General features: G+C 33.9%; 32 protein-coding genes, 6 long non-coding RNA genes and 2 pseudogenes across 42 annotated transcripts in view; 13 read left to right on the top strand and 27 right to left on the bottom strand.

Moving 5' to 3' along the window:
* Positions 1 to 56,779, bottom strand: part of LOC133204393 (polycystin-2-like) — a 271,638-nt gene extending 214,859 nt beyond the window's left edge. Inside the window, exon 1 of the mRNA XM_061340115.1 lies at positions 56,768 to 56,779. The gene's annotated coding sequence lies outside the window, so the exon portion shown is untranslated. The remainder of the gene's footprint in view (positions 1 to 56,767) is intronic.
* LOC133204507 (uncharacterized) lies at positions 5,176 to 28,431 on the top strand. The gene is made up of 20 exons (XM_061340256.1): positions 5,176 to 5,228; positions 7,388 to 7,481; positions 7,621 to 7,785; positions 8,026 to 8,130; positions 10,128 to 10,374; positions 10,701 to 10,868; positions 13,573 to 13,672; positions 13,756 to 13,867; positions 13,958 to 14,119; positions 14,857 to 14,939; positions 18,398 to 18,476; positions 20,418 to 20,522; positions 20,701 to 20,865; positions 21,291 to 21,417; positions 21,672 to 21,840; positions 22,167 to 22,302; positions 24,451 to 24,561; positions 26,567 to 26,679; positions 27,524 to 27,623; positions 28,193 to 28,431. The coding sequence occupies exons 2-20, from the start codon at positions 7,452 to 7,454 to the stop codon at positions 28,394 to 28,396; spliced, it is 2,481 nt and encodes an 826-aa protein (XP_061196240.1). The 5' UTR covers positions 5,176 to 5,228; positions 7,388 to 7,451; the 3' UTR covers positions 28,397 to 28,431.
* Positions 56,780 to 61,797: 5,018 nt separating the features above from the next.
* On the bottom strand, positions 61,798 to 63,063 carry LOC133204482 (uncharacterized; annotated as a pseudogene).
* An 899-nt stretch (positions 63,064 to 63,962) lies between these two features.
* LOC133204484 (uncharacterized) lies at positions 63,963 to 67,158 on the bottom strand (annotated as a pseudogene).
* A 158,866-nt stretch (positions 67,159 to 226,024) lies between these two features.
* LOC133204446 (uncharacterized) lies at positions 226,025 to 230,498 on the bottom strand. The gene is made up of 5 exons (XR_009723577.1): positions 229,953 to 230,498; positions 229,442 to 229,515; positions 228,908 to 228,956; positions 228,352 to 228,419; positions 226,025 to 227,475 (listed from the first exon to the last, which is right to left on the bottom strand). It is a non-coding gene; the product is annotated as an uncharacterized LOC133204446 (long non-coding RNA).
* Positions 230,499 to 251,968: 21,470 nt separating this feature from the next.
* Positions 251,969 to 267,555, top strand: LOC133204438 (cadherin-related tumor suppressor-like). Its single transcript, XM_061340165.1, has 7 exons — positions 251,969 to 252,098; positions 253,113 to 253,213; positions 258,591 to 258,767; positions 263,735 to 263,866; positions 264,131 to 264,292; positions 266,557 to 266,774; positions 267,402 to 267,555. Exons 1-7 carry the CDS (start codon positions 251,969 to 251,971, stop codon positions 267,553 to 267,555), a joined length of 1,074 nt encoding a protein of 357 aa, XP_061196149.1.
* A 26,268-nt stretch (positions 267,556 to 293,823) lies between these two features.
* LOC133204467 (uncharacterized) lies at positions 293,824 to 298,094 on the bottom strand. The gene is made up of 4 exons (XR_009723580.1): positions 297,857 to 298,094; positions 297,623 to 297,731; positions 296,161 to 296,255; positions 293,824 to 293,929 (listed from the first exon to the last, which is right to left on the bottom strand). It is a non-coding gene; the product is annotated as an uncharacterized LOC133204467 (long non-coding RNA).
* Positions 298,095 to 314,327: 16,233 nt separating this feature from the next.
* Positions 314,328 to 366,576, top strand: LOC133204437 (protocadherin Fat 4-like). Its single transcript, XM_061340164.1, has 16 exons — positions 314,328 to 314,456; positions 318,045 to 318,230; positions 321,638 to 321,756; positions 323,235 to 323,416; positions 324,160 to 324,389; positions 330,008 to 330,179; positions 330,572 to 330,708; positions 334,080 to 334,091; positions 335,410 to 336,717; positions 337,310 to 337,411; positions 338,233 to 338,376; positions 344,285 to 344,425; positions 347,186 to 347,302; positions 363,206 to 363,308; positions 365,889 to 366,016; positions 366,472 to 366,576. Exons 1-16 carry the CDS (start codon positions 314,328 to 314,330, stop codon positions 366,574 to 366,576), a joined length of 3,315 nt encoding a protein of 1,104 aa, XP_061196148.1.
* Positions 366,577 to 371,779: 5,203 nt separating this feature from the next.
* Positions 371,780 to 422,349, top strand: LOC133204436 (protocadherin Fat 4-like). The gene is made up of 27 exons (XM_061340163.1): positions 371,780 to 371,903; positions 374,977 to 375,113; positions 375,991 to 376,215; positions 377,924 to 378,028; positions 378,627 to 378,746; positions 379,231 to 379,413; positions 379,623 to 379,878; positions 381,445 to 381,726; positions 381,881 to 382,489; positions 384,171 to 384,283; positions 385,342 to 385,449; positions 385,860 to 386,031; positions 388,431 to 388,525; positions 389,015 to 389,152; positions 391,637 to 391,739; positions 392,074 to 392,328; positions 395,678 to 395,820; positions 396,161 to 396,326; positions 396,570 to 396,716; positions 399,590 to 399,726; positions 399,982 to 400,179; positions 406,573 to 406,661; positions 407,151 to 407,234; positions 407,353 to 407,421; positions 407,617 to 407,835; positions 409,198 to 409,350; positions 420,733 to 422,349. Exons 1-27 carry the CDS (start codon positions 371,780 to 371,782, stop codon positions 421,349 to 421,351), a joined length of 5,049 nt encoding a protein of 1,682 aa, XP_061196147.1. The 3' UTR covers positions 421,352 to 422,349.
* Positions 422,115 to 431,553, bottom strand: LOC133204466 (synaptotagmin-15-like). Its single transcript, XM_061340206.1, has 8 exons — positions 431,231 to 431,553; positions 428,604 to 428,772; positions 428,205 to 428,423; positions 427,251 to 427,384; positions 426,099 to 426,232; positions 423,110 to 423,271; positions 422,889 to 423,009; positions 422,115 to 422,810 (listed from the first exon to the last, which is right to left on the bottom strand). The coding sequence occupies exons 1-8, from the start codon at positions 431,331 to 431,333 to the stop codon at positions 422,479 to 422,481; spliced, it is 1,374 nt and encodes a 457-aa protein (XP_061196190.1). The 5' UTR covers positions 431,334 to 431,553; the 3' UTR covers positions 422,115 to 422,478.
* Positions 431,554 to 440,035: 8,482 nt separating this feature from the next.
* LOC133204435 (TNF receptor-associated factor 6-B-like) lies at positions 440,036 to 445,617 on the top strand. The gene is made up of 7 exons (XM_061340162.1): positions 440,036 to 440,041; positions 440,248 to 440,405; positions 442,221 to 442,278; positions 443,330 to 443,434; positions 443,543 to 443,701; positions 444,498 to 444,662; positions 445,034 to 445,617. Exons 1-7 carry the CDS (start codon positions 440,036 to 440,038, stop codon positions 445,199 to 445,201), a joined length of 819 nt encoding a protein of 272 aa, XP_061196146.1. The 3' UTR covers positions 445,202 to 445,617.
* A 1,096-nt stretch (positions 445,618 to 446,713) lies between these two features.
* On the bottom strand, positions 446,714 to 460,276 carry LOC133204409 (uncharacterized). Its single transcript, XM_061340136.1, has 7 exons — positions 460,138 to 460,276; positions 452,175 to 452,816; positions 451,686 to 451,760; positions 450,938 to 450,964; positions 450,721 to 450,786; positions 449,741 to 449,916; positions 446,714 to 448,001 (listed from the first exon to the last, which is right to left on the bottom strand). The coding sequence occupies exons 1-7, from the start codon at positions 460,220 to 460,222 to the stop codon at positions 447,894 to 447,896; spliced, it is 1,179 nt and encodes a 392-aa protein (XP_061196120.1). The 5' UTR covers positions 460,223 to 460,276; the 3' UTR covers positions 446,714 to 447,893.
* Positions 460,277 to 461,878: 1,602 nt separating this feature from the next.
* On the bottom strand, positions 461,879 to 463,126 carry LOC133204434 (histamine H2 receptor-like). The gene has a single exon (XM_061340161.1). The coding sequence runs from the start codon at positions 463,124 to 463,126 to the stop codon at positions 461,879 to 461,881; it is 1,248 nt and encodes a 415-aa protein (XP_061196145.1).
* Positions 462,322 to 472,496, top strand: LOC133204433 (protein ZGRF1-like). Its single transcript, XM_061340160.1, has 8 exons — positions 462,322 to 462,385; positions 463,519 to 463,583; positions 463,770 to 463,850; positions 467,362 to 467,595; positions 468,415 to 470,908; positions 471,762 to 471,838; positions 472,100 to 472,262; positions 472,408 to 472,496. The coding sequence occupies exons 2-8, from the start codon at positions 463,563 to 463,565 to the stop codon at positions 472,494 to 472,496; spliced, it is 3,159 nt and encodes a 1,052-aa protein (XP_061196144.1). The 5' UTR covers positions 462,322 to 462,385; positions 463,519 to 463,562.
* A 396-nt stretch (positions 472,497 to 472,892) lies between these two features.
* Positions 472,893 to 489,122, top strand: LOC133204503 (protein ZGRF1-like). Its single transcript, XM_061340252.1, has 23 exons — positions 472,893 to 474,221; positions 474,311 to 474,449; positions 475,492 to 475,578; positions 475,705 to 475,862; positions 476,007 to 476,186; positions 476,270 to 476,366; positions 476,534 to 476,680; positions 477,129 to 477,243; positions 477,351 to 477,450; positions 477,746 to 477,875; positions 478,529 to 478,688; positions 480,480 to 480,557; positions 481,619 to 481,705; positions 482,108 to 482,156; positions 482,501 to 482,578; positions 482,700 to 482,801; positions 482,953 to 483,036; positions 483,163 to 483,291; positions 484,326 to 484,537; positions 487,031 to 487,159; positions 487,654 to 487,763; positions 488,145 to 488,264; positions 488,580 to 489,122. Exons 1-23 carry the CDS (start codon positions 473,001 to 473,003, stop codon positions 488,750 to 488,752), a joined length of 3,885 nt encoding a protein of 1,294 aa, XP_061196236.1. The 5' UTR covers positions 472,893 to 473,000; the 3' UTR covers positions 488,753 to 489,122.
* A 1,513-nt stretch (positions 489,123 to 490,635) lies between these two features.
* Positions 490,636 to 495,123, bottom strand: LOC133204504 (F-box/LRR-repeat protein 15-like). Its single transcript, XM_061340254.1, has 5 exons — positions 495,019 to 495,123; positions 494,751 to 494,894; positions 494,113 to 494,664; positions 492,142 to 492,273; positions 490,636 to 492,056 (listed from the first exon to the last, which is right to left on the bottom strand). The coding sequence occupies exons 2-5, from the start codon at positions 494,798 to 494,800 to the stop codon at positions 491,873 to 491,875; spliced, it is 918 nt and encodes a 305-aa protein (XP_061196238.1). The 5' UTR covers positions 494,801 to 494,894; positions 495,019 to 495,123; the 3' UTR covers positions 490,636 to 491,872.
* Positions 495,124 to 502,785: 7,662 nt separating this feature from the next.
* Positions 502,786 to 506,780, bottom strand: LOC133204416 (uncharacterized). Its single transcript, XM_061340142.1, has 3 exons — positions 506,222 to 506,780; positions 504,860 to 505,009; positions 502,786 to 503,563 (listed from the first exon to the last, which is right to left on the bottom strand). The coding sequence occupies exons 1-3, from the start codon at positions 506,439 to 506,441 to the stop codon at positions 503,097 to 503,099; spliced, it is 837 nt and encodes a 278-aa protein (XP_061196126.1). The 5' UTR covers positions 506,442 to 506,780; the 3' UTR covers positions 502,786 to 503,096.
* An 8,172-nt stretch (positions 506,781 to 514,952) lies between these two features.
* Positions 514,953 to 524,635, bottom strand: LOC133204480 (S-adenosylmethionine synthase-like). Its single transcript, XM_061340220.1, has 8 exons — positions 524,452 to 524,635; positions 519,753 to 519,953; positions 519,528 to 519,640; positions 518,894 to 519,037; positions 518,586 to 518,804; positions 518,224 to 518,406; positions 517,969 to 518,102; positions 514,953 to 515,831 (listed from the first exon to the last, which is right to left on the bottom strand). The coding sequence occupies exons 1-8, from the start codon at positions 524,585 to 524,587 to the stop codon at positions 515,729 to 515,731; spliced, it is 1,233 nt and encodes a 410-aa protein (XP_061196204.1). The 5' UTR covers positions 524,588 to 524,635; the 3' UTR covers positions 514,953 to 515,728.
* A 110-nt stretch (positions 524,636 to 524,745) lies between these two features.
* LOC133204481 (UBX domain-containing protein 8-like) lies at positions 524,746 to 543,336 on the top strand. Its single transcript, XM_061340221.1, has 7 exons — positions 524,746 to 524,926; positions 529,011 to 529,130; positions 532,607 to 532,698; positions 538,531 to 538,650; positions 539,022 to 539,153; positions 539,411 to 539,524; positions 542,255 to 543,336. Exons 1-7 carry the CDS (start codon positions 524,863 to 524,865, stop codon positions 542,411 to 542,413), a joined length of 801 nt encoding a protein of 266 aa, XP_061196205.1. The 5' UTR covers positions 524,746 to 524,862; the 3' UTR covers positions 542,414 to 543,336.
* Positions 543,337 to 545,815: 2,479 nt separating this feature from the next.
* Positions 545,816 to 559,732, top strand: LOC133204415 (eukaryotic translation initiation factor 3 subunit L-like). The gene is made up of 19 exons (XM_061340141.1): positions 545,816 to 545,910; positions 546,151 to 546,199; positions 547,252 to 547,399; positions 549,405 to 549,484; positions 549,626 to 549,687; positions 549,838 to 549,907; positions 550,164 to 550,237; positions 550,451 to 550,531; positions 550,692 to 550,782; positions 553,089 to 553,243; positions 553,406 to 553,576; positions 553,783 to 553,916; positions 554,085 to 554,184; positions 554,361 to 554,434; positions 555,450 to 555,507; positions 555,659 to 555,697; positions 555,803 to 555,895; positions 556,153 to 556,233; positions 559,531 to 559,732. The coding sequence occupies exons 1-19, from the start codon at positions 545,878 to 545,880 to the stop codon at positions 559,582 to 559,584; spliced, it is 1,647 nt and encodes a 548-aa protein (XP_061196125.1). The 5' UTR covers positions 545,816 to 545,877; the 3' UTR covers positions 559,585 to 559,732.
* A 1,027-nt stretch (positions 559,733 to 560,759) lies between these two features.
* LOC133204414 (uncharacterized) lies at positions 560,760 to 572,680 on the bottom strand. The gene is made up of 15 exons (XM_061340140.1): positions 572,575 to 572,680; positions 570,861 to 570,986; positions 570,583 to 570,751; positions 569,987 to 570,080; positions 569,732 to 569,865; positions 569,549 to 569,620; positions 569,165 to 569,303; positions 567,958 to 568,121; positions 567,571 to 567,746; positions 565,493 to 565,606; positions 564,643 to 564,704; positions 564,500 to 564,559; positions 564,070 to 564,276; positions 562,855 to 563,072; positions 560,760 to 561,471 (listed from the first exon to the last, which is right to left on the bottom strand). Exons 1-14 carry the CDS (start codon positions 572,649 to 572,651, stop codon positions 562,888 to 562,890), a joined length of 1,779 nt encoding a protein of 592 aa, XP_061196124.1. The 5' UTR covers positions 572,652 to 572,680; the 3' UTR covers positions 560,760 to 561,471; positions 562,855 to 562,887.
* Positions 572,681 to 575,064: 2,384 nt separating this feature from the next.
* On the bottom strand, positions 575,065 to 589,566 carry LOC133204417 (probable DNA double-strand break repair Rad50 ATPase). Its single transcript, XM_061340144.1, has 4 exons — positions 589,529 to 589,566; positions 577,369 to 577,626; positions 576,140 to 576,247; positions 575,065 to 576,069 (listed from the first exon to the last, which is right to left on the bottom strand). The coding sequence occupies exons 2-4, from the start codon at positions 577,612 to 577,614 to the stop codon at positions 575,875 to 575,877; spliced, it is 549 nt and encodes a 182-aa protein (XP_061196128.1). The 5' UTR covers positions 577,615 to 577,626; positions 589,529 to 589,566; the 3' UTR covers positions 575,065 to 575,874.
* A 3,474-nt stretch (positions 589,567 to 593,040) lies between these two features.
* LOC133204412 (uncharacterized) lies at positions 593,041 to 615,951 on the bottom strand. Its single transcript, XM_061340139.1, has 19 exons — positions 615,829 to 615,951; positions 615,093 to 615,224; positions 610,981 to 611,070; positions 610,600 to 610,813; positions 610,228 to 610,336; positions 609,927 to 610,089; positions 609,632 to 609,737; positions 608,727 to 608,832; positions 606,445 to 606,583; positions 605,985 to 606,077; positions 604,205 to 604,316; positions 603,947 to 604,002; positions 603,291 to 603,459; positions 602,871 to 603,013; positions 602,243 to 602,320; positions 601,884 to 601,984; positions 601,428 to 601,575; positions 601,113 to 601,171; positions 593,041 to 593,641 (listed from the first exon to the last, which is right to left on the bottom strand). The coding sequence occupies exons 1-19, from the start codon at positions 615,895 to 615,897 to the stop codon at positions 593,503 to 593,505; spliced, it is 2,226 nt and encodes a 741-aa protein (XP_061196123.1). The 5' UTR covers positions 615,898 to 615,951; the 3' UTR covers positions 593,041 to 593,502.
* Positions 615,952 to 621,416: 5,465 nt separating this feature from the next.
* Positions 621,417 to 629,300, top strand: LOC133204474 (threonylcarbamoyladenosine tRNA methylthiotransferase-like). Its single transcript, XM_061340214.1, has 14 exons — positions 621,417 to 621,624; positions 621,846 to 621,947; positions 622,244 to 622,407; positions 622,968 to 623,034; positions 624,336 to 624,456; positions 624,739 to 624,842; positions 626,012 to 626,178; positions 626,423 to 626,568; positions 626,675 to 626,735; positions 626,998 to 627,117; positions 628,026 to 628,088; positions 628,345 to 628,428; positions 628,673 to 628,846; positions 628,979 to 629,300. Exons 1-14 carry the CDS (start codon positions 621,456 to 621,458, stop codon positions 629,081 to 629,083), a joined length of 1,647 nt encoding a protein of 548 aa, XP_061196198.1. The 5' UTR covers positions 621,417 to 621,455; the 3' UTR covers positions 629,084 to 629,300.
* Positions 629,301 to 639,586: 10,286 nt separating this feature from the next.
* Positions 639,587 to 648,071, bottom strand: LOC133204475 (uncharacterized). The gene is made up of 3 exons (XM_061340215.1): positions 648,007 to 648,071; positions 642,806 to 643,042; positions 639,587 to 641,321 (listed from the first exon to the last, which is right to left on the bottom strand). Exons 1-3 carry the CDS (start codon positions 648,055 to 648,057, stop codon positions 640,179 to 640,181), a joined length of 1,431 nt encoding a protein of 476 aa, XP_061196199.1. The 5' UTR covers positions 648,058 to 648,071; the 3' UTR covers positions 639,587 to 640,178.
* A 2,005-nt stretch (positions 648,072 to 650,076) lies between these two features.
* LOC133204407 (forkhead box protein E1-like) lies at positions 650,077 to 651,586 on the bottom strand. Its single transcript, XM_061340134.1, has one exon. It carries the CDS (start codon positions 651,422 to 651,424, stop codon positions 650,246 to 650,248), a length of 1,179 nt encoding a protein of 392 aa, XP_061196118.1. The 5' UTR covers positions 651,425 to 651,586; the 3' UTR covers positions 650,077 to 650,245.
* A 1,341-nt stretch (positions 651,587 to 652,927) lies between these two features.
* On the bottom strand, positions 652,928 to 702,865 carry LOC133204390 (diphosphoinositol polyphosphate phosphohydrolase 1-like). Of its 2 annotated transcripts, none has more exons than XM_061340111.1 (4): positions 702,620 to 702,865; positions 700,561 to 700,716; positions 696,623 to 696,707; positions 652,928 to 653,325 (listed from the first exon to the last, which is right to left on the bottom strand). In XM_061340111.1, the coding sequence occupies exons 1-4, from the start codon at positions 702,716 to 702,718 to the stop codon at positions 653,279 to 653,281; spliced, it is 387 nt and encodes a 128-aa protein (XP_061196095.1). In that variant the 5' UTR covers positions 702,719 to 702,865; the 3' UTR covers positions 652,928 to 653,278. The 2 variants fall into 2 exon arrangements, with proteins under 2 accessions (XP_061196095.1, XP_061196094.1); XM_061340110.1 differs by lacking the exon at positions 652,928 to 653,325 and adding an exon at positions 664,176 to 665,446 and having other exon boundaries at positions 702,620 to 702,864.
* Positions 653,298 to 658,439, top strand: LOC133204389 (ADP-ribosylation factor-related protein 1-like). Of its 2 annotated transcripts, none has more exons than XM_061340108.1 (8): positions 653,298 to 653,388; positions 654,071 to 654,163; positions 654,369 to 654,456; positions 655,715 to 655,797; positions 656,175 to 656,256; positions 656,341 to 656,411; positions 657,131 to 657,231; positions 657,482 to 658,439. In XM_061340108.1, the coding sequence occupies exons 2-8, from the start codon at positions 654,071 to 654,073 to the stop codon at positions 657,570 to 657,572; spliced, it is 609 nt and encodes a 202-aa protein (XP_061196092.1). In that variant the 5' UTR covers positions 653,298 to 653,388; the 3' UTR covers positions 657,573 to 658,439. The 2 variants fall into 2 exon arrangements, with proteins under 2 accessions (XP_061196092.1, XP_061196093.1); XM_061340109.1 differs by lacking the exon at positions 653,298 to 653,388 and adding an exon at positions 653,463 to 653,482.
* A 6,240-nt stretch (positions 702,866 to 709,105) lies between the features above and the next one.
* On the bottom strand, positions 709,106 to 719,062 carry LOC133204490 (minor histocompatibility antigen H13-like). The gene is made up of 11 exons (XM_061340229.1): positions 718,835 to 719,062; positions 715,376 to 715,474; positions 715,144 to 715,226; positions 714,726 to 714,811; positions 714,556 to 714,641; positions 714,155 to 714,280; positions 713,985 to 714,042; positions 712,887 to 713,007; positions 711,593 to 711,695; positions 711,251 to 711,336; positions 709,106 to 710,259 (listed from the first exon to the last, which is right to left on the bottom strand). Exons 1-11 carry the CDS (start codon positions 719,021 to 719,023, stop codon positions 710,190 to 710,192), a joined length of 1,107 nt encoding a protein of 368 aa, XP_061196213.1. The 5' UTR covers positions 719,024 to 719,062; the 3' UTR covers positions 709,106 to 710,189.
* A 2,473-nt stretch (positions 719,063 to 721,535) lies between these two features.
* Positions 721,536 to 723,310, bottom strand: LOC133204506 (uncharacterized). Its single transcript, XR_009723584.1, has 2 exons — positions 723,195 to 723,310; positions 721,536 to 721,800 (listed from the first exon to the last, which is right to left on the bottom strand). It is a non-coding gene; the product is annotated as an uncharacterized LOC133204506 (long non-coding RNA).
* Positions 723,311 to 726,627: 3,317 nt separating this feature from the next.
* On the bottom strand, positions 726,628 to 778,042 carry LOC133204477 (cAMP-dependent protein kinase regulatory subunit). Of its 3 annotated transcripts, XM_061340218.1 has the most exons (12): positions 777,832 to 778,042; positions 770,482 to 770,523; positions 739,912 to 740,073; positions 735,108 to 735,199; positions 734,738 to 734,799; positions 731,393 to 731,439; positions 729,527 to 729,625; positions 729,303 to 729,362; positions 729,131 to 729,191; positions 728,183 to 728,304; positions 727,510 to 727,591; positions 726,628 to 727,276 (listed from the first exon to the last, which is right to left on the bottom strand). In XM_061340218.1, exons 1-12 carry the CDS (start codon positions 777,994 to 777,996, stop codon positions 727,104 to 727,106), a joined length of 1,167 nt encoding a protein of 388 aa, XP_061196202.1. In that variant the 5' UTR covers positions 777,997 to 778,042; the 3' UTR covers positions 726,628 to 727,103. The 3 variants fall into 3 exon arrangements, with proteins under 3 accessions (XP_061196202.1, XP_061196203.1, XP_061196201.1); XM_061340219.1 differs by lacking the exon at positions 770,482 to 770,523 and having other exon boundaries at positions 777,832 to 778,041; XM_061340217.1 differs by lacking the exons at positions 770,482 to 770,523; positions 777,832 to 778,042 and adding an exon at positions 746,412 to 747,206.
* LOC133204479 (uncharacterized) lies at positions 756,143 to 761,283 on the bottom strand. Its single transcript, XR_009723582.1, has 3 exons — positions 761,266 to 761,283; positions 759,818 to 760,017; positions 756,143 to 756,754 (listed from the first exon to the last, which is right to left on the bottom strand). It is a non-coding gene; the product is annotated as an uncharacterized LOC133204479 (long non-coding RNA).
* Positions 778,043 to 805,307: 27,265 nt separating the features above from the next.
* Positions 805,308 to 818,979, top strand: LOC133204472 (leukocyte receptor cluster member 8 homolog). Its single transcript, XM_061340212.1, has 16 exons — positions 805,308 to 805,412; positions 806,797 to 807,006; positions 807,542 to 807,653; positions 809,052 to 809,208; positions 809,551 to 809,749; positions 809,855 to 809,926; positions 810,431 to 810,571; positions 811,746 to 812,006; positions 812,128 to 812,322; positions 812,431 to 812,572; positions 813,219 to 813,308; positions 814,758 to 814,892; positions 815,227 to 815,295; positions 816,327 to 816,456; positions 816,566 to 816,773; positions 817,477 to 818,979. Exons 1-16 carry the CDS (start codon positions 805,357 to 805,359, stop codon positions 817,634 to 817,636), a joined length of 2,337 nt encoding a protein of 778 aa, XP_061196196.1. The 5' UTR covers positions 805,308 to 805,356; the 3' UTR covers positions 817,637 to 818,979.
* A 5,664-nt stretch (positions 818,980 to 824,643) lies between these two features.
* On the bottom strand, positions 824,644 to 828,960 carry LOC133204420 (uncharacterized). Its single transcript, XM_061340147.1, has 2 exons — positions 828,012 to 828,960; positions 824,644 to 825,191 (listed from the first exon to the last, which is right to left on the bottom strand). The coding sequence occupies exons 1-2, from the start codon at positions 828,408 to 828,410 to the stop codon at positions 824,838 to 824,840; spliced, it is 753 nt and encodes a 250-aa protein (XP_061196131.1). The 5' UTR covers positions 828,411 to 828,960; the 3' UTR covers positions 824,644 to 824,837.
* Positions 828,961 to 833,124: 4,164 nt separating this feature from the next.
* Positions 833,125 to 894,171, bottom strand: LOC133204372 (uncharacterized). Its single transcript, XM_061340089.1, has 16 exons — positions 894,083 to 894,171; positions 845,786 to 846,154; positions 843,523 to 844,166; positions 843,185 to 843,344; positions 841,183 to 841,977; positions 840,901 to 841,079; positions 839,541 to 839,715; positions 839,302 to 839,396; positions 839,173 to 839,215; positions 836,893 to 837,008; positions 836,570 to 836,722; positions 836,286 to 836,468; positions 836,011 to 836,135; positions 835,630 to 835,804; positions 835,278 to 835,426; positions 833,125 to 835,188 (listed from the first exon to the last, which is right to left on the bottom strand). The coding sequence occupies exons 1-16, from the start codon at positions 894,138 to 894,140 to the stop codon at positions 833,751 to 833,753; spliced, it is 4,857 nt and encodes a 1,618-aa protein (XP_061196073.1). The 5' UTR covers positions 894,141 to 894,171; the 3' UTR covers positions 833,125 to 833,750.
* A 9,261-nt stretch (positions 894,172 to 903,432) lies between these two features.
* LOC133204398 (RNA-binding protein RO60-like) lies at positions 903,433 to 908,717 on the bottom strand. Its single transcript, XM_061340123.1, has 2 exons — positions 908,435 to 908,717; positions 903,433 to 904,908 (listed from the first exon to the last, which is right to left on the bottom strand). The coding sequence occupies exon 2, from the start codon at positions 904,590 to 904,592 to the stop codon at positions 903,474 to 903,476; it is 1,119 nt and encodes a 372-aa protein (XP_061196107.1). The 5' UTR covers positions 904,593 to 904,908; positions 908,435 to 908,717; the 3' UTR covers positions 903,433 to 903,473.
* A 21,835-nt stretch (positions 908,718 to 930,552) lies between these two features.
* On the bottom strand, positions 930,553 to 938,980 carry LOC133204473 (RNA-binding protein RO60-like). The gene is made up of 2 exons (XM_061340213.1): positions 938,667 to 938,980; positions 930,553 to 933,481 (listed from the first exon to the last, which is right to left on the bottom strand). Exons 1-2 carry the CDS (start codon positions 938,915 to 938,917, stop codon positions 932,014 to 932,016), a joined length of 1,719 nt encoding a protein of 572 aa, XP_061196197.1. The 5' UTR covers positions 938,918 to 938,980; the 3' UTR covers positions 930,553 to 932,013.
* Positions 938,981 to 939,746: 766 nt separating this feature from the next.
* Positions 939,747 to 941,935, top strand: LOC133204448 (uncharacterized). The gene is made up of 2 exons (XR_009723579.1): positions 939,747 to 939,918; positions 941,439 to 941,935. It is a non-coding gene; the product is annotated as an uncharacterized LOC133204448 (long non-coding RNA).
* LOC133204447 (uncharacterized) lies at positions 941,308 to 946,113 on the bottom strand. Its single transcript, XR_009723578.1, has 6 exons — positions 945,965 to 946,113; positions 944,194 to 944,304; positions 943,782 to 943,867; positions 942,609 to 942,715; positions 942,069 to 942,166; positions 941,308 to 941,908 (listed from the first exon to the last, which is right to left on the bottom strand). It is a non-coding gene; the product is annotated as an uncharacterized LOC133204447 (long non-coding RNA).
* A 9,128-nt stretch (positions 946,114 to 955,241) lies between these two features.
* LOC133204505 (protein mono-ADP-ribosyltransferase PARP12-like) lies at positions 955,242 to 963,603 on the bottom strand. Its single transcript, XM_061340255.1, has 8 exons — positions 962,542 to 963,603; positions 961,870 to 962,002; positions 960,511 to 960,786; positions 960,017 to 960,206; positions 959,353 to 959,579; positions 956,811 to 956,970; positions 956,073 to 956,212; positions 955,242 to 955,694 (listed from the first exon to the last, which is right to left on the bottom strand). The coding sequence occupies exons 1-8, from the start codon at positions 963,524 to 963,526 to the stop codon at positions 955,277 to 955,279; spliced, it is 2,529 nt and encodes an 842-aa protein (XP_061196239.1). The 5' UTR covers positions 963,527 to 963,603; the 3' UTR covers positions 955,242 to 955,276.
* Positions 963,604 to 970,000: the final 6,397 nt, after the last annotated feature.

The following is a 970,000-nucleotide window of genomic DNA, read 5'->3' as shown; positions in this document are numbered from 1 at the left end:
AATGTCACCAATAGTTAATTCAAGAACATTCAATGATATTTTTGACGTTTATTATATTTTGAAAAACAACAACAAAAAACCTACCTACCTACCCTAATTTGTTTGGAGGTGTAACCGGAACCACACATATTTTTTTATTTAGCCTGAAATTTTCAGCCGTAAAATCGTTCCGAATAGAATGCAATGTATGTTAAAAATGTCTTATCCTATATAAAAAGAAATCAAACCACTTCTCGCAAAGAAATGCGTAGATCTCCTTTCATGCGAATTTTTAAGCATGTCGCTTAAAATCGATTAATTTCCGTAACGATTTTGTTTTAAATTTCACGCATAGAATGCAGATTTCAAAAAGAATTAACTGAAACTTATCTGAAAGTGACCACGGAACCTTATATCATCGATTCTAGTTGCAAGTCAGCTATTTTACACGAACACATTTTCGACATAACAAAATGAGTTAGACAAAAACAGTTGTCTCTCTTAAAAATTTAACTTCCGTAACGGTAATTCAGGAAAGTTTTTGCATTTAAGGTATATTTTTTTTTTTTTATTATTTTGGGGGCGAAATGCTTCATACTTTTGTTTAGTATCCTACAAACAAACTTTGATTTTAACTATTGAAGAGAATTTTAACTTTTATTGCTGGGAATTAACTTCCGTAACGATTAACTTCCGCAACGATATTTTTCCCGAAAATTTAATTTACATTGGGATTCATGCGAGACTTCATGAATCATACTTTAGAGTTATTTACTTAACATCAGAAACGAAAAATTGGTCAAATTCAGCTTTATTTAAGAAATAATAAGGTTTGATCAAGCATAAACTTCCGTAACATTGCCATAAAATCAATGGTATCTTGAAATTGTTGTAAAAAGTTAACGATACCAGATTTGTGGACAATTCTTTTGTTTTCAAGTTCCCTATAGGTCCTTTAGAGAATTATGATGTTCATTTTGCTATTCGAAACAATTATTTTTTTTTCATTTTTTTTTTTTACTCTGAATTGGTCCATTTATCGTAGAATGACTGAAGTGCAGTTATCCTTTGAAAAATTCAGACATACACAGTAAAAAAAACAACAACAACAAAAAACAACAACAAAAAAAAAAAAAAACAACTTATGAACATTGATTTTTTTTTAATGTGACTTTTTCCGAGAAATTGTTCTCTCCCATAGGTCAATTCCTTTGAAATTGTGAATACATCAGATCCTTTCGTTTATCTTTTTATGAATTAAAAAAAAATACTCAGTATGGTGTATATGTAAATATTATCGCAAACACTTAGCAATGTCTCATGATAAAGAAAAAAAATAGGGTGTGCCCACGATTATGTGACCAGAAATGGAAATCCATATTTTTACCAAAACTAGCTTAGACTGGGCCGTGTGGCTAGCATATACAATCTATTTAAACCTGTAACTTCTGTAAAATAGTGTGTATTGTGCATTTATTAAATCATGGTCTATATCAAAATAAAATCGTACACATTTGGAGTGTGGTCGTTATTCAGAAAATTAAAGCAATAGTCTACAAACTTTATGGACAGTCCTCGTATTAGGAAACACAAAGGAGAATGACTTTTGCATTTGTATTTTTAAAAGACTTTCAAACAAATAAAAAAATTAAATGTCAGAATCTTTATTTTATGGACTTCCATATACGACAGTCAACTGCTTACTGCCAACTGCTCACTGCTTACTGCCAGCTTCTTACTGCCAATTGCTCACTGCTTAATGCCAACTGCCACTGTTCATAGATATTGCCTGTTTTGTTATCTTTAATATCTTTAAAGCCATAATTATATGGCATATTTTTTATAAGTTCAGACTAACAAAAATTAAAAAGATCTTTCTACTAGTATTTATTTTATTACTTTATATAGAGATAGAACTTTCCTGTAAATTACACAATTTAAAACAATCAGTTTCAAAGATATAAGAGATTTAAAACAATAACCGATTTATTTACCGACTCCGCATTTAATTAACAGACACAGTTTAAAATCAATTCAACTATGGAAACATGAGGTTATTCAAGTTCAAAACCGGTGAAAATTTTAATTTGAAAATAAATAACATATGTCAAGTTAATCAACACTCAATCTCGTATTTTTTTTTTTTTTTTTAGCTCAGATACGCATGCATGAATAAATTCCATGATAGCAAGAATATTACAATAATAACAAGAATTGGCAGATTCAGGAATTTTGAAACGGTGAAGGCGAGGAAGGAATTAATAGGAGGAAGGAGTATTTCTACATTTCCTTGTAGGCAAATAATTCAATAGCTTTTTTGAAGGGGGGGGGGATTGAAGGCTTATATAACGTCAGAAATGGGGGGATGTAGGATCCTGAGTAACATTTGTTGGTATACACATTTATACCAGAAATACTAATGAAGAATCATAATACAATGCATAATTTTATTCCATGTGAAAACAGTTGACCTCAGGCAAAAATCAATTTCCGGGAGAGGGGGGCTTGACAACCCAACAGAAATCCATTGACAATTTACAAATTTATTGGGGACAACCACAACCACCACCACCACCAATGTTTTTACAAATGTAAGATTATCCATTAAAACGATTTAAATAAGACATGTATAAAAAAAACCACAAATACAGGTACCTTTCATAGGGTAAAAAGAAGCACTAAAAAGGACAAGATAGGCTAAGAACCCTTTTTGGCCCCTGGTTTGGTGTGTCTTTTAGAATGATGCAATAGTTTATCAATAAAAACCTGTTGTCACCCCTGTCACAGAATGAGTCTTGGTTCTAAGTTATGGGATACACAGAGGTCACAGGAAGGTCAGAAAATATGTCAATTTCCGAATTTCCCCATTTTTCTGCAAATTTTCATCGATTTTACAGCACATTTTGTTTCAGAAAACATAGAGCACAAGCTTGCCTATCTATGAAATTTATATATTTCATACACTTGTATCAGATGTATCTTATGTATAAAAATCTCAGATATGCAAGCTTGTGCTCTATGTTTCCTGAAGTGAAAAGTATCTCAAATTTGACGAAATTCCACCAGAATTGAGGAAATTCGGGAAAATGTCCTACTTCTGCACCCTCTTGTGGCCTCCGTGTAAGCTTTGAATCAAAATTAGTGCTGGTTTTAAAACAAGCATCATTTTAAGTTCTTAACTACAAACTATCACAATTTTTTCTGTGTTCTGATTTTTACATCAAATAAGAGGCCAGATTCGGCCGTTACCATACCTTGTCCTTTACTAGATATTTTACCTTAGTCAAAAGTTATGTTTTTATAATTTTCAGTAATATTTCTAGTATAAATACATATACCAACAAATGTTACCTCCAAATTATGAAGACCCTACTTGAGGTTTGTTCTTTTGTCGTATGTGACCCCCCCCTCCCCCCCCCCCCCCCGTCAAAACAGCTATTGAATTATTTGCAAGCGAGGAAATGTGGGAATTAAATGTTTTATTTTTAAGAGGAAATACTAATTCTTTCAATTTACTTCTCCCTCCCCGCCAAAGTTCCTAAATCAGCATTTAAAAAAAAATATTGTAATGACTACACACGCTAACACTAATTCCCATTTACATTTTACATCCATTTGATTAAATATTAATGGGAATTTGGCCATTAAAACTTGTTTGAATGCAAAGAAAAGTTCATTAGTAATGGATTGAAAATTTTAAAACCAGTGTCAAAAAGTTAATTGCTCTTATTTACAACTCCTTTCGTAAGGGGGGAGGGGGTTAGATAATTTTATCAATTGAAATCAGGCTTCAAAACATCACCAGATTTTCAAATTCTCATGGAAATGGATAAATGACCATTAATGTTTAACTTATGTAAAATTCAACATATCAGACATCGTCGCAAACAACGACTAAAATTCATGATCCTTTCCCGCCCTGGAAAGAGCTATATGCGGACTCCGAATCGTGGCTTGAGACGAAGCATATCAGATTAATAAAGTACATTTTTTACTTGTTATCTCATTTGAAATTGGTAATAAAATACATGTAACCATTTTTATTGTTTTTGTCTGTAAACATACCCCCCTCCCCCGGGAAACAACAAAAAACCCTTTAGTATGAGTTTGTGAAAATAACAATTCATAATACCTGTAAAAACATATTGTTGTTTCACCGGGGGGGGGGGGGGATAAATATCCGTATTCCGTTGATTTGTATGGTGATAAACACACGTTTTACCAAAATTATAGACTTAACTCTTCGATTTTCCAAATAAGTTATTTTTAATGAAATTTCACATAAATTTCTACATAAATATAAAAAAAATTATTCAAATGTGTCATAGAATTTATTCAAGCATGCGTATTAAAGATATTAAGATATCAAAATATAGGCAATATCATCTATAAGCAGTAAGCAGTTGGCAGTAAGCAGTGAGCAGCTGGCAGTAAGCAGTTGGCTGTCGTATACGGAATTCCATATAATTTAACAACTTTTTAAGTGCATTTAAAGTAGAATCAAAATTTTATTAATTTATTTTACATTTAACAATCGGAAGACAAGCTCCTATGCTAAGGAAAGGCTATTTTGTCAAAAGTCAACATTGCAAAAAAATGGTTTCTTAATTCTGCTTTATTTACATACATAGATCTACTGAATTGCTTCACAAGTCAGCAAGGTACTAGATTCGAGATGATGAAATCTTTTTTTCAATGATAGGGAGGAGAATGGAAAAGAAAAGATGGTAGAAGACAAAAATGAAATCAATTTGGAATATGAGGCGGTGCCTTAAAAGTATCGCCGATTAATAGCAGAAGGTAGACTAGGTATCCTTATAAAATTACGTGTGCAGTTCCTGTCTTGAAATGAATTTTGCTCAACAAAACTTGCAAGAAACTACAGCAATTATTTTGCTCACTTAAAAATGAATTATACTTTAACCGATTTTCGAAGTTGGTTGTAAGCTGAGAAATCTTCAGTGAACTAGACGATAAATATTGGGTACGAAATTGTTAAGGGACAACTTAATACCAAATGTAGCAAGTACGCATGCGTATCCATTGTAAACATGGCGAACAGCAGCAGGGATGCAAGTTCTGCCGAGGAAAAATATTATGGAACGTGGAAGGCATGGCACAAGTTAACTCATATCCACATTCTCGTGATAAATTGAAAGTTTTTTTTTTTTAAATTGCATTCTTTTTCTCTTGCAGATTGTTGAATGCGTGTCTTTGGCAGGATCAGTTGACACCAGTGGAATAGAAGGGTGCGTTTATTTATAACAGCGTATTTTATTGATTTTTAACCTATTTTTGTTTATTTCTTTTGTTTATTGTGTACTTTTTATTAAATTTTTAAATTGTTAAAGATTACAAAATTTATGTCCCGAAAAAGGGATAATGAGTCGTATCTAAAAATAGAAAATTATCTATGAAGGTTTAGCGGGAAAATTGTAAACATTACCTTTATGACTAAGACTTCCGTAACAGTATACTTGTTTGTAAAATTTAGGGAGTGACAGCTTTAACGCTTACTTTTACTCACCTGAATTTAGTTATGGCAGTGAAATAAATGAAGGAAGTTGCAAGCCCATTATACAGTTCACAAGGACTTGGGATAGTTATCAGTTTTCTAAGAAGTTACCATTTTTGCCAGGGAAGAAAATAGGTTACACAGAAATTTTTATTTGATATCATCTACAGCAGTTTTGCTTGAACATAATTCAATAGAAACTAATGGTTAATAAAATCAGTTGTTTCACTTGAAAGAATGTTTCAATGTAGGAAAAGAATGACAGGATCTAGATTCTTTAGCCCAGTATGGGTTATCTAAAATGATGCTATTATTGTCAGAATTACTTACTTATAAACATACAAAAACTAAAATCGTGTTACATGTGTGTGACATTTTCATTGAAATAGAAATTAAGTGTATCCTTAAAAATGGCTTTAGATGCTCAAATACAAGACATTACATATTAAAATTCAATGATAAAAGAGTAAATACATTTATAAAATGAGTTTCTGAGAATTTGCCCATGGCATATTTGTGAGGAAAATGAATGATTACAAAACTTCACCCTGCCCCAGCCTTTTCTGAGAGAAGGTTGAGTGACCCAAGTATAAATTCATTTTATTAAAAAAAGATCTTTGGAACAATTTTACATGTACTTTACATGATGCTTTTTGATCCTTTTTTAGAGGATAAATGTATATGAATTCAGTCTCTCGGCAATTTGAAATTTTTGTGAAAGTGAAAGGGTGTTGAAGACCAGAAGTGTTTATGCATTGATAAGGCTCAAGAATCCCTATCCTGTCTTAAACAATTTTTATGCTCTAAGATAGAAGATTGGGAGTGAGGGTTAGGTGTGTTTAGGTTTTTGTCCTGTCTGACCACCTGTCATTCTTTTATTCTTTGAACAATGGAATGTAGAGATTTTATTTTTGACAAGCTGAGTGCATTAATATTTTTCATCAAAATTTTAACTCACCCATTTTTCTGGAGAAGAAAAATTATAAAATAAATTTTAATTTACATCTGGATTGGCATGCTATAAGAGGAGTTCACATTGTTGATACTCTACGTGGTTATACAAATGGTAGATAATTGCATTCTTCTTATCTAAATCATGATTTATCTCACTGCTTTGGATGGTCTTTGTTGTTGTTCACTTTATGTTGAAATGTTAATCAGTTGTAATTACTCCGTCATTTCCGAGAACGAAAAGTAAATTTGAAAGACAGAGTAGGGGTAGTACAAAGACTTAAATAACTCTAACATATACCGTATGTCTCTTGTTGAACATTATTATTTTTTGTGTATCATAAGATGGTTTTTTCATAATGAATTTATAACCATAGTAATTATTGATTTGTTTATTATGACATTAATCATCACTGTGGTAAATCAAAGGGCCTTGGTAGTTATGTATGGCACTGTTCAGTGCAGTTTCATACAGAGATTCAGGAATTTTTCAAATCTGGGGGAGGGGCCGGGATTCCCGCAACATTATTACAACAAGGAAGGTACATGCAACTAAGGTATATGTGGCATGTTTTTGCTAGGTATAATGGAAATTGCCCAACCACATAGGCATTTCCACTCTCACTTATTTTGTAATTTGTTGATATACTATATTACACCATGTTAGATATGCATATTTCTGTGTATCAACTTTTAGTGAATAGAATTAATATTATTGTAATAGAATAATGTGATATTAAATTCACTTCATACTGCAGCCTGATTTCAACTCTGATATTGCACCATTCTGGTCAGTATGGGGAGACATACCCTTTTGCTTGCAATAATAAAGTTTCTAGTTTGAAGTTGCTTTTGTAAATCCCTAAAAACAAAGCAACCCTTTGTTTGTCACATTGGTCTTTCACATTCAGTGACTTTACAAGTCTTCAATATTTTTTACAGGTGTCAGTTTCATTTGTATGAAAACAATGATGTTTCATGGAAGGTACCAGATGGATCAGAAATCATGCCATTCTTTAACTCCGATACTTACGAGGTTTGTAATCATTTTAATACATCTGAAATATTTATTAATAATATTATACTTGTATTTACAATGTATTCTTAAATTAGAAAAAAAAACACTATATGCCTATAAGTCAGATTTGTTTTTTTTAATGGCTTTGTCATTATAGTTTGTTAAGAGAATTAGGCCCATAAAAGGGAGGCATGAATGTGATGTCATATCACTGAAGTTTTTTGGAACCTGTGCTGAACATGTCATTGAATTCAAAGTGGAAACATCAGAGGATCTGATGCTGCTAACATGTGAACGATGTTGTATTCTTCAATGTCAGAAGGTATTAGAATTTTATAAGTTTATAAAACTTAGGAGAAGCAAAACACTTGATTGGACAATGTAAACTAATTCTTATGGATTTTTTTCTGTGTACCATTGTGAATGTGTTACATTTCTGTCAGATCTGTATTAAGTTATAACAGAGTATTAGTCTAGAATTAAATAGTTCAATTCATATAAATGTATTAGTGCTTTAATAAGAGAGAATAATATTCTAAAGATGTGGTAAATATATTTTCAGATAAAATCAGAAGATGTGGAATTGGACAGTTCCTATTGTTTTATGCCTGCCTTGGAGGAAGGATTCTTCTCTGATCTGGTGATTAAATCAAAGAGTGGCAGGGAGGTAAATAGAATTTCTTAAAGACTTCCTTTTCGGAAGGGACTAATTTGTTAATTTGGATAGAATTGATAATTTTTACATGATATATAGGATCTATCACTTTATTTCAGCTTAAGTACTTTGTATAATCCCGAATCTCTCTTTCAATTTAATTTACATTCTGTAATCCTAAATATGTCCAGGGGTGTGCAATTAAAAATATCAAGTACTAGCCCACGGGCTAGTGGCAGCAGTAAAGTTACTAGCCCCAAGTAAAAAGTTACTAGCCCAAATGTAGGTGGGAAAAGTAACAACTACGAAAAAATAAATTATTGTTGAAAAAGTCAGGGGTTTAAGGTAATTCTTTTTAAAATTAAAGTTTTATTCTCACTAGTAAAATTGAATCATGTATAAATTAATAATTATGATAGAAAATAAAATGAATTTAAATAAATTATTTTTTTTCCTTTTCTCTGTGTATATTGCACTAGCTCATGTAAAACGAAGTGAAATCGTTTTTTTATTTATCTTAAATTATTAAATACACTGGAAATATATTTTATGTACACGTAAATCACATAATACTTATCTTTCAGTTGATTGAGTGATCGTAAATAATAGATATCTGCCTTAATTTACCATAAACACATGAATGGAGGAAATTCGGATTAGGAAAAAAACGATCGTTTTTGGAAGTAAATAAGTCAGGAAGTGCTGCAAAATGGATAAGTTTATGGAGATTTACGAACAATAGGAGCAATCTGCCTGGAAATTTTTCATTGGTTGGGAATTTAATAGCAAAAATTAAGTGAAAATACCAGTAGTGATTTTCATTTATAACATTGGTATTTTTAATTTTTACTAGCCCAAGGGGCTACCTGCATGCAGAGAACAACTAGCCCGACCCCAAAAAATGGTAGCCCCGGGCGTCGGGCGATGCTAATTGCACACCCCTGATGTCAGTACAATAATGTAAAATATTCAGTATCTCTTTATTTCAGTTTTAAGTTACATTCTTTAATCCTAATTACAGACCTGTTTACTCTTACAATTTGGCCGTATTTTGTATGGATTTTGAGTCCAAAATACGTCTCACGTCTTGCAATTATGAAAATACGGAAATCGGAAATCCATTCGTTTGGATTTTAGCAGTTAGTTCTCGTTATGATATGTCTAAGTTTGACGCTTTTTAATAGCTAAAAAAGAGAAATATTTCAATACACTTCAGTGTTGTCGGGTTGCCAAAACGCGGTGATTTAAATAATGACAGAAATGGTAATCAGAAATGTAGTTGTTCTCTAGCAATCAATCTAATTAAAATTAGATGTTCCGAATCCGCTACCGCTTCTCAAACATCTAACAACATCCCATTCGGGGTCACGTCAGAGCGACCTTTCGATTATGAATAAGCATAAAAATTTTGGCCAATCAGATTCAACCTTCTGTATTCAATTCTAAAATTAGTTCCACGGCTACATCTCTATATTATTGATGCTCTGTAGACTGTCTTACGTTGAATTAAAATAATTTTGGTATAAATTGAATGTATAGTCCGCCAATCTGGCATTCTTACCTGAATAACGCAAACGAAAATGCACAAACTACTATATATCCCGCACGTCACATTCATATATAGCACGGTCTTTACCATGCATATTTTGTTTACTACGAAACCCCTCGGGCGTTTAGGTTTGGCAGTAAAAAAAGAAACGCATCCGAACTATAAGCCAAGATTTCGACGATGGCGATTTCATTGGGTAATCGAAAGGTCGTTCTGACGTGACCCCGAATGGGATGTTGTTAGATGTTTGAGAAGCGGTAGCGGATTCGGAACATCTAATTTTAATTAGATTGTCTAGCAATGTATGTAAAATCGGTGGAAAGTGAAATCTTACTCGCAAATGCCAAATCTCACAGACAAATCTAATAAAAAATACTGAGAGACAACAATATGGGTAAACAGGTCTGTAATTATGACAGTACAATATTGTAAATATCCAATATACATGTCTTTGTCTTAGTTTAAATTACATTCTGTGATCCTGAATCTATCCATCCCTCAACATGACTGGAATTCATCTCCTCTTAATGGTATGGCTGACAACATTTTGACCACCATTTTCCATTATCTGTACAATGAATGTTTGCCTTCGGGATTATCGGAGGACACAGCAAAGGATTGTATCAAAGTGCTGGAACACATGCCAGAGTTTAATGCTTTCACTGTTCTCTGTCAAACATTCTTACGGAATACAGCTCTAAAACATCGTAAGTTTATAAGTGTCATTGCCAGGTTTAAAACTAATTATACGTATGTTTATATACAGTACTGTAAATGTACTTATTATAGTGGTAGTCATATTTTAGCAGCTTTCTTGCTGCTTTATGTTCGCTAAGTCATGTACACACTAATACATGATTTAAACTCAAACTTGCTGTTTTCAAAACTCAAGTGAGCAAATTAATGAGTGCACTATTATGTTGAATAGGAGAGTTAATATGCTAAATTTCATATGCCCTTATTTATGTTCGTTGACTGAAATGTAACCAATTGTGTAAATTTTACAATCTTGCATATCCTTTTCTCTTTGCAGAAATAGTAAGTCTAATTGATGATATGCATGCATGTGCCAACAGAATCATAGACCTCTTCAAATGTAAGAAGCCTCATAGTAAAGGAGTGATGCCAGAGTATGCCTTGGTTGCCAATCCTCAGAAGTTGTGTTATGTTATCAAACAGACAACCCGAGAAGGGGCTGTAGGTGAGAGAACAATCACACTTATCATGTGTATTTTGATAATTCAAGTGTAGTATACATCCAAGCATTTGATGTTAATGTAACAAGAATATTGCCTGCATAATTTTAAATAATTTAACATGGTTACTAATCATTACAGATGATTTATCGCATGTTTCTCAATTACTTGAAATTAAAAGCGTATCATGTTCCTTATGATCACAGTTTATAAAAGTTGTGCTTTTACTGCTGATACAGTGCAGTAATTAAACACTTATTGAGTCAGATGAAAACCCCTGAATAGAAAATCCAAGTTAATTAGATAGCGATCATTTGATCGTGTGACGTCAAAGGTGACATTGGCTGATCAGCTGTTTACATTTATCTTACTTAAATATACATGATACAAACTAGCTTTTCTATGTTCTGGACAACCAAAAATCACTTATTTTGTTGATATGAAGTTGGATACTAAGCCTTGTATATTTGAAATGTCATCAATAGAAAATCTGCAAAATCTGTAAACATGACAAAATTAAGAATGATGACAGGAAGGAATACATGGCGAGGACAAATAAACTTACCTTTACAATACAAGTTGAATTGTCATCTTATCACATGTATAAAGCTTTTTCATTCACAAATTTTGCAGATAAAATTTATGTTAGTGTTTATTTATAATATAATTTCAATTTATACAAATATGTTTATTTTTTAAAGGATGGCAGCCTGGAAAAATAATTTCCCCTCACAAAACATTACTGTTATCAGAGCTGCAGGGATAGACATTTTAACTTTTAGATTCACTTGCCCGAAGGCCAAGTAATCTCAAACTTTGACTTGCCCAACTGCAAAACTTGGTTGCCCAAATTTAAGAAAGAAGAAAATAGCTTAAATCATTGCTGGAAATGTCTATATGATAAAAAAAAGTATGACCAGATACACTAACTGTCTATTTGGCAGGTTGAGCTACATGAAAAAACAATTCAGTGCTATGTTTGTACATGAAATTCAGTGTTTACCACTGTCCTTGTCAATCTAACCTGGAAACACACACTGCCATCCAGCAAGAACCCAACCCTTCTTGTTTTCTTTACTAATAAAATTTATACTTGTAAAAATTATTTTTGGGAAGATCCTTCTCTGAATTTTGATTTTCGAGATAACTAAAGGTAGACACTTGCTATGAAACATACATACCTTGTGTTACTTATATTCTTTGAGTGAATAAGTAATTTTAATATTTGCTAATAAGTAGGCAACAGAGTTGTTAGACATAGAGCATAATTACCATGAAAGAAAACAATAAGAACCCCACTTTTAAATGAAATTATAATATAGAATGCTACCGAGGGATTCCGAATGCAAAAACGATGTCAGGCACGTACCTGGTGGAAATCAATTTTTTAATTAATTGTTTTATTTATAAACTAATTTAATCTACATTTCTATCAGAAAAATTCACTTGCCTGATCGGACAAGTATGTTGACAGTTTCACTTGCCCGAACTGAGATTTTACTTGCCCTGGGCAATCGGACAACCGTTATGTTGATCCCTGAGCTGGTGATGCAAATACATATTGGGGGTTGCAAATAACCACTGGCCCAATAGCAAATGCTGGTAATCTTGTGGACAACAAGTTATCAAGGATGCAATCGCCCACATGGCTAGTAGAAATTTTATCAAAACTTTTTTCAGAACACGACCATACCTTGGTTGTACAATTACATGCACTCTCATTTTCCCTGTTTCCTTCCTACAAAAAGTTTTCTAGACTGTACCACCTCAATGCTATATATTTGAGAAATGAAGGAAAACAAAATTTCATGCATTTTCATTAAATTATCATGGAATGAAAGACTGTAGAGATTAGGATACAGAAAGATCGAGAGATTTTTTTTTGTACTAAGTGGTGAGAAAATTGTGGACCTCAAAATATCAATGTGGGCTAGTAAAATTTGTAAAGTTGGGGGCCAGTATGGCCCCTAAGGTTTTAATGTTATTTGCAACCCTGCATACTATAACAAAAAGAAAAAGCAGAATAATTTATAAAACTGCTAGATTCAATAAAATGAAATAAATTGAAAACTAATTTTTACAAAACATTAATTTTAATCCATTTATATTGTAAGTAGGGGACTGATTCATCTTCGATTTCAAAGGGTATTGTAGATTCTAAATTGTTCAAATCATGGCCCTTTGGGTTAAGGTGGGGTCACAATAGGGGATCAAAGTTTAACATTGGATTATTGTATATAAGAAAAAAAAATTTAAAAAATCTTTGTAAGAACCACAATAGAACCAATAATTTGCAAACATTCTCAACTTGTGTGGATTAAATTTGTCTTCTCCTCAGATGATGGACCTGGAGTTGGTTAAAATCAGAATCAAATTTTATGTAATGCTTGTATACAAGAAAAGAATTTTCTTCTGCAAAGCTGCACGGCCATGTAGTCATATTGATATTGAAGCATCCCATTGTTTTGTGGATTTAGAGATCTGTTGGGACTTTTAGGCAATAATATGGGGATCACAATTTTTAATGGGAATATAAAAATCTTTTTAAAAATCTTCTGAAGAACAGCAGTGCTAAAAGTTACTTAGATGAGCATTGTGGCCCATGGGCCTCTTGTTTTATATGTAGTTCTTTAGATAGCCAATTTTAAGTTACTGAATCATGTTTTCACTATTAGAATAGTGGAATGTAATGAATTATAATTTTGACAGCATGTTCTAAGCTGGTGATTCTGTGTGACTTGTTTGCCAGGAGAAGTGGGGAACTACCTCAGGAAGAAAGACATGATATCATTAAATATGCACATTCCAGGTAATAAAACAGGACTTTCAACTGTACAATTAAATTTTCATATGTAAAAGACAGAATACTTACATATACTTATCTCCTTCCAGATTACCAATGTTTATTAAACAAGTACAAGAATTTTTTGAAGTCTTTGAATACCAGTTAATGCTGATGGGACCAGATCAAAAACAAGATATAGCAACTTATATATTACCAGAGGTAAGTGATCTTATCTATCTTTGTCCCTAACTACTATTTGATAACATTGAAAACTATTAAATACTGATATTCAATATCTGTTGATTACAGATTGAGGAGTCCCTGACAACTCTAACCAATTTTGTGGAGGAATTCCAAACTGCCCTTGATGTTGCCATAACAACAAACATCTCAGAAAAGGAGAAATCCGAGAAAAAAGAGAAGCAGAAGAAAGAGCATGTGAAGGATGTACTTAGTAAAACACTGAAACATGTAAGGATTGGTAGGATCACCCAGTAAACATTGTAACATGTAAGGACTGGTATGATCCCACAGTAAAACACTGAAACATGTAAGGATTGGTAGAATCACAGGGTAAAGCACTGAACATGTAAAGATTGGTAGAATCACCCAGTAAAAAACTGAAACATGTAAGGACTGGTATGATCACTCAGTAAAACACTGAAACATGTAAGGATTGGTAGAATCACCCAGTAAAAAACTGAAACATGTAAGGATTGGTAGGATCACCCATTAAAACACTGAAGCATGTAAGGATTAGTAGGATCACCCAGTAAAACACTGAAACATGTAAGGATTGGTAGGATCACCCAGTAAAACAATGAAACATGTAAGGATTGGTAGGATCACACAGTAAAACACTGAAACATGTAAGGATTGGTAGGATCACACAGTAAAACACTGAAACATGTAAGGATTGGTAGGATCACACAGTAAAACACTGAAACATGTAAGGATTGGTAGCATCACCCAGGAGGGTTTCTAGTTCCCACAATCGTGTATGACATAAATAGTTCTCTCTCTCTCTCTCTCTCTCTCTCTCTCTCTCTGAGAGGGAGAGAGATGCTTACTACACTTACTCATAGTTCACATGTTGTATCTTACTTATGAAAATTTTAACCCCTCTGTATCTTGTTTTGAGGGTATAATTTATGTTGTAGACTTTAATATAATACTATTTGTGATGAAATTTTGTGTTATATTTGTAGGCTCTTCATGTGCGAGAATTGAAGAAGCTCAGAAATATGCATGAAGCTGCATCTGTCAAATTGGAGATGTTCCTTAAAAAGTTGTAAGTAGCATCTTTACAGTAACTGATGTAGACATCTGTTTACTTTTATCTTAAACATGTCTCGACATCTTTAATACAAGACAGCATATGCTTTTTAACTTATTTATTTTTTATTGAAGCAGATATAATGACATTACAATACATGTGTGAATGATTGTATTCCTGGAAAATTCTTGTATACAGTTTTCTGGCATGTTTAGGCCCTACTTCATATAACTTTTGTAATGTAACATCTTGAAATATAGCTAGATATTAGATATATAAATAAAGATAAACAAGCAGCTAACAACATACTGTATGTGTACTTTAACAAGAGGGCTTCATATTTTAGCGGCTTTGGCGCAAAGACCGATGCGCTAATTCATGATTACCGTTAATAAATAGATACGACATGATGCTTTCATTCGATCCGCCATTACTTCAGGTCTCGGACATTTAGCCCAATTTAGTTGTTGCGTATTTCACCAGACATTATATAGATACTTGTAAATATAATATATCCATGATAAATTTTTTTTTTCTAAAATCATTACAAATTCAATATAAAATGAGCTTGTTACTTGGACCATTCAGGTATAACTGTGTCGACCCGCATAAGTTAATAATTTTAATCATGTCCACCTGACAGTGTAAGGTATGGGTTATGCAACATTATTCTAACATATAATTACACACGATTTACCTCCCTGAATCAGAAAGTCTTAAATTAATTGTTTTTAATTACCAAGTATACGGTAATTATAAGTAACTGAAAGATTATTTTGTTAAAACAAAAAGTTTAAAATCTTTATTTTATAGCAGTGTCAATCTTTGTAAAATACAGGTACAATGAGCATGATGAGTCCTAAAATCCACCTCTGCTCTCTAAAATTGGTAAACACACTTAAAATACTGATTAGCCCTTTTTATGATCTACACACTTTTGTAACTGCATCCAAAATTCCAGTTTTTTCCCAACCACACTTAATTGCTTCTACAGAAACACTTTGGTGTGCAGTAACAAGCCATTTGGCATGAAGTGGCTTCATTGTTGTGAGACGAAGATCAGCCTCTATCTCCTCCAGGGATTTACCATTTTTTTAACGAATCTTCAACACATTCTGAATACCACTCTTGAAACTTATGTTTTACAGAGCGTTTAAAATCTTCGTTTCCAGACAAATCTAGGGGTTGAAGTTCACTTGTGCAACTTGCCGGTACATAACGGAAGTTTATGCCGGCTGATCTAAGTTTTTCTTGAGAAGCATCGACTGTGTGTGCACAGTAGACATCAAATAAACACAGGGCTTGTTGATCGGATCTCTACAGTGGTAGCTTTTTCATGAATATCTTCCACGTACGGGATTAAAACTTTTTCCAAGTATTCTAGCATTGTCTCTGAAATGCTCCAGTGATTCTTGCTGTGATGTGTCCCCCATATTCCGAAAGGAGACACTTATTTTTTTTTTTAATTACATGTATTCCTTTTGCAGCACCAATAATGATTGGAATGGTCACAACACCTCCCATTTCCCTTAAATATTTATCCGGTAATGTAGGTCTGTACTTGCTCATCGTACTCCCCTAATAATACCGGTTTTCCTCTTGGCACTTTTTCCAGCACTGAGGACTCCTCGCCAGTTACTTTTTTCATGAAAATAAATTTTTTCTTCAGATTACGAATATTTACTATTTCAGCATTTGCAGATGCATTGATTTCTGCATCATTGTCAGAGCCTGCTGAACGGGGATCCGGTAATAAGGGAGAGGGAGGGCCAGAGCTTTTTGCCGATACCAACCACTTTCATAGCATTTTGAGATTCAAATAAATAGTTTTATTAGACCTAAAGAACTTTGAAACAATGTTCACCGAAAATCTGCTCAAGAACCAAACTACGACCGTGCAATAAATACCTTAGGGCTATTTTCAGCCAGGTGGTCACGCTAATTGAACAGTAATAATCTAACACGATATTTAATTTTGTTAAATATATTAAAATTGTACTAAAACTCCTAGAACAACTTTTTATTATTTTTTTAGCGCAACATGTGAGCGCTAATTCATGACTACGCCAACCACTCCATACCTGGAGATTGCGCTAAATTTTGAATACGTTAATTCATGTACACATACAGTAGTCTTTGTTTGTAAGGCTTATTATTAAAAATTACATTTTAGATCAACTTGGATTTAATTCTGCAAGTGGTAATCCAAGTTATAGTTCCTTTTCTAAGGAAGAAGTTCTTCAAAATCACATGTCAGTTTTAAATATTTTAAAATATTCCTTACAACCAAATTGATTTTAAATTACCATACCTATATTGGATTCAAAACTTCATAAAAATCCTTACGAACAGAGATGGCAGGATAGTGGGATCGAGCAAATGTTCTACCAAGCCTCTTTCATTACTTCTCATAAAAATGTGAACAGCAGTAAAGGAGAAATTTCAGCAGTACTGTTAAACATCATATTCGTGAAATGAAGTTGATCGATGCTTTAAAATAAAGAACTTTAAGAAAATTTGAAATCAAAATTTTACCAGAATCAATAGCATTAAAATGTGTGACTTTTCAACACTTTATACAACTATTCCCCGCAATAAATTAAAGACCAGGCTTTTTGACATCATCAACAACTGCTTTTTAATAAGAATGGAACTTGCAAATCTTCCTACCAATATATCCAACTGAACTCAAGGGACACCACTGAGTCTGACACAATTGCTTCATATGTAGATATTTTACTAGAAAAAGACATTGATGGCAAACTAACTTATTTATGTAGAAATATACCATTACTAGTTGCATTTCATGGGTATATGTCTCGCAGTTGATTCAAAGTGCAAAAGGATGTTCTTCATATGAACAATTTCTAAAACAAGCCAGTCTGCTGACAAACAAGCTGATGATATGAGGGTATCCACAATCTCATTGTATGCCAACCTTTCACAAATTTTGTGGTTGATACAATGACCTTGTTTGCAAATACAATCTGTCTTTTCGTCAAATGTTGACTGATGCCTTTCATACACATTGTTAGGCCATTATTTTCATACTGTATTTAATATGGATTTCTCTTTTTACCCAATCATAACAAAGAGCACAAGGTGGATGTGAACCGGGCAATAGGGGATGCTTACTCCTCTAAGGCACCTGAACATACTTCTGATTTAGAGGTCTGTGTTCGCTCTGCTCACAGTTTGCATTTTTCAATAGACTTTTGAGCATTACTCTTTGTACATGTGTCATTTTTTTTCATTAGTGTAAATTTTTTGCTGTCTCTTCATAGAATATAAATCGAAAGTTTATCTCTTTCAATGTCTTTTTTTTTTTTTTTTTATAGATTTTAAGATATTATTCATAAGTCACTTGATGGTGTAGATTCCTGAAGAGTTCTTGAATGTTATCTATCATTTGTGTTGTAAGCACTTGATGGTGAATTCTAAAGAATTCTTGAATGTTACTGTCATTGTTTTAGGCATGTATTCAGCAAGAAAACTGAGGCTGAGAAGATTCCCCTAATAGTGTATCTACTGGATGCCCTGAAGAACAGTGAGGTGGGTGGATTTATTTGTTGCGATCTTTTGCATGTAGAAACAAGTCTAATGCATTTCTCGCATACCAGAACTATAGGACCAATTAGGTAGCTACAATTCTTACAGGTAACTCTTGATGGCTCAAATTCGATCTCGAGAAGTTCTTGATTTCTTGAAGTGAGTCTCTGGTCCTGATTTACTAAGCAAATTTACTCTTCATTTCTCAACTCTCAATCTCGAGAAACCCTTGAACTGTGGAAGTCAACATGCAGTCCATTATGCATATTCTATTGTAATTTGCCATTGAATACCTTTAAGTTGCTATATATATATATATCAAAACGAGACCTAATTAGCACCTTTACCTGGACAATGAAATGCTCCAGACGTAGACAGGCGACACATGTACTGGGATGTTTATACAAGTGCCACAGCACTAGGACTGCAGGGTGACAGTAATTATCAGCTAATTATCACCTGCACTTAAAATAATTAACGTAGGTCGTGGGTTTGCTGACGTCATTAAAACTGAGTACGCAATTTATATGGTTTGGGTGACTTTTTTTTGCACATTTGATTATGACGTCACGAAAAAGAAATTTCAGTACATCATTATCTAGCTATAACTTTTGTTGGAATTGGTATTTTATTATTATATTATTTAAGGCACAACTTATCACAAATAATGGAGGCTTTTTTGCAATTTGAATAGTCGCTACAATATTTAGATATAACTTTTGTGGAAATGGTAGTTTAGTATAATATACATTGTAGAACAAACTGAAGTTATCAAATATAATGAAGGCTTATTACGATTCGAATCCAACACTGGAAGTATTAGAAAGCCTTTCATTATGTGTTATCAATCGCATCCCGGAGAGCTCGGAATTTTCGGCTTGTTGGAAAGGTCAATATTTTTAAAAACGATATATTTAAAAACAGCTTAAAGAGACAAAATGGTTACATTATTGATTACATACAGTAAATATTAGAATTCAAACATAAGAAAAAGGTGACTCAATTACATAAAAACGATGCAGACGAATTTTATATAATTTTCATAGAATGTAAAACAAAGGTAGAGGAATCATATAACCAATTTTCATGGTATGTTTTCGGACCCTTTTAAAAGGCCTGCAAACCCGCGACCTACGTTAATATGAGAAGAATGAAGATAATTTCAAAAAGAAATTTAAAAATATTAAAAACATACATATTAAAAGAAAAGGCGCTAATTTTATTGTGTACTTTGAATGACCATGATCAAGGCAATCAACTTTTTACGAGTTACATGTAAATGCAAAGAACTCAAATAAATGTCATAATACATGACTCTATTTATGTGAATATTTATGCAATGTAAACTGACACTTTATCTTTTGAATATTTAATATTTAATGGTGTTTGATAGCAAACAAACAATGTAACACACTTTTGTCATTTTATTGGGAGTAAATACAAATATACTTTAATATGAGGAATTAATGGATAGAATAAGAGTAAAAATTTATCTTAATAAATTTATAGCCATATCTGTGTATTCACATTAAATACAAAGGAATGTTAAAGTAAACTAAAATTTTAGTACCGTTGTGTATGAGAATAAATTAGTTACAGTTCAAATAATATAAAACCAATGAAGAAACTGGGTATTTCCACACTCTTTAAATGTCAAACTCGAGATTTTGAGAAGTTTTGTCCATGGTCCCGAAATCTTCAAAGTATTGAGAGTCACCTGTAATTTATGCATCAAACCTAAATATACTTTGAATTAAAACTGGTGAAATCATGGATTTGTTGCAGGTGACAATAAGAGGTTTCTTTTATTTTCATATCCATAAGAGATTGCTGACTCAGGTTAGCATTATGACCCATGGGCCTATGGTTGTGTTTTACTCCTGTTGACAGCTTGTTAGTTTTCAGTGCATTTATTCATGTACATTGACATGTTTAATATTGTAGGCCCCTCTATTTGTTGATCGAATGCAGCACTTGGCTCTAGTTTTAGAGGAAAAATACAAATGGAAAGAATGGAAGTATATGTTCAAACTGAGTTCCTCCAAAATAGTAAGTTATCTACAGAAAGGTATGTTTTACATGTACTTATAATTCCATATCCAAACACAGATTAGGGGTACACAAAGCCAAACTACGAATCTTACTGAAATTAGTACTCACATTGCACATCGCACTGTAAGGAGCAAAAAAAAAAAAAAACTGGTAAAAAAAATCCTTCTTAATGTAGGCATGGGGTGTACACAAATTACGCAGCTATAAATCAACGCTTTCCAGTAGTATAGAACAGATGGTAAAACTAGTCAACAAAGAAGAATTCACCGCCACCCTGGCAGCTCTGGGGTTGTGGGACAAGGGAGAAACCACATCCACAGTAGACACCAAGTATGCCAGGGTAAGATCAACTGTTTTAAACAGTTAAACAGGCTTAATTGACAACTCTTTTAATAAATCTGTTTTATATATCAGGCCCTGGGATCATGAAGCATCTTAAGCTTAAGTAAAAATAATGTATATGATAGAAGTAAAGCAGTTCAAAATGAAAATGATTTACAATTTTGCATCATCAGACTGCTGTGAAATGCAAATTAAGAGTTTCATTTCACAAGTATGAAACATTTTATAAATGATTGAAATTTTGATTAAAGTCTAAATCTGTTTCAGGATCCTGGGCCTTGAAGAAAGTTTTTAAGTTATGTTTTATTAGATGGGAAATGTGGAGATCTAAGCATATGATTAGATATTCTGTTTATAATTATTCTGTAGATCAAGAACATTTTGCATTCAGACATTGTATAAAATTTTTAAAATCTACTTCAGTTAAGTTCTGTGGAATCTTTGTGCATACCTCCTCCATCAAAAAAGTGTATCCTAGCACAGAATGCATTGGAGTTATTCAGGAAGAAACGGAATACTGACATGGTCTTTGAAATCATTCTTGTTCGAGGTCAGTAGAATATTTACCTCACAGTGTGGTGTACAACCTTCAGACTTGTATCAGAGATTTATAGTCTGTAGCATATTTAAAATCAAACATTACAGCATCTAAAATTGAAGTTAATACCATGTCTGTATTGAAAAGGTAACACAGGAAAGCTCCCTCTTACCTTTGTAAGTTTGAGGGCTCAATTGAAAAATACCATTCCATGAATTAAATACAAGTGTAAGATAAGGAATCATGAATATATTGTATATCTGTAGATATGGGAGACATTGTGATTGACCATACTCATGGAGATCCCATTGAGAGACAAGAGGATGACCATGATGTGGAGATCCATCAGATTCCTGCCCACTGTGTCATCTTAGCAGCCCGCTGTAACTGGTTCTCAAGGGCTTTACTCAGTGGGATGAGGGAGTCCATAGACAAGTAAGAAAAACCCAGCAGCCCTCCATAAATGGTTATCAATGGCTTACTTGGTGGGATGAGGGAGTTCAATGGCTTGACTCAGTGGAATTAAGGAAAAATTCCACAGACATTCTGAATATAAGATATTGGCTCTTTCAGTTATGATAGAAAAATAAATTTAATCGTAAAGTGATTTTTGTTGGAGGAAAAATGAATTTTTAAAATCACAAATGGCTTTCTTTCTGCATCAAATATAGATTTAGAATTATAACTTTTCCTGATGTACTACCATGTTTGATGAAAGCAGTTCTCTTACTTTTTAATTTCTTGATGAACAATTGTTGCAGAAAAATAACCATCCACGATACAAATCCTGAGATCTTCACCATGTTTTTGGAGTTTTTGTACAGTGGTGGCATTCAGTCTGATTCCTTGTCGACAGATCAACTAACAGAGTTACTTACCTTGGCAGACAGATATGAGGTAATTCTACACTGAAAGCTTGAAATGAGTAATTGCATTTACAAGGAATTGATGTATCTGTATACATTATTTTTAAAAAAAAGTGGAATTTGTTGGGCTTATTCAGAAAATAGATTTACTGGGTTCAGAAATGCTTGAGTTCTGAAAATGGATATACATTGTAAAACATGTTTGGTATTTTTAGCTCACCTCGACGAAGTCGAGATGAGCTTATGCTATACCCCCGGTGTCGGCGTCGGCGTCCCGGTTAAAGTTTAAGGAGCAAGTCCCATTCCCAAGTAACTATAAGCCCTACCTGGACCAAACTTGCATGGATAATGCATCTAGGGACGGACACTACCACACTTGCTTCAAATGCTGGATCTGACCTAGATTTTCCAGATGAATGACCAGGTTAAAGTTTTTGGAGCAGGTCCATTCCCAAGTAATGATTAGCCCTACCTGGACCAAACTTGCATGCATGATGCATCTAGGGATGGACACTACCACACTTGATTCAGATGCTGGATCTGACCTAGATCTTCCAGATGAGTGACAAGGTTAAAGTTTTTGGAGCAGGTCCATTCCCAAGTAATGATTAGCCCTACCTGGACCAAACTTGCATGCATGATGCATCTAGGGATGGACACTACCACTCTTGCTTCGGATGCTGGATTTGACCTAGATTTTCTAGATGATTGGATAGGTTAAAGTTTTTGGAGCAGGTGCATTCCCAAGTAACTATAAGCCCTACCTTGACCAAACTTGCATGGATGATACATCCAGGGATGGACATTACCACACTTGCTTCGGATGCTGGACCTGAGCTAGATTTTCCACATGTAAGACCAGGTTTAGATTTCAGAGCAGTCCTATTCCCAAGTAACTATAAGCCCTACCTGGACCAAACTTTCATAGATGATGCATCTAGGGATGGACACTAACCAACCTGCTTCGGATGCTGGATCTGACCTAGATTTTCCACATGAGCGAATTTTTGCTATATTTTAACCAAATTAGCATGGATGATGTATCTAGGGATGGACACTTCCAGACTTGCTTTGGATTCTGAACAGGGTTCGACACTAACGTTAGTCCGTTAGTCTCAGACTGATACATTTTCATTCGGACTAATAAAATATGTGGCTAATTAGTCCGAACGGACTAATAAAAATTTCTGAAAAACAATATGAATAAAGTACCGATGTCCGATTCTCGACAACTTTTACTGGAAAACCCCGCGTGTATTTTTAGATTTCTAGCTTTTGGCGGGTAGTTACGCAATGCTGGGTCAATTCAGCGCTTAATTTTTCGACTAATCAATATGAAGTATAAGGTTTTAACAAACATGATTTAGTATGACACTTTTAAGAAAGATGTTGGACGTTTTGGATGTAAGGACAAAAGACGTTTTGGATGTAAGGACAAAAAAAACCGGAGATCTGGAATACGATCGTACTTGCTGATTGCGAGATTTCAATGAATCTGTAGAATAATATATTTCACGTAAATACTTTGTTTATTTCAAAAAATAATACTATATTGTCACGTTAAATTAATGTTAAAAAACATTGATGTTTCTTTTTTTTGACGGACTAATAAAATCGCGTGCGGACTAGTAAAAGTAATGAAGCACTAGTCCGGCTGGACTAAAGCCTTAAAAAGTTAGTGTCGAACCCTGCTGAATCTGACCTACATTTTCCAGATGAGTGACCAGGGTAATTTTTTAGAGAAGCTTTATAATATTATGGCCTTTTATGATTTAACTTGCATAGATGGTGCATCTAAGGATTAAAACTTCTAGACTTGCTTTGGATGTTGAAACTCACCACAATTTTCTTGATTACTAAACAGCTTAAAAGTTCTTTGAGCAGGTCTATTTCCAAGTAACTATAAGTCCTACTTAAACCAAACTTGCATGGATATTGATCTTGGGATGTACCCTAACTAGAAAAAAAAAATTTTTGTGAAATTTGCCTTACTTATAGCTAACATTGGTCGAGGTGAGCTTCGTAATCTTTAATTACCTATGTTTTTTCTTGAATCTGATTTCTTTAAATTTTCAAAGATTGTTACATTGAAATTGGACAGGTCTGTTACATGGTTATATCCCACCATGCAAACATACCAGGTAGTTTATAGTTATGTTATTTTGACCTGATATTACAGGTGAACAACCTTGGTCAGGTGTGTGAGCAGATCTTACTACACCATGTAGATGGTGACATGGCTCTGTACCTCCTCAGTATTGCTGACCAGTTCCAGAAAAAAGTTCTTAAGGTAAGTGCCTCGTCTGTGTAGCAGAACAGTGTAAGAAATAAGGTGTTACAATTCAGATGTCTTCAGAACACATGTACCTTAATGTGCCTCCTCAGTGTAACAGAACAGTGTAAGAAGTAAGGTTACAATTCAGATGTCCTCAGAACACATGTACCTTAATGTGCCTCGTCTGTGTAACAGAACAGTGTAAGAAGTAAGATGTCTTCAGAACACATGTACCTTAATGTGCCTCCTCAGTGTAACAGAACAGTGTAAGAAGTAAGATGTTACAATTCAGATGTCCTCAGAACACATGTACCTTAATGTGCCTTGTCTGTGTAATAGAACAGTGTAAGAAGTAAGATGTTACAATTCAGATGTCCTCAGAACAGATATACCTTAAGGTATTCAATGTATAATGAAGGGAGTTTGAACAATTTTGAATCATTTTAAACTAGTTAAAATTGCATTGCTAGATAATGATGAAAGTGAAATGAACCAAATTCACATGACTGATAACATAAAAGAAGCTGGTAATTTTGCACTTTTAAAGTTTTTGAAGAGTTATCTGCCCTTGATGCAAAGAAGAAAATTTAATTTCGTCAAAAAATATGTGGTAAATGATTAATTTTATTTCATATTTTAATAATTAGAGAGTGTATGCATATTTTCACCAAGAGCTTTTTTTGAATTTTAAAATACTTTTTACAATATCTTAATAATGCATGCATTGCCCATAGACTTCATTGTAAAATTCAAGGTGCAATTAATTTGACAATAATCAAATTTCTTAACATTTCTTTGGTGGAGTATTTTTATTTCACAACACCATCAAAATGATACCATAATTACAAATATATTTAATTTTTTTTTTTTTAAATATTTTTATAAGATACAAAATATGGTCGTTATACGTTGAATACCTTATTGTGCCTCGTCTGTGTAACAGAACAGTGTAAGAAGTAAGATGTTACAATTCAGATGTCCTCAGAACACATGTACACTGACATTTTGAGAAAAAAAGCTCTATTTGATATACATGTATTCTCAGAATTTCTAAACATTTTGTGAATTCATGTACAGTAAAATTCATTTAGTAGAAATATTGATATATTGAAATTACTGATAAAGTGAAGTTTTTTGGAATCCCCAGCAAAATTCTTAGCCATTCCTTGTAAAATTTTATGGTTATAACTAACTTTGTTGTAGTGAATTTGGGATATAGGGAATTGATTTTGTGTCCAGTAGAGGTAAAAAATAACAAAATTTACATCTTTTATAAAGAATATTTTTAAGACCTCAAAATTCATAATAGTAAACTGAACATATTCATTAGTCATAACTTGAAGGAAAACATGTATGTTGTGAATTCGCTATATATACTTTAATGAATTTGCTATACAGATGTAATGAATAACAGATATAGTGAATTAAATTCAAAGGTCCACAGGACTTTGCTATACTGAGATTTACTGTATAATTGTAAATCACTATTTATTCACATAAACTTTATTTTCACATTATTAAGAGAGACTGCCTTATCATAAAATTTTATTTTTGTGTCTATTTGTATTGTAAAGCACTGTTATAACAATAGGCAAAATTTTTGAAAATTTGTCTTGCTTATAAATAACTTCCTTGCAAAAATATGGTGCTGCAAACATTTTGTGATCTACAGTACCTTAATATTTGAGGGAGAAATTCTTAAGGTTGGTTTGTGCTCAGAAAACCTGAATATTTTGTTAAGAAAAGTGTGAAGATGGATGTTTCCCCAGAATACATGAATATTTTGAGGAGGGAAAAAAAATTGAGAAATGAGCATGTCCTTAGAAATTTTTTGAGAAGAAAACTCTGAAGAATGGCACGTCTTAAAAAATATCTTTCATTTCTTGAAGAAACTTAAAATTGGCATGTCCCTATTATACCTGAATGTTCTACATGGTAAACTTGGAGCAATATTGTATTAAATAATATGCTTCATGTAGGGAAGGAAGGATATTGTAGTAAGTGTTTTGTCCCTTTTTAGGACAAAGTTTTAAGTTACCTTGGAAACCATCCAGATGTGAAGAATTGTGAAGTCTTTTGCCAGCTACCCCCACATCTCCGTACAGAAATAGAGGATGTTATCAAGGAGGAAGGGTAATTATTGAAAGGATTTTGTGTATATATTTAAGGAATAACTGTCTAGTTTTTTTGGTTTTATGTAATTTGCATAAATGCCGAAGGCATTGTCTTGTGTACCTGAACTATGTGTGCAGTGAGTGAAGTGACCTGAAAATTTTGTCACACACAAACTGACTGGATTAACAGAGTTTCTTTGAATGCATGTAAGCAAACAGGATGACTAAGGAAAAACACAGGCCTATTTTTACGTCAGTTAATGGGAAAAAAATATTCTTGCCCCCTTTGAATATAGCGTACATGTATATATGAGCCATTAATGCAATGTTGTGAATCTGCCAAATTTAGAAATATAAAAATTAATGTTATATAAGTAGACTATTTCTGTAATTTTCATTGGCTGAAAGGATGTCACCTGACATTCGTTCTTTAGTGATATTGATGCGAAAGTGCGTCTGCAGAATATGATATCGCATGACCCAGCGTTCGGCTGCACCGGAGTTACGTCATAATATAAAAAGCATGTTTTTACCATTGTGATGTAATGACAGACAAGTCTTGTTCACTTAAGACTGTGTAGATTATTCACTTTGAGTGATTATATAATGTAACTATTATGGACTTCAGTGAATGGTCAATATATGGTTATAAGGACCCATGTCATGTGATATTGACCTCAGACACAGAAAATGATAGCAACTTCGCAAGCTTGGTCACTATAACTTTCTGTGTCTTTGGTCAGTATCACTTGACATGCATCCTTAAAACCACATATCGACCTACACTGAAGTCCATAATTGTATAGTATATACCATCTTAAAAAATTCCAGATTTCTGGAAGAGATAACCTGTTATTTTCCAGTGATGTTGAGGGGAGTGGTCGAGTTGAGACCTCTAGCAGCTTATCTAGTCAGGAAGATGTGGAGGATTTGATTGGACAAGTGCAGGTGACTAGGAGCAGGGTAAGTTTTTCTTATACCCCAGGGTCTGTACAACAGGTGACTCGGGTGAGGTGTCTGAATTGAACCAGACAGAGGCTTTGTGCCTGTTAATAGTTTGTACAGGCCCTTCCTTATTAACCTGGTGCAAAAGGATTGTTCTTGTTTATTTGTTATAGAGTTTTTATTTTACTGTTTTTGTTTTAAATGTTTGTTTACATTACTCATAGGAAAATAACCAACACTTTTAAGCATATGGAATGAACTTTGTGTGGAATTAAGTACAGTGTATATACTTAGGAAAATGCACTTAAAGAAGATCGACTATTTTAAGACTTTTTCTAAGTATCAGAACCAAAAATTATAAATTAGGTAACACAACTATATGTACCACTATACTTTATGATTTATTTCAACAAAAGTTCAAAAAATGTGTGTTGCATTTAGATTTGTGAGTTGAAATCATTGTTTAAGATCAGTTTGAAGATGGACATGACTTGATTTCTTCTGCTAAATTGTTTGACGATAAAGGTCAAGAGAAGGGCTGTGTATGGAGACCTTTGAGTCGTAATAAATCTGTCTTTACTTTATAGAGGTATTCGTCTTCTTCTTCCTCTTCTTCCTGTTTTGACGAGTACGGCGGAGTAGGCACAGATCATGCCCGGCTAGCTGAGTGTATCTCCGCCCTCCGTGCTGTGATTGGGGATGACGTACCAGAGGACGACCTGATTCAGTTTGCATTAGCTGCTGATTACGATGTCAGTCGAGCTATAAATTTCTACTTTCAGTCAGCTTAATGTAAACGAAAAATTCCACGGAACATTCTTTCAGGGTTCTGAGCAAAACCTTTAGGCTTAATGAGAGAATTGTTGTTTAATTCACTGCAAAGCTTATTTAAAGTGTATTCAGTTAATTTTAAAAGTTTTTAATTAGGTCAATGACATATGAAATAAGGTTTGATTAGGGCCCACATCAAGAGTAATCACTTTGTCTTTCTGCCATACTTCTGTGATATTATAGTTTGAGTTCTTTTCATTTTTACAACATCGTTGGGGAATGATAAGGGGTGACATTTGCAGTGTCTGAAGTTACAGTTGAACTTCAGTATCTCGATCTGATATCCCGAATACCATGGATATGTCAAAGTGAATTTGAAGTCCCAAGCCCTTATTTCATAAGTATTATACCCTGGATATCTCGAATCCTCGGATATCTAGAAGTATTTTCTTAGTCCCATCAAGTTCGAGAGAATGAGGTTTAGCTGTATTTGGTCAAAAGTTGAGATCTTTTTTTTTTCATTTTCAACTTTTTATAAAAGAATTTCTCACAGAAAAAGCACTTGTCTAATTATAGACAAGTGCCTAGCAATATTTATTTGTCTGTGAAAAATTTTACTGGTACCAGACAAGTGAACAAATGCAAATGTCTAGCTCTGGCCATTAAGAACATTTATGTGATGCAGTGAGATACACAGTCATTTGTACTGCATAGGTGGCAAATGGTCAGAGGAAAATACCTACATGTATTGATTTTGAGGTTGATGGTAAAATTTGAGGGTCAGAGGTCAAGATTGTGCAAATTATGTGACAATGATAACTGTTATTGTTTTAAAGCAACTTTAGTGCAATGACATACCTTTAGTATAATGTTATATGTGCACTAAATAATAATGTATGCTAGTTTTTTCTTACAACTAATTTATTACTTTCCTGGACACACTTTGTTTATCCATTACATTCTGCAATTGTTCATCCAGCAGAGACATGACAGTGATATTCAGTGTCATCATTTTGCCTACCTTTAAGAATATATGTGTAGAATTTATAGCAGAGACATGACAATGATATTCAGTGTCATCATTTGCCTACTTTTAAGAATATATGTGTAGAATTTATAGCAGAAACATGACAATGATATTCAGTGTCATCATTTGCCTACCTTTAAGAATATATGTGTAGAATTTATAGCATTTTAATGTTCATTTTGTTTTTACTATTCAGGTTTCCTTGACTGACATATTGATTATTATGAAACACTAACAACTTACAATGAATATACTGTAAATCACTTTTTAAGGGAGTAAGGAACTTAAATGTCTGCTATAAATTCTACACATATATTCTTAAAGGTAGGCAAATGATGACACTGAATATCAATGTCATGTCTCTGCTATAAATTCTACACATATATACTTAAAAGTAGGCAAATGATGACACTGAATATCACTGTCATGTCTCTGCTATAAATTCCACAGATATATTCTTAAAAGTAGGCAAATGATAACACTGAATATCATTGTCGTCTCTGAATTCATTGGATTGGTGTCTAATCATTCTCCCTGTAATCTTTCTGTCCGCATCACTATGTGATGTTTATCCTAACGTACTGGATCAAGCAATGTGACGTGCTTTGCCAGGAAGCTCTGAATTATGTATCTTGCTAATGATTTTCTTCACATCCTCACTTCTGTAGCTGGATTTTAGATTTTCTAATGATACATTAGTTATAAGGTTGAATCAAAGTGGTGTTGGAGGGAAGAAATTCCAGAGAGATGTTGGAGAGTTTTAGGGCTGATTCCTTAGGATGAGTAATACAGTTGTCAACAAACAAGATCAATTTTCTTTTCTGTTGATATTGTGAAGGTGACAAGCATTTCCATTAACCATGCTGAAAAGGGTGTCTCTGATGGACCAATTAACTATACTTTTCAAATCCTACAGAGCAGTTGCTGCTCAGGCGGAAAACTCTCTGTGGTAGTCATAAAATGTTTGCCTGCATGTACACATTGGAAATTTCTACGTATTTCCTTTGTATCTGTATAATTCTTTCATGGAAATTCACTTATTTTCATGGATTTATGAAGGCATGGGACTAACGTCTTCAGGATATTGAGGCCTTATGGTGAACTGTGGCACAGATTTGTCCACCTTGTATTTTGGTATTAGTTAACTTGCTAGACAGACATATCTTCTTTCCCTTTCTCATATTTTCGTTTTAAGGGAACCATTTACAATATCTTACTGTGGTAAACATTTGACAGAAACTTCTCATCTTGTATTCCGGCCTCCATTCTTTATTTATACAGTACACTCATTATCAATGTACAGTTAATAATAAATAAAGTGAACAAATTGATATGCAAGTTGTAAAAGTTAAAAACTGACTTCATGAAATAAATGAGCACTGTGTCCATAGTTGAAGTACTTGTAATTGCATTGGAGCATAATTAATATTCTTTCATCCTTCCATTGTCTGTAAAGTTATAGACAAGTGACGGATAGGTGTCTAGCAGAAATTGGAAATTTTTTTTGAGAGAGAGACACCCAGGGGTGAAAATGTGAAAAAAATAGACAACTATTTCTTATCTTAGTTATGGGAGTGTACATTTTTATTTAGTATGATAACATACAGAATTTACATAGGATATTAAAAAATTTTGCCTAAAAATCTATTATCAAATATAAACAACTTATTATTATATTAAACTGTTATAATAAAAGGCAAATTGTACTGCATATATTCAAAAAAATTGTATTCAAGAACTTTGAAAAATAATATATCACAGAAATGAGTCAAATCCAATTTCTTTATGCATGAATGACTAACGAACACAAAACACATAAAATCCAACCGATGGATTAAACTTTTCTAAATTTTGATAGAATTCTAAGTAGTGCTAAAATATATTTGTACCAGAAACTTTGCAGGTACCTTGGCACTGAAGTTAGTTCAGTGAATTTTCTAATTTTCAGTATATAGGTGAAGAATGCCATGGAAATGGAACATACAAAGAACAAGGTTCACTTAGGGCCTTTTTTGGCCCTGTGAGTTTCTGAAAAACTGAAACTGCTTAGTTTTGGTTGACAATGCATTAAATTTCATTTAGACATTTGGCAATTGCTAATCTACCAAATATGACGTAATTTTCTGGCTAGTTAATGCATTATGACGTCATGAAATGCGTCATTTTTCTCATGTCCTGAACAATTCTACAAAAACTGGCAATTTTTAAAGCTATTTTTCGATATTTAATAAAGAGCGCAATCTCTGATCTAAAATATGCAATTATTTACTGATAGAACCGTTTTTGAGGATTACAAAACATGTATTATTTTTTAGATCAGAGGGTGCGCTCATATTATTTTCCTTCTCTGAAAGTACTTAAATACACCTGTTTTCTTTAAAATTCAAGAACATTGCAATTCCATAAAGCTTGTTTTCCAAGACCTGGACTTTAAGGAGAAAAATTTTAATAGGAAATTAAAGCACTAAGTCTCTACTTTATCTTGATGTTTAAAATGGAACATAGGGTGATAGTCAATAAATTGGTATATCTACAGGGCCATTTTATGCATCAAGTGAACCTAGCTCTTTGGGAGTCATTTTGTCAAAGGTCAAGAGGCAAGGTTACTTATATGGTGATTGTGATGCAATGGCTTGAATTGCTTCAGATGTACAATTTATATTAAATACACAAATAAAAATGGTTAATTAAATTATTTTGGTTCATTTTTAAACAGGGGTCAGCACCTAGGGGACACAATATATTATATAGCTATTTTAGGAGATGCAATTGCTCAAAAAACTGTTTGCATTTTATGTACCCCCCAAAAAATATTATACAAAACTTATTTCAACATGCACTACACAATACTAAATATCAAGGCAAATTCTTAAAAGGTCAAGTTTATTGATAGAAGGCCACTGCAGGGCCCCTTTGTGACTTAGTCACTTTTCTAGTTTATTGATAGAAGGCCACTGCAGGGCCCCTTTATGACTTAGTCACTTTTCTAGTTTAAAATAATTGTGATTGACTAGAGTTAATTGAAAGTAGATGCTGTAAACAAATTAAAAAAAAAATTGTCAGTTTGAAACCAATCTGTGCATGTCTATTAGTTTATGCAAATGAGGAAATATTATACATAGATTACATGTACGCTTCTTAGAATATTTAATGATTTATGGCTTGAATTATTTGTTAAAGAAGGTTGCAAAACTTTCAGATGTTTACTTGCATGTGAATAAAAGTTGGTTTACAGTATATGGGAATAATTAATAATTATGTCATTAACAGATGTTTATGATTTTTACTGTTTCTCTGCTTTGTCATTAAAATTTTATTTATTTATTGAATCATCTGTGATAAAAGATATTGGGCTGTTCTAAACTGAAGAGGAATCTCAGATAAATATTAATGTCCTCACTTGAGCTTATCTGTTTAAAACAACATTTTTATCATGTCATACTGAATATACCAATTGTTTATTGCTTTTAATCCACTGCCTCTTATGAATTTTGTATTTCATGAGGAAAAGTATTTTTAAAAGAGTTATTTAAATTAGTGTTAATCCCAATTTTATCTGTTTTATGGTGTATTTTTTTTAAAAATAAATTGAACAGTTCTTTTGTGTTGTCAACAATTTCTAGTCATTGAGGAATATTTATTGTTTTGAGCACTTTTTTTCTCTAACTTTTTTTTTTTTTTTTTTTTTTTTTTACAAAAACTGTGCTTTTAAGTATGTTTTTGCATAAATGTTTAACTTCACAATAAAATTTCTAATGAAAATGACTTTTTTGTACATTGGTAAATTTTTGTCTACATGCAAATGTATGTACCAGATTAGATCATCTATCCATCAAGTCTGACTAACTCAAAACTGAATAATGTAATGAGGGATAAAACTAAATGAACCATGAATAATACACCTAAAATAAATCATAGATATAAATGTATTGCATACTTCTAGAATGGTAAGTCATAATCTTAAATCTGAATTTTTTAGGTTACCTGAGTCACTCAGGTGACCTTTTGCTATCTGTTTTTGATTGATTTTATGTTGTTTTACGTCCCATTGGAGAATTTTTCAGTCATATAGAGACGTCACCATATACCGGTAACGGTAAAGGGCTTCAAATTTTGACCTTTACTTGGCACTCAGGGCCATTGAGCAGTGAAGGATCTTTATTGTGCCAACGACTGTCTTGACACGGGGCCTCGGTTTTTAAGGTCTCATCCAAAAGACCCGCAACTTTCACTTCAAAGTGCCGAGCACATGGCGAAAGAATATGTTGCTACCCATTTTTTATCGACTTAGGTCAGTCGCAGCTATCTGTTTTTGAGTGTGTTGTCAGTTCTAAAATTTTGAACATTTTTAGCTTCTTTAGAATGGTTGAACCAGTTTCAACTCTGGGTTAAGGAGAACAAATATTGTGAATTCATGCTCTCTTGCCTCCTTGGGGCCCAAGGGGTGGAGCCAAAACCATCAAAATTAATGCAGTTTTCAAAAATCAGCAGTAAAACTCTTAGCATGTTTATAACAAGCAATGATTCTTTACCAAAATTGTGAAATTCATGACTCCAGGATCTTGGTTTTGGTGCTAGGGCAGGGTTCTATCATATATAGTGAAAATGCATAAATTCTTTTAAAATCTTCTCTCTTTTTGTATACTTAGCAGACAAACTAAGTGCATGGTTATAATGAGCAAGAGTGCCTCTTCCTAAATTTCGAAGTTCATGGCCATTGTGGTACTATAATTAAATGAAATTAATGGCTCCTGGGTCAGGGGTTCTGGTGTTCGGTTGGGGCTCTATTAATCATATAGCAAAAATGCATTGTTTAAAAATTTACTCTCTGCTCCTTGGTATTCAGCAGACACACAATAGGGTAAGTGCATATTAATGAAGAGCACGAGTACCTTTACCAAAATTAAACAAAAATATTCATTACCAATGGGTCAGGGAATCTGATGCTTCATTGATTCTGATTCAAGGGATTTGATAGGACTTTTGGAAATTTCAACTTTATTTAGGTATGGGGCATGTTTGCTACCATAACAACTTTCTCCATATATTCCCCCACCCTTGGACAACACCTTGCCATCTCTACCCCCTCCACCCCACCTGCCCCCCCACTTTTTCATTAATTGTCCAATTTTAATTTTGCCCTGTCCTGAAGTGCTACCCCATTCCTTGCTTCTGTCCTTCCATTCTTCTGTCAAAGCATTTTTCCAGATTTTGCTGTGCTTGTAGATATTGAGCTAAGAAGGTAGGTGAACAAGGTGAGCAAAATACCTATTGTTTGACAAATATGAATGTGAAAAATTAAATCTCAAGTACGATGTAAAATCTCCACAAATTTCAACAATCTCACAAATATTGAAATTATTTGTCTATGACATAGCATAAATACAGAAAAGATAGCAAAAATGATCATTTCTTCATACTAGTATAAAACACAATATTTATCCCCCCCGCAAACGAAGTTTAGGGGGGTATATTGGAATCGGCATGTCTGTCTGTCCGTCTGTCTGTAGACGAGATTTTGTCTGGACCATTTCTTGGAAACTGTTGCAAGGATTTGTCTGAAAATTTGTACACTTATTATTCACCATATGAAGGTTTGTACCTGGTATTTTCATTATGATTGGATAATTTTTAGCTCACCTGAGCTGAAAGCTCAAGTGAGCTTTTCTGATCACATTTTGTCTGGCGTCCGTCTGTCTGTCCGTCTGTCTGTCTGTCCGTCTGTCTGTCTGTCTGTAAACTTTTCACATTTTCGACTTCTTCTCAAGAACCACTGGGCCAATTTCAACCAAACTTGCCACAAAGTATCCTTGGGTAAAGGGGATTCAAGTTTGTTCAAATGAAGGGCCATGCCCTCTTTCAAGGGGAGATAATTAGGAATTACTGAAAAAATAATGGCATCATTTAAAAATCTTCTTCTCAAGAACCATAGGGCCAGGAAAGATGAAACTCATGTGGAAGCATCCTGAGGTAGTGTAGATTCAAGTTTGTTCAAATCATGACCCCTGGGGGTAGGGCGGGGCTGCAATGGAGGATCAAAGTTTTACATAGAAATATATAGGAAAAATCTTTAAAAATCTTCTTCTCAAGAACAGCAAAGCCATGATGAGTCATATTTATATGGAAGCATCCTGAGGTAGTGTAGATTCAAGTTTGTTCAAATCATGACCCCCGGGGGTAGGGCGGGGCCACAATGGAGGATCAAAGTTTTACATAGAAATATATAGGAAAAATCTTTAAAAATCTTCTTCTCAAGAACAGCAAAGCCATGATGAGTCATATTTATATGGAAGCATCCTGAGGTAGTGTAGATTCAAGTTTGTTCAAATCATGACCCCCGGGGGTAGGGCGGGGCCGCAATGGAGGATCAAAGTTTTACATAGAAATATATAGGAAAAATCTTTAAAAATCTTCTTCTCAAGAACAGCAAAGCCATGAAGAGTCATATTTATATGGAAGCATCTTCAGGTAGTGTAGATTCAAATTTGTTCAAATCATGACCCCTGGGAGTAGGGCGGGCCACAATGGAGGATCAAAGTTTTACATAGAAATATAAAGGAAAATATCTTCTTCTGAAGAACTGCAAACCATGATTAGTCATTTTGATATGGAAGCATCCTCAAGTAGTGTAGATTCAATTTTGTTCAAAGGATGACCCCCAGGGGTAGGGTGGGGCCCAATGGGGGAAGGAAAGTTTTACATAAGAACATATAGAAAAAATATTTCTTCTCAAGAACAGAAAAGCTATGTTTAGTCATATTGATATGGAAGCATCCTGAGGTAGTGTAGATTCAAGTTTGTTCAAACCATAACCCCGGGGGTAGGGCAGAGCCACAATGAGGGATCAAATTTTTACAAAGGAATATATGGGAATTTTTTTTAAAAAATCTTCTTAAGTACAACAAAGCCATTTGTTATATTGACATGGAAGCATCATCAGGTAGTTTAAAATTCAAGCCCCCCCCCCCCCCCCTGTGTCTTTTCAATACTGAACTGATTGTGCTTTTGCCTAGCCAATGTGCTCTGGTGAGCGATGTGGCCCATGGGCCTCTTGTTTTGCATTTTACAGGTGTTTTTTCATTTTTATTGAGTGGTTTTGTCAGGATCTGTTCCCAGAGATTTGTATGAAAATTTGTACACTTATTATTTACCGTATGAAGATGTGTACCTAGTATTTTCAACATTATGTTGCCGTTCAGGGGTTTTCTCCCTTATGCAACTTGTGGGTCTCCCAATTCTGTATATTGGACAAAAGAACTCTAAGTCAGGATTAAAATGTATAAAAATTTATTCTTGCTTGTTGTATTTAATTTCCACAATCTCTTTGAATGATTATCCCTATTTCTTGCTCCCGTAGAAATATTATTTCTCTCCCAATTAGAAATGGGAATAAAATATTCTCAAATGGGAGAATTTAGTTTTAGGGAATTATAAATAAATTTACAAGAGTATAAAAGTATTTCCCAAAAATACTGGGAGTCCCTTCACAATACAATTGATAGTTATGGGAGAGTTATTTCACCTCCAACTAATTTTCTCCCACAGAACAATTCAATATAATTATTAAAAGTAAAAATAAAATATTATCCCAAAATTCATCAGCTCCCACTAACTAATTAATGTTCAATAGTAATTACCCAGTGGCTCTTGCTCCAAGACATGCTGGCGATATGAGTTATAACAGCCGAACTGGCAAAAACTTACACACTGACTAGTTGATCGATCTGCGCTGGCTTATATAGGCATCGGGCTCGATTGTCGTGACGTCACAACAAAGTGAAAATACCCGCCATCTTTGTCATAGCAAAGAAGCTTTGATATGCTGCCATGCCGATCGGACCGATGAAAGGAATCACGCACCCTAGGGCACGGATAATTATTGTTTGGTACATTTGGGACTTGTGCTGATGAACTTCGTAAACATAAACAAAAGCAATCGTAAACAGTTAAAGCGTGACTTGGGAATGTAAGATGTCGAGGAATTTCGGGGTAACGCTAATTACCGACCTCGTCCCAAATGATGAACTTGGTAAATATACAATGGATAATAAAATGAAACATACAATTAATTAAACATATAATTTGTCATTTTATAGTCCAATATGTTACAGGGAGTATTGTTTAACTTATACTGTATTTCCACAAAAGTGTTTCCCATAGTAATGGGAATAAATAGGGAACCGTAACAATTATTTGATAATTTTATGCATTTTACAGATGTTTTTTTTTTATGCCCCCGGATCGAAAGATCCCGGGGGTATATTGTTTTTGTCCTGTCTGTCTGTTTATCTGTTTGTCTGTTTGTCCGTTTGTCTGTTTGTCTGTCTTTCTGTTGTCAACTTTAACCTTGCCCATAACTTTTGATTGGTTGGAGCTATGACTTTAATATTTCACATGTGTATTCCTTGTGACAAGACCTTTCTTTGGGTACCATCATATTTGACCTTTTGACCTTGACCTTGGGAGTTTGACCCACTTTTGCAAAATTTTATGAGACTTTAACCTTGGCCATAACTTTTGAACAGTTGGTGCTTGGGGTTTCAAACTTCACATGTGTATTCTTTGTGACAAGGCCTTCCTTTGGATACCAACAACTTTGACCTTTTGACCTTGACCTTGTAGTTTGACCTACTTTTGAAAAACTTTAACCTTGGCCATAACTTTTGAACAGTTGGTGCTTAGGGTTTCAAACTTCACATGTGTATTCCTTGTGACAAGACCTTCCTCTGGATATCAACCACTTTGACCCTTTGACCTTGACCTAGGAGTTTGACCTACTTTTGAAAAACTTTAACCTTGGCCATAACTTTTGAATGGTTGGAGCTTGGGCTTTCATACTTCACATATGTAATCCTTGCGACAAGACCTTCCTTTGGATACCAACCACCACTTTGACCTTTTGACCTTGACCTAGGAGTTTGACCTACTTTTGAAAAACTATAACCTTGGCCATAACTTTTGAATGGTTGATGCTAGGGCTTTCATACTATACATATGTAATCCTTGTGACAAGACCTTCCTTTGGATACCAACCACTTTGACCCTTTGACCTTGACCTAGGAGTTTGACCTACTTTTGAAAAACTTTAACCTTGGCCATAACTTTTGAATGGTTGGTGCTAGGGCTTTCATACTTCACATATGTAATCCTTGTGACAAGATCTTCCTTTGGATACCAACCGCTTTGACCTTGACCTTGATGTTTGACTTTTATTTAAAAAACTTTAACCTTCGCCATAACTTTTGAACAGTTGTATCTAGGTCTTTCAAATTTCACAGGTGTATTCCTCGAGACAAGACCTTTCTTTGGGTATCAACATTTTTTATCTTTTGGCCTGGATTTTGACTTGCATTTGAAGAAACTTTAACCTTCGCCATAAGCTGCCATATGGGGGCATCAGTGTTTCACAAACACATCTTGTTTTTTTTTCATTTTAATTGACTTAGTCATTTCCTGTCATGTTTAAGGTTTGAGACATAGAATCTAGAATCTGTACGAAAATGTGAACTGCAGCTTAAAACTACTCATTAGAACTAAAACAAGCTAATTCAGAGACTTTGTGTCCCCCTCTTAGGGAAAAAGAAGAGCATGCGCAGTTCGGGGGGGGGGGGGGTGTCACACTGCCCCCCTGTATTTGTAGAATTATTAAATGTATACATGTATATTGTAGCAAATTAAAAAAAAAGCCAATATGGATATAAAGATTTGATTGCTTATTTTTTAATATGTGTATAGTGTATAGAAGATTCTTTTTAACTTCTTATCTACCACAGCCGCTCTAGCTGTTCACTACTACACACATCTCTTATCTCTCACTGCAGCATCAGTGTGAGGGTTAATTACCAGACAGATTTTGCAGCTGACAAGACTTGCTGCTGGAATGAATGGTACACACATAAAAATGTTTATATCTCATTTATTTATTGGAATATTTTGAAAATTCAAAAAGTCTTTTAATCATTAATGTTTCAATTTTATGAATTCAATTTTATAAATCCAAAATAGTTAATTAATTACATCAAAAATGTCATATATTTACAATATTTACACAGCATTTCTTGAAATATACACTGTAGGTGTAATCAGATAATTCATTTCAGCAGTTCTTGGTAGTACTTAAAGAAGCAGTCATTTTTTATGCAAAGTCTAACATTGCATTGTCTACATCCAGTAGAGACTTCGTGTCTCTTGTTCTGTTTAGCACATCCCTTACATCTCCCAGGTTTTTCGAACTGAATCGGCCAGTGAGCATCTCCACAGTTTCCTGTAACTGCTGGTGCTTTTCGCTTTCGGCTTCCTCTGTATGTTCCGATCATCTGCTGGGCTAATGCCATCCTGAAATCTATCTGTGTTCTCCTTTTTTCCTTGTTTGTTTTTGTCACCAATTTATGGTTGGGGGACTCTTGCATACAAATCAAGGCATTGACAAGAGCAAGATCGAAACAAAACCAGAATAGGTACTTATACCATTTCTTGGCTTTTCTGCAAGTGGAATACTGCATCCTCTTTTGGTTAGCCAAGTTCAGCCAAACATGTATTTGTTGTAGAGTTCAGATACACTGTGAGCTGACACGTCTTTTAGGGTCCCATCCTTTTGGCGCCTTTGAACAACCCTGGTCTGTGTGGGATCACAGTTTGTGCTGAGGTAGGTCACGATCTTCTTGTCTTTCCATGCTGTGGCTACCAGGTTCCCTTTCTGCATAGTAAGGCTTTCTCCTCTGTTTTTTAATTTGGCACTTTTGATGGCTTCTGGCATGCCACGGCGATTTATTCGGACAGTGCCACAACAGTATATTCCTTCGCGTAACAAGCGTTCAAATAGTTCTGGGCTTGAAAAAAAATTGTCCATATAAATCACATGTGATTTTCCAATCAATTTCCAGGACAAGTCCTGCACTACACATGCCCCTAAACCGTCTTCTGGTTTTCTGTCTGCGACTCGTCCGGTGTACACTTGAAATTCATGTACATATCCATTGTGCGGTGAAGCACGCTCCCACACTTTTATCCCAAATTTTGTAGGTTTGGCTGGCAAATATTGTTTGAAGGACAACCTTCCTTTGAATGCAATCATTCCTTCATCAATGGACTGCTCTTTATGAGGATGGTAGTTTTCCAAACACATCTCTGAAACTTTTTCAATTACTGGTCTAATGTGACAAAGTTTGTCATGTCCTGGTCACCCCTTAGGTGGATTTTGTCTGGTATCGTTCATGTGAAAGTACTTGGAAAGTCTCTCAAAACGTGTCCTTGTCATGATTGATGGTATACTTGGAAGTTCAAAAGGCCATGAGGACTTCCATGCAAGGGTGTATGAGGGAACGCCTAAGACGGAAAATACTAGGTGTATTCCCAAAAAGGCCATCATTTCAAGAAACGTAGTAGGGGTCCAAATTTTATCTGGCCTTGCTTCAATGCATCTCGCTGCATATTGATTTTTTTCCTCTACAATTTTGTCGACCAAAGAAACAGGGAAAAATCTGTAAAAGAAATCTAATTCTTTCTTGTCTTCTTCTAATACAAAAGCTGCTCCAACTTCCTCTCTAAATTCGACAATGTTTGGTTTGGAGAGCGTCCATGTCCAAGTTTCCTCGTCTATTTCCTCTTCGGACTCTTCAGATGAGGAGGAATCATCACTATCCGAGAAAGAAATATCACTTCCAATACTTCTTGTTTCCGTTGCATCTATTTCTGATCAAGTAAATCCTTCAAATTCAAAATCTTCATCGTCCGATAGAAATATATCGAGTATGTTTTCCGCCATCTGGACTTGCTTCGAACAGTGTAAACAACGCTTTGGAAATCTCCTTTATACTTATTAATAGATAACCAAATATGGAAAACTGACGTATTACATTACAGATATATCTTTCCTAAAACTAATTTTCATTGGCCCAGAGGTGGAAATCCTTTCAAAACTAACCAATCACACTTAACGTAACATATGTAAAAAAGCGGATATATATCAGTCAGTACAATTGCGCATGTATTTGTTTACAGCGGATATATACGATAATGCGGTTTAGCTAGTAGTAAAATCAGACGGGTTTATCAGTCACTGCAAGCACAGAGAAGATAAAATAAGCATGTATATACGTCAGTGGTAGGGAAGGAGTTAATATACTATATACAAAATATTTATCACACTGTAATAATGCTTTTATCAATATGAGTTTGTACACCCCAGACTTCATAACTTTTTCATTTCACATGTTGAATAGTATCATTTAGTAAATCCAAAAAAAAAAACATTAAAAAAAAAGAGAATCGTCCAGGGATTGAACCTGGGCCTCTGGCTTGTGAAGCGAGCAACATACCACTAGACCACGGAGGCACTCGATTATAGACCAAATTAAATGCAAACATAAGTCACATATAATGTTTATATTCACATTTGATATTGTCAAAATTTTACACAATAAATGTTGTTTAATTTAGCCTTTACTAAACAGTTCTAATAGATGTAATTAGAATATAAAGTCCGCCGACAACCTGTATTATACGTAATAACTCTCCACATGCCCCTGTGCTAAAAATAATGCGAAGCGACTTTTAATACAATAAAAAAAAAAAAAAAACGGGCGGGACACTTTGAGAGGGGCAAGAGAGGCCATAGGGAGTTACAGTATAAAATTTCATTGCAAAAGCTCAAAATCTTCTTGAGATATCGCCCAGAAACAAAAGTGTTATATGGAATTTATGAATTTACGACCTTGAACTTTGACCTTTTGACCTCAAAATCAATAGGTGTCTTCCTTAGGCCACAGGGAGTTGTTACGTAAAATTTCATTGCGAAAGCTCAAAGAATTTGCGAGATATGACGCGGAAACAAAAGTGTTAAAACAGAATTTATTAATTTATGACCTTGACCTTTGACCTTTTGACCTCAAAATAAATAGGGTTCTTCTTTAGGCCATAGGGATTTTGCTTTGCAAAATTTCATTGCGAAAGCTCAAAGGGTTCTCGAGATATCGCGCGGAAAGTGTTACAGACAGACAGAAATACAGCTAGACGGACGGACGGACAGATGGACAGACAGACCCAAATTAATATCCCCCACTTTCATTGAAAGCGGGGGACAAAAAAATCACAAAGTATTAAAAACAGTTTTTACATTACACAGCAGATAGTGTAAATCCATTTGTCCCTTGGGAGTGATGAGTGGACATGCATCCAGTTAAAGATTAATTAATTAATGAGTTCAATGTGGGAAGCTGTTAGGGCATCTCTGATCAAGCAGGTCTTATCTATATGTCCTGGGAATTGGGCAGAAAGAAATAAAGATCTCTGTTGTCTAAGTCTCTTAATTGTAATTTATGTAGGTCAAAATAGATAGTTACTGGAACCAGCCTTTTATTTTTAAAAGGAGTTTGATACAAGTTTGGCTTTCCAGAAAGCCTGAAATGTCATCTCTTTGGCTTCATTAATAGACAGTGGAATGTAACATTTTTTTCCTCAGCGATTACAAGCAGAAGAACTTTTTTCCAAAAAAAGGAGGGTAGTCAGAAAAAAAAAATTACAACTTACCCGAATAATCTTACACTACATATAGGAAAAAAATTAATTGTGATTTTTTTTTTCAACAATCAATTTGCAGAGTGTCATGTCTCACAAAGATGACAGATAGTTGCAAACTATTTTTTCAGTGTAATAAAAAACACTGTAATTATTAGTTTTGATGTTTTATTAGGCCGCACCTTAGTTTCATTCATTAAAAAAAATATATTGAGTAATTAAATTTTCACTCTAAATGTTTAAGCAAATTGTGAACACCTCTCACATCTAGAAAACATTAGTGATTTGGTACCTTCTCTGAAAAACCCAGCGGGGGGCATTTGTCCCTTTTGGACAGTTCTAGTTCTATATGAGTAGGTTTTCTTTTTTTTTGTCCCCCGCTTTCACTGAAAGTGGGGGATATTAATTTGGGTCTCCGTCCGTCTGTATTTCTGTCTGTCTGTAACACTTTCGTTTTCCGTGCGATATCTCGAGAACCCTTTAAGCTTTTGCAATAAAACTCCCTATGGCCTGAAGAAGAACCCTATCGAATTTGAGGTCAAATGAAAGTTTACATAACAACTTCCCGTGGCCTAAGGAAGACCCCTATTGATTTTGAGGTCAAAAGGTCAAAGTTCAAGGTCATAAATTCATACTTTTCGTCTGTGTGTAACACTTTTGTTTCTGGGCAATATCTCAAGAAGCTTTTGAGCTTTTGCAATGAAATTTTATACTGTAACTCCCTAGGGCCTTACTAGACCCTCTCAAAGTGTCCCACCCCATTTTTTTTTAATTTATTGTACTAAAAGTCGCTTGGCACTATTTTTAGCACAGGGGCATGTGGAGAGTTATTACGTATAATACAGGTTGTCGGCGGACTTTATATTCTTATTACATCAGATTCTATTTGAACTGTTTAGTAAAGGCTTAATTAGACACCATGTATTGTGTAAAATTTTGACAATATCGAACGTGAATATAAATATTATATGTGACCTACTGTTTGCATTTAATTTGTTACATAATCAAGTGCCTCCGTGGTCTAGGGGTATGACTCTCGCTTAATATATGAGAGGTGCCGGGTTCAAATCCCGGATGATTCTTTTTAAAAAATTTTTTTTTTGGATTTACTTAATGATAGTATTCAGCATGTGAAATGCAAAAGTTATGACGTCCAGCTTGTACAAACTCATAAAATCATTATTACAGTGTGATAAATATTCTATATATAATCTATATATATCTTCTATACACATATTAAAGAATAAGCAATCAAATCTTTATATTTGCATTTTTTATTTGCTTCAATATACATGTATACATTTAATAATTCTACAAATCCAGTGGGGGGGGGGGGTCCTTCTGTGACAGTCATGATTTTATATTGATTTTAATAAACAGTATTTTTCTTTCAGATGCCATTATATAAATAGTGCACGTTTTCGAGGGTAACAGTTGAAATTGACACCCCATTAGGAAAACCATTGCAGTGATTTTTTTAGGGCTGATTTGGGGCCGAAATTCGGCCCCAGTCCCAATTGAAAATATGCCTGTATTTTCCCAAAATGTAGTGGAAGTTTTCCCAAAGAAAAACTTACAAAATATTTGATCAAATTCAGTTTGTTTATTGCATTTTTCAGTGAAGTTCAAGCAGGTTTTGTTGTTCAGCCATGTTGGATTTCTTCAAAATTAGATAATTCATACCGCTATTGTTCTTGATGCAAGTAATTAGATAATTCATACCAAGAATAGTCTTGATTTGTTATAACAATTGTTTGTTAAAGTAATACAAAGACAAAAACAAAGCTTTTTGACAATGCTTTTTAAGTGACTGGGTTTTCTGGGAGATTCCCAATTTAGCCTAATTGACGCTGAAATTCCCAATTCTGAGGGCCCCAGCCCCCAGTCCCAAAGTACTGAAAAAAAACACTGCATTGTCAACCGACGCGACATTGGTTTTCCTTGGGGTGTCAATTTCAACTGTTACCCTCGAAAACGTGCACTATTTATTTTATTATACTGAATGTCTTATTGATTTTGGATGTCATAAAAAAAAATTCAGAGATTGTCATTAAGTTCACTCTTAGAAAGCTTTCAAACTCCCCGCTTCTATTTTTCTCAATAAGAAAGCTTTGGAAAAGATTTACCAACCTCTTTATTGTTTGTTTGCTACTCAAAAAGTCATTATCATCAAAAGTTTGCACTCGCAAGGATGTTTTGTATGTCGTTTGTTGTTTTCAAATATGCTACATCGGGCGCAAGCTTTTATTGATGTTGTTTATTTGACTTCTTTTAAACGCGCAACTGACGTTTTGAGAATTCTCTGGTGAACTGTACGCACATGATTTGAACACATGTGACATTTTCATAATGTTACCCATTTTCACAAGTGTTGCTAATGCTGAGGGTATTATTATACATTTATTGCATGATAGTGAGGGAAATATGAAGATTTATTCAGCTAAGAAATATCATATTCCCCGAGGGCTTCTCCCGAGGGGAATATGATATTTCTTGGCTGAATAAATCTTCATGTTTCCCGAACATTCATGCAATGAATTGTTTATTATACCGAAACAAGCAAAAACTTTGAAATAAACATAAACTTTCAAATTCGGCACCGCTCTCAAATTCACTTTCGTTTTTAACGTAAAGTTACTGAAACCCTTTGACACATCACTAATCATCAATTTTGTGACGTAAACCAGGCTATTGTGATGTCTATTACTCTCGGGAGTTTTCTTTCAACGAACAATAACTATTGCGGGAAAATGCACTAGGTATCCGAAGAGGGGAAATATGATGAAAAAGCATGCCGACGACCGTGAAATATGAATTAAGTTTTATGGCCCGATCACGTGATAATCTAGAACCAATCAGATAACGCGTTGTGTAGAATAGTTATAATGAGGTATAATAATATGGATTGTTAACTGCGTCTAAACCAATCAGATTTTAGTATTTAACATGAATTAAAGTATAATAATGAAAGTTATGAAATAACTTTCAATAATATTATCTTGATTTAAAATAAAAATGTTTTATTTAAATATTAAACAGTTAAATAAATTTATGACAACTACCTCTAATTAAAGTCTAGAAATCTCTAGAGTTCTAAAATTACAATTTAACTCTTAACCTTGAATAAATAAATAAGTAAAAATAGCCATTGGTTAATATTTTCCTGCCAAAACCTTTAACCCCCTTTGTCCAGAGTGTCCAGGAGCAGTCAGTGTGTAAAGTTGTATTTTTGTTATTTGGAGAATTTTTATAGACCACTGACAGTAATTTGACTTTTTGACATTCTTATTTCATATTAATACTTTCATATTAATAATTGTATGAATGAAAAGAGGCATATGAGAGAATTTATTAAATTATTTAAGTTTGTCAAAAGCTGATGAACTAGTTGATTTTAAACTTTGTAATGAACTTAGGTATTTTATGACACAAAAAAATATATCGTGTATAAATGTTATTTATGAATTGTAGATATTAAATCCATAGCAAGACATGTATACTGTATTAAAACTATATTAGAGATGGATTCATACCCATAGTTTGGTATGTAGCTATATGTACATGTATATTGTAAATATTATCCACTATATGAAGTGAATATATTATAAATAGAAATATTTGTATTTAAAGTCAGTAGATATAACTCATTGACCTGTGTCAATATTTATTATTAATTTTATGACTTAATTAATATGTAGTAATTATCTGATTTTATGATGACAATAGATTCTGCTGTTATATGTGATATCAAATTTAGTTAATGTATTTTATATTGTTTTGCAGAATCTAGTACTAGTATAATCCTTGTAATAAACAACATCACACTGAAACCATCTTGAAATGTGTTAATTGCTGCTCCGCTACACCTCCCCCCGAACGGTACATGCTCTTCTTTTTTTTTCCCTAAGGGGGGGACACAAAATTCTCTGAATTAGCTTGTTTTTTTTGAAAGATTCCATTCAAAGTATGTGTATAAAAATATACATTCTTCGGTTAACAAAAATATGGAGCAAAGACCAACAATTATCTTAAAAATACACTTTATGACACAACATTCGTATCTTTCCAAGAAATATTTGAAGTCCATTAAGTGAAGGGTCATATCACTAACATGATTTATGAGGGGCATTTGAAAAGTTCCGAGAACTGCTTGCTAAAATATTGACCATTTCACGGAAGTTAATAAGTTTGATACCATTGAAAAGAGCTGGAAAATTTGCACTTATATTAACGTAATTTTCTTACATTCATGACTTGATAACTACAAAAATGACGTCAGAATCTCGAATGTTTGGCATACTGAAAAGTCGCGTTTTTTGTCCACAAGAGAGGATTAAAAAAGTGCTGTCAAATGCATATTTGAAATGATATTTTAAAGAAAATGTGCATGGAGGTAGAGTAAGACTAAGAATGGGACGGGCCCGTATTTTATTTTTTTTGCTTGATTATTAAGCACGGTAATGTTATCATAGGCGTTCATAAAAGGTCTGAAAAACTTTTCAGATTTTCAACTTCTTCTCAAGAACCACTGGGCCAATTTTAACCTAACTTGGTACAAAGTATCCTTGGGTGAAGGGGAGTTTAAATTGTTAAAATAAAGGACCAAGTCCCCTTATAAGGGGATATAATCAAGAAAAGACAAAAATAGGGTGGGGTCATTAAAAAACCTTCTTCTCAAGAACCACTGGGCCAGAAAAGCTGAAACTTATGTGGAAGCATCCTGGGGTAGTGTAGATTCTAAATTGTTCAAATCAGGACTCCAGAGGGTGGAGGGGGGGGGGGGCACAATAGTGAATCCAAGTTTTACATTGAATTATATAGGAAAAATCATTAAAAATCTTCTTCTCAAGAACCAGTGACTGGGCCAGAAAAGCTGAAACTTATGTAGAAGCATTCTCAAGTAGTGTAGATTCTAAATTTTTCAAATCTTGACCCTCGGGGGGTAGGGCGGAGCCACAATAGGGAATCCAAGTTTTACATTAAAATATATAGGAAAAATCTTTAAAAATCTTCTTCTCAAGAACCACTGGGCCAGAAAAGCTGAAACTTATGTGGAAGCGTCCTGTGGTAGTGTAGATTCTAAATTGTTCATATCAGGACTCCAGGGGCTGGGGGGGGCACAATAGGGAATCCAAGTTTCTCGTTGAAATATGTAGGAAAAACCTTTAAAGATCTTCTCAAGAACCAGTGACTGGGCCAGAAAAGCTGAAACTTATGTAGAAGCATTCTCAAGTAGTGTAGATTCTAAATTGTTCAAATCTTGACTTCAGGGGTAGGGCGGAGACACAATAGGGAATCCAAGTTTTACATTAAAATATATAGGAAAAATCTTTAAAAATCTTCTTCTCAAGAACCACTGGATCAGAAAAGCTGAAACTTATGTGGAAGTATCCTGGGGTAGTGTAGATTCTAAATTGTTCAAATCTGGACCACCGGGGGTAGGGCGGGGGCCACAATAGGGAATCCAAGTTTTACATTGAAATATATAGGAAAAATCTTTAAAAATCTTTTTCTCAAGAACCATTGGGCCAGAAAAGGTGAAACTTATGTGGAAGCATTCTCGGGTAGTGTTGATTCTAAATTGTTCAAATCAGGACCCCCGGTGGAAGGGCGGGGCCACAATAGTGAATCCAAGTTTTACATTGAAATGTATAGGAAAAAAATCATTAAAAATCTTCTTCTCAAGAACCATTGGACCAGAAAAGCTGAAAGTTGTGTGGAAGCATCCTGGGGTAGTGTAGATTCTGAAGTGTTCAAATCATGACCCCGGGGATGGGGGGGGGGGCACAATAGGTATTACAAGGGGGGAAATCTGGTAAAGAACAGCATGACCAAAGTTACTCAGGTGAGCGATGTGGCCCATGGGCCTCTTGTTATTTATATGACATAGCTGGATTCTCAGTCAATTATTTAGCTCTCCACTATATTAAATAAAAGATATTCTATATAAAACTGATGTGTAATAATGCTGTTTTCCACTAATGTATCTTGAGTATCAGGACCCTTACCGTTTACGAATAAGACGTACAAAAGTCTTCCTCGGACTTGTTTCTGTGCGTATTTTTTCATATTATTTCAACTTCGGCGATCCAAAATTCACTATTCTTTTTGACTTTCGACTCAAAAAAATACATCTGAGTTCCATTACCATGTACAATCTTATTTATTTTCCAAGATTTTAAAAAGTTCGAACATATCGATTTACAGTGGGGTCAGAACTACACCGGCGCTATTTTGGTTTTTACAAGAAAATATAGGACACCCTTAGCTTAACCTCTCTTGAGCTTTAATCGTTCCCGCAAAATTGGTTAAAACACCTGACAAATTAATGCCAGCAAACTCTGTAACACCATCCACTATTCTCCTGTGATTGTCAACTTTGTGATTTTCTCACAGCAACGTCTTTTATACCCAATATTTTGTGCGAGATTCGATAATAACAGGATATGTTTGACACATTCTTAAACCATCTCAGAACTATAGGAGCTCCTGAATATAAGTCCATATGATAGACTGTAGTCTAAGTAAATATTCTTCCAGCTGGCAGATGTGTCTGTTAGCGTGCATCCGAGTAATGAACAAAACTGGACTTTTAAATTTTACTTCACAGAAATTGTGTCTCTTGTTACGTCATTTTTATGATCAGTATGCTAGACATTCGAGATTCTGACGTCATTTTTGGAGTTATTACGTTATAAAAATTACAAAGTGACGTCACAATATGTGTATATTTTTGTGATCTGCCCAATGATATCAAATTCAGTAATTTCCGTTAAATGGTTAATATTTTATCAACCAGTTCTCAAAACTTTTCAAATGCCCCTCGTAAATGTCGATATTTTTATATAGCGTAAGTATAATGTAGTGGTTAGCATGTTAGTCTCAAAGAAAAAATTGATACTCAGGATTTTTATTGCTTGGGTTTCATACACCAAGAATATCACATTTCTTTTTGAAATTGTAGAATGATTTTTGCCAAAAAGAATTTTCCACAGAAAAGTGTTTTTTGTCATACTTTCATACCTTGGTTATAATGAGCATGGAAAATGCATTAAATGTTTCCCCCCGCTTTCTCCAAAATTATGGAATATTTAATAATTTGGGTCTGTCTTTGCACTCATCTGTCTGTCTGTAACATTTTTGTTTCCATGTGGTATCAGAAGGCTTTGACCTTTTGCAAGGAAATTTTATATTTAAACAATAAAATGCTTTCTTTGGTTGTTAGTACGGGAATTAATGTCGCAGCTGTTGCAGAAAAAATACATAACCCGGTTATGTGAATTTTTTCTGCAATAGCTGCGATGTTAATTCCCGTACTAACAAACAAAGAAAGATATTTTATTGTTTATATTTAAATCATTTAAAAAAAAAACATTCAAAGTAAATTAAATTTGTTAGATGTGTATATCATTGTATGCATAATTGATTGAACAGCCGTTGCTTAAGAAATCTATGCAGGTGGCTTGCTTAGTGTTGTTTATGGACTGATTAACGGCAATTGTTTTTATAAAAATAAAGGAAATAATATTCAGTGGATGTAAATATATCACAACTCCCCAAGGCCTAAAAAGACCCATTTTGATTTTGAGATCAAAGATTAAAGATCAAGGTAATTAAAGCTGAACACGACTCGTAAATAGGCATACGCCATTTTCGATATCATATCTACGATGCATGAACACCAGGGTATACTCTTCGCATTCGTTACACCTGACTGCTTTATTGTCACGGGTATCGCGTGGAATGGCGACCCGTGTTCGTGCTGGTTATCTTGCATTACCTTTGTTTACATTTTATTGTAGTTACGTGTATCTGTGTTTGTTTGTATACTGCACTGACCATAACTACTATAACTGTAAGTTTCTTTTGTATCTTACTTTCCTGCATTAGACGAGGTATTACAGTTATTTTTTCGCTACCGAGTGATGTATAGCATACGTCCGTCTACACCGGTGTCGACTGATCATACTAAACAGTGTCCAAGTCAGGCCCTTTATATAGGGGTCCTCAGATATAGCGAGAATCCGAACAAAAATGGCGGACACATTGCTTTTACGAATCATGTTCAGCTTTAAGAAATTGAAACATTTTGTATGTGTGTTCATGCTCATTTCCAGATGTCACTTTGAAAAGCCTTGGTACTTAATATTAAAACTCCAAAAATGTTTGAAAGAAGACATCTGTTGTTTTTGAGATCAAAAAGTCAAAGGTACAGGTCAGAAATGCATACAATGCAAATAACATTTTCCAGATGATAACTGGGTCCATTGTTCCTGCCCAGGGAAAGCCTAAGTTGGTCATAAATTGAAATATATTTCATCTTTGGAAATCATCATGCACTCACTCATAGAATTTAAAAGGCAAATTGTAAACTATTATGAACACTAAACCTTATTTCTTATGCAATGCTCTCAGAAAGTTTGTTTACTTCTGAACTTCTTGTTGACAAGTGGCATGCTTAAGACAATGTAAACCTGGTCCTTACAAAACTTTAAAATATGTTGCATGAGTAAGGAGTTAAAACCCTGGGTGGCGCTAAAGTGGCCATAACCTGAGAAATTCATGGTACTTAGCTGACTGACAAAGCCCATGGACCTCTTTATAATTAATCACAGCTTGAGTTGTGATACTGATGGGTGGTCATCAAGGCCTATTGTTTCAATTGAACGACAGTACATTACAGTAAAACTTGTATTTTGATAATACGTACTGCAGTGTTTTGCAATTTTTGCTGCATCAAAATAAACAGAAAAACTGTAAAAAAAAATATATATATATATATTTTTTTTTGATAGTTGGTGTTAGTTATAGACTTTATTCAATCTGTAGAACATAATGCTTGAAAAGTTTCAGGAGTAATATAAATTCTTGCTAACTGATTAAGCTTTAAAATAGAAAAAAAAAAAAAGTCAAGCTGCAGAAATCATGGAAATTGCACGATAGAGTATTAAAAGGAAAGTTTAAAAACTTGCACGAATGAATTATTAGATTTTAGCCTGTAAAGGTTATGTTTCACAAGATTATTTTAGAAAGTAAAGTACTATTTTGTTGCACCTTCAGTAATTATGCTTGATAAGAAATTGTTGTGATCGACTTGAATTTCTGGAAATCTTTAAGGTCAATACCAGGAAGCTGGGAGTGTGGTATGTTATCAGTTGGACTGAGATAACGCTATCTAGAGGAGGGCGATATCAACAGACCAGAGTACATATGAATGGACTAAAACACAAGTTTCCCTTCTATGGATTAATGTGACATATTCTTATTGAAGGTAAGTCTTTGGTGTCTGTAAGAAATATCGTTCTGTTTAATTACATGCAAACAATTGAAAATCTCTTGTTCAAATCATGACAAGCTTGGCAGTTAGAGTAACATTGATTGAATTGTACAACAATCGCAGTTTACTTTTACATCAGTTATCAGTTGTTACATTAATTTTTTTTATTTTACAAAACATGGATGTAATATACTACATAAAATGGGAGAAGAAAGGTGTAAGAGCTCATACATGATTGGGGAAAAAGACAAGTTCTTGTTATTGCTATAATACTGCAGTACATATCCTCGGAGGTCCATAAGTCGTTACCCTAATTTGATTGTGTCCGTTTTGTAAATAAATTTGAAATACTGTTTCATTTCGTAAGTCATACCTTAGACATAAATACTTTTTAGCTCACCTGAGCCAAAGGCTCAACTGAGCTTTTCTGATCAAAATTTGTCCGTTGTCTGTCGTCGGCGTCGTTGTAAACTTTTCACAATTTCATCTTCTTCTCCAGAACTACTGGGCCAATTTCAACCAAACTTGCCACAAAATATCCTTGGGTGAAGGGGATTCAAGTTTGTTCAAATGAAGGGCCACACCCTCTTTCAAGGGGAGATAATAAAGAATTAGTGAAAAATCAATAGCATCTTTTAAAGATCTTCTTCTCAAGAACCACAGGGCCAGGAAAGATGAAACTCATGTGGAAGCATCCTCAGGTAGTGTAGATTCAAGTTTGTTCAAATCTTGACCCCTGGGGGTAGGGCAGGGCCACAGTGGAGGATCAAAGTTTTACATAGAAATATATAGGAAAAACCTTTAAAAATCTTCTTCTCAAGAACAGCAAAGCCATGATGAGTCATATTTATATGGAAGCATCCTCAGGTAGTGTAGATTCAAGTTTGTTCAAATCATGACCCCCGGGGGTAGGGCGGGGCCACAATGGAGGATCAAAGTTTTACATAGAAATATATAGGAAATACCTTTAAAAATCTTCTCCTCAAGAACAGCAAAGCCATGATGAGTCATATTTATATGGAAGCATCCAGGGGGAGTGTAAATTCAAGTTTTTTCAAACCATGACCCTCGGGGGTAGGGCGGGGCCACAATGGAGGATCAAAGTTTTACATAGAAATATATTGGAGAAACCTTTAAAAATCTTCTCCTCCGGAACAGCAAAGCCATGATGAGTCATATTTATATGGAAGCATCTTCGGGTAGTGTAGATTCAAGTTTGTTCAAATCATTATCCCCGGGGGTAGGGCGGGGCCAAAATGGACTATCAAAGTTTTACATAGAAATATTTAGGAAAAATCTTTAAAAATCTTCCTCTCAGAAACAGCCAAGGCCTTTTTGGTCATATTTATATGGAAGCATCCTCAGGTAGTGTAGATTCTATTTTGTTCAAATCATGACCCCCGGGGGTAGGGTGGGGCCACAATGGAGGATCAAAGTCTTAAATATAAATATATAGGAAAATATCTTCTGATGAAGAACTGCAAAGCCATGATTAGTCATTTTGATATGGAAACATCCTCAGGTAGTGTAGATTCAAGTTTGTTACAATGATGACCCCCCGGGGATAGGGTCGGGCCACAATGCAGGATCAAAAATTTTACATAAGAACATATAGGAAAAATATTTCTTCTCAAGAACAGAAAAGCTATGTTTAGTCATATTGATATGGAAGCATCCTCAGTGTAGATTCAATTTTGTTCAAATGATGACCCCCGAGTAGGGTGGGGCCTAATGGGGGGATCAAAAGTTTTACATAAGAACACATAGAAAAAATTTGTTCTGAAGAACAGAAAAGCTATGTTTAGTCTTATTGATATGGAAGCATCCTCAGGTAATATAGATTTAAGTTTGTTCAAATGATGACCCCTGGGATAGGGAGGAGCCACAATGGGGGATCAAATTTTTACTTAGGAATATATGGGAAAATTCTTTTAAAATCTTCTCAAGTACAACGAAGCCATTTGTTAGCTCACCTGAGCTGAAAGCTCAAGTGAGCTTTTCTGATCACATTTTGTCTGTAGTCCGTCTGTCTGTCTGTCTGTAAACTTTTCACATTTTCGACTTCTTCTCCAGAACTACTGGGCCAATTTCAACCAAACTTGCCACAAAGCATCCTTGGGTGAAGGGGATTCAAGTTTGTTCAAATGAAGGGCCACACCCTCTTTCAAGGGGAGATAATTAAGAATTAGTGAAAAATGAATAGCATCTTTAAAAAATCTTCTTCTGAAGAACCACAGGGCCAGGAAAGATGAAACTCATATGGAAGCATCCCCAGGTAGTGTATATTCAAGTTTGTTCAAATCATGACCCCCGGGGGTAGGGCGGGGCCACAATGGAGGGTCAAAGTTTTACATAGAAATATATAGGAAAAATCTTTAAAAATCTTCTTCTCAAGAACAGTAAAGCCATGAAGAGTCATATTTATATGGAAGCATCCCCAGGTAGTGTAGATTCAAATTTGTTCAAATCATGACCCCCGGGGGTAGGGCGGGGCCACAATGGAGGATCAAAGTTTTACATAGAAATATATAGGAAAAATCTTTAAAAATCTTCTTCTCAAGAACAGTAAAGCCATGAAGAGTCATATTTATACAGAAGCATCCTCAGGTAGTGTAGATTCAAGTTTGTTCAAATCCTGACCCCCGGGGGTAGGGCGGGGCCACAATGGAGGATCCAAATTTTACATAGAAATATATAGGAAAAATCTTTAAAAATCTTCTTTTCAAGAACAGTAAAGTCATGAAGAGTCATATTTATATGGAAGCATCCTCAGGAAGTGTAGATTCAATTTTGTTCAAATCATGGCTCCCGGGGGTAGGGCGGGGCCACAATGGAGGATCCAAATTTTACTTAGAAATATATAGGAAAAATCTTTAAAAATCTTCTTTTCAAGAACAGTAAAGTCATGAAGAGTCATATTTATATGGAAGTATCCTCAGGAAGTGTAGATTCAATTTTGTTCAAATCATGGCTCCCGGGGGTAGGGCGGGGCCACAATAGAGGATCAAAGTTTTACATAGAAATATATAGGAAAAATCTTCTTCTCAAGAACAGTAAAGCCATGATGAGTCAAATTTATATGGAAGCATCCCCAGGTAGTGTAGATTCAAGTTTGTTCAAATCATGACCCCCGGGGTTAGGGTGGGGCCCAATGGGGGATCGAAAGTTTTACATAAGAACATATAGAAAAAAAATTTCTTCTCAAGAACAGAAAAGCTATGTTAGTCTTATTGATATGGAAGCATCCTCGGGTAATGAAGATTCAAGTTTGTTCAAATGATGACCTCTGAGATAGGGAGGAGCTACAATGGGGGATCAAATTTTTACAAAGGAATAAATGGGAAAATTCTTTTAAAATCTTCTCAAGTACAACAAATTCATTTGTTATATTGACATGAAAGCATCGTCAGGTAGTTTAAAATTCAAGCACCCCCCCCCCCCCCCCCCCCCCCCCCCCCCCCCGTTCATTACTGAACTGATTTGTGCCTTAGTCTAGCCAGTGTGCTCAGGTGAGCGATGTGGCCCATGGGCCTCTTGTTAAATTAACATGGAAGCATCATCAGGTAGTCAAAAATTGAAGCCCCCGCCCCCCCTTTATCTTTTCAATGCTGAACTGATTTGTGCCTTTGCCTAGCCAATGTGCTCAGGTGAGAGATGTGGCCCATGGGCCTCTTGTTTAGCTCACCTGAGCTGAAAGCTCAAGTGAGCTTTTCTGATCACCCGTCGTCTGTCGTCCATCCGTCCGTCCATCTGTCCGTCCGTCTGTAAACTTTTCAGATTTTCAACTTCTTCTCAAGAACCACTGGGCCAATTTTAACCTAACTTGGTACAAACATCCTTGGGTGAAGGGGAGTTTAAATTGTTAAAATGAAGGGCTAAGCCCCCTTTAAAGGGGAGATAATCAAGAAAAGGCAAAAATTGGGTGGGGTCATTAAAAAATCTTCTCCTCAAGAACCACTGGGCCAGAAAAGCTGAATCTTATGCGGAAGCATCCTGGGATAGTGTAGATTCTAAATTCATCAAATCATGAACCCTGGGGGTAGGGCGGGGCCACAATAGGAAATCCAAGTTTTACATTGAATTATGTAGAAAATATCTTTAAAAATCTTCTTCTCTAGAACCACTGAGCCAGAAAAGCTGAAACTTATGTGGAAGTATCCTGGGGTAGTGTAGATTCTAAATTGTTCAAATCATGACCCCTGGGGGTAGGGCAGGGCCACAATAGGGAATCCAAGTTTTACATTGAAATATGTAGAAAATATCTTTAAAAATCTTCTTCTCAAGAACCACTGGGTCAGAAAAGTTGAAACTTATGTGGAAGCATCCTGTGGTAGTGTAGATTCTAAATTGTTCATATCATGACCCCCGGGGGTAGGTCTGGGCCACAGTAGTGAATCCAAGTTTTACATTGAAATATGTAGTAAAAATTTTTAAAATCTTCTTCTCAAGAACCACTGGGCCAGAAAAGCTGAAACTTATGTAGAAGCATCCTGGGATAATGTAGATTCTAAATTCATCAAATCATGAACCCTGGGGGTAGGGCCGGGCCACAATAGGAAATCCAAGTTTTACATTGAAATATGCAGAAAATATCTTTAAAAATCTTCTTTTCTAGAACCACTGGGTTAGAAAAGCTGAAACTTATGTGGAATCATCCTGGGGTAATGTAGATTCTAAATTGTTCAGATCATGACCCCCGGGGGTAGGTCTGGGCCACAGTAGTGAATCCAAGTTTTACATTGAAATATGTAGTAAAAATCTTTAAAAATATTCTTCTCAAGAACCACTGGGTCAGAAAAGTTGAAACTTATGTGGAAGCATCCTGTGGTAGTGTAGATTCTAAATTGTTCAAATCATGACCCCTAGGGGTAGGGTGGGGCCACATTAGCGAATCCAAGTTTTACATTGAAATATATAGGAAAAATCTTTAAAAATCTTCTTCTCTAGAACCACTGGGCCAGAAAAGCTGAAACTTATGTAGAAGCATCCTGGGGTAGTTTAGATTCTAAATTAATCAAATCAGGACTCCAGGGGTTGGGGGGGGGGCACAGTAGGGAATTCAAGTTTTACATTGAAATATGTAGTAAAAATCTTCTTCTCAAGAACCACTGGGCCAGAAAAGCTGAAACTTATGTGGAAGCATCCTGGGGTAGTCTAGATTCTAAATTGTTCATATCATGACCACGGGGAGGGGGGGGGAGGGGGGAAGGACGGGGCCTCAAAAGGTATAACAGCGTAGGAAATCAGGTGAAGAACAGCAGGGCCAAAGTTACTCAGGTGAGTGTTGTGGCCCATGGGCCTCTTTTCTTTCAAATGATTTGAGAGTTTAGAAAAATCATGCCTTTATTGATTGTTTACATCTTGTTCAAAGTGCCGATGTTTATCCGGCACCATTTTGAATAACAGGTCCTAGGGTCGTGACCTCAACGGAAATGTCATTATAAAGGCCAAAAATTCCAAATTAGATATGTGACTTCTGTTGACATAATTTAAACAATGCGTATGGTAGCACCAATACACTTGAGATAGGTCATAAGAAAAAATATTTTAGGCTCTATTTTCAAACGTATGCTGTAATAGCGGATTTATGCCAAGTGGGGTATGATTTTGCTTCAGACTATATTTTTTACCTGTCTTGACCTTATCATCGTCAGCAGTTGTAAACTAGATGCTGTCATGAGACAGTATTAACTGCATTGAGGTGTTTGCCTCTAAATGCACACTCCTTCATATTGGGCTTACCAAGGAAAAAGTCGAAATAATTCTATAATTTACACAGTACATGTATTTCGTCAAATCGAGCATAAAATGCTCAGGGGACCATGTGACCTATGAGCCTCTTATAGGTATTTCCTTTACTTATTTCATTACCAGTCTGAAATAACAGAATTTAATTAATGATGTAAATTAGGTTTTGATAAAAGAGGGGATATATTTTTTTGGCCCATAATTGAACTTCTTAAATTTATTTTCTCAACAACAAATAATATTATTTTAGTACTAAGCGTTTTTAATGAATATATCAAAATGTGCAAACTTCTTTCATAGTATTTGATTAGGCAAAAATCCTTCTTGAAAAGCTATACCCAATCAATTTTGTCTCCAACCCCCCCAAACACACAATTTGCCTTTTTAGCTCACCTGAGCCGAAGGCTAGTAAGCTTTTCTGATCACATTTTGTCCGTTGTCCGTCTGTCCATCTGCCTGTCTGTCCGTCTGTCTAGCTGTCTGTCAGTCCGTCTGTAAACATTTCACATTTTCGACTTCTTCTCCAAAACCACTGGGCCAATTTCAACTTAACTTGCCACAAAGCATCCTTGAGTAAAGGGGATTCAAGTTTGTTCAAATGAAGGGCCACACCCTCTTTCAAGGGGAGATAATTAAGAATTAGTGAAAATTTGGTGGTATCTTTTAAAAATCTTCTTCTCAAGAACCACTGGGCTGTAAAAGTTGAAACTTATGTGAGACCTTCATTACATAGTGTAGATTCAAGTTTGTTCAAATCATGACCCCCTGGGGTAGGGTGGGGCCACAATGGGGGATCAAAGTTTTACATAGGAATATATAGGAATAAATCTTTAAAAATCTTCTCCTCAAGAACAAACTAAGCCACGATTAGTCATATTGATACTGAATCATCCTCAGGTAGTGTAGATTCAAGTTTGTTCAAATCATGACCCCCGGGGGAAGGTTGGGCCACAATGGGGGATCAAAGTTTTACATAGAAATATATAGAAAAAAAATCTTTAAAAATCTTCTTCTCAAAAACAACAAAGCCACAATTAGTCATATTGATATGGAATTATCCTCAGGTAGTGCAGATTCAAGTTTGTTTAAATAATGACCCCCGGGGGTAGGGTGGGGCCACAATGGGCGATCAAAGTTTTACGTAGAAATATGTAGGAAAAATCTTGAAATTGTTTTTCTCAAAAACAACAAAGCCACAATTAGTCATATTAATATGGAATCATCTCAGGTAATGTAGATTCAAGTTTGTACAAATCATGACCCCCGGGGGGTAGGGTGGGGCCACAATGGGGGATCAAAATTTTACGTAGGAATATATAGAAAAAATTCTTTAAAAATCTTCTTCTCAAGAACAAGAAAGCCACAATTAGTCATATTGATATGGAATCATCCTCAGGTAGTGTAGATTAAAGTTTGTACAAATCATGACCCCCAGGGATAGGGTGGGGCCACAATGGGGGATCAAAGTTTTACATAGAAATATATAGAAAAAAATCTTGAGAAATCTTCTTCTCAAGAACAACAAAGTCACAATTAGTCATATTGATGTGGATTCATCCTCAGGTAGTGCAGATTCAATTTGGTATCAAATCATGACCCCTTGGGGTAGGGTGGGGCCACAATGGGCAATTTCCCCTATCCCAAGTGTATACGCTCCTGCTTCAGTTCTTTCAAGTATTGGGAAATGTAGTCGTTATCATGAACCAAAGACAAGAAAGCATACATAGGGGTGGGGTGGGTGTGGTAAAATCATTGATACACTGAACCGCCAATGCCAGTCTACCATACTCATCTTCAGTATTCAATATCATTGGTACAGCTCTGAGGATAATGACGTCATCACTTTCGCAGTGACGTATTACACTTGGGATATTCCCCTATCCCAAGTGTATACGCTCCTGCTTCAGTTCTTTCAAGTATTGGGAAATGCAGTCGTTATCATTTCCTAGACCATCACCATTGCAGCTAAAAATACCATCTTCTCCCAATACTCATCATTATAAAATTCAGGTCAACAAACTTTGTTCAACCACACACTAATCTCTTGTAACTTGTTAGCTTAAAGACCAAGTTTATTTATTTAATATTTATTTTTAGCTCACCTGAGCCGAAGGCTCAAGTGAGCTTTTCTGATCACATTTTGTCTGTAGTCCGTCTGTACGTCTGTCTGTCTGTCCGTCCGTCCGTCCGTCTGTAAACTTTTCACATTTTCGACTTCTTCTCAAGAACCACTGGGCCAATTTCAACCAAACTTGCCACAAAGTATCCTTGGGTGAAGGGGATTTAAGTTTGTTCAAATGAAGGGCCACGCCCTCTTTCAAGGGGAGATAATAAAGAATTAGTGAAAAATTAATAGCATATTTTAAAAATCTTCTTCTCAAGAACCACAAAGCCAGGGAAGATGAAACTCATATGAAAGCATCCTCAGGTAGTGTAGATTCAAGTTTGTTCAAATCTTGACCCCTGGGGGTAGGGCAGAGCCACAGTGGAGGATCAAAGTTTTACATAGAAATATATAGGAAAAACCTTTAAAAATCTTCTTCTCAAGAACAACAAAGCCATGATGAGTCATATTTATATGGAAGCATCCTCAGGTAGTGTAGATTCAAGTTTGTTCAAATCATGACCCCCGGGGGTAGGGCGGGGCCACAATGGAGGATCAAAGTTTTACATAGAAATATATAGGAAAAATCCTTAAAAATCTTCTTCTCAGGAACAGGAAAGTCCTGATTGATCATATTTATGTGGAAGTATCCTCAGGTAGTGTAGATTCAAGTTTGTTCAAATCCTGACCCCCGGGGGTAGGGCGGGGCCACAATGGAGGATCAAAGTTTTACATAGAAATATATAGGAAAAATCTTCTTCTCAGGAACAGCAAAGCCCTGATTAATCATATTTGTGTGGAAGTATCCTCAGGTAGTGTAGATTCAAATTTGTTCAAATCATGACCCCCTGGGTTAGGGTGGGGCTACAATGGAGGATAAAAGTCTGAAATGGAAATGTATAGGAAGATATCTTCTGATGAAGAACTGCAAAGCCATGATTAGTCATTTTGATATGGAAGCATCCTCAGGTAGTGTAGATTCAAGTTTGTTAAAATGATGACCCCAGGGGATAGGGATGGGCTATAATGGGGGATCGAAAATTTTACATAGGAACATATAGGAAAATATGTTCTTCTCAAGAACTGAAAACCATGTTTAGTCATTTTGATATGGAAGCATCCTCAGGTAGTGTAAATTCAATTTTGTTCAAATGATGACCCCCGAGGGTAGGGTGGGGCCCAATAGGGGGATCGAAAGTTTTACATAAGAACATATAGAAAAAAATTTCTTCTCAAGAACAGAAAAGCTATGTTTAGTCATATTGATATGGAAGTATCCTCAGGTAGTGTAGATTCAAGTTTGTTCAAATGATGACCCCTAGGATAGGGAGGAGCCACAATGGGGGATAAAATTTTTACAAAGGAATATATGGGAAATTTTTTTAAAAATCTTCTCAAGTACAACAAAACCATTTGTTATATTGACATGGAAGCATCATCAAGTAGTTTAAAATTCAAGCACCCCCCCCCCCCCCAAATTTTTTTTCAATACTGAATTGATTTGTGCTTCTGCCTTGCCAATGTGCACAGGTGAGCGATGTGGCCCATGGGCCTCTTGTTATTATAATATTGTCAAACATTTTTATTATTGCAAACATCATTTAATTATGATACATTGACTATCTGAAAAAGAATTTATATTTAAAGTCATACAAATTGTTCCTTCAACAATACAATATATTTACATATATGTTCTCATTGTTCTGACCTTATAGAATTATGTAATATTAATTACAATCTACAACAGCTGACAAATTTAAACAACCTTAGAGGTAGGTTCTTACTGAAAAGCCTTCTGTAACATACTGAAATCCCCATATTGTTGAAAATGATCTTCCACAAAATCACATTGACCTGCACTATCTGCTAATCTACCTGCTATGTAGTCCGATTCAACCAATGCTGGCAATCTACTGTAATATTCCGCAGTTCCATCCAACATGGTTCATAATTTGTCCTACATTGTCAACTGACCCAAACAAAGCTAGGGTCACAGCACATCCCGCTCTGAAACTATGAGGAGTCTCACCATCATATTCCTAACAAAGAGAGATACTGAATTAATCTTTCATACATTACTGAATATGTCACTCTTTGACATATGACTCTACCATTCTCCAAAACAACTCGAAAAAGAAAACCATTTGCCAGATCCACACCCATACTTTTACAACCTTGATTACATACCTGTGCAAACCAATCACTGGACAAACTGCCTTATCTCTACATCTCTTTATAACAAAAACATGAGCTTTATGTTTCTTTCCTCGTAGAGTTTTCCCAAATGTTTGTTTTATTACTAAACCAGAATTGTCATCCAATTGCTTTATCTCCTGTCCTACAAGCATTGCCAAGTCATTTGCCCTATTTCCTCCAAAAAATTGTAATTTCACCCAAGCCTGATCCCTCAGAAGCACATATCTTTCCCTTGGTGAAATATCAACCTGATCTAATTCATTATCTATATATGAAGTGATTTTTCTTACTTTCCCTAGAAAAATTGGCTTTGCTTGCTTAGGAACCACATGTGCCGCAGCTTGTTCTTCTTGAATAAGTTTCACATATTCTTTGATGCAATGTGCAGCTGCAGGGTTACCTGTAACATTTCTCTCATCCCAGGATTTACCACGACCACTTTTGTTAAAAACCTCAAATAAAGTTTGCACCATCACTGCTACTGTCTCAGCTGCTAATCGTCTTGGACACTTACAACTTCCCAATTCTTTAGTACCCAAAAATATACAATTTATCTTATGTACTGGTGTCTTGCCAAAATCATCCTTCCAAACAAGAAAATGCTTCAGATCATCTGGAGTACAATTAGATATTGTGCAGTCTGTTCTCAATCGTGGAAGAAAGAAATTAAGGGAGTTTATCAAAGTATCTTTTCTCTTAGATAAAGATGATAAGGAAGATTTGTCCTTCAATTCTTTAATCCTCTTGTCAATTTTAGCCAGATCCAAGCCTTCCCCCTGCAAAATTGAATAACAAACATCTTAGACAAACAATAACCTGAAAGCAACTAGTGACCATCTCAGACCCTTATTATCTGTAATAAAACCTTTCTTAGAAGGAACCTTAATTACTGCCTTATCTCCCCTTGTTCCAAGTTCTACACTATTAACTACATGCTTTTGAACAAGAGGCCACCAAACAGGTACTGGTTTGATAATTGGTAGGATACATGTGCATAGACCAACCCTCTGTTCCCTTAAAAATAAGAGCACAGGATGTATGAGGGCAAAAGGGGGATAAACATAAGCATTTACCACTGCTGACAGATCTTGAGCAAACAAATTTACACCCAATGAACAAGGGGTAGGATATGGGGTAAAATGAGGCAGAGCTGTACCTTCTGAGGACTTCATGACATTAGAATCAATAGCCATTAAATCAACTGAATGGGGTCCAAAGTGTCTTTCAACACATTGCCATGAACTAACACTCAAACATGCATCACTGTAACTAAGGCTACGTGAAGGTAGATCTGCCTCATTTAAATCTGAAGGTACATATTGCATGTGCAGATCACAATTACAAGAGGTCACCAAGCCAAATATTTGTTTTGTTATATTATTCAATGATCTGTCCCGTCCTCCTTGATTGTTCCAAACACTCAAAACAGCAACATTATCTACTAGCAAGTCAACCCTCGAATTTCTAATTACATCTTCCAGTGACCTCAAGACCTGAAGGACTGCTTCGGCCTCCTTCAAATGAATGGGTCTATTGTCATTTGTGGCCCAAAAATCCCCAACTTCAACCTTTGTTCCCTGAAAACAAACTACTGCCCCATATTTGTAGCTAGATGCGTCCGTTGAAATGTTAACCTGCTTATGACTCTCTGACCTCCACTTAGCATACCCCTTCCATGAATCCAGGAAACGCCAATACTTCAACTCTTCTCGTAACTCCTCACTTATGACAATGTTTTTTGAATTTTTAGCCCCACATGAAATTGCATTGTTAACTTCCCTACAATACAACTTTGCCCCTGGAATTGCTAGACCCATAGAAACGCATTTACCTGCAAATCGCTGCAAAGTTCGAATAGAAACCTCCGTGCCTACTATAAGTGACTCTCTTAACTCTCTGAATGTACTCTTTTTATCCTCTGGTAATACATAAGCTAACTTTACAGAATCTGCCAAAAATCCAAGGAACCTTACACATTTACTTGGTTCCAAACATGATTTTTCAAGTGATACCGTGTAACCTAAACGAGTTAAAATTTGAAGTAGAGCATACACAATCCTCAAACAATTTTCCTTTACCTCCAAGTCAGAACTACCCACAGATGGAATTGCTATCATCAAACGATCATCAATATACTGAGTTGTTGTTACATTCAATTTTCTCAAATACGATGTAATAGTCATACCAATAGTTTGGTACACAAATGGTGAGGCCTTCCATCCAAATGGTAGAACTGTGTACACCATGAGAAATCCACCAAATTCAATTCCAAAGTAAGTTTGTGAATTTTCTGACAAAGCAACATGTTCATAGCCTGACTTTTCATCACAAGTTGCCATCTATGCCTCAGAATCTATTAATCTATGTATATCATTTAAGGTTTCAAGACGAAAAGGAGAATCCTTTATCCATAAATTTACATATCTACCATCCAAGCACAACCGTGGTTTAGATGGCTCTACTAACAAAGGCATCACAACTTTAGGGATTTCAGATTCCCCAATCCTCCCAATAACCCTTATAGCGCCTGACCTTATCTTCTCATACAGTGTTTGGCATACAAATTCTTTGTGAACTCTACAACTAACACTATTTCCCAAGAAAATACTGGGAGGCTCAGCACTCAGTAAGAACGACCTTTAAAATTTCCTTTAAAGTGGGAAAAGAATTCCTTAACATCTACACCCTGAGTTAGCCACCCACTAATTCTTTGTTTAATATCTTCATCTACTACTCCCTTGCTCAAAACTTCCTGCCAGTGCTCAATATTAAGATGTATCTGACCTGCCTTAAATAACTTTGGGTCACGCAATGGTAAATTTGGAATGTCAAAATCAGCCCCTTGAAGAACAGATTCAGCTGTGGGATGTTTGGTTACAAATGAGGGAGTCCCACCTCCCAATGTCACCCATGATGGATTCTGTCTAAGATCTATAAGAGTTGGATCAAAATCCAGTTCTCTCTCCCAAAATGAACAAATTAAAAATGATAAAATATTGTATTTACAAACCCGATATTTATACAAACTGATGAAATAACATTTTCTCAATGACTATTGCAACTTAAACACAAAATATAGGAAATTCAACATCAAAATACTTGTGATCATTGAAATGAACCATATGAACACATCAAATCTTGGAAACCCATGAAGTTTATCTTACTTTTAATCCATACTTTCCATCGAAAATTCCCTACTTTCTTTTTGCTTGTTTCATGAGTTCACAATCTTTTACATAGTGACCCGATGATTCACAAAATAAGCATGTCCCTCTACCCATGTTTTGTCTCTTATAAGGCCTCCCTTGACCTTGAGGTCTGACTGACCTATACATGTATCCCCCTCCATATTGAGGCATATAAGAATAAGGGTGAGGAAATCCCATCGAATACATGGGCAAAGGAGGGTAAAGGAGGGTACAAGTTTGCCATCACCGATTCCTGCTTTGGTGGCTCAGAATCTCCTCCTTACTTGTAGTCTTATCACTCTTAACTTCCGAAATCCCAGTCTCTTTCAAGCATTTATTTATGGCCTTAGTAACTGTACCTGCACCCTTCCCCCCAAGAACTGTTAAGCATAAATTTCCCATATTGATTTTACCCTGCATCCTACTACATTGTCTATACAGTTCTTCATATACATCCATGTCCTCATGGTTCATTTTTCTAGCTAACCTAGACAATTCATCTAAACTCAATAAAATCAATGCTTCACTGGACTGGGACTGGGTACAGAGAACTTTAATCTTCTCTTTAACCTGCTGAATCTGTGCATCATCCTTGTCCTGAACGTCAGGTGTTGAATCTTGCAGTTTCCTACGTTTTCCACCATTGGAATCCTAAAATACATTGAAATACTTAATCCAGAAATCCTACCAATACTATATATCTCATAGTCTGTTAGGCTTAACCATCCATTTCCTTACCCATGAATATATCTATCAGAATAATCCTCAGTACTATCTGTCAGTCACTGTATAATCTATTAGTAACTTTATCAGCAACTCTCCCATTACCCCTTTTGACATAGTCTATAAGCATGTAGTGCCCAGTTAAAATAAATTTTGTTTAACCACATGTTCAAAATTAAAAATAATCATCTTCATACAAGCGAATAATTTACAAAACATATTGCTTCGAAGACCAACACATTATCTGCTACTATAGGTACCTGGTCTTTATTGCTTGCTATTCTTTCTTGTCCCAAATCTGGATCCTGCAAGTCTTGACCATCCGGTTGCCCCTTCTCATTCGCCAGTAGTATACAAAAATGCAATAAAAGCCGTGCAAAATTTTCATCACTTGTGTCCTTCCCTATTATAAAAAATTAATTTTAATGCAAAATTATCATTACTCGTCTTTAAACTTCTAGTCATTTAATCAAACAATTGAGATTAATTACAGTATGCACAGCAAGCTTCATAGACTAACATGTAAGAACAGAGAAAATTTGGAATATCTATGTATTTTTCAGGCAAATTGCAAGTACAACTCACTCAGAATTCCTTCACTACCAAGAATCCATACAATAATGGCAAATACAACAATCCCCCTGTTTCATAAACTGATAAAGATTAAATTTCTGCAGGGAGTTTTGAAATTAAAAGAAATGAATCAAAGTTGCAGGTATAAATAGCTTGTGATAGTGCGCTTGCTCAAACGGTCCTACTGTGCAACATATTATTTTTATAATACCTGCCAGTTCCAGTAGTTCAATTCCGTTTTCACCCGTTAGGTTTTCTATAGCTTTTAATGCATCCTCCAGTGTCATATTTTCCGTTCGTCTCGAGGACGAAAACCTCGCCAACTGCTTAATGCTATGGACATCTTGAATATCTCTTAATTTTCTTATTACCGGTAACAATTGTTTTCCTTTTAGAGAATGTTTTCTCTTGAGCACAGTTGGAAGTACCATCTACAAGAACAAACCGGATGTTATTAGATCATATCTAAAATCTAAATAAATCCGTATAGCTCTAACAATTCCGGCATCGAAAAGAGCATAGAATCAATCCAGTCCATTGAGATGCAAAATCAAAATTATATAATTATAGCTTTTCCACTATTATTATAATTATAAAATAGGCCTACATCTTTATCATATTCCATGCGACTTGGCCCAGACATAAATCCACGTAAAATCAATGCCATCATCCATCTCCAGTTGCAATAATATTTAAAATTTTATTCAATCTACAAATATCTAATTGACAATGCCCTCATTACAATAATCCGAGCAAACAATCTATATTATCTCGCTATATATTAGGCCCCTATATTGTACCCCCTTGTACCAGCCATGCCGTCCTCATCGACGACATATAAACAATTATCTCACTCAAAAAATCAATCCTTAGCGATTGATAAATACCAGACCCCTTGGCCATGTATATGCCCTCATCGGCAATGCCCTCATCGGCAAAAGACAGCTCTACTGTACAAAATAAGAAAAAAATATTACCTTGCAGGGACCAACCTAGACCCAAACTTTAGGGAGACTTCACTTCTCCCTCAGAGAAATGTAGGGAGAAGTTTTGAATTCTAGGGAGACTTCTTGGCGTGCGTGGGAAACACTATGATCATTATTAAACTTTTTAAAAATAAAAAAATTTCATTGTTTATTACTTAAATACATTTCAATAATTTTTTTCGGTATTATTTAAAGATCCTAGTAAAAATAATTAAAAATATTCTTTAAAAAAAAAATTATATTTTTCCTATTAAAAGGTATCTAAATATCTAGCAAAATATATAAAACAATAACAATGTAAAAGTTTCTAATTGATAAACTTGTTTATCAAACTTTTTTTCCATTTCTTGCATAATAGAATGCACAATTAACTTTTAAATGATTCAAACCTTTTTCTCTCCTCTCAGGGTTAGATTTTCAGGCTCTTGGCATAGTCATAATTTTTTTATTTTCTCTTCAAAATTTGTTTTCAATATTAAATTCTTTCTCTAAAAAAACGTTTTGGTGCAACTACTGCATGCTGTTTGAACTAGTTATGTTTATCAGACATGTGTAATTTCTTAGACAGTTGATAACTCCACAATTTAACAGTAAAAATATGTCTGTATTCACAGCATGTATTAATTATTTGACAATAAAAAGATCTAAAATCATCTCCAACATCTTTGGCATGACGTCGATATCTGTCCAGCTGTTTTGCGTCTTGTTGTGTATAACTTGTAACAATGGACTTTTTCATACACGGAAGCGTAAAATCTAGAGGAGTTCCGACAGAGTATTCGATGCATTGGTCATTAGTAGCAAAACAGGTGTACGTGCCCTGCTGTTTCACTTATTTCAGCAGTAATAACACCAGATTTATAAAATAGTGATGATACTACCACGTTTCTTAATAGATTTTTTATGATTTTCAATAAAGGAGGTGCAAATATTAAGGCGACTTAAATTTCTCTTTCGTGATAATTTACGGCGAAGTTTGGGGCTCAAAAGCGACTATTTCGCCTCAGTCGCCCCCTAGGTTGGTCCTTGCCTTGCTGCTTCTCAATGTGGCTTCTCCTTGGTACAGCTCTGAGGATAATGACGTCATCACTTTCGCGGTGACGTATTACACTTGGGATACAAAGTTTTACATAGGAATATTCAGAAAAATAACTTGAGAAATCTTCCTTCTCAAGAACAGCAAAGCCTTGTTAAGTCATATTGATATGGAAGCATTCTCAGATAGTGTAGATTTAACTTTGTTCGAATCATGACCCCCAGGGTTAGGGTGGGGCCACAATGGGAGGTCAAAGTTTTACATAGGAATATATAGGAAAAAAAACTTTAAAAATCTTCTTCTCAAGAACAGCAAAGTCATGTTTTGTCATATTGATATGGAAGCATCCTCAGGTAGTGTAGATTCAAGTTTGTTCAAATCATGACCCCTGGGGGTAGTGTGGGGCCACAATGGGGGATCATAGTTTTACATAGGAATATATAGGGATAAAAACTTAAAAAATCTTCGTCTCAGGAACAGCAAAGCCATGTTTTGTCATATTGATATGGAAGCATCCTCAGGTAGTGTAGATTAAGTTTGTTCAAATCATGACCCCTGGGAGTAGGGTGGGGCCACAATGGGGGATCATAGTTTTACATAGGAATATATAGGGAAAAAACTTGAAAAATCTTCTCAGGAACAGCAAAGCCATGTTTTGTCATATTGATATGGAAGCATCTTCAGGTAGTGTAGATTCAAGTTTGTTTTAATCATAACCCCCAGGTGTAGGGTGGGGCCACAATGTTGGATCAAATTTTTACATGGGAATATATAGGAAAAAATCTTTTCAACAACAGAAAAGCCATGTTTTGTCATATTGATATGGAAGCATCCTCAAGTAGTGTAGATTCAAGTTTGTTCAAATGAGAGGGGGGGGGGGGGTAGGGAGGGTCCACAATGGGGGATCAAATTTTTAACAGGGGAAAAAATCTTTAAAAATCTGCTCAAGAACAGCAAAGCCATTTGTTATATTGATAAGGAAGCATCGTCAAGTAGTTCAAAATCCAAGCCCCCCCCCCCCCCCCTTTAAACTTTTCAATACTGAAGTGATTTGTGCTTTTTCCTAGCCAATGTGCTCAGGAGAGCGATGTGGCCCATGGGCCTCTTGTTTGGGAAATAAGCCTAGATCAGGGTTGGGGTCACTTTGAAATGTAATTAAATACTTTCAAATACATTGAAAATTTTGGCAATTACAATTACATTGATTTTTACAAATGTAATTAATTACGAGGGGCGTTCAAAAAAATACGTCTTGTTGCAGAGAAAATATATTTGACGACAAAAACACACAAAAAGTCACACATATTATAACAGAATCTTTACTTTAGTGGTCAACAAAATTTCATGTCAATATATTGTAAATAAATATCAATTTTGAGAGATTACTTCAGACCTATCATGAAATCACGGCGCAGTTAAAGTGAAATCTGCGATGTCACAACATCATATAAAATATGCGATCTCATTTCCTCAAATAGTATTCTCTTTTGTGTTTGATACACAATTTGTGTCACTCTATCCACTCATAAGAGACATCAATTTATCATTCCTAAACCAGCTTGGGAACTATAAAACTAGAGAATTGTTTTAAATCTTGTTTGTTCTTAAACCCCAAAATTGCATCTACTTCTGAAATATTCTGTGATGTCAGTCGCCGTTAAAACGGTAACAGTCCAGATCACGATTTTGTCGATGATCTTCTGACCCCCCCCCCCCCCCCCCCCCCCCCCCCCCCCCGATCGTTTTTAATGATGTCCTACCATCTGAAATTTTCTTGTGCTATTTGTAGACAGATGTCTGGCTTATCGCTGATTTATTACATGTTTCATCAAGTATATTTTGGGTCTCTGTTTGCGTTTTCCATATTCTACTGGATTTGACAAACGTGCGCTGCTTTGTCGAATCACTCGACGTCATTTTTGCAGTTGTTTTTCTAGGGAACACATCGGAGAAAAATAACAATATTTCTGTTAATACTTGAAATATTACGTCAGTAATTTTAGTTCAATATAATGTAACAATATAAAGAATCTTTAGAGAATAATTGTCGAATAATCTCACGAATTATAGAAAATCAATGAGAAAAATTATGGGTTTTGTGAGTTTGTTTTTCAAATATTATTCTATTTTCTGTACATCACCATCAGCAATATGAAAACAGCAATAATTTTAAGAGAATTATTATCAAAAAATTGTTCCAAAATTTTACTAAAATCATTAAGAAATATGTTTCTGTAGAATTTCATCGCTATTTGACATCACTAAAAGTAAACTAGAGCGAGCTCGTTGCAAAGCAACGAATAGGTCTTCCGTTGGAGCTGCGGAAGGAAGAAGTGACCTTGAGTCAAGGTCATGCCACATTCTAAAGTTATACATGTAAGCAATCTTGTAAGGGGAAGCAACTTACAATATTTCGCTAGGAAAAACTGTAAAGGAATGTACGTGACCTTGAACATTCCAAATGCCTTGCGTCAAACCATGACACACTCTCGTCATAAAACCCAATCTGTATGTTACCGACTTGAAAAGTTCACATTGACACGTCATGTTCTTTTAGTCCATACATACAGTCAAAACATCTTATCCTTAGTGACCTTGAACTTGAGTCAAGGCCATGTCACACTCTGCATGATACCAGCAATGTTTCAATAGTACAAATACGGTAGCGAAATTATAGTTTCTCTGTCAGTGACCTTGACTCGACCAAATGACCTTGCATCAAGGCCATAACACACACTGGTTAAAAGCAATCCCAGTCTGTGAGTTTCTGAATGGATAAGTTCAACCATGTTTTTTCAGATCATACAGCGAGTCGGAATGATTTGTTAGGTTCAACATAATGATTAAAAAATTCATTGAGAATGTTTTAAGCCCAGTTTGGATAAGTAGTAAAACGTGGAGATCGGTCCTTTGGATGAGACCGTATAAGGTCTCGTGTCGGGGTAAGTGCTAGCGTGAAAAGGATCTCTCATGCTATAAATTTTGAATTTACCGGGTGGCAGTAAATACTGACAACTGGTAAGTTCAAAATTTACAACATGACAGATCCATGGCACTTGATTCTACCTCTGATTTCAAAAGATTTGCACTGTTCCTGATTTGTATTGTTTGAATGGTCTTTTAAGCTTGAATGTTGCACAGGTGCTTGTGGACAGGAAACCCCCCCCCCCCCCCCCCCCCCCAATATACACCCCGGGGTCCAAGAATATTTTTATTCGTCTTTTTCCATAAATTAATATTCTAGTACACATTTACAATGTATTCCATATAAAAAATCCATAAAAATAACGTAGAATTAACGTTTTATTAAAAAATCATACCCGCGGTATTATGAAATAGAGAAGGTAAGTCACTTCCATTTGTTATCACTGGACCCCTCTTGGATATCGGGCCTAAAATATCATATACATGTACCTACCACATGTCACCAAAATATGTTATTATATCTTGTTTCATCGTCGCAAGCCACGGGTTTTGTGTCCATTCTTTTTCCACAAACCCGTGGCTGCCTCCTTCTAATTTCTCTTGTTCTCATGAATATTAATAACATACATTCAACCAATGGAATAACATCTGACGCTTCAAGTCAGAACCAATGAAAATGATCAGTCTATCTTGTATTTGGATGAAACCATAACCACGAGCTGTACATCAACTTCGGTTCGAATTTCCTTTCTTAACGAGTAACGCTATTCAGCGTTCTCACACAACGTCTACATTCGAAACCCTGTATTTTAATGTAAAACCTTGTAAGTATTTTAGAATATACGTTACTCACATCTGTTCTTCAGGATCTATCGTATTTTTTTTCAATAAATCTGCCACGCATAGCAAACATAATTTCATTATGGGCGCCGCCATTTAAGCGTACCAAAAATTGCTACAGAGTGATTTCATTGGTCAGGGTAAATCTGGCGTCACTTAATAAATATTCAATGATTCAGTCGCGAGAACGAGAGAATTTGGTAGGAGGCAGCCACGGGTTTGTGGAAATATAGAATGGACACAAAACCCGTGGCTTGCGACGATGATCTTGTTTCAGTAGATATTTTTGTCTTTAATCGTCCTATTTAAACGGAAGACCTTAAATAGTGTCTGTGGCTGTCACTATTAGAGATTGTTCTTTCTGACGTATCCGTATCCGTATACGTATCGAGGTGAGGGAGGCATCTCAATCCCGATGTCTAAACTATTTACTATAATTTCCATCGTTATTTGTTTGGTTTTAAAGCAGCCCCATTCATTTAAGAATAGCATATGATATTTTTTTTCTAATAAAAAATGTATTAAGCTGCTGTAAACGTCTATCATTTCGCTGGAAAATTTCTTAAAAAATAGATGTATTTGTTTTCATTATATTATTTAAAACTTTAATTGCAATTTTGTTTAAAAATATTTATCGGGATCCCCCTCTCTCTCCTTTAACATCAGGCATTTTATTGATTGATTCTGTAATTTACATTAGATGACATAAAATTAACCCCCCACCCCCGCCAACTCACACACACACACACACCCTCCCACACACACACACACACACACACACACAGTAAAATGCAAAAGACGTTGTATCCACACAATCAATAAAACCATGTAGCCATTTTCTAAAGAGAATTAGCTTCCAGACCCTTACCAGTATATGCTTAAAAATACCAGTTCATCCCCCCCCCCCTTCCCAGGGGGGAGGGGGGGGGGTTGAACTGGCATTTTTAAGCATATACTTTCATAGCGTCTGTTAACTTTCTTCATTCTTTTTTTTCTTCCAATGAACCAATTGACAAATACCTGTATGTCTCCCCTTCCTCTCCCGAGTTGAAATTGCTACTTTCGTGCCTATTCTCATACGGCTTGATTTTGCTTTATATTTTGTCCTTTCAGCAGTATAAACTTGAAAAGACTTCATGGCGACAAAAAAAAAGATAATGAAATGAAACTGCAATTGTTAAATTTGATTTTTCCTTTTAGTCCTCTTGTTGTCGTACATGCGTATTATAATTCATGGTTTGATATAGAACTGTTTCAGAATAGGGTATTCATTATCTTAACTCTCTTTTTATAAGAAAGAAAAGAAACATTAGGCTAAAAAATGCCAAAACAATAGATTTATCTATTTCTTCTATGCTACCTTGTCCATCCAGCTGATTTTTATTTATTTATTCATTTATTTTTATTTATTTATTTATGCATTTTGGCCCAAAAGTGTGAGTCAATTCAACGCGCAGTTTACAGAATTGAAGAGAAGAGGCTGCTTCAACGTAGCAGAAAAAAAACCCACAGAATAAAGGATAAAATTTATACAAAACATTTAATTGATAAAATGTCAGCATTTTTTCAGAGTTTTGATCCCTCTTGTACACAAAGAATTACAGACATCTTAATTTCAATAAATAAATCATTAAGTAAACTTTAGTCAACATGTATATAAAGTAATGTATAAGACATAAAAATTTTTCTCCTTTTATCGACAATTGTTAATTCATCCCCGACAAAAACTGCGTGTAATTACATCACTTTCGGAAATGGTAGTCTTCCTCAAGCTCTCTGGAATATCGGATACGGCTATAACCTAACAATTTAGGGAATTTAGGGTCTTCAAACCACCCCAGAATTGCCAGCTTTCCAAAGCTTTTCTGGAGAACTATGTCCATCAAATATAATCAAATGATATACAGAATTTTGATAATGATAATAAGAAAATAAGGATGGAAGTTTTCAGTGACACCCCCCCCCCCCCCCACACACACACACAAGAGTATGCAGTATGGTCAAGTTAATCTTTCACAGTTAATGTATCCGTAATTATTTTTGTGGAAAAGAGAAACTCAGGACTTAATATCCATACCCCCCCCCCCCCCCACACACACACATACACACATTCCCAGTAATAGGTTTTTTAAAGGTTTGATTAATTTCTACACCTTTTTTTGTCAAAATTTTGCAAAGGTGACTTGGTATTTTTTGGTTTCTCCCTGCCTCGGCCCAGCTTCCACCTTCTCCACTTTGTTAATCAATTTTAAGTGTCTGCTTGATGTATACAAACTTATACTCATCTAGAATGTTTGATCTCTGACACCTCGTACAGTTAAACTTTGTTAACTCAAACCCTTGGATATATCGAAGTTTGAATTGGTCCAATCAAGTTGAGATAACGAGCGTTGACTGTATGCATTATGGGGAATATGTCTTGTACTGGTAAAGGTTACTTCGAGAATGAAACAATAATATATCCTGATATTGAGTGAGAGAGAGAGAGAAAGAGAGAGAGAGAGAAGGGGGAAGTCCCTTTTTGAACCTTTTTTTTATTTTTAAACAAATCAATAAAAATATACTTACTTTTTTACTAATTTTATTATTTTTTTAAATCCTTCGATAAAATGATAGGTGTGAACAGCAACTTGATACGTTTTAGTAGAAATGTTACTATATATCTTATTTTCCAATGAATGAGGTTAAAATCAAACAAGAAACGATGGAAATGTCACCCAACGGTTAAATCATCGGGATCGAGATGCCTCTCTCACCTCGATACGGATACGGATACGTATACGGATACGTCAGATAGAACAATCTCTATTTCGGTGTTTTTCAGAAACTTGATCGTAGAATTAGTCAAAGTCCACAACTGGACAATAAACTGATAAATCGGCTACAGTATATTATCTGTTCACAGAAACGACATATTGAAACTGGAAAAAAAATAATCCAGAAGCAATTCATTTCATTGAAATTCTATCATGAATATTTTGTTTTAATCGATGGACCCGATAAATCAACAAACTGACCGAAGGAAAAACGTTGCACGTGCCGTAACATTCTGTACGTTTTTTTTAATTTTACATTCTACTTGCATAATACATACACATGTACATGTACATATATATTAAACAGAAACATAAATACCAAGCCCGTCGTCATTTAAAAAAAAAGTAATAAAACATAATTTGATTTGATCTATTTTATTTCATTCAAACTCTATTAATTTGTTTTAAAAGTATGATTGATCTTTAAATTTTCCTTTTAATATACACTCAGGGTAAAAAAAAAGTATATATTGACTCGCGTAACTTTCATAGTTGTAGTTACATTTGAAAATGAAGAAATAATGAAATAATGAAACGTTGAAGGGACTGGTGTGTTGTATGGCTAGACAACGCCTTGCACATGCAAAGAAATTTAGCACAGGTACTCTAGGACAGGTGTGAAACCCCTAGGGCATGCCGTTTCCTGCTCTTGCTCTGCTAATCCCTATACACAGGAAATGATCGCGACTAATACTTAATACACAAAGAAACAGAATATATTCAAGTAAACTTGGAATTGATTTTTTTTCTTGAGTATTATTGAGAATAATAAGTTTTAGTGATATACCCCCCCCCCCCCCCCCCCCCCCCCGTTTTAATTGTTTTGTGAAGTTCATCACCATGCACATTCCATCTTCTGTAATTGGAGAAATGTTTAAATTAAAAACAAACCACTGTTTACAAAAGAAGTAAATATGGAGGGAAAAAAATTGTTATATTTTATTGATATCTTTTATAACGTTCACGCGCCCACTCACTGCAAAGCTCACCATCGAATATTACAGCTTTCCGGTCATTCGACAATTTCAGGGAAATGCTTGCACATTAATACAGTAAAGTGAAATTATTTAAATGAATTATATTGTTCTAAATTTGGTTTTAAAAAAAAACATGAACGGTATATAGATATATTTTTATCCTCATAGGAATGCTGAAAACTGTTAATCGGAACTCGCACTGACTATTGTTTAGCACGTGTATGTAACATTGCAGTTCGCATATAATTTGATTGATTGATTGATTGTATATTGTTTTACGTCCCATTCGAGAATTTTTCACTCATATAGAGACGTCACCATATACCGGTGAAGGGCTTCAAATTTTGACCTTTACTCGGCACTCAGGGCCATTGAGCAGTGAGGGATCTTTATCGTGCCAACGCCTGCCGTGACACGGGGCCTCGGTTTTTAAGGTCTCATCCGAAGGACCCGCAACTTTCACTTCAAAGTGCCGAGCGCATGGCGAAGGAACAGTTGCTACCTATTTTTTATCGACTTAGGTCTGTCGCGGCCGAGATTCGAACTCACGACCTCCCGATCACGGAGCGAGCGCTCTACCGACTGAGCTACCGTGAACGGTCGCATATAATTTGAAAAGAGAAGTTAATAGAATTTATATTTCCGACATTAAAATTTGTCATGTTAAACTCTCAAATGACTCAGCTTATAAATAGTTTTCTTGATACTATTTTAAAAAAGATGTCGCTTTAGTATTGATATATAACTTAACAAAATTAATAATAATAAATAAAAAAAAATAAAACCAAAAAAAAAAAAAAAAAAAAAAAACGATTAAATATATTCTGCTTTACAATTTATTTTTTTTTTTGTTCATTCATTATTTTCACCTTTTGCGAAATACAAGAAAATACTTTCATAAATATACATACACTGCGGGATTTTAATTTGTTTTTTTAAAAGAGGGAATTTCGCAAAATTCCTGTTCGGGGGGATAACTCCCGTTTGTTTACGATACTACTTGATCGATGATTTAACCGCGGCGGGGACAGGTAGGTGATGAATTTCCCGAGGAGGGAACGCGGTTAACCTGTCTCACCTGGCCAAATCCCGCGTTGTGTTTATACCGCGACGACACGCGGGAAATACGGGATCCGCGTTGTCTGTACTGTACATGTATAGTCAATCAGATTAGAAATACAGCGACTATCAGAATTTCGGGCCGTAAAAAAGATCTGATTTTGATTAGATTTCAGGTGTAGGTGAATGTGTGTGTACTGAGGGGTTAGTTAATTCATTCAAGATTTATTATATTGTTCGTTTGGACGAAGGCTTCATAAAAATATACACACTGCTTGTACAGGTACACATCAATGAATGTTCAGATTAATTCAAAAATCGGCGGACATTAATTTATTTTAGTTATCTAAAGGCAATGTTATTTCCAGAGACATTTATATTTTCTGTTTTTTGTCTCGGATTTTTCTTTTTTGTGATTTACCGGTTTACAAAGGCCTGTGATTTAACAGCTGTTCATAAACGCTGTCAATTAATATATATTCAGAGAAAACGAGACATCTCCCGGTAATTCATTTCTTATGGAAAATATATGGATTGACATCTTAGTATTTACCTGTGTAATTACGATGTTACAAACCGTGACGATGACTGGCCAGAAGGACTACCCGTTATGAAAACAACTCATGATCAACTCAGCGGACCTATAATTGACTTTAATATATGCTGTAAATCAATAAAATCATTTCAGTTTAACCGATATTTTATTGCAAAGATAATGGGGAAAAAAAGACTTGGGATTTAGAATTTTTCTGAATTTCAAACGCTCGATATGCATAAATTTGGGGCGCTCTTGCATATGCACTTATAAAACGTGCATGTTCTGTACTTGCATGCGTGTACATTGTATGTATCCGTAAAACCTTAAGAGAGCTGATAAATGTGTTCTGATTTTCAGAAAAAATAATGGGAACCTATAAATAATTACATGTTTATCATTTTGTTCGCATACAATAACAAGTATAGTAGAAAAAAATAATTTGTTCAAGGTTAGGTGTCTAATAAATTTGTAATATTCAAATACAGTTACGCATGTATGTCTCATTCTACATATTTTGGAGGCGCGTGTGAATCTGGGATTTTGTATTTCCATACGCTCGATATGCATAGATTTTGGGCGCTTTGTATATATACAGTTGTACATTTTAAGGGCGTCGACAAAAGAACGTATATTGGATTACATACATGTACATTTAAGTTTCAAAAGTTCCATTACTAGTAGGAATTAATTAAGGTTACATATTTTGAATTTTATTATGAATAAAACAGACAATTAACTCGATATCGAGAAATAAATTGTTTATAAAAATAACTATGCAACTTTCCTGTAATTCAGCGAATAAAATATTAAATAAAATACACTAGCGATTTAATCAAAGATATTATGAAATAATCTGAAAAATTCAACATATTTATCCACTCATGACTTAGTTTACAAAATGAATTTGGAGTGGCTATTCTATGATTTGTTTTGTGTATGACTAGGTCGCTGGATCACACACGCCGATTGATCCCCGGTGACCTCCTTTGCCACGCGCTATCGAGGGAGGTGTTACATAATTGTAAACACACAAGGTGAATGTAAAAGGCGCACACTTAATGGCTGTGAATAGTCTATGCTTCAAAGTTATGTTTTATTTTCTCAGTATATTGTTTGTTTTTATATGATAAGAAGAAAAGGTTATCTTTTTTCCCCTTTTTTTAGTAGACTGGTTTATTCGACTTTGAAAAAAATGAAATAAAACGAAAAGTTGTCAAAAAATAACTTGGAAATAAAGCACAAAACACTTCAAGAACCTTATTCTAAAGAATATTAGCATCTAATGTAGCCAGATTTATTATTTATAGTAAGTTTATTTTAGTTACACGCATGAAGAGCTCTCGTTTACTTGCTGAATGAAAACAGTTACCTGTATATGGTCAAGCTTCTGGCGCATTTAAAACACAAGACTCGAACAAAATAACATTTTCATGAAATCAATAAGATGTTAAAGAACAACTTTTTTAACGACAGCCATTTCGAAATATTTACCGTTTTTGAGTTATAAAGCAAAAACTTTAAAGGGCTCCAGATCCCTAATTTGAGGGGCCAGCTCCTTTTTAGTGGTGTCAAATGAAAGGCCTTGAAATTGTGCACAACTTTTATTCTACATGTCTTATCAAAATATTTTTAGTTTTAAAGATACAAAGGAAAATATGTCTAAATTTTCGCTCTTTTAGGCGTTCTAAATTTTGACCCCTAATTAGCGCCATTTTGAATACAGAAATCGAAAAACAAAAACCGATGTGCACAACTTCAATCCTTCTATTATCTAAATTCGGTAGAATTTCTGCTCCAGCTTTTGTAGTCTCGGAGCCTTTGTCTGGAAATGAAGCCTAATAAATTTTCATTTCAAGGGCAATAACTCAAAAGCGGAAGTGACTTTTTGAACTGTTTGACAGCATTCTGATAGAGTTTTGTAACGTCTATAAACTCTGCAAATTTGAGCAAAATCCGTTGAGAAATGAGCGAGATATGAGGTCTCAAAGTTGGCGTCTAGGAAAAAGAAGAAAAAAAAAAAGAATAATAATCTTAACCATCAGAATCAGTAGAAGGTCTTCCGTTGGAAACGGAAGACCGTTGGAAACGGAAGACCTTAATAATAGCAGAATCAGCATAATTTTTGAACGGCCTTCGTACTCTCAATTACTTTGAAGAATGTAATAAAATACATTTCAATTTCTTTTGGTTCACTTTCAAAAATCTTGAAGAACAAATACAAGTCAATTTAAGGTAGGGAGAATATTTAAAAAAAAATATCGTCAGGTGCCTGTGATGTTTGTGTGTTTCATCAACACAAGACTTAGTCCTACACATACATTTATCAATTGACTGCCTTTATGAACTTTGATTAAAAGCGAGTTTTCAAGAGTTTATGAATCAACCATAAAATACTCTCAAATTATTTCAGCTACAGATAGGCAATTTAAACACCTTAAATTGCAAACGTTGACAATTTTCATACATAAAAATATCTTTTATGTAATAACTATTTCAGATACCAAATGCATACATGTATATAAAGATTTGTTTAAATGTTAAAATAGTGATACAATATATAACTAGACCTTTTTTGTCGTTCAACAAAAACGGAGGGCTTTTCGACGCTTAAAATCACAAGGACCTTAAAGAGCGATAACTCTAACAAAAATGAAAAAAATAGAAGTCATAATCAAACCGGATCAAGTCTTCAGGAGCTTTAAAAAAAATGGAAACCTAGAGAGTATGTAATTCTTACTAGAGCTCTGCAAAGGGGGGTAACTCTTACAACGTTTTTTTGAAAATTACTACTTTATTTCAGGTCTCTAAAACACCTATAAGGGGTCAAAAAGTGACCCCACGGACCATAATTTTTAAACTGTACCCTTTATGTTGAACTCGGAATCAAAAACTGTTCAAAAATTCATTTAGAAATAAAAAAGTAACATGGGAAAATCAGTTTTCAATATTAGCCCCTTGAAATCCCTTATTTTTCAGAATTTCATTTTCAGACCCTAATGGGGTTGAAATAATATCACAGTCATTAGGCCAACTTTTTTTTATATTCTGTTTTACGGGAGCGCCGACCCTAATTTGGGCTAAAATGAAATAAAAATAAAAGTCCCCAATTCAAGTTTTATTTTTATTTCTCCCGCCGATAGTTTATTTATAGTCTCTGAAAAAATAAAAGAAATATAAATAACCTTTTTACAAGCCTTTCAAAATGCGATTTGTCATTGGCTGAGGTAAATAGATTCATCCAATCACAGTATTTGTTGCGTGAAGAGTCACTGCACAGCATAGCGCCAAAATGTCAGAATCGGAGGGTTTCACGTGTTTTTAAATAGTCAGTTTAAAAAGTGACGTGTCAATGTTATATATTAGAAAAAGTATAAATTTTAATGAAAGATTGAATGAAATAGACGAATCAGTGATCTTGATCAAATGTCATGCGGAGGGCCACGTGGAAATCGAGGTTCTGTCAACCGCTTGTTTTGAAAGGTTCTGAGTACGTATTATCTTTGACAATTGCTTCAATACATTGAAATACGTCTTGAAGATTTTTTTAACTTAATTTTAAGACAGAAATGTTTTCTTTTACAAGTAACGACAGAACACTAGAACTATGTAGAACTGGTAGAAAGTGGCGTGACTGAGGAAATTCGAGTCACAACTTTCACTCGTTTTATGACAAATATTGGAATTCAGAATTACCTACGAAGATATATCAGTATATATGCTTGATGCTTGATTGATACAAGACATTATCTCCTTTTTTATCGCTTTATGGAAAGATGTGTATTTTCTACAATTATATTGAAAGTTAGCATGCTCAGAAAGAAAACATAAGGATAAAAAGATATATATACTACAGATTGAGGAAGTTTGAATATGTTTTCAATAGAGATATTGTGGTACGTTTTTTCCACCTACGTATATATTAATTGGAAGTGCGTTGAAAAAAAAAAAATTATACAACTTTTCTTTTTTTCATGTCTCATGTGCACTTCTGTGAATTAATTTATTTTAGCTGATCCATTGAATGTCTCACTGTATTTTCTACATAACTTTGCCAGAACTAGTCCAAAATCCTCAGATCTTGTAATTTGCTGAATACCGAAAAATAAAAGATTCTGAAAAGTTTATGAGGGGTGTGACAGAAGTCCTAGGGTAAGTCGGGGTAATTTCGACCACCGTTTAATTTCGACCACAGAAATACAACACCACACAATGATTTACGGAAGTGATGAAACAAGTTTCATTAATTTGGAATAAAAGGAAACTATTACACAAATTGGTTTTCTAGTATAATTATTCATCGCAAATATGGTTTGATCAGAGATTTAAATAACATTTTTACTATTATTTATGTCTCCAGTTTGATGTTCGAAGTCTGTCTGATCAGTGCGCTTGAGTTGATCGAGGAAATGCAAGAGAGACAACTCATATAATCTCTTTTTAAAGTGTAACCTTGTTCAACATTTAACAGTACGAATTTAATTGAAATTGTTTTATTTTTTCTTGGGATATCTTAAGTTGTAAAGTTTTACAAGATTATCTTGGATTTCCCTCAAAAAGGACAAGAAACTCCTGTTTGAGTTTGGTCGAAATTACCCCCACTGTTTTTAGGGACGCGGGGTAAATTCGACCACTCATTCTGTAATATGTGTCGGTTATCTTTAACAATTGCGTCAGATCTTCAAAATGAAATTTTATATACTGTATATGAACAATATAATTTACATAAAACTTTCATTTTTAAAAAAAATAAACTAGGATTAATTAATATATGCATGCCTAGCTACATATCGAGCGCTATATTGTCTGGGTCGTGAGGGTACATCACTGATCAAGATGCGAGAGAACTGCTATGAAAAAAAAACACATGACGAGAGCAATCCAAAATATTCCAAAACTGTCAAATTAATAAAAGGGAAGAGAGGATGCAGGCAATATTAAAGATTTTTAAAAAATCAAATTTTTGTATTTTTTTTTCTAATTATTACGAATGCGTTTGACGGACAAGACTTCGAGGCTTTCGAAAACCAGGAACTATCAGTATTCAGATCGTATATCACAAGGTACAAGTATGAACAAATCCAAATAGTATGCAAACTATCAGAACAACACACCAAAAGAGCTGTAATCTTGACTTTTAAAACAAAAACCTATGATGTTACGAAATAATGGATTTGTTTGTTTGTTTGTTTATTATTATATTTGGTGGGGGGGGGGGGGCATCGTCAGAACCCACGGGTTTTCTCTCCGTTATACTACAATCAGCTGGGTTGTATGTAGTGTAACGGAGAGAAAACCTGTGGGTTCCGACGAGGGGGGGGGGGGGGGTCGATCAGGACATTGCTTGCGTAAATCTCTCTTTAATGACAGTTGAATTCCTCGGGATTTATCTCTTTTAACAAAACACATTTTTGTTTATTTTTAAAACAATACTGTACGAAATACTACGCATTTCAAATTAATTTGTACAATACTGAAAATGTATTTAAAAAAAAGCGTAATTCCTATGCCGTGCACACTTTGAACCAACCTGTTGTTAAAAGACGATATTTAATAAAATACATTTCGGGTTGGACAGTTTAATAATATTAATTATTAAAGATTTTGGAGTCTGAGAAATATGATTTATTTGAATAACTATTGAAAATATAGAGTTGGTGAAAGATGCAGAATTGAGAATAAAGAATAACAATTACATATAGATGTCTTTGGCAGCATTGAAAAACTTACGTAACCCAAGCCAATTCTTTACTGAATCAACAAGCATTATCCAATGTAATCTTTTTATGAGATTTACACGTATTTTCTTAATGAGGAAAAATAGTTTCTTCGACGAGGGGGGGGGGGGGTCGATCACTGAGATCCCTCACTGCTCAATGGCCGTAAGTGCCGAGTATAGGACAAAATTTGCAGCTCTCCACCGGCAAGTGGTGGCGTCTCCATATGAGTGAAAAATTCTCGAGAGGGACGTTAAACAATATACAAACAAATTATTGCAAGAGTTATCTTTCTTGTTTATGTTTGTTGTGGTCGAAATTGCCCCGAGGCTGGTCGAAATTAACCCATGCAACAGGCTGACTAATTTTTTGACCAATTTATTATATTTTATGCATTTTTAACTCGTAAAGCAGGAAAAAAATGAAGAAAAATCATTCTTTTGTACTTTGAACTTATTTTAAACTAGTACATTTGAAAACAATCGTGTTTTGGGGATTGAAAGCCATATATCAGCAAAAGTGGTCGAAATTACCCCAGTCTACCCTATAGGTTTACTGTGGTGACAATATGATATTTGACATTTGAGAGAAGACTATAGATTTGTATGTTTGATTTGCATTAATGTTAGAAACTCTAAGCTTTATACTAGAAATGCACCCCTGCTCCAAATATCTAAGAGAAAGTTAAATTTAAAATAGTTCATTGATCCATTAACAGTACCAATTCTGTGTTTTGTGTACATAAGTTTTTCAAATAGCACTGTTTTTCTAACAAATTAAGGTCATACAAATAAAATTCCAACCTTAATTAAAAATAAAAAATTTTATTGCATTTTTTCATTTTATTTTTATTTTTCTGACCGACTGCTTAAATTCCGAGCTTTTATTTTTATTTTTATTTCGACCCCCCGACTCAAATTTTTGAAAAAAATTCCCGTAAAACAGAAAATAAAAAAATGTTGGCCTTATATCACTAAATTTTCACAAGAATATCTTATTTAATTTAGGAGATATCGTGACATGTGCGTATTTCCATTTAAAATGGGAACTCCCATAGATAATATCAGAGATTCATAAAACCGGAAGTACTTATCATATGCATACCAAACTTGAAATGTAAAGAGTATGTAAGCCTGCCAACAGATGTGCAAATAGGAGACAACTCTTACTCCATCATATTTGAAATAATTAAAAATTACATTACTTCAGTCCTCTGTAAATCCTATAAGGGGTCAAAAAGTGACCCCACGGACCATAATTTTTAGATTGTACTCTTTAAGCTAAACCCAGAAAAGAAAACTGTTCAAAAATTTATTAAGAATTAAAAAAGTTATGGGCAAAGGTCAGTTTTCGACTTTGGCCCCTAGAAATCCCTTATTTTCCAGAAATTCATTTTCAAACCCTAATGGGCTTGAAACAATATCACAGTCATTATATCACTCAATTCTCACAAGAATATCTTGATTACTTTAAGAGATATCGTGAAATGTGCAATTTTCCATTTAACATGACAACTCCCACAGACAAATTTAGAGATTCATAAAACCGGAAGTACTTGTCATATGCATACCAAACTTGAAACCTAAAGAGTATGTAAGCCTGTTCACTGATGTGCAAAGGGAGATAACTCTTACTCCATTATTTTTGAAATAAATAAAAATTACATTATTTCAGTCTTCTGTAACTCCAATAAGGGGTCAAAAAGTGACCACACGGACCATAATTTTTAGATTGTTCTCTTTGATCTGAACCCAGAATAGAAAACTGTTTAAAAATTCATTGAGAAATAAAAAAGTTACAGGAAAAAGTCTGTTTTCAATGTTGGCCCCTAAAAATCCCTTATTTTCCCAAATTTCCTTTTCATGGCCTAATGACTTCGGTACCATATCAAGGTCGTTCTACACTTAAAATCTCACAAGAATATCTTGATTATTTTAAGAGGAAACGTGCCACGACTGATTTCAATTTAACATAGAAACTCCCATAGACAATTTTCAAAGACCCCTAAAACCGGAAGTTCCGCTCAGATTGATATGAAACTTAGGATATATGTTTTACTTATTAGTCTTAACGTATTTCAATGCTCAAAATAATTTTGCTAACGTTAATTGTGACTTTTCAAAATGTCATCCCCCCTTCTTCAATGTTTGAAGTCTTATATCTCAAAAAGTATCTGTGGTCAAAAATCACCGTCGCTAACTTTTTTGTAGGTATTGTTCTCTAGAATTTATATCTTGAATTTGAGAGTCTAGTCGTAGAAAATTAGACAGATTTTAGCTTCTTTAAAAATTTCAGTTTTTCTTTAGTAGAAACCGGAAGTGGCTAAACCGGAAGTTCAAAACATTACATACGCGAGACATTTACGTTTGCTTTTCAGTAATTATAAAGAAAAACACTTATTTTCAAAGGTACTCCTTAAACGCTGAACGAAAAAAGTGTTAAGTATAATAATAATAAAAAAGACGAAAACAATAGGGCTTTTCGCCTGAAAGCGAAAAGCCCTAATTATATATTTCTTTTCTGAAGTATACAAATAGTAGCTAAAGCATTCTTGATAGCATTTAATAAATCATCTCTTATGGTCATATCTTTGAATTTAAACATTAACCCTAGTAGTGCTGAACCTGGAATATTCCGGTAAGCAAAGCCATGTGCTGTGAGCTGACCCCAGAATATTCCGGGTGACAGCAACGATATTTTTAAACCGCTATTTTAGGCGGCCAATGGACATTTTGTCTAATAAAAGCACTTTCCTTATTTGGTAATAGGTTTGAATGAATAAAAAAAATTCCATTACTTAGATGAAATGTGATTGGTTGTGTAAATTTAGACAGGTGAAAAGGTCATGTTTATTCCGCATGGCCTAGATGGCAAAGTTATGTTAAAACATCGTTTGTTATGATAATTTAAAATTTGTTCGTGTACTGCACATGTATGTACAGCTAAGTCAAAAACATTTCCAGCCCAGAATTTCCTGAGAAGCAAAAAAAAAAAAACAAAACAAAACAAAACAAAACAAACAAAAAAATAAAAACAATGATGGTGGGGTCCGTTTTTTATAGGGGGGAGGGCATCCAAAGTCATTTTTTATTTGCTTCTGTAAATCAGTATATACCGTAAATCTGGAAATTTTTACGTCGATTTAGTTTTGGGAATCTGGGTCAAAAAGGTGTTGATTAATTTTTACGTTTTAAAATTTTGCGAATTGTCATTGGCGCTAAAAATAAAAAGCTCTTAAAATTTTCATAACGTACACTTTATAAGTTACAGATGTGCATACAATGAATTATGCATGTACATACAATCACATTCCTTTCGTCGGGGTTTCATTATACACGAGAGTAAGTTCTTCGTTAACTATCTGTCGTGCTAAGAATTCGTTGTTAGATAAAATAACTGGCCTTTCTTTGTTAGAGAAATAATTTAAAAGAGACATACTGCCAGTCAAACAATCGGACGATATTGAATGTAATTAATGCATGGATTATCACGGATAATTAGCCTGTATTATGAACAGATATTCGCCGGGTTAAAAAAAAAAAGGCACCGGTTGTCAGAAAAATTTTTGTTTACATTTTTTATTGTTTATTTATTTTTAAGAAAAATATTTTTGCGAATGCAATGCACTCGCAAATTTGCTAAAAATTTATCTACAGTAAAAATTTCCAGATTTACGGTAGTCCTATTTAAATAACTCTGCAAATTCCAAGGGGGGGGGGATCTCCCTAGCCGCTTCCTGTCCCTGAAATGACAAATGATCATGTGACTCCAAATAGTAGAAAACTTTTCCATTTGACTATACATAATTTTGTTTCTTGTGTTATTTTGTTATGTACATCTAATGGTTTAAGGTTGTGAACCCCTGGAGGTCATCCCCAATCTCTTAATGAACTGGAAATGTTCACAATATGACTATTATCAAATTAAATGATAAGATTGCTTGTCATTTCATTCATGAATTTGGGTAAACCCATATACCCTCCTAGAATTAGGAATGAAAATCATTCAAAGAGATGGACCATTAAACTATTTGTATATATTCACATTTTTTAATGTCAAAACAAAGTATTAGTTTGCATACATGAACAAACCGGGGTCTGGGAAGGGGCAAGGGGAAGGAGTTATCTCTTTATGTCTTAATTGTTGAAAACTCCTAAAATGAATGTTAACCTCAAATCCGTCTTGTACGTCTTCATTATTTTTAAGTGGTGGTGTCTCCATATGAGTGAAAAATTCCCAAGAGGGACATTTAACAACAAACAAACAAATGACTTAAAAAACACAATATACAGTACATGTACATGTTTATTAGTCAACAGATATACTTCTTGTCATATCTCTAGTTCTCCCTTGAATCAGAAATGATGATATAAATATTTTAAGAATGATTAAGAATTGAAAAGGTTGTGCATCTTAAAATTAACTCTATAAGCTCTGTGGTTGAATTAGCTATACCTGTTTAGCTTATTTTGCTACTCAAAGCACCTTGATTAACTATTTTTAATCATACTGTTTTCTGAAATATGCAGTTTTTTTTAAAGTGGAAACACAAGTCATACATTTTCAGCTTTTGAAAACAATGCATGAAAAAAAAACTGCTTTTCAAATACTGTAACTCTTTCTGAGTACTTGTGATCATAAGTTTTTAGCTCACTTGAGTTTTTCTGGTTTTCTGATCACATTTTGTCTGTCATCCATCTGTCCATCTGTAAACTTTTCACATTTTTGTCTTCTTCACTAGAACCACTGGGCCAATTTCAACCAACCTTGCCACAAAGCATCTTCGATTAAAGGGGATTCAAGATTGTTCAAATGAAGGGTCACACCCTCTTTCAAGGGGGGATAATCAAGAATTAGTGAAAATTTGGTGGTATCATTTAAAAAATTCTTATCAAGAACCACTGACTGGGCCCAAAAAGTTGAAACATTCTTTACATAGACTTAGTGTAGATTCAAATTTGTTCAAATTATGACCCACTGGGGTAGGGTGGGGCCACATATATGGGGATCCAAAGATTTACATAGAAATATGCAGGGGATTTTTTCCATCATTAATCTTCTTCTCAAGAACAGCAAGGGCATTATTGTCCCCCGTTTTCATGAAAGGGACCTAGGGGACATTAAATCTCATTTGTCTGTCAGTCTGTTTGTTTGTCAGTCTGTCCATCTGTCACAATAAATTTAACCTTGGTCATAACTTTTGAATAATAAGAGATAGGGCTTTCATATTTCACATGTCCATTACCTACAAGAACTTTCTAAATATACTATGATTTTTGAACCCATGACCTTGACCTTGAAGTTTGACCTACTTTTCAAAAAATATAACATTATTTTAAATTGATCATTTTGAAAGAGAAAAGATAGGGCATTCATATTATACATGTATATTACCTGTGACAAGACCTCTCTAAATATATCATGACTTTTGACTCTGTGACATTGACCTTGAAGTTTAAACTACTTTTCAAAAATGTTATATTTCCTTATAACTTTTGATTGAGAAGAGATAGGACTTTCATATTTGACATGTACATTACCTGTAACAAGATGTTTCCGAGCATGCTATGATTTTTTACACCTTGTCCTTGATGTTTTACCTAATTTTCAAACATTTTAACTTTGGTGATTACTTTTGAATGACACATATTTGAAACAATATGCCATAAATAATGTCATCCCATCCACTAAGACACGGAAAGCAGGGGACCACAATTCTTTGAATTTGCTTGTTAGTCATTTTGATATGAAAACATCCTCATATAGTGTAGATTCAAGTTTTTTATGCCCCGCCATGAATATGGCCAAGGCATATAGTGTTTGTCATGTCCGTCTTCCATCCTTCCATCCCTCTGTCTGTCCTTCTGTCGCGCTTTGCTTTAAGCTCAGTTTAAAGCTCAGTTTCAAAGAAACTATCCAAGATATTTTTATCAAACTTCATATGCTAATAGATATTGATAAGAGATATGCAACTCCATCAACATTTTTTGACCTTGACCTTTCCTTTGACCTAGACTTCACTCTTTAGCTCACCTGAGCCGAAGGCTCAAGTGAGCTTTTCTGATCACATTTTGTCTGGCGTCCATCTGTCTGTATTCACTTTTCACATTTTCGACTTCTTCTCAAGAACCACTGGGCCAATTTCAACCAAACTTGCCACAAAGTATCCTTGAGTGAAGGGGATTCAAGTTTCTTCATATGAAGGGCCATGCCCTCTTCCAAGGGGAGATAATTGCAAATTAGTGAAAAATTAATATCATCTTTTAAAAATCTTCTTCTCAAGAACCACTGGGCCAGAAAAGCTGAAACTTATAGGGAATCCAAGTTTTACATTGAAATACATAAGAAAAATCTTTACAAATCTTCTTTTCAACAACACAAGGCCAGAAAAGCTGAAACTTATATTGAAGCATCATCCTGGGGTAGTGTAGAATCTAAATTGTTCAAATCATGACCCCCGGGGGTAGGGCAGGGCCACAATAGGGAATCCAAGTTTTACATTGAAATATATAAGAAAAATATTTAAAAATCTTCTTCTCAAGAACCACTGGGCCAGAAAAGCTGAAACTTATGTGGAAGCATCCTGGAGTAGTGTAGAATCTTAATTGTTCAAATCATAACCCCTTGGGGGTAGGGCGCGGCCACAATAGGGAATCCAAGTTTTACATTGAAATACATAAGAAAAATCTTTACAAATCTTCTTTTCAATAACACAAGGCCAGAAAAGCTGAAACTTATATGGAAGCATCATACTGAGGTAGTGTAGAATCTTAATTGTTCAAATCATGACCCCCGGGGGTAGGGCAGGGCCACAATAGGGAATCCAAGTTTTACATTGAAATATATAAGAAAAATCTTTAAAAATCTTCTCAAGAACCACTGGCCAGAAAAACTGAAACTTATATGGAAGCATCATCCTGGGGTAGTGTAGATTCTAAATTGTTAAAATCATGACCCCGGGGGGTAGGGCGAAGCCACAATAGGGCATCCAAGTTTTACATTGAAATATATAGGAAAAATCTTTTAAAATCTTCTTCTCAAGAACCACTGGGCCAGAAAAGCTGAAACTTAAGTGGAAGCATCCATTGTTCAAATCATGACCCACGGGGGTAGGGTGGGACACAATAGGGAATCCAAGTTTTACATTGAAATATATAAGAAAAATCTTAAAAAAATCTTCTTCTCGAGAACCACTGGACCAATAAAGCTGAAACTTATTTGGAAGCATCCTGAGGTAGTGTAGATTCTAAATTGTTCAAATCATGACCCCTGGGGGTAGGGTGGGGCCACAATAGGTATATTAAAAGGGGGGAAATCTGATAAAGAACAGCATGGCCAAAGTTACTCAGGTGAGCGATGTGGCCCATGGGCCTCTTGTTTATTTTCATCTCCGACATTTGATTTTTTACATTTTCAGAATTCTTGGGAAGGTACCTTTCTGGCATTGTTAGCCAAGTAGGTGGAAATAAAATTTTAACAGGATATAGATATTTAACATTTATTTCAGACCACATTTTCTAAATAAAAACATTACAAAACACTGTATATACATGCAGCACTAAGTCTAAAGTTTTGCATGAGTTAAATTTTATTTGCCAAATTTAATGTCCATTGCATATTATTTCAGTGACCGCACTGAATTTATGTTGGATATAAATGATTTATGCTTTAAAATTTTTGATATGGGTTAGTCTTCAATTTTGTTTTCATGACAGTACTTTATGATAAATGTCAGAAATGAAAAATTTAAAATGTCGGAAATGAAAAATGTGAAATGTTGGAAATGAAGAGTTGAGTATTTTAAAAAAAATTCTGGAAATGAAATGCAGCCGGCTAATAGCTTCCACTTAGATTTTGGAATCACAGTAGTAATAATCTAGCCATAATGCTGTTTTGTTCATAATTATAAGGAAAAGTAAATTTATTAGTTGTCATAACAAAACAATGAAATGAAAAAAAATTATTTAAAGATTCTGTTTAATATTGAATTTCTGTTGTCTAGGTTTTTGGCCAATAGTACCTGTCATGGACTGCAGATATGTAGTCTTTTTCAGCTTGTGTGTGCTGAGTGTCTCCGGTAGCACATTTAACTCAAAGCATCGGCAGCGTAGGATTGCCTGCAGTATGTAGAACATTTATTTATATAAGAATATTCTTTTTATGGTTCAAGATCGAAGATCGGGGGCATATTGTTTTTGTCCTGTCTGACGATCTGTCATTAATATTCTGTGTCACTTTCATAAACTTTAACCTTCCTAATAATTTTTGAACCACAGAAATTGAGACTGTTTTTGGCAAAGATTTAGATGTAAATGAGCACTTTTAATATTTTTCAGCAAAATTTTAACTTACATATTTTCTGATAAAAAAATTTAGAAAATAATTTGGGTGTTCTGTAAATAGTGTGTGCATAACTACACACATTGCTTGGAGACTCCACTTGTTGTTACGTTCAGTCAAGTGGTAAATAATGTGCATTCTTTTGATTTAAATCATATTTATCTCCCTGCTATGGATTTTCTTTGTTGTTGTTCAAAGCATTTATTAAACTGTTATCGTAGGAAGCAAATTCATTTTTTTGGGGGGGGGGGGGGCACAGACATACATTTTCAGATGACAGTTGAGGGGGGACTACCAAAAATTTCCTGTCAATCAAAAAAAAAGGTCATCAGACGTTTTTATTGAGGGGGCACAAGCATATCAGTAAATAACAATTAATAGTAAAAATGACTGAGTAGTTAAAAAGAGGTTGTACATGACTTTTTAGTTAGTTATAAAATTCATAGTATTGCAGGATAAGGATTTCATAATGAATGTCACTATAATAATTTATTTAGGATAAAGATGTGCAATTTTGACCAACATTTAATTTTGTCCAAAGCAGCAATACATGTACAACAGAACACAGTGATTTACGAAAGTATTGAAACAAGTTTCATTTACCTGGAATGAAAGAAGTGAGCTTTTCTAGTACAATTACTCACTGCAAATATGGTTTGATCAGAGAGATATAACATTTTTATCATTATTTATGTCTCCAGTTTGATGTTTGAGGTCTTCATCTGTAGTGCTTGATTATGGGAAGGAATGCAAGAGAGACAACTCATACAACCTTGTTTTAATTTTAACCTCATTCAAAATTTACAGTATACAAATTAGAGCTGAAACGAATACCAAAAACCAATATTCGAATATTCGGGATTGCTTTTCTGTTTGTATCAGTGATTCATTTTGAAAATAGTTATCATGGGTCCAAAGGACCCCTCTTAATGACAACAATGAGTCCCATGCCAAAATCATGCATCCATATCCAAGGGTAACACATATTAGGTACTACAGAGGAAATTCTGGTGAAATATAAAAGGGTATTGCACAAAAGTGCAAATGTTTTATTGTAGCTGTGAATGGTCTTTACTTTTACTATTGAATGGGAAGTAAGAATGCATGATTTTGAGGCATAAAAATAATATTATTGTCAACAGTGCACCTTGTTTCTATTTTTAGATCGTAAATAGATAGTTTTCAGTTAGGCCTAAATTAGCAAAAGTTATTTCCCATTGGTGCCATATTGGAGGTCAACATGCCCATATTCCTTTATTATTCAACAAACTTTAACTTTTTAGCTCACCTGAGCTGACAGCTCAAGTGAGCTTTTCTGATCACCTATTGTCCATCGTCCGTCCGTCTGTAAACTTTTCACATTTTCAACTTCTTCACAAGAACCACTGGGCCATTTTAAACCAAATTTAGTACAAAGCATCCTTGGGTAAAGGGGAGTTTAAATTGTTAAAATGAAGGGCCAAGACCCCTTCAAAGGGGAGATAATTAAAAAAAAGACAAAAATTGGGTGGGGTCATTAAAAAATCTTCTCAAGAACCACTAGGCCAGAAAAGATGAAACTTATGTGGAAGCATCCTGGGGTAGTGAAGATTCTAAATTGTTCAAATCATGACCCCCGGGGATAGGGCGGGGCCACAATAGGGAATCCAAGTTTTACATTGAAATATGTAGAAAAAAATCTTTAAAAATCTTCTTATCAAGAACCACTGGGCCAGAAAGGCTGAAACTTATGTGGAAGCATCCTTGGGTAGTGTAGAATTTAAATTGTTCAAATCATGACCCCTGGGGGAAGGGCGGGGCCACAATAGGGAATCCAAGTTTTACATTGAAATATGTAGAAAAAATCTTTAAAAATCTTCTTATCAAGAACCACTGGGCCAGAAAGGCTGAAACTTATGTGGAAACATCCTGGGGTAGTGTACTAGATTCTAAATTGTTCAAATCATGACCCCGGGGGGTAGGGCAGGGCCACAATAGGGAATCTAAGTTTTACATTGAAATATGTAGAAAAAATCTTTAAAAATCATCTTCTCAAAACCACTGGACCAGAAAGGCTTAAACTTCCTTGAGTAGTGTAGATTCTAAATTGTTCAAATCATGACCCCGGGGGGTAGGGCAAGGCCAAAATAAGTACTTCAAGGGGGGGGGATCAGGTGAAAAACAGTAAGGCCAAAGTTACTCAGGTGAGCATTGTTGCTGGCCATTGTTGGGTAGGAAGCATTGTTTTTCTGAAAAATATACATTTGTTAAAGCCTCCTTTATTTCGTAGTTTTTATTCTATAAAGATTTTAATTCCCCCAAATATTTCTGCTACATCCTCTTAAATAAGGTAAGGCAAATAGGAAAAGTTAGTTGAGTGAGGTTGACCACCAAGATGGTGGCCAAGGGAAATAACTTGGAGAGAAAATATGTCATATGAAAACTATCTATGTGATCTCGTCATAACAAGCGCAGAAGCAGATCAGTTGTTCTGTTAAATGAAGTAAAGAAAGTTTTTTAAAAAATGAAAAACAGAAAGAAAAATGATCAAATTTTGTACTTCTTAGCTTCTAAAGAAAAAATCAAAATACACAGGTTACAGCTTAAATACAAAAGTATAATCTCAGCGAGATTCGTAGGGACTAAAAATTTTGGTCTGGTGACTCTTAACGAATCTCGGTACAGTGTCACACAAACTGACTTGGGTTTTCTTGCCCCGACCTCGACCGCTTGTTTCAATCAATATGGGCTGAAATGAATTAGCTGCCCACTTCAACTTTTTCCTTTGGACATCCTTTTAAGTCTCTATCACTATAAAAATTTCCTTTCTTACCTTTAAAAGGTTCAAATCCAACAAAATATAAAGTTGTTTATTTTTCATAGCAATGTCTTATTTGTTTGTACCTTAAATGATTCACTGTTTTATTCGAATATTCATTGATATTATATTTAAAAAGTATCTTTCTAAAATGTTATAATACCTATACCCTTTGCAGACCATCAGTCATTTTGTTATGTATATAATTTATATCTTTCAAAAAATAATGATTCAATACTTATATTTACATTTTTAGCTCTTCTGAGCCAAAGGCTCAAAGAGCTAATGCTATGGCCATTTGTGCGGTGTGCGGTGTGCGTAAACTTTTTAGAATATGGGCCATAACTCAAGAACCCCTTGGCCAATTATTGTCAAATTTGTCACAGGGTATCCTTGGCCCAAGGGCTCCCTTTTATACTAAAACTGGGGTTGTGACCCTTTAACAAGGGGAGATAATTAGGAAAATAGAAACAAAAGTACTGGTTGCTAAAAAATCTTCTTCTCAAGAACCACTGGGCAGATTATCACCAAACTTACACAAAAGGATGAGGATATGTTGTAGATTAAAATTTGCACAGGGATTTACCCTGGGGCAAAGGGCGTGGTCTCAAGGTCACTTCAAAGTTGACCAAAAGTTACATTTTATTAAAATGTTGATATTTTGCTTACTATAAGGACTAGGATCATCAAATCTTGTCAGTTGGTGCATCTAAGGACCTCATATCATGTTGACTCAAAAGTAGGTCACGGTGACCTACTTTTTAAATTTTGCGGCCATTCTTTTTCAAAATGATTTAGAGGCATATTTTGAACAATTTAAGGCCTATGATCATCAAACTTTGTCAGTTGATGCATCTTGGGTCCTCAAAGTACATCAACTAAAAAGTAGGTCACCTTGACCTACTTTTTGAATTTTATGGCTAATCTTTTTTAAAACAATTAAGGTCATTAATTCGAATACGGGGAGGCTTAGAATCATTAAATCTTGTAAGATGATGCATCTTGGGGCCATAAAACATATTTATTAAAAAGTAGGTCACAGTGACCTACTTTTTGAACTTTGCAGGCATTCGATTTCAAAGCGTTTAGAGGCATAATTTGGACATTTTAAGTCCTATGATCATAAAACTTTGTAAGTTGATGCATCTTGGGTCCTCAAAAAATGTCAACTGAAAAGTAGGTCACCGTGACCTACTTTTCAATTTATATGACTATAATTAAATATTTCAGGTACTAATTGGCTTAGAATCATCAAACTTTGTCAGTTGATGCATCTTGGGTCTTCGGAGTAGGTCGACTAAAAAGTAGGTCACCGTGACCTACTTTTGAAAATTTATGGCATTAATTAAATATTTCGGGTACTAATTGGCTTAGAATCATCAAACTTTGTCAGTTGATGCATCTTGGGTCTTCAGAGTAGATCGACTAAAAAGTAGGTCACTGTGACCTACTTTTGAAAATTTATGGCTTTAATCAAATATTTCGGGTACTAATTGGCTTAGAATCATTAAACTTTGTCAGTTGATGCGTCTTGGGTCCTCGGAGTACAACAACTGAGAAGTAGGTCACGGTGACCTACTTTTGTAATTTTATGGCTGTATTTAATATTTTCAGGAATTATTTGGCATAGAATCGTCAAAATTTGTCAGTTGATGCATCTTTGGTCCTTGGAATAGGTTGACTGAAAAGTAGGTCACTGTGACCTACTTTTGAAAATTTATGGCTGTAATTAAATATTTTGGGTACTTATTGGCTAGAATCATCAAACTTTGTCAGTCAATGTATCTTTGGTCCTCGGAGTACAGCAAGTGAAAAGTAAGTCACAGTGACCTACTTTTGAAAATTTATTAAATATTACAGGTACTAATTGGCTTAGAATCATCAAACTTTGTCAGTTGATGCATCTTGGGTCCTTGGAGTAAAACAATTGAAAAGTTGGTCACTTTGACCTACTTATAAAATTTTATGATTATAATTTTAAAAAATATTTTAGGTATTAATTGGCTTAGAATCATCAAACTTAGTTGATGGGTCCTCAGAGAATGACAAGTGATAAGTAGGTCACCATGACCAACTCTCAGGTACTAATTGGCTTAGAATAATCTTGGGTTCTCAGAGTGTGAATTGGAATTTCAAGGGTTTATGTAAATATACAGGATACTTCGAGGCTTCAAATAGAAGTGATAGGTTGTACAGTTTATCAGAAGAGCGATTCAAGGCCCATGGGCCTCTTGTTTAACTCATTGCCGTGATTGCAAATGTGATTTATATTCCCAAATCCCTGTATTATCCTTCAGGTAAATTACAATTAATGGAAAAGCCGTTGCAACAGCTTTTTTTTTGCTGTGAGCGTGAATTTTGATTTTCGCTTATGACGTTGCATTAAATGGAGTCTCAACTAAATTTTATTAGGCTTAATTATTTTTTCTTAATTTAAGATCAATGTTTTGAGAGACTTAATTGTTGACCAAAGCTTTGCATTCATTCTCCAAAATCAATAATTCCCTGCATTGAGGAATGTTGAGAAGTAAAGTGTGTATTGCCTGCATCCACATACAGATTTACTTACTTATATGGCATTGCAACAATGCTGATCTTGATAGTGAAAAATGCAAAAATGTTTTCAATAGAAACACCCCAAAGTGGAAATTAATTTCTTTTCTCTTACCATTTTAGCCACATTTTCCACAAATTATAATTGTGGATTTTTATCATTTCAATTTTGTGCCATATGACACTTTTTTCAAACTTGAAGAATGAACCTTTTATATTTAACCACTGAAAAGATGATTTTTGAATAAAAAAATAGTTTAGACAAATAAAAAATTAGTTGAGACTCCATTTTTTACATGGCACTCAACGTTTGTGATGTAAAAATAAAACGCACACTTTAACCTTTTGACCCCCTGTCCGTGTTATGGTGTGTTGAATGCCGTAGCTTTCCTCACACTTTTTAAGCAAAATACATGTGGAATGTAAAATTAATATAGTTATTTGACGTTCATCTGTCCATTGTTTAAGGTATGCATGCACCTTTTCCTCAGAGGAAAATTCAACTTTCTTTTTTAAAGTATGAAATTGTTGTCAATGTCGTGTTTGATAAAATAAAACCTATATCAGTCTTGTTTTCACAAGCATTTTAAAAGGAAAAAATGCAATAAGGGATTTAAATCTTTCTGTAAATAAAACTTTTGAGAAACAAGCCAAAAGAAATTTTTTTCAGAAAGTATGACGATTTTATATTCAGTGGCCTATTTACAGTATAGATCTTTATGACGCAAGATTAGAAATTTACCAAAAAGATTTTGGGAAAATGTGTATATTTCAGTTATAAAATAGGAAACCATCATAACATTAACAATATGTAAAATTCTATCCATGGAAAATACAGAAAAATCGTCACAGTTTGAAAGTAAGAATGAACACATGCTGTACATAGAAAAGCAAAAGTACATATGCGTTCTGCTTAACACATCACTACCTGGTAAACAAGCTATAAAAATGACATTTGTTTCAGAGATAATTTTGTTAATAAACTTGTTTTAAAAAAAACTAAAAAAATTAAAGTAAATACAGTAATGATAATGGTTCTACTTTCTTCCCAGCCACTTTTTTCAAACACCATTCACGAACCAAGTAGAAAACCTGCTCATGTTTTTCATTTAAACTTCGTAAAAAAGGAAGGATTTGGGTGAATTAAAAAAAAAATGACCACCAAACTGAATTTTTTTTAGCAAAATTCAACTACATATAACATATTTTTCACTTATACCATCATATTGCACATGCATTCTAGTTTAAAATCCTGAAGTGGCAATAGCTAGAATAGACAATTGGATTAAAAAGTTTCAGAATTTTTATTAGTAAAATTTCTTTTGAAAAAGAAAATATCATTACACCTTAAAAGACTTTCTAAAATACATAATCACAAGAAATTATAGTTTTTTATGCTTCAAAATGGTAAAAGGGGTATAAATGATTAAATCTAGACCTTGAATGAGTATCTTCTCTTGTATATGTGACAAAAAATTGGCTTTTTGATTGTCATTTTACATTATTTTTTTTAATTCTGGTTTGAAAAGTTTTAATATGAAAAAAATATGAAGCAATAAAATTCCCCAAAATTCACTTTTTTGTCCGTTCAAGTCAATTCTTTAAATCTAAGCCAAAAAAGAATTGTTATATATGAGTTCTCTTACAAAACATACTAGATTTTGAAGTGACCCTATGTTACATTATTGTGTTGCACTCCTGACATCTGATATGTATTTTATTTAACATTGTTTTAAAAATTATAACACACAATAACCCATTCTTACTTTGTAAATCAATTTGTCGTGTTGATATTTTTCATCGTTTACAGCAGGTTTTTCATATTTTGAAGACCTTAAAACATGATTATTTGCAAAGTGTAATATATATAAATTGTATTTAAAATGTGTGTGAAATGATGAAAACTATTCCCTGGATTGACTGTAAAATTTCTGTAATTTGTTGATAGACATAGTGTTTTGAACATCAAATAGTATCAAGCATTTTTTTCAACTCATTTTTTAGTAAAGATAGTTAAAAAGCATCGGTAATTATGAAGCAGTTTTGTTGCACTCCTGACTGCAGTAAAGTTTAAAATTAAAACCATAGAACACAAAAATTCATAAAGTGTTGGCAACATCAAGTGGTAATGAAATTGTGCAATACTTATAGTCCAATACTTCATAATTAAAACATGAAAGTATTTAAAAATCCCAGTTTATCTGGAATAATACCCTATTTTATGCCAAAAATCTAGCTTAAATGTATATTTAGAAGATAAAATATATTTTTAAGCATATTTTCCTTTAGAAGACAAACACAGTAACCCACCAGAAAAATTCTACTCATCATTTTTTCTTTATTTTTATTCTTATTGGATGATTTATAATTCTAAAATATTTGTTGCACTCCTGACCAAAAGCATTGGGGCCTTTAAAGTAAAATTGTGAAGTGAAAATTACATAAGAACTTGTTCTGTTGTTTCAGTGAAGTTGAGGAGGAATTACTTGAATTTTATGACAATGTTTTAGTGTGTTTATTTTTAACGTTCTTTAAAAAAATCACTAAAAGAAAAAAACACATCTGAATTGATAAAATTGAAAAAGGAAGGATTTTAATGATAAAACTGTCAATAATTTAGCATTAAATTATACAAAAAGATCATTATTAATTAATGAATACCGTATAACGGGTATTTTCTGCGGTTGTCCAATTTTTGCGGAATTTTGCGGATGGGACAAATATTCTTCAGATATATATTTTATACATGCAAGTATGATAAGTGGTGCATATGTCACAGGATTCTCATTAACGCAAGAACCTGCGTACTGGACGCAGCAAAATTATTTGGGACGCAAGTTCTTAAAAACGATGCGTCCGCAGACTCATGAGTGGACACGTCCTCGTTAGCCAGAAAATTCGGGTGTCATCGAAATTCGAAGGTTTTAGATGTCAGGATTTGTCCAAAACATATTGAATCAAAACGTTCATGTAAATAATATCAATTTAATAAGTTTATACAAAAACATCTTTTCTTGTACCTATTTATTTTATATGGATATACATGTACATGTAAATGATTAAAAGAGATTTCGCAATTACTAGTCCAAACTCCAATAGCTGCAAACAACACATAGTAGCTTTTCTTTCTTTCTTTAACACTTTTTTCAATCTTGTGTTTTATCTTGAGACCATAATTACTGCTTGTATACACAATGTGGCTTGATTGTCTCGTGCATTTCACACAATGCAGACGACTGACAGGATTAGTTATGCCTCAATGCACATGGCACCTGTGATTGTGTACGGTCAACTTTAGGTTACTTGATTATGTAACTGTTTGTTTGAGCTTAAAATATAAACACCAGGTTAATTTTGATGGCAATTAACTAAAAGTGAAGTTTTAGAATATGGCTTGGATACATTAATTATCTATATATTTAAATATTTTAATAGATCACATAAAACGTTTGTTACAATGTATAATAAAGATTTTTTTATTTTTGTTTGGGTGGACTGATACGGCAATAATTCATTTCAATTGGGACTCGACATAATTTTACAAAGACTAACCAAAAGATAGTAGTTTAATTAAGCTTAATAGCTCAATATCGGTTGTCATGCACCTTTAATCAATATGTGTCAATGAATTTATAAAACGTAAACATGACAGCTATCTGATAATTCCTAGAGTTTGGTGATCATACCCAGTAAATAATTGTTTGCGGTATAATGCAACCGCAGAAATTGAAAACGCAGAAATTAATTTGCTATCTTTTAGGGGTTAAATCGCAAAAATTTTTCAACCGCAGAAAATACCCGTTATACGGTACTTCTAAGCATGAATAGAAGTCTTTTCGTCACACAACTTGAATCTTTAAAAAAATGTGTTGCACTCCTGACCATAGAAATATGGATCTGAAGCACAGACAGATCCTGTAATTGATAAATCTATTTGGTAAAAATGTTCTTTGTGTCTTTATTTTCCAAAATAAAAATCAGAAAATCATATAATGATAATATTTTTTTCATGCTTGGGCGCAAAACATCAAATGTTGCACTCCTGACATTTTTGGGTATGCACATATAATTGACTCTCATTAATGCTGCTTGTGACTTATATAACATTTTTAAGTTTTAAAATGTGTATCAGTTATTATTTTACTTAATTTTCTATCAGAATTTTACAATTGATGTTTTTTTGGCAACACTACATTTTATCTGTTGCACTCCTGACATGGTATAACATTTTTTTAAACATCTTAAACAAAAGGTATGGCTGTCCACATTTAAAGCTCAATACTTTGAATATTATCAAGAAAGTCTTTATTTTCAACACAAAGCATTATTTTTTATTTCACAGATCTCCAAAAAATATTGAATTTTCAAAATGTCACAAAAAGGTGTTGCACTCCTGACAATTTTAGCATCATTTTTGGGCATAACTTTTTTGTTAATTGAAATATCAACGAGATATTTGGCAGGTATTTAGACACTATCTAAAGACATATGCTGAGACATAGAAATCTATTTTCATTGCCTGTATTTTTAGTGTGGGTAGATAAATATGCGTTTGGTCATTTTTTTTTTAATTCACCCATTTCTTGTCTTGAGGTAGAATTCTCCCTTATATGATATATCATATCCGAAGAGCTGTCATGTTAAATTTCATGAGTGATTTCTGGTTCTTTATTTTCTGATTTTTCTGTTCTTCTCTTTTCGTTAAGACATTCTTCCCGATTCTTTTCAGTTTCTGGAGACAGGTTAGCCCAAGCATCTTCAGGTTCGCGATAAATTTCTAAAGTTTCTTGGGCATTTTCAAGGGCATCTTTGTTCTTTGAGAATATAACCCTATTATTTTCAACTACATTTCTGACTGATTGCAATTTGTTTTCACTTCCTATTCTCACAAACCCATTTTCAAAAAATGTCTGATAAAAGTCAAATCCAGGTGGTTTCAGTTGATCTTGAGTCCAATACGGAAGGAAAAGTTGCAGTACTGATTGAAAATACTTTTCTGGTGCATTTTCTGGGTTGAATCTCGTATATCTTACTACAGCTGGCTTAGCTCTTATTCTTCTCTGAATGTAACCATTACTTTTTTTCAGTTCATAAACGCCTTCTCTTTCTCCGTGGGGAATCTGAGATATTGTAAGGACACGATATTCGGAGAAAAATTCTGCAAGACATATTTCAGGGAAAGGAGGTAGATCTGGACGACTTTCATATCTTTCAACTATATTTGTCATCCAAATGCTGCATCTTCATCTTCCATATCATTTTCATTATTTGGTACTCTTTTCATTTGTGAAAGAGCTTTACTCAGTCGAGTTGGATTTTCTCCAACAGGAACAAAAACAACTTTTCTTGAACACTCTTTCATTTTTAGATTGCAGATTCTGTAAACTGCTTCTTGGGCACTTACCTCTCTATGATTGAAAAAAGCTGATCCAATTTTCTTCATCATTTGATGAGCACTTAAATTTCCTTCTGCAGATTCTACTTGAGTTTGTTTCAACAGCATTCCCATTTCCCGTTCTGACTTTGAAATATATGAAATTATATACACAATGCCGCTGAATGGATCAAGGATATACTGAATGTCCATATTTGCATCCCAGCATTTGAGAAGGCATGTGTTGTACTGGTTTGTCCACATTTTGTCCAGATTTCGTTTCAAGATAGTAGTTGAATTTGCAGATAATACCCTATGTGCTAATTCATGAACATCTTGGGATAAGTGCATTTTGGAGAATATTTCCTCTGTTATTGTTCATTCATTCATATCATCAAGAACTTCATTCCAAACACGCAACAAAATATCTTTTGCTTGAGATTTACACAATCCTTTGCCATTCTCAGAGCCCTCAACATCTTTTTCACATTGCCTTGTAATAAATGTTCTTTCTGAACCTTGAACAGATACCTTGATCATTGTTAATGCATGGTCTTCTATCACCAATACAAACATCAGCATCAGTTGGTCCACTACTACAAGGTCTTTGAATTCTACATTCTGATTTACTGTTCTCATATACATTGTACATATTCTCATTTTCATCATATAAATTCCTTTCAGTTTCTGTTTTAGATTCCGTTCTTTTATTCCAGTTTGCATAAATCAATATCCTACTGGACTCATTCCACGGAGAGAATGACATATCCAGCTGCGCCTGACCTGCTGAGCCAGACACGTGCACGGTGTCCAGCTCAGGTACCCTCGGTGAGGTACAAACCCACAGTCGGGAGTCAGGGGACAGTGCCATGCCTCCATTTCGGGCACTCAGACGACTTCCCTGAGGAGATGCGTTACTCAGGGCAGTTGGATGCATTTTCTCACGAAGAGAGGCCTGCAACCTGGCCAAGGGTTTTTCCTCAATAGGCGGCAACCCTATAAAGCCTTGCCCCGGAAGATTACCGGATGGAGCTGTAACAACTCCATCTACTGTCCTGCAAGGGACAGGAGATTTTGCTTGTGGATTCTTTTCATCAAGGTGTTGCAAACTCCTTGGCAGCATTAGCATATCATAAAATTAAAAACTCTAAGCAATGGCAAACTTCAGATATGAATAAAGTGTTAGAAACAGGTGATGAGCTTTACACATACTTGCAGCGTAGTTCAACCATTGTTAGTAGATATCTTTTAGTTGATGAGTTGCCACAATTTTTTGAGAGTTTTGATACAATGTTTGAGTTCAAAGCACATGAATCTTTATGCAGTCTGATAAATTTGTCTGATGTAGAGCCAAATTATGATGAAATATTTACATTTCCAATGTCTTTGTCCGAGATAAAATTACAAATTGTTAAAATACTTTATTTCTACATAAATCTACTGGTTCATCGATAGGCGCGGTTAAAAAAAATCACGTGTGGGGCGGGACAAATAGAGATAGAAGTGGGGCTATTAGCACGGGGATTTGCAGAATCAGGAGCATGTAAATATAAGGAATAACTGTCAGATTTTTTGGATTCATGACGAAGATCAATCGATTGGCTTGCGTGATAATTTTATGCATAAACGCCTTTGGCGTTTATGCAAATTATCACGCAAGCCACTCGATTGATCACATCATGAATCCAAAAAATAAGACAGTTATTCCTTAATTTAATGCGCATTCACTCTTAGATGCACTGCAGATTGCTCTTGGAGAATCAAGTGGGTGTTTTGTTTGTTTCAGGGGAAATACATTTTTGGTTGGAAAAAAAGATGGTTATTTTACCTTTGATTCACATTCAACATCATCATCAGGTTGTACGAGTTTAAATGGAAAGAGTACAAGGATACTGTATCAATCAGTTAACAACATTTACAATCACATTCTGTCATTAGCATTGTCAATGGGATTTTCTGGAATTACTGAATGTGAAATAACAAGTGTGGATTGTTCAGTCAGGCACTTTGCATCTACTGATAAAAATGAGCACGTAGAAATCACACAGCAAAATAAAGACTCAAACTGGGCATTCCATGAAAATGCAAACATTTTTATTGTACATACTGAGTCAGTTGCAGATGATGATGTTGAATTTGTTTTCAGTGAAAGTCAGAATATTAGATTTCTGCCAATATCTCAAAGTATGAAAGAACAACTTTGTCAGATTATGGGAATACCACATTCAAATAGAATTGATAATGATATACAGAATTGTCATGTTCAAGAAGTAGGTGCACCTATTGAGTGTGTTGAAATCCAAAGGGATGGAAATTGTTTCTTTAGGTCTATTTCATTTTGTTTGACTGGAGTGGAGGATTATCACTATGCAATTCGAACAGCAGTGTGTCAACATCTTCACCGCAATAGAATATTGTTTGAACCTTTTGTTAGACATGCAGAAAGTTCTGTAGAAAATCATTTATCTTTAACAAAGATGTCAAATGATGGTACATGGGCAACTGAACTAGAAATTCTTGCTGTTTTTCATCTATTGAATATTGATATACATACATATACACAAAATCATTGGATTACATATTCAAGACAATTGATGGAACCTACTATAAATACTCAGTCCATAGGGTCAATTTATCTAGATCATGAGAATCTGAATCATTATAATGTAGTGCTGACAGTTACTGAGAATGAAAGAATCAGTTCCATAAAAACACATACTGGTAAAGAAGGATACAGGGAAAGATGCAGAAATCGAAACCGCATGAGGAATGTACATGTCATTTCATCAACAAAAAAATTAAAGAAAGATCATGAAGTGAAATTAAAGAATGTGAATTGCAAGGAAAAGAAATTAAGATAAAAAAAATGTAAGTACAAGACTGACCTGAAATTTAGATTAAAGGCAATAGCAGATTAGAAATATAGATATAGATGTGATGAAATTTACCGAGCAAAGGCAAAAGAAAGGAGTGTGGAAAAATACTCTTTGGATGCAGAACACAAGTCAAAGCTGAAGCAGGCAAGCAAAAGGAAATATAAAACTGATGAAGCCCATAATCAATATATGAAGAAAAGAAGCATTGAGACATATAGTTCAGATGTAGTGCATAGAGAGGGTGTAAAAGAAAGAAGTACACAGAAGTACAAGTGTGATGAAGTACACCAAATGGATGTTAAACAAAGAAGTACAGAGAAGTACAAGAATGATGAAGTACACAGAATGGATGTTAAGCAAAGAAGTACAGAGAAGTACAAGAATGATGAAGAACATAAACAGAAGGTAAAGACTGCTCATAAAGTAAAGTATCATTTTAGTGCTGATGAGAAAAAGAAGAAGAAAGAGACAGTTTTTAATCAGAGACAAGAACTGAAAGTAAAGCTTGAAGATGAAGATGAAGTTTTCACGTTTTTTAGGGAAAGTGTAAGAAATGGTCCAGAATACACATGTTGCTGTTGTCATCGTTTATTGTTTGAACACCAAGTTCAAGGATGCACTCTTGAAATGTATGAAAAAAGGCGTCAAGCACATGAAATTGCAAAGATATGTATACAGAAGAAATATTATCATGTTTGTACATAAATATCTTGTCCAGTGCATTGCCCACAGTCATCACTGTGTATATGTTTTACTTGTCATAGGAAAATATTAAGTGGTAATATTCCAGCAGAAGCAGCTGTTAATAAAATGTCACTGGAGGATATTCCTTATGAACTAGCCAATTTAAATAGTTTGGAGCAGCATTTAATTGCTTTACATATCCCTTTCATGAAAGTGATGGCTTCCACAAGATGGTCAAAGAAATGTACATGGGCCTGTTGTTTTTGTGCCATCAAATATGAAAAAGGCAACAAGTTTACCAAGAAATCATGATGACAATTTTTTGTTAAGAGTTAGACTGAAACGCAAGCTAGCTTACAAGGGCTATTTGGAATACCAATTTGTTAATCCAAATCACATAAAGGTGGCTCTTGTTTATTTAAAGAAAGAGAACAAATGGTATAAGGATGTTGACATCAATACCAATTGGGAGGGAGATAGTGATAAAAATGATTTGCTACCAAAAGAGGCCACTGAATTTGAAGAAGAGGAAATGAAAGAAGAAGAAGAGACTGATCAGACTCCTGTGGTTGTTACTGATACATGCTTACAGCCGGTGGATGTTGCGCAAGAAGTTCTCGATCATTACTTTGATGATATTTACAATATAGCACCAGGTGAAGGGAAAAATCCAATTCGAATCAGCCCGGCTGTAGAACTTCCATTGAAATCCATGGATATACCATGAAAATCCATGGAAAAAAGTGTCCATGGAAAAAGCCTGGAGTATTTGGACTCCTTTTCCAGGAATAATATTTGATAAAATAAGGGTGGAAAATAACTAGAAAATGTCCATGGAATCCATGGACACTTGTCCATGGAATTTGACTAGATATCCATGGCATTTCCCTGGCAGTCTGTTCATGGACAGTCCATGGAACTAGCCTGGAAATCAATACATGACAAACCCTGCTTGACATTCTGGTGTCATGCAAATTGCCTTACTTGATAAAAGTTCCAATGTACATAAATAGCAGTATTGTCCAAGAATCATACAAATCTTCTTTAATGACAAGAAAAATAAACTCCAAAAGTTTAAATGATGTATTCATGTATTCTTAAGCTTAAAAAAAATGTCAATATACAGTTTTTTTTCCAAAACATAAATATGCCAAATCTGAGTTTTATTGAAAGAAAAAGTGAGCAAGCTCACATACCCCAGGCTCCCCTATTACTTGACAATGCTACACATAATGAATGGCAGGGTTAATGCATTAAATTAAAAAAAAAAACAAAATAATTTATTTTAAAATGAGCATAACTCCCAAAAAATCATCACATCAAAACTTTCTGCAAGTATGCACTTCTACACTTTTGTCTTAAACAACAGCAAAATTATAAATTCAAAAGTGCCAAACTTCGTAGAAACATAATGGAATGGGAATTTCCTGGTAATATGCACATTTATACAATGTGTCCTAAATACTTACAAAATTTCACGAAATTCTGTGCAGTGGTTTAAGGACATATGCAATGTAGTTTGAACTTTATTGTCTTTTCCCCTGGAGTTGAAGAGTTCCAATACTTTAAGGAACTGTGTGCTACATTTTAATGTCTATATATGCTGTTGTACATTTCTTCTAAAACACATTTGGATAAACAAAACATCTAGAATATATGTTTAGTAATTTTTGTATATTTTTCTTTGAATTATACAAGAATTTTCATCAATTGATATCTTTTTAAAACCCCTGGTAATGCAAGATGATTTTTTTGTCTAAGAACATCTGATGGCACTATAATCTTAAATTAGGAATATCTTAAAAAATTATCAGTAGGTAAGGTACGTTGCGTATGTCCTTAAGAGGAGCTTACTAACTTTTCTTTACATGTACTATATTCAATAACTTCTTGCTAGTTCAAAGTTACAGACTTGCACCACAGGCTGTGTACTGGCCTAAAAAGTCACTTGCTTCGGGAAGGCTTTAGTATGTCTCGTATTTTATCCCGCACTTGAATGTTGAAACAGCATATTTCTCAGCCATGATTTCTGCAGAAGGAAAAGAAATAGCATTCATGGTAAAGCAAGAAAGATAGCCTAGTGTTCATTTTTTAAACTCAAAAAAAAAGTGTGATCAAGGAGTTGAGTAGTTGATTTCTACTTCAAACATGAGACATAAGAAGGACACAAATATTTAAATATATAACTCTTACCATAAATGACAGTCAACTTTGAGGGGTCTTTTGAGCTGAAAGGCCGCCATTTGCTTTGGCTCCAGTGAGACACCTCCCCAGAGTCTCCTCAGTGGAGTAAAGGAGCAAAACAGGAGTTTTGCTGCCTTACCATTGTCTAAAATACCTATGGTCATGTTCACCAACTGTGCCTACAAAAAAAAAGGTAAATAAATTTTCTTAAAAATCAAGAAAATGAAAATCTGAGCTAGCATGTAACATAGGTACATTTTTCAAACTGAAGTGGAAAACTGACTTGTCTGCAATTAGGGGGCATGGCCTTTGACATTTTAACAAACTTGAATTCACTTCCCCCAAGGATCCTTTATGCCAAATTTGATTCAAATATGTCCTATTTTCACCATGGAAGAGTTATAGTTCTTAGGGTTACAGGAAACAAAATTTTTTTTTTAGACCTTAACTCTATTCCCCTTAGACCTTTCCATCCTTTACCCCTTAATGACGACTTTCGACTCATGTGTATTTCATTGCTGATTTGACTTAATTACCGCTTGTTTACAACTACCAGAACACGGGTGGCCACTTGTAGGTTAACAATAGATGATTGCATCATACTACAGTTAGAAATCACGTGATTTACCTGTGTAAACAAATAGATAAATCTTGGAAAGTCCCACCAAAATTCAAAATGGCGGACTGTTACATACTATGTTTTCATGAGCATAAAACTCGGTCAATACGCAATATTTTCTCATCCAGTAATGCATTATATGGAATTCAAGCTATAAACTATTTTGTTTTTTTTTTCTCTATTTCTACCATTTGTACTTGTCTTTTAATATGTTATTCTAATATCTATATTAGTACAAATAGATGATACATGAGATATTCATTTCTTCTGAAAGGTATCATTTGCTGTATTAAACACAATCAAAATTGAACAATGGAACAGAAGTACTAAATTATTGCAAGTTTAAAAAAAACTGACTAAAAGAATTTTTAATCCACTCAGTATGACAAATGCTGCTTTGACGTGCTAAGTTTGCATAAAGACTGTTCTCCAACTTGTATCTTGTAAGTAAAATCGGAAACAGATCAGGATAATTGTGTTTGAATTTTAGAGATTCAGTACGATTCTAATTCCATTTACAGAATCACCTAATTTTACAAAAATAACCCCAACATTATAAAAACATTAAAATTCTCATTTGAAAGGGTTGGCATTAAGCTTAGCTTCTTAAAGCAAAAAACTGCGCTTAGATACAATAAAAATGAAAAAAGTTACAGATTTTTAAAAAAAAATCCATTGAATACCACATTTAGACTTAGAAATTTTACAACTGACTACTGAAGGCATAAAAACGACTAAGTCTTCAAAGGCAATTTGTCCAGCCTTTTCCGGCCTGTAAAATTTCTAAGTTCAATAATTATGTTAAAGTTAGAGTGTTGAAAAATTCTAAGTCCAGCTTTCCAGTAATTTTCCACCCATTTTCCATGATGTTTATGTTGTCCATGTACACTGTACATGGTGTCCATGTACACTGTACATGGAAGTCCAACTTGTTTTGTCCATGTTTCCTGGACTTTGTCCAAGGTTTCCAGGCTTTTTCATGGAATTTCTATGGAAAAGCCTGGAATCCATGGAAAAATGAGACATGTCCGTGGAAGTTCTACAGCCGGGCGTTGCAAGAAGAAGGTAACGAAGCAAAGACTTTTCCACATTTATTTCCAAGTGGAAACTTTTCTTGGAATGAAAATCGAGATGTAAAGATAACCCTATCAAGATATTTTAACAACAGACTTGTGAATGCAGATAACAGATTTGCTAAAGACACAAATTACATTTTCTTCTCACAATACATGTCAGAATTGAACCAAGTAATTGAGAAAACACAAATTTCAATTTGAAATTTTTTTTCAAAGCTTGATACTGGAAAAGCAATTACATCTGAAATGTTACAGAATCCAGATATTCTCTCTAAACTCCTTAAGAATAATGAGGCTTTATGCTTTATGCAACCTATTCGAGGAACACCTGCCTATTGGTCAGCTACTCAGAAAGATCTTTTTGCCATGCTTCGACAACTAGGTATTCCAACTTGGTTTTGTTCATTTTCGGCGGCTGAGTTCAGGTGGAATGAAATTATTGGATCAATATTGCATCATGACAATGATCCTAGATCCCCGTCTGATTTAGACTGGTCAGAAAAAAGTGAAATTTTAAGAAGCAATCCAGTTACTGTGGCAAGAATGTTTGAACATAGATTCCATATGTTTCAAAGGCATGTAATTTTATCACCATCAAAACCAATAGGGAATGTTATTGACTATTTTGTGAGAGTAGAATTTCAACAAAGGGGTTCCCACACATGCACTGTTTGTACTGGATTGAGAACGGACCCAAATTTGACAAAGACAATGAGAAAACTGTTTGTGATTTCATTGATAAATATATCAGATATAATTTCACCTTTACAAACACAAATTGTTTCACAGTGCGGTGCTATGACGCGACGTTCTGAATCTGACTTCGCTACTTTCTTCCTCTGCAGATGTGTAAACAAAGAATGATGTCAGCGTATACAGGCTAAGGATAAATGAAGTTACGCACAGGAAAGCCGAATACCACAAGATCCGGAATTCGGTTTCTAAAGACCTCATTGTAAATATGTTCATGTAAAATAAATTATAACAGTTAAAACTATGATGCTACATTGAATCCAAATATTGTTTCTGAAAAATATATAATGTGACAGAATATTGAGAAAAGGAGAGAATCCATAAAAAAAAACAAAAAAACCCTAAGCAAATTCAAAGAATTGTGGTCCCCTGCTTTCAGTGTCTTGGTGGATGGGATGCCATTTTTTATGGCATATTGTAACTGTCTTGATTGTGTGTCCTGTCTTGGCTGTGCCTTATACAAAAAAGATATAAATTATTGAATTAATACAGTGGCTCCCGTTTTATCCAATAGTCAAGTTGTCAGTCTAATTTTATCAGAATAGCCGATTGCTCCATACTGAGTCCAAAGATATAGAGCTAAATGTATTGATAATACATTGTAGCAAATTTCAAACTTGCACTTTCGTTTTCATTTGATTAGTTTACTTAGTGAATTTCCTAAAATAAATTATTTCACTTACTTATGAATTTAATATGATAACATTTTTCAAATAAATTGATGTATAAAATATATTCTTTGATGGTTATTGCCATCTTAATTCAGCACATGTTTACATTCCTTCTTCGATGGTCGCCATTTTGGAAACGGAAGTAGACTAAATGCTTGACTAATAACCGTAAACTATTTTTCCCTGGATAGATTGTATATTTAAAAAATAAACATATATATATATATATATATATATATATATATATATATATATATATATATATATATATATATATATATATATATATATATAATATATACAGGTGACTCTCGATGGCTCGAACTCCGATCTCTCGAAGTTCTCGATCTCTCGAAGTGAACTTCCGGTCCCGTTTTTTTCCTCTATATAACTAAGCAAATTTACTCCCGATCTCTCGAACTCCCCATCTCTCGAAGTTCTCTATCTCTCGAACCAAGATCTGGGTCCCGTTACACACATTTCATTGTTTTTTACTCTCTATCTCTCGAAGTTTTGATTGCGCATGTATACATGTCAATCAAGCGTAAAATTAATGCAGCTTGGACTTACCTGGATAATAGTGAATGCCTGGGGCTGGGATGGAGGTGTTAATTGGGTGTTTACATATGTGACACTACACCTGTGAATCGTCTGAGTGTTGATATAATTAATTGGTTAACTGTTAAATTATAAACAAATCGCTTCAGAACTTATTTTGACTGGACGGGACGATAATTTTGAGGAAATAATTTAGGGACGTGTCAGTAATTTTTCCATAGATTATGAACTTTAATATTATTAGAGTCTACACAATCCCAGTTTGGCAAACATTGCACAAGAAATCCTATCTCGAGAACTGAATACCGATTACGAACAATCTTGTGAAGGACCGATCAAGCCCGGGGGAGAGCCAATTAGACAAATGCTATTCAGGTTTCATGTAATCATGAAATGAGAACAAATAAATATTGAAACTTAAAATAATCATTTTATTTATTCAAAATACGATCATTGTTTTTGAAATCAAGTGAATTACCTGTAAAATATGAAAGAAAACGTGTAATGACATTATCAACATATACCTCCGGTATGTATAATAGTAGAGCAATGATGATCGGAACTGAAAATTCCGGATTTTATTCACTTTCTATCTCTCGAACCCCCCGATCTCTCGAACTTTTCTTACGGTCCCTTGAACTTCGAGAGATCGAGAGTCACCTGTATATAATTATAAATGTAACTTCTTTGTTTTTATTTGTTTCTTTAATATGGTTACGTATTTTATCCTGTTTGTGACAATTCTCTGGTCAATGAGTTTACCAGTCTCATGCATACTTGCCTGCCATGTGGAGAAAGATGGTATGGATTTTGAGACGTATATTAATAGTATGGGCCGTTTGTGATTTTAACCATAAATTTTGCACTTTAAAGTGAACAAATATTAAGCCAAATGACCAAGTTAAACAATATTAGAGGGACCGTTGATCGTCCATCTCGAGAGATCAGTTCCATTTTCTCCTTCCATTAGCCTCTGGGTTCAATCGGGTCAACCATATTGAATGAAATCTGCACTGAATGACTAAAGTTTAAACGGTGAAAGATGATTGGATAATATTACTAGTTGTTTACGGAATCAAGTATGGCTGACCCAATTGAACTCAACAGTCCCTCTAATATTGTGAGAATGACCAAAAGCAGTAATATTTTTAACTTGTTCTAAGATAGAGTGCAACAGATGACAAGTACGGAAAAATTAAGGTAATGCACGAAAATCGCGTGGAAAAAATGGTGTAGGGTTAACGACGGCGACCTACTTCTCGGAAGTTCGAAATTTTTTTTCTAAGTTTTAATGAAGTAAGGTAAATGATTAATTTATGACAATAAAGGACAACATTCTGCCTTTTGACTGGCAAAACTTTTTCACGAGTTTTTTGAATAAAAATCGAAGTTTTATGAGTTTGAAGCGAGGCACCGAGGAATTAATGGCGGCTCGTTAGGTCCCTTCTGCCCTATTATACTATATACCCGATTTTGCTAAAATTGTCTCAAGTCCCTGTGAAGTTGGAGGTGTGAACAAGGTGCTGATTATCAACAAACACTATGATAGTCCAAATTTTTGTATCAGATAAAACGAAATTCCAATATTTTCTCATCAGAATATCAGGTGAAATTATTAATAAATATATAAGAAATGGTTTTGTGCTCTGATATTATATTGAAATAGCCGAAATATTCGTTAAACCGCTATCCGATAAAATGGAAGCCACTGTAATAGTTATGGCAAAGATTATAGCTTCTCAAAACTACATCAAACTTCAAGATCAAGGTCATGAGGTCAAATATCATAATAAAATCCGAAGTCTTGTCATAAGTAATGCACGTGAAAAAAAATATCAAAAGCCAGAGTATACAATAGGAAAGGTCTTGAAACAGGTAATGCACATGTTAATTGTAAATGCCATATCTTCTCCCAGTCAAAAGTTATTAGCAATATTGAAATGTTTGAAAAGGAGGTCAAACTTCAAGGTCATGGGATTAAGAATCAAAGTACATTTGGAAATGCTTGTCACAGATTATGCACGTGTCAAATAGAATTGCCCTATCTTTGCTCCTTCAAAAGTTAGCAACACTGATGAAATGTTTGAAAAATAGGTCAAACTTGAAGGTCAAGGTCACGGGGCCAGATATCATAGCATATTCGGAAACATTTTGACACAGGAAATCCACTTGTCAAATATGAAAGGCCTATCATATGTCATTGAAAAGTTACCACCGAAGTTAAATTTTTTGAAAATTAGGTCAAACATGAAGGTCAAGGGGTCAAAAATCATAGCATGCTTAGAAACACCTTCTCACTGGCAATGCACATGTCAAATATGAAAGCCCTATCTATTCCCAATCAAAAGTTATAAGCAAAGATAAAAATTTCGAAAAGTATGTCAAACTCCAAGGTCCTCCAAGGTCATGGGGTCAAGGGGGTCAAAAACCATAGTACTTTTGGAAAGGTCTTGACACAGGTAATACACTTGTCGAATATGAAAGCCATATCTCTTATCAATCTAAAGTTATATGCAAAGATAAAATTTTTGAAAAGTAGGTCAAACTTCAAGGTCACGGGGTCAAAAATCATTGTATACCGTATATACTCGCCTATAAGTCGGTCCGCCTATAAGTCGGTTGCATTTTTTGAGGCTATTTTGGAGGGATTTGCCATTGACCCGCTTATAAGTCAGTACAACTTTTTGCCGGAATCGGGTGCCAATTTGAAATCGATGTTGTAATGTTTTTGCCTGTGTTCCAAGTAATTTTTTGGGAAAAAATTACGCCGATATTTTATTAATTTTTTTTTTCAACAAATAAATTTCATATCAATATGTATTCCTTATGTATTCACCTGTGTACAAAAATTATTTGAGGATATGATTTTCACTATTCAACAAACTAAACAGCTGCACTATTTCATTTACCCGGGTAACTTCAAAGTGTTTTGATTTTAGAGTGATTTCCCTTGTCTTGTATATTTTGTACACCGATCTCGATATTTTTCTACTTTCGTTCTTCGAAATAAAAAAGCATATTTTTTTAAATAATTTTATTAAATAAATACTGAGCCACTATTGAGAATAAAAGCATTCATAGTTACTATTACAGAGCACATCAATAGATATATACAAGTCAATATAATTCAATACACATCGTTGTCACTATGAAGTCACTGGCGAGTGTCGGGACAGGAAAGAAATTCATTGTCACTGTCAGCACAAGTTTCATGGAGGAGATGCTTCTGTAGCTCAGAGAGCGGAATGTCATCATAAAAGTCATCATCGCTTTCTCTGTCACTGCTTTCACTGTCTTCAGTTGGGGTATTTTCGCCAGACACAGACTTGAGGAAGTCACTGTACAGAATGTCATCCTTACTGCCGTCCATACTGTTGCTGATCCCGCATTTCTTAAATGAATGGCACACAGTCTCTGTGGAGATTGAATCCCAGGCATCCTTGATCCATTGCGTCACTAGGCACAAACTGGGTCGCTTGACGTTTCCTCCGGCGGTGTATTCTTTCTCCCCGTTTATCATCCACTCTGTCCAGAATTCTCTCATTTTTGTCTTGAACGGCTTGTTTAGGCACACGTCCAGGGGTTGAAGGACACTAGTACAGCCGCCAGGAATCACAGCTTGGGTGACACTCATTTGTTTTAGAGTTCTTTTCACTTTGTCCGACAGGTGACCACGGAACATGTCCCACACAAGAAGACTTTTTTTGTTGATCATGGCACCAGGGCGGTTTCCCCATATTCTCTGCAGCCACATATCGCACAGATCCTCGGTCATCCAGCCTTTTTCGTTCACTTGAACCAGGACACCAGACGGCAACTTTTCCTTGGGCATGGTTTTACGCTTGAAGATGACCATTAATGGCTATAACTTTGTCCCGTCGGCCAAACAGCTAAGAACAACATTCATGTGTGATTTCTCTGCGCCGGTCGTTTTCACAGACACAGTTTTTTCACCCTTGATATGGACTGTCCTGTTTGACGGCAGGTCAAACGATATCGGGGTTTCGTCCATATTTCCTATGGTGTTGATAGGGAAGTCGTGGATTCTGCGTTGTTTTATGACGAAATGATGAAAGTTCTGGACTTTGGTCTCCATGTCAGCAGGCAGTTTCTGGGCAATATGGGTCCGCTGTCGTAGAGTCAGGCCGTGGCGTTTCATAAAGCGACTGCACCATCCTGCGGACGCTTTGAAGTCATCCGGGGCAAGTGTCTTATCTGCGTTGACTCTCTGAATGGCTTGGAGACGAATGGCGTTTCTTGTGATAATGTACCCTTGATTTCTGAGATCAGTCACCCATTCCATTAACTGTCTTTCAAGCATGGAAACAGGTGAGAGGGTAGTGCGCATTTTCTTCACTGGACTCTCTACTGCCTGCAGGGAACTCTTCCTTTTTCACCAGTCTCTGATCAGTTTTTCATTGATGCCATACTCTCTCTCAGCCGCAGCATTGGTATGGGTTTCAGCGTATGAAACAACTTTAAGCTTAAAGTTGGAATCATAGGCGGATCTCTGTCTCTTTGGCATGGTGATGAACAATGTAACGAATCTGTCATCATTCCGATGATATTTATGAGAAATTTTATAATTTTGAGGTGCTCAATGTCCAAGCCATCTATTATTAGCAATTATCCTTCATTTACCTACCTGTACGGGTAAACAATTACCTATATCCCTTCCATGACACCGTGTTTATTTAGTGGCACGCGTCCTGAGAAAACTGTGAATCGGTTACCGGTTAAATGAAAAACAATTAATTCCCTAAACAATTGAGTTTTAATAGTCAAGAATTTTATTCTGAAATTTTTTTAATAAAATAAAATCTGTTGTCAAAGTTATTTTAGATGTCACATGTATATAAATCATTAATGTTGACCGGCATTTAATCGGGTTCGCAATTCAATTTTACCGATAAACGATAGAGTTACATGTACAGCACAGTGCCGTAAGTCATAAGAAGTTACTGAAAGGAATAGTTATGTAAATAATTAACAAAATACGCAATACACACTAAAGAAAAACTATTTAATTGTGTAAATAGATGTACTTTATGCAAAATATTGTAATAAATAAATAATATATGATATGTCCAGACCATTGTCAACGATATTCTTCGGCGTTATTTTAAGAAATGCTGCATTTGGCCGTCCAGAAAATTACAAATTTTTTGATGACTCGCCTATAAGTCGGACATAGACTTTGGGACCAAAATTTAACTCCCAAAAAACCGACTTGTAGGCGAGTATATACGGTAGTTTTTAGCACACCTGAGCTGAAAGCTCAAGTGAGCTTTTCTGATCACATTTTGTCTGTAGTCCGTCTGTCTGTAAACTTTTTACATTTTCGATTTCTTCCCCAGAACCACTGGGCCAATTTCAACCAAACTTGCCACAAAGCATCCTTGAGTGAAGGGGATTCAAGTTTGTTCAAATGAAGGGCCACGCTCTCTTTCAAGGAGAGATGATTAAGAATTAGTGAAAAATTAATAGCATCTTTTAAAAATCTTCTTCTCAAGAACCACAGGGCCAGGAAAGATGAAACTCATGTGGAAACATTCCCAGGTAGTGTAGATTCAAGTTTGTTCAAATCATGACCCCCGGGGGTAGGGTGGGGCCACAATGGAGGATCAAAGTTTTACATAGGAATATATAGGAAAAATCTTTAAAAATCTTCTCAAGAACCACAGGGCCAGGAAAGATGAAACTCATATGGAAACATCCTCAGGTAGTGTAGATTCAATTTTGTTCAAATCATGACCCATGGGGGTAGGGCGGGGCTACAATGGAGGATGGGCCTCTTGTTCATTATTTTTATATCCATCTAACACAGTGTATGTTGGGCTTAATTTATCAAGACACTGTGGCATAATGGATTAAGTCACAGACTATCAAGCGGGAGGACATGGTTCGACCCTGGCTTACCGCGAGAATTATTTTTCTTATATTCACTTTTTAAAAAAATTTTATTTGAAAATAGATTAATTTAATACCATTATAATAAGAAAACATGAAATAAAATTTCTAAGTTAAAAAATAAGCCGATTATTCAAGAAAAAAATACAACTGAAAGATAACTTAGAGGCCACTGAAATGTATCTGCCATTCAGTCGACTGAATGGTAACTGAAAGATCACGGAAAAGTCACGGGAAAGGATCTTTTTAGTGACCTTTCAGTGGGCATTCAGTTACCATTCTGTCAACTGAATGGTGTAATTTCATCCTGTGTACATTTTCCAGATGAGTGACCAGGTTAAAGTTTTTGGAGCAGTGTAACTTCAAAACCTATGTAGACCAAACTTGGATGAAACATCAAGGGGTGAACACTGTCAAACTTTTCTGGATGAGTGACTAGTTTAAAGTTTTTAGAGAAGTCTATTTCCTAGTAACTCTATCAGGCCAAAATTGTATAAATGTTGCATCTAGGGATGCGCACTACTAGATTATTAGTTTAGTGTTGGACTTTGCCTTACTTAAAGACAACATTCATTGAAGTGTGCTCTATACTCTCTGATTACCTATGTTTTACTTCTGCTATGGAATCAGTTGACCATTTAACATTGGAATATAGAGAAAAAAATATTTTTAAAAAATCTTTAAATAGAGAATAGCAGTGCCTAAAAGCACTCAGATTCATGAGCATTGTGGCTCATTAACCTCTTCTTTTTTTTTTAAGGAGAAACAGCTATAACAAGAAATGGCACAGACTGTTCAGTTCTTCAAGTGAAACCTTCTCTTCAACTTCCTGAAAATTGTGATCCAGGTATGAAATTTTAGGAAACAATTGTAACTTATATAATTAATATTAATGCAATCTTTAAAAATCTTCTTCTTTACTCCTGGACATCAAGCAGTCAACTGTTGGCATTATTGTAATAAGCACTGAGCCTTTTACCAAAATTGTGAAATTCATGACCCCAGGGTCAGGGGTTCTGGTGCTAGCACGGGCTTTTTATAGATCATATAGTGAAAGTGCATTATTTCTTTGAAAATCTTCTTCTCTACTCCTGGGTATTATTGAAACAAATTAAATACATAGTTATGATAAGCAAGGGTGACTCTACCAAAATTGTGAAATTCATGGCCCCAGGGTCAGGGGTTCTAGTGCTAGGGCGGGGCTTTTTATAGATCATATGGTGAAAGTGCATTATTTCTTTGAAAATCTTCTCTACTCCTGGGTATTATTTAAACAAATTAAATGCATAGTTATGATGCACAAGGATGCCTTTTCCAAAATTGTGAAATTCATGGCCCCCTGGATCATGGGCTCTGGTGTTAGGGCAGGGCTCTATTGATTATAAAGTGAATTCAAAATGCTTTAATTCTTTAAAAATCTTCTTCTCTGCACGTGGGTATTATTTAAACAAACTGATTACATTGTTATAATAAGCAAGGATGCCTCTTCCAAAATTGTGAAATTGATGGCCCCGGGGACAGAGGTTCTGGTGCTAGGGTGGGGCTATATAGATCCTATAGTGAAGGTGAATTCTTTCTTTCTCAACTCCAGGATATTATCTAAACAAACTACGTACATTGTTATGATATGCAAGGATGCCTCTTCCAAAATTGTGAATTTCATAACCCTAGGTTCAAGGGTTCTGGTGAAAGGGGGGGGGGGGTGCAAAATTTCTTTGAAAATATTCTTTTCTGCTTCTGGTAAAAAAGCAAAGAAGCTAAGTGTATAGTTATGATGAGAAGAGTGCTTCTTCCAGAGTAGTGGATTTCATGACCCCTGGGTCAGATGTGCAGGTGTAAAGGTGGGGATCTTAATGATATAGTGAAAATGCATTAATTCTTTTAAATAAACCTGTCTACTCCTTAGTGCTAAGCAGATAAAAAAAAGTGATTAGTTATGATGAGCAAACTTATGGTCCCAGGGACAGAGGCTCTGGTGTTTCTCAAGGGGGAGGGGGGGGGCTCTATTGATAATATAGTGAATCTGTAGTAAAAATGTATTATTTCTTTAAAAATCTTCTCCGTACCTGGGCATATCTGAGGCAAACAGAGCAAAAGTTTTAATAAGGAAGGGTATTTTTACCAGAATTTTGAACATCTGGACCATTTGGTCTCGTGTTCTAGTCCTGGCCAGGGCTCTATTAATTTGTATTCTACTGAGATGAGTTATTCCTCTTTGCCATTTACTTTTGATAATTAATCACTATAAATAATGTACTTGAAAGGTAAATAGAATAAGAAAATTATGCAAGAATTTTTAGCTCACCTGAGCTGAAGGCTCAAGTGAGCTTTTCTGATCAAAATTTGTCCGTTGTCTGTCGTCGTCGTTGTCGTCATCATTGTCGTTAACTTTTCACAATTTCATCTTCTCCAGAACCATTTGGCCAATTTCAACCAAACTTGGCACAGAGTATCCTTGGGTAAAGGGGATTCAAGTTTGTTCAAATGAAGGGCCACGCCCTCTTCCAAGGGGAGAATTACAAAACAGTGAAAAATTAATGGCATGTTTTAAAAATCTTCTTCTCAAGAGCCAATGAGCCAGGAAAGATGAAACTCATGTGGAATCATCGTCAGGTAGTGTAGTGTTAAGTTTGTTCAAATCATGACCCCGGGGGTAGGGTAGGGCCACAATGGGCGATAAAAAGTTTTACATAGGAATATGTAGGAAAAATCTTTAAAAATCTTCTTCTCAAGAACAACAAAGACATGATTGGCCATATTTATGTGAAAGCATCCTCAAGTGGTGTAGATTCAAATTTATTTAAATCATGACCCTGGGGGGTAGGATGGGGCCACAATAGGCGATCAAAGTATAACATAGGAGTATACAGGAAAAATCTTTAAAAATCTTCTTCAGAAGAACAGCAAAGCTATGATTAGTCATATTTATATGGAAGCATCTTGAGGTAGTGTAGATTCAAGTTTGTTCAAATCATGACCCCCAGGGGTAGGGTGGGGGAACAATGGACAATCAAAGTTTTACGTAGGAGCATATAGGAAAAATCTTTAACAATCATCTTCTAAAGAACAACAAAGCCATGTTTGGTCATATTTATGTGAAAGCATTCTCAAGTGGTGTAGATTCAAATTTTTCAAATCATTACCCCCAGGGGGCTAAGGATGGGGCCACAATGGGTGATCAAAGTTTTACGTAGGAATATATAGGGAAAATCTTTAAAAATCTTTTTCTCAGGAACAGCAAAGCCATGATTGGTCATATTTGTATGGAAGCATCCTCAGATAGTGTAGATTCAAATTTGTTCAAATCAGGACCCCTGGGGGTAGACTTGTATGTAATAGATAAATAAAAATGAGACAAAAATAACTTGTCTTATTAAATGTTCATCAAAGACCAAGAGAGGCCAATGTAAGAGATTTCAACAAGGGATTAAAATAGTACAGAAGCATTGATAATTTGTTAAATATAGTGTATGATGATAGTGATAAATGGGGAACAGATTAGAACCTAATTAGAACCTAATTTATGAACTGTTAATGAATACTAAGACTAATTATTTTGTTGATCCTGATCACCCTTTTTTTCTTCCTCTTGGGCAATATAGCTTCACCTTTCAGTTCATTTTATACTATATGGATCCTCTAAATTATTGTATTATTCTCATGACAGGTGACCGTTAAGGCCCTTGGGCCTCTCGTTTTTAAAGATATCAATTCAGATATAATGTAATTTCACATTCTTTTCAAATGTGATAAGTGGAGCTAATGTCAGGGTTGATTTTAGCCTGATTTAACTGCTAATAAGTGTATAATTTAAAACAAAGATAAATAAAACAAAAATAGCCTATATGAAATAGCATACACACACTAGAGAGGGCAAAAAGGATCATTTTCTCATGCTAAAACACAATTTTTTGATATGAGTGGGTCTTCACTCCATATTTTTCAAAGTTTATCCTCAAAGTTTGCAAAAAAAATATACATTTTTTGGTCGACAAAAACATACAGCAAAGACCCACTATACCTAAAAAATGCACTATTATGACACAACATTCGCATCTTTCAGAGAAATACTTAAAGTCCGTTTAGTAAAGGGTTTTATCACAAACATGATTTAAATGCCACAATTCATCAAGAGCTGTGTAGTGTAGTGGTTAGCATGTTAGTCTTAAAGGAAAATGATACTCAGAATTTTTAGCTCGATCACCTCGACGAAGTCGAGATGAGCTTATGCTATAACCCTGGCGTCGGCCTCGGCGTTAGCGTCGGCGTCCCAATTAAAGTTTTAGGAGCAAGTCCATTCCCAAGTAACTATAAGCCCTACCTGGACCAAACTTGCATGGATGATACATCTAGAGATGGACACTACCACACTTACTTCTGATGCTGGATCTGACCTAGATTTTCCACATGAGTGACCAGGTTAAAGTTTTTGGAGCAGGTCTGTTCCCAAGGAACTATAAGCCTTATCTGGACCAAACTTGCATGGATGATGCATCTAGGGATGGACACTATCACACTTGCTTCGGATTCTGGATCTGACCTAGATTTTCCAGATGAGTGAGCGCGTTAAATTTTTGGAGCAGATCCATACCAAAGTAACTATAAGCTCTACCTGGACCAAATTTCAAGTATGATGCATTTAGGGATGGATACTACCACACTTGCTTCGGATTCTGGATCTGACCTAGATTTTCAACATGAGTGACCAGGTTAAAGTTTTTGGAGCAGGTCCATTCCCAAGGAACTATAAGCCCTACCTGGACCAAACTTGCATGGATGATGCATCCAGGGATGGACAGTACCACACTTGATTGGGATGCAGGATCTGACCTAGATATTCCACATGAGTGACCAGGTTAAAGATTTTGGAGCAGGTCCATTCCCAAGTAACTATAAGCCCTACCTGGACCAAACCTTCGTGGATGATGCATCTAGGGATATACAGTAACTCACCTGCTTTGGATGCTGGATCAGACCTAGATTTTCCACATGAGTGAATTTTAGCCATATTTTAACCAAATTAGCATGGATGATGTATCTAGGGATGGATACTTCCAGACTTGCTTTGTATTCTGAATCTGACCTACATTTTCCAGATGAGTGACCAAGATAATTTTTAGGAGTAGCTATATAATATTATGGCCTGTTATGATAAACTTTGTATAGATGGTGCATCTAAGGATGAAACTTCCAGGCTTGCTTTGGATTTTGGAACTGACCAAAATTTTCTTGATTAGTAAACAGGTTAAAAGTTTTTAAGCAGGTCCGAGTGAGTATTTCCAAGTAACTATAAGTCCTACTTAAATCAAACTTGCATGGATATTGATCTTTGGATGTACACTAACTGGAAAAAAAATATGTTGTGAAATTTGCATTACTTATAGATAACATTCGTCGAAGTAAGCTTCGTAATCTTTGATTACCTATGTTTATTGATAGGGTTCGAACCCCACGAATACCACATTATATTTTTAATAACAGAATAATTTTTGCCGATAAAATTTTCCTCAGAAAAGTTTTGTTTATCATAATTTCATTAATTTCAATCATGAGAACTTTACTCTAAATATTAAATTCACAAACTGATTCTGATTTTTATACATCTGATGCTATAGGCATTCTGCTCACCTTGTTCACCCATCTCCTTTATGATTATGCTTTTGTACAGTTTGGTCTGTTCAAAACAGACTCTTCAAGTACAGCTCGAATTGTAGAAAGAATGTGTGATACAAGTTTTTTTTTTTATCCCCAGAACTGAATATCTTATTGATTTCATTTCAATTTTAATTTCTTTTTAATAAATGTACATTGAATGCTTGCTTAAATTTTGTAAATAAAAAAAGTCATTGATACAATAGATGTATTACTAAGATACGACCACTACCTATGGAGATATTGGAAACATGTTCTTTAAACAATATTTTTTTAATGACCATAATAAAATAATTAAGAAAAAAGCTTTTATTTTTAGCTCACCTGAGCAGAGGGCTCAAGTGAGCTTTTCTGATCACATTTTATATGGGGTCAGTCTCTCTGTAAACTTTTCACATCTCACTTTCTTATCAAGAACCACTTGGCCAGTTTAAGCCAAAATCGACGCAAGGGTCCTTTGGTAAAGGGGAATCTAAATCATCCAAATAAAGGAACAAGTCCTATTCCAAGGAGAGATAATTAAAAAAAGGAAAAAACAATGTGTGGTTGTTAAAAAATCTTCTCAAGAACTATTGGACCAGAAGAGATGAAACTTATGTGGAATCTATTTGAGGAAGTGCAGATTCTAAATTGTTAAAATTACAGCCCCCAAAGGTAGGGCTACAATAGGGCTCAAAGTTGTACATTGAAATACATAGGAAAAATTCTTTAAAAATCATCTTGTCAAGAACCACTGGGTTAGAGGAGATGAAAATTTAATGTGGAAACTTTTTGAAGTGGTGTAGATTCTAAATTGTTAAAATTATGGCCCCCAGGTGTAGGGTGGGGCTACTATAGGGAACCAAAGTTTAACAAAGGAAAAGAAAAGAAACACTCTGTGTAGGAAAAAATCTTCTTCTCAAAAAGAAAAAAAAAGGAACAAAAAGAATAAATGAAACTATGTAAAAACTTTTTTTAGATAGTAAAGATTCTCAAATTTTACATAAAAATTGTAGGAAGAATTCTTTAAAAATCTTCTCAAGTACCACTGGGCCAGAAGAGATGAAAGCTTCCTGAAGGGTTTTAATTTCTAAATTGTTTAAAGCATGTCCCCCAGGTGTAGGGTGTGGCCACAGTATGGTTTAAAAGTTTACAAGGAACATTGTAGGAAATAAATTTTAAAATCTTCTCAAGAACCAAAATCATGCCTCACATATGCAAACTCTGACATTATAATTGCCACGGAGACCTGGTTACATGAGGGAATCATGGAAAAGGAAGTCCTCCCAGAAAACTACCAGTTCCTTGCTAGGAAAGATGGACTAGGCGACCCACATGGAGGCGTAGCAGTCATCACCAATACCAACATTGCTGGGTTCCAAGTTGATACAGACACTACCACAGAATTTACAGCAGCTGCGATCACCTGTAAGCACAGTAAAGACCCATTGATCATTGGTTCACTATATCGGCCACCAAGCAGCAAGGTAGAATACACAGAGGAGTTGTGTTTAGCTGTCAGAAACCTTGCCAGGAGATATCAAGGTTCAGTCATATGGATCGGAGGCGATGCCAACCTGCCCGATATCGACTGGAAGTCTTCCAGCACCTCAACCCAGTATAACCCAGCATGTGTCAACACCACTTTTATCAACACTATATTTGACATTGGAGGTGAGCAGGTGGTAGACTTTCCCACCCGAAGTACCAATACCTTAGATGCTTTCATCACGAACCGGTGGCCGCCTCCTTACTGAATAGGTGCATACCATTCCCGGGCCTACGTGACCATGACATGGTCATGTTTGACACAAACGTACTGTAAACCAACTTTTATTCACGAGCGAGAAATATTCGCGAGTTTTGCGACCTTGTTTTACTCACGAAGATTTATCGCCGCGAACCAATTATTCACATTTGTATTTATGAAGAATGTTGCCCCATTCGCGAAAATTAGTAGTTGCGGATGTACTCCTAACTAAAGAATCACGAATAAAAGATGTTGCGAATAATAGTTGGTTTACAGTAGTGCCCTACAGACAGAAACCAGTCGGACACCTCATCCATTTATGGAATGAAAGCCAATATAGCAAAGATGGCAGAGGATTTCGACCATGACTTGGCACACTTCCTTGACAACTCTACACATAACACACCCATAAATGATCTTTGGACCACCTTCAAGACCATCTGCCTCAACACCATCAGGAAGCATGTACCAACCAAGTGGACCTCAAGTAGATTTAACCAACCATGGTGCAACAGAAAAATCAAGCAGCTTTCCAGACAAAAACAAAGAGCCTTCAAAACATATAAAAAATCAGGCAGGGATAAAGACAGACAGAGATACAGGCACCTGCAGAAATCAACCCAGCAAGAATGTAAGAGTGCCTATAATTCGAATGTGTCGGACATGGTGCAGGAGGATTCCAAGAGCAAGAAACTCTACTCCTTCATCAAGAGTAAGAAGTGAGTAAGAAGTGTGACAGTGCTGGGATTGCTCCACTTCGCTCTGACGGGAATCTTCATGGAGACCCACAAACAAAAGCTTCTCTCCTGAACCAACAATTTTCGACAATGTTCACCACAGAGGATACATCTGACATCCCGTCCCTAGGCACTAGTACCACCCCATCAGCACCTGATATCAGAGTCAAGGAGAAGGGCGTACTGAAGCTCCTGCAAGGTCTCAACCCTAATAAGGTGACTGGCCCAGATGAGATCTCCACTAGATTTCTGAAAGAGATGGCTCATTCCAGTTACACCAGCACTTACCAAGATTTTCCAGGCATCCATTGACCAAGGTCAAACACCAGAGACTGGAAAACAGCAAATGTCTTGCCAATATTCAAGAAGGGTGACAAGAGTAAGCCTGCAAACTATCATCCTGTGTCCCTGACCTCTGTGTGTTGTATGGTAATAGAGCACATCATCCACAGCCACCTGATGAATTTCTTTGAGCATCACTATATCCTAACCGACTACCAGCATGGGTTCAGGAGGAAGTGATCCTGTGAGTCCCAACAAATAACAACAATCCAGGACCTCACCATGAGTATTGAAAACAACACGCAGGTTGATGCAGTTTTGCTGGACTGGTCCCATATGAGAGGCTGCTTGCCAAACTAGACCACTATGACGTCCGAGGCAGTCTACTTAATTGAATCAAGAGTTTCTTGTCTGGCCGAACTCAAAGAGTACTGGTTGAGGGACATTTCTCGCCAACCACACCTGTTACATCAGGAGTGCCCCAAGGAACAGTCCTCGGCCCACTGCTTTTCTTGGCATATATCAATGATTTACCCCCCAGAGTGAGATCCAAGGCCAGGTTATTTGCAGACCACTGCCTTCTATATAGGGCCATCACTACAGAGGCCGATGCCAGACAACTCGAAATGGACTTTGACAACCTCCAAAATTGGGAAGCAGACTGGCTTATGCATTTCAACCCAGACAAGTGTGAGGTTATCTGTATCACCACCAAACGGAAGCAATATTACATCCATGGGAAGGAGCTGGCCATTACCACCAAGCCCAGATACCTAGGGATCAACATCTCCTACAACCTATCGTGGAACCATCATATCGATAGTGTTTGTAAGAAGGCAAACAACACCACTGCCTTCTTATGGAGAAACCTCTCATCCTGTCCAAGCAACATCAAGGACAAATGTTTTAAGACCTTGGTCAGACCCCAGGTAGAATATGCATCCACCGTCTGAGACCCTCACACAAAGAAAAACATTGACAAATTAGAAGCGGTGCAAAGAAGGGCAGCTAGGTTCGTGACTAATAACTACAACACCACAAGTAGTGTCACAGGAATGATCGACAGGCTAGAATGGGAGAGTTTACATCAACGCAGATTCAAAGCAAAGGCTATCATGATGCACCGTGTTGTCCATTCCCTTATTGCCATAGATCTGCCTCCCCAATTCAGCCAAACTGGAGCAGCCACAAGGGGACACCAACACCGGTACAGGATCCCATTCTGCTGTACCAACATCTACAAGGAATCGTTCTTTCCTACTACCATCAGGATATGGAACCAGCTACCCAAAGACACCATCACAGCCATATCCCTGGAGTCCTTTAAGACCAGTATCCAGGGAGATAAAGCACCTTAAAGAAATGCAGGACATGTTTTAATCAGTTTTTAAATTGTACAGTAAAACTTGTCTAATCCGGCGACCAGTGGTTCCAAAATTTTTGGCTGGATTAGGCAACATCCGGATTGGAGAAAATTGAACTGTTATAGCAAGTTAAAAATTACATAGATATAAACAAAGAGTGGTAAATAAATACTTGATCAAATGTGTCATTTTTTACGTTTCACTTGAAAAAATCGTCTATTTCCGTTTGTTTTGAACTCTGTTTGTTCTTCAGAATTTTCATTTCTGTTCAAGTTTTTTATTCAATATCAAAATATAATATCTCTTGGTTTTATCAAATTTGAAAATCGTTAAATGTTTTAAATACACTCAAAAACCTTATCGTAGCTGTAAATATTATTTTGTTAGGGACAGATTCCTACCGGTAATTAATTTCTTTCTTTTAAAATTAATATGTTTGAATATTTAGACACTGTATTTGTTAATTTCATATGTTATACATGTAATGAATATTGAACCAAAATCTTCTGTCGCTTAGGTCATTGTAAACTAGCGACACAAAGGGAAGTAATTCGAATTGCACATCGTGCACGCAAAAAGAAAGTAGAAAGGAGGTCATGAATAAGTCTTTTCTACAGACATGCTACACGCAACCATAAATATCACTCATTCTTTTGCGAGTTTCCTCACCTTACTTGAGCCATTAATAATTTTTTTATCACGTTTGTTAAAATCTAAACTGTCGATGCAGGATAGATCATTAACGGGACAATAATTACCCCACGGGAGACTTCTCTAATGACCAGCGGGCACAGGTAAAAATAAGTGGCCAGATTAGAGGAGATAATTTGTACTAATTATGAGCAGTAAGTTCTTTAAATAGCGGCCGGTTTACAGAATAGGCAAGATCCGGACTGCACAACATTTATTAAACATAAATTATAAAGAAAATTCAAGGGACTAAAATATTACGCCGGACTGAACAACATGCCGGAATGCACAACATCCGGATTCAACAAGTTTTACTGTATATAGATGCGTGGACTCCCCCTCCCGCACACGTTTTTAATCAAAGTGAGAAAATGCTGCAGCAGCGGCCTTTCACTCTAATGGAAGAAGAACTCTCCTAGATTTAATTGATTTTTAGGTCACCTGAGTCACTCAGGTGACCTATTGCTATCTGTTTTCGTCCGTCATTGTGCGGGTTTGCATCGTGCATAAACTTTTCACATTTTTGACTTCTTCTAAAGAACCACTGGGCCATTTTCCACCAAACTTGCCACAAAGTATCCTTAGGTAAAGGTTATTCAAGTTTGTTCAAATGAAGGCCCACACCTTCTTACAAGGGGAGATAATTAAGAATTAGTGAAAAATTAATGGTATCTTTTAAAAATCATCTTCTCAAGAACCACTGGACCAGGTAACATGAAACTTATATGATGACCGTCAAGCAAAAATCACCCTTAAGTCAAAAATTTTATATTTTGAGGTGTTTAGTGATCCTGATAGACAAATTTCTCCTTTTTAAAATGATATTATATAACATGTCACTGTTCATAAACGAAAAACATGTTGAAAATTGAAAATAAATACAAATTCTAGGTCATGATGCTGTGTTTTATCGGAAAACATCATTTAATTTGATCTCACATTTCCATGGTTGCATTGTAAAAACTGTGCTAGAAAAATCAACTCAGACTACAGATAGCATTAATTTAAATATGTGTATTTTTTATATGTATTTAAATATATGTATTTTTTAGCTCACCTGAGCCGAAGGCTCAAGTGAGCTTTTCTGATAGAAATTTGTCCGTTGTCTGTCGTTGTCGTTGGCATCGTAAACTTTTCACAATTTCATCTTCTTCTCCAGAACCACTGGGCCAATTTCAACAAAACTTGCCACAAAACATCCATGGGTGAAGGGGATTCAAGTTTATTCAAATGAAGGGTCACACCCTCTTTCAAGGGGAGATAATAGAGAATTGGTGAAAAATTAATAGCATCTTTTAAAAATCTTCTTCTCAAGAACCACAGGGCCAGGAATGATGAAACTCATGTGGAAGCATCCTCAGGTAGTAGATTCAACTTTGTTCAAATCATGACCCCCGGGGTAGGGCTGGGCCACAATGGAGGATCAAAGTTTTACATAGAAATATATAGGAAAAACCTTTAAAAATCTTCTTCTCAAGAAGAGCAAAGCCATGATGAGTCATATTTTTATGGAAGCGTCCTCAGGTAATGTAGATTCAAGTTTGTACAAATCATGACCCCTGGGGTAGGGTGGGGCCAGAATGGAGGATCAAAGTTTTACATAGCAATATATAGGAAAAACCTTTAAAAATCTTCTACTCAAGAACAGCAAAGCCATGATGAGATATATTTATATGGAAGCATCCTCAGGTAGTGTAGATTCAAGTTTGTTCAAATCATGACCCCCAGGGGTAGGGCGGGGCCACAATGGAGGATCAAAGTTCTACTTAGAAATATAAAGGAAAAATCTTTAAAAATCTTCTTCTCAAGAACAGCAAAGCCATGATGAGTCATATTTATATGGAAGCATCATCAGGTAGTGTAGATTCAAATTTGTTCAAATCATGACCTCGGGGGGTAGGGCGAGGCCACAATGGACTACCAAGGTTTTACATTGAATTATACAGGTAAAAATCTTTAAAAAATCTTCTTCTCAGGAACAGCAAAGCCCTGATTGGTCATATTTATGTGGAAGCATCCTCAGGTAGTTTAGATTCTAATTTGTTCAAATCATGACTCCGGGGGGTAGAGTGGGGCCACAATGGAAGATCAAAGTCTTAAATAGAAATATATAGGAAAATATCTTCTGATGAAGAACTTTAAAGCCATGATAAGTCATTTTGATATGGAAGCATCCTCAGGTAGTGTAAATTCAATTTTGTTCAAATGATGACCCCGGGGCAGTGGCAGATCCAGGAATTTCGTAACAGGGGGGGGGGGCAGTTGATGCAGTGGGTCTGGGGGTTGCATTGAAGCCCCCATTGGGTCTAGAGCAAGGCCTTGGTGGGGGTCTGGGAAGCTGACAAATTCTTACAAAGAAGAGATGTTTTTTCCTTGATTTTAGGATAATGGACATATAAGTTCTACATGAAAAAATTCAAATGGGGGGCACATGCCCGGCGCACCGGCCCTGGATCCGCCTTTGTGGGGTAGGGTTGGGCCCAATGGGGGATCGAATGTTTTACATAAGAACATACAGAAAAAATATTTCTTCTCAAGAACAGAAAAACTATGTTTAGTCATATTGATATGGAAGCATCCTCAGATAGTGTAGATTCAAGTGTGTTCAAATGATGACCCCTGGGATAGGGAGGAGCCACAATGGGGGATCAAATTTTTATCAAATGTGGGAAATTTTTTTTAAAATCTTTTCAATTACAACGAAGCCATTTGTTAAATTGACATGGAAGGTAGTTTAAAATTCAAGCCCCCCTCCCCCCCAGTAATCTTTTCAATACTGAACTGATTTGTGCTTTTGCCTTGCCAATGTGCTCAGGTGAGCGATGTGGCCCATGGGCCTCTTGTTTTAATTACTTTGTTATTGTGCCTTTTTATGATTGATAATTTAAGCATTTTAGAAAAAAAAAATCAGGTTTCTATAACACCACCACCCCCGCCCCCCTAAAAAGAGAGTCCAGACAAGAGATATCACTGTTTCGTTTCTTTTTACTTTTATATTTATTTATTTTCTTTTTTAGCTTATTATTTAAATTTATTTTTCTTTTTTGGGGGGGAGGGGGTCAATTTTATTGTGCCTTTATATGGTCTATAAATGTAAAATCTCGGTGGAAAACTCATATTCATCTAATACTAGAGGCTTATATACCCCCCCCCCCCCCACAACAAAAAAAAGTTTACACAGTTCAGATCAGACTGTTTTTTTTGTTGTTGTTTCAGAAGTTTGCACCGTTTTATGATCAATAATTGAACAATTTTACAGGAAAGTCCTATTCTTATAACAAACTGCCCCACCATTTTCCAGAGAGAGAGAGAGAGAGATTGAGAGCGGCCAATCAATATATTATTTCACATATAAATTAAATCAAGACGTTCGTCTAAAATACTTTCCTTCCTGGTGTTTTTTTTTTCGAATGAAGATTATTTTGTTCTGGAATTTATTCTAAATCTTTTTTGGAGCAGTTTGGAGGAGCAGGTTCGATTGCATATTGCATCTTTTTATTGTCCTCGCACAAATGGCACAAAGAACTTTATAAAGAAATCATCCTTTCTAGCCACCACTACACTTATCACAGGAAACAGATGAACAAGATTTGCTGAAGAAACGCTGCATTAAAGACGCAAATAATACATATCGCTATAATATAATGTTTATCCAGTGGAACTTCGTTTTCCGTAACTTCGTCTTCCGTAAATGGAATGAAGCCCTCCCTCCTTCCTTATCTGCTGAAAATGTGTCTTTCGTAGACATTGGGCTCTTCCTTGTGGTGGAAAGCAAGCTAATAAAGCAATCAACTTCTTTCCGTCTTCATAGTTTCCTTATTAAAGCAATTCCGGCATCCACCAACTTTTATCAAGGTACAGGACTTGCATATGAAGTAAAGTTTTTGACTGATAGCAAGTCATTATATTCTAAATAATAAATAAATACCTGTTTTTATGAATAAAATTAATATTATTTGAAAATAATTGACAATGTGTTTATTCCAGCTTGATTATAGATGACAATTTTGCTAAAATTAAGACACAATTAAAACCTGACCTATTTTTTTCAGCTATGAAGATAAGAAGTGAATTCAGAATTTGCAGGTGATTGGGATCCATATTTTTTTTTTTGAATAAATAATTATCAGGACTAAGATTTTTTGCAGAGGATAAAGTTGTTCAAACGTAAAATTTAGAGACCAGTCATGGAGGGGGGTGGATGATTTTTGCTACTGGTACTTTCTCCATAAAGCACGCGTTTCGTGCATCCCTCCTTCTGGTGTGACATGCATTTTTTTTTATTTGAAAGAAATGACATCTGAAGCATTGTCACAACTACACTTTCAAATAATACTAAATTTCGTCTTATCTAAGGAGTTTTCCGTGAAATGCATCGTCAGAAACCATGACCAAAATGTACGATCCTCTCACATTCTGGAGAGAGCTAGACCATGGCACGAGACGATTTGTGCAAAAATGCAGTATTGAAACAATACCTTTTGCCCCTGCACCATTTTCCCCATGAGGCATTGAATTTTTGTCTATTCAGAAATTCTGCTTCGAATTTCTCTATGTATAAATATAAAAGCTGCATATTAATGTTAAGAATAAAATTGTGTTTGTTAAAACTAATTTTAATACTTTATTATAGGATACAATACAAGAAAGAGAGAGGGAAGTTACATACATACATGTACTAAGTATCAACTGAATTAACCTTTATACTGCAAAATACAGTAGGTCAACTTGACATACATGAACTTGGTGCGGAATTGAAAGCGCATAATGCACCTCTCGCAAATCTGTAGAGAGGGGTGCAGTGAGTTTTACATACAGCCTTGAATGTTAATCCTACTGCATGTCTACTTCCTGCTGGCTGAGCCATACCACACTTTTTGGCATAATCCATAATAAAATTCATTTTGCTGAGGTTGCAAGGTAGAAGGAGGAAAATAATACGAGAGCACGCCAACTAACCCCTAAAAGTTTCTAACAGATTGTACAATTGTGGTTTGATTGGTCGATTAAATGACACATTAAAATAGCTTTAATAGAGTAATTAGTCACATTCTAAATATTACATCAGTTTCAAGTGTTATTTGAATAAAATTAATTTTATTTCTACGACCTCATCAGAGTTATAGTTGCTTTTACCCACCCTAAGCCATAAATTACTAGATTATCTTGATAAATTTAGGATACAACACAATTTAGAGTCTAAATGATTTCAATTTCATCATTATGATAATTTATTATCTTTTCCCAAAGAGTCTGTGCTTGTCTTGAGCTTTGATTAACTGATCGAAGGACTCGTAATTCATAATGTTGCAGTATTATTCCTTTTAGAGTATGAACTCAGTAAAAGCTTGAAAAGTTTGTTTTGTTTAAAACTCTATTTTGTAACAACTTATAGAATTAAAATTCAGTCTATAATTTCTCCTCTAAATATCGATAAACATGAAAATGAAATACACACAAATATCAAAAAATCTTTGGAGGAAGTGGTGAATAATGAACGCTTCCTGTTGCCAAATGACAATAAACAATTATAATGCAGGCTACTTCCCTTCAATAGCGGTACATGTTACCATTCATAGATTAATTCAGGCATGTAGGAAACAATTTCAGTTGGGGAGGGGGGATTCTTGACAAGCAAAAAAAAAAACCAACAACAAAACCAAAACAGGGATTCTTGACAAGCAAAAACAAAGCAAAACAAATCGACCTTTTTTTCATTTGTTATAGTATATATACAGAGGGGACACAACTGGAAATTATAGCTATGTTTTTTAAATTAAATTATATACTGATAAATTATATTCTGGTGACAACCCCCCTCCCTCCGGTTCCTTCAAGCTTGTTTTTGATTTTTGGTACTTAATGCTGTTTAGTATGCAAATGAAAATTTTGATTATGTAGGTTGTGGCAGCAGCATATCTATGCTTTTAATATAAATAGAATATTAATTAATAGTAACACAAAATAATGTTGAATATGAGTATGATCTTTTTGTTACTGCCCCAGCCTCAAGATAATGAGCGATTTCTCCCCATATTTAAGTGTTTTTGGATTAAAAAAAAAATGCTCTTTGAAATTGAAAATGTAAACAAGGGTGAGGATCATGCATTTGCTACTTCATAAAATTTTCACCTTCAGTTTGCTGTTAACTAATCATTGAAAAATTTAATTAAAAAAAAAATAAATAAACAGTAGACTTTAATAATTACACTCAAGACTATTAGTATGTTGTCTAGTTTAGGCATCTACTTTATAAAGAGAGACTTTCTTTAATGTCTTCACACTGCACATTAGTTGCAAAATACGGCAAACATTTATGACGTCAACTTTAGCGTTCGTTTTCTCGATAATGTCACAATGCACATAAAGGTGGTTTTCACTTGACGGTCATCATATGGGAACATCCTCAGATAGTGTAGACTCAAGTTTGTTAAAATCTTAACCCCCAAGGGTAGGGTGGGGCCACAATGGACAATGAAAGTTTTACAAAAAGAGTGTGCTAAAATGTCAAGCATCTGCACTCAGTAGTTGCTGAGAAAACTGCAACCAAAATTTGTAATGGTACGGACAGACGCATGGATAAACAAAATACAAAAATGAATCCCACCATATGGCATGCCTAAACAAAGAGTGTGCTAAAATTTCAAGCATCTGCAATCAGTAGTTGCTGAGAAAACTGTGACCAAAATTTGTTATGTATGATGTGGACAGATGCACAGATAAACAGGAAGTTGACAGCAGATTTGTACAAAAATGAATCCCACCATATGGCATGCCTAAACAAAGCATGCGCTAAAATTTCGAGCATCTGTAGTCAGTAGTTGCTGAGAAAACTGCAACCAAATTTGTTATGTATGGTACGGACAGACGCTTAGATAAACAGGAAGTTGACATGGGATTCGTAAAAAAATGAATCCCACCACATGGCATGCCTCAACAAAGTGTGTGCTAAAATTTCAAGCATTTACGATGAGTAGTTGCTGAGTAAACTGATGAAAAATTTGTTACGGACAGACAGACAGACACACACACACACAGAAAGACGGACAGACAGATACACACACAGAAAGACGGACAGACAGACAGACAGACACACAAGAGTAAAACAGTATACAGTGGCTGCAACGTTATTGTTGACAACTTACACGAACGATCACGTTACACGAACGATTCCGCACGATTAATGCACGATTAAACCAGTTACACGAACGATCCTTCGTGCACATGATTCTACACGTTACACGATCTTTCATGATTGCTAACGCAAACGCATGATTCCTCAGGCAAAATGGTTAAAAATATTTAGGAGTGGATATTTTCAAAATGAAATAAGACTTCATATTTATTTTAGATTCCATATAATCATTAATACTATACTGAAAAAAATATTTTGAAATGGATGTTTTTGAAACTAAATAAGACTTATTAGTTATAATAAATTTTAGATTACAAATATATATCTACATAATTTTCTGACTTAGGAAAATTGATTTTGTTCTTTTCAATTGATATGTAAAGATCTAATTTATGATCGATTGCTGCATGTTCTATCCGGTGTGTTCCCCGAACGTCTACTGGACTAAACCAACATCTAATTATCACACTCAATTAAGGGGCCCTGTAAGGGGTACAGGTAGGATCTACAATCATTTATGAACTAGCTTTACCTGTATTTATTGAAGGAGGAATTCTACAGCAACAATAATGTTTGACATCTCTTCTGAAACATGGTTTCAGCATGGAAATATTGATAAAAGATATTTATTGTTTTAACATGATTTTTTTCAGGGGAAATGTAAAAATCTTGAAGATTTTATGCATTAGTTAAAAAATGCTAAAAATAATGTGTTTTATTTTCATAAATGATTTTTTAGCAAAAATAAAAAAAAAAAACCTTATCTGATTTTTTTGGGACATTTTCTATTCAATATTTATATTATCCATTATCCATTTAGGGAAAACTTTAAACTCTAAAGGATCTTATTTGCAATTAAAACAATCTTTTCATTTTCTCCTAAAAAAGCCCCCAAAATTCATAAAAATTAATTTAAACTAATATCGATCTTTCCATACTTAAGCCATATATCAGAGGAGATGTCTTAAAGATCGGTTAAATAAAATTTCCGTGAACATGTAAGTAGTATTCTTTCTTAAACAGGAAAAATCTATCGATCATATGTCATTTTAAATAAATTTTGCTTTAGATACTTTTAATTTAATTTAGTTTTAATCATCATTTCAAAGCATTAATTTTAAATATTATAATAATAAATAATTTCAAAATCTTTGTAAGTTTGTATCATAAAACTCAATCACAATATACATGTAATTTATTTTGGTAAAAAAATCTATCAAGAAGAGTAAGATACGATTATATTTGAAAAAAAAAATCATTTTGAATTTTACCCCCCCCCCCTAACTTTGAATATTGCTTCCAAACAAAGAGGTAGCAATGGTTTAAACAGTGGGAGAAGGGGCAACCCCCCCCCCCCCCCAGAGAAATCTAACAAATAAAATTTAAATAATTAAAAAAAAAAAACCTTGAAAATCCTATTTTGTGTGTTCGTGTGTGGGGAGGGGTGGACTTTCTCTGTTTGTAGATTTTTTTTTCAAGTGCTGGAATATGCTATTATATTTTAATCAATAAATCTATGCTTTAGTACACAGTTTTATCAGTAAATATTAAATTATTTGATTTTGACTACTTTGTTCAATCAAGGTAACACAGGTAAACTCTACCTGGACCCCTTAGAGGGCCTCTTAATTGAGTGTGATAATTAAATAGTTGTTTTAGCCAGTAGACGTTCGGGGAATAAACCTTCTATCCGATGATATAGGTGAGCCGTGAGTTTTTATTCTTTTGGCTTTTATGATATGCAGTAAGGGGGGATGAGTTTAAAAATGGCATTAAAATGAATCATAACTATATTTGTCTTTCCATTTGTGAATCTCTAAAATTAACAATTATTTTACAAATCATTCATATGCAGAAATTATAAAATAAGTTTCAGAGATAAACACTGATAAAAGTAACCCCGACAATCATGTCGTGTACATTCGCCGACTAAATATTGTTGTAACTAAAGCATTGGGAATTTTTTTTTTTGTAAAAATATACATTTTTGATATAAAAAATATCTTGACCACAATTAGCTGTAAACATAATTAATATCAGAGAAAAAAATTGTTAAAATCTTAAATACGGTTTACCATTAAAGGTCACGCTATTTAATTGAAGAGAATACAATATTGTACGACTTACTATATTGCTTATTTACCAGCGATATTACAGTACAGCTCACGAGTATCTTCCGGAAAACACCGGCCACGGCAGACCCTTGGTCCACGCTTTTGTGTGGACTTTGAAAAATGTCGGTGTCTTTGATGTTTCGTTTTCAGCGCAAAGCTGGCACACGGTGCGACACGGTGTGTACACGGTGGGACACGGTGCGTTTGCTCCGTGGAACTCCGTGCTGGTTAATCAAAGTTAATCAACGTTAAGTGGTTTGAAATTACTTTGAAATAATTCATTGAAGATTTTAGAATAAAAATCATTGAAATGCATAATATTATCATCCGCAGCGCGCATTTTCCTACTTTCGATATTGTAGTGACGTGTCAATGAATTTAACAAAGACGGAATTTTACCATGCAGTCAGCAATCTTGTGTTATTTGGAAGATATCTTCTTAAAGATTATTTTGTTTGTAAAACAAAAGCTAAATCTAAATTAAAAAAGAAAATAAAAAAGGAATATTCTGCATTTGTACTTTGCTCAGGAAATCCATGTGGAATTGTTAATTGATTATCTTATCTGTTTTTTTTTTTTTTTTTTAATTTATAAATTACTGTAGAAACTGGTGTATATTAAAATTATTACTACATCAAAATGCGACACAGAAAATAAATTGTTTAATTTAATTTGAATCGGATGAAAAAATAGCTATGAAAAGATTGACTTAAATTTCCGTCCCGTAATGGAACCCATATTGAGATGAGACCCAATGTAGTCTCTGTGTAATGAGTAAATCTCTGCCCAGCCCATCAGAAAATATGAAATGTTGATATTTAGGTATTGAAGATGTCCCACTTTTTCATCTGTGTCTGTTTGTAATTGTTCAGAATTATGTGTAAAATATAAATCTTAATATTTAATTTGCATTTTGTGTACAGGTGGAAGCATTGTCGGCACAACATTTTTCATAAAACTTGTCGCCAAGAATAATCACAATATGTAAACGATAAGATGTAAAACATTATAATTATGCTCAACAATTGTCAATGACGTCGATAATGGAAACAATTTCCAATGATACTATTTAATGAAAATGATATTTCTGCAATATGTTCTATGTTAAACAATGATGTAAAAAGCCAAACAGTTTTCTTCTGTAACGTGTATGAAAAAAAGTCTGCTATAATTGTTAATAGGTTCACTGCCAAACTAAGCATATGCATAGGAGATAATTATGAAAAACTAGATTGAAGATTTTATATTTTACTAGTACCTAGCGGAGATTTTTCAAACCATTAAATAAAAGCAAGCATACTGTATATGTGCTCTCCCTACATGTAATAACAGCCCCCCCCCCTTTCCATAATGAGTTTTATGGATAATTTCTACACGGACATGTTAAAAAAAGAACAATATTTACATATGCCTATTTATTGTATTACCTGTCCTTTTTAGCTCACCTGAGCCAAAGGCTCAAGTGAGCTTTTCTGATCAAAATTTGTCCGTTGTCTGTCGTCGTTGTTGGCGTTGGCGTTGTCGTTGGCGTTGTTGTTGTAAACTTTTCACATTTTCATCTTCTTCTCAAGAACCACTGGGCCAAATTCAACCAAACTTGCCACAAAGCATCCTTGGGTAAAGGGGATTCAAGTTTGTTCAAATGAAGGGCCACGCCCTCTTTCAAGGGGAGATAATTAGGAATTAGTGAAAAAATAATGGCATCATTTAAAAATCTTCTTCTCAAGAACCACAGGGCCAGGAAAGATGAAACTTACATGGAAACATCCTCAGGTAGTGTAGATTTAAGTTTGTTCAAATCATGACCCCCGGGGGTAGGGTGGGGCCACAATGGGGGATCCAAGTTTTACATAGAAATATATAGGAAAATATCTTTAAAAATCTTCTTCTTAAGAACAGTTAAGCCAAGATTGGTCATATTTATATGGAAACATCCTCAGGTAGTGTAGATTCAAGTTTGTTCAAATCATGACCCCCGGAGGTAGGGTGGGGCCACAATGGGGGATCCAAGTTTTACATAGAAATATATAGGAAAATATCTCTAAAATCTTCTTCTTAAGAACAGTAAAGCCAAGATTGGTCATATTTATATGGAAACATCCTCAGGTAGTGTAGATTCAAGTTTGTTCAAATCATGACCCCCAGGGGTAGGATGGGGCCACAATGGGGGATCCAAGTTTTACATAGAAATATATAGGAAAATATCTTTAAAAATCTTCTTCTTTAGAACAGCAATGCCATGATTGGTCATATTTATATGAAAGCATCCTCAGGTAGTGAAGATTCAAGTTTGTTCAAATCATGACCCCCGGGGGTAGGATGGGGCCACAATGGGGGATCCAAGTTTTACATAGAAATATATAGGAAAATATCTTTAAAAATCTTCTTCTTTAGAACAGCAATGCCATGATTGGTCATATTTATATGAAAGCATCCTCAGGTAGTGAAGATTCAAGTTTGTTCAAATCATGACCCCCGGGGGTAGGATGGGGCCACAATGGGGGATCCAAGTTTTACATAGAACTATATAGGAAAATATCTTTAAAAATCTTCTTCTTTAGAACAGCAAAGTCATGATTGGTCATATTTATATGAAAGCATCCTCAGGTAGTGAAGATTCAAGTTTGTTCAAATCATGACCCCCGGGGGTAGGATGGGGCCACAATGGGGGATCCAAGTTTTACATAGAAATATATAGGAAAATATCTCTAAAAATCTTCTTCTTAAAAACAGTAAAGCCATGATTGGTCATATTTATATGAAAGCATCCTCAGGTAGTGAAGATTCAAATTTGTTCAAATCATAACCCCCAGGGGTAGGGTGGGGCCACAATGGAGGATCAAAGTTTTACCTAGAAATATATAGGAAAATATCTCTAAAATCTTCTTCTTAAAAACAGTAAAGCCATGATTGGTCATATTTATCTGGAAGCATCCTCAGGTAGTGTAGATTCAATTTGTTCAAATCATGCCCCCGGGGGTAGGATGGGGCCACAATGGGGGATCAAAGTTTTACATAGAAATATATAGGAAAATATCTCTAAAAATCTTCTTCTTAAAAACAGTAAAGCCATGATTGGTCATATTTATATGAAAGCATCCTCAGGTAGTGAAGATTCAAGTTTGTTCAAATCATGACCCCCGGGGGTAGGATGGGGCCACAATGGGGGATCCAAGTTTTACATAGAAATATATAGGAAAATATCTTTAAAAATCTTCTTCTTAAAAACAGTAAAGCCATGATTGGTCATATTTATACCCCACGCAACAAGTTGCGTGAGGTATAATGTTTTTGACCCGTCCGTCAGTCAGTCAGTCAGTGTGTCAGTCAGTCAGTCAGTCCGTCAGTCCTGTTTTTTTGTCAGCGCAACTCCTCATAAACCGCTGCACAGAATTTCGTCAAACTTTGCAGATATTTAGGACACAATGTGTAGATGTGCATATTACCAGGAAATTCCGATTCCTTTATTTTTTCTCGGAATTTCGGCACTTTTCAACTTAGATTTTTGGCCATATCTTGAATATGGAGATGAACAGTTTGTCAGCGCAACTCCTCATAAACCAATGCACAGAATTTGGTCAGACTTTGCAGATATTTAGCACACAATGTATAGATGTGCATATTACCAGGAAATTCCGATTCCTTTATATTTTCTTGGAATTTCGGCACTTTTCAACTTAGATTTTTGGCCATATCTTCAATATAAAGATGAACAGTTTGTCAGCACAACTCCTCTTAAACCGCTGCACAGAATTTGGTCAAACTTTGCAGATATTTAGGACACAATGTTTAGATGTGCATATTACCAGGAAATTCCGATTCCATTATTTTTCTGGGAATTTCAGCACTTTTCAACTTAGATTTTTGGCCATATCTTGAATATAGAGATGAACAGTTTGTCAGCACAACTCCTCTTAAACCGCTGCACAGAATTTGGTCAAACTTTGCAGATATTTAGTACACAGTGTGTAGATGTGCATATTACCAGGAAATTCCGATTCCTTATTTTTCTGGGAATTTCGGCACTTTTCAACTTAGGTTTTTGGCCATATCTTGAATATAGAGGTGAACAGTTTGTCAGCACAACTCCTATTAAACCGCTGCATAGAATTTGGTCAAACTTTGCAGATATTTAGCACACAATGTATAGATGTGCATATTACCAGGAAATTCCGATTCCTTTATATTTTCTTGGAATTTCGGCACTTTTCAACTTAGATTTTTGGCCATATCTTCAATATAAAGATGAACAGTTTGTCAGCACAACTCCTCTTAAACCGCTGCACAGAATTTGGTCAATCTCTGCAGATATTTAGTACACAGTGTGTAGATGTGCATATTACCAGGAAATTCTGATTCCATTATTTTTTCTGGGAATTTCGGCACTTTTCAACTTAGGTTTTTGGCCATATCTTGAATATAGAGATGAACAGTTTGTCAGCACAACTCCTCTTAAACCGCTGCACAGAATTTGGACAAACTTTGCAGATATTTAGTACACAGTGTGTAGATGTGCATATTACCAGGAAATTCCGATTCCATTATTTTTGCCTTAAGAGTTTTGCCTTTTATTGAAGAAACTTTCCAGCTAGGTAATAAGAAACTCCACTGGAATCAGCTTTTTATAATGAAATTCTATGTGAAATATTTTATGACCTTAAAAGACCCCTATTGATTTTGAGATCAAAATATTAATGGTTTAACACAAACACACACTCACACACACACCATCTTCGATAGTTCTCTCCCCCCCCCCTCCCCCCCCCTTCAAATTGGTGTGCTTTGCCTTAAATAATTTCATAAGTACAGTATATAAACAGATTCATATGACTACATCATAATTTTGTTTCCATCAATTATTTAAATGTGTAAACTGTCATGTGTTGGACATGGACTTACACTCATTAACAAATCGAAATCACTGAGGAATTTAAATAACAGTTTGTCAGCATAATTCCGGCACTGAATTTCCTGAAACTTTGTAGGTATTTCAGAATAATGTATAGATTTGTATATTACCAAGAAATTTTGATTCCATTATTTATCTAGAAACTTCAGCCCAGTTAAATTTGTAACATACAAAGATTTGAATGTCCTTATATGCAAGAAGTTTTGATGTGATGATTTTTTGCAAGTAATGCCCCTTTTTGGAATTATACTGTGTATTTAAAATGCACTGTGCCATTCATTACGTGTTGCATTGTCGAGTTTTGGGGAAGCGTGGGGTATGTGAGCTTGCTCACTTTTTCTTTCATTACAGTGGTACCTCGGTATATTGCCCTCGTTATATTGCCACCCTCGCTTATTGCCAGGAATTCTCGAAGAACGGATTTCCCCCTGTGTTAATACACCCGTTATATTGCCACCCCCGCTTATTGCCATCCGCCACTGGTTTTGGGAAACAAAAGGTCAAATTATTTTAGGAAAACCCTCGGTAACAATGCCAATTATCTAGCGCGTGTCGGTAATTTGGACACCACACCTGTGCTTTGACAGTGGTTGCGGTGAAGCGTGACTGGCTGGACAAGGAATTTAGCTAAATTAAAGATAATCGCTGTATAAAACTCAAAAGTAGCAATGTCTTTGGCGTGTGATTATAAGATAGAAGATTATTTCATCACAATAATGCAAACGTCAGGCGAGAGAAAGCGTACAAGTTTGGATTAAGATTGATCAACATTCGATCTATTTGATTGTAAATTGCCGATTATTGCTTATCATGGATAATGCACAAAACCATAATAAATGCAAGAATTAATTTGTATCCCCTTAGATTAAGAAACCATTCTATCGATCAAAAAGGAAACCCCATATCTATTTTTAGACTACTATAGTTCTGCACGTGAAAATATTAGGGATTCCGTTAGCCCTGAAATTTTCTTAAATTGTCGGGCATATATTGGTTTGATTGATAAATATCAGAACAGAATCGGAAGAGAAGTACACAGGTACTAGCAAACATGAGAATACATGTTTAATATATATAACGGGTTGACGTATTCTGACATGCGACTTACCATTCGTCAGTCATGATCCTTTAACAAACGAACTTTTTAACTGATTCAGAAATTCTTGAGACGCTAAAATAATCGACTTTCAATTCAGATGAAATTAATGAAAAGTCTCAAAACTTTTTTAATACGAAGAGGCCATAACGGCCACTGATATCTTTGTCATCGGTTATTAAATTCTTGGAGCATGACGAAAGGAAATTGATGTGTTCAATATTCTGGTATTTTGTTTCTTTTCAGTCAAAATATTGTAAACAAAGAAAAAACAATATTAATGACTTTTTTCGCCAGAAAAAGAAATGAGAACTGTCCCTATACACATGTAACATAAATAGATTGTAACTGAAAAAAATTACGTAATATATTTATTTTGTTTTGATAACCAACTGAATTGTAATTTATGGCAGAATTCGTTATATTGCCACCCTCGCTTTAATGCCAAAATCTGTCTTGGACAAAAGTTGGCAATATACCGAGGTAGCACTGTATATGAAAGCATCCTCAGGTAGTGAAGATTCAAATTTGTTCAAATCATAACCCCCGGGGGTAGGGTGGGGCCACAATGGGGGATCCAAGTTTTACATAGGAATATATAGGAAAATATCTCTAAAATCTTCTTCTTAAAAACAGTAAAGCCATGATTGGTCATATTTATGTGGAAGCATCCTCAGGTAGTGAAGATTCAAATTTGTTCAAATAATAACCTCCGGGGGTAGGATGGGGCCACAATTGGGGATCAAAGTTTTACATAGAAATATATAGGAAAATATCATTAAAAATCTTCTTCTTAAGAACAGTAAAGCCATGATTAGTCATATTTATATGGAAGCATCCTCAGATAGTGAAGATTCAAGTTTGTTCAAATCATTACCCCGGGGATAGGTTGGGGCCACAATGGGTGATCAAAGTTTACAGAGGAATATATAGGAAAAAGTCTTTTTCTCAAGAACAGAAAAGCCATGATTAGTCAAATTGATATGGAGGCATCTTTGGGTAGTGTAGAATGAAATTTGTTCAAATGAGGGCCCCCGGGGGTAGGGTGGGGCCACAATGGGGGATCAAATTTTTACAAATGAATATATGGGAAAAAAATCTGCTGCTCAAGAACAACAAAGCCATTTGTTTTATTGATATGAAAGCATCATCAGGTAGTTTTAAATTCAACACCCCCCTCCCTGCAAACTTTTCAATACTGTACTGATTTTTGCTTTTTTTCCCTAGCCAATGTGCTCAGGTGAGCGATGTGGCCCATGGGCCTCTTGTTAAGGATTTATTCTAATCCTTTTCAAAAAAAGCATTTTAATGATAAATAGAATCAACTAAACAGAGACAATTTTACGACATGGAGAGTTTTGATTTCATTTTCCTTCATTTCACCAGTAAGTTATGTTACAGTATATAACGACTTTATATAATCTAGATACAGTTGAATAAAATATTCGTTTGTAACTGTAACTTGTTTTTTTAAAAATATGTTGCTGTACTAAAAATTCTATAAACAATTAAATATTAAATAGTTGTTTATTTTTCAAGTTCCAATTAACTTTCCGACACGTGTAAGTTTCGAAGCCAGTTGAGGTGTATAGTATACACTCGTCTAGAGTTTCAACATGTGAATAATGTCCCAAGGGCCACAGCAACTGAATGTCCCAATATATTTTTCTTCTGAACAGGTGTGAAATATATTAGCCAAGGAGCGACTCCATACATACACGAAAAGTTTCTGCAATTCATCGATATCTGGTATTTGATTGACAGGTAGAGCACATGATTCCGTGTGTGATGCGTTGAACTTGTACCTAAATTGCATCGATTTTATTTCGTTTCGATTAATAAAAACTGGAGGTGAAGTATGATTTCTTAAAAAAAATTAAGAGAGATACATAATATACATGTATATGAGAAGAAACAAAAAAAAGCCAGAAGGATGAACCTGAAAGTAAAATCTCTCTCTCTCTCTCTCTCTCTCTCTCTCTCTCTCTCTCTTGTATCTTAACATTCTAAAATATGGAATTCAAAATAATTTTTAATTATTATGAAAAAAGTGAAAAGTATATAATTTGTAAAAGAATTTTTAGAATGCTGCATTGGCAGTTCAAGCGATTTTTTTACTTTTCGTACTGGTCGTAGAAGATTAAGTAGGAATTAAAAAAATACATGTACCCAGGTAGAAATACTGAGATTTACATATTCGACAGAAATAAATTCAAACATTGAATTATATACATTTATGTCTCTTAATGTCAAGTTAAATCAATGGATGCATACAACTGCTTGATTTTCATGTGAATTTGCCGATTGTACGACTACCAAACTGCGTATAAGATTTTTTAGTGAATGCTACGTGTTTTGCTCTTTTTTTTTCTTGCATGTACATGTACTTTTTCTTCCTCACATGTAGCAACTTAGTATCTTCATTGATAAGGGTCTACACTTTTTATTTTATTTCTGCAAAATAAGACTTTATTCACATACCATACGAATATCATAATATACTGACTCGACATTTTTTTTCACTATTATTATTTACGATGTAGTGATCAGATGATGCTAAATTAGTTATCTGATATCATAGGTATTATTTGTAAATGCCTCTACTGTCAATACCTTTAATACCATATTATTTCACAGAGAAAATAACAACTAAAATGATCGATCCGTATCTATGTTTGGCATTGAATAATTATTAAGTTCAAAGACAATGTACTTGTACATGGATTTGTACCTGCGCACTTATAGTATACGTCAGAAAAATATTAATTTGCACAATCGACATGGAGTTGTTTTTGTTTTCAAATGAATTTGAAATATGAATTCAACAGAAATCAAAATAAATTTATTTAATTGATATATACATGTATACCGTCAACGGTGAACCAAAGTCTACACTGAACGCCGCTGTTATGTTACGACCTTACATGTATGATAGTGAGCTGTTTGAATTAAATAATTTTTCATTTACTATTTTTCTAGCAATTAAACCAAAATACCCATGATTTCAATTCTAAAATTATTTTTATAAACAAACCATTTTCTTCCGTAATTTTCTTGCACAGTGGAACACGGAGGGTCACCCGATGAAACGGTAATGTCCACGGTGTGACACGGTGCGTCTTTGGTGTAATCGCAATATACGCACACAGTGGAACTCCGTGCACACGGTGTAACACGGGGTATTTTCCACCGTGTGTTTTCCACGGGGGGGGGGGGGGGAACTCGTGAGCTGTACTGTAGTTCATTCAATTGTGTAAATCACGCTTTATTTATTTTATTTGGATTTTAAAAAAAAAACTGACCAGCGAAATTCTTGTTTAACAAATAACATTCTGATAAAAACTTACAAAACCAAATTTGCACGTTTCTTAACGCACGATTAAAACCGCAAATGATTGAGCCTGATACAAGCACGATCTCTCATGTTACATGAACGACTCTACATGATTGGTTTGTCAACAATAACATTGCAGCCACTGTACCCCCCCCCCCTCCTTTGGAGCGGGGGTATAATAACTTCTATAGACATAAATTATATACATAATTTTAATATTATACTCAGGTGACCATTAAGGCCCTTGGGCCTCTTGTATTGAATTTTAATTCATTTCTAACTTTTGACTGAAAGGCATTTTCATTTATGTTCTGACTTTTATTTGTCAACCAGTGCTATTATGAAGTTTTCACAACCCAGTTATTTTATTTAGACATATTATGCATGATGTATCATAACAGTAGTAACTTTATTAGTAAATCAGTGAGTAAATTAACATCTTAAATGTTCTTTTTTTTCTAGAGTTTGTTCTGTACAACATCACAGGAATATCAAATCTTAGTTTTGTGAGCAGTAATGCCGACTTCAAAATCAAAAGAGAAGGAAATCGTTGGTTAATACAAGCAAATCGTAGTTTTGATTATGAATCTGTAAGTATTTTCTTGCAGCAACTGTTTTCATTTACCCCCATTAATGATGTTTTTTTTAGGGTATACTGTCTGTCCGTCTTTCTGGCCTAGGTGTCTGTGTTGTCTGTCTTTGTTAGTTCTTTTGAGCCAAAGGCTCCAAGAGCTAATGCTATGGCCATTTGTGTGGTGTGCATAAACTTTTTAGAATATGGGCCACATGACATCTGAAGAACCCTTGGCCAATTTTTGTCAAATTTGTCACAGATCCTTGGCCCAAGGGCTCTTGTTTATACTAAAATTAGTTTAATGTGTCTAGACCATAGCTTTGTAATGGAGAAATATTGGAAGTTCATACTTTATCCAAAGATTACTTATAACTATAGGATTGTCATTGAGTAACCGCCGGGTTACTCATGCACTTGTCGAAAGGTCTGAGTATTAAAACCTAAAATCAGGATTCAAGTACTTGGGAAAAAATAAAACCATGAAATATTTCTTCAATTTCCTATGGTTATTATGTCACCTGAGTTTAGTCAGGTAAAATATGGTGGGGCTATGATAGATCATAAAGTGAAAGTGCATTATTTCTTTAAAAATCTTCTCTGCTCCTGGGTATTAAATAAACTAACTATGTACATAGTTATGTTGAACAAGGCTGCCTTTTCCAAAATTGTGAATTCCATGGCCCCAGGGTCAGGGGTCTGGTGTTAGGGTGGGGTTCTATTGATTATATAGTGAAAATGCATTAAATCACTGAAAATCTTCTTCTCTGCTCCTGGGTATTAAATTAACTAACTTAAGTACATAGTTATGATGAGCATGGCTGCCTCTTCCATAATTGTGAATTTCATGGCCCCATGGTCAGGGGTTCTGGTGTTAGGGCAGGGCATTATTGATTATATAGTGAAAATACATTAATTCTTTGAAAATCTTCTTCTCTGCTCATGGGTATTAAATAAACTAAGTACATATTTATTGACTAGTTATTGTTCATAATATAGCTGTCTGATATGCATTGATCTTGACTGCTGAGACTGATACAAAACAAGATATTGCTTAAGGAGGCTGGGGGGTCAACAAATTAATCATCAGATATAACTTATTTTATTTTAGATATGATATCTTAAGCTGTCAACTATCATTTGGCAAAGAAAAAATTCATACATTTTAGTTTTAAAATTTTGTCATTTTTGTAAATCTTTATATGGAGCTTTTCTTCTAAAGGAGATCAATATAGTCTAAAAATGGTCACGACCACCCAGCCCTCTTAAGTAAACTAATTTATTATATACAACTTAAGCAAATAAAATATCTACACACTACAATTAACAAACGTACAATTTGGAAAATGGGGGACATACAACTGTTCTGTAATTACAAATTTATTATGAGTTATCCCCCTTTTAAAGACAAGTTGAAACATGGGGGATGAGAAACAGAGTACATTTAATAAAAGTTATCCCCCTTTAGTAACAATTCACTAGGGGGATGAAATGGAGGAAACATGCGTCAGCATGTTTAGACGAATATGAAAACTTCACACGTAAGTGTGAAGCATATAGAATAAATGAGACAAGTATGAGATGAAAACATGCCTTAATTAGCATGCTTAGATGAATCGAGATAAATCATATGTCAGTATGAAATACGTAGCATAGTTGTTAAAAGGTGGCTGACTTAGAAACCTGTAGGCATGTTTAAACATGAGTGAAAAATTGCATACAAGATACAATATTTTATTAGTCCAATTTGGGCCCCCGGAGGAACAAAAAAGATTTACAAACATGAAACAAAGAAGGAGGAAGATCCAAAAGATAGAACAAACATGATCTTAAATATAATGAGCAGTGCTTAATTGTATAATCATGATAAATGCATCTACAAGAGATATATACGAGTATACATATTGTAATATAATAATAATATATAGTCAAGTAACTGGAAAGATACATACAGCTAAACTTCGAAATCTCGAACACGGATATCTCAAATACCCCGGATATGTCGAAGTAAGGCCGCGTTCCCGACGAAATTTGCTTTATGAATGATTAAAATAAACCCCTCTATGTCGAATACGGTAATGTCGAACACCCCGGTTATCTCGAAGTAAAATTGTGTACCCATTCATTAAAATCACATGCGTTATCTCGAAGTCGGATAATTTTCCGCTCTGATGATCAAGTCCGTTAGTAAAACTGAATGCTCTATTGATAACACCCACCTGTCTGTCACGCTCGGGTTACCTGTGTTCCTGTGATCAACAGATAATAGCGCGATAATTATACAAAGTGTATGTATGGCTTACCTTGATTGTAATTACGCAAGCCAAAGGTTGTGTGTATTAGTCTAATGCATACGCGTGGATGACACGTTGACCATATTGTTTTGAGGCTTGGGTACGTTTATCTTGATAATCGCTATTTAATGCTATGTGAAATATGCGCGCATACATAGTTTATGGATATGAAAGTGAAAATTATAAACATGGAAGTAAAACAAAATTCTGTAATGAAATGCAATTAGAATTTATTTTCCCTATATGAGCATGCAGAATTTACAATTGTCCGTACACACCATCATGTGAGCGTGTGTCGCAGTGAAAACTTGTGCTGCAGTGCCCTGTGATTCAGTGTTGTTCTGTTGTTAGACAAAAGTCCGTGATTCTTCTTTTGAATTTTATTTTATTATGGTAAAATAATTTTCTTTTAACTGATTTTACATGTGTGAACATGTTTTTCCAATAAAAGAAAATGTATATTTCGTTTTCGTTAGTCTGACAGCGACCGGTTTTAAATTTACAATGCATAGACGTTATCCGGTTATGTATACATGGGAAACGATGCTAGCGATTGACTTGCCGCTTGGTAGATTAAGAAGGATTATACTCCTGTGCATATTATACAAGCCTTTTATTTTGTGAAATATAAAGAGGATGTATTTTTTTTATTACTAAATACATGTATATTAAAGAAATCGTATACAGAATTTCGAACAAGAAGGAATTTGACAAGTTTTTACTATTAAGTGCATGTTCACTGCACTAAGTTTATTTGAAGTTCATTTGAATTATAACCCTCGATATGTCGAACCCCCGGATATCTCGAAGTTCATCAACGGTCCCTTCAACTTCGAGATAACGAAGTTTAACTGTATATGCATATCAAAGAACAGAAGAGATGATATATTGCCATACAAGTAAATGTATATACATCCCCAAATATATTTAAATTTTTCAGTTAAGGTAGATTATCAAGGAATCTAGCAAATGATCTTAGGATCTCAGGGTCTTCATTAGTCATGAGCCAATGAAATTGATTATCATATGATAGAGACTGAAAATTTTTACATTTATTATTACAAATATTTATGAGTTTAAGTCTTTGTACACTAAAATGAGGACATACAAGGAATTAATTTCCTCTTGTAAGTAGACAAGACACAGTTTGGGCAAAACCATGATTTATTATGCAATGTTACAATGGTAAACATAAGTCAATGAAGTAATCATGGGTAATTTCCCACACAACAGTGTAAGTTTCACAGGGATATTCAAGTTATAAACAGCAATACTGTGGTTTCATCATTATTCGTGGAACACCAATTTTCGTGGATTTCGTTGTTGAGTCGATCCACGAAATCAAATGTTCATCGAAGTTTGGTGTCTCCGTTTTGATTTATGATAAACCTTTAAAAAGCCTTTTATGACTTTCGTTAATATATGTGAATAACCCCCCCCCCCCCCCTTCCCTTTCCCCAACAGAATGGCTTTATAAATGTATTTCATCATTTTAAAGAATAAAAAATACTGTTAGATAATTATCTGGCAATTTTTAGCAAAATATGTTTAAATATTCTGCAGGGAGATAAACAAACAAATTGTACGTAGAACTGTCAACGCGGTTCATATACCAACCAGTGGTATAACACAAAGGATTATGATAATCAGGTTTAAATTTGTATATTTGTTATTCTCAAACAATGTAACGGTCCAACATCAATTATCACCTGCACAATGAAAACACAAATTACCGTAAATAAATTTCAGTAGAAATAATTAATTACTCTCTGTTCATAACTGGCTTATATCATACAAATTATAAACACAATTTAATGCTAATTTGACTTGGAAACAATTTTTTTGTTACACATGAGAAAGTGGGTATGTATGTTCGGAAGTCCTGCCATTTCGAAGCCCTTCTAGACTTGTTTGTCATCCATTTTACATGTTTAAGCGTTGTGTCGTATCCAACAAGCGTGATCGAATGTGTTTGTTCAGAGATCTACAAACAAGGGGGTCTGGATGTCACTGATGAGTCCAAAAACAACACGTTGTGCATGTGAAAAAAGTCTCTAACACCATTTTGTGAATTTAAGCACTTAATTATATTTGTTACTTTTTAATACGCTGGTGCCACACTTAATTATCGTGCGTATGTGCGCCTAAAAGATAAAATCCAAATTGCACCCCTTTTTACCGAAACGTTGATTAAATTAAAGTCTATTTTAATTAATTGTTTTTAATAATCTGTTTCAATATCCGATATTTAATTTGCCAATTGAGATCAATGGAGACGGTGTACCGTATTTGGCCGAATATAATACGCATTGGTGTAAAATACGCACCCCCTTTTTGAGCCTGAAACTGGGGGAAAAAACGCAGTTCGGTTGTATTATACGCAGCAGAAAATTTTACCAAGCGGTGTTCTGAACTTTTGAAAATCGCGGTAATTTGCTATGAAAATCGGCGCGGAGATAAAGTACCGAAAATTTACAGAACACGATATTTTATTCAAATGCGTTTTTGTTTCTTAATCTTGACTTTCCATATCGCAGCAATCTGGAGAAATTATTTATTTTAACAAAGCACGAGATAATGTTGCATTAAAGTATTAACAGAGTTTATTATTAATTTTTTAGCATACAGTGATATTGAAATTATATGTCGCCGTATTCTAACTATTCTTTGTAGAAATAATTTTATTTCAACAAAGCACGAGATATTGTTGCAAGTTTAACAGTTGTCATATTTATTTTTAGTTTAGGGTAATCATGTTGAAAATTACGTAAATTTAACGGGGCAAACATCATCAAAGTATTCATAGACTACGATTTTCCTCTTTTGAACTTGAAATTAATTAATTAAATAAATAGCTGATGTTAAAAAAATAAAATCAAAATTAAACAAGCGTGTAAAGTTATCAACACACCTCCAAAGCTGTGAAAAATGATGTACAAAGGTGGGATATATGTCTTCATACATCGAGGTAATCTTCGTGGATATCTTATTTTCTAGAGAGCACGAGTAAATGATAACACTTAAGTTTCAACATACTTCATATTTCCTTTTTTAAATCTCAATCATTTAAACACGAGGTTGATATAAGATAAAGTAAAATTACATTTAACAAGCGTTTAACTGTTAAATGTGTCGTAATCACATACGAAAGATCATAAACCAACCCCCGATTTTTAACAAAGAAAATAATCAAAGCCATTAATAAGGGCAGTAAATAGTCAGTGCTCTAACTGTAAAAACAATGCTTTGGAGTTGGTGTGTTGAGGGGTAATTATCAAGTGACAAGCACACGTGTTCACAAAATTGGCTTCCATTCATTGAGACGTATAGAGGGGTGTTTATGTTGAAATGAATTATCACTGAGTTATTTAAAACCTAAAATAAATTTTATTGTATTGTATTTCATTAAAAAATGACATTACTTTTTTGACCGGGGTACATGTGTACTATGATTACGGAAGCACGTGGCAAAGGAATGTGTGAATATCTATAAATAACATCGTTAATGGCGGCCTACACTGAGACGATGAACATGCAGCTCAAATTTAATTTTAACTTGCTTTTAAATTTAATTTAACTATCAAAAGGTTATAAATATAACATTTTTAACAAGCCTACATTCCAACAATAACTTTCCGAAGTTTTAAATACGGCGATAAACAGCAAGAAATTGCATAAGTCTCTAGGTAATACTACGGTATGTGCGTATGATAGCTGTGTTTCACATGAAAGAAAAACCTATCAAAATCCCATTGTGGTGTAAAATACGCACCCCTTTCTCACAAAAAATTATTTTGGGAAAAAAGTGCGTATTATATTCAGCCAAATACGGTATTTACTATTTGAGATCAATGGAGACGGTGTTTGGAATTCCTCACCCTTTATTGTTATACCATGTACACTGCGTTGTAAATGCTTGAAGGTTCCGACTTTAAAAATACAGATGAGTAAAATATAAAAAATAAATTAAAGATTTGTCACCTGTAAGCAATTGTTTTAAAATATTAACATACTCTTAACATTGTGAATGGTGTGAAGATTCCCGCTGAAGCATACAGAGAGTAAAAAAAAAATTAAAGTGATTTTTTTTTATTGTATGATCATTATCCACGAATTTACGTACCCTCGAAACAGCGATTTTTACTAAATCCATGAAAATTGATGCCAACGAATATTAATGAAACCACAGTATGCAATCACGGTATAATCTAAACTATTACTACTACACTAGACATAAATAATGAACCATAGACACACTCTTAAACCCACACACACACACACACACACACAAATTTTAACAAGTTTAAATCACAGAGTCAAACGACGTGGATTCTGCCTCGGAGGATTTTCTAGGAAAGTGATGCTTACTGGCCAAAACATGGGTTGAAATAGATGAATAAAGCGATTTGATTGGATGAAACAGTGGTTGGATTTAAAAATAGTGCAGCCCGCAAATTGATTGGATAAAAATGACGTAAATAGGTGGCGCTAGTTAGCCACCGATAGAGGGCGTTTAAACAGAAATAGAAAACCCCAGGATATGATTGGATAATTAATAGGATCGTCCTCTGGGCAGAACCCATTTTTAAATTTAGCAATTAGACCCTTCCAGTGGAAGATTCCATTATGGTTAAACGTAAATAAACAAAGAGCAAGTAGATACTGAAGAATACAATGTAAATTAATAATAATTAAACAACTTTAATAACACGAAAATGAATTTCATCCTGAATCTCCTTGTGATCACAAAGGGAACAAATTCGTTCATCTTTAGTTATTTTTTGATATCGCCCAATTTCAATTTTAAGCCTGTGAGCTGATATTTGTAACCTAGTTATGACTGATCTATGTTGATTGTTTGTTAAAATATCTAGATAGGGTTCAAAACAAAATTTAGTTTTTAGGCTGGTGAAGGTAGATAATTTATCATCTTTATGCAAATTCCTGTCTTTTTCCCATGTAATTTTATGCATATTTATAAGCATATGTATTATACAGTAGTTGTAGAGGTAATAAAACTGAAACATGAGTAAGCATGTTATTTATGCATAAAAATACTTTGATAATAAAGATAATATTAATGGGATGAAAACTAAAATATCATCTAACCATGAAGTATAGAAAACTAAAATATATCATCTAAACCATGAAGTATAACACAAATTAAATGGGTTGAATGGTACAATATGACATACAAGTAATATAAATGATAAAGTACAAAAGACTATATACATAAAATATATACAATGTAATATAGCTTCCTATAAATGTCCCCAAGGCACTGACAACAAAGGTGAGAGGTGGGGAAGGTGGCGGTTGAAATCAAAATGTAAACAATAATATTTGGAAGCACGCACCAGCAATGAATTCGATATAAGCAATGACGTCACAAAAGGATGCTAAAATGAGGCTGAGTTATGTAACATAACGAGTGTAAAGGGGCTTTAAGGGGGAAATTATCAGGCTGTGACAAAATAAATTTGATACAATATGAATGAAACATGAAGATAAAATAACTTCTATAAACATAAATTATATACATAATGTTAATGTTATGATGAGCATGGCTGATTCTTCAGAAAATGTGAATTTCATGGCCCCAGGGTCAGGGGTTCTGGTGTTAGGGCAGGGCATTATTGATTATGTAGTGAAAATACATTAATTCTTTGAAAATCTTCTTCTCTGCTCATGGGTATTAAATAAACTAAGTACATAGTTATGATGAGCATGGCTGATTCTTCAGAAATTGTGAATTCCATGGCCATAGGGTCTGGGGTTCTGGTGTTAGGGTAGGGCTCTGTTGATTTTATATTGAAAATACATTAATTCTTTGAAAATTTTCTTCTCTGTTCCTTGGTATTAAATAAACTTAGTAAGTACAAAATTGTGATGATCAAGAGTGCCTCTTCCAAAATTGTGAATTTCATGGCCCTTGGGTCAAGGAGTTCTGGTGTTAGGGCAGGACTTTATTGATTATATAGTGAAAATGCATAAATTTTTTGAAAATTGTTATGGGTCAGAATAACCCAAAATGCCAGCAAAAATCAATCACACAGTTTAAACTTAACAACAATTTATTTACAGTAATATATAAAAATCAAAAAGTACAAACTTACAGCAAGGATACAAAAAAAAAAAAAAAAATACATACAATAGAGTGTCTGTTACTACACACATTGTCCCAGTGAGGGTATCCTATCCCAGTCTCTTTGTACTCTGTATGCCATTCTTCTTGTATGCCAATCTATTGACAGTCTATTTGTTAATTAACATAAATCTAGAAAATTCTAGAAATTGTACATACAAGATGTTACTGGAACATTCTGGACATGCACAAAATTCAAGGTTGTTCTAGAAAAAAATGACCACACTTGACCACTCTGGAATGTTCCAGAAGTTTCCCATGTTACTCAATATATACATGATGAAACAATACAAAAATATTTCAATTACAACACACTTCACAACACCTCCCCCCTTAAAAAGTTTGAATGCCAATGAAAACTCAAATTGTCAAAAATAAAATACATGTATATCAACACAAAAACCCAGCGTCGCCCGGGTGGAACAGTGGTTAGAGCATCTGCTCTAGAGTCACGAAGTAAGGAGTTGATCCTTACGTCGCGGGTTCAAATCCCACTGTGGGACATTGAGACCGGTCCTTCGGATGAGACCGTATAAACCGAGGTCCCGTGTCGCAGTAGGTGTTGGCATGAAAAAGAATGGCCGTAAGTGCCGAGTATAGGAAAAAATTTGCAGCTCTCCACCGGCAAGTGTTGGCGTCTCCATATGAGTGAAAAGTTCTCGAGAGAGACGTTAAACAACATACAAACAAACAAAAACCCAGCATTCTCAGGACACTCTTGATAAGGCATCTGCGATAACATTTTCTCTGTCCTTGATATGTTCAACTGTCACACTGTATTCTTGTAACAACAAACTCCATCTAGTCAGTCCTTGACTCCTGTCTGACAACCTGTGCAAAAATGTCAGGGGGCTGCGATCCGTATATACAAGAATTGGATGCACAGCAACACCCATAAAAACATCAAAATGCTGTAAAGCTAACAACAAAGCAAGGCATTCTTTTTCAATGGTAGAATAATTTTGTTGACATTTTGTAAGTTTCGTTGAAAAATAAGAACCAACTCTATCTACCTTATCACTATGTTCTTGAAACAAAGCTGCCCCGCTTCCAACATCACTAGCATCAACAGTAAGCTTGAATTGCTTAGAAAAATTGGGAGTTGACAGAACTGGATTTCTCATAAGGACAGATTTGATTTTATGAAATGATTTTTCAGTCCTTTGTCCATTCAAAGTTAACCCTCTGTTGTAAAAAAATTGTAAGTGGAATAACTATTGAGGGAAAAATTGGACAAAATTTCCTGTAAAACCCAGCCATGCCCAAAAATCTCATTAACTCTTTCTTGTTTGTAGGAATCGGGAACTTTGCAATAGCTTCCACTTTAGCCATAATGGGTGTAACATAACCTTGGCCTACTTTGTGACCTAAATACTCTACATAAGCATGACAAAATTCGCTCTTTTCAAGGTTCACAGATAAGTTAGCTTTGGCTAGAATGTCAAATAATGCACACATGATTTGGAGATGCTCATCCCATGTGTTGCTGTATATGATAACATCATTGATGTAGGCCTCACATCCCTCGGGGTCTTGAAGAAGGGAGAGGATCATCCTTTGGAATGTAGCTGGTGTGTTTTTCATGCCAAAAGGCATTACTTTATGTTAAAGTTTATAAGTAGTATAAACTGAGTTTATACCAAGGAAACAAACAAACACATTCACTTCCTTAATGAGGCCCCTTAGTGGAAGATTTCCCCTTCAGGGGCCCCATAGATGGCCAATATTATGGAGGGAAAATACCCAGCCTCTTTCTGAAACCGACGCCATAGTTGGCAGCATCTCGATTCCATAATTTTACAACAGCTATTATAACATTTATTCACTTGTCATTCATTTTTATTTCTGTTGTTTTCATTCCACTGGACTAACTGCTTTTACTGGACTACTACATGTGTTTACCATGTGATATTGTTGTTGTTAGGAATTACTGATCCGTGTCTTTGGACTTTGACCCCGCCATGAATTGCACTAGATCAAGATGCAGGGTTCGAAGGGCAGCAACCGTAGACGTTGACGATCCTAACAATTGGACAATTGATAAATTGAAAAATGAACTAAAACTGTGCGGTATCAACATTAATCATTCTATTCCCCACAAAATACTAGTGAAATTATGGTTAGTCTAGATAACAAAGGCAAGAAAGAGATAGGTACCGATGGGGAAACAGTTAATATTGACTCTGCTCAGAAGAGACCAAGCGTGGTAAGGAATGAGGATGAAAACATAGCTCAATGTATCTCCAATATAACGGAACGATTTGATGTATTATCTGCTTCAGCCTTCGCTGAAACATCTGTACCCCATGGATGGGACCCCTCCTTACACCGAGAAACATAAACAGTGAAAATTCTGTGTTGATGGCGACAGCGTTCGCCTTATAGGAGACAGTGAAATTAATACAACAGACACATAAAGATAAAGAAGAAGAAGACTACTCGTTACGCAAAAGACTATATTCGGTAATGACCAATATTTGCCCCCAAAATCAAACTTTGACGGAGAAATATATAATTATGTTCTAAAACAGGGGAATATCTGCAGACTTCAAAGCACTGAATATTTTTATAAGCCATGACGCCATATGTTAGATATGACGTCAGAAAGATGACGTAAATTCAAAATTTCAATGATTTATACACAAAAAGTGTATATTACGTCGATAATTTGAGTAAAAGTCACCGAGCGCAGGTCTGCTCCGACTCAATATTTTGATATAATGTATAGAATGATAATATCAATGAAATATGTAAATATTGTTCTTGAGCAGGCTTGCGCTTTATAAATTTTATAGTAAAAATTGAACAAATTTTGTCCATTTTTTCCTTTTTCTGAAAAATAACACAAAATCCGAATAGTTTGTGACGTCATAGAAACAAAAGTTGCCAATAATCTACTTCGAAACTATAATATTTTTTGTTAATTTAGATTTCTCACACAATATATACAATTCAGCACATTTCAAGAAATTTTCAAAATATGACTTTTGTGGGGGCAAAAATGTGCACATATACCGCATATAGTTCTTTTATGAAAACCGAAGTAGTGCACAGTTCGCAGCTGGATCTCCAGATCAATTAGTGGCTATCCAACTACGCCCGAATTTGTTCAAAAGTACCATGAAAGAAACGAGTGTGAGTGGCGTCCCTTCTGCGGACTTACAGCATGTGATGGCAGTATCACCTACAATCCGGGAAGAAATCATTTCGGGTAAGGACGTTAACATGTGTAAACTCTTGTTGTCAAATTATGTAGCCCCAAAAACAAAGAAAGAAGAAGAGAAAGATGAACATCTCAACAGAACATTATCCATCGGCGAATTTGTTAAGGCTTTCACCATATATAAATCAATCATGGTTGAAACCTTTCCTCAAAGAAGTAGAAAATTGGATGGATATCTTTCTCACATCATTGATGTTTATTCAACTTGGGGGCAACAATTTTATGAGTATCATAAATTGTTCTCTGCCAAAGCTTCAATAGCTCTCTTCCAGTACCATATTAAAGTAGATTGGGCTTTGGGGGACCCTGACCTATTAATGAGAGTCTGTGCAGGATCTAGCATTATGAAGTGTGAAAGATGTGGTTCGACAGTGCATAGCACACTTATGTGTAATGTTAAAGAACAGAAAATTCAAAGGACAATGAACAGAGATGTCGACATGCATGGAAGGAGTAGAAGATACCACCAGGGCAAAGAACTCTGCAACAATTACAACAGCAATAGGGGCTGCTTGAGAACAGAATGCAAGTTCCAGCATGTTTGTTTTATCTGCTTCCAGGCACATAGTGCTATGAAATGTAAAAAGAAGAAAATAGAAAATTCACCTCATGGCAGTGGCAAGAACAATGCAGAATTACAGCCTTCAAAATGACTATATAGAATTCAAAGCTTCCACACCAATAAATATTCATTGTTTGGGCAGTGAATTACAAGAACATCCTGATAAAACTTTTGTACATTATTTGATTGACTGTCTAACCAATGGTTTTGACATTCTAATACAGCAAGAGGAAATTTGTAGCAGTAAAGAATGTAGGAATTTGAAATTAGCTTGTGAAGACCCCCAGACAGTTGATAGTCTCATAAGGGTGGAAGTGGAGAAAGGTTTTGTCATAGGCCCTTTTACATCCTCTCCATTCATGTTACATAGAATTAGTCCTTTGGGAATAGCAGTTGGAAAATATTCAGGCTCATTTTAGATTTATCTTCACCTCATAATGACCCAAATCATGAAAGCATCAACAGTTTAATTGACAAAGAGAAATGCTCACTTTCGTATGTTAAAATTGATGATGCTATTCGTCACATTCAAGAATATGGAAAAGGGTCAATTTTATGTAAAACAGACATTCAAGACGCTTTCAAGCAAATTCCTTTATTACCTGAACAGTGGCGTTTTCTGGGTTTTGGATCTCGATCTCACTAGCCCTAAGATATTTGATAACCTTTCTCAAGCAGTGTGTTGGATTGCACGGCACAACAATGGTATCCATACAATTTTGCATTTGTTGGATGATTTTCTTACAATTGACAGGCCCACAGGTGATGGAGAAAGAACTATGTTGATATTAAAAATGATTTTTAAGAAGCTGGAAATTCCTATATCAGAGAAAAAGACAGAAGGTCCGTCGACTCGTCTTACTTATCTCAGTGTTATTCTGGATACAGAGAAATTGCAAGTCATTTTACCAGAAGAGAAAGTACAGCGCATTGCCAACTTTATTCATGATCTTTTAAGGAAAAAGTCATGCACAAAATTTTACAATTGTTGGGGCATTTTAATTTTGCTACCAGAGTTATACTACCAGGCTGAGCATTTGTGAGCTTTCTAATAAGTCTATCCACTACAGTGAAGGAATTACACTATAATGTTCACTTAAATCAAGAGTGCATAAATGACTTGAAAATGTGGCTTACTTTTCTATCGGACTGGAATGGAGTTTCACTTTTCTATGAGCGTTATCTTACGTCCAATGCAGACCTCCATCTTTACACGGACGCTGCTTTGAATTCAGGTTTTGGAGGATACTACGATGGGAAATGGTTCAGTGTACCTTGGCCACTTGACCTGATGGAATCAACAGATGCAAATTATGGAACTGTATCCAATAGTCGTTCCAGCAATTCTTTGGGGACATAGTTGGAAAGGGAAACGAATTCAGTTCATGTGTGATAATGAAGCAGCTGTGGTTAAAATCATACAAAAGGGACGTTCCAAAGAAACTTATATTATGAAACTTATGCATAGTTTAGTTATGAGTTCTGTACAAAATAATTTTGTAATATATAGCAAACATGTTCCAGGCATTTTCAATGAAATAGGTGACGTTCTTTCTCGTTTTCAGTTTCAGCGATTTTGCAATCTAGCTCCAAATGCAGACGTGAATCCAACCAAATGTCCCCCGTTACACCAAGTTTTATGGGACTTCAAACCGTTGTGAGTGAACTTTGGGACAGAGCTATCGGTGACAAGACCAGACGTCAATACCAGATTGGCTTCCAGAGTTTCTTAAGATTTGTATCGTTGATGAACTTAAACTCAAGTAAAATCCACCTGTGACATCACTCTTTTGTTTGAGCGCTACATTATTTTTCAGGAATAGAGAGTTGCAAATTCCATTGAAAACAGAATTTACGTTCATATTCTCCTTCCCGTACCTCTACCGAGGAAAGAACTTAGAAAATTTTAACAAGCTTATTTTCACATAAAGAAAATAAATGTGGCACTGTCGAGAATCGAACCCAATACTTTGACTTTCGGAGTCAGACACTCATCTCACTACGCTATTGAAGCTGTTGATTGACGGCAGATTTAAATAACTGCAGTACACTTTTTTCGACTTTTTTTCTCTCTATATATAAATAAATGCTACTAATATGTTAAATGTATATGTACAGTGTATCTTATAAATATTCTTTATCATATATTAACAAACAATGATTACAAGCATTTAAAACGGTTTATTTTACGTGGGTTAATATACTCGTAGCGCTCCATTCCTTAAAAGCAATGGGCCTCGGCTCCATTACTTTTAAGGAATGGAGCGCCACTTGTACATTAACCCTTATGTAATGGCTTGCCGATTGTTAGTGAGAAAGTGTTTATACAATATGTTAGTTATTGTTATTCTAAGCTGCAACTAAGTTATTCTACTATCAAACTTTATTTAAGTGGTATACAATACATGTACCTTCGAATAGGTGGTTTTAACCCCCTAGAAAGCTATAGGAAACCATTACAAGGTCTACAAACTATTTTGTCAGGCATACAGAAATCACAATGTAATTGAGACAAAAGAATTCGCTTGCCTATTACCAAAGATATTTTAACAAAAATGTGTATACATGTTACTTGATCAAGGAATTTTTGATGTTTTTACAGATAGCATGCTTAAATCTGTTTGTACTTTAGCTTTTTTCATGTTTTTAAGATGTGGGGAATTTATCATTGATGAGAAATTTGTTGCAGCAAATAATCTATGTATTGACGATTTAACACTTTTTGAAGATCATTTAGTTTTGACTCTTAAAAGATCTAAGACAGACCCTTTTAGGAATGGTGTTTCCATTCCAATTTTCGCAAATCAAACTATTACTTGTCCAGTGAAAGCCATGACCAAATATTTAAAAATGAGAAGCATCAGGGCTTTACACGAAGAACCATTATTTTTACAAAGTGACAATAGTGCATTATCTCGTAATGTTTTTATCCAGAAGGTAAAAATTATGTTTGATAAACTTGGATTAGACAGTAAAAATTACAATGGCCACTCTTTTAGAATAGGGGCAGCAACCACAGGGTCAAAAGTTAGATTGGAAGATCATTTACTGAAGACCCTTGGTGACTGGTCATCCGACTGTTACACAACATATATACAAACCCCAATATTGAGATTATTTGAGATGCTCAGATAGCTATGTCTAAGGATTAAAGACTTAAATGTGATTTGTGTTGTATATGAAAAATATATATATGTAGATAATTTCAAGAAGGAAATGTAAAGATATTTTCTTTTATTTGTACATGTTTTTGTACATTGGCATTGCACATGTAAGCTTACTTTTAATGGTACTTAGCAGAGGGAGTAAAGTATGTTCTGTATAAATATCCAAGCCACTTACATGTTACAGAAGTATAAATATGTTTAAGCACAGCAACGGTCTAAGTACTACAATACCTACATGAAACAACACATACAAGCGAAGTACTGTGTACTTTCTGGACAATTTTTACATGCGACTATACACATTTACAGCAAGTACTTACATACTTTCATAAACATAGATGTGCTTACGCACATAAAAACAGGTACTTACGTACCACATGTACATTCCTGTGCTTACGCACAATTACTCCAAGTACTTACGTACTTTCATATATATACCTATGTGCTTTCGCACACTTACATCAAGTACTTACGTACTACTTACGCACAGAAACAGTTACTTACGTGCCACCATATACTTACCTGTGCTTATGCACAATATATAAGTACTTACGTACTACTTACACACAGAAACAGGTACTTACATACCACTATATAATTAGCTGCGCTTATGCACAACTACTTCAAGTACTTATGTACTTTCATTACATATACCGGCCCTTATGTGCTTACGCCCAAATTACATTAAGTACTTATGTACTACTTAAGCACAGAAACAGATACTTGAGTTCCATCATATACTTACCTGTGCTTACGCACAATTACATCAAAGTTATATACTTCCGTACTTTCTTATATACCCATATTGTATACATTGTTCTCTTGAGCTTGAGTCGCTATTGTTAGTAATGCATACTAATAATACATACTAATGGGGACTTGTGGAAGACTGAGACCTCGAAGTACTCTTTTTATATGTGTCTGAATTTGTAGAACTATTGCTAGTCTGAGATCTTGTAAAATAATTCTTTTTATGAGAGAAGGTATAAGTATAAGATAGATATGACTGCTGCCTCTTCAAGAGTTTTCACATTCTTATCTTCTAGATGTGTTTTCAGATCTTGAGGAACACATTCCTTAAACTCTTCTACCAGAATGACTTGATGCAAATGAGCAAAAGTTTTATCAAGTTTCTTAGATCTAAACCAATGATCAAATAAATCTTCTTTCTCTCATGAAAATTCAACAAATGTTTGACAATCAAACTTTCTGAACTTTTGTCTATTACGCTCCAGGTACTAATTCATATGCTTTTAATATCGCTGCCTTGACCTTGTCATAGTCTGAACTCTCAGCTACCCCTAGTGCAGAATATACCTCAGCTGCTTTGCTAACCAGTAGCATAGTTGACCAAACATTTTGTGGCCGTTTGAGATTCTCTGCGACTTTTTCAAATTGGGGGAAATATTTGTCCAAGATTTTTCTTGAAATTTTGGAACTAATCTGATATTTTTTGATGCGTCAAATTCAGTCTTGACAAATGACGGTTCTGTTTGGTGCTGTAATCTTAATTTCTCTAACTCAAAGTTCATTTCATGCTCTCTTTCTCATTCTTGTCTTTCTGCTGCTAATTTTTCTAACTCAAATTTCCGCTCATGCTCTCGCTCTTCTCTTTCTCAGAATAACCCAAAATGCCAGCAAAAATCAATCACACAGTTTAAACTTAACAACAATTTATTTACAGTAATATGTAAAAATCAGAAAGTACAAACTTACAACAAGGATCCAAAAAAATACATACAAATACATGTAGTGTCCTTTACTACACACAATGTCCCAGTGAGAGTATCCTCTCCCAATCTCTGTGTACCCTGTACACCAGTCTTCTTGTATGCCAGTCATACCCACATGCATGCACACAATTGATATTGTATTTATACATAAATCTAGAAAATTCTATAAATTGTACATGCAAGATGTTACTGGAACATTCTGGACATACACGAAATTCAAGGTTGTTCTAGAAAAAAATGACCATACCTAACCACTCTGGAATGTTCCAGAAGTTTCCCATGTTACTCAATATATACATGATGAAACAATACCAAAATATTTCAATTACAACACACCTCACAACAAAATCTTCTCTGTTCCTGGGTATTAAATAAACTAAACCATGATGAGCAAGAGTTCTGGGGCCCATTTACAAAAGAACTTATGACTAAGACCAAAAACTTGAATTGATTGTAAAATTTTGCACAATTAATGATTCTGTGTAAAATTGCTAGTGTAAAAATATCTTACTACATTCCTTTTAAAAAGATTAAAACCATTTTCATTATAATGTAAATTAAAAAGTTATAAGAAGAATTAAATTTTGGTCTTAGTTGTAAGTTCTTTCGTAAAACGGGCCCCAGGACATCAAGCAATCAAACTGTTGGCAAGATTTTAATAAGCATTGAGCCCTCTAGTGAAATTGTAAATTTTTTGGCCCCTTTGTCAGGGGTTCTGGTGTTAGGGTGGTGCTCTATTGATTATATAGTGAAAATACATTAATTCTTTGAAAACTGTTTCTGCTCCTGGGTACTGAATAAACTAACTGAACTAACTAAGTACATAGTTATGATGAGCTAGACTTCTTCCTCAGAAATTGTGAATTTCATGGCCCCTGGGTCAGGGGTTCTGGTGTTAGGGTGGGGGCTCTATTTATTAAATAGTGAAAATGCATTAATTCTTTGAAAATCTTCTTTGCTCTTGGGTATTATTTAAACAAAGGAAGTGCATGGTTATGATAAGGAGGAATGTCTTTCCAAAATTATGAAATTCATGGCCCTTTGGTCAGGGATTCTTGTAAAGGGGAGCTGTAAAAATGCATTATTTCTTTCAAAATATTTTTTTTCTGCTCCTGGTTATAAAGCCAAAAAACAAGAGTATACTTTGATAAGCAAGAGTGCTTCTTCCAGAATTGTGAATTTCATGGCCCCTTGGTCAGATGTTCTTGTGTAAGGGTGGGTTGCTTTATTAATAATATAGTGAAAATGCATTAATTCTATTAAACGAAATAATCATGTCTGCTCCTGGGTGTTGAGCAGATAAACAACATGCATAGTTATGTTGAGCAAGGGTGCTCCTTACAAAATTTTTTTAACTTGTGGTCCCATGGGTTCTGGTGTTTCTCGGTTAGGGGGGTTGGGGGGCTCTATTGATAATACAGTGAAAATGTGTCATTTCTTTGAAAATCTTCAACTAGGTGCATAGTTATGATGATGAGAGTACTTCTTCCAAATTTTTTAATTTCATGGCCTTGTGTCATGGCTTTTGGTGTTAGGGTAGGGCTGTAATGAATCTGTGGTAAAAATGCATTATTTCATAGAAAATCTTCTCTGCTCCTGGGCATATTGGAGGCAAACAGTGTAAAAGTTTTAATAAGCAAGGGTATTTTTACCAGATTTTTGAACATCTGGACCATTTGGTCAAGTGTTTTAGTCCTAGCCAGGGCTCTATTAATTTGTATTCTACTGAGAGAAGTTATTCCCCTTTGCCATTCACTTTTGATAATTAATCACTATAAATACAGTGAAACACGCTTATAGTGAACACTCATATGATGAATGAATTACAATGAATTGACACTTACAGTGAAGTGATTTTCATTTCCCGATTTTAAAATATATTGTGAACTTAACAAATATAACGAATTACGTTTATAATAAAGCAAAATTGTCCATCCCTGGCATTTAGTTATAAGTGTGTTTTATTATAATAATGTATTTGAAAGTTTAAAAGAATAAGTGAATTATGGAAGAATTTTTATTTTATAATACAAAAAGTATATAGTTTTAGTGATCAGGTAGACTTGTAAATAATAAATAAATAAAAATGAGACAAAAAGAATTGTTGAATGTTCTTTGAAGACCAAGAGAGGTTATGATATGGAGTTTAAAATAGTACAGAAGCACTAATAGTTTGTTAATAGTCTGCATGGTGATAGTGATAAATTGGGGACAGATTAGAACTTAATTTATGAGCTGTTACTGATTACCAGGGGCTGTCAAATAGATTTTTCAAGTACTTGCCCATGGGCTAGTACATGGTCAAAATTAACTTGCCCTACCTGAATTTTTACTTGCCCGACCATAAACTATGACAAGTATTAGCTTTCTTAAAAAGCTTGTCTGACATGAGCACATTTATTATTATACGAAAAATCAAGAAAAGTTGAATCTAGCGTAATCAAAATAACTCTGAGTCAAGAAATAAATTACTTTTCTAAGAAACAAGACGAATCAATCCAGTGGCATCAACATCAAATAAAACTCAAACATGGATTTATTCTATATACACTGAATTACTTGTATTTTTTTCATGGCCGTTGAAACCGGGCAGAAGATGGTGACGACTCGGTTGCCCCCCACCCCCCAAAAAAATTGCCGATAAATAATATGCTACAGAAAACATACCTACATTTTACTTGTCCCCTCAATCATGTAAATAATATAGTGTGATAACTTCTTTTTTTTTTTTTTTTGCTTGAAAAGGAATTTTTTTCTTGATAGTGCCCCCAACTGAAAATTTTTGGTTGTGCACCCCCTCCCCGTAAGAAATTTCTCCCACCTGGCCTGTTCCTGAATACATGGATATAACAATTGCTTTTGAATGAAAAACACATAAAAATCTAAACATCATTTGAACAGTTTGGATAATTATGGTTTTTTAATATAATAAACTTGTTATAAATGAGCTATCATCTTTGCATATTAGCAACAAAAAAAAAATGTTCATCCTCTCTTTCACTTGTTTTTTTTTAACTATGAATAAATCAAACGTCTGCAAAGATAGGAATATGTCAGTATAGACTTTAAAAATTCTAAAGTCAGAGAGACTTTGTATGCATTGAAAATAAACATCTATTAATTAATCTGATAAGGATATTTGACAAGTGTTGACCTGACCAGGCTTCGGGGCCACCAACATATAAAAATCTCAGCTCAAATCTCAACCTCAAATCTTAGATTTCTGCCTCAGCTGAGATTTTCCTAAAACACCATGCCACCAACATATCTGAGGTTCGTCTCACGTAAGCTGAGATTTGAGAAAAATCTTAGACTTATTCTCGTTGTTATATGCTACCTTTTTTCCTATATTGTACGGAGTTTTTGAATCAATAATTGAATTTACCTTTTAGTTAGTTGTTTATGCAATGTTTTGGTGTATAATGGCGAAAATACACATTCTCAACTTCCTTCGTCTTTTATTTGCTGTTTCGAGTCATTCAACGAAAAAGATTCCATAACGACCTTTGCGACAATAAATGTTTACCGAATCCCCATACAAAAGTCCCTACAGAAGAATAACACAAAACCATATCCAAAATTTGCAGTCTTGGCTCATCTGACGACATAAAAACACGAAAACGTACACCGAGGCATCATTTCTGCCATTGTGACGTTAGTGTTGAAAGATTACGAAAAGTAGGTTGGCGGATCAAAACTATATTTCGCAGACCGATTTTTCTTTCATTTGTTTTAAAATGTCAGATATATAAATTTACTTTTAATTCTTCGTAGGAAAAGAAAAATATTTCAGTAATAGGGACTTTTTGTATTTAGAATAAACCTGAGTGATTTTTTTCCCTAGCAGATTCAAAATTAAAAAAAAAAAGTCGATAAATAGCTACATTCTTATACATGTATGCTGAAAAAAATTTCTTGAGTGTTTCGTAATTGTGCGTAAGTATGATAAGATGGACAGCGAACATATCCAGGCTTCGGGGCCACCAACACATAAAAATCTCAGCTCAAATCTCAACCTCAAATCTTAGATTTCTGCCTCACCTGAGATTTTCCTAAAACACCGTGCCACCAACGTTTCTGAGATTCGTCTCACGTAAGCTGAGATTTGAGAAAAATCTTAGATTTATTTTCGTTGTTATATGCGACCTTTTTGCGAAAAATGCACTAATATGTTGATTCAATGATTGAATTTACCTTTTATTCAGTTGTTTATGCAATATTTTCGTGTATAGATCGCGATAAATACACATCCCCCACTTCCTTCGTCTTTTATTTGCTGTTTCGGGTCATTCAACAGAAAGGATTCCATTACGACATTTGCGACAATAAATGTTCATCGAACCCAAGTAAAATAATCCCTACAGAAGAATAAGACAAAAAAATATCCAAATTTTGTAGTCTTAGCTCATCTGTCGACATAAACACACAAAAACATACACCGAGGCGTCACTTCCGCCATTGTGACGTTACGTGTAGCAGGTAGGCGGATCACTATATTTCCCTGACCGATTAAATTAAATCATTTTGATGAAACACATTTTTCTTTCTTTTGTTATGTGTTAGATATCATGGTATATCTAGGGACTACTTGTATTTAGAATAAACCTGAGTGATTTTTTTCTAGCATGCAGATCCCAAAAAAAGTTCGATAGTCGATATAATTATATAGCCAAATTTCTCACATGCTGTAATAAATTTTGCGAGTTTTCCATAAGTGTGGATAAATGTGATAATATGAACAGCGAACATGAGCGGGTAACATACGTATACTTAGTTTTACAGGATCATTTGTCAAGAAAATTTCTCGAGGAACTGTTTAATTAATTGTCGGGGAATTTCAGTTCATCCCCCCTCCCCCAAAGGAAGAAAAACCCGCTAAAATTTGAACTAAGGGCATGAATAGGGAAGAGGCAAACTAACACATCGCATTTTTCTATTATCCCCTGTGACATAATGTCTCGGAAAGTCTTTATTTCTATTTTTAGATAAATAATAAACAACGAATATAACACCACTTGACAAATAATCATCGTTATATTGGAAACCCAAGTCAATCTCGCATGTGCTCATCGATAATGAGAAACTGATTAATTTCTAATATCATATTAAATAAAAGTTTCACTGCGTAATGATGTAAATTTTTTAAAAACAAAGGATCACACTTTTTGGGAGGTTTCAAAATGTAAGTTGTCAATTTAAAATATTCCCCTAATTACTGTTTGTTAAAAAAAATCATTCATGCAAGTACATTTGAATAGATGCAGTTCTTGTGAATTATGTATCTCAGAATGGACATAAAACGAATTTATTCTTATAAATACTATAAACTGTCAAGGATTTTATGTTTACGCACAATGCATTGAGAGTATTTAAATTCGATCCAAATTATCAATTAAGAATTTTATAGATTTAGTTAAGAACCAAATTAGACGGACTACTATCATCTGTAATTAATAAATTGTGATTTACAAAATGTACATATTATTTCCAAAGAACAGAAATATTTGTACATGAAATGTTAGACAGATTTCTTTTAATATTTGCGTATAATTTACACTTATAAACAGTATACACCTATTAACTGGCTATGAGGACAATAGCAAGTTTATCGTTCCCCAATACAGCATCTATTTCCCGAGGCGCAGCCGACTATACACTATACGGAGGTATAATAATAAAATATAACTACCGGGGGAAAAAAACAAAGACTGGACCGAGGAGGTTTTATATCTTATCTAGTCATATTTCCTTTACTGATATACAAGAACATTGTGAATTACATATAATAAAAATGTCATGCCACAAATAGCACATTAAAATATGAATTTAATTAATTATATTAATTCCTACATGAATGAAGATATAAATGTTATGTATAACATGCCACTGGAATAATTATATTCCTTTTACTCTTTATTTTTTATGCTTTTAGTAAAGTTTGAAGTGCTTGATTCCATACGTGGACAATATTATAGTAAGAATAGTTTACCTGTGTATAATTCAGACACCCCCTCTTCACAGGAGAATCAAGTTTTGGGAGAAATGAACATTATTTCTGTGATTGTGTGTTAATTTCGTGTATTCATGGATTAAAATGTTCACTGTCATAACATTTGTGATTATTTTACCATAAAATAATTCTGTGAGATTTTGTCTGAGACTGGTATACATCAATCTCAAAATTTTCTGAGAAATCTCAGATTTTTTTCTCAGCTGAGTCCAAAAAAATGTTGGTGGCACGCATGTTTGAGAAAAATCTCAGACTTGAGAAAAAATCTCAGATTTGAGAAAAAACTCAAAAGACTAGTCTGAGTTTGAGAAAATATTTGTTTGGTGGCACAGTTTGGTGAGAAAAACTCAAATTTTCTGAGAAATCTCAGATTTGAGAAAATCTCAGCGTTGGTGGCCCCGAAGCCAGGAGCAAGTAACATTTTACAGGATTGTTTATCAAGGAAATCTGAGAGGAATTTTTAATTGTCGGGAATTTCAGGTCACCCCCTGTGAGAAAATGTTACGGAAAATCTTTGTAATTCTTTTTAAATATATATAATATAAATAAACAATGAATATAGCACCATTTGACCAATATTCATTGTTACACTTGAAAACCAAGTCAATCTCACATACGCTCATCAATTGATCAGAAATTGAGTAATCCCTTATTTCATATCGTAAATTATTATAAAAGTTTCACTGCGTAATGATGTAATATTTTTAACGTAACAACTACGGTCCATACTTTTTTTTTAACATTTTACTTGTACAAAAAAACCTGTTTGTTTAAAAAAATTCCATTCGGCCAAGTGCAGTTGAATAAATTATGCAATTTTTGTTGTGATTTATACATGTACCTCAGAATGGTCATAAGTCAAGTTTATTCTTATAAATAATATAAACAGTCAAGAATATAAGTTTACGTACAATGCATTGTGAGTATATAAAGTCGATCTCCATTCTCAATTAAGAATTTTATAGATTTATTTAAGAACCAAATTAGACTGTTATCATCAGTGAAATAAATGGTGATTTATATATTATTTCGAAAGAACAAAAATATTTGTTCATGGAATTTTAGACAGATTTCTTTAAATATCTGCGTATAATTTACACAAATAAGTATATTGTACGTCAAGTAAAATATAACTACCGAAGAAAAAAACAAAGAAGGGGCTGGGTAGGTTTGACATTTTATCTAGTCATATTTCCTTTTCTGATATACATGGATATTGTAAATTACATGTAATAAATTTGCCATGGCACAAATAGCACTCTAAAATATGCATTTAATTGATTATTAATTAAATTAATTCCTCCTGAATGAATGAAGATGTACATGTTATGTTTAAAGTGTCACTAGAATATTCCTGTAAATGAATTCTTTCTTTTCTCTTTATTATCATTATCATTTTTTTTTCTTTTAGTAAAGTTTAAAGTGCTTGATTCTATGTGTGGAAAATATTATAATAAGAATAATTACATGTGCGTAATTAAGACCCCCCCCCCCCCCCTCCTCACAGGATGATCAAGTTTTGGTAGAAATCAACATTCTTTCTGTGCTTGTATGTTAATTTCGTGTATTCATGGATTAAAATGTGCACTGTCATAACATTTGCATCATTTTACCATAAAATAATTCTGTGAGATTTTGTTTGAGACTGGTATACATTAAACTCAAGATTTTCTGAGAAATCTCAGAATTTTTTCTCAACTGAGTCGGAAAAAACGTTGGTGGCACACATGTTTGAGAAAATTCTTAGACTTTAGGAAAAATCTCATATTTGAGAAAAAACTCAAAAGATAGGTCTGAGTTTGAGAAAATATTTGTTTGGTGGCACAGATCAGTGAGAAAAACTCAAATTTTCTGAGAAATCTCAGATTTGAGAAAATCTCAGCGTTGGTGGACCCGAAGCCAGTTTCATTCCTGCAGTTTTGCTGGAGATACACTGATGAATGATAAATAATGCACTCGAAAATGGCCAAATGTTATGACACGTTACCAGGGACCTATATACTATAGGACCCTGGTAACGTGTAATGTATAATGTGTTAATAAATGGGTCCAATGCTCTGGCTTGCTTGGGTGTTAAGCATGTTTCCATCAATCCCCATGCCCTCCAATTGATAGTTAAGTAAGTATAAAGTTTCCAAGATCGAGTTATCACAAGAATTCTATTGAACGACTTGACCAAAAAGCCATGGCGTCAGACAAAAAGAAGGAAGACAAAAAATGATTATTTCAAGTGCCTATTTCCACTTAAACTAAGACATTATTTTTTTCTTGAAAAGGTCACTTGCCCTCGGGCAAGTGGTTAATAAAAGTTCACTTGCCCGTCCCCAAAATTCACTAAACCCTGGCATCGGGCAATGGGATTTGTCAGCCCGTGATTACTAGTTTAATTATTTAGTTGATCCTGATCATCCTATTTCTCTTGCTTTTGGGCAGCAAAGCTTCATCTATCAGTTTATTTTATATACTCTATGGATCCTCTAAATGGTTGTATTATACTCAGGTGACCATAAGGCCCTTGGGCCTCTTGTAATCTAGAGAATATGTAAACATAATTTAATTGTTTTGATGTTAATAAAGCCGTAACATTGTTAATCATGCAGTCATAAAATATACAGTAAATAAAGCTGCAGATGGGCATTTGTTAAGCTCTAAAGGAACTAGTTGAGAAATATTTGATATATTATTTGTTGTAATTAATACCTACACCACTGGAGATGTATTTGCATCAAACATTATAAGGAATGGAAAAATAATTGAAATCTTTGTATCAAGGTTAACATGACTTTCTTGCACTCTAAACTGTTTATGTAATGGATATATGCCGAATACTGTTCTATATGTAAAATTATCAGACTTTTTGAGGCCCGTTAGGGCCGAAAACAGTCTGATAATTTTACATATAGAATTGTATGAGGCATATATCTTACTTAAAACATTGCTTTTAAATGTCCAAAAGTTACCTGGAGGAGTCAATAATTACACAATAGGAGTTCAGGCATCAATAGTTTTCTACCTGAAACCATCTAATAAATAGACAAAAGAAAAGAAAAAAGTTTTTTTTTCTTTAGATAGTAAAATCAGTGAGTGAACTCTTTTGTTTCATTCATTCAATGGCAGTCGTTTAGCTTAGCAGGAACTTTGGACAGTGGTCAGGTGATGAAGGATTTTTTTATGATTCGGAATATTTTTTTTTATTAAGTTGGTTTGACATTGATACAGATACAGTGTTGGACGATATCTTCAAAATACATTTAAAGTAAAAATGCGGATTTTTATCTAAAATTTTGATTTGGATGATATAATGAAAATCTTGGGTTTTAAAAGTCACAGTGGTCATTGGCGAACAAACCTCATTAAATGAAGAGATTCGCAGACTGGTTCTTTATCAGAAATGGATTTAAATTGGCTTAGAATTATTCACAGTGCTGTATCAAAAACGCTTCGCAAAAAACCGAACGGAAAGTATTACTTTTGAGGAAGGTTACAACTCCAGTTTCTTCTTGGGTTTGCTATTTTTAACAACTTAATTTACTCGCGTCCCCTTTCCCTGAATTTTTCTCTCCCTAACTTTTTTTTTTTTTTGGTTTCTGGACAAATTAAACCTTAATCTCACTCTAGTTGTTGTTTTTTAACTACTGTCCGATTTTGTTATCACTGCCGTCCGATAATATATTATTGGACTGCTAATTATTATTATCGGACGGCTACAGGTAAATTTTTAGACTGCAGGAACAAAGGCATGACGTTGCAGCAATGTTTTAAGATAATTGAACAATATTTGACGGGTGTTACTGACATGATGTGGTTGGGCGCTTTATTATTAGCTCTTTTGCATAGAAATGCCTATACCTAGCCTTAACTCACATGTGTGGTTGGGACCATAAAATATAATCTTAATTATACCCTTGCTCCGAAGGAAGGGGGGATTATATACTCTTTTACCCTTGACACGCGTCTGTCTGTCTGTAACAAATTTTTGTCGCAGTTTTCCCATCAACTATTCTTTGCAGATGCTTGAAATTTTAGCACAATCTTTGTTTTGGCATGCCATATGGTGGGATTTATTTTTGTAGGAATTAGATTTGAACTTCCTGTTTATCCGTGCATCTCTCCATACCAAATTTCCACACATTTTTCTCAGCAACTACTCATCGCAGATACATGAAATTTTAGCACACTCTTTGTTTAGACATGCCATATGGTGGGATTTTTGTATGAATCTGACGTCAATTTTCTGTTTACAGTGCATATTCACATGAAAGTGTATAATTCACATTAGAGTGGGGTTATTACTAGTGAGCGTTGGCCCACAGACTTCTTGTTTTACTTGGAAATATTTGGGGAAAAGTCAGCTGATTTAAGAACAGAAGGGCCATAGTAACTCAGAATGAGTATTGTGGCCCATTCGCCTGTTGTTTTGTAATTTATTGAATTCTTTTTTTTAATAACCCTTTTGATATATGTGTTAAATATGTTATAATGAATGGCTTTTTGTTTCAGAGTCACACCTATTATTTCCATGTTTACTGCACAGAAGTAAGTATACTGACATGTTTTGGGAAGGTTTTATTTCTTTTAATACACAAGTTCACATAGAAGAGATATTTGTCTCACTGGTTAACAAAAAGTTTGTAAGTTATATTGCAATACTGTTACAATTAAGCTAAATAGATGCAAAGCATCAAATCGGCCGCCAAAATATATTTCGTTTTGAAGAATTTCCACAGGAAAGAGTCCAAAGAAAAAATCCAAATAGAAAAAGTATATGATACATTTTTACACTTGCTTTACTTTTTTGTGCATTTTTTACACTAGTTTTCAGTGATCAATTGTTAAATATTTTATTAAAATAAAAATAAATTCATTAATATGAAAATTGGACTGCAATAAAGGATAGGAATGTATTATAATCAAATTATTTGATTCAAGGACAAATGCAACAAATATCTAAAATAATTGATTATGAATATCTGAATGCTGACAAAAAGGACACAAGCTTCATGTGCTGATACCCTGGATTTTTGTCACTTTATAATGCCGATCAGTGATGTGATACATACAGTACAGGCCACGAGTTTCCCCCGTTGCACGGTGGAAAACACACCGTGTGAAATGCTCTGTGTTACCACGGTGTGTGTGGATTTGAAATACACAGGTAGGCACACCATGCCGCACCGTGTCTAGAAAAATCCCTGCTAATGCACATGGTGCCGCACCATGTCCAGAAAATTTCCCTCCATGCCACACCGTGTCAATAATATTATGGAGAAAGATGGTTCTGATAAAATTTAATAACAATTTATCACTTTGATTTATACATGCATGTTTAATTATCGTTTTAAAATCTACAAAACATTGTGCAAAGACAATAGCACTAATAGTGAGATTAACTATCGGCAGGGTTTGTCAATGAGTGGTCCGGTAGTATACCGGTAAAATTTATCTGAGCTAGACTGATTGGTCGTGCTGACAAAATGACTGTTAAACCCCAATTTCAGTCTTTCAAATAAATAATTGAAAGGCTTTTAAAGAAATTTTCTAATCTGTCTGACTGTAATCAGCCTTCGCTGTGAAAAGAAAAATAAAATCCCCGCCATGACACAATCGCTGTTTTAGCCACGGCTATAATAGACAAGTAACAGTCAAAAATACTGTCGTTCAGTATCAATATGGTATAAATAGGTATGTATAGTATAGTTTGAAATGAATTGATTAATATTTACGATAATTATTTTATTTAAGTTTGTTGAATGTTCTTTGGGGCTTGAAATACGTATGTCCCAATGAACCCAACTCAACTGGCTAGGACCTATCAAACAGTCTGTCAAAATATTGTCACACGCGAAAGAGGATGTCTTTATTAAATATGATCTCAAATGTTACCTCATCAAAATTCTCAATTATAAGAAGTAAATTTGCAAGTTTGGTAAGGGCTAGTGATTTTATAGTCAGGGCTAGTAAAAATTATGGGAAGTAGCCCGACTTGTCTAGTACTTGTAAAGGTTAATTTCAAACCGATATTTAAATGGTTTACGTTTCAATTTACTGTGTCTAGAAGTTTATATTTTGTAAAAATATTTATTCACTTTTTAAAATTAAAATTTAGACTGAATTTTTAAATGTCCAAATAATTTAATCCAATGTGCTCATGTAACGAAGAAAGACTAATTAAAATAGCATCGAGCTCACTGCTTCATTTGTGTTAGTATATTAAATCCGAGCTGCATTTGTTTCAAGCCTATGTATTCCTAGTAAAACACATTTATTTTGTTAATCTTATATTAATCTGAATTTAGAAACAAGAATCGACACCAGAAACACGAAATCACTGTGTACAATTATAATTTCTGAGCGTATTTCTCTTACCACAATAAATTCTTTTCATCAACTAGTATTTATGTTTTAAAAATCTTCAGTGTAAGTATCTAATAAGTTTTTCTTTAATTGCAAAGTGTGTAAAGAAACATTGTGTCAGAGAGAGAGGGAGAGGGAGGGAGGGAGAGAGCAACATCTGTTAAAAAAAAAATAAATTTAATTCTTCGTTTTATTTACATAACCAAAGTAACAGTACTGTTACAATTAAAATTAACCATTCTATAATACTATTTAATTTCCACAACTTTGTTTCATATTCAACCCAGTTACAATTAGTGAGCAATCAATTCGTTCTCTATTACGCATGGATTTCTCGTGCTTTACTTGTCGATCAAAATCATGCGACGCTAGGTGGCCCTGAAAGTCTGCTTACGCGGAAAGAATTTCTCTTGTGATTTAAAACATTCTTATGGTCAGTTCCGAGTTCACATCTGTTTTAATAGTATATTGGGTCACAGCCGGAGGGCCGTGGGGCGCTGTGTGTTTATCACACCTTTCAAATTCTTTAGCCCCTGACCACATCAACAGTGATCAAGTGTATAACACACTCACCTGACTTCCAGCTAAATGAATCTACAGTCACTGTGTTTCACCACAACACAGATTACAAACTTACTTTGTAAATTATCCTTTTCAGACACGTTTAAGCATGTATCCCGTAGATTATGACTGTTTTTTTTTTTTTTTACAATAACATAACATATAAATCCATAGACTTTTGATTAATTTTTCAGCTGATTCATATCGCTTTCTAGAAGAAAGGGGGGGGGGGGGGGTAGCAAACATAATATAGCTTGGTTTGAACATATTTAATTGTAATTTATAATTATAAAGGGATTGGGCACAGGTTCTGAAAACCCTACGTGTAAATTACACATTTAAATAATAATATAGCTTGAAAGAGGGCAGGGATTTTCTTAGTCATACATTTTTTTTTCTCTAAAATGATGATAACAGTTTCACATAGACTTTGACTATGAGAAAGAAGCTTTGTCCTATACATCGATCACGTTCTAAATTATGTATTCTATTTTTTTTTTTCGCAAACCGTACGACACATTTTTAATGAGATTAGATTATCATATCTATTCATGCCTATGCAGTAGACATCTAGTACTACATGTTTACATTATATCATATTTACCTCCATGTTTTACATGATTACAGATTTTCAGTGTTAGCTTAAGTGCAATAATCCTTAATTGAAATAATAATTCGACGAGTAATTATCAGAGAGCAGGGTTAATGTGCTAGTCTGATACGTTTTTCAACATTTTATTTTTAGATACATATTTTCTTTAAAAAAAAAAATTACGTACAAAATTATTCATTAAATAAATCACACATCTGATAAGTACTACATGAAATATATGGAGACAACGAACAGTATTCAAGCTCAAAAGTCCATTAAACAATACAAAATAGGAGCAGAGCAAACACGGACCTCTAAACATCAGAGGTGGGATCAGGTGCCATGGAGGAGTGAGCATCCCCTGCCGACTGGTCACACCCGCCGTGTGCTCCTTGTCATGATCGGGAAATAACGGAAAAATCCGTCGACAATTCAGTGTGTAAATAATGGCCTAACAATTAGTATGAAAAACATCAGTCGGCATATGAATGCATAAGTATTGCAAAAACGATCTTGTAACGAAAATGAGTATTGACTAGGGTTGGATACCGGTACTCGGTACCAATACCGTATCGAATAGTTACTTCAAAAATACCGGTAAAATACCGTTTCCTTTAATACCGGTACTAATAACGATACTTCTTAATCTTTAAAACATTTTAGTTCATTCAATTTGATTTAAAAAATAAACATTCCAAACTTGCTAAAATCGAATTCTCCGCTCTTTGAAAGGGTATGCTAATTACATGTAATGAAATGGATTCTTAGAAAGATACTTACTTTCGACTGCCAATATTCGAGGTAAATCAATACGTATATTTTTTTTTATAAAAAATCAAAAATACATTCACATGAATCTTATTTTCATTTTACAGATAAAAACTGATAATAAATGTAAATTAAAAAGGCAAAATGTCACAAAAAATGTGATCTATCCATTATTTACTGTTTCGTCATTTAGTGCGACCAAACATCAGGGGTCCTGACAACCGGGTGAAGCAGTCAGCCGATTTGTGCAAATTAATTTGTTTGGGATTCAATTGATTTGTTTTGTTGATCATTTATTTATTGAAAAGTTGAAATGAAATGTTTATAATTTGAATATTAGGAATATCTATTTTTATATCTTAAAAGCATGGAACAAAGTTTATGAGCTCATTTTAGATTATATCATTGAAAGGTTAGTGAATGGTAAAAGCACATTTGTTATAAAATGAACCCTCATTCTTATTCATCAATGCATAGTACCGTATCGTTAAAAATACCGTATCATTTCAAAAATACCGGTATGGTATCGTACCGTTTCATCCTTAACGGTATCCAACCCTAGTATTGACTAATAGATATAATTTAAATGAACACAGTTAAAATCGAAAGTAGAGACAACCAGGTAATTAATTTATGAAAGTGTATTCCTTCTTAGCATTATAATAGTCTATTGAACATATTTTTTTGTCTAATATAAGTAGGATTTTGAAACGTGAATGTACATTCACATTTGAAGAGTTTGTTGTTTGCTGGACACGGGCACGTGGATATTAAATTTTAGGCATCTTATTAGTGCTGTTTGAACATCTCTGAGTAAGTTCTAATATTTATGGAAAAAGTTCAAAAAATTTTTTCAAAAGGAAGTTGATATAATTGCTTAAACAAAGACAATGAAAATATTTATTATAAGTTTCGCGTGATCTTTCGTAATGGGGCACTGTGATGCACCGTGCCCACACCGTGTTACACGGTGCACAGAAACCCCGACTTCAAAGACGCCGACATTGATCGAGGTCCACGCTAAAGCATGGACTTTCGGTCCACGGGGCCCTGTGTTTTTCAGGGAAAACTCGTGGCCTGTACCGTATGTATGTGAAGTGCAGAAAAAAAGTTTCATTGTGTCACTTCCAACTGCAATGCAAATTCAAAACAAAATTCAGTTCTTATACCAATTTATTAATTTAAATTAAGGCACTGTAATTCATATCCGGAAACTCAATACGTTTTCTTTTTATATCTTACGCACGCCCATGTTAGGGAGCAGTTTATGAAACAACTTTTTGTAAAATCATTAGATTAATAAATATCTGACAAGAAATGAAAAACATATTGAAACATAATAACATAATAGATTTAGACTTAGTTTTAAGCAATTTTTTAAGGCTTTTATTCTTAACATGTATGTTTAATATCAATAAGGAATTATTCTAAAGAAGCAATGAAAAATAACGTCTTATTTCCCCATGTGCACATTCCAACACAACCACAAATAGATCGGCCGCTGCTGTGGCCAATAGTAAACATTCATTTTAGCTTACCTGAGCCAAAGACGAAAGTGAGCTTTTCTAATTACATTTTGTCTTGCATCCATTTGTCTCTTAATCTTTCACATTTTTGACTTCTTTTCAGGAATTACTGGATCAATTTTAATCAAACTTACCACAAAGTATCGTTGGGTAAAGGGAATTCTAATAAGTTTATTCAAAAGAAGGGTCACAGCTTTCTCCAAGGGGAATTAGTTATGGATTAGTGAAAAATGAATGGCATCTTTCAAAAATCTATTCAAAAGAACCACATGGTCAGAAATGTGAATCTTATGTGAAAGCATCCTCAGGTTATGTTGATTCAAATTTGTTCAGATTGTGACCCATGGGGGAAGGATGGGGTAACAATGGCCAATCAAAGTTGTACCTAGGAAAACATAGGAAAAAATCTTAAAAAATCTCAAAAACAACAAAGCCATGATTGGCCATATTTATATAGAAGCATTCTAAGGTAGAGAAGATTCAAGTTTGTTCAAATCATGACACCTGGGCTAGGGTGGGACCACATCAGGAAATCAAAGTTATACAAATGAATATTTCAGAAAAAAATCATTAAAAATCTTATCAAGAACAACAAAGCAAGCCATAATTAATCATATTACTATAAACATACTTTTTCCACAGGGTCATAATTCCATGGAATCACAATTTCTGTTCAATCAGTAGGTTGAAAAGTATGTACATTTCTTGGATTGTCATTATATTGCCTTAAAAGAATTTGTGACAAATTTCAGTGCAAAAATTGTGATTTCATACATAGCATAAATTAATCCCATGTGGGAAAAAGTATAGTAATTCAGAAGCATCCTCAGATAGTGTTGATTCAAGTTCAAATCATAACCCCTGAGAGTAGGGCGGGGTCACAATGAGCTCTCAAAGTTAAACATAGGAATGTATGGGTAAAATCAATTAAATTTTTTTTCTCAAGAACATCAAAGCCATGATTAGTCATATCAATAAAGAAACATAGAATGTACAGACTGTGGACAAAAGTATCGAAATGATTTTGGGTTACGTTACGTTATTATATGAATGCAAATGTTCGCGTTATATATAGCTGGCATTTTCGGTGGAGACACGATTTAATGCTACACCTCAGGTATTTTTAGAATGATGACTGCTTCCTGTTTACACTTACTACATCATTATCTGTCGTCTGCAATCTAAAAGTAAGTAAATCCATCCCAAACATCATGGCTGCAAATCGCTAATATGCATCAGATGGTTCTTAAAAAATCAGTTGTTACATTAGTTTAGAATGGAAATTCTTTTCAGAAAGTTGCAGATATGTTGACAATGTCTAAAACAACTGTGCACCGAATTTATAAAAAATTTTGTGAATGAGGAACTGTAAAAACTGCCCCAAAAACAGGTCAAAAGAAAAGTCTGAGAGATCATGACGGACGAAAAATTTTGCGACAAGTGAAAACTAACAGGAAAACTCTGCTGGCTCAATTGACGGATAATTTCAACAACAATGAAAACAGAAATGTGTCCAAAAAGACTGTGTGGCATTTTCTGAAGAATCAGAAATATCATCGCTGTGTCTGTAAGATAAAAATAAGGATATCCCTTGTAAACAGACAGAGGAGAGTAGTATGGTGTCGAGCCAAATCAACATGGACAGACGATGACTGGAAAAGGGTAATTTTTTCAGACGAGAGTCAAGTTGTTATTGGCAGTGACAATAAAGTGTATGTCTGGAGAAAAAGTGATGAAGCATTTAGACCAGAATGCATTTCACCAAATAAAAACAAGAAACTTTCCGTGATGGTTTGGGTTGCATAACCTATCATGGCGTCGGCACATTAATACGTGTGGAGGGGAACATGAATTCAGATAAATATATTCGAATTATAGATGACAACCTATGGCCAGTTATAGCAAGACACTTTCCAGACAATAATTATATATTTCAAGATGATAATGCACCAGTTCATCATTCTAGAGCAACAAAAGCTTTTATGGAAAACAACCATATCAATACAATGGAGTGGCCGGCACAGAGCCCTGATATAACATTATAGAAAATTTATGGTTAAAGATTAAAAGAAGAATAGAACAATACGTGCATGAATTTACGTCTGTGGAACAATTATAGGATAAAATATTTTCAATTTGGATTCGTTTTGATTGTGTAACAATTCAGAATTTATATTGATCCCTTCTCTCAAGAATCACTGTGGTACGCAGAGCAAAAATATATATCACAAAGTATTAAGGTAAGTTTTATAGACTAGTTATTGTTCATAATATAGCTGTCTGATATACATTGATCTTGACTGCTGAGACTGATACAAAACAAGATATTGCTTAAGTAAACTAATTTATTAAATACAACACAAGCAAATAAAATATCTACACACTACAATTAACAAACTTACAATTTGGAAAACGGGGGACATACAACTGTTCTGCAGTTACGAATTTAATATGAGTTGTCCCCCTTTTAAAAACAAGTTGAAACATGGGGGTTGAGAAACAGAGTACATTTAATAAAAGTTATCCCCCTTTAGTAACAATTCACTAGGGGGATGAAATACAAAAGAACATTTAGTTATCCCCCTTTCCTAAATAATACATACAAAACCTTAAAAAAAACTTGGGGGATGAGTACAAAAATTTTACAAAAATTTGTAATGAATTGGCCAAATACTTGTGCAGAGCAGATGTAGCCCCCAAGTTCCCATGAAAACCTTTGTTGTCAGTACAAATCTAATCAAGCTGGATAAAGTGTTGTGTCTGTCTGAGCCAGTTGAAAATGAGCAATGTTGGGAGATGTATAATGTATCTAACATAACAATCTGATGACCATCGACCTAAGGTTTGGATCAGATGGTCTTCAAGTCGAGCTTCATGAGCAGATGTTGCTGCTCCAATTCTGAAGGAGTGACCATTATTACTATTACTATTAAACCTAATTTCTCTAAAAAAAATCTTGATGTGATTATAAAAAATTGTCTAGATAAAGGTTTTCTGTCTTCAGTTACAAAAAAAGCTTCAGTGTTTACCAAGATCAAGGACTGCCTTAAACTGTAATAATTATTCTACAAATAGAAAGCACTGGACATACTGAAAAAATGCCTGTTTTATGAAAAGGAATTGTTAAACCTTGCCTAAAGGGGTCAGTTTTAGATTTCTTAAGTGTAATAAAACAGATTCAGTGCTGATTTGAACATCACTAAAACATAGATGACAATCAGATCGAGTCAAACTGATTAAACACTGTAAATTCTCCACACCTAAGAAAACCAAAAAAAGCTGAAACACAAGCAGCTTCTAACATGATGCTATTGAAATAACCAAATACTGGCATTTTTAATAAATTGCACATCTGTGACAATATGGGCATGGTTATAGGTAAACGAACACGTTTACTAGTGGATCCTTGTTTCTTTTTAATACCCACTAAGATTGTTTTTAAGCACTCGAGTGGTTTTCCATCTACGGACATGGGGTTGAAATCACCATGCTTTAAATAATAGAATCTGATTCCACACAAATAAAGTTTGATTGTAGAATGTTTAATTTGTTTATGTTCATCACAAAAAGCTGCAAAGCGCATAAGTAGCCTTTCTGTAATGGGTGGAAGACTTCCATCATCCCATGTTGTGCCATGAAGTAGAAGAAACGTTGTGTAGGAGTCCATACCTGATTCATAGGCAGTTAAAGTTGCACGGGATAAAGCATGAGTTCAAAGATCGTCTATTGAGCAGTCCAAAGAATCTCGGATAATGGTGGACATGGCGTTGGTAATTCCTCTACGTCCAGTGCCAGTTGTAGGAATTTCTTTATCTGAAAACGAGATAAAGCATCCGCTATAGAGTTTTTAACACCAGGAACATGTTCACTAAAGACAGCAAAATTGTTTTTGGCAGCTCACATGGTTAAGCGTCTCATTAATTTCATGATACAAGGTTCTTTGGATCGACCTTTTTTAATAATGTACACTGTAGCCATGTTGTCACATTTAAAGAGGATCTTTTTACCGGACCACTGATTTCCCCATAGAACTGCTGCAACAACTATGGGATAAAATTCGAGGAAAGCCATAGACGCTGAGTAATCCTCCATAGCAGGTAATTCTTGAGGCCATTTGTCACAAAACCATTTATTGGAGAAAAAACCTACAAAATCAATAGATGATGAAGCGTCAGTGAACAAAGAAATTTGAGATGCTAAGGTCAGTTTGTTGTCATAAGAAAGGTTAATTCCATTCCAGTTAGTAAGGAATTCCAACCACATTGTCAGATCAGCTTTACATTCTTTGTTAAGGTGAACATGATGGTAACTTTCTTTTATAGTCGACATTAAATTGTACAAGTAACGAATGCTCTTCCTGGTAAGATAACATGACTTGCAAAGTTCAAATGTCCTAGAAGTTGTTCAAGCTCTTTTCTTGTACAAGAAGGTTTTTTGAGCATTGTTTTAATGAAGTCGATAATTCTTACTATTTTGTCTTTTGGCAAATGAGCTTGCATGTTGACTGTGTTTAATATCACTCCAACGTATTCCAATTCACATGTAGGGCCTACTGTTTTCTTAGATGATAGAGGTATTTTCAGCTTGTTAAATATTAAAGTTAAAAGAGCCATAGTTCTTTCCCCACAATAAGCTGGTTTGTCTATGGTCAGAAAGTCGTCAAGCAAATGGAAAATTACATTGATGTTGTAATTGTGTTTTGCAATCCAGCAAATACTTTGAGATAACATGTCAAAAAGTTTGGGACTGGAACGGCAGCCAAATGGTAGTCAAACATAATTGTAGTATTTGTTTTCCCATTTGAAACAAACGAGATGCCATTGCCATGGAGTAACAGGCAACTGCTTGAAAGCATTGGAGATGTCTACTTTACAGCATATGCTGTACTGACCATATTCTTGAATAACTTGGATTGCATCGTCTAATTTGATGTAGGACAGAGAGCATAAATCTTTATCAATAAGATCGTTAACACTGAGATGCTTGTCTTGATTATGTGGAGAGGAGAGGTCAAGAATAAGTTTTTAGCTGAATATTTATGAGTAGCTTTACCAATAGGACTGCATGACTCTGTAAACAGGAAATGGAGGTTCGTCGAATGGACCATTTACAAAGCCTTAATTTGACAATTTCATCTTTGATCAGCTTTCTAACAGTTTCTGGATCTCTCTTCACAGATAATGCATTTTTACATTCAAATGAAACAAGATCAGACTCGGAAACTAGCATATCAAAACCATGTTGAATACTGTTACAAAGCAGTGTTGAAAATTCTTTATCAGGATGATTTTTTAATTCTAGTCTCAGATGATTATAGTTTATTGGAGTAGAGGCTAGTCATGATTGATTTTCAGTACCAGTAACTGGTTTTGGATTCTGTTGCTTTGGTTTAATATTGGATGACTCCTTATTTTTAGTTGGACACTGATTTCTGCCATGATTTTTAGACTTGCATTCTTTACAGACATGGACATATTTGCAGTAAGGCTTGGAACAACCTTGCACCCAGTTGAAGTTATTGCAAACTTGTTGGCCATTATGGTATACGATTTCACGTCCAAGGGTATCAGCTTTACCCCGGCTTGTGTGAAATTGAGATTTTGATGGGCACATGTTGGTAGAATGCATAGTCGAGTAACACTTGGCACAAGAATTAACGCGGTAACCTGCACAAATTTTTTGTCTCAACTCAATATCGCCCTTAGACCAGTCAATTTTAACGTTGTGTTGGATAAGCATAATAGCACATTTAGCCGAAAACATTTTGTGATACTCATAAAATTTGTGTGGCCAAATATTAGCTGTTTCGACAACATGAGCAAGGTACAAATCTAGCTCTTACGCCCTTGATGGGAAAGCTGAACATAATTCTTTTATATCTGCCAAAGGCCACTATAAACTCATCTAAGGACAGGGCTCTTTGTAACCTCTCATCTTTCTCTTGTGTTTTCTTTTTAACAGGTGTTTCATAATTTTGAATAGGTAAAGTGTTTAAATTCGCATCTTTACCTGCTACAATCTGTTGGTGTACTTCTGGGGAACACCGAAAGATGGCCTAGACATCTGAGTTGTTTCAGTGCTAGTACGTACGGGGTATGGCATTGGGGGGAAACGTGCTAGCCTGCGTCTGACATACTGCCATGGCCGACTGTAGACTGAAATTGGAAGTAGGCTCACTCTTTTGAGTCACTTGCAGTAAAGTTTGCTGACAGAGTTGCAGCGTGTTGACAAGAGCGCTCTCTAACTGAGTATGGTTTCCGAGGACTTCGAACTGCCCTGGGTGGAAGTTGGCTGCGAACTGCCTTGGGCGGAAGTTGGCTGTGATAGAGATGTATCACTCCGCGAGTTACGAGGTAGTGATTGGGTCGTTGGCAGCATGGCGGGTATAGATTCCTGATTTCCATTATTAGAAGAGCTTGTTTGTGACACAATTCCTGCATTAATCACAGCGTTCAAATTTACGACACTGGTGGGGATCTCACTGGCCCTTTGATTACTGGCATTGGCACTATTTTCTGCTAACACAGGTTGTCACTCTTTATTGTCTTCGTACAATTTCTTCAATTGATTTTTTTTCAGGGGAATAGAAATGTTGATTCCTAAGTCTTTTAAAGCCGTTTTTAACTGAGCATTTGTCCAGTTTGCAGGATTAGTAGAATCAATCGAGTTCTTAGACCTGCGTCTTGACGCCATATTTCGAAGAAATGGAAATTTTCCAGTTACATAAAAACACATTTTTTTGTCATATAACTAACATAGATTCACACAATATATACGAAAATAGCATTCACATCCAGTAGTAAAAAGTATCTGCATGATGAGGCAAGAAAAATGGTATCGGAAGGCTTGAAATCAAAATGTAAACAATAGATATTTGGAAGCACGCACCAGCAATGAATTCGATATAAGCAATGACGTCACAAAAAGATGCTAAAATGAGGCTGAGTTATGTAACATAACGAGTGTAAAGGGGCTTTAAGGGGGAAATTATCAGGCTGTGACAAAATAAATTTGATACAATATGAATGAAACATGAAGACAAAATAACTTCTATAAACATAAATTATATTATTAATTTTAATTTTAAAAAATAAGCTTTGTTTTAGCCAGAGAGATGCAAAATTGTTTCTTCTTTCAGATAATGTAATTTATTTTTATTAGCTTTTACGTAATGTGGCTATTTTAAGCGTCGAATCAAATGCAAGTATTTTCCAAAAATAGGACGACGTCGTAAATCGTTCCGATACTTTTGTCCACAGTCTGCAGATACAAGTTTGTTCAATTCATGACCACCAGGAGTAGAAAAGGGCCACAACAAAGGATCAAAGTTATACAAATGAATATATAAAAAAAAATCATTTAAAATTTTCTTCTCAAGAACAACAACACCATGAATAGTCTTATTAAATCAGAAATATCATCAGTTAGTGTAGATGCAAGTTTGTTTAAATCAAGTCCCCAGGGGGTAGGGTTAGTGCCACATAGAAGATCAAACATATAGAGAAAAAAATCTTTAAAAATCTTTTAAAGCCATGGTTTGTCAAAAAAATATGAGAGTACCCTCAGTTAGTGTACATTCAAATTTGAACAAATCATGCCCCTTTCCCAGAAAAGGGGGGGGGGGGGGGAGGGAACCACTTATTCCAGTCGATCATCAAGATATTAAGAAGCTGGCTAAAATTGTTTTGGGAAACTCAACCTGAGCAGTAGCAAATATAAATGAACTACTTAAATTCATAGCCAAAAAATTAATTGGAGGTGTAATGAATTTATGCAGTAGACTAAAAGCAACATTTTAACATTCTGATTTAATCAGCAAAAGGCCTATATTCCAAGTTATTTCAAGCTAGTGGATGCTTTCGACTCAGGTTAACTGGGTTCCAAATGCCTTTTACCATATGACAGATTAAAAGTAGATTATTTCAAATTTTTATGCACATAATTGATTCAATTTTTCAGAAAGGAGGAAGGCCCATTGATTATGGAGTGACAATATATATCATGGATGTATATGAACATGTCAATATTACATTAAGTGCATCAAGAAAAGGCTTTGACATTTCTAGTTCTGATTCACCTGTTATCGTCAGTGTTCCAGAGGTAGGTAGAGTCTATATATTTATCCACTAGCTGTAAGGGATATAACTATTTTTTGAAACCTTAATTGCTCTTGAATTTGTTAGAACTTCTCCAATATTCCTGATCATAATCATATAAATAAAGTTTTACTTCATACCACTATACTTTTATTGTACAAAGCATCAAAGTGGTTTGTGTTTTTACAAATCTAATTTTGTCCCTTACACAGTTTTTGAAATTCAGAATTATTTTCTATGGGTCAAAAGGACCAACAGATAAAGGGTCTAAATGAGTCCTTCCAGGGCAGCGTAGGCCCAAAAATAATACCATCAAATATTTGGAAAAAATGAACTTTTATGTTTTGATGATCTCGGTAAGTTTATCGCTTCATATGAAATATGTAAATTTAATAAAGGGTTCTACAACTCACAAGTATTAGCAATATGAAACAGTAAAACGTAAATTGTCACACAGTCTTACTTGGTCATATACTAGTATAACACGTAATGAGTTTAACATGTGTTTATATTACTGTAAACGTACTTTTCCTCGGAATTACAAAATCCTTAGGTAGAAAATTATGCAGGTTTAATTCTTAGATTGCCACAATATGTTGATAAAATGTACTTAAGGTAGAGATTGATAGGTTGTCAACCAAAAAACTAACCTTTGAAATTTTCTGAATTTTATATATGTTTGTGTTGAGTCTTTGTTCTAAATCATATTAAAAATTCAAGGTAGGTCATCGGGCTAGTTTAAGAGAAATTTGATAATTTTAATATAGCCTTCATCACCCACCGAAGAGCTGAAAAAGCAGCGTAAAATAATATAAGAAGAAGTTATGAAAAGGGCTATAAAAATTTTATTGATATATCAATTATCATTTGTCTTATATGAATTCATGACATCAATCTTAAAATTATCAAGCGTTGTAAGCGAAAAACAGAATTACATTCACCAAGATGCATGGTCATTAAAATATTGCCTATTCATTGCTCAGAGACTCGCACTTCTGCTTCCACTGTGAAAAAATTACCCATCAAATTTCTATTTTTATTGCATATTATAGTTAGTCAATAAGTATCTTAAATTTCAGAAAAAAATCATAGTACATAATGGGGTTTAATTCAACCTGGCACAAGTTTATTATCTTACACCCTACCCTACCCCCTTCCTTTACAAAGGATGTACTTTTGAAGAATATGGTGACTAAGAGAGATTATCAAAGAATTCATCAAAATATATCACAGAAAATGAGTAAATTCTTTGTAACATTCTTCTAAATTACACAAAAGCAAATATTTATACATGTTCATCCTAGACAAATGTTGCCCTGGTTGACCTTTTTGCACTTACATTCAAACAGACATGAACTTTCCTTTATATCGTTAAAATTGACTTTGATAGATTTATTAAACATATGATTCTTGGATGAATTGTCAATGACAATATCTTTTGACCATTTCTGTGCATAAATAAACTGGTCTTTTAATCTTCCTTTGACAACATATAATTTCACTTTCCTTTAACAATTCCTTTTTCATTCCAAATACATGTATAACATGTATAAGAAAACCCTGTGATTATGAAGTTTTGTAAACAGAATCAATCCACAGTATGTTATCCTTGTTTTAAAGATATTCAAATAAAAGCTTGAGTTATGTGTTTCACTGTTTAATGAAGACTGCCTGGTCATCAGTAGTCAGATATTAATACTCTAAAGCATCACATGGTAAAAAGTGCGGGGAAATAGAGAGTGATTTGGTTATCATTACATATGTACAAAAATAGTGTAATAATTTATGTAAGAGCATAAAATCTATTAAAGGTAATAACTTGTAACTTTAAAGTATAGATTTTACACAAGGTCATAAAAGTTAGAGGAATCTCACCATAAACTGTATAAATTATGATGGTGTACAACTTTTAAACTCAGGATGTAGTTCAACAAAATAAAGTGAATACATTCAATAATATGTAAGTTTTTCTTGAAGTCCAAACTCCTCAAGAAATTTCAAGAAAATTGGAATGTCATTTGATACAACATTATGACCTACAACAAGAAAAGGATGGGTTGATTATTAAAATCTAAATAAGAAATATAACAATGCTTGATGAATGTTGATGCTACATGTACATGTTCATTTGGAAAAGTAAGATAAACTTGTTATTTTGCTAGCTGTAGGTGTTTGGCTTATTGGCTGACGAAGATCAATGTACACATGTATGATTTATTATCTTTAATTGCCATCATATGCATCCAGTTGTGTCATGTTCAAGGAACCGGACAATTCTGTTGATTCTATGTCAATACAACAAAGGTGTTCTCTTCAAAAGGAGCTGCAATGAGCGTAATTCATTCTGTATATTCAGATTTTGAAGCACATATCTAATGGGTGGGATATGTCTGTTCCTCTTTACTGTATCCTTCTGGTACTTCTTTTTCTGAAATGAACAAATTATTTTAATATTTAAAGAACTAAAATACATGTATTACTTCTTTCTTACACTGCAAACATGGTATGACTATGTCTATATTATGAATATAAGACATTTCTGTCAGATTATACTTTACCAATACATTTTTAGATGGTGGCTATTTACAGCCACAGTCTATTGCTTCTGCTTTTGGGCTATAAATAACAACAGTGTAAAATCACGGGGACCCTAGCGGCGATTTTTGCAGAGTCAAAATAATGAAAATAGGGTTGATTCGATGTTTGAAATAAAATGCATATGGTTAACAAATACTCTCAAGTTATTTCAAAGACATTTTGTTGATGGGCACAAAGCTTATAATTCCTGATATTATCAATATTTCTTGCTTCATGAATATTCATTAAATCACACCGACCTACAACTAATATTAATTCGTACACAAACCGACTCATATATTCGTATGCAAACTACAAAAGTCAATTCGTACACATTTTTTTTGTTTTTATGAACATGACACAAATGTGAAAAGTCAATTCATACACACGGCTTTTCTTAACGTTGCGTTAATGTAAAATTTCAATAATATTTTTTAATAGTCAGAATATTTGAGGGAAAAAAATATTTGAGGATAATGGTTTCACATTTTAACTCCGAAATTAAATAATTATAATTGCTAAACACACGCACGGCACTTTCTTAGTAACATGTATGCGACAAACACTAATTACGAGACGTTCCCAATTTGATACTCTCTAATTATGAGATACTCCATGCTAGGAAAGCGTCGATCTCCAAATTTCTCCAATTCCAAAATATGGTTCGAGGACTGCACATTCCTTGTTCCAGAATTGCATGTTTTATAAATGTTTTATTTGAGACGTTTTGTTGAATTTTATACAATAAAACTTAAAAATTAAATTGTAATTTTACGATGTTTTTTGATTGTTTGAATTTCTATTATCTGTTGACGATACTATATTAGAAAGCTATATATTTTAAGAAAGAAAAAAAAAAGATCACGATACTTAATCAGTTAATAAAAGAGTTGTTGGAGGCTGACACGATGCTATAAAATTTGCAAAATTTATTACGATTCTATCTATAAAAAAGTAAGCCATTGCCTAATTATCTCGAACACAAAAACTACTGAACGATTGCTAATTTATCAAAGCTAAAATTAAAAACACTGTGACAGACAAAAGTTACTCAGGTTTCATTCATATTTGAAAATTCTATCGTGCCTCGATTAAAATTTACCCTTTAAAAAGTGTAAGAAAAAAGGTACTCAAATACATGTGCATGAAATATTAGGATTTTCTTGTGAATTCAGTGGGCTTAATTTAGGTCAGTCTTCTCCTGCATGTGTAAGCTTTAAATACAAACCAATGGCTACTTTGAAGTTAATGTAAAAAGCACCCTTGATATTCCTCTTTCCAGCTGATACTTGATTCAAATGGCCACATTATTTCCGCAGAGAATGCTGAATACACTGCCTTAGCCTATAGTCCATATTTTGCTTCACTCTAGTATTTAATATTTCTTTTAGTATTTATGAAATCTGTTTATAATGAGGGCCCTTTTGAGCATACAACAAATACATGTAAACATAAATTTATACCCTACATGTGCATAATTATTACATAAACTTGCATAATTACTTAAAAATCTTTTGAATACAGCACCATTTAAACTGCAATACATCATCTATGTATATGGATCATAAGTTAACATGTAAAATACACATGTACTTGAATAATAAGTTATTATTAAACAGGTCCAGACACAATCAGTACATTTATCTGCATAGGTAGAATTACCTACAGACGGCTACTGTAACTTTATTTAGCTACTTTGGGTAGCTTTATTTAGCTATTTCAATGCAACTTTTTACAAATTTGCTTTTTATTTCAAAAAGACAAAAGATCTAGAATGGCAAGTAAATGTTCACTATTATTTATACAAGGGATTAACATTTAAAACGCGATCCGAAGCAGAGAAAGTTTACACATTTCTGCGTTTGAATGCTTTCAGCAAAATATGTATTTCTATTGTTTGAGTAACTATACACAACCTCATGTGCCTTTAGGCATAGAAAAGTATGATTACTTCACACTGTGCTAAATAATTACCAATCCGGCCTTTATCATGTTCACCAGAAAATTTCATTCAAGAAGTAAAAGTCTGGTCATAAAATAAGTTTGACTTTGTAGCTAAATAAAACTACTCTAGGTAGGTAAATAAACCTATGTAGGTAATTCAAGCTACGTAGCTAAATCTAGTGATTGTACGTACAGACCTGTACGTTAAACAAACATGCACCATAGTTGTAAATATTCACCTGATGTATCTGAAACGGACACTGCAAACAAAACATTTGTTCTACAAAATTTTTACTTCTTCCATCATACCAATTAACATCTGCAGGGACATGGCCTTTAATCAGTTAATGTCTATATTCAAAACCACATCAGACACAGATACCGGCACCCACGTGGTGCTGCAGTGGACAAGGAGTAGTTTCACCAAAATTATGTTTATGGTCAGTTTCAGTCTCATTTTCATTTCGATCCTTATTAAGGTGCTTCAATTTCGAGGATTAAATATGTATGGAAACTTTGTCTTTTAAACGAGGAAATTTTCTCGACTGCTTCATCGGCTAGAGACATATAATAGATATATACTGGTGTCTCATAATATTGCGGTACTTATTTCTTTTGCATAAAAAAATTATTCCAAATTCTTACATTAACTTTTCACCAAATACTATTCATAAACCTATTAATGGCCTAACTTTTTAGTGGCTAATTATTTTCTAAGCTTTCTTCGTTTACTTTGTAGTCTATTTTTATACCCCCTGCAAACAAAGTTTAGGGGGGGGTATATTGGAATCACCATGTCCGTCTGTCTGTCCGTCTGTCTGTAGACAAGATTTTGTCCAGAGCGTTTCTCAGAAACTATTGCATAGATTTGTCTGAAAATTTGTACACTTATTATTCACCATATGAAGGTGTGCACCTGGTATTTTCATCATGATTGAATAATTTTTCTGCATTTTACATGTGTTTTTTGCATTTTTATTATGTGGTTTTGTCCTGACCTTTTCTCAGAGACTATTTCATAGAACTGTATGAAAATTTGTACACTCATTATTTACCATATGAAGATTTGCACCTGGTATTTTCAACATTATTTGATAATTTTTCTGCATTTTACAGGCTTTTTTTTTCTTTTCATTTTTATTGACTTAGTTATTTTGGGTTTATTTCTAAGGTTTGAGACATAGAATCTAGAACATCTGTACAAAAATGTGAACTACAGCTTAAAACTATTCATATACAAAATATATCACCAAGTATTAAAAACAGTTTTTACATTACACAGCAGATAGTGTAAATCCATTTGTCCCTTGGGAGTAATGAGTGGACATCATCCAGTTAGAGATAAATTAATTTCCTCTTGTAAGTAGACAAGACACAGTTTGGGCAAAACCATGATTTATTATGCAATGTTACAATGGTAAACATAAGTCAATGAAGTAATCATGGGTAATTTCCCACACAACAGTGTAAGTTTCACAGGGATAATCAAGTTATAAACAGCAATATGCAATCACGGTATAATCTAAACTATTACTACTACAGTAGACATAAATAATAAACCATAGACACACTCTTACACCCACACACACACACACACACAAATTTTAACAAGTTTAAATCACAGAGTCAAACGACGTGGATTCTGCCTCGGAGGATTTTCTAGGAAAGTGATGCTTACTGGCCAAAACATGGGTTGAAATAGATGAATAAAGCGATTTGATTGGATGAAACAGTGGTTGGATTTAAAAATAGTACAGCCCGCAATTTGATTGGATAAAAATGACGTAAATAGGTGGCGCTAGTTAGCCACCGATAGAGGGCGTTTAAACAGAAATAGAAAACCCCAGGATATGATTGGATAATTAATAGGATCGTCCTCCGGGCAGAACCCATTTTTAGCTCACCTGAGCCGAAGGCTCAAGTGAGCTATTCTGATCACATTTTGTCCGGCGTCCGTCTGTCTGTCCGTCTGTCTGTCCGTCTGTAAACTTTTCACATTTTTGACTTCTTCTCAAGAACCACTGGGCCAAATTCAACGAAACTTGCCACAAAGTATCCTTGGGTGAAGGGGATTCAAATTTGTTCAAATGAAGGGCCACGCCCTCTTTCAAGGGGAGATAATTAGGAATAAGTGAAAAAATAATGGCATCATTTAAAAATCTTCTTCTCAAGAACCACTGGGCCAGGAATGATGAAACTTATGTGGAAATATCCTCAGGTAGTGTAGATTCAAGTTTGTTCAAATCATGACCCCCGGGGGTAGGGTGGGGCCACAATGGAGGATCAAAGTTTTACATAGAAATATATAGGAAAATATCTTTAAAAATCTTCTTCTTAAGAACAGCAAAGCCATGATTGGTCATATTTATATGGAAGCATCCTCAGGTAGTGTAGATTCAAATTTGTTCAAATCATGACCCCCGGGGGTAGGTTGGGGCCACAATGGAGGATCAAAGTTTTACATAGAAATATATAGGAAAATATCTTTAAAAATCTTCTTCTTAAGAACAGCAAAGCCATGATTGGTCATATTTATATGGAAGCAGCCTCAGGTAGTGTAGATTCAAATTTGTTCAAATCATGACCCCCGGGGGTAGGGTGGTGCCACAATGGAGGATCAAAGTTTTACATTGAAATATATAGGAAAATATCTTTAAAAATCTTCTTCTTAAGAACAGCAAAGCCATGATTGGTCATATTTATATGGAAGCATCCTCAGGTAGTGTAGATTCAAGTTTGTTCAAATCATGACCCCCGGGGGTAGGGTGGGGCCACAATGGGGGATCAAACTTTTACACAGAAATATATAGGAAAATATCTTTAAAAACCTTCTTCTCAAGATCAGCGGAGCCATGATTGGTCATATTTATATTGAAGCATCCGGAGGTAGTGTTGATTCAAGTTTGTTCAAATCATGACCCCCGAAGGTAGGGTGGGGCCACAATGGGTGATCAAAGTTTACAGAGGAATATATAGGAAAAAATCTTCTTCTCAAGAACAGAAAAGCCATGATTAGTCAAATTGATATGGAGGGTAATGTAGAATGAAATTTGTTCAAATGAGGGCCCCCTGGGGTAGGGTGGGGCCACAATGGGGGATCAAATTTTTACAAATGAAAATATGGGGAAAAATCATCTGCTCAAGAACAGCAAAGCCATTTGTTATATTGATATAAAAGCATCATCAGGTAGTTTAAAATTCAACACCCCCCCCCCCCCCCCAAACTTTTCAATACTGAACTGATTTTTGCTTTTTTTTTCCTAGCCAATATGCTCAGGTGAGCGATGTGGCCCATGGGCCTCTTGTTAAATTTAGCAATTAGACCCTTCCAGTGGAAGATTCCATTATGGTTAAATGTAAATAAACAAAGAGCAAGTAGATACTGAAGAATACAATGTAAATTAATAATAATTAAACAACTTTAATAACACATTAATTTCCTCTTGTAAGTGGACAAGACACATCCAGTTAGAGATAAATTAATGAGTTCAGTGTGGGAAGTTGTTAGGGCATCTCTGATCAAGCATGTGCTATCTATATATCTCCTGGGAATTTAAGATCAGCTCTGTTCTTTAATTCTCTTAATTGTAATTTATTGTCTGTCATAGTACATAGTTACCGGATGACCAGCCTTTCATTTTTATTATGAATTTGATAGAAAGCTATCAAGATTAATTTGATTTTGTAATTAATTGATTTTTTTTTCAGCAATCAATTTGCAGAATGTCATGTCTCAAAAAGATGACAGATAGTTGCAATTTATTTTTTCAATGTATTAAAAAACAATGTTACAGTACTAATTACAATGTATTGGTATTGATGTTTTATTATGTTGTTCCTTGGTTTCATTCATTAAAAAAATATAATGAGCAATTATTTTTCACTCTAAATGTTAATAAGAAAATTGTGAACACCTCTTAGATCCATAAAATATTAGTGATTTGGCACCTCTGAAAAACCCAGCGGGGGGTATTTGTTCCTTTTGGACAGTTCTAGTTAAAATAGGAAGTCTTATTTACCTCCAAAAGTGGAGAGTCTCATTGTATCGTGGTATTGAAAACATGGAGGTTTGGCACGGTCACAAAGTACAATTTTTATTTTTTTTTATTTATGATGTAAATCTACATGAAAACGTAAGTATAATACAAACTTAAGGCTTTCAAAACATGAACTTTATTATGGATTTTACTTGGTTATATATTCAATGGTCTAAATAAAATAAAAACCGGGAATGGAAATCTGTAAAATTTCGTTTTATTTGAATAAATATTTTTCCAACGGGTGTTCCATACTTTTTATTCATCACAAAAGTCAACATTCAGACAACAGACAGATAGTCCATCAACAAAAAGGATATGAGCTATGTATCCTAATTTTTGGGAAATACCGTGATACAATGGAACCCGCTATCTAATGAGAATTGAGGATATGTCTCTGGTCGGCCATCTTGGAGCATAGACAATAATGTGTAAATGAAGATTATTATTTGGCAGTGTTGCGGAATCCGGAAAAACAGCATGTGCTAATATGCGGATTCTATCTATCACGTGATTGCTATCTGTTTCTACCTTAAGAATACTTGGACAATTCCGTGGAAAGTTTGTAACCCCATACATATAGGGTAAATTTATTCCATGCAGAAAAAAATCAAATCTTCAGTATTTATTTAAAATGGACATGAAAAGAAGAATTGATATGATCTTGACAAAAATAACAAGTTTTACTCATCTTAAGTCCAATTTCTTTTAAAGACGTTCATTGGTTACTTTGTTTAATATATCCAATTAAAATGCAGGAAAGATATAAAAGTTAATGTAAGTGCATAAACCAATATACGTTAACTTCAATCGCAATTTCTTAAACCTTTCCAACAAGCGGTAAAGAAAAACAATGGTGTATTTTTCCAAGCTTGCCGGAAAGGTCCGAGAAAATGTGATTGACGTTAACTTGTTTCCCAGCAAATCGTCGTCGGCCGAAAATTATTTCAAGGACCCATTTAGTCATACTATTCATGAGTCCTTCCGTTTGTACGTTGGCGCAGGACCGATGGGCCGACGCTAATTTCAAACATTGCCCTTACTATAGCTAAAGGTGGACTATACCTACAGTGTATCACATGAAAAAATTGGATAATAAAGGACGTGAATTTTTTTTTCAAATCAGTTAAACTGTGACTTTATAAATTCTATGCACTATAAAACGTATGTATCCTAAATTCTATAAAACATATGTATCCTAAATTCCAGCATATCAAATTTATAACTCTACTCTTAATGACATATTTGATCAAAAGCTTGCATATACATGTAACAACAAATTCAGTCTTGTGGTGTTATTAAGGATGTACGACACACCTTCCCCCCCCCCCCCCCCCCCAATTTTCTATCGTTTAATTTCTATTTTTGTATATTTTATACATTACTATATACTGTGTTTGTACATTTTGGACAAAATTGTTCGAGTCGTATTTGGACAGGAACTTCCAAAAGGTCCCCCCTTTGGCTGTTCACGAGGAGAAGAAATTTTCAACTGAAAGCTATTAATTCTTTATTAAAAAAATGTCAGGTTCTCCTAGCTGTCAAAATTCTGTGGCTCATTTGTTTAACTATTAAACACATAAACAAAGTAATTTTGTAGAGGTACACATCGACAAAAAAATTTTTGAAGAATTTAAACTGAAAAACTATGGTTCATCTTAGCATTGAAAAATGTGTGTTTTTCAAATTACTGTAGATTCCTTATTTTTTGTGAGTACATATTATAGCAAAATGGCTCTTTAACGTCAAATCGCAAGAATAATAATTCGCAAATGGACGGTTAATCAAGAGATTTTACGTAGATTTCAGCACCTTAAAAATAAAAGCAAGTAATTTTATTTTGCGAGTTTTGCTTCTCGCAGTCTTACGCGATAATTAGGAATCTACAGTAAATATTTTTTTATGCCCCTGAATCGAAGATTCGGGGGTATATAGTTTTTGTCCTGTTTGTCCGTCTGTTTAGCTGTCTGTTTGTCCCTAAAACTTTAACATTGCCCATAACTTTTGATTGGTTGGAGCTATGGCTTTCATATTTCACGTGTATTCCTTGTGACAAGACCTTTCTTTGGGTACCATCATTTTTGACCTTGGAGTTTGACCCAGTTTTGCAAAAATTTTACTGAACTTTAAAATTAGCCATAACTTTTGAACGGTTGGTGCTAGGGCTTTCATACTCCTTGGCTATTCCTTCATGTAAGAAGTCACGAAAGATTACGTTTAGTATATAGAATACTACCAGTACTAAGAAATATCTTTGGTAAGATGTTTTAAAAAACTTTTCTGAGAGTCAAAACATGGTATTTGTCCAACACAGTGCTTCTAGTAAAGTCAGCAGCATTTGTCCAACACAGAGCTTCTGGTTAAGTCAGCGGCATTAAGCAGCATTTGTCCAACACAGAGCTTCTGGTTAAGTCAGTGGCATTTGTCCAACACAGAGGTAAAGTCAGAATCATTGAGCGGCATTTGTCCAACACAGAGCTTCCAATAAAGTCAGCGGCATTGAGCGGCATTTGTCTAAGAGAGAGCTTCTGGTAAAGTCAGCGGCATTTGTCCAACACAGTGCCTCTGGTAAAGTCAGCGGCATTGAGGGGCATTTGTCCAAGACAGAGCTTCTGGTAACTTCAGCGGCATTGAGCGGCATTTGTCTAACACAGTGTCTCTGATGAAGTCAGCGGCATTGAGTGGCATTTGTCCAAGAGGGAGCCTCTGGTGAAGTCAGTGGCATTGAGCGGCATTGTCCAACAGAGTGCCTCTGGTAAAGTCAGCGGCATTGAGCGGCATTTGTCCAACACAGAGCTTCTGGTGAAGTCAGCGTCATTGAGCGGCATTTTTCCAACACAATGCCTCTGGTAAAGTCAGCGGCATTTGTCCAAGACAGAGCTACTGGTAAAGTCAGCAGCATTGAGTGGCATTTGTCCAACACAGTGCCTCTGGTAAAGTCAGCGGCATTTGTCCAATACAGAGCTTCTGGTGAGGTCAGCGGCATTGAGCAGCATTTGTCCAACACAGACTTCTGGTAAAGTCAGGCATTGAGCAGCATTGTCCAACAGAGTGCCTCTGGTAAAGGCAGCAGCATTGAGCGGCATTTTTCCAACACAGAGCTTCTGGAAACTTCAGCGGCATTTGTCCAAGACAGAATTTCTGGTGAAGTCAGGGGCATTGAGCGGCATTTGTCCAAGACAGAGCTACTGGTAAAGTCGGCAGCATTGAGCGGCATTTGTCTAAGACAGAGCTTCTGGTAAAGTCAGCAGCATTGAGCAGCATTTGTCCAACACAGTGCCTCTGGTAAAGTCCAACACAGAACTAGCAGCATTCTTCATCTAATTAGCATATACAGAATAAGCAGCATTCTTCATGTAGTGACCATAAACAGAATGAGCAGGTTTTTCATGTAATTAGCATATACGGAATAAGCAGCATTCTTCATGTAGTGACCTTATACGGAATAAGTAGCATTCTCCATGTTGTGACCTTATACGGAATAAGCAGCATTCTTCATGTAGTGACCTTATATGGAATAAGCAGCATTCTTCATGCAGTGACCTTATACAGAATAAGCAGCATTCTTCATGTATTGACTTATACATAATGAGCGGCATTCCTCAGAATAAGCAGCATTCTTCATGTAGTGACCATAAGCAGCATTCATTATGTATTGACTTTTAAGTCAATACATAATGAATGCTGCTTATGGTCACTACATGAAGAATGCCTTTAATTCTGTATAAGGTCATTACATGAAGAATGCAGCTTATTCTGAAAAAGGTCACTATATGAAGAACGTAGAAAAAGATCAGTAGGAAAAGAATTAATTGTATTTCAGATTCTTCTATCCTTGGTCTAAACAAAACATTATTTATGCACACATTAATTTTTCAGGCCTTCTGTGAATCTTTTTTAAGGCAAAAGAATTTTCATTGTACAAAAGTGAATAAAAACATTTTTTTGAGAAAAGGTTCAACTTTTCATATAAGTTATTTAAACTTTGCAAATAACTTTAGCAGAAGCACCGTGTTGGACTTAACTAGAAGCTGTGTGTTGGACAAATGCCGCTCAATGTCACTGAAGTTACCAGAAGCTCTGTGTTGGACAAATGCCGCTGACTTTACCAGAAGCTCTGTCTTGGACAAATGGTGCTCAATGCCGCTGACTTTACCAGAGGCATTGTGTTGGACAAATGCCGCTCAATGCCACTGACTTTACCAGAAGCTCTGTCTTAGTCAAATGCCGCTCAATGCCCTGACTTTACCAGAGGCACTGTGTTGGACAAATGCCACTCAATGCCGCTGACTTTACCAGAAGCTCTGTGTTGGACAAATGCCGCTCAATGCCGCTGACTTTACCAGAGGCACTGTATTGGACAAATGCCACTGACTTCACCAGAAACCCTGTGTTGGACAAATGCCGCTCAATGCCGCTGACTTTGCCAGAGGCACTGTGCTGGACAAATGCCGCTCAATGCCGCTGACTTTACCAGAAGCTCTATCTTGGACAAAGACCAAACACCAACCCATTTCTTTTGATTTTTCGTGACTTCTTACATGAAGTATGAACCTACTCCTCATATGTAATCCTTGTGACAAGATCTTTCTTTGGATACCAACAACTTTGACCTTGACCTTGCAGTTTGACCTTCTTTTGGAAAACTTTAACCTTGGCTATAACTTTCGAATGATTGGTGCTACTGCTATCATATTTCACATGTGTATTTCTTGTGAGAAGGCCTTTCCTTGGGCACCATTAATTTTGACCATTTGACCTTGATGTTTGACTTACTTTTGAAAAATTTTAACCTTTTCCATATCTATTCAATAGTTGCTACTAGAGCTTTCATATTTAACAGGTCTATTCCTCAAGATAAGACCTTACTTTGGGTACCAACATATTTCATTTGCATTTGAGTAAGTTTAACCTTTGCTAAAAGTTGCCAGACTGGGGCAACAGTGTTTTACAAACACATGTTTTATGAAAAAACTCATCATTAATCATTTAATTTTGGAAAAATATATACTTTCTTCATAGAACTGGTTGTCAAATAATCTTGATAATTTCTTGTAATTTTTTTAAATGACACATTTTGAATTTGTAGCAGAAAATCCTCCACTCTGTAAGTTACTTTTCTCACGGCATTTTTCTGACTTGGGACAAAAAAAATGCCATGAATCTAAAAATACACATAAAAATTCCAAGCTGGAAAATATCTTTAATTTACTGTTTAAAATGTAATTTATATTATATTTTATCACAAACTGAAAACTTTACATTTGCATTTAAAGATAAATAAGCAATTTTTTTTAAATTTTAAGACCCCCTCTTTTTTTGCAATGCGGCCCATATTTCGAGCTTGATAAAATATTGGTTATGTCTGCAGATATAATTAGTAACTATAATGAATCTGTGTAGTACTAAGTTGTTCATTTATGCATGCAGATAAAATATTGCCTTCTAATTTTGTATTCTTTTTAGTAAAACTCATTTTCTAAGGATTTTATGTCCATGTGTCTGGTTTGTACATATTCCATATATATGTTCAGTTTAACATCTCTAAATGAATTCTACTTGCATTGAATTTTATTTTTATTATCTCACCTGAGCTGAAAGCTCAAGTGAGCTTTCCTGATCACCTGCATGTTGTTTGTTGTCCATCTGTCTGTAAACTTTTCACATATTCATCTTTTTCTCAAGAACCATGGGGCTAATTTTAGCCAAAGTTGGTACAAAGCATCCTTAGGTGAAGGGGAATTTAAATTGTTAAAATGAAGAGCCAAGCCCACTTCCAAGGGGAGATAATCAAGAAAAATCAAAAATAGGGTGGATTCATTAAGGTTATCCGCTCCTCAGGTCCAAAAAATCTTACGAGTAAATTTTCTTCAAATAGATATGTCAATGATTTGTTTATTACTCATTGAATCATAATTCATCAATATTTGCTATGGTATCCAGGATTGTATCCAAAATATTTCATCATCATCTTTGTAGTGTTATATAAGAAAAATAAAGACAATGTTGGTTTTCTGTATACTGTATTGCACAAAATATCTTTCATCCATGCTCTGGAGCACAGAAATGTTCAATAGAACCAGAAATATGAAATAATCACTAAAACATGTGTTGTATAGCAGTTATGATTTTTTTATGTTTTGTCACCCTTACTTTACCATGAAAACATTCTGTAAATATGCTAAAGATTCCATCAAATCCCTTTCTTTCATATGCTAAACGTAAATGGTGTAAAGAAAGGCCCGAGGAAGCAATCTTCTTCCCCATACTATCTGATACAACTTTACCTCTAATCAAAGGCATCAAGGAGTCTAAATTTGATTTTGTACTTTCCATCTGTTTTATAGTATCCATGATATAGGAAGCAGAAAATGTGTAATTCAGATAAAATGTATCAACACTACTATGCTCAGTAAGTTTTTGCAAATATTTACAATCTTCTACTGCATCATATGAACATCTTAGTACATTCTTCACTAATGTCTCTAAAGAGTAACTGGTAGTTGCAGTAGAACTGTGCTCTTTTAGCATAGGTAAAGTATCACAGAATCCATATACATTCAGACAGTACATGAAAATTACAATTTGAAATGGCACGACATAAAATTATGCTGTCAAATTGTCTACAGTTGTGTGCAAACAAAACCGGTTTAGGTATTCCTGTGAGCCAAAGGTGAAATGATGACAAACATTCATTCAGAGACACTGCTTCAAATGGTAGGCCATGTTTGTGCAGAGTGGTGCCATAAAATGTCATCCCTGTTACCCGAGTAGCTTGTTCTTGAACAGGTGATTTTGGCATAGCATAACAGCTGAAACATTCATTTCCACACGCTGCTGCCAACTGTATAATTTCACATGATAGTCCTGAAACATAAAGATCAATGTATGTTTGCTATCTCAAAAAGTTTGTAAAAATAATATGAAAAAGAAATCACCTCCTTTATAAAATTTCCAAATTTATATGCATACCAAGTCCAGTTGTCTCGAGGTCAAAGTACACTCTGTTGTAATCATCTGGTGGCAATGGAACTTGAATGTGTTGTGGTGGGGATGGTGGAATTGTCTCCAATTGATGAACAGGAATATTTGCTGTCTGGGAAAGGACACCACTTTCATAGGTTATTCCCTATCTTGTTTCCACTGTTGTGGTACGCAGCTATGTTAAGGCTTCCCGAAGCTGTAAAATGTGCTCAAAACATAATATGTCATTGCAAGGTCGGTTTTGGTTTTAATTTATAAGTATTGAACTTTAGTACTTCCAATTTATATAGAGGGTTTCCTCGGCTATATATTAACATATTTGTTATGATATCACATGACTTTGTTGATCACGTGACGGTCATTTATAATTTTTGGAAGTGTTTCATATAAATCGCTTCGGCGCAGCTGATTAACAAAATAATTATTAACATTTTGTTATATAAATAAACTCATCGTATCCTTGTGTATCCGAAATGTGCTTGGGAAAAGTTATAGTATTACTTGGGTACAAAATATTTCGTGAGAAATTCAGCTTACCTACAAATTTGAGGGTATTTTCCACACAATATCGTAATCTGTATTAAAACAAAGCCAACACACATTTTTCCCAAGCAAGATTCAGTTAGAGAACAACCTCTTCTTACAGATTTCCACAAAAATTCTCAGATTAATCCTCATTAACCACCTGCGCCAGACTTATACACCAAAATAAATTCTACCTCCAACCAAGGGTATAAAACAGAGTACATTTCAAAAGTGTATTTTTCATAAGCATTTTGAACATGCGGAATTTCAATCAAGGGTAGGTAAGCGGTGTATGTTTAAAATAATCGGACATATAAGAATTAAAAAACCTTTAACGACCCCTGAAATTTGCCATAGCTATCGAGCATTTTACATGTAGTTTGAAATAAAGTGTAAAGTTCATGACACTCTCCCTGTCATAACACCTCAAGTTTGCAGTGACTTGATGTCATTTTCCATTATGACGTCATATTTTGGTAGTTCGGAGATGTGAAGGCACAGAGTGCACTGTGATATTTCTTCGGGAAGCCTTAACCTACCTGCATAGAGACCGAAGACTTTTTCTTCAGCTGTACTCTTCTAGTCTTACATTCTTTGGTTGATGTTTTTTCTGCATTCATATTTCTTTTCTTCATTTTTCTTTCTGCATCCTCTAGTGTAAATGATCCCAGGGACAAACTCTATTCTTCATTTACCTGAAAAGACATATAGAATCATAATTTTATATTTTCACGCCTAAAATTACACGTTTCACAATTTTTACTAAAACTCAACTAATGTCTTTAGTAGAAGCTAACCTTTGTAACATATTGTGGCCCCAAATTTTTCTCATATACAGCAGCTGCAACTCTTCCAGAGGTGCTCTCAGATCCAGAATAGAAGTTATTCTTAGGATTTTTCCTTGACACCATATGGTTGAAGTTTTCTTTGCAGTGGGTGCCTTCTAGAGATGAAAGCTTATCGGCTTGCCCTGCAAACAATGAAAACAGATGGAGTAGATCTTCATGCAAATTGGTATCTGACAGATATCGTCCATAGGGAAGATTCCTTGGGATGTATGATTCTTTATTTTGAAGGTACCGACACCACTTTGAATCACAGGTGGAGTGATTTCCAAAGAGATGATGTGGTATGGCAATAAGATTAATTTTGCTTTCAGTGCTGATGGATTTCCCCTGTTTGATGACACAGCATAGGCAAAACACTTTTTGATGTGAGTAATTGTCTTTGTGCTGAGGATCCTCTTGTACTTTTCTTTTTGAAGAGTAAACAGGTGGTTGGTGAAGTTTTTGAATGTATGATTTCTATCACTGTATTTTTCAATGTCTGGATCAACTTCTTCACGAACTTTGCAAATTGTGCTAGTGTCATCATCCATAACTAGTGTCTTTAGAGTGTGTCCTTTACTTTTTATGTTTTTTATCATCTTGACTGCCATTGCTGGCTCCATGGCTTTGGCACTTCCACTCCAATTCTAATCCTACAGGTGTGTTCTTTTGGTTCACAGCCTTTGCGTTCACTGCGTTCTTATATTCTACAAGAAGTGGACATCACATCATAGCTGACAATACAGCCAGTCTGGCATCCAATCAATGAACTATGACCTGATAAAAATCAATAAAGACATTGAATAAAAAGTAGTGTGGAAAGATATTTTTTATAATAACTATTTTGGGAGTATACTATTATGGTCAAGCAGAATGAATCTCCCACAAGAACAGCTTTTTATCAATACTCATAACATAATTTTACTAATATGATACATGTACCTACATACCAAGCTTCACATGATATTTATAATATATATATATATATATATATATATATATATATATATATATATATATATATATATATATATATATATATATATATATATATATATATATATATATATAATGTTTACCTGATTTACTATTATAGTTTCTACCACTTCCTCGTTTTTGCCAACCAGCATCATATGATAACACCAAGCCATTCTCACTAAAAATAAATAAGTGTCCTTGTATTGATAATACTATCAAGGTTTTTCATTTACAAATTCAAAGCAAAAAATGAGGAAAAAAAGGGCAAAAATTGTGTCATTTTTTATCATTATTACAGAATTCTTACCCTGATTCATTCACTTCCTTTTCCAATGCAGCATCACATGCCTTCCTTGCCAGTGATTCTAATGAGGAGGAACTTTCTCTCTCTCTTTTCTTCAAATTTTTCTGGGTAATGCATGGATGTTCAGTGAAGAAAACACCTTGCTTATAACAGCCTCTCCAATTCCAGCATGTACTAATGCTAAAAAAATCAAAGGGCAACAATTATTTTTTCTGTAGACATCACACTGCATTTGATTGAATTTGAAAACAAGTGGCAATGTTCACTGGGACAACATTTTACTCTAGGCTGTGAGAATTATATAAGCATTTCAACAATAATTTTATCTATCTTTTTTCTGTCAAAGTGTTCATGCAAATGTAATAAAAATGTTATACTGAGAATAAAATACATACCAATTGCAAGTTTTGTGTTCACATCAAAGGGGCCTTGACCATTCACTCCAATATTATGCTGCTTCCCAGTTGGAACAATCGTTGTTTCAGAACAATTCTTACATTTTATGTACAACAAACTAGCAAGGCTGTACCGTCTTTCTCCAACACAGTCTGTCAAATGTAAAGGTGTGTGACAAACATGACACTCCCTTTGCAGATGTTCATCTAAAATTGCCAGCTCTACAATACGCCTACCCTCAAACGGATTGCTAAATATACGACTGTTTTGTTCTTGCATGATCACCGTGTGTTTCATGATCTGCCTCAGGTACGATCGGATTGCTATTGTACTCTCTCAGATTGTTAAAAAATCTTCTTCTCAAAAATCACTGGGCCAAAAAAGCTGAAACTTATATGGAAGCATCCTTGGGTAGTGTAGATTCTAAATTGTTCAAATCTTAACCTCTGTGGGGCCACAATAGGGAATCAAAGTTTTACATTGAAATATATAGGAAAATTCTTTAAAAATCTTCTCAAGAACCACTGGGCCTGAAAAGCTGAAACACTACTCCTCCTACAGTTTTTGTCTGATTTCAGTATAACTAGGCACACAAGTAGACTACACTACGGTACATAATTCTTTATATCGATTTTTGATTTCGATGAATGATGTTGCCATGGTTATTAAAAAAGAAATTTCTGCGAAATACAGTCAAACTTGTCATAGCGGTCACCTCTATCCAGCGGTCACCTGTCCTATGCCGTCATTTTATTTCCTCCCAATGAAATTTCCTATATAAGATAACTCTATGAAGCAGTCACCTGGGTAACGCGGTCATCAAATTTCATACGAAATTGCCATTTTCCCCTGTCTATAGCAGCCATTTTGTCCAATCATGTGATCTGATCTGAAGTCAGCTGATTCCCAATTTTTTGTTACTTATGTAAATAATTGATCAAGCATTGCTGGATCATGAAAAAAAAAGAGAGCCGGGCTCATATGCAGAAAAGTGAACAATTCCGTTTTACATGAAACATACATTGTATTAACAGATGAATAACAACAAGACACTGGAAGAATATGTAACACAAAAATATATTTATGGCATATAGTATAAATAAGAAGAATGTTTAAAAAATTAAATAAAATGCAGTTTGAATTTAAAACCGTAAACAATTTATCACATGTATCGTTTCGGTGTCTAATCACTTACAGAAGTAAATAAACATTGATGCAGCAAGGTCAAACGTTTATACACAGACGGGTCCTCAGCGGGGAGTTTTGCATAAAGGTGCGCATCGGGTCACGTGCTCCCCGCATTAGTGTTAGCCTGATAACACAAGGTTCTTTATTTATAGACTTTGACGTTGACAAAGACTTGATGAAAACCTTTCGCATATTTTGAACAAATACTTATTTGAAGAAGAGGGGAGAAAGTATATTACCATTAATGTTTTTGGGTTTAGAGAATTTTGTAGTTAACTTAAATTTGTTTATTTTAGTGTTTGTATTGCTTCAAAGGTGGTTGAGCATACGTACTATATTCTTACTCGTATTTGATTTGGCGGTGAGGAAGCAGCATTTCAGGTTGAACACCGTAACAAAAGCCGGCTATTGCTCTTCGAGCAATGAGCCCGGCTAATAATAACTGACCTATATTTAAAACCAATTATATTATTGTATAAGGATATAAAGTTTTTAACAAACTAACCTCTAGTATCTTAGAAAACGCAAACAACGGTGCTATGAATGACCGAAAAAGTTAGCAGGAAAATGAACATTGTCATGATTATTAGGACTTATGGATTTGGAATCAAGTTTAAAAAATCTGAGTGATATTCAGAACAACGCAACCATATTTATCTATTAATGAATATGATAATTTTATGTTTCCTGTTTATAAGTTTATGATATCGCATGCCCAACTCCAAAAGCTGTTCTGTGTTAAAACGCATGAGGGGCAGTTTTTCACACCTAGGAAACCTGTATCATTTGTAGAAACCATAATTACTATTTGTATACACAATGTGGCTTGATTATGTCGTGAATTTCACAAAAGGAAAACAACCATTAGGGATTAGTAACGCTTCATTGCTCAGGACACCTGTGCACCTCTTTGATCAACCGCGAGTACATTAGTGACTTGTCTGTGTATTATGCAACGATTTATGTATTATCTTTTTTAAAACATAAATGTACACTGGTTAATTTTACAAATTTGAACATTTTTTTTAAAGATTCAGTTTAGATAAAATACATTACATTTTATTCATTGCATAAAATAATCATTCCTTACATAAAGAATTTGTTGTTTTATTTTAATGGAGGATAATGCAACACCCTGTAATATTTTCTTGGATTCATTAGATTTAGTTTGAACTCATCCTCACATAAAAGTTGAAAAAAATGAGACCACTGATGTCCACTATCTATCTTATTTTTATATTCTACATGTATAATGTAATATTATAAACACAGAACTGACATATTTGTATAGAAATTCCTTGAAAAAGATTAACCTCTATCCAAAGTTCACCTTTGTATAAAGGTCACTTTTAATGGATCCCGTAAGTGACTGCTTAATACAGGTTTGACTGTACTTTCTTACCCTACTCCTCCTACAGTTTTGGTCTGGTTTCAGTATATTACTTGGCACAAAAGTAGACTACACTAAGATACATAATTCTGTCTATCAGTTTTTGATTTCAATGAATGGTGTTGCCATGGTTACTATAAATAGAAATTTCCTAGAAATTTCCTTGAACTACTATCAAAACTTTACTCCTCCTACTGTTTGGTCTGATTTCAATATATCTAGGCACACAAGTACTGACTACACTGAGATACATAATTGTCTTTATTGTTTTTTGATTTTTATACACCCGTCTTTAGATGGGACGTATTATGCTTTGGAGTTGATGTCTGTCCTCTCTTCATTTGTCAGTCTGTTAGCTTTTTGGTGTCCAGCTCATAACTTTAACACTATTGGGCCTAAAATTATCAAACAGCTGATACTTCTTAGGTAGAAGGTGTGTCGCACATTAAAAGTAGGTTGCTCTGACCTTTAATTAAGATGCTATGGCCAAATATGGAAAAATCCTGTAAGCTCATAACTAGAAAACTATTAGACCTAGAATCATCAAACTTGGCCAATTAATGCATCTTAGATAGAAGGCTTGTGGTAACACATGACGTAATGGGTAATTATAAACTAACCAATGAAAATATATTTTTCGAATCCGTCGTTATCAAATTGCCCAACTCCAAAGCATAACTTTTGCAATTGTAAGGAGGACAATCTTCAAAAAATTAATCCCAGATGTTTCATTCAAAGTAACTAGTCACAATTAAATCCTACAATATTGACACTTTCCATCTTAAAGATGAGTCATATTTGTTTACAAAACTTTCCTACAATAAAAGCTTTTTTCTGATTGGTTTCAGTCCTAGACCAGGAACAAATGAAATAGTAGCTTTCTAGCCGAACTTTTAAATAACAACTTATGTCAAGGGTTTGTGTGGAGTTATGAAATCATAAAACCTTGACATTGTGAGGATGTAGGAATTGCAGCTTAAAAGCAGTCATTAAATCTTTAAAAAATCACCAAGTATTAAACGAATGTTTTATGGTAGATAGTCCCTACAAATCTAAAAGTCATTCAGTAACCTTATTAAAATGCTGCATCAAGATTACACAATTTTTTTTCATGTTATAAATCTTTGTAACAAATTTTTAAAAAATTTCAACAGAATGACATAAATATGCATTTTTATTGAACTACAGACTACAAAGCAGATATTGCAGATCCATTCATCCCTTGGTAGTAATGAGTGGACATGCATCCAGTTAAAGATTAATTAACGAGTTCATTGTAGAAAGGCTAGCTGTTTCAATCATTTCTGTTAGAGCATCTCTGATCAAGCAGCTCTCATCTTTCTTGTTTGGGAATTAGGCAGAAGAACTGCTGGTCTCTTTCTTATAGCATATGTCACTTGATAGCCAGCCTTTTATTTTCAAAATTAATTTGGTATAGATTAAGTTATCATAAATATACAATAAAAAAAAACTACAGATGGGCATTTGTTAAGCTCTAACACAACCAGTTGAGAAATCTATGATGTAATATTTGTTATAATTAATGCCTACACCACAGGAGATGTATAGATATTAAACATTATAAGAAATGGAAAAATCATTGAAAATTTTGTATCAAGGTTGACATGATTTTCCTGCACTCTAAACTGTTTATGATAATTGAACAATATTTGACGACCGTATCATGCTGTGGCGGGGCACTTTATTGTTGAATGATGTTGCTATGGTTACTAAAATCGAAATTTCTGTAAATTTTTTTTTAAAAGGCTACTCTTCCTACAGTTTTAGTCTGATTACAATAAATCTTGCCACAAAAAGAGACTAAACCAAGGATCATGATTCTATTCATTGCTGTTGAAAAGTTTCAAGTCCAAGTGCTACTTTTCTCTTTCTTTGTGTAAAGTACAAACCAGTAGAGCTACAGTCTTGTCAGAGACTTCTGGTTCTTAAAAACTTTGAAAAAATGCACAGCTGGAGAACTATTCATCCAAATTATTAAAAGAAAAAGATCCTCATTCCATTTATACAATTATTTCAAGTTTTTTTCAAATCCAAACCTCCTTGGCACATTTTGGGCAACCTGCCGCAACCATAGGGGGACTAAATATTGCTAAGGAATAGTTTTGATATATTGTTCGTAATAAGGTCCTAACATTATAAATGGTTATAGTGCAAAACGAAAATAAAAGAAAATTCTAAGGTAATGCACAGATACATTATAGCATCCACATTTACTGTATAAGTCCTTGGCGCTGAGGTAGAGAGACCATTCAGATACACAGTATAGGGTTAAAAGTTTTACAAAGGAATGTATAATGGTAAAATCTCTGAAAATTTCCTTCTGTGCTGAAGAACATGTTGATAATTATCAGTAAAATTACAGTGAGTAGATTCAATTTTATTCACATTATGGTCAATAAGAAATAGTTTGGCAAGAAAGGGGTCCAAATTAAATTTTACATACATGTATGCATGTAGACAGATCAAGGGAAATATATATTCATATATACGTGAATGAACTATTGAGTGAAAGCAAGGCCTTTGACTTGGTGGACACTCCACATTTTATTTAAAATACTTCTTTGTTTCAGAATACAACCATCACAACCCCAATTCTAAATATTATAGCAGAGACCAGAGATTCATCACCAGATTTAATCTGGACACTAAGTGTAAGTATATTAAACATACATTATAGACATGAACAAACTGTAAACTTGGAAATGTTTGCCTGGGGGAAATTTTTGCAAATTCTGTGATTAGTAAAGTTTATCAAAACTTGTGACCATAAGAACAATTGTAAATATTAGGTATACTTAAAGGTGTTGTCGCATGACCTTTCAAAAGTTATAATTTTATGAAAAATATTATCTACAACCTTGTTTATTAAAATACTGATACTATAAACGTTGTTGAAAGCATATTTTAAGAGATATTGAGAGTTGAAATTCAAATACGGCAATATGCATATTTCAGTTGGATTTCTGCGAAATACTGCTCTGACGTCATAGGCGACAATTCAGTGATAGAGAGATGAGAATATGCACACTATTTATGGAGTTATCAATGACAAATGCAGCTTAATTACGAAAAATTCTAAAAAAAACTAATTCCTAGTGTGCTTTTTAATTACTATAGAAACATTAACTTGTTCTAAGGTACAGTTGTTTGACCAGTTCCGAACTTTGACCAGTTCCGAATAATTAATAATTTAAGAGCTGATAATTAATAAATTCAAAAGTGTAAACATAAATTCATACATATGGTATGAAGGCTTGTCTATGAGTGTTAGAATTATGTGAAGTTTTGATTTTTTGCCATCAGTTTGTGTCCGCTATCGTACTTGAAACTAGCGACATACTTTTACAATGCAAAAATCTGAATCACCGCGACGCGTTTCTCTGAAGAAAAACGTCTGTAATAAGACGTCACTTTTTCACATAAAACAACATTTCAACTATCAAAAGTAAGTTTCATATGTGTTTTAACAAATACCAAAAGCTTGCCGAAAATAAACAATTAGACCACCGGAAGATACTGGAATATTTTCGTGTTGTCATTTTAATAGTTCCGAATACCAATTATAAACACTATATAATACGTTAGTTTTCTGTTATTTCTACATTGTAAATGTGACTGTTATTTCTCTTTATCCTTTGGAAATACTTCTTACTTAATGGTAAGCATTTATTTTAACTTTTCCTGGGCATGTCAATTGATAATGTGTGGGACAGATATTTTTATTATAGGGTCGAATTGCATGGGAACTGCTAGGGTATTTGGAACTCATCAGCTTATTCTTTACTAGTAAAATGAATACCCATGTTAACTTGCTAAAATTAAAAGCTTTTTTGAAAGGCTGAACTTTTATGAAACAACATTTATTTCCGCAAGTCATTGAACTACTTTTCAAACAAATTAGATTTTGAAATAATTCCGTCATATATTAATAGCACCGCCTAATCTGTTCCCTATTCGCAACTGGTCAAAAGACTGTATAAGGCTTTTGTGATATTTTCGTTTTTTATTCGAAACAGTTACGGCAATGTTTCGTGATCGGAAAATTATTTTTCAATACCACCATCCTTTACGAAACATAAGTAAATTAATTTTGTGCTGAAAACGAAGAATAACAAAGTTATAAAATATTTAATTTGTGAATCAAATAAGTTAAAAATGTGATAAGATGACAAGTCAAATTGAATTGTGATGGCAAGTTTCTTCTCCTTCGATATCATCGTTGCTATTTTTACAATGTTAACAGATTTTTCAGATTTTTTCTTGCTGACAATTCTAAAATATAAGATTGGTTATTCAATTTCATATCAATAAAATCAGTGATTTGGTCATCCACAACGCAGAAAATTTTGGTTGTATCGTGTATATTTTAGTAAGATAAACGAAGAGCTGATCAGCCATTGTCGCCTTTGACATCACAGGGTCACGTGATCGCTATCTAATTAACTTAGATTTTTAATTCAGGGGTATTGATTTGAGTCAGTAATTGGTTAATTACCGCGGGTTATCCACAGTAAAAACACAAAATTTATAAACTTTATTATAAGGAACGTTTTACGCTTTTAATTTCAAATAATTTAGAAACATGTGATAAGTCCTTTAACAACCTTTAAACCAACATATTTTGTGAATTCTTTAACTTCTGGGATAATAACCACACTTTGTTCCATGAAAATCAGAAATTTATAGCCCATAAGAATATCCATATTTACAATATACAGAGATAAGTATAGTCCATAAAAATATCCATATTTACAATATACAGAGGTAAGTTAATCAAACTTGATGTTTATTAAACTTGGACCTTTCAAATTTGGAAATGTGTATTTCAAGTAAAGTGCAGATTTTTATGTATCCATTGTTTATTAGTAATGCAAGTACAGTAAGGCTACACCAATTTGTAAAATAGTTTTGGATTTTCACAAATAAAAAGTGAGGCGAGAGGGTGAAATAATTTTACAAAAATTATTTTTCATTTGGGGTTAAAAATTTTGAGGCAAGCATATACAAGTAGTATAAATTTTTTTTAATGAATAAAGCATGCATGATTCAAAAAGCGAGCACTAAAAAAATAAAGATTTAAAATTATTAGATATCTTTTGTATGCCACCTGAACTTATGATTTTGAACTATTTTGATATTGTTTTCAATAAATAAAAAGTTTCAGGTTTCAAAGACTTTATTTTCATAACAAGTAATGTTTTGCTTAGGTCTATTTGAAGAATTTCCTCTCCAATTTGTTGCCCATTCCATCAAATCATTAAATAAATTCTTTGGTCTTGTTTGCCTGTAATTTTTCCAGGGAGAGAAAAATTTTTGGAAGCATTCATAAAATGTAAAAACACGTCTACTTTCTGTTTGTCATGTTTTGAATGAGTTATGTGTTACACTGCAATTTAGTTTCAACTTTACAAATTACAAAAATTGAACTCGTGAGAGTCAAGCATATAAAAAGGAACTACGTGTTTGTGGTAAAAGGATTTCTTCTTCAGAAAGCTTGTCATGAATAATATATATTTTTTTTGTTTCATCCTGCTTTGAATTTGACTTACCAAAGTCCAACACTGAACCAAAATACACAGTTGACCTGTTATGAAAACCATATATCCTGTAGATCAATATGGATATTTTTCAGGTGAATATCAAAGCATAGCAACCACCTAAAGAGTCCATAATCTTATAATATTGCTAACAATTCATTCCCACATTTGAAGTTACTGTTATCCTTCAAGGCATCACAAAATCGATAAAATTACTACTCGCTAAAATTGAATGTTGATTTTTTAGGAAAAATCACTAAATTTGTGTCTCACTAAAAATTCTACTTGTACAGTATTAAGGTCAGACGACACGTTCCTCAATAATATATAATTTTTCCCAAGAATTTGTCAGTGAGGTAATGCTACTATAGGCCATAATAAAAAAATTCCTAGATTCTCATTCTCGCAATAGAATAGACAATTGGATTAAAAAGTTTCAGAATTTTTATAAGTAAAATTTCTTTTGAAAAAAGAAAATATCATTACACCTTAAAAGACTTTCTAAAATACATAATCACAAGAAATTATAGTTTTTTATGCTTCAAAATGGTAAAAGGGGTATAAATGATTAAATCTAGACCTTGAATGAGTATCTTCTCTTGTACGTGTGACAAAAAGTTGGCTTTTTGATTGTTATTTTACATTATTTTTTCAATTCTGGTTTGAAAAGTTTTAATATGAAAAAAATATGAAGCAATAAAATTCCCCAAAATTCACTTATTTGTCCATTCAAGTCAATTCTTTAAATCTAAGCCAAAAAAGAATTTTATATACAAGTTCTCTTACAAAAAATACTAGATTTTGAAGTGACCCAATGTGACATTATTGTGTTGCACTCCTGAATCTGATATGTATTTTATTTAACTTTGTTTTAAAAATTATAACACACAATAACCCATTCTTACTTTGTAAATCAATTTGTCGTGTTGATATTTTTCATCGTTTACAGCAGGTTTTTCATATTTTGAAGACCTTAAAACATGATTATTTGCAAAGTGTAATATATATGAATTGTATTTAAAATTTATGTGTAACGATGAAAACTATTCCCTGAATTGACTGTAAAATTTCTGTAATTTGTTGATAGACATAGTGTTTTGAACATCAAATAGTATCAAGCATTTTTTTTCAACTTATTTTTTAGTAAAGGTAGTTAAAAAGCATCGGTAATAAGCAGTTTTGTTGCACTCCTGACTGCAGTAAAGTTTAAAATTAAAACCATAGAACACAAAATTCATAAACTGTTGGCAACATCAAGTGGTAATGAAATTGTGCAATACTTATAGTCCAATACTTCATAATTAAAACAGATGAAAGTATTTAGAATTTAGCCAAAAAACTAGCTTAAATGTATATTTAGAAGATAAAATATATTTTAAAGCATATTTTCCTTTAGAAAACAAACACAGTAACCCACCAGAAAAATTCTACTGATCATTTTTTCTTTATTTTTATTCTTATTGGATGATTTATAATTCTAACATATTTGTTGCACTCCTGACCAAAAGCATTGGGGCCTTTAAAGTAGAATTGTGAAGTGAAAATTACATAAGAACTTGTTCTGTTGTTTCAGTGAAGTTGAGGAGGAATTACTTGAATTTTATGACAATGTTTTAGTGTGTTTATTTTTAATGTTCATTAAAAAAATCACAAAAAAGATAAAAACACATCTGAATTGATAAAATTGAAAAAGGAAGGATTTTAATGATAAAACTGTCAATAATTTAGCATTAAATTATCATTATTAATTAATCAATACTTCTAAGCATGAATAGAAGTCTTTTCCTCACACAACTTGAATCTTTAAAAAAAATGTGTTGCACTCCTGACCATAGAAAAATGGATCTGAAGCACAGACAGATCCTGTAATTGATAAATCTATTTGGTAAAAATGTTCTTTGTGTCTTTATTTTCCAAAATAAAAATCAGAATATCATATAATGATAACAGTTTTTTCATGCTTTGGAGCAAAACATCAAATGTTGCACTCCTGACATTTTTTGGTATGCACATATACTTGACTCTCATTAATGCTGCTTGTGATTTATATAACATTTTTAAGTTTTAAAATGTATATCAGTTATTATTTTACCTTCCAAAATTCTTTTTTCTCTTAATTTTCTATCAGAATTTTACAATTGATGTTTTTTTGGCAGCACTACATTTTTTCTGTTGCACTCCTGACATGGTATAACATTTTTTTTAACATCAGCCATGACCACAACTTGATTAAACAAAAGTTATGACAGTCTACATTTAAAGCTCAATACTTTGAATATTATCAGGAAAGTCTTTATTTTCAACATGAAGCGTTATTTTTTATTTCACAGATCTCCAAAAAATACTGAAATTTCAAAATGTCACAAAAAGGTGTTGCACTCCTGACAATTTTAGCATCATTTTTGGGAATAACTTTTGTTAATTGAGATATCAAGAGATATTTGGCAGGTATTTAGACACTATCTAAAGACATATGCTGAGGCATAGAAATCTATTTTCATTGCCTGTATTTTTAGTGTGGGTTGATAAATATGCATTTGGTCATTTTTTTTTAATTCACCCATATATTATGAAGATATTTGAGGAACGTGTGTTCAGACCTTAAAACAGTGGGAGCCACCTACCCTTGACCCTCATAGTAGAACTGGCCTGCAAGAAGTGATGAACAAGATGATTCAATGCTGCATTATTTTAATCCAAAATTTAAGTGTCCCAACATCTTGCGATCTCGACTATCATCACTAAGTCTTGTGTTTCATCCAATTTCATGACATAGTCAAACTCTTCAAAATTTCACTTACTTTACAGTCAAGTAATCTTGATTAATCATAGAGGCACCTTGATATACTTTTAATGATTTGTTTTCTATGTTTATAGATTCTAACAGAGCTCCAGATAAAGTGCGTATTTGCAGAAATATGCATTGAATTTTACAAAATACACATTGAAAATTAAAATTGGGCGTACAGTTACCCATTATCAATCGTGGATAAGCATTACAACACAAAAGTACTGCGTTAGATGTACTGTGTTCGATGGGTTGAATAATACAAGTAGTTGGCAGAGGACAGTTTTTTTGACAGTCAAAGCATTTGGCTGATGTTTTTCTTAATATTGAGCTGCTAAAATGTAAATTGTGTATTGGTAAATTTTTTATTCTCTCTACATGTAACAATAGTATGGTCTAGTCCCTTGAGGAATTGGAAGCTTTTAGGAATAAAACATCTACAACTTACACAATGAGCCCAAATGATGGCACAGGGACAATCTCAAAATTTCTTGAAAATTTAGCCTATTTTCACTATTTCGCCAGATCCGCAACTGCTTCCAGGCCCGTGCTAATGCCCTAAGCTACCACACAAAATGCAGACCAACACTTGTACATACCATTGAACAGCAAGAGATAATGGCTCAACCACCTCGTTCTCAAGCTACAATTCATCCTATGAACCCACCCTGTTTTTCTGAGGAAATCCCAGAAGAGTGATTTTTGATTTTAGTTATGTATTTCTAGTCCATATCTCATAAACAGTGGTAGTGACACTAAAGTGTCATATATCAATAAAATATACAAGGATACCAATTCACTCCAAATGCACACATAAAATATTCTAGCAATAAAATTATCTATAGTTTACATTCAAACCCTAGGTTTCTCAATTTTTTCTAATTTTTGATCGGTACTTAATCCGAAACTAATCCTCTGCCACTGTAGGACTTGAATTTAGAGGTTAACTCAGTGTTTGATTTTTCTCAAAACGAAATACTGATTTAAAAGTGTTTTAATAACCAGAGATATTCTTGTAATGGCGATGACGATTTCCATTTCGAGAGAGGAATCAAAGATATAGATTAAAAATAGATTTCTTTAAATAGAAAGATGTGCACTAGGCATAGTTACATGTACTTTCAAGCACCCAAAAGCTTATGTTGCCTATGTAAGATGATATAACAAGTGTAATACATAATTAATAGAAAACATTATTGCCTAGAAAACAATGAATAGTTGGAGGAAAAAAGTCTAAGCTTGAGAAAAAGTTTATACTACAGTGTTATCAAAGAGGACATGATGTGTAAAAAAAAAAAATAGCAGTGAAGACCGTATTAAAATCATATTGAAAAAAAATGAGCTCTGTTTAATTTCAAGACCAATTAAATGAATTAATTGCTGTAGAGGGATACTACACATAACATGTATTTGAATTTACCGATCAAGAGTTCTCTTAGATTCTCTAGAGTTCTCTGTTTGCAGTAGAACGGTTACACATGGTTTGTACATAACATTTTTTATGATGGGTTCATCTGATTTCTCTCAACTTGCCATATTAATAAAGATTTTTTTTCCTCTCAGTTTACTCTTGTTACGATATCATCTTAAATGGAGGAAAAGTTTTATGTGCCTATGGTAACTTTACCTACTGTATGATCTTCCTTGTCAAAAAAGAATGTTTCTCAGTTTTGGCAAAACGTTTTGTTGGTATTTTCAAAATTTATTTAAATAAATGCAGGAACTGCCCTATGTAGTTTTTTTTTTCTTTCCTCTTCTATAACACATATTCCGATAACAAACTCAAATCAAAATTTTATGACAAAATACTCTTAAATCATTTTGGTGAAAATCATAATCTGCATTGACTTAATTGAAAATCAGGGAGTAAATACACTTTGGGGTAAAAAGTTATCTGGAGCTCTGTTTAAGACATTTTTGTTCTCTAATTGTTTTGAGCAAATCTCATTGCTACCATCACTTTTGATGTAGTGACAACAAATCTGATATCATCTCTTAAAAGCGTCACTACTTTGATTTCAAAAAGAAAAAAAAAATTATGGAAAGTGTTTTTTGAAATGAATGATTTCAAAATCAAATTATAAACAAAAAGCCTCTGTCATATTGCCAGATATCACTTTTCACCTTCCTGACTATAAAAATATAGCTGGCAGTCACATATGTTTTAGCTTAAACCAATGAATGTGTGGCACATTTCAATCTGAGGCTGAAAATAAAAAGTAACATGTGGAAGGAAAGCTTATTTAAAACTTAATTAAGAATGTTGTTACTATATATCAAAGTAGGAAGACAGTAACTAACTGTGAAAATACAGTGTGAAACCATGGTATGGTTCAGTTTTCATTAAAAATGTGCAGAGAAACATACTAATAAACTAAAAAAAAACTTCTCAGGCCATCATTAAAAATATCTTTGTTTCCCCTAACCCAACCCTAAAATTTCAAGTTGAGTAGGTAGGTAGGTAAAAAATTTTTTTTCCTGACAGCAGTTTTGAAAATACATTCTGAAAATTGAATAATATCTGTATAAATAACAAATAACAGAAGAAACCGATTTTTAAACTGAATATCATACAAATGAAATTTAACATGTATGGTAAATTAATTCACAAATATTATTCATTTGAACTTTATTTTAAATTTAATGAAATTGAATTTTTACAGAAAGACAAGATTCGCAAATACTCAACCATCGATCACCCGAGTATATTTTTTTTAAACCTACTATCATCTTCGAGTGCTTACACAGATAAAATGTCAAGGGCCTCGCGTGGCGCAGTAATTTTAGTGTTTCGTTTTGGAGTCACGACGTTATTCAGGAGCTTATTCTAAGTCACAGGTCCCGACGTAGGGCGTGGAAACTGGTCAGTCAAATGAGACCGTAAAAAACGTAGGGCCATGCAGTGTCACAGTATACATGTAGATGTTGGCACGATAAAGATCCCTTACTGATGCTTTACATGTATGATCAATGGCCATAAGTGCCGAGAAAAAGTCTAAATTAGGAGCCCTCCACCAGGCAGGTGTTCAAATGTTGTCGACCCAGCAATTTTTTAAGGTATTTTAAAGCAAAGAAACAACCCATTTTCAAGGGCCCAACTAAAGAAAAGAAAAATACACTGAACGTCTCAGGAAGCCGTGCATAAGCCAGCTTGAAAGATTTCAACACTATTTGAAAAGAGAGTACCTGTATAAACAATATTTAATTCAACCAAACCATATCTAAAATGATTAAAGTTTCATATATCTAATGTTATAGTCACGAAGTTTACCCCATAAATAAAAGGAATGAAGAAATGACATCCGAATTATATTTATCAAGATGAAATAATTATTCAAAGATATATTTACAAATCCTATGATCCTATATACATTTAGTGAAAAATAGAATCATACATGAAGTGTTTTTTAGATCAAAACGAATGAAATGCAGTGAAATTTATTGATATGCATACACAAAGTGGGCCCCTCATCTGCTCATGAGGCAGGCCTTGTCATGCTTACTACATACGTTAATTTTAGAAGACACATTTGTAAATACCATCTTAACACTCCTTAGTCATGGTTTATCTAATTCACGAAATGTTTCAAGAGTTTAGGATTCTAATAAGTTAAAGATGTATATTAAGATTGATACATCGCCGTTGTTTTATAACACTAAATAACCCTCTGTGGCCACATGTTGTGGGCGCCAAATGGGAGTAAAACAAATGTCGCCATTCTGATAAAAAACGAATTTTGATGAAATTGTATTTTATAAAGATGATAAACAATAAAAATAAATATTTGAATAGTCTTATTAAAAAAACTTTTCAGTCGGCACAATTTAAGTGGGTCGGTCGCGCTAGGGGAAACAAACCTATTTTTATTTTGGCCTCAAGAAAAATAATATAACAGATTAATACTTACATATGTCAACATTTTGTCAACTATAATTGTCAGTAGAATATAGGGTTATGCCTTCATTAAGCCTTGCATCTTCAGTAACATCTGATAGTCATCCTATTCATGCTTTTATATATTAAATAATTATAGACAACATGGCTAAATGTTCTTCAGATTTATAAAAAAAAAAGAAATTGAGAATAAATTGGAATTGCCATTCTCATAAAGGTTATCTTTTGCCCAATCTTTTTTTTTTTTTTTTTTTTCTTTTTTTGTTTTGTGAAATTGTTGATATCATATTGTCTCTGAGCTTATAGTTTGGGCCTCAGTTTGGTTTTAATTCATATTATAGCAATGGTACTAATTTAAATTGAACATTTTTTCAAAAAATCTGTTAATTTAAAACAAAATTGCCTCCAAATGTGGGGAAAATTTATTGTGATGTGTTATTTATTGGACCAATTAAATCTTTTTCAGAATAATGATACAGTGGAAGTGAAATATGAAATTGGTACAAGCCAGATTTTCTTGAGCTTAAAGAAAAGGCTTGAATATGAAAAAGACAACCATTTATCCCCAATTGCTGTTAGAACAGAGGTAATTATTAATCATTTATATGAAAAAGGTGTTTGCTATTGGTAAATTTTGATTTTAAAACTTCACCTAAAATTGTTTATCATATACAAAATCATATTAAGATTACTTGATTTAGATGATCTATTACTGTCTGTTTTAAACTCACCAGAGGTAAAGCCTCCAATAATAGAAATTTTCATATAAACTTTTTTATGTTTTAAAGTTCTTTTCCTAAACCTATCAGCCATTTTTAATCAAACTTGCCTTAAATAAAAAAGAGGACTAATAAAAAATCCATAAAATATGCATTATAATGAACATAAAAAGGGTCAGACTTGTTTTAGAAAACTGTTAGATGTTTTACTTCCAAAGTTCTAAAATTTCAGGATTTGTCACAAGGGTTTCAATCTCAAAGGTTTTGATTTCTTGCTGTAGACTTGTGCTTTTTGACAGATACTTATGATGTAATCTAATCTAACCCTATGTATTGATCAATTAATGAGGTTGGATCCTGATATTTAAAGTCTTAAACTTTTTTTGTCAAGTATATTTTTAGTTTCTACACACATAGCTTAATTAAAAATCAAAACAAAAAATGGGGGTCAATATGCTTCTTTCGGTGCTACAATACATTTAATTTGACCTTTTTGCACTGATATTTGTGTCTTAATCAAAAATCACATCTTCGACGTTTTCCCTCCAAAGTTTTTATCCAAATAAATCATGGGACAAAATAAACTATTAGTCTATTTAAAAAAAGACGCATTCAAATTGTGACGAAGAAAAAGTTTCAAATTGCTTCGCATAATGAATTATTTGACCTTTCTGCACTCACAAAATGTGATTTTTCTGGCATTAAAAATTTAAAAAGCAAGAAAATTATTTTAAAGTCTTAAACTTTTGCTGAATTTAAGCAGATTGATCAAAGTTATCTTATATATTCAGGAAAGAAAAACAAAAGTGGGGGTCTATGATCTAAATTTTTAGATATTACTAAAAAAGTGTTAATTTTATGTTAAAATTGGCTCAATTTTTTCCTGGACTTTCAGAATATATTTACTATATTTGTCACAATATAATGAAAGAATTCATAAGAAATAATTTATTAGATATTTCAGAGCCAGCATAAAACATTTCACTGCAAAAAACAGCTCTATGTGCAACCAGCATGGAAAAATAGTAATCTAAACTTAACACTCACTGTACTGTATATATTTCAGAAGGGAAAAAATGATCATTTTCTTCTAAAAAACCTTCCGCCACAAAATATAGTTCCTGGCTTAATCCTATTTTAATGGAATTTCATCGCGGTTTTTTCATTGGATATAGTTTAATTTGCATTGTAGAATCCAGATTCAATGTTAGAACATAAAAATGATGCAGAATTTTAGAAATAAAAGTCCTGACCAAAATCTGCTCAAAAGCTCAGGATCGAACGTCCTTAAGTAGCCTTTTATTAGCTCTTCTGAGCCAAAAGCTCAAAGAGCTAATAGTATGGCCATTTGTGCGGTGTGCGTAAACTTTTTAGAATATGGGCTGGCCATAACTCAAGAACCCCTTGGCCAATTATTGTCAAATTTGTCACAGGGTATCCTTGGTCCAAGGGCTCCCGTTTATACTACAACTAGGGTTGTGACCCTTAAGGTAAGGTTTGCGACCTCCTCCAAATTTTATTTTTTTGAAATTGTACATATGTCATACATCAATTTGTTTGGGAAGAATAGCTTCATCATTTAAATGCGTGTCTACGAGAAAACCATGCAGAATGCTATGAAAGCAAGTTTTTCAAAATTTCTTGAAACTTTGCATACAAAGTGAGATCAAGGTCACTTACTTACTGCGTAAGTTTGGTGACGTCATTTGATTTGTTACCATGGATACAGGGAGAATTAGTTTATCGTCAGCCTATTTCTATACCCAGTATGGAAAAATAAGACCTTTTGTACATATTCTGTTTGTGTATAAAAAATTTCCATAATATCTTCATAACTAATGGATTTAAGGAATTAAAACCTTTGAAAAAAATATTTACAGAATTTTTTCCACATACCTTTTTGAATGTGAAGAGCTACGAGTGCAAAAAGGTCACGATAATTGTAAGAAATAAAGATATTTGAATAGTCTGCAGAAAAACAGCTATAAAATTCCAAGAAACGCTTCCATTGATTTCATATTTTTAAAAAGTGATTGTTTTTAAATATATTATTTAGTATTAATGGGATTTTGGTTGCAAATTTAAATTAATGGAGTTTTCACTCTTGTAAGTGCTGAACTGCAAGTGCAAAAAGGTCACAATAATTCTAAGGGATATTCTGTAGAAAAAACAGGCATAGAATTTTAAGAGACACTTCAGTGATTATATTTTTTATCAAGAAGTATTTGTTTTAAGATATTTAAGTAAAAATAACAGGCAATTTGGTGGCACATTTGAATTAGTTGATTTTTTCACCCTAGCAAAATTACACAATATCTGGGTAGAAAGGCATACTGGACTACTAGAGTGATTACATTTTGAACGTTAAATCATTTCAGGCACATGACCTTCAATCTTCATGACTGAAATTAGCTTATATTTATCCAGAATGTCACAAAGATGCATGATTTGAATATTTGTTTAACCAGAAGTCTTTTTCGAGACTGTAGCTCTACTGGTTTGTACTTCTAACAAAGGAAGAGATAAGTAGCAGTTGGACTTGACTTTGCAACAGAAATAAATAGAATAATGATCCTTGATTTGGTCTCTTTTCATGGAAATCTGACTAAAACTAAAGGGGGAGTAGATTTTAAAAGAATTTTACAGAAATTTCTATTTTAGTAACCATAGCAACACCGTTCATCAAAATCAAAATCCGATAAAAAAAATTATGTATCTCAGTGTACTTTACTTGTGCCAAGTAATATTGGAATCAGACCAAAACTGTAGGAGTAGCTTTTGTTGACGGACAGACAGACGACCAACCCCTTACTATCGCATAAGCTCTTCTGGTCTCTAACCAGTAGAGCTAAAAATCATGAGTTTTTGACAAGGCTTAATGTATTATAGCAATGAACTGGCTATACATGTAGCTATGGGGCTCATTTTACAGGATCCCTTAGCATGAAAATGCACATTGCAAAAACTGCAAATACATAAAATTGCAAGTTTAACAGAGAGATTGTTCAAAAGTGTGAACACATCAGTAAATAAAATCCACTTTTTCACAGTGTTGCCCAAATTTCATACAGTTCTTCATTGCAAAAGTTGTTTTTAAACATGCAAAACATTTTATAAAAATGCTGATTTTGTTTGCCCTAAAATTATACAAATGAATGAACAGAACAAAGTTTATGTCTTTTTTAATACCATAAAGTCATAAAAACACAACTAGTATTTAAATGAAATATTTGACAATGCTCAATTAAATTCCTTCAACTGCATTTGAAAAATACCAAATGTATCATGTACATGTACATGTTACTTTTACAGAGAAAATTTAAAGACAGCAACATTATAAAAAATTTTATTACTAAGATGATCTCTAATTTTAAATTGTCAAAAAAAAAAAAAAAAATTAAAAACTCATTTGAAGCTACTACACTGAAATAAAGCAAAATAATATTTGAATTAATATGACAAATAATGGCTATGCTGTTCTTAACAAGACAATTTTTATTGATATAACATTTGTATTCCTTTGTATAACTTTGATCCCCTGTTATGGCCCCCCTATTCTCTTGGGGGGGGGGGGGGGTCATGATTTGAACAAAATTTGAGTCTACATTACCTGAGGATGCTTCCATTTAAATATGACTAATTATGGCTTTGCTGTTCTTGAGAAGAAGATTTTAAAAGGCTTTTTCCTATGTATTCCTATGTAAAACTTTGATCACCCATTGTGGCCCCACCCTACCCCTGGGGGGAGGGGGGTCATGACTGGAACAAACTTGAATCTTCACTACCTGAGGATGCACCCATATAAAAATGACCAATCATGGCTTTGCTGTTCTTGAGAAGAAGATTTTTACAAATTTTTCCTATGTACATGTATTATATGCAAAACTTTGATCAACCATTCTGGCCCCACCCTACTCACGGGGGTCATGATTGGAACAAATTTGAACCTACACTACTTGAGGATGCTTCCTTTTAAATATGATCAATCATGGCTTTGCTGTTTCTGAGAAGAAGATTTTTAAAGGCTTTTTCCTATGTATTCCTAAGTAAAACTTTGATCACCCATTGTGGCCCCACCCTACCCCTGGAAGTCATGATTTGAACAAACTTGGATCTACACTACCTGAGGATGCTTCCATATAAGTTTCATATTTTCAAGCACAGTGGTTCTTGACAAGTTTTTAGGTGATGCCATCAATTTTTCACAAATTCATGATTATCTCCCCTTGGAAGAAGGTGTGACCCTTCATTTGAACAAACTTGAATTCCCTTTACCCAAGGATACTTTGTGGAAAGTTTGGTTGAAATTGGCACAGTGGTTCTTGAGAAGAAGATGAAAATGTGAAAAGTTTACAACCACGACAACGACGACGACAGACAATGGACATATTTCGATCAGAAAAGCTCACTTGAGCCTTCGGCTCAGGTAAGCTAAAAAAAAGTTTCATCCTTTTCCTTTGGAATGCCGTCGACAGCTTGAAGCATCAACTCTGTACCTTGGCATGGTGCAACAGGCCCTATTGCTAAATGTACTGACTGTAAAATATTCCTGAACAGCATTGCAAATAGTCCAATTTCTGAGATACTTGACACTTTAAGGGAGGGTAATCTCCATTTGACAGGATATGCTTTGCATGATTGAACAATTTATGCTGAGATCTTTCATCTTTTGACCAATTTATATGCACTGATGATATGAATTCAAAATCTGTAAAAGCAATGACAAATTGATGTTTGAATTAAAGTTCATAATTGATATTGCAATAATTATGATAATCAAAGAAGACATTTTAGTACAGTAAATTTTCATTTATACCCAAAAGCAAAAGAGCATGTATTTTGATGTTCTAAATGACATTGGGAATTAGGGAATAATTTCAATTTTACAACAAAGGGACCTTGGCAATGCTAGCCTGAATCACGTTTATTTCCTATTTTGTAAGAGATCCAAATCCCTTAAATGGCTAATTGAGTTTAATGCAAACCTGCACATGATCCAAATATAAAACAAGCTAATTCAGAGAATTGTGGCCCCCACTTATGGAAAAAAATGAGGATGGAAGAACTGGACCAAAAAAAAAATGCAGATGGAAAGAGAAAAAGGTCAACCTTAACCTTTCAGCTTTTGGCCTTAAAGTCAATTGGTGTCTTTTTTTATTAAAGAAATAAATTCAAGACCTCAAAGAGAACCAAAGTTATCACCAGGACATTATTTATTGCAAGATATGAATTTTTCAACTAAACCTTTTAACTTTGAAATCAAAGGGGATTTCTTTAAGTCATTGGGAATTATGATATAAAATTTAACAGAAAAAGCTCAAGGGAAACTAAAGTTATTATTTGAGTTTTTTTTGTATTGTAGGAATTTCCAACCTTGACCTTTTGACCTCAAACCAATAGGGATCTTCTCTAGGCTGTAAGGAGTTGTGATATGAAATGATATTGCAAAAGCTCAAAGGCTTTAAGAGATATTGTTCCCAAATTAAAGTGTTATAGTACATACATGTGCAGACAGAATGACCAATGGACAGACCAATAAACATTTATTGGGGGGGGGGGGGTTTGGGGGGGGGGAGGCTGTTACCTGCAGGTATTAGGTCATATGTTTTCTGTTAAGTCCATGACTTCTTCCATTTTCCTCCACTCTTTGCTCTGTAAAATAATTGAAAAAGCCATGAAGTATATATACCCTTATACATTACAGTTAATGCTAAAAAGGCTAATGCTGAAACATTTTGAATGAATCATAATTAAATAATTTTAAAGCTCAAAACTTGAACTATATGGACTGGACTTTTCAGTTTATCAGTCACATATTCAGGCATCTTCACCATTTAGACCTTACTTCACATAAACTGTTCTTTGTTATTTTACTTATCAGTAATGTGAATGAGCAGTTACATGTATATTATCATGATTATAGTAACTTGTATGTATACATTATAAAATGTTAACCACATGTACAAACTCTGGTTCATGTCATTGAACTGCATGAGAACAATGTCCACTTGGTTATATTTTTCAGTGTGGAAATGAAACATATTTGTTAATTTTATTTTTTGAGATATTAAACATTGACATTATCTTTATTATTATGTAGAACCTTAAAAATATTATATTATATTACAGTAAGTGATCACCTGTTTGGTTTGATTCAATTGTTGCCTTGTCAATAGGAACACATTTCTGCTAAAGAATAAACATTAATTTTAATATTAACTATACAATACTTAATAATCCTCATAGTTACATGAATACTTATAACCAGTTATGTACACATAAAATGAAACAGAAATCACACTTGAGATTTTATTTTTAGAACTAATTCAAAACAATATGCAATTGAAATTTTATTTCCAAACAGGATCGGATCATTTACATGTGAAATGATCAATATTATGAAACTATTGAGTGTAAAAGCCATTCATCAACATTTACTGTAGAATCCTTAATTTATGTGAGTACTAAATATACTCAAATGAGAACAAGAATTAGCAAGTGGACTGCTGCTCAAGAGTTTTCACTTTTTACATGTATTTCAGCTATAACATAATAAAAGCAGGTAATTTTGCTTCATAAGTGAAACTTGATGTATAAGTTACTGAGTAAATTTTAGAAATAATTTGATAAAACTTTTACATATAATTATAAACACACAGTGTATGTATATGTACCTTTAAGCTCTTCCTTCAGCTTTACTTCCATACTGATTTTTTAAAGTGTGTTTCTATACATCTTTTGCATATACCTGTAACAATTAGGAATCAAATTAGTTGATAGATATAAATCATTATAGATTGGACATGTAAGTTGTATAAACTTGATATCAATAGGTTTTCACAAACTATAAACACAAAGTCAGTAAATATTTCCAATTATGATATCACTTTGTGATATTATATTTACATGTATAGGGTTGTCCTTAAGACCTGTGGGACTGGGGAATTTCTTCACCTATAATGACATAATTCCCCAATTACTCTGGTATTGCCCTCTCAACCCTCACTGAGGGGAGGAACCCCCAACATGCTTTTTTTTTTTTTTTTTTATAAATCTGTTTCATTTCTTATTGACAACCCAAATATCATGTACAGTGTCTCTCTGAAAACTTTAAGGTCAGAAATTAAGTTAATTTCAATGGTTTAGCAAAATTTCTTAAGTTTTTAAACTGCATAATGTTCTTACCAGTTCCAACAGGCAAAACCTCATTCAGCTTGACCCTCTCGGTTAACGGGTTTGCATAATAGCGTCTCCCCTATCAGGTATGGGTGACAACATGTTCTTTTTTCCTTTTCCAGTGTAGACCAAGTATATTTCTGTGTTTGACACATACATGTACATGTAGGTATGTTTACAGAAATTAGACTGTCCAAGTCCCATAACAGCTGTATGGTTCAAGATGGTTAACGATAAGAAGCGTTTCACGGACAGAAATGTCTTATGTGCTGCATTTAAAATACCTTGTATATTCAACTGAATCTATTTTACAATCTTTCAACAAAGCTAGAGATCTTTTATCATAATATTGTCCTCAAATCAACACTTCATCTTTTCGTCTGCCATTAAGACATCACACTTTTAATTCCTTTAAATAAGGAGAGTTCCACTAAGGGAGATAATTTTTCTAATAGTTTCAGCCAACTTCAATCTATTTTTAAATTAGCATAATGCCATTTGCAACCAAATTCCTTTTAACTATATATTGATTTTGAAGGATTTTTGCAATTAAACTGATATTTATAATGTTTTAAGCGTTTCTTGGGTTTTTACAGCATTCTAAAGATAGTGGTATTTTAAACACATTGATTTAATCTAATTTTAGACCCCACTTTTACAGAATCAGTGTTGATAAATGAAATTAAATACAATATTTCTAGTTAGAGCACTTCCTTTAAATTTATTTAATATGTAACATTTGAATAAAAGTGCATTTTTTCCTGCAATTTTTTTCTCTTAATCTATGGGTGTTTTTCAAAATATTTTCATAAAATGTGCTAAAAATAGAATGTAGGGCTATAATAGGGATCCCCAAAGGTACCTGACAGTTTTGATACTGGGATTTATTAGAGGACACATGATGCTAATCAGAAACAATAAAATCAGTCAAAATGATCACAATGCCTTTCATAATAAAATTTGGATTTTGCATGGTTTTCTCGTAGACACGCATTTAACACCATCTTAAAAGATATTGCCCGTCCCGTTTTTTGAGTAAAAGACGCCAAATTTGAGGTATTTGACGCTTTACATGTTCAATTATTTTCAATGAAAAAAATTGATTAATTTTATATATTATCATATTAAAATAATTAAAATGGCATGAATTATATTATTTTATGCTTAATTTATCTTATTTTTTTATTTCTGTTACTGAAAATGTAAAAATTTGGGTTAAAAAAGAGGTTTTTTCAACTTTCCATAATAAAGTGAAACCGTTGCCATGGCAACGAACAAGTAAAAATCACCATTTTCTATATCTACCGATTCCACAAAAATCCAAGAAATTGTTCAATGGATAATTTTCATTACAATGGACTAAAAAAATATGTATGTCCCCAACACCGTTTCCATGGAAACAGAGGCTATATAATGGGTTTTGTACTTGAAAATCAGACCTTTTTTCATTTTAATTAAACATTGATACAATTTTCAGAAAGTGTACTCATCAAATTAAATTTTATATGAAATTGTTTTTTTGGGCAGAAAATTGACCACAATAACACTCCTTCTATGCTACTAAATAGTAAATAATCAGTTCATGTGGAAAGACTCTTGGTATACATGTCCTACATAACGCACCTTTACAAAATTATTGATGAAAAAGTCAATGGAATTATGTTTCAACACCTTTTAGAAATACCTGTATCTATAAACATGCTTGAGGTGTATACATGTACATGTAATTGTTCATCATGGTTTCTTAGCATGCTGCTGTTGGAAAACAAGTTTAAGTAAAACTTTTTGACCTTATGTTGATTTAATCATTTCAAAAGATTTCAACTACATGTATTAATTTCTAGGCATCCTTGGCTAATTTCTTTACTCATCTATGACTGGTGAGGCTTTACATGCTATCACTTGAGTGAAATGTTGCAGGCATTTTATCCAGGTAGCTGCTATCTTAACAACAGTAACAAATATCTACATATCAATCATTTTAATAGTCTGTTCATTTGTTTTCATTTGTTTGCTTACCCTCCCTTCAAGATTATTTCACTCATATTGAGACGCCGCCACTTGCCAGTGGAGGGCTGCAAATTTAGACCTGTACTCGACACTTATGGCCTTCTGAGCAGTAATTTTGCTGATATATAGAACACTATACACTATAGAAAACATAGCTAAATATATGCTTGTGCCACCTAAATAATAACGTCTGATGACCTTTCATTTTTGCTTGCCAAGGAATTTTAATATTATTGGTAGTGCCCCCACAAACTGAAAATGGGTTTCGTTGTGCCCCCCCCTCCCCCCCCCCCCCCCCCCCAAGCTGAAATTGCTTCTTATTGGCCTGATCCAGACTATACTAATGTACGTATCACTTGGTGAGGAAAAAATAAATACAAACTGTACTTTAGAAAAGCTCACCTGTATTATGTCATAATTCCAACCTGTGCCAGCTGTCTCTATAAGACCCCATCAAAGGTTACTTCAAACTTAAAAAAAATATATATAATGAAAATAATAAAATAAAAAAAAAATAAATGAAATACTTATATTTACATGTACCAACTGACCATGTATCTATTTTGAGAGAACCAAAATTTACCATGTCAGAGTAGGACAATCAACTGAGCTTAGCAATCAGTAAATCATAATCAATACTGGAACATATATAGCCAGTGCATATAAGTAAAAATAGGAAAAGTATTGAAAATGTCTTGATACTGAGTCCCAGACTTTATAGCTTTATATTTACATTCCACTTGTATTTTGCTTTAAAGTGTAAGGAAAGCTATATGGCATTCAACACACCATAACACGGACAGGGGGTCAAAAGGTTAAAATGTGCGTTTTATTTTTACGTCACAAACATTAAGCGCCATGGAAATGCAACGTCATAAGCGAAAATCAAAATTCACACTCACATTGAACAGAAGGCTGTTGCAACGGCTCTTCCATTCATTGTAACTTACCCGAAGGAATAATACAGGGTTTTTGAAATATAAATCACATTTGCAATCAAGGCAAGGAGTTAAAAAATGTAAATATAAGCATTGAATCATTATTTTTTGAAAGATATAGTCTCATAACTGCAACGGTGTGTGCCAACATATTTTCATAACGCGCTACTGCGCGTTACTCAATTACTTTGCACACACCGTTGCAGTTATGAGACTATATCTTTCAAAAAATAATGATTCAATGCTTAAAAATCCCCCTCTTCTGAACCTACTTTTAAATCCTCTTTGAGATAATTAAATTAAAGTTTATGATAAAATTCATATTAAAATCTATCTAGGGAGAAAATCCATGTGCAACATATAATCTAGTATGTTTTGACTAAGAGTTAGAACATTTATTTGTTTACTGCATTCAAGATTGATACTTTTTAAATGGATTTGGGCTTCAGATCTTTTTCAGTGAGAACTAATTTGTATTGAAAAATAATGTGTCAATCAATAATTCAAACAATTTCATAAAAAATAACTGATGAAAATGCTTTCCTGATTGTATTAAAAAAATAGAGATGGAGAGAAAGAAAGAGAGATTTTAAAAAGTTGGATGAAAACTTTTTCTGCATTGCGGGATTAAAGTCACATGCACCTTATCTGATATTCGCTGACCATGTCACAATATAAACAGATAAAAGCAGGGTTTACAGTCAGAGGAAACTCGGATTAACATGTACCCTGATCTGTTCATTCATTCCTGTTTATGTCCGTTTAGGTCATTGACAAAGTTCTGTAATCCGTAGTTGTAATACGCGATTATGAACTACAAATACTTAAAATTAGCAGTTAGATAATTACCTGTCTGATGCAACTATATCAAGCTGTCAAATACTCCATCATCCATGACTTCTCTTCCCTGTTCGGAGTGCATACTGCATACACCACTCAGAGTGTAACAGGATGCTGGATGTTTCTTTCTTTCGTTCGTGTTGTCATTTTAACACGATTAAGTGACGCGGTGAAGTGCATGATTTACAATACATCTGATTCTTTGCTCCTGCTGACTTGAATAACCGTGCAACTTGCGCAGTTCCGTATTGAAAATAAACTAGTGCTCTTTTATTGCGTCATCAATCGTGCATCACGCTAAGCATTTGTCCGCTAAATTCTTCGGAGATTCCTTTACTTCAAATTGTTAGGCCTATACGATTTTCTACTGGAAATGTCCTTTGTTTGTGTTCATCATTTCATGTCATGGTGTTTCACAGCCGAAATTCATTAGCGATTGAATGCTTCTTATCGCTGGTTTAAATTTTGCCGGTTTCAAACGCTTAAGTGATTCATAAGAGTTATCTCCCTGTAATCGCAAACCTTACCTTAAACAAGTGGAGATAATTAGGAAAATAAAAACAAAAGTACCGGTTGCTAAAAAATCTTCTTCTCAAGAACTACTGGGCAGATTATCACCAAAATTACACAAAAGGATAAGGATATGTTTTAGATTAAAATTTGCACGGTGATTCACCCTGGGGCAAAGGGTCTGGTCTCAAGTTCACTTCAAAGTTGACCAAAAATTACATTTTATTAAAATGTTGATATTTTGCTTACTATAGGGACCAGGATCATCAAATCTTGTCAGTTGATGCATCTAAGGACCTCATATCATGTTGACTCAAAAGTAGGTCACGGTGACCTTCTTTTAAAATTTTGCAGCTATTCTTTTTCAAAATGATATAGAGACAAATTTTGAACAATTTAAGGCCTATGATCATCAAACTTTGTCAGTTGATGTATCTTGGGTCCTTGGAGTATGTCAACTAAAAAGTAGGTCACCTTGACCTACTTTTTAGCTCACCTGAGCCGAAGGCTCAAGTGAGCTTTTCTGATCAAAATTTGTACGTTGTCTGTCGTCGGCGTCGTTGTTGTCGTAAACTTTTCACATTTTCATCTTCTTCTCCAGAACTACTGGGCCAATTTCAATCAAACTTGGCACAAAGTATCCTTGGGTGAAGGGGTTTCAAGTTTGTTCAAATGAAGGGCCACACCCTCCTCCAAGGGGAGATAATTACGAAATAGCAAAAAATTAATGGCATTATTGAAAAATCTTCTTCTCAAGAACCAGTGGGCCAGGAAAGATGAAACTCATGTGGAATTATTGTCAGGTAGTGTAGATTCAAGTTTGTTCAAATCATGACCCCCGGGGATAGGGTGGGGCCACAATGGACGATCAAAGTTTTACATAGGAATATATAGGAAAAATCTTCAAAAAACTTCCTCTCAAGAACAGCAAAGCTATGATTGGTCATATTTATATGAAAGCATCCTCAGGTGGTGTAGATTCAAATTTGTACAAATCATGACCCCCGGGGGTAGGGTGGGGCCACAATGGACGATCAATGTTTAACATAGGTGTACATAGGAAAAATCTTCAAAAATCATCTTCTCAAGAACAGCAAAGCTATGATTGGTCATATTTATATGGAAGCATCCTCAGGTGGTGTAGATTCAAGTTTGTACAAATCATGACCCCTGGGGGTAGGGTGGGACCACATTGGACGATCAAAGTTTTACATAGGAATATATAGGAAAAATCTTCAAAAATCTTCTTCTCAAGAACAGCAAAGCTATGATTGGTCATATTTATATGGAAGCATCCTCAGGTGGTGTAGATTCAATTTGTTCAAATCATGACCCCCAGGGGTAGGGTGGGGCCAAAATGGACGATCAATGTTTAACATAGGTGTACATAGGAAAAATCTTCAAAAATCATCTTCTCAAGAACAGCAAAGCTATGATTGGTCATATTTATATGGAAGCATCCTCAGGTGGTGTAGATTCAAGTTTGTACAAATCATGACCCCTGGGGGTAGGGTGGGACCACATTGGACGATCAAAGTTTTACATAGGAATATATAGGAAAAATCTTCAAAAATCTTCTTCTCAAGAACAGCAAAGCTATGATTGGTCATATTTATATGGAAGCATCCTCAGGTGGTGTAGATTCAAATTTGTACAAATCATGACCCCCGGGGGTAGGGTGGGGCCACAATGGACGATCAATGTTTAACATAGGTGTACATAGGAAAAATCTTCAAAAATCATCTTCTCAAGAACAGCAAAGCTATGATTGGTCATATTTATATGGAAGCATCCTCAGGTGGTGTAGATTCAAGTTTGTACAAATCATGACCCCTGGGGGTAGGGTGGGACCACATTGGACGATCAAAGTTTTACATAGGAATATATAGGAAAAATCTTCAAAAATCTTCTTCTCAAGAACAGCAAAGCTATGATTGGTCATATTTATATGGAAGCATCCTCAGGTGGTGTAGATTCAATTTGTTCAAATCATGACCCCCAGGGGTAGGGTGGGGCCAAAATGGACGATCAATGTTTAACATAGGTGTACATAGGAAAAATCTTCAAAAATCTTCTTCTCAAGAACAGCAAAGCTATGTTTGGTCATATTTATTTGGAAGCATCCTCAGGTGGTGTAGATTCAAGTTTGTACAAATCATGACCCCCGGGGGTAGGGTGGGGCCACAATGGACGATCAAAGTTTTACATAGGGATATATAGGAAAAATCTTCAAAAATCTTCTTCTCAAGAACAGCAAAGCTATGATTGGTCATATTTATATGGAAGCATCCTCAGGTGGTGTAGATTCAAGTTTGTTCAAATCATGACCCCCAGGGGTAGGGTGGGGCCAAAATGGACGATCAATGTTTAACATAGGTGTACATAGGAAAAATCTTCAAAAATCATCTTCTCAAGAACAGCAAAGCTATGATTGGTCATATTTATTTGGAAGCATCTATATTTATACGGAAGCATCCTCAGATAGTGCAGATTCAAGTTTGTTCAAATCATAACCCCCCCACCCCCAATTCCCTTTTTAGGGGTAGGTGGGACCACTTATGCATTTAAGCTTTTCAATACTAAACTGATTTTTCCTTTTTTCCTAGCCATAGTGCTCAGGTGAGCGATGTGGCCCTTGGGCCTCTTGTTAAATTTAATGGCTAATCTTTTCCAAAACAGTTAAGGTCATTTATTTGAATACTGAGAGGTTTAGAATCATTAAATCTTGTAAGATGATGCATCTTGGGGCCATAAAACATATTTATTAAAAAGTAGTCACAGTGACCTACTTTTTGAACTTTGCAGGCATTCGATTTCAGAGCGTTTTAGAGGCATAATTTGGACATTTTGAGGCCTATGATCATAAAGCTTTGTCAGTTGATGCATCTTGGGTCTTCAGAGTAGGTCGACTGAAAAGTAGGTCACTGTTACCTACTTTTGAAAATTTATGGCTTTAATTAAATATTTCAGGTACAAATCGGCTTAGAATCATCAAACTTTGTCAGTTGATGCATCTTGGATCCTCGGAGTACAACTGAAAAGTAGGTCACCGTGACCTACTTTTGAAAATTTATGGCTTTAATAAATTAAATATTTCAGGTACTAATTGGCTTATAATCATCAAACTTTGTCAGTTTATATATCTTGGGTCCTTGGAGTATGACAACTGAAAAATAGATCACCGTGACTGTATTTAATATTTTTTGGGGTACTATTTGGCTTGGAATCATTAAAATTTGTCAGTTGATGCATCTTGGGTCCTCGGAGTAGGTCAACTGAAAAGTAGGTCACCGTGACCTACTTTTGAAAATTTATGGCTTTAATAAATTAAATATTTCAGGTACTAATTGGCTTATAATCATCAAACTTTGTCAGTTTATATATCTTGGGTCCTTGGAAAAAAAGATCACCGTGACTGTATTTAATATTTTTTTGGGTACTAATTGGCTTAGAATCATCAAACTTTGTTAGTTGATGCTTCTTGGGTCTTCAGAGTAAGTCGACTGAAAAGTAGGTCACCATGACCTACTTCTGAAAATTTATGGCTTTAATTAAATATTTCAGGTACAAATCGGCTTAGAATCATCAAACTTTGTCAGTTGATGCATCTTGGATCCTCGGAGTACAACTGAAAAGTAGGTCACCGTGACCTACTTTTGAAAATTTATGGCTTTAATAAATTAAATATTTCAGGTACTAATTGGCTTATAATCATCAAACTTTGTCAGTTTATGTATCTTGGGTCCTTGGAGTATGACAACTGAAAAATAGATCACCGTGACTGTATTTAATATTTTTTGGGGTACTATTTGGCTTGGAATCATCAAAATTTGTCAGTTGATGCATCTTGGGTCCTCGGAGTAGGTCAACTGAAAAGTAGGTCACCGTGACCTACTTTTGAAAATTTATGGCTTTAATAAATTAAATATTTCAGGTACTAATTGGCTTATAATCATCAAACTTTGTCAGTTTATATATCTTGGGTCCTTGGAAAAAAAGATCACCGTGACTGTATTTAATATTTTTTTGGGTACTAATTGGCTTAGAATCATCAAACTTTGTTAGTTGATGCTTCTTGGGTCTTCAGAGTAAGTCGACTGAAAAGTAGGTCACCATGACCTACTTCTGAAAATTTATGGCTTTAATTAAATATTTCAGGTACTACTTGGCTTAGAATCATCAAACTTTGTCAGTTGATGCATCTTGGGTCCGCAGAGTTAGTCGAGTGAAAAGGAGGTCACTGTGACTTTTTTTTTTGAAATGTTATGGCTTTATTTAAATATACCAGGTATTTATTGGCTTAGAATCATCAAACTTTGTCAGTTGATGCATCTTGGGTCCTCAAAGTATGTCATCTGAAAAGTAGGTCACTGTGACCTACTTTTTAAATTTTATGGTTATAATTTTAAAAATATTTTAGGTATTAATTGGCTTAGAATCATCAAATTTAGTTGATGCATCCTCAGAGAATGACAAGTAATAAGTCAAGGTCACCATGACCAACTCTCAGGTACTAATTGTCTTAGAATCATCTTGGGTTCTCAGAGTGTTTGATCTAAAATGTAGGTCATGATGACCTACCTTTGGAATTTCAAGTGTTTATCTAAATATACAGGATACTTAGAGGCTTCAAACAGAAGTGATAGGTTGTACAGTTTATCAGAAGAGTGATTCAAGGCCCTTGGGCCTCTTGTTCACTATGAGTTTCATTTTGCAGAAAATTGTTAATTATGAACACAGTGAAAATAAAACCATCTTGTTAATTTCCCATTCAACAGAATAATAGGAAAAATCTCAGATTAGCAGGATTTACATTTATTCATGTCTATGTTCTGGTGTACATGTACCACATTTCTGCAAATTACGTCATTCAGAACGAAGTCTTTCTCGCAGATGGCTGAGGCTTTGTTGCTGGAACTTTCCATAAAAGATGATTACCAGCTGTATATATGTGGAAAAAATTTTCAGTTTCAACATGGCTACCGTTGCCTTGGAAACATACAAAAAGTGAAGAATTTTGTCCAGAAGTGTTCTCACTGATATCTAAGACAATGGTAATAAATCTTCATAGAAATGATAACAAGTAATTGTAGTTTTGCAAATCGCATTTAAAATTTTCAAACCACCCACAATTGCCATGGAAACAGAAGAAAAGTAAAAATTGCTAAAATTTGATTTTCTGACAAACTCCTCAGACAATTATTTTGAAACTTGTACGGATTGTTCCTTACATTTTGTCAAAGTAATTTCTATTTTAAAAATTCAAATCTTTTGCAAACAGTTACCATAGGAATGAAATAAACAGAAAAAAAGGTGAATATACACACAGATGTTTTCCGAGGTGGCTTGGACAATCGTGATGAAAATTTGCAGAAATTATGATTAGACACTCTATTTGTTCAGTCAACATTCAAAAATTTCTAAATGCGCATTGTTGCCATGGAAACAGCTAGGAAAAAGGTGATTTTTTTTTAAATTTTCATTTTTCTCAGTAACTAACAAAGCAAACTTTTCAAAACTTTATTGGTTTAATCCTTTCAATGTATCAAAGTGGTATCTGCATAAAATGGAATTGATGGTCATCGGAAGGAAGCAGGGATGATTAATTGTTTTTTAATCACCCTATTTTTGTTTTGGAGCGTTCTCGTAGAAGGCTCAGAAAATCTTTATAAAACTTCACAGAAATAAAAGTCAACACCTATAGTTGTGTGGATATATTTCTAATGTGTCAATGTCTATTTTAAAAACTGAAAAAAGCATAGTTGCATTTTCTTGATATGAGTGGCCAAAAAACGTATATACGTTTATGTTTGATCTTTTTAAAGCTATAAATTATTCAGTTTCTTTGTCTTCCTAATTTCTTTTTCGTGTAATATTCCTAGAGTACATAAAGGTACATCTATGAAGCTTTTATATATATTACTAGTTTTTTGATATGATTAAGAAGAAATAAAATATCTTATCATTTCCCAAAAAACGTAGGACCAATGTTCTTAAACACTAAAAATTATTCATTTTATTTTCATGTACATGGTTTTCAGGGACTGCACTGGAGTAATACACATAATACGAAGTGTACAGAAAAAGAATTGTATATAATATATGTTTGATGGGCCCATTTTTATTTCCTTTATTTCAATTATAAAAGACCAAATCACAGTTTTCACCCCTCCCCCTTCTTTTTCTATATTTACATATATATCTTTCTCTAATTGCAAGTTTTGCTTTATGTCTTGGATTCAAAATAAAATGACCATCACCTTCATATCATAAGCAACCCTTCTTCATAAAGTTCTCAAAATGCTAAGGCTTAATAATTCTACAAAATGATGGATAATTAACATGTCTATTTTCAAGATCACTCACCCCCTCCCTTCCTCGAAATAGCGAGGTAGAAACGCAGATATAAAAATTACAACTGACAGGGAAGATCAAGAATTTCATGAATAAAATTCAGTTCCGCTGATGTGATCCAATATTTTCCCAGCATTCATTTTTGTCTATAGAATTTATAATTATTTTATTTAGAATTTTTATCTTTGAAAAGTAGTGATAATTGTCAGCAGTATTCATTACCATTTTGCATTTTCTTGTGAATGTATTACTTGCATATGAATAATTTCATTCATTCATAGTTAGAGTTATTTCAATTTAATTTTCATCTTTTTATTAATTAAAAAATCTTGGGATCCGCTCCTGCAGGTGTGTGAAAGCCTCATCACTATTGTACATTCAGCATGCCGGAAATGTTCATGATTCTGCTAAACTAAAAAAAAGTTTACACATATTTTATCATCTCATAAAAAAAAAATTAGTTCATGTCCTATGCAAAAATGCCCGAATTGAAGAGAGAAATTCAGGAACTATTTTGCGTCAGCCATGTTTTGACATGAACCTGGCATTCTCTAAATTAAGGTCTTCTGTCTTCTACAGAAGAAATTCTTGTTATTCCTGATATCAGAGAAAAATTAATAATTTTATTTTACACCAATAATATCTCTCAAAACCAATTTTCTTCTAGACAATACTTTATATAACTTGAGTGAGAAGGGGGAGGACATTTTCCTATGAATACTTACTGTCTTAAGCATTGGAAAAATCTTACAGCTTATGGTTTAGTTCGGGGTGACATACGCTATTGCTTGCAATAGCAGAATTTCTAGTTTAAATTTCGTTTTTTTCTGTAATTTTTCATAAAATCTGTTCGTAACTTTAATGAGTTGTTAGTCGCATCCTATCAAAGTGATTCCTGCAAAATAGTGGAACAGAATGGACAAAATGAACGATTAATTTAAAAAAAAGCTGCAGTTGAGTCATCAATTTTGCGATGTTTCCACACTTGGTTTTGTCCTTGAATGTTCTCGTAAAAGGCTCCAACAATATTATTAAACTTTCCACAGAAATAATATTCACTATTCATAGTTTTGCAAATCTCATTTAAAATTTTCTCCAACGTTGCCATTAGAATAGAAAAAACAATTTAAGTGCAGTTTCCTGAAACAAGTGGCCAAAAAAAACGTTGTGTAAACGTTTATGTTTCATCTTTTTAAAATTGTGATTTATTCAGTTTCTTTGTCTTCCTAATTTCTTTTTCCGTAATTATAATCCTAAGGTACAAAAGGCCCATCTATGAAGCTTTTATATATTACCAATTTATTGATTTGATTAAGAAGAAATTAAATATCTTAGCATTTTCCAAAAAACGTAGGACCAACATTTCCTTAAACACTACAAACTATTCATTTTATTTTCATTTATGTAGTTTATGGGGACTCTACTGGAGTAATACACATAGTTTGAAGTGCAGAGGTATGACTTCTCTGGTGACAGAGAAGACACAGAAAACCTTCATATTGTCATAGCAATGAGGTTCTATTAAATAAAAAGGATTGTATGTGGTATATATCTTGTGGGCGCATTTGTATTTACCTCTTTTCAAATAAAGAAGACAATGACATATTTAATATTTTATCCCCCCTTTTCTTCTCTGTCATTTTTTTCTCTAATTGTTAACAAAGCAAGTTTTGTTTAATGTCTTGGATTCTAAATAAAATGACCTTGAACCTCATATTAAAAACAACCCTTTGTCATAAAGTTTTCAAAATGCTAAGGCTTCACAATTACTACAAAATGATGGTTAATTTACATGTGAATTTTCAATACACCCCCTCCCCCCTTCGAAACAGCGAGGTAGAAAATGCAGGTATAATTGATAGGGAAGATCTTAAGGGTTTCATGAATAAAATTCAGTGCCGCTGATGTGATCTGATATTTTACCAGCATTCATTCTTGTTCTGTTTTTCTATGGAATTTATAATTATTATATTTGATACATGTATTTCTTTTTTTAAAGTAGCCATTGTCAGCTGAATTCATTAGCATTTTGAGTTTTCCTGTGAATGTATTACTTGCATATGAATAATTTCATTCAGTGATATTTAGAATTATTGAAACTTAATTTCCGTCATTTTTATTAATTGAAAATCCTTGGATCCGCTCCCGCAGGTGGGTAAAGGCCTCATCACTACTATAGACAAAACAATCAGCATGCCCGAAATGTTCATGATTCTGCTAAACTAAGAAAATTTATGCATAGTTTGTCATCTCATTAAAAAAAAAAATCAGCCCCTGTCCAGTGCAGAAATGTCCGAATTTAAGAGGAAAATTCCGGAATTATTTTGCTTCAGCCATGTTTCGACGTGAACCTTGAACAACTTTGCAAGCTCCATACTTTCACTTCCCTTAACTTTGACCAAACCTAGCAACCGTAACTTTGTTTGGTTAGTGTGTGTGTGTGTGTGTGGGGGGGGCTATTTCTATGAATACTCATTTCTTTAAGCATTGAGCAATCTTAAAGCTTATGGTTCAGTTCGGGGTGACATAAGCTATTGCTTGCAATAGCAGACTTTCTAGTTTTATTTACAATTGAATTATCTTTAAAAAGTAGCAATTGTCAGCTGTATTCATAAGCACTTTACAATTTCTTGTTAATATATTACTTGCATATGAATAATTTCATTCAAAGATAGTTATTAGAATTGAATTTAAGTTTGTTTTTTTTAAGTATTAATTTGAACTGGGACCCGCTCCCGCACGTGTGTGATGCCCTCATCACTACTATTAATAAGCACGCCTGGAATGTACGTTCATGATTCTGCTAAACTAAGAAAGTTTACACATACATTATCATCTCATAAAAAAAATTAGCCCCTTTCCTATTTAGAAGTGCCCGATTTGAAGAGAAAAATTCAGGAATTATTTTGCTTTAGTTTTATTTTACTCCAATCAGATCTCTCAAAACCAATTTTCTTCTAGATAATAATTTATATAGCGTGTGTGTGTGTGTGTGAACGGGGGGGGGGGGGGGGGGGGGGGGGCTTTTTCTATGAATACTCACTTTTTTAAGCATTGCAACAATCTTACAGCTTATGGTTCAGTTCGGGATGACATACGCTATTGCTTGCAATTGCAGATTTTCTAGTTGTTATTACTTTATTACTTTTCAAAAAAAAAAAAGAAGTTATGACTCTGCAAATATTTTTTCACAATTTAGCAAAAAAAAAAAAAAAAAAAACCAAACGGTATTATGATTTCATAAATATGTTACCCAGATCACTGGCACACAAGTAAAAAAATAAAAATTCACATAAATCAAGTTATATATTTTATTTAAAAAAATATAACGCACTATATAACTTGTATGATAAAATATTGTATACTGATGAAATACTTTAACACTTGTAAAATATGGCATAGTGATAAAATAGTACTCTGTAGTAATGCATAAAAATGTAGACTTGGTTAATATGACAGCTAGAGCATAAAATATCAATTTTTAAAAATTTTTGATACTTTAAATTCACATTTTATACATGAAAAAGAGTATATAAAGATAACTAACAGTTATCAATCTCATAAAAACTTCAAACAATACAAATTTGTGAGTTGGGCATAAACAGGGATCCCTGGAAATTTCAGAGGTGGGATCAGGTGCCTAGGAGGAATAAGCATCCCCTGTTGACTGATCACACCCGCCATGAGCCCTATGAATTGATCAAGTTGACTGAACATTCTGTAGTCAAATTTAGTACAAAAACAAAGATCTAACAATTGGTATGAAACAAGAAATTTGGTTTGCTGCTCTTTTTCCTTGCCAGTAACACAGGAAATAGAAGAGAAAGGAAAACATACAATAAAAAGATGTTGAGTTACATATCAAGTATTCCACTGTTACTCTAATGAATAAAAGAGTCATATGCCATGCTGAAATCCCTTATAATAGCTTAGGAAAAATAAAATGTTTTCATAAGGAATAATAAAACGATTCTTGAGAAACAAAATAAAAATGAAATGTTACCGAAGTACATTGAATGATCATGAATTTTGTGATTCTGCAATGTGAAGGTTTACAAAGTCCAGATAGTTTATGAAGGATGGACAATTAAAATATACAGTCATCATCATATTTCAGTCATAAAAACAAGAGTTTTCATGCCATCAAGCATCACATGGCAATTTTTTTTTAAACATATGATTTTTAATCATATAAACATTACATTTCAGTTTCTTCAAACCATTAATTTGAAAAATGATTTTATTTTAAAGGTTAATGGTCATCCAGACTCCTATCAGACAATGCAGGTCACAATCAACGTGACAGATGTCGATGACAAGAACCCAAAGTTTGAGTGTCCACACTACACAGGCTCCATACCAGAAAATGTTAGTGATCATAATTGTCCCCCACATGGGGACATTAAAAATTCATTTGTCTATCAGTCTTTGTGTATGTCCTTCTGACTTTAACCTTGGTAGTAACGAACTTTTGACTGAAATTTATGTGAACGATAGGTTAAACAAGCTCACCATGGTTAAAATCGGTGGCTGCCATGATTAAATTCTATAGTGCATTTCAGTATTGACACTTTATTTTTAATGACCTGAGTAGTTAAATATGTTTATACTATGACTGGCAAGCACCTTGAGAGAAAGTGGAATGTGCTAAACAAACACCAACTGAATGGCGATAATTCGAGAATTGACTGTATAACTGTTATACAGTCAATTCTCAAATTATCTCCATGTACTTCATTGCCATTCTTGCAATAATGTCATGATTTCTCAGGAACATTTTTAATCTTATAAAAAATTGTCCTCTTAATGCTAAATTTTTTATGCCACCATCCTTCACCCCGTTTTCAAAACAAATGTCCATCTCAAAAAACATAATTTGGTGAGAATTTATCATCTATATCCATTTTTTTAGATTTCAATTTCAATGTTGAAGAAACTATTCAAGATATTCTCATCAAACTTCATACACTAATATAAATTTTCATGTTGCATTACTAATATACACTCAATGGGGCATTCATACCCTATGGACATATTTCTAATTACATTTATTGCTGTTGCCATAGTTTCAAGTCTAAGTTCTACCTTTGTTAATTAAATAAAAACCAGTAGAGCTACAGTCTCATTAGAGACTTCTGGTTTTTACGAAGGATTGTATGGTGTTTAACATCCCATTTTAGAATTTTCACTCATATAGAGATGTCACCATATGCTGGTGAAGGGCTTCAAATTTAGATCTTACTCAGCACTCAGGGCCATTGAGCAGTGAGGTTTTTTTAAGTGACCTGAGTGACTCAGGTGACCTATTGCTTAATTTCACACATTGGCGTGCATCATGCGATGTGCGTTAACATTCTGAAACCGCTTAACCAATTTCAACCAAATTTTGCGTATAGCATCTATGTGTGAAGGGGAACAAAAATTGTGAATTTCATGGTCCCTAACCCCCCCCCCCCCCTTGGGCCTGAGGGGTGGGGCTAAAACCACCAAAATTAATGCTATCTTTAAAAATCTTCTTTACTCCTGGACATCAAGCAGTCAAACTGTTGGCATGATAGTAATAAGCTTTGAGCCCTCTATTAAAATTGTGAAATTTATGGCCCCAGGGTAAGGGGTTCTGGTGCTAGGGTGGTGCTATATAGATCATATAGTGAAAGTGCATTATTTCTTTGAAAATCTTCTTCTCTGCTCTTGGGTATTAAATAAACTAACTAAGTACATAGTTATGATGAGCAAGAAAGCCTCTTCCAAAGTTGTGAATTTCATGTCCCCAGGGTCAAGGTTTCTGGTATTGGATGGGGCTCTATTGATTATATAGTGAAAATGCATTAATTCTTTGAAAATCTTCTCTGCTCCTGGGTATTAAATAAAGTAACTAAGTACATAGTTTTGATGAGCAAGAGTGCCTCTTCCAAAATTATGAATTTCATGTCCCCTGGGTCAGGGGTTCTGGTGTTAGGGTGGGGCTCTATTGATTATATTAATGTATAGTGAAAATATATTAATTCATTGAAAATCTTCTTTGCTCCTGGGTATTAAATAAACTAAGAACATAGTTATGGTGAGCATGGCTGCCTTTTCAGAAATTGTGAATTTCATGGCCCCAGGGTCAGGGTTCAGGTGTTAGGGTGGGACTCTATTGATTATATAGTAAAATTGCATTAATTCTTTGGAAATCTTCTCCTCTGTTCCTGGGTATTAAATAAACTTACTTATTGCATAGTTATGATGAGCATGGTTGCCTCTTCCAAAATTGTGAATTTCATGGCCTCTGGGTCAGGGGTTCTGGTGTTAGGGCGGGGCTCTATTGATATATATAGTGAAAATACATTAATTCTTTGAAAATCTTTTTCTCTCTCCTGGATATTAAATAAACTTAGTACATAGTTATGATGAGCATGGCTGCCTCCTCAGAAATTGTGAATTTCATGGTCCCAGGGTCAAGGGTTCTGGTGTTAGGGCAGGGCTCTATTGATTATATAGTGAAAATGCATAAATTCTTTCACAATCTTCTTCTTTGCTCCTGGGTATTATTCAAACAAAGGAAGTGCATGGTTATGATAAGGAAGAATGCCTCTTCCAAAATTGTGAAATTCTTGGCCCCTGGGTCAGGGTTCTGGTAGGGGGAGGGCCTATTGATTATATATGATTGTATGTTGTTTTACGTCCCATTCAAGAATTTTTCACTCATATAGAGACGTCACCATATACTGGTGAAGGGCTTCAAATTTTGACCTTTACTCGGCACTCAGGGCCATTGAGCAGTGAGGGATCTTTATCGTGCCAACGCCTGCCGTGACACGGGGCCTCGGTTTTTAAGGTCTCATCCGAAAGACCCGCAACTTTCACTTCAAAGTGCTGAGCGCATGGGGAAGGAACAGTTGCTACCCATTTTTTATCAACTTAGGTCTGTCGCAGCCGAGATTCGAACTCATGACCTCCCGATCACGGAGCGAGCGCTCTACCGACTGAGCTACCGTGAACGGTTTATGGATTATATAGTGAAAATGCAAAATTTCTTTTTTCTACTACTGGTTATAAAGCAAAGAAACAAGTGTATAGTTATGATGAGCAAGAATTGTGAGTTCATGGCCCCTGGGTCAGATGTTCTGGTGTAAGGGTGGGGCTTTATTTATTTAATAATATAGTGAAAATGCATTTCTTTGAAAATCTTCTATGCTTCTGGGTATATTAGAGGCAAACAGAGTAAAAGTTTTAATATGCAAAGGTATTTTTACCAGAATTTTGAACATCTGGACCATTTAGTCAAGTGTTCTGGTCCTGGCCAGGGCTCTATTAACTTGTATTCTGCTGAGCAAAGTTATTCCCCTTTGCCATTCAACTTTGATAATTAATCACTGTAAACAATGTATTTGAAAGGTTAATAGAATACAAGAATTATGCAAGAATATTTATCATATAATACAAAAAGTACTTTCATAGTTATAATGATCAGGTAGACTTGGAAATAATAGATGAATAAAAATGAGACAAATGTTACTTATCTTTTTAAATGTTCTTCAAAGGCCAAGAGAGGCCAATGTGAGAAGTAATAATATGGGGTTAAAAAATAGACATTTTGTTAATAGTCTGCATGGTAATACTGATAAATGGGGGACAGATGGATACTAGACAAATTATTTTGTTAATGCTAATCATACTACTGTTCTTGCTTTTGGGCAACAAAGCTTCATTTATCAGTTTATGGATCCTCTAAATTGTTGTATTGTACTCAGGTGACTGTTAAGGCCCTTGGGCCTCTTGTTTCATGAAGGAACACTGGGGATTTGAGTTGGGCTAAAATCAGAGATCCAAATTTTACATAATGCCTATGTATAGAATCAATAAAAAATTCCACAACAGCAGAGTCATTTTAGTCATACTGATGTATCCCAATTTTGTGTGTATCCAAGTTTGGATAAGTAATAGCCCCCTCAGGACTAGAATTTGGTCTAATCCAGTATGCTAGAGATTCATGCCAAAATACTTTTGACTTTGCATCACATAACCACTTGCATAGTGGAAATAAATTGTGTTTTGAAAAACCAAGCTTTGTCATTTACTAGTGGCATGCAGTAATTAGATATTCATCATTTTCAATAAAACCTTTGCTTAAAACAATGTTAAGCTCTTATAGTAGCGATTAATCCATTATTTTTAAAATCAAAGCAAAAATCAAAACAGATAATCTATTTAAAATTAGAGAATAGAAAGAAGCAAAACGGATAAACAAAATTGGTGTTTCTCTAAGTAATATAAAACATTCATTTTCTGAATAACAATCTGAAAAACATAGTGAAGTCAAATCAAAAGTTGTTTGGGTTAAAATTTGCAATGATGATGATTTTGATAAATTAGCACTGATGCATACTGACTAAAGTCAATTTTACTATTTCTGGTGACTGATATGCCTCATGCCAATAGCTACTTAAGAATGACTTGTTTACAGTTTATTTCACATATATGTTCAGACCAAATCTTAGTCAGAACTAGCAAATTTTTTTAAAAAAATGGCCTTCAGAGGTCTAGAGCCTGAGGTATATAAGGAGCATAGTGATGTAAACCTATATAAGAATCATAGTTATGTTAACCTATATAAGGAGCATAGTGATGTAAATCTATATAAGGAGCATAATTATGTAAACCTATATAAGGAGCATAGTGATGTAAACCTATATAAGGAGCATAGTGATGTAAATCTATATAAGGAGAATAGTGATGTTAAGTTATATAAGGAGCATAGTGATGTAAACCTATATAAGGAGCATAGTTATATAAACCTGTATAAGGAGCATCGTTATGTTAACCTATATAAGGAGCATAGTTATGTAAACCTATATAAGGAGCATAGTTATGTTAATCTATATAAGGAGAATAGTGATGTTAAGTTATATAAGGAGCATAGTGATGTAAACCTATATAAGGAGCATAGTTATATAAACCTGTATAAGGAGCATCGTTATGTTAACCTATATAAGGAGCATAGTTATGTAAACCTATATAAGGAGCATAGTTATGTTAATCTATATAAGGAGCATAGTGATGTAAACCTATATAAGGAGCATAGTGATGTAAACCTTTATAAGGAGCATAGTGATGTAAACCTATATAAGGAGCATAGTTATGTTAACCTGGGCTCTTACTTGTAGGAGTAGGTTTTGGTCCACAATTTGGAGTCAAAATTTTATTAAATTAAAGAGAATTTTTTTAAGGACCAAGGTGACCCAGCTAAGCATTGTGACCTAGGGGCCTCTTCTTAATATTTCCACAGGCATATTTGTTTTTCAAACATTCTTGTTTATTTTAAGTTGAACCATGAAGAAAGTCATTAACATATTGATAGGATGAATTCTTTTCTTTGAGTTATTTACAGTTGTTTTACTTTTTGAAAACAGAATTTAAGTAAAATTTTGATTTCCTTCTTATTTACTACAGGCAGCCAGTAATACTCCAGTTATGCTGAATAAGGCATTGGAGGCCAGAGATCAAGATTTTGGAATCAATGCTACGATTAATTATGAGATTCCAAATTTCACAGGTAAAATTTGGTTTTTGTTAGCTCACCTGAGCCAAATGCTTAAGTGAGCTTTTCTGATCACAGAGTGTCTGTCATCTCTCTGTCTTTTATGTCCAGTCATTTTACAAAAACTTGCCCTATTAAAAATGTACATTTATTGACTAGGTTCCAGGGCAACATACATTTTGTCGGACCCAAGAACCAAACTGTTTGCCTGAGGCCGTTAGTTCAGACATTTTGCCTGAGAACACCGTCAATAAATGTTTTGTTATACCTTTTATTTATTTATTTTATTATTATTTTTTTTGACATACATGTATGTCAAACACCAACGAATGCAAATGAGATTTAGCTGACCCCGCCATTATGTGACGTAAGCAGTCCAACATCTCATCGACAGGTCCAATATCTCACTCCGCGGTCAAAAATCGATTTTTTTTATGCCCTCTAAGTAAAACATTGGAAATGTTAGACTTTTATTAGTATTGATTTATATAGGAACAAATTTTTAAAGGTATAACAATATTTTATGTCGCTTACAAATTTACCATTGTAATAGCTATAAATTTAAAGATTGATTTCAAGACTTAATATACACACATGGTTTTGTAAATATTTACCAATATATACGATTTTGTTTTAAATTTCATGCACAGAATGCAGATTTCAATAAGAAATGAACTTACCTGAAAGTGACCATGGAACCTTATATCATTCATTGTCATTGCGAATCAGCTATTTTAGACCATTACATTTTTGACATAACAAGATCAGTAACACAAAAACTGTTGTCTCTCTTAAAAATTTCACTTCTGTAACGGTTATTCAGGAAAGTTTCTGCATTAAAGATAGAAGTTTTTTTTTTTATTTTGGAAGCGAAATGCTTCATACTTTTGTTTAACATCCTAAAACAAACATTAATTTTAACTATTGCCGAGATTTATAATTTTATTGCTGGAAATTAACTTCCATAACAATATTTACCTGAAATTTTAACTTAATATTGGATTCATGCGAGACTTCATAAAATACTTAAGCATTCTTTACTGAACATCAGAAAATGAAAAAGTGGCCAAATTCAGCTTTATTTAAAAAATAATAAGACTTGATCAAGCATTAACTTCTGTAACATTACCTTTAAATCAATAGTATATTGATATTGTTTTAAAAAGTTAATGTTACCAAATTTGTGAACAATTTTTTTTTCAAGTTCACTGATAAGTCCTTTAGAGAATTATGAAGTTCATTTTGTTATTTGAAACAATTATTTTTTTTCATGTTTTATACCCTGAATTGGTCCTTTTGTCATAGAATAACTATAGTGTGCATCATCTGTAAACTACTCATATTTTCGATCTTCTCGAGAACTGCCTGGCCAAATTCAACCAAATTCGCCACAAAGCATCCTTGAATGAAGGAAATTCAAGTTAATTCAAATTGAAGAGCCACACCCTTTTTTCAAGGGGAGATAAGTACGAAATATTGAGAAGAGACATTTCACATTTGGTAGGTATTTCGCCTACTCCAGGTAGTGATTTCTAAAATCTAATTTTTTACCAATATTTTCTTAAACAATCTTATTTTGGAAATTTGCAAGCTCAAACGACACAATAATGATATTTAAATGTCAATAGTTCCTTTATATGATAAATATGAAAATCACCAAGTTTGTATTGAGTATATAGAAAATACTGAGGTATCTACCTAAACTGTTGCCAAAGACCAGTGTTAACCAGAAATTGACTTAAATCAAAAGAGGAAGCCTTTTAATATGAATATAATGAAGTGCATTGAAGTATAATTTTCCATTTGACTGAAACTTATTGAGCATTCTTTTGGACAGTGGTTGTTACATAATGCCACACCAATTTCTTCACAAAGGAGAAAACAGTGTATTGTGGGGGCAAAGGGAGAGTAAACACCAGTTTGCACTGAAAGAAAGCCCTCGATTGTCTCGCATGTTTTATTCAAATATCTGTGAAACAGGTATTCTATAAATGTATATAAATATTCTATAAATACAATAGCCTATCAAAATGGCAGTGTACATAAACATCAGATAAACATGTTTGATCGATACAGGTGTTCTGATAACTTAATAGACATCATTTATACATACTGGGTACATGTAATTATATGTACATATTCATTGCAAAACATGAGTTTTACAGAGACTCCCAACTTCTCCCAACTTCATAATATCCCCATTTTAGCAAAACTCATGTTGCTAGTCTCAGAGCATGGGGCGTCTTAAAACATTGTGACGAATATTACTTTCTCTATTTAAAGAAATAGGCGTGTTATTATGTAAGGATTGATGTTCGATAAGAAAGACCCAAATGTTCCATTCAAGCGAAAAATCTCACCACTTCAGTGTGCAGCATTGTATAAAAAATAATAAAAGTCCCGGAGGTGATGGATTTAGTCAAATTTTTCTGGAAAGATTAAGAATTTTTCTGATCCGATCTCTTAATTTTGGAATTTTGTCTGGTGAATTATCTTTAACTCAGAAACAAGGTATTATTTCTCTTTCCCCCAAGGGTGATAAGCCAAGATCAATTACATGTGTGCCTCTTGTGTATTCGATATAACTGCTATGGAAACTAGGAGTTAACAGTATTAGGTCAAAATTTTTAAAAGATTTTGTTAATTTTATATTCTCAAATATCTAAAATTCTGTTGATGGTTAAATCATATGTCCAGGCACTGTCAGGGTACATATTTTATAGAGAAATAATAGTGAATACATGTTTTACATTCTCATCTATTGTGTTAACAATGAAAGGCAGATCGATGCACATGAATTGGTTTACAATCTGCCTTCATGAAATCAATACTGTCTTGTGTTTGTATTTTGACTAAAATTTTTTTGAATCGACAAACCAATGGCTGAATGGAATGTACCAAAATGTGTACCAATGAAGATATACAAAAAATGGTTTTGATAAACATGTAATTATGAGATAGAGAGTAAATAAAAGTTCATGTTTACTTTTACAGACAGTTTTTTCCAAATTAATGCAAGTAATGGAAACATTTCTCTGAGAGATGGTCACAGTCTGGACAGGGAAAATCTGAGTGTCATCACATTAGTTGTCAGGGTAAGATACCTATTTTTTGTGAATCCATATATGCTTAGTGGTCACAAATATTTATGTCTTTTAAGTTGAAAGTTACAGTCATTGGACATAAGTATTCCTCACTGATCTCAAAATACTCAAATGGTCGTAAAGGTTGTCACAGCTATTTTTGATCGTGCCATTGAAAGAGAACATATCAGGTTCGGAAATTTGGCCAGAATAAATGTCACAAATTTCTGGGGAACTTTATATAACCGAAATGAATATTTCAAAAATTAGTAGATTGTTTGGAATATCAAGGACAACTGTATACATTATTATGAAAAAAAAACTGAAGATCTCGACATGTAGAAAACAGGGATCAATCTGGAAGAAAACCATGAGTAAACAAATACCAACTTTCCAAACTGCATAGTGAAAATAGCAGCAGGGAATCTTTAGATAAATTTATCAATGCTAAATAATTAAGAAAAGAATTATTTTTTATTTTCTTAAACTGTAAAAAAAAATTGATATGACATATAATGGACGGTAACAAGAGATGGTTGTCCATAAGTGATGCCACAGAAGAACATGCATACCATGGAGTAAGGAATGAAAGAATTGGACTTGCATCATCAATAGAAATCAAAGTACTCAGAAGTACAGAAAGCTGGGCTCATTTACAGAGAAGTGAACAAAGACCATTTTACATGAAACATATATTTTAATAACAGATGAATAACACTGGAAGAATGTGTAACACAAAAAATATATATTAATGGCATATAGTATGAATAACTAAAAATATGTCCATAGGACGTGAGTGCCCCGCCGAGGGTATATTAGTAATGCAACATGAAAATTTGTATTAGTTTATGAAATTTGATGAGAATATCTTGAAAAGTTTCTTTAAAATTGAAATTGAAATCTAAAGAATTGGATGTAGATGATAAATTCTCACCAAATTATGATAAGTGCATTAGCCTACATAAAACATCTTAAATGGTTTCTTTAAAACTAAGCAAAAATGCAAATTGAAGAAAAGTGAAGTAAAGGTCACAGGAAAGTTCAAGGTCAAAAGTTTTTAATGCAGTTGAATAGCTCTCACTAATATATATCAGCATATGAAGTTTGATAAAAATATCTTGAATGGTTTCTTTAAAACTGAGCTAAACACTAATTTAGGAAAAGTGAGGTCAAAGGAAAGGTCAAGGTCAGAAATGTTGATGAAGTTAAAAAGTTAACATCAGTATGTGTCAGCATATGAAGTTTGATTACACTATCTTGAACAATTTTTTTAAAACTGAGCTAAACACTAATTTAAGAAAAATGAGGTCAAAGTCAAAGGAAAGGTCAAGGTCAGAAATGTTGATGATTTGTTTGTTTGTATGTTGTTTAACGTCCCTCTTGAGAATTTTTCACTCATATGGAGACGCCACCACTTGCCGGTGGAGAGTTGCAAATATTGTCCTATACTCAGCACTTACGGCCATTGAGCGGTGAGGGATCTTTGTCGTGCCAGCACCTACTGTGACATGGGACCTCGGTTTATACGGTATCATACGAAGGGCCAGTCTCCACATCCCACAGTGGGATTCAAACCCGCGACATAAGGATCAACTCCTTACTTCGCGACTCTAGAGCAGATGCTCTAACCACTGTGCCACGCGGGCGACGAAATGTTGATGAAGTTAAAAAGCCAACATAAGTATTTATCAGCATATGAAGTTTGATTACACTATCTTGAATGATTTCTTTAAAACTGAGCTAAACACTAATTTAAGAAAAGTGAGGTCAAAGGAAAGGTCATGGTCAAAAAATGTTGATGAAGTTAAAAAGTTAACTTCAGTATGTACCAGTATATGAAGTTTGATTACACTATCTTGTATGGTTTATTTAAAACTGAGCTAAACATTTACTTAAGAAAAGTTAGGTCAAGGTCAAAGGAAAGGTCAAAGTCAAAAAAATGTTGTGCAGTTGAATAGCTCTCATCAATATGTATCAGCATAGGAAGTTTGATAAAAACATCTTGAATAGTTTCTTTGAAATTGAGCTTTGAACTAAGCTGAATGCAATTCGCGACGGAAGGACAGACGGAAGGACGGAAGTCGGACATGACAAACACTATATGCCCCGGCCATGTTCATGGCAGGGCATAAAATTTTTTTTTGAAAATTGAATTGAATAAACATTAATGCAGCAAGGTTAAACATTTATGCACAGACTCCCCCCAGCGGGGAGTTTTGCATAAAGGTGTACATCGGGTCACATGCTCCCCACATTAGTTTTAGCTTGGTAACACAACCTTTATTTATAGAATCAGGGAGACCTGATAAAAAACTTTCGCATATTTTAAACAAATAATTAAGCAGAGAATTTCTTGGTAAGAACTTAAATTTGTTTAATTTAGTGTTTGTATTGTCTCAAAGCAATGAGCCCCACTAAAAAAAACTAGGTATTTATTGTATGCCAGCTGATTAATGGAAATAATGAACAATTGTACATTTTGCTAAAGGCCAACAAAGTTGCATCATCGGATACCCACAGGTGATCTCGTCTTTTACTCATCACTCATGGGCAAATTCGCCAAAATATCGTAAAATATGCTAATTTGTTGATTATAGATAACCAATCAGAAAATTGGAACTCTTCAATTTGGAAAATATGTTTATTAGTTTGCTATTTACAATTAATATCAAAAGGTGCAAATTTTGTTTTAAAACAATTGAAAACAAATCGTACAGGTCACTTACATCAAATACCAGCAAGAAATTATATGGGAGTACCTTCCTCAAACTGCGAAATTCACCAGAGAGTGGATTTATTTGCAATCCATGTGTTAACTACAGAAAAGTTTTTGTCATTGCCGAACATTCATACGTGACATAAACTTTAATTTGCTGATTTGCCATTGTGACTCTGTGGAGCAGCCAATCAAATGACCCACGAATATTAATTACTTACAATGATTTTCCTGTGAGTTTGCCCACTGGCACAGGTGATGAGTAAAAGACGAGATCACCCATGGGTATCAGACGATGACAAAGTTGAAACCTCCATCTCATGTATGTGCAATTGAGGACCTAACTATCTGTATGATCTGGGGTTGTACATGTATATGTTACAAAGTTTTAGGAACTTTTATCTATGTAAACTGAAATATTTACATTTGCTATGTTTTTCTACTAAGCCAACTGTGAAATTGGTTTGAATGTCATTTTTGTGTATACTCACGCGTAGAAATATGCACGGAGAAACTCGCGCTAAAGTGACGTCACAATGAACTACAGAGATGTTAATAAAAATATGACGATATAGGACAGCGAGAAATTCAAACATTGAGTATATTTTTGGTGCTTTTGAACATGTAAAATGTAAATATAAGGAATGTTTTTCATTTTAGTGTGAATTATTGGTGTGTAAATCACACAGACTTGCACGTAGGCATATTTTTCATGAAGCGCTAGCAATTCAGTTTCTAGACATAAATATTATAGAAATTATTTGGTTATAATTAAAAAGAAATCTTCAAAAATACCGTTTCAATTTGTCAACGGCTTTATTTAACAATTCCACCAAGGCTATGAGAAGAAATAAGAATGGTCATCTTTCAAAATATTAAGGTGTGACAGTAGGTATTTAATTCAGGAAGACAATTTTTGATGAGTAGCTAATGTAAAAAAAAAATTGGTTCCATTTTGACATCAGTGACAAATATTTATGTCCAATGACTGTAACTATAAACTATTATTCACATCAACTTTTGTATGTGATTTGTCAGTTTAATTTTCAGACTAATTTGTCAGACTAATTTTTATGACTGAGGAAATATTCTACAAAAATACACAATGAAATAAATAGTTTGTGGCAGGAAATATTTGTGAGTAAAACAAAGTCACAAAACTGATGGATATTTCTTACAGGCAGATAAAAGTTGGTGTACAGTATTGTGTTTGTTTAGACAAATCATGATTTATCTAAGTTTATATAAGAAATAATTAGCAAATTCTTATGGTTTTGAGAGTAAATTCTATACAATGGAGCATATGGTAATTTGCGTAAAAATATAAGCCATAAATGTTTCCTATGCATATATTGCCCCCCTCCCCCCCCCCCCCCCCCCAAAAAAAAAAAGATCTTGACAGTTATTTCTTAATACTTCTATACTAGGGAATGAGTAAGAATACATGTGACTTTAAATAGTGTGTAAATGATTGTAAAATTATACACTCAGAACTGAAGGGTTTATTACTGTTTTATCATCAGCATAAAGCATGTAAATATTTTGCAACACACTCAACACTAAGTTTTAAGTTGGCATCCAGTTCATCACTAGTGGAACATGTATATATATCAACAGCTAAATTTTATAGTGAATTATTTAAGAACATATAATTCCAATCTTACTTTTATTCATTGATTTCCTGTGTTTTGATTGGACGAGAACAAATTCAAGAAAAAGTTTACACATCCATAAATTCTCAATCAGAACTACTTTCTTGACCTATCTTTTATTGTAAAAAAAAAAAAATGAAACAAATCGTTACTTCTATTCTGTGTTTTAGCTAAACAATTACAGAAACTTGAAATTAAATAAAAAACAAAACTGACGACATACAGGACTGACAGACGGGAATATTATGTTTATGTCACTGTCAGATCACGAGGGTGAATTTTAAATCTCTGAAGTCATATGCTCGACGTTCCTAATAGGCCTAATGGAAGTAAAAACAAATCAGCTCAGTTATCAGTAGCGCTGTAATAGGAAAGAGAAACATACCCTAGACTCTTGCCTTATTAGCATCAAATTCATTTTTCTACATCCTATATTCTGTCCTGTCCTTGAACAAACCAGAGCAAATCAAGGTTGTCGTCGGTCTGCTACTTTCATTTTAGAGTGTCTATCTGTATATTGTCAACATGGTCAAGGACGAATTCTTTTGAAGTCTACTTGTATTTACAATATTTGTTGACTTCAATATTCGAAGAGTTTTTATAAGCTTATTTTATTAAATGTTTTGACAATTAAAGTTGAACTTTATCGACGTTCATTTCCATTGCAATTCATTTCCACATCGCAGCATAAAGTATTCCTACGCTGTATAGAAATAACAGATTGTATGGAGGCTTCAAAGAGAAATAATTTTAAAACTGCGTAATTGGAATCATAAGAAATAAACGTTTTTTTTTCAGAATTTATCAATGTGTAAACTCATGCCTTTGTACTCACAAACTTTACATAAAAGTGCTTTGCACTTTTATTCAGTTTGTGAGTACAAATGCATGAGTTTACACATCGATAAATTCTGAAAAAATAAACGTTTAATCCTATAATGAAGTAATGTGTATTTAAGATATGCAAACAATTAAATGTAATTTGAACGTTCATTCAATAGGCCTTTCATTTAATTTCTAGGCATACCAGGTGGATAAGCCTGAATTTCGTCGTGATGTTACTACTGTACAGATCAACGTTACTGATGTCAATGATAATCCCCCAGTCATGTCTCAGACGAGCTATACTGCCTCCATTCCAGAAAACATGAAGAATGGGCAGGTTGTCACATGGGTAAAAGCCACAGATGCTGACGAGGTAATTTAAGTGTCTCCTGTACTTCATAAAGTTCAGTAATCAGTGAGTTCTAATGCAGAAAGCATTGATTGCTTTCATTTTTTTTTAAGTGCGAATGCAATTTTCATTTTAATGGAGTCAAAGAAATGATGATCTTGATTATAACTCCTGGGCACCTGAGTCACTCAGTTAAACTGTTGCTATCTGTTTTTTGTCATATGTTAACATCTGAGCATTTTCAGCTTCTTCTCTGAAACCACTGAACCAATTTCAACCAAGTTTTGCATAGGGCATCTATGAGTAAAGGAGAACAAAAATTATGAATTTCATGGTCCATGCCTCCCTGGGACATAAGGTATGGGGCTAAAACGACAAAAAATCTTGTATCTTTAAATTATTATTTTTTTTTACTTTTTTTTTTTTTACTAATTGTGATTTTAACCCCTGGCCATGAGTCCAGGTTTCAGGAGTTAAGGGAGGAATGTATTGATCATATAGTAAAAATAATGCATAAATTCCTCAAAAAATCTTCTTTTCTACCCCTGTAATTAGCTAACATAAATTAACTCATTTCAAATTTGGGACTTCACTTGGTTCTTATGATCTGTATTATTTGTCATTATTATGCTTCCTGTCAGCTTGTCTCTATATAATCAATACCCAACTATTTTTGCATAGTGTTCTAAGGATTTATATAGCATAAGCATACTATGCCGAAATAGTGCACAGCTTCTTTTTCTGAAGAAAATCCGACAGCGCCCACGCCGGGGATTGAACTCACAACCCCGAGATTGTCAGTTTGATGCGCTACCGATTACACCACAGACGCTGTTATCTAAACCACTGTATTATAATATATATAAAATTAGTTTCAAATATTTTACACCTAAAGAAAATAAATAAACAAAATAATTTTTCTAAAATAGTTTCTTGCAATTTTTTTCCCTTCATGCAACTAAAATTCTCTGAAACTATCTGTACATTATACCTAATGCATAAAACATTCAAAATTAAAGAAAAAAGATTATGATGTACATGTAGCACAACGTGATGTCATAATAGGGGTGTACTAACATGAATTTAAGAGATGATGAAACATTGGAAATGCAGAAAATATTGTCGTTTTTATGCAACAGTCAGCATAATAATAACAATAGTGTTTTACTTTGCATGCACTATGCCTAAATAGTAGTCAGGGTTTGACACATAGTGGACTGGCCTCCAGCTCGTGCACCATGTGTCAAACCCTGACTACTATTTAGGCATAGTGCATGCAAAGTAAAACACTATTATATAAATATAGTAAAATAGTGCATAAAGTTCAAAAAATGTTTGAAAATTAATGGTACAAATACTGTTGATCACTTTAATTTTGTGACACCTTATTTTTGTGAGATAGTCATTTAATCTTTATTAACAAGACAAAATTTTCTCGAATTGTGATTATTGCTCTATATAATCATAAGGAATACTAATATACGTGAGAATGAAATTTTGGCAAGCTCACTGTCTTGTGTAATTACTCGAAAATAAAGTTCTCGCGAAGAAAGAGTGATTTACAGTACTTCTGGGGTTTTTTTTACTCATGATCAGTACAATTATTATGTTTATATACTTTTTTTAAATCCCCTCTCCCCCTTTATTATGAAGTAGAGGGGCTGAACCTGTTTTTATGAAGGTATAGATTAATGATTAATATATACATTTGTGGTATCTCTCTATTATATAAGCATACAGAGAGCAAATTTCTTCATACCTGTATGAAGTTTATCGAAGGTCATAGGTCATTATGTGACCTAATTACATAGCGCAGTAATATCTACATAAAAATGCTTACTCTACTTAGCAATATAGCATGCTTTTCATGTATAAAAATGTACAAAATACACAAGTAAAATAATAATCATTTTTATTTCCATTGTAAACGAGTACAGTTCTTGATCAATTTTACAAAGAGAATAGAAAACTACATGTTGTAAGTTTCATTCTGAGCTCCATATAGTCTCAATGTTTACCCTCATTTTTCTTGTAGACCTCTGAATGCTATAATTTTTTTTCATTAAACTTTACTCACAATAAATTTGAAAATATCAATGTAATGCAATCACACCACAAACAGCTGACAAACACTTCGGAAGTTCAGTAGGCACAGGTCCATTATCGAGATCGTTTTCTTAACAATGTAAGCTATTGCCAGTGTCTCCGTGTCAACATCATAATAAATATGCCTTACTAAATTCGTAGATTGCATGTTTCTGATCAAATTTTATACTTGATTTCAAGTGAACTGGTCTGTACAAGTGTCTCCATCCATCCCTTTCCAACCGATATTCCTCCAACTTTTTATTATCAAACATCGGATGTGTTTCTTGTGTTTTTAACATTGAATATGGGTTCTCATGCAGGAATACAAAAATTCCCAGACACCAATATGCTCACTGTAATTGATCACAAGTAGCCTGTCACAGAATATTCCCTTCAAAACAGAATCGTTTGCCAGATGAATTTGAAGCATAACTGCTTTTCAAGCCAATTTACACCTTGCGTAATTTGTCAAAATCTATGACGAACAGTTAGTGCTATATTTATATTCGATTGTCCATCTCAAATGTATATATAAGTAATAAATAACAAGTTTAAAAACTTCACTGGGAAATGAAGTGGGTCGGTACGTGATCAGATCTTCTGAGAAGGCCTTCGGCCTTCACAGAATTTGATCACGTGACTGACCCACTTCATTTCCCAGTGAAGTTTCTAAACTTGTTATTTATTTCTTAAATGGTTGAGCAATATTTTTATTGATAATCATCAAACTTCATACACAGATAGTGGGAGACAAATTTTGTATTAGAATAGACAGGGTGTCAGAATATGTAGTGCAAAGAAGATAGAAAACCAGTAAAACAAGGTTGGATTTCACAGTGAAATGGATTGCATAGGTGTCAGATTAGGGAGTTTTTACTGTATATCTACAGTACATCAAATGTTTGGGAACTCTTTGTTTAATAGTCATCATATGCAATGATTGGCTATGACATCTTTTTATTTAAAAAAGTTTAAGAAATGTTAAAAGTTTTTTTTTTAATTCCTATTTTTATCTTTACTGGTCAGAGACCAGAAGAGCTTGTGTGATAGTAAAAGTGTCCGTCATCAGTCTGTCTAGCTGTCCATCTGTCTGTCTGAAAACAATTTTTCAAAATGCTACTCCTCCTACAGTTTTGGTCTGATTTCAATATAACTTGGCACTCAAGTAGACTATACTAAGATACATACTTCTGTTTATCAGTTTTTGATTTCAATGAATCGTGTTGTCGTGGTAACTAAAAATAGACTGAAATTTCTTTGAAATACTTTCAAAATGCTACTCCTCCTACAGTTTTGGTTTGATATCAATATTACTTGGCACACAAGTTAACTACTTTAAGATACATAATTCTTTTTATTGGTTTTTGTTTTCCATGAACGGTGTTGCCGTGTTTACTTAAAATATAAATTTCTTTGAAATACTTTCAAAATGCTACTCCTTCAACAGTTTTGGTCTAATTTCATTGTAACTTGGCACACAAATAGATTACACTAAGATACATAATTCTCTTTATATTGGTTTTTGATTTTGATGAAAGGTGTTGCCATGGTTACAAAAAACAGAAATTTCTTTGAAATACTTTCAAAATGCTACTCCTCCAACAATGTTGGTCTAATTTCAATATAACTTGACATAGAAGTAGACTACACTAAGGAACATAATTCTTTTTATTGATTTTTGATTTTGATGAATGGTGTTGCCATGGTAACTAAAAATAGAAATTTCTGTAAAAGTCTTTTAAAAGTCTACTCCTTCTACAGTTTTGTCTGATTGCAATCTTTCCATGAAAAGTGACTAAATCAAGGATCATTGTTCTATTTATTGCTGTTGCAAAATCTCAAGTCCAGCTGCTACCTTTTCTCTTCCTTTGTTATAATACAAACCAGTAGAGCTACAGTCTCGACAGAGACCTCTGGTTTTCCTTTCAGTTTATGCCATTAAAAATAAAATCTCGAGTTTTTTTTATGCCCCCGGATCGAAAGATCCTGGGGATATATTGTTTTTGTCCTGTCTGTCTGTCTGTTTGTCTGTTTATCTGTTTGTCTGTTTGTCTGTCTGTCTGTTGTCAACTTTAACCTTGCCCATAACTTTTGATTGGTTGGAGCTATGACTTTCATATTTCACATGTGTATTCCTTGTGGCAAGACCTTTCTTTGGGTACCATCATATTTGACCTTTTGACCTTGACCTTGGAGTTTGACCCACTTTTGCAAAATTTTATGAGACTTTAACCTTGGCCATAACTTCTGAACAGTTGGAGCTTGGGGTTTCAAACTTCAAATGTGTATTATTTGTGACAAGGCCTTCCTTTGGATACCAACAACTTTGACCTTTTGACCTTGACCTTGGAGTTTGACCTACTTTTAAAAAACTTTAACCTTGACCATAATTTTTGAATGGTTGGTGCTAGGGCTTTCATACTTCACATACTTAGTCCTTGTGACAAGACCTCCCTTTGGATATCAACCACTTTGACCCTTTGACATTGACATAGGAGTTTGACCTACTTTCGAAAAACTTTAATCTTGGCCATAACTTTTGAATAGTTGGTGCTAGGGCTTTCATACTTTACATATGTAATCCTTTTGACAAGACCTTCCTTTGGATACCAACAACTTTGACCTTGACCTTGATGTTTTACTTACTTTTAAATAACTTTAACCTTCGCCATAACTCTTGAACAGTTGCACCAAGGGCTTTCATATTTAACATTTTTTATCTTTTGGCCTGGATTTTGAATTGCATTTGAGAAACTTTAACCTTCGCCATAAGCTGCCATACGGGGGCATCAGTGTTTCACAAACACATCTTGTTAATCTGTGTTTTCAAATTTTGAGCTTTAAAATAAAAAAAAAATCATGGTCACTATTGAACCTTATATATATTCCATTCTAACCCATAGGGACCAAATGCTGAGTTTGTTTATATATTGGAGAATTGCAACAAATCTTTTGAAATTAACCAAACTGGAAGTATTATTGTAAAAGACAGTACACAGCTGGATATGGAGGAAAATCAGCAATTTACCTGTACAGTAAGTAGGCCCTGTCCCTCTGGACAAAGAAAAGATTGAATAATGATCTTATAAACCCTTTTCTTTTCATCATTTTCAGTTTATGAAGTTGGCAGCTCTTATAGGGTTTATTATTGGGGTTAGGCTGTAGTGCAAGATGTTTTTGTTTTTATGACTGTCTTTGTTTTGGGGAAATTTCTGTAATAATTCTTAGTGGGTTGCTTTGATAACAAAGGAGCAGTTAGGCCTCCTCTTGTACACTTAAAATTGATTGTTTTAATCTAGGTTTATGCAAAAGAAAGCCAAACAGCAGAGAATAAAAGCAGTAACAGATCTTCTTTGACAATAAGCCTGACTGATGTCAATGACAACAACCCAGAGTTCCACAACAAAAGCTACAGTTTTAATGTTACAAGGAACCCATCTAAAAATACAATCATTGGACAGGTGGGGAATTTCAGATTCAAAGTTTGGAATAACATTTTTAATGAGAATAGTTCTGAAACATGGAGGCGATTTCTAATCCAATTATATCAGGATTAAATGAATATCTTATAAGGAACAAGTATTTATTTAAGGACGTACAACACACCCACCACCGAAAAATTCCTGTCGTTTAATTTTAGCTATTTTTGTATATTGTATACATGACTATATATACAATTTGTATGCACATTTTGGACAAAATCGTTCGAGTCGTATTTGGACAGGAAGTTCCAAAAGTTACCCTCCTTTGGTTGTTCACACGGAGAATAAATTTTCAATCGGCTAGCTATAAAATCCTTGATTTTCAAAAAAGTTCCGCAAGTCTGGCTGTCAAGATTTCATCGACTCATTCATTTCGCCATTAACCACACAAATAAAGTGTTTTTGTAGAGGTACACATCGCCAAAATATTTTTTTAAGGACTTAAACTGAAAAACGATGGTTCATTTAAGCCTTGAAAAATGCGTATTTTTCAAATTTAATATTTTTTTTACGAAAAAACTTATTGTTTAATTTTGGAAAAAATACTTTTTTCATGTAATTGATTACAAAAGTAATCTTTATAATTTTTTGTAATTTTTTTAAACGAGCCGTTTAGAATTTATAGCGAAAAATCACCCCCCCCCCTTTTCTCCTTAAGTCACGTTTCTCAAGCGCCTTTCAGACTTGGGACGAAAACATTATTAGATCTACAAATACACATGAAAAATTCCGAGCTAGAAAATATCTTTTACTTTAAAAAATTATTTACATTATATGTATCAAAGTTCTTAAAACTTTTCAGTTCATTGAAATGCAGATGTATAGGCAATTTTTGACGAAGCCCCCCCCCCCTTTATTTTAGACGCAGTCATTAGAGCTTCATGAAACATAGGTTACCCTCAAGATATATATTTAATCTACTTAATTCATTCATGCAGATTTATATTCTGACAACTAGAATAAGAGTTAAACCATCAACTACTAGAATACAAGTAAAACTTATTCTCTAAGGATTTTATGTCCACGTGTCCAATATGTAGTCCATACATATGGCTGACATTCATTTAATTTTATATTATACCTGCGTATGAATTCAACTTACATTGAATTTTAATCTTATTTTCATTAAAAATGAACGCACAATGTTGAAAATACAACTCTTCGATTATGTAAACAGGCTGGTAAATGGAATATATTGTTTCTTATTTATTTCAAACAAGAGAGGGGTCTAAAAGTACCCCCCCCCCCTTGTATGATCCTACTGTTGCTTCTACAGATAAAATGGAAATTTCGTATTCATATACATTAACTTCAATTTATCAAACTGTAAATTCTCCATGTTTTAATTATTCATGTGTCAAAATATTCATGTACAGTGATACATGCATAAAACGTTTTGTTTTGATTCGAGGAAATGCGCACTGAATTTGTTGACAGTGGTATATCTAGATGGGCGGATAGGGCCAGTTTGTCGCATATAAGATATTCGTGAACTCGGGCCATTTCAGTACACAATTCTGTTACATTTTCGGCACTTACTTAGTATATATTATAGTTTTCAGTTCCTGAGTTCATCAGAATTCATTGTGTCTTCATAACTGTTCGACAAACAGGAGGAAATAACCCAACTAGGAGAGGGGGAAAATCTCCCACATTTTTAGAGTTGTTCCTCTTTGATCAGTGAACTTTTGGAAACGGGTTGTAAAACTTTTTTTTCTTAAAAGGAGAACAAAAACAGTATTTATATGGCTAATTCTTAATTTGAAGATAGGCCCATGATCTGGTAATGCGAATGTTACATAGCCAACTGTAACAAAAGAAAGCAATGTATCATGAAAAGATAAAGAATATTGTTGTGCTAATATTGATCATGGATACGAGTTTCGTGTAAAATTAAAGAAATTTAAGATATGATCTTTCTTTTCTTCCTTTTTTTATGGAGGAGGGGCGGGTTTTAAATCAAACGCACAAATAATCAAGGATACGATTTGGTATTTCTAAAGAAACCACATCAAGCCCCTAATCCCAATTTTCTTATAATTATGTCGGGATCGATTCGGTCGTCATTTTGACGCTTTATTATAAACGTCAAATTTGACGTCAAATTAAACGTTTAATTGAAATCGCAAGAGTTATCTCCCCCAGTGTGTTGTACGTCTTTAAATTCAGCTGCTGTGGAATATTTCATTGAACTGAATAGGTGACCAACTTAGCAGAGATTAGTTACTTTTTTTTACTTTCAGGTGAAAGCAGAAGATGGTGATGTCTCAAAGCCTACAAATGGATATGTAACCTATGAATTAAGTGGCCAAAAAGAAAAATTTTTTCAGATTAATAATAAAACTGGAGAACTACATCCTATAAGTAATCCTCTGTATGGTTGTGATGTATCCAAACTCCCCAAATCTGTAGAGTCATATGTGACAGCATCAGACAATCCCAAAGACTCGACCACTAAAAGGTAGGTAACCAGTTCTGTTGGAGCTAGAGCTGTCACATTGTTATATAGATAATGCACATAGATCAGCTGAAGTAATGTATTACCTACAATATATGCAGATATTTTTTTTTTTGCCCCACCATGAATATGGGGCATTGGCATGTTGTGTTTATCCTGTGCATGTTTCTGTCTGTTACACTTTGCATTTAGCTCAATTTCAGGATATTTTTGATTGCATTACAGAAGTGGTGTTATCCTGCTTTGATAAGTTCATAATTATAATTTGTTACTCTTTAGATCATCTCTGTTGAAATATCTGATTTTTTGACTACATCTAAAGAGAATAAGGGCAAAATGTGAAAAGTAACTTGGGGTTTAAAAAAAACTCCAAGTATGCAACAGTCATATCTAGAAATTTTTTTTCCCCCATGTAAATTCCTAAAAGTCTAAATTGAAAATCTAGTTCTTTATAATTCCATTGTTCTTTGTTGAGCAAAATTGCCATGCAACAATTTTTAGGACCATCATCAAAATGAACATTGATTAACATAAATCAAACTTGATTTACTCAGTAAATTTCCTATGAATTAAAACTGTTTTATAAATTAAAACTAGTTTGGTTGATTACATGAAGTGTTTTACATCCAGGACTACAACAGTGAGAGTGTCAGTCAATATACAGACAAATCTCTGTTCTCCTGTCCTTTCCATCTTGGAGAATGTTTCCCGTCATTCAGTACCAGAGGACATACTACCAGGAACCCCACTGGTCACCATTCAGGTAGATACAAAGCTAATTTGACATATCCAAGGTGTATGAGGTTACATGAATTCAGAATAATAGAGGTAAAAATATAGTTTTGAAGTTGTGGACATCTCACAAATTGAGATAATGAGCTTTTATTTTATCATTTTGCCTTAAATAAATTATTCATCAGAATTGTATCTGATATAAAATGTTTTGTTTTTTTTTTTGTTTATTCAGTTTCTTTAAACAAATCCATTTTCTCACTATTTTCATGAAGGTTTTTGATGCAGACCCAAATGACTCACCCCCTTACTTATGCATTAATGGTGATCAGGAACCCTTTCAACTCAGAAAAACCAGGTATGCTCTAAAGATGCGTAGACAAAGTCTGTGGAAGGAGTTTTTAAATTTTTTAGTCATCATAGAATTATAATCACACACACACACACACAAAAGGAAGATAATCAAATGCTGCAGAAGTTAATGGGACTTGGCTAACAGAATACAGTGGTTCCCGTTTTATCGAATAGTCAAGTTGTCAGCCTTGTTTTATCCGAATAGCCGAAAATTAGAATAGCCGATTGCTTCATACTGAGTCCAAAGATAGATGCATAGAGCTACATGTATTGATAATACATCGTAGCAAATTTCCAGCTTGCACATTCGTTTTCTTTTGACATGTTTACTTAACGACTTTACTAAAAATAATTTATTTTACTTACTTATGAATTTAATATGAAATTTTTTTTCAAATAAATTGACGTATAGAATATATTCTTTGATAGTTATTGCCATCTTTCTTCAGCACATGTTTACATTCCTTCTTCGATGGTCGCCATTTTGGAAACGGAAGTAGACTAAATGCTTGACTAATAACCGTAAACTATTTTTCCCTGGATAGATTGTAAATTAAAAATAAACAAAAATATTAAATATATGTAATTGTTTCGTTTTTATTTGTTTCTTTAATACGGTTGCGTATTTTATACTGTGTGTGAGTTTACCAGTCTCGTTCTTGTCTGCTGAAGAGAGATTTTGAGAGCCATGTGGAGAAAGATGGTATGAATTTTGAGACGTATTTTTATAGAACGGGCCATTTATTATTTTTACCATAAATTTTGCACTGAAAAGTGAATAAATATTAAGCCAATTGACCAAGTTAAACGATTGAATAGGCTTATTTCATTATCCAAGTAAATTGTCATACACAAGCTAATCAGTTTAATAAATAAATTTCACGCCGAAAAAATTGCAGATAATTGTCATAATTAACAAGTGCATCATTGAACCCAAGCTGATCACCACAACTGTAATCAAAACATATCTATTTACTATGCCCACTATTGACACAGGTAAGGTGCCTGTGTGCGTCCAGCCGTAACTAATCCCCTCATTGTCGTACTCAAGCCAGTCAAGGTAATTGGTGTCAAACTGTGTAAACAAAGGCTTCACATACGAAGTTGGAGGTGTGAACAAGGTGCTGATTATCAAAAAACACTATGATAGTCTAAATTTTTGTATCGGATAAAACGAAATTCCAATATTTTCTCATCAGAATATCAGGTGAAATTATTAATAAATATATAAGAAATGGTTTTGTGCTCTGATATTATATTGAAATAGCCGAAATATTCGTTAAACCGCTATCCGATAAAATGGAAGCCACTGTACTATTTTGGAAGTCATATTTAAATGAATGTGATTTTGTGGGTCAAAACAGGACATAAATAGTGTGTGAGGGTGACGGAATATTTTTGCAAATGTAACCTGCTGGTTGTGGATCAGGTAGAAACACTAAATTTGCTTTTCACAGACATGAATTTTTTCTTAGTTATTTTTTGTCTTACAGTAAAAACAACATGGTTCAGTTGTCAGTGAACAGAAAACTTGACAGAGAGGAAAAAGATCTTTACATCATTAAAGTGGAAGCAAATGATACAAAACATGTAAGTATCCTTTACAGAACTATATAATACTGTAAACCAATTATTAAACACAACATATTTTATTCGCAAATCGCCAGTGAAAACTGGTCCATGATGATTAATATCTGCAACTTGGCTTTCCTTTTTAGCTCACCTGAGCAGAAGGCTCAAGTGAGCTTTTCTTATCAAAATTTGTCCCTTGTCTGTCGTCATCGTTGTCGCAAACTTTTCACATTTTCATCTTCTTCTCAAGAACCACTTGGCCAATTTCAACCAAACTTGCCACAAAGTATCCTTGGGTAAAGGGGATTCAAATTTGTTCAAATGAAGGGTCATGCCTTCTTCCAAGGGGAGATAATTAAGAATTAGTGAAAAATTAATGGAATCTTATAAAAGTCTTCTTAAGAAACACTGGACCAGGTAAGATGAAACTTTTAAGGAAACATCCTCAGGTAGTGTACACTCAAGTTTGTTAAAATCATAACCCCCAGGGGTAGGGTGGGGCCACAATGGACAACCAAAGTTTAACATAGAAATACATAGGAAAAATCTTTAAAAATCTTCTTCTCCGGAACCACTGGGCTAAGAAAGGTGAAACTTATGTGGAAACATCTTCAGGTAAATGAGGTAATGTAGATTCATATTTGTTAAAATCTTGATCCCTGGGGTTAGGATGAGGCCCCAATGGCCACTGAAAGTTTTACATTGGAATACGTAGGAAAAATCTTGAAAAAATTCTTTTCTCAAGAACAGCAAAGCCATGATTGGTTATATATACATGGAAGCATCCTCAGGTAGTATAGATTCAAGTTTGTTGAAATCATGACTGAGGATAGGGTGGGGCCACAATGGACTATCATAGATTTACAAAGGAATACATTGCATTCAGCATTCACCATGCGCTCACGTTCACCATTCACAAAGCATTCAGCATTCGATCACTTTTCGTTCACCTTGCGTTCAGGGTTCACTTATCGTTCTGTCTTCATTGTCATTGTCATTCGGAACTCGGATGTGAAAGGACCTATTTATTAAAGGAAGAAAGAGAATGCAAGAATCAACAGGTTTTGAAATTTTATGAAAGATCTATCGTGTTTAAAAAATTATCATTTTAAGAAAAAAAAACTATTTTACTAACTTAATTATTATGTTATTTAATGATTTAATATACAAAATAAATGTTGTAAGTATATATATATATATTTTTTTATTAAATTAAATTACGGCAATGTACGGAAATTTCAAGAGCAGCAACATTTTATTATAATGTCAAAGATGACAAATAATTGATAAAGATAATAATTCAAGTGGACTGAATTACCACCTGCAGCATGATTACGAAAATATTCATTTCTAACACATTTTCAGTTACTATAGAAATAGATATAAGAGCTAGTTATGAAAATTATAGAAAACATTATGGATTAAAAATGTCTACGGTGTAACATACTTTGATAATGTGGTTAAAAAATATTTATTTAAATTGTAATACACACACACAAAAAAAAAAAAAACTAGCAAAGTCAAGTTTTGGCTTGACTGAAAAGGAATAGGCTTTTCTACTTTACATATAGTCATAGTTTATGCTTAGAGAGAAAAATTGTTTTTTTATACTATAACTATCTATGTTTTCCATTCGATGTAATTAAGAGCCCCCCCCCCCTTTTTTTTACTCAGCCACTTATGCAATATTTGTAGTATAATTATATTAAATTAACATTAAACAAGAAATCAATGAGTTTTATGACTTAAAAATGTCGGTCTCAAAAGATACACCTATCTGAGAATTTTATTTGGAATCGTAGTCCAAAATACACTGGTATTTGAAATTGGCATATAGTGTGTATCAAATTTATGCATTTGAATCATTGCAAGTGTTTAATATGTCCAATGTAGTTTCTTTTTTAAAATTTTTTTTTAAATAAATGATGGATTCTGATCTAGAAATGATCAGGAAAAAGTATAAAACTTCTTGGAAGTACTTAGACTTCGGTGTGACGAGACTTACACAGCAACACAGTGTCATATGATTTTGATTGACAGGACAAGCAGTGGACTTCGTGTGAACTTGAAGCAGAAATTTTTTTAAAAAAGACTATTACTGCCAAACAAACAGATTTGTTAATAAAGAATGGTTTAATAACTGCCTGATATACAAAAAATCCAATTTAGGAATTTTTGTGTGATACAATGCATGCATTGTGGGAAGGGGGATGGGGGGGGGGGGGGTATAAGGATAGTCTAATTAATATATGATCAATAAAAAATATTTTCACATAAGTGTGTAATATTACATGAAAATATGAGAACACATGTATATTTATGCAACACATCTACAGACCTATGCAAAGTATTTTTCTATTATTTCACATGGAATTGCCTTTGTAGGAATTACATGTATGTTTGTAATTCATTCCATAAATCTGTTAATTCCTCTTCTAAAAGCTACAACATTTGTAATGGTTTTAGAGACCAAATAAGAATAACCATATCTATTTTACAGAATAATTTTCGCTATTTTAATTACAGAGTTCGATATCATTGCAATGATTTTAACAGCGATCACTTTTCTGTGCCTATAAACAGCTTAATTTAAACATTATAAATATGTGCAGAAAATACTGTAAGAAACATTAATAGCGATTCTCTGTAACCTCTTAAACTTCTTTGCCACGCATGGTCACCGATTTTGATGAAACTTTGCCCATTATTACAACTTGACACCAAATACATATTTCAAATAAAATTTCATTGCTATGTGTCTTCGTTGCCATGGTAACAGCCAGAAAAGTTGGAAAAATTGAGATTTTCAGCTACTTTGAATCTTTATTAAGCCTTAATAAAAACTAAGAAAAACAAACAAACCATTCTCACAAAAACCTGACACCTTGTTGCCACTTATGCTCTAAAGAAACTATTTAGAATTTATCTCTAAGTAAGTGGTAACCATGGGTACATTTGGAATACATTTTAGATGCTGAAAAAAGCAGAAAAATGCTCAATATTCACTAATGATAGGTGTTAAATGATCAAACTCGATCAACAACCTAAGAAAAAACAATTAAAATATTTGACCTTAAGGTAAAGATCCATACCATGCTATAAAAATAACAAAGCTACAGATTTCTGTGAAACTTCTCAGAATATTAACAAAGTATGTGTCCTTTCCAAATCTGTGTAAATTTTGAGGTCAACCGGACCTCCTTTTGCAAGGACTGTTACTAAAAATAGACATTGCCTCGTGAAATTACAGAAATGCAGTAATTAAGATATTTATGCTAGCTTTTTAAAATTAAATGTAAATGAAAAACTTAAACATATGAATTATAGAGAAGATACGCTTGTTTAACGGTTTTATTAATTTTTTATCTGCTGAGCAACTTTATTGTACTTTTTATGGCGAATTAAACATATTTGGCTCAAAATTATGAACTTCATTAACGGTTAAAAAAAATGCTGTTTGATATTTTGAGGACAGATTTCTTTAAAAAATTAGCATGTTATTTTCCAATGATCCTTCCGTTATGTGGCATAAAAATTAAGTGGGGAAGCGGACATCTAACAAGAAAATTTTACATTTTTAAACCAAATTCCCTGAAAAGTGATTATTTGAAAAATCTTTCTAATATCCATACTTTTAGGATTTTGATGTAAAAATCGTTTTGAATATTAAAATTGTCATTAATAAAACAATAATAAGTATGATGTAAATTAAAACTTTTCTGTTTAATGCACAGACGGCCAAGCATTAGTTTTCAAGGGTCACAAGCATAATAGTCATCGGGTTCAATGTTCGGAATATTCTTTAAACCATTATTGCGCATGCGCGAACTTATGTTTCGTGTGGTGACAGAAATTAATTTCTGGGGGATCATTTACGATTAATTGATTAAAAAAATGGAGAAGTGGCACATTTTACTACTTCTTGTCTCTATGTAATACATTTTTCGATATTCATAGATACAAATAAGTGGTTTGTCTGCCACATCTTTGTAACGTCTGGTTTCATCACAAGAACAGTTCGGGTTCGTCTTAGTAAGGTACACGTTGTTTATCATGTTTTTATCCATACAAATAGATAAAGTCTATATAAGCGGAGATGAGTATGTCCAGTGTTTCCACTTTGCATTGTATGATTGTTTAAAACACCGTGTTTATAGGCGATCTCGAGCTTGGAAGGCTGAAATCCTACTTTTAAGCTAGGGACACTGAATGATCGAGATTTTCCTTACATAACTCAATCTACTTGATACAATCTTAACACCAAGCTCCATGGTTGGTGACTAGAATGGCATTATGAGCATAATTACTAAAACTCTGTCACTTAATAAAATATGAACACATTCTAGGGTGACATGTTTGAGTAATCTTATATATACTCATCTAAAACTCTCTCAACATGCTCAAACCACAGGCACTTGTTTCGTATACGGGGCACCCCTACTTATTTTTACCACAAGGTAGCTAACTCAATTTCAGGCACCCCCGCTTAAAGCTCGTATTTTTTTTTTTATATATCATTCATTAACCTACTTTAAAATGACATCGTTCGCTTCGAAAGACTTTTTTCTTGTCAAATTAATCGTTTCGGACGTCACTGGTCAATCCTCTTTATTGTAAACCGCTCATTTCATCCTCGAAAATTATCTCGATACAAAATAAGACTACGAATGGGATACATAGACTTCCGGTTGGGTTATAAATGAAGGATAAAACCAGAGACCTCGGAAAGGAATACTCGTAACTCTCTATATGCCCCCTTAGGGCCCTTAATTGGTGAATAAACATATTATAGTGCGCATATAAAATGTTTCTTTAACACTTATGATTTTCCAAAAGAAATGTATTTGTTAAGTAAAATACAAACAATTATCGCATAGCTTGTGGCGCAAAATTGGACAAAAAAGACACTTCAACTTTACAAATTTATAAGGAATAATAGGTATTTATGTCATTAAGAGATATCTCTCTTATCAGAGTATCGATGAACCTTACTTTTAGATCTGATGGCAGATCACTCTTACTGTATGATAGTACCATGGAATTCAATATGAACTCTAGTGTGAAGTATATAGGGGTCATTAAAACACATGTACATATAGTGATAATAATGTATTTGTGTGCTGCATGATATCTTATAATAATAAGTGCAGATAAATACTTGTATATTCAAAAATAATAATTAAAAAAAATATCAAACTAATGATTTTTACTTAATAAAATGAAAATTGATGAAAGTTGCTTTTGAGAAACAAAACACTGTCATATTAAATTCTGCCTTAAATAGAGCATTTTTATTCCTTTGAAATAAATTTTATGAGACATTATTAATAATTTTTCATTCAAATAAAAAGTCACACTCTTTACACAAATCCATGAAATCTAAATTGAAATTGAAGTCTTTTTTTTTTAATGAATAATGATTAAGAACCATGCTTGAACAACCTAATTATATAATATTATAAGCCCTCAGAATGTCAAAAAGAGTTGAATTTTTCTGATTGAAATTTTATCCCTTCATCGCACTTTTACTTATTCTTTATTGAATCACCCACTATGATCTCATAGGCATACCTATTTATTATCTAATCCCTTCTTTGTTACTGTCATATATTGAGATTTGTGGGTTCAAGTCCCACCACACTTATACATAAAATGATGATCTAGAATAGTGAATAGTAAACTAGGGATCCCCATTGTCTTATTAGCTACTAGTATCTATATTATACCATTCTGTGAATTTGTGTGCATGCACCTCTTTCATTTACAGAGTTTAATTTACATAGATCTTTACTTTCTTTCATACAATGTTGCTAATGTTGACTGTTCTTAACAATAGTATACGAAACATTAAAAAATCAAACATAGGATGGAGGAAACAATTATATTTTTTTCCAAAGATATTAGAGTCTGGAATGTGCCTTATGAAACATCAAGAAGACTTCAGATGAGACTTTAAATCAGTGAACATTCCTATGCATTTCTCTTTTTTTAAATTTGCTTAGATCTACCCAGTGGAGGAAGAGATGAATTTATACTGAAATATGTATACAATTCATGAAATATTTAATACACTCAGACAGGTATGCCCAGTCAGTTAATATCACTTATGAACATTATTGTTTAATATATATATAACAATTTAACAATGGAGAAATTGCATGGCTGCAGGACCAGGAATCGAACCAAGGACACCTGTCTAAAGACTAGTTGGGTGCACTAATACACTACCCACAGCACAACAAATGTTAAGGTTAATGTGCACTAGCTTTAAAAAGTATTTTTCAAAATCTTCTTTATGTTGTGTGTATTAAGGAAACAATAAAAAAAAAATGCATCAATGTCCTTTCCTACTTTAGATGAATATAACATTCTGTTTTTATCAAGAAATATTCAATGGTTTGAAGTGCAAGGATACCAAATAACATTATTTGTGCAGTTTTATCTATTGCAAATTAAGTTTTCCATAACTCTAATTTTTCAAAACCTGAGTCTATCTCTGATGACGATTTTCGAGGAAGATATCATAATTCCATCATATAGGTCCCTGCTGGTAGAGCATAAGCAAACGATAATGACATTCGACAAGAAAACCATTTATTTGTTACTCTGTATTTCGTCAACTTACAGAGACAAAAAAGCGACCCGACTGTCGAAGTCTTTTTGTTATCTTAATTCTCCTCGAGTAAACCCTCCCATGTCATCTTTGACTTTGTTGTTAATCAACTTTTGGTTTGTCGTAATGGTAAACAAAGCATCCAAAATTCAACTCTCCTTCGGTCATGCATTCCGGGAATTACCGTACAGCGTAGTTTTCTGCCTTTTTTTTGAAAACGAATTCACCCTTCTTATCACGTACGTGATATTGATGTCTGTCATTTTGATATAATAAGCGTCGGGCACGGGATGACGTAATAACGTCACTGACGTGAATAAGTTCATACAGCGTTATTTTACGTGGTATGGATCATTACCTTAAGTAATTAGGTATTGGCAATATTATTCTAAAAATAACTTTCATGGTTGCCATGGTAACACAGTGTAACCATGCAAAATATGTTGCTAAGATTGGGTTAATGCTACTATCTTCAGGAAAATCGATAAAATTCATGACTGGCACATATACATCCTTAGGACCTAGCAACACCGACAACATAAGAAGAATTGGGATTAATTGTTACTTTGCAGTGTAACCATGGAAACAATGTACCAGTTGTTTAAAGTGATATTTTTTTGCTGCCCTAGGAATTTACTTACCTTTTATTCAAGAAACATATTATTTGACTCACCTTGAATAGTACTTATCTGGTAGAACTAAAGTTGAATATCATATATTGATAACGTTTGTTGAAAAATACAACACTGTTGCTATGGTAACCAAGAACGGAAAATGTTCGATTTTGTTAATTTTATATCAATATTAAACCCTATGTACCAGCTTTTTGCATCCAGTTCGAGATTGGGTGGCAGTCAAAATTGAAAGTCAGATTAGTTGTTCATAATTATCAATCATAAAAGTTTTGGGAATCTACATACAAGGGTACGTATCCAAGGAAACATAATATTTTTCAGATTTTTATGCATATTTTTTCGGCTTATTTCCATAGCAACGCTCTATTTAAAGAATTGAATTCGAATTTTTTGAACTTTGAAAATTAGGGTCACATGAACGTCTTTAAAAATTGATCATTAGTTATATAAAAATATGCTTTTTAAAAAGATAGGATTAGATTTAAACACTAAGAGAGTAAATTTACAATCCCTTCTTGGTATTAAAACCATGGCAACCATTGCCAACTTGTAAGAAATATCATATTTCGTCCTTCAAGTTGGTATATGTTACAAGGATCTCTTGTCTATTATTTGCTTGCATTTCAACCTATAATTTTTTTTTATTCTTAAGGTATGTCACGTACTCGTCAGCTTTTTAGAAAAGTTCAGTCAGAACCCTTAACTTCAAAACTATTTATTATAATTCAATTTTTATAACATATTTAAATTAAACAATGCAAATTATTCAACATTCAATGAAAAAACTGCCCAGAAATTCATAAAGAAGCAAGATTTATGAGGGACTATTTCTTGTGGTGGAAGGATATTTAGAAGAAAATTCTTCAATTCCCCACATTTGTTAAATTTAATGTCTTGGAACTATAGTACCAAATATTTTTACTTAGAGAAAATTTTCCGTTATGATATGCTAGGAATATTAAATATAGGTCTCAATTTATATTTTTAGAATAAATTTTACACATTCACTCAACAGACTTTGCCAAGAAATAAAGATATGTTGAAGAAGTCAAGATAAAATTTACACCGTTTTTTGCCTGAAAATTGCAAATTTTGACCAATATCTCAAAATTTACATCTCTGACCCCAACTTTTTCTTTCATAATTTTAAACAACACGATACTTCCAACCAATCAGCACTTAAGTCATAAAAAGTTTGATACAAGAAAATATTTTATTGCCTATTTAGATATTTTATACCCGAAATATAATACTTTTTTAGTGCAAAAAGGTCACACAATAATTTATGCGCATTAATTTGCATGATTTGTTCAATGATGAATATCATTCTAACTATTTTACGTAAAATAAGATTATATTTATTGCCAAAATTACATCTGATAAAATATGATAAAGATTAAAGTGATTGACCAAAGAGTTACAATTTAAGTGCAAAAAGGTCAACTTAATTGTACCCTAGCTCGGTAGGATGCACACTGACCCCCCATTTTCTTTGCAATTTTGAGTCATGCTATATGAGTACTTATTTAAAATATACTTCTCAAAAAATCCTTGATATAACTAATTTCACGAGTGACATACCTTAAGTGTATGATTTTATAAAATTAAATGAGCAAAATTATTACTTTTGAATAATTTGTTTCCATAGTAACGTATGTAATAGTTGATTACCAAACATGTTTATCATGCATTTAATACATCAGGCCTTCAACTTTCAGAAACAATCATTGCCACTTGTTTGCTTTGCTGCAAACGTTAACTGTGGGACTCTGAACATGTTGAAAAATGCCATTTTTTAAACTTTAGGACATGTTACCATGGTAACCATGGCACGTAGCAACCAATTTCTGCCTGATTTGAGTTTACCGTATCAAAGACTTTTATCATAGAGAGTTTGGAGAAATTCTAAGACTATGCGTGCCACAGCTCCTATATAAAAGTTCAAGTCGTTACAGAGAATGGCTCTTAATAATCTGCATGTATCATCATTCTTAGGACAATGCAGGAACCTCTATTTATTAATTTATTTAAATATTTATTTATTTTTATATATTTATTCTGGAAGTGTTCAGAACCAAAAAAAAAATTAAATATGGTCTGGTAATGTTGGCACTTCAACATTTATTTATTCAATGAGATTTATTTATTGAAAATAGAATGCATACAACTCAAAGAAAAGATCAGAGACATTCCAAAAAAATCATTCATGGTTCATTCACCATTTACTTTGCGCTCCGTTTGCGTTCTGTGTTTATTCACCATTTACTAACCGTTCACCAAATTGCATTCAGTGTTCACTCAGCGTTCGTTCACCGTTTGCTCACCGTTCAAGTGGGAAAGTAGAACGTTTCAGGGACTGTAATTATTTCAACTGATCCTGATCATCCTATTTCTGTTGCTTTTGGGCAACAAAGCTGCTTCTATCAGTTTATTTTATACTCTATGGATTCTCTGTGGATTGTTGTTTCATACTCAGGTGACCATTTAGGCCTTTTGGGCCTCTTGTTACATTGAAATATATAGGAAAAATCTTCTCAACAAGAACCACTTGGCCAGAAAAGCTGAAACTTATGCGGAAGCATCCTGGGGTAGTGTAGATTCTAAATTGTTCAAATCATGACCCCTGGAGGTACATGTAGGGCGAGGCCACAATAGGGAATCCAATTTTTTCATTGAAATACAGTGGAGCCTCATTTATCCGGACGCTTTGGTTCCCAGTCAATTTGTCCGGATATGTGAAGCATCCGGATACCTGAATTGCCTTGATTTTAGTTATATTGCCTTTCATACCATTTCAGTAGTGAAGAATGTTGCTTTTTATCAATATGTTTTATTGTTTAAATACTTTAATATAAGTTAGTACTACTCAATACTTGTTTTAAATAAATAAAAAGTACATGTGTCACTGGAAAAAAAAGTGTTTATATGGTCACATTAATTATTTCTACTTCCCAGTGTCTAATGAATCAACTTCTCCTAGTAGCCATGTCGGTACGGTAATGTCGGTAGAGTCTTATTTAATATGAACGCCCATCAATGCTAATTGTGACATAATCTGCATATGTATACGAACACTAATCGTAATCATCCAAAGCGAGATCGTATTAACGAATATAATTTTGAAAGTGATTTTTAAATGTCATAAAATCATCGTTTCGCGCACAAAATACTGTGCATAAAAAAACTCCGATGTCATGTTTATAAATACATAAAACCATGTTACGACTGTATTCTAACAGTAAAAGAAATATATTTGCCGACTACGAAAAAATTATTCTACACTTATAAAATTATTTTCCTTAATTAATACGTATCAAAACCATGTTAGAGAAGCGAGAGTCTCGTGCGTACCTATTGACCTACAATTAACCTTGCCGCAAGCCATTGATAACAGGTCGCAGGTGATCATCTTTAAAAACAAACAGCCAGACCAGTGTTTTTACAACAATTAACACCCAGATCAAGAAATTTGAGCAGACTTGACAGACCAGTTAAAAATTATCGTACGGATAAATGAACCAAAATATAACGTAAAAATTCATTTTGTGGTGAAAAAGGACCGTCCGGATACGGAACAGGGAATTCCGGTTAAACGAGACAAAATAACGTTAAAAAATTCGTTCCCATTAAAAACCGTCTGGAAACTGAAGCGTTTGGATATCTGAAGGTCCACTGTATATAGGAAAAATCATCTAATGAACCAGAAAAGCTGAAACTTATGTGGAAGCATTCTAGAGTAGTGTAGATTCTAAATTGTTCAAATCATGACCCCTTGGGGTAGGACAGGGCCACAGTAGGGAATCCAATTTTTACATTGAAATATGTATATAGAAAAAATCTTCATAAGAACCACTGGGCCAGAAATGCTGAAACTTTATATGGAAGCATCCTGGGGTATAATAGATTCTAAATTGTTCAAATCATGACCCCTGGGGGTAGAGCAGGGCCACAATAGGTATTATTATAAGGGGGAAATCTGGTGAAGAACAGCAGGGCTAAAGTAGCTCAGGTGAGCATTGTGGCCCATGGGCCTCTTGTTAATTCAGGGGCATCAAAATACAAATATATCAGATTGTACATCCTATGTTTCTTAACATATACAAAGTGTATTATGATAAGCTTTATTTAGATTTTCCTACATCCAGCCCTTCCCATGATGAAGGTCACTGGAAGATAACTGAAGTTAATTTTTGTTGTTGAGATAAGTCTCATTTGATAAATGTGAAATGCCTGTATGTGACCTAGTAATAGTTTTATTGTTATTCAGCTGACTTTCAAAAGATTATATCTATTGTACCAGTACGTGCCATTAAGCTTTTACCACACTAGATTATGTTTTGTTATTCTGTTTCAGGTGACATCTTTGAACTTTTCCATTATAGTAACTGATGTCAATGATAATGCTCCAGTCTTTAACCAATCCGTCTACAAATGGACAGTTGAGGAGGAGACGACTCGGGTTTCTCACACTCTAACAGTAGAGGTAGGAGGCAGCATTTTTTGGAAAAGTACTTTTTTAGACAATGAAATTCTGACAGTCTTCATAGCCTTTGTTTTTAAAGATATACATGCTATATAAACACGATTTTTTATGAGAAACAAAGTGATTAATGATTTGAGAAACATGATGTGCAATAAAAAATGATTACTTTCCACAAAGTTTTACTAAATAAGTCGTTGTAATTACAAAACAATTAAGCAAGATCTGCAATTAAGAATTCAGCCTATTCATGAATATTGATGAAGGAAGTGCGTAAACAGTATATAGCCACACATGTCCACGGGAAATCATAGACAACGAGGTACGTTGCAATTTGACTACGATTTTGAATAAAAGTTAATATCTGTCATTACAGAGTAGATGGTTAATACTGGTTGTTTTCAAAGATAAATATCTTTAAGCATAAAACGTATGCCATCCATGTCAAAAGTTGTTTTGTATACCAAACAGCCTACCTTGTTTTCTTGATGCCATTTTTGTTTATCAATCTGAAAGTAGCGACGGTGTCACATGATGCATGAATTTAAATAGAGGCATTACTTTCCTAGTAGGATAATAAATAATTATAATTTGAGATCTTTATAATGCATTCATTTCCAATTGTGTAATTTACAATATTTTCGTAACTTAATTTATTTTGTAAACAAAATAAATAATTTTCCAACTTTATTTTTAACTGATGCAAGTTATAGTGTGTATATCTTTAAACTTCATGAAAAATTCTGTGCCTTCATATTTTACATGTATATGTTTTTGCCTTTGATTTTTAGCTCACCTCAACAAAGTTGGGGGAGCTAATATAATACCCTCGGCATCGTTAAAGTTTTTGGAGCAGATTTCTTTTTAAGTACTTATATGCCCTAAATTGATCAGAGATGCATGGAGATGCTTCTAGTGTGTTTCATTGTACCAGTCAAGGTTTCAGATGCTGCAATTTCAGCTAAAGAATGACCAGGTTAATGTTTTTGGAGCAGGTTAAAGTTTTTGGAGCAGGTCTTATTTCCAAGTAACTATAATTCCTATGTTGACCAAATTTGCATGAATGATACTTCGAAGGATGCACACTATCTGGTTTGCTATCTGGCTTGCTTTGGATGCTAGATCTGACCTACATTTTCTGGATGAGTGACCAGCATCCAGGGCCGTAAAACTTAGATGAGCTCACTTTTCATCTCAGTCTCACTTTTCTACTATTAATTCCTTTGGTAAAAGTGAAACTGAGATCAAAAGTGAGCTCTTCTAAATTTTATGGCCCCTGAGCCAGGTTAAAGTTTTTGGAGCAGCTCTCATTTCCAAGTAACTATAAGTCCTATATTGAACAAACTTGCATGGATGATACATCTAAGGATGCACACTACTGGATTTGCTTCATGTGCTGAATCTGACCTTCATTTTCCAGATGAGTGACCAGGTTAAAGTTTTTGGAGCAGGTCCATTACCAAGAAACTATAAGGCCTATCTGAACTAAACTTGCATGGATGATGCATCTAGGGATGAACACCCTCAAACTTGCTTTTGATGCTGGATTTGGGTTGCATTTTCTGGATAAGTGACTAGTTTAAAGTTTTTAGATAAGTCCATTCCCAAGTATCTGCAAGGCCTTTCAGACCAAAATTGCATAAATGTTGCATCAAGAGATGCACACTACTAGATTATTTGTTTAGTGTGGCTTTGCCTGACTTAAAGACAACATTTGCTGAGGTGAGCTCTTTAATCTCTGATTACCTATTGTTATTGTTAATTACAATGTCGAAAAACACTTCAAAGGAATTTCAGGTTAAACAAGATGTGTTTGTGAAACACTGATGCCCCCGTATGGCAGCTGATAGTAAATATTAAAGTTTCTCAAATGCAAGTCAAACTCCAAAGGTCAAGAAATACAAATAAAAATTGTTGGTACCCAAGGAAAGGTCTTGTCACAAGAAAAACACATGTGAAATATGAAAGCCCTAGCACCAACTGTTCAAAAGTTATGACCAAGGTTAAAGTTTTTTCAAACTCCAAGGTAGAAGGTCAAAGGGCCAAAATTATTGGTACCCAAGGGAAGAATACACCTGTGAAATATTAAAGCAACTGTTCAAAAATTATGGCCAAGATTAAAGTTTTTCAAAAGAAGGTCAAACTCAAAGGTCAAGGTCAAATGGTCAAAATTGTTGGTACACAAGGAAAGGCTTTATCATAAGAAATACACATGTGAAATACATGTCAAAAGTTATGACCAAGGTTAAAGTTTTTTCAAACTCCAAGGTAGAAGGTCAAAGGGCCAAAATTATTGGTACCCAAGGGAAGGATACACCTGTGAAATATTAAAGCAACTGTTCAAAAATTATGGCCAAGATTAAAGTTTTTCAAAAGAAGGTCAAACTCAAAGGTCAAGGTCAAATGGTCAAAATTGTTGGTACACAAGGAAAGGCTTTATCATAAGAAATACACATGTGAAATATGAAAGCCCTAGTACAAACCATTCAAAAGTTATGACTTAGGTTTAAGTTTTTGTAAAGTGGGTCAAATTCCAAGGTCAAGGCCAAGAGGTACCCAAGGGAAGGTCTTATCGTAAGAAATACACCTGTGAAATATAAAAGCCCTAGCACCAACCATTGAAACGTTATGGCCAGGGTTAAAGTGTGGGAAAATTTTTCCTAAGTGGTCAAGACTCCAAGGTCAAGAGGTCAAAATATTTCAGTCCCCAAAGAAAGGTTTTGTCACAAGGAATACACATGAAATATGAAAACTATAGGTCCAACCAATTAAAAGTTATGGCCAATGTTAAAGTTTTTGCGGACAAACAGATGGACGGACAGGGCAAAAACTATATGCCCTGAATCTTTGATTACAGGGGCATAAAAAGATGAGGGATTTTTCTGTGACTTATGAAAGATTTTATTCAAATTATTTGTCACACCGAAGGAATATTAATTGACATTTGGTGATTGAAAAAAATTGATATGTTTAGGTAATTTTTCTCCGTTATATGCTATCAAGTTTGAAGTTCTTTAGGCAAGATATCATCACACCATGTGATTTGGTCACGCTATGACCTCTGACCCCCTAATAAGTTTAATGAATCTTAATGTAAATTTAAGCACAGTTTATTTGTTAAATGATTTATTCCAAATTAATTGTCTATCACTGTGACTCTAGTTTTACTTTGTATTTTATGTCCATGTAAATCAATTATGTAAAATGTACATTCCTACATGGCTAGGGCAGAGCTCTCCAGCCATTGGTCAAATGACTGTTCATCTTCTGATGGTTCCTGGACAGCGTCAGCACCAAGCTATTATTCATACATTTTAATCTCTTGGATTTCTTTATTTACAAGAGCCATCTATGTATCTCTTAGACCTAAATAACTTCTGTGATGAATTAACTGTACTGTGTTCTATTTTTTGTGACCTTCCAGTGAAATTATCTTTATAAACGATCATACTTAACTTTGTTTTGTCATTCGAGACAATGGTATCTAGACATCCCACCAAGTGACAGAGAAATTTAGGAAATGCCCTGGATATGTCAAATTATCTGAACTGGCCAGCGTCTTTATTACTTGAGAAACTTACAGGAGCTAACATCAATGCCTTGCTGAGTTTCCCTATCTCCATTCTCCGTAAACTTTATAGAGACCCACGCACTTTCCAATACCACAGGTAACATAAGTGGCAACAGTGTAAATGTTAGCTCAGAGATTGCTGTTTCGTCTCCTCAATTAAAGCTATATATGGCGTATCTGAGCTAAAAAAACGAGATTGAGTGTAGATAAACATGATACATGTATATGTTAATTACGTTCAAATTTAAAATTTTCACCAATTTCACCAATTTTGAACTTGAATAATCTCATGTTTCCATTGTTAAATAGACTTTAAACTGTGTCTGTTAATTAAATGCGGAGTTGGTAAATAAATCGGTTATTGTTTTAAACTCCTTGCAATCTTTTATGATTGGTTAGTCACTTTTCTTCTTTATTAGTATTTCAAGCTAAATAGAGTGATTGGACTTTGTCTTGCTTGATTGCATGTAATGGCCGAGTGATCTTTGCTTTTACAAGAAACACAAATGTGTTGGTAGGGGCAGTTGTTGCAGCTGCAGTTTCTGACGGAATTGAAATTGTTGCAGTCTCCTTCCATGGTGTATTTTTCTCTTCCTGCCATGAAGATCCATGGTATGTGATGTGTTGTCTGTCCTACTGTATGAAGGACAGAATTTAGTATCATGAGATACTTCCAGACAAATGGTGCATGATCAGGCCCTGGAAGAAATGAGTTGGATCAAATCTCTGTCCCTCGCTGACCAACTGACTTTAATTTTGTGGATGGCGAGGGCGCTTGCACTTTTCAAAGAAAACAATCTGTGATATTCATAGAATCTAGCTATCACCATAAACGTTGTAAATATCGATGATCGGTTCAGAAAGCCTCTTTTGCCCTACCCACAGATGGGCTATTTTAAAATGGAGTGAATTAAAAGATAACAGTATAATTTCTTAAACAAAATTGAGACTGGGTGAATTTAAAATGGGGCAAAATTGTTTGCAAGTGTGAAAGGGCAAAAATAACCCTGTATACAGTAGTTTTGTAGGCTGAAAGATGTATTTGAGTTAGTTTCCATAGAAGACACAATTGACGCTAGATTGCAAACCATAGTTTGTAGGCTTTGGAAGGCGTTTAGAAGAGACTTAAGTAAACAACAGTGATTTATGCTCATCAGTACTTCATTGTGTTTGAACATTTTTCCTGTGGGTAAATGCAAGGCACCCTATGCTAAAAATATGATAGATAAGCTCAATGCTTACACCTTTACACACTATAATTTTCTCAATGTCCAAAAAATATTTTCTTCTAATGTATAGAGGGTCCTTAAATGTGAATTATTTCTTGACATATAATAATTAACAGTCAAAGCATACAGGAAGGGAGAGTAAATTGTCCATGAGAAGTGTCCTATAGCTACTCCCACCCCTAAATAGTTTTTTTTTTTGTTTATTTTTCCCCTTGTCTAAAAGTTTCTTGTCCAGATCCCTCTGGTATCGTCTATGCTAACATAGGATAATGAGCATTCATTCTATTCTATGAGATCATTGATACTAGGATGGTTTCCATTGTTGTGTGGAGCTGACAGATCTACAATGAGTCTTTTCCTTTTGGAATATTTTCATTCAGTGATTCCTAGAGAAGAAACTCTATAATGTTTGAAAGGATGTGTCTTGTTAGGACCAGAAAGAAAACCTTTTTTTAATTTTGGTAGACAAGTTCATCAACTGCTGCTTGATTCTGTAAGGCTGACAACAGGTTTTTGAAAATTATAGTGTGTAAAGGTGTAAGCATTGAGCTTATCTATCATATTTTCAGCATAGGGTGCCTTGCATTTACCCACAGGAAAAATGTTCAAACACAATGAAGTACTGATGAGCATAAATCACTGTTGTTTACTTAAGTGGGCAAAATACCTGCACATGAAGTGTTCTATCTATTCACCTTGTATGAGGCGCCGTTTTGGTATTTACTGCCAAAAAGTGATATCACCTATTCGAATAGGTGATATCACCTATTCAATTGGTGATATCACCTATTCGAATAAGTGATATCACCTATTCAGCTTCTGAATAGGTGATATCACCTATTCGAATAGGTGATATCACCTATTCGAATAAGTGATATCACCTATTCGAATAGGTGATATCACCTATTCGATTTGAATTGGTGATATCACCTATTCGAATAGGTGATATCACTTATTCGAATAGGTGATATCACTTATTTGAATAGGTGATATCACTTATTCGAATAGGTGATATCACTTATTCCTTTTGAATAGGTGATATCACTTATTCGAATAGGTGATATCACCTATTCAAATCAAATAGGTGATATCACCTATTCGAATAGGTGATATCACCTATTCGAATAGGTGATATCACTTAATCATTTTGAATAGGTGATATCACTTATTCGAATAGGTGATATCACCTATTCAAATTATTTATGAAATAACAACTGCTCCCAAGACTATAGCTTTAATCCTCATTTACTTTCACTTTCGTTTTATAACTTACCATTCTTGCAGACAATGGATTACAGCTTCGCATTTAGTTTTAAGCACCCCAGTAGAATTTGTTGTTTGTTTTGCTCACAAATTATATTTATTACACTTATCTATCATGTATACGATAGGAAAATTCAAAGGGTCTGTAAGTCTCGTTGACTTTCACTTTCGTTTTATAACTCCCGGGTACCTGAGCGTTCTTTGAGACAATGGATTACTTAAGTTGTAAGCATCGCAGTGGAATTATTAAACTTGTAGTTTGTTTTGATCCCCGATTGTTGCAAAGAAGAGGAGAAAGTGGATTGATAGATGCAGGTAAATAGCGTTTAATTGCTTTATTTTTTCATTACATAACGTAAACACAAGCTATTCCGAGGGGGCCAAGATTGGCACCGTGTAATTCATGGACTGGAGGCATGGAATGGAGTTATGGAGTGGAGTTTGGAGTGGAGTTTGGAGTCAAATTTTGGAGTCTAAGATATTTTTTTAAAAACATGAATGGAAAAAGATGTTCAAGAAATTGCATTAGTATGGAAGTCTTTAATTCTTTTTTGTATGCTTGTTGGCTGTTTCATGTCTTGTAACTAAATAGATTGACAATTCATAGGTACTATGACTTTGGTTGTTTCTGAAACTTAAGTAAGTATTTGTAACTTGAGAAAATTACATCAGTATTGAATAGACAGACATGATACTGCAAGATAACCCCTGTTTTTTTAAAAACGTTTGGAAACTGTTGAACATAATTAATCAACAGATATAGTCGGTCTTACTGATAATTTTAATACAGTTTAATTTGATGTGTTAACAAACCTGTCAAGAGCTTTTAGGTTCAGTGTTTAAAGCAATTTTTATGAACGCTTTTTTTTTCAATATATACACTCGCCTATTCATTACCTTCCATGTTAAATTAAAAAAAATTACAATTAGTTTTAAAATAAGTTTTACACTTTATACCACTATTACATGTATATGGTGTACTAAAAGTTTCAATCACTCCCTTACTTCCTTGCATTAAAAGCGACATAGCTATTACCACACTTATCTCTCTCCCATTTCTTTGGGTTGTCGCTACCTCACCCTCAGAAACAACAAATCAACTATGGGTCATACCACACTTCAAGTGAACGCATTGTGTTAATTGTTTTTACTCCAGTTTATCTTTATTAAACATTGAATAAATTTTTAGTTTTCTAATTGATAGTTAAAGCTCTTTAAGATTACACTGGCTCATACAGAAAAGCCAGAATCCTCACACCCAGTTTCACTGATTAAACCGTGAACAATGACCATTTAATTTTGGAGTATGTGATCAAGTGTTGAATTAACTTAACAGCATGCATACATTAAAATTATTGCATTCTTTAGGAGTTTATATAAATATTTTCATCCCTTAACTAGCATCACAGTGCATTCCTTCCCATTAACTTCTTAATTGATAAAATTGTGAGTCACCAATGTATTTTATTCATATTACAGTATCATAATATTATTTAATTATTTAAGTAAATGTATGTGAATTATTGATAATCTTTTTTTAAAGTCACATTTTAAGATACAAAATTGATGGTTGCAAATCTAAAGTAAATTATATAGAAAGAAAAATCATCAATCTTATTCTACAAACAACCTTGTAACAATATATTAACCTACATTGTTCAGCTGTGTGGTCAAAAACATATAAAAGTGTTAGCAGACATAACAAAGATGTGACAGAAAGCTAAAATTTAGGTCAGAGGGTTTTATCACCTTCCAATTATGTGTTGAAAGCTATGGTGATCATTATTTATGTAACAGTTAAATTTGATTAAAACATAGAATAAACTGTCACTGTTTTAGATAACACACTTCTTGACAATTAGAGTGAAATTAATACCCATGACCTTATCTGAAAGAATTTGCGGGAATTTGGTGCAGCCACTGTATGTCCCACATAATCTGTCAAGAGGTATTTATACAAGAGGATGCAGGCAGTGTTAGGCAATTGTAACAGACCCATTTATTCACATCGGTATGCTATTCATTAAAGTACAATAATTATGGGTTATTCATTTTTGAGGAAAAAGATTAACTTCAAGAGTTGGACCAGAAGATTAATCTGTCTAAATAAAAATTAACATTAATATAATATCAATCCTGAGATTTAGATAATAGATAATGTGATCTTCAACTGAATTGTTCTAACAATCAATATCTTAAATGAATATTTGTTAATATATCAACTCCTAGAACATAAGCTTTCAAGTATGACTGATACAATGTCTTTCTTAAGTATAGATTTGGTTGTGAAAAAAGCTCTAATTGATGTTACAAAGAAATATGATTGATAATTATTATGAAAAGTGGTCAAAATTGATATTTATTAATAATTCAAATAAACATTAAAAACGCATACCACCAGTTTACTTCATAATGTTTTTTTATACCCTGCCATGAATATGGCCGGGCCATATAATGTTTGTCATGTCTGTCTTCCGTCCTTCTGTCGAGCTTTGCATTTAGGCTCAGTTCAAATCTCAGTTTCAAAGAAACTATTCAAGATATTTTTTGTAAAACTTCATATGTTGATAGGTATTGGTGAGAGCTTTCCAATTGCGCAAACATTTTTTGACCTTGACCTTTCCTTTGACCTTTACCTTACTTTTCTTAAATAAGTGTTTAGCTCAGTTTTAAAGAAACCATTCAAGATAGTGTAATCAAACTTCATATGCTGATACATACTGATGTTACCTTTTCAACTGCATCAACATTTTTTGACCTTGACCTTTCTTTTGATCTTGATCTAACTTTTCTTACAAATAGTGTTTAGCTCAGTTTTAAATAAAGAATTCAAGATATTTTCATCAAACTTCAAATACTAATACATACTGATGAGAGCTATCAACTGCATCAACATTTTTTGACCATGACCTTTTATTTGACCTTGACCTCATTTTTCTTAAATCAGTGTTTAGCTTATTTTAAATAAACCATTCAAGATATGTTTATCAAACTTAATATGCTGATACTTATTAGTGAGAGCTATTTAACTGCATCAAATCTTTTAACCTTGCACTTTCCTGTGACCTTGACCTCACTTTTCTTTAATTTGCATTTTGCTTAGTTTTAAAGAAACTGTTTAAGATATTTTTATGTAAGCTTATGCACTTAATACACTTATACACAATCTGGTGAGAATTTATCATTTTTATCCAATTTTTTAAATTTCAATTTTAAAGAAGTTTTCAAGATATTCTCTTTAAACTTCATACACTAATACAAATTTTCATGTTGCATTACTAATATACACTGGACGGGGTATTCATGTCCTATGGACATATTTCTAGTTCTAATTAAGTTACAGAAATATAAACTAAAATGTTCATCTACACTTTTCCAAGGAACACACGCATCACTTCCAATAGCAACACGGGAATATAATACAACTGCAGAGTTGTCACCTGAAGAATTTTGTATCTTTATTCTATACGTCAGTACGACAAATTGAATCTGATATCTATACCAAGATTGATCAATGTAAAGCTCACATTCAGTAACTCTTATTTTGGGGGTATTGCAATAAAGAATATATTTGCTTAAACAATGGGAAAATCTCAGGCCAAAGGAGCAGAAAAATACTTTGAAAAGAATTACCGGTACGTAAAATCAAACGGGCATGAATGACACCACTTAAACAAGTAGAAAGAAACATTGTCTTTTTTTGAGCAGGTTTTAAGGTGATTCAACAAGATAACCTAATTTTAGTAACAGGAGGTTATGTTAAATGTTGCAATAGCTGGTGCTTTATAGCAACATGGGAATATAATAAACTACACAGTTGTCACCTGAAGAATTTTGTTCTAAATAGCAAAAATCAAATTAAAAAATCTTAGACTCCAAAATTTGACTCCAAACTCCACTCCAAAGTCCACTCCATAACTCCATTCCATGCCTCCAGTCCATGAATTACACGGTGCCGCCAAGATTAGCCAACATACTTAAGCAAAAAGGGAAAATTAAATCGTTTTTTTTTCTAAAATCGTCTGTATTCAAAAGGTACGCTTATCTACAGATTGGTTTCATAAATTTAAAGCATTGACTTGGCTTACAGTGGTATAATTTGGAGTATTGGACAGGTATACATGAGTTTGGGATATTGAATGCGATGTCATTGAAAGCAAATAAAAAAAATAGATGTACCCAAATGCATCGACCATGGGAATACAAAGTTGAATACCACATCTATAACATATGATCTTTGTAGAAAACACATTCTTTTTTTTTTTAATTACAACAATAAATAAAAATGGTCAGCTCATTCTGTAGGCTATAAGCTACCCTGTCTATTCGGAAATAAAAATGGTCACAAACACTCAAAAAATAATCATTTTTTATTCTACAAAGAAGAAGGCATTTTTCATTTACACATACAAACTGGATTAACCGCTAAGTTTCATGACCCCCCCCCCCCCCCCCTTGCCAATACTCCTACAATTATGAGACAGACTTTTTTTCTTGAAATAGGCATTTTTCTCCATTTGTCATTATATATTACAGGGCTGCACAAGGTACTGAAAAAGGGACAGTGCTTTGAGTGAATGTGTTATCCATGTATCTGCAAATGAAGCAGATCCCCCAGTTATTATACTCATGATGAGTGTGACAACTTCCAACTTCCAAGTTGTTAATGACGGAACTCCATTTAAATCAGGTACAAGTTAAAGTTTAGGCTGCACAGTTCTTTTTTACAATATCAAAACTTAATAATTCAGGATCAAGTTCACACAAGCTCACATTCCATGGTTACTTACAGCACCATTATGCTAGATAAATTTGTTATGATACACTTTCATGTTAAATAGTCAAATTTGATTGGTTTAAAAAACATTTGTTAACAAGTACTATTACCATACTGTATGCCAAACATTACATCCCAATGGTTGAAAATGCATGACTACGGGTAACGGTATATACAGTAATAAAAAATGTTAACTGTGCAGAATGTTTGCACATTCGTTTCACCTTGATGTTTTCTTTAAAATGCATTTTATGACAAGAAAAATATTACCTGTTTATTTTGGGTGATGTAAAATTCTTACCCCTTAAAAACCATTGCTGACCGAGGCGAGGTCAGCGATGGTTTTTGTGGTATAACAATTTCATGTTATCCTACTAAACATGTAATATTTTTATGTTATGTGTACTTCTATTTGTAAATGTTAATGACTGTGAAAAACATAAATATTTATAAATTAGTAAAATCAATTTAATACACTATAAATACACAAAAGGACGAATTTGTACATAATTCTCTATGATTAGGTTAATTAGTTTATATAAAGGATGTAAATGGGCATGATATATCATTGTTAATATTCAAGAAAGTGTTAACTGTTTTTCTTGTAGCTGCTCCTTTCCATCTGATGTTTTCCAGGTTTTTGTGAAAAGTTTTCTTAAAAATGGCACCATTCAGCCACAAATACTATGCCAGTGGAACTGTGATATCAATCAACTGCTTATGACAATGTTAATTGGCAGAGAAATTATTTTTTTTTATTTCAAACATTTTATGCCTGCAAATTGGTACATGTACTTCATGAAATGCTTGAAGGATGCTAAAGGCTACTGAAATTCCAAGCCAGATGAAATTCAAAAGGATTGATACAAAAGTCATTTGAAGTTTTCTATTCTTAGTGATGAGTGTTTTTCAGGATGCCCTCTGATATCATAGCTACAACTGGTCACTGTCCTTTGTTAGTTACACATGCAGACATCTTATTAAGGCAGTGATATAAGTAGCTCGAAGTGGATGCTTTATTGTTTTCCTCAGATTTATAACCTGGATTGATCTCTGATACAGTAATTTAAAGCCATGTCTTTTCACTGTCACAAAGTACTGAAATAAAAATAATTTTGATTAAAATATTTTCTTTAATTCATATCATTAAATTTTTAAGGTACAGAAATTCAAATTAATTACCTATTAGTAAATAGAAATCTTTAATTGATTAGCAAGCCTTTGCATTGTCAGATCCTTTTCTGAAAGGACCATTTACCTTTAACAATGTCAGGACAGGTGAGGCAACTGGCTGGTCTTCATGCTGGAAGTGTGTGTTAACTCTGTAATCTTTTTAAACAAAACCATCCAGTGATGTCCTAAGATTGCCAGATGAGCAGACATATACCTGTATTTAAGAAAGATTCTGTAACATGACATAGAATTTCTGCACAGCTTGACACACAACTGATGGTAACTTAGGTGCCTGCAAAATAATAAATCTGGCACATATTTATTTGATACAAATCAGAACAAAATTTGTCCTTTTACAGAACAAATTATTTTCATTATAAAGAAAAGAGAAATGCATATGTACTGTGTTAATACATATAACCTGTATTATTGGATATTTTCACCCCATTCTAATTTTTAAAATATTCACTCTTTCACCCTTGAAAACAATTTTGCCCTTTTCAAATTTGATCAGACACATTTGTGTTTAAAAGATATATGCTGCCTTCTTCGAATTTGTCCCGTTTTAAATTCACCTACTTGTAAGGAGGGCAGAATGAGAAAAATAAAACTGGGGCGAAAAATTTCCAGAACAAAGTACCATTACTTGCCTGCCTGTTGTACTATAACTCCTCCAGCCTTACAATATTCTATAATCATTGCTTTCATGCGATACCCCCCAGTGGATTGATGGTCTCTTTTCCAAATTATATGCACTTTCTAAAAAGAATGAATTTGTCAATTTATAAAATTTAGTATTACAAGTTAATTAAGACAGTAAAACAATGTTATCAACATTTATATGCAAATGAACCTCTGTACAAATCACTAATAAATGATTGACAACTTGTATGGAATATATCGAATACCCTTAATTTTGCATTTGGAAACTCAGCATTAAGGCCAAACAAAAAAATATGTGTGGTTCCGGTTACACCTCAAAAAAAATAGGGTAGGTAGGGATTTTTTTTTTTTTTTTTTTTTTTTTTTTTTTTTTTGTACAAAATGATTTTCTAAATTTTTCTGAATAATACCTATTTCTTTTCGTTAGCATAAGTGAACTATTTTATGTGCAGAGTGTTAGATATGTTTTCTCTTAAGCATATGGATTAGATATGTGCTTTAATGTGTGAATAAAATGTCTTGGGTATTTAAACAGTTGTTTGCTGATTCTATTCATTCGAGTTCATACTCATCTAGAAAATACAATGTTTGAAGAAAATCAGCATGAGCAAATTGAATTATTTAACAGTTATTTGGATATTATATTTTCTTTTTTTAGAATGTTAAGTGTTTACGAAGATGATATGTGCTATCCTTGTTTTTAAAGGATGATATTAATTTCAGAATTGTATATTATAAGTAAAATTAATGGATATCTTAAGCATTATACATTAAATCTTAAATATAGATCATGATTTCTCTACCGGAATCTGCTGCGGAAGTCTTTATACAGGTATATAAAATCTAAAATTGTACATTATAGAATGCAAAAAAACAGAAATATTTTGTGAAGAGCTGAGTATATAACTCATAACTAATAAATGTTTTGTTTATTTTGAATTCAGTCTTTTCCAACTATGGTTCAGAAAAAAAATGTTTTATTTGTGGATGAACAGAGTGAAGGAGAAAATAAGTGGCATTTCGATGTGGCGTTAAATATACTAGTCAACATTGGCAGGGGGCACCCTAGTTATGAATATGAAACAAATATTTTTAAATCAAAAATAATGAAAACACAATCTTTTCTTTTTGTAAAAAATAAAGTCCAAAGTGAACATCCTTTTTTTAAAATCAGTGTTTATAAATGAAATTAATTAATTACTTTTATCCAGAACAGTTCTTATTTTACTTAATAATAAATTCTGAACTATAAACTAGAAAACAGACTTGAGAGTTCTACTAAGAGCTGTCGGAGGAAAAGAATGTGACACCTACACTTTGTACAGTAATGTTTAAAACAAAATAAATCACCTAAGCAAGATGACATAGAATCATTCAAATTTGTCAGAATTACAAATATTTAATATTATTAAAATTTTAAATCCTATCATGAAACCTTTTTGCCTCATTGAAGACTTCATACTTCCAAGCTCATTTCTCATATATATTGGTGTTTTGCAAGTTGACTTTATTCATGTAAAATCAGCAGTCTTCTTTTTCACTTTTCCTCATGAACTGTTTTTTTTTTCTACTTTCGGTTTAAAAGAAATGATCCTGATATAAATTATTTAATAGTTTACAAGTTAATCTATCTTACACATTGGGCTAATTCTTGCGTAATCAATGCAATCAAATAAATGTTTTCTCATGTTATCTTCCCCCTAACTCCAAAAAACATTACCTGGCCAGCTGCCTGTGTGCTTTCAAGCGAGAAGTGATTTCCTATCCTGACTTCACACCTTTGCGTGCATTAAATAATAAAGGGGCTAATCAGCATGCACTTGTTATAAACCAGCTGTAAACAGAGCAACTAACTGAATCTCGCCACTCTTGGGCATATTTATTTAATTTTGGCAACCAAAAAACAAACAAACAAAAAAACATGGCGCTGGAAAAAGGTATACTGCCACGCCATGCTAGCTTGCTTTAGATTTAACACCATCAAACACTTGCACTACATGTTGAAACCATTTTTGCATGGAGGCCGCCATTGCTGGAACTAAAACTAATACCGAAGTGGATGACGGAAATCGCGGAAAATTCCGGAAAATAAATATGAATATTGCCGAAAAAAAGTTTAGGGTTGGGGATCTAAAATAGGGACGGTCAGGTAATGGGAACCACACATATTTTTTTATTTGGCCTAATAATATTCCATACATGATTGAGCTGTCACCTGATGAACCTTTAATTCTTTTCCATTTTTATTTTTTATATGCTTTATATGTATATGAATTATAAGAGTAAATGTAAGTCCAAAAACTTATTTTGTGACATCAATTTCATACCTGTATTTGAGTTGCCTTTTTGAGGATATACCGGGTAGATTATTCAAAGTCGATGTACATGTAGTCTTAGATGCTGCAGTTCTCTTGTACTTTAGCTATAAAATAAATCTTAATGTATACAATTGTGTAAGATGAAAGAATATTACAAACACTGCATGAAACAGACCAAAACTTTAACCAAAATATCCTCTATAATATGCTCTCTAAACTGAAGAATATGGTCATATAATTGCAGTCATATGAATTTTGTTCAATGATAAATGCAGAGAGAATTTGCAGAATATATAAAGAAAGTCTTATCGTTGGGATTGGGAAATAAGCAGGTCTAGTACAATCTCTTAATTTAGCTATATAGCTTGAAATAGCTATTTAGCTTTATTAAGCTATTCAAAATAGCTTGATTTAGCTATTTATATGCAGTTTTTCACAAAAATTATTTTGGTAAGAAATAGACAAAAAGTTGCATGTATTTGACTATTCATATATGTGCTATGGGCTATCGAAACAACAAGCAAAATCAAAGATAGCTCCAACTTTGCAACTTTTGATTACTTTTAAGCAAAAGATAAATTTCTATTATTTGAGTAACTGTCCACTACCTTGTGTGCATTGAGGCATGGATAAGTATGATTGCTTCTCATTGAATGTACTGAATTAATCAATTATCTTGTTGACCATAATTGCATGGCCTCCTTTATAAATTCATTGAAGAAGTAACTTATCAATTGCATATGTAGCCCAAAAACTTTTAGAACTTTGAGTACAAAGTCTCTTTTGTTTCTATTTTCCTAATTATCTCCCCTTGTTTAAGGGTCACAACCCTAGTTTTAGTGTAAACGGAAGCCCTTGGCCCAAGGATACCCTGTGACAAATTTGACAATAATTGGCCAAAGGGTTCTTGAGTTATGGCCCATATTCTAAAAAGTTTACGCACACCACACAAATGGCCATAGCATTAGCTCTTTGGGCCTTTGGCTCAGAAGAGCTTAAAAAATGAACCTCTTACATTGATTTTTGGTCAATATTTTTTACAGTTTTTTGTATAGTTTTTTGATGAACAATATGTACAGTATTTTCACCCAAATTCCTGTATTTTGAGGACTGCTGTACAGTATTTGGGCCTAAAAATTATCACATGTATGATGTATGCAAGGAGATTTTAATGAGTGAGTTTTAAATGCATCAATTTCAGATGAGTTCAAGGTTGAGTATCATCACTGCACCAAGGTGCAACTTTTTGTGCATGCTGAGAAAAGTATAAATTTAAGAAAAAGTGTGATAAAATAGCTAAATTAAGCTATTCTGAACAGCTTAATAAAGCTATATATATAGTAAAATCAAAAGATTGTACTGGACCTGATAAGTGCTTTCAAACATTGAATACTTAAAAAACTAGACCTACTGACATGCAACAGCTAAATTTTTGTTGATAAATGAAGCGTATTCTGAACAAATTATTTACCCACACAAAGGTGATGCTGTCACAAGATGACGTTCGTACCCATCTGACACTTACACTACCTCCTTAATCAGCTGGTAATAACATCATTATCCTCGAATTCAAGAAAAATCTGTTAATAAATTAGTTGGAATGATGATAACAAAACTATTCTAATCAGATACAAATGTATAATATAAGACTTCTATTTCACCCAAGAATACCCAAGAAGCAGGTGACATTCTCTGACTTGTTTACCTGTACTTCGATCGAAATTCTCCTCCTACTTGCTCGCACCCAAGCTTTTACGACCCTCAATTTATCCATCGTAAGTCGGAGAATCCTTCGGCTTTGTACAACTGCTTAAACTTTCCTTATACGCTTTGTGTAAACCATAAACATGCATAACCCAATACACATCTCCATGTGTGAGGTACCTGGAACTTAATATTATCGAAAAATCTCGCGAGTCACGTGACGAGACTTACAGACCCTAACGCAGCCCGAATTTGCTTGGTTCCAATGAAAATCTAGATAATCTTGAGGACGGGAGCATTCATTATTTGTTGTTGTAAGAAATGCGAATAGGTGATATCACCTATTCGAATAGGTGATATCACTCATTCAAATTGAATAGGTGATATCACTTATTCGAATAGGTGATATCACTTATTCGAATAGGTGATATCACCTATTCAGCACGAATAGGTGATATCACCTATTCGAATAGGTGATATCACCTATTCATTTCGAATAGGTGATATCACCTATTCGAATAAGTGATATCACCCATTCGAATAAGTGATATCACCTATTCGAATAGGTGATATCACCTATTCGAATAGGTGATATCACCTATTCAATTTGAATGAGTGATATCACCTATTCGAATAGGTGATATCACCTATTCGAATAGGTGATATCACTTATTCGAATAGGTGATATCACTTTTTGGTAGTAAATACCAAAACGGCGCCTCATAACCTTGGCCTATTAAAGTCTTATGAATGCTTGATTTGATCGCAGATTAAGTAATAAACTGTACATTTCAATTTATTTTATTTTTGATCAAAAGGCAGATCACTCTTTCTGCATAAAAATACCACAAAATCAGAACTCTCTAGTGTGCAGTGTATAGAGGGCTCTTAATTATATTTTAATCATTCATGTACGTACCACAGAATAAAATCATTTATTGTGCATGTGTACAACTACGAAAGCCGGATAGGCTCATTTTTGACAAGATAAAAAAATAATTAACTCGTTATAACGAGATAGTTATCTCGTTATAACGAGTTAGTATCTCGTTATAACGAGTTAGTTATCTCGTTATAACGAGTTAGTTATCTCGTTATAACGAGTTAGTATCTCGTTATAACGAGATAATTATCTCGTTATAACGAGTTAGTATCTCGTTATAACGAGTTAGTTATGTCGTTATAACGAGTTAGTTATCTCGTTATAACGAGATAATTATCTCGTTATAACGAGATAATTATCTCGTTATAACGAATTAGTTATGTCGTTATAACGAGACAGTTTTCTTGTTATTTTGAGACTTAATAGCAATATAGGAATAAAAATGGCTGCAGTTTTAATGCCATTGAATTTTTAGCAAGTAATTATCAGTCAAATTTAACTTGAACAATTGATAAATGGTTGAAAATTTAATTTGCTCTGGGATTTACTTATGATTAAATCTTGAACTATCTCGCTGTCAATAATCATAGCAACTCTAAGGCGAACACATTTACACATTTTCGTGAACTCCTCCTCAAATTGTTACATTAGGACGCGATATTTTTCTTGAAATAATATTGCCAAACTTACTTGCTTCAAACTTTGGCAATTTATTTATGACAACTATTTCTGATGAATGACACTATTTCGATATGTTTTGGACGACTTATACACTTTCATATATCAAATTCTATACCGCTAAAATTAAATATCAGAGACAATATAAGTGCAACATATCGTTTATGCAACATATAATATATAGATTACAGTGTTATACATATGTTACTTTTGAGATTCAGAAATGTTTTGAAGACGGGGGATGGTGAGACATCAGCAGTTAGATCATAGGCGTAGTAATAGAGGGGCTAATGCCCACACCACTACTTTTGAAAAGAGGGCGGTCAAGAGTATATTTGTGCCCCTTCCTCCATATTTTTTTTTACCTGAATAAATATCTCCCGAAAATAATGGCGAATACTCGTAGTTGGAATATCCAATCTATTTTTTTTTCTTTTTACTTGTCAAATATCTTACTTGGTTTACCCCCCCCCCCCCCCCCCCCCCCCCCCATTGAACTTTGTGACTTAGCTTATGCATATTGTCCACGATAATGAGGAATGGTGAAGCAAAAATGATATTACATCCTTTTAAGTAATAAGACGTTAAATCTGATCTGCTGATATTGACATTTTATTTAATATTCTGTCATGATTCACTGTTTATATTTTTTGCGGGGGGGGGGGGGGGGGGGGGGTCCAAGTTCTGGAGATTCACGGAGACCTATTTGAGATTCACGTCTATTTGGCGGATCCTATATGTTTACCACATAGTGTCAGAACGTCAAACCAGAGTTTACAAAACAAAAAAAAAGTTTACAGAGTTTACAAAGCCAGCTCACTTTTATAATCTTTTTACTTAGGATTGATCGACGAATAGGCCTAATACTATATAGGTACATTTATATTATTAATATAACATTGAAGCAATGTCGTTAATTATTTTCCTCATCACAATATTTATTATGTATACTTTACAAGCATATAATTTTTATTTCAAAAAGAGATTGATGATTTTTTTTTTTGGGGGGGGGGGGGGGGGGGGGAGGGGTAATAAATAGAGGATATTCAATGTTTTATAGTTGATATGGAATTTATTTCACGAGTGGGACAGGAATTTTTTTTTATATTTTCATGAGTGCAAAGCACGAGTGAAAATATCAAAAATCCTGTCTCAACATACAATACACATTTCTTGGCAAAATTTATGCTTGAAATAGACCTTAAGTAATGCTTATCATATTGTAAACTTTAGATATTAAACTTTCATTCTATACCCAAAAAGGATCACATGTCAACTGTTTTTACTAATGCTGACCTTCACCTTTTATCGTGGCTTCCGTAGAATAAAGAGCTCCAAAAGTTTTTTTTAATTCTACCACATTGATAATAACGCAAAAATTACATATTGTAATTTAAGATTCCATGCCAAATTGGTAAATTAAAATGTTTCTTTCTTTTAATAAACAGAAGAAATATATAAATTATTAAGTGATAAGTACAACATATTTATTACTGAGGGGAAGGAGGGATTGATGATAAAAACAACGTGAATTTAGTTTTTTGTCAGACATTGAATTTTGATCTTGCCCCTTTAAGACGATAAAATTGAACTGGTATTCCTTGTTAACAGGCAAGGAATTATCAAAATATGATCGTTAAAGCCTAACAAATGGTTTCATATCCACATGATTTATTCGGAATATTTAAAATAATGGGATTATTTCTATGCATTTTTTATTGCGACAAATATTACGCAAACATTATTATAATTTTAACAAATTCAAGAAAGCTTGAACAGGGCAGTTAAATCAGCCAGTGTATATCATTTTTTTCTGATCTCCTTGTACAAGTTGACAAAATTTTGATGTTATATACATTCCATTTGAAGATGACACTAATTCTATTTTGCACTTTTAAGGTATAACACAACAACATGAGGCGGTCACAAGTTTCCGTATATTTGTCTTCGGTCTTTCCAATAAACAATACTAATCAAAGGCATAACACAAAAAAACTAGTATGCTGTTCCATAAAATCTTTATCATGCACACTTCAAACAAATTTGATCGACTTGCTTCTGTATATTTCCTATAAATAATGGTCTATTCTTTACTTAGATATATCAATTCTAGATCAATTTTTATCTCGTTATAACGAGATAATTTTATAACTAACTCGTTATAACGAGATAACTAACTAGTTATAACGAGATAATTATCTCGTTATAACGAGATAACTAACTCGTTATAACGAGATACTAACTTGTTATAACGAGATAACTAACTCGTTATAACGAGATAACTAACTCGTTATAACGAGATAATTATCTCGTTATAACGAGATAACTAACTCGTTATAACGAGATACTAACTCGTTATAACGAGATAACTAACTCGTTATAACGAGATACTAACTCGTTATAACGAGATAATTAACTCGTTATAACGAGATAACTAACTCGTTATAACGAGATAATTATCTCGTTATAACGAGATAACTAACTCGTTATAACGAGATATTAACTTGTTATAACGAGATACTAACTCGTTATAACGAGATACTAACTCGTTATTACGAGATAATTATCTCGTTATAACGAGTTAAATATTTTTTTTGTCTTGTCAAAAATGAGCCTATCCGGCTTTCGTATACAACTTACTTGTATTCAAGTTATATTAGTTTTATATGTAAAACAGCTGAAGACAGTATATTGCACTTTTTTGATATATTGGATAGTGAAAAAGAGCTATCTTTTTCCAACATTTGTTTAAAATATTTTTAGGAGAGAATTATGCATGTTTCATTTGAACCCCCCCCCCCCCCTTCTCATGACATTCTCTTTAAAAGATGTAAGATTTCTAATAAAGCATATTTATATGGTAAATTTGATGTAATAGCCACATTTATAAATACAGTTGAACCTCATTATCTCAAACACGGATATCTCGAATACCATGGATATGTTGAAGTGACGGGAAAGTCCTTATTTCTTAAGTATTTTACCCTGGATATCTTGAACCCTTGGATATCTTGAAGTTTTTTCTCAGTCTCATCAAGTTCAAGATAACAAGGTTTGACTGAATGATTTATTACATGTGCAGACAACAGTAATTTCGATTTGTAAAATGTTTTATTTGCATATTTTGTCCAATCACGCAATATACTAGTGAGATTTCCATGCAAGTACTATACACTATAATACAGTGACAATGTGTTTACCATTGAGTTATAAATGGAATTTATTACTTCTGTGATGCATATTTCAATAAAAGTAAACTATAGGATGTAATTCTCAAGACATGTGCACATTTCTGTAACAATAGCAGTATTTCAGGTGAATGTGTTTACCACAGCGTTTGATGCCTTTTCTCGGCATGCATGCATGCATGTATACATCTAAACAGCTGAATTTGTTGTACATGAATGCATAATAAGTGCAAATACCATGTATCATGCATATAGCTCTAACAGTACATACAGTGTAAATTGGAAAAGATGAATTAGGTATCCCTTTCCTGTTTTATTATTGATCTGAAATTTATGTGCATGAAAAAATGCACATGCCGTTTTTGATTTTTCTACATTAATATTACAGCTAAAGTATTTAAAATTTATTTACTTCTAAGTAGTTCTATTTTTGGTTGGATTTTTACTTTAAAACATGTATTTGGTCAGTTCATGGTGTGCCCCAAAACTATGCTATCGGAGATATGTTCTTATGTTCTAAATTCACCAGTTCAACCGAACATAAATTATTTATAAAATAAAACTCAAAACACTTTTATATACTAGGATGAGCTCGCATGCACAAATGCAACAGAGTTTAATGAAGTGTGTACAGTATACAAAGCAGTCCTTAGTTCGATCTTTTATCCATATCATTCTACAAAAGAAAAAGACTCAAATAAAGCAACAACATCAAAACGAACAGAAACATGTACGAAATATTGATACTGGAAGGGGTGGGTGGGGTGGGGGATTAGTCTGTTGCAATGTAGCAGCGAACTTCGAATGACTTAAAACACCCAAAAATCTACCTTATACGTGATTGAATCATGCGTAGCACGGATTCAACCTATTCACCCGTAAACAAAATGAACAACCAATCGATCTCCTTTACCAATGGACCTATTCTGCATACATAACAAACATACGTGTTTTACCGTAATTTTTATAAATATATATGTTGACAGCCAGGCCAGAAAATCACTCAAGTGTAACAAATGCATCAGGGTTTTCATACAGGTACAGGTACCTAAAGAAATATGGCCGAATCAAAGAAATATGGTGGAGAAGGGCAAACAGGAATAAAGTATAATGCATATTTAAGAGTTCATGTCAGCTTTAATTAAAGGAGATTCAAATTTCTTCAAATGCAGTGCCAGTCCTTTTTGAAAGAGGATATTTTGAAGAAATTTGGAAAAGAGGGTATAGTCATTTGAAAATTTTCAGGAACCACTGGACCAGAAAAGGCAAATCTTCTATGAAAGTGTCCTTAATGAGAGTTTAAAATTTTTGCAAATCATGTCCCTTTGGTTAGGGTGGGGCTGCCATTTTATACAATATAAGAAAAAATAAAGTTGTTGAAACATGGACTTTAATAAAATGTATCATTCATTTTAAAGAGGTTTCATTAATTAATCATCTCCAGAAATGGAATAATGGCTCCAGTGAGCATTGTGGTCAACAGACTTCTTTAATTGTTTTATAGTTAATCATTTTGGCATATCACTTAAAGGGTTTTTATCACGTATCTAAATTTCTTAAAAATGAAACGCTATTATATTCTTGAAACATATAATTATCGTTTAATTATGAAATAATGTTGAAAAAAGCCGTAATTAGATGATAAAACTCCCGTAATATAGGATCCTCGTAGTAAAAATCTCCACTAATTAGATAGGGGTCACGTGGCACTGAAACGTCATAGGTGTCAATGGTCAATAGAATTGGTAAAGCTTATCGTAAGAAAAAATATATTGAATAGATTTTTACGCTAAATAAATAGAAAACCCAATATGCCCGGTTGAAATTTTGACATCGACTATATTCCTTTGATTATGGACGGTCAATCTTTTATGTATGAACGTCTAGCAGAGAGAAATAATCAGAAAATATGCCGACAATTGGAGAGGTCACCGAAGACGAAGCCATTGACAACTTGGGACTTCGACTAAATAGAACAAATTATACTAGAGTTTAACTTCGTAAACATTTATTAATATGGGAATTTATTCTCCTTCATTATTATTTTAATTAATTATGTATAAATAAATCCTGTATATCTTCTATCTGTTCTAGCAGTGAATATCATGTACTAGAAATGACACTTCTTCAATGGCGCCGTACGCCATTATTGCGAAGTTCAAAACAATTCTTACTAGATTCTGTGCAACTTTTAAAAAATGCATGTTTGTCATTTATTATTTTTTTTAAAGGTATCTTTCCTTAAGATATTTTATAGGACAGAAAAAATAATTCCTGATCGATCGGCATAAGCGACTTGCAGTAAAAGGCCCCCCTTTCATCTCTCGAACAGTCCAGGAAATGTGGGGAAAAATTCTTCCTAAAACCTTTCTTGTGCAAATTTGTGCATCCTAACGCCATAAATTATACCTTACTAGCTGTCAATTATCCAATTATCACTAAATTATTTTCTAACAGGTTTAATAGACACAACAAATGAGCCCTTTTGTATACACAATAAGTACTTCGCTTGACCAGGATTGACACCTATGACGTCAGAGCAATGGCGCGTAACATCGGCGATCAAAATATGCATAATGAGAAATTCAAACTTTGAATCGCTGAAACATCAAAAATATTAATTTTCTAGCAAAGATTTTTAAATATATGATTTTAATAGCTTGTAAACTTTGTCATATCAAAAAATTTTGAGACGTGATAAAAACCCTTTAAAGTCACTATGATGTCACACTAGAAATTAAACATGCACAGCAAGTTGTTTAATAGGGATAAAAAAAATTAGAGATATGAATAGCTATCATTACATAAATTTAACAATTTTTTTTCTTTTAGGCAACAGACAGTGATTTGGAAAATACAGATTATTCAAAAATAACCTACACCTTGTTGTCATCAAAGTGGTAAGCTTGCAACTTAGACTGATAGATGTCTTCATTAAGCATTTAATTAGTTGTAAGAAGTCAATGTCTTGGTTATTATAGGTAATAATCAGCTCAATATCTGCAATTGTGCAGAAAAAAAAATGTGGAAACCCCTTTTGGAAACCCCTTAAAAATTAAAAATTAAAAAAAACATAATTCCATAAAAAAATCATTGAGAAATGGGACAAAATTCAAACTTGATCTGTAGCTCATCAAGATACACTCACATAACAAAAATCAGCTCAATATCTGCAAGAATTTAGAATAAAGTGCAGAAAACCAAGTGGGACAGACTGACAGACAGATGGAGGGACAAGATGGACAGATGGACAGGCAAGGGGGAAACCTATAGTCCCCTCCAATTTTACTGGTAGGGGACTATAATAAGGTGTATGCCTATAATTAAATGAAATTTTATGAAGGTTGTAGGGAATGGGGTTTGAATTAAGCTTTACTTGTCAATACTTTAAAACAATTTTTATGGTAACAATTTTTTTTTCAAAATCGTATCCTTCCCTTTAGCTAATTGTCTGATTAAATAAAAAAAAGAATACAAGACTACATCATGATATATTTACATTTGTATATTTTTCCTTAACATTCTTTGCAAGTTGAACTACCATAGATGAGCAAGAATATCTCCATTGTGACATCAGGCTCCGGGGCAATAAAACTTAGATGAGCTCACTTTTGATCTCAGTCTTACTTTTCTGCTATTAATTTCTTTGGTAAAAGTGAGACTGAGATCGAAAGTGAGCTCATCTAAGTTTTATGGTCCAACCCAGAACTATATTGCAAACTTTTTATTTCAAACATAATTGTACAATATGGCATAATTTTTTGGCAAATCATCAGACAAACAATGTAAATTTAGGACATGAATTTAATATTTGACACCTGCATATTGTAAATCTGGAAATTTTTACTGTAGATAAATTTTTAGCAAATTTGCACGTGCATTGCATTTGCAAAAATATATTTCTTAAAAATAAATTGTAAGCAGTGGTAATTTTAAGAAACCTGTTTATACTACAAGCTAATCACCTGTGACAATCTGTGCATGAGAATGCCTTCACTACATTCAATATTGTCCGATGGTTTGACAGGCAGTATGTCTCTTTTAGATTATTTCTCTAAGAAAGGGGGGCCAGTTGTTTTATTTAAGAACAAACGTTTATACATGTGTATATGAAGGTCATTTAAGCTGACATCATTTTATATATTTTATGTACATGCGTGATTTATTAAAATGTTATGAAAAATTTAAACAGTTTAGATGTTCTATCTCTTCTGATATTTCTATCTGGTTATTGAACATTGGCGTTGTTTAGTATTGTATGTACATGCGTAATTTATTGTATATACATGTGTAATTTATAATCCGACTATTGAATGTTGGCATCGTTTAATATTGTATGTACATGCGTACCACATGCGTGACTTATAAACTGCTATGAAAATTTTAAGCGCTTTTTAATTTTAGCACTAATGTCTATTCACAAAATTTTGAAACGTAAAAATTAATCAACAGCTTTTTGACCCAGATTCGCAAAAATTAATCGAAGTAAAAATTTCCAGATTTACGGTATTAATCATGAAGCACTTTAAATTCATTTCTTAAATATCAGTGTTGTTATGGTTTCTTAAAAGGAATATTCTACAATAATTGTCTGAATACAATTCTTCCTATAGTTTGGTATGATTTCCTTATTAATCAGTCTGTATGAGGCTGAAAATATTTATTATGTGCAATATTATGAAATTGATATTTGAAAATTTAATAGTAATAGTGTAAATTATCGTAATAATTCTCTTTTACTAGGAGCAATAAATTTACAATTAATTCTGAAAGTGGAGCTCTTAACCTCAATGAAACAGTTGATGCTGATATAATGGGTTCCAACAATACTTTAGAGCTGATGGTTCTTGCGGAGGACCGGGGAACTCCCCCATTAAGTAGCACCGCAGTGATTTATGTCACAGTAAACGATATCAATGATCATGCACCAGAATTCAGTGAGGCTGCTCAGAATCTTACATTTACATTTAATGAAAAGGACCATCCCACAAATTTCTTTACAGCAAAGGTAAGCTTTCTAGTTATAAACACTACAACTTTGCTTCTAGCTATTTTGTCTTGGTCACCTGAGTCATTACTACCTGTTTGTTGTCATGCATTTGAACAATTTTAGGTTCCTCTCTGAAAGTAACACCCCCTACACCTTCCTAACATCTAGCAGACAAATTGATTATGAATTATAATGAACATTATATCGTCCCACCCAAGTTAATGAAATTTTAATTGTTATAATAGTTATCTCCAAAGAATAAGCAATTCAGAATGGCAGTATCTGTCATGGCTTTATTCTTGTTTAACATTATAAGGTAATTACATAATAAAACAATGGTATCAAAACAATGGACAATAATCAAGTATTATAGCAAGTGTCAATGAGTAAGCGCCGATCCCCAATCTGGCATTTGGCGCATACAGTTTGCAGAAACACGAGGAGCCATATAGTGCTGACAACCCTGGAGGGTAAACAGAAGTTGCCAGCGATGGCTTGTTGCAAAATAATAGTTACTTTGGTACCATGACTATTGAGTCAGTTGACTATGTTTTACATTATTTTATTCCTTTATATTGAAGGCCACTGACAAAGATACAGACGATAAAGTGTTATATAAACTGTTAAATACAACAGGACCATTTGATATTAACAAAGGAACGGGAAAAGTGTCAGCAAAAAGAGCCCTAAATCGGAGTGATGAGGGTGTGATTGTGATAGAGGCTCCCAATAACAGAAGTTACAGTAATAAAACAATACAGAATCCCAAACTTTACATCACGATCAAAATTAAGGTGAGTTCTGCATTTAGCTCATTTACTGAAGCTTTGTTACATGGACTAAATGGCAGGAATATACTGATGAACACATTTTTAACAATTTCAAAAATAATGCAAACAGTAAGAAATTTCATCCTTGTTACATGATAAAAACAAAGAATATTTATTTGCAATACTTTTTTTAATTAAAATTACTTTTAATGAATTTATATTTATTTATTATGCATGGTCTCTTTCTGTTACATTAACATGTTAACACAGGCTTTACATTGAAAAAGAATGTTTAACATTGATGTAACAGTAAAATATTTTCGTAGTAAATTATTGACAGTTGCTTATTAAAAAAAAAAGAGAGAGAGAGAGAATTTGAAACAACATGAATTACCCTCTATGGAAATGTGGTAATCATCATTCATTCCACAATGGAAAGTGTTCTAACTAATGGCTTACCTAACTACATGCTCATAGCCAACAAGTTATAAAACTGATGTCCTTTTTGCTCACAAGAGGATATTAATATGAATATTTGTTCAAATTGGTAAGTTATGATAAACTCATTGGAAACTGATGACTCTTTTTTCTTATAGGATATTAATGATAATAGTCCAGTTTTTACCCCAGAAAGCTATAAGGAGAATATTAGTGAAAGTTGTCCTGCTGGATCAGAGATTGGGAGGTAAGATGTGCTAACTTGAGGATGGATTCTTCTAATATTTTTTGTACTTTAAGAATCTATAAAACCTCCACAGATGCAAGAAGACAGTACAGATGTATCACAAAGTGATGGTATCAATTAAATTTGACCTCTTAAATTATTTTTGTAGGAAGGTTAGTTCAAAGTCATGGTCCTTTTCTTCGACACTAATGAGTAATGAGTTTTAAAAATTCTGTTTCTAATCATATAATACCTACTATATATCATTTGTTTCCATTTTGTGTAAATAGATTATACATGTATTAGAATATTTTGGAAAAAAAATCTTCTAGAAAGTAGTCTATAAAGACAAATTGTAAATGAATATTGCAAGCATACCACAGATATACAGCTTAATTCAGATTTGTTCAGTTCATTTACTAATTGGAACCAGGATGGGGTTGGGGGAAGTTGTAACATATTTTTGTAGTAGTCTATAAAGACAAATTGTAAATGAATATTGCAAGCATACCACAGATATACAGCTTAATTCAGATTTGTTCAGTTCATTTACTAATTGGAACCAGGATGGGGTTGGGGGAAGTTGTAACATATTTTTGTATATCAATGAATTACAAAAATCTTTTGAGAACAGCAAACCATCAAATTATTGTTCAAACATAATCCTGAATTAAAGAATTATGGGACTAGCCACAAAGGTACACTGGCAGTGGAAATATGATTTTACAAAGATGAAGAAATCCTCCGAAGAGTAGCAGGATCTTTATTAGTTGAAGTTACCTGTGTATGCATTATCATGTAGTATTAAAAGTTGCTTATACCATGGCTGTGTGGATTGGAAAAAGTCTATGAAAGTTATATGTTTCCATGAACAGCAGAATTACAGCAAAATAGCAGTCCCTTGTTGCAGAGGTGCAGATCATTGCCCCACAGGTCAGGGAGGGTACACAGATTGATATTAAAGTATATCAACTTCCTGAGAAGTATAACTGCAAGGCTAAAATTTGTTAACATGATGGCAATTAGTATACTCTAGGCTGAATTTATTGAAAACATGGATCATTTGGTTTTGAGGCCTCAGTCAGAGGGTCGTGTCATGCTTAACCTCCAATGAATGGAAGAAAAATGTGACCATTTTATAAGTAAGAATAATAAATGGCTCATGAGGCTCTTGTTTTTAATTTCAACATGAGTTTTATTTTTGGGGCTGTTACAGTGTCGAAGCCAATGATTCTGATTGGTCAAAAGAATTTGGGTCAGTTTACTACTGGATCACAGATGGAAACTCAGAGGGCCATTTCTTTATCAATGAACTCGATGGTACCCTATACCTGGCTAATCCTACTGATTACGAGGAAAAGCAAAATTACACCCTCACCGTATGTATAATGAAATTCAGAGAAAAGATGAATTTTAGGTGTAGTGGGTCTATGACAACTCATCTAAAGACAATCAATTCATTGAAAAAATTCATAGATTTTACAAATCATCGATATGACAACTCCTAGATAAGACGAGATATATAATGGACATCTTATAGGTATACCAATTCATCAATGCTCATTGAAACTGATAAAAAGAAATGAAGCGAATCATAATTGATGTGTTTTTGTTAGCTCATTTAACACAATATTCAATGTTACAGAAAGAAATACAGTTGAACTTCAATATCTCGAACACTGATATCTTGAATACTATGGATATGTCGAAGTGATTTGGAAGTCCCAAGTACTTTTTCTTTAAGTATTTTACCCTCAATATCTCGAACCCTCGGATATCTTGAAGTTTTTTCTCAGTCCCATTAAGTTCGAGGTAATGAGGTTTGACTGTATGTACCAAGCCCTCATCATATTTTAGATAGCTTCCGTTTCCTACCCTTGAACAAAGTGAAGATACTATATTAAAATTTGTTCATTGTAGTTTTGTTTTGCAAATATCAATTTCAAGTATTTTTTTTTTAAATACACCCAATATTCTCAAGGTCTGGGTATGGTTATATTCATTTGTTTTTTCAATGAAAAGTTCTTTCAATGCATCAGCCCTTGCAATCTGCCAATAAGACTCAGCCTTTTTATTCTGTCCCAAACTTATATATACCTGTCCTAATGTGTGCTAATATATCTTTATTCATTCGAGTAGGAATAAATATGCAGACCCTCAGTCAGGTCTCTGGTGAAAGAGATAGAATATGACAGAAGAATGAAAAGTGTTCAAAACTTTTTTTTTATTTTATTTATTTTATTATTATTCAATACAAGTGATATCAAATAGATGTCGTCATCAACATTGTCTTTCTATGACTTGTTGCATCGGTGAGAGGTTGACTTGAGCAAATTGTACCTTTTGGTGAGTTGTCCAGAACCCAGTCTTTGTCTGATGTTACAACTTCTTTATATCCAAGTAATATTAATGCTGAACAATATACAGAACGGTTTTGTTCATTCATATACGATAATTTAAAAAGATGAAAAAAAAACTTTGTTCATTCAAAAAATATTAAGCACTAGTAAACTTTGATATAGTAGTTATTTGACGTTGTATATGCATATACAGCGATCAGTTGTTGCAGATCAGAAAAAAAATGACAAAATGTATTATTCATATCATTATTAATGTTAAATGAAAACCAAAAAATATTTGCAGATAACTGCTTCAGATTCAAGAGAGCTAAGTAAGACCAATCACACAACCACAGCCTCCTTTGTTATCAACATTCTGGATGTAAATGACAACAGTCCTAAGTTTGAACAGGGTAATTAAATCATCTGTAGATCCACATAATAGTAGAATACAGTTGAACTTCATTATCTCGAACACTGATATCTCGAATACCATGGATATGTCGAAGTGATTTGGAAGTCCCAACCCCTTATTCTTTAAGTATTTTACCCTGGATATCTCGAATCCTCGGATATCTTGAAGTTTTTTCTTGGTCCCATTTAGTTCCAGATAACAAGGTTTGACTGTATTCTGTTAACTCGTAGACATTCTCTGCAGTTCTTGAAGAAGATGTTACTTCAATAGATTTGATTAAAATAGAATATCAGTCGTAGAATATTACAGTTACATATTAGTTACAATTCCAAAGGAATCTGAAGAATACGAATGAGGTTAAATTATTCTAAATTAGTATTGTAATTATTTTGAAGATATCATTTTGTTTTGTAGATTTATACTGGTGTAGTGTTAATGAATCTTATATTGGAGGTTTTAACTGCCATATAAGAGCTACGGACAATGACACCACAGCAAATTTCAAACAAATCAATTATGAACTGGTTAATGGGTCTCACAGCAAGGTAAAGTGATCTTCAAGCAAAATTGTAGAATCAATTTTGATTTGGCCATTGATTGTGGATCTCCTGAAGACTTTTTTTTGTGATCATAGTCTGTAAATGAAAAATAAGGTCTAAAGATAAAAATTGGCATTTTAAGCTATAGGTCACCCGAGTCACTCAGGTGACCTATTGCTATCCATTTTTGTCTGTCGTTGTGCATTAACATTTGAACATTTTCAGTTTCTTCTATGGAACCATTAAACCAATTTCAACCAATTTTGGCATATAGCATTTATCGGTGAAGGGGAACAAAAATTGTGTATTTCATGGTCCCTGCTTCCCTGGGGCCTGAGGGGTGGGGCTAAAACCACAAATATTAATGCAATCTTTAAAAATCTTCTTCTTTACTCCTGGACATCAAGCAGTCAAATTGATAGCATGATTGTAATAAGCATTGAGCCCTCTACTAACTTTGTGAAATTCATGGCCCAGAGTCGGGGGTTCTGGTGTTAGGACAGCTAGGGCTCTATTGATCATATAGTGAAAATGTGTTAATAATATAATTCTTTGAAAATTTTCTTCTCTGCTCCTGGGTATTATTTAAATAAACTTAGTGCATGGTTTTAATAAGCAAGGATGCCTCTTCCAAAATTGTGAAATTCATGGCCTAAGGATCAGGGTTCTGGTGCAAGGGGGGTCTATTGATTATCCTTCGTCCTCCTTCGTACATTCATAGCTAAATATGCAGAATCCAGTGCATGCGCAAATAATGACCACTAATTCACAGAAACAATAAAAGTTTTCCCACCACTACCCATCATTGTTAATTCAGAGCTTGCATAGTATAGACCACCAAGTTACGTAATATAGTGTGTTTGCGTTTTGTTTCACAGTTTCATTTTTTCTTGTGGAAATCAGGGTTAGAAACTCCCTAAAATTACAACTCGCAAATAATTGAGAGTACCAAGAAAGTGAACTCGCAATTTTACAAGACTACTCACAATTTTCATATAAAGTTAAATTTATATAAATTAAATACATGTAACTTATGCATGTTAGGAAAAAGTAACTACTGTATAATACACAAAATACAACTACAGTGTGACTTTTATTTAAATTACTGATTTAAATCAAAAGCATTGTGTTCTGTCATATTATATAATTTTGCTACAGTTTCAATGCAAAAAAAAAATCAACTCGCAAGTTTTTGCAAGTTACCTCATTTTTAACTCTCAATTTGGGAATTCTTACTCGCGTTTTGCGAGTTGTATATAGTGAATTTCGAACCCTGGGAAATTACGGATAACTCTGTTAAGGAAAAATTTATCATCATTGAACAAATGAAGGAAGATGAACAGGACACCTAATCAAGTTCAGACATCAAGTCTTATCAGAGAAGACGGCGGGGCATGCTGACCAAGCTAACACTGACCATGCTAACTCTAATCTCTGTTGAACACATAACAAGTGTTTCTCAGGCTTCTGTACCTTTTTTTAAGTGGAATATCCACCTTTTCTGTGGCATTGTTACCTAAAGCAACTGTTAGCACCTTGTCTTTGACTTTGGAGGCAGGGTATAATATGATCCGCCTGCCATTATCGTTGCATTTGGCCCAAGGATCATCAGTCAGATGGTTAAGGCATTCAGTTCCACTTAGCAATATCTATGCAACTTCTGTATCCAGTCTTGGATTAGCATCAGATAATTCCACACGTTCAGTGCAGGTTTCAGTATCTTTCCCTGTTTGGGGCAAAGCGTATCTGGAATCCAGACATGCTTGATCGACTTTTACGATACTTGATCGGCTTCCTCTACATTAGACATGGCTGCTCTCATGGTTTATGATAACGAAACTGTTTTGTCACTTCACCAGGTGCTAGGATTGAATGACATTGTCCATTCAATAAGCCAGTTGTCGTCATTAGTGAAATCAGCATGAAACGTAAGTTAGGAGAAAAAGAATCATCCAAAAAACGTTTCAAGTGAAACGAGAATGAAGATGTGATTTTGGAACATCAACATGAAACTAATGACATGCAGTGAGGAAAATTATAGTTCCTCAGATGCTAACGATGATGAGACAAGGTTTGGCCACACTTTTACCAAAGGTAAAACCTCCGCATATGTGAATAACTTTTTAGCCCCAATGGTAAATAAGGCTTGTACATCCCCCGCAGAATGTTTCCTTTATTAAAGATATTAGAGATAAATATGATAGACCCAACAACATCCCACATCTGTTAGTGCCCACAATAAATGCAACCATCTACTGGAAAATGTTCAGTTTCCAAAAAGACACTGATCATGGACTACAAAAGACACAGGGAAATTTGTGTGGGGGCATTGATGCCACAGCACTGTTATCTGAAAAGTTAACACCAATTTAAAAAGGACAATCCTGATGATGAGTTACTTACCAATCTACTTACTATATCTGAAGATGCACGTTTTCTCCTCTCACATTCCTCATTCCAACTTTCTGTAGCTAGGAGAGATTACCTAAAACATTTATTTGCTGGAGATTATAAAGACTTAATGCAAGAAGACACAAAAGGTTCTTGGTGAGTTGTTTGGTTTGGAACTCACCAAGGTCTGCAAAGACATATCAGAGGCATCAAGAGCCACAACCAAAATGCTAAAATCATCTGCATCTGGCAGAAAGTATCGTTCAAATTCCTTTCGAGAAAGCGATTCCTTTTGATCCAACAGAAAACAGTCGGTCAACAACAAACCATATTCAAAAAACTACCAAGAATACAAATGGAATTTAAATTACCGGAAATTGACAATCAACACCACCACCTGGAAGAACCACAAATCTCAGTAATTTCTGGCCAGATTCTAAACCACGTAACCTTTTGGACTTCACTGACTACCAGGGTTGGGGTCAATTACTTTGAAATGTAATTAAATACTTTCAAATACATTGAAAATTTTGTCAATTACTTGCAATTACAATTACATTGAGTTTTACGAATGTAATTAATTACTCTCAATTACTTTGAAGAATGTAATTAAATACATTTCAATTACTTCTGTTTCACGTACGTACTTTAAAAAATCTTGAAGAATTTAACAAATAAATGTAAATTTAAGGTAGGGGGAATATTTAAAATAATGACAGGTGCCTGTGATGTTTGTGTGTTTATCAACACAAGACCTAGTCCTACATGTACATTTATCAATTGACTGCCTTTATCATGTTTATGAAATTTAATTAAAAGCGAGTTTTCAAGAGTTTATGAATCAACCATAAAATATTCTCAAATTATTTCAGCTAGAGGTAGCTACAATTTAAACACCTTAAATTGCAAATGTTGACAATTTTCATACAGTAAATAATACTTGTTTTATGTAATAACTATTTCAGGTACCAAATGCATACATGCATAGAAATATTTGTTTATTAAATGTAAAAATAGTGATTCAATATATATTTCTTTTCTGAAGTATATAGTACCATAGCTAGAGCATTCTTAATAGTATTTAATAAATTGCCTGTAATGGTCATATCTTTGAATTTAAACAAAGCATAATATAAAATTGTATACATAACTTGAGAGGGTTGTTTTGATTGCAATTTACAGCTGGGAGCTGAAGGGCAACAAGGCAGGTCTTAATGACACATTAAATTATTTTCTATTCTTTTTTGATAATCAAGCCAAAAAAAAAAAAAAATTGAAATGTTTTCATGCCTTTACAAATGAGAAGTAGATAAAAAAAAATATTGATAAACATTAAACTAGTTTTAATTCTTTATGTGCGTAATGATTATAAAACAAATATTTTTATAAACAAGCCAATATATCAAATTCATTTATCGCGATATAAAAAAAAGTTTAAGATTTTGAAAAGCAGAAGGGCTTCTTTGAATAAATTAAAATAACTGTAAAATGTGACTGTGTTGGAAATATTTCAATTAAACACACATTATATGTATTATGTAAAGTACAGGTAAACTTCGGTATCTCGACATCGGATATGTCGACAACCTGGGATATGTCGACATCCTTCCGCGGTCCCGGCAGTATTTACTATATAAATGATTTGCAAAAACTCTGATATGTCTACCTCGGTAATGTCGACAACCCGGGTTATCTCGACGTATATTCACAGTCCCAAGAGCAAAATTTACCTGGCATATGTCGACATCGGCAATTTTCTGCTCTACTGAACCTAACTGTTTTTCAGACAGGGTCGCTCGTCACGCACGGACGACTCCGGGTATCTCGACGTCGTCAAAGTTTCACACCTTTCACACCCATGTTTTGACTGCACGCTGCTTAATTAATTTTATAGACTGTGTTTGTAGGTGAATCCCAAGCCCCTTCGGCGTCTTTGAGAAGTTAATTGAGCTTGGGTAATATCATTGCTAAATCTACACGATTCTGCGTAAATGTACAGAATGTTATTTATATTGAAACGTAACATAACTTTTAAATTTGAAAAAGATAACTAAATTACAATGAATAACAAAAACACACTGAAAAATTCATACTAAGGAATTAAAAAAATAGTTTTAATGATATTTTGTAGTTAAAATGTATTCAACAGGAAACAATCCAATTAACGACATTGACAGAATCAGTCGTAATTCGTGCATCCGTACCATCACTACGTTAGTTTAGATACACAAATCTCTTTAAAAAAAATAATTTTATTGTACATTCTTTCTGAATGAAATAAGAAAAAAATAATCCGCATTTATTTTTTTTTTACCGTATATCGGATGTCGACTTTATACAGTTCGAAGTTTATAGAGCGCATTTCGTATCCTGTTCTGACGAAAAGGCAAGTTACACTCGAATGCAGCTCAATGCTGTAACTTTGTGCTGAAACTTTGTGAATTTAGAAAGATTTCGATAAGGAACACGTTTTATAAACAAGATTTTTAAAATAACTTCTTAGATTTTTAATAAGAATAGAGGGAATTCTGAAATATGTTGAGCTACAGTCTATATTAAAGTCATGTACATATAATAAGCTTGTCTGTTTTGCTATGCAATGAAATCTTGGACGTCAAGTCTCAACTCTGATATCTCGACACCTCGGATATCTCGACATTTTCCGATGGTCCCGTCGATGTCGAGATAACGAAGTTTACCTGTAATTGAAATGTAATTGAAATTACAGGGTATTTTTTGCAATGTAATTAATTATATTCAATTAAAAGTAATTGAAAAAATGGTCAATTACAAATTACTTTCAATTATTTTGTAAAACATAATTAATTACACTCAATTACAATTACATATGTACTTATTTCAAATAGCCCATCCCTGCTGACTACAGACATGAACGTTCTCAGTATAATTCAAGGATACCAAATAGAATTTATGATGAAACCCTATCAGCACAAAATTAATCCAGGATTACTCCAACTCCAAAAAACATGGAAAAAGCAAAAGTTATTCAAGACGAAATCAATTTTTTACTGCCAAAACAAGCCATTCTACCAGTTCAGCATCATCCAAAAGAATTTATCTCAACAGTATTTTTAGTTCCCAAGAAATCTGGCAGAATGCATCCAATAATCAATTTAAAACCACTGAACAGATTTATAGAGACAATAGCATTTCAAGATGGAAACTTTGCAGACAGCCCTGAATCTAATACAGGAAGGAGATTTCTTGATCAGTTTGAATCTGAAGGATGCTTTAACTTCAGTATACCAATTTACCATCTACATCGGAAATATCTGAGATTCATTTGAGAAAATCAAACATACGAATTCCAGTGTCTTCCATTTGGTCTGAAATCAGCTCCTCAGGTTTTCACAAAGTGTACCAAACCTCTTAATGTCTTTCCTCAGAACTCAAGGTCATCGGGGAGTAATTTACATAGACGACTCTCTGTGGATAGCACATTTCAAGCACAGGAGATGTGTACCAAAGTCCTCAAAGTCTTCCAGCAGGCTGGATTTGTAATCAATCAAAAGAAATCTATTCTGATTCCAGTTCAAAAAATTATGTTCCTAAGTTATTTTATAGGGGGGAATTCATTAGGAAAGCATGAATTCTATTGCAAGGGAAATTGGGAGTGGGCAATTCAAAGAAATATTAATTTGACAGCAGTAAATATTCCAGGAAAAGAAAATGTTAAAGTGGATTTTTTTTAGCAGACACTTCTTATACCAGATGGAATGGCAGCTGAATCAGCAAATGTTCCACATGGGTGTTTCTTCCAAACTTATGAATTTCATGGCCCCTGGGTCAGGGGTTCTGGTGTTTGGGCAGGGCTCTATTGATTTTGTAATGAAAATGCTTTAATTCTTTGAAAATCTTCTTCTCTGCTCCTGGGTATTATTAAACAAACTAAGTGCATGGTTACGATGAGCAAGGATGCCTTTTCCAAAATTGTGAAATACATGGCCCCGGGGGGGGGGGGGGGGGGGGGGGGTCTGATGAAGGGATGGGGCTCATTTGATTATGTAGTGAAAATGCATAAATTCTTTGAAAATTTTCTCTGGATATTAACAACCTAACAATGTACATAGTTATGATGAGCTAGGGTGCTTCTTCCAGAATTGTGAGTTTCATGGCCCCTGGGTCAGATGTTCTTGTGTAAGGGTGGGGCTCTATTGATAAAATAGTGAAAATGCTTTAATTCTATTAAGGACATTGGCAAGGTTCCTGGTTATCATATAGAATTTTTCAAGAACTCTTGAGTAAGTTTAAATGTAATAAACAGGCTATATTCTGGATCGTTTGACATACCAAGCCAACCTTCTTTTTTAGATTTTGTCAAATCAGTTTTTTTACAGTTCTCAATGCATTTCCTATGTAAAATGTTTACAAAGGGGACCTACATAATTTTTCACCATAATATTTCGCCAAAACCCACTTATTAGTACCCTACCGGTGAAACCGGAGGGGACTATAGATTTCCTCTGAGTCTGTCCGTCCGTCTGTCTGTCTGTCCCTCTGTTTGTCTGTCAGTCTGTCCCACTTGGTTTTCCGCACTTTTCCTCTAAATGCTTGCAGATATTGAGCTGATTTTTGGTATGTGAGTGTATCTTGATGAGTTACAGATCAAGTTTACATTTCTTTCAGCTTCAATGATTTTTGACAGAATTACAACATTTTCAATTTTTCAGGGTTTTCCGCAATTTTTTTCTAAACGCTTTCAGATATTGAGCTGAAATTTGGTATGTGTCTTTACCTTGATGAGTTATAGATCAAGTTTGCATTTCGTTCTGCTTCATTCAGTTTTGATGGAATTATGACATTTTCAATTCTTAACGGGAACCAGATTATGGCATTTTGAATTCTTAAAGGGAACCAGATTACGCTTGCTGGTAGGGGACTAGTATTGCTAATGCAATACTCTCAGAATGCTTGTTTCATATAGTTTTTGTATTATGATATATATTATTGTATCTTCATTTCCTTTGAATTCTAGATATTTTGGCTGAAAATGTATATATAGGAACAAGACATGGACATACCGGCACCGCGATCATGTATTTTTGAGATGCTTCCCGTAACATCTAAAATTGGTCAAGAGACTGGTTCATTGCTTCTATCATGTAATTGACTGAATTGATGAAACACATTGTCATAAAAATATTGGCATGGAATTATTTTCAACTTTTATTCGTAGTTACTAAATGCTGCTACCTTCACACCTAAGAACTGTTCTCAGTCGGCCTACCTTTCAGATGTCACATCTTTGCCCTTCCCAGTATAATGAGCATAACTATAGTAAATGACGACCTGTTGGCTCTTTGTCCCTGAATACAATGTACGACAAAGCCATTACTATTTTCTTTCTTGCTGTATAGATGATTCTACCCGTTAAAGGAAGTACACGTGCTTTTGTTTACCTGTGTAACATACGCTTTATCGGTTTTCACTGCTTAGAGAATTCTACACGGGAGATCACTCTCAATCACTATTTTATAAGTGAAAAAATCTATGTATTAAACCTTTTTTCTCCAGAAACCCCTGACATGCCAATGTCCTTAAATAATCCTGTCTGCTTTTTAGTGTTGAGTAGATAAACAAAGTACATAGTTATGATGAACAAGGGTGCTTCTTACAAAATTTTTAAAACTTGTGCTCCCAGGGTCAGGGGTTCTTGTGTTTCTTCGGTGGGGGGGGGGGGGGGGAGGAGGGGGGTATTGATAATATAGTGAAAAAGAAAATGTGTTAATTCTTTAAAAATCTTCCACAAATGCATAGTTATGATGATTAGGGTACCTCTTCCAAATTTGTGAACTTCCTGACCCAGGGTCATGGGTTCTAGTGTTAGGGTAGGGCTGTGTTGATTCTGTAGTGAAAATGCATTATTTCTTTGAAAATCTTCTCTGCTCCTGGACATATTGGAGGCAGAGTAAAAGTTTTAATAAGTAATGGTATTTTTACCAGATTTTTGAACATCTGGACTAATTGGTCAAGTGTTCTGGTCCTGACTAGGGTTCTATTAATTTGTATTCCACTGAGAGAAGTTATTCTCCTTTGCCATTCACTTTTGATAATTAATCACTGTAAATAATGTACCTATTTGAAAGGTTAATAGAATAGGAGAATTATGCAAGAATTTTTATAGTATAATACGAAAATACTTTCATAGTTTTAATGATCAGATAGACTTGTAAATAATAGATACATAAAAATGAGACAAAAATAACTTATTAAATGTTCTTCAAAGACCAAAAAAGGCCAACGTAAGAGGCTACAATATGGAGTTTAAGGACCCTCTATTCATCAAAGGAAAAGATTTTTTGGATAATGAGAAAATTATAGTGTGCAAAGGTGTAAATACTGAGTTAATCTAATACATTTTCAGCATAGGGTACCTTGCATTTACCCCCAGGAAAAATGTTCAGAGACACTGATGTACTGTTTAACAGAAATCACTGTTGTTGACTTAAATGGGAAAAATACCTGCAAATGAAGTGTTCATCTATTCATATTGGCCTATTTAAATGTCATGAATGCTTGATTTGATCACAGATGAAGTAATAAAGTGTACATTTCAATTTATTTTATTCCAGATCAAAGGGCAGATTACTCAATCTGCATAAAATACCACAAAATCAGAACTCTTTGGTGTGCAGTGTATAGAGGGCTCTTAAATAGTACAGAAGCACTTGGCAGATTAAACTTAATATTTATGAGTTGTTATTGAATGCTAGGCTTTTGGGCAACAAAGCTTCATCTATCAGTTTATTTTATGCTCTACGGATCCTATAAATTGTTGTATTATACTCAGGTGACTATCAAGGCCCTTGGGCCTCTTGTATGCTGATGGGAAGTTAGTTGCACACAGATGAATGCTGGTCTGCAGCATTACATATTTGTACGGATATTTTTTTCTCATTTGTAGTTCAAGATAAACAGTGATGGAGAAGTAACACTGAATCAGACAATTGATTATGAGGATGGAGAACACAGTTTTATTCTTACTGTGAAGGCCACTGACAGAAATGATAGCAGTCTCACAAGGTTTTATCATACAATATTTAATCACATTAATAATGTCAGGAAAGTCTAAATAATCATTTATTATCACTAGGACATGAATAAGACATGTTGGTAGTCATACTTAATATTTGTAAAGAATTGGGCAGATTCAGGGTGTCAAGAGCAGATAATAGATCTGACTAAATATAATTTAAACTAGCAGAGCTTTTGCATTGATTGTCTCTCATCCATCAGTCTTACTATTGAAAATGTTTATTTATATTGGTTGTTAAGTACGCCTTTGTGACCGTCAAACATTATGCATGGGTGAAATATACACGCTTGCAGGAGCTACCGAGTAAAATTTATGCTGTCATCATTATTAACATCGAGTTGTTTGTTCCCCTTTGAAAAGGTCAAGTTGTTTACATGCATGAATATGAAAAAATGAATAAGAAATAATAACAAACAAACAAAACAAATAGAATTTGTACTGGTCATCAATATGTGTATGTTCCTTGGATTGCTTTATATAACGGCGATCTGCACAGTCAATAAAGCGGTGAAATATGAACAACTAGTGAACGCTGTATTATAATTATTTATACAAGTTCAAACTTCAAAGTGGGGCCTACTATAGATTCCTTACTTTACGTGAGTACTTAATATCGCAAAATGGCCCAAGGACGTCAAATCGTGAGAACAATAATTTGCGAATGGGTGATTTATCTAGAGATTTTACATAATTAAAGCACCATAAAAATAAAAACAAAAGCAAGTAATTTTATTTGGGGAGTGGTGCTTCTCACGTTATTATGCGATAATTTATTCCTCGCGTATATTTAAGAATCTACAGTAATTACCTATATCTGCATGGTGAGTGTTGACAATTAATTCAATATGTATGTTTGTAGTGACTGAGTTTGTGTTACATTTTGGACTAATTATTTGAAATTAAAGGGGACATACACATACATACAAAGGAAATGAAAATGAGTATCAATATTTTGAAGCTTCAATTGTGTGACGTTGATTTAAAATATTTTATATGAAGATGCATTTTTCATTGCACAATTTAAAAAATAAACATTTTCATTTTCATTACTGTTTGTGAAGTAGCTATCTACTCATGTGCGTTCAATACCACGTTTAATCTACGACTGGTCTGACCAGTCTAACAGTATAAGTATTAGTATTAGAACTTTGAAATTTTGTGACCAATTACGCATGGGGTTATTTTACGTGGTTCTAAGCTTACCGCATAAGTAAATTTCCAACCACTTTTACAGTAAAGCAATACTTCAAAATCATCAAATGCAGAATTATTGAGGTTGTTTTGTTCTGGGTTTTTTTTTATGTCAGTAAACAAATTTAACAGTGGTTATTAAGAATATAAATTTCTTTTGAAATTGTTTCAAAGTAATACTTTTGAAAGAGACTTAGCTTGTTCTTTTTTTTTCTTTTAAATCAATTCTTTCTTTATTTTTTTTCTGAAATAAATAGCTGAGATCTTGTTTCAGCACATGTAAAGTGATGATCAGTTTGAAGGACGTTAACGATGAGAAGCCAAAATTTCAGCAGAGAGTATATAAGTTTAGTGTAGGAGAAAATCAGGCTGTAGGGACTGAAGTAGGGGAAGTGAGAGCCGTGGACAAAGATTCAGACTCGGTACTGCAGTACTCAATGGACCCGGGGAATGAGAGTAAGTCAAAATTAGTTCTACAGCAAAACAAAAACCAGTGTTTGTATAGATGCATGATGGACAGGCCATCTAAGTCATCAATAGACAACTTTTACATTTACAAAAGTTATTTCCCATTGCGGGGTCAATCTGGGGTCAACCAAAGTAAGACACTGTTTTCCCTCTATACCATTACAAACTTCATAGGGCAATGTCTTACAAATGAAATCTGTATGAATGTGTTTGTTATGTATTTTATGTTGCCAAATACTATGGGAATACAGGAACAGATCAATATTGTCTGATAGCATTTAAAGAATGAAAATATTTACAGGTAAGTTACAAAGGTTATAATGAGAAAAATGAGGGTTACACCAACCATGGGAGATAACTCTTATGAATGTGAAATTCGTCTATTTTTTATGAACTTGTTGCATTTATCTGTTGTTGATAACCTATTCATTGTATAACTTTTTTAACTTATTTTCTTCTCAAGAACAAAAAGTCCAGAAGATTGTATGTAATATCATTTATTCTAATGTTTGTTAGGTCTTCTGAGTCACTTGCCTGATCTTTAGCTGTCTGTTCTGTCCAATGTAGAACATTGTCCATTGTTTGTAAACTTGCATATATTCAGCTTCTTGGCTAAACCATTCTTAACCAATTTTAGTCCAAAGCGATTTTACAATCTGATAGAAATAATGGTCCTGTATGCAAGTGGAATATTTAAAACTTAGTGATATTTATATCTTTGATATTTTCAGACTTCTGTTTGAATTCTACATCAGGGATAATTACAACAAATACAATATTTGATTTTGAAAATACTACATCATATAACTTCACTGTCAGTGTCAGTGATGGAAATCAAAGTGATGTGGCTACTGTTTCTGTGGAGATCAGAGATATGAATGACAATGCACCAGTCTTCAATGCTTCAGTATACAAGGCATACATTCCAGAAAATTCTACAAACAAGACTATATTGAGAAATGTAAGTCAGCAACTCTAATGGGAATTTTTAAATAGTTTATGTTGTTTTGGTTAAAGTTTTGGTTGGGATTTATATACAACTGCATATTGAAATTTATTTATTTTTGACAGTACTTACTTAGATTATAAATTCACTAGAAATATAACCTTTGAAAATAAAAAAGAACAAAATGAAACAAGATAAGGCAAACATTAATTACTCTCTCATCATAGTGAGATGGAAGTATCTACTAATTACAACAGATAGGTAATCATGTTGATGAAAGTATTTGATAAAATGAATTTTAAGGGGGCTGACTGGGGTTTTCATTGCGCTACTCTTCGTGCAGCATAGTGAAATAAAGCGTATTTACTCTTTTAAGGCAACTATTTTTACATAATTTGTAAAAATTAACAAAATTAGGAAATCTTAGGTTGAAAAATCTTATTACCTTTTTAAATAACTGATTTTTTAAACGATTTTTCAAATGATGGTAGATAGACATCGTAATAGTGTGTTTTTGACGTTATAGATAACCGAAGTTCTTAAAGAGGGGTCATTAATTATGTCATAAAATAAAAAGTATAAAATGGATGCTCTTGAAATTTTAAACATAGAAAATTAAGTATCTCTCAATCATTTTTATTATTTTTTATATAAATCTGTGGTATCTGTCATGTTTTGTAGTACTCCATAAAAACAGGAAAATATCATGAATTTTGACATTTTGAGATGCCCCCTCTGGAAACCAGATGGTAGAATTTAGTGTTTCTTGCATAAAATGTACAATATAGTATTACTTATCAAATACTATATATTGAGCAAAAAATCTATAGTAGCATTTGTATAATTTGCTTTGAAGTGTGAAAAAATAGTATTTTCCTATTATTATAATCCTATGGTAAATATACCTGTATTTTGAGATGGTCCCTTAAAAATAACCAGACGGTAGATTTTCACTTAACTTGGCATGTATACTGAAGTCAATGTAAGGTACATATGGTATAAAATTAAAGAGTTTCTGTACAGTAGTTTTCACACAATAAAACCCCAGTCGGCTCCCTTAAACTGAATTGCAAAGACATTTTTTGCTGTATCTTCTTCATGTTAAATTCATTATACAGTTATACCTGTATCAAGTAACCTATCAAAGGAACTCCTAAAATGGTTACACATGATAAAACATATTCAAGGAATCATACTCTAGCAAATTTTCAAACTAAATTTATGAATATTGAATAGTGATATATGTACCGGTCCTAATTGTAAATTTATTTTTTGAAGAAAAATCCCCAAACCGATTTGTTTTATCAATTTCACAGAGTGTAAAGGATTAGAATTAATCATAACAAGATTATGCATGAAAGAGAAATATAAAACACTAGGATAATCACAAAGAAAATGCAAAGCCTTTTATGCACAAATGTAGACAAATTTTATAAAATTCTTGTTGAAACCCTTTTAAAGGTTATATAGTTACTTTTAAAATGGTTCTTATTTAAATAATTTGCTATCTGATTCCAAGTGACAAACTGTGAAATTCAGTGAAACTTGTCTAATTAGGATGTTGCATGTTCCAAAATCTTGCCTAATGTGGTCTAAACTTTAAGGTTCAGTGATACTCTGATAAGAGAGATAACTCTTAATGACATAAATGTGTATTATTCCTTTGTAGATTTGGCAAGTTGAAATGTCTTTTTTTAGCTCACCTTAGCCAAAGGCTCAAGTGAGCTTTTCTGATCGAAATTTGACCGTTGTCTGTCATCGTCGTAAACTTTTCACGTTTTCATCTTCTTCTCAAGAACCACTGGGCCAATTTCAACCAAACTTGCCACAAAATATCCTTAGGTAAAGGGGATTCAAGTTTATTCAAATGAAGGGTCACACCTTCTTCCAAGCCGAGATGATTATGATTTCATGAAAAATTAATGGCATCTTCTAAGAACCACTGTGCTTGAAAACATGAAACTTATGTGGAATCATTGTGAGGTAGTGTAGATTCAAGTTTGTTCAAATCATGACCCCCGGGGGTAGGGTGGGGCCACAATGGTGGATCAAAGTTTTACATAGGAATACATAAGAAAAATCTTTAAAAATCTTCTTCTCAAGAACTGCGAAGCCATGATTAGTCATACAGATGGCTCTAGATGGCTCCAACTCCGATCTCTCGAAGTTTCTTGATCTCTCAAAGTCAACCTCTGGTCCCGTTTTTTTCCTCTATATAACTAAGCAAATTTACTTCTGATCTTAGAATTCCCGATCTCTCGAAGTTCTCTATCTCTCGAACCAAAACCTGGGTCCTGTTACGCACATTTCATTGTTTTTTGCTCTCTATCTCTCGAAGTTTTGATTGCGCAGGTATACACGGACCAATCAAGCGTAAATTAATGCACCTTAGACTTACCTGGATAACGGTGAATGCATGGGGCTGGGATGGATGTGTTAATTGGGTGTTTACATAAATGATACTACACCTGAGAGTCGTCGGAGTGTTGATATAATTATATAACTGGTTAATTGTAAAGTAGAAACAAATCGCTTCACAACTTATTTTGACTGGACGAGACGATTATTTTGAGAAAATAATTAAAGGAAGTGTCAGTAATTTTCCAGAGATTATGAACTTTAATATAAGTCTACACAGTTCAAGTTTGGCAAACATTGCACAAGAAATCCTATCTCAAGAAATAATAGTTTACCTAAAACATTTAATATACTCATGCAGTTCCTTTAAACTGTTAAAATTGAGATATTTCTATCTCTTGACATAATTCTTTTAATTGCTACAGAAATTTTAAGATGCAGAATTTTTATAATCAAATAATCAATATTTTTTCACTAAAAATATGTTGAAGAATGATAATTAACTCTTGTAGATGGAAAATTAACTCTTGTAGATGCATTTTATTTTACAAGCACAGAAAAGAATGTGATATTCTGATTTAAAAAGCAATGCTTCAGTATGTTTTCTTATGTGAATTAGATAGGTATGATAATAATTATTATTTTCATACATACCTCATATTTTTAATTTTATGGTGAGATGAAAAATTATTGATCGCTCTATTCTTCATATTGAATTTTTTCATATCATGATTAGACATAATATTCATTTCTGAAAAAGTAAGCAAAGCTCCATATACCAAACTATTTTCCATTTGAATCTATAATGCTGTTGTTGTTAATGAAAATCAAGGTTGGGAATTTAAAAAAAAAGGTGAAATTTTGAGCAGAGGGATATTTCACATTAAGGTCAGTAGATCAATTAAAAGGTCAAAAGACACTGTGATAAATTGCATTCAGCTTTGATCATCGCTGTGACATTTCTACACAGGACTATTAGGGGTCAATAGTAAAAAAATGTTAAAATATTTGTAAACGCACTGATCTTTACACATGTTTTTAGTCCCCATGATATTTTTTCATTTATTCAGTTGAAGCATCTGTTGAGTATGGTTTTGATAGCTTCACAATTGGTATTTAGTAAGGGGTAGATCACTCAAATTGCTGTATATATTTACCACTCTTGTGTATTAACAATGAATGAACAAGATACAAGAAGCAGATTTTTACTGCATGCAAAATCATTATTACTAATCGACTATCAGTCGAATGGACCAAAGATCAAATAATGAAACGAAATTTGAATGATATTATAATAAAATAAATGCAATAAAAGAGTGATAACGAAATTGAATTCTCATTACAAAATTGAGAAACCGTCCTTCCTCGAAGACAGTCGATAAGATAATTTTCCTCAACAAAAAACGGTTGATTTTCCATGTGTCGTATAGAAAGTACAGTAATTGTATGCGCTTCACTACTGCGAGAATTATTTCTGTGTCTATGTTGTTTTTGTAATAAATTACCCACCAATATACTAGCTGGCTTTGTTTGTAAATTTATTAATTGGACTGATCTTTTACCATGTACCAATTATTTTTTTGTTATCTTACGATTGCTCAAATGCAAGGAACAAACCATTGTTGTGAGAATGTTTTGACAATTGGAAAATAAATCCATTACATTTGAAACTGTTTAAGGACATTTTGATAGCCAGAGCAATTAATAAATGAATAAGCATATCTAACTGTTTAACAATTTCACAGGCAACTGACTTGTTGATTGTTTTAGATTACACCCCCAATTTATTTCATAATAAGCTTTAAAAAATATCTGCTGGCAATTTTTTAATGCTTACAAAAATATAAAAACTGCATGAATTTATGAATTCAATTGATGGGGGAAATCATACATTTTGGAGAATAAGGTCTCCATATTTATTTCATCCACGTGTTACGTTTCATTAATTTTGATGATACTTTTTAAATAGATTTAAGTAAAAGGGTTTTTGAGTTATAAATGCGTCATGTTCCAGTGAAGTTTGAAATAAGATATTTCCGAATATTTGACTATCGTTCGAATATTGCAATCGAATAATCGACTAAGGAAAATAAATATTTTGACATCCCTAATTATTATTAATTATATTTGAATGTCAATAAAGAATGAAAGGTAATTTCATTATTTTGAAAACATCCACTACACAACTTGCTGCCCATCACTGTCCTAAATATGATCATGATATTTACCACTTATGTGAAATAAACATGGCATAGTGAGTGACTAGTATCTGCAAGCTTTAATTGCTTGTGAATCTTACAGGTATTTGTTGGTTTACAGTATTTCTGAAACATTCTGAACATCCTGCTGTAGGAAAAATGGCAGATTATTGTTGATCAACATCAACTCTTGATAAAATTTTGATTATTCTTTTTTCACAAGGGATTGCAGAATTAATAAGTTGGATTTTATCATTGATGAAGGTATTACCTGTAAGCTTCTATAAAACCCTCAATAAAAAAAATCATAATGTATTAAGGTTCATTGATACTCTGATAAGAAAGATAACTCTTAATTAAATAAATACTATTATTCTTTAATTGTTAAATTTGTCATGTTGAAATGAATTTTTTGTCCAATATTGCACCACAAGTTATGCTATAATTGTTTGTATTTTACTCATAAAGTACTTTTCTTTCACGAAATATATAGCATTAAAGAAACATTTTATATGAGTAAGTAGAGGGTTTATGAATTTTAAGGGTATTGGCCCCAGGGTCAGGGGCCTTAGTGACTGATGTGATACAAGACAGATGCTGATATTTTACTGAAGATACCAGTACGAAATAATTCTCAGTAATTTTACTTTATAAGATCAATATAAAACAATGAAGAAAGGTTTAAACTATAAAAAAAAGAAGATAGAGAACTTGTATTGGTGAATACTAGCACTCATTGGCTGTACAAATGCACTTGCAAGCTTGTGCACTCTGAACAGCCAACTCATTATATTCCTCAATATAATATCAATAACCCTATAATATAGTATTGGATATATAGTAAAACTTGAGTAATCCAAATGTTGTGTTTTCCCAATCTTGCCTATTATGATCAAAACTGTCAAGTAAATTCAACTGATTAAAATATTTTCTAATCAAAAATGTTATCCAATTTAAAAATCTATGGAACTACCGGTAGTGGTGTCACGTGTATTTGTGAATGCTTGATGATAAGCTGATATGGTTTTAATTAATTTAGAACTAGTTAATGCAATTTAATTGTTTTAATTGCTGCAGATCAGTGCTAGTGATAGAGATGAAGGCCAGACAGTAACATACGCCCTGAAAAACAAGAGAGAATTGTTTTCAATAGATAAAACAACAGGAGTCCTGTTCTTAAAGAATGATCACAATACATTGGATTATGAGAGGCAGCAAACATATGTGTTGCAACTGATAGCCAAAGATGGTAAAAGAAAGAATTTAAAATCAGTATTGATAATGTACATTTGACTTTGTATTGTATTTAGTGCCTTTGGTAGAAAGCAGCTTCTGTAAATCAATTGCTAAATGTTTTGTGTATATATGTGTGTATATATATTTATATCTAGCACATTCAGCAAGTGCTAAATCAATTAAGTCTTCACAAACTTGCTGAAGAATCATTTATCAAATATCTTAAACAATAAATATAATACATTTACAGGATATAATATGTTAAACCTTTGTTGTACTGTTCAAAAAATAGTTTCTGCAACAATACCATAGTCTTGGCTTTGGGAGTTATATGAAAGTTAAATTACATTGATGTTTTTTTGTGTTGATGAATGTAAAATGAAGTGTTCTACCACCGCTTTGTAGATGGTCAGCCTCCACTGTCAGGGGAGGCTACTGTGGAGGTTCACCTGACAAATGTAGATGATACTTGTCCAGTCTTTAGTTCATCTCTGTATACCGTGGCTATCAAAGAAAACAAAACATACAACGACATCCTGCAGGTAACATTACAATGTACTTAATAAACAGGTAACTATATTTTGTACTTATTGACAGGTAATGTACTTTACACTCATTAGCTCACCTGATTCAAGGGCTTAAATGCGCTTTTCTGATCAAAATTTGTCTGTTGTACGTCGTCATTGTCACAGTTTTTGTCATCATTGTTGTAAACTTTTCACATTTTCGTCATTTTCTCCAGAACTACTGGGCCAGTTTCAACCAAACTGGCAGAGAGTATCCGTGAGTAAAGGGATTTCAAAATTGTTTAAATAAAGGGCTATTAGTGATTGGACATCGGTAAATTTTCATAATCGGTCATTGGTTATGATGAGATTTTACCGATTATAATTGGATGTCATAGTTTTGTATATAAAAAGCAGACTATTACAAGTATTTCATATTTTTTCTTTAACATGAATATATGAAATATATAATAGATAGTTTTCTTTCTTGTTTTGCTTCTTTTATACTTTCTATATTAAAACACATTTGGTTCTTAATCACCTGTATCAGGTGCAGACACCAATTTCTTTCATTACGAAGAAATAAATTTTAAACCGGGAATGGATAATTCGGAATTCATTTTATAAGAAGTACGTTTCCGATGCTTGTTTTTGAAAATAATAATTGATCATCGGATTTGGTAGCATTTTTTTGTTAACATCAAATCTTATTATCGGTACATTACTAAGGGCCATACTCTGCTCCAAGGGCAGAGAAAAAAAGAACTTATGTGAAACTTAAGTGAACTTATGTGAAAGATTTCTGACATAGAGCATATTCAAGTTTGTTCAAATCATGACCCTTCGGGGTAGGGTGGGGCCACTATGGGTGATCAAAGTTTTACATAGGAATACAGAGGGAAAAATGTTTAAAAATATTCTTCTCAAGAACGGCAAAGCCACATATATATATATATATATATATATATATATATATATATGATCAGTCATATTTATATGGAAGCATCCTCAGGTGTTGTCAATTCAGATTTGTTCAAACCATGACCCACTGGGGTAGGGTTGGGCCACAATGGTCAGTCAAAGTTTTACATAGGAAAAATCTTTTAAAATCTTCTCAAGAACAGCAAAGTCAAGATTATTTAAGGAATGAAATTAATAGCTACCCAATTTATACAGTATAAAGTGGGTTGGGGCATTTTAAGCTTTATAAACTGCGAAGCGGTTTATAAAAAAGCGTAAACTGTTCAACCCTCTTTATACCGTATAAATTTGGTAGCTATTAATTTCATTCCTTATAATTTAATTTTGTTCATTCATTTAGTGTAAGAAAAAAGATGATTGCCCTTAAAAAATGACTTCAAATTGTACAAAATTTAAATGTAACATCAGGCGGATCGATACATTTTTGACGAAAGTCATTGTGAACCCAATTTATACGATATAAAGTAATTTTTTTTTTTCCAATCAAATGGCGCGTTACAATCAGAATTAAATTATTCATGTTTATATGGAAGCTTTCTCAAGGTAGTTTACATTCAAGTATGTTCAAATCATGACCCCTTGGGTTGGGACTGGGCCACTATGTGATGAAAGTTTTACATGGGAAGTCATAGGAAAAAGAATCTGCTGATGAAGGCCATAGTTACTCGGTGAGCATTGTGGCCCATGAGTCTCTTGTTGACAGGTACACTGGTACTTAATAACAGGAACACATAGTTTTGACACTTTACATTGTACTAAATGACAGGTAATTTTACATTGTACTTATAGACAGGTAACTTTACAGTATACTTAATGACAAGTAACTTAACATTGTATTTATTGACAGGTAACTTTATATTGTATTTATTGTCAGGTAACTTTACATTGTACTTACTGACAAGTAACTTTACATTGTATTTATTGACAGGTAACATTACATTGTATTTATTGACTGGTAACTTTACATTTTACTTACTTACAGGTAACGTTACATTGTATTTATTGACAGGTAACTTTACAGTGTATTTATTGACAGGTAACTTTTCATTGTACTTATTGACAGGTAACTTTACATTGTACTTATTGTTAGGTAATTTAAAAGTATACTTACTGACAAGTAACTTCACATTGTATTTATTGACAGGTAATTTTACATTTTACTTACTGACAGGTAACTTTACAGTGTACTTATTGACAGGTAACTTTACATTGTACTTATTGTTAGGTAACTTTACAGTATACTTACTGACAAGTAACTTTACATTGTATTTATTGACAGGTAATTTTACTTACTGACAGGTAACTTTACAGTGTACTTATAGACAGGTAACTTTACAGTATACCTACTGACAAATAACTTTACATTGTATTTATTGACAGGTAATTTTACATTTTACTTACTGACAGGTAACTTTACAGTGTACTTATAGACAGGTAACTTTACAGTATACTTACTGACAAATAACTTTACATTGTATTTATTGACAGGTAACTTTATATTGTATTTATTGTCAGGTAACATTACATTGTACTAACTGACAAGTAACTTTACATTGTATTTATTGACAGGTAACATTACATTGTATTTATTGACCAGTAACTTTACATTTTACTTACTTACAGGTAACTTTACATTGTATTTATTGACATATAACTTTACATTGTACTTATTGACAGGTGACTTTACAATTGTATTTATTGACAGGTAACATTACATTGTATTTATTGACAGGTAACTTTACAATGTATTTATTGACAGGTAACTTTCATTGCACTTATTGACAGGTAACTTTACATTGCACTTATTGACAGGTAACTTTACAGTATACTTACTGACATACTGACAAGTAACTTTACATTGTATTTATTGACAGGTAATTTTACATTTTACTTACTGACAGGTAACTTTACAGTTTACTTATTGACAGGTAACTTTACATTGTATTTATTGACAGGTAACTTTACATTGTACTTATTGTCAGGTAACTTTACATTGTACTTATTGTCAGGTAACTTTACATTGTACTTATTGACAACTAACTTTACATTGTACTTTTTGACAGCTAACTTTACATTGTACTTATTGACAGGTAACTTTACAGTATACTTACTGACAGGTAACTTTACAGTGTACTTTTTGACAGCTAACTTTACATTGTTATTGTTTACAGATTCAAGGGAATACTTTGTATGTAGTGACAGAAACTGTACTTTGTACTTATTCAAAAGTTATTGTGCTTTGTACTTATTGACTGGTGACTTGACTTTATACTTGATGACAGGTAAGTGGACTTTATACTAAACAACAGATAACTGTACATTGTACTTATTGGAAGGTTACTGACATGTACTTTTAATTATACTAAGTGACAGGTAACTGTGCTTTATACATATTGACAGGTTCTGTACTTTGTACTTATTGACAGGTAAGTGGACAGGTAAGTGGAAAGATAATATGTAGTTTTTTAGCTCACCTGAGCCAAAGGCTCAAGTGAGCTTTTCTGATCAAAATTTGTCCGTTGTCTGTCGTCATTGTTGTTGTTGTAGTCGTTGTTGTCGTTGTGGTTGTAAACTTTTCACATTTTCATCTTCTTCTCAAGAACCACTGGGCCAATTTCAACCAAACTTGCCACAAAGTATCCTTGGGTAAAGGGGATTCAAGTTTGTTCAAATGAAGGGCCACGCCTTCTTCCAAGGAGAGATAATTAAGAATACGTGAAAAATTAATGGCATCATTAAAAAATCTTCTTCTCAAGAACCACTGTGCTTAAAAATATGAAACTTATGTGGAAGCATCCTCAGGTAGTGTAGATTCAAGTTTGTTCAAATCATGACCCCTGGGGGTTGGGTGGGGCCACAATGGGTGATCAAAGTTTCACATAGGAATATATAGGAATAATCTTTAAAAATCTTCTTCTCAAGAACAGCAAAGCCATGATTGGTCATATTTATATGGTAGCATCCTCAGAAGTGTAGATTCAAATTTGTTCAAATCATGACCCACGGGGGTCGGGTGGGGCCACAATGGGCGATCAAAGTTTTACATAGGAATGTATAGGAAAAATCTTTAAAAATCTTCTTCTCAAGAACAGCAAAGCCATGATGGGTCATATTTACATGGAAGCATCCTCAGGTAGTGTAGATTCAAGTTTGTTCAAATCATGACCCCCGGGGTCGGATGGGGCCACAATGGGCGATCAAAGTTTTACGTAGGAATATATAGGAAAAATCTTTAAAAATCTTCTTCTCAAGAACAGCAAAGCCATGATTGGTCATATTTACATGGAAGCATCCTCAGGTAGTGTAGATTCAAGTTTGTTCAAATCATGACCCCCGGGGTCGGATGGGGCCACAATGGGCGATCAAAGTTTTACATAGGAATATATAGGAATAATCTTTAAAAATCTTCTACTCAAGAACAGCAAAGCCATAATTGGTCATATTTACATGGAAGCATCCGCAGGTAGTGTAGATTCAAATTTGTTCAATTCATGACCCCCCCCCCCCCCCCCCCCCCCCCCCGAAACCACTTTTTTATTTATATTTTTTCAACCTTTCAAGATTGAACTGATTTCTGCTTTTTCCTTGACATAGTGCTCAGGTGAGCGATGTGGCCCCTGGGCCTCTTGTTACAGGTAACTTTATTAAATTTGTGTACTTATGGACGGGTAGTTGTATGATGTACTTATTCACAGGTAATCGTATGATGTACTTATTGACCAGTAATACTACCATAAGTTTATTTTATCCTTTTAGGTGTCTGCACAAGATAAGGACACACCCCCATACAAATTAGTTTACCAAGTCAAAAATAATGAAAAGTTTACTTTTAATGGGAATAAACTAGTACTAGAAAATCAGACTACCCTAGATGTTGATAATGATCAGTCTACAGATATAAACTTAACAGTAACTGTCACTGACAACTCCATACGTAGCTGTAACAGCACATCCGTAATCCGAATAACAGTAGAGAACATCAACGACAATCCACCAGTGATCAACACCAGCTCCTGTCTGTATCCGATAGCTCAGAACTCCTCCGGACCTCTATGTAGTGTTAGTGCCACCGATGCTGATCTGAACAGTGGTAGTTTTACATTCTTTCTCACACAGTCCTATGGAATATTTAGCATTGACACTGACACTGGTGAACTATCAGTACTGCCAGACAAGGCACTGAAGGCAAATTTTACATACAATGTCAGTCTTGTAGTCAGTGATCATGGCAGTCCCCCCCTCAGGAGTAAGGCAGTCATCAAAATTTTTGTCATTGCTGCAAACAATTTCAGTCCTGTGTTTTCCAACAAGACTGTAACAGTTGATGTTAAGGAACATTTGTTTCCCCATTCTGTATATAATATGACAGCTACAGATCATGACAATGGAAAAGAAGGGGAAATAATGTACAAATTGGTTGAAGGGGATACAGCTTTTAAAATCAACCCTTTAACAGGGGAGATTACTCTAAATAGAACACTGAAATGTGATAGACACGACAAGCATTACACATTGAAAGTAGAAGCTAAAGATCAAGGCTTTAACCCAATGTCTTCTACAGGGACTGTTACAGTGAATGTTATCAATGTTAATGAAGAGCCTGAGTTTAAAGATATCGTCTTTGATGTCTGTGTCAATCCTCCCATAAAGAACAACACCAGCATTGCGAAAGTTACTGCTAAAGATTTTGATTCTAAGTGCACGGGAAACAAAGAAGATGATCAAGTTACATACAGCTTAATAGATCCTTCACAAAACTTCAAAATTAATGACCATGGAGAAATATTTACTGCACAGAATATAGCTTCTCAAAATTTCAACTTTAGCCTGCAGGTCATAGCCACTGATGTCCATGAACTCAACAGTAGCAAAACTTATTTCATTTCATCTGGCAGAAAGGGGGAGCCTGTGATTAAACCTAAAGTCAATGAAGTCAACATCTCAGAAAATCACACCAGAAACACAATTATAACAAAGATCAATGCAACTGGTGATGGTAAAATCTCGTATAACATCATCAAAATATCAAAACTGAGGGATGCCTTCAAAATAGATTCTAACACTGTAAGTTCATGAATTTGTCATCACAAAATTAAACTTTTTATGAGCAAGACCACATAAACTTTTCTGCCTTGTAAATATTCTGTACAGATCTGGAGATCTTCTTAAAAGTAATTGATTATAAGATATTCCGTGAAGAAAAATGAAATAAAAATTGTTCTGTATGTATACTTGAAAAAGTTGGCTTCATATTTTAGTGGATTTGGTGTAGACAACAATGCACAAATTCATGAATACACTTGATGAATCATTAATACAGTAAAACTCGGTTATAGCGAAGTCCTGGGGACCTGTGAAATTACTTCGCTATATCCGTAATTCGTTATATCCGTATAAGGAATCCATAAAATTTATATAGCTGGGGATCCAAGAAAACTTCGTTATGTCCGTGAATTCGCAATATTCGTGTTCGTACTAAACGAGTTTTACTGTAAATAAAATACACGGCACGGATATATGAAGGGCTAACTCATAAATACACCAACCACTTGATACCAGTAAATGCGCTAAATTTTGAATATGTCAATATATGTACATGTACAATAAATCTCATTTTGTAAATATAAAATGACTTATGTACTTGTCAATCTTGTAGGGAGAAATCAGTTTGTTACGTGAACTGGATAGAGAAAAAGATGGAGACCGTATAGATATGGTTATTCAAGCTTCAAATGAGAATGGAAATTGCAACTCTCAGGTAATGAAAAAATGTCAGTGCACCTCTCAGGTAATAGACAAGTGTTAGTGCACCTATCAGGTAATCAACAAGTGTTGGTGCACCTTTCAGGTAATCAGCAAGTGTTCAGTGCACCTCTCAGGTAATCAACAAGTGTTAGTGCACCTCTCAGGTAATGGACTAGTGTTCAGTGCAACTCTCAGGTAATTGACAAGTGTTCATTGCACCTTTCAAGTAATCAACAAGTGTTCAGTGCACCTCTCAGGTAATCAACAAGTGTTCAGTGCACCTCTCAGGTAATAGACAAGTGTAAGTGCACCTCTCAGGTAATTGACAAGTGTTCAGTGCACCTTTCAGGTAATGGACAAGTGTTAGTGCACCTCTCAGGTAATCAACAAGTGTTAGTGCAACTCTCAGGTAATGGACTAGTGTTCAGTGCACCTCTCAGGTAATTGACAAGTGTTCATTGCACCTCTCAAGTAATCAACAAGTATTAGTGCAACTCTCAGGTAATCAACAAGTGTTCAGTGCACCTCTTAGGTAGTCAACTAGTGTTCAGTGCACCTCTCAGGTAATGGACAAGTGTTAGTGCACCTCTCAGGTAATCAACAAGTGTTCAGTGCACCTCTCAGGTAATGGACAAGTGTTAGTGCACCTCTCAGGTAATTGACAAGTGTTCATTGCACCTCTCAGGTAATCAACAAGTGTTCATTGCACCTCTCAGGTAATTGACAAGTGTTCAGTGCACCTTTCAGGCAATCGACAAGTGTTCAGTGTTGTGTTTACCTGCCCTATGATGAAGAGATCAAAGAGAAATTGCATTTTTTTTTTTGTCTTTTTAGGTTATTATTCATATTGAGGATGTCAACAATAAGTCTCCATATTTTACGGGTATTCCATACAATCTTCAGATTGAAGAAAATTCTTTCAAAACACACAGGTGTCTTTTGACATTATTTGCCAAGGATCTGGATTTGAATGAGAAGGTATTTATAAATTCATTTATCAGTACTCATATCAAAATGGTAATTCATAATGATATATTTACATTTCCAATAAATTTCCCCTATGATTCTTTACAAAATAGAAAACAGTTCATTTTCTCATGAACTACCATGGATGAGCATGATTATCTCCATTGTTACGTCATTGTACCCTACTTGATGTCAAAACTATAGTGCGAACTGTAAATGACAGTTGAATGGCATAATTTGTGGCAACTTGTCAGAGAAATTATGTTAATATAAGAAATGAATTTAATTTTTGAAAATTCATGAGGTACATGAACTACAACGCTTCACGCCGGCATATTTATCATGAAGCACTAACGCCCTTCATGAAATAAGCTGGCGTGAAGCATCGTAGTTCATGTACTCATGAATCTTCAAAAATTAAATTCATTTCTTAAATGAATGTCATTTTCATTTAAGTATGAACTTTTCACAAGGACTTTTTTAGCTCACCTGAGCCGAAGGCTCAAGTGAGCTTTTGTGATTGAAATTTGTCCGTTGTCTGTCATCGTTGTCATCGTTGTGGTAAACTTTTCAAATTTTCATCTTCTTCTCAAGAACCACTGGGCCAATTTCAACCAAACTTGCCACAAAGTATCCTTGGGTAAAGGGGATTCAATTTTATTCAAATGAAGGACCACGCCTTCTTCCAAGGGGAGATAATTATGAATTCATGAAAAATTAATGGCATAATTTAAAAATCTTCTTCTCAAAAACCACTGTGCTAGAAAATATGAAACTTATATGGAAGCATCCTCAGGTAGTGTAGATTCAAGTTTGTTCCAGTCATGACCCCCAGGGATAGGGTGGGGCCACCATGGGCAATCAAAGTTTTACATAAGAAAACACAGGAAAAATCTTTAAAAATCTTCTTCTCAAAAACAGCAAAGCCATGATTGGTCATATTTATATGGAAGCATCCTCAGGTAGTGTAGATTCAAATTTGTTCAAATCATGACCCCCGGGTGAAGGGTGGGGTCACAATGAGCGATCAAAGTTTTACACTGGAATATATAGGGAACATCTTTAAAAATCTTCTTCTCAAGAACAGCAAACCCATGATGGGTCATATTTAAATAGGTAATGTAGATTCAAATTTGTACAAATGATGATCCCCTGGAGAATAGAGGGGCCATAACAGGGGATCATACAAAGGATATATTAAAATTTTCTTCTTAAGAACAGCAAAGCCATTATTTGTCATATTAATTCAAAAGCATCCCTATGAAGTTTAGATTCAAGTTAGTTCAAATATCCCCTCCCCCCAAACCAGTTTTATTAGGTCACCTGAGTCACTCAGGTGACCTATTGCTATCCGTTCTTGTCCGTCGGCGTGCGTCAAGTGTTAACATTTGAACATTTTTAGCTTCTTCTCTGAAACCGCTTAACCAATTTCAATGAAATTTGGCATATAGCATCTATGGGTAAAGGGAAACAAAAATTGTGAATTTCATGGTCCCTGCCCCCATGGGGCCTGAGGGGTGGGGCTAAAACCACCAAAAATAATGCAATCTTTAAAAATCTTCTTCTTTACTCCTGGACATCAAGCAGTCAAACTGTTGGCATCATTGTAATAAGCACTGAGCCCTCTACCAAAATTGTGAAATTCATGGCCCCAGGGTCAGGGGTTCTGGCCCCAGGGTGGGGCTATATAGATCATATAGTGAAAGTGCATTATTTCTTTGAAAATCTTCTTCTCTGCTCCTGGTTATTAAATAAAGTAACTAAGTACATAGTTATGAAGAGCAAGAGTGCCTCTTCCAAAATTGTGAAATTCATGGCCCCAGGGTCAGGGGTTCTGGTGTTAGGTGGGGCTCTTTTGATTATATAGTGAAAATGCATTAATTCTTTGAAAATCTTCTTCTCTGCTCCTGGGTATTAAATAAACTAAGTAAGTACATAGTTATGATGAGCAAGAGTGCCTCTTTCAAAATTGTAAAATTCATGGCCCCAGGGCCAGGGATTCTGGTGTAAGGGCGGGGCTCTATTGATTATATAGTGAAAATGCATTAATTCTTTGAAAATCTTCTCCTCTGCTCCTGGGTATCAAAAAAAATAACTAAGTACATAGTTATGATGCATAAGGATGCCTTTTCAAAAATTGTGAATTTCATGGCCCCAGGGTCAGGGTTCTGGTGTTAGGGCGGGGCTCTATTGATTATATAGTGAAAATGCATTGATTCTTTGAAAATCTTCTTCTCTGCTACTGGAGATTATTTAAACAAACTAAGTGCATGATTATGATAGGCAGGGATGCCTCTTCCAAATTTTTTAAATATATGGCCTCAGTTTTTGGGGTTCTTGGGGAGGGGGGGGGGCTCTATTGATTATATAGTGAAAAAGCATTAATTCTATTAATTAATCATTAATTAATCCTGTCTGTTCCTTAGTCTTGAGCTGATAAATAAATTGCATAGCTATGATGAAAATGGAGCTTCGTACAGAATTTTTAAATCTTGTGGTCCTAGGGTCAGGGGTTCTGGCATAACGAGGGGGGGGGGGGCTTTTGATAATATAGTGGAAAAGTGTTAATTCTTTGAAGTCCATAGTTATGATGATGAGGGTAACTCTTCCAAATTTGTAAATTTCTTGACCATTGGTCTTGGGTTCTGGTGTTAGGGTAAGCCTTTGTTGAATCTGTATTGAAAATGCATTGTACCAGTGACATTCTTCTCTGCTTCTGGGCATATTGGAAACAAACTGAGTAAAAGTTTAAATGATATAAGTAAGCGTATTTCTACCAGATTTTTGAACATCTGGACCATTTGTCTAAGCATTCTGGTCCTGGACAGGGCTCTATTAATTTGTATCCTCTTGAGAGAAGTTATTCCCCTTTTCCATTCACCTTTGATAATTAATCACTGTAAATAATGTATTTGAAAGGTTAATAGAATAAGATAAGTATGCAAGAATGTTTATTGTATAATTCAAAAAGTACTTTCTTAGGCCAAAGTTTTTATTTTTTTTGGTTTACAATTTTCTGTCTCAAAAAAATGCATTGGGTGGTCGAAAAATAAAAATAAAAATAATTTAGGATTCAACAATTTCATTTTAAAATAACAGCAATGTTTATTTTAATAAAAATAATACATGTCAATAGTACTTTTAAGATTTATTGTCTAGATCACATAACTCTTTTTATTAATTTTAATTCATTTCTAACTTTAGACTGAATGTCATTTTCATTTACATATAGTTCTGATTTTTGTTTGTCAATCAGTGCTTGGTTCATGTTATTACACCTCTGTGAATTTTTTTCTACATAAAAGTATGACAAATAAATCTTCTATTTTTTCTAAACAGCCCCTACCGTGGAATAGTTTTTGTGCTATTTGCCCATGGTGAAATAGTCATCAAACTATTCACCGGAAGCATTCCATTTCCCTCGTTTTTCATCTCAAAACTATTATGGGTTGTTGTATTGTGACGTATCTGGTTTGTGACGTAACAAAAGTAAAGTCGGCTTCGGTATAATAAAACACCTATTTACTGACTATTCGGACAATAGCAAGTTTACCGTCCCCCTCGACAGCAACTATTTCCCTCGGCTGCGCCTCGGGAAATAGTCGCTGTCTTGGGGGACGATAAACTTGCTATTGTCCTCATAGCCAGTAAATAGGTGTATAATGTTCAACATTTTGTGCTCTTCAGTGATATGTGATGTGTTATAAACCTTGGTATCCCCACAAACTAAAAATAAGGATCCAAATTCAAGTTAAATTTAGATTGAAGAAAAATACAATTTAAGTGTTTAACAATATTAAAAGTAATTGACGTTGAAATAAAGGTTATAATAATTTGATCATGCAGCTATCAAATTTAATGTTCAACCTGCGGCAAAAAGGCCTAATAATTTCTCAATCAAGTCCTTCTTTAAATGTTTGTTGTGTACCTGCACAGTAGGCAATGCTCATTATTTATTAGTAATTCAAAGTTCTTTAATCTCAATTGAGTATGAAATTTGCAAAGATTTGTATATTGAATTTACTTCTATAAACTAACAGATGTTTTATACACATTTGAATTTATCCAGTGAAATACCAGTCAACGCTGCTTCAACTAAGATGTATCTCTCAGCACTAAATTGGCCTAACTATTATCCATGGATTTATCAGCTTATTTTGGGAAACACCATTTTTGGGGAATTGGGAAAAAATTATCGGCTATTTGATGAAATTGCAATTTTTTTTTAAAATGTTGCTTAAATCATGTACTCAGGGGTAATTCATTTAACATTTCAGCACGAACTCTAATTTGGGCAACCAAATGACAATTAAATATGATCCATCTTATTCGTACAAAATCAATTATGAATAATAGACTAATAAAAGTAAAATGGACTTCAATGAGTATAAAGCATTAATGCAACTTAGGGTAGTACATGTACATGTGTGTATGAGATTTCAATTTAGATCATTATAGTATCTGTTTCTGGAGATTATAAACCTCCTGCAAAAAATTATACTAAGTACACATTTTCTAAAAGTCCTCTTTTAATATGTATTTATGCATTGAAAATATATTTTTCTATCTGAAATAATGCCCGAAGTTCTTACCATTAACTCGCAGATCAAATGAGTAGGTGGAAATAACTTAATAAATCTATATAATTACACAATATCATCATTTTTAGAAAAACAGAGGAAATTCGGATTAAAAGTTGGCGATGTTTTTACAGTATTTTTAAACATGTGTTATGACTGTAGCTTTGCTAAATGAGTTAAAATTACAGACAATCTGACAATTTTACTCAGTGTTTTTCCAAGATAATTAAAAATAAAAGCATTGTTCACTATTTGAGAAAAAATACTGCCAAATTCGGAAAAACTGAACTCATTTTCAATTGGGAATGGGCCGAACTTGGGCCCCTGAGAAGGCACTGATAAATCCTTATTATCTATAGGTGTATCCATGTCTGCTAAGTCAATCAGGGTTGGGCATACACTCTCCAATATTACGGTATGAATTCAGCCAATTGAGACATTGCAATTGGAGAAAGGGATCATTTATCCAAGATTTTATTCACTTTTCCATGCAGAAAAAGTTCTTAAAGTGTGTGTCATTGCTTTCAGTGAGGAATTACCTTGTTACATGACAGAGCCGCCATTTTTGGTTAGCACATGTGTTTATTTACGGTCACCTAAATGTTTGTAAAGGTCTCATATATTTATAAGCGCTTATTTGACTAAGATGCATTCTAAAATTTAAAACCCACCAGTTCAGCTGAGAAAAATCCGGAAAAATATGTCGGAAAAAGACATTATTTTTATTTTCATGATTTGTGAAAATTAGGGTCGGCAGAATCGTAAACCAAACGAAAAAAAAACTTTGGCCTTAGTTTTAATAATCAGGTAGACCTGTAAGTAATAGATAAATAAAAATGAGACAAAAATAACTTATCTTATTAAAAGTTCTTCAAAGACCATAAGAGAGGTCAATGCTAAAGGTCTTAATATGGGTTCAAAAATAGTACAGAAGCACTAATAGTTTGTTAATAGTCTGCATGGTGATAGTGTTAAGTGGGGGACAGATTAGAACTTAATTTATGAGTTGATACTGAATACTAGAGTAATTATTTTGTTGATCCTGATCTTCCTACTTCTCTTGCTTTAGGGCAACAAAGCTTCATCTATCAGCATTTAACTTCTAAATTGTTGTATTATACTCAGGTGACCATTAAGGCCCTTGGGCCTCTTGTATTTAAACTTTTCAAGACTGAACTGATTTCTGCTTTTTCCTAGCCAGAGTGCTCAGGTGAGCGATGTGGCCCCTGGGCCTCTTGTTTTATCATTAAGCACATTTAATTCAGATGATAACAATAACACCCGTAGACAGAGTGCATAGCTCCCATACACAACTCACCAAACTTTTCTTTCTTTTGTAGCTAAATTTTAGTATTGTAAATGCCAATCTGAACGTGTTTAAACTATCAACTGTTGATGGTCAGCCAAATCAAGCTCAAGCCTGTCTTCAGATAAACAGAACACTGGATGCAGAGACTGATCCTAAGGATATTAGTTTACAGGTAAAATAATATTTAGGTACATTTATGTTTGGTTTATTAGTTTACAGGTAAAGGTAACATTTTTAAAATTACTTAACCTTTATGTTTGAATTATTAAATACAGGTAAGATGATATTAATTAGGGCCCCACTCTGCGGGCGCCCTATAGTGATCAGTCTGTCCGTCCGTCTGACCGTCCAAGATCTCTTGTCCGGAGCATATCTTCTCTCTCCTTGGCCCAATCTGGCTCATACTTCACCCACAGAGTGTCTTTGGGTTAAGGGTGTGCAGTGACCTTGAACCATGTTTCTAGGTCTAAGGTCAAGGTCATAGCAGAATTATATGAAAAATCCTTGTCTGGAGCATATCTTCTCTCCTTTTGGTCCAATGTGGCTCATACTTCACTCTCAGAGTGCTACTGGTCAATGGATGTGCAGTAACCTTGAATGAAGTTTCTAGGTCAAGGGTCAAGGTCAAAAATATCCTCTCTGTTTAAAATCTTTGTTCGGTGCATGGTTTCTTTCTCTTAAGTCCAGTCAGCCTCAAACTTTACCAATTGACTTAGGGTACAGAACATTTGTGATTTTCCTTCCATATTTTGATAGAGGATATGCAACAGTTTTCATAAAGGATATGCAACATTCGTGATTTTTGTGCGGCTTTTTGATAGAGGGTATGGAGCACTTGTGATTTTCGTGCCATTTTTTATTATAACAAGGATGACATAGAAGCCCTTTAGACTCAAACAACACACCCCTTAATAGTACACAAGTGTTCCTCTTCAAAATAAACCCTTTTCAGCTACCTTACATTTTCATGTTCGATGCTGAAAGCGGGGCCCTTTGAGATGGCCACCATCTCAATGATATCTAGTTTACTGTTAGGTTTGGGTTATTAGTTTACAGGTAAGATAATATCAATTTATAAATTTATCTGAAGTTTGTGTTTGGTTTATTAGTTTACAGGTAAGATAATATTACTAACCTTTGTTATATTCAGTAAAGAAAAGTCTCTATATTCTCTATATAGAGAAACATAATTGATATTACATGTAGTTCCTCCAAAAAATATTGACAGTCATTTAATTATACCCCCGCTCCGTAGTAGCGGGGGGGTATACTGTTTTACCCTTGTCTGTCTGTCTGTCTGTCCATAACAAATTTTTCATCGCAGTTTTCTCAGCAACTACTCATTGCAGGTGCTTAAAATTTTAACACACTCTTTGTTTAGGCATGCCATATAGTGGGATTTATTTTTGTACGAATTCGTGGTCAACTTCCTGTTTATCCATGCGTCTGTCCGTACCATACATAACAAATTTTCGTCACAGTTTTCTCAGCAACTACTCATTGCAGATGCTTGAAATTTTAACATGCTCTTTGTTTAGGCATGCCATATGGTGGGATTCATTTTTGTAAGAATCCGATGTCAACTTCCTGTTTATCCTTGCGTCTGTCCGTACCATACATAACAAATTTTCGTCGAAGTTTTCTCAACTACTACTCATCACAGATGCTTGAAATTTTAACACACTCTTTGTTTAGGCATGCCATATGGTGGGATCTATTTTTGTATGAATCCGATGTCAACTTCTTGTTTATCCGTGCATCTGTCCGTACCATACATAACAAATTTTCGTCACAGTTTTCTCAGCTACTACTCATCACAGATGCTTGAAATTTTAACACACTCTTTGTTTAGGTATGCCATATGGTGGGATTTATTTTTGTGTGAATCCGATGTCAACTTCCTATTTATCCATGCTTATAGTGTATATTCACAATACACATCAGAGCGGGGGTATTACTAGTGAGCATTGGCTCACAGACTTCTTGTTTTTACTGTTGACCGGCACAGAGAATTTTCCTACAATATTATTGATTTTGATTCTCATTAGTAGACTGAGTTATTGTGACGTAGTGATACCGTGGCGACTTCCAAAAAACCTAACGTCACAATAAAAAACCAAGTAACATGATCAAATTGAAGATTTGGTTGTTAAGTACAATCAACATGCAGGATAAATGAGTTGCTGAATTTCAATGAATGATATCAAAATATTATTTTATTGATTTGTTTTGTTTTTCATATAACAAAACAATTACTGACTGTGTTTTCAGGTAACATTGATTATGTTAGCCTCCTCTGGAAGAAAATAGTGACATCCACTCTGCGTCGGGCAATATTTCATCCCTTGGAGGCTAACACAATCAATGTTGCCCTCAACCCCATCAATATTTGTATACATGTATTATGTTTGGGTTATCAGTTACATATATGATAAGATTAACTTATCTTTTTGTTTGGGTTATTAGTTTACAGGTAAGATAATATTAACTTACCTTTTTGTTTGGGTTATTTGTTTACAGGTAAGATAATATTAACTTACCTTTCTGTTTGGGTTATTAACATGAACTTATGTAAGCAATCATATGCTTTGTTTTACAAACTAACTGTAAAATTTAAATTAGCATGGAAATATTTTAATGTCAGTTTTGGTCCATGTTTTCTTGGAGGAACATAATTTTTCATGTTCCTTGATATGTGATATCAACATGCCAAATCTGATGGTGTGTAGTTGTGTTTTTCAAAATTGTTCTTTTAGTTACAGCGTGATATACTTTTACACCAATATTTCACATCTTTGTGTAGCTAGGTATAGAATTTAATAAACTTTGAGCCTAAAGTTTCAAAAACACCCAGTTTTTTTTATGCTGACAAAAAGCTCAAGTTTTATTGGACTCCTGTAGGTGAATTTAAAGGGTATTTATATATTTATAGGTGGGGGTCAGTGATGGCATTCATTCCAACGATACAGAAGTGAAGATCACAGTGATGGATATAAATGACAACTTGCCCAAGTTCAACCAAACAAGCTACTCTTTCAATGTTTCAGAGGTATTTTTTGGGTATAATTTCTTGTATACTGTAAATTGGAGCACTAAGTTAAGCTCTACAGATCAAAGGATCCTTTTTAGAGATAAAATATCCATATAAATTTTTAAAATGATCTCAAACAACTTCTGTCAGATTTCAATAGAGGTAGAATAAAGTATTGTCCATTGAGATTGAGATAAGTGTTTCCTAATATTACTCTCAATAAAAGTTCTGCAGTAGTTAGTAAGAATATGTTCATAATATATAAAATTATTCTAACTGCTTCTCTTCTGAAAAGATTTATCTGATTTGTATGGTGGCAATATTTATGCCATCCAAATAAATTTTGTCAACATAAGATATCGCGTCAAGTCAAGATAACTATCACATCAAGTCAAGATAAGTTGCTGGTTTTGTCGAGATACACCAACTTCTATCTCGTCAAGTCAAGGTAATCTATCACATTTTTTTGCAATAACTATCTTGACATGAAGAGATTATTTATCTTGTATTATGACTAAAATTTTTGACAAGTACTGCCTCTTCGTAATTGCTGTCACGATAACTGTATACTCATATATGTATGTATTTAAATAAGGGATGTCAACGAATATTCGAACATTCGAATATTCATTCGATGAGTTGATATTCGAATATGAATTTAAGATTCAAATATTCAGTGTTTTTCAGATTTCGTAAAAAGAAGTACTGTGTTTAATAAATTTTGATTAGAACAGTGCTGGAATTATCTCTGTTAAATTTCGATCAATTTCGATCGCCTGATTTCTTTCACCACTTTTTTATATCATATAAATCTACTAAATTATTTTGTTTTGAGTAAGGTATTAAAGAATTATACAACAATGCTTTATGTATAATACAAAACGTATTTTCCTAGTTTTTATTAAATAAATACGATCGGATCTAGAATCGAGGACAACAAAATGAAAATCTTCTTAGAATGTCTAAAAGACCTGAAGAGTAAACTTATCAAAATAAATTTAATTGATCATTGAATGATTATCTGATAGAATTAGTCTGTAATTAATATTGTAAAGGGCTCCATTTCAGAATAAATGTGTAAATTACTTGATTATCTCGGGTTGTACATAATCTTGAATTTTATATTCATTATCGGGAAATTAGTTAATTACCTAGGAAAATTGTCTATGGTAATATTTGTTTATATTTTAAAAACATTGTATCAAAGATTATAATCATATCTCTTATCAGGTTGATAATTGTAATTAATTACATGTATTGAAATCTGAACAGTATACGACTATCCTTGGTAAGGCGAGTGGTTCCTCGGAGCTACTATAAATACACATGCATCATTTGTTAAAATTATACTTTTCTACATTTAAATCATGCAATTATTTATTTCAAACATTGACAAATATCAAATGGAATTCCTTATTGTACATATACAAAAGTCTTCATACAATTTTACTTCCAATATAAGAATACCTACGCTAAATCTTTCATGAGAGGAGGATGATGCATACCGGTATTTAAAATAAACCAGATTTTATTTATTTTATCGAATATTCGAATATATTCAAATACTTTCATTGAATATTGGAATATTAATTATTGACAAAATTGACATCCCTAATTTAAATAGATGACGTGTTATGGGTGTCTCAGTCGTTTTCCAGTGAAACTATGCGGATTTCTTTTATTGATCAGAAATTATTTGTCAAATTCACCACTGCTATTGAACCAATTTAATCTTTGTATTTGTGTATTGGAGGAATGTAATTTTTAAGAGATAAAGATTTTTGAATATAAAAATGTTGTATAAACTTTCTCTATTAAATATGAAATAAAACAACCCATTTACTTGATTCATAATTTCCACTTTTGGTCTTTTCTTAGTTACTGGCATGGCATAAGTAAAACAATTAATGCAAAGAGTTAATCATTTTTTAAAAAACTACCGATAATAATATGATAGCCAAGTATTGATCTCTGATAAACCAAATAAATCGTTTATTTAATTGAATAGCAAATTTATTGAATTTATAATTTCAAATATTACATGTAAATAAGTAAAAAGCTCATTGGTTTGGTTCACACGTACTTGTATTTGATTTTACTGAAAACAAAGACACGGTTTGAACACACATTCATTCGTTCAAACTGAATTTCTTTGAAATTATGCGTGCAATACTTATTACAGTAACAATTTGATAGAAGATATCCACTTATTTCATTAGAAATTGACCGAGGCACCCGTAACACGTTATCTGTTTATATACTGGTATATGCAGTTATCGTGGCTGCAATTACGAAGAGGCAGTACTTGTCAACGCAACAATTTTTAGTCAAGATACATGATAAATTATCTCGTTATGTCGAGATAGCTATCACAACAAAATGTGATAGATTATCTTGATTAGACGAGATAGAAGTTGGTGTATCTCGACAAAACCAGAAACTTTTCTTGATTTGACGAGATAGCTATCTTGACTTGATGCGATATCTTATATTGACAAAAAATTATGTGGATGGCATAAATATGCCACCATAGGATTTGTGATTATTAGAAATAGAAATAGACTGGTCTGGATGAGGTTGTTAAGGTCATTTCCCATTTAAGCATTTTTTCCTGTTACACTAGATGTATAATATATATAAGTGTACAGGGGTTGGTCATTTCCCATTTAAGCAGTTTTTCATGTGTTACACTAGGTATACATATGTAGTACATATACCGTATTTGGCCGAATATAATATGCATTGGTGTAAAATACGCACCCCCCTTTTTGAGCCTGAAACTGGGGGAAAAAACGCAGTTCGGTTGTATTATACGCAGCAGAAAATTTTACCAAGCGGTGTTCTTAACTTTTGAAAATCGCGGTAATTTGCTATGAAAATCGGCGCGGAGATAAAGTGCCGAAAATTTACAGAACACGATGTTTTATTCAAATGCGTTTTTATTTCTTAATCTTGACTTTCCATATCGCGGCAATCTGGAGAAATTATTTATTTTAACAAAGCACGAGATAATGTTGCATTAAAGTATTAACAGAGTTTATTATTAATATTTTTTTAGCATACGGTGATATTGAAACTATACGTCGCCGTATTCTAACTATTCTTTGTAGAAATAATTTAATTTCAACAAAGCACGAGATATTGTTACAAGTTTAACAGTTGTCATATTTATTTTTAGTTTAAGGTAATCATGTTGTAAATTACGTTAATTTAACAGGGCAAGCGATATTGCAACATCAAAGTATTCATAGACTACGATTTTCCTCTTTTGAACTTGAAATTAATTAATTAAATAAATAGCTGATGTTATAAAAATAAAATCAAATTTAACAAGCGTGTAAAGTTATCAACACACCTCCAAAGCTGTGAAAAATGATGTACAAAGGTGGGATATATGTCTTCATACATCGAGGTAATCTTCGGGGATATCTTATTTTCTACAGAGAACGAGTAAATGATAACACTTAAGTTCAACATACTTCATATTTCCTTTCTTAACTCTCAATTATTTAAACACGAGGCCGATATAAGATAAAGTAAAATTACATTTAACAAGCGTTTAACTGTTTAATGTGTCGTAATCACATACGAAAAATCATAAACCAACCCCCGATTTTTAACAAAGAAAATAATCAAAGCCATTAATAAGGGCAGTAAATAATCAGTGCTCTAACTGTAAAAACAATGCTTTGGAGTTGGTAAACAATTTAATTGCCTGGAGGGCTGTTGAGGGGTAATTATCAAGTGACAAGCGCACGTGTTCACAACATTGGCTTCCATTCATTGGGACGTATAGACTAGGTACATGTGTACTATGATTACGGAAGCACGTGGCATAGGAATGTGTGAACATCTATAAATAACATCGTTAATGGCGGCCTACACGGAAACGATGAACATGCAGCTCAAATTAATTTTAACTTGCTTTTAAATTTAATTTAACTATCAAAAGGTTATAAATATAACATTTTGAACAAGCCTACATTTCAACAATAACTTTCCGAAGTATTAAATACGGCGATAAACAGCAAGAAATTGCATAAGTCTCTAGGTAATACTACGGTATGTGCGTATGATAGCCGTGTTTCACATGAAAGAAAAACCTATCAAAATCCCATTATGATGTAAAATACGCACCCCTTTCTCACAGAAAATTATTTTGGGAAAAAAGTGTGTATTATATTCAGCCAAATACAGAAATACATAGGGAAAAAAACTTTAAAAATCTTCTTCTCAAGAACAGCAAAGCCATGATTAGTCTATTTATGTGGAAGCATCCTCAGTAGTGTAGAATCAAGTTTGTTCAAAACATGACCCCCAGGGGTAGAGTGGGGTCACAATAGGTGATCAAAGTTTTACATAGGAATACAGAGGAAAAATCTTTAAAATTCTTCTCAAGAACAGCAAAGCCATAATTGGTCATAATAATATAAGAGCATCCTCACGTAATGTAGATTCAAATTTGTTCAAATCATGACCCCCCCCCCCCCCAAGGGTATAGAGGGGCCATAGCAGGGGATCATAGTTATACAGAGGAATGAGAAGAATATATATATAAAAATCTTTTTACAAACAGCAAAGCCATTATGTGTTGTAATAATTCAACCCCACCCCACCCCTCACCCCCTCACCACTTTATTTAAACTTTTCAGTACTGAACTGATTTCTGCTTTTTCCTAGCCAAAAGTGCTCAGGTGAGCAATGTGGCCCCTGGGCCTCTTGTTTCCTGTGTTACACTAGGTATACATATGTAGTACATATAAGTTTACAAATGTTATAAAAACTTTTTAAGTAGTCTCTCCCAATTTTGTGCTTTAGTCATTATACACACAAGGATACAGTTCCATCAAAGAGCCTTAATTTTGGATGTACAAATAATACAAAAAGTTCTGTCAAAATTTTTAAGTACAGGTCACGTAAGAATCAGGCAAAATCAAATTTTCGTGATAAGTCAGTGTTTGAGAATTGACTTGAAACTTCACATGGTTACACATCAGGACATATATATTACATATATTCAATGATTTGGAAATATTCAGGCTTGTTCTAATTTAATAGGCAATATATTGAGAAAATATTATGAACATGAGTAGTACAAATCTATACAGTGGTATGGATATTGAAACCTTAAAAAATTAAAACAGCAAATGTTAGGAGAAAAAATGATAATGAACAACAAAACAGCTATTTAAAAATTATAATTTTAAATTTTAAAAAGTTTGGAAAATTGTGAGTCTAGCGTTTACTACCCTGATTATTACTTCCAATATTAGTGAATTTCAGTTATCGTTCTTGATTTATAACTTAATTTGTCGCTTGAGGGCGCTCCGTTGTTAAGTACGCTGATGTCGAAAAAACAGAATCAAATTGATTAAACATCGAATTTGACATTGTATTTTGCTTTAATTAATCTACTGAAAATTAAGGAATGTCTAACTTCAAACTAAACATCTTTTTCCTTGAAATCTAGCGATACAGTGGGTGTCAAATTTGATCGGGTTCAGGTTGCTTGTGTGTTGTCATATGCGGAATTGGGCAGGATTATTATAGTTTTACAGTTTGACTGCGTTATCAAAGATGCACAAGAGTTTGTAACAGACTTCAAAGAGAATTGGTGTTCGCGTTACACAACGCACTTTAAACAATCGTTGCCAAACAGCAGTTTTATTGAAACTCTCAATCATAAAGTCATGTTGGCGAGGAAATGCGGACTTATTCGAGTCATGCGACACTCGATTTGAGAACAACAACATAGCCTATGTAACACTTGATTGTGGTTATTTCAAGACACAATTATATATCTAACATTTATGGATTTATTTCCCAAAATCCTGCTGAAATATGGAAATTATCTTCTCACAAAAAAGGAGTTCATGTGATGCAACATGTGCAAGTAAGTAGTTTTTTAAGCTAACAGTGAGGAAAACCCTTTTGATGTCAACCAAAAATAATAAGCAAGCTTTTTTCCATTAAGCTTTAAAGGGTTTTTATCACGTCTCAAAATTTTTTGATATGACAAAGTTTACATGTTATTAAAATCATAAATTTAAAAATTTTTGCTAAAAAATTAATATTTTTGATGTTTCAGCAATTCAAAGTTTGAATTTCTCAATATGCATATTTTGATCGCTGATGTTACGCGCCATTGCTCTGACGTCATAGGTGTCAATCCTGGTCAAGCGAAGTACTAATTGTGTATACAAAAGGGCTCATTTGTTGTGTCTATTAAACCTGTTAGAAAATAATTAAGTGATAATTGGATAATTGACAGCTAGTAAGCTATAATCTATGGCTTTAGGATGCACAAATGTGCACAAGAAAGGTTTTAGGAAATTGTTTTTTCCACATTTCCTGGACTTGGTCGAGAGATGAAAGGGGGGACTTTCTCCGCATATGCGATGGTGTTTATCTCCATTCAGAACAATTGTTAATGCCCGATCGATCACGATTTTTTTCTGTCCTATAAAATATTTTAAGGAAACAAACCTTTAAAGAAAATAATAAATGACAAACATGCATTTTTAAAAAGTCGCACAGAATCTAGTAGGAATGTTGTGAACTTCGTAATGGCGTACGGCACCATTGATGAAGTGTCATTTCTAATACATGATATTCACTGCTAGAACAGATAGAAGATATACAGGATTTATTAATTAATTAAAATAATAATAAAGGAGAATTTAAAATTCCCATATTTATAAATGTTTATGAAGTTAAACATTAGTAATTCGTTCTATTTAGTTGAAGTCCCGAGTTGTCAACGGCTTCGTCTTCAGAGACCCCTCTCCAATTGTTGGCATATTTTCTAGTTATTTCTCTTTGCTAGACGTTCATACATAAAAGATTGACCGTCCATATAACCAAAGGAATATAGTCGATGTCAAAATTTTAACCGGCCATATTGTGTATTCTATTTATTTAGCGTAAAAATCTATTCCATATATTTTTTCTTACGATAAGCTTTACGAGTTCTATTGACCATTGACACCTATGACGTTTCAGTACCACGTGACCCCTATCTAATTAGTGGAGATTTTTACTTCGAGGACCCTACATTACGGGCGTTCTATCGTCTAATTATGACCGTTTTTGACATTATTTCATAATTAAACGATTATTATATGTTTCAAGAATATAATAGTGTTTCATTTTTAAGAAATTTAGATACGTGATAAAAACCCTTTAAGTGCCTTAATTTTTGGTCTTTTTCCAAATTATTTCAAAGTTGGGTGAAATTTTTTTTCTTCTTGGAAATCCTTCCTATGAATTAGGAGAACCCCATTTTATAAAATGGGTAAAGATATTTATTTTATTTTAAACTACCAATTAAAAAAAGATATCTTGCCTAAGACTTTAAAAATGTTTTTTTTATAGATAAGTAATTAAATTGTTTCATAATATTAAATTTTATGCTTATTCACAGTTTAAAATGCTGGGTAATATGCCACTGCATTTAATTTTTCAGACAAGTTCAAGTTGCAGAAGAGTTCTTTGGTCTTCTCAAACAGTTGTTTTTTTTTTTTATTCTCCTGTCCAAACTTCAAAATTTAGTGAAAAATGAGGAAACAAACTTTACAAATGAAAGAATTTTCTAAAATCACATCGAGCAGTGAATCTGGTGCCTTTTGTTGTGTTTAACCATCATAAAAGCTAGTGACAGTAGTGTAGGTAGAACTTTAGTACAGTGGCGCCTCGTTTATCCGGACGCCTCTGTCCCCAACGAAATCGTCCGGATAAATGAATCGTCCGGATAATTGAATCACATCTCAAAAAGCACTCTCTAAGCATGTACATTGAATATATCCACATTCTTGTTTCAAATGTGACAGCAAAGAAAAAAACTTTTAAATTATATTTTGGTTTATTGTTTTAAAAGCAGTAATTGATTAAAGAAAAAAAATATATTAAAATGTAATTTACACAATAAAAAAAATGGATGGGCAATTTTATGCTGAGACCTCCTTTTTTAATTCGCCTTCTCTTTGGCCTGTGACTTCATGGGCTGAGCAAATTTTGATCTACAGTTGTTTAATTTAGCCATATATTATAATTATTGAAGCTCATATGATATGACAGAACTGTTCAGCATCATCATTAAAAATGTTCAAATATAAACTAACCCCGTACATTCCCCGTATATTCATTACACAGGGTTACTATAAAATTAACTGCAAGCTTACTCAAACAAAGTATTAAAAACACTCGTAAACACAAGCCATCTTCCTGATTATCAATATTTTTTTCTACAGACGCTAAGTTTGAATTTCGATCATTAAAAATACCTTGATAAACGTAATCAACTTCTGTACGTAACGCCAGTTTTATATATCTTTTCTAAAGCAATGTACGTTTGTAAACGGAAGTACATTAAATAGAGATATTTCTTCACTTATGTACCTTTCTAAACTGTCTTGTGGGGAAAAAGCGTTTCAAATACATTTACGTTTTTAGAAATGGAAAACAGTATTTTAAACTAACGCAATCAACATGAAAAAGAGCATTACGAAATCGCTCGTTATTTAATTATTGTTCATTTTATTTACAACTCTCCAAAATTCTCATGAATTTACCGATGTACATACGGTTAGCAGTATGATTTTGAACAGATTATTATTTAATTAATGCACAGTGTAAGCTAAATATTAAAGATAAACGTGTGATTGAATTAGGGTAAACACATGCTAATAATAGATGCTATTGTTTGTAGGTCACAGGTAACCGTCTTCAAACTGATGCATGGCCAATGTTTTTACAACAATTAACACGAATGCAAGCGAAGTGTGAAAAAGTCGTTTCTTGAAAAATTACCGTCCGGATAAACGAGTCAATTCTCAATGAACTATTACGTTTTTGTAGTAGAAATTGACCGTCCGGATACGGAACGCGAATTTCCAGATTAATGAGACAAAATAACGTGGAAAAAATCGGTTCCCAAAAAATATCGTCCGGATGGTGAAGCGTCCGGATAAATGGCGTCCGGATAAACGCGGCGCCACTGTACTACATTGCTCATTATACCCGCACTTTCTTAAGAAAGTTTGGGTATATTGTTGTTACTCATGTCTGTCCGTCCGTCCGTCTGTCACACTCTTATTTCTCAAACTCCTCTTACATTTTACACAGTAGCCTAACCATCTTTTGGGAGATGTTTGGTGGTGTCATGTAGATGTGCAGTAAAGTTTCGGAATTTTTATTTTCACCCTGGGGGTCAAATGGGGGTCGAAAAATGACATTTTTTATGCAAAAAGCCCCTGGTTCCCTGAACTCCTCTTACATTTTACACAGTAGCCTAATCATCTTTTGGGGGATGGTTAGTGGTATCCTGCAGATGTGCAGTAAGATTTCAGAATTTTCATTTTCACCCTGGGGGTCAAATGGGGGTCGAAAAATGACGTTTTTAATGCAAAAAGCCCCTGGTTCCCTAAACTCCTCTTACATTTTACACAGTAGCCTAATCGTCTTTTGGGAGATGGTTGGTGTGTCATGTAGATGTGCAGTAAGGTTTCGGAATTTTCATTTTCACGATGGGGTCAAATAGGGGTCGAAAAATAACGTTTTTATGCAAAAAACCCCTGGTTCCCAGAACTCCTCTTACATTTTACACAGTAGCCTAATCATCTTTTGGGAGATGGTTGATGGTATCCTATAGATGTGCAGTAAGGTTTCGGAATTCTTATTTTCCCCCTGGGGGTCAAATGGGGGTCAATTTTTTTTTAAAAAATATTTAACATGTTTAAACATCCTGGTTCCCAGAACTTCCCTTATATTTTATGCACTAGCCTTAAATCATGATCATTTGGAAGATGATTGATTTTGTCCTGTGGATGTGTAAAATGGTTTTAAAATTTGCATTTCCATGTGGATAGCAAATAGGGGCAGGAAAAAAATGGCCCCTCCCTAACCCATGGGGTCATAATTTGTACAAACTTGAATCTACATTTCTTGGGAATGTTTCCATATTAATCATGCTTTTGTTGATCTTAAAAAGAAGAATTTTGAAGATTTTTTTTCCTTTTAAATCTCTATAAAACTTTGATCCCTTATTGTGGCCTGACCCTATCCTCGGAGGTCATGATTTGAAAACTAGAAACATGTCCATAGGACATAAATGCCCCGCCGAATGTATATTACTAATGCAACATGAAAATTTGTATGAGTGTATGAAGTTTGATGAGAATATCTTGAACAGTTTCTTTAAAATTGAAACTAAAATCTAAAAAAAATGGATATAGATGATAAATTCTCACAAAATTATGTATAAGTGCATGCTTACATAAAAATATCTTAGATTGTTTCTTTAAAACTAAGCAAAATACAAATTAAAGAGAGGGGAGGTCAAGGTCACAGGAAAGTGCAAGGTGAAAAGTTGTTGATGCAGTTTAATAGCTCTCACTAATACATATCAGCATATTAGGTTTGATAAAAATATCTTGAATGATTTATTTAAAACTGAGCTTAACACCAACAAAGGAAAGGTTGAGGCCAAAATGCTGATGCAGTTGAAAAGCTTATATCAGTATGTATTTACTATTAGCACAGAAGTTCAATAAAAATATCAGAAATGGTTTATTTAAAACGTAGATAAACACTAATTTAAAAAAGTGAGGTCAAGGTCAAAGGAAAAGTCAAGGTCAAAAAAGTTGATGCAATTGATATCTCTCAGCAGTATATATCAGCATATGAAGTTTGATAAATATATCTTGAATTGTTTATTCAAAACTGATCTAGACACTAATTTAAGAAAAGTAAGGTCAAGGTCAAAGGAAAAGTCAAGGTCAAAAATTTTGATGCAGTTGAAAAGCTTACATCAGTATGTATCAGCATATGACGTTTTATTGAAGTCGGACATGACAAACACTATATGCCTCGGCCATATTCATGGCAGGGCATAAAAAACTTGAATCTACACTATATGAGGATGTTTCCATATCAAAATGACTAACAAGCAAATTCAAAGAATTGTGGTCCCCTGCTTTCCGTGTCCTAGTGGATGGGATGCCCTTATTTATGTTGCAGCTGCATCATTTTCTGCAGTTGAACAAATTAAATCCTTTACATTCCTTTCATGTACATGTAGTATGATTTAGAAGCCTGAGTCAAAGAACTTAATGAATTTATAATTTTATCTATAAAAGTTGACAGTTTTAGGACATTGCTAGCAGAGACCAACATACTCTGACTTGTTTATACATAATAATTATGTCTTCATGTAGCATAATGTATTCTCTGTTGTTATATATAAGTTAGTATTTGACAAACAGTAAAAGCTGAAAAACTAAATAAAAAAATAATAAATGCTTATATAAGAAGAATCACCCAAATAGATAGTGATTGGTCATCACGTTTACTATATGAAAAAAGTAATACAAGAAAACAGGATGCGCCTGCTTAGTTTTAAGTACAGGTCCACGTAAGAATCAGGCAATCGGTGATAAGTCGAATATTTCATATTCGGCCAATATTTTTTTATATTATTACTTGATACAGTAGTAATTAAAATAAATCATAATTTTTCCAAAAAGGCACATCCAGGCTGTGATATGTTACTATAAATAGATTCGGGCATTTATGGGCCGAAATGTCAACCAAAAAGAGGAAGTTCAGTACAGAAGTAACAAGTGTTGTTGTTTTTCATAAATTATCTAACCCTATTTTATTTTGAGAGGAGTCTGTATCCTTCTTGTATTAGTTGTCATGGAGTTGATATCTAGGTTGTATCCATAGTAACCATTGTAATTATATGTCGAGACATTTTGGATGTCACAAACATTGTGAATTTAAAACAATATTATTAAAAACAGCAAACACATTATGTAGCTTATTACACATGGAAAAATAAAACAACTACTCATTATTAGTTTTCCAGTTTAAAAAGTGTGGAAAAATTAATCAGCAGTTTTTAATGAAAAGGAAAACTATTGAGAAATTTTGATAAATTGCTTGAAGTTTGACAAGATTTTTTCCTAAATCTAAGTGCATTGTGTGTAAAATTTAACTTTTATTGAATTGTTTCTTAATTACATTTATCACATTATTATGAATTTTTTCTATTCAATGTACCAAGTTTACTCTGGAATTAATTTTATTTCTCTAAAATAGTTTTGGAGAGAATTATGATCGGGATCGAAATTCTGTATATTAAGTACCCAACTTTGATGATTCCAGATTTTTTTCTGTTTTTATTTTAAACAGCTGTTGAAACTAAGCAGGCACATCCAGTTTTCTTGTATTACTTTTTTCATATAGTAAACATGATGACCAATCACTATCTATTTGGGTGATTCTTCTTATATAAGCATTTATTTTTTTTTTCATTTAGTTTTTCGGCTTTTATTGTTTGTCAAATACTAACTTATATATAACAACAGAGAATAAAGAGAATACATTATGCTACATGAAGATATAATTATTATGTATAAACAAGTCAGAGTATGTTGGTCTCTGCTAGCAATGTCCTAAAACTGTCAACTTTTATAGATAAAATTATAAATTCATTAAGTTCTTTGACTCAGGCTTCTAAATCATACTACATGTACATGAAAGGAATGTAAAGGATTTTGTTCAACTGCAGAAAATGATGCAGCTGCAACATCTGATTTACTGTACCGTTATATGAGCAGCAATATGATATTTTTAATTGCATATTTAACAAATATGTCATGTTGTTCAACATACTAAACTAAATGTTTTAATATGAAAATTTCCAAGTTTATTCTTAAGAAATCAACAATGACCAATTTGCAAAAAGGTTTAAATTAACATGTTTATTAAATGTTAACAATTTACATGATTTATAAATTACATTGTGCATTATACAAAGATCAAAATTTGTAGAAGAAAAGTTGTTACAATATCAGTTCTTTATAATCATCATTCCATCCCATGATTTAAAAAAAAAAAAAAAAAAAAAAAAAAAAAACAACTTTTTAAACTACTGTACTTTTCAAGCAGACAGGCACATTCAAAATTCTGAACTTGATCAATTTAATATATGGATTGTGGTGCTTCTACTTTTGGATGGTTTCCGTTGTTTTCTCATATAGTACTCGCCACTCTAAATCTCAACCGGTATGCTATTCCCCATGTTCCCTTTGTTTACAAAAGTTAATGAGCAATGTAGGACTAAAGTTCTACCTACATTACTGTCACTAGCTTTTATGATGGTTAAACACAACAAAAGGCACCAGATTCACTGCTCGATGTGATTTTAGAAAATTCTTTCATTCGTAAAGTTTGTTTCCTCATTTTTTCACTAAATTTTGAAGTTTGGACAGGAGAAGAAAACCTCGACTGTTTAAGAAGACCAAAGAACTCTTCTGCAACTTGAAGTTGTCTGAAAAATTAAATGCAGTGGCATATTACCCAGTATTTTAAACTCTGAATAAGCATAAAATTTAATATTATGAAACAATTTAATTACTTATCTTTAAAAAACATTTTTAAAGTCTTAAGCAAGATATTTTTTTTAATTGGTAGTTTAAAATGAAATAAATATCTATACCCATTTTATAAAATGGGGTTCTCCTAATTCATAGGAAGGATTTTCAAGAAGAAAAAAAATTACACCCAACTTTGAAATAATTTTGAAAAAGACCAAAAATTAAGGCACTTAAAGCTTAATGGAAAAAAGCTTGCTTATTATTTTTGGTTGACATCAAAAGGGTTTTCCTCACTGTTAGCTTAAAAAAACTACTTACTTGCACATGTTGCATTACATGAACTCCTTTTTTGGTGAGAAGATAATTTCCATATTTCAGCAGAATTTCGGGAAATAAATCCATAAATGTTAGATATATAATTGTGTCTTGAAATAACCACAATCAAGTGTTATATACGCTATGTTGTTGTTCTCAAATCGAGTGTCGCATAACTCGAATAAGTCCACATTTCCTCGCCAACATGACTTTATGATTGAGAGTTTCAATAAAACTGCTGTTTTGCAACGATTGTTTAAAGTGCGTTGTGTAACGCGAAGACCAATTTTCTCTGAAGTCTGTTATAAACTCTTGTGCATCTTTGATAACGCAGTCAAACTGTAAAACTATAATAATCCTTCCCAAATCCGCATATGACAACAGACAAGTTTCAAGCAACCTGAACCCGATCAAATTTGACACCCACTGTATCGCTAGATTTCAAGGAAAAAGATGTTTGGTTTGAAGTTAGACATTCCTTAATTTTCAGTAGATTAATTAAACTAAAATAAAATGCCAAATTCGATGTTTAATCAATTTAATTCTGTTTTTTCGGCATCAGCGTACTTAACAACAGAGCGCCCTCTAGCGACAAATTAAGTCATAAATCAAGAACGATAACTGAAATTCACTAATATTGGAAGTAATTATCTGGGTAGTAAACACTAGACTCGCAATTTTCCAAACTTTTTTAAATTTAAAATTATAATTTTTAAATAGCTGTTTCGTTGTTCATTATCACTTTCTCTTATAACGTTTGCTGTTTTAATTTTTTAAGGTTTCAATATCATACCATTGTATAGATTTGTACTACTCATGTTTATAATATTTTCTCAATATATTGCCTATTAAATTAGAACAAGCCTGAATATTTCCAAATCATTGAACACATGTAATATATATGTCCTGATGCATAACCATGTGAAGTTTCAAGTCAATTCTCAAACAATGACTTATCACGAAAATTTGATTTTGCCTGATTCTTACGTGGACCTGTACTTAACAGCTGTTTAAAATAAAAACAGAAAAAAATCTGGAATCATCAAAGTTGGGTACTTAATATACAGAATTTCGATCCCAATCATAATTCTCTCCAAAACTATTTTAGAGAAATAAAATTAATTCCAGAGTAAACTTGGTACATTGAATAGAAAAATTCATAATAATGTGATAAATGTAATTAAGAAACAATTCAATAAAAGTTAAAATTTACACACAATGCACTTAGATTTAGGAAAAAATCTTGTCAAACTTCAAGCAATTTATCAAAATTTCTCAATAGTTTTCCTTTTCATTAAAAACTGCTAATTGATTTTTCCACACTTTTTAAACTGGAAAACTAATAATAAGCAGTTGTTTTATTTTTCCATGTGTAATAGGCTACATAATGTGTTTGCTGTTTTTAATAATATTATTTTAAATTCACAATGTTTGTGACATCCAAAATGTCTTGACATATAATTACAGTGGTTACTATGGATACGACATAGATATCAACTCCATGACACTTAATACAAGAAGGATACAGACAGTCCTCTCAAAATAAAATGGGTTAGATAATTTATGAAAAACAACAACACTTGTTACTTCTGTGCTGAACTTCCTCTTTTTTGGTTGACATTTTGGCCCATATATGCCAAAATCTATTTATAGTAACATATCACAGCCTGGATGTGCCTTTTTGGAAAAATCATGATTTATTTTAATTACTACTGTATCAAGTAATAATATAAAAAAATATTGGCCGAATATGTAATATTCGACTTATCACCGATTGCCTGATTCTTACGTGGACCTGTACTTAATGGTCAGATAGGCTTGTAAGTAGATAAATAAAAATGAGACAAAAATATGTTATCTTTGTACATTAAATATTCTTCAAAGACTAAGAGAGGCCATTGTTAGGGAATGTGATGGGGTTATTAAGTGCTTAAGGACTATTGTAATATCTAGTCTGCATGGTGATATTGACAACTGGGAGTGTACATGTATTAGCACTGACAAGTACAGGCAGGTAAATTTATCTACTTTATGATTTGTTTCTGGGTACTAGACTATTTGTTCATCCCTGATCATCTTATTTCTCTTTCTTATGGGCAACGTAGCTTCATTTACCATTTATTTTGTTTTATTTTATACTTCTATAGATTCTTTACAGTGTTGTATTATACTTGGGTGACCATTAAGGCCCTTGGGCCTCTTGTTTATGATATATTGCTTTTTGTAGGGTGTTTCATTGGGAGGACTGGACCCTCCTCACAACATTTCTGCATATGATAGGGATGGACTTGACAAAAACAAATTGAGATATGAAATTATACCTCATGATAGTAAGTAACTTCGTAAGATTGAACTTTCATGCCTCCTTCTTTCTAATGATTTTCCTTTTTATGTGTTCACCAAAGGATTATTTATGTAGTGTAAATCCAAAGTATTTGAAGAAAATACTTATGTACAGACTTGTAATCTCCAAGTCCATAATGTCATGAAATGCAACATTCAAAGATAAAAGAGTTTTACCTCGGTTATATCCTTTATGGAATTCCAAGAAGAATTTTTACTCGAGTCCTAGAGGGGGTTGAGTTATCTAAAACAATGCTAGGTCATTGATTTACTAAGTTTAAAAACATGAAAATGTATTATTTGTGTAAATAACATTTCTAGAAACAAAAATGAAGGTTATCTTGAAAACATCTATATATTCAAAGATATTAATTGTTAGATATCGGATTATATTCTATGACGAAGGAATAATTAGTGATGCTCCCCAGCTTCACGCTTTCTATACAGAGATTTCATGCTTTCGTTTGCATAGGAAACTCGGTAAGTTTTCCAAAGACTGTCAATGCATGGACGAGTTCATTGGTAACTCCAAAAGGTGACATAGGTTTACCCTTCGTTAAAATCAGACTACTTTGTGTGATAGTATTTTAATATGCATAAATGTTAAATTCTATCCCTGACAAGCCTATTGTTTTATTTAAAAAAATTTGGGGCTAATTTAGATAACCCATGAGGGCTGGGACTTGACATTGTACGGAAGACTCTATCATTGGAAAGATAGATGGTACACATGTAGCACAGGCCCATAGTAAACAGGATATTTTCGGAGGCTCCCCCCCCCCCCCCCCCTTCCTTTCGTCTTTAGAAAAAAAGGTTTGCCTGTCAAAAGCTATTTGATTTGCTGTATATCAAATTTTGTGATGTGCATTAGAAAAAAATACTTAATTCAAATAAATGCATGTGATGTAGTACCAGGGACATATATACATCCCTGGTAGTACACAGTATTACATACATGTACATTATACAATTATTGCTGGTTTTTGAGGTCAATACGATGATTTAGACACTTGAGGAGTACAATATTCACCAAGCCCGAAGGGCGAGGTGAATATTGTACTTTGAAGGTGGCTAAATCATCGTATTGACCGAAAAAACAGCAATAATTGTTTTATTATTTGATTCAATGATTAAATGACACACACTTATAAAGCAATATGTGCCGTCTTACTTGTTCACATGTACTGAAGTACTAGCCGAACATAATGAGAGAAACGGGGTTAAAAAAAAACTAGTTGTATTATTTTGGAATTTTTAATTCAAGTTTAGGTGCAATGTAGAAAAAATAAATGTCAGGCACATATATAGGATTGATTTTGATAAAGGGGGCATTAAAAGGAAAAAAATTGACAACTTACCTGAAAACAAATCTTTGACTAGCCCCCCCCCCCCCCCCAAAAAGGAAAAGAATTCTCCCAAATCAAAATTTCATTTGGTGGGATGTAAAAGTCCATAAACTTTTCGAGGGGAGGGGGCTTTCATTGAAATTTTTTATCCTTAAAATTTAAATTAAAACCTAACATTCTCAAAAGGCGGGGAGAGGGACAGGTCTCCTGCAACCCCCTCCTCCCTCCCCCCCCCCCTCACCCAAGAATCTATGTGCCTTAGTGTTATGTTTGTATGAGTGGATGTCAGTTGCAAGTGAAATAACTTTCCAAAACTATTTGCATCAATTTGGAATTTCCCTATCTACTTTTAGTCAAATGTAGAATAAATAATTCCTTGTATTTGAAGATCACGTGCAGGTCAATATAACGTAGTATATTTTTCTAACATTGTTGGATCTCAGCTGAAAGATGGGAATTATTCAATCATATAATTAATACATTTATATGGACAAATATTTCAATCAAATAGAAATACGGCCACTATTCTCCACAAAATATTCCTGAAAATGAGCGATGTAATGAATACAATTCACTTTTAAAAGTAGTATGATTAATTATATTAAAATTCTAAGTTCTATATGAATTGTAGGTAAAATAATTAAAACTATTTGTTAGTTTATCACACAAGTGTAACTTTGGGATAAAGCCATTGTATGCATGTATATGTATTTGTTTTTAGTACAATGTATTTTATTCAACAGAAGTTGTTGAATCTCAATTGCCAACATCTTACAGTGTATGTTATTTTAGGACATTTATGACACTTCTTAGTTGATTTTTTACAGCTTGTGTATCTCCGACATGGCAGTGTACACTTAATATGAAATATTGAAAGATTTCATGTAAAATATTAGCACAGCTAGGCAATTATTTCACAAATACACATTTTTGATATGAGGGTTTTTTTTTGAGGAACTTAAGAAAAACATTTCTTGAAATGAAAATGAAATGATTAAGTTACCACTAAATCCTCTATCCTTGTGTAGGCTATGGAGTAGAGATGATAATAACAGATAACTGAATGGTCCCAACTGCCTTTGAAAGATTTAGTTGCAGAAATTTATACCCATTTAAAAATAAATTGCTTAATATAGCTTGTACGCACACATGTACAATTTTTTTTAATATAAAAAATGTTATTGATGTATTAATTGTTTTAATTTGTTACTGTTATTACAGATCAGAGTTTGCCTTTTGAGTTGGATCCCAAGACAGGTGCTCTCAGTGTTGGACACAAGCTGGATAGGGAAAACAAATCATTCTATTCTTTTGAAGTATCTGTTCAGGACAGTTGGAAAAACCACACGGTTAGATTTCAGGGCCTTTTTTAACAATCAATGCCGGCATTTTCAAATAAACACACTTCAAAGTATTCTTATGTGATGTGGATTTAAATTAAGATTGAATGTAAGGAGAATCATTAAGAAATTCTGAACTTTATATGGAAAAAATCTCAGAAAAGCCAGATGTGACAGATACCTTAAAAAGAAAATGGAATTTGTTTAAACCAGGGCTAATAAAGAGGTCCAATTTTTTTTTTATAATGAACTTGAAAAAGTTATGAAACACTCTTACACACTCATCATGAATATAGATTGAAGTTTATTCTTATTTTGGCTCTTTTAGGGGTAGATGTTTGCTGTCAAGATTGACAAAAGAAAAGAATGTAAAAAGGATGAGATTCCTGTCTGTATGAACATGTTGATAATCTAATAATCATTAAAACTCTATGAACTTTTTTTGTCTTTTTTGTGATTTGCAGGCATCTACCTGGGTAAATATAACAGTATTTGATGTCAATGATAATACACCGACATTTGTGAACAAAAACATGATCTACTCTGTTAGTGAAGGTGAGTACATGTAGTTCTTTAAAGAAAAAGAGCATTCATTTTAAATTTTCACTCATAAAGTAAGCATAAATTAAACTCATATAGTATAGTATTGTATGATATACATGTATTTATGGCTTGATAATTTTTATTATTTTTTCAATTTTTTTTTTAGGAAGCGCTAGCAAAAATTTTACAATATTACTTACTGTTAGTGACCCAGACGAGGGAGAGAATGGACATGTGACCTTTACTTTGGTAGATGATTATGAAGGACACTTTCAAATGGAGAATGAATCCATTCACACGGTGAGTATATATTTATACAAAAGCCAGAGATTGACCTTTGAGAGATGTCTCTCATAATTACTTAGCTCACCTAGCCAAATTAAGGACATTGGCAAGGTTCCTGGTTATTGTATAGAATTTTTCAAGAACTTTTGAGTAGGTTTAAATGTACTAAATATGCTATATTCTGGATCGTTTTACCTACCAATCCAGCATTCTTTTTTAGATTTTGTCAAATTAGTGTTTTTACAATTCTTAATGCATTTTCCTATGTAAAATGTTGATAAAAGGGACCTACATAATTTTTCACCATAATATTTCTTCAAATCCCATTTATTTCATACAGTTTTTGTATTATATACATTATTGTAACTTCATTTCCTATGACTTCTAGATATTTTGGTTGAAAATATATATATAGAAAAAAGACATGGATATACCGGCACCGATCATCATTTTTCAGTTGCGTCCCTTAACAGCTAAAATTGGTCAAGTGACCGGTTGATTGTTTTTATCATGACTGAATTGATTGAAATACATTGTCATAAAAATATTGGCATGGATTTATTTTTAACTTTTATTCGTAATTACGAAATGCTGATTCGTTCACACGACCTAAGAACTGTTCTCAGTCGGCATGGTCGACCTACCTTTCAGCATATGTCACATCTTTGCCCTTCCCAGCATACTGAGCAAAACTATGGTAAATGACGACCTGTTTGCTCTTTGTCCCTGAATACAATGTACAACAAAGCCATTACTACTTTTCTTTCTTGCTGTATAGATGATTCTACCCGTTGAAGGAAGTACACGTGCTTTTGTTTACCTCTATAACATACGCTTTACTGGTTTTCACCGCTTAGAGAATTCTACACGGGAGATCACTCTCAATCACTATTTTACAAGTGAAAAAACCCATGTATTAAACCTTTTTTCTCCGGAAAGCCCTGACTTGCCAATGTCCTTAAGATCTGCAAATGGGAAGGTGTTGAATTAGGATCATAATGTCCATCTCCGCAGCTCCACTTTTCTGCAACTTTACACTGCCTTTTTGGGAGAAAAAAATCCTGCTTTTCCATGATAAGTAATACTGCTTTTCCACATTTATATTATTTGCTTTTCCACAACTTTTTTTAACGTACCTCTTCCATTAACCAGATTAAACCTGTTGCTCACTGCTTACCACCTGGAGATGGAAGTAGGATTTTAAGCAGGTTAATCTTGTAAAACACTGGATAAGAACATTGATTTAAAACAATTAGCACTGGATAAAACAAGAACTAAAAGAAGTACTGGTGTAGATATTAAAAGATCCACATAACAAACATTTCTGTGTGAGCTCCATATGTAATACATTTATTACCACAGTTTGTTTCTGGATGAACAATTCTCATAATGTGTAAAACATCACTGACCAGTGTAAAATGCAAAATTTATTCCAATTTTATCACACTGTAAGTTAGTACTTGCTATCGAGTCCAACTGTAGGGGAAATACAGGTAAATATCACCAACCATTTGATACTAAGCGCTAACCTTGACCATTTAAAACTCGCAGAAAGGAGGAATCAAAAAAAGGAAATGATAAATAACATATAGTAAAAACCAATTGCAGAAAAGCATTGTGAAGAGTCTCGGAAAAGCAGACAGGTTGCGAAAATAAAAAGACAGGACAGCCATCCATCTCTGTATCTGTCTATCTCTTCCAGTTAAATCCATGTGTGTCCTTTAACTAAATTGAATATCTATCCACATCAGCCTGTCCATTGCATAGCTCTTTGATTAAAAGAAGTTTTGATTGACCACAAAATAATTATTTAACATATTGAAATCCAATATTATCATATTAAATAAATTCTATATTATGTGATTCCCATATATGAGCTAAGCCGAAAATGAAACAGCTTAAAACACATGTGATAGAATAGGAATCCCTGAGTATCATGTATTTGAAGTCATGTTCATATATGAAGGAGTAAATACGAAAGAAGAACATCTGATTTGTGTTAGTTAAAAATTGAAAAATAATCTGGCCTTTTGGTACAGTTGATTATATGTGAAGACCCAGGTGCTTCTTGTTACAGGGCAAAATTACTGTTGTAAAAGAACTGGATCATGAAGCTAAAGGGATACCTATCACATCTGAGGGACTGGCCTTGTATACATTGCATGTAGTGGCAGCTGACCATGGGAAACCTCCTCTTTCATCTACAGGGACAGTAAGTGATAACTACCCAGTAACTAAACTAAAGCTGAAACAAATACCAAAAATCAATATTCTAATATTCAGAACTTATACTATTCTATTCGTATTCGAATGTTCGTCAATTTTTTTATGTAAAGTATTTCTTTCTAAAATGTTATATATATATATAATTATTATTATAACAGTTACTTGATCTGAAGAGTTGACAGGCACAGATCATCAAATTTATTATATACCCCTCTACAAATAACAAAATATAATAAAAGAAAACTTTTGGAATCAGATATATAACTTTTATCCATTAAACAAAGCATTTTTTTTTTCAAGGAACTTTTTGATAGGCAAGAAAAAAAAACATCACGTATAGTGTGTAATGCATCATCAGTTTTAGAGAGGGGTGGTATAGATTCAGTGTAATGATCCAGAAAATTGAATCACACTGTCATGTGATTGCACAAAATTAACAGTAAATTTGAATTATACACAGTTGGGTATATAAGAAATAAAATTATCAGTTTAGTTACTTGACAATAAGCTGTCAATTGTTTTAGATAGGCATGCAACTTTTCCCCATAAGTGAATAATTGAAAAGGTGAACATTTATAGAGAAATCTAAGTCTCTTTTTTAAGTGTTAGATTGCTGTGTTATATAATAAAAAAAAAAACCATATGTCAGTCTCGTTTTTGCAAGTATTTCTTTAAAAGAAGACAAAAAAATGATACACATTAATAACAGATATAAAATCTTTCTGCAACTTAGTTAATTTTTTGGAGAAACAAGCTGAAAGAAGCTTTTTCACAGATGATATGCCGATACATTCTTTTTTATGTTGCTGATCTTGCTGGATAGATCTTTAATTCTATAAGATGCAAGTTTAGAAACTTGCCCAAAATGCAGTGGGAAAAAGAGAAAATTTCCGTACTTAATAGGAAACCATCTTAGCATGCTACATTTTATAAAATTCTGTCAATGGATAACACAATTAAGGACTCTTCACAGTTTGATATTAAAAATGACAAATGCTGTAGAAAAGAGAAGGTCTTTATGCATTATTGGGGTATCCACTTTACACATCATTGAACATGCTGCTAAGATCAGTCTGTAACTAAAGGTGTTTCAAATACTGTAAATAAATAAGTTTTAGGATTAATTATTTTTAATAAAAAAGAATATGCATATATACAGTTGTTACTTGCATGATTTAAGGAGGGATTCTTCTTGTGTTTATCATATTTAAAAATTAATGAAATTTTCACAGATTTAAGAAGACGTACAATATCATTAAATGATGACAACAATTACATTATATTTGACCGTTTAATTAAAAGGTCAAGGTCATCATCTTTTCCTTGTTGTTAAGAATCAAATATTGTTGCCAATCATGTCTTTTTACATAAAACATGATATAACAAAAGGTCTACCAGGTGATAATATCAAATTGAGATAAACAGTTAAACTAAATAGATATTGAGTAACCTGAATTTTCTCTATTTTTCTTAAAATTTTAGGGAATATTAGTTATTTTAATATGCTTTGTATATTTAAAATTTTATTGTTTTTACGTATTGTAAAGTAGTCAGGTAAAGGTACAGAACGATACAAATACCAAAAGTTTTGACCATTTATTTAGAGAGAAAAATGTCGTTTTTTACGGAATTTTTATTCGAATCTGTTCTTAGAGTCCTTAGCTTTCAAAGGCTATAAGATTGCCATTTGTCTAGAAAATCATATTTATTTGATATATTTTAAAACTTTAGTCCATTATTATTAATTTTAGTTACTATAAAAAATTCTTTAAGCCTTTGATTGTTTGAAATTGCCTTTTAAATTCATTGTTCTGTAGTAATTTTGAGAAGCAGAAAAGGAGATATTTTCATACATTGCCATTCCGCCATAAATATAGTCCCTGCTAGATTTCAAAGTCAGTATACCATTATCATTTTAAATTGTACAGTTACGAAAAAGAAAGAAAATTATGATCATTAAAATCCTTAACATCTAAATATAAAAGACATGTAAGCAATATACTTTGAGTATTTCATTTAGTCAGAAACCAGAGAAGAATCCCTCCTTAATAAAATCCGTAATTAAAAATAAAAAACAAATTGAAATGACGGGCATGTAATTGGTAAGGTAATTGGTAGTGGTAAATAAAATCTTATGTTGTGAAAATGAAATATCCTGAGCAGATAATCAAAATGATCTACATTGAGACGTACATTTTTTTTTTTATTCTTTGTTTAAATTTTTACTTATATTTCTGGTAGTGGCTTTTTATGTTAGATTCTAATGTAATGGAGTCAACAGGAAGTGGCAGCATTGACGGGATAAAGTTGCCATAAATTCTTATACAGTGTAATAATTTTAAGTTCTAATCAGCAAAGAAAGTGCTGATACAGTTTTATCAACCAAGAAAATACGCAAGTGCTAGACACCTGACCTAATATTCAAATACTAAATTTCCATTTGAATATTCGCCGTTTACTATTCATTTGCAAGTGTTCGAACATTGGTTTCAGCTCTAAACTAAACAGGCTAAAATTATTCAGAATGCATATGTAAAAACTTGTTAGTTGTAAGATAGTGTTTTATACTGATTTATGACTGAGAGTCAGGCTGTCTAGTGTTTCACTTTTTGGGGAAAGGGGGGAGTATTGTGTGTTTTAAGTAATCATTTTTGTGTTTAGATTGAGATACATGTATCAGACATCAATGATTGCACCCCCAAGTTTGAAATGACTAACATGAATGCAGTGGTAATGGAAGGGAGCAAAAAGGGATTCTTGGTGTACCGAGTCACAGCTACAGATTGTGATTACAACCCAAAGTATAAAAACCTGACCTACCAGTTATCAGGTGCTGATAAAGGTAAACATGACTGACCAGCTAACAGGTGCTGATATAAGTAAACCTAACTCACCAGCTAACAGGTGCTTATAAAAGTAAACCTGGCTCACCAGCTAACAGGTGCTTATAAAAGTAAACATGACTCACCAGCTAACAGGTGCTGATATAAGTAAACCTAACTCACCAGCTAACAGGTGCTGATAAAGGTAAACATGACTGACCAGCTAACAGGTGCTGATATAAGTAAACCTAACTCACCAGCTAACAGGTGCTTATAGAAGTAAATTTGGCTCACCAGCTAACAGGTGCTTATAAAAGTAAACATGACTGACCAGCTAACAGGTGCTGATAAAGGTAAACCTAACTCACCAGCTAACAGGTGCTTATAAAGGTAAACATGACTGACCAGCTAACAGGTGCTGATAAAGGTAAACATGACTCACCAGCTAACAGGTGCTAATAAAAGGTTAACCTGACTCACCAGCTAACAGGTGCTGATAAAGGTAAACATGACTGACCAGCTAACAGGTCCTGATATGTACCTCCCTTTTTGGGCCAAAAAATTTGGAAAAAAAGCAGTTTGGTTGTATTATATGCAGTCTAAAAATTGACCAAGCATTAAACTTGTTTGGTTTATATCATGGTACATTTTACTTAAAATCTTTGTGGAAATAATGTATCGAAAAATTCAAGCACGATAATTTTTCATTCTCGGATTTTGGTTTTTGAGTTTACGGTAGTTCCGATTTTATGCATGGCTGTGTAATACTGTATTCTTCATAGAAAAAATTAAATTTCAAAAAGCACGAAAGATTTTTGCATAATTCTTGATTGTTTAAGCTAACAAAGCAACAAGATATTGTAAGAGTTCTATTAAATTTATAAAGGCTAAATATATATTTTTTAAGCCCATGACAATCTTGAACTTATTAAACATCACGGTAATCTTTTTGTGGAAATGATTTTATTCAACAAAGAATGAGATGTTATTGCATTTTTTTTTTCTTTTTAGCTAACGGAAATCTTGACATTATATGTCATCTTTATCCTTGCAGAAATAATTTTATTTCAACAAAGCACGAGATACTGTAGATTTTCAGTTTGAACAGATGAAATTAAAACTTTATTTAGCAACATTAGTCATAATTTTATACATCACGGTAATCTTATTTGAAACCCAAATACTTTGTTTCATTGTATTTCATTAAAAAGTTGCTTATCATTTTTAGCTCACCTGAGCTGAAAGCTCAAGTGAGCTTTTCTGATCATCCACTGTCTGTCATCAGTCCGTCTGTCCGTTCGTCTGTAAACTTTTCACATTTTTAACTTCTCAAGAACCACTGGACCAATTTTAACCAAACTTGGTACAAAGCATCCTTGGGTAAAGGGGGAGTTTAAATTGTCAAAATGAATAGGTATTACAAGGAGGAAATCAGGTGAAGAACAGCAGCGCCAAAGTTACTCAGGTGTGCATTGTGGCCCATGGGCTTCTTGTTTTAAAATCGAGTGTCTGGTTGATTAGGTACATGTGTACTATGATTACGCAAGCATGTGGCAAAGGAATGTGTAAACGTTTATAAATAACATCAGTAATGGCGGCGTACACAGAGACGAATGAGTATGCAGCTCAAATTAATTTAATTAGCTTTTCAATATAATTTAACAATAAACAGATTATAAATGTAACATTTTCAACAAGTTTGTGTTCCAACAATAATTTACTAAGGTTTTAAACATAGTGGTAAACAAGACATTTGCTATGTTTCTAGGTAATACTACAGTATGTCCGCATGATAGTCGTGCTTCAAATGAAAGAAAAACCTGCCAAAATCCCATTGTGGTGTAAAATAGGCATCCCTTTCTCCCAAAAAAATAATCTGGAAAAAAAGTGTGTATTTGGCCAAATACGGTAAATGTAAACCAAACTCACCAGCTAACAGGTGCTGATAAAAGTAAACATGACTGACCAGCTAAAAGGTGCTGATAAAAGTAAACCTAACTCACTAGCTAACAGGTGCTGATAAAGGTGAACCTGGCTCACCAGCTAACAGGTGCTGGTAAAGGTAAACATGACTGACCAGCTAACAGGTGCTGATATAAGTAAACCTAACTCACCAGCTAACAGGTGCTTATAAAAGTAAACATGACTGACCAGCTAACAGGTGCTGATAAAGGTAAACCTAACTCACCAGCTAACAGGTGCTGATAAAAGTAAACATGACTGACCAGCTAACAGGTGCTGATAAAAGTAAACTTAACTCACTAGCTAACAGGTGCTGATAAAAGGTAAACCTGGCTCACCAGCTAACAGGTGCTTATAAAGGTAAACATGACTGACCAGCTAACAGGTGCTGATATAAGTAAACCTAACTCACTAGCTAACAGGTGCTGATAAAGGTAAACCTGGCTCACCAGCTAACAGGTGCTTATAAAGGTAAACATGACTGACCAGCTAACAGGTGCTGATAAAGGTAAACATGACTGACCAGCTAACAGGTGCTGATAAAAGTAAACCTAACTCACTAGCTAACAGGTGCTGATAAAGGTAAACCTAACTCACCAGCTAACAGGTGCTTATAAAGGTAAACATGACTGACCAGCTATCAGGGGCTGATCAAGGTAAACCTGGCTCACCAGCTGTCAAATATTGATAAAAGGTTAATCTGACTCACCAGCTAGCTACTCAACGCAGATGCTTGAAATTTCAGCACAATCTTTGTTTAAGCATGCCATATGGTGGTATTCATTTTTGTTGGAATCCCATGTCAACTTCCTGTTTACCTGTGCATCGTCTGTCCGTAACAAATTTTTGTCGCAGTTTTCTCAGCAACTACTCATCACAGATGCTTGAATTTTAGCACAATCTTTGTTTAGGCATGCCAAATGGTGGGATTCATTTTTGTATGAATTTGATGTCAACATGAGAGTGTATATTCACATCACAGTAGGGGTATTACTAGTGAGCATTCACTCACAGACTTCTTGTTTGTTCTGCATTCACTCACAGACTTCTTGTTTGTTCTGCTAAAGGTAAATGGAATATAAGAAAGCAATCATTTTTCAGTTATTGTAATCATTTTGGATTTTATTCCAGAATACTTCTCAATTGAGAGAGAAGTGTATGGAGACTTCCAGGTTGGAGTGATAAAGCTGGAGAAGCAGATAAGTATTGACATTAAGGAGATGTATGAGGTCAACATCAATGTGACAGATGGACAAAACAGCAATCAGGTAGGCATCAGCTATAGACTGCAGGAATAACTTGTAGTCTAGCCTCATTTTCAGGAAATTTGGCCTGAAGTAAAATTTGTCTCAGTTTGAATTCAGTTTGTGATCAAGACCTGGCAGCTATTTCAATGGGTCTCGGTTTTGTAACAGCTATTACGAGTGTTCTAGTGTTTCATGATCTCATTACTGTAAAGCAACCTTTATTTGCATGCGAGATATATTCACAAGTTTCAAAACCTACATTTAATCGCGAATATAAATAGCCATGAACCATTTATTTTGCTACGTTTTTGTAGAGAATGTTTCCTGAGTCGCGGAAATTAATCGTCGTGGATTGATTTTAAACTGATGAATCGCAAATAAAAGATGATAGTTGGTTTACAGTATTTTTATTTATTCATCAGTAAAACAGCATGTGACATGGATCACCCATGTTTCACTGGAACTCATTGTTATAAATGTTTACAGTCAATAAAAAGATTATTTCAGGGTTACAATGTACATTTTAATAATCATGCAGTTTTACAAATTCGAATACTAATCCATGGTTCTCCATCATTTGAAATTTTACGGTGTTGCAGACTTTATGTGAAGCGCTAATATTTGCAGTATTTTTGTGATCAAATGCACAACTGAACCAGTATTCATTATAATTTAATACAAAAGCATACACACACACACAACTATTCTCAATCACTAATTCACTAACACAAATGATATGGTTGATTATCACAGATCTTACTGTGTTGCGAAAATTTGACTGTGTCAGGGCTGACACAGTAAACCATCTCATGGACAACTCTGCTAATTCCATTGTCATCTTAACTGGAAAAATAAAGAGTTGGCTAATTTTTAAAACGTAGTATCATTTGGTTTCCAGGCGTCATTGACCATCACAGTGGAGGATGTAAATGACCATGACCCGGAGTTCACAGAACCACTGTATGACTTTTCCACCCCAGAAACTGACAATCACACCAGTGGGACCCCCATCAGAATTAAAGTAGGTCAAGTCAATGCAACAGACAAGGACCCATATAAAAACGGAGAAATATCCTACAGAATTGTTACCTCTGATGTGGAGAGCTTCTTCAATATTACACAAGTAAGAGTAATTTTGGTGCAAGATTTTGGTTGGTCACAATGCAGTGCTTAAAGGACTTATCGCATGATTTTTCAAAAATCTTAATTTTATGAAAAATATTATCTACAACCTTGTTTATTAAAATTCTGAATACAATAAACGTTGTTGAAAGCATATTTTAAGAGATATTGAGAGTTGAAATTCAAATACGGCAATATGCATATTTCAGTTGGATTTCGGCGAAATACTGCGCTGACATCATAGGCAACAATTCAGTGATAGAGAGATGAGAAGTTGCACACTATTTACGAAGTTATCAACGACAAATGCAGCTTAATTATGAAAAATGCTGAAAAAATTAATTCCTACCGTGATTTTCAATTACTATAGAAACATTAACTAGTCCTAAGGTATAAGAATTTTGAGATATTTTCGTTTTTTATTCCCAACATTTAGAATCTGTAGGTCTGATTACGGCAATGTTTCGTGATCGGAAAATTATTTTTCAAGACCACCATCCTTTACAAAACATATGAAAGCATACTTGCATAAATTAATATTATGTTAAAAGCGAAGAATAACAAAGTTATGTAATATTAAAGAAGAAGGTATGGTTTTAGCTTTATTGTGCCCTAAAAATTTAATGTTTTCAAAAAGTTTTGAAACTGGCTTAAATATTAGTTGAATATATGACTGTAATAAATCAGGAAAAAATATAGTATGATGGAGTACCATTCTGGATATATGACGTCATTAATTTGATGCATTTCCCTATTTTAAACAGAAAAAGCCTCAAAATGACCCATTTCAAGGGTTATTTTCCTTAAGAAAATAGTGTCCACAGCCGTCGCCCACGTTAATTTTTCGATATGTTGTGTAAAATTCTTTGAAAAATCACATATCTCAAAATCTTTGTGGGCGATGCCTGTGGACAATATTATCTGAAAGAAAATTCCATTGAAAATTGATGTCTTCTGCAACTTTTTAAGAAAATACGAGAAAATGCACAAGTTTATGACGTCACAATTAGCATTTGGAAGGTCATGTGAGAAAAAAGATTTGTATGATCTTTCTGCATGGAATTTCAATAATTCAAAAAGCATGAGTTTTAATTTTTTACATCACTTTTATTTTTAAGAAAAACACAGGGCAACATTTGTATTGAAACCGTACCTTGTTCTTTGTGAATCAGATAAGTTAATACATGTGATAAAATGACAAATCAAATTGTATTGTGATGGCGAGTTTCTTCGTCTTCGCCGCATTCCCTCGCTATCGTCGCTGCTATTTTTACAATGTTAATGGATTTTTCAAATTATTTCTTGCTGACAATTCTAAAATATAAGGTTGAATATGAAATTTCATATCGATAAAATTAGTGATTTGGTCGTCCATAACGCAGAAAATTCAGATTGTATCGCAAATATTTTAGTAAGATTTACGTAAAGAGCTGATCAGCCATTGTTGCCTTTGACGTCACAGGGTCATGTGATCGCTATCTAATTAACTTAGATTTTTAATTCAGGGGTTTTCATTTGAGTTGATAATTGGTTAATTACCGCGGTTTATCCGCAGTAAAAACACAAAATTTATAAACTGTGGTCATAAGGAACGTTTTACACTTTTAATTTAAAATAATTTAGAAACATGCGATAAGTCCTTTAAAAGACACTTTTATCTATCTGTCTGTCTGATGAAATGATTGTTCTGTGTGTGATTTTTTGGCTAGGATGGGGATGTCTTTCTGATTGGTGAGGTGAATAGAGACCAGTGTTCCAATCACAGATACTCGTTTACTGTGATTGCTGAGGATGCTGGTTCTCCCAAACGAACGGTAAGGACAATCAAATACAGTAACTTACATAGAACAATTCTGTTATATCTTAGAAAATTTATTATTCAAGTTAACAAATACAGTAACTTACATAGAACAATTCTGTTATATCTTAGACAATTTATTATTCAAGTTATCAAATACAGTAACTTACATAGAACAATTCTGTTATATCTTAGACAATTTATTATTCAAGTTATCAAATACAGTAACTTACATAGAACAATTCTGTTATATCTTAGACAATTTATTATTCAAGTTATCAAATACAGTAACTTACATAGAACAATTCTGTTATATCTTAGACAATTTATTATTCAAGTTATCAAATACAGTAACTTACATAGAACAATTTTGTTATATCTTAGAAAATTTATTATTCAAGTTATCAAATACAGTAACTTACATAGAACAATTCTGTTATATCTTAGACAATTTATTATTCAAGTTATCAAATACAGTAACTTACATTAGAACAATTCTGTTATATCTTAGAAAATTTATTATTCAAGTTAACATAAATCAAAATCCATCAGTACCAAAATTGACCTTAAAAATCAAATTGTCTACATTGTGATATATGTGTGTAAAATTGCAGGGTTTTACGGAAGTTGTGGTAAACATTACTGACGTAAATGATAATTCTCCTGGGTTTAAGAATGCAATTTACAATGGATCTATAAAGGAGAACTCGGTTAATGGAAGCAGTGTCTCGTTTGTAAGTGTTTGAAATGTTACCAGTTTCAATTGCTCTGTCTAGATGTAGTGTTCCTAACTTTTAATTGGAAAAATTATGTGCAAGGTACAGAAAAAAAATTTACAGAGGAAATTGTTTTCTTTTTATAGTGGTATGTATATGAATCTGATTTATAAGAAAATCAAAAGAAAAAATACTGCCATTGTTACTGGAAGAAATTATTTTATGATTTGAATTTAAATGTCAGTTGACTTGACTTTGTTAGAATAATATCTTCTTTTGAAATTAAAAGTAAAGATTGAAAATTAAATAAATGAAGTAAAAGGTGATTGTTGAAGTGATGTTTAGTGTTTGGGAATAGACTGTTTATTACCAATATAATTTATAGATTTAAGAAAAATATTTTCCCCCTTACAAACATACTTGTTGACAATTCAATTTGTACTTAATTTCGCTAGTAAGATATAACGGCATTAATTTATGTATGATAATCAATATGTTACAGAATCCACCTATTTCTGCTGTGGATGATGATGAGTCAATAAATGGGACTGCTGGAATTCGCTTCTTCATCATGAGTTCTGATCCTGCGGAGTTACCATTTACCATTGATAATACAACAGGAAGAATTTGGGTTAATAATTCTGGGATTCTTGACAGGGAAACAAACCCAAACTACACAATCCAGGTGACTTATCTCCCATCTAATCATTTGGTAACAGTCTAGAGAAAAAAGAGATATGAAATTTAACATCGTTATTTGATGCTTTCTACTGGTTGTCTACTCAGGGATAGTGTGTTTTGTTCAAGTTTTCTGACTTAATAACCAGTCATTTTTCTATTTAAATAAAACATAAAGAGTTGAAACCATCTATATAGTATATATCTTCTACTCAGGTGGTGGCCCGAGATAGACTAGGAGGAGCTGACTGTCTTTCCAACACCACGAGCGTTACTATTAGTGTACAGGATGCCAATGATAACCCGCCACGCTTCACTAATTCTAGTTACAGTTTCAGTATACTAGAGAATGTGGAGTATGGAGAATTAGTTGGCAGTGTTACAGCATGGGATCCTGACCTAGATTACTCACTTACCTATTACATATCCTCAGGAGGGGACGGACATTTCTCTATCACTGACAAAACAGCTGGTGGGTATTCCTTTTTATGCCTCAAAGTCAGTGGCATAAATTCTTTTTAGTGTGTGTTTTTGATTCTTTTTCATTCTATGCCTCTAATGTTGCTTTTAACTACATGGGAAAATTCATGCTTAGCATATATAGTTGTTTATGACCCAAGGGTGTGTCATGTCCTTGTTACTTGGTTATTGTTGAGATGGTGAATGGAGAACAAAATTGCATAGATTGTAATAAAAGCCTTAAATCTTAAAACTATAAATCAACTAGTCAACAGAGGAAGGCTATTAATTTTGGGATCAAAAGTCAAGGTCAAATTGAGAGGTCAGAAAGACAAAACCAGAATGATTGATAAGTTTGTATGATATTTTGTGCACAGAATTACAGTTCAATTTGAAATTTCCGTCTTATACTTGGTGGTGAAATACTAAGTAATCAAAGATGTGTGGGACATAGAGGGCCAAAGTATTTATTATAAATTTGTTAAGTGAGATTTACCCTGCTTAGGGGTGCCTTGGTTTATTAGGGCCCCGCTCTGCGGGTGCCCTATAGTGATCAGTCTGTCCGTCCGTCTAGCTGTCTGACTGTCCGTCCGAGATCTCTTGTCCAGAGCATATCCTCTCTCCTTGGCCCAATCTGGCTCATACTTCACCCACAGAGTGTCTTTGGGTAAAGGGTGTGCGGTGACCTTGAACCATGTTTCTAGGTCTAAGGTCAAGGTCAAAGCAGAATTATATGAAAAATCCTAGTCTGGAGCATATCTTCTCTCCTCTTGGTCCAATGTGACTCATACTTCACTCACAGAGTGCCACTGGTCAATCAATGTGAAGTGATCTTGAACAAAGTTTTTAAGTCAAGGATCAAGGTCAAAAATAGCTTCTCTGTTTAAATTCTTGTCTGGAGCATATTTTCTCTCTCTTTGGCCCAATCTGGCTCATACTTTACCCATAGAGTGCCTTTGGGTAAAGAGTGTGCAGTGACCTTGAACCATGTTTCTAGGTCTAAGGTTAAGGTCATAGCGGAATTATATGAAAAATCCTTGTTCCGAGCGTAACTTCTCTCCCCTTAGTCCATTGTGGCTCATACTTCACTCACGTAGTGCCACTGGTCAGTGGATGTGCAGTGACCTTGAACAAAGTTTCTAGGTCAAGGGTCAAGGTCAAAAATAGCCTCTCTGTTTAAAATCTTTGTTCGGTGCATAATTTCTTTCCCTTAATCCAGTCAGCCTCAAACCTTACCAATTGACTTAGGGTACAGAACATTTGTGATTTTCCTTCCATATTTCTGATAGAGGATATGCATCAATTTTCATAGAAGATATGCGGCATTCATGATTTTTGTGCCGTTTTCTGATGGAGGGTATGGAGCACTCATGATTTTCGTGCCATTTTTTATTATAACAAGAATAACATAGAAGCACTTTAGACTCAAACAACACATCCCTTAATAGTACATAAATGTTCCTCTTCAAAATGAACCCGTTTCAGCTTCCTTACATTTTCATGTTCTTTGCTGAAAGCAGGGCCCTTTCAGATGGCCACCATCTCAATGATATCTAACTTGTTTTATGTTTCATTTCAGGAAACATAACTGTCAGCAAAACTTTGGACCGTGAGAAAAAGGCCAATTACAGCTTAACTGTAAGAGTAAGTGATGGAAAGCATGACGCGAGTGTAACTGTTTTGATTATCCTTGAGGATGTAAATGACAACCTTCCTTTGTTTGAGTCCTCTCTGCTCATGGACAGTGAAATTGAAGAAAGAAATGTCTCTTACCCAATTCAAATTTATACCCTCAAAGCAACAGATGATGATGAAGGAATAAATGCAGAAATAAAGTACTTTTTGAATTATTCAGCTTCAGGTATTTACTAATTAAAATACTAAACAATCTGTTTTTGCATCAAATGAAGTTTGCTACCACTTTCTCAGTTATTGTTATATGTACAATGTTTTGCAAACATAAGTGTTTTCTTTAGTAAGCAATATATGCACATCTGTAAACATTGCTTATTTAGAAATTCCAGCTTCAAACATGACCAAACTCTTCACTCTAAATGAAAATGGTACATTGCTTCTAAAAAGAAAGTTGGACAGGGAGGAAAGGGATAAATACTCATTGCCTGTGTTTGCAATGGATGGAGGAAACCAGACTACACCTGCCACAATCGAGGTATTGGTACAGGACATTAATGATAATGTCCCGGTCTTCTACAACCATGACAACACGACCATCACAAACTATTCCGTGAGCGTGCTGGAGATGTCCCCCGTCAACTCCATCATTTACCTCCCAGTATGTCGAGATAAAGACGCAGGGGAGAATGGAACTGTATCATTTAGTTTAAAAAGTCTGCTTCCTAGTGTTAATGATCTGTTGGCCATAGATACAAACTCGGGGACTGTGTCTATAAAAAGCCCAATATCAGTGAACAACCTTATACACATTACAAATGGAACCAACCAGACCGTCAACCTTACTTATGTTATAACAGCCAAAGATGGAGGAACCCCCCCTCGTTCTACAGATTTCACCCTATATCTTGTCGTAGAAAACATCAATGACAATGCTCCTGTGTTTGAGAAGGCTCACTACAACTTCTCAATTTCAGAAAATGCAACAGCTAGTAAGTTACAAAAGCTTAATCAGGGTTCTCCATGGGCCGTTTAACGTGGCGTCCCCGCCACAGTTAAAAAATCAGCGCCACAGTTCCGCCACAGTTAAAATATTAGTGCCACAGTAAGACAGTCAGTAAGATAAATAAATAAATTTATTAATCAAATAAACTTAATTAAAACTCTTAATTATGTACCGTAAAGGCGTGTTTCAGTTTCTATTGCTAAACTGTTAATGTACTCTAATTATAGGATTCACTGCTTGGCTTTTACAATTGATTATCTTCCAGACCTCGCTAGACACATTGAATGAAAAGCGACAAGCCATTATTTTCACACTTCACGATAATTACAACTGAATTTTAAAATGCCACCAATTAATTCATTACTTTAATAGTTTTACAGATAACTACATGTAAGTTTCTAAAATTGTATTGACACTACAAGTCAAAACATCGTACATGTATCAATCGTATAAATATTCATTTATTTTTGTAACGTTGAAAAATTAACAAATAATGAATACATCCACCAAAATATACAAGTTTAAGATACTTCAGACTAATAATTGCAAATATTTAGACTAGATGTAAATATGACTGGTGACCCACCAGAATTTCGTCTGTCCTTCAATGAACACGGCAGGTAAACAATATTATTTTTTAAATTAGGGTTAAATGCTAGAAAGTTCTAATTACTGGTACTATTACATGTATTTTCAGATTCTATAAGCTAATATTTTTTCTATAAGTTAATATTTTTGCGTTTGGAGGGGGTCTTTTGTCACAGTATACATATATTTTGGAAACATCCTAATTTTTGTTTTACTCTATGTTTTATTGATAAATTGTTTTGAATTTATCAATCATTTTTCCAATTAGTTAATGCCATTAATTAATTTTTATATGAAACTATTGACTCAAAGGGGCAGTGTGTTTTTCAATTTATTTTGTGGTTCCTTAGCAAATTCGGTAGCCAAATGACCGTGAATATTAGCACATCGCGCAAGTCTTGCACCACAGTTAAATCTGAAATGATAGAGAACCTTGAGCTTAATAATGTTTTATAACCACTACAGATCATTTTAAGGTCAGACACTATGTACCATAAATATCTGTTATGTATATAATCTTTGTAATGTATGAAAAATATTCAAAATTTTAATTACATTCTGATTTCTCGTTGTCCTTAAAAAATACATACACTAAAAAATTTGATATTTGAAAATAAATTTTTTTCCAAATAGATTATAAAAGAAAAACTACCCTCTGGTATCTTGCACAAATGCCTTGTAAGGTACCTCAATTTTTTGTGAATATACATGTTAAAGTAGCAATACTTCAATGACAAAATCTTGAAAAAAAATAATATATTATTGAGGAATGTATCGTCTGTCCTTAATGGTTCATTCATAGACCACAGTCCAGACAGTTATCAAAGTAGCTTCCTTCCATTTCATTAGGTTATATACTTTAGTCAATTGGAAGTGTTTAGTACAGTATTTCTTATCAAAGATTAATGGACATCCATTGCAGTAGATGTCTAGTTCACAGTAACTATTACACTTACTGATGAATAACCATCTTTTTCTTTATGCTACATTTTACTTAATTATTATAGGTATACAATTTACACTGAATAATTAAGTTTTATCTAGTCACACATACTCAGGAAATGTTGTTATTTTGACAGATACTTTTGTGGGTGATATAAAAGCTTTTGTTGTCAATGAGACTTTCTATCATCTGACCTACTCCATGATAGAACAAGCCGATGCCTCCTCCAACTTCACTATCACCTCAGATGTAAGTAATAAAGTATCTGTGTTTCCTAGAAATGAAATTCTTCACTGTCACCTCAGATGTAAGTGATGAAGTATTTGTGTCTCTTAGAAATGATACTGTAAGACAGTTTGACTTGCAGCATTTAAAAAAAAAAACCAAAGGATTCTTAAAGATATCTTATTAAACATGTAGCCTGTTGACCAGTACATGAATTTAGAAAGTTTTCAATAATAAATTCAATACAGTATTTGGTACTTGTACCAGACTACATGTATGGGTTTAATCATACCATTAAAATGTTCTCCTCAAGTCAGTTTTTAGCTCTTTTGAGCCAAAGGCTCAAAGAGCTAATGCTATGGCCATTTGTGCAGTGTGTGTAAACTTTTTAGAATATGGGCCATAACTCAAGAACCCCTTGGCCAATTATTGTCTAATTAATCACAGGGTATCCTTGGCTCAAGGGCTCCCGTTTATACTAAATCTAGGGTTGTGACCCTTAAACAAGGGGAGATAATTAGGAAAATAGAAACAAAAGTACTGTTGCTAAAAAATTTTCTTCTCAAGAACCACTGGGCAGATTATCACCAAGCTTACACAAAAGGATAAGGATATTTTGTAGATTAAAATTTGTTCGGGGATTTACCCTTGGGCAAAGGGTGTGGTCTCAAGGTCACTTAAATATATCAGGTACTTATTGAATTAGAATCATCAAACTTTGTAAGTTGATGCATCTTGGATCCTCAAAGTATGTCATCTGAAAAGTAGGTCACTGTGACTTACTTTTGGAATCATCAAACTTAGTTGATGCATCTTGGGTCCTGAGAGAATGACAAGTGATAAGTCTCAGGTACTAATTGGCTTAGAATCATCTTGGGTTCTCAGAGTGTTTCATCTAAAATTTAGGTCATGACGACCTACCTTTGGAATTTCAAGGGTTTATCTAAATATACAGGATACTTAGAGGCTTCAAATAGAAGTGATAGGTTGTACAGTTTATCAGAAGAGCGATTCAAGGCCCTTGGGCCTCTTGTTTTTACATTAATATATTTAGACATTTTGAAGTAAATTTATTTTTTTAGGGAAAGGTTTTTACAAAGGGAGTCTTGGACCGTGAGACTAAGAGCCAGGTGACATTTGCCGCTAGGGTGGTGGATGGAAGGGTGCCAGAGAGGACAGCCTTTACTGTGGTGGGTGGTCTATAACAACAGTTACAACAGATCACTGACCATATCAACTGTTGTCTGTGATCCTCATTCTGTATTTATAAGTAATCTTCATGCATTACCAAAAAAAGCTAAAGATTTCCCTGTGTATGTTTTTTTAGCCCAATCTTCCACTATTTCCTCATCCAATGCAATAAATATCATTTCAAGAAATTTGACTTTCAATGAATATCTCAGGTACAGACATACAATGTTGGAAAAGTAACCTCTTTCAACTTTATAGATGAAGGATGCTATCAGAATAGTCTAACTGCAATATTGTTCATTGTAACAAGAATTTTGTTTGCAAAGAGTTTTGCCCAGTAAAATTTATGGGGTGTTTTAGTCATTGTGCCAATACTTACTTAGCAGTTAAAACTACTTTAATCAAATAGGTAGCCATAACTTTGTTGGATGTAAATGATAACAATCCAATGTTTGGGAAACCAGACTACCAGTATACAGTGACAGAGAATGATGTTAACCCACCCCCTCTTATTGTATCAGCCACTGACAGGGACCAGGGGGAAAATGCTCAGCTTACATACTCACTCATAGGAGATACAGGTAATTATAGATACTCACTCATAGGAGATAAACAGTTAATAGAACACTCAGCTTACATACTCACTCATAGGAGATACAGGTAATTATAGATACTCACTCATAGGAGATAAACAGGTAATAGAACACTCAGCTTACATACTCACTCATAGGAGATACAGGTAATTATAGATACTCACTCATAGGAGATAAACAGGTAATAGAACACTCAGCTTACATACTCACTCATAGAAGATACAAATAATAGAACACTCAGCTTACATACTCACTCATAGGAGATACAGGTGCTAGAACACTCAGCTTACATACTCACACATAGGAGATAAACAGGCGATGGAATTCTCAGCTTACATACACAATCATAGGAGATACAAGTAATAGAACACTCAGCTTACATACTCACTAATAGGAGATACAGGTAATAGAACACTCAGCTTAATACTCACTAATAGGAGATACAGGTAATAGAACACTCAGCTTAATACTCACTAATAGGAGATACAGGTAATAGAACACTTAGCTTACATACTCACTAATAGGAGATAAACAGGTGATAGAACACTCAGCTTACATAAACACTCATAGGAGATAGACAGGTAATAGAACACTCAGCTTACATACAGGCTCATAGGAGATACAGGTAATAGAACACTCAACTTACATACTCACTTATAGGAGATACAAGTAATAGAACACTCAGCTTACATACTCACTCATAGAAGATACAAGTAATAGAACACTTAGCTTACATACTCACTCATAGGAGATACAGGTAATAGAACACTCAGCTTACATACACACTAATAGGAGATAAACAGGTGATAGAACACTCAGCTTACATACACACTAATAGGAGATAGACAGGTAATAGAACACTCAGCTTACATACAGGCTCATAGGAGATACGGGTAATAGAACACTCAGCTTACATACTCACTTATAGGAGATACAAGTAATAGAACACTCAGCTTACATACTCACTCATAGGAGATACAGGGAATAGAACACTCAGCTTACATACTCACTCATAGGAGATACAGGGAATAGAACACTCAGCTTAATACTCACTCATAAGAGATAAACAGGTGATAGAACACTCAGCTTACATACACACTCATAGGAGATAAACAGGTGATAGAACACTCAGCTTACATACTCACTCATAGGAGATACAGGTAATAATAGATACTCACTCATAAGAGATAAACAGGTGATAGAACACTCAGCTTACATACGTACTCATAAGAGATACAGGTAATAATAGAAACTCACTCATAGGAGATAAACAGGGTATAAAAGAACTATAAGCTCGCATACTGGCTCAATAGATAAAGGTCATAAAAGTCTTGGCTTACAAACTTTCTCATAAGAGATGCTAGAGGTAGAGCACTCATACTGGCTCATAGGAGAATCAAGAAACGGAACACTTAGCTTATGTACTGGCTCATGGGAGATATAGGTAATAGAATTATCAGCTCAGTTGAGATACAGGTAGTGGAATATTCATACAACATACTCACTCATAAAGAAGATGCAAGAAATAGGACTCTAAACATGCACTCTCGCTCATTGGAGATAGACAGTCAAGTAATAGAACTGTCAACTTTCATATTTGTTCTGACATACTCACTGATGAGTGATAAACAGCTTATAGAACACTCAGCTTACATACTCACTGATAGGTAATAAACAGCTTATAGAACATTCAGCTCACATGCTCACTGAAAGGTAATAAACAGCGTACAGAACATTCAGCTCACATGCTCAGTGATAGGTGTTAAACAGTGTATAGAACACTCAACTTACATATTCACTGATAGGTAATAAACAGCTTATAGAACATTCAGCTCACATACTCACTGATAGATAATAAACAGTGTATAGAACACTCAGCTCACATACTCACTAATTGGTGATAACAGCTTATAGAATATTCAGCTCACATACTCACTGATAGGTGATAAACAGCTTATAGAACACTCAGCTCACATACTCACTGATAGATAATCAACAGCTTAAAGAATACCCAGTTCACATTCTGATAGGTAATAAACAGCTTAGAACACTCAGCTCACATACTCACTGATAGATGATAAACACATATGTTATAGAACTTTTAGCTCACATACTCACTGATAGGTGATAAACATGTTATAGAACTTTTAGCTCACATTCTCACTGATAGGTGATAAACATGTTATAGAACTTTTAGCTCACATACTCACTGATAGATGATAAACACATTATAGAACTTTTAGCTCACATACTCACTGATAGGTGATAAACACATTATAGAACTTTTAGCTTACATACTCACTCATAGGTGAAATAGACTATAGAAGATTCTGGTCACATTCTCTCTACTATGCTTGTATCTACAAACTGTTGTTTTGTTGATATAGATGGGAGGTTTGTGCTGAATGAAACAACAGGGACACTTGGAGTGAATGGTTCATTGGACAGAGAGATGGACACTTACCGTTATTTACAAATTATGGTTAGTGTTTTAGCTGTAACGTGTAAGCTTATAAATTTTCAATTTGACTTATGTGCATGGAATTGATAATTCAAGAAATCATTGCTATTAATTAAGTAAAATTCAAGGGGAGTCAATATTTGTTTATAGCATAAGAAGAACATTTTTACCATTTTGAAATTCTTGTTAAATACAGTAAAACACACTATAATGAAGTGTCAGGGAGGGAGGATTTTGCTTTGTTATAAACGTAACATGTTATATCTGTTAAGTTCACAATATGTTTTAAAGCCACAAGGAATAAAAGTCACTTCACTGTAAGCATCAATTCATTATATTAAGCATGTGTACTATAAGCATGTTTTACTGTATTCATTTGTTGAAGAATGTGCAAATTCTATAGTTTTTTGTGAGATATTTGCTGAAAATTTTTTCATATTTAAATTTACTCAAGTCCCTTACTTAGAGATTATGTAGTCACATTAAAGATTCATATAAACCTCTTTGTAGGCTGTAGATAATGGATACTATCGGCTTTCTTCTACTGTCAATGTCACAGTAAGAGTCTGTGATGTCAATGATCATGCTCCAAAATTTGAGTCATCACAACTTACAAGAAACATATCAGAAAATCTTTCAGGCGTACAGGTAATGTGTTTTCATGGAAGTGGTTTAGATAAATTATAATTAGGGCCCCGCTCTGCTAGTGATCAGTATGTCAATCTGTCAATCCATCTTATTTTACCCCTTAAAAAACAAAGCTTCTGGGAGGATATTTAGGAATCACCTTATCCATCTGTATTTGCAAACTTGTCTGGGCTATGTATTTGTAATGGAGAATCTTTGGAAGCTCTTACTTAGTACAGTGATCGTTTGTGACCCAAGGACGTGAATTGACCTTGACCCATGGTCATTCAGGCAAGTTCAAGGTCACCTGAGAAATAGTATAAAGATTTTGTCCAGGCTATAACTTTGTAATGGAGGGTCATTAAAAGCTCATCATATTTGGTACAAAGATTGTTTATGACCTGAGTATAAGTTGTGATTCAAAGTCATTTGGACAAGTTCAAGGTCACTGGCATACAAAGTATGAAATTCTTGTCCTGGTAGTAAATTTGTAATGGAGAATCTTTGGAAGCTCTTAGTACAAAAATTGTTAATGAACTGAGAGTGTGTTGTGTCCTTGACCCAAAGTTATTTAGGCCAAAGTTATTTAGGCAAGTACAAGGTCACGGGCAGAAAAAGTAAAAAAAAATTTTTGTCCAGGGTATAACTTTGTAAAATAAAATGATAGGAAGCTCAAATTTGGTACTAAGATTGTTTATAAACTGAGAATGTGTCATGTTCTTGACCCAAAGTCATTCAAGTTCAAGGTCACTGGCAGAAAAAGTATAAAATTCTTGTATGGGATATAACTTTGTAATGGGGAATCATTGGAAAGTCAAACTTGATACAATGATTGTTTTTGACCTGAGGGTTTGTCATGACTTTGACCCAAGGTCATTTTGGCAAATTCAAGGTTACTGGTAGGAAAACATGAAATTCTTGTCCAGGCCATAACTTTATAATGGTGATTTATTGGTAACTCATACTTGGTACAAAGATTGTTCGTGGCCTGATGGTGTGTCATAACCTTGACCTAATATTATTTTGACAAGTTCAAGGGTACTGGCAGAAGAGGTGTTAAATTCATCACAGGTCTTTAATTTTCTAATGGAGAAACATTGGATTTTCGTATTTCACTCAAGATTACTTATGTTCAGAGGACATGTTTGTTAAGGTCATTTTGGCAAGTTCAAAGTCACATTTACAAAATTGCAAATGGGAACTTTAAAATAAGTTTGGCAGGGAGTATTACTAGTACGTCTAGTTAATTATATTCCCGCTCCAAAGGAGAGGGGGGTATACTGTTTTACCATTGTGTGTATGTCCAACTGTCCATCTGTGTGTCTTTGTGTTTGTCCATAAAAAAAAATTTGGTTGCAGTTTTCTCAGCAATTATTCATTGCAGATGCTTGAAAGTTTAACACACTCTTTGTTAGGCATGCCATATGGTGGGATTCATTTTTGTACGAATCTGATGTCAACTTCCTGTTTATCCAAGTGTCTGTCCGTACCATATGTAACAAATTTTGGTCGCAGTTTTCTCAGCAATTACTCATTGCAGATGCTTGAAAGTTCAGCACACTCTTAATTTAGGCATGCCATATGGTGGGATTCATTTTTGTATGAATGTCAACTTACTGTTTATCCATGCGTCCGTTCATACCATGTATAAAATTTTTTGTTGCAGTTTTCTCAGCAACTAGGTACTGTAAAAAACAATTTGGTCACAGTTTTCTCAGCAATTACTCATTGCATATACCTGAAAGTTAAGCACACTCTTTAATTAGGCATGCCATATGGTGGGATTCATTTCTGTACAAATCCGATGTCAACTTGTCAAGATGTTTGGCTCAAACTTTTTGTTTATTCAAAGCTTATTTTCTTTCCTCTTGTCCCAGTCGGGCTCATACTTAACAATAGAGTGTCCATGGAAAGAGAGTGTGCAGTGGCCTTGAACCAATTTTTTTTTATCAAAGTCAAGGTCGAAAAATCTCTCTGTAAAATCATTGTCACTAGCATATTTTCTCCCCCTTTGACCCAATTGGGCTCAAACTTCACTCATAGAGTGCCTGTATATAGAGGGTGTGTGATGACCAAGAATCATTCACAAGATGAAAGATCGAGGTCAGAAAACCTCTCTGCTTAAAATCCTTGTCCAGAGCACATTTTGTCTCCACTTGGCCCTATCTGGCTCAGGTTGCTAATGGGTAGAGGGTGTGTGCCAGTGGATAGAGGGTGTGCAGTGTCCCTAAGCCAAGATTCTATTTTAATGGTCAGGGTTATATCAAATCTCTGTAAATTCTTTTCCTGAGCTTTTTTTCTTCTGTTGGCCCCATCTGGCTCAAACTTCATGCAAAAAGTGCCCTTGGATAATGGGTCTTTCATCCTAATGTCCTTTGCTAAAAAAAAAGGGGGGGGATTCCTTTGAGATGGTCACAGTCTCACTGATGTCTAGTTACTTTTAATACTTTGTAATTTGTTCTTATCCTTATAAAAAAGCCTTCATTTCTCTCCTGTTCTTGATAGACTATAGCCATGGTGAGAGCTGAAGATCCAGATGCTGGATTAAATGGAACCATTGTTTACGAGTTGGAGAATGATCTTGGGCTGTTCCAGATAGACTCTCTCAGTAAGTCAGAGTCATGAAGGCAGATAACAGTACAGATTTTGGTATTCATAGCTCCACTGAGCTAAACAAGATACTGACAATATTGTTTAAAGACGAAATAAAAGGTTTATGATACAAATTTAATTTGAGAGCATTATAACACAAATTCAAATTAAATACAAAGTATGAATTGAAAATGTAGATAAATAAACTTGTTTTAGACGTAGAGAAATTATACATCTATTTTTTAAATACATGAGACATTATATGGTGTTATTTGAAAGGAAAATAATCATATTTGCAATCATTATCAACTTTTTTAGAATTGAATTCATTAATTTGAATTTTATCCTAGATGGTACGGTGTTTTGTACAAGGCCTTTGGATTACGAGGAACAGGAAGTGTACAACCTGACAATCTCGGCTACAGACATGGGCTCTCCCCCTCGTAGCTCTTGCACAAACCTGGTGGTGCAGGTCACTGATATTCCAGACAATGTGCCGACATTCAGCAAGGCCTTGTATGAAGTCAATGCCAGCATCTCGGACAAAGTGGGAGAGTCACTACTGAAGCTTAAAGCTGGAGACAAGACCAGTTACATTATCACAGGTCAGACACAAAAGATATTCTTCTCAGAAGGATTCTTTATGTTGTGCAATTAGTATGGCCGGGGAATACTGTAGATTCCTTATTTTTCTCGAGTACTTAATATTGCAAAAAGGCTTCAGTGTCAAATCGTGAAAAAAATAATCAATTCCTCGCATATATTTAGGAATCTACAGTGTAGTGTTTGTCACGTCCATCTTCCCTCTAGCTATCTGTCTGTCCTTCTGTCCGTCCATCTGTCACACTTTACATTTAACTCAGCTTTAAACAAAGTATTCAAAATATTTTTTTTTAGGGATGTCAAATCGGTCAATTTTTGATAATCGGTTACTCGGACGTTTTTCCGATCGAGTACCCGGGTACTCGGTAAAAAATGCAAATACAAGTGTGTTAATTTTCTTGAGCCCCGTTAAGCTCTGTTAAACCCAAAAGCTGTTTTTATCACGTTTATAAATGTATATAAACATCGATTCCAACGGAAATGATTTTTTGGTACAAAATTTATTTATCAAACACAAAAGACACAATTAATACATCAAAAATTACAAATGGTTTACAGTTCTTGTTTAGGATCTATTTCATCAAAAGGAGGAAAATCTGTTACGCATGTTTATAATGATAAGACTAGCGAAAGAGCACAGGTGCTTGGGGAACCCCCCCCCCCCCCCCCCCGAGAACTGTTCTCTCTTAGTATCAGAGAGTTTGAATTTTTATAAAAGGCTAGTTTTAGGTTAAGTTTTGGATTTTTCAGTTGTAATACTTTGTGAATGTGTCAAAGAAAAATATTTTATTTTAAAAAAGTCAAAGAACCCTTGGGGTATGGAACACGGTGGGGGCGTCCCCCAAGCACCTGTGCGAAAGAAAAGGTATGGCCGTTTTTGGAATCACTAGTCTAATATTATTTCATACGTTGATGGTTTCCCCTGTATACACTAAACTTACTACGCAAACTGACCTTCAACATTTTTTTTAAATTTTTAGTTATTTATTAATATTTCTTCACTTTTGAAGTGGGTAGCGGCATTTCTATGCATGTCCTATTTCACTGCCGTATATTAACTAAATAATTTTAAAATGATTTGAAGATAATAGACCTTCGATGTTCACTGAAAACAATCATTGAAGCCATCCAAAAATTAAGTACCACAATATAGGTGAGAACAGCTGGGTAATTGGTCACTAATTACTGTATATACACAGCCACAGGCGATAACGGGTGTTTTACAGGTGTAGATGACGACACGCAAATTACCGTATGCATATTTATGTTATTTTTTGATTAGTTTTTTGATAAAAATATGTACTTTGAAATAAGAAAAAATACACATCCGAGTAACTGAGTACCATTTTTAGTATTCGATACTCGGACGTTCGATCGAGTACCCGGTTAACCGGGTACTCGTTGACATCCCTATTTTTTTTTAAAACTTCATTAGAGAGTGCTATTCAACTGCATCAAAATTTTTTAACTTGGCCTTCCCTTTGACCTTGACCTCACTTTTCTTAAATTTGTAATTATTAGTTTCAAAGAAACTATTCAAGATATTTTTATGAGAATGTATGTACATGTACTAATACATATTGGTGAGAACTATTCAACCCAATTTTTTGACCTTGTGCTTACCAAATGACTTTTCACTTTACTACTGTTGTATTTAAAACTCAGTTTTTTAAGATTCAAGACTATTCAAGATAGGAGTAGGTATCGCCAGAAACATATTATATTGTGATATATGTATTGAAGTATTTGATGGCATATTGCAATAAATATTGCAATATATTGCATTGCTGTCCATTTCTCTGAAAGTTTGAAGTAAGCTGGATGGACATGTATTTTATTCATTCCAATTAAGCCAAAATACCCTATCTGGGTCATTTAGTCCACTAATACATTTCCCATAGGTGCATAGCTCCTCCCCTAATTTTCATTGAAGGATGGGACACCCCTCAAATGAAAGCTTGTCAAATTTTTTCTTACTGGTTAACTAAAATCTTGAGGAGGCATGTCAGATTTGTTTTCCAGCAAAATGCACATGTTTGCAAAAACATCTGAAAATGAAAGTAAAATTAGCTTTTCTTTGATTTTTTTTAATTATGTATACTCTGACATCACAATCCAAAAGATTGTTAACAATGTTTTTTTCATCTGCCATTTTAATAAACAAAAGTATAAAATCGTAAATTGTTAAAGAGTAAGTATTTCGGAAAAAATATAATAAACAATTGTTGTTGAGTTCAATTTACAATGCTATCCTCGTAATATATATTAATCATTCTTATTCTATTCTTAATCTTAATAAACACTAAAAAAAAAAACTAAAGCAGTCAAGTAATTGAGTTTTGAATTCAGATACACCATATTTAGCGTTTATGTAATACTTCCAGTTAGCATATATCATCAATACCAGTATTGAAAAAAAATATTGCTATATATTATTGTAGGGTTTAATATTATGTACAGTAAATTCAATAACTCCTTTATTATATAGCTGAAAGATCTCCCATTGATTTATATTAATTATTTCAATTAAGTAACTCAAATTAATAAGAATTTTTCAGTATCCTTATATAAATTAACGTCTGTCCTGTAAGTGCTCAATATCCCATCATTCCAATGACCCTACCAATTGTTATGATTTGCTTATTGAGGTTAATGCATACAAATTATTACAATAGGGAAGTTTTACTTTGAAATATATATGTAAAATCTTTAAAAATATTCTTCTAAAGAACCATTGGACCAGGAAAGCTGAAACTTATCTAGAAGCTTCCTAAGGTAGTGTAGATTCTAAATTGTTCAAATCATGCCCACTGGGGTAGGGTGGGGCCACAATAGGGAATCAAAGTTGTACATTGAAATATATAGGAAAAAAATCTTTAAAAATCTTCTCAAGAACCATTGGATCAAAAAAGCTGAATCATATGCGGAAGCTTCTTGAGGTAGTGTAGATTTTAAATTGTTCAAATCATGACCCCTGGGAGTCGGGTGGGACCACAATAGGGATTATACAAGGAAAAATCTTTAGAACTCCTCAACAGCAAATCCATGATGAATCATATTAATGTGGAAGCATTATGTGGTAGTGTAGATCTATATTTGTTCAAATCACAGCCACAAAAGGCAATCAAAAATACAGTAGAATACATGTATTTTGGCAAAAAATCTGATGCAGAACAGCAAGGCTAAAGTGACTCGGTGAGCGTTGTGGCCCATGGACCTCTTGTTTGATGTTGTTATTGGTTATAAGTAATTTTGCTATTGATCACTTGTTTCATGTTGAAGTTATATTATTATGTCTTTATATAATTCTGTGTATTAGATTATATTGCTAAGGAAAGTATTATGTTGTAGAGGGTAACCAAGAGAGGAGATTTAGTTTGAACAAAGATACAGGAGAGGTCAAAGTTCAGCGAAGTTTGGCTCATGGTCAGGCTGAGTACTTGTTATCAGTGGAGGCCAAGAACACAGACTCCAATTTAACAGCTACAACAAAGGTAATAGCATAACTTTTCCATTCAGTATATGCATATAAATCGCCTAAATCTCTATTTACATATCATTTTGCCATGTTATCTCCATCTTAAGTTCTTGTCAATGACAAGGGGAAGTAACTCTAATTATGTGTGCAGTTAATAAACAAAAATTAAGTCTAAGCTAATAAATATAAATATATGTCGCACTTATATATAGTAAAAATAAAATGTTAGTTGCTCTTCAGATATTTCTTCTGTAAAGTAGAATTCCATGTAGATGAAATTGCTGTTCATAGCTTAACTGATCAAATGAATTGTGCATGAATTCCAGAGGTCAACAGAACCTGTGCTGTTTTTGTAGGTCTTGATAAATATTGTGGACTTCAACACAGTGAGTTCATCAGTTCCACATTACACAGCCTCACTGATGGAGAACAATAAGGAGACTATTGTAGTGTTTAACCTTACAAGTCAGGACAGATACGGAGCAGGGCTGGAGTACAGGATCATCAGGACTGATCCACCGGGTATACATAAGATGTTAGAGTGTACTCTAACACTAAATAAAACTATAGATGTAGATTTGTAGAAATTGTAGATTGAGAAATTTCTACAGCTTGTCCAACCTATATTTTTTTAGTGTCAGTCACAGATCTGCAGTTAATAAACTAAGGAGTAATTAATAAAGATTTAAAGACATAAATGTATGCAGCATTTTATAAATAAGCTGAGTTTGGGATAATGTTAATTCTATGAAAACTTCTTTGTAGTGGCCATCGGATATTTCTACATTACTTCTGGCCAGGTGTTTTGTAATCAGTCTGTAGACAGAGAAACTATAAGTCACATCACACTCTATATAGAATCAACAGAGATACAGTTACCTCAGGGACGAAAGAAGAGAAGTGCTAGAACAGGTAAATTGTCTACATTAATGAAACAGGTAACTGCAGACATCACTGGCACTGGAACAATGGTCAACACCAACAATGCAGGTAACTATCCACATCACAGATACTGGTAAAATTGTCAACACCAACAATACAGGTAACTATCAACATCACAGATACTGGTAAAATTGTCAACACCAACAATACAGGTAACTATCAACATCACAGATACTGGTAAAATTGTCAACACCAACAATACAGGTAACTATCAACATCACGGATACTGGTAAAGTTGTTAACACCAACAATACAGGTAACTATCAACATCACAGATACTGGTAAAATTGTCAACACCAACAATACAGGTAACTATCAACATCACAGATACTATTAAAATCGTTAACACCAACAATACAGGTAACTATCAACATCACAGATACTGGTAAAATTGTCAACACCAACAATACAGGTAACTATCAACATCACAGATACTGGTAAAATTGTCAACACCAACAATACAGGTAACTATCAACATCACAGATACTGGTAAAATTGTCAACACCAACAATACAGGTAACTATCAACATCACAGATACTGGTAAAATTGTCAACACCAACAATACAGGTAACTATCCACATCACAGACACTGGTAAAATTGTCAACACCAACAATACAGGTAACTATCAACATCACAGATACTGGTAAAATTGTCAACACCAACAATACAGGTAACTATCAACATCACAGATACTGGTAAAATTGTCAACACCAACAATACAGGTAACTATCCACATCACAGATACTGGTAAAATTGTCAACACCAACAATACAGGTAACTATCCACATCACAGATACTGGTAAAATTGTTAACACCAACAATACAGGTAACTATCAACATCACAGATACTGGTAAAATTGTCAACACCAACAATACAGGTAACTATCCACATCACAGATACTGGTAAAATTGTCAACACCAACAATACAGGTAACTATCCACATCACAGACACTGGTAAAATTGTCAACACCAACAATACAGGTAACTATCAACATCACAGATACTGGTAAAATTGTCAACACCAACAATACAGGTAACTATCAACATCACAGATACTGGTAAAATTGTCAACACCAACAATACAGGTAACTATCAACATCACAGATACTAGTAAAATTGTTAACACCAAGAATGCATATAATTGTCAATATAAACAAAAGATAAACTGATGATGTCAACAAAACAGGTTAAAGTCAAATCAGGTAAGCTGTCAACATTAACAAATCAGTTAAATGTTGAATCACTGACACAGGGTCAAGTTTACATAACAGCCATATGGTAGAACTGTCAACACCACACAAGTAACCTATCATGTCACCAAACAATTACAATTATAATATCTTTAAGACCTGTATACTATCCATTTCATTAACAGAGGTAAACTAAATAAATTACCTATGTAGGTAAATGCCCACCTCACCAACACATGTAAAACTAAACAAATCAGTAAGATAAATGAACTATCCACCTAACCAACATATGTAAAAGTAAACAAATCACTTAGGTGAACTATCCACATCACCATACATGTAAAACTAAACAAATCACTAATGTGAACTATCCACTTCACTAGCACGTAAAACTTTATAAAACACTAAGATAGTTGAACTGTCTACATGACCAACACATGTAAAACTAAACAAATAACTAAGGTGAACTATTCACATCACCAACACATGTAAAACTAAACAAATCTCATTAGTGAACTATCCACATCACCAATGCATGTAAAACAAAACAAATCACTAAGGTGAACTACATCACCAACACATGTAAAACCATGACAGCACCAAGACAGGTGAATCATTCTCATCACCTACACATAAAACTATGCCCTATAGGCATCTTCACTAGCCAAGTGTTTCTGATCCACTGCATCTTGGCCTAACGCATCACAAACACATGTAAAATTAAAACATCAATAACACATGTAAAACTAACAACATCAGCACATGTAAAACTAGCACATCACCAACACATGTAAAATTTTTTACATTTCACCAACACATATAAAACTAACACCTCACCAACACATATAAAATTAACTCATCACCAACACATATAAAACTAACTTATCCCCAACACATATAAAACTAACTCATCACCAACACATATAAAACTAACTTATCACCAACACATATAAAACTAACTCATCACCACCAACACATATAAAACTAACTTATCAGCAACACATATAAAACTAGCACCTCACCAACACATATAAAACTAACACCTCACCAACACATATAAAACTAACTCATCACCAACACATGTAAAACTAACACCTCACCAACACATATAAAACTAACATCACCAACACATATAAAACTAACACCTCACCAACACATATAAAACTAACACCTCACCAACACATATAAAACTAACTCATCCCCAACACATATAAAACTAACTCATCACCAACACATATAAAACTAACTCATCACCAACACATATAAAACTAACTCATCACCAACACATACAAAACTAACTTATCACCAACACATATAAAATTTACTCATCACCAACACATATAAAACTAACTCATCACCAACACATGTCAATTGTACATTCAAAATTAGTACACTTTGGTTTTACTCTAATGTACTATGACAGAGGATGCTCAACAGTTGGCAAGTTTCAGTAAAATAATTGTGTTATAGTATTCTACATTTAGCAACAAGTGAATTAGTTTTCTATAGTATCATTTAGGGAGTTACATGATTAGAATTTTTAACATTTGAATTTCGACAGATTATCACTTACTACATTTATTCACTTTTGTATTAGTATTTGAATTAAGTACAAATGAAAAGAAAATTCAAGTTTTTTCTTGATTGTAGGGGATATAATTTTGGAGGTCAGTATAGGGGATGAGAATGACAACCCTCCTTCCTTTTCTGTGGCTAATGTAACAGATTCTCTGGTGTTTGGAGTGCCTTTAGGTGCTAAAGCTGGAGATCTTGTGGGAGTTATAAAGGTGAGGCACTGACTAGTAATGGACAATATTTAGAACTGTAACAGTACTTAGTGGTAACAGTTCTTAGCAAACTTGCTACAGTCAAACCTGTCTTAGCAACCCAGTGTTGTATGTGTAAATTTCCTTTCAAGGATCACAGGTTTGATTGTTAGAATTTTAAACTTGAAGTGTGTGATGATTATTAGTGTATGCCTGCATTAAAACTTAAATTACAAGAGGTTAGCGTTAGTACTGATCACTTTATATTTTCCGCAGGCTTTTGATCCAGACTCTGTCAGTGCTGGGAAGGTGAGGTATAACATTTCCGGGGGAGATATGACTAAGTTCTATGTATACCCTACCACGGGGCAGATAGTGGTACGACAGGCACTGTACCAGGACCACCGTAATGACTATACACTGATAGTGACCGCTACAGACGAAGACAGAAAGAATGACACGGCCAATGTCACGGTCAGTATGACACGGCAACAGTTCAATTTGTGAAGATATTGGTCTTCTTTCAGTGTTTCTCTGATCCATGATTTCATTATTACAAGTAATAGTATGATGAAAACAATGTTTCACTTCAGTACTTTATAAAAGTTATGGATTGTTCCTTGTATCTTTTAAATTGGCTGAGAGTATATTGCAAAATAAAATAGAATATGTTAGCATTTGTAAGCACTCTGTACCTTTTTACAAACAAAGTAGTATTATCTTTAGTAAATGTTACTGTCAGTAATACAATAATAATTACGATAGCAGTCAGACACTAGGATTATTAGTTACATAGTTTTGTAGTGACAGGGTACGGGATGATACCTGGCTAGTAAATTTCATGCCTGGCGAGGTGAAGCCGAATTTACCGCACCGATGAAATGTTTATGGTCTGTGGTTTGTAAAATTGTTTTTCTCCGCTATATGTTTCATCACTCATACAATGCCTATTATGACGTCACATTGTGTTACGTAATGTTGTTTTGCGAGTGTTTCATAACGAACTGACAATTTCGAAGACTTTTAGTAAAGTGAGATAAAGGTTCCATTTCATTACTTACGTTGATTAACTTTTTACTAAGCAACAGACACCCACAAACCTCGTGAACTCGAGTTGTTCGAAGTGTTACAAAAGAACGATAACTCCGCATCAACCATGTATTGATTTTCAAGCGACTAGGTATAAGTAATACACCCCCTTCATGTGATAGACTTCAACCAATCGGAAGCCAGGATTTCATCAAAAAATCATCAGAGGTGGGGTAAAGGGTTATTACAAATTCTTTTAAAACTTCATGGTCAAAACTTGTATGTGACACGCCAAAGTGTAATTGTCTTCACTAGTGCAACAAAATGTGATGCTATGCTACCTACACAACGATCCGATGGTTTTGAATAAATACTGTAAGGCCCTAAAAAATTTATTAATAGTTTCTCAGGCAACGCCGCATCAGGTCAAACACTGCCGCATTAATCAACTTTTTTGACATATAGAAAAGGGAAATAACTCAATTTTCTATTTTTCCAAGTTGAAAAAGAAAATTGAGTTAATCCCCTTTTCATAAATGCTAATAGATAGACATTTTTATTAGATAAACAACACATTTTTCTTAATATGGTATTTTATGAATTAACTTTGTTTGGAATAACATTGTTTAAAGTTGAATACATATTATAAGTATTGAGAGAACAAAAAAAGTAAGAATCAGTTGATATCATCATTTTGTTGAACAACTGACATGAAAAAAAGGTATATATCATGTACTTGCTTCAGAAAGAAAAGAAAAGAAAAAGAAAAGAACTGCTTGCCACATTGAATTTTGAAGAAACTGTTAATTATTTTTTATGGCCTAAATTCCTTAATTTACTTGAATTAATATATTGCAAAATGGCTTGTATTCACCAAATTGTGAGAAGATAAATTCGCAAGTAGACTGCAATTTATAATGGAGAATTTTTACATGTATTTCAGCAACAATGAAAAAGTAAAAGCTGATAGCTATACGAGGGTTGTTCGGAAAGTTTGTGGACTTCTGTCATATCTTTTTTATTTAACGTCATAAGTTATCCAAATTTGGTAGAAATATTTTAACAATAAATTTAAATGATTTGTAGTAAATTTTTCAAAAATATCATGATTTATTTAAAACTTATCCAGAATTAAAAACTGCGAAAATCGGATCGCGGCGCAGGTCAAACTTTAGTAATTTACAAACAATACACTAAATAATGTCTGTAGTCATCTTCTCTGTAAAATGGAGCAAAAACGAAAAAATCCTAGATGGTTAAATTAAGAACTGTTACATGGATTCGTATTCCAAATTATGGCTTAATATTTTGCTTCGGTAAAAAGAAATCATTCTGAGAAGATAGGTAGTCCTCATTGAAAACGACAAAAATGATGACGTTGTAGAAAGTCATGGAGCAGCAGATAACGATGCAGTTTTGTGTTATAATCGGGGAAAATCCTGAATAAACGCTAAAAATGTCGGAGGAATCGGAAAATATGCCACAAGCGAGTAGTGCATGTGTGTGTAAATGGTAGAGGCGGTATTTAAGTGACAGAGACTCTGTACCGGACGAGGACAATCTGTGAAGAAACGGTTTAACTGTAAAAATCTGAACGAAAACTTTTAAAAGTTGGGACCTCATGGAAAGACGTATGCGCTTCAGAGTTGCTGATCTTGTGAAAGCACAGTTAAGCGGTAAAAGAAATTAAAAATTAACAAAGGAAATTATAAAATGAGAACAATTGTTAGAAAGATAAATGTCAAGTGATTGAAAAAGGTTTTTAATACGTGGGTATTGAACTATACTGTGTGAATGTATAGGGATAGAATTTTTAAGAAACTCTTGACGCTATGTTTTTGATGTTACCTTGCTTTTAAGTGTGCGCCGTGGTTACAGAACATGTTGATTTTAAAATGAAGTAAATTAATTTCTATCAAATCGAATGGAATGAAATTTCACAGATCAACAAAACAAATATTTTTACACATGATATTGTGCTTATTTAAAATTTCTTGGAAGTAGTATAACAAAGATTGACATCGTCCACGAACTTTTCGAACAACCCTCGTATTAAGCAAGAAATACTTTTCATGAAATTAAACATTAATAATTTCTTTGCATAGATTTAGGAATCTACAATACTTATGATAAGATATTTGGGCGGATCACTTAGTCCAATTGTGAAATTAAACAGAATCAATGATGAAGAACAAACTTATGATTACTAATTTTAATCACCAGACCCAATAGTAAATTATGGAGATTTGACCGATTACTGCAGCATGTTTGTCCTAGTAGATCTTTTGGCAATAAATGCACTTTATGCCACTGTATACAACTTTCTCTTACAATCACCTTTAACTTGAACCACCCCTTCCTCCAGTATCCCAACAAGAATAATTAAGTTGGTGCCAGCAGAATGGCAGAGTTTGGGGTTGGATTTTAAAAACCAAATACAGTAGTGATGTTAATGTTCACATAGAAATATTGTGATGACATTAATACTGCACTATCAGTATTTGGTGTGTCATATGCCATCATTCTATAGCATGGCACATATATAGGAGATAGGTCATTAGACTTTGGCAAAACCACTGAACTTTAGAAGTCCTACGTGTATAAACATGCAGACTTCATTTTCACAACACAAAGAGACACTATAGATTTTGTCGTCACTTTCACGAAGCTTATGGAGTAACGGTGGAGTTTACTTATGTAAGCACACTTCAGGGCACTGTATTATTGTTCTGATTAGTTACTATGGTCATAAGAAATCAAAATTCACAGATAGATGATTAAAAATATGGATTAAAGATACAGTAGTATTAATTACTTATCTGTAGAACAGCTGAATTAAGCACCTTTCCTCCCTTAATTAGCACACAAAGATAGCTTATATGTTGCTAAGTAAAATATCATTTTACAAAGCTTATTTTACTCATTTCATTGAAAAAATGTGAAAAGGAATTGTTTATCTATTGATATCCATTTAAAAGTTTTACAGAAATAACATATTTCTTGACAAATGTTCAAGTTAGAATGTAATGCTGTATTTCTAAAATTAAGCACAATTTTTAACAACACTAAAATAATGAGTTGTTAAGCCATTTTATATACTGTTGCATTGCATCTAAAATGTCTGAGCATGTTATAAGACACTAATGTTTATAGATAAATCTCTTCAATGCATTTGATAGGAATAAAAGCATTGTTGTTGATAATTCTGTATATTAATTTTTTTTTCAAATATACTGGGTAACTAACAAGTGAGTAGATTCAGAGAGAAATATGTGGATCATATATTTTACTTATACAACAAATGAATGAATATACATGGTAGCCTAAAAAAGATATGAAATGAGATTTCAATACAAGGTAATAATTTAAGCTACTGAAGAGGAAAATGAAGTCACAACCATGATTCAGCAATTGTATGTACATGTATTATGGTGTAGCTATTGCTTGTTCATAATGACTGCAGTGTATCAGTGAAAATATGGGGTTGGTTTGTGATATCTTATAAATGCGAATTTTTCAAGGTCACTTGAGTCACTCAGGTGACCTATTGCTCTCTGTTTTTGTCCTTCGTTGTGCGACGTGCATTGATCGTAAATTTTTAACATTTTTAGCTTCTTCTCTTGAACCGCTGAACCAGTTTCAACTAAATATGGCATATAGCATCAATGGGTGAGGATGTGAATGGGTGAATTGTAAATTTTATGGTCCCTGCCTTGTTGGGGCCAGAGGGATGGGACTAAACCATCATAATTAGTGTTAATCTTTAAAATTCTTCTTTACTTCTGGACATTGTGCAGTCAAACTGTTGGCATGATTGTAAAAAGCATTGAGTCCTCTACCAAAATTGTGAAATTCCTGGCCCCAGGATCAGGGGCTCTGCACTTAGTTTTGGGGCTCTAATGATCTTATAGTGTAAATGCATACATTCTTGAAAAATCTTCTTCTCTCTCCCTGTATATTTAGCAGATAAACTAGGTGCATGCTTATAAAAAGTGGTCATCTAAAACAGTGAATTTTGTGACCCAGGGTCAGGGTTTCTGGTGGGAGGGGGGCTCTATTGATGATAGGGTGAAAATGCTTTATTTCTTTGAAAATCTTTTTCTCTGCTCCTGCATTTTAAGCAAACAAAGTAAGTGCATAGTTATGATGATCAAGGGTGTGTCTTCCAAAATTGTGAATATAATGGCCCCAGGGCCAGGGGTTCTCATGTAAGGGTGGGGTTCTATTAATTATAATTATAGTGAAAAAAAAAAAACGAATGACATTTTTAAAAAAAATCTTCTTTTCTGTTCCTGCACATTTAGAAAACTAAGTGCACAGTTATGGTGCACAAGGGTGCCTCTTCCAAAATTGAGAACTTTATGGCCCCAGGGTCAGCAGGTCTGGTGTTGAAGATGGAGGGGGGTCTATTGATTTTATAGTGAAAATGTGTTATTTCTTTGAAAATCTTCTTCTCTGCTCCTGAGTTTTAAGCAAAAAAAGAAAGTGCATAGTTATAATGCACAAAGGTGCCCCTTTCAAAATTATGAATTTCATGAATGGCCCCTGGGTCAGGGGTTCTGGTGTTAGCGCAGGGTTCTATAAATCAGATATTGAAGATGCATAAATTCATTAAATATTTTCTTTTCTGTCCCTGGCTATTTAGCACACAAACTAGTTGTATGGTTATGATATTTCAAAATTATGAAGTTCATAGCCCCTTGGTCAGGGATTTTAGTGTTAGGATGAGGCCCTGTTGAATATATCATGAAAATGCATTATCTCTTTAAAATCTTCTTGTCTGTCCTGGGTATTTTAGCAAACATACCTAGTGGTTTGTTGAGCAAGGGTGCCTTCTTCCAAAATTGTGAATTTCTCAGCCTCTTGGTCTAGGGCCTTTGGTGCATGGCAGGGCTCTGTTAATTCTTATAGTGAAAATACATTAATTCTTTGAAAATCTTTTTATATGCTCCTGGGTTGAATATATAGTGAAAATGTCTTAATCTTTGAAAATCTACAAATTTTACCTACTTTTAATATTCAAGGCTAAATCTAAATATTTCAAATAATAATTGGCTTAGAATCATCAAACTCATTTCCAGCTCAATGAGTGTTACTCGTTCTGTTGTTATCAGTACATGACTTGTTCTATTATTTTTATACAGGTGTTGGTGGTGCCCAGTTCCAGCTCAATGAGTGTTACTCATTCTGTTGTTATCAGTACATGACGTGTTTTACTATTTTTAACACAGGTGTTGATGGTGCCCAGTTTCAGCTCAATGAGTGTTACTCGTTCTGTTGTTATCAGTACATGACATGTTTTACTATTTTTAACACAGGTGTTGATGGTGCCCAATTTCAGCTCAATGAGTGTTACTCGTTCTGTTGTTATCAGTACATGACGTGTTTTACTATTTTTAACACAGGTGTTGGTGGTGCCCAGTTTCAGCTCAATGAGTGTTACTCGTTCTGTTGTTATCAGTACATGACTTGTTCTATTGTTTTTATACAGGTGTTGGTGGTGCCCAGTTCCAGCTCAATGAGTGTTACTCGTTCTGTTGTTATCAGTACATGACGTGTTTTACTATTTTTAACACAGGTGTTGATGGTGCCCAGTTTCAGCTCAATGAGTGTTACTCGTTCTGTTGTTATCAGTACATGACGTGTTTTACTATTTTTAACACAGGTGTTGATGGTGCCCAGTTTCAGCTCAATGAGTGTTACTCGTTCTGTTGTTATCAGTACATGACGTGTTTTACTATTTTTAACACAGGTGTTGGTGGTGCCCAGTTTCAGCTCAATGAGTGTTGCTCATTCTGTTGTTATCAGTACATGACTTGTTCTATTGTTTTTATACAGGTGTTGGTGGTGCCCAGTTCCAGCTCAATGATCCTGACTGTACCCTTGGCAAATGATCAAATGATGTCGCACAAACACAACCTAGCACAGTTAGTTCTTTTAATTTGGTTTTTAATTTATTTGGTAAGATCAGGTGAGAATTAATATTTCAAGAACTAGAACAACTAGGAGTATCATTAAGTGGTCAAGAAGCAGCATGAAAAACACTGAAATACGATTACAGCTAAAATAAGAACGTTTACAGTAGGGTTAAATGCTTTACAGCTAAAATAAGAACGTTTACAGTAGGGTTAAATGCTTTACAGTTAAAATAAGAACATTTACAGTAGGGTTAATGCTATGATTCTTGGAAATTTTATAACAGTTTCTCCAGTCATTTACACTTAGCATTGATAAGTTAAATAATAATGTAGATTAATAAAAATGTTTGTCACTTCAAGTGGAAGGGCAAACAAAATTCAGGGTAAAAGAAAACAACTTCCACCCATGAAATTGAAAGTCATAATGCCCCTCTTCATTCTTCAATTGTGATGGATGCTAGAATTAATACTTTGTGTAATATGTTTGTTTATTTCTAGGAACTTGAATGAATTACTTGGATATAAATGTGAATTTGAAAAAATCACCACACACATTGAAAACAACCGCATTGAACCATGCAGGTACATGAATTTCTGCACCAAGAATTAATATTTAGTAAGAATTCAAATGTTTTTGTAATGCTTTTATGCATGGCAAATAATTTAGACAGATGTACACGTATAACTTTTCCTTTCACAGAACCGATATCACACTTCATTGCATTGATCCAACCAAGAATTTTGTGGTTCCAAAATATCTTGTACAGGGGTAATTTTTTTTTATTAATAAATTCTGTTGATTTAGAATATTCATTCTTAATCTTTCAATAGATATGTACATGTGCAGCAATTAAATTTTACGAGGAAGCTGTCCTACTGTTGATGAATTATAAGCAGCAAAGTAGTAAGCCTGAACTCAGCTTGTTGGTAACGTATATTGGGTCATCTTTTATATATTTTTCAGAATCATTCAGAACAAAAGTCGAGAAATAACGGCTGTATTTTGCAAAGCCCTTGTTGACCCCTCACCATGCGGAGAATGTGATGATGTCACTGTTCAGAGAATACCACTCAAGCACTCCTCAAAGACTTCTACGACTGAAATTGCATTGATTGTGATTGGAGCCCTTATCCTCATAGGGGGATCAGCCTCAATTGCTCTAATCCTAGCTTCTCCAAAAAAGTATGTACCAGTACACTTGAATTATCTATATTTAAAAATTATTGTCATACGTGACAGGTTTCAGAACCTCAGAATGAGATCCTAAAAACAGGCTCTTACCATACCATGTGAAGATATGATAAAAACCAACACTGAACTGTTGTAAGTCCATAGATCTAGATTTATATCAGAGGATGTCAAACTATATACATGTAATTAACAAATGAATTGACAGAAAAAAGTTACCTTGGTCATGGCAGATGTCATCAATATATATATTTTCTGACACTATGCATATAGTACCACACACACCTGTCACAAGAGATATTGCAAAGGGTTTGTCGTATGTTTAAGTGAGATACCATGTAATGGGTTATTTTCACGATAATTCAATTGAGAATATTTGGATCACAGAAAATAAGTTCAAATAAAATACAACCAGTTGTAAACCATATAGATTACATAGATAACCAGTGTTTCCGCTAACTTTGAAAACCAAGGGTCCCCAATTATGACCCTTTGAAGTAAACTTTTGGGAGTCAAGAAAATTTTTGAGAGTCAAAATATATTCTGGTTTTGCTTTCAGTTCTTATATAGCTATGCTTTCTAAAATCATAATTGACCTTTAAAAAATGAAAGAAAAAATTATTGTTCTTCTTTTATTTACACATTTTACCGATTTTGCCATTTGGGTTTTCGCGGAATACATGTCAATCAAAAGAGAACATCTGAAAGTAGTTTAAACGTTTTGCAGAACTGTTGTATAATGATTTGAGCTTTTCTCACCTTTTTATTGCCATCATTAGCCTTTTTGATAAAGTCAAGCTGAAATAAATATGCCAATGTCAGATGTATATATTTTTAATTTGGACTTTTGCTTTTGTTAATAATTAGATAGATTGTTAAAAAAATATTTAATAGATTGTTGACGTTGGACTCCTGATTCCATTCACTGCCACTTTGAAATTAAACCAACAATTTATTACTATAGAAAGTTGGAATGTAAATTTATAAACTGGTTCCATCAAGGCAACAATGTTGAAGTTTTAAAATTTGTTTTCATATTTTTTCTGCATCATGATGACCCTTTGGGTGATATTTTAGGGGGTAAAATGTATTTTTTATATGTAAATTAGGCAGAGATATGCGTTAACGGAAATACTGATAACGTTATTAAACTACTATGAGAATTGCAAAAATAAAACAACACAAATTACTGTAGAAGCACAAATTTTCATGGGGATAAAATTTTGTTGATTTAATTGTCATCTAAAAAGGTTCCGTGGGCATTGAAATTCCTTGTTTCGAAAGTAACCTTATACAATATATAGTCATGAAGATTTCATGTGGGATTTAATTTCATTGCTGTTGTTTGAAACACAGAGATGATGAGGATAAGAATGACAAGCAGCAACAGAATAATGTTGACATGTGGGAATTAGAGAGTATGGCCGCCTCCAGTCTGAGTAAAGCTACAGGAACAGCAGCTGGAGTCGTCAACCCAATGTATACCACACAGGAAGGGGAAAACACCCAGTAAGTTATATATATGTAGTCATCAACCCATTGTATACCACACAGGAAGGGGAAAACACTCAGTAAGTTACATATATCTAGTCATCAACCCAATATATACCACACAGGAAGGGGAAAACACCCAGTAAGTTATATATATGTAGTCATCAACCCAATGTATACCACACAGGAAGGGGAAAACACCCAGTAAGTTATATATATGTAGTCATCAACCCAATGTATACCACACAGGAAGGGGAAAACACCCAGTAAGTTATGTATATCTAGTCATATACCCAATGTATACCACACAGGAAGGGGAAAACACCCAGTAAATTACATATATCTAGTCATCAACCCATTGTATACCACACAGGAAGGGGAAAACACCCAGTAAGTTACATACATCTAGTCATCAACCCAATGTATACCACACAGGAAGGGGAAAACACCCAGTAAGTTACTTATATCTTGTCATCAACCCAATGTATACCACACAGGAAGGGGAACTCGCCCATTAAGTAGTATATATCTAGTCATCAACCCAATCTTTATCACAAAGGAAGTGGAACTCACCCATTAAGTTATATGTAGCACAGAGTTTCTCACAGAATGAGTCATGAAAATTAAAAAGATTACAGAATAAACACACCTACCTTTACTTTTAGGCAGTATGAACATCTTTCACAAGATTATTATAGGAATAAAGCAAGCAGAGATAGTAATTGTAATCCAACCAACCCCCACCCCACCCCATAAATAAAGTTTGAAGATGTATAAAGGCTTGACACAAAGATTGCTTATAAGCTAAGGTGTGCATGACCTTGACTCAAGATTTTTCCATCAAGTTCAAGATCGTGGGCAAATAAATGTAAAATTTGTGTCTGAACTTTGTAATGGAGGAACAATGACTTACTTACTTACTTACTGCCCGTGACGCCTTTGGCGTATAGGGCAGTAACGAGGGTTCTCCATCCTTGTCTATCACTGGCTAGCTTTTGGAGTGTGTCCCAGCTTCTCTTTTGTTCTTTAAGTTCGGCTTCCACTGTCCGCCGCCAAGTGACTTTGGGCCTTCCTCTCTTCCGTTTTCCCTCTGGTGTCCAGAAGAGAGCTGTCTTTATGATGCTGTCCGAGTCCCTTCTAAGTACATGGCCAAGCCAGTTCCAGCGTCTTCTGATGATGATTGTGGCCATGTCCTCTTGCTGGCACCTGTTGAGAAGGTCTTGATTTGAGATGGTATTGGGCCAAAATATTCTTAAGATCCTTCTCAGGGACTTTGTATGAAATGTTGACAGCTTGTTCAGGTCGCTCTCTGTCATTCTCCAACACTCTGATCCATACAAAAGGATAGGTAGAATGCAACTTTTGTATAGTTTCAGCTTTGTTCTTGTTGTGTACTGACTTGATCTCCAAACAGTATGTAGGTTGTTAAAAGCTGCTCTTGCCTTGGATAGTCTCTCTTTGATGTCGGTCTCTGCTCCACCATCTGTTGTTACTTTGCTACCCAAGTATGTAAAGGTGTTGGTGCATGGAAGGATGTGATTTTCCACTTTGACCGCTTGTGGGTTGTTTACATTTAGGGTCATGACCTCTGTTTTTTTGGTGTTTATCTTCAGTCCAATGCTTCCTGCATATTTGTGTAGCCTGCTGGTTTTGTCTTGAATGTGCTGGTGGGAGTGGGAGAATAAGGCTATATCATCAGCAAAGTCCAGGTCTTCTAGTGTTGTAAATGTACCCCATCTGATGCCTCTCTGAATGTCAGATGTTGTATTCTTCATGACCCAGTCAATGGCTATGATGAATAGTGTTGATGACATTACACAGCCTTGACGGACTCCTGTTTTAACGTCAAACTCGATGCTGGTGTTTCCAACTCTGCATCTGAAGTTGACATAAAAACTCTTGATGACATCTATTAGATGTTGTGGGATGCCATATGACCGCACAATTTTCCAGAGACTGTCTCTATGAATGCTGTCGAAGGCTTTTTCGAAATCAATAAAATTAATATATAACTGTCGTTGCCATTCAGTACACTGTTCAATGATGTTTCTTAGTGTAAATATTTGATCGATACATCCTCGCCCTGGCCTAAATCCTGCTTGTTCTTTACGCAGTTTGACATCTACAGCTATGGATATCCTTCTGATGATGATTTTAGCCATGATCTTACTTGGGATGGAAAGCAGTGTTATTCCTCGCCAATTGTTGCAGTCGTTTAGGTTGCCTTTCTTTGGTATTTTAATGATGACTCCATGGTTCCACTCATCTGGTATGGTGTTTCTTTCCCAGATGTCATGGAAAATTGGCTGTAAAATTGTGGCTGTAAGAAGTGGATCTGTTTTGAACAATTCTGCATATAAGTTGTCATATCCAGGGGCTTTTCCATTTTTTAGACTTTGTGTTGCAGAGACAATTTCTGGAATTTGTGGTGGTTCAATGCGTATGTTTAGGTCATTTGCTGGATAACTGATGTCAGGTTCATGAGTTGGAGGTGGTCTGTTTAAGATTTCCTTAAAATGCTCTGTCCATCGTTCCTCCATCTCTTGTTCTGATGACAGCAACTTTCCTGTTTTGTCCTTGACAGGTAGATTGGGAGATGGTCTATTCCTGCCACTCAGTGCCTTGGTTATTTTGTAAAGGTTTCCTTGTTCTCCTCTGTTGGCTGCCTCTTCTGCTTTTGTTGCTAGGTCATCTATGTGTGCTCTCTTGTCTGCACGTAGAGCCTTTTTCACTTCCTTCTCTATTTCACTGTATTCCCTTTGATGTCTCTCTTTAAGTCTCAGAGATTTGGCCTCATTTACTTTCTTTTTGGCATCTCTTCTTGAGTCAATCATTATCCACGTTCTAGGTATTATCCAGTCTCTACTCCTATGCTTCTGCCTATAACCAATACATTTCTCACCAGTTTCAGTGTAGATGTTGCTAATTTTTTCCCACTTTTTGTCGATTGATGTTACATGTATGTTGTCCTCTGGTTCCAAATTTTGTAATATATCGAACTTATTCTTGAGCATGATGTTGAATTCATATCGTACCTTGATGTCTTTAAGTTTATCCACATCAAATTTCTTCCTTGCCATGTTCTTTCTCTCTGTCCTACGCAGTTTTAGTTTGATAGTTGCTGTTACCAGGTGGTGATCGCTATCAACATCGGCACCTCTCTTCACCCTCACATCCAATAATGATCGTCTCCATTTTCCATTTATCATGATGTGGTCAATTTGATTTTTGTCTCTCATGTTTGGAGAGTGCCAGGTTAACTTATGAATGTTTTGGTGGGGGAATAGTGTTCCTCCAATTACATAGTTGTTGGTGGTACAAAACTCTACAAGTCTCTCTCCATTTTCATTCATGCTTCCACAACCATGTCGTCCCATTGCCCTATTGTATAGTTCATTTTATCCCATGTTTACCCCTTTATCCCATGGATATGACTCATTGGATAAATTTTTCATAATCCACAGTTGTGACGTCACAATGGTTTTTGCGTTAGCGCGATGAAGTAAAATAAAGTTGAGTCCTATATAAAAAAGTGTAAAACATTGGTTGTGAAGTATTAAACATGGGATAAAAAGAATCTCCCATGATTTGTAGTTGGATATGACTTTTATCCAACTCGTTGTGTGTTTTTATCCCCTCGCCAAGGCTCGGGGATAAAAAACACACAACTCGTTGGATAAAAATCATATCCAACTACAAATCATGGGAGATCCTATATATCTGCTCCGACTTTAGCATTCATATCACCCATGATGATCTTAATATCGTGGTCTGGTGTGTTGTCTAGTTCTTGCTGTAGTTGTTCATAAAAAGCATTTTTATGTTCTTCATCTGCATCGTTAGTGGGTGCATAACACTGGAATAATGTCATGTTGACTTGCTTTCCTCTAAGCCGTACTGTTAGCAATCTACTGTTGATTGGCTTCCATTCCATTAAAGACTTCTCAATTCCCTTTTTGAGAATAACTGCAACCCCTTCATGATGTTGTCCATCTTCTCGACCAGAATACAGTAATGTTTCACCTGTACGTATTTTCCCTGAATCAGTCCATCTGCTTTCACTGACTCCCAGCACGTGCAGGTTGTATTTTCTCATCTCGGCTGCTACTTGTGCTAATTTACCGATTGCATACATTGTACGTACATTCCAGAATCCTATTTTGATCTTAGTCTTGGCCGTGTTAAGGGCCTCCCTATTCGTGTTGGTAGTTTCCCAATGGCTTTCACTACCTACAGTCATACTGGTTCCAGTGCAGGTCCCAGAGAGGCTCTCATTCACAGGTATAGAGATATTCCTCGTTACTGTTTCCGTAACAATACTTTTTTATGAGTTAGGGTTGTTAGCCCTAAGCTCAACCCCCTGGACTTGGAAGGCCAGTGGTTTTCTGTCAGGGTACTCTTCCCTTTGCCACGGGTTCCAGTTATTTCAAGGCGCCGGACACTCACCTTTTGCCACTGCCACTTAGCTACTAAAGCATTTCCAGGGTCACCACGAGGAGGTGTGGCATGTGACTTGCTGGCAGAACCTATTTAGAGACGGTGGGCATTAACTCAAGGTTTTAAGTGGTGAGACCTAGTGGCATAAGTATCACCCCTTGAGACCCGAACCAGCATTTGACCCCAGGAACAATGACAGTTCAAACTAAAGATTGTCTATGGCCTGAAGGTGTATCATGTAAAGAAAAGTGTAAAATTCATGTGCACTCCTTAATTTTCTAAAAAGTGAAAATTGGAAGTTTATGCTTCATACAAATATTATTAATTGCGTGAATATATGTGTCATGTCCTTGACTAAGGTCATTCCAGTAAGTTCAAGGTACTCAGCTTGGGCACCATTTAAGCATCAGTTCCTTGTATGGAATAACTAGTCTGATATTTGCCTGAAATTTGGCATTACTCCTGCCATAGAATTTTTTGCAAATAAAATATATATTATGAAACATCCTTGGAAAAAATATAGACACAAAAGCATAAAGGGAACAAGTAAAACAATGGTATTCACAGAGGATATGTTGTGTATGTTTTTTTTTGTTGGGGGGGGGGGGGGGGGGTTGATATTTTTGTGAGTGCAAAGCTATATTATTTATTTTTATGTGACCTGAGTCACTCAGGTGACCTATTGCTATCTGTTTTCGTCCGTTGTCATGCGACGTGCATCGGTCGTAAACTTTTGAACATTTTTAGCTTCTTCTCTTGAACCACTGAACCAATTTCAACCAATTTTGGCATATAGCATCAACCGGTGAAGGGGTACAGAAATTGTGAATTTCATGGTCCCTGCCCCCCTGGGGCTTGAGGGGTGGGGCTAAAACCATCAAAATTAGTGCTATCTTTAAAAATCTTCTTCTTTTCTCCTGGACATCAAGCAGTCAAACTGTTGGCATGATTGTAATAAGCATTGAGCCCTCTACCAAAATTTTGAAATTCATGGCCCCAGGGTCAGGGGTTCTGGTGCTAGGGCGGGGCTATATAGATCATATAGTGAAAGTGCATTATTTCTTTGAAAAATCTTCTTCTCTACTCCTGGGTATTATTGAAACAAATTGAATACATAGTTATAATAAGCAAGGGTGACTCTACCAAAATTGTGAAATTCATGGCCCCAGGGTCAGGGATTCTGGTGGTAGGGCGGGGCTATATAGATCATATAGTGAAAGTGCATTATTTCTTTGAAAATCTTCTTCTCTACCCCTTGGTATTATTGAAACAAATTGAATACATAGCTATAATAAGCAAGGGTGACTCTACCAAAATTGTGAAGTTCATGACCCCAGGGTCAGGGGTTGTTGTGCTGGGGGTGGGGGGGGGGGGGCTCTATTGATAATATAGAGAATCTGTAGTAAAAACACATTATTTCTTTGAAAATTTTCTCTGCACCTGGACATATCAGAGGCAAAAAGAGTAAAAGTTTTAATATAAAAAAAGATTTTTGAACATCTGGACCATTTGGTCAAGTGTTCTGGTCCTGGCCAGAGCTCTATTAATTTGTATTCAACTGAGAGGAGTTATTCCCCTTTGCTATTACTTTTGATAATTAATCACTGTAAAGAATGTACTTGAAAGGTTAATAGAAGAGGAGAATTATGCAAGATTTTTTATTGCATAATACAAAAAGTACTTTTATAGTTTAAATGATCAGGTAGACTTGTAAGTAATAGATAAATAAAAATGAAACAAAAATAACTTGTCTTATTCAATATTCATCAAAGACCAAGAGAGTCCAATCACAGGTACTTGTGGACAGGACACCCCCCCCCCTTCACCCCCACCCCACACCCCACATCCCTCCCCCGATATTCAACCCCAGGGCTTGTTGGGCATTTTTTTTTCACAAATTATATTTATTGCACTTATTCATCATATGTACCATAGGAAAAAATCGTAAAAACACCAAAATAATTGTTCCACACAAAAATACCCTACTATATACATTATAAGAGAGAAAGGTATGCCACTCCGGTTTGTTTCCGTTGTACCACCACTGGTCTTTCTGGGTTTAAAAACATGTATTTATTTTATTTTAACCTAAAATGTCGGTTCACACTGTCTCTACATCTATTTCTGTCTTAGTTCATGCTATCAGATTGACTCTGCATCTCGTAAGAATCCCACAATTAATCCTTAAACAGCATTGCAGTCACTGTGTTGAAAAATCCTTAGGTAAACGCAACGGAAGTACACCAAGAATGTATCACTTAATACGATAACGTCCGAGAGAGTTTTGGCCTGATGTAATAATCTCTCTCGGGTGTTATCATAATAGGTAATATATTCTCTATGCACTTCCATTGCGTTTACCTAAGGATTTTTCAATGCAGTGACTGCAATGCTGTTTAAGGATTAATTGTGTTGGGGGGGGGGTCCTGTCCACAAGTACCTGTGAGTCCAATGTAAGGGATTTCATCAAGGAATTGAAATAGTACAGAATCGCTGATAATTTGTTCATATACTGTATGGTGATAGTGATAAATGGGGAACAGATTAGAACCTAATTTATGAACTGTTAATGAACAGTAGACTAATTATTTTGTTGATCCTGATCACCCTATTTTTCTTGCTTTTGGGCAACAAAGCTTCACCTTTCAGTTCATTTTATACTCTATGGATCCTCTAAATTTTTGTATTATACTCAGGCGACCGTTAAGGCCCTTGGGCCTCTTGTTTAAAAAGTCATGTCAATTCCATAGCCAACTACAATTAAAACATTGAATTTCTGTTTATTACATTTTTAGCTCTTCTGAGCAAAAGGCTCACAGAGCTAATGCTATGGCCATTTGTGAGGTGTGCATCAACTTTTTGGAAAATGGGCCATAACTCAAGAACCCCTTGACCAAATTTTGTCAGTTTTGTCACAGAGTATCCTTAGCCCAAGGGCTCTCATTTTTACTAAAAACAGGGATGGGACCCTTAAACAAGGGGAGATAATTAGGAAAATAAAAACAAAAGTACTGGTTGCTAAAAAATCTTCTTCTCAAGTACCACTGGGCAGATTGTCACCAAACTTACATACAAGGATGAGGATTTGTTGTAGATTAAAAATTGTTTATGGCATTACCCTGGAGCAAAGGGCATGGTCTCAAGATCACTTCAAAGTTAACCAAAATTTACGTTTTGTTTAATCTTTGATATTTTGCCCACTATAAGACCTAGGATCATCAAATCTTGTCAGTTGATGCATCTTGGGACCTCGTATCATGTTGACTCAAAAGTAGGTCACAGTTACCTACTTTCTGAATTTTGCAGGTATTCATTTTCATTTTCATTTTGATGCATAACTTGGATTCTTTGAAGCCTATGATCATCAAAACTTGACATCATGGGACCTTGAAGTGTGTCAACCAAAAAGTAGGTCACCTTGACCTACTTTCTGAATTTTATGGCTAATCATTTTCTAAACATTGAAGGTCATTATTTCAGATACTAAGAGGCTTAGAATCATCAAACTTTGTCAGTTGATGCACCTAGGGGCAGACAGATTTATTAAAAATAGGTTACAGTGGCTTACTTTTGGAAATTTACAGGTATTCATTTTCAAATTGTTTAAGAGGCATATTTATACCCCACACAAGTTGCGGGGGGTATAATGTTTTGACCTGTCCGCCAATCAGTCAGTCAGTCAGTGTGTCAGTCAGTCTGTCAGTCCTGTATTTTTGTCAGCGCAACTCCTCATAAACCGCTGCACAGAATTTCATTAAACTTTGCAGATATTTAGCACACAATGTGTAGATGTGCATATTACCAGAAAATTCCGATTCCTTTATTTTTTCTGGGAATTTCAGCACTTTTCAACTTAGATTTTTGGCCATATCTTGAATATAGAGATGAACAGTTTGTCAGCGCAACTCCTCTTAAACCGCTGCACAGAATTTGATTAAACTTTGCAGATATTTAGTACACAGTGTGTAGATGTGCATATTACCAGGAAATTCTGATTCCATTATTTTTGCCTTAAGAGTTTTGCCTATTATTAAAGAAACTTTCCAGCTAGGTAATAAGGAAATCCACTGGAATCAGCTTTTGTAATGAAATTTTATGTGAAATATTTTATGACCTTAAAAGACCCCTATTGATTTTGAGATCAAAATATTAATGATTTCACACACATACACAAAATCTTTGATAGTTCTCACCCCCCAAAACCCTCAAATTGGTACTTTGCCTTAAATAATTTCATAAGTACAGTATCTAAACAAATTCATATGACTACATCATAATTTTGTTTCCATCAATTATTTAAATGTGTAAATTGTCATGTGTTGGACATGGACTTACACTCATTAACAAATCAAAATCACTTTAAATAACTTTAAATAACAGTTTGTCAGCATAACTCTGCACTGAATTTCCTGAAACTTTGTAGGTATTTCAGACATAATGTATAGATTTGTATATTACCAAGAAATTTTGATTCCATTATTTATCTAGAAACTTCAGCTGAATCAAATTTGTAACATACCAAGATTTGAATGTCCTTATATGCAAGAAGTTTTGATGTGATGATTTTTTATAAGTTATGCCCCTTTTTGAATTATACTGTGTATTTAAAATGCACTGTGCCATTCATTACGTGTTGCATTGTTGAGTTTTGGGGGAGCGTGGGGTATGTGAGCTTGCTCACTTTTTCTTTCATTTGGACACTTTGAAGAATAGGATCATCAAACTTTGTCAGTTGATGCATCTTGAGTCTTGAGTGTGTCAACCAAAAAGTAGGTCACCTTGACCTACTTTTGCAATTTCATGGCTAAATTTTAATATTTCAGGTTCTAATTGGCTTGGAATTATCAAACTTTGTCAGTTGTTGCCATGCTGACCTACTTTTGGAATTTTAAGGCTTTAACCTTATATAAGTTTTACCAGGTGGCTTAAAACAGATGAGATTATAGGTTGTACAATTTTTAGAAGAGTGTTTCTAGGCCCTTGGGCCTCCTGTCTTTGATTTTCCCTTTGCCTCTGTCTTTTTGTATTGCTTTGTTGTGGGCTGTGATGTCATAGTAAGTGGTTGAAATGTCATAGCTAAACAATTGTGAGATTGAAAATTGTGAACATGGATTTGTAAAACAATTTGGAGAAACTTTGGCAGTTTTAGTTTAGTTTTAGGATGGTTTATTTACTCTTGCTAATTGTTATATTGTAACATGCAAGGAAGTATTTTTTTACAACACTCTTTGAGAAGGGAAGAGATGTGCAACACTTCTGATATTTTTTTCACACTGTGAAAAAATATCACTTTTATTCAAAAAATAAATTAGGTATTTCACTGTTGAAAATAAATATTTGATGAAATTTAGGCTTGTTTGACTAAATAAAATGATGTTGAAAAAAAACAGCATTAAAGTATTTATCAGAATGAATTGTAATTATGTATGCTTTAATAATGTATGCTTTTAAACTTTACTCATTTATGGCCTAATGCAAAGTTGCATGAGAGTCATTGACTTCATTTATTAAATTAAAGCATACATATGTTGATAGCTTTCAGCAATACACAAATCTAAAGGTGATTTAATGAGGTTTTTCATCTGAAATGTTTGTATTGATTGAGTATGTGATTATAGGGCTGAGAAAGCTGTCATGAATATGATGTACACACTGATAATAAACTAAAATTTATAAAATGTAATCGATGAGAAATCAGCTAATCTGGCAGTTCATGAATACTGTACTGGTGTAAAGGTCACAACTTAAGTCTATCTTCATTGCATCTTCATACACGCAAGTCACACAAAGCTGTAACAGCTTGTCCTGTCATAAATACCTACTTTCACGGCATCCTGTTTTATTTCTATTATCAGTCCATTTAAAACTACCACTCTACTGGAAGCTGTCAGCTGCAGGGACATGTTTACATAGTGTTTATAAATATAAAATATTACACATAGGAACAGATTCCATGACACATTGAAAAATTTGTAAATACTTTATTTTGAGAATAATATGATTAACCGAAAAGATTATTTTATCCATCTGAATTTAAAACAATACACACAAACATAAAAAATTTGCACGTTTGTCTCTGGTTTTTATGCTCACGTAATCAAAGACTAAGGGGCATATAGTATTTGGTTAGTCCATCTGTTGGGCTGCAAAAACTTTAATAATATATTTAACCTTAAGTCATAACTTTTGAACAGTTGATGCTAGAGCTTTCATATTTCCCAAGTGTATTCATTGTAACAAGACTTTTCTTTGGGCAGCAACATTTTTGACCTCATGGCTTTGACTATGTACTTTTAAAAACTTTAATCAGACTTTAACCTTGGCCATAACTTTTGAACAGATTGAGGTAGAGCTTTCATATTTCACATGTATATATATTTTTGGCCTCCTGACCTTGACCTTGGAGATTGGCCTTCTTCTGAAAAACTTTAACCTTATCCTCTGGATGGTTGGTGTAAGGGCTTTAATATTTCACATGTGTATTCTTTGTGACTTTCTTTGAGTTTCAACATTTTTGAGCTCATGATCTTTGACCTTGAAGTTTAACCTAATTTTAAAAACTTGAATCAAACTTTAACCTTGGCCATAAGTTTTGAACTGTTGGTGCTAAAGCTTTCATATTTCACAAGTATATTTCTTGTGTCATGACCTTTCTTTGGGTACAAACATTTTTGAATTTCTTGACCTTGGAATTTGACCTACTTTTGAAAAATTCAAACCTTGGCCATAAGTATGGAATGGTTGGTTGGTGCGGAGTTTGACCAACTTTTAAAAAACTTTAACCTTCATAATGAGCTGCCATACAACCTTCATAATGAGCTGCCATACAACGGCATCATTGTTTCAAACACATTGTTTATTGTATTTTTATTTTACCAGTTATGTGTTTTGAGACTATTCAAATATTTGAAATATGATTTGAAGTTAACTTGTGGTCAGCAACAATTTTATGATATTTTGCAGGACTTCTCCCACAGCTGAGGCTCAGGTTGAGGAACAGAGCAACACAGAAAAAAATACCACCCGGAAGAGAGCAACCTCGTATGAATCACAAGAAGTAGTTCTGAATTTTCAGGAAGACAATATTGATGATGACGGCAACCATCAAATTAACCACAGTAATGCAGACAGCGGAGTTGAGAATGAGTCTGACTCCAGCCACTCTGGTTCCATACAGACAGAGAACGAGATGGAAGCCTCAGGGGGGCCATCGGGAGAAGGTGCTGAGGGAGGGATTGAGATAAAGGATGATTCCTTCCAGACAAAATCACCAGTAAATGAGAGAAAGAGCATTTTCATTGCCATGGAGACAGGGGACACAACTGATGATGAGATTAGCTATGATGGATCCACTGCTTCTGGAGGTGAACAAAGGATGAATGACATTGAGGATGATTTAGTGGATGGAGGAATCAGGGCAGAGGAGACAGACATGGCTGAAGAGTTCATCAGCAATAAGGCATGTGATGAAACAGGAGAACTAAATAAACCCTTGTCTGGGGCCAAATCTGTCACATTCAAACCAGGTCCCCCAGTGGTGGAAGAGTATGAGGCACAGGAGGATGAGGTGACTTGTTTTTAGACAATGCACCACCATTAACAGGAAACAGCTGAGTGCAGGATGTGCCTCTTATTTATTATGATTGTACAGTGAAATTTTAGTTTGTGAATTAATGTACATGTATATACTCTAAGATTTAAGGTATTTATGCCCCCTTAATCATCTGTCTGTCTTTTGTCCACAAAAACTTTCAAACAGTTGGTGCTAAGACTTTCATATTCCATTCATATTCCATAGGGGTATTTTTTGTGACAAGGTCTTTCTTTGGATACCAACACTTTTGACCTCATGACCTTGACCTCATAATCTTGAGGTACTTTTGAAAAATTTTAACCTTGGTGATGAGTTGCCATACAGTGGCATCAGTGTTTCACAAACACATCTTGTTTTATTTAAAGGTATACCTTTATTTGCCTTACTGTGAACAAACTTGAATGATTATAAATTGTTTGATTTCCTTTTGCTCAACACTTATGTTGTACAATGTGCTATCATATGTTTGTTGTAATCAATATGTTTCTGTATGATTTTTTTTCTTATTTTGCTTACATATAGTGTATATAGCATTTGGATATTTTAGGAATTTAAGTGTAATTTGATTTTCTATACATGAACTGAAATACTCAAACATCTTCATATATAGCTGCATTACTGTCGGTTTTTTTAGGTGTCATGTAACAGCTCCATTTTGTAGGATGCTCAGATGTGGTTAATTCATAAAAATTCATGTGTGTGAAGAAATTGTTGGAATAAAGATAACTGTAAAGTAAACAAATGAATCACATTAACGTACTGAATTTAATGGACAAATTCCATAAGATATTTATTACTGACAAAACTACTATATACCAGAATTTCTTTGTCAGATTAAATTTGTATGATAACATTTTAATGCCACAAATCAAAACAGTGAAATTTTAATTTTGTTATAGAAAATATTATGTTGTTTCGGTCCAAAAAAAATAATAATCCAGTTAAGACTTAGCTGAATTGTTCAGACTTGCCATTTCTGTGAACCGTATTTATGTTAAGATTTGACACAGTGGTACACAACACACGAACTGTTACTACACAGACAGTGAATATCTTCATATATATTTCTCCTTTGATTGTATTATTTGTGACCGTGTCTTGAATTGATCAATAGTTTATGTATGGTGGGTGACTCCCGACAGCTGATGCCACTTAACGACAGACGACCGAGGGTGGTTTATCATCTCCTGCCAGTGCAGAAGTTCGTTTCCGCGCGCGAACATAAACGAACCAATCACAGTCTTTCCATAAATTTCGTCATGGCTAAACGGTGTCTTTGTAGACGTCATCAACGAAATTTCAAAGCTACATGTATCCACTGTCTTCCCCGACACGGAGAAGGAGAAGGATTCATTAAATGTCGGTTCTGTCGAAGCTCGATGATGCATGGTGTTCTTTGTCTTGCACACTTTACGACCATGTACCATCTGTATCCTTACAAAGACATCTGAAATAAGATATAATTGCTTTAGGCGAGAGTCTTTCATGAATGTGTTATTCATTCATCACTTGACTGCATACTCACGTTTGTTTTGATCGATGTCGATCTGTCTAAGATTTTTGGCCTTTATGATTACCACTTTAATTTTCTCAACACTAGGCAAATAAGTTAGACCTATATTTATTTCTCCCATTGTTGTATGAACCTGGAAAGAGTGAAAGAAAACACTTAAAAAAAACTTTACAGAATCATTAGGCAGATCGGTTCATCACCTATAGAAGGTGGAAAAACCTAACCTCCTTTACCTGTGAATTAAGTTCTAGATCTCGGTACATGAGATCGCCTTTAGTGAGGTCAATGTCTTGAAGAGGAACCAAAATATGACCCAAGGAATGGCGTACTCGCCTCTTGTCGACGTCATAAACAGAAAAACGTAACACTCGGGTTTTCATTTGATCAGGTGATATCTACAACGATATATAATTATTTTTCAGTGTCTACATAAAACTAAAAAATAGAAACATAGCAGAATCTGGGTCACAAATATATATTTTATCTGTTAGAAAGAGTCAACCTGATGCAGAACCCGACACTTCTGGTTTTTTGATATCAGTAGGTAACATCAAAGGAAAAAAGTTCTCAATAGTCTGTGTATATGATGAATGCAAGAAATATATATATATATATATATATATATATATATATATATATATATATATATATTTATATATATATGTCATACAGAAAACGTATATTTATTCGCGAAAAAAGGGGGAGGACGTTGCCCATTTCTTCCTTAATTATATCCGTGGTAATTAAAGAGTCCTTGAATTGATCGGTATTTTAAAAAAACACCTCTTTCAATACTTTAAACATGTAAAGAACTGAATATACATGCACTTTCACTGAAGAGTTGAATTCCTGAGATTTCTAATATAATTTCAGTATCTCGATGCCAGTTACCTTGATCGTAGATTTGACTTTAGATCAGTCATACATGTACATATTAACCAATGGTTTCAAGATGATGACCAGCTGATGGTCTCTAGTAAACGTAATTTAGAATTCGATCCTAACGAGGATTCCAAGGTGAAGCACATTCACATGACCAAGTGACTATGCCTCTTTTGAAATATTTACTAGTAGAGTATTGGCAACAACAAACTTTAAAAGCTTCAATCCATTCTAGTTAAAAGTTGATACGTTATGGTCCAAACATTTTGTTTACAGACATGCAGACTATCTTCCCAAAACAATGTCTCCATTTGTGTAAAACATAATTAAAGCTTTCGTTATGGGACAATTACACCCTCAGTATAGTAAAATACAGTTGAACTCAAGTATCTCGAACACTGATATGTCGAATACCAGTAGGTCGTAGTACCTACTCGTATGAATACGAGTAGGTCATACAAATGGATATTATTGTACATTAATTTCTCCTCTCCGTCCGTCATGCTGTAAGGGGGTTGGTACCTTCTTCTGTAATTTATAATCTTCAACACACGATTGTAAATATATTGGAGATGTGCATCTTTTTAACACTGAAATTAATGCAATTTTTTCTATTGCTGAAACCTTTATATTTTGTTTCTTGGTATGGGTAGTAGCGGTATCGTTTGTGCAACCTACATCAGTCTTAATAACTTTCTATTGATAACATTGAAACTTTGCACTGATCTGTAAGATGCTCACTTGTCGTATTTTAGATTTAATTGGAGAAAAAAAATAATGCGGATTTTTCAATTGTTGAACTTTTTTCCAGTCTGCTTGGTATAAATTCTTCAAAGTTTGTGTAATATGGAACTGTGTGCATTCACTCGTTAGCGTCCACTAAAGGTGGGCAAAAAGAATGCCGATTTTATAATCGCTGAACTGTGCCATTTGTTTTATTCTGCTTTATATGTACACACTAACAGTACCAATCAAGTTAAGAAAGCCATCTGGATATTTCATAATACATTTACAAGAACATTTGAATTCATATTGGGCTAATCAACCCCTTTGCCACGACATATACAATAAAAATACAAAAGGGCTAATATCGTGTTCACGCCATAATTTTTACACCCTAGAAAATACGTGCAAACAACGCACATATATTTGGTCTTGTTATGTAACTCGGACATCTAAAGCATAATTATGTTTTTACATATTGCTGAAATCAATAAATATTTGAGAGGAATATTGAATCTTCACTTTTTTCTTCATTATCACTGATCGGTTTTTCTGCTTTTTTTCATCCGATTATGAAACAACCACTAATGCGAGAAACGATCTACTAATAATATTGAGCCTGTGTATATATTATTCTAAAAATTAATTTGCAACTTTTTGTAACTGAGCGAGTGATGAATATTTTAATACACTCTTGTTTACAATTGCATATTGAAAAATAAAGAAAAATCTGCGTCAGAGTGAATCCTCGCGAATGTATTGATGTGTCATTATACATGTATTTATGAATACACGGTGTCAGAAAAACCGAATGCTACATGTACTTCTATCATGGATTATAGTCTAACCTTCCATATCTCGAATCCCTGTATATTTCAAAGTTAGGTCCGAGTTCGTGGAACCGAAGTTTAACTATTATGTATGAAAAGTTTTGCTACTTCGACTTGTGACCTTCCCCATGTCTAAATGACCTTGGTTTCTCTTTACATGTATTAGAAATGTGTCATTTCGCAATTCCTTCGTTACGAAATTTATTCAGGATAATCACACACACACACTGATATAAGCAGAGTTTGTACCTCCGCTACATAGAGCAGACATGAAGCACAACGAAAGAAGAGCATCATGATTCATAAGTAACACCCCCTAATTTAACTTATTTGACCGTTGGATTATGAGCAGAGTAAGTCGTCATACAATTATGAATAGGCCTATCATAGAAATATTTTATTTTCATTTAAAAGAAGGACGAGCCTGAACAGTTATCAGCATAGATTACAAAAGGTGATAGTTTCCAGCTGCTTAAGTTCACGAGGCCGTAGGCGAGGGGGGAAACTGACAGCTTACAAACGAGCTCGTGTCATTGGACGAAGAGAATGTGACGACTTGAACAGATACGACACGTGCACTATGGCGATTTATTAAACTGCGTCAGAACTACACGTGTCTATTGAAATACGATGAATCAGTTTTTGGCGTTTTCTCCTTTGGTCTGTCAACGTATACCAGCTCAAATAATAGACACCTCCAGAAAAGTAAAATTTTCGTTGTACATTCATGTATATGTATAATTTACCTGAAAAGCTAAACTTTCATCATACACGGGGCATAACTTACCTGAAAAGTAAAACTTTCATTGTACACTGGGGCCAACGTTTTCCTGCGGACTTTGGATACTTTACAATTACGTTCGTCTGGTAGAAGAAATATTTTAACAAAGGGGTCCCTGGGACTGTTGTCTCTTCCTCGCCCTGCAAGAAAAGCAAGCTAATTCGGAGAATTTATGTCCCCCGGCTTAAGGAAAAAAGAAAAGGGTGGAAAAACTGAAAAAAAATGCAGATGAAGATAGAGAAAAGGGTCAACCTTGACCTTTCAGCTTTCGGACTTTGAGTCAATAGGGGTCTCTTTTGGGGTTAAAGTAATTGATGACCTTAAGTTTCATTGCAAAACCTTACAGAACTAAAGATATCTAAAAACTAAGTATGCAGTATCTTGGTATCTAACCTCAAAGTCAATATGAGTCTTTTTTTTTTTTTGTCATATTGACTAAAAGTGTAAAAGTTTATTGCAAAACCCCAAAGAGAACTAGAGTTATCAAGGAAACCATTTTATGCAAGGTTTGAATTTTTCACATTGACCGTTTGAATAAATTTTACACCTTGACCCTTTGATTTAAAATTCAAAAGGAGTAAGGAATTGTAATAAATTTCAGAGAAAACGTTCAAGAAAAACTAGTTTTCATCAGGTAACTATTTTTTGCATTGTATGAATTTCTTACCTTGATCTTTGACCCAAAAATAAATAGGAGTCTTTTTTAAGACATTAGGAATTGTAATGTATTTAACTCTATTAAAAAAGCTCAAAGAAAACTAATCATCTGGAAACCATTTTTCATGAAATTTCATATCACAAAAAAGCTCAAAGGCCTTTAAGATATTGTCTGGAAATGAAAGTGTTGCACACAGAAAGAATGTATGAATTTCTGACCTTGACCTTTTACCTGTTGACCTCAACATTAATAGGGGTCTTCTTCAGGTCATAGAGAGTAGTACTATAAAATTTCATTGCAAAAGTTCAAACGATTTTTAAGATATCGTTCGGAAACGAAAGTACATGTACATGTATTACACACAGACAGAATGACAGATGGACGGACAGACCGAAATTAATATCCCCCACTTTCTGTGAAAGCGGGGGACAAAAAATTTAAATATAATACAAGTCAGTATGTTAGTCAGAAAGTGCCCAAGGTTTGAACAGTCCTGTTACCTGGCAATTCTCGAACTTTGACCAGGGTGACATGTAGTTGTTCTACGGCCACATCACATAGTACAGAAAACCAAAGTCGGCCATGTTCACTGGGCTGTAGGTACAGAGACTCCTCGTCCGAGTAGTTTGGGCATCTGTGGAGATGACAGACAGTAATATATATAACAATATCAACTTCATACCGTATTTTTCCTTAAATATTGGTGTTTCCGATTTAAATAAATCCGTTTTTTTTTAATTTTGCTTAGATTTTTTTGAGAGTTTTTAATCTTGTCAGTAGTTTCAAAAAACCATAAAGCTATATAGAGAGATTCTGACTAACCTAAAATGTTTTGCTTTGGCATAAGAACAAAGTTGTAGTTTCTGCCTCTTTATTAGTGCTAGGCAGGCCCGTAAGACGCAGAGCCCCCTTTTTTCTGGTATACTATTTTGACCTAATAAAATTCCATTTAGATGCTGGTTACCTCCCCACCCCACTTTTTGTTACTGTAAGGTAGAGCACTGGCAAATTCCAGGATATTTTGGACAGTTTAGGTTTTTTTTGCTTGTCAGATTATTTTGAGAAGTCCCCCCCCCCCCACTTTTTGGACAGCTCAGGTTTTTTGGCGTGTCAGATTTCTTTTAAAACTGTTGCTATGGACCCGCTGGGACAAAAAGTTGCAAGTCGTCATCTTAAAATAAAACTACAAAATCGAACCAGTGGCTATGTAACGCTACTAAACAAAATCCGTATTTTCGCTTTAATATTGGAAATTAGCAAATCTCTTTTTTTAATGTAAAATTATTTTCACTGTATTCAAACGCAGTTTAAATAGATATATATAGACTATTACGCACTTGGAAAAGTAGTGTTCCATTTACATGTAATTTCAGGTGACGCATTAAATTCAAGGGTAATCTTGAGTTGGTAATGTCAGTGCTTTATTATGTAATTTTTTGAAAGTGTCAACATACTTATAAAGATCTGGTTGCACGTGACCCACAAAACTGTGCGTGGTGTGTTGCTTGGTCGGACTCTGGATACTGTCATAACTGTTTCTGGGCTGGACTCTCTCTGGCGGAAGAGAAAAATCCGGAACGTTGTCGATAGTCATGGACCGGACAACGATCCCACGCACATCCGGCGAAACATCTGGACATGATTTCCGTTTTGTTGGTTTCGGAGATGGATTTCTGGAATTTGAATATATTTTATTATTTAAACAATATTTTATTCACAAAAGTTAATGGGATTTTGCAGCAGCCTATTGTAGCCCCCTCCCTAACGATACATAAATACCTATGAATATATCTCATATTAGACATGTTAACTTCCTTTTAAATTATACACAAAACATAAACAATCTTCAGTACCTTGAGATGGGGGCTGACTTTGATTCTAAGATGAGATTGGACTCGTCCCACTCATTCTTCCACTTTCGTCGCTTTTTGCAGGAACGGCAGACGAGAACCGAGATGATAAGGAAAATGACGAAAACAATGACTCCACTTACGCAACCAATAGTTACCAGAACTTGGTTGTCTAAAGGAAGAAATATTACAGTAACATAAAAAAGAAATTTGTAATTTTGTTTTAATTAAACCGGTTATGGAAAGATATTTTAATTGGTGAGGGGGGCATAATCTAACAGAAAATCTTGACAAGCAACTAAAAAAATGGGTCATCAGACGTTTTTAAGGGGTATTAACCAAGATAAGACTCTTTAATTCCAACATAAAAAGTATATTTCTCTATATGGGGTCAGACACCTGGAGAACAACCAAAGGGCTCTGTAGCAACCGCTAATGATAAAACGCCGCTTAATTAATGATAGAAATATCATTAAGCGTTGCAATGTAATAAATTATTGCATTAATAGTTGAAATTCTCAACCGCTTAATGATGTAATATTTTCATTAAGCGGCAATTTAGCATTAGCGGTTGAGAATGTCAACTATTAGTGCAATAGTTTATGACAATAAGCGTTGCAATTGCAACGCTTAATTATATTTCTATCATTAAGTGGCGTTTTATCATTTGCGGTTGCATGCTACAGGGCTCATGAAAAAGCTATAAGTCTTCATTAAGGTCACACGATACGTTCCTCAAATATCTGTTTTGTATATCTTCGTATTGTATGAAAAATATTCAAAATTTTAATTAACTTCTGATTTCTTAACTGGTTTCTAATTCTCTTTTAAAAATTGAAACACTAAAAAATGTGAAATCGGCAAATTAATTTTTTTCCAAAAGGATTTTATAGGAAACACCATCCACTGGTATCTTGCACAAATGCCTGGTAAGGTACCTCAATTTTTTGCGAGTAAACATGTTAAAGTAGCAATACTTCAATGACAAAAATCTCAGAAAAAATTATATATTATTGAGGAACGTATCATCTGTTCCTAACAGCTGTCTACTTAGGCTAATTTTGAACATCAGACGATCAGATGACAAGAGAAAATCCGAAATGAAGGCTTCTGGGATGGGAAAGAACAACCCAAATCCCAACAGAATCTGAGGTACGAAAAAGGAAATGGCACTTCAGTGGAACTCGCAGGGAAAACGACCGGGGGAGGGGGCAAAGGACATCTGGCGAAGGAGTGTAGTGGCAGAACGGAGAGGAGAGGATATCAGTGGCACCAACTCCTCCCTGGAGTAAAAGGCTTAAACAAGTAAGTAAACTGTAAATTAGCTCTATTTTTATATGTATAATATATTCTGGCAAATTTATTGACGGGGTACAACTATAAAGAATTAGCTTTGTTTTCTATAGTAAGTAAAGTGTACACTGGCAAAACTATTAGGGGCAGACCCCCGCCCGGTTCCTACGGGATTGTTTTAATAGTTTAATTCTATTCAGTCGACTGTGTATGAAAAATGTCTATGTTTTGACTTTGGAGAACAAAATGAGATATTAAGCGTTCAAAATAGCTGGAGGGGACTTTTTATTTTACTTTATTCTAATGATGTAAGGAAATTATCCCAGGCATATGTTCTTCGTATTAACATTGTCCGGAAATTAATGTTTCTATCCAGCTTTAATATGATGACGTCATTTGCAGGCTGACAGACGGGAAACTCTATCCTCTCAAGAAGTACTTCGGGAAAGATTTTGAGAGATAAGAAATTGAATTCAGTTTAATTTAAAGCAGTGAATGTGTTTTGTCAAAACAAAACAACACTATTACGCGTATCAGTAACCCGACAGCCTATCTTTTCATTAAACTAAATTGGTCATTTAAAATGCCCGTGTCCTGGAGCGGTTTCTCTACCGATTCAAAGCAACAGTGAAGAGGTCAAACATGTTACGTTGACCAATTACTTTGGGTAAACTTGTCCCTTCTATTGCCTACTATTTTTGATCACGATTTTCCGTGCTGTTGGTCATTAAAAACTGATTAGAAATATTTGTATGAGGGGGATTTTTCCCGTCCAGTGATGATTTTTAATTATAAAGGAAAATAGCAGGGGAATGAAAAGTACACAAGATATGAACTGATAAATAATTAATATTTTCTGTGTAATTTGTGTACATTTACCTAAATATTTAAGTAATATTGAAAAGACTTTTTTTTGCTTTGTCTAGCTGGTAAATTTTTATAATTTCAAAAACTTTAGAGAAAATTGGCTTATTTTCGAAACAATTTACACGTATGTTGATATGGTTCGTAGGAGGTCAATATCTCCAAAAAATCACTCCTATATCGAAATCTATAACGAAGTGTTTAAACATTTTAATGAATTAAAGCGACGTCTCTGCGTTCAACTAGTTTGTTATGATCTTTTTCATCCAGTGGTAATGTGTTTGAAATTTAAATTGATTTCAAAATATCAATTTAAAAAAAAATGCGTCGCTTGAAAAGGGATGATGTTTAGGGTTATTAAGTTCACAAAAATAAAATAATAAAGAGTTATTATAAATCATAATTTCAGTAAATATGTTTAAAAAATTCATTCTAATCACTTTGGTCTATAATTACTTAGACGTATTACATACCTTTGTACCAGGGTGGCACGGTACTCAGACCTGGCCCTGGGGCAGTGGTATGGGGGGTAGTGCCCCCTCCCTCGTCAGTGGGCCGGATGTCGACCACCCCCATCCTTTGTCCTACATTATCTGCTCTGACAGTATCCACGTTGAACTTCAACTATAGTATGACGTCAAAATGCGATCAATAATTTTACCTGAAGAAACACGAGTCACGATATCTTTCTTTTATTTGAGTGACTCCGCTCTTATCTCCTTTACGTGGTCGCCGATGTCGGAAGTAAGGTTATGCATCTCTACATCAAGACGTAGAAAATATCACAATAAAGTCAAATCCGCTCTACCAGAAAAAAAAAATCAAATCAGTTCAATTACAATAACAAAAATAAACCACTGAGAGCGGAACTTACATATTTATTTAAAACGTAAATGGAATTTGAATTAAACAGGATATGTAAATGTTTTAGTAAGTACCAACCGTGCAACAGATAATGAGCTTCACACCAGACTATGTAGGTAGAAATAATGACAGTAGCTTAATAGTCACTGTATATTATCGACAAACAGCGTTTCATCATTGCAGTCTTACTACTATTTTAGTTCCCGTGCTATCAGCGGTTTTGATTGTAATTTGCAAGTGATGTAATGAGCGACAGATGTTACTGAATAAAGTCAGGATATTAATGGTATTGCTTAAAACCGTATTCCAAAAGCAGATCTGTTTTATTAAAGCTTGAACAAGTCTGCCATCCTCTGCAATGTGACTCCATGATGGACTGCAACAATCCATATAAAAACAAAGCAAATCACGTTTTTAATGTTTTATCATTTCTTAGGTCGAGCACTTGCTGCACATGAAATACTTTGACATTCTGCATCTATAGTTCATTCATATTTATTGACCAATATAGTGGTACTAAATCTTTTGTAAAGATATACAGATAAAACATTTTATGGAGGTTAGCAGATTCTTTTAGTAATCCTACATAGTGCTCATTGCTTTCTTCTGATGAAAAACTATTTATCTTACACAGTGTAGCTACTTCTAATTCTATATTGTTGCCCTGTTTCTGTCGTCCATTTATAGCTGAGCAATATGTTGCCATATATTTATTTGAACTTTATTGTCCCTCGCTTTCGCAAAAGCGGGGGGATTGAATCTCATTTTTCTGTCAGTCTGTCACAAAAACTTCAACCCTTCATAACTTTTGAATGAGAAAGTACAGGGCTTTCATGTTTCACATGTACATTACCTGTGACAAGATCTTTTCAACGGTACTATGATTTTTGACCCTGTGACCTTGACCTTGATCTTTGACCTACATTTTAAAACATTTTAACATTAGTTATAGCTTTTGAATGAGAGAAAATAGAGTGTCAATACATGTATTTGACGTCCATTACTGTGACAAGTCCTTTCCAAATATACTGTGATTTTTAACCTGTGACCTTGTTCTTGAAGTTTGACTTAGTTTTCAAAAGTATTAAAGGAGCCTGGACCAGTTGCATATTGCCTATTTGTTTACAATTTTAATTTTCTATTTTTATTCAAAAATAATTTCATTTTAATGAATTGAACTTGCATGAAAATTAATTCTTAAGATTCAATGACAAAGATATTCTCCATAACAATCAAACATCTGTGTATGTAAACAGGGCACGATCTGTTTACGTTTTACCGGGTGCGTTCAATTTGTTACTCTGCACACATCAGTGAGCATGGACTGACAATGCTAGTGAGTTAGATTTGCTTTCTAACTTTTTTACTCTGAATTTTCTGGATTATAGTTTTGAAACTGTTCATAAATATACAATAAATGTTCCACTATTCTTAAATATTAAGGGCAACGTTTACTTAGTGGAAATGCAAGGATGCGTGTCAATCAAACCCGTCCCGAAATTCGTAGTTTTGATGATTTCCTGTTAAACGTAGTTTCTCAACACGCTTTTATAATATTTCGGTATGAAATGCTCTAGCAACATGTAATTTATGATATTATACCGGAAATATTAGAAAATAATTGCTTCAAATCTGTGTCCAATCCCCTTTAATATTGGTGATAATTTTGATTGAGAGAATATAGGGAAATCATATTTGATATGTGCATTACCTGTTACAAGGCCTTTCCGAATGTACAGGGTGTCCCAAAATATATGATACCATTTGAAATATCTGCCACAATCACATCCCTTGGCCAATTTCTTTGATATATGTCTCTAAAAGTATTTGAATAAGTACAATTTTATAGGAACAAAATATTCCCAAAAAATCCTCACACGTATGAAATTGCAATAACAAATTTACATCAAACCTTTGCAAAAAAAAAAAAAAAATGTAATCTTAATCAAAATGGATTATCAAAAGAGCTAGCTACCCTCATTTTGAAACTGTTATTATCAATCATAGTCTTAAGTTACTGCTGCTAAACCCAAACCAGAATCTTTAACATATATAAAAGGTTTACCTTTGATGAAAATCCAGAAGTTACTACCGAGACAGGCACTGTTGTCTCAAGTTAAGGAATCTTGTGCAATGTCTAGACATTATCATTACACAGATAGAACGTCATTTAGAGGGCATCATTTAAAAACCATGGCATTTTTCAGAGTGAACTCATTTTGTTGTTTTCTTTTTAATGACTGTCAAATCATGTGGATAAAATTGGACAGTATATGAAATGTTTATAATAATGCATTTGTTATAATTCAATATTCATTTCATTAGGTTCTACAGAATCTTGAAATGGTATCATATATTCTGGGACACCCTGTACCATGGTTTTGGACTAAGTGACGTTGATCTTGAAGTGAAACCTACAGTACTTTTGAAAATGTTTACATTGGTCATAAGTTTTGAATGAGAGAAGATATTCAAGAAAAGACTTGCATATCTTTTAAATTTACTTGTACATTAAGTGTGACAAGACCTTTCAGAAAATTTTTTTTACTCCATAACCTTTACCTAGAAGTTTGACCTACATGATCTTAAAAAAGTTTTAATTTGGCCTAACTTTTGTTCGGTCCTTTATGTTGCTGTTGTATCGATGCCATGTAGCTACAGGTACATGTAGTTATGGTGTTGTCATGTCTTTGTCTTGATATAGCTGCCTTTTTGTTGTTGCTATACCGATGTCATGTATTTACATGTAGTTATGGTGTTGTCTTAGCTTTGTCTTGTTGCTAATTTTATGTTGTTACTATATCGATGTCATGTACCTACATGTAAATATGGTGTTGTCATGTCGTTGTCTTGTTGTAGCTACTTTTATGTTGTTACTATATCCATGTCATCCTGTTAGGTATAGTGCTGTCTTGTATTACCAGCCTTATGATACTGTTATATTGTTGACATGCAGTTGGTCATGGTGTTGTCATGTCGTTGTCTTGTTCTGATACCTCTATTTTGATGCTATATTAGTGCCATTTAACGGGATATAGTGTTGTCATGTCGTTGTCTTCTTGTAGCTACCTTTATGTTGTTGCTTTATTGATGTCATGTAGTTACATATAGTTATGGTGTTGTCTTAGCGTTTCTTGTTATAGCTACCTTTATGTTATTAATATATCGATGTTATGTGGATACATGTAGTTAAGGTGATGTTATGTCGTCGTCTTGTTAAAGCTACCTTTATGTTGTTGCTTTATCGATGTCATGTAGCTACATATATAGTATTGGTGTTGTCATATCATTGTCTTGTTTTAGCTACCTTTATTTGGTGCAATATCGATGTCATGTTATGATGTAGCTATATGTAGTTATGGTGTTGTCATATCGTTGTCTTGGTATAGCTAAGTTCATGGTGTTGCTATATCGATCTTATGTAGTTACATTTAGTTCTGGTGGTGTTGCGTCGTTGCATTGTTATAGCTACCTTTAGTAAGTTTTTAACGGTGAAATATTGTTATCTATTATACATTGAATAAAAGTAACATTTTCATAGACGTGTTTTCGTGAGACATGATTTTTAGCTCATCTAAGCTGAAGACTCAATTGAGCTTTTCTGGTCGAAATTTGTCAGTTTTCTATCGTTGTTGTTCTCGTCGTTGTTGTAAACTTCCCTTTGGGTAGGATGGGACCACAATGGGCGATCAAAGTTTTACATAGGAATATATAGGAAATCTTTAAAAATAATCTCACGAACACCAAAGCCATGATTAGTTACATTTATATGGAAATATCCTCATGCAGGTAGTGTAGATACAAGTAAGTTCAAATAATTACCACTGGGAATAGGGAGGGGCCCCAATGGGGGCGATCACAATATTTCAAAGGAATATATACGAAAATCTTTAAAAAATTTCTTCGCAGAAGGCGGGTGGCCAAAGAGGCCCGCCCCTTTTTTTCTGAGTATAGCATTTTGCTAGTTTTTCCTTTAGATGCTGGTTGCCCCCTTCCCCAACTTTTTGTTGTCGCAAGGTTGAGCACTGGCAGATTCCATGATTTGGTCAGCAAATTAGGTTTTTAGACAGTAAATTAGGTTTGTTCTTTTTATTCTATTTCATTTTATTTTATCTTATTTTATTTATTTATTTATTTATTGCTTGATAGATAATTTTGATAAGTTGCCCTCACCCCCTCACCTTTTTTTTTTTTTTTTTTTTTTTTTTTTTTTTTTTTTTTTTTTTTTTGGTCAGTTAAGGTTTTTTGTGCTTTTTTTGTGTTTTCTTTTTCTGGTCTTGGTTTTATGGTTGTTTTATTTTTTTTTATTTTTTTATTTTTTTTTTTTTTTTGTTTTGTTTGTTTTGTTTTGTTTTGTTTTGTTTTTTTGGTTTGGTTTTTTTTTTTTTGGGGGGGGGGGTTTCTTGGGTTTTTTTTTGGGGGGGGGGGTGTTTGTTTGTTTGTTTTGCTTATTAGATAATTTTGGGAAGTTGCCCCCCCCCCCCACTTTTGGTTAGTTTAGGTTTTTTTTGTTTATTTGTTTGTTTGTTTTTGTTTTTTTTGCTTATCAGATTTTTTTGGGGGGAAGTTGCCACCCCACCCACTTTTGAAACCGTTGCTACGGGCCTGTCACGAACAGCAAAGCCATGATTAGTCATACATGTACATGTATTTCTATGGAAGCATCCTCGGGTAGCATAAATTCTAATTTGTTCAAACCATGACCCTTTGGGGTAGCGGGGGACACAGTATGTGACGTAAGTTTTACATAGGAATATCTAGGGGGGAAATTTGAGGATGAGGAACAGTAGGGTCATAGTGACTCGGGTGATCACTTGGCCCACAGGTCTCTCGTTTTTATATTTCACTCGTGTTGGTACGCGTTTAAAAAACAAACAAATTAATTAAATAAAATAAATTTCTATCCAACCACAAAACATTGACTATCTTCTATTTATTTTGCTACTATATCGATGTCATTTTGCTGCTATTTACTAGACATATCATATGTTTAGATTTTACCCCCCCCCCCCAAAAAAAAAAAAAACATACATGTATATCTCAAAAAAGCTTGCAATTTTTTCACATTTGAATGCATGAGATTTCTGTCAGTAACATTCTAAAGCTTGGAGGTGGTGCAGAACGTAATTGCAACATTTCACCATTATGTTCATCATGTTTTACTTTCTTATATTCTAAGCATAGTGATGTGACCAGGACTTAGGATTGTATGTTAGAGCCTCTTGACGTCGACAAGGTTTCTGAGATTTCTCAGCGAAACGCCGACTTATTTTCCAATATATCACAAACTGCAGCTGAGGAAAGGGGTGTGCCTCAAAACAACTTGGACAACTTATCATACCATAGGTACTGTATATCTGCAAATGAAATAAAGAGTCTTGACCTCGTGTCCCTCATTTCTTTTGTAGATTAGCACTTGTATGAGAAGTATCCAACAAATGTATGACATGATAGAAGCTATACATGTGTTGTCGTAATTACCGCTTGAAGGTTTCTTAGCACTGAAGACAGACTGAACAGGGCTGTAGTTGGGCTAACTTTTTCCTTCGAAGAGTCTTTTGCTGTTAATTTTAAATGGAAACTTTCATTAAGAGACCGCTCCCACACTTTTTCTGAAGCAGTATGATTGAGTCCTGTCGCATATTTTTCCTGTCAAAAATTAAATTACAATGCTGGCAATATTTGCGCGTACGAAAGCCTATGAGGATCAAACTACGGTAAAAAAAAAATTAAAAGGCGTTATAACGCCTTTTCAAAAGGCGTTATAACGCGAAAAAAGGCGTAAGAACGCCTTTTGAAAAGGCGTTATAACGCGGAGAAAGGCATAATAACGCAAATAAAGGCGTAATTACGCCTTTCCAAAAAGCGTTATTACGCCTTTTTTCGCGTTATAACGCCTTTTGGAAAGGCGTAATTACGCCTTTATTTGCGTTATTACGCCTTTTTCCGCGTTATAACGCCTTTTCAAAAGGCGTTATTACGCCTTTTTTCGCGTTATAACGCCTTTTCACGCCTTTTAAATTTTTTTTTTACCGTAGTTTGATCCTAATAGGCTTTCGTATGCGCGTTGTGAAACTTCACATTAAATTTTTTTTCTTGTTTTTGCTTGCTTGCTTTCTAAAAAAAATTATTCAGAATTTTCTTTTTTTCTTTTCTTTCGTGTGGGAGGGGTTGCATGGGGGTCGTCAATTATTTTCTGTCACCAACCCCTCACCCCTCGAACAAAAAAAAAATTTAAAAGACGTCACATGTGTGAATTAGGATTTAATTAAACTTTATCGAACCACGGAAATGGAAATTTTAAAAGTTCCTCTTGAATGATGAAGTTAAAGTGCGAGTCTTAAAATACTAAGAAAAGTTGGGACTTCAATCGTCGTTTTTCATAATTTGTCGCTTTCTTGCTTTTTAAAAATCTCTCTCTCTCTCTCTCTTTCTCTCTCTCTCTCTCTCTCGATTAAGTGAATTATTTCATATTCTGTCAAGCCAACCATAACATTTTATATAAGCAACTTTATGAAAGTTTCTATGGATTTTTAATTGGTCGATACTGCCATTTTATTTATTTGTGGGCGGAATGAGTGTGATAGATGGTGATTCGTGCGTAATGCTAATCATTACTAACGAGTTATTATTTTTATTATTATGGATCTCCCGTAGCAAAATATGGATTTTGCCATTATGATCCTTTGAGAGGCAGGAAGGGGGTTTCATTTTGTGAGCTCAGTGCTCACAGTACCTCTAGTTTAATTTATTATTATTTTCATCATTATTATTATTATTTAATTTTTTAGCTTTATTTTAGTTTTTATAAATAAATAAGTTTCCATACTTATCTAAAATTGAATAATTTCTTCCTTTGATTTGGATTCTCCTAATGAAAAACCTTCAATGACAATTTATTGTTTGATTTTTGTAACATTTTGATTTTCCTAAAAATGGACAATTTTGCTATTCAGCAATAAAATTACTTTTCGTAGATTTGATAGAGATATAAAAAAGTGATTGAGTTTTGATAGAAAAAAAATTTAAGAACCAGTGAGAAATGAGAGGTCTTGTTCTGTTGCACTAATTTTCAATTTTTAATTCAAACACTAAACTTTAGCCTATATAAATTACTTCATCTCGTAATACTCGAAATACCAAATTGAAAGTTGATGAACCCCTGGTAAGTTTCTACATAAAATAATGTTAAAAAATATCAGATATTTTTATGTAAAGCATGTACAAATATTTTCAGTTTTTGAGCTGGATATTTGTAGCCCTGAAAATAAAATAAATAGTCTCTTATGCTGGATAAAAAGTTATTCAGGAGAACCGTCAAGAATAAGCCACATATTATCTGCACATTGGGATATTCAATGTTCTGTGATTTTTATCGTTAATGTTTTGATGTTTAATAATGTTTTGATATTCAAAATTACAGAGAAAGAGTATCATTATGGTTAATGATGAGTACTAATTAAAGGGGTCACTCTAAGGAGTCACTTCAAGTAATTGTCACCTTTTATTGTGAGCTGTCGTAACAACTATTCACTCATAAATACCGTACCGTGGTTTTACTGGTTTCCAAAATAATGGCCACCCGAAGGAGAGTACAGGTAATATGTTAATGATATAATGAAGAAATTTATTTACTTTGTAAATGTAATATTATACATTTCCCAAACAAGTCTCGTTTACCATGAGTTATTATCATTTAATCAATGGCAACTAGAATAAGTCAAAAAAATATCAGGTCGCGTGTTCGAAAAGTGCTTGAACTTGAAGCAGTAACTCACACTGTGAGGGAAGCTTTGTTGAAAGCAATCAATATGAGTCAATACCACATAACTGATTGAATATCTTGATAATTATGAAACAAACATGTTCAATATTGATATAAAGTTTGTTTCATTTTCAAATTTGTCATGTTATGCTAATTATAATCTGTTCCCAATTCACAGATTGGTTTTGAGACTCGGGTCATACCAAGGAGTATAGTTGCATTTCATAAAAATGCGTAGAATTTTGGCTCAAGATATACTCGACTGTTTATATTTCTTGGGAATAACCGTGTTCGTTAGTCTGTCTGTCTTTCTCTCGGTACGATTGCATGTCTGTATACGTTTCAATTTAAACCATGCAGAGTTTGGATAAATTTCTGACTACATCTCAAGAAATATCCATATCAATCATGTAAATGTGATGCATATTATATAGATGAGTAGTAAATATGCTTTTGTATTTATCCTTGTAGAAAAAATCTATTTTATTTATACATGTAAAGTGTTTCTGAAAAATTCTTTTCTTTTGACGAGTACATGAAAGAACCCATTGATAAAGTACAAAATGTTTCAGTTCTGGCCTTCCTTTGTGTGATTTTTGATACCCACATATATTATAATTGTATATTATTGACAACATGTGATCTCATTATGAGGGTATATCCCCTGTTTGACTGGCATGTTTAAAAATTGACAAATTATTCATCATTGTAAATGTTATCATGTATATATACAAGCTTTTATTGGAATTTTGAAAAGTTTTTATTGATATGTACAGATAATTTTGACAAAGCGGGATTATATCAAATGTTATTGTAAGCAGCTGGTAGAAGATTAATTTTGACCATTTCCATTTATCCAAGGAGAGAAGATCAGAGCACCAGAGGAGTTACGATGCAGCCTTCTGTTCCGAGCTGGACCGGAAGTATATATGTCCCGTCTGTCTGTCCGCTCTCCACGAACCAATGCAGACGTCTTGCGGTCATCGATTCTGTAAATCTTGCATTCTGGGTGTTATCAAGTACGTATATACCAGTATACCATATAATCTCTTTCGCAATGGAATCTTAAGTCATATCATTGTATGTAATCAGGTCCAGCACAATCTCTTGATTAAGCTATATAGCTTGAAATAGCTATATAGCTTTATTAAGCTATTCAAAATAGCTTGATAAAGCTATTTATATGCAGGTTTTCACAAAAATGTTATATGTACAAAATAGACAAAAAGTCGCAAGTATTTGACTATTCATATATGTAATATGGGTTATCAAATCAACAACCCAAATCAAAGATAGTTCTAACATTACAGCATTTGAATACTTTCAAGCAAAAGATGAATTTCCATTGTTTGGGTAACTGTACACTACCTTGTGTGCGGTGAGGCATGGATAAGTAAGATTGCTTCTCATTGTACTGAATTATTACCAATCAATTATCTTGTTGACCATAATTGGCCTCCTTTATAATTTCATTGAAGAAGTAACTGTATCAATTGCTTTATATAGCCCCAAATCTTTTAGAACTTTGAGTACAAAGTCTCTGAAGGAGATGCAATTTTGATGAGTGATTTTTACATGCATTATTTTCATAAGAGTTCAAGGTTGAATATCATCACTGCACCAAGGTGCGACTTTTTGTGCATACTTGGAAAATAACACATTTGAGAAAAAAGTGTGATAAAATAGCTAAATCAAGCTATTCTGAATAGCTTAATAAAGCTATATAGCTAAATCAAGCTATATAGCTTAATCAAGAGATTGTGCCGGACCTGGTAATGATCATCTTCTGCAATCTTAGTGTTAATTGCAAGTAGTCTAAGTTCCATATTTTAAATTTATATCCGAGAAATATGACAAAAGCAAGGAAATACCCGAACAATATAATTGTATTTTGCCATTGGTTGACTGTAACGTTTAACTGGAATTTAGTGTATTCACAGAAAAAGTCACACATTATCCAATGCCTCAAGTATTTTAATGCTCCCGTAAAGATACGGGGGCATGTAGTTTTTGGTCTGTCAAGCTGTCATATTTTACTTGAGTTTTCCTTGTGACAAGACCTTTAAGTACAAACATTTTTGACCTTGTGACCTTGACCTACAGGTTCTTTTTTTTTTGTAAAACTTAAGCCAACGTTAACCTTGAAAATAACTTTTGTACTGTTGGTACTAGGGCTTTCATTTTTTACATATTTAATAAGTGTTCCTTGTAGCAACACCTTTCTTGGATACCAATATGTTTGACCTCCTAACCTTGACCTTGGAGTTTGACCTATTTGAAAAACCTTGACTACAACTTCTGACCCGGGCTTTCATATTTAAAATTTGTGTTTTTATGAAAAAAAAAATGTTTTGGTACTTTTTTTTTAACTCACGGCCTTTAACTTGGAGTTTGACTTACTTTTGAAAAATGATCACCTTGGTCATAAGCTGCCATACAGGGGCATCATTCAGTGCTTCACAAGTACTTTCTATATATTCTTATATAGAATAAAGAGGGCTTGAAATGGAAAATTCCTGATAAATATGTGTTTGGAAAATAATAGTCACTACAAACTGATTTACAAATTTATATATAACACATTCTTATTAGTATCACATGTCCTTGGAAATGATAATTTTTAAGCTTTGTATATTGGAATCTTAGAAGAACCAAGGTCAATCAATTTCTATGGCGATTTATCAAACATGTCTATATTTACACAAAAAAGATAATTACTGACGTGGGATATGCAATTCCTGTTTTGTGGTCGCGTTACAATCATTGTATCCAGAATGTTACTAAGTGAAACACTGCAATATTGCTTAAAATGTTGTATTTTGAATTATTTTTAGCGAAAGAACCCACGCCAAATGCCCAGTAGATAATGTGGTATTTAAATGCAACGATGAGGTAAATATCCCCTTTTTTCACTTTCATACTTCACAATAGCAACGGTTCCAGATATATACTTAAAATTGTTATTAATAGGGGAGAGGGTGACCACAATAATAGTAAAAAAAACCCTATCTTTATTAAAAAAAAAAAACTTAGTCTTTTTAATACCATAGTATTTAGAAAACTATAAGTAGCAAATAAAAAAAAGGAGGTGTGGGTGGATGGGTTCTAGGATCCCTCTTAATCCGTCTATGAACAAGATCATGTAGATCCGTCAAAGATCATATAATGATTAGGGATAACCTCCAATATTTATCTTATTATCATACAATAAATGAATATGCCAGAATTGTTGCCATAATCATTGCACTTGGAATAATTTCAGAGGCGGATATAGGAATTTCGTAACGGGGGGGGGGGGGCAGTAGAAGGCAGGGAGTCTGGGGGCTGCATTGAAGCCGCCAGTGGGTCTAGGACAAGGCCCTGGTGCCCCCGGAAGCTGACAAATTCTTACAAATAAGAGTTGTTTTTTCCTTGATTATTAGGATAATCGACATATAAGTTCTAGAAACAAAAAATTCAAATGGAGGGTCGCCCGCGTGGCGCAGTGGTTAGAGCGTCTGCTCTAGAGTCGCGAAGTAAGGAGTTGATCCTTACGTCGCGGGTTCGAATCCCACTGTGGGACGTGGAGACCGGTCCTTCGGATGAGACCGTATAAACCGAGGTCCCGTGTCGCAGCGGGTGCTGGCACGAAAAAGATCCCTCACTGCTCAATGGCCGTAAATGCCGAGTATAGGACAAAATTTGCAGCTTTCCACCGGCAAGTGGTGGCGTCTCCATATGAGTGAAAAATTCTCGAGAGGGACGTTAAACAAAATACAATCAATCAAATGGGGGGGGGGGGGGCGCCCGCCCGGCGCGCCCGCCCTGGATCCGCCTTTGAATCTGTGTATCGGGACAGTTTTAGTTGTCGAACTTTTTTCACTGACTTTTTTTTACAGACAAGACTGCCAGTTCCTGTGTTCTTTTTGAGCACTATATTTATAAATCATGGTTTCTTTTTCAGTTATTTGAAGACAAAGCGTTTCAGCGAGAGGTTTTATCTCAGACAGTGAAATGCGGAAACCACGATAAAGGTTGTGCATGGACGGGGGAACTCAGGTCTTATGAGGTAATTTTTTTTTAATTTTAATTCCAAGTCAAATTTCTGCAAGTGATACTGCAAGATTGCCCATTGTTCATCTGTGCTTATCATTACAATCTTATGTTTGGTCGACAGGAACACGAGAACACATGTCTTTACATCTCCGTGCCATGTGATAACAGCTGCGGGATCTCTGTCCCCCGACACAACCTGACAGAACACGCGACAACCTGTGAACGACGCCCTGTCAACTGTCAACACTGTCACTCACTGATTCCCTTCACTGACCTCACGGTAATCGTTTTCTTCTTCTTTTTTTTTTTTTTTAAATATTTTGTAAGTTAGGTGTATCAATTTTAAGATATCATAAACTGAATGACTGATGACCTTTTTTCTTTTCTTTTTTCTTCCTTGCCAAGAATTTTTGCTAGATTATGCCCCCAACTGAAATTGCTTCCTTAGGACCTGTTTTTGAATTTCTTCATATAAACCAGTTAGGCGCTTTCTAACGTGAGAGGCATTGTCGCAGTATACATATAACAAAACCTTGGTAATGAATATGTTGCGGTAATTTAATGCACCCAAAGACAATTCTCTCTCGGTATCAGGGGCGCATAGGATGCATGCGCAATATCAAGGTTTGGGGGGGGGGGGCTTAATCTAATAGAAATATAGAAATTCTTGACAAGCAAAAAAAAAAAAAAAAAAAAAAATCATAGTACACTCTTTGCGCTATTTTGGAGTGGCACGACTTTAAATTAACTTCCTTTTGCTATTTTATATAAATATTGTATAATACATAGTGGCAAAATTAATTATTGAGGGGGTACAACTGTAATTCAGCTTCCTTTATATATTGGGACACCACTCCTCCCGTTTTCTACGGGCCTTTTTCAAATAGACAACAGTCAACTGAGGCTAGTTACTAATTCTTCAGCATCAAGTTCATCATACAGATTCAACCTCTGTCACATTTGGTTAAATTGTGAACAAATGAAAGTTACATATTTTTACACTTAACCTTATTAGTAAAGTTTGAAATATAAATTACATTGTATATTTTAGCTGATTATATTGGTTTCCATTCCAGAAACATCAGGTTTTGGTCTGTCAGAATTTGCCAGTGCAGTGTACATTATGTGGTCAGACTGGAATTTGTAGAAAAGATATATCAGCTCACATCGACATCACCACGGGAGACTGTCCCCTTACCGTTATCCCCTGTCAGTATGCATCCTTTGGCTGCCAGTTTCAGGTATAGACACAGCATCATTTTCCCCACAAATTCCTTTCATATGGGAATGCTTTTTTTTTTTTAAATTTTCCCTCACACTAATCTCTTTTAATATTAATGCATAGTACCTGTACTTTAAAATCACTTTATATTTGTGAGAACTTTATTTTCACATTGTTATACATCACCAACTGCTCTAGTAATTGCATTATTAAAGATTATACACAATTACCAAAATTTATGAAAATTTTTTCTTCCTTATCTCTCTTCCTAAAATAAGGTATACTGATTGGCAATCTACATTAAATAATATAATTGCTAGGCAGCTAGAATAGTATAATTGTATACATTTTCTAAAATAAAAAAAATTCCATGTTGAAATTCTGCTGTAGGACAAGAGGTGTGACATGACTGATCACTACAGAGAGGCCGCAAATAACCACATCCTTCTACTGGTCAGAAAAGTGTCCGATCAGGAGCAAAGGATCACAGCACTAGAAAGGAGTCTCCTCGAAATACAGCAGGAACAGGAAGCTCTCCATCACACCACATCTAATTAATGGCATCCATGAATGCCATCATGCCACATCCAATTAAGGCCAACCATCATGCCTCTGAATTTACATCATCCATCACGCCACATCCACTTAGTGTCAAACATCATGTTACATCCTCCTTCAGATGTTCTCCTTCAGGTGAACTTTTCGTCAGAAAACTGAAGGTTCACCATCACAAGAACTTATAACAATACTTAAAATCCTCTTTCTGATGAACTTTTTATGTGAACTTGTAATATATTTAAAAGGGCTTGGACACAGATTTAAAGATAATATTTTCTAAAATTTTCAGGATAATATCATGACTTACATGCTGCTATAGCATTTCACTCCTAAATATAATATATGCATGTTCAGAAACTTTTCATCTGATGATTTTAAAACTATGAATTTCGGGACACGTTTGATTGACACATATCCTGGCACTTTCACAAAGTAAACTTTATCCTTAATACTTAAGAAAAGTAAAAATTTTGTTGTGTATTAATAAGAAATATTAAAACTATAATCCAGAAAAATTAAGAGTAGAAATTTGTTAAAGGAAAACCAACTCAGCAGTATTGTCAATCTGTGTTGAGAGATGTGTACCAATGAAACAAATTGAACATACCCGGTAAAATGTAAACATTAACAATAATGGAACTTGTGCCCTGTTTACAAACACAAATGTTTGACGTGATGTAAAGATGTTGGTGTCATTCAATTTTAAGAATATTCATGTAAGTTCAAAGGACAAGGTATGGTAACGGCCAAATAGGCCCCTTATTTGATGTAAAAATCAGAACGCTGTTAAAATTGTGATAGTTTGTAGTTAAGAACTCAAAACGATGCTTGTTTTAAAACAAGCACTAATTTTGATTCAAAACTTACACAGAGGCCACAAGAGGGTGCAGAAGTAGGACATTTTCCCGAATTTCCTCAATTCTGTTAGAAATTTGTCAAATTTGAGATACCTTTCACTTCGGGACACAGTGCACAAGCTTGCCTATCTGAGATTTTTATACACAAGATGCATCTGATGCTAGTGTATGAAATATATCAATTTGGTAGATAGGCAAGCTTGTACTCTATGTTTTCTGAAACAAAATGTGGTGTAAAATCGATGGAAATTCACGTAAAAATGAGAAAATTCGGAATTTGACATATTTTCTGACCTTCCTGTGACCTCTGTGTATCCTATAATTTAGAACCAGTACTCATTTAAAGACAGGGGTGACAACAGGTTTTTATTGATAAACTGTGGCATCATTCTAAAAGACACCCCAAACCAGGGGCCAAAAGGGGTCTTAGCCTATCTTGTCCTTTATTAAACTGAAGTTATTTTTGAATACAGATTTCTTAAAATGTAAACAATGCAATTGTGTCCAGGCCCCTTTAAGGTCATCAATAAGATCAGAGGACTTTGTTCAACATGAGACAATATCTTAATTATAGGCCACTAATTTAGTATACACTGTTTGACAAAGTGAAAAAAATCTATCTTTGATTTTTGCATTGATGAATAAAACAACTAACAAATTTTATATTGTTTATTTTTAACAAATTTCAAAGTAAGATAGAGCAATACACACTTGGTTGTTTGAAAATGTGCAAATGCAAAAAATCTGAGTACCGGTAAAATTTAACATGCATAAAAATTCATAACAGAAAATGTTTTATTCATAAAACAAGTTACACAGTAAAAATGACAATGCCTCTAAATTTTGATTGAATTCAAATCCCCCCCCCCCCCCTTTCAAATTGGCATAATCACTCACATTGACTAAGCAGGTCCTAACCAAATCAACCATATTCCTTTTTTGCTTCCCAAAAAATAAACAAGAGATAATGATGTCGCCTTTCAACCATACTTATAGCACCTAAAAATTGTTTCTTGTGCCCTGACTGATTTAATTTTGAAAAAGATGAATGGGTATGTTTGAGGAAATGGATTGTAAAAAAAAAAAAAGAAAAGAAAACTACTTGGAAATGCAGTCTGTTTTTTTTTTAATCAAAATGTTTTAATTGCAAGTTCCAGCACTGGACTTAGAACTATATTGAGGGCATACAGAAACATTCATGGGACTTGCATGTATATAGAGGGCTTACTGGAAGTCATAAATATAAAGAGTCTATGGGACTTACATGTATTTAAACTGCTTATAGGAAAGTAACAAAGATAAAAAAAAAATAATCATGGGACTTGTATAAATCTTGCAGTGAGGGGACTTGTATAAATCTTACAGTGAGATCTTCTGGGTTCTGCACTGGCATCATTTTATAAATGGTTCAGCTACTTCTAATAAAAAAAAACTGAGGCAAGAAAGACACATTATTTCATTTCATTGCCAAGTTATATATGGCACTCAAATCAATAATGCTGTGCATTTGCAGTCTTGCAGATGCAATTCTCAAAAAAAATCTTATTGAGTTATTGCTATATGTTCAATGGAAGGTAATATGCATCTAGCATAAACGTGGCTCATGATGCAGTGGTACATGTTTATGTATCAATCACTGTCCACCTACAGTGGGAATATTAAAGCATGGCACAAAATACTGGGTACTGCATTCAAAGCATAAACATGGCTCTCCATATGCTAGGTAATGTATTATGAAAATCTGTTTCCCTATACAGATGGTACCTAGAGTAAACCTACAGAACATGACAGGTACTTAGTGTAAACACAGTTCACCTAATGGAGGGTAATGCATATCAAGCAAAGGCATGGTTCACTATGCCTTTCCTTTCCTCTGCAGCATCTTCCGATGACAGTCTCCTTTCAGCAGGGCGCCGATACAAATACATCCAATATGGCTTAAACTAAAACAGAAAATTCCTCAATAAACTAACCTATTGCTCAACAATTTAAATATTATAATATACTTTAATAAGAAAGCATGGGTAGAAAAACCCTCTATTGAAGATTTTTGCTTTCACTGATATTTATTTAATCTATGTTATCATTGGAAAATAGTACCTTAAATATATATGAGGTAACCAATCATGTTATTATAGATTATTCCAAGGCTAGAATTAAATACTAAGATTTTGGATTAGACTTCACACCTCCATCTCTTTTTTTTTTTTAATAAAACCTGACTAAAAAGTCTGATGATGATAGGCCATATAAATTTAAACTTTATATTCTCATCCTAATTTGTTTAAAAATTGGGGCAGGTGGGCAGATTCTATATTTTATTTTTTATTAATGAAAATATATACATTCAAAATTTTCACACTTAGTGCCAATATGGATAGATTTTCTTATTATTCTTTTAAATATCTACAGAAGATTCTTCTTGTAGAAAATATTCACAGTGTTAATGATTTTATGAGTACAAACTGACTGCACACCCCACACACAATTGCTGTTATGAAATGGGGTGTGGATCCCAATAAATTGCATATGCTGTTGCTGTACATAGTAGTCACCACTTCTCATGTGCTTTTCTCAAAGTACCTTTTTGTATGAAAATTTTTTGTTTTGTTTGAAAATATTACAGAATACCACTGTCTGAATACATAAACATTCAATTTTTGTTCTCATGGTTCTTGACAATTTCAATATTGTCATTTTGCAAAACAGGGTGCCTAAATATTCTATGGAATATTAAAATTTGGTGCAATGACATAATATTGGGATGACAATGATGCGATGATGATGATGCGATGGTGTGACAATGTGATGATAATTGTGTGATGGCACGGTGAAGAGAGCGTGACAACACCATGCTGCGACCGTGATGATGTGATTTGTGCTATATAAATAGCACAACCCGACTTTTAATACAAACACGGGGTAACTCATAAACTTTGGCTGTGATTGATGCCAAATGTTTATGTACATATTTTATTATTTTATACATATTTTATTATTTTATAACATATTTTATTATTTTATACATATTTTATTATTTTATTGATCCTATATGTTGTCATACTTAAATTAAATTTAACGTGTAAGCAAGGCAGTGCTAAAATTATAGTGCCAAAAATTGTTATAGTGCTTTAATGATGAAACATTGTATTTTTATCTTATTTAGGGTAGGACCCCATTGGAAATAAGCTCTCCAGCTTTAATGGGTTATCCTGGTATCAACTAGTCACTATCTAAAATATGGTTTCCTAGGCCTGAATATCTATTTATAAATCTATTTAAAATTTATGGATTCTCAAATATTGTCTTTCAAATGACTATGTACATTTATGTGTATTTGTTTTATGTATGATGACATATGATACCAAATAAATGATGATGATGAACTGTTTTTACTGATTAAATTGTAATTGCATGCAATACATTTGATAAATTAAAAAAAAAAAACAGGGGTGAGGAACTTTGAGGGGGACAGGCAGGGATGAGAATCTAAAGTTTAATTTTATCTGGCCTTAGTGTTTAATTCAAAAAAAAAAAAAAAAAATAAGTATATATTTTTTAAAATAACTCTTCAAGTAAATTGTTATTTACTGTTTCATAAAGTTGTTTTTCCCCCCAGAAGTAATTTATAATATCTCTTAGAACTCTGCCCATTGCTGTTAATTTTTTTTAAGCAACTTACCACATTTTTCTGTTTGTAGAAGACATACAAGATCAGCATTGTCATGGAAATAAAGAGCACCCAGCAATACAGCGTCATCATGTTGATTTCTCTTCGTATATTGCCTCGGTCATTACGATTCCAGCGGGATGTTACGGTGTTTTCCTTTAAATATGGAGCTTGAGCATAACTCTCCTCTGTAAACAAAAGAAAATCTTGTTTTAGGTAACTGATTCTTGAATTACCTCTACCCCCATAGTTGGTGGGAATTCTGTTTAGGGATTAGATTTTGATTTCTTAGGAATATGTACATTTTTAATGGGGAGCGTTTCAAAAGTTGGCAATGGAAATCGATAATTACTATAGGAAGTAATGGGAAATTGCCAGTGTAGGGTATAAGTGTGATCTTTGAAAAAATTCTACAAAAGAATTTTTATTCATATCAAAAGACAATGTTAACAAGACAATTTACCAGCAAATTATGCCAAAAAAATGAATGGGTAATCGACTTAGATTTTTCAGGGGGGCATGTCAAACTCAGGTGTACGGCACATTTTGGGGGACATTTTCAATGAAAATACCTTGACCAAATAAATCATTTACTTATAGAATCAACAAATAAATATAAATCAAAATATTTACAATATTTTTGAATTGAGAGGAAACATTTGAATATCTTTGAAAGAATTAAGAATGTATATTTTTTATCTTTTGCAATACATAATTAAGTCAATTTGATTCAAGGCATATGCGCAGTTTTCTGCGCAGTGGCGCAAAATTTCAAATTAGGTCCGTCGTCCTTAAGTAAACAACAGTGATTTCTGTTCACTGTCTGTTCATTGTCTTTGAACATTTTTTTCCTGGGGGTAAATGTAAGGTACCCTGTGTTGAAAATGTAATAGATAAACTCAATATTTACACCTTTACACACTATAATTTTCTCAGTGTCCAAAAAAAATATTTTCCTTTAGTGTATAGAGGGTCCTTAATTGAAAACTAACCATCCCAGAAGTCCCCAAATTTGTCTGCCACGTTGACATATTTATCTGTTACAACCTCATGGTGATCTGAAAATAGCAAAAATGTGTATCACAATGTCTAAATTAAATTCATCTATATATCAATGCATCTAGCATAACAACTTTATAAAATGCCTTCATTTATGGGTAAATTTTTTTAAAGAGAAAATCCCAGAGAAAAATATTTTCTTGAACTTACCATTCCAAAAGTTCCAGTCATCTGTATCTATAATTAAAAACTGTGCTATAATATTGTGCTACATATATCATAATGTATTATATGTACATGTGCCATATATGATACAATACAGATATATATACAATACATGTACATATCACAAAACAATAGTTCTATAACTATGGATTTTGTCATTTCTTGGTCTATTCAAGCTTTATGCCAACAGAAATTACACATTAATGTAGTAATTTCAACAAATGAAATAGGAAACATAATAATTTTTGTTTTTAATTTTGTTAACAATAATATGTACTGGTAGGTAAGTTAAACTGAGTCGGGTGAATTTATAATGTTTCAGATGACTAACATTTTTATAATATTACAATTATTAACATAAATTATAAATATTTGATACTAGACTATCTAATTATCTATATATCAGTCTGCATATCAATGATCTAACTTGTATTATGATATGTTAATGTATCAATGTATTGTCCCAGCTGTAAGACGCACACAGCTAGAAACACATTCAAGTTCTTTATTAGACATTTAAAATCTTGTCAAAGTCCAAATTTAAATGAATTCATGAAAAGCATGATATGCTTAAGTATTTTAATACCAATTCATATTACTAATGCTATCCCTGAAGAAGTTTAAGTGCATTTATTTTTTATTACATGTATTTAGAAAGTTATGCACAATGTTTTTATCTCCTGATAAAAAATAACCCCCGCCCACCAAAAACACAAATGTTTTCTCCACACACCTTCATCAGAGTTGTCTTCCTTGTCTTCGCTCTCCAGAGTGTTTGTATCTTCATACCAGTCATCATCTTCTCGTTCTGCAAAAACAAACATCAACATACACAGTTCTGTTATCTCTGTTTACCCTAACTTCTACCCCTTCCTTCCTCATCAGAGGAATCTTTATTTAAATATAAACTCAGCATACATAATAAATTGAGTCATAACAATATTTCAAACATTGTGTTCATATTTGTTATTGCCATATTAATAAAATCTATTAAATTCAGTTTTTTTTATGTATGTTGTCAAGAAAAACCTCTTGAACATAAATTAAATCTTTAAATGACTTTCTTAGACATACAGGTCAAATGACTGCATGCTCCTTGATCCAGAATTAACTTTATTATGATGAATAAATTACTTAAAATCAATGACAATTGGCACATTAATTCAGCTCTTAGATTGGCTGTTGACCTAAAAATAATAGTGATGAAAAAGATTCTTATTACCATAATCATCATGGAGTTGATTGTTTGTGTCTTTGGATGCTGATTTCAGGTTTTCGTCCCAGAACAGATCGTCTTCTGCTGTTTTATCATACGGATCAATAATCACTGGCCCTGGCATCAGACCCACATTTTCCACAATATCGGCAATTTTCTCTGCTGCCAAGGTTGTTTGCTCGATTACTTTTGATGATGTTGTAGATGTAGTTTTTGATTGGTTAAATGTTACCCTTTGAATCACATTACCATGTTCATCACTTATCTCTGGATCAAAGTGATCTTTCCCTAAGAATTTGGTGTTCACTTTTTTGGGGGATACTATGTCTTTTATAATTGGTTTGACTGTACTTATTTTAAGCCCAGGTAATGTAGCCTCCACATTTCTTACTGATTTTTCAGGAGACATAGTACTTAATTGTCCAAGTTTGGCACTTTTTTCTTTACTATGGGTAGATGTGTCATTTTTAAGAACATTCGTAAATTGCTTTTTGACATGTCTGACTTCTTCTAAAGCTGTGTTTGAATCAAAAGTACTTAGATTTTTCTGCAGCTTTTGTAAAAGTTCTTTTGCTTTGGAGTCAGTGTTAAGTAGTTTGTGTCCTCCTTTGTTTACCTCTGTTATCATCAGATTTCCTTCTTCGTTTGCTACAGTAAAGAAAGTCACATTACTAATTCTCTTTCTATACAACTGAATGTGCAATGAGATCCCTTTTTGTGGTCCCAATGAAGTGCAGAATGAAAGTATGAGAATATAATAATGGGCCAATGTTTTACATTGCATTACATTACAAGCAGATTAAAAATCTCTCCATAATCTAAAGAAAAAAAGTTAAACATTTTGTTAGCTTTACTCAAAAACAGCACTAAAATTAGGCCTAGATAAATAAATTCTACGTTTCTGGTTCCCAGACCTACCCTGAAAATTTTCCTGACATTGTATACTTTCTGGAAGTAGACAATTCTGGTTTCAATATTAGAAATCCTTATCTTGGTCTTTTAGAGAACACATATTCTACTTGACAGCAATTCCCCAGGGAATATGGCACCAAAAGCTACCCCTTTTGGGAAAAGTATACACTGTTCCTCTTATAAAATATTGTTTATTGTCACCTTTATTAAATTAGTATATAGGTCCCTAATTAATAAATGAAAACAGAGATTGAGAATAAATGTTTTACTTTATTAGGAAAACTAAATCTACTACTGCATGCTGATTGAATGACTTTGTGCAGTCAGCTTTCTTTTTCATATGTGTGATTGCTTAAGACACTTTACTTAACAGCTCTACAAATTAACAGTAAAATATGTCTGTATTCACAACATGAATTAATCTTTTGACAATAAAAAGGTCTAAATCTTTGACATGACATCGATAGCTGACCATCTGTTTTGTGTTTTGTTGTGTATACATAACTTGTAACAATGTACTTTTTCATATGCAGAAGCATAACTTCTGGAGGAGTTCCGATAGTGTTCAATGCAGTGAGCAAAACAAGTGAAAGTATGTGCCATGCTGTTATTCACTTTATTTCAGTAGTGATAACACAAAAGAGATTTATACAATAGTGGTGAAATTACCACATGTTCTTAATAGATTTTTTTATGATTTTAAAGAGGGTGAAAATACTATGGCATAAACTTCCCTTTTGTAATAATTTATGGTGACGTTTGGAGCTCGAAAGCGACTTTTTTCACATCAGTCCCCCCCCTTGGTTTGTCCCTGTTATAAGGAGATGAAACTGTATCATACCACAATCAAAAAAATTCAAAAGTTCTATCATGCCCCACCCCTTTTCCTAATGTAACAATGTGACGATTAATTATCAAGAACTTGTAAATTATTTAAGAAATAATTCCCATGTTGGAGGAATTGTTGGAGAATATACCCCAATAGTTGAGAGATTTTGTTGGCAAATAAAAACAAGAGGCCCATGGGCCACATCGCTCACCTGAGTAACTTTGGCCATGCTGTTCATTACAAGACTTCTCCCCTTGTAATACCTATTGTGGCCCCGCCCTACCCCCAGGGGCCATGATTTGAAAAATTCAGAATCTACACTACCCCAGGATGCTTCCACATAAGTTTCAGTTTTTCTGGTCCAGTGGTTCTTGAGAACATTTTTAAAGATTTTTCCTATATATTTCAATGTAAAACTTTGGATTCCCTATTGTGCCCCTCCCCCCTGCCCCCATCCACGGGGTCATGATTTGAACAATTTAGAGTGTACACTACTTGAGGATGCTTCCACATAAGTTTCAGCTTTTCTGGCCCAGTGGTTCTTGAGAAGAAGATTTTTCAAGATTTTTCCTATATATTTCAATGTAAAACTTGTATTCCCTACTCTGGCCCCGCCCTACCCCCGGGGGTCATGATTTTAACAATTTAGAATCTACATTACCCCAGGATGCTTCCACATAAGTTTCAGCTTTTCTGGCTCAGTGGTTCTTGAGAAGAAGATTTTTCAAGATTTTTCCTATATATTTCAATGTAAAACTTGTATTTCCTATTGTGGCCCCGCCCTACCCCCGGGGGTCATGATTTGAACAATTTAGAATCTACACTACCCCAGGATGCTTCCACATAAGTTTCAGCTTTTTTGGCTCAGTGGTTCTTGAGAAGAACATTTTTAAAGATTATTCCTATATATTTCAATGTAAAACTTGTATTTCCTATTGTGGCCCCGCCCTACCCCCGGGGGTCATGATTTGAACAATTTAGAATCTACATTACCCCAGGATGCTTCCACATAAGTTTCAGCTTTTCTGGCCCAGTGGTTCTTGAGAAGAAGATTTTTAAAGATTTTTCCTATATATTTCAATGTAAAACTTGTATTTCCTATTGTGGCCCCGCCCTACCCCCGGGGGTCGTGATTTGAACAATTTAGAATCTACACTACCTCAGGATGCTTCCACATAAGTTTCAGCTTTTTTGGCTCAGTGGTTCTTGAGAAGAAGATTTGTAAAGATTTTTCCTATATATTTCAATGTAAAACTTGTATTTCCTACTGTGGCCCCGCCCTACCCCCAGGGGTCATGATTTGAACAATTTAGAATCTACATTACCCCAGGATGCTTCCACATAAGTTTCAGCTTTTCTGGCTCAGTGGTTCTTGAGAAGAAGATTTTTAAAGATTTTTCCTATATATTTCAATGTAAAACTTGTATTTCCTATTGTGGCCCCGCCCTACCCCCGGGGGTCATGATTTGAACAATTTAGAATCTACACTACCTCAGGATGCTTCCACATAAGTTTCAGTTTTTCTGGCCCAGTGGTTCTTGAGAAGAAGATTTTTAAAGATTTTTCCTATATATTTCAATGTAAAACTTGTATTTCCTACTGCGGCCCTGCCCTACCCCCAGGGGTCATGATTTGAACAATTTAGAATCTACATTACCTCAGAATGCTTCCACATAAGTTTCAGCTTTTCTGGCTCAGTGGTTCTTGAGAAGAAGATTTTTCAAGATTTTTCCTATATATTTCAATGTAAAACTTATATTTCCTATTGTGGCCCCGCCCTACCCCCGGGGGTCATGATTTGAACAATTTAGAATCTACACTACCCCAGGATGCTTCCACATAAGTTTCAGCTTTTCTGGCCCAGTGGTTCTTGAGAAGAAGATTTTTAAAGATTTTTCCTATATATTTCAATGTAAAACTTGTATTTCCTATTGTGGCCCCGCCCTACCCCCGGGGGTCATGATTTGAACAATTTAGAATCTACACTACCTCAGGATGCTTCCACATAAGTTTCAGCTTTTTTGGCTCAGTGGTTCTTGAGAAGAAGATTTTTCAAGATTTTTCCTATATATTTCAATGTAAAACTTGTATCTCCTACTGCGGCCCTACCCTACCCCCAGGGGTCATGATTTGAACAATTTAGAATCTACATTACCCCAGGATGCTTCCACATAAGTTTCAGCTTTTCTGGCCCAGTGGTTCTTGAGAAGAAGATTTTTCAAGATTTTTCCTATATATTTCAATGTAAAACTTATATTTCCTATTGTGGCCCCGCCCTACCCCTGGGGGTCATGATTTGAACAATTTAGAATCTACACTACCCCAGGATGCTTCCACATAAGTTTCAGCTTTTCTGGCCCAGTGGTTCTTGAGAAGAAGATTTTTCAAGATTTTTCCTATATATTTCAATGTAAAACTTGGATTCCCTATTCTGGCCCCGCCCTACTTCCGGGGGTCATGATTTTAACAATTTAGAATCTACATTACCCCAGGATGCTTCCACATAAGTTTCAGCTTTTCTGGCCCAATGGTTCTTGAGAAGAAGATTTTTTTATGACCCCACCCTATTTTTGTCTTTTCTTGATTATCTCCCCTTGTAAGGGGACTTGGCCCTTTATTTTGACAATTTAAACTCCCCTTCCCCCAAGGATACTTTGTACCAAGTTTGGTTAAAATTGGCCCAGTGGTTCTTGAGAAGAAGTTGAAAATGTGAAAAGTTTACAGACGGACGGACGGACAGACGGACGGACGACGGACAACGGGTGATCAGAAAAGCTCACTTGAGCTTTCAGCTCAGGTGAGCTAAAAAGAGCCCGAATGGCGAGGTTTTTATTTGCCAACAAAATCTCAAGACTGAGGGGTATATTGTCCAACAATTCTGACAACAAGGAAATTATTTCTATTCTGCTATGGCAAATACAGTTAAACTTCGTTGTCTCGAAGTTGGCGGGACCGTTGATGAACTTCGAGATATCCGGGGGTTCGACATATCGAGGGTTATAATTCAAATGAACTTCAAATAAACTTAGTGCAGTGAACATGTACGTAATAGTAAAAACATGTCAAATTCCTTCTTGTTTGAAATTCTGTATGCGATTTCTTTAATATACATGTACATGTATTTAGCAATAAAAAGATTTTTACATCCTCTTTATAATTCACAAAATAAAAACATTGTATAATATGCACAGAAGTATAATCTTTCTACCAACGCGGCAAGTCAACCTCTAGCATCGTTTCCCATGTATACATAACCGGATATCGTCTATGCATTGTAAATTTAAAACCGGTCGCTGTCAGAATAAAGAAAACGAAATATACATTTTCTATTATTAGAAAACCATGTTCATATATGTATAGTCAGTTAAAAGAAATTATTTTACCATAATAAAATCAAAAGCAAAAGAAAAATCACGCACTTTTGTCTAACAATAGAACAACACTGAACCACAGGGCACTATAGCACAAGTTTTCACTGCGACACACGCTCACATGATGGTGTGTATAGACGATTGTAAATTCTGCACGCTCATATAGGAAAAATAAATTCTAATTGCATTAAATTACAGAATTTTGTTTTACTTCGATCTTTATATGCATAAACTATGTATGCGCGCATATTTCACATAGCATTAAATAGCGATTATCAAGATAAACGTACCCAAGCCACAAAACAACGTGTCATCCATGTGTATGCATAAGACTAATACACACAACCTTTGGCTTGCATAATTAAAATCAAGGTAAGCCATACATACACTTTGTATAATTATCGCGCTATTATTTGTTGATCACAGGAACACAGGTAACCCGAGCGTGACAGACAGGTGGGTGTTATCAATAGAGCATTCAGTTTACCTAACGGACTTGATCATCAGAGCGGAAAATTATCCTGACTTCGAGATAACGCATGTGATTTTAATGAATGGTTACACAATTTTACTTTGAGATAACCGGGGTGTTCGACATTACCTTGTTCGACATAGAGGGGTTTATTTTAATCATTTATAAAGCAAATTTCGTCAGGACCGCGGCCTTACTTAGACATATCCGGGGTATTCGAGATATCCGTGTTCGAGATTTCGAAGTTTAGCTGTATTTAAAATTCTAAATAAAGAAATGCAGAAGCTAGACTTGGACATCATCATAAGTGTCTTATGACGTCACAATTGAATGCTATCCTAGTTCATTTGTATCTCAAGCAGTAGAAAAAGTGCGAAGTAGGGTGAGTTCATCATGCATCGGACACATACCATGCTTCAGACAACTTTAAGCAATAATCTTGTATCCAACCAGAATGTCTCTGTGTTTCAACTTGTTTCTGTCTTAAAGCCATAGATTTAAACTTTTTAATGATGCTGATCTTTATTATCATGTTGTAATATAAATACCACAATAATGGCCTTGAAGTGACATCATATTTGACATCATGAAAGAGGAATTACAAGAATATTATGATTTTGCAAATTTTTAGAGTTGTCTTTCTTTCATTAGACTTTCAGGGAACGAGTCGGTCTTGGGTGAATTTTGTCAATAATTGATATAAACTTTATAGAAAATTTCAAGAAATGTCTTTCAAAAGTTTGTATTAATTTTCTTAGAGCTGTTTTTTACTAGTATGTTCATTTTTTCCATGCATCGGACACAAATTAATCATGCATCAGACATTGTTCGCTGCATGGATAATTACTTTATTGTACATGTTGTATGGAGATACTGCATAATACAAAACCTGATGGCTGTTTTTGCAGAAATAAAGAAATGTAAACTCAGATATATATTAAGTGAAAATACAAGTTATTGATATATGACAACTAGAAGTGGGCTCTCTTTATTCAAACTATGAGATCTACATTCCTCCGAAACCAAGGTGCTAGTTGCCATATTACGAGGCATTGCAAGGCCTATCTAAGGTGATGTGATGCAACTAACATCTCTCCAGATTTGTGGATTGATATAGTCAATCAAATCAATCAAATTTAAATAGAGACTTAATTTTTAAATTAAGGAAATATTGGTGAATTCTGAATTATTTCGAAAAAAAAAAATCGGTTTTTAATTATATTTTCTCAATAAATAGGGCACGGTTGTGTCAAAAATTTATATTTTAACCACATACTACATGTTAAGTTCCATTTTGATAATATTTGGTCGGTAGCCATATCGCTAGAACTTGCTGAAGTGCGAGGGTGTCCGATGCATGGTGAATTCACCCTAATTACCATCTTGCCAGCTGTCAAAATCACATTGATATTCGTGGGATTTAAAATGAAAGTTGAATGGTGATTAGATCCTGATCAGAATCGAAGAAAAACAAGAAATTAAAAAAAATTGAGGCAGGGGTAAAAAATTTGGGCGGGCCAGGATGAGAATCTAGGAATTTTTTATTTGGCCTAACATTAAAATAAGGCTAACAAATTCAGGACGAACAAAAATTGGAGCAATTAGACTCGTCCGGGCTGAACAAGAACTTGGGAAAATAATGTCAAGAGCAAACGCATATTAGGATGAATGAACATACATTCATCATAATAAAACAAGACAGTTACTCTAGTTAGGGGTCACAGTAAAAAAAATTTTTAAAAAATCATTTTTAATCTTCTAGATAGAACGTTCTATCGTTAAAATGATATTGTCCTACGGACCCAGTTTAACGACAGAATTCGTTCCGTGTATTGGCAATGTTGCAAAATAAACACGGGCGATAACTCGAACTCTGTGCATTTTCTATGAACAATCCAGAGAGTTCCGAATGTCAATATGGCGTTAAATTTGAAGCGAGGAAAAAACATTGAAAAAATGAGTTGAATTTTCGTATTTATATGGATTATTTTTTAGGTTAAAAGGCATATACAATCTCAAAAAGCTTTGTTATTGTTAATTTGGTAGTTATTTTCAGTGCAACTCCTTTTGTATTCTTCAAAATCATTTCGGAGTGGATCCACTCCGACTTGCTACATTGCAAGTATATGGGACGTATTCTAACTGTGGTGAAGGCTTGTCCCGAGACACAGTTAGATTATTCTAACTATTAATCTTCATTTTCAGCATGACTCAGGTACAATCTATTAGGGCTTTCTTATGTCATATTCCTAATACTTGAGCAATTCCCAATAATCTCTACATTAAACACTTGGTCGATCTGGGAAACGATACGACACTGCACCGCTGCTGGACAGGAGGAAAATGATGCTGAATCAGCTGAGTTCAGATTTACAGTAGATCTACCTTTTTTGTCATAATCAGAAGGCGCTGGTAGGCAAATCTCCAGTAGTAAGCACCAACAAAATACAAAAGTTATAAACTGTGCCATACTCTCGATCTATCGGTGTCCTACTTGTCAAAAGAGACCACTTTCACGACTTTATCTTTGTTTGCCATTTTCAATCTTTTTTGTGAGGTGAGATGTCAACTCGTTCTACAGATGGATAGAGAAAAATAGGGAAAAAAACAATAAAAATCTTAGTTAAGTTGAATATGTATTTTCATATATTTTACTAAAAACACTAAATACAAGAAACTGCTGAATAAATACCCAAGAAAATAAAGGAAATGGAATACATTTTTATACGAATATTAAACGAACAATTTAATAAAATACATTGCGCGGAAATTTTGAGTGAAAAAAAGGCGAAAAATGGAATAAACAATCTATGAAAGGTAAATTCGTACATGTATTACATTGAATAATGGAGGTAAGCACATTGTGTAATTTTTTAGCACCATTGCTATGTTGAGAACTTTATTACAGCGTGTTTTGAAGCATGAATTACAATGTCACGTCTGGTTTGGACAGTTGGCATCGTTAGTAACAGATGCTAGATGTGTCACTTGGCCATATAGGGATTTGCACTGTCATTAATTAATATGATTAAAAAATCCCAATTTGTTCTATTTTGACGCTAATTTTCCATGTGAATGGGCACCTGTACTATTCACAGTTAGTGAGAAAAAAAAACTATGGTTGACACCTGTTGCCCAGATCCTAATTATAGCTTAATAAAGCTATATATAGCTACTTCAAGTTTTATATCTAAATCAAGAGATTGTCATTTGTGTCGGTCCTGTTGCCTTTTCATTTTGAAATTCCTATGTTACTGTCAAAAATAAAGGTCCAGATAATTTACTGATAGGATTCAAAAAGTCTTATCTTTCTTTCTTGAGATATAATTAGCCCTTTCACAATAACTGCAGCACTACTCTTTTGCAGGGCAAATTGATAACGTTTGGTGAAGTTTTTGATAAGTGATAATTAGGGATGGGTATCGCCAAAAATTTCGAATCGTAATATATCACGATTTTTTCTCCAAAATATCACGATAATATCGTGATATTTTTACACGGAATTTTTACTACAATTTCTAATGAATTTCTATAATTTTTCTTACAAATAGGCTGTAAAAACATAATTTCAATATTCTTCATTTTAATTTATATAATATAAATCATGTTTGGATGCCGTAGTTTAACTTTTTTCAACATTTTTTAAACTTCCTGTAATTTTTATTTAATAGTTCGAAGATATAAATGAATAATTTCTGGAATTTTTAAATATGTACCAAATACCGGTATTTTAGTCTCCGTATCATGATACATATCACGCAATAAAAAATCATGATATACCGGTATACCGATAAAATCGCGCATCCCTAGTGATAATTGAACAAATTGCTTTTGCTTTTACATCATTTTTCATCAAAATATATCATTTCGCCCTGCAAAAGAGCAATTGCGTAGTTATTGTGAAATAGTCTATTGGTTTAAAAATATGCTAGAATTGAAAAATAATAAATAGGTGATTTTACGTCATATTTTACCAAAATATATCATTTCGCCCTGCTAAAGAGCAGTACCGCAGTTAATATCGTGAAATGGTCTATTGGTTTAAAAAATGCTAGAATTGAAAAATATTAAACAGCAGGGCCTATGAGATATTGTTGGATTTTGAACAGTTTTTAATCTCTGTTATTTATAAATGTCTCTGTCTACAGTTACTGCCTGGAGTGTTAGTTTTGTTGATGGTAGCATGCTTGCTTTTGCACAGAACATTGTGACATTTAATTAGTAATCTTTTTACTGCAGCTCTGTATTGCCTGTCTGTCATTATGTATATAAATGGATTAACAAGTGAGTTGAGATTATAGACAACTGCTAGAATATCTTCATATATCCAGGGAGCCACACAGTGACAGAAAATATCTGAGCCTGTAGCGATCCAGTAGGGGGCACACATTATAAGGAAAAAAACAATAATAATCACCACTGTTCCAAATGGTTTACATAACGTTGCCTTCTTTATTAGTTTTTCAGATCTGATAGAAACATCTGATGGTCTGTTGTAATGCTGAGCAGTTGAATGAAGAGTTCCACTTCCACTGTTGTTTGTCTTTACTTGGTAATTCTCCAGTTCAGTGAAAGTAGCTGTACTGATGTTAAGGGGATCAAGATGACAGCGAGAGATTTTCCTGAGATGGAGGTGAGCTATGCAGTAGATTCTGATACCAGTGTATGTCAGGATTAGGAATGGTATCACAAAAGCCACAATGCCTGTTATTCCTGTGTAGATGTCATTCATTATGAATATACAATTGTTAGAAAACAGGTTTGTAGATTTTTCGTCCAGTGCAATATCTCCATATATGGACACAAAGGCAAAGGTCAACCAGATGACCCAGAGGGCTACAATAAGTAGACGAGCTCTGGTCACTGTTAGCTTTGTATGGTACAGTAAAGGTTGTGTTATGTAAATATACTTATCCAGAGCTATAAGAACCAGGATGTAGATGGATATGTCACTAAATGCAATGTCTAGAGCTGTCACAATTTCACAGGAGAATTTTTCAAATGGCCACTGACCATTGTATTCCCAGATAATATAGATGGGCATAATAATGGCACCTGTTAGGAGGTCTGCTATAGCCAGGCTCAAAACAAATATGTAGTATGATGACTGTTGCAGAATATGATTGGTTGCTATGGTACATATTGACAAGATATTGGCTATCACCATGACAACAGTCAGGATACTCATAATGATAATTCCTGCCATTCTGTGTGGAGGTAGATCCTTTTGGTGCTCTGAAGGGTCATGGGATAACATGTAGTTGCTTACACATAATTCAATAAAGCTGCCACTAATATTTCTCCCCTTTGATCCATTATGATTGAGATGTGACTGATCATAGGTAACTGAGGCTGTACGCCATTTCCCAAGCATCTATTTAAGAAAAAAATATGTTAAAAAATGAATTCAGATTTGAGAGAATCTGCCTTTACTTTTATCATGCTTCAATGATTTTGTTTAAACACTATTAGACTGATAATATGTTCAAACATTTATTATTACATATCTGAAGTTTACCAGTCTAAATAAGCCTGAAGCTAAGTATCACATTATTTGGTTGATAATGCAATACTTTTTTTTCAAGACAGTGGCAAGACAAAGAGACTCAATGAAAGAGGGATCAGTGGTTATAGGTCTATTTCGTGCAGAAATTAACATTTCAAATACTGTTTAGTTCGTGCCAACTGAAAAAGAATTCATTATGAATTACACTAAAATGAATGATATTCCCAGCACTTGTGTCTGAATTTTCTTTTTTCTCTCAGGAATACAGATGTAAAGTTCAACTATATCTACGGCAGTAATAAATATGTCAGAGAGGAGTTTTGTGGTATGATCACCTGAAAATTATTAATGATTACAATGAATTAAATCTTGTTAATATTTTGGATTTGATGAGAATAGGTTATATTTTTCTGATTGTATTTGTACAATGTTAATTTTATTATGGGTAATCTATCAATTTCTATGTATGAAAAAAAGGACAAATAGCTAAAGATCATTTCAACTATTTTAGATTTTGTATACAAATCAAAAAACAAAGAAAGCCAAGACATGGCATGATGGCACTCTCAGATTTTCTGGCAATGGAACAAGGGTATGTTTTACTGAACTTTTAATTAAAGATTTTCAAATGGAGAAAGCTTTTCAAAGTAAGAGTAAGTATTGCTTCTATAGTCAAGAAAGTTGTAGATGGTTGGATACAAAGTTGAATTTCAAATTTATGCTGTGTATTATCTTGAAATGAAGAAAAATACATTGAAAAGACAGGATTTACCCCAAAAGTGAAGAATTTTTTAACTCACCTGAGCTGAAGGCTCAAGTGAGCTTTTCTGATAGAGAGGTGTATGGCATCCGTCATCTGTTAACATTTCACATTTTCAACTTCTTCTCAAGAACCACTGGGCCTATTACAACTAAACTTGCCACAAAGCATCCTTTGGTGAAGGGGATTCAAGTTTGTTCAAATATTAAAAGGGCCACACCTTTTTCAAGAGGATATAATTAAGAATTAGAGAAAATTTAATGGCATCCTTTAAAAATCTTCTCAAAAACCTCTGGACCAGAATAAATGAAACTTACTCTAAAGCTTCATTACATAGTGTAGATTCAAATTTGTTCAAATCATGACCCCATGGCTAGAGTTGGGCCACAATAGGTGATCAAAGTTTCACATTGGAATATATGGGAAAAATCTTTTTCTCAAGAACAGCAAAGCCATGATAAGTCATATTTATATGAAAGCATCAAGTGTAGACTGAAGATTATTCAAATTATTACCCCCAGGCTAGGGTGGGGATGCAATGGCCAATTACAGTTTTACATAGGAACACTTACCAAAAATCTTCTGATGAAGAATAGCAAAGCCATGTTAGTCTAATTTATATGGAAGCATCCTCAGGTAGTGTAGAATCAAGTTTGTTCAAATCATGACCCCTGTGTGTTGTGGCTAGGATGCCATGGGGCCACAATAGGCAGACAAAGTTTTACATGGGAATATATAGGAATAAATCTTGAGAACAGTGTTGGCATTTTTAGTCATATTAATGTGGAAGCATCCTTAGGTAGAATAGATTCAAGTTTCTTCAAATCAATACCACCAAAGGTAGTGTCGGGCTACAATAGGAGATCAAAATTTTACATAGGAAACATCTTTAAAATATTATTTTCTAATGAACAGCAAAGCCATGAAAAGGCATATTGATATGCAAGCATCCTCAAAGAGTTTAGATTTAAGTTTGTTCAGATAGGGCACTTGAGAATAGGTTGAGACTACAATAGGGGATCAGAGTTTTACAAGGGAGTACACAGGACACAATCTTTATAAAAGAGTTGCAAGATCATAATCTAATTAATAAGCAAAACATACCTATAAAAATTAGAGTAGATTGGGTTTTTTTTAAAGTATGAGCTCTGGATTAGAGTTTAGCCGAAATCAGATATCCAAATTTTACATAACACTTGAATAGGAAAAAATCTCCAACAAAACAGCAGGAACTAGTTGATCATATTGGTATTGAAGCATCCCAATGTTGTGTTGACTTAACTTTGAATAAATCATAATCCTTTAGGGAGTCAAAATATTTATGAAATCAAAGAGGGAAAAAAGCTAGGTTCACTATATGCATAAAATGGCCCTGTCCATATCCTAATTAATTAACTAACACCCTATGTCCCATTTCAAACATCAATATAAAGTAGATACTTAGTGCTTTCATTTCCTATAACAAAGATTCCTTTGAGATTCCAGGATTTGGAAAATGGGCTCTGTGAAATTGCAATGTTCTTGCATTTTCCAGAAAACAGGTGTATTTGAGTACCTTCAGCAAAGAATTAAAATATGAGCACAGCCAACGATCCAAAAAATAAGATGTGTTTTATAATATTCAGAAACTGTTCTATCATTATACATGGTATACCTGCACATTTTGGATCAGAGGCTGTGTATATATAAAATATTGAAAAATAGCTTAAATTTTTTACCATTTTTGAAGGAATTTTCAGAATATTAGTATGGGTATATTGATGCAATTCATGATGTCATATTTTGGCTAGCTGAGAAAATCATATCATTTTTAATAGATATGCAGTCACCAAGGGTCACTGAAATTGGGGAGTTCTGATTTTTCAGACATTCATGGGGACAAAAAAGGTCCTAAGTGAACCTTGCTCTTAAAAAACATTCTCTGAGCCAAAGTAACTCTGGTGAGCATTGTGGCCCATGGGCCTCTTTATACAGTAAAACTTGTCTAATCTGGACACCATTGGTTCCAAAGAAATTGACTGGACTAGACAACATTCAGAAGTAGACAACATTTAAATTAAATTCAATGAAAGGAACTAAAAATTTACTTTGTAATAGGCAAAATTTCGGAATACACTATATCCAGATTAGACAAGCTTCACTGTACTGGTATTTTATTTTTTTTCAATCTATATTTTTCCCACCTGTGTACATGTATTTATTTTTTGAATTAACAACATTTTAAGGAATTTTAAATGGGAAAAGCGGGACCACTATGTAGTCATAATTAACATTTCTTATAAACATTAATTATTACTGTAAATTTTATGATGCCTTCTGATTGCAAGGATATGATGACTAATTATGCAATTTTATAAACTAGGAAAAAAACTGTTAAAATAGATAAATTCTTTTAGACCTACCTTGTTTCCACAAACAAACACCTGGGGACTTAGAGGCCTGCACTCATTACACTATTGGGACTTGGAAGAAAGGTGAATAAAGAGGAATACAGGGTGTAATCTCAGTACATGTTCTTATAAACAGGGACAAGTAGTTGTATACCTGTCAGTATAAATGCCCAAAATAGAACCATAAACCTAACACCTTCTGGAAATTGTCAACAAAATAACCATCTCTTTAAACTTAAAAGTTCACCTCAAAAGACATATCAAAATTCATATTTTGTCATAAAATTGCCCAGTCAGTTTGAAGAATTTTTAAAAAATATCCATTGTTTGCAATTTAATATGGAGGTAATATTTTTCAACTGCCATTAACGTCTTACTTATGCTGTTGTATTTGAAAATGATTTAAACAACACTTTTGAATATTTTCAAAATAAAACTGCGTACAAAAATATGATTTTTGGTGAAAAAAAAGAAGTCATGAACAATGTGATGCATACTCAACTTTCAGAGAATACTTGATAATATTTAAACTTTACACCTAGGAAAGTTCTGTTTTCTTTAAAATTATTATACACTTGAAATATTGTATAGTATTTTGATAATTTTGTAAAGCATTTAGCATTGTAATCTAGATGGTAAGACTATAGTAGACTTGCAATCAGAAGGTTGCTAGATCATATTCTATCCTTGCATGATCATTCCATATTGCATGTTTTTACACAATACTCAATTTTCAATGCAATATTCTACCATGCTGTAAATGGGTATCAGGTGAACACTTGCCTTCAGTATGTATGACCTAAGAGGGATTGCTCCTATTTAGAAGGAGACTATAAGCTTAGGTATTAGACTATAAGCCCTCATAGCTAGAGAAAAAATATATATATATTGATAAAATTATTCTTTTTAGTTACTTGATGCCATAAAAAAATTCTGAATATACCATGATACAGGGTGTACTTTATGATGACAAGAATTGCCGAATAGACACAATTCATGTGCGATCAGAGGACATCTTGCTTGGTGAGCAACTAGAGAGTGATCGACACTACATCTTGATAGAGGAGGAGTCTAAATCTGGTGCAACCAGTCAGAATGATACTCCTAGAGATCAACCAGCTGTTGGACCAATCAGATCAGGGGGAAATAAATCAAAGATCAGGACAGGTCTCAAGAAGGGTCGTGGAGTAAGTTGAGCATAAATTTCCCACTTACATTCAAATCTCTAGATAAAAAACAATTTCAACACAGGCAGCATGTGATGTAAAAAAAAAAAAAAAAAAAAAAAAAAAAAAAAAGTTGGGCAAAATGTCCCAAATTACTTGGTAAATGATCAGAGTCATTCAGTAATAAAATATCTGCTTACACTCTAGACTACACTGTATTCTGGACAAAGAGATGTGAATTTCAAGAGTCAAGTTAGTCACCAGTAGGAGAAATTATTATTTTATTAATTGAAATGATTTTATGTAAAACAGACGGACAGAATACAAATACATGTATTGACTTCTAGAGAAGTAAAGATGACATATGTGTAAGATTTTTAGTTTTCTATCTTCTTGTTTATAATATATTACATGTACTTAGAGTTTGTTGTGTCTTATAAATTGTCATAAAAATTGATTCGATAGGTAATAAAATACAAATCTGCACTATAGTCGATACATTTAAAAGCCTTTGGTCAACATGATAAGTACTAATGCTTTTATATTCCACAATATCATAATAGGTAGGTGTTTTTATTGTTAAAATTATGCGACATTATTTTCAGACGATTAAGACATACTGACTTCATGCCACTTCATGAAAGTTATAAATCTTACTTTATGATCTGCCGAACTTTTAAACCATTATTTCGTTCTCTTTCAACTTTCTTTATATATCTTTGAGAGTTGTTAAATTGATGTACTTTTAAATGTTATTTATAAACCCCTCATAAGTGTGTTCAAAGTTGTAAATCTCATATTTGCTAAGTTGATAATTGGTAACCTCTTTCCTCTATGTAGGGTTTTGTTCCTCCAAGACTTATTGCAGCGAAAGATCCAGAACCTCCAAAACAACAGATAGCTAATGTAAACTGTGGAGAAATGGAGGGTCAGAGTCCGGTCAGAAAATCTCATCATTTTGCATCATTTCAAAGAAGATATAACATTTTAAATCAAGTTAGCCCCAGAAGAACTTTGTCAGAGTTAAATAACTCAGAGATGTCAGGAACAGATCCACTGTTCCTTAACAGTAGAGCCCAAAACTCTCCAGATAGAGGGAGTTACAGAGAGAATTCCTCACCTTTGATTGGTCTGATGAACAGAAGGTCCCTGACAACATCTCCTTGGAGCACAATTGGATCTAGCCAATCCCCAGGCAGCTCCAAATTAGATTCTCAGCAAGATACAGACATTCAAGAACTAGGCCCAAAACCCTTCACTCATTTTATCAGAGAGCAGATTGTTGAAAACACTTGTGGCTTACAGCACACAATGCAAGAAAACTCCTTTACTTCACATCAGAAGAGAAGTACTACACAAATATTAGCTCTTTTATCCAAGACTTCTAGCAAAACTCTGATCACAGAAGGCAACTCATGTAATACAAATTTACCAATAACAAAACCCTCCCCCCAAAATAGACTTTCCAGTACTAATGAACTGAAATGTTCATTTGATAAAATGAGTCCTTTGGTTCAGCCAGTGGATGGTGAGAAAGAGGGACAAATGTTACAGTGGAACCAACAACAAGGTGAAGTTCCTGCCACTCCAGGCATCCCTAACCTTAGCAATGACTGTGATCAATCCCATTTATTATCTTTTTCTTCACAAAGGTCTTTTCACAACAGTGGGTCATTCATTGCTGATTCTAAAAACCAACCAGATGACAGTCATTATGACCTGATATCAACACCAAGCATGGTGACTTGTATGGAGTCTGAGAGAACCAAGTCACTGTGTGAGAGTCCCGACTATCAATCAGATGGTAGAGTGGAGGTAGAACCTCAACACATTATAAGGAGTGAACCTGAACAAATTATAGGTGATCCTCAGCAAGTAGTACAGAGTGAACAGCAAGTAGTGCAGAGTGAACCTAAGCAAGTAGTGCAGAGTGAAGCTCAGCAAGCAGTGCAGAGTGAAGCTCAGCATACTGTGGTAATGAAACCTGAACACAATGTAAAGGATGAATCACATCTTAGAGTGCACAATGAACCTCAACATAATGTAATAAGTGAACCTCAATTCAGTGCAGTAAGAGAACACCCAGACAATGTTACAAGCAACATTGTTGATGAAAAAGATTCTGCTATCTCAGTGCATGAAGTTAATAATCAGTCAGAATTGACAGATGTTGAATTAATTCAGAAAGATGTGAATCTTTCCAAGGAAGAAAGTTCTAAGCAGTGTCTTAACATAAGGATGGAGAGTGGGGATTATTTAGAGGAGGAGGGGGAAGAAGATGAGATGGATTGTCAAGGAGGGGCCTCGTTTGCCATATCTTTCTCCCCCTTGTCGGTGATACCATCAGACTACGACAGTGATTGTGAGGAACCACCAGGTAGTGGAGAAAACATCCAGCAGCAGGAAGAACAAGAACAGAGTGTCAAGTCTGCAGAGGTATCAGACTCACTGTCTTCAGAAACAGAAGTGAAAATAATGGTTAATGGAAAAGCTTTGGATGAAACAGAAGTGAATAAGGGTGATAATTTAGTACTGCAGGAAGATAATCAAGATGTGGAAATAGCAGAGGAAAGAAACACATGTACCAGTCATAGAGATGTCAAAGACCCTAACAGTCTTAAAGAGAAGGAGAGCACCATTTGTAAAACTGGGGATGGAGTCAATCATTGTCTGGATTCAAGTCAAACACCCTGCATAACTGTAAATGAATACAGAGAAAAACATGTAAAGAAGGAGGAGGCAAAGCAGAGTGGGATGTCCCAGAAGAGAGTAGCTGGCCAAACAGATTCAGAGGGGTTTTCTCAAAAGTCTCTAGGATATCTAGAATTGAGCCCAGATTCACCAGGATATTTTTTCAAAAGTTCTCAAACAAATTCTTCTTGGATATCACAAAATGCCCATTTGATAATGAATTCATCAGATGTGCAAGTAGGAAATGTTAAATTGCCTGTGTTTGAAACCAGCTGGTCTGAAGATGAATCAATGTTTGATACATCTCCTTTGAGACTGAATAGACATCAACAACAAGAATACAAAGCTGATTCTGAGTCATGTTTGAATTCTCTGAAATGTTCTGAAAAATGTGATTCAGGGGACAATACTCTGACAGAGGACAAATCGCATATAGTAGAATGTATTAGTAATGAACATGTTGAAGAGAAAAATGTATTTATAAATCCACATTTCCGTCGCTATGATCAATTCAGATCAAATCAAGAGTCTGACCAGCGATGGATCAATGAGAAGATGGACTCCTGCAGTGTCACATCAATGTTGTCATCTTTAGTGGATAGTACAGAAATGAACTGTGTGCCAAAGACAGAACCATGTCACTGTAAGTCTTCCTTCCTATTGTTACTTTGTTCCTGAAATCAGCTCAGTGACTTGTATGACTTATTGCTGTACATGTTTGTCAGTCATTGTGCATAAATGCTTTCAACTTCTTCTCCAGAACTTAAAAAGCAGTTTTAATCAAAATTAGCATATAAAGGTGAGGATTCTAATTCAGAGATAGAAATAGTCAAGAATAGGATAGAATCAAATTAAAAATGTTTTCCATAATACTTTGGGCCAGAAAGACTCAACATGTTAACAAACCTCCTTATATACAGTAAAACTCGGTTATAATGAAGTCACTGGGACCTGTGAAATCACTTCGCTATATCCGTAATTTTTTATATCCGTATAAGGAATTCATTAAATTGATCTAGCTAGGGATCCAAGAAAACTTCGCTATATCTGTGAATTCGCAATATCCGTGTTCGTACTAAACGAGTTTTGCTGTATAGAAAAAAATCAAGGTTGTTCAAATTGTGTTCCCTGGGGCTAGGATGCGGTCAGGAAGGCTCCAAAGTCTTATAAACATAGGAAGAAATTTTATAGTGTAACTTTCTTTGACACAAATGGGTTCTGAAGTTTTACAAAGCTGTTGAGAGAAGAAAAAACAACAAACACCCAATGAACTAACGAACAAGATTGCATTGTGACACCATTGAGACTTCTGGGACTCTTTTTATATAAAATGCTTTTTAAAGTTATTTTGAGCCAAATGCAGCATTTCAAAAAAATGCTCAAAATATTTTTTTTTACATATTTATCAGTTTCAAAAATTTTTTGCAGTATGGATATAGTGTATATATGTATATTCTTGTGAACATTGTCAAATTTTTATACTATTTAACATTTAGCTCTCAAGGGTCTCCCTCACCCATCAGAACTCATCAGAAGTCCTCAGAAAATGGAAGAGAAGGATCTCTCCAAGAAGGTCAAGATTATTTAATTTTTTTTTCTGAACAGTCAAGTTTTTTTGATAAAAAATGATAATTTAATTACATTGGATTAGAGGGCCTCTTTTACTTTCTGTAGAGCAGTGCCAAAATGATGATCAAGAGAGCTGTTTCACTTGCTTTAACTTGGGTATTAAACCACAATAGTCAAGACAACTACGCATTTTATGCTTCTTTTAAAGCCTGATGAACATTTTCATTTAGCTTTATAATGTATATGGTGTACAAACATTTGATAGATTTCTGAGAGGATGGATTCATACAGAATGAGAGGCAGTGTCATTGGCATGACTGCTAAGCGACACAGAATTCCAACATTACAACAGACTGGGTTTAATTCTAAGACTGGACCAAATATCATCCTCAGTCAAGTAAGACGTGGCCCCAAAGGTGGGAAAACAGGTAATCTTTTACATATTTAAGATTTAATCTTGCACATTCTTATCATATTTGAAAACTGACAAAGAAAATTACATGTTTAAAGACTATTACATGTTTGCAACATATGCAATAGGAATTGAGTACTTTTTATTCGTTCATTATTAAGACTTCAAAATTCAGTCAGAAGAAACTGTCCATGGAGATTGGATAGACAAGTTACAAGCTGAACAGAGAAATACTGAGGCAAGAATTTAGACCATTCTGTTGAATATTCGTATGTGTTTTTATGCCCCCCTTCAAAGAAGGGAGAGCATATTGCTTTGCTGCTGTCTGTTGGTCGGTCTGTCTGTCTATCGGTCCACCAACAGTTTCCATTCATTTTCTTCACAGAGGTTGCACATACTGAAATGAAATTTGGTATACAGATTTATCATAAAAATATCTAGGTCAAGTTCTGTTTTGGGTACGATCGAGCAATTTTTGACAGAATTATGTCCCTTGGACTTAGAAAAATTCCAATTATTGGGGGGGGGGGGCATAAGTGTTTCACAAACATCTCTTGTATATAATTATTCAGTTCTTGTTAGTAAAATATGTGAATATCAAATAAAAAAAATTCTGTTACAGAATTTATCACAAGTGGGTAGTTCAGTGAATAGTGCCAAACCCTCTTATGTGAAAAGAAAATATTCAAATCACAACAACTTTGGAAATAATTCCATCAGGAACGTAGAATCCACAACAAGATTAGGTCATCAGATGTCATACAACAGTCCTGATACACTGCTGGAAACAGAAGAAGAGGTGCTGAACAATATAAGTAAAAACAACAGCTTTGTTACAGCAGAATCTGTCACAGTTTTTAATTCACAGGATGAAGAGATCTGTAAAGACAATGTGTATGGAAGACCCAGGAAGATGTTTTCTCCTGATGTGGGATCAGCAAGGGACCAACCTAAGATAGGCCTGAGGAGTCAGCCATTTAAAGATCAATGTCAAGATTCGCAGTCATATTCTGTCAGAGATACAGAGTATGGTTCAGTGAATTCTTCAGGACAAGAGTTAGATACCAATCCTGAGAACTTTAACACAGGGGGTGTGGAAGGAAATCCTGTAGATAATGCAGAATCTGTTGCGTCAAAGTGGGGGAAATTTATATCTGTAGATGATGAGGAAGACTTGGATTATTTGAACTGTTCTTATGACTTCAATACATCTTCGGGAAAGATAAATTCAGAGTCACAAAGACGTAATAATAATGTGGACACAAATCATATGACAGCTGCATCTAATCAAACTTCTAAAATGAGCTCTCGCAGGAGCACTGCATTGAATACACCGGCACAGAGAGAAAATGCCGATACTCTCACATTTTGTAATGGTACAGTGGGTATTAGAAAAAGTCGGAAGTTCTGCTTTAAAGGCAGGCAACATTCATCTAATGGTGAGCAACATTCATCTAATGGTGATAATAATGACAGTATATTTTTGGAAAGTAATCAATCCACTGCCAAGAAGGTCATAACACAAAGAAATGTGGAAAATTGTGATACATCAAACCACAGCACAGATTCTTCTAGTTTAGATGTCATGCAGAAAGGTTATTCCTCACATCATCAGAACTTCACAAACTCCACCAATCAGTGTGTAGGAATTTCCCCTAACCTTGACCTTATATGTCTAGGTTCCTCCCCAAGTCTGTATGAATCCCCAGAGCAGAAGTCTTACAAATACATGTATAATTCTCCAGCCAGCCAGTCCCCCAAGTCTGGAGACATAGTACTCACTAAACCCACCAATCAGAAAGTACTTGCTGGTGCAAACTCCAAAGCCAGTTCTGAAGTTAACTCCCCTATTGGCCAGAGAGTGCCACAGACAGACAGTTCAGCAGATTCTATGATACAGATCAACCGTGAGAAGAGGTTTAATCCTCCAATAATCAATTCTACCTCCTCACCAAACATCTTAATTGGAACAAAGGTTTGTGAAGTTTTCTTTAGCCTAGGGAAAAAAAAAATGTTTATATGCTTTAAGAACTGTTCAGTCATTAAAATCCTCTTATCTTACAGAGAAGTTTATGGGATGACCTTCAGTTTGCCAGTCTGTCAGAGGTAGAAAACAACCCCACGCCAGTCAGGAAGATTGTCATACCAACCATGTTCTCCTCTCCTCTACAATACAAACAGGTCCTCATGTCTGCTCTCAGAGGTCAGTACATTATCAAACAGCTCTTTGTTTCAGCCTTTCAGTGGATAGTACCCACAATTCCTCATATTTGCCTTCAAAATTCAGTACAAAAGGTATTGGTATCATCTTTCTAGAAAGTATAACCTGTAAACATGTCTGCATATTTCTTCTCAAAGGTCGGAACAAACAGGTCATCATGTGTTAATACAGTGTACACACAATTGTATAGTGTCATCACAAACAGGCCTGCTCTCTAAGTGAAGGTCAACATACATGTCCTCATATCTGTGTTGAGAAGTAAAAACAGTCTATGTCTATCCTCAGAAGTCAATACAAATAGATTGAAAGTGTACAAATAAGTTGTCTTCTCAGGTCACAGAGGTCACAAATCAGATCTCAGTACAATAGGTCCTCATATCAATACAGCTACAACTGGGCAGTAAGTCCTCATATCAACTTTTACAGATCAATACAGCTACAACTGGACAATAGGTCCTCATATCAACTCTTACAGATCAATACAGATACAACTGGACAATAGGTCCTCATATCAACTCTTACAGATCAATACAGATACAACTGGGCAATAGGTCCTCCTAGCAACTCTTACAGATCAATACAGATACAACTGGGATATAGGTCCTCTTATCAACTCTTACAGATCAATACAAATACAACTGGACAATAGGTCTTTTTAACAACTCTTACAGATCAATACGGATACAACTGGGCAATTAGTCCTCATATCAACTCTTACAGATCTATACAGATACAACTGGGCAATAGGTCCTCTTAACAACTCTTACAGTTCAGTACAGATACAATTTGGCAATAGGTCCTCTTAACAACTCTTACAGATCAATATGGATACAACTGGGGGTCCTCATCAGTAGCTCCCAGAGGTCAGTGCAAGTAGGCACTTAAATCATTTATATCAATATGAATAGGCCCCAATGTCAACTAGATCATATCTGTACCTCTACTTTACCACAATTTATTTATTTGTTCTTTTCTTGATTATTAAAGTTAATGAAAATGTAAAATATTCTTCCTTTGGTTTCAGAGCACTTGAACATCATTTTGTTTGATCTGTCAAAGCAGTATCATCAGGTTTTGTCAAAAACAGATACCACAAGTTTAACATTTCCAGGTATTTGTTGTTTACATCTCTCATTTCACATTTATATCTCAAAAAAAATTAAAGTTGATGAAATAATGTTTCACTAGCTTCTTAGCAATAACCAATATTAAGATTTTTTATGAATCTTGATTTCAGTGAAGAACACTCAGAGCAGTCAGTCTAGGGATACAGGACCCCCATTACCCCCCTGTCACTGTGGGGTCTCCTCCAAACTGATCCAAGTCAGGAAGGAGGGACCCAATAAAGGAAGATATTTCTACTCCTGTACCAACCCAGTCAGTCAGAGGTGTAAGGTACACTGAATACTGTATATAATCTATTCTGAGAAACAATAGACCCAGAAAAAGTATTTATCATTGTACCACCATTGTACCATCATGTATTAAAGTATCTAATGTAGTTATACATGTACATGTTTATCATATTTTGTAATACAGTTTTTCCAGTGGGCTGACTCCAGTGGAAATGTAGGGCTACATCATATGGGTGGAGCTAAGGTAAGATTGACAGATGCTGCCAGTGTGACATCATATTTCCGTCAGCACCATATCATGTTCTATTGTCAGTGCCAATACCTGCAGAAGTCAATGGAAAGCATTCTGGCCCACTTCAAAAATGTAAGTCTCTTGGTAATCAGTAGACAATCCATTATTTTTTACTGAATTCGAAAAAAATGCATCTATATTCAATTTCACTTCAGCCATGGGCAAAACAGAAGTACCAGAGGGAAAATAAAATGCAAAGAAAATACTTCATTCGATTATCCAGAAAAGATTCCTCAACACTGTTCTCCAAAGGTTAGAAAAATGAGAATCGTCGAAACTTGAAAAGCATTTCAGTTACATTATTTTAAATGCCCTAACTGAGAATTAAAATTTGACCTCATCTGAAACATTATCACAGTTAAATCTTAATTTGTTTTAATCAAATGAATTTCTTTAGTTGATTGCATATTATATTTCAGATGATTTATGGATAGTATCTAGAGATCTGAATTTTGATTCTACTTGTACCTTTCTGGCCAAAAGCACATACTATGGACCAACATCAGGGAATGAAGTGGAGATTGAGCCAGTGTCCAAGTTCTCACCCTCTAATTGGAAGAATGAAGGTTTTTGTAATTTTATGAATACTTTTGTTTAATTGATCATTATAAAAAATTCAAACAAAGAATAACATCCATGCAAATTAAATAGTTTATAAAGTAGTCTAGATTTTTAAAAAATCTTCTAGATTCCAGGAAATTTTGATTTGTCTGTTTACAATTTTAGCCACTGCCATGATATTTGAACTGCAGTTGAGCTTCAGTATCTTGAACATGATATGCCATAGTAGTCTTTGTTCCTAATCTTATTATGAACATGAAACTCTTATACATGCATATTTTGAACATTTTTGAGAGCTGTGTTTGATATATTAAGGTTTGACTGTACATGTATGTAAATTAAATGCTACTTGACAAACCTTGAATCTGAACAACAAACCTCCTACACAATGCTTAAAAAAATGCCAAATTATTTCTTGCCTGTCTTTCTACTATTTCCCGTGATTTGTTGCAGCTCCTTGTCATGCTGTGTTAGCTGGAAATGTCAGTTCTGAGCTTAGTTACCTTGACAACATACAGGACAATGTACAACAGAGTTGTCTGCCCATACTCAGCCAACTTCTCAGTGTGTAAGTGGCATAGTAAATAAAGGAATTACTTTGAATGTGAAACAACTTGTATCATATTGTTAATGATAAATTCTTCCTTTAATATTTATGTATTGTGTTTTATTTAGGGACAGTGCTGATGCTTCTAAGGCACACAAGAGATTCCAGCCTCCCAGACTAAATCAGGGCAAATCAACCTCTAACATTCATGTCCCTGTATATGCAATGGTAATGTTTTTAAGAAGTGCTCAATGTTATACTGTTGATAGGAGTTTTGTAAAGTATTTCCATTAAATTGGTTAATGATTTGATGCAGAAGTATTTATTTACAAAAAATTTTGAAATAAATTTTGAGGCTGGAGACTCGCAAATTGATGGTAGAAAAATGTGCTCTCCTCTGAATGGATTCTAGTACTTCAAAAGATCTTGTTTTTCATCACATGTCATAACTTGGTTATTTAATGTTCCAGAATCTCTTTGTTAGGCACACTCAGAGAGATTTAATGCTTATTTTGTTTTCCAGAATGAGTTGGTTACTGAGTTTATGATGACCTACTCTCTGAACATGGACCAGGGTTCAGCATTAAGGAGACTGGCAGCCATGTTTTGTGAGGACAGTCACAGTGAAGTGTCCTCCCTTCTTCTTATACATGGTATGGAGAGGATGAGTTCACATAAATTTACCCATAGATATTTCATTTCACCTTGATATTCACTTATAGATATTTTATTTCACCTTGATTTTACAGATGGACACAGTAACTACAATGTACTTTTTTATGATTGTTTTCATCATAAATATACCATAAACAATTTTAACATTGGATCATTTTTAATATAGCACTGATTTATATCTCTGGTAACAGTTCACTTGGTCAAGAGTTACACACTATTATTTTGGACCAAATATCTGGTATCAATTAAGGGATTACTTTTATTTTATGTCACCTAGTAGATATGCATATATTTTACATAATGTGCTTTATAAAGCAATGAAAATTTATGTACTCATTTTGTGTACGCAGCAAAACAAGATTGTTTAACGTAATATTTAAATTGTTCTAGCACATGAAAGTAAAAGTTACCTATTTCAAAAACAGTTTATCACTGTGACATCACATCTGAGTTGTACTGAACACAAAATACAAGCTACATGTTTTTGTGTGACAAGAATTATAAAATGTAAAGATAATGCTGTTTTAACAAATTGGATAGTAACTCAGTGTATAGTTGTGGGCCTTTTCCTATACAAAAGAAGTTATACTAGTGACTTTTCACTGTGACAACTATTAAGGGTTTGTTGTAGGAGTGTTCGGTGCCGGGAAGAGCTTTCTGTTGTCTGTTATGGTAAGATTCCTAGTGAGGGTGTTTGAAGTGAATGGAAGCTACACCCCAGGACTACCTTACCCTTGGAAGATCCTCATCTCCTCCACCACAAATGTGGCTGTGGACAGGGTTCTCATGGGGTAGGTGTCATTTCCTCCATCACAAATGTGGCTGTGGACAGGGTTCTCATGGGGTAGGTGTCATTTCCACCATCACTAATGTGGCTGTGGACAGGGTTCTCATGGGGTAGGTGTCATTTCCTCCACCACAAATGTGGCTGTGGACAGGGTTCTCATGGGGTAGGTGTCATTTCCTCCACCACAAATGTGGCTGTGGACAGGATTCTCATGGGGTAGGTGTCATTTCCTCCACCACAAATGGGGTTGTGGACAGGGTTCTCATTGGGTAGGCCTCATTTCCTCCACCACAAATGTGGCAGTGGACAGGGTTCTCATGGGGTAGGTGTCATTTCCTCCACCACAAATGTGGCTGTGGACGGTTCTAATGGGGTAGGTGTCATTTCCTCCATCACAGATGTGGCTGTGGACAGGGTTCTCATGGGGTAGGTGTCATTTCCTCCACCACAAATGTGGCTGTGGACAGGGTTCTCATGGGGTAGGTGTCATTTCCTCCATCACAAATGTGGCTGTGGACAGGGTTCTCATGGGGTAGGTGTCATTTCCTCCATCAAAATGTGGCTTTGGACAGGGTTCTCATGGGGTAGGTGTCATTTCCTCCACCACAAATGTGGTTGTGGACTGGGTTCTCATTGGGTAGGTGTCATTTCCTCCATCACAAATGTGGTTGTGGACAGGGTTCTCATGGGGTAGGTGTCATTTCCTCTATCATAAATGTTGCTGTGGACAGGGTTCTCATGGGGTAGGTGTCATTTCCTCCATCACAAATGTGGCTGTGGACAGGGTTCTCATGGGGTAGGTGTCATTTCCTCTATCACAAATGTGGCTGTGGACAGGGTTCTCATGGGATAGGTGTCATTTCCTCTATCACAAATGTGGCTGTGGACAGGGTTCTCATGGGGTAGGTGTCATTTCCTCTATCACAAATGTGGCTGTGGACAGGGTTCTCATGGGGTAGGTGTTATTGAAAATGTGGTGCATATGGTATTGGTTATCTTGGAGAGGTTTAGACTGCATGATATTTCTCTCGAAGAGAAATCTATTACAATTACAATTTCAGTTAATGCAAAGTAACTGCAGGAAAATACTGTTCATATATACCAATATTTATAGATATATTAAGAAATGTCTTAGAAAAGTTAAGAAGTTTTAGGAACATTGTACATTTATTGACTGGCTTTGAGGACAACATACATTTTGTTTGACTCAAGAACCAAAAATGTTTCCTTGAAACTTGTAGGCAGAAGGCAACAGTTTGGTTCAAGGGTTTGACAAAACACATTCTGCTTGAGAACCAAATCCATACATGTTTTGTTATACCTTTTACTTTAAATAAGGACATATTTTGTGCTGGCTTCCTTGTTTGCAATTTTAAGATGAAAATCTTGATGTCAATTTCCTATACCCCACTGCAGATTTTAATCAATCTGTTCTGTAATTGTTGAACATCAACAAATGCAAATTATATATAGCTGACCCCACCTATGCTCAGGAATAGTGTGATGTTAAAAAAAAAAGAGTGGTTCAACATCTCACCAAGTCCAACATGGAATTCGTTTGGACAGCTCAGTTAAACACTAGAAATGTTCGACTTTTAAAGTATAGATCTATGTAACAATTCAAACACGAGTATATATAATGAAGAGTAATTTGTTACTGAGTGAATTCAAACACATGCAATAATGTGCCATGGGAAAAGTAAGCAAAATTATACATCTGCAAATTCAATCGCATTTACTTAGTACAGTTATTGTACATATGGTTTTACATAGACACAAATTTTATTCATTATAGATTACTGGATATTGGCTTTGAAGACTTTATTAGAGTGGGGAGCATGAAGAAAATTGCTAAACCAGTGTTACCTTACAGGTTAGTCTGTAAATGAGTTTATTAAATGATCAGGAATTTTGATTCTCTCTGATTGGTCTAGATTCCCTTTCCTGAGGTGTACTTCAGAGTGAGTTCACCTCAAAATGAAGTTCTGAGAGGTTTATTTGGGTTTTCCCTTCTGACCAACCATAAATTGGCTTACCTTTTTTTTTGACCAATCAAACTGTATGTTTTAAAGCATGTGTCGTTGGTATGGTAAATATGACAGATGCCAGTACCACAAAGACTAAACTCCTTTATTAGTTAATGGTTGAATGTTTATTGTTTTATAATATAGTTTTCCACTTTTAAACAGATTTTAAACTGTATTCTACCATGCAGTGACAAGGTTTCACGTGTGTTATAGGGTATTGAATGTTGTAGGTTTACAATGGATTTCATAAAGAAAATGACACTGAATGTAAATATTATAAGTGTTTGTATTTGTTAGAGACAAGAACTAGTGTCAAAAACGTGGTAAAATTCCTGATTATTTAATGAAATGGTTATTGACTTTTGAATTTGGTCTACTTGTGACTATACAGACTTGGCCAGGTATTGGTTAACCTTGGCCTTCGGCCTCGGTCAACCAATACCTGACCAGGTCCATATAGTCTTGTGTAGACCTCATCAAAGGTCAATAATTGTATAGTGTTGTTCTGTTGTGGTATTTTCAAGAAAAGAAAGTGACTTATATGTTGCCTCCTTCTATTAGATACTGTATAAACAGAATTTTTAGCAAGGATTTAATTTTGGCATTATTAGCGAGGGTGTAGAGATTGCTAAAATTGAATATCGCTAAAAATAAATTGCGTTTTATTTGTAATAGCTTCTTTAATAGGCACTTTAAAATCATTAAAATTGATTCTCACTAAAAATTAGTTACCATTATTTAATGATACATGTAAATAGCTAAATTTATGTCTCGCTAAAATTTCCACTGATACGGTATATAAAAATCACTTGTGCAGAGATGTATTGTAGCCATTATTACTGGCTGTTCATAAGATTATGTTGTAATGTACATTATTACTGGCTGTTGATTATGTATTGTGTTGTAGTGTACATGCCACTGGTACAGAAAGCCAGGAGCTTAAAGATCTACAGGAAATGATGAGAAGTGGTGATCTCAGTCCCTCAGAGAAACAGTACGTGTCACTCTAGTCAGAGTCTGAAAAAAGCTTACATATATAAATGATTCTTGTTTAAACATATTGTAATAATTAAGCAATGATTAAAGTGATTTTAAAGATCCATACTTAACAAGATTTATATCTGATATTACTATTGTACTCACTTGTGAAACCAAGATAAACTTGATTTTTTGTGTTGATTTAAAGTAATTCATGTATATATGCATGCACATGAAAATTTTTGTGTATTTGACATTCTATCTTCATTCACAAAGATTTCCAATCAGATCAGAACCTGTGGCTAATGATGATGGAATCAATTTAACTAGTGTTTATTATATTATTATTAAGTGATTTTAAAAGTTTTACTTATACTGGTATCTGTAAATCTGTTTAATACTGTACTTGTATTTTTAGCAATGTGCGTCAAAGTATAGAGAAACATAAACTTGGTGAAAATAAGAAGGTAAGTTTAAAAGCCACAAACAGCAATTATTAACATTGATTTCTTTTATTATGCATTTGAAATCTGTTCTTTTGTCTTCAGAAGTTTTAACAAATACATATAACTCAGTTGTGTAATGTTAGAAATATGAAAGAAGCAAGTTACTCTAAAAATTAATAGTCACTGCTACTTTTATAAGTTACACAGTCACTGATTTCTTTCAAGTTTGATATGTCTGTGTGCATGTGTTTTTTTCTTTTTTGTCAGTAGTAACAAGTCAAGTGTTTCTTTAATACAGTAAATTTTTCAACTATCATCTTAAAAAAACAAATTAACAAACTAGTCGTCTTTTTTCAATATTTCAGAAGCTTGGCAGTGTTGCTGTTGTTGGGGTCACTTGTGCTTCATGTGTTGCTCCCAGTCTCAAAGACTTAAAGTTTCCAGTAAGCAAATGTCATTGTTGCATTTCTTTTTATTATGTTAGCCAAATTAAAGACTACAGTGTAGAGAGTAAAATCTCAGAAAATAAATAACGGATTCATGGATGTCTGGAATTTTTGACAGGTGGTTATATTAGATGAGTGCAGTCAGATGACAGAGCCAGCATCTCTATTTCCTATGTCTAAGTGTGCTTGTGAGAAGTTGGTGCTTGTAGGAGATCCTAAGGTATGTCCTCATGTCTTCGTTTTCCTCACTTATCATACACTAAATTATTGAATAAGAAAGTCTATTGACAAAGATCCCTGTTCCTCATTGGAGGATTCACAAGCAGAATTAGTAGAGGTTTGACATACATGTATAATATTTTAATTTGTAGCAATTAGATCCGACAATTCAAGGTTCAGAGGCCAGCCACTCAGAGGGACTGGAGCAGACAATGTTTGACAGACTCATCAAAATGGTAGGATTGTCTCTGTAGAACTTGAACCAATTTCTGATTACTGTTAGTCTTAGTCTAATTCAGGTCTTGCTGCTGAGAAACAGTAGTTATAAGTGGATTTTTAAACATGGATATTTTCTACTGCAGGGCCACATTCCTACTCTGCTGAGAACACAATATAGATGTCACCCAGTCATTAGCAACCTTGCCAACACTTTGTTTTATCAAGGTCAGCTGCTGGATGGTATTGAGGCCACAGACAGGGCACCTGTTTTGGTAAAGGCAAATTAGACTGTAATATACAGGTAACTCTCGATACCTCGAAGTCCGTGGGACCGAGGAAAAATTTCGAGAGATCAAGAGTTCGAGTTTTCAAGAGTCCAGAATTTTCAGGGTTTGTTGACAGGTTTTAAAATTAGTCTTACCGGATGTAATGATTTTCATGCAGTGCTAACCTCTTACATGTGGTCTTTATAAAACAACGATATTTTTTCATAATTTAGATGAATATTTCATTAAAATGAGTAAAGCAAAAAATGTATATTGTCATTTCATATATATTTATTTATTCTTTATAATATGGACATCATACAACACATTCATTACATAAAAACGACATTTTACAGCGTCGTACATAGCATTGACTATTCCAAACATGATCATTGAATGCAATTCTGTATTTGTCTAATAATACTCGTCGCATTGACATTGAGGCTGTTTCTGCTTTTTCATATTTCGTTTAACTTTGACACTGACTCGAAATAAAAATTAAATTAGTATTTCGTCTTTTAACCGACTACTACTTTTCACTACACTGCGTCTCTAAATTATCGTAAGACAGTTGTTGATGAATATTTAAACAGCATATAGGCTAAATATGATTAATCATAAACCAATTATCACCTCGCAGCATAAGTGTTACCTGAATAAACATCTCGTTCCTCGAGACCCGCGACTTCTGCTTGGGGCCATTTAGATGTCCAGGTAAAGGTGCTAATTATATAACCTTGTATACACAAAGCCACTTCGAGGTATCGAGGGTAAATTCCAATAGAATATGCATAACGGGACCGCATTTTGACTTCGAGGGATCAAGGGTTTCGAGAGATCAAGAGTTCGAGAAATCAAGAGTAAATTTGGTTAGTTATATAGGGGAAAAATTCGGGACCGGAGACTCACTTCGAGCGATCAAGAACTTCGAGAGATCGAAGTTCGAGCTATCAAGAGTTACCTGTAGTTAGATACTAACATTTTGTGATATTTCAATATGCTTGTGATTCTGATGAATAAACTTTGATAATTCCTCCTAGGATATCTTGCCCACACTTTGTTTTTATGATGTTTCTAATGGACAAGAAAGTAGTGACTCCAGTGGAAGTTTCTCAAATGAAAAGGAGGCAGATTTTGTGGCATTTATGATAGAGGCTTTAATTAGTGCCGGGGTAGATTCAACATCTATTGGGGTGATCACACTCTACAAATCCCAAATGTATGGCATCATAGCCAAGCTAGGCACCAGCAGGTAGACTTTATTTACAATTATACTTCAAACTCTTTTATAAGCCATTCTTAAAGTTGAATTTTGACTGGTTGAATACCGTAGATCTGGAAATTTTTACTGTAGATAGATTTTCAGCAAATTTGTGTGTGCATTGCATTCGCAAAAATATTTTTCTTAAAAATAAATCAACAACAAAAAATGTAAACAAAAAATTTTCTGACAGCTGGTGTCTTTTTTAACCCGGTGAACATCTGTTCATACTACAAGCTAATTACCCGTGATAATCCTTGCATTAACTACATTCAATATCGTCCGATTGTTTGACTGGCAGTATGTCTCTTTTAAATTATTTCTCTAAGAAAGAAAGGCCAGTTATTTTATCTAACAACAAATTCTTAGCACAACAGATATTAACGAAGAACTTACTCTCGTGTATAATGAAACCCCGACGAAAGAAATGTGATTGTATGTACATGCATAATTCATTGTATGCACATCTGTAACTTATAAAGTGTACGTTATGAAAATTTTAAGAGCTTTTTATTTTTAGCGCCAATGACAATTCGCAAAATTTTAAAACGTAAAAATTAATCAACACCTTTTAGACCCAGATTCGCAAAAATAAATTGACGTAAAAATTTCCAGATTTACAGTATATATCTATTTTAAGACATTGATATAATTAGCCTTAACGCACTTTGAATTCTGTCATAATGGTCAATTTTTTTAATACATATTTTATTTATTTATGCAAGTGAAAACTTTCAGTTTCTGGATATTTCAAGTTATCTAATAGAAATTGAAATGTTCATTTTCATATCTTAAGGTATTTGATGTATAATAGAGAGATATTTGCTACTTTTGGTATATATATGCAACTTACATGTAAATAATGCTTATAAAATGAGCTTAAGGACATTGGCAAGTCAGGGTTTTCCGGAGAAAAAAGGTTTAATACATGGGTTTTTCATTTATGAAAAGGGGATTGTGAGTGATCTCCCGTGTAGAATTCTCTAAGCGGTGAAAACGAATAAAGCGTTATGTTACAGAGGTAAACAAAAGCATGTGTAAGAAAGAAAAGTAGTAATGGCTTTGTTGTACATTGTATTCAGGGGGACAAAGAGTCAACAGGTCGTCATTTACTATAGTTATACTCAGTATGCTGGAAAGGGCAAAGATGTGACATAAATTATGCTGAAAGGTAGACCGACTGAGATCAGTTCCTAGGTTGTATGAAGGAGGCAGCATTTATTAACTACGAATAAAAATTAAAATAAATCCATGCCAATATTTTTATGACAATGTGTTTCAATCAATTCAGTCAATTACATGATAGAATAATCAACCAGTCTGACTCTCTTGACCATTATGGATAATATGTAATTATAGCTGTTAAGGGAAGTAACTCAAAAATAAAGATCGGTGCCGGTATGTCCTTGTATTGTTTCTATATACACGTTTTCAGCCAAAATATCTAGAAGTCATAGGAAATGAAGATACAATAATGTATATACATGTAATACAAAAACTATATGAAATAAGTGGTTTTTGGAGAAATATTATGGTAAAAAATTATGTGGGTCCCTTTTATCAACATTTTACATAGGAAATGCACTGAGAATTGCAAAAACACTGATTAGACAAATTCTAAAAAAGAAGGCTGGCTTGGTAGGTTAATCAATCCAGAATATAGCCTGTTTAGTACAATTAAACCTACTAAAGAGTTCTTGAAAAATTTTATACGATAACCAGGAACCTTGCCAATGTCCTTAAAACAACATGAATGAAAAAGTATGCGGAGAATCTCATTCTATGTTACCGGTAGTTATAAGAGTTAATTCCCCTTCAGTGCTGTTAATTTCTCTCAAATTTGGCTTGTGACCTACATATTTGAAGACATCACATTATAATGAATATTTTTATGGATCTTTTGACCAAATTATTTACTACATCCATGTTTTAAAGTATTAAGGGGCCTTTTTAAAGTACTAAGGACCCTCTCTAACTAAAACAAAATGTTTTTGGATCTCAAAAAAATGTCCTATCCTATAAAAGTTTAAATATTGAGTTAATCAATGTGTACTGGGTATTTCATTTTCAACAAAAGGTACCTGACATTTACCACTACTGTTTACAAAGTGGGGGGGGGGGGGGATGCAGATAAAGTGTTTAATTAATTCATTTTTGACTTATTTAGATAATAAGAAGGTTTGAAATGATTGCAAAATGAGTAACACACTATTTCATTTTGGATATAAGGGCTGACTTTTCTAACAGTATAAATACCACAGATTCAGAACTCTAATAAAGTCTGCAGTGTATACATGTTTTTACTTTAAAATTTTATGGACATTTAGATAGTTTTCTACTTAAAGTATAGGATAAATTTTTCCAAGATTTTTTTTTGGGGGGGGGGGGGGGGATTATGAGATTATATGGCAAATCTCTTCAGCTATCAAGGTCAGAAATGTTGTGTTTTAACTTATTTCAATTAAATTTTTCTCTTTCAAAAAGAAACTGCAGTCAGAATGAAACAAAGTCCATCCTTGTTTCAACTGTAGATGCATTCCAGGGTGGTGAAAGGAATATCATTATCCTTTCTTGTGTACGCACCAACAACACAGGCTTTATAGACAATCAAAAGTAAGTGTATAACAACACAGGCTTTATAGACAATCAGAAATAGGTGTACAACAATACAGGCTTTACAGACAATCGGAAGCAAGTGTACACCACACAGACTTTATGAGCTACAAGTAGGTGTACAACCACACAGGCTTTATAGACAACCACAAGTAAGTGTACAACCACACAAGCTTTATAGACAACCACAAGTATATGTACAACCACACAGGCTTTATAGACAACCACAAGTATATGTACAACCACACAGGCTTTAAAGACAACCACAAGTATATGTACAACCACACAGGCTTTATAGACAACCACAAGTATATGTACAACCACACAGGCTTCATAGACAACCACAAGTATATGTACAACCACACAGGCTTTATAGACAACCACAAGTATATGTACAACCACACAGGCTTTATATAATACAACTTTGTTCATTATATACCAAATCTTAGATAGTTTTGTTCATTTTCATTAATATTATTCATTATAATTTACAGGAGGACTAATGTTGCTTTGACTAGAGCCAGGCATCATCTTTTTATTGTGGGACATTTAAACAATCTGGAGAAAAACTCACTCTGGGGAAGAGTCATTTCCATGTGTAGAGGTTAGGAGCAATTACACATTGAAAGACTCAGACTTTATTATTTAGACATGGATATTGTTAACTGGTTAATAATTATTCTGTCTGAATGATGGAAATTGGTTTCAAAATTTGCAATCAATTCAGATTCTCAAGCCCTCCCCCCCATTTATACACATTTTTAAATATGGTTTCCTTATATAAAGTGATAAAATAATGTCTTAAAATTTTAAATATTGATTCATTTTACCTTGTCCAATTATAAAACACTAGAGCTAATTAGTGCTTTTAAGGATGAGTTATATATTTTTTCTTGGTAATCTGTATTGTTACATATTATTGTAGCTCGCAAAGATGGGATGCAGAATTCTGAAGAGGCTAGTCACAGTTTGAGTTCTCTGTTAGACAGATTCTCTCAAGGGTCTTCCTCCAGCACTTATAGGCAACCAAAGGGAGGAAAAAGAAAAAGGAAACAGGATGAGGAAGAGGAGGAAAGTCCTCCAATGTCACTGACAGGACAAACAGGTATAAAGAAATCAGTAAACATTGGACACAACAGGCATCTCTTAAATTTTTAAGATTTTAGGAGGTATATACCACATCTTGTAATGCAATGATTTGAAAGCATTAAATCAGTATGCAATGTTTGATATTTAAATCTTAAATAAAGATTAAAGAGAAAAATCCTCCTGATTCAGTTTATCATGCAAATCTTCAAACTACTGGGCTACTTAGATACACGAATACTGAATTCTTTCTGTGAATACATGTACATTTGTTTGAAATATTTGTTTTTTCCTTATTAAGATTTTTTCAAAGGACTTATGAAATATATTTCAGATGAATCTTTGGTCAGTGAGAGTCCTATCATATTAAGTTCCTTTGAAACGACAGATGAGGCCTCGAGAAATAAGTCTAAGCGGCGGAGAGAACTTCCCCACATTGATCCGACACTTCTGGACAGTGACAAGGAAAATGAGGAGGAGGAGGAACTTCCTGTGTTTGACCTCTGACCTTTTACGTCGGTGATGCTGACCTTGAACTTAAAAATATCACTTAAACTATAATATCCATTTATGAAAAAAAGCAATGGTAAATTTGTAGTGTTCTCAGAAATGAATGGTATATGTATATTTAAATGAACTATTTCAACTGAAAGGAATGTATTGTCCTCCTCTTAAAATGCAATACTTGTTTATATTGTTAAATCATAATAGAAGAATTGAACAGTGACTAAAATAGAACTATCACCTCTAACATCAAGAAATAGAGGATGTTTTATAATAATGAGATGTTATGTGATATATTTTGTGATAAAATTTTTAATTATTAGGAAATGTTCAAGTTTCTATTTACAGTATAATAAAGTTTTCTTTGAACCAATTCATTTTACTGCAATTTTAAATAGCTGTATTTCTATTACTTAGTACCAAAATGAAGCACCAGAAACTCCAGGAGTCAGCTACAGATCTAGAAAATGGCTAATGAATGAGCCTGGTGATTTCTAATACAGTGTATCCCATTCAATGTATTTTACATATTTAAATAAAATACTGTAGATTACCAAATTTTTGCAACCCTGTTTTCACAAGATAGGTATTTGTAAACAAGACAAAATTACTAGTTACAGTTTGTTCATCTGAGCTCAAATGAGCTTTTCATATCAAAATTTGTCTATCATCACAGTTGTTGTAAACTTTTCTCATTTACATCTTCTTCAGAACCGCTGGGCATTTCAACCAAATTTGCCACAAATCATCCTTGGGTCAAGGGGATTCAAATTTGTTCAAATGAAAGGCCGCACCCTCTTTCAAAGGGAGATAATCAAGAATTAGTGAAAATTTAATGGCATCTATTAAAAATCTTCTTCTCAAGAACCACTGTGCCAGAAAAGATGAAACTTATATGAAAGCTTCATTACATAGTGTAGGTTCAAGTTTTTTCAAATTATGAACCCTAGCTACGGTGAGGTCACAATGGGCAATCGAAGTCGTACATAGGAATATAAGGAAGAATCTTTAAAAATCTTCTCAAGAGCAGCAAAGCCACAATTAGTCATATTAATACAGAGTGTAGATTCAAGTTTGTTCAAATAATGCAGCCAAGGCTAGGGTTGGACCACAATGGGTCACCAAATTTTTACATAAGGATAAATGGGAAAATCTCAAGAACAGCGAAAGCCATGATAGGTCATATTAATATGAATGCATCCTCAGGTTGTGTAGATTAATAGTAATCTGACCCCTTGGATCAAGGTAGGGCTACAATAGAAGATCAAACTTTACATAGGAATATATATAGAAGAAACTCTGTAAAAATCTTTTAAAGCCATGATTAGTCATAAAAATATGGAAGCATCCACAGTTAGTGTAGATTCAAGTTTGTTCAAATCACAGCCCCTTCCATGGTAGGGTAGGACCACTTATATATTTTTAACTTTTCAATACTGAATGATTTCTGCTTTTCTGTAACCAAAGTGCTCAGGTGAGCTTCAAGGCCCATTGGGCTCTTGTATTTAATCTTTAATAATAAAAATATATGCAAGAATGAAATTTTTGCACAAAAAAAAGAGGTCTGGCATAATTAAGCAAATGAAGTTCCTGCAAATAAAAGGCGACTTACAGTACAGTTTAACATTACTTCTAAGTCATGTGTGACAATGTGCAATTACATGTACATGTATAATAATAAACTTAATACAAGTATTTACCAACCAGCAAAATGAATTGTAACCAAATTTTAACATTGGATTTTCAAATGATGCATAATTTGGGCAGCTGATACGGCACCAAATCCAAAGTCTGCAGGTCCTGTTGTCAGAAATTGTGGATGCTGGAATATCACACAGCACATTGAAACTAAATTCAATTTTACTACTCATACAACAAAGTCTATAATGTAAACATATTTTTATTCAAAATAAAAATATTAAATGATAAATTTTCACAAAATACAATTTTCAATTGCTTGTAAAGATCATCAGTTCTTAATTGGTAACAATTGCAATAGACAGATAAAATACAACAATTTAACAATAATTTAGTATACTATGGAGACCAAGGGCTGTGATGCCCACTTGTGTATGATACAATGATGTCAACATCATGTTTGGTTTTTTTTTTCAAACTGTACATTTCTCTACCAAAAGGGGGAACTGAAATTTATATTAAATTATGACTAGCTTCTTGGCACAGATTTAGTAAAGTGAAAAAAAAATCTACCTTGTCACCCATCTGGAAAATGTAGGTCAGATCCAGCATCCAAAGCAAGTCCAGTGTGCATCCTTAGATGTATCATCCATGCAAGTTTGGTCAAGATATAGCTAATAGTTACTTGGAAATGAGATCTGCTCCAAAAACTTTAACCTGGTCACTCATCCAGAAAATGTAGGTCAGATCCTGATCTGAAGCAAGTCCAGTAGTGAGCATCCTTAGATGTATCATCTATGCAAGTTTGGTCAACATAGGACTTATAGTTACTTGGAAATGAGATCTGCTCAAAAAACTGTAACCTGGTCACTCATCCGGAAAATGTAGGTTAGATCCAGATCTGAAGCAAGTCCAGTATTGAGCATCCTTAGATGTATCATCTATGCAAGTTTGGTCAACATAGGACTTATAGTTACTTGGAAATGAGATCTGCTCCAAAAACTGTAACCTGGTCACTCATCCGGAAAATGTAGGTCAGATCTAGCATCCGAAGCAAGTCCTGTAGTGTGCATCCTTAGGTGTATCATCCCTGCAAGTTTGGTCAATATAAGGCTTATAGTTTCTTGGAAATAAGATCCGGAAAATGTAGGTCGGATCGAGCATCCGTAGCAAGCCTGTGCATCCTTAGTTTATCAACCATGCAAGTTTGGTCAACATAGGGCTTATAGTTACTTGGAAATGAGATCTGCTCCAAAAACTTTAACCTGGTCATTCTTTAGCTGAATTTGCAGCATCTGAAACCTTGACTGGTATAATGAAACACACTAGAAGCATCCTCCATGCATCTCTGATTAATACAGGGCATAGAAGTACTTGAAAAGAAATCTGCTCCAAAAACTTTAACTTGGGACGCCGACACCAAGGGCATTACACAAGCTCCCCCAACTTTGTTGAGATGAGCTAAAATTGTAAAATTGAACAATTTTAAATCTGTATGTTCAGACACGGTTTTCTGTGCCGGAGCCCTGCCAGTCCTCTGGGAGGTTGTGGTGGTCGAACGTCAATTTTGACTCCTCTATTTCGGAGCTTATACAGACTGTTTTCAGTAATATCTCTACATTCACGTGCCTCTAAAGCTTTCAGATTTTTGGCATATTCTGCTAGAATCCTACAAAGCAAAAATACAAAAAAAAATTATTTTTCTAATAGTTTTCAACGTAGACATCTTATATTGAAATTACAATGATACTTGCCCAATAGAATCATCTGAGAGTCTCCAGCATCCCCTAATATTAAGGTGACATAATGAAGTGGCCTCTCTGGCCAGAATTGCCATTGCATAATCTGTGAGTCCATAGATTTTGGCCATTGACAAATACCTCAACCTTTTGGTAATAAATGTAAAATGCAATGAATAAAAATATTCATATCATGAATTTCTATTTTACAAATATCTTATTATTTTACTCCCCTGAAGTTGGGGGGGGGGGGGGGGGGTAAAGGAGTCACCTTGTCTGTCTGTTTGTCCATTCAATCATGCAGGATCAGAACTTCCTTATAGATGAACATCAGAAAATCATACTTTAAAAATTGCTTATGACCTGAGGGTCTGTCAAGAATTAAGGCAAGTTCAAGGTCACAGGCAACAAAGAAAAAGTGGATAATTTGAGCCCAGTCCATAACTTTCTTAAAAAGAAACATTGGAAGTTTATAATTCACACAAATATTAATCACTTGGGAGTGTGTAAGGACCTTGACTAAGTTTAAGTTCAGGGTCAAGAGCTGAAAAAGTGTATATTTTGTGTCTGGTCCATTTCTTTCCAATGGAGAAACATTGAAAGATCATAACTTATAACTTGACCAGATATGTCATGACCTTGATCACTTACACAAGTTACTGGTCACCGGCAGAAAAATTTATAATTTCTGGACATGGCTTTTAATAGAAACATTGGCAGCACATAGAACAAAAAGACCACCTGGAGGTGTCACCTAGACTCAAGGTCATTTGGGCAAGCTCAAGATCATTTTCATAAAAAGAAGTGGTGTATAACTTTGCAAGAGAGAAACTGCCAAACACTGGATGCAACCATACAAACAAGAGGCACATTCCCATGAGCACTTTGGCTAGAGAAAAGCAGAAATCAGTTCAGTATTGAAAAGTTTAAATAAATAAGTGGTCCCCCTATCCACCCTCAAAGGGCAGGGTAGGGAGCCCCCCCCCCTCCACCCCCAAAGGGCAGGGTAGGGAGTCATGACTTACACAAAATTAAATCTACACTACCTGAGGATGCTTCCATATAAGCATGACTAATCAGGGATTTGCTGTTCTTGAGAAAATCTTTAAAGATTTTTCTTACATATTCCTATGTATAACTTTGTATTCCTATGTAAAACCATCGAGGTCCCACTCTAACCCCAGGGGCCAAGATTTGAACAAACTTGAATCTACACTACTTAAGGATTCTTCCATATAAATATAACTAGTAAAGTCTTTGCTATTCTTGAGGAGAACATTTTAATTTTTAAAGAATTTTCCAATGTAATCCTAGGTAAAACTTTGATCCGCCATTGTGGCCCTACCCTACCTGGAAAGGGGGGGGGGGGGGGTCATGATTTGAACGAACTTGAATCTACACTACCTGGGTATGCTTCCATATATATACATGTCTAATCATGGCTTTGCTGTTCGTAAGAAGATTTTTAAAGATTCTGCCTATGTATTCCTATGTAAAACTTTTATTGCCCATTGTGGCCCTATCCTACCCTACCCCAGGAGGTCATCATTTGAACAAACTTGAATCTACACTATATAATAAAGCTTACACATAAGATTCATTTTTTTCTGGTCCAGTGGTTATTGAGACGAAAATTTTAAAAAGATGCCATTAAATTTTACCCAATTCTTAATTATCTCCCCTGAAAAGGGGCATGGCCCTTCATTTGATCAAATTTGAATCCCCTTTCAAGGATGCTTTGTGGCAAATTTGGTTGAAATAAGCCCGGTGGTTCTAGAGAAGAAGTCGAAAATGTGAGAAGTTAATAGACGACAGACAGATGCCAGACATCCTTCGATCAGAAAAGCTCACTTGAGCCTTTGACTCATGTGAGCTAAAAAGTGAAGCAGGGGTATCATTTTGAAAAGCTCACTAACAGTAGTGAGTACCTCTAGTTAATCTAAATTCTAAAAATTTTATAGAGACATTGAATGTTCTTGGTCTTACTTTTTACAACGTATGGCAAGAAGTGTGATTGCTTCATCATTGACACCCCAACATCCAGTGAGATCGAGGCTTTCTAAATTGACACATTGCATGGCTAACACTGTCAATCCATCAACACTGACCCAGTGACAGTCACTAAGGGAGACAACTTTCACATTCTGACAGTTTACTCCCAATACTTGGAGAGAACTATTAGTCACAAAAGAACAATTGGAAATATCCATTTGTTGAAGCTTGGGATTTTGTTTTAAAACAGGCATTAATACAGCATCAGTCAGCCAATCTTTAGAGTTGCGCAATACAAGATCTTGAAGACTTGAGTTGTTTCTTGTCATGATGGACAGAGCACCTACTGTCATTTTGTTAGCAATACGACAAGTATTTACTGTCTTGTTAATGCTAAAATACAGGGTGACCATCTCTAACCACTGCTTGGAAACTCTCCTCATCTGAAACTTTGTCTGGAGAGGAAGGCAAGGCATAATGTACTTGAACACCACATCTTCCCATGGTATATCAAGGAATTTCAACTCGCTCTCATTGTGTTCCATACTGGAAGAGGGGTAAAAATAATTATTAAATGCTGTTCAAATTAACAAAGTGTAACATTTGGCAATTTATTCATTTATGTTACTTACTAAACTTCAGTGTCAAAACTCTTTGGCTCAGCAATTGTCGTTTCTGCCATTCTGTGCTTAATGGTAGCATACAGGTATTCTCAAGCACATAAGTGATTGCTATGATATATAACCATTGTATTTCATGATGTTATTGCCCAGTAACTGAAATATATTCACATAATCATATATCTTCACCTGTCATTTAACCACGAGTTATACAATGTGGCAGTTCACGTTGTTGTTTTCTTTTTTCTCTGTATCTTTTTTTTTAAATATCATTTTTTACCTTGAAAAACCTGTTCCCAGTGGGCAGAAAAAAGGAGAACGGGCCTTCTGCTGGCATCTACATCACAACTTAATGTATTTTCTACATCAGATAAACACTTTCGGCCTTGAGACCAAATGCTGAGAGTTCCGATTGATCGGTTGAGTTTTGAACTTCGATCCCGATGTGAATTACTGTCAAGATACATGAAATTTAACTTGTTGACCCTAAGTCAAGGTCATCCAGTCAAGTTCAAGGATATTTAAAAAATGAGATATTTGTCCACATCTCAAATAGAGAAGAAAAAAAAAACTTATCACATCCCCCCCCCCCCCGTTTCCTACGGATCTGGCCCGAGGCCATAATAATTAGATAACATCAAGTTTGATTTCTTTTGTTAAGGTGAGACTGAGATCAAAAAGTGAGCGGCTATTGTCTTAATTTTATGGCACTGCATGCAGTGGTGTGCTTTTTAGGCCACCTGAGTCACTCAGGTGACCTATTGCTATCTGTTTTCGTCCGTCGTCGTTTTTTTCAGACCAGCGAGCTACAGATCTGCAGCTAATAGCGAAAATGCATTATTTCTTTGAAAACTCCTGTGTATTAAACAAACTCACTAGTTAGTTTATTTAATACACAGGAACAGAGAAGAATGGGTAAGGGTGCCTCTTCTCTGCTTCTGGGTATTATGTAAACAAACTAAGTATATGGCTATTATCAGCAAGGGTGTCTCTTCCTAAATTGGGATTTTCATGGCTCTTGGGTCAGGGGTTCTTATGTTTGGGCGGGACTCTATTGATAATATAGTGAAATTGCATTTTTTCTTTGAAAATCTTTCTTTCTGCTCCTGTCTATTAAAAAAAGAGTATATAGTTATGATCAGTAAGGGTGCCTCTTCCAAAATTGTGAAATTCATAACCTCTGGGTCAGGGGTTATGGTGTTAGGACGGGGCTCTATTGATTATATTGTGAAAATGCATTAATTCTATGAAATGCTCTGTGCTTCTGTGTATTAAACAAACTAACTAGTACATAGTTATGATGAGTAAAGGTGCCTCTTCCAAAATTGTAATAATTGTGGCCCCAGGGTCAGGGGTTCTGCAGGAGGGGGGTCTGATGTTAGGGCGGAACTCTATTGATAATATAGTGAAACTGCATTAATTTTTTTGAACATCTTCTTCTCTGCCCCTGGGTATTATTTCAACAAACTAAGTGCATGGTTATGATAAGCAAGGATGCCTCTTCCAAAATTATTAAATCCGTGACCCCAGGGTAGAGGGTTCTGGTGAAAGGGGGCTCTATTGATTATATTGTGAAAATGCATAACGTCTTTGAAAATATTCTTTTCTGCTCCAGGTTTTAAATAGCAAAGAAACTAAGTTTATAGTTATAATGAGCAAGGGGGCTTTTTCCAGAATTGTGAGTTTCATTTCCCCTGGGTCAGATGTTCTGGTGTAAGGATGGGGCTCTATTGATAATATAGTAAAAATGCATTAATTCTATTAAATAATCATATCTGCTCCTGGGTATTAAGCAGATAAACAAAATGCATAGTTATGATGAGCAAGGGTGCTTCTTACAATGTTTCCCAGAGTCAGGGGTTCTGGTGTTTCTTGGGGGGGGGGGGGGTTGTCTTTTGATAGTGTCGAGAAAATGTGTTGATTCTTTGAAAAACTTCAACTAAGTTCATAGTTATAATGATGAGGGTACCTCTTCCAAATTGTTGAAATTCATGACCCTGGTTCTAGTGTTAGTGTTGGACTGTGTTAAATCTGTAGTGAAAATGCACTATTTCCTTGAAAATCTTCTGTGCTCCTGGACATATCGGAGACAAACAGAGTAAAAGTTTTAATAAGCAAGGGTATTTTTACCAGATTTTTTAACATCTGGGCCATTTGGTCAATTGTTCTGGTTCTGGCCAGGACTCTTTTGATTTGTATTCTACGGAGAGAAGTTATTCCCCTTTGCCATTCGCTTTTGATAATAAATCACTGTAAATAATGTACTTGAAAGGTTAATAGAATAAGAGAATTATGCAAGAATTTTAATATATAATACAGAAATTATTTTCGTAGTTTTAATGGTCAGATGGACTTGTAAATAACAGATAAATAAAAATGAAACAAAAATAACTTATCTTTTTTAATTTTCTTCAAAGACCAAGAGAGGCCAATTTGAGAGATTATAAAATGGGGTTAAAAATAGTACCGAAGAATTTTTGTTTTGTTAATAGTCTGCATGGTGATAGTGATAAATGGGGGCAAGAAGAACTTACTTTATGAGTTGTTAATGAGTAACAGACTAATTATTTCGTTGATCCTGGTCATCCCATTTCTCTTGATTTAGGCAATAAAGCTTCATCTACCAGTTTATTTTATACTTTTATGGATCCTTTAAATTTTTGTATTCAGGTGACCGTTAAGGCCCTTGGGCCTATTGTTAAGATTCCATATCGACGTACGTTTTATCATGACCACAGATATTTTGATGATTGAAGATATTTTACTTTAATATCACATGAAATGGCCATGCAAATTTCGTGTTATACGTGTTATTTTTACCTTCCCTGTAACGGATGGGGGAGGGTAGCTCCATTCAAGCATTTGTAGTTTATTGACAGTTCAAGTGAATACCTGTGGTCTTTTTCAAACATTTTTTCAACATAATCATATATTTTAGATTTAATTAAAAAAAAACTTTTGAAAAGCAATCTTTTTAACATTGATTAAACTGAGGAAGTCGTCAAAATCAAGATCATTAAGGGATGACTAGTGGATGGGTAAGGGGAAGAGGGTCCTCCGTCTCAGCTTTCACGTTTTTCATTAAATTTTGTAGACTTATAAACACAGAGTAGATCCACGTTGTTTTTATTTATAATTTAACTGTACATTTTTGGGTTTAAAACCTGCCAAGCATGAACTTGAGTTTTCCTATTCCTACAGTGTACAGTTTAGTAACACTTGATACACAAGTAGCCTTTAATTATTCAGTGGTATCTGCATTTAAAGAAGATAGAGAACTTGTATCTAGAATATCTTGGCAAGGAAAACTGCCTTTATTACTACAAAAATTGAATATCACTTCTTTGGATATTTCGCACACAACCTTGAAAAACAAATTACAAGAGCATTACCAAAACAATATACATGAATAACTGAAAATCAGAAGTATATCAGACTCTGGAAAATTAGCTTTTATAGCAAAAATTGTGAATCAAAACAGCGCCCTTCCATTGTATATTGAAATTTGAAACGGGTAGCTATTCCAATTTCTAAACCCCCTATTCCTAGAGAAAAACGTTAAAGAATGCTATTCATAAAAATGTATATTGTTTATTGATGATGAAAAACATTTTGTATTATACTGTTCAAAGAATGACCAGTATAGATGCAAGTAAAATTATATATTTAATGTGATCACATACACCAATGATAATCCCATTAGAAAATTGTCAATCTTACAAATACTACAGCTGCTAGAAGGCTATGTTGTTTCTTGAAAAACTCCTCTATATCAGAAAAGAAAGCAAACAGTGACTTATTTTAAATTTTGTTTACCTCATGTTTGTCACTTTGTTATGTATATATTAACCGTGTTAATTAGTTTTATGTTATTAATGTTCATGAACCTTTAATAATAATGTAAATTGAATTGATTTTTTTTAGATAAAAAATCTATTTATAGAAAGGATTTCTGTGAAATTCTTTCAAAACATTCCTCCTCCTACAGTTTTAGTCATACTTCAATAAGTCTTGGTACACAAGTAGACTATGATAAGACACCTCTTTATTTTTCAGATAAGTCCGCATCAGTAGAGCTAAAAACTCGTCAGAGACTTAGGGTTTTTTTTTTTTGTTTTTTTTTTTTTTGTTTTTTGTTTTGATTAAAAAAAGGAGCGAAGGACTTTTTAGCGGAATTGTAAAAGGTGTGAATGGACATTTTACTGGAAAATTTATAGGAAAGAAGAAAAACCAGATACCGTCCAAAATCCGATGGACATTTTAGCGGACCTTTTTCGTGGAAGTAGTATAGGTAGAATACAGATACAGAGCTAGTCATGAGTTATAAATAGTGTAAATATGTTGTCTTTCGGTGTTTGTTTGATATTTTGACACTGTTTTAAACATTGACTGTAATTTAATGAATATTGTCTTGCTAGAAAGTAAATTATTCTGTTCAAAAAATTACTTGCATAAAAATATTTGTCTATAATTTCTTTTCAAAACGGAAAACGTATCAATACATTTTATTTAAGTTTCCGCTAAAATGTCCACATTCTATATCAATCTCCATTAACTCTCCACTAAATCATCCACTTTTTCCCGATAAAACGCCCTGTCAATCCGCTAAAATGTCTATTAACGCCGAAAACAACAAATACATGTTCCGTTGTGGATCCTTGGATGAATTTCTGTACTATTTGTACCTACCCTTCTCTCCACTGCCGTGTCCAAGTCATAACCCTGGACCATATTTGTTAGAAATGTGTATCCTCATAAGATTATGGTCGTGGACCATATAGGATTTTGATCTTTGGTCCGATAATAAAATTATTAAAATTTTTAGCAGGAAAGCAGGCATGTTGTGTCGTTCTTAAAAGTGGAGGTGGAACAAAAAGAAATTTACAAGGTACCTGGACAAAACTTTGACAAGTATAAAAGAAAGAAAGAAAGAGGAAACAAGCAAATTCAAAGAATTGTGGTTCCCCGCTTTCGGTGTCTTAGTAGTGGGGATGCAATTATTTATGGCGTATTGTAACTGTCTTGTTTGTGTGTCCTTCAAGCCTCTAGATAAAGGTCATGAAATAAAAAATGATATACCTTTCTGAAAGTTGTTGTCATGGGTAATGTACATGTAAAATAAGAAACTTTCTTAGAAAGCCAAATCTTCTCTCATTCAAAAGTTCTTACCAATGTAAAAAAAACTATGAAAAAGACTGAAGGTTAAACTTAAAGGTCAAGGCCACGAGGTAAAAAATCATAGCAGTTTCTGAAATGTCTTGTCACAGGTAATGCACATGACAAATATGAATTCTCTGTCTTCTCTCAATCAAAAGTTATAACCAATATTAACATTTTTGAAAAGTAGTTCAAGGTCAAGGGGTAAAAAATCATGGAACACTTGGAAAGATCTTGTCACAGGTTATGTACATATGAGATATATGAATGCCCAATTTCTTCTCAATCAAAAGTTATGACCAAAGTAAAAGTAATGTTAAATTTTTTGAACAGTAAGTCAGACTTCAAAGTAAAGGTCACGGGGTAAAAAATCATAGTATGTTTTGAAAGGTCTTGTCACAGATAATGTACATGTGAAATATGCATCTTTTTCTCATTCAAAAGTTGTGACCTAGGTTAAAGTTTTTTGTGACAGATAGACTGACAGACGAATAAGATTTAATGTCCCCTCGCTTTCGCGAAAGCGGGGGACAAAAAAGAAGAGAAAATTGCCCAAACTCAAGAAAAACTATTTTGTGGGGAAGGGTGGTTAAATTCCAACTTGTTGAAGAGAAAAGTTTATAAATGTGTGTGAAATATATTTGTGTGTAGGGATGGGGGTGGGTCTAATTTAAAACATTATCTTCGGGGGGAAAAGGGACAGTTCCTAATACTACATGCCTGGAAAGCCTACCTAGACTGTTATGACCCATAAATGGTGTTGGGGGTCCAAATGATTGTGCTGTAGCAACTAAGTCCATCATGACTGGAACTTTACTCTTAACCTAGAATTATTTTTTTGGCACATAACTTTGTCAAAAAGTGTATTTTAACATATACATGACAATGACCCCCCAGGTCATCGGCTTTTCATTAATTTTGGGGGAAAGGAAAACTTTCAGGTCGAAGCTGTTCAATGTAGGCTTCCGAAGTATGATCAACACTGGTTAATGGTTTTCATCATTGCAATAAAAAAAAAAGGTTATAGATCATCAGGTCATCTTTAGGACCCTAAACTTTAAAATTATACTCTTTAAAAAAGAAACGCATAACAGGAACAATACATTAAAAAATATCCGATAGTTTTGTCATACATTTTTTTTAGATGGATATGATTCCTTCGAGTAAATTGCGTTATTTTTTATCGCAATTGTTAATTATACAGATATTTTCTACAAATCTGACAGACAAAAAGACCTGATTTTGCAAAATGCTAAAAAAAAAAAAAAAGAAAAAAGAAAAAAAAATTCTCAATTTTCATTTTTTGTTGGTTTCTGGTGCAATTCCTTCAGGCACAAAAGGGCTATCAAAAGCTGGAATTCTCGATATTTTGATTGCATCTGAATGTTGCATATCACAAAAAGGAAAATGGGCGACTGGAAGCAGGTGTACCACAGTCTACAATTGCAAGAGGTTTTAATGTTACGCACAGCACCATATCTAACCTAAAAAAAAACAACAAACAAACAAACAAATACCATTGACATGGAACACCCAATGTTCGCCAAAAATATGGCGGACCACGCGTGACATCAGCAGCAGAGGATCGCTTCAGTGGTTTACGTTATTTTCATGAATGTTTCACAATGACGTTATCAACAGCATTAGCTATCCCTGAATTGCACAGAACATCTAACAAGACCAATTGCAGTTGATTACGGAAATCTGGAATTATTGTTAGAGGATTATTTATGCCATTGTTCTGACCCCACAACACCTCAAATATCGACCTCAAAGTTCTCAGATCAACAGAGTATGGCCACAGCAACACCGCTGAACAATCTGGTTTAACTACTAGTCCAGAATGTTTATCGCAAAACGCACTGTAAGTTTAAGAGTGCATAAGCTTCGTAATGAACATTTAACAGAAAACTGCCTCCATGACGTTGATAGATTTGATGGTGGTAGTGTAATGAGATGGAAAACGGTATTACATAAAAGTAAGACTGATTTGGTTCATATTCAAAGGACCTTAATGGAAAAAGGTACTCTAACGATGTTCTACTTGCACATGCCTTTCCAGTATTGCAGCATCCTGCAGCCGTATTTTAATCTGACAATACACACCCACATACGGCTCTCTTGACAATCATATTCTTGCAAAGCAACAACAACCTGTTTCTTCTATGGTCATCGAAATCGCCAGATTTAAACCTAATCGAGCATGCATTGGACAAGATGGATTGGCATGATTTGCCAAAGACAATCGCATCCTCAGACTCTGCAACAGCTGACCAAAGCTCTACATTTAGAGTGGGAGAGTATTCCTATACAGTTTTTATTACACTCATTTGCTTCAATTAGATGCCGTTTTAGGCTATCATTTGTGTCTGTGGGAGGGAGGGGGCATACCAGATATTGATCGTTATTGACCTTTAACTGTCTCTGATTTTCAAATTCTTGAGTAATTATGACATTTAGATTGTAGACCTATTGTTAAATACATTTCTTTATTATGAATGCATCATTTTATTAAATAATCTTTATGTTCAATGTTTCACTAAAATTCTACTATATGCGTTTCTTTTTTTGAAGATTATATTTTGAAAGGGGTCGTCTTAGTGTTAGGGACAATTCCAGTTGGAAATCTGCAAACGTTAGTAGTCTCCGGCGAAACACGACAGTGACGCCGTACCCGATGAAAGTAATCATCATACGTTTTACATGACTGTGAAAGAGGTGTGTATATTATCTAAATTTGTGTACTTTTCACTTGTTTTTAATGCATTAGTATTTGCATACATATAATAATATACATATGTACAATATCATATAATAAAAATGTACAACAAAAGCACTAAAAAACTGAACAGTTTGAAAACATGTAACATTGATGAATAACTCATTGAGCTGTGGAGCAAAGAGATGTATTGTTATGAGAAAGGACGGTTGTAGAGATACGAAAATATGATTATGAAGTCATGAATAGCACCATTTGTGAATATTACAATATATGTACATATAAAGTTCTATACGCACTGTACATGGAATACAGATTGTCAAATATCAAAACTGGATTTTTATATCTAGATTGACTGTAATGCTATTGTGATCTTTCATGTCTTAAATGTTAATAATTCACCATTCTGGGGACAAAACTGCTTTGTATACTCAATATCCAAATACTCAATGAAAGACATGTCAAAAAACACCGATATGTCCTCAATATGACGGACTGACAGGAAACTTGTAAGGAATAGAATCCGCTGGGAAAATGGGCGACTTGCTCTCGGTGAATATTGGAGATTTGGAAATGTCTTCTTTGAATTCCATGCTTAAACTATTTAAAGAATTCACTTCCTGATGATTAGAAAATGAAATGTCAAGAGAGTGGACGCTGGAATGTAATGAACTTGACTGCAAGGTCCCCGTGTTGCCTAGCATCGTCATGCTACTATGGCAACTACGCTGTTCGTAAAATTGGCGGGTTTTCCTTTTCTGCTCCCGCTCTTTTCTTATGTTTTTGACATTATTGTGTATTCTAAATGAAATAACAACAACCATAAATATTGGCATAGTTCCTGCTACTGCAGATACAACAAGGGACCACGGGCCGTCTAGATCGTGGGTCTGTCGAAGCCGAACGTTATCAACACAGGCCTTTCCTACCGCTATCCACGTCAAGAGTGCTGAAAAAGAAAGTGACAGTAGTTATATAATGCTAACTGTTACAAGTACGCCAATGTCATTATATACAACGTATAAATGTTCACTCTGCGAGCTCTAAATGAAAGCAGGTTTTATTAATGAATGTGTATCGTAAGAACAACTGCCGGTTCTATTACATACGCTATCCAAAGTGATATAAGTGTCGAACGTACTTTTTGTTCATAGATAATTAATTTGGTCATCATTTTGAACTGCACTATTGCATTGATTTAGCAGATTACTCATACAACCGACATTCCTGAAAGTTAGTAGACGACAAATAACTCAATCATTTTATTTTTTTTAAACGACAAACGCAAACTGGTTTGTTCTGATAATTAGACGTGCACAAAAAGTATATAAATATTTGCCATTGTTCACTTCACACTAAACATGTGCAAATATATGCTGACTTTGGAAAATAAAACGATTCCTGTAACGCATAGACTTCAAGACCTCCTCAAAAAGATTCAATCTTTAAAGGACCTGGTATTTTAACAATGGAAGATAAACAAATTGATTATATTTACCCTCGATTACATCGAATTCCTGACATTCTCCAGAATTAAATTTCATAATCAGTCTATGTATAAAGTTGAGAATTAAAATTAAGATTTTAATCAATTAAGGAATGTAAATGAACTTTAAAATTTCATAAGATTTAATTCGCCCTTTAATCTGCCTTTAAAATGTGGTCGAGTTACCATAACCTGATAGGAACCGCAATACTCATTTGGTGGGCAATATTACGCCCTGTTGCTGAGAAATATATGGAACCACTCCACATGCAACATGTATAATGTGGACAGAAGTGGGCGATTAAAAGTATCTTTTAGCAGCAAAATACATTTGTTTTGATAATGATTTTATCTTTTGATGGGGCGTAATGATATAGATACAAATTACAAGTTAAAAGTTGTGCCAACATGTGGATTTCAATTTAATGTATACTCAATACTGTGTCCATTCTGGACTCCCTATACGAATAATGATGTAACGTTAATATTGAGCTGTTTGGAGCTTGTTTTTTTTATGTAGTGGTCCCAATACATGTAAAAATGAGGTGCAAATTAAACGTGGTGTGCGCCGGGTGTCCCCTTTTATGTCCATCACTGCTAGATAAAGTTGCTGACAGATATTCAGAATCAGGAAAAAAACAAAAAAAAACAAATGCATCCTGCATATTAAAAATAATTACACTATTTCAAAGGAATATCAAATTCATCATCAGGAGCCCACAAACCCCTTCGTAACATAATTTATTGATTTCTACGTACCTGATACAAGATAGAGGGCTACGGTTAGACAGCCGGCGAGGGTAGACCTCACAGAGTCCTCCCGGGGGTTATAGATGACTAGAAACACGGTGGCCAACATACAAAGGGCTACCCCAAACAATGTTAGAAGACCGTACTCCAGCCGCACGCCTGTTCAAAGAAACAAATTTAGAAATTTATTTCTTACTGCTATGATTAAATTGCAAACCAAAATGATGCTACATGTATTGTCTTGCTGTAAATTATGAATTTACGAGTGGCAATAAAATCTACAACAAGAAAACTAGTAAATTTGTATTTACTACCACCTGGTAAATTCAAAATATAGATGATACTATAAATACAACAAATTCATGCCATCCTAAACGTCTTCAGCCAATATAACACACAAAGACAGAGAAGAAAACCCTACAAAAGTACTCGCTCAAAAATTTACGCAATGAATAGAAAAACTCACTCAAAAGCTAAATCCAACGGGTTATATCCCCAGTAACCGTAACGCAAATTTATTTTAGAAGTCAAATTTATTGCTTTCCGTGGGAAAGTTCATATATGACTTGTGCGTCATGAACAGTTTTACACATCTTTTAAAGGAATAAAAAGAGCTTTTAAATTTTCATTAAAACGTATTTACAAGAAAATTTATCAAATGTATTTATTTAAAAGCGATAAATGGTCAACTATAAATTTACATTCTCACTTTAAAGAATTAGCCTAGATTACCAGAAATGGTATTTGAAGCTTAATTCAAAAGAATATTTAATCTGTACCAACAAAATGATATGTATAGAACAGGATATAAAGTAAATAGGAAGACATGCCAAAAAAAGGAAATGTATGTGATCATTTGTAGTGTTAGACAATAAAGTCATCATCACACATAGACAAAGTAATCGTGGCTCCGGGGGACTCGAGTGCCCTCTCACTCTGTCACATTAGACCATAGTAAAAATCCACTTCATCTTGCACGACAGTCAAAACAATGAATCACCGGCGTCTTATGTAATAATCAAAAAAGATGTATGACATACGATACACACTACCTAGCTCAAAATCTTAAGATTAAGTACATGTTCTTAAAAGTGCCATTGAGACAATAAAAGTGGGGGAAAACAACACTTAAAACTAGAGAAAATACGAGGGTAGACACTCATAGTTGATAGTGGCTAAAACATCTATGAAATTATTTATATAACTGTTTATAAAAAAATATTCTGTGTGAAATAATGTTTAAATTGTACATTTATATATGTTGAAATGCCTTTCGGGGCCCTTGATTGGTAAATAGAGTATCTTGTATTTTACTGTGTATCCTTGAAACTTCGATTATTTATTTAGAGAGAGAGAGAGAGAGAGACTTACTTCCTATGGTGGAATCTGAAGTGGTCAGTAGACTTTTACACAGGGATAGTCCTGAGGACACATCACAAGACAACGAGTACCACAATCCGTTCACAAGACGCCTGTCCTTGCTCACTATCACCACCCACCAGGGAGTGACGGTCCCTGTTATCAACCCCAGGGACGTGAATACCCCCAGGACCACCAGAATCTTCCTCCGAATGTAACACAACACTGTCATTATTACCGAGCCTCCTGCATTCTTCTGTCTTGTTTATGTGCCAGTACTAAATATATATCATAAACTGTCAACACACACTGAACGATGGCATTCCCTCGCCGTACAATACAGGTGTGACACAATGACGGGTTATTATGAACCTTCAGGTAACTTATCGTAAGTCCAGTGTTAATTATAAACGCCAAGCTAGCTGTCCTCGAATGAATGGAATACACAACATGTGCTTTGAGAGCTTCCCGGTGAGGTAATATCCGGTCCCCGATCTCAACGTTTAAATCTAGCTGATATGATAAGCACGCCTTTCTTAAATCTCGTTGTAACTTTCTACCCTACTTGATAGCAGGCTATGTCAACAATGTTTGAAAGGTCAACAGGAAGTTTAATTCTTATAAAGGGCCATTTTTAAAGGATGACTGCGTTCCCGGTCCATCATGAGTAATTCTTTGATTTCTATACAAAGGAAAATAATTGACACATAGCCAAATAATGAACAAAAGTTTTTTAAAGCAATGATAGAACAAGGATCTTATCTGTTTGTCAATTTATGGCAGTTTTTATTTCGAGGCTCGCTTTGTCATATGAGAGGATGCGAGTATATTGTTGATCGCTCAAGTGTATAAACAGACGACCACCGAAGTTGTCTAGAATACGTCGTATCTGTAAGTCACGCAACAGGTGCAAACATTTCTGCTAAAAATCACAAGACCTTACCCCCACCGCATCCCCGATATAGACCCCGACGCCTTAAATTTCGACTTTTTTCATAATTTATCTTTTAAATTCATATCATTAATTCGAAAAGTTATCTTAATCAAACATTTTATACATTAAAGTCATATAAGGCGTATTTTTTTTTTTAAAGTTCAGACTAACTAAAATTAAAAAAGATCTTTCCATTTGTCTTATTAGTTTATATAAAGATAAAACTTTCCTGTAAATTGCATGTAATTTAAATTAGTCACGTTTCAAAGATTAAACAATAACCGATTTATTTACCGACTTTGCATTTAATTAACAGACACAGTTTAAAAATCAATTTAACTATGGCAACATGAGGTTCATGAGGTCATTCAGGTTCAAAATCGGTGAAAATTTTAATTTGTACGTAAATAACACATATCATGTTTATCTACACTTAATATTTTTTACGCCATATATATAGCTTTAAAAATCTTTTTCAACTCTTTCAAGTTAACTTTTTGTTTTTACTTATGTACGAGGGTTGTTCGGAAAGTTCGTGGGCTTCTGTCATAACTTTTTTACTTAACGTCTTGAATATTAAATATTATTGGAAATGTTTTAACGATAAATTCAAAGGATGTGTATTAATTTTTTTTAAATATCGTGATTTATTTCAAACTTATCCAGAATCAAAAACTGCAAAAATCGTATCGCGGAGCAAGTCAAAACTTAATAATTTACAAACAATACACTAAATAATATCTGTAGTCATATTCTCTGTAAAATGGAGCAAAAACGAAAAAATTCTAGACGTTTAAATTAGGAACTCTTACATCGCTTCACATTCCAAATTATAGCTCAATACTTTGCTTTGTTGAAAAGAAATCAATTTCAGTAGATAGGTAATCCTCATTGAAAACAACAAAAAAGATGACGTTGTAGCACGTCACGGAGCAGCAGTTGACGATGCATTTTTGTTTTAGACTAGGGAAATCTCCCGAATAAACTCTGAGGAAGCTGCAGGAAGCAGGAAATATGTCAAAAGCGAGTCGTGCATGTGTGTGTAAATGGCACATGGTATTTGAGTGACAGAGACCGTATCGGACGAGGACGATCTGTGAAGAAACGGGTTAATTGTGAAAATCTGAACAAAAACTTTAAAAATTTGAACGTCACGGAAAGACATAGGCGCTTCACAGTTGCTGATCTTAAGCGGTAAAGGAAATTAAAACATTGACAAACGAAAACATGGAATGAAACTTCACACATCTACAAAATAAATATGTTTACATATGATTATGTGTCCATTTTAAATTTCTTAAAAACATTATAACGAAGATTGACATCGTCCACGAACTTTCCGAAAAACCCTCGTATATATAGAGTGGGATAGGGACTTTTATATGTCATAAAAAGATAATTTTATTATGAAAAAAGGCGAAAGCCCCGGGGGTCTTTATCAGGGGGAGTGGATCCTAACCGACGATTTTTTACACTTTAGTTAGCATTCATCTTTTCTATCTACACACTAAATTATAAATCATATGTTTTATTTTATATAAATTGTTAATGCTTTTGTAAGCAATAGTATGACCAAACGACGCAACCTCAAAATAACATATATTTTACCCGAGTCTAACGGAGAAAAACTTTTGATATGTGCATTTGTTATCCAATAATCATAATTCACTCATATGGTATGACACATTTTTCCGTAAAATTGCAATTTTTACCTCATTCGGTAAGTTCTATGTAATTTCATCGTAAATTTTATATGGAATGCTCAAACAATATGACATCAGAAAGGGGGATGGGTCCCCACATTCTATAAAGTTTCATCTCCTGGGAAAAATCTGTCATAGACCTAGGAAATGTTTAAACAGGCTACAAAGATATAAAAATACATCCAGAGTACCTGTTTTTAAGTGCCGAAAAAGATTCAGAGATGAGGCGAACACGTAAAGTCGATTTATAGGCCGGGTAGCCAAAATCAGTCACTTCGAAAAAGCGACGTTTCTCAAGTGCGGTAGATATTGAACTCTGATAAGCAAAAGGGGATCTTTCTCTATACATGTATTAAATCCATTTACAATATTATGCATTGAACTTAGCAATCTGATTAAAATCAGCTGTTCTGATACGCTACCGCTTACGAACGTTCGTAAGCGGTAGCGTATCAGAACAGCTGATTTTAATCAGATTGGACAAGCCCAAAAAAAGTTATCAGATGTAATTATTGAGGAGGCACATCCATAAATTAGTAGTATTGTGCTGTTTTCTATAGTATACTATATATCTGAATTTTAGGGGGGGGGCATGACTCCCTGCCCCCCTTTCCCCCGGTATATGTACATGTAATTGCTATCAATAAAAACTGTTCTTAACTTGCATTCACAGGCTGCTAAAACTGGTGTAGTATCATAGACTATCAATTAACTGGTATTGCCCATCTGTCGCAGGATCAAAGAGAGGTAACTCTAAATATTGTTAGCGCAAACGTAGGTCAACTCTTAAGGGGGGGGGTTATATTTAATTTGAGATCTTTGTTGTGATATGAATTTCTAATAATAATAATAATTTTAAAAGTGGAGAACAATTCATTCCTTATGATAAGATGTTTATTTCAAGTAAATACAATGCGGTGGTGCATTGTGTATGACTTCTTGCACATGGAAACTGGGCAAAAGACGGGCCTTTCGAAACACCATAACTAATACACCGTGCGTTAATTTCTCTTAGACTCGGTAGAATATGTTCGTATATGTTTGAACGTGAAAATTGTCTATAAAATTCATTGATGTTCCTCATCCCCAGGATCCCCATTTTCCTTTTGTGTTGTACATAGAGGAGCTGGTAGATCTGTTGTCTAAGCTACATGTGCTACTATCTGTGTTGTACATAGAGGAGCTGGTAGATCTGTTGTCTAAGATACATGTGCTACTGTCTGTGTTGTACATAGAGGAGCTGGTAGATCTGTTGTCTAAGCTACATGTGCTACTGTCTGTGTTGTACATAGAGGAGCTGGTAGATCTGTTGTCTAAGCTACATGTGCTACTGTCTGTGTTGTACATAGAGGAGCTGGTAGATCTGTTGTCTAAGCTACATGTGCTACTGTCTGTGTTGTACATAGAGGAGCTGGTAGATCTGTTGTCTAAGCTACATGTGCTACTGTCTGTGTTGTACATAGAGGAGCTGGTAGATCTGTTGTCTAAGCTACATGTGCTACTTTTTCATAGTAAAGCCAGTGGATCTATTGTCTAATCTACATGTCCTATCCTCTGTGTTGTTCATAGTAAAGCCGGTAGATCTGTTGTCTAGGCTACATGTCCTACCGTCTGTGTTGTCCATAGTAAAGCCGGTAGATTTGTTGTCTAAGCTACATGTCCTAACGTCTGTGTTGTTCATGATAAAGCCAGTAGATCTGTTGTGTAGGCTACATGTCCTACCGTCTGTGTTGTTCATAGTATAGCCGGTAGATCTGTTGTCTAAGCTACATGTCCTACGGTCTGTGTTGTTCGTGGTAATGCCGGTGGATCTGTTGTCTTAGCTACATGTCCTGTCGTCTGTATTGTTCATAGTAAAGCCGGTAGATATGGTGTTTAACCCTGTACTACATGTCCTACCGTCTGTGTTGTTCATAATAAAGCCAGTAGATCTGTTGTTTAAGTTATATGTCCTACCGTCTGTGTTGTTCATAGTAAAGCCGGTAGATCTGTTGTATAAGCCTGTACTAACTGTCCTACCGTCTGTGTTATTCATAATAAAGCCGGTAGATCTGTTGTCTAAGCTACATGTCCTACCGTCTGTGTTGTTCATAATAAAACCAGTAGATCTGTTGTCTAAGCTTCTTGTCCTATCCTCTGTGTTGTTCATAGTAAAGCCGGTAGATCTGTTGTCTAAGCTACATGTCCTAACGTCTGTGTTGTTTATAGTAATACCGTAGATCCGTTGTATAACCCTATATGTCCTACCCTCTGTGTTGTCCATAGTAAAGCCGGTAGATCTGTTGTCTAAGCTACATGTCCTAACGTCTGTGTTGTTCATAATAAAGCCAGTAGATCTGTTATGTAGGCTTCATGTCCTACCGTCTGTGTTGTTCATAGTATAACCGGTAGATCTGTTGTCTAAGCTACATGTCCTACCGTCTGTGTTGTTCATAGTAAAGCCGGTAGATATGGTGTATAACCCTGTACTAGATGTCCTACCGTCTGTGTTGTTCATAGTAAAGCCGGTAGATCTGTTGTATAAGCCTATACTAACTGTCCTACCGTCTGTGTTATTCATAATAAAGCCAGTAGATCTGTTGTCTAAGCCTCTGCTACATAGTACAACTGGTAGTTCTGTTGTCTAAGCTATATGTCCTACTGTCTGTGTTGTTTTTAAATAAAACCAGTAGATCTGTTGTCTAGGCTACAGGTCATACCGTCTGTGTTGTTCATAGTAGAGTTGGTAGGTCTGTTGTCTAAGCTATGTCCTACCGTCTGTGCTGTTCATAATAAAACCAGTAGATCTGTTGTCTAAGCTACATGTCCTACCGTCTGTGTTGTTTATAGTAATGCCGTAGATCCGTTGTATAACCCTATATGTCCTACCCTCTGTGTTGTTCATAGTAAAGCCGGTAGATCTGTTGTCTAAGCTACATGTCTTAACGTCTGTGTTGTTCATAATAAAGCCAGTAGATCTGTTATGTAGGCTTCATGTCCTACCATCTGTGTTGTTCATAGTATAGCCGGTAGGTCTGTTGTCTAAGCTACATGTCCTACGGTCTGTGTTGTTCACAATAAAGCCGGTAGATCTGTTGTCTAAGCTACATGTCCCACCGTCTGTGTTGTTCACAATAAAGCCGGTAGATCTGTTGTCTAAGCTACATGTCCCACCGTCTGTGTTGTTCATAGTAAAGCCGGTAGATCTGTTGTCTAAGCTACATGTCCTACCGACTGTGTTGTTTATAGTTATGCCGTAGATCCGTTGTCTAACCCTATATGTCCTACCCTTTGTGTTGTCCATAGTAAAGCCGGTAGATCTGTTGTCTAGGCTACATGTCCCACCGTCTGTGTTGTTCACAATAAAGCCGGTAGATCTGTTGTCTAAGCTACATGTCCCACCGTCTGTGATGTTTATAGTAAAGCCGGTAGATCTGTTGTCTAAGCTACATGTCCTACTGTCTGTGTTGTTCATAGTAAAGCCAGTAGGTCTGTTGTCTAAGCTACATGTCCTATCGTCTGTTTTGTCCGGTTTTTCTCTCGTCTCTTCTGACTTTACCTGACAATCCTGTTTATCTTCTTCCACCTTTCAGAGTAGTTGTCCACTGTCCAAGATGGGTAAATTATTCAATTTTTAAGTTTGTTCTCAACAATCAGGATGAACCTTAGATTTGTTTTCTCTCCAACGTACCCATTCTATATGTGTACTGTTATACAGTGTTGTCTATGTTTAGAACTTCAACATAAAGAAATCCAACTTGTACTCACAATTCACTTTTTAAGGATGAAATTCTTCAGAATCACATTTCAGTCTTTCATGCTTTCAACATTCCAGTGTAAATGTGCTTGGGAAACCACCCCCTCCCCGCTCCGTCCCCCAAAGGTTCTTCAACTTATTTAACAAAATATTTTTATGACACATTTACAAATGGTTACAATTAAAAAATCCAATCGCTGATATTAAAAGAGAAGGTATTGGTGAGTGATTTTTTTTTTCAAAAGATAATTTTTAGGTTATAAAACTTCATGAAATATGCAAAAGTAAATCCTGTATAAACTGTTTTACAATTCTGTTACATTTTTTTTTGTATTCTCTCCTCAAACGTCCTCAGAAATTTTGAAATTAATTGTAGCTGTTTATATTCTCAAGTTGGCCCCTCGTAGACCTCCATTCTCAATTACATTCGACTGTTATTTAAATCCTCAACAAAATATGAAAATAATGATTTACTCAAGCACTTTAAAGACACACATTAAATTGCTATGTATGCATAGCAAATATAATACTTTTACTCATGCGAGAAAATATTTAGTGCTAATAGGTTAGTGCTTGTAAATATTGTCGTCATAAAAACTGGGCATTGTAACAAGGAACGCTTAGATATAAAACAAATGTAAACATATTTGTTATATTACTTATATATATATATATATATATATATATATATATATATATATATATATATATATATATATATATATAATTATATATACCAATCATATAACTGACAGTTTTCTTTCAAATATCACTTGAAACATTTTTTTGAAGAAGAATATTAAAAGATTCTGTTTGATAGGAAGATAAACTTCAGTTTATTACAGAAACATTAGAGATTTGTTCGTTTGATACTATCGGTTGCTGAGCGTGCACTCTAAAATCATTATACCACCAGAACACTGAAAGTTTGCTTTTGCCTTGTTTCCTTTTAATTTCCCGGGCCACAATGCCACCGCTAAGAAATTTCGGATTTCTATAGGGTGGGGGTGTCTTTGAATATTTATCTTTTTAAATACAAAACTTTCTTCAATTAAATTAATGTCATGTGTCTTACCAATGATTGTCATCATCCATCGCGTTTTGAACCATATGCCTCGGAAATTCTCTTTACCGAGCTGCTTGCAACCCCTCCAAAAACTCTAAAAGCTTTCAAACAACCTTCAGTGAAATCATTTTAAGTAATTGGGTGTCGTTTGCCGTTTGGCAATGTAACCGTTTCTTGTAGAAATAAAACTGCAAAATGGTATGGGATTGGATTCGGTCTTTTATTCCATGGAGATATGTTCAAACGATGTAACGATGATCTAATTTTAGGTGATATTTATAGATGATGTTTTTATATCTAATAACCCTAAAATAACAATAACTACATGTATAAGTACATAGACAACATATAGACAAGCACATTCACTTCACAACTCAAACGATCCACAATTGAGACAAATAACGTTCATTTAGGCCATTCACAATTTACAGAAACGCACTCAAAGGGCAATAATCCTTTCTCTATGTTGAAATATTTATAATACGATAAAAACACGGTAAGTTAGACATACCAGATTGTGGAACTGAGTGATTTATCTTCATATGACTTTTAGATCTATTTACTAGTCTCGAAAGAAAATGATACTCAGTTTTTTTTATTAGGGTTCGACCCCACGAGTACCACATTTTTTAATAAAAGAATAAAGTTTGCCAAGAAAATTTTCCACAGAAAAGTTTTGTTTATCATAATTTCATAAACTTCAATAATGAGAACGTTACTCTAAATACAAAATTGTAAATATACAAATTGAACATTTTATATATCTGAAGCTATAGGCTTTCACCCATCTCCTTTCAAAGAAATAATGCATTTTTTTTCTAAATAATTAATAGAGCCCCCCCCCCCAACACACACCAGAATCCCTGACCCTGAGACCAAAAACTTAACAATTTTGGAAGAGGCATCCTTGCTTGTCATAATCATTCTATCATTTTGTCTGCTAAATACCCAGGATCAAAGAAGAAGAAATTTAAATTATCTATGCATTTTTAATATCTGATCTATAGACCCCTGCCCTAACCCAAGAGAACCCCCAACCTTGAGGCCATGAAATTCAATAATTTGGAAGAAACATCCTTGCTCTACTTTATCTGCTAAATTCTCAGGAGCTGAGAAGAAGAGTTTTGAAGAATTTTAAATGCATTTTCACTACAATAATCAATAAAGCCCTGCCCTAAAACCAGAACCCTGGGGCCTTGAAATTCAAAAATTTTGGAAGATAACATTTTGACGACTGGAAGGACACCTTCCCATTGCTCAAGCTCTTCTGATCTTCTAAAAAAACAAGCACACACAGATTAATAGCCATTTTTCACATCTTTTATTGATCCCACATACATCTGTAGGTACAACTTTAGTTTTGTATCAGGTCCAAGAAACCTGATGATACACTGTAACAGTACTAATGTTGGAATGCAGTTGAACTGTCTTGAACAAAAAGCAGCAATGTAAGTATTTCATGATTAATTTGACTCACATTTCTCATTTCACAAAGGTAAATTGTTACAATACAGTTATCAATGTAGTATGTTGAATATGATTCATTATTGAACTGTATATTAAAAGAGTTTACATAGGAAAATAAAACAATCTTAATAAAAAGTCACGACATAAAAACATCTCATTGCAAATACTGGTAACAATTCATTACATTTCTACAATAATAAAAATTGCAGTATTTAGCTAAATATATAACAATATAAATTCATATAAATAATGATTATGGGATGCCCGAGTGTTTATAAATAGTGCTCTTTTCCCAATGAATTTTCATAAACACAAGACAAATGTGTGCATATAAAAAGACAACTAGAAAATCACACATTTGCAATAATTAAAAGACGGAATCTGAGCAGAGCTTGAGGACTATATAACCCGCTCATACTGACACAAATAATGACAAGCTCTAGGATTATATGGCATTGATCATAATTTGTGTCGAGTGTAACTATAATGTCAGTTCTTTCAAGTCTGGTCTGACTAGTCTTTTAACTACTGTGGCTACTCCCCTTCGGAATCACAAATGTTTAATGTTTGTATATACAAATATGACATTGAGAATGGGACTCCCAGAAGTGGCTTATAGAATAAGCTTCTTTGGTACTTCCCATGGGAAATCTGGACGGCCAAAATGTCCGTAACAAGCTGTCTTTTGGTAAATAGGTGCCCTCAAATTCAATTCCCTAAAATAAACAAGAGGCCCAAGGGCCTTAACGGTCACCTGAGTATAATACAACAATTTAGAAGTTAAATACACTGATAGATGAAGCATTGTTGCCCTAGCCCCCCCCCCCCCCCTCCTCAAGAACCCCAAAAACTGAGGCCATATATTTAAAAATTTTGGAAGAGGCATCCTTGTCTATCATAATCATGCACTTAGTTTGTTTAAATAATCTCCAGTAGCAGAGAAGTTTTTCAAAGAATCAATGCATTTTCACTATATAATCAATAGAGCCCCGCCCTAACACCAGAACCCCTGACCCTGGGGCCATGAAATTCACAATTTTTGAAAAGGCATCCTTATGCATTTAAATAGTCTCCAGTAGCAGAGAAGAAGATTTTCAAAGAATCAATGCATTTTCACTATACAATCAATACAGCCCCACCCTAACACCAGAACCCCTGACCCTGGGGCCATGAAATTCACAATTTTTGAAAAGGCATCCTTATGCATCATAACCATGCACTTAGTTTGTTTAAATAATACCCAGGAGCAGAGAAGAAGATTTTCAAAAAATTAAAGCATTTTTACTATATAATCAATAGAGCCCCGCCCTAACACCAGAACCCCTGACCCAGGGGCCATGGCTTTCACAATTCTGGAAGAGGCCCACCTCCTCATCATAACTACGTACTTAGTTACTTTATTAAATACCCAGGAGCAAAGAAGAAGATTTTCGAAGAATTAATGCATTTTCACTATATAATTTATAGAGCCCTGCCCTAACACCAGAACCCCTGACCCTGGGGCCATGAATTTCACAATTTTGGAAGAGGCACTCTTGCTCATCATAACTATGTACTTAGTTCCTTTATTTAATACCCAGGAGCAGAGAAGAAGATTTTCAAAGAATTAATGCATTTTCACTATATAATCAATACAGCCCCACCCTAACACCAAAACCCCTGACCCTGGGGCCATGAATTTCAAAATTTTGGAAGAGGCACTCTTGCTCATCATAACTATGTACTTGGTAACTTTATTTAATACCCAGGAGCAGAGAAGAAGATTTTCAAAGAATTAATGCACTTTCACTATATGATCTATATAGCCCCACCCTGGGGCCAGAACCCCTGACCCTGGGGCCATGAATTTCACAATTTTGGAAGAGGCACTCTTGCTCATCATAACTATGTACTTAGTTCCTTTATTTAATACCCAGGAGCAGAGAAGAAGATTTTCGAAGAATTAATGCATTTTCACTATATAATCAATACAGCCCCACCCTAACACCAAAACCCCTGACCCTGGGGCCATGAATTTCACAATTTTGGAAGAGGCACTCTTGCTCATCATAACTATGTACTTAGTTCCTTTATTTAATACCCAGGAGCAGAGAAGAAGATTTTCAAAGAATTAACGCATTTTCACTATATAATCAATACAGCCCCGCCCTAACACCAGAACCCCTGACCCTGGGGCCATGAATTTCACAATTTTGGAAGAGACAGTCTTGCTCATCATAACTATGTACTTAGTTCCTTTATTTAATACCCAGGAGCAGAGAAGAAGATTTTCAAAGAATTTATGCACTTTCACTATATGATCTATATAGCCCCACCCTGGGGCCAGAACCCCTAACCCTGGGGCCATGAATTTCACAATTTTGGTAGAGGGCTCAATGCTTATTACAATGATGCCAACAGTTTGACTGCTTCATGTCCGGGAGTAAAGAAGAAGATTTTTAAAGATTGCATTATTTTTGGTGGTTTTAGCCCCACCCCTCAGGCCCCGGGGGGGCAGGGACCATGAAATTCACAATTTTTGTTCCCCTTCACCCATAGATGCTATATACCAAATTTGGTTGAAATTGGTTGAGCGGTTCTAGAGAAGAAGTTAAAAATGTTCAAAAGTTAACGCACGACGGACGACGCACGACGACGGACAAAAACAGATAGCAATAGGTCACCTGAGTGACTCAGGTGACCTAATAATGCATACCTTTATTATATCATGTATACTTATTGCAATATTTCAAGTTCTTAAAACTGAATGAATATGAACACACCACCAAAATAAATTTATACATTCTATATGATGCATACTGAAAAAAGTATTGCATTTAATGACCAAATTCAGAATGGAATGAAAACACTTACTTTACAATTCTTCCTGGCCTCAAGTCAAAGTTCTTATTGATCACTTCTAGGAGTTGTTTCTCAGAATATTTTGATGTTCCATAACTAAACACAGTTATGGAAACTGGTTCAGGGATACCAATGGCATAGGAGACCTATAAAATAATAACAAAAGGTCAAACTTTAATGTTATCAAATTAGGACAAAGGGTTTCTTCTCTTTGTAAGCCTTCCTCTTCCCTGAACACCTATAACATTCAATAAAGGTCTTACTAACCTGTACGAGAACACGTTTGCACAGACCGGCTTTGACTAGAGACTTGGCTACCCATCTGGCTGCATAGGCAGCAGATCTGTCCACCTTAGAGAAGTCTTTTCCCGAGAAAGCACCACCACCATGAGCACCCCAACCTCCATATGTATCCACAATGATTTTCCTACCTGTTAAACCAGCATCACCCTGTTACATAAAATTTAAAGAATTACTTCTCAACAACACAATATTCTTTCGTCTTATATTCAATTAAATCATTTTTTCACCACATGTGAACATATTGCTACATTTTCAAACACCAAAATGAATTTAATCAGCTTGTTGAGATATAATGAAGACTTGAGTACTAAAAACAGATCTAGTACCTGTGGTCCACCAATAATAAATTTCCCTGATGGCTGTATGTGATATCTTGTGTCTTTGTCTAAGTATTTCTGTGGAATCACATAGTAAACAACTTTCTCCATCAACTCTTTCCTCAACCTTTCTAGAGTCACAGTTTCATCATGTTGAGCAGAAATTACAACTGAATGAACACGGAGTGGTACACAAGCTCCCTTATCATATTTGTACTCTATTGTAACCTATGAAAAAATATTGCAAGATTATAAAAATGACCTACAAAAATTCTGAAAAGTGGAGAGAATTATTTTTTCTATAACCAATTCCTTACTTGTGTCTTTGTATCAGGCCTGGCCCAGCTTAATTCTCCGGTTCGTCTAAGCTGGGCAATTCTGGCATTGAGCTGATGTGACAAAACAACTGTCAAAGGCATGCATTCCTCAGTCTCATCTGTGGCATATCCAAACATAAGACCCTGGGAAAAGATTTTTTGTGAAAAAAGGTTTCCTGGGTAAAAACAAAAGGTGGCTTGAGACTAGTTAATTTTGAAGTATTCAAGTCAATTAAATCTTCACAGGTCAGCTGCACCATTGAAACAAAGTAACCAATCAAGCTGAATTTGGATAGTTCAAATGACCAGTGAAAATCTCTACTGGTGAAAAATATTTTTCTCATCATGCATATGTTCCTCTGTATAAATCTGATGGCATGCATTGTTCCTGCTATTTAACATCAAGTTAAAAACTTTTTTTAAATATAAATTTAAATGAACTTAACACTTGAATGACAGATTAAAGAAAAAAAAAGTAATACAACCCATCCTAAATCAAGATCTCAGTAGGTCACCCTGCTCTACATTTACCATCACTGTTTGGTAGTAACGGCATTTAAAATATCCAAACTTCCTTTTAAAAGTTTAAAATCATGTATGTCCTAGATAGAGATAAGAAAGACTGGTCATTTACCTGGTCTCCTGCTCCAATATTATCATCGTCTCTGTCAACATGCACACCCTGGGCAATGTCAGGGCTCTGCTGTTCCAGAGCAATCAAAACATTGCAGGTCTTGTAGTCGAAACCTTTAATGATGAGAAAAATGGAATTCACTTTGGCTCATGATTCTTTTTAGTCATTAAATTCATTCAGCAAGTGCTTGACATAGGACTCTTTGTTGTCATTAGGTATAATTACCTTTGCTAGAGTCATCATATCCTATTTGTTTGATGGTGCCACGAATCACCTCCTGGTAATCTACTACAGCTTTAGAGGTGATTTCTCCACACACCAAGATCATTCCTGTCTTGGACACCGACTCACATGCCACTTTAGCATTAGGATCCTGTTTCAGATGAGCATCCAATATTGCATCACTAACCTGATCACAGATTTTGTCTGGAAATAAAAAAGTAAGTTACTTAATTTTCAAAAAGGAAACAAGATGCCATATGCTGGGATAAAGCATTCTTTTAAAAGTCAATAGCAATAGTCCAAGTTTAAATGATATCAGGATAACTTCCTACATGCTTCAGTGACACCAGAGTTTGAGGTCAGGTGATCTCCATTAGATTTAAATATAATTAATTTGAACATTTAAACATAACAGTGAATAAAAGCATGCATTCTCTCCCCATCCACTCTGTAGATGATGAATGACCTACTGATGATAATTCACTTACAGAAACTATTACTGTGACAGTGTAAAATTTATTCACATATTCTACAAAGAGGAATTGGTCTAAAAACTTTCAAACATTCATATATTCATAAAATTTTTTAGTGGTTTTATTTATATATAATGATTTCGGAGATTACTCTGCTATGGAAAGTGCAAATATTCTAGACAACTCCCAGAACTGAAATTATTGAAACTAATTTGCAAGAGAGACCAAGGGACCACAACACTCACCAGAGTTGCCTTCTTCCTACCATTCTTTTTCAGATAAGTGATAAAGAAGTTTTTCCTTGGAACTCACACTACATGAAGATGCTTTCATATCAATACGACTCACTGGGGATCTGTTGACCTTGAGAGGACCAATTTTAATGTTTTAATAGCCCATATTTGAACAATTTAATCTGACACTACATGAAGATGCTAATAGTGACAATACAGGAATGTTCCTAAGAATTGAAATAGCAAGGGGACATTAAATAAGTAGAAAAGGGAATACCAGAGTAACCGGGGGATTACATCATAATAGGCGGGGAAATTTCCTGGCCCTGGGTCTAAGGGACAACCCTGTAATATGGTGGCCCTAATGTGTTTCAAAGATAATAAAGATAATTCCTAAATAATCTTGTATAAAAGTTATTTTTTGTCTTTTCTGGCCCAGTGATTTTGAAGAAAGATTTTACCATGTATTATCTCCTCTTGACAGCAGGGATTGCTTTTCATATGTATAAACTCAAGTCCCCTTCATCCAGTCTATATGAAAGTCACTGTACCATTGGGTTATACCACTAAGATTCAGGATTCAGGACTGATTGATAAAAAACAAGGCCAAAATCTGAATTTACATTTACACAGGATCCCTTTGTTCATAAACTCCGTCTATTGAACAATTTATCAGTATTGCATGATTTTTTTTTCCTCTCCTAATTGAAATTTCCTCCGTTGAATATATGCAGATAGATAACTCATAGATTCAGTTGGGAAAATTAATTATTGAACTTAAGAGAAACCATTAGGAGTTGTTTTAGGAAACATTTATATCAGTGTTCCAGCTAGGGTGAAATAGAGGGGCGCCGCGCCCCGCCCTCAAATCAGTACGCCCCTCTGCCCCCCACAAGCGCCCCCGTGTCCCCTGTTAGTGTCCTGTATTATTCTGACTGTCCTTTTCCCTCATTAGAATAATTAGTGTGTTCCAATGCAGATTACCTAAGGACAATCAGCAATTCACATCTCCTGTCATAGACGATTACGCAATGAAACTCGCATTACGGTACCTATGTAATGTACAGGTGCCCACTTTCAATTACAGGTGATTAGGTAATTACTTTGATCACTTGACAGTCTGAATAGGGGTTAAAAGTTCAAATACTTTGAGAATGTCCAAGTTATCTGTTTTAATTAATATAAAACAAGAGTCTTGTATTATAGCGTTCTAAAAATAAATCGGGAAGTGAAAGTAGAATTAACATTGACCTTCATTTCTTATTTATAAATTCTTGACGTTTTTCTGAAAAAAAAAGAAGGAATTCAATATTTAATAGCGCAGAAACAAGTATAAATGTATTCATTCATTTTCTCCTTAATTATGATTTTTGACACTCTGGAAGGTATTTTATGAGATTACAGATATGTACATATTAAATGTGTTCTATTTCATTGCAGACTGAAGTTTAAAATCTTAATTTAATTAATTAAGTATCTGCTTATAACATGACCAATATGATAAAACAAGCAAAAGAGATATTGGCTTTAATTTGTAAGTTTAATACTAGTACTAATATGTTACTTATAACCCACAAATACTGTATCCATATTTTATACATTTGCCAAAAACAGACTCAATCACATGTAGCACATGTACTGCACTGAATAATGTGAGACACCAGCTAGTTTACAAGAATTATGGTTCTGTTTCTGAAAATAGGAAATAAGAATAGAAAATGATTAAAAAAGAAGAAGAAAAGTAATATTTATTCTAAGAGGATTTTTAAAATTCCTTTTATATGTTAATTTATATACTAGCTATAGATTAAGCCTAATGTGTGTTTATATATCTTTCAAATCAATAATGTTAAAAAAATTAATATTTGAAGGAGTTCATTATTATAAGGGTGAAGTAATGAGATAAGCCTATGTAACAAAAACTCGTGACAAACGGTATACGTGGCGAAAAAGTGCCCTCCTCTTTCAGATCCTAGCTGGAACACTGTATATTAACAGTGCAATTTAAGTTGAAAAAATTCTTTGAAACTGTGCATTTCCTTTGATTAACCAGAAAGAGAGAACATTGTACACACATGTATACTACCTACCTTTACAAAAGGAAAATTATTAATAGTAAACTTGTTCACTTATTAAAATTATTTTCTCTGGGTTTATTTAACGAGGTTCGCTCCTGAGCTTTTGAGCAGATTTTTATCTTAACCTATATTTAAAAAAATCTGCATAGTGTATTAATTCTTGCAGTAAATTTGGATTCTACAATGCCAGTTAAACTATATTCAGTTAAAACTCCATGATTAAATCCCATACCAAAAGCATTAAGTAAGGAACTATATTTTGTGGCGGAAGTTTTTTTTTTTTTGAAGAAAATGATCATTTTTTTCTCTTTTGAAGTATTTAAAGTACATTAAGTTTGGATTCCTATTATTACATGCAGTCTGCACACAGAGTTATTTTGTGCAGTGAACTGTTTTATACTGGTCCTAAATTATACATTAAATAATCTGTCATGAATTCTATCATCATATTTGATAAATAGAGCAAATATATTCTGAAAATCAAGGGGAAAAAAAAGCCCTAATTTAAGCTTAAATTAGCACTATTTTAGTAATATCTAAAAATTAACATCACAGACCCCCACTTTTTTCTTTTCTGAATATATAAAATACTTTTAATGATTCTTCTTAAATTCAGTAAAATGTCATTACTTTCAAATGATTTTTTTGCTTGTTAAATTTTTAATGCCAGCAAAAAGATTTTTTTTTTGAGTGCAAAAAGGTCAAATAATTGAACATGCAGAGTAATTTGAAAATTTGTTTGTTGTCAAAAATTTTAATGTGTCTACTCAAGATGAAATAAGACTGTGGTATGTTCCTGTAATTTATTTGAATAAAAATTTTTGGAGGAAAACTTTTAAAATTGATTTAAAATTAAAGATTTAAAATTAAAATTGATTTGTGTAAGACGTATTTACAGTGCAAAAAGGTCAAACTAAATGCTCTGTAGCGCCAAAAGAAGCGCATTGACCCCCATTTTTTGTTTTGAATTTTAATTAAGCTATGTGTATAAATTCTAAAAATATACTTGATAAAAAATTCTCATAACTTTTGATGGCAGGATCCAACCTCCTAAAGGTTCATTTTCACATCGTTAATTCCCAATCCCCCTTAAATCACGATATGTTAATAGTTTAATAAGAAAAAGCTCAATCTCGTATGTAAATGCTTGGTCTGGTAAAATACATGTTTTACCATATCTTATGTCCTGTTAAAATTTTATATATATTTTTTTTTTTGTAGACTGCCCAAAAGATGCTCTGTGTCAAGTTGATTGAAATTAGCCTCATGTTATGGAAAAAATCTTTAAATGTGAAAGTCTACAAAGACATGCAGAGAGATGCCTAGGACGTACAGCTCATTGGCCCAAGTGAATAAAAATGTACACAATTCCTAATTGATAAAATAAAAACTTATTCGTAATGTGTGTATACAATATATTACACCAAGTTCAACAAATGCATATTCATGTTTTCCATATTCAGCTCTGCAGGAATTCTCATGACCTGCAAGTTTATGCCAGTTACTAGTCCTTTAAATATTCTTCATTGTGTTTTGCAACATCAATGTGCACTGCAATGTTACCAGTGGAATCTTCAACTGATGTTAATACTCTATTCCATAAGACTGATAAACATATTCTTTTCACTCCATAACAAGTCCATAAACTAGCACAGACATAACACTAGGTCATTATTGAGCAATACTTGCAACACAAAAGGACAACAGGATCAATGCTTGAACAATACATAAACCCGATTAGTGTCACTTGTCTCAACAGGTCAGTCAGTTTACCCATTCAAGCAATCGAAACATTTTTAATTTCCTACATTTTATAAACAAAAACACGTGTTTGTTAGAAGCCATGATGCAACAATTATGCATCATCTCTCGTATCCAAATATTTGTTGATAAAAATGTTAAAACTTGAGTTTTTTACCTGGATGTCCCTCTCCCACTGATTCTGATGTGAACAAAAAGCTGCCAATATCGTCCTGGCTGCATTCTTCGGCATAATGGTGGTTTATTTCTTGGTAATGACTTCCATTGAGACCGTTCACTGATGGCGTAGACATCTTGTATTGTTACGATGTTTCTACTGAGTGGAAAAGAGGCCACAGAGAAGGTCTCTGTGCAATTTATAGAAAGCATTGAGACCACGTGATTATTTCATCTCCAATAATTGGTCAATGGATTTATGTCCCAATTTCTTATCTCCTGAACATTGAAGAGTTACACAAACAATCGAACGATGACGATGTATTTTGTGCATGTTAAATTGAATCAATTGATGCATTCAACAACAACTACGTAGTATTTTCAAGCTTGAGGCGAAAGTTTTATTTTTCATATGGACTACTACGGTGTTGCTTTATTAGTAACCACCACAGCCTTTGCTGTCATTTACTTTCTAGGTTAGTTTATAGCCAGGCCTATTCAGCACTGTAACATAAATATTAATACAATTTCATGAAACTGGCATAAATGCAGTTTAACACAAAGTAAATCGTCGGTAAGATTATAACACCAACACTTTAGACACAAAGATTTAATTTTTCTTGGTCAAATAGCAGGTTTATTAACATGTTAAATTGTTTTCCATTATGCCACACCAGTTGTCCCATTAATTACAGTTCAACACTTCAAACTTTTGAATATTGTTGAAACATCCAAAATATTAATTTTCTAGCAAAAAATTTAATGGATGCATGATTTCAAAAGAATGTAAACTTTAATTGTTATATATATATATTAAGAATTGAGACAATAAAAATTCTTTAAGACAAAATTATATCATATTATTACCTATAATAGGTTTCAGACCACAAAGGAATCAGTAACTACTCAATCCATATGATAAGTGTAGATTGAATTTTAATATAGTTGAACTTCGGTATCTTGAACACCTGAATATGTTGAAGTGAATTGGAAGTCCCAACGACATATTCTTGAGTATTTTCCCCTTCATATCTTGAATCCTTAGATATCTCGAAGTTTTTTTTGGTCTCATGGAGTTTGAGATAACGAGGTTTGACTATATATGTACTGTTAATATTGTACATCTTATAACCATACATTGGAAATTAGGTTTGTAGTCATATAAAATTCTCCAGAATTAAGTATTTATGGCAAGAAATTTCTAAGAGGAAGTGATCGTTACAGTGTATAAATATATAGAGATGATTTTATGAAGAATGCATCATGATGATGTTAAGTCAATTATTTATGTTTTGTCCTGATTACTATCCATGCTTCCTATCCCCATACCTGCTTTCAATCCTTTTTTTTTACATGCCTCAAAGTCTATGTAATATCATATAGCCTAACATTGTGATAACTTTATGCAAAACTAGGAAGCACCTGTGGAAATATATGTGATTTTAATATTATCCTAAACTACAAATTGAATTTTTGAAGTTCTTAGGGAGAAAAAGGAAGAAGAAACAACTTATGGCTGATTTTTTCCTTGGAAGGGGGGGGGGGGGAAGGTCAAAAACAAAATTAGAAAAACATGGAACTCCTGTGTATTCACATAATTTGTTTTAGATGTTGAAGTTTATTGTAATTAAGTAGGTATAGTCTCAGTTACCTCCCTTTAAATGATTATTTGAAACATATTTACAAATGTTTCTTGGAGTTAACTCCCTTAAAAAGCAGTTACAATAAGCAGCACATAATGAAAAAATACACTGAAACAGTAAAATTTCAGTAGTACACGTAACAAAATAGAAATATAAATTCCACAATGTAGACCATGAACCTTGACTGGCCTTATCCAGGTGAATGTGTTAGTAATGGTATATTCATGATTTGGCTGGACATATCTCTTAAAGATGACATAACCTGTAGTGATTTGACCCTGCAGTAAAAACTAGATACTTTACACAGGTACATGGTTCCTATTGACTTTGAATGATCAGCTCAGTTTTAACAAAATTAATGAGATTTTTGAATTTTCGCTATTGTTCTTCCCATGAGTATTTCCATTGGGACCATTTCATACCTATATACATGATGAAGAATCAATCATTATAAGATTATACATTGTGCAGAGGTTGCTTATTGTCCACAAGGTATGATTTGTCAAAGGTCCCAAAATTCCACAGAAAAAGCTTTGTCCAGGACAGACTTTGGTATGGAAGTGAACATTTGTACTTTGAATGAATTGTTGTGACCCTGAGTCAGGCATTTTGACAAGGTTATAGGATTTAGAAGAGTAAAGATTTGTCCAGACCAGGTTGTGCAGAGATTGCCCAAACTGCTATGATCAGAAAATATACATTTGTACACTGTATATACTATATACATCTGGAGAAGGTCAAAACTGCATAGAGTGGCAGTGGAAATTGTTTGATAATATAACAAGAGTTCTTATATGTAGTTTTTCAAATATTTTGAGTTTGTCCTATGATATGCAAATAGGATGGTCCTAGTTGGTCTTTGTAAGTAAGTTAATGATTTATTATAGTGACTTGTAAATCATTAATAAAAAAAATACAGTTGAACTTCAGTATCTCGAACACAAATATCTCGAATACCATGGATATGTCGAAGTGATTGGGAAGTCCTAATCACAAATTTTTTAAAGTATTTGACCCTCGATATCTTGAACCCTTGGATATCTTGAAGTTTTTTCTCAGTCTCATGAAGTTCGAGATAACTAAGTTCGACTGTATATACAATTATAAAAATACTACATAATAATAAAAACACATGTATGATAATCACAGAGTTTTACACCCTGCCTGATCTACATGGGCACTTAAAAATGTTACACACACACCAAATAGATAAATAAATAAATTAAAAAATTGAACATTTGAAAAAAAATGTAATTAGTTAAGAATTATTTTGTATTTTATTGAATTTTGAGTGCAGAATAAATAGAATTAGCTGTTTGTCTTGTAAAATTACACATATTAATAAGTTTACTATTATAAAACAAAGAATTATCCGAAAGTGAATGTATATAGTTTTTAATTTGTATGTCAGTGAAGACTTAAACAAGAAGAAGCTGAAATGAAGTTTTGTTGTTTTACCTCTTCTATTGATTCAGACTCCTGGTTATCTCATTCTGATTTCCTTCATGCTTGGCGGGATTGTAAGAATTATGAGGTTAATATACTATGTGTATTTTATAATGATGTGTTTAATACAGGAAACCTTAAAGATGTACATGTAATTGTCTTTTATTGGCAGAATTATTGTGTTGCTGTGTGGTTTATTTTTTTATGCCCCTGCTTTTGATATGTCCAGGTGGAAAGGACTGAAAAGGCATTCTTGCTTGCTGTCCATTTAAAAAAAATGTTGCTTGAAATAATTATTTGGCATGGCTAGAGCATTTATTTTCAATGTATTTTCTTTTTCGTAATGTCTTCCATCCCTCTTTCTTTTCATCATGTGTTCATATGTCCCAACTAGTATTAAAGGACTAATTTCATAAACTGTGTAACATGAAAATGCAGATTATTCAAACACATATTACATGCATTGTCATGATATATTTGTAAAATTATTAATCAGAGAAAAATACAAATGTATATAACTGTTCAATATTATATAGAGTAGTTACATGTAATGTGAAACCATTTTTGAACAATGTTGAAAGAAACTAGAATTTAAGATAAATATGATTGTTTTTCTAGCATAAAGTTTTCTTTGTAATAAAATCTAAATGCTCCTAAAAAATGTTCTTCAATTAAAAAAAAAATGGTGCACCACATTTTCTAGAACAAACGTAGAATCAAGTTCTAGATTATGACTCCAAAGACTTATTGATTTTTGTTTTTTCTCTTAATATTTCAAATACTTTGCCTTCTCCATGTTAGGATCAGGACAGTATTATACATATCCTGTAGTACTGACCAGGACATTGTGCATGTCCCTTATGACCCTGCTTTAGTGTACATATATTGTGGGAGATTTTTATTCATCAAGGCCAATTGTCAACTTGTGACAGGGCTCTGTTACAATGGTTTAAAGTCAAATTATTTTATTGATGTTTTAAATAATTCTTAATAAATATGTATAATTATATACATACTACTAATCATTGAATGATCTGTAATATTTAGATAGTGTTGTTTCTTGAAGTTTTTAGTTTGAAATGTTGTTTATTTGTAGATTTCTTTGGGTCCACTATATTGCTGTATTAAGTCTACTGTCTTGCTATTATGCCCAGTATGCTGTTATATAATGCCAACTTTATTGTTGTAATATTAGAACACTATATTGCCATAGTTGCAGGCGCCTTTGAACCCACTATATTGCAGTATATGAAGATCCTTTTGAGCCCACTATATTGATATATGAAGTCGAATCTATTTTGATATTTTGTATTTATAATTCCTTTGAGTAAACCTATATTGCTGTATTATGCCAACTTATATTGTGGTATCATACCCACCTTATTGTTGTAGTTATTCCACTATATAATATTGTTGCATTATGTCCACTATATTGAGCTGTATTATGCCCACTATATTATTGTATTTGTAGATTCCTTTGAGCCCACTCTACTGTTACAGTTGGCTGTTAAATCTTTATTGGCGCTTGGTGTTGCTACATTCATTATTCAAAATGGAACATGGTTATTGAGAAAATGGAAGAGAAAAAGAGGTGAGATTTTCTAAAATGTAAGTGTCAGAGTAGATCTGAATATGCTAAAGTGGACATTTGAATGGGTTAATACTATTTTTTATGAAAAACATAGGTAAGCAAAGATTACGAAGCTCACCTCGACGAATGTTATCTTTAAGTAAGGCAAATTTCCCATATTTTTTTTTTATTTAGTGTACATCCCAAGATCAATGTCCATGCAAGTTTGGTTTAAGTACAACTTATAGTTACTTGGAAATAGACCTGTTCAAAAAACGTTTATCCTGTTTACTATTTAAGAAAATTTTGGTCAGTTCCAACATCCAAAGTAAGTCTGGAAGTTTTCATCCTTATATGCACCATCTATGCAAGTTTAATCATAACAGGCCATAATGTTATATAGCTACTCCAAAAAAATTATCCTGGTCACTCATCTGGAAAATGTAGGTAAGATTCAGAATCCAAAGCAAGTCTGGAAGTGACCATCCCTAGCTACATCATCCATGCTAATTTGGTTAAAATATGGCTAAAATTCACTCGTGGAAAATCTAGGTCGAATCCAGCATCCGAAGCAAGTGTGGTAGTGTCCATCCCTAGATGCATCATCCATGCAAGTTTGTTCAAGGTAGAGCTTATAGTTACTTGCGAATGGACCTGCTCCAAAAACTTTAACCTGGTCACTCATCTGGAAAATCTAGGTCAGATCCAGCATCCGAAGCAAGTGTGGTAGTGCCCATCCCTAGATGCGTCATCCATGCAAGTTTGGTCCAGGTAGGGCTTATAGTTACTTGGGAATGGACCTGCTCCAAAAACTTTAACCTGGTCACTCATCTGGAAAATCTAGGTCAGATCGAGCATCTGAAGCAAGTGTGGTAGTGTCCATCCCTAGATGCATCATCCATGCAAGTTTGGTCCAAGTAGGGTTAATAGTTACTTGGGTATGGACCTGCTCCAAAAACTTTAACCTGGTCACTCATCTGGAAAATCTAGGTCAGATCCAGCATCCGAAGCAAGTGTGGTAGTGCCCATCCCTAGATGCATCATCCGTGCAAGTTTGGTCCAGGTAAGGTTTATAGTTACTTGGGAATGGACCTGCTCCAAAAACTTTAATCTGGTCACTCAACTGGAAAATCTAGGTCAGATCCAGCATTCGAAGCAAGTGTGGTAGTGTCCATCCCTAGATGCATTATCCATGCAAGTTTGGTCCAGGTAGGGCTTATAGTTACTTTGGAATGGACTTGCTCCTAAAACTTTAACCGGGACGCTAACGCCGACGCCGAAGCCGGGGGTATAGCATAAGCTCATCTCAGAGGTGAGCTAAAAAGTAATTTGCAGTTCTTTGTACCTTATTATTTTTCCTGTAGCATAGGCTTGTTTTTCCATTAGACAGAGACCATCTTTTTTTTTAAAAGGACATCTTTAAAAATGCTTTAAAAGGAGATTTGTGTGTGAATTCATATTTTGGTAGTAATCATGAATTAAGGCAAAATATGTAGTGCACAGGGCACTCAAATATGAACCATGCTTAAATATAACAATACATACAGTTAATCACACACTGTCTCTAGCACCCTATTCATCGATGGCAAGGATTTTTGAACAGATTTTTTATCTTCTTAAACTGATTAAAATCACCTAAAACAAAGTTTATCACATAAAACACAAGTTTACATATGCTGTGCTGCAGTATTGATTGATATCTGTTACTGGAGTCTAGTCTAGTGGCTGCATTATTTAAGGAATCACTGTCTAGTTAGTAGAGTATGCCAGGGCATCAACGATAGTTGGAAAAGTGGGATAATTTGCATAACAGGTGAAGCCCGTTATGCATAAATTATCCCACGTTTCCAACTATTGTTGATGTCCCTGGCATACTCTACTAACTAGACAGTGATTCCTTATATTTCCATTTCATTTTGAAATAAAATTGTAAATTTAGATTTTAAAAATGTAGACTAATAGATTTAAGTTACACGAGGCCTCACATGTCAATTTCAATAGTCCCCGCTCACTGATGTCAAACACAAAGACAGCTGCATGAGAATTACATGCATATTATGCCTTCTTAGCTCCTGACCTTTTGCTTGGCAAAATTTGCATAGATATGATCAAGAAATCAACTCTCCAAACTTTCAAAGAGTTATCACAGAGAAAACAAATAGAAATGGAAATATAAGGAAATTTGTTGAATCTCTTATATGATGTAACCTATTTTTCCTATTGTTTACGTGTAAAATTGATGTCCTACAAAGATCAATGCATGTTTAATGCCCTTGCAATGAAATTGTCAGGACATAGAGTGTTATTTGACCTGTTGACCTTGATGTTGGAGTTTGACTCACATTTGCAAAATTTACCAAACTTTAACCTTGGCCATAACTTTTGACCCTTTCACCTTGACTTTGTAGTTTGACCCACTTTTGAAAACCTTTAACCTTGGCCATAACTTTTCAATGGTTAGTGCTAGGGCTTTCATGTTTCACAGGTACATTCCTTGTGACAAGACCTTCCCTTGGATTTCAACAATGTTGATCCTTTGACCTTGACCTTTAAATTTGACCCAGTATTGATAAACTTTAACCTTGGCCATAACTTTAGAACAGTTGGTTGTAGGGCTTTCATATTTCACATGTGTATTTCTTGTGACAAGACCTATCCTTGGGTACCAAGTTTTGACCTTGACCTTGGAGTTTGACCTTCTTTTAAAAAACTTTAACCTTCGCCATAGTTTTTGAATGGTTGGTGTTAGGAATTTCATATTTCACAGGTACATTCCTTGCGACAAGTCCTTCCCTTGGGCACCATTTATTTTTACCTTTGACCTTGGATTTTGATTTACTTTTGAAAAACTTTAACCTCGGCCATAACTTTTGGACGGGTGTTAGGGTTTCAAATTTCACAGGTGTATTCCTTGTGAAAAGGCCTTTTGGGGGCACCATTTTTTTTTTATCTTTTGACCTCACCTTGGAGTTTGACTTGCATTTGAGAAACTTGATGACTTTGCCATGAGCTGCCCAATACAAGAGCATCAGTGTTTCACAAACACATCTTGTTCAGACCTTGTTTTGCTATTCTTGTAGATAATATGCTGATTTTTTGGTATGTCCCTTGATATTGATAACTTACAAGTTTACATTCATATCACCCTGACACATCTACTTTTTTGTGTGTGTGTGTGGGGGGGGGGGGGGGAGATGGGGGGGGGGGGTAAATTTTTATGTGCTAAGTGTGCCACAAAGTCTATACACAATGTAGATTTACACATTTTCGACAACAGCTCAGATGCTATAGTATTAAACACTTGGCCAGATTTATCTTTTCTGTAATTGGGGCTTTTATACAATAAAAATATACAAAATTGGAAGATTATGTACATTGAAATAATCTGCATTCAAGTCTAATGTACATGTACATTAGGATTTTTTATCATCTGCTGTTTGATTGTTCTGAACATGTTTGGTGTTTTAATTAAATCTTGTAATTTTAACAAATTGCAGAAAATTTGCAGGACACCGTTGTTGATCCAAACAAACACCAAAGTGAAGAACAACATTTCAAAGAGAAAATTCAACATGACCACCTTAAAAAGGTCTTTGGCTTTTATTCTTTTTTTAATATAACAAGTCATCCAGTATACTACTTTACATTATGGTGATTTTAATTTCACTAGTGTTGTCAAATCGAACGATTTTTAGTAACCGGGTACTCGCTTACTTTTCCGATCAAGTAACCGGTTACTCAGATGGTTGTTCTTTAGACCTCAAAACAAGCTTTTTTGCAGTATAAATGCTCAATAGTAATTTAAATACATTTTGTATTTGTAACGTCGTCACCATTTCTATATTTATCTCCCGTATATATAAAACACAAATGCATTGCTTATGCACCTTTATTCTTAATTACAAACAAAAGTATTTTATTTCTCGAACATCCCGTAATAGTTTGCTGTTTTTCGGGATGTCCTTTATAAAATATCGCTTGATTCAGAGTGAAATTTCAATCTAAGGTGGTTTAGTATATTTTTGGTCCCACCCGTGTATGTTTATTCCATTTCAATGCATCCAAATATTTTACAACTTACAGATTCAATTTCATTCACTCTTTTAAAAGATTTGGGTGCATTTGGCGGCATCTTCTTTAATCTTGTATACTGCAGACTAGCACGGATTTATAAGAGATAGTTATAATTAACTCAAGCCTTCAAAACTTTTATTTCCCTTGGCAATCAAAGCCTACAATTATATAATTTGTGAAAAACTTATCAAAAAGAAATCGGTCATATTTGTCAAAAATTAGGTCGAGTCTATCATTAAATAACGGTAAATTAATTACAGAAATTTATGAACAAAATTTCATTTTTCCTGCCGATTTCAACATGTTAAAATATAAATTTTATATAAACGAGTAACCGAGTAGCAGTTTTTCTAACCGATACTTGCATCATTCGATGGTTAACCGGATAACCAGGTACTCGTTGACAACACTAAATTTCACCATTTTCACAACCAAAGAATTTTCTGTGCACGTTAAATCATCATTAATATTGAAGACATATGAATGTAAGCATACATATATATTAAAACAAGTGTTCTGCACTTCAAATTTTTCAACCAAAATGTAAAATAATTAAGAGCTAATATAAACCTTTCAATTCTGATATAGTATTTTTAAAGATCCAGTAAATAAGACTGGTGTGGTATACATGTATTCCTCATTTCTTATCTTGGTCACATTTATTTAAGTGACAATATCATGTTCAGAGCTGTTTTGTACATACATGTGTCTTAGGTTAAAATCAATGACAGAGTCATTGATTTTGAAGATTTTTTATCAGGTAAACAGTGAAAAAAATATAAATAAGACAATTTTACAGATGGAAATATTAAAAATAAGGATGAAAGTATCATAACCATCTGTGTGCAATAACAGGTGATCATTTACACTTTTTTTTTATTTTCTTCATGTGCATGGTTGACCAAACTGGAACTTTAAATTATGAATGATTAACAGTTGTAATAAACCACAGCTTGTATAGTCTCTCTGTTTGCCTTGTCTACCTATTGTAATTAACCAGTTATATAGTCTCTCTGTTTGCCTTGTCTACCTATTGTAATTAACCATTTTTATAGTCTCTCTGTTTGCCTTGTCTACCTATTGTAATTAACCAGTTGTATAGTCTCTCTGTTTGTCTTGTCTGCCTATTGTAATTAACCAGTTGTGTAGTCTCACTGTTTACCTTGTCTACCTATTGTAATTAACTAGTTGTGTAGTCTCTCTGTTTGCCTTGTCTACCTATTGTAATTAACCAGTTGTATAGTCTCTCTGTTTGCCTTGTCTACCTATTGTATTTAACCAGTTTTATAGTCTCTCTGTTTGCCTTGTCTACCTATTGTAATTAATCAGTTGTATAGTCTCTCTGTTTGCCTTGTCTACCTATTGTAATTAACCAGTTTTATAGTCTCTCTGTTTCCGTTGTCTACCTATTGTAATTACGCATGTGAGTTAAGGCTAGATATAGGCGTTTCTATGCAAATGAGCTTATAAAAACGCATAAGAGGTATACTTATTATTCAGAGAAAGTTTTGATTTATTTTCTTATGCATACTTAGTACCCCTGATATGTCATAGCAAGTACACATTATGACGTAATATTATGATGTCACTGATCTTACCTACTGGAGGTAATAAAGCACATCAACAAAACAGCTTCGGCGCTAGGGATTACCCTATTTATTTTTACATAAAAATTGTAAAATGCTAAGAAGAATATTCTATAGATTAATAAAACTGCTGCACAAATCCTAGGTATTTTCTCATTTTATCGGAATTTAAGGATACTTGTACCGGACTGCACATTTTTATCCTTATTCAACTTAAAACTTTACAAATAGAAATTGTTCAACTGAGCTGTTGATATTTGTGCAGCAATACCAACAAACTTTGGAATATTTTGCTTCTAAATATACCTTGTTTCAGTTAAATAAAAGAGAGCATGCCCTTGCGCCGAACCATTTTTTTTATGTCTATAATAATCTTGTGTAGTATAGAACAATGACGTCATAATATGACGCTATAATGTGTAGTGGCTATCTCATGTCATGGGTATCAAGTATGTATTAGACAATAAGTTTTAACTTTCTCTGTATAATTGATATAGTCCTAAGGCATTTTAATTAGATTATTTGCATAGAAATGCCTATACCTAGCCTTAACTCACCTGCGTAACCAGTTATAGTCTCTCTGTTTGCCTTGTCTACCTATTGTAATTAAGCAGTTGTATAGTCTCTCCGTTTGCTTTGTCTACCTATTGTAATTAACCAGTTTTATAGTCTCTCTGTTTCCGTTGTCTACCTATTGTAATTAACCAGTTATATAGTCTCTCTGTTTTCCTTGTCTACCTATTGTAATTAATCAGTTGTATAGTCTCTCTGTTTGCCTTGTCTACCTATTGTAATTAACCAGTTTTATAGTCTCTCTGTTTGCCCTGTCTACCTATTGTAATTAACCAGTTGTATAGTCTCTCTGTTTGCCTTGTCTACCTTGTAATTAACCAGTTGTATAGTCTCTCTGTTTGCCTTGTCTACCTATCGTTATTAAGCAGTTGTATAGTCTCTCTGTTTGCCTTGTCTACCTATTGTAATTAACCAGTTGTATAGTCTCTCTTTTGCCTTGTCTACCTATTGTAATAAACCAGTTGTATAGTCTCTCTTTTGCCTTTTCTACCTATTGTAATAAACCAGTTGTATAGTCTCTCTTTTGCCTTGTCTACCTATATGGCTAACTGTTTATCCTTAGGTATAAAGCATTGTAAACTTCTACATATGTGACTTCAGTCTCGTAGAGGATAAAAACTACAAACACATGTATTTTGCCTGCAGCACAATCTAGATTACAACATTTTACAGATTGTATATAATGTTAATATGGATTAAACTATTATCTTTAGAGAAGTGGACAGGCATAGCCTACATCCATGTACCGTATGTAATCTGCCATGCCCTTCCACTTCTCTAAAGAGAATAAGAGTAAATCTCGGAGCAGATACTGTGGTGTTTTACAATCACTGCATTTGTTAAGTATTTGCTCTAATAAGAACGTATCTAGGTTGACTAGGTAAAATTCAATCTAGGTTATGTTACGATTCCTATAAATAAATCAAAATATGTAACAGGAAAAATTGTTCAACATCAACACTTTTTATTTGTGCCACAGATAAAAATGTTGAGAGCTTTACCTATGTAAGGCTGAAGAAAAAAAGCTGGGAATTTTGACTAGATGTTCACACTTTGTGTCCAATTTTTTAAGACGTATTAACAAGTCTATCTTTAATGTGACTAATGCATCGCTGAAACGTAATTTTTAGCTCAAATGACCCAAGTTCACACTCCAGTGATTTTTAGAAGAGTAAATAAATTTTTAAAGTTGAAAATTAACTGGGGCACAGTGGGCTGATTTTCCCTATTATCCCTTGTCAAGGACAGTTGGAAGACAGAAGGAGAAAACACATTTTATTTAGATCAGAGATAAGACAATTGAATTTGAAGTTGTGACAGATTAAACAGTGTACAGTACATGTATATACAAATATATACAGTTCAAACAATCTTCTGTAATTTTTTGTAGTGATGTTTCGATTTTCATTATTTTCATAATCTTTGTGAAAATAAAAGATGGGGCAGAAAAAATATACAAATTCGTGGACTAATAAAGTCTCATGAGGATAACTCTTCAAATTAAATATTGAAAATGTAAAAATTGGGTTCTGTAAATTAAAGATGCATGTAATATCTTCTGACTTCAATTTGAAATAAATTGTGCCTTGCAAAGTAAAAGTAATTAGTGGTACAGTAAAACTTGTTAATATAATGAAGTTAATGGGACTGCGATATCTGTAATTCATTATGCTCCCATATGAAAAATTAATAAAATGTATATAGCCAGGGATCAAAGAAAACTTTGTTATATCTGTGAATTCACAATATCTGTGTTTGTACTTTTCAAGTTTTACTGTATTACTTTTCATTTAAAGTAATTATACACAATATAATAAACAATATTAAGACAATATTTGGTGATAAATTTTTATACCCCCCACAAACGAAGTTTAGGGACGGTATATTAGAATCAGTTTATCTAACTGTCTGTAGAAATGATTTTGTCTGGACATTTCTTGAAGATTACTGCATTCCTCTAAAAATTGTACATTCATTATTCACCATATAAAGATGTGCACCTGGTATTTTCATCATGATTGAACAATTTGTGATCACTTTACAGGTTTTTTTTTTCCATTTTGATAGACTTTGCCATTTTGGGTTCATGTAGATTTGAGACATAGAATCAAAAAACTGCCTGTTGGGGTATCTTTAGAGAAATGTGAATTGCAGATTAAAACCATTTCATTAAAAACTTTAAAAATGACAAATTAGTTATAAGGGAGATAGTCCCTACAAATGTAAGCGAGAATTATGCAGTAAAATTTTTAAAAAAAAATGTTGCATTAAGATATACAACTTTTTAACAATTTTTTGAAAATATTCTTTAAATTTATGAGTACATATAATAACATAAATATGCATTTAAATTGTACTCCCTTGGGAATAATGGCTTGGAAATGCAAGGAGCATTTTGTTAAGTCTGTCCAGTTAAAGGTTAATTAATGAGTTTAATGTAGGAAGCAGTCTTAATTATTTCTGTCAGAGTATCTCTGATCAAGCAGGTGTTATACATATCTCTTGGGAATTGGGTGGAAGAATTAAAGATCTGGTCTTTAAATTGCAGTTGATAGCACCTGTCAATTAAAATACACAGTTCTTGATGGCAAGCCTTTTATTTTCAAAATTAATTTGGTATGAAGTTATCGAATTTATTTTGATATTGTATTATGTGATATTTTTTATTTAAATTTATTTTTCTTATATCTCAACAAAAAAATTGCAGTGTCATGCCTCACAAAGATGACAGAAGGTTGCAGTTAAGTTTTATTATCTAATAAAATACAATATAATGATTAGTATTTTGAAGGGGGGGGGGGTATTTTTCCTTTCTGGACAGTTTTATTTTCAGTTCATTACATAATACTAAGTATTAGCTCTTGGTACAAATAGACAATTTTGCCCAGCAACCAAATGGATCATGTGCAGGGTGATATCGAAACTAATCACAAATCTTTTGGTTAATTTTTTTCTATTGTATAGCCTTTAAGATTGTTTCTTCAGTTTTATTCATTAAATATTTAATGAAAGGCTTTAGTTTCATGACTATTTTTACCAGCAGGTGTTGGTTAGATTTTACTGTTTCTCTAATGATGACGCATGTAGGTTCTACTTTTAAAATGTACAGGACAATGGGGAACTTTCAACCCATATCCTCTTGACAGTGGCTCCTCCTTTAAATTCTAATATTGGAATTTATTTTGCAGGCTGAAGGTTACAAGTCTAGAATTCTGATTCCAAGAGAAGGAAGAAAGAGAAAACAAAAGGAGAATGAATTTCAGCGGTTCATGGGTCCAGCTTGGAAAGGGGAGGGACATGAGTTAGGGGTACTTCTTCTTTTCAAGATTTTTTCAAAAAAATTATTTTCTGGGTGTCTGTGTGCTAGACCTGTGTTGTAAACAAAGATTTGTGATCCTTACTTAGAGAAGGAAATGATAATGGTGATACACAAACTGATTTCTGTATTTCATAGTTGTGTTACTATGGATCTTTCAGGCTAAAAACATTTCATTTTATAGTTTCAAGTATGCAGAGGAATGCTTCTAAAGATCTATTGATAGAAAATTGATTACTGTTGGAAAAATATACTTTGTTTAACAGAATATATTAAATATACTAATAACCCCTCCCCCTTGTTATATCTTTTTACACTTTTTTCCCATTTAAATGTGATGATCTCATATACAACTGTACCCAGGGCTTAAAGCAGGAGGGTGAGAAAGAAAGTCCAAATGAGGCTGCCAGACATCGAGTCTTACCCGAAAATATCAATTCAGCAGCAGCTGAGAGAGCCAGAATCCAGACCGAAAAACAAAACAGACGGAAAAAGGTACATTATACAGCATAGGGTTACCATAAAACTTCACAGTGATATAGTGATTATGAAATCTCTGTATTAATGTATCTTCCTGTGTATAATACACTTTCCATTTTAATTCTGTAGGTTACATGAGCTGTGCATATAAACTGACATGTAGTGCATGCTATTCAATATGAAAGCACACATATATTACAAAAATAACAATCACTGCTTAAATGAAGCACTTCCTTCTAAAGCTGAACATAATATAACAGTTCTTAATTTAGATTATAGAGCTACCAGAAGAGCCTGATGAAAACAGCCCTGACTGTGTGTCTGTCTGTCTACGGACTCCCTTAGGCACAAAGCAACGACGGTTTAACAAAGGAAATACAATTCAGGTGAGAAAACTCAAATATTCTGTTTCTTTATTCCTTATGAAGTAGCTGCAGAACTGTAGCTCTTTGGTTGAAAAAATTTGGACAAGAAACCAAAGAGCTACTTAACCAAGCATTGTAAAAACCTTTGATTTATGAGTTTATGATGCTGTTTTTTGTCACTCGATTCTGGTATTATTTCTTGTATTATATTCATTCCCCCACCAAAAGCATGGTATCCTTTAATTAACCATATATATAAGTCCTATTCCTGATACTTTATTTTCCTTTCAGTGGTTCCAATCAGTCCATGCAGGAGTCATGTTTTGATATGTCTGTCCAAGAACATCCGTATGCCAAGAAAATCTAAACAACATTTTTTTTGGGGGGGGGGGGTTGAGGGAGGGAGGGGGTTTCAAATATCTATAAAAGAAGATGAGACAGTATGTATATAAAAACTTTGGCATGTTATTATAATACAAGAAATATAATACAAGCAATAATACGCAAAGAAAGCTACAAAAAAAAAAGAGATGCTGTAATTTGAAAGTTTTTACAATGCTTGGATCAGTAGCTTTCTGGTTTATCTGTCTGAATTTTCTCAACCAGAGAGCTACAGTTTTGCAGCTATTATGAAAGGTATGCAGATGATCCTTGCAAGACTTATAATTTTATAGTACCTATAGATGCATTTTTTTTAAAAATAAATATATATTTGAGTTAATTTACCAAAGGCAGGCCTGAATATTGACCTTGGTGTACATTTCATAATGTGTAAACTTTGAGCTGATAATGCTGTTATTTTTGTGATGGTATGTGAGGATATAGGGTAATGTTGGAGACTTTGGGCACACCAGATTTTGACATCTTGTCTAGAATTTTTCAACTTACTGGTATTTACGTATTTGATAAAATGGTATTTTAGCTCACTTGCATCACACCCTATCAAACATAAAATTCAAATGCATTCAATTTCTTTGAGATTATTATTAGCACATATTTATTCTCCTGGTATATCAGAACATTATCATTTTTGGGTTGCTGAAATGTTTTTCATTAAAGATCTGGGTTATCAGCATGCTTTAGTTTCCATCAATCCTTACTTTTAAATTTAATGGGATTTGAGGGGGGGGGGGGGTGAAATTGGCCAACATTGAGAGCACAGTTATAATTCACAATGACCACACTGACATGACCTTGCTCTGGTCATTAGGTCACACTGTCATTCCAATGTAATAACAGCACAAAGTATCACAGTGCATGAATGCAGAAATCTGAAATTTTCCCCAAGGAAAATACAGGAGGAAATTTTTCCACATGATCGCTGCTTATTTTTAGTCTTGGACACAGGTGAGTAAAGTAGGCCATTCTTTTATCTCCAGCTCCGTATCAGTGGTGTCGGTCATGTGATGACCCCTGTCCATTATCCGTCATCATGTACAGTTACAATCAGATGCTAAAGGTTGCTGCTCTACATGTAGATAAATCATCGTCCTGAATTCTTCACTATCTTGAAAAAGATTAAAGAATTTAGTACAAGTAAACATTGTAACTTTGATTTAGTGCTTTAGTCTTAAGATTAATGCACTGAAATCAATTAATTTTAGAAGAATGCTTTAACTTTTTTTAAGGTTATTAATTTGGGAAAGTGACAGGTTGAAGGAATTGTGTTGCATTAATGTTACATTAAATATCTTATTGTAATTGCTATAATAATAATAGCATTTTTAATAAAAAAAAAATGGGGAGGAGGAGTTTTGATGGATATTACATCATGTAGCATTAGATACAACTTATGCTTAAAGGTAGTTTTGCTGAGAGAAAACTGCATATATACAGATAACTTGAATTTCTTTGAATAAAACAAAAAATACCAGAGACAAATGAAAATAGTCAAGTACCAATAAATAAGAATCAGAGATTGGGATTTTAATTCCCAGTTTTAGCAAAAGTTCTTTGAAATCTGAAGTGACACAGGTATCTATTTTGGTGTCACATGAAATGTGTCATAACGGAAATTTTTATTATAACAATTTAACCTTGCTGACCATTTATTCTCTGAATGAACTGAAATCTTCGGAAGAATCCCAAGGACAAATATTGTATGATATTCATGAAAAGTTTGGGGGTAGGAAAACTCATGATGAGGATGGGTGATGGTAACTTACGTCTGTATCAGCTGAGAAAGGAGGATTTTGTTTGTGGACTTGGTTTATATACACTGTTTTATCTCTGTCAGGTCATTCCCTGCAGTGTGATGATCCTGATATCATAATGTTGTCACAATTCAACAGATTACTATTTATTTAGAGGAAAATTTAATAAAATAGATTGTATTTTCATGGTAGATTTATTAAAAAAAAATTTGAGACTTTTAAAAATTTTCTTTCATTTATTTTGACAGTATGCCAACATGGTGATGTCAATAAACTGAATTGAATTGAATTGAATTTATTTTTAAGTGTTTATTTTTTTTATAATGTATATGAAAATTCATGGGTTTGGATTAATGATGGTCTTTCTCCAATTTACAAAGGATAATCTATTAATTCCTTCATCTTTAGAAAACAAACTTCATCTGTAAATTGATTAATGTGTTATATAGATGTTCATCAGTGTACTAGGAAAGGATATCCAGCAGCAGGGGAAAAATAATGTCACAATAACTTTTATTGAAGAAATTAAAAGATACACTGCTTTTGATATTTTCTTCAAGATAGCTGTCATTTATCATATGTTAATTTTTTTTTACAGCATGTTTTAGACTATATGACCTCCCTTGGATTCAGTCAGAAACATTATACCATATCTACCTCCTTCCCAAGAGAATGTCTACATACACAAAGGGAGAAGACCCTGGAAGACATGAGATTTATTAAGAAAGTGTTATTAAATGTTGAAGAAATAGAATAGCACTTTTAGAAATCTGAGTAAAAATCTATATATTTTTCTAATTTTTATCAACTGTAATTTATGAATTTAGTGGCATTACTTGTATTATTATTGATTATACATGTTATGTTTTAGATGTTCTAATTTTGTTTTAGATATTTTCTAATTCTGTGCTGTTTTTTTCTGAGTTGGTTAAAAGAAATTTCTTGTACATGTATACTGGGTTTGCTTGCTCATTTACCAGTGTACCATCACCTAACCACTTCCTAGTGATGAAAAATTATGATTTTGCACTTACATAGCATTCAACATTTGTGACATCAAAATATAATCATTACCCTCTGTGTTATGAATAAATGTCATACCTTTCAACACACCTTTAAAAGGAAATTTCAAATAGAATGTAAATATTTTCTGATATCTTTATTGGGGGCCCAGTAAAAAGCGAAGGGTTAAGGGTTTGAATTCTGGTGATACGATTGTCTGAATATTTTCTTCTCTCTTTTAACATTTTATTTATGTTTTAAAAGATGCTATGTAAGTGTTAATTATAATAATAAAGTAATCAGTTGTTTGGTAAAGATATTTTTATTGATGATTTTTATTTTAACATATATGTTTTATCTGCTTGAAGTTTGCCATTTATTTCAAATGGTGGTAGAATTATTTATGTATCTTTAGTATTCTTAATAAGGGTGATTTTATTGTTGCAAAACATGCCTCTTTGGGGCAGAGAGAAAAGTTTATTAAATCTTGCAGAACCAGACTTTCAGATGAGACTCTGAGTTCTTCTTGGAGTTGTTTCTTTTACATTTACAGAACTATGTATCTAGGTGACCTCTGAGCTTGTTTCATGTTTTCTTCAAACAAGAAAACTTCAGCAGCACCATTCTGAAGAATGTAACAGAATAATGAACTGAAATAAAAAGAACTGATGGAAAGAATTCTATGTCTTGTTTTATTCTATCTGTGAACAACATTTATTGAATGTGGGACAAATAGAATGAAGAATCACACTTTGAAAGAAATGAACAGCTAGATTATTCTACTTCACTACAAGGCAACACCCTTCACTGAAATTTAAAAAAAAATATCCATCAAATTATGTTCTACTGTAAAATCTATTTAAAGACTAATTTCTTCTGAAATTAGGTGAAAATTGTATAAGCTAGGAATAGCATTTTGAAAGAAGCTAAAATATTATAATTTTAGTAAACATTTTAACACCATTTATTTATCATTCAATTAAAAATCATAAATAAATTTGTTTTTTAATGTGGTCATATACCAATTCTAACTGACATCAGACCAAAAACCTGTAATTTTAGTAATGATGATAATCCCCCCCCCCCCCCCCTGAAATCAAAAGATATTGATTGATACACAGGTTTATATACAATGTAACTTGATTAATACATCTAATATTTAATAGAAATCAGATCACTGGTAGGAGGAGTTGCATTCTAAAAGAAAATTAGTAGCAAACAATGTTCAATGAGTAAAGAAACCAAATCAATGAACGAAAGTTTGTATCTTAGTCAAAACTGTAAGAGTAGTAGAATATTTTGAAATAAATTCAACAATTTTATTTTTACTGAACATGGCTTCATCAATTTGTAAATAAAAAAAAACAGTCATGTATCTTGATGTAGTATACTTGATATCAAGTTTTATTGAGAATGGACCAAAACTATGCACCTAGCTAGAACATGAGCTCTTTTGGAGAATTATGTTTAAAAGCTGGTAAGCCTTTAAAAATGAATGAAAATTTTGAAAAATCTTTACTCACACTTTTAGTAAAAGAAAAAAAAAAGCAGTTGATTTTTTTTCAAAAACTAATTCAAAGAGCCATCTATTGAAATACCCTCCTCGCCCACAAAGGGGGAAGGGATGGAGGGTAGAGGATTAACAGTTACTAGCTGTAGATCTGACTAGTTCTTTAGTCTGAACAATATTGGGATGGACTTTTTTTCATATACATGTGTATATAAATCATGGAAATATGTCAACACTTTTCTGTGCACAGTAAATATAAACTTCTTTTTTTCAACTCTCTGGTTGTCCATCCCAATTTTATTTAGACCAGCCAGCTAAAGATTTGCAGCTCAGGAGTGTTGCAAATGCAATATTAAAGCTATATCTGAGCTAAAAAAAAAATAAAAATACGAAACTGAGCGTAGATAAACATGATATATGTTATTTACGTTCAAGTTAAAATTTTCACCGATTTTAAACTTGAATAACTTCATGTTTCCATAGTTAGATTGACTTTAAATTGTGTCTATTATTTAAATGTGGAGTCGGTAAATAAATTGGTTATTGTTTTAAATTCTAATATCTGAGAAACGTAATTGATTAAAATTGTGTAATTTACAGGAAAGTCCTATCTTTATATAAAGTAATAAATTGAATAGAAAGATCTTTTTAATTTTAGTTAGTCTGAACTTCAAAAAAATACACCATATATAATTTTAAAAGTTTCGTTTTTGTTTTTTTAATAGAAATGACCATGATGTCAAAGAAGTAAATCAAATAATGATGAAAACAATAAAATTAAACAGCAAAAATAAATTTTATTTATTCATTTTTGAGCTGATGTCTAGTCATATGCACTTGGTAAGCTAATGCATAGAACATCATTGGATGTTGGAGTAAAAGAATCTCCCCCTCCAAGCTTAAAAACCTCAGTTTATATTTGGAAACCAAATGTCACAATCAAATTTAATCATTTTTGCAATTTGCTCAAACTGATAGAAATCAGTAATTAAAAAGCTTATCAGTCCTCTGTTTTGTATAAAAGTAGTAGTGAAAAATTAAATAAGTCTTAGTCTAGTACTTACGTATTTTCCCCATCTTATATGCATGAATTATTCCTACATGTAAATGCATCAAAATTTTCTATGGACAGAAACAAGTTATTGTTTTATGTTTCCATAACATATTGTTTATGTTTACTATCAGTTTACTAATTTGGAAACATCAGCCAAACATTTTGATTGATGAAAAAAACTTATCTTGTGTCATTTGTGCTGAACAAATTAATTTTTATGAATGGATTATATTACAGCTAGGCTATTTATGGAATGATATATTGTTTTAAAGTCCATATACAGGAACACAGTAACAAATCCAGCAAGGAGTGGGGGAGGGGTTCAAGACCCTTTTAGGGATTTTCAAAGTTATTGAATTTATAATGATGATAATGAAAATTGCAAATGAATACATATATGTATTCATTTGCAATTTTCATTATCATTATTCTTTTCTGAATTTTTATATATTTATTAATTTTTTTAATTTTTTATAGAATTCTTCATAAGATTTTCATTATTTATTTATTTATTTGACTGGATATGCCCCCTCCCTTGTTGGAGCCGCACTTGACGATTGTTTGGTAAGAGAGAGAGAGAGAGAGATTTTAGATCGGACTCGTTATTCCACTTGGAAAGGGAAATAACTCTTTCTGTACTGCCACAACATCCACCATGTGGGGCGATCAAGCAGATTTTCCACCTGATGTGAGTATAAGATTAGTTTAGAACTTATTTATGTCATTTTTATTGATTAAGCTATATTTATCTATAAATCTCTAACTCGTATTTTTGTTTTCTGAATCTTCCGAACGATCAGGTTCGAGAAATATGTAACTCGAATTTACTTTGTAATATGAAAGAAATGCCGGTTATCAATTACAAAATTATTAAGTAATGTATCTTGCTGGACGTGGAAAAAAATTTCACGTATTCTTTTATTTTTAGTACTATCCGGCGTATCCTCCACCGGTTGATTTACATGACATGCACACAGGTAATATTTTAATGTCATCCTTCATTCATCATCAACTTTTCTTTGCATAAGATATTGTTTAGGACTAGATGAATAAAAGTGTGTTTCCTATTCCAACCTGGAAGAGAATAGAGTAGGTAGGTAGGGAAATCATTTTATTATAATACTTTTACTTTATCGTTTGTTCAACTCTGACAATAAACAAAATCTCAAAGGAAACAAAGTTTCCTGTTCCCAAGAAGGTGGCTTACAATTGACAAGCCCCCCCCCCCCCCCCCCCCAAAAAAAAAAATGCTGCCAAATCAATTCTAATCAACCAGTAATAGAATAGTGTTATCTCAAACACAGAAAAAAAATATGAGATAAGTGAAAATGGGTATACAACATCAGAAAAATGTTCAGGATCGGTTCATCTAAAGGTTCTGTCAGGGAACCAGAAACAGAAAGTTTATTTATCTAGGCCTTATTTATTTATTTTTGAATATGTGAACACAAAATTTAACAATGGTAAAAAGTAGATTGGAGCTTTGAGACATTATTTTGGTGCAGCAGATAACAATATATTTTAAATCAAAATTATTTATGAAGTCAGGGCTTTCAATAATTTTGAAGTGAAGAGGTAAATTTATCTGTTTGAAGAGGCTGTTTTAGAATTATTACAAATAGTTAAATAGTTTACTTTAACAATTATGAAATCTGAAGCGAGGAAATCTGATCATTGAAACAGTGAAATCACCACCTGCCATAAAGCCCTGAATTGAAGAGTATTAATTTTATATCCATGTATATTCCCCTCCCCCCACCCCTTTCTTTAAAGTTGAGTGGAATTGGAGTATGTTTATTCAGTTTCATTTTTTGTTAGTTTCTTTACACAGTTTTGTGTTGACTGTGAATCTTTTGTTGCTTACCAACATATTTAAATTAAAAAAAGAATCAAAGAAACAAAAGAAAAAAACAACAATGAAAAAAAAAACCAAACTATGAACAGCCATTTGTCACACTTTTTGTTTTAATTTGGTAACCTGTTATTTTTCAACAAATTTTCAATACATGTAATATATTATGTTTGACAGGTGACCCTCGTCAGGACATTGAGTACGAGCGTCAGTACCAGCAGTCCACGTACATAGTACCAGACATTATCAAGAGCTTTCTTACTTACTTCCAGAAAAGCATCACTGAACAGAATGTGTATGAAATTCAAAACGCCTATGAAAATGGGTAAGATTTTTTATGTTACCATATTTCAGATGATTGTTTTCAGTCCATTGACAAATATTTCCTTAAAGAATTTATGTCAGATACTGCAGGGTGTGAAAAAAAGCCCCCGTCCACTTGTCTTGGACCAGTGAAAATCTACCAAGAACAAGTAGATGTCATAATCTGCTTGTCCCTGGACACAAGTAAAAATTTTGGAGTGATAATTTTCTTCTCTTTATATCTGGTAAAAATGTCACAAAAGAGACACAAAATGCTTCCAGATTTGACAAAAGACTTGGACTCACACTAAATAAATACATGTATCATATGTACATCAGACACAGTTTGAAAAGGTTAAGAAATCTAATACAAACATTAAGCTTTCAGCTCAGGTGAGCTTTTCTGATCACATTTTGTCTGTAGTCCGTCTGTCTGTCTGTCCGTCTGTAAACTTTTCACATTTTCGACTTCTTCTCCAGAACCACTGGGCCAATTTCAACCAAACTTGCCACAAAGCATCCTTGGGTGAAGGGGTTCAAGTTTGTTCAAATGAAGGGCCACGCCCTCTTCCAAGGGGAGATAATTAAGATTGGTGAAAATTTGGTGTCATCTTTTAAAAATCTTCTTCTCAAGAACCATTGAGCCAGAAAAGTTTATACTTACGTGAAACCTTCATTACATAGTGTAGATTCAGATTTGTTCAAATCATGACCCCCTGGGGTAGGGTGGGGCCACAATGGGGGATCAAAGTTTTACATAGGAATATATAGGGAAAATCTTTAAAAATCTTCTTCTCAAGAACAACAAAGCCACAATTAGTCATATTGATGTGGAATCATCCTCAGGTAGTGTAGATTCAAATTTGTTCAAATCATGACCCCCGGGGGTAGGGTGGGGCTACAATGAGGGATCAAATTTTTACATAGGAATATAGGAAAATTCTCTAAAAATCTTCTTCTCAAGAACAACAAAGCCACAATTAGTCATATTGATATGGAATCATCCTCAGGTAGTGTAGATTCAAGTTTGTTGAAATCGTGACCCCTGGGGGTACGGTGGGGCCACAATGAGGGATCAAAGTTTTATATAGGAATATATAGAAAAAAAATCTTCTTCTCAAGAACAAAAGAGTCACAATTAGTCATATTGATATGGAATCATCTTCAAGTAGTGTAGATTCAAATTTGTTCAAATCATGACCCGCGGGGATAGGGTGGGGCTACAATGGGGGATCAAATTTTTACATAGGAATATATAGGAAAATTCTTTAAACATCTTCTTCTCAAGAACAACAAAGCCACAATTAGTCATATTGATATGGAATCATCCCCAAATATTGTAGATTCAAGCTTGTTCATGGCATCCTCCAGTAGTAGGGTGGGGCCATAATGGGGGATCAAAGTTTTACAAAAGAACATATACAGGAAATATCTTTAAAAATCTTCTTCAATCTCAAGAACAACAAAGCCATGATCAGTCATAGTGATATGGAAGCATCCTCAGGTAGTGTACATTCAAGTTTGTTCAAATCATGAACCCCCCCCCCCCCCCCCAGGGTAGGTTGTTAGACATATTTAATATTCTGTTTTAAAGAACAGCAAAATCATGATTAGTTATATGAAGATAGAAGCATCCTCAGAAGGTTTATATTCATTTTCATTCAAAACAGGGCACCTTGGGGTAGGGTATGCCTAGAACAGGCGATTAAAGCTTTATATGTGAATATATAGGAGAAATATAGGAGAAGAAATCTGCTGATGAAGAACAACAGGGCCATATTGACTCAGGTGAGCGTTGTGGCCCATGGGCCTCTTGTTTTTATTACTTGGCAAAAAGCGAGGTTTATAAGGGACAAGTAAAATCATCATGGGGACAAGTGAGTTTGATTTCATGCTTGTCCCCTTGGACTAGTGGTTACTGAATTTTTTTCTCATCCTGCAGATACTGGGTAGTCATAAAAAATAAAATGGGGATTTAATTTAATATGTACATGCTTGTACAAGTATTCCTATATTCATGTATTTAGGTTCAACAAGTTGACAGAAAGATTTTTCAAGACTTCTCCCTGGCCAGAGGCAGAAGTAGTTGCCCCAATTGTTCAAAATGGTAGGTGACATTGTTTAGAGATGAAACAGAAGTTTTTAATGTTTGTTTATCATGGTATAAAGTGTAGAAATGTAATTCTGACTTCAATATGTACATTTTTGGTATATTTTCTTGTGATTTTTCACACTCTTGTGATTGCAGATCATTTGTTCCTGATTCTGTACAAGGAGCTTTTCTACAGGCACATTTATGCTAGGGTTCAGGTATGATTTTATGAATCATTTATTGCATTTGTTCCTAGTGATTTTTTTTTTAATGAAATGCACTTATAATTAAACTATCCACACATGTTCAGGACAGTTTAATGAGTTTTTGTGGATATTGATTCTTTTTTTTATACTTGTTTGCTACAGAATGGACCAACACTGGAGCAGAGATTTGAATCTTATTACAATTACTGTAATCTCTTCAACTACATACTAAGTAAGTTTAATTGCATTGCCAGCACAGATAGGCTGACCATGGGGGGCTGGGATAGGGGTCATTTCATCCACTCCCTGCCTGTCTTTCTGTCTGTGGCAGGAGTGGCACATAAACAAAACTCACCTTGAAGTGCCATGTGTTCTATAAACATTCTTGTTTCTTAAGTTTACTTAAGTTAATTTTTTCCAATTTGAATGTGGTGCATATGCATATATAATTAATTCCATTCATGCAGAGTAAATATTCTGATTGGTAGATGCTGATGGCCCAGTTCATCTAGAACTCCCCAATCAGTGGTTGTGGGATATCATTGATGAGTTTATCTATCAGGTAATTATAATTTTAATGGAAGGTTATAAAAAAAAATGTTTACAGACTTTAAAATATTAAGGCTTGGATGGACGTCAAAGCATGTCTTGGTCTTAGTGTTAGTCTTTGTTAGATTTCTATCCTTCTGTTTAATTTACAATTCCAGTGATGTTTTACTAGTCTGAACTGTAATCAGATGAGTAGATTACATTGTTTGCTTTTATTTGTTGACAGTTCCAGTGCTTTAGCATCTATAGATGTAAGGTGAACAAGAAGTCAGATGAAGAGATCAGTTTCCTTAGAGCCAACCCCAAGGTAGGTATCAAAGTAAATGATAATACACCTGTGTCAGGTGAATATGATTAACTGACATGGTGTTTGTGTGTTTTCAGAACTGTATAATGTACACAGTAACAAGTTGTATTTTGTGAGTATTTGTATATTGTCAGATGTAACTGACTGGTGTATGTTTTAGATATGGAATGTCCACAGTGTCCTCAATGTGCTGCACTCTCTAGTGGACAAGTCTAACATCAACAAACAGTTGGAAGTGTACTCCATGGGAGGTAATTCACACACAAAAATTCCAATAGGATTCCTACCCAAATTAATTAAAACATAATGCATTAATTAAAACAATGCACATAAGTAAAAATTACTGGTTACTCTATGTATACCCCTTGCTGAATGTATGCAGATTTGTGGTTTACATAAGCGATATTTTAAGGATGTACAACACACTCACTACCAAAAAATTCCTGTCATAAGTGTCGTTTAATTTTCACTATTTTTGTGTATTTTATACATGACTATGTATACAATACGTATGCACATTTTGGACAAAATCGTTCGAGTTGTATTTGGACAGAATGTTCCAAAAGTTACCCCCCTTTGGTTATTCACGCGGAGGATAAATTTTCAATCGGCTAGCTATAAAATCCTTGAATTTCAAAAAAGTCCAGCTAGTCTGGCTGTCAAATTTCTTCGACTCATTCATTTAACCATTAACCACACAAAGTATTTTTGTAGAGGTACGCACCGCCACAATATTTTTTGAAGAACTTAAACTGAAAAACTGTGGTTCATTTAAGCCTTGAAAAATGCGTATTTTTCAAATTTAATATTTTTTACGAAAAAACCTATCATTTAATTTTGGAAAAATTACTTTTTTCAAGTAACTGGTTACAAAAGTAATCTTGATAATTTTTTGTAATTTTTTTAAACGAGCCGTTTTGAATTTACAGCTAAAAATCACCCCCCTTTCTCCTTAAGTCACGTTTCTCAAGCGTTTTTCAGACGTGGGACGAAAACATTGTTAGATCTACAAATACACATGAAAAAATTCCAAGTTAGAAAATATCTTTGCTGTAAAAAAAATTATTTACATTATATATCAGAGTTCTTAAAACTTTTCAGTTCATTGAAATGCAGATGTATAGGAAATTTTTGACAAAGCCCCCCCCCCCCCCCCTTTTGGATGCAGTCATTAGAGCTTGATGAAACATAGGTTACCCTCAAGATATATATTAAATCTTTTAAATCTGTGAAGTACCAATTAATTAATTCATTTATGCAGATTTAAATTCTGACAACTAGAATAAGAGTTAAACTATCAACTACTAGAATAAAAGTAAAACTTATTCTCTAAGGATTTTATGTCCACGTGTCCAATATGTAGTCCCTTAATACACATGGCTGAAATGCATCTGATTTTATACCTGCGTATGATTTCAACTTACATTGAATTTTAATCTCATTTTTCATTAAAAGTGAACTCACAATCTTTAAAATTCAGCTCTTCTATGATGTAAACAGACTGGTAAATGGAATTTTTTTCGAACAAGAGAGGGGTCTAACAGTACCTCCCCCCCCCCCCCCCCACAGACACACACACACCCACACTTGTATGCATCCTTCTATTCCTTCTATTGATAAAATGGAAATATCGTATTCGTCTACATTAACTTCAATTTATCAAACTGTAAATTCTCCATCTATGTTTTAATTATTCATGTGTCAAAATATTCATGTACAGTGATACATGTATAAAACGTTTTGTTTTGATTCGAGGAAATGCGAACTGAAATTGTTGACAGTGGTAGATGGTCGGATATGACTAGTTTGCCGCATATAAGATATTCGTGAATTCAGGCCATTTCAGTAAACAATTTTATTACATTTTCGGTACTTACTTAGTATATACTATAGTTTTCAGTTCATAAGTTCATCAGAATATTATTGTAAATATGTCTTCTTAACTCTTCGGCAAACAGGAGGAAATAACTCAACAAGGGGAGGGGAAAAATTTCCCACGTTTTTAGAGTTGTTCCTCTTTGATCAATGACCTTTTGGAAACGGGTTGTAAAACATTTTTTTTAAAAGGAGAACAAAACAGTGTTCATATGGCTAATTTTTTATTTTAAGATAGGCCCGTGATCTGGTAATGCGAATGTTACATAGCTAACTGTAACAAAAGAAAGCAATGTATCATAAAAAAGATAAAGAATATTTTTCTGCTAATATTGATCACGGATATGAATTTCATGTAAAATTAAAGAAATTTTAGGACATAATCTTTCTTTTCTTTCCTTTTTATGGAGGGAGGGGCGGGTTTTAAATCAAAAGCGCAAATAATTAAGGATATGATATGGTATTTCTAAAGAAACCACATCAAGCCCCTAATCCCATTTTCTTATAATTACGTTGGGATCGATTTGGTTGTCATTTTGACGCTTTATTATAAACGTCAAATTTGACATCAAGTTAAACATTTCATTGAAATCGCAAGAGTTATCTCCCCCAGTGTGTTGTACGTCTTTAAGTACATCTCTGTATGCTGTTTATTGTACCCTTGAGCTGATTTATTTACCAGGTGATCCTGACAGTGTTGCTGGAGAGTTTGGACAACACAGTCTGTATAAGATGCTGGGTTACTTCAGTCTGGTGGGGCTCCTCAGACTTCACTCCCTACTGGGCGACTACTACCAGGCACTCAAGATTCTAGAGTGTATTGACTTCAACAAAAAAGTAAGATTTAGCCATATTTTCATATAAAAAAGAAAATCCTTGCATTTTTCATGTAATGATTAGTAAATAAAGAAATGGATTGATAAAGGATATGTCAGGTCTGAAAAGTCATGTTTATTTTTGTGATTAGGATTTGAAAGCAGTAAATTTTAAATATTACAGAGCATGTATTCACGAGTGCCTGCCTGCCAGATCACCACATTTTACTATGTGGGTTTTGCTTATCTAATGATGAGAAGATACCAGGATGCTATTCGAACATTCTCCAATGTTTTGTTGTATATCCAAAGAACAAAACAGATGTTTCAAGCTAGGGTACAGATGTATGACCAGGTGAAAATTCAAAAGTTGATATGTATAGTTAACACTTAAAGTTTGTCAAAGTATTCAATATTCTCAGTCCACTCCGTGATTATAAGTAATGCTTTTTCTCACAAACATGTACACTTTAAAATCCAGTCAGTATTCAGTTACTGATAATAATTAAATGACAGTGCAGACAATGATGTAGTAGAGATATGGACTCTCTGATTCTGTAGATCACTAAGATGAATGATAAGATGTACACTCTACTGGCCATCTGCCTTGTTCTACATCCAATGAGAATTGATGAGAGCGTACACTCTCAGCTCAGGGAGAAATTCCAGGACAAGATGCTCAGAATGCAGAAAGGGTAGGAATGAAATCTCTGATAAAATATCCAGTCCATACATACAATGTTTCTATTGTTGTGAATAGAGTAAACGATCAGCTTGTGATTTTATCCTATATTGTGTCCCCTGATACATATCTTGCAGATGTATTGTGAGTAATGAGGTGTATAATGATTCATTAATTTCAGAGACATTGAGGAGTTTCAGAATAACTTCTCTTTTGCCTGTCCTAAGTTTCTGTCCCCGGTACCACCTAACTATGATGCTGTGGCCTCCATAAATCACAAGGTAAAACAAGTCGCTTTTTTCCTCTTAAGTATATTCTTGGTTTAAAACATTCATATCCAGTTACATTTCGTGTTTGTGCTCTGCCTTTAATATATTACACAATATAAACAAGCAGTAATTTTTCAATTATTTAAAATTAAGTGTTTTAGGTGTTATATGTCCCATTAATTTTTCAGGAACCATTCCTGCTTCAGTTGAAAGTTTTTATAGAGGAGGTGTCTCAGCAGATTGTTCTCCCCACCATCAGAAGGTACTATAAATCACTGACCTATGACTGTATTGTCATCAGGAGGTCCCGTAAATCACTGACCTGTGACTGTATTGTCATCAAGAGGTCCCGTAAATCACTGACCTGTGATTTTATTGTCATCAGGAGGTTCCGTAAATCACTGACCTGTGACTCTATTGTCATCAGGAGGTCCCTTAAATCACTGACCTGTGCCTGTATTGTCATCAGGAGGTCCCGTAAATCACTGACCTGTGACTGTATTGTCATCAGGAGGTCCCGTAAATCACTGACCTGTGACTGTATTGTCATCAGGAGGTCCCGTAAATCACTGACCTGTGACTGTATTGTCATCTGGAGGTCCCGTAAATCACTGACCTGTGACTGTATTGTCATCTGGAGGTACTGTAAATCACTGACCTGTGACTGTATTGTCATCAGGAGGTCCCGTAAATCACTGACCTGTGTCTGTATTGTCATCAGGAGGTTCCCATACCTGTGTCTGTATTGTCATCAGGAGGTCCCGTAAATCACTGACCTGTGTCTGTATTATTGAGGAGGTCCCGTAAATCACTGACCTGTTACTGTATTGTCATCAGGAGGTCCTGTAAATCACTGACCTGTGACTGTATTGTCATCAGGAGGTCCCGTAAATCACTGACCTGTGACTGTATTGTCATCAGGAGGTCCCGTAAATCACTGACCTGTTACTGTATTTTCATCTGGAGGTACTGTAAATCACTGACCTGTCATTGTGTATTCATCAAAATTCCTAGTTGTTCTCAAGTTGTATATCGTAGTTTTATTTTAAACCTTTAGAATAAGCTTTCCATTATAATTGGGGAAAACTTTATTTACAAATGAGTACAATCTTTTGAATTTAATTATCATGAATGATTTGTAATTTCCTATTCTATCATACCTTGCCTCATTTGAACTTCTGAAACACTCTGTCTTTCAGCAGGGAGATGACATAGTGATCATCTTCTAAATATTAGTTGTATCAATTTCCTGATTTACCTGAGTCATTCTATTGTAGTTACCTGAAGCTGTATACCACCTTACCCTTGTCAAAACTGGCCATCTTTATGGACATGGTAAGTGTAGCTATACCCCAGTGCTTATAATGTAAGAGATGTGCTTGTCATGCTCCAACAGATATATATGTCAAATTCAAAAATAGAAAATAAATATATAATACAAAAAGTAACATTTAACAGGCTAATTAGAATTCAATTTTTTTTTAAGAGTGAGGATGAACTGAAAACTCACCTGATGTGCTTTAAGGTATGTTTCAATAATAAGTATTAGATAACTGAGACACTTGCATTTCTTTGTAATAATAAGTCCCAGCTTTGTAATGTATGGGCTTCTGGTATATTTTTAATACAGCATAAAATGAAGAATGTTGTGTGGACAAAGGGAACCAGTGGCTTGGAGGGTGAGTTCCAGTCTGCATCAGAAGTGGACTTCTACATTGACAAGGTCAGTATACACAAGGTGAAAGTCTAAAAGGAACTCTGTACTTAGGAAATATACTGTGTAATTATCAATCAGGTGAATTGAAAATTGTTGATTTTGTCCATTTAACTCAACACTTTTGGCTTCTATTGTCTATGGTTTCAAACTTGCTTGTACTTTATATTCAGAATATTGGCTGAAGTGATCAAAACTTCATAATTTTGCATGATATACTGTTTTTACACAAGTTAATGAGTTATATTTCTTCCTATGCTGTTTAGGACATGATCCATATTGCTGATACAAAAGTTGCCAGAAGATATGGAGATTTCTTCATACGACAGATTCATAAGTTTGAAGAGGTAGGCATCATTTTTACCTCACTTGAGTCAAAGGCTTAAGGTGACTTTTGCTGATAAAAATTTGTATGTTGTCTATTTGTTATGTTTGGTGAAATTTCTTAGTTTTAGCTCACCTGATTGATAGCTCAACTGAGCTTTTCTGATCACCCATTGTCTGGCATCTATCCGTCCGTAAATTCACTCACTTGCAGCAAGGCCAAGGGGCAAAAATTTTCCCTACATACAGTATATTAGGAAAATCTTTTTGAAATCTTCTTTTCAAGACCAGTGGGTATGTACAATTACTCTATTGTGCCAACACCCATCACATAGTATACATGTATATATGAGGGGTTATCAAAAAGTTCATGGACTGATGCGATAAAATTAATACTATGTAGTCTTTGCTTACAAAATTTATAAGAAATATAAAACAACAGAAGTTCAAGAAGTGTTGAAAATTTTAGCTTAATACGTTGATAATTTGCCAAATTACCATAAAATAAAAAAGACATTATACGAGATGTCGCTGTTTAGTTTCACGATGTCTGACGTCATTGTTTCTCAACGTCCGCTCCCTATACCCTATACACTTATCTTGATGACGTTCCCTGGAGTTAAGTAAAGACTTAAGCCTGTCTTGTTTATATGACTTTACAACGTCATGAACAGCTGATTCAATGCATATGATATTGTGAGCGGATTCTATACATAGTGAAAGATCCTCACTTGATTATAACAGCATAATTTGCTTGTCGGAGTTCAATATCTATCACACATGATCAACGTCGCTTTTCGACAAACTTTGAACACCCTGACTACAAATCGACATTAACTGTACATCTTTCATCTCTCTAATCTTTTTCAGCATTAAAAAAAAAATACTCTGGATGCATTTTATTTATCTGTAGCCCGTTAAAAAATTTCCTAGGTCTATGCCAGTTTTTCCTGGGGTGAAACTTTATAGAATGATGGAAAAAGAAACCCCTTCCCCCTTTTTGATGTCATTACAGCCGTTACTTCTTTGGACATTTCATATAAAATTTACAATAAAATTTCATAGAACTTACAGAATGGGGTAAAAATTGAAAATTTTACATAGAAATCGTGTCATACCACATTAGTGAATTAATGGTATATTTGGATGACAAATGCTCGTATCAAAAGAGTTTTTTAGCTCACCTGAGCTGAAAGCTCAAGTGAGCTTTTCTGATCACATTTTGTCTGTAGTCCGTCTGTCTGTCTGTCCTTCTGTCTGTAAACTTGTCACATTTTCAACTTCTTCTCCAGAACCACTGGGCAAATTTCAACCAAACTTGCCACAAAGTATCCTTGGGTGAAGGGGATTCAAGTTTGTTCAATTGAAGGGCTACACCCTCTTTCAAGGGGAGATAATTAAGAATTAGTGAAAAATGAATAGTATCTTTTAAAAATCTTCTTCTCAAGAACCACAGGGCCAGGAAAGATGAAACTCATATGGAAGCATCCCCAGGTAGTGTAGATTCAAGTTTGTTCAAATCATGACCCCCGGGGTAGGGCGGGGCCACAATGGAGGATCAAAGTTTTACATAGAAATATATAGGAAAAATCTTTAAAAATTTTCTTCTCAAGAACAGTAAAGCCATGAAGAGTCATATTTATATGGAAGCATCCTCAGGTAGTGTAGATTCAAGTTTGTTCAAATCATGACCCCCGGGGGTAGGGTGGGGCCCAATGGAGGATCAAAGTTTTACATAGAAATATATAGGAAAAATCTTTAAAAATCTTCTTCTCAAGAACAGTAAAGCCATGAAGAGTCATATTTAAGTGGAAGCATCCTCAGGAAGTGTAAATTCAATTTTGTTCAAATCATGATCCCCGGGGGTAGGGCGGGGCCACAATGGAGGATCAAAGCTTTACATAGAAATATATAGGAAAAATCTTTAAAAATCTTCTTCTCAAGAACAGTAAAGCCATGAAGAGTCATATTTATATGGAAGCATCCTCAGGTAGTGTAGATTCAAGTTTGTTCAAATCATGACCCTCGGGGGTAGGGCGGGGCCACAATGGAGGATCAAAGTTTTACATAGAAATATATACGAAAAATCTTTAAAAATCTTCTTTTCAAGAACAGTAAAGCCATGAAGAGTCATATTTAAATGGAAGCATCCTCAGGTAGTGTAGATTCAAGTTTGTTCAAATCATGACCCCTGGGGGTAGGGCGGGGCCACAATGGAGGATCAAAGCTTTACATAGAAATATATAGGAAAAATCTTTAAAAATCTGCTTCTCAAGAACAGTAAAGCCATGAAGAGTCATATTTATATGGAAGCATCCTCAGGTAGTGTAGATTCAAGTTTGTTCAAATCATGACCCCCGGGGGTAGGGCGGGGCCACAATGGAGGATCAAAGCTTTACATAGAAATATATAAGAAAAAATCTTTAAAAATCTTCTTTTCAAGAACAGTAAATCCATGATGAGTCATATTTATATGGAAGCATCCTCAGGAAGTGTAGATTCAATTTTGTTCAAATGGTGACCTCCGGGGGTAGGGTGGGGCCCAATGGGGGATCGAAAGTTTTACATAAGAACATATAGAAAAAAAATTTCTTCTCAAGAACAGAAAACCTATGTTAGTCTTATTGATATGGAAGCATCCTCAGGAAATGCAGATTCAAGTTTGTTCAAATGATGACCCCTGAGATAGGGTGGAGCTACAATGGTGGATCAAATTTTTACAAAGAAATAAATGGGAAAATTCTTTTAAAATCTTCTCAAGTACAACAAATTCATTTGTTATATTGACATGGAAGCATCATCAGGTAGTTTAAAATTAAACACCCCCCCCCCCCATTCATTACTGAACTGATTTGTGCCTTAGTCTACCCAATGTGCTCAGGTGAGCGATGTGGCCCATGGGCCTCTTGTCTCAGTTAATACACTCGGAAGAAATAAAACCTTTGAGGTTGCGCCATTGCTTATAAAACATCAACAATTTATTAAAAAATAAAACTTATGATTTATACAAATGTATTTTATTATATAGAAAAAAAATATGATGGTAATTAAATATTTTAAAATCCATTGAATTACCTTTAGCGGTTTTAATTTTATGGCCCTAGTCCAGGAACTTTTTGATAACCCCTCGTATGTACCTTAAAGTTTGTTTATCACTTATGTGAGTGAAATTGTGATTGCTGGGTGCCGTGTATTAGATGTATTTGTTCTGTATCAATGCATTGTTACTTTCATTTAGCAATAATTGAAAACTGCAATTTTCCATGTTGTTTAATAATTTTTTTTTTATTAATAATTTTTTTTTTTTTTATAATTTATAGATAACCAGAAATTTGAAATTAGTTAGTTCAGGAGCTGGAAAAACTTCCTCTTAAGACTGCGGACAGTAGAGGGACAGCATACAGTGCATTAATATGAACTGACAGCATACTGTGTAATAACAGGGACATACTTTAGTAAATTCAGTACCTTATGTCATTAATGTTCAGTGTCGACAGATGAAAATAAAATGTTGTAATGTCACTTATGTGTTTATTTTTTTATATTAGTTTGTAGCTTTCTGATCATAACAATCATGGCTTTTTATCAAATTGTAAAAAAAATTATAAGTTTTCTTGTCAAGGTAAGGCTTAAACAATTTTATAAAAGAAGATTTTACTACATCTCTAACAAGCAATTCTTCATGACAACACAAAAATTAAGCAATAGAAAACCAACAACACAGTATATTCTGTGTTGCATGTGCTTGATAGATACGTCACCATGAATTGGAATGTGTATAAAGCACTGAAAATGGCCAATGACAAGGAAATTTTAAAAAGAACATATTCTGTCACTCTCAGGACCAAAAAAAAAGGTTAGAATTACTGTAAACCAATCTTTATTTGTGAGCAAGAAATATTCGTGAGTTTTGCAATCTTCTTTTACTTGCGAATATTTCTCGTCACAAACCAATTATTTACCCAGATGAATTTATGTAAAATGTTGCCTTGGTTGTGAAAATTGGAAGTCGCGGATGGATTCCAAACTGAAGAATTGCGAATAAAAGATGTCACGAATAATACTGGGTTTACAGTACATAAACAAATGAAGAACAGGTCTAACACTACAACTAATAAACCTATATATCTACAATACATTGGATATTTCTATAGTAAACTTGATTGATTAATGGAGAAAGTCGGCAAAAGAAATGCTTTGAGACTGTCACAGCTCTCCTCCCACTTCACCTCTGTATTTACTGAAACATCCATCTGAGGGGCCTAAACAATGATTCAAACCACCCATAAAAATACCTGCACAAGTTGAAGCCATTTTAGTTCCCATAGCAGTGGCACTGACTTCCAGATAATGTTCACCATTAAACATGAAATTGTTACAATTAAGAACAAGTCGATGGAGGTTGGCATAGTACATGTACTTGGTAGAGGGAATTTGGACAGATCTACTGTTTACAGTGCCACATTATAAAATATGTGGGGAAGCAGGGATTAAAATATTCTACCAATAACAGAACAAGTCTTTAGGCAGTAATCACAAGTCAGTGGAATTGCATTTGCTACATTTAATTTCATCTTGACTAAGATGTACACATACATGTAAAAGTGGTGTATTTGTTGAGGCAAAATGGGACATGCTGTGAAATGTAGATGCCCATGTTGTAATTACCTAGTTCATCAGACATTCACTACACAAAATATGAGGGTTTCACATACAATTTAATTCATACAATGATTTCAGATACATGTTATATTGTAAAAACTTAAACTGATCAAAGACTACAAATATATCTTGCATCAATAGCAAAAAAAAAATGGTTGCGAGATACCTAAAATCTAGTAGCAAATATTTTTTAGGTAATTTATTTTTTACAGTCAATCAAGAGATAAATGTAGCTCTTCTGAGCAATTCATGGCTTATTTTTCAGATGCATGGAATTAAAAAATATATCACAGAAATAGCATTCTGACATACAATGTACTAAATAATATATCAGATCATTAGGATTTTCAACTTGACCAGCTGATGCCTGGTATTTTTAGCGATGAATCATTTCATCTAGAGTGGTAGTGGCAAACATTCATAACATCTGGCATTCATTGTGATGTGTCTAGATTTCAATACACAAAACAGCAAGATCCAGGTTTGATTCTCATTTCTTCTTGATGTCGGTGAGCCTTGTAAACTAATCATGGAAATCCATGCATTAAATTTTGAGCCCACATGCTTTTATAGTCTTGTAAAGAATTGAGCCTCAAGACCTGAAAAAGGACATATTTTTTACTATGAAAATAAGGTAAATAGTAAGGTCAAGGTTATAGAGAAGGTCAAGGTCAGAAAACTTGAACTCAATTTGAAAAGTTCTTTGAATATGTATCTGTAAACAGGTTTTGAAAAAAAAATATCTTGAATGGTTTCTTTGTAACTAAGCTAAATATAAATTGAGGAATAGTACAGTCAAGGTTATAGGGAGTGTCAAGATCAGATATTTGGACACAATTAAAACAATATTCATCAATGCGTATCATTGTATGAGTGTTGATAAAAATATCTTGAATAGTTTCTTTGAAACTGAGCTAAACACAAATTTGAGAAAAGTGAGGTCATAAGGAAGGCCAAGGGCAAACAGTTTGTTACAGTTGAATGACTCTCACCAATAATTTATCAGTGTCTTTGAAACTGAGCTAAATGCAAAGTGTGATAGATGGACAAACAGATAAATGGAAATGGACATATCAAACACAATATGCCACACAGGGCATAAAATGATTGCAGTGATGTAACCATCCTAGCTTTTATTGGTGAAAAATGAACAGAAATAAAAATAAAATCATATCTTAACTTATATATTTTTTAAAACTTTCTTTAGAATTATAATTCTTTCAAATATGTATTTCAACCAAAATGAAGTATGCAATTTATGAAGTGTCATCCTTTAGTGAATGCAAACAATTCAGACCAATGGAAGTGTTATTTAAGCTACATGTGAGAGAAATTTACTAAGGCCCCTTATCTTCTGCAGCAGCCAATACAATTAATCTAAGGAGACTCTATCCTTTTCTACACAGCTTGTTATAAGAATTTTTCAGAGTTATCTCTCTTTGACTGTTCATGTTCATCAGGGTTCATCCTCCTGTTCATTCATATACAATTTTGCTTTGATGCTATTGAGTTTAAAAAAAAAACTACTCTATAATTAAAATGTACAGAATTTCAGAATACCTTATGAGGCAAAGTTTGACAAAAATGGCCTTTTAACTTGACAATTTTATAAAACTGCATTAGTCATTTATATCCCTGTTAAAGTTATCTCTCTTATCAGTGGACTAATGAACCTTATGTTATGAATCTGCACTATTAAACTTGAATATTATAGTAAAACAATAAAAATACATACTATGAAAAAAAAATGAAATTTTGTAGACAGACAACTAGTGATAATATATCCTTGTGGCAACCTTAGTAAATGTTAGAATGATAATGAGATGCATACTTGTACACTCAAAAATTAATTAAACGACTTTAGAAAATTGCATTACAAATGCACTGGGATAAAATTTAAGGTTTAAACTGGAACGAATTAAGGTATCAAAACGTTTAACCTCAGCCCACCTCAGGTAATCTGAAAAGGTTTAAACATTTACCTCATTAATTTGTTATCCTAATTACATCTGATATCATTCATCATAATTTGTCCATCTGTTGTCCCTCTGATATCTAGTTCTGTCATTTCTACTGAATCCACTACCTCGCTGTCTCCCGCTTCCATATCTACTGTCATTGTGTCGACTTCCTCCAAATCTACTACTGCCATATCGTCTACTAGATTCATAGTTTCTTGAATATTTGCTTGCTTGAGCAGCTGAAATAAGAAAGCTAATTTCTACTTCAGGTCTTCCATTGAGAACAAATCTATCTTTAAAATCATATAACACTGGTTTAAATTTTTAAACTCAAAATGTGGAAATCAAATTATAAAAAAAATAAAATGATTATATATTTATGAATTCCTAGTAACTTGACATTTATTCAAAATAAGATGAACAATCCATTATTTTTTTTTTTTCAAATCAAACCATATTTTGTTCAGTATATAAACATACATTGAATTAAACTGGGTAGTGGGTTAAGTGTATTTGAGTTCTCTCCTGTTCTGAGATACATATAGAACCCAAACAGTCCTGAAATTTTAAGTATCTATATTTGCTATTGCAAAAAAAAAAAAAAAAAAAATGTATATCCCTACTCCTTATAAAAGGACCAAGTAGAGGTACCTAATGGGAATTTGACAGCCCATTGTTAATCTATCATGCAGACACATTCTGACGGTGACAGTGTTGATGGACCTAGTGATATTTTTATAAAACAACACAATGTTGATCTAAACTTCAAACTTAAAGATACACAACACAAACAAAAATTTGATGCATGGATTGATGCATACTTTTTGACTGATTTTGAAAAGCAATGACATAAATAATAATTCCCTGAACTATAAAGAATCATAAGCTTTCTTTGGTCCTTAGATATATGACTGTGTGGTGTTTTATGTAAATTCTATACGACATTTTGCACACATTTTTAGCATTTTGACAAAATCTTACAAAATCCTCTACTTTATCTGGCAAAAATTGTTCAGATTAAATATTTGAATATAAATCTATGAGAAATATTGCTGATTTCTGGAAAGAAGTTGTTTGTGTTATTTATCCTTGAGTAGTGATTGTGAAGATAAAACCTCTAATTTTATTCAAAACCTGTTTTGAATGATGAAAAGCATTTTAAAAAATGTCACTTAATTTTCACTGCAAGTAAAACCATGCACTATAAACATACTTTACTGAAAGCAAACAATGTACCTTCCATTAACTCTTCAGGAATATCTTGTCCACTCTCTTTAAGTATATTTACAAGTTTGTTCACTATATTAGGTTGTTCATGCAGACAGAAAAATGAGATAGCTTCGCCTTTCCGGCCTGCTCGTCCAGTACGTCCCACTCTGTGGACATAATCCGTCAAATCTCGTGGAAAATCAAAGTTCACTACATGTGTAATATCTGTAACATCTGTAAAAGTCATAAAACCAATTCAAGAGCAGGTCCAGACAGAATCTATGAAGGAATTCCTATTGATGACCAATAATTAACAGGTCGGTACAATTTCCCAAGAATGATTAACAGACAATTGATATAAATAAACATGGTGCTCATATGTTTGCTTAAAAGTAATTATCATTTTAATTGTTACCTATTTTTTAAAAAACACAGCATACACTAAACATACACATACCTATCCCTCTTGCTGCTACATCGGTAGCCACTAGGATCGGTACCATTCCAAGCCTGAAATCTGAATACCAAAAAAATCATTATGTAAAACAAGTGCTTCATTTCATTATCACAAGGTTGATTTCCTGTACATCTAGCACTAACCTTTCAGTGCCCTGTCTCTACCAAACTGACCAATATCCCCATGTATGGCTACTATCTTCTTCCTGAAACAGATTATTTTCACAATCAATCATGTATACAGAATTCCAGTCTCTATAATCAAATACAGTGGTTTCTTAAGGACCCTCTATATACTATTGAATTTTTTTTGGGGGGGGGGGGGGGGGCAGAAAAAAATGTCATATAAAGATAAAAATATTGAATTGATCTTATCATTTTCAGCATAGGGTACCTGTTATTGTCCCCAAGGAAAAATGTTCAAAGATAACAAAGTATTGATGAAAAGAAATCATTGTCCATAGATTTTAGTTTATTCAATTTTAAATCAATGAGCATATCACTCTTACTGCTTGGAAGCACCATTAAATTGGAACTCTTCAGTAAGCAGTGTATAGAGGGTCCTTAATTATAATCTTATAATTTTTTACCTGTTATCCTCCATACCTGAACTTTCTATACTTCAATGTCAGCTTACCTACTTTCAGCTTCCTGTGTTTTTTGTAACTTGAATACTAGGCTCCAGGGCCATAAAACTTAGACGAGCTCACTTTTGATCTCAGTCTCACTTTTTCACTATTAATTCCTTTGGTTAAGGTGAGACTGAGATCAAAAGTGAGCTCGTCTAAGTTTTATGACCCGGGGCCAGGGCCATAAAACTTAGATGAGCTCACTTTCGTTCTCAGTCTCACTTTCGCAATATAAATTCCTTGGGTAAAAGTGAAATTGAGTTCAGAAGCAAGTTCATCTGAGTTTTTAGGCTCCTGAGCCAGTTTATCACCCTTGCAAACCTGTAGACATTTCAGGTTATCTCCTCAACTTCAATTTTACCTACCTGAGAGCTTTTTGTAACTTAAATGCTAGATTATCTGCCTTTGCTTTGGTGTTGGTGAACATAAGAACTTTAGCATTTGGCTCACTTAAGACTGGCTTCATTTCATCCACAAATCTACAGAAAAATAAAATCCACACTTTATGTGTACATGTACAACTAATCCTTTATTTTCATTACAATTTTGCCTTCATGTGCATCTCAATAACAAGAGGCCCAAGGGCCTTAACGGTCACCTGAGTATAAAACAACAATCCATAGAAGATCCATAGAGTATAAAATAAACTGATAGAAGGAGCTTTTGTAAATATTTGATCGTCCATTGTGGCCCCACCCAATCCCTAGAGTCCAGAGTCATGATTTGAACAAACTTGAATCTATACTACCTGATGTTTCCATGTAAATATGACCAATCATGGCTTTGCTGTTCCTGAGAAAAAGATTTTAAAAGATTTTTCCTATATATTTCTATGTAAAACTTTGATCGTCCATTGTGGCCCCACCCTACTCCCGGGGGTCATGATTTGAACAAACTTGAATCTACACTACCTGAGGATGCTTCCAAATAAATATGACTCATCACGACTTTGCTGTTCTTGAGAAGATTTTTAAAGATTTTTCCTATATATTCTATGTAAACTTTGATTATCCATTGTGGCCCTGTCCTACGCCGGGGGGTCATGATTTGAACAAACTTGAATCTACACTACCTGAGGATGCTTCCATATAAATATGACTCATCACCACTTTGCGGTTCTTGAGAAGAAGATTTTTAAAGATTTTTCCTATATATTTCTATGTAAACTTTGATCATCCATTGTGGCCCCGCCCTACCCCCGGGGGTCATGATTTGAACAAACTTGAATCTACACTACCTGAGGATGCTTCCATATAAATATGACTCATCACAACTTTGCTGTCCTTGAGAAGAAGATTTTTAAAGATTTTTCCTATATATTTCTATGTAAACTTTGATCATCCATTGTGGCCCCGCCCTACTCCCAGGGGTCATGATTTGAACAAACTTGAGTCTACACTACCTGAGGATGCTTCCATATAAATATGACTCATCACGACTTTGCTGTTCTTGAGAAGATTTTTTAAAGATTTTTCCTATATATGTCTACGTAAATTTTGATCATCCAATGTGGCCCTGCTCTACCCCCGGGGGTCATGATTTGAACAAACTTGAATCTACACTACCTGAGGATGCTTCCATATAAATATGACCAATCAGGGCTTAGCTGTTTCTGAGAAGAAGATTTTTAAAGATTTTCCTATATATCTCTATGTAAAACTTTAATCGTCCATTGTGGCCCCGCCCTACCCCCGGGGATCATGATTTGAACAAACTTGAATCTACACTACCTGAGGATGTTTCCATATAAATATGACTCATCACGACTTTGCTGTTCTTGAGAAGAAGATTTTTAAAGATTTTTCCTATATATTTCTATGTAAACTTTGATCATCCATTGTGGCCCTGCCCTAGCCCCGGGGGTCATAATTTGAAAAAAACTTGAATCTACACTACCTGAGGATGCTTCCATATAAATATGACCAATCAGGGCTTAGCTGTTCCTGAGAAGAAGATTTTTAAAGATTTTTCCTATATATCTCTATGTAAAAATTTGATCGTCCATTGTGGTCCATCCCTACCCCTGGGGGTCATGATTTTAACAAATTTGAGTCTACACTACCTGAGGATGTTTCCATATAAGTTTCATCTTACCTGGTCCAGTGGTTCTTGAGAAGAAGATTTTTAAAAGATACCATTAATTTTTCACTAATTCTTAATTATCTCCCCTTGGAAGAAGGCGTGGCCCTTCATTTGAACAAACTTGAATCATCTTTACCCAAGAATAGTTTGTGGCAAGTTTAGTGGAAATTGGCCCAGTTGTTCTTGAGAAGAAGTCGAAAATGTGAAAAGTTTACGCACGAAGCACACCTGCACGACGACGGACGAAAACAGATAGCAATAGGTCACCTGAGTGACTCAGGTGACCTAAAAAAAGGGGGTTATTTTGAAAAGAAAGACATTCTTAGCTTTAAAAAGTTACAAAATCGAAAGAAAATCTTACTTGTATAGTTTATCGTTTTCATCATCAACCAAGATCACCTTTTGATTGATATTTTTATTAATGGTTAAGTCATAATGGCCCAAACGAACTTGTACATTATTAGACATGAAGTCCTGGGCAAGATTTTTCACTTCTATAGGCCAAGTAGCACTCCACATTGTCGTCTGTCTGAATGGCTGTAAAAATACATAGGGTCTGTGTCTATAAATGCTCACAGCAATGTTAATTCACAGATAATTAGAGAGGTTAAATGTATTGAAATCATAATTTTCTTCCATTCCCTCCCAAATGTCATCAAAAATGTTATTTCAAAGTCTAAATATTTAAGTACATGTACTACATGGAAGAATACTGAAACATTTGTAAACGATTAACTCTCAGTCTTACACTTAAATATTTCATAATGTTCCTAATCTGAGGTTCAAACCCCATGTCCAACATTCTGTCCGCCTCATCCAGCACTAAGTATGACACATCTTCTAACAACATGGTCTGTTCCCTCAGAATATCTAACAGCCTTCCCGGTGTAGCAACAATGATATCTAGACCACCTGTAATTAAAGATAATATACCAACTATAATGTAAATCATTCATATCAGGATCATCTACATGTAAATAATAACCATTTGCATCACCTGCAATGTGAAACAATAATATTAGAGTCACCTGTCAAGGAAAACATATTCAGGTCATACATAATGTAAAAATACTTAGGTTACCTTAAATATAAAATAAGGTTATACATGTAACATTTGTAATATAAAATTATGTTATTTCATCACAGTATCATGTATGCTGGGAAAAAGCAACTGACTTATTCATTTATTGTTCATGTACTGTAACCGACTTATTCATGTATTGTATATAGTTCAGTAATACACTGGGAGAGAGTATTGTTCAGAGTTCAGTAATATGCTGGGACAGCATAATTAAAGTGTTAATATATTGTATATATAGTTCAATAATATGCTGGGACAGGGTTATTGTACAGTGTTTATATATTGTACAGTTCAATAATACACTGGGACAGAGTAATTGTACAGTTCACATAATTTTGGTATAGAATTCAGTAATATTCTAGGATGCATGTGTTTATTTACATATATTGTATAGTTTTCAGAAGTATGCTAGGACAGCAAATAATTGTAGTGTTTATAAATTGTAAAAAGTTCATTAATATGCTGGTACAGATGTGTTTATTTACATAAATATATATTGTATTGTACAGTGTTCATACGTACGCTGAAACGGATGTGTTTATCGACATACTGTGGAATCATTTTAATTTGTGGGGGTCAATGTTTGTGGGCAAGCAAAATTTTACTTGTTTGTGGGAAGGTAATTTTGTTACTTGTTTATACGATAGATTCAAAGAGTCAATATGTTTACAAAATAAAAGTTTGTGGGGGATGTAAATTCGTGGGTAAGGGTGACCCACGAAATCCACAAACATTGGTCCCCCATAAACAATGATGATTCCACAGTATACATATATTGTATTGCACAGTGTGCATCTGTACGCTGGTACAAATGTGTTTATTTACATATACATACATTGTTTTGTACAGTGTTCATTAGTATGCTGGGACAGACCTAAAATTTCCTGCATTTGTTTTGACTTGGAGGATCCACCATACAAGCAACCAGTCCTTAGATTAAATGGCTTACAGTATGGGAAGGAGACTGAGGCAATTTGTTGAGTCAGCTCTCTTGTTGGTGCCAAAATCAGTACCTTTCATAAATAGTAAAAAATGTTATATAAAATCTGCAGTAATATTTAGCCTTTAAAGACTGAAAAAGCTCATGTTCATGTTATTTCTTTGAATGCATGTTTTTCCTTGGAAGAATATCTGAATCACAAATGTATATATACCAGTACTCAATCCAAAAAAAAAGGTTTTGTAGATGTTATATATAACTGATTTGTTTATTTGAATTCATTGAGAACACTGTCACATTATGGTAGCCATTACTTACCCTAGGTCGTCTTGGAAACCTTTGTTTGGTTGTTTTCTGATTCAGTGTATGCACTACTGCTGGTAACATGAACTGAAACATGTTGTAAAATATCATCATGTTTCATTTATACAAAGTAATAAAATAGGTAAAGCAAAAAAAGGGATTCAATTATAAAATATAAAGAAATTCAGACTTAGTTACCCCCAGTGTTTTCCCTGACCCAGTTTGTGCAATCCCTACACTGTCGAGTCCCGATAAAGCAATAGGCCATGTCAGAGATTGTATCGCTGTAGGAGTAGTAATTCCATGCTTTGCAAGCGTTGTCTTTATTTCCTCTGAAAGAAGTATTGGTAACATTGTTTTATATTCTTATCACTTGTGACTAGAGGTGTAATGATACAGCTAAAACACTTTTAGTGAACGTGTGGGAAAAATTGAGAATGTATAGCTACAAACCTGGAAAGTTAACATGATCCAAATCTAACACAGGGTTAGGAACATCCCCGTACACCTTTACATTATGTCTTTCATGGAATATCTTGACCTCCTCCTGTTGAAAATAAGCACAAATCAGTGAATGTGTCATTACTGCAGAATTATCACTAGGAACCAAAAATCTTACTTTTCAAAGAATTCTAACATTTAAAAGATGGAATTTCAACTTTCAAAACATTTAAGATTTTTGGACCACCATTAAGAAAATTTGAAATCAGAACTGAATATCAATGTATGTTTTTATGCCAGATTGTCAGAACTTTGGAAAACGACAAGCCTTCATGGGGCTTCATCCATCAATTTCCTTCTCCTCCTCCCTGCATTAAATGCAAATTAGAAGTCCTTTTTCAATTTTTTCAAAATTCTAAAAAAATTGCTTAGAGTTTTATCGACCCCCCGCCCCTTTCCAATACCCTGGATCCAATTTATCCAGGATTTTGAAGGTCATTTGTACTTCTCTCATGTCTCTTCACAAATTAACTTATTCTCTATCTATGAAATGTAAAGCAGAAAGTGTCACAGCAACAAACTTCATGAAGTACAATAGTAAATATTACCTCTGTCATGTCTCTGACAGCTTCATGCTCCAAATAGAAGTTTTTCTCCAATTCAGTAAACTCTTGTTTTTCTTTTGGTGTATCACCAAGAAAATCATTCCAGGAATCCCCATATCCTACATTTCTCCTGACACCATTACCAATGAAGTAGTCTTCACTTCTGTTTGTTCTAACACAAAGGAAATCATTTTAATTTTCTTGTGATCTTTTTATTTTTGATTAAAAGCATATAATAAAGCATCAGGATAACTGCAATACATGTACTGCTCTATAAGCACCTGTACTTATCTGTTCTGTTTCTGGTACTCCTGGCTTGGAGCAATTTATCTAAACTTCCTTTATCATCCTGTAGAATTGAACACACTGAAAATCTTCTCAGGGAGTTTCCTGCTTTTTCAAAACATCTGTAATTTAAAATGAACAACTTACAGTAAGCAGCTAATATAGAAATAGAACTAACACATCTGATATTGTCATAAACAAAGTTGAGATCACTCAGAAAAAAAAATCCCAAATATTTATTGTTCATCTCTGTAGCTGTCTGTATCTGAAAACAATCTAAGCCAACATCCTATACAGCTATATAACTAACTGTCATTATACCAGATGTAAACTTATCATGTAGGATCCTGAGTCAGTGGGGTTCCTAAATCAGCGGCATCTCCTTTTGAGCTGGTGCATTTTTTTTGTATTGCAAGATTGGACTTCATCAGTATATGAATAATGCTTGGTAACACAGTTGCTTACCATATGTGATATAAAAGTAGAAAAATCTCTAAGAAAAAGCATTTAGATATGACATTGTTTGAATATTAAACTTTCAAAACATTTTTAATTTTTGTACTGTAAAAAAAAAATCAAGATTGAAATTACCTTTTAAATTTGAATTTTTTTGAGAGTATGCGATCAAAAATAAAATCTAGACAAAAGTTTAACATCTGTACATAAAACTGAAGTGACTGTCATTTGATGATCAAAGAAATTGAGAAAAATGGAGAAAAAAAATTCTCTCTGATGCCGACCTGTTTAACAAAAGAATAAGTCCGGTATCTATACATTTGCTTTATATACCAGTAGACTACCAGGTCCAGTACAATCAGTACATTTAGCTACGTAGGTAGAATTACTTACCATAGCTTTATTTAGCTACCTCAGGTAGCTTTATTTAGCTATTTCAATGCAACTTTTCACAATTTTGCTTTTTATTTTAAAAAGACAAAAAATTGCAAGTGTATGACTACTAATATTTATACTAGGGATATTTAAAAAAGCAATCCAAAGCAGAGATAGTTAAAACATTGCTGCATTTGAACACTTTTAAGCAAAAGATGTATTTTTATTGTTTGAATAACCATATACCACTTTGTGTGTGGTGAGGCCGGAACTGATCTTCTTTGTTATTCAATTCAAGAAGTAACTGTTTGATCACAAATTAACTGTTGTATATAGCCCTAATTTTTTTTTTAGAACTTTGACTGCAATTGTGCAGAAAAAGACACATTTTCAAGAGTGAATTTTTCATGAATTGTTTTCAGATTAGCTAAAAGTTGAAAATTATCACTGCATCAAAGTGCGATTTTCTGCACATCCTGAGAAAAAAGCTAATTTTAGAAAAAAGCTTGATTTAGTAGCTAAATAAAGCTAATTCAGGTAGGTAAATAAAGCTATGTAGGTAATTCAAGCTACGTAGCTACTAGCTAAATGTACTGATTGTACCAGTCTACATGGCATGGCAAGGTCAACCCAACTGGCAAATGAATTTCCATGAATAACTAAACAAAAGATTTTAATAAAGAGATTCAAAATATTCATATGTTTTTCATAAGTTGTGAAATCTTTATAGATCACCCATGCAATGCATACTGATAGTCTAATCCCAATTATTGGAGAGTAGTTTCGTAAGTGTAGAGGAAATTCTGACTATATAATATGATGAAGACACTTCAATGCGCAGACTTTTCATAGAAATAATGAATTAAAAAAATAACATACTTGTTTTCCAACAATCCTTGACCAAGTCTTGCTATCTGAAGAGTTTTGGAGAAAGGAAACGAGAACACCTTCAACATGCTCAAAATTCACGTGTATTACGTCAGTTAAAGTTCTCTAAACTCGTACCCTGGCAAGACTGGAATCAAGGGAAGGGTACTAGAAATTGTTCGATAAGCCGTTCTACGATTAACTCGTGCCAATGAGTAAACCACACAAACAAATATCAAATATTCCTATCTAATTACGACTTCCAGAAAGATTATGGGCGTATCTGGCGTGTAATCCACAGGTATTCAGTAAAATTTCATCGGGTCGGAAGAATTATTTTTTTGGCGAAAGCCGGATACACTTCTTTCTGATAAGGTGAAAAAATATTTAATTCGTTATAACGAGTTAACTAACTCCTTAAAACGAGATAAGTATCTCTCTATAATATAAAAAGTTATACTTATCTCGTTCTAACTCAGCTAACTCGACAGTTTTCTCGTTATTGCGAGAAAATTTAACAGCAATATATGAATAAGAATGACAAAAGTTTTCTCACTTATATATACTTTTTTAATCTTCTCAAAAATGAGCTTTCGATGCAACGGATTCAAAATTTAACTTTATTTAAAAAAATAAATAAATAAAACTGATAAATGAATACACTATTTAGATTCCTCAGGTATTAAAACGCACAGAAAAATTAAGTTTTATTTCATATCGTGGAGCGATGAACCAGAGATACCAAATTTATAGTCTGTAAAAAAGTAACATTTTGTACCAAATGACTCATTTAGCCATATTTCAAGACACATTTAGCAAATCAAAACACAATATCGCGAAATTATTTCCTTTTCCTTTATCATTAGAACCCGATTCATCGATAGATTTTCTACCTCAAAGTGAGCTTTGGGTAAAGGTGATTCTAGTTTGTTCAAAAAAAGGAAGGGCCATACCCTCTTTCAAGGGGAGGGGGAGATAATCAAGAAATAGTGTAAAAATTGTGGCATCTTTCAAAAATCTTCTCCTCATGAAACACTGGGCCTAAAAACTTTTGTGGAACCTTTAATACATAGTTTAGATTCAAATTATAACCCCCGGGAATAGGGAGGGGCCATAATGGAGGCTCAAAGTTTTACATTAGTATATATAGGGAAAAAATCTTATAAAATCTTCTGAAGAAGAAAAGCAATGTCTTGATTAGTAATATTGATAAGGAAGCATCCTTAGGTAATGTAGATTCAAGTTTGTTCAAATCGTGACCCTCGGGGATCGGGTAGGCCACAATGGGTGATCAAAGTTTTACATAGGAACAGTCTGATTAAAACCAGCCCCCCTTCTCCTTTCACTCGCCTGACGAGTGAAAGGAGAAGGGGGGCTGGTTTTAATCAGACTGACATAGGAATAAATCTTTAAAAATTTTCTCAAGAACAACAGAGCCACGATTAGTCATAATGATATGGAAGCATCCTCTGGTAGTGTAGGTTCATTTTGTTTAAATCATGACCCTTTGGGGTAGGGTGGGATCAAAATGAAGGATCAAAGTTTTACATAGGAATATATAAGAAATATTCTTCTCAAGAACAGCAAAGGCATGATTAGTCATATTGAAATGGAAGTATCTTCAGGTAGTATAGATTAATTTTGTCAAATCATGACCCCCAGGGGTAGGACGGGGCCAAAATGAGGGAAATCGTTTTACATATATAAATGTTAGGAATATATAGAAAAAATTCTTTAAAAATCTTCTCAAGAACAGCAAAGCCATTAGTCTTGTTTTTATGGAAGTAAAGTTTCACATAGGAATATATTGGGGGAAAAATCTTTAAAAATCTTCTTCTCACGAACAGCAAAGCCATGTTTAGTCATATTGATTTAGAAGCATCCTTAGGTAGTGTAGATTCATTTTGTTTAAATCATGATCCCTGGGGGTAGGGTGGGGCCAAAATGAAGGATCAAAGTTTTACACAGGAATATACAGAACGACATCTTTAAAAACATTCTTCTCAAGAACAGAAAGCATGATTAGTTATATTGAAATGAAAGCATCCTCAGGTAATTTAGATTCAAGTTTGTTCAAATTATGACCCCGGGGGTAGAGTGGGGCCACAATGGGAGATAAAAAATTTTTACATAAGAATACACAGGAAAAAATCTAATCATGAAGAACAGGGCAATATTGACTGAGCGTTGTGGCCCAAGGACCTTTTGTTAATTTATCTGTTCATCTGCAAAAAGAACACTAGATCGAAGTACGAAAACCAACGTGCCTCTCTGAGTCAAGCGACTAGCAAATTAATGGCCTACTAGCTCGAAACCTACCTTTCTTATGTCATTCCCAAATTTGGCCTAATGGATCATGGATAACAACCTGGATCTGTGTGATTGTTGTTCAGCAAAAGATTTGGTTCTGGCGAAGATTTCGAACAAGTGAACAAATGACAAAAATGTTGAGATATAAGGAAGCTATTATTTCAACATTTAAAAATAAGTACAAAAGTCTATAGCAATGTATGTATCCACAAACAAATCTTTACGTAAGCGTTCTTCAAAATACAATATTACGCATGAGTAACTACATATCTCAAAATTTTAAATATAAACAGGAGAAAATATTTCTCAAAATTTTAAAGACATTACGTACGGATTGACAGCTAACGTATCTTCATATAAATACTTCGTGAAAATATTAGAGGACTGCAAGATAACCGAGGATAATGTTCGAACACGTCCTTTCATGCAGCTAGCTCAGGTTAATTGTAAAATGTTCAGCATATTCAAGTAAATTCAAACATAGGAACTAATTTTGCTATAAATATTTCAAAATATAAAAATCCTGCACAGAAACAAGCGCTGCGCTGTGTACTCTTGAGGAAAAAAAGGTCTGGGGATTAGTTTATGAATTGCAACGCTATACATAGCATACATGATTTTGTATCAATACACCCAAACACAATTACGTCAATCAAATTTCAATATTGAAGCCCCAGTATATATCTCCAGTTTCCACTTTACGTGCATGTACCTTGTTCCCAATAAAGGGTGCGAAATTTTTAGTTCGAAGGGCATTCTCCAAAGAACCAGTTAATCATCAAAATTCAAAAGTATTGTGAAAGAGCAACGTTAAAGCTTTAACTGAGCAGAAGACTGTACGTAGACAGCTTAAATGATGCAGTGTCAACATTGTTACAGTAACTGTTTTTATTGAGACTGAAGGATCCTGGTTCACATTAAACGTTGATGTCTTTCCAGCTTTCCACAGCCGTTGCTCATTCATAATAACTTTTCGGCGATGTTGTAGAGACAAGACGAGTGTCATTCTGAAGAAGGCCGAGTTTCGGTTGCCGATACCTCTTTACTTGTGTCTAACCGGACTCCGCAAGAACAAACCCTTGCCGAAGGAAAACAACCAACCTTTCTAAATTCTAGAAGCAGCTTTTCCTTTGCTTTTCTCAGTTGATCCCTTTCCTTTGACAATTCAATGTTCTCCTTTGAGAGATTGTTGATCCTCTGAAAGAGTATTAAAAAGGAAATAACACTACCTAGAATACACTACCTGAATAACGTAAAAGTACTGTACCTGTTTAAGGGTCTGTTCGTAATCCTCGGACCTTTTCCGCGAACGCTGTGCTGACTGTCTGTTCTGTCGTCTTCGCTCCTCGATTTTTTGCTTCTCGTACTCAGTGAGCTTAAAATGAGTATTTTTCATTTATATACATTGAATCTGCATGCATGTTTTCACATTAATTTAATATCTGTTGTTTAATAATTATAATAGAGACAAGAAAATGTTCAGAGTGATACCAGTAAAGTAGTAGACTTATGTACTAAAATGCATTTATTCTTTCAGAACAGAAAACGTTCAACTTGGTCTGGGATTAAAATTTTGTATTCTACCCCTAAAAGACAAAAATGAGAATAAATTGATGCTCCATACAGCATTGCGTGGTTTGTTGTCACGTTGACATTCGAGGTACACCAGAAAGGGCAAGATCGTTGTATCAGTTGCCTAAAAAACATGATACTATCTCTAAAAGAGCAAAAGAGAATGACTTGACATTCTTTACATGTGGTAATATAAAGTGTTCATATAGTGATTTAAGATCTGATAAGTGATCAAATTCAGTAGTTTTTTTTTAACATCATAGACAACGGCTCCTGCGAAATTTATCACATCTTGTAATTGGTCACATTACAAAATAAATTATTCAAAATCATTCTGATTCTAAATACAAGTAATAAAAAAGATGCCGGAGTTCCCATGGGCACAAATTGTGCTCCTTTCTTAGTCGACTTTAAAAAAATATGTTTTCTTACAAAGCTACATTCATAAACAATTTCCCTTTTAGCCCTCTGGCAGTCGCTTGTAGCGAATCTTTTTGACCAAAGGCAATAAGGACTGTTGCGACTTCAAAGAGAAATTGTGACTTTTTGCATTTTAATATAAGCAAAATTTCAAATATAATATTCTCCCTTAATTTCAAAATATGCTTAATGTGCTGAATTGCTTTGTACTCTTTAATCATTGACAAAAAATGTGGGGATTCATAATAAAATGTCTCAAACAGGGAGATCTGAATGTTGTTTCAATCCCAAATTTGAAAAGAAATATCCATAGACTTTGCTACAAGTCCTACACTGTTTAACCAGGTAAAAAAAGAGACATAGATTATGTTATTTATGTCTCTTGTAAAACTATACACATAGAATTTATATTTGTCTTACTTCTACTTTATTTGATTGCCTATACATTGCTCATTCCACGACGAGTACTGCGTACTCTAAATTTTAACTGTTCGTGATTCCTACCTCGTAGTGATGTTGTTTGGGTTCTTCGTGAACAAACTCTTCTTTGCCTTCTGAGAGTCGCTTGAAGCGGATCTTATAATTAAGCTCCTGTTTGACCAAAGGTAATATGGACTGTTGTTTTTCACTCTCTTGTACGGCTCTAGTTAGATCTTCTTCCTCTGGATGTTTTTCTTCTTGTAAGGTAGCGTTTGCGGTTTCTTCTTCCTCAATTTTCTCTTTGTTGGGATCCTTATACTCTTTTTGCATCAATCACATTGCCTTAATACGTGGGGAAAAATAGAAAAATATGTATTAATATCGATAATTCTTTATTTAATTCTGTGAAATCACCAATTTTAGTACAATATGAACACCCAAAGCGAATCAGTGGAAATTTTCAAATTGGAGCGCTGTACGGATGGAAAGAGTCGAGCGTGAGAAATAAGGAAAGGCGCACTTTGCCTGAAAGACACAAACTGAGACAGAAGTGGTCCTCATAATAAACCTAAATCACTGCAGAAAATTTAATTAAATATTGACTACTTCAGTCATGAACCACAGTTAGTACAGAACTGAAAAGAAAGAGATGGTCTTTTCCAGGGATCCATACACCTCTTTCTATATAGACACACCATCCTTATAACGTCAGGGGTCCTGTGTCAACTCGTCCTACGGCAACGAGTTGATACAGGACCCCTGACGTTGTGAGGATGTAGACAAACATGTACATATTTGTCTTTGTATCGAGTACAGTTTAAAGAATATTATGTGAACGTTTTGTGATGTCTTGGACCAGTTCCGATTGTTCATTTTTTTAATATACTGTATACAATCATATGGTTATTATACCACGTGGAACAGTGGTTAATTAGAGCGTGACTCTTGAAGAGTCACGGATCGTGTGAGGAGATGATCCTTACGTTACGTGTTCAAATCCAACTGCAGAATCGTTTTTTTTTTCAGCGGAAACCAGGTCCCGTGCTGGCACGGAAGAGACCCCTCACTGCTCAACGGTCATAAGTGCCGAGAACAGGTCTAAATTTGCAGCTTTTCACTAGTCATTGAGTGAAAAATTCTCGAAGGGATGCAAATTAAGCAAACAAATAAACAATGGAAGCAAAGGTACTTCGTGAACAAGACCAATCATCCCATCCTTTTTCCGTTGTTCATCCTGAAACTGTTGGATTTTACGCCAATAGTTATTGTTGAACAGTTCTGAGAGATATTTTTATTAACAATGTATTTTGGATTTTCATCTAGTCACCCTGGAAGGCATTCCTTTGTGAAATGTGATTGACTTTATACCTGAACTTTCTATAGGAAGTTCGATCGAGTATATATAGATATTAATTTGGTCCGTCCGTGTAGCCGTGAGTCTGTCAAACTATATTCTTCCTCAAATTCCTCTTACATTTTAAGCAGTAGCCAATTCATATTTTGGATTATAAATGGTGTGCGATAAGATTTGGAATTTTCGTTTTTCAACATTGGACCAAATAGGGATTGAAAAACAACGGTTTTTCAAGAATTTCACCTATATTTTAAGTAGTAGCCAATCATCTTTTTGAATATGAATAGTGGTGTCCTGTAGATGTGTAATGAGGTTTCAGAATTTTCATTTTCATAGGGAAGGCCACTTGGGGACCAAACCCCCCGACATTTTTCTATTTAAAAAAAGAGGTTTAGGAACTTTTCTTACATTTTACGCAGTAGCCAAAATCATTTCTAAGAATATTGTTGGAATTTTTTTTCATCCAGGAGGTAGCTGTAAAACTGTAGCTCTCCAAAAAATAAATGACAGACCGGAGAGCTATAGTGCTAGCCATAGAAAAAAAAACGTGTATTTATTGCGCACAAAAAGTTGCGCTCGGTTCGGTTCTGCATTCATTTCTTCAAATTCTTACCTCAGTTATACACAAAAGCTCGATTTCAAAAAATTCCCTAGACCTCTCTCTTTTCTCTTGTTTGACATCTGCAAGAAGCGCGTCGGACTAAATTGTCATGATACCAAATATGGCAGCTTAAATTTAAATTTTCGATGGTCTCAATTTCAGGCCCAGGAGGGCTAGCTATTAACAAAGATTATGGGGAATGTTAAGATTATATTTTAGGAAACACGGTTAGTAATATTTTGAGATGGAAGCTTGAATATACGCTCGGAGAAATAAAACAGCGCAATAAATATGCATACACTTTTTTATGGGTGGCACTATAACTGTAACATTTCTGACAGCGAGGTAAAATTCTCTGCACTGGGCACTGAGCTGCCTAAAAGAAAATCCACTGTAGCCAGGGCATCAGATAGCAATACAGGCCCGTAGGAAGCAATTTCAGTTGGGGGAGGGGGGCACAGCCATACATTTTCAGATGAGGGGGCACTACCACCTACCAAAAATCTTGAAAAGCCAAAAAAATATATATATAGTAGCTATGTTTTCTATAGTAATCTATATATCGGCAAAATTATTGGGGGGCACGCCCCCCCCCCCCCCATTCCTATAAGGTTTTCATAATCTGTTGCGATGATATCCTTAATTATTTGATAAGATAATCCCATTTCCGTTGTAGTATCCTCATATGATTCAATATGGCGGGATGGTGATATCCCTTTATGATGTCCTTGTATGATTTGGTAAGGCCCTTAGGAGTCAATTGATATCCCGTTGCTTTGATATCCTTGTATGATTTGATATCCCGTTGTGGTGATATCCTTGTATGATTTGATAAGGCCTATAGTAGTGATTTGATATCCCGTTGTGGTGATATCCTTGTATGATTTGATATCCCGTTGTGGTGATATCCTTGGATGATTTGATATCCTGTTGTGGTGTATATCCTTGTATGATTTGATATCCAGTTGTGGTGATATCATTGTATGATTTGATATCCCGTTGTGGTGATATCATTGTATGTTTTGATAAGACCCTTAGTAGTGATTTGATATCCCGTTGTGGTGATATCCTTGTATGATTTGATATCCCGTTGTGGTGATATCCTTGGATGATTTGATATCCAGTTGTGGTGATATCATTGTATGATTTGATATGCCGTTTTGGTGATATCATCAAATTTTTTTTATAAGGCCCTTAGTAGTGATTTGATATCCCGTTGTGGTGATATCCTTGTATGATTTGATATCCCGTTGTGGTGATATCCTTGGATGATTTGATATCCAGTTGTGGTGATATCATTGTATGTTTTGATAAGGCCCTTGGTAGTGATTTGATATCCCGTTGTGGTGATATCCTTGTATGATTTGATATCCCGTTGTGGTGATATCATTGTATGTTTTGATAAGACCCTTAGTAGTGATTTGATATCCCGTTGTGGTGATATCCTTGTATGATTTGATATCCCGTTGTGGTGATATCCTTGGATGATTTGATATCCAGTTGTGGTGATATCATTGTATGTTTTGATAAGGCCCTTAGTAGTGATTTGATATCCCGTTGTGGTGATATCCTTGTATGATTTGATATCCCGTTGTGGTGATATCATTGTATGTTTTGATAAGACCCTTAGTAGTGATTTGATATCCCGTTGTGGTGATATCCTTGGATGATTTGATATCCCGTTGTGGTGATATCCTTGTATGATTTGATAAGGCCCGTAGTAGTGATTTGATATCCCGTTGTGGTGATATCCTTGGATGATTTGATATCCAGTTGTGGTGATATCCTTGTATGATTTGATAAGGCCCGTAGTAGTGATTTGATATCCCGTCGTGGTGATATCCTTGGATGATTTGATATCCCGTTGTGGCGATATCCTTGTATGATTTGATATCCAATTGTGGTGATATCATTGTATGTTTTGATAAGGCCCTTAGTAGTGATATCCCGTTGTGGTGATATCCTTGGATGATTTGATATCCCGTTGTGGTGATATCCTTGAATGATTTGATATCCCATTGTGGTGAATATCCTTATATGTCATATTGATAGGGAATTGAGTGTTCCCGACTGATTTATAGAATTTTACTTTGATTTTAGTTGTTTCATGCATTGTTGCTTGATTTGAGTGTGATTTCATCGAAACCATTTTATTTCATGATATATTGATGTGAAGCTATGTGTTCTCGAACAAATTATGGATTCTTTCAATATTTCTCAGTCCTGCAACGTCGAAATGACATTGGCTGTTTTACGTTGGATTGTAACCTTTTTACGTGTATGTTGTGTTGATCTGAAGTTGTCTCTTTTATTATTAATTTTGAGGAAGATTTTTTTCCTTAATTACTACATTGTAATACCCGGAGGAATTTGTCACATCCAGAAACCAATCGTCTGTTGAAGCTTCGTTCTGGAGGTACATGTTTATGACAAAACTAAACGAAATGACGATAATCACAAATTAAAGAGAAACCAAAAAACAGTGAATACTACGTTTCATCCCAAGAAAACCATTGTAAATCAGGGCGCAATCTAGCCAACTTATTTAAAGCTACCCATCAAAGCAGACCGAAATGCAAACTTGATCCGAAACTCATCAAGGTAGAGTCACATTCAAGGGAAACATTTGGGTTGTTTTGAGCTTCCTCTGTAACCAAAAACAAATTTGGAGTTACTAGCCATGACCAGAAGATTACGAAATACTTATAATTTCAGCACAACTATCATAAGCTGTAGGAATAGTGCCAGTAGGCAATGCATATGGAGTTAAGACCAACAAATTTAGTACCTAGGTAATTGGTGGACCCCAAACAATGTTGTGAAACGATATTTGAAGAACTACTGGACAATTTAGTCTCAAACTCTCTGTAGAGGTAGAAAATGAGCAGGGTATGAATGTCTATAAAATGTTTTGGACATGACGTGTAATCATTTTACCAACTGACTAGAGAAACGCTGGTTGTTTGAAGCACAAAAGGTCCGAGTTAAACTTACCTTGAGCTAACAGTGTTAGGATGTGTAGATGAATGACGTTTCAGTCTCAAACTTGCTGAGAGATAGAAAATGACCAGAGTAAAACGCTAGAGATATGAGAATCAAAAAGTCAAGTTCAAAGGTGTCCTATCAGCAATGATGTGAACTGGGTATGCTGAGTATCATTTCACTGTTTAGTCTCTAAATTCGCTATAGAGATGGTACACGATCAGATGAACAAATCTGTAAATTTTAGTGTTATAAGGACAAAGTCAAATCAATTTCTTTCCTATATTGTTGACACAATATGTAGTTTACTATTTGACCTTAACCTCATTTCAAACTTGCCACAGAAGAAAGAGTTGGGGTATTTGAGGATCAAAAGTCAAGGTCAAAGTTACTGTATGTAACGCAGTGTTACGATCATGTTACGATCGATCATGTTGTGTAGATGTACATTTTAGTAAATTTGCTACAGAGGTGGTATATGTCAAGAGAAAGATCTAAGTCTACACAAGAAGCCCATGGGCCACAACGCTCACCTGAGTTACTTTAGCCCTGCTATTATTCTTCAGATTTTAAACTTTAAGATTGACTCTATATTATGACCCCACCCTAACTCTAATGGTCTCCAAATCCACACACCACTATATTGGGATGCTTCAATACCAATATGACTAACATGGCCTTGGAGTTATGGAGAAGATTTTTTCCAGTATACATGCATTATGTAAAATTTGATGCCGATTTTAGCCAACGTTAACCTGGCTTCCATAAGAAAAATAAATAAATAAATCCAAACGTCTTGGGAATATTTGCAAATTAATGGTTTTAGTGTGGTTCTTTAGAAATTAGAAAAAAAATATATACATGTATTTCCAAGCGAAACTTTGATCTCACAATAATATACACACCCTACCCCTCGGGTCTGTGAGTTGAGCAGTTTGGTATCTTCACTACCTCAGAAAGCTTTCACGTGTTTCATCTTTTCTGGTCCAGTGGTTCTTGACAAGATTTTTTTTTATTATATACCGGTATTTGTAAAATTTTGATGCCTTACTGTGGCCCCACCATACCCTCGGGGTCCAGAATTTGAATGATTTTAGAATCAAAATTATGTCAAGAAGCTTTCACAAAAGTTTCATTTTTTTCTTGTCCACTGGTTCTTGAGAAGATTTTTAAAGATTTTCTACAAGTGTAAAACTTTCATCCCTAATTGTGGCCCCCCTTACTCCCAGGGGCCATGATTAAAAAAAATAGTGTTTACATTACCTCACGTATCAAATTTTCTGGTCCAGTGGTTCTTGAGGAAGATTTTTTAACGACCTCACCCTAATGTTGCCTTTTCTTAATTATTTCCCCCGGAAGGTGACTTTCATTTGAACAATTTAGAATCCCCGTTACCCAAAGATGCTTTGTGTCAACTTTAGTTAAAATTGGCCCATTGGTTTTTCAGAAGTCGAAAATGTGAAAAGTTTACAAATGTGAAAAGTTTGCAAAAGTTTACCAATGGACGGATGGACAGCTAGACGGACGGACGGCGGACAACAGGTGATCAGAAAAGTTCACTTGAGCTTTTAGCTCAGGTGAGCTAAAAAGTCGAATGTTAAGATCAAAGACTTTCGTTTTACTAATAAAAGTATCACATAACTTATTTTTTCCCAAAGGGATGTCAAATCGGTCAATTTTTGATAATCGGTTAATCGATTTTTCCGATCGAGTACCCGGGTACTCGGTAAAAATGTAAATACAAGTGTGTTAATTTTCTTGAGCCCCGTTAAACTCTGTTAAACCCCAAAGCTGTTTTATCCCGTTTTTAAATGTATATAAACAGCGAGTCCAACGGGAATGATTTTTTGGTACTAAATTTATTTATCAAATAAACACGATTAATACATCAAAAATTAAAAATATGTTTATAGTTCTTGTTTAGGATCTATTTCATCAACGCAAAAGGAGGACAATCTGTTACGCAGGTTTCTGAGGATTAGACCATGGAAAGAGAAGGAACGGACGTTGTTGGGATCGTTAGTCTAATATTATTTCATATGTTGGTTGTTTCCCCGTATACACTCAACTTACTACGCAAACTGACTTTCAATATTCTTTTGAATATTAATTATTTTTAAATATTTCTTCACTTTTGAAGTAGGTAGCGGCATTTCTATGCATGTCCGATTTCGCTGCCGTATATTAACTAAATAATTTAAAAGCCATCCAAAAATGAAGGACCACAATAGGTGAGAACGGTGTGTTCCCCGAACGTCTACTGGACTTAACCAACATCTAATCATTTATAAACTAACTATACCTGTTTTTATTGAAGGAGGAATTCTACAGCAACATTAATTTGGGGATCTTTAAGGCATCTCTTCTGAAACATGGTTTCAGCATGGAAAGATTGATAAAATACATTAATTATTTTACATGATTTTTTTTCAGAGGAAATGTAAAAATCTTGGAAGATTTTATCCATTGGTTTAAAAAAAAAATGCTAAAAATAATGTGTTTTGTTTCCATAAATAATTTTTTAGCAAAAATAAAAAAAAAAAAGCTTATCTGACTTTTCTTGACATGTTTTATTAGATATTTATATTGTGCATTTATTTACGGCAATCTTTAAACACTAAAAGGATCTTATTTACAATTAAAACAATCTTATCATTTTCTCCTAAAAAAGCCCCCAAAATTCATAAAAATTGATTTTAGTTAATAGTATGTTCCCGTTTTGGACACATTTGATAATTAGGTATAGAACAATAGGTGTGAAATATGTTTTGATAGCAATTATAGTCTGGTGTGTTCCCCGAACGTCTACTGGACTAAACCAACATCTAATTATCACACTCAATTAAGGGGCCCTGTAAGGGGTACAGGTAGTATCTACAATCATTTATGAACTAGCTTTACCTGTATTTATTGAAGGAGGAATTCTACAGCAACAATAATGTTTGACATCTCTTCTGAAACATGGTTTCAGCATGGAAATATTGATAAAAGATATTTATTGTTTTAACATGATTTTTTTTTTCAGGGGAAATTTAAAAATCTTGAAGATTTTATGCATTTAGTTAAAAAATGCTAAAAATAATGTGTTTTATTTTCATAAATAATTTTTTAGCAAAAATTAAAAAAAATATAAATATTTATATTATCCATTTATTTAGGGCAAACTTTAAACTCTAAAGGATCTTATTTGCAATTAAAACAATCTTTTCATTTTCTCCTAAAAAAGCCCCCAAAATTCATAAAAATTAATTTAAACTAATATCGATCTTTCCATACTTAAGCCATATTTCAGAGGAGATGTCTTACAGATCGGTTAAATAAAATTTCAGTGAACATGTAAGTAGCATTCTTTCTTAAACAGGAAAAATCTATCGATCATATGTCATTTTAAATAAATTTTGCTTTAGATACTTTTGATTTAATTTCGTTTTAATCATCATTTCAAAGCATTAATTTTCAATATTATAACAATAAATAATTTCAAAATCTTTGTAAGTTTGTATCATAAAACTCAATCACAATATACATGTAATTTATTTTGGTAAAAAAAACTCTATCAAGAAGAGTAAGATACGATTATATTTGGGAAAAAAAAAATCATTTTGAATCCCCCCCCCCCCAACTTTAGATATTGCTTCCAAACAAAGAGGTAGCAATGGTTTAAACAGTGGGAGAAGGGGCAACCCCCAGAGAAATCTAACAAGTAAAATTTAAATAATTTAAAAAAAAACCTTGAAAATCCTATTTTGTGTGTTCGTGTGTGGGGAGGGGTGGACTTTCTCTGTTTGTAGATTTTTTTTCAAGTGCTGGAATATTCGCAGCGCTCGACCTTACAGCAAAAGAGTGTAAGAGGGGGCAACATCTAAATGAAAATTAACATATTAGATCTAGAGGAATAGACTATACTACAGGAAAAGTCTTTGCTCAGAAAAATGCCCCCCCCCCTTTTCGTTCTATGGACCTGTAAATGCAATGTGAAAAAAGTTCTCCATGTTTAATATAGATTAAACAAAGCTTAAAATGTTAAAATGTGGTGTAAGTGATGCTTCAATTAAGTGCCAAGTGTTGGGTTAAAAAAAGTTATGCTTAATTGAAAATAATTTATAATAAATTATTTATTACATGTACATGAAAAAATATTTAATTGTTTAGTGCCTTCAACTATAGCAAGTATTTAATCAATAAATCTATGCTTTAGTACACAGTTTTATCAGTAAATATTAAATTATTTGATTTTGACTACTTTGTTCAATCAAGGTAACACAGGTAAACTCTACCTGGACCCCTTAGAGGGCCTCTTAATTGAGTGTGATAATTAAATAGTTGTTTTAGCCAGTAGACGTTCGGGGAATAAACCTTATAGTCTGATCTCCGTCTGTATGTTGTTATAATTGAACATGTTGCTTTGATCTCTATGTTGTTAAATAACAACCAAAGAGATACTAATAAACTGGTAAACTGGTCTGGGATTTACTTGGAATTACCTGTATTTTATATTTTACCAATGCATTATAATATGAATTTAATAGAATAAATTTTGAAAATTTAAATTACCCAACCCAACTGATGAAGTTAATAATTTAGACAAATATCCTTAGTGCAGCCCCCCCCCTTTTTTTTTTACTTTATAAAGATAAAAATGAATGGGTGAATTAATTAATTAATTAATTAAAAAGAAAGAGAGTGAGAGACAGAGATAACCAAATGAATATAATTATAGTATTAGTATTTATGATATTTTTTATGTTTTAAAATAGTTTTTTTTATCATGAAATCACAGAAATAAATCAATTAAAATATCAAATTCAAAATTAATCATTTTTTATTCCTGTTATTTCCATAGGCTCTCTTTCTCCACGGCGATAACGGGTGTTTTACAAGTGTAGGTGACGACATGCTAATTACCGTATGCATATTTAAGTTATTTTTTGATAAAAAAAATGTACTTTGAAAAAAAAAATTACACATCCGAGTAACTGAGTACCATTTTTAGTATTCGATATTCGGACGTTCGATAGAGTACCCGGTTAACCGGGTACACGTTGACATCCAGAATCCCTAGTCTTAAACGAGCTGCGGGGTTCGATTACCGATGGTCAGATAGCTCAGTTGGTAGAACACCTAACAAGTCACTTAGGGGGTCTGGGTCGAATCCTTGTCTGATTCGTCGCATTTTTTTCCTGTTACTTTTGGTGCCTTGACATGCCCTGGAAATGACATCGAAAGACCTGCCGAGGAAGAGCCTGCAAAGTCGTTTAAGGAGGGAGAAAGTCAAGCCGGGATCGATCGCCGGTGGTCAGATAGTTCAGTTGGTAGAGCACCTGATTAGTCAACGGGTGCATTCAGAGTTCTATCAGGTTTACCGCTGGCACCATTAATGACAATGGTACCATTGGTTAGTACCGGTAAACCCAGAGCAGTTTCGGCATACCGATGGTATTTAATTTTACTAGAGTTACCAGTGGCAGCAAAAGTATCATTGGTAACACAATTTTGTAAATATTTTAATAACAAACAGATTATTGAGGCACTAATTATAATACAACAAATATTTTTTTTGATGTTGCTATGGTAAAACTATTTTTAAAAAATTGTGAGCTCCCTTTTCATAAATTAAATCATTTTTTTTAAGTAAATTAATGTGCACATTGCCATTACTTATTTTGTCTAGGGCCTTTGAGGTGTTTACTCTTGTCTGTCAGACAACAAGATTTACAAGACTTTTTTGACTGTAGAATCTTTTAGCCCCCCCCCCCCCAATTTCCCCAAATAAACATAATGAAGGGGAAAATCAATTGTCTAAAACGTGTTCAGTGCGCGCATTTTCGCCATGAAAGATGACTCATGACGTTATTTCCCACACTCTAATCTGCCTGCAAGAATGGTTACAATCAGGCCATCTTTAAAAAAAAAATTGTTTGCCCTCTCCCACCGACTGGCTAAAAATGGCCCGACTAAACTTTTTTAACCTCTGTATAACGATAATTTTTTTCCTTTATATTCCTGAATTTTCTCATCCCGTCAATATGTATTTTGAATTTTTTTTTTTAGAAAAAAAATTCCCACATTTTTTTTTTACCTTGAGTCGGGAGAGGGCAAACAAACTTTATTTTAAGGATGGCCTCAGTAAACAAATATTTTACTGGTACACAATAGTACCACTGCCTGGTACACAAATGGTAATTATTTTTACAACGGTGATTTTTGCATATCATACTCGGAAAGCACCCAATAATTGTAGCGTTTTCATTTGTTTCCTGATTTCATGTCAATTTTTTCATCAATAAACGTATTCTCTAATAAACACACACACGCACACACAAATTCGAAATTTCTATTTGAATTCCTTTACTAGTAATGATTAAGGATCGGCCTCTATACACTGCGCATTAAATTAAAACCTAGTCTAATTTTTAAAATACTCAAATTGTTATCAATTCAAGTAGGCCTACTCCAAATATTAAAAATATTGGGCCAAGATAAACTAATTGAACACTTTCTTTGCATGTATTTTCCATATTCAAGTAAGCAAGAATGATTTCTATCAATGAAAACTTCGTTCTCTTTGACAATTTTCCTGGGATATATGACCGGATACCTACTAGCTAGTATGATGAAATTGATAAAATCAATATTTATTCCTTTATGCAATATAATTTTCCAAACTTCTATTTAAAAAAAAATAGTTAAGTATAGAGGTCGGACTTCCCTAAAAGAAGACTTTGAAATCTATTTCTAATTCAAAATTCAGAATTCATAATGTAAATGTAAGAATTTAATATCCACGTGTTCTAAACAAAGCCCCCCCCCCCAAAAAAAAAACAACATATCATTGAATTATTCCTTGTGTTAGAATCTTTATCAAATCACACTTATTATAACATCATGTACAATATATGTAATTCCCCCCAAAGAAAAACATTCTGGGGAGAGTGCAGACGCATCCTTGACCAGGTCTATTTTTAAACATTCGGGAATTCCCTTAATTATTTATAAACCTGTAAACATATTTGTTAATACATATAATATATATCCATCATTTAATAAGATACACATTCAATGAAAAAATGAAAATGTCTTACAAATTGTGAATATGACTATGTACTACGTATTTTTGCATTAAATCAACATGTCTCAATAGCAGTTATATTTGTGTCTGATTCATCGAGCGAATCATTTAAAAAATTCAACCCAAGGTATCTCTAGTTTTTACGAACATAACTCCAGTTATAATAATATTCTCTACATTATTTAGCTTAACTGTCAAAATTCCTTGCATAATAAAATATTTTTAGGCCTAATTTTACCTAAAAGTGGTAATTCCAGGGAATAAACGACCGATCCGTTTGGAAAACACCGAAGTTAAAAAGAGAAACACGTAAGCGTATCTCTATAAATTTATAAATAGTTCAAGTCAGTGACCCTAAATTCGTAGGAACAAAATTTCGTTGTCAGATTAGAAATGGGAAAAAAGAGTCGCAAGGGCCTTAACGGTCACCTGAGTATAATGTAACGATCCATAGATTAAAACAAAATAAGCTGATAAATAAAGCTATGTTGCCCAAAAGCAAGAGAAATAGGATGATCAGGGATCAGCAAAATATTACTTTGGTACTCGATAACAAATCTTAAAGTCGATCTACTTATTTGCCTGTACTTTTCCCCATTTGTCACTATCCTCATGCAACTAAACAAAATAATTGTTCTAGAGCACTATTAGTTAACACATTTCATTCCTTCTCGCATAGGTCTTTCGTAATCTTTGAAGATTATTTATTGTAGAAAGATACGGTATTTTTATCCCATTTTCATTTATCTATTATTTAAAAAATTACCTGACCATTAAAAACTATGTAAGTACTTCTGAATTAAATATTATAAAATTTCTTTTATAATTATGTTATTCAATTGACCTTTTAAGTTACATTATTTACAGTGATTAACTATTATAGGTGAATAGCAAAGGGGAATAACTTCTTTCAGTAGAAATAAATAAATTGACCAAGAGTACAGAATTTCAAAATGTGGTAAAAACATCCTTGCTTATTACATTTTTATATACTCTATTTGCCTCCTAGATGCCCAGGAGAGGAGAAGAGGATCTTCAAGGAAATAATTCATTTTCTTGATAGATTCGATATAGCCCCACCCTAATACCAAAGCACCTGACCAAGGGGCCAAGATATTCACAATTTTGGAAGAGGCTCTATTGCTTATCATAACCACGCACTTAGTATATTTCCTTAATAATAATGGGCAGAGAAGAGGATTTTCAAAGAAATAATGCTTTTCTACTACAGATATTTTCAAAAGAGCCTCACTCTAAAACCAAAATCCCTGACTCCGGAGTTATGAATTTCAAACTCTTTGAAAAGATTTCCTTGCTCGTCATAACCATGCAATTAGTTTTTCTGTTCAATACCTTGGGGCAGAGAAGATTTTCAAAAAAAAAAAAAAATGCATTTCCACCATATATTAAATAGACTCCCCTGGACATGAACCCCTGAGCCTGGGGCCATGTATTTCACAATTTTGGAAGAGGCATCCTTGATCATCATAACCATGCACTAAGTTTATCTGATAAATACTCAGGAGCAGAGATTTTCAAAGAATTAATGCAACTTCACCTAATCCAGAGGTCAAGATATTCACAATTTTGGAAGAGTTGCCCTTGCTCATCATAACTATATACTTGGTTTATCTGCTATATACCCAGGGGCAGAGAAGAAGATTTTCAAAGAATTAATGCAGTTTCAATATATAATCAATAGATCCCCGCCCTAGCACCATGACCCCTGACCCAAGGGTCAAGATATTCATAATTTTGGAAGTGGAGCTCTTGCTCATTATAACTATATACATGTATTCGGTTAATCTGCTAAATATCTAGAGCATAGAAGAACATTTTCAAAGAAATAATGCTCATTCACTATATAATCAATAAAACGCCCTTTTTCAGAGAACCCCTCAAGCTGGGGACACAAATTTTAATTTTGAAGAGGCACCCTTGATCATCATAACCATGCACCTAATTTATCTGCTTTTTATACAGGGGGAAGAGATGATTTTTAAAGAATTTATTCATTTTCACTATATCACCAATACAGCCCCACCCTAACTCCAGAACCCTGACCCTGGGGCCATGAATTTTCACAATTTTGGTAGAGGACCCAGTGCTCATTACAATCAAGTCAACAGTTTGACTGCTTGATGTCCAGGAGTAGAGAAGAAGATTTTTAAAGATTGCATTAATTTTGATGGTTTAAGCCCCACCTCTCAGGCTCCGCGGGGGAAGGGGGGGGGGGAAGGGGGCCATAAAATTCATAATTTTTCTTCCCCTTCATCCATATATGCTGTATGTCAAAATTGGTTGCAATTGGTTCAGCGGTTCCAGAAAAGAAGCTGAAAATGTTCAAATGTTAAAGCACATGACAAGGATGAAAATGGATGCAAAAGGTCTCCTGAGTGACTCAGGTGATCTAAAAATACATAACATTTTGTGCATAATTTCAATTTCCCAGGCCTTTATATTATGTCAAAGATAAAAGGGTAATGGATTTTGACAATCACTTGAGTATCACTACATATTACCTCTCATACTCATATATGTCTATTACAACATATCCAAGTTTCTCAAGTTAGTTTCAGGAAAAGCCTTATTGCTCTATCTTATAATGCAAACACATTGTGCTTAAAGTCCTGAGGGGTAAACAAATATATATCATCATAACAGTTACTTGATCCAAAGAGCCATATCACAAAGTGTTGAGTTTGATCTGATGATCTGCGTCTGTCAACGAGATGTGATGCGGCTCCTTGGATCAAGTTACTGTTATAATACAGTAATAAATTTATTACAGTATTTTACCCCACCTCTGATGATTTTTATAAAATTCTGGCTTACGATTGGATGAAGTCTGTCAAGTGAAGGAAGTCTTGAAAATCAATATACAACCAGTAAGGAGTTGTCGTTCTTTTGTAACACTTAGAGCAACTCAAGTTCCTTAATCTCTTTACTTGTCAGTAGACAAGAGGGAGTTGACAATTAAAAAGTTAACCTACGTTAGTAACGAGCACACATTATGGAACCTTTTCTCCCTTTACTAAAACTCTTCAAAACTTTCTACTCATTATTACTGCATGAAACACTCATAAAAGAATATTATGTTACACAACATGACATAATAATAGGCACTGTTCGAGAGTCATGAATTGTAGCATGAAGAAACAATTTTACAAACCATAGACACCTTGAATATATGTAATTTTATTAAATGATTAGGAAATTTGATGCTCTATGGTTGGTCCAGATTCTCTTTCCTGAGGAGTTCAACTCAAAATATTTACATTTCCAATGTCTTTGTCTGAGATAAAATTTCAAATAGTAAAAATACTTTATTTCTACATAAATCTACTGGTTCATCAATAGGTGTGGTGAAAAAAAAAATCACGTGCGGGGCAGGACAGACAGAGACAGAAGCGGGGCTTGTAGCATGTGAATTTGCAGAATCAAGAGCATGTAAATATAAGGAATAACTGTCAGATTTTTTGGTTTCATGACGATGATCAATCGATTGGTTTCTGTGATAATTTTATGCATAAACGCCGAAGGCGTTTATGCAAATTATCACGCAAGCCAATCGATTGATCACATCATGAAACCAAAAAATTAGACAGTTATTCCTTAAATGAAGTCCAAGACGTTTATTGCGGTTTTCTCTCTTGACCAACCATAGATTTGCTTAAGTTTTCACTGACCAATCAAATTAAGCATTTTATGGCATGTGTCTTTGTAGATGTAAAAAGGCAAACACCAGTATCGAAGAAACTAAACACCTTTATTAGTAAATGGTTGAGAATTTATTGTTTGATTATGTAGTTTTCCACTTTCTTAAACACTTGTTAAACTGTTGAAATATAATATTATTATGATATGTTCTTACACAACATATTGTAGTATACATGTAAGTGTTTTTAACTGAAGACAAAAACTGTGGTGTGGAGATGTTGTAAAATTCTGGATCATTTAATGAAATGGTTATTGACCTTTCAATTCAGTCTACTCATGACTATATGAACCTGGTCAGGTATTGGTAAGGTCTCAACAATTTTGCTTGAAATGCACTTAATTCGTCTCTCAGTATTGCACCTTTTGACATACACATATTTACATCTTAACTAAAAGTCTCTTGAAAGACAATGATAGTATGAAATCTAAAAATAAATATTTGGCATATTTAACAACCTTAGATATACTTTAGTCTATAAATTCCCTGATTGGTCAGTCTGCTGGGCTTTTATCCACCAGTTTACTGAGTAGTATTGACTTAACTTGTCCAAATGGAACAGAACTAGGGGAGAAAACTTCAGCCGCAGTCCAAGTGTCACAAGGGGAGATAAGTTGTGTCACTGAGGTAAAGCTAAAAATAGTAATCATATAAAATTCATTCCAGAATTTTCAAATATGGCTAGGTTAAATAAAATCATCACTTTTGGGTCTATATTTTATATGACAATATATACCTTAATGATATTTAAAAAGTATAAAAAAAAAAAAAAAAGGCAAATGACAAAAATAAATGTAAAATTAAAAAAAAATCTTAATCTACTTATTTTTAATACAAATAAGCAAACCTATTTCACTATATACATATACTGGAATGTTGTATGCAAATTATGACTACTTTGTATGTAAAAATCACCATTTCAATATAAGCACTGTAAAAAAAAATTATTTGTGAATACTTTTTTTGTAGAAGATTGAAAGATTTGATACAAAATTAAATTTCATGAGCTGTAAGAGGAAGTAATGTTTTACTTATTGTAATGTTATAATAATAGAGTAAAACTCAATTATAATAAAATCCTGCCAATCTGTGAATTTACTTGCTATATCTGTAATTTGTTATATACTTATATTTGCATAATGAATTCTTTTGGGTTAATATAGTGAATTTGCAAAATACTTGCTTTCCTTTGATAATGAGTTCCAAATATGTCCTCGGAAGTATTAAATACAAAATTTACCTGGATTGCTACAGTTTTCTGATAAACTGAATGTAAATACATGTATAACTGTCTTACCAAAATTAATGTCAATTCAATATCAATTCACTAATTCAATTTTTGAGATCTTTGTATATTTTTTTTTAAAATGATTTGAATTTCAATTTTTTTTAAATCTCTGCAGGACACAAAATCAGTTCACTTTATCAGAGTTCCTTATAACCTTAAGTTTTTACAAAGAATTGTTAAGAATTTTAACAGGGATCCAAAAAAAAAAAAAACTTCACTATATCCATTAATTAGCTATATCCGTGTTTGTATACTAAACAAATTGTACTGTATACAGGTATCCTACTACTCTCCAGAATAAATCATTTAAAATATAGTGATTTTCCATCAAAATATACATAATTAAACATGTAAGACTTATTGGACTATTGATTCTGAAGAAATATATTCATGATTTCTAATACTAGAAACAAGTTAAGGTTGATGCAAAATTGGCCGCAAAAAAGAGAGCATCTTAATATGTTTTCACAAGAAAAAGTCCAAGGAAAGTAAATTTTCAAAGTAGAAAAAGTATAAATATTTTTATTTCAAAACTATAGCTTATATGGAGCTAAAAACAAAAAAACACAAATTGTAAGATATACAGAAGTGGCTTTATGTTTTGATTGGACAGATATTTGGGCTTTCCCATGGCAAAAAAAAATGAACTTTGCCATTATAATCATCTGGGAGCTGAAGGTATCATTTTGTGAGCTCGTTGCTCAAAGTACCTACTCACAGTACCTCTAGTTTTTAATCACTTTTTTTTAATCACTTATGGCATTGTAATAAATATTCAAACAATAGGACCACATCGCTCACCTGAGCATATTGGCTAGGAAAACAAGAGGCCCATGGGCCACATCGCTCACCTGAGCACATTGGCTAGGCAAAAGCACAAATCAGCTCAGCATTGAAAAGATAACTGGGGGGGGGGGGGGGGGGTGTTGAATTTTAAACTACCTGATGATGCCATGTCTTCCATGTCAATATAACATATGGCTTTGTTGTACTTGAGAAGATTTTAAAAAAAATGTTCCCATATATTCCTTTGTAAAAATTTGATCCCCCATTGTAGCTCCTCCCTATCCAAGGGGTCATCATTTGAACAAACTTGAATCTACACTACCTGAGGATGCTTCCATATCATTATGACTAAAATAGCTTTTCTGTTCTTGAGAAGAAATATTTTTTTCTATGTGTTCTTATGTAAAACTTTTGGTCCCCCATTGGGCCCCACCCTAGGCCCCGGGGGTCATCATTTGAACAAAATTGAATTTACACTACCTGAGGATACTTCCATATCAAAATGACTAAACATGTTTTTTAGTTCTTGAGAAGAAGATATTTTCCTATATATTCCTATGTAAAATTTTCGATCTCCCATTATGGCCCCACCCTATCCCCAGGAGACATCATTTTAACAAACTTGAATACCTGAGGGTGCTTCAATATCAAAATGACTGATCATTGCTTTGCAGATTTTCAGAAAAAGAAAATTTTCCTACATATTTCTATCTAAGACTTTCATCCTCCATTGTGGCCCCGGCCTATCCCCAGGGGGTCATGATTTGAACAAAATAGAATCTATTCTACCTGAGGATGCTTCCACATAAATATGTTCAATCAGGGCTTTGCTGTTCCTGAGAAAAATATTTTTAAAATTTTTCCTATATATTTCTATGTAAAACTTTGATCCTCCATTTTGGCCCCACCCTACCCCCAGAGGTCATGATTTGAACAAACTTGAATCTACACTACCTGATAATGCTTCCATATAAATATGACTCATCATGGCTTTGCTGTTCTTGAAAAGAAGATTTTTAAAGGTTTTTCCTATATATTCCTATGTAAAACTTTGATCCTCCATTTTGGCCCCACCCTACCCCCGGGGGTCATGATTTGAACAAACTTGAATCTACACTACCTGATAATGCTTCCATATAAATATGACTCTTCATGGCTTTGATGTTCTTGAAAAGAAGATTTTTAAAGGTTTTTCCTATATATTTCTATGTTAAACTTTGATCCTCCATTGTGGCCCCGCTCCAGAAAATAGCAGATTAAAAAAATCGGAGAGGGCTACATTATTGCAGCTACCTTCACCCAAGGATGCTTTGTGGCAAGTTTGGTTGAAATTGGCCCAGTGGTTCTTGAGAGGAAGTTGAAAATGTGAAAAGTTTACAGACAGACGGACGGACAGACGAACTACAGACAAATGGTGATCAGAAAGGCTCAACTGAGCTTTCAGCTCAAGCTCAGGTGAGCTAAAAAGCAAAAATCAGTTCAGTATTGAAAAGTTTACGGGGGGGGGGGGGATTTTAAACTATCTGATGATGCTTTTATATCAACATAACAAATGGCTTTGATGTTCTTGAGCAGCAAATTTTTTCCCATATTTTCATTTGTAAAAATCTGATCCCCCATTGTGGTGCCACCCTACCCCCAAGGGCCCTCATTTGAACACATTTCATTCTACACTACCCAAGGATGCCTCCATATCAATTTGTCTAATCATGGCTTTTCTTTTCTTGAGAAAAAGATTTTTTCCTATATATTCCTCTATAAACTTAGATCACCCATTGTGGCCCCACCCTACCCCCGGGGGTCATGATTTGAACAAACTTGAATCTACACTACCTGAGGATGCTTCCATATAAATATGACCAATCATGGCTTTGCTGTTCTTAAGAAGAAGATTTTTAAAGATATTTTCCTATATATTTCTATGCAAAACTTTGATCCCCCATTGTGGCCCCACCTACCCCTCAGGGGTTATGATTTGAGCAAACTTGAATCTACACTACCTGAGGATGCTTCCATAAAAATATGACCAATCATGGCTTTGCTGATCTTGAGAAGAAAATTTTTAAAGATATTTTCCTATATATTTCTATGTAAAACTTTGATACCCCATTGTGGCCCCACCCTACCCCCGGGGGTCATGATTTGAACAAACTTGAATCTACACTACCTGAGGATGCTTCCATATAAATATGACCAATCATGGCTTTGCTGTTCTTAAGAAGAAGATTTTTAAAGATATTTTCCTATATATTTCTATGTAAAACTTTGATACCCCATTGTGGCCCCACCCTACCCCCGGGGGTCATGATTTGAACAAACTTGAATCTACACTACCTGAGGATGCTTCCATATAAATATGACCAATCATGGCTTTGCTGTTCTTAAGAAGAAGATTTTTAAAGATATTTTCCTATATATTTCTATGTAAAACTTTGATCCCCCATTGTGGCCCCACCCTACCCCTGGGGGTCATGATTTGAACAAACTTGAATCTACACTACCTGAGGATGCTTCCATATAAATATGACCAATCATGGCTTTGCTGTTCTTAAAGGTACTTGGACACAGATTTGAAGTTAATATTTTCTCAAATTTTCTGTATAATTTCATGATATATAAGTTGCTATACCATTTCATACTTAAATATAACAAGAGGCCCAAGGGCCTTAACGGTCACCTGAGTATTGCACAACAATTTAGAGGATCCATAGAGTAGAAAATGAACTGAAAGGTAAAGCTTTGTTGCCCAAAAGCAAGAAAAATAGGGTGATTAGGATCAACAAAATAATTAGTCTAGAATTCATTAACAGTTCATAAATTAGGTTCTAATCTGTTCCCCATTTATCACTCTCACCATACAGTACATTTACAAACTATCAGTGCTTCTCTACTTTTTTAATTCCTTGTTGAAATCTCTTACATTGGCCTCTCTTGGTCTTTGATGAACATTTAATAAGACAAGTTATTTTTGTCTAATTTTTATCAACCCTTATTTTTACCCACCCTTATTTTTATTTATCTATTACTTACAAGTCTACCTGATCATTAAAACTACGAAAGTACTTTCTGTATTATACAATAAAAATTCTTGCATAATTCTCTTATTCTATTAACCTTTCAAGTATATTATTTACAGTGATTAATTATCAAAAGTAAATGGCAAAGGGGAATAACTCCTCTCAGTAGAATACAAATTAATAGAGCCCTGGCCAGGACCAGAACACTTGACCAAATGGTCCAGATGTTCAAAAATCTGGTAAAAATACCCTTCCTTATTAAAACTTATACTCTTTTTGCTTCTGATATGCCCAGGTGCAGAGAAGATTTTTAAAGAAATAATGCATTTTTACTACAGATTCACTATATTATCAATAGAGCCCCCCCTCCCCATCGAGAAACACCAGAGCCACTCACCCTGGGACCAGAGGTTTGCTCATCATAAGTAATCACTTTGCTTATCTCCTTAGCACTAAGGAGCCGACAGGATTATTTGATAGAATTAATGCATTTTCACTATATTATCAAGAGCCCTACCCTTACACCAGTACATCTGACCCAGGGGTCATGCAATTCACTACTCTGGAAGAAGCACTCTTGCTTATCATAACTATATACTTACCTTCTTTGCTTTTTAACCAGAAGCAGAAAAGAATATTTTCAAAGAAATTTTGCTTTATCACTTTATAATCAATAGAGCCCCCCCCCCTTCCCCCTTTTTCACCAGTACCCTTGACCCTGGGGCCATGAAATTCACAATTTTGGAAGAGGCATCCTTGCGTATCATAACAATGTACCATAACAATGTACTTACCGGTCGTTTGTTTAAATAGAACCCAGGAGTAGAGAAGAAGATTTTCAAAGAAATAATGCACTTTCACTATATGATCTATATAGCCCCGCCATAGCACCAGAACCCCGACCCTGGGGCCATGAATTTTACAATTTTGGTAGTCACCCTTGCTTATCATAACTATGTATTCAATTTGTTTCAATAATACCCAGGAGTAGAGAAGAAGATTTTCAAAGAAATAATGCACTTTCACTATATGATCTATATAGCCCCGCCCTAGCACCAGAACCCCTGACCCTGGGGCCATGAATTTCACAATTTTGGTAGAGTCACTCTTGCTTATCATAACTATGTATTTAATTTGTTTCAATAATACCAAGGAGCAGAGAAGAAGATTTTCAAAGAAATAATGCACTTTCACTATATGATCTATATAGCCCCGCCCTAGCACCAGAACCCCTGACCCTGGGGCCATGAATTTCACAATTTTGGTAGAGTCACTCTTGCTTATCATAACTATGTATTTAATTTGATTCAATAATACCCAGGAGTAGAGAAAAAGATTTTCAAAGAAATAATGCACTTTCACTATATGATCTATATAGCCCAGCCCTAGCACCAGAACCCTGACCCTGGGGCCATGAATTTCAAAAGTTTTGTAGAGTCACTCTTGCTTATCATAACTGTGTATTCAATTTGTTTCAATAATACTCAGGAGTAGAGAAGAAGATTTTCAAAGAAATAATGCACTTTCACTATATGATCTATATAGCCCTGCCCTAGCACCAGAACCCCCGACTCTGGGGCCATGAATTTCATAATTTTGGTAGAGGGCTTAATGCTCATTACAATCATGCCAACAGTTTGACTGCTTGATGTCCAGGAGTAAAGAAGAAGATTTTTAAAGATTGAATTAATTTTGGTGGTTTTAGCCCCACCCCTCAGGCCCTAGGGGGGCAGGGACCATGAAATTCACAAATTTTGTTCCCCTTCACACATAGATGCAATATGCTAAAATTGGCTGAAATTGGTTCAGCGGTTTCAGAGAAGAAGCTGAAAATGTTCAAATGTTAACACACGATGCACGACAACGGACGAAAACAGATAGCAATAGGTCACCTGAGTGACTTAGGTGACCTAATAAAAATCTTATTTTATCTTGAAGTTATTGAAACTTCGAATTTCTAGACGCGTTTGATAGACATATCCTTGCACTTTCACAAAATTGCTACTTTTCTTAAATATTAAGGATAAAATTAAAATTTTGTGAAAGTGCAAGGATGTGTTAACCAAACGCGTCCCAAAATTCGTAGTTCCAATATTTTCCAGATGAAATAAGTTTTTTATTATCTTTTCGAGTGAAATGCTATTGCAATATATAAGTCGTGATATTATACAGAAAATTTGAGAAAATATTAAGTTCAAGTCTGTGTCTAAGCACCTTTAAGAAGAAAATTTTTAAAGATATTTTCCTATATATTTCTATGTAAAACATTGATCCCCCATTGTGGTCCCTCCCTACCCCCGGGGGTCATGATTTGAACAAACTTGAATCTACACTACCTGAGGATGTTTTCCACATAAGTTTCATCTTTCCTGGCCCAGTGGTTCTTGAGAAGAAGATTTTTAAATGATGCCATTATTTTTTCACTAATTCCTAATTATCTCCCCTTGAAAGAGGGCGTGGCCCTTCATTTGAACAAACTTGAATCCCCTTTACCCAAGGATACTTTGTGGCAAGTTTGGTTGAATTTGGCCCAGTGGTTCTTGAGAAGAAGTCAAAAATGTGAAAAGTTTACAGACAGATAGACGGACAGACAGACAGACGGATGCCGGACAAAATGTGATCAGAAAAGCTCTCTTGAGCCTTCAGCTCAGGTGAGCTAAAAACATAATGATTTGCATTCATGTTACACACTCCAATGTCGGGGAGTGCCTCTTTGTACACCCTTTTTTGATAAAATCATCCACTTAAAAATGAAATAAAACTCAAATATATTACATGTTATCATTAAGGAATTAAGCTATCGATAAAAAAATAATGTCTTATTTTCACTGTGCACTTTCTAACACAATCACAAAAAGATCACCTGCTCCTGCGGGTGATAATAAATCTATGAAAGCATTTGCGAGACTCACCATACACCTGTTCTTTACTTTTTCTAATTCTCTATAAATCAAATAAGGCAATGTTCATACATGTATATACTGTACCATGATTATTGTAACTACATCCTCACCTTTTGATATTTGGCATTAGTGAAAACGTTCTCACAATGTAGTCTGTCAAAACATTCTCCTGTAAATACATGAATATAAAAATATTAGAGAATAATTGCTTTTGACTTTCAGGAGTTCCCCCTCCCTCAAATTTAAATTGATTTTTTACAAATAATGTCCTTGATTAAACTACTGAGATCAGGTTTACTCCTTTTTTGTAAATAAGCTAAAAAATTGTAATAAATCAAGAAAACAATGTATATTCCTAAATTCCTCTTTTTATTTACATGTATTCTTGACAGATTATCTCCCTTTCCAGTTAAGTAATCAAATACCTTGTTGATTCTGTCCAGGAGACAGTGGAAGAGTTTGAAGTGAAGTGGTGAGTCGTCACTATGATCCCCGAGTAAATCCAGAGCTAGCTCCCAGTGTCTGTGGTCCAGGTAGAACTTCAGTGCCTTCATCTCACAGTTCTCTTGTTTGCTGAATAACAGAATGGTAAGGCATTAGTATTTTCATGAAATTCTAAATGGTGAGGTTAAATTATGGAACATTTGAGACTTCTTCAGGCTCCTTGATTGAAACTGTTAATCAGCCCTGGTGAGAGACAAATGGATGCTAGAGTGATATTGAAGAACTACACAGACCATTTATTTCATTAATAGATTGTACACAGATTCTGAGGAAGAGGGAGGCTACTCTATAAGAGCTTATTACTTTGAGGAATGACATCAAAACTATTCTCCAATAAAAATGAAATTATTTTTAATGTAAAATTCTATGGGACTCACCTGGCCAGAAGCAGTGAGACAAATGCTTTGGCTGATTCAGGGGAGGTAACTACTTCCTCTAAGTCCTGTACACAGCTCACAGCTCGCTCATAATACTGAATCTGGTAAATTAACAACCCAGTTGGAGATGGCGAATTGATTTCATACTTTACAAGCAATCTTATTTTTTGAAATTGATTGAGTCCGAGAATGGTGACACATTACTTTACTATATATTAATCTTTTTAAAAATTCATGAATAATTTTTATCAAGACAATAAATATGATGAATTTGGATGATTTTTGTACAGTTATAAAAGATGATTAATTAAACAATGTAAAAGAAATTTGAAATTACAAGAAAAACAACTTGTACATACAGCTTGACGTTTTCTAATAAATGCAGATACTCCCACTTTTTGGTCATTGATCATTTGGCAAATTTTCACAAACTGCATCTACAAAATAAATAAATACACGTAGTAAATTTAATTAAAAAAAAAAAATTGCACATTCTTTATAAGAATAATTTACTAGAGAACACTTATTTTTTAATTGAGTTTTTTTAAATCAACTTTTTTGGATCAAGTTATTGGTATTTTGTAACTCTGTTTTATTTGAGCATTACCAGGGTATTTTGTCTGAATGTGATTGCTGGTACATGTATATACATGAAGTATGTTCCTAAGGTGGGACCTTGTTTAATTTAAACTCAATTGTTTATAGTCATAACATACTTGTACATTTTTGAAATATTTTGATACATGTTTCAAATACATCAATAATAGGTTGGTTGCCAAATATTACTTTATGAATATGATGATAAAAAAACAAAAAAAACCCAGGCATTTCATGTTTTATGAAAATACAATGTACACCAAAAACAAAAAATATTTGGACAACATACTAATAAATAATAAAATCAGATTTTGTTCATTTCTTTCCTACAGAACTCATAGACTTGTTTGATTTATTATCCATACAAAAGTAAAAATTTTAAATCCATACCAGTTTGTTTGGTTGAAGTTGGTATAGCAGACGACAGATGTGCTCAAACATTGGCACAGCTACATCACTACTGACAGGACTCGGTGACGTATCTGGAGCCAGAATACACTGCCAGCGCTGGATCTGGGCCGTACTGATGTCACCTACAGAAAAAATGTCATACATATACCATTCATACAACAAAACTTTTTTTAAAATAATCCCTAGACACTTAATATCAATGACATAACTTTCTACTACAATGCATTTAATATCATCTGTGATAAAGATGGTATTACTATCATCATCTCCATAGCAACAATTATTACAAGATAAAATCCTTTAACAAAGCACATCAATTTCCATTGTATTTTGTAGAAAGATTAATGCTACATTTGACTGGTTTCCTATATCATTTACCATTTAAATCCCACTACAAACCTGTGTGAAACTCCATCTGTGATTCTAGGACAGCGAGGACTTGTTTTGGGTGTGAGTGGGCCAGGGAGAGGAGGCGTGCATGGCGACCAGACATGGGGATACTAGACTTAGGGTCCAACACATGGAGAACTTCTTCATCCACGGAGGCGGGGCAGGCTGACCTTGAGGGCTGTCAATCATAAAATAAAGAGATTATTCACACTTAGTACATTAGTTTATTAAACTTCTCCATAGTTTTAGTAGATCTAATCCTACTTTGACTGTACTGAACTTTTTTTTCCAAAGATTTAAAGAACTGCAATGGATGTGAATAACTCAAGGCCCCCCCCCCCCCATTTTTGGTTTGATAGTTGAAATTTGACTATATTTCACTTGCAAATTGTGCCATTCCCACCCAATTTTCAACTGTTTTCTAAATTTGATTATTATACAAGGTAGATAAAAAAAGTATACATTGTTACACTCATCTACATGTACCTATGAAACTTGACAGTGGCATACATAATCTCAATTCTATAAAATATCTATAAAAAAATATTGTCATAATTGAAAAATACTGTACTTTCGGTCATTATGAAGACAAAATTTGTTCTCAAGGATTGTTCATAATATGCTGGAAGTGAAAATCTAATCTAAGTAAAATATAAAGTTATTACTTGAAATGCTTTGGTTGGAATTTTCTCAATCTTCCAATATTCATCTAGGTATGGCTCTGTTGAGAACAAAAGTGTGCCAATAATCTGATAAAATCATACTTTATAATACAATAATACAAACTTACTTCTTTAAAACATTTGAATTACTACTGAAAAACTAGTAAAAACAAAAACATTTTAAATGAAATGATGAGATGGAACATAACCAAATGACAACTACTTATTTTAGTAACATAGACAGAATATACGGGTTCTTACCTACAATCTCTGCAAGTTTTGTGGCAGGTTTTTGATCTTTTGATTTGGACCATGTCTGCTGTAATTCTGATAGCTTTTTCTGAATACTTGTAGAGGGATTCTCTGTTTTCTCCTTAACAAGAAAAATATGAACTAATCCTAAGGATATTTAATTACTATAAACTAGGGCTGGGTATTTTGTATTGCGATATATTGCAATATTTTTAACTGTATTGCGATATGTATTGCAATATTTTCAATAACAGTTAAAATGCTCTTTTCCAATTTTTTTAACCATTCATAAGCAGAGTGTATATAACTATTATAAATACATTGTAACAAAAAGACTCTTGTTTGATTTCACTACAGTTTTGCAATGAAATGCAACCTACAACAGCAACCTTAGTGTTTGGCACGATTGAAAACGTTTCTGACATATTAAATTTCATATTTTACTTTAGAAATCTAAAACTCAGGCATTTTGTCAGTATATTGGTACTGGAAAAACATATTGCAATACGATATTTTTTGTTAATGAATCACAATATACCAGAATATTGATATTATTGCACAGCCCTACTATAAACAATTAACAGGTTTGCAATGCAAAGAAATAAAGGTTAGTAATAAATATAGGTTCCATAACTATGGCATCAGATACCAATTTTTTCTCCAACTCCAGATTCTCAATCTATCTCATTAATTGTCAAAAACATGAAGTTTGACAAGTGTCTTTTGACTATTAAAAAAATCAAGGAAAGCTAGAACTCTTTTCTCCCTTTGCAAAACTTATATTTCTTCGAAGGATGTATACTTCATTACTTAGGCATCAAGACAACCGATCAAATGCACACTAGGGTTTCTCCAACATGATAAGGAATCAAAACAAGAGGCCTATGGGATCAACTGAGTCACTTTGGTCCTCCTGTTCTTCTTCAGAAAATGATTTCCAATATATTCCTGTGTAAAACTTTGACCTCCTATTGTGGCCCAAATCCTACCACTGACTAATTGACTAATCAGGACTTTGCTTTCTTAACAGGAAGATTTTTAAAGATTTTTTCCTTTACATGTATATTCCTGTGTAAAACTTTGATCACTTATTGTGGCCCCACCCTACCCCCGGGGTCATGATTTGAACAAATGAATCCACTCTACTTGAGGATGCTTCCATATTAATATGATTAATCATGGCTTTGCTGTTCTTCATAAGAAGATTTTTAAAGATTTTTTCATATATATTCCTATGAATTTACACTATGTAATGAAGCTTTCAAATAAGTTTCATCTTTGGCCCAGTGGTTCTTGAAAAAGATGACTGAAAAATGCAATTAATTTTTCACTAATTCTTATTCTCTCTTTGAAAGAGGGCATTACCCTTAATTTGAACAAACTTGAATTCCCTTCTCCCAAGGATGCTTTATGATAAGTTTCGGTGAAATTAGTCCATTGGTACTGGAGAAGAAGTAAAAAATGTGAGAAGATTACAGACAACACCCAACAGACAGATAGACACTTTTTGATCAGAAAAGCTCACTTAAGCCTTTTGCTCAGGTTAGCTAAAGATTAACTGTGGAAGTGATGAAATAGATAGCGACAATGGAAGAAGCATTGAAATTCAGAAAATGGCCACTTAGTTCAAGTTACATGAAAAGAGCTTGTATGGACAGATATTACATGCGTATTTACCCTATTAGGATTTATGAGTTCAAGTTACATGAATAAAAAGAGCTTGTGTGGACAGATACTACATGCATATTTACCCTATTAGGATTTATGAGTATAAACCCACAATAAATACCTGTTCAAGGTGGGCTATCTGAAGCGCTGTTGTTTGAAAATCCTCAGATGACAATGTTGTAGTCAAATCCCACTCCTCCTTCCTTCTCTGCTTCTGATGTATATTAAATACATAATTACAGGTACATTATTTTGTACTGAACTTTGTCAACTCAGTTTTTTTAACAACATTTCTTAATCACTGAGATATGGTCAGCTCTAGACATGATATGAAAATATGCTTTCCATAGTTTGTGTCAGAGGGATAATGAGACAGAGAGGTTTAATCGTATATACATGTACCCCTCAAATTTCATTTAAAGTAACAAATTACACTGTAGTTCTACACTTGTTTTGAAAATTATTGTTAATATGTACATGTTTCTGTTTCAATACAATTCATACATCCGTGCCAATTTTCCAAATTTAAGTTTTCAAAAATTACATGCAAATAAAAGAAACAAATAAACCAGTGTTTTTACCATGAGTAAATATAAATTGTTTTCTGTATATACAGCAGGAGTTACTGTCGCTGGACTACCGCAGCAAATGCCCTCAAAATCAGCTCCCTCTGGTGGCATGATATTGTCTACCAATCTCCCAGAGGTCAGGTCAAATAATCTATTGAAAATATTTCAAAACATACATTACCTCACTATATGATGATATTTACCTCTGTAAACAAAAGTTTGGGAGGAAGTTAAGCTCTCAGTAGAGTTTGTCTAGCTGATCACCTGTCTGTCTGCTTTTCTAAAAGATATCTAGAGAATTTGAGGATGGATTTACAATAATTTTAGGAAAAATAAATACTGGTGTGCAAGTAAGAATCAAACTTTGGAATACTGGTGTAGTAGGAAAGGAGGAATGAATAAAGAATATATATAACTTGACCGGGTTTCAAACCCAGGACCCCAGGTGCTCTAACCACAGAACTACCCAGGCCAATATCAACGGCCCATATAGCCCAAGCTAGTACACTGGAAATTAGTGTGCATTTAAATCATTTGTATTTACAAAAGACTAAAAATTAACACCAGAATCAAAATGAAGACAAATTTCACTCTCTACCGTTGGCTTATACATTCACCTCTGCAAATCACAGTGATAAGCACAAGAAATAGTGCATTTTTTTTAAATTCAGTATTAAATGTTTGTGCTATTGTTTGTTTTTTTAAGATAGATATTTAGTAAATAGATCTAGAACTATTAGTTTAATTTGAAATAATCATTGGAATATCATTATTATTATATTACATTTTGTTTTATGCTTTGTGTTAAAAAGCTTGACGTGAGCCAATTGCAGAGGTGTCTAAGAGAGGAACGAAGAGCAACTTTGCAAGGGAGATAGACAAAATGTAACTTTAAATTATGAATGTTTTAGTTACAAAGCATACAACAACTTTCAGGTAAAATAATGTTTTTGCATAATAATCAATACCTCAACAATGAGATTTTACCCCTACTTTTACAGATTAAAAAAAACTAGAACAGTCCAAAAGGGACAAATACCCCCCGCTGGGTTTTTCAGAGAAAGTACCAAATCACTAATGTTTTCTAGATGTGAGAGGTGTTCACAATTTGCTTAAACATTTAGAGTGAAAATTTCATTATATTTTTTTTTTAATGAATGAAACTAAGGTGCAGCCTAATAAAACATCAATACTAGTAATTACAGTGTTTTTTATTACATTGAAAAAATAGTTTGCAACTATCTGTCATCTTTGTGAGACATGACACTCTGCAAATTGTTTGTTGAAAAAAAAATATCATAATTAATTATACAAAATCAAATTGATCTTAATACCTTTATATCAAACTCATTTTAAAAATAAAAGGCTGGTTCCAGTAACTACCGGGTATGTATTTTGACAGACATAAATTACAATTAAGAGACTAAGACAACAGAGATCTTTATTTCTTTCTGCCCAATTCCCAGGAGATATAGATAAGACCTGCTTGATCAGAGATGCCCTAACAGCTTCCCACACAGAACTCATTAATTAATCTTTAACTGGATGCATGTCCACTCATTACTCCCAAGGGACAAATGGATTTACACTATCTGCTGTGTAATGTAAAAACTGTTTTTAATACTTTGTGATTTTTTTTTAAGTTCTAATGAGTAGTTTTAAGCTGAAGTTCACATTTTTGTACAGATGTTCTAGATTCTATGTCTCAAACCTTAGACATGAACCCGAAATGACTAAGTCAATAAAAATGAAAAAAAAAAAAACACCTGTAAAATGCAGAAAATTATCAAATAATGTTGAAAATACCAGGTGCACATATTCATATGGTAAATAATAAGTGTACAAATTTTCATACAAATCTATGCAATAGTCTCTGGGAACAGATCCGGACAAAACTACATAATAAAAATGAAAAAAACACCTGTAAAATGCAAAAAAATTATCCAATCATGATGAAAATATCAGGTGCACACCTTCATATGGCAAAGAATAAGTGTACAAATTTTCAGACAAATCCTTGCAACAGTTTCCAAGAAATGGTCCAGACAAAATCTCAACTACAGACAGATGGACAGACAGACGGACAAGCTGATTCCAATATACCCCCCCCCCCAAACTTCATTTGCGGGGGGTATTAAAAAAATAATTCAAATTTAAATTTCTAAATATTTTTGGTTTGTTAAAAGTGGATACGTTAAGGCCTGTACTCTTTCAGTACTCTCTGGTTTAAAACATAGTCCTAGACCAATGTAATAGCTTTACATTTTGACATGAAATGTCAAGGTTTAACTTACAGAAGATTAGATTTGCTCAGAAATCCCAGGCTTCCTTGATGACTAAACCATGTGCCTTCTTCCAGATTTCCTGTGCTAATGTCAAGTTTTATCTCAACCAATTCCTCTGAAATCAGATTTTAAACTAGAAAATTGAACAGTCACCAAACACTTCACTCATTAAGACTACATTACAGAGGACAACGTCACAGAATCAAAAGACAATGCACAGTCAGGACCTTGAAAAGTAACCTACTGTACATAAACTGGGACATCTAACATTCATTATCCACTTTAATCTGACAACAGACCCACAGGCCCTGAGTGCCCTGACTGCACCTGAGTATCATGTAGCAAATTTTTCTACATATACTACCTATGTTAAGCTATTTTTATGTCACAAACTTGTGTTTCTCTATTACAGACTTGTGGCCTAGACAGAAATTTTATTTTGTCTCTCCCAGTGACTTTCAATGCTTCTTTTTGTTTTGACTTGAGAAGAATTTCATGCTGTCATTTCTAATGACCTTGACTTTGTCAATGGCATGCTGCATATTATATTATATAATCTTAATTTCTGTTTTGATCATTAAAAAAACTGCAAAGCATCAAACTTGACTTGTGAATATGTCCTTACTTGCTAATTTTAGAAATCAGATTTGATTCTCTCCATGGTAATCCAAGACCTGGGTCCTGTTTTACAAAAGAACTTATGATTAAGACCAAAAACTTTATTTGATTGTAAAATCTTCCAAAATTAATTATTCAATTAAAAATTACTTGCATAAAAATATCTTTCAAATTTCTTTTTAAAATTATTAAAACCATGTAAGATAGAAAGTTATTCACAAAATTACATTTTGATCGTAGTCATAAGTTCTTTTGTAAAATGGGGCCCTGGATCCTGATGCTATTGTTCTACCTACCTTTTCCATCTGAGAGTTTTCTGACAATGCTGCCCTCTTCAATAACAGCTAACTCCATTTTCTGAGAATTGTATGCATATCCTATCATTCTGAATTTATCCCTGACCTACATTACAAATAAATAATTTTGAAATCACACAATGATTGTAGAATTTTTTACAGTGATGTGCTCTTTGAAGTTTTCTTTTTTTTCAATTATCTGTAATTTTCAAATGTTCTGTAAGAAATGAAGATTTACAGAAATATTTACAATTCAAACTTAATGAAATTAAAAAACACCACTATAAGTATCAACCTGAATACTGATGTTAATGAACTTGAATCCCAGTGAAGTGAAATCAAAGGCTTGTGTTGAGCTGGGGTTTTCCACTGACAACATGTAAGGACCCGAATACATAGTGACTATGTTACTAGATTGATTCCACAAAATTACCATTGAAACCAAAGGAGGCCTACTTCTGCAATGACATGAAACAATAATAATACATTTTGATACTTTTCCACATTAAAATTCAGAAAATCCCAAATATATATTATTCTTTTTGAGATTTCTAAATACTGAATGAGTAGGCTGTTCATTATATTTGCTAGCTTACTTAATAATGATTGCCACACCCTGTTGTAGGGGACAGAGCTGACACAGACAGATATTGTGCATAATGGCTTCTACAGGACCAAGCTCCTGCTCTGACAAGTTCTCCTCATCTGTGGGGATTGATATTCAAAATTTCACAGGTACTTGACGTTTAAAACATTTTCTTTATAATTCAAAAAAAATTCCATACTGTTTTAATTATAGAATGGATTTTTATCTAATCATAAGGAAAACGTCAAGTAATTGTGAAAATTTTAATTGTTTTTAATACAACACTTATCAATGAACTTCTCAATTACAATTTCCTAATTGATTCTGCAAGACCAAAAGAATTGTATCCCTATCTGTATATAACAGTAAGAGAAATAATCACCATTGGGGACTTTCCTCCTACATATACAATATATAGAGCGGTCTGATGAGGAAGTCACTCTTTTTTCACACCAGTAAAGTGCACTGTGTATAGGATGAAAACACACACTTGTGACCTCTGACCTATTGCTGTTACATATATTAAACTCCTGTTCTAAAACCCAGGTCCTGTCTGCTCGAAATTTCCAGCACTGTACATAACCATTGTTCTGAACCTACAAATGAGATCAATTCTTGTAAATCTACAAACACTTAATGACACATAAAATAAACTTATCTACATGTATATTAAAATCAACAGCATATTTTACATCTTTCTCTACATTACTGGTACTCAAAAGAAGATTCTTTTGTAAGATAAAGAAGATCATTTAATACTTACAATATAAACACACTGTCTCAAATCAGATGGTAAGATATCAAGGATGGGTTGATCTAAGTTTTGTAAATCAAGGCATCCTTTGTTTTCATCCTTGCAAAATTAAAGGAGTAAAATTCATGAAAAGTGAATTTCAGAGATATTTTCATTGTATAATGACAGTCTTTGCAAATAACTAGAAATATGTCCATAGGACATGAATGCCCCGATGAGGGTATATTAGTAATGCAACATTTTAATACAAATTGAGAAAAGTGAGGTCAAGGTCAAAGGAAAGGTCAAGGTCAAAAAATAGTGATGCAGTGTAATAGCTCTCATCAGTATGTACCAGCATATGAAGTTTGACACTAATTTAAGAAAAGTGAGGTCAATGTCAAAGGAAAGGTCAAGGTCAAAAATTGTTGATTCAGTTGAAAAGGTTAAATCAGTATGTATCAACATATGAAGTTTGATAAAAATATTATGAATGGTTTCTTTAAAACTGAGCTAAACACTAATTTGAGGAAAGTGAGGTCAAGGTCAAAGGAAAGATCAAGGTAAAAAAATGTTGATGCAGTTGAATAGCTCTCATCAGTATGTATCAGCATGTGAAGTTTGATAACACTATCTTAAATGATATCTTTAAAACTGAGCTAAACACTAATTTAAGAAAAGTGAGGTCAAGGTCAAAAGAAAGGTCAAGGTCAAAAAATAGTGATGCAGTTGAATAGCTTACATCAGTATGTATCAACATATGAAGTTTGATTACACTATCTTGAATGGTATCTTTAAAACTGAGCTAAACACTAATTTAAGAAAAGTGAGGTCAAGGTCAAAAGAAAGGTCAAGGTCAAAAAATGTTGATGATGTTGAATAGCTTACATCAGTATGTATCAACATATGAAGTTTGATTACACTATCTTGAATGGTATCTTTAAAACTGAGCTAAACACTAATTTAAGAAAAGTGAGGTCAAGGTCAAAGGAAAGGTCAAGGTCAAAAAATGTTGATGCAGTTGCATAGCTCTCATCAATATCTATCAGCATATGAAGTTTGATAAAAATATCTTGGATAGTTTTTTTCGAAACTGAGCTTTGAACAGAGCTAAACGCAAAGTGTGACGGAAGGACAGACGGAAGGACAGAAGGACGGAAGACGGACATGACAAACACTATATGCCCCGGCTATATTCATGGCGGGGCATAAAAACTTCTTTTAGCTTTTTGGCTGATGGTTTCCTAGAATTTACAAGCCCACTAAATTTTTCATCAGTCCAAATTTGTTCTCATTTGAGTGTAAACAAGTGGATCATCATGTGTATTAATAATCAACTTGTAGAAAGTGATATTTTTAGGTACTCTAGTTTAATTTCAACAAAATCTTTTGTAATTTTAAGGATGTACAACACACCTACCCCAAAAATTTCCTGTCGTTTAATTTTCGCTATTTTTATATTTCTTATACATGACAATATCTACTATGTGTATGAACATTTTGGTCAAAATCGTTAGAGCCAAATTTGGACAGGAAGTTCCTAAAGTTACCGCCCTTTGGCTGATCACGAGTACAAAAAAAAATTCAACCAACTAACTATAAAATCCCTAATTTTAAAATATTTAAGGTTAGTCTAGCTGTCAAAATTTATCGAATCGTTCGTTTCACTATTAAAACATACAAACAAAGTGATTTTGTAGAGGTACACTTCAAGAAAAACGATTTTGAAGAATTTAAACTGAAAAACTATGGTTCATTTTTGCATTGAAAAATGCGTGATTTTCAAATGAAATATTTTTTTATGAAAAAAATCTGTCGTTTAATTTTGAAAAAAAAATTATTTCTTGTAACTGATGATCAAAATGTTCTTGATAATTTTTTGAAAATTTTTTAAACGACGCGTTTTGAATTTATAGCGGAAAATCTCCCCTCCCCCTCTCTCTGTAAGTTACGTTTCTCATAGCGTCTTTCAGACTTGGGACGAAAGCAATGCTATGATTCTACAAATACAAATAAAAATTCCTAGCTGGAAAAAATATTTTACTTAAAAAATGTAATGTAAATTATATTTATCACAAATATAAAACTTTACATCTGCATTTATATGAAGATGAAAAAGCAATTTCTGAAATTTTAAGACCACCCCCCCTCCTCCATTCTTCTATGCAATGCAGGACATTCGAGCTTGAAAAAAAAACAAAACATTGGTTGCGTCTGCATAATATATTGATCTCCTAAAGTAATGTCCTTCATTCGTGTATACAGATTAAATATTGACTACTAATGTTTTTTGTTATTTTAAAAATTATTTTTTTTATATTTATATTTAGTAAAACTATTTTTCTAAGGATTTTATGACCAAGTGTCTGATTTGGATTTCATGCACACAGGTGCAGTTTCAAACATTTATATGACTTCTACTTGCATTGAATATCATTTTTTAAGTTCATGAACCAACAGTGATGTATGTACAACTCTCTTGAGATGAAAATGGAATATATGTACATACAGATTTTAAATTATTTCTGTTTTCAAACGAGAGGGGTGCCCCCCACCCCCGGATATTGTATCCTTCTGTTGTGTCAATGAATGGAAATGATGTATTCGTCCAAATTAACTTCGATTGTACCAAATTGTAAATTATTTATCAATATTAAAATTATGTGCTTGAATCATCTACAATGGTATAATCATCTACATTGGTACTGTATCAATCGTTTGTTTTTATTCAAGGAAATGCGAACTGAAACTGTCTACTGTAAAAGATTTTCTCAGTGGGGTGCAACCGATGTATTAATTTTAGTAAATAATTTTTCACTGTTGATACTTACTTTAATTTGTATAAACTTTGGCTTTCAGTTCTTGTCAACACACTATGAATGAATCTGTGTATTTGTGAGGGAAAAACATAATTCTTCGGAAAACAGGAGGAATAACTCAGTTAAGGGGAGGAAAGACATACACTTTTAGATCTAGAGTTGTTTCTCTTTGATCAGTGACCTTCTGAAAACGGTTACTCTTTTTAATTTTTTTTCAAAGAAATGAAAAGCAAGAAAATGTTTATATATTTTCATAATGTGATAATATTTAGACATACCAGTAACATTTATTCTCAATGTTATGCGGCCGATTGTAACGGGAAAAAGCAATGTAGAGTAGCATTAACATTTTTAGATTAAAAAAATGCCTTTGTGTGTATCATAAATACAACTTAAAGAATTAATTAACGAAATTTAAATTAAAGAAGTTTGAGGAACTTGTCTATTTTACTTTTTTATGGAGGGGGGAGATTTATTGCAATTGCGCAAATGATAAAGGATATGATTTGGTATTCCTAAGGAAACTACAATAAAAACCTCTATTCTTTTTTTTTTTTTTTACATTAATTACATCGGGATCATTTCGCTCGTCATTTTGACGCTTCTTAATTAACGTCAAATTTGACGTTATGTTAAACGTTTTATTGAAATCGCAAGAGTTATCTCCCCCAGTGTGTTGTACGTCTTTAAATTTGGCCCAATTATTATGGTTAACATTTCACAAGATCAACATTTTTTTTAACCAGCCTGGATTGTAATGATAATTTAAACTGCATTCAGAACTTTGTCGTGTCTGCATTTTATCAGTTCTAATGTGACAAAACAATTCTTCATGCTATTGCACTCTTACTTATAACAATAATCATAATGATAATGAATTCTATTTATACAACATTTAGATAACCAAATACATTCTTTTGCAAACAACTCAAATCTTTGAGATCAGAACTTTATAATAGAAAAAACTTTTCTATTCAGAGAGATGACATACAATCAAACCCTGTTATCTCAAATTCGATGGAACCAAGAAAAGACTTTAAAATATCAGAGGATTTGAGATATCCAGAATAACATACTTAAAGAATAAGTGTTTGGACCTCCAAATCACTTTGACATATCCTGGTATTTGAGATATCGGTCTTTGAGATACCAGACTTCAATTGTAAATAAATAAATCTTCAATTTTTCATATCGCCTTTACAAATTTAACTATGACTATATCTTTATATAATTATAATTACAGATTGGCTGCAATATTTTACTAGACTGATGAATTCTCATGAAAAGTGAAATATATCATCAATGCTTAAAATTGCATTATACCTGTGATGTACTTTTTGAGTCAAATGTGAAGAGTTGTCTCCCATTCCTTACAGATATAAATACATGTCCAGGGCTGAGCCACACTTTGTACACTGGTCCATATTTCTTCTTATAAACCACTTCTCTGTATAACTAATAAAAGAATTTTAAGTTTAATTGCACCTAAGAAAATTCTCTCACCATTTAAGGAATGTTTTTAATAAGTTTTGTGTGAGTTATTGGTGTGTAAATCACACAGACTTGTCACGTAGGCATATTTCATGAAGCGCGCTATGTTTAATGTCATCTGCGTGTGTAGGGAGAAATTGGAACTTTGAAAAAACAAACATATTATTATTTTTTAAAAATTTCTTATCCAGTTTTCTTTTTTACTTTATGATTCGTGTAAATGAGTAAATACTCATTTGTGTGAAATTTTGTACGTTTAATTTTAAGTTTGTTTAAAGCTTCAAAATATCAACATGATATGAACAATTTAAATAATTTTTATTACATAATTCATTCCATATGATTACTGCATCTAAATTACCTTTCTCGGGCTTTATTAATGATTATGATTATTTTTACAGTCTTCCCAACTTACTGCTTTATTTCTTTTTCAGAAAATAATGTCAATTATCATAATATAACGCTTGTACGATGCATTCTACAAGGATTTTGTGAAAAATACATAGCACAACAGACGACATGAATAAAATCATGGCTACCTTATTTCATTAAAAAAGAATAAGCTTACCTGAATTCGACAGATAGGAAGACTTTTCTCCAGTGGAAAAAGAAGAGATGCTGTTGACATAGTTCTCATTGTCTACACCACTGCTGTTGACATGGCCCACTTTCTTCAAATTTCTTGGCCTACTTTCTCTTTTCAAAGAACTCTCTAAATTAAGAGGCACGAAAGATATCTCGCACGTTCGACTTCCGGTTTAGAAAAAGGTTGATCATGATCTGGTGCAACTGCAACGTTTTGTTTTTCCTTTAAAAAGGTACAGGATACATGACACATAAAATGAGGGACCTATAAATAAACTAGTATATAGGTCCCTGAAAAAACTTTGTACAAAAATGTACTTCAAATATTCAACCATCAATCAAAACTTTTATCGTATTCGGAAGAGGAATCGTACGGTATTTATAATCATTAATCATAGGGCAATTTCATCCCAATGTCATTGGAAACTACATTTGTATTCTACCTATGCCAATATTCTCTACCTTTGGGATGAGGGCGTCCATCATTATCTAATCAGCCCTTCGGCATCTTTGTTTGCAATGGTTTAATACTACGTATACAACTAACTCTGTAGGCTTGGTCAGGTCCAGCTCAAAGACTATTTCTACCTACATGGTTGTATGTTCTTCGCCTTAAAACTTGTTCGCCCTTGACACTGTTCACCCTAATTCCCGTTCGCCCAGAGTCCGATCGCCCTAAAACTTGTTCACACAGGGTCCGTTCGCCTTCCTTATATTGCAGAAAGTTGAATAATGAACCAGTGGATTTTTTAAGTAAATTATATGTACATTGGTACATAAATTGCACACAGGAGACAACAGACGTATGCAGGTGGTCACACTATAAATACCTGTCCTATCAAAGACCCGGCAGACCAACAGAAATTAACGTCTCAGTCCTTTAATTGTTTTCAAAACATAACGCAGATTGTATGATCCCCAAAATTACAGTGACATTATTAAGTATATTGAAACCAATTAAGCATGTAAAGAGCATAAATATCAAATTGAATTATTTAATTAAGATTACGGTAAATAAAAAAAATATACTGTAGCAACATTTGAAAAAAAACACCAAATCGTAAAATATCGAATAAAATTAATAATAATTGTTGATATTTATATAATAGGGCGAACAAGATATATGTAATTTGCATTACCATTTATTTATTTGTATTTATTTATAACAAAGCCTGAAAAGTGCAAATTTTAACAAAGAATGTTTAATCTACTACATTGTATATTTATCTGCCATTAAAACAAGGTGAGTTTATTTCTTGTTGAACTTCTTTTGTAATACCATGAGAGCATAGTTAGCAGTGAGATGCATTTATGTTGCATTGTGGGTCTCGAGGTAATTGCGGAGAAAAAAATCATTTGGATCAATGTGCTAAGTCCGAATTTTCTCTTTGCCCATGCCTTGCTTTGAGAGCTTGCAGTGATGAGCGGTGCTTTGTGCCACTTGCTGTGGTCTCTGTTAATGCTACCTAGGTATTTATACCTACTTGAGGTAGCTACATCTACCTACTTTTACCTGTTTTTGAAAATAAAAATTAGCATAATTAAGGAGCATCTTTAAAACAGGTCAGACTTGATTACCTATGTTTAGTTTTTCTTTTGATGTTATTGCTGTTCCATATTTCTTAAGTCTGATAAAAGTGTTCCTTGTTTTTGAGAGCCTGTTTTTGATAGCTCCCATTCCCCCTACTTCTGGTGTTATTATTGCTCCTAAGTATATAGATGAGTTTACTTCTTGTACTTCTTCTCCTTTAATGTATATTTTCTTCTTGTTTCTGGTATTTATTCTCATCCCATTCTCCCTGCTTCTTCTACCATATTTGCTTTTTTCCTTTGTATGTGTTGTTTCATTGATGACAATAAGACAACATTATCTGCAAAATCTATATCATCCAATATGTTAAAATTCCATGGTGTCCCAGTCTCTCCATTCTTTTCTGACTTCTTCCAGTCCATGGCTATCAGAATTTAAATCAAAGTACTGTGAGTACTGATAGACGGTGGCATGAATGATTTTGTTTGTTTGTTTGTTTTAATTAAAATGTCCCTCTCGGGAATTTTTCACTCATAATGAGACGTCACCATTGCCATTGGTGGGCTGCAAATTTTATATCTATATTCAGCACTCAGGGCCATTGTGCAGTGAGGGATCTTTTTTTCTGGCCAGCACTTACTGCGACACGGGACCTCAGTTTAACGGTCTCATCCGAAGGAACGGTCTCCACATCCCGCAGTGGGATTCGAACCCGCGACCTACATGTAAGGATCGACTCCTTAATCCTTGACTCTAGAGCAAACGCTCTAATTACTGGCCACTGGCATGAATGAATTAAATGAAATAAAATGATATGAGAATCTGTAAAATGATATGGAAATTATGAAAGTTTGTTGCAATGTTTCACAATACATGTATTTGATGAGTTATTTTATATTTGCATCAGTATGATGAGGACATATATTAATTGAAGTTGTTAAACAATTTATTGCATGAAATTTTTTACATTTATTTAGTTTTATTTTGAAATAATGTTTGAAGAAAAAAAATGCGCTGAGATGCAAGAAACGAAAGCTTGATCATTTCAATCTTTTTTTTTTTCATTAATTAATCCTTGAAACAATTCATTTTACCCTAAATGTTAAATTAAGGGAATCAAAGGTTCTATTATATTCATGTGGTGACCGAACATGTTTATTTTAAGATAGCTTTCTACACATGCATGTGTGGTTCCATTTAGGCGCTATTCCAAGTTAGATGTGCGGTTTTTTTTTTGGTTTTTTTTTCAGAAATGTGTTTGAGATATTTGAGGAACAATTAATAAACCTATTGTGAGTTGCAGATATGAGCGAGTATCAGTAAATTCCGAAATCATTGTACCTTCTTCGCATAATTTGAAAATAATCTTATCAGCATGCATTTCAGTGATATCAAGTATCAAATGAAAAAGTTAAATTTTACAACAAAAAGTGTCATGAAATCGTGGTGTTTTGAAGTTAGAAATTGTGATTTTATAATTTAAAATCTTATACTCAGTGGTTAATTATCAAATTTTGCTAATCTGGAGTAAAATTGAACTCACAATATTTTTTTTTAAACAAAAACTAACTTTTCTTAAAATATATGGTAAAAAGGGAAATGATGAATCACTTTTGGCGTTGTACTGTGCGACATAAATTATATGCTGAAAGATAATGAAATAGACTTTATCTTTGGATCCCCATTTTTGCCAAATTTCCACATGTAGGAGAAGACTGACCTAAATTAAGTCAACTGAATTCGCAAGAAAATCCTAATATTTTATGTACATGCTTTTGTGTAGCTTTTTTCTTACAGTTTTTAAAGGGTAAATTTTATTCGAGGCACGATAGAATTTTCAAATACAAATGAAATATATGGGTAACTTTTATTCGTCACAGTCTTATAATTATAGCTTTGATAAATTAGCATCCTTTCAGTAATTTTTGTGTCCGTAATTAGGCAATGACTTTTGTTTTTAGATAGAACCGAAATTAACTTTGCAAAATGGCATCGTATCTGCCTTCAACAACTCTCTTTTATGTAAACTTTAAGAGGACGTGATTTTTTTTTTACATTCCGAAATGAAATATATGGAGATAACGAACAATATTCAAGATCAAAAGTCCATTAAACAATACAAAACAGGAGCAGAGTAAACACGGACCTCCAAACAAAATATATCTTTTTCTAATATAGTATCGTCAAGAGATACTAGAAATTCCATTAATCAAAAGACACCGTAAAATTTCAATAAACTGTATAAGTATTATTGTATAAAAAATCCACAAAACGTCTCAAATAAAATATGCAGTTCTGCAACAAGGAATACGCAGTCCTTGAATCATGTTAACTGAATTTTCGGAAATGGAGAAATTTGTGGATCGACGCTTTCCAAGCATGGAGTATCTCGTAATTAGGGAATACCAAATTGGGAGCATCTCGTAATAAGTGTTTGTCACACATCCAACAGCGAATTAAGAAACCGCCGAGAGTGTGTTGGTTTAACAATAGTTATTTTATTTCTTAAGATGGTAAGGTGTAATGTGAAACCATTATCCGTAAATATTTTCCCCCAGATTTTTTTTTACTCTTAATAAATTTTATTGAAATTTTACATTTACACAACGTAAAAAAGGATGTGTATACGAACTAACTTTTTGCATTTGTTTCATGTTCAGCAAACTTTATGTACGAATTGACTTTTGTGGTTAGCATACAAATTGACTCCTTATATACGAATCAGTTTTTGTACGAATTAACATTAAGTCGGCGTAGTTTAATGAATATTCATAAGGCAAGAAATATTAAAACGGCAAATATCAGGAATTAAACTTTGTGCCCATCAACAAAATGTCATTGAAATAACTTGAGAACCATGTACATTTTATTTTCGAACATCAAAACGACCCCACTTTCATTATTTTGTCTCTGCAAAAATCGCCGCTAGGGTCCCCGTGATTTTACACTGTTGTTTATTCATAGCCCAGACCAGCAGCAATAGCCTGTGGCTATAAATAGCCACCGTCTAAAAATCAGACATGCTGCAGTTTTGATTCACTCCTGTTTTAACATAAACTATTCCAATGTCTTATGCCTAACTATCATAATGACAACTTATGCCTAACTATCATAGTGGCAACTTATGCCTTACTATCATAGTGACATCTTATGCCTAACTGTCATAATGACAACTAATGCCTTATTGCGTTAATGACAACTTATGTCTTACTGTCATAGTGAAGACTTATGCCTTACTGTCATAGTGACAACTTGTGCCTTACTGTCATAGTAATAACTAATGCCTTACTGTCATAGTGACAACTTATGCCTTACTGTCATAGTAACAACATATGCCTTACTGTCATAATGACAACTTATGCCTTACTGTCATAATGACAACTAATGCCTCTCTGTCATAGTGACAACTTATGCCATACTGTCATAGTGACAACTTATGCCTTACTGTTAGTGACAACTTATGCCTTACTGTCATAGTAACAACTAATGCCTTACTGTCATAGTGACAACTTATGCCTTACTTTCATAGTAACAACTTATGCCTTACTGTCATAGTAACAACTTATGCCTTACTGTCATAGTGACAACTAATGCCTCTCTGTCATAGTGACAACTTATGCCATACTGTCATAGTGACAACTTATGCCATACTGTCATAGTGACAACTTATGCCTTACTGTCAGTGACAACTTATGCCTTACTGTCAAAGTGACAACTAATGCCTTACTGTCAAAGTGACAACTTATGCCTTACTATCATAGTGACTAAGTAAAACTCGGTCATAACGAAGTCACTGGGACCTGTTAAATTACTTCGCTATATCCATAATTCGTTATATCCATATAAGGAATTTGTAAAATTTTCATAATGGGGGATCCAAGAAAATTTTGCTGTATCCTTGAATTCGCAATATCTGTGTTTGTACTAAACGAGTTTTACTGTACTGTCATGGTGACAACTCATGTCTAATAGTCGTAATGACAACTTATCCCTTACTGTCATAGTGACAAGTTAAGCATGAATTATAAATACCAATGAGTGTGGTTTTAATGGTTTGTGATTATGTTTTATAGGTAACAATGCCAGTTGCAGATTCCTCTTTGATTGAAGACATAGAAGACATTGTCAACAAGAACTCTTCTCCTGGTGATGTTCGTCAAGAGAGTAAGAGACATGTTGTCCCTAAAGCCAAACGAATTCACAGACAAACCAAAGAGGAAGCAGTCCATGCAGATAGCATCATACCAGGTACAAGAGTCTTTGTATGACTCACATAAGGACTTGCTTTCTGTATGAGTTGTTTGTGTTTTCATTGCTCTCTTTGTAATATCAGTACTACTAGTACTGATACAATGATTGACATTCTTTAACAGAACAGAGAGATAAGTTAAAAAATGCTAGAAGCATTTTGAATTTTATTAGAATTAAAAAGAATGAGATTAATACTATTTATCATGCTACACTTTTAGGAACACAGAAAATATGGCTGAAAACTTGGGGATGTTCTCACAATAATTCAGACAGCGAATACATGGCTGGACAGCTGGCATCATATGGTTACAAAATCACAGGTCAGAAGTAGCTCATGTTTGGTTTTTAATTCTGTTAGGAGTATGTGACATTTTGTATGTTGAGAAATGAACACTAGCAATTTACATGTATATTTTTTACTTGACCAAGTTTCCTGAATTCACTATTCCCACAACATGATGACCTTTTTAAAACATTTTCAACTCAGATGTAGAGAAAATGTTGATTTTATTATAAAGTTTATTACATGAAACAATTTTGAATGTATCCTTATCATGACTTTTGTGTTTAAGATATCTTAGGAAACTCTGAAAGTGAAAGCATTTGTTTTCTACAGATAGCCGTGACTCAGCAGATCTGTGGCTCCTGAACAGTTGTACTGTCAAAAATCCAGCAGAGGACCACTTCAGAAACGAGATCAAAAAGGCCAGAGAGAAACAGAAGAAAATAGTGGTGGCTGGCTGTGTCCCCCAGGGTCAGCCCAGAGCAGACTATCTTCAGGTAAGAGATTCATACCTGCTACTTAATCCTAATTCACCTAATGGCAAGAATTTCCTTGCCCATTGCTGGCTACTTAACCCCAATCCACGTACCAAATGCTAAGAATTTCCTTGCCCAAGGTTTGCTACTTAACTGAAATCCACCTACCTAATAGGCAGAATATTCTTACCCAGGGTTGGCTACTTAACCCAAATCCACCCACGTAATAGTAAGAATTTTCTTGCCCAGAGTTGGCTCCTTACCTACGTTTTAGTGACTACAATTAATTAGACTTTCTTTCCTATGGGAGTCTGCCTACAGTTTAAAAAATCCCTTGATTGTAGCAGTCTGAAGTAGGATCAGGTATTGTTTCTTTCTCAGTAGAGGAGATTTTGATATGTAACAACTTCAAGCATGAAATATTAGGTTGTTATTGTTACTGTGTAATTCGTAATATCTACAAACATCTGAAAGACCTTGTTTTTACTTTGATTGTACACTGTACATGTATATGTAATGATTACATCTGTAAATGCAATTTTCTTTGATTGTAATAACATCAGTTGTAAACTTTTTTCCAGGGTCTCAGTGTTATAGGAGTCCAGCAGATTGACAGGGTGACAGAGGTCGTGGAGGAGACATTGAAAGGTCAGAGGTCAAGTTCATTAGATTATTGATAGATATAAATATGAAAATTAATCATACCTTTGCCTAGAAGATTTTACCATTCTCTATGAGGAAAAACAGAAATGATGTGTATCAAAGTGTGTTCAGATGGATATTATATCAGTGTAACAAATGATTCATCGGGTATCTTATGATTTAAAGGATTATATTCCTCAGGACAGTTGACTGCTTTCATTTCTGCTACCTTATAAGCAGAAATTTTAGCCAGGATTCCATTTTGACATTTTAAGTAGGGTGTTGAGATTTCTAATATTGAATATCACTACAATATATTCTGCTTTAGAGGTAGCTGTTATATTTCTAGGCATCATAAAATTGCTTCTCATTAAAATTAAATACTGAATTTGAAGAAAGAATCACTTTTGCGTCTTTCTAAAAAATTCCACTTATGTGGTAATTTATGGATTATTTTCAATGACTGCTTATGTGGGGGAGGACTTAAACATATTGCTTTTTGAAATATTTATGAAAAATCCATATCTGTTTGAAACATCTGGTATGAGCTGTTTGAAATATCTGGTATGAGCCATCTAGTGTTGAATAATTGATGAATCAACTGTGAAAAATTGTTTTTTATCATCTAGACATGTAAATTGCAAGGAGCATTTCCTATTTTGTGAAGCACAATTATTTATTTATTTATTTTTTTTTTTTTTGAGCATCAACACAAAATTTTAGCTGAAGCAATGCAGAAAGAGAAGAATTTGAATTAATCTCCTGCAGACTGGTGATAGTAAGGAGATATACAGACAATTTAAAACATATTTTTTAAGAGTATTTCTTTTCAGATCTTGTAAAGCAATTCTTAATACATATTTTAGTACCAAAAAATGCAGAACCACTCAACAAGGCATTCAGTTTTGTTGTGGTCTTAGTCGAGCAAGTGCTTGAAAATCAAGTGCAGGGCCTAATCACCCCCCCCCCCTCTCCCCCCCCCCCCCCCCCCCCCCCAATGCAGCTTCAGTATGTCCAGAAATTTAATGTACATATGTTGTAAAATCAGGAAGTTTACATGTAGTTTTTCATGTTATAAAAAAAATCAGTCCCAGTCTAGTGCAGAAATGCCCAAATTGGGAGGGGAGATTCAGGAATTATTTTGTGTCAGCCAGTTTTGATGTGAACCTCAAATGAAATACTGTTATGACACCTAGAGATTTTTTTCCTAAGTATTCCTTTTAAAACTTTGTGGCCCCATCCTACCCTTGGATTTGAACAGACTCATGCTTTTCAATGAGTATTTCACTAAAATGGTTTTATTTCAGGTCATTCTGTGAGGCTGTATGGTCAGAAAAAGCAGGAGGGTAAGAAAGTGGGAGGTGCATCACTCAGTCTGCCAAAAATTAGGAAGAACCCCCTCATAGAAATCATAGCTATAAATACTGGGTAAGGAAGCACCTCAGAGAAAACTCAGTCTGAGTGTACACATGTCAGTTCTGTCTTTTTACTACCCAGGTACAATACCTTTTCTGCCTATGGAGACTACAACATACTGATTTTGAAAGAATTAATAAATTATGGTATTTTCTTAAACATTATGATATGGAATTTAAATTATACATACATTGTACTTAAATAGAAACAGAAAATTTATTTTTCAATGAAAAAAAAATAGATGGTATGAATAAGGAAATTCAGTGTTTTGTTTAATACATTTTATTTTCAAAGGTGTCTGAATCAGTGTACATACTGTAAAACCAAACATGCCCGAGGGGAGTTGGGTAGTTATCCCCCGGAGGAAATTGTTGCCAGAGCCAAACAGTCATTTGAGGGTAGGTGCAGTTGTACCAACAGTAAACTAGTATATGCATTTCTTTCACCAAGATGGTATTTATGTAAAGTAGGGATGTCAACGAATATTCGAACATTCAAATATTCATTCGATGAGTTGATATTCGAATATGAATTTAAGATTCGAATATTCGGTATTTTTCAGATTTCATTAAAAGAAGTACAGCTGCGATTAATAAATTTTGATTAGATATCCCCTTTAATTTACAAGCGATCAATATTGATCGCCTGGTTTCTTTCACGTATATATCTACTAAATTATTTTGTTTTGAGTAAGATGTTAATGAATTATACATTAATGTTTTATATATAATACATAAGGTACTTTAATACTTTTTTTTATTTGTTAAATACAATCGGATATAGAATCGAGGACAACAAAAGACAAACCTTCTTAGAATGTCTAAAAAACGTGAAGAGAATACTTATCTTAATAAATTTAATTGATCACTGAATGTATGTCTGTAATTAAACTTTGTAGAGGGCTCAATTTCAGAATAAATGTGTAAATTACTTGATTATCACTGGTTGTACATAATCCTGAATTTTATTTTCATTATCGGGAAAGAAGTTAATTACCTAGGAAAATTATCTATGGAAATGTTTGTTTATATTTTAAAAACGTTGTATGAAAGGTTATGATCATATTTCTTATTAGGCCGATAATTGTAATTTATTGCACGTATTGAAATCTGAACAGTATACGACTATCCTGCCTTTGGTAAGACGACGGGTTCCTCAGTTGGAGCTACTATAAAAACACATGATTGTATAATTTGTTAAAATTTTACTTTTCTACATTTAAATCAAATATTTATTTAAAACATTGATAAATATCAAAAGGAATTCCTTTATTCTACACCTACAAAAGTCTTCATACAATTTTACTTCCAATATAAGAATACCTACTCTAAACCTTTCAAGTAGAGGATGATACATATTTAAACTAAACCAGATTTTATTTATTTTATCGAATATTCGAATATATTCGAATACTTTCATTGAATATTCGAATATGAATTAGCGACAAAATTGACATCCCTAATGTAAAGCAATTTTTTCTTCAAAACCATATTGATTCAAATGTTGCAAATACTACAGTATCAAAATTGCAAGTCGAGTTCAAAAGATATTCTTTTATTTATTCCAGAGGGTGTAGTTGAGATATGGTTGACTTCAGAAGATCTGGGTGCATATGGACATGATATAGGGGTGACCTTGCCAGAGTTGCTTTGGAAACTTGTAGAGGTCATTCCAGAGGGGGCCAGAATGAGGTTGGGGATGACAAACCCACCTTATATTCTAGAACATCTTGAGGTACACACTTACTGAAACTGGGATAGATGTCTCTCTCTATAATTTCTGTAGCAAAAGACAAAGTTTAAATGATTTTTAAAACAGGACCACCTTACATGGTGTAGACTGAGATAATATACAAATTTTTTATCGACATTTATCTATGAAAACTGAACTTTGGTATGATTAGAACAGTGCCATTCATTTTTGACACATAATTCTGTAGGGTGTATAGATTTTTCATTGGTTATTTAAATTTTTGTAGGAGATGGCCAAAATCCTAAGGCATCCACGAGTTTACTCGTTCCTCCATGTCCCCGTGCAGTCAGCTTCTGATAGCGTTCTCATGGACATGAAGAGGGAGTACTGCCAGGCAGACTTCAGACATGTAGCAGACTTCCTGAAAGAAAGGTGCAGGCAGCTTAATCATTGAGCAGTTGTATTTGCAGTTCACAACTGATATATTTGACAAATTGTTGAAAGGAAATGAGAAAAATAATTCATGTTTGTTTTCTAGGGTACCTGGAGTCACTATAGCGACAGATGTGATATGTGGATTCCCCACAGAGACAGAGGAGGTAGTCATTTATCAAGTTTCTGCAAACTAGTGTTAGTCTGTTACATTTTCAAAACTGTATAAATCTCAACAGAAATAAGCTTAGGGTGCAAATATACATGTATTACAAATGGTAATCAGACATTAGGGATTCTTACTGGAGCAAAATTTGCAAGCTTTTGACGTGAATTAAAGAGACATGTAGTGCTCAAGAATATTACACTGCAATCATGATCCTGTAGATTCTAAAATTCCATTAATATGCTTATATTTTGTTGCCATAGGATTTTGAGGAGACACTAAAACTTGTAGAAGAGTACAAATTCCCTAGTCTGTTTATAAACCAGTTCTTTCCAAGACCTGGAACTCCTGCAGCAAAGATGCCAAGAATACCAGCTCAACAGGTAGGTCAAAAATTCCACCAGCTCAACAAGTAAGTCAAAGATGCCGAGAATACCAACTCAACAGGTAGGTCAAAGATACCACTAACTCAACAAGAAGGTCAAAGATGCCGAGAATACCAGCTCAACAGGTAGCTTAAAAACGGCACCCGTTCAACAAGTTAGTGAAAGATGCCAAGTATACCAGCTCAACAGGTAGATCAAAGAGACCAAGTATACCAGCTCAACAGATAAGTCAAAAATACAGAGAATACCAGCTCAACAGATAAGTCAAAAATACAGAGAATACCAGCTCAACAGATAAGTCAAAAATACAGAGAATACCAGCTCAACAAGTAGGTGAAAGAAACAGAGAATACCAGCTCAACAAGTAAATCAAAGATGCCAAGAATACAAGCTCCACAGGTAGGTCAAAGATGCCAAGTATACCAGCTCAGCAGGTAGTAATAGATTAAAAAAAAACTTTTATTTTTTAACAGTATTGTATTCTATTAAAGTAAATGCATATTACTAATATAAGCTTTCTCCTAAGGAAAACTTTTAAAATGAACATGAAGTGGTAAAGGAGTGTAAACATAACATTGTGTAATATTTAGTGTAACATAATTCATATGAGTAGTATATATAAATATCTCCTAATTGTTGTCAAATATGCTTTTACAATTTTATGCATATCGAATGTGATATATGATACAATATGATGCCAAAAAAAAAAAAAAACGGCCTTAAAATACTTGAAGATTACTTAAACCTGTCCAAAGAAATATTTAGTACACATGTTCCTGATGCACTGGCACAACAGATTTGTTCAACCCTTCAATTGATAAAGGAATAAGATTACAGTACAATTATATGAGACATTGAAAATACAACGGACTGAATTTATCATTTATTTTAAATAATATTTGTAGGTTAAACAGCGAACTAAGAAGATCTCTGAGTTGTTCCATTCTTACAGACCATATGATCACAAGGTATTGTCAGAATTGTAATTCATTTTTTTAAAGTTAACATTTCTAAAGATGAGTTTATTTGATTTCAAATATTCCACATGATTTCATTAAGTTTATGCATTTTAAGATTATCCTCAGTTTATATGTGATAGAACAGAGTTTGAGAATAATGAGAAAATTGACATAATCCTTGATACCAAAACAGACATGTGATATTGTTATACCAGCTTTCTGTTTGTGTTGTTTTTAGTCTTCATATTTTATTTTACACATGTAGATCAATGAAATACAGGAGGTTTTAGTGACAGAAATATCACACGATCAGCAGTTCTTTGTCGGTCACAACAAGTTCTATGACCAGGTTAGATTGTTGGTTTGATTGTACAGGGGATAAATCAATTATGTTAGTATCTTACTTTATAACAGTGCATTAAAGAACTAAACGATTTTATTAAATTTAGGAAAGTACTATCATTTGATTTGCCTATTTACCGCATAGATACTGTACATGTATCATGCAATATTTTATGATACATCTACTGCATGTATTTCCGACAGATTGCGGTACCTTTTCCTATTTTTCATCTTTATTTGATTTCTTACAGGTGCTGGTTCCTAAGGATGAAGATCTGATGGGTAAGATGGTAACTGTGCAGATAAAAGAGACAGGGAAACATTTCCTTAAGGGACGACTTCTGTCAGACAAGGATGCCATACGCCCAGATGTTCCGCCTCCCTTAAAGAAAGGCCAGGTGTCAGGGGCACCTTCCCTAATCCAGGTGGGTTGTTGGAGAGGAGGGGGGGGGGACTATTTCTGATCTGAAGTACTCAGAAGTGTCTGCCTGCAGTTTTTGTTCATAATTTTTATATTTTGATACAATTTGCACAACTTATTTGTTTTTCCTTTACAGTCTGAGAAGATCTCCAACCACAGTATCGTCATGGGCATTTCTTTGTTAGCAGTGCTGATAGCAGTGATATGGAGGTTCTATAGCTTAGTTTTAGGAGCTACGTGATGATACATACTAAATGGACAGACTAGAACTAGATTATGTTTGTGTGTAAAGAAGTCCATATTTTATTGTAAAAGACTGTGATATATAGCACAACAACTTGCTGATCCAGGGAAAGAAAATCTGAGAAAATCTGTTAGTGTCTGAAAGAGAATTGTTCACAGGATGTTGGAATGTTTTATAAAAGAATAAAATAGCTAATTTTTGGTATCTTATGAAATACTTGATTTAGATTAGAGCAAACAAAAAGAAGAAAGAAAACACACACACACAGCACAAACACCCACGCAGCACAACAAGACTGAAAATGTTTGATATACTGTATGTGTAATTTAAAAATCTGGGTTTCATATTTTAGCAGCTTTGGTGAGGACTATGATACGCTAAACTAAAAATACTGTAAAGAAATTAATGAATACAATACAAAGAGCAGACGTGTGTAGCACTAATTCATGATTATGCCAACCACTCCATACTCAGTGATTGTGCTACATTTTGAATTTACGTACATGTACAGTATTACATGTTACACATATTTTCAAGGATCTGGTTCTACTTTTAACTGTCTTTTAAAACAAAATCTGCATTTTACATCTTTTATGCATTCATTTTGTTCATATTGTGTTTATTTTGGAGCTCTCACACTGGGTCAGATAACCATAGTTGTCTGTGCTGTTGTAATATAGGTTGTTCATATCCCAGAGATGTCCCAGACATTTTATTTATTTATTTTTTTAAATATCTACATCGGCATCTCTGGACTCCAGTATCCTTATATGTAATCCCTTACCCTAAATCTTTATCTAATCCCCTCCTGTTACATATAAGTGAAGAATGAAGTAAGCTACCTTGGTCAAGTAAAGCCTGTTGAATATTTAAATCACCTGATTCACTCTGTCTGTCATGTGTCATTTGTAAACTTTGGAGCTTTTTTCAGCTTCTGTGAAATGGCTAAACTAATTTTATCTATTTTTGTTAAGTAGAATAGTCAGACAAAGGAAAACAAAATAAAACCTTTGACAAGAGGCCCAAGGGCCTTGAATCGCTTTTCTGATAAACTGTACAACCTATCACTTCTATTTGAAGCCTCTAAGTATCCTGTATATTTAGACCCTTGAAATTCCAAAGGTAGGTCATCATGACCTACATTTTAGATGAAACACTCTGAGAACCCAAGATGATTCTAAGCCAATTAGTACCAGAGAGTAGGTCATGGTGACCTACTTATCACTTGTCATTCTCTGAGGACCCATGATGCATCAACTAAGTTTGCTGATTCTAAGCCATTTAATAGCCAAAATATTTTTTAAATTATAACCATAAAATTTCAAAAGTAGGTCATGGTGACCTACCTTTCAGTTGTTATACTCCAAGGACCCAAGATGCATCAACTGACAAAGTTTGCTGATTCTAAGCCAATTAGTATCTGAAATATTTAATTATAGTCATATAAATTTAAAAAAAAAAGGTCACGGCTACCTACTTTTCAGTCGAACTATTCTGAGGACCTAAGATGCATCAACTGACAAATTTTGATGATTCTAAGCCAAATAGTACCAGAAATATTTAATTAAAGGCATAAGTTGTGAAAAGTAGATCACGGTGACCTACTTTACAGTTGACCTACTCCGAAGACCCAAGATGCATCAACTGACAAAGTTTGATGATTCTAAGCCAATTAGTACCTGAAATATTTAATTAAAGGCATAAATTTTGAAAAGTAGGTCACAGTGACTTACTTTTCAGTCAACCTACTCCGAAGACCCAAGATGGATCAACTGACAAAGTTTGATTATTCTAAGCCAATTAGTACTTGAAATATTTAATTAAAGTCATATACGGTGACCTACTTTTCAGTTGACGTTTTTTCGAGGACCCAAGATGCATCAACTTACAAAGTTTTATGATCATAGGCCTTAAAATGTCCAAATTATGCCTCTAAAATGCTTTGAAATCGAATGCCTGCAAAGTTCAAAAAGTAGGTCACTGTGACCTACTTTTTAATAAATACGTTTTACAACCCCAAGATGCATCATCTTACAAGATTTAATGATTCTAAACCTCTCAGTATTCGAATTAATGACCTTAATTGTTTTGAAAAAGATTAGCCATAAAATTCGAAAAGTAGGTCAAGGTGACCTACTTTTTAGTTGACGTACTCCGAGGACCCAAGATACATCAACTGACAAAGTTTGATGATCATAGGCCTTAAATTGTTCAAAATATGCCTCTAAATCATTTTGAAAAAGAATGGCCGCAAAATTTAAAAAGTAGGTCACCGTGACCTACTTCAACATGATATGAGGTCCTTAGATGCATCAACTGACAAGATTTGATGATCCTAGTCCTTTTAGTAAACAAAATATCAACATTTTAATAAAATGTAATTTTTGGTCAACTTTGAAGTGACCTTGAGACCACGCCCTTTGCCCCAGGGTGATGCCTTGAACAATTTTTAATCTACAACATATCCTCATCCTTTTGTGTAAGTTTGGTGATAATCTGCCCAGTGGTTCTTTAGAGGAAGTTTTTTTAGCAACCAGTACTTTTGTTTCTATTTTCCTAATTATCTCCCCTTGTTTAAGGGTCAAAACCCTAGTTTTAGTTTAAACGTGAACCCTTGGGCCAAGGATACCCTGTGACAAATTTGACAAAAATTGGCCAAGGGGTTCTTGAGTTATAGCCCATATTCTTAAAAGTTTACGCACACCGCACACCACACAAATGGCCATAGCATTAGCTCTTTGAGTCTTTGGCTCAGAAGAGCTAAAAATCTTCGTAACTCATGAACATCTAGCAAGCAAACTGTTTGCTAGATTAGAATAAGTACCCAACTTTTTACAAACTGTTAAACTGTTAAATTTATGAGACATTGGTCATATATTGCAAATATATTACATCTTTGAAATTCTTCTGTTTTCACTCAATGGAATCTTGCAAGAAAGCTGTTATATGCTTATAATAAGCAATTAGCTGTCTACTGAAATTGTTGAATTCATGGCCCCTAGGTCCATAATTCAGGTCCCGGTTATGGTCATATATTGAATACACTACATCCTTTAATTTTTAGCTCACCTGAGCCGAAGGCTCAAATGAGCTTTTCTGATCACATTTTGTCTGTAGTCCGTATGTCCGTCCGTCCGTCTGTCTGTCTGTAAACTTTTCACATTTTGGACTTCTTCTCCAGAACCACTCCGCCAATTTCAACCAAACTTGCCACAAAGTATCCTTGGGTAAAAGGGATTCAAATTTGTTCAATTGAAGGGCCACGCCTTTTTCCAAGGGGAGATAATTATGAATTCGTGAAAAATTAATGGCATCATTAAAAAAATCTTCTTCTCAAGAACCACTGTGCTTGAAAATATGAAATTTAAGTGGAAGCATCCTCAGGTAGTGTAGACTCAAGTTTGTTCAAATCATGACCCCCGGGGGTTGGATGGGGCCACAGAGGGCGATCAAAGTTTTACATAGGAATATATAGGAAAAATCTTTAAAAATCTTCTTCTCAAGAACAGCAAAGCAATAATTGGTCATATTTACATGGAAGCATCTTCAGGTAGTGTAGATTCAAATTTGTTCAAATCATGACCTTTGGGGGTCGGTTGGGGCCACAATGGGCGATCAAAGTTTTATATAGGAATACATAGGAAAAATCTTTAAAAATCTTCTACTCAAGAACAGCAAAGCCATGATGGTCATATTTAAATGGAAGCATCCTCAGGTAATGTTGATTCAAATTTGTTCAATTCATAACCCCCCACCCCCCCCCCCCCACCCCCGAACCACTTTTATATTTAAACTTTTCAACCTTTCAAGACTAAAGTGATTTCTGCTTTTTCCTAGCCATAGTGCTCAGGTGAGCGATGTGGCCCCTGGGCCTTTTGTTTCTACTATTTTACCATTTTTAATCTAGTAGGAAAATTGTATGATTATAATAAACACCAAACCCTCTACCAGTAAAACATGGCCCTTCTGGGACTAGAGGTCAGTCCCTAGAATGGCACCAAGTTGATATTGAAAATAAATAACCTTGAAAATCTTTTTTACTCATAGACATCTAGCAAGCAAAAATACTCAGGTGATCATAAAGGCCCTTGGGCCTTTTGTACAATTGACATGCTCATTAGTCATGTTGTCTTTGCCTTGATGTTAGCCCCCCTCCCCGAACAAAAAGCAAAAGTACCTGTAGATTGTGGGGTCGTGTATTTTTTAACCGATGCGATATTTTTGGACATTTTTTTCTTTGAATCGATATTTAACAGGAACTATTCAAGGTTTTGTGTACATTTATAGCCAACATTGTTGTAGTAACCAATAAACAATGTACTTGCCAGGACATTATGTCGTAGAACGGTCCAAATCGGTCTTTTCCTGAATAGGAACTACCCGGTTACTGTGAATGTTGGTTAATGGCGCTGCAAGGTGCGTGATAATTGTCTTAATTACACAATCATTAACATCCACACAGTGATGGAGAATTTTACGACTTGGATGTCGCCAGATATGTTTTATGAGAATAAACTCACGTTTTATTGAGTGAAGTTGTACATTCAACATAACAAATTCATTTGATGGTTGTAGACTTTAGTAATTAAACTTTCTGTGGAAGGCATCATATTTTTCACCTCTTTCTAGCTCACCTGGACCACAGGCTCTCTTTTGTATTTTCCCCGATATGTGCTTTCTTCTTTCTTACTAAAATCTATCTGTAAACAAGTGAAAAAAACAGTATCTGTTCATACAAAAGTTTTTAAAAAAAACTTTTTCTCTGGGCTTAACGTGCAAGAAAAAATCCAGTTCAATACAGAGGTAGGTCAGTAACAAGATCAAAAAGCCCCCCCCCCTTTTTTCAGTTTTTTTTTCTTGAATTGATTTTTAAAAATATGCATATTTTTCCTATGTTTCGGATTGAGTGAAATTCGTGAAAAACGGAGAGCTCCTTATTTAAAAGCTTGCCATTTCACTTGTAAGCATTATCCATGCGAACGCAGTTTTGAAATCCAGATACTAGTATTTGACTATATAAGACACAATCCAAAGCCAAGTAAATTCTTCTTAACCGTAACAAGATCAAAAAGCCCCCCCCCTTTTTTTCAGTTTTTTTTTTTTTTTCTTGAAATGATTTTTAAAAATATGCATATTTTTTCCTATGTTTCGGATTGAGTGAAATTCGTGAAAAACGGAGAGCTCCTTATTTAAAAGCTTGCCATTTCACTTGTAAGCATTATCCATGCGAACGCAGTTTTGAAATCCAGATACTAGTATTTGACTATATAAGACACAATCCAAAGCCAAGTAAATTCTTCTCAACCATCCCAAGAAATCCCGTCCGGTTTAGCTATGAGCTGAACTCAATACAAGTGCTATTAACGCTAATCACCGATTTTCCCCTAAGAGTGATTCGAGACAATTTATGGCAGAATCTTGTAGAGGTGGATCTAAAAAAAAAATACTTTTACAAATATTTTCCTCGGATGTCATTGATAATTATAGCATTTATTTCCTTTAATATGCTCAATATGATTTTGCTACCACGCGTTCTTCTACCTTTTTGCATGTGGAATTTATTTAAATTTTATTTAGAATTAATTAAATTTATCTTGAAATTTAGCGATTTCTTTTTTATTATAGCTTTAAAATATTTTTAAATCTAAGGAGAATCTATAGTGTACAAGTCCCTCTAAGACACCGTGAGTTACCCCATACCCTGCATATTTAACTTACCCCTTGAGAAGAAGGTAAACATGGCCTATTTACACCCTTCCTACTACGCATTCAAAGGCAATATTTCTCCATGTTTGAAATTTTAATTCTTTTCCCCCAGACACTCTCCTTCCCATCTATGCCCTAAAATCAGCCCATTCCACCCCGTATACATCCGAAGACATATTTATGAAAAAACCTGTTTTTATATGGCACTACTTGCCATATATAGGGGTAAAATTAGTAACCTGTGATACGCTTATACTTTCTAGAAAAAAAAAAAAATAAGGGTTACAAACTCAAACATGGAATTTAATTTCCTTTTTATTTTAATTTGTTTATCGTTTACTCGTTTATTTTCTATAATTATATGTTTCATTTTAAACTCGTTATTATCATTGAGCACGTAGGAAATTGAAATCACGCCCCCCCCCCCCCCTCTCCAATGAAAGGCCTTATATTATATTGTTCTTTTAAAGCTTTAATTTTAAATCTGAAAAAAATGTTGGATCCTTCCCTCGACAGTGCTGCCATCATTTGTCTCGCATCACTCTCATGGGTAATATAAAGATTAGCGTTAATTGCGCTTTGATTGAATTCAGTCTAAAGCAACACCGGAGAAAATCCACAGAATTTCTTCCCATGTTAAACAGAGATGGTGTTCGATGTCTGGAAATCTTTGAGACTGATTGCTAAATGGCATCATTTGCAGTTTTTGTTCAAGAATTGCACCAGTAGTACACATGATTTACGATTTAACTTTCTGTGATATAGAAAGTAATAATCATTCTTTATATAAGCTAAATTTTAGTTTCATACCAGACAAAAACTCTTCAAAAAAGTAACTTGGTGGTTGCATAATTAATTGAGTTCTATGTCAATGTAGACTCTTTATAATATTACTTAATCAATTTACATCCGTCACAATATCGAGTAGTTCTTAATGGGAATTTAGAGCCCCAAAAATTAAAAAATTGAAAAAAAAATGAAAAACAAATATATGTATAGAATATTTTCTAAAAAAAAAAAAAATAGAACGGCTAAGGTGACTCAAGTGAGCTTTGTGTCCCATAGGCCTCTTGTTTTTAAATGTTCGTTGTCTTTAATAAAATTAGGTTTTATTAGAAATAAATTAATCTTGAATTAACGATAAGGGGGACGCTTTGCCAGAAGAATAAGCAGAGACCCATGTTGACTGTATTACTGAACTGTTTGATTCCCCCCCCTTTTTTTTTATATACATGTACAGGCATCGTTACGCGGTAGATACATTGCAGATTTATTAGTTGAAAACAACTTTTATTGAAATACTTTTTCATTCACGGTATAACAGCAATAAAATAAATACTATCACTATAAAATAAACAGTCTCTATGTGGAAATCCTTTTGATTCGATTTTACATTATCAGAGTTTTGTAAATATATATTCTTCCGTTTTCATCTGGCTTATGTCTTGTTTAACAATGCCATGTGCAATATTGAGGACAGCTTCATCTTCGATATTGCTACAGTTATATAATCAATAAAACGAAGGACTTTGGTTCAACTATTGAACGATAGATATATTTTTTTTTTCCAAACCCAGCTTTTTTATTGTTAAAATTGCCTTGAAAAGAACATAATTTATCTCATTCATGTATAAGTATTTTAAAACAAATTGATTCATTTTCTGAAATATTTGAAAAGATGCATGTCCACACTTACATTTTTGGTTACGTTAAATATTCTTGTTATGAACGGAATAGTTAATGGACTCGTAAACATGAAGAATCAAAACTTCATACAGACATTGTATATATAAGAAACAATATTCGTCTATCGATATCTCTTAAGAAATTTGTTGAATTGATTCAGCTTAAAAACGCGGTGTTCGAAAACCATGAAGAGCTTCATGGAATGTATTTATATCCCGATAATACCTTATTGCTTATATTTACATTTGTGACTGATTTCATATTACAATTTTTTGCGTATTATAATTCTAAACCCTTTGTCAACACTGCAACTTAGGTCAGGCTGCATAATGCCCCCTTTTTTTTATATAGATACCAAACATATTCGTTAACCAGGTGAAGATAACAAACAGTGATCGATCTAAAAAAAAATCTACAAACAACACAAAACTGTGAATAGGGCATAAAACACACACAGACCCCCGGAAATTCTAAAGGTGGGATCAGGTGCCTAGGAGGAGTAAACATCCTCTGTTGACTGGTGTAACCCGCCGTGAGCCTAGCCAACTTTGTGACGACATTTTGTACAGAGGTTTATAATGACGTCACAAAGTTGGCTTGCCTCGGTTGATTTGAATCGATGCCAAAAATGACGTCAAATGCAGCCTTTTGACACAGCACTGTTCAGGTGATATCAAAAAATATTTCTTCCGTTTATTTTATACAAGTATTTCTTAACACTTTTTTATCCCTTAGAATTCTCATGCTGCTGTTAATTTTTCGTGCTGGCGATAAGCTCTCAAAAGGTGATAGGCTCGAGTCCCTATTCCAATGTTGCCAAGTTTAGATTTGTTACTAAATTAACAACTGTTCGATTATTTGGAGGAGTCACTCTTTGTTCAACACCTCACATAATTCTTTTATATGCTGAATCAGTACTATGTTTAATACACTTAGGGATCAAGTGTATCCTTATAGGCCCCACTAATTACGTTTCTACCGAGATCCTGTTTTCTTATATACAGGTGTCTTTTCGTCTGTCAAAGACCCGTTATTTAATTAAAATGTGTTTATGTAAAAGAGCAGGGGATTTTTATATATTACAAATACGAGAAAATTAGAACTAGTAATTAAACGTGGTAAGTAAAGTGTGAGGAAGAACTTGTTACCAAATGATTAATCTGATGCAATACTGCTTAACCAGGGTAAATATCTATAATACTCCCAATATTTAAATGTGCCCAAAAAGGTTTTTCATAATATCAGTTAATTTTCTTTAAAAAAAAAATAGGTAGAGGTAATTATAGTATTTCATACCAAAATTTCAAGGTCACTTGGGTATAGAATTTTGGAAAAAATTCCCTGGAGGGCCCTTGAAAAAAATTCTAGACAGTCTGATGTCATTTCAACAAAGAGATTTAATTTGCTTCGATTTTTGTTCTTATACTTGACTTGGATTTAATTACAATATCAATGATAGAAAGTTCTACCCCATAACATTCTGACCTACAAGAAAGAATAATTCACCTATTAAGGAATGTTGTGGGGAAAAAAAATCATGTTTGACCGTCAATCGCTTCGTGAATGTCGTAAGAAAGTTATATAGACTACAGTGTAGTAATACTGATGTTGACAGTAGTATGAGGGAATTATAGGCTACAGTGTAGTAATACTGATATTGACAGTAGTATGAGGGAATTATAGGCTACAGTGTAGTAATACTGATATTGACAGTAGTATGAGGGAATTATAGGCTACAGTGTAGTAATACTGATATTGACAGTAGTATGAGGGAATTATAGGTCACAGTGTAGTAATACTGATATTGACAGTAGTATGAGGGAATTTGCAAGCGTATATTCAGGATGATTCTTTACCGACTTAGTACAAGTACAGGGTGTTTCAGAAAACATGCAACCATTTACTTTCCTCACTTTATTTATATGCAAACAGAAACATATGAAAGTTTTATATAAAATTATGCTAAAAGGGCCAAAATTTTTATTAATAACAAAAATTTAGGAAAAAATTACCATTTGAATTAATTATGACGTCATATTTGACATCGCTGAAAAAAAAACAGATAATTTCATTCTAAATGTGGAATTTGATAAAAGGCAATCATTAGGAGTTCCGATACTGCTTTATCAGAGCATGTCATAAGTTCCTGTGATTAGGTTTACAGAATGCAAAAAACTTAAAAATAGTAATATAAAGTGGAAGTTGTATAATTTAATCTGTAAAATTTTGCAGCTAATGGAAGAGTTAATGCATTATCAAAGAAATTTAAAGAAAAAAATTGAAGAAAAAGACAATTAGAACACATGAAAACATTTAGAATGTTACAAAAGAGGCATTGTTCCAGAGACTCACATGAAATCCTTTTGTAAAATAACTGAGTTTGGGAACAAATTGAGCAAGTGTAGAAAGTCAAGTGTAGATCAGATGCTGAAATATGTTTTGAATCTTAAACCTTGGACTTGTTAGAACAAATGTTTGGAGGACCATTCAACTCTTTTAAATTCGTTAAATTGGGTCTCCACACTCACCTGACTTAACACCCCTTGACTTTTATCTGTGGGGATATTTAAAGTTCAAAGTTTTTAAAATACACCCCCCCCCAAAAAAAAAAACAAAAAAACAAATGAACTCAAAATGCTTCGAAAAATGAGACCTGATTCATTACCAAGAGACTCTCTGGAATAGTAATGAGAACTTTCTTGCATCGGATAGATTTATTCATTCAGCAAAAATGACGCCATTTAGAACATATTTTGTAACTAAGAGAAAATTTACAAGTTTCTTTTTTCTTTTGTAATTCATTATCTATTTGTCATATTAACTTTATTTTCATAAGAATAAATCTTGAAATTGTGACTTTTAATTTGATATGTTGGCGCATGGTTTTTGGTTGAAACACCAGTAAAATTTATTAAACCAATCAAAATGGTTGCATGTTTTCTGAAACACCCTGTACATACACAGGGACTACAGCTCTAGATACTAAATTTCTCTGTTTATTCGAGTACGAAAGGAAAATTTGAAAATAGTGTTTACAATTTTATTAATAACCACAAGCAGGTCATTATAACAAGTAAAGAATAAACAACTAAAACATTTACATGTATCTGTAGATCAAACAGGACATGCCTGGAATTAATAAGAAAATAATGTTTGCTTTTATTACACAGTAGATGTTGCGTAACAAAGAAACAATCAATTGGATAACAGAAAATTCGTGTATTGAATTGTGAAATAGTAACGCTGCTCCTATACTAAATAAAAGATTTATTGAAAAACCCAGATCAACTGGTAATTTACACCTACTGAAGAAAGACGTCTGCTAAGCCCGTATTATAGCACCTTCCCGAAATTATTATTTGCCGTCTTCTTAATTGCATTGAATATTGAACCCCATTTAACTACCCTAACTAGTAATTAATCTCTCTTGTTTTATTTTCTCTTCAAATGAAGCGTATTGATTAGAATCCTGGTACTGGCCGGGTGGATAAAATACATAGCAATTCAAAAAGTGTAATGAAATTGATTTTCTAATATATTTTTCCGAAAATTATTTTTTGCTATCTTCAAGATTGCCTTCTAATCAATATGTAGCTATGCTATTTCTATAAAAATATTGATCCTGATTACTGATGTAGAATTAAAACCTAATTACTAATCCTAAATTGGAAATTTCTATTTACAATGTTGTCTTTCCTTTTTAGCGATCTTGAGTTTCCCGTGATGCTGGTGGACCTTCCCGTAACTGCCAAATGTCTTTATCTGCGCTCTTGGCTTTTCCCGGTTTTACCCGACTTTTACTGTTTTCTCCTCCCGGGGTACCATTAAGAGGAGGTAAATACAGTGTGTTTTTGGAATTTTGTGAGTTATTTATTCCGGGGAGTGGGTCACCGAATGTGGACCATGGGTCCCTAAATGCTGACTCCAATACAGCCGGACTTGTGGCTGATCTATTGGTACCGTTTGTGTCACGATTATGTAAATGGACTGATTCCCCCTTCGAAAACATAGTATCCACTGAAAATTCTCGAAATTTGGCACTATGTCTTGTCAAGGATTGGTTTCTTTTACTCTTTGAAACTATGGCACTTTCTTGTAATACTGACGTTTCGCAAGGTGTTTCTTCTCTACTTGGAAGTTCTAAATTTGGAACTTTCGGAGAGAGTGTTTGGTTAAAACCTCTAGTTTTCCCGTTTCCCTTTTTCGCTGATTGAGAACTTTGAGAAGAGTTTGCAGCCTCTGATTTAACAGAATGTTTCTGCTCGTTTGTTAACCCGCCAGAATCGGGATGAATCTCTATGCGTGGTGTATTGAAAGTTTTGTTCTCCACTTTTGGTCTGTTTGTTTTGTTATTCTTGCGAAATTTTGGGGTTTTCGGATTTCCTTTATCATACGAAATATTCTGGTCGTAGCATAATTGTTTAACTTCCGCTGCGCATTCACGCATAGTGCGGACAAGTTTGCCGAAGTCCTCTAGCTCATCCTCAGTGTCGGAGCCCGCCAAAACCGAAGACATACTCGACTTTTTCGACTTTCCTCCTGTATCTTGTTTCTTGATCCTCGATAATGGTTCCTTTTTGGGTTTCAAAAATGTCGGTTTAAATCTGCTGTCGGTTGAAATTGAATATTTTGAAAATACATTCAATATCTTTTCACGGTGCATGGATTGTGCACGGTCCAAGGCTGTCTGACCTCTGGAGTTCATAAGGTCAAAAAGTATATTGATTTTCTTCCGATGGTGAGCTTCCAGCAAGACTTCCACAACTTGTTCGTTTCCGATCGAGCATGCATACATCAAGCCTGTGTTCCCATCTCGTTCTTGGATATTCACGTTTAAATCTGCCTACAATACAATCATCATTTTTGTTAAATTCCATTTTAGCTAAGATGATTACTTACAATTTAAAATTATGAAAGAAAATCGTTATTTAAAAAATGAGCGCACACCCATTTTGTTTCTTTTTTTTATGGCTTGCAAAACCAATTCACTCAATTTGCACATTATTGTTCAAGATAACGCCAAACGCATCTCTATTTTTTAGTTTAGAAGCAATAGGATTGAGTCTTTCTGTGCTTTTGAGTTTACAAATTGATGCATGAACAATGTTGAAAAAAATGGAAAACCTTTTTTGAAACTATTGATCGATCATAGCCTTAATTACAATGAATTGTTTAAAGTACTTTGAGGTTGATAGCTCCCTCTGGTTGTAATTATTAGATCCCAAGCATTTTTAAATACGGATTTTAAATGTTTAAATACATAACTTTTTTTAACCTTAAACTCAAATACATTATGTATCACATCGATTGATTTACAGATCTTAAATGATTTCTAATATGTAAGCCAATGTGATGGTGAATTCTCTTTGTAGCGAATAATTCAAACGCAGTATGGCTTGTTTAGCCTCGTGCCAGAGTACGGTATTAGCTAGGACAAAATATGCACTTCTTTTCAAGTTTCCTGAAACTCGCATCAATTCAAGTAGATCTTACAGTTCATTTTGTTTACGCAGAGTTTATTCAATCAATTTTACATATCATCAATACCTTTTGGTTTCTCGATTAACATCGCCTCGCTTTGTATTACAGTAGCATATAGACACAATGTACATTATTAGGCAGATATATCACATACTGTGTGGTATTTATATGGACTCATCAATATTACAAGGCTTTGGATTTAAAAATAGCAAAGAACAAAAAAAAGGGGATACAAAGGACAACAGATATATCGACCGAATCCAACTAAGTCGATTCGAAATTGAAACGTGTTAAAAATATAGCAGTTTCTGATAAAAGGTAAATTTAGACCACCAAAGAGTTAGTTCATGACCATTCAATGATTTTAAAAAAACTGTTAAAAAATTGCAATAATATAAACACTTTAATATTATTACATAAATGAATAATTTCAACTTCAAAACTTATTTTCTAAGAAATATTCACCTTGCCAATTTAGTGTACATTTTGTAAAGTTTCCCGAACAACTTTGTTTGACAACAATCCGTGAACCCCTAACAATCCATGAACCCATATCATGTGACTTATTTTGATTTGTCCTGCATTTGACAACCAGACAACTTGGAACAAATGTGAAGTAGTTCTTGGGAAGATGCAACTATCATGTTGTATAAATTTTGAATTTACTGGGTGGAGGCAAATGTAAATTTTACATGATAACTAGTTATCATGGTGCGAATTTTGCAATAAGTTCAAAATTTTTGATACATCCTCCTATAACCAAAGATCTTTTCGGCTTCATCGGGAGGAGCTAATGGGTAACCCTTGGGAATTGTAAAAAATCAGTTATCATTGTAAAGCTGGTACCTGTTCCAGGAGAACTTTGAGCGGTTTAACTTGGTTCATGATGCAAGCGTACATAAAAGTCGTCTGTCCTTTGGCGTTTCTGGCGTTGACGTCAGCACCCCGCTGTAGAAGTGCCCGGATTAGCTCTGCTTTCCTCTCTCCTGGGGCTCGGGAGTTCGCCATAGTAAACATGAGCAGGGATTCTTTTTCCTCATTAGAAATGTTGACGTCAGATCCCTTTTCTGTAACCAGCGTTAACTGGGAAAAGGCAATATAATAAATGAAATAAAAAGTAGAATGTTCTATAGAATGTTTATATTTTTACTCTAAATCTGATTCTCATTGCGGGACAATCGCTTCAATTAAGTGGACAAGGGACAAATTCTCAAGAAAAAAGAATTCCTAATGCAATATGGGGGGGGGGGGTGACAAGTGTCCAGCCTCCACTTGAAGAAATCAAAGTTCATATTGAACATTTAACAATGGGGAGAGTGGAATATTTCCCTTTGACGGTATTGGTGAGTTCCTGAGTTCCCAGTCTTCTGTCACAATCATTTATACGGGATGGCCGTTTTGTACTATGGATGAATCTCTTCGTTACGTTTTTCAACAATTTAAATGAAAAATAGCTGTTCAACGTGTTTGCAAAGATATAGTTTGTCCTATTTTTAAAATAGTTCTTTGTTGGTAAATATATAACTGTGGAATTACAAATAGAGCGAGTTTTACATTTATAAGGTGTTTTCCTTTCAAAGATTCTGGGTAAACATGGTGTACTTTGTTGCTTTTGAGGAAAGCGTTTCTAGTCATAAAACCAAACTTTCTGTATGACAAAAAATTGTGGGAAGGCAGTACCTAATTCTCCCCCAATGAAGGTCTTCCTTGAGTAGGACGTGTCTCTCAACAATTTCTATATACGTATTTCGAACTCGTATACGTTCGAATATACGTGTTCGAAATTCAATTTACCGGGTGGGAGTAAATACAAAATTTAGAATATGAAACCTTCGTGTAAATGAGAGAAAAAACAAAAACAAACACCCCAAGCAAACACTGATGTCCCCGTATGGCAACTTATAGCAAACGTTAAACTTTCTCAAATGCAAATCAAATATGTTGGTACTCAAAGTAAGGTTTTGTCTCGAGGAATATATCTGTGAAATTTGACAACCCTGGCAGCAACTATTGAATAGATATGGAAAAGGTTAAAGTTTTTTTTCAAAAGTATGTCAAACATCAAGGTCAAATGGTCAAAATTAATGGTGCCCAAGGAAAGGCCTTCTCCCAAGAAATACACAGGTGAAATATGAAAGCCAAAGCACCAATCGTTCAAAAGTTACGACCAAGGTTAAAATTTTCCAAAAATAAGTCAAACTCCAAGGTCAAAGGGTCAAAGTTGTTTGTATCCAAAGGAAGGTCTTGTCACAAGGATTAAATATTTGAAGTATGAAAGCCCTAGCACCAACCGTTCAAAAGTTATGGCCAAAGGTAAAGTTTTCCAAAAGTAGGTCAAACTCCAAGGTCAAAGGGTAAAAGTTGTTTGTATCCAAAGGAAGGTCTTGTCACAAGGATTACACATGTGAAGTATAAAAGCCCTAGCACTAACCGTTCAAAAGTTATGGCCAAGATTAAAGTTTTTCAAAAGTAGGTCAAATTCCTAGGTCAAGGTCAAAAGGTCAAAGTTATTGGTATCCAAAGGAAGGTCTTGTCACAAGGATTACACATATGAAGTATGAAAGCCCTAACACCAATTATTAAAAGTTATGGCCAAGGTTAATGTTAAAATTTTACAAAACTGGGTCAAACTCCAAGGTCAAGGTCAAATACGATGGTGCCCAAAGAAAGGTCTTGTCACAGGGAATACACATGTGAAATATAAAAGCCATAGCTCCAACCAATCAAAAGTTATGGGCAAGGTTAAAGTTTTTGCGGACAAACAGACAGACAGACGGACGGACAGGGCAAAAACTATATACCCCCGAATCTTCGATACGGGGGCATAAAAATATTATTTTCTCAAAATATTGGTACCAAAAAATGTATTCAAGTACAAGTAGAAACAAACCGTGAAGGATTTTAATTACATTGGAATTATTTTGGCACAGTTAGGGAAGGTCTTTATGCAAAGGAAAACACAAAACAAAACAGAAATTACAAATATTGTAAAAAGGAAAATTAAAATATTAAATTTATCCTTTAAATATCAGCTAGATTCGTTTGACGAGATAGTCATTGCTGCCTGTATTAATAAACTTATGTAAATTAAAAGTTGAGAATTTGTTGAACAATAAAAATTAGAACCGTACCCTAAATTTATGTATATGGGGAAAGGAATAATCTCCTTTTGGGTAAACATAGATCAGGAAGCTAAAGTATGTTACATATAGTAATGTTTATATGTATAGCTCTATATAATGCTATACTAGGGGCGAAACTAATAACTCGTAATTTGGTTTCATGTTTACTGTAATACTTAATTTTTTGATATATATGTGGGATAATGTCTGGAACGAACTTTTTTTAAATGCATGGCCGTAGGAACCGGGGAGGGGGGCACGGGGCCGTGTCCCCCTCAAATATACTATACTATGTCGCAGGTTTTTTTTTCAGTGAATAAATGAACGGAAGACTCGGGGGAAATCACTGTTTCTGTTTCTGAACATGAATTACAAACGTTCATTCCAATCATTTTTTGTCATAACTTTATGTGCTAGATCAAATATTGAATTTAGTCATTGTTATTGATAATAAGATAATGAAACAACTGTACAAATAAAAGATCAGAGAATATACGGAATGTTGGTATTCCAGAGTTTAACTGGCACATAGTAACGAACATCCCTTAATGGGTACGATTGATTGTCCGTAGATCTGGTGTAATGTTTGTAATGACCACTTTTATTCCGTTTCCGCTGTAACAGAAAAAAATCTGTAACTCAGGCTTTGTCCAATATCAGAAAAATTCATCATGATTTTAATTTTATATATGCCCGGTGTCAATACCGTCCCCATTTCCGCCCTGTAAGATAATACTGCAATCTAAGTATACTCCTTTTCCCAAACCCAACATCATGCATTTGGAAAACATCATAAACCTACGAAAGTCTATTAACTACAGTGTAGTATCAAGTAAAAAAAAATAGACCACACTATCTCGTAATTAAGAGAACAGATCTCGTAATTACGAGAAATTTATCTCGTAATTAAGAGGAAAAATCTCGTAATTACGAGAAATTTATCTCGTAATTAAGAGAAAAGATCTCATTCATTCATTCAACTTATTTCCTCTATAAAGAGATTTTAGGTAGAACAAAATAGCGCATTAGATTATGTTCATATTTCATGTATATAGCATTAATACAAACAAAAGAAAAATAAAGTGTCAGATATAATGTCAACTCCATGTACAATGTCGCTCACAATTGTCCGTGCAACAAATTTACATGTGCGAGTACGTCGCACATAACCCTTGGTACTGCGCGCAAGCACAAACTAATAATTTTACATTCAGTTTTTTAAAGTCTCTCTCTTGAGGTTCCGTTCGGAGTGTTTCAGGTTTTCGCCTTAGGACAATGAAAAAAAGATCTTTTTCACAGAGACAACAAAGTTCTGCTCCAAGTCTGATGTCAAAGGAGTTAACGATTGAGTTCCACCATTCGTTGTGACAACCAGACAGGGCACCACAGAAAAGCTTTGCATGACAGAAAATGTCGTCATATAGAGAAAGGCCCAAGTTGCACGTCGAAGCACTTGAAAACCTTTCTTTATTGATACTAATAGTAATAGACTTTCGTATAAACCAATACACCAGCTACTATTTATTTTTCTTAAACCAAAGGAACTTGACGTTACATATTTTTTTTTCACAAAAAATATAACCCCCTTCCCAATAAATTAATTTTTGTGATAAGAAAAATATATAACGTCATTGTAGGAGGTTTTATCCTAGTGATACCTTCTCCAGATCGATTACATACAAAGAATAATTGAATGATTTAAAAAGGTAATGATATTCTGGCAGATGTTTAATTTTATCCACGAGTGTTCCTCAAAATCATGAAATTCCTTCTTTTTGCGCATCCAAACCTCACATACAATAACAAAGAAAATGTCACAACCAAAAATTAGTTCTACTATACTTTAATCATCAAACTTTAAAAATCATTTTCATATCAAAGATATGCTTTGTTCAAATCATCGCAGTTTTTACCTAATATCCATTTGGTAGTGGTCATCTGTTGTGAATAGATTGACTTGTATTAGTTATGAGTTTGAATGAAGAAACAATCCGTTATGCTCAAAATAAAAGTAATATTCAAAGTCAATCTTCAATCGCATACCTACAAGTTTTTTGAGTATTTCTAATGTACATGTGTCTCATCGAAGAGTTGAGGAGTTCTCGATTAGTAAAAGTAGAGAAAAAAAAATACCTTAAATATCGAAAAAAGATCTTAAAGCTCCAACAAGTAAACTTATATAAACCTCAGGGTGTTAATTTCGGTGCACCACGGCTCCGAAAATTTCTGCAAAAAAATAAGTTACGATTCCGCAAATATTGTTTACGATTCCACACACACAAAAAAAATATAGTACAAAATGACACCCTAACTGTAGAACTAGTCTTATATTTTCCAAATATTTGCATGAAAGTTACTAAAAATATCTTGCATATCTGTTCGGCTACCAAATTTGTACCCAACCGGACAGTCGTTAAATTCAGTCCTGGCAACTTTGTGTTTTTATATTTTGCATATTCTCTACATAGAATGTCAAGTTTTTCACTCTACACACATGTAAATTGAGGAAACATGGTGCATAGATACAGTAACAATTATATATTATTTTGCGGAAATGTAATAATGATTTTTTTTCTCGAAATTTGTAGAATTGAAATACACTCGTTAATTTTCTTCTGGAATCATACTGAAGACTGACACGAAAATGTTTTCTGTCTTATATAATTGTGATTTGTCTAAAGAATTCTTGCAGAAAAATATAGCAAGAACTATTTTGCCAGCACCTTCTGGGGCAAGAGCAGGTAATTTGTATGAATGGTGAATTCATTTCTTATACTGTAAATAAAACTAAATAAAATTTCTCTTCTGTTTACCAATTTTTATTACTAGTGATTCAGGTATATAGCAATGTATCTATCTGTTAATTTTAAAAAAAGTGACTGATGTATTCCGGATGACAAATTATAATGAAGTTCTCAGACCTACCTGCCTTGCAGTACATCCATTCTGAACCAGTCTAAATAAATCCACTGCCATTTTAACACCACGGCATCACAATAGTCTACTGGTCATCTATTGCCACAACCCGATCGCTCTTCTAGGCTCCCGCGCAATTGACGTCATTATCCAAACACAGCAACCAATCCATTCCTGGCAGGCGATATGCTCTGCTTCAGAGTGTATAGATTTTTAGAAATGAATTAATCGCAGACACATGAAATTTTGGTTCCTTTTTTTTTCTTTAGGCGTTGATTGATCTATTGATTTTGATTAGGTTTGAGCAGAGGTTTAAGCATCCATGCTACAGTCCTTGCTCTTGGGCCGATTTTAATGATTCTGAATTACTTTGAACTCCACATGACAGATGAACTTTTTTATTGATATTTCGATGCTTAGAAAAATGCATAATTTATAGTGTTACCTTCCTTAAATGACACAAGAACATGATACTCCCAAAAACTTTATATACTATCTACCTAAGGTGCGTGTGTAAAATTTACAGTTTAGACATTCCATGGTTAATGCTGGAATTATAAATTATTTCATTAAATCTAAAAATCACGTTTATAAGTTCTCGAACTTTCATAGATATTCCCTCTAGTCTATGACAGTGTCTACCGGATGGTGAAAACATTGAATGACGTGAAGATCCCGTAACCAGACTCCTCACCAACGCTGATATTTAAAGCCATTTTATTGTCTCCCAAAGGGAGCGCGAAATATTTGATCTCATTTAAGCTTCAATGAGAGAGAATGATACCATAGTGATAAATCACATCTGTTAATTGTAATTATTTCATAGATTTTTCCTCAAATGTTGTTAATCCCAATAAATATAATATATCTCAACTGAGTTATTGAAAACTGCAATAGAACGACAAACGCAAAAACTGACGCGACCATTTGCGCGGAGGTTTCAGCCAAAGTTTATTTTTAAAAGCGTTCAATGAGTTGTGAAGAGCGTATAAGATATTTTGGAAAATGTAAAATTGTTTTTTATTTGTAATCTATATTTTACTGATAACAAAATCGAAAAAAAATATGAAAAGAGGAAAGACCAAATAGAATGTGTTTAAATACACGGACTTCGTAACGCGCGCATGTAACGTCATTTTTTTTGTCTCGTTCGTGCATTCGCAGCCAATCAGACATATTCACAAGTAAGATGGACAACACAATAATGTCAAGTATAGAAGAAAAAATATCATCGCTGTTTCATTCGCGGCTGTCGCATATACTAGTTCTACCAAATTTTCAATTTTATACAGGTTGGGACCAATCGCCCAAATGGGATATAAATTTACAGTGCAAAAAATGAAGATTTTTCATTTAGATATAAATATTATAAATCCGCATCAAATACTCAGTTGAAAAGCATTTACCTTTTGGTTAACAAGTTTTTCTGTATCCCCACTGTTTAGTAGATTGATCCCTCGGAAGATCCTTCCCTTCTTGGGGATCAATCTCACAAACTTTAGGGTTATAGAAAAACTTGCTCGCAAAAAGTTATTGCATTCAGTTTATATTTATGTGGATTTACAGTATTTATGGCCAAAATATTTTTTATTTTTATTTTTTTTTTTTTTTTTGCCTTGTAAAATATTCCATTTGGGATTTTATATCCTAAACGGGCTATTATATCCCATTTGGGCGATTGGTTCCCAATCTGTTATATATTCATCATTTTTGCCACTGAGAGTTATCCGGAAAATCATAATGACCACGTTATACAAAAGAACTTACAACTACAAGACCAAAGTCTAATTCAGTTATGTAATTTTATGTTTTATCTCAAAAAATTACCAAGTTAGCGAGATTTCAGAACTACGTATGTAATTTTTTTAAGACTCAGTTGTAAGTATGGAAAGTCCTTTTGTAATACAGGGCCTTGAGTCTCTAAGATACTTCATACGAATTACCATTCAAAGCTTTTCATTAGTCCAAGTTAATGGCTCAAATCGATATTATCAATACGTATTATATACACATCCAGTCTAAACACCACTCATATTTACATATTTTCTATCAAATAAACGAACTTTACTACACATCAAAGAAATATAAGAATTTATTTTTCTCGTCAATAAAAGAACATATTTACAATATAAAAGTGTCTCATTTGCAAAGTTTAAAATATTTGGTTAAAATGAATAGCACCTTTTTCTGTGAAAAAAAAGAAGTTTTAATTAACCAATCGACAGCCTGGAATTCCACTTATTCACGTTCATATCGAAGACCACTGAGCAGTGTCTGGTACATTTTGACATGAGTTGAAGAATTTGGGATACATTGTTGGGGGGCAGACTGGATTGACATTCATTGGATAAGGGGTATTTTCATTTAAAGCTTGTGGAAATGTAAAGGCAGGAAACGCACACCCTGCAGAGAAGTTCTGGCCATGGGTCCATAATCCGGAAAATCCGTTGTTTTGGTTGTAGGCTGGAGGAGGGAATCGCGGAGTATCTGGAGAGGCGCTGTTTCCGGAAGAGTTAAGGTGTCCGTCCGCATTTGACACCGGGGAGTTGGACTCCATGCTTGTGTTAGCGTAGGAAGGTGGGCTTTTGAGGTCCGGATAAGGTGGGGGTGGCGATCTCTCCACAAATGGGTTCCAGAGCGGGGTGACTGGAGGCATTTGTTTCGCCTCCATGAGTTGATGGAATGGTTTGGATTGGTGAAACTGTTTGATAATTCCTGAACGGTTAGGGACATTTTCATTGTTCATGTAATCCATGTGAGGAAGAGAAGTATTCAATGTCCCGGGAGTGGAGCCGAGTCGAGATTTCTTCCGAGTCCCATCTTTGAATCTGTAGCGTCGTCGGAGAAAACTGCCGTGGTCAAACATATCCTCGTAGTCCGGATTGATAGCCCAGTCATGTCCCTTCATTCCACTGCGACGTGACAGTTTAATGAAACACTCGTTGAGAGCAAGATTGTGACGAATAGACCCTTTCCATCCTTTGGCGTTGGGATGGTCCCTGTAGTACGGAAACTTGTCCATAATGAATTTATATATGTCGTGTAGAGTCATTTTTCTATCCTCTGCATTGCATATCGCCATGCTGATTAGTGCAATATAACTGTATGGGGGTTTTCCTTTGGGAATTGGGCGTTTCCTTCTCCTAGATCCAGACTTTTTACTGTTATCACTGACAATGTTCTGTTCTTGTAACGCCGAAGACTGCATACCCTCTGAACTGTTGCACTCAAGGTCTTCTTCTAGCGACGTCCCTGGCTCATTGATATCAGGCAATTCTTCCTTCATATTCTTGGGAAAAATATACATTTGTCCTCCTTGCATTTCTGTTTGAATGTTTACTGTGTCGCCATCTTGTAGATGACTATAGTTTTCACTATACTCGGAAAATGTGTTCGAATAAAGTTCTCGTGAATAGTTTCCTTCCATGACCCAATACGTCTATACACTACAACTTCTCAAAGAAGAATGGTTTAGATAGCACTATGTATTTTGAAGCACTTTTCCCTATAAATCCGACATGAGTAACTCAGCTACCGTCAGACCAAAAATGGCTTTTGTCTGATACAGAACTTTCAAAAAACAAAACGAGGGGTTCCGAAGGGTGGACTTTATGGGCATTTCTCGCTCCATTAACTTTTGATGTTTGAGCTAAGGTGTGAAAATGACCACCGTTAAGAAAACCTCTGTCAATTAAGGGATAACAATACCGTTATCAAAACAACTAGATGAAAACAAGTTTTTTTTCTTAAATCTTTTAAAGGAAAATTTTGACATTATCCCATAAACAGATATACATCAATCAGGAAAAAGGATCTACAACCTCTACAAATGCATTAATTTTATTTACTTTTTATCATTGTAAAACATGCATTTTTTAAAATTTAAATTCTGATTACGGAGACCAGGAAGCAATTTCAATTTGGGGCACCACCTAAAAGAAAGAAAGAAATAGAATATATACTGGTCAATCAAGTGAGGCAAATACCCCACTATTTTTTTTTTTTTTAAATAAATGAAAGTATTGATCTGAACTAATTATCTGTGTCATTTCGATTATGCTGCACGTATTTTCCGAAAATCGCCATATTGCCAGATGATTTCGTCATTTGTAATATGAAGTCATATTGAACATGTTGTAAACAGGCCATTGCAGGAAGAAAATTTTGATTGGTTATTTTTTATTAATAGAAAGTCAGCAGCACCTTATTGAGATAATTATTTTATTCATTTCTTCACATTCAGTAAAAAGTCTTAAAATTGATTTCTTTGGTTTAATTGTTGACACTGCATGGCCATGATGGTGCTGATTTTTTTTTTCCGATTCGCCTTATATAAACCTAGAAATTGTCTAAAACTTTCTAAAACCCAAAAGTTTCCGGCCGGTGGGAGCCCCCCCCCCCCCCCCTCATCCCTGGGCCCATAAACAGGGTGCTGTCCTGGGTATGCTGCATGAGGAATACGTTGTCCCAAGATACCTCCTTTCACTTAAAAATTGGGCCTAGTTACGGCCTTGCTGGTATATTGGCAAAATTATAAAGAAGGCACAATCGTAAATTGCTTTGTTTCATCGACAGGAACCCCCCCCCACCCCCAATATTTATTTAGTGTTTCCCAAGTTTTTTTTTCATGATTTATTTTTTTTAAAGCATATGTTGATGTTTATTGCTCTATTAAAATTTACAATTAACGCGATATAGGCTAACTATGTGTAAAAAATTTACAATACAATATTTATTGGCGCAAACACAATTACAATATAATTGGCAAAGGCACATCATACAAGAATCATCAATTGTTCTTACAATTAAACAATATTCCAGAATGTAAAGATATGCATAAATCATACAATCATTTGTACAATAATTATGTAATACAATCATTTCTAGACATGTGACATTTTTTAATATATACAGCTGGTATACATAGAGCTCTATGTATACCAGTGGTATATATATTTTTTATACATATTTATATCGCTTTAATTGTGAATTTTTATAGAGCAATATACATCAACATATGCTTAAAAACTAAATAAAAAATAACTTGGGAGGCTCTAAATATATAGGGGGCTGTCCCCAAGCACCTGTGGTTTCATCGTAAAAAGTATACACTGGCAAAATGATTGGGGAAGGGGGACCTCGTTTCGTCAGAGACTAAGCTTAAAAATAAAACTGCTTAAGATTTTAACGGAAAATGAATTTCAGTCAGATACGTAACAACGAAGTGTGCATAAAATTCTGGAATTTGGTCGATTAGGACAGGAGTGACTGGCCCTTGTAGCTACATCCGGGTGTTTTCAATATGTCTGCGCCCTTTGCTTTTGTAGTCTGAAATATGAAAAATATTTAGTTATTATTTTCCTTCTCTCGAGTAGTATCTTGAAAGGAAAGGTATGCCAATATTTAATTGTTAGCTCGCGGTTTTTCTAGGAAACAAAAGTAATCGTTGGTATTCGCTTGATTTTCTATACCGCCCTGTATTCAGGTATTGTACATAATACTGCAACAGCTGTTTAGGCTCTATTACAGATTTTTCTAATTGATATTGCCAGTGTGAGTCACTAAAAACAACAACAACATAGTCCTAAAAACTCTCATTCTCTTTAGATTTCCTTGTTACTCCGTGTTACATTTCAGACAATTCTTACCTTATTAACTTTGTAATGATAAATGTAGCCTTATAGCCTTAATCGTGAATATTGTGTATTGACCACTAATTGGTTTAGTAGAAATATTAACATAGTATAGTAGTATCACTCTGGATGGAAGTCGGAAAGAATTTATTTATAAATCTTAAAAAAAAAACAATAGAATGTGATAGTGTAGAATATTTCAAGAAAGAAAATACATGTAGGCCTAATGAGATATTGGAAAGATGTTGATAAACAGTAATAGAGATGAATAATTATCTAAATCTTTTGTGGTTTAAGTTGAACATTCCAAATTGTTTTCTGATTAAAAGAAATATAAAAGAAAGAGAAGATATGGACTATTGCTCCTTTTCAGCATATTAGAATAAGCATTTTTTAAAAGCCGTTTTTAAGTTACCCAGTGTTTGTGTCTGTGCTTTCAGATGTACACCCTACTATCTGGGCTTTGGAAGTACATGTTTCAGAAGGATGAATGTAATGTTTTGATTTTGGGTCTTGACAATGCTGGGAAAACTGTAAGTTTAATTATTAAATTCTACTCTGTAATTATCAATAAATACCAAAACATTAGAAGCATAAATAATTTAATTTCTGTTGCTGCGTTAAAAAGCCATAGTGAATGATTTTTTGTTTCAAATTTTCTATTCTAGTATTCTTATTTTCTTTAAAAAATATTTATTCTCCCAGAAAATGTGCAGTATGTGTGTTATTTTTTTCCAGACTTACCTTGAGCAAACAAAAATAAAATTCACAAAAAACTACCAGGGCATGAACTTGAACAAAATTACAACCACTGTAGGTCTAAACAGTAAGTATATATATAAAAAAAACTTTAATTAAAAACTGCACTGATTAATTCTTGCAAGAGAGAGAGAGAGAGAGAGGGAAGATTTTTTAAAATAACGTTGGAATTCTATGAAATAATTTTGGTGTTCATTTCATAAATCTCAGCTTGGAAATATTTGTGATTCATTGGTCTGTGTAAGTTGTGTTTGTGATGACTAAATATTTTAAAGGATTAAGATATGAAAGGGATTAAAGTTGTGTTTTGATAACTAATATGGGTGCAGGTGTCATAATAGCCTAGAGTCCAAGCAATTGGAGAGGGCTTTCACTCTCCCTGTCTTTGATGATGCCAGACTTAATTGACATAATTACTGAGGAATAGATTTTCTTTTCAGTGTACATCTCTAACAAAAGAGTGTTACTTTCTTTTAATTCATTTTGCGAATAAAGCTTAATGAATAGATAAAAGAGAGTCCAAATAAAATTTTTCACAAAAAAAAGAAATAATTCTTTTATCAGTATTTCTGCCTTCTTGAATTTAAAAAATACTTTGTACAATTTAAAATAAAGAGGTCTATGCATGCAGTAGACACTCATTACATTTTTTTTAACATCAGGTATCTTTAAAGTTAAAATTCAAGAAAATTGCATGCTGTTGATTTTTTTTTTTCATTTGGTTAAGTGGATTATTAATCAAGTTTTCTTTGTTCCCAGACCTTAATGGATTTTTCCTTTTTAAAGGGTGCATCTTTTTGTAAAACTTCTTAAATATCTTTTAATACAAGTTGAAAAATATCTTATTGGTACACAAAAGGATGAATTGATAATCAAAATGTAAAGAGAAAAATACATTCCTAGTGACAGATGACCTTTATGTATTTTTTTTTTTTTTTTTTTTTTTTAGAAGTTATCTCTCTTTGTCTTTGAATTTCCTAGAAGTGACCATTATTTCAGTTCACACTTAATAGTTTATTTAAATCTACTCGTAAATTTTTCTATGCATAAAATGCTTTACAGTTTGTATTGCATGAAGGATCCATCATTATTAATGCTTAATCTAAACTTTGTATTGGAAGCCCCCCCCCCCCTTCCCCCCAAAAAATAAAATAAATAAATAAAAGAAAAAGAAAACATTTTCAAAGATTATTGGTAAACATAAACTTAAGTTAGTAAAAAGCTATAAAATTGCATTTTCACTCATATGTATGATACATGTATCAATTTAAATGAGCACTGTGTTTTATTTATTTTCATTTTTTTGTGTGTGTGTGTTTTACTAGTTGGGAAGATAGACATTGGGCATGTGAGATTAAATTTCTGGGATCTTGGAGGCCAAGAAGAGCTACAATCACTGTGGGACAAAGTAAGTAGAAGTGTGAATGGTGGGTTTACAAGAACAAGTAAAACAGCAGAAGGTTGGGGGGTTGGGATAAGGGATGTATGTAGTTGGGGGAAAGAGGAAACAAACATTTATATGTGATTAAATATTTAGGGATAGGGGAGGGGGGAAGTTATACAGGTTTGGAAAAAAATATAAAAAAAAATTGTCTATTAGTATTTTTCTGATCTATTTTCTTCAAAAAATGTTGTTATGTCTTGTTTGCACTTCTTAGACATAAACATGTAAATGCAAGAAATTTATAAAAAGTTCCTAAGGTTAACAACAATGAAATATTAATGTTGATAGTTTTCCGGATCAAAGACTGGATACTGGATGGATTATATATTGTATTATTTCAGTATTTTGCTGAATCTCATGGTGTGATCTACATTGTTGATTCTTCAGACACAGACAGAATAGAGGAGTCTAAAGAGGCCTTTGGTTTGTCACTTCTGTAAAATCTGTAGTTTTTATTTGAAGTATGTTCTTAAATGGTTCAGAACTTGCATTTTTTTTTTCTTACAGAAAAAATGGTGTCCAATGCTCAATTACAGGGGGTACCCTTACTGGTTCTGGCTAATAAGCAAGATCTGCAGGTAAAATAAATTCTGTGTAAAGGAAAACATTCCCTAACATCAAGTGTATAAAGTGATAAAGTCTGTCTGGGGTTTTGCTAGATATTCTTGACTACATTAGTTAAGTTTGAAAACTTAACTAACAATTTTGTTGCCATGGTTACTAAAAATAGAAATTTCTGTGAAATTCTTTTCAAAACGCTACTCCTCCTACAGTTTAAGTTGATTGCAATTAAACTTGCCACAGAAAGAGCCTAAACTAAGGATCTTTATTGTTTTTATTGCTTTTGCCATAGATTCAGGTCCAAGTGCTACTTTTCCTTTGTTATAAGTACAAACCAGTAGAGCTACAGTCTTGTCAGAAACTTCTGGTTCAGCTTCTATATACATAAATAGCTTGACTTTTTGTATCACAAACCATGTTTTAGTTTTCATTTCTCTTCTTCCAAGATATCTGAGGTTTTAACTTATATAACTGTAAGAATCACCATAACTTTGGCTGAGAAGAAAAACAACATTTGTATGCAAAGTATTTTTTTTCTTCAAATTTACACTAAACATAGTGTGCACTTTAATGTGGAAGGAATTACAACAGAAATTTATAGATTTAAACATGTTTAATTAGAGTTGAAATGATACAGGTACACCATTGTAGTTCATGTTATATTGGTTGTACTATATTGTAATATAGTCCAAAAACTATAGAAGTCATTATTGAATTGCTTTTCTTTAACTTTCAGGACTGTATGACTGTGCCAAGTGTAAAGCAGGTCTTCTTTGAGAGTAGTGAGAAGTACGGGGGAAGAGACTGTAATATAATGGGCATCTCAGCTTTAAAAGGGTAAGTGGCTTCAAAATTTATCACTGTAGTTTATATTAGCCTGCATTTTCAAACAGTAAATCAATAAAAATTTGGACGAGACATTGTAATTTTTCGGTATAAATTTGTAAAGAGGCCTTTCATTTAAGATATTGCAGTAAACAATGTAGGATTTGCACATGCCTATTCACTTGAATATTTATTTGGACATCTGTATGTTATTAAACTTGATGTCATTTATTAACTAGAGCATATTTTTTATTTAAAATAGGGAAGGAATCAAGGATGGTATATTCTGGCTTGTAGAGAGTATTAAAAACAATAGTGAAGTTAGACCACCAGTTCAGAGGGAAATCACATGACCAAACATCACGATGGAGACCAGAAGAGATAGGTGCTATCTTACAAAAACTTTGATGCCTTGTGTATTTCATGATTTACTTCACAAAAAAAAGGCATTTTAAAATGTACATGTAGTTGGGTATTGGGATAGGATGGTTAAGACTTGAAAATGAGAATTATTTATATCGAACTGCTATGTTTGTTGTATAGAGTTATCTTTATTTATTGTTTTGAACTGTTCACTGTCTGTTTTCAGGTAGTGGTTATATATTGTGTTGTTATTTTATTTGATTGATATACACTATGTCAAATGTAAAATTTTTGATAGTGATAAAAAAAATTTAATGTATGTATGAAATTGTTGAATCAAGATTTTTTTTTCTAAAAATGGTAGGATTTCATTTGCATGTACAAGTGTATTAATCAGTTACAAAACAAATGATATTTATTTTAAAAAGACATTGACAAATCCTAGTTGTAAGATTTTGTAAATGCTGATGTATCTCTGTTTATTTTAATTTCTCAAACAAATCTCTGTTTAAATATGTCATTAATTACTGGTACCTATACTTAGGCCAAAAAAATTGCTGGACAATTTCAAAATTGCTTTCAATAGAACACAAAAATCACTTGATTAATGCATCTTTGTATATTTGGTGTGAATGAAGAATGGAGGGAAAAATGAGTATTATGTAAGTGTATAGGTGTTCTTCTCTGGTACACTGTTGAAAAAACATATATTTGTCAGGACGAATTGTGATATTTTCACCCTCAGAGAGACTTTAAAATTTTGCTGAAACTTTAAGATATACAGGTATTAGTTTGTTTTAATTGGTACTGCTCTTCTATAATAATGATCTCTTATTGAAATACAATGTATATCTGAATTTCATATTTTATATACCCCCTACAAATGAAGTTTAAGGGGGTATATTGGAATCAGCATATCTGTCTGTCTTTCTGTAGACATGATTTTGTTCATACATTTTCTTGGAGACTACTGCATGGATTTTTTTCTGAAAATTTGTACACTCATTATTTGCTAAAGATGTGACCTGGTATTTTCGTCATGATTTTTCCCATTTTTGACTTCTTCTCAAGAAACACTGGGAAACACTGTCAACCAAACTTGCCACAAAGTATCCTTAGGTAAAGGGAATTCAAAGGATCATGCAAAAATGAAAAAATAATGACTTTTAAAGAACATCTCAAGAACCACTTGTCCAGAAAAGATGAAACTTATGTGGAAACATCCTCAGATAGAGAAGATACAAGTTTGTTCAAATCATGACCCCTGGGGTAGGGTGGGGCCACAATAGGTGTTTCAAGTTTGCATAGGAATAGATTGGAAAAATCTTTTTCTCAAGATCAACAAAGCCATGATTAGTCATATTTATATGGAAGCATTCTCAGTTAGATTAAGTTTGTTCAAATTATGACCCGAGGGGGTAGGGAGGGGCCACAACAGAAATCAAATTAATACATAGGAATATATAGGAAATATCTTTAAAAATCTTCTCATCAAGAACAGCAAAGCCATTTAATTTTAAAATAATATAAAGTAAGAATATCCCCAGGTAATATAGATTAAAGTAACTTTAAAAAGAAGAACTAAAATACAGCATAAATATAAGAAAAATGCATTTTTTCCCCTAATGCATCCTACAATATATTTATCAATTTTCAATTAGAAAATAAATAATTGGGGATTTTATTTACGTTTTCTGAAAATATATTTGAAAATCTTTCCTATATAATAGGATTAACTATAATGATAAACGAACATGGGTAAATACAGTGCATTACTTTGTGAATTCAGTTACTTTCTTATGAGCCTTTTCAAGTTTTTTAATTGCTGATTTTCGGAACATGAGGAATGGAGTACCTTGAATAAAACTAGAGGTACTGTGAGCGAGCTAACAAAATTAAAACTCCTGGTGCAGTTTTTTAAAGTGCCTGTATACAATTTTCAAGATGTGACCTTAAACTTGCCAAAGTGACCTTGATTAAGAGACATCTCTGGTCATAAAATCTTTGAGTGAAAGGTGATTGATTAAAAGACATCCTCTGGTCATAAAATCTTTGAGTGAAATGTGGACATTCATTGTGTCTCCATTAGTTATGGACCTTACATGAACTGGATACAAATTATGCATTTTTTCTGCTAGAGACCTTAAACTTGCAGGAATGACCTTGGGTCAAGGTCATGACACACCTTTACAACATAAGTAATATTTGTGTTAAGTGTACGAAATTCAAATTTTTTCCCATGAGAAAGTTGAAGACCAAACATGAATTAAAACATTTTTTCTGTCAGAAAACTTGACCTTGCAAAAGTTCCCTTGGGTCAAGATCATGACACATCCTTAAGTCATAAACAATCTTTGCATCTAGTATCAACTTCCAATTAGCCTCTATTAAAGAGTTATGGACTGGAGACAAGTAAACAATTTTTTTCTGCCCGTGAACTTGCTGGAATGACCTTTGGTCAGGTCAATACTTACCCATAAGTCAGAAGCAATGAGCTTCTAATGTTCTCCATTACAAGATACGGTTTGGACAGAAATTGAACATTTTTGTAAAAATGACCTTGAACTTGACCAAATGACCCTAGATCAAGGTCATGACCACCTTCCGGTCATATGCAATCTTCATATGAGGTATGCACTTCAAATATTTCTCTGTTCAGGAGTTGAAGCCCAGACAAAAATTTTATACTTTTTCTGTCAGTAACCTTAAACTTAATGGATTGACCTTAGGTCAAGGTCAGGGCACAACTTCCAAACTTTGTTTGCACTTGGTCCAAGGTCAGGACACTTCCAAATTTTATTTGCTTGGAGAGGGGTATAATGAGTGTGTATTTGGAAATTAAACACAATTTTTTTTCTTCAATATCAACTGGGAGGAGTATATTCTTAAAACTAGAAAAATCAAAAAAAAGTTTATCATCTTTATGTCTATTCATATTGGTTGTATAAACAGGACTCCATCTGGAAGATTTTTACTTTTTACTCAGACCTTGCTTTTACAAATAGACTATTACAAAAAATAAAAGAGTCTTAGATTTTTAAAACTATTTATTCTTTTGTTTAAAAAATATACAATTTTCAACAACTTCATGATAAACATACAAGGAAGAAAAACATAACAAGCACCAACACATGCTTCAGATTGGGATTATCTCCCCTGTCACACAAACTAACTTCAATATTAATATCAAAGAGATCAATTTTGTTGCAGGTTTACACATATATTAAAGTTTCAGATTATCTCCTGTTTTAATGTTTTTCTATGCCCTATACAAATACAGATAGAGAAAATGTTCAAGGTGTTCAATAAACATAATCACAAACAAAAAAAAGATGTAAGAGTTTAACAGGTACTTGTAGCTAGATTTTCAATGAAAAAACATCAGCCAAAAAGAATGAAAAGGAAGTACACATATCATCACCTCATGAAGTAATACTGAACTGACCAAATAAAACACCATTATTTCAAAAACTCTTGCTTTCCTGCTCTCACTATTCAGAAATATATCACTACAGCCATATGTTTATTACAACTATAGTAATGATTTAAAATTATAATTATAGTTTTATGATTTTTCTGTTTGGAAATGTAAAATAAGACTAGATGTGTCAGACATGAATGCTCCTGCAAGTTTAACTAAGGGTTGGCATGAATTGTTGCTTTTTTTTTTTCCTTAAACAAGTTGTCCATACCACAACTTATTACCTACAAGCACATAAGCAGAGGAGGTCAGGAAAACTGAATATTTTCTATTGGAACTCTGGTGAAAATGGGTCCATCACAATGCAACCTGTAAGTCATCAAATGTGTACAAACTTTAAATCAGTTTATCACCTACAAGGACAGCAGAAAAAAATCCAAAAAACAATAATTAAATCTACAAGCACAGAATGAATCATTCTAATATTTTTTGAAAAAGTCTATAAGGGCAAACTATTGAGAAAAAGGGTCCATCTACATTGAAACTAAAGAACATAGCAATCAGAAGTCTCGGACAAGACTGAGGCTCTGCTGGTGTGTATAATGAAGATGTGTCTTAGTATAGTTTACTTGTGTTCCAAACCTTACTGAAATGAAACTTAAACTGTAGAGTAATGTTTTGAAAAAAATTCACAGAAATTTCTATTTTTAGTAAACTTCACATCCTTTTTTTTTTTAAATCAAAAACCAATATAAAGAATTCGAGTATAGTCTATTTGTGTATCAAATCTTATTGAAAGATTTGAAACTGTACTAAAATTGTAGAAGGAGTAGCCTTTTGAAAGAATTGTACATACAAAGATATTTCTATATTTAGTAACATCATATGGCATAATCAAAAACAAAAAAACAAATACACAGAATTATGTATCTTAGTCAAGTCTACTTTCATACCAAGTCGTATTGACTATAGGAGGAACAACATTTAGGTAGAATTTCAGAAATTTCTGTTTTTAGTAACCATGGCAATACCATAAGTCTAAATCAAAAAACCCAAGTATAAAAATATGTATCTTGCACAGGCACTTGTTTCTGTAAAAATTTTTTTAACCCATAGTAAAATAAAAATAACAATATGTGTGTTATCATTATACTATGGGTTAAAAAAGATTATTACAGAAACTAGTGCCTGTGGTATCTTGGTACAGTCTATTGTTGACCAAAATCAGACCAAAACTAAAGGAGGAGTAACATTTTGAAAAAAAAAAGATTACAAACAGATGGACAATGGACACCTTATCCATGCATAAGGTCTCCTGGTCTTGACCAATGACTATGCTCATTATTTTCAATCACAGAAAAATGTCGGGAAAACTACAACGGAATGATGGAAAAGGGTAACAATATATGCCCTGACCCTCAGTTTGCAGACATACATAAATGACAATCTAAATGGTCATGTTAAAGACCATCTATGTTCTTTAGATTTCATGTTCATGTAACAGATTACTTAAGGTATTATTGTCATATATTTATCTATGCTTGTATAACAAGAAATTATCTATGCTCTGAAATATATCACTGCTTACATAACAATAGATTATCTCTGCTTATATTAAGATTTATACATGCATGTTTCTATAATAAGAAATCTAAATCTGCTTGAAGTAATTTTTCCCTTTGCTTGTACAAGAGATTATCTTTGCTCAAAAAATAGTAACTGAGATTTATTTATGCCCATGTGTCTGAGATTTATATATGTCCTTAATTAAGTATCAGGCATCAATGCTCAGAAAACAAAGATTATCTAATTTAACAAAGATTATTCATGCTTATGTAGCACAATTTACCTATGCTTGTACAATAACAGAGATTATCTATGCCTATATAACATACATTCACCTATAAGGAACAATAAGTGTCAAATAATAATATACTTGACAGCTACAGTGTATAGTGATAACGCTAAAAAATATAAACAACAGCAGGGTAATCAAATGGGCTCACTTTTCGTGCCCTCAAGTTCTTTTCATAAATGCTGATTATTGTCATTTCAATGTGAAAGCAGATCTATTCCGATTCATTATAACCTGATAGATGTATAGTTTATACGTATTTTATTCTCCAAGAATTTACCCATTAGATGAACATGTATTTTCCAAAAAAAAATTAGTAACTTCCATAAAAAATGTAAAAATATGTGCCCATGAGTATATTACGTTTAAATGCTTATTCAAACCATCCCAGTGAGGTGTACAACACAAAGTTTAATCAATTTAATTTCATTATTAAAACAATTGTATATTTTTAATTTAATAAACATACATTTAAAAAAAATGCATCCTTTGGAAATTCTTGTGTGCTAAATATGATATTAAAAAGTATGTTAAACTTGGATTTTTAGCACTAATTTATTTTGACAAACTGGACCATTTCAAGAAACTAAGAAGAAGCACAACCATAAACATGATCAAGTTAAATTACTTACCAGGTATTCTAATTGCTCAGTAATATATTATCAGATTACTTCTTCAAAAATAAAAAAAAATCAAAGCAGAATAAATACAAATAAATAGTTAATACATACATCAAAAAGATGAATAGCAAGGGAGGAAATGAAGTTTAAAATGTTTTTTTGAAATATCTGTCGCTTTTGATTTTCATGTTTAAGGAAGGAGGGGGATATGTGCTTTTCAAAAAACAAAACATGAAGACTCGTAATACAAAAACAAATCAATCATTGCAAAAATACATCACTGAATCAAAAGCTAAAATCAGACGTAACCTAATAAACCGATACAGAATATACAACCTTACAATATGAAGGATATAAGGAGTGGAATTCTCTAGGCGAAAAAAAAAGAAATTACCCGGCATATGCAAAATGGTATCATTTTTAATACTGTGTGTTACTAATGAGGGACAATCCGTGGAATGTATATATAATATTGTATAACAGAGGGTACAGTGCACTAAAATACAGAACACAAGTACTATAAACAAACATACTCAAAAACTAATTGAGGATACAATAAAAACATCTGTATCATAATAGCAACATAAAGTAAAGCAGTATAGTGGAGAAAAAAATTGATTTTATACTCTGAATCAAAGTACACAAATACACAACTACACAAATACACAACTACACAAATACACAAAAATTACAGATTAGTGAAGAACAAGTAAGAGTGGAAATATGATAATGGAAGCAATTAACATTTCCTTTTACTTTTTTTTCTAGAAAATTAAAATATAACATTTTTATGAAAATCAAATTTCAAAAATCATTATTTTTTTTAAAAAATAAAAATATTAAACAATGGTTTTTTTGGTGATTTTTTTCCCCAATGCAAATCACAAGACAAGTGGGAATTACATGTTAATATTACAAAACTGGGAAGCCTATCCTTGAGCATATATGGAATAACTGCTTTTACTGACTAGGATGTTTTACAAAATGGTTACAATAAAATGTTTGTGTACAATAGTCCAAATAATTACTAGTTATATCAATGTCATGTAAACCACAATGAGTCCATACATTACTTATACAAGTCTTAGTCTTAAAAAAAGGAGCTGTTTATATTCTCCATCACAAAATTTGGAATCTGATGGGGGTTTTTTCCCTCCAGCACTTGTATTTTCTAAGCACTACTCCATTTTCCATTCCCTGTGGGCTACTGAAGTTTGATCACAGACCAGCTAATAACTCTCACACCCTTCCTACTGTCTGTATAAAGCAAAACCTCTAGAAAACCTCCAGAGAGCAACTATTTTCCCCAAGAAGTAATTTATTTAAATTATTTATTTACCACTCTACTTCAACCTCATCAACCACACATCAAGGAAGAGCTTTATTACATTTCCTGGAGGTGTCAACTATCAATAATTCAATAATTTTAGTGCTTGACGATGCACAAGATTAACTCTCAAACAATAAATACCAACTGTTAAATGAATTTACAATTAAATTTTCAATGAAAAGAATGTTTTAAAAAAAAATCACCTGACATTTTAAAAAATATATATATATTTCTGACATGGTTATTTGTAAACACTTTTCAACCAGACTTCAAGATGATATGTGCTAAATTACCAAAAGTATACTTTTGTAGTTTATGTTAAGGAAATAAACAATTTCATCTCAGGAACCAGAAACAATTTGATTAATTATACACTAATTCTAATAAACAGGACATGTATTGATCAATAATGGCCTCCAATGAAAACTCTGCATCAATATCTCAAATAGTACCACAGACATCAGTAGAGTGATGGTATAAAAAGAGAACAGATAATTTCTACTCTCTTGAGACGGCCACATGACGTCATGAGACCATTTCTCCTTCCTTCTTTAGGAGTTCTAAGTAGCTAACTTGGACTGGTTTGTGAGATAACCACTGGGGTGCTTCCTCAACAGTGAACCACTTTCTGATACGACCTGTAAGATAATAAAATGAATTTAGGAAATTTTTTGTCTATATAAGTGATGTAGAATTAAACACAATTTCAAAAATGTTTTAAAACATGAGTGAATCAAAACTTAGCAGGAGCTACAGCAAATTCAAAATAAAGGACACCTTAATCATTAATCTATATCTCTTTCCTATCTGAATCTTGGCTGTGACCTTTGAACTTAAATTGTTGAGACCAAGGATTTCATTTTATGCGAAGTTAAAAAAAGTTTTCACCATGATCAGTTTCTAAACTGAGATGGGCTATTGACAAATAAGTTGATGTTACAGGGGATTTGCAACTGCCTAGAGCATATTTTCCAACTTCTTGTTAAGGTCTTCCGCTCCAGGCGGAAGACCTTCTACTGATTCTGATGGTTAAGATTATTAAGGTCTTCCGCTCCAGGCGGAAGACCTTCTACTGATTCTGATGGTTAAGATTATTCTTATTATTCTTTTTTTTTTTTTTCCTAGACGCCAACTTTGAGATCTCATATCTCGCTCATTTCTCAACGGATTTTGCTCAAATTTGCAGGGTTTATAGACGTTACAAAACTCTATCAGAATGTTGTCAAACATTTCAAAAATCCACTTCCGCTTTTGGGTTATTTCCCTTTAAATGAAAATTTAGGGGGCTTCATTTCCAGACAAAGGCTCAGAGACTACAAGAGCTGAAGTAGAAATTTTACCGAATTTAAATAATAGAAGCATTGAAGTTGTGCACATCGGTTTTTGTTTTTCAATTTCTGTATTCAAAATGGCGCTAGAGAGGGGTCAAAAATTAGAACGCCTAAAAGACCGAAAATTTACACATATTTTCTTTTTTATCTTATAAACTAAAAATATTTTGATAAAACATGTAGAATAAAAGTTGTGCACAATTTTAAGGCCTTTCATTTGACACCACTAAAAAGGGTCTGGCCCCTAGAATTAGGGATCTGGGGCCCTTTAAAGTTTTTGCTTTATAACTCAAAAACGGTAAATATTTCGAAATAGCTGCCGCAAATAAAGTTGTTCTTTAACATCTTATTAATCTCATGAAAAGGTTATTTTGTTTGAGTCTTGTGTTCTAAATGAGCTAGAAGCATAACACATATACAGGTAAGTGTTTTCATTCAGCAAGTAAACAAGAGCTCTTTATGCGTGTAATTAAGATAAACTTACTATAAATAATAAACCTTGCTACATTAGATGCTAATATTCTTTAGAATCAAGTTCTTGAAGTATTTTGTGCTTTATTTCCAGATTATTTACTGACAACTTTCCCTTTTATTTCGTTTGTTTTCAAATTTGGATAAACCAGTCTACTAAACAGGGAAAAAAAGAGATAACCTTTTCTTCTTATCATATAAAAACAAACAATAAAGTTAGAAAATAAAACAAAACTTTAAACATAGACTATTCACAGCCAGTAAGTACACGCCTTTTACATTCACCTTGTGTGCTTACAATTATGTAACCCCTCCCTCGATAGCGCGTGGCAAAGGAGGTCACCGAGGATCAATCGGCGTGTGAACCAGCGACCTAAGGTCATACACAAAACAAACTATAGAATGGCCATTCCAAATACATTTTAACTAAGTGATGAGTGGATAAATATGTTGAATCTTTCAGATTATTTCATATCTTTGATTAAGTCGCTAGTACATTTCAATTTATATTTTATTCGCTGAATTACAAGAAAGTTGCATATTTATTCTTATAAACATTGCATTGTTGAGATAATTGCGCTTTGTGGAAAATTACAATGTACTTTAAAATAATTTCGAATCTTTCATATGATTTCGTCTTACTGTTTAATTACCACTCGCTCGTTTTAATCAGCTAGTCTTAACTGCCTTTCACTTATTCACTTCAAATTCAATGCATTTTGAATGCCGAAAAGACCACTTTCTTTGCGTAGTAAAGAAACAGTTTATTTATCTCTCTTTGATATTATTTAACGAGTTGCTATTTCTTTCATGAACATTAAACAGGATATATATAATTATCACGATAATTGTATGTTGAGGTCACATTTTTAATTGTCAGGAAAATCGAAAATAAAATTAAGTACTTTTGAGTTTGTATTATTTTCTTCCTAACTTACAATATTATTGCATACAAAATACTAGGTCGGACGCAAGTAACCTAAATCTTTCACTTGTATTTGAAAATTCTATCGAGCGTCGAATGAATTTTACCCGTTCAAAAGTGTACCAAAAAAACCCTTCCTATGCAGTTTTCTTTGGGAATCAATTGGCTTAGATAGTCTACTCCGACATGTGTTGACAAAACTCACGCAATGAGAAGCCATACATTTCAAAATTGGGACCTCTTGGTCAGTGCATGTGAAGATTACGCATGACAATTAGTGTCTGGAAAACGAAGTATGTTTTATAAGTGATTTGACAGGTTAAGATTTGTTCTCATTCCAAATTAAATACAAACACAAACCCGTTATTTTCTTTGTTATTTTATACCGTCAGTTATATCAGATATTGTGTTTTAAAAACGTGTTGTTTAGGAAGATTAATCTTATGCATTTGTTTTATTTCATCTAATAAACTGAATTTACCCATGACACGAATTACTTGTACATGCATGTAAGTACGCGTAAATGCGGTTTAATTTGTTTATGTGGAAGAGCGCCCAGAATAAATACACTTCGAACTCTGGAATTTCCCTATTTTACTGTTTAAATCATAGGTCCGCTCAGCTGACGAGTTGTTTTAATAACGGTAATAAATTATATTAAAGTCCTGGCCAGCGATCGTTACGGTTGGTGACATTGCAATTAAATAGGTCGGTACTAAGGTTCTAAGATACTAACGGGTATATATATTTTCACCTAATATGTTTTCATTAAGTGTTTTCATAAGAAGTAAATTGCTGGAGGATATCATGTTCTCCCTGATCACATCGATAGCGTGTAGAAACAGCGGTATATGAACACACGCTTTTGTACAAAGCAAACGTGTAAACAAAAAGGATGAGAAAAAAACGACGAAATAAAAACATTTCTCTATTTACTGAAATTATTGTCTTTAGACAGATAAAAATAAATGATTATCCGCCTGAGAACATGTGAAAATTATACCCAAATACAATGTAACGAAGGATTTTGGGTTTAATCCCGAGTACGCAATTATAGCAATGATGTGTACATGGACATGCAGAATACCGCTTTTTTTATCCTTCGTTCATGTGTTCCTCCTTAACGGAAAAAATTATCAGTAAATTATATTATACCGAACGAGGTTGAAAAATGCCGAACTTTATTTCTTAAAATTAACAGCAATTATCCGACTTTTCTCATATCACTGTAAAAATGCCCTAAAAACTAAAACCGTCTGGTTTGACTTTGTAAACGCGTTTTAGATCGGGTTTGAGATTTTTATTAAATGTCTGGAGTATTTCGCTTATTCTACAAGTCCTTATAATGAAAGAAAACACTGGCAGATTTAGAGGAGGTTCAGGGGGCCTGCCCCTACTGGCGGATTTAAGGGGGGCGTGGGGGCGCACGCCCCCCCCCCCTTAAAATTTTCAAAATATGACATGACTAATATTAATAATGCCATACTTTGGTTTTATAATTAATGGTCAATTAAAAAATGGTAATTTTATTTTATGACTAAGTATCGGTTTTCTTAAAAATCAAGTCTGAAAACCTTGCATTCCCTAGGCTATGAATATTATCTCATAATTATTCAAGCCGGAAAACGTCTCCCGCCTTCGTTTGAAGGGTAAACAGCACTTGTCAATTTCCTATCATGATGCAAGGAAAAATACTGCAATATTTAAGGTATCCGACCCATAATAGCCTCAGATTCAGTGAATTTGAATGTATAACAGATATAAATATATTGGCTGAATACTCAGTATAAGTAGACATTATCTTCATGTTTTAGTATCAATATGTAAGAGCGGAATGTGTCCTAATTTTTGACCTTGTCCTGTCCTTGAAGAGTTATCCCCCTTTGCTTTTTATTAATAAAAATCAATTCTAAAGAAATCTATCTCGTAAAACTTTAGTTTTCAATCGCTTTTCTATTCCTTGTAATTGAATACATCTTTCCACCACAGCATTTTTGGATATGCTTAGTATTTAAATTTTTATTTTCAAAAATTTGCGTGTCCCCATAAACATCAATGCAATCTTCATTAATTAATTACTGCTTAGGTAATTATATTTTTGAAAATTTCTCTGGGTAAATCCTTTACTACTCTAAAATGCTTTGAATTAATAAAGTATTTAATACAGGATGGATAATTAAGGTTAGAAAATTAGGTCCTAATAAGGGTCGGATACCTTAAAGGCTGGTCGAAGGTAGATAACATTCGGCAAACCTCGGCTGATTCCGTCACCTTCATCCAGATGAGGTACGAATCGGCCGAGGTGTGCCGAGTGAGGTAAATAAATGAATTTAAAATCAGACGGTCTACGTTACAAACCTATCCACTGATTGATGTATTTATTTATCAAATGGTGTAACTATGCAGTAATTTACTTACATAGATACAAGACTTTTTTTAACGTCAGGATATAGGTTAGGATGATCACAGTGTAACTTCGCCCACCTGGTTAATTTCGACCGTTCATAAATACCTTAAAATAATTTGTTTATAACCCATTATAGTGTACACACATCTATTTTATGCAGAAAGAAAATGCATTTTTCATATACAAATCAATGTCGATAATAATAGGCGAAATTTATTTCTTCACTGGAAAATTACATCCAAGAAGAAACTTTATCGCCCGAAAAATTACGGACGAGTATTTTTAAACCATTGCTGGGAATTATCAGTTTATCACCTCTGAAAATATCTTGTATATACAGAAAGACACAGTGGATATTACTGGCGTGAAATTTATCAACTATGTTTAAATTTGCACTTAAATTCATACCTTTTAAATTTATAGTATTTAGTTTTTACAAATAAAATGCAAATCAGCTGAACAGAAATCGGCCGAAGTTACCCTTTGCATGAATACGGCGTCAGCAGGTAACTCAGTTTGACCAATGAAAATGACGCAATGCTATTTGTTACCAGAAAAAAATCATGACCACCGTCCGTATAAAAAAGTATTAGGATAAGTATTATGTACAAGAATACTCCGTAGAAACTAGTTCTATAACCGTGAAAAAATCATCTGTTTTGTTTACATGCGGTTTAGATGCCTGCGCATATATATACATGTACATTTGTAGCATACCTTGACAAATCGGTAAATCAGTCTCTAGGCAGCTGGTGCACTTAATGTCTTCAAATTAGGTACATTTTGAAAATTGCTTTTTTTTCTTTTTGTCAGCATTTTTTCACAAACTTTTATGTTTTACAACAGAATAATTTAAATTAATACATATATTTTTTTAAATTAGAGACGACGCGAATAATTTCATTTATATTTGCACATCGATCGAAAATACCCCGTGTGCGGTCGAAATTACCCAACACACATATCTTGTAAATCGAACACATTTATTTTATATCATGACGAATAATACATATAATACAATTTAATCTGAACAGTAAAAGGTATTCCGAAGGAAAAAGGATCCAGTAAAAGTTGAGCGTAATACATGTAATAGGCAGTGACATACTTGAACAAATCTAAATATAAAAAAATAATCGGTCGAAATCACACCACCCTACCCTACAGTGTATCTGTCATATATGTATAATACTTACAAAAACAAACGTTTCAATATCCAATTTTTCAACATTCAGATATTTTTTGTGTATCATTGTGCTTCGTTTATTTCATACTGCTATAAAAGGGAACTGCACGTTACAGCGAGTTTGTTTATTTTGTTTCGTTGCCTGCGGTGGAGATACATGTGTAGGTCAGTGAATGGAATTTAAAAAAAAAAAAAACCCACTTTTTGGAATAACATTAGAGTTACATACAAATATCAGGTTGACTAGCATCCTTGCTGAAATAACAATGATTCAGAACGACTTCTAAGATACACGAAGTTCGGAGATTCACGAAGTTCGGAGATACACAAAGTTTCTGCTTTCTCAAGAGTAAATTTGAAATAAAAATTATCGAATGATTAATAAATTTGTACATTATTCTTAAGCAGACGTGAAATTCCTACAAAGACTTTAGAGTATTGTAAGTTACAAACTAAATTCATATCTTATAGGCTTTTGTGTAAAGGAAGTAATCAATACCACTATTTTTGTGTCTGGTTTTACTGACTCTTAAAATTCACGTAAACCCAGGAGCTTCCGGGGGCTTCGCGCCCTGGGCCACCACCAGGGCTTCGCCCTGGACCCACTGGGGGCCTTAAGGCGGTCCCCAGACTCCCTGCCTGAACGAAGTTATCCACGCCCCCCCCCCCCCCCAATCATAAATCCTGTATCCGCCCATGGCGCCCTTTTGTATCCAAAATATACACAAGATTTAATAAATCAATTTATTATGTGGCTTTGGGCCCCTACCCCGGCACAAAACTGGTCGGGCCCCCTTTTCAAGATTCCTGTATCCGCCACTGAAAAAGAATGTGTTGTTCTCTTGGATGTCGATATCTGAATTATGTTTTATTTAAACACCTAGTCTAATATATCATGGGCGCCCATTAGGACGATTATTTGTTTTTAGCTCACCTGAGCCAAAGACTCAAGTGAGCTTTTCTGATCAAAATTTGTCCGTTGTCTGTCGTCGTTGGCGTCGTTGTCGTCGTCGTTGGCGTGAACTTTTCACAATTTCAACTTCTTCTCCAGAACTACTGGGCCAATTTCAACCAAACTTGGCGCAGAGTATCCTTGGGTGAAGGGGATTCAAGTTTGTTCAAATGAAGGGCCACGCCCTCTTTCAAGGGGAGATAATAAAGAATTAGTGAAAAATTAATAGCATCTTTTAAAAATCTTCTCCTCAAGAACCACAAAGCCAGGGAAATTGAAACTCATGTGGAAGCATCCTCAGGTAGTGTAGATTCAGGTTTGTTCAAATTATGACCCCCGGGGGTAGGGCGGGGCCACAATGGAGGATCAAAGTTTTACATAGAAATATATAGGAAAAACCTTTAAATATCTTCTTCTCAAGAACAGGAAAGCCCTAATTGGTCATATTTATATGAAAGCATCCTCAGGTAGTGGAGATTCAAATTTGTCCAAATCATGACCCTAGGGGGTAGGGCTGGGCCACAATGGAGGATCAAACTTTTGCATAGAAATATATAGGAAAAACCTTCAAAAATCTTCTTTTCAACAACAGCAAAGCCATGATAAGTCATATTTATATGGAAGCATCCTCAGGTAGTGTAGATTCAAGTTTGTTCAAATCATGACCCCCGGGGGTAGGGCGGGGCCACAATGGAGGATCAAACTTTTGCCTAGAAATATATAGGAAAAAACTTTTAAAAATCTTCTTCTCAGGAACAGCAAAGCCCCAATTGGTCATATTTATATGGAAGCATCCTCAGGTAGTGTAGATCCAAGTTTGTTCAAATCATGTTCCTCGGGGGTAGGGCGGGGCCACAATGGAGGATCTAAGTTTAACATAGAAATATATAGGAAAAACCTTTAAAAATCTTCTTCTCAAGAACAGCAAAGCCATGATGAGTCATATTTATGTGGAAACATCCTCAGGTAGTGTAGATTCAAATTTCTTCAAATCATGACCCCGGGGGGTAGGGCGGGTCCACAATGGAGGATCAAAGTTTTGCATAGAAATATATAGGAAAAACTTTTAAAAATCTTCTCAGGAATAGCAAAGCCCCAATTGATCATATTTATATGGAAGCATCCTCAGGTAGTGTAGATCCAAGTTTGTTCAAATCATGACCCTCGGGGGTAGGGCGGGGCCACAATGGAGGATCTAAGTTTAACATAGAAATATATAGGAAAAACCTTTAAAAATCTTCTTCTCAAGAACAGCAAAGCCATGATGAGTCATATTTATGTGGAAGCATCCTCAGGTAGTGGAGATTCAAATTTGTTCAAATCACGACCCCGGGGGATAGGGCGGGTCCACAATGGAGGATCAAAGTTTTGCATAGAAATATATAGGAAAAACTTTTAAAAATCTTCTTCTCAGGAACGGCAAAGCCCCAATTGGTCATATTTATGTGGAAGTATCCTCAGGTAGTATAGATTTAAGTTTGTTCAAATCATGACCCCCCTGGGGTAGGGCGGGGCCACAATGGAGGTTCCATGTCTGAAATAGATATATTATAGGAAGGTATCTTCTGATGAAGAACTGCAAAGCCATGATTAGTGATTTTGATATGGAAGCCTCTTCAGGTAGTGTAGATTCAAGTTTGACCCCCAGGGATATGGATGGGCCACAATGGGGGATCAAAAATTTCTTACATAGAAACATATTGGAAAATATCTTCTTCTCAAGAAATGAAAATCATGTTTAGTCATTTTGATATGGAAGCATCCTCAGGTAGTGTAAATTCAATTTCTTTTTTTCAAATGATAACCCCCAGGGGTAGTTTGGGGCCCAATGGGGATTGAAAGTTTTACATAAGTACACATAGAAAAAATATTTCTTCTCAAGAACAGAAAAGCTATGTTTAGTCATATTGATATGGAAGTATCCTCGGGTAGTGTAGATTCAAGTTTGTTCAAATGATGACCTCTGGGATAGGGAGGAGCCACAATGGGGGATCAAAATTTTACAAAGGAATATATGGGAAATTTTTTTTTAAAATCTTCTCAAGTACAACAAAGCCATTTATTATATCGACATGGAAGCATCATCAGGTAGTTTAAAATTCACCCCCCAACCCCCAGTAATCTTTTTAATACTGAACTGATTTGTGTCTAGCTAATGTGCTCAGGTGAGCGATGTGGCCCATGGGCCTCTTGTTTAAAATAAAGTGGTTCTTACGGATGTTATAAAAAACCTTATAAACGGCTAAATAATTACATGTATTTAATTCATCTACTGTAAATGTTAGTTTAGTTCTTTGCTTTCATAATCTAACTTTTATAAATTAACACGAAAGTCGTTCGATCGTATACAAATACTCAGAAGCAATCTTTCATATTTAATGAACGTATAGGTGAATAAATTTCCTCTCATCACTATACGTAAACCCCCATCCTCGAAATAAATAGAATGTTTTCCTTCGCAGTCGGTTGGTTTTACCAGGTACATGTAAGTACAGGTGAGGATGGAGCTTTACAGAAGCAGGTGATGAATTCCGAGAGAAAGGCACTGCCTATTTTATATACATGTACATTCCTAGGGACCTGGTTTTCTGAACCGATCTCACAGTTATTCAAAAACCTAGTTAGAAATTCTCTCTCTCTCTCTCTCTCTCTGAAATGCAGGCCCGTCAATTGTAAAAAAAAAAAATAACAAAATAATTTCAATTTTTAATAAGTATCTCATCTCCCAAGCCAAAGACACAAATAAGCTTTTGCTGTTCATAATTTTTCATCTTTGTTTGCTAATCTTGTTGTATATAAGCATTATCGTCGTTGTTGTTCTAAAGCTACTTGTAAATTTTTCTCATTTTTATCTTATCAAGAACCACTGGACCATAACAACGAAAATTAACACAGAATATTTTTTGTAAAGTTTTGTTCAAATGAAGGGTCACATCCTCTTTTAACGGATACATATAGTAAAAATTAGATGGGGTCCAGGCGCAGATCAAGGAATTTTTTTCCACGGAGAGGGGGGGGGGAGGGGATGCCAATAAAAAAAATATTTCAACCCAGAAATTTCTTGACGAGCCAAAAAAAAAAAAAAGAAACTCTTTTCCAAAACGTGAAAAACCTATTTCGTGTGTGTGTTTGTGTGTGTATGGGGGGGGGGGGGGGTCGTTGACTTTTAAAACTTCATACCTAAGACTTTTCATACCATTTTAACACAGATCCGCGTTTTCGAGGAAGGGTCCGCGTTTTCTAGGGGGGGGGGGGGATGGTCACTTTTATTTGTTTAGTATATACATTTAACTGCCCCCAACCCCCTCTAGATCCGCACATGGGGTCATTTGAAAATAATATTCTCAAGAATCCCTGGACTAGAATGAGAAAATTTCCAACATAGCATACTTTCAATTTTTTTTCAAATATTGATTCCAGGGAGAAAGTTTGGGCCGGAAAGAGTGTTCATAATTTTACATAGGAATTTATATATCCCCCCAAACGAAGTGTGTGGGTTTGGGGTGGGGTGTTTTGAGTCTTTTGGAATCACACTCTCCGTCTGCCTAGCTGTCCGTTTGTACGTGTTTGTTTGCCAAGGATATTATAACTTTGTTATGAAGAAACTGGAAGGTCATACTTGGTACAAAAATTACTAATGATCCGAAGGTGTGTCATAGTTTTGATCCAACATCATTCCGGCAAGTTCAGGGTCACTGGAAAAAAATAGCAAGTATCATACTTGATACAGGAATTACTTATGACAAAATTAAAGGGTTTGACACGACCTTCATCCAAGGTCATTCCTGTAAGTTCAAGGTCACTGACAGAAAAGTGTAAGATTACTGTATGTGCTATAATTTTGGATGTTCATACTTGGAACAAAGATTGCTTATGATCCACCGGTTTGAGATAACATAGTACTAGACTGGCAGAAGAAGTGGCAAAATTCGTGCCTGGATTATAAATTTATAAGGGGTGGGAGGAACAAAGGAAACTTTTTCTCAGATTGCTTGAGATGGGTTTGTCCTGATCTTGAACAAAGGTTTTTCCGGCAAGTTCAAGGTCACTGGCAGATAAATATTAATTTTTTTCCATGCTATAACTTTGTAATATAAAATCACTGGAAGCTTTTACTTGATACAGAGATTGCTTATGATCCAAGAATGTGTTTTGACTTTGATCCAAGGTCTTTCTGGCAAGTTCAAGGTCACTGACAGAAAAGTGCAATATTCTTTTTCAGGTATTTCTTTGTCATTGAGTATCACTGGAAGCTTATAATTTGTTCAAAGGTTGTTTTTGACCTTAACATAGGTCATTTAGGCAAGTTCAAGGTCACTGATATAATAAGTGTAAAATTCAAAAAGGTCTAGTCGCCCAAGTGGCGCAGTGGTACATGTAAGAGTGTCTGCTCTAGAGTCGTGGATTAAGGAGTTGATCCTTACGTCGCAGGTTCGAATCCCACTGTGGGACGCAGAGACTGATCCTTCGGATGAGACCGTACAAACTGAGGTCCCGTCTGGCAGTAGGTGCTGGCACGAAAAAGATCCCTCACTGCTCAATGGCCATGTGTGCCAAGTATAGGTCAAAATTTGCAGATCTCCATCGGCAAATGGTGGCGTCTCCATATGATTGAAAAATTCTCGAGAGGGACGTTAAACAACATACAAACAAATAAACAAAAAGGTCTATAATTTTGTAATAGAAAAAATTGCATGCATTTGCATTTCACTGAAAAGATGATAAATATATCATCCAGAGTGTGTAATGGCCTTGGCTTAAATTCGAGGTCACTTAGAATATGATGTTTTGGATGAATAGTCTGAAAGAATACGTGACTGAATTTTTTTTATGTCGGTGACATAAAGATGGTGTTTGCTCTTAACAAGCTGCAGAATGTGTTATGGCTTGACGCAAGGTTATTTGGAGAAGTTCAAGTTCACTGACAGGGGAATTTTACATTCCTTTACTGTCTTTCTACTGTTGAAACATTGAAAGTTGATGCCCCTTACAGGATTGTTTATTACCTTAAAATGTTGCATGACCTTGACTCAAGGTCGCTCTGTCCTGTCTGGAGCTCCGACGGAAGACCTATTCGTTGCATTGCAACGAGCTCGGCTCTAGTTCTTATTATTCTTTTTTTTTTTCCTAGACGCCAACTTTGAGACCTCATATCTCGCTCATTTCTCAACAGATTTTGCTCAAATTTGCAGGGTTTATAGACGTTACAAAACTCTATCAGAATGCTGTCAAACATTTCAAAAATCCACTTCCGCTTTTGGGTTATTTCCCTTTAAATGAAAATTTAGGGGGCTTCATTTCCAGACAAAGGCTCAGAGACTACAAGAGCTGGAGTAGAAATTTTACCGAATTTAAATAATAGAAGCATTGAAGTTGTGCACATCGGTTTTTGTTTTTCAATTTCTGTATTCAAAATGGCGCTAGAGAGGGGTCAAAAATTAGAACGCCTAAAAGACCGAAAATTTACACATATTTTCTTTTTTATCTTCTAAACTAAAAATATTTTGATAAGACATGTAAAATAAAAGTTGTGCACAATTTTAAGGCCTTTCATTTGACACCACTAAAAAGGGGCTGGCCCCTAAAATTAGGGATCTGTGGCCCTTTAAAGTTTTTGCTTTATAACTCAAAAACGGTAAATATTTCGAAAAAGCTGTCGTAATTAAAGTTGTTATTTAACATCTTATTGATCTCAAGAAAACGTTTTTTGTTTGAATCTTGTGTTCTAAATGAGCTAGAAGCATAACACATATACAGGTAAGTGTTTCATTCAGCAAGTAAACAAGAGCTCTTCATTCGTGTAATTAAAATAAACTTACTATAAATAATAAACCTAGCTACATTAGATGCTAATATTCTTTAGAATCAGGTTCTTGGAGTATTCTGAGCTTTATTTCCAAATTATTTACTGACAACTTTCCCTTTTTATTTCGTTTGTTTTCAAATTTGGATAAACCAGTCTACTAAACAGGGGAAAAAAGATAACCTTTTCTTCTTATCATATAAAAACAAACAAGAAAGTTAGAAAATAAAACAAAACTTTAAACATAGACTATTCACAGCCATTAAGTACACGCCTTTTACATTCACCTTCTGTGTTTACAATTATGTAACCTCTCCCTCGATAGCGCCTGGCAAAGGAGGTCACCGGGGATCAATCGGCGTGTGAACCAGCGACCTAAGGTCGTACACAAAACAAACCATAGAATGGCCATTCCAAATACATTTTGTAAACTAAGTGATGAGTGGATAAAAATGTTGAATCTTTCAGATTATTTCATATCTTTGATTAAGTCGCTAGTACAAGTTCAATTTATATTTTATTCACTGAATTACAAGAAAGTTGCATATTTATTTTTATAAACATTGTATTTCTCGATATCGAGATAATTGCGCTTTGTGGAAAATTACTTTAAAATCATTTCGAATCTTTCATATGAATCATATGATTTCGTCTTACTGTTTATCACTCGCTCATTTTAATCAGCTAGTCTTAACTGACTTCAAATTCAATGCATTTTGAATGCCGAAAAGACCACTTTGTTTGTGTATTAAAGAAACAGTTTATTTATCTCTCTAATATTATTATTTAACGAGTTGCTATTTCTTTCATGAACATTAAACAGCATGTATATAATTATCACGATAATTGTACGTAGAGGTCACATTTTTAATTGTCGGGAAAATCGAAAATAAAATTAAGTACTTTTGAGTTTGTATTATTTTCTTCCTAACTTACAATATTATTGCATACAAAATACTAGATCGGACGCAAATAACCTAAATATTTCACTTGTATTTGAAAATTCTATCGAGAGTCAAATGAATTTTACCCGTTAAAAAGTGTACAAAAAAAACCATCCTATGCAGTTTTCTTTGGGAATCAATTGGCTTAGATAAGTCTACTCCGACATGTGTTGACAAAACTCACGCAATGAGAAGCCATACATTTCAAACTTGTGACATCTTGGTCAGTGCATGTGAAGATTACGCATGGCAATTAGTGTCTGGAAAACGAAGTATGTTTTATAAATGATTTGACAGGTTAAGATTTGTTCTCATTCCAAATTAAATACAAACACAAACCCGTTATTTTCTTTGTTATTTTATACCGTCAGTTATATTAGATAGATTGTTTTAAAAACATGTTGTTTAGGAAGATTAATCTTATGCATTTGTTTTATTTCATCTAATAAACTGAATTAACCCATGATATGAATTACTGGTACATGCATGTAAGTACGTGTAAATGCGGTTTTATTTGTTTATGTGGAAGAGCGCCCAAAATAAATACACTTCGAACTCTGGAATTTCCCTATTTTCCTGTTTAAATCACAGGTCCGCTCAGCTGACGAGTTGTTTTAATAACGGTAATAAATTATATTCAAGTCCTGGCCAGCGATCGTTACGGTTGGTGATATTGCAATTAAACAGGTACTAAGATACTAACGAGTATATATATTTTCAGCTAACATGTTTTCATTAGAAGTAAATTGCTGGAGAATATCATGTTCTCCGTGATCATATCGATAGCGCGTAGAAACAGCGGTATATGAACACACGCTTTTGTGTACAAAGCAAACGTATAAATCAAAAGGATGGGAGAAAACGATGAAATAAAAACATTTCTCTATTAACTGAAATTATTGTCTTTAGACAGATAAAAATAAATGAATATCCACCTGAGAACACATGAAAGTTATACCCAATACAATGTTACGAAGGATTTTGGGTTTAATCCGAGTACACAATAGCAATGATGTGTACATGTACATGCAGAATACCGCTTTTTTTTTTATACTTCGTGCAAGTGTTCCTCCTTAACGGAAAAAATCATCAGTAAATTATATTATACCGAACGAGGTTGAAAAATGACGAACTTTTTTATTTCTTAAAATTAACAGCAATTATCAGACTTTTCACATATCACTGTAAAAATGCCATAAAAACTAAGACCGTCTGGTTTGACTTTGTCAACGAGTTTTAGTTCGGGTTCGAGATTTTTATTAAATGACTGGAGTATTTCGCTTATTCTGCAAGTCTTTACAAGGTTAGCTTTTTAAAAAAAGCTGAGAGTCAGCCGCTGGAATACAGAAAGTTTCTTTCATGCTTTGTGATGGTATATGACTTGTTTTATTCATCATGTTGTGTTTCTTAAAAGTCATTGTAATCTACATTAAATTCGCCTAATCGTTTTCTTACTTGGAACACAATGTTGTATAAATAATAAAGCATAGAATAAATTTTAGTTAGACTACATCGTGATCATTATAATGACCTCCAATTAATTTCTCTTGGGCGCGGACATCAGAGAAAGTTCGTCTCAGAAATGAGCAAAGCCATTAGAGCCGAGTCATTGAACGTTGACGGATGTATACGAGGGTTGTCCCCCAAAAAAAAAAACACGAACATTTTCAATATTTTTTGTTTCACTAATATTATAAAGTTAAAAATTGGCATGCATTAAAATCAACATTTTTGAAATAATTCACAGAAATTTCAGTAAATAATATCTATAAATAGATTTTTTTATTTTGGTAAAGGAATCATTCAAAACAGCTGCCGGCGCAACACCGACGACGTCAAAATGTAATTCGTGGAGTTTTTGAATTTGTTCAGGAATCGTGCGTCTTTAAAAAATCGTTTATGCATAAATTCGATAGTGCATTTTATTTTCTTTTAGTTACCGAGTTATTTATTTCACACGTGTACTGCAGTTAAGAATAAATCAAGGATTAAATTCTTTTAATAAAAAATTTCCCAAACCCGATCATAAACCTAACTGCTCGAATACTTAACGATGGTCTCCATGCATGACTCTAGCCTTTTCAGTTTATCGTCTTTTTTGTTGGTCAACCAAACGCTTCTTCCATCGGATAACCAGTCCATTCATATTTGAACCTCTTTTACTATGTATGCACCTGTGATTGATACATGTATTTGTGTCGTTCCCTCGTTCCCAGCTCTTTTTCCGTATGAACAGGAGTCAAACCCCGCTCCACACAACACATAGTGATAATTTGGTGCGCCGCATTATCGCTCGACATTGCCATTTTTAGCAATATCTAATTATAAGTGTTTGTGAATATAACGTAATATTTTTGTTATTTATGAAGTCAGAGTATTGATTTTTTTTTTTACACACGAGTACTCTAGATCATAAAGTTTCTATAATTTTTGTCACATTATATATCCATATAGCCTGGTAATAAAGAAAACATTGCTGTCAATGCTATTTTTGAATGTCAAGAAATTGCCGTGCGCCGGCCACCGATATTTAACACATTGAATGATGTTTAAAAATGCAAATGGCATTGAAACCTTATTATATTTAGCCAAAATTACAAAAAAATAATTTCCCAACTTTATGCAAAAATGAATGATTTTGGTCAGGTAGTTTATGTTTAAAAAGTTCGCGTTTTTAACAACCCTCGTACATTTTCATTGTTAAGTTCTATAAATGATATAGATTGTGATACAAAAAAAGAAGGTAGACTTTGGGTTAGCTTGTTTTAATTATTATCAAATAAAAGTTTTTAATCGTGCAGGTTCCAGGCAATGCATGATGGGGGGGGGGGGGGGGGCATAGTACATGTATATTTAAATCAATTTCTTAGTTTAAGCATCCATTTTAGTGTTATTAAGAAAGAAAAGAATTGCTTCCAGAATAAGGTAGTGAAAGCCATGGAAAACAATTCAAACTGGAAATTCAAAATATGTTTATACATGCAGTGCGTATATACCCTAAAATGTAACTGATGATGTCTACCATCAAACCAAAACTAGATTAATTAACATACTGGATTTCATCTCTCTCACTCTTTCTCGTTGGGGGGAGGGGGGGATCCTGTCTATAAATCCGCGCAGTTTCTCTCAACTATCGCAGTTCTACTGTGGTCATTTTTTCATCATCATGTAAATTATAAAAATCTATCTCTGATGTTTTCATAACTTTTATCATTAAAGTGAAAAGAGATTTTTTCACTGTTTTGGGACCTTTGTAGCCCCGTACATGTCTTATGCAAGGTATTGATCGAGGGGGTCTTGCATCAGGTACACCCAAATCCTTGACTTGCAACGGCAATTGAGGTTTTATATATATCCAATTGTTATATGTGCTCAACATACAAACTTCGCATCTTTTATAAGAAGCACTGAAATATTTTCATAGAATTATATAAAACAGCGCAAATTTCCTACTTAGAACAATCTATGTCTTTAATTTTTCGTCGAGAACGAAGCACACTCACGGCCTCGATCTATTTATAGACTGTATTGTGTGTGAAGAAGCACGCCCTCTGGTTGGAGCAAAGTGTAAATCTTTTTCCCAGAATTCCAAATTACGCAAGCGCACTTGCAGTTTCATCCCACCGTAAATAGTCAGCCCGTGGGCTGACTAATAATGTAAAAAACACTGGCAGATTTAGAGGAGGTTCAGGGGGCCTGCCTCCTTTTTGTATCCAAAATATAGACAAGATTTAATAAATCAATTTTTCATGTGGCTTTGGGCCCCTACTCCGACCCAAAACTGGTCGGGCCCCTAGATAGAATGTTCTATCGTTAAAATGATAAATGTCCTACGGACCCAGTTTAACGATAGAATGCGTTTCGTGTATTGTCTATGTAGCAAAGAAAATACGGGAGATAACTCTAACTCAGTGCATTTACTATGAAAAATCCCGAGAGTTCCGAATGTCAACATTGTGTATAAATTTGAAACGAGTAAAAAACGTTGGTGAAAAAGTGTTGAATTCTTCCATTATATGGATTAAATTTTTAAATGAAAGGTATTTACTGTCTCAAAAAGGTTTGTTATGATTAATTTGACTGTTATTTTCAATTCAACTTCATTAATTTTCTCAAAAATTGTTCCGGAGCGATTCTGCAATTTTCTGCTACATTACGGGTATATTGGAGGCATTCTAACTGTGGTGAGGGCCAGTCCCGAGACACAGTTAGATTATTCTAACTAGTCGGGCCCCCTTTTCAAGATTCCTGTATCCGCCACTGAAAAAGAATGTGTTGTTCTCCTGGATGTCGATATCTGAATTATATTTTAATTAAACATCCTGTCTAATATATCATGGGCGTCCATAATAGGACGATTATTTGTTTTTTAGAATAAAGTGGTTCTTACAAATGTTAAAAAAAACTTATAAACGACTGAATAGAACAAATGTTAGTTTAGTTCTTTGCTTACATAATCTAACTTTAATAAATTAACACGAAAGTCGTTCGATCGTATACAACATGTACAAATACTCAAAAGCAATCTTTCATGTTTAATGAACATATAGGTGAATAAATTTCCTCTCATCACTATACGTATACCCCATCCCCGAAATAAATAGAATGTTTTCCTTCGCAGTCGGTTATGTAAGTACAAGTGAGGATGAAGCTTTACAGAAGCAGGTGATGAATTCCGAGAGAAAGGCACTGCCTATCTTATATACATGTACATTCCTAGGGACCTGGTTTTCTGACATGTCACTGTTATTCAAAGACCTAGCTAGAAATTCTCTCTCTCTCTCTTTGAAATACAGGCCCGTCGATCGTAAAAAAAATGACAAAATAATTTCAATTTTTAATAAGGATCTCATCTCCCAAGCCAAAGGCCCAAGTAAGCTTTTCTGTTCATAATTCTTCATCTTTGTTTGCTTTCTTGGTGTATATAAGCGTTATCGTCGTTGTCGTTCTAAAGCTACTTGTAAATTTTTCTCATTTTTATTTTATCAAGAACCATTGGGCCATAACAACGAAAATTAACATAGAATATTTTTGGTAAAGTTTTGTTCAAATGAAGGGTCACATCCTCTTTTAACGGATACATGTAGTAAAAATTATATGGGGTCCAGGCGCAGATCAAGGATTTTTTTTCCAGGGGGGGGGGGATCCCAATAAAAAAAAATATTTCAATCCAGAAATTTCTTGACGAGCCAAAAAAAGAAACTCTTTTCCCAAACGTGAAAAACATATTTCGTGTGTGTGTTTGTGTGTGTGTGTGGGAAGGGGGGGGGGTGGGGGGTCATTGACTTTTAAAGCTTCATACCTAAGACTTTTCATACCATTTTAACACAGATCCGCGTTTTCGAGGAAGGGTCCGCATTTTCTAGGGGCGGTGGGGGGGGGGGGGGGTCCATGGCCACTTTTACTTGGTTTAGTATATACAGTTAACTGCCCCCCAACCCCCTCTAGATCCGCGCATGGGGTCATTTGAAAATAGTATTCCCAAGAACCCCTGGACTAGAATGAGAAAATTTCCAACATAGCATATATTCATTTTTTATGCCCCCGTATAGAAGATTCAGGGGTATATAGTTTTTGCCCTGTCCGTCCGTCTGCCTGTCTGTTTGTCCGCAAAAACTTTAACATTGCCCATAACTTTTGATTGGTTTGAGCTATGGCTTTCATATTTCACATGTGTATTCCATGTGACAAGACCTTTCTTTGGGTATCACCATATTTGACCTTTTTACCTTGACCTTGGAGTTTGACCCAGTTTTGCAAAATTTTACCCAACTTAAACCTTGGCCATAACTTTTGAACCGTTGGTGCTAGGGCTTTCATACTTGACATATGTAATCCTTGTGGCAAGACCTTCCTTTGGATACCAACAACTTTGACCCTTTGACATTGACCTTGGAGTCTGACCTACTTTTTAAAAACTTTTAACCTTGGCCATGACTTTTGAACCGTTAGTACTAGGGCTTTCAAAATTCACATATGTAATCCTTGTTACAAAACCTTCCTTTGGATACCAACAATTGTAATCCATTGACCTTGACCTTGGAGTTTGACCTACTTTTGAAAAACTTAAACCTAGGTCATAACTTTTGAACGATTGGTGCCTCAGCTTTCATATTTCACCAGTATATTTCATGTGAGAAGGCCTTTCCTTAGGCACCATTAATTTTGACCATTTGACCTTGACTTTAGCCTTTTCCATATCTATTCAATGTTTGCTGCTAGGGCTCTTATATTTCACAGGTATATTCCTCGAAACAAGACCTTACTTTTGGTATCAACATATTTGGTTTGCATTTGAGAAAGTTTAACATTTGCTATAAGTTGCCATACGGGGGCATCAGTGTTTCACAAACACATCTTGTTATTTTCAAATCTTGATTCCAGGGAGAAGGTTTGGGCCGGAAAGAATGTTCATAATTTAACATAGGAATTTATATATCCCCCAAATGAAGTGTGTGGGTTTGGGGCGGGGGTGTTTTGAGTCTTTTGGAATCACACTGTCCGTCTGCCTAGCTGTCCGTCTGTACGTGATAGTTTGCCCAGGATATAACTTTGTTATGAAGAAACTGGAAGGTCATACTTGGTACAAAGATTACTACTGATCTGAGGGTGTGTCATGGTTTTGATCCAACATCATTCCGGCAAGCTAAAGGTTACTGGAAAAAAAATAGCAAAGTTTTGTCCGACCCATTTATTTGTAATAGAGAGTCACTGGAAGCTCATTCTTGATACAGGAATTGCTTATGACAAAAGGGTTTGCCACGACCTTCATCCAACGTCATTCCTGTAAGTTCAAGGTCACTGACATGAAAGTGTAAGATTACTGTATGTGCTATAATTTTGGAAGCTCATACTTGGAACAAAGATTGCTTATGATCCACTGGTTTGAGATAACATAGCACTAGACTGGCAGAAGAAGTGGCAAAATTCGTGCCTGGATTATAAATTTATAAGGGGTGGGAGGAACACAAGAAACTTTTTCTCAGATTGCTAGAGATGGGTTTGTCCTGACCTTGAACAAAGGTTTTTCCCGGCAAGTTCAAGGTCACTGGCAGATAAATATTATTTTTTTTCCATGCTATAGCTTTGTAATATAAAATCACTGGAAGCTTTTACTTGATACAGAGATTGCTTATGATCTAAGGATGTGTTTTGACCTTGATCTAAGGTCTTTCTGGCAAGTTCAAGGTCACTGACAGAAAAGTGCAATATTCTTTTTCAGGAATATCTTTGTCATTGAGTATCACTGGAAGCTCATAATTTGTTCAAAGGTTGTTTTTGACCTTAACATAGGTCATTTAGGCAAGTTCATGGTCACTGATATAATAAGTGTAAAATTCAAAAAGGTCTAGTCGCCCACGTAGCGCAGTGGTAAGAATGTCTGCTCTAGAGTCGTGGATTAAGGAGTTGATCCTTACGTCGCAGGTTCGAATCCCACTGTGGGATACAGAGACCGATCCTTCGGATGAGACTGTATAAACTGTGGTCCCGTCCGACAGTAGGTGCTAGCACGAAAAAGATCCCTCACTCTTCAATGGCCATGAGTGCCGGGTATAGGTCAAAATTTGCAGATCTCCATCGGCAAGTGGTGGCGTCTCCATATGATTGAAAAATTCTCGAGAGGGACGTTAAACAACATACAAACAAAGAAAAAGGTCTATAATTTTGTAATAGAAAAAATTGCATGCATTTGCATTTCACTAAAAGGATGATAAATATATCATCCAGAGTGTGTAATGGCCTTGACTTAAATTCGAGGTCACTTAGAATATGATGTTTTGGATGAATAGTCTGAAAGAATGCGTGACTGAGAATTTTTTATGTCGGTGACATACAGATGGTGTTTGCTCTTAACCAGCTGCAGAATGTGTCATGGCTTGATGCAAGGTTATTTGGACAAGTTCAAGTTCACTGACAGGGGAATTTTACATTCTTTTACTGTCTTTCTACTGTTGAAACATTGCAAGTTGATGCCCCTTACAGGATTGTTTATAACCTTAAAATGTTGCATGACCTTGACTCAAGGTCGCTATGTTCTGTCTGCTCCGACGGAAGACCTATTCGTTGCATTGCAACGAGCTCGGCTCTGGTTTAACTTACAAATTGTTACATGGTCTCAGGGTACAATAGGTCTCCAACCAATCCTAAAACTAATTATTTTAAACTTTTTAAAAGAAGTCTTGTCAATAACATAATATAAACAACAACTCAATTCACAATTACTTACTGTATCAATCAATATACTGTAGCCAAGGAACCATTGTTCATTGCCACAAATGGCTTCATTTCCAAAATATGTAAATTAAACACTATTTAGTATGCATGCATGTTACCTAGGAAGACAAAATTTATCTCCGTATCTTTTCTTGACATTTATGTATACATGTATAAAGACATCTTTGCTAACCAAGGGTTTCTGACCCACTACTTTCCTCACAAACCCTTGGCCTATTGTGCTATCAAAAGTCAGGATTTGTTTATGTCACATGATCTCAAATCTTACCTCATGCATAAAACTTGCATCACTGACAGAAATAAAGATCATTTAAAAAAAAAAATTAAAAAGTATTTAAAGAAAAATTCATGCATGTATCAAGTAATATTCATTTCTTATTTAGGGTGCAAAATATAGATTCCACATATATTGCACATCAACTGAAAGTTGGATAACACCATAGCTATTTATAAAATGACACATATCTTAGAAGATCGTTGTTTGTTGTGTTTTTCATTTCAGAAATTATAGAATCAAGAAATATCCCAAACTGAGATATCGTTATTTACTATAGTACTCGCTGACTGGTTGAATGATATCAATAACTCCAATCACAACTCAGGGAAAAAAATCCAGACTTTTAATAGCACAATAAGCCAAGGGTTTTGATGAGTAGCGAATCAGAAACCCTTGGTTTAAGAGTTAAGATATTCACTTATATACTTGCTTTTTGCATGCACTCTTCTACAAATAATAGTTTTTTGCACTTTTGATAATATTATGAACTACTGTCTTATTTTGACACCACTGTCAGACAATTAATATACATTTGTTCAATCTTTCTGCAATAATCTTTAAATTTTGGAGGTAAATCAATGATCCACAGTATGATTTGTTACTGTGAGATAATGATTTGTTGGTATGTTATCTACTTTATCAAATCATTATTGTAAATATCTCAGGATTCCTTTCCTCATTGGACATACAATGTAAATCGATCAACTTCTCTCTCAATCTAACTTCATCATCAGATAGTTTCTGAGAAATAATTGTTAAACATGTTGAAAAAAATTACCCAACTCCATCACTAATTCAATTTCTCTGATATACTCAGAAATCTAAGAAATCAATAAGTATGAGATTTCTTATGTCTGATGCTAGGATAAATGGAAAATACATGTATATGTATATATGTACGTTAACTAGTATCTATAGGTCCTATGCCACTTATAACCAGGTAACAAAATGAAGAAAACACAGTTAATGTATCGCAGAAAGAAGCAGGAATTCTTAATACTTGACATTCAAATGATAAAATTTCATGGAAAATCAATACGTGAAACGTATCTTCTGCCATTAATATTTCATGAGGCACACACATCTAAAAATAGTTTAAATTACTTTGATTTTTTTTTATCCTGCAATAGAGGAACATATGAAATTATCTGATGCACCAGATAGAAACAGATGGGAAGAGCGAAAAGGGATTAATAGAATGCAGTCTGCTAATACTGGGGCAGAAATCCACACAAATAATTCACTTTGATGCTGAGGGCAGAACTGAGAAAAAAGCAATCTATATTGAATTACTTGGAAGCAAATAACTCTTGTATATGATGTTTTATCACTTAATCGACTGGAATATTCACTCCATCAATATGAATCCTGGCTAAATGTACAACAGCCATCTCTTTTTCTGAAGTTTATACAACTTGATCCCCCTATTGTGGCCCCACCATACCCCTGAGGACCACAGATTGGCAATCATGAATCATGGCCCTACTGTTCATGAGAGGATAATTTTAAAGATTTTTCCCTATATATATATATTTTCCAAAAACTTTGTTTCTCAGAATTGTGGTCCAAACTTACCCCCATGATTTGAACAAACTAGAATCTGCACCACTGGAGGATACTTGCATGCATATTAATGCCTTCCTTTTCTTGAGGAGATTGTAAAAGGTTTATTTTTATGCCCCCGTATCAAAGATTTGGGGGTATATAGTTCTTGCCATGTCTGTTCTGTCTGTCTGTCTGTTTGTCTGCAAAAACTTTAACATTGCCAATAACTTTTAATTAGTTCATGGAGCTATGGCTTTCATATTTCACATGTATTCCTTGTGACGAGACCTTTTTTGGGGTACCATAATATTTGACCTTTTGACCTTGGAGTTTGATCCATTTTGCAAAACTTTAACCTTGGTCATAACTTTTGAACAATTGGTGCTATGGCTTTCATACTTCACATGTGTAATCCTTGTGACAAGACCTTCCTTTGGATACCAACAACTTTGAACTTTTGACCTTGACCTTGGAGTTTGACCTACTTTTGGAAAACTTTAACCTTGGATATAACTTTTGAACTATTGGTGCTACGGCTTTCATACTTCACATGTGTAATCCTTGTAATAAGACCTTCCTTTGGATACCAACAACTTTGACCCTTTGACCTTGACCTTGGAGTTTGACTTACTTTTGGAAAACTTTAACCTTGGCCATAACTTTTGAATGGATGGTTCTAGGGCTTTCATTCTTCAAATATGTAATCCTTGTGACAAGACCTTCCTTTGGATACCAACAATTTTGACTCTTTGACCTTGACCTTGGAGTTTGACCTACTTTTGGAAAACTTAACCTTGGACACAACTTTTGAAAAGTTGGTGCTAGGGCTTTCATATTTAACATGTTTATTCCTTGTGACAAGACCTTCCTTTGGATACCAACAATTGTAATCCATTGACCTTGACCTTGGAGTTTGACCTACTTTTGAAAAACTTTAACCTTGGTCATAACTTTTGAATGATTGGTGCTTTGGTTTTCATATTTCACCTGTATATTTCTTGTGAGAAGGCCTTTCCTTGGGCACCATTAATTTTGACCATTTGACCTTGATGTTTGACTTACTTTTGAAAAACTTTAACTTTTTCCATATCTATTCAATGGTTGCTACAAAGGCTTTCATATTTCACAGGTTTATTCCTCGAGACAAGACTTTACTTTGGGTACCAACATATTTGATATGCATTTGAGAAAGTTTAACCTTTGCTATAAGTTGCCATATGGGGACATCAGTGTTTCACAAACACATCTTGTTTACCAAATCACAACCTAAGGGTGCTTGCTTTTTTTAATATCACTAATTACAGCCTTGCTGTTCTTTCTTCTCCCCATCCCAAGTCATTCGTTTTTAAATAAAAGTTTTTATAAATATTTTCCCCAAATATTTCCATTCAAAACTCTAATCCCCGAGTCTGTTCTTGAGGAGAAGATGTTTTATAATTTTTTTCCCTATATCTTTGAAGGTACTAAAACCTTGATCTCCTATTTTGGCCTTACCCTACTGGGGCCATGATTTGAGCAAATTGGATTGGAATCTACAAATCTGAGGATGCTTGCATATTAAAGGTGCTTGGACACAGATTTGAAGTTAATATTTTCTCAAATTTTCTGTATAATTTCATGACTTACATGTTGCTATAGCATTTCATAGTTACTTGGATATAATAAAAATCTTATTTCATCTTGAAGTTATTAAAGCTTCGAATTTCTGGATACGTTGGATTGACACATCCTTGCGCTTTCACATATTTTAATTTTATTCTTAATACTTAAGAAAAGTGGCAATTTTGTTGTGTATTAATGAAAAATATTAAAACTATACCCCAGAAAATTCAGAGTAGAAATGTTCGAAAGCAAAACCCACTCACAGTATTGTAAGTCCGTGCTCAGTGGTGTGTGCAGAGTTTAATAACTGAACACACCCGGTGAATTGTAAACATTAACAATAACAGAGCTTGTATCATGGCTGTGGTGTTTTTCCTTTGAAGTCAAGTGTACAATAACTGGAGATACACCGATGGGCGGAGCCAGCAAAAACTGTGCCGTGTAAATAAATTATTGAACACTTAGGCAATTTCAACGTTTTAATTTTTTTAATTTGAATTTACAGAATAAAATGTTTTTTAACATAAAGATAATACTTTTGTCACTGAAATAAAGGGTTTTTTTTAATTGAACACACAGTCATGTATCCCAAAATACTTTCAACAGTTTAAACGGTTTAATACGAAATGAAAGTGCAGTTGTTAAATGTACTGCTACCACCGGTCTGACCCAAAACTTCCACTTTGTCATGAACGTTCATTTTATTAGATGTAGATATATCCAACAGAGGTCCAGGGGCATCCTTGGGTTCTTTCTTCGGCAATTTAGGTTCTGGGGGATTTAAAACTTTTGCACGCAATCTCTGCATTTCCACGTTTGTAGGCCCGCACTCCCATTTCTGACCGATGCCCCGTTCTACCCATAATCTCCTGTTCCTCGACTCCGTTTTGATAGAGTGCCGTTGCGCATGTTCTTTTTCCTGAATGGTTTGTATAGTTTCCCTTCAGACCTGCTTTTTCACAGATTACCTTCATCAGGGATTTTAATTTATTAACACCGACTAATTGCGAGCCATAACGAGGGGGCGAGCCTGCCAGTGGGCGGCGGTAAAACGATCCTTCGTTTCCCAGAACATCTAGGTATACTTTAAAAAAATCAGCCATGCATCGCTCCCCTGAAAAAATACGTTCAAATATATTAAAGCTTTGCATAAACAACGACACATTTTTTTAAAATTAATTTTAGGAGTTGAGATAAAAAAAAGAAAACACAGTATTTTGATATAAAATGCAAACAGTAACCTCAACATGCGCGGATCCAGAAGGAGATCTGGAACCCCCCCCCCCCCCCCCCGGAATTTGCATCGTTATCAAATGTATATACTGAAGCAGATAAAAAAAAAAGACTTTCGACACCCCTTAGAAAATCAGTGTTGACCCCCTCAATACCCCTACGAAATAGATTTTTTTCACGCTTGACAATAGACTTGTTTTTTTTTTTTTTTCCTTGCTTGTCAAGAAATTTATGGGTTGAAAATTTATTTTTTTGACTGGGTTGGACCCTCCCCTCCCTGGAAAAAATTTCTGGATCAACACCTGCTCAAACTACAATATATACAATAAATAAAAAGCGGGGAAGGGACTTACCGGGCTGACAGTAGTGCCGTATTTGCTTGTTGTGTAGTTCCTTGTGACTTAGTCCTCCCTTGAAGGTCTTTGTTGATCTGCCTGTGAATTCGATGAATTTCCCCCTATTATCCTCACCAAGAAAAAACTGGTCACATTGGAGAGAATGATGTTCGTCATGACCCCTTAATCCAAAGAACTTGCAACTGTAATAAAACACAGTGTTCTGAAGGATTTCTGCATTGTTCATCCCGAAAATCCCTTTCTCCCAGATTGTAGCCTCATCTTCAGGAAGTATGGGATCTGCTTGTTTTCGTTTTCCCCCAACTCCTCTGCTAAATGCGTCCTTCATTTTACTGTCCAATATTTTACGGAACCCTGCAAATCTTGGATCCGCCGCATCGAGAAAGTTCTTGTCATAAATTTCACGATCCCGTAAATATCTTAAAATGCCACAGCTAATGTAGTACAATGTTTTTGCAGGATATTCATTGCCATCTTTTCTACGTACTCTCATAATAAACCTTCCTAAATAAAAGTTCAGCTGCACCGCGTCCATAGTTTCGATTTCTGGTATAAAGAGTTCTTGCCCTTGACACTGCGCATTTCATTCACGCCGCCAACTTTCAAAAATATTAAATGACCGACGTGTATTTTTTTTCGTGTTGAGATTTTCTTGACTCTCTATCAACGCTTGAATTTCCTCCTCTTCAACTTCAAAACCAAATCGTGGTACTTCGAAATTTTGAACACATTCATTTTTTGTTTCCATATCTACGTCACGAACCCCGCCATTCTCTGTCTCAAGGCTCAAGTCAAAATTCATTAGATTTCCTGGGTCTGCGTCAAAATCCATGTCGAAATCCTCAAGTTTAATTTCTCCAAAACAATAGTTCATTTCTATTTCTTCGCAGGCCTGAGATAAAATTAAGTCATCATCATTCGATAAGGAGGATCAAAGTTTTACATAGAAATATATAGGAAAAATTTTTAAAAATCTTCTTCTCAGGAACAGCAAATAAAAAATCGAGGCCTAAATCTCGTAAATCGTCTGTGTTCACAGTTGGAAAGCTGCAGTCCGACATCCTCTACCGTTGAAACACGGGCAAAAAGTGCGTATTAGAAAAAATAGTGGTGGGAAGGAGAGAATTTGCACGTAGTCACCTGACAAAAACTAGATTTTTTATTGGTCTTATTAAAAATCACGCATCGAACACCGGTCACAAGACAATTATTGATATTTTGATTGGCCATGATACAAGAAAGTTATTGAATATTTATTATGGTGTATCCTGATTTAGTTGGACGAAGGGGCGGAGACTCATGCTTCGCACTCGTCACCGCCCTTCGTCCAAATAAATCAGGATACACCATAATACATATACAATAACTATTACTTGTGCCTTGTTTACAAAAACAGTTTACGTTTCACGAGTGTGTTCAATTTGTTAAACTCTGTACACATCACAGAGCACGGACTGAAAATACTGGTGAGATGGTTTTGCTTTCGAACATTTCTTCTCTGAATTTTCTGGATTAAAGATGTAATATTTTTCATTAATACATAACAAAATCGCTTCTCTTCTCAAATATTAAGGATAAAGTTAAAATATGTGTAAGTGCAAAGATGTGTTAATCAAACGCGTCCCAGAATTCGTAGTTCCAATAATTTCCAGATAAAATAAGTTTTTAATTATATTTTCATGTGAATGCTATTGCAATATATAAGTCGTGATATTATACAGAAAATTTGAGAAAATATTAAGTTCAAATCTGTGTCTAAGCACAAAAATTTTCCCCTATATATTCCTATGTAAAACTTCGATCTCCCATTGTGGCCCCAACCTACCCCAAGGGGTCATGATTTGGACAAACTTGAATCTAAACTACCTGAGGATGCTTCCATATCAATATGACTAATCATGGCTTTGTTGTCCTTGAGAAGAAGATTCTTAAAGATTTTATTCCTATATATTCCTATGTAAAAATTTGATCCCCCATTGTGGCCCTACCCTACCCCCAGGGTCATGATTTGAACAAATTTGAATCTACACTATGTAATGAAAGTTTCACAGTTTCAGCTTTTGGGCCCAGTGATTCTTGAGATTTTTAAATGATGCCACCAAATTTTCACTAATTCTTAATTATCTCCCCTTGAAAGGGGGTGTGGCCATTCATTTGATCAAACTTGAATCCCCTTCACAGAGATTCTTTGTGGCAAGTTTGGTTGAAATTGGCCAAGTGGCTCTTGAGAAGAAGTTGAAGATATGAAAAATTTACAGACAGACAGATGGATGCCAAAAAAATGTGATCAGAAAACCTCACTTTAGATTTCAGCTCAGGTGAGCTAAAAACCAATGAGATTTTATAAGAGAGTGGTTTCCAAAATCGCTTCCCAAGTGAACCAAAAATGGATTTTGTAGAAAAAAGTATAAGATATGATTATAAGTAGTAGGAAAGAGATGGAATAAAAAAAAACAGTAGACTTCTATGTAAAGGGGTATGCAAGTGTGGCTCTGCTTAAACATGCTTTTTCTAAATATTTCATGAAATGATTTTATACCCAATTGTTGCCTGATTCTTGACCCTAGTGCCATAATTTGACCAAAGCTAAATCTACACTACGTAAGGATGCTTAACTATTAATTTAGTCTAAGAGTGTTCTTGATGTTCTTGAGAACAAAAATAATCAGAATATTTTCCAGTATCTCAATATGTCAAACTTTTGTGCCCTATTCTGGCCCCACCCTAGCCCCAACAGTTATGATTTGGACAAATCTTAATCTATACTAAAAAGCTACATAAAGATTTGACCCCTGGCTGTGGTGCTGCTTTGTCTTAGAGCAATAAAAAAAAATCCCATTGTAAATCTTTGATCTTTTATTAACCCCACACTGGAAATGGGGACTATGATTTTAACAAATATACATACAACTGCAAACTTTTCATTCAAATTTTGTCTTTTCTGGCCTTGGTGTTCTTGAAAAAAAAAGATTTTTATTTTACACCACTGACACCCTACTTCTACTAATTTTTCATTCATTATCTCCCCTTGAAACCCCTCTCCCCTATTTGAAAAAAACTAAACAAATTGAATCTTTGCAGATCATGGATCCTGTGTCCCACTTTTGGTTGAAATTAATCTGGGGTTCTGTAGAATAAGTTGAAGATTTGAAAAGTTTACAGATAACACATAAACAAGTTTAAAAGATGACAAACAAGTTAGCATGATTTTCTCCTCATCATTGAAAATTAATTTTAAAAAGTTTATTGACTCCTGAAATACAAGAAAACATCCTCTTTAAGTGTTTTGCAAATTTGCTCTCCTTTCTTTTATGTATACAGTAGAACTTCCTTCTCTTACAGTGTATGTACAGTAGGACCCACTATTTGAATACTGAAAGATAGGTCATGTGTAGACAATCATCAGATGGCTCGCATATGTTAACGTAAAAATAATCAACCGAAAATTGAAATCGAGATCACCAGTTCATCAACATTTATGTTTTGTATTAAAACAGTTTATCTTGAATCTTCGTCATACAAATCATGGCTGATAGATTTTTTAATAAATAATCTTGGATGGGTGGACACTAAGCACAAAGAATAACGACACTTGTAATGTCTTTCTATAAAGACAGCTAAGAATATTATAAAGGGGAACACATGTCTAGAATTTACTACATGTATTAGGACTGCTTATGTCAATTTTATTCATGTTAATAACAACATTAATTACCTTTCTCTTAATTCATGGGGAATTTTTTTTTTACATTTATACATGTATAAACAAATCTAAAAAAAAATCATTAAAAAAAAAATAGTTTACTTCAATTATCATAGAGATGGAGTTATTTTGCCCTGAAATTCTGACAATTTTAACATTTGCGGAAAATGTCTTTTAACTATGCTTTCTTTCCAAAAGATGCTCATTTAACAAAACCAGGTCTCTCATAAAACCGCAGCTCTAGTGGTGTGTACTTGGTGTACCTTTGTATAGTCTAATTGTGTACAAGTGTACCAAAACACCAAAATTCAATAAAAAGAATTATGTTTCTAAGCATAGAGTATTTGTGTAACAAGTCTTTTTGAAATTAGGCCAAAACTATAGGAACAATAGCATTTTAAAAGAATTTCACAGCAATTTTTAATTTTAGTAACCATGGCAACACCATTTGTTGACATCATAAACCAATAAAAAGAATTATGCATCTTAGTGTAATATACATGTACTTGTCTTATACAAGTCTTATTAAAATTGGACAAAAACAAAAGGAGAAGTACTGTTTTGAAAGAATTTTCTGTTTTATTTAATAATTACCGGTAATGGAAACACCGTTTGTTGAAATAAAAATGTAATACATAGAATTATTTAGCTTAGTATGGTTTACTTGTGTACCAAGTTTTATTAAAATTTAGCCAAAATGGAGGAGGAGTAGCATTTTGAAAAAATGTTTATGGACAAACCGACAAATGGACAGAAAGAAGGATAACATCATCTCTCCTGGTCTCTGACCAGTAGAGCTAAATATGAACACTTCAGTTATCTCAGAACTTGCTTCAAGGTCACTCACCCATTGACTTTTTATCTTCCCAATCATCAAGCAACTCATTGACATAAAACACATACAACCAGGTCCTGTGTTTTTTCTCTTTGTTCTGAAACAAATAAAAACAATCTATACTGACATTCATCTTTTTTTTTTTACAACAAAGATTATTCAACATCTACTCAATCATTTTCTATGAATCATTTCCAGTGATAGTTTTATACAACCTTCATGTTATCTTAGCATTGTGATTTGAATGTTTTCAGGGATAAGATGGTTGAAGGGTGAGTGTCTCTTGTAACCTTGGGTAAGATTTAGATTAGCAATAAGCAACAAGACTCAAGCATTTTTCAAATTAAAGTTCATCTTTTATGGGATACTGAAAGATTTTCTGACTTTCAATGATTGACAAGTATGCAATAAAAACTTCTGATCAATAATCACCTGTATGATGAACAGCTTTTTAAAACATACCAATAAGTATCAAAAAGAGGTCAAAATCAAAATAACAGACAATTAGGAAAAAAAACAAACAAACATTATGACTACATACAGACTAGGAAGTTGAATCGTAATTTATATTAATTAAGTTTAAAATATATTTCAAAGCCACAGGGAATAAATATTACTTTGCTGTTAGCATTGATTCATTATAAGTGTGTTTGCTATGAAAAAGCATGTTTTACTTTACACATTTTCTTATTATTTATATTTTTATTATTTTAATTTCAATAGACAACAAAAAAGTAAGAAATCCATATGAAATATGCTTAGATATTAGAGACATTATTTGACAATTGTTCAGACCAGATGTGACATGAGTTCATTCTGCTTTGTCACCAAAATCAGAACCAAGTCTTAACTATCACTAAATTTATAATGTTTGTTTAATAACATAATTTGATAGGTTACTGCCAAGGAAAGACAGGGTTAAGATACACATTCAAATCTGTTCACAATAATTACATTAATATCATGAAAGAAATACAGGACAGGCTGGGTAACGACAAGTTGTTTCAACTGTACTTACACTTCAAAAAGTGACCAATAACCAAATACCAAGGAGCAGAGAAGAATTAATGCATTTTCACTATATAATTAATAGAGTCCCACCCCAACACCAGAACCTCTGTCCAGGGGTCATGAAATTCACTATTTCAGAGGAGGCACCCTTGCTCATCATAACCATACACACAGTTTGTTTGCAAAATACCAAGGAGCAGATAAGAAGATTTTTAAAGAATAAAATATACATTTTCACTTTATGACCAATAAAGCCCCACCCTAAAACCAGAACCCCTTACTCAGGGGCTTTGAATTTCATAATTTTAGAAGAGGTGTCCCTGCTTATCATATCCATGCACTTAGTTTGTCTGCTAAAATACCCAAGGGCAAAATAAAGATTATGCAGATAAGATCACAGGTATATCTTCCTTTCTATTTGTTTTCCTCTCCATTTGTTAACTCGTAACTCGTGCATACCAAAGATTATGCATTTTCACCATTTGATCAATAGAGCCTCATCTGAACACCTGAACCCCCTGACCCAGAGGCTGTGAGTTTTACAATTTTGGTAGAGGGCTCAATGGAGGGGGGGGGCATGAAATTTTAAATTTGGGTTTCCCTTCATCCAGAGATGATATATGCCAAAACTGGTTGTTATTGATTCAGCAGTTCCAGAGAATAAGTTGAAAACGTTCCAATGTAAATGCAGGACGTGACAAATGACGAGGGACAAAAAGGTGACCTAAAAAAATGAAAGAAGAGAATATTTTTCATAACAGCTCTGCTCGAGTAAAAATGCCAAAGAATGCGTGATTTTCAAAATAATAAAGCGCTCGCTTCGTGATCGGGAGGTTGTGAGTTCGAATCTCGGCCGCGACTGACCTAAGTCGATAAAAAATGGGTAGCAACTGTTCCTTCGCAATGCGCTCGGCACTTGAAGTGAAAGTTGCGGGTCCTTCGGATGAGACCTTAAAAACCGAGGCCCCGTGTCACGGCAGGGGTTGGCACGATAAAGATCCCTCACTGCTCAATGTCCCTGAGTGCCAAGTAAAGGTCAAAATTTGAAGCCCTTCACCGGTATTTGGTGACGTCTCTATATGAGTGAAAAATTCTCGAATGGGACGTAAAACAACATACAATCAATCAATCAATCAAAATAATATTCCTCTTATATATGCCAGACCCGGGTTTATAAGTGATCACCTGGGATGATGATTCGATTAAACTGTTGCCCGTAAAATGCTTTCCATAGAGAATCTTCCACAAATTTTCAACACTTCTGAAACAATTTGCTCTTTAAAAAGAAATCAATTCTTTAACAAAATCATGCAAAAAATCTTTCTTTTTTTTTTAATTAACAAAAATATATTTATCTGATGCAGTTTTAGTAATCAACACAATGGATCCAGCATTACTAGTCATGACCAGATGTGTAATGAAAACAATGTGTAGATTCCGATACCTTACTGACAGATTCCTAGGGGGAAACCAACAGATTGAATGTTGGCAAGCACTCACTCTTCAATTGAAATTCATTCATTTCTGCTGACATAGATGTATTTGACAAACATGGTAGACACATAAGCTTTTTATATCATTATGGGTATAGACAGCGGTAGCTTTCACCAGTTGGCAACCCACATTTTGCTGTACGTCTCTATCTGCCTGGAATGCTAAAACTAACTTTATAATACTGTTTCAGTCTAATAAAAATTGGGATACCATTCCAGTTCTGCAGGATACATGTAATCTTCTGATGATAAAATGGTCCCAGAACTCAGTGATAGAATACTGTGTTTTAATATTCTTTGAGAAAGGAAATCAATAAAGTAATTATCAGTTCAATAACTTCTTCAGTTCGTTTACACAAATAGGGAGTCTTTATTAGTGACACTATCAGCTTCAGAGATAATCTAATAAATTCTGGTTCAATGAATTCTGTTATTGCCAAAATTTCAGATATTAATGATATCCAATGTTTTTGCTAAGATCAGAGATTAAGTGCATAAGACAATAAAAAATGTGTTGAGGAGGAGTGGGAACTCTCCATTTTGTGACATACTATTGTCTGGAGTTTATATTGTATTTTTGAATAAATATTAATTCAAAATCAATCAGATTTTATTTTTCTCTTTAATACAAATATTTCTTCAAAGTCTTCAACTTTATATAAAAACATGTACATATTGTAAAATATGCACTCAACACCTAAGTTTTGTGTTGATTTTAGAATGTGTTAGAACTGGCTTACACATCCTGAGTGATTAACATGCAGAGTGATTAAGTATCTTGATTATGAGGTAATTTATGTCACTTTATCTAGGGCACATTTTTTAATATCAGTGGCATGCAGCTCTGTTGTAATATCTCAGAGAAAAGTGATTATAACTCTAAAGAAAAATTCTAAGATATTAATGTTTCCATTTCCAGAAAATGTTGATGATATTAAAGCCCTACTGAGAGATTGTTAAACAGAGCATCTGCTTTTGTGAACTCATTTTTTAGTACTGTATACAGGGGAGATAACGACAGTAACTAAGGGATATAACTGCTGTCAATCAGTGCAACATGTGGCCCCATCAGGTAATCCAGTAGATAGAGCCATATTGTTTTTTATCTTGCACTTTCTGCGTAACTTTTGTATGTAATACACCAACAGTAAATCACTTTAATTTTGTATTCAGCAACTTATGATCTTCTTTGAAAATAAGTACAAACTGTCTTCGATATGTTCTTTGGTAGACATTTTAATTGCTAAAGGCAAAGAACAAGAAAAGTGTCTAAATTTTATCAAAGCAGACTTGTTTCAATTCATTTAGACACCTTTGAATACAACTCAAACATGACCAAGTATACCCACATTTTCTTTCTCTACAAGACCTAGATCTGTCACACACATACCCTGATATATGTCCATTGCTCCTACACCCCCCTGCCTAGCATTTCTACCACATTACCTCAAACATGCCCAGGTATCTCCCCAGTGTACCCCTGACCCCTGCTTCCTCTAGAGCTTCTCTTTCAGCTGTAGTTTGTGATTCTTCAGTGGGCTCCATTCCACCACCTGGCACCACCCATTTTTCCCTATCTTTGCTGCTTGTCACAAGAAGAAGCTGTAAAATTGATTTAGATTTAAGAAAAAGAACAATTTCATAGAACAAGAACTGAGAGTTATAAAAAGATAATCATAAAACCTTGATTAATATAGGTGTTTGTGGCAAACAATTCAAAAGGTTTCGAAAACTAAAGTAAAAGGTGGGGACGACAAGAAATAAAAATTTCAGTAATGCTTAATAGTGACTCAAAGTGATTGGAATAAAGTCTAATCTGAAAAAAAAATAAATAGTATAGCACCAGGAAATTTTGTATAGTAAACAAAAAAGATTTGCCACATAAAGGTGAACCCCTTTTTTCAGCACTTGATGAATTGCAAGAGATACCAAAAAGTTCAGTGCAAATAAATACAGCTAGCAAACCAAAAAAAAAAAAAAATAAATAAATAAAAAATAATTCATTCAAATTTATTTGAATGGATGATGAATTGAGGATAAATAGATAATTCTACATTTTGTGTAAAAGCACAAGTACTTTTCCTTTATTAGATTGAAAACTGCACATTTATATGTACATGTTGTATTTGTTACCATGGCAACATAAAATATAAGCTTTTAAAAAAAATAATACATCTAAAAAAGGAGTATTTGCTTCATATATGCCATCATTCAAGCATTGGTTGTCAAAATTTAAAATATTGGCATTCAAATATGTCAATATAATCAATATATCAATATTCTAAAACAACTGTTCTTTTTTTTTTTTTTTTTTTTTTTTTGGACTACCGGTACTCACCTTTAAATTACATCAGCACACAAAGGGTTTAATTATGATTCATTTTTATAAAGTTATGATGAAGGGATGGGTTATTTAACTGGGTTTTAAGGTTTATCATTTGCTTTGCATGGACAGTGTTAACTTTATTTATTTATAAATAAATAATTTGATAATGAGTACACATTAACTTTACACATTAACAGGATAGTTATTGTAACCCCCTTTTCATGTTGTCATAATGCTAGTTCTCATTAATCATGTCAATGTTCTGCACTTTCTCTCTGTCGTTAATTAATATATTCTTCACTGCAAATTGTACACATGCACTCATAATTTATCACCAACTCTGTCATATATGTGGTCAGACATACAGGAAAATGAAATAAAAGCTCCTATATTACATTTCATTTAATGTATGATTTTTCACTAAGTGGCTACTTGACATTATATTGTGAACTTTCTTTTTAGCATAAATTTATAGAAGTATACTGTGAAGAAAAACTGTCAGTTCTGTTTATTATTCTATCAAATTTGTTATCATTGGGTAAACGCTATGATAATGGCAATATTTACACTAGAATACAGGTGCTATAAACACATGTGCTTTTCTATAATTAGCATTTAAGAGCTAAAACTAAGTGCTGATTGGTCAGAAACAAATCAGCACATAATATAAACTAAGTGATCATGAGTGAAGAAATTGCTGGTACTCCAATTGTTGACATTTTAGCTGTAGAGAAATAGATAAGCAAACTAAAACGAAGGTGTTGTCATAAAGTTATTCCACAAAATGGGAACGACTTCATCAAATGTTCTGGAGAATATTCCCAATCGGTCGTGCAACTCATGTCCTCAATGTCAAAACAAAACATTACAATCAATCATACGAAACCGAGCTCTAATGTTTCCATTGACGTCGTATTAAAAATAGATATTTATTTCGAATAAATATAGCACGAATGTTTTTTTTTTTAATTTAAATTATCATTATCATCTTTTAAATGCTACTTTTCACTGATGAAACATGTTGATTTTTTCTTTTAAAATAATTCTATCATGAGTAACTCATACTGTCATGAAAAATGCTCTCATTTTTTTTTATCTTACAAATGTTTCAAGTATTATCAAATAGTACTATATTTAACATATCTACTAAATGAAATTTTTTTTAAAAAAAAATCTCACCTCCTCCTCTTTATGATCTTTAAAGCACAAGCATGCTGCTCGCCGTCTGAATCCATCCTTGTCATAAGTTCTTATCGAATTTGGCTTTTCTTTCACCATCTCAATAGCTTTTAATAAAACAACCCCTAAAAATTATCTCTTACTTATATATTATCCAATTTCATGTTAACATCGTGTATGTTGTATGTTGCAACCAACGACAAGCATATGAAAACGTTTCCCAGAGATCGTAGTGTACACATCCGGTTCCAAATTGACGTCTGCGTGGAGGGAACATTTGAAAATACGAAAAACAATGATTTTAAACGTAAAAAGGGGTGGACAAAAATCCTTCAATTGAAAGAGAGACACTTGATATGTTAGCTGCATATAATGTAGACCTCTCCATTTTTTTTAAATCTGATGTTCCGGGAGAGGCTCTAAAATATTTGCATGTCAGATATATCAGCGTAACAAAAAATAAGAAGGAAAACAATGGAAAGGTGGGGTATTTCTGCTGACAAAAATTATCTGGATTGCATAAATATGCCACCATAGAGATGGCTACATTATTGCAGCTAATTGAAATGTATTCCCTAAAATAAACTAGACGTCTCTAAAAGGACAGAAGCTCTACTGGTACTTGTTGTAGGCGGCCTATATTTATAAAGTTGCTCTCTTAGTGTAGCATTTCACATTTCTGTTTGAGTAATCTGTACACCTGTATGCTTAATCCCCATATCTGGTTTTCGGTAAAAGAAATTTGAGAGAAACCTTTGGGTGGAATGAATAGAGGAAAAAAAAAATTATTATGCATATTAATTCCGGGCATTGCAAACCCGTTTTAAATAATGCTAGATGTGGTGGGGGGTTTGTCCCGAGACACAGTTAGATTATTCTTACTAGGGGGCTACACGGAATGTTCGGTTTGGTTGTCTTCTGTGTTCTGATGTGGATACTTACAAACTCAGAGGAAACTTTTCGAAAATTTGAAATCACAAAATTTTAACAAAATCAATAACATCAAAACGTACGACTTTTCAACACTTTATACAATCATTCCCCACTATAAATTAAAGTCCAGGCTTTTTTAAAATCATATACAGCTGCTTTTTCAATAAAAATGGAACTCGTACATATACTTACCTTGTCATTGGTCATTTGCAAAATTATTTTGTTAAAAAACATTCTGATTTTACACGCAAGTACTCTGAAGTTGATATTAAAAAGATGCTTCAGTTTCTGATTGACAATATCCAGGTAATTTTTGGAGATCAAGTCTGTTGGAATTCTCATGGGTACCAATTGTGCGCCCTTATCAGCAAATCTATCTTTATATTCATATGAAGCAGAATTTATTCAAAAACTTCTACATGAGAAGAAGACAACACTTGCTGCGGCCTTCAACTCGACATTTAGATATATCGACGACGTATTATCAATTAAAAATTGTTACTTCCATTCATATTTCCCCTACCTATGTAGCAATATACCCTTATCACCTGCATATGGGGTTTTTGTCTCCCAGTTGATTCGATACGCAAGAGCATGCTCTGCGTAAATTTCTAAAACGAAGCAAACTATTGTCAAACAAGTTGACGAAACAAGGATATCAACAGTCTCGTTTGAAATCATTATTTCGCAAGTTTTATGGTCGATACAATGACCTTGTCAGCAAATACAACCTATCATTTAGTCAAATGCTGACTGATGTTTTTCATACTATTTGTTAGGCCATTATTTACACACTGAATTGTCTACGGATTTTTCCTGATCATGACAAGGAGCACACGGCGGGTGTGACGGGTCGACAGGGGATGCTCACTCCTCCATGGCACCTGATCCCACCTCTGATGTTTTTGGAGGTCCGTGTTTGCTCTGCTCCCGATGTGTATTGTTTAAATGGACTTTGAGCTTGAATACTGTTCGCTAACTCTATATTTCAATCTGTAATTTAATTTTTTGAAAGGGGTTGGTGAAAATGACAGATATACGTCACAGTAGACAGACCCAGGGAACAGGAAAAGGGGAGGGGGTAATTTTGTCAAATCATTTTATACAATATTTTAACATTTACCAATGGTAAATTTCGGTTGTAACCCCCCCCCCCCCCTCACCCCAACGTCTAATAACTTTTTTTTCTTGTCAACAATTTTCTGATTAGATCGTGCCCACCCATCCACCGTAAATGAAATTGATTTCTACAGGTCTGAATTTGTTGATGTCCAGCAATTTTTTTAGCATTTATTTTTGATGGGGACAATGACTTGCAACGCGAGATATCTGCAGCTTTAGATCGATCTCTAAAACCACATGATAATGTCCATAATAAATACTTATTTAATTTGTCATTGAGAATCAGTGAGGTAGAAGAGACCATCCGGTATAGAACCATCGATTTCACGAGTGTTCACGAATGCATGGATTGGTCATGATGGGGAAATATAGCTAAACAATCATGAATGACATTCTGTCTCATGAGGCTCCGGATTAAACTTAAAACTGTCAAAGCACGGGTCTCAGTTTTCGGTTTTATTTATTCTTTAAAAACAGGTCATCGGATTTTATACAATCAGCAGATTTTATAAATCGACAGAATAGAAATATATAATACAAAACGAGGTACTTTACATTTTCATATATAATATAAAAAAGATATTTAAGGAATGAATTTAATAGCTACCCAAGTCATACTGGTATAACCTGAGTTGGAGCAGTTTACGCTTTATAAACCGATACCAGTATGACTTGGGTAGCTATTAAATTCATTCCTTATAATTTAATTTTCCATCATTAAGAGTTAAAAAATAAGACAATTTCTCCTTCAAAAATGCCTTCAAATTGTACGTATTTTAAACGTAACGTCAAGCGGATTGATACGTTTTTGACGTAAGTCATTGTGACGTAGGCAACCCAGGTTATACGATATATTCTTATTTTTTTATCCAATCAAATGACACGTTACAATCAAAATAAAATTATTTATAAATATACCAATGAAAAGTTGCGCATGCATGCTTAATAACATTCAACAAAATGAATCTTTTGTATGAAAAAAAAGAAACCAAAAAAAAAAAAAAAAAAACAAACAAACAAACAAACAAAAAAAAAACCACAAATTGGATTTTCGTAGAGCTGTGGCTTTGAATAAAAAATCCCCAAGTTTTTTCATCATGATTAAAAACTGCTGCTTTTAAAACTCAAAGCATATGGCTTATCCAAACCAGCATTAGATCTGTTGAATAGCTATCTATCAAATAGGAAATAATATGTAAAAATTGGTTCTCACTTAAGGGAAATGCTGGATATTCTGAAATGTGTACCACAGGGATCCATTCTTGGACCTGTATTTTTCAATATTTTTATTAATGATTTGTTTTTATCTTTGTTAAAAATGTACCCTCTATAATTATGCAGATGACAATACTCTCGAAAAATCTCGTAAACTTTACAATATATTATAAATCCTTACAAGAGGACAGTTTATCTCCCATTAAATGGTTCTCCATGAGAAAACTGAAGGCAAACCCTGAAAAATTTCAAGCTATTGCAATCAGGTCTAAAACACAAGAACAACAAATATCTTTAACTTGAAAAAAAGGCAGCGAGACAACTAAATTCTTTGAAGTGGATTGGAAAATATTTGAATAGATTGGGAAAGCTCACCATATACCATAGTTTTATCATGTAAAATTTTAGCTATTGTGCCCTGACTTGGCATTTTTGTGTTGACCCCCCCCCCAAAAAAAAATAATAGAAAATTCAATTAAGAGCACTACAGTTTATTCATAATGGCTATAAAACTCCTGGAAAGATCCAAATTGCCTTCTCTAAAAAACTAGGAGAATTAGACTACTTGTACTTATAAATAAAAAAAGTCCCGTCTTTCTTCAAGGTCTGGTTAAAATTAGAGAGAATTCATACAATTTTACAATTTTAGGCATATCAATGCCGCAGAAAACCCAAGACCCAAAACTTTATTTTCATTTTGGACGCTAGTGGATATCTACGGAATTCACAATAAATGAAACTATTAACTGTTCCTGACCTACCCCTAACACTCTTTTTTCAATAATTAAGATGGATATTTTCATTGTTGTTAGCTTTATGCCATCCCCATACCACGTACACTACTAACGTAAGTATGAAAGACAGATAACTGTGTTTCGACATTGAATGCATGTGCTTTTAATGAACTACAAATAGTGTAAAAAAAACAAACAAAAAAAACACACACACACAAACAAAAAAAAAACAAGACGCCCATTGGCCACATCGCTTACCTGAGCACATTGGCTAGGAATAAAGCAGAAATCAGTTTAGTATAGAAAAGATTAAATAGATAAGTGATCGCAAATACCCCCCCCCCCCGAGGGGGGGGGAGGGAATCATTTGTTCACACTTGAATCTACACTAACTGAGGAGGATGCTTCCATATTTCTTTGACTAACCATGGCTCTAGAAGATTTTTTATTCTATATGTTTGATCTTCTAATGTGGCCCCGTCCTACCCATGTGGGAACATGATTTGAACAAACTTGAATCTACACTACCCGAGGATGCTTCATTGTGGCACCTCCCTACCCCCAGAGGTCATGATTTGAAAAAAAAACAAACAAACTTGAATTTACCCTACCGAAGAATGCTTCCATATAAATATAACCAATCATGGCATTGCTGTTCTTGAGAAGAATATTTTCAAAGATTTCTCCTATGTTTTCCGATGTAAAACTTTGATTGCCCATTGTGGCCCCATCCTATCCTGAGGGGTCATGATTTGAACAAATTTGAATGTACACAATGTTAGGAAGCTTTCACATAAGTTTCATCTTTTCTGCCCAAGTGGTTCTTGAGAAAAAGATTTTCAAATGATGCCACGCAATTTTTACTTTTTCTTAATCCAATATCTCCCCTTGGAAGAGGGTGTGGACCTTTTGAACAAACTTGAATCCCTTTTACCCAAGGATACTCTGTGCCAAGTTTGGGTTAAAACTGGCCCAGTGGTTCTGGAGGAGATGAAACTGTAAAAAGTTTGCAACAACAACTGACAAATTTTGATCAGAAAAGCTCACTTGAGCCTTTGGCTCAGGTGAGCTGGAAAGCCTTTCTACCTTGAGCTGCTTCATGTATCTGCATTTGTCAATGAAGATCAAGGATGTTCAGAGGAAAAAAAATGAAAATCTTATTTTTAAACAAGCATTCTGAGAGTATTGCATTAGCAATACTTGTCCCCTACCGGCAAATGTAATCTGGTTCCCGTTAAGAATTGAAAATGCCATAAATCCGTCAAAAATCAATGAAGCAGAATGAAATGCAAACTTGACCTATAACTAATCAAAGTAAAGTGACTTACCAAAAATCAGCTCTACATCTGAAAGCGTTTAGAAGAAAATTGCGGAAAACCCCTAAAAATTGAAAAGGCCGTAATTCCGTCAAAAATCAATGAAGCGGAACGAAATGCAAACTTGATCTGTAACTCATCAAGATACACTCACATACCAAAAATCAGCTCAATATCTGCAAGCGTTTAGGAAAAAAATGCGGAAAACCAAGTGGGACAGACTGACAAACAGACAGAGGGACAGACAGACAGCTGGACAGACGGACGGACAGACTCAGAGGAAACCTATAGTCCCCTCCAGTTTCACCGGTAGGGGACTAAAAAAGCGGGTTTACAGTGATAGGAACATTGCAAATGCCATCAAAATATGCTCTATTAACAAACTGGAACTTACTGCTCCCAGCACCTGATCTCACTTTAAGTATTTCCAGGGGTTCATATTTTAGCCTGTTCTCAATTCATATTGTTCCAATGATTTTCAAGATTGATCACTGTTAGTTATCTTTTTCATTGCATTTTCACTGTATTTTCCATGCTGGTGTCCTGTCCTCATTCAATTTTTGTTCTAAATCAGATTACGGTATTTCATTCAAATTCAACACTTTACTACTGGTAACTTATTTGGACTTTCCCTTATGCGTAGTATTTATTGTCAGATTGCTGTGTGCTGTGTATCAGATATATAAACAATATCAGTTTTCACAACTGTAATAAAATCGAAACTTATTTGTTGCAATTAGAGCTATGTTTTCCAGTATACATGTGACAAAGAAACGAGATGTTGCATGTCCTGCAAAAATCATTTACCACACAAAATAGGATAATTCAACATATTCTGAATACCAAATGAGCTATCCAGAGTGGTTCCATTTTCAGAAATACCTGCCTATGCCTGAGTATGAAATGTGATGCTGGCACTATACAATGCTTTTGACAGTGCACATTCCACAACTTATATTGCACAAAATGTAGATATGCAAGTCATAAATATCATAAAATTGGTCCAAGAACTACATTTGATGTTCATATATGAACATTAATGCATGTTTATATCCCATGACTCATTTTCATCATGCAACATCTAAAAGTTCAAAACAGAGGACAAAATATTTTAGTATATAAGTAGATTGTGAATCAATGGCCAAGGAGAACACTGAACATCCGAATAATAAAGGAAATAAATTGTATTTAAATTTTAACTTTATAAATATCATCAACACATAAATGAACCTTTTCTTCATAATCGAACCATGCATTACTTTCAAGAGATATTTTAAGATCTACACTCAATGCAAGTTTAAATACCATTAAAATGGTTTTATGCACATAAATCAACTTTTTTTTTATCAATTTGATGTATTTAACTAATTCACTCCTACACATAATAACCTTGACAATACAGTATACCAGTCCATTAATAGCTGGTTCATTTCTGTATTCATTTCTCTATTCATTTAAACACATTAAATCTCTTCAGATGAATAAAATTCAAGTTGGCTTTCAACAATACAGTTATTTATTATTAAATATGTTCTAACACCTTCTCACACCCATGTTTACCTGAATATTGACATAGATGAATATACCAAGCAATCAAAACACATGTAGATGTAAATAATTAATGATGATAATGTGTCATGATATTGCAAAATATGACTTGATAATCAGCCCTACTAAATCTAATGACAAAGCAACTCAAACACATCCGATTTTTTGAATTTCACTCTCCATTTCACTATAACATACACCTTTCACAAATTTTACATTTCTTGTGAGATGAAAAAAAGTTTTATATGACTTTGCTAAAAAAGTAAAGCACAAAGCAATATTTGAAAATTAAGATAAATTGAAAGTTCATTCTATCTTCAGAAATTCAATCTCCATTCTCTGAGTAAAAAAAAAATATCCAAAAAGATTCAGGAAAAGATGCTGTTTATAAATACACATGGCTTCGGAGACATCAGATCATTAATAAAATGAAATACAACTTTAACTAAAAGATTGCACATAAAATGACAGTTTCCAGTAAATCTATGATGGTAACAAAATCACTGTCTGGTTTTATCAGTAGCACATATCATTTTTTAACATAAACTTTCATGCTAAATAAAATTAATAAATCATCAACAAGTAAATTGAAAATATTTATAAAGAGTCCACAACTCATATTTGATATTTCTGTAGAGAAAAAGCTTGATCCATTAAAGTTCTGTCTGGAGTGCGGATGAAATACTGACAGTCTGTCAAGAGTTACTTCTCTTTCTTGGTTTTTTTCTCCTCTGAGTCCTCCCCCTCTGGTTTTTCTGGGTGGTCCTCAAAGCTGTAAGGTAAGTAGAACCCGTTAACAACCCAGCATAGATGTTTAGATTTATGATTGTTTGTAACCAAATGTAAATGGAAGTCAACAAAATGGGTGTTGTGGAACACTGATACCCCAGTATAACAGCATGTTCAAAAGTAGGTCAAGTCCAAGGTTAGGGTCACAGGGTCAAAAATGTTGGTACCCAAAGAAATGTCTTGTCACAAGAAATACACCTGTGAAATATGTAAGCCCTTGCACCAACCATTCAGAAGTTATGGCCAAGGTAAAAGTTTTTTTTTTTTCAAAGATAGGTAAAACTCCAAGGTCAAGAGGTCAGAAATGTTGGTACCCAAAGAAAGGTCTTCTCACAAGGAATACACGTGAAATACGAAAGCCTTAGACCAACTGTTCAAAAGTCATGGCCAAAGTTAAAGTTTTTGCAGACAGACAGAGAGCTAGACAGACAGACAGAATGATTGACAGACCAAAAACTTTATGCCCCAGAATCTTTGATAACAGAATCATAAAGATATATCCATAATGTTCACAAATAAAACTTTTTATGCTATCTTTATTTCCATATCAAATTAAATACCTCTTAAGTAGATTAAATGCATGACAAATATTATCTTCAATAATGAAGTTATGAGCTATCTTTACTAATAAATTAGATTAAATACTACTAAATTAGATTAAATGTATGATAATCAGGGTTGTCCCTAAGACCCGGGGGCCAGGGAATTTCCCCACCTATAATAACATTATCCCCTGGTTAATCTTGCATTCCCTCTCAACCCCTTGTTAAGGGAGGAACCCCAGACCTCCTTTCTACCTTTCTAATGTCCCCTCCTATTTCAATTCTTAGGGACAACCCTAGATAATATTATGTTCACATATGATTTTTTTACTGTCTTTCCCAGTGAATTGGATTTAATACTACCTATCTAGATTAATGTATGATGAATACTAAGACCTTTAAATAGAAAATAAGTAGTGACACTAAACTGACCTAAACATTTCTTTGATGTCTCCCTTGACCAGGGCTGTTATGAGTGGAAAGCCTGTACAGGCCGGCACCAGGTACAACAATGCTGGCTGTAAATGAAGTCATTATGAAATTACCAAACAAAACAGGAAAATGCTGTAAATTTCTATTAATTTCCTCTTGCATGATGCAGTAGAGAATCTAAGCCACTTTGCTATGTGCTGTAGTGTATGAAAAAGGCTTAGGACTATCACAGCCACAGCTTAAACTTCTGTAAATCCCTCGGTTGCATTTCATGTTTGTGTCAATTCAACAACTTAAGTGTACTTTGTAAGGCAGAAAATACATTTATAGCATGTCACCTACCTGAGCGTGTTTGAACACATGCATGACTAGAATGGTGGCCCCAAGACCTAGACAGTAGGCAATAAAACTGGCATAAAAGTAAGTTTTGGAGTTCTTCTTTTGGCTGAAAGTAAAAGGTCAGACCACATTTAAATTATGCATTTCCAAACAAATTTATGACATTCCAAAATCTTAAATGCATAGTGGAAGGCTTACTAAACACCAAATTCTGCTGCATCATTCAAAAATTTTCCCATTTAAAATTTACATAATGCATCAACATTTTCAAAGAGAGATGCAAGTTCCTTTACAGTCACCTGAATAACGTTAGCTCAGATTATGAAGAATTAAGTTTAGGGATGCAAAATTTTATTGGTATATGGGTATATCATGATTTTCATTGACATCCAAGCACCCAAACATGCTTTATTATAAAAATAAAAGAAAGAAAAAGATGAGGTTATGTGTTTTCCAAACTCGAAAATCCTATTTTGTGGGGTGGGGGTAGGTTTCAACCTCTTTCAGTACCAAATTTTATTCATACACTGTTATAAACAAGTTGCTGTAGAAACTAGCATCGTTCAGTATCAATTTGGTATAAATAGTTACCGAAAAAATATATTCTGTAATTAATTTATTATCTTTTAGCTTACAATATTCACATGTCTTGATGAACCTGACTCAATTGGCTAGTCTGTCAAAATCTTGATATGTGTGAGAGACGATTTCAAAATATCCTCATTAAAATTAGCAATTATAAGAATTAAATTTGCATGTTTGGTCAGGGCTAGTAATTTTAAGGTCAGGGATAGTAAAAATAATGGGAAGTAGTCCGACTGGTCTAGTACTTGTAAAAGTTAATGTCAAATCCTGTATCATGGTCGTGTTGGTTTTGCTGGCTCAAACATTTCAGGGAAAAGACTGACAATGTTCCTAAGACTATGAATGATGATACATGGTTTAAGGTACTTAGGTAACCTACAATTTGTTTAATTATACATGTTATGAGAAATAACAAACCATATAAATAAAGGTACATTTGAACTGAGAAGATGTGAAATAGTGAGGAGGTACATTTTTCTGTGGATATTAATATATGCTATGAATTTGGTCACAAAAATTTCCCACCGAAATTTTTCACAGAGTACAGAGTAGTAAAGTGTTTCCATTTACTTAATTATAATGCCAATCCATGAAATTTGCATAGTTTCCTACAAGTGAATGGAACAGAAATTGTGTTTCCATGGAATTATGACCCTGTGGCAAAAAGTAGTCAGATTTACACAGAAGAGTGTGGCATGAATGCAGAACTTACCTGATATCAAACCTAAGCAAGAGAGCAATGAAGATTCCTGGGATGACTATATCCCCTAACCCTAGCATTGCGAAGTTGTTGGCAGCTAACCCCTTCTCTAGCAGGTCTTGTGGGAACACCACTGAAAACATAATTGCCAGATATTAAAATCAAATATGTACATGTAAACACTTACGACATTCCTAGTAATTGTTAGTTATTTAAGAAATAATGCCCGAAGGGCTCGGTTTTTATTTGCCAACAAAATCTTGAGACTGAAGGGAATATTCTCCAACAGTTCCAAGGATGAGGTAATTATTACTATTCTGCTACGGCAAATATTTAAACTTCTCCACAGAGAAATGCAGAAGTTTTATTTTGATGTCATCATAAGTGTCTTATGACGTCACAATTGAATGCTATACCTCATTCATATGTATCTCAAGGTTTAGAAGAAGTATGATGTAGTCCAAACCCAAATAAATTTTTTCCCTCCAATTTGTATCACAATCAAATGATACCTCTATCTAGTGAAGGCAGTCAAAATTAGAGGAAACCCATTTAAAATTATCGATAATTTGCTGATGACTTTTGTGATTTATTGGAGAATAATGGCCGTGGCATCTCTTTGATCTTTGTAATAACCGTAGTAGAATACTGTTAAGAACACTTTAATTCACCCTACCCTCAAAATATCACATTAACAGTTAACATTATCTGAATATCTTAATTTTAATCACTTGTTGCTCATACAAAGGTCTGTATTTGGTAAAATTTCCTAAAATTCTTTTGTAGTCTTGACAATCAAGCATACACAGAAATAAATGTGTAATTCTGCAGCAGAAATAATACATCATGTGAACAGCAACAAAATGATAATATTTATTTTGCTGAAATTTCTGTATTAAAATTTGTTTGGAGAAAAATGATCTAATGGGGGGGGGGGGGAGGGGGGGGGGGGCTTGAAAAATACATATTCTGGGTTTGATAACAGTTCTTTTAAAATTAATCTTTTCTAGTAAATATTTCTTTTCTTAAATGAAATGTACAGGTAACAACTATTTAGGACTACAAAAAAGTCAGTTGTCTTCTAAATACTTGCTACAGTGTAATGCTTACATTTGATAGGTGCATCAAATGATTTGGCAACTGTGACCATCACATTGGTACCAAACACCTGAAAGAGGAAAATGGAATTGCTTAAAATGCTTATCATACACAGATCATATCAAGTTGAAAAAAAAATTCCGTGAGAATTTTAACACAGATGAATATCAATGCTAACTTACCCAGAATATATCATAGATAAAGAGACCACCCAGGAGAATGAGACCAGTGGTGATTCTGTTTAAGGACAGCATTTCTACTCCACTGATGGCAAATGCCAGGCCAAACAAATTGTTTGCAATCCAGTGCTGAAAACAGTACCGGTATATCAAATAAATAATGCTTTAAACAAGTAAAAAAAAAGTGATTATGAATGTCCAAGGGATAGTACAATAAAAATAATCTGTAATAAAATTATGATCTTTGAAGTCTAAATATTAAAGAGATTGAGATGCAGAGACAATGTATGATAAATATAATTAATTGGTGAGTACAGAATTTAACTTGTTAATTCATTATGAAAATACCACTACATGTGAGAGATCTCTTTTAAACACTTCTGATAGTGTGTGTGAATTCCTACCTTCTCTTTTAGATACCATACACCAATGAGAGCACACACAGCATGACACAGCAAGTCTTTTCTGTCAAACTCATAATTCATTAACTCTGTAAACAAGATAACTAACACTCAGATCATGCTAAATTAGTTTACCAAGCTTTAAATCACTAAATTGTGAAAACATAACTTACCTTCTTTCTTCTCTTTCCCTTGGGTAAATATCAAATGGTACTCCATGTTTGGGAATGATGCTGGGATATACTTTGTAAACAGTGGTCTATAAAGGAAACATCTAATTTAAACTAACAGCATCAATGTATACATGAATTATCAGATGTATTTTACTATTTCTTCTTAAACTCATACTGTGGAATCATCATTATTCGTGGGATACCAATGTTTGTCAATTTCGTGGGTCACCCTTACCCTCGAAATTACATCCCCACGAACATTTATTTTGTAAACATATTGATTCATTGAATCTACCGTATAGATGATAACCCACAAAATAATGTCCCCACAGACAAGTAAAATTTTGCTTGCCTATGAACTTTGACCCCCTCAAATTAAGATGAATCCACAGTGTATAATGACTTCAAAGTTACTTACCCTACCAAGTTGGCTAGAGCAAACACCCCAAGGAAGAAGAAATAGACAGCCAGGAGGAGGTTTATATACTCCTTAGAGAATATCTGTAACAGAACAGTTACATGTTAGTAAGATATCAAAATTAGCTAAACATGACTTCAACACCTTCCTTTATTATGATATGACTTATCTTTCTTTATTATATCCATCATCAGTAATGCTTTTTACTTATTATTATTATTTTTTTACCTACCTGAAAAATAAGGTAAATTCCAAAGAGTGTCCCACTGGCAATTATGGGAAACATGGCTGCATCTTTATGAGACATTTTGTCTGGTTTTTCACCAGACTCCTGGATAAAGAAAATTACAAATAAATTACACGTATACAGTGTCAATAAGATTTTAACAGCAATAACATTCTTCAAGCAGAAATATAAAATTATTTCTATGTGTACTTGGCTCTGAAGTTGAGTAGAAAGAATTAAGAATAAAGAAATGTAAATAATTCACTACAGAACTGTTATCATGTACAATATTAAGCTTTACTGGATATGGCATTAACAGCATACTTTCTAATTAAAGAAATAAATTCTTGAGAACATTAATTATAATGTCATTTTGATTTCATGTGGACCTATATGTACATTTCATCAAGAAAGGTTGTTTAATTGTTATCAGTGTATACACTTGAAGCATGTGACAGTAGTGCAACTGGTCAGTGTACACCACTGATACCAAACAACCTCTCTTTTTACACAATGACTGAAGGATGAGACAATACGGTAGAAGAAATGTATGAGGATATTATGATGATTACCAAAGAGTGCTTAATACTTATCACAAGAGTAATGATTTTAGGAGCTATATATTTATTGGTGAGCAGTGTTTTCTCTTTATTTCAAAAAAGGGTTAAGAAATCAATTGTAACCAGCTAGGGGTTGATGTTTATGAACAAAATTTTCATGGACCTTACAACAATTATTTTTCAATTTTTTTTTTTATTATTTCCAAGCAACATTTTTATCAATTGAAGTGGTCAATTTGGCCAGTTGTCGGCTCTTAGGGAAAACACTGGGTGAGCATCATTAAATAAACACTTAAACAGAATAAAGAAATGAACATATACATCATTTCCAATCTAATTGAAATTAGATCTTTGATCTGTTCCAACTAGATTGCTACACATAGTACATCTAATTTTAATTAGATTGAATCATTTCAGAAGTTAGGGAGAACCCCCCACCCCTAATTGATGGTTTCCTGGCATGCCAACCTGTGTCCTTATTCCTTAATCAACTTTAGTATAGGGTCCAGGTATATCTTCTAATTAGAGATAATCCTTAAAGGCAGAGATTTTAAGCACCGCCTTCAAAAACTCCTGGTCTGTGTACCCCTGTCAATCAAGTGCATTAAGGTACATCATTGGGTACTAGAACTTGATTGACATTTTCTTACTTGTCTCTGTGTATACCCTGAACACCTTGTCTGACACTCATGGTGACCGTCAAATTAACTTTTGATCCTTTGATATTTACCACACATGGTATAAACAATAGAGAAACTGTATTACTATGGGAATTTTAGCTTGAAAATATATATACATACACACCTTTAGTATTTGAAATAATTATGATATTCTTTATGATAATATATATCTAAAATAAGTATAACTTTCTTTCAAAGCTCAACAAATACTTTAAATAATATTATTTAAATGGGTGGAGATGCTTTGTTGACACACATTCAATTACAAATTAATGAAAATTATTGAGATTAAACTTTATTTCCAACTTTTTATTTCTAATATAAAATCATCTCAAAAAAGTAAAAAAAAAAAAAAAAAGGTAAAGTTTGACTTCTTGGGTATTCTACTGTGTATTAAATCACTTCCTGTGTATAGAGATTTTGAGACAAACGACCACAGGTAGACTGTTAGCCCTCAAGGCATTCACACCTGTACAAAATAAGCCCCTCCCTCACCTGGAATTTACCACCCAGTAAAAAATTTCTGCCTTTAAAGGCAGAGATTTTAAGCACCACCTTCGAAAATCTCTGGTCTGTGTACCCCTGTCAATCAAGTGCATTATGGTACATCATTGGTTGCTAGAACTTGATTGACATTTACTTACTAGTCCCTGTGTATACCCTGTACACCTTGCTTGGCACTCGTGGCGAACTTCAAATTAACTTTTGATCCTTTGATATTTACCACACATGGTATAAACAATAGGGAAGCTGTATTTTTAGCTTGATAACATACATATACAAACCTTTAGTCTTTGAAATGACTCTCAGACTGATATTCTTTATGATAATAATAATATATATCAAAATTTAGTACAACTTTTTTTTCAAAGCTCAACAAATACTTTGAATAATAATTTTCTTAATGGGTGGGGATGCTTTGACACTCATACAATTAAAAATTAGACTGCTAGCCCTCAAGGCATTCACACCCATAAAAAATAAGCCCCTCCCTCACCTGGAATTTACCACCCGGTAAAAAATCTCTGCCTTTAAGTGGCAAATGTTTTTCAAAAACTTCAGTTGCCTTTAAATGCCTAAAAAGGATGTTCCAACTAAATTACATCTGAATAATAATGTAAATCATCAATGTATTATATTTAGCGTATACAATTTTTGGCGGAAATCAATTTTTGAACAAGTTTTTGGCGGAAATCAATTCTGAACAAGTTAGCATAGATTTGATTTAGCACATATCTTAATGTTCTTATTAATATGTGTTTATGAGCCAGTCATTTAGTGTTATACTTGAATTAACAGGAGTTGCTTTCCGCCAAAGGCTTTAAAAAGAATACATAGCCAAAGATAACATGTTTACAGTAACTGATCAAGCCAATATCATCTAATAAGTTTTAATAGGATTGCTATTGGTCCACAGAAAATATGATGGGTTGATCAAGCCTCACAATAGAGAGGTGGGGTGGAGTCCGGGCCCTCTTTTGGCTTTGTGGATGATTAGTAAACAACTCAATAATTTGCCAGGTTCCAAAAGTTGTTTCATGTTTTAGATATATTTTCATCCTTGATTCTCACAATCACATAACTGAAAAGGGGGAGGTTGCTCTACATTTCAAAAGTGCATTGCCCCATTGGCTAAGACTTCAATATTTCAAATTAATTAGCATAAGAAATTAATGTTGACATACATTTCCGAATACATTGACCTTTAATGCTGTCAGTAATCTCAGCAGGCACATGACATCAGTTTTTCAATGGAAAAATAAGGAAACAAGGAAAAATAAATCAAAAGGAACCAAAAAATAAAAATAAAAAAAAAATCAAGAACCAAAAATTTTCAGTTCTTTCTTCCATACGGAATTCTCTAGTTTAAGTCATTATTTCAAATTTTTTACCCTTATCTTATAATTTTTATCCTATAACAAGGCTGGATCAATTAAATACAATAAGCAAGAATTACATTAAAATTGATTTGCTGAGCATTTATTTTGATTCTAAAAAAGCAAAGAATATTCAAAAAACAACTCAAGGATTTTTGCCACATATGGCGATTCTGCCTCAGCAGCTGCTGTATATTTCTATCACATCTCAATCATTAAATGAAAAAAAATTAAGATTTTATGCTTTTCTTAGGTTTTAGAACGCCAGAATTAACACGAAGAAGTAAAAACATTTGAAAACACTAATGAGAATACATCGATACAACACATGTCGAGATACTCGCTTACCCTCTGATCCGTATGGTACTTCACCGAGCGCATAGCACCGAAGAAAATTGGAAGAACAGCCATGAGACATAAGCTTCCATATGCAATGGCCATTCCCTCTGGGGTGGCAGGGATTTTAGTCGTGGCATTAGCTGCGGTTTCGTTCATTGTCGCGTTGACAGCCGGTGCTTCTGTTACAGTGTCTGCCATGTTGACAAGTTTCGGTAATCGTCACAATCTCGCGAGATTTTATAAGCGCCCTCTGCACTTCCGCTTACGGCGAAACAGGTGCGTCATAAAGTAATATATTTATCTGTTTCTTATATGAAGCTTTCCTGTAAATAAGTGACCATGATTTTTTCTTAAATAATTTCAAAATGTATCGCCGTTAATGATTGAATATCTGAATAATGGTTTACACATGAATTTTTTGCTTTTCTTTTTTTTTTTTTGTTGTGAAATTGAAATCAAAGAAATGGAATAATTAGAAACATGTTTATATGTCTCTGATTTAATATAATTATATCTCTCTGTAATGCTCTTTCTGTTCAGGTTATTTAACTGGTACGTAACATAATCTTTTATCCTTAGCCAGTACCCCCCCCCCCCCCAAAAAAAGAAGAAGATCGATTTCATTCAGTTCTAGGGCAAGGCATTTTGTATATTTACACAATCTTATATTGTTTTGTTGATTTTTTTAAATTCACATTATTAACCACACAGCCAATTTATGCAGTTAAACTAAGTTCAAAAACAAATTAAACCTGGATATTGCGTATACTTTTATTCAGTTCCAAAGTATGGATGGAGGACCAGAAACCAAGTTTGGTGTTTGACTTCCTGCATGTAGGTATAAGTACAAAATTTCTAGGAACAAATAAAATTACACGTCAATTTAAATCGAAATTGTAAATAGATATATCAGGGACCTATATACTAGTATATAGGTCCCTTGATATATTTATTTAAAAAATCTATTATTATGTATCTTTGAATATATTGATTGTAATTCAGTACTTCGATCATTATTCCAGAATAGCTGAATATTTTGTCTTTCTCTCCATAATCAAAATGAAATTCAGCAGAGGGGCCTACTATCGGAAAATGCTACCAGAATATAGGTACACCCCCGCCTCTCGCAGGGTAGGTGCCACAACGTTAAATTCCGCGGAAGAGGGGGCAGTTACGAAGTATAGTATATCGAACCTATTCAGTGGGGTTTAAGCTCTGCGAGTATAGCTGCATGACCAACCTTTGATCTGCTGCACATCGTATAAGACCAATGACAGAGCAAACGAAGAGCTATTTCTACCTAGTTTACTTTTATGGTCCGTATTATAATTAGAAAGCTTGCAGAAGTTGAAATATATACAGGTTCTACAGATTTGTGTTTATTGAGTATATATACAATATACCAAAATCAGAGACATATAATTATATGTCTCTGACCAAAATCAACTATATATAGGATCTCCCATGATTTGTAGTTGGATATGATTTTTATCCAACGAGTTGTGTGTTTTTTTTATCCCCGAGCCTTGGCGAGTTGGATAAAAGTCATATCCAACTACAAATCATGGGAGATTCTTTTTATCCCTTGTTTAATACTTCACAACCAATGTTTTACACTGTTTTATATATAGGACTCCACTTTATTTTACTTCAATACGCTAACGCAAAAACCATTATGACGTCACAACTGCACTTAACTGTGGATTATGAAAAATTTATCCAATTAAGAAATAAGGTATCATTTTTAAACATCTATCGGGCTATAAATACGGGTTGGTCACGAGATCAAATTCCTTAAAGCCCGAAGGGCTTTATGGTAAATTTGATCTCGTACCAACCCGTATTTATAGCCCGATAGATGTTTTAAAATGATACCTTATTACTTATATTTACATTTGTGACTTATTCATATTTTATATTTGCCTGATTATAATCTTTAACGCGTGAAACATTTTATTTTTCAAACCCAACGGCACGTGTTTGATCCACTGAATTGTTCGTCGACCCTTTATGACGTCACTGAGAAATTACGTCGAACGTTTATGACGCGAGGAACCCCTGTTTATACGGATATAGATACGCATTGCTTTTGATAGTGTTATATAAAAGAAAACATTTGCAAATGTAAATATTGAGTCATATCCACGGGATAAAGAGGTAAACATGGGATAAACCTATTTATATAGACAATACTTTATATTTATCACATTGAAAACAACTCATTACCCATCAATCGCTAACCATTAGCATATTGTAGGGAAAACCACACCAGTAACCACTGTGGCTTACAAAAGCAAATCATTGTTTATTTAAATCTGATAGATACGTATTTAAAGGCATTTGAAGTAAACTGTAGAACTGTCTACTATTTATATATATTTGTTAAGCAATTTGTACCTACTACAGGTTCTCCTTAAGAATTGAAATAGAAGGGGGCATTTATAAAAGTAGAAGGGGGACTGGGGTCCCTCCCCTAATGGGGAGTTTAGGAAGAATAACAAAATAACCTAGGGATTACATCATTATAGGCGAGGAAATTCCCCGGCCCCCTGGTCTAAGGGACAACCCTGTACTATATTTGTAATTAATTAAATATAACCTTTATTATTGTTTTATAATCTTTACCAACCATGCAGACAAGATTTTTTTGGTCTATTTACACTTTTGTTATCTATAAATATAATCAATATAAACAACATTCCAACAAGTATTATTTACAATGAGTTTTTATTAAGTACAGTATTGTATTTTCGCACATATTAACTCATGATTCCTCTGCTTATCAACTGCAGAATGATGATCACAATACAATTAAATTCAAGATCCCGGCGAAGAATTTGTCCTGCGAGTGCCTTTACACAGGGCCTTTCTACAGTAGTTCATCATCTCTGCGGAGGCTCTATGCAACAAAGTACAAGTCTGACAAAAAATTCTCTGGACTTTTGGTACTATTCCCTCTCTTCTGCTCCTGATACCTAGAACAGAATATAATAAATATATATAATGTTGATTTATCTTTAAATTATCACTGATTGCGCTTTACGTTTCTATCTCGCTTCCGGTGGGCTATATCTGTCGCCTTTATTAGCCGACCTGTTATTCTATTCTCATGAAGCAGAATTTATTTTCGGAAAAAACTTCAGAAGTAGAAAAAAAAAAACTCTCGAGGTGGCCTTCAGTTCGAATTAGTTCCATCGACAACATTTTATCAATTAACAATTATTTTCATGCATGTCTCGACTCGATATATCCCAGTGTACTTGAAATAAAACACCACAGAGTCTGCTACATCTGTTTCACATTTGGATGTTTTACCAACTATAGACATTAAAGCCCAACTAACAATATCACATGGGACAATTTCAGCTTTTGTAGTAACATTCAACAATTACCTGTATATGGTGTTCATGTCTCCCATTCTGAGCACGATCAATTTTTAAACCAAAGCAGACTACTGCAAAACAAGTTAATACTACAGGAATTTAACAATCTTGATAAAAATCGTCATTTTGCAAAGTTTTTGGTCGTTATTTTGACTTTATTTGCAAATATTTACATTTTCCAATGTCTTTGTCCGAGTTAAAACTACAAATAAGGTAAAAGCTTTGTAACCCCATAAATCGATTTGCTCAGCATGTCACAAACTGCATGCCTTTTTCGCTGTGTGTTGCTTAGTTATACACCTGGCAGGGATGCTGAGATTTCTTATCATTGAATAATTTTTTTTTTTTCAATTGAATCAAGGATCAGGTAAAAATGTAAATATAAGGAAAAACTGTCTGGTTTGTTGGTTTTATGACGATGATCAATCAATTTGCTCGCGCCTTCGGCGTTTATACAAATTATCACGCGAGCAAATTGATTGATCACATCATAAAACCAAAAAACTAGACAGTTATTCCTTAAATACAAATTATCTTTGGTTCGTATTATGACTGTTTCCTTTCAATTGTCAGGCCATTTTTGTGTACCAATTTTGATTACGGAATACTCCTTTTACCTGCTCACAACACAGAGGGCTCAGCGCGGATGTGACAGGTTGTCAGAGAATGCTTCAATCTCCTAGGCAGTTGATCCCACCTCTGATGTTTCCAGGGGTCTTTTTTTTTTACTCTGTTCACGATTCGTATTGTTTACAGAATGTATGAGATTGATCACTGTTATTTTCATCCTTTTCACTATGACTTCCAACAAGTCCTAGTATTTTGCTTTGAATATTCGTGCCGCAATAAGTAGTTGACATAACACCAACCTCCAAGTATCTCTATTGCATGCAATATGCGGTACGTTTTCAATATACTCAGGCACAAAAACACGACTCCAAAATATGCGCTGGAATGTAATAACAAGGCTTGTATCGAAATCTTACCTGATGCACTGTGATGCTTGGTGGCAGAGATCATTCCCATTATAAAAAACAAACAGATCAGGAACCGAGAGCTCAACAGGAGATTCATGTTTTCTTTAATGTGTGGTCAAAGTCCTCGCTAGCTCCACATATTTATGACAATTTTCAATCATTTTTTTCCTCACCGGCAGGTATTGATGTGTTTCCTGACACATGTTGCGTGGTTAATGCCGATAATTTTTTTCCTTCTTTATCGATCTCTGATTAAATTTCTAAAAGTTTGTTAAAAATAATATACTTACTTTCATACAGAAATACTATTAAGATTTTCAACAGTTAATATCACAGATGTTGCAGATTTCTTATTGATGCAAAACACCCAATATATCATCATCAAACTTTTAGGATACATATGTACTGACTGACGACAATATTGCGTCAAACACCACCCCTGCATGAAGAAATGTGTTATTCAGTGATTTATTATAACAATTTAGAGATTTCGAAGTTACAAGACAGTGAGTTCCAATTCCAAGTTATATTTAGGTCAAGATATTCAACATATATATAATCTCGATCACATTTGAGTATTTTCACGGTTTCTCAAGGTAGTCAAGTGATAAGACGGAAATGTTTGAATTTCATTTTTCGTTCAGTAGTTTATCTTTTTTGGGAGGATCAGATCCAAGATGTTGATGCATTTCGTTTTAAGGTATTTGATGTAAAATAGAGGGATATATGATATTTCCAGTATACATTCAGCTTAAAAATCCTTATAAAATGTTAAAGAAATAAAAACAAACAACATGAAATGTATGGAGAAAATCCTTTGATTAACATTAAGTTTTACTCACAATAGACGATAAGGGACAGCTAACAACTAAATTGTATGTCAAAAGATATGACGTCAGGTTTTCCATGTTTATGTAGTAACATTCCACTATCACCTGAAAATGGTGTTTGTCCTCCAACTTATTCAATATTCAAGAGCATGCTATGAGTACGATCAATTTTTAAGAGACAGGCTACTGAAAAATAAGTTGGAGTTAGTACTTTGTTAATTCTATGGTCGTTATAATAATCGTGTTAGCAAATACAAAATATCCTTGGGTCTTATTTTCACCGACATATTTCTTACCAATTGTAAGGTCTTTTGATTTTATACTAAATTTGACTACGGATTATTCCGTCTACCTAATCAATAAATTGAGCTTACGGCGGGTGTTTCAGGTGGACAGGAGATGCTCACTCATCCTAGGCACCTGACCCCACCTCTGGAATTTCCAAGAGGCCGTGTTTTATGTCCTGCTCACAGAAAAGTATTGTTTTGTAAGTTTTTTTTTTAAATCGACCACTGTTCGTTTTCTTCCCCTATTTCATAAAAAGAGTTATCTGCTCTTCTAAAAATCTGTAAAATATTTAATTTCTCTAAAATTTGAATGGTGACCCAGCATTTTAATACATAATACAATTTAGAATTATTTTTTTGTGGATCTCTTGACCAAATACCCTTTTTTTTCCCAAATATTAACTCCTTTATTTTTTTTTAACTCATGTCAAACTAAGCGTTGCCAATATACTTCTTTGTTAAATTAATTAGGTTATATCTTTCTATTTTGACACAATTTAAAAAAAAAGTCTCTCGGTGATGCATCTTCTTCTACAAAGATGATGGGCGAACAAGGCGAGCGGTCGTACGACACATGAAGACGAAAAATTTAATCTCAATTATAACAAAATTTTCTTTGATATTTCATCTTACATTAAAGTACATGTATGCGTATTCATCTCAAAGAAAATAATACTCAGGATTAATAATCTTTGCCGATAAAATGAGTTATCTCTCTTCTTCCATCTCTCTTGCAAATGAGAGATAACTCATACTCATTTTAAGAAAGCCCTGAACAAGACTCACTGATGAGTTCTAAATTCATTGTCGTTTTTATGCAGTCAGAATAATCTGCCCTTTGGGGTAAAAATGGATTAAACAGAAATTTAGAGTAAATGACACAATTTAGAAAAGATTAAAGTAAGTAACATTATATTTGATAAAGCTAAAGTAATTGAAAACATTTTTTTACAGCTACATCTCTTCCCAATGCAAGTAAAAACATTGAATTTCTGTTCACTAATACTTCATTGTCTTTGAACATGTTTACAGGAGATATAATGTAGTGCCCTATAGTGAAACTCAGTATGTAAACCTTCATATGGTACAACTTTCTCAAACTTCCAAATTAAAGTTATTGTTTAGAGCCCCTTCAAAATCCATCCAAACATACCCCATGTTGTGGGGCTTTAGTGATTTAAAAAGTTTTTAAGTCTCAAGTCTATGATTTCTAGGGGTCTCTGATCACAAAGTACAATAAAAGGGTTTTCTATAATTCACCTAAATATGACTTTCCTTATTAGGGAATCAATTACTGGTCAAAATGCCATGTCATGAAATGGGCAGCATTTTATTTATTTCAAACCTTCATAGAAAGGCTTTTGTTGACAAAAATTTGATTGTATCTCTAAATTCCATGTTTCTACCAGCATTCACATGTACTTTTGAGAGTGTCCTTTTTTCTGGTCTTTAACACTACATCTCTTTTCAGCAACAAACTGAGAATCAAGGTAAAGGCAACTCTAGTTGTGTTTACCAAATTCAATCTTTTTAAGGTCTCATGTTTTTTTGGGAAGAAAAGGTAAAGTTTATGCATCTCTATATTACACATAATATCCAATGCACATTTTGTTTGCTTTCTAAAACATTGCAAAAAATAATCATACAATATTCTTCCATGAAAAAAGAAGAGAGAATCATTCTCGTTTTGTGCGACTGTAAGGTGAGAGGATGCGAGACTCCTGAACACAATCTTCTAGTCGTGTTTGGCAGCTTTTCTTGTAATAGAAAGCCTGTCATTTTCTTTATCTGAACGTTCTCATATTGAAATCTTTGTCATAAATATCTACGGGAAACTATTTCTCATAAAATAGGCAAAACTTCCAGCCTTTCATAATTACTATCCTCTTGTGGCAAATAATAATGGCGATTTTTTTTAAAATGTTTTTATACATATTAGTGAACAAGAAAAGTCTATTCCTTCTTATATATATTAGACAGCTTGTAAAAAAGATCTCTCAAAAATACATGTACATGTAATTGCAAAACGTTCCACTACCTTATGATCAAAAGGGTGAATCCCCATTAAGGTACAAATATGATTAATGTGGTAATATAAAAGAAATACAATAATTTGGATTTTCAATTTTCTTTACATTACGTAATAAAAATGAACCGGTTTAAAGTGATATTTGTTACATGTATTTAAAAAAAACTGCAGTGACAACTGAAACATTCATAATTATTAATAACTTATGTTCTCAGCTGCAGTCTCCTGGAAAGTCTCCTGGGACGAACCATTTCATGATAAAACATAAAAGGACACAAATTAATAATACCCCAGAATGATGATTTTTAAATCTATTTATTCAAAAATTCATGAGATACTTCCTAACAAAGGAATAAAATATCAAACAATAGTTTTTATCTCTGGCAAGTTCTTTTAACATAGCCACTAGGCTCAATATCATACCCATTATTAAGGTATATTTCACACTTAATTTACTGATACATTCCTTTCAGTTTTGTGATTCAATACTGTTTAAAGTAATGCTAATAATACTTTCTAGCATGTCAAAGTTTATGGTTGTTGTGACTGAGTATTTTTAAATATCCTGAACTGATACAAATTTTTTACAGAAGAAACTCAATGTATAAAGCAAGTAAATAAGGAAGAGCTCCGTTTGATAGACAGAAAATTATTGCAGCTTGCCAGACCTTTTTTAAACACAACATGATTTTTTAACAAAACTATGGCAATGAGCAAAAACTTACCCACCATACATAAAAATAATTGATAGAATTGTTCAATCTTTGGTTAATCACACTGACAGGGACACAAAACTGTTGTATTGTGCAATGTTTCTCTTAAGAATATCAGAACATGGTCCTAAGACCCTTTCAAATCGAGCTCTATCCAGCTTGACACATTTTAATGGACCTCGGGCCACGACTGTTGCTGCACGAGGTCTGTCCAAGAGCAGGGCAATCTCACCTGAAACAAATAATTTTGAAATGTTACCGTCTGGGAAATGTTGATCATGGCCTTCATGGAAAATTTCATTTCAAATTCCTTTTAATGCTTCCATGTGGATCTCCAACCACTTTTTCAAAACACTAAATTAGGGGATGAAACCAAGTAATCAATTTTTTCAGGAGGAGGGGTATTTCATTTACTGCAAGAAATGACCCACTTCTAAAAATTTGAAAACTGGATGTAAAACTTACCAAAGTAATCAGAAACCCCAAGGCGCCCCACCTCCACGGGTTCATCGTTTTCTGACCGCCTCTGTAATACTGCAGCAGTGCCCTGAAAACAATGAGCTATATATACAGTACATGATTGTGTTGAAGACATATCATCATAATTTCAGCAGTTTACATACATCTTGATAAAACAAATTTATTGCTAAACTGTAAACTGAAAAAAAAAAAATTGGTTAGTGTGGGTTGAAGAAGTGATGAGTTGTTTTACATATGTACATGAAGAAGTGCTGAGTTTTCTATATATGTACATAAAATTTTTACATACATGGAGAACATAAATTTACCAGTCTACTCATACCACAAAAATCAAACTCCCAAGAAAATTAGCAGTTTCACAGCAAATACACTGTATATGACTCCGACTGTAGTGAAGGCACCTTAGCCATCACCAAATGATTACTACAGCATAGCGCTGTTATTTCTGCCCCCTTATTTGACCCTTTCATGCTTGCAATGATTTCACCCCGTTTAAATTCCCTCTTACAGAGTAATGTTGAAAGAAAACTAACATTTTTATTATACATGTAATTCAAACCATTTTAAATTCACCTACAGATAACAAGGGCATATGGTTATAAATAAAATGGCAAATTTTCCCTGTTGATTTTCTGTACACATTGTCTATTATCCTGACCTCTGTGATAATAAAGAAATCGTCTCCTGGTTCCCCCTGCCTGACAATCTCCTCCCCGTCCTCAAACTGTACCGGCTCTAAAGAGTCTGCTACCGTCAATCTCTCCCACTTGTCTAAATTGTCTGTAAAACACAAGACAGATTTAGGATTATCAGACCACTACTGAACAGCACCTCTCTGGAGCTTGGTCTATGTAGACTCAAATTTATATGTAACATTTGAGACAGGGTCATTGTACAGAGCAGGATCACTGAAACTATACTGAGATAGAGTACTAAACCACTAAATCAAAGTTGTATGAACATGATATGAATAAAATTGATTTAATATTACATGGTGCTTGTATGATAATACATGTACGACTAATTGTGGCTTTCTTTTTTGTGTAAAGATTTTTTTATTTTTTTTTCCCCCATTGAATTAATATGTATAAAACTTATACTCTCAATTGTGGCCAAAATCAATCATAGGGGTTATGATCTAACATTGTGAATTTGTGATCCTATTATTTTTGACAAAGAGGTTTCTTAAGATTTTTCCTATAATTTCCCAAGGGAATGTAGGGCTGAATTTCAGGGTAAGATGGGGTCTATTTTCCTTGCATTTTTCATATTCATCATTCACTTTGTCCAGTGGTTTGCATGATGTAAATAAAGACTAGAGGATAAGCCACACTTCCTCAACATTTAAGTACAGACAAGCTGACAAGTTTAAGATATATTATAATGGACATCAATTGATGCCTCACCTTAAAGTACATGTAATACATCTTTCTGATTAATGAGGTTTGTTTTTTTCTACACTTTCATAACTGCAGATTGTTGAAGTCTTTGTAATATGTATAGATATTATATTTCAGCAGAATACAAAATGTATGTAAAACCATTTGACTTTACCAGACAAGATACATAAAACCTTTTTCTTACTGGAACTATAAAAAATATTTACCTAAAATCGAAACTTTTCCTAAAAATTCTTCATACATTTTCCTCTTCCTAATTGTGCTACCCTGAAAAATAAGAAATATTGCTGATAAAGAAAGAAACAAAAGTTTATAACTTATGAAAAACACTGATGTAACTAAGAAATGAAACTTTTCTGATCAAACTAAGATACTCACCATTAAAATTCTTCTATAGCTGTCCCTATCAATGCCCCATAGCTTCACGTCTCCCTTAGCCTAAGATTTATAAAAAAAAACATGACATTATTTCAATGGCAATTTCTTTTTAAGTTGATAGACCTAACTTAAATTTGCAGGGGGGGGGGGGGGGGGGGGCTAAGAGAAAACAAACATTTTTATTAAGGCCTTTTGTCAATAGAATTTCCATGAGTAGTACTCACCTTGACTGTAGCTGCTCTAGGTGTTCCATAAATAAGAGCCAGCTCTCCGAAACTGCCTCCCTCCCCAATGGTTGTCACATGTTCATCATTCACAAAAACCTGGAAGCAAAATATTCTTACAGGTAGTGTTAAAAACTTCATTATTGCCCTTGTGTCATTTAGCACCATAAACCTCTGTTCTTATAAGACATAATTAACTAAAATACAAATTTATTTGTGAGCACAGAATATATGAGAGATCAACAACATTTTAACAATCATTTTTGTTAGTAATCCTGTTCCTTTGTACATGTATGATGAAAAATTAATCTCTGTGAACTGGTTGACTCTGAAACCCTATACTAGATAAATTGAGGTATATATAACTTCTCAAATATTTATGACTACCAGTACTACAGTCTGAAATTGTAAGATTAATCTCACTGGCTTTCCAATTTGAAATATTTTGGACTCCCTCCACAAATTCTTTTAAGACATTTCAATTTCTGAAATTATCTGTTAGCCTGCCTGCATTGATGCCTGTGGAGTAATTTATTTATTGACACAATTGTAGGATGGGGGATTTTTTAAAAACAGGAATGAGAATTGTCATAGTCTGTCAGCAGTTGACATAGCCTGATATAAATCAGGCTCCCAGAGGAAGCTGAACCATTCCTTTTGACAAATGCTAACCTATTCCTAGCAGAAGACAAAGCTCTCAATCATTGAAACACAGTGTGAGCTACCAATTTTCTTAAGACTTGGCCAATTTTTCATGTAAATATGAAAATGTTAACGATCATGCAGGCGTAGGAAATAATACCAGAAAGCAGTAAGGATTGTCAATGTCTACACAGAATAGAGTGCAATGACAAAAGGACTTCCTTATTTCACGTGATTTATAACTAGAAATATGTCCATAGTACATGAATGCCCCATCTAAGGTATATTAGTAATGCAACACAAAAATTTGTATTAGTGTATGAAGTTTAATGAGAATATCTTGAATAGTTTCTTTGAAATTGTAATCTAAAAAATTGGATATAAATGATAAATTCTCACCAAATTATGTATAAGTGCATAAGCTTACATAAAAATATCTTAAATGGTTACTTTCAAACTAAGCAAAATGCAAATTTAAGAAAAGTGAGGTCAAAGTCACAGGAAAGTTCAAGGTCAAAAATTTTTAATGCAGTTGAAGAGCTCTCACTAATATATATCAGCATATAAGTTTGATAAAAATATCTTGAATGGTTTATTCAAAACTGAGCTAAGCACTAACTTAGAAAAAATGAGTTCAAGGTCAAAAGAAAGGTTAAGGCCAAAAATTGTTGATGCAGTTGAAAAGCTTACATCAGTATGTATTAGCATATGAAGTTTGATAAAAATATTATGAATGTTTTTTTTTTTAACTGAGCTTAATACAAATTTATGAAAAGTAAGGTCAAGGTCAAAGGAAATGTCAAAGTCAAAAATGTTGATGCAGTTGAATAGCTTACTTCAGTATGTATCAGCATATGAAGTTTGATTACACTACCTTGAATGGTTTCTTTAAAACTGAGCTAAACACTTATTTAAGAAATGTGAGGTCAAGGTCAAAGGAAAGGCCAAGGTAAAAAAATGTTGATGAAGTTGAATAGCTCTTATCAATATGTACCAGCATGTCAAGTTTGATAAAAATATTTTGAATAGTTTCTTTGAAACTGAGCTTTGAACTGAGCTAAACACAAGGTGTGATGGAAGGACAGAAGGATGGAAGGTCGGAAGACGAACATGACAAACTCTATATGCCCCGGCCATATTCATGGCGGGGCATAATAAATCACAGGATCTAAATAAATTCCAGTCATTTTGTTGAGTTGTATGGTTTATTGTTCTACTACTTACATCAACTTCTCCCTGGTCTATCACATAGAAATTATCTCCTTCATCACCTACAAAGTAACACAATCGATCAGATACACAGCATTCAATTATTCAATAAGTACATGCAACATTGTGTAATAAAACAAACAGGTGCCCCACTTCTTTTTCCTACAATGTTTAGTGTTATTAATCCTGTTGTTGACACTGAATTACAGAGAAAGATCATCAATTTGATTATGTAATGGAATTTTACACTTATGTTGCAATCTTGGAGCAAAAATAGCACATCTTGAAGTGAAGTGACAACCTTCAGAGATGACAAAGAGACTATAATTACCATACATGGTCTCCTTAGAAACTTAACTGGGGAAAAATTTAAGTTTCAGAAAAACAGTTTATATATAAGATTTGCATCCTTTCCTACCAAAGCTTTTGGGTGCTTTTTAAAAATAGAAAGCCCTGCCCCAAAGTTGTTTCTAATCAGGTTGTAACTTGTCAAGCTTTTTGGCCCTTAAGTGATAGTAAACCACATTCTCTTCATGCAGTAACACCAATAATATTCCCAAAAGAAAAGCAAAGAGAAAACACTGAAGCAAGCCAATGCACAGCTAAGGATACCAAAATATACTAGAACAGCTGTATAAGGAGATTGTTCTGCTAACACACAAACAATTTGTCACTTGCTGAGAACAGCAGCAATAAACAGACTGTACTCTCCAAAACAGTCCAAAAAACAGATGCAAGATAACACACAGGTCACTTGTTCAAGACAGCATTATAGACAAGGTATTCTTCCAAAACACCAAAGTTAATCAATGGGCCACTTAATGTTCATCCTAACATCTTTTAATGTTAAGTACCATTGCAAAGTTCTTCATTCAAAACAAAAAGAATATTATTTAATGTGTATATCAGTGACCATATCTAAAAAGCACTTGTTTTGATATATATACAAACAATAACTAGAATTGTAATAAAAAGACATAGCATATACACAACTAATAAGTAATTATCAATATTTCTGTGTGACAAAATCTTAAGCACACTTCAATCCTTCTTGTGGTATTATTTCTACCATACAGTATTACTCTGTGGATTTAATGTGGGTATTAAACTGTGAGTTAATAACAATTCTGGTTCACGGTGAAAAGAAATAGTCAAAGTGAAAAAAGGACAAATTTAGGATAATAGCAGCAGTTTCAGTCCCTACAAATACTAATGCATGAATTAACAAACAGAAAAAAATAATGTCTGTAATTAAATGTTCTATCTGAAATGACTTTACTGCTAGCAAGCATTCATTTCTTTGCTGTTTATAGGAACATTTATTCAGAAACTTGAACTAGAAATCTGTAATTGTAGCAAAACTAATTGTATTTACAGACTAAAACTCAATAATTCATGACTAATTGCAAACACTGACTGTACCACATATAGAAATTGACCAAAGGCCTGTGGGCTACAATGCTAATCAGCTGATTCATCTTGCATTACACAAGAAAAGTCTTTAATTCGAACCTCTGACAAAGATTTAATTCATTGCAACTTGAATCACACAAAGAAAGAATGCTTTCATCTCAAATTAATGAACTGATAAAATATTCTTAATTGAAAAATTCTGAACACATATTGTGGCTCCATTTTGTATCAGGGGATAAAATTGCATGACTTAAAACTATATGGGAATATTTCTGAAGATATCTTTTGTAAAAAGAAAATTCCAATTCATAAACAAATGTCAAACTTTCTGTCATATGTTCTTTTACAGATTGACTCAGTCCTCTTTACTCCCATGTAGCCCCCCCCCCTTTTCTAGTGAGCAAAGTGGGATCTAGACTACCAGGGTAAATGAATGAGAATCTGAATTAACATAGTGTGGGAAAACTTTCACATAATTTTGCCTATCTGTGGACCAGTTATTAAAGAAGATAAAAGTCCAATCCATATTTTGCAAAAAGTAAACCAAGTCTGTGTCCCTTTGCAGGGTTCAATAAAAGGACAAAAAGGGAAAGATACAATGTCTCTCTTCTTTATGCGACTAAACATCTGGGTGTGCTGCAATAAATCTGCTGTCTAATTATTTTTCTTTCAATATATGGGCAATCAAAATACAAGATGTAAGTAATTTTCCCCCACAAAATGCAAAGTTACAAACCACAAAACAACAAAGGTTACTTTGAGAGTTCTATGGGTTTTCCCCAACATTGACAGCCAAGGGACAAAACTTTTGGGAAAAAAGTGTGGATTTAACTTTTTTAAAGCAACTTACACATAATTTTACTTTTTCTTAATTATATCCCTTTGAAAGAGAGTGTTGTGCTCCAAATAAAGAGCTTGGGTGTCTTAATTGAGGACTTTTTGTACAACGTTTGCTTTAATTTTGTACAAAGGTAGATGACAGGCATACAAATAAACGCAGATACACCAGAAAAATTCTGAAAAGAAAGTTTGACTTCGCCATCAAATTAAGTGTACTAAAATATGTATTAGGTCACCACAGACATTAGGGACAAACAGTGCTGGATCAAACAGGATACCCTATACACATGCCTTTAATGCATATACTGCAATCATTTATCCAGCAATAGGTAGGCCTGACTCGCAAACATTTCTCCTCTCCTGTCAAAAAATAAACCAATCAATCTTCCTGGTTTTCTTTACTGCTGACCAGTAGGTTACTAACCAATGAAATATCAGAGTTACTTCTGATTGGTTTCAACAGGAAGTGTGCAGTGGAATTAGTTCACTTGATTGTTATGTCAGTAAGTGCCTGTGTTACTGGCAACCATTCAGGTCCTGATTGTAAAAGCTCTTCTGCTGAGACACATATTGGCAACAACATTATTTACTGATTCCCATTGTGATGGAATTATCCTTAGTGCACAGAGACAATTGTTATACACACACACAAGAAGTATTGGGGATATAAAATATCTACCATCATCATATAGAGTTCCTGGAATATGGTACGGAGGTCATGTGATATATTGTGATGAAACAATAAAACAAAAATGTCATGTGACAAACAAAGTTAAGACACACATAAGCAATACGACTCTTGCTCCAAAAAACAAAAACAAACGAACAAAACAAAACACAAAAATAAAAAATCTAGCAGATGTTCATAATAGAAATATTGATATTTTTGGAGTGGTCAAAGTGCATATGAAATGAAATTGGTACTCTGAAAAAAACTTTTACCATCTTAGAACTATGCAAATACACTTAAATTTTAATTTATGCACATTTTAAATTAGCATATCATTAATCTATACCAAACATACAGATTTTAAGAATTTTATGAAATTTTGTTGCTGATAATGAATGAAAAGAAGAAAAAGAAAAAAAAAAACAGGAGTAGCCTACCTTGTTGGATGATGATCTCCCCTGCATGACGATGGACAGGAAACATGGCATCAAAAATATCACTGTAAGAAGTCAAACATTCAAGTCAATTAAAATCCAAAATTAAAAAGATTCAATGATCTACGGCTTAATGAGCTTATTATATACTGAAAGCTTAATTCAAAAATTGCTGTCAATTTTTTCCCTCTTTTAAAGTTTAGATTAAAATTGTTATCAAAAACTAAAATAGTTCTAATACTTCAGGTCTGTTCTGCCAAATAACAACACAGCATAATTAGATATAACAATATCGCATAATTTGATGATAATTATTTTTGAAAAAAGCAGGATTGAAAATTCCCCGCCATTTTATCAAATTATTGACTCTCACCTTCTTTCATTATCATCTAAATGTGAGAACAGAACGTTTTTGGAGATTGCTTTTGAGAGAGCTGCCATTGTCTTGTAATCTTTTGGCACAACCTGTAATAATAATTTAAATATCCAATTACAAGGGCCGTTCAAAAAGTATGGGGACTTGTTGGAAGAAAAAATATTTGACAACATAATCAAGAAAAAAGTCACACATAATATAAAAGAATCTTTACATATATGGCCATCAAAATATTTCATATGAAAATGTTGTAAATTGATATCAATTTTGGTTGATTTAAGGTATTCAATGTATAACGACCATATTTTGTACCTAACAAGTGAATGGTCCGAAATGATTAATCATGGTAACATTTTGAAGGTGTTATGAAATAAACATACCCCACCAAATGAATTTACAAAATTTTAATTACTGTCCAATTAATTGCACATTAAATTTTACATTGACGTCTATGGGCAGTGCATGTTTTATTAAGATATTGTAAAAAGTAATGTGAATTTCATACAAATCTCTTGGTGAAAATATGCGTAAACTCTCTTTTTATTAAAATATGAAATAAAATGAATCATTTACCACAGATATTTTGACAAAATTAAAAAATTCTTCTTTTTATCAAGGGCAGATAACTCTTCAAAAACTTTTCAGGTGCAAAATGATCAGCTTCTTATTTGTTATCAGTCATTTGAATTTGGCTCATTTCACTTTCATCGTTATCTAGCAATGTATTTTTAACTAGTTTTAGACGATTTGAAATTGTTCAGAATTCCTTCTTTATACATTGAATACCTTAACAGAACACATAATGAAGTCATGGCGCAGTAAATCTTTGACATTATGGTCATTATATAAAAAAAATCTGAACATTTTAGTGTTTCATACTGTACAGTTTGGATTACATCATCCACTCATCATTAACATCCATATACCATTCCTGGTTCAGTTTGAAAACTATTAAACTAGTATAGTATGTTCTATTTTTTAAAACCCCCGGAACTGCAGATATTTCTGAAATGATTCTCTCTCAATCACATTCTTAACAGTTCAGATCAAGTGTCATCGAAGAAGGTCTAACAACCTAAAATTCTCATTTGCTATTTGTAGACAGATGTCAGGAATACCACTGGTTTACTACATGTTTCATCTGCAAGCATATTTTGGGTCTATGTTGGATTTTTCCCCAGCATTACACATAATTTGAAAAAAGTGCTCCGTCAAATCACAAGACATCATTTTTGTAGCTGTTTTCATAAGGATCACGTCAAAGAAAAATCAAAATATTTCTGTTAGTACTTCAAATATTACGACAGAAATCTAAATATATATAGATTAGTAAAATTTTGGATTCTGCATGTTTGTTTTTCAAAATGTTTGCCGTGCTCTGTACATCACCATCAGCAATATCAAAGCAGCAATAATTTTTGGAGAAATTAAAATACAAAAATTTTACCCAAAAATTACTAGAATCTTTCAGAAATATGAATCTGTGAAATTTCATTGTTATTTGACATCTGTAAGAGTAAATAATTAGCTGAGTCCACATAATTTTTGAACAGCCCTTATACATTTCAAACAAACCTATTCTGCAACTTGACCCAATTTTCATATAAAAAGTATCCTTTTTATATCCTTACCTCAGGCAAAGTAAGATTTTCAAGTTCTTCCTCAGAAAATTTTAACAAATTAGTTTGCAATACAAAGCTCATGTTGGCCATTCTTGTCGGCAGTGTTCTTGTCTCTAAACTTTCAACTGTGTCCAATAATGAATCTTAGATCCTTGCTACTTTATAGTAATAAACAAATAAAAAAAAAAGCTCCTCCCATCTGTCCTACTTAAAAAGTCTAACACCCTCCTTGGATCTTGCATAATTACAAGAAAACGAAATCATAGCATTGGGCAAAAATCAATGTATTCCATAATGGAATATAATTTGATCCTTTCTTTGCCTTTTGAACTACATTATTCCTCATTTCCTTTGGCCTTTCATTAAAATAATTATAACTCAGAATCCTGAGCACCAGAGAGAAAACTGATAACACATAGTACAGCTAGAATTTCAGAGCTTCGTCAAAGAAGTTCTAAAATGGGCAATAAAGATGCTTTTGGCCTACTATTATAGTGTAAAACATTTTCTCACTGCTTCCATGCCATCTTAAAATACATGTATACTCGTTTTAATCCCAGGATTCAAATTAATAAAATCATTTCTCAATTTATAATATGCTTTTAACGCCTTTTTATAAAACTCTGATCTTGCTACACGAAAACTTCCAGATGCAATTAGGTGAACTCCAAGATATTTGTACCTAGATACACAGTCTATCCTATTATTTTGAAACATTAGTTTTTGCGTAAAATTACGACCAGCTTTATTAAAGATCATGACTTTAGTTTTTTAAATGTTTACCTTTAAACACCAATCAGAGCAATACTTTTCAAGTTTAGAAAGTCTTGCTTGTATACCTTTAGCTGATAAAAAATAACAATGTCATCTGCATACATTAAACAGTTCACAGTTTTTGTCTGAAGTGATACTTCATCAATACATGAATCTAAATATGATGGAAAATCATTTATAAATATTTTAAATAAAGAAGGGCTCAAGTTGAATTTGAATAACTGTGAACTTTCTAACTGTAAATTCTAATTGCATGTATGTTTCTTCTTCTGCAATTTGGGTATCACAAAAATAAGTATATATATCCCCTTACAATGATTTAATTTTAGCCACAAATTTCAAACATATATTTGAAATGGTGTTCACAAGCAAAGCTAGTCCAGGATCAAATCTATTTTTTGTAATTTCCATCGCTGAGAAATATTATCAATGCCTATTATTCTCTTGACCTAGACAAAAGTCTTATTTCTCTGACCAGCTAGAACCCTGTATCAGACTTGATACAGCAATTACAAAATAGTACCCAAATTAGCCTCATACTTTTGCGTCATTTGCTTCTTCCCTGACCTTTTGACCCTTAAATTAATATGCAACCTCTTCTGGCCAACCAAGCATCTCTGCTGCAAGTACTGTAAAATCTTTGTGGGGTCAAATTTTCATATTTTGAGGAAAAAATATTGATTTGTGGTGATTTGATTTGGATGAAACTGTGTTGAGTTGTTTTCCTCCTCATATACAATTTGCCATACAATTCTAGACATCTTAATTTGTAGCTTTATTTCGTAAGATTTGCCTTAATCTGAAAGCTACCTTACTTGAAAGTGGTCCTGCAGTTTGACTTCCTTAAATTTAGAAATTAACTTTTATGACTTTAAATTTGTATATAATAGATGCTTTTCAGACTGCTATGAAATAATATGAATAGATATGACTTTTGATATGCTCTAAACTACTTCATCATGCTTCATATTCCCTGATTTTCTAATTTCTTTGAGATGCCATTTAACACACCCCTTGCAAGAGCTACCTTTTTGACAACCAGTTGCTAGTACTACCTATTTAACAACATTGTGCTATAGGCCTAAAGCTACTTTTTAATAGACAACCCCTTACTATAGCCACCTTTTTGACAACTCCATGCTAAAGCTACTTTTTGACAACCACTTGATATAGCTACATTTTGACTACCCTTTGCTAGTGCTACCTTTTTGACACCCCCTTGCTAGTGCTACTTTTTTGACAACCACTTCTATAGTTACCTTTTTGATAAACATTTGCTATAGCTATATTTTTGACAATCCCTTGCTATAACTAACTTTTTGACAACCTCTTTCTATAGCTACGTTTTTGATAACCACTTGCTTAGCATCCTTTTTGATAACCCTTTGCTAAAACTTACTTTTTGACAACCGGTTACTATATATCTACCTTTTTGACAACCTCTTGCTATAGCTACTTTTTGACAACCCTTTGCTATAACTTACTTTTTGACAACTGCTTACTATATAACTACCTATTTGACAAGCCCTTGCTACAGCTACCTTTTTGACAAGCCCTTGCTATAGCTATCTTTTTGACAAGCCCTTGCTATAACAACCTTTTTGACAAGACTTGCTTTAACTACCTTTTTGACAAGCCCTTGCTATAACTACCTTTTTGACAAGCCCTTGCTGTAACTACCTTTTTGACAAGCCCTTGTTATAACTACCTTTTTGACAAGCCATTGCTATAACTACCTTTTAAACAAGCCTTTTCTATAGCTACCTTTTAAACAAGCCCTTGCTATAGTTACCTTTTAAACAAGCCTTTGTTATAACTGCCTTTTTGACAAGCCTTTGCTATAACTACCTTTTTGGCAAGCCCTTGTTATAGCTACCTTTTTGACAAGACTTGCTTTAACTACCTTTTTGACAAGCCCTGCTTTAACTACCTTTTTGACAAGACATTGCTATAACTACCTTTTTGACAAGCCTTTTCTATAGCTACCTTTTAAACAAGCCCTTGCTATAACTACCTTTTAAACAAGCCTTTTCTATAGCTACCTTTTAAACAAGCCCTTGCTATAGCTACCTTTTAAACAAGCCTTTGTTATAACTGCCTTTTTGATAAGCCTTGCTATAACTACCTTTTCGACAAGCCCTTGCTATAACTACCTTTTTGACAAGCCCTTGCTATAGCTACCTTTTTGACAAGCCCTTGTTATAACTTCCTTTTTGACAAGCCCTTGTTATAGCTACCTTTTTGACAAGCCCTTGTTATAACTTCCTTTTTGACAAGCCCTTGCTATAACTACCTTTTTGACAAGCCCTTGCTATAGTTACCTTTTAAACAAGCCTTTGTTATAACTTCCTTTTTGACAAGCCTTTGCTTTAACTATCTTTTTGACAAGCCCTTGCTATAGCTACCTTTTTGACATACTGTGCTGCATCTTCTTCCTTGTAGACTTCTGCACTGACAGCCCCTCTTCTGTTCCTGACAATGTTCTTAAGAGGGAACGGAGTACTGGCAATCTCATCAGCGACATCATCACTGGGAGGGGTGGCTGATTTACTCTTTGTCTTCTGTTCCTGAAAGTGATACAAAAGTAGTTAATGGACTCTGAGAATGTTATAATTTGTTGAATGTTAATGCACTCTGGTTGTTAAATCTTTTATCACCAATGAAGCTAACAACAAACCATTTAATCACTATCTACTCATGTCTTCAAATTTCTGATACACATCACAGTATATACAAACAATTGTATATCTGAAATACTTGACATGTACCTTCGTCAATGCTAGAATCAAAACAGTTTTAAATGCCCAACAGTCCAAAACTTTTTTAAATACCCAACAAAAACTTGTGACATAATTCTGAGTTAAACTCCAATAGTGTGAATATGGGTTTTAGGTAATAAATCATCTTATGCCATAATTCCTGCTTTTTTTCTTCAAGGTTTCTGAAATTCAACTTCAGTATTGAAAGCTGGGAAATATCAAAACTTGTTTATCTTTCTGTTAAAAAAATTTTTCTTTTTATGATCAGCATCATAACAAATGCTTGAAATAAATTTATCTATTCCTAATTTCTGCTTACCTTTGAACTGTTCATTATCAATAGCCCTAATGTCACAAAATCTGAAGATGTTCAAAACACTTTCTTACAACATCACACAAAACCTGTTGTATAATTCACTGATGTTCCCTATAAATGTCAGTCGTGATTATCGATGGTCCAAGATGGTTCTTGCAGGCCAAGGAATCTTACACATTCAAACATAAAACTTTAAAACCTCCAGTTAGACCTTCACCCTATATCTGTATTGATCATACTTATCCTAAAGAAAAATACATCCAAGCACCAGAGATTTTATTTCCTAAGCTTCAAATAATGTCCTATTTTCTTATTCATAGCTCCCAACCAATTCTTCCCCCGAAACAGTTCAAGAAGTATCTCATCTTTTTCTTTACTTTCTTTTCCTAGCCAATCAATTCACAAATAGGTTATTTCTTATTCATATTTTCAGATTCTCAGCAAACAACACAATAATGCAATGGTCTTTCACCATTTTCTCCTGTAATGTTGATATTGGCAAGCTGACCAACTAGCTTCGGCCAATCTAATTTGTTCCCAGTGTTCAACGACTCCAGTTCATTAACTCTGCCTTGATTACTTTCTCTCTAAATTCTTTTTTGTATCCGATCCCTGATTCCTGAATATTTTCTCAGATTCTGAGTAGAAGCAACTCTAAATCAAAGAATTTTCTGATCTAATAAATCAAGTTGTGGGGTTATACAGAAAAGTAATAATGCCTAGATGGAAAAGGGGGGGGGGGGTTCTTCCCAGAAAAAAATTGTGATAACTCAGCTGGATGATTATTTAGTCTTACAAAGAAGCTTTTTTTCCCCCCCAAAATTAACAATGCATTCAATCTGAAAATACTTAAATTCTGTAAATCTGAAATCAATTTATGCTTGATGAAATTAAAATTTCAGAACACGAATCTACATATAAAAGTAATTAAAACTACAAAAATGTAACATTTTGAATTCACCTTCATGTTTCTATACTTCAAAAATTGAGAAATGGGGGACTGACTTTTATCCTAGATCTCGATAAACATTCTAATGAACCGATATCACCTCAAGATAAAAATAGTATCAGGATAATTTGTTTGCCACTAAACTTTATCACGTAGTATGATCTGTGAATAAACCTGGAGTGTTCTCAATTCATTGTACTGACTGGGCAGTCCATGCTGGGTAAACATACTTCCTAGTATGTCTTTACAAAACAATGTTCATTTACATATATTTCTAATGGAAAAATCTAATGCCTAGATTGCAAATCCAAATGATTTTGAAGACAATAGGGTAATATTCCAGCTGTAAAACATCAATACATTTAATGCTCATCATGAATTAACCTATAAGACATATATATTGTTTAATCTAATACTGGTGACACTATCAGAAAAATCTGGTATTCAACAGGCTTCAGTTGGAACAGAATACATAAACATATCCTTCAAAAGGAAGCCTTAGATCTGTCCTGGCTGAGATTCACTTGAGAGACAAGAGGGATTGATCCACTGTTACTGGCTTGAGAGGCACACTGTATTGGTGATTAAATAGAGTTTATAGATTTCTCAAATAATTCACACCTCATATAATAAAACCAATCAGATCTAATGTTCTGTCCCATACTATAGTATTTGAATTACTATCACTTGTGAAGGGGAATTTAGCTTTTCCCACTTCCAAAAATTAAAATATCATCAAACAGTTCTGATCTTTCACAAAAATGTACACTTATTTCTCCATTAAAATGCACACCAATGTACTAAATCTAGTCTATATTAAAGGACTGGAATACACTTTATACTAAAGTAATATGATTTCTACTGGTAAGACTTCACAATCAAAAAAAAACCTAGGTGGCTGTGTATAATTTAAATTTTGGCACTTAAATGCTGAGATATCCCACAAATTTGATAAATTTATACTACTCAAAGACAAAACAGAAAGACACTGAATCTTACATAACAAAACAATAAAGGGGAAAAAACATCTCTCATTGGTAATTCATTTAGTCAGGGGTAATCCAAGAGAACTCTGGGAGAGAAAATGGGACTAAGAGGAATTAAATGGAATATCGACAGTTGTAGCCAAGTTTATGTCATTCTCCCTCCTCGCCTCGTTACTGAAGGAAAAACATCATCTTCCCGTCTTAATCAATAGTCAAACTGCAGTTCCCCTCCAGATATACTAATCAAATACCATAAGTAGATCTGGACAATTCAGTTCCCCACATTCTGTTACAGAAGTCCTTATGTATATATTAGCTGATCCTGTTTGGTCCTCTGTAATTCAGATTTACAAAAGCAACAGTTATTGTCTGTAGGCCTAGTCCTTCAACAAACAATTACTAACACTGTCTGAGCTGTAATTGCCACAATGCTTCAGCTTCTTGTAATTGTATCGTGAATGCTTTTGAGATCTTGATTGTATCAAGTGACCTATGGTCCACAATGCTTACCTCTGAATACATTATTTTTTTTTGCCTAAAGAATGTAAAAATTAAACAACTATTTATAGCCCATATCATTACACACATTTTAATGACTCAAGCTTCATACTGATCAAGATCAAATACACAAGTTTATCATTACTTGTTCTTCTGGGGATGTTACACCATTCCTGGTGGATTTGCTGCAAATTTAGACCTTTACTTGGAACTCATGGCGGCCCACTGAGCTGAGATGGATCTTTTTCATGGTACCTACTGCAACTCAGGAGCTTGCTTTACTCTGTCACATCTGAAAGACCAGCACCATGCCCCACAGTGGGATTATAACTCACAACCTAAGGATCAACCCCTTACTCCATGACTCCAGAGTGAGACACTCTAACCTTCATGCTATGCAGGTGACAAGCCCCTTTAGATCCCTCAATTACAAATTTTACTTTACTAAAATTAATATTTCAGTGAAATCAGTCCTTGGTGTAACACCCCCCCCCCTCCCCTGATAAATGGGTGTTGGATTTTAATACAATAAATAGTAAGCATTTCCTACTTTTGATCTATTTTTTGTGTACTTTACATGTAACTTCATGGTACTTCTTAATTATGCACTTTTCTTGATAGTGCATAAAGTCGTATATTGGAGCAATCTTGAAACCCCTTTACCTAAGGATGCTTTGTGGCATGTTTGATTGAACTGGCACAGTTCTTCTTTAGGAGAATAAGATTTGTTGAGTCAAGAGAATTTAGAGAAAGAAGGAGAACCCCCTCACTTTCTAAGCGGTAAAAATAATTTCTAATTTTAGTTAGATTGCTCACTTTCACTTGGGCCTTAGTGTCAGATGAGCTAAAAGTCTCTACTTAAACAGTGCATCCCTGGTATATAGGTATGAAAAATCAAAACAAATCAAAATCACTAGTAGACCTATTTACTTTTTCTTAGAAATGATAGAAGAAATCTAAGGAGAATTTGACCAAAATGTATGAATCAACCAAATTTTGATATATTAAGAGAAATTTTCAGAGGAAAAACATTGATCTCCATTATGCCACAATGGTGAGAAAGTTGAAACAAGTCCAATTTCTAACTTTGCTGATTTATCTAGAACTGAGTTATGTTCAATATTTGTTAGCCTGCTTACTCCCACATGGCATGCAAATCATTGAATTATGCAGTTTTGTGGGTAAGCATTAGAACTGCTGAGAGTGAATGAGAACTTACTTGATGGGATCTATGTTACTGTGAAACTGCTCTACAGTGATATAACAGCTTAATTGTAGGGTATCAGTTGTCCTTTAAAAATGAAAACCTAAGACTCTTAAGTAAAACTTTCTCCATTAGAACTGGAAGAATAAAATACTTACATAGTGATACATGTACAACAAAATACTGTAAATGTATTTATTTAACATATACAATATTTGGCACAAATAATTACTGATATTTTAACAAGTTAGCATACATTTGATTGAATGCATAGCTGAATGTGCTACTTATATAAAGATATATAGACATTTAGCTTAGTACTTGATTTAGCAGGTGCTGCTTTCCACAAAAATCTTTAAGAGTACACTAGCCAAATATTATATTTTTACTGTGAGTAAGCTTGAAAACTTGCCTGTTTTCAGGATGACAATCTCACATTAACATATCTTAATAAAAAATCTTCCTCAGCTGCTTTTGATTACTTTAAGTCATTTTAATTCCACGGTGTTAAAATTTCATGATTTCTCGAAAAGTACCAATCACGATGGTTTTAATTTCACACTGCAAGAAATTAATTAAAATTTCGTATACGCATTTAAACGTTTTTAAAAACTAATGTAGCATTCACGCTAGGTTTAATTTCGTGGAAAAATGATGAATCACAAACATAGTGAAATTAAAACCATTGTGATTATTTGCCAATCTACAGTACTTTAACACAACAGAAAAAAATAGGTTTGTGAAACACTGATACCTCCATATGTTAGCTCATGGCCAAGGTCAAAGTTTTTCAAAAGTAGGTCAATCTCAAAGGTCTAATCATGAAGTCAAAATTGTAGATACCAAAAAAATAAGGTATTGTCACAAGGAATACACATATGAAAAACGAAAGCCCTAGCACCAACCGTTCAGAAGTAATGGCCAAGATTAAAGTTTTTTTTCAAAAGTAGGTCAAACTTCAAGGTCAAATTCAATAGGTTAAATAATTATGTTGATACCTAAAAGGAATACACATGTGAAATATGAAAGGTCAAGGTCAGGAAGTAAAAAATTTTGGTACCCAAAAGAAAGTTCTTGTCATAAGGAATAAATATGTCAAATATGAAAGCCCAAGCTCCAACCATTCAAGTTTTTTGCAGACAAACAGGCAGACAGACAAGTGGACAAACCAACAACAGGCCTATGGGCCAAAATAATCTCCTGAGTAACCTTAGCTTTGTGTTTTTTAAGATTTTATAAAGATTTTTCTCCTTATATTTCTTTGAAAAATTGGGACCCCATTTTATGGCTCCATTTTTAACTTTATGGGGTTTCTGAATCTACAAAACATGGAATGCTTAAATATCAATGTAACTAACATGGTCTTCCATAGTTTTCAGGTCAGGTGAGCTAAAAAATCTCTGATTATGGAAGAATAAAAATATACCTGTCTTTACTTAAACAAAACATGTATGCACCAAAAAGTGCACCAAAAAACCTACTTATCTATAGTGCGAGTACAGGAAGTAATTGCAAACAATAGATTTCTCAAGAATATTCATGAATTGGAAGTATGATCTCTTTATAAAGTGCAAGAAAAGAGTCTCAAACTGATAAGTGTATATATCCTTCTACATCTAATCTTGCAGTTTATTCATCTCATTGAAAGTCAACTGCTTCAAATATTGTCTGTTATACAGTATACTGAGCATACTGTCGATTATGCTTTACTGTACAACTAAAAATAATCTCCAATGTTATGAGGTTATATATATACCCCTCTTTAATTTGTTTCCTTCCCAAAACTTCCACAGAAAGAACTTTGTCGAATGCATGAATGCATTTCCCTTTAGAATGCAAAATTAAGAATAAGTATTACTACTAGTCTTTTCTACCTGTAGGCTGATGCTTCATATTCAATAGTTAACATGTACCACATGATTATGCCTCCTCACCTGTTGCTTTCCTGACAGTGTCAGACACCTGATGACTGTGATTCTGTGTCTATGTGTTAGACACAAGTCTCACTTGTTCCCCTTGTTAGACCTGGTGACTACAATTCTGACTCTGTGAGCTATGGTTACCACCATCTAGTCTCACCTGTTCTTGAGTGTCAGACCTGGTGACTACCATTCTGTCTCTGTGAGCTATGATTACCACCATCTAGACCTGGTAACTCTGATTTTGTGTCTATGTGTCAGAAAATGGTCTCACCTGTCCCTTGCCCAAAGGTTTTGCTTCAGTTTTTCCTTGTGGATGTGATTCTGTGAGTTCAGCCACTGAGCTTTCCTTATTAGTCTTAGACTCAGAATAATCAGACATTTTCTCAGACCCCTTTTCTATCTGTTGATCTGATTCAGTTTTACTAGGTCCTGTATTTTGTATCTCATCTTCCCGTTTTTCTGTGTACGTTCCTTCCTTCCCCGTTACTTCATCCTCCTCTGTACTTCGACCAAGAAGTAATTTCCTAATTTTATTCCCCATGATGTCACTACTTAAAATTTCACAGGAAAGACAAATAGATCAAAATTTCCCAAATTCCAATAAAGTATTTAATAAATTTTTTTTTCTCCGAATCAGTTGGTAATGCACAGAAGAACAAGCTTAGTGATGTGGTACTCCTGTCCCACAATACACAATTACAGCCTCATTGCTGCAGTGTCATGTACACATCAAACTTGCTCCTTGTCAGAATAGAGCAAAAAAAAGAGAAGTAAACAGAAATTCTGGGGAAAGCACAATGTGCAGTATGAAAACTTGTCTGCCAGAAACATCCAATATCACAAGACTGTATCTCTAAGCTGGATTCAACTCTCATCCATGTTAGATAATAATTAATTGTTTCTGTAACATTGTGTTGTTAGTAGCAATTGCTTGGTTCTGTCACTTTGATAATGTGAGTCAATAAGGACACTGAATAAATTCCTGGATCCAATACTATTTCCAAAAATCAATTCCTGTGGCCAAGAACATGAAAAATGCTAATAGTAATGGGAAATGAACCTTCCATCAATTAGCAGGATTTAGTCAATTAATTCCGTTAAAAATGATCCACTATGAAGCTACAACAATGATATCTACCCGACTACTCATTAAAAGTTAATCTATAACTATTTTATCCAATATTCACACTATCAGAATGTAATGTGACCTTGCTGATCACAATAGAGTACAAGAATAATGTTGACCAGTTATAAGATGTCTGTGTTCACTGTTGTTTATATCATCCACAATGCCCAAGGTAACATGTCCTATAATTTTTTTTTAACCCATTCGGCTTTATCTAATTAACATCTAGGTCATTAGTTACAGTATTCAGGTACAGAAAATCTGTGCTCTGATTTTCACCTCCTAGACTAGAAAGCAAATGTCACTGTACATCTAACAAATATCACAGTCTCCATTATCCTTCCAAGGTCATTGCGAGGACCCCAGCTAATAATATGTAGTTTACACAAGTTATAATAACACGATACAAGTAAAAAATTCTCCAGCGCCTGAATTGTTAATAAGACAGTCACGACCTCAAAAGTGGAATATTACCACAGGGTTTCACGGAGTCCAGTTCTCTACTGTGTAAATTGTGATTGAATAGGCCAAGATGAAGAATGTTGTCATATCTGGGGACTCTTTATAGCATGGTGAAGGATCATCAGCAGTCATGCCAGACAGACATAAACTGTTCATCATTTATCATTGCTCTGGCATCAAACAAATGATTTAAAGGACTCAATAACAGGGAACAACATATCATTAGTGCACACAATATAATGCAGCGTAATCCTCTTGTAAAGAAACAAACTACATCAGGCTTTCGGTATTTTTAAGGGCTTGGGGTAAAAAGCTGAGTGGAGTGGAGTGGAGTGGAGTCTTGTGGAGTCATGGAGTGGAGCCTGTATTATAACAGTACAGAAAGTTTGAGAACAAAACAATTTCTTTTGCATACAATCTCTCCCCTGCAATGTCATTTTGGATTTGTGTATCAAGAATGAAACAAGGAACAAAGGAAATCTGTGTGGCCCAAAAAAATATTGACCTTTAAATGTCAAACAGAAATGTTTTTTAAAACAAAGACTAGATAATACATTAACAACATCTAAACTAAGCTCAGATATATGACCCTGCTCGCCTATCCAAAACAGACAAACCTAGTAAGAGGTGTTAACAGCTTTATAATATCAACAGATAAAGAGTAAACAACTGCACTGCGTAACTCATGACAACAATTGAATTATAAAGGCACATAATTTAAATACCATTTTTTTAGGTTTTACTTTTAAAGTACATTCAACCCTCTTTGTTGATATTTGAAGGTCACTATTTTTTTTTCTGTTTCTCATTCCTCTTGATTTGTTTATATTAACGTACACATATACCTTTTTCTGGTTAAACTGGGGGAAATGCTACAGAATCTAGGTGTATAGCTACATGTATTTGTCAGTTGGGTCTATCAAAGTTAAATGTCAAGGATTAATTACTAGTATAAGACATAAGAAGGAAAATGTTTATCGAAATAAACTCAACAGCTCAAGTAGTTATTTTCTATTTTTTGAAGTACAGATTGTGCATTTTAAATGATGATGAATTATTCACTCTTAAATTTTTTACCTTTGTTTCTTGGGGAGGGGGCAGTGTTAATTCCTACCTATAATTAGTTTCATCGATATTTGAACAAGAAAATCTTTTTATTTCGTAAATGTGACTCAGAACAGAAATTATATATATGATAAGTAATGCTAAAATATATTTAAAACATTTTATTACATCCTTACTGTTGAGTTATTGCTTTCTTTGTAATTTGCTGATAAATGTTTTACATGCAGTCTATCAACTATTATAAGCATCACTGATGCAGCTGTTTGTTAGAAACAAAAATGACTTTCTGATAGATTTAATTTAATTGAAGTATGAGAACTTTAAAAGAATGTCGACCCCCATAACGATGTGCTGAAATGTACTTGGTTACTCATTGATATTGTTTTATAAAGACGACTCAAGCAAGATGCTGTCAACTTGATTCAGTTATTAAAATAAGTTACATGGTTTGCTACAACGGACAAAACATGCAAAACTTTCAATGTTTTTTTTTTTAATATCATTACATTAAATTTATTTTATTTTGTTTTTGATGTTGCTGAGGCTGCCAATATTTACCTTAGTGGGTACAATATATATGGTACCTATAAGTTTTATTTTCAAAAAATCCTTGCAACATTTACCAGGGGTATGTTTTACAAAAGAGCTTATTACCCAGACCAAACACTTTAGATGATAATATAATCTTGCAAATCAATGATTCTGTTAAAAATTGCTTGCATAAAAATATCTATCTAAATTAATTTTTAAAAGAATTAAAATCATTTTCAAATCAATGTTAAAAAGAAAGTCAATCTCAAAACTTGGTCATAAGTTCTTTTGTGAAACAGACCCAAGATGTCTTATAAGCATTATTTGCCCTATTTCGAAGAATGTCTAAGAAGTTTTCCTACAAAAATGCCCATGTTTTGAAATATCCAGAGATTTCATTGTCCATTGAAGAATCAGGTCTCAATTACCAGATCGTAAAGATGTGCTGCAAAATAAGTAACTTATATGTCTTATCAGTTATTATCCCCTTGCAGCGGAGTTGGAGGGGATATAGTAACTTGCTTGTGTGTGTTAGTGTGTATGTAAGTTTGTCCTTGTGTAATTTGCTTCGGTATAGATGTCGAATGCTGTCTTGATTTATAGATATGCTCTTTGCGTGGGGATGCTCCGCTTTGCGGTGCCTTTATTAAATGCTTTTTTCCTACATCCCTTGTTTGTTGTTAAAAGTATAACCCAGTGGACATTCCTGAATAATGATGAAATTTTTATTAGGTTACAAGTACGTACATGTATGTGACCCGGTAATGTCGAACTTGAAAAATTATTGTGTATTAAATGTGTGATTATATTTTTTACTGTACAGTAATTCTTATATAGATTCCAAATTGTAAACTATGCCCAGCTGTAAATTTAGATTCTTTTTTTTCTGACAAATGCAAAACCAGTTATATTTAGTTCAGTTAATTTTTAAGCAAATTTGTTTTTACAAGCAACAACTGAGTAAGCATTTCTAATGCAGTAATTAAACCTGTCAAGACTTCTGTTGGGATTGGAGTGGATGTGGGTCACTTAGTCTCTGTTACCCAAAATAAAAAGCTTTTCCCATTGATGAGTTGACATTTGAAGGTCATGATTTTTTTCATTTACTCAGTCATTCATTCACTTCATTGTCAATATGGTTCATACAACATGAACAAGTTTCTGACTAATTGTATCATTTAATCTGAAATCAGGAAGTTTCCAAGCATCTGATCAGTGATCACAGACATCAGCTATAGCTGGGGCATACAGAAATAAGAGAGGAAAGGAGGGGGATTGTGTTCAATGACAAGAATATTTTTTTTTCAATCTCAACTGCCATGACTCTACATCTAAGCTTTTGTAGTGTTTCCTGCAATTTACCGATACCACCTCTGCCCCCATCCCAAAAAGGGAGGTATGTAAATAGTTATACGAAATGAGAAATAACATCATCTAAAGTGTTTGGTCTTAGTCGTAAGTCATAAGTTTTGTAAAACATGCCCCTGGTAAATGTTGTAAGAATTTTTTGAAAATAAAACTTAAGTTAAACAAGGGCACCGCAAAGCGGAGCATCCCCTCGCAAAGAGTATATCTTTAAATCAAGAGAACATTCCACATCGATCCCGATACAAATTACGTCACTTCTGTTTAACACACCACTCAATAACTAACACACTCACAAACGCACACATAAAAGCGTGCTACTATTTCCCCCCCAACTCCTTTGTGAGGGGATAATACTAGTAATAAGGTATATAATGTACCCACTAAGGAAAATATTGGCAGCCTTAGCAACATCAAAAACAAAATTTTAAAAAAATTTAATGTAATGATATAAAAGAAAAACAAGAGGCCCATGGGCCACAGCGCTCACCTGAGTAACTTTGGCCTTGCTGTTTTTCACCTGATTTCTCTCTCCCCCCCCCCCCCTGTAGTACTTATTGTGGCCCCGCCCTATCCCTAGGGGTCATGATTTGAACAATTGGAATCTACACTACCCCAGCATGCTTCCAAGTAAGTTTCAGCTTTTCTGGCCCAGTGGTTCTTGAGAAGAAGATTTTTAAAGATTTTTCCTATATATTTCAATGTAAAACTTGGATTCCCTATTGTGGTCCCACCCTACCCCCGGGGGTCATGATTTGAACAATTTAGAATCTACACTACCCCAGCATGCTTCCACATAAGTTTCAGCTTTTCTGGCCCAGTGGTTCTTGAGAAGAAGATTTTTAAAGATTTTTCCTATATATTTCAATGTAAAACTTGGATTCCCTATTGTGGCCCCGCCCTACCCCCGGGGGTCATGATTTGAACAATTTAGAATCTACACTACCCCAGCATGCTTCCACATAAGTTTCAGCTTTTCTGGCCCAGTGGTTCTTGAGAAGAAGATTTTTTAATGACCCCACCCAATTTTTGTATTTTCTTGATTACCTCCCCTTTGAAGGGGACTTGGCCCTTCATTTTAACAATTTAAACTCCTCTTCACCCAAGGTTGCTTTGTACCAAGTTTGGTTAAAATTGGCCCAGTGGTTCTTGAGAAGAAGTCAAAAATGTGAAAAGTTTACAGACGGACGGACAGACGGACGGACGACGGACAACGGGTGATCAGAAAAGCTCACTTGAGCTTTCAGCTCAGGTGAGCTAAAAATGAGGAACCAAATATATTTCAGCACATCGTTATGGGGATCGACATTCTTTTAAAGTTCCCATACTCCAATTAAATTAATTCTGTCAGAAAGTCTTCACCATTGTTTATAGCAAACTATCAAACAGCTGCATCAGTGATACATAAACTAGTTGACAGACTGCATGAAACATTGATCAGCAAATTACAAAGAAAGCAATAACTCAACAGAAAGGATGTGATACCGGTTATATGTATAAAAATGTTTTAGTATTACTTATCATATATATAATTTCTGTTTTGAATCACATCTATAAAAAAAGCTTTTCTTTGTTCAAATATTGGTGAAATTTATAACACAGCCCCCTCCCCAAGAAACAAACTTTACGTAAAAACTTTAAGAGTAAATAATGCATCAATGTTTAAAATGCACAATCTCTACTTACAAAAAATTTAAAAAAAAAAAAAAAAAAAAAAAAAACGAGCTGCTGAGTATATTTTGATAAATATTTTCCTTTTTATGTCTTATAATTAATCCTGGACATTTAACTATGATAGACTTCTAATTGACAAATACATGTAGGCTATACACCTAGATTCTGTAACATTTTTCCTTATTTAACCAGAAAAAGGGAGATACATGTGTATGTTAAATTAATATAAAACAACTGAATTAGGAGAAAAAATAGTAACCTTCAAATATCAACAAAGAGGGTGGGTTGCACTTTAATAGTAAAACCTAAAAATGTGTACCGTTGTAATTCAATTGTCATCAGTTCCGCAGTGCAGTTGTTACTCTTTGTCTGTTTGATATTATAAAGCTGTCAACACCTCTTAATAGATTTGTCTGTTTTGGATAGGCGAGCAAGGTCATATATCTGAGCTTAGTTTAGATGTTGTTAATGTATTACCTAGTCTTTGCTTTAAAAAAACATTTCTAGGTGATTCTTTGTTTGACATTTAAAGGTCAATATTTTTTTGGCCGCACAGATTTCCTTTGTTCCTTGTTTCATTCTTGTTACACAAATCCAAAATGACACTGCAGGGGAGAGATTGTATGCAAAAGAAATTGTTTTGTTCTCAAACTTTCTGTACTGTTATAATACAGGCTCCACTCCATGACTCCACAAGACTCCACTCCACTCCACTCAGCTTTTTACCCTGAGCCATTTTGGGTATCATTAGAAAATAGTTGCAGCACTTTAATGCCTTTAGTATCATGTAGAATATAAAACATACAGATCAATAAATGCTCTATTGTCAGCTAAAGACTGCAGATTGGGTTTATAGCACTTTTTTGTGATCATCTTCATCAAGGTTTATCCCTTTACCAGATTTCAATGAAAACACCATAGATAGAATACTGTTAGGTAAGATAGCAGTTCTCATGCAGCCCTTTCTTTAATTAATGAGAAAGTCAAAACCAGATAAATTTTACAAATGCAATGTTTGTTTGCAATATTTATCAACCCATACTCGTCCTGTCTGCCTGATTTCACTTGATTTATCATTTATTGTATTTCAATCTATTATTTTTCTAATACAAACAAATTTGAACATTAATTATTGGATCTAATTCCATATTTGTAATCGTTAGTTGTACTACAGCATTTGTAATTATCTGAGCCATTTCTGCAAGCATCTGGATAAATTCTGTTTAAGGGAGTATGGTACTGACAAGTCCTAATTTCAGAGTAATTAAAACTCTAAAACATCCACATAAAATGAAAGAAGTACCTTTATATATTTCATAAAATATTATAAGAAAAGGTTCTAGTGAATAAATCTAAAATTATGACGCACTAAAATAAGGGGGGTAACTCTGTATGATAAAGTGATATTTTTATAACCAATTTTTAAAAAATTGAGAACAACAATAAAAACAACATAAAAATTTTTTTTTTGAAAAAGATGTCATCCACAATATTGAAATTTTAATTTCAAAACAAAATAGTGCAAGAAAAAAGCCAAAAAGACAAATTAATTTTGATTCATTTATATCATGACAATTTATTGGGAAAATGGGTTCATTTATATGTACAACGTATTTTTTAATAATGAAAGAATAATTAAAAGTTTGATATCTTATGCTATATTTATAGTGATTTGCTTGCTTTACAAATTGCTAATAAAAAATTATAATGTTAGTGTGTGGTTTTGGAGTAATGTGCTCCCGAATTTCCTGACCCGAATTTCCTCTGCTCAAAAAGCTGTTATAAAATGTTAAAATAATGAGATTGCAATTTATTTACTTGCTTATAGTTTCTAACTCTCCTGATTTTGTCGTTTTAAACTCATTTTTTTTATTATAGTTATTATTTTTCTCTTGTGACACGGCGGGCAATGCTTTTCACCAGACTTTTGCCGAACAACCCGAAGATCTTTCGATTTCCCGGTTTGGTTTTGTACAATATCGTGTACACGTCACTTCCAGTTTGCAACTCGTACACAAAATGCCGAATCGGAATCAAAGTTGAAAGTATACTTGGAGGAGGTGTTTACAATTATCTATGAATTGTTTTGAACAAAAAAAAATAGAATTTGAAACTCCGGCTTATAATTTCTAACGTTTTAGTGGAACGGATGAAATAAAGTGAATTGACGAAGACAGAATGCTCGAGGCTTATTGTACATTCGTTCTAGTATGTCATCTGATATGTCTCCATGTTTAATTTTAATTAATAATAAATCTTTCTCTTGAATGAATATTTTCTATCTTCAGCAATATTGAATGATTAGATTTGATTCAGTGACGATTAACTAACCAGCTATTAGAATGAGAGGGGGGGGGGGGTCTGAGTAAAGTATATTGTCCTTTATCAGATTTTTTTTGGGAAGTTGCCCCCCCCCCCTTTTTTGAAATTGTTGCTACAAGTCTGACTAAACCAAGATACATGCTGTTGAAGCTAGGGAAAATAGTGACACCACCACAATATACTACACTATACTTTGCTATGCATGTGTACAATATGGTGTAGAGTAACAACAATATTTAACAAAATCAGATAAAATTTTAAGAGCTAAAACCACAAAGTACAAAAATAGTCCTTCACTAAAATAGATGAACTTATGTTTTATAATTTGAAGGGTTTTAAACTATTTATCTTAAATATCTTTTTCTAGTTTTCTTTTTATGGTTAAAATAACCTTTGTTTCTCTAATAATAAGTATCATAAGTTTACAAGTCAAGCAGCAGGCTTGTAGCAACGGTTTCAAAAGTTTGGGGGGGGGGGCACCTTCCCCCCAAAAAATCTGTGAAGCAAAAAAAAAAAAACAAAAAAAAAAAACTCACCAAAAATAGGGGGAGGGGCAACTTCCCAAAATAATCTGATCGGCAAAAAAAAAAATACCAAACTAATTAAATGTCCATTTCGTGGAAATTGACAGTGTAGCAACGGGGGGGGGGGGGGGGGGGGGGGATCACTATAGCAAACTACTATACTCGGAAAAAGTAGGTCCCCCCAGCATTCTACGGGCTTCAGCAGCTATGTAATACTGCACCTGACATAACTCTCACACACTGACAGGAGCTTATAAATGAAGATAAAAACTTACAGTACATGACGTGAGGCAGCTTATTACCTCCTCAATGTAACCATACGCATGAGGGACGGGAGATTATTAATACAAGAAAGTTGTAGGAGATTATACATTCATGACATTGGGTCAGATTATGACACAGATTTGAGTCGTAAGCAATTTTTGTGTCAAGTATCAACTACCAATTAGCCTCCATTTGAGAGTAATAGACCAGGTACAAATAATACACCTTTTCTGCCAGAAGCCTTGAACTTGCTGGAATAACCTTGAGTCAAGGTCAGTTACTCAATACATACATGTAACCTTAGGTTATATGCAATATTTATGATCAGTATGAGCATCTCATGTTCTCCATACAAAATACAGGAATTCAATGTTATTCTTAAAATGACATTTAACTTGATCAAAGGATCTTGAGTCAAGGTCATGGCATGCATTTGGGTCATTAGCAGTCCTTGAGTGCCATTTTCATCATTTATCCAATGGAAAACCTTGTTAAAAATAAGGAAGATGAATTTCCCAGGTTCTACTCTTTTTTTTAACATGCAGTGTATTTAGCATCTGTTCATACAATGATAAGGTAATGAAATAATTTTTATAATGAAATATATTTAATATTGCAAAATTCATGAGAATCAAAATACATTAACATATTGAAAACTTATTTGCTCTATCTACAATTTAAAAAAAAAAAGAAAAAGAATTTGTAATTTGACCAAATTTAAATTAATGAAAACTTATTACATTTAGTACCAAACACTGACACTGTATCTAAAAATGATGCTACAGACATGGCAAATTCTGATAACACCAATAATGTGTCCACAACTGATGTCATGGACATTTCAAACAGACTGAAGATATATGACTCTTTTCATATAAAACTCTGGGGTCTTTCAACTGAAAAAGTCTGCATTCTGAGATAGAATCCACTTTACTTTTTATAACGAGTCACACACAGTTTTCAATTCACATCTTCCATCAATAACTCCATATCGAATTTGTTGACAATGCCAGTTTTAAACTGCATTCGGTAATACTGGGACATCATAGGAAATGATAGTGTATCCAGTGACTATAAACACTTTTCTTGTCGTTACTCAAAACTTTAGTCTAATTCTGATTGTTACAAGAGAAACGTCTATATTCACTTGTTATTGTACACCTTCATTCCATTTATTTTTAGACCTGTAATTTTGTCTGCCTGTTTACTGATTGTTCTTTGTGGAAAAAGTTGAAAACTTTTCTCGTCTCATTGCTGATATGATCATGATGTTCCCGCTCTCTGTAAGAAACAATAATCTTGTTTTAGTTATTAGTTCAGGTGATAAAATAATTTTCATTTTCATAACAATCAAATGATCTTGTCCACCTGATCTAGTCAATACAGGCCTACAGAATGGTTGTGTGTGTGTGTGTGTGGGGGGGGGGGGGGGGTTCTGTTCTCCTTTTTTCTTTTTCTGAGAATAGTATTTGGCTATAGAGTAAATTTTCATTAAGATGTCGGTTGCACCCCCTTTTTAGCTCTACTGGTCAGAGACCAGAAGAGCTTATGCGATAGTAATGTGTCCGTCATCCGTCCGTCTGTCTGTCTGTCTGTCTGTCCGTCCGTCTGTAAACAATTTTTCAAAATGCTTCTCCTCCTACAGTTTTGGTCTGATTTCAATATAACTTGGCACACAAGTAGACTACACTAAGATACATAATTCTGTATATCGGTTTTTGATTTCGATGAACGGTGTTGCCATGGTTACTAAAAATAGAAATTTCCTTGAAATACCTTCAAAATGCTACCCCTACAGTTTTGGTCTGATTTTAGTATAACTTGGCACACAAGTAGACTATACTAAGATGCATAATTCTGTGTATCGGTTTTTGATTTCGATGAACGGTTTTGCCATGGTTACTAAAAATAGAAATTTCTGTGAAAAACATTCAAAATGCTACTCCTCCTACAGTTTTGATCTGATTTCAATATAACTTGGCACACAAGTAGACTATACAAAGATGCATAATTCTGTGTATCGGTTTTTGATTTCGATGAACGGTGTTGCCATGGTTACTAAAAATAGAAATTTCTGTGAAAAACATTCAAAATGCTACTCCTCCTACAGTTTTGGTCTGATTTCAATATAACTTGGCACACAAGTAGACTACACTAAGATACATAATTCTGTGTATCGGTTTTTGATTTCGATGAACGGTGTTGCCATGGTTACTAAAAATAGAAATTTCCTTGAAATACCTTCAAAATGCTACCCCTACAGTTTTGGTCTGATTTTAGTATTACTTAGCATACAAGTAAACTACACTAAGATACATAATTCTCTGTACCAGTTTCGGATTTTGATGAATGGTGTTGCCATGGTTACTAAAAATAGAAATTTTCTTGAAATACTTTCAAAACGCTACTCCTCCTACACTTTTTGTCTGATTTCAGAATAATGTGACATACAAGTAGACTACAGAGATACATAATTGGTGTTATTGTTTTTTGATTTTGTTGAATGATGTTGCCATGGTTACTTAAATCAAAATTTCAGTAAAATTGTTTTTAAAGGCTACTCCTCCTACAGTTTTAGTCTGATATAATAATAAATCTTGCCAAAAAGAGACTAAACCAAGGATCATTATTCTATTTATTGCTGTTGCAAAGTTTCAAGTCCAAGTGCTACCTTTATCTTCCTTTATAAATACAACCAGTAGAGCTACAGTCTCATCAGAGACTTCTGGTTTTACTAGAGGTCTGCATCAATAAACTTGTTAGATGTATATGGGCAGTTAGTGATTTCACATACCTAAACCTGTTGGCTTTATTTCAAACATGAAATGTTTAATAAGTAAATAACTATGAAACATACAAGTTGTATGTCCCTATGATACTATAAATAAACAATAATTAAGTATGTTTGTATTTATGTATAATTCATAATATTTAATGTCAAACCTAATATACCAGTTAGTATTCATCAAACAGTTACAATTCTTGCATATGGTTAGTGATGGGAAATTGGGATTTTTTTCATAATTGATTATTGGAATAATGGGATGCACTTTAATTGAAAAAAAATTGATTAATTTCAAATATTTTATTTCTTCAATTTCAAATGTAGAATAAATTGTTTAGAAATTCTGGAGTGATTTCCAAAATACATTTTTGAAATAGTTTGTATCATTGGGTTCATTTATTAGATTATTATTTAGGATTTAGTTAAATTCAAAGAAGAATGAATCAAAAATCAAAGGAATAATTTGCTTTTAACTAATATTTTGAGTAATCGATTATCTATAATCAGGGACCATTTCGATTAGATAATTGATTTAATCGATTAATCATTACATCACTACATATGGTACTTTAAACTTTATCTAAAACTTGTCATAGGTATCAACTATGATATACATGGATTTGTCTTAAAGTGACACATAGGTCTAATTGACTGATTACATGTATTTTTATGTTTTTCTTCATACTGTAATATATCACTACATGTATAAAATACAATTTACTTGCTTACTAATTGTGAAATCTAGCCAATTATCAAAGAAAATAATCTAAGTAAAGCCAAGAAAAATGATTGGTTAAACCTGCTTTGTTTCCACTTTCATCATGTTCATGCTGGAAAAATTTAGAGTACAAGTAGGTACTGGTAGGCATATTTTTAATTTTTTTTTTTTTTTTTTTTTGCGTGGACTTTTTTAAATAAAACAACCAAGTAACACTGATGTCCAGTCTATGTGAAAGTTTTTTAGACCCATAGGACATTTGGTCCTGTGTAATCAATGAACACACAGGACCGAATCAAATTTTGTCGGACCAAAAAACCTAATGTAAAAAGTGAAACACGTGAAAATGCAGAGTAGTAAGCCTAACACCTTTTCTTTTACAAGGGATTGCTCCCGCATAGTACTGTAGATGGTCCATACGGTTTTAATCACCTTCATTTACGTATTTGGATTTGTGCGAAATTTTTTACTTATAACAAACATTTACATGACTCCCCATCAAAATAATAATGCTCAAAACTGGACACAGACACATCGGACATTCTGGTCCGGTGTAAAAAATGATGCATTGCACCAGAGGCACTGCACATTGGTCAGGTCTGACGGTCCGATGTCTTTTGCATAGACTGGATGTCAAAGAAATAGTGTTTTATTTATGGTGGAAATTTTTTATACATGCTATTATTGGGTAATTTAAAATGAATATTCATATTTTTCTTGAAAAAGCATTTTAAAAAATTAGGGTCAGCTACAAAGTAGGGTGGGTTCACTGGGTTGTGAAAGTGGAAACAATTTTGCCTAACAACACCACAGCCTAACATTTTGACAAATGTAAATGTACCTTAATGATAGCTGATGATCCATAAGTTAGGATATCCACAGCATGAAAGAGCTGCTGAAATGGCATGGACATTTTAGAGCATCTGTCATATCACCCCCAGTTCCATAACCCTCCTTCCAAGTTTCCAGTTAGCAGATATTAAGGGTTCCATATCCTGTTCCATCTCAACTTCATGTTCAATGTCCACAATATTGGGATACCTATTCAAATAATATACACGTACATTTGTACTACTAAATCTATATAGCTGAGATTTCTTCCCTATCACTGCATATATGTAAACTAAAGATCGTTTCTCTGGTTTTCGAAAAAGAGTAGGCTCATTGGGGGCCGCCAGAGAAACCCAAAACTTTCAAAACCGTTCCTATAATATTTAAATTCCTACCGCCGAAATATGGCTGAAATATTGCCGACTCGGCGTAAAACAATAATAATCAATCAATCATATATGTAAATGTAGATGCAGTATATACAAAACAAGTGTTTTATTTTATTTTCATATTGTGTGGTCTACTTGATTATGATTCAGTTTCACATACTCTATAATATGTATTGATGCTTTTAGCTTTCATGAACTCAGAAGAAAATTCAATTAAAAAAAATGATTATAGTCAAAATTGCAATTCAGACACTCCACCATCAACATAACTTGGAAATTAATAAGGAAAGAAATAATCTTAATAAAAAGAAAAGTCCTGTTTTAGGCCAAAGAATTTAGTAGTAAGTATTATTTTGTGTTGTAGTGTAGTGAATTTTTTATCTAGTATGTTTTGGAAGAAAATATTGTCTAGACAGTGTCCAACACCTTGCATCTGGTTACCTTCAAATTTCCTTGAGTTATAACTGTGTCTCATATGACTTGACATTTATAATAAATTATTGTTTCTTTTAATATATTTTCTATGTTTGCTAAGTATAAAAGCATTAATACATACATGTAAACAGGATAGAGTACATGAAACTCGAAACGTTTTTCCAAAATCAAGCGCACCTGAATAACATCAATAAATTTTTGAATTTTTACTGATTCACCAACATTCCGGAATGCAATCATGTCACACAATATAAAAATAAATTACAAAACAGAATTGTATATAAATCATGTAAATTACCCCCTCATGTGTGCACTGGTAACCAGTGGTATTGTTTTTATTATAATATAGTGTAGTGCTCTTTATCCTTTTTTCGAATCTATATTGCAAACAACAACTAAGGAAGAATATAACAAATTTTATCTCAAAATCTCGAAAAAAAAAACTTTAACATGAATCGTCACTAATTTATAATGTTGTGTGTTCACTCATGCCCCCAATTCAGAAAAAATTACCCAGTTCACTCATTTATATATATCTATTTTATCTAATACCGGTATTTTGCTGCGCCACAATCACTTTTACTGAATTGCTGAGGTAATGTTAGTTAAATGGTGTCAAATACTAGAGACAAACCTGGGCAGATCGTTTTTGCTAGGCTAGAGTTGTCGTGCGTTTGTGATTCGAATGATGGGTTTAATCTTTGCACAGTAATTTTCAGTCAGACGCAGCTCACCATCGCCTTTTTTGAGTCAACGAAGCCTTGCTGTACCGCTGAATAGATTTGGTTGACGAAAATCCTCGTTTTCTCCGCATTTCATTCTTTTCGAAACATCCGCTTTGTTTACATTACCGAAAAGTAAAATAAGTCGTAAAATTACCTCGACTTGTTGTTAGTTTGAATCCAATGAAATTTTAGTCACATTTTATATGATTTTATATCAAGTATATCTTTAAAATAAGTTGCATTGTAAATTTTATTTCCAACTCTGCTACAGAGATGAACGACATAAGATTCATTTACGTCATTCGGAGTTGCGCGGTGGATTCAAAATCGTCACTACCATACGTCCTTAATTAATTAATGTCACAAAGACCTGCATAGCTATTTTTAGATACTTTGATATAAAAATTTTGTCAACCCCAATTTTTTTTTTTTATATTTCACTTCCATATTCCCTTTCTAGTCATGTGCACATGTCATTCACAGCAGGATGGTGACAACACCAAAGGTCCAACTGTCAGATACAGTGCAACACAAAAGATAAGACTGTATATCTAAACACAGGAGAGGTCCTTGATATTTATTTTCATATGGCTTAAAATCATACATCCCTCAATGTTGTATTCTCTAGACTCATCATATCTAGATCACTCACCAACTTATCAAATGTTTTAATACATCTGCATAATAAATCTCTTTTATTACATAACTTCTAGCATATTCAAGGTATCTGTATTAATGAGATCAATTTTGGTTCCCAGGAGAGGGCAAAAGCATGGAATTCTGATGAACATGTTTGTTCAATGAATTTAAGTTATGGCAATGTTTGAGTGACTCAGTAATATAACCTCCAGTGTAAAGCTGATGCTTTGATGAGAAATTCAGTGTTTATTACAAAATTTCATCAATCCTAGAGGGAGATACATGTAATAAAGCTGTGGATTTTATCACCTTTATAAATTGTACAACTGGTGGGTAAGGGCAAACAAAAAATTATTTTTGTTTCCTGTAACACAGAAAACCAGTAGGCCTTTTTCTAATTTAAAAAAAAAAAATTCTTATCTAAACATGAGGGCCAATGGACCTTAAGGACATACCCAACATACCTTACCTACTGATATTTTTTCAAGATATTCTTAATTTAAGATTAAAGTGCCATCAGATGTTCATAGATAAAATATCGGCGCGCATTACCAGGGGTTTTGAAAAGGTATCAATTGATGAAAATTCTTTTATAATTTAGAGAAAAATATACAAAAATTACTAAGCATATATATTCTAGATGTTTTGTTTATCCAAACTTGTTTTAGAAGAAGTTTACAACAGCTTATAGACATTAAAATGTAGCAAATGTAGCATACAGTTCCTTTAAGTATTGGAACTCTTCAACTCTAGGGAAAAAGATAATACAATGAAGTTCAAACTACATTGCATATGTTCTTAATGGTTATCTGGGTATCATGTATTCTTAGACTATCCTCAATTTCAGCCCTACCTGGAAATGCATATGAAATGATTTTTTTAGTAAATACACTACTGCTGAATCATTAGAATTCATGGGGCCAATTTTCAAGAATTGCTACATTTTACAGGTGTGTGGGGACTTAATTTCTAGAATTAATTTGCATGACGAAAGGAAAAATAGCTTTGGATCCATCAATCTGGAGGTCATTGCCATATTTGATGTCTTTGCTGTTCATCATACAAATTCTTAAATTGAAACAAGTTAATTCAGAGAAATTGTGTCCCCTGCTGAAGGGAAAAAAAGAAGAGGGTGAAAGAACTGAAAAAATCAAGCAGATGGAGACTTGAACAATTCAATTTCCTCCATCCAAATATGTTTTGTGAAAACTTTGCTAAAAATTGGCTTAGTGAATCTCCAGTAGAAGTTGAAAATGTGTAAAAATTTACAGCTTAGAGCTCAGGTGAGCTAAAAAAGATTCTCAAAGGTGTAGTGTATTCTCAATATATTACCAAATAAGCTCCACCCTAGAAAGACAGGGTACATGAATTTCACAATTCTAAAGCTATTCTCTCATTATAATCATGCAAACAGCTTGCTGCTAGATTACCATTAATAAATCAAAGTATTTTCAAAGGTATAAATGAATTTTCAATGTATGAACTTTTGGCCGTAAACTACTTTGCACAATTTTGATAGAGTAGTTGCTTATCATAATTAAATGTCCATGAGTAAAGATGGTGATTTTTAAAAAAGTAATGTTTTTTTCAATATACATGTATGATGTCCAACTTAACCCCACCCTGGTGAGATTTTTACAGGTTAACTTTAATGAATTTCAATATATGACAAACTTAGCCCCATCTTGCGGATATGACCTCTGGTAGAGGGCTAGCTGCTAATTGCCTGCAGGATGTCCAGTAGAGAAGATTTTTTGAAGAATGAATGGTTTTTATATGGTTTTGGACCCACCCCTCAGGCCCCAAGGAGGCTGGAACTATGAAATTCACAAATTTTGTTTCTCTTCTTCCATAGATGTACATATCAAAATCGTTTAGAAGTGGTTCACAGCTAATTCAATGAAAAAGCTGAAAATGTTAAAAAAATTTACGAATGACAATGAAAAGTAACTACATGTAATGTGAACCAAAAATTGACAAAGTATTTTTATTACCTTCTTTCTTTCTCTCCAGTTAGTATTTGCATAAAAAACAATTTGTCAGAATTCAAGTATTTGATTTACAGTGATTTATGTTTTGCTGTTATCACTGATATGTGCAATCTTAGCTGCAAATGGCAGCTACACCCAAGCATGTCCCAAGATTATAGTTTAAAGAAGTCTGATTACATCATTGAAACCAATTTCATCATTTATCCAGATCTGAAAAAAATAGAACAAAATAATTTTTCTCCACCCTGATTCAGCAAATTTACTGAAAAACAAATCATTACAAGGATTCACTAGAAAAGGGTTGGTCAAGTATTCAGGAAACAAACTTTCATTTTTAAAAGTAATATGAAAGAAAGTATTCAGCTTTTTGCACAAAAAGTTTTATTCATGAAACCTTTTTTTTTTTTTGGGGGGGGGGGGGGGGGGGGTTAGGGTAATTTTACAGGGAAAGTTTTGCTTAAATTTGACACCAGTGACTAACATTTTTGGGTACAAGTTATCAGTAATTTTTTACTCAACTTTGCTTAAAAATCAACTCTGTAATATAATCAAGTAAAACAAAGCACACATTCATGAAATCTGATTTTTCCACAAAATTTTCAATACTTTATTTTGGACCTATGTTTAAGGGGTTGAACCTCTCTTAAATTATTCCTTGGATATTTTCAGAAAAATATAAGCAAGTGAAAAGTTTGTAGGTTTTTATCCAAGTTTGAGCTGAATACATTCTAAAATATTTCATACATTGTGACTTTCTTCATTTTCATCCAATTCAAAAAATATATTTGCCTGAACACCCACCCCCAACCTTCACAGTTCATTTAGCCCTCTCCCCCTAACTCAGTTATACTAATTTATGTATCCCCTTATCTTAAATGAGAAATTCATCCATTCCATTATATCAGAAAATCTAGGCTATACTAAAACATAACCTACAATAATGAGATATCAAGAACCCAATATTTACAGTTACATGTCAATGAACTAATGAAATCAGCCCATTAAGAAACTTCAAAAAATAAAAGATTGCTTAAATTACATACACCATGACATTACCTATTGTTACACTCCATGATCATACAAGTCCCAAGTGTAGTGTTGATAAAAAGGGCCACTCAATCTCCCCCTTCCCAATGTAAAGGCATAACAAAAATTAGCACTTTATACTCAGTTTTCATCTTATTAAAAACACTAATATTCTTATTAATATGAATGATCTTAATGATTGTGGATAATAAAAATTGCACTTAAGCTGCACTGGCACTAAGTGCTGGATAATGAGAAGAATATCCATCATTATACACCTCTCAAGCAAAATGTATTGATTGGTTCACATCATCAGGGGCTGATAACTCTGGAACAATCATTAGAGTCATCATTACATGTGTAGGTGCTTCTTTAATAATAAGAAAAGTTTGCTGAGTGCATTTTCAAAACCCAACATCCTTAAATCAGATTTACAGTCTGCTTCAATTTGTTCCCTATATCATATGGTAAGCACTGTCAAAATGTGATAAACACAGCACCTGAGTTAAAGCTGAACATTTGTACAGATCGAGATCCAATTTTTGGATGATTTTCTCATCTAGGGTTTACATACTATTACCTGAAGACATTTGGGCAGGGTCAATGTATATGATCTTTGAGACTTTTTCTTGGTAAACCTAAAAACCTCAATCAATTGCAATTTTGTTCTTTAAAACAAGAAACACATAAGGTAATCGGAAACTTGCCAAAACTGAAGTGGTGAATTGAAGATTATAGTGCAAATGTGAAGGCCTTTGAAAAAGTCATAATTTTACATATATTATTTTTGGTATTCAAATAATTTGACAATATTCAACAGAATGGGACCAATACATGAAGCTAACAATACTTAAAGGGGACAAATAAGGAAAACAATTTTGTTATACATAGGAAAGTCATCATTCTAGTGACCTACATATGTACAGAACTGAATTTAAGATTTCCGACCCCCAAGACATTTGATAGGTCACTGGTGTGAAAATCTAATATGTGTCATAAGAAAACAGTTTGAGATCTACCTAGATCTACCTATATATATCACATGATATAAGAGAACAGTTGGATATATCACATAATATAAGAGAACAGTTGGTGATCTATCTAAATTAGAAGAGTTGGTGATTTGACTGAACATAATATCATGTGAAATAATAAACCAGCCTGTAATATACCATAAAGAGTTCATCTTTAAAGCCAATAGATATATACATTTTTTTTTTTTTTTACAAAATTCCTTTGTGCAAAATGAACATTGATACCCTATTATGACCCCAGCCAATACTCTTATATCTATATTGAAATTCAGTGCAAAAACATGGAAAAATGAAAACATGCATTAAAATCACATTTACTCTAATTTTACTATGAAAAAAATTAATTTGAACACAAAAGTGGGCGAAAAACAAGAAGGTATGAACAAATTCCCACTTTCTCAAGATTCTAGGTACGGGTATCCTACGACCTTAAACATGTTTCCATATATATTACCATGGTCCCTTTCCCTTCCTACCCATGGGTGTCATGATTTGAACAAACTTGAATCTGCACTACCTAGAGATACTTGCATATTAATATTGCTATTCATGGTCCTGATGTTCTTGAGAAGAAGAAATTTCCTATATAATTCCCATATAAAACTTTGATCCTCTGTTGTGGCCCCAACCTACCCTTGGAAGCCATATGATGTGAACAAACTTGAATTTACACTCCGTCACAAAGCTTTAATATAAGTTTCATCTTTTTTTGCCCAGTGGTTCTTCATCAGATTTTTTATGACACCTAGTACCCTATTTTGCCTTTTCTTGATAATCTCCCTTTTCCTGAGTCCCTAGCTCTATTTGAACAAATTTGAATCCCCTTCAAACAAGAATACTCTTTGCCAGGTTCACAGGTACTTGTGGACAGGAACCCCCCCCTCCCCGATATTCAACCCCGGGGCTTGTTGGGCATTTTTTTTCACAAATTATATTTATTGCACTTATTCATCATGTGTACCACAGGAAACAAGAGGCCCATGGGCCACATCGCTCACCTGAGCACAGTGGATAGGCAAAAGCACAAATCAGTTCAGTATTGAAAAGATTCCGAGGAGGGGGGGGGGGTGCTTGAATTTTAAACTACCTGATGATGCTTCCATGTCAAAATAACAAATGGCTTTGTTGTACTTGAGAAGATTTTAAAAAAATTTTCTGATATATTCCTTTGTAAAAATTTGATCCCCCCTTGTGGCTCCTCCCTATCCCAGGGGTCATCATTTGAACAAACTGGAATCTACACTACCTGAGGATGCTTCCATATCAATATGACTAAACATAGCTTTTCTGTTCTTGAGAAGAAATATTTTTTCTATATGTTCTTATGTAACATTCGATCCTCCATTGTGGCCCCGTCCTACTCTCGGGGGTCATCATTTGAACAAACTTGAATCTACACTACCTGAAGATGCTTCCATATCAATATGACTAAACATAGCTTTTCTGTTCTTGAGAAGAAATATTTTTTCTATGTGTTCTTATGTAAAATTTTCTATCCCCCTATTGGGCCCCACCCTACCCTCGGGGGTCATCATTTGAACAAAATTGAATTTACACTACCTGATGATGCTTCCATATCAAAATGACTAATCATGGCTTTGCAGTTCTTCATCAGAAGAAATCTTCCTATATATTTCTATTTCAGACTTTGATCCTCCATTGTGGCCCCACCCAACCCCAGGGGGGCAACATTTGAACAAACTTGACAGGGTTCGACACTAACGTTAGTCCGTTAGTCTCAGACTAATACATTTTCATTCGGACTAATAGAATCTGTGGCTAATTAGTCCGAGCGGACCAATAAAAATTTCTGGAAAACAATATGAATAAATTACCGATGTCCGATTCTCGACAACTTTACTGGAAAACCCCGCGTGTATTTTTAGATCTCTGAGTGATCGATATGAAGTAAAAAGTTTTTAGCGAACATGATTTAGTATGACACTTTATAGAAAGATGTTGGACGTTTTGGATATGTAATGTAAAGACAAAAAAAAAGAAAAAAAAAAAAGAACGAGATCGGGAATATGGTCGAACTTGCTGATTGCGATTTCAAATATATGCTTAGTTTGTTTATTTCAAAAAAAGTATAAAACGTATATTAATTGTCAAGTTTAATTAATGTTAAAAAACATAGATGTATCTTTTTCTTTTTTTTTGACGGACTTGTAAAATCGCGTGCGGACTAGTAAAAGTACGGAAGCACTAGTCCGGCCGGACTATAGCCTTAAAAAGTTAGTGTCGAACCCTGCTTGAATCTACACTACCTGAGTATACTTCCACATAAATATGATCAATCAGGGCTTTGCTGTTCTTGAGAAGAAGATTTTTAAAGATTTTTCCTATATATCTCTATGTAAAACTTTTATCCTCCTTTGGGGCCCCACCCTACCCCCAGGGGTCATGATTTGGACATACTTAAATCTATACTACCTTAGGATGCTTCCATATCAATATGATCAATTAGGGCTTTGCTGTTATTAAGAAGATTTTTAAAAGATTTTTCCTATAAATTTCTATGTAAAACTTTGATCCTCCATTGTGGCCACGTCCTACCCCCGGGGGTCATGATTTGAACAAACTTGAATCTACACTACCTGAGGATGCTTCCATATAAATATGACCAATCATGGCTTTACTGTTCTTGAGAAGAATATTTTTAAAGGTTTTTCCCATATATTTCTATGTAAAACTTTGATCCTCCTTTGGGGCCCCGCCCTACCCCCAGGGGTCATGATTTGAACAAACTTGAATCTACACTACCTGAGGATGCTTCCATATAAATATGACTCATCATGGCTTTGCTGTTCTTGAGAAGAAGATTTTTAAAGATTTTTCCCATATATTTCTATGTAAAACTTTGATCCTCCATTGAAGCCCCGCCCTACCCCCGGGGGTCATGATTTGAACAAACTTGAATTTACACTACCTGAGGATGCTTCCATTTAAATATGACTCATCATGGCTTTGCTGTTCTTGAGGAGAAGATTTTTAAAGGTTTTTCCCATATATTTCTATGTAAAACTTTGATCCTCCATTGTGGCCCCGCCCTACCCCCGGGGGTCATGATTTGAACAAACTTGAATCTACACTACCTGAGGATGCTTCCATATAAATATGACTCATCATGGCTTTGCTGTTCTTGAGAAGAAGATTTGTAAAGGTTTTTCCCCATATATTTCTATGTAAAACTTTGATCCTCCATTGTGGCCCCGCCCTACCCCCGGGGGTCATGATTTGAACAAACTTGAATCTACACTACCTGAGGATGCTTCCACATGAGTTTCATCTTCCCTGGCTTTGTGGTTCTTGAGAAGAAGATTTTTAAAAGATGCTATTAATTTTTCACTAATTCTTTATTATCTCCCCTTGAAAGAGGGCGTGGCCCTTCATTTGAACAAACTTGAATCCCCTTCACCCAAGGATACTTTGTGGCAAGTTTGGTTGAAATTGGCCCAGTGGTTCTTGAGAAGAAGTCGAAAATGTGAAAAGTTTACAGACAGACGGACGGACAGACGGACTACAGACAAAATGTGATCAGAAAAGCTCACTTGAGCCTTCGGCTCAGGTGAGCTAAAAATCGTAAAAACACCAAAATAATCGTTCCTAGATAAGTACCTGTGGCCAGGTTTGGTTGAAATTGGGCAAATGGTTCTGCATGGAGAAGATGAAATTGTGAAAAATTGTGACAATGACAACAGTAACGTAGATGACAACGAGAGACAATGGATAAATTCTGATCAGAAAAGCTCCTTGAGCCTTCTGCTCAGGTGAGCTAAAAAATGAAAAAGATTACACAACACTGTCTCAATAAAACTACTCATGTATTATTTAAAGTAAACTCCAAAGCTATGAACTGAATTTATATAGATTTAGGTCTCTGGGTTATACCCAACACACTACAAAGTCCAAAGCTTAATCATTTCCTTTGTAGTACCGGTAACCTTATTACTTAAATCTTTAAATTTCTATATGCCAAATTTTGCTATTGATAAATGTTATAAGTTCATACATGTTAGGGTTTAAGATTTCAATTTGATAATGACAAAAATTTATATTGCTTTACTTCTTAAAAATATCTATAGAAATTCAATTACAAGTTTATTCAAAGTTTCTATAATATGCATGAAAGAAATAATGATAATTAATCATTTTAAGAATCAATGAATAGAAATCATCCCCCCCCCCCCAAAAAAAAATCTAGTTTAAATTTCATTTAATAAAATAACTGTAGGTATTAACAAAGATTAGTGATTGTTACAGGCAATTTCATACAAAACATGTATACTGTTAAATATATGTATATATATATTCAAAGAAATCTGGAATGTAGCAGATTTTAGTATATTAAGTTTATAAAGTAGGAAAAAAAGACTCCCTGTTCACTCTGAGAGGCGGCTCTAAGTTCTACAAGCAGATCAAATGAAATACTTACTGCCACCATCATTGTGTGAGGGTCTTCCGAGATAGAACTCTCCTAAAACATGGCAGGAAAATTTTCCAAGTTAACATATAGTGATTAACATCTGCTGAGGTTTAGTGAAGACACTGTTTCCATCTCATTAAAGCTCCATTATAAATATAAAATTTTCATAAGAAAATTGGCAGAGGTTAAGACTACCCCTCTGATTTTTTTCCTCAGTAAATAAGCTCTCTGATAAATAACATTCAGCAACCTTAGTCAGTTTCAAACATATGGTCTTTAATAAAAAAAAAAATGTTACAACTTCTCCACCTACTGAACTTTGACAGAAGAAATATAATCAAGAGTAAACTTTTTTTAACAAAAAAAATTCATGATATTAAAGACTCAAGAAGTTTTGTAACTAAATGTTTGGCTGTAAAATCTTATCTCTGCCACCCATCTTGAAACACATATGAAAAGGATTATTAATGTAGTTTGTGATTTTTCTTCTTTTTGAAAGTTTTTACGTCATGATGTATCAAGTCTAATTAGTTAAATATTTCTTCCACCTTTAACAAATTAAGAACAGGCATACATGTTTTCACACATCTTACTGTAATTACTGAGTAGAGGAGGTGGAAACCTTTGATCAAAGATGAGTCTAATGTAAGTAAAATAAGTAAAAAAATAAAAGAAATCTTAATTAAAACCTATGAACAGCAGGTAATATAGCTCTTTTAAAGAATGATTTTCCCATGAGAAATATAATCATCTAACTTCAAAAATATTCTGTGTTTCTGTCATCTAAATATTGAATTTAAATGCCATATGGATGTTGTGGCTAAGTTGTGGTTTACCTACAGCTTGAACCAAATGGACATTACATTTGTTGAACAACAAACTCCTACTTACAAGAATATTAAAGGGTAATATGAATAACAGAGAAAAGCTATTATGACTTCAGAAAGATGAAATCAATTTAGCAGTGGTAGGTGCTCATGGTTTATAAATCATGGGTACTGTAAATAAATGGTCTAATGAATGCCCACACAATTTCTGATAAAAGCTACAGAAACTGGGAACTACATTTAGTGTAGCTTTACAGTATTATATATAGTATTACATACATAATAAACATGTCTTCATCTAATCATGAGGAAACAGAGGGTATTTCGGCCACTTAACCCATTTACAACTTGTTTCAAATTCACCTTCTTTTTAATATATTCGATCAGTGCATATTATCTATTCAAGATATATTACTAAAGTCAGGTACTCTTCACACAATTGCTCCGAAGAAAATAGTTCCATTCATGATCAGTAGATACAACATTACAACAAATGTTAAGAATAATGCTGTATATTTAATACGCTAAAGAAAACAAAATTAACGTAAAAAGATTGAAAGAAAATCACTTTTTCCCCAGAGAAGCAAATAAAAAGTTTTCATATTCCTACGCTCGCTGCCTCCTCAGTCTTTTTCACGAAAATATATAGGTCATACTTCGACTGATAATGATAAATCTTTTCACCAATTATATTACTGTCATGATTATTGTTCGTTAATTGCCTTCTTTTTTCTTTTGAGTTAGAATGTTAATCATTAACTGTGTGTGTTTTTTCTCTTTTTTTAAATAACGGAATGGTTATTATGGCTAAACACCTGCAATCGTAACTTCTCGGCTAAGCAACGTGATTTTCCGAGCTCGTCGGAAAGGATCTTCGCACGTGTGTAGACCTAGGCTATTTGGTCTTGCAAGCACAGGTGTGTGCACCATTCCCTAGTGACGCTTAGCTCATGTAGACTGGGTATCAATATTTGCTACAGACATGAAGAAGTTTAGAACTATTCACCAGTTTCATAACAAGTGCAGATTTTTTACTCAAGCCCTAGACTGGGCTAGAGGGGCTGAGTTATCTAAAACGAGTCTAGGTAATCGATCTACTCAGTTTAAAAACACGAAAATATTCTATTTTTGTAAATAAAAACATTTCTAGAAACAAAAACGAAGTTTATCTTCAAAACGTCTGTATATTCAAAATCTATCTTAATTGTTAAATGTCGGATTCTATTCTATGACGAAGGAATATTCAGTGATGCTCCACAGCCTCAACCGATCTCGCATGTGCAACTTTGTGATAAAGTCACTACATGCATGTAACGTTATATATGTACATGCAGTTTGCTTCCTAGTATACATGCATAACAAGCTTATCTTTTAAAAAGATAGGTGAGCTAGCGCTGTAGCTATCATAAACCACAGAATGAGGTATCTAAATTATTGGATTAATTTGCTGAATCGATTAAGGGGACGACCATTTGATTCTGAGGAGGGGGGGGGGGGGGTTTCGGGTGGGGGGGGTCTGGCAAAATTTTTCGAGTAAGATTATTTATCTTCATGCCAGTCAAGGACAGATTATTTATTTTCAAGATGATCAAGGTCAGATTATTTATTTTCTTCTTCATTGAAAAAAAAAAACAAAACAAAAACAACAAAAAAAGTTCAAACGGGGACGGGGGGGGGGGGGGGATAAGAAGTAATAGTCAAGGACAGATTATTTATTTTCTTGCCGGTCGTGGAAAGACAGTTATTTATTTTCAACTTTTTTGAGGACAGATTATTTATTTCCAAAATCTGCCCCCCCCCCCCCCTCAGAATCAAATGGTCGTCCCTAATTATTAATAGGAAGACACAGTGGTACATGTACACTGGAGGTGGCGTTGGGGGAATGTGTCTTAATTCAGAATGGTGAATCTAGAGTGGGTTTTCACATTGGCAATGGCATGAATCATTAACTGTGCTTTAAGCATTCTGTAGTTTACTGTAATTTCAATACTGAAGTGAAAAATAAGAGATAAGTAGAAGCAATGAACACCTAGTTTAAAAATATTCCAGTGTGGTACTGTTTTGTAGCAATCGCATCCTTTCGGGCCTTTCCGGCAAGCTCGGAAAACATATCCGAGGTTGTTTTTCCGAGCTTGCCAGAAAGATCCAGGAAGATAGTTAAAAATAGCTAGTTTTTTTTATTATAGTTTTAAAAATTATAACTGATCTGTACAGTTTTGGCAGTCACTGTTACCTTTTGTACATTTATTTAAGATTAGACAACAAAACACGAAACTTCAGATCATATGTATTTTCAGATTAAAAAACGAAATTAATTGACATGGTACATTTATCTACAGTAGTCTTCCCAGAATGCCCTACCGTGAAGTCGAGCATACGTATTCCAGTAAAAAAGACTAACGTAGTTGCTAGCGCTCGAGAGCGCTATAGCAATAACAACCGGATCATTACTCGGGCTTTTCCGTCAAAAAATTAAAGAATTATAATATATCAGTGCTAATGCATTGTATCAATCGCTTCTCGTGTCTGTCCGACATACTCTGAAAGATTTATTGGGTTTTTTTTCTGAGCTTGCCGGAACTATCTAGGAAGGTACATGTAGTATACATGTACATGGTTAGCTGTAAGGAAAGCTAGCTTTTACCAGTTGATCTCTACAATCTTGGAATTATATGACCCAAATTTTTCTTGTATATTTAATCAGGCTAGACAATAAATTTAGAAATTCAGAATTCGGATCATATCTATTTTTTATGATAAAACGAAATTATCATCGTACAGTCTATCTTCAGTAGTTTTCCCAGAATGCCCGACCGTGAAGTCGAGCATGCGTATTCCAGAAATATAGACTAACGTAGTTGCTAGCGCTCGAGAGCGCTAGCAATTATTTTATTCAACAAAAGATGTTGAGACTCAGTAGCCTAAATAATATGTTGACGGTGCGACCGTTGGGGCGAGCGCAGTGTTCACTTCATTATTACATGTATGATCCGCCTCTTCAAACCGCACGAGGCATTTGGAACGGCTAGACTGTGACGTCACATGACGTCGTATGTTAGCTGCATTTCCATAAACAAAGTTTAAAAAGTGCAAATATTTTAACAAAGAACGTTTAATCTACTATCTGCATGCAATATCCATTAAATTAAGGTGAGTTTATTTTGTGTGAATTTTTAGTTGTTGTCACCGCGTGAACGAAGTTAGCAGCGAGAACAAGAAGCGATGCATTGTGGGTCAGAATTACTGCGGAAAACAATTCTATTGAATGAATGTGCAGTAGTCTGAATTTTCTCTTCGCCCAGGCGTTGTCGTTAGAGCTCGCAGTGACGAGCGGCGCTTCGCGCCGCTCGCTGCGCTCGCTATTATGTCATTTTAGGATATTTATGGCACTTTTATAGTTGACTTTCAACAGCTTGAGTATCTCTGACGTTTTGTCAGTAAATACTTGTTTTTTTATGAGAAATCATCTGAGCACAATGAAAATTCGAATAAATTAAAAGTCGAATATCTTGGATATGGGGTAACCCATATCTATTCTTGTTTAACACAATATTTTTGTGACTTGCATTAGAGATGCAGTACATCAGAATAACATATCAATGACTTACACACTATGGTTGAATTACAATGCAAATGAAATACGTCCTTGTTGCATATAGGCCGCATTATTCTTGAGTAGTTTTTGGCTTTGAATTTTAGAATCATACATAGGATTCTTGGTACAAATAAGTATTTGTTTTTGTCAAAAATAAGAGAAAATAATCTATGTTCTTTATGTCAGCAAAATGTTGAATCAATTGTACATATTTTCTTTTATTGTCCTAAAGTTAACCCATTGTGGTCTCTTTTAGAAGATTGGATATTTGAAAAAACTGGAAAAATAATAAAATTTGATGTATGCACAGTTATACTTGGTTCTTCTAAAGAAGACACAATTATTAATCTTATATTGCTACTTATTAAACAGTACATTTTTCAACAATCAAGAAAAAACTAAAATATAAGTATCCAAAATATCATTAAATACTTATATGTGTATTATAAATTTGAAGAAAAATTGTATAAATTTAACAATGAACTTCATGTGTATAAAAGAAGATGGATTAACTGGAACCAGATACATGTATTTGAAAACATAAACATATAGATAAATTTATGTCATCTATATTATTATTTTAGTATATCTTGTGTATTCATATTTTTTTTTAATATTTCATGTATATTCCTAAAAATTTGTATGTAAGCCTTCCAGTCGTGGTGTGTCTGTGTTTGTGTATGTGTTTGTATGTTTGTTTATGTCTAAAGTCAATAAAAAAAATTTAAAAAAAAGTTTTTGGCTTTGTACCTCCAAGACCTCTGAAAATTTCAAATGGGCAACATTTCAAGCTGTTTTTCAATATTTTATATACATCACAATCTCTGATCCAAAATGTGCAATAATATAATGACAGAACTGTTTATGAAGATAATAAAACATGTTTAATTTTTTGGATCAAGGGATGTGCTCCTATTTTAATTCTTTTCTGAGGGAATCAAATATATTGCAATTTTACAGCACCTGTTTTCCAATACCGAGACTCTAAACATAAAGTCTGTTTAAGAAAATAAAAGCACTAAAGTTTCTTCTTTACATTGGTGTTTGAAATGCGACATAGGGTGTAAGTCATGGAATATTGACAAGGCATAAAGTGAACCTAGCTCTTTGTTAAGTCATATGAAAATTAGATCTCCCTTGTGTAGAACAGCATTTCAAGAAATGAAATAAGTGAAATTTTTCACAAAAAAAGAGAGGAAGTGAATACTCTGAAGACAGTAAAATACTACAACTCTGTATGCAGTCTTCCAGGGAAGACAGTAAAATACTTCAACTCTGTATACAATCTTCCAGGGAAAACAGTAAAATACTTCAACTCTGTATACAATCTTCCAGGGAAAACAGTAAAATACTTCAACTCTGTATACAGTCTTCCAGGGAGGACAGTAAAATACTTCCAACTCTGTATACAGTCTTCCAGGGAAGAGAGTAAAAAAACCCTATTAAAAAAATCTGTAGATTTTGAAGTTTAGTGACTTGTCAGCATGGAATTTGTTCTTTAACTAAATATTTACAAAGAATCATCAGTCAACATTAATTTACAATCCTCCCTTTTTAAACATCTTTTTTTTAGTTATACTATAAAATATCCTTTAAATCAATAAATTTCTACTGACATCATGAACAAATGTAAACTTCTGTCAAGCACAGAAAACTAGAACAGTGCAAGGCAAAATAAGACAATGAAAATTTCAGAAGCACCAAAATATGCAGAACCAAAAATAATGAAGAACTGCAATGACACGATAGCTACCTTATAATTGTAAAGCCATTGGAAGAATATTTTGACATGATAGCTAGATAACAGACACTGCAAAAATGAAGTTCTGCTTACTAGACACAAGTGATTTGGTTCTGGAAGTATGTGGAGATTTTCTGGATACCTTACGATGTATGAAGATGGATTTGCTTGTTTGTATCTGTCAATTACTACTACAGCAGAACTCCTGTTGAACTTATTTCTCATGCCAAAGAGCTTCTCAGAAGTCTTTTTTCACTTTAACATCTTGCCATCTTACTTACTATAGAAAACATAGCTACTATATGCTTGTGACCCCTCAATAAAAACGTCAGATGACCTTTTTTTTTTTGCTTGTCAAGGAATTTTTGGTAGTTGATAGTGCCCCCCCCCCCCTGAAAATGTATGGCTGTTCCCCCCTCCCCCCAAATTGAAATTGTTTTCTACAGGCCTGTTACAATAATGCAGTTATTTTTCCTTATATTACTTATGGTGTCATAACTTTTCTATACTTCATAACCTTTATTTAAAGGACAAAAGTATTGCAACCTTGAACACAGAAAACTCATTTATAGCTATACTTAATTAAGACTAGCTGCTGCTCACTAGGTATAGAGTTGTGACCTTTTTAACATGTGTATCATAAATGATGGTAATTTCAAAGGGATTCATTATTAATTTGGTCCTGATCAAATCATTTGAGTCCACTTGAATAACTTTCTTCTTGTTTGACGGTATCCTCTGACCAAAATAATCCAAACAATCAGAACAAAAGTAATCTTGCCGAAAACAAGAAAGGGTAGATCTATAATCTTCTTTTCTTGCCACAGGTATCTGGATTTTCATCCATTAGTGGATAAACCCTTGTAAAATACCCCCCCCCCCCTTAATTATTTAAATTCATTTTTTAAATATACACACAGAGGGAGATTTTTACTAAATTATAAATATCGATTAAGTGATGCCAATTAATATACCTGTGGTTTTACACATAATCTATAGACCTGAGTTGAGTAGGTACTCCGTAACAATGTCCAAGATGATACTGAAACGGCGAGTAAACTACCATTTACAGCTAATTTATTTTCAATCAAAATAAGCAAAGTTAGCCTATTGTGATAAATCGCAAACGTTCTAAGTTCACGCACTTGTCCGTCAAATAATGTCAAACTGGAACAAACAAAAACTGAAATTCCTACCTTTTCCAACTTTTCAAAATGTTCGCGTAGAAATGTCAGCGGATTGTCTGGCCTGTTCATACATAGCTGAACTATGCAGTCTTTTAACAACTGCTGTATATTGTGCTTCTGTACGTAGTTTTCACATTCCCTCAAACTTTGTTCTTCTTCTTGATTTGCAGCCATGTTTCTAGTTTGCGAACAACATTGGGTCTAGTGCAACAGCGTGTGTCATTGGTGAACTCTATTTACTTTATCCAATCAGAAATTCTTTAACACACAGTGTATGTAGTAGAGTAAAAATAAAGTCTATTTCATGATTTAATAAAATTAATTTTGTATTATAATATGTGCTTTGCAAAATAACTCGAAAAAAAACACCACACATGTAAACGGGAGTATTTTTTATTGGTTTGTGATTATTTATAAATGTTCTATGAAGGTCTATCACGTTTTCAATAAAATATTATGAATTTAAACATGAACAAGAATAGATATGGGTTACCCAATATCCAAGATATTCGACTTTTAATTTATTAAAAAATAAAAAAAAATAAACAAGCATTTACTGACAAAACGTCAGAGATACTCAAGCTGTAGAAAGTCAACTATAAAAGTGCCATATACATAAATATCCTTAAATGACATTATATTTAGGCTACTGCATGAGTTTCAACTTTTGTTGAATAAAATATGCATATAGTAGGAAACAAACTGCATGTACATATATAACGTTACATGCATGTAGTGACTTTATCACAAAATTGCATATGCATAAAAATAGTTTTAATTTCACATAGAACATAAACTAAATATAATTAATCGTATAATTTTAAAAAATGTATTTAACGCCTCACTCATTTTCAGGAATATCTAATCCAAATAGCATGTTACAGGCCTATAACAACGTTTTCAAAGTGAAAGGGGGGGGGGGACTCCCAAAAAATCCCGCATACTATGGGTCTGTGCTTCATGTGTACCATCTAACTTTCCAATGATAGAATCTTCTGTAAAAAAAAAAATCAAAACAAGTCCAAGTCGTTATGGATTATCAAAGATAGCCCATTTTTATAAATAGCAAAACTACAGATCTATCAAGGATAGATTTTAATTTATTTTTTAATTTTGTGCTATTAAAAAGTACTATCACTCAAAGTATAGGCAGATGTTAAAGATGGTCCAACCTGTCACCTTTTAGAGTAATCAATGAACTCGTCCAGTGATGCATTGACGGTGTACCAGTGAAAACTGTCGCTAGTGCTCAGAGTCGCTCTAAAAATAGAAATCACAAGCGGTAGCCTTGCAATTCGCCACTCGTATAATTATACCCAAAGATAGTTATAACCACGTAATATAGATGTTATTGGTGTTTAAAATGAAACATTTTGAAGCAAAAAAAGTTATAACACTCTTGAACAATTCTGTTTTATTCAATATTTACTTAAAAAATCCTGAAAAATAAGTGTATGGTCATTTCTTAATTGACATCGCGATCGGCATGTGGGCTTCGTTTATCTTCATCTCTTACGTGAGAAGTTGGACAATTTGACTAATTAAATTAAATATTTAGACAGTTTATAACCTCTTATTGAAAAAGGGCAACAAGAGAATCGTACGAGGAATTATATTTTGAATCGTCGAGATCGGCATCCAACTTTTATTAGGCAATAGGCGAACGCATACGAATCGGCATGTAACGTTAGATATTATGATTTGTAAAGTCGATTTATTGTAAGTAAGACGGTGTTTTAAAAGATAGAATAAGAATAATTATCTTTTTTTATTAGCGATAAGTTCATTGTAAGCACGAATAAATTTAAATCTTGATCACACAAGTCTAATGCTAATTCGAAACAAAGTTGTGACGCGAATTTCCTCTATTGTGTTTATAACACTAAAAAGCACTGACTTTTTTCATATGATTTAGGACTACTGGTGATTTTTTCTAAATAGGTGCTTAAGTGTTTATTAAATTAAAATTCTCTGCAATTAATTATGAATTTAAAGCAGTTTTTCATCATATTTTGTGGTTATAGAAGGAGTCCCTTCGACTAATTTTCATTAATATATCTCAACTCAGTATCTACATGTATGATAACTGATGATGAATCATTAGATGACCACTTTGTACAAGTATAATAATAACTATCCATCAAAGTTATGTATGTAAGTTGATAATATGTGTTTCGACTGAATTCATTTTACATTTCTAAGTATGGTCATCATGTCTATAGATATCTGGCTTTGTTCAGTTATGATATAGGCATTGGAGACATTCATTAAACTAAATAAGTAGATACAATGTCAGTGAATTATTGTCAGGGTGGGGATGGGGAGTTTAATCTTCTTTACAGTCAATTATTAAACTTCAGTCTGGAGTTTATGAACCTCAGGGTCCACACTGAATATATAAGCTAAGGAAATATATAACCAGATAATATGTTGTAAAATCAGCTTGCACGTGCACTACAATGCTGGACAAGTCACCCCTAAGACAGCTCTCCTGTAGAACAATTCACATTGACAATCACCTTTGATTCAAAGAACTTGGCCACTGTATGGACAATTTTCCACCTTCTCAGACAACTCGAGCGCTTTGTAGCTATTTTATGCTACACTTAAAGCAAAATAGATTACATCATTTTATAGTGATTCATGGATGACCTCCTTTTCATTCTGAAGTTATATGTCAAGACTACATACTATGGATAATGGATTTGATGAACATTTGATATCCAGACCAATATTGTTTATTTAAAACAGCTTAATTTAACAAAGCGACATTTTGATTGTAAAATTTCTGTTAGAAACATGGTGCTTAAGATGATAATTTATTACAACCAATGTCTTAAAAGTAGAAATCAAAAGCAGGGAAAAAAAGTAAAAGAAAGGGTACAAAAAGAATACAGATACAATAAATAAATCCTCCCTGAAAATGTAAAATGTTAATAATTAAATGGTTCGATGCAGTCTCTTCTCCCATAAATTGTTAAATTTGATGCACTTAATCAAACTGATGATGGGAGTCATTATCCAGTAGTTTAACTGTAGTGTTATTCCTAATTTAATAATTAAATTACTTTTTTTTCACTACAACATTTGTTTGTATTCTTAGTACCTGTATTTAAGATTACAGGGGTATATTGATTAAAATGAGATTATCTTTATGAGGTAGTAACATTTTTGAAAATTCTCTCCTCATATCAATCCCTACTTTAGATGAATGCAAGAGTATTTTATATCAGATTGATATTTAAAGATAGAGAATTTTGTCCAATTAGGAATTGAACACCTTAATTAATTAAAGCTTCTTATATCTTATTTGTCTCAGTTCATCCAGCTGAAAATGAGTACCGGTTTACTGAAAGTTGGAAGTAATAGACCTCTGATGATCTACGTCCCTTCCATAGGGAGTCTCTAACTCTATGATCTTCATCTGCTTAGCACAAAAGAAACTGGTTATGAATCACCAGCCCTATGTCAGCCCCTTACCTTGAAAAAATTTAAACTGTTGAAAACATCCAAAAGAATATTTTTATTTTAATTTAATAGTAGAAATATTTGTGGAGGTCAGGTGGGTTCGATAGCTCAGTTGGTAAAACTTCTGACTGGAGATTCAGGGGGCCCGGGTTTGAATCCCTGTCTGGTCTGTGAGATTTTTCTCCTTTCCTGTTACATATTTAAGAAAAAAAATATATCAAGAAATAGCAGAGCCACAGTTAGTCATACTGATTTGCAAACATCATCAGGTACCACTACCAGTAGTATGGATTCAACTCTGTTCAGATCATGCCCAGGATGGTAGGTGCATATGAAAGATCTCATAGAGGAATATACAGGAAAATTCAGGAATTTTTTTTTAAATATTCTTATCATATTGGGTGCCAAATGTAACAGGTGGTGAAAAATCAAGTTTCAAGAGGGACTCAACCCAGGGTCTTTGGCATACATGTACCGTGGCTCTAACCACTGAGCAAGTGAGACCCCATATATTGACCAACTTTCACACATCTTTTAAACCGAGACATCATTAACATCAGGACTATAAGTGATATTAAATAATATGCAAGCATCCTCAAGTAGGGCAGTTTGAATATATCTCCAGGGTAGAGTTGGAGTGGCAATATTCTTGAAGAATAAATGCTTTATTTAGGAATATGTCAGAAAAATCTTCTCTCAAACTGAAAAGCAGGGCCATGATAAGCGGTAACAATATGAGAGCATTCTCAGACAATGCAGATTCAATTCTTTTCAAATTATGGTCCATGGGGATTGTAGGGCTACAATAAGGGATCGTTCATCTAATGTGAAGATAGGGTATAAAGTAATGAGGTAAAGGATAATTTTAGATCTCTTTTATATGGACAAGTATTTGCTAGGAAGATAACCTATAACCTTAACCTTCCTTGCAAGTGTTTGATAGGAAGATAACCTTAAATCTTGTTTGCAAGTATCCTTATATAATGCAGATTAAAGTTTGCTCAAATCATGACCCCCAGGGATAGACTGGGAGCCCAATAAAGGATCAAAGTTTATATCAGCACTGGTGTATTTTGGAAAGTAGGTCAAAGTTCAAAGGTCTCGAGATCAGTAAACCAGGTATTCTACAAAAGCCATTCTTCCAAGTAATATGTAAGCCTAATATCAAGTCAGCCAGTAACACTTCTCAAGTTCTCTCAGTTCTGAGGCTTATGTATTATTATGGCGTAGGCATCCCAGGTTAAAGTTTTTGGAGCAGATTTCTTTTCAAGTACCTCTATGCCCTATATTGATCAGAGATGCAGGGAAGATGCTTGTAGTATGTTTCATTGTACCAGTCAAGTTTCAGATGCTGCAATTTCAGCTGAAGAATGACAAGGTTAATGTTTTTGGAGCAGGCTAAAGTTTTTAAAGCAGGTCTCATTTCCAAGTAACACTAATTTTAAGACCTATATTGACAAAACTTGCATGGATGATACATTTATTGATGCACACTACCAGATGAGCGACTAGGTTAAAGTTTTTGGAGCAGTTTCTTTCTAAAGTGACTATAAGCCCTATGCTAACCAACTTTGCACTGAAGATACATTTATTGATGCACACTACCAGAGTTTCTTCAGATGCTGAATTTGACCTACATTTTCCAGATGAGTAATTAGGTTAAAGTTTATTTAGCAGGTCCATTACCAAGAAACTATAAGGCCTATCTGAACCTAACTTGCATGGATGATGCATCAAGGGATGAACACCCTCAAACTTCCCCAGATCTTGTTTTCAAAATGAATTTGGTATAAAATTATTAAAATCAATTTGCTATTGTATGAAATATTTTAATTTTTTTTTTTGTATTTCGATCAACAACCACAGTGCAGAATGTATGTCTTACTAAGATAAAAGATGGTTGCAATTTTAAAGTTTTCACTCTAAAATACATGCTAATAAATATTTAGATGTTTTAATAGGCTAGGTGTAGCAGAGTTCAGCATTCATAAAACATTAAATGCAATTTAAGAAGATGAGCGAGCAAAATGACGATGGTGTGACAAATACGAAGGTGAAAAATTAAATCTCAATTATAACAAAATTCTCCTTGATATTTCATCAAACATTAACATATACTATATGTAAAATCTCCAAAATTTACAGAAAATCTCACAAAGATTGTAATTATTTGTCTAGAAGTAGCATACACATACCATAGAGGGCAAAAATGCTGATCATTTCTTCATACTCTAACACAATTTTTTCATATGAGTGGGTCTTCACTCCTTTGTAGCTCACCTGAGCTGAAGGATCAAGTGAGCTTTTCTGATCTAATTAAGAGTGTTTGGTGTTTGTTGTTTAACGTCCCTCTTGAGAATTTCTCACTCATATTGAGAAGCCACCACTTGCTGATGGAGGGCTGCAAATTTATACCTATACTAGGCACTCAGGGCCATTGAGCATGGAGGGATCTTTTTCATGCCAACACCTACTGTGACATGGGACCTCGGTTTATATGGTCTCGTCCGAAGGACTGGTCTCCACATCCCGCAGTGGATTTGAACCCGTGACCCTTATACTGTGACTCTGGAGCAAGCACTCTAACCACTAGGCCATGCGGGCGACCCAGTGTTTGTCGTCTGGTGTCTGTAAACTTTTCACATTTTCAACTTATTCTCCAGAACCACTGGACCAATTTCAACCAAACTTGCCACAAAGCATCCTTGGGTAAAGGGTATTCAAGTTTTTTCAGAAGAAGTGCCATGCTTTCTTTTAAGGAGAGATAGTTAAGAATTCATGAAAATTTGGTGGCATTTTTCAAAAAATCTTCTCAAGAACCACTTGGCCAGAAAAGTTGAAACTTATGTGAGAGCTTCATTACAAAGTGTACTAGATTCAAGTTTATTCATATCATATGCCCCTCAAGGGTAGGACGGGACCACAACAGGCTAGGGGTCAAAGTTTTACATAGGAATATGTAGGAAATATCTAAGAAATCTTCTTAAGAACAGCAAAGCCATGATAAGTCATATTAATATACTGTAGACTCAAGTTTATTCATATCATGACCCTCAAGGGTAGGGCGGGGCCACAACAGGGGGTCAAAGTTTTACATAGAATATATAGAAAATATCTAAAGAAGTCTTCTCAAGAACAGCAAAGCCATGATCAGTCATATTAATATAGAAGCATCCTCAGGTAGTGTAGATTCAAGTCTGTTCATATCATGCCCCGTGGGGGTAGGGCGGGGCCACAACAGGGTGTCAAAGTTTTACATAGGAAGATGCAGGAAATATCTTTAAAAAATCATCTCTCACGATCTGCAAAGCCATTGTTAGTCATATTAATACAGAAGCATAGAAACATGTGTAGATTCACATTTGTTTTGAACATTTTCAGCTCCTTCTTTTGTACCCCAAAACCTATTTCATCCAGATTTCAAGGGGTGAAGGGTACAAAAATAGTGAATTTCAGTGTCCCTGCTCTGGGGGGAGGAGGGGGGGGGGGCAAAATTAGTGCTATCTTTAAAAATTATCCTTTTTCACTCCCAGACAGCAAGCAGTCAGACTGTTGGCATAATTGTAATAAGCATTGAGCCCCTACTAAAATTTTCAATTTCTTGGCCCCTAGATCAGGAGTTCTATTGTTAGGACAGGGCTCTATAGATATTGAAAATGCATAAATTCTCTAAATGTTTTCTCTGCCCCTTAGAGAATCAGTGGAAGCTCAGAACTGGTACAAAAATTGTTTATGACCTGAGGGTGTGTCATGACCTTGACCAAGTGCCATTCCTGCAAGTTCAAGGTCACTGGCAGAAAAAGCATAAAATTCTTGTTTAGACTATAACTTTGGACTGGCAAATCATTAGAAGCTCATACATTGTACACAGATTAGTTATGACCTGAGTGTGTGCCATAACCTTGACCCAAGCTCATTGTGGCAAATTCTATGTCACTGGTATAAAAAAGTATAAAATTCATGACAGATCTATAATTAATTTGATTAATTTATAATAATTAACAGAGAAACATTTAATGTCCATATTTCAATAGAAGATTACTTATGATCAGAAGATGTGTTTCTTTTCATAATCAAGTTTTTTAGCAAGTTCAAGGTCACATTTACAAACTTTACAATGTTGTATTATACTTGTATACTTGTATTATACTGTATTTCCGAGAATTATTCGGAGTCCATTAAGTCAAATGTCATGCATGATTTAAGGATATACGCAACGTGCCTTACCTACTGATAATTTTTCAAGATGTTCTTAATATAAGATTATAGTGCCATCAGATGTTCGTAGACAAAAAATTAGCATGTATTACCAAGGGTCTTGTAAAGATATCAATTGATGAAAATTATTGTATAATTTAAAGAAAAATATACAAAAATTACTAAACATATTCTATATGTTTTGTTTATCCAAACTTGTTTTAGAAGAAGTACAACAGCATATATAGACATTAAAATGTAGCACACCGTTCCTTCAAGTGTTGGAACTCTTCAACTCCAGGGAAAAAAAGACAATGAAGTTCGAACTACGTTGTGTATGTCCTTAAATTAATTGCCACAATTTGTCACAAGTTGTAGCGTGGTGGTTAACGTGTTAGTCTTAATAAAAAAAAAATTAAATTGGTGTCCCAGCAGTTATTTCAACGTTGAACCAACGTACGTTGCTCTTCAACGTTGAATTTCGGTTGCATATTAAAGTTGAGGCAATGTTGAGACCTCAACCGTTGTTTCAACGTCAAATATCAACGTGGAATAGACGTTGAAAATGGCTTGAACTTAGGTTGATTTATGGTTGAATTTGTTTGCAGATGAAAGTTGAGGCAATTTTACTCAGAACCAGATTCGAGCCAGATTGTTGTAATAATTATAATGCACGACAGCCTGATTTTGATGTATTAAGTTGAGAGAAATGCACGGAAATTGTAGGGCACCTTAACAAATAGCTTGCAGCCACAACCGTTAACATTATTTACGAGTAAATAATTTTAAAACCAGAAAAAAAGATGGGCGTATTTGGCGTGTGATCTGCAGGAATAATGCGTACGGAACATTTATTGTTTAAATGCCTACGATTTGGTCGGCTGACCACAGCTGGACATACTTTACAAAGTTAAGCACATGGGAAAATGTTACATTTAGTTTGAAATACTTTGTCAAATTTAATATTTAAGTCCGCTTATCTTAATAATTACTACATGTATATCTTAGTAACGCTTCACATAAATAATAAAATGGAATTACAAGTACATGTGTATATTAAAGTTAGTATCAGTAGGTTGGAAGAATTACTGTCGCTCCCGGTGCAACAGAACCAGAATTTATCTATTTGAAAATAAATCAGTACATGAATTTAAACGGATAAAAAAAATTGATTGATTTTACTTCAAAAAAAAATATTAACGCTCCGTGCGGGGATCGAACCAAAATTTTTCTCTTTTTCATTGCACTGGACGGATAACGCATACTACTGAGCTATCACCGCTATAGCAACTATACGGGTTTTCTAAAACGAGGACCGCATTTATATGTTGGATTTTTTTTTTTTTAAACAAATGCTTGTTAGTTTCTTTGAATTAAAATGCACTCAAATAACGTTTCAAAATCATGGAGAGATAACCCAGAGATAACAAGTTTTTAGGAAAAAATGTTTAAAAATGTAGCATTTTGTATCAAATGACTCATCTAGTTAATTTTCAAGTTCTTTTTTAGCAAATCAAAATACAATATCGGGAAAATATTCCCCTTTCCCTATTTTGCAGGAATCCGATACATCAAAAGAATGCTAAAATTTCATGTGACAGATAAATGGAATTTTCACTTTCAAGTAGGCCCAGATTCCTGCGGAATGCCAGCCAAAAGCGCCCTCGTTCTTTGATAACAGAATAAATAAAATAAAAATCCTGAATACTTGTGGTTGTAACAGGAATCAGATTCTTAGGCACCATATATACATGTACCTGAAACAGGTGCAATTTATTAAGCACCCAAGTATTGGTAAAAGGTACCCGGTATATTGGTTCGGACCAGGATATCGGCACGAATAGCTCCGTTGGTAGAATGCCCAGACTATTGATGCAAGGGTTTGGGGTTCAATTACCAGTCCAGTCATACCTTTTCTGTTACATAATTTGGTGCCTTTGATCATCTCTGGAGTTGCAGGTGAAAGTCCTGCAAGAGGCAATAAGAATTTGGGTTGTGTCTTCCAGGACGAAGACAATGTAAGGAGGAAGGAATGTAGTGGTTTGTGGGTAGCTCAGTTGGTAAAGCGCCTGACCGGTGATGCAAGAGTCCTGAGTTCGATACCCGCTCCAGCCATATATTTCCTCAGTTCCTGTTTCACAGGAATTATAGATAATATAGCAACCTGTCAGTAACAGGTACAAGATTATAAGGCTCCCCACCGGTTACAGTTGCAAATTAAAGCTTCCTAGTATAGTTAACAGGTATAATATCATGAAATATCCTACGTTTGTACTCAGAAACAAAAGTTTTTAGTAGGAGTAATCTACAGGCCTCCTAATTCATATTCTGAACATTGGAATAAGTTTTTATAATAATTATTTTCCCTAATATTTTCATGTAGAATTGTTAAACTACACTTAGATTATCTATTTCAAATGAAACCGACATCAAATTCCACTTTTTACTGGTTTTACAGACGATAAATATGTTAGTTCTGGTAAATTCTGAAATCGCCATTTTGAAGAGCGACTCAAATCACTGATGCTCATAACTAATTCAAAATAATTATTTTCCCGAATATTTTCATGTAGAATTGTTAAACTACACTTAGATTATCTATTTCAAGTCAATGCGGCATCAAATTCCACTATTTACTGGTTTTACAGGCGATACATATGTTAGTTCTGGTAAATTCTGAAATCGCCATTTTGAAGAGCGACTCAAATCACTGATGCTCATAACTAATTCAAAATAATTATTTTCCCTAATATTTTCATGTAGAATTATTAAACTACACTAAGATTATCTATTTCAAATCAATGCGGCATCAAATTCCTCTTTTTACTGGTTTTACAGGCGATAAATATGTTAGTTCTGATAAATTCTGAAATCGCCATTTTGAAGAGCGACTCAAATCACTGATGCTCATAACTAATTCAAAATAATTATTTTCCCTAATATTTTCATGTAGAATTATTAAACTACACTTAGATTATCTATTTCAAATGAAACCGGCATCAAATTCCACTATTTACTGGTTTTACAGGCGATAAATATGTTAGTTCTGATAAATTCTGAAATCGCCATTTTGAAGAGCGACTCAAATCACTGATGCTCATAACTAATTCAAAATAATTATTTTCCCGAATATTTTCATGTAGAATTGTTAAACTACACTTAGATTATCTATTTCAAGTCAATGCGGCATCAAATTCCACTATTTACTGGTTTTACAGGCGATAAATATGTTAGTTCTGATAAATTCTGAAATCGCCATTTTGAAGAGCGACTCAAATCACTGATGCTCATGACTAATTCAAAATAATTATTTTCCCAAATATTTCTATCTAGAATTATTAAACTACACTTCGATTTTCTTTTTTTTAGCTAAACCTGCATCCATTTTAATTTCCTTAAGTTGGTACAGACCGTGAACTAGTAGCTTCTGATGGATTTCTGACGAGCGACAGAAATCACCGATGCTCATAATTATTATTCGAATTTTTTCTCTAGAATTATTAAACTAACCTTTTATCGTCTACTCTTTGTCATAACTGCATCCAATTTTTTAAGTTGTTAGAGATGGAAATATAATTCTGGTAGGTTATGAAACCCCCTTTTGAAGAGCGACCGAATAACTAAATAAATTTAAAATAACGTTTTCCGATTTTTTCCCTAGAAATATTGAACTAAACTCAGATAATCTACTTTAAATCAAAACTGCATCCCGTTTTACTATTTAATGTTGTAACAGAAGGCATACTAGTCGGTTCGTTTAAAACAATTGAACATGAAACCGTAATTTTGAAGAGCGACTGAAATCACCGACGCTCTTGATTTGTTTAAGATAATGTTTCTTCAATTCTTCATATTCAGATTTATTAAACTCAAAATTTATATCAGCTACATAAAATTAAAACCACATCCATTTCTTTTCAATTTTTCTTATCATTTCGCCGGACAAGTGGCCAACCACCCTAAACGTATTTAAAATTATTATGTCGTCATTATTTATTTGTTCAGAATTATTTTCCCGTCATTTAATTTTTATGTTAAATAAAAAATAGGTCGAAATGAGATAAGAATTATCACTTTATATTCTGGTGAAATACAGGTATTTATGGTTCATTGAAGACAAAATACAAGTGTATATAATGAAGTGGTTATAAAAACACACTTCACACCTTTGGTAAAAATTGACCACGGGGAGCTGTGTTTGTGAGTTATTAACAAACAGGTAATTGTTGACACCTGTCTAAGATAACGCCCTGGGCATGGTTCACACCTGTTGAACAAATGACTGAGAGATTGTTAACCGTAGCATGTTTTCCCCCCTTCTTTTCTTTTTAAATATATATTCAATTTACAAAATTTTTAATTAAATTTGAAGTCGTTTATTTCCTTTTAGAAAATACATAGATTTTAGAAATCTAAAACATTATTTAATAATCCTATACGAAGAAAATTCAATATTAAGTTTTAAATAACATATATAATTGTTTTGCATACTTTTAGGATTAAAATAAATAAATAAAACACTAAAAGCTAAGACTTCGGATACTATTACCGTGGATTTAAAACCAGTAGAGCACCGCTTTGATTTGAAGCGACTAAAATCCCCAGGCATGCGCAGAGGCCAGTGATTTGAGTCGCTCTTTTCCCTATATATTCTATTAAGAGCGACCCTGAGCACTAGCGACAGAAATCACGGTTACAACGGCCGTTGTTAAACGCAAAGAAAGCGCGAGATCGGTTGCGGCCATGGAGCATCACTGAATATTCCTCCACCATATACTGATTTTGAATATACAGACGTTTTGAAGATAAACTTCATTTTTGTTTCTAGAAATGTTTTTATTTACAAAAATAGTACATTTTCGTGTTAGATCGATGACCATAACTCAGCCCCTCTAGCCCAGTCTATGGCTTCACCTTGAGTAAAAAACCTACACTTGTTATGAAACTGGTGTATAGTTCTAAACTTCTTTATGTCCGTAGCAAGTACTGATACCCAGTCTACTGATCTAAGCGTCAATAGGGAACGGTGCACACACCTGTTCTTGCAAGACCAAATAGCCTAGGTCTACACACGTGCGAAGATCTTTCCGAGCTCGGAAAATCACGCTGCTTTGCCGAGAAGTGTTTAACCATAATAACCATTCCGTTATTTAAAACAAGAATAGATATGGGTTACCCCATATCCAAGATATTCGACTTTTAATTTATTCGAATTTTCATTGTGCTCAGATGATTTCTCATAAAAAAACAAGTATTTACTGACAAAACGTCAGAGATACTCAAGCTGTTGAAAGTCAACTATAAAAGTGCCATAAATATCCTAAAATGACATAATAGCGAGCGCAGCGAGCGGCGCGAAGCGCCGCTCGTCACTGCGAGCTCTAACGACAACGCCTGGGCGAAGAGAAAATTCAGACTACTGCACATTCATTCAATAGAATTGTTTTCCGCAGTAATTCTGACCCACAATGCATCGCTTCTTGTTCTCGCTGCTAACTTCGTTCACGCGGTGACAACAACTAAAAATTCACACAAAATAAACTCACCTTAATTTAATGGATATTGCATGCAGATAGTAGATTAAACGTTCTTTGTTAAAATATTTGCACTTTTTAAACTTTGTTTATGGAAATGCAGCTAACATACGACGTCATGTGACGTCACAGTCTAGCCGTTCCAAATGCCTCGTGCGGTTTGAAGAGGCGGATCATACATGTAATAATGAAGTGAACACTGCGCTCGCCCCAACGGTCGCACCGTCAACATATTATTTAGGCTACTGAGTCTCAACATCTTTTGTTGAATAAAATAATTGCTAGCGCTCTCGAGCGCTAGCAACTACGTTAGTCTATATTTCTGGAATACGCATGCTCGACTTCACGGTCGGGCATTCTGGGAAAACTACTGAAGATAGACTGTACGATGATAATTTCGTTTTATCATAAAAAATAGATATGATCCGAATTCTGAATTTCTAAATTTATTGTCTAGCCTGATTAAATATACAAGAAAAATTTGGGTCATATAATTCCAAGATTGTAGAGATCAACTGGTAAAAGCTAGCTTTCCTTACAGCTAACCATGTACATGTATACTACATGTACCTTCCTAGATAGTTCCGGCAAGCTCAGAAAAAAAACCCAATAAATCTTTCAGAGTATGTCGGACAGACACGAGAAGCGATTGATACAATGCATTAGCACTGATATATTATAATTCTTTAATTTTTTGACGGAAAAGCCCGAGTAATGATCCGGTTGTTATTGCTATAGCGCTCTCGAGCGCTAGCAACTACGTTAGTCTTTTTTACTGGAATACGTATGCTCGACTTCACGGTAGGGCATTCTGGGAAGACTACTGTAGATAAATGTACCATGTCAATTAATTTCGTTTTTTAATCTGAAAATACATATGATCTGAAGTTTCGTGTTTTGTTGTCTAATCTTAAATAAATGTACAAAAGGTAACAGTGACTGCCAAAACTGTACAGATCAGTTATAATTTTTAAAACTATAATAAAAAAAACTAGCTATTTTTAACTATCTTCCTGGATCTTTCTGGCAAGCTCGGAAAAACAACCTCGGATATGTTTTCCGAGCTTGCCGGAAAGGCCCGAAAGGATGCGATTGCTACAAAACAGTACCACACTGGAATATTTTTAAACTAGGTGTTCATTGCTTCTACTTATCTCTTATTTTTCACTTCAGTATTGAAATTACAGTAAACTACAGAATGCTTAAAGCACAGTTAATGATTCATGCCATTGCCAATGTGAAAACCCACTCTAGATTCACCATTCTGAATTAAGACACATTCCCCCAACGCCACCTCCAGTGTACATGTACCACTGTGTCTTCCTATTAATAATTAGGGACGACCATTTGATTCTGAGGGGGGGGGGGCAGATTTTGGAAATAAATAATCTGTCCTCAAAAAAGTTGAAAATAAATAACTGTCTTTCCACGACCGGCAAGAAAATAAATAATCTGTCCTTGACTATTACTTCTTATCCCCCCCCCCCCCCGTCCCCGTTTGAACTTTTTTTGTTGTTTTTGTTTTGTTTTTTTTTTTCAATGAAGAAGAAAATAAATAATCTGACCTTGATCATCTTGAAAATAAATAATCTGTCCTTGACTGGCATGAAGATAAATAATCTTACTCGAAAAATTTTGCCAGACCCCCCACCCGAACCCCCCCCCCTCCTCAGAATCAAATGGTCGTCCCCTTAATCGATTCAGCAAATTAATCCAATAATTTAGATACCTCATTCTGTGGTTTATGATAGCTACAGCGCTAGCTCACCTATCTTTTTAAAAGATAAGCTTGTTATGCATGTATACTAGGAAGCAAACTGCATGTACATATATAACGTTACATGCATGTAGTGACTTTATCACAAAGTTGCACATGCGAGATCGGTTGAGGCTGTGGAGCATCACTGAATATTCCTTCGTCATAGAATAGAATCCGACATTTAACAATTAAGATAGATTTTGAATATACAGACGTTTTGAAGATAAACTTCGTTTTTGTTTCTAGAAATGTTTTTATTTACAAAAATAGAATATTTTCGTGTTTTTAAACTGAGTAGATCGATTACCTAGACTCGTTTTAGATAACTCAGCCCCTCTAGCCCAGTCTAGGGCTTGAGTAAAAAATCTGCACTTGTTATGAAACTGGTGAATAGTTCTAAACTTCTTCATGTCTGTAGCAAATATTGATACCCAGTCTACATGAGCTAAGCGTCACTAGGGAATGGTGCACACACCTGTGCTTGCAAGACCAAATAGCCTAGGTCTACACACGTGCGAAGATCCTTTCCGACGAGCTCGGAAAATCACGTTGCTTAGCCGAGAAGTTACGATTGCAGGTGTTTAGCCATAATAACCATTCCGTTATTTAAAAAAAGAGAAAAAACACACACAGTTAATGATTAACATTCTAACTCAAAAGAAAAAAGAAGGCAATTAACGAACAATAATCATGACAGTAATATAATTGGTGAAAAGATTTATCATTATCAGTCGAAGTATGACCTATATATTTTCGTGAAAAAGACTGAGGAGGCAGCGAGCGTAGGAATATGAAAACTTTTTATTTGCTTCTCTGGGGAAAAAGTGATTTTCTTTCAATCTTTTTACGTTAATTTTGTTTTCTTTAGCGTATTAAATATACAGCATTATTCTTAACATTTGTTGTAATGTTGTATCTACTGATCATGAATGGAACTATTTTCTTCGGAGCAATTGTGTGAAGAGTACCTGACTTTAGTAATATATCTTGAATAGATAATATGCACTGATCGAATATATTAAAAAGAGAGAAAAAACACACACACAGTTAATGATTAACATTCTTACTCAAAAGAAAATATACGGCAATTAACGAACAATAATCATGACAGTAATATAATTGGTGAAAAGATTTATCATTATCAATCGAAGTGTGACCTATATATTTTCGTGAAAAAGACTGAGGAGGCAGCGAGCGTAGGAATATGAAAACTTTTTATTTGCTTTTCTAGGGAAAAAGTGATTTTCTTAAAATCTTTTAACGTTAATTTTGTTTTCTTTAACGTATTAAATATACATGATTATTCTTAATATTTGTTGTAATGTTTTATCTACTGATCATGAATAGAACTATTTTCTTCGGAGCAATTGTGTGAAGAGTACCTGACTTTAGTAATATATCTTGAATAGATAATATGCACTGATCGAATATATTAAAAAATGTAAACATATTAAAATATAATTCGTTGACGAGAATATACGACTGAGATTCGACTTGGCTGAATATATCAGCGAAGTTGGTTTATAAAGGTGTCGAGTGGTTACGTTCCGATTCCGTGTTCGACCCGCGTGGTTACGACCCGAGTGGTTTCGTTCCACGTATGTATATATATACAGGTAAATAAAGGGGGTACACACTAAGCGGTAAACAAATGGATATTTGGTAGATGTATGTTGGTTACATATGGCTTCAGAGAGGGATACGTGTCAACAATAGGTGGTAGTTCTGTATGAGTAAAGTCAACATTCAGTCAATAGTATCAATACTATAAATGGTTTCTTGTTATCGTTTTTATCTTACTATCTCGGAACAGGGATCTGAATAATTTGATTTAGTAATGATTTATATTTGAACAGTTTTCCTTTAAAATCTATCAGTTCTTTGTGGGACCAATTGCAAATTTATTGTTTAAATATTTATGTAAATTTTGTCTTATTTACATAACACAAACATGTCAAATGTATTTCTGCACAGTTATAATGTTTACTATAAAACTCTTCACAAATTTAGATCTATACATTATCTTTTTATACATTAAAAAGATAATGATTAAATATATTTTGATGTCTTTTTCAGTACTATAAGTAATATGAATCTAATCATATACCTTGAAATTCTACATATATCATGTATTTGGTGAATATTTCATAATATTCTAACGATAAATCTTTCAGCTAGCCTATAATTTTTTTTTTCCCAGAGTTTTTTTCTTTTTATAATTATATATTAGAGTTCACCTCATAACCTAAGAATGATGACAGACAACAGGGGAAAACCTTGAAATTTAGTCATGTGAACTGTAATGACCTTGTTCTGGAAAAAAAGAGTGAACTCAAATATATGTTGTTTTATAAGTATTTATTAAATTTTCTTTCATCACATATTATGCATATTTAAACATACAAATAATACATATAAATAATACACATCAGTATGTAAGTCAACAGAATTTATTTTCATCCTGAAGGCAGATCACTTCACATATAAATAATACATATAAATAATACACATCAGAATGTATGTCAATATTTTCACATCCTGAAAGCAGATCACTTCACATATAAATAATATATAATAATAATACACATATAATAATTATACAAATATGACCAATTATGGCTTTGCTGTTCTTAAGAAGAAGATTTTTAAAGATATTTTCCTATATATTTCTATTCAAAACTTTGATCCCCCATTGTGGCCCCACCCTACCCCCGGGGGTCATGATTTGAACAAACTTGAATCAACACTACCTCCGGATGCTTCCATATAAATATGACCAATCATGGCTCCGCTGATCTTGAGAAGAAGGTTTTTAAAGATATTTCCCTATATATTTCTGTGTAAAAGTTTGATCCCCCATTGTGACCCCACCCTACCCCCGGGGGTCATGAGTTGAACAAAATTGAATCTACACTACCTGAGGATGCTTCCATATAAATATGACCAATCATGGCTTTGCTGTTCTTAAGAAGAAGATTTTTAAAGATATTTTCCTATATATTTCTATACAAAACTTTGATCCCCCATTGTGGCCCCACCCTACCCCCGGGGGTCATGATTTGAACAAACTTGAATCAACACTACCTCCGGATGCTTCCATATAAATATGACCAATCATGGCTCCGCTGATCTTGAGAAGAAGGTTTTTAAAGATATTTTCCTATATATTTCTATGCAAAACTTTGATCCCCCATTGTGGCCCCACCCTACCCCCGGGGGTCATGATTTGAACAAACTTGAATCTTCACTACCTGAGGATGCTTCCATATAAATATGACCAATCATGGCTTTGCTGTTCTTAATAAGAAGATTTTTAAAGATATTTTCCTATATATTTCTATACAAAACTTTGATCCCCCATTGTGGCCCCACCCTACCCCCGGGGGTCATGATTTGAACAAATTTGAATCTACACTACCTGAGGATGCTTCCATATAAATATGACCAATTATGGCTTTGCTGCTCTTAAGAAGAAGGTTTTTAAAGATATTTTCCTATATATTTCTATGCAAAACTTTGATCCCCCATTGTGGCCCCACCCTACCCCCGGGGGTCATGATTTGAACAAACTTGAATCTTCACTACCTGAGGATGCTTCCATATAAATATGACCAATCATGGCTTTGCTGTTCTTAAGAAGAAGATTTTTAAAGATATTTTCCTATATATTTCTATGCAAAACTTTGATCCCCCATTGTGGCCCCACCCTACCCCCGGGGGTCATGATTTGAACAAACTTGAATCTACACTACCTGAGGATGTTTCCACATAAGTTTCATCTTTCCTGGCCCAGTGGTTCTTGAGAAGAAGATTTTTAAATGATGCCATTATTTTTTCACTTATTCCTAATTATCTCCCCTTGAAAGAGGGCGTGGCCCTTCATTTGAACAAACTTGAATCCCCTTCACCTAAGGATACTTTGTGGCAAGTTTGGTTGAATTTGGCCCAGTGGTTCTTGAGAAGAAGTCAAAAATATGAAAAGTTTACTGACAGACAGACAGACGGACAGACAGACGGACGCCGGACAAAATGTGATCAGAATAGCTCACTTGAGCCTTCGGCTCAGGTGAGCTAAAAATAGGGGTCAATATGCTTCTTTTGGCGCTACAGTACATTTAATATGATCTTTTTGCACTGTAATTTGTGTCTTAATCAAAAATCACATCTTCGACGTTTTCCCTCCAAAGTTTTTATCCAAATGAATCATGGGACAAAATAAACTATTAGTCTATTTAAAAAAAAGACACATTAAAGTTGTGACTAGGAAAAAGTTTCAAATTGCTTCGCATAATCAATTATTTGACCTTTCTGCACTCACAAAATGTGATTTTTCTAGCATTAAAAATTTAACCAGCTAGAAAATTATTTTAAAGTCTTAAACTTTTGCTGAATTTAAGCAGATTGATCAAAGTTATCTTATATATTCAGAAAAGAAAAAACAAAAGTGGGGGTCTATGATCTTAATTTTTAGATAATTACTAAAAAGGTGTTAATTTTATGATAAAATTGGCTCAACTTTTCCTAGAATTTCAGAATATATTTACTATAATTGTCACAATATAATGAAAGAATTTATAAGAAATAATTTAATAGATATTTCAGACCAGCATAAAATATTTCACTGCAAAAAACATTTCTGTTTGCAACCAGCATGGAAAAATAGGAATCTAAACTTAACAGTATTGTATATATTTCAAAAGGTAAAAAATGATCATTTTCTTCTAAAAAAGCTTCCGCTACAAAATATAGTTCCTGGCTTAATCCTATCTGAATGGAATTTAATAGCGGTTTTTTCATAGGATATAGTTTAATTTGCATAGTAGAATCCAGATTTAATGTTAGAACTTAAAAATGATGCAGAATTTTAGAAATAGAGATCCAGGCCAAAATCTGCTCAGAAGCTCAGGATCGAACCTTCTTAAAATATTTGACGTTTTCCAGGCGTTTTTCACGATTTTGATATTTGACGTGTCAGGAAAACTGGCACGTCTGTGCCGGGCAACGCGCTTTGAAAAAAAAAAATGCACTTTGAACAAAATCACCGCACTTTGAAAAAAAATTTCAAAGTGCGTTAAATTTGGGACAAAACCAACGCACTTTGAACAAAAATTTTCAAAGTGCGTTAAAAGTGTACATCAACATTTTTTTTTACCATAGAGGCACTTAACGCACTTTGAAAAAAATATGCATAGAACAAAAATTCTGGACTTAGATTTTAGTTATAGACAGCATTGTATTGATATATTTCTTTCAAAAAACTGATGAATTGATCTACCCTCATCGAGGAGGAGAAACAGGTAGAAGGTCCCTCAGCCCAACTCTTCATCTTTCCTACTCAAATACATGTATTTACGTAACTGGTATGACATTGACAATAAATTTGAGTTAACGTAAATACTATACTTTTGCCAAAGTAGCTTTACAAATTCAAATACAATTCAAATCATAAAAAAAGGCAGGGTAATTAAAGCATGCTATTTGACACGTCTAGCCTTTTTATGATATCAAATTAGTCTGACTGCATAACTTTTGTTAATAAGATTTTTTGAGAAAAGGTTATTAGTGAAAGAGGTAAAAAAATTTCAGTCGCGCGAGTAATGTGGCTCAGATTTATTTTTCTTACTATATCAAATAAATGAGTCATGCAACCATTGTTTCATATATGTTCACAATAGATAGATGGATATGAGAGAGAGAGAGAGAGAGAGAGAGAGAGAATTTTCATGGTATGGAAAAATAATAATTGCTCCTTAAGAAAAATGTGATGCTTTAAGTCACATGTTGTCCCCTACATCTACCAAACTTATTACAGACCGGATAAAAAAGAAGAAAAAAGAAGCGAAATTGTGCTATTTAACAATTATTCCTCCATTATTTCTAAGACCCATTTCCCTTTTATAACATTTACAAGAACCTTTGGGAACAAGACAACCCCTAAAAATCTTTAAAACGTCTATATCTCAGATCCTGACGTCATCACCGAAAAGTAGGGATGTCAACGAATATTCATTCGATGAGTTGATATTCGAATATGAATTTAAGATTCGAATATTTGTTTTTTTTTTTCAGATTTCATAAAAAGAAATACTGTGATTAATAAATTTTGATTAGAACAGTGCTGGAATTATCCCTGTTTAATTTACTAGCGATCAATTTCGATCGCCTGATTTCTTTCACTACTTTCTAATCGTATATATCTGTTATCGTGTCGCCTTTTTGGCTACGATCTGAGTTTGGGGAACTGACTCGCTGGCAGTGGAGAGGACCCTTTAATGACGTAATGTCCGGTCTAAATAGGTTTGGGACGATTACTCTGAAATTAGACACAGGGAAGCGCTAAGTAAATGATACTACTTTATTCAGGTCTCCGATAAGAATGTACAAACAAGGTTAGCTTTTTAAAAAAAAGCTGACAGTCAGCCACTGGAATACAGAAAATTTCTTTCTTGTTTTGTGATGGTATATGATTTGTTTCATCCATCATGTTGTGTTCATTAAAAGTCATTGTCGTCAAAGTTAAAATTCGCCCAGTCGTTTTCTTATTTGTAACATAATGCTGTACATAATAAATAATAAAGCATAGAATAAATTTTAGTTAGACGACATCGTGATCTTTATGATGACCCCCAATTAATTTCTCTTGGGTGCGGACATCAGATACAGGCCCGTAGGAAGTAATTTCAGTTGGGGGGGGGGGGGGCACAGCCATACATTTTCAGTTGGAGGGGCACTATTAACTACCAAAAATTCCTTGAGAAGCAAAACAAAAAATAAATAAATAAATAAGATATTAAAAAAAATTAATAAATAATAAAAAAAAAAGGTCATCAGACGTTTTTATTGAGGGGGCACAAGCATATAGAAGCTATGTTTTCTATAGTAGTCTGTATATCGGAAAAATTATTGGGGGGGGCACGCCCCCCCCCCCGTGCCCCCCCCCCGGTTCCTACGGCCATGAGATAAAGTTCGTCTCAGAAATGAACAAAGCCACTATAATGATACCAATCATTGAACGTTGAAGAATGTATACATTTTCAATTTTACTGTTAAATTCCATAAATGATATAGATTATGATGCTTAAAAGGAAGGTAGACCTTGGGTTAGACTGTGTTAATTATTATAAGATAAAAGTTTTTAATCGTGCAGGTTCGAGGCAATGCATGATAGGGGAAGGGGGAGGGGTGCATACTGTATGTATATTTAATTCAATTTCTAAATTTAAGCATTCATTTTAGTGTTATTAGGAAAGAAAAGAATTGCTTCCAAAATAAAGTAATAAACTGGAAATTCAAAATATTTTATACATACAGTACGTACACCCTAAAATGATACTGGATTACATCTCGCTCACTCTCTCTAATTGGGGGAGGGGGGGCTGTCTATAAATCCGCGCAGTTTCTCTCAACTCTCAAGTTCTACTGTGGTCAGTTTCTCATCTGTGGGCGCGGTTCACGTGCACAAGCGGCACTTACATGTCTATCATCGTGTAAATTATAAGACTTTACACATCTTAAGTGATCTTCTGACGTTTTCATAACTTTCATCATTAAAGTGAAAAGAGATTCTTTTTTTCACTGTTTTGGGACCTTTGTGCAAGTGGAATATTGTGTGAATTCCGACCCGTACATGTCTTATGCAAGGTATTGATCGAGGGAGTTTTGCATCAATCATTCAGAGGAATACACACAAATCCGTGAACTTGCAACGGCGATTGAGGGTATATATATCAAGTGTTAAATGTGCTCTGCATATAAACTTCTCATCTTCTATAAGAAGCACTGAAATATTTTCATAGTATCATATTTCCCACTTAGAACAATCTCTTCTTTAATTTTTCGCCGAGAACGACGAAGAACAATGCAGTCTATAAATAGATCGAGGTTGCGTCTTTGTTTAGAAGGTGTTTGTGAAGAATCACGCCCTTTGGTTGGAGCAAATAGCACGAGTTTCTTTATAACAAGTGTTGTACATCTTTTTCCCAGAATTCCAAATTACGCAAGCGCACTTGCAGTTTCATCCCACCGTAACTAGTCAGCCCGTGGGCTGACTAAATATATAGTCACCAGGCACAATAAAATTATATTTCTACCTGCATAAAGCATTACAAAGGTTGGTGCTCTAACTTACCTAACTCTGGTGACTGATAGAGTGATCAAACAATACAAAAATACTCACTCTATATAAAAAAAACTAAACAGTCATTTGGCTAAATAAGATTTAGTAAGGAAATTCGAACTGACAAAATGTAAACAAGTTTACGTTAACCTTATCAATATGAATAACTTTAACTCATAATAAGAAAAATCATAAAACCCATTATTTTACCTTAAACATCCTTACTACATTAATCAATGAAAGGAATACTTAAACAAAACTTACAATATCAAAGATTGTTGATTCGTTGTGAAAGTCATGTTGTATATTTTATTTGTCAAAATAAAGTATATCAGGAAGGACACTACTAAATTATTTTGTTTTGAGTAAGGTATTAAAGAATTATACAACAATGCTTTATGTATACTACAAAACGTATTTTCCTAGTTTTTATTAAATAAATACAATCGGATCTAGAATCAAGGACAACAAAATGAAAACCTTCTTAGAATCAGGCCATTATCCAGAGAGCTGGTCTACTGGGTGTATAGTGCCAGTATTTAAGAAAGGGGATACAAATAATCCTAATAATTATAGAGGAATTACACTTGTTAGTTGCATGGCCAAATTATTTACAAGCATATTGAATAATAGACTAATGCATTGGGACAAAGAATATAACATAATTACAGATGCACAATTTGGATTCAAGCCGGGTGCAAGTACCATTGATGCAATATTTGTACTACAGACGCTAGTTAACAAATTTTTAAGGAACAAAAGGAAACTTTATTGTTGTTTTGTGGATTATCAAAAAGCCTTCGATTATATCAATAGACTTAACTTGTGGCTTAAAATTAGTTCTCAGGGTATTCAAGGGAAATTACTTTGTATTATTAAGTCTTTATATGATAATATCAAGGCATGTGTAAAATATAATGGCTTACTTACAGAGTATTTTGAAATTACGTCTGGTGTGTTACAAGGAGAAATTTTATCACCATTGTTATTTTCTATGTATTTGAATGACTTTGAACGTCACTTTATTACAAATAATTGTCCATCAATTGAACTGCAGATGTTAAATATATTTTTACTGATGTATGCAGATGATACTGTTTTAATATCTGACTCTGCTGATGGTTTACAAAGAATGTTGGATGCATTGTATACATACACCACAGAGTGGAATTTAACTGTAAATGTTGAAAAAACAAAAATATTAATTTTTCGCAATAGTCGTAAAATCCTTGAAAATGAACGTTGGATATACAACGGTTGCATTGTTGAAGTTGTTAATCAATTTAATTATCTAGGAATGTTGTTCAATTATAATGGCAAATTTGCTGAAACACAGAAACATTTTTCATGTCAGAGTAAAAAAGCTATGTATGGTGTAAACAGTAAAACTAGGGATTTGCATTTTAACGTAGAAACACAATTAGCAGTATTCGATACCTATATTAACAGTGTAATGAGTTATGGAGCTGAAGTGTGGGGATTTCACAAGGGTCAAGATATAGAAAATGTTCACTTAACTTATTATAAAAGAGTTTTAAAAGTCAGACAAAGCACCAGTAATGATGCAGTTTATTGTGAATTAGGTAGATTTCCACTTATACTAGAAAGGAAAAAGAAAATTTTGAAATATTGGGTGAAATTAAAAAACAGTGATAATTGTATTTTACAATCATGTTATCAAGATATGGTGGAAAATAATGATGAATGGATTGTAAACATTAAGAAGGAATTTCAAAGGCTTGGTTTAACTGACATGTATAATAGCAATTGTATTGATAATAATTCTTTGAACATCGTATTTCAAAGAATGTATGACGGTTATAAACAAGATATTATGGCAAGAATTTGTAATTCTCCTAAATATTTTTTATATCAACATGTAGTGGATAATGTTGTACTACAGACGTATTTAAGAAAACCATTACATTCAAAGTATAGAATACCTATTAGTCGTTTAAGACTATCAGCGCATGATTTAAAGATAGAGAGGGGAAGGTATTGTAACATAGAAAGAAAAGATAGAAAATGTGAAATATGTATATCAAATGAGATAGAGGACGAATTTCACTTTGTATTAAAATGTCCTCGATATGAAGAACTAAGAATTAAATATATCAAGAGTTATTATTTTAAAAAAACCATCAGTTTTTAAATTAGTACAGTTACTGAGTTCCACAAATACTAAAGAACTATGTAACCTAGGTAAATTTCTGTATTTTTCTTATCAATTAAGAAATGATGTTTTAAATAGTGTACAGTAAGAAATGATAATACATTAAATGCTATTGTTTATGTAATTGCCACATGTAATGTATATTGTATAGCATATACTACACTTATCCTGTGCAAAGCTTATGTATAAATATTTATGTACATATTTTGTATACCTATGAGATGTAATGTCTCTGGTTCAAATAAAACAAACAAATTAAAATTAGAATGTCTAAAAGACCTCAAGAGTAAACTTATAAAAATAATTTTAATTCATCATTAAATGATTGTCCGATAGAATTAGTCTGTAATGAATATTGTAGAGGGCTTAATTTCAGAATAGATTTGTATATTACTTGATTATCTCGGGTTGTACATAATCTTGAATTTTATATTCATTATCGGAAAATTAGTTAATTACCTATGAAAGATGTCTATGGTAATATTTGTTTATATTTTAAAAACATTGTATCAAACATTACAATCATATCTCTTATTAGGTGGATAATTGTAATTAATTACATGTATTGAAATCTGAACAGTATACCACTATCCTTAGTAAGACGACTGGTTCCTCGGAGCTACTATAAATACACATGTATCAATTGTTAAAATTATACTTTTCTACATTTAAATCAATTATTTTTTTCAAACATTGACAAATATCAAATGGAATTCCTTATTGTACATATATACAAAATCTTCATACAATTTTACTTCCAATATAAGAATACCTACGCTAGATCTTTCATGAGAGTAGGATGATGCATACCGGTATTTAAAATAAACCAGATTTTATTTACATGTATTTTATCGAATATTCGAACATATTCGAATACTTCCATTGAATATTCGAATATTAATTACTGACAAAATTGACATCCCTACCGAAAAGTTAATCAACCAGATTCAAATAATTATTTATCATACCTAAAATTTGCAAATATATTGACCAAGCCATGAATATTTTTTCCAAAGTGCGTTAATATGGTCGATATTAACGCACTTTGAAAAGAAATATTTTTTCAAAGTGCGTTAACTTGGTCCCAAATTTAACGCACTTTGAATTGTTTTTTCAAAGTGCGTAATTTTTTCAAAGTACGTTTCAACATTTACACACGTCAAATATCAGCATAGTAAAAATACGCCTTGAAAACGTCAGATATTCCGGAGTAAAATATTTCAAAATCATTGCCAAAGATCATTCCATCGTGAATGACTTATGTACCATTACCTTACATACATAAGAGCATAAGAAATACAGTACTTGAGAAAAAAAAAAAGAAACTGAGCATCTTTGTTATAGCCAAGTGTTTCTGATCTGCTCCATTCCACTCTTGGCTAGCGAAGATATGATCACCTAGAGGTGTGAGCAAGAGCTTACAAACTGATCCCCCCGCTCCCATATGAGTATAATAGCAAAGTACATGTTTTGCTACGGGAAACCCCGAATAACTGTCCAATTGAAACATTAGATAGGAGATCACAATGGTACTGTGTAACGAAGATTCTATGAAAGTCTCATCATTTACAAGACATAGACTGTATGCTCCTTTAAACACTGTTAAAAGCAAACGATTGGGGGGGGGGGGTTAAATGCCACTTCTTTTCATTTATTCCCCCCTTATTTGCTTTGAATACACAGACTACAATATTTTTTGAGAAAACGTTCAATGTTTACCGCAGGTTCCAACACAGTTTTAATTTTTTCCTGTATCTCGACAATTACAACTTTGGTTAGGCGATATAAAATGGAGAGGGGGTTCACTATGTGGGAAACTCACGTACGGTCAATCTCGCGTATGGTCGTGGGTTTCGGACGATGATCGGGGTGGGTCCTGTCCACAGGTACCTGTGCATCAAGATTAATAATTTTATCATACCAGGCCCTTGACATTGTTAAATGTACCAGTATTAGATTTTTTCCACAGAAACGTGTAACAGGCGCAGATCCAGGAATTTTTTCCAGGGTCCACACCAGTCAGAAAAAGGATCCGACATGCAAAAAAAAAAAAAAAAACGTAAACTCCTTTCCCAAATATGTGAAAAACCTATTTCGTGGGGGTGGGGTGTAGACGCTACACTTCACAACTTCACTTCTTAACGGTTAAACTAAAATAACCCATTTTAGCAATGAAAAGAACGACAACTCTTGGTAGCTCCGGCAAAGTCACGTGAATATATGACGTCATTGCATGTTTATCAGAAACGAGACTAAGGTCGAGAATAGTTTCACCACGGCAAGAAAAATGACGACGGCATGGCAGCAAAACCAAGCATCAGCAGCGACACAAGCAGCCATGTGGTAACGTTTTAAATTTCCTACATACAAACACATTCATTTACCGTCAGTTTTGAAAGAGAACATGAGGTGAATGTTGAAATATATACACGCTTCTTGTCCACCATTTTGATTTTAGATGAGTGTGATAAAAGTCCATTTTGTCAGCATGTACATATTCGTATTCTATTTAAACAATGAATTCAATTTCATGTAATCGAAAACATGAGAATAAGCATATTTTTTTTGTCTGGATTCATTGGGTAAATTATTACCACTTTTGGCCTTCAATGCCATCATTGTTATGCATGTTATATGGAGTATAATGTATACTCCCTCCATTTTGATATGTGGCCTTTCGAGTAAAATTTTAAGAGAAAATCCCACAACTGAGTTTTTATTGAATTTATCTAAAATATGTGATGGTGCAATTTCTTGCTCCCCGGGCAAATACAACATTTGAGCTCTTTAAAGGATAGTTAGAATAATCTAACTGTGTCTCGGGACAAGCCCTCACCACAGTTAGAATATGTCCCATATACTTGCAATGTAGCAAATCGGAGTGGATCCACTCCGAAATGATTTTGAAGAATACAAAAGGAGTTGCACTGAAAATAACTACCAAATTAATCATAACAAACCTTTTTGAGATTGTATATGCCTTTTAACCTAAAAAATAATCCATATAAATACGAAAATTCAACTCATTTTCTCAACGTTTTTTCCTCGCGTCAAATTTAACGTCATGTTGACATTCGGAACTCTCTGGATTGTTCATAGAAAATGCACAGAGTTCGAGTTATCGCCCGTGTTTATTTTGCTACATTGCGAATACACGGAACGAATTCTATCGTTAAACCGGGTCCGTAGGACAATATCATTTTAACGATAAAACATTCTATCTATTTAAAGGACGGTTCTAGATTAGAATCTAAGAGGCTCTATGACCAACACTTGGAGACAGTTTAAATGAATACTTTACAATAAAATTCTACTGTGGGACTGTCTGACCAATATTATTAATTGGGTAGAGTTTTGTAATGATTATTTTCTTGTCAACTTGATTTTTTTGATATTCAGAAATACTTTGAAAATACTTAAACAGTGCTAAATAATTAGGGGAATTTTTGTTCAGTACCATGTTATGCTTTGACCAATATTTGGAGATAGTTTTATAACAATTGCATCAACTCAAAATTTTATCAGTGGGCTTTGACCAAATGTCCTAGACTCTGATCATCATTGTGGGGCATTTTCAGTGGCGCTCTAGTATGTTACGTACATGAAGTATTCTAATTGAAGACACAAGAATACAGTATTCTTTCAAATCATGTGTAAAAAAAAAATGTATTGGAAATTTCAGTTGATATTTGGATTGATTGTCTTGGTTATTAAATTTGTTAATTAGGTCACAACAATATGACCCCTCTAATCCAACTGGGAATGAGAATCCACACTGGGCTCAAGCAAGAAAAGCATTGGAGAAAGCTCAGGAAGAAAGTGGCAAGAAGAAAACCACTCAAGACAATTCAGCACAAAACAATGCTCACCTTAATGTGTTTGCAAACAATCCCAATGCTGCATACTATTATCAACAGGTTTCGTTCTTTCAAAACCAGTAAGTATACCAATTAAGTTTAAAGTTTATGCAACAATTACAGTATGTAGACAATAAAAAAGTTGATTCTAGGGCTGTGTCAATATATCGAATATTCAATACGTATCGATATTTAGGAATGTATCATATCGAAAAAATAACTTCCAATACGTAACGGACAGGCAGTTTTCCTTATAATTCTGTAAAAATGTTGGGAATTTCAGTTACCAAAGATTATTTTGAACTGTTTTGAATTAAAACTGGTCAATAATGAAATAAACATTAATGAGAAAGCACATCTTAAATAACTATTACAAAATACATATACAACTGTATTTTAACATGTTATGTTAGACTCACCCAGTTTTTATCAAATTTATGCATTAAATGTCATTAATAAGACATTTTTGAAAGACTTAATAAATAATCCAATATATCGCATATCGCTTTATAAAATATCGTATTGTATCGTATCGAAATATTTTGCTCAATTATTAGCCGTAGTTGATTCCATGTCTTAATACTTTTTTAAATACATTTTTTTTACACCTTTCAGAAGGAACAGTATGGGAGGACCTATGGGTGGCCCTGGTCCAATGGGTGGACCTGGACCAATAGGACCAGGTTATACACCATACAGACAACAACCTCCAATGCCAAACCAGATGGTAAGTTCATACAAATTTGTATAATCATTTCTAGGCCTTTATCAATAAACTGGAGATGTTAAAGGACTTATCGCATGCTTCTAAATTATTTGAGATTAAAAGTGTAAAACGTTCCTTATGACCACAGTTTATAAATTTTGTGTTTTTACTGCTGATAAACCGCGGTAATTAACCAATTATTGACCCAAATGAAAACCCCTGAATTAAAAATCTAAGTTAATTAGATAGCGATCACGTGACCCTGTGACGTCAAAGACGACAATGGCTGATCAGCTCTTCACGTAAATCTTACTAAAATATACGCGATACAACCTGAATTTTCTGCGTTATGGACGACCAAATCACTGATTTTATAGATATGATTTTTGATATCCAACCTTATATTTTAGAAATGTCAGCAAGAAATAATCTGAAAAATCCGTTAACATTGTAAAAATAGCAGCGACGATAGCGAGGGAGACGCGGCGAAGACGAAGAAACTCGCCATAACAATACAATTTGATAATTTGTCATTTTATCACATGTATGAACTTATTTGATTCACAAATTCAAATTACATAACTTTGTTATTCTTCGTTTTTAACATAATATTAATTTATGCAAGTATGCCTTCATATGTTTTGTAAAGGATGGCGGTCTTGAAAAATAATTTTCCGATCACGAAACATTGCCGTAATCAGACCTACAGATTCTAAATGTTTGGAATAAAAAACGAAAATATCTCAAAATTCTTACACCTTAGAACTAGTTAATGTTTCTATAGTAATTGAAAATCACATTAGGAATGAATTTTATCAGCATTTTTTCATAATAAGCTGCATTTGTCATTGATAACTCCGTAAATAGTGTGTAACTTCTCATCTCTCTATCACTGAATTGTCGCCTATGACGTCAGAGCAGTAATTCGCCGAAATCCGACTGAAATATGCATATTGCCGTATTTGAATTTCAACTCTCAATATCTCTTAAAATACGCTTTCAACAACGTTTATTGTATTCAGAATTTTAATAAACAAGGTTGTAGATAATATTTTTCATAAAATTAAGATTTCTGAGAAATCATGCGACAAGTCCTTTAAGTTCAGACTTATTTCTTTATTTGTTTGAGCATAACATGTCCTCTACTGATGAAAGATAATTGGTTTTCTTTAAGTCCTGATGACTGTCAGTCAGTCTTTCCCACTTGTTTTTTCCAGACCTTTTTGTCTAGACACCTTAAGGTATTGAGCTGATTTTTGGTATGTGAGTCTATGTTGATAAATCACAGGTCAAGTTCACCATTTGTTTTGCTTTATTGATTAACCCATACATGTAGTGGACTAGAATTGCTCATGGATTATTCTCAGAATACTTGTTATTTATAATTCTGTGTTTTGATTTCATGCTTATTTGTAACAGATGTATGGAGCGCCACCACCACCCCCTACTCAGGAACCCCCAGGACCTGATGGTGGTAGGCCAAGGTTTCCAGGAAATACTGGAAATGAACAACCTCCTCCACCCCCTCCTCAATTCAAACCTCGACCATTCAACAATTTCCAACATAGACCAAGAAGTAAGATGATCATTGAAAAAAACACTTAAATGTCACAAAACAAGAACAAATGATTTAATTTATTTTTTTAAGTACTGTAAATTTTAAGAGTTATTGTGATCTTAATTATTATATGCTAGTAGAATGGAGCCATAGGATGTGATCAGATTAGGTGGTTTTGAACAAGAAAATACTTTAAAGCTATAACAGTGATAGTATTGAGTCTAAGCATGTTTATCATGATCTTACCATGGATCTATTCAGATTCTTACTTCAAACTTTTGTTGGCACCATCATAAAATGATACTAAAAAATATATTATTGTGATTTTGAATATGTTTACTAATTTGTTGAACTTAACAGACCCTCCAGGTACAAATGGAATTAGATTCCAGCTACCCAAAAAAGGCTTAAAAGCATCTCAGCCATTCGCAGGCCAGAGAAGATTTCAGTCGCCATATTCTAAGGAAGCAAAAGCAAACAATGAAAATCAGAAACAGATTGGTGAGATTCAGAAGTCTTCAGATTCCACCCAGTTGGTCCAGACACCTGGAAAAGAAGGGTCTGTATGAGGAATTGTAGTGATCTTTTTTTTCCAAATGTCAGTTGAAGAAAATTTGTTGGTCTTGGTTAAAATTATTTACATATTCGTGCGGGTCTATTGCAGCAATGAAAGTAACCGTCCTGGAGCTACTGCAGCAGCTGAGCCAGCCATGCAGGATTGGCCAGAGGACTTAAAGTAAGTACTGGTAATGTCTCCATATTGTGTGCTGTATACTGTAAAAGTGGAGGACATTACAATGGTTTTAATATCACTATATTTGTGAACTAAGAATATTGTGAAATATCAGTGTAGCATTCATATATAAAAGATATCAAATATGTGCCATGCACTTAAACCCGACTTTTCCTATTCCATTATAGTTAGTTCTTGGAGAGTAAGTAACAATCGACATTAACAATCAATAGAATACCCCAAGTTATTCACAACAGCTGTAAATTATTTACTAGATATAATTGTTGTAAATATCTTCCAAGGAGTAAATTTTGAATTGCAAGTATTTCACAATTCAGTAACCATGAAACTGAAACCAGCAAAAAATGTACCACAATGAAAATACTGAAGTTGTAAACATGGAATTAAAGATATATACAGCATTCCTTTTCAAAAAAAAATTTTGATCCTATAAATAATGCAGAAGACCAGTCTCTTTTAAGTAAATGGTTTGTTTTTTTGTCCTAGAAAATATGTGCAGAGAGCTTTTGCCAGTGTACCTCAGAGTTATAAAGATCAGATGGAAGCAGTGCTGAAAGAGAAACTGACAATCTCTTTTAAAAAGAGTGAATCTTGGGCTGTAGACTGGGATAATGAGCCTTTGCCAATGTAGGTTTTTTCTCTTAAAATTGTCAGTTTGTCTATTGAATGTGTAATGAATAGTTCTCGGTTGTTTTCTCTAACACAGTTTACCCTCTCCACAAAGCTGAAGACTTGCATCAAGTTTCTTCATTGCGTGTGGAATAGCATACTGTAAAATTACATATTTTACAAATTTTCGAGGCTTGGGGAAAAAGTATTGGTTCATGGGGATTTGATTTCATGGTGGAAGAAATGCTGAGCTGAAATATATTTGAAAATTCATAGTTTGTGGGGGACATCAATTCATGGGTCTCATCATACTTCAAACTAAAAGGAAACTAAACCCCCACGAAAATAAGTGATTTCACAGTATTTTTCTTAAATTAAAAAACAATCAATTATATAGTGGTATAATGTTGGTTTAAAGCATCATTCAATCTAGGGAAGTATTGAAAATGAAGCATCGCATCTCCTTTCAAGTAGAAATGATTTTTAAAAATAGGGCTAAGTAGGGGTTAATCCACTTGATTCAGATCATGGTACTTGAGGTCATGGTATTGCTTAGGGCTTTAATAATATATCGATACATACCGATATTCAAGTATGTATCATATCAAAAAAATAATTTCCAATACGTATCAGGCAGGCAGTTTTTCTTATAATTCTATATAAAAGTTGGGAATTTCAATCACCAAAAATATTTAACTGTTTTGAATTAAAACTGATCAATTAATGATATAAACATAAATGAGACAGCACATAATAAAATTGTTGGCTTAATACACAGCCCCAGTATTGCCACAGTAGAGGATTTAAAAATTGGGTACATTTAGTTTAATTTTTCCCTAGATCTGTTTCATCATTTAGCAGAAAGTAAGTTATGCTGGAGCCTTTACTTTTTAGTTCAGTGGTTATTCAGCAAAACAAGGCTGTAGACTGACACAAATATCTATTAGATAATTAAACTGCTCAAGAATGTTGTCTATTTTTGAACACCCATATTCAAGCATCTGGATCATTACAGCAATGGCCATTGTATTAGTGGTCTGTGGATAACAAAGATGATCCAATAGTTTACTATATTAATTTCTTGGTAAAAAGCAATACATAGTATATCTTGGAGTAATCAAGATTAAAAAAAAGTGTGATGTTTAAGGTGTTAAAAAAGAACTTGTTAAAATAAAAAAAAAATCTTTTTCAGCATTGAAAATTTAAGTCCATCACCAAAAGTATTTGGCAAGCAACGTTGGGGTGAAGGTAGAGGCAGAGGAGGAAGAGGTCGAGGTCGTATGTCTCCAGCAAAGGGACCAGTGAAAAACCTCTACAGTAAAGACAGGGTACCTACCTATAGGAGGTCAAGGTCATTTTCTAGTGACAGTTACAGTTCTTCAAGGTCAAGGTCTAGATCACCAAGGCGGAAGAAAGAGAGGAAATCTCGCTCCAGCCGCAAACGACACAGCAGGTATGTTGCACCTTCTTGAAGAAAAGTTGCTTACAAGACCAAAGGGCTTTATAATCAATAGAATTGTTTTATATCAATTAAAAAAAATATCCTAATGATGTACTTCTTATGTTTGATTTAGCAGTGACAGTGATACCTCAACAAGTTCAAGAAGTACTCCACTTTCATTAAGTTCAAGAGGCTCTGTCATGAGTCCCCGGGGAAGGGGGAAAAATCAAAGAGGTCGTGGAAGAGGAAGAGGCAAGGATGATAAGAAAGCACGAACCCCAAATAAACTGAACAAAAATGCAAAAAATATCAAGAAAAGGGGCAAAAAGTAAGTAGGCAAAACAAGAACCTTTTGTCATGTTAAAGATGTGCATGTCAAAATTAAACAAGAGGTTTAATAGTGAAGAGATTCAAGATTGTTTTGTTTTTGTTCAAGTTTTTTTGTTCCTGAAGAGGATGATAATGATCCAGAGAAGGCAGCCAGGCTACTGAAGAGAGCTGCCAGGTTTGGCCATCATTTGGGGAACGATGCAAAAAAGAGAAAATCAGAGTTTACTCTCAATATCAATAACTTCAATGTAAGTGTAAAAATGCACAAATTACAGATTTTGATGAATATCTTTTATGTGAAGAGCTGGTTTGGGCAAGTGATGGATAGGGTATTTGATGGCTTAATCGACACTTTTTGGTGCAGGATCCTGTACCATTTCAATTGGGAAGTTTAAATTAAAAAAGTGGCAAAATTTGGAATATTGATGATGTTATACTGTTTAATAAATATAATTAGTTTATAGGGTTATCCTCTATTCACATGTTCATGAAATTCTCAAAAATGAATGTTTTTGATAAAAAGCAATGAAAAAGTTAATTTGCTTGTCAGTTGTAAGTATTTACCTTGAATTGGTGGAAAAAAGAGTCAATTTTCATTGGGGATAGGATTGTTTTCCTATTTTACTAGACCTGCATGCAATTGATAATAAGCCCTGATTGAGCAGGCTCTCGAATGACCCAAAGGGCATTTCTTGTATTGGCAATTGAATTTCTAGATGAAAAAATAAACAAAAAGCATAAACAAGAAGAATAGTTAATTTTTACTATTGAAAATGATTAATGAAAATCATTAGAAAAGAGCTTAAATAGTGAAACAGCTCATAGAAATTTATGCCACATGTTATACAAAATACTGAATTTAAGAAGATTATGAATATTTCTTTTGATTTGTAGAATTCTGATGAGGAGGATCTGGACCTTGCTAGCTTTAATATCATAGGAACATGTGAGGATTTAGAGAAGCCTTATTTACGACTTACAAAGGTATTCAGTCTCATTAATGAGTATGGATCTGTTATCAAATGTTTTAAGTACACATATATATGGGAATTCAGTTTTCATAAATGGTAGGGAAATATTTTACAAGTTATTTGAAATTTTTGTTCCATGTATGAAAACCGTTAGGTAATTTTGTGGGTTTTTACAAATTTTGTGAATGTGTATATACAGTTAAACTTCGTTATCTCGAAGTTGACGGGACCGTTGATGAACTTCGAGATATCCGGGGGTTTGACATATCGAGGGTTATAATTCTAATGAACTTCAAATAAACTTAGTGCAGTGAACATGCACTTAAATAGTAGAAACATGTCAAATTCCTTCTTGTTTGAAATTCTGTATCCGTTTTCTTTAATATACATGTAATTAGCATTAAAAAGATTTTTACATCCTCTTTATAAATCACAAAATAAAAACCTTGTATAATATGCACAGACGTATTAATCCTTCTACCAACTCGGTAAGTCAACCGCTAGCATCGTTTCCCATGTATACATAACCGGATATCGTCTATGCATTGTAAATTTAAAACCGGTTGCTGTCAGAGTAACGCAAACGAAATATACATTTTTTTTAATTGGAAAAACATGTTCATACATGTATAATCATTTAAATAAAATATTTTACCATTATAAAATCAAATGCAAAAGAAGAAACACGCATTTTGTTTAACTACCGAAGAACACTGAATAACAGGGCACTATAGCAGAAGTTTTACTGCGACACACGCTCACATGATGGTGTGTACTGACGGTTGTAAATTCTGCGCGCTCATATACAAATGTAGGAAAAATAAATTCTAATTGCATTAAATTACAGAATTTTGTTTCACTTTGATGTTTATAATTTTCGCTTTCATATGCATGAACTATGCAAGCGCGCATATTACACATAGCATTAAATAGCGATTATCAAGATTTATAAACGTACCCCAGCCATGAAACAATTAACGTGTCATCCACGCGTATGCATAAGACTAATACACACAACCTTTGGCTTGCATAATTAAAATCAAGGTAAGCCATACATACACCTCGTATAATTATCGCGCTATTATTTGTTGATCAGAGGAACACGGGTAACCCGTGCGTGACAGACAGGTGGCTGTTATCACTAGAGCGGTCAGTTTACCTAACGGATTTGATCATCAGAGCGGAAAATTATCCTGACTTCGAGATAACGCATGTGATTTTAATAAATGGGTACACAGTTTTACTTCGAGATAACCGGGGTATTCGACATTACCGTGTTCAACATAGAGGGGTTTATTCTAATCATTTATAAAGCAAATTTCGTCGGGACCGCGGTCTTACTTCGACATATCTGGGGTATTCGAGATATCCGTGTTCGAGATTTCGAAGTTTAGCTGTATGTATATTGAAAGTTTGAAGTATTTTGTTGGAGGGTGAACACTTCTTTTTCTGAAATATTTAGGCACCAGAGGCATGGCAGGTAAGGCCAACAGCAGTACTGAAGAAATCACTGGCTATGGTACAGGACCACTGGAAAACTAAAGGAGACTACCACTACGCCTGTGAACAGATGAAATCTATTCGACAGGATCTGACGGTATGGCTCATTGGAAGTCTCCACCCACATAGAATGCTTTAACTTACTGGCTTCCTGTTATAGTATACCTGCTTTCTTTGTATACTGTGTTTTTCATTGTTGAGTGCATGTTAGTATGCAGTAGACAGGCTACATTTGCATTCTTTGTGTACGATGTTCTCAATATTTGAGTTCATCTTGAAGGGCTGAATGCGACAGTAACAGGCAGCTGACAAAACTTCTTCTTCATGGTTTATTTTGAAAAGTATATGCAGCAGTCTGACAAATGTTTATAAGAAACCCTTTTCCTTCTCTGCTATCTTGAAATACTCATAAATGCCTATTCTCTTCACAGGTTCAGGGGATCAGAGACAAGTTTACGGTGCGGGTATACGAGACGCATGCTAGAATCGCAATGGAGAAAGTAAGGCATATTTCATGTCTTTTATTATTTATTAACATTCCAACAAAATTGTCAGCAGAAGTTAAGTATTGAAATTTTTTTGTTGTTGGAGGGAGGGGGGGGGTGTTTATGTTAATCTCCTGCACTTAACAACATACAATATTTGTGACACATCACCTTTCAAAAGGAGCATTTTTAGCTCACCTGAGCCAAAGGCTCCAAGTGAGCTTTTCTTGAAATTTTTCCATTGTCGTCTGTAAAATTTTCACATTTTCATCTTCTCCAGAACCACTATCAGACATTGATTTATGACTATCTGTACCTTTGGCTATGTGTAAGTAACCAATTTCATTTTGAGACCATATGGAGAGGGGCAAGAGAGGGGAAATCACTTTTTTCTATACATGCATGACAGTATGTTAGTCTAATTTTAGACCCGTTCTTGCAGTATTATCTCCACCTCTCATGCATATTATCAACCTAATCTTCAATCAAGGGCAGGTAAATGTAAATTCTTGATATTTGCAAAGCAGTAAGGGTGAAAAATAAATGATTATTTTATTGTATTACTATAATCATTTTGATATTTAAATTTGGTTCTAAATTGAACGAATTTGTTGACAAATTAACAGAAGTAAAATTAGATAGGAGTGGATAAGAAAGTAACAAGCTACTGAAAAAGAACCCCAAACCCAGTGTTAAGTGCAGTCATCCTTTGAAAATATGTTTCATCTTTGAAAATCTACTCTGTAATCTAGCAGAAAAACCATTAATTGTTGAATCCACTTTTGAAGTTGTGAATTCATGTCTTATGGGAATGAGATTCATGGCTCAGAAAAGAGATGTTTTAAAACATTTCAAGTCTGAGAAAATATCTTTCCCAGATATCTAGCAACAAACCGTTCACTCATTTATAAGGAATGATTTTTTTGTGAAATTGAAATATGAAAAGCTTGCATGTCACATAAGGTGGAAAACTGATCAGAAGCAAATTACAAGTCCAGTGTCTGTCAAGCTGTGTTTGTTTTGATTATAGTCTGTTATATTTATAGGGAGACCATGAAGAATTTAACCAGTGCCAAACTCAGCTGAAGCTTTTGTACAATGAAGGAATTGAAGGAAACCACTTAGAATTCACAGCTTACAGAATTCTCTATTACATATTCACCTCCAATACTCTTGGTATCCTTTTCTGCTGTAATACATGTACAATGATATGGGAAATCTTTCTGTTTTCTGAAATAAAATCTCATAAGTAATTTCATAAAAATGACCTTAACTGACCTACTAGATATGACAACTGCTTTGGCGTCCTTGACTCTTGAACACCGAGTAGACCAGTGCGTAAAGCATGCCCTAGAAGTCAGATCAGCTTGGGCACTTAATAATTATCACAAATTCTTTATTTTATATCAGAATGCTCCTAAAATGTCAGGCTACCTTTTAGACTGGTTTGTAGAAAGAGCAAGAAAGACGGCTCTCAAGACCATTACAAAAGCGTATGTATTTACTTGTTACAGATATTTTCTAAGGAGACATTAAATTTTAACAGTTTTTATTTTCTAAATTCATGATCATCAAATATTACTAAAAACTATAAACTATTCTGAATTTACAGTAGAAAATTAAAGTGGTATAAATAGTAAAAAAAATTTGATTTTGGCATGTTCATGTTGGATTATTTATAAATGATCATACACAAAACATTTAAGAAAACCCAAACCAGGGGTGATAAAAAATGTTCTGACAAAAGTTAATTTTGAATGTTTCGATTGATACATGAATAAAGTTACTCAAGCTACTTATTTCCAGTATTGTGAATAAGATCAGGTTTGTATGCGGTAAGTTTACAAAAAAATCATCGTAATTTTGAATTTAATAAAATCTATGAAAAGAACAGTATAACAAATTTAAACATCTGGCTCCGGGGCCATAAAACTTTGATTAGCTCACTTTTGATCTTGGTCTCACTTCTCCACCATTAACTCCTTATGTTAAGGTGAGACTGAGACCAGAAGTGAGCTTGTCTAAGTTTTATGGCCCTGGAGCCTGATTTAGCTAACTGTTGTAATGTTATTGTATAATATAAAGTACAGACCAAATGATTGTTGTGTGCGCTTGTTATTAATGTGATACTTATGTTTTCTTTTTCATTTGTTGACCTTTCACCAACCTGCTGATCATCCCATTCAATAAATGTAGATTTCGACCAATGGTAGGAGTATCTTTTGTCCAGAGTGAGTTAGGCTTCTCCGACTGGGATAAATGCGTCCAGTTTCTTAAAGAGAAGGGTGCAGTTTTTAATGCTGATAGTACCAAATTGGACTGTAAATTAAGTGCTGCTGCTCTTCAAGCAGTATGAGGCCTATCATTTAAGAATAAGTCGGGTCATGAAGTCCTTGTTCAGGATGGGTCCTTGCAAGCCCCTGTATAGCTGAAGGCCAAAGAACCCCCAATTATTCCTGTTGCTATATGCCCAAGTAGTGCATAGTGAGTGGGAGTTTGAAATATCCATGGGAAGTAATCAAAAGGGGGAAGTCAGTCCTGGATTACAGGAAGTTGCCCTGTTCATCATGGATGTCTGATTCCGGTGTGTAAGTTTTCGAGCATTTACGGATGTGTTGTGATTGATGGAACGTGATTAGCTACATCTCTTCCTCATGACCCGGGTCATGGTGATGAGATGTGGTGGCCAGTACCACAAAGAGCAGTCTTGTGTTCATAGACATTGTTATGAGATGAGGCAGTGTTCAGTGAAGGAAGATCTTTTTCTCCCAACAGTAGATGCAATAAACTTTGTAAATAAGTCTGTATATTGGAGCTTTTATGCATGATATTTAATTTAAGAGAGTTGTTTCATGGTTGCGATTGTGATGTATGACATTGTTGCTGTTTATCCGTGAAATTTTGGATGAGGTCCCTTCATTATAAAATTCAAATTGATGTGTTAATTTTGGAAAATATAGGTTGAGTCCTAAGAAGAACAAATGATACCAGCCGGTAGTTGGATGTGTTCACCATGCAGTTGAAAAGTGTGGGAGGGAATTCTACATTGTTTTCATGAACATTGTAAATCATTGTGTTTAAAAGTAGAATATCGAGGTTCCAGTTCTGATGTTTAAGCAAGTAAAATTCCTTGATTTGTATTTCAGATCGGCTTTATTTACCAGTATTACTTACCAATTAGGTCATTGATTTTTCCAGGGAAAAAAATGCATATCGGTATTGCAGTGTTGGACATTAATTTTTAAAAAAAATTTAGCCTTTAGATTTATTGTAACAGGAGATTCGTGGTCCATTTAGTATCATCAGAAGTTTGTTCAGCATGCTGGCCCATTTAAAGTCGGGATGATTTGAAGATTGATGATTCCAGTGTTAAATGTTTTGTTTCTAAATGACAAACTTTCCGTAGCCGGCAGACATTTTGTCTATGGACAGAGCTCCGTGATCATGTGTACATGTATTTATAAAATCTCTTTTTTCAGAAGCTGGGAAATTCACTCTAGATGCCAATAATAATGGTTTGTAATTGTCCAGTGCTGAAGCAGGCTTTGTCATATTCTGTTAAATGTTTTAAAATTTTTAATATCTGTGATACTTTGTGCCATGGCAACAGCTGGCTGTTGTTAGGCCGATTGTCATGAATGAATATGCATCATTAAATGAAACAAAAAGTTAATACAGAATAAAAATTTTTAGACGTTTTTTTCTTTTCTTTTATAATTGCAATATTTATGCAGGAGATCAGCTTTTATCGAGTTTTTGCTACAGAACTGAAGAGAATCACGAGAAGTGAAGGTAGACATCGAAACAGACTAAACCCCCCCCCCCCCCAAAAAAAATGGAAATATTGCTTTGCTATTCTTTTCCTCCAAAAAATAGGAACCGATATATAATTTTACGCCACGTACGCGGTTCATGTTATTTATAGCTGCAACGTTACTTCCGGTAATAATAAAGCATTTTGTTTGAATAATAGATCTTTTTATGGCCGCCCTTTTATTTCAGCCCCCTGTCTGCATTTCCTCAGCTTCTTCACATTGCTTTTCCGTGATTGTTTATCGCCTGTATCTTCTGCGATTTTTCAATGGCCAAGGATAGCGTCAAACGGTTGCAGATATTTATTGGTAACTAATGTACGATAGATACACGTATAAAGAAGTAAATTTTTAATGGCGATGTTTCTTATTGATGCAGCGTAGGAAAAGTTTGCAAAGCCACAGCTACAACTGATGCAGAAAGTATGGTATCCTGATGGGCCATGTAATTCACTGTCGCTTCATCGAGGTTTGAGTCGATGAAGATGGTGCGATGGCATGAAGCGATGATATGATTGCGGTGACACGATAGTGTGATGACGATGGAGAGAAGGTACAATGACGAAAGTGATACTCACTATCGCTTCATCATTATCGTGCCATCGCATCATCAGTGTCGTACCATTGTGTCGTCGACCCAACAGTCGATGCTTGATAGTGCGATATTAAACTACGTGGCCCAATCCGGATTCCGTTAAAAAAGGTTCCGTTGTAAGATTTTTTTCTTGGCTAACGGAAGAGGTACATATTGAGATAAGGCGCGGAAAAGCAAAAATATAAGGGAATAGCAGCATAATTTGTCGCGGAAAAGGGAATGCATTGTGGCAAGTTTGGTTGTGTGACCGTGTTCATCTTCACAATTTCAAGGTTTTATGATACTATTCTTTGCAGACTAATAAGTGGCCATTTGGAAGTTAGTATAAGAATATATCTTTCAAATCCGTCGTTTTCAGTTGGCCCAAAGCCATAGCACATCCTTCGTGATTATAAGAAGGATTTTCCAAAATTAATTGGCTTATATATGTTGAGGCAATAACTAGTCGCAAATCCCCCAATATCGACAATCTCCATTTTTAAAGTCAAATATGAAGGCATCTCGCAGTAATCGAGCTCAAAAGTCCATACAATAAATACAAACCAGGCGCAACTAGAGCATACACGGACCAGAGGTGGGATCAGGTGCCATGGAAGAGTAAGCATCTCCTGCCGACTGGTCACACCCACCTTGTGCTCCTTGTCAATTTGGGGAAAACGGAAAATTCCGTAGACAATTCAATGTGTAAATAATGGCCTAACAGTTGGTATGAAAATCATCAGTCAGCATTCGACTTGATGATAGATTGTATTTGCTGACAATGTCATTGTATCGACCATAGAACTTGCGAAATGATGACTTTAAACGAGACTATTGATATTCTTGTTTCATCAATTTGTTTGTCAATAGCTTGCCTCGTTTTAGAAATTGTTCATACGTAGAGCATGTTCTTGCACATCGAATCAATTGGGAGACAGAAACCCCGTAAATTATGCAGGCGATAAGGGTATATTGCTACTTAAATAAGGGAAGTTGACGATAGAAAAGTTGAAAGTCATCACGTTTATCATAAAGTTTTGTTGTTAGGTTACCATTAACGTCTTCTTCCAGTAATATATCCACCAAATATGAAAAAGATGTCAAAATCTGTGGTATCTTTTACTTCCAAGTTTACATTCATATATCGAGTCGACATAAGAATAGAAGTAGCTATTGTTAATTGATAAGATGTAGTCGACATTGAAATGTCAAGTTGAAGTGTTTTCTTCTTTTCATGTAGAAGTTTTTGAATGAATTCTGCTTCATATGAATACAAAAAGGACTGTAAACGGGGCGCAATTGGTACCAATGGAAATTCCGACAAATTGTTGGAAAACTATAGATATTGTCAATAAGGAACTCGAGCATCTTTGGAGTACTTGTGTGTACAATCAGAATGTGTTTTTTTAAACAAAATAATTTTGTAAATGACCAAACAATGTACATGTAAGTAAATTTACAAGTTCCATTTTTAGCTCACCTCGACGAAGTCGAGATGAGCTTATGCTATACTCCGGCGTTGGCGTTACCGTCGGTGTCCCGGTTAAAGTTTTAGGAGAAAGTCTATTCCAAAGTAACTGTAAGCCCTACTTGACCAAACTTGCATGGATGATGCATCTATAGAGATGGACACTACCATACTTGCTTCGGATGCTGGATCTGAAATAGGGTGATGAACAGTATTCAAGCTCGAAGTCCATTCAAACAATACAAATCAGGAGCAGAGCAAACACGGTCCTCCAAAAGACAGAGGCGGGATCAGGTGCCATGGAAAAGTGAGCATCCCCTGCCGATCGGTCACACCCGCCGTGTGCTCCTTGTAATAATCGGTAAATAACGGGAAATTTCGTAGACAATTCAGTGAGTAAATAATGGCCTTACAATTAGTATGAAAAACGTCAACCAGCATATGACTTAATGACAGATTGTATTTGCTGACAAGGTCATTGTATCGACCATAGAACTTACGAAATGGTAACTTTAAACGAGACTGTTGATATTCTTGTTTCTTCAACTTGTTTGTCATAAATATTATCTCGTTTTAGAAATTGTTCATACGTAGAGCATGCTCTTGCGTATCGAATGGACTAAGAGATATACACCCCATTTGCAGGTAATAAGGGTATATTGCTGCATAAGTAAGGGAAGTTGACGATTGAAAGGTTGAAGTCATCACGTTTATCATAAAACTTTGTAGATAGATTACCATCAACGTCTTTGTCTAATAAAATATCTACGTATGAAACAGATGTGCCAGACTCTGTGGTATCTTTTATTTCAAGCTAACTGGGATATATCGTGTCGACATATGAATGGAAATAACTATTGTTAATAAATAATACGTCGTCGATATGTCTAAATGTCGAGTTCAAGGCTACAGCAAGATTTCTTCTTTTTTTTCATGTATAAGATTTTGAATAAATTCTGCTTTATATGAATACTAGAATACTTAGATTTTCCAGATGAATGACCAGGTTATAGTTTTTGGAGCAGGTCCATTCCCAGGTAACTATAAGCCCTACCTGGATTAAACTTGCATGAATGATGCATCTAGGGATGGACACTACCACACTTGCTTCGGATGCTGGATCTGACCTAGATTAATTAGCCAGATGAGTGACCGGGTTAAATTTTTTGGAGCAGGTCCATTCCCAAGTAACTATAATCCCTACCTGGACCAAACTTGCATGTATGATGCATCTAGGGATGTACTCCGACAAGTAAGAGCCTCGGTTAACGTCCCTACGCTTCTTATATACCTCGGACTCTTACATCCGAAGGCCATTTTCTAACAAGCTCGTTCCGCCTGAGATTTTGGGCGGAACATATTATGCGTGAAATAAACTGTAAACACGTAATTTTCAGGTACCTACGTGTTTGAATGGGGTATAAAAATCACAAGAAATCCTAAAATCCATTTTATACAGTATGCATCATTGTTCATTCAAAATCGTCATTATTTCAATTTGTCACTGAGGCCTGTTCAACAGAGCGAACTTTCGCGAGCGCTCGCGAACATTTCTGTTGGAAAAATAAGGAATTTAGGCGAGCGCTCGCGAACGTTCGCCCTGTTGAACAGGCCTCTGGTCACTCATCTGGAAAATCTAGGACAGATCCAGCATCCGAAGCAAGTGTGGTAGTGTCCATCCCAAGATGTATCATCCATGCAAATTTGGTCCAGGTAGGGCTTATAGTTACGTGGGAAGTGGGAACGGACCTGCTCCAAAAACTTTAACCCGGTTACTCATCTAAAAAATCTATAGGTTAGATCCAGCATCTGAAGCAAGTGTGGTAGGGTCCATCCCTAGTACTCCAGCATGCTAGAGGTTCACGGCGAGATACTTTTGACTTGGCGCAGCGTAACCTCTAGCATCCATTGTAAAAATTCTCACCGCTGAAACCCCAAGTGGAAATAAATTGTTTAATTAAAAATTCAAGCTTTAATCATTAATGAATAACACGAAACAATAAAATATTCATTATCTGTGATAAAACTTGCACATAAAACAATGTTAATCTGTCGTATTAGCGATAAATCCATTATTTTTAAAAGCAGAAATTAAAACAAGTCGTCTGTGTGAAATTCGGGAATGGAATGCAGAAAATCTGACGAAACGAAACTAGTTTTCCGCTATGAAATAACTGAAATTTTCGTTTTCTATCGAGCGATCCGCAAAATTAAAATGAAATCAAGTCGAAAGTAATTCTGAGGCCTGTTCAACAGAGCGAACGTTCGCGAGCGCTCGCCTAAATTCCTTATTTTTCCAACAGAAATGTTCGCGAGCGCTCGCGAAAGTTCGCTCTGTTGAACAGGCCTCAGGTTAAATGTTTTGGAGCAGGTACCTAACTATAAACCCTACCTGAACCATACTTGCATGGATGATACATCTAGCGATGGAAATTACCACATTTGCTTCATATGCTGGATCTGACCTAGAATTTCCACATGAGTGACCAGGTTAATGTTTTGGAGCAGGTCCATTCCCAAGTAACTATAAGCTCTACCTGGACCAAACTTGCAGGGATGATGCATCTAGGGATGGACACTACCACACTTGCTTCGGATGCTGGATCTAACCTAGATTTTCCAGATGAGTGACTGGGTTAAAGTTTTTGGAGCAGGTCTGTTTCCAGGTAACTATAGCCCTACCTGGACCAAACTTGCATTGATGATACATCTAGGGAAGTACACTACCACACTTCTTTTGGATGCTGGATCTGACCTAAATTTTCCACATGAGTGAATTTTAGCCATATTTAACTAAATTAACATGGATGATGTATCTAGGGATGGACACTTCCAGACTTGCTTTGGATTGGAGTAGCTAGATAATATTATGAGTGTTATGATTAAACTGGCATAGAGTTTTATCCGGTGTAGACGGATGTATTCTGCATAAATTATTGTAAAAACTCTCGGTAGCGATAAGAGTAAATGTTTGCTTCTTCCACGGCAGAAGAGAAAGTTACCAAAGAAACGTACATCAGTTGCACAGGCCAGTGCAGTACAAACAAACGCATATAAACGTAAACTGCAGTAAAATGTAAACAAAGGTAATGTACGTAAGATAACTAACACGAACACGTGTCGCCAATTCCGCGCAGTACCCGTGACAAGAAAGCAGTCATGTGTAACGAATGCAAAGATTATATCCCTGTGCTGATATCGGAGATAAGAAAACTAATATGGCTTATGCCTATTTACGACTCGTGTTCAGCTTTAAGAAATTTGCACATTGTATATGGTTGCTGTATCGATGAATATGCTTGAGCTTAAGGAATATACATATATGCATTATATATGGTTGTAAATCACATTAAACCAGAATTTACTCTGTTAAAATTGAAAAGAAAAAAATGCATCAACAATCAATTAAATCGTAGAAATTAATTTTAAAACTTTTAATAAAGTAAAACTGAATAAGTGAGTGCATGCAGGCATACACTTTCATTCTAAAACCTCATCATAACATCCAGGACATGTATAACATGTGAATGTTACAAGTAATAAATTATCCCATTTCTTCTCCATACAGAAACGGCCTTGTAAATTTACAATGATTTGAAAAGGTCTCATAAATAACAGCGAATAAATAACTTTACATATTAATACTATAAAATATCACAGTCAACAACGAAGAAGGAATTGCAGTTCTTAATGGGAGTTCCTTTTATGTCGGTAGTTGTTCCGGGATGGGTGTCGGTGAGGCTCTACTGGCCATGATTTTAGCCAGTTCGTTCATATTTCTTTTCACTTTGTATCTAAATACCCATGGAAGCTCCCGTCGAGGTAAAATTCGTTTTGGGGGCGGTAGTAAGCTCAAATCATCGTAGTCAACACTGTCTGATAAAATATTTGGGTATATAATGCTCACTTCTGGTGCTGTTTGCGCAGTTTTGATAGACTCCGGGGTCTTCCGAAAGGACATGGGAGTTTTGGTCCGGTCCACGCGCTCTGATTTACTTCGCACTTCCGTGTACGTTGTGGGAATCAATTGCATCCTACTGGTAGCCATCATTGGCGCCTGAAAATCACAAGCAGAATCAATCTGATGTTGAAATATTTACATAGATATATTCGTTATCTCCACATATTTCATAATTATAAAAATCAACTTATATTGCTGATTCAGAATTATATATTAAATTGACACATGCATATAATTCACAAAATCAGAGCGAAGTGTATAACGTTTTTAAGAAGATAGTCAATGGCTACATGCACCATTCTTTGAATCGCTGCAATTGCAAATGAGATGAATTTAAATATGGAAATAAAGAACAGTATTCAAGCTCAAAGGTCCATTCAAACAATAAAAATCAGGAGCAGAGCAAACACAGACCTCTAAAACATCAGAGCTGGGCTTAGGTGCCATGGAGGAGTGAGCATCACAGGCACTTGTTTCGTATACGGGGCACCCCTACTTATTTTTACCACAAGGTACCTAACTCAATTTCAGGCACCCCCGCTTCAAGCTCGTATTTTGTTTATTTATCAATCATTAACCTACTTTAAAATGAGATCGTTCGCTTCGAAAGAATTTTTTCTTGTCAAATTAATCGTTTCGGGCGTCTCTGGTCGAGCCTCTTTATTGTAAATCACTCATTTCTTCCTCGAAAATTATCTCGATACAAAATAAGACTACGAATGGATACATTGACTTCCGGTTGGGTTATAAATGAAGGATTAAACCAGAGACCTCGGAAAGGAATACTCGTAAGTCTCTGGATTTATCCTACATTTATAACCCAACCGGAAGTCAATGTATCCGATTCGAAGTCTTATTTTGTATCGAGATAATTTTCGAAGAAGAAATGAGTGGTTTACAATAAAGAGGCTCCACCAGAGACGCCCGAAACGATTAATCTGACAAGAAAAAAGTCTTTCGAAGCGAACGATCTCATTTTAAAGTAGGTTAATGATTGATATATAAACAAAATACGAGCTTGAAGCGGGGGGTGCCTGAAATTGAGTTAGGTATCTTGTGGTAAAAATAAGTAGGGGTGCCCCGTATACGAAACAAGTGCCTGTGGTGAGCATCCCCTGTTGACCGATCACACCCGCCGTTTGCTCCTTGTCATGATCGGGATAAACGGAAAAATCCGTAGAAAATTCAGTGTGTAAATAATGGTCTAACATTTAATATGAAAAACATCAATCAGTATATGACCTAATACATGTAGATTGTATTTTCTGACGAGGTCATTGTATCGATGAATCCGTCTTTACTTTAATAAGTTCTCGTATTCTGGTCTATTTGTTAAGTTCGTGATACTTTTTTTAAAATTCTTACTTACTGAATAAGTTGAGATGCTTCTTGAATGTTTTGGACGATTCAACAGAGAGAAAAACGTATTGTACTCATTGTGGAAACTCTTTTTAAAAACGGCTTCGCTTTTACTTTCGTTTCAATTGATACTGCTCTAGCGAGAAAAAGTGAAATTATTTAAAATTTGTGTGAAGTTTTCATATTGTCTGTATTCGTCCTTTAATTCAGAGAAAAATCAATGACTTTTAAAGGGTATACGAAGGAACGTGTACATTAAACAACAATTGTGGTTCTTCAATATATTCAGACTGTATTCAATACTTCTCATTACGCATTCATTTACTTAGAATATTCGTCCTCTATGCCTATGATATTATTGTCAAGGCAGCGCGAGTCGCAGTGCAGAATCTCTTTCATTATACTGAATGATGACTACAAACAATATCAAGAGCTCTGAGCCGAAGGGGGAGTAAGATTAGTTTTTAAAAGGAATGTTGTTTTAACCTCTCAAGAAAGTCCTTTTTGAAAATGAAAAAGGTTGAAGAAATCTTCACTTTTATATAATGCTTTGCCGAGCTTCGATTTTGAATCAAGGGAAACCTTTAAACATCAATATTTTCATTGAGATAATGAAACGACTTGGAAAATAAATATTCGATCCGGGCTGGACAGGAAATTTAAATTTGCAGTGTTGTCCGCTCCATGGTATTACTAAGTGTGGTATGCATTTTCTTTTTTTTCGGTTACGTATAGGGTGATCAAGCAAACCTGATGCATGCAACAAAGAGTTAAATTCTTTTAAAATCAACGGATCAATTTTAAAACAATCTAGACACATCGATCTGGCAGAACATATGACAGTCACACATTGACTTGTCATCGAAAAATATATGTTTGTATATGTATTAAAATTCTTGAGTTGGTCAGTTGATTTTGAGATAACACTTTGATGTATTGACTCTGATTTCAGTAAGGAGTGATACTGAACTTTTAAATCGTTTTGCGACTTCAAAACATTTATATTGGATTTGCTTTCTATAAATCATCTGGTTTCAATCTTTAAATGCATATACAAGCAATAATGAATCATCCAACAAATTTTCTTTACAACAGATTTAATTCAACAAAATCTATCTTAATACGTGGTAATTTCGTTTTTCTTGGGCGCACTTTTGCTGTTTACCTCTCCAGAAGTTTTAATGAATATCTAATTAATGTAACAATATGAGATTTACGTAACTATGTGGATTGCGATCTAAATGCTCTTGAACATTTCATTTGGATTCTTTCCAAGGTCTAGAACATTAATCACCTATTTAAAATATTTAATCGAAAAAAGGAATATTACAAAAGCTAGAAAAAAAAACATATATAAACGTGAATTTTTAATACAACAGGGGAGTAAAACATTTCAAATACAGTAAATTTGAAGCAAAATAACTGATTTCATTAACAACGAAGTCTTATTTGTTTGTGTAGTTAACAAAAGTGGAATAAAATCCCTATCTTTAATTAAATACCTCGCATCAAAAATCTTTAAATTTAATTATTGTGAGTATGCGATCAGCACCGTACCTCCAAAACCTCCGATGACGTCACTCTTGTGGAGACGGAGCGTCGGAGTTTGACTGGAGGGAAGAATCCACTGACTTTTCGTCGCTTAGATTCCGTTGACAGTCTTCCCACGTCAAACTCTACCACCTTGGGTTTTGACAGCGGCTTGGATTTGAACCTCTCTTCATATTCCGCTGGGGTGTTGGACGAGACGACCGTCGTCCGACTTTGTTTCTGTCCGGTGGGACTTGGTCCCAGCATATCCGAGAACGTAAAGTTTGAAGATTTAGGGGGAACACTACGGTAAATCATCTGCTGTTGCGTCCCGCCTTTTGTAATCATTCTACCATCCACACTTACATTGTTATCCCCTCCCGAGTCGGCGATCGGGGGCAATTTAAGGCCCCCTGTTAGAGACATCGGAAACTCGGGAACTTACAGCTTAAATCACAAACAAACAGCAATCCGCTTTAAGTATTACTGGTCGATAATAATGTATTAACGTTATTGTCTCTCTTTCTTGTTGAGCTGGATACGGATCTTTGGGGTATTAAAGCTAGTTTGGTATTAACTGTTCACAGTAAGCAATGAAGAGATCTCATGATACCACTGTAACTCCGCATAACCGTGACTTAAATAACATCCAAAATAAATGTATTTAGCTCCGATTTAAATAAAGGTTTGTGATTCAAACTGAAGATTGTGCTGAAAGATTTTTTAAATGGAAATAATTCCCAATTGAATAGCTGTCAAAGCGTTTAACACACGCAACTGATCGTAAGAGGGTCCTTTACGATATCCAAACAGTGTTATAGTCCTATCTTAGAGATTTCCTGTGATAAATAAAGATTCTCAAACTCTTTCATCCAAAAGGTCAAGGGGTCAGTGGTGCGATGACGTAAACAAAACAGTTTCCATGCACAGGGCATTTCTACATGAATTCAACTATTCAGTGTAAAACACCGCTCAATACGGTCTGCATGAGACGAACGTAAAACATTATCCGCGATTATGGTTTAATTTTAATCTAACCCAGGTACATAAATAATCTGGGCACATTCGTTTGTATTAAATCATTGTTGGCACATAGCAGACGTTTAAAGCAATTCAATAATAAAGCAATAGAAATGTATAAAAACTCGGTGGTCTCTCTTTATGTTCTATTAAAACAAAATCGTTGAAAGGAAAGAAATAAAATTGATTTGAAATGTACTTGATAATTTTACAGAACTTGATGAGAATTCACAGAACTTGATGAGAAATATTAATAAATATTAAACTGACAACTTAAGAAATTTCAATTATAACAAAATTTCTTTGATATTCATCTAACACTAACGTATACTTTATGTGAAATATGCGAAAAGCTCAAAGATTGAAATTATAATCTTCAAAACAAAACAAAAAAAAAAAAAAATAAATAAATAAAAATAATAATAATAACAGTAAAATTTTATTGACAAATTGAACATAAAATTTAGTAAAATGATTTATTGATAATAAAGAAATGTAGTGAACAATAGGTCTACAATCTAAATGTCTTAATTACTAAAGAATTTTACGATCATAGACAGTTCAAGGTCGTTAAAGATCAATATCTGGTTTGGTCCCCACAGACACCAATGATAGCCTAAAACGGCATCCTAATGGACGCAAATGAGTGTATTAAAACTGTATGGAAATACTATCCCACTCTAAATGTAGAAATTTGGTCAGCTGTTGCAGAGTCTGGGGATGCGAATGTCTTTGGCAGATCATGCCTATCCATTTCGACCGGTGCATACTGAATGAGGTTTAAATCTGGTTATTTAGGTGACCAAGGCAGAATAGGATGCTGTGGCTTTGCAAGAATGCTATTATCAAACGAGCCATACGTGGCTGTGTATTGTCAGATTGAAATACGGCTCCAGGATGATGAAAGGCATGTACAGATAGGACATCGTTATAGTACGATTTTTCGTCAAAGTCCTTTGAATAAATCAGTCTTACTTGTATCTAATTCCGTTTTCCACAATACACTACCACCACCAAATCTATTAATAACGAAGCTTATGCACACTGACTCTAACATTAGGTTTTGCAATAAACATTTTGGACTAGTAGCGAAATCAAACTGTTCAGCGGTGTTGCCGTTGATGGTTTGAGACCTTTGGTGTCGATACTTCCGGTGATGTGGCGTCAGTATAATGACATGAATAAGTCCTCTGGCGATAATTCCAGCATCCCGTAGTCAATTGCAAACAGTCTTGTTAGATATTCTGTGCAGCTCAGGGATAGCTGATGCTGTAGACGACGTCATTTTGAAACGTTGATGATAATAACGGAAACCATTGAAGCGATCCTGTGCTGCTGATGTCAAGCGTGGTCTGTCATATTTTTGGCGATCGTTTGTTACATACCATGCTGTTGGTATCTGTTTTATAGGTTAGATATGGTGTTTTGTGCAATATTTAAACCTCTTGCGATTTTAGACTGTGATATACCTGCTTCCAGTCGCCCAATGTCCCTTTTGCGATATGCAACATTCAGATGCAGCCTTTTCAAATAGAGTCAATTTTCAGAGAGAAAAAAACAGAATCAAAATATCGGTAATCCCAGCCTTTGATAGCCGTGTTGTACCTGAAGGATGTGGATCAGAAACCAACAAAAGAAAAGTGTAAGAATGACCAAATTTTAGCATTTTGCAAAATCAGGTATTTTTGTCTGTGAGTTTTGTAGAATGGCTGTCAAGTAAACAATATCGTTAAAAATTATGTATTTTACTCGAATGAATCATATCCATCTAAAAAAAAAACTTGCATGGCAAAATTATATTATCCAGGGTATTATTCCTATTATGCGTTTCTTTTCTTTCTTTTTTTTGAATAGTATATTGTCTATGAAAAAGCATACAAACACCACAGAGGGAAAAATGATCATTTCCTCATACTATAACATATACATATGAATGGGTGTTCACTCCATTTTTTTGAAAATTTATCCTCAAATGCATAAAACATGCATTTTTGGGTTAACAAAGACCCACTATACAAGTGCCTTAAAATCATACATGTATAACACAGCATTCGTACCTTTTCATGAAATACTTGAAGTCCATATATAGTCAAGGATCATATATCCAGGAATTTTTTCCAGGGGGGGGGGGGTTCCATCCCAGTCAAAAAAAAATCCCCCCCCAAAAAAACGTGAAATCCATTATTTCCCAAACGTGAAAAACACCTATTTCTTGGTGGTGATGGTGGGGTCCACGTTTTCTAGGGGGGGTTTAAAGTCATTTTTTATTTCCTTCAGTATATACTTTTAATAACTCTACAAATTCCAAAGGGGGGGGGGGAGTTAAACCCAACCCCCGACCCCCTCTAGATCCGCGCATGAACATGATTTAAATGCAAGTATTGCATGTCAGGGGATGGTAGCGTAGTGGTTAACGTGACTTAGCTCAAATTAAAGAAATAAAATTGATTTGAAAAGTGTCCCTAATTGTGTCCCTTTGTAACCGACGTTAAAACTCTTGCAGTGGCCTTCAGTCCCACATTTAGATGTATCAACTAACAATATTCATTTTTATTCCTACATTGATTCGATATATCCCATTGAACTCGAAATAGAAGAAACTACAGAGTCTGCCACGCCTTTTCATATTTGGATGTTTTACTGACTATAGACATTAATGACGAATTAGCGGTTAAACTTTATTAAAAAACGTACTGACTTTAGCTTTTTCCTTCGTCAATTTACCCTATTTAATATGCAGTAATTTTCCAATGTCACCTGCACATGGTGTTTTTCGTCTCTCAACTTTTTCAGCACACAAGATCATGTTCCATATACGATATATTTTTAAACCAAGGCAAGCTATTGACAAATGGATTGATGTTCCAAGGCTTTCAACAATTACAGAGTCAGCATTTGGCAAATTCTTTTATCGATATATGATCTTGTTTGCAGTATAATCTATCATTGGGTCTTATTTTGACTGACATGTTTCATACCAATTTTCAGTTAATTTTGTACAACATAAATTTCACTATGGAATACTCCGTTTACCTGATCAATACAGAGGGTTCACAACAGACGTGACCGGTCAACAGGGGATACTTACTCCTTCTACACACTTGATCCCACATCTAGTGTTTCCAGGGGTCCGTGTCTTTGTCCTGTTCACGATTCGAATTTTTTTTAATTTATGATTTATGAGTTTGGTCATAGTTCGTTACTTTACCTTTTACATTTTAAATACGATTCACATTGTGGATGGAAGCAAAAATATATTTTTCTTTTTCCGTTTCAAGAAAGACAACTGAAAGAACATGAGTTGGAAAAGTTATTTACAAGTCCACTGCATGATGTACAGCGTGGCGAAAATATTAAATATGAAAAAAGCAAGAAACTGAAAAAAAAAAAACTAAGTAAATAAGAAGACATAACAAAGAATTCAAAGTCTAATAATGAATTTGTAGATATAATCAACTGACTTAGTATGTCAAGAGTTATCTAAAGCCAAATGTTAAATTACAAAAGCGTCTGGAAAGTGTTTCCACGGCATGCTAGTATACAATAAACAGTGCCTATAAAGCATCATAGAAAATATATGTTAAATGTTTTGGAAGAGAAAGTTTCGAAGGAAGCTTTCAAAAGATAATTGACACAGAAAGAATATCAATGACAAAGACTCGAGCTTGAAAAGTTCGCTGTAATCAAAACGGGCAAGGTCGATTGCTCTTTACTGGATGAGACTAGAGATTAAATAAAATGAAAAAGTTTTCCCTCAAAGAATCTGAATAATTTTTTTCTTGTCAATTTAAGACGTCTTTAACAGGAGATACTGCAGCAATATTAGAATATATAGCAAATCACGATATATGGTATGTGGACTGTATACTAGTAAACATTCACTTCAAGTCGAGCGTTGGACATTGGTAGTTACGATTCACAAACCTAATATAGATTAAATAAATCATAGATTACATGTAGAGGTACTTCAAAAGGAGTGAACTTTTTGCAGATGACATTTGAAAACCTTTATGTGACGTTGGTTATTCCATTTATACTTCTGTTTTTTTTTATAAAATTGTAAGTTTTTGCGGAATTTTTAATAACTCAAATAAAAAGTTCATTAAGTTCATTTGTCTTTTCAGTGTTATTTTCTTCATCTACTTATATGCATATACATATTAAATTTTAATGCTTTATAAGTAAGAATAATATACATGATATGCAAGAATCAAATACTAGTTAATGCACAAAAATATGTTGGCGTTGCATAACATAACACTCGATTCTTCTGTTCACAAACGTTAAGTCGATTCTTTGCAAAATGCCTATGAAACTATCACAAAAATTTTAAATTAAGTTACAAGTAATCCACCATTCTCTATCCAGAATTGTCGTTCCCGCTACGCTCCCACATACTCTGGATAGAGAATGGTAATCCACGGGTGGTGCCAAAAGAACATAGTCATATTGTAGTAGTTTTCGAGCACGACACACTAAGCCGATCTGATCACGAGAAACAGCTCTGATTTTGATACTTGATGATAAAATTACCCAGTATTAACACAGTTAAATCCCAAGATGTTCCTGTTTTGATACTTGATGATAGATTTACCCAGTATTAACAAAGTTAAATCCCAATGTGTTTCTGTTTTGGGATGGATTCTTCTAGTCGTAACCGATGGATTCAGATTTGCAGTGAGTGCCCCCTATATATATCAAAATGGTAAATACATACTTAAAGTTATTTTGTGATACATTTATAAGTCATTTGTTTAAAGGCTTTCTTGGTGGTACAATAGGTTTTGAGTCAGTTTGGGATTCATTGATGTAAACTGGATTTGGCTGCGCTTCAGGATTACAATAGTCTTTTTTAACCTTATCAACCTTTGTTTTTTCTTCATCCTCCTTCTCACCGAGACCACAAGGTGGCTGAATGTCACTTTTACGCTTTGGTTTTGGAAGTACTTTAGGCTTTTCTTTTATGGCAGTCAGTTGGCCGTAAAAGTCTGAGCCTTTCTCCGTATCGCCTAAGCTTTTGCCGATATGTGCTGCAGATCTAACAGTCTGATAGCTATTTGATCCTTTTTCTGTATCTCCAAAACTTCTAGGAGAGGTTTTGCTTTCATAAAAATCTGATCCTTTGATGGTTTCTCCCGGTTTGCTGTGGGGCAAATTTGATGCAGATTCGCAAAAGTCTGAGCTTTTGTGAATAGATTCTCCAGACGATTTTTTTGTGTCATCTTCGCTTTTGAATTTTGGTGGCTGATTTTCCAATTTCGTTGGAACAGAGGATGGGGGGATCACTTGAAGGTCATTCTTTTGACTATTACTTTTGTATGGCTTGGGAGGTAGTGATGGGAATGGGAGTCTTGGGTTACCAGTTCTCTTTTCCTCTTCTTTATTCATTTCCTGCTTCTTGTTTTCAACTACATCCTTCGCTTCTCTAGGCTTTAAGAGAGGTGGAAGCAAATTTGCACTGCAAGTAGCATTAGAGGTTTGTTCTTTTAAATTCTGATATGAACCTTTCTGACCATCTTGTGATTTTGGCGAAAGATTCACAGCAGAGGGCTGATTTGGAGTTTCATTGTCACTACGTTCGTCTTCGTTGCTTTCTGGTACATTTGGAAGAGGAAGTGCTTTACAAGAATTCACTTCTGTTGATATTGTAGATTCCTTTTGATTTCCAGTTGAAGATGGAAATGGCCTTGTAGGAACCGGTGGAACACTATCACCATTCTCTACTGTTACGCCTGGACGACAGAAATTCACATTATCCTCTGCGTCTGTTTTATTACCCATCCTTGGTACTGGAGGAGGTATTTGGCTTGAACTTTCTTCAGTGTCTTTAACAGCCTTTGCTTTGACTATCGGTTTGGGAGGAGGTGGTGGGGGCGGTAGTTTGTGTTTACCTGGCATGTTGTTTTTACTCTCGTCTGTATTGTAATACGAAGTTGGAGGTGGAGGAGGAGGTCTTCTGGGTTGAGGTAGAGGAGGAACTTCGTTGGAAGAACATTTGTCATCACCTTCAGTCTTTGTCGATTCTTTTAAGTAAGACTGAGAAAGATTTGGACTAATAGCCATATCATCATATTCATAAATATCTTCATATTGCTCTACATTAACTTGTTGTATTAATTTTACTTCTGGCTGTGTTGGTGGAGGTGGGAGACTAAGAACTTGTTTAGGAAGAGTTTTTCCAAGTCTGTAAAGACGAGAATTTTATTTTATATATTTTTAAAAATCATATTTTTTACAATAAGAGAACAAATATTCAAAAACCAAATCTAATACCGTGTTTCAAGAATTTGAAGAATCGTTTTCATAGATGGCCTGTCAATTTTTTGATGCAGGAGACAAGGCCTGGTTACTTCCTGGTAAAACCAATCAGGACACTTGACGTGTTTCTCTGGGATATAACCCTCAATCAAATGCTGAAGAATCTGATTCGAAAGAAAACCAAAAAAAAAAAAAGCTGTCACTTATTTTCTCTATGACATTTTGTAGACTACAGAAGCCAATTTACTTAAAAATTTTAATGCAATGAATTTTTAATTCAATTTATTTATTTATTGAAACTTAATGCTCAGGTATAAAGATTAATTCAAAATGATGTTTCTTATGTGTAGGATGAAAATCATCTTACTTTGTCCGATTGTTGGTAGTTGAATGGCACACACGTCAATTCACGTTCTTCATCCTGATCATAAACAACTCCCTCTTGTCCAAAAGCAGACATGACTTCCCAAGTGATCATACCAAATGCATACACATCACTTTCTTTGGAATAAAGGCCAGCCTTAATTGCCTCAATTGGGAGCCTGCAGAGTAATAAATTACTAAATTAATTCAAAGTGGATAATTTGTACAACTATTATGCAATATTGCACCTTACGTCGCACCTTGTCCCCCTTTATGTTCATTTGAGGTATATTTCTTTTTAGTTTTCTCGGTATGTACAAATGCCTCTAAATATTATAATATTCAGCCTCCTTAAGAGTAAAATGAATTGCCCAGGCTGACTAACCATTGTATTCCATCTGTGTCTTCTGGTTTCTCAACTTTGATCTGCTCCAGATGTGCGTCAAATTCAGACGACGCTATCACCCGATATTTACCAAATTTTGGCACCACTATAGTTTGTTCTCGTTTCTACAATACAAAAACAGGTTTCTAGGACAGTTTTATTTGACTTGTTACCAAAATGTAATTAAAGAAACCGAGAACCCTTTTTTCTGATTAAAAAAAATATTTCTATCATCAAGTTGGAAAACATGAAGAAATTGAAAAAAAATACTTCACTTTTGTTTCCAAAATCCAGACGTTTTTAGCTCGAAGACACCGGAAAATCCATCCTGCTGTATGAAAAGAGTCGATGTGATTGGCCAATTCATATAGAAGTTCAATGTATGGACCAATCATTGGACCCCGTTCTTTGTGAAGGACGATATCAAGAAGGTGTGTGGATCTAGGAAATTTGTAGTGCTAGAAAATATACATAAGTAATACATAGAATTCATGAAAGAAAATGCAATTTAATTTACAATAAAAAAAATCTTGTGATGAATCTGATGTGTAGGACTTACCAATTGTTTGGAGCCGTCTGCTGAGACACTTTTGGCTGGGGGCCAAGGTTCTACACACATTTTACTGCTGTCTATTTCCCTCAGTCTGTTATATGTAAATTTCAAGAAATCTTCACTTACTTTTTCCATCACTTTCATCATGCTTGTTCTGTCCTACATCAAATAGAAAAAAATCTTTAAAACCAACTTGAATTGTAGTACATGTATTTATATAGAGAGATAAAAAAGCATCAGAGAAATTAATATTTTTTGCTCAAAACATCCTGGTACTGGAGATTAGTATGACTGGAAATTTGTACTCTTGGAAATAGGGAATCAATAACCTCAGTCTCGATCTTGTAATATTCGTCAGAGGATATTTCCATAAGTTTGACTCCTCTTTGCTCTTTCAATTTGTTATTGTTTTCTGCTACTTCCAATGCAAACACGGTAACAGGATCTGAAGAAACATTTTGCATGTAAAGATTAATATGTATTTAAAAATGGTTTTAAATCGCATTTTTATTCAATAATATTCTAAAACATTCCACTTTCACATTTTGACATATATCTTTAAAAAAAATCTTACAGGATCTTTTTAACACAACTGTAAGGCTAAGTAAGTAATGCTTAACTGTAAACATCATCAGATTGTGTAAACTAAAAAATTAATATATTTTAAATCTATCAAAAATACAAGGTTCTCTGTCAATATTTTTGTTAGGTTCTAGTTATCACGATGTTAACTACTAGTGAATTAGAAACATCATAAGGTTATGTAAATTTAAATTGTTAAATTCATAGTCCTTGAGGATACGGTTGGCTCACCTGTGTCTGTGTGTGAGGGGGGGGGGGGGATAGAACGTATAATGTACAAAAAAGGAAAGATACTCTTTCAATATTCTGTAGGAGCAATAAATCTTTAAGTCTTCTCAATAAGTGTATATTGAAGTTTATTCTTGTCACTGCTTCCGAAGTCAGTATAGAATTACAACAAAGGTATATAAAAGATATTTATAGGTTCTTTAAAATAGTTCCAAAAGAGCAATAAAACTGAAATTTCTCATTAGTATTCAAACCTCCATATAAACTTCTGCAAATTATATGCCTTTCCCTCTAAAAAATTCATATTCTCTCCTTCCTATCAGAGACCTTGGCTGGGTCCACATTATTGATGATCAAGTCAGCATTTGATTTAATGATAGATTGTATTTGCTGACAAGGTCATTATATAGACCATAGAATTTGCCAAATAATAACTTTAAACGAGACTGTTGATATTCTTGTTTCATTAACTTATTTGTCAATAGCTTGCCTCGTTTAAAAAATTGATCGTTCGTAGAGCATGCTCTTGCGTATCGAGTCAACTGAGAGACATAATCGCCATATGCAGGTGATAAGGGTATATTGCTACACAAGTAAGGGAAGTTGACGATTGAAAAGTTGAAATCACGTTTATCACAAAGCTTGGTTGTTAGGTTACCATTAACGTCTTTTTCTAATAAAATATCCAAATATGAAACAGATGTGTCAGACTCTGTGGTATCCTTTATTTCAAGATCACTGGGATATACCGAGTCGAAATATGATGGAAGTAACTATTGTTAATTGATAATACGTCGTCGATATATCTAAATGTCGAGTTAAAGGCCATAGCAAGTGTTGTTTTCTTCTCACGTATAAGGTTTTAAATAAATGAATGCACATGTATACAAAAATAGGTCTGCTGATAACGGGGCGCAATTGGTACCGATGGGAATTCCGACAGATTGTTGGAAGACCTGGTCTCCAAAAACTACATAGATATTGTCGATCAGAAACTCAAGTATCTTTTAATATCAACTTCAGAGTACTTGTGTGTACAATCAGAATGTATTTTTAACAAAATAATGTTGCAAATGACCAACGACAAGGTAAGTAAATTTACGAGTTCCAATTTTATTGGAAAAGCAGCTTGCAATGATGTCAAAAAGCCTGGACTTTACTTTATCGTGGGAATGGTTGTATAAATCGTGGGGATTAATTTTCGTGGGCAACCAAGATTTTACTAGTTCACGGGGACGTAATTTCGTGGGTAACTGGTAGGGATGGAAGATTCAATACACCAATGTTATTGTTCCCAAGGAGTTAAATTCGTGGAAAAGTTTACCAACGAAATTTACGAACATTGGTCCACCATGAACAATGATGATTCCCCAATATCCGGCATTAAGAATATTAAAATCCCTCCTTTTCCTTTCCGACTGACACATAATATCATTTAATTCCGTGTTCCCAAATTTTAACGTTACTAAATGAAATAATTAGCTTGGATGTTGTATTGCCGCTCTATCAAATGGAGTTTATTTTCTATAAACGGTTTGTTTCTAAATCACTGAGAGAATCCCTGGAGATAAATTAGGTTGGTGGAATAGATTAAAGGACAAATCTGAATTGCTACAGGATGAACACTGGTGTAGAACCATTCACTGACTATAACAACTGAAGACCGACGCATATTTTACGAACGTTGAGCAAGATCTCGAATATGAACAAGATGTTTTTTTCAAATGAAAGGACAGTATTTGTAACGTTGAGTTTTATCAAGACAGTCTTATTTGATTCTATAAAAGGTAGGATGGTACCTTCATCAAGCTCTCTGAATCGGCGAATTGACTTCGGAATTCCCTGTAAAGTAAGAAAAAGAATTATTCAGTGCAATCAACATGTGCCCAAATATCACTCAATAAATTGTAAATAAAAGAGGAGCTTACTCTTTCAAACACAGAATTGGCCTTGATCTGATTTTCTGTCAAGGGTGGTATTTCATAAACCTTTGCATGTGTTCCCTCCACTCCAGAATATGTGTCTGTGCATCACAAGAAAATGCGAGAAATAAAAAACTTTTCCGAAGCTTTAAACACGTATACAATTGTACATATTTTTCACATAATTGAAATTCTGAAAATTTATATTTCGATCTTGAAATCTTAAAACAATGGTACACATATACCATATAAAGTATAGCTTCCTTCTCCGCTGATATTGCCAGAGATGTCCAATAATCTTTCTCGCAATGCCTCCAGTTTTAGTCTCTGTTCTGGGATGGTGGCTAGCCCTTCTAAAATCAAACCTTGGACCCTTCTAGGCCGGTTAAATCCTTGGGGTTTAAGATGAGTAAAAACAATCTGGAAATAGTTACAATGATGATTTAAGAGGAACAGTAATCAAGCTTAAGAGTCCATAGAAACAATACAGATTGGAAGCAAAGCAAACATGGACTTCTTAAAACATCCGAGATGGGATCAGGTGCCATGGAGGAGTAAGGATACCCTGTCAAGCAGTCACACCCGCCCTGTGCTCTTTGTCATGATTGGGTAAACGGAAAAATTAAATTCGTAGCCAATTCAGAATGAGAATAATAGGCTTTGTAGGAAGGACGTCAAGTCATAATCATAGAATTGACCATAGAATTTGCTAAATGTTGACTTTGAAACGAGATTAAAAATAGCCTTGGTTCCTCAACTTGTTTATCAGTAGCCTGTTTCTTTTTTAAAATTGTTCGCACGAAGAAAAAGCTTTTGCCTATGGAATCAACTGTGAGAAATAAACCCTATATTCAGGTGAATGTGGTATAAAGCAACATAAATATAGAGAAGTTGACAATAGAATAGTTGAAGTCATCACGTTTATCATAAAGTTTAGTTGTAAATTTCATGTCTTTTTCTAGGAAAATATCTAAATGTGAAGCAGTTGTGTCAGACTCTGTGGTGTCTTTTGTCTCGAGTTCAATGGGATATATCGAATCAAAGTAGGAGTGAAAATAGTCATTGTAAATTAATAAAATGTCATAACGATATATCAAAATGTCGATTTGAAGGCCACAACAAGAGACTTCTTCTTTTTTAATTGTAGACGTTTTTGAATAAATTCTGCTTCATAAGAACACAAAAACCGCTCTGCTGACAATGGAACATTATATTACCCATGGGAATTCCAATAGACTGTTGGAAAACTTGGTCCAAAGACTACATGTAGATATTAATGAGAAACTCACGCATCTTTTTAATATCAACTTCAGAGAACTTTCTGTGTAGACCCAGAAAGGTTTTTAACTAAGTAAGTCTGTAGATGACCGATGACAAGGTAGGAAAATTTGCGAGTTCCATTCTCATTTAAAAAAAACGTTGTCTAGCATGTCAAAAAGCCTGGTCTTTAATTTATCTTGGGAAATGGTTGTATTACGTGTTAAATACGTTTTGATGGTATTGGATTTGGAAAAAGTTTGTGATTTCAAATATTCTATAAGTTCTTTGAAACTAGTTTCTAAGTGAATGAACTTGGCATTTCAAAGATTAAAAAAATCTGCTTACATTTGTAATCATATCGTCAATGTCGGAGTCGCTGACGTCCGAGTATGGCCATGCTGCATAATTAAGAATTTCATCTGCTAAAATGTTGACAGACCACACGTCACTGTAGATACTGTAATGTCCTTCCAGAAGACTCTCGGGGGCCGCCCACCGGACAGGAACGCCTTCAAAATCCAGATCTGGCAAAAAAAGGACAATGTGACATTCTAATATCCAACTTAAAGGCCAGTCCATTCATCAAAAAGGAAATAAGAGGGATACATTCCCATTATCATGACTTACCTATAAGACCACTGATTATTCCACCGCTTGGAAAGTCTGATGGTTTTGCTGCCATCTCAAAGTTTTTTAACTTAAGAAAATAGCCATCATCTGTTGTAGAGCAGCAATATGATGCGGTAGTGATATCCCTGATGAGGCAACCACAGCTGTGTACATACAAGACTGCCTCAACTGCTTGCACTATCATCTTAATGAGATTCTCAATGGGAATTATCTTTCCTTTGTCCCTTGCCTCCAGAAGACGTCTTTGAAGGTTGTCTCCAGGAAGTCTCTCTTTGATATAAAACTTCGGTAAGATTTGGTTGAACACAAGAAGCCTGGCTACGTTTCTGTGAATATCGTTGGACTCTATTTCTTTTAATACTTCCAGTTCATTTTCTAGATTTTTTTGTCTAGCTAAATCTAGGCTTGTGCTGAATTTGGCCGAAGTATTATCATACATTTCCACATCCCTGACTTCATCTGCGAAAGCTTCCAAAAAACATGTGATGGATGCATCCACATTACAAAATAAACATTGTTTACGTTCAAAACTGTTGTTCAATGGTGACTCTGTAGTGGAGAGGTCGAACACAAATCCATAATTTTTTAGCAACATTTGCACGTGATCTTTGATGGCTTCTTTTGAACTTACAGTCCCTTTTCTCTTCGCTATTTCTCTGAATCTGGACCGTATTCTTTCATTGTGATGAAAAAGTAAACAATTTGACACACTGAATCCACTTGAGTGAAAATGTTCTCGATTTAATATCGACAACAATTGATTTTCACATTTTTCGAGCATTTCCAATTTCACTACAATTAAAAAGAAAATGGCATACATGTATTTTCTAGTATTATCATTAAATTGTCAAGCTTTTTTTCAGTTCAGAAAAGTCATCTTCAATCCTCTCTTATTTAAAAGTTCAATTTCCATATCAGCAGCCAAGAAATTACACTTACCAGGAAAACAAAACTATAATATATCCAAAACTAACATTTTAATGGGTCACCCAAATGAAAATTGTTAACTAGTTAATTGTCCATGAAAAAGCCTTCAAATATACATAGTAAAAGCTTATTTAAGGAATTAAGTTAAGAATTCTTGACAAATTAATAATACCCTATATTTTCAGAGAGAACTACATTCAAAACATTGGTTTCACAAAAAGCAAAACATTTGTAACAAGCATTCTAAGCAATACTAGTCCACTATCGGCAAGTGTAATCTGGTTCCCGTTAAAAATTGAAAATGCCATAATTCCGTCAAAAATCAATGAAGCGGAACGAAATGCAAACTTGATCTATAACTAATCAAGGTAAAGTCACATACCAAAAACAAACGTTTAGAAGAAAATTGCGGAAAACTCTGAAAAATTGAAAAGGTCGTAATTCCGTCAAAATCATTGACGCGGAACGAAATGCAAACTTGATCTGTAAACTCAATCTGCAAACTCATCAAGATACATTCACATACCAAAAATCAGCTCAATATCTGCAAGCGTTTAGAAAAATAAGTGCGGAAAACCAAGTGGGACAGACTGACAGACAGACAGAGGGACAGACAGACGGACGGACTGACAGACAGACGGAAGGACAGACTCAGAGGAAACCTAGTCCCCTCCGGTTTCACCGGTAAAGGACTAATAAATGCAAAAGCATCAAGGCAACACAATGAAGAGACAACATTCGGGTATGAACAGGATTAAAAACAGCTTTCCGCGAAAAAAAATAAACAGTCGTCCCACGCTAAGTATTAATTGAGGCATTGTGTGAAAATTCGTGTCTTTCGATGAAAAATACTTATTTCTAGAGAAATCTTTACCACCATGTTTGTGTAGAGCGTGTAATACAGTATCTCAACATAAACGTCTAAATAAGAAATTTTCTTGAGGATGAATTTCTAAATGAACCTGGACCATACTTTTTAAATGCATTACAGTCAAAATATACATCATTAAGGAATTTTTATTTATCTAAATACCGGTAAACTAATCACAGACATATTAGCCAGAAACATTACCATCAGGGTGCTCTCCTTGTAATATACGAACAATAAATAGGCCAAGAAATCGATGATGCCATTTCACCATCCCCTCCTCGTCGTTAGAGACATCCATTAACGAAGCTAGACCTACCATCTTCTGCACCCCTGTGTGAAATTTCGACTGCTGTCGCAACACCTTGACACATAGAACAATGAATTTAAAAAAAAAAATACATGTAGCTAAATACTACATCTTCAAATAATGGATAAAATACATGCATATGCATAGTATTCTTTAACTTTCAACATGCTGGTTCATTACATTTAGTATTCAGAAATAAAGAAGAATTTAATCAACTTTAGAGTAGAAATACCAGATTTCCTGTATGAAAAACAACAGCCAGCCCCTCGATACAAATTTCGCTGTCTTCTCTGTTAAAATCAGGGAGCAAATCGTTCACATCCTCCCCCATCAACAGACTTTCATCCAAATCTACCTCTTCTAGATCAAAAATGCACTTTGCTGTCTTGGCAAAAACCTGAATATCAGGGTCACTCCTCTCGAATACACGCTTGCTTTTTGACTGAATCGTAGTCATAGTGTTTTGAATGCATGCAATCCATTGGTCTACTGCTTCAATGGCTCGTAAGTAAATAAAACAGTTAAACATAATTCCAAGTTGGATTAGAGACTGGAAAATGGAGAATGTTTTCTTTGTTTCTCCGATAACAGTGAATAGCTGAACAGTGCCCTTTTGGTACATTATTTTCATTTCCTCGGTGGAGAAATTTTTCTGATCGGCACCCATGATCATATTTGTCAGTTCATTGATGCAAAGATGTCTAACTAGTCTATTTTTGCAAGAAAGAAGATTAAGGACTTCAATAATTTTGTTACTTTGTTTCAAAGTTGGTAGAAGATCCGCTGTAATGTATTTAATCATGTCTTGTTCAACTTCAGTTGTTGCATTGTCCATTTCTCGGCATAGTTCATCAATGGACAGATTTCTGTAGTCTCCTGTATTATAAAAATCTATGTACAATAAAGTAAACAACAAGCTGCCAGTTAATTAATTATTCTTAAAGAGGGTTTCTAACAGTACGGTAGCATATTTCTGCTACATTTATCAGATATTTATTTTAACTTGTCAGTTTATGTCGACTTGTAAGATAATAATCATCATTAGAGACTCAGTTTCTTAAGAAATGAATTTAATTTTTTAGAATTCATGAGGACATGAACTACGACGCTTCATGCGGGCATATTTCATGAAGCGCATGTAACTCATGAATTCTCAAAAATTAAATTCATATCTTATATTTACATTATTTTTCTGATGACTTGCCATATATTTTTGGTATTCAACGATCATTTAAAAAAAAAATGTTTGCACTATTTTTTTTACTTCAATTACGTTACAATGGAACCACGGTAGTTCATGAGAACGTGAACTTTTTCAAATTTGTAACGAATCTTAAGGAAGAATATTTGGAAATATAAATATTCGTTATTAAAGCCTGTTTGTGCCATTAACTGACATTTACTTGCCATAATAATATCTGATAAGTCAATATATATGTCCAACAAGTAAACAAAGTCATCTGACAAGTCATTATAATAATTATCTGAAAAAATAAAAGTTATTTAAATATTGAAGTTCACTCAATAGACAATGATACAAGGGGCGTAGCTTCCATTGTGGCAATGAGGCAACTGCCTCTCTAGATTTTTAACCACCAACAATCCCTCCCATAGTTAATAATACTTTTCACAAAATATCTTGTAAAAATTATAATTTAAGCAATTCTATAATGTACGTTCATATCATCAAGGTTCGGGCTCTACCTCCATTACTGAAAACTCCAAGTAGGCAATGATTGAAAAAACTTTAAAACTGATAAATGTTTGACAATTATAGTTTTGACGAAATAAAAACAAAATTTAAAAAAAACGTGTATTCATCTTAACATGTGTTACAAGTTTAAGTAAGCGTATTTATTAACTCCTTTACCTGCGGTCGGTCTAGCTTCTCTTACCTCGTTGGTTTCTGACGATGCTCTTTGAAATACTTTAATAATATGTGGTATCATATCCACGCTATGAAACCGGTAAAATTAACTATGCTTCTGTGCAGGAGAAGTCTGATAAAACACCCAAATCCATATTCTGTCCGGAGGGGTGTGTGGTGCCCCCTCTACCCCCCCCCCACCATCACCACCATGGCGCTGCCCTGACCTACTTGGGGCCTTAGGCGGCCCCATACCCCCTGCCCCTATGGTTTTGCCTTACTAGAATTTTAAGTCAAGCTACGCCCCTGGATACTAACTTGTCAGATGTTATGATGACTTGTTAGATAATTAAGATAACTTGCTAGAATAAAGTGATGTCGACTTGTCAGATCTTTATGTCGACTTGTCAGATCTTCTTAGATTCTTTTGAAGACTTGTTAGGAATGTGTAGTCAACTGGATAGTACAAACTTACAGAAGTATCTACACTGGTTGTGTTATAACCAACATGTAATAAGTAAGTGACAAGTCAGCAAAAAGATCTGACAAGTCAACATACTTATCTGACAAGTAGTGGTAGAAATATGCCATCATACCAACAGAGACGAAATAAAGCATTTACGGTTACCTTGTGGAGAAAAGAAAAACTTGCTTATCATCGGACTGTTAGTGTCTTTCTGATAAGGTGTAAATTCCTGCGCATCTAAAAATGCGTCCTCCCAGTTGGTGTCCTTTTTCTTGAACCTATGAACGGAGTAACCTGTGGTATATCCATACTCCTCATCATCCAAATCTTCCATTCGTCTATTGGAAGAGACATGTTGTAGCGGGAGATCCACGATAGCATCTTTGTTGAATTTCTTTCCTGTGGATGGGTTCTTTACTGGTAGTTTCGGAATTGGTGCATCCGGTAAAAGAGGCGTATATCTTGAAGAACTAATATTGGAATTTGGATCGATGACATCATAGTTTGTTTCGCCGGTAGGTGAAATGGTATCTGGATAAAACTAAACTAATTGATCTAATGAAGTACAATAGAGTTTACATCTATAATTACCATTCCCATTGTCTGCCTTAGTTGATTAACTCTGTAACTGTATTTCTATTTCTATTTTTGAAATCACGTGATTAAGATGTCAGGTTCTAAATTTTGAATTTACCGGGTGGGAGTAAATACAAAATTTACAACATGACAAGTTGTCATGACCTAAATTATGTATACATGTACTCCCAACCAGTAAATTCAGAATTTAGAACATGAAAAAGATACTGATGGAAAATCTGCTACGCAAGGATGTCTTTTAAGTGTGAAAAAAGACATGAAAGAGGACATTTTGTGCGGACGTTTAGAACAATCCATGTCGTGTCTTCAATACCGATCAATACTCCATCGAAATTAACTCAGAGGGACGAAACAAATACACTGAATAGAAAATCTAAAAGGAAGCAGACCAGAAACAATCATCAAAATTTGAACAAATTATTAAGAAAAATAATCTTTTAACAAATCAAATGCCAGTTCTGGCAGTGTATTTGAAAGAATGAGTGGACTAAGACATATTTTGGGTCTTTTTGCGAATCCTCTACCAAGCTGTAAGTGAAGTGAATCCATAATAGCTTACAAGCAATAGCAAGATCTACACATTTGTGCAAAAGCATTGTTTTGGTGCCATGAATCAAAATTGAAGCAACGATATATTAGTGTCGCCAGCCGAAATTTGACAGAATTTACCCGGAGTGGTTTTTAGGTCATTGTCTGACGTCTTAGCGTCAGACAGCACTAGTTTTAGTCAATTCTTTTGGTCAAGTCGTTCAATAGAATTTTTCTGATAACTCTATCTTGAAAACTTCTTACTATCTTAACTATCAATTGGAGAGCATGAGGATTGATATAAACTTACTAATTATATAAACACACAAACAAACCAGAGCGCTGGAGCTGATGTCACTATAATCACGTTATACATTATTATACATTACAGGTTACATAACAATTGGCCATTCTCGAATGCATTCATCATTCATGCATGTCCAGCAAAACAGCAGGAATGAAGCTGGACAGGTCAACACTTGTCGATTATTCTTATCAGATTAACTCATGGGTGTTTATTTTTTTCAATGCAGTTTTGTATGATATACAGTTGCAAAGTAGATTGTCATAATTTCATTATCCTATGATATAAATGCAAAATATCAAATCCCTGTCTATATAAATTGAATACACGTTAACAAAATTAACCTTTCAGAGTATTTTTGCAAAGTAGATAAAAGATCAAGGTCGAATGATATTTTGAAAAGCATGTCCATATGAAATTAAAAGATTTCTCTGGTAAATATTGTTAGGACACGCAAAAATATAACAACATATAATTTGCTAAATTCTGCAAATAGCAGCTAGACCAACAAAACACGTTCTAAGACGTGATTAAGATCGAGGTCGCGTTTAGGAGCCCTCTTTTTACACTGCTCACTAAAGTACGATGGCCGACAGCGGCCGCCACTTTCTGATTAAGAATATTGTCATTTTGTACAGCGTTTTTGTCAATTTTCGTTGACATATTACAACTAAACTGATAATACTATATGTACATGTACACTTTTTACACTGACAATTTACACCAGCGAAAAACATTAAAATTCTTTCGTGTGATATGAAATTAAGATACATAAAACAGGTGGCTTGAAAGAGATAAGGAGCATTTTAATGATTTTCACCCTTAATTATTCTGAGATATCGTAACCCAGTTAATCCTAGATTAGACATAAATCGTCATTCTGTCACCTTGTTGTATCACTAAAAAGATATTCTTGGGATTGTAATTAAAAAGGCGAATAAAAGTAATACGTTTGTTGTAATGGATATACATGAATATAATGGATATACCTCGATCCTCAAAGTGTATGAGACAACTCGATTCTACCTATTATGTAGAAGTAGAAAAACAGGATTTAGTAGCTCTACATGTGAGCATCCAATCAAAAGTTTATGGAATGTATCAAAAACCAAACTTTAGATACGGAAATATACCCGTTTTTAAGCAAGAATAAAATGACAACCTTAAATGTGGGAGTCTGTATTTGCTCTCTAAATTCATAAAATTATAACTAAATGCTTGAAACACTTTTAAAGGCCAATGCAACCTCTCAAGACTTCCACCTGGTCGGCCAATTATTGTTCAATGTGGCACGGGAATGAAAATATAGGTACATGTAACTAATGTGATCATTTCCTCGTGCGCATTGTTTAAAAACAAAATTCATACATCAAAGACACGTCCGATTATGAACAAAATCAAATTTCTGATAGACCTGGAAAATTTCATCCTGGTTACCTATGATGTGACCAGCAGGTACACCAACATGGAATTTTATGAATTAATTACTACAATCTGTCGAGAAAGCATATCTAGAAGACAATACTAATCTGTAATCACCCCGACCTTGTTGTTCTGCTAGAACCTTAAGCTTATCACCTTCAAGTAACCTGTTTTATGTATCTTCATTTCATATCACAAGAAAGAATTTTAACGATTTTCTCCAGTGTAAATTGTCAGTGTAAAAACTGTATATGGACATATAGCATTACCAGTTTAGTTGTAATTTGTCAACGAAAATTGACAAAAAAGCTGTACAAAATGACAATATTCAGAATCAAAAGTGGCGGCCGCTCTCGGCCATCGTACTAAAGAGATCTGATTGGTATTTTTATGCAGATATAGTGATCTACCCTTTGTTCTAGAATAAAATAAATTGAAATGTACAGTTTATTACTACATTTGTGATCAAATAAAGCATTCATCAGGTTATAACATTTTAATACGCCATGATGAATAGATTGAACACTTTATTTGCAAGCATTTTGCCCACTTAAGTAAACAACAGCGATTTCTGGTCATCAGTGCTTCACTGTCTTTGAACATTTTTCCTTGGGGTAAATGTAAGGTACCCTATGTTGAAAATGTAAGAGATAAGCTCAATATTTACACCTTTACTCATTGTAATTTTCCCAATGTCCAAAAAATCTTTTCCTTTAGTGCATATAGGGTCCTTAAGAACAGCCGACAAACATGCGCTATGTATTCTGACAACGAAAACATCGTGATCCTGACTGAGTAATGATTATGGGATTTTAAGGTACGACCATGCGGAGTTCTCAATTAGTCACTGTTGACATCTCGTGACATCAGCTGTGTATAAATACCGAGACTCCGCAGTCGTCGGATGCAGCCAAGGATAGAAGACGAGTGTAGTGAATAAAGTATTCACGTTTAATATTCCTCGCCTGTTTTACAGTTAGAGAGAGAATTTGGAAGGCCAAACCAGTTAAGACTTGCCACAAACAAGGTTGACCTCCAGTATGGAGGCTAGCCATAGTTTGTTTAGATCGTCTGCATTGGCTGACCAGTCTGTCCAGGCTCCTATACTCATTGTCCGTCCTGAATAAGGCATCATACAGTGAGTGTAGTGGTTGAAGGGCTATCACATGTACTGTCCGTCCTGAATAAGGCATCCTACAGTATATGCGATAGTCTGAGGGCGACTGGGCTCTTATTTTAGTTTTGGGTTAGGACTACCAGTTAATTTATTGTTGCTTGCCTCCGATTGTTATATTGATTTACCATTTGATTATTGTTTACCTAAATAAGGTTAGGACATATTTGTATATTTCGGCAGTCCACTTAAATCATACCTGTCAGTTTTTAATCAGTTAATGTTGAACACCCCAAACCCTGGAATTGACCAGGTACGATCCCTGTGTTTTTAATGTAAATACGTGACATGATTATCTATTGATTTTCAAGAAATCTTCGGGTCCCATGCCTTTGATTTTATGTGTCTTAAATTCATATCTGTAGCAAGAATACACAGTTATTAAAGATATCTGTGATTTATATTATGGATAGAAATAAACATTTTATAAAACTTCAATTTACGACTTTTTTTCGGACTCTTTAGGTCCATCCCTTTTTTACACCAAAACCTTAAAAATCCAAATTGAAAAGTTTCGAGAACAGATGACATTTAAAAACACAGAAGCCCAATTGTATCAGAACAAATGAGAGAAGTGAACGTCTCTAGTGTGCTAGAAAAAGACCAGAACTATCAAGGAAATTCGAGAAAAAAAATTGTCGCATCATTGATTGATTGTTTGTATGTTGTTAAACGTCCCGTTCAAGAATGTTTCACTCATATAGAGATCAAATGAACTTGAGTAATTGAGGAAATCGACCACTGACTATGACTGTTTGATAAAAGAAAATAAAGATCGAGTTTAATAGCTTCTTGAGCAAAGGAAAAAGTACTAGAAAGCAATTGAATAGTTCAGTGATTTCCAGTTTAGTTATTACTCGAGTACTGTTAAAACTTACTCCAGATCGCGTAGGAAAAGCCAACTTTAGATCGTTGATATATCACCGGTAGTAAACGAAGTACCGGCATGTGAATTTTCACCGGTCACTATTTTAAGAAAGATTATAAACAATTTGTGAATTAATACGGCATATATAGTACACATTTTAACAAAGGGTAATATTCCATTACAAATATTAGAATTAAATCTTTTTGTTCTTATGTATGCTGATGACATGGTAATTTTTGCGGAAAGTGTAGAAGAACTACAGTCTATGTTAAATACATTGTATACTTATACCAAAAAAAAAAATGGGATCTAACAATTAATGTAGAAAAGACTAAACAGAGAATTGTAGATATTTTTATTCAAACAAGTTTCGAGCAAATAAATTGTTCATCAAGATGCAAAAGTTTTAAGCATATCATTGATAATAATAATTATTTCTCTCTCCAATATAACAAAAACTATCCCAATTAAATATAAGAAGCAATTAAGTAAAATACGTATGTCATCCCATAATCTAGCTATTGAATATGGTCGTCATAATAACATACCAGTAAATAACAGATATTGTGAAATGTGTCATTTAGATATTGAGGATGAATTTCATTTTATTTTAAAATGACCTCAATTTAGTGATATTAGATGTCGATATATTAAGAAATATTACTGGAGAAAAAAACCCTTCAGTTTTCAAGTTAATACAGCTGCTCAATGTAAAAAATTTTAAAGAACTGTGCAATTTAGGTATTTACCTCCAACGTGCTTTTGAAATACGTGAAAGTGTCACAAAATCATTTTCTGTCGAATGTATATGTATCTGTTAAAATTTATCATTATATACTACATATGTTTATATTACCATGCCACACAACCTTCTTTTGATGTTTGTTATATTTACTCAATGCTATAAGATGTATGTCTTGGGCAATAAAGATTACATATAGTGATCTCATTGTACCCAACTATCATTGTATACCAATTACTCAATATTCATATTGTGCGCATGGTCAGTGCACATAATGAAATTAAAAGTGTATAAATCAAAGGAAACAGTTTGTAATTCATAAGACATGATGTAATGATAAAAATATATGTCAAATTTTATCATGTTAAAAAAGAATATGTTGTTATAATTGTACATCATGGGTTCATAGAGAGGAGGTTTACATGTGGTTATATGTTGTGAAATAACGTAATTATGTTCCCCAAACGAAGTTTGGGAACATATTGTTTTTACTCTGTTTCTTATTATTATGTTCCCCAAACGGAGTTTGGGAACATATTGTTTTTACTCTGTTTCTTATTATTATTATTATTAAGTCTTCCGTTCACAACGGAAGACTTATAGTGATTGTATTGTTTCTTTTTATTATTATTAAGTCTTCCGTTCACAACGGAAGACTTATAGTGATTGTATTGTTTCTTTTTATTAAGTCTTCCGTTCACAACGGAAGACTTATAGTGATTGTATTGTTTCTTTTTATTATTATTAAGTCTTCCGTTCACAACGGAAGACTTATAGTGATTGTATTGTTTCTTTTTAAGTCTTCCGTTCACAACGGAAGACTTATAGTGATTGTATTGTTTCTTTTTATTATTATTAAGTCTTCCGTTCACAACGGAAGACTTATAGTGATTGTATTGTTTCTTTTTATTATTATTATTATTATTATTATTATTATTCCTCCACAATTTTGTGAGCGTGATTACTCAGAGATGGTTGGATAGATTTTCACAATTTTTCACATGATAGTAGGCTGATATATGAAGTTTATATAAATTTCCGTTTTTTGAAAAATTCACTTCCGGACCGAAGTTACGGCCGAATTTCCAATTTTTAAATGGATTTTTGTCCGGAGTTTTTCTCGGAAACGGTTTGAGGTAAAGATGTGAAATTTACAGGGGTATTAGATCATGACATTCTCTTTGTTTCGAAGTTGTTTTCGTGTGTTTCCGGTACTTCCTGTCCGAACCGGAAGTGAACTTGTGTTTGGTCAATTTTCAACTTTTTTGTTTTTTAATATTTTTTCGAGATATTATTATGTATAACAGAGGTTATTCTACAAATACTAAATATATAATTTGTTTTGAAATCAGATTCCACATTTTGCAGATTTTCGGTACCCTCATTTTCCCTATTTACCTAGTGTGTAGACAATGGGCAAAGAAAGATAACTCTGACTTGTAAGTGAGAATAGAACTTTCGAGATAAAGGCGGAAATAGTATCGATGACGTTAGAGACATATACACTCTCCATATCAAAATATTTAGACGTTCTATATTCACTCTTCAAAATTTAAGAGGACGTTGGTTACCGCTTCCAGTGCATGTAAAGTTTGAAGTTGCCAGTGTAGTGTAAGTCTGTATTGACAGTTAGTTAATTTACACATGAATATATCTAAAAAAAATTAATATATATATATGCTAGGTAGCTAATTCAAGTAAATATATTATAAGCACTGAATATACATTTATAGTGATGGACAGGCATGCAGTTTTATCTATTTCGTATATTAAGTTCAGAATACGATAGTTATAAGCCTTCTATAATGCAGACGATTTATTATTCTTTATGATCTGAATGCGAAATTATCCCGATTTCCGAGTTTTACTTTCGATATTAAAAAATATTACATACACTCAAAAAAGGAATTAAGCGATAGAAAATTGTAATACAGTACTGTTTTAAAGCCTTTATAAATAAATTGGTATCTGCCACTGAAAAGAAAGAAAATCAATCTATAGATTAGATTTGGTTATTACATATATATTTGATAAAAGGTTAAATTATTTATGACACATGATCTATACTCTATATACCCAAGGAATTATAAAAGATGTGAAAAGGCGATTCTTGGATTCTTGTGAAATACTCAAAGAGTTAAAGAGTGTGTGAAATAATGGTACGCTATATGTTTCTTTTGGAAAAAAAAACATGATAAAAAAATTGTACAAGTCTGTTGATATGTGGGATAAGTATATCTGAATGAACACAATTTTATGCAATGATATATAATCATGTACATGCAACTGACGTCCGTACTTTTCCTTGTAATTCATAAAATTATCTAATTCCTTTGAAGCCCCCCCCCCCCGTCTTGAATTTGAATTATATATTCGTTTTAGATTTAAATCTGGAACATGTGAATAACATTACCATTTACATGTATACAGAATTTCATATTTTATAATTATGAAATGTTCAATTTACATGTCTGAGAGAGAGAGAGAGAGAGAGAGGAGAGATTCCCTCTTAATCCCGATCCAGACCAAAAATTAGTTCTTTATCGGTCACACCCATTCTTTATTAGATGTTTTCTGATTTCATAGTCAGTCATGGTCACATCCTGTATATTTTTCAGCTTAAAAAGTATCACACGAAGTGCACGTGTGTTGACCTGTCAATCAAAATCACTTGACGCTGTATGCACTGCAATTAAGTAGCCTGAGTTCGAAATGATCTTGAAGTATGATCTTTAAGTAAATCTGCTGCAACAAACTTGTGAAAAAAAAATAGAATAAAATAAAAAATAAAATATCTCGGTATTATGAACTTCGACTGTGGGACGTGGAGACCGGTCCTTTGGATGAGATCGTATAAATCGAGGTCCCTTGTCGCAGAAGATGCTGGCATAAAAAAGATTCCCCACTGCTCAATTGCGATAAATGCCAAAGTATAGGACAAAAATTTACAGTCTCCACCGGCGAGTGGTGGCGTCTCCATGTGAGCGAAAAATTCTGGAGAGGGACGTTAAACAACATACGTATAATCAATCAATATATCAATCAATCAATCAATCGATTGCTGAAGAATTACTGTAATTGAATAATCTGTCTTATAGGTATGCTGTCAAATCTTGATATTATAACTTTACAAAACTCAGTGACTTTACGTTTAATGTGATACTAACTTAATTCATTATATTTTTTTATAACACCATACACAATTATGCCAAAACATACACACAGTGAAGTTTATGATAATACGGTGTTCGTTCGTCTGTTTGTTTGTCTTAGAAATGATTGCAAACAATTTTTTTTTTTAAATTGCTAATGATATACGTATATCTCTTATAGGTGCCAAATGCATTATACAAGATTGATAATGAAAATCAAAGTACCTTAAGTACTGAAAGGACTTTTTTTCCAGTTATTTTTTTCTTTCACAGTAAATATGATATGTATGTTTTTTACACAGAAAAAAAGCAAATTCTTACAGATTTAGAAGAACGGAAGACTTTTTTGTTGCCATGGCAACAAGAGTCTAGTTATTATTATTATTATTATTATTATTATTCCTCCCAAATTTTGTGAGCGCGATTACTCAGAGATGGTTGGATAGATTTTCACAATTTTTCACATGATAGTAGGCTGATATATGAAGTTTATATAAAATTCCGTTTTTTGAAAAATTCACTTCCGGTCCGAAGTTACGGCCGAATTTCCACTTTTTAAATGCACTTTTGTCCGGAATTTTTCTCGGAAACGGTTTGAGGTAAAGATGTGAAATTTACAGGAGTATTAGATCATGACATTCTCTTTGTTTCGAAGTTGTTTTCGTGTGTTTCCGGTACTTCCTGTCCGAACCGGAAGTGAACTTGTGTTTGGTCAATTTTCAACTTTTTTGTTTTTTAATATTTTTTCAAGATATTATTATGTATAACAGAGGTTATTCTACAAATATTAAATATATAATTTGTTTTGAAATCAGATTCCACATTTTGCAGATTTTCGGTACCCTCATTTTCCCTATTTACCTAGTGTGTAAACGATGGGCAAAGAAAGATAACTCTGACTTGTAAGTGAGAATAGAACTTTCGAGATAAAGGCGGAAATAGTATCGATGACGTTAGAGACATATACACTCTCCATATCAAAATATTTAGACGTTCTATATTCACTCTTCAAAATTTAAGAGGACGTTGGTTACCGCTTCCAGTGCATGTAAAGTTTGAAGTTGCCAGTGTAGTGTAAGTCTGTATTGACAGTTAGTTAATTTACACATGAATATATCTAAAAAAAATTAATATATATATATGCTAGGTAGCTAATTCAAGTAAATATATTATAAGCACTGAATATACATTTATAGTGATGGACAGGCATGCAGTTTTATCTATTTCGTATATTAAGTTCAGAATACGATAGTTATAAGCCTTCTATAATGCAGACGATTTATTATTCTTTATGATCTGAATGCGAAATTATCCCGATTTCCGAGTTTTACTTTCGATATTAAAAAATATTACATACACTCAAAAAAGGAATTAAGCGATAGAAAATTGTAATACAGTACTGTTTTAAAGCCTTTATAAATAAATTGGTATCTGCCACTGAAAAGAAAGAAAATCAATCTATAGATTAGATTTGGTTATTACATATATATTTGATAAAAGGTTAAATTATTTATGACACATGATCTATACTCTATATACCCAAGGAATTATAAAAGATGTGAAAAGGCGATTCTTGGATTCTTGTGAAATACTCAAAGAGTTAAAGAGTGTGTGAAATAATGGTACGCTATATGTTTCTTTTGGAAAAAAAAACATGATAAAAAAATTGTACAAGTCTGTTGATATGTGGGATAAGTATATCTGAATGAACACAATTTTATGCAATGATATATAATCATGTACATGCAACTGACGTCCGTACTTTTCCTTGTAATTCATAAAATTATCTAATTCCTTTGAAGCCCCCCCCCCCCCCCCCCGTCTTGAATTTGAATTATATATTCGTTTTAGATTTAAATCTGGAACATGTGAATAACATTACCATTTACATGTATACAGAATTTCATATTTTATAATTATGAAATGTTCAATTTACATGTCTGAGAGAGAGAGAGAGAGAGAGAGGAGAGATTCCCTCTTAATCCCGATCCAGACCAAAAATTAGTTCTTTATCGGTCACACCCATTCTTTATTAGATGTTTTCTGATTTCATAGTCAGTCATGGTCACATCCTGTATATTTTTCAGCTTAAAAAGTATCACACGAAGTGCACGTGTGTTGACCTGTCAATCAAAATCACTTGACGCTGTATGCACTGCAATTAAGTAGCCTGAGTTCGAAATGATCTTGAAGTATGATCTTTAAGTAAATCTGCTGCAACAAACTTGTGAAAAAAAAATAGAATAAAATAAAAAATAAAATATCTCGGTATTATGAACTTCGACTGTGGGACGTGGAGACCGGTCCTTTGGATGAGATCGTATAAATCGAGGTCCCTTGTCGCAGAAGATGCTGGCATAAAAAAGATTCCCCACTGCTCAATTGCGATAAATGCCAAAGTATAGGACAAAAATTTACAGTCTCCACCGGCGAGTGGTGGCGTCTCCATGTGAGCGAAAAATTCTGGAGAGGGACGTTAAACAACATACGTATAATCAATCAATATATCAATCAATCAATCAATCGATTGCTGAAGAATTACTGTAATTGAATAATCTGTCTTATAGGTATGCTGTCAAATCTTGATATTATAACTTTACAAAACTCAGTGACTTTACGTTTAATGTGATACTAACTTAATTCATTATATTTTTTTATAACACCATACACAATTATGCCAAAACATACACACAGTGAAGTTTATGATAATACGGTGTTCGTTCGTCTGTTTGTTTGTCTTAGAAATGATTGCAAACAATTTTTTTTTTTAAATTGCTAATGATATACGTATATCTCTTATAGGTGCCAAATGCATTATACAAGATTGATAATGAAAATCAAAGTACCTTAAGTACTGAAAGGACTTTTTTTCCAGTTATTTTTTTCTTTCACAGTAAATATGATATGTATGTTTTTTACACAGAAAAAAAGCAAATTCTTACAGATTTAGAAGAACGGAAGACTTTTTTGTTGCCATGGCAACAAGAGTCTAGTTATTATTATTATTATTATTATTATTATTCCTCCCAAATTTTGTGAGCGCGATTACTCAGAGATGGTTGGATAGATTTTCACAATTTTTCACATGATAGTAGGCTGATATATGAAGTTTATATAAAATTCCGTTTTTTGAAAAATTCACTTCCGGTCCGAAGTTACGGCCGAATTTCCACTTTTTAAATGCACTTTTGTCCGGAATTTTTCTCGGAAACGGTTTGAGGTAAAGATGTGAAATTTACAGGAGTATTAGATCATGACATTCTCTTTGTTTCGAAGTTGTTTTCGTGTGTTTCCGGTACTTCCTGTCCGAACCGGAAGTGAACTTGTGTTTGGTCAATTTTCAACTTTTTTGTTTTTTAATATTTTTTCAAGATATTATTATGTATAACAGAGGTTATTCTACAAATATTAAATATATAATTTGTTTTGAAATCAGATTCCACATTTTGCAGATTTTCGGTACCCTCATTTTCCCTATTTACCTAGTGTGTAAACGATGGGCAAAGAAAGATAACTCTGACTTGTAAGTGAAAATAGAACTTTCGAGATAAAGGCGGAAATAGTATCGATGACGTAAGAGACATATACACTCTCCATATCAAAATATTTAGACGTTCCATATTCACTCTTCTAAATATAAGAGTACGTTGGTTACCACTTCCAATGCATGTATAGTTTAAGTTGCCAGTGTAGTGTAAGTCTGTATTGACAGTTAATTTATTTACACATGAATATATCTAAAAAAAAAAAATTAATATATATGCTAGGTACCTAATTCAAGTAAATATATTATAAGCACTGAGTATACATTTATAGTGATGGACAGGCATGCAGTTTTATCTATCTCGTATAGTAAGTTCAGAATACGATAGTTATAAGCCTTCTATAATGCAGACGATTTATTATTCTCTATGATTTGAATGCGAAATTATCCCGATTTCCGAGTTTTATTTTCGATATTAAAAAAAATATTACATACACTCAAAAAGGAATTGAGTGATAGAAAATTGTAATACAGTACTGTTTTAAAGCCTTTATAAATAAATTGATATCTGCCACTTAAAAGAAAGAAAATCAATCTGTAGATTAGATTTTGTTATTACATATAAATTTGATAAAAAGTTAAATTATTTATAACACATGATCTATATTCTATATACCCAAGGAATTATAAAAGATGTGAAAAGACGATTCTTGGGCATGGATTCTTGTGAAATACTCAAAGAGTTAAAAAAAAATATGTGAAAACGCGATTCTGTGTGAAATAATGGTACGCTATCTGTTTCTTTTGAAAAAAAAACATGGAAAAAAAAATTGCACAGGTCTGTTGATATGTGGGATAAGTATACCTGAATGAACACAATTTTATGCAATGATATATAATTATGTACATGCAACTGACGTCCGTACTTTTCCTTATAATTCATAAAACATAAAACTATCTAATTCCTTTGAAGACTCCCCCCCCCACCCCCACCCCACCCCCGTCTTGATTAATATTTGGAGACGTTCGTGCAGCTAGGCATTTGAATTATATATTCGTTTTAGATTTAAATCTGGAACATGTGAATATAATTACCATTTACATGTATACAGAATTTCATATTCTATAATGGTAGATTTGTCATTATGAAATGTTCAATTTACGTCTGAGAGAGAGAGAGGGGGGAGAGAGAGAGATTCCCTCTTAATCCCGATCCTCCTATCCATTTACATAGAGCAAAAATTAGTTCTATATCGGTCACACCCATTCTTAATTAAATGTTTTCTGATTTCATAGTCAGGCATGGTCACATCCTGTATATTTTTCAGCTTAAAAAGTATCACACGAAGTGCACCTGTGTTGACCTGTCAATCAAAATCACTTGACGCTGTATGCACTGCAATTACGTAGCCTGAGTTCGAAATGATCTTGAAGTATGATCTTAAGTAAATCTGATGCAACAAACTTGTGAAAAAATAGAATAAAATAAAAAATAAAATATCTCGGTATTATGAACTTCGATTGTGGGACGTGGAGACCGGTCCTTTGGATGAGATCGTATAAATCGAGGTCCCTTTTTGCATAAGGTGCTGGCATAAAAAAGATTCCCCTCTGCTCAATTGCGATAAGTGCCAAAGTATGGGACAAAAATTTGCAGTCTCCACCGGCGAGTGGTGGCGTCTCCATGTGAGTGAAAAATTCTGGAGAGGGACGTTAAACAACATACGTATAATCAATCAATCGATTGCTGAAGAATTACTGTAATTGAATAATCTGTCTTATAGGTCTGCTGTCAAATCTTGATATTATAACTTTACAAAACTCAGATACTTTAGGTTAATGTGATACTAACTTAATTCATTATATTTTTTTATAACACCATACACAATTATGCCAAAACATACACACAGTGAAGTTTATGATAGTACGGTGTTCGTCTGTTTGTTTGTCTTAGAAATGATTGCAAACAATTTTTTTTTTTAATTGCTAATGATATATTACGTATATCTCTTATAGGTGCCAAATGCATTATACAAGATTGATAATGAAAATCAAAGTACCTTAAGTACTGAAAGGACTTTTTTTCCAGTTATTTTTTTCTTTCACAGTAAATATGATATGTATGTTTTTTACACAGAAAAAAGCAAATTCTTACAGATTTAGAAGAACGGAAGACTTTTTTGTTGCCATGGCAACAAGAGTCTAGTTATTATTATTATTATTATTCCTCCCAAATTTTGTGAGCTCGATTACTCAGAGATGGTTGGATAGATTTTCACAATTTTTCACATGATAGTAGGCTGATATATGAAGTTTATATAAAATTCTGTTTTTTGAAAAATTCACTTCCGGTCCGAAGTTACGGCCGAATTTCCAATTTTTAAATGGACTTTTGTCCGGAATTTTTCTCGGAAACGGTTTGAGGTAAAGATGTGAAATTTACAGGAGTATTAGATCATGACATTCTCTTTGTTTCGAAGTTAACTTCGTGTGTTTCTGGTACTTCCTGTCCGAACCGGAAGTGAACTTGTGTTTGGTCAATTTTCAACTTTTTTGTTTTTTAATATTTTTTCAAGATATTATTATGTATAACAGAGGTTATTCTACAAATACTAAATATATAATTTGTTTTAAAATTGGATTTCGCATTTTCTAGATATTAGGTACCGTCATTTTCCCCATTTACCTAGTGTGTATACAATGGGCAAAGAAAGATAACTCTGACTTGTAAGTGAGAATAGAACTTTCGAGATAAAGGCGGAAATAGTATCGATGACGTCAGAGACATATACACTCTCCATATCAAAAATATTTAGACGTTCCATATGCACTCTTCTAAATGTAAGAGTACGTTGGTTACCGCTTCCAGTGCATGTATAGTTTAAAGTTGCCAGTGTAGTGTAAGTCTGTATTGACAGTTAATTGATTTACACATGAATATATCTAAAAGAAAAATATATATGCTAGGTACCTAATTCAAGTAAATATATTATAAGCACTGAATATACATTTATAGTGATGGACAGGCATGCAATTTTATCTATCTCGTATAGTAAGTTCAGAATACGATAGTTATAAGCCTTCTATAATGTAGACGAATTATTATTCTCTATGATTTGAATGCGAAATTATCCCGATTTCCGAGTTTTATTTTCGATATTAAAAAATATTACATACACTCAAAAAGGAATTGAGCGATAGAAAATTGTTACAGTAATACAGTACTGTTTTAAAGGCTTTAAGCCTTTATAAATAAATTGATATCTGCCACTTAAAAGAAAGAAAATCAATCTATAGATTAGATTTGGTTATTACATGTATATTTGATAAAAAGTTAAATTATTTATGACACATGATCTATACTCTATATACCCAAAAAATTATAAAAGATGTGAAAAGACGATTCTTGGATTCTTGTGAAATACTCAAAGAGTTAAAAAAAAAATATGTGAAAACGCGATTTTGTGTGAAATAATGCTATGCTATATGTTTCTTTTGGAAAAAAAAAAAAAACATGATAAAAAAAATTGCACAGGTCTCTTGATATGTGGGATAAGTATACCTGAATGAACACAATTTTATGCAATGATATATAATTATGTACATGCAACTGATGTCCGTACTTTTCCTTATAATTCATAAAACATAAAACTATCTAATTCCTTTGAAGCCTCCTCCCCCGCCCCCCGCCCCCCCCCCCCGTCTTGATTAATATTTGGAGACATTCGTGCAGCTAGGCATTTGAATTATATATTCGTTTTAGATTTAAATCTGGAACATGTGAATATAATTACCATTTACATGTATACAGAATTTCATATTCTATAATGGTAGATTTGTCATTATGAAATGTTCAATTTACGTCTTAGAGAGAGAGAGAGGAGAGAGAGAGATTCCCTCTTAATCCCGATCCTCCTATCCATTTACATAGACCAAAAATTAGTTCTATATCGGTCACACCCATTCTTTATTAAATGTTTTCTGATTTTATAGTCAGTCATGGTCACATCCTGTATATTTTTCAGCTTTAAAAGTATCACACGAAGTGCACCTGTGTTGACCTGTCAATCAAAATCACTTGACGCTGTATGCACTGCAATTAAGTAGCCTGAGTTTGAAATGATCTTGAAGTATGATCTTTAAGTAAATCTGATGCAACAAACTTGTGAAAAAATAGAATAAAATAATAAATAAAATATCTCGGTATTATGAACTTCGATTGTGGGACGTGGAGACCGGTCCTTTGGATGAGATCGTATAAATCGAGGTCCCTTGTCGCAGAAGGTGCTGGCATAAAAAAGATTCCCCTCTGCTCAATTGCGATAAGTGCCAAAGTATAGGACAAAAATTTGCAGTCTCCACCGGAGAGTGGTGTCGTCTCCATGTGAGTGAAAAATTCTGGAGAGGGACGTTAAACAACATACGTATAATCAATCAATCGATTGCTGAAGAATTACTGTAATTGAATAATCTGTCTTATAGGTATGCTGTCAAATCTTGATATTACAACTTTACAAAACTCAGTGACTTTACGTTTAATGTGATACTAACTTAATTCATTATATTTTTTTATAACACCATACACAACATACATGATAGTACGGTGTTCGTTCGTCTGTTTGTTTGTCTTAGAAATGATTGCAAACAATTTTTTTTTAAATTGCTAATGATATACGTATATCTCTTATAGGTGCCAAATGTATTATACAAGATTGATAATGAAAATCAAAGTACCTTAAGTACTGAAAGGACTTTTTTCCAGTTATTTTTTTCTTTCACAGTAAATATGATATGTATGTTTTTTACACAGAAAAAAGCAAATTCTTACAGATTTAGAAGAACGGAAGACTTTTTTGTTGCCATGGCAACAAGAGTCTAGTTATTATTATTATTATTCCTCCCAAATTTTGTGAGCGCGATTACTCAGAGATGGTTGGATAGATTTTTACAATTTTTCACATGATAGTAGGCTGATATATGAAGTTTATATAAAATTCCGTTTTTTGAAAAATTCACTTCCGGTCCGAAGTTACGGCCGAATTTCCAATTTTTAAATGCACTTTTGTCCGGAATTTTTCTCGGAAACGGTTTGAGGTAAAGATGTGAAATTTACAGGGGTATTAGATCATGACATTCTCTTTGTTTCGAAGTTGTTTTTGTGTGTTTCCGGTACTTCCTGTCCGAACCGGAAGTGAACTTGTGTTTGGTCAATTTTCAACTTTTTTGTTTTTTAATATTTTTTCAAGATATTATTATGTATAACAGAGGTTATTCTACAAATATTAAATATATAATTTGTTTTGAAATCAGATTCCACATTTTGCAGATTTTCGGTACCCTCATTTTCCCTATTTACCTAGTGTGTAGACAATGGGCAAAGAAAGATAACTCTGACTTGTAAGTGAGAATAGAACTTTCGAGATAAAGGCGGAAATAGTATCGATGACGTTAGAGACATATACACTCTCCATATCAAAATATTTAGACGTTCTATATTCACTCTTCAAAATTTAAGAGGACGTTGGTTACCGCTTCCAGTGCATGTAAAGTTTGAAGTTGCCAGTGTAGTGTAAGTCTGTATTGACAGTTAGTTAATTTACACATGAATATATCTAAAAAAATTAATATATATATATGCTAGGTAGCTAATTCAAGTAAATATATTATAAGCACTGAATATACATTTATAGTGATGGACAGGCATGCAGTTTTATCTATTTCGTATATTAAGTTCAGAATACGATAGTTATAAGCCTTCTATAATGCAGACGATTTATTATTCTCTATGATCTGAATGCGAAATTATCCCGATTTCCGAGTTTTACTTTCGATATTAAAAAATATTACATACACTCAAAAAAGGAATTAAGCGATAGAAAATTGTAATACAGTACTGTTTTAAAGCCTTTATAAATAAATTGATATCTGCCACTGAAAAGAAAGAAAATCAATCTATAGATTAGATTTGGTTATTACATATATATTTGATAAAAGGTTAAATTATTTATGACACATGATCTATACTCTATCTACCGTAGGAATTATAAAATATGTGAAAAGGCGATTCTTGGATTCTTGTGAAATACTCAAAGAGTTAAAGAGTGTGTGAAATAATGGTACGCTATATGTTTCTTTTGAAAAAAAAAACATGATAAAAAAATTGTACAGGTCTGTTGATATGTGGGATAAGTATATCTGAATGAACACAATTTTATGCAATGATATATAATCATGTACATGCAACTGACGTCCGTACTTTTCCTTGTAATTCATAAAATTATCTAATTCCTTTGAAGCCCCCCCCCCCCGTCTTGAATTTGAATTATATATTCGTTTTAGATTTAAATCTGGAACATGTGAATAACATTACCATTTACATGTATACAGAATTTCATATTCTATAATTATGAAATGTTCAATTTACATGTCTGAGAGAGAGAGAGAGAGAGAGAGAGAGAGAGAGAGAGAGAGAGAGGAGAGATTCCCTCTTAATCCCGATCCAGACCAAAAATTAGTTCTTTATCGGTCACACCCATTCTTTATTAGATGTTTTCTGATTTCATAGTCAGTCATGGTCACATCCTGTATTTTTTTTAGCTTAAAAAGTATCACACGAAGTGCACGTGTTTTGACCTGTCAATCAAAATCACTTGACGCTCTATGCACTGCAATTAAGTAGCCTGAGTTCGAAATGATCTTGAAGTATGATCTTTAAGTAAATCTGCTGCAACAAACTTGTGAAAAAATAAAATAAAATAAAATATCTCGGTATTATGAACTTCGACTGTGGGACGTGGAGACCGGTCCTTTGGATGAGATCGTATAAATCGAGGTCCCTTGTCGCAGAAGATGCTGGCATAAAAAAGATTCCCCTCTGCTCAATTGCGATAAATGCCAAAGTATAGGACAAAAATTTACAGTCTCCACCGGCGAGTGGTGGCGTCTCCATGTGAGTGAAAACTTCTGGAGAGGGACGTTAAACAACATACGTATAATCAATCAATCAATCAATCAATCAATCAATCGATTGCTGAAGAATTACTGTAATTGAATAATTTGTCTTATAGGTATGTTGTCAAATCTTGATATTATAACTTTACAAAACTCAGTGACTTTACGTTTAATGTGATACTAAATTAATTCATTATATTTTTTTTATAACACCATCACAATTATGCCAAAACATACACACAGTGAAGTTTATGATAGTACGGTGTTCGTTCGTCTGTTTGTTTGTCTTAGAAATGATTGCAAACATTTTTTTTTAAATTGCTAATGATATACGTATATCTCTTATAGGTGCCAAATGTATTATACAAGATTGATAATGAAAATCAAAGTACCTTAAGTACTGAAAGGACTTTTTTCCAGTTATTTTTTTCTTTCACAGTAAATATGATATGTATGTTTTTTACACAGAAAAAAGCAAATTCTTACAGATTTAGAAGAACGGAAGACTTTTTTGTTGCCATGACAACAAGAGTCTAGTTATTATTATTATTATTCCTCCCAAATTTTGTGAGCGCGATTACTCAGAAATGGTTGGATAGATTTTCACAATTTTTCACATGATAGTAGGCTGATATATGAAGTTTATATAAAATTCCGTTTTTTGAAAAATTCACTTCCGGTCCGAAGTTACGGCCGAATTTCCAATTTTTAAATGCACTTTTGTCCGGAATTTTTCTCGGAAACGGTTTGAGGTAAAGATGTGAAATTTACAGGAGTATTAGATCATGACATTCTCTTTGTTTCGAAGTTGTTTTTGTGTGTTTCCGGTACTTCCTGTCCGAACCGGAAGTGAACTTGTGTTTGGTCAATTTTCAACTTTTTTGTTTTTTAATATTTTTTCAAGATATTATTATGTATAACAGAGGTTATTCTACAAATACTAAATATATAATTTGTTTTGAAATCAGATTCCACATTTTGCAGATTTTCGGTACCCTCATTTTCCCTATTTACCTAGTGTGTACACAATGGGCAAAGAAAGATAACTCTGACTTGTAAGTGAAAATAGAACTTTCGAGATAAAGGCGGAAATAGTATCGATGACGTAAGAGACATATACACTCTCCATATCAAAATATTTAGACGTTCCATATTCACTCTTCTAAATATAAGAGTACGTTGGTTACCACTTCCAATGCATGTATAGTTTAAGTTGCCAGTGTAGTGTAAGTCTGTATTGACAGTTAATTTATTTACACATGAATATATCTAAAAAAAATAATAATATATATGCTAGGTACCTAATTCAAGTTAATATATTATAAGCACTGAATATACATTTATAGTGATGGACAGGCATGCAATTTTATCTATCTCGTATAGTAAGTTCAGAATACGATAGTTATAAGCCTTCTATAATGTAGACGATTTATTATTCTCTATGATTTGAATGCAAAATTATCCCGATTTCCGAGTTTTATTTTCGATATTAAAAAAATATTACATACACTCAAAAAGGAATTGAGCGATAGAAAATTGTAATACAGTACTGTTTTAAAGCCTTTATAAATAAATTGATATCTGCCACTTAAAAGAAAGAAAATCAATCTGTAGATTAGATTTTGTTATTACATGTAAATTTGATAAAAAGTTAAATTATTTATGACACATGATCTATATTCTATATACCCAAGGAATTATAAAAGATGTGAAAAGACGATTCTTGGGCATGGATTCTTGTGAAATACTCAAAGAGTTAAAAAAAAAATATGTGAAAACGCGATTCTGTGTGAAATAATGGTACGCTATATGTTTCTTTTGAAAAAAAAAACATGAAAAAAAATTGCACAGGTCTGTTGATATGTGGGATAAGTATACCTGAATGAACACAATTTTATGCAATGATATATAATTATGTACATGCAACTGACGTCCGTACTTTTCCTTATAATTCATAAAACATAAAACTATCTAATTCCTTTGAAGACTCCCCACCCCACCCCACCCCCGTCTTGATTAATATTTGGAGACGTTCGTGCAGCTAGGCATTTGAATTATATATTCGTTTTAGATTTAAATCTGTAACATGTGAATATAATTACCATTTACATGTATACAGAATTTCATATTCTATAATGGTAGATTTGTCATTATGAAATGTTCAATTTACGTCTGAGAGAGAGAGGGGGGGGAGAGAGAGAGAGATTCCCTCTTAATCCCGATCCTCCTATCCATTTACATAGAGCAAAAATTAGTTCTATATCGGTCACACCCATTCTTTATTAAATGTTTTCTGATTTCATAGTCAGGCATGGTCACATCCTGTATATATTTCTGCTTAAAAAGTATCACACGAAGTGCACGTGTGTTGACCTGTCAATCAAAATCACGACGCTGTATGCACTGCAATTACGTAGCCTGAGTTCGAAATGATCTTGAAGTATGATCTTAAGTAAATCTGATGCAACAAACTTGTGAAAAAATAGAATAAAATAAAAAATAAAATATCTCGGTATTATGAACTTCGATTGTGGGACGTGGAGACCGGTCCTTTGGATGAGATCGTATAAATCGAGGTCCCTTGTCGCAGAAGGTGCTGGCATAAAAAAGATTCCCCACTGCTCAATTGCGATAAGTGCAAAAGCATAGGACAAAAATTTGCAGTCTCCACCGGCGAGTGGTGGCGTCTCCATGTGAGTGAAAAATTCTGGAGAGGGACGTTAAACAACATACGTATAATCAATCAATCGATTGCTGAAGAATTACTGTAATTGAATAATCTGTCTTATAGGTCTGCTGTCAAATCTTGATATTATAACTTTACAAAACTCAGATACTTTAGGTTAATGTGATACTAACTTAATTCATTATATTTTTTTATAACACCATACACAATTATGCCAAAACATACACACAGTGAAGTTTATGATAGTACGGTGTTCGTCTGTTTGTTTGTCTTAGAAATGATTGCAAACAATTTTTTTTTAATTGCTAATGATATATTACGTATATCTCTTATAGGTGCCAAATGCATTATACAAGATTGATAATGAAAATCAAAGTACCTTAAGTACTGAAAGGACTTTTTTTCCAGTTATTTTTTTCTTTCACAGTAAATATGATATGTATGTTTTTTATACAGAAAAAAGCAAATTCTTACAGATTTAGAAGAACGGAAGACTTTTTTGTTGCCATGGCAACAAGAGTCTAGTTATTAAGGTCTTCCGACTTCCTTCGGAAGACCTTATTGTTTTCCGTCTGTTTTCTATTATTATTATTATTATTATTCTTTTTTTCATAGTTATGGCGATATCTCAGCTGTGAGTGAGCAGATTTCAGAGATTTTTTCGCGGAAGATGCATCATGTAAATATCTCCAGATGTGTTTTTCATTTTTTCAAAATTCACTTCCATTCGCGATTTTTGGGGAAATTTGTATTTTTTAAATGGCATTTTGTCCAGAATTTTTCTCGACAACGGCTAAAGATATGAAGTTGAAACTAAATGAATAAATAGAACATCAAATTCCAATATGGGGAACGACCTTTATTTTTCGTCGTCGCCACTTCCGGTCGCAAACGGAAGTGAATTCAAAAAGTCCAATTTTTCAACTTTTTTGTTTTTCAATATTTTTCTTTAGGATTTACAGGGTTTTTAGAGTGTTTTACAAAAATTCTAAATATGTATTCAATATTTTGATGCGTGCATTTATTGCAAAGATATGACCGATCCAAACTTTGTCCCACTGTCTGGGGTTCGAATCCTGCTGGAGGTAGTTAAATTTTTTTTCTTTGTTTTTCTCTTTTTTTCAGTTGCTAATGACTTCTCTCTCTTTAAAAACATGTATGGTAGTTTTTGCTGATTTTTAAAAGCTTTTTTGTCAGAGATTCTGTAGAAAACCTTTCGACATATACTGAATATCTTTGCATCTATAATATGTCCTTCTAAAACTATTTTAAGGATTTCATTCTTGTCCCCAAAGCTTGACCCATTCAAAAGTTGTCACCCCTTTTGCAATAAAACCTTGTTATCGCTACTCCTCCGAAACCGTAAAACGTAGAGATTCCAAGCCTTCAGCAGTGTCTTCGACTCATTTAATACTCTCTTCATTCTATCATTGCAAAAGCATTCTTTGGTCCCTTGTATGAGTTACTGCCCCTGAAAGTTTATGCTGCTTACATTTAATGAACTTTTTTTAAAACGGTGTATCCTAGAGACATGGGACCAACTGCATCGGCATGTTTGACTTTGACCTTAAAATATAGGTCAAGGTCAAAGTCATTTAAAAACATAAGAAATTCCTTATATATTTGTAAAATATAGCAATTCACCAAATGACCTTGAACTTTGACCTTGACCTTTGGCCTTGACATTGGGTCAAATGAAAAGTAAGGACATGCATCCAGCTCCAGTATCAGGTAAAAACATAGAAAGTAAAGATTTCCTTGTTTTGTTTTGTTTTGTTTTTTGTTTTTTTTTGTTTTTGTTTTTTTTTTTAAATGACCTTGACCTTTGATCTTGACCCAAAGGTCACAATCAGGCTTAAAGTTGTGAAAGTAGTTACAATTCTTAGTTTATAAGAGGCATAAAATAAATAATTCATTCCCCCCCCCTTCTTAAAAAAAATCACATCAACAACCACGTAGAATATTTCTGTAAAATTCAAACCAGACCTCGGATCGACAACATATTTGGTACATATGTAGCATAGACCTCAGAGAAACTTTCTTGAGAGTTTTACGGTGAGTCTTATAAGTTTATATAGAAGTCATGAAGTTTCACGGCAAGAACTACAAGTTCTGTTGTGTTTGAAATTAAAGTGCAGGTGGACGAAGAAATGATCTAAACCTTTTATCGGCTATTTCTTCAGATGTCGTTAGTAGCATTCGATTTTCCTGATATGATACGACATTTTAATACCAAGCATTCTCTCTTTCTTTTACATTTGGAATTTATTTGATTTTTATTTAGAATTAATCAGTTTCCAGAAATAGCGATTTTCGGTATATTAAAAACAATTCTCGCTTTCATTGTCGTGTTTCCCTTCTAAAAATGCATGTTGGGAGTTTAATTTGTGCTACACATATTTAATTTAACCCAAAGAAATGCTTTTTTAAATGTTTCATATTTATTTCAGGATATTCAGTCAGAAATGTTAAAATCCGAACCCGATCTTTTAAGCTTACAACAAAGCTATTTTCAAAAAATTCAGCATGCTCACAATATCGATGAATCGGGCTACAGTCCATTAATACATTTTCATTAGGGAACAAGGGAACAGTGTTAACGTTTTCTCACGCACACCCGTCCCTTGTTATTTTATATAATGCTTGCAAGTTCAGGAACTATTTCCTTTTACGGAACTTCTTTCTTCCCCTACCGATTCTAAAAATACGCTTGTATTTATTCTATAGTCTTAAACAATTAACTTCCTCAATTTTATCGGAATGTGTAGCGCAGTGGTTAGAACACCTGCCTTTCACACCAAGGGTTTTGAGTTCGATCCCAGGTGGAGGAGGTTTTTTTTTTTTTTTTTTTTTTTTTTGTTTTTTTTTTTCTTTTTTGGCTTTTTTCTTTTTTTCGGCCTAAACGACACGAAAACACTTAAAAATGGTGGAAAGGCCTCTAATTGTTCCCTGAACAATTAGTTTACTTGTTATTATTAAGGTCTTTCGATATATATGATAAGATATGAATATGAAACTTGCTGAGGTGATAGAACATCAAATGTAGATATGTTGATCGACCATTATTTACCGTCGTTCGAAGTTCCGGTCGCAAACGGAAGTGAATTCAAAAATGTTAAATTTGTAACTTTTTTGTTTTTCAATATTTTTCTCTGGGATTTACAGGGTTAATAGAGAGTCTTCTAGGAGTTCTAAGTTTGTTTTTATCATTTTGATTGATGCATTTGTTGCAAAGATATGTAATACAAAGATAGATTACATGATCAGTACGTACTGGTCCCTGTTGACAAAGCAGGTAACAACATTTGTTTGTAAGACTCATTATATTAAATGTATTTTAGAGGAACTTGGTTTTAATTCTGCAAGTGGTAATCCAACTTATACTCATAGTTCCCTTTCTAAGGAAGAACTTCTTCAAAATCATATGTCAGTTTTGAATATTTTTAATATTCCAAACAACCAAAATGAATTCGAATTACCATATTTATATTGGATTCCGAAACTTCATAAAAATCCTTACAAACAAAGATACATAGCGGGTTCCAGTATATGTTCAACCAAGCCTCTATCTTTACTCCTCACTAAGATATTAACAGTGGTAAAGGAGAAACTTCAAGAGTACTGTGCAACAATATATTCGAGAAGTGGTGTAAATCAGATGTGGATACTTAAAAATTCGAAGGAACTTTTGGAAAATTTGAAATCAAAAGATTTTACCAAAATCAACAGCTTTAAAACTTACGACTTTTCAACTTTATACACAACCATTCCCCTCGATAAATTAAAGTCCAGGCTTTTTGATATCATTGACAGCTGCTTTTTCAATAAAAATGGAACTCGTAAATATACTTACCTTGTCATTGGTCATTTGCAAAATTATTTTGTTAAAAAACATTCTGATTGTACACACAAGTACTCTGAAGTTGACATTAAAAAGATGCTTGAGTTTCTGATTGACAATATCTATGTGGTTTTTGGAGACCAGGTCTTCCAACAATCTATTGGAATTCCCATGGGTACCAATTGCGCCCCGTTATTAGCAGACCTTTTTTTGTATTCATATGAAGCAGAATTTGTCCAAAATCTTGTACGTGAAAAGAAGAAAACACTTGCTGTGGTCTTCAACTCGACATTTAGATATATCAACGACGTATTGTCAATTAACAATGGCTATTTCCATTCTTATGTCGATACGATATATCCTGGTGAACTTGAGATAAAAGATACCACAGAGTCTGAAACATCTGTTTCATATTTGGATATTTTACTTGAAAAAGATGTTAATGGTAATCTAACAACCAAGCTTTATGATAAACGTGATGACTTTAACTTTTCAATCGTCAACTTCCCTTACTTATGCAGCAATATACCTTCATCACCTGCATACGGGGTATATATCTCTCAGTTGATTCGATACGCAAGAGCATGCTCTACGTATCTACAATTTCTAAAACGAGGTAAATTATTGACAAATAAGTTGATGAAACAAGAATATCAGCTGTCTCGTTTAAAGTCATCATTTCGTAAGTTCTATGGTCGATACAATGACCTTGTCAGCAAATACAATTTATCATTGAGTCAAATGCTGACTGACGTTTTTCATACTAATTGTTAGGCCATTATTTACACACTGAATTGTCGACGGATTTTTCCGTGATTTCCCTATCATGACAAGGAGCACACGGCGGAAGTGACCGGTCGGCAGGGGATGCTCACTCCTCCATGGCACCTGATCCCACCTCTGATGTTTGGAGGTCCGTGTTTGCTCTGCTCCTATTTTGTATTGTTTAATGGACTTTTGAGCTTGAATACTGTTCGTTATCTCCATATCTTTCATATGACCGCATTTATTGCAAAGATATGACCGATCCAAACTTTCTCGTATTGTTGCAGGTTCGAATCCTGCTGGGGCGGGAGATTGTTTCTCTCTTTTTTCAGTTGTAAATGATATTTTTCTCTGTGAAGACATGTGTGATAGTTTTTGCTTATTTTTTAAAGCTTTTTTAACAGAGATTCTACAGAAATCCTTTAATAATCATGATCTATGTTGAAAGACTGTGTTACATAAACGCAAACAAAAAATACCTTCAATAAAGTATTAAATGAAGTGAGGTAGCACAGCGATCTGGAGAAAAGTTCGGTCGGAAGACCACTTGTTGCCCTAGCAACAAGAAACGCATCTAGTTAGGGTCTTCCGAGCTTCCTTCGGAAGACCCTACTGTTATTCTACTGTTTCTTATTATTATTTTATTTTTTTTTTCCCGCCGATTTTCAGCAGGCGATTTCTCAGAGACCTTTTGTCCGATTGCTATGAAACTTTCAGGGTAGATACAATGTATTATTGCCTAAAAACGGTTTTTTCAAATTTTTGATATATACCCCCGTTCATGAGTTATTGCCCTTTAATCGATATTTGGAGGGTCTCTTGTCCAGTAGAATTCTCAATAACGACACATGATATTTGCATGAAAACTGGAGAACTTGTAACTAATACATTGCAGATGCGCAGAACATTAAAATTGTAGGCTAATTTTTTTAAGTTCGGAAGCTATGTGACGGCAAGTTTTAAGAATTATTTTTCCATGAAATTTTGCTGCTTTTTGTTTAATAACTTTTAAACTGATAAAAATTTGGTAAGACATATAGAATAAAAGTTGTGTGTAATTACGAGAGCTTTCAGATAACATCAAGAAAAAGGGGCTGCCCCCTATATTCAGGGGACAGCAGGTCATAAAATTATTTTTTGGATAGCTAAAAGTATTAAAATATTATGAAAAAGTTTGAATGACATAATTTCTAACATATTAAATCTTGTCATGTGGTATAAAGAGAAACAAGCTCCGTGCTATATTTTATTCTATTTTATATAATAATTATTCGAGAATCGTACAGGAACAAGTTGTCTACAAACCAGCCACGCCTTTTAGGGCATCGTAACACATGCTTGTACGGTTTTAGATAGTTGTTGTGTTTTAAATAAATTGTTTTGATTCGATTTCTCTGTTTTCGGTTATATAAATCGTTTATAAATGCAAGTTATTTACACAAGTAAAGGTAAATCAACATTTACAAATGCATCCGTATAGAAAGAGTCTTAATCGGGGCCTCTTGTTTGTAACCTGGATGTAAACAATCACGAGCGGCATTGTGGGAAGAAGACGCTAAAGACCCGATATATGAAAAACGTGATTTGATCTGATGCTTTGTTGGCAAATATTTAAAAAAAAGTGTAGTTTAGTATAGCATAATGCTTCATAATCAATAATTTTTAAAAATAAATCATGTATAACACTCAATCTGATTATTTTATTTTTTGAAAAATCATCAGGTCGAATATCAGGTCTTTAGTATATCAAGTCTTTAGCGGCCTGCCTAATTGAAGACCTACAGGTAATTGAAGACCTACGGAAGACCTAGGGAAGACCTACAAAAATATGGGCTATATACAGCAAAACTGATGTGATATTCTGATTAAAAATGTCTTAAATATATAAAATACACAAAAAAAAATTTATAAAAAGAGGTTTTAAAGTGTATTTTTCAAGCTCGGTATGGGGAACTATTTCTTCTCTCAGACGACCTATCGCAAGAACGGTAACTCTGGTTAACTTGTAAACAACAACATGTATATTATGGTGAAGTGAACAGGGAAAATGAGAATACACAAATAAAAAAATTCAAATGATATTTGTTGAGTTTTTCAATCATTTTTATAATAAAGATATAAGCTGGAATATGAATTTTGATGAGATTGATATATATAAATTAATATTTCACATTAGATGTATACTTTCAATATTATCTATAGTCAATATTTAATTATAGTTTATTGCAATTCTTCAAACATGTAATATGTTTTATGGGATAAATATTAAATATTTTAATCTAAAATATTGAAATGTATACTGTGGATTTGTCTTAAACCATGTAAGGTAAGATATCACTCTGACCTAAAGGCTTCACCACTAATGTGTTATATACACACCCTGAGGATATTTCCATGTTTTGATTGCAATTATCAACATACCCCACTTGCTCTGATGAAGTTAATTTACAGTCAACAAACCAGATATACATTTTTAAAAATCTTTTAATTATATTATCTTAATTCTTACAGAGACACTCATTGTCTGTGCTTCATGAAAGAATAATTAAGATTTCTTAATATAAAATAACTTTTTAAACCTATTAAGTGAAGCAAATAAAAAAACTCAATGAGTTTTACATGTGACTAAAATGATAGCATTTTGAAAAAAAATTCCAAAATGGTCACTTTTTTCTCTTAATCAAAAACATATTTATATTACAGTGGCAAAAACAATAAAAAAAAAAAATGTATGTTAGAATAACCCGTCATGTACTCCCAGAAATACTACTTAAAACATTAAGAATAACATTAAATAAGGAATATTTTTTAAACACGTAGAGCCAAAATATACTGTATATCATTCTTGAACATATTTTGATTAAATAAATAACTTACACTGTTTGACCTCTCCTTAAAATAAGATCAATATAATATGTCATAAACTGAAAATAAATATTAACAGATTCAGAAATATGAATATAATAAGACTTTTCAAGTGGAATTCCATGAAATATAAATTAACACGACAATTTAAAATCTACAGAATTAATCAATGAATTTATGGATAGCAACAAGAAATAGTTTAATATATTCTGTCTGTTATTTACATACAAAGTACACAAATTCTTTTTATAAATTAAATAAGTAACATGTAATCACTTAAATGAAATGCATTCATATTTTGAGAAAAGAAATCTTTTTTTGCTGTTCAGGCTCAGTGAATGTAAGAAGACTTTGTAAGTGATTGTGGCTCTGATCTTTAAGAAAAAATACTTCCGATTTTTTAAACTTAGTTTTAACACTCTGTCAAAGCATAAACATATTTATTTATGTGTATATAACACATTATTTATTATCATATTTAATTTGTACATTGATATACCAATGAAAATAATTTTGAAAATAAATTAAAATTTTTAAAAAGAAAGAAAGGAATTCGGTTAAAAAAAAAAAAAAAAAAAAAAAAAAAGAGTCCATGCATAGGAATCATGGAAACTTCTTATAACAATTTAATAATTCAATAAAAAAATATACACATATTTTATGATTGATTAAATTATGGTATTATATAATATGTATATGTCTCTGCTTTGGTTAAGTTTTTTATTTTTATTATTTTTTTTTTTTACGAAGTAAAATAATATCTAATTGAATATTCCCTTTTATTATTTCATCTTTGATTTAATTATTTCAAAATATCTTCAATGCTTCTGTTTTTCTTCAATTAACTATTGATTTATTTACATTTTTCTGATGTGTTTTGGTGAACAGCTGATTTGTTATTAACGCGAGTTATCGTTCTTGCGGTAGGTCGTCTGAGAGAAGAAATAGTTCCCCATATCGAGCTTTAAAAATACACTTTAAAACTTCTTTTTATAAAACTTTTTTGTGTACTTTATATATTTAAGACATGATTAATAAGAATATCACATCAGTTTTGCTGTATATAGCCCATATTTTTGTAGGTCTTCCCTAGGTCTTCCGTAGGTCTTCAATTACTTGTAGGTCTTCAATTAGGTATTCCCAGTCTTTAGTACGTCCCCGGAAGTAGCCATGCAACTCGGAATTACAGACAGAAAATGAGAAGAAAATATGTGAAGTTGACAGTTGTACATTTTCTTAACGTACGAGCCGTATGTAGACATGCACGTTTAATCCACATCTACGAAGCACATAAAATCCTTGGTTGCGTACAGGGAGCATTAGTTTTAAAGGTATTCTTGCGCAAATTGTTTACGAGGAAATTCTGACGATCACATTAACAGCGATGAACAGTCTTGTGTCGGAGTTTTCTGTGATAAATGTAGCGAGTGATGAAAGAGTTCACGGTGACATTTTAATATATGATTGGCGTGGACCATGGAAATGAAGGTTAGAATTTTTCTTATCTAAAATTTAACAGCTGCTTACAGCACTGATGTTTACATGTATATGCCAGCAAATGTATAAATGTACGCACAAACACTGATGTATGTTATCTATTTTATGGTTCAGTCTCTGTCTGTTAGCCCTGACATGACATTGTCAAATCCCCATTGCTTTACCTTATATTTAAATGCATGAGAGCATGTAATTTCACCAAGACTTATTTTTTTATTGAAACAAAAAAAAATGCAAAAATTCAACAATACACTATCTAACATACTACATGTATAAAAATGATAATTATTGTTATATATTCTTCAACAAGTATGAATAGCTGTTATAACTAGGGCCTTAATTAATATTATAATTTGTTATACCTTTAAAAATTTGTTCTTTTATAAATCTATACCAGTGTACACTCAAAATGTCTAACATTTCCAATGTTTTATGAGCAATCATAAAAAAAATCTATGTTGAACCGCAAAGTGAGATATTGAACCTGTTGATGAGATCATTGGACTGCTTACATATTACAGTATGCGCGGGATTAGTTAAATCTCATTTGCATTCGTTGGTGTTTGAAAGTTACGGAATTGACAGAGTTTTTCCTCAGTGCTGGTAAAGGAAATTTACATCACGGAAGCCACTACAAAATACATGTATTTCAAACAAAAAAAGAAAGTAAAAGATATAACAAAACATTTATTGACCGTGTTCTCGGGGTAAAATGCAATTTGCTGACCCCTTGAACCAAACTGTTTCCCTTCGGTCTAATGGCCTCAGGCAAACAGTTTGGTTCTTGGGTCCGACAAAACACATGTTGCCCTCGAACCCAGTTAGTAAATGTGTATTATTATTGGAAAATCTCAAAAATGTCACTCAGTTAAATTGCAAAAGAAATTTGGAAATATATTTATACATAAAAGTTTGAATTATTTCTGTGATAAGACTGCAGGATTGATTTGTGTTTTGTTTATTGCCCCTTCAAATTTTTTTTAGTCATATTATTATGCCACCACTTGCTGGTGGAGGCCTGCAAATATAGACCTGTACTTGACACTTATGGCCTTTGGGAAGTGAGGGATCTTTTTCATGCCAGCTCCTTCTGTGACACAGAACCTCGGTTCATACGGTTTCATCCGAGGAACCTATCTCCACATCCAGCTGTGGGATTCGAACCTGCGACGTAAGGATCAGCTTCTTACTGACACTTTGATTGATTGTATGTTGTTTTACATCTTACTTGAGAATTTTTCTCTCGTATAGAGACATTACCACATACTGGTGAAGGGCTTCAAACATAGACCTTAATACTTGGCACTAAGGCCCATTGAGCAGTGAGGGTTCTTTATTGTCCCAACATCTACTGTGAGGTTTTTAAGGTCTCTGAAAAACCTTTGACTTTCATTCTAATGCTTGGCGCTTGGTGAAGGAACCTTCATTACCTGTATGTTTATGTCTTAGGTTTGACACAGCAAATGAGAATCAAGCCCAGGCCTCCTGATTACAAAATGAATGCCCTACAACTAGGCTACCATTACAGATAATGAACTAGATTAATTACCATGTAAAACATTGTTTAGTTAAAAATTAGTTCTTGAAATTAGAAAATAGAATTTTTTATGATTGGGATATGTAAACTTAGAGTGGTATTTGGGTTATACAGTAAAACACGCTTACTGCGAACAGACTTAAATAAGGAATTGAAGCGTATAGTGAAGTGATTTTCATTCCCTGTGGTTTTAAAACATACTGAAAACTAAACTGAAAAATGAATACATTTATAATGAATCAAAATTATTTGTCCCTGGCACTTGTAAGCATGTTTTACTGTAATGACAAAATAATGGGGATTTGTTTTCACAGTGGCTGTATATTGTGAATAATTTAATAAGCAATAGCAACTTTTCAGTTTTAAACTAATCTCGTTCAAGCAGATGCTTGTCTGTCTCCGTAAACTCCAATGAGCAGGAGTTTATGGAGACAGTCGAGCATCTGCTTGAATGAGACTAGTTTTACACATGCTATCTACATGATCTAAGTGGTAATTTTTAAAAAAAAAAATATGTATACTGGATTATTATTTAAAAAGTACATATTATACAAAAAATACCGACTAACCGGTTACGAAAATCATAACCCGTCATCCCATACTAAACCGGTTACTATATTTCTGACTGATTAGATGGTTACCCAGTTGACCATTGCCATCCCTAATAAATTTTTTACATGTATAAGTTATGTGCATTTCCTTTGTGAAATCATGAAAAAAAAACTCCTAATTAATCCCTATTTATATTATATTTTGTAATTACATCCTCAAAATTGACTGCATGTAAACATCTATTTAACATGTTTAATAGAGTACTTTTTACAAATAATACACGGAAAATGTGACAGTATCTTTGAACTCTGTTTGATGGTTTCATTAGGGGTGTCAATGAATATTCGAGTACTCGACTATCATTCAATCATATTGACTATCGACTAAAATTTGTTAAGTCGGTTGTTCGTTTAAAATTTGCTACTCTTAAATTCAATGTAAAAAAAATTGGATCTGCTCAGTTCATTTATTAATGTATCAGTGTTCAAACTCAGGGAAAGGCTTAACCAGTCTTTGTTAATTGTTCAAAGGAATTTTGTTGTTCGACAAACATGCAAATGGCATACTTTAAAAGATGTCGGATCCAAATTGTAAAGTTTCAACCTGCAATTTCGTAACCTGGGGTAGTGTAGATTGTAAATTTCGTGAAATCATGACCCGCGGGGGTAGGGCGGGACCACAATAGGGAATCCAAGTTTTACATTGAAATATGTAGTAAAAATCTTTAAAAATCTTCTTCTCAAGAACCACTGGGCCAGAAAAGCTGAAACTTATGTGGAAGCATCCCGGGGTAGTGTAGATTTTAAATTGTTCAAATCATGACCCCCGGGGGTAGGGCGGGGCCACATTAGGTAATCCAAGTTTTACGTTGAAATATGCAGAAAAAGTCTTTAAAAATCTTCTCAAGAACCACTGGGCCAGAAAAGCTGAAACTTATGTGGTAGCATCCCGGGGTAGTGTAGATTCTAATTGTTCAAATCATGACCCCTGGGGGTCGAGCCGGGCCACAATAAGTACTACGGGGGGGGGGGGGGGGGGGGATCAGGTGAAAAACAGCAAGGCGAAGGTTACTCAGGTGAGCGCTGTGGCCCATGGGCCTCTTGTTTCAAATTAGACCCATCTTACTATTGATAATTACATAAAAAAAAAATACCCCCCTCCCCTTCATTTTCCCCCTCATTTGTCTTCTATAATGTGATAGAACTGAAACTTTTCATTATTTTCATATAGATTATATATTTTTCTTTAAATTATAACAAAACAGATGGTCTTTTTGCATATTTAAAGTGACACTGTGACGGAAAAAGGGGAAAACTGACAAAAGTAGAATTTATGGATGACACATGCAAATTTTGTTCAATTCTTGAAGATATTAGGTTTCAGAAAATTACAGGTTTCAGAACCTAAAAAGTCTACTTTTTTGGAGAAAAATAAAAGTAAAAATAATTTTAGTTTGCCCCAACACAAAAATATTGCTCCACTTCTTCCTCTTTATTGTACGCATGCGCAGAAAGTTTAAGAATTTACCGTGGTGTCCATTCCATAGATATAAATGTCGGATGATCGAGGATTTTGATGCAATCTTCAATAAAGATGATCAGAACTTATTCCTCACTTTTGTTTGCTCTAATTCTATGTTGTTTACAAGTTTCACACTAAAAATAAATGTCGCGTGACCTTGACATTGTTGACATTGACGATAACAACAAAGCGGTAGATACAACCTTTGTTTTTCCGGCACTGACAATTTGCAGTTCTTTTCTTGCTTTACAGTGCAGTTCAGATGTCAAAACTTCGCTTTAGTCATATTTCACATAAATCTTTTGTTTTATGATACAATTATCTTAAAAGAAACACATGATTTTGACTCATTATGTAACTTTAATGAACAAAATATCAGAAATATGTACATTTTCATGTAATTATTGGATTCTACTAAACACCTGAAATTTACTCACAAATGCCAAGTAAGGACAGGATGATCACTTTAATTATTCAGGGGAATCAAATGCATGTATTTGATCACTCAGATACATTGAAATTGAATGGAAATATACTCAGAAAAAGGACAGTCAGTAAAATCAGATTTCCACAGTATATTTTCTATAGAATCAGGTAATGGTTGGAGGGGTAGGGTAGATAACTGCAATTTTCAGGACACTTCTTCTTGAACCTTTGATGCAAGAGGGGTTTTTGTATATTACAATAAATATCCTGAAAAATAGATTAGGTTTTCTTTTTGCAAACAAGCTATAGATGTATAAATTCAAGCAATTAAGAGGTAAAATGGGATTTCTCAAAACATCAAAAATAGGAGAGTATGTGTTTCATGTGAGTACATTTCATGAAGTCATGCAATTCTTATTGAATTTTTTATATGTAGCTGCATTTGAAATTGATCAAAGTTACCATTAAACACTGTTTTGATAAGAAATAGATTCCTTTGGATTGTAGGAGTTGGTCATTTTTGAAGTAACACAAAGAATATGGGGTTAAGGTGGTTGACCGACAATTGGTGGGGTCACTTATTTGCCTGTAACTTTTTTATTTTTCATTGAAATAAGGCATATTTAGTATATTTTTACTTAGAATTGATTGCACTTTCTAAATATGGAAAGTTATTTTAATTAAAAAGCAAACTTTGAAAGTTAAAGGTGGCAGGGGATAGTTTCGTACTAAAGACCCGGTCAAATTTCTTAAAAAATTGAGATATCCCCTGTTTGATGTGATATTTTATGTAGAAAAATGATTAGAATAATTATGGGACACATTTGCAGTGTAGCAAAGTGCTTGCTGAAAAAAATGATGTGCAACTTGTAGGTGTCACTATGACGCTTATCATATACAGAGTTGTAAATGCGAACCTAAGACACGTGGTCATTTGCAGAGGAAATTCAGCTGAAAAGCAGTAGGCCTTAGAAGAAGGTGTGTATCTCAGAGGGAAGATGAATGGCCCCATATCAATTGGTGAATTTTCATTAGGGCATGCATTGATTTACAGACTACTGGGTGTTTTATTCTGCTCGCTCGGGCCTGGGGATGGGTTGTATGGGTGCGACTGAGGCCCAAATCTTGGAAAAACAAGCCAAAATTTGGGGAGACCCCAGGTGCATTTTGGTACATGTGCACTCTACTAGGCAGATTACATGTAATTTGTTGACATAATTTGTGAGCCATGGGCATATGAAGTGTAATTAATTAGCCCCTGGAAAACTGTCCCCATGTACATGTTTTTATGGATCGCATGTATATGTGTACCCCCTCGGCACATGTTTGGCATTTAAAAAAACTATCCTCTGCCACCTCAGCCAAGTTGGATTTCTTCATAATTAGATAATTCATACCACTATTGTTCTTATGCAAGTAATTAGATAATCCATACCAAGAATAGTCTTGATTAGTTATAACAATTGTTTGTTAAAGTAATACAAAGACAAAAACAAAGCTTTTTGACAATGCTTTTTAAGTGATTGGGCTTTCTGGGAGATTCCCAATTTAGCCTAATTGATGCTGAAATTCCCAATTCTGAGGGCCCCAGCCCCCAGTCCCAAAGTACTGAAAAAAAAACACTGGCAGTAAATATTATATTCGAAATCAAATACATTTGATACATATATTTATTACTACGAAAATGTTAATGATTCAATAATTTGTTGTATAATGGTTATAACGTAGCTTAAATATTGTACAGGCTAGCAGTCTCTTAAAGACAAAAAGGAAAATGACATGAAAAATTAATTTAAATTTCAATGAGTACTCGACTTTCATTTGACTAAAGCCTCTGACTGTGCGACTTAGCTGTCCGAGTAACTGTCCGAGTAAAATTAACATCGCTTTTTATCATTTATAAGTTGTACAGTTTTTTTTTTTGTTTTAAATGAGAAATTTCAATTTCTTTTGGATAGGTGTGACTGCCATCTGATAACTGAAATTTGATACCAAGCATGACCATATTTGCCAGAAGAGCATCTGTTTGGAGATGACGAAGAATAAGCAGCATAGTGAAATTTAAACAGTCACACAAGGATAAAAGTCCTTCCATCTAGGATTATGGACACATCAGGCCTTAATACATTAAGAACTTGTAATATATGTATTTTTACAAAAAAATTTAGAGAGAACTGCTATTTTGGCATATACAACAACAAATGTTAACATATGTGCATATTTCAAATGACTTCAGTGCTAAGGGCATGTACATGAACGAGGATTATTAGAAAAGTTTGCGGACACATTGATTTAAGGAAAATTTACTGTGCACTTTGAAAAATGACCTGTCTGAAGAAATAATTTTTTAATAGCTCGGTGCTCTCCAAGGCTTTCAATGACATTGCAATTCTTAACTTTGTGTTTTCGCATTGATCATCTATAATTAGCGATGAAACAGTCATAACCCCTCTAATTTAATTCAAAATTTTGCAACATGCCCTCTTTGAATATTGTAGCGACATGTAAAATATCATTAATTTTTTTGCACTACAACAGTGCAATTTTTTATTTCAAGAAATTGGTCTGATTTTAATATAGCTTTGATTACAAATAGACAACTCTAAGATACATAATTCTTTTTATCTTTTTAGCTCTTCTGAGCCAAAGGCTAAAAGAGCTAATGCTATGGCCATTTGTGCGGTGTACGTAAACTTTTTAGCTCACCTGAGCTGAAAGCTTAAGTGAGCTTTTCTGATCACCAGTTGTCCGTCGTCTGTCCGTCTGTCTAGCTGTCTGTCCGTCCGTCTGTAATTTTTTCATATTTTCATCTTCCTCTCAAGAACCACTGAGCCAAATTTAAGCAAAGTTGGTACACAGCATCCTTGGGTGAAGGGGAGTTTGTTAAAATGAAGGACCAACCCCCTTTACAAGGGGAGATAATCAAGAGAAGACAAAAATAGGGTGGGGTCATTAAAAAATCTTCTCAAGAACCACAGGGCCAGAAAAGCTGAAAGTTATGTGAAAGCATCCTGGGGTAGTGTAGATTCTAAATTCTTCAAATCATGGCCCCCAGGGGTGGGGCGGGGCCACAATAGGGAATCAAAGTTTTACATTGAAATATATAGGCAAAATCTTTAAAAATCTTCTTCTCAAGAACCACTGGGCCAGAAAAGCTGAAACTTATGTGGAAGCATCCTGGCGTAGTGTAGATTCTAAATTCTTCAAATCATGGCCCCCGGGGTAGGGTGGGGCCACAATAGGGAATCAAAGTTTAAAATATATAGGCAAAATCTTCAAAAATCTTCTTCTCAAGAACCACTGGTCCAGAAAAACTGAAACATATGTGGAATCATCCTGGGGTAGTGTAGATTCTAATTTTTCAAATCATGGCCCCCGGGGATAGGATGGGGATGCAATAAGTATTACAAGGGAGGGAGGGTCTGGTGAAGAACAGCAGGGCCAAAGTAACTCAGGTGAGCATTGTGGCCCATGGGCCTCTTGTTAGAATATGGGCCATAACTCAAGAACCCCTTGGCCAATTATTGTCAAATTTGTCACAGTGTATCCATGGCCCAAGGGCTCCCGTTTATAGTAAACTTAGGGTTGTGACCCTTAAACAAGGGGAGATAATTAGGTAAATAAACCAAAAGTACTGGTTGCTAAAAAATTGTCTTATCAAGAACCACTGGGCAGATTATCACCAAACTTTCACAAAAGGATGAGGATATATTGTAGATGAAAATTTGCACAGCGAATCGTTCTGGGACAAAGGGCTTGGTCTCAAGGTCACTTCAAAGTTGACCAAAAATTACATTTATTAAAATGTTGATATTTTGCTTACTATAAGGACTAGGATCATCAAATCTTGTCAGTTGATGCATCTAAGGACCTCGTATCATGTTGAGTCAAAAGTAGTTCATGGTTACCTACTTTTTAAATTTTGCAGCCATTCTTTTTCAAAATGATTTAGAGGCATATTTTGAACAGTTTCAGGCATATTATCATCAAACTTTTTCAGTTGACAAATGACAGAATGAGACCACTATTCTTTAAATTTGCTTGTGTTTTAGGCTCATAATTCACATTATATCTACTGCAATCAACTTCAATGGATTCAAATATTTTTAATGAATTCTTATTAAAAAAAATTACTTGAATATATGTGTAATATACATGTACATGTAAAAGATCATTTTAACATGTTACAAAAATTTAAATATATGTGTCTTTTTCCCCCCTTGTAAAACATTTGAATAAATGAACCCAAGAAGTACAGTAAAACCATTTTTTCTCAATTTCAACTGGACCAAGATTAAACATCAAGATATCCAATATAACCATGCAGGGTAAAAAACTTAAAGAATAAGGGGTTGGGAGTACCAACTCACTTCACCATATAAATGGTACATGTATTTAGATATCGGTTTTTGAGATAATGAAGTTTAACTTTTCAGTTAAAGGCTAAAAAAGATGTTATGTTAAAATTTTCCACAAGTGACACCGTGTCTTACTGAAATCATCCCTGTGCATTTCTTGTAAGAGTATTTTTAGCTCTACTGGTCAGAGACCAGAAGAGCTTATGCGATAGTAAGTAGTCCGTCATCCGTCCGTCTGTCTGTCTGTCTGTCCGTCTGTCTGTAAACAATTTTTCAAAACGCTACTCCTCCTACAGTTTTGGTCCGATTTCAATATAACTTGGCACACAAGTAGACTACACTAAGATACATAATTTAGTGCATTGGTTTTGATTTCCATGGACGGTGTTGCCATGGTTACTAAAAATAGTAATTTCTGTTAAATTTCTTTAAAATGCTACTCCTCCTACAGTTTTGGTCCGATTTCAATATAACTTGGCACACAAGTAGACTACACTAAGATACATAATTTAGTGCATTGGTTTTGATTTCCATGGACGGTGTTGCCATGGTTACTAAAAATAGTAATTTCTGTTAAATTTCTTTAAAATGCTACTCCTCCTACAGTTTTGGTCCGATTTCAATATAACTTGGCATACAAGTAGACTACACTAAGATACATAGTGTAGTGCATCAGTTTTTGATTTCGCTGGACGGTGTTGCCATGGTTACTAAAAATAGCAATATCTGTGAAATTCATTTAAAACGCTACTCCTCCTACAGTTTTGGTCTGATTTCAATATTACTTGGCACACAAGTAGACTACACTAAGATACATAATTTAGTGCATCGGTTTTTGATTTCGCTGGACGGTGTTGTCATGTTTACTAAAAATAGAAATTTCTGTGAAATTCCTTTAAAACGCTACTCCTCCTACAGTTTTGGTCCGATTTCAATATAACTTGGCACACAAGTAGACTACACTAAGATACATAATTGAGTGCATCGGTTTTTGATTTCGATGGACGGTGTTGCCATGGTTACTAAAAATAAAAATTTCTGTGAAATTCCTTTAAAACGCTACTCCTGTTACAGCTTTAGTCTGCTTTTAATATAATTAGGCATACAAGAAGACTATACTAAGATACATTACTTAATGCATCGGTTTTTGAATTCGATGAACAGTGTTGCCATGGTTACTTAAAATAGAAACTTTTGTGAAATTTCCATAAAACGTTACTCCTCCTACAATTTTGGTCTGATTTCAATCTAATTTGGCACACAGTTAGAATACACTATGATACATAATATGTATTTCTGTTTTTTTTTATTTTGGTGAATGGTGTTGTCATAGTTTCTAAAAATAGAAATTTCCGTGAAATACTTTCAAAATGCTACTCTTCCTACAGTTTTCATTTGATTTCAATATAACTTGGCACAGAAGTAGACTACATTAAGATAAATAATTCTATTTATTGTTGCATGTTGCAAAGTTTCAAATCCAAGTGCTACTTTTCTTTTGTTATACATACAGACCAGTAGAGCTACAGTCTCATCAGAGACTTCTGGTTCTACTTACTGATTGTCAAAGAATGGATATCCTCAATCAGTAACACATTTGGATTACTTACTATGTAGTTATGCTGTGTAAATGTTTTGTCAAGCAATTATTATGACAGTGATGTAGCAAAACACTGATGATTCTGTAGTATGACAAGTGTTACTAACATGATTGCATCAAAAATGTTAGATGAATAGAAAAGTCTAGAAATTAAAAATCAAAAGTCAAAGTTCAAGACATGAGGGTCTGGGAGTATTAGTGTTTTGGATACAATTTCAGGAGTACTGTTGGAGAGAGTACAGTTGAATTATATATCCTCATGCTCACTCCAGATTCAGAGTTCAGGAGATGAGGTCTCTTGATATTTGGGTCAAAGAAGAAAGAGAATGTTAGCAAAGTTGACAATCTAAACAGAAACATGTAACCTTTAGGTGGAAATTAAACAAACATTTATCCTTTTATTACGACATCAACTTACAAGCTAAGAAGGAAGACCCACTCGTTGCTTTGCAACGAGCTTTGCTCTAGTTATTATTATTATTCTTTTTTCTTCTTATTTCTTCTCCGGTACTTTTTTGTCCGCGAGTGTTCTCGGAAACTGCTCAACCAATTGAGTTAAAACCTTTTTAGGGTTAATAGGCATGTTATGTAGATTTGCGGAACGAAGGTCATTTTGCGCGCACGTGCATGCACGTGCGTGCGCGTGCAATGGGTAAAATGACCAATATACTTGATATAGCTGTAATTTATATATTTATGTTCCCCAAACGAAGTTTGGGAACATATTGTTTTTACTCGGTTTCTTATTATTATTAGGGCTTTCCACCTTTCTGTGGAAAGTCCTATTGAAATTGTTCTGTTTATTATTATTATTATTTTTCCGCCGCGTGTTTTTGAGTTTCAAGATTTATCGAAAAGATTCATGGTCCATAAGAATGTACTTGGTGAAAGACTTTTGCAGTTGACCCTGCGTATATGAACTTTGAACCCTCGAGGAGTTATAACCCCTTTCGCAATAAATCCTTGTTATCGCTACTCCTCCGAAACCGTAAACCCTAGAGTTACGAAACCTTCACCGATGTCTTCGACTACTTGAGAAGACTTTTCAATCTTGGTATTGCGAAATGATAGTTCGAGCACTTTGAAGAGTTATTGCCCCCTGAAAGTTTTTGTTCCTCACGAATAATGAAAAAAATTTAAACGATTAATCGTAGAGACACGAAACCAACTGCATTGGATTCTCCTTCATCTGACCTTCAAAATCTGTTCAAGGTCAAAGGTCAAGGTCACTCTAAATATGAGAAATATAGCTCCTTTTATATCTCTTTTGTCTTACAACATATATATCATAACATTAAATACATCATATGTCCTTTTAAAACTATTTTCAGATTTCACTTTTCAACCCCTAAGCCTGACGCATTAAAAAGTTCTTGCCCCTTGTGCGAAAAACCTTGTTATCGCTACTCCTCCGAAACCATTGACCGTAGAGATGCGGAAACTTCGACAGTGTCTTCGACTACTTTAGGGACTTTGACCTTGAAATTTAGGTCAAGGTCAAAGGTCAAGGTCATTCAAAACATGAAAAAGTCAGTGCTTTTGATGTCTCTTTCATCTTATTAGGGCTTTCCACCTTTCTGTGGAAAGTCCTATTGAAATTGTTCTGTTTATTATTATTATTATTTTTCCGCCGCGTGTTTTTGAGTTTCAAGATTTATCGAAAAGATTCATGGTCCATAAGAATGTACTTGGTGAAAGACTTTTGCAGTTGACCCTGCGTATATGAACTTTGAACCCTCGAGGAGTTATAACCCCTTTCGCAATAAATCCTTGTTATCGCTACTCCTCCGAAACCGTAAACCCTAGAGTTACGAAACCTTCACCGATGTCTTCGACTACTTGAGAAGACTTTTCAATCTTGGTATTGCGAAATGATAGTTCGAGCACTTTGAAGAGTTATTGCCCCCTGAAAGTTTTTGTTCCTCACGAATAATGAAAAAAATTTAAACGATTAATCGTAGAGACACGAAACCAACTGCATTGGATTCTCCTTCATCTGACCTTCAAAATCTGTTCAAGGTCAAAGGTCAAGGTCACTCTAAATATGAGAAATATAGCTCCTTTTATATCTCTTTTGTCTTACAACATATATATCATAACATTAAATACATCATATGTCCTTTTAAAACTATTTTCAGATTTCACTTTTCAACCCCTAAGCCTGACGCATTAAAAAGTTCTTGCCCCTTGTGCGAAAAACCTTGTTATCGCTACTCCTCCGAAACCATTGACCGTAGAGATGCGGAAACTTCGACAGTGTCTTCGACTACTTTAGGGACTTTGACCTTGAAATTTAGGTCAAGGTCAAAGGTCAAGGTCATTCAAAACATGAAAAAGTCAGTGCTTTTGATGTCTCTTTCATCTTATTAGGGCTTTCCACCTTTCTGTGGAAAGTCCTATTGAAATTGTTCTGTTTATTATTATTATTATTTTTCCGCCGCGTGTTTTTGAGTTTCAAGATTTATCGAAAAGATTCATGGTCCATAAGAATGTACTTGGTGAAAGACTTTTGCAGTTGACCCTGCGTATATGAACTTTGAACCCTCGAGGAGTTATAACCCCTTTCGCAATAAATCCTTGTTATCGCTACTCCTCCGAAACCGTAAACCCTAGAGTTACGAAACCTTCACCGATGTCTTCGACTACTTGAGAAGACTTTTCAATCTTGGTATTGCGAAATGATAGTTCGAGCACTTTGAAGAGTTATTGCCCCCTGAAAGTTTTTGTTCCTCACGAATAATGAAAAAAATTTAAACGATTAATCGTAGAGACACGAAACCAACTGCATTGGATTCTCCTTCATCTGACCTTCAAAATCTGTTCAAGGTCAAAGGTCAAGGTCACTCTAAATATGAGAAATATAGCTCCTTTTATATCTCTTTTGTCTTACAACATATATATCATAACATTAAATACATCATATGTCCTTTTAAAACTATTTTCAGATTTCACTTTTCAACCCCTAAGCCTGACGCATTAAAAAGTTCTTGCCCCTTGTGCGAAAAACCTTGTTATCGCTACTCCTCCGAAACCATTGACCGTAGAGATGCGGAAACTTCGACAGTGTCTTCGACTACTTTAGGGACTTTGACCTTGAAATTTAGGTCAAGGTCAAAGGTCAAGGTCATTTAAAAACATAAGAAATTCCTTATATATGTGTAAAATATAGCAATTCACCAAATGACCTTGAACTTTGACCTCGACCTTTGACCTTGACTTTGGGTCAAATGGAAAAGTAAGGACTTGCATTCAGTTCCAGTGTCAGGTAAAAACTTAGAGACTAAAGATTTCTTGTTTTTTTTTTTTTTTTGTTTTTTTTTTGTAATGACCTTGACCTTTGGCCTTGACCAAAAGGTCACAATAAGGCTTAAGGATGTGGAAGTTGTTACAATTCTTAGTTTAAAAGAGGCAGAAAAGAAATAATTCACCCCTCCTTCTTAAAAAAAAAAAAAAAAAAATCACATCAACAACAACGTAGAATATTACTCTAGAATTCAAACCAGACCTCGGATCGACACCAAATTCGGTTTAAAATGTAGTATAGACCTCAGAGAAACTTTCTGGAGAGTTTTACCGTGAGTCTTATAAGTTTATAGAAGTCATGAAGTTTCACGGCAAAAACTACAAGTTCTGTTGTGTTTGAAAGTTAAGTGCAGGTGAACGAAGAAATGATCTGAACCTTTTATCGGCTATTTCTTCAGATGTCGTTAGCAGCATTCGATTCTCCTGATATGATACGACATTTTAATACCAAGCATTCTCTCTTTCTTTTACATTTGGAATTTATTTGATTTTTATTTAGAATTAATCAGTTTCCAGAAATAGCGATTTTCGGTAGATTAAAAACAATTCTCGCTTTCATTGTCGTGTTTGCCTTCTAAAAATGCATGTTGGGAATTTAATTTGGGCTACACATATTTAATTTAACCCAAAGAAATGCTTATTTAAATGTTTCATATTTATTTCAGGATATTCAGTCAGAAATGTTAAAATCCGAACCCGATATTTTAAGCTTACAACAAAGCTATTTACAAAAAATTCAGCATGCTCACAATATCGATGAATCGGGCTTACAGTCCATTAATACATTTTCATTAGGGAACAGTGTTAACGTTTTCTCACGCAGCCCGTCCCTTGCTATTTTATATACTGCTTGCAAGTTCAGGAACTATTTCCTTTTACGGAACTTCTTTCTTCCCCTACCGATTCTAAAAATACGCTTGCATTTCTTCTATAGTCTTAAACAATTAACTTATGTATGTTATCGGAATGCGTGGCCGAATGGTTAGCGCACCTGCCTTTCAATCCAAGGGTTTTGAGTTCGAGCCCAGCTGGAGGAGCAATTTTTTTTTTTTTTTTTTTTTTTTTTTTTTTTTTTTTTTCCATTTTTTTTTTTTTTTTTTTCAGCCCAGATGACACGGAAACACTTAAAAAGGTGGAAAGGCCTCTAATTGTTCTCTGAACAATTAGTTTACTAGTTATTATTATTATTCTTTTTTATTCTTATTTCTTCTCCGGTACTTTTTTGTCCGCGAGTGTTCTCGGAAACTGCACATCCAATTGAGTTAAAACCTTTTTAGGGTTACTAGGTATGTTATGTAGATTTGCGGAACGAAGGTCATTTTGCGCGCACGTGCACGCACGTGCGTGCGCGCGCAATGCGTAAAATGACCAATATACATGATATAGCTGTAACTTTTATATTTTTTGATGAAATGCTTTGATACTCAGAATACAAGGATGTATTAAAAGTGTAGACAAGATGACATGGTCAACATGCACATGCATGCACGTGCGCGCACGCGCAAATCGTAAAATGACCAATTTACTTGATATAGACGTAACTTTTATATTTTTTGATGAAATGATTTGATTCTCAAAATATTAAAAGTGTAGACAGGATGACATGGTCATCATGCACATGCATGCATATGCATGCACGTGCGCGCGCATGCAATGTGTTAAATGACCAATATATTTAATATAGTCGTAATTTTTATATTTTTTGATGAAAAGCTTTGATATTAAGAATATACAGATATATTACAAGTGTTGACAAGATGATGTGGACATCATGCACATGCATGCACATGCACGCGCGTGCAATGTGTTAAATGATTAATATACTTAATATAGCCGTAACTTTTATATTTTTTGATAAAAAGCTTTGATACTAAGAATAAACAGACATATTATAAGTGTAGACAAGATGGCATGGTCATTATGAACATGCATGCAGGTGCGCGTGCGCGCAATGCTAAGATGACCAGTATACTTGATATAGCCGGAACTTATATATTTTTGATGAAATGTTTTGATACTGAGAATATAAAGATACATTAATAGTATAGACAGGATGACATGGTCATCCTGCACATGCATGCACGTGCGCGCGCGTGAAATGGAAAAAACGACCAATATACTTCATTGCCTTCTTTAATGAAGCTTACAGGAAATAAGACACCAAAAGGGAGTTGGGGAGCGTTTGGGGAACATCTGTAACGGTGCCCGTTACAATTATAACTAGTTTTTGGTGAAATGCTTTGATACTCAGAATATAAGGATATATTAAAAGTGTGAACAAGATGACATGGTCAACATGCACATGCATGCGCGTGCGCGCACACGCAAAGCGTAAAAAGACCAATTTACTTGATAATATCGTAACTTTTATACTTTTTGATGAAATGCTTTGATACTCAAAATATTTATATATATATAGAAAGAGTAGACAAGATGACATGGTCATCATGCACATGCATGCATATGCATGCACGTGCGCGCGCGTGCAATGTGTTAAATGACTAATATAATTAATATAGCCGTAATTTTTATATTTTTTGATGAAAAACTTTGATATTAAGAATATATATATATATTAAAAGTGTAGACAAGATGATTTGGCCATGATGCACATGCATGCACATGCGCGCGCGTGCAATGTGTTAAATGACCAATATACTTGATATAGCCGTAACTTTTATATTTTTTGATGAAAAGCTTTGATACTATGAATTAACAGACATATTATAAGTGTACACAAAATGGCATGGTCATTATGAACATGCATGCATGTGCGCGTGCGCGCAATGCTAAGATGACCAATATGCTTGATTTAGCCGGAACTTATATATTTTTTGATGAAATGTTTTGATACTGAGAATATAAAGATGCATATATAGTATAGACGGGATGACTTGGTCATCCTGCACATGCATGCACGTGCGCGCGCGTGAAATGCAAAAAATGACCAATATACTTCATTGCCTTATTTAATGAAGCTTACAGGAAAAAAGGCACCAAAAGGGAGTTGGGGAGCGTTTGGGGAACATCTGTAACGGTCCCCGTTACAATTATAACTAGTTATTATTATTATTATTATTTTTCTTTTTTTCTACTTTCTTCTCCGGTACTTTTTTGTCCGCGAGTGTTCTCATAGAACCACTCATCCGATTGACATGAAACCTTTTTAGGGTTAATAGGCATGTTGTGTAGGTGTTCGGAACGAAGGTCATTTTGCGCGCACATGCATGCACGTGCGCGCGCGTGCAATGAGTGAAATGACTGATATACTTGATGAAGCCGTAACTTTGATATTTCTTGATGAATTGCTTTGAAACTCAAAATATAAAGATACATTAGTAGTCTAGACAAGATAACATGGTCAAATTAGCGTGAACTCACGCGCATGCACGTGCGCTCTTCTCTGATTGGCTGATACAAAAATCTCAATGATTTCCTTGTTTTTTGACAAAATACTTTGAAATTTAGAATATAAGTATATATTATAAGGTGCTACAACATGTTATATAGGAAATTTCTTGAAAACACGCGCATGCAGGTGTGCTGCAATCTGATTGGTTGAAACTTTAAATGTCTATAACTCCCTTGGTTTTCAACAAAACAGGATGAAATTTATGACATGGATAGGCACAGAGAGCTCCTACATTATAATACTATCAAAACTGAATGCAAGGACCTGCATGTGCGTATGCTGAATTCTGATTGGCTAATACTTAAAGGGTTACATCTCTCTTATTTTTCAATGAAATTCTTTAATATTTAACACAACTGTATGTATTGTGAGACACTATAAAAAAAATTAAAGTGAAAAATGTAGAAAACATGTGCAAGCACATGCGCTGAAATTTGATTGGCTAATACCCATATGGCTATATCGGAGTAGTTTTCCAATGAAATACCCTTAAAAATAAAGTGTCCATCTATATTACAAAAGTATTGTCTAATTTATTGAAGCTTGTAGAAAATGGGGCATCATAAGGGATTTGGGGAGCCGTTTGGGGAACATCTGTAACGGTTCCCGTTACAATTAGCACTAGTTGTAAACAGTTTCAACAGTTGCTGTCAGGAAGCACGCTACTTTTCTGGATACGTCTGATGTTTTTATAATAAAAATCCGTTCTGACAACAATTTGAGTTAGCAAAAATGTTCTAAGGTCTTTTCTCCTTACATGTCCCCCTTCACAACGTAACCCTTTTTATCGTTTGACCTAGATTTCTTTATTTACACAAACTGGTAAATGGACAATACTCCACAAGCATGACGAGAAATGAAATATTGTACATACCCTGGCTTTTGTCCACCTTTGGTTTTGGTCTCTTCTTGAAAAGTTTGTTTTTAAACATGTCTGAAAATAAAGGATAACACTTAATCAAATTCGTGTTAGCAATTCAAAATAACAAACTTATCGCGACGTGTGAAAGTGCAGGTTCTTAAACAACAAAATGCATATAAATAAGATGACAAAAGCAGTATTTACCCATCTTGTTTATTAATTGTCACTACTTCCGCTACAAGAGATTTCGTTCACGGTGAACTTTAGGTCAGTTATAAAACTCCGGGAATTCCAGTGTGTCACACAATCCTAATACGTTTGGAAATATCTGTTTTTAAAGTGAAGTCGGGCGTTTCTTTTCAAAGTGTAGCAAGCACAGCCACTCGATTAAATGCAAGCCTGTTGTTTATTCATGTGGAAATCACTTTAAATAGATATTAAGTATATTATGCCAAATAACAACACAAAACGAATTATTGAAAAAAAAAATTGTTCATCAGATCTATGTTTATAGGAAACCCTTAGCAGGGGATATTTACATTTCTTAGTAATTCAACTCTTATTTTCATAATAGAGTAAAGTATGTGACCTGCGTTGTCACTCGACAAATCATTTTATCATCAAGTGTTACAGTCGATTACTGTCATTTTTGAAGTATCTAATAAATGAGTATGGATGTACATGTATTAAATACAGCAGTCTTTAACCGAAGATTTAAGGGCATATAGTTTTTGCTCTGTCCGTCCGTCTGTCTGTTTGTCGGTAAATCTGTCCGCAAAACCTTTAACCTTGTCCTTAACTTTAGATTGGTTGGAGCTATGTCTTTCATATTTCACACAAGTAATCCTTGTTGTATAGGTTATATTGCAATCCCTTATTTAGAAGTGTACCATGGCAAATCAAAGTCATCTATATGCCTCCGCCGAAGAAATTAAACACTACAAAATACCTAGTTTTCATTCGATGCATTTAAGGAATTAAGTGAAAAAAAGGATAAGTATACATATACGAATTTAAACTAATTTTTATGCCCCCGTATCAAAATTTTTGGGGCATATAGTTTTTGCGCTGTCCGGCTGTCTGTCTGTCACTCTGTTTGTCCGCATAACTTTTAACTTTGCCCACAACTTTTGACCCTTTGACCTTAACCTTGGAGTTTAGCATACTTTTGTAAAACTTTAACCTTAGGTACTAATTTTGACCCTTTGACCTTGATGTTAGAATTTCACCTACTTTTGAAAAACTTTAACCTTGGTCCTAACTTTTGAATGGTTGGTGTCAGGGCTTTCATATTTGACGTGTATTTCTTGTGACAAGACCTTATTTCTGGTACCAACATTTTTGATCTCTTGACCTTGACCTTAGAGTTTGACTTGCATTTAAGAAACTTTAACCTTTGGCATGAGCTGCTATACAGGGACATCAGTGTTTCATAAACACATTTTGTTTGTGTAATCTTTTACTTCAATGAATATATATATATATTTTTAAATTTATATATAATTTTTGTGTTGCCTGTAGAGCAGAGCGACACTTGGGAATCACCTTACTTGGCGTTTGTCTGTCCGTCTGTCACACCTTATATCTCCAGAACTGTAAGAGATATGGATTTGATATTCTGCTCATATATTGCTTGCCAATATGGCTTTTGTAAAATACCATTATTACCGACCTCGTGACCTTTGAACTTGACCTTTGACCCACTTTTCAAAATAGTTCATAGTGCCAATAAAAAGCATAATTTTGAAATTTAAGAGGTAACCCTATGCTATTTAGCACTGTTTGTCAGAAAACATTTATGAAAAATACCAGTGTTACAGTCAACTTGACACTGACCTTTGACCTACTTTGCAAAAATACTCCGGACGGTTTAAATTACCTTGTGTCTTTTGAATTTTGAGAGGCGGGGTTTTGATAATTAGCATTTATACATGTTTCTGAGCTCATAACATTGTTCTTTGAAACTGTATGATTTAAAGTTACCAAACATAGTGATATTTAAAAACAATGAAAATACATAGGAATCGGTATTCCACAATGCATCGTGAAGTAAAGACATACTAACCATGAAGTCTTCATTGTAGGAAAGTTGGAAGCACGTATCTATAAAATAACAAGTAAAATTAATGCAAAGCATCAAATCGGCAGCACAACAAATCTAGCATTTTCAAAAAAGTACTTTTACAGTTGAGCATCCAAGGAAAGCACAAGATATTCAAAGCTGAAAGCGGGATCGTTTTTATTTGATTTTCAGACTGTCTTCAACGCAAAAACTAAATAAATAAAAATAAAGAAATAGAAATGTAAGTACATTTGTTCATCAAAATTGATTCATCAATTTAATAAAGTCAGTGATAAATGATAAAAATCCTTGTCATCAAGATCTAGGCCTATTTATATTCAGATGTGTCATCCAAATTCTCTAACCTATGCCAGTAATTCAAAATATGCCGAACAATACTGAAACTCATAGGGTGTCTACCTAATTCAGAAAGAACAGCAAATTTTACTTTTGTTAGTTACGCATAATAATGGCATACTATAAAACCTGGCCTGGCCCCTTTGGCCTGGCCTGGCTCTAAGTTGGCCTGACCTCTATTTTGGCCTCTAATTTGGCTCCAAACCAAATTTTGTCCTGGCCTCAAAAGTTGGCCTGATCTCAAATTTGACCTATGTAAAAATTTTTGGCCCCACCCCAAAATGATTTTTTTTTCAGAATTTGATTGATTTGATTGATTTTTTATTGGTTTCAGTTTTTATAGGTTAAAGCAGATAAATAATACATTTCTGTTGATTTGTTAATGTGCACATTAAAATAAACATGTACTTCCACCAATCTGATTTATTTTATTGATTATCCATCAATCAATTTACATACCGGTATATTTCTTTTTATGATTTGAAGACCTTTGTTGCTTGCAAACATTTCATACTGGCACATTACTGATACACTTGTTTGATTAATTACAAAAAAGTCTCATATTTGTTTTTTCCAAATTGCACATTGAAACAAACTCTAGTAATAATCCATATCAAATTTCACAAATAGCTTAAAAAATTCCCACTTGTTAAGTGATCAATCATCACCCTTCACACACTGCACCGCAATTTGTTGTGTTACTGTTATGTCTGCATTCTCTTGAAATTGATATATGAAGTGCAGACATCTAGGAATTTTTAAATAGTATAAATACACTACCATAAACTAAATGAATGCAGATATCAAAAAACGTTTATATTAATTTTACTCTTTTGATTACTCTGTTCAAGTTATATAGATTAATCTCAAAATGAGATGGAATTTAAAACTTAAAATAACATAATCAGATAATTGATAACTCTCTGTTTTGCAGTAATACTGTAATTGGATATCGGATTTATATCCGATTTATATTTCAAAAAAATATTTGCAGCATGGTTCTTGACCGAGAGTCAAGGTTAAGTATTATTTAGAGAACAAGACGGGTTCTGTATCTTAGATACAAATCTGGGGGTGGACGAGTGCGTAGCACGAGTCTCCACCCCCAAATTTGTATCTACGATACAGAACCTGTCGAGTTCTCTCTAAAAGATTTGTGACACGATCAATCAAAAACAAGCACCGCCCACTTTATAGCTGTGCAGCATCTAAACTTCCGCCGCAGTTCGTTTGTTCTCTCTGTAGACGAGGCCTTGACGGTGAGTATACATCAGTATATATATTTCCACGGACAACGTAAGGTTTAGTCAAATTAGTTTTGACAACGGGCCGGGGTAGACGAACAGACTTGAAGTCAGTCTTAATTGATAAGGTGGACGATTTAACCTTGTTGTAGATGGAGATTGATCCTAATTTATTTCAGGGGTCTTAAAATCTCAGTTTAACTAGATACACATACAGGTGATACAGACAGTTTTTCGATGTTACAGATTTTTATTTTCTTATTGAAATGCGACGTTAAAAACGAAGTGAAAGAGATGTGCGGCAGTCGTCAGCAATAAGGATTTAAGATGAAATTAAAAAAAAACCTGAAAAATGGACTTGATTGAGTTTGCACGAGCTAGAGTGGAAAATGGGGGAGGGGGAGTGCGAATTTCACCTAATGTATGCTGCATCCGTGAACCCATTGGCTTTACTATTTTGAAGGGGACACAAAAAGCAGGGAAAGCAAACAGGTTTTCATGAATTTATCCAACATAGGATGTTTTCCATAATTGCGAATTTTCCTTTTCGTTTGGATCGAAATAACGTGTAGATTCTGTGACACAGAATCTACACAGAATCTGTGTGGAATAAGTTTTTAAAAGTGATTGAGAAATTTTGACATTTTGCATTCCTAAGGCTTAATGAAATATTTCTCCAAAATTTATAATAGGAAAAAAATCAGCATTTACTATTTGTACGTGCTTTTGATAAATTGAATAAGATTTATTTTTAGACCATGCTGTATTTTAGATACAGAACAGTTGGCTAATACAAGACAGGAAATAGGGCTAATACAAAACGTAAAGTAGCTCCGCCCACTGTCGTCCCGTTCTGTATTGCTAATACAGAACAACAAACTTCAAAGAAAAACACCGCTTTCGTGTCACAATCAATGATACAACATATAAGTGCATTATCAGTTAAAACACAATGTTTTGCAATTAATTTCCTGCTATAACTTTCTTTTCCCACAATTGTGAAAACAAAAGGTGACTTTGATAACAGTTTAATAACATTGACGTGAAACAATTATTGCATCCTATCAACCAGACTATTAGGACCCTATAGCATTTGGTCAATTACTTGCATATCAAAGTGTTGACAGTATTTTTATCATTTTAAGCAAAAAAGGTCCACATCATAAAAAGGCATTTTAATTCTTTATAACAACAGTTTTAAAGTACAAACCAGTAACACTTAAAGTAACACATATGAATTCTTTTTAGTTCTTATGTTATTATTACCTACACTCATTTCTTTGTTGTCTTGATAATTTAAATTCATGCTTCTAAACTTTTTTACTGTGTAGATATCATCAATTCTGTCTTGGAAATTAAATAAAATCAAAGTCACATTTACTGAAACATTGTGGTATTTTGGCATTGAAAGTAAAACTATATGCTCTGTGTTATAGTCTTCAAAATTGAACCTTATCAAAGAAAATCAATAAAATGAAGCAGAGTGGTGTTAGTGCTTGATTATTTTAATCTGCACATTTCCAAATCAACAGAAATATATTTTTTATCTGCTTTAACTTAGAAAAACTGAAAACCAATAAAAAAAAATCAATCAAATCAATCAAATTCTGAAAAAGAAATCATTCTGGGGTGAGGCCAAATTTTTTTTACAGAGGCCAAATTTGAGGCCAGGCCAAAATTTGGTTTGGAGCCAAATTAAAGGCCAAAATAGAGGCCAGGCCGGGCCAAAGGGACCAGGCCAGGTTTTACAGTATGCCCCTAATAAAAATCTACAAAACTTGTAATTTCTCACAAAGTGATTTTGAATATAATTCATCCAGTGCAACAGGTCCATTTCTAAATCGTGCCGCAGTGGTGTTAATAGCGCCCAAATTTCACTACCGTAAAGTAGTATGGGTTTTATTGTATGATCATAAACGTGTAAAGCTGTGTATATTTTAGGGTTTAATGATAGGAATTTTTTTTGTAATTTAAAAAGTGCTTTTGTATTTTTTTTTTGTAGAGTTCACCCTGAGCAAGTGTAAAACTTCCAGATGCAGTAAAATGAATGCCCAAGTATTTATAAGAAGCAGTACAATAAATTTGCCATCAAATTACTTGCATTATTATATAGCTAATAAATAGTCTATAACAAAAAACTACTAAAAGTCTAGAGAATTTTAGTGTTCAATATCTTGGCGTTTTATTGATCGCTGAGTTTGTATTACGCATATGAGTATGCCCGAAACATTCCGAATACGAGCGCTCAATATCGAACGAATGTCAATTCGATATATCCATGAGCTTGAAATAAACGATACCACAGAGTCTGACACATCTGTTTTATATTTAGAAATTTTACTAGAACAAGAGGCCCAAGGACCTTAACAGTCACCTGAGTATGTATAATACAGCACTGTAAAGGATCCTTAGAAGTATAAAAACAAAATTAACTGATAGACGAAGCAATGTTGCCCAAGAATTTCAAAAATCTGGTAAAAATACCCTTGCTTATTGTAGCATGCTACACCCGAGTGATCTCCTTGGGATCATACTTGGTTTTCCCAAGCCTTAGAGTGATGATAGTGAATGCAAAATATACAAATACAATGAACACTTGCCCATTGTGTATGTCACTTGCCTCGTGCTACAATTCAGTGCACAGAGACTTGGCTATACATTGTATAACGCTGTTTACTTTTCTCTAATTACAAGTCACCCTGGCTCTCTGTGATTCTTTGTTCACTTTGATAATGTATAAAACAACTTTACCCAGTCTCTTGTCAACCTTGTTTTTACCTAATAATAACTCATCCACTGTCAAACAGATCATCTCAGTGTAAACATACTATGTACAATTTCAACTTTTGCTAAATACGCAGGTGTGTTAAGGAAGCACTATGATAATCTGACTTGACTGAATCAGTGATACAATATGACGTCATAGTAGGCGAGATGACGTCAAGTTTACAACACAAGTTTTCTTAATATTGTTATTTAGAGACATAATTTAACTCCTGAAAATAAACAGAAACGTGCAAATATTAACAAGAATCAAACGTTTTTATTTTATTATGCTGTATCTGTCACTTGAATTAAAATCTCCCACCGATGACGTCATAACTGTTCAACAAGTAACTTGAGAATCGATCATGTTGTGTAACGAGAATTTGGCTAAGACGGCATGTAAAAAGATACGTAAAAGGGGGTTTAGAAGCAAATACCGTGAATATTGTGTGTTATTCATGTGAAGTTAAAGTTTGTTAAACAGGTTTGTTGATTTATTTTCATCGATTATATCTTCTATTGAAGACAGTCAGCTATTTACGTATCCCGGTTGGCCTTTCCTCTGTCATTTGTGACAACAATAATGCAAAAGAACAACACTAAGCTGGATATTTAAAAACATAAGATTTGTACATATCGAAAGCTTGTGTTCTAAAATACTTGGAGAGTGCTGCTAGAATCGTGAGGTAAACATGGTTTGAAGAAATATCTCGGGTTATATGTATATAATGCAAAACATAGGGTAAGGTTTCGTGCAAATATGTGGAATAATTATTTTCCCGACCGGACAGTGGGATTCTAGCAGCACTTTTTAGGCATAAGAGATGTTTTTTTAACTATATTATTTACTTAAAGAAATTATTTAACTCCGGGGTATTGTTGTTCTGTGAACTTTTTTATTAAGGAATATTTTGCTATTAATAGCAGTCACGTGATGACGTCGAGGTGATGCACTACTTGGCCTTAGACACTCCGTGTCTTTATATAATAGTTAAAAATAGTTTACGACTTTGACAAATTATCAATCTTAATTTTCTTTAAAAAGTCTAAATTTCTCGAGAAATGATTTGTATGCTTCCTTAACATACCAGCTAGGTAAGATGTGTTTATTTTCACTCAAAATTAAAATTGTTTAATTAATAATTTAGTACGTAGTAGCCTCAATTAGTACATCATAACCGCTTGGTAGGGTCATTGGAATGATGCGATATTGAACACTTACAGGACAGACGTTAATTAAATACCGATACTAAAAATTCTTATTAATTTGAGTTATTTAATTGAAATAATTAATATAAATCAATGGGAGATGTTTTCGCTATATAATAGAGAAGTTATTGAACTTATATTAGTGAATATTGGCACTGGTTGGCTGTGATAACATGTTTATTATTTACAAACATTACTTTTTTTTTGTACAATACAAAAAAAGTGCAGGGAAATACGAAAAGGGTGGGGGTGCAAAGAAAGAAAAGAAAGGGGTTGTAATAGATACAGAATGGTTACGCTGGGTATTCATAAAAATCTTTTCGATTTTTTAATATATTTGTGTACGGCTTTAACTATGATCATATTATTTTGTTGTCCCAAGTTTGGGTCCCCAAATAGAATTGTGTCAAGGTCTATTGTTCCTTTGTTATTTCTTATAGTGTGCGATAATTCTGCTCTTATTTCAGCATAATTCTTACAATACAAAAAAAAAAAGTGTTCAGTGTTTTCATTGGTATATCCACAAGAACACTGAGTGTTATCTGAAAGCCTGGCTTTAAACAGGTCTGACTTAAGGAGACTCACATTGTGTCTCATTCTAGTTAGAATTGAGTTTGTTTTCTTTTCACCAAAAGAAAAATATTTTGGGGGAGATTCACATTTAAGAAGTCTTTTTTTGAAAGCATTTACAGTTTCAAGGTTTCTGATTTCAGAGGGCAAGGCGTTCCATAATGATATTGTAGATGGAAAGAAGGAATTTTTTAATAAGTTCGTTCTACATTTGGGTATAACAATATTATTACAATTTCGTAAATCATACTGGGTTATTTCTGAGACTTCAGGAGGTAAGAGATTCGGTAAATAGTCTGGCGCGAGACCATGTTTTATTTTAAACATTAAACATAACTTTCTCTTTTCTCGTCTATAAGCAAGTGTTTCCCATCCTGTTTCATAATATAAAGAGTTACGGGGAGAGTAAATTGGAAGTCCAGTTACAATACGTGCAGCTTCTAATTGAAGTTGAAGGAATACTGCATAAGCAATACTAGTCCCCTACGGACAGGTTTTATCTTGCTCACCTAAAAAAATTGAGGAGGCCTTATTTCCATCAAAAATCGTTGAAGCGGAATAAAACATGGGTACTCTCCAACTTTTAATTGTTAAAAAATATATATTTACTATAGTTTAATGGATTTATATTTTCAACAATTAAGCTGGGGGAGCCTATGGAATAAAATGCAAACTTGATCTTTAACTCATCAAAGTAGACTCAGATACCAAAACGCAGCTCCATATTCTACAAGTTTTCGAGAAAAATGCGGAAAAAAAAGTTGGAAATCTGGTCCCCCTTAAAAATTTAAAAGGACATAATTCCATCAAAAATCTGAAGTGGAACGAAATGCAAACTTATCCTGAACTCCTCAAGGTACACTCATATACCAAAAATCAGCTCAATATCTGCAAGCATTTGGGGAAAAAACCCAAATGGGACAGAGTCTCATACAGACAAAGGGACAGCTAGACATACAGACAGACGAGGGAACAATTGGTCCCTTCCTTTTTCACCTGCAGGGAGCTAATAAGAAAAAAATGTACAAATACGCTCGTTTCGCATAATGCGTATGAAATCGATAAACATGAGGAAAATACTTCCATCTAATGCATTTTACCTACATGAAAGTCTAACATCTACACAATTTTTTGTTTATTATATAATAAGCCAATTAAAATTACCACTCTAGAATATATCAAGCAAAATGGCAAATTAAATATGTCCCATGACAAATTCGTTGATAGCCTGTGGTGCATTTGTATCGAAACCAACGATGTCCATCATCATGGGATCATTAGGATCAGTGATGGTGAACTTATTGCTGGCCATTCTACAGACGATCAGTCGGGCATGTGTTATCTGCTGGTATTTAACAAGGGTCTTTGAGGTATCACCTTTTTCAAAGTAGGTTTCAGAATCTGTGTAGACGATAAATATGTCGAATTCCTTATTTTGTTCCATGGCGTACAGCATGGGCATAGAAAAGTCGGAATTGCCGACGGGCAGTGAGGCGCATTTGTCCAAGACATTGTGTAGGTTGTCCGAAGATTTGATATCCAGCGGGGTGAGTTTGTCCGAGAAAGCTACCACTTCATAATTTTCCTCCGTACGAGCGGTGACCATTATCATAGCTGCTGCAGCGTCACGTACAGAAATGGTTGGTGTACCCATTACGGGAACATTCATGGACCCACTGACATCAACAGCCAGACAGAATCTTTTTCCGGTGGGCTCCACGTTCTTAAATGACAGATAAAACGCATCCTCTAAAGCTTTTTCTATGTTGACATTCTTTTTCCATTTCATCTTTCCAAGCTCTCCATGACTTTTCTTGTACTGGTTCAAAGCTACCAAAAGTGTGAATGGATGGATTCTCCCGTGTTTAAGTAACTCTGGGTTTGTCAGTTTCTGAATAGTCAGCGTCTCCTCAAAAGTTCCTGGCTCCAAAAGTTCTAAATGGGACATTTTACCCAGATTCCTTATCATCGCTGTCATAGGCATATGTCTGATCAGAGCTTTCCATACCTCCTTTGACTTCAACAAATCAGTAGGTACATGTTCACGTGTTAAATTATGGTCCAGTATTAAGCGTTTCATGATTTCTACATCCCTACAACGTTCAGCTCGAGCTACTGCATCCATAAAGGTCCTCACCTTTTCAAGTTCGGGGTTGTCATGAACTTCTTTAAAATCTATCTCTGTTTTCTTCTTTCCTGCAGTGGTAACCATGATCAGGTAATTGATCTCGGGATGTTCGGGGTCCGGTTTAATATGACAGAGCCGGAAAATATCCTTATGGCTCCAACCAAAGCGATTCTTGTACTTCGTCATAAGACGAGCAAGATTTTCCGCCTCTCCCTTCTTCCCGTAATTAAAGTACCAGTTAGATATGGCGCGGCGGTGCGCACGCCCCCATCCTGCTCCTGCGCTCTCTTCCTTACAGTGCTTAATGAATTCGAATAGGTGTGTTGGGATTCGGCATACATCAGACAGAATTTTATAACCCTCTACCTAAGTTGTGAGGTCGTTTGAACGACAGCAGAGCGCCAATGTGTAGATAATTGGTCCCTGTTTACATGCTCGGTTCTTTACATTGAACTCACGAACCAGCTCTACCACATCTTTGCCTTTTTTGCTGTTTATTAACCTACAACAAAATGTGTCATAATTTCTACCTTAATATGAATATAAATAATTATTCATATGAAATGCAACATTGTCATTCAGTCACAAAAAAGAACAGTTTGTGATGGTTAATGTTACTTGAGGTCACTGTGGCATACCATTGATCATTGCGATTGTAACGAATTCTCAAGTATATACGCAACGTACCTTACATACTGATAATTTTTCAAGATATTCTTAATTTAAGATTATAGTGCCATCAGATGTTCGTAGACATAAAATCAGCATGCATTACCAGGGGTTTTGAAAAGATATCAATTGATGAAAATTCTTGTATGATTTAAAGAAAAATATTCAAAAATTACTAAACATATATTCTAGATGTTTTGTTTATCAAAACTTGTTTTAGAAGAAGTGTACAACAGCATATATAGACATTAAAATGTAGCACACAGTTCCTTTAAGTATTGGAACTCTTCAACTCCTGGGGAAAAGACAATAAAGTTCAAACTACGTTGCGTATGTCCTTAATCTTATGAATGTCAATCAGATTATTTTGCTGACAATTTATATCCAATTTACGTAAAATAATCTTTTTCATATTCACTTACATATAATCTATATCCTGTTATATTCATAATATTTACATTCAATTTACTTCCAAGAAATAAATTTCAAATTCACTCCAAATAACATATTTTCATTTTCGTATCTTGTGACTGATCATCAGCAGAACTACTGTGTTAAAATCACTCTGCTTCTACACACAAGTACTCGGAAGTTGATATTATGAAGTTGTTGGAGGTCCTCATTGACAACATTTATGCAGTCTTCCGAGACCAGGTCTTCCAGCAAACTGATGGAATTTCATTGGGCACTAATTGTGCTCCTTTATTACCTGATCTGTTTTTATATTCCTATAAAGCAGAATTTATTCAAAAAATTCTACATGAGAAGAAGAAAACGCTTTTTGTGGTCTTCAGTTCGATATTCAGATATATCGACGGCGTTTTATCAACTGACAATAATTACTAGTCATTCACATTTCGACACGATATATCCCAGTGAGCTTGAAGTATAAAACAACAAAGAGTCTGCCCTATCTGTTTCATATTTGGATGTTTTACTGACTATAGACGACAAAAGAGATGACCTTAGCTTTTTCTTATTTACGTAGTAATATTCTGCTATCACCAGCATATGGTGTTTATGTCTCCCGACTTATTGGATATTCAAGAGAATGCTCCGAGTACGATCAATTTTTAATATTCGAGGCAGACTACTCACAGATAAGTTGATGTTACAAGAAGTTCAAAAACCTTGTTTAAAGTCCGTCTACCTGATCAATATGTATGGCTCATGGCGGATGTGATTGGTCAACGGAAGATGCTTACTTCTCCTAGGCACCTGATCCCTCCTCTCAAATTTCTGGAGGTCTTTGTTTTATGCCCTGTTACATATTTGTATTGTTTGAAGATTTTTTTTATCGATCACTGTTCGGTTTTATTTTCATTTTCATTCACACAAATCTTCACAGAAGCTCAGTCGGTAGAGCGCTCGTTCCTTGATTAGTGTTTAAGCCCTGGCCAGAACAAACCTAAGTCGAAAAACTGTCCAATCACCAAGCACTCGATACTTTGGAGTGAAAGTTGTGCGTCTTTCGGATGAGACTTTAAATACCGAGGTCCAAGGTCAAAGAATCCTCAATGCTCAATGGCCCTGGGTCTAAATTTAAAGTCCCTCTTTCGCATCGGTGACGTATCATTTTAGTGAAATAATTTTTCAAGGAAAATTGATGATAGAGAGAATCGATGTGAATCACCCGTGGGTTACCGACGATGGGAAAATTAACGTACAAATAATCCGTATCAAATTAAAGTACAAATAATCCGTATCAAATTAAAGTACAAATAATCCATATCAAATTAACGTACAAATAATCCATTTATAAATCGCGTAAAAATAATCTATATCCAATTTATATACAATATGATCATTAAAAATCTACATGAACAAACAGTGATCAATCTCAAAAATACTAAAAACAATACGAGTTGACACTAAGGATATGATCAACTGCCTACACTGAGTATGCCTCACTGATTACACCCACCGTAACCCTCTGTAAACGGAGTAATCCGTACTCAGAATAGATAGCTTTCGATGGACACGATTTAAGCAAGAGTTATTACTTTATTTGATCGCCATATTGGAGGTATACAAGCCTGAATTTCTACATTATTCAACCAATTCAAACTTGTCATACTGGGAAATTGGGTAAAGATAACACATTTTTCTTTCGAATTTATGTTAACACAAGCTTCCTACATGTATAATTCGTAATTTTAGAATTTTAAAGATTTTTGCCCTTAAATTTCTGCCATACAAGTTTAAAATTGGTTGCTCAAAGGGAGGAAAATTCTTTGCGGCCAAGAGAAGTAACTCGCAAGGACATGCGAAAACTTGTGTAACGAATCACGGAGGTACATAAACACTATATAATTGATTGATTGTCCGTTGTTTTACGTTCCATTCGCAAATTTTTCACTCATATAGAGATGTCATCATAAATTGGTGAAGGATTTAAAATGTATGACTCTGCACATATAACTTAATAATTGAACAAAATTGTGAATTTAAATAATAGAATATGTAATCTTTGTCCATTGGGGGACATAGAAGATGAATTCCATTTGTTTTAAAATTTTCACATTACATTAATACAAAAATACATAAAAAGTTACTACCCCCGAAGACCAAGTGTCTTCAAATTGGTACAAATCATGCAAATGCTTAGTACATAGAATGTGAAAGAATTGTAATCTAGGAAAATTTTTGCAAGAACATTGTCTTTAACTACTCTAGGCCTATAGATGAATTACTAATAATATCATTACGTTATATATTGTACATGTTGGATGTTAATGTTATCATTTTATTACATTTTCTCTCACATCTCAAGGTGTGAAAGGATATATCAAAGTAAGTAAAAATAATTTCTGGCCTGTAATAAGATAGAGATAGTAACTAAGCATCTTAAAAGAGACTAAAACCGCCTATTTCTTCCCAAATATGTTGCTTTTAAAATCCATGTTACAATGTTTTCAATCTCACAACTGCTAAACTATGACATCTCACCTGCTCAACTATGACGTCACAGCCTATGACGCTGTGTTAAGAAAAGACAGAGGCAAAGGGAAAATCAAAGAAAATGTAATAAACAAAAAATTCAATATTTTGCAGTTGGATATGGAACTCATGAACTCGTGAGACAGGATTTTTTTTTTATATATTTTCACTCGTACTTCGCACTCGTAAAAATATTTAAAAAATTCCTGTCCCACTCGTGAAATAAATTCCATTCTCATCTACAAAACATTGAATTTACTCTATATATGTACTAAAAATGTTTATGTCAACTGTCCCAATCCAGTTTATACCGTATAAATTGGGAAGCTATTAAATTCATTTCTCAATTACTGTTTTCTGTTTTAACCAAAAAAGGAAAGAAATTCCAAGTATCATTTATGAATTTTCGTCTGTTATACCTATCAATGCAGCGTGCGTTTTCCTTGATCAGCTCGACCTCTCCCGCGTAATATGTCCCGCCTGTTGTTCCGATACACAGGAACCTCTTCAGCTGAGTTATATAGTCTGTCTGATCCCCGGTACTGTTCATAAGCTTTCTTTTATGTTGACTTTTTAAGCCTCCTTCCCCTTTCATTTGTACGGGCCATTCCTTATCGGCATCGTCCATCTCCAAAACTTTCTCATCGTTCGACATTATCAGTCCGGACCAGAAACTGTTTTGTCATAAAGCACAGCTCTTGTTCGTTAAATGCTGTGCATATGTAATGGAATCCCCTTCATCAAAAAAATGCATGCACTATTTCATGCACTAAATATTTTATTTCTTCTAAAACGTCGACACTATTCAGGTCATGTTTACTTTCATTTCTAATCATCCGGGTATTTCTTAAACAGATCTTTGTATCATTTTACTACTGTGGAATATTCGGGTACATAATGTATTAAATGGACGAACAAATTACGATTTTCATGGAAAATGAAAAATGATGATCTTAAGGTATGTCACTCGTGAAATTCGTTATATCAAGGGTTTTTTTAAAGAGCATTTTAGATAATTAAGTACTTGTATAGCATGACTCAAAATTGCAAAGAAAATTGGGGGTCAGTGTACATCTTACTGAGTAATTGTACAATGAACTTGACCTTTTTGCACTTAAATTGTAACTCTTAGGTTAATCAATTTAATTTATATCATTTTTTACCAGATGTAATCATGACAATAAATATAATCTTGTTTTACGTAAAATAGTTTGAATAATATTTATCATTGGACGAATCATGCAAATTAATGTGCTTAAATTATTGTGTGCCCTTTTTGCACTAAATAAGTATCATATTTTGGGTATTAAAAATTTAAATAGGCAATAAAACATTTTCTTGTATCAAGATTTTTATGATTCAAGTGCTGATCGGCTAGTGTAGTTTAAAATAATGAAGGAAAAAGATTGAGATATTAATATATATTTGCCATGGCATTTTCAAAAAAAAAAAAAAAAAAACCAAACAAACAAAAAACAAACAAACAAACAAACAAAAAAAAAAAACAAAAAAAAAAAAAAAAAAACTGTGAATTTTATCTTGACTTCTTCATTATATTTTCATTTCTTGCAAAGTCTGTTGAGTGAATGTGTAAAATTTGTTCTAAAAATATCAAATGAAACCCATATTTCATATGCCTAGCGTATAATAACGGAAAAAAAATGCTCTGAGGAAAAATATGTAGGGCTAAAGTTCCAAGATATCAAATTTAGCAAATGTGTAGATTTGAAGAATTTTCTATTAAATATCCTTCCGCCACAAAATATAGTCTCCCACAAATCTTGTTCCTTGATTTTGTGACCAGTTTTTCAATTGAAAGTTTTATAATTTGCATTGTTTAATTCACATGTTATAAAAATTGAATTGTATTCAATAGTTTAGAAGTGAGAGGTTCTGACGGAACTTTTCTTGAAAACTGAAAAGTGACATACCTTAATTCTTTTTCTCTTGTTTCCTTATTTGTATTAATTAAAATTAGAAAAAGGTATCCAAGGGAGGCAAAGTCTCTTATCTTTACGAGCTAAAAACCAAAAAACAAGCAACAAAGGTTCTGACTGAGAAAAGAAAAGTACTTCTTTCATTTAGAAAGAGGAAGGATACCCTGCTAGAGAAGGTAGGCCTGGTTATAATAAGGCATGGATTTTCATGCACCAACTATTACTTCAAGCATTCCTTTTCGGGCACGTAGCTTTGTTTCTGAAAGGATGTGTTTCCAACTTTGGATAATAGAAATTGTGTTAGAATTACATTTACGAATCTTTGTGGAAGGATATGATGTACTTTAAAAAAAAATCGAGAGGGCCAATCTATGGTGTCCGGATAGGGCCATTTGCAAAAGCTCAACAGCGCGTTCAGAAAAACACGCCGTCGCGCACAACACGTCGTCACGCTAACACACAACATGCCATCGCGCTAACACATCATTGAACAACACGCCGTCACGCTAACACAAGTTTGCACAACATGCCGTCGTGCTAACACACAACTCGCCGTCGCGTTATCACAAAGTTGTGTAAGCGAGTTGTGTGACAGCCCGACAGCGTGTTGTGTAAAGTACAACTTTGTGATAGCTTTTGCAAATGGCCCCATCCGGACACCATAGATATGTACGTCTGAATATATACATATAAAAAAAAACAAAAAAACAGGGCACGTACCTTCCTAAGGAAGAAATTCTTCAAAATCATACAGCAGTTTTGAATATTTTTAATATACCCAATAACCAAAATGAATTTGAATTACCATATTTATATTGGATTCCGAAACTTCATAAAAATGCTTACAAACAAAGATCTAATAGCTGGTTCCAGTAAATGTTCTATCAAGTCTCTTTCTTTACTCCTCAATAAAATATGAAAAAACATTGAAGGAGAAACTTCATGAGTACTGTACAACAATTTATTACATTTTCAACAGTGAAATACTGTGATTTATTTATTGAATAAAAGTGATATTCTCTCACAGTGTGAAAGGATACCAAAATGATATTCTCTCACAGTGTGAAAGGATATCAAAGTAAGTAAAAAATAATTTCTGGCCTGTCATAAGATAGAGATAGTAACTAAGCATCTTGATAGAGCTAAAACTGCAAATTTCTTCCCAAATATGTTGCTAAAATCCATGCTATGTAATGTTTTCTGCATGCTAAGCTATGACGTCTCAACCGCTTAACTATGACGTCAAGCCTATGACACTGTGTTAAGAAAAGACAGAGGCAAAGGGAAAATCAAGGAAAATGTAATAAACAGAAAATTCAATGTTTTGTAGATGAATATGGAATTTATTTCACTTGTGAGACAGGATTTTTTGATATTTTCACTCGTGCTTCGCACTCGTGAAAATATAAAAAAATCCTGTCCCACTCGTGAAATAAATTCCATATTCATCTACAAAGCATTGAATATCCTCTATATATTCGAGAAGTGATGTAAATCAGATGTGGATACTTAAAAATTCCAAGGAACTTTTGAAAAATTTAAATCACAAAATTTCACCAAAATCAATAACATAAAACTTACGACTTTTCAACTCTGTATACAACCATTCCCCATGATGAATTAAAGTCCAGGCTTTTTTACATCATTGACAGCTGCTTTTTCAATAGAAATAAAACTCGTAAATTTGCTTACCTTGTCATTGGTCATTTGCAAAATAATTTTGTTAAAAACATTCTGATTGTACACAAAAGTACTCTGAAGTTGATATTAAAAGGATGCTTGAGTTTCTGACTGACAATATCTATGTCGTTTTTGGAGACCAGGTCTTCCAAAAATTCTTTGGAATTCCCAAGGGTACCAATCGCGCCCCGTTGCTAACAGACCTAGTTTTGTATTATGAAACAGAATTTATTCAAAATTTTAAATATGAGAAAAAGAAATCTCTTGCTATGGCCTTCAACTCAACATTTTGATATATCAATGACGTATTACCAATTAACAAGAGCTATTTCCATTCATATGTCGACACGATATATCCCAGTGAGCTTGAAATAAAAAAAAATACCACAGGGTCTGACACATCTGTTTCATATTTGGATATTTTACTAGAAAAAGACGTTAATGATAATCTAACAACCAAGCTTCATGATAAGCGTGATGACTTTAACTTTTCAATCGTCAGCTTCCCTTACTTATGCAGCAATATACCCTTATCACCTGCATATGGGGTGTATATCAACGCAAGGGCTTGAATACTGTTCGTTATCTCCAGATTTCATCTAAACCTTGAATGAGGTTCTTCTCTTGTATATGTGAGAGAAATTGGCTTATTGATTATTATTTTACATTATTTTTTTTCAATTCTGGTTTGAAAAGTTTTAATATGAAAGAAATATGATATAATAAATTCCCCCAAAATAGCCTTTTGGTCTATTTAAGGAATTCTTTAATTCTTAGACAAAAAGGAATTTTGATAAACAAGTTTTCCGGGAAAAAAAAGAAGAAGAAGAAAAAAAGCTAGATTTTAAAGTGGCCTTATTTTATCTTATTTTGTTGCACTCCTGACATCTGCTATGTATCTTATGAAACAATCTTTTAAAAATTATAACACACAATTACTCATTCAAAGTTTGTAAATCAGTTCGTCGTTTTGATATTTTTTTTATCACTTACGTCAAGGTTTTCATATTGTCTAGACTTCAAAGTATGATTATTTGCTTGTGTAATATATATTAAGGAATATATGTTTAGTAATAAAAACTATTCTGTGAATTGACTGTAAAATGTCCAAACAATATCTGTAATGTATTGATAGACGAAATGAATTTAACTACAAAATAGTATCAAACATTTTCTGCAGTTTTAATTTTTTTAGTAAAGATAGATTAAGTTAATTGATAATTATCCCCTATTTGTGTCAAAAAACTAGCTCAATATATATATATATATATATATATATATATATATATATATATATATATATATATATATATATATATATATATATATATATATATATATATATATATATATATATATATCAAGAAGATAAAAGTATATTTTATAGTATATTTTCCTTCACGGGACAAACATTGTAAGCAACTGAGGTAAACCAAAAACAATCTACTCAGCAATTTATATATATATATATATATTCATTTTTGATCAGCAATAATTCTAACATATATTTTGCACTCCTGACCAAGAGCTTGCAAGTCTTTAAAGTAGAATTATGAAGTATAAATTACATCAGAACATGTTCTATTGTTTCAGTAAAGTTGAGATGGAATTACTTGAATTTTATAACATTTTTTCAGTGTGTATGTGTTTTTTCACTAGTTACTCATCCAGAAAATAATAGTCAAATCTAGCATTTGAAGCAAGTTTGAGAGTGTTCGTCCCTTGATGCATCATCCATGCAAGATTGGTTCAGAATAGGGATGTCAATTTTGTCAATAATTCATATTCGAATATTCAATGAAAGTATTCGAATATATTCGAATATTCGATAAAATAAATAAAATCTGTTTTATTTTAAATATGCATCATCCTACTCTCGTAGGTATACTTACATAGGAAGTAAAATTGTATGAAGACTTGTAGGTGTACAATAAGAAATTCCATTTGATATTTGTCGATGTTTGAAATAAATAATTGATTTAAATGTAGAAAAATATAATTTTAACAAATGAAACGTGTATTTATAGTAGCCCCACCTGAGGAACCAGTCGTCTCATAAAAGGCAAGATAGCCCTAAGGGTATACTGTTCAGATTTCAATACGTGTAATAAATTACAATTATCTGCCTGATAAGAGATGTGATTATAATCTTTGATACAATGTAAACAAATATTTCCATAGACAATTTTTTCCTAGGTAATTAACTGTTTTCCCGATAATGAATATAGATTATGTACAACCCGAGATAATCAAGTAATTTACACATTTATTCTGAAATTAAGCACTTTACAATATTAATTACAGATTAATTCTATCGGACATTCATTCAATGATCAATTAAATTTATTTTGATAAGTATACTCTTCACGCCTTTTAGATATTCTTAGATTTCATTTGTTGTCCTCGATTCTAGATCCGATCGTATCTATAACTAATAAAAGCTATGAAAGTACGTTTTGTATTATACATAAAGCGTTATTGTACAATTCTTTACAACACCTTACTCAAAACAAAATACATGTAATTTAGAAGATTTATAAGATAAGAAAGTAGTGAAAGAAATCAGTCGATCGAAATTGATCTCTAGTAAATTAAACAGGGATAATTCCAGCATTGGTCTAATCAAAATTTATTAATCACAGTACTTCTTTTTATGAAATCTGAAAAACACCGAATATTCGAATCTAAAATTCATATTCGAATATCAACTCATCGAATGAATATTCGAATGTTCGAATATTCGTTGCCATCCCTAGTTCAGATAGAACTTATATTTACTTGGCAATGGACCTGCTCCAAAAACTTTAACCTGGTCACTCATCCGAAAAATGTAGGCCAGATCAAGCATCCCAAGCAGGCCCAGTAGTAAGCATCCTTAGATGTATCATCCATGCAAGTTTGGTCAACATAGAACTTATATTTACTTGGAAACGAGATCTGTTCCAAAAATTTAACCTGGTCACTCATCCGGAAAATGTAGGTCTGATCCTTCATCCGAAGCAAGTCCAGTAGTATGCATTCTTAGATGTATCATCCATGTCCGTTTGGTCAACATAGGCCTTACATTTACTTGGAAATGAGATCTGCTCAAAAACCTTTAACCTGGTCACTCATCCGTAAAATGTAGGTCTGATACAGCATCCGAAGCAAGTCCAGAAGTGTACATCCTTAGTTGTATCATCCATGCAAGTTTGGTCAATATAGGACTTATAGTTACTTGGAAATGAGACCTGCTCCAAAAACTTTAAGTACCAGTCCGCGTAAAAATCAGACAAAAGTAATATTTAAGTGATTCACTGAGGTTCTCAGAATTCAATGATTTTCCACACATAGATTTCTCTTGCACTATGATCCATGAAAGTAAAATGAAAAATGTTTTGGACCATGGTTACTATGGAAACCTGGTCAAAGTAATTTCCTTAGCAACCATACTTATCAATTTTATCAATTATCAATACTTATCAACTTATCAATTTTTCCATATGAAAGGACAAAAAATGAAATTATATACAAAAACTTTAACAATTATTTTTATTTACTGGTATAATAAAGACACACACTTTAGGTGTTTAAACAACACAAGACATTGATATTTTATTCAAAGGTAGTACTGTGGTAGACATTAGAATACATAAATGTTTTTGCATTTTTGCTGACTCAGCATTTTCCTCGATTTTGACAATATTGAAAGTCAATTTAAAATTAATACCAAGCAAATACAGCTGTTATGTTTATTTCACATAAAAGGGGAGGACTCCCTCTTTTAGACTCTAACTTCGAAAACGCGGGTTTTTTGAAAAATCCTATCCGTTGCCTAGCAACAAAGTTGGATGTTTTGATAAAGAAAAAGTGAAAAATGGTAAAGAGTTGAGTCAAAAATCTTATAAATTCTTATCTTTTAGTTGTAGATACAATTTTTCAATTAATAGAAAATAACTCTCATTTATTTAAAAAATGAATCAATAATTTATATTTATTTATCTCCATGGCAACAGAAAATTTTCCATAGCAACAATGCAAAAAGGGTTATTTTTTGGCATTTTTGTATAGAGTTATAATAGATACAAATAGATAATTTTTCTTTAAAATACAATTTGGCAAAACTGTCAATTTAATATGGGTCTGATAAAGTATTTTTGTACTTTATTAACTACCGTTCACGGTAGCTCAGTCGGTAGAGCGCTCGCTAAGTGATCGAGAGGTCGTGAGTTCGAATCTCGGCCGCGACAGACCTAAGTCGATAAAAAATGCGTAGCAACTGTTCCTTCGCCATGCGCTCGGCACTTTGAAGTGAAAGTTGCGGGTCCTTCGGATGAGACCTTAAAAACTGAGGCCCCGTGTCACGGCAGGCGTTGGCACGATAAAGATCCCTCACTGCTCAATGGCCCTGAGTGCCGAGTAAAGGTCAAAATTTGAAGCCCTTCACCGGTATATGGTGACGTCTCTATATGAGTGAAAAATTCTCGAATGGGACGTAAAACAACATACAATCAATCAGTCAATGTACTTTATTAACCCATGGCAACAAATCTGAACCACTTACCAACCACTTTTGTAACCACAATATCCTTTTACATTCAGTCATTTTTGGGGCTAAATTTTAAGGGCTGAAATGAGATTTTCAACAAAAAACATTCTAAATGAAAAATAAACACCTTAAGATACAATATTATTATGTATCAAAAAGTTTGTATGGATGACAAGATTCCATAATCAAATAATACTTGGGTTGCCATGGCAACATGTTGCACAATGGCCAGGAAGCAAACTATCTGTTACCAAAATATTTTATTTGAAATTTTGGCTTTCAGTATTCATACCTTTTGCTTGCATTGAAATAAGCAAAGCGCTCGGGAAACTTCAACATTCATAATTTAAGAAACTGTATGTTTTTATGGTTATCATGGATACACTTTGAAGTTAGTGTTGCTTAGCAACTGTGTAATATATATAGGATCTCCCATGATTTGTAGTTGGATATGATTTTTATCCAACTCGTTGTGTGTTTTTATCCCCTCGCCAACGCTCGGGGATAAAAACACACAACTCGTTGGATAAAAATCATATCCAACTACAAATCATGGGAGATCCTTTTTATCCCATGTTTAATACTTCACAACCAAAGTTTTACACTGTTTTATATAGGACTCCACTTTATTTTACTTCATCGCGCTAACGCAAAAACCATTGTGACGTCACAACTGTGGATTATGAAAAAATTATCCAATGAGTCATATCCACGGTATAAAGGGGTAAACATGGGATAAAACCAAATTTTGAAATTTTCTATCGTTTGGGGAGAAAAACTTATTTTAATTGAGATTAATTCATCATTTTAAAATTATTAATCAAAAAATACTACAGCATTACATTCTAGAAACTTCAGTGGTGTATGAATGCTTTTCTGATTACATTTTGTTTGGTACCTGCCTGTCTGTTTGTCTGTAAACTTTTCACATTTGTAACTTCTTAAGAACCATTGTACCCAAACTTCCCAAAAGGTATCATTGGATAAAGGATAATCAAGTTTGGTAAAATGAAGGGCCACATCCTCTTTAAGGGTGAGATAATAAAACAAGAGGCCCATGGGCCACATCGCTCACCTGAACGCAATGGCTAGGACAAAGCACAAATCAATCCAGTATTGAAAAGTTTACAGGGGGGTGGTGGCTTGAATTTTAAACTACCTGAGGATGCTTCCATATCAATATAACAAATGATTTTGTTGTTTTTCGGTAGAGGATTTTTAAAGATTTTTTCCTATATATTCCTTTGTAAAAATTTGATACCCCATTGTGGAACCTCCCTACCCCCAGGGGTAATCAGTGGAACAAAATTTAATCTTCACTACCCGATGATGCTTCCATATCAATATGACTAAACATAGCTTTGCTGTTCTTGAGACAAAGATTTTTTCCTTTATATTCCTATGTAAAACTTAGATCCCCCATTATGACCCCACCCTATCCCCGGGGGACATGATTTGAACAAACTTGAATCTACAATACCATAAAATGCTTTCATTTCAATATGAATAAACGTGGCTTTGTTGTTCTTGAGAAAATTTTTTTTAAGGTTTTTTCCTATATATTCCTATGTAAAACTTTGATCCCCCATTGTGACCCTACCCTACCCCCACGGGTCATGATTTGAATAAACTTGAATCTACACTATATAACAAAGGTTTCTTATAAGTTTCAACTTTTTTGGGCCATTGGTTCTGGAGAAGAAGATTTTTAAGATATGCCACCAAATTTTTACTATTTCTGAATTATCTCCCCTTGAATGAGGGCGTGGCCCTTCATTTGAACAAACTTGAATCCCCTTCACCCAAGGATGCTTTGTGGCAAGTTTGGTTAAAATTGGCCCAGTGGTTCTGGAGAAGAAGTTGGAAATGTGAGAATTTACAGACGGACGGACAGACAGACGGACTACAGACAAAATGTGATCAGAAAAGCTCACTTGAGCTTTCAGCTCAGGTGAGCTAATGAATGAAAATTTTATGTCATCATTTAAGGACCCTCTTTACACTGCACCCTAATTTCAGGGTACTTTTGTTTATGTTAGACTGACCCACCATTTGACATATAATAGAATAATTTGTAATCTGCACTATATGTCATAATTTAAAATAAGTATTCGAAACATTATATTAGACTTTAGATAGAGTAGCTGAAGACTTTTCAATGTGTATGTACATGTATTCTGTATATGAGTAAATAAATGCTATTTTCATTTTCATTACTTCATTGCTTTTGAAGGTTTTTCCTACATGAAAAAAGGCACACTCCCTATATTAAAAATTAATTAGTTGATTTCAAATATCCATCTTTACGCTGTATAATTTTCTCAAAGTCCAAAAAACATTTTTCATCAGTGTAAAGAGGGTCCTTAAAATTCTTCTCAAGAACCACTAGGCCAGCTAGAAAATACGAAACTTATATGGACGCATCCTTGGGTAGTGTACATTCAAATAAAATTGTTTAAAAACGACTCCAAGGGAGGGGGTTGGGGGTAGGATGAGGCCTTACTGTACGATCAAAGATTAATATGGAAATTTATAGGAAAGGATCTTCTCATGAACCACTTAATAACTTAAGAGATATCTGAGGACAAAACTTCAGATGGTCCTAAGACAGATCTTATAAGATTGACCCAGAAGCTCCCTTAGGAATGGGCTTACTTGGATATACTTAGGAGATTCTTAAGATAATTCTAAAATGTTGTAACATCGCAGAATATGTTTATATAACAAAGAAATATATATAACATTTAATCAAAAATACAGAGTCATATAATAAATATAGGATCTCCCATGATTTGTAGTTGGATATGATTTTTATCCAACGAGTTGTATGTTTTTTATCCCCGAGCCTTGGCGAGGGGATAAAAACACACAACGAGTTGGATAAAAGTCATATCCAACTATAAATCATGGGAGATTCTTTTTATCCCATGTTTAATACTTCACAACCAATGTTTTACACTGTTTTATATAGGACTCCACTTTATTTTACTTCATCGCGCGAACGCAAAAACCATTGTGACGTCACAACTGTGGATTATGAAAAAATTATCCAATGAGTCATATCCACGGGATAAAGGGGTAAACATGGGATAAATGTCTTTATTATTTTTTGGCTCACCTGAGCCGACTTCTCAAGAACCACTAGGCTAATTTCAACCAAACTTGCCACAAAGCATCCTTGGGTAAATGGGATTTAAGTTTGTTCACAGGAATTGCCACGCCCTCTTTCAAGGGGAGATAATCAAGAATTCGTGAAAATTTAGTGGCATCTTAAAAATCTTAATCTCAGGAACCACTGGACAAGGAAAAATGAAAATGTGAAGTATTCATTGCGTATTCTAAATTCAAGATTGTCCATATCATAACCACCGGGGGTAGGGCAGGGCCACAAGAAGGGGTCAAAGTTTTACGTATGAATGTAGAGTAACTGTCTTTAGTCTTCTTCTCGAGAACAGCAAAACCATGATTAGTCATAAAAGTATCCTCAGGTAGTGTAGATTCAATTTTATTCCAATCATTACCCCTGTGGGTAGGGCAGGGCCACAACAGGGGGTAAAAGTTTACTATAGGAATATATAGGAAATACATGTACATGTAACTTAAAAAAATCTTCTCAAGAATAACTAAACCATTATTAGACATATTGATAGAGAAGTATCCTCAGGTAGTGTAGATTCAAGTTTCTTCAAATAATGACCCATTGGGGTGGGGCACTGACACAACAGGGGCCCAAAGTTTTACATAGGAATATATAGGAAATAATCTTAATTTTTTTTTCTTCTTTAGAACAGCAATGCCATTATTAATCATATTAGTACAGAAGTATCCTTACATAGTGTAGATTTAATGACATCCAAGGGTAGTTCAGGGCCACAACAGGGGGTCAAATTTTTTACTTAAGAATATATAGGGAAAAAATATTTAAAATTCTTCCCCTCAGAAACAAAACCATGATTACTAATATTGAAATGGAAGCATCCTGAGGTAGTATAAATTTAAGTTTGTCGCCCATAAACTTTTCGATATTGATATGATTTCTGCTTTTTCCAAGCAAATGTGCTCAAGTAAGCAATGTGGGCCTTTTGGTTCCTTTTACTACACAATAACAAACTTCTCTCTCCTAAAAAATGATGCAGAAGAAATTAAAATGCATATTGGAAAATTGACTGTACATAAATAGATACCTGGTATCGCTTTTCATATGATTATCAAACCAACAAATAATCAAACATATATTTCCGTAAGTAAATTTTCTTTACATATGCACTGTGAGGGAGTAATGTAGTGCATATGGAACTTATGTAGTTCTGTGGGGGAAATATTGAAAAAAAAAAGACTGGAGTCATCATCCCAATTTTTTTCAGGCCAGCGAGCTACAGATATGCAGCAAGGAACTTATATCGCCTCGCTATTAAGGAGCTATCTTTTTCAGTTGCTAGCGCTCTCAAGCAAGCGCTAGTAATTAGTCTTTTTATTAGTATACGTATCCTCGGCATCACGGTACTGCATTCTGGTAATACTACTGTACCATGTAAATTCCGTTATATCAGCAGAAAATACACATGATCTGAATTTCCCTGTCTTATTGTCTTACCTGTTATAATCTGTACAAAAATGTATATAAAGTAACAGTTACTTAGATATTATTTAGATATTACTTCTATATTACTTATCTTCACCCTTTTCATTCAATTCTTGGATATTACAATGCCATGACTGAAGAGATCAGTCATTTCTAAAATTATAATAAATACCTAGCTTTTACTACCTCACTTGATCATACTGGCAAGTTCAGAAATATAACCTAGGATATTTTTTTTCGAGCTTGCCGGAAAGACCCAAGAAGATGCGATTGCACAAAACGGTACCGCACTGGAATATTTTAAACTAGGTGCCCATTGGTTCTATTGATGTCTTATTTTTCACCCCAGATTGAAATTACAGTAAACTACAGAATGCTTAAAGCAGAGTTGATTAGTTGTGTTATTGTGAAGCCCACTCTAGAATTCACCATGTTGAATTGAGCCCCCCCCCCCCCCATTCACTACACCAGTTCACCACCGTGCCTTCTTATTGATGATCATTCGATTCAGCAAATTAAAGCTCCAATGATTCTGATATCTACTTCTGTGTTTCATGATGGCTACAGCGCTAGCTCAACTATCGTTTTAAAGACTGGTTTGTAAATACTAGAAAATAGTGATATGTAAATGTCTTCTTCCATTTCAAGGTACAGCAAGCATGCATAAGTACTGGATGAGTGACCTTTTCACTATATAGAATCATGCAAAAAAATCTGTGATTATCCTTATATTCACATGTAGTTTGACTTAATGACTCAAGATATAGTGAGACAAGAAAGAAAATCCCAGCTTCACCGTAATGTAACTTCAAATACTTATGAGTATTGAAGAAAAATAGACAGTACTTTTAGCAACTTCCCCTACGCCGTGATCAATCATTGATTAATGCATTGTACTTTGACACTTACAGTCATGCTTGCAATTACACAAGCATAGGATGAGAACAGTTTCAGGAAGTCAAGGACGTCTTAAGTTCATTTTTGGATGAGACTCAAAATAACTTGTCTTTAGTCATGGTACATAGCTCATTATTATGAGTTTAAAAATATTGGATGGTCTAACATACAATAAAGATACTCCCAGTATCTCTTAAGATACGTTTTAGTCCTTATATAATTTCCATAGCTAGAAGGCCCGGGTTCGATTCTCGTTTGCTGCATTGCTAGAAACCTAAAACGTAAACATAGGTAGTGACTGTCTCTTTGCCAAGCACCCGTCACTAGAAGTGAAAGTCACAGGTACTTTGGATCTGACCTTAAATGTTATGGTTGGCGTTGGCAGATAAAGAACCCTTAATGATCAGTGGGTCTGAGTGCTGAGTAAAGGTGTAAATTTGAACTCTTTATCAATGTGGATGTAAATTATTACTTTTGTGTCTAAAACAACAATAAATAATCAATTGATTTCCAGATATTTTCAAAACCAATAGAGATTTTCACAAAGAAAAAAAAAATCTTGCCATAAGTTTCAACCGTAAGAGAAATCTTTTCACAAAAATTCTTAGAGATTCTTACGTGTAAAATTTAAAATAGCTTTATGATAGCCCTTATCTTTCATATGGAATGGTAGCTAAGCTACATTAATTTAAGGTACTATAATCATAAAAAAATATACTATCTGAAGAAACGGGTATGCTAAAGCTACCTGTATAACCAGTTAGTTTTGCCAATTTGAATAATAAGCAAAAACTGGGGCCAAGTATTTCGCAAACAAAAAGTTTGTTTTCTGGCCAGTGTGGAACTTGTTACCATGGCAACCCAAGAGTTATTTATTCTATGGAATCTTTACATCAACAAAGATATTTTGATACATACTACTTGTATCTATTTGTGTTTATTTTTCATTCAGAAGGCCTTTTTCGGAAAATCTCATTTCAGCTTCCCCCCAAAAAATACCTGTATGTAAAAGGGTAAAGTGGTTACAAAATTGGTTGCTAGCTATAGATATTCAGAATTGTTGCTATGGGTTAATTAAGTAAAATTTACTTTTATCAGACCCATATTAAATTGACAATAGCTAAATTGCAATTTTAAGAATAATTATCTATTCGTTTCCATTATAACTCTATACAAAAATGCCCAAAATAAACCTTTTTACATTGTTGCTATGGAAAACTTGCTGTTGCCATGGAGATAAATAACTAGGAATTATTGATTCATTTTTAAAATAAATGAGAATTATTTTCTATTACTTGAAAAATTGTATCTGCAGCAAAAACATAACAATTTATAAGATTTTTGACTCAACTCTTTACCATTTTTCACTTTTTCTTTATCAAAACATCCAACTTTGTTGCTAGGCAACGGATAGGATTTTTCAAAAAACCCGCGTTTTCGAAGTTAGAGTCTAAAAGAGGTAGTCCTCCCCTTTTATGTGAAATAAACACAACAGCTGTATTTGCTTGGTATTAATTTTAAATTGACTTTCAATATTGCCAAAATCGAGGAAAATGCTGAGTCAGCAAAAATGCAAAACGTTTACATATTCTAATGTCTACCACAGTACTACCTTTGAATAAAATATCAATGTCTTGTGTTGTTTAAACACCTAAAGTGTGTGTCTTTATTATACCAGTAAATAAGAATAATTGTTAAAGTTTTTGTATATAATTTCAGACTTTAAAGATAAGTGATTTTTTGACCCTTCACATGGAAAAATTGGCTGGTTGCTAAGGAAATTACTTTGACCAAGTTTCCATAGTAACCATGATCCAAAACATTTTTTATTTTACATTCATGGATCATAGTGCAATAGAAATCTATGTGTGAAAAATCATCAAATTCTGAGAACCCCCATGAATCACCTTTTGTCTGATTTTTAGGCGGACTGGTACTTAATATGTCCCAAAAAATTTAACCTGCTCCAAAAACATAAACCTGGTCATTCTTTAGCTGAAATTGCAGCATATGAAAACCTTGACTGGTACAATGAAACACACTAGAAGCATCCCCATGCACCTCTGATTGATATAGGGCATAGAAGTACTTGAAAAGAAATCTGCCCCAAAAAACTTCAACAAGGGGATGCCGACGCCGATTGAGGTGAGCTAAAAACACTCCGGATTAATAAAATTGAAAAAGAGACAGATTTTAATAACAAAACTGTCAATAATTTAGAACTAAATTATTCAAATAGATCATTATCGATTAAAGAATATTTATTAGTATGAATAGAAGTTTTATCATCATATTACTGGGATCTTTAAAAAAAATCTGTTGCACTCCTGACCATAGAAATATAGATCTGAAAAAATGCTGTCAGATAAAAATGGTTCCATACTGGGGAGTAAAACATCAAATATTGTACTCCTGACATAATTGCACAGATACTTGACTCTTATTTAATGCTGCTTGTTATTTATATAACATTTTAAAATTTCAAATGGTATACATCAGTTATTGTTTTACACTTTGAAAATTCTTTTTTGACTCAATTGCCATACAGTTTTTTAAAATCAATGTGTTTTTTTTTTGGGGGGGGGGGGGCAACACTACATTTTTTCTGTTGCACTCCTGACATGGTAATTTTTTTTTTCATCATCAACCATTACCATCGGTTCAATAGTTTGAATATTATCAGAAAAGTTTTTATTTCCTACATAAACCAGTATTATTTATTTCATAGATCCTAAAAAAAATATTGAATTTTCAAAATGTCACAAAAAGGTGTTGTACACTTGACATGTTAGCATCATTTTTGAACATAACTTTTTTGTGTCTTGAGATACCAATGAGATATTTGGCAGGTATATAGACAATATCAAAAGGCATATGCTGAAACATAAAAGTTTGATGTATTTTAGTGCAGGCCGATAAATATTTGTAGGGTTATTTTTTTTTTTAATTCACCCGTAGAAGAGTACCTGTCGTTAAAAATCTTCGCAAGTTCAACAAGAACAATGCTGGTTTTCTTATTTGGTAAATGTGTAATTATGAAAGTATACTAATTATAGTTTTAATAATTTTACTTTTAAATCTAGGTTCTCGGAATAACAACTGAGCCCCCAATAGAGGTCGAAAGTCTAAAGTAATATATAAGGAAATATTCTTCAAAATTACAGTTACAACAAATTTGTACTCGGGTTCCAAAGTTTTACATAGGTCAATATGAAAAAAAAATCCATACAAACATTCTCGAGACAAAGGACATATTTTGTTAAATCCTACATAGGTCAATATTAGAAAACTCCATATAAACTTATTCTCAAAACCAAGGATACTTTTTGTCATATAGTAAAGATTAAACTTGTCAATGTATCATGAACCCATCATGACTCAGGATACCAGAGTTCGTCTATAGGAAGATTTGATAAGGCAAGTTGCTCAACTCTGTATTGTAAATTCAACTCGAATGAGTATTTTGGGCCCAGGAACCTCTTGGTTTATGATTTATATATGTACTCATATATATATATATATATATATATATATATATATATATATATATATATATATATATATATATATATATATATATATATATATTTATATATATATATATTTATCATTAATAGTTTATAATGTTGAATATTAATGCAATAATTTTTATCATTAAGAGGGACAGTTGCACCGCTTTATCGAAACGTTTTCTGTAGGTCCACAATATAGGGTCAAAAATCTTGTACCTCTTCTTTTCCAGGTTTACACAGTAGTGAACAACATTCGTTTTATATCAAACATAACTGTTTTGGTATTTGATTCTCTCATGGGACATTTTTAAAAAACAAACAATCAATTCGTTTTTCAGTTGATTTAATCTATTGTATTATTAAATTTTGAAATGTATTTAAATTTTAATTTAACAACAACAGATTATAAACCAACTGACAAACTGCACTGAAAGAAATAATTTCCGCAAACTTAAATTCAAGACATTTGCATTTACCTATACCATATTATCTTTTAGTTATTTACTAATTATGTAGTAATTAGTAGAAAAAAAAACCACTATTCAGTAAACTTAAATATTACACTTCATCCGTAGTCAAAATTGGTATTAAAAACAATGGTATAACAAATGATGGGGAACATGTCAGTCAAAATATGCCCCAGTGACACGATGTATTTGCAAACGAAGAAATTATAACGACCATGGAGTTTGCAAAATGCTGACTTGAAAGCCCTGTAAATCAACTTATTTGTAGTAGTCTGGTTTTAAAAAAATGGTTCATACTATTGCGTACTATATGAATTGATTGGGAGACAAACACAATCCATGGCCCCCACGACTCTACTGATTGGAAGCTCGTAACATTTGACAACACTTGACATTGCTTTATTTTTACTGACCTTACACAACTTGAATATAGTCTGGACCACTTATCTTTATGCTTGTAATCCTACCTATTTCATCTTGAATCATTTTCAACTTGCAACTCCACCAAGTCGAGTGAAACAACCGACTGCATCAGTCAAAATAAACGTTTATTTTCCAGAAAAAGTTTAAAAGCATTTTATCTCCTTTTCATCATTGGACAGGAATCACTTAACTTTAGAACTTTTATTTCCATGACACAAAAGTCAGTAGACGGATTGATCCGTTTTTTTATTCATGTTCATCAATCGCATGTGATAATAAAGGATAACGCCACTTAACAGCTGCTTAACGCTGGGTTTTGGGTCTTTTCCCGTCGCTTCTGCTGCTTTTATTTCCTAACTTTATTTCACTTTTGTATATTTAACCACGGAATTCTATCAATTTGGCACCTAATATAAATGTTAAAATGATTTTAGACTGTGATACAATAGAATAATTCTATGATTTTTGTCCCTACTCCTTTCCAAATCTTAGCTGTCCTTGATTAAACATTAGGTATGCATGAGAGGTGGAGCTAACATTGCAAGAATGTCTCTAAAATTAGACTAGATAAATAACAATGACATTATTAAAATACGTGATCAATCTTTCCCATCTCTCTCTTTATCCTGTATGGCACAAGTACACTACTATAGTATTTACAAAGGTTTCAAAACGAAATTAACAATATGAGCACGTACATGTAAGTAAAGAATATTTTGAATCGATGCCTGACAACTCAACGTGAACGAGAAGAGTGTCCTAGTTAGCACAAAACATGCCAGCTTACAAGTCACGTGACGGAATTTAGTATTCACAGAGTTACCTGAGGTAGGATATCACGTGGTGAATTATAATATTCAACATGCCTTGACCCTGTTACAACAGTGAGAGCGAACGTAAAAAGAAGCATGTTTGTCTATTAATCTCCTTTTGACACAATATTATTAATGCAAATATACAACTACTGTTAAACGGAGAACAATAGACAAACGTGCGCTGACTATGTACAAAGTCAGTGAAAAAGTGGGCGTCCTCATTATCGTACGGAGATTCAAGATATTGTGATGACCCCCACCTTTGAAAACAGCTTCGTACTTCGTAAATACATACTTTAATTTAATGTAATTACGTAAAGCTGTAGATTACATATTGACCATTCCTGCAATTAAAAGAAAAATGCTTGTTTTGAAAGATTATTTTGTCGCAATTTTCGCATGTCCTTAAGTGCAGTCATCCTTTTGACCCAATTTCAAACGAACTTGGTTAGTTTACCGTTTTTTTTTTTAGACTTGTGAACTTTTCAGATTTGAAGAGATTTTTGAGACTACTTTCGATCTGATTTATTATTATCATTTCATATATGAACAAAGGGGCAAAGTTCTTCAAAGTCCAGATCCAGATTGCACAGAAGTTAATGTTACTACATATTAACTAATATGATCCCAACCTTAAAGCAAATTAGGACAAGTTTCAAAAAATTGATTCTCTGTGGTCTTTTTATCTGCAAAATCGGTGCATAGCTTCCAGAACTAGGAAATTATATCTCCTTCCCCTCAATAAAAACAGTTTCTGTTAATTTTTTTTTTATTAGATGTGAATACTTCAAAGTACATGTAAGATTAACAATGAATAATAAATTTATTTTGAAAAGCATGATTAAAGGAGATGGGCGAACATAGCGTGCAGAAAGCCTATAGCTTCAAATATATAAAAATCATGTTCAGTTTGTGAATTCAGTATTTAGAGTAAAGTTTTCACTATTGAAATGTATGAAATTATGATAAACAAAACTTTTCTGAGGAAAATTTTCTCGGAAAATTTATTCTTTTATTAAAAAAAAATAATGTGATATTCATGGGGATTCGAACCCTAGCAATAAAAATCCTGAGTATCATTTTCTTTCGAGACTAGCACGCTAACCACTAGACTACGCAAGATCTGATGAATAGTGGCATTTAAATCATGTTTTTGATGTGACCCTTGACTTAATGGACTTCAAGTATTTCTCGAAAAGATGCGAATGATATGTCATAAAAGTATATTTTTAAGGTAAAGTGGGTCTTTGCTCCATATTTTAGGAAACCAAAAAATGTATATTTTCATGTAAACTTCGAGGATTAACTTTCAAAAAAATGGAGCGAAGACCCACTCATATCGAAAAATAGTGTTATAGTATGAGAAACTGAATCTTTTTGCCCTCTTTAGTGTGTGTACAATATTTCAAAAGCAAATAATTTCAATCTTTGTGAGATTTTTGCGAATTGTAGAGATTTTACATAAAGTATATTTTAATGTTAGATGAAATACGAAGGAAAATTTTGATATACATGTAATTGAGATTTAATTTTTCACCTTGATGTTTGTCACACTATAGGCTTTTCGCTCGTCATGTTCACCCATCTTCTTCGAAAGTGAAATTCATAAACTGTGAAATCACAAATTTTCTTACAGGTTATTATCATTATCATTTTTTTTTTGCATGGGGAGACCCACGAATTCATGTCCTCCATAAAATGTAAAATTTCGTATATACAACTGGATACCTCTTTGAACAACCATGAAATCAAATCCCATGAACCCATACTTTTTCCCCAAACCAGGAAAATTTGACCCCTCGAAAATATGTGATTTTACAGTGCTGTTTAAAACATGACAAATGCTTCAATATATATCAAAAGATGGGTTTTCTCATATCATCTAAAATATTAATATGAAACATATTTCAATGAGGAGATACAAACTGTTTTATTAAATCTAACGAAGAAAACTACAGTGGAACACGCGTATATTTACAGAATCATATGTGCTGAGTTTTCTAGACTTTTACCGTTTTACTCTATCAATGCAAACTTTCAGAATCAGAGTAACAACTATGTCAATCGTGAAATTACTTATATCAAGGATTTTTTGAGAAGTATATTTTATATAAGTACTCATACAACACGACTCAAAATCGCAGAGAAAATGGGGAATCAGTGTGCATCTTACCGAGCTACGGTACAATTAAGTTAACCTATTTGCATATATTTACATTTGCTGTGTTTTTCTACTAAGCCAACTGAAATTGATTTGAAAAACATTTTTGTGTATACTCACGCGTAATATTATACACGGAGAAACTCGCGCTAAAGTGACGTCACAATGAGGCTACAGAGACGTTAATAAAAATATGACGATAATGGGCAGCGAGAAATTCAAACATTGAGTATATTTTTGGTGCATTTAAACATGTAAAATGTAAATATGAAGCGCTTCATGAAATATGCCTACGTGACAAGTCTGTGTGATTTACACACCAATAACTCACACAAAACTTAAAACATTCCTTAATTAAATTGTAACTCTTGGTTAATCGCTTTTATCTTAATCATATTTTATAAGATGTAATTAAGAAATGAATTTCATTTTTGAAGATTCATGAGGACATGAACTACGACGCTTCACGCCGGCATATTTCATGAAGCGCGTTAGCGCTTCATGATAAATATGCCGGCGTGAAGCGTTGTAGTTCATGTACCTCATGAATTTTCAAAAATTAAATTCATTTCTTATATTTACATTATTTTTCTGATGATTTGCCACAAATAACGCCATTCAACTGTCATTTTTAAAGCAAAACAGTTTGCACTATAGTTTTGACGTCAAGTAAGGTATTATGACGTAACAATGGAGGTATTCATGCTCATCCATGGTAGTTCATGAGAAAATGAACTGTATTCTATTTTGTAAAGAATCACAGGGGAAATTTATTGGAAATGTAAATATTTAAAATTAATGCGCATAAATTATTGTGTGACCTGACCTTTTTGCACTGAAAAAGTATCACATTTGGGGTATAAAAAATCTCAATAGGCATTAAATTATTTTTCTTGTATCAAACTTTTTTTGACTTAAGTGCTGATCGGTTAGAAGAATCGTATTGTTTAAAATAATGGTAGAAAAAGTTGGGGTCAGTGACGTAAATTTTGAGATATTGGTCAAAATGTGCAATTTGCGGGCAAGAAACACTGTAAATTTTCTCTTGAGTTCTTTGATATATCTTCATGTCCTGGCAAAGTCTGTTGAGTAAATGTGTAAAATTTGTTCTAAAAATATAAATTGAGGTCTGTAGTTAATATTCCTAGCATATCATAACGGAAAATATTAGCTAAGTAAAAATATGTGGGGCTAAAGTTCCAAGATACTAATTTAACAAATGTGTAGATTTGAAGGATTTTCTTCTAAATATCCTTCCACCACAAGAAATAGTCCTTCATAAATCTTGCTTCTTTATGAATTTGTGAGCAGCTTTTTAATTGAATGTATAATGAATGATTTAATTGAATGAATAATTTGAATTGCTTAATTTAAATATGTTATAAAAATTGAATTGTAATGAATAGTTTTGAAGTTAAAGGTTCTGAATGAACTTTTCTAAAAAGCTGACCCTAACAGACTGTTGAGAATCTTAATAGATTACGTTATTTTGAATATTCAGTTACATTGCTCATAAAAAAAAAAACAAAGACAGGTAAATGAAATTATGTAATTACATGTGTAATTAATATTGTTTTAGCAATACAAATGCTTTCACCAAAATGAAAGAGTAGCATAGATTATCATACTTATCGATACAATCTCCTGGTGTTTCAAAGTTTACTGTAGTTTAAATCGGAAAAAACCGCAAGAATACCAACTTTCTAAATATCATCACCTTCCATTAGATATCAAAAACTAATTTATGCATCTTGAAAAGGCAATCTACTTGCGTACCCAGTTTCGCTGAATCAGACAAACACTATAATAGAAGGGTGGGCATTTGAAAGATTTGAACAGCTTATTTTTTCGGGGAGGGAGGGGCGGTATCAAGGAAACTGCTATTAGACCTAAAACTTATACGTAGTGTTATTATCTTGATGTAGTCTACATGACAAAGTTCGATTGAAAACACCGGGCAACGGACACTATATCAATGTTAGCAATGCAGATCAATAGCTCGCTGGTGATAAAAAAAATGGGCATACTCAATATATATATATATACTCAATATTCAATATGCACCAAAAAGAGCACACGTTTCTCGATTTATTTCTCCGTATATCTGCCATCCTAAAATTTTGCTACAACTGTGTGTTTGTAAAATATTCCTTTACTTCCACAAAACAGACATTCCCAACAAACGTTGTAAAAAGCCCTCATGGGCCAGAAATTGAAACCATCGAACTTTTTTGTCCGCAATAAATATACACCTATTTTTATGGGTGTGTTTGTAGCTCTCTGGTCGTCCAATCCATTTTTTACACTAGCGAGCTACAGATCTGCAGATATACCAGTACATACTTTCACCATAAAATCTTAAAAAGCTGGGGGGTTTTAATGACACGTACATATAAGGTAGATGTTTACGTTGAAATTAATGTTCGATATTTCTTGATAATCATATTGGTTGGACGATTCAGTGGTGATACGTAGAATCCCCAAAAGAATTTAACGTTAATATAAAACATTTACTCCCTGTTTAGCGATTATTCATTATATGTAATCATCTTTACATTAGTTAAATTATTGTGTGTGTGTGTGTGTGTGTGATACAATAGTATACATAGTTATTTATAAAGCAAAAGAAATGAACGTTCGAACCATTTCAGATACCTTCATAGAAAAAATGATTTGTTAAAATTTTACATTGTAACAATTGAACTAACAAGAAGTTATAAAAAACACCGATAAACACTGGGAATGATGATAATAATTATGATGAAATTTGTAGAAGTTCTTTTAATAATATCAACAAAAAAAAAATATTAAATGATTCTGAAAGTAAATAAAACAAAATGTACAAAAAATTGAATGAAGGTATGAAGTCAAATAAAAAAGATGAAAATACTTACGTCAAGTACCGTTTACCTTAATGATAGTCCAATAATCAATGTTTTCATTATCATGAGCCAATTAAAATTAACACTCTAGAATATATCAGGCAAAATGGCATATTAAATATGTCCCGTGACAAATTCGTGGATAGCCTGTGGTGCATTTGTATCGAAACCAACGATGTCCATCATCATGGGGTCATTAGGATCCGCGATGGTGAACTTATTACTGGCCATGCCACAGACGATCAGGCGGGCATGTGTTACCCCTGACATCTTCCGATACCTCACAAGGGCGTCTGAGGGATGAATTTGTCCAAAGTAGGTTTCGGAATCTGTGTAGACGACAAAGACATCGAATTTCTTCTTTTTTTCCATGGCGTACATCATGGGGCGAGAGCAGTCGGTACCACAGAAAGGCAGCGAGGCGCATTTGTCCAAAACGTTGTCTAGGTTGTCCGAAGCTTTGATATCCAGTGGGGTGAGTCCACCTGAGAACGCTACCACTTCATAATTCTGCTCCGTACGAGCGGTGACCATCATCATAGCTGCTGCAGCGTCACGTGCTGAAATGGTTGGAGTGCCCATTACAGGAACATTCATGGACCCACTGACATCAACAGCCAGACAGAATCTTTTTCCGGTGGGCTTCACGTTCTTAAATGACAGATAAAAAGCATCCTCCAAAGCTTTTTCTACTTTGACGTTCTTTTTCCACTTCATCTTTCCAAGCTCTCCATGACCTTTCTTGTACTGGTTCAAAGCTACCAAAAGTGTAAATGGATGGATTCTCCCGCGTTTAAGTAACTCTGGGTTTGTCAGTTTCTGGATAGTCAGCTCCTCCTCAAAAGTTCCTGGCTCCAAAAGCTCTAAATGGGACATTTTTCCAAGATTCCTTATCATCGCTGTCATAGGCATATGTTTGATCAGAGCTTTCCATATCTCCTTTGACTTCAACAAATCAGTAGGAACGTGTTCTCTTGTCAAATTATGTTCCAGTATCAAGCGTGTCATGGTTTCTGCATCTGTACAATGCTCAGCTCGTGTTACCGCATCCATAAAGGTCATTACCTTCTTGAGTTCGGAGTTCTCAAATCCTGGTTTTCTTATTTCTTGTTGAACAAAATCGCTCTCGTCTGTTTTCTTCTTTCCTTTAGTGGTAACCATGATCAGGTACTTGATCTCGGGGTATTCCGGTTCTGGTTTAATATGACAGAGCCGGAAAATATCCTTATGGCTCCAACCAAAGCGATTCTTGTACTTCGTCATATGAAGAGCAAGAAATGCTCCCCCTCCCTCCTTCTTCCCGTAATTCAAGTACCATTTAGATATGGCTCGGCGGTGCGCACGCCCCCATCCTGTTCCAGCGCTTTCCTCCTCGCAGTACTTGATGAATTCGAACAGGTGTGTTGGGATTCGGCACACATCAGACAGTATTTTATAGCCCTCTACCTTTGTTGTGGGGTCGTTTGAACGACAGCAGAGCGCCAGGGTGTACATAATTGGTCGCTGTTTACATGCTCGGTTCTCCACGCTGAATTCACGAACCAGCTCCACTACTTCTTTGCCTTTTCCACCGTTTATTAACCTACAATAAAAAGGTGTCATCATTTCTGCCTAAATACTAGAAAGCATATACAAGAGTCCTTCTCTGTAATTATTTAAACTCTTAATTAAACCAGGGCCGTGGCACGCATAGTCACTTAATTTCTTCAAACTCTCTATGATAAAAGTACATATTTAAAATCAGGTAGGAACTGGTTGCTTTTTGTTTTCGTTGTTACCATGTCCCAAAGTCATTCGGCAAATCCCGGATGACTCTGTCGCCTACATCAAACATAACTTGATTTGCGTCTCCGCCTAAAATTTGTGATAACGGTTGTTGGTTTACCGCTTGGGGAAAACAATGCTTCGAAAAGGATACTGTGAAATCACTACTTTTCATGGGGGTAATTTTTTGCTGTTATCGAGGTAATGAAGAGACCCAGGAAAATATATAAATAACTACTCAACAATTCTTTCTACGCAATCAAATCCCCATGAACCCATGGTTTTTCCTCAAACCACGAAAATTTTACCCTACAAAAAAATATGACTTTACAGTGACAAAAAAAAAACAAAACATATGACAAACGATAAAAATCTTCAAGAGCATTAAAGTAATACTTAGAATAACACTTGCCAAGGATCATGCATTTAGACTATATTTTACATACTGTAATCACAAGTTTGTTTACGGATGGAAATCGGCACACCGTGCACGTGTAATACAGGACGAAGCCATAATTATTGCCTCTAAAGTAGCCCCCGTTCAATGGAGTAGAGTAGATTTCGGATCGGAAACCCTTGGCTAGCGAAGATGAGTGCCGAAGGCCTGGCGAAGGAACAGTTGCTATCTATTTTTTATCGACTTAGTCGCGGGCGTGATTCCAACACGTGATTCCGATCACGGAGCGAGCGCTCTACCGTTTGTGTTTTGATTCACTACAAAAAAAATAACTTGAAAATCATTTGGTACAAAATGTTACATTTTTAAACAGGTTTTCTTTAAAAAAAAAAAATGCTTTCTCTGGGTCATCTCTCAATGATTTTGAGACGTTGTCTTCTTTTATTTCAAAGAAACGAGCAAAGAGAAGTTCAAGACCCATAAACCATAAAAAAATGAAATTTTTCCGAAAAATCCCATTGTGTAAATGCAGTGCCTCATTGTCGTTTTAAAATCCACAATGTGTGTGTGTGTGTGTAGCGATGATAGCTCAGTAATACGCGGTACCCGTTCAGTGGAATGGAATCGAAAACGTTATGGTTCGATCCCCGCAAATTTGTAGGATAAAACCAGACTCTTCGAAGTATATTCCATTCCGAGGACTCTGGTTTTATCCTTCATCTATAATCCCAACCAGAAATGGATGCATCCAAGTCTTAAAGGTGCTTAGACACAGATTTGAAGTTAATATTTTCTCAAATTTTCTGTATAATATCACGACTTAAATATTGCAATAGCATTTCACACGAAAATATAATTAAAAACTTGTTTTATCTGGAAATTATTGGAACTACGAATTCCTGGACGCGTTTGATTAACACATCCTTGCACTTTTACAAATTTTATCTATATCCTTAATATTTAAGAAAAGAAGCGATTTTGTTGTGTATTAATGAAAAACATTACATCTATAATCCAGAAAATTCAGAGTAGTAATGTGCGAAAGCAAACCCCCTCTCTAATATCATCAGCCCTAGCTCAGTGTTGTGTACAGAGTTTAACAAATTGAATACACCCGTGAAACGTAAACTGTTTTTGTAAACAGGGCACGAGCTCTGTTATTGTTAATGTTTACGATTCACCGGGTGTGTTCAATTGTTAAAGTCTGCACACACCACTGAGCACGGACTGACAATACTGTGAGTGGGTTTTGCTTTCGAACATTTCTACTCTGAATTTTCTGGATTATAGTTTAAATATTTTTCATTAATACACAACAAAATTGCCACTTTTCTTAAGTATTAGAATAAAATTAAAATTTGTGAAAGTGCAAGGATGTGTCAATCAAACGCGTCCAGAAATTTGAAGTTTCAATAACTTCGAGATGAAATAAGATTTTTATCATATTTTAGTATGAAATGCTATAGCAACACGTAAGTCATGAAATTATACAGAAAATTTGAGAAAATATTAACTTCAAATCTGTGTCCAAGCACCTTTAATATGTATCGAGGTAATTTTCGAGGAATAAATGAGTGGTTAACAATATAGAGGCTCGACCAGAGTCATCTTAAACGATTTATTTGACAAGGGAAAAAAGTCACTCAAAGCGAAATATGTCATTTTAAAGTAGGTTAATGATTGATATAACAAAATACGAGCTTGAAGCGGGGGTGCCTGAATTTGAGTTAGGTACCTCGTGGAAAGAAAAAGGGGGTGACCCCATATATGAAACAAGTGCCTGTGTCAATAATTCAATATTTAACTTACTAGCAATCCGCTTATACAGATAATTTATAAGATATAAACAATAAAATATGACTGTCTTGTTAATCAGAATGGAAATCATTAACTCAAATCAACGGTTGAACCCAATGGCCAATGCAGAACAAATTTACATAATTCAAACCTGCTTAGTAAAAACAAAGCATTTTATTGTTTAAAAACCCTGTCTTTTAACACATACACTGTAGCGCACTGGCGGATTTAAGGGGGGGGGGGCGTGGGGCGCAACCCCCCCCCTTTTAAAATTTTCAAAGTATGACATGACTAATATTAATAATGCCATACTTTGGTTTTATAATTAATGGTCAATTAAAAAATGGTTATTTTATTTAATGACCAAGTATCGGTTTTCTTAAAAATCAAGTCTGAAAACCTTGCAATCCCTCATCTTCGCTAGCCAAGGGTTTCTGATACGCTACTCTCCTCATAAACCCTTGGCATACGGTGCTGACAAAAGACGGGATTGTTTTCGTCACGTGATCACGATTCTTACCAGGTTCGCACAGATTGCGTCATCGACAGAAATAAAAAGCGTATTTAAAAACATAATGTTTTTAAAGAATAATTAACAAGAAGGTATTAAGTTATGTTAATTTGTTATTAAACATGTTAAAATGCAAATCTACATCTTCAGTATAGATTCTTAATCACATATTTTGCACGTAGCTTAAGATATTGGATGACACCATATAGCTATTCATAGAATGGCATGTTATCTTACGGATCGTTGTTTACTTGCGTTTTTCATTCCCGATATTAAAGAGTCAAGATATATCCCGAACGCAAATATCGTCATTTACAAAAAACAATTTCTGATTGGTCGAACGATGTCGATCAACTCCAATCACAACCTGAGAAAAAAATCCCAACTTTTTTTAACACCGTATGCCAAGGGCTTATGAGGAGAGTAGCGTATCAGAAACCCTTGGCTAGCGAAGATGGCAATCCCTAGGCTATGAATATTATCTCATAATTATTCAAACCGGAAAACGTCTCCCAATTTCGTTTGAAGGGTAGACTGCACTTGTCAATTTCCTATCATGATGCAAGGAAAAATACTGCAATATTTAAAGGCTGGTCGAAGGTAAATGAATTTAAAATCAGACGGTCTACTTTACAAACCCGTCCACTGATTGATGTATTTATTTCTCAAATGGTGTAACTATGCAGTAATTTACTTACATAGATACAAGACTTTTTTCATTACACACATCTCATAATCTTTTTGTATATCTTTATATGGAGCTCTTCTTCTAAAGGAGATCAATATAGTCTGAAAAATGGCCACAACCACCCAGCCCTCTTAAGTGACAATGTACTTTGAAAAACATTCTGATTAATTTGACTTCTTGTATATCTAGGTAAAATGCTATTTTTAAAATCTGATCTTGTTTGTCCGTTGTTTTTTTTTTTGGTTTGTTTGTGTGTGTGTGTGCGTTTTTCTTTTAGAAAGTGAAATATCATAGTGTACATAACTAATCAGTACCACTATTTTAGTGCCTGGTTTTACTCTTAAAATTCACAAAAACCCAGGAGCTTCCGGGGGCTTCGCCCCCTGGGCCCCCACCAGGGCTTCGCACTGGACCCACTGGGGGTCTCAAGGCGACCCCATGCCTGAACAAAGTTATCCACGCCCCCCTCCTTAAATCACAAATCCTGTATCCACCCATGCATGCACATAATATGACTTGACTATCTCCAATGTTTGGTACGTGCATTTGAAATCAAACGGAATTGAGAGGAGGAGAAGAAAGAATGTAAATATGGTATTCCATATGATACAGGGATAGACATTAACTTTCAGATTGACTTGCCCTTCGGGCAAGTGATCTAAAACTTTGACTTGTCCGAATGCAAAACTTGGTTGCCCAAAATAAGGAAAGAACTTAAGAAGAAAATTATTTTTTACTGTAAATGTTATGATAAGAAAAAAATGTGACCGAATACACTACTGTCAATTTGGCAAATTGAGCTACCTGAAAAAAAAATCAGTGTAGAGTTTGTACATAAATGTATACCACTGTCCTGGTAAATTTGACCTGTTAACACACACTGCCACGTAGCAATAACCCTCCATTTTCTTTTAATAAAATTCATATTTTTAAAAATTATTTTTGGTAAGGTACTTTTGTGAATCGTTATCCTAAGAGATAACCGTGAAGCAGCGCTAAAAGAATATAGAACTTTGCTATTTAACATACATTTTTTTTATCTTGATCACGATACATCGTGTTACACTGTACTTATATTCTGTGAGTGAATACATAATCTAATTTCCTAATAAGAAGTTAACAAAGTTGTTAGACATAGAGCGTGTTTACCAAGAAAGAAAACAGAATAACGAACGTGATATTTAAATGAATGGTATAATCAAGAAATGCTACTGAGAAATTCCGAATGCAAAAACAATGTCAGTCAGGTACCTGGTGGAAATCAAGTGTTAATTTTTTGTTTTATTTATAACTTAATGTAAACTAAATAAATATGTACATTTCTATGAGAAAAATTTACTTGCCCGATCGGACAAGTATGTCGTCAGTTTCACTTGCCCGAAATGAGAATTTACTTGTCCCGGGCAATCGGACAACCGTTAATGTCGATCCCTGTGATATTGTACATATTCTGTATATTTCATGATATTATGGAAGGTAAAGTTATAGTGATTTTAATTATTATCGATAATCAACAACAAAATTTTTGTACATTTTTCTGTTTTGAGAAAGAGCAAAAGAAAAGCGGGAAACCTATGCACCCTTTGTGGTTTCACTGTCTATTAATATACCTATCAATACAGCGTGCATTTTCCCTGGTTAGCTCGACCTCCCCTGTGTAATATGTCCCGCCTGTTGTTCCGATACACAGGAACCTCATCAGCTGAGTTATATAGTCAGTCTGGTACACATATCCCCCGGTACTGTTCATAAGCTGGTAAGGCGCTATTCTTTCGTTTTGACTTTTTAGGTCTCCCTCCTCTCCCATTTGTCCGGGCCATTCCTCATCACCCATCTCCATATCTTTCTCATCGTCCGACATTTTCCTGTTTTCAGTAATTAAATCCGGACCTGGAACTGTTTCGTCTTCGTTACACAGCTCCTAGTCATAAAATGAATGGCGCATATATTGGAATGGAAATCCCCTTTACTAAATTTAGCGCGTTCTACTGAAAAGAGAACACTAGAGAACTCTAGAGAAATCAATGTTTATTTGGTAAATTCAATTAAATTTCATGCATGATTGAGTTGATTTTTTTTATAAATCATATCCTATGCATACAATCAATAACAAGATCATTTAATGAATGTTTTCCCTAGAAAATAGTTGAATATCGTAGTAACAATATAGATGGTTAAGTATTTTATGTCATCCCGATCCCGATTGAATTTCAAAAACGGCGTTAAGGGCCTGTAAGTCTCGTTTACTTTCACTTTCGTGTTTAAACTTCCGGGTACCTGAGCAAAAGGTAAGCTTATCTACAGATTGGTTTCGGAAATTTATTGCATTGATTTAGCTTACAAGGGTCTATTTTGGAGTATTGGACAGGTGTGTATGAGATCGGGAATGCATCGACCATGGGAATACAAAGTTGATTACCACGTCGATAACACATGATCCTTGTAGAGAACACATTCTATTTTTTTTAATTTGGTTACTACAATGAATAAAAATGGACAGCTCATTCTGTAGTCTACCCTGTCTACATGCATGGTCTATCCAGAAATAAAAATAGTCACACACACTAAAAAAAAAATCATTTTTTATTCTACAAAAAAGAAGGTATTTTTTTCATGTACACATATTAACTGCCAAGCTTCATGACACCCTTCCCCCCTTTCCAATACTCCTACAATTATGACAGATATTTTTCTTGAAATAGAATTTTTCTCCATATGTCATTATATATTACAGGGCTGCACAAGGTACTGAAAAAGGGACAGTGCTTTGAGTGAATGTGTTATCCATGTATCTGCAAATGAAGCAGATCCCAGTTATTACACTCGTAAACAGTGTGACAACTTCCGAGAAGGCTAAATCAGGTACAGGTCAAAGTTTTGGCTGCACATTTCTTTTACAATATTCAAAACATAATAATTCAGGATCAAGTTCACACAAGCTCACATACCATGGTTACCGTATATACTCGCCTATAAGTCGGTCCGCCTATAAGTCGGTTGTAATTTTTGAGGTTATTTTGGAGGGATTTGCCATTGACCCGCATATAAGTCGGTACAACTTTTTGAAAGAACCGGTTGACAATTTCAAATCAATGTTTTAACTTGTTTTAGTTAATTCTTTTGAGAAATGACGCCAATATTCAATTTTAAATCATCAAAAAATTAATAAATAAATAAATAAATAAATAAATAAGTACTGCACACTTAAGATAAAGATAAAATTATTGAAATATGTAAATGCTTGTACTTTATGCATAATCTTAGAACACAAAAAAATATATATGCAGACTTTATTCAACGATAATCGTCGGACACGTTTATAAAATACTACATGTTTGCGTTCAAAATAACGCCAATTTTCCATGACTCGCCTATAAGTCGGATATAGAGTTTTGGACCAAAATTCAACTCCCAAAAAACCGACTTATGGGCGAGTATATACGGTACTCTCAGCACCATAATGCTAGTTAAATTTTTCATATACTTTCCTGTTAAATAGTTAAATTTGGTTTAAAAACATTTGTTAACAAGTACTATTACCCTACTGCATGCCAAACATTACATCCCAATGGTTGAAAATGCATGACTAAGGGTAACAGTATATTTAAGGAATAACTGTCTAATTTTTTGGTTTCATGATGTGATCAATCGAGTGGCTTGTGTGATAATTTGCATAAACGCTGAAGGCGTTTATGCATAAAATTATCACGCAAGCCAATCGATTGATCATCGTCATGAAACCAAAAAATCTGACAGTTATTCCTTATATATACATGCTCTTGATCCTGCAAATTCACGTGCTTCAAGCCCCGCTTCTGTCTTTATTTGTCCCGCTCAGCACGTGATATTTTTTTTCACCACGCCTATGGATGAACCAGTAGATCGATGTAGAAATAAAGTATTTTTACTATTTGAAATTTTATCTCGGACAAAGACATTGGAAATGTAAATGTATAGTAATAAAGATTGTTGGCTGTGCAGAATGTTTGCACGTTCGTTTCACCTTGATGTTTTCTTTCAAATGCATTCTAAAACAAGAAAAATATTATTTGTTTATTTTGGGTAATGTGAAATTGTTACCCCTTGAAAACCATTGTTCGCCTCGGTCAGCGATGGTTTTGAGGAATAACAATTTCATGTTATCCTAATAAACATGTAATATTTTTATGTTATATGTACTTATATTTGTAAATATTTATGACTGCGAAAAACATAAATATTTATAAATTAGTAAAATCAATTTAATACACTATAAATACACAAAAGGACAAATTTGTATATAATTCTCTATGATTTGGTTAATTAGTTTATATAAAGGATGTAAATGGGGCATGACATATCATTGTTAATATTCAAGAAAGTGTTCACTGTTTTTCTTGTAGATGCTCCTTTCCATCTGATGTTTTCCAGGTTTTTGTGAAAAGTTTTCTTAAAAATGGCACCATTCAACTACAAATACTATGCTGGTGGAACTGTGACATCAATCAACTGCTCAGGACACTGCTAACTGCCAGAGAATTTATTTTTTTTTGTTTCATTTGGGACAAACATTTTACACCTGCAAATTGGTACTTCATGAAATGCTTGAAGGATGTTACATGTAAAGGCTACTGAAATTCCAAGTCAGATGAAGTGCAAAAGGATTGATACAAAAGTTATAAAAATATGAAGTTTTCTATTCTAAGTGACGAGTGCGACTGAAGTTTTTAAGGATGCCCCGTCTGCAGACAACTCGTTAAGGCAGTGATATAAGTAGCTCCAAATGATGCTTTATTGTTTTGCTCTGATTTATAACCTGGATAGATCTCTGATGCAGTAATTTAGAGCCATGTCTTTTCACTGTCTTAAAGTACTGAAATAAAAATAATTTTGATTAAAATATTTTTTTTAATTCATATCATTAAATTTTTAAGCTACAGAAATTCAAATTAATTAGCTATTGGTAAATAGAAATCTTTAATTGATGAGCAAGCCTTTGCATCGTCAGATCCTTTTCTGAAAGGGTCACTTACCTTTAACAATGTCAAGACAGGTGAGGCAACTAGCTGGTCTTCATGCTGGAAGTACCATCCAGTGATATCCAAAGATTGCCAGATGAGCAGACATATACCTGTATTTAAGAAAAGATTCTGTAATATGACATTGAATTTTTGCACAGCTTGACACACAACTGATGGTAATTTAGGTGCCTGCAAAATATGTTATAAATCTGGCATTTATTTTTTTATTAAATACAAATCAGAACAAAATTTGTCCTTTTACAGAACAAATTTTTTTCATTATAAAGAATATACTGTGTTAATACATAAATACATATAACCTGTATTATTGGGTATTTTCACCCCATTTTAATTTTTAATATATTCACTCTTTCACTCTTGAAAACAATTTTGCCCTTTTAAAATTTGATGAAGCACATTTGTGTTTAAAAGATATATGCTGCCTTCTTTGAATTTGCCCCGCTTTAAATTCACCTACTTGTAACGAGGGCCGAATGAGAAAAATAAAACTTAACTGGGGCGAAGAATTCCAAGAACAAAGTACTTGCCTACCTGTTTCACTATAACTCATCCAGCTTTACAATATTCTGTAATACCATTGCTTTTATGCGATACCCCCCAGTGGATTGGTGGTCTCTTTTCCAAATTATATGCATTTTCTAAAAAGAAGAATTTGTCAAGTTATAAAATTTAGTATTACAAGTTATTAAAGACAGTAAAACAATGTAAACAACATTTATATGCAAATGAACCTCATTTAATACAATAGAGTGAATAGACGAATGAATGCAAAATTGTACTTATGTGTTAAAGACTATATTGTTCTTTGACATTATTGTTAGCCTAATTTTTAAATACAATTTTAGTGTTATAAATGATTCAGATGCACAGAAAGAAAGTTTTTTTTTTTTTTTTTTTTTTTTTTTTTTTACACTTTGATGTTTCTTGAGAGATATATCATATACATCGCTGACATGTTGGTTATATGCATATGTGACATTTGTGAATATTGATTAGACCCATCATTGATCAACTCCTTAGATGCACAAGTACCCTTTTGCCCGAGCCAAATGCATCAGGTTATAACATATTCAGGTGTAACAACATTACACCAATACTGTGTAATGAACCTTGGTTTCTCAGTAGAAAACCACTATGCTACTGTGCTTTTTTATTTAAAAAAATACAAGTTATAAAAAAAACAAGTACAAACAAGTACACAAAACTGCTTGGTTTCATAGATTTCTTTCTTCTCAGCATAGATCTATACTTATTACAACTACATCACTCTCACAAGAAATGACAATTCATTCAAGTTATGGGGGTCCAATATTTGTCAGTGTCATGTTAATTAAGAAAAAAAAGCATCTACTGGATCAAGAAAAAGTGTCCAAATCATAAAGGACTTCAAAAATCTTACATCTCCCAACAAAAAAAGTCCAGAAATGCTTGAATACAGTATAGATAAATGATGGGTGAATGTGTAAAAACCTGTGGGAGAAAAGTTAAGCACCACTGGACAAATCACTTATAAATGATTGACAACTTGTATTGAATATATTGAATACCCTTTTGACAATTGGAAACTCAGCGTTAATAATATTCCATACTTGACTGAGTTGTCACCTGATGTACCTATAATTCTTTACTATTTTTGATATGCTTTATGTGTATTATCAGAGTAAATGTAAGTCCAAGAACTTATTTTGTGACATTATTTCATACCTGTATTTGATTTGCCTTTTGAGGATCCAGATTATTCAAATCGATGTACATGTAGTCTTCGGTGCTGCAGTTCTCTTGTACTTCAGCTATGAAATGAATCTTAATGTATACAATTGTGTAAGATGAAAGAATATTTCAAACACTGAAACAGACTGAAACCTTAACAGACTGAAACTTTAACCAAAATCTCCTCTATAACATACTCTCTAAACTGAAGAATATGGTCATATTGTTGCAGTCATGTGAATTTTGTTCAATGATAAATACAGAGAGAATTGGCAGAATATATAAAGAAAATCTATCCTCGAGAAATATGTTCTTTCAAACATTGATTGCTTAAGACTAGACTCACTGGCACGCAACAGCTAAAATTCTGTTGATAAATGAAGCGTATTCTGAACAAATTATTTACCCAAACAAAGGTGATGCAGTCACAAGATGACGTTCGTACCCATCGGGCACTTACACTATTCCTCTTTTACCAGCTGGTATTAATATCATTGTTCTCGAATTCAAGAAAAATCTGTTAATAAATTAATTGGAATGATGATAACAAGAGGCCCATGGGCCACATCGCTCACCTGAGCACACATTGGCTAGGAAAAAAAGCAAAAATCAGTACAGTATTGAAAAGTTTACAGGGAGGGGGGTGTTGAATTTTAAACAAACTGATGATGCTTTCATATCAATATAACAAATGGCTTTGTTGTTCTTGAGCAGCAGATTTTTTTCCCATATATTCATTTGTAAAAATTTGATCCCCCATTGTGGCCCCACCCTACCCATGGGGGCCCTCATTTGAACAAATTTCATTCTACACTACCCAAAGATGCCTCCATATCAATTTGACTAATCATGGCTTTTCTGTTCTTGACTTGGATCCTTCATTGTGGCCCCACCCTACCCCCGGGGGTTACGATTTGAGCAAATTTGAATCTTCACTACCTGAGGATGCTTCCATATAAATATGACCAATCATGGCTTTACTGTTTTTAAGAAGAAGATTTTTAGAGATATTTTCCTATATATTTCTATGTAAAACTTGGATCCTTCATTGTGGCCCCACCCTACCCCCGGGGGTTATGATTTGAGCAAATTTGAATCTTCACTACCTGAGGATGCTTCCATATAAATATGACCAATCATGGCTTTACTGTTCTTAAGAAGAAGATTTTTAACGATATTTTCCTATATATTCCTATGTAAAACTTGGATCCCCCATTGTGGCCCCACCCTACTCCCGGCGGTCATGATTTGAACAAACTTGAATCTACACTACCTGGGGATGCTTCCATATAAATATGACCAATCTTGGCTTTACTGTTCTTAAGAAGAAGATTTTTAAAGATATTTTTCTATATATTTCTATGTAAAACTTGGATCCCCCATTGTGGCCCCACCCTATCCCCGGGGGACATGATTTGAACAAACTTGAATCTACACTACCTGAGGATGCTTCCATATAAATATGACCAATCTTGGCTTTGCTGTTCTTAAGAAGAAGATTTTTAAAGATATTTTCCTATATATTTCTATGTAAAACTTGGATCCCCCATTGTGGCCCCACCCTACCCCCGGGGGTCATGATTTGAACAAACTTGAATCTACACTACCTGAGGATGCTTCCATATAAATATGACCAATCTTGGCTTTACTGTTCTTAAGAAGAAGATTTTTAAAGATATTTTCCTATATATTTCTATGTAAAACTTGGATCCCCCATTGTGGCCCCATCCTACCCCCGGGGGTCATGATTTGAACAAACTTGAATCTACACTACCTGAGGATGTTTCCACATAAGTTTCATCTTTCCTGGCCCAGTGGTTCTTGAGAAGAAGATTTTTAAATGATGCCATTATTTTTTCACTAATTCCTAATTATCTCCCCTTGAAAGAGGGCGTGGCCCTTCATTTGAACAAACTTGAATCCCCTTTACCCAAGGATGCTTTGTGGCAAGTTTGGTTGAATTTGGCCCAGTGGTTCTTGAGAAGAAGTTGAAAATGTGAAAAGTTTACAGACAGACAGACGGACAGACGGACGCCGGACAAAATGTGATCAGAAAAGCTCACTTGAGCTTTCAGCTCAGGTGAGCTAACAAAACTATTCCATCCAGGTATGATACAAGACACTTCGATTTCCCCAAGAATACACAAGAAACAGGTGACATTCTCCGACTTGTTTACCTGTACTTCGATCGAAATTCTTCTCCTGGATGCTCGCATCCAAGCTTTTATGACACTCAATTCATCCATCGTACGTCGGAGAACCCTTCGACTTTGTACAACTGCTTAATCTTTCCTTGTATGCTTTGTGTAAACCATAAACATGTGTAACCCAATACACATCTCCATGTGTGAGGTACCCGGAAGTTAATATTATCGAAAAATCTCGCGAGTCACGTGACGAGACTTACAGATCACATAATTTTACAATTCTTTCAAATTAATATTTTTAATTTAATATTATTTTTAAGTTATGTAGAACACTTAAGCAATTTATTAAGCAACATATACAATAATATACATAATACAATCAATTTCTTATTACTTTTATCATATGATAAAGTCATCATGGATTAGTATTCCGTTGAAATTAGGCATAAAACGTGGCAAAATATTCTTTTTTCAAATTTGACTTTGTTTGTGTGTAATATATTGGTTATTTAAAACATAAATATTTCATTTACAGGCAATAAATAATTAAAGAGCATTTGGGTTCTCTAAGGTTCTTTAGAGTTCTCTAAGGTTCTCGATCTGTTTACGGCGTGTGGTATGGAAAAGCCACAATCACTTGTTTCTGTAGTACATTTTTAACCCATAGTATAATAATAACACAAGGTATTTACTCTAAATTACATGGAGTACACCCTTCCCCATAACCGCAATCATTTACACTTTCAGAGAAAATGCACTCACAAACTGTCTAATAGTTATTACCATTCTCTTTCACAATAATTTATCTACACTAACATGCATGGCATACTTGATTTTATTTTTTATCGCCGTAAACAGTGTCAAAATTCTGCTCACCGACTGGAAATTCGTCTTATTCCACTGATGAAGTGGTATGTACTAATCTCGGGCAGAGAGCAAAATTTAAAAATAAGTAGGTTTAAGAATTCATTTCTAGTTTTTTAATATTGTGCACAATGAATAAATAAAATTTGTTTTACGTTTTATTTTCCATAAACACATTACCATATAGCCTGTTTTCCTGGCCTATACCCATAATGCTCCGCAAATATAGGTCCTACATTAGCCTGGTTCCCTGTCCCTGTTATGCTTCCAATTATGGGGCATTATGAGTATAGGCCAGGGAAACAGGCAATAATTACGATAATTTTCTGATGTAATTTTAGAAACAAATATTTAGCCAATCAAAATCCATGAACATAATCAATTTACAATTACAATGAACCAAAGATTGTGGTTTAAAGTAAATTCGCGCTCCACTGAGGGATTGGTCATATATTCGATGTACATAACATCAGTGTACATCTTTGAAAATCCTCTTAATTGATTTACTCATGAATATTAAGCAGGCAAATTGTTTGCATGATTATAATGAGCAGCTAGCTAGCTCTTTACAAAAAATATGAAACTCATATGTCCTAAGGTCCAGGAATCAAAAGCTCTAACGACAAAGTGGTCATAGTTTGAGAAACTGATATTTAGTAATATTATACTTTCATGTGAATAGTTGAATCTGATTCGTCGAGAAACATTTGTTAAAAAACACAATAACCCGCTGAATAATGAAGCCACGCCCTCCAGCGTAGCAACAATCAATATTGCTTGACAACGGGTGATATTCCAAAAAATATTGACTGCGCAGAATTTAAGCGCGCAAGGTACACTGTAATGTGTATTTGTATAAAACATTCAGTATAATATAATAAATATTGCATGTAGTTGAGTGTAACATTGAAAATTTTCACCCCCAAGAAAACCATTGTCAACCTCGGCTGCGCCTCGGTTGACAATGGTTTTCTTGGGGTGAAAATTTTCAATGTTACACTCAACTACATGCAATATTTATATAATACCAACTTTTAAGAATCTTAATAACGACTCATCTCGTGATTACGACTTTTTTATCTTGTTATTACGACTTTAATCTGGAAAAAGTCGTAATAATAACGTACGATTTTTGATCTATTTTTTATCTCCTTTCTTAACAACTTTCTTAAGCCGTAATAACGACTTTTTAAGCTCACCTGAGCTGAAAGGTCAAGTGAGCTTCTCTGATCACATTTTGTCCGTCTGTATGTCCGCCCGTCTGTAAACTTTTCACATTTTCAACTTCTTTTCCAGAACTACTGCACGGGCCAATGCCAACCAAACTTACCACAAAGCATCCTTGGTTGAAGGGGATTCAAGTTTGTTCAAATGAAGGACCGTGTCCTCTATCAAGGGGAGATAATGATGAAAAAGTAGAAATTGGGTAGGGCAATTTAAAAATCTTCTCAAGAACCAATGGGTCAAAAAAGTTTTCATGTATTCTGGACCAGTGGTTATATATTAAGAAGATTTTTAAAAAGACGCCATGAAATTTTTCACTAATTTTTAATCAATAAAAAAATCAATTACTCAGTACATGCAAGTTAAACAATCTTTTTAAATTGAAATATTATTCCTAATGACAAAATACGTCTTTTTACCACGACAATGCTTTGTATTCACAGTATTTAAATTTTTATTTTTCTTCATAGACCTCAATGCAAACTTCATTGCTTAATAACTGCTTATGTAATTATGCTTTTTGTGTTGGCAGTCCATCCATTCCTTTTGCTAGAGACAATAATAGCAATGATAACCACTCGTCTAGTTATTTTTGTCTCTGGATCTACAGCCGTGCTCAATTTATGCCACTATAAACTCCTTTAACGTGTATACTTTGTGTTTAAATATGCACTGGTCAGATAATTTTTAATGCACAGTACCCTCTCTCTACCTTCAGAATCTTAATTACTTGCAGACATGTTTAATTCACAAGAAAAGAAATATAGAAATGAAATGCAGATGTACATATGTACAACGATATATTAATTAGCTCATTTGTACAATTATAGTTAATTATTTTTCCGTTTTTTCCCGATCATGACAAGGAGCACACGGCGGGTGTGACCGGTCGGCAGAGGATGCTCACTCCTCCATGGCACCTGATCCCACCTCTGATGTTTTAGAGGTACGTGTTTGCTCTGCTCCTGATTTGTATTGTTTAATGAACTTTTGAGCTTGAATACTGTTCTTTATTTCCATATATTTCATTGATAAGAAATCAAACTTTTTATCCATTTATGACAATCTTTATGTGTTGTAAGTACAGGCTATTATCCACACTTACAAAAAAATAAGACATAGAATAAATTCAAAATCCGAGAGTCTCATTTTATGTTTTACAGTGGATTTAACTTTTCTTGATTCCTAGCAATGGAATTAATTTCTGGATTCAGATTTATGTTGATTACGCTGAATTTAACTTTCTTGATTCTTAGCATAATTTTGTTCACATCAGACAAGCTTTCTTGAAAAGGTAATACGTACCGCGGTACTTGACAATATTTATTGTTAAACATACTTGCTTACGTAGGATTGCTATATTTATAGTTGTCGTCTTCATCCTAACAATGTGTAAACGATATCCAAGTTTACGACTCTAATTCTGTTTAGACTGGAATATTTATCCTTTCTTGTAAAAAAAAAAAAATGACATTCGTTAATTCTAGCTTTAATAGACTGCATGTTTATCAAAGCAGAGGCATAAATAACACTCTTTTATTTACATTTCTGATCAAAGGTTCAGTAATCAAGAATCAAGAAAGAAATTAAAACAAGAAATTTAAAATAAAAACAATGCCATCTGCGTGGGCGGTTTGAGTAGGCGCTGGGGGAAATTTCATTTGTTAAATATTAACTGATGACCCCCTCCTTTTTTATTGGGGGGGGGGGCTTGTCAGGGAAGGAAATTTCTGTTCTGTTGTAGTCCCCCCCCCCCCCCCCCCCCAATTGAAAATTGGTTCCTACGTACGTGCACGTGCCTGCTACCGGTATAGCGTACAGTATGGGAGCGTATTAGTGCCACGTAATAGCTTTTAAAAGTTGGTGATTCCAGCTTTAAAGTTGGCTTTTCCAACTTTAAAGTTGGAAATGTATGAAGTTATTTTCTATGTAGTTATATAAGATGGACCAAAAGAAATATAAGGGTTTTCAGAGTACATGTATATTAATTTTGCATTAATAAAGTTGGTAATTATTTAAAATAAAGCTAAGGAAAAAGGCTAGAATAGCTCAAATTAAAGTTGGAAAAGCCAAGATTAAAGTTGGAATTTCCAAGTTTAAAGTTGGAAAAGCCAAGATTAAAGCTGGAATTTCCAAGTATGACATAAGTCACACAAAAGAAGAGTGGATGAAACTGCCCAACGTATAGTCCAAAAGGAGGCGTGTTAACCTTAGGATGCAATGGTTTGTTCCCGTTTTTCACACATTTGAATTTCAGGTATTGGAAAAATGTGTGCAAAATGTGTCCTCGCATTATTTAATGAGGCTTGTTTGAGTTTCGTTTATCGTTAGTCGTTTCAACCTCCTAATTTATGACTCCTTTTGTTATTGAAATACATGTATATGCTCTATTCCATACCGATAGGCTATATTGCCTAAGGTTTTATTGACTGAAAAAACCAAATTAAATCATCCAGCAGCAACATTTTATCCTGTAGATACTTATGTCATATTGTACATTCCGGTGAAATTAATAATGCTTTATAAAGCTCAAAGTCAAAACAAATCAGAAAGGAAGTTGCCAAAATGTTTATTTTAAAATTTCAAGAAAATGCAAATTATTTTTAATATAAAATTGTGTTGACCAAAACATTTTTATTTCAGTTTGAACCAAATATACAAATCTCTTCAACATACGTGGTTTCTGTTTCATAAAAACATACCTGATGTTGCTTTACTTCAAAACACAAACAATACCATAACAACATTATCTGTTCTATACAACTAAAGACTACACAAGATTTGGAATCTTGTGTATTTCATACATTATCAAAATTTCTCAACATCTGAAATGTTTTTCCTGTTTTTTGTTCTTCTTCTTAAATGTATAAATCAGTTTACATAGAAACACAGATGAGAAAATTCAAAAGTTAAATTTTGGGGGGGGGGGGGGGGGGGTTTAAATCAAATTTATGGATTATGCTCTATTGTTTTTACACAATTAACTCTTAAAAAAATATGGACATAATTCAATGCATGACAATAGAGTTAAGCCAGGGTAGTGTCTTTTAAATTAAAAAAAATACTTATATATTGAATAAAAAGTCAAAATTTAAAAACATTGCAGCAGCAAGGAATTTAAGAAAACCAGGCCAAAATACTTTAATGATACAGCTAAAGTACCAAACAAAAAACAGCATGTATTTTGTCAAATTTTGTGGAGGAATTACATGGTATATTATTGATGCTTCAAAGATGGATAATCTTCTATACAACAATATTGTCTCGCATGTATTTTTGTAATATTAACATAGGAATAATTTGTAATTTTTTGTTTCTCAAAAGAGGTTTTAAAAATCAAATTAAAAAATAAACAAAATCAAAAAAAAAAAATCCAAAACAAACATTACACTGGCCTTACTTTTTCTTTAACTCACAACATACTTTTCATTTGTTCATCCTATAAAATCAAACCAGGTATCAGTACATGTACTTAAAATAAAATTTCAAAATTAGACACTGTATTTATTTAAATGTTGATGCATATTTTTAATTTTGAAAAATACTTTCTTGAATTCTTTTTTTTTTATCAAAAGCACTGAAATTTCTAGAATGTATTACTGTCAAGCAATGGCTAATACATGTTCATATTTTTTTTTTATGGTCAAGTCAAACAAGTATACTCATGATTTAAAATAATGACTTTTATATTGAATGATGCTCGTTTTCTGCATGATAACACTTTTTAATAACAATTTTTTTTTACAGCCACATTTTTTTTTACATAGTGGGTATTTAAATTTTTTGGACTTCATTAAATTTTAAACCATCTAACACAGTAACATTAAATGAGCTTTTTATGTATATTCTCCCCATGGATCAGGCTTTGTTTGTTTGTTTTGGTTACCTGTCATGCAGAAATTAAAGGGTAAAACTTTGCAGTGAAACTGGATGAAAACATTTTGGTATATTGCTGTCAAATTGTACTTTAGAAAATGTCCCAAAAAATCAAAAATATACATGTAGATATAAATATAGTGATGAGAAATTTGATAACATTTGTTGTTTTAAAATTTATATCATTTTTTCTTTGTACTTTTTCAAGTGAAATATCATTGTAAAATCTCGGCTATAAACCTGGATTGCATTTCTATTATAAAAATAAAATGATGCCCAACTTAAAAATCATGGATGTTTAAAAAATATCTATGAAATACAACCAAATTATGCTGAAAATTTCACAAAAGTTTTCTTTAAAAATGCAACCCAGATTCACATTTCTTATAACACCATTGAGATTTACCACAATGTTAAACTGATGGATAGGAATTCTAATATTTCATCCTCCTTTGTTTTTACCATGTCTTCATTAGAATTCCTTCACATCAAGTGGTTAATAAGTTTATAATAAATAACATATAATACAACAAAACACAAGGGAAAAAAAAATTTCTGATGAAATTCCCATCCATTTATATATATATATATATATATATATATATATATATATATATATATATATATATATATATATATATATATATATATATATATATATATATATCATATGCTTAAATAGATTATACAAGTGCAGGAAAAAAGTCAATTGCCAAAAACAGAATTTACAATAGGTCCCTTATAAGGCATTGTGCATGTTACAAACATTATTATGTGTATTTGTAAAGGTTAAAAGATAGAGAAACAGATTACATACCTGCCTACTCCAAATGGATGTTTTCCATAGTTTTCCATCATTTTGTCCAAAAGATTTGACTTTAATGTAGAAGACTTTGTCTTCTTAATGCAAAAAATTTATGTGAGTTCAAATCAAACAAATTTACTCATCACTGTACTAACTCGCAGAAGTTATGTCTTAAAATCAACTATACATGGTGATGGTTTTGACAAGAAAAAGTCTGAAATATTTCTTTAACTATTATGTAAATATTACTCTTGATGTTTTTGTGCACATATTTGGGCATCTTGTCTTGCAATTTAAATGCTTGAATGCATATAGATTTATCATTGCTCTTAAAAGCATCCGACTGCTTGTGCATTATTAGGCCTTAAGAAAAAAATTGTTTAAGGTCACCATACCAACCCTAATTTTATGCACCAACCTGAATACTGTTTTTATTTATAAAATCCAGAAATTGTATATCTGAATATTTCCTTCAAATAAAATGGTTTACAGGTTGTAAGATAATCTTTTAATAGCCATTTTAGAGCTAGTTGTTGGATAGATTGTATAAAAAAAAATATTTCATTGCTAGTAAAAGAGCTCCAAACTGTCTTTAAACAAAAATTATTTTAAAGTTATGCCTTTATGTAAAAATTTTTTAAAAAATAAATACAAAATCCTACCTACTGACTCTAATTTTCATTAGCATGCAATAGTAAACAATAGTATTAAAATAAAACAAGAATGAGTTTTGTGAAGCCTGATTCATAACTTTAGAACTAAAAATGATGAAATTCAGGAGATACGGCTTTTAAAATCATAGATCATATTTAGGGGGTCAAACATAGTCAAGGTTATGGGTAAATCAGGAGAATAGGCAGGTCTGAGAGTATTTCATATATAAACACACCGATAGTCCAAAAACAAACAAAAAAATTGCAATATTTATACGAAGACTACAGTTACACTACTGTCTGTTAAGTTAATCCATTTCTTAAAAACCAGACCTGTGAAAACAATACAGAACAAAGAATTGTGACCAACACAAAACAAAAAGAACAGAAAAAACCCAAAGTGATATAGAAAATATAAAAATTATACAACCATGTCAAGGGATATCACTAATGTACAAAACAAATCTTTTCTACAGTAACATTTTCATTTCATTTCATTTTTTCAACAACTGAAACTATATGTTGGATATCTACAAAAACATACTTCATTAGTAAGCTCCATTTTATACATAATGGTGATTTATGCAGAAACACATTCATAACTTGATTTTTGTTTCCTATCCAGAAATACATTTTTATCCGAAACATGGTTAATTATAAAAAATAATCATTTTAACAGATTGTTCGTAAATGGTCTAAAAGTGTAACATTGTCATGAAAGAAGTCTCATAAAAATCAACTGAACATTTTCAAAAAAAAAATCAAATAAATCAAATATAGCATCATATGATATCGCTTCTCCATACTTTTCAGATTTTGATTACTTCAAATTACATCATATATTCATATAAAATTTTCGAATACAATGAGAAAGAAAGTAAAAAAGAAAATCTTGAAATACACCCTTCACATTGAAAATTCAATCTGTAGCATTAAAAAACTTTAGTTATTACCCTAATCTAAACATCTATTTAAAAAGAAGTGATCGGTTGATAAAATTTAAGATCTCACGAGTTCATCCCTTCCAAAATATAATGCCTCCAGTCAACGACAATTTCCTAGCATAGTAACGATGTATTTTGCATTTACCTATGTAAGTACATGTATGACCTTGAAATTGACCTATTTGAAGTCTTGACTTTGACTGTTTAATAACCATAAATGAAATTCCATTCCCATATAGCTAGCTAATACATAGGCTCAGGGCTGGAGTGACCAGTCAACAGAGGATGCTTACTCCTCCTAGGCACCTGATCCTACCTCTGGAATCTCCAAGCATTCGTGTTTTATGCCCTGTTCACTGATTTGTATTGTTTGTTAATTCTTTTTAGATCAATCACTGTTTGCTATCTTCACCTTTTTCGTAGTTCAAATAGGTATGGTCAAAGATAAAGTTAAAAGCAACCAAGAATGAAGTTGTGAACAGATAACCTAGCAGAAAAAAAACAAGTTGTCCCCCTAATCCCTACTATTAGGCATAAAAAAAATTATCTGTCACGCATTGTTTCTCATGTTGCAATATTCAAGTTAAAATGAAGTGGACATTATTTACAATAGTAAAATTCATTCATATTAAATTTTGATGGCAAATGGGGGGGAAAAATTGGTTTTTTTTTCTAACTTTTTTTTTTTTTTTTTACAATAGATGCAATGATTTTCATTAATTGAGATGAAGAAAATGGATCTCAATTAATTTATTGCAACAAATTATTATGGATTTCTTACACTGCAGTCAATTCATTAAAATATCAGAAACAAGATGTCAAAAACTCTAAGATATCCAAAGGTTTGAGTTACTGAAGTTGAGAGTACATAGTGATACATAAGACCCCTGACCCCTTGGACATATCCCTGGTATTTGACATATGATGTTTGACATATCTAAGTTCAGCTGTACTTGTTCCTTCCTTGCAAAACAATCTATGATCGATATTTAATGACATATTCTGGATAAACTTGATCAAATGTGAAAATGACAAAGATATTAGGATTTGTTATATCATCCACACAAGAATCATACAAGTCAAAAGGATTTTTAGGGTTCTTGTGTGGGGGTCGTACCATACTGCTGTGGCCCAGGGTGTAGTCACCTGTCAAGACTCGTACCAGGAACATCTCCTTGTCTCGACTGCGGTCTGTATAGCTGTCGGCAAACTTGGCACTCTTGGTGAAGTAACTTCCTTTTCCATACTTTGACCCAGTTGACTGACCACTGAAGCGGAAATCAAATCCCTGTCTGCAAATGGCATCAATGAACTTGTTTGATGTGCCGTGAAATAGCCTTTTCTCATTCACATCTCCTATTGTGCGCCTCTTCATGCTCATTTTTTCACGTTTGCTACAAAATAAACAAAATTATTCCGCCTTATGCCAAAAAGCTTAATTTCGATAACATCATATCAGTGAAATTTGTTGGACAACCAAGATTCTACCTGACATAGTTCATCCAGAACTCTCCATTCTCTACTCTCTTTATCAGACTTTACCTGACATAGTTCATCCAGAGCTCTCCATTCTCTACTCTCTCTATACAGGTGATATACTGCTTAGGGGACATGGTCTGGTAGAACAGTTCCTTGATTCTCTACTCTCCCTATTTACCTGACATAGTTCATCCAGAGCTCTCCATTCTCTACTCTCTCTATACAGGTGATATACTGGTTAGGGGACATGGTCTGGTAGAACAGTTCCTTGATTCTCTACTCTCTCTATTTACCTGACATAGTTCATCCAGAGCTCTCCATTCTCTACTCTCTCTATACAGGTGATATACTGGTTAGGGGACATGGTCTGGTAGAACAGTTCCTTGATTCTCTTCACTTCCTCTGCTATTTTGGGAGAGTTGTCTCCCGTTATCTGTTTTATATACATCAAACTAATAAGTCAGTAAAATATTGTACATTTACATATCAATAGTTGTCTGTTTTACACATCAATAGCATTAATTGACCAATGAATTATTGTACATTTCTATATCATTGGTAAACTGAATTGGTTATAAGCATCAAGTCACATTCTATGCAGAGAGCATATTGTTAAGATAGACTATGCTTTAGTGAGTTGCCAGTTTATTCAACACTGCAATTCACAAGTGCTTGCATTTTAAGCACTTGAAGATGCTCTATGACACAATGTAAATGTACTTTCCAAGATGACCTTGATCATTCCTTTGATCATAGCTCATAGGAAGTTTTCTATGATTCTGCATGATTTTTAACACTACGTACCAAATATGTTGTATAGAGGTGTTCTATGATGTCATGTGACCTTGACATGCATTACCTTCCACAGTCCTATGAATGTGTCATATAATGTAATGTGACCTTGACATACTTTATTTACAACTGTCCTTTGGATGTGTTATATAATGTAATGTGATCTTGCTATGCTCTACTTACAACTGTCCTATGGAAGTGTTATATAATGTAACATGACCTTGACATTCTCTACTTACAACTGTCCTATGGAAGTGCTCTATGACATGTTGTTGGCCTCCCATCATTTTTAAGTGAATCTCCCACTCTGCTGGTATGTAGTTCTGCATTGGGCGTGTCAGTGCTGGACCTGTTACCATGGATACCTCTTTTCCTGTCTGTGAACCTGGCTCAGGTGCTCTAAAGCAATAAAAGTTTTCCTGTTATTTTAACAAGATACAGTTTACTCCTTGAATGGCATATGTAAACAATAAAATGCCTTCTTTGTTTGTTGATGTGGGGATAATGGTTTCAACACTGCAGAATAAATACTGCATAAGTGGGTTACTTTGAAATCACTAATTTTCATGGGGGTTAATTTTTGTTGTTTTTGTGGTTTGAAGAGTCCCATGAATTTATATCCCCCATGAAATATCAAAATTTTAACTACAGTATCATTGATATTTCTTCAACCATGAAATCAAATCATCATGAACCAACATTTCCTCAAACCATGAATAAAACTGACCCTACAAAAATACAAGAGGCCCATGGGCCACATCGCTCACCTTAGCACATTGGCTTGGAAAAAATGCAAAAGTCAGTTCAGTATTGAAAGGTTTACGGGGAATGGCTTTGCTGTTCCTGAGCAGAAGATTTTTTCCCATATATTCATTATTCATTTGTAAAAATTTGATCCCCCATTGTGGCCCCACCCTACCCCCGGGGGCCCTCATTTGAACAAATTTCATTTTACACTACCCAAGGATGCCTCCATATCAATTTGACTAATCATGGCTTTTCTGCTCTTGAGAAAAACATTTTTTCATATATATTCCTCTGTAAACTTTGATCACCCATTGTGGCCCCACCCTACATGTACCTCCGGGGGTCATGATTTGAACAAACTTGAATTTACACTACCTGAGGATGCTTCCATATAAATATGACCAATCATGGCTTTGCTGATCTTGAGAAAAAGGTTTCTAAGGTTTTTTCGATAAACTCTTATGAAAAACTTTGATCCCCCATTGTGGCCCAATCCTATCCCGGGGGGGGGGGGGGGGTCATGACTTGAACAAACTTGAATCTACACTACCTGAGGATGCTTCCATATAAATATGACCAATCATGGCTTTGCTGTTCTTCTTAAGAAGATTTTTAAAGATATTTTCATGATTTGAACAAACTTGAATCTACACTACCTGAGGATGCTTCCATATAAATATGACCAATCATGGCTTTGCTGTTCTTAAGAAGAAGATTTTTAAAGATATTTTCCTATATATATCTATGTAAAATTTGATCCCCCATTGTGGCCCCACCCTACCCCCAGGAGTCATGATTTGAACAAATTTGAATCTACACTACCTGAAGAAGTTTCCACTTAAGTTTCATCTTTCCTGGCCCAGTGGTTCTTGAGAAGAAGATTTTTAAATGATGCCATTATTTTTTCACTAATTCCTAATTATCTCCCCTTGAAAGAGGGCGTGGCCCTTCATTTGAACAAACTTGAATCCCTTCACCCAAGGATACTTTGTGGCAAGTTTAGTTGAATTTGGCCCAGTGGTTGTTGAGAAGAAGTCGAAAATGTGAAAAGTTTACAGAAGGACGACGGACAAAATGTGATCAGAAAAGCTCACTTGAGCCTTCAGCTCAGGTGAGCTAAAAAGATTTTACAGTATTTTTTTCTGCAATTACTGTAACAAATTAAACCTTGCATTATTAGGAACAACAATTATTGTAATCGATTGATAGCAGCATTTGGTTTTCATAATAGATAAAAGAAAATATTCAGTGGAGGTTAATATATATATATTATTATAACAGTAACTTGATCCAAAGAGTCGTATCACGTCAAGTTGACAGGCGCGGATCATCAGATCAAACGAGACGCGAAGCGTCGAGTTTGATCTGATGATCCGCGCCTGTAAACGAGACGTGATACGACACTTCAGATCAAGTTACTGTTATAATGATAAATTTATTATATACCCCTTTCCAACTAGCAAAATATAATAAAAGGAAGCTTTTTGGATCAATTACATAACTTTTATCAATTAAACAATCCATTTTGTAAAGGAACTTTTTGATACGCGAGAATAAAAACGTCATTTATCTGTGTACTACGTCATCAGTTTCAGAGAGGGGTGATATGGATTCAAAAAACCACAGTGTGGTGATCCGGAACGTCGGATCACACCGTCACATGATTGCATAAATTCAACAGTAAAACTGAGTGACAAACAGCTGGGTATATAATAAAATGTGATACATATTTTAATAAAGTAGCAAAGATAAGTTTTTTTTCACTTAAAACTTTGACCTTACTGAAAGTTTAATTTTTATGTATATTTAAACTGAAATGCTTGAAGGGTTGGGTTCACATTTCTTTTGCATTACAATGTTTTTTTTAAGGATCTACATACAGGTACATTAAAACATGAATATTTTTCATATACATTATTTATCAAAATCTAAATTTTATATCTGAATCTCATATCTATACAAAGTACACACAACAAAACACAGCATATTAAATAAATTTGTGATTATATTACTTCATTACAGATTCAGACATACTTTTTCTTGTTTTTCTCCATTTGTTTCTCGTCAACATACACTGGTCGTCTACGGACTTTTCTCTGTGTTCCGTACTGAAGGTTCTGCTGGATCATCTGCTCAAAATCCATCAAATACTCATAGCCCAGGGTATTAAACTGAAGCTGACCGGTGGGGTTTTTCAGGAAGTTCTGTTCCATACTGGAGCTGTCCACTGTGGTCTGATATCTACTGGGCCCGTAACCTGCCTATATATAGAATCCTATTCACTGCACCAGTATAACTATTAACAGCAAAGTTTGGGGAATACCAAAATGATGATCTACCACATTTATATTTCATTATTACATATATTTAATCAGAATTCTGTGAATTTGATTTATATGACTTTTTTAATTAAATACAATCAGAATTCAGGGAATCTGAACTTAATGGGGAATGATAATCAAATTTTGACTTAACTTCACCTGGTGGATAGATGACAGAATGTATCTAAAAATTTTATAACTGTACTAAATTAAGTGTATTTGAATGTGTGAAAAGTTAGGTCTAAGCACATCCCATTCAGTGAGAAGTTAATTGTTAGAAGACACATATCATTCCTCTGCATGTTCAACCAAATATATGAGGAAATGAAATTTCAACAATTAAGAAGCTTTACATAGAATTGTGGATAATTTCTTACTTGTCCATACTCTTGCCAGTTTCCATCTTCACTCTGCCAGAACCATTTCCACACTGTGGCCAGTGGCTGAAACTTTTCCACCTCAGAGGAAGGTGTAGAAAGTCGACGCAGGATCATCTGAACTACAACCTGGTTATTTTCTTGTAGAACCGCTTCCATTGTGTCAAAGTTTAACTTCAACACTCCAGACCTAAAAAATATTTCAAAATGCTATAGCAAGTATAGATGCATTCCAAGTTTGTTAACAGCTATCCATAGCAAATCTTCAGTCTTATGAACAGGCAGATGGAATAAATATTACATAAATAAATAGGCAGAACCTAGAAATGTATTTTTAATTCAAAATTCATATACATGTACATGTAATTAAAATTTCCTAGGGTGGACATCTTAATCATTTCTAATGTGTTGTCATTTATCTTAAACTTACTTCAACCAAAGAAAAATGACAAAACTTGGACTTGCATTAAAAGACTAACTATGGAGATACGTACTCAGTTTTAACAAAACACTCGGTCCTTGCAACTTCACCAAAGTTGTACTCCACCTCCACATTGTGATGGTGTTGGAAATCTTCCCACTGATTCAGGTTCTTTTTACGATACTGCCACTGGTACGTCATGTTCTTGTGAGATTTACGACAACTTTTACCAAAGGCACAGCGTCCTCTCAGGTGAAATATACAGATATCAGCTGGTGGGTCATCGGAGGAACTGGCAGATACATCATCACTCTCTGCAGGGTCCTCATTATCGGAATCTACCCCTGTTCTGTTAAAGTAAATCAAATAATAATTCAAAAATTTATATGAAACCATCAGACATTGTTCTTGAATCTCTCTATACATGTATTTAAGATAATCTACAAAAATTCATTTCATTTCTATAGAAAAAAAGCTGAGTTTGTGAGACATAAATCCCCTAGAAGTTCAGGATTTGACACTATACATACTGTAGATGTATTTTTTTCCCCTTGAGATTAATTTACGCTATGTAAGAGGTCACAATGTTTCTGCAAAAACTTGTCACTGTGTACTTAAAATGCATTTAAGACATACTGTACAATGGAAACCCAAGAAATCCAAGTAATATTCTAACCGCAGATTGAACAAAAATGGTGATTCTGCAGAATTATGACCCTTTGGAAAAAAATATGTTTACAGTATTTTGGACTTAAAGCATTCAAAAATTAATAGAAAAAGATCAGGTAGCCACTTTAATACCTATATTTCAGATTCTCAAAAACATTGTTTCTGAACAAAAATAATTATATTACAAGACTACCTGTATAAATCTTTACTTAGGACTGAGGCTTGGCTACTAAACTATCTGTATGGATCTTTACTATGGACTGAGGCTTGGCTAGTACTAAACAACCCGTAAGGATCTTTACTATGGACAGAGGCTTGGCTACTACTAAACAACCTGTAAGGATCTCTACTAAGGACAGAGGCTTGGCTACTAAACTATCTGTATGGATCTTTACTATACACTGAGGCTTGGCTAGTACTAAACAACCTGTAAGGATCTTTACTATGGACAGATGCTTGGCTACTAAAAGACTACCTGTATGGATCTTTACTATGGACAGAGACTTGGCTACTACAAGACTACCTGTATGGATCTTTACTATGGACAGAGACTTGGCTACTACAAGACCACCTGCATGGATCTTTACTATGGACAGAGGCTTGGCTACTACAAGACTACCTGTATGGATCTTTACTATGGACAGATGCTTGGCTACTACAAGACTACCTGTATGGATCTTTACTACGGACAGATGCTTGGCTACTACTAGAATACCTGTATGGATCTTTACTATGGGCAGATGCTTGGCTACTACAAGACTACCTGTATGGATCTTTACTATGGGCAGATGCTTGGCTACTGGCATCATCACCAACATCAAATTCAACGTTGCGGATCTCTTGTAAAATTTCTTTGGGAGTTCTGTTTGTGTTGATCCCATACTTTGTCAAGATATCTGAGAAGTAAATAAATTGTTTAGAATTGTGTACAGATAGTCCCTTTAAAGGCTATCAAAATTATTCTCAGAAGTCTTCTAGATTTTTAGTGCATACCTCTACTTATGAAAATTACTCTATGAAAGTCTACTTGATTTTACAAAATTAGAAAATTAATTCAAACTTGAAATATCAATCATTGAAATTCAATTCAGAAATGATTTTTAATTAGTACTTAAACTTGTTTATAACAAAAATTGTCATACAATATGTAATTAAGTACAGATAAGTTTAGAACCTACAGAATAAATAGCTGTAATAAACATGGTACATGTATAATATTCTACTTGCAAATATGATTCTTATCCCAACTGTAAAACTGTAGTTTTGGTAAAATTCAAAAATAATTGTAATATGGATGTTAATTTCATTAATAAAATCCTACATAGAAACTTGAGCCCAGTTATTCTGTACAATTTGAAATTAATAAGAAAAGGAACTCTCTTTTTTTAAATGGCATCTGATATGAAAATACAGAAGAAAATCATCAAACACAAACCTGTAATTTGCTGATCAAAAACATTATGACTTCTCTTGCATCTCTTCCCAAACCTACACTGCCCTATTACATAGAACTTGCAGATATGTAAGTAAGGACAAGCCTTTCCTTCTTCCTCAGCCCGACATCCTACATTTATATTATAGAACTTGCATATACTTGGCATGGTGGTTCTTCCTCGGCTTTCAGTGGTACGAAATAGATTCTTAATACTATGTACACTTAAATGCTCTAACATATTTTGTCTCAACAATGACATATTATGTGGAGATGTCAGATCATGGCCAAATAGACAATTTTTGCCCTGTTTTTCAACTCTGCAGCTGTTGGACAGCAGGTAAAACTTGCAAATGTGGAGTCCATCACACACCGGTATCCCAGGACACTGTCCTTGTTTAGAGCAGTGCTCCTTACATAGGCCTAGTTTAGTGCAGACTGACAGAATATGATCTTCTGTCCCTTCCTTTGTATAAATTGTAAAATTGTTTGGGTAATTACTCAAAACCTCAATGAGCTGTTTTTCACTTAATCGAACGATATGTGAAGCTAACTGTTGGGAAAGTTCAGCAGCAGACATGGGTTTCTTGTGTTGACAGAGAATTTCAATGGATTTCCTAACAATGGATTGGTTAAAATCTTGACCCGAGGACGAGGATTGCTGGGGCTGGGGTTGCACCAACGGCTGCTGTTGTACATTTGGCACAGGTTGTGGTGGTTCGTAGACTTCAGCAACAGGTGGTTGAATCTGCTGTATTGGTTGCTGGTACTGCATAAATTGTGGCTGCATTTGGTGTTGGTACTGAAGATGGGGTGGAATCTGTGTTTGGGGTTGTATTTGGTACTGGGGTACTTGGTTAAAATCTCCAATCGGTCGCACCTGTTGAGGAAACTGTGCAACCTGCATCGGCATTCCAGGGACCATCTGTCTCATAAAGTTTGCTTGGGGGGCTGTCCCACTAGGCAAAACAAATGGATTGAAGGACATTTTCCTCGTTTACAGCCCTCACTAATGACGACGCTATCAAGCCATTACTTCCTTTTTTAGAAAAAGAAAGTACGAAAGGAAAGGAATTTCCGGTCTTGTGACATTGCGTCATTTGGGTAACTCGTACATCAAATGGGTTTCCGGTATGTGTTATATAATGAGGGATTGAATGTGGATGCAAAGCGATTTTTGCACGTATCAAAGTTTAATTCATAATATATCTGCATATGAAAACACAAAATTGCGGGTGTGGGGTGTGGGTGGTCTTCCTTTTTGCTTTTAGTTAGAATATAATTGTCTATATATTCTCACTATTTTACTTGTTTTATGAAAATATGCTTAATTTCTTGTTTAAGATTGAAAAATTTAGAGTCAGAGAATAATTATAATGACCATTTAGTGGTGTCTGCATTTGAGGAAGATAAAACACTGGGGGTCTAGAATATCTTAATTGGCAAAGAGAACTTTTTACGCTACAACAGAAACTATCGTTAGCTTCTTTAGACGTATCACATAAAACTTCAAGTTAAAGTCATATATGGAGTTTTTTTTTTTTTTTTTTGATAATTTCAGATAACCAAAATTAAATAGATCTTTCTATTTGTTTCATTACTTTATATAAAGAAAGGACTTTCCTGTAAATTACACAATATAAATCAATCGCGTTTCAAAGATATTCAGAATTTAAAACAATAACCGATTTATTTACCGACTCCACATTTAAATAACAGACAAATTTAAAGCCAATTTAACTACAGAAACGTGAGGTTATTCAAGTTCAAAATTGGTGAAAATTTTAATTTGAATGTGAATAACATCTATCATGTATTTTACACTCAATCTCGTATTATTATTTTTTCGCTCAGATAAGCCATATATATCTTTAAGATATAAATTAGAGGAGCACTATAGTGACAAAATCTCTGGACAATTAATGAACAAGAATTAGTGCTCATACACTTCATATGAAACTGGGAGATACTCAAGGCCACATGTTCCTAAAGAAATACGTGTATATAATTCTTGTCAACTATTTATTGAAAATGAAAAAAAATTGTACCTTATTGTCCTATCTACGATCAATGTAGATTATAATATTGCGATATATTCAATTCTCAATATTACGAGGGCCGTTCAAAAATTTCGCGGACTCTGCTATTATTTACTTTTACTGACGTCAAATAGCGATGAAATTTTACAGAAAATTATTTCATAATGATTTTAGTAAAATTTTGGAAATTTTTTTTTGATAATAATTAATTTCTCTTAAAATTATTGCTGTTTTCATTTTGCCGATGGTGATGTACGGAGCACGGCAAAATATTTGAAAAACGAACTCACAGAACCCATAATTTTTCTCATTGATTTTCTATAATTCGCGAGATTATTCGACAATTTTCTCTAAAGATTCTTTATACTGTTACATTATTATGAATTAAAATTATTGACGTAATACTTCAAGTATTAACAGAAATATTGTTATTTTTCTCCGATGTGTTCCTTATAAAAACAACTGCAAAAATGACGTCGAGTGATTCGCCGACGGAGCAGCGCACGTTTGTCAAATCATGTGTAGAATATGGAAAACGCACACGGAGACCCAAAATATACTTGATGAAACATGTAATAAAGCGATAAGCCAGACATCTGTCTACAAATAGCACAAGAAAATTTCAGACGGTAGGACATTATTAACGTTCGGGGGGGGGGGGGTCGGAAGAAGATCATCGACAAAATCGTGAACTGGACTGTTACCGTTTTTAATGGCGACCGACGTCACAGAATATTGCAGAAGTACGTATGCAGCTTTGGGGTTTAAGAACATACAAGATTTAAAACAATTCTCTAGTTTTATAGTTCCCAAGCTGGTTTAGGAATGAAATATTGATGTTTATCATGATCATGAGTGGATAGAGTGACACAAATTGTGTATCAAACACAAAAGAGAATACTATTTGAGAAAATGAGATCGCATATTTTATATGTCGTGACGTCACAGATTTCATTTTAACTGCGCCGTGATTTCTTGATATCATAGGTCTGAAGTAATCACTCAGAATTGATATTTATTTACAAAATATTGACATGAAATTTTGTTGTTCACTAAAGTAAAGATTCTGTTATAATACGTGTGACTTTTTGTGTGTTTTTGTCGTCAAATATTTTTTCTCTGCAACAAGTCCGCGTATTTTTTGAACGCCCCTCGTACATGAAGGAAAACTCTATTACTGAAGAGTATGTAACTTTCTAAAGAAGTGCTTTGATATCAGAAATGAAAAACTGCAACATAACTGATATACACACATATGGCTGCAGTAATTAATTGGATATTTTGATGTATGTTTATTGTTTTTTTGTATTCATGACTATATGCAAATGTATGACATGGCCTTAGGAACCGGGGGGGGGGGGCGTGCCCCCCAATAATTTTGATGATATATAGAATACTATAGAAAACATAGCTACTGTATGCTTGTGCCCCCTCAATAATAACATCTAATGACCTTTTTAATTTTTTTTTCGCTTGTCAGGTAAATTTTGAATTTTTGGTAGTGCCCCCCTCCCCCAACTGAAAATGTTTGGTCCCCCCCCCCCCAACCGAATTTGCTTCATACGGCCTGTAATTTGGTGTTGACAATAAATGAAATGAAATCAATATATAAATACCACATTTAGTTCAGAGTAACATTGAAAATATTTCATCCCAAGAAAACTATTGTCACCCGAGGCGCACCCTACAGTACATGCAGTATTTATTATAATGTACTGCATGCATGTTTTATACAAATTACAGTAAAGGTGAAGCGCGCGCATAAATTCCGCGTAGTCTTCATCAATGTATCCTCAAGGGGACCCTAGCAGCATTTTTTTTTTTTTTGCAGAGACAAAATAATGAAAATGGATTTGTTTCGATGTTTGAAAATAAAATGTACATGGTATGCAGGTTTTCTTGCGGAATCAGTGGGCTTAATTTAGGTCAATATCTTCTCCGACATGCATGTGTTTACAAAATGTCCTGTTACGCGATGACTAGCTACATTCCAAACTCCGGGGTCAGTACATATATAAAGGTGGCTGAAAAATACTTTGTTCTTTTTGAACTATATATTATATACAAGAAAGTAAGACTACTGTACAATTCTTGAAGTCTATAAATCTTTTAAAAATAAATAAGTTACAGGAAATTTGGTAAAGATACGGAAACTAAAGGTAAAGTCTATTTATTTCCACGGTACAATTTGTATGTCGCACACAACATAGAGTGGAAGGCCAATTCATCATATCATATCATTTTTTAACCATAAATTGAAAAACTAATTTTTGTAAAAAAAAAAAAAAAAAAAAAAAAAAAAAAAAAAAAAATATTGTGCGTTCAATTTCAGTAACTTTTCCGATTAGTTATGTAAAATTGTTTACATTTTCTTTTTCTCTGATGCTTAGCAAAATTTAATAATTGATCACTGAGTATAATGTCCTATAATATAGTCACACTTTCCAACTTCAAAAAACTACGGTTTCTTGAAAAAAATGTGTCGGAAAATTTGACTTTCTCGATAAGTGATATCACTGAAATGCATGCAGATAAATTATTTTAAAATTATGTGAAGTAATGTAAAGAACACAGAATTTGGCATCTACTATTACTCTATTCTTAAAAAATGAGCAACATATGACATTGCAACCAGTTTTTACAAGTGGCAATTTTCAATATAAGTGTAAGTAGAGAAATCGAATGATGATTCACTTTAGATGTCCCATTTTGTCTTAAATTATATGATAGATTTCAACTTATAATGTCCCTTTACAATATGACCAAAAACTTTATCATTGTGCACCTCCCCCTTTTTAAAAAGCTCATATCTGCACCTCACATTAATTATTGTTTATTGAATATCTCGAACATCTTTCAATTGAAGAATGTCAATTGGAAGAGCGAACCACACATGCATGTGTAGAGAGCTATATTGAAATTATTAAGTTTGGTCACTACTTGGAGATATTAAGACCCTTTGCTTCTCTAAATTTAAAAAAAAATGAGGGTAAACTGGTTTTGACTGGTTCTTGGGGGGGGGGGGGGGGTTCGATACCACAGTTTTCAATGTTTAGAGCTATGGGAATTGATTGTTTCCGTAAAAAGAATCCTGAGAGAAGTCGTTGCGATCTATGTTGGGACAACAATTGAAGATATACAGATAGTTGAGAAACAAAAGGATGGCCTAAATATAAAAATTTACCCTTTGAGGCTGGTTAGACAATAAACCTTTCAAAGCATTAATTAAGAGCTCAGCACATAATAATCAGGATACATAATATAGTTCGCATTCTGGCCAATCACGAGCCAACAAATCCAATCACCTGCTGTTAAGCCGGATTAATAAATTATCACTGATTGATGCCGGAAATCATCATTTCAGCATTAAAAACGAGTTGAAAACAAGCATTTAAACAAAATGTCAACATTAATCAGTATATGCACTTTTACATACAAACACACAATTTTAGAAAAGAATGCATGGGGAAATGGACACTGTTTAAAAAAATAAGATTACATTAGACTTTCGACCAAAGCCATGTATGTGAAAAGTATTTTTTAAGAAAAGAACTAAAAAACATCAGAGCCAACAAAAATTCCTGACAGTTTCTTAAATTGTGATTGCATTTTATGTAACGGTTAATTAACCTTTTTGTACGTTGTATATTAATCATTATAATTATGTTGTACCCTTTTTTTTACCTCAGTGAATTGGTCAATAACAGCTTCTTTTTTTGGAAAAAGAAAGTAACCTGGAGGAAGGAGCTCAGACTCAAGATTGGCTCCTGCACCAAGGCTTCTTGGTGATACTTCGACAGCTATATACACGTGTCTGCGAACAGATTCACTTTGACCTCATTCTAGATAGATCCTTTTGGTCATACTGTGCAGCAGCGACCAAATAAACACACCTCAGTTTGGGGCTGAGTCCAGGCCGAGAGGGGAGCTTCCTGACAAGGGTAAGTGCTAATAATGACATGATGCTATAATAATTTTGTGAATTTTTCAAAAATCCGCCTATTAAAATGTTAAAAAGTACATTTACATGTAATTTATGACTAATAATAATGAGTCTGATTTACGGCGCAGTTTGTATAACGGTATGTAACATGTATAAGATGTTCGCTTTTTGATTTAACTACCATGAGAGGTCAATGTTAATGGTGTTTGAGGCGTAGTATATAACAAAGTGTTAACCTGTAAAACATGTTTTACTGCGAAAAGCGCGGGAAAATGCTATGGTTAGTTTGCGGCACTTGTACACTGCATTTTTACCAGCATATGCATGCTTAACGTTAAATATTAGAAGATTTGTGTGTGTATGTAATAATTTGAAAAGCAAAATTAATTAGCTATAAGTGGTTGATTTTTGAGGCGTTGCCTTTTTTTCATGGGTCAAAAAAAAACAACAAAAAAACCAAAAAAAAAAAAAAAACTGATTAACATATCAGGTAAGATCTAAGTCGTCAGTGTTTACATAAATATTATTTTAAAATTAACCTGTTTGTTATTCATGTTGCACGCGTCAGCAACAAAGATGTTCATCTCTGCAACATTTTGATTTTTTTATTTGTTTTTCTAAAACTATAAATCTGCATGTTCAAGAATATGTATCATATTATATTTCGTATGTATTTCAATCCATTGAAAAAAAAATTGTACTTGGTTGATTGTCTGAACTTTTATTCTCCAAACATTTCATAAAAATTAAAAATATTAAAAACTTCATTTGTACTACTTACTACTAGTAGTAATTGGCATATATAAAAGTTTGCGTAGTTCTTGTCAAAGTTGTCATTAATTAAACATATCCACATATTATAGAAGATAAAGTACAAACAATATTGTGAGTAGAGTGGAACTAATTGCTTATTTAAAAAAAACACACACACACATAGAATTTAGGGTTGGGAGGGGACTTCAGTGAAGGATTTTCTCACGAAAGAAGTAAACATCAAGTAAATAAACAGCAGGATGCCCCTCTCCATGGTCATCTGATAAGTTCAAATGATATAATCAAAATGTCTAAATAGATCAGTGGGCTTTCGGATGGTGATATTCTTATAATCACCAGAAGAATTTTGAAGCCCGTCGATCCACAATTCCGTATCGAAATGAGAAGTAGGTAGAACGACCCAAATCCTAAAAATGTTACCGAGAGTGAATGATTGATTAATAGTTAAGCTAACTATATCCACTTACGATACAGATATTCTTTATTGTTAAAGATATTTACAGTGCATGATATGTATTGCAGAATTTGATTTATGTACCAAATTTAAGTCGGCTTCAGAAACAAAACATACAGAACGAGAAATGGACGTGAAAAAGACTGCTCCTCGAAAAGACAAAGGATGGGTAATTCCACAATCTTATACGGCGAGATGGTGTTTACTTCCTTGCCCAATTCGCACACAGTTACCAGCTAAACTCTGAAACAT

Source organism: Saccostrea echinata, unplaced genomic scaffold, assembly GCF_033153115.1.
Source record: "Saccostrea echinata isolate AGI-Se365-2 ecotype Australia unplaced genomic scaffold, CSIRO_AGI_Sech_v1 ptg000053l, whole genome shotgun sequence".
NCBI lineage: Eukaryota > Metazoa > Mollusca > Bivalvia > Ostreida > Ostreidae > Saccostrea > Saccostrea echinata.
This window is presented reverse-complemented; position numbering and strand designations above follow the sequence as displayed.

Excerpts from the sequence above, each read along its gene's own strand:
- LOC133204507 (XM_061340256.1), top strand. The coding sequence starts at position 7,452 with ATGCCATTCTTTAACTCCGATACTTACGAG. Across the intron at positions 13,673-13,755 it reads ATTAAATATGCACATTCCAG|ATTACCAATGTTTATTAAAC; the intron begins GTAATAAAACAG and ends ATCTCCTTCCAG. Across the intron at positions 24,562-26,566 it reads TCCAGAAAAAAGTTCTTAAG|GACAAAGTTTTAAGTTACCT; the intron begins GTAAGTGCCTCG and ends GTCCCTTTTTAG.
- LOC133204438 (XM_061340165.1), top strand. The coding sequence starts at position 251,969 with ATGCCACACCAATTTCTTCACAAAGGAGAAAACAGTGTATTGTGGGGG. Across the intron at positions 253,214-258,590 it reads TCATCACATTAGTTGTCAGG|GCATACCAGGTGGATAAGCC; the intron begins GTAAGATACCTA and ends TTTAATTTCTAG. Across the intron at positions 258,768-263,734 it reads AAGCCACAGATGCTGACGAG|GGACCAAATGCTGAGTTTGT; the intron begins GTAATTTAAGTG and ends TCTAACCCATAG.
- LOC133204437 (XM_061340164.1), top strand. The coding sequence starts at position 314,328 with ATGAAACTAATGACATGCAGTGAGGAAAATTATAGTTCCTCAGATGCT. Across the intron at positions 318,231-321,637 it reads TCTTCCAGCAGGCTGGATTT|TTCAAGATAAACAGTGATGG; the intron begins GTAATCAATCAA and ends TCTCATTTGTAG. Across the intron at positions 323,417-324,159 it reads AATGGACCCGGGGAATGAGA|ACTTCTGTTTGAATTCTACA; the intron begins GTAAGTCAAAAT and ends TGATATTTTCAG.
- LOC133204436 (XM_061340163.1), top strand. The coding sequence starts at position 371,780 with ATGAATGCAGTGGTAATGGAAGGGAGCAAAAAGGGATTCTTGGTGTAC. Across the intron at positions 392,329-395,677 it reads GACCAGTTACATTATCACAG|AGGGTAACCAAGAGAGGAGA; the intron begins GTCAGACACAAA and ends ATTATGTTGTAG. Across the intron at positions 407,422-407,616 it reads CCAAAATATCTTGTACAGGG|AATCATTCAGAACAAAAGTC; the intron begins GTAATTTTTTTT and ends TATATTTTTCAG.
- LOC133204466 (XM_061340206.1), bottom strand. The coding sequence starts at position 431,333 with ATGGGGGTGGTCGACATCCGGCCCACTGACGAGGGAGGGGGCACTACC. Across the intron at positions 426,233-427,250 it reads CAAAGTTCGAGAATTGCCAG|GGCGAGGAAGAGACAACAGT; the intron begins GTAACAGGACTG and ends CTTTTCTTGCAG. Across the intron at positions 423,272-426,098 it reads ATGAAAGTTTTACTTTTCAG|ATATCACCTGATCAAATGAA; the intron begins GTAAGTTATGCC and ends ATATCGTTGTAG.
- LOC133204435 (XM_061340162.1), top strand. Across the intron at positions 442,279-443,329 it reads TATTTAAATGCAACGATGAG|TTATTTGAAGACAAAGCGTT; the intron begins GTAAATATCCCC and ends TTTCTTTTTCAG. Across the intron at positions 443,702-444,497 it reads TTCCCTTCACTGACCTCACG|AAACATCAGGTTTTGGTCTG; the intron begins GTAATCGTTTTC and ends TTTCCATTCCAG.
- LOC133204409 (XM_061340136.1), bottom strand. The coding sequence starts at position 460,222 with ATGGCACAGTTTATAACTTTTGTATTTTGTTGGTGCTTACTACTGGAG. Across the intron at positions 452,817-460,137 it reads TTCTGATTATGACAAAAAAG|CAAACGAAGAAGGAAATCTG; the intron begins GTAGATCTACTG and ends TCTTTACTGTAG. Across the intron at positions 451,761-452,174 it reads TCAACTCCATGATGATTATG|AACGAGAAGATGATGACTGG; the intron begins GTAATAAGAATC and ends TTGTTTTTGCAG.
- LOC133204434 (XM_061340161.1), bottom strand. The coding sequence starts at position 463,126 with ATGCTTGGGAAATGGCGTACAGCCTCAGTTACCTATGATCAGTCACAT.
- LOC133204433 (XM_061340160.1), top strand. The coding sequence starts at position 463,563 with ATGTCAGAGAGGAGTTTTGTG. Across the intron at positions 463,584-463,769 it reads TGTCAGAGAGGAGTTTTGTG|ATTTTGTATACAAATCAAAA; the intron begins GTATGATCACCT and ends CAACTATTTTAG. Across the intron at positions 472,263-472,407 it reads CCCCAAAGGTGGGAAAACAG|ACTTCAAAATTCAGTCAGAA; the intron begins GTAATCTTTTAC and ends TTCATTATTAAG.
- LOC133204503 (XM_061340252.1), top strand. The coding sequence starts at position 473,001 with ATGTCATACAACAGTCCTGATACACTGCTGGAAACAGAAGAAGAGGTG. Across the intron at positions 481,706-482,107 it reads CTCAGTCCCTCAGAGAAACA|CAATGTGCGTCAAAGTATAG; the intron begins GTACGTGTCACT and ends TTGTATTTTTAG. Across the intron at positions 487,160-487,653 it reads GGCTTTATAGACAATCAAAA|GAGGACTAATGTTGCTTTGA; the intron begins GTAAGTGTATAA and ends TATAATTTACAG.
- LOC133204504 (XM_061340254.1), bottom strand. The coding sequence starts at position 494,800 with ATGGCAGAAACGACAATTGCTGAGCCAAAGAGTTTTGACACTGAAGTT. Across the intron at positions 494,665-494,750 it reads AGTTTTGACACTGAAGTTTA|TATGGAACACAATGAGAGCG; the intron begins GTAAGTAACATA and ends CCCCTCTTCCAG. Across the intron at positions 492,057-492,141 it reads CTCTCAGATGATTCTATTGG|GATTCTAGCAGAATATGCCA; the intron begins GCAAGTATCATT and ends TTTGCTTTGTAG.
- LOC133204416 (XM_061340142.1), bottom strand. The coding sequence starts at position 506,441 with ATGACAGTGTTGTGTTACATTCGGAGGAAGATTCTGGTGGTCCTGGGG. Across the intron at positions 505,010-506,221 it reads TTCAGATTCCACCATAGGAA|GCGTGCGGCTGGAGTACGGT; the intron begins GTAAGTCTCTCT and ends TTCTTTGAACAG. Across the intron at positions 503,564-504,859 it reads AGCCCTCTATCTTGTATCAG|CACTCTTGACGTGGATAGCG; the intron begins GTACGTAGAAAT and ends TTTCTTTTTCAG.
- LOC133204480 (XM_061340220.1), bottom strand. The coding sequence starts at position 524,587 with ATGTCTACGCCATCAGTGAACGGTCTCAATGGAAGTCATTACCAAGAA. Across the intron at positions 519,038-519,527 it reads ATATTGGAGCAGGAGACCAG|GGTCTTATGTTTGGATATGC; the intron begins GTAAATGACCAG and ends ATCTTTTCCCAG. Across the intron at positions 515,832-517,968 it reads AGGCCAGGAAGAATTGTAAA|GGAATTGAATTTGAGGGCAC; the intron begins GTAAGTGTTTTC and ends TGTTTATTTTAG.
- LOC133204481 (XM_061340221.1), top strand. The coding sequence starts at position 524,863 with ATGGACTACTACGGTGTTGCTTTATTAGTAACCACCACAGCCTTTGCT. Across the intron at positions 524,927-529,010 it reads TGCTGTCATTTACTTTCTAG|ATTCCTTTGAGCCCACTCTA; the intron begins GTTAGTTTATAG and ends TTGTATTTGTAG. Across the intron at positions 539,154-539,410 it reads AACAAAACAGACGGAAAAAG|ATTATAGAGCTACCAGAAGA; the intron begins GTACATTATACA and ends TTCTTAATTTAG.
- LOC133204415 (XM_061340141.1), top strand. The coding sequence starts at position 545,878 with ATGTGGGGCGATCAAGCAGATTTTCCACCTGAT. Across the intron at positions 545,911-546,150 it reads AAGCAGATTTTCCACCTGAT|TACTATCCGGCGTATCCTCC; the intron begins GTGAGTATAAGA and ends TTTTATTTTTAG. Across the intron at positions 546,200-547,251 it reads TTTACATGACATGCACACAG|GTGACCCTCGTCAGGACATT; the intron begins GTAATATTTTAA and ends TATGTTTGACAG.
- LOC133204414 (XM_061340140.1), bottom strand. The coding sequence starts at position 572,651 with ATGTTGAAGGTGTTCTCGTTTCCTTTCTCCAAAACTCTTCAGATAGCA. Across the intron at positions 569,866-569,986 it reads GGATCATGTTAACTTTCCAG|AGGAAATAAAGACAACGCTT; the intron begins GTTTGTAGCTAT and ends TACTTCTTTCAG. Across the intron at positions 564,560-564,642 it reads TAGAGACAGGGCACTGAAAG|ATTTCAGGCTTGGAATGGTA; the intron begins GTTAGTGCTAGA and ends TTTGGTATTCAG.
- LOC133204417 (XM_061340144.1), bottom strand. The coding sequence starts at position 577,614 with ATGCAAAAAGAGTATAAGGATCCCAACAAAGAGAAAATTGAGGAAGAA. Across the intron at positions 576,248-577,368 it reads CCAAACAACATCACTACGAG|CTCACTGAGTACGAGAAGCA; the intron begins GTAGGAATCACG and ends ACTCATTTTAAG. Across the intron at positions 576,070-576,139 it reads ACGAACAGACCCTTAAACAG|AGGATCAACAATCTCTCAAA; the intron begins GTACAGTACTTT and ends ATACTCTTTCAG.
- LOC133204412 (XM_061340139.1), bottom strand. The coding sequence starts at position 615,897 with ATGAGAACTATGTCAACAGCATCTCTTCTTTTTCCACTGGAGAAAAGT. Across the intron at positions 603,460-603,946 it reads TTCCAACCAAAGCATTTCAA|CCCTCAAGGTCAGCCTGCCC; the intron begins GTAATAACTTTA and ends TATGATTGACAG. Across the intron at positions 601,576-601,883 it reads GTCTCACTGCTTCTGGCCAG|CAAACAAGAGAACTGTGAGA; the intron begins GTGAGTCCCATA and ends TCTGTTATTCAG.
- LOC133204474 (XM_061340214.1), top strand. The coding sequence starts at position 621,456 with ATGCCAGTTGCAGATTCCTCTTTGATTGAAGACATAGAAGACATTGTC. Across the intron at positions 626,736-626,997 it reads TCCCCACAGAGACAGAGGAG|GATTTTGAGGAGACACTAAA; the intron begins GTAGTCATTTAT and ends TTGTTGCCATAG. Across the intron at positions 628,429-628,672 it reads ACAACAAGTTCTATGACCAG|GTGCTGGTTCCTAAGGATGA; the intron begins GTTAGATTGTTG and ends GATTTCTTACAG.
- LOC133204475 (XM_061340215.1), bottom strand. The coding sequence starts at position 648,057 with ATGGCAGTGGATTTATTTAGACTGGTTCAGAATGGATGTACTGCAAGG. Across the intron at positions 643,043-648,006 it reads ATGGATGTACTGCAAGGCAG|TTAACGCTGGTTACAGAAAA; the intron begins GTAGGTCTGAGA and ends GCCTTTTCCCAG. Across the intron at positions 641,322-642,805 it reads TCAAAGTTCTCCTGGAACAG|GCAGATTTAAACGTGAATAT; the intron begins GTACCAGCTTTA and ends ATTGTATTGTAG.
- LOC133204407 (XM_061340134.1), bottom strand. The coding sequence starts at position 651,424 with ATGGAAGGAAACTATTCACGAGAACTTTATTCGAACACATTTTCCGAG.
- LOC133204389 (XM_061340108.1), top strand. The coding sequence starts at position 654,071 with ATGTACACCCTACTATCTGGGCTTTGGAAGTACATGTTTCAGAAGGAT. Across the intron at positions 654,457-655,714 it reads AACCACTGTAGGTCTAAACA|TTGGGAAGATAGACATTGGG; the intron begins GTAAGTATATAT and ends GTGTTTTACTAG. Across the intron at positions 656,257-656,340 it reads GGAGTCTAAAGAGGCCTTTG|AAAAAATGGTGTCCAATGCT; the intron begins GTTTGTCACTTC and ends TTTTTCTTACAG.
- LOC133204390 (XM_061340110.1), bottom strand. The coding sequence starts at position 702,718 with ATGGTGAAAGAAAAGCCAAATTCGATAAGAACTTATGACAAGGATGGA. Across the intron at positions 696,708-700,560 it reads GATACCTGGGCATGTTTGAG|AACAAAGAGAAAAAACACAG; the intron begins GTAATGTGGTAG and ends TATTTGTTTCAG. Across the intron at positions 665,447-696,622 it reads GGAAGATAAAAAGTCAATGG|GTCGTATCAGAAAGTGGTTC; the intron begins GTGAGTGACCTT and ends ATTATCTTACAG.
- LOC133204490 (XM_061340229.1), bottom strand. The coding sequence starts at position 719,023 with ATGGCAGACACTGTAACAGAAGCACCGGCTGTCAACGCGACAATGAAC. Across the intron at positions 715,475-718,834 it reads AGTACCATACGGATCAGAGG|GAGTCTGGTGAAAAACCAGA; the intron begins GTAAGCGAGTAT and ends TTCTTTATCCAG. Across the intron at positions 714,642-714,725 it reads AGGGAAAGAGAAGAAAGAAG|AGTTAATGAATTATGAGTTT; the intron begins GTAAGTTATGTT and ends TCTTGTTTACAG.
- LOC133204477 (XM_061340217.1), bottom strand. The coding sequence starts at position 746,681 with ATGGGGAATAAAATTAGGAAATTACTTCTTGGTCGAAGTACAGAGGAG. Across the intron at positions 731,440-734,737 it reads GGAGATCATCATCCAACAAG|GTGATGAAGGAGATAATTTC; the intron begins GTAGGCTACTCC and ends GTTACTTTGTAG. Across the intron at positions 727,592-728,182 it reads ATTTCTTTATTATCACAGAG|GGCACTGCTGCAGTATTACA; the intron begins GTCAGGATAATA and ends CATTGTTTTCAG.
- LOC133204472 (XM_061340212.1), top strand. The coding sequence starts at position 805,357 with ATGACGACGGCATGGCAGCAAAACCAAGCATCAGCAGCGACACAAGCA. Across the intron at positions 809,209-809,550 it reads TTTCCAACATAGACCAAGAA|ACCCTCCAGGTACAAATGGA; the intron begins GTAAGATGATCA and ends TGAACTTAACAG. Across the intron at positions 812,573-813,218 it reads TCAATATCAATAACTTCAAT|AATTCTGATGAGGAGGATCT; the intron begins GTAAGTGTAAAA and ends TTTGATTTGTAG.
- LOC133204420 (XM_061340147.1), bottom strand. The coding sequence starts at position 828,410 with ATGTCTCTAACAGGGGGCCTTAAATTGCCCCCGATCGCCGACTCGGGA. Across the intron at positions 825,192-828,011 it reads CGTCATCGGAGGTTTTGGAG|GCGCCAATGATGGCTACCAG; the intron begins GTACGGTGCTGA and ends TGTGATTTTCAG.
- LOC133204372 (XM_061340089.1), bottom strand. The coding sequence starts at position 894,140 with ATGTTTAAAAACAAACTTTTCAAGAAGAGACCAAAACCAAAGGTGGAC. Across the intron at positions 841,080-841,182 it reads AATAATCAGTGGTCTTATAG|ATCTGGATTTTGAAGGCGTT; the intron begins GTAAGTCATGAT and ends TTTTTTTGCCAG. Across the intron at positions 836,469-836,569 it reads CAGACGGCTCCAAACAATTG|CACTACAAATTTCCTAGATC; the intron begins GTAAGTCCTACA and ends TATATTTTCTAG.
- LOC133204398 (XM_061340123.1), bottom strand. The coding sequence starts at position 904,592 with ATGACGAAGTACAAGAATCGCTTTGGTTGGAGCCATAAGGATATTTTC.
- LOC133204473 (XM_061340213.1), bottom strand. The coding sequence starts at position 938,917 with ATGTCGGACGATGAGAAAGATATGGAGATGGGTGATGAGGAATGGCCC. Across the intron at positions 933,482-938,666 it reads AATGCACGCTGTATTGATAG|GTTAATAAACGGTGGAAAAG; the intron begins GTATATTAATAG and ends TTTTTATTGTAG.
- LOC133204505 (XM_061340255.1), bottom strand. The coding sequence starts at position 963,526 with ATGTCCTTCAATCCATTTGTTTTGCCTAGTGGGACAGCCCCCCAAGCA. Across the intron at positions 960,787-961,869 it reads CATAGTAAAGATCCATACAG|AACAGGGGTAGATTCCGATA; the intron begins GTAGTCTTGTAG and ends TTACTTTAACAG. Across the intron at positions 960,207-960,510 it reads GAGTGTTTTGTTAAAACTGA|GTCTGGAGTGTTGAAGTTAA; the intron begins GTACGTATCTCC and ends AATATTTTTTAG.